This window comes from Leptonotus elevatus, chromosome 14, assembly GCF_054856555.1.
Source record: "Leptonotus elevatus isolate MCC_2025b chromosome 14, RoL_Lele_1.0, whole genome shotgun sequence".
Taxonomy (NCBI): domain Eukaryota; kingdom Metazoa; phylum Chordata; class Actinopteri; order Syngnathiformes; family Syngnathidae; genus Leptonotus; species Leptonotus elevatus.
Window position 1 is genome coordinate 7,108,755 of NC_141252.1, and position 1,121,830 is coordinate 8,230,584.

A 1,121,830-nucleotide genomic window follows, 5' to 3' on the forward strand; every position below is an offset into this window, starting at 1 on the left:
CCCATCTCCACTTTTTTTTATAACCCAAAACAACTTTGAATACTTTACTACGCATGCTATATATTTTTTGAATGAGATTAATCCCAGTATTATTTTTTTTGGTGCAGTTTGATAGGTAGCCAACAATTCTTAAATGCTTAAAGTTGTTTGTCACTTACAGTTAAACTTTACTGCAAAACTGACACGTAAAATAGTTTACTATTAACCTGCTCACTACTTTAACAGTAATAAAATACAAATATACTAAAAAGATAAAGCGCATACCATCTCTGTATTGCATTGATCATCAAACGTAATTTTTATGAATAAATAAAATTTCTATAAATTGTGTTTTGTCATTTTAGCCAAAACGAACTTCATTTTGATTAAATTAGCCGGTGATTATCCTCTGGATTCAATATGAAAGATCTCTGGCAAATAAAATCATGCATCATGAAATTTTGTTTTCCATTTTGGCCAGAGCTCAAATAATTTTGCTAATGATTCTGCGTTCATAACGAAACAAATAAGTTGTCTATGTTTTTGGCCTAAGAAAATTTTGGGGGGTTCATTTTTGAAGCTAAAATACAAATGTAGCTTTACTAGCTTGCACTTCTTTAATCAGATGTCAACTCCAGGCACTCCAGTGACCTTACCTTGAAGGTCAAAATGTCACCACGGCATCACAGAAAAGGCAAAAAACAAAAAAGTTGAGCAGTCAGATAAAACTCACACATGGTTCTTTATTGCACACAATTTTTTTCCCTTTTGACTTTTTTTTTTTGGCGTGAGCAACAAAAAGTTTCATTACATGGTTTATTTACGTCCTCAAAATTCTCAGTCGAGGCCCTTTATTGTTAAAACAACACAAAACAAAGTAAATAAAAAAAAAAAAATCACACATTTTAGTGCACCACTTCTACGGATAAGGAACTTACAGTAAATATATATCATAATAGTCAATTCTACTTTTAAAGCATAACACGGTGAAGAAATAACGAGAAAAAAATCCAGTGGGGCTATTTTTTCTTTTCTTTCTTTTTTTTTTTTTACAATTTGGTAGCTTTTTTTTGTGTATTTTTGTCGAGTGTGACCAACCTGCCGTTGAACTCACTGAAGGAATGTTTGTTAGCCAGAAACAAGTCAAGATGGACAGATGGGAAACGTTAGTAGGGCAAAAAAGACACTCAACGCCTCGAGACTTTTCACAAAAAGACGGCGGCGGCGGGGGGTGGAGGGGGCGAGATGCCATTGGCTAATGATGATATAGCCCGGTCCAATCAGAAAGGCGCAAAGTTGAGAATCGATCATTTCCTAGTGCATCATCATATCAAGGCTTTTGATGAGATAAGAGGCGAGAAAAGTTGCACTTAAAGTATTTGGCGACAAAAAAAAAAAAACATCACGGAAAAGGCACTTTTGTAAGAATTTCAAAATAAGGCAGCAACATTTTGTGCTTTGGAGGACAACTTGACGCTGGGATCGAACGTGCGTTCACATTCAACTGGACGGAAACCTCGCTTAACGTTCAAGGTCATGGTTCAAGGTCACGGTTCTGCAAAAAGAAAAGATTTCCTCCAATAGTGGCATTTATTTATAGAAATGAGGGATGTAACGACGAGCTGATTAACCAACAACTAAACGATTGAATTCATCGAAAATGAATTTCAAATGCTCCAAATCTTCGGAATTTCAACCTCTCAGTAGGAAATGTCTGGATTTTATGTGGAATCAAAATAAGACATTTGCAAACGTCGACTTTGACTTTTGGAAAATAATGATCAACGTTTTTGAAGATATTTGGATGCTATGTTAACCTGGACCAAACAAGTTAACTGAATAAAAATACATTTTCAACGATGTCCTGTTGTTGAATACATTTGAAATATGAGTTGCAGCCCGAGTGGAAATGCAAAGGTGGCGCTGTTCTGCCTGCTTGCTCGAGAGACATTCAGGATTTCCTCAGGAAAACTTGCTGGTTAGAGGGGTGACGGATGAGGTGCAAGAAAAGCCAGGGTTATAAAGCACTGGGGGAAACGATGAGATGACTTGTTTTTTTTTTAACTAAGATAAAATCCATGCCATTAATCCCCCCCCCATTAGGATGCAATTCTTCTTCTGCTTCTGTAGAAATTAGCATTTGATTAACAAACCAAAACACAAACTAGCATTTTTTTTTTAAGCTGTAATGTAAAACATGGGTCTGTAGTGCCCTTGACAGAAATGTATTTTATTTTATCCCAAATTAAAAAAAATTGGGGTGTGAATTGCTTAGTAGCTGGCAATTCGTTTCGTATCACGAAATTCAGATTGCAGTCGGTTTCATGTTTGAACAGCACTGAAATCAAATATTAAGGCTTAATGTTCCATTAATAGAACATTCTTCCATGCTTAATGTGTGAATCCTAACCCTAAGAAAGACGTTTTGTTGAATATTCCCATAAAAAAAAAATGAAGTTTAAAAATCGCTTCGGCTGCATATCGAATCAATTCGAAAAGTATGCGCTGTAATATCGCGATATATTGCCAAATCCATTTTTTTCTAAAACCCCTAATATATATATACACACAGTGAAGCCACTATTTGAGGAAATGTGACACCTAAAAAAAAAAAAACAGTAGCAGGTTTTGTGCTTCCTTTCACTAATCCAGTCTTGACAGGAGTTCTTAATAATTCACTTAATTTCCTATGAAGAAGATGCTAACGCTGATGTTAGACACATTTAATCCCTGTTGTGCGCTTAAAGAGGACAAACTGAGCACTCTCTTTTTTTTTCTTTCTTTCTTTTTTTTTTTGCCGTAAGGATTTAACCCAAAAAGAAAAAATGAGGTAACAAAGTGTGTAGGCGTCCCTGGCAATGATAATAAGGATTAATAATGAAGTTAATCTCTTCCCGTGCGTGTCGTGACAATATGTCGAGTGGCGGAGGAGGAAGAATTAAAAAGCCAGGGATGACGCTGCAGTAGAATGACACGCTGGCAGTGCTTGAGACAAGAAAGAAACCAACAAAAACGTCCACTCAACAATAAATACAAGCTAGCTGGAATCCATATTGGGATTTTATAAAGGAAGAAGGGGGGGGGGGGGCGTTTTGATCCCAAAGTACTTCATATACTGGCCCACGCTGCTGTTTGAACCGACAGCCGTTTAGGTTTATACTGTATATTTGATTCTTCACAGTTGGAAAAAAAATTTGAGCTTCAGGAGTTATTTTTGGTCAAGCTCTGACCTTATGTGGAGCTGATTAGCGCTCTAGCTATCATGCCATGCTCCGCCCACAGGCCCAAAAAAACCCCTCAATTTCTACAATTTAGCATATCCATCAGTGGGGGCACATTTTCTAGAGCAAGTTTGTCCTTAAAGGACCCCTGGAAATGGCACAAATGGAATGCAATGGTCCCTTGAAATCTTCTGAGATTGACTTTTTTTTTTTTGACAGGGATGTAACGATAATGGCATTATCATGATATCGCAATATTAAATTTGCCACAATATTGTCGTCATGTCACCATATTAAAAGCAGCACAAAGGCGAGGTTGTATTCTATTTGTGTCGTTCTAGCACCCGCTGGTGGTTAGTTTATTAGTGCAGTTTAATTTTAATTAGGAATGTTTTGGCCATTGCAGCAGTTATCTCATATAAATCCGTCATACCAGTAAATTATTTTTTGTGCAATCCCGTGAGTTTTTACACAGTATTGTGAGGATTTATTATTATTATTATTATTTATTTTTTTGATCGCTACATCCCTAGAGCTAGACATGTCTACCAAACTGCACATTTTGTGTGCGTTTTTGCCGCCATTGGGTTCTTGAGTCTTTTCCGGACTTGTCTACTAAAATGACTGATCCGAAGGGAAACTGGATTTCCAAATAATCTCAGAAACACTACTGACCCCTGATCTGCTTTAAGCATTATAGAGGGAGGCTCCCGAAAGGTATTCGCTGTCCCGCTATCAAGAATGCGAACGATGCAAAGTGTTCAGCGGCGGACAGGAAACGGCTGCATTGCCGGCATAACAAAACTCCCTTTTAACACTTTCGCCACCGATGACGGGCTGTTGCGACGTGCGAAATGAATTATTCGTTTCAGGTTTGGGGCTACGCCGCGTTTGTGACATTTAGTAGCGAGCGAGGGAGCTAGTCAGCGTCCTGCCACCTCCCAAGGTTGCGCGAGACACAGAAGGACAAAAAAATAAATAAAAAATACACAAGAAGAGCGATCTGAAGTGGAGACACAGCGGCGGCGTTGTTGGCGAGGGCAAAAGGTATGAAGAGTGTCAGCAGATTTCACGTTTTGAGCACAGAGGTGAGAAATGCGTGAGCAGGAGCGAGGGACGCGTTTCAACTCGTGCACTTTCCAGTTAGGTGCTGGTGTCGTCTTTGTGAGTCAAACTTGTTCTCATGGCAATTTAGTAGGATCTTGTACGTCAAGGCTGGCATTTGAGGAATAATTGGTACATTTTGACATTTCAAATTGAAAAAAAAAAGAAAAAAAAGGGAGAATCCTCAGACAAAGGCTTCTTTTGCTGTTGTGTTAAATTTTTTGGGGGGTCACTTACCATTCAGTGAGGATTAACTGTCAATAATATTCAGTAGGGATGGGAATCTTTGAATGTCTCACGATTCAGTTTGAATCAGATTTTTTGGGACTGCGATTCAATTCAGAATCGATTTTCTATCAAGAGGGATTTTTGATTCAAAATGATTTGATTGACAATGATTTTTGCTTCAGTCTAGAGATGTGCAAGGAATCGTAATGATCTACTCCAGTCTGACTCGCTAATGCTAATTAGCGCGCTACTCGCGGCACTTTTATCACTCAAAAGAACGGCTCCATGCTGTTTTTTATTTATTTATTGGAATAACTGAATCGTGACTTTTTCCTTCTACTCTCTAATGTGGCTACAACTTAACAGTGTATTAGACCGCGTGGAACCACACTGCCCCTAAGTGGCCAAACCTGGTATAACATGAACAGCGCTCCAAATAAAATGCACACACAGACGGCAAGACGGTATAAAATAATTGAAATAAAATCGATTTTGGGACATTTAAGATCGATTCTGAATTGTACTAAATGAGAATCGCGATTCTAATGAGAATCAGTTTTTTTGGGCACACCCCTAATATTCAGTAAGGTTGTGTGTGTGTGTGTTATTTTAGGTCCAACTCTGAAACACTTTGTCTTGCTTTGTACAATTATTTGGAGGCCAAATTGTTTACGGAATTTCCTCATCTCGTTTACTTTTTCCTTGTGATTTGCACAAATTTTTTTTTTAAGCTGAATTCAAAAATTGCCCAACTGGCAAAAGATTACATCCCTATACTGTAGCACAGGGTTCGAAAATTGTAAGGTAACACGCTATCCATCATTTTGTACGATTTCCTACAAAAATTTCATGAGAACACGTCCGTGTGCGTGTGTGTGTGTGTTTGTGCCCACGAGTCACCAGTCATAATTAATTCTGTTAGTCCGTGAACCAGACAGAGTCAATACATTCATGAGACTGGTTAAAAACACAAGACAAAAATATCAGCGCGTTAGTAAAATTCTTACTAAGAATGTTTTATTAAAATAAATGCCAAGAGGTTAATAAGGAGAAAAAAAAATAACAGCATACACCATGTAAAACTAAATAGCAAGCATGTAAAAATACTTATGACAAGAGAAACTAATAAAAGTAGCTCATGAGTTAAACAAGCTGGGCATGAAAACAAAATATAACACTTTCCGATGTGTAAAAGTGAAGGGGGGAGGGGGGTGGGGCGGTGGAGGTGCGGAAGGGAGGAGAGTCGGGTGGGGTCATAAAAAAAGCACTCAGAAACATGATTGATATACATATAAAATGAGATTAGAAAAATACATTATAAACCTGTAACAATGGCTGTTAATTACATTATCATACATGTATAGTAGGCAGGCCAGAGAGAATACGGTTTTTTCTTTTGTTTTTTCCCCCCAACTTTTCACCACCTGATGGTTGTTACCCGGCCACACAATGTAGCGCGTAACATTGCGGAGGGACTTCTCGTAATACTGTCAAATGCCGTACAGCCATTTCCACTTGTATTGCATTTCAAATTGTCTAAATAACAAGAAAGAGTAAGAATAATAAGAGTAACACTGAAAACAAAATAATTTCATTGACCTTTTTCGGCTCGATGAGAAAGCCATGAACGGAATCGCGACACATCAGCTGCGCCGTACTATCGACGACAATTTTATTAATTGGTTTCAAAATTTTTTTTTAGACGACGCAACGGTGGTTATTTGTCGTCAAATCGCGGTTGGTTGAACCAACGCTGCTGAATTTGAACAAATCGTAAATGTCGTTTTCTCAGCTCATGATGCATCCGACCGCGTTGCTACTATCGGCAGCGCCGTTTCGTCCTACAGGAAGTACGGCATACGCACGCTTAAAAATAAAACAAAATCTCAAACATCTCAAAAAATCAAAGCCTGCTCACACGGCAGAGTAAAGGGCTGTCGAGTAAAAAGAAAAAAGAAATCTCAGGAAGACAACAAAAAAAAAACATGGCACATATTTAGCTGAGTCAGCTAGTTGGGGTTGCATAGAGTTAACGCGGGCCGCCAACGCCACGCTCCGCTCTGCGCCATCTTGGGTGGGTGCTGGCTTTTCGTTTTTACGGAACACTTCTGGCAAAAACTGACACCACTCTCGATAAGGCACTTTTTGTTTTTATTTGATTCCTTCCTGTTTTTTTTATTTTTTATATAAACTCTTCGTTCCAGTCAAGTCCAGGCCAACAGTACTCACCCACTTGTTTTTTTTTTGTTTTGTCTTTTTTTTTTTTTATTATCAGATTTTGTATCTGCAAAGTATCAAAAGCTAAAATTGGCAAAAATAGAATTCATTTTTTCCTCTACTCCAGCACCCTGTACTGTAAAATTAGCAATTTTTTTTGTTCGCTTCTGTGTATGTATTTATATATGCAATGGCGTTATGTACACTTTTATATATATTTATATTTATATATATATATATATATATATATAAGACGTATGTATAAAGCAATTTGAACAGGCAGGCATGGCTTTCACATCCTATTTTTTTTTGTTCTTGAGAGAGTTTAACAAAAGAGCTCAAAAGATACGAGAGATGTGACACATTGTGGATGCGCTTGCACGTTGGCGGGACACAAAATGGCCAACTAGTAATCCTTAAAAACAATTAAAATTGGCAAAAGGTGGGTGGGACCCTTCATTTCCATGATAATCCAAGGAGCTGTTTTAGTGTTTTTTTTCCCTCCTCTGGAATAAGAATAACAAAAATAAAAATAAAAACAATGAAAAGTAAAATAAAGTCAAAAATGCTAACTGACTGGCTTTGAAGGCAGGCACGACAAATTCACACCTTTCCAAACTTTTTCAAACGGCCCTCTGTGCGAGGCAGATGCATAACGACAGATAATTCATCTTAATAGTAGTAAAATCATCGGAAAAACCTTTGGCTAAATATGCACACGTAATACATGGTTTTTTTTTCTTCCTCTTTTTTTTTTTGTCTTTTTGATCACAGCTCAGCAAACTCATTGAGATCTAGTTTGTTCTAAATGCATCAGGCACTGTAACGTGGATGTCGTGTGGAGGGAAAAGCCTCCAAAACACCCGACTTTCATTGTAGTATTTCGAGAAATACAACTATTACAAATAAAAATAATAAAAGCACACACGCATACGTAAACCCTTCATCCCAAGTTAGGCCCATCCCCGGCCTTAGGTTTAGCAGCCTGCGTATTTTGTCGTCAATTTAGTCCAAAAAATAAAAAAATTAAAATAAAAGTGAGAACAGAAGAAACAAAAAACATACAAACTGTAACAAAACAAAAAACAACCCAAAACGTAACAAACCAAAAGCGCCGTGTTTGCAATCGTTACAGCCATGCGGTTTGAAAACAAATCAGGACAGAGAAGCTTTTTGTTGGGTTGGGGCTGGGCGAGGGCAAAAAGGGCAGCACACCCAGAATGTGTCATAATTACAAATCGTAATGACAATTTCAACAAAGTTAAGGTGAGTGTTGATGTTCTCTTTCCTTCTGTTTCTTTTTCTTTGGGGTGGCAACTGCCGACACCACCTCACCTTTTTTTTTTTTTTTTTTTTTGTCATTCTAAAATCAAATGGTTGGCGTCCACATGTGATAAAATAGTGGGGCTGAAGGGGGGACGGGGGACGGGTGGGTTTTCTGGTTGGCATCTTATTGCTATTTAACGTCAGTGCACATGTATGATTAACACCACAAACAATCCCACCCGCGGCATGTGACTGGTGAAGAAAAAGAAAGAGAAAGAATGGGAACGGAACTCAATGAACAGAAGAAAAATGAGTAGTACACAACTTCGTGTTGGTGTGAAGTTTTTTTTGTTTGTCGGCGTGTTAGGGTTGGCGCCTCCCTTCTCTTTCTTTCTCTCTCTTTAGTCACTGGGAGAGAGAGAGGCTAGCGAAAGGCAAATTACCAGTTAACTGATCAGCAGGCAGGCTGGGGGCGGCTCGTCATTGGGTGAAGAGTTCAGAGGTCAGAAGGTTCATGTTAGTTGCCGGTGGCGGCTATAGGTGGTTAGGAACAAAAACAAAAACAAACAGAAAAAACAAAGATAGAAGGGTATTAGTGTCAGCAGGAAGAGACTGGAATGACATCATTTTGAACAATAAAAATGAATGCAATCTCTCTGATGTGTGGACCCCGCCCCCCTCAGTGCTAGCGCCACCCCATAAGCGGCGGCGGCGGCGGTTGCTTGTACAGTTTTTAGCGCCCCATGTGCCCCGCAAAACCAAAACATAGAAGCAAAAGAGATGGACAGACAAACAGAAAATAAACAACTAGTTGTATGAGGCCATGTCCACACGCCAACGGCAAAAACTGCCGCGTGTCATTTCAAATGTGCGCCTTTAAAACGTTAATTTGGATTAATAACGGCACAATGAATGAAGCGGCAACGGATTGGCTGGCCAGCTGTTTGTTGGGATGAAAGGAAATGGCCGATGGAAGCGTGGAGGACATTTTATTGCACACCATGTGAAGCCGGTTGCAGCGAGCAGACGCCAGCTAACGTTAGCATCAAGCATCCCTAGTATGAAAGAGGCGAGCTTGTCTGAGTCAATCGATGAAAGCAGAACAGACTACAACAATAGTCTCAACACGGCATTCGGATTAATATTGCATTTGTGGAATTAACCGCTTCTACGATTCAGGGGGCGGCCATTTTGCCACTTGCGGTCGTTATAGTTGCTTAAATGACGCCCAATCGCGACTCAACTTGAACGTCACGTGACCGAACCCAGAAAAGAGGTGAGCCGTTATTGGTTGTTACCTGAGCAACTTATGATGTCATCTTCAGTTGACAACAAATAGCAAAATGACCCCCCCCCCCCCCCCCCCCCCCCCAAGATGGATAAAAGCGGGTGGATTTTGCTGCTTCATTCATATTCCACAAATGCAATATTAATCAGAAATCAGACTAATATTGCAAAGAAAACGTTTGCCTTGACTTCCACTTTAAGATGCTGGTTAGACAGCATGACCAATGCACAGGTGTGCCTTAGGCTAGCCACAATAAAGACCACTGTAAAATGTGCGATTTTACAGATTTGGGTGCGGTAGAGTGGGAGTGTTCTGAAAACCAGTCAGTGTGTGGGGGTGACGTCAAATAGTTGATCAGGTTGGCAATAGCGGCTTGCGGCTTCACTCCTCTTCAATGGCTGCGCATGACATAACATTGAATGACTGACAATAGAACTGGCTTATTGCAATTTCTTCAAACAAGTAACGTGAGCAAGCCTCACAAACCGCGACAACAAACGTTACGAATGCGACTGCGGCTCTATGAATTCCCAAATGAGCAGCGCTGCCTCCGGAGGTCGGCCGGGATCAAATAGAACATGTGCATTCTTACACCTACGAAATTATGATATATTGTATTTCAGGCTTGCTCATCATCATCAGTAATCAAATCTCAATACCTTACTACAGTTTGAAGGGTAAAAACATGCTCGAAGTGAAATGCTCTCAAACACAGAAGAAATATGTTGACGACTAAGAACAAGCCTATTTCTATTTGGCCTTGATATGACATATCTTATTTTTGTCTTTCCAAAATGTCCGCAAACATGTGAACATGGCCTCGGTGTCTTTTTGTGATTAGTGTAGTAAAAACTAATGTTACACGGCTAGTGTTCAAAGTGCAATAAAAGCCAATCGAACTTTTTCCGATTTGTTCTTTTCCTCTTTATTTAGCAGTATACTTTTATATAATATAAATATACACAAGAACCATAAATACATTTTGATATAAAAAATGCTCCAATATAAAATGACAGTACCTCGTGTACAGGTGAAATATTAACGTTATATATCTCGCAAGTACACTGGAGGGAATGCAAGCGTTCTAAAGCTATAGGGCGTCTTGAGTGACTTGAATTTGAGTAGAAAAATAAATCCGCACCCCACCCCCCTCCAAAATGGCTACGTTGCTCTCTGGGACGCAGTGAGGAATGACTTCCTTTGCTCCCTGTGAGGCCAGGAGACGCATTTTAGGCGCCAATCTCCCGTTGAGAGGAATGTCTTATATCATTGCTTGCAAAGTACGACCTGTACTGGCTTCACAGCTGCAAGAACCAAAAAAGCTGCTAAGATCACTTTCTGCCTGAGCTTTGAAATATACACAGTGTACATATCCTTTAGTGAAGGGCTCATTTGCATTGTAAAGGCATTTTCAAATAGGGCTGATAAATCGGCTGTTTACATGCTTGAGTGGGGGTTTCCGTTTTTGGTTAGCAAACACGTTTAGAAAAATAATTGGGGTGTACGAAAGGACCTCGTGAGTGTCGGACAAGGCGGCAGGCATCCTGAGAGGGCCAAAAAGAAGACATTTATAAGGGGTAAGGCGCTCAGTGAGTTAGTAGGAGAGGGGGCCTTTACATTTGCACAAGAATATTACAATATACAGTATTTAAATTTAAAAATGAGGCCGAAGAAGGATGGACAAAATTAACAAAAGAGCAAAACTTTTTGCAGGTTGCAAAGTACGAGTTGCAGGGTAAGTTGATCCTATTTTGTGAGGCGTTTTATTGAAGTGGATATTCTTGTCACTATTTGTCCAATTTAGCCCTCTTAAAAACGTGTTTTTTTGTGTGCAAATGAGCTCTTTGTAAGCTAAGGACTGAATGTAAACAAAATGTGCACACCACAACGCACCATTTAGCTGGTGTGTGGACAATATACGGGTGCGGAGTAGGGAGAAAACACAAACACATACAATAATACAGACAACACAGTAGAAACTCCCAACTAAGGCATCATCATCATCATCATCATCATCATCATCATGACTAAAATGCATCAATTGATATCAGAGTGTAGCTAAGAGACTAAACTGACCTCTGTCAGCGGTCACAATCCTTTGGTAAGGATGGACCCGCGTGTCATGCCGTCTCACTTTAGTAGCCATTGCACCTAGATTGTAACAGGTCCACAAGGTTAGAAACCATTCACGTTCAACATTCACATTATTCTTTTAACCGTTAGCATAATGCTGGGATATTACAACAATTCACTAGATAATAGCACATATGCACATCACATAGCTTGTATAGAAAATAATACAGTAGAACAGAAAATACACCTATTTTGGGATAGTATTCAAATATGCATAAGTTAAGTCATTCAATTCCACAGTGCTCAGAGTTTTCAGGGGGGTAGGGGATGGGGAATAAAACAGGGGTAGGTGAGGCTGCATGGCTGTCTGGGAAAAATAATGTGATTCTTCCCGTGGGGTCCGGAGAGGGGATTTGGAGAAATTTGTCTCCTTTTTTTCAGAGGTGGGGGAATCCAATACAGCTCTGATGGTAATTGAATATCGCTAGACGCCACCTGCCTCTTGCCACACGCACGCGCTCGCTCCAACGCCGCCTTTTTCTCGCAAGCCAATCAGCCCAACGGGGGCCGTTTCCTCGTGCGCTCACGTCTGTGTGGCCGTTTATGCTCAAATACAGTGGAACCTCTGTGTACTATTCGTAATTTCAATATTTTGGACACAAATGTATGTTTGTCGTTTGTATATTTACAGTTACTCATATTGTGTTCTGTTGCTATAAAAACATGGAACCTACAGAAAGAAAGATTAGTCTCTTCTTTCATCAGGAAAAAAAAGTATATTTCTATCTGTTTCCGTTTTGCAGCAATTAGCATTAGAATATAGCTAAGTTTCATAATTATTCACAAATCTGTTTAAAACACTGGGGAAAGAGCTTTTTTGCTACATGTCCCTGGTTGATCTCTTATACTGCTGCCACCTGCTGGCCGTTTTTGTAATAACTATTATTGCTTCAACTGTTCTCTTCAGTTCAGATGCTGCATCAAAGCCTTCTGTATGCTCTAGCATAAAAAAAAACATAACACATTGGGACACTGGTAATATTTAAAATAGAATGTATTTATACATTTTTGGTAGCAAATGAGTTAATATAGATATTACATGTGGACTTTTTTCTTTCATTTTTTTTTAACACTTGCGTGATTAGAAAGAACATTTGTAGAAATCAAATGACCTGTAAGTCAGCTATTCTTACGAGCAATTGTATTTATAGTTTTATGAATATTTCATTCATTTTGGGGTGGATGTCAATTGCTAAAATGTTTAAGTTAATTTAATTAGAGTTCATTTTTCCCCATCAACCCTTGTGGGAACATTTTGTTTCAAATGATGTCAAGCAACCATCCCAGAACGAATCAGGTTCAAACTTGAGAGGTTCCACTGTATTACAAAATCGAACAAATGCAGGGATGAAAAAACACACACGAGGCAGGGTGTGCGTAAAGAAATTCAGTGTGGCGAGTGTTGGCAAAAATCGTTGCCGCCACCTACACGACTCTGAAGCGCCAGATGGCCCAACATTTCCCTGCTGTCCACAAAGCCAATGGTGGCGAGATAAAGTAGTGGCGGCAGGCGGGCGCATGGAAATGTGTGAGCAAGGCAGTGTGCGCCTTCCACAGCGGGCCCCCGTGTTGCTGAAGGCACCGATCGATAGAGTGAGTAAATAAAATGCACTAAGCCGGTGTAACCCTGCAAGTTAAAGAGAAAGATGCTGCACATGACTCCCGGAGGCAGGCGCAACATGCAAGGTTAGCTAACATCACGCTTCACACAACATCACAAGTGTGTCAAATTAAAACGAGGAGGGGGGGGGGAGGCTTTGTGGGTTTGTCTTATGTTTTTTGGTCAAATTTGGCATTGCTATTATTCAACAGATGCTCATCACTTGTCTCTTTGGTCAGCTAAAAGCACCACAGAGAACGCATGTAACACGTAGGCCCGGGTAGTGAACTGGACTACAGGCACCGAATGGAGGGGGATCTCGAGTATTAGCACAAAGCTCAGGTTCACCAGGGGTGAAGCTAAAACAACAAAGGAAGGCGAAGGAGAAGAAGAAAATAAAGGACGACTGGAGGAATTTAATGAACATCCCCAGTGGGAGTGACAGAGGGACTATCTGCAGGCATCAAGGCCTGCCTGCAGCACAGAAAAATCATTTCAGAAGCTGCAGAAATCCGAAGGGATCTCCTGCCAGACTGAATATGCCTCCAGGCCAGTGCATGAAAGGGTTAGAGAGCGGGCTGCCGTGTACGCGAGCTTGTTTCTGTCGGGCTGCCTCATTGCAGACTTTGCCGAGTCCGCCCGTGTAAACCTCGCCGAGTCGAGGCGGTGAGTACCTGGAAGCGTGGAGCGAAATTTAACTTTAACCTAACCTTCTCGTCAAGAGGCTAGGCTTTCCCCTCTCCAGTTTTGATGTTCAATCAAAATGTCCACATTAGCCACAGAGCTTCACCGCCTTCATCCACCCTGACAGTGTTTTACTTCCTCATGTGGACACAACATATTTACCTTTCAAAAAGTCCTGACTGTGGCTCATGGAAGCCATGTCCAGCACCCCGAGAGCGGGGTAAAACAAGCTGCCCTCCTGTCCGGGCTGGCTAAAGTGGGCCGCCGTGCCCGCCGCGCTCACGCTCCCCCAGGCCCGCTTACCTAGAACCCCACTGTGCTCGATGGGGTACTCCAGCAGGGAGGTGGGTGCCAGGGCGTAGGGGTAATCGTAAGGTGTGGTGTAGATGAGCCCGGCGTCCGGCGTGGGCGGCACCAGAGTAGGGGTGCCGTTGGACAGCATGGCGGCCATCTGAGTGGGCCGGATGAGGTTCATGATGGGGGCCCCGGCGGGAGTCTGGGGCCGGAGTCCCGGGCCCGGCAACACCTGACCTGTGGGTGCCGCTATGAGGCGGGTTCCCTGAGCGGCCGCCGCCGCCGCTGCAAGAGAGAACGCAAGGGTGGCTGCCATAAGCGAAGAGAGCGAAGGACAGAAGTGGAAAGAAGACAGAGGACAAGAGGTCAAGCCGAGTGGCGTTGATGGTTATCACAGATGAATAGTGAAGAGTGAAAATACAAAAGGAGGAAAAGAAGAGAGTTGGCAGGGAGAGAGGGAGGGAGGGGGCAAAAGGTAAAAATTAGTCCATGCAATGATCATGGTGGTGGACCACAAAGCAAAACAAAATAACCCCTCACACCAAAACAAGCTTGCTGTCATCCCAATGCCAAGCATACAAAAAATAAAAAATAAATCACCTGGCCAGCGGCTCAAACATTTACTGGAAATTGCATGAGGAATGACGTGAACAACACACACACATGGATCCAAATTGAACTGGTAACTTGGCAGAGGTGACACACTAACAGGCCAATATGATTACCACAATGAAGGATAATTACATACAAACTCTTGTCAATTGAAATGTTCACTACCTGGGGTGCCAAACTCATTTTTTCTCATGGACCTCGTTGTAGATTACCGCCGAGGGCCAATTATGGCTGTGAACCATATAAATGCATCCCGCGTCATCATATACACACCAAACTGATGGTGAACTATTTTTATATATTTTTTTAAATATCAAAGTTAAGGAAAATAATTTGGTCAACCGTTGATCAATTGATTTAAAAGTTTTTTTTTTGGTAATATCTGCTCAACATTAATAAAAGTGAGGACAATTTGCTATTTTGGTAAAGATTTCTACAACTAATAGGAAGAAAACGTGCATGTGGCTGGCCTGAGTTTGACACGTGTGTTCTACCCAAACTCATTTGAAGGCTGGCGTGTTGATTAGGAATGCACCCAATCCTATACGTGCACACGAGTCACACAATGACTACTAAAATATTTGTTTTGCACGTAACATACAAACGCTAATTGTCATACAAAGTCTGAATTTGTATGTCAAATGTGGCTAATTAATTGTTGATTGGTGCATCCCTAATAAAATGCTAGCAAACATTACATTTCAAGAGTTTGCATGAGTTACACAATGTAAAAAAAAAAGTGATATTTGTAAATGGCAATTGACTGAAGTCAAAATGCCTGAATAACAACTTTTATCCAACCGAACATTTCGTCAAATTTAACAGTTTAAATGATTTCAACAAAAGGCTGCGATCACAGTGACATTGAACACATTCAAAGCTGAATTCCAAGAGCACATTTTTGGTTGTTAGCGTGCTTATTTGATCAATGGATGCCTCTTCAGTGAGCAGATGTGTGAACGAGATGGCGACATGCAGAGCTTGAGCAAAGTGAGCTCCAGCGATGTGCTGCAAAGTTAAGAGCAAGTGGACACCGAGCGACCATGGCTGCAGGAAGAGGATGGATGGAGAAAGGATGAATGGAGGGGAAAGAACATGGAGGACAAAATGGAAGTTCTCCAAATACTCGTGGTGGAGTAGGCAAACAAACAAATTGTTTGGTCAGCTTGAGAGGTGTGCTCATGGACACACGCGTACACAGACCATCTGACTAAACATTGATTCCGTGGTAGCAAATACTGTTAAGAAGAAGTCAGTTGAGTAAAATGGTCTTAATTGAATGTAGAGCATGGAGGTCAAAATGTGTGTCCTATCATGAAATGTGCGATATATGTATATTAGTGGTGTTAATCGTAGTTCACTTACGCGCTTTGATGTTGTTGTCTCGGTATGTCCCATTGAGAATGGCCAACTCCATCAGCTGGATCTTCTTCAAATTGTCTTCGCCCTCCGCCTGTGGAAGACGAACACAACGTTAATAAATACCTGTCAACTAGAACACATCGTCAATTCATTGATAACTGTCGGTCGTTCCTAAGTTTGCAATCTACAGAAGCAAAACATGGCGTCAGCTTTGGGAAGTACTCTGATGCAGACCTCCACAACAGCACAACATGGTTCGACTCAATATGACGCTGACGACGAAGCAGGAGTTCAGACCATTTAGGTACTGCCACGTATCGTTAAAAGAGCAATTCTGAGGAACTCATTGTTGATTAATGAGAAGATAAACAAAATGGAGTTACGTGTAAAACTCTAAAATATTCTGCCTATTAAAAATGATTTATTGCAATCAGTAACTTTCTCAATTTTCATTCAGAGAAATGTAGTCAAACCCTTGTCGTCAATTTCAGCAGAGGCCACATTTGCAGGTAAAAGCAAAACCATGGCAACCATTTTACTAAATTGCACGCGTAGGTGGTGTTATAAAAAGAAAGCTAGTTGAAGTCAGCGCTCCTTAAGAATAGGTTGTGTACTTTGTAGTTAAAATGCCAAAAGAGACATTGAATTGTATGAATGCATATTCATAATATCAGAAGGATAATTACAGTCATTTTCTTGATTCCCTTGTGCGCAATAACCAGCCGGCGAACGTCACTCCCGCCAATTAATTTTTGGATAAATAAATACAAAAGCGGCAGCCACTTTTCATTACGGCTAAATTAGGGGACCCAAATTATTCACGGAAAGCAATTAAGATAGTGCCTCCCCTCCCCTCTGAAAACACCCACCGCCTGTTCCCCCACCCAAACTCCATTTCCCCTCAAGCCGCTGAACACTCAATAACAGTGTTGACACACAAGCCGCAGCCAGGTAGTACGTCTTCATTCAAGCAGGGGTCAGGGTAAATTACTCGTCAAAATGGAGGGTGCGCTGGCGCTCAGCTGACCCCGGGTTGATGTATTGATCCATCATGACTTTGTCAACAAACATATCATCATGGAAACTTTTTAAAAAAAATAGAGGAAATAAGAATGAACAGTCAAGAGTAACCATTCTTTAATCCCACGTCTTAAGTGCAATTTGCATGCTGTAAAACCAGCATGAGCGAGTGCATTCATCACTGCGCTTCGTTATTTGCATGTAAACACATCGCGCGCCGTCACAGTAACCCCCGACGTGAAAAGGAGAAGCGGAGACAAGCGAGCAGACTTAATTCTCGGACTCGCAAACACTCGGGCAACAGTCTGCTGCTCTATTGAGGAGCTGATAAGGAAAGACGGGGAATAAAAGGAGGAGGGTGAAGAGTTAAGCCTTCCCCTGAGATTCCTCTTGAATGCGGCAACAGTGAGTGTGCGCAAGGTTAAGGAAGAGGAAAAAGTGACAGGTTGGTCTCTCTTGGCTAAATGTAAGGCAGTGAGAAGTTGCAGTCCTGTGTGTGTGTGCGCGTGTGTGTTTAGTGGCGCAGCACTTCCAATTAACAAGACAAGAAAGTTCTCGGTACAGACGACGCCTCACTCGTTACCCGTCTCTTTCCCTAGAGGCTGCAACTTTTTACAAGCTGCGACACGTTTCCCTATAAAGATGAAGCGAAAAGACGTAGCTACAATTAGTAGCGACGCAGCATAAATTAGTTGAATTTAATTACGATCAAACGCATCACAAAGTTGAGGCACGAGTGACAGTTTTAATGTGAAATGGCAAAAAAGATCATATATCTTGGCGCTGCAATGGTTCATAGACACTCAACAGACAAATTGCGGCTAAAGTTATCAGTGTCAGAAAAGTTCGAGGACTAGTGGTATATTCTCAGGGTACGGGGTTCAATAAGCCACAGCTTCAACCCGTCAGCCCTTCTTTCGGATGTTGTTGATGTTGCTAATGATGATGATTTTTTTGCCTTAATCTTCGTACAATCACAAGAGCGAGGGTTGACAATGACAGAATTATACGATACTGTGCAAAAGAGCCGGAGGGTTTAATTCACATGGGAGGACATTGTAACCGGTATGCATGGTTTACGTTTTTATATCCCGCCCCTGTAAAGAGGTTTCCGGATGCCTTTAGGAATAATGACTGCTGCCGCCAATGGTATGGAGGGAAATTACTTCTCGTGCATACGCTGAAGGTATGTAATAGTCTGGGTCGGTGCGGTGTGTATTTACGTCATTTTTCTACGTGACGACATCTGATTGGTGTATCTAGGTCTTTAATCGCACCAAATAGGCACATACAATTGATGTTAACGTGCTGACTATGTTTTCTCTTTATCAGCATCCCCCTCTTTAGAACCCAAGAGTTGATGTTTTACATGCATTGTTGACAGTAATAACCACAGTGGAGTAATTGAACAAGGATCAGGTCATTGACTAACAAAGTAAACCTTCAATGAAGAGCACCCCCCCCCCCAACAAATCATTACTAATTACTTTTTGCAACCCTTGAAGTGCATGTATTAATTAACAAGGCCAAACAACAGCAGACTAGAACACCTGAAAGACTGCAAAGTAGACACCATTTAATCAAAATTCATTATCTTTGCACAACCTCAACGACTAAACCAAATTAAAGCAGCTGCTTTTATGTCTCTCTCAAGATGCATACGAGTGTTTCAGCGAGCTCAGTGGCAAGCTGCAGCTTAGAATCAACTCATGCTGGGATATGGATGTTTAGACCGCTTGTGTATGTGCGCTACGATGGTGGGTTTGCAGGTTTGTGGGAGGTAAACGGGAAAGATGAGATTGTACTTTGCATAGTTGACCATTGACAGTGAAGAGAAAATGTGACCAGGGTTAAAGGCTAACTGAGCACCAACCTCAGAATCTTATTTGACCGATTCACCACTGCGCCATAAACCTACTTTTTTTTTTCTTCCCAGATTGTCTTTTCAGCGTTATTCCATGAAAGCTCAGTGAGTACACCTGGCAGTGTGAGTGTTCCAGTTTGCTCGAGACAGGAAACATGACAGCTCGGCAATGTCTGCAGACGTCGGCTGTAAGATGTGGCGGGGGGGTTGGGGGCACCGAGATAATACCGACCGGGACCGTTGGGAGCAGAGTCGGATCGCTTTAAATCATGTAGTGTTGCGAATGCTTCCCGACCGCAGACGCCGCTTGGATCAATGTTTGATGAACGCCATCAGGGAGCACAGTTTAACACTTTAATCTTGCCACAATTAAGAGACTCCTCGCTACGGATTCACCAGCTATAAAACATTCACGCAAAAAGAAGTGTGTGTCTGTAATGATCTGAGAGCAGGAATGCCCGAGAGAGCAGTAAGGAATAGCAGCTAGCAAGACAGCCAGATTAGAAGAGGAAGTTATCCTTTCGTATTCCAAACATGCACACATGTATGCATGTACAAGCAACCCTCTCCCTTCCCTTTCCTGTCCATCAGCGGGGGAAAAAACGCCACTCAATAAAGCTGCTCTATCCACGAGAATCAGATTCAATCAATGAGGCCTATTTGTGCGATCAGCAGAGCGGTAAAAGCTATCAGGGAGGAGCAAGACACAGGGAGGGGGAAGAAGAGGAGGAGGGAACCGAAGGTAGACAGCAGTGTGATGAGATAAAGTAGGTTAGCCATGTCCCACTGCCTTCCTGACAACCTTGCAATGAGGTCACACCATGCATGCTAAATTGTCGTTGTGACTCTCGTCGCTCTTAAAAATACCTGAGCCTTAAATGAATCCGCAAAAACGGTAGCAGGCAAATTAAGCTTATTGTTGTCTTATGATGACAACCATTCATGTCACACTTATTATACTGAATTGACACCAGAATCAGTCGTCTTCCCGTTTACATCATCATGTTGGCATCTGGACTTTACTGGAATTTTTGGAGAGGTTCCCGTTTATGGCTAACTAAAAAACTTTTTCACAATGAGATCCTGCAAAGCTGCCACATCAGAAGCTGGTATTTATCAGTCTTTGCCTTTACACAAGCTAAGGGAAAAGCAATATTGACGCCAAAGTGTGCGCCTCCGTAGAGCAATCGGATGATGACATGATCTCTGATTTGATTTCCAGTATCCCTTTGCAAAAGGGCACCATTTATATACCCGTCTGAAAGCTCTGATACAACGGCCAAAGCGGAATATTCACCAGAAATTCCTGTGGAAAAATTATGGATTTTACAGGCACTGCGCCTGGGCTTGCATCATATATTCAAAACCAGTGTAGTTCATATTTGGATGGCTACACGTTTTGGTTCAAGGTATGGAAAGTTCCGGTGCTTTTTGAATGTTTCAATAGAGATATCCAAATCATGTGATCAAATGCTGAACCATACCTTTATTTTCAGTCATCTGGCAAAAGTTCTCAGCACTTAGCGACTTATCTGTAACTGTGGACCATATGACAACTGCCCGAACAAAATACGTAGAAATGGAACACTTGGCATCTCTGCAACAAAATGCAACAGATTGTCTGACTGTTTTCTGAGTGTTTATTAAGTCGCGGTGCCTTTTTCTACAAGAGACCAAAGATGCAAGGTGGGTGTATGTTCTCACAAAACTGAAACAGCCGTTCTATACGGCGACACAGCTTGGAGAGATTAAATAACGGGTGTGCAGTGAGACGCCTTGGCGGGAATAGAAAAACATTGAGAAAGTGTAAATGATGGAGGAGACGATGCAGGAGGAGAGGGGGATACCTGGAGAGAGTACGAGACAGCGCAGTGAAAACCAATTTGTCTGCTCCCTCGTGGGCTGACACTGGCTGATGCTTGCTTTCCATCATTGGCCTCGCTGCCAGTCACTGCAAATCCACACACACTTGACCACATGCACGGAATCGTGGGCCTGAACAGGGACAGGGTCAGCCTCTCCAAACCAGCACAATTACCTCAGAGGTAAACACAGCATGCCCTGAGTGCCTCCTGGGATACAGAGTGAGGTGGAATGTGGGAATAAGCGGGGAGGGACGATCATACAGGAGGGAGGAGTAGATGACTTCATGAGCTGTTGAAGGGTGGAACCGGTAGCGACAGCAGCTGTTTTTACTCCCGACCCCTCCTCACGCACACACAAACCGGTTTCCCATTTCTGTTTGGTCTCTTCTCAAACTAACATCTGGAGGAAAATGATTACTGCCACCACACTGCCAAGATGACTAATCAACAATTCCGCACTCTACAGGAAAAGTGGCGTGCTAAAGGGGGAAAGAAGAAATGAGGACTTGTAATGAGCCTCAAAACATCTCAACACCAAAATAAACAAAACCAGGCTAATCAATTTGGGGCGGCTGAAGCAAAATTGCGGGATGTCTTGGTGTAGAAACAGAAACCGGAAGTGTCTACAAACCAGACACCCATTTTTTAAATTAAACTTGCATTGAAACCAAAGTGCAAAAAAAGCGGAATAACATTAGCAAGACATTGTCATTGAGATGTCCTACAGCTAATGTTGGTATCGTAAACCAAGGACACCTGAAGTATAATTAGAGTGTGTAGCTCAACTTTACTTTGTTGATCAATAGCGCCTGTTTCCTTACAGGCAAGTAGTGCACTCCAAATTGCCTCCGTGGCTTTAAAACACAATTAATCAACAACCAATTTCAAACAATCCACAAAATTCTCAATTGATTATTCTATTATGTCTCATTTAATTATTCACATCTACACATGAATGGCGTTGGCTACCAGCAGCTGGGGATTACCGTCCCGTTCAAGGACATTTCAACACACAATTAACAAACAGATTAACAGACAACATGCATTAATTATCGCATGACACCGACATGGTTTCTTGTCATACTAAATGCACCCTTCAAGAGTCAGTGCGAGAATATGCCATTAAGGCTGACAGAATTATTATTTTCCCAAATGCCCAAGTCAATGCAATCTCTGGCAAAACTCGGCCGTGACTTCCTTCAAAACATTCCCAGCAAAGTCTCTTCATTTCCCCTTTGCACCTTTGGCTCGCATCCTCAGTCCGAGACAGCTCCGTTAGCGACGAGCGCCATTAGTCATGCTAAACCGCCAACACCATCGCTCATTAGCATATACGCAAACCTGACTCCAGTCAGATTATTACAAACACTTTGCAGCTGCTCCTCCCCATTACAGTCAATCAAGCGGCTTAGTGAAGTACTGTTCAAATTCAGGAGTTAGCTCTCATGCTAATACTTTACTTCCTGCTGCATTACAAAGCTTACCAGGTCCAAGGCTTATAGCAAAAGATCAGTCTGATGTAGAAGCATTGCTATTTGAAGTGCCTTGCTTTAGCCTTCTGCAGTTTTGTTTGCAAAAATAAACTTAGAAGTGTCTTTTGTCAAAAATATTCTGAGCACTAAATGAGTTAAAGCAGAAATTCTGAGTGATGTTTATTCGCAAAGCGGGCTGGCATTTCATGTAACATAACAGCATTAAGAGTGGATTAAAGTCCACATAAATAACCTTGAAAAATATATACAGATTTAACAGCGCGATTATTCCAGCTCGTGGAACTGCATCAGTTTGGACGGATGATGTAGCGGACTAAGTGCAGGCAGGATGACGCAGTTGTACAACAAGCAAGCATCTGTCCCTCGACTCTTGTTCCCTGTTGACCCCTTCCAGCCCTTGCGCCAAATTTGTACCCTCATCCGCTCACTGATTCTTTCTCTCCTCTCCCTTCGCATTTATCCCTTATTCGACCAGGCTGCCAGACGGTGTATTGTTCTGTCACTCGCGATCCTTTAATGCCCTCCAATCGAGCGGGGAATATCTTGAGGGGATTTGGCTAGGGATGATTTGGGGGGAGCTTTAAATACTGGCAGAGGATTTGCATCAGATTCTGAGATCCTGACTCAGAGATGATCACCGCAGCTTTAGCGAAGGACAGAAATGAAAAGTACCTCTGGCAGGAAGTGTGACTCGGAACCTGCCTGGTCCTGTACTATCAAATTCAAGAAAGTCTTGGCTACCAATTTTTCAGACACTTTCATGAGACGCTTAGTGACACATGGTTTCAATAAGGGCCGTTGTTTAGACGTCAGTGTTTTGGGGGCTTGAATAAGAAAAATTTGAAACAACCCCCCAGAGTGGAAAAGTTGATTACGCTCCGCCGTTGCATTCCCATATACACGGCACAAAACTCTGCTCACAACACGTACACGTTTATGTCACATATTTGTGTCAGTGCAGGGAAGCAAAAAAAACATGTCTAACTATATCCGTCTGTCCGTCCGCCCATTAAGCCGCTCTGGCTGCTTCAATAACACAACAAGAGTCCTTCCAACAAATACAGATTTTAAGAATACACTTTTATCTGTTTGACGCTGACAAACATCAGTGGCTCTCATGAGTCATAGTTAAATGCTGCACTATTGTGAGTGTAAACCAAACACGTCAAGCAGAAGTACATGACCTAGGACCAGAATAGGTTTAGTTCCATGTTGGATTTATAAAGGAAGAAGGTAAAGCAAGGTCAAATCTTATATTTCTATGAGGCCATCAACGTTGGAGGTGGCCAGACTTTATAATCTTTTAGCAAGAAACTTTGATTTACTGTAGGAGCAAGAATCAACAGACTTCAGGTCATCCAATGCTAAGCTCGCCTCAATCCCATTTCCGTGCGTGAACACTGGTAAACACGGTTATGGGGGGCAGAGATCAAAGTACGCTTGCATGTGTGTGTTTTACACATTGCAGATGTTAGAGCTTGGCCTTGCTGAAACAAGCTACCCTTGAACAGACATCTGGACGAAAGATACGCCTATTGCTGTGCCTTTTGTGATGAATGGTCCTAATTATGGCTCTAATACAATGAAGGCACGAGCATTTATATATATATATCTGCACACAAACACAGACTTCAGCATTTCGTTGACTCTGTAAAAGGGATTAGGAGGAGCTTCAAAGCAAGGCACAAAGATTGGCCAGGAGGCTCTCAGGGTCCCCGCTCATGACCACTGGGGGACCATAGCAGATTAAAACAGCCAAGTCTTGTTACCGGTTTCTAATAACTGACTATTGTATTGGGCCACTCGAGGAGGCCTCTGAAGGACAACCAGGCCAGGTGGATTAGGAACGTTGTGGTTCAGGGAAAATAAAATAAGAGTGTGGCAAGCGAAGGTAATTTTGCCACTGGTATTGAGGTTTTGTGTACACACGGCACATGTTCACTAGAAGAATTGTAGCTGATTTGAAAATCCTGAAAGAAATGAAAAAAGAAGCTGGACTAATTCCTGTGGATACCTGATGGGAAAGATCAATTTGCTATCAAATGAGAGTTCAAGGTAAAACAAGGAGAGAGAGCAAGAGAGAGGAAGTATTAACTGTTTGAGTTTGCTTAATCACTGAATATACAATTGTGTTGGAGTGACATCAATACATGAATTTCTAGGAGACATTAGATGCTGTAGATGCTTACGAATTGTTACAATCTGCTTGTGTTTGCCGTAAATGTAGATTTTCAATACAAAATGTACATAATAAAGCAGAGTGTCTAAATGTACTCATATTTCGATTGTAGCGGGGGTCGGGGTTATCTCCACAGGGGTACTGTTTCCTAAGGATGGGAGCCACCTGTCTGCCCCTCAGGAGGCCATTAAAGCTCGATACAAGCAGGGATGGGCAGATGGAGAGTGTGGTGGGAGGAAATGGCAGAAAGATTCCTGCAGCCAAGACCTGATCAAGTCCCTCCTGTTGGATGCGTGCTGGCAACAAGGCATTGGCATACATGCAACTAATAATCTTTTCTTTTTCTTTTTTTGTGATTTGTTTTACCTATTGTACAAATAAATGTGTTGGGCAGGTCGCCCAGGTATACCTTTATTAAAGGCTGGCCAAATATTCTTGGCTGAAACGATCAAAAATGCACTCTTGGGTATTTGTTCTTAATTCTGGGTATTGGTAAGAAAGAAAAAAAAAATCACCAAACACTACTCACATGCTTACCTTTTAAATTTTACACCTATACTGGCAAACTTTAATTGTCACAAATGCTAATAAAGTGGAGCCTGCAAACTTAAAGGGCCCCAGACCGGCCACACAACTGGCACAAAGGAAAAGTGTGATGATAGAACCTGAACAGGATCTATTGTGAAATACGGACAATAAATATTTCTTAAGAGGTCAATTCATCAAAATAAGTTTTATTATTCAGTGGTTAAATGCTCCATAAACTTGTCAGACAGGAATGCCAAATGTTTTTTTAAACATTGCCTTACATTTGAACAAGTGACAACTTGAGCCTGGAACAAATTACTACATTTCCTCTGGGAGCATTTGTTCTAAATGACAACAACTTGGAGGTTCCAGTGCAACATTTGTGGCCAATCTTCTGGTATCTAACGTTCTGTTTCCATCCCCATAGCATTCTTCAAGATATTGCTCATCTCATATATGACCGCAAATATGAAGGCTGGATAAATGAGCATCATAGCGCCGCTAAAACGATTACACACAAGGACGTCATCGTGACTACGCCTTGTCAAGTATGAAAGGAGGAACATCGCATCTCATGGAGAGGGCGCAGAGTCAAGAAGGCAAATTAAAAGCATGATTAACACACACGCACACGTACTGTGCTGTAATGTAATGTGATGCATCTTACCCGTACAGGCCTGTTGCTATCCTGGGAGGTGCAAATCACCTCAGGTTAATATGATCCAGCACAACTCTTTTATTAGCCTGATGAAGGTAATAACAGTCTGGAGGGAAATGTGCTGCCAAGTTGGCAGAAAAACACCAATCCACAGCCTTACTCTACTTTTGTTCTTTATATTCATTAAAAGGGGATATCAAAATGGAATGTAATGTGGTCTATATTACTGTAATAAAAAAAAATGGGAACACTAAGAATTGTCCTTTTAAGTTTACTCCTTGTCAAGACTGCATAGCGCATACATGGCAGTACGCAGTACACAAGGTTTTCTGACTAATACGGCAGCTGCTGTCACACTTACTAAACCAGAAGATCCTTCTGAACATAAATGTACAATTGTTTGCAATTGAGCGGCACAGCTACCTTAGTGCAGCTAGAGCCCAGCTTAGCGCCAAGTGCTATCGAAAATTGATGGATGGATGTTAACATTTACCTTTTGTTTTTAAATCATTGTGTTAAATGAAATGTTATTCATCAGAAGTACCGGATGTATTGGCTCTCAAAAAGTGAGTACTCGTAACGGTATTGGTCTGGAAAAAAAAAAGGTGTCGAACATCCCTATTAATTTGTCATAAGAGATAGACAGTTAAGGCCTAACCAGCTACATGAAGTCCATTTGAAGGCAGTACAATGCACAAATCGGTCAGCCATTTGACGTCTATGAAGAGTTTACAAGGTTAACAATGTGTTTCCTGCTATTTACTTTGATTCGTTGCATTTGTGGAAAGGTACTGCTAAATGTACATTATATAGCCTAGCTTTCCCTAAATTGCATCCCGTTGGGTTATAGGTAACGAGCGAGAGAGCCTTTCCCACGGATTTCCCATCATCATTTGTCATCAAACAAGCATAAATGTTGACGGTAGATCAATTACACTGTAGTGTATGAAATAGCATCTTTAAATTGAATTAGGAAAAGCAAATTCTGTAGCTTCAATTGAGCCTGATGGCATCCCCTCTCCTCATGGATAATACACAATAAATATCATGCACGAGGTACATTAAGAGTAAATAAAGGAGAATGATAGTGATGGCTTGAACCTAAGAAAATAAACCTCATTAACTGGGGAGGCGCACATGGATGGATGCGGCCAGATGGTGTTTTGTACTCATTTGTCATACACCGCTGACAGAGGAGGAGGAGAGAATGAGAGTTGAAACAGAATAAAGACAAAACACGCGATTATTGAAGAGAAATATTCAGTGCGGACTTGTCCGTCGAAACGGGCCGCTATTCATTCTGCATTATTTACTTCCTGAGATCATGTCTGTGATGCTAATAAATGCTGTACATATAAAAGTACTATTCCAGAATACTGGCAATCACAAACACCCATTTATACCTTAAACTAAGACAATGACGTATATTGAAGCACTTGAAATTCCAAACGACGCCCATTTATCCCCACAGCGTAACAATTTAATCTGTCAGTGAGCAAAATATGCGGCACTGTGAAATTATCTCCAGGGCAACATGTTTATATTTACATTTAGGGATTTATTCTCTGTTCCTTTTACAAAGCGAATGATATGCTTTATTCATCATATCAACATTAGACGTGAACCAAATGCAAGCGCCATTGGCACACATTGATTATTTCGGTTTTGGTATAGAATGCAATATTACTAGTTTGCGTGCCAATGGGTTTTATGTTTTATTTTAGCATTTTACCATTAGGAGCAGAGCACTTCTATCACTTTTTTTTTTAATACAGTGGAAGACCTAAAACTGAAACCTAAAAACCCATGTGACCATGAAAATAAGCGCCTGCGAGTAAATGCCCCAAAAATCTTGGGATCAGACTTTGAATGGCAGTCATTAGCATCAAATTATAAACGCTCCATAGTAAATTTACAATATCATTATTATCAATGATAGCTAACACATTTTTACACTTGTATGACCGTCAACATTGGTAATGTCATCGCTGTTGGGCGGAAACTCATGGGCTCAAATAAGATCACGAAAACTCCACACTGGAAGGCCAGATGTGAACCTATCAAAGCTCAACTGTGAGGCTCACTATGAGTCCACCAGGCCGCCGCCTCAAGCTCCCATTAGACAACATTTAGGTGTAAGGTAAGCTTGGAGTCCGTCTTGTTGTTTTATATAAGCATGTGAGTGGAGGTTACCCAAAGTGCAGAGTGCCTCTGCTCTGTTTGAGGCCCTCAACCAAAGACTCAAGTGATGAGCAGTGCAATTTAGTCTAGTGGGTAAGAGTGTGTGTCTGTGTGCATGTACGGGGATGCAGGTTGAGAGTGCGCATGGCTGCATGTGTGTGTGTGTGTGTGTGTGTGAGGGCAGGATCAACAGATGAACTCCACACTTGAAAGAGAAGCCCTTTCACGCTCTCCCAGCCATCTCTGACTGCCCCCCGAAGTCTTTCTCATCTCACAGACGTTATCCCGACTTCAGGTTAATGTGGGGTGGAGGTTCAAAAGTTCACAGGATCGAGGAAGCAAAAGACCACGACTGAGAACACAGGTGAGGCTCTAACAACATGAAATCAAGAGTCCTCGACCTGTGGAAGTATTGATTGACAGTGTCTGTCGTTCTAATGTAATCTGACTGGTCACAGTATTCTTGTTGAATAGTTATATCTGTAACTTTGTGTGTGTGTTTAAAAGGCGGGGCATGGCCTGGTGAGTGACGTTGGCATCAGCGAATGAGAGCGCAGTGTTGGCTGGCTCTCAGCTGGCTAACGCGGCACTAGCCTGTCTGCATGTTGAGTGGCTTGAGAGTTGTGGCCAACAGCAGCTCATGTGATCTTTCCGACTTGCCTATTTGCGATCGCAGCCGTTGTACACATTTAGTGGAAAAAAAATGGAATTCATGGCTGATGTGCGAACCACTACAGGACCAATGCCCCTTTCCTACAACCCAGAGTGCAGTGTGTTAATTCCTCCTTAAAGGGTACCTAACCATTTGACATTTCTTTTTGATTCCGTCTTAATTTATGGCTGAAGCAGCAACTAGAAAACTAAGGGGAAACAGAAGAGCAATGTAATTTTTGTTGTTCCCTAAAGCATGTTTACTGAAAGGGAATAAAAGCACGGCCTCATTTTGTTTCCTGTGTGATTTTCCTAAAGGGGATTTTTACACCGCCAGATGTGGGGAAGATGCCCTTCATTAGTACAATGCCTATGCACCAAAGCTGCACTTAAATCCAATTCAGTTCAACGTGAAAGGGGGCATTACTGCCAGCCAGTACGACAGCCCACCCACCCACTCGTGATGTGTGTGAACTGACACGACAAAAATGTGGTAACCCCGGGGGGGTTCAAGCGGAGATAAAACACACCAAGCGAACATACAAGGACATATACCGAAGACACATATTCTGGTTTAATTAAAGAGCAATTGACCTTTACATTTGACAAAGTGTCAGCTGTGGTAATATGCATTAAAAGCCAATCATGTACTTTTAATATGGATTTATCAGACATGTTTATGGTTTTAGTATATTGTTAAAAGACATATATTTAAAAAAAATATATAATAATTCAAATGCACCATGTACAGTACTGTTTGGCCTATAGTCGTACACCGTAAATCATGGGATATTTTTCAAAAGGGACTGCACTACTGGTCACTTCATTTTGCCCTAGACTCTTCACATCGTTTGCATACTTGTCATTGTTCTGTACTACCGCACTAATGTTATCCTTAAATCTTAATGTTTGACAATTTGTTAAACGTTTTATTTAATTTGGGAAAATGTACTTTCAATTTAGAAAGCTTTAATGGTCCAAAAAGATTTGCAAATGAAAGATTTCATTAAGGCCCAAAATATTTTTTGAAAAATAGCTTTACATTAAAATATATTGAACATATTGGGAAAAAAAATATTCAAGTCAAATTGTTTTTAAATATTTCAATGAATCTAAGCTCTTAACCTAACAAACAGTTCTGCTGATGAATGACCAAACATCTTGAATGCCTTTGTCAAGTTCCATAATAAAAAAGCATTTTCCAGAAAAATGCCTGCAATTGTTGTCACACTCCATCCAGATGAGTATTAGCTTTAGAGAGCTGTCATTGACTTACAGGGTCACCAACGGGGGCTCTTCATGTGTGTGTGTTGTTCATACACGCGACTACAGTATGTGTGCGTTTGTGGTGACTCATACAGTAGTCAACTGTCAGCGCAGAGGATGGCTTCATTCTAAGGGTTGTGGGGACGGACACGCGCACACATTTGATAGTGTGCTCGCGCGACAATGTTCAACCGTGTCAACATCTTGTGTGTGCATACACGCTGAGGAAACAAAACAAGTGCCTAAAGAAATAACTGGCGGTCGGGATGCAGACAAGAAGTCCTGACAAGAAAATGCGCACGAGGTGACTTCCACGCTGGCAGGGCCAAGGGGAGGGGATAAACTAACATTCCGGACAGGAAGCTTCAACACCACAGCAGCTTTTGTGTACTGAAGCAGAGAACAATAGGAGTGGCCCCTTGTAAAGGTTTCACAAAATCGAGGCAATTATCCAACATAACTGTAAAGGTGTAGGCATGCACAATATATCTTAAAGGGCATCCTTCGATTGTGTTATGACAGAGTACAGTAAGTACATGTACCATTGGTTCCAATAATAAGGTCGGCTTGAATGATTTTATAATCTGTCATTATAATGAAGAGAAAAAATAAGATTATTTACTAACGCACAAAACTTGATTGAGATCCAAATAAAAGACTTAATGTGACAAAAACTATCTGGAAAAATATGTCAGAAAATTCTGCAGTAAAGCCCGTATCTTACTGAAAAGTGAAGACTCGCAAGGGTGTGCGCAAGTAGCTAATGTTTTTTTTTTTGGTCAGGGTTCGTTCAAGGTCACAAACCGTCACAGACGTTCACTAACAGTTTTAGTGAGTTTTCTTGCCGGATGTTCAAAATTTCTGGCCGACAAGAAAAACGTTTTGCAAGCATTAAAACGTCTGGCGAACGTCTTTGTGATGGTGCGACAAAGAATGAACCCAGACAAAAAGACTATTAAGAAGCTAAGCTTCACATTATGCCTTTTGCATGAAGATTTTTTTATTCATCATATTTTACAATTTTTTTTGCACAAGGGTCATTTGATTTTGAGTATCTGCCAGTACGAGTACCAATCTGTTACTGTACTGTTTTAAATGACAGACGGTGACTATGAATCCAATATATAGGCCCCGTCATGTGCCTCTCATGTTGTAAAAACAAAAAACAAAAAACATGTTCTATACACATTTTAAGCCTTAGCCTTCCTAAAAAACAAAACAAAAACAGAATATCTAAAATCCACATTTTTTCACCACATTAACCCAGCCATCCTGGCACTCACTAGCCCCTCCAGCTTCCCAAGACCACCAAGCCACTATGTGCTGCCACCTGATGAGAAATCTGGGCCTTCAGCTGCCCCGTCCACCTGGTCACCACAGTCAACATGGAAAACACTCGCCGTTTGCCAGAATAGCGGCAGCAGCTATCAGGGGAAGCGGAGATGGAATGTGGCAGACACAGTGGGTGAATGCCGCTAGGTGTTTTTTTTTCTTTTTCCCCCAGCACTCGGCCAAGCTGTTCCCGTGGTCTATGTACGCTCATAAACAGGATGCTAACAGTGAGCGGTGTACCATATGTAGCTCTGTTTATCAGACCAAGATAGCGAAGAATAGAAGCGGGTTCAAATCCAGCATTGTGCCACCTTGACCACAGGTCTTGATCTTTATTGAACCGAACAGGCCCAAGAAACACACGTGTACTTACAGCTGGTACGAGGAGCTTCTTCACCTCCTCCACGGCTCTCCCCATCTTGATCTCGGCTCTGGTCTGCGTGTCTTCCACTGTGATCAGGACATGAAGGTCTTCGTTGAGGTGTTCCCAGTTTGGCTTTCCTCTATTCTGCTCCTCCTGGAAAGAGATAGACGCGTGAGTGAATGTGACAGCGTGGGTGTGCTGGAGCGCCACGGCGGCGGCGACTCACGCATCAGAGGAGGACATGGTCCTGTGAAGAGAGGCGGGATGACAGGAGCGCTCCTTTAGTCAGCCATTAAGCGTTTGCTTTGAAGCGACACCCTTCTCTAGTAGAACACTCACTTAACCGAGACAAAAAAAAAAAAAAAACTATGCCCCGCAGCAATTAATACCCGTGAAAAACGAACAGGTCAAAATTTGAGAGACAGGTGAAGCCTGAGTTAAGAATGCCATCATAATTTATGGAGAACTCATTGTGCATCATTGGTTTTGCTGAGAATAGTGCACAGGTAACAATAGCTGTCTCAGGCAGCACTTAAGAACAGAGTGGCAAATTATAGTTCTAGATTTAACTGAGAGGTGACGTTTCAATTCAAAACTTGACAAAACGCGGTAGTCCACTGGCATGTTTAAAAATAAAAATGCTTCAAAACTTGATGACGAAGCTAAGAAAGTTGACATATTAAAATAAAAAAAGCTAACAGTTTAATTTAGTCTTTAAATGTCTTAACGGTCTTGGGCCAACTTATTTATCTGACCTGCTTTTATCGTATCAACCGTCGCGGATCCTGAGGTCCTCTGGCAACGGCCTTTTAACTGTTCCAAGGGTGAGGACCAAAACACACGATGAGGCTGTCTTTAGCCACAACGGTCCTCACCTATGGAATAGCCTGCCGGAGGGCATCAGGTCCACAGAGACTATTGATATTTTTAAGAGGAGGCTCAAGACACACTTGTTTTAGTTTGCCATTTAAATGATCTTTTAAAACCCTTTTATTTCTCCTTTTCAGATTGTCTTTTAGCTTTGTTTTTGCCTTTTATTCTGTTTTCTTTTCGCTTTTAATTGTTTTTATTTTGTTGTCTTTTAGCTCCAGTGTTTCCTGGGTGCCTTTCCTCACATGGTTTCTCTGTGGCCTGCCATGTTTTTTATTTTGGGGGGTTATTGTGTTATGGAGGTGGTTTTAATTGTTTAGCACCTTAAGTTGCATTTTAATGTATGGAAGGTGCTATATAAATAAAGTTTGATTGAACCGATTAAGACCTGATTTTTATCATTGTGTTTTATTTATTATTAAAAGGAACCCCGAGTGTCATGACAAGTTTGCTCTATATTATTTATTTGGTTGTTACCAACATAACTATGAGATTCATTTTTCAAAAATCCTTTCCAGTTTAATACATTTTGTATAAACTTTATTTGGACGTACGCCGCTATTGTTATTTATGTCGCAACGCATTCAGTGCGTAGTGACGTAGAATGGCGGCTAGCTCTCTGCCGAGCAATGTGAAACTCTTATAAAGAAAGCAAGTTAAGCCTCGTAGTATGCGATCGGGAGCATCACCCATCCCCATGCCGTGCTCTCGTCATTCACCAGACACATTCAAGAGTTTTGATCGTCCCTTTAGGAACGCTACAGAGGCTTACCTTGCTTTCTTGGTAGCGTTTCACATAGGCAGAGAGCCAGCCGGCATTCTACGTCACTACGCACTGAATGCATTGCGACGTAAATAACAATGGCGGCGTTTACAGCCGAGGTTCCTTTTAAGACTTAAGAATTGAGGAGATTTTCTCAAATTGAGAGCCTGGGCATCAGTTGAGGCTGTAAAGACACATCGCGTTGGCGGCTGTGTAAAATTCGTACGCCGTCAAGAATAGGCGCATCTCACCCACTCAATCTTTAATTGTAGCAATTATCGCCCAAATCAATCCAAAGCAGCGACACTGATCACAGCCATTTTTCACTATTGTATGCGCCACAATGCATTGTGGCAGTGGCGCCCTGACGTGATTTTCGATTGAGTCGTGGTGCGCCAAGGAGAGACACTCGGAGCCGAGTGCCACCCACTTGCTTTCTACTCTACAGAGAGCTGTTGCCATGGCACTGCTCTTTAACACGCACGCAGGCACGCACGCACAGAAAAGTTCAATATTCCACTCTCGTTTTCCCTTTTTCCACATAAGGGGGAAGGGCCTAGTTTCTGCGCCCAGGCCATTATTCCACCGTGGCTGTTTTGCTTATGGACCTTTAGGGGACACAGACTGGAAGGAGACTCGGTATATTCAAGGCGGGACATGGACAGGGTGGTTCAAATATAAAAGCACAAGAGCATACTGCAACTTTTTCTCTTCACATATCATCCTTGGCCACAAAGTCAACTACAATCTTGAGAGCTTCCAGTGTGCATATGTCAACTAAGGCAAGGTCCCGGTGTGCCTTCTGACAGAACGTGACAAATATGAGGTCGGCCGGTTCAAGGCAGAAGTTTCTAGTCGCTGCGGAGACGCTTCTTCATGTTAAGAGTTCAGTTGGTAATGCTCGAAAACACACAAGAGCGTGCAATCCAGTCCTCGCTATTACGAGTGAAGGTTAGTTCGACAATGCTTTTTGGACTTTGAGGCAGTAGCAGTCATGTGGAACTGAATGAATGCAATGGTTCAACTCTGAACAGTACTTTTCCCTTTGAGCCAAGCATCTGCTCTAAATTGAGGCTAAATGACAACAGTCTAAACAGGTGCAGCACAGAGCTGAAGGGTACACGGAAGGCAGCAATGTTTAGCAAGGAAAACACATTGTACAAAGACTGAAGGTTCCAAGAAAACTCACGACAAAGAAAACTAATGACCACATTGGAGCTATGCCGAGGAGTGAGGGAAAAGATGGACTGCTGAGTTAGTCGTTTTCAACACTTTAAACTAATTAAATTAAATAACAGACAAAGTTGGGACGGACCAATACCATGGTTAGCGAAAAAAATATTTAATTGACCATATTTGGACATTATGTACACAATTTTCTGTTGGTCCCGTTCATGCTGGAATGCCAGATCGGCATTGTACGTGAAAACCTGTTCATAATTCGCTTATCTCGGTAAACAAAGAATAAATAAATGAATGAAAAGCTGGCTTGGCAATGTGAAAGGATCTTGTAAATACATTTGATAAATAGCCCCTCTCCCAGTGTACATCCAGGAAAACATTTAAAGATTCATTAGGTTTTCCCATAAGCGTTGGAAGTGGTCGATCAAATAAACCATTTAATTCAATAGCTATTACAACCGATTTAAGTGAAAACTGGAAGACGTAACTTTTAACTTAGCTGCTATTTGTAAGGAAGCATCAATAACAACTTATCACGCCAGCTTCCTCCCTTTGGGCAGGTTCTTAAAGACATGACAAGAATCACCAGCAACAACTAAGAAGAGTAAGCCGTCACATACAACAGAGTGCCGTGTTGATAGCGAAGCAAGCACCCTCGGAGGAATTGGTGTGCAACGCATCCTGTCCGAACAAATGTGTCACAAGAAAAAAGGTTGAGAGAGGCGTTTGATCAGTGTTAAGTGCAATCTGGGGATAGGTTATTATCCTTTAATATCTTCTGTCTCCTCCTATTTAAGGTGTACTTGACTCACTCGCACGCAAACCCAGATGGGCTTAGCTGTTAATCACGATTGCCAAGTAAACGATTAATACGCACCTAGTGATCACTTCATTAATTACGCTTGATCGAGACTCCCCAGGCTGGATTTACAGTACATGGCATTTGCACTATTCTAACTTTGGACCACAAGTTTTACATTTACATGCATTTTCAAGTGACTCATATCCGATATCACCGTGTTTATAAAAATATGTAACATACCATTTCGTTGGTCTGGACTAACTCTTCCCCCCCATTGGTTAAATTCAGGTAACCTTCACATTACTCTACAGGCCGCTATTGGAAACGGCTGATCGGCCTCTAATGTACCATATTTAATGATCTCTACCAGTGAGTCGCAGCTGGTGGGTCGGGACCCAAACAGGTGGTAAAACATTACATGTGGTCTTTGCTTAATTATTAGTATTACAGTGCTGACTAGGGGTGGGAACCTCTGGGTACGATATGCAATACAAGGCTCACCGGGAGTGAAGGGGATTGTTTTAGTGAAAATGGCTGGGAGTGAATGAGTTAATGTTCCTTAGAAATTGTGTGCTTTTTTCAAACTTTAAAATTGAAGATATAATACAAATTTTTCATAGAAACGTATGCAAAACTGAGTCACTTGCTGGACAGATAAATGTCTGACACAAGTAAAAGTAAGCTCATGAGTCTTCTACGCCTGAAGACTTCCGTACATTTCCCCGCCACTCTTATGAGGCGCTCTCCCTAGCGGCTTGCCAAGTAATTGCTCAATAAGTGAACAATGGAGCCGTTACAGCGGCTGTATATTAACTACAAATATCGATACTTGGCGCAGACCACGACGTCAAGATATCATCACACTCCTAATACTGACTTTCTGAGGTTGAGAACGGCACGCAATGACCTGGAGTACATATTCATATATAAAATCAGTTTCCTCACATTTGTCATAGTCCGGGCCTCGAAGGCCAGAGTCCTGCATGTTTTAGATGTTTCCCTCCTCCAACACACCTAAATCAGCTCATCAGTAAGCTCTACAGGAGCCTGATAACGATCCAGATAATTGAATCGGGTGTGTTGGAGGAGGAAAACATGCAATAATCCGGTCCTCGAAGACCAGACTGACACCTGTGAGTCTGCACAAAATCAAGGAGCATTGAATCAAAACCAACTGTTAAGTAACATTTTTTTTAATGTGAAATATGACTTCAGACAACAACATTTCATTTGTCTTTGTACTTGGCAGGCAAGGCAGATGGTATGGGGAGAGCTTGGAAGCCAAACGTCTGGCTTATGACAAATGACCTAAGAGGCTAACTCGGGGATAGGCAAGTTCGGTCCTAGAGAGCCTTCAGTCCTGCATGTTTTCGGTGTCTCCTGCCTCCAACCCAGGTGTTTCAAATCATCAGCTCATAATTACATTCTGCAGGAGCCTGTCAGTTGTGTTCGGGGAGGGAGACATCAAAAACATGCAGGACTGCGGCTCTCTAGGACCGAACTTGCCTCCCCCTGGGCTAACTTAACAAAGGGGTAATATTTCAACGCTTGTGTGTCTGAGAAATAAAGTGGAGACAGTCCAACCCCATCAAGCGACTTTCATCCGCAACAGGAAAGCAAAAAAAAAAATCAGCAATCGCGGCATACGGACATACGGATTTTGCCCTTCACCTGCATTCTTCCTCCACATTTTCTAGCCGAGCTGCTTTTCCATCTCTCCCCATTGTTCTTCGCCTGTGATTCACTCAGTCTCTCTGTCTCTCTGTCTCTCTGTCTCTCTGTCTCTCTGTCTCTCTGTCTCTCTGTCTCGTCTCTCTGTCTCTCTGTCTCTCTCTGTCTCTCTCTCTGTCTCTCTTCTCTCTCTGTCTCTCTCTCTCTTCTCTCTCTCTCTCTCTCTCCTCTCTCTCTCTCTCTCTCTCTCTCTCTCTCTCTCTCTCTCTCTCTCTCTCTCTCTCTCTCTCTCTCTCCTCCTCTCTCTCTCTCTCTCTCTCTCTCTCTCTCTCTCTCTCTCTCTTCTCTCTCTCTCTCTCTCTCTCTCTCTCTCTCTCTCTCTCTCTCTCTCTCTCTCTCTCCACACGGCCATGCAGGCTTCAGTGAACCCGCTCGACGTCAGCCCGGCGCAGCCCAGGAGCAACCAGCTGAATTATTGAGAGCATAAAATGCTGCCGCTAATGGATCCTGAATAAACACGCTGGCTAAAGCTGCTGCTGCTGCTGTGGCTTCCTGGTCTGCCGAGGGGCATGAAGGGAAGAAGGAGGGCTGAGGATGCGGATATAGGAGGTAACCGGGGGCCGTGGTTTCATCGGATACTGAGCCATAATTACGCATCACCTTCAAAAACTCCTCCAAAAAAACCCGTAAGAAATAAAGACCTCTGGCAGTATGTTTAAACCATCGTAGTTACAAGGGTCAAGTGACAAAATGGTTAAACCAACCAGTAATTCAGCCTACAGTAGGGATGTAACGATATCCAAACATCACGATATGAAGCTTACGATACGATAATTATCATGATATTGTGGGGAGGTTGGCGCCATTAAGAAAAAAAGCACAATTTTGTGCTTTTGTACGTAACTGCACAACCCACAACACTTAACTCATTCACTCACTGCCCTAAAAAAAATATTAAAGTCTCTTCTTTCATCACGAAAAAAAGTATATTTCTATCCGTTTCTGTTTTGCAGCAATTAGCATTAGAATATAGCTAAGTTTCATCATTACTCAAAAATCTGTTTAAAACACTGGGGAAAACTGCCTTTTTGCAACATGGATGATCTCATACTTTTTTTTTGTGATAACTACCATTGCTTTAAGCTTTCTCTTCAGTTCAGAGCTGCACCAAAGACTTCTGTATGCTCTAGTATTTAATAAAAAAAAAACATTTTAAAAAGACGTATAAATATGTTTTTGGGACCATTGTAATATTTAAAATAGTACATATTTATGCGTTTTTTGGGAGCAAATGAGTTAATATTACCAGTCCGGTGCACGGTGGTTGGGGACCACTGCCATAGACTACCATTACTATTAACCACCAATCAGTTCCAGAAATACCTGATAGCATTCCCAACGATCAATTAATCAAACATTGAACAACTCTTAGTGCTTTCTTAGATGTGAATGAAGAGCTGGAAAGGATCTTGGCTGCCAGTATTTCTTTAAGAATTCTATGCAAGCCATAACATGGAAAGTTTGATTTGTGAACTTCATACACATATGCCATCAACTAAAATAGTAAGACACCGAAGGGCAATGAGAAGTTTGTGTAATTAGATAAGACGGATCCAGGAATGTGGTGTGCATTGGGAATTGTGTATGCGCCAGAACATGTTCACTCCTCTCAAACTACTTGTGGATCTAATTGTGACGAGAGAGCCTAGTGCCCTTATTGTCTCCTCTAATGAACACACTCCAAGGGATGTGAGCACAGAGAGCGAAATTAAAATAAGAATGGAAGGTTTCCATAAAAATAAAACAAGGGAGAGAAAAAGAGAGAAAAAAATATGTTTGCCGCGATCTTCTAAGATTATGACTCAGCCTAAAATGTGCTCGTCTGTGAGCATGAATTGTTTGTGTAACGACGTACTGTGGACTTTGTGTGTGCAGATAAGTTGTATTCCCACAATGAAAAGGGATACAATACATTTCCTTATGTAAATGTAATACAATAAAGCATCCCTGGCTGACAGCTACAGACTAAAGAAAGGAGACAGATAGGATGGAGGAGAAGTCGAGAATGGACGTGTCGGATCATAGCAGGGTATTTACTAATCCCTGGGGAAAGATTTTTCATCACAAACACTTACATCCCTCCTTCTAATAAATGGATATGATGCTGATGCCACAGCAATATAGTGAGGTATTGTCAGGCCATTTGATTCTAGTAGAAGCGACAAATAGGTACATTTCTTTTTTGGCAAGCATGCAGGGAAACACACATGTCATATTTACGTTTTTGTAGATTGTCAATCACCACCAGCTCCTTAAATTGCGCATTCAGACACAATTTAGCTTTGTTGCAGATTTGGTTGTGACAAAAACAATGTATGTATGTGTAATCTGCAGGCGCACATTGAAGATGAAGGAAGATCATCCAATGATCAGCTTTAACTGACTAAATGGCCAATGAAGAACGAGTGTCACAGCACAGTGGAAAAATAAATACCAACTCAACAATTAATACCACTCAACAATTAAAATGTATCAAAATATATTTGTAATTGCTCAAATGAACAAAAATGTAAACTGCATTTATTTTCAAGTCCTTTTTTTTGTTGTCTGAACGTGGTCATTGGTCACACAAAAGTCCTGGTCCATGTGCAATAGAGTGCTTTCCCAGTGAGAGAGGCTTTGGGGGAAAAAAAAAAGGTAATTTCAACCAAAGGAACTTAACAAGCGCTTTTGAGAGGTCAAGGAACCTATCTGGTTGGCACCTTTAATTCCAGGGATTACTAGTAACAAGAATGAAAAGTTCCTGAACCTTCAGGTGGAAATTCAGCGAGAGTGAATGATACAAGTGTGGCCTAAGTACAATGGTACCTTGACATACAAGCTGAAGACCAAGACAAGACCACGCTCATAACTCAATGAAAGTGTCAATCTATTCCCCCCGAAATGTTTTTTGTTTGTTTGTTTTTAATAAGAAAAATAGCACTTCATACATATACAGTAATAACATATTTAAATGGAATGTAAAGAAATGTGTAGTTTTTGCATCTTGATTTTATGCCCCAATTGGGTTGCCCTTACTGTTTTGTGCATGCTTAGCCACTCAAATATTCGCCGCTCACTTAGATACCACCTTTAGTGTTCACATTTGTTTAAATATCCGCTGCTTGAAGTTTTATAACTACTGATACATTGATGCTAGTTGTTAGCCCATCTATGGTGCTTTCCATTATGTGTTTCCAGTAAGCTAACAGGCTTTTGTTAATAAAATGTACGCACAATTCTTTTGTTTTATGTTTGGCTTTATAGTAAACTTTAACTGCTAGTGGCAATAAAGAACAGTTGGCAATTGATTTTGCTGTGAAGTTCACTGCCGCTATTTAACATTTTGACGGCCTGAAGGCTCAGCTGTTTGTCAAATTTTAGCTCGCAATACAAGACAAAATCTCGTACCCCAAAAACTTTTATGTTGGGGCAGTTGTAAGGCAAGGTTAAACTTTTTCAGGACAATGGCAGAGAATAAAGATAGAACAAACATTGTATTATAATCATTATTTGTTGTTTAGCTCCACGGTTGTGAAAGGCAAAGTCAAAACAGTAAAAAAGCTTTTCAAGTAGCAATCTTCATTCACTACACTTAAGATATGGCGATAAAACCATGAATTTTAGAGGCATATAATCTGCTTGCATAACAATGATTGGTAAAAACAAAACAAAAAAACAACTATGTCCAGCTTTGGGATGTCAGGACATAAACACACATGGCATTAGCCTTTTATGCCTCCAACCTCAGCTCAGTGGCTCCAGAAATAGAGGCTGCCCCTGGCCTTGGCCGTCTGCCTGCTTGCCTTACTACTACCGCCTCCTTTACTTTCCACTGCACAGCCTTTTGCGAACAGATCACATGTCAGCATCCAGCCATCAGGCATCCGGGTGCCGCCGTGTTGAGTTTCCACACGGCGACCAGGATGCTTTCGTGTGAGAGCAGTCCAGGGGAACTTTGAAATGCTTGCGTCATATCTCAAGGAATCTTGACCTCCAACGTCCGCACAGAACAATAATTAAAGCAAGATCAAAATGTTTTTTTCCTGTCATTTCGGATGCGCAGAAGGGAGCGCGCGCCATGAAAAAAATAATGAGGGGTAAAATACACCAGTATGTGCTTACCTTCTTTTTGTCTCTCATGGAGCTCTTGCCTCTCACCATGATTTTACATCCCGTTTCTGCTTCCAACTGTTTGGCCGTGAGTCCCCGCGGGCCGAGGATTCTACCCACAAAGTTATACTGCAAAAGAGAGAGAGGCATAGAGAAAATGAATAAGCAAAATGTATTAAAATATGGAATTGAATACGTATTGAGAAATTTGCTTTAACAAACATTGGTAAACACTGGCCCAAAAGACAACAAATAACTATAACTCGCTATAGGGGATATTCTGAAAACAAGAGAGACCATATTACAGCTTTTAAAAAAGTAATTGTACCCCTCCCACATGGTTTAAGTATTTAAAGACATCTTTAAATCACATTGTAAAAGTATTTTTGAACACGCATAAAAGGTATTGAAAACACTATGTGCCTTTAAGAGGTGGGGCCTGGTGGGTGGGGCAAGTCTGACCGTCTGGGCTTGATCTGTGGCCAACTTAGCTCCTGCGTGTATGCTCATTGTGTTTTACTGTTCTCTTGGTGTTTAATAACCAGCTGAAAAGTGGATTGGCGAATGTAGCTCTCCTTTCCCACATGTGTGCACATTACAGTAAGCAAGCATGCAGTAAAAACTATTGCAATAAACGACAGTTTTCTGCTAAATAGCGGGGACAATGGTAAGAAAAGCTTCCGAAAAGACCTGGGATATAGTGGGAATGCGCAGATTCCCATTCCCATTAAATAACGCCACTATTACACGACAAGATCATTGATTTATGGCTGTACTGGTGGTTTGAGGTAACCCAATAATGCACAATGAACAAGTTCACACAGCGGTCATGTGGCACAAGAAAGCACTTACAGCCGTACTTAGTTTTTCGCTTAATTTGTTTTATATGTGCGGCCTATTAGTGTTTTTCATACAAATATTTACTGTATTAGCATTAGCGTACATTACTGATAGATGGCAAACAAATGTTCGCCACCCAAATTTGGGTGACGTCATCGCCATAGAAATGGAACTCGGGGATTAAAATGCACCAATGCAGTGCATACACAAATTCAAGAAAATGTGAGCAAGGAGTCAAATTTCTTTCACACCGATATAAAGCGGAATATTGCCACAACACAACGAGAGAGCTGAGCGTTGGCTAGGTTGCAGAATTCCCTTAAGCGCAGCCAGCATCCAACATCTACGTCACCCCCATTTTGCAGGAAAATGGCAGCTCCTACAGGCAGTGTAAAAGGGGCGGGGACTGTAGCTGCAGAGACGAGTTCGGAGGTTAGGCGAGGTTGTGTGCAAATAAAATGTCTTATCAAGAGCTCCTTTTGTTTTTTGAATTGCTTTGTGACATTGTGAAAGGGATAAACGGAGGTAATCCCTTCCACTTGGAACTGCCTTCCAATGGGATAAAAGGAAAATGTGTTGAAATAATCCAACAGGGTTCTCTTCCAAAATTTAAAACGGAAAGAAAGGAGCGGAGAGGGGTGCGCAACCCAGCATTAAGATAAGATTAAAACTACGAGATGCGAGTCGCACATGCTCATATGCGATGATCGTGCTTTTAGTGCACCGCGGCGGAGCGAGGAGCGTACGTTTGCCCACGACAAAGACGCCACTGTTCGCCTCTTGAGCTACGACGATGAGCCTCGACACAGGCGCATTAAATTCGTAAAACACAAGTCACATGCGCTTACTCACTCCACTGCACCAGCGGCTCTGCAAAGTACGAGAGGGCCATCAACGGAGTCACGTTTAATTACACGGGGATTACACATTTAAAGCACCATGTAAACAAACACAAGGACAGGGGACAGTCAGGAACTTCAGGCTGTCATTCTGAACACGTGTGGCTGGAAAGACGCGCCCCACGGTTGCATGGGACATAGAAAACACTCCCTATTTTAATCGTCAGGGTGACTAGTGCAATGGGCTATTTATAAGCAGAAATGCATTGCTGGATGGAGGATGCAAACGACAATACACACTGTGGAGCGCAACTGGAGTCTTTGGAAGACATGCAACTGCCTGCGAGTTTAAGAATTTAAAATGTAAATTGATTTTGGTTGTAAACGTATGTTAATGTTCTAGCTGTGCTTGCACAAGGACATATAGTATGTGTCAATGTGATAATGGACGATGGGACGGATATTTATAAGTTGTTCATGCACGCTAAGCTTGTAATGTTGATATAAGTACACGTTTCCACAATTCATATTTTACATTGTAATCAGGATCGTTCTTATTTTGATTGTTAATTTAGCCACTTGGTTTGAGATGATTTGAACTTGGATGAATAAAAACAAATAACAGCAATCGTCTCGTTGGCCAATGGAGATGCTCATTAAAAACACGCATAATTAAATGTGCTTTAATCGGTTGTTTTTCTACATTGTTTTAACCTGTTAAGAAACAGTTGGAAATCATCTTTTTTCTGGTGGCGATTTGCATTATTTGTTAAAAATGTGGCATTACAAAAGAGGTCTTTATTGGTTGTTTAGCAACATATGGTTTTAATGGTACATACAAGAGAACAGAAAGAATATATTTAAGTCAAAATAGTGGGCGTCAAAGAAACAATATCCATTTGTGATAAAATAATTCCTTATTGGATGTTTCCGGGGGGTGGGGGGAATTTATGTAAAAACATGAATAAATTACTTACTTATCTAAATCACAGACCACAATATGGACATACGGCATGTTTATAGGACTATAAACTGGAAACAGTTGGAGAGATTTATGTGCCAAACCCCAAAGTAACAGCGAAAGAGCAATTCAATATTTTATTACGGCGGCGGCTCCTCTCTCTCCCAGTGACACTCGCCGCTCTCCGAGGACACGGATATGTTGATGACAATTGTACTTGACAGAGAGCCCGTCGCTCTCATTAACATATTCATGACGGAGAAGAGCCGAGACAAATAAAGAGTGAAAAGGTTAAGGAGTGGATGACATGCAAGCGCAAAAGGTAAAAGACACTAATATCTTTGTTTGTCACAAGCAGTGGAGAGCGGTTACAGGAAGGAAGAAAGAAAAAAGATAAAGCAAGGCCAAAACCACCTCTGCATTCTTTTTGTTTGACCAGGCGGGTGTGGGCCAGTGTGTCATGTGTTTTTATGGAAACACATACATGCTTTGCTTGAGACATGAAACCGACCAAACTGAGGGGGGAGGGCCCCACAAATGATAGATTCTGCTCGAGACATCCGACAACAAATTTTAGAACACAATCAATCATTGTGATGGAATCAAACTTAATGTTTTATCCTCAACCCAAAGCCTTGATTTTTTCTATAAAAAGGTGCTCCCATTACATTAAAAACAATGGAGAGGAGACACTGACGTTACGTTCACTGCAGCCAGTGGAAATATGATGGATGCAGCTGCCTCTTTATCACACATTTCAACTCCTCATGCTGACTTTGTATCATTGAAAAAGCGATCATTGGCCGTTTACAGTCTGAATGTTCCATGAGATGCGATTTTGCTCTTAAATAATAGAAAAGTACAAATAGTCCTGGATTATAGTTTTTTTTGTGACGTTATCGGTATGTTTGTCTGTTTGTAACCTACAGGAGGAACCCGGTGCCCACGTATCCCCGTATCTTAAAATAGTCTAATACTGTACAAACTCAACTCCCAATATAAACACGTAAGACTTAAATACACGGGGACTCTTACTTATATAGGTAGGTGCTACTGCTGATGTTTTGGTTAGCAACAAGGCCCAACAGTTGAGGTAATGATCATGGCTGCAACAATCGAATATTTTTAGAAACAAGTATTCTACCGATTGTTCCATTGATTAATAGATTATTAGATGGAAATAGATTTTTACTTGCAATTCGGCACTTGCCGATTCCCCCCCCCCCCCCCCCCAAATATTCAATATTTATGTTTCCCCTCCAAAATTGGGATGCTTCACTATTTCGTTTCACTCAAAAACAATGCACAAAAACATGCATTTGAAGGCTGTCAGGTTCAAATGAATTGAGGCAAAATGAAAGAAAAGTGAAATTATGTACACAAGCAAATCCTGAATAGTGGTCTGACTGACTGGGGACCGGACCAGGGATAGGATAAAGATGACAAGTGGTATAAAAAAAAATGGGCGTATACATCGAGAACATCACATTTGAAAATCACCTAAGGGAGAGTTTTCCAAAGGGTCCAGTTTCATAGACCTAAAATGACATTCACATGCTAAACCACATATAAAGAGGTTTTAGAGAAATACTGACATCTGCGGTGTGCAGAAGCCCTGAAGTGTATTTTTCCAACACACACACACAGTTTCAGTTCTTTAACACGTGCAGCCCAGGGACCTTATTGGACCAACATTTCCACTGTGTGCCTTTTCATGACTTCAAAGTTTTCACCATTTTCCACAACATATAAATACAGAAAAAGTGCCTTGCTGCGCGTCTGCAAACCACGTGTGTGCGTGAGACACAGTCAGACAAATACACACCAGCATACAAAACCCCCTTCAGGACAAGGGCTTACAATGACATTAAAGAGACTTTTGGGGGAGGGGGGGGGGGGGGGCTCCAGTTATCGCTACACCACAGGCGGGTTATGTTGTGTGCATATCTATGCTTGTGCCTCTGTGTGTTTGTATGTGAAACCACAATGTGGCCTGAACTCTTGCAGACACCCAGAGCTGATTGTCACGCGTGTGTGTGTGTGTGTGTGTGAGTGATGAAACAATAGCAGTTGCAGCGACAACGTCCAGAGAAGCAGGACAATTGTTGCGTTTGTTTGTGGCAGTGTGGAGACAGGAAATGAGATCAGGCCGAGGGTTCTGGGTGTGTGCGTGAAGGGCTTAAGATGCTGTGCAGAGAATACCAATGACATATTAGCTGGCCTCGCGGTCTTATGGAAATGAGGTCCGCTTCATCAATGTATCAGAGCAAGGTAGAATTGACACTTATTCCAGACAATGCCACCTCACTTCCTTGCTTTCTGATATCTAAATTAGGGCTGCCGCTATCAAATAGTTTTAGAGTGCAGTATTCTAACAATTATTCCATCAGTCGATACGATAATTAATCCACCATTCTCACGTACTAGTGTAGAATCTGTGAGTGTATATGATTTTACGAGGGTGGGGGGGTGAGCTATGTGGGTGCCAGCGAATGAGAGTGTAATTTCGGCCGGGCACATTCAAACTAGCAATAGTAGGCTTTTTAAATTAAGATCGATGTTACCTTGTTTAGATGATCATTGAATTTCTATTGTGGTGCGCAAAAACGTTGGAGATTCATTGTCTTGCCATTACGCCAACTTATTTCTACAAGAAGTGCTGGGTGGGACTGCAATATTATTAGTCTGTGACGAAAAAATATCCCTGTAAAACTAAATGTTTCATTTTTTTTTTTGATTGAATTATTAGAGTTATTTGTTTAATCATGACGTAGACTCCAAACCAGGGTTGACCAATTCCAATCCTCGGGGTCTGGGGTCAAAAGTTCATTTTTCCATTTCCCCAAAAATTCTATACTTAACGCACCACTTCTTTCAGTTATGTATAAAATCAACCAATATTGCTGGACTACAATTGAACTCATTTGTTTGTTTTTTTAAATGGCAATTTAGTTGGATATTTGTGAGAGTGGCTTATAATGCATGCAATACATCATCATGTTTCCATTTTTTTATTTCAAAGTAATCTCTTCTACATATGCCTTCAATAATATTTCATGGTAGAGAACAGTGTTACTACCTACTCTATTAAACTGAGGAGCAATACCTGGAGTCATCGGGTCACTCACAACACAGAAAGCTCACACGCCACCTGCTGGCTGCCTGCCTCGGGTCATTACATTCATCTTTTCAGGCCCCCAAAACCACAATGCACAGCGGTTGGCTCATATGCACAGGACAGAGAGGAAAGTGGAGATGAAGAGTGGACAGAAATTGCAGCGGTGCAACCTGCATGAAAGGTCTGCGGGCACGAGGGCTCATGTGATGGAGGAAGGTAAATTTTGTTTTGATTCCAACGGTGACATTTTCGCCTGAAAGCCCTGTAGACTTCAAAGCTCTCATTTTAGCACATCCAGCATTTAGCACCTAATCCGTGGCCTCCTTTGATAATTCTGTTTGGATTTATTGTGGGGTTGCAGGCATAGTGGGAATAGGCAGGAAAAAATGGAAAGCGTTCAAGATTGACATCGGCTCAGGTTCCCCGTTTGCCAAACTTTGACATTAAAGTAAGAGTGAAAAAAAAAACATGAAGTAAGAGAACTAATGTTGAACCGACCCTACAAGTCAAATCTAGATCAGCTTTTCCATTTTTAACTCATTCACTCCCAGCCATTTTCACTAAAGCAACCCCCTTTACTCCCGGCTGTTTTACTAGATTTTGATTGATTTTGCAAGGCCCACAGAATATTGTGTTCTATTGCTATAAAAACAAAAGAAACAGGAAAAGAAAGATTAGAGTCTCTTCTTTCATCAGGGATTTTTTTTTTTGAAAATGTATTCACAAATATATTTAAAATTGTGAGTAAATTAGCTTTTTTTCAACATGGCCCTGTGGTTGATCTCTTTTGCTCTGCTGTCACCTGCTGGCCCTTTTTGTAATAACTACCATTTCTTCAACCGTTTTTTTGCAGTTGAGAGGCTGCATCAAAGTCTTCTGTATGCTCGAGTCGAGCATAAAAACAAAAAAACGTCTTTGGGACACTTAAAACATTTAAAATAGAACATATTTATACGTTTTTGGGAGCAAATCAGTTAAATGGTGGGCATACACTTAAATAATAACTTTCAATTCAAAGTTATATTGTACAAGTAAGGGCCTGGAAGACAACGTCAAAAATATACAAATATGGACAGACTGGACTAGTACAAATCGATGCTCATTGTATTTGGGTGATGGCTGTTCAGTTTTAGATCTTCATGTGTCTGTAGTGCATGTTTCAAACTATTTGTGGCTTTCAAAACAAAACAGAGATTTTTCTAACATCTATTGTACAAAAAAATGCTTTAAAAAAAGGGAGGGGCGGGGGGGGGGACATTCCCTTCCCTTACCAGTTTGTGACTTAATCAGTCTGAGAACTTAAAAAAAAAAAAAAAAAAAAAAAAAACAGGCATCACTTATGACGCAATTCGTTGATAATGTTCATCTACAATTTTCTGATGAGCCAGAAATCCTTATACACTTTTTGACTCCCGGCCAGACCTGAGTAGGTTGAAAGATGGACTAAACACTGGTCGCCAGTCATTGGTGAGTCCGCAGTCAACTATCCACCATAGAAATTCTGCAGCCTCTATGACAGTGTGCAGAGGTGAGATGTTAGGCGGCACATTTGGAACCCCGCTAATGACTTAAGGGGGGTCAGAAGGATACCAGGTGCCTGTATGATAAGCGATGACACCCCCCATGGGAACAAGCTTAATGACTTTCCCTTTGCTAGGACGTGGCCGAGTAATTTCGCAGCGGCGACCCAACAAGATGCAGGACATCCTCTCTTCTTCACCCAACCTGACTTCTTACTTTTTCCCACACTTTGTGCAATGTGGTAGATGTGAAGACTTCTGAGGCGCTCAAGATGAGTTTCCACGATCTAAATGCTCACAGATGCACAATTGAGTCACTTAAATTTTAATGCGGAAGGGGGGGGGGGGGGGGGGGCTCTTCCCAGTCCTGCTACTTGTGTCTCCTCTAATCTCATGATCCACAAGTGAGTTACGGCGAACTAATGTTACATGCGGTATATATCTGGCCGCAACACTTAAAAAAAAACAACATTATTATTTTTTTTTTTTTTAATTGGGTGGTGGCCAGTTTACTTTGGTGGCCCGCCCAAGTATTAACATGGTGTGGGAAACACTGTGTGTACTAGACTTATGCTGCTTTAGGTGATGTCCTGCCAGCTCCATCGGGCTTTTGTTCTTTTCACATACAAACATACGGTGCATATTTTACAGGAGTGACTAATAAACAGCTTGAAGTAAGGACACTTATTTTGGAAGAAATGTTTGCTTCCTACTAAATTGTGCAGAAGTAGCGGTACTAAAAATATGTGGCATTGTTTTTTTTGTTTTTTTATGGGGAGGTATATCGTGGTACTTTTGTAGTAAATGTACTCAGCTATTAAGGTGGATATATACTGCATCTGAGAAGGAGTAAAAGCAATTGATTCTGTACATAAGTGTTTTGAACCCAAGGCGACCTGCCCTCAATCCAACTGGACGTTCAATGAATGGCTAATATATACACAAAGGGAATAAACGGGTGCCATATTTAAAGACGCCCATCCTATCAGATGCCTGAAGGTCAGCGCAAATGACGTTCTGATCTGTCATCCGGCTTGCCCGTGTGTACGCCGGCGTGAGCTTGGGAGAGAAGCGATGCCGCAGCAGCCCCAGATAGCATTTAATTGAAGGTGGACGCTATCAGATAGCCTGTGACTGAGCTGTCAGTCAAGATGCGGTTGCTACGGTGACGCTCCAAAGAGCTCTGTGCACCGCTGACGGCACAGGTAAACTGCTGCCTTTCAAGTACGGCAGATGAGAGAGACGCACGACTAGACACGGACAGGCACACTGGGACAATTTAATTATGTGCAATTTAATGGCGCACAGGTGGAGAGCACAAGTTGATATTTGGTGTCATATACTGTAGTAATATAGTGGACCCTCCAAATTTTGTTCCCCCCCAAAGGAAATAATGTAAAATTAATTGATTCATTCCAATTTCCAGGCTCAGATTGTTGCCATCATAAAACCTACTCATACTTTGAAGACGTCTGATAGACAGGTAATGGAGAGGAAAGCGGAAAGTGCTTATAGAGCGATACCGTCACCTAAAGGGTGTTTTATACATACTCCGAGGGCTACATATTGAAAAATGCAAGGGCCACTTTTTCTTTTCTTCAACTAATCAATCAAGCAATTATACATTGTCTAAATATGACATACCTGTAGTTTTGAAAAATGTCAAAGAAGGCAAATAGCTGAGAATTTTATTTATTTGTTTATTTATTTATTTGTTATGTTTTTGGGGTGGCCTTCGGCCCTGCATCACATATGGCTAGATCTGCCTGCTGATTCTCATCTCTACATACAGAACCAAAACAAAAGCAATTTGTTGTGACCATATTTGAGGACATTCAAGTGTTCACAAATTTGACCTAGACACAAAACAGAAAGTGCAGGTAACCATTTTGGTTTTAGAAATTGGATTATCTTTAGTATACACATTCTCATGAACACAAATTATGTTACTATTTTAGCTGTAGAATGTGTAAATTTATTAGAGTCATGGAATATCTCAGCAAGTTTATCATTAGTACCGGTAGTCATCACACACACACACACACACAGCTAAACTTCTAATACATAAGCCCCGCCCCCAACCCTTTAAAAAAAGAAAAAAAGAATAGCATTGCGGGCCATGTCAAAAATTACTTTTAGTATATGCCATTAAAAAATGAACAGCGGACCGCAAATGGTCCCTGGGCCGTAGTTTGGACATCAATGCTCAAAGGGAAATGGTAAGTGAGAGAGATCATAAAATGGCGTCACCATTCCCCACCGTTTTCCCCCCAACAGGCCATTAAGGATGACGGGAAATCTGGTGAATCAGTTGGAAATTTGAGATGTGGAAAATGTTCCCTGGTCTAGGGCCCGATCATCATTACTGTTTCCTTCAGCACTGGCCAGATGGAGATAAGAATTTTCTGCGTTTACTTCACCATTTCTGGCCTCTCACTTTTCACCCAGATACTTACAAAATGATGGCAAAAAAAAAAAGACTGCTAAGATACTGTACATGGAGTACCGTGGCTAGTGCACATGTGGAAGCTCAAGGTATATTCTCTAAGAATAGAGAATGATTCCATGACCTACCACTGATTTCCCCTGGTTCCAATCAACACACCTATTTATAACAAAGCAATGTGGTGGTTTCTCTTTTCTCGGGGACGTAATGGCCGCACATGTGCAAACTAAAATTACAGTGACAAAGTATCCGAGTGATAGGTGTGCCATTCCTGCTGTCCTTTTGAATGAATGTGCGTGTCTGCTAAGGTCATCACTGAATCATCTCAGCCACCGGGATGGGGGGGGGGGGGGGAGCCTAATTAATTTAGTAGCTTTCCTGGCAGCTTGTAAACAATGCTGACTTAACGGCGCTGCTGCAGCAAAGCAAAGGGGAAAAGCATGACGGTCAGCTGAGGACCCACTCGCCTCTGTGTGAAAGTCACTCAACATGCATTCAAACCTCCTCTTCCATTCCATTAAAGCACAAGCTCAAGGAAGCTTAATTATGGAAAACCCCGCTATGCACATGAGGATAGGGACAGAGCCCTGACACTCATGGCAAAAATCCACGACTAACACACGTGCACAAAAAGGTTCGTAATTCCAAATGGATTCCACAAAATGGCGGCAAATCACTTTTGTCTATTGGACAAGGTTACGGCCTGACTAAAGGAAGTTAATATCCTCACTTCAACATAGTTGCTTATTCCTTTTTAGACATAGCAATTGTATTTTTCAGCAAATAACGGATTGGTTGCCAAATGAATCATCATGAATAGAAGACTTTGAGAATGCCAAGCTGTGAATATGTGGGGGTTCATTTTACAAGTATACGACTCTTAATTTGATAACCAGTGACAGTAGAGCCCCCAAATTTGAATGCTTTGGAATTCCAGTTTTGAATGCCATTGTTTCTTATGGGAATAACAGTCAGCATAAACGGCTTTCGAGGCTCTACGTTGCATGTTATGGAGTGCCCAGAAGCTTGACTAAACCTAAAATGATTCAAGCCAATCCTCAGGTTCGTCTTTATCAAGTTTCTCATGGGGAAAACGCTGCCCATGCCTGGTTGAGGTCATGCACCTCTCTCCTCAATGCTTCTTATCCGTCGTCACCTCCTCTGCGTTTTTTCATTTCCTGGAGCAAGCTGCTGGGATTACAAAGAAAACCCTGGCACCACCGCTTCATGTGTATACCCCAAAATGTGATGGGTACGCACTATGGAGATTTCTAAACAGCAGCATAAACACTAGCATTCCACTGTCCTCGTCAACAGCCTAAACTGGTTCATGGCTTAGTCCCTAACCGCAATACAAGAGAAGACGGCGGTGTTCGGTTTAGGTGAACGGTATGGGATTTTTTCTAATAGGTTTTTGGTGAGCTAACAAATACACGCACATACACATACAAAAAAAAATATATATATATATATATATATATATATATATACATATAAATAAAAAATAATAATAATAATAAAAAATAATAATAATAAATAAAGAGCAATGATGATGACATTACCAAATGAACAATACTGAGCTCTTTAGAAAAAAAGAGGAAAAAAAAGAAAAAAGAAAAAACAAGAGAAGAGATGTGGGTACTTACGTCTGGGTATTCTTTGACAGGCACAAACAGTTTTTCCTGCAGGTAGACCATGGGTCCCATAGGCTCGGGTAGCTCCAGGGGGTGTCTCTCCACAAGGCCATTGACTGTGTCGCTGTACATGTGTTTCCGCACTCTGTTGATCTCTGGGAAAACACACACAAAAAGACTGGTCAGTCAATGGGGGAGGGAATTTTTTTTTACACACGTCCATTTTTTAAATTGCTATTTGATGTATCGCTCCTATTGATTCTTTTTGGCTTTGAGGCAAAGTGTTAAGGTAAAGCTTGTTGAAACAAAAGAAAGAAAAACAGTTTGACGGGAGAATAACCAAAGTTGGCTTGATTTTGACAGCTAGCAATTATTCAGAGCAGCAGCTGTACACAATGGAGACAAGCGTGCTGCATAATGACAGGCTAAAAGGCCACGCAGTCCAATAGTAATCTGCAGGGATAGGTGGGGTGAAGGAAGGGGGGGGGGTCAGTTTGTGTGAGGCTGTGGAGGGATCAATGTCTGCAGTTGAAACACCCATTACTAAGTGAGACACACTTTGGTCACATGCGCTTGCTTGTTGTGCCACCATTTAAGCCATTTGGAGTTGAACCATGCAGGACATATGGAGGATTCCACATAGATTTGAAAGATCACATGGAATGACATCAGGGCAGTTGGGAGAGCTCTATATTAAAACTCCAGCAGGGGAACTTGACACTTGGCTATAGATAACATTTTAAAAGGACCTCCTAGTCTTAACCTTGCAATGAAACGCATTTGGAAGGTGGGTCAGATGTATATAATTATCCTATTCGCAGGGGGACACTCTGGAAAACGTTTAGAATAACAAATTTTTTGAGCCCCCTTTTATGATTACAGCTAGATAGCGAAATAATTCCCTAACAACTAGTGGAATTACCCAAAGTGTTACTTTGTGGGGGAATTCCAGCTTCAGACTGCGTGATTGATGAGCTTGTCGACAGACGGACGTGAACATCTGGCCTGCAGTTTTAGCAGACAACACCTCTGGGACGTATTCGTTTTGTGCCTTGGACCCTCCCTTATGAAGTCAACACTCAGGTATACAGATTCTCTCAGGCCCAAAAAAAACTCACATTATTGTAAAACAAATAGAGCGCAGACCTCTATTAGACTTTATGAGTATCCTACCTCCGCCATTGGAGGAATAACTTTAAATTGCTATTTGTATGTAAACTAGCAATTAGTCACTTTAAAATAAAAATAAAAATAAAAAATATTTGCTCAGAGCCTGGTTAACCTGGTTTTCACTTTCCCATCGCTATCTGTGCGGTTGTTAACGAGGGATGGGTAAAAAAGTTTGATGATGCTTGAGCTTAACTTCCCGCACAGACTAACTAGGGCTGAAACAATTAGTAACTTGATAACAAAAAATTGAAACTAATCCCTACCTAATAATAATCTGTAGAATACTTAATTAAAAAAAAAAAATCATATAAATATTGCCTATGTCAGCATAGTTGCGTAGCAATTTGCGTTACGCTGTCATCATAAACCAAAAACCCTCTGGCATACGTTCATCTTAAGAAGAAAATTTTAAGGTGTACAATTTGATGCCAGTCCAAGGTTTGCAACATTATGTACGTCCTTGTTGAACAGATTTACGACAAGCCTTTCCATAAAACAGCCGACTGCAGAGTGGAGAAATGACAAAGCCGTTTTCGGTGGCTGTTATGATTGATCGTTGCTGTGCACACGGCGGGACAGATGTTCCCTCTGCGATGCATGTTTACAAAAAGCAGTACGTTGCTTCTTCCTGAATGAAACCATTCCAAAATATTTGCAAAGAGAACGCAAAGCGGATGATGTAAAGAAAGCGATCTGTAAAATTGAACACAGATTTTTAAATGGTTTCATATAAACCTAAAAAAAAACAAGAGAAGAAAAGTGTGAAAACAACCACTAGTTCCCCCTCCCCGTGCTCCCCCGCCCCCTATTTCTATTTCCTCTTGCTGAAATGCCACATTAACATAAGGGGCCGTGCTAGGCTATCAGTGGAGACGTGTAGCATTTGACAACCCCTAATTCCAATGCGGGGAGTCTTTTCTGAAGCACCGCACTCACCGAAAAATTACCCCACACATCGCCAGAGTGACAAAATCGTTTGTCTAGCTGTCCGGCGTGGCAGAAAAGGCTGATTGTGCGAGAGAGATAAGGGAGGGGAGGACCCAAAGTCGCTATCATGGGAGAAGAAGAGACAAACGACAGACAAAAGGAATATTAGCAGACAAGGGCAGGCCATCCAATGTTCTTAAAACGTTGGCAGCAGATGGCACGATTCAGTGATACCTCAATTCTCCAACGCTTTAAAGCAGGGGTCTCAAACACGCGGCCCGGTTACAGTTGTCCCCACACTATTCTGATGAGTAATGTGTTTGTGGAATTTGAATTAAGCAGGAAAATATCAGTTTTTAGCCATCTAAGGGGGCAGCCATTTTGACCCGTACTGCCACCTGCTGTTGGTAATGGTAATTGACGTCACAGTGCCCATGGGCTTAGTATGCAAACGTCCAATCGGATTCAAGAATGTACTTACTACATCGCACGCATAGATGTAGACATACAGAAGGAATTAAACTCATGAGTCAAGGCACAAATGATTGTACAATGTTAAAAATGATTACCCGTCAAATCTTCAGTACCGTAAAGACTGTTTTATGTCTGCTGCAGCGTATATGGTAAATAAGGGTTTTACAATGAACAGGTTTGTACTCCGGAAATAATTATCCCAAATAGAATTGATCTCAATGAGGAATAGTTAGGAATTGATAGCGTTCCAACCTCGGAAGTTGTACTGTACCATCAACGTAACTGACCTGTTATTCAACTGAGCAATGTGCCACCATGACTTCCGCTAGCTGACTGCAAACACATACAAATACACACTGCTTTTCCTGTCAAGAGTTGTCTGTTTAGCTAAAAGGAGGGAGGCAAAATGCATACAAAGTCATTCTAATTGTCCACTTTTCCTGAGACAAAAGGAGAGAGAGAGGGGAAATGAAAATTGCCCTTGAGAGTGGTTATAGGGGACAGAGGAAGAAGAAAAGAACTGCTGAGCAAGCAGACTGCAGCTGTATTCACACTTCATTCCCGGCCCGCCGACACCCTCAACTTCTGCTAAAACTGCTCATTTTATTCTTATCTTTTTGTTTCTCTCAATTACTGCCCTATCGCCTCCAATCTGCAGTGACAAAAAGGACACGCCAGTCTGTGGATTCGATCTTTAACTGCAGTAGAAACCATTTCTCTTGGAATATTCTCAAAAGCGCATCATTAAACGCTCTTGTACGCCTGCCTGTAAAGTCATTTTTGGCAGTCAACCGTTGTGAGTTTGAAGATTTTGTTTATTCTGCCAGAAATGTGATCATAAACAAGACCGCGTGGAAGGGGAAAAAAATGAGAGGTTGAAATTAGGATGAAGTGAAGAGGAGAGTTGGAAAATGGGTTAGGGGTACTTTTTAATGCACCGGTCCCTCTCATCTATCAAAAGTAAACGCTACGACGGGATGAACTTGGCGGTACGGCGGAGGAGAGATCAAAGATGGCCTAAGTGATGGAGTGGGGGGCAGCCTGACAAAGGTAAACAAATTAAATCACTTACACTTGAATACATTTGACTCAATTTAGAGCACAGCGTTCGTTAAGACTAAATAAAATCCAAGCAGTACACATTTGTTCATACGGGTGCAGTAAGATGAAATCGTTTAACAACTTTTCAAGCATGCTGTATGAGATTCTCCATTCTCTCCTATACTGCATGTGCCGTTAAACCTATGCAATAAAAAAAAACAACAACCCTAAATTAAACAATAAAATATCTCCATTCACACATCCTTCATTCACTTCTATTTTTGAAGTCACAGGACTCAGAAGAATGATGGCGATATCAAGATAACATTGTGAGCTTTGCATAAATGCCGTTATACCTTGCTACCCATCGTAAAATCCAAGAGGAACACTAACGAACAAATACTGTAGCGCTGTATGGCCTCATTAGGACACGTAAATTCCACTAAAACTGCAGAAACTGTTGGAAATCCAAAGAGCTTTGACTTTGTGAGGCAAAATATAGTCATGCCACCACATTGCCCTTGTTCAGGCTTAAAAAGGGTAATAGTACAGTGGAAATGTTTGAGGTGCACCCAGGTTTTTTAAAAAAAAACCCTGGTCAATCACAGACACAGGTGAGGAACAAGGCTTTTCACTTAGAAGTTGCACACTTCACCATCACAAAGTCTGTGGCTACGAGAGGATTGGGATGTTTAATGCATTGGCGCGCTGTTATTCGCGGCACGGATGACTTTATCCCAGACAACACTGCACTTGAACAGTTTAGGGGTTTGACGGGCCGGGCGTGTGAAAGACGGGAAGTTTCTTTATTTAATGCAAAGAGCAGAGTGGTAGTGTGTGCACTGGTGGAGGTGACTGAGCCGTGAAAACGTATGCATTTCTGCGGCTTATCATCCATTCACAGCTGCCTTTTTCTTCTCCCCATCCTGCCTCTCTCTTTATAAGGATTTCTCCCACCCTCTGTGCCTGTGTCTTACTTTTACTTTGCTAATCATTGATTTAACAGTAGACCAGACGCAACTCTTTGATGTTCACGCACAAACTATCCGGGGCCCTTAATGAGTGTGATGTTCTATCAGCGTAGTTAAGAACAGCATATGTATCGCAGCTCTTACAAGGAAAATCCCACATTAGGTTGCAAAGTTCACATCCCTGGAGTTTGCCGTCGGAAAAGTTTGCGTTGGCGAACTTTGATGCCAGCATACTGTGCTAAAAGTCTGTATTTCATGCAATAGTAGCAGCCTACAGCAAATGTATTAAATAAATGTTTTGATTTTCACAGACCAAGGAGAGAGAAAGAGTATGATAAAAGACAAGTCGGGGATGGGCATAATTAATGAATGGATTGTCGTGACATGCCTTAGTGTGAATGTTTTGATTAAAAGGTAGAAATCGATTCATTAAGAAAGGGATCTCGCCATTATCTCTGGATTACAAAGCACGATAAACGGACCGCCGACGCGCTTCTACGACAAGGTATGATGGCGTGTTATGACGTGTGCATCATTCATTCATGCGTTCATTATGGTGGACTCCGACTTTTTTCTGGTTGCTATGTCCATCCATCCATTCATTATCAGAACCGTGTATCCTCACAACATTCATATAAATCAGTTGTGAATGATGTTTGAGGCAGGAAATCCGGGTTGGTTTTAAATAAAGAGTTGCCCGACGCGGCGCTAGCTAGAAGCTAGGCTAAAAACACCTCCCTGGTTACGATAATACCGTCTAGTAATTGCTTATTTTCATACACTTTTATTACATTTTTTTACCTTTGTGCTGATGGGAAATGAAACTAGAGACCTCAAGAAGGCTATTTCAACATTAAAACAAATAAATGTGAAAGATTTTAGGTATTTTTAAATTTGGGGCAAAAAAATATTTATTGTAGAAAACTATAAAGAGCTATAGTATTTACTTGTTTAAGTTTCCATTTAGCTTTTTCAGACTTATTGATAACCTTGGGAGCACCCTGAACATTGTGTTTGAAATTTACATTTTGAAAAGTCAAAAAAATTTGTTCAATAAACATTTTAAAGCATTACAACAAAGTCAAGATTTGCATTTGTATTAAATAATATATATTTTTAGCCTCCCTTTTATGGAAAATGAAAATCCAAATATCAGTTATCGGCCTCCTTGACTACTAATAATCGGCATCTGTATAGGCCCTGATAAAAACATATTGGTCTGTCTCTAATATTTGCACCAATGAAGTGCATCACTGCATCCCTAATAAGTACTAATTGTAAGAACCTAAAAGCCAAACAAAACTGTTGTCGACCAGAACAAATTCTATCAAACCGTAGGAGGTTCTGCTGCACTTATTGAAAGTTGAGTTGTTTCAGTGAACATACGGAATTATGACTGACACACGTAGTAGCTTTGCTATACTGACTCATCCGCGGAGTTCATGAATCCAGACAATGATGTGGATAGAAGTGCTATCCCCACTCCAGATGGAAAAGCCTAAACGGCTCTAGACAGACAGAAAGACATTGCAGTTTGTTGGCACACACGGAGAGAGATTTATGATGCGTGTATATGCGAGTGTGTGTCAGGGATTCTCCAAAGGCATGTTGGGTGAAAAGCTCCGGCGTCAGGTATTTAAGTACGTAGGCCACTAAATAAAAGAGTGGAGTAACAAGGTTTCCGGATGCGCTCCTCTGGGAGCAAGGTGAAGAAAGTAATAACGTGGGTGGGTACACAGCAAACAAGACAAAGAGGAAGTGCTCTCATCTGGCCTCCCTTGGTAATAAATGGATGCTTTGGAAGAATAATGCCAATAACAATCAGAGGTAGCTCAATGTTTGTCCAACTCTATAATGCAGATTTGCATTGAGTGTATACAAAGCGGGTGTGTGCATGCATATTGCAGCCAACTAGCCCCAGAAAGCAGCACTTTACGCTATGTGATCATCAATAATGAGGCTGAAGCAGGCTAAGAACACACGCACACACAACACTCCACTTTAGTTCAGCTGCAGTTCAAGCAATGCACTGGAATGTGTGCCCTGGTACCAACTTAACTAAATGTAATATATATAAAAGCAAACACCCAGCTTAACATTAAAACACCCACATATCCCAGCTAATGAGCTGTTGTGTTTGAAGGCAGGAATCCCTCGGGACCAAAGCCAACGGAAAAAAGTGCCTAAGAGAAATATCTGTTAAACAAATATCGCAGGAAACTGGCAGGAAATAAAGAGTCACACCTCATTTCTTACTCGCCTCACTAACCCAGGCCTCATTGTGAGTCTGGTGACACAAAAAGTGAAGGAAAACAGATTAAGGATAGCCAGCTGATTTCTATTATAGTTTCTTTCTCACAGAGATCTTGAAAAATTGTCACCCAAAAGGGTTTTGGCTTTTAACACATAACGCAGCAACGCTACATCTCACCATCACATAATTAGATGCGCGTGATGTACAAAAGTCTTACTGAAAAGCAACAATTTATTTCAACACAACAGGGCATAACAATGAGTGTCGCCTGTTAAACTATAAATCCCAATTGCCTGGTCGGCTTCGTTAACCTGGCAATAGCTTGATTGATATCAAGAGAGTTCGCGCCACAATATCAATCTGGGACTGCTCCACTGTGATTTGCTCGAGAAAGGCGGGCGGGACATTCTGGACAATACTTTAAGCTGATTGGACGATGCTCGAACTTGTGCTCGTCTACCAAACCTTTTGTTTTGACCAATCACGGCAACGAATTTGAATGTTGTCGTCGTCGTAGGAGGACAAAAAGCACAAACGTCTTTACCAGCTAAACGCACAAAGCGCCTCTCGCTGTTCTTCAAAAAGGATACGGTGAGTAATTCTGCAAAAATACAACTAATTGCAGCGTCCATGCATTCGTCCACCGGTGTCGCCATGTTAGGTTTGTTTGTTCCCCACGGCTTCCGCACTTTCGTGACAGCTGAATATCTCGCCCCCCAAACACAATCTTGCTTTGTGATTGGTCCAAACCACTTTTACTGGGCATGGTACAAGATGTATTCTCCGGAATTTGTGGACTCACAAATAGCGCAAAAATTCATCTTGCAAAGCAAGGTTACGACTTCGTCCCTCCATTCTGAGTGCTTAAAGAGAACAGCAATGTGAAAAATACAGCCTTTTACGGGTTGCATAACAGCGTTTGATTAAAGAAGAAAACAATAACAGTACATCATAGCATTTTGTGTCTAGTCTTGTTCAATTAAACAAAAGTGTGTTCACCACTAAGCGACAGTCGCAAATTAACTGTACGGTTGCAAATTAATCAGCCTAAAAATCATAAATACAAGTAGTAAACAGATGAAACTGCTGACTTTGCAAACACGTTTATAGCGTATACCCTGAAAATAGCACTGGTACAGATAATGCGCCAGTTCTGTTTATTACTGTTTTAGGGCTGCAACTACCTAATATTGTTAGAAACCAGTATTTTATTGATTGCTTGGATTTCCTACAAGAAACCAAATCAGGGAAAGCTACGTTGGAATCGTCATCCATCAACATCTAGTGAAATAGAATGAGTTGGATTGAGTTGTAAACATCAAGACATCAGGCATCGACAATTTGCTGCCCTGTGACTGGCCCGCAGAGAGCACGTCTTCGAAAAGCAGTGTAGTGTGTGGGTGTGATGGCCTGGCCCAGAAGAGCAATCTGCAAAGTCATTAATCATAGGCCGTAGTAAATGCACAATTTCTGTGGGTGTCAGTGCGAATGCATGCGGGATGAGAAGGTGAAAAGGCATCTGGAATGTCTTTGTGGCGGCAGTGACTATGTGCTACAGCAGTGTGCCACGGCATTGGCGGTGTGCTGATTAAACCAAGCATGCACACAGACAAGGAGAAGCAATGGAGGAAAGGCAAAGATGATGAAAGACAAACATGACATGGTGAAACACAGCGAGGCTCGCACTGAACAAAAGCACATTGAAGAGCAGCGCCGGAAACTGAAAAGGATGCTCAAGAAACAAAATTAGTCTTTATTGGAAAGAAGTGCCTGTCTTGTGTATTGAATATTTCCAAGGCCTCTAAATATAAAAAAACACTTTCTTTCCCACACACATACTGTTCTCAACAGCAAAACAAGTGCCTTGCCATTAAGACCCCACGCTAAAATTAGCACTCATCACATTCGATCATGCGCAACCTCTCTATGGAGGATTGAGTTCTGGCTATGGAGGAAGGCAGGCGGCTCAATGAGCCATAGGAGTGCCAGTTTCAAGCACTCAGTGGGGTCCACCATAGACTGAGGTAAAACTGTCAGGGAAAGCCAGCTCCACAGTGAACTGTGACGTCTTAATAGCTCTCGAAAATAGCAACAGTCATTACTCTCTGGTTGCAGAGGGGACAAAGTGTTGCCTTCAATGCTTTAAGCCTCTCAAGAATTCACTCCCTGCAGTTCTTTTACCTTTACACTCTTGTGAAACTACAGGGGAACTGGGAACATTCAAAGTTGAATTCTGAAGCCAACCGAAATCTCCGTGCTATACGACGTATAAGCCGTTAAAACTTTCAAATATGGCAGTATTCAGAAGAGGTAATTATTGTATTCATCGTTTCTGCTACAGAAACGCAAAAAAAAAGTTTAGTAAACTTTTTACTGGGCTTTACCACAGTCAAGAATTTTCAGCCAAAATAAGTATAAAAAAAAAGTACATTAAAAAAATCATAACAAATTACCGATTGGATCAGAAGATGGAGCACTATATCTATTTTTGAAAACGTGTATATTTACTGTAAGCCTCTTAATTCTTGGTAATTACACCATGAATGTGAACAAAACCAATTCAGTTCAGGCTGATGCGTTCAGCAAATATCTCCTTGGTGCACCTTTATCAGTGGCCAGAACATGCGGCACAGCTCAAACGTTAATGCACGAGAAATGCAAACTCAGACCTCCTAACGCATGCAGATAATTTAGTGCTGTGCAAGTCAATAACAGGGGAATTGTATGTAGAGTAAGACTTGTAACCACAGCGGTTGTCATTTAACCTCAAAGAGTCAATGTGTAAAATCATTGTCTTTGTAGTGTCACTACTACGCAGTATTTACTAACAGTACTTGCCAGTTGAATCGGGTCGACAAACAAAAGCAAGGCTAAAGTGGAGAAGCGCTACTCACTTCTTCTTATTTGAACCCACTACTACTGTCAGTGCTCGTTGATATACACACAAAGCACAAGCAACTACAGACAAAGCTGCAGCCTTGGGCGTTCTCTTGCATTTCCACTTCCAAAAAGACCACCCCAAACACACAACAATGGCTATGTTAAATAAAGCACAGGATGCACACTGTAAGCCCCGCCATGTGATGTGACAATGTGTGATAAGGAGGAGGAAGAATAACAGGATGAAGACTCAGGATGCGCGCTGATGGGATTGGAAGAGAAAATCGTGTTCACGTTTTCTGTACGCTGAACTAAAGCACTGAGGAATGTTTTCTGACCTGTGGCACAAACGCTGAGATGGTGTCTTTCTTTCACCGGGTCAGGGGTGGGGAAAACTACAGCCTGTGGGCCATATGAAGCCCGAAAGAGTATTTAGTCTGGATTGACGTGCAATTCTAAAGCCAAGCTACTAAATGCATCCCAGTTGTAACAACATCTGCACATGGTTGGACCCCTTTGGTTGGACAACAATGGCCGGAAGGGTCCAGCAGTCAAAGGGAGAAACGAAAGAAGGGGGGTGAACTCAGAATGTGGATGCAGGTGGCGAAGATAACAGCTTTGCTTCCTGTCTGCACACCAACAACAAATTAAACCTGCGGACTAAACTTTCAAAAATTGGGGTCGATACTGCAACTCCAGCCCTTGGGTGTCTAATGCAGATTGCAAAGTGGAAGAAGTCAAGTTTTTTACTGGAATCCATACCCCTTTTTCCAGAATTACACCTAATAAGGTTTTGAAGATCTGGTTGACCCAAAGACAAGTTCATCTAGGTATCCGCAATTAATTTGTCACTTTTCCATTAAGAACGACTAGTGTTTATAAGGGGTCGTAACTCTAAAATTGATTGTTGATCAATCCTGTACTGAAGCAAACCTTGTGCACTACTTGGCAGTGGAAACTACTTTGCGTTCAATTTGTAGGAAGGGGCTTTCTTTCAGACTAAGTACAAGAACTCTGAGTCCTCACTAACTCATACCAAGTAACAATATTTGATAATGCCATCACATTGTTTAAAAACATTTTTCGGAGCATGGCACAAGCTTTACTAAACTATCAATTAGACGCATCACACTTTTAAAACAGCAGTTGTGGTCTCTCCAAGGTATGTCTTTAATTGAATTTCTTCAGATGTTTGATCAAATTGCTTGTGTGTTGAAAGTGCTAGGCTTCATTCCTCCTCTTGACAATTTTGCAGGCGATAATTTGCATTCAGCTCTGGTGTTGTCATCCATGTTTACCTTTAAGTATGGCTTGCATGGCTCTATAAGCTAGACGTACTGTTTCTGTTGTGTGCACCTTGGCTTCCAGGAGCCAGTGCGGTGACGCATGAATTTAATGTGCGGATATGAAAGAAAACACAAAGAAGACTGATGTGAAAATCTGCTATAATATGCCTTGACTTGAAGATGAAGCCATGTGTCTGGATAAATACACAACGTTTAAGTCTGTACGGTAGTTTTATAGGACACTTTAATTGTGGGTGTCAAACTAATTGAAGCAAGAACTGGTCGTGATCAGAGTATTTGATCTGTTGTCAGTGCATACGATTGTGATTATTTTTTTTTTTAATGAGTGCAGATGCACAATATCGGCGCCAACACTGATACTGATATGATAACCCTTAGCTACCATACAGATTCAACACCGGCATCAGAACAGGTGTTTAATACATTCAGAGACTATCCAACAGCAACTAATTGTTCCGATTGTCCGGCCTTTACAGGCACACTGCAACAAATATATTGCGTCAATCAGACAGCGGTTGGTGACATTTAATTGTAATGCTTCGACAAATAACGCCGGCAGCCTGCCAAAAAGTGCAGCACAGAATGTGAGCAAACATGACGGAATGGGGAACGAGCGCATTCCCTTCATCCCCTCTCATTACGAGGGAATGAGGTCACTCGATTACTACATGAACGCTTTGAGACAAAAGCGAGGGGGGGCTGCCTGCACCTTTTGCAATTCGTTTTAAGTCGTGTTTTGCGACAGATACAAAATAGCACGAGCGCAAGGGTAGACATTTGCTCCTGAATAGTGAGGTAGCATGTCAACCGCCACCCGCAGACAAGTGTAACGATGCTTCATTGCGTACATCTTGGTGGCCTTAGACAGAAGACAAGTTACATCACAAGTATAAGTGTGAGCTAGCGCTGTGTTTTGCTCCCCGCCCTCCCTCATTACAAGGCCTGTTGAAGCCTGCAGCTCCTGCTCCTGCCTTTAGGTTCTAGTGTAACAGATACTTGCACCACAGCGTTTACACACCACTGTGTTTCTTTAATGTTAGAACTGAACTAAACAATCGAGACATACTACCACACAACATATTAATATGAAGCACTACATCTAACGGTCTAAAGCTAATGTTAGCATGAGTATTGACCATGACGAATTTACTCAACCAGTTAGTAAAGCGGCATCAGGAAAGTGCCTCGAAAAATGTTAATAGCAATCTATGGCAGTGTCTACATGAAGAGGTATAATATCCTAAATCAGGGGTTACCAACATGGTGCCTGTGGTCACTGAAGTTCAATGAAGATGGGACATTGTGATTTCCGAGGAAGATTGTAGTTGTCATAATTTGAAAATGTAAACATGGAGATTTTAAGAAATGTTGCGTAATGGTGTTCAGCAATTGAAAGTGATTATTAGTGGGAAATCTTTAACATGATCAGTTTCTTCAAATAGATAAATATCATTAATTAATAACCAGGGGTGGTAGAAAAAAGGTATTCAGCAATAGATCGCGATATTACAGCGCGCAATAATCAATATATAGATTTGTATCGGGATTAATCGGTATCGAATTGTGACCTATGAATCGTGATACGCCAGGTACCCTTAATAACAACTTTAATGTAATTTCCCCCCAATAACGTATATCAAACTGGTACACTCAATACCAAAGAAGTAGCTCTCAGCTTCAAAAATGTTAGTGACCCCTTCCTAGAAGAAACTATAGTTTTGCTGAGAACTGCTACAAACTTGTTTGGAGTGTGCTAAATAACGGTTGCTTATTGCGAAAGGGAAGGCTATACATCCTCGCCTCCCTCAATTAATCTTCATCTCTTTTGTCTGGTGGATCAGTTTTGTCTAGACTGGGGTCAAAAGTGCCGTTTCATAATGTCAAAAAAAATGACATGCTGAAGAAAAACATAAGAAACCCTTTTCACGCTCAAGGTTTCACCAAGTATTATTTGGACACGAGAGCTTTGCAAATCCGAGAGGGAAACTGCACACAAGATTGCAGACAGCGTGTTGTTCTCGAGCAACATTTAAGCCTGCGAGTGATTGTGTCAAGAGCCACGCGCATCGCTAGCATCCCAGAGCCCGGGCGGGCGAGCGCTTGGGCTGATGCGAAGCGACAGGCCACGTTGCGGGCCTTTAACGTCACCACTGGTCCTCACATGGATGAGGCGAAGGAGCCTCGGGGCAGAATATCTCGCACACAAGTGGAGAAATGGGGCTGCAAAAAGAAAACATATGGAAGGAAGAGGGCAAAATGAAACGCAGAGGAAGAGATGATGAAGAGACAGATGAGTAAAAAAATGGGGAATGAGAGTCGTTACGGTCGACGTGCAAATGTTAAAACAAAGACAAAGCCAGGAAAATGAGTCATTCTCTTGGGACAGTGATTGTCTTCTTTGGAAAACATGATGACAAGGACGGAACTTGCCATGTGTCGAGCGGTATAGTGCCCACCAGCTGGTACAGGGGAGGGGGGGGGGGGTGAACATGACGGAGTAAATACAATCTAGGAGCAAGTGATGGGTGAGAAAGACGAATAAGAGGTGACAGCGAGACTAAGTCCATCTCTGGATAGACTTTAGCACCTTAAGGTGTCGACAGCATCTGGCATCTTGACAGCTTGCGCCAGCGCACACCTGTCCAGGCTGCAGCTCGGTGCTTAGCTGCGTGTACCTTTGTCTTGGGAGACAAATTTTGCTTAGCTACAGTGGAACCCAGAATCGCGTTGAAACTGTATCAAAAATTGCCTTAGATGTCATCAAAATGTGCAAAGTTGGTGCATCACACCCAAAGGTTGTGTTTTGCTTTTTTAGAACACTTTTTCCAAGAAAAAAAGACAAATAGACACCATGTGATGTAAGTTTAGTGTTGCAGGCAAGACCATACCAACTGAGACCAAGACAGTATTGAGACCAGGGCGTCGACAGACGCAAAGAAAATCACGCACAAAAAAATAACAAAATGACCCGTATCTTTTTTACCATTATGTATGCACCAAAAACAAATTGTGCCGTTTTTTTTATTTTTTTTTTATAAATAGTACAATGAAACAAATCTCAATTCTAAGCAAATTTGTGGTTTTACATCATCTACAAATTATGCAATCATACTTATGTCATTTGACAAAGAAACCTTGCATTCTGCGTTTCTCACTGATCTCAGTAGTACTGATCAACCAGTCTTGATTACAAAAAAATCTCGAGTCCACCCTGTCCCAGACCAAGACACGAGTACAAATGCCTATGTTTCTGAGACAAGACTGGGTCACTTAAAAAGTGGCCTTGACTCGAGACCAAGACCGATCTCGAAAGCTACAACACAAAGTAAGTGGACTCCTTTAAGGCAGGACTCCAGTGGTGTCTTGTACTTTTGTTACAGAATCTTTTAGTGTCATGAAAAGGTAAACATACCATGTTATTCCTGACAGAATCGCTTAATCTGTAGCTTGTCATAACATGTACCTCCTCCAAAGAAATATTTACACCAGACAGTCAGGAGCCGATGCAATCAGGCACAGTCCATACTTAACTTGTTTTTGTGACGCCTTCAAACTGCTCTGACCCATGAAGCAATGTACAACAATTTGAGCATTTTCCTCCCTTTCGATCAAATTGGTCAAAGATGACGGCAGATCCTCATGTAATCCCTGATTGTGACATGAAACTGAACACAAACAAAAATTAGCGGAGTCACTAATTGTGTTGTGCCGAGCGTTTGTTTACAATGTCCCAAGTCATTCACCACAATATAAACGACGGGCAGAGCTCGTTACCAGAGGTGTGAAATTCAAGCCCAGAAAGTTAAAAACCCTGCCCCAGTTTGACTTTAGCCACAGGTGCTTCTACTCAAACGGCAGGTAAACAAGCTCCCGGGAGCAGTTAGTGTAGAAGCATCCGTGGCTAAAGCCAAACTCTGGCAGGATTTGTAATTTCTGGACCTGGATCTGACACCTCTGCTTGTCACCAGCCAACTAACTGTTAGACGAGCTTTTCTTGCACCTACTCTTGCTTCTTCTTTGTGTTTTCCAGCCGCCCGGAAGGATGCCATGCGGCACCATGCTGCCTCTCACAGGTCAGTGTTGGTACTATACCAGACCTCTGGTTTGGGGGACGAGACTCCATTTTTGAAGGAGATAGCGTGTGGTGTGCTTGTTGATCGTCGAGTACACCGTAAGAACAGTAAGCACTCACCGACTGATTTTTCCTCAACAATGTCGCTAATGAAGATATTGCAAGTGTTCACCCCGCTTTAGCAGAGATGAACATGCATAGTTGTGTGCCAGGTTGTGGTAGATAAGACATCACTTGTGTGCAAGGACCCACAGCCGTGTCTGGCCAAATAACGCACAAAAAAGCCCATTGTGTGTGTGTGTGTCATTGGTAGAGGGGAGGAAGGCTGGGACTCGGGGTGGCGTGTGGAGCTGAGCAAGGGGTCAATAACCTTCCCCATAGCTAACAAGATGACCTCATTCACATCACATGGGAGGAATTCTTCCCCTCCCACAACTACCACAATCCCACTGTTCTTTATCATACTTAATATCTTCCTTCGCCTGACACGCCTCCCTACTTTCGGTGAGAACAAGTCATCGAGTGAGTAACTTGGGCGAACTAACTTTCATAAAGAGCAACAGATCTTGGCTCTTCTTTCGATGTCACAAACTGTGCTAAATAGGCTGTTTGTTTTGCCGATTAATGCCGCTTCATATAACCCCCGCCCCCTTGTTTTTTCTGGCACTACAATCCCCCTGCCCCCCAACATCGACATTGATAAGAACGTGCAGCTCTCAAGACGACAAACAGGGACATGCAACAGCAGCACTGGGTTAAAACTGCCACGTTTGCGGTTTTTAACTGATAAATGGCAGCGTTTTTCGTGCAAAATATACGTTTAAAGGAGCCACTGCTTCAACCAAGTATTTAGAAGACTAGCTTTCAGAAAGCAGTTGGTGTTTATGGGAATAGTAAACATTTTGGCATCTTCGGTCAAACATTTAATGAATAAAAGAGATAAAAACACCCCTTTTAATACAGATTGTTTACCTTTGCGTGGTCAGTTTTGGAACATGCATTTTACTACGCACATGATGTTTAGTATTGCAGCACAACAAGACTGCAAGACAGGAGAAACTGGTGTAAAACACAACAGTCTGTGCTTTGCAGCTGCGTGTGTGATGGCATTGCTGAGGCAGAGAAGACCCTGTTGCTGCCACTGAAACATTGCTGACTAAGTACTGTACGGGCGGGACCGTGGATTAATGACCTGCGTGAACACAAAGTGTGCGCAATGGGAGAAAATCTGCACATGTTTCTCTCTAGATATCACTGCAAGTGGTGTGTGGTGGTGCAGGCGTTAACACAAATCTATAAAGAAATGCTGGACTTGCCTATGTAACAAGCATTTGAATGAAGGTCTTGCAGTTGAAGTACATCCTGACCATTACATCTACAGTGTATGAACTTTCTCAGACGGTTTGGAAGGATAACAGGTTAATAGAATCTTTGTCCAGTCACCCAGCAACATTTTTATGGTCAAGTTCTTGCAATCAAAACCATATATTTCATGACTCTAATTTTTTTTTTTTAATAAGGAGGGCATTATCCAAAATGAACCAAGGGTATCTCGTCCAATCCCTTTTGTCGAGATACTGCAAAGGAACAGTGAAGGGAAAAGGAGTAACAACTCCACAATCCCACTGGTTCGTTCGTCTATGCTGAACCAAACAATACCGTCAATTCCAGGCTTTGTAAGAACTGCGGGGAGTCAGTCTTTCGTCCTCAGTGCTTAAGAGCAATTTCCAAGGTGGCAGTCACGCTAGAAAGTTTTTCACACACTATGTCAATTTCATTCAAAGCAACACTGTGGAAATCTAAACGGACAATGTCGAGATGCAGTCATTGCAGATATAAAGCTTGTTAAATGCAGACAGCCTGTGGAAAAGTAACAAAATGAAAAAAAATACAATTGCCACGACAGATTTTGAGCTTCAAGACTATTGTTTGACTCCAAGACAACTCCAGTGGAAGTCTCAAGGCTTTGGTTAAGATAAGCATGGAATGTTGATAGTGAATCCAAATACAGTCCAAACACAGACATGGATTAAAGCAAAATCACACAGTACTGAGCTTGATTGACGGCCAAATTGGACTGACAGCGTTACCAATTGAATTGAAAGTAAAGCAATGGATTGCCCCGAGCAGAAAAACACGAGATGTGACGCGGTGGCACGGATTTGAGACGACCAGATGACAGCAAGGTTACAGTGTGCGCCGCTTCATATTCAGTTGACAGCGAGCTACAGACGAATCAAACTGACGCACTTTCCGTGCCCCCCGCGGAAGAAGGTGACTGCCACCCCGCATGCTCTCGCCAGGCCTCACAGAAAAAACACAAGCAGCTGAGGACAGGTAAATTATTCATCTTTGATTTATCGGCCAGCTGAAAGCGAGCAGGACGCCACGGCAGAGGCTTCCGAACCACGGGGAGGCCAAAGTACTGAAGACTCTGGACCGGGATGAAGTCAGATTAACATAGAATTTATCTGCCATATGACAAATTTAGAGAACCATTAGTGGACTTTTAAGTAGCTAGGAGTTGACATGCTGTGAAACACCAAACACACATGTCAGCGTACATTAAATACCCATGGTGAAACCTGCCACGAAAGAGAGCGCAGCTGTGCAAAACAAACAAATATGCAGGAGGTTAAGCAGAAATTCCATAGCTGTTTGCCAAAACTTGTTTCCTGAGTCCTCCACTGTTTCAGACGCGGAGAAAATTAATGCAGCCAGGGTGGGCGGGTAACAGCGAGACAGAATGAGCATTCAGTTCATTTTTTCTCCCTTGCCTCGTTCCTAGGATTAAAGGGGAGGAGACAGGAAGTGGTGCCAAATAGTGTGATTCACATTTTACTGAATTGTTACACACTAGAGTCTCTGCGACTTAAAAAAAACAACGTTAGCTGAAGATGCTAGGTAGTGACTATGATGGAAAAAAATGTGGGAAGGTGGTCCCAGTAGTACCAAGAACAAACTGAACTTAAAACACCAGATAACAGACAAACAAACCTGCGGATGAGAGCCTGCTTCATTATGCAATCTCAATTAGCCAAAATGAAATTGTAGCGACAACTCCGCCATGGCGGGAGAGGGCGGGCGCAGAACAGGCATCGCTTGTCACACAGATTCCCAAAGAGGGAAAACAAACCACAGGCTTCTACAGAGTCTCAAATTGTGTCATTTCCTGTAAGTGTTTTTGCAATGAGACGCAAATAAAAACGGAAGAACATTTTTTTTTTTTGCATGCTGACATGACGTTAGCCAAGGACAGGGGGGTGGATCAGCGGCTTACAAGTAAATACAAGTTGTATTCTTGTCATAATATTAGACAGGCAGATGATCACGACTTGTGCACAAAATTTCCTTTAGATTACTGAGCAGTCAGCCTGATTGTTGTTGTGTTTAAAGCAGAACAGCGTTTAGACGCAGGCAGCCTGAAAGACGCTCAGAGACAGGAGGCAACCGAGCAGAAGCGGCGGTGGATAAGGAGGCCCCAGCACTCGTAGGATTGAAGCCCGTGATAAGAGCCCGGAGCTGATGTCGGATGACTTTATCACACAGCACCTGCTGGGAGGTGCCATCGCCGATGCCGGGGCTCAGAGCGCAACAGGGGCCAAAGCTCAACCGGGCCACGTGGTGGCGCTCAGACCCCTAGGCGAGGGAAAAGGGGAGTCCCGCCTTCATCACCAACAACTATGCTTCAATTACACTAAAATAGCAACTGTGTGGAATAGATTTTCTCTCACTGTATCAGAAAAAGCAAGACTTGCTTTTTTTGCAGTTTCCAAATATGCAAAGAAAGAACAAGTCTGTCAAATACTCAACAGCACACTGTGGTCCAACTGATCTTGGAATGGATTATCAATCCAACAAAGCAGGAAATTGACCTGAAATTCCAAGGGAAATGGAATATAAAGGTAGAATGAGAGTCCACAGACCAGGATAAGACAACTGCTCTCCTGCTTTCTAGCCAACATGTTCTTATTATTGCATTTACCTGGGTGATGTTTGAGTACGTGCCCTTTGACAGGGGAAACACTGATAAGCAAAAAGGGAAAATGAGAAACCATGATAGAAGAACTGAAAAATGGACTCTAAGATACAGGGTTTAGTCTAGTAAAGTTTTACTATAAACAATCATACTCGTGTGCTCGAATGTCACCAATTCGTTACCTTGGAAGTATTTCAAAGTCTGCTGCTTTTAGGGACTATTTAAGGTTTCATGGAGACCACAGACCAATTAGGTTTCCGTGTGGACCACACTTCTTAAAATATTGGTATCAGGGCAACACAGGGGCGCCAGAACAAGCCCAGCACAAAGCCCCCATATTCGACTTCAACAATAGCAGCTTCGGCTCAGTAAACCGGCGCACAGAATGGCGCTCGTTAATTAAATTCCAGCTTATAAAGTGGTGCTTGGGGAAATGATGCAGAGGGGGGGCAAGGGGGGGCTTGATGGCGGATAAAACAGGTTTCAACTTGCGACGATGGCCCGGCAAAATATCCCCGATTGACTCGTTCTGTCAGCCTCTATTGGTGCACTAAGCAGCGCGGTGCTCTATCCTAATAGATACTGCATTGATTGCGTGCGAGAGGTTAGAGTGGGTCTCTTTCGGTGCCGAATACACACAGTTAACCTAGAAAATGGGCTCACTCTATCGAGGTGGAGAAAACGATAACAAGAGTTGGAGCTAGATGGCAGCAATAAGGGGCAAAGCTTGTAAAAGAAACAGCCCCCCCCCCCCCCCAGGGAAAGTCAGAAAAAAACAAGCAGGCAATAGTAGAGATGCAAAGGCGAACGAGTGGCGCCGCACATTGCGTCGCGCCGCCGCGGCCCGCTGTGCGAGTCGACAACGGCCTACGAAATCTATTAAACAAACACATCTAAAAACAATCCCCTGGGGAGTGGTTTGCTTTGATTAAACAATTCAGAATCAATACGAGTCTTTGGATCATGATAGAAAAATGCCGCAAAAACAAAAACCTATCCGCCCTTATGCTCTGCTAACTTACAACATCCTGCTCTTCCCAACATCACTGCCTGTTATTACGGGCTGTCTTCTCCTGCCAAGTGAAAATGCAGCGATTTGAAGCTGCCTGTTTGCTGGCAGGCTGTAAAGATAAATATTTTATTGTGTTTTTTTTTTTTAACCAAAGCAGGTGTCACCTGGGGGAGACGAACAACTGGAAACGGGCCGTTCCAAAGGGGGGGCCCGGGTCTGTCAATCTGCCACAATGACCTTGAGGCACTACATACATGTCAGCAATAAAATGGGTGCGCGTGGACGGGCGTCCGCTGGAGCAGGGTGGGAGAGGGCGGGGTCTGCTTTTCCCCTCATCATAGTAGCAGCTGTGGAGGCATGCACTAAAAAAAAAAAACGGGCAGGCGAAGCAGGGGAATTCACGCAGCTGTCAGCCAGCCTAGCATACTTCAGACCAACACTTTCAGAAAAAAAAATCCGTGAGATTCAGATGTAAGTAGTTAACTAGTTGGTGCTCAATATAAAAACAAGTCATTTCGCCATGGGGCGGGGCCCTCCTTACATCAGAGCCCTGGCTTGCGAGCAGAGGCCCGAATGTCACACCAGGACGGCAAGCCCCTCGACGACGGGGGCAAGAAAAAGCAAACAACCCCTAACGGGATCCAGACGTTCCGGCCTCCTCGGCACTGGGGTGACTGACTTTCATAGCGCGCACACGTAATTTCTGGCGCTGGGGTAATATTTGGCTTGGTGCTGTGGAAACCCCTCGTAAACCTCACCACGTCTCAAGGGGGGGTGAAAGTGAGGCTTGGGAGTCGTAAATGCGGCGTCATTTATTTCCTGAACAAGGTTGAAGAGAACTTTTTTTGTGCATACAGTCCACCGTGTTCCACAAACATGACAATGTGGTTGTAAAACTGAAAATTATTCTAAGACACATAAAAATCTACGAGCAAAATTGTGTGCTTAGTTAGCTGTCCCACTACAACAACTTCAAAACAGCTCAAGAGGACAGGTTTAGGACCAAATAACTCTTTGAAGAAGATAAACTACCCAGAACTAGTCGGCTAATTTAGGAGGATTTGGATTCTGAGTAAAAGGCAGAGTCCGGGAAATGACAAGGCACATCTGGACATTATCAACTGCTTCTCAAGAAGTAGGCCGTGGGAGGTCCGCACACTTCTGAGTGCTAACAGGTTGTTGTTATATTGGCCGATACAAAATCAACAATATATTAATAAAATTGTCAAAGTGTGGTCAGTTATTGATTTGAGCAAAAAAAAAAAATCGCCTTCATACGAGCCAGGCAAATATACCACTACCCCATCAGTTACTTAAAAAACATACAATTTAGCTTATATTATGTCATCTTCTCTTTTAGCAGCGCAGTGATAACTTATACTATTTAAGTTTGAGTGTGTGGAGAGGTTTTCAATTTAGAATCACCACGAGAAGGTATTGACCAAAACACTCAGGCGAATGAAAATCTTTTTATGATAAATAATACAGTGAAGAGAAACAGTATGAACCTTGTTACATTGTGCAACTTCTTCTGTAACTTTTGCTTATCATCCACCATCTTTCAGGGAGACGAGGAATCTGTGCAGACCGGTTTAGCTCCTACATACCCGAGCGCCTACGCAACCCGGGCAACGCTGGAACTATGCTCGTTATTTCCGGACTGCGTCGTGTTAAAAAAAAAATAATAATTAAAGAATGAAACGGTTAGGTGGTTTTGTGTATTTATATCGTATGCGAATGTGAAGCTGTTTTAATACCAAGAGTCACCGTCCGGCGTGGCGCTTCAATCACGAGGGGGCTGTGGCGCTCTCTAGTGTCCCCTGCTCGGTTACATAAAACCCGCGTCGCCCTGCCTCTCACACCGGCTTAGGTTGTTGATACTACCGACATCGGGCTCCCAATAATCCACTGTTGTGTAAAGAAAAAAAACACGCGCACACACACATCACAACAACGAGCCAAGATGGCAGGCAGGCATGTTTCAGCGCACACAAAAAGCCAACGTTTGGGTATTTTTTTTATTACGGCGAACGGCGCAGCTAAATGGAGGAAATAAAAGCATAAGTAAAACCTCGCTTGGCTTCATTTGAAGTCGCAGTTGGCGGACGAATGCGGGTAGAGAGAAGAAGGAGAAGTTGTGGAGGCTTTCCAAGCCTCGGCTGGCCATTGTTTGGGCAAGACGCACACAACATTCCTCCGCGGTTTGAGCTCGCCCGCTGGGCAACAACTCTCGCAACGTTCCAAACAACTCAGAAAAGCGAAAATATCACACTCCACATCTCCGTCTAGTCCAATATCCCACAACTGGCTGTTTGTAACGCGTTTCGTGTGAGAAAAAAAAACAAGAAAAAAAAGTCGAGTGTAGTGGCTAGCTTGCAAATGTGGCTAACCCCCACAAAGCTAAAACTACTGGAACATGTGGAACCAGGGCCCCGGTTAAATGAATACCACGAGCCTCTTAAGTGACCCAAAGTTCATATTAAACGCACTCTGGAGGTCGTTAAATCGCAAACACGCGGATGGTGGCGTGTTTAAAAGTGTTTGAACCAGAGTGAGAGAAAGTTTTTGTCTAGTCACAAAGTCAACAATACTAATCTCTGCCACTCAAATAACACCAGCCGCTCACTACACTTCTTTGCAACATGTTGCAATTATAGTACATTAAAAAAATATATATATAAGCGAGGAAGGATATGGTTAGTACGGGTGTTTTTTGTGTGTACGCATAGCCAGCAGAGTGGTAGTGGTCACCCAGCCGAAACGGTGCGGCCGCTTTACGTCGCCTCCCACCCTCCCCGGTAAAACCCACCACCACGCCGCTGCTTACCTTCATCGAGAAGCCGCTCGAGGTGCGTGAATATGCCGCAGAGATTGGGCAAACTGGTCATGAGCTTCTTCTCGTTCAACAATTGCATCAAATAGTCGGGACTCGGCCTCGGTCGCTCCTTCACTTCGACCTCTCCGACCATCATCTTTGCGGCGGGGAGAGCGGAACGCGAAGCACCGCCGAACACAGAATCCTTCTTTTCGGGGGTGGGTGGGGGGCGAAACGAAGAAAAGCGAGAAAGGGGTAAAGAAAAAAAACTTGCGGCTCCCTTGATCCCTCGCTTTCCTCCTCTCCTCGTGAGAACAATACTCTGGAATGCCCCCCGTTTCCCCGAATAGTTGCAGGCTCGCTGTGTTCGTGTCTGAGCGGCGGAGGAGGGGAAAAAAAGAAAGCGTTATTTCCTTTCGCTCGTGGAGACGGTGTGCGCTCGGGGACGTTCGATTCCTCCACTGTAGGCGCGAGGGACTGTTCCACCGGAACGGGTCCGTCCTTCATCGCCTGCGATTGGCCGGTGTACTTTCATTGGGCTAATGGGACAGCCAATGAGCGTCCGGGGCTGAGGCCTCTAGAGGCGGGTCCGGCTCGTAGCGAGGATTGATTGATAGGAACGAGGGCCAATCGCACGTGCTGCGCAGGAATGCACATCATGCCCCTCAAGTGTCAACACAGAATATCCAGGGTGGGCCAAAACTTGGTCATGCATACTCTTAAAATGTTTTATTACATTTACACTTGTTTATTAACGTTACAATAATTTAATACCGTTGTAATGTCGTAAAAAAACAACAACCTTGAAATATCCTCCTTTATTTATCTATTGCACCACATATAGTTCATTTTATCAATACTGTAATCAATTTCAATAAATTCTTCCCAAATAGACACTTTTTTTTTGTTATAATAGGAAAGGCTAGGTTTCCAAAATAGGGTTTCGATGCAAGCGGTAGGGTTTCATGGAAGATTCAGGATTTTTCTAGCCTGGGTTTGGGTTTGTAGTTTCAAATCATGGTAACAAGGGTTGAGGTTTCAAATTTTTGGCTTCCAAAGACTTCAAAGAAAAGTTTTTAGGCATGGTTTGGGTTTAACATTAGTTTCTAGCCTGGTTTTAGGTTTGTAGTTAGGGTTCAGATTAGATTTGAACTTTTCAAGTTACCGGTAGGTTATGCTAGTCTTGGTTAGGGGTTTTAGCCAGGCTTCAGATTTCAATTTAGGGTTTCGAGCCAGAGTTACTGTGTTTTCAAGTGTGATTTATAGCCTGAGTTAAGGTTTGTAGTTAGGATTTTTAAATTGTGGTTTCAAGCCAGAGTAAGGGTTTCAAAATATGGCTACGTAGTTAAAAAAAAAAAAAAAAAAACTAGCTAGCTAGCTAGCTTTTATTGTCAATTCGCAACATGTGTGAAACATACGGACTGACATTTTGTTCTCAAGGTCCCAGAGCTTCAAGAGCATGACAAAAAACAAGGACGATACTACAATCAGAGCTAACCTAAAAAAACATCATCTTTTGAAGTCATATATATTCTTTTTACTTTGAAGCGGCTACAGATTCAAGAGGACAAATCTGAAGTCTCCTTTCACCAGTGGGTCATTGCTGTCACGGTCACAGCATGCATGATGTCACTCATGTTTGCCACAAGCAAAGTGTGAATGTAAACAAGCAAATGTAGCATCCAGTTTAGTATTCAGAGGGGAAAATGTATATACGTACCTACTTTTGGCCCACCATGTACTTCTACGCACTTTTTTTGCCCACTATTGTAAAACACTGTTTTATTTGCCTAATTGTTTCACAATGACACACTTAAAAACAATTCCAGCAATATAACTACTGTTAAGCAAGTTTTAAAACAATCATTAAACGTTATCTTTTGTTATCGTATGTTTCCTATGCTATCTTATCACTTAGGTAGGCTACATGCCAGAGAGACTACAGGTCAGTAAGCTTACCATTATCTTATCTGTGCTATTTTTAACCTCCAATTTGTCTTCTGAGGAAATGTAATAACTGGTGCTTGCAATGCATAGTCTAACACAGGCATTACAAATCACCACAGGTGAAATTAAGCTTTTGCAGGCAACGTAATGTCCACGATCACCTCTGTGTGCTACTTGTCACGAGGCAGAATTCAAACAATTCAGAACAATCATTTTTGGCCAAAAAAAAAAAAAAAAAAGTAACATTAAATTTTTCTTGGCAATTTTGCAATTTGTGTAGTATAATTAAGTACTGCCTCCACAAGTAAAAATGTTTTTGTTGTCTATGGGTCCATACGTTTTTCCCGCTTTTGGCTCTGCTTTTGCAAGTACAAGCTGATGTAGTAAGGGCTCTGCCCCTGGTTGTCATGGTAACAAAAGCTAGACTCGCCATTGGCCCAGTGGAAGTGCAACCCTGATTTTTGATCGCCTCAATACTCAACTATACTTTTACTGAATAGAGCCTTATATCGAGGCCGGAACCAATTATTTATGTTTACATAATTTCTTATGGGAATATTATGTTCAATATAAAAAAAAACGTTCGCTCACCTGCATGACACTGTGGGGTGGCCATAAATTGTGCTATAATTCATGATCCTTAGAGTATTTCGAATCTTTGCTTGTAATCTTTCACTTTGTTTGTGTGTGCAATAACGTCCTATCGTTTGCGTTGATGGATTGCATGAAATCCCTTTCTGTCAATGTGATTGGCCCGATGAGGCCAATCAGAAGACCGTTGCACCACAGCAGCTGTAAAAGCCGTCCCACAACGTGATCGTAAAAATACTTGAACACCATTGCGAGGTGGTGATATCTTTGCATTTAGTTTTGTTTAAACAGAGATCCTATCTATCGCATCAAGGTCACCCGTTCTGTCCTCTAAGTAGCCGATCTGGTGGAATAACACCTCCGATTTGGCAGTGCCCATTTGGCACCGGATTATATAATATCTTAGAAATAAATCAATTTCTATTGATTTGGACAACAACGTTACAGGTTACCATTGCGTCGGGTCAAATTCCGAGCACAAATATGACATCAGCATGTGCGGTCCACGTCCTAACACGACGCCTATTGTTATCCAAGACTTGTACATCTTGTTATCCGTCTTGGGACCATTGATCAACGGCGTCGTAATCAATAGAAGCTTTTCATCGTCCTGTCCTTGGGAGGACCTTTCTACATATCCTCGGAAGATTAACATGCCTGATCAATGGGACAAACGCAAAATAAAATCACAAGTTACCTCTGGTTTCTCACATGGGAAATGGTCAGATGGTTTTCATATGATTTCAGAAACTTTCTGTTACAGTTTATATTAATATAGAAGGAAATTAATGAATTAATTCTACTCCTCTGCGTTGAGAGAAACCAAATGAGGTGGCTCGGGCATCTGGTTCAGATGCTTCCTGGACGCCTCCCCGGAGAGGTGTGCCGGGCATGTCCCACCGCGCGGGAGGCCCCAGGGACGACCCAGGACACGCTGGAGAGACTGCGTCTCTCGGCTGGCCTGGGAACGCTTTGGGATCCCGACGGAGGAGCTGGCTGAAGTGGCTGGGGAGAGGGAAGTCTGGGCTTCCCTGCTAAAGCTGCTGCCCCCGCGACCTGACCCCGGATAAGCGGTAGATGATGGATGGATGGAAATTAGAGTTTTTTGGGGCAAAACATGTGCTTTTTTTCTAATGACAAGCTTAGTCAAAGACCAAATTGAAGTTTTAAAGCCATTTTACCACAGTAGTTGTTGGGAGAACATTTCTAAAGGATCTCCTGAAGATCAGTGGGACAAACGCAAAAAAACAAAACAGCGACTATCTCCAGTTTCTCACACTCCATGTGGAAATAACCACACCACTGTTTTTTATTTAAGCAGCTGTTGGCTGCACAAAAAAAAGGTGGGTCGAGGGGTCTGCTTAAATCCGAGCGCCCCTTCCCTGCTCTGGGGCCTCATTCAATTTGTCCGCTTGCTGTTCGCCCACTCGCGACTTTGTGCGCGCGAACCTCCTTTCCGCCTCCGTCAGTGCGCCGACAGCTGCACTCTGACCTTTTCTGGCTTCAGCTTGTCGCCGTTGTGTTGAAGAGCAGAGCGGCGGCAAAATCATCACACAAATGGAAAGATTCGAGCGTCGCATTTGGATAGCTTTGATCTGGATGAAACGGAACGACCTGCAATGTTGTTACACAGTTGCCTTAACGACCGTGCCCGCCCCTGCTACGATGCCCTTTAACCAGAGTCTACATATAGCTGAGGTATGTTATTGCTGTAATTACCACTGAGCTTTATTTAAGCCTATATGAACAAGCCTGCCTAGAAAATGATCACGCGTTTTAAAACAGGCTACGAAAATCGGACCAGACAAATGAAACAGTAAAACAGGTAAAAAGATAGATAGATGGATAGATAGATAGATAGTGTACTTCACTAAAGCCATGATGTCTAAACCGCTGACAAAAAAAGCTAGCTAAATAGCCAGCAAAATAGCCAGATAGCTAGCTAGCCAGATAGATAGATAGATAGATGGACAGATGGATAGATAGATGGATAGATGCTAGCGAGCTAGCTAGCTAGAGTATCTCACTAAAGCCATGATGTGTAAACCGCTGACAATAAAAGTGAGTACACCACTAAATGAAAATGTATGAATTGTGGCCAAAGTGTCTTGTGCCAGTCGATGACTTGAACCCTCTGACGAGCTACAGTTTATTTCTATACAAGCATTTCCCACAATATGTCCCCCAATCAAGCTATAATGATTTGAAGTTTACAATTCATTCTTGTACAAATGACATCTAGCCTGACTCATGTGATGTTATTCTACAGTAAACAACATCCCCAAAGTGTATTTCCGTGCAAAAACAGACATGCAGACATCCGAAAGCTTTTTTTTTTTTTTTCGTGTGTTGTTGACTAATTTTCTCAATTTTAAAAGCATCGGGAAAAAGTCACAGACACATTCATCAAACGGAAGCTGGCATTTGTTGTGGGCTTTGAAAATGGCTTTAGTCCTTATCTCTAATGGTGCGCATGGTCATTTGAACCTTGACACGTGTGTGTGTGTGGGTGTGTGTGTGTGTGTGTGAATCTTCAGAGTGTGTGAATACACAGTCGCCAGCGGACAAAGTGAAATGCGTTTGTGAACACAAGTGCTATTAATCCCCACTTCCTGCTTTTGTGGCGTCGTCATTTTTAATAACACGCTTTCCATTCAACGATTAATCCAATTAATATCCCGATAATTAAGAAACATGCGTTGAGGCTTTAAGCTTCCTCACAATGAGCTCACTAAAGTGCCCTGGGTTCTCCACTGGAAGCGTGCCAGTGGCGCTGGTTGGCTGGCTGCGACGTGCCTCGCGGTACCAGCCTGTGCCGCGGGACTCAAGTCTGCGACGACGTTTGTGATGTGGCACGACAAGAGCCCAACAGGCACATTTATGAACAACAACAGCTTTTTGTTCTTGTTTAGCTCACTGGTTCTGCAAAGGAAGAAGGCAGAACATTCGGTACATACAGTCTAACAACTGAATTGACTGATTCTGTTTGTATTGAATGTCAGTTACATTGTCAAATATTAAGCACAAATACGTTTAACAAAGTTGTAACATTTTGTTGCATCTTGCTTAATTCAGCATTGAGGGCCTGAAAAGATTTTACAACCAGAGTCCATCTGACTTTGTATATGCAGATATGTTTTTTTTTTTGTATACATCTGTGTTTTGGGAATGTACGGAAGAGGATTAAAGCCAGTGAAGAGAGGAAAAAAAAGTTTGACAGGATTCTTACTTTATTCTCAGAATTCTCACTTTAAAGTCAGAATTCTCACTTTAAAATCAAAAGATTAGTCAGAATTTTCACTTTAAAGTCAGAATTCTGAGTTTAATCTAAGAATTCTGACTTTAAAGTCAGAATTCTGACTTTAATCTCATAATTCTGACTTTAATCTCATAATTCTGACTTTAAAGTGAGAATTCTGAGAATAAAGTCAGAATTTTCATTTTAAAGTCAGAATTCTCACTTTAAAATCAGAATTCTGAGAATTAAAGTAAGAATTCTCACTTTAATCTCAGAATTCTCACTTTAAAGTTAGTATTCTGAGAATAAAGTCAGAATTCTTACTTTAAAGTCAGAAGTCTGACTTTAATCTCAGAATTCTCACTTTAAAGTCAGAATTCTGAGAATTAAAGTAAGAATTCTCACTTTAATCTCAGAATTCTCACTTTAAAGTTAGAATTCTGAGAATAAAGTCAGAATTCTTACTTTAAAGTCAAAAGATTAAAGTCAGAATTTTCACTTTAAAGTAATCTCCATCTACCCAGCGATCAGGTTAGGGAAAACAAGATCTGAGCTGGTCCTCCAGAACTGAAAAGTTCCATGAGCAGGTGGGAGCGGGCAACGCCTCGCTCGCACAGTCTGGAGGAGAGCGAGAGGGCGGGCTGGGAGACTTCTATCCATCATGTTACATTTGACACCTACCCGCCGACTGGATTACAGGGTTGACGAAGGCCAAATATGTTTTCGAGTTAAGCCACTTTCATTTCTGGGCCAGTGCAATGATTTATCCCGGCCAGGTAGGAAAAGCTCCCTCTGCAGCGTCCAAAGAATCTGCTGGAGTATTATAATGGCAAATTTCCTGGCTTCCTACGTCAGACGCTCCAACGCCGATGAACAACCCTTACGACTTGTTGCTCTGCGTGGACGTCACAAAGACAGAATGGGGCAGATGAAGTTGACCTGGTTATTCGCCGGCTTTGAAGATAGAATCAGAAGCCCCTTTCAAGTCAAAGATGGCTTTTTCCCAGATCACTATGAAAGCTACTGGCAGAGAATTTCTGGTTTGCCGACACGGCAATTTCCAGGTTTCTGAGGTGGTATTAGATGCCCCATTCGTAAGAGTTGACAATGTTCCCATGCTTCTACTCTTTGTGAATGCTACACAGTAAATTCTGTAGTAAGGGTCATATTTATACTTGGAAGAGTAAAATAAAGAATTGGGAATACAATAAAATAAAAGTCACTCAAGGGTTGATGAACGAAGTCACGACCTTCAGACTGCCATACTACCACCTGAGCTATGCCCATCCTACTGTTTGCGGAGGAGACCAAAAACAAAGGTTTTTTTCCCGTTAGGAAGATTCCATCTGACATAAGCTCCCAAGCTGAAGGTCGTGAGTTCGTTCCTCAACCCTTGAGTGACTTTTATTCTTTCAATTCGTTAGTTTACTCTCTTCCAAGTGTATGTATTATTTTAAAACTGAGTCTATTTGGTCCCACTCTAAATAGAGTCAATTTTTTTCTAAAGAATTTATAGTGTGCCAAATTCCACACACACCTTTGCTGATTTAGGAGTTAGTATCTGAACCCTTTTCACACTGCTGATCAAATTTCCCTTTTCCAATGTTGATTGCTGTATGTGAAAAGTACCAACTTGGAATAGGAGAGGATCAAGTTGACCTTGTAAACAACGACCCCACTAGCTTAATGCTAACACTAATTAGCATCTTGCGGTGCTTTAAACCTTTTAGCAACAGATTGATTTTTAGAACAATTGGTTCAGCTGACGCATTCCCACATATGTTATTGTGATTTTTATTCTCCACACTCTTTTGACTCCCACATAATACTTCCGATTTACACTGTTCAAATTTCAACTTGCTTCAAAAAGTCCCGCCTACCGGAGTATATATATCGTCTGATTTCACATTACTTACAGTATTTGCACAATTTAATGTTAAATCAACTTTTTTTTTTCTCACTTTCCACGCCCATTTCCACGTATACCAACTATCATATCTGGGAATGGATTATTATTTCACTGAAATGATTAAATGCATGTTAGCTTTTAGCACCAGACGACACGTCAAAATAAATATATCATTAGCGAAATTTTCAAAACGCCAAGATTTCAAAACAAGACAAGTTAGCTCAGTGGTTAGAGCAATTCCACCACGAACTACCTGGGTTCAACCCCGCTTGGACCACTTTTTTAGTAATCTTTCACTTTACTTCATAAGCGCATGCATTCAAATCTTAGCATTCAGCTTTTCAGCAATTTATGCAGAAATTGCACTTTGTCTAGTTTATTATAATGACGAAATCAGAGAGGAGTTGAGCTCAATTTCACTGTAGAAGGGCCGCCTAGAACTCCAGTGGGATTCATAACAATAACTCAATGGATAGTATTTTTACAGTATTTTTATTTTGATTCTTGATTTTATACAGATTTTTAATTGACTGATTTTTGTTTTGTTTTGTTTAAATTTCCACGTGTTTCCATTGCTTTTAACTGTGCACTTTGAGATTTATTTAAGTGCATTATAATTCAAATCTATGATGTTTGTCGGTCTTATCTTTAATTGATGCAGTGTGACAAAAAGGATTTAATTTTTCCCCGTTTTTTTAAAATATTTTTTTTACTGTATGTAAACATTATTAGTGCTCTTTTAACTAATTAAAAATACACATTGCAACAGTTTTACTTGCTTTAAGAAATCTCCCCAAGTCAAGAATATTTAGCTGAGATTATATAGTCCCCATTTAATGATTCCCCCCCCCGTTTTATTTTTTTCAAGCGCAGTTTTTGCAGTGAAGCAATTTAGCAAAAAAAAAAAAAAAATCGTTCTTTTTGTTTGTTTGCGCACCCGTTTTGCGCTCCCAAAGCGGTCACACAACAGCGTGTTTGTGAGTGATAAGACTTGGAAGAAGGAGCTTCCTCATTGATCACGCTGGTCCAAGGGAAGATTGACCCGGCGGCGCGGTCTGCAATCGAAAGGCACTCACACGCACACACATCGCGAAAACAAAACAGATAAGAGGAGCATTCCCAAGCATTGAGATTTGTGAATTGATTGATATCTACAAACAAAGTCCCCAAAGAGTTTCCATAGTGATCAGGCAGGGACTCAAAGCGAAAGCTGCAGAGGAAAAAGGGAAGGAAGCGATAAACGAGAAGGCTTTAGTTGCTGACTCGACTTCTTCTTCTTTTTTTTACAGCCGACGCTTCCTAAATCGCACTTCTGGATACACAACAACAACATTGTCACATTATTGTGTGTCCACTTATCCCTGCCTGTCCTCAAGCTTGGTAGATAATTGCCATCTGACTTGTTACCTCAGCCAAGGAGGTTTTGTTTTTGTCTATTTTTTTAGGAAAGCATTTTTTTTTCTCTCACAATTTGCTAACACTGTAGGAAATGTCAGCACAAAATTCCCAGCAAAAAGTTTGTCCTTGGCAGAGGTCTTTGGTGTAGCCAACGTCATTCCAGTAGAGTTTGTTCTCGCTGCTGAGCACACACACCAGACAAATATTACATTGGCGCTGGTTCGACTCTCATGTGATTATATTCTCTCTCTGTCTTTGTCTTTTTCTCCACTTTTTCTTCAATCTCATTTTCTCCTGCGTCAACATAAGCGCTATCAGCGTGTTTGGACAGCTTTGGAGTCTCCGCCGGCCTGTGACGATGGACAAGGGCAAACTTGAGGTTTCGGGAAGAGTCGGGGGGGGGGGGGGTGGCTGGGGGTGCAGTGGCAGCTGTTGTGAACGCTGGGCTCGCCATGCTAATAATAACCCCCCCCTCCCCGCTAGCTAAGTGAGGGGCCCCTGCGTCGCCTCGGCTCGACCCCCGGAGTCCAGTTACAATGAGGAGTGAGGATTAGGCCAGGTTGTGGATTAAAGGGAATCTTTTCAATCCTTGGAAGGACAAATAGGTGCACTCGGGGGTTGAACGCAACTCTTGGAAGTAACTGGACATGAAGCTCCTGGAAAACAGAGTCATGTGATGCCCCCCCCCCCCCCCCACCTAAATACGGCGAGTGGTCACTGGCACTCAAAACATAGTTCAGCTAATTTTAACCGCACGAGGGTATGCACTGTATGTACGGATGGGCGTGAACACATTTGGTCGACATTTGGTGTGTCGTTTCAACGTGGCCCAAGGACAGACTCATTAAGGACCTGGTTCAAGGTCTACATTCAAATGTGTTTGTATGGACCCAACTCCAAAACTGGATTTATTTCAATGAAATTGGGTGTGAGGCAAAGACAAATGTATTTATAAAAATGATCAAATCAATTGGCAATTGTTTTAATAATCGAGTAATCGTTTGGAGCCATTTTTTTATTCAAAATTGTCCAAATCCTCTGATTTCAGCATATCAACAGTAATTGATGTCTGTAGTCCTTCATGAAAGAAGACTGATTATCTTCTGTGTTTAATCAAAATAAAACATTTGCAAACATCTGTTTTTACTTTGGAAAACAGTGACCAAACCGATTACAACATCACCCCCCCTCTTTTTTTTTTAAATCACTATAACGAATATGGTTAATAAACAGTAATCAGGGGGGTCAAAGGCTTTTGTAATACAATTTAATGCTAAATTAAAACAAATCCGATTGGTCAATTAATCAATTGAATATTCAATACTAAAAATACTCAACAGCACTAAACCGAATTAACTGGATTCAGACATTTTTTTGTGTGGACATTCGATAACTCATACATTTCAGTTGAGTTTTTAACTCAATTTGTGTATCGTGATCTAAAGACAAACTTAGACCAGAATCAGGAATAGAAATGCGCATATAAATATTTCAGTAGCATTTGGTGAGTAGCTTCTGTTTGTTCCACACTCTAAAAAAGAGCCAATTTAAATAATTGCTTCAATTGGTAACACACAATTGAATTAAGTTAATATAAAGTGAATAATTACATTTAATTATCAGTTCATTAAACTAATCGTGGATTAACAATTGAATTAAGTTAATCCAAAGTGAATATTTAAGATAAATATTTACTTGCACATTTCTAATCCTGATCCTGATCTAAAGTTAATCAGTTTGACCACGATACACAAATTGAATTAAAAATCCAACCGAAATTTAGGATCAATAGAATCACTTCAATTCATGTTCATTTCAGATTGTTTTTCAATGGATACACATGAAATAAAAAACATGAGAAAAATGTTTTTGTACTGATTTCAAGACTGTGGGAAACACATACGCATGCACATAACACAACGCAATCCAGAAATGCTCATTATGACTCCCCCCAAAAATTTCTTCGGCGTCCTGATTCGTATGCTAACTTTTGTTTTCCGTGTAGACACCACGCCGCGAATGATTGGATGAATTTGCGTCAGTGCTCTTTTCAGTCTGCGGCTTTGGCCCAATCACGCACCGATGCCTCTCGCGGACAAACTCACCTCATTGGCTGCTCATTTCACTCTGCTTACTCGCATGGGCAGCTACAGCTCGCCGATGTTCGGTGCTTGTTTGGCGTGAGCGTGTGTGTGCGTGCAGGCATGTATGTCGAAGCGTGTTGATGCGCGTTGAGCTTATCCGCCGTTGTCCCTTTTCCAGGCGGCCACCTTTTCCTAATGAGCCGCACTGCCCCCCCCCCCCCCCGCGAGAGGTCGAAACGGACACAATTTAGCATTTAATGCCCATTAGTGGCCATTAGAGCCGTCAGACTGCCTGGCCCTTTAAGAGAAACAAAATGGAGGCACTATCTGTACATTATGGCTTTTGTGACGCTAGCTAAAAGCAAAAAAAAAAAGTGGTGCAAATGGAGTGATTTTAACATGTTAACGGACATTTTTTTTTTTTTTAGGTCCGCCCCCTTTACTGACCAGACAAGCGGGCCTGTGGCTCACTCAAATTGGTTGGGTGAAAAGGGACGCCACTGATCCAGTTCCACTCAACCGCAGGCTAGTCAAAGTTCGACCCAGCGCTCAAGTGAGTCACCGCAAGCCTGCCAAGGAATTCTTCCAGTTTGCTCGTGTTACGTATTTTGCATGATTTTCGCTGCGGAGGCCGTTTTGTTCTCATTCGTTTTTTAGAATTTCTGCGCTGCTAATTGAAGGTATTTTCAAATGTGTGTACAATATTTTGGGCATGATGATGAATAGGGAAGGGAACAGAGGAGATTTTCAATACTTTATCGATTCTCTTATTGATACTTGTTGGGGGGGGGGGGGGGGGGAGTGGGTCCTAAAGACAGCGTGAAAGCGGATTTTATAGCCTACTGAGTGAGTTCTCAAAATAAGTGAATGCCAAATGTTACTACAATAAGTGCAATTTCTGGAGAAATAGCGTGGGAATGCTTATGAAGTCAATTGAGAGATCAATTATGAAATGATGACCTCCTGGTTACTGGACAATGCACTTTACCAACTGTGCCACCGAGCAGTATCGGACACTTGGTAATGATGATACGTTATATGCGGGGCCGGACTGGCCATCTGGCATATAGGGCAGACGCCCGGTGGGCCGGCCTCTTTTCGGGCCAATGCAGTGCTTTTTAATTATTATTTTCCTACATTTTGCTCCAAGATACTGGTCCATTTTGAATATGGATAGCAAACTGAATCAAGATGAACTTAATTCAATTGTATGTTACCAATTGAAGCAATTATGTAAAATTGCTTCCAAAGATAAATAGAATCACTTCAATTCATGTTCATTTCAGATTGTTTTTCAATTGATACATATGAAATAAAAAAACATGAGAACATTTTTTGTACTGATTTCAAGACTAAGGCTAAAGCCTAAAAACACATACATTTCCTGGGGCATGTTAGGCCACTCGCAATCCAGAAATGCTCATTATGACTCCCAAAAAATCAAAAAATTCTGAATCAATAAACATCAGTGGCAACATATATATATTTTTTTTTTATTAGAGTCGTCAAGCCGGTCCGGGCCAAGTCAAAATGCCAGGGCCGATTTTTTTGTGTCCGTCCAGCCCTGGTCATAAGTATGGAAGTGGGCGTGGAAAGTGATACTTAGAAAAAGTTCAATGTCTGTCCCATTGAAAAGGAATGTGAAAAAGTTGATATTTAACGTTAAATGGTGCGAATATTGTAAGTAATGTGGAATCAGATGATTATTATTATTATGAGTATTATGTGGGAGTTGTTACACGGCAAAAAAAAGTGCACAGGATAAAAATCACAATAGCATATGTGGGAATGCTTCACCTCACAATTATTGGTTGGATGTTTTGGTTGCGAATACCGAGCGCATATTTACACTTTCCAAACAATGGCTTCTTTCTTCTGTACGACATTCCATAAGATTTGATCGTCTTCGGTCAACCGAAACTGAGTGTAGACAGTCATCACTATTTTTTTTGTGTGTGTGCGCAAATTCTAGCCTGGCCTTCCTAATCTCTCACTAATCAGTGTTTTGCATCTGATGTTCGCGCCTTCCCTTCGCGGGTTGCAAACAGTTGTTTCTCTTTCGTTCTTTTAAAACATTTGTTTTATCAACAGTTGTTTCCCTCGGTCTACCCTTTCGACGCAAGAGGTTTCTCTCTTTTTTTTTTTTTTAAAGGGGAAGTCAACTTTTAATCAATATCAGAAGCAGCAGCCATTTTGCCACTTGCTGTCAAGGAAAAATGACATCACAGGTAACAACCAATCACAGCTCAGCTTCAGAAATCCGTTGTTTTCTTTGGTCCTTCCTCGGGTCTCCTGACGGCGGTGTTCGGTTTAGGTGAACGGTATGGGATTTTTTTTTAATAGGTTTTTGGTGAGCTAACGAATACACACACACTCGCACAAACGCACACACATACTCACCCACATACAAAAAACAAAAAAAAAAAAGCAATGATGATGACATTACCGAATGAACAATACTGAGTTCTTAAAAAAAAAAAAAAAAAAAAAAAAGAAAGAAATCCGGTGAGCTGTGATTGGTCGTTGCTATATTCTAATGCTAATTACTGCGAAACGGAAACACAGAGAAATATACTTTTTTTTTCCTGATGAAAGAAGAGACTCTAATCTTTCTTTTGGTAGGTTCCATGTTTTTTTTAGAATAAGAACAATAGAACAGAATATTCTGTGGGCCTTGCAAAATCAATCAAAAATCTAGTAAAAGAGCCGGGAGCGAAGGGGGTTGCTTCAGTGAAAATGGCTGGGAGTGAATGAGTTAAGGTTGACTTCCACTTTAAGGCCTTTCAAATGGTTTTGGCATTGAATTGTCCAATGTTTGTGCGGTGGCACTGGCGAATTTTCAATATTTGCTTGCAATTGCTTGTTGTTTACTCATAGACGGCGCTCGATTTTTCGATGTAGTCTGTCGTCTTCACGAGCAAAACCCAAATTTAAAAACTGAGCGCATTTGACAAAAATGACGATTCTTTTTGTGTTGTTTGTGTCTTTTGGCTTGAGAAAGATTGTTTTGCTTGTAGATAGGTTCTCCCTATTTTTCACTTCTAGGAAATCTCCTTTGACATTGTGCAACAGTAGAAAAGAGCGGTCAAGTGCAATTCATGTGAAAGGGGCTGTGGCGTGCGGAGTTGAGAGGAAGTCTCAAGCAAACTGCTGTTTTTATGAGCGCGACTTTGTCTCTCGGAATGCTGAGGGCCGTCATTCCGGACGCTCTTTTTCCAGCATGTTGTGGCAGGCCCCGTCTCCGGCTGGCTTGCGCGAAAGAATGAGCGCAGTTGGACGGGCACAATATGGCAAAAAGCGCATATCGACAGCACATGAATGAAATGAAATCACAATGTTGTCATCGGCGCCAAATGAATGTTAATCAACTTTTTTAATGAAGATTTTGCATTGAGGGTTACCGAGAAAATGTTTATTATGTGGTGATTGCGTAGGTACAAACAATTGATCAAAATCATACATTCATATCCATCAGGTTTTAAATCTGAATTGCAAAAGGTTTTGCGTCTTGGTATGAGAATTGAGTCGAATATTGAGAGAAACTTTTCTGGCAACATGACACCTGGCTGAACGGCTTTACAAAGACTAACAACATATTGCGCATCAAAAGGTTCCACAAATATGGCCAACATGCTAACAAAGTTTTGCCGTGACATTTTTACAATTTCACAAAACACTAACTTGATGTTTTGTACACTCTGCTAATGAAAAAATTGATTTGAATGAAAAATTTCCACTGCACGGTGCCTACTCTGCTCACCATGTACTCTACAGTCATCACTTGCCCTTAGTCTCCTTTTAAATAAACTGCTGCATTATTGCAACATTTGAGTATACAAGGCTAGAAATATGTAATGTAATATGCTAATACGTTAGCTTACCCTGTTGCTGTGCCTTAAAGCTCTGAATGCTGCATTATTATACTCAGTCAGTCTCAACTTTGCTGCAGCACTCTGCCCTTAATCTCCTGAAATAAAATGAAAGAGTCAGTGTAATATTCCACATACATGGCCAGAAGTGACAAACACGCTAACGTTAGATCACACTAATGCTGTGACTTATCTCTGAATGCATTCTTCACAGACTTCACCTTTTCTCGCTGCCCTCAACCTCCTCTTGAGTAAAGTCGAAATAACATTTGAGTGTGCATGGCTAGAAATGACAAATATTGAGAGGTTAGCTAGTTGGAATGCTCCACAGTCGCCACTTTAATGTAGCATTCCGTTTTCCGTCTGTCCTCAATTTCTTCTCGGATAAAAGTAAAGCATCCTTTGTAACGTTTGGGGGAAAATGGCTTAAAAATCATACATGTTAAAGTATGTGCTTGCTGTGCTTTAGCGATGAATGCCGCAGTGTCCACCTTGCTGCAGTGTTCTGTTTTCTTGTTGCCCTTAGTCTCCTCTTGAAAACTAAAATTGTAGCATCATTTTAAACTTAGAGGATAATAGGAAATTTCAAAGAATGCATCTTACCCTGTTGCTGTACCTCACTTGTGGCAGTAGACTCCATAGTCTCCCCTTTGCTGCATCACTCAATTTTCTTTCTCCCCACAATCTCCTCTTGGATAAAATTTGTGTCCAGAGAATTATTAAACAGGAAACCCTATTAGCATGTACTAGCGAATCCTATTTTAAAGTGGAAAATTGATCACCCAAAACCGAGCCGAGCGGGTACAGTGCAGTGGAAAAGTGTCAAACGGCCACACCCCCACCCCCCCTCCTCTCAGTTAATCATGCAGGACTCATAGGTAGGCACCATGTACTTGATGTTGATGAAGGCGTCCTCTCCCCCATAGCGCTCCAACACCTCCAGAGTCTCCTGGATGAGGTCGCCAACATTCTCTCGCTTCTGCTGGCTGTAGTCGATGCCGTCTCCAGAGTTGACTGCGGGACAAGAAAACTGAGCATCCACATTTGGAAAAAACTGATATTAACATAAAAGACAATATCACCTATTATAACAATACCTGGCCCTCGTTCTTATAATTAATGCAGAGCTGATCCCATTCTTTTTTTAACACCCAAGAAGTTGACCCTGCATCAACAAATTGGAGGCTCATTGACCGCACACGTCATTTTGGTGTTTTCTTGGTCATAAACGATGCGACAAGCTGAGATTCACCCCCTAATATTCATCTTCTACTCAACAGATGATAAAAAGCTCGCACATCCATTCCAAAGCGATGCAACACCGCCATCTACAGGGATCTGTTAGTCATTACAGTGGGTTCCAAACCTGAATTTCGGAGACATTTTTCACGACCAATGTTATTTTAGTTAACGAAACTAAAGAAAAAACGGAAAAAAAAATTCCAAAAACAATTTCGTTAAAACAAAAATGCTTTTTAAAAAACAAACACTAACTGAAACTATATTATGCTTACAAAACTAACTATAATTATAACGAAAATGTCCTTTGTTTTAGTCTTTGGTAATTAATTTAATACATGAGCCTTTGGGGATGATTTTAAATGTGATTTTAAGTATATTTATTTAAAGACATTTAAAAGTGTGTTTTCATTTTACCATGGTGTTTATAAATATTGTGCACAAGTAATACCTATTAAAAAAATAAATGAATAAAAAAAACTAATACTAAAACTAAATAAAATTAAACTAAATCTAAGCATTAAAAAACTAAAACAAATAAAAAGTAACAGAACTACCCTGAAAACTAATTAAAACGAACTAAATATAAATAACAAAACTCAAAACGAAATAAAAACTAACTAAAAAGACAATTCCAAAACTATAACAACCCTGTTCACGACTTGACGTATATACACGTGAGTGGCAGTAAACAATTGAACTTGCAGGTGATGAATATACATGTCAACGGCAGTGTTTGGGCTGATGCCGTGTTCTTACAATTTTCATCAATGACAGTGTAATAAAACTGTGATTTAGTTTTGCATATCAAATTAGCAACTGAAAAAAATTTGGGGGGGGGAGTTTTGCGAGTTCACAATGGTATCTGAGCAACAGTGACCGATTGGGAATTAAATTTGGCACAGAAAAATATTTGTCATATTGGGGGGGGGCACATGTGCCGAATGCTGCCGGCGACATGCAGGCACCCCGCCCCTGGATAGCAGCGTTTCCTTTAAATGCAACACTTTCACAACAGCTACAGCTGTAACAAAAGACTTTACTAAGGTTTAAGACCAATTTAAGTGTCAAGGTTTTTGTTAACTCAAACAAGATGGCGTCCCCCCCCTGAAAAGTTGCAGTTTGGATAGATAAACACGCTGTGCTGTGAAAAACACTTATACGTCCATGTTTGTCATTTTTACATTTATGTGATCAAAGTGAGGGGGTTAGGTAAAGTTGAACAGGCCAGTGACGACTCACGTGGCGATCCGGAGTCAAAAGGCCACGCGGTTTCATCTTCCCTCCTCAGCGAAGTCTAATTAGGAGCTGCTCATTTTTCCACAAAACAGGTTTTTCATCTCTGCTCACTTGGGAGCGATATCACTTTTACTACAAAAAAAAAAGGGAGATTAGCATGGAAAAGATGCTTTTGGACGGGGATGAATGACAGCGCGTGTGTGTGTGTGTGTGTGTGTGTGTGTGTGCATTCATCTCCATAGAAACGTCAGTGTTTCTTTTGTTTCGAGGCCCAGCACAGTGGCATGAGAGCATGGCATTTGACTATGCTGATAAGGGCACTGTGAGTGTGTGTGAGTGTGTGTGTGTGTGTGTGTGTGTGTGCTGAAAATGAGAAAATAGTGGTGAGTAGGCTAGGCTGGATACCTCCGGAATGTTTTTCGATAACAAGTTCCCCCAGCGCACTAGAACTCTGTTGCATGTTTAACTTCTGTGTGTGTGTGTGTGTGTGTGCGTATCCCAAGGGAGGGCCGCTTCCTCACTATGTTTTGATTGGCTGGAAGCGGTTGTATCGTGTTCCCGCCCAGCCCATAAACACAATTGACAATGGGTTGGCAAACTTTTGAGCTCAAGGGCTTGATTTCTTAAAATACGTCAAAGCATGTTTCACTGTTGTTTACAAATGATTCATTTAGACAATAAAATAAGCAAACAAATATCAAATTGTTTACATGGCTTAAGTTTCATTATTTACAATAAATCCAGCATACAAAACATTAAAGTCGCTTAAAATTAGGGGTGTTAGGAAAAATCGATTCGGCAATATATCGCGATATTACAGCGAATCGAATCTCGAATCGATTCAATATGCGGCCAAATCGATTTTTAAACATCAATTTTTTTATGTAAATATTCAACAAAACGTCTTATTTAGGCTTAGGATTCACACATTAAGCATGAAAGAATGTTATATTAATGGAACATTAAGGCTTAATATTTTATTTCAGTGCTGTTCAAACATGAAACAGACTGCAACCTGTTATAAGCCTGAATTTTCAGAGAAATAAATACATTTTCACATAAATCTTACAGTGTACATGTACAAGCTTACTGATTTGTACATTTTAAATTTGGGTAAAAATAAATAAAAATCGCAATAATTTATAGATTTGTATCGGGATTAATCGGCGTCGAATCGAATCGTGACCTATGAATCGTGATACAAATCGAATCGCCAGCTACTAGGCAATTCGCACCCCTACTTAAAATAGTCAAATACTTCAATCTTCAGTTCTGTTGTTAGAAGCTTGCGTGTTGTTAGCGTCCACACGGCTAACAGCCGCTAACTGCCGTGTCCTTTCCTTCACATGCCGGGTTGTAGGTGTGCTCCTCTCGGCAGGAGGCCTCATTAAACTCCTCCGCCACTGACTCCCGGCTGACATCAGAGCACCAAATTGAACCCAGCTTGTGCGTTCGGGAGCCATTTAGACGACACAGTAGAAAACGGAGGTGAAGGCTCGTTTTTGTTTATATGACGAAAACAGGAATGGGGAATTTTCTGCCTTTGGAGGTATGGCACTCGGTACACAATCGGGCAGAATGGGAGAATATTTCTTTTTTGTTTCAATCAGTCAGCAAAGGCTTGGTCGTCGGATGTCTCTCAAAGATTATCCTGAGCAATTATCCTCTGGGATGATGTGTTAGGAGTCTTTTTTTCTCTCTCTCGTTGATCTGCTCAGAAAATTGATTGACAATCGGAAATGTGTCAGTATACACATACTGATAAGACGATAGTGACACCAACTACCAGCTAGCTTCGCACATTGTAGCAATTTATGGAGTGAAACAAAACATATTTTCAATTGGAAAATTGTTGAGATGCACATTCTTAATGTATGTATATATTTCCGTAATACATATATTAGGGGTGTGCAAAGTTACTTTGAAGGAAGTACCACGTTTACAGTTCACATTCATATTGTAAAATAACAAGACAATTCCATGCATCAGATCCTCTTTGAAGTGAGCCATATATGATCCTATCAAATTGGAATCCCAATGAATCGAACCGATTTGAATCGTTCCACTTTAAAATCAACTCTCCTTGAATCATATTGCACCTCATGTATCCAGACCTGAATCGATTTGTCGTTTATTGGATGGACGCACACCCCGAGCTACTTACTTTTGCAAACCTGGTTCGTTTTTCAAATGCTATTATCAGTACGTGTAACATTTGTCTTGTAAATCTACGAATCGTCCAATTGTTTTAACAAGCAGAAATTAGAGGAGCATGTCTCGGAACGCTTATTAATCTCACGGTGCTTATTTTTCCACCCGTTTTCTTCTTCTTCATTTTTCAACAACTGGACAAAGTCAAGATCCAGTAAATATTTGTATACAAATACTTATAGGTTGTTATTACAGTATAAACAAAACAATGAAAAATGAAAAATAGTAACTATGGTGGTTAAAGAGCCTTCCTGTGCCCAACTAGTTCAATTTCTATATTCTTCTCGTATGACAACATAAACCAGGAATCCGGTGTAATCAATAATACAATCTCCCACCATGTGAAGAAAAAGGTCTCGTCAGGCGTCCTGCGAGGAAAAGGAACCGGTCGAAAGGATTGTCAGTGACATTTGCGGCGCAAAAGCAGTCGTTTTGTTTTCGTCTTGTGCGATAATCCCCGGGATTTCCCGTGCTTTAGCGCGTCGATGCCGAGGAAGCTTTTGCGTGACATTTGCCCGTTTACTTCACTCCATCGACGAGACGCATCAAAGCAAAGGTCTTTGGGAACGGAGGAAAAGCAAAAGTCCAGGCGGTGTGGTGTGAACATATTATTATAATATTTGATGATAGGTTGAATCCTGTGTTTTGCCATTTTCCATTCATCTTCAGCTAAACACTTCCGAACTCATTTTACGGCGGAGTTCCGTAACCCAAATTTCGACTTAAGTCGTATTTCCTCGTTAAAGTCGAAATTTACAAAAATTTTAAAATACATATTTGTGCGACCGGGAAGACGCCGGAAGCAATATTTCGCGTTTCCGCATGGGCATTCATTGCTGACGGACGGCAGAGCGCAGCTAATTCAAGCGTGACTCGCCTGTTGGCGAGCCGACCGGCTGATGGACGTCCGTTGCTGAAGGCAACAACTTTAAAATGGCGTGATTACTGTGGGAAATTAACAAAAAAGACGGCGCTACGTACGAGGCACAGGCGCCGTAAAGTCAAAACGACGTAGCTCGAGGACTCCCCCTGTAGTTTTTCGAGGCAAAGCAGTGGAATGTTTTAAAAGGGCCAAGTCAATCACCTGACCCAAAACCGATTGAGCATGCAGTTCATTCAGTTGCTTGAGACAAAAGTGAAGGAAAAATGTCCCAAGACCAAACAGGAAGTGAAAACAATTGCAGTAGAGTGGCCAGGGATGAAATCCAGTATCTGCTGATGTCTATGCGTCGTTTGCGACCAAGTATTAAAAAGGGAAAGTTTGATTGATGACTGTTAATTTGTCCATTATGTTTATTTTTTTATTGTATTTATTTTTTTCATAAGAGATCTCAGTATTGTTCATTCGGTAATTTTACCGATTTGACATGTCATCATCATTGCTCTCTTTTTTTTTTTGTATGTGGGGGAGCATGTGCATGTGCGTGTGCATGTGCATGTGTGCGTGCGTGTGAGTGTGTACTCATGAGTTCACCTAAAACCTATTAAAAATCCCAAACCGTTCACCTAAACCGAATACTTCAGAATCCAGCTAGAGTCGTGAGGTTGTCAGGAGACCCGAGGAAGGATCAAAGAAAAGAAAGGAAAGTGAAATCCAGCACCGACCAGACATGACCTACTACCCACCGGGTTGTCCATTATGTTTAAAATTTACTGCCCATTAAAAAAAAAAATCAATAAAAAACAAACATATGCACATATTTGAGTTATTTTTCTTAAAATGCCAATTTTGTCATCCATTTGCAATTTAGTGCATGTAGCCCTCCATCATTGAAGTTGCCCATCCCTGCTCTTCTGCCCGTGACGAAACGACCGGGGTTTGCTAGTCACGTGCGCTTCTCCTCCAAAGCGCTCAGGTGACACACACGCCGCACAGGATTTGGCCAGTTCAGCTCCGAATTCCCGAGCCGATTCAGCCGTTGTTTCTAATCAACTTAGCCTCGACTGTGGAAGTTGTGGCTGAAAGCGGCTTAGGGCGGGAGGCCTCCTTACACAATAGCGTCTTTGATAACGCAGAGAGCGGGCCGACTGCCGAGAGCACTGGTGCATTTTTGCTCGGGGTTCGGTCTCGCAATAGAGGAATGCAGATTGCGAGCGGACGGACGAGTCGGGAGTTCCAGGAATACTCTGAGCGGGAGGCGGGTTTGGCCCGGGGACAGCACTTGTGTTCTTATCGCCAAAACACACAGTGATAACTCGGCATGTCTGTGCAAGGCTCAAGTCGTGCTGGTTTCGTTTGAATGTATTTATTATTATTATTATTATTATTATTGTGGGAACGCTGAATTCACGCCTCACGCGGTATGTGTCATCTGATTCCACATTACTTGCAGTATTGGCACAATTTAACGTTAAATATCAACTTTCCCTTATTCGTTTTCAATGGGACAGACATTGAACTTCTTCCAAGTATCACTTTCCACGCCCACTTCCATGCATATAACTTATCATCGATACCAGGTGACCGATATTGCTCAGTGGCGCAGTTGGTAAAGTGCATTGTCCAGTAACCAGGAAGTCATCATTTCATAATTTATCTCTCAATTGACTTCATAAGCATTCCACATGCATTCGAATCTTAGCATTCAGCTATTAGCATTTAGCATTGTGGCAATTGTGTAAATACAGGCTTAAAAATCAATCAGGGCACTTTCTTGATCCTGTAAAGGATAATTAAGGAAATGAATTATTGAGCTTTAATTTCCTGAAATTCCTTTTTTTTCTCCGTTATATTTCCAATATTGTATGTCAAAAAGCCTTTTAAAAAATATATATCGGTACTTACTATAGTGGGTGGTGACTGGTGAGAAAAACAATTTATTTGAGCTTATAAAACACTTTGTGAATGTTTTCAAGTGATTCACTGTGAGATATTGTTGATTCATGCCAGATCCAGGATTGAATTAAAGCACATCAAAAAAGCAAAACAGATGTGAGCGTGTTTCAAAGGTGGGCGGGCGCGCTTCAAAATCCAGCAGGGGAGCGGGTGGAACGCTGAATGGACAAAACAGTCCTGAGCAGAACTTGACTTAAGAGTTGAATTGGTCCTAAACGTGCTCGTATAACAAATCAAATTTGCCATTGAAATGGAATTGAAATCAAATGCCATGAATTTGTTACACCAACAAAATATTTCTAACATGTTTTAATAAGGAATAAAATATACAAATGTACTTTATATAAAACTGAAAAATCTAAATGAAAATATAGTAATATAAAATAATTACAGGTACAACGATAATTGGACCAGTCGATTATCAACTCAAACGATCATTATATTGATAACGATTGACTGTTTAGCGACCTTGTTTAATAAAAAATAATAATTTGCCTTTTAAAAGATTTCTGTAATCCTCCATGAAAGCAGACTCAAGACATTTGTAAACATCAGCGAGAAAAATGAGTCGAGTAACTCATAAAGTATGTATATCAAATCAATATTCCCCATTGAAATGAATTTAAATTAATCGATTCCAGGCGCCACGATTTTTGTTACACGTTTTTACTTTCAAGAAAATAGCACTGTAGAACAAAAGAGAATCCACTGAACATGTTATCGGTCAACAACAATTGTTCAACTACTGTCGAAATCAATCAAGAATTGGACTCCTTCCTGAATCGTTACACTACATTATTTTTTTTTTTTTACAGAATTCACACTTGCTCCCAGCTGCTAGCATCTGGAAGGGATAGCAGCTAGCACAACACGGGCGAAAACAACCATCCAAGGTCAACAGACCAAAAAAAAAAAAAAAAAAAGCAGTTAGACCCTCGCTTCACAGAGAGAGAGAGAAAAAAGCGGAGAGTTGTAACTGGTAAGGGAAGGTATCACTGTGCAGGGCCTGCTGTGCGCTTGTCGCGGTGAGGGGTTGACGGTAGCATTGGAGGGCACATGTGTTCAACAGCAGGCATCTAATTGAAAGGACCTCGCAGTCGGGGAGCAGGCAGACCTTTCATGCGCACTCACAAAAAGTATGACCAGTGCGTATTATGGCGCGTGGTTTTGTCCATGTAAAGGTGTGACGTTGCGCGTGTAATACAAAGGCACACAAAAGGTTTATTGCATAGTAAGCCGATTATTTGCTTGGTTGCTACAACAATAACAAAAGACTAAAATTATAATGACAAGTGTCAATTGTTACAAAAAATATTTACAGCATGTGGTGAGCTCAGAACGAAGTAAAACAAAAAGGCTTTCACTGCCAACCGCAGTTTATTAATCCTACTTCTAAGCGGTGGCCATCTTGTGACCGTTCACGCTTACACAAGTGTAACCTTCGCCGCGGGTCACTGATCCCATTTTCCACGTTCACACCACATGATTGCGGCAGCGTTTCCGACTGAAAGTTGCCGGCGAAAGTTGCAGTGGAGTGCCCAGGAGGATTTGAACGTGTCAGTGTCGGGAAGAAGAAACGCGGCCTCAAAAGTGTGTGGATAAACAACAGGATCAGGCTGCTACGCTCCCATCGATCCGCCCCCCGCAGGCCCACTCGTCAACATGGCTACTAGGGAATTGAATTCCAATTTACCATTTCTGAAAGCACATCTTTGGCTGACTACTGTTGAGAATTCCAAAACTACAAGTAGGAATGAAGCATCTAAAACTCATATTGCTATTCAATCAACGCATCAGGATTCAGTAGATTGACAGCAAGATAATTTGGCACATTTTAGTCATAAATTATATAGATAGGTAGATAGCTAGCTAGCTAGCTAGATAGATAGATAGATAGATAGATAGATAGATAGATAGATAGATAGATAGATAGATAGATAGATAGATAGATAGATAGATAGATAGATAGATAGATAGATGGATAGATTAACGAACCAGGATTTAGTAGATTGACAGAAAGATAATTTGGCACATTTTAGACATAGTTTATATAGATAGGTAGATAGCTACATAGCTAGCTTGACAGCTAAATAGCTACTTATGTAGCTAAATAGATAGCTAGACAGCTAAATGAATTCTTAGGTAAGTAGGTGTAGTAGGTAGGTAGATAGAAAGATAGATAGATAGAGGACGTCTGCCACTTTGGTTTGAAGCTTCATTTTTAGGGTCCATTGGTTGTTGATTAATGTGAAAACAATACACAGCTAACAATGGTCTTTCGACGTCCCTCCCGAGCCCGGGAGGGTGGGGGGTCGCGTTGTGTCAACGCTGTCAGGTGTGAGTCGATGCCGTCAGATGCGATCTCATTACGCCAGCTTACCTCAAGGTTAGCAATGGGCTGCGGGCGAAGCACAAAATCAATTGGCACACGAGGGGGGGGGGGGGGGGGGCAGGCGCTAAAGGCCACTGCTGTGTTGCCATTGTGCGCACCCCCTGGACACAAGCCGAACAAACGTTTGGTGCGTCAGCGGTTAATGCAGACATATTTACAAGACTCGTGGATAGAGTGCTGCCAAATGACTGCAAATGAATGTACTGATATCCACAAATAATAAAATATAGCTTCAGTGATTCTATGATTGGGATTCACAGCATAGTAGGTCTTCATATTGTACCGTAACCGTATTGATAGCATCCCAACATTCCTAATTTCCAGGTCCTCACACAGCCTTTTCCATTGGCAAATCCTCGGAATAATCACAATTTGACCCTGTTTTCCGGATACACTGAAGTGCGTAGGCAAAAAAGCAATTTCATCACCCATCTGTCTAGGATAGTTGCTTCCAATTGGAGATCATTTGGGTGAATTCTCTAGTAGCACTTTGTCCAAGTACAAACTCCGGGAATTTGGCCAGAATGGTTGCTTCAAACCAAAATAGCTAGTTTAGATTTAGGCAAGTATCTTTTTCCTAAGTCCTGTTACGATAGACGTAGCCAACCAATTTTGTGTCAATCAGTCAAAATGGTCACAGGGGCTATTTAAAAAAAAAAAAAACTTTCCAGGGAACGCTAGCTTTGGCAAGTCACGTTTTCTGCCAATACATACAGTTTCACTATGGCATCTGTGCTGACATGTTTTCAGGCATGTCAAGGCGATTATTGCATTGGAGGGAAAAAAAACAAAAACGGGTCAAGTTTGACGGGTTTTAAGTGTTAACCAAGGCCACTAAGAGACACGCATGGCCTAGAAAAAAGAAATTCAGCGAATGGGATGAAGGTTCCAGAAGGACCTCAGACGACACCTGCAAAGAAATGCAGAAAACAGATGGCGCAAAGAAGACTTGACCCCGACGAAAGAAGGCTTGGAACGGAGTCCAAGGCGCTCGTCATGGTCGTGGCGGGGTACGTCTCGCCAAACAATCACGCTGCTCATCTTGGAAAAACTGACCGAGGAAGACAAAGAGGAGCCGGCGGAGTGACGCAAACCTGCCGAGCGATTCCGTTGGACGGATGATTGAAAGTGACGCTTGCGTTTAAATTAAAGTGGAGCGCCGATGTCGACCTTGAGCGAGGTCGGCATCTTCGTGCTTCTTGTAAGATTTAGTTCCTTGTGTTCCCAAATTGAGGTTAAGGTTGAAGTTAGGGTTTGGAAATCTAGATTTTTACGTTTTTGTTTTAATGATATTGCCTAGATTTGTTTAAAAAAAAAATAAATTTGTGAATACATTGCCTTGTCCTCGTGAATCCACTGGCTGACGGTTCATTTGCACTTTCTCTTTCCCGATGGGGTTCATGTAAAAGATGTGTCAGAAAAATTCCAGGACTCGTGTCACAAAAGATTTCAAACCAAAAGTTCTCCCCTTAGACGTGGGCCAGATGATCAACCAGCACATCTTCCAAGACATCCTATGGTGTGTGACTCGTTTAGTGTATGAGAAACACTGCCCTGAGCACCTGACAGTTCCTGTTTCAGAGGGACATCGATGATGTCTCTTGACCCTGTCCAGGATTTTTTTTAAGTACCAAATGTTGGAGTTAAGGTTAAGGCTCAGATTAGGTTGGGGTGTGGTTAGCATTAGAGGGATATCGTTATTGGTAGAACACAAGGGCGGCATGACTCAGTGGTAGAGTGGTTGTTATGACTCTTTCAAAGTGTCCTTTGCAAGATACTGAACTTCCAATTGCTGGAAAATGAGGAAACAGTATTAAAGCGTTTTTTGGTGTACCTAAGATAAAAAAAGCATTAAACAAGTGAAAGCACATTTGCAATTGTGGTTTATGTGAAATTAGTTAGCACACATTTAAGTCCAAGTGGGACGCCGAGTGTCCTCACACTTCTTTTCAAAGTCATTTGAGTAACGGGACGGCGGGGAACATCAAAGCAAAGAGGTTCGCTGCTTTAACTTCTCACACACTTTCAAAACGATGTCATTACAGCACACTCGCTCTCTCTCGCGTGCACACACACACACGCACGCACGCACGCACGCACGCACGCACGCACGCACGCACGCACGCACGCACACAGTTACGTCCATTGGCAGAGATGGGTCTTGTGCCCGGCTAATAAAATCACTTAAGTCTCCATAACCACTTTAGCCTTGGAGGCTACTGTTTGCACGCACACACGCACACACAAACACACGCACACATAGCCCATCCCTTCCATTAGCCTAATGAAGTGGCTTTAAGATGGATGAAATGACATCACAGCTACCAATCACCATTCCACTCCTAATAAAAAAAATAAAAAAAAACTCTTCCTCTAAAAGCTGCCCCCCCCCCCATCCATGACTCTCTGCAGCAAATGGCCGATGACTATTCCAGACGCACGCCACCCTCCCCACCCTTCAAAAAGACTTTTATTGGTCTGGTTATTTATCCCTGTAATGCAATTGGCTGGAGTGGATGCCTATGGAGGCGCAGGGCTACTAAATCATAGCAGGCAGAGAAGGGAAGGGGGTGGGGCTTCAGGGAGAGGGGTATCAGTGTGATTACAACAAGTTGCGTTCAACAATGACACAAAAAGGCGCCGTCTGCATTTAGAGCAGGAAGCATTCACACACATCAGGTATGTGCACAAGCAAATACATTTTCCATATTCGGCCATTGGAATAATTACAAGCGTCCAAGGAAAGGAAATTGTAGCATTTAAGGTGTTTTTTTAGGTGGAAATGGACACCAATGTCTCACTATGGACCTTTTCCCAATGTTTATATGCAGTGGGCTTCGGGGTATTTCTGAGTTGCAAGAAAAGGATTGACTACTACTTAGTTGAACCAAAAAGGATGACATACATTTGTTGCGCCACCAGATATATTTCAAAGGGTATCCCACCCCCCCAAAAAAAAAAGAGACCAGGCCATGTTTATCTATAAAATTCATCCTATCTTCACTCTCTGCTCACCAGACATACCACCACCCCACTCTCTGTTCTAGCAATTTTAGTAACCTCTTCCTTCCCAAAGTTCACACAACTTTTGGTCGACTGTCTTCAATTTTCTGCTCCAGACATTCTGCAATAATACAACTAATGTGATTCATGTCAATATCATCATTTAAAAGATAGCGAGGGATACCGGACATGATCCTTGCACCTGTTTTTAGCCTTTTATTCATAATGTGCTATGATGTACTATATTTGTAAATATGCAGCTATGCTATGCAAATATGTACCGATATTACATTATGCAAATATGTAACTAGATCACATTGCACGGTTTGTTATTGTTTTAGCCGTTTTAATCTGCTGTCTACAGACAGGTCAGCATTGGAAATGAGAATCAGTTCTTAATTGCAAAAGGTTAAATAAATACAAATCAAAAACATCCGCGGAACAAAAACACTGATTACTAAGAAAGTGCCACAATAATCATGTAAACCGTGACTAATATGGAACAAATTAAAAACCCTTTTCACACTGCACTCGCTTATTGAGGTTGTGTTGACAACGGCGATCCAGTGGTCATCATGCCCATATTTGGAAGTGCTGACGTAGCAGCCAACTTAACTTAATTGCTCACTTTGCGTGTTCTGTCTCCCGTCAAAGCAATTTCCCTAAAGCCCGTATCTGAGTGAGCGGCGCGGGCTTGCGAGGGTGCGCGCACATCGGGAGTGTTGTTTTTTTTCAACCGGCTTCATTCACTCTCTCAAACCCTTTTTTTTTTTGTCACAGAGAAATTAGGAACATGTTCAAACGTTGACTGTCAAATTGGCTTGCATGCTTATTGTTTTGATTATAGTCCACCTTAGCTGTATGGGGGCGAGTCTCTTAAAATGACTTTACATTGTGTAAGCTAACATTGTTTTCATAGTGCATGTATACACTAGGGGTGTGATGTACATGCATTTTTTTTATTTATTTTTTTACAATTTTGAAGCTTCATACATTTTGTGATTTTTTTTCATTCAAATTTGGCAGGGTTATTAACAAGACTTTCCTGTGTGGTGTATCAAAATTCACATGACATATTTATATATAAAAAAAAAAAATCAAAAAACTTGTAAGTAAGATCCCTTGTAAGTGGAATTACCACTGTAAGAATAATAATTAATGGCAATAACACAATAATAATAATAACAATCATATGAGGCAGACCGACTGCTGTTCAGAGGTCATTCTTATTTAAGCCCACCCTGCAGTGGTACACAAGGGTGTTTATGGCTGCAAGGACAGGCATCCATAAATAGTCAGTGTGTTTTACAGGCGGCGGCACGGCCCGAGGGCCCGTCAAGGTTTACGAGAACCCGGAGCCTTTAAAAGAGGGGTGTTTAAGTGTTCCATTTACATAAAGAAGGCCGACGTGTGCGACTGTAGCTCAAATGGGGACCGCGACGCCGAACGTGGATGAGCCCAATGCCTTCATGTAGTTCAAATATGTGCATCGCCACTGAATATTTGCATGATCAAATTTAGATTAATTTCATTTGACAGTATTTTGTTTGTTTGTTTTTTGATGATAAAATAGCAGTTAGTGACCTCAATTTAAATCTATTCATTTGCTTTTGATTGACACTGACAGGTTGTCTAACTTAACACAGCTCCCTACCAGCTGAATACATTATCAAATGTATTTGCAACCTGTGAAATGCTTAATTATGCAGCGATGCAGCTCAGTTGACACAAACGTCTTACACTTAACACCTGTTAAACCTAATTTATTTAATAGCATTATATTTATCATCATTTTCGTGAACAAAGTACGTCGATATGGATCTCCTGCGCTTATTAGTATTAACAGTTACAGGAGGCTAACTGTGTGTGTGTGGGAGGCGGAGCTTGCAAAGTGCTGGTACAGCAGTAGCACATTTGTCGTTTGTCAGGCACAAAAACACACACGTGCGCACACGCGCCGTCAGCAGCCGTCCGGCATCACACATACTGACTCATTATACGCCGGAGGAGAGGAGATGACAAAAGTGGCCAGCGTCAAGGAGAAAGGAAGCAAGTGAAGGGTGCGTCACTGCGTCGGGGATTGACGACAAAAAAGATGCAGTCGGCGTCAGCGGGTGCGAACGGCTGGACACGTACCTCAGAATTACATCCATGGCAATGTGGTGAGGCCGGCGGTAGGGGTGGCACGGTACAGGTAACCCACGGTACGGTCTCTACCTGTTTGTGGGCTATGGCGTGGTACGTTTTCGGTATGTGTATATATAATAGGGGTGTCAAAATTAGTGCGTTAATTTTGAGTTCATTTAAAGTTCCTTTAATGGCACCATTATTTTTTTTTTTAAACGCACAATTAACTTGGAAAGCTTGCACTGGGAGATTTCCAGTCGCAATGCAGGAGATATGTAAACGTCAATATTTAGCAGTAATAAATGTAATAATAATGCATATGTTCGTGGAGACTGGGGTCAAGTTGTATTTTACAATTTTAAAAATGTGCAGAATTTCCCTAGTTACTTCATGTTCAAGATTAGATGGCTCTTAATATGAAAAGTAAAATGCACTGAGCTGTCACCAGCATCTTACAAATGCAGTTATGCCATCTAGTGGCAGAAAAATGACCGCAACACAAATTAATATCACATTTGGTTTTTTTTACAGTACAGAAAATATGTTTAATTTTAAAAGGAACCTTTTAACATTTTTCCCACTCGTCTAAGTATGACAACTTAGAAAGAAAAATATTTACATTTAGAACAAATATAAAATTTGCGATTAATCGTGAATTAACTATTGAAGTCATGTGATTAATTACGATTAAAACCTTTTAATCGCCTGACACCCCTAATATATAATGAGAGAACAACTTTTTTCTCTCTTAAAATGATCTCTTTATTTTGCTTGTCAATAAAAATGCATTTTGCAATATTGAATGATATAAGGCTTTACACGACCAGGATTTTGGAACCAATCAACAACTTAAAAAAAAAAAGGATCACTAGTCTGATCAGAAGATGGACCAATCTATTTAAACAACTTCTTTATTTAGTGAACAGTCGACTTGAACATTTGGTCTAACTTCAGCTAACAACTATTGTTATAATCCAAAGAGCTAATTCCAAGTCCAGAGTTACAGTGTTAAAAAACACACACAAAAAACATCTCTTTGACGGTAAGAAGATTGATAAGATAAGATTGTTCTGATGTATTCAATAGTATGGAAAAGTATCAATTACAAACTCCTTCAATTAAACTGAAAATCTTTTCAAGCCACCAAATTCCGCCAGTTGTTTGCACTAGAAGAAAAACAACTACAATTAATAAAGAGTGACACAAATAACTAAGAAGTGCTTCTTTTTCGTGTGTGACGCAAACCGTGACCTATTTCTGCCACATCCTGCGACAAGAAAGCGCAAACAATCTCGGGCTGGTTTGAAATCACCACCCGGTGAGCGGAGCATGGACAAATTTAGAACACACACCAACAAAATTCATCGCCGAGGGTGGGAGGCAAACGTGAAAATTCCACCATTTGCCAAAGAGAGACTTGACATCATTGAAGCAAGCTCTCAACGATGGAGATTCTGTTTCCGGAAGGTTCTCTAGAGCTTCGTCACATCTGGCAAACTCAGGCACGTCAGCATTATTGTATAGTCAAATTCTCCTATAATGCGCAGGTAAATACTCAATTCGCTCAAGTGAGTAAGCGCTAACTGTCCAATTCATGCTGTCGTGCTGCTATTTACGTATTACGTTAGCTATCAAAACCGTACCGCGGTGAACTGAACCGAACCATTTGGTGGAAACGTAAAAGATGGCAGATGAGTAACGCAAAAATGAAGGGATAATGAAAAGAAGGACACTTTCAGTATTTTGGGATTCTTTAGCCCTGTTCGATGGAAAGGCACCATTTGTGGTTTGTAGCTGTATTATCTAGTAGCCATGTGACAGAATTCGGGGTGGATGAAGGATGATCCCACGGACACGGACAGTTTTGCTTGGCTGACAAACTGGGGCGAGTGAAGGGGGAGAAAGCGGGAGGGAGGTTGGCGGCGGGGTAAAAAAAAGAAAAAGAAAAAGAAGAAGGTGCGAGGGGGGTTGGGGGGTTGGGGTGGCAAACGCAGTCGCGGCTCGCCAGAGGACACAATTTACAGCACCTGTTGACTTTGATTGATCAGAGGCAAAGGAGGCTGGGTAATGGTGTGTGGTCAGACACTGAATGGAGTGATGGGATAGAGGAGATGGTTCCAAGCGCAGAAAATGGAGTGTGCGAGGGAGCAAAGGGGGGATTTGGGAGTTGGCGAGTCTAATGAATACAGAGCGAAGCGAAGAAAGGGAGACAAAAGACTTTTTTTCACATGGAGGTCCCAAAATATTGCGACATCAGAGTCATGACTGGGTGTCTTTTGTGCAGAGCTCAATGAAGAGGGGGCCGGCGTGTCTGTGTATGCTTTCGCATAGTGATGCGGCATCCCACAATCATATACAGTCGGACCTTGGTTTTCCATTAAAGGGATACTTGACTCATTGAGCCATTTTCAACAGTAAGGAGATAATATTTTGTCTATAGTTAATGTGATGTTGTTAATGCTTCAATTTAAAAGCTAATTTTACCACTCGCTGTCGACTGAAGATGACATCACATGTGCTGAGGAAATAGATAATAACCAATCATGGCTCAGTTTGTCGACCAAATCCAGAAAACAGGTGAACCGTGATTGGTCGTTACCTATTTCCTCAGCACAGGTGATGTCCTCTTCAGTCGAAAAGCAATTGGAAAAATGTGTTTTTAAAGGTATTAATTGTACATGAAAAATAATGACGTTATCCAATGAATTCTAACTTTTACTGCTGACAATGGCTCAATGAGTCAAGTAGCTTCTGAGATTTTTTTTGTCCCAATTTCATGCACTCCATTGGTTTACGTACAAAAAAAAATCGGACCCAACTCAGCCTTTGATTTCCCGGAATTAATGTGCCATGCCATGCGCTCATGAGTCAGTTTGCTTTTGTTCTTGTTAAATGAGCATGGGACGTTCTTCCGAAGAATTTCATAAATGGCGTAAAAAGTGTCCAACCGACAGTACTTCGGTTGACTTCAAAATAAAAAGGCCATTGAAAGTGTGTTGAAGCTGTTATTATACTGTTGTGCTTTTATTTTGAAGGCCTGACTTCTAAAATGGCTTTCCCCTCTTTACCATCTTCCAAAGGCACATCAAGAGTCTTAAGTAAAGGTAAACATGATGCATTAGTAAAAGTAATTTTTCATGACCTTACACTGATTTCTGTTACTATGTAAAAAAAAATTGCTTTTGGTTCATATTTTTTTTGTGTCTGAACGGATGCACGTTTCTGCCACTGTGTTCCGCCTCTGGTACTATTGCCGAGGTGACAAATTTGCAGGCTAACTTTAACCCCCCTATTGGGTATCAGTATCTTTCACACAGAACAGCAACAGAGGGGAAATAGCAGGCTTTAATGGAGGGAATATAAATTTGTCCACTGATGGGAGTGTGTTAGGAGTCCATCTGTGGCCAAATGAGATCAGTAGCTTACTTTGCTGCCCTGAGGCTTACATACTGGCTCTACACACAACCTGCAGCATGTTTCATCTGCAGGATGATTCCATGTGGAGGGGGGGTCGGGTGTATCTGTGTGTGTGTGTGTGTGTATATGGAAGCAAGCAAACTCATATTACCCGGACCGGTGTCCCACTCCAGCGCTCCATCAAATGACTCTACTCGTCATTTCCACTCATCTCTCCTCCAAATCTCCTGTGCTAGCGGGATCCACTAAGGAATCTCCTCCCGAAATCACACACTAAATCATCTCCCCACCGAGCAGACACCGAGCAGACACCTTGGAAAAACACTCTTAGTGTTTGGGGGCACGGGTGGGGGTGGGGGAGGTGATGCGGCGGGGGGCTTTCATTTCCGATTGAAACGCACACGGGGCAAGGGTGGGCTCACATCTGCGCTTTGAGAGAACGTCTCGCCAAGAAATCAGCATTCCTCTGGTGTTCGTGCCTCTGCTTGAGCGTCAAAGCATTTTTTTTTTTATTATTATTATTTTTTTTTACTAATTTCTTTACTAAGTGGATCAATTAATTAACATTATTAACAGTATAGGAAGACATAACAATGGTGACATTGTAATTGTAATTTTGACAGATTGGGATTGTTGCTACTGACGTTTAAGGAAGACAATTATTGACTATTACATTATTTGCTTTGGTCGTTCGTTAAAGACCAGCATGTACCTGCAGATAACTGAAATAGGAAGGGAAAACTGGACTAATCTGGAGAGAGACACATATCCAGCGAAAACAGAGTACATGCAGAAATCCAGAGACTCATGGTGAAAACCTGCATGGGGTCCAGGGTTTCGGCATCAGTAGTAAAGTTCTGCTGGGAACTTCCACTGGTTCTTGTATCTTAATGCTCGCGATATTATGCAAACAGTAATGACTAGAAAGCAGCACGTTCTCAGTTGAACTATTTACTGGATGCCAGAAAGATCGAGTACACAGCTGTGGAGCCCTCCTCTCTGAGTATGTGGAAGAGGATATCATCCATTCAAAATAGTCTCTACTCTTATACTGTCGAGGCCGCCCATGTGAGACCTGATGGTCTTAACTAGTTTCTGCTAGATAAGTGTGCCTGAGTGCATATAGATAGAATGGCGCCAAGCCAGGACGGGTCACAGCGACACAAAGGTCTAACCACAAGTCGCCTATCTAATCAGAAAGAGGCCTAATCTAACAGGAGTAAGGTGAGAAAGCCAGAGTACCGAAAGAAAACTGGAGGACATGAAGGATATTGTAGCACTTAGTAGAAAAGCACATTTAATAAATCGGAGGTAATAGAGTAAAACGGAGAAATTGGAAAAAACTGATGCACATGGAGAAAACCCGAGTATATGGATAAAGTACATGCAATAAATACCCGGGAGAAAATCACATGAAAATGAAAATAAATGAAGAACATGGAGAAAACGACTGTATAGGAAGATCATGGATAAAACCAGAAAACCAATGGTACTCAGAGAAACCAGATTACCTGAAGAAACCCGGAGTACATGGATACAACCAGAGAACCCAAAGGAACAGGCGTACATGGGGAAAATCGGAATAGCCGAAAGAAAAGCACATGAGAAAACCCGGAGAAACCCAAAACTATAAAAACCCAGGGGAAAAACTGGAGTACCCTGAGAAACCAGAATATCCAGAGATGACTGGACGACATACCGGTTGATACAATTACATTGAAAAATACCCAGAAAAAAACTGTAGACTGAAGACTAGAGTACTGGGAGAAAACCAACATACATGGAGGAAACTGGAGACCCTGGAGAGAACTGAAACCAGAAAACCCACAAGAAAACTGGAGTACCTAGATGGAACAGTGTACCCAAACAAACCGGATTGGATTTACCCAGAGAAAACTATAGTACATGGATAAAACCAGAGTACATAGAAGAAACTGAAGTACCTGGAGCAAGCTGAGTAACCCGGGGAAAACTAAAACCATCAGGATGACGTCAGCCAAGGCTTTTCCTTGTTACAACTAAGAAATGAAAGATGACACATTATGTGTTGATACAATGTTATGCATTTCTGGAGCATTTGGACACTGGCCACCGTTAATGCGCGGATATTTTAGGATTACATAAGGTTTGTGTGTGTGTGTGTGTGTGTGTGTGTCGCACCCAAGAAGAAATACATCAGATGTATTATTGAACTCTCCAAAGCTTTTCCTCCCCCTCACTTTCCTCTGCTTTCAGTGCAATCAACCCTAGACTTGAGTGAGAGAGAGAGAGCGCACTCTTTCTTTCTTTCTCTCTCCTCATGGAAACTTTCCTCTTGATCTATGTTTTATGTATTCGCGAGTGTGCACCAGGCTACGTTCTATACAAGATGGATCAAGTTAGAAAATCATCCCGGCCCGAGGACGACAAAACGGTGACTTAATCATCGACGTCGCATTGTCTATCCTTCAACGCGCTCGTTTAGGCCGGCCGCTCTTCCCTCGCCCGCCGCTGCTTAGTTTTCGTGCTACAAATGGAGTGTGATGACACTTTTGTGACCTCAAACAAATGATCGTCAACTTAATCCTACCCCACGTTAGATGAAGAACTTCACCTCGTTACCTGAACAAAGCGTTTCGGCGGGGGAACGAGTGCTTTGGAGAAAGGAGGAATTTTGGTAGAGCGACAGTGTTGGGGGGTTTCAAGAGAGAGGGGGAAAAAAAGTAGTAAGAACAGAAGATATTGTAGTTGTCATCATTTGAATAATTCAGCATTTCAGAATTGCAACGGAATCATTGGAATCTGGGCTTACTTCCAAATTTTAATGATCAGCCGTGAGCAATAAAAAAAAGTTTTTTTATTCTAACACAAAAGTTTAAATAGAGTTTGTGATAAGGAATAATGGGTAATGTTGACTAACATAGTAACCGCATAGCAACTGACAACTTCATCACAGGAGACATAGAAACTGTTCAGCAACTCCGCACTTCATGTGACAGATCAGCCGTGACAAAGATGGGTCTCTGCCATTACCTGTTCTATGGTAATCATCATCACCACCTGTTAACTAAAAAAATAAAAAATAAATCTATTTTGGCACTAATTCTTATTTGACTTTAGAGATTCCACCACATTATCAGCCGCATCTAATTTTTAAGGAAAATCCATGAAGGTTCTCATCTTTTAATGGATAATGATCTCCAGATGAGAAGAGTCTAAGCAGAGAGGCTGATTAGTCATTTGATGGGAAGATCATTTATATCAATATAATAAAATTTAAAAAAAAGCGCTACTGCAGCTGCACCTCAGCTCATGATGAATGCTTCATTGGTTGCTGTCCAATCCTGCCTGAATATTCATTACGCGTATACTGTACAGTAACATGTGGATTTTATGCCTCCGTGGCTTTCAGTGCCTGTTGAAAATCATTTTGATTTAAGAGAAGTGGTATAATTGCACTCGCAGAAAGAAAGTGTCATATTTATGTAAAGTTATGCGGCAGATGTTTCTACAGGAAGTTGACTGTCGAGTATCACTGGTTCGCCTGTGGTTATGCTAATTACATTTTAAAGTGACGCAGCACGGTGTTTGATTCCAGTTGTTTTGGATGGAATATGCGAAATGATAAAGTACAAAATCATTTATAGTATTTTGGGGTAAAAACTGCTAAACGCTAAACCAAGACCACAATTCCAAAAAAGTGGATATTTTCTCGACATAGAGCAAAAAGACTTTACTACTACCCAAGAGCAATGTCATTTTCCCAAACTCTTTTCCAAAGGTCTTGGAGCCATAAGTGATGAAACAAATAAAATGATAAGCTGGCTAAGCAGTTAAATAGAAGGACCTGCATGCAGTCTAGTGCACTAAAGCAGTACATTAACAGAGGCTTACTCAAATGCATCAAACCTATGTTGTTTTATTTTTGTCAAAAAAACAACAACTTTCAAACTGAGGGCAACCTGTCTACGATGCAATCTGTGATGAAAACACCCCTGGTTTCAATGGATGCAATATTGTTGGCTGGCTTCACAATAAAACCAAACACAAGAACAACATCCCACTTTTTTTTTTTCTGGTTAAAAATAAAAAAACATTTGAGAATCGTTGATGCTCGAGCGCCAAATAGAAACACCCAAAGATGTTAAAGCCAAACTTCTATGTCGTTCTATCAGCTGCTTAGCCACCAGAGACAAAAGGTGAAAAGAGCAACGTCTCCAGACTACATCCAAGAAATTAGCAGCCTAATAGGAATCTTGATCCCCATGACTCATGTCTCTATCTCTGACTCTCAGGTAATGTTTCAGGGATCCAGTGGAGACAGGTAATGCAGCTGATCCGCAGCCTTCCACTACACGGTCCACGGAAATCACCGGGCAATCCCGGCAGTCGTGTTTCGGGCCCAACGAGGGGCGACGGAACGAGCTACAAGTTCACAAATTAAGTACCTTGACTTACGAATCAAATATATTCTGTGAACAAATTGTACCTCAGTTTACTCATATACATAAATTGTCCTCATTGAAATGAAATGTAATCCAGCTCTCCAAAACGGTAAAATTTTGGGAGGGGGGGTGGGGGGGCTAATTTCATGTTTTAGAATACTTTGCTCTTAGTACCACCATCTGAATAGCTCAAGCTAGCGAGGCTAACTGCTATGCTGATCCATCAACCATCGAATTTTTGACGCAGATATACAAAAATTTGCCTTGACGGCTGGAAAATTTGCTGCTCCATAGATCAATATAGTCCAGCGGATTATCTTTTTGTCAGCGACGGTCGAGTTGAAAGTTGACCATTTGGGAAAACAAGATGGCAAAAAAAATGATGATTAGCAATTACTAGATTTCAAGCTTAAATTGCAGAATAGTACAGTCGAGTAGTCGATAAATTGCTACAACCCCAAGAGTTGACGTGATTTTATAGGGGAAGGCCTAGTAAGTGACATCAGGAGGCCCGACTCTAGCTTTAGTTGGCAGTTTACCACATTCACACATTAGCCTCTTATCCATGCTCCTTATGCATCTTTTCATTTTGTATTTGACTCACTATTCGTCTGAAAAGGTATTGACAAAAACGTTGCTATGATCTTTTTTTTTCCCCAATTAATTTGAGCAACAGCATACAGTATCAACCAATCAACCAAGCGAAGACTCCTTACTGGAAAAACTCAAAAGCCGCCACTGCAGTAGAAAGTGGACGGGAGCCAGTCAGTCGTAAGTCATGAAACGCGCCTGCGGAATAATCAACGGCCAAAATCAATTTGTTCAACGTCCAAGAAAAGTGGGCGGACTACAGAGGAGGAACGTGCTGGGAGGGCACTCTCGCAGCGAGCGTCCATATCTCAGCCCAACACACGGCAACAAGCAGAGAGCCTGCTGGAGTCTGCACAGAGATGCCCGCGAGGACCGGGACATATGCATTGCACAGCACTTCATCCGGCCGTACTTTGGACTTTTTCCGTCAATATTTACTTATTTTATTATGTTGATTTCATATCGCAAACAAGATGAGAATTCTGAAGTATGAGAGCATCTGCACAGTCTCCCGGTTGTGTGGGTAGTTATTAGAGTCGATTGCAGATTCCACTAAGGCTGAATAACAATTCCTGCTTCCTCTATATTGAGGAAATGCAGTACCGTATGATAGTGATGATGCTTTTCTTTCTTCAACTTATATTTGATATGTTCGAATGTGTTTCTATAGTCGGGGTTCCATCCAATTGTTTCGAATTTTTTAAGCAAATTTACTGAAAATGCGCAAAAGGGACATACGACTTATACCCGTTTGCATCTGTTCTTCTTTTGCGAATATTAAGAGGGGACTCCGCCGCTGTAGGTGGCGGTATACACCATAGAGATGTGATCTACCAGTAATTAAAAAAAAGAAGAAGAAGAACAGGAAGTGATTGCGCCGTGCAATGACGTCGTATGAGTTTGCTTTTGTAATTCTTGATAAACCGTAGCGTTTCTTTGCCGTTTTCCATTTAAAATAGCATTAATATTTGCTTCTTAATTAATTCCAAAAAGATTTCTGTTTCGTCCCCCCAAACATACCGTACTTTATCGTCCATCATTTCTTAGTGACTATAAACGTACGTGTGACGTAATATCCGGTTGAAACGTGCGACGTGTATCCAGTCTTGTCAGCGTTTATTCGCAAAAACTATTTCCATAGCCAAAATTTGCATTTTACTTTTTTTGATACGCTTCAAAATCCACTCCCTCTAAGCGTAAAAACTTTTTTGCAAATTTTGGGCACTTTTCCGAATTTGTAGCGTTTCCATTCGGTTTTTTTCAAATTTCTTGAAAATTCGAATAAAAATGGGTGGATGGAAACCTCACTATTGTTTATATGTTTCATTAAACCAAACTAATCAATCAAGAAAATTTAAGTTCCACTGTACTCACAACAAATTCAGTCAGACCACAATACAATTACAATTACAATACCCCTGTAATAGTAGAGTCTTTCATCCTCTCATATTGGCAATTTAAATTCTGTTTGCTAATAAATGTAATCAGGAAAGTAAGGACAATCCCTCTTTGTGTGGTTGTAATGTCTCGTGTCTTTAGTTTTGACTTGTTCAATATCACATGGAAAGAGAAGTGAATGCTGGCTAAACAGATTATTAAGTATCCTGTTCCTCACTTTGACAAATTAATTTCCGTACAAATGAAATGAAGGAACGCTCCCTGGAGAATTCCGCAGGAAATTAATATTTTTTTTTTTTTTGTTGTTATTCAATGAAATAAAAGAACAATGCGACAAAAGCAAATTTAATCAAAATCAAATAAACGTGTAATTAGCAGTGGAGCAATGTGGAGAAAAGGCGAGCTAATACAACTTTTTTTTTTTTTTTTAACTGCAGGCAAAGTCAATAAGAGAATAATGTGGGAGGGAAGTGTCAACATCATGCAGACGGACAAAAAGATGGATAAAGAGGGAATGAGCGCGAGTGAGCGTGGTGGAGGCGTGAGACGGTAGCATCCGCGTGACATTTACAGAGTGGACCATCACTCATGGCACACGCTTCTTTTGAAAAGTTCACACTGCAATCGTGCATTTGGACATTTGCTTTGCCGTGTGAATGAAAGCGCAGCAGCCTCGTATTGGCACACAACGTGGCTCGGGCAGCCGCGCAAAGTCCACGCAAGCGATTGGATGGGACGGCAAGATGCTCATTAACGCAACAATCTCAATTTTGCGTTTTTTTTGTGCTCTTTCTGAAGGGCAAAAAGATGCAGTCAAAACCCATCTCAAAACAGAAATTGGTGTCATGGAAGTACATGTTGAAGTGATATATATTGACTGAAAGTCAACGGAGCTTTGTACTGTATAACGGATACAGGAAATGGATGCATGAATGGATGTTTATCCATCGGCAATGTCTTCTTTGAACCAAAAAGTAGTCTATTAAGATTTTTTTTTTTTTAAAGACAAAAACATCACGTGTGCATTCACTGGTGATCCGTGCTTGAACTTGCACACCAGAAATGCACAATCTACGACAGAGTGGACAGTCAGTGTGACCTCTTCATCAGCGCGCTGTCACGGGTGGCCCAGGATTGGATCAAACCCGCTGACCCTCTACGTGCGATGCATTTCAATTCAATACATTTTGAAGTATAGTTTTTTTTTATCTACTATATTTAAACATAGTCTTAATGTTTCAAAGTGTGTATTAAAAATTATACAGTGATGTTGAATAATTGTGTGGATGCTGAAGGCATGTTATTTTACGCCACTTTATTATATTTCATTCTCCTCACTGTTTTGACATGCTTCTTTTTTCGCAATTCTCAACCGCTTCCCACCAATCTAACTACAACATATTCCAAAAATTCCCACCAGGTGTGCTACTCACCCCACAAAAATATCTATTCATTTTGAATGGCACAACGTAAGACTCAGACATTGTCATTTAGTTGACCTTGTGACCAATTTTCTACATTACAATTATTCCCACATAGAAGAAAAACCCATATTTTTCACCAATACCATTCTACGTCATTCCATAGCTTTCAATAACATTTCATATCATACCACAAGGTTACATTTTTTTCATTCCGTATCAATCTGCATGATTCAACTTGTTCATTCAGCATTCATATACAATATCTCCAGAAATAACATTTTCTAGCATTAAGTATACTTTTGTACTTTAGCAACAAAACTGCTGCCTCGTTTTTCTTTATGTTTTTGTTCTTTTTTATTTTTTATTTTTTATCAATACTTAGACCTATTATACTTCTGTATTTCAATGTCGCTCATTATGGTGTTACTTGGAGAGCTAAGTACTTCTCGGCGTAAAAAGTTTGAGACAGAGTTGTTTACGCATCATTCTCCGAGGCCGAGGGCGACGTTTATGACAAATGATTAGGCGCGCTCTTGACCACAGGTAAAACGGACGCGCTGATTGGATTCGATTGCAGGAAGGCTGTCGAGTAAACAACAGCGATTGCACATTATTAGTAATGTAATGTCCAGGATTAAAATGTGTGCGTGTACGTGTCTGTGTGTGTGTGTGTGTGTGTGTGGGTGTGTGTGTGTGTGTGTGTGTTTGCAAACAACACAAAATCAACTTGTCGCCAAGGTTAATGTACTGCTGATAGACTGATTAGGCCTACGTAATAAAGATTTCATTATATCTGAGGAAAAAAAACAGAAATCAATACATTCACCCTGTGACTCTTGTAAGAATGTGCATACACTGAAAAGTACTAATTACTCCATGAATTTGTGTTAATTTTTTTGCCTATTTGCATAAAGACTCTTCTTAATTTTGTTGAACTGCAGACTGAGGACGCTGCTGGGCCCCTGGATTCAAACCGCCAAATTCATTACTGTGAGGCGAATGTTCTAACCACTCAGTACAGAAAACTTTCTGTACTGCTCATACGGGTATGAGCAAGATTGTCTTTGTTTTGTGGATTGTTGGACGGGCCTGTGGACAGGAGTATGATTCCTACATATCCATAACGTTCACATAGTGTGGGAACAGTGGGTGTATTTCTCGTTCTCTTTTATGAGTGAATTCTTGAGCTGCAGTGACAGAAGCGCGCGCAATTAAAATGAGAAGGCGTGAAGAGTGAGGCAAAAAACAAGCTTCTTTCATTTTTCTCCACGGCTGACAGTTTGAGAGTCTCTGCCGTTGCGGGATGACATCGAATCGAGGACGTCAACACCTTGTCAGGTGTGTGCCATGCAAACTCTTTGGTTCCCCTTGGTTGCGTTGCTCGAGCACACAAACACTCGCGCGCGCATGCAAACACACACACACATCCACACAAAAATCACACCACCATTTTGTTTCTGTTCCCTTTGACCACATTTTCTGTCTACAAATGACTGATTTGTATTGATGGTATTATTTAATTTTATTAATAATTTAATTTATTTTTTAATTTATTTTTTCATCAAATATAGCCCTAGTGTCCATTGAGCTTTTGCAATTTTTTTTACAAAATCAAATATGAACTCTTTTATAGATATAATGAAAAAATGAATGCAAATATATATATATATATTAGGGGTGTTAGAAAAAATCGATTCGGCAATATATCGCAATATTACAGCGCGCAATTCTCGAATCGATTCAATATGCGGCCAAATCGTATATATATATATATATATATATATATATATATATATATATATATATATATATATATATATATATATATATATATATATATGGTTACAACAGTTGCCCAACGATTTTCCGCTGAATCATTGCCCCAAGCGACGTCAGCTCTTCAAAAGCTGAGGCAATCAGAGAGGTGCTAGTCGTAAAAGAGAATAGATGGCCCCCACGTAAAAAAATAAATAAATATATATATTATTTTTTTTCTGGAGGAGACGCACTCCTCCATTTTCATTAGCTGCTTGACTGCTAGATATAAATATAGATACATTCTCCATATAATTGAGGTTGAAACCTTGTGCACTGTAATGGGGGGCTTTCCGGAACAATATCTTTTCCCCAAATGTTATGCCTGTCGACTGTGAGTGTGTTGCTGCTATCAAACTAATCACAGCTTGTTTGAGAAGAAAAGCAAACCGCCACCCAAAAAAAAGAAAGAAAAGAAAGTATTTTCGTTACTATCTCGCACATCAAAGACATTTTCTTTGTTGGAGAGATGCAAGCCTTGAGATTTTATGCTTATTTTATTCCCAAATTAAAGGTTTGTTAAGAATTCGCCTTATCTTGACTTCATTTTAATATTTTTTTTTTCCATGTCGCTTTCACGCTTTTTCCTTTTAATGATGCCTTACAGTTTCTGTGGTGCCGTGATAAGATGATTGTGCACGAACCAGATTAGAACGTCAAAAGCTTAAAAAAAAAAACTAAAAGCAAGCAGTAATTAATGGGTTTGCTCCCTCGTAATAATGGAATGTTAAGATATTACCAACCAAGTTTCTTGCTGCATTGTGTTGCATTAGGACATTTAAAAAAAATCAAGGCAGGTGAGAATTCAATCTGAAATTGTATTCAAAAAAATATTTTGATATATTACTTTTTTTTGTTTTTATTACTTGAAAAATGATGTTACAGTGACGTACAATCACAGCTTTCTAGATGTGCATAGTGAATGTGCCAGGTGCAAAATCTGTACATTTTGACGATAGGTCAATCAACAATGTTGCTGGCTTGTTTAAACTTGGAAAATAATTTCTGGGCACTTTCATAGCAGCACATATGAGTGCGAGAAAACTAGATAACAAAGACAAGCAGCTGTGTCAGTATTTCTGGAAACTGGTAAGTATGGTGTATTTTACTTAAAAGCTTTTATTACCGCTGCTGTGTTAGCTTATTACGCTAACCTCTAGCTAGCCGCCAAATGCCATAGTCACCTGCGGACAAAAGGTGGAGCGTTATATATACATTTGAACTACTCTGTTAGCTTTTTGTACTAGTTAGCCAATTGGACAGAAAACTGATTGGCTGCTGTATGTTTGTCACTTGTGAGGAAAATATAGCGATGTATAATATGTACGTTAGCTTCTTGTGCTAGTTAGCTAAGTGTTTACAGCTACCAATGTAAAATATGTGATATGATTTATTTATTTATTTTCATTTTGAACATGTAAATAATATAAAACTTTAAGGATATTAAAAAATAATAGCAATAGTGCAAAATGGACACAAGACAATTAAAAAAAACAAAAAACAGCACAGTACATGTCAAAAAAGTAGTGGGAAGAAGTACATCTCTGATGATAAATATTGAAGTATTTATGGGAATAAACGTTTAGGCATGCCTTTTTTATCGCAAGTGACTAGCATGTTAGCACAAGAAGATAATCTAGTGGTTAAATGGTAACAAACATTTGAACTTTTACTCACAATTGGCTAATGTACGGTAGCTATCAAGTTTGGCTGGCTAGGTAACTAGTTCAAGAAGCTAGTGGCCAGTTAACAAATCACATATCGTTGCTGCTATGTGAAAAACACGTCTATTTTTGTCATTTCGTTTTGGGATGAAACTGAATGCAAACCACCCAAAAATGTAAAAATGTAAAACTAGAAAAAATGGACATAAGTGTTTTTCACATAGCAATGTCTATTTTTGTCTCTTTTATTTTTTTAAATACTTTTAAGAAAATGGACATACTGTAAGTGATTTCCACATAGCAGCGAACACTCTATCTTACAATTCCAAATGACATGGCAGCTAACCAGTTGGTATGCACAGTGTGCTTCGTAACACATTATGTAAATCATCTGCATGATCCGTTGCAACAAAGCCCACAAAACCGACTTTTTTTTTTTCAAATGGAAAAAAAACCTGCTCATTTTTTAAGTAAAGGTGTAACAAACATTAATCAACAATGAATCGATCATCAAATCATCATTTACAGTCATTGTTAAATTAGAATTGTATAAATCCTCTGATATCAGCCTCTCACTAGTAAATGTTCTCTGATTATTACAAGGAAGGCTGGAACGGATTAATGGCATTTCCATTCATTTCAAAAAGGAAAGATGAATTAAGAAACAAGTGGTTTGAGTCACGAATGTGGCCAGGGGAACAAATTAACCTTTCAAGGCACCACCGTGTGCGCATTTCCGACGACTCCCCTCAACTCATACAGTATGCGCATATATGTGTGTTTAGTGTACACACTCCAACACTCCAGAGGCCCATCAATGTGTGCGAGAAGAACACATGGAAGGAAGGCAGCCAGACGAGAGGCTGCGACCGCCGATCGATTCCTCTGCTGTTTTTCAAACGACCAGGGAGGGATGAGAAGGAGGAGGAAGAAGCCGAGGGTGCAAACGCGGTCGCCGGGAGTGGAAAATGACAAACGCTGACCAGCATCCAATTAAATGTCACGACACACACAAACGTACGCAAAGCTTCCCAGGACACATTACACGCACACACATAAAGCTCGTTAGGAATTCGCAGCGGCATGACAGTGCAACTGCATGACTGCACAATTGCAGAAATGTACACAAGAGACGCATGAGTGACAAAATGGACATGAGCACACGCGTGCAGTATGCGTGGAGGTCCACAGTGACGCAAACCTTCTGGGAGGTTCTGTCTGTCCAGAGAATAAACGCTGCCAAAGATGGTTGGCGCCAGTCGGGTCCAACTGTTTGAGTGTGTGCCAGGACAACACACACTTCACACGCCGCTCACACACTTTACTCATAACCAGGCCTAACCCTATGCAAGCCTTTATAAAAATAAGGCAATCTTAGTAGACATTAATAGAGGATTACAATACTTGACTCGGATGTTTAAAATACTTAATGTATGAAATATACTACTTAAAATACTTGACACTTAAACTAGATTAATTAGTGCTGTGAATAGGGCTGGGTTTAAAAAAAAAAATCTGTCTGGGGGTGTCTGGGGGCGGCTGGGGCTGGGTTCGCGGGGGTGGATGGGGGGCGGGGAGGTCGTGGGGGGAGCGGGGGCTGTGGACCTGGTTGTTGCTGGATTTCACTTTCCTTTGTTTTCTTTGGTCCTTCCTCGGGTCTCCTGACGGCGGTGTTCGGTGTAGGTGAACGGTATGGGATTTTTTTAATAGGTTTTTGGTGAACTAACGAATATACACACACTCGCACGCACGCACGCACATACACATACACATACTCACCCACATAAACAAAAAAATAAAATAAAATAAAAACAGAACACGTGTTACTTTCATTAATAAACAAAATAATTTGACCAGTTACTTTGGAATTTTATATTAGTTTTTTTTTTTTTAATCATGTCCGTGACATTTAAGAATTGATGTGCCACAATTAATTGATATCGGATTGAATTGAAGTAAATCGAATCAAATCGGGAAAAATCCAAATGGAATCGTACTGATCTCTTGTGAATCAAAATCAAATTGACTGAGGAAATTAGAATCGATACCCAGCCCTAGCTATGAAGCGATTACGTTTTTTAAACTAATTAATCACAGTATATTCTGTAATTAATCCCAATTAAACACATTTTACTATTTGAATTTTACTACTTGTAACAGATATTTACTTGAGTAAAATATTGGCATTGAGTATATTTAGATTCAAACACGGTTCTAATAGTTCTCTTTGATCCTTGAATACAATTATTCGCCTGTTAAATACACCGTTGAACAAAACCATCAAAACTGTCTCCGCTTTAGGGTTACAGGTGGGCACAGGAAGTAAATAAGCAAATGTGGTTGTTTGCCTCATCAAGGTTTGGCGAGGGCGGCCTTTGGACTGAAGCAGAGTCGAGTAGAGTAGTGAGAGTATTCACGAGGATTAGTGGGGACGCTTCATGTTGACACAGAGCAAAGTGCCACGCTCACGTCGCCTGCTATGCCTTTCAACAACGGGGAAGGAGGAAAAAGCAAATGGAGGAGAATAACCGAGGTGCGGGCGCAGGGTCATCACTGAGAGCTTTTTTAGCACAAGGCGAGCTCACATGGAGCAAAACACCAAGATCCCACTGTGCAACAAGAAATAAAAAGGTGTAGAGACATTTCATGGGCCTCCTGATTTAATCGGAGCCGGGATGCAAACAAATGCAGGTGTGTGCGTGTAGTGTGTGGCTGAAGGATTGGTTGCCAGGGAGATTGTGACATATCAAGACCCGCTCCCCGTTGCCCCCACACTTTAGCCTTACAAGTCAGCAACGACGAATAATTACCTCCACCAAGAACAGTGGTACCTTAACTTGTTTTTCAAGTTGAATTTGTTTCGTGACCAAGCTCATAACTGAATTGACCAAATACATTTCCTCATTGAAATGAATTGAAATGCCGTCAACCCGTTTAGTGCCCCCCCCCCCCCCCATTAATACTACAATTAGAAAAATCGCTGTTAGCTGTGTTGTATAAAATATATATAACGAAAAGAAAATGTGAATTAATAAACTTGATCTAAGGCTAAACAAGCCAGAAGCGACAACAATGGTGGACACATTACGCTACTTGTACATAGTGACGATGTCTACTCTTTTACGATATTTTTGGTATTTTACTTTCAACTGCAATTTGGTTTCTAGTTTGATTACCGTTAAAGCGTTTGAGCCAAGAATTCACTCCTTCTTGGAACGCTACACTTGTTTTCACAGAATCGCCGCTAGCTCCTGAGCTGCTAGCCGCTAGCAGCTAGCAGCATAACACCGGCGAAAGAAAACAGCCAGGGTCAACTGACACCAACAATCACCCCCCTCGATGGACCTTCAGTATACATCTGTTCAAAAACTTGATTCTTCCAAGGCTGCCCAAGACTAAGGAACCACTCACGCCGGATTTCTAGCTGGCGCAAATAGCATTCAGTAACTCCATTCAAAGCTGTGGGCTCCGATACGACTACTGAAAAGCTTTTTGAGAAGCGATTTTTTAAATAAATTATTTGATCAACAATTACAATGAATTCTCAAGGAATCTTTGTTTCCCTTGTTTATTTTTAACACCCCCTTACTTTTTCTTTCATTTGAACCCTACCCTACACCCCTTTGATCTCTGGTGGGCCCATGCAGCCGGGACCTGTTCCTTTTATGTGGCAAAGGCCCAAAAGGCGTCCTGTCATAATTAGTGTGGAATTCTAAATGAGCTTATCGGGTCAAAAGCAGCTTAGTCCTTCAGGACCCTTAGCGGGGCTGGAAATTAGCCGCACTCGCACGCAGACACAACACAGACGCCCCCGAATGCGCGACACGCCGGAGCACTTTACCGAGCCGCCTTCAATAACAAACACGTACAAATAGGATTAACCCACTTTGCATCAGACAGTTAGGAGGGGAAAGAAAATTATTAATGCGAGTGACAAAGAAGGAAACAGAAGTGATGTGTAAGGATGTCAGGGTGATGAATGAGCAAGTGCTGGAGGGGGGAAAGGGAAACTAGTAAACAAATGAGTAAACAAAAAAAAAAAGACGGTTCAGTTCGGTTTTGTCGGGTACACTTCACAACGGCGCATCGAGATCCAGACTAAACTCTACTCTATCCACATCTTAAGAAACAGAACCAAACAAGACTCTCAATCGTATCTTGGACAACTAAATCCAATACAAAATCAGACTAACCGTACCATGGCGAACCAAACTAAAACTCAACTACAGTCGATTGGGTGATACGGACCCGGCCGGCCTGCGATGACGAAAAAAAGCAGCATATAATCGATGGCCATTCAAATGCATTGGGAAGGCGGGGGGGGGGGGGTGGTGTAGCTGACAAACATTCATTACACGTTTTCTACGAGAAATTCCAAACTTCCAAAACTTTAAGTTTCTCATGGTGATCCAAGATCAATCGGAGCTAAACCAAACCACGGCAAACTAAACCAAACTTGACTCAACTAAGTCAGACACTAACTCTATGATACTTCTATCTAACAATAGCAACTGTAACCAGGATGTGGCACACTGAACTCAACCTCCGAACTAAGCCAGACTCAAACCGTAAAATGACAAACTAAACTCAAGTGTTAATTTTGTCAACAAAAACGTAACAAAAATAATTTCGTCAACACACATTTTTCACTAAAACTAGACGAGACTAAAAGCCTCATTAATAAACAATAACTGGGACTAAATGAGTATGCATTTTTTCGTCTCGACGAAAATGTACTTCACTTAATAAAAACTGGACTCAATTCTATAAATAAAAACACGATGAGGTTGACTAACTCTGATAAAAACTAACAAGCGTGATTGAAACTGCACTAAAACTGAGACTAAATTTTAAAATGGCAGATAAAATCAACACTACCAGGCTCTAACTTTGCTGGTGAACCGGTCTCCGATTATTAGTTTGGTACCCTTTACAACCTGTGACAATGGAAATATAAACTGAAGTTGAATATAAAAAATATCAAATAGAATAACTTGCTTAACTAGATTGAGAAATGGAAAACGCTCTTCTCACACAAACTTCTTTTTTTTTTTTTTTAGGCTATTCAAATATGAATGTACTGGATTCAACAGAAATGAAATATTGGAAACATTGACTTAGATTTAACATTTTTAATCCTTTTTAGGCAACAGAATATGTTCTGCATTCATTATGGGGAAAGCTGATGTAGCCAATAAAAAGTTCTAAGCAAGCCCGGTGTGATGCAATACTCAGAGTTAAAACACTGAATTGCTAAAGCAACAAAAATAAACTCAAGACTACTGGTAGTAAATATCCTCAGAAATCTCTCGAGAAGACTTCAATTGAAGAGCTTGCAAATAAATCGGTATCTTCTAATACCCACACACATATATCACTAAAGCTAATTTCATCACATGACACCGCGCCGTCGCCTTCGTTTTTTTGAGAAGTCAAAACCTGCGTGCGAGTCAGCAGCTTATTTCTCGTGTGGCAACACTTACGGTGGCAAGATAATTAGGTCATGTGTCTTTATGTAAGAGATATTTACATATCAACTCCGGAGCGTTCCCCTCTGCTTCGTCTTTACAGCAAAAGAAAAGAAAAGAAAAGAAGGCATGCACAGAGCAGAGACTCTCGCAGTGGACACTCAGGTAATGAAGTCGTCTTTTTTTGCTATTATCATCTTGAATTGTCTCCTCTCCTTGTTTCATCCTTCACTAAGCACATTGTAAAAGCACTTAAAGCCCCAGTTTCGAGGTAATAAAGAACCTGTGATTGACACAAACACAGAACAGGTGGCTGTTACGGAATTAAAAAAATGTTTCAGTTGAGCTCCTTTTGGATTTAAATAGTTCCAAACACACATTACCGACACAGTGGAAGCTTTTCCTATCGGAAAGATAGTAAACAATACATCATGTCATTCAGGACACACGCTCCTAAAAAAAACATAAACAATAAAATGGTCTATGCCAAACTTACGGATCTCAAAAACCCAACCAACAAAACACTAAATTTCAGTTTTTGGGAATTATAAACCGATCATTTTGACTGAATTCAGAACTGTACAACTTACTGGGGATAATGTCCAAATAAATAAATAAAGAATGAAAATAAATAAGATGTGTCATTCCAAACTAAATGAGTATTTATAAATGTTGTCAGCCACAGTGCCCAGCGAAAAAGTGCTCAAGCACGGGGGAGGACGTGCAAACCACACATGAAGAACAGAGACCGGATTCAAACCCCCAACCTCAGATTTGTGTGGCAAATAGGTTAACCACTCTTCCAATGTACCAACTTATTTGATACAATTGATGTTAATTATCAAGTGCGTAACATGAACAGCTGTCGTGTCCCGTTTTTATCAATCACCATGTGGGACTGCATTCCTTGTGACTGTGCGCTCAATGAATGTGGCTCGGTTCGTTCCGTCTTTTGTGGCATGCGGCTCGGCAACATGTCGAATGTGATGTATCATTGCTTTGCGAAATTTTGATAAAATTGTATGCATTCATTCATTTTGAACATGTTACTCATACCAATTTGAAGTTAACTAATTCACTGCCATTGACGACGATAGACGTCAAAAATTCATGTGAACTATTTCTATTAGTTTAACAATTTTTTATTTGATTTCATTTTTTATGAAAACCTTTTTTTTATTGTACATTAATAACAGATATAAAATTATCGTGCGATTAATCACGATTAAACTGCCCTTATTTTTTATCCTTTTTTTTTTTATTAGGCCCGTCAGGCGATTATTATTTTTTTATTGTAATTAATCACATGACTGCACTAGTTAACTAACGATTAATCACAAATTTATCTCTTCTAAATTTATAATAAAAATTGTTTTCTAGGTTTTCATACTCTTGTTAGCAAAAGTGGATTTTTTTTAAACTAACAGAAGTAGTTAAAATGAATTTTTGACGTCTATAGCCGTCAATGGCAATGAATGAGTTAACTTTTTTTTTTTATCCAAGCCGCCACCAGGAATGTTGATTGTCAATGTTCGCTTTAGCGCCTAAACGGCCTGATTAATCCGTTTTCATGTTCCCTGACACCCATCTGACTGTCAGTTCATCTGCGACACTTTCAAAGCCAGGAATAAGCTCAATTTCACAAAATCACAGCTCCTGTCTGGACGCCTGCATGTTGAGAAGATTTCAATCTTTAATGCGGCTAATGTCAGACACACATAGCGAGAGAGAGAAAGAGAGAGAGAGAGAGTACGAGACATCACGGGGAGAGAAAAAAAATCGACAGTGACTGGATTTGAGGCGGCAAGCATGAGAGGCAAGGCGGGAGAAGAGGGAAATGTCACGGCCAATCTTTAATGAAGGGCCTGGCGGGAACTATAGTTAGATAAATTATTTAAAGGCTTCCATTTAGAGATCCCCCCCCCCCCCCAAAAAAAACAACTTGTGCTACTGCGATGATGTGCACATAGGCTGGGGAAAGGTCAACCGTGTGTTGGGAGCGCTTCATTAACCTCCCAGCACCTCCCCCGCCTCAATTATTTCTGTCAAAGCGCACCTAAAGGAGGGTTGGTGGGCGTGAGGAGATAGGGGGCTGCTGCCGTGGTTTGAGCTGATACCGCCGGCCGCTCGGGAAACAAGAGCTGAGGGGGCTTCGCTCACCTTATCCGGGAGCCCGACGGCGCTCCGGAACAGGTGCTGTGTCTGGTAGACTCGAGTCAAGTCAAAATCCCTGGATGAACGGTGGCTGCATGACTGAAGCGGACAGAGGGGAAGATGGTGGATGCCAAGGCCTGAGGAGTGTTCAACACTTTGATCCTCTGCAATGTTTTCTGCTACCATCAAGACGAAAAGATGGTAGGAAGTCCTCCAGCGACCATCAAAGCCCCCGTAATAAATGTTACCCTAGCCTCTTTTCTTATTGTATATAAACAGATGGATAGCAAGGTAGATACCTACATACAGCTATGTAACTACATATCTAACTAGCTGTCTAGCTATTAGCAGCGAGCTAGCTACATAGCTAAATAGGTAAATAACTAAGGTAGGTAGCTAGCTAGCTAGCTAGCTTAGCTATTTTGGCTAGCTAGCTATCTAGGCTATCTAGCGTAGATAGATAGATAGAAGCTAGCTAGCTATCAACTACATAGATAGAAAGCTAGCTTGCTATTAGATAGATAGATAGACAGACGGACGGACGGACAGACAGACAGACAGACAGACAGACAATAGCTAGCTTGCTAGCTATCAACTACATAGATAGAAAGCTAGCTAGCTATTAGATAGATAGATAGATAGATAGATAGATAGATAGATAGATAGATAGATAGATAGATAGATAGATAGATAGATAGATAGATAGATAGATAGATAGATAGATAATAGCTAGCTTGCTAGCTAGCTATTAGATAGATAGATAGCACATTGCCGTAAACTAACAGTGAATCAAAAGTGCCTCTGCTGTTTCCATCAAGTAGTGCAACTCAATTTGCTTGAATTGTTTCAAGACATCCTTAATCGAGTCCCTTCCGCACAATCGACAGAATTCTCAACAGTAAATTAGTGATTATTGTTAAACAGAAGAATACATCCTGCATTAGCACTTTCAAATCATCTGGCCTCAAACTTCATCTTCATAAAGCGCTTGTTAATTGGCGGTTGGGTGTTTAAGCATTAGCAGGAAGGCTGCTTTTAATGACGCATTCTCACACAAAAGACAATTCTTTTCTATTCTTTCGCAAGCAGCTTGTTGCCAATCCCGCATGGATTTGATCAAAAGCTTTGTTCTTTTTTTAGTCCTTCCCCGATCACAAATGTTGAGATTCTCAGTTGTTGAGAAATGTTGCGAGGCTCCTTCAACACGGTATATTAATTGACTTTGAGTGTGTGAGCACTTTTAATGATGGAGAAGCCCTGATTTGAATAAATAAAGTGTCTTTCTTAGCGATATGTCTTAAAATTAAGAGTTTTTGTGGTCTTGTGAGAATTTTGCGTATTAATTTAGAGCCATTTATTATTAGAGGAGACCCACAACATGGGTTTATTTTCTTTTTTTAAACACAATTTGAAACCGTTTTAGGGGCCAGCCCTATATAATGTTGTCTGGCTTTAGTTATTATAACGACCAGAGGCGGAGCCTCAGCTTTGCCACTGGAGAAGCTTTTACGCTCTTTCATTTGGTTAAACCAAACCTAGTCTGCAACTATTCTCTTACCTGCCGGCAACTGGATTTTGGCCCGGTCACTCTTATCTCCACCAGGTAGCGATGAGCGAAGTGAGGTTGTTGCTTTTTATCATCAAATGGACTTTCATGAGAATTAAACTAACATTGAATAGCATTTATTTAGTATACCATGCCATTAATGTTGCGTGCTCGTAAACCGAGTCATCCGGGCAGAGATGTTCCTTGCCCAGATGGGATTTTAGATTTTAGACCAAGGGATGCCATTCGTCATTGTGAACTGTGTGCTTGTGAAAGAAGCCCTTTGAAACCGCTATATAAAATAAACTTGACTTGGCTTGAAATAGGCATATAACTAAAGACTGATGGAGTTGTTTCAGTTCACACTTGATGTGTGGGCTAACTATTTGTATACAGTTATTAAAAAGTCAATTTTCCACAATTATTTCTTGGAGTGTTTCCTGGTTTTGTCTGTGATCACCATTCGAGTGAACAAAGAGACATTAGTGGCCTCATTATCCCAGCAAGGCACTTGCTGACTAATTTGCCCGTTCCTGGGTTAAGGGGCAATTATCAACCCTTTCTTGAGCTTGTAAAAGAAGTGCAAGTGGTAGGCAGGGATGCACTGTGACGTGTAATCATGCATCCTGGCTTGGTGTTATTTGTCTCAATCGGCCAGCGTTCAAGCGCCAAGTGGCACGCCGTCTCTGGCCCGTGACCACATCAGGGAGCTTACTAATCACGCGGATGCAAAGTGGTGTCACACCGTGTCAATCCTTTCGGGCCGTCGCCTGTCTGTCTCTTGAGGGGCGCACTTCATCAGCTCTGACCTCGGATAACCTCCCGCAAACTGACAACAAAGCTCGAAACTGTCTAAAAAGTTAAGGAGTACATTGAGGTTGGTGGGATGATGCTGCCATGTCTGAAAGCGATATTTAGCGACAAAAATAGCATATTTGACAACAGAAGAGGTTCTAACGACAAATGATTGAACTTTTTCCTTTCCACTCAATTAAATCCTACCATTTTAGGGGAGCATTTTTTTTGTACAAAATTGTCGTACATTTTCTCTAGAGAACTTTATTGTGTTAATAATTGAAAAACAACTTAAATCAGATCAATGTATTTTGCAATAACAATGTTAGAATTGAAAACATTATAATTTAGGTAATTTTATTTTTTTTATATGGTGCCATAATTTACAATTAAGGGTGACATTATTTTGATTTATGAATTTAACTGGGGGGGACTTTGCTGTAACCCAAATATTGCATCCATTTTATGATTACGGCTTTGAGCTCCCTTATTATTAGGGCTGGGCAATTAACACAAATTCAATTACAATTTCATTGCTTACACTCCACAATTACAAAATCAGCATAATCGTAAAAAAAAGATTATTAATACTAATTTTTGAGTTGTACATTTATATATATATATACACCTTTTGTCATTTTTTAAATAACTTATCTAATAAATTTAGTTTAATCTAAAAGGAACTTGCATAATTATAGTGTTTCAAATAATTTTATTTGCCTTAATGTTTTTTAGGTTGAGACATTTTCTTGTTTTGTACCAAAAAATAAATGATCGTCCTAATCGTGATTTCAATTATTACCAAAATAATTGTGCTTAATATTTTCTTCATAATGCAGCAGCCCTACTTATTATCTACCTGATATTACTGCAATATGTATATATATATATATATATATATATATATATATATATATATATATATATATATATATATATATATATATATATATATATATATATATATATATATATATATATATATATATATATATATATATATATTATTTATTTTTTATAGTACGCCTTAATTTTTATGGGTTTCCTAATATTAGATACAGTACAGTATTGACGTTGTGTCATACTGTTTTCCCAAACTGTATACAGTATGTATTAGGGATTGAATAAATCAATATTTTTTGGAGTCGACTATAATGTGACAAAATCCCAAATTATTTTTCAGCGCAGTCAACCCTCATATGTACTGTATGGGAAAATAATAATAATGTCAAGGGTAAATGTAGCTAATTTGTCATACAAAATTCAACTACATTTATATAACATACAAGTCTGGAGCCACCTATTAAGACATCTTCCTATCCTCAGAAACAAACGGTAATTATTTATGTCAGCCCAATGAAGCACACCGAGATGATGTGTTTCAGCGAAGACGTCTGTGCTGAGAGATGATTTAAGTGTTACAAAGGAGGAGAAAAAAAAAGTGAAAAGTGATCTTGATGTATTTAGGTCAATTTCACGTCCACGGCTATTACTTGGTGAAGCCTATTTCGAGCACTTCAGAGTGCTGGTGGTAATTAAGAGGGTGATAACGGACACGTTTAATTGCTGTAATCAAGCCGATGAAGTGAGGAGAAACCCCCTTTTTACGAAGACAGCAGAAGAATTTAGTGATGCTGAAACTTTGGCGAGACCCCCAGCGGTGCGTGAACCACAGTATGGGAATCCCACAACATGGATTTGCATTGAAAGGAACTGTGTGAAGCACGTGTGGATGTGTGAATTGTTTTCGAGGTTTTGTCTTCGGGATTATTAAAAGCTGTTTTTATGTTCTGTTACATCCAAATGTTTTTGTGAGTTGTAATTTTGCACAAGTGGCAGAATGCTGGATGGGTGGTTTACATGACTTGTTTACAATAGCTACCAACTACTTAATTGTGGCATTTAAGCGCAAAGTATGAATGTTAACTTTATGTTAAAACTGATCTACACTGTCAAAAAAAAAAAATTGTTGAAAAAAAAAGAAGGTAATTTTCTGGCAGCTGGGGCACCATATAATACTTTGAAATAACACAAAGATTAATACAAAAAATTGTTGTCATATATTGCTATATTACTTACAGTCTTGTTAAAATTAAAAAATAGTTTTTGTTTTTTTTTACGAGAAAGTAATTTCTGTTTTTTCACAGTAATTTTCTGGCGCCCCAGCTGCTGGAAAATTACCGTTTTTTGGTATGATATATATTTTTTTATAGTATATATCTTACTAGATGTCCTTTCAAAATAAATGTTATAACAATGAATGGTACCATCTACAGGACATTACAGAAATTTTAGTTATTTTCACTTAAAAAAATGGTCAATTCACAAAGAAATTATGGTAAAATTCTATAAATTGTTACTGTTAATTTCTCAGTAAATATAATTGTTTCTCTTTTTTTAGGGTTTAAAAGTTGAATTTTACATTTCATTCCATTAAATAATAAAAAAAAATTGAAATTACGATACATTTGTGAACTTAATTAAACAATTGATATATGTATTTCTACTGGATTTGGATTTGAAATACAGAAATATTGTGTTTTTACAGTTACAGTGATTATAAGTTAGTTAACATTTGACATGTAAAATCAGAGTTTATTTTTGTAAATTAAATTATATTTTTAAAAGACAGAAAAAACTAAAATAAAAAGTAAAATTCTGTTATATTACAGGGTTTTTTTACAGTGTAGAATCAGTATACATTATTGTTGTCTGAACATTTCGCATAGGAATTATTTAGGAATAAATGAAACCTTCAAATAAATGTTTGTTGGGTTTATGAGATTACAATCAATTACAATTGTAATCGTCCTGAATGACTGCAAAAGTCGATATTTAATATTTTTGCCCAGCCCTACTTCAAAATATGTCTTATCAATTACCAATCTAAATGTACCAACAAAAGCATTTTAACTGAGATGATTACATTTGCTCCCTTTTTTTTAAGGAAATATGGTATTACCAATTCCAGAAAATGAAAGCTGTTCCTGTTTAATGTGATGTGACAGAGCTGGTTAAAGTCAGCATTCCCTGATCATTCCCATCCACAAAGGCTCACCGGGCTGGGAAAGAGCCATTAGACGAAGTGACACAAGATCTATGCCGTAAGGCTCGACAAAACCTGAGATGTGGCGGCAGCAAGGCTTAGCCCGGCCTCGGCGTGCAAAGCATTATCTATGGATCACGGCGCGTCTCCACTGAGTGCCCTTTATAGGTAATCAATAGGCAAGCTGGCTACTGATGGCTCTCACTCATTACAACTCTTTAATAAAAGCCCACCCTGCGGTGACTGCTGCTATAGCGAGAATCAACACACCCGCCACGTGCGCACGACCGCCATATTGGAAACCAAATCTCTGTTTACACACCCATATTGGAGGAGTGTGCGTCATCGCTCGCAAGCATGTCGTTCAATACGTATCATTTATATCTGATGCAATAACATTATTTATTCATCCGTGAGTACTCTGACACATCGCTTTCGGATGGGGTTGGGTACGATCAATATGCGCATCAGCTTTTTTTGATGAAATGTTGAGCTGAAAATGTGAGGAGGGTTTGGAGTAAAGGTGACGCGCTTAAACGCTTGGATCAATGCTCAATGCAGCTTTTTGCACTTAACAGCAACTCCCAAGTCCAAAATGCCTTTGGCTGACAACATGCTTTTTGTAGAATTGGTACGTCAACTTTTGAAGAAATTTCCACAAAGATGGCGACGACTTGTCATGTATCACTAGCACACCCTTCATCATCAGAAAATTAGTTTTTGAGTGCAAAATGACTAACCCACCATCTATTTTGTTTTCACAACAGTCATTTTGACATACAGTTAAGCAGGATTATGCAACCTCTCCACCCCCCCCCCCCCACCCCAACAAACAAAAAAACAATGTTTTTGTTTTTCTTTTAACTTTAAAAAGGGGAGAAAAAGAACGCATTCCATTTTGGTCATAATCTCAAAAAAAATTGCTGATACGGAAAGTTATGTGTGACAATGGCACCAATGAAAATGTTCATCCAAAGTTCCAAGTTGGACGCACACATTAGCACACTTGCTCAGTGAGTTTCACGCTGCAGATGTGCCAGCTTCAACAAACGTACAATCATATCTAAATGTTAGAAATAACTAACCTGGTCAAGTAGAAATGTATCAAATCAGGGACTTTGGGCGCACATTCTACATGTAACTGTAACTTGGGACCAACGTACCCTTTAGCAAGGCACCAAATCCTCACAGTGGTAGAGGTCAAGCACTGTTGCACAGGTCCCTGACATCCTCTCACAGTGTAAGACAGTATTTTTATTTTGAAAGACAGCCAACATAGTTCATTTAATGGCCCTGACATGGAATATGAGGATGAAGTTTCCCCGGCAATTTTCTAAATTGTAACAGAAGTATAACACTGCTTGCCCACCTTTGATGTCAATATCCAATACTGTCTGTATCTTTCACACAGAACGACGACATTGGGAAAAAGCCGGCGTAGATCAGTAGTGGCAAAGGAGCTGTACTCGCAAACGCTTCTTGACACACCACTGCGACCGACAGCCATAGTGACCACCATGAGAACGCCGAGACACTTGAAACACTCAAAAAGAGAGAGAGTGTCTCGTATTTCAGACAAATGCGTGTTGGCATGTATCCTTTTCAGTTGTCTCTCCTGCAGGTCACCGATCTGTTTTGCTACGATTAGAAACTATGAAAGGAAATGCCAGGTCTGGTTTTCGAGACATTGTATTATTTTCCAAGATAGATTTAAACAAGATAACAGCGCTGTTGTTGCAGCAATCTCAACAGCGTGTTTGCCAGCCCACTTGGGGAGGAGTGGGGGGGGGGGGGTACCTAAATGTTTCAAGCGCTCCTCGCCTTGAAGATAGATTTAGCAAGAGGAGCACGGCAGAGCATATGAAAGAGAGGCCGCTCATGTGCGACTCCCCATCCTCACCGGCTAAATATTTGATAGGAGGTGAGAGGGACTGAATGGCGGTGGAAGCTCCTTGAGGAGTGTGTAAAGTGTCCATCCAGGCATCCGTGGGAGGGCTGAAGGTCGGGATGTTACAAGAGGTGGCACAATGCGCCGGGTGAATTATTCATGCTGCCGAGGTCAACAAGAGAACTGCCTTATGGGTGGCCTGCAAAGGAGAACAAAACCGGCCGGGGCTTCTCCTGCTATGGCAAAAGTAGAAAGAAGGTAGGCTGTGCTTACGTAGGACGGAACAAAAGAAAGGGAGGAAGCAGAAATGAGTCAAAGTGGAGACGAAATAGAAAGGGAAAAGATGATGTCAGAGGCTTTTTTAGCCAAATGGACCGTTGCAGCGGCGCATGCTGTAAAAGCCATAGAGGCCTAAAAAAATGGTTTCCACTGTACGGTTTGGAATGGCAAATTCTGATCTGGATTTCACTGCCAACCTTTCATAAAACCTTAATGAAGTGTATAGGCATGCAATATCGAGCAACATTTGAACACTGTCATATTCATTGACACTGCAGTGTGGTATACTCGCCTCCATGGCGTTTGGTATAAAAACAACCTAAATGTAATCTAAACTAGACAAAGTGCAATTTCTGCAGAAATTGCGTGGGAATGCTGAATTGATTTGAATGCATATGCTACAATCTGTCTAAAGTGGGATTTAATCATTTCAGAGAAATTATAATCCATTTCCTGATATGATAGTCAGTTGGCATCGAACCATCGAATGTACTAAAATGTTGTCCAAGCCGGGTTTGAACCCAGGTTCGACGTGGTGGGAGGCAATTGCTCTAAGCACTGAGCTAAATGGACTTTATTTATTTAATTATTTAATTATTTATTTACTTATTATTTATTTTCTAAACGTGCCATCTGATGCCGAAAGCAAACGTGCATTTTAATCATTTCAGTGAAATTATAATCCATTACCTGATATGATAGTCAGTTGGTAACCATGTATATCACTTAGCATAACGGCCATGGATATCTTTGCAATGTACAGTCGGAGGTGGGATTCAAACCTGCAACCTCCTGGTTACTGGACAATGCACTTAACCAACTGCACCGCCGAGCAGTTGCAAGTGTCTGATACACCTGGCCAATGATTATCAGTTGTATGTATGGAAGTGGGCGTGGAAAGTGGGACTTGGTTCAATGTCAGTCCCATTGAAAAGTTGATATTTAACGTTAAATTGTGCAAATACTGCAAGTCATATGGAATCAGACGATAGATACCCGGGGAATTTTTGAAGCAGGTTGAAATTTGAACGGTGTAAATTGTAAGTATTACGTGGGAGTTTTTTCACGGCAAAAAAGTGTGGAGAATAAAAATCACAATAACAATTAACGGCACCCCAAAAACCCTTTTCAATATTGACAATGTTGCTTTTGTATTCTTTACGTTTCACATCGTTGCTGTCACTCCGATTTGAGCTCATCAATAGATGTAGTAATCCGCTCCAGGTGCAGGGTTCCAGTGAATGCCAATTGAACAGACAATTGCTCGTTGAAGAACGCATAGCGTAAGATAAATGCTCCGTAGGCGTTCAATGCTGCTAGGGTCCCAGAATAGCGATTGACAAATTGGGACAATAAGTCCTCTTAAAAGCACCCAGTAGATATTTATTGAATCACTACCGTATTATTGATTAGCGACCAACGTATCATAAAGCCAGACATGCATCGTGCCACAATACGAGGTGAGTAATAATGTGACGTTGAGCCTATACGTAATGCTAAACGGTCCACACTTAGGGCTATAACGGTGATGAAAACGGCCAATAATTCTCACAATAATGAGTTTGTCTTTAGATTTGGTGATGCAGCATGCAGAGGTGGCAAATGTATTCACTGAATAGCTATCCAAGTAGACATGCAGTGTAAAAAAAAAAGACTGGTTCGTGTTCCTCCATGTTGCTGATGTCCCTGTTTTATACAATTTGTACAATTGCTCTTCTCAACTCTTGGCATTTCCAACAGTGATACAGAAAAATATTGCTCCAAAGGCAAGACGATGAAGATGTAGAAATCCCTCCAGAGGGACACTGAACTCACCGTCTGTTTAGCTCACATGCTTGTGACCCCTAAGTCTAGGTCCTGACAAGACCCAGGGTGGTCCAGCATAACATCTTTTTTAATAGATGACCTCTGACTTAGCGCCAAAAGTTCAATTCCTGGTCACTAAACACTACAATACTGACTACAATAGCGAAATTGTAACAGCAAATTGTAACAGCATAATGCAAAATCACTGGCTACAAGGTCTTTATGATTATATGTGACATTGTCAGCGCAGAATACTGCACCAAAGATAGGATTCTTCAGTGATATGATATGTAAAGTAGATTTAGTGACAACTGGAGGAATCTGAGACTCATAAGGATTTACTGTTATGTGTGCATTAAGGGGCTTGTTAGAGGAAGGTGTGCGGAATGGGGATCTTGAGAAAGGAATGGGATTCAATTACATTCACCGTGACAGATTCTTGATGACATTGCGACATATGAGGGGGATGGGTTACGTCTATGCGAGATAGAGTTACATGAAAAAAAACATGTGAAACCTTCGGAATTACCTGGAACGTTTACACTGAACACTTTACAGTGCATGGTAGAAAAAGGTATGGGAACCCCTCGGCTAATGACTTCTCCAAGAGTTAATCAGAGTCAGGAGTCAGCCAACCAGGAGTCCAATCAATGTGACAAGATTGGAGGTGTTGGTTAAAGTTGCCTTACCCTATAAAAACACTCACACAGATCTCAAGTTTTTTATTGTCAAGAAGTTAGCTGTTGTGAACCATGCCTTGCCCAAAAGAGCATTCAAAATTAGGAATTGTAAACTTTGATAAAGCTGGAAAGACAATTAAGACGGATAAAGGCCTCCCTCAATAGATGCCACCTTTTCCCCATCAGGAAAAATACAGGTAGTCACTGTACAGTAACTAACTCAGTTCCTAGTGGCGTTAAGTTCTTACTGGCTGCAACAACTACCCATTTTTTCAAGCCAGCTAGCTAGCTAGCTAGCTCGCTCCCCGGTAGCCTGCTAGCTCGCCAGCTTCCCTCCTGATAGCTCAGCTGTACAACTCGTTATCCTGCTCCACCTTCAACTGTTTTCCATCTGCCATACGGTGATTAATCCTCATCTCTCTCATTCATCTGTCGTCACCGTCGTCCACCTCCAGCGTTGGCTCCTTTCCAGACAACCAGTTTCAGTCACGGCGCTGCACTGTTGGTCTGTGCGGGTCCTCGGTTTGGTTTTCGCAGTACCGTCCACTGAAGCTCCATACAGGAACTTATCGTTAGTCTCACTATGATGGATGGGATCAGGTCATTGACTTCTGACAATAGCACTGGCAATGTCTTCTACGCTATGGTGACCATATTCCCATTTACCCCCCCAAAAAGAGGACACTTGCCCCGGCCTTGAAATTGTGGTACGCAATGCCAACCGGGACGTTTTTATGAATTTATAAAACTCTAAAAAGAAAATCGTCTGTCCTCCCAAAAGAGGACGTTTCAGTTACCCTATACTACACCCTCAGTCAACCACTGCCAATGTGATTTTACATCATGAAAGCTACCATCGTTTTTATACGGCTCGACCATACACACATTTTTTAGAAACGATAACTAAAAAGATTTACTTCCACTCCTGGGACCCAACTATTTTCCTCTAAGCCATTAAAAAGCAAATTTTCCATAATCAGTTCCCTTTAAATAGACTAAATTAGGCATGGGACTTTGTGACACTGACAATCAGCATCAAATTCTCTCTTCGGGAGCCCGTATGGGACGATGATGAGTCGCTCACACACGGGCCAGTGTGCGGAGGTGTGTCTCTTTATGGAAACTGACAAGGCAACCTGGCGCAGGGAGCGAGCGCTGATTTAAAGCAGGGTGGACAAACTGTGTCAGAATACAGACACACACACGCCACAGCGCTATTGCTAGCTGCCCTCAGAGATGTCAAACACGATGATGTGCTAGGGAAGCACACGCATTCATAAATAAACATGCGCACATGCTGACGTTGGTGGAAAACTCAATGGACGAATGGATGTCTGCTCAAAGTGTCAGAGTAGCGTCCGCCATCCATGGATTAGTGACAAACTGCGCTGGCCTAATGGAGATTAAAGCCAATGAAGAGAGGAAAAGCACCCTCTTAACTGCTCTACTTCAGTAATAGACCACTTCTTGGTTCAGAAGGAGCCCCGCTGAGACAAAAGTGGTAACTATACATACCCCAAAAAGAAAACAGTTCATGTCTTTTTAAGCTTGTGACAATTAAGAATGTTAAAAAATATATATTTATTATTGCTTCTCCAAACTCTAGTTTACTGTAAAACTAAACTTAAAACAAAATCATTGTTTGTTGTGTTTAACTAAACCATATTAGTTTGTCTTATGTAAGTATACTAGCTTAATGCTATCACATAATGTGGAACGCCATAGACAGGCTCACAAAACTAGCATTGATATTGTTGTAACTTATAACCCTAAAAACAAGTGATATTGCAGTACATTTGCTAAATACATTACAGCTTTATTTAGCATTTAATCTTCTAGAACAATTTGTTTGTAACCATTTGTTTAAGTTTTTTGATAACTTTGATGTGCAATACATTTGAATTGAATCATTATTTAAATACTCCCGCCCATATCTAAGCACAGTGGTGTTATATGTTATAGTGGGTTTCAAAAAATACTTCTTTTTTTTTTACCCCTGTCCTGTTTTTGATGAACACTTGGGCCAACTACTACTGTTCTTATTTTAACTTTGGCCGATATATACTGTAAAAAGATACTTATTTTTTTTCAGGTGATACTTGAAAAAGACTGAGAATCACTATTTCACATTATTATACATTTTTACAAATTTTACATTTGCAATAAAAACACACTGATGAGTTTAATGACGAGTATGTTTTCAGGCAGTGTCTCACCTCAACTTCATATCCTAAATTGTATTCTATCAAATTAATATAAAAAAAAAATTCAAAGAGCTGAAAGTGAATTGCCAGGAAAAAGTAGCATAAATCCAAGAGTCACAACGTTGTTTAGAATTTGTCTGTTGAGTGAGGGGCTATTTAATTGTGCTGCTGGCCTGCCTCCACACGCTGCAGCAAGCAATCAAAGTAGTGCTTTGTCGGGCTTTCAAAGCGCCTGCACCCAGACACCACATTCTATTTCATTTCAAGTCTGCTTGCTGCCAGCCTCGGGGCTCTACTCCCCCCTCTTTTACCAACCGCTCTCTCCACCAGCGCGGATGTACAAATTAATGAGTGTGGCCTTAAGAAAACACAGCCTAGCGCTCCTCCTAAAGAATGGGCTAAAATAATTATGTACCTTGACAAACAAACAAAAAAAAAGATGTTTTTATTTGGAAATAAGCGACGAAATAAGGCACGGGCATCGCAGTCCGCCCGGAGTGAAGTGTTTAAGAGGGTCAACAGAGCCAGAGTGTCTGCGCTCAGATTATGCATGAATCTGCCCGCTTATCGTCTGACCTTTAAATTGAAGCCGCGAAGGCCCGAGGGCCGCCGCTCGTACCTGATTGGATGTGGCGGACCTGCTGACCAAAGAAATTAACAGAGTTGGTAGGTGCGTGGCGCCGCAAGGCAGCGGGAGTGAAGGGAGATAGTTGAGGAAGGATTGATAAGAGCACACAACTTATTTCTGTCTCTCCCGGGCTTGTAGCTACAAGAGTTACTGCCACATCCTTCACACATGTCCCTACTGTCTTCTGTTGTTGCTTTTTCTGCTATTTTCTTCTTGCTTATCCCCAGGTTCAAACAGGTGTTGTCGTGTGTTGTGACTTTGTGTTGTTGTTTTTCCCATTGTTTCACTCCAGGGACCCCAACCAAATTCCAAAAGGGACTGTTGTTGTATTTTGTATTCCTTTTTGCTCTATTTAAAGATGATTAAGCCTCAGGATCCCCAACCAGGTTAAAACAGGTGTTGTATTTTGTATTACTTGTTGGTCTCTGTGAAGTTTGGCACTGTACCAATTTGGTCACATGCTTTAGCTTAGCACAGGCTGTAGCCTAGCATGATCCTTAGTTTAGCACATGCTCGGCCTAGCTAAAAGGCATGTCTCGTGTCTCTTTGTGCTTGTTGTCCATATCCTGCAAAAACTCTCCATATAAACACCTCAATCGGAATAAACAGACTGAATCTGAATAGAATATATCATTTGGGATCAAAAGGGTGACATTGCAAACAAATGTCATGTATCCGTTTCAGTCGGAATTGCCAGCCTGCACGTGCTCTGTTTTGACGGAAATGTACAGTGACATCGTCTTTTACCCACTGAAAAAGGCGGCTTCCAAGCAAAGCTGGTCTAAAAACAGTTGGATCAAAAGTAACCCAATTATGGATCAAAAATGGACCGATCCACTTTATGGGTCAATTTGACCCAACTTTCTGGGTTGTTTTATACAAAATGACCCAATTTTTGACCCAAGTAAAGGATCTGACCAGTATTTATGAGTTGTTTTACGTTGAAAGCCCCATTTCTTGACTCAAAGTTGGGTCAAATCGACCCAAGTAGCGGATCGGTCCATTTTTGACCCATAGTTGGGTTATTTTTTACCAAACTGTTCTTAGAGTATAACGCACTTGTAACTAGTTACGCAGACACTTGAAAAAAGTGTAAAAAACAAAAACAATTGAAAGAAAAAAAACTGAAGTCCATCTTGATAAATCCTGTGATGTTTACATCGATCTGCACGTGTGACACGGCTATAAAATGGCTGCTCTGATTACTGCAGTGGCTCATGTAAACGGCAGATCGTAATACATCACTCATGTAAAGATGACCAGAGATCTCCAATCGGAATGATTTCAGTCAGAATTACTAAAAAGTCTCTATGAGCCACAGCTTTACATTCAGACTTTTTTGTCTTGGTTTTTCACCGTGTTTACCCAACGTTTACCCAAGGTTTACCCAACCACGTTCCAACGTGTTATTTTTTGTTGACATCTGTTTGCTCTAAAACCATGTGGCATCCAACTAAATATATAATTTCCCAATAAAATACGACAACCAGTGGAGTACTCCCGCCATGACTACGTTGCCACACAAAACACAAAGATTGATACCAAAAATATATTCTCCAAAGCTTGAGAGGTGGAGAAGTCATTAAGTTCCGCCAAGCATGCTAACACAGGGGGGGGCAGCTAAGAAACGACGAGCTGTGTATTACCTGGATTTCCTCTCTCCAACCATCCTCTCACCTCACGGCTCTCGGCTTCTTCCTGTTTTTGAACGGCGGAGCGAGATGTCGTCGGACCGTGATTGCCTGATAGATAGATATCTCCAATTGGAGAGGGGCGAGGTGGAAGAGGCGACAGCGGTTGAGGATGAGGTGTGTGTTTTGTCATCCGCGGGGACAGCGGGGCTGTGAGCGTCTGCGGAGGATGATGGATTACATGGGGGGGCCACGGGTTTATGTGTGTGTTTTGCACGGCTGCATATATGTGTGAGTTTTGCGCAGCTTTGTGTGTCCGTTTTCCCCTCGCGTCCACTGCGCACACAAAAGAAAGCATACCAGCAAATTAATTTTTCACGACGGCAAGCGGGAAAGGTCATTAACTAAAGCAAATGTTTGTGATCGAGAATCCTTGGCTTACTTAAGGCTTAAACCAAGGTATCTGCGGGTTTAAGGAAGTCAGATTTAAGACTTTTAAAGGCCACTTTGAAGAGATTTCAGAGATTTGAATGTAGCCTCACTTCACTAATGCCTCGCCCCCAAGCGTCTCTGACCACAACAATGCTCCTAACTCAAGCTCATGAGCGAAATTCTCAAACATGGCCATTCAAGTAGTCACATACAAAACATACATAAGAAGCTTCAAGAAAATAGCAGTGCTAGCAATACTAAGCTTGCCATTATGCTGATCCCCCCAAGGATTTTAGCTTGCAGGTAGCGACATTTTTTTTTAACCCAAACAACCCAAAGTACACCTTATCTATACCAAAGAAAATGAAGATAATGACTTAAGTTCTTATTTTTCCTGTCAGAATTGGGCAACCAATGGGACAATCTCAAGACCTCTGAGTTAAGGATAAAAAGTAATTTCTACTTAATTAACATTTCCGAAGATCTAATTCAAGACTTTTTAAAGTAGTCGCTGACACCCTTTAGAGGTGAGCCGCCATTTGATTTATGAAGATGTCCTGTAAGGCCCGTGAGTGCGCGATGCTCAGATAAAGACAAACGCATGGGCGAAGACAGAGTGGCTGACCACGGCGTCGCATCTGTCACCATCGGAAAAACCTCACAAGTCGGACACGCATCGAGGGCTACTATCACGAGCTCTGTGTGTGCGGAATGCAAGTGGTTGAGACCTTATCATAGCTGGCCACATTCCTACAGCAGGAAGATAAAAGAGGCCAAATGAAACAGATCACCCCATGTTTCTCTGTGCCTGCGTTTGTGTATGTGTGCGGTACTGTGAGACTGTGTCAGTGATGAATTGGGGTTTAAGGACCTACACCTTCCAGATAAGCAGAGAAAACCGCCACCGGGACAACACAACAAAGCCACAGCACCAACTAAAATAAATACCATGTCCAAAGAGCCCTCTTGGCAATACGTAACCTTGTTGAAAGCATCCAAGAAAAAGTAGAGGATGATCAGGTCATACAAAAGATGCCCTCAAAACAATTAAAACGATCAAGGTGATTACTCGTTACTCTAATTGTTCTCATTGCAAACACTTTTCAGTCTGCTGAACATGTCATAATGGATGCGACCTCCAATGCTCAGCCCATACATTAAACGGTCACACATTTTCGGGTTGCTGATGACATTGATGGACAAAATGGTGAAAAACAAAACAGCAAAGTGGAATTTCCTTCGAGGACATGGGCCGAACAACTTGATCAGAGGTGCATCACAATGGCAGATAGTGTGGGGGGGAGGGGTTAGTCCAGTCTCATTTAATAAAATTAGACCTCCATAATTCTGTCGGTTCAATGAACAGTGGCATATTTAGCTTCAATGGTTTGGGTCAGGTAGTTTGGGACCCTTAACAATCAAAGCACCCCCCCCAAAAAAAGATTTCCAGCAAATTTGACATGTTGAATCGGCATTTGATCACTGTGATTGGCTGTTAGCTAGCGAATCAGCACACGGGACAAGAAGAGGAAGTGACGAACGTGGATAAACAGTACTGTTGGAAAACCTGAACCATTTTTTCCCCCCGCTCATTTTGAACGTACAATGTCTGTCTGGACAGAAGATCGGGAAGATGACTTCATCTCTTTGGTTCAAGAGAGACCGGCATTGTATATTACCGTTAAAGAGTATGCCAACAAAAGGTATGAAAGCCAAACTATGGTATGACACGGGGACGCGACTGGATAAAGCAGGTAGTATTTATTTTTATTTTTATATACGATAATGGGCAAAAAGTCGGAGGGTTTCATTCACATGGGAGGACATCGTGAGAGAAAAAGTAACCGTATGCATCGTTTACGTTTTTATATCCCGCCCTCGTAATGAGGTTTCCGGTTGCCATTAGGAATAATGACTACAGCCGGCGATAGTATGGAGGGGAATTATTTCTCGCGCATGCGCTGAAGGTACGTAATAGTCGGGGGGTCGGTGCGGTGTGTATTTACGTCATTTTTCTACGCGACGTGGGGATAGGCGTCTGTCACATTTGGCCGACGTCGGATTGGTTTATCTCGGCCTTAAAAAAACAAAACAAAAATCTCTAAAAACTCAAAGATACTGATAAAAACAGACTCACTGTTACATTTATTTTTTCATCAACTTAGTACGGCCCTCAGAGGACTTATGGTCCCTTATAAGAAAAAAGGTTTTCCACCTTCTCTAAATTAAGAACGACCATCAATTTTTGCCAGTGATCTGACATCAGGGCCGCGTAACCTTGCTCGAGAGCAATAAGATAGTTATGCACTGCAAATCCATTTTACGAAATGTCAAAGTGAGAAAGTTGTAATCATTCCTAAAATTAACAGACCAACAAGAATTTAAGAAGAATTATTTGGAAAGTGAAACTGCAAACTTGTAAATACCGGAGGCCCCGGTAGAGATTAGCCTACGTATTGATCTAATCTGAAACACACACCAATCATCAAGTCACCTTAACTCATTGAAAGTTTCTGCACTCACAAACAGTTTCCATTGGCACTTTCCATTCCCTGACAGACTTCTGAAACAAACCATTTGGAATGTCACGATATCCACCCGCCCATCCATGCATTAACGTTCTGCTGCTTATCCTGTTCAGCCTCAGTGGGAAGCTTGAGATTTATCCCATCTGATTTTGGGCGAGGGGCTGGATACACCCAGGACTGACCGGTTGATATACCATGACGACACACCATTTGGAATCGTTTTCAATAATGGTAACAATGGGACACTTGCTGCATTAGTGCTGTAAAGTGAGAAGACAAAGCATTCCCATTCCCTAAGCTCTTTAAGACATCCTAGGGACATTTTGTGCTGTTCTTTTCTTTTTTTTAGGTTATATTTGCCTAAAGACATTTTATAATCTAGTGATCATGAAGTCGGCTACACAATTCTGAGTCTCTGGTTTAGAATTTCAGCTCCGGCCTTCGTCTGTGGAATTTGCATGTTCTCCCTGTGCTTGCATGGGTTTTCTACAGGTGCAGCACCCTCCTCCCACTTTCCAAAAACATGCATGTTGGGTTGATGAATTTGGTGTGAATGTGAGTGTAAATGGTTGTTTGTCCGTATGTTCCCGTTTGTCTATATGAATGTAAAGAGAATGCGTCTTTCATGTCCAATTTCACAATTCCATCCATCCATCCATTTTCTGAGCCACTTATTTCTCACAAGGGTCGCAGATTCGTTTCTCTTAAATAGAGAAAGACAGATATGTTTTTTTTTCAAAGCCAATACGATACAGATTATTAGTTTTCAAGGAGACCGATAACCAATATTTCAAGCAGATATTCATTTGCTGTATAAAAAAAATATATATATAAGAAAAGGTGTTTCTTTTAATTTTAAACATATAAAGAATTGACAGCTTTGTTTAATATATATATATATATATATATATATATATATATATATATATATATATATATATATATATATATATATATATATATATATATATATATAGGGGAGTAGGGAGTTCCCAGTGTCAGTGAAAAAAGTTGAAATTTAAATAAATCCAGAAATGAAAAGTTCCCTTTATCTCACTGAGCGATAAATGAATGCGAATGTAACTAATTTGGGGTTTTCGTCAGTGTTCGTAAAAGGTTTCAAAATAATTTTGCAGACAGTGAAAAATTGTCTGAATATGTTCGAAATGTAAAAACTGTCTGTGAACATCTTACAAATCCTGATAAAACCCTAAACTCGCTACGTTCGCAAGTATTCACCGCTCAGTGAGATACCAACTTTATCGGCCTTCAGATTTGTAAAAAGGCCGATGCTGATATTTGTCAAAATGACAAATATTGGCGCTGATAATCGGTCTATACCTACTCTTAAAATTTCTAACAAATTCACTAATAAAAGTCTAGAATCCCCAAAATAGAATTATGGATGTATTTCTAGTAGTTCTTCAGTAGCATTTCATCTTCTTCGAATTTCTCCTCATCCTATATTTTGTGCATCTCTGCTTTACCCCACAAACTCCCTTTTTCCCTTCCCAGGATGACGTGCGGCAGATGAGTACCTTCCTCGTCTGAGCTCCGAGGAAGAATTTGCCGGATGAGCGAGCACGTCTCTACTTCATAGGAAATGTTGTTGCATTTCATTAGGGCCAAGATTCATCACAGCAAGCAAACAAGAGGAGCGTGCAAATCACACCAGAGGAATTCCTACGCCGCACTCAACGCGTTTCTCACAGCTAATGCCCGGAAAGGCGCAAAGCAAACAAAAGGTAGCGAGAGCTGATTCAGGAGACAACGGGGGTACATTCAAGGATGCGGGTGCAATGTGATTGCTTATTATTGTGCTCTTCAAAATGATGCATGAGCGTGTCAGTCGGCTGCCTGCAGTTAAACAGCCAGAGTTGTTTTTTTTCTTTTTTTTTCTCTCTCTCACCGAACAATAGAGCGGTTCCTGGAACTGAGTCTGTTCTGCTTATCGGGGGTCTGGGTCTCTAAGTGAAAGGACACTTGAGAGTCTGTTTTTGGCAATGGCTTAGGGTCCAGCTCTGACAGCGGAAAAATAGCAGTGATAAGGCCCGTTATAAAGGCCAATTTAACGGGTCGCGACCTTGTCTCCGAGTGGGAACGACACTGTCGGAGTGTGTGAACGTGGCCTAGGGGGATCTGTCCCGCGATGAGATGCCGGTGATATCTGACTGTAGCCCTGACCCCCCCACAGCAGTGGTTGTCAGCATATTGATTCATAGCCAGAGAAAGAAAAGGGAATGGGTCACGGCGCGTAGCCGTAAACGGGGACAGAGTACGATTGTACGTCTTTTTCTGTGCATGTATAAAAGAATCCAGTCAGTGGATGGCGGGCATTGTACGCAACGCTCAGGCCTCACTTGGCACCGGAGCCAACAGCTGCATGAGGGCGAACACAACAGCTGCATTCATGACAGATGCACAAACACATACTGGACAGTGGAGCTGTTGTGGCTCAGGAGATTAGAGGGATGCCATGCAAGTTCTGGGAGTCAGAGAGTGGGAGAAGCAAAGGGATTAGTTAGTCTTCGAAGCGTTAACAATGGCTGCGCCTGTTTTTGCGAGAGGCGGCCCGGCCCCGCTCACTTGGTCTACGGGATGGTGGTGGGTGTGTATAAATGACATTAGGTCATATGTGGACCTCAAAGGAAGATTTGATTTGCATGTGAATAAAACACATACAATAGGAGGGGGGCGTACCTTAAAAACAACAACCTTCCATTGATACTGCATATCATAATTTAGCCACTGTTCAAATCAAGCAATTCAAGCAAAATGACCAAACTTTTACACATCTACTTTTTCAATGTAGTCATCCATTGACGAGTCAGGCTTCCATCAATCATCCATCCATCCATCCAACCAACCATTCAACCGACCTGTCATTTATGCCCCCCTTCAACACTCCAATCCATTAATCCATCCATCTTCCGAACAAACTTTTATTCATCCATCCGATTAAACTTGTATCCATCCATCCATTCATCTAAACAAACTTTTACTCATCCATCCATCCGACCAAACCTTTCCTCATCATCCATCCATCCGACCAAACTTTTACTCATCATCCATTCATTCATCCGACCAAATTTTTATCCATCCATCCATCCAGCCAAACTTTTATTCATCCATCCATCCCGTCAAACTTTTATTCATGCATCCATCCATCCGACCAAACTTTTAAACATCCATCCGTCATCCGACCAAACTTGTATCCATCCATCCTGCCAGCCATCAGACCAAACTTTCATCCATCCATCTGACCAAACTTTTATCCATCTATCCATCCTATCAAACTTTTATTCATCCATCCGACCAAACTTATATTCATCCACCATTCAATCAAAAAAAATCTATCCATTGAACAGAATCATGTTTAACCCATCTATCAACAATCAAATCCTTCCATCCATCGAACATACCAATCTGTCATTCATCCAACCCATCAACTAAACCAACCTGTCATCCAGCTACCCTTTGGATCCCAGATTGATTCATCAAAATGAGTAAACTGTCATCCATTCATCAAATTGACCAACCTTTCATCCATCTATCATCTATCAATTTTTCAGCCATCAAATCCTTCCATCTATTGAATCAACCATCTTTCATTCATCAACCCTTCATCCATCCATCCATCCATCCAACCAACCAACCAACCAAACTTTTATTCATTAAAAAGAGTCAACATTTATCTCATCCACCGTCAAATCATTTCTCAAACCTCATTCCATCCAGTCTCACAACTCGAGATAACTTTTACGCACCATAAACTCTACCAAACACTCTGACCTTGTTTTGCAGATTCAGTTCTGTGCTCTGGCAGCTGCACGGGCCGATGCCCCGGCCCAGACTGAGAGCGGTCAATATCAGGGATGCCTGCCAGGTGAGAGGTTGGCTCAGGTTTAATTGATGCACAGACGAGCAGAGGAGGCAGGAGGAGAGGCCGGTCGCCGTAACTACCAGGGCCGAGCTCAACTATTCCTGGTGGGCTTCACTTGGCCGACTGCTGAGCCTGCGTGCTGGCGGAATAGCTCGTGCTTCAAAATGGTTTAGGGGATTGATTTGACAGCTAATTTACCGAGAGGATTTGCATAAGGCCTTGTGCTAATAAGGCGGGCTTTTCTCCCCCTCCTTTGTCTTTTTCAGCTATCTTTGAAGGCTCCTTCCTTCCCTTTCAACAAATGGTAACAGATTATGTACGCGAATTAGGTAGACAAGAGATTTAAATTGGATATCGATTAAGGGACTAAAGCCTTGTGTCTTCTCCTGTTAACGCCTGCGTTTAAATGATTGATTCACAATGTCACACTTTACATCCGACTGACTTGTGCGTCGAGCTGTGTTTGGGGTCGGCGGCGTGCCTCTGAGCTTTTTCCGCTGCTAAATACTCACATCAGCGCCATAACAAAGAGACCTGCCGATCTGATGACAATCTCTCTGGGTCCTCATGCCAGCCAGGTGGAGGATTTCAAAGAGGACAAATCATCCACACACGATGCAGTTAGACCCCTTACAGAGGAGACAAAACTTTAGATTCTTATCGCCGAGTAGGTGTGCGGAGAACAACATATTTTTTTTTTTAAAGGATTCTCTCTGCATTGTTCTCTCAGTTAACCAAATGGAAATACCAGAATTGAGCAGTTGTGTGCAAAACATCCGATTTAACCGTGTCAAATTTTTCCACTGCTGTGCAATTCTGGCATAATAGCAGCACTAACAGAAGCTGTTTACAGTCAACCCCGTCCATCACAGTGGATACATTCCAGACCCAAACACTTTTTGTGATTATCTGCGAAAGAGACTTTTGCTCTTCCTGCAGGCTTTTAGTTCAGGAGGAGTAACGAATGAAAGCACTTTTCAAGCACTCTTCATGACACTATTCGATCGGAACACGAACGGTCAGTACTCACTGTTCATGTTCTTGAAGATATTGAGGATGGGGAGGATCTGTCGATAGTAGGGCACCAGGGTTTCTCCCACCGTGTCGCCGGACATCACCAGATGCTGCAGAACTTTCAGGGTGGTGCAGATCACTTGACGGTTCCTTGTGTTCAGGGCATCTGGAGGGCAGAAATCAGTAAGTTTGAATGGATTTTTTTGTGACAACACTTCCAAAGAAAGGGCTTGTCTCCGGAAGATCTTACTCAAATATTTAATAATAATTCATAATAATAATAATAATAATAATAACAAAGTTCAACAATGAAATGGGCTCAAGTAAAGGTTGAATTTAGTTTTTACATTTCACAGCAACTTTTATAGTGACTGCATACAAACATGAAGGATAAAAAATATATAATGCTCATCTGTGCCACAAATCACCGTCACAAAAAGGAATTAATACATTTTGGATTAAGACTGTAGTAACACAACAACATTTTTGACACACCATTCAAGTGAAGCGGTGTGAATACTAACTGAAATTACATTTTACATTTCTAAAAGTAAAATTAGAGAAAACATTTTCTTCTTTTTCAATTAAGATCACAAATTATCTTTTGGAGTTCATTTTAAATGTGTGCAGGAGAAGGAAGATTGAACAGTGGTTTGGGAAATTTAGTTGATTATTTATTTTATTTTTAATACTTGTGAGATTGCACTTGACAAACAAGATATATATATTAAAAAAAAAAAAAGCTACAACTAATACTAAACCACTAAAAACTAAACTAAAATGGAGCATTCTAAAAAAAAAAAAAAAAAAATACTAATCAAAACTAACTGGTCCGCTCTAAAAGCTAATTGAAACTAACTGAATTTAAAAAACGGAAATCAAGGCAAAATAAAAACGAACAATAATGGAAAATTTAAAAAAAAACTATTATAACCCTGTGTATGACAAATATGATTAAAAAAAAGTCCGTATTTTTGTGAATGTTTTTTTTTTTCTTAATCACATTCCAAACCCAATACAGATGACTACTCTAGCTAAAAGACAGAAAGCACTCCCTTCCCATTTTCTTTCCATTTCTAAGAATGGCTTGTCTGCAATCACTGATACCAAATGCACTGGGGAGGCCAGGCCTAATGAGAGCCAATCACAAAGCTATTTGGCCTTCAGCTGCACTTAACTCCATCTCCAGCTGCCATACAGAGCAAAAGGTGACGGGGAGAGTCGAAAGGCGGGAGAGATCACGGGCGACAAACTCGGTAAAAGAAAGCGGGGGGAACAATAAAATGTCAAGGGAAGGCATATAAAAGGATGTGACGCACAGAGAAGGTGACGGGTTGGAAAACAACCTTTAAGTGGCAAAAACGTACATGACTTTGCTGCTAAATACGTCCTACTCTTTTATCATATTAGGGCCCAAGAATGTGGTGCAAACCTGTTCAAATGCTACCAAAGTTGAAGCACATATACCAGACAGATGGGTGACACTAAATTGCACCCCCCCTCCCAAAAAAAGGCTGTATTATTGCGTGGATGACTCATGAAACACAAATCCATCTTGTTTCTGTTTTAGTTTTAGCATCTAGAACAACATACGTTAGAAGACCAAATATTTCTCTTTTGGGGAACCATCGCATTGTCATTTCACGCACACCTCTGAGAAGCGTGTCTGCTAGCGCATCAAGCCGCTCATGCGTGCGTCGTGTGCACTCGCAGCAACGAAAGAAAAAGCATGACAAAATAAACAATCGGGTCAAAATCTGATAAATAAAACAGGGCGAAAGCTAATAAAAAGGTGTGTGTGAACACGGTAGTTGCTCGGAGAGATCGTGTGAGATTTAACGATGTCGTCACATCACCGAGGCTCAGACAAAAGTGGCCTCCAACAGACAAAAGCACAAAAATAATCATCAGCTGAATGTCTTTTGCTAGTCGTGTGGATGATGAAGAGCATTCAAGAGACAGGACCGCTATTGGTATTGTTATTGCTGTGTATCTTGCAGTAAATGCCTATTTTCTACCAATACATGTACCAATAAATATTTATGTAGCGCCAATTGAAGCCACCCGCACAAAGACACACAGGCAGTATGAAGTGCAATATATCACAATAAAAGCAAAAAAGAACAACAAATAAGTGAAACCACAAATTATTCATAACCCGGGTACATTTTGAGATAAGGTCGATTTGTACGAGGTGATTGGTTTATTTAAGTTTCAAATGAAGTTCCGTGTCCAAAATGATTGGTCCCTGTTCAGTGTTCTACATTTATACAATGGAACCTGAAAAGTGGAAGACATTTTTTCTGTGATGCTTGTCAATTTCCAAGTTTTTAGTGATTGCATTTGTGCAGACTGTAACAAAAACCAAACTACGTCATTTATCAGAACAAAAGAAACGTGCCACCCTTTTTTTTGCCACGGTCCGTTCCCTGTTCTATGGATATCATCACACGTTTCCTCTTTGGTTTAAAGTCCAGGCTTCATTTGACTTTTGAAAGAAAATCTACTAAAAATAAGTGGAAACAAAAACAAATGTCAGCAAAAGCCTACTAGAAGTGCCGAAGTCTAATTGGGGTTAATCAGGGGCTCTTCAAATGTGGCAGGTGTGGGCTGACTCCTATTTAACACGAGCTTGACTGTGATTGGTTAATTCTGAGCCAAGCCACAAGTTAGAAGAGGGGTGTTATTTTTGCTTCCCTTCTCCCTGGTCTCTTTTTTTTTGTATCACAAAAACCTGGCATTCCAACAGGGGTGTGTACACTTTTTATATCCGCTGTATGTGCCTGTGATTGATTGGCTACCATTTAGCTGGCATTGGCTAACTCAACCGTGACCCCAGTGAGGCTAAGCGCTATAGAGAACGCATGTAAAGATTGATAGATGTGTTTGTCTCGTTTACAGGCGCTGTTTTCCCGCTCTTTTGCAGCCGTGGCTCAGCATGCCGACTCTAATCCTCAACGACTGAAGACGAGCACGTCATTAATTAAGACTTGCGGGTGGGGGAGCGCGCTTGTAATAGAGTTGCGAATCTCCGCCATGCTGAGTCCAAGCCGGTTGATGCGAAGCAGCACAATGAATGAGGCAAAGGCCAACTAGGTCAAGGTGCAAAGCAGAATTCAGCAAATGCTGCCCGGGGTTGTTTATTTACTCAACTTCAGATCGGTGGATGTGCCTATGGATGTGGGAATATGACATCATTGGAATTGTATTAAATAGCAATCAGGTGGATCCACCAGTTAACTCTTAACTATGAATTATTAACTATGAATTGATTTTTTTTTTCCTAATGGAAAAGGCAGTCTATTTGAGGGAGGCTTTTATTTTCAATCCAGTTTTTATTTTTTTTAAAGGGGAAGTCGACGGAAGATTAGGGCTAGAGAAGAGGGGAAAAAAAGGTTGGCAGGATTCTCACTTTATTCTCAGAACTCTGAGAATTCTGACTTTATTCTCAAAATTCTCACTTTAAAGTCAGAATTCTGACTTTTATCTCAGAATTCTGACTTTAAAGTGAGAATTCTGACTTTATTCTCAGAATTCTGACTTTAATCTCAGAATCCTGACTTTAAAGTGAGAATTTTGACTTTGTGACGTAGAGCTATGAATTGTGGGGGGAAGTCAGAAAGTCAGAATTCTGATTTTAAAGTCAGACTTTAAAGTCAAAATTCTCATTTTAAAGTCAGCCAACCTTTTTTTTTTTCTCTTCACTGGCTCGAATCCTCTTCTGTAGAAGTCAACCCCATCATTTTATTTTTTTATTTTTTTAACAACAATATGTTCTGTGCCCCACAAGTCTAAATATGGTCATCTTGTTCATATCACATTAGTGGAATATAAGTTAAGCAGCACAATTCAAGAGTTTTTAATCAATATCAGAAGGCAGCCATTTTGCCACTTGCCTTCGAGTGAAAATTACATCACAGTTACTCAAGACTCAGGTAACCACCAATCACAGCTCAGCTTCAGAAAACAGGTTATCTGTGATTGGTCGTTGCCTAAGCCCTGAGCAACGGTGATGTCATCTTCAGTCGACAGCAAGTGGCAAAATGGCCGCCCCCTGAGATGGATAAAAAAAAACGGCTAGATTTTGCTTCATAACTCATATTCCACAAACGTAATATTAATCAGAATGTCTTGTTTCAATTAGTGAGGTCACATATAACATATTATTGTCAATAAATGTTAAAGGTTGACTTCCACTTTAAACTCGAGGTAGATCCATGCTATTTTTCAGCCCAACAATGGACAATGTGACTGATTCCATTGCGCCGCATGCCATCCCATCACCTCTTCCTCGGCGGTCCCACCCCCCGCCGGATGGACACGCGTGCAGATATCCGCCATCGCTGTGATAAGGTGGAATGTGCAATGACAGGAGTTTGAAACCTACATAACAAACAATAAAATTCTAATTACCAGCCGGCGCAAACAATTTTCCCTGCTGTGACATTTGGACCGCAGAACCGTTCAATTATTCATCAACATTCTCGCCTTGCTGGAAGAGAGGCACACAAAAAAAATGTAGAAAGCAGGGGATGTTGGAGGGTACTGATGTATTATTGTGGCTATAAAACCTGTGTCTGGACAAATCTGAATAGCATAATCGAGCATTCACGCCAGGCCCTGTTTCATATTTAGAGTGAAAATTAAAAAAAAGCGCAGTCCAATTACCAGGGGGGGAAAATCCAGAGTGACATTCCTAATTTGGATCAGAGCCAAATTACAACTTGGTAAATCCCACCTTTTACTTTTCATGTGACTGAATCGTGCCTTTAACATTCATGAATTATTCACAAAGAATTTCATCATAATGTTAAAAATGGATGTGTGCAAAAATATTTATTTTAATTATTTCTTCCCATTCTTTATCTTCCAAAAAGTTTTGGGAAATTTGTTTTTGTAATGGAAAAATAACCTCCTAGGTTACTGTACTAAGTTATGTACTAGTAAAAGTTACTGAATGTACATGAACGTGTAATATACCATTTGGTCACATTGTGAAGCTACCATATATCAAAACGGACTGGAAAAGGGTATTTGTCTCTGCATAACGCAAGATCTTCTTTTATAATGCACACATTAATTCATCTGAGAGACTGTTAACCTGTTTCGGTGCTGCTGTTTTGGTTAGCAACCAAGTTCAAACAGGTTGAAATCTTGACAAAAGACTACATAATCGCGGCTTTAAGGCTAAAGGAAGGTGTATGGCAGTGGGAAAGGGGAGTCGTGGAGAACTCCTGATACTGTAACATCAGGCAGAGACTACTTCATTGTGTATTCTCACCGGGTGACCTGCATTCATCATCAAAATTCACCAGAGCCTGACGCGACTCGGTGGCTGTGCAGATAAGAAGCTGGCAGCCACATTGAAGGTGTATTAACGTCAGCGGAGGAGAAAAATATATGTTGCCATTTTGGACTTGAGACAGCTTCTTCTTTTTTTTTTTTTTTGCTCTCCTCCCTTGTAATTAATCTGCAACAGAGACACGGACTGCTGCCTTGCGGATGCCGAAACAAGGCAAGATATTTTTTTTTTTAATAACCCGAAAAGTTAATAAGGAGCGGGTCATTTAAAATTCCATTATCAGCGCAAAGTATGGCTTTTCACCAGCAGCAGTCACCTTTGCTCGGGCTCCCCAAATGTAAACGAGCAAAGCCGCTGAGGGCTTTCAATCCATAGACTAATGTGTGTGCAAAGTGGGCGCATCCAGAGAACTAAATGTGTGAAAAGATGGCACATTAGCTACTATATGCCACATTAGAGATTGCCGGGATCACACTGACTGTCGCAATTCAGTGTTTCGTAATGGCAGTGCTGTTGTTGTAACTGATTTTTATGCCCGGGTTGTCATCATGGTCAGTCAAGCGCACAAAGATGGTACAAATAAGGAAACATGTTCTGGAAAAATATGCCACAAAATTAGGGTTGCAAAGGCTTGGAAAATTTCTAGAAAGTTGCGGGTAAATTTCCATGGAATGTTAAGATGGGGAATTTTGGAAAGGTACTATAGTGAAGCATAAATATAAACATTTAGTTTTGACATAGGCAGACATAAATTCCAAAAATAATAAAATGAGCAAGTTTACGAATTTAATCTGTTCCGTGACTCGGTTCGCAAACATATAGGAAATGCAACTAAGTAAAAACATCTGGTGGATCAAAGTACAGTTAGTAAATATATCAATGATTTATCCAAAAGATGCTAGCTTAAATAGCATTTAGCTGAAAGCATAGTGGCTACTGGCTAGCATGAAAAAGACCAGAAATGCTTGCCAATGAACAGCACATAGTTTTAGTTTAGTTACTTCCTTAAGTTCTTTTTAACATATGGAGTTAAATTATTATTATTATTATTATTATTATTTTTACACGTGTCACCGTTTAGAATGATAACAATCTAAAATAACTACATGTCAATGAGGTATCCTCCAAGGGTAAGTACTGTATTTTGGTTTTATCGTACAGAAGTAAGCTCCTCTTGACAGTGTATGACAAAAAAAATCAGTTTTGTCTGGTAGGCTCAAACTCAAAAGGGTAATGAGTTTTATTTTATTTTAATCTTACAGTAGTACCTGGACTTATGCGCGACCCTACTTCTGAGTTTTCAAGATATGAGCTGATATGAATCTTAAATCTATTCATTGCATACCGAACACACAATGCAAAATGCCATAGACAGGCAAATTCAACTCAAATCTGTTTTGAAGTACTTATAACCCTTTCGGCAAAAGATATTTGAACCCAAACAATGCAGCAACATATAGAGAGACACATATAAATTAGCACAAGCATATATTCTTTATCTGCAAAAAATTACTAATATTACTGCAGCATACCGAGTCATTTGTAAAAATGATTAAGTATTACAATTGTTTGTATTATAATGCCCCCCACGTAGCCGAGGGAGACCGGGAGGTGACGAATTAAATCATGATGCATTTAAGTTCTTTACATTCTAATTAATTATGTTGTTACTATAGTTAAAAAAAAAAAAAAAAAAGTACAATAGCGGGCAATTTTTTCTTATTAAAAACGTTTCGTGTGTGTGTGAGTGGAATGGAATAGTCATCGCCTGTATAATTAAATACAATTAATTAAATGAATCAAGGTTTTGCGACGACTTCAGTTTGACCCTGGAAAAAATACATCGATTTTTTTTTTTTCCTTTTGGAAAAATACTTTCAAAGTGAAAACAACTTGAAAGTCAGCCAGCATCACAAAACAGGTCCTGTTTCGCCGCACCTCTGTCATGCCAACCGCCACTTCACCTGCACATCGCAAGCCAACTAGCCGCGACATAAACACTGTCCCGGGCTCACGGTGCTACTTTAAAGGCTGCCACTATGAAATTGACACTCCACTTGGCCGCGGTTCCCCACACAAAAGAAACATTTTGTGTGTGCTCAAATAAAAAATCTGGATCCCGACAACCTCTTTGTCCACCCACCACCTGCTCCCTTGCCCACAAAGCCGTATCGTCTATTTCGGAGGTCCTCCACCTTGAGACGTGACCTTTCCCAGTGTCGGACAACTCGAGTGTGTACACGTGGGAATGCAGACCGGGCGCGCGAGGCAACAACGCAGCTAAAAGTAGTAGGTGGCGTCATTGGCAGCAGATTATCAAGCATGCTTTTAGAGGCGGCTTGTTCCGGCTGACCCTCAAGGTCCACGTAAGAATAGGAAAAGGTGCGACCGCTATGTCGAGGACCTCACATGACCGCTGGTGTGGTAACGCTAGAAGGTGTTGCAGTGTCAATGGATGAGACGGAAATGTATTCCAGCTAGAGTCAACCACTGCTGTTTGCGGGGGATAGAGACCGAGTCGGCTCGCGGTTAGCAAAAATAGCCATTGAAATGTATTGGAAGAAGAAAAGAAAAAAAAATATGTTGGTTTGTTTGTTTTTACCCCAAAACAGTCAATGGGCTTTGGGTAGGGCTGCGCAATTAATTGAAATTCTATTACAATTTCAATTATTACACCCCACAATTACAAAATCATAATCGTAAAAAAAAAAAGATGATTCATGACTCATTCAGTCCCAGCCATTTTCACTGAAGCAACCCCCTTCGCTCCCGGTTGTTTTACTGGATTTTGACTGATTTTGCAAGACCCACAGAATTGTGTTCTATTGCTATAAAAACATGGAACCTACCCAAAAAAGATTAGAGTCTCTTCTTTCATAAGGAAAGAAAACATTTGTATCGGTTTCTGTTTTGCAGCAATTAGCATTAGAATATAGTTAAGTTTCGTCATTATTCACAAACCAGTTGAAAACACTGGGAAAAAGAGCTTGCTGCAACATGGCCCTGGCTGATCTCTTATACTCTGCTGCCACCTGCTGGCTGTTTCTTTTTTTGTAAAGTTACCATTGCTTTAAGCGACCTATTCATGTCAGAAGCAGTATCAAAGCCTTCTGTATGCTAAAAAAAAAACATTTAAAAAACCCAACAACAACGTATAAATACGTTTTTGGGAGTGCGGGACAAAGTATTAAAAAACGGAATTAGTTAATTGAAATTGTTGATTTAAATGTTACAACAGTTCAGGAGTATGTCAACGACCAGAGGTTTGTCAACTCATGTCACATTTTTGTCTCTGTCATGTTCCTGACAGGGGTCTTGAAAGGGGAATTACTTTTCATTTTTGTTCTGTTTTGTTTTTTAACATGCCGCAATAACACCGTGAAGGATACTAGGCGTTTAGTGCAAATTGCTTGTTCGTTTGTGTGTTTAATTATTTAGCACAATTTAAAAATAGTGCAGGGAGGGAATGAGGCCGCAAAGTGAAGTGAAAATTGCTAATTATGAAACACAAAGACCAACAATTATGAAGATGCTAACTGCTCGAAGGAACAAAATTACAGTGACACGTGAACAAAGACAAGATGTAGCACATCACATGACGCTAAACGGAGAGATGACAGTAGCGGCAAAGATTACTACTCTGTCAAACAAAATATTAATTTTGGATCTGCTTGAGATGAGAGCAGGCTGATTAAAGGGTAATGCAACATATCAAAACAGTGAATAATTAAATAGTGGAATGCTACATTAAAGATGCGGTAAAACTTTCAGCGGATCACAAGACTGTCAGTCAGTCATGAAGAAATAATGATATTTATTACATTAAGGCAATTTGCTGCAAGATTCACTCAGATAGGAAGTAGTGATGTGTATTTTTGTACTTAAATACGGTATGAAATGGTTTCATAAGGTCTAAGTAAGTGAATTATAGAAAAGAGCGCATCAGCAAGCAGATGGGACTTGCTAAACTGTAGACTAGCGTTGGGCAGCCTCAAATGGTCATCAGGGTCAAGTCAAGTTTAGAACCTGCGGACAAATATGATCCAAAACATTGTAATATGATTTTTAACTTATTTCACACCACTAAACTTAAATCATTTGCTCCCAAAAACGTATAAATATGTTCTATTTTAAATATTACCATGCTCCCAAAGACGCATTTATACGTTTAAAAAAATAATAATAATAAAATGCGAGAGCATACAGAAGGCTTTGATGATGCCTCTGAACTGCAGAGAACGGGTGAAGCAATGCTAATAATTACAAAAAAAATGCCAGCAGGTGGCAGCAGAGTATATGAGATCAACCAGGGCCATGTTGAAAAAAAGCTAATTTACTCACAATTCTAAAATTAAAATTAAATTAGCTATATTCTAATGCTAATTGCTGCAAAACGGAAACAGATAGAAATATAATTTATTTTTCCTGATGACAGAAGAGACTCTAATCTTTCTTTTGGTAGGTTCCTTCAGTGAAAATGACTGTGAGAGAATAAGTTAATAGCTTACAGATGCTTGAGCTTTTTAATAGCCACTCAGACTTCCGCTAACTTAGCTCCTCCCCAACATACACATTCTCAGTTCAACATACTTCCTTGACACCAATAATTACGATCCCATTAAAAATGACTTTGGTGACTTTAGTGGCTAACATAGTATTGGAATTTCACAGCAAAACGCCCACATTTGCTGCTAAACTCCACCCACGCTCAATGATGGAAACTCACAACGTTCACAATCTAGCATCGACCATCTGTCATAGTTTAACCCTTTAAATTTTGGTCAACATCCGGTGAATTCCAGAGTAGTAGTTTGCTCAAGAACCACTGCTGGAAATGCACCAGAAAATAACATTAAAATCAAAATGGCTGACTACCAATGCATTTCACAGCATATGTTCTTCTCTCGATCAGGTGAATTCCTCTAGAAAGAGTTTAAGAGTTGTTGTTTTTTTTTAACTCATAAGGTGATTTAACCGAGATATACGGACGACCTCTTGTGCTCAAGCCGTATAATAAAACCTCAGAAGAATTATTGCAAAAAGTACACTGAGAATAAATAACCATTTGTTTCAGTTGCCCTCCCCGACTCACTCTTAATGGGGATGATAAGCTGCGGGATGACTGGCTGAATCTTGGGTCCGCCGTGCTCCAGCAGGTCATGGATGCCCTGGCGGGCAAAGAACTCGTACGGGTGAGCAGTCTCGCATAAACCGTCGAAGAGCAACGGTAGGAAGTGGTGGTAGTCCAGCTTCTCGATCTCCACCTGAGCGGGGACATTTTGCAATTTTAATACAGTGAAACCGCGTTCATCACAGGCGATTCATTTCATATGCACCCGTAGTAAAAGACTGTATAAAACAAAAAAAAATTCCAACACACTTGTGTGTATGGTGAACTTATTTGAGACACCAAAAAATTGTAAGCGTAATGTATAAAATACTGTAACATATTGTAGTTGTTTGCTATTAATATGCGTCTTCAAGGGGCGGGGCTTGATAGATGGTGTATGATGTCGGCTGACTCAAGCTATAGCAAGTCTGCGGGAGTGTCTGGGCATGAGCTGTGGTCGACAGCAGTATAAGACAGAGTGACTGTGACTGTCGTGGATAATATTTTACAATATAAAGAGTTTGCCCGGCATCCACGGCAATCACAGCCTGTCACATTTGCCCATCCAATGCCCCCACCTTGTCCCAGAATCAGCCTGTATTGTCTACGGTGGCCTGAAACTGGGCTCTCTTGGTCACCGCCAACATAAATTGTAAATGTAGCTTTGCTCACAACGTTGCCTGTTTGGTTCATAAAAAAGCGAGTGATAGTTTGAAAGTGAAAAAAAAAAAATACATTCGCTTCACATTATTTCTAATGGAGAAAAATTCTAAATATGAAGAAATGTATAAAATCCACCGTTAGTTGCAGGCCAAGCATCATCGATGATGCTCACACACAAACATATGCGCGACATATGCGCACACTCTGGCAGGGGCCAGCTGTTGGGGATCACCGCACGGAGACATGTGGCCTTGTGTGAGCTGACACGCTAACACCTGTTTACACCATTTTGCAAGACAGACAGAAAGGCGCATAGAATGGAACCGAATAAGCCTTCATTTGTGCCGTGAAGGGGAAATTCCAGCCTGGCAGAAGCAATGTGGACATGATCAGTTACGTGATTTATATCGGAAAAAATCAATTTTGTTTTAAAAGATGTGAATGCACCACATCAAAATGTAATCAAATTGTTTAAGTTACATATGCAAATATATATTGAATAGTCGTGAGTTGTTTTTTTTACGCATTTAGAGTACTGACAAGTGAATTATTGACAACAAGAAAGTCACTGCATCATACCCTCTTGAACTGAAGTGACTCAAACCGATTTGAATATATAATATATACACACACTATATGTATATATATATATATATATATATATATATATATATAGGGTTTAAGCAGTTGAGAATGAAAAAATAAAATAAACGGGTTGTTGATAAAGACAGTAGCAGCTGCACGAGTCCTTGAATGCAGCATGAGGAAATAACCCGAAATATTAAATGTGTCAGTTGGCCGTACAGTGGCTCGAGTTACCGAGTGTGTATTTTTAACGTGGCTTCAGCTGTGGCACAGCGTCCCAGCGGTACAATTGTTGGGCGTGAGGGTTAGAGGTGGAAGGGCGGATGCTGTTTTTCATGTGATGAAAGGCAATCCCTCTACTGCGAAAGCAAATACCCCCCCTTGAAGACCCAGAGGACAGCTGAAGCAGCCACAGGGAGACACACACGCACACACACGCACGCACGCACACGCACACACACGCACACAGCCTGCAGGGTCACACTGCTCCATGCTCAAATGTCACTGAGGCAATGACGCTTTCAAGTCACAGGGACTTCAAAAGCAGGGCTACACATCCCCCCTCCTCCTTGTGCACCGTGAGGGTAAACACAAGAGATGACGGAAGGAGGCAGGATGGAGAGATGGTAAGATGGCGACAATGGCTGATTGCTTGGAGGCAATTTGCTGGCCAACCTTGACCTTTCGCTGCGGTTGGTCAAGATTTTCATTGTGAGTCAGGAAGAGAACAAAAGCAAACACGAGTCCACGTAGAAGTAGCAGAAGACCACGGGGCGAAGGCTACCATATTCCGTGCTCGGCGATGTAACCTCCATAGCACGCGGGGAAGAATCACATTTAGGACCACAGATATTTTTTTGTTGGAATTTGTGGTACCTTTAAAAAAAATCCGAATAAACAATACACATGGTAGGAAGACAAGAGACTTAGATTATTTTTACTCACGAGGAGATGCAGCTCAGTTACAATCTCCGACCAGCCCTCTCTTTAAACATTTTTTACAGGGCGTTCCAAAAACAAAATGTTTGAGTTCTTATCTTGTGATAAGGGCACAGTTCATTTCATCAGTCACCTTTTTCAATACTAAGAGTAAGTATGGGATAACTTATGTACATTTATTTATTTATTATTTAAGTCCACATCGGTCTTGTCCTATCAATGAGTATACATTGGATGTCTACTATTTGTGAGGGATTGGGACCGGGAAAGTCTGCAAATTATCAAAAATGTGGTTATAATTGCCGGCCACTAAAACGCAATGGAAAAAATACAAAATATATAAATTCTTAAAAAAAATAAAAAATACTCAAAAATGCTAAGAAAGCACATTGGAACCTCTCGATACAAAAATATACAAAATATTTGATTAGATATTTTTTTTCATCATCTGGGGTCTACTGTTTTCAAAAAAGGAATAAATAAAAATGTTTAGGTGAACAGATTCATAGTATTTCAATTCATTTCAATGGGGAATGTCGATTTGATGTAGTAAATGTACTTAGGAGCTTGGTGACGGAACAAATTGAACTTATAAGTCAAGGTACCACTGTACATTGAACTCATTCACTCGCAGCCATTTTCACTGAAGCAACCCCCTTCGCTCCCGGCTGTTTTACTGGATTTTGACAGATTTTGCAAGGCCACAGAACATTGTGTTTTATTGCTATAAAAACATGGAACACACCAAATGAAAGTTTAGAGTCTCTTCTTTCATCAGGAAAAAAAGTATAATTCTATCTGTTTCCATTTTGCAGCAATTAGCATTAGAATATAGCTAAGTTTCATCATTATTCACAAATCTGTTTAAAACACTGGGGAACATATCTTTTTTTAACATGGCCCTGGTGGATCTCTCATACTCTGCTGCCACCTGCTGGCCGTTTTTGTAATAACTTCCATTGCTTCAAGCATTCTTTTCAGTTCAGAGGCTGCGTCAAAGCCTTCGGTATTGCTCTAACATTAAAAAAAAAACATTAAAAAAAAGCATGGTAATATTTAAAATAGAACGTATTTATACGTTTTGGGGAGCAAAAATTTTTTGAATTTGAATCTTGAAGGTGAGCTCGACTTGTCTTGTTACTCATCAGGATGTTGTAGCGAACCTTTGGCACCAAGCTGTTCATTTAACACTCAGGACGCATTAGCGAGCCTCACACTTTTAAACCTCAGCTAGCATGTTGCGAAGCTGCCACGCTGTGGGAATAATTGCTCGGGCGCCTTCTGAAGACGCCAATGCTCTTCATCAAAATCACATAAACAATCCACTTAGGGAGCATGTGCACATGGAGCTGGCACGCGGACGCTCGGCAAACACCTTCACACACTCTTAATCAGCGGCACTTGACGGCCTCGCCTTGTATCCGCTATCGATCGCCCGCGCCGGGTTTGTTTGTCTTCACATGCCTGCGTGAATCCCCCATCGGAGTCCAGGGGCATCAATGTTAGCGCTGCAGAGGCAGGTAGCGGCAATTAGCCCTTGGACACACAAACACCCGCAAGTCTGCAGTGGTCAGCAAGGAAGGGCGCGAACAGAACCCTCTGCTTCGGAAATGAAGGCTGTTGGCAGACACCCGGGAGCGGCGCGATGCCACTTTAAATACACAACGGCTGGACGGGATTGTGTACAGAGGCGTGTGTGTGAACGCGCGCGTGGGCGCGTGAAAATGCATCGCCTCGTCGCATACTCGTCGTGTCTGCATGTATGTGTGTGTGCGACCATGCGATAAGCTGCCGGGTTGCTTTGCCAGGGTGGGCGTGAGTCACGTCTGTTAGCAAAGCAGGCTATGGGGCAGTTTTGAAAATGTAAAGAAAAACATGAAAACTTACATATGTGTGTTTGTGTGAGTAACTGCTACAAAGAGAGCCAACTAATGTAAACTTGTGGCACTGTCAATTCGAAATAATGTCCTGTTTTTCCATAATAAAGACTTCTTCTTTTTTTTATCAGATTCATGAATTAATCGAAAAAATAATTGGCAGATTAATTGATTAAACAATCGTTAGCGAGCAGCTCTAAAATTGCACAATGTGTAGGTTAGAGCTGTCAAAATTAACAGATTATTCAAGTAATCGTTTATCAAATTATTCGACAACTATTTTAGCTCATTTGCTCCCAAAAATTTATTTAAAAAAAGTTATATTTTAAATAGCGCCATGGTCCCAAAATTGTATTTATAAGTTGTTTTTTAAAAAAAAAAATTATGCTAGAGCATTCAAAAGGCGTTGATGCAGCCTCTGACCTAAAGAGGTTGCTTTAAGCAATGGTAGTTATTACAAAAACGGACAGCAGGTGGCAGCAGAGTATAAGAGACCAACCAGGCCCATGCTGCTAAAAAGATAATTTCCCTACTGTTCTAAACAGATTTGTGAATAATGATGAAACTTAGCTATATTCTAATGCTAATTGCTGCTAAATGGAAACAGAATGATGAAACGAGAGACTCGGAGAACCGGTAACATAGTATAAATAACCCCCCCTTTTTTTTTTTTTAGCACTTTACACATACGTAGTACAAAATAAACACTGGTTAATAAACAGTAATCGGGGGGGGGGGTGCTTTTATAATACACTTTAATGCAAAATTCAAATGAATCAGAATAGTCAATTAATCAATAGAATAATCGATAGATTAATCGATTCTAAAAATATTCGATAGTGACAGCACTCGTGTAGGTAATTCTGTGATTGTTATCCGAATCGGTATTGACCAATTTTCCTCATGGATAATCTGAATCGGAATTGGCAGCAGAAAACCCTGATCGGAACACCCCTAATGTAAACGTATAATACAGACCTCAAATGTGGAATTAACTCCCTGCTTCTAAATGTTAAAAAAAAAAAAGTTGCTTAAAACATTACTTATGACAGTGACTGTTTGACCCGGGAATTGTTTCATTCCCTTTCTAATATTTCCTACGACTAAAAAACATGAAATCCCAACCCTCCCACTGCACTCATACGCTGAAGTGTGCCATGAAAAGACACTTAAAAAGAGAAAGAAAGAACCTAACAGAGGCGAGGCACTAAAAATAACAAGTCACACACCACACGGATTCCCATCAGTCATCAGTGTTGTGTTCTTGAGACAACACCGACAAGAAGCGCTGACACTTTTTGGAGCAACTCTCTCTAAGCAAGTTCTCCTTCCGAGTGGGGACCTGTGAGAACTTGATACTACTATCAGTAGTTGCAATTTAGATTTTTCTGGGGTTGTTAAAAGATTCTGGTTTGTAAACCTGTGGGTAGTAGGTGGTGTCTGCTCGGTGCTGGATTTCACTTTTCTTTCTTTTCTTTGATCCTTCCTCGGGTCTCCTGACAACTTCACGACTAGCGGGATTCTGAAGTCTTTGGTTTAGGATTTTTAATAGGTTTCAGAAACACACAAAAAAAGAGAGCAATGATGATGCCATGTTAAATCTGTAAGATTAACGAATGAACAATACTGAGCTCTCTCTCTAAAATAAAACAGTTATTTTTTAAAAAGTGTTATAGTTCTTTTTTTCTGATTAATATTGTTTGTTTTCATTTCAGGGGGCGGCCATTTTCTCACTTGCTGTAGACTGAAAATGACATCACAGTTGCTCAGGGCTCAGGAAACGACCAATCATGGTTCACCTATTTTCTGAAGCTGCTTTGCAATAGACGCATTGCACTTCAAGTTTTTTTAAGAATGATCCCACACTTTTGACACGCATGTCTCTTATGGAAGATTTCGACCTGACTTGCTGGCGTTGTGTCAACTGATTTGTACAAAGGGTGACAAGTGTGCCTGCTGTTTTGTGTAATTAAGTTATTTGAGTTATTCGATTCATCGTTTCAGCTCTAGTGGGATGCACAGATTCTCTTCGTCTTCACAGACAGAAAACCTTGTATGAACTTTAGCTACGTCAGGGAAAAAAAGGACGTTTAACGGGACTGATCATTCAGCAACATCCCACGGCAGGCATACAAATTCAATTAGCAAAATGTGTTTTTAATCATAACGGTGAGTCACTTAAAACAGGGATGGTGCGTGAGTGGCCTCAAAGGGAGGCGTGAAATGGTTTGTCCCCCCCCCCCCCCCAAACAATATAAAAAGGTTAAATATGAATATTAAATACTTTTGTGGTAGCATGGTGGACCATGTCTGCCTCACAGTGAGGAGATCCGGGCTCAAATTTCAGCTTCCTTCTACATTCCATAACATGCATCTTAGGTTCATTGACGATTCAAAATTTTCCAAAGGAATCTCAGTGTGAATGCTATTGACTGATGACCCACCCAGAGGGTACCCCTCTTCTTAGTTTTGAAAATCAATGGATGAATTGTGAGAATATAGGTACATAACTTATCCCATATTTATTCTTATAGTATTGCAAAGCATGACTCATGCTCTTGCAGCTTCAAAAATAGGAACTGTGCCCTAATCACAAGATAGCGGCTGAAACATTTTGTGTTGAACTGTTGAACTTTGACTGTTGAAACTTTCAGTGCCGAAGAAAAACACATCGACATTATTATTTGCACAATGACTCAATGAATATCCGAGATGCTTTTAGTGTTGCTGCTGTGTGACCCCTTCCCTTTAGAGCAGCAATAGCTGTGTAACGAGGGAACGCCCTGTAAAAAAATAAAAAGAGAGGGCTCGGGAGAGTGGGCCTCAGTGCATTAGGAGATTGTAACTGTGTGCATCTCTGAATCTAAGTCTCTCGTCTTCCTTCTTTGTCTGTTGTTTATTAAATGTTCTAGGTTGACTGAACCTGACATGAATGAATATATATATATATATATATTACTGTTCTTGACTATTAGAGTGTATCTGCCAGGGAGAGTGAGCCTTAAATGCTTAATTGAATTGTGTAGACTGTTCGTGCAAATTGCCCAACAGATGCAACTGAATTTTTTTGTGCTCTATGCTCCTGTCCCGCAAGCCATAAACGAAGAAAAAAATAAGTTCTTTCAATGTCAACTGAGTATTGAGCAAGCACTTTTAAGGGGGTACAACTTTGCTGTAGGCTTGATCTATGCACATGAGTGCTGCATTTACACAAACTGTCATAAAAAAAAGTGCAATTAACTGGGTAGTTTCACAGCTTGTGTGTCTTGGGAAAAAAACGGGAAATGTAGTTTGTCCCATTACATAAACAAGAAGACAAGTACACACATTTCAGACTGTGTCTGAGAGGCACTACTCGCTGAGTTTTCATCGTGCAGCACATAATCTGTGCAAGCCCCGATGACACGGGACGATTGGAGTCTCGAGCGGGGTCCTGATGGTGACAGTGATTGAAAGGAGCATAAACAAGAGGTGCTTTGGGGAGGGTGAAAACAATGACATGTAATGCTAGGAGGGGAAGAAGAAGCTGAAGTGGACGGATGGATAGGATGGAAAAGATAACTGTCTAAAATCCTGCTCCAGTTTTAAAGGTAGAGTTAGGACTCCTACAGACGGTACAGTTGTGTGGTGCTGTGCGATACTGTCGGGAACCGTCTACTGCTGAAATGGAAGTAGGCCAAAGTATGTATGTAATTTACACATGCCAACTGAAAGGGCTAAAAAAAATTGTGCAAAGTTCTTGTATAAGCTCTAAAACAATGCTAAATTGTTGCTAGTTCATTAACCAAAATACAGACGTTATACTGAAGTCACTAGTAACCGTGGCCCTTGCAATCTTAGCCAGCTAAGCTAACAAGGCTAGCTATGTGCAACCTTGGTTTGCGACACTTAAATAACCCTAACCCACGATATGGCCTAAAATACGTATCAAAGTTTTAATTCAATACAAGCGTAGAAATTATAATCAAAGTTTTTCTGAATGGGTTGGTTTTGTTTTTAAGCAAAGCTAAATTGCTAAAAAATAATAGGAAAACAATCAAGGACAAATGTGATTATTATTGCACGTATGCTACAAGTGCTCATTCATTTCTGGTTTTTGGACCCGTCATGTGTGCTTACTGCATAGCTATTGTATTATTTTCTCTCCAGACAATTATTAATGTACATACTATTTTTTCTGTCGGGAATTGCTTACTCTCCACTGTGAAATGGTTCCAGCCAGACTCCTGCTAAAAGCGTACTGTGCCATCAAAGTACTTAGTCTGGTGCTTTGCGACCTTACATTTCACGATAGCTTAGCAGCTAGCATGATTTTCCCATCTTCTGTTCTCTTCTTTTGCCTGGTGTGTAGCATGCTTCGCTCCTTGTCCTCCTTTAGCAGTAACAATGCTTGTCAGAAGTGTAGCTTAATAGCCGCTAAGGTGGCGAGCATTTGTTACTTAGAGGAGCAGCTCTGCACCATAGAGTGACAGTGTTTATCTCAGACTTACAGATGAAGCCATGGTATTGTATCACGGGATAGTAAGGACCAAAAAAATAGCGGGAGTTCTAGATATACGCCTTGAGGGACACTACTGTTAATTACTACTAAGGAGGAGCATGGTGATCAGCTACAATCACGCAGACCTCCGCCTAGGTGGCCAAAACAAAAAGTCATCAGGGAGGTACTGCCGTGGCTAGCAGGCTACCGGCGTGATTAAAGGAGCCACACCCCCTGATCTCAGGTTCCACTGATTACAGCTCAACAACCGATCCCCGAAAACACGCAGGCATAGGCGTAATCAAATCAAAGAGAGTGAGGCGTAATCAGCATTTTCTCCTCCAATCAAGCCCCCAAATCACCGCCGCTAATCCGCAGCTCGCCATAGACAGGTCTGATTGATACAAGGGCTTTTGTTATTTAGCTTTGGGGGTCTAAGGGGAGCATGACAACAAGCAGAGACACGGTCGGCTTATCTGCCTTTTCTACATTTGTTAACGGCGCTTCCCCAGTCGGGCCAGGCGACTTGCAACCTCGCAGGCGACCAGCGTGGCCCGACTCTCATTTATCATACAGAGGAATTAAACGTGGACACTCCAAAGTACTTCCGCAAGACAAGGGTCCCTGTGGACACATGATATTTTACCCCGTTAGCGATGGAAAAGGACGATCCATCATTGGTTGATTGTGATGAGCGGCAGAAGCTGTCGCAAGTATTTGTTTTCCTGCGTGGTTGCGGAAATTAATGGCATACACCTACTGTGGCTAGCATGGGGAAAATTCCACAACAGATAATATATGTACTGGTACCTGTTTGTTTGATTACAGAAGGCACAAAGCAATTAGCGATAAGCTATGGCGAAGATTAAAAATGGTTTGTAGTGATGTTTAAAATAATGCCTCTGACTATTGATGAAAGAAGAAGACTTAGCCAGAGAGGATGTGACTCAAACAGCAAAGACGAGGAAGGTGTTTGCATAATAGAACTTTGAGATTTCTTTTGATGCATTACAAATTAAATGTATTATTATTATTATTATATTGAGAGCCCGGGTTACCGCGATATTGTTTTCACTTACAAAAAGAGCTGGGGCAGAATTGTGGGCATATTTCTAAGATTGCAAATGTCAAATGTTTTGAGATGTCAGTCTGCAGTCTTAGGCACAATCAGCACATCAATTGGGCTGTTTTTGTCCCAGTTTTCCCCCTTTCTGACCAAAGACGTCAAGCGACCAACTACCTTATGTCTTATAAAATTGTTCTAAGATTATCCTTCTGTCATTGAACCGTAGATAGAAAACGGTCAGTTCAATACAGTATGAGCATTACACTTGGCCGTGGTTGCTCACTAAAATATGGTTGAATTAACAATAAAATGACTCCCCAAAAAAGGGGAAAAAAAGAATAACTTAGTCTTCAAGTGAAGTGACTAAGCTCCTCTTTATAAGAATTAACTCATTCAGTCCCAGCCATTTTCACTGAAGCAACCCCCTTCGCTCCCGGCTGTTTTACTGGATTTTGACTGATTTTGCAAGGCCCACAGAATATTGTGTTCTATTGCTATTAAAACATGGTACCTACCAAAAGAAATATTAGAGTCTCTTCTTTCATCAGGAAAGAAGTATATATTTGATCTTTTTCCGTTTTGCAGCCATTATTGAAGCATTAGTATATAGCTAAATTTCATCATTATTCACAAACCTGTTGAAAACACTGGGGAAAAGAGCTTGTTGCAACATGGCCCTGGTTGATCTTTTATACTCTGCTGCCACCTGCTGGCCGTGTTTTTTTTAAACCATCATTGCTTTAAGCGCCCTCTTCAAGTCAGAGACAAAAACAACAACAACGTATAAATACGTTTTTGGGACCATGACAATATTTAAAATAGAACGTTTTTATACGTTTTTGGGAGCAAATGAGTTAGGAATGTATATAATAAAAAGGTTTTACGGTGCCCACAGTTTGACCATGAAACAGATGAATTCAACTTCCATTATTTCTTATAAGTAAACGTGTGTCCTGATTAGATGGAAAAATTGCAAATACAATAATGCTCTTTCAGCAAACAGGGGTTGCGTCGACTGCCGGCGTGCCTTTGATAAATCTCACTGGCTCGGCTCAAACCGTACAGAAGAATCATCATAAAACGTTCAAACAAATGTGCTCATTTTCAACGTCGCGGGTGATGAATGAGCCCCGATGATTTTGTGCATCGGCCCAAACAATAGCGACCAAGACAAATGCACGCTCTGTTTACGATAACGTGGCAGATTTTCTCAGGCTGAGTGTACACGGGACGGAAATTACAAGAACGGAAGGGGTTGAGGGATAGTGAGGTGTAAGTCCAGAAGAAATAGATCATGCCCCCCCCCCCCCCCATGATACATCATTGTAAACATGTCATTTTCATAATACAGTGACATGCATACGGAGCATTCAATCAATCGGAGAGGGAGCTTTTAGGCACACTAAGATGAACCAGTATGCAAAGGGAAACACTACTTTCGAGGGCAGCAGCTTCTGTGTCCAGCCAGTAATGGGATGTTTTTGTTCCTGAGAGTGGATGAGTCTCATCCTGTGTTCTGGACTCCAGATCAAAGAGGGCCCGCACTCCACAGAGCTAGCCACAATTCACAGATGTAAGGGACAGTGAGGGGAAAATACGGTCCTTAAGATGGGCTTGGCTGAGGGTAAAACGTAGTAGCATGGAGGATCGATTATGGTGCACGCTTCTATTTTAGTGGCTATTTAGGTTGGCGGTGGAGGTGGATGGGGTGCAAAGGGAAATCCAACTTTAGATGACCACAATTATTCCGCAAGAGGCCATACGATTTTGGAAGATACTGTGGAACCTACAAAATCAAATAAAAAATGTATCACGTTAAAAAGCCAACCACAATCTGAAATGTTATTCTTATGTCTCATATTTAAAGTTTTCAGTTTACAGCAAAAAATAAAGGCCTCACATTCCCAATTCCTTCCGAGAAGAGTAGAGCTTATTGGAAATGTGTCTTTCGAGTTCTATTTGTGGTAAGAAGTGGTGGCGCTGATGATCCAGATAAAATAAATTAGTGGAGGGAGAAAGTATAAGAATAATTGTTTGACAGAAAAAAAAAAAGTGCACATGAAATGGACACCCACATCATCCCGTGACAAGAATAAAAATGTATGCTAGTGTCCTCATCCCAGCATTCATCATTCTCCTTAAGCCTTTGACAAGATAGATCTAAAAGCAACAATAAAAAGTCATGGTTTCACAGAGCTGACTTTTTTTGACAAGATGAAAAGGTAGCTTCGGAAATGTCACAGGAACTAAAGCCTCACTCCAGACATCATTTTAAATTGGAAGAATCATAACTAACCGCCATCTTTTGCGATCAACGTTAATAATCCACAGCAAAGCAAAGCAATGTCTTCCTACAATTGCACAATCTGAAACAAGGCTTGCAGACTGAAAGAATGAGAAATGACTGGGAAGAAAAAGTCGTACTTTTGGAGAAAAATTTGCAGAATAATGAAAAAAGGGAGGTATAGCGAGCAAGGTTGAACCAGGACTATGAACTTATGAGTTGTACACAACAGTAGAAAAACGGAGCTTTTCAGATCTGAACAGGAACGTTTGTGAAGTGCATAGTCTCAGAGGTGTTGGCTCAGTTTAAATATGCTGATTAGTTTTGAGGGGGTTTGTACAATGCACCACAAAATCCTCGTGAGCACTGATCGATCGAGTACAGCGGATGCATCGGGCAAGAGCCAAACGAAGAGAATTATGTCAAATGAGACTAATAAGTAAGACTAAATTGAGTCACTTTTTTAAGCGAATTTACTGAAATTGCGCAAAATGGACGTGTGACTTATGTCCCTTTTCCATCTGTTCTTCTTTTTTTGAGAGGGGACTCTGTCGCTGTAGGCTTGGTATACCATACCATAGAGATGTGATCCACCAGTAATTTAAAAGAAGAAGAAAAACAGGAAGCGACTGCTCTGTGTAATGATGTCGTATGAGTTTGCTTCTGTAATTATTGATAAACCGTAGCGTTTCTTTGCTGTTTTCCATCTAAAATTGCACTAATATTCGCTTCTTTAATTAGTTCCAAAAATATTTTTGTTTCATCGTCCCCCCCAAACATACCTTACTTTATCGCCCGCCATTGCTTTTTGACTACAAATGTACGTGTGACGTGATATCCGGTCAAACCTTGCGACGTGTATCGGGTCTTGTCAGCGTTTCGACTGCCAAAATTCAGATTTTTTTTTCCCGATATTTTTTCAAAATCCACCCCCTCCAAGCGTAAAAAGTTGTTTGGTGAATTTTGGGCCCTTTTTTGAATTTCTAGCGTTTCTATTCAGTTTTATTACCGCATTTCTTGAAAATTCGAATAAAAATGGGTGGATGGAATCCCCACTAGTGACACGACAGTGAATTAAATTCTTACATAGCTGTCGGTCTCTCAATGTGCCCTTTGATTGATTGGTGACCAGTCCAGGGTGTATTATATATATATATATATATATATATATATACTATTATAATAACACATCAATGTGAAAACAAACAACGATCTCAATGCACCAAAACGACAATTTAACTTCACATGTTTGCATCCTGTACATTGCTTGTTTTTATCCTATACAGAGACTGTCTACACATGTACTTCTGCATTCCATTTGCCTCTCTCGGGAGCAAAATCTACATGCTGTCATCTTTGCAGCCACGTCTGCTTGTCAGTTCTCTGGCCACCAAATTCCGGAATAATGTATTTGGCCGCGGGCCTTGCTTATGCTTCCCTTCCAACTCTCAGTAAAGAGCTTTACTTGCCTCGTTCCACTACCTGGCCCAGGTTCCCTGTGTGTCAGCATGAGCTAATTTGATGAAACACAACTCCATACAGGAAAAGGCAATCTGTCAGCAACACAAAGTGTCACACGGAGACGTCTGCGCTATATTCTTTGGAACGACAACACAAGATTGTATGGTAATTCCGGTGCCCGTTTCATTTAATTTACGCGGTCAAATTTAGTAAACAAAAGGCAAAGCGTAACACTCCCCTCTAGGTGTTCACTTTGTTTTGAAGTCGAGCAAAGTTGAACTCGACAAAGAAGATGAAATCCAACAATATCGACAACAGAAGGCGTCATTTAGATTCATCAAGTGCGAATGGCGAAGACACACAAAACACTGAAGATGATTTTTGCAGAAATATGGTGACTTAAGTATGAATAAGTGCATATTAACGAGTCTCCGTTGGTCGCCAGCACTGTCCTTCAGAACAAGAACATTTTCAAGTTGAATGGCTCAGGACTTGCAAAACACTGAAGATGATAGGATTTTTTTTTTACTTGAATACATAATGCTGTATGTTTAATAAAGTGCATAGCTAAACCGCCAATGAAAAATCCAGCGCTGTCTTTTGGTCACCAGAACTGTCCTTCAAAACAATTTGAATGGCAAAGACACAAAACAAAGATGAAAGCTGATCAATGTTGCTCTGTTTTTTTTTATAAACCAACCCAGTTTTGAGCAGGTTCCAGAAAATAAAGCTATATTTTCACTGAACCAAGTTTTCAAATTCTGAATTATGCTTAATTCAGTGCTAATTGTCAATGCAATGCTTTGATAACATTGTGTTGACAGGAAAATGAACCTGTTTAGCTAATTTCTACAGATACTGGTATTAAAACTGCAAAATGGATAAAAAAGAGGAAAAAAAAAGAAAAGATCAAATCTACCGTTTCAATTCTGAAGTATGGAATGGAATGTCCACTTATGGCGCAGGTGGGCTTCATTGCTATACAGCACTATATGAACTTAGAATGTCAATATTCCTTCCACTTCATGTTATTGCATGCGTGTTGGTGAAATTTCAAGGGTCCATCGATGCCGCTGGGGTATTATGTTTGTTTTTGTTTACGTGCCAGAACAATCATATCCGCACGTCCACTTGTAGTTTGGAAAAAGTTGAGCGGCGAGTGAGGGAAGAGCCAGAAAGCGGGCAGGCGAACAGATGTAATTACAAAAGGCAATACAAGCTGTGTGTCTCCCAGTCTCGCTGACCCACATGCAGGAAGTAAGTCAGAGCTTATCACGGCGCCACAGGATGGGCCCAAGCGTTGCCTTGCTCTTTTCAGACGCGACACTGGGAGGATGATTGCGCTGGAGCTGGTGCTTAGGCTTCCGAGCGGAGTGGGCAGCAAATTTGGAAATTGGCGTCGAAGAGAGAGAAATCTCTGCTCGGGAGATTGGACATAGATGTGTGACACCAATGAGTACACAGCCGGGCCTCAGGCTTGTTCCAACATACAACTTGAATTGCTCGAATACTCTGGAATGGAATTTTACCCGAACAAGCTGCTACAGTAAAAACGTGATCAGATGTCTTTGTCTTTTGGCTTGGTGAAGCAGCATATGGCTCCTGGCCCAAGGTTGTTTTTGTAGTCTCTTTTCCAACTATCTGTCAACAATTACATTTTTGTGGTCACAAGGTGGCTCATGTTTTGTTTAAGTTTGACGGCAGCAAGTCAGAAGACCTTGAGTGCAATGGAGCCAGAACATTTGCCGCGTTTTGGCCTTGAAAATAAATGTTACTATTGTAAGCGAGCGGTGCCTTGAGGTACGGTTTTACAAGTTTTATCGATAGGAGCCATCGTTTGGATGATCTTTTGCTTTGGCTTGTCAGCGCAAAAAAAATGAGGTATGAGCGCTATATCGTGGCAGTGGAAAATGTCACTGATGTGCTTGCGATTAGCGTTCACATTTCCCACATTCACAATTAAAATGGCGACAAGGTGGGCCAGTAGTAAGCGCATACGCCCCCCCCCCCCCCCCACAGTTCTGAGGTTGGGTGTTTGCATGTGGATTCCAGCTTTCCGGTTTGCCGTTTGCATATTTTGCCCTTGTTTTTGGAGTTTCCTTCCTTACTCTGGGTTCCTCCCACATTTCAAAACCATGCATGTTGGGTTTATTGAAGACTCTAAAGATGTCCGTAGGTGTGAATGTGAATGGCCCTTATTAGGATAAGCAGTGTAGAAAATAGAAGGACGGATGGTTGGACGGTCGGATGGACAATTTAGTCTTCAACGGACCAAACAACCATGTTTTTGGATTGTTGGATTAGACCGCTGGAGACAACATTCCAACCCAGAACCTCAGAAGTGTGAGGAAGCAATGCTAACCATTGGATAAATATACTGCCTGAGAAATTCTCACATCCCATTAAAATTATATTAAAAAAATAATTAAAACTTGATAAATCAATAGTTGATTGTCCCCCATAGCTAAATGGCTATCGCTAATTGTATGCATACAATAAATGGTCTTTAGGCTGAACAAGTCAGAACCAACCATGAGTGTATTTTGCCTCCAAGATGCAGCGTCGACTACCCCTGCTGATTCAGGAGTAATCGGGATGAGGCGAGCATGAGAAGCCAGTGACGAAAAAAGGAAGGAGGATACACGGCGGCCTTTGAATGAATTATGGTTCATATTATTTCTTCCCGCTTTCTAGACAGGGCCGTCTGTCATGGCCAGGAAAGGGCCACAGAAAGTGGGCTAAGTGGTCATGGCCATTTCTTTCGCCTTTCCAAATGGCTGGATGGATATTAGGATTTTACAGGCTATTACACATGGTAATTGCAAAGCGTAAAGAGTATTGAGCAATTTTCTTGTCTTTTCCTTTTCTATAAATACACATTTACAGTATGATAGCGTCATCCTTCAAAGGTTGTTGTGGCACACAATGGGTAGGGCCGACTTGTGGCATTCGTGGAAATTCAATAACAGCACTCTACTAATTGCATGGCTTAAACTCAGCTTTGGCTCTCTGGATACTCATCTAAGCCAATTAAAGCAAGGAGGTGGGCTACGGATATGGCGTAATCCTTGCTTGAAAATTTGAGTGCATACTAAAAGTGTGATGTCAGCGGAGGACCGGTTGTAGAATAACAGCAGTTCAGCCCATGTCTTGTACAGTCTTCTTAGGTCAGGTTTAATTGGTTGCTTTGGTATGTAACCCCAAAAATGTCAGGTTTCCACTAATTACTTATTGTTCCAAATCCGAAACAATTATGGTGGGAAGACACTGCATGGTTACAACTCTCATTGGATAATCATAATTTTTATACTAATGAGTAGATTTTTAACACATTCTTAGGTCACATAAACTGCCTTCTCGAGGGAAAGAATGTCAAGATTATGCTTAATTCTGGTAAGAACAGACTCCACAGTCACACTGTGGCAAAATGGCATTAATATTATTGTTAATGCTAATTAGGGAATTAGTAGATTTTAATAATAATTGTTTTGTCTAATTTATAGCCTTTTTTGGTTGTGGGGTCAAGTTTCTACTCAGTTCTTGACTTCCTAGTAATACTCTTGTCAACCAATAATGATGTCGTTTAATAACAATTAGTAGATCTTAACATAAAAACATATTTGGGAAGGTTTAAGAATGTTGTTTCCACTAATCACTTTTTGCAGACGATCCCACTAAAATCTTGTGAGAAGCGACTCAGCAGTTACACTGCAAATGGATTGATATTTTCAATCGTAATTAGTAGCTTTTAATATTCCTCAAGGGGCAAACAAATTTCCTTTTGGGTGGGTTTAAGAATGTCAAATTTCCACTAATTACATTTTGTATAAAATCAAATTCGATTCTGGGGAGGGCCTGACACTTGGTTTGCTACTATTTTCAACACAAATTCTTGGGTCAAATTCATTGCCTTTGGGGGTGTGGATGGCTTTTTGAGAACTGACTCCACATTTACATTCTGGCTTTTTATTTTTTATTTTATATGAATTAAAAATACAAATTGCAAACTGTATTATTATGATTTTGTCATTCTGTATTAGTAGATTTAAATTCTAAATGGCAAAATTCCCTTCATGACTTTTTGTATAAAATCATTCTAAATTCTGTCGAGAACTGACTCCACAGTTACACTCTAATAAAAGTACTACTACTACAACAGCTACTGGTAATAAATGTACTGTAGTAGAGTTTAATATTACCCCACCTCTTTTGCCCCAAGTCAGTTGCACACTCGTGAACCGAGTGAGGATAAGCAGTACAGGAAATAAGATGGCTAAACAAAAGTGAGTAATTAGGTAAGAAAAGTTCACTTGGACATTAAAATTGACTTGTCTGATACACTTTAGACGAAGCATTAAAGGCCATCTCCGTGATGATGGAGTTTTGGAAAAGGACAGATTATGAAATGCTGATGGAGTGCGCGCAACACCATCATTCATCAACATGATTAAACATTATCAGCACCATCCCCAGCGCAGAGAAAGGACATTAGAGGTACAGAAAATCTCAGTGAATCTTTTTTGTGCCAAGTTCAGCACTTTTCCCAACTATTAAGTCTTGGCTTGCACACTAAAGAATAACACAGAGAGCACTGACTTCGATGGCTTCTTTCAATTACTTCATACTCTATGATTAGACAGCGAGTGTAAAAAATTGGACATTTTGTAAAAATCCATGAGAACTATAATGTAAAGGCTAACTCCACTTTAGAAAACCTTTGACTCCTTAATAGAATGAGATCGTTAAAAAGCGTGTAGCTATCCAATGAAAACATGTTTGCATTTGTCTAAAAAATGTATTTAATGTTAAAAACGGAAAATCTAGAAGTAAATCCTATTAAAAGGGGAAAAAAAGTATTCACCGGTACGTTTCCGGTGCTAAAGACATCTAATAACAGTTGTTTGTCAGGTATCTTTATGACACGCAGTAAAAAAAAAATTTATTGCAAAAATGTGACAGACTGTTACCATTGGATGATTAAGGCCATTGACAACTCGAAAACAATCATCTTATATAACATGGTTGCCTAAAATACAGCCCTCAAGTGCACCACATCTCCAGCCGGGTTCCTATTACACAGGCCTGATCCGTTCGCCTTCATCCATTATTAACTAGCGAATGCAGCTCGGGCCATGTAGGCCACTTTACAGCAGTTTAAAAATTTACTCACTACAACACTTGAAAATTCCAGGCTAATTTGGCCGGTGAGATGACAGCGGAAAGGTGCCTCGCTCCACTGAATCTCGGGCGGATTTCAAATCACGGCGTGAGGGCGCTGAATAGGTCAACGACTGAGACTCGGCACGTGCCCAAGCAGTCAGTGAGTACAGTTTGGAAAATGTGTCTAAATACTGTAGCGCTCTAACCTCTTGTCTCATCTTAACTGCAAACCTAACCCTTAGGTTAATTTTACCTCTAATCCTAACCCCAATCCTTAGACTATCTCTAGTCTAATCTCAACTCTAACCCAAACTGTTTACAACCAACTTGTATTATGTGTAGTTTTGTACCTTAACCTTTATTCAAATCTTCTAATCTAACCTTAACACTCTCCTCAACCCTAATTATATCCTCTCCCCCACAATGAGTTTAACCTTAACACTAACCCCAACCTCTTAAAACCTTTTCGCACTGCACTTAGCAAGGTGTGATGCACTTTCACCGAACTCATTGATTGTATGCGTGCTACGAGGGCGCAAGGACAGAACGGCAGGTTGCAATGTGCCACATTCTAAAATTGGAAAATGTTCAATTCAAGACCGGCATTAAAGTGTCATCAAGAGGCGCATCCAATTGGAGAAGGGCTGGCGGCGGCGTGATTTCAAAGTGCTAAGCGCGAATAATACTCGCCAAATCCACCCGGTGGGAAAACGTTTCTCTGTTACTTCCTGTTAGGCTGCTATGTGGGCACATCCAAATATAGGCAAGCTTGCACGTTGCTCTGCGGCAAACACCAAGAAAATCAAGTGCAGTTTGAAAAGGCCTTTACCATATTCCAACTATAATCCTGTACTGTAACCCTAAACCTAAACCTCACTCGCTTTTACGCTAGGCCATAACAATGACCACATACCTTCCATACCCTAATCCCAGCGGTGAGTCTAACCTTACTTAGTCCGAACCCCAACAAAAATCCTTAAAGCAATCAGTCAGTCCGAACCCCAACAAAAATCCTTAAGGCAATCAGTCAGTCTGTCCAATTTGTCTAAATCCAAACATCACAATTAACCCATAACCGTATACCCTAATTCCATATGTAACCCAAGAACCTGACCCTCCAACCAAAATCCTTACATCTGACACACTATTCTAAGATGACGGTTAAAATACTGAGCTCAAACGGAGCTTTGATTGACCTTTTGCAACGTTTGATGTGTTATAAATGCTGAAAATACCGTCAAACCCGTGTAAAGAGAGAATATTTCAAAATTGATTAAAAGGACTCCTTGGTTGATGGCTTTTTTTTCTTTTTTTTACCCCTGTCACTCTTAAAGGTCATGATCTGAGATCCGAGGTGCCCCTTTTTAATTATATCTATGCTTGCACTGAACGGGTCAAGCGTTCTAGCACGCTGGTCTGACAAAAGCCAGTCCCCTCTGACCCTGACCTTTTCGAAAGCTAATAGAATTACAGCGCACTAAAAGCCAATTAAATAAACGCAAAAAAATGGAAAACAAAACAGGCAGAAAGCACACCGGAGTATAATTGCCATAAAGCCCCTTAAGGTAAACACATGTTCCCGCCATGTGTGTGTGGTTATAGGGTGAAAAAAAAGCCAGAGGCAAAGAAGTCAAACAGGCAAGGCAGGCTCACTTGAGAATGTTTTGTTAATTCCGCTTCGTTTTAATTAGCTCTCTTGCCAGAGTATGGCGAGGCCGAGGGGGGTTACGAGGACGGGGGGGCACATTGGCAGGCTGGAAGAGACTATTAGATTGGCCTGGCGACTGATGTCTCCGACCAGCAGCTGGGTCCAGCCATGTGCCCCTCCTCACCCCGCTGCTCTTCTAAAACGCCACAAGGTAGAACATTAATTCACATACTCCCCAGCACCGGTTATTATCTCCCATTTTCTGTATTTGTTTGTGATTTATTCATTTATTTCTAATCTGCCCTCAGACTAGTTTTAATTAAATCATCCTTTTTTCTCTCGCTCTACTTAAAAAACAGCGACAACAAAAGGTGTAATTTGACAGTGCTTCTGACTTTCTCTCAAGCTACACGCACAAACACAAAGCTACACAAAATAATGAATTTTACTCGTCTGTCAATCAACTTTTTTTTCTTTTCTTGCTGCGTTTTGGCTTCTGTGCTACTAAAATTCTGAATTAGTTTAATTCAATACCAGCTAGTATTTTACACTAGAGTGGGAACCATAATACTTACCTAATACATAATAATAGTAAATAATACTTGTTCGCTCCACTACAGCTAGCAAATGCAATTCCGCAGCTTGGATATGAAGTGCTACCTCCTTGAGTGAGAATCAAACAGCCCACATCTGCTTCACGCAATTGCGATTGTGAAGGAATTTGACTCGCTGCGGGTTTGCGACCATACAGCAGCACGCATATCTCAAGTCTTTGCTCGCAAGTGGAAGCAAAAATAGATTTTTTTTTTATTAACAAATATAAATAAATACCTAAATAAATATATAACTAGATACAAGAAAAACATCGGTGGCACAACGGCTCATGGCTCAAACACTCTTATATCGAGTCACTCGTACCTCAAGACACCACTTTAATGGCTAAATTTGGCAATTGATATTTCTGGCTCTGAATGCAGGTGGGAAGGAGCCTTAGAGTCTCTCATAACACCAGAAAAACAAATTATTGTTTTTTTTTTGCAAACCACTTTTGGGATAAAGTTTATTTTATTTTTTTTGTCTAGTGCAGTAGACAATAGAGTTCTGATGTATTTAAATTATAAGTAGAATTCCTTTTCTTTTAAAACTGTTGTCAAAAATGTTATATGACATTTTTGTGGAGTAATTGAATTGCATTTATTTATTTATTTTTCAAATTTTTAAATCCAGGGTTACAATATTCAATAGACTATTGAAGAATCAATATTTTTTTTATGTAGTTCTTGGTGTGAACACTTTGAGAACCACTGATCTCTTCAAACCAAAATGGCCTACTTTGTGTTCCATTTCGGGCATCCTGGCACGACAGAAATGTCCACAGGTTTTCGTGTTGACCGGACATACTGGTAGCGGCAGCTTAATATCCACCCCCCTCGCAGTCCTGTGGCTTCTCTCTATAATACAAACATTCTAGGATATAATTTCTTTGTGTATGTGGAAGCCCTCAAAAGTGCAATTTCTTTGGCCTGAGTATAATAACAGAGCACTTTCACCACATGCCCGGGCACTAAAATGGAGGTCGTGTTCAACATTCGAAGTCCAACTGTACAAGCACCAATTACAGTGCAGAGCAAGGTATAAAAAGGTATGAAGGCCTATGAGCAATAACAGCAGGTGCATTAAGGAATGTAGCTACAAGATTGCGCTTGAGCAATAAAAGCCATGTTATATAAAAAAATATATATATAAAGTGCAGGGGGGGGGGGTGGGAGTCTTTATGGATTGATGGCTTTGTATATTATGTGGAGGTCATAAATAATAAGTACATGTCCTCGCGACATGAAGCCAAAAGTGAGAGTTGTCACACTCCCTTTGAACTCCAAACGCTTTTGAGTGACCTCGCTTTTCCACTTCCTTTTGTTGATGGTGACGACTTCCTCTTCTTATGATTGACTCATCCACTTAGAAGCACTCACGGCTGTCTTTGCCGTGGCTGGACGAGGACAATTAAAAAGGTCACAACGACAGCAAACTTGACAAGCGCCGTCGCTTCGAGTGCTCTGTAATTGGCTGGCGAGCGGCAAGCTAATGCGCCGCCGCTGTGGATGAGGCTACCTGTAAATGGAGATAGGACCGGGCGCCAAGAGGGTCTTCTTCTTTAATTTGAAGATGGAGGGAGAAGATGGAGCGCTTGAGATGAAGAAGGCTGATTAGCACAGCGGTGAGTCAACTTTTTAAGTATTACCTTGCAATTTCCTCGTGTTTTTCCCATATGATACATCTTGAAAGTCTACTTTGTTTGCGAGCAAGTAAACAAAGAGGCCCCCCCCCCCCTTCCTGCCCAAACACACGCGACCAGTATTGTTAGTCAACCCTTCCAGCAAGCTGTTGGGAATTTCTCCCGACATGCCGGCGAAGCGATTGCCGGGCTGGAGCTTCATTTTCCCGCAGCCCGAGGACAGGCTACTTCGCTCCTCGTCTGCCAGTCGAGCCGTTTGATCTGCAAACTTTGATCATGCGCCGCGTTGACGCCTCCAATCAATTCGCAATGCAAGCGTGCCCCAGTACGGAAAACAGAGTATGGTTTCCTATACTGCATGTTTTTCGCATTCCTTTCAGTTTGTCAAAACACAAGGCACTGACTCAGATAGCTGTGAAAGAAGCATTTAAGAAAGGCTTTTCTCCTTCCGTACGGTAAGCGTGTAAAACACCCAACAGAACAAACCCGTCTCCTGTTATTTGCTGAAAATTCCCTTACTTGCGCTTTGATTCTCTTTCTGAAATGCCTAAAATGCCACAAGATGCCATCAAAGCCGTATCTAATTAGAAAAGTCGTACTGTACGCCGATTGGTGTCAAGTCAAGTCAAGGAAGTATGTTAGAGTAGTATATTGACGGAGACAAACTTCCCAGGGTCATTAGTATAGCTTAAAAAGTTAAATGGAAACTTAAACAAGTGCATACCATTGCTCCATTCAGGGGGAAAAAAATCTGTAAATTTCAAAATAATGAAATGTTAAACTTTCATGTACATATCTTTGTTTTAATTTCAAACAAAAGCAAAAAGTGTCAGCATCTCATAAAGTTAACTGAAAATGTAAATAAATAGTTAACACATGCAGTTTAAAATCGACCTTTTATTGGCCATCAGATTTGTAAAAAAAAGAAGGCTACTGATTTTTGTCAATATGCTGAATATTGGCACCGATAATCGGTCATATATGCTACTAATCTGTTCCAAAGGCCCAGCAAACACCAACACTATCTTTTCTAGAGGGTTTTTAATTGGGAAAAAAAAATAGCACTCTACAGTATTGTTCTTCATAAAACAAGGCAGCAACAACATCATTAAATAGTTTGCAGATGATGATAATTTAATGGGCAATACAAATTGACATACTTTGTGAAGATGAAATTAACAGTGCAACTACTGTAATTCTTGAGAATAAGGTTGTTGTTTTCTTACCATCAAAAATCTTGGGTGGGGTCCGGCTTGGTGGATTATACATTAATTTCAGGGGAGGGGAAAAACTATTTACAAACAGACCCAAAATCTCAATTTGTACCTTAGACTTAAGATAATAGGTTTGTTTCATATTCAGTAAAAAATTAAAAGCAAATAAATACAAATAAAACAAAATAAAATAAGCAGATTGTATTTTTGTGTAAACAGGAACAGGTGTAATGGCAATTCAAACGACACATGAAAACTGATAGTAGCAAATTCTCTACTGAATGAAATATTCTCAAGTGAATGCATACATTCACAATGAACTGCAAACATTTAACAATGTATGGCATCTTAATTAAATATTTTTATTTTAGTGAAGTGCAACATCAAGCATTTGTCCTCTTGTAGAAACGTTTGGCATTACAATTTAAATCAGTTTGAATCAGTGTGTTTTTGCATTGGCTCCCCCTGAAGAGCCGGTAAGATGCTGTTTCAATGAGTTAACAAGCTTGACGTGCTGAAAGCATGTGCCTATCCATTGCATCTGCTATAAAGTGGCTGCGCTGCACTGTATTTTTTTACACACTAGTTACTGTGAGTGGCTCGAGTGCAAGGCAGTTACACTTTCTGTCCCTTACCTAATATAAAGATAAAATATCAAATTCTTTATAGTTCTTGTAAACAATGTCACACAACGTTCATCAGTGAAATGCAGTTTAGCAACTCTCTCAAAATGAACACTTTAGCAGCTTGTTAGATACTGGTTCAAATGCCTGCGCTAAAGTCACACAAAATGAGTTAAAACAGAATCAACAGTGCCTCCGCAAATTACAGCTAAGTCATTTGACCTTATTCGCTTCAAGAGACAATTAATTAACAATCAATACCAAGATGAATTCTTATTGATAAATTAATTGATAGTCATGTAGTGCCCACCCGTGGTAACCCCCCCCCCCTTTTTAAACGTCTATGACAGTGAAACCTAAAAATGCATATTTGTACCGTCAATAAAGGTGCTATGATGGCCCTGCACATCATTACTTCTTCTTCCATAATCAACGTTACAAGATTTCCCAAAAATGTCAAAATGCCACTTCAACCTGCGTACGATGGATCACGAATTTTGAAAATCGGGGGGTGGTTTCCAGAAAAGTTTTTGGTGTTGGAAAAAACATTCATTTTGGGGGAATGTTTTTGTGTGATATTGCCAAAAGAAGAAAAACAAAAACTTCAAATCAGAGTAAACGGTATAACGTCATTATTTCTCATTCTCCTTGAACCTTTCGTTTTGTCTTCTACTCAGGGAACCCCCATCTCCGATTGGCTGGAAAGTTTTAGTTACAAATTGCCATACAAGCCAAAATATGGTATGATAACCGTGAGCAAAAATATCATGTTACCACTGTATTAAAATTGCAGCATTAAATTGTCCGGTTTTGAAATATTTAGGTAAATAAATAACAACGTTTTTTTTATATTGAACACTATTTTATTTTTAAATAAAATAAAGAATATTTGGCATATCAAGAAACATATCCAATGGTAAGATTAATTAACACTGTTCTTGTTTTAATTATTGCACAGTGTACCATCGCTGGTGAGCTACTTTTGAACAGACCACCTTGGGGCTAACTCGCACCCAATGGCCCCACTCTGGTATTTTTTTTAGTTTTTTTTGTAAAAGATATTGAATATTAATCAACAGAAACAAAATACCAGGTGTAAGTATGCTGGCATTTCATCTCCCTCCCTCCCTCCCTCCTCTTCCTCTGTGTGCAGCTGCTCACCCCTCCCCTCTCTGCTCGCCGAGAAGGAAGAGGAAAACAGCCTCTCAATTTCAAAGAGGAAGCTCTTTACTGAACTCTGCAAGTGGCCAATCATATTGTGCACTGCATAGAAGGCTCTTCAAAAAGAAAAGACGGTTCTTGTTTGACTTTCAGCTTAATCCCTGATAGTATTGAAACCTTGACTTTTTTTTAAATTGGTACACCGTTAAACCGGTAATCGGCCCATGCCTAGCGCAAATAAACGGAGGGTTATTCGTAGAATAGGTCATGTAGTTCAGCAAAAAAAACAACAACATGAAATTACTTGCGGAGGATTTTAGAGGCATCTGAAGTGCTCATTGCATGTTTTCAAGAAATTTCTACAAAAATGGTGGCCACCTTTCACGTTGCTACTCCAATTATTTCCTATGGGAAACATGGCATCACTACCTCATAAAGAGCGCAGGGCACATTTTTGAAAAGGCGCTTAAATACTGGAAACAGTTCTTGGCAAGGCTCATTTCAATATTGCTCACGTTTGGCACAAAACCCGTGACAACAAAGTGTCCAGATTTAGTGTCTCATTGCATCACAGAAGAGAACTGTGGGGGGTTTGAGCCTCTGAGGCAAGCAAGGCCTTCAGGCTCATTATTCCTATTTCAGCTAATGGATACCGAAATAGAAGTGTTCAATTCGCTGGTCTCGCACAGATACACACACTTCCACATCCGGTCTTCGGCCCGGACTGGCAGTATCAGAACTCAGGCAGTGCTTCCTCCTCAAGGCGACTTAATTGGCCCCCATTCTGCTCATCCTGTGCCGTCCCTTTTGTGCTCCTAAAAAGGGGGCTGCTGATCCTATCTAAAAAAGGGCTGGCTGCAGAAGCAAATACAAAGAACGTTCTCTGTAGGAAATCAAAAGACACGTCTCAAGTGCGTGTGTGTGTGTATGTGCGTGTGACAGAATGAGGATGAGTTGAAGAGCGCAGTCATACTGTAATCTGTGAAGGACGCCTACTGCATGATGTGTGACGGAGAGGGGGGCTACGACGTCCCACCCCCGCCCGCCACCGCCACTGTAAAAACTGATTGAGGAACACATCACTTAGAGCTGAGCACTCTGCTTCATTATGTGTGTGTGTGTGTGTGTGTGCGTGTGCCCAGACAGAGCCTTACGAGATTTTAGGAGGGACGCAGTGTCTCCCGACTGTCGCCGCGGAACTGCTACCCTTGATTATAAAAGAGCAGCGCCGCACTCTCTCCTTCTCTCTCTTCTTTTATTCCTCCATCCATACCGCAGAGCCAATTTGCTAATGGATGCAGCAACCTTGTGATTTATTGTTGTCCGCTTCAAGTAAAACGTGCTGAAGGATTTAAGTTTGCAGGCTAAATTTACACTTGAAAGCCGGCCCACTCCGGAGAGTGCACATTAGGAATATGCAAACTTGATTACGGCGAGTATCTATTTGGCGGCTTTAAATAATTGCGTAAGCACTCGGACTGATATTGAAAGACATTATAGATTTTTGTTGTGCGTGTTGTGTGAGTGTGTGTGTGTGTGTGTGTGTGTGTGCTCGATGTCTATTTGTGGATTCACTTTCTGAAATGGAAATGGAAAGCGTTTGCTGCTGGAAAAGTTACCAAAAGGTTAAGCTAGCTCATTAAAATAACTTCTAATGACAGACTACAATTTAAGGTTACGAATGGAATGCATTGATAACATCAAAGTGTACAGGACATGAACAAAATGTCAACCCTAAAAGCTTCTTTAAGACGCAATACAAAAAGGTTCAGGTTCAGTGTCTTGCTCAAGGACACTTCAACATGGTCATCAGGGGTGAGAATCAAACCCACAACCTCATGGATGGGAGACGACTGCTCTACCACTGAGCCATTCCGCCCCAGAGAGGGAGAGTGATCAGAAGCCAGCAAACCTCACTGTGAATATTCTCATCCATATTGTATTCTCGGCACTGGAAGGATCACAGCTGAAGTGATTTGGTTGCCCTCGAAGACGTTTTGCTTCTCATCCCAACAGGTTTCATCGGTCCATGCGCATAGGCGAGAAAGGACAGATCTCGCCGAAGTGTACACAGGACACAATTAATTGATTTCCTATGAGAACAATGATGTTTTCAAATAACATGGAAGCCAACCGTTCAGTCCGTAATACACAATATTTTTTTGCTGTATTTAGTATCATTTTCCATGTATCCATCATCAATTTGCTCGACCCGATAGTGAGGTGTGCCAGGATCATTGTATACAGCCACTAATGTTCCAAAGCCAAAACTGCCAGGGTCAAAGCAACACACACAGCATAGCTCATTTAAATTGGCGTTTGTCCCTGCCCGCTTTGCTCTGCTGTGCTTTACTGGCGCTCGGCTGGCACGGGCGATCAAACAAGAGCTGGGACAAGTGACTCCCTTCCTTTCCCTTTTTCATCCGCACCATGCTGAAAAGCTTCATTAAAGCTGAAGATACAGTATCGGAAGCAATTTCCCATGCTTTTCCTTTGGGAGCCGGTTGGGGGCAGGGGGGGGGGGGGGGTATTGTGAGAAACAGGGTTTGAAATATCTGTCAGGGCTTCATTTGGATGAGAGCTCATACTCTGTGCGGTGTGTGCTAGGGCTAATGGCGGGATGACCTGCAATGGAGCTCATTGGGAGCCATTTAAAAAGGTGGTGGGGTGTGTGTGGGGGGGGGGGTGAGGATGGGCAGCAGGAAGGAGATAAAGAGAGGTACGATGGGAGGAAGAAAGAAACGTCTGGCAGTAATTGTTCTTGCTGTGATAAATGGTGTCCCATTGTACAGTGGCTCTCCGTGTCCTTGGGAGGGAAAGAGATGACGAGAAGGAGGTGGGAGGAGGACAAGCAAAGTAGCATTTAACTCTGGCTCCAAGGTGTCAACTTTTTGTTGCTCTACATTCTACAATATGTGTGTGTGGCATGGCGGGGAAAGGAAAAAAAGAAAAAAAATTGTGAAAAGTGGTAAGTCCTCAAACACATAGCACAGCAGAAATACGTTTTTTTTTGTGTGTTTTTTTTTAAAGACTGGAAGTAATCCATATAGTCAAAAGTGCGTTCAAACGGCTTGACTGGCCCCGGGCACTGGCGAGCCACGCTACACCATTACTTCTACGCGCCCATGTCACGTGTCTCTGTTGGTGTGTTGTGGCAATGTGAAGCAGCAAAGCAGTGCGTACAGCATAGTGCTGCTGCTGCTGCTGCCCTTGGGGACGCGGTTGACAGCAAAGACACCTATCATAACGCTGCCGTAATATTCGCTTGACAACACACTCGCAGAACACTTTGTGCCCCCGGGGGACAACGTTCGCTGCCATTTCACAAGGGAGGAACACTTTATCGTTTAATGTATCTCTTTTTTTTCTCCACATCCAGATGTGACATTTGTTTAGGTTGATTTGTTGAGCTAATGTGGTTTAAACGGTGTGTTAATTATATGCGGAACAATAACAGGATGAGTGGAGCCGGCAAGGTCAGTTACTGCTAATAACTTGTTAGATTGGACATGCAATTTTCATCCAGTGAAGAGTTCAGACAAGAAGTAATGGATTAAAAATGAATTAATGACATAATAATATATAGAAATAAATACAATAAAATTCAATGATCACATCAGTTTGAAATTGATATATGGCTGCAGTATAGAAAAGGCCTTGTTTTGCCAGTGATGTCTCGGTGTTTCAATGGAAATTGGACGGCTGGACGACTGGATGGATGGATGATGGAAGAATGGATGGTGAATGGATAGATGAATAGATAGATACCTTCATAATCCCTCCATTATTTTTATATAGCGTATGGATGGATGGATGGATTATAGGTGGATCAATAGATTACTTCATAATCCAGCCATGGGTTTTCTACAGCGGATGGATGGATGGATAGATAGATAGAATAGCTATCTTGCTAGCTAGCAAGCTAGCTTGCGATCATCTACATAGATAGAAAGCTCGCTAGCTATTATCTAGACAGACAGACAGACAAACCATCAGTAACTGACTCCATACATGATGTTCTTATCAAATCATTATGCAAATCTTTTCCCACAAATGTTCCGCCGTCTGAGCCATATAGGTGTCTTAATGTGCACACATTGCATCAAGTGAACATCCCTTATTTAAGAAGCACATTAATGCCTGCAAGCCCGGTTAATTGGCATTCATGTCAGTTATGTTAATTGGCAGTTGAGTCATGTCGCACAGCAGGGGGGGGGGATATATAAATGAAAAGATGACGACGAGCGATAACGAGGATAAGTGTCGCGGGAAATAACTTAAAGGACCGCATTTGATTTCATTTAGAGTCATTTTGTTAATTTACTTCAGTTAGTGATAATAATGTAATTAATTTTATCTACGGAGAGACGCGCGCAGTGCAAACAAATGAGTAACAGTGTGAGAAGACGTTTCTTTTGCTACACACACACACACTGTTATGAGTGTGGTGTGTAATGTCGAGTATACTATATCATATAAAACATATCAAAAAACTATTTTTATGTGAGAAACCTCACACATGGTGATAAAAAAAAAAAAATCGATGGCCATGTTTTTACTGCTCTTACAGTATGCAGCATGCTCAATGTGATCAACACAGCACACTACACGCATAACTAACCTGAAGGTTACTGTCAAACTTAACATAAATAGAATTCCACTTTGTGCATTTAAAGCAAGCATATAGTAGTCTCCGCTACCTAAATGCCAAAATACAATGATAAACATCATGGGAACACAGGCTAACAATTAGCATCTAAGTAGTGGTGTTGTTTCTGGTACAGTATTTATTCGTAATCCTCTGTTTTGCTTGCGACACACTTTCATCATTGGTGGCCTTTCTGTGCCGCGCACACACAAAACACACGCTTCCCACGTGTCCCCCACACACCATCTCCACTTCCTGTTTTTACAACAGCACATTCATTTGATCCCATAACCTCCCCTCGCCTATCCTTAACGCCCCCGTTAGCCTTGGGACGCCTCCACGGCAGGCGGAAAGCAGGTGACTGAAAGAAAAAGGTTAGACTCATTATACAGATTAAACCTGTAAATGCCCCGTCATTGGCGTAATCGATGTGCCACTCCATTGCGTTGACTTATTGATCAATCTCGTCTGGGGGGTCGGAAACAGTGCATCATTATAGCTCTTCCAGTGGAGACTGACTTTCCATTCCGAGGCTGGCTTCGACAGAGGCCTTGCCGGCCCCTCAACCTGGTAGGAGGGTGACAGATTCGAAGTGTGGTGACACGGCGAGGAGCCAAATTAGCTTCAATGCACAATTTAGCTTCAATGCACTTGGGTATTGGTTTGGCTGTAATAATATTATTCCAATAAATATCCTGAAAATGTGCTTTTTTGATGACGGTGGTGCTATTCCACCAAGAATATCGTAGAATTTTATTAGAAAAATTTGCTCAACTTCCAATATATGGTGTCTTGTTCTTGTGGTAAATTACTTTATTCTGATTATCTTTAATTTTTTTTTGTAAAATGACAAGGGCCCAACTGATTATTCAGCCAGCCAATTTAATCGGCTAATATTAGGTATTTATTGGTTGATTTTTTTTTAAAACAAATACCAAGGGACAAAGTATTGTAAAAAAAAATGTCAAATGTTCCTCATATCTTTATTGTGGTAAGTGTTATGGGTGGTTCCTTACAGAACAGAAGTTATCTTGTTCTTTTTATTATTATTATTATTATTATTATTATTAGTGGGCCAACGAATCAGTGATCCAAATTTTATTCTGCCAAATGTCAGAATCAGTATTGGCCTAAAAAAAAAAAATCCATATCAGTTGGGCCATACTTATTACTATTTAATGGCAAAAACAAAAAAAAACTACATAAATCAGGCTTCTTTCGCACAATAGTACCACATTATCTGAAAAAAATCTGGCTTTATTCTCATAACTTGTCACTTTTTTGCCATAATTTTACTATTGTTGTTTGTCTCAGACAGCCATTAGTTATCTCTTGCATTAGGGCACATTGGCTGGAAGTTCTTGGTCCAAATGTTGTGCGTTTAGGTAGGGTGACAGAGAAAGTCATCGGACGTAATTCATTCGTTTTAATCCTCCATGAGGCCCCGTAAAGTCTTAAGCACGCAAAGCCGCGGTGTTTTGAAGATCACTCTTACCCTTATTTTGCAAATCCTACACTTTCTTTCACAGACAAATATGGTATTTTAAGAAAAAGAAGAAGATCTATTAAGATTAAATGTTTGGCTGCTGCGACAGAAATCCATTTAAAGCTGGCTAAACAGGACACCCCTAAACATCAATATAAGGGAGGCCAATTTGTGATTATAAAATAACACCGCTGCCCTCTGTCCCTGCTGCATGGGTCTGACGGGGGAGGTAACAGGTGCACCTTTGCATTAAGAGAATAATTGGATGAAATTAATGGATGCGCGATCGGCCGAGTTCGGGAAACCGAGTTTGAATGCTTATCATGTTGCGCAGCTGCACACTTCAGGGAATCTTTGATTATAATTAAGGAAGATTACATTGTTGTAGGACGCTCTGAATCACGCAGCAGGAACGATTCGCCTCAATTTAACTGTCTTGAACAACTTCTTTCTGCGCCCTCCTTTGGCAGGGAGATATGAAAAATAGCAAACACCCAAGTGTTGCCTGGGGAAGTCACTGTGACAAAAGGTGAAGGCATGAGGCAAAAATGAGTGGAATCTGGAGCCGAGAGCCAAGGGGCAAATCTTTCATGCAAGGCGGCTTTCATTTCAATGTGACACACCTTCCCAGAGGCACAGTATTCTCCATCCATCTCTACTTCACTGGTCTGCTCAAAACAACAACAAAAGGGGGGAAAAAATCGACAAGGCCCCTCAAGTCTGAGAAATACGTCACTGGTAAATAGCACTTGAAGGTGAGGGGCACTCAACTGTGGTATTTTCCACATAGTTGACAGTTTTGGATTGCTTGCCCTGCTCCTGATTTATCAACTAATTTTGAGGAAGTATGTTATAGTCGCAGCAACAAAACCTCTCTTAAAGCTATTCTACCAATACCTGATAGGAGCTTTGATTAGATACTGCATCACTGGTTGTCTGTCACTATGTGCTTTGCGAATGACTGGCGACCGACCCTGGGTGTGACTGCCTTTCACTCAGTTAGCTGGGTTAGGGTCCAGCTTCCCCCTGAACCTGAACTGGATCAGAAAAATCAATTGTATGACAGTGAACTGTTCACTGGATGTTACGAAACACGTCATCGCATAGGACAGTAACATAGCTGCGGTCTTCACAGAAACAAAATATCTTTGGCAACTACAGCCATTGGCAGCAGAGAGCATTTTAACACCAACAAGTTTATCCTGACGCAAATTTCATACTGGGTCACTCGTAACCTGAAAACCAGGAAGAGTTTTACAAAGGTCAAGGACTTGTGTCCATGAACTCATATCATCGGTATTCCAGTGGTTCACAGAGCACATCTAACCATTCTGGTTCAAAGGGACAGCAGGAAGTTGTGGACTTTCCTGAGGCAGTTCAAGTGTCATAGTTCTGCATTGAGGCCTTCTTTCGGTTGAACATACCCGGAGCGTCTCCCCACTGATATGACTATGCGACATCTGGAGTCTCCACTAGATTATCTGAGCCCTTCCTGAATGACAACATTTCTGTGCCTCAACAAGCTGAGAAGGCCACTAACCATAGAAGAGGGTGTTAGTGTATATCAGGGGTACTCAAGTATTCAAGTTTGCTCCTCGAGAGCCCCTTTCCATGTTTCCCTGCTGCAGCACAGCTGAATCTAATGATCAGCTAATCAGCAAGCTTTGCAGATCATGAATCAGGTGTGTTAGTGGAGAGAAACATGGAAAACAGGCTGGATAGGGGCTCTCGAGGACCGAACTTGAGCACCCCTGGTGTAAATCAAGCAGTACATATTTGAGCTTTGCCTTTTGGCTCAGCTTCACCACAACGGTCTGGAAGAACGTCCATATCCCTGGATCAATGCCTACTCACGGCCCCATTAAAGTGCCCTGTGTTTAACTGCCTATTAGTTCAGGAAATCTGCCTTTCAAGATAGTAAGGATAGGCGCCAGATCTTTTGATACCCCGAACTCTCTAGTCCCTAAACACTTTTGTCTCAATGAAGACAACTTGACCAGTTTTGACAAAACTGACGCAATGACTCGCTACATTTTGATTGCTAGAAGTCAGCATCTCACCCAAACTTAATTGTACCTGTTGCCAAACCTATGGACTAACCTTGGGAGAGATATTGCAGAATTCTAAGAGTACAGCTTATCACTACAAAAAGAAGAGTAAGCTTCAACAGTATGAGGAGCCACATTAAAGTGTCCATCACTCACCATCTTTTCCTCACCTTGAAAAATGGATGGAAACAGATGACCGGGAAATTGCACCCTGTCTGACAAATGACAGGATGGCATCGCTCCACGGGCTGCCCACCAGCAAATCTGCTGCCACTGAGCGAAAGGACAGAAACAAATCGCCTCCAGCCGCTCCAATTACCGCGCACGCTCATCTCGCAAGAGGGGGCATTGCCACCATCTCCGTAGGAATGGAAACACACCAACGTACGAAGGCACATGATGGGGTCAAGGGTAAGATGGCGTCGCATTCCAATCAGCTTTCAGTCTTAATTGGTTATCTTGCTAAAGTGGGAAGCCATCAGACGAGGGGACCAGTGCGGTTAGGACATTGCTGCATAATTCAAGCGGCAAAGTGGTAAATGAGGGTACATTAAAAGCAAAAAAAATCCACCATAGAGATATTTAATATTCTAGTGCTACAGAGCCAAGGTTTTCTATGTAAGAAGGGTTGCATTAAAGCTATAAAAAAAATAAAAAAAAGGGTGAGGTATCTACGACCAGTTTAAGCCATTTTAGTTGTAATTTATTACCACAGCCATTACGGGTATTAGAAAACTCGCCCGAAAGACAAATGGCAGGATGTCTGCTCAATGGTCTAGTATAAAGTCTTGACAGTGGAGGTGTGACATTCTCTGGTACTGACATTTTCACACCTTAACTCAAAGTTTACCAGCTGCATTTCAATTAAATCCCGATAACATTCATTCCTAACCTTTGCTTAGAAACTTTATACGGTGGTTATAATCCACAGTCATAAGATCAACAACAATGTGCCACTATTTGACAGGGCCATTTCCCAGTCGACTGATGGATTAAAATGAATTGTGTCATAAATAAACTATCACATAGAGCCATTATAAGAGACTGTCTAAATGATAGCTATTTCTTCCGAATGATGCCGACAAAGAAAGGAGATGTGAGATGAAGGTATGCGCCCATTGTATTTTTTCATTTTCAACAGAACGAGACCTGCAAATCATATTTCACTCGGTGACCCTTGGAGACTAATAAATTGTTTCACTTCCTTTGTCACAATCCAATAGAAAAGGTGACATGGCTGGGATTGAGGGTTGGCATCGCATTAGCACAGCTGTGAGAAATGTAAGGACGCCAAAATAATAATAAAAGACGTCAATGTACATTGTTCATTTCCCCAGACAGTATGTATATAAGACATATAGTGTGACGTCGGGAAGAAAGAAAGAACAGGTGACATAAGTCACAGCTTCAAAGGATCACTGTTTGCGGATTGCAAATTGTCTTACTATCTCTTAAACACAATTAAACATTTTGTGGTGTGGAATAAGCGGTGACATTGTAATGTCAGTCATTGAAACCCATTGATCAATGAGTGCAAATCTTGGAATGGACCTGGAAAACCATAATATAAGTCACTGAAAGTAGACTACACCAGCTCAATTTAAGACTGAAATGGTCACCAAAGGATGGACCATGAAGGTCCTTCACATAGCTGTTTGGCAAATTTTCCAACAGGCATAGCATGGGCAACTTGGTAAGGTCCTACATTTGGAGTGCATCGTAAACAAATAAAGAGCAGTTGAAGGGACTTTTAGCATGACAAAATGACCACAGAAAAGTATACAAAAAAGTTTATTGTTTCCACTCAGTGATGAAGTGAATGTGAATGGTTAGTTATCGCTCTTGAGTAAGCTCCAGTTCGCCGCAATTGAGAACAGAATAAATAGCATTAAAAAAGGATGGATGGAAGCATTTAGTGGACCAAAATGTAAGTAAGGCTGGATGGGGTTAGCATAAAAAAAATACACAATGTAAAACTAGACAGAAACATAATGAAAGATTATAATGAGGCGCAATAATAATAATAATGGGTTACGGCGAGAATTCTGAGTGTGTATGATTAACACAATATAAAGCCTAGTTCTCTTACACTGACAAATATTCCTGAGAGGGCACTACTGTAGCTGTGAATTGCTAATGAAATGTCATATTAGAAGAAATGTTGAGCACACGTGGGTAATGGCAATGATACAGCCCTGATAGCTCTTGGAATTGTGTGTTTTGTCAAGGGACAAGGCAATATACATTCACCAATTCTTTTGTTTAGAAAGCAGAAAGCCAATTGTACGGCATCAGATGAGATATTATCCACAGTCATTTTAACTTCTCGCCTGAAACAATGCTGCGGCCACGAGAGGGTCTCGGCTTTCAAATTCTGACATGTACATTCTCCATGCTGTATGCCTCCAGCACATTGCTTTGCTGGAGGCCAGGGTTCAAGGAGGGGGCTGGGGTTAAGGCCATTTCCTGACGGCCCGCATGAGAAAGTGATGCGCCGTGCCGTATATCACAATGTGTCAGACCGCCAACTAACACTGGATGGGAAGCCGGCACGCTCTACTTAACCTTAGAGGGCATCCACGACCACACACACAAGATTCCCTTCCACACCAAAGTCACTCAGCATTACCGGCCTAATTGAGACTGTCTTTCCCAAAGCGTAACTGAATCACTACCCACCAATGCACATAGAAACTACTTAATAAAGCTCTTGCATGTATATTCTAGTCTCCTTCTTTGCTCTCATTCTGTCTTCTTTTTTCTTCTTCCTCATAGCAGCTCACTTGAGTGGGATACGGTGAGCAGTCTTCATGCTGGTGCTAATTGCCAATAAGGAAGAGATCCAGGGTTTTCTGTTCTACTGTAGACTCCCAAACTGTGGCCCACCCAAGGGGCCTTCTAGAGGAGGATTCAGGGGAGTTCGGTGGGGCAGGCACCTATTTTCAAAGAGGTGTGTGTCTTAGTAGTAGGGATGTAACGACAACGGCAATATCGTGATACAGCATTGCGATATTGAAACTGCCACAATAGCGTCATCATCATGTCACGATATTAAAAGCAGCACAGATGTTAAATATGTCAACGTTGATTTCCATTTGTGCAGTTCTAGCACACTCTGGTGGTTATTTTTTTAGTGCAGTTTAATTTTTATACGGCATGTTTTGGCCGTTCTATGTTTAAAATCCACACTAATCGTCAGATGAAGGGGGAACATAATATGCTTGTGAACCGAGTCAATTTGGGGAGGAACTCAAGTGTCTCAATATTAAGTGTTATTAGAAATCGTATGTTGTTTATGTGCATTCCTGGTATGTACAAAAGCACAATAATGTGCTTTTTTTTTTTAGTATGAGCTCTATTTTTTCTTTTTACAATATCGTGACCTTTTTTAATATCGCCATCCTCCCCACAATATCGTGATAATTATCATATCGTGAGGTTAATACCGTGATAATATCATATCGCAACGTTTGGATATCGTTACATCCCTACTTAGGAGTAGTAAAAGTAGTGAAGGGAAGTTTCTAGGCCAGGAAGTCCCAAAATGGAGATGAGCAAGCACCCTCTAGGTCAGTGTCTCCTAAACTTGATTGAACCAAGGCAGCCCGATGAAGTGAATGTGTACCATAATTATCACTCCATACCGTCATTACACTTTTAATCCTGCGCACCCCCTGGAGGGATTGCCTGTTCCAGAGAATAGAGAGGATTGTGGTACAAGTGTGTCAATAGGAGTAAATGGAAAAAGAATGCTGATGTGTGGATGTGAAGAAGCAAGTGGGGTGGTATAGGGGTGGAGATTGAGTGTGGGAGGAAAAGGTAAATCCATGACCTCAGCTATTCTAGGGACTGCCCTGCTCCGGGCTGACACGGACATCCAGATCTCAGCCAGGGGTCGCCTCCGGGAGGCGAGGCGAGCCCGAGCTGTCGTCATGTAACAAGGCCGATTTAGCAATACAGCTGGGAGCGGGTCAGACCCCGGATTGGACCCGAGAGTCGCGACTTGCTTGCTTTTTCTTTTTGCTCATCCATCTGAGCTCAAAATTACAAAGGCTTCCTCCTCAGATGACGTAAGAGAGTCGAGTGGCTCGCACTAGAGTGAGCATGCCTTGCAAATGCTGCAGGATGGATGAAAATTCTATTTTCATTTAAGACCTAATACAAGTGCCAAGAAGGAAGCGAGGGGAAAAAGTCAGGTGGCGAACGGGAATGTGGGGTGTGTCACACCGACCATGTCATTTATTTTTAATATCTGTTTCTATTTCTTTTCACATTCTCACTTGCCCTTTTTCTTGTCCCTCCGCCAGACGCACACACACACACCTCCCTCCCTCCCTCATTCTCCCTTATCAGTGGCAGGCTGGAAACAGCATTGAGATAAGGGGAAACGCCAAAAGCTGACGCGAGGTGTGCTGGTCGAACACCCACGCAGATTAGTCATTGACACGTTTGTCACTTAACAATGTTCAACATGCAGCTCAGACTAGAAAATAACAAAGAGATTGTTTGCTATTTAAGGGCTAAAATCCAGACAAGAAAGATTTGTCTTCAGGAGTGAGATCAAGCGATAACCTCCATGAAAATGTGATTAAAGGATGTGACTGCACAAGACCGTTTCACTTTTCTTGAGCTTTTTAGTGATGTTGCCAACACAGAAGGGTACTGGAAATGTAAACGGAGCTGTATTAGTATTTCTGACAGTAGATAGTGCCAAAGAATATCATCAGGGTGTGGCCTTTTTTACACAATAGATGTTTGGTCGTATTCGCTAAAATGGAACTAAAATCTGTCAAGTATAGCAAATCGGCAAATTCAGTAGGAAAAGTTTATTTCAGAAGGACCCAAAGAAATTGACAAAATAACTCTAAAATGGCTGTTTCAAACCAAAATGATAGTCCTTTTCAAGGATGGGATTGTCAGATTTAGGCCTCTTTGGCACACAGGAGTATACTTGTTGACTGTTGTGATCTTTTTCTTGCCAAGGCCTTACATCTGGCACAGTTGGCACACTTAGACCAGTTGAAAGAATTTAAGAATGCGCAGTCACACATAGGAAAAATATAGACATTATTTAGGTTATGCTGCTCCTCTGTGTGGGCGTGGTTAAGACAGTATAAGAAAAGGAATCATTTTTGGACATATCGGACCTTCTTCCGCACCTGTGTGGCTCGACAGGTCAGTGTACTGAAGCTTTCTGGTATTTTCTGGCATTAAAACATCTCAACTGAGAATATGCAGACAGTTAATTAATGTTAGTATAACAGACATTCAAGGACATTTTCCAGCAAAAGTTTGGCTGGAAATTAACAGGTTTGATTTTCAAATGCCTACCAAAAGTACTGTTACTAAGTAAAACTGGCTCCCGCGGCTGAATTGTCCCTCTCTGTGTCTTCAAATGATGAGTAGTTTTACTTAATTTTAGTTGTGTTTAACTTTACTACACAAGCGTAAATTCCCTTTACACTTCTATGAAGATTAGAAACATTAGAATGCTACATAAAACAGCGCCTATGTTATTAAAGCTTTTATGATGGCGACAGATTAAGCACTAAGTCACTTTCCATTATTTCCTATGGGAAAGATAGTTTTGAAATTAAGTCGGCTGAGGTTGTGCTGTGGTTTAATTGCAGTGGTGCACAGTGTTATTAATTTGTTGGCTCTTTCTCGGAGCAAAGGCAGGTAACCAAACCAAGAAGCGCTCCATATTCGCCACACGTGCTTTTTTAAAAGTCACTTCAATGAAGAGAATGAATGTGAGTTCTACAATTTTGCTGCAGCTGTGAGCGAGAATGACTCCGTTTTTTTTTGATACAACCTAACTTTATGATTCGTAACTGTTTAAATGTGCTACACGTTGCCCTTAGTGTGCAAAAAAACTTCTCTTTATGTGCATTGCACATCTTTCTCCATTAAGTCAGCATGGCAGATAAGCTGATACATCTGCAGGCTACCATTAGAGTAGCACGGCAGCGGCATGCCATACCGCGCATTAAACCGTGTTTACCATCATTAAATCAAATGTGCATGACACCGAGCTGCTGTGAAATAACCCCACCGCACCCTTATTTGACATGCTTGTTACTATCCGTTCTTGGATGTAATGACAAGAGGACATATGTTTTAGTCTTATGCATCCATTAGGATGCAGCACTTTATGGCACAAGGTATGCTAGCCCCGGCTAATGACATGTGATGCAGTGTGTTGTAACTGTGGCCCATCGAGACAATCATGTGATTTGTCGTGGGCATGAAACGTCTCCCAGCTGTGGGATTCGATGCTTTTACGGGCTGACAAGTGTGTTTATTAATCACCACACACTCCGATCTATATTCCACTTCACACGCTATCACAATGCCCCCCGGGGTGAATGTGTGACAGTTGATATGGAATATTAATGTGATTTCTTGCTCCGCCGGGTGCACTGGTCTGGGCTCCGGATCCTCTTCCTGTCTGATGCTATTGGCTGGGACCTCAGAGGGTACGAAAAGGCTGAGGAGCTGCACAGTCAGGCCACCCTTTGGGTATTCATGTCGTGAGAGGTGGTTTTTTTTCAGTATTTACCACACGTTACTGTGGCATCTCGCTTTCTGCAAGTAGTGACTTGTGCTGTTGCATATAGGACAATATGTGGTTATTTTTGCCTTCAAATATCTATGAAAGGTCACACTGTCCAGTAATAAGTAGAATAGTGGCTCCGTTTTTCCCACGGCGAGTGCACGTCACCGACTCGTATACAAACATTGTGCTATAATGCTTGCATACTACGATACACTAAAATTCAATTGAACAGACTGCTCAAAAATTCCACAGCTACTTCTGTGAGATGTTTCCGTACCTTTACAGGTATGTCATCAGGACCAACTGCCTTTCCAAGTGCGTTTCTAACTTCCCCTTCACTAATCATTGTTGCTTTCTCTTCCACCATCTCTCTCATTTTCATTAGTTATCAACTCATCAATTATTTTCGTCTATCAAACACACTAGTAGCACAAGTCAACATAGTTCTATCTCTCTCCTTAATCACCCTAACTTGCTGCACGTCCTTCTTATCGCTACGTCTATAGTGGGGTTTCCATCCACCATTTCTATTCGAATTTTCAAGAAATGCGAAAATAAAACTGAATGGAAATGCTCGAAATTTGAAAAAGGGCCCAAATTTTGCAAAAAAAAAAGTTTTTACGCTTAGACGGGGTGGATTTTGAAGCGTATAGAAAAAAGGACAATGCTAATTTTGGTTTGGAGACTGGACACACGTCGCACGTCTGGACCGGATATTACGTTACACTTACGTTTGTAGTCACAAAGCAATGGCGGATGATAATGTAAGGTATGTTTGGGGGAATGACAAAAAATAAATCTTTTTGGAATTAATTAAGATGGAAAACAGCAAAGAAACACTACGGTTGATCAAGAATTACATACAACGTCGTCACACTGTGCAGTCGCTTCCTGTTCTTTTTCTTTTCAATTATTGGTGGATCATATTTCTATGGTGTATACTGCCACCTACAGCGGTGGAGTCCCCTCTCAGTATTCGCAAAAGAAGAACAGAAGGAAACGGGCATAAGTTGCATGTCAGTTTTGTGCATTTTCACAAAATTCGCTTAAAATTTTCGAATCACTTGGATGGAAACCTGACTTAAGTCTGGCAACCTGTAAAGAACTCTCTCTCCTTCTTTACTGTCCTACCTGGCATACACGTCGTCAAATTAGTCCGACTAGACCTTTGTACCTCCACTTTTGCCCTGCGTCGCATCTCTGTCTATTCTTGCCTAGGAGTAAGAGATGGGGTGATTTAGGTATTCTTCTTATGTTTGTTAGCAAACTCATATTTCAACTCCCATCATTATGTCTTTGACTTTTATTTCTACTAGGGCTGATCATTTATTGTGCCAATTTAATAGGTGAGAAAATAGTTTGTTTACCCTCCTTATGCTGTATGATTAGTTGCTCTTCTGCCCAATTAGGCTCTGCTCCTTTGCACCCCACATTTAGGTTGTTTTGTCCAATGCAATAGACATATTTATTTGAGAGATGCAAATGTGTTGCTTAATGTTGAAGCAGTTGTGTGGGGTATACGGGATTTATTGCAGCTCATTGCTTACAGATGTATGCCTACGACGTATAAATGCGCATATGGCCCATTCGTCGAATGGTGTTTTGCATGCTTTGATAAATATAGATAGAGTCCCCGCAGAGGGTTGTTTTTCTCTTTTCCAACGGCCCATCTAAAACAAACACACAGAGTGTTTTCTATTCAGCCACTTGCCTTTTTAAAAGGCACTTCAATCAAGAGAATGGCTGTGAGTCCTCTACTACATTTAAATGTTGCCTTTTGAGCGGCTGCTGCTGTGAGAGAACTAGACTAGAGCGTGAAGACATTCAATGCATCTCATGAGATTCGTCTGTAACCCAATTAAACCAACAAAATGTCATCGCAACTACGTGAATGGGGCGCAGCATTGAGGAGACTGTTCTGCCAGCTCAATTAGCTATTGATCAGATTGCTGGAAATTAATGGAAATGATTAACAAAAGTGGAGATAGAAATCTGCAAATGGCTGCAGTGGAGGGGCCTTGTTTGTTTGATTGATATGGCAAGGATGGGAAGCTACAGGAGCCACAACTCAGAATAGAAAGACAGTTAGAAGAGTGCAGACCGCCGCCAAGGTAGAAATATCGTGGTGCGCTTGTCAACACAAAGGAATCGTGGTCAAGAACATTCATCCATCCATTTTCCTAACCGCTTAGCCTCATAAGGGACGTGGGCATACTGGAGACTATCCCAGCTGTAAATGGGTGGGAGGGGGGGTACACCCTGAACTGGTCGCCAGCCAATCTTAGGACACACATAGACGAACAACCATTTGCACCCACAATCACACACTCTAAAAACAGTTGGGTCAAAAGTAACCCAATTATGGTCTGATCCACTTTATGGGTCAATTTGACCCAACTTTCTTACAAAACAACCCAGAAAGTTGGGTCAAATTTACCTAAGTAGACGATCTGACCCATCTTTCTAGGTTGTTTTATACAAAATGACCCAATTTTTGACTCAAAGTTGTGTCAAATTAAACCAAGTAGAGGATCGGTCCATTTTTGACCCATAGTTGGGCTATTTTTGATCCAACTGTTTTCAGAGTGCACCTACAGACTATTTGGAGTGGTCAATCAGCCTACCATACATGTTTTTGGAATGTGGGAGGAAACCGGAGTAACCCCACACAGGAATGGGGAGAACATGCAAACTTGGTTAAGAACACTTTATAATTAATAATTATAAATTATTCATTTTATTTACATGTTTTAGGTGAAAGTGTGTTACGACATTTACAGGTATATGAAAGTGATTTGCCAATTCTCAAGGTTATGAAATGAGTAAACACTATTCACACCAAAAACTAAAGCTTTGATGCCTCTACCAGCCTCTTCCAAACAGATTTTTATAGTTCATCATTATCCAACTGTGATTTTCACACAGAACCAAGCAATGTGTAATGTTCATCAATGATTAACAAATTAGATGTGTGACAAAAAATATATACTTTTTGGAATCTAGACAATTGTTTTCAGCACAACAACATTTACATTATTTACTATGGGGAAAAAATAATAATTTCGGACTTCGAACACTTCACAAGAACGAATTATGTTCGAACTCTGAGGTTCCACTGTAAATGTATTTTCCTACAAACAGCTAAAGATGTGATAGCCTGGTTGTGTCCAATATAAGTCAATGTAAGTGAATGTGGAACACATTGGAGGGAGAACAGTAAAAGACTCCTTGGGGGGGGGGGGGGCACTGTCAGACATAGTTAGAAAGAATCAAGAGTCGGCCTCTGTGTAACCCTATTTTCCGTGCGTGTGTGCATGTGCGCGCATACACATATCTGATCACTCTGTGCAGCCATCAGAAACCACATTATTCCCCGGTACTTTGTACAGTGCATTAATCACAGGGACCCTTGAGCGCTCCTTGGGCTCCAAATATTCTGACCTTGAGGTTACGAGAAAGACATTAGTCCTGATCCATTCAAAGTATTGGAGACAGGGCGGGCGGCAGAGGGAGGAGGCGGAAAAGCTTTCAAGGTAATGAAATTCTACCATAATTTAAAGGAAAAGACTTGCAGGGACAAGCCTCAGCCGGAGTAAAGAAAAAAAAAAGATTAAATTGGATTTTTCTTTTTCCTTTATTTTGAATTATGCGTAAGTACACGAGTGGGTGGGGTGTGCCTTTTTTCTCATCTTTTTTTTCAAACAAAAGCATGGTAATAGCATTAACATCCAGAATGAATCGAATCATTTCCAATCCAATTAACCTTTGACAGAATGGATGAGTGGCCAAGAATGAGAATGAAGATTTCAAGGAGGGGCTGGCGAGGGAGGCAGGAGAGTACAAGGAGGATTGACCTGTAGGGACTTTTGGGGGTCGACTTGCATCGAGTCCAAAGCAAGAAAATTTGTTGCAGCTTGAATTAAAATAACACAATTTCACAGGAGTAAAGTTAGTATTTTCCTAAATTTGCAATACCACCGTGAATAGATCCAATTATGTTTGTGTGAACGCTAGGGTTTGGACCAAATCAATCAGTTTCAACTTGACCCAGTAAGTATATACTATATATGTATATAGTATATACCATAGTAAGTAAGAAAGCAATTTGACCTTGGTTCAACCCAATTTGGCATATGACGCCAATCACCAAAAAAATGTACCAACCAATCAAAACGAGATTGACCAGAAACGCCATAATGGTGAGGTGAAACATGTCTTAGGGTAAAAAAGAAAAGAAAGAGGAAGAACAAAAGATTTGTGTTGTTTTAGTCACTATACCATACCCCCCCCCCCCCCCCCCCCAAAAAAACTTCTCCCTGTACATGAAAAAAATAATAATAATACATCTTCCATCCTGGTAACCACGAAGACAAAATAATTGAACCAGGCAAGTAGAGACTGTGAGACACCAATTTAAATCTATTTTCAATACTGCTCTTCCATAATTGTGTCTCTGTTGAGCTGGAGCCAGATTACTTTGGGAAGGAGGCAGGGGATGTTCTGGACTAAGAGCTCGTCAAGTTTTTGCTAACGTCTAGAGCTAATGATGACTTAACATTACAGCCAAGTTAGCATTGTCAAAAGCAAGATACCAAAAATAACGAACGTTCCAACATTTTGTTCTTTTTATTGTGATTTTTCGTTGATATAAATAGTCTTGGTCCTGTCTCGACCTCCAAAAGTCTTGGTCCTACGTCGGACTTGATACACTCTTGTGTTCTTGGTTGATGTGGTTTTCCAACAACACGACTAACTGTACTTTTCAAAAGGGACAAAAAAAGGGTACACAAGTTCAAAAATGACACAACATGACAAGGGTAAAAAAGACATAGAAATCTTTGAAAGTACCCCAAATGGTGCTATGATGATGAAAGGGACAGACAATAACAAGGAGCTCAGAGGAAGGACATCAGCATCCTCTCCCTCACCTCCCTCCTTTTGTCTGTCGCGACCGTTCTGACTGATAGTCGAAGTGGTCCGCAGTTAACCCCACTTATTGGCGATGCTGGCTGCGGCAGCCGCTCTCCCCTCCATCTATCCATTTCTATTCCTCCCTCACTGGCTCACACACAGCTGCAGCCGGTCCATTAAGTTAATTAAAGGCTCCATTTTGAGCTGGAGCCTGCAAGCAAATACGAGTGCCAATCAATACATCTCGGGCTTATTTTGTGGGAGGGCAGAAAGGGGAGGGAGGGGTGGGGCTGATTTGTTGCCTTGGCAGACAAGCCATGTCCCTCTCAGTCTGTCCTCTGTCTCTGTCTAATTTTGCAGCTGACCCAACCCCCTTCCAGAATCTCCTTCCTTCTCCTGACTGTGTTGGCCATCGATCACTTTGCTCTCCTGTCTTACCTCGAGCAACCCAGTGTCTTTCCCATCTGCCTACGAGTCGTCGCAACTCCTGTGTTTCCCTAGTGTGTCTCCATCTGCACAGAGGTGTCAGCTGCGTGGGAGCCGCAACCGTGTTGGGAGGCAGCGGACACTAACAGCGAGTCCGGAGGGGATGAATGCGAGCGTGGGGGCCTGATAAGGAAATAAGTATGGCCATACAGAATGGGAAAGACCCATGATGGAGGACACCATTAAAAAAACATCCCGATAAAGAATGGGATGCAGTTTTCCACATTTCTATCCACCACAAGTTTATCTTTATTGATTCCACTCAAGTTCAAGTCATTGAGATCTGAGTTCAAGTCAAGTTCGAGTCCACAAGTTCGAAGTCCAAGTCCAGGTGAGATCAAGAGTACACCACCACAAGATTAGAGAAATGTTCTTATGAAACCGAGCATAGTGTTGTTTTCTTTCCCTAATATGAGTACAAAAATGTGAAGACACGGAGCTGCGATCTTAAAAAAAGAATACTGTTGGGTGGCAACTTAGTTTTTTTTTTGTGGTGCCTCTGCAAGTGTTGAACTAAGTTCGAAGTGGGTTCTGTATGTGTCCGAAATGGTCTCCTACAGGTTTGCTTCATAACGCCAATTCTTGATGTTTGGTAAAGCCATTTTATAACCCCACTGTTAGCTGAGATGAGTGAAAGAAAAAGACTGCGTACTTTGTTCTCACAGCCAGGTTAACCAAGAAGATGGCTTGCTGCCCGGTAGCCATGGTTACCGGGTGGCCAATGTTAATGCCGGTCTATTTTTATAATCGAAGAAAAAAATATTCAAGTTTATTTTGAAGATAATTTTCTGGGACAACAACATGGTTGGATTCGGTCGAGTCGGTACAAATATCGAGTCTGAGACCAAGGAGTCCGAGTCAAGTCAGAGACAACAAAAAAATGTGTCAACGACAGCCCTGCTATCCACATCCGAAAGTCTCAGCATAATACGTGACATACTGGTTGGTGGAAAATTCACATCATTGCGTTATTTTCATGCTAAAATGCGGAAAGTTCACAAATAAAGAACATTACTGCAGAAAATGTTTTATAAGGGGAGAAAAACAAAGTATTGCATGGTTTCCAAGCCAGGACCAAATAAGTGAACGAATGTTTATTGATCCACATTGTAAGCAATTTATAGAAATAAAAGCTTCTTCATAGAGCCTCTATTTTCTCCCCACTGAAAAAAAAATCTATTTTTTTCCTATTGTCTCGTGCCACAGCGAGAGAGCAGGGCCCACAGGCTAAACAACCATCATTAGATTCACGTGGTGTTCGTCTGCTATGAATGATGGCAGCGGGTGGCCCACTCAAGATCACCAGACAAGTCCTCTCTGCTGGATACCTCCATTGCAACAGTCTCTCCATTCCTGCGGTTACATCATCAGCATGGAGTGTGGCGAAGCTCATCGGTCTTCCCGGCTGCCGTTTGACAATTCCCTCTCTCCCTAGGGAGGCGGGCGACCCGTGTGGGCCTTGATGGCGAGCCAGTGTTGTTGGAGGGCCCTCTCCTGCAACCGCCCCCTCCTTTGCTTTCCAGATAGTACGCCTGGTGCTTTCCCACTACTCTGATCTACACTCCCTTCTTTGCAGAAAGAAGATATGCCCAGGGGGGCTTGTTCATATTCTCTCCTCTGATTGTGTTTTCATTTTTTTTCTCTCCTGATGACACAGAACTACACCTTCCTTGCTCTCTAGAGTATCCATCCAGCATTCAGCCAGGGAGTTGGTGAAAACGCATGGTTAACCCCATTTTATTCTGTCTATTCAAAGGTTCCCCTGACAAAGCTCGAGCGCTCACAGCAGATAAAAAATGATTCACATGGAGTAAGAGAGGAGGTATATGTGGATTCAACATAAGTAAAAGAGTGGGTCATTTGATGAAAAAAAAATGGAGTATTGTACTTAAAATGAAAAGTGAGGCTTGTTGTGTACTTTGAAAACACTAGGCACTTACAAGGCCTTTTCAGGTAGCGTTTTCTATACACAAAGCATGGAAACACTCCAGGTGTTTGGTCCTGGCATTGCCTAAACCAGGGGTGGGCACACTCGCTCCTCGAGGGCTGGAGTCCTGCAAAATCAGCAGGACTGGGACCCTCCAGGACCTAGTTTGCCCACCACTTCAGACGAGTTATTTAATGGAGCCCAGAGTTCCAAGGAAACATGGTGAAGCAGTATTTAGCTGTTATGCCAACAGAAATTAATTTAGCTCCAAGTGCCAAGCACTTTTAATGATGTACTTTTACTTATGTAAAGCACATTGATTATAACCATCACCACGTGAATCTAATTATGATCATACCTTGCTCTCTTGCTAATATATCTATAGCTCCACAGCTAGCTACTGTAGCAAGTAGCATGCAGGCTAACCCATGCAGCATTCGGGATGTTTGAAACCCTAACCCTGAGGACCACTGTTTTACAACAGCAAAGTGTGCACTCACCAACTCAGATTCTACCGTTGGCTACAATTCAATGCGAGATTCTACTTACGGGAAGCAAGTTTAAACTTGAAAGAACAACTATTCCGAAGACAGGACAATGCGGCAGCAATGCGTCTGCTGTTTATAAGTTTTCCTATAATTGAATGGCGGGCTTTGTAAAACACTTTTGACAACATATTGGTTATGGATAAACCACTATATAAGTCTTCTCCGTTTACTATTTAGGTCAAATTGTATTTATTTTCCATGAAAAACTTCTTACATTAAGTTACAAATCCAACCGGAATTAATTCGCTGATGTCGACACAATTAGCGAATCAGGATTTTAGTAGCGAGTCCAGCCCCTAGTACTGATTGATACTTCTGGTCAAGGTGCATTTTGTTGTCCCATCATAGAGGAGCTGCACTATGTGGGCAACTTCTATGGGCTGCATATAGCGCCCCATGCAGCCACGAGTAGTGATGTCACCCATGAAGTCCGTTTCTGAGAATTGGTCTGTCTCCTGATATTGCTTCCATGGTATTCACACTGCTGGGAAGACATCATGGATGTAGAAGAGTTGCAGTTCCTGAGCAACTTCTGCTGAAATACCTTCTTGTAACATTATTGACAGAATACTTTTTATTGCTAATTTAGAGACACGTTATAGTAAAAAAAGATGTGGTTGTGCTTGTCCATGTGCATACTATAGTTGAAGATTTATTGGCGCGTAAATGACAAATTTGTCCACAGAAGCGCTGCAGCTGCAAATTGACACCGGTGCAGACTGATTTAAGGGAGCCGTGGTGCGCAATATAGCTGTCAGGAGAACACGTTATCAACAGCAAGGTTCGCCATATCAAAATGCAAATGGTGGTGAGGGAGAATTGAGAAGGAAAGAAATAAGAGCTTTCCTCCGACGCATTTTTTGTATTGACCTCATCTCTCTTTGGCCTCTCTCTTTTATTTCGTTTGCTTCCATCTTTCAGTCTCGTATCAAGTATGCGCTCCCTCATCCTTTGTCACCCTAACCACCTCATTTCTCAGCGTCCCTCCCACCACCGCCCCTCCTTCTCTCCAACTCTCACTCTGTGTAATTCAATCATCACGAGGAGATGGATATCCATCCCCCAGGAGCGCTTATGCTCTCCATTTCCTAAAGCGCTTGATCAGATTAATTGATTAACCCCCCCCCCACACACACACACACACAAAACCAACGCCACACCATCCCCGCATCCCCTTTGCCAAATGCGGCTGTAGTGGCGTGCTGGAAATCAGGTTTGCATTGATATTTTTTTATGAAATGCCGTTTTTGCTTTGCCCCAGACAGACCTCGTAAAAGCACAAAAGGGCAATACATAAAATACAAGCTCTAGAGAGGGTGGGGGGGGTTGCTGTTGTTGGGGTTGTATGGCAGCCTGCAGGCCAATCGAGATTTATACAGCAGACAAAACTACAAGTGCAGGCGACACGGATATCAAGGGAAAGATAAAGCAGATGAGGCGGTCAATGACATGAAATCAACAAGGCCATTTTGGCAGCGCACGGCAGGGTTGTCTCCAACTATCAGACCACACAGACAGAACAAAAAACGTGTTCAGGTGTTTGTGATTGGTACCGATACCGAGTGTCAGTATAAGGCCGATACCTGGCCTTATTTTAAGGCATCAGTACTCCCAAAAGTGGCCAATACCAGCATCCGATGTTATGTCGAAGGTGGTGCAGAGAGCGCATGTGAGGCAATGCAGACCATCAGCTCATCCATTATAACCGCGGGCCAAGCGGCTGCCATGTCTACGGAGTCCCCGTGGCGTTGTCGTTCTCTTCCGCTCCCTTCTCTGGCACATCCCTCTCCCTCTTTTGGCACTGCGATATCGTAGTCGATTACTGTGCTCTTCCAGGCCCTGCCTTAACATAAGGGCCAAATGCATGCACACATACACACGGGTGCGCACCCACAAATCGTCACTAGTCTCTCTTATCTATCTGCCGCACATGTTCTCTATACGTGTAAAGCTTTTACCTGAGCGCGCCATTACAGCGGAGGCTTTTACCTCTCGAGAGCCAAATTGCCTTTCAGACACAACCTTTCCGTTTTAGACTTGTCCTTGACATTTAGTTTGCTTGCATTCCTCCGCGTACTTATAGACTCACACGAGCTATGAAACCCACACAAAGTACAGTAAACTGCACTGTGACGCATAATTCGCTGTCATTTAGCTCTCATATATTTTTTCTGTTTATGAGACACGGCAGCTTATCAGGAGCAGTTGCATCGCGGGAATTTAATCGCAACAAGCATCTGATTAAAAACACTGCTAGAAAGATCAGAGAGGATGATAACAGTCCAGTGTGGCCTACTGTGAATTGAGAGAGGAAATATGTATGACATGCAGTAGTCAGTAACGTATGCCGCTGCACCCTTGATGCTCGGAAGAAGAATTGCGAAGGGAGTAGGAAGGGAGCAGACTTTTGTAAGACTAAAACATGATAGGAAGTACTGTAGATATATTACCAAGTCAGACGGACCAGTAAAATCATGGTATATAACTTAAAAACGACTGTCGTCAGTTATACACAGATTTTTGCTATTTGCAAGTCAGCCCTAATAGTGGGGCTCAATTGTAAATATATTGTTCCAGAAAGTAACACGATTGCAAAATACAGCAGTGCAACACTTTGCATGAGTTGCAGTAATTGGATGTGTGTCATATTCAGCACGTTTGTTTGATTTACAGTATTTTGGTCTTTTTTTTTTTTTTTTTTTATAAACCGTAACTTTAGGTTGTGTGTGAAATAATGACATCCATGTTAATTTCATGTACAAGTTACATTGCTCATCTGAGGGTTGCTTGTGAAATTACATATTTATGTTTTGATTTTGGCCGTCTGATTATTTGGGCCGACATTACTCTTTTTTTTTTTTTTTTACAAGATCATCTCGCGGGCCGGATTCGGCTAGCGGGCCGTATGTTTGACACCACTGGTCTATGGTCTCCACAGCTAGGTACTGTAGCAAGTACCATGCGCGCTAACCCATTCAACATTAAAGATAATGTGTCACGTAACATCAATTCCCGAAATGTAAAGGAGCATCCAACTTTGATAATTGCACTGTTAGAAAACTGACATATCTTCAGAACGAGGCTGTTTTTTGTTTTTGAATTAAGTGAAAACCATCACCCAAGTCCTCTTTGTAGGTGGGAAAAACTGAACTGTCACCGCTGACATGTTCTCGTATCTTCTTGACTGTCACAGTCACGCTCTGTTGTCTCCTTCTCTTCTTTGTCTTCGTTGTTGATATTTCGTTGTATTTCTCCTTTTCTTTGTATTCTTCAATCGTTCACATCTTTTTTTTCTCAGTTTATGTTGCGATGCGCATCTGCCAGAAAGCAATTATTACTCTTGTCATTAAACACAGTAAAATGCTAATTTGAAATGGTAAGAATAAACAGTTGGAAATGTTATCAAAGTTGATCTTATTGAGAAATAGAAAGAAAATATACATACTGGTCATTTTTCGCTCCTCAAACTCCTCCCCCTGCCCCGTCTTACTTTCTTCAAGACTTTATTTGCAGGGTGACTGATCTTTCAGACCGAGATTGATCTGAAGCCGCTCTCTTGAACCAGTGCCTCGAGGGCGGCTCAGTGCAAACACGAGGAAGCCCCTCTCTACTTACTGCTATCACGGCTACACATTGTAACCACTTTGCTAAGCACACAAACCAGCAAACGGGGACCGGCTCTACCTGGAAGGCTTTTATACAAACCTAGAAGGCCGCAGAAATCAAAACATTAGGTGAGGTATTGAGAAGGGAGAGGGATCAATAAAGAACCTAATGAGATATGACAGCAGTTTCGTACAGCCCCGCATCACATTTGCTTATCGCCGTCCATGAACAAAGCGCGAAACAAATACATTTCATCTGAACATTTTACATCAATAATTCATGCCGACGGAGACCGGTTTGCTCGGCGTCTCTTTTTGATGCTTTGGAAAGGAGCTGGAAAAGGGCAGCGTTTGTTTGATTCAAGCAATGTTACATACAATGACTGAACATCATTATGATGGTAAAGTTATGGAACGGCTGGCAGCGTAGCGGGAGCTGAGCTAACGCAAGATGGTGATTAGGAGTAGGCATCCATCCCACACACGGAGAACCATTCAGCAGCCTAATGGCTCTGTGGAGGCTTGCACTTTGATGCACATACTGTATACATACATACAGCACGGGAATGCATACACAATTACACACTGGGATTTTTTTTTTTGCTTGTTTTTTCGTGGGCGAGTCCCTGCAGAGTTCATGATTGATGGATTGTGTGAGTTGTGCTGTGACACACAACGGGGGATTGGAGTGAGTTAATCCACACTGCCTCCTACAGGACGACAGCGCACACTGTAGCTCTGACTATGTGACTAGTGTTTTACAACAAGAGTTGATACTTGCAACAAGTGTCACCCAAGACAACAAGTCTGCTATAACAGGAAACAGCATGGACGGCATGCTGAATATCTGCTTTTGTTTTTGTTGCAGCTTCTTAATTAGGCCTCCGTGGCTTTCCCACTTGAGCTCAAATTGCATCCTCAAAAATGAAAAAAGCAAAGTTTTGTTTGTGAGCTGAGCCAATGTAAAAATCTGTCCATCTGAACCAATGTTGTCATTTATTTTAGCCCACTGTGCCTAATTAAAATGATAGGCCATGCATTTAAGGCGGCTCCGAAGTCAGAACTATGGAGCTAATGAGATAGGACCAAAGTGTCCAGACAAAAAGAAAACAACAAATATAGCGGACAACTGAGGCCAAGTAAATAAAAAAAACTTCTGGTCAGTATCAGTCTTCTCCAAATGTGGATAAACAAAAGCATGAGATTTTTTTGTAGTCAATGCTAATGTGAGGAGTCATTTTGAAGTTGATTAAGCGATTACATCATTTATATATTTTTTCAGCATACTGCAGTGGTGCGAACTCAAAATGAGTTACCGGTTGTCTTTGAAGCAGAAATATCAATAAAATTCATGGTGCTTTACACAATGTTTAAATGTATTTGTACATGTTAGACTTATAGTAGGACCCAAAAGTATTTTTGTATTCAAGTTAATTTTGCAAATATTTATCGGCTGACTTATCGGTTATTGGTTTATTGGTATGGGTTGAAAATAGCATTATCGTGCATCCCTAATTTGAACAAAAATTAAAACAAGTAAATAGCTCCCTATTGTTTTCTAGAATAAAAAAAAGTTTTCGAAAATTTTGAAATATCCGAAGCGTAGAATTTTCACTTACCTTGGTTTTAATCTCAAACAAAAAGCAGAAGGTGCAGAAAGTTCGCAGAGTCGGCAGCATCTCAAAATTAAAATAAGCAATTCTCGGAAAATAAAACAATTTTACATTGGTCTATTACCGGCAATTTGATTAAAAAAAAGAATTTAAAGGCTAATACCAATATTTGTCAAAATGCTGAACATTTGCAATGATAATCAGTTAAGCTGAGTATTAAGTAGCGTTCTCTTGAGTCGTCTATAAAGATTTTCTGGACATGTGCACATGGAGATAGTTTCAGTGAAACAGTGACATTGGATATGGATCACTTGAAAAGATGTGTAAATAGTCAGACATAAGCATCAGAATCCCAATGCATTTGATACAGGTAGTGGTCCCAACCTTATTTCCACTAAGGACCGTTTCCCATTAGTTCAGATTTTTCACAGACCGGCAATCATTCGTTGACAGAGGTGGGAGGCAATCTATTTGTGTGGCCCGGTACCAGATAGTACGGGTCCGCGGACCACTGGTTAGAGACCACTGGCTTCGGTTAGCATGCCTACCTTCCAAGCGATGCGGTTGCCTTTGGTGTCATGCTCCAGTGCCATGGGGAACTCCCCGCGCTCATAGAACTTCCGAAACATGGTTGGCTTGGAGGGGCGCTCTTGAAAAGCCCCCGCCGGCGGGGGACCTGCCACCTGACCAGACACAAAAAGCCGACATGAATAAAAGTACAAGCAAGCAGACTGAGCGTGAGAGGTGTTGTTTTATCAAATTAGAACTGACTCGCACGCTAGAATAGAATGAATCCCACGACTCTTTCTTTTGAGTAATTCAGGGGGGCGCGAGTGCACGATACTGTGCAAAACACTGGTAGTGCATGTTTGTGTGTGCATGTGTGTGTTCGCCCTGTAGCCAGAGGCATTGCCAGAGGCATTGTTAGCATCATTCTTTCTCTGCCTCCGTGGCTGGATGTGTGCTATTACTGTGTCACTGAAAGACAATAGGAGTCACCTTTGCCGCACGATGTATGCTGTTGTTAAGCTTTTGGTTACTTTAACGCATAACAATCTTGAATTTTAACATCATTTTGTAATAATGAAAAGCTTTAGACAGGCAGTACCTCAAAGGTTGAAAAAGTACAGGTACTAAAAATACAGATATGGGATACATTAAAGTGGAAGTCAAGTCAAAAAAATGCTCTTAACAATGTTGTATGCAGACTCACTAGCCAAAACATGGTAGTCTGATTAATATTGCATTTGTGGAATATGAATTAAACTGAAAAAAAATCCATCTGTTTTTATCCATCTCTGGGGCGGCCATTATGTCTTGGATTGCCACTTGCTGTCAACTGAAAATGACATCACAGAGCCCTTAGACCAATGGTTCTTAACCTGGGTTTGATTGAACCCAAAGGGTTCGATGAGTCAGTCTATGGGGTTCAACGGAGGTCAAGACACAAATGATTTGTGATGATACGTCCCGCTTGGCCACATATCTGTGTTGCAGGGAATTTGGTGCACTTAATAGTTGACTTGTGGCTGTTGTGATGGTTCGTCATGTGATTTATTTATTATTGTAACCCCTTCATTCTAATGATGTAAAAGCAAAAAAGTGGGTGGACGAATATGTGCAGTATGAATTCACATGTAAAATGGAGCGTATGGTGTTCCACAGGGTTCAATTATGGGGCCTCTGCTTGTTTTCATTGCATCTGTTGCCACTGATTTCCACCTTAAGCAAACAGTGGTAGTTGTTTTAAAGTGCTCTATGTCTATGGAGTCAGCGTCCTAACTGCATGATTTTCAATGCTGTTGAGCAATTAATTGTAGTATAGCACAACTAGCTATCTAACAAAACTAAAGGATGTGATAAATGTGCAAAGGAAACTGGTGGGGTTCAGTACCTCCAACAAAGTTAAGAACCACTGCCAGTTGACAGCAAGTGGCAGTATAATGAAAAATGGCTGCGCACTGAGATGCATAAAACAGCTGTATTGTTTCTGCTTAAATCATATTCCACCAACGTAATATTAAATCAGAATACTGTTTAATGTAGACTGGTGGGGGAGCGTAGAACATATTATTGTGAAGACATTTTTTGACTAGATCTCTCTTTTAAATGTGGTACAAATTGACATGAAGAGTGATGTCAGTGTGCACGTCAGTGATTTTAAAGTACACAAAAAAAAAACATGGGTTCCAAGTACTTTTGTCTAATGTTTGCGAGTGTTTGGGAATTTTTGTTACACTACCACTTTGCCTGATTGGCCTCTCAATCAGAACCAGTGTGGACCAGTTTTTTGGTGAAAACAAGGACTTCAATTTGGATCGTCCGTGACAGGTGTTGTGCATTTGCGCCCATTTGTTGTCCAGTTAACAGTTAATCGGGGGTTGTGGTACCGCCCTTCAAGATAGTATAAGAATATTGTAAGTCCTCTGAATCTGTGCACTTGTGATGAGAAGTAGCCATTTGTCTGTCATTCATAAGTGACCGGAATATTCTGTAAAATAAAACCTTCGAAGGACCTGTTCACCGATCTCCAGTCTGTATTCAGAAAATAAACATTCTCTCTACCCGAAAGAAAATGAACACGCGGAAGACAAAGAGGTTCTTCTAACAAGATTTAACACTAGTGATGTTCCGCCACACAACTTTACATGTAATACTCTTACATCACTCTCTAGTGTTGACTGTGTGTTGCATAATCCAACACATAATCATTTTATATTTAAAAAATAATAATAAGGTAGAAAAGAGAAATCACCAGGATGATGAAAGCTACTGTAGATGGAGCTCTACGTTGCAAAGAGAGAGTCAGCTATTACAGCTGCATCGGTTCAAAGCGCTAGTTTAAAAAAGGTTTTAGAGCGCCGGGGAATTGCACTTCAGTAATTTTCACAACCGTTTGGAGACTTTACCGGGCAATACTGAATAAAATGCTGAGTTAAAAAGGCACTGCAGGGGGAGACTAAATAAAATGTTGCAAGCAAATTATTTCTTCACCAGCCTTTTCATTTAAATTGTTTAATGTAATCTGTGTAGAGGTTTACTTGTAGCAACATTGCATGTTACAGCAACAAAGAGTAGCTTTCGTTATAACCTTTGTAAATATACTGAAAGGAATGTTTTTAGTTGTTTTCATTTTAAGCGCATAATTGGCTCTATGCTTGCCTCATGAAAAAACAATGCACCTTGTCAACATCAAGAGCAAGTGGGAAGAAATTAATTGTTTGTTTGTGTCTTTAAGAATCCAATTTACCAGCTAGGTCCGGGAAAATTTAGGGCCTTTTAGGGTCAAGCAAGAACACAATTGTTTTATTTTTTGTAATAATAAGAAAACTCATGTCATCTGTAGTCATCATTATTATCTCATGATCAGCGTCAATGCAGCAAAGCCCTAACGTCCAGGTAGGCACAATGGCAGTCCAGGCGTGCTGCATAGGGAAGCTAAAAATAGCTCCATATGAGGCAACGAGCGAGAGAGAGAGAGAATGAACCCAGACTGCACTGACTGGCTGAGTGGCTTTTATGGTCAGGAATGATGACGCTGCAGTCAATTCCATGGCCTGTGTTCATGGCTGAGGAATTACAAGCGTCACAGCTATTTTACTACTTTCTCTTCGATTATCACCGACGGTCTGCAAAAGGGACAGAACAATATTTTATTTTCACAACAGAAGCTGATCACTTAGCTCAGGATTTAGACTCTCATTACTATTAGCTTAAACAGAACTGTTCACAGGAGTAGCAGTTTTTGGCATTATAAGCTAGGTTAGCCTTAAATTCGGGTGACCAAACTTCCTCTTAGTGTATGCTGGTACATCTCCATATGTCCGGGGATGTTTTATAAATTCATGAAAATGTCCGGCTTTCATCAAGTGACAAATGGAAGGCAGAGTGCAACATGTTGTTACCGCAACTGGTAGACCGCAAACTGTGTCGACTGCGAGGGGGTGTAGGGGGGCGGGGTTAGGGGGGGGTCGGTTTTTTGTGTGTGTTTTGTTATTGTTATATATCTTTTTTAAGTTTTAGGTCAGCTTTTTATGTACCTCACTTCCTGAGCATTCAAAATACAGGGAGTCCTCAAAATACGGCTGTAATAGAGTTCCGTTCCTATGCTGGCGATGTAACCCGAATTAAGTCAGATTTCACTGTTAAAGTCGATATTTATATCAAAATACTTTGTACAGTAATTAAAGAAAAATATTTGCACAACCCGGAAGAGCCGGACCCAATATTTTGTGTTTCTGCACGAATATTCATTGCTGACGGACGGCAGAGCGGAGCTAATTCAAACTTAAACACGGAAATGTGACGTGCCTGATGGTGAACCGACCTGCTCAATGGACGTCTGCTGCTGGAGGTAACAACGACACCCTATAAGGTCACTAACATCCCATCTCATTGTCATAAACAGGCAACAGCTTTGAAAAACAGGAGAAACCAGGAAGAGACGACCATCAGAGATGTGCTCCCGCTCCACAATGGAAGCCATAAACAAGCCTGTGCGGCGACAGCGCAGAGATGGAGGTTGCGTAAGGCAATAAAGGGAGGAAAAGACTGCTCTGTGTGCTCCTGGTGCACACATCAGGGAGTCATAACAAGGCAGCAGTGGTCAGATGAGCTCCGGGCTGTCATTTCTCTCCCTCACCTTCACTTTTCGTCCAAATCTGTTTCCTTCCTAACGCTGTTGTCCAGCCCAGCTGAGCTCCACCATAAAGAAGTCCCGGCTGCTGCAAGGCCCCCGCAGAGGCAATAAATGCACAAGCGTGCGCGCCACACACATGCTGAGCCTCCCGTGGGCGAGCTCCCGTAGAGGTGATTGAACACCAACAGGGTCCTGGTGCTGCTGTCATTTATAAAGGTGTCACCCGGAGGAGGGAGAAAAGAGAGAAAAAAAAGAAGAGATGCTCCTACTAAACCACATTAGTATGGCACCTCCATGGCTCACCTGCTTGGGGTTGACACATAAACCGAGGGTGGCAGTGGAAGGTGAAAGCGGGGGGAGATAGGGCTCCGATAAAACACAGAGAAAGAAATTGGTAAGAAATGTCAGAGAGAGAACAAAGACGCCAAGTAGCGAGGAAAATGAAAAATGGAGATGAAGTACGGGTGACGTTGAAGAGTTGATAGCGAAAGAAGCGAGAGACAGGGGAGACAAGAGGTTGTGGCTCATCAATTCTTGAGGGTGAGTTCAGCGTGACGGGGGTTTCCGCGGCAATATAGGCGATCCATCACTGTGCCAGGGCTTCAGACTGGCTCTCTCATCTCGCCATCTCGCTCGGCTCCTCAGCCTCACCCCCGAAACATCTCACCCAGAAACATCCTCCTGATGGATGCGAGGTGAGGGTCTGCCTTGCAAATGAGACTGCATTAATCTCTCTCTTCATTTCCGTCCATCTCTTCCCCATCCCTCTTGCTCTTTTGCTGCGATGCCTTCGCGTGGCGACCAGGCTGCCACTTCAATCGGGGGGAGCGTTGCGTCACCTGTTTTTGCTGACAGCAAAAGCGGGGAAGCAGACACCCGCCCAAGCTCGCTACATCTCGCTGGCGTTCTCGGTTGAGAGGTTATTGAAATCTGCCTTTCCTCGGGGAGGGAGCAGGGTAGGCCAGTCGTGGAAGATGGAATAGACAGGCCCGGGCTTTTCTGATAAGGTCAGCTTGCACAGCAACTTGCACAGGCAACAAATTAGCTCACTTTATTTGCAGTGGAGTGGGCACTGGAGCACTGGCGAGCCTGTTCTCATGAGTATTTTGCACAAAAAGTAATGTTGAAACTGTTTTTGCATGTCCATGACACTTCTATTTGGTGCACATCATACATATCATATATATATATATATAGTATATATATGTGTGTGTGTGTGTGTGTGTGTGTGTGTGTGTGTGTGTGTGTGTGTGTGTGTGTGTGTGTGTGCGTGCGTGCGTGCGTGCGTGCGTGCGTGCGTGCGTGCGTGGGTGCGTGCGTGCGTGCGTGGGTGCGTGCGCGCGTGCGTGCATGTGTGCGTGCGCACGTCAAAATTTAGCAGTAAAAAATTTAATAATGCATATATTTGTGGAGACTGGGGTCAAGTTGGATTTTACAATTTAAAAAATGTGCAGAATTTCACAAGTTAGTTCATGTTAAAGATTAGGTAGCTCTTAATATGAAAAGAAAAATGCACTGAGCTGTCATCGTCTTACAGATGCAATTATGCCATCTCGTGGCAGAAAAATGACCTCAACACAAATCAATATCACGCTAATTTTTTTCAGTATTTCACAGTACATATTTTTAATTTTAACTCAATGTTATGTTTTGTTATGAAATTACTGTATAACTAAAAGATGCAGCCATATTTCTATTAGTTTAAGATTTCCCCCCACTTTTATGTTACCAAGAGTATGAAACAAAGAAAAAAATGTATTGTACATTTAGAACATATATAATTTGTATTTATTTATCGGGAGTTAACTATTGAAGTCATGTGATTAATTACAATATCATCAATAGGGGTTTTGTGTTCATATTGTTAGAAAATAGCTCTGTTTCAATGAAAAATAGTGCTACATTTCCATCTTACTCTACTGCACTGTACTAATGGCCTGTTTCAGTCAGGTGAATAGGAAGGAATCTCCGTTACACGGCCAGGTCCAAACAATCATCCCACAGCATAGTTTTGCTTACTCATTACCTCTGCAGGGCGAAAGACAAGGCTGGCTGGCTGGTGGGAAGCTGATCCCTTTCAACAGAATAAATCTGTGCCACCCCATTAATCTCTCATGACTAAACAGTATGAAACGCATGAGTTTGCCAGTGAGCTTTATTATGTGCCGAAATTAGCCGCGTTGCGAGAAGCAAGGTCGGATGAGAGCAACTGAGAACAGAGCTCTCCGTGGCTCATTTTATGCAGCGCTCACAAGGCCGGACACAACAGAAGGAGCACTTTTACAGTTGTCACTATGTCAAAGGCTTTTGGATCAACGATATCGCGCGCACAAAGCACAAGGGCAGCAGCAGCGCTGTTGGCTGTTGAAAAGTGACGACAATGCAACGCCGCGACACCATTACGCGTCCGGTGTCACTACAAAGACACGAGGATGAAACAGCTGACAGCTACCTGCTATTGAAGGCCTTGAAAGAATGTTTGCTTGAAAGAAAAATGTCAGCGCTTCAAGGCCCGTAGAACGCCCCCTCTGTTTTCCATCTCTACAGTTTAACACTATCCCTTTGAATAGCGAAGACATGGTGTCATAGGAAGAACTGTATGTAGTGTTTTTTTGGGGTTTTTTAACTAGCGTAGAGTGCACGAATGAGCGAGAGGTAGTGAAAATACCCTTAGTATTTTACATCTTCTCTGCGTGGCCAACTTATCAGCTAGGAAGCAGGCCAGTCGTGTGCTGACGGAGCCCCATTGGCTGATTCATATCGGCAAACAGTAGAGACGGCGGCATGCGGTGAATCAGCTCGCACGCCAGAGCAAGGAGAGAATACTTTGTTGGTTCCTACTACTTGGACGGCAAATGGACAAGCCCGTGAGGAGAAACTTAAGGCATCGATAACCCAAGAAAAGGTGCTCAGCATTCACTTTCAGTCAAATCCAAACAGCTCAACCAGCTAAATTTTTCATGGGGCGGCAGGATTATAAAACAATAGGGGAAACCCTCGATTCATATCACTTTCAAATTGGACATTGATTTCATAACTTAAAATACTTTTTAATTTGCAAAATTTAAATGGGAACCATTACAATGAAAAGGCTGTTTTGCTATAATTCACAGGTGGCTAGGTTTAGAGATTAAATAAGTGGGTCTTAATCACATAAAAAGTACATTACATTTTTATTGTCTTTATGAAAAAAAATCCTCAAATAGTGGCTGTTCTATTGTACACACACACGCACACATTAAAAAGTGAAAAAGCACATTTGAGTTCAGTTGCTAACCAAAACAGTAGCGCTCACAGAAGTATGCAACACCGGCTGCAAACAAGAAGATTTTCCAAAATGTAGAGCCTGCATATTTCATCATGATTAGCGTTCGGGTAGCCTTTTGACGTGTTCACTCCACAATGCTGTGTCTGTTCATGTCTATGTTCCAAGCAGCTTCGCCGCACCTTTCGGTGATTTTACACTTTCTCTTGTTTTACAACGCTTGCAAAATGGGTTATACACAGTGTCATGACAATGAACAGTGGGGTGCATGCGTGCATGTGTGGTCAAGAAAGAAAAGAAAGCAGCACAATCTCTCGCCGTGGCTGTTAGAGAGAGCATTGATGCAGCGCATTGTCTTTCCAGTCCTAATCAGTAACAACACCGCGGGTATTAAAACACTATGCCGGGCCATGAAATTAATGAGACACACAAGAAAACCTAAATCTCTGACCTGCTGCACTTGATACTTCTACAGCGGCGAGAGGGAGAAGAAAAATAATAATTTACACGCTCTAACGAATTTCATTCTCTAAATAAGTAGCGTCTCGTCAATAAACATCATCATAACTGCATTTAAGTTACGGCCACACTGACCGCTCGAATATTAATGTCCCTGCAGTCTGCGATAATAATATTTGCCTGAGACGTAGGTGTTGATTTGGATAAGAAAGCTGTAGACTTTTTTTGTAAAAAAAAGACCCAACGTGGATTTATAAGGTGGCCAAGTCTGATTTATTAGGTCTGATGTAATAGATTCTGTAGAGTTTATATTTGCAAAGCGTCATTAACAGTCATGGCCAGGTCCCAAAACTCAGAATATTATCCAGTGGTTTGTGGGTACTGCAAAATGAACTCCGGGCCAGCGCCCAATCACGTGCACAGTATGACTTTCTATTCCTAGAACTCAGCCTTGGTGCCTTGAAGGCTTGTCTGTTTGAAATTATGCTGAAGGTTTGCCTTCAGAGAGAGCAGAGGGAGCACATCTGAAATGTGACCTTTTACTTAAATCAAACTTGGCCAGACGTACACTGAAGGTTACATCCCTGCTCTGCTCGTACACGCAGACACACTTTATCTTGTATGACAAAGTATCAAATGCACTTTCTTGAAAAATGTGTCAATCTAGTAGCACAGGCTAATTGGTTTCAATCTAATTGACGATGGTATTCCTACAGGCAAATTGGATGTATTTGTTACATCAAATTCCAAAGCTCTACTGTGTCATTTTCAAATACAGTAATTTCTGGACTATAAGCCGCTACTTTTTTCACTTGCGTTCGACCCTGCGGCTAATACAAATGTGCGGCTTATCCATCAGATCACAAGGGGGCGCACTATAAAGAAAGCGCAAGAGCGTCAGGCAGGGGAAAACAAACCAAGTGAGCCCAAATTCAATAGGAGAGACAGAACGAGAGCGAGACAATTTGCACCCTTATTTTGGAAAAGAAAGTAGCGGGAACCCGGTGCGGTAAGAATAAAACACCGGCTTACAGTCGGGTGCGGCTTATATGTGTAACAAATTAGAGTATTCCCCAAAGTCCAGAAATTCCCAAGCTGACTTTAATTACAATCGCAAGGAGTTTGGAAGTGATTTGTTGTTATTTCTGCTGCTTAGACAAATCAAGCGGGACTTGACCCAAATCAGATTTGGGCCTAACTGTGTGAACAAGGCATTGATGTCTTCCGGAGCAATAGAACCAAAGACTCTTTGCATTTGGATGCTCACCAATGCTCAGGCTACCATTTCGTCCCATTTAAAAAAAATAAGAAATAAATGAGAAAAAAATGGCAGACGCACTGATTTGATTTTGAAATAGTCAGGATAAAACGAGAAGGAAATCCAATGCAATGCAAGCAACAAACATACAAATCTACTTTTGCTCATTTGAATGTGACTTCAAATACTTCTGGATCCAAAACGAGTGGCACAGCTCCCAGTAGGGAGTGTTCAAGGAAATACACCTTGTGAAACAGACTCCTGTTGTTAGGACCACCTGCAGGGATAATGCTCTAAATGATGGCCCACCCTTCAGATTATCCCAAGAGATAAAGAAAAAAATATATATACAATTTTGGCTTTGAAAAACAGAAAAACACTCTCCGGTGGATCTCAAACCGTGCTTGTTACTGCAGCTTTTGTTTTAAGTGCCAGAGAGGAAAACAAATACGCACAAGTTTAAGCAAAAACGTGTCCGTCGCACTTTCTGCCAAGAATTGCCGGCGTTTGAGCTGATTATACCACAGAGATGCATGCATGTCAAGGTCATTGCAGGTTTACTTAGGTGTCATCAATCCCTGCTCCTCCAATTCACCCGTCCAGCTATCCGTCTATTCAATCAAGCCTCCCCCGTGTGCCTTCTTTGCACTGCATAGCAGATTGCCAATGTTCTGACAGTGAAAGCAACGTCTAGACTATTTGCATGAGTCTTTGTTTGCCTCCCCTTCTATTTCCCACCTCTCATGCCATGAATTAATCAAGGCTGTGTGAATGAGCACAAGTCCATTTGGTGCAAAGCATGTAGCGCGTTAATTCTGACACCGTACACAATTGACAGTTAGCCGTACAAATAGGAATTTGACTGCATTTCCTTAGCTGCATTTTATTACTCGCCTACATCAATTAATCTCTCTGAATGTGCTGAAGTCACGCCAGTTGTAAAATTGCTCAACCTCCCATAGCTGACGTGTTTTTCGTCAATTCAACTCAAGATTTAGTCAAATCAACAGCCAATTCCTACATTCTAAAAACAGTTGGGTCAAAAATAACTCGGACCGATCCATTTTATGAGTCAATTTGACCCAACTTTGAGTCAAGAAATGGGTCTTTTAGTAAAAAAAACAACTCATAAATATTGGTCAGATCCTTTACTTGGGTCAAAAAATTGGGTCATTTTGTATAAAACACTGTCATCAGCATCTAGAGGAGGAGCCTGTTCACCATGCCATCGTACTCAACTCCTCTCTTGGGGGGCGTAGAGTACACTACACTACACAGAAATGGCACTTTGTTCAATAACCTACTCTCTGGTGCAATAACCTTTTTTTATTTATTGATTGTTTTTTTTGTTTTTGTACATTTTTAATTTTTGCTCTTCCTGTCTGCATGCCTATCTGCTCTTATTGCTGCTGGAAATGTAAATTTCCCAGAGGGAGACATCCCAATGGGATCAATAAAGTCTAGTCTAAGTCTAAAGTAACCCATAAAGTAGTCCGTAATTAAGTTACTTTTGACCCAACTGTTTTTAGAGTGTACCAATCAATAATCAACCATAATTTCTCTTGCTTCCGTGTTGCTGTTTTGTATAAATGTCAGTAACATGAAATAGAAGGATAAAGTCAAACTTTCCACATTTGCAGTATTCGAGCTATGCTGCTGAAGAGATTCCGACTGCTCATTTGTCCTGGCCTGACAAGTATTCCGCCAACAAGTACTTCATACGCTGGTACTGACGTCTCCTGCTAATCTGATTGTGGGATGTTTGCACTCAACTCACCCTGAGGTGGATATTTTCTTCTAATCTTTCATCTTGGAGGAATTGTCAATGTGACACTGACCCACAATAAATCTCCCACTATCACAGCATCTATGTATCAATGTAAATGTGAAAAAATAAAAAATTAATAAATAAATAAATAAAATAAGTGATTTTATATTCTCTCATATAAAAAAATAAGTCAGACTTTTTTTTTCTTTTTTCTTTTGCACTAGCACCCACGTCAGCATCGGTGTCACAACTTCGCAGAGGCAACCAGACAGACAGGCCAAGCAACGTCGGTTAGGTTTGACAAGACCAAAAGAAAAGTGTGTCAAAAGTGGCAGATGGAGCGTTGAGCATCTGCCACAATGCTGAAGCACTTGGCTGGAATCAAAAGGGAAAGATGAGGGCCTTCAGAAAGACAAGCAAAGCCATGTCTAAGACCCGGCATGCAAGAGGTTATATTGCATCTCTCCCTTTGTTCTCCTACACCTGAAAGGAAGAGAAATGAGGCAAATCTTCAAATTGGGAGGGAGAGAGAGAAGTAGCAGGGGAGAGAACGTGAATAAATGGCGGGGGGGGGGAGAGAGAATGAGTCATGAGCAGGTTGCCTGTCTCCTCCTTCCACGGCGGGCTGTGTTGATCAAACACTTGTTAGGAGAATTTGCGTCAATGTTTCCGGACAGCGGCGGTAATGAGCGGAGGTAGTTGAAACTAAAAGGATGCCAGGCTGTGATGTGGATCGTTTCCGACATTATTCCGTGTACTTTGAGTATACCTTCAATTGTGCAGGGTGATTCTACCCCAGATTCTGAATTTGCAGGATTTGTTTCAAAGGCGAGTCTTGCCTTTCAATATATCCACTTTACTGCCAGCTCAGTTAAAATGGATTTTGGACGTCTATTCCCGTCAATGGCACAGAATTCGTTTTTTAGTTTTTTTTAAAAGCGTAGTTTTCACTGAACCCATAGTAATGTCGTGCTTGTATCATGATCAAAATATATGGCAAGAATATATAGGAAATTTCATCCATATCGCCCACTTAACTCATCCAAACCCAAAAACGTATAAATGTTTTTTAATACTTTGTCCAGAACACCCAAAAACGTATTTATACGTGTTTTATGTGTGTGTTTTTAATGCTAGAGCATACAGAAGGCTTTGATACAGCTTCTGACATGAAGAGGTCGCTTAAAACAATGGCAGTAATTACAAAAACGGCCAGCAGGTGGCAGCAGAGTTTAAGAGATCAGCGAGGGCCATGTTGCAACAAGTTTGTTTTTTCAACAGGTTTGTGAATATTGATGAAATTTAACTATATTCTAATGCTAATTGCTGCAAAACGGAAACAGATACAAATGTACTTTTTTTTCTTGATGAAAGAAGCGACTCAAATCTTTATTTTGGTGGGTTCCATGTTTTTATAGCAATAGAACAGAATATTCTGTGGACCTTGCAAAATCAGTCAAAACCCAGTAAAAGAGCTGGGATTCACTTTAGTGAAAATGTCTGGGAGTGAAAGAGTTAATTGACATACAACATTTCTAAATAAAGTCCTGCATTTGCCTGAGTGCTGGTCAGCAAAATTCCAAAGGTCAGCCTCATATGATTGCATTGACAGTCATTTGCGTAGTTAGGAAAACAAAGGCCACCGTTTGACATGTTTTGACTGGATGTCAAAGTGTGTTTGTCAGATACACTGTATATAGATTTTTCCGCTATTGGTTGTCTGCCGCTCAACACTCAAAAGGACCCCGCCTTCTCCATCAAGGACAAGAAGGTAACCGTGAAGGAGGTTGATGAGATTCAGATGGTCTGTTGTAATGAATGAATCCATCCACCCATCCAGCCATTTACTAGAGCACTTATCTTGTTCAAGGTCACCATGCTGGTAGGAACCTTTCCTAGCTATAACTTAGGACAAGAGGAAGACTACATCTTAGACCGGTGTACGGACACTAATCAATATCAGGGTCACTTGCAAAAAAAAGTCAGCAATGTGCATCGCTGTAATATCAATTATGAAGAATGTTGTCAGACAAAAGTTTCTAGCGGTTGTAGCATTTCCAATTAATCTCTTGGGTGCGCTCCCAATGTATTTAAAGAAAATCTGCCTGGAGGTATTATCAAGATGGCTGCCAAGTGGCGAGACGTGCCACTGAAGTACTTTGGCATCTGCATGCTGAAAGGGAGGGCGGTATGTGCTACATATTAATAGTATGGAACAAAGTGAAAGTACGTTTGATGAAAACTGACTTAATTAATCACAATACAAACACTGCCAAGTGGGTCCAGCATATTAACGTTGACTAAATTGTTTACCACATCAAGTGGAACAAATTTCAACGCCAAGACAAAATACAAGCAAATTGTCTTGACAAAGACGAAACGCAGTGCACAAGGTAAGTGGCCATGTATGCCTATTATGCTCTTTCATGAACTAAGTTGTCAGTTATAATTAAGTATTCATATCAGGTCATGGCTACTTAATATTGGATTCTCTACAAGTGCAAACAAAATAATAGTTAAGCCGTGTTTCTTAGGCTGCATTTACGCTGCATTACCCGGTTCAAGTGACATCATTCCGAATGTTCACACTGAATCAGATATCAACTCCAAATTAGGTCTCTTCCAAATGTGTAAGTGAGATATGACTTGGATAAGCAAACACAGACAGACTAGACTTTTCCTCAATGCCAACCTGATGTCATCAAAATATGACGATCAATATTGATCTACCAAGACATCGCAGATGTGCTAATTTAATTTTTTTTTAAACTTGAGTAAATGAAAATAACAGTAAAAGATCAATAAATATGGTTTTAATAAACCCAAATTTGTACTCAAGTCGAAATGTGCCGTCGAAAACTCATAATTACAGTCAATATTTGGATGAAAAACACTTGCAGGCCTTTCATAAAAATAAAAAAATATATACATAATTATAGTTATTAATAGTGCTGGGAATTGATTCAGATTTCCCCCAAAAAAGGGCCCAATTGGATTTGATTCACATTGATTTTCGATTCAGTTAAGGATTTCATGCAGTACCAATTTTACTTTCATATGGAAGAGATTCTCAGAAGTACCAATGCTGCAAATAGTAGAAACGTTTTGCTCTTGGTGCATAAGTATGAATAAAAATATGAATATTTACATGCAAAATTGCAGTTACAATAATCATGTATGTTTTTTTGAACATGACCTGATCAAAACAATAAATAATAATTGAAATCGATTACAACCACAGCACGATATAAATAAAGTGGCAAAAACACTGGGCTCCTCTCTTGAGGTACTCTGAATAACAGAAGGCACATTTGCATTTGGTAGCCATATTAAAAAGTATCGATTCATGGTTTTATGAACTGATATTGGGCTATGAAAAGGAATTAGGATATATCGATTTTTTAAACCCAGGCCTCGTAAATAAGCGTGCCTTCTTGTGCCAAGTGACATATTCTTACACCGCTGTGCAAATTAGTTTATAGCTAAAAAAAAAACATCATGTAGGTACCATTATTAAACAGAGGTGCCTCTGTAATCGTTTACATCCATTTCTGTCCACATGTGAAAATGTAAACGGTATTATCGGACATATGTCGCCTAAAAATAAATCAACAGTGAAATAATCGGATACAGGCACTAAATCGGAATGGGTAGTTAGAGCTGTGATGTAAAGCCAGCCTTTAGTGCATGAAACATGGCTAAAAAAAAAAGAAAATAAAACGGACTGCGCAGCATAATTACTTGGCTTCTAACACCAAACCCCCTTAAGCGCAATAAGACCCCATTAGCTGACACCGTATTAAGCCAATTGATTTCAAGGTCATCGTCATGATCAAAATACCTTACAGAGACTCTAACGTGAGCGCAAACACACTGACGGCTCCCATGTGTTCCGATTCAAGACTGACAAGCTCCTTGGTGGCGCGCGCGGGTCAACACGTCCTCTGCGTTGGTTAGCACATGACACGGGGCTAATTAACTCCGGAGCCAAAAATAAAGGCTCTGCGAGGGGCAATAAACATTCTCCATTAAAAAGCATTTAATTAGAATGCAGGCTACGAGGCCTTCAAGGAGAATGGAACAAAACACAAAGGCCAGTATAATTGTCCAGAGAGCTCTGAGGAAAGCAAACATAATAAGACACAATCAGCCAAGCGCCGCGCAAGAGGTCACGCTCAATGGCACATTTCTCCACAGTATTTTTCCGAACTGTGTTTTCTGCAACTATCGAAAAGGTCACAAACACGTTGAAACAGTGGTGCGCCTAAAGTGCGCGCCAGAAATTAAACACTAATCTAAGGGTTGACACTTGGTAAGGGGGTATAAGACGGTTATACTTGAGCTTTGGCAGTAAAATGTTCACGGTGCTTTGTCTTTTTAGGACCCCAGTTAACAACAAAATAATCATTTAAATGCATTCAAAGCTCCTTGAATATTATTTAAGTTTTCCACCATTTTTCTGGGTTGATTTTCTGAATGAAGAGCACCTACACATGAGGGGATAAAGGCGACCCATCAACTTTATGCATTCATAGCTAGTATCATGTTTGAGGAATGCCACCTGATGTATCGCTCTATTTTGTACATCACAGCTAAAGCCCATATCCCACTGAGGCGTGAACGTTTGCAACACTAGTGAAATTGATTTCACGTCAAGGTTTGTTCAAGGTCGCAATGTTTCCTAAACGTTCTCTAAACAGTCTTACTGGTTCTCTAAACATTCATAATTGTTCTCTAAACAGTCTTAATGTTTTTCTTGTCTCAAGGAAAATTCCTTGCAACAAGAAAGCCACAGCATTTCCTAAACATTCTCTATGGTTCTCTAAACAGTCTTAATGGTTCTCTGAACAGTCTTAATGTTTTTTCTCTTCTCAAGGAAAATTCCTTGCAACAAGAAAGTCGCAGCATTTCCTAAACATTCTCTAAACCGTCTTAATGGTTCTCTAAACAGTCTTAATGGGTCTGTGAACAGTCTTAATGTTTTTTCTTAAGAATGTTTAGAGAACCATTTAGAATGTTTAGAGAATGTTTAGGAAATGCTGCGACTTTCTTGTTGCAAGGAATTTTCCTTGAGACATGAAAAACCATTAGGACTGTTTAGAGAACCATTATGAATGTTTAGAGAACCATTATGAATGTTTAGAGAACCATTAACCTCTAGCCTCACGATTCACAAAATGACGGCGAACTAACATTACATGCAGTAGATCTGGTCGCGACACGTTTAATTCATTTTTAAAATATATTTTTAATCAATTATCTTGAAAACTTCTTGGGTGGTGGCCAGTTTACTTGGGTGGCCCACCCAAGTATTAATATGGTGTGGGAAACACTGCCAATATTCGCTAACGTCGCAAATGTTCACGGGCTTAATTGACATCATTATGGACGTAATTATCTCACACAGTTGTGGCAATATCCAGCCTTGTTAGCTTCAAGTGTGAAGCACAATGGCGGACAAGGCCAGGTCTTCTGCTTGGTACATACAGCAGGTGAAAACTTTTTCATATTTCAATCACATTATCTGGGTCATTTGTGGGTAGTTAACTTCTCTGTAAGTTTTCTTTTTCTCTCTCGATTGAGTTGCAAAAGAAATAGGTCACATTAATTGCGGGGTAAAAAGTTTTGAAATAATTGATGGTGGTCCAATTTTTTTAGATCACAAAAGCCTGACATTTGAACAAAAAAAGTGTGTGGACTTTTTATTATATCCACTGTAACACTAGGCAGGTGTTTGCACTGACACCCCCAAAATACTGTTATTTCTACCACCTCAGTCGAAGTCACTGGCACACTGAATAACAGCTTTGTTCCTCACACTGTCTGCAACACAAGGTGACGACCTCCCCCCCTGGAATATAAACTGCATTGGTTTCTTTCTCTTTTTTTTTTTTCTTCTGTGAATCCATGGGGGATGAATCACTGGGAAAAATGGCTAAGACTTTCAGCGGCCGGTGTTAGTGATTCAATTTCTATGGCCACAAATACTTTAAAGTATAATAAGCCTATGCTTCAAGTCCCCGTAGCCTTTCAAGGCTTGAAATGGCCCTGTCGTAACCTACAAATCACAGCTCGCCGCAAAGCTGCCCTCTCCGCGGCGATATGTCAGCGACTGCGAGGGAGGAAAACAACACAGGGGTGGCAGACATGAGTAGCAAGCCCCTGAAATGTGTATTTTTTTTTTCCTCCAGGATTTAGCCCGTGGTGAGAGAATATCACTCAGGTTGCACATGTGGTAGATCCTCCCGGGAAATGGTGAATATGTAAGGGCTTTGCGAAGGCTTTCCTGATTGATAAGAGTTTTTTTCATGACCATAGGAAAATTAAAATACAGCAGATGGATGCCACCGATCGTTTTGACGTCGGGTTTTTTTCGTATCAAGGTCATTTCATGTGCTTGCAGTTGCCGTTGGGGTGATACTTTGATTCAACACACAGGTCAAAAGTTTTAGGAGCTTGCTTTGTTTGCTTGCTTGAACCCTCCAGCGCCAGAATACAGATTATCGTTCATAAACTGAAAAAAATCCTCATCGTGCTGATTCCAGTCCGTTCCTGATTGTTTGTCCTCTATTCCTGTTCCAACTGGCTCCTTGTTACTGCTCTGAGAAAAGAATACAATCAAATAGAATATAATACAATAAAACACCACGGAATATAATAGAATACAATAAAATAAAACATATCTTTACTGTTTTGTCCTCTGCTCTACTAATGGAATCGAGTGGTGGGCGGGGCTGTTAAAGGGCCATTTTTTAATGGCCAGTGAATACCGCCTAGCAACAAGTGACAGAACAAATCTTGCGACAGAAACGTGACCAAGAACAAGAGCTTGAAGCCTGTTTCACGCAGATGTAAAAACAAAAAAATAATCACCACACAACATAATCTGGACTTTGAGACTGCACTGGAATTATCACCTCTACACACACACACACACACACACACACACACACACACACACACACACACACACAATACATAAAAGCGCAGAGCAGTACCATTTTATAGACAAACCACAAATTTGAGTGTCCATTCCACCACTTTGCCACCATAAAAAGGTGAATAACAACAAGTAAAATGGCTGTCAAGGAGGCTGACACTCACACTTGCCTGCGAGCGAATTCATGAGGAAAAGGAGAGTCAGACTTTTACCAGGAGAGGAACTCAATTTGAGACAATTGTGAAAACAGAGCTGTACAAAAAGCTTAACCCACTCAACCATGGGTCTGCAAACAATGGGCACCTCAATGGAAAAAGGGTACACAAAAAAAGTCTGTACACACACAAAAAACAACCTCCTTTTGATCAAGCTTCCGGGGAAAAGTAATTCTACGACATGAGATTACAGCAAGTGACCCAGATATGTAAATACTGCAATCGTGTGCGCCATACACCAACAACTCTGTACCCTTTCATGTTAATGCAACCTCTCTAAGGTGTTAGCGCAGACATTTGCATTTTCTTCAGCATGTGGCCCCTGGCTTCAAAAGGTAAAGTTTGACCTTCTTTTTTTTTCTTTTTTTTTACATTGAGATGCTATTAAAACACAGACACAACAAAACAAATATTTTCAAATAAATACGGCATTGCAAGTCCTATTTTAAACTCAAATGTTACTCATGTAAATAACGCTGCTGTCTTTCAAGACAAGTAAGTTCTTTATATGCAGTCAACTTATGCAAGCTTTACTTTGTATTGTACTCAAATTATTATTTACAGGAACGCTATCATATTTTCAAATATGACTCAGATTTTCTCATTTCTCTAATATTGTGAGCATAGCATCTGATTGGCTGAATTGGACTTATTAGATAATATAAAATCATATACTATAATATTTACTTATTATATTTAGCTGTTGTTTAGTAAGATTCTGCTTTACATCATTTCATATCACCATTGTTCCTTTTACAAAAATGTCTATTTTGAAGTTTGTGATTGCTTTTCAAGCTTCATGAATAAATACAGTTGTTAGGTTTAACAATACATCAACTTGCATATTGTTTTTCTCTTCAAACACATCACTGCATAAGTCTATTATTTCCACTCTTAAGATTCACAGGTGAACTAGTGCTGTCGAAACGAGGCTAGTGCTAGCGGCTAAAAAAAAAAAAAAAGAAGCTAACGTCAGCTAAGTAGCACGTCAAACGACGACGTCACGTCACTCACCAAGGTGTTCTTCATGGCGGCCTTGACGGTAAACGCTTGAACGTGTGGCGCTGTTTTACTCCTCAACATGTCTAACAAGTCGTCTTTTCTTTTTCTTCTTTTTTCTGCTTATAATTGGCCAACGTCGCCAAATAGCGCATTTGCTTGGTTGCTATACAACTTTTTACAGACGCCACCGATGGTTGCTGCGCGCGTGTGCGCATGCGTGCGTCAGCAGACCTGTTACCATAGTAACCGGCCAGCCGCGCTGATATACAGAGCAACAACGACAAAAAAAGTGTTGCAGTTCATCAGCAGAAGCAGAAGTCCTCCGCGTTAATACGTCTTTAATGGTTGCACTTAATTATTCAACAGTGGCGCCCCCCTCCCCCTACAACACATTAATACAGAGAGCCTTTTTTTTTTTTTTGCGATCATTAGGATGATTTATTGTATCTCTGCCTAATCATTTTAATCATGGCGAGGTCAGCGTGGTGAAGCAGTTGTAGTGTGTTTGCATGCAAGCATTTACACAAGGCGGGTCAAATGATTTGTTGGATCACTCCACATGCTAAATGAATGCAATGGCTCATATTAAAAATCTGCATTTTTTTTTCCAACAGCAAGAGAGTTGAGCACTTAACTGAAGGTGACCTATCATAGAAATCATCATCATTATTAAACGTTGCAACACATTTTGCACCTGGCCCCAGATACAAAATAAAAAAACAAAAACTCTTTTTTTTTAAACACACAAAAAACTCTAAAACTATAATATAGGTTCAGTGCTAAAACAAGAAAAAGTGCCATCTGTATCTGTACTTATCATTGAAAGTTGATTTGATAAAGCCAAATATCATGATTCTTGTAATCTAACTTATTTTCATGCCACAGTTGTTTGGTAAAGTTGCAGTGAATGCTTAAAAGACTGAAAGTGAAAATGTTTTAAGTGTACAAATCTAAATGAAGTAAGTCATTAATATTACTTCACCGTCGGTTTGCACTTATTTTAATTTTAATGTATGGTAAATCTGATATTGTTTATTGTAATACACATTGAAGAGGAAGTCAACCGCCCCAAAAAATTCTTGACAATAATATGTTATATGTGACCTCACTAGTCTCAACATGACATTCTGATTAATATTGTGTAAGTGGAATATGAGTTAAGCAGCAAAATCCAACCGTTTTTTTATCATTGTCAGAAGGCGGCCATTTTGCCACTTGCTGTCAAGTGAAATTTACATCACAGTCGCTCAGGCCTCAGGTAACAACCAATCACAGCTCAGCTTCAGAAGACAGGTGAGCTGTGATTGGTCGTTGCCTGAGCCCTGAACAACAGTGATGTTATCTTCAGTCGACAGCAAGTGGCAAAATGGCCGCCCCCTGAGATGGACAAAAACGACTGGATTTTTCTATATTATATATATATATATATATATATATATATATATATATATATATATATATATATATATATATATATATATATATATATATATATATATATATATATATATATATATATATATATATATATATATATATATATATATATATATATATATATATATATATATAATATAGAAAAAAAAAATATATATATATATAAAATATATATATATATATAAAACTCATATTCTACAAATGTAATATTAATCAGAATGTCATGTTTAAACTAGTGAGGTCACATATAAAACATTATTGTCAAGAAATGTTTAAGGTTGACCTCCACTTTAAAGTTGCTTGTGTTTGTTTAAAAAAAAACATGGGTTAGGGACCTTGACAAAATAATCACACATTAAATCGCAATCGCAATATTGAAGAAGAAAAAAAAAATCACAATTGTATGTTTTTACTAAACATTCAGCTTTTGCTGGAACTCTGTCCTATGCTGTGATTGGTCACTCTGTGTTTCAACGGGGTGCGGCTTAGCGAAACTTGATTTGTCTAGTTAGAAAACAGCAAGAGCACTGCATCATTCCAATTTAGGGATGTGGCACTCTTAATTCTCCAATATATATATATATTTTTTTGCCTCAGGAGAACTTCTTGTGAGCTGGTGCAAGTGTTATTAATCGCCAGCGCACAGGCAATTTCTCTAAAAGCCCCTATTTGTTTTTTATGGCTCCTTGGAGAGTGGTGGGTATAACAGCAACGGGCGGGAGACTGTAAACAAGGCATGCGAGGAAGAAAAGTGATGTCCCTGTCAGCAATCCGGTCTCTCTCTCTCTCTCTCTCTCTCTCTCTCTGCTTTTCCCTCGGAGGATTACCGAGAGGAAGAAGGGAGTTTTCAGAGAGGCAAACTGGAGCGTCAGCAGCCCGACTTCAGGACTGAGGAAATTATTGTTCAAACGGCAGCAGCGCGCTATCTCGCTCCTCCTGTCAATGCAGGAGGCCTTGCAGCAACGGTGAATGAAATTCAAAGTCGCGAGAGAGTTTTTTGCATGTCTCTCATGATGTGCGAATGTGTGTGCGTGCAGATGTCAGGTTCATAATTCAAACTTCACACCGCTTCAACATACATTAATATAGGAGTGTCATCATGCTGGTTCAGATTTGCCATGTTTAAGTTTGCATTGCGAAAGTGTCAAATGGATCAGATCCAGAAACAATTTGGTTTGACGGTACATTCTGCCTGTTAATTTTATGCAAATAAGTCCAAATATGACGTGATGTAATCTTACAGGCAAGGTGGAATTTTTACATTAACATGGGTGTCAAAAGTATCATCTGGATCAGATCGGTATTCAATTTGGTTTAAAACTACTCTCTAAGACTGCATATACATTCCAAATTTCAGGCAAATCAGATACATTAATTGTCTTCATCAAGTGGGTTTGCGATGATGCCAAAAAGTGCATTCTGGATCCGATTTGGATGACACTTGGTTTGCGGTTCCATTCTAAACGTGGGTGCACATTGGGAATGTCATGCAAATAAGATAAAAACATTGCCGAGTATCTAAACATGGCAAATGGGATTTTTCCTTGCATTAAATTGACAATGTTGCCAAAAAATGTGATCATGTAGATCAGATCTGGATAGAATCTGGTTTCATTTCACATTCTGAGACGGCAAATTTGGGGCAAATCAGAACTATTTTGACAGACACCAAATTGTCTTAAAGTCAAATGTGTTGTTTTTATCATTTTAATTTGCATTGATGCCAAAAGTGCATTGTGGATTAGATCTGAATGACTCTTGGTTCTAAACTTGAATGAAAAAATATTATCGTTAAATCAGATCAGATTGAATCTATATGTGTTGCAAAGGATTTTGTCAAACGATAACGCCACAAGGACCCATCTCAAAATAAAGTCACAACGATTTCTTGTGTAAAAATAGAATTGCTGCCCAAAAGTAAATCTGGATCATATTCGGATGAAATCTCGTTTGATATAATGTAATACAGCAACATTTTGTACAAATCAGAGCTTTGGCAGCGATATAAGCCTCTGAACATACTGAAAAGAATGACGCATGTGGGAATTTAAAATGCTTACAAATGCGTGATCTAAATCAGATCCGCAGGAAACCGAGTTTGACATTGATGTTATAAAACATACATTATTCGCAAACTGGATACATCTTTAACAAAAAATATATGCACAGTGTATTCATATTCAATTTACATTAGGCCTTTTTTTTTTATTATTATTCACGTTGGCGATGTCTGTGGTGTGGCTACATCCTCCTTCTGTCAATTGGAGCGCATTAAAGCTCACCTGCCGCCGTTCACCGTGTGGTTGGAAACAGCAATTATGATATCATTAGAGCAGGAACTTGTACCTACATCACAGGGGACCCGGGGGGGGGGGGGGGCAGAAGAATCTCTGCAGGAAAAAGGACAGCGGAGATTTTTGCTGCAGTGTCGCTTGCGTCCCCAATTACCAGGAAGAAACATGGCTAGCAGCCATTAGAGTCGGCCATTAGGTTGGAGAGAAAGTGGCCCGGGGGCTTTTTGGCTTTAACAATGAGCCACAAGTAAAAAAAAAAAGAAAAAAGAAAAAAAAAAGGTATATGACAGGCATAAATGATAGCCAACAGACATATGTCACAATGTTTAATCATAGCAAAAATGGCATTATGGAGTGTCGTATTTCAGTATTCTCGTGTCTCCGCCTCCACAGGATAAACCTGCCGTAGTACCAACACTGACCTGTGAGAGGCAGCATTGGGAAATATGGTATAGGTTTCACTTTTACAATTATTATATATATTTTTAAGCAGATCATGGAGGAAAACTACGACCAGGGTTATAAAAATGTTGTCTTTTCATTTTTTATTTTTATTTTTTTTTTTTTTACGGAGTATAAATTCGTTTTTAGAGGGGTTCGTAAGTTTCTATTTCTTAGTTGAGTTTTATTAGTTTTGGTCTTAGTTTGAGTAATTGTACATAAGGAATATATGCCAAGTGTCAGATAAAAACACACAGTCACAAAGTATTGCGTAATGAAATTAACTACAATTGTTTGATCTTCCTTCTTGTACTGCTCCTACAGCAACACCAAAATAAACACATATAAAATACATCCAGAAAACTAATGTATGAAATCAAATGACAAAAAATTAAAAAAATGAAATTTTTGCGATATAGTTTTCAAAGCATAAGATGTAGTTTTAGTTTGTCAAAAGCACTCTTATTCTTTTAACGAAAATGTTTTACTTATTTTTATTAGTTTTGGTTAACTATGATAACCTCTCAACACAGGATATGTATTCAAGATAATCCTTCAGACAAATCCAACATTTGTGCTAACTGCTGCTAATTGCTAACTGCTTGTGTCTGTGTCTTTCGGAGGCCAGGCATATAAACAATACGGGAGTTAGAGCACAGACAGTCTGACTCGTTTCCTTTAAGTTGCTACGTTGTGTTTTCCATGGTATATTAATATTAATTCTTTTTTTTACCCTACTTCTGACTGCTACCTTTTAATATTGAGATTCATCTGAGCCTTTAGAAGCTCTCCCCGGGTCACATGGCTTTTTTGTCAAATGCAACTCAGGCACCCGTATGGTTCAACCCTGCAGATGCTTCACGCGTTAGCTACTCCCAGGCATGTCGTCTTTGTGATGCCGGTAAAAGCTTTTTCGCTTTTTATTTATTGATGGACCTTATGAAAATAATATTCCCTATCCCTGCCAACATTATCCTGTGTAGGAGTTTCATAGCAAAAATACAATGTTTGTACTGCAGCATATTTGCATTTTCTTTGGGGAGTGTGTGTGCCTAGCGGCGCCACTTCCACTTGAGATGACGTCATCGGGGCTGTGCACACGGGTTTTGTGCTGAAGCCTCTTGGGAAATGCTGCTTTGAAACACCAATAAATAAAGAGGACATATTGTGCAAAATGGCCTTTTTCAAGTGCTTGTATACAGGAAGTTGAGTCTGCGGAGTGTCTCTGTAAGCGTGAAATGAAACAATCAAGTAAATATGGTATATTATCTGCCGACTTCCTCCCACCTCTGGCGGACAGGGGGCAAAACGCCGTGACAGGTTTCAGGTTCAGTCGAACAGGAAGTGGTGTAAAATGTACATTTACAATCAATGATGTCATTTATATAGTGTATATATTATTTCAATTGTCAACTCTCTCTGTGTGTGCCCCACATACACACAGTTTGTTCACTCACTCTTCTCGCTGCCCTCTGTTGCATAGGCTCCACCCCCACATACTTACATCCAATCGCATTCAGATAGCTTTAAGCTACATTTTTGCTATAATTATAGTTGGTTAGTTTCAGTGCGTTATCATTTTAATTTTAATTTAGTCCATTAACTTAAATGTTTTTTTTTGTTTAGTTTTAGTTATTTAACCTTGGCTCTGTACTATTTACGGTTTGGCCAACGATAGTACTTGAATGGTACGGTTCAAATATTTTACGAGTTACAATACAGAAACCGATTTCATCATTATGGCTACTTTGGTTCCTTCTCCATCTTGCACTTTTTTTTTTAAATAGCAAACCAGCTTGACCCTCTGATGCATACCGGTGTACAGCGGCAACTTTCGGGTGTCATCGTTGTCTCGCCGGTGAAAGCAGCAACGCTCAGTTGATCGCACAAGCCTCTCGCTGGCATTGGGATAAAAAAAAAAATAATAATAATCCTGAACCACTCTGCTTCTTTCCCTGCGCCGCTCTTTCATTCAACCCTCGCTCTGTCCTTTGAGTGCTCCTCTGGGTAAGATCAGTGTCACTCCAATGAGCCGAAGAGGCGTCACCTCGTCGGCTGGTGCGGTGCCGCCGAGACCTTTCCTCGCCCGTGTCGATTTTTTCCCGGGTTGCAATCAGCGAACATTAGCGAGAACCACACAGGGCCGTCATTAATCACGCATCTGCTGCAGAGAATGGCTCCTCCTCCAGCATTGCAAATGATGAGGGCAATCTTTTTAAATATTTCCGAGTTGGAGCCTGTTAAATATAAAAATAAAAAAAAGGCCGTGTAACGCCTAAGTAAACACACGCTGTTCTAGCTGGGGGACTACTTATTGTGGCCATGCATCAGTTGTAGGAAAATGTTATTTACATTTACCCTAATGCAGTGCAGATGTTCTCCATCTGTACTAATACCTTTTTGCCCACGCTTGTCGATTTTTATCACCAGTGTACCATTTTCCAAATGAAAGCTATCTTTGCACATCGTGTATATACACACAGACTGAAGCTATTTGTTATTCTTGTAAAGTATTTGATATTCTTTCACCTATCCATCTATCTAATCGAGCGTTAAGGTTTCTGTAGAGGTTTTGGGCTTCAAGTCATTTGGTTTTCAAGTTAGGCTTTCGGGCAAGTGTTCGAATTTTTAAAAAAAAACAGGGTTTCAAGTCAGGGTTTTGAATGATGGTTTCACAGCCTGGGTTAGGGTTTCAAAATAGGGTTTCAATACATTGTTAGGTTCTCAAATTAGGGATCAAAAGGCAGGGTACAGGTTTAAAAAATAATTTCTAAGACAGTGTTAGTGGTTTCAAGTCCAGGTTAGGTTTGCAAATGAGCCAGGATTAGGGTTTTAAACTAGAGTTTAGGTTTTAACGTAGGGACTGAAGACAGCGTTAGGCTTCCAAAAACAGTGTTTTGTTTTGTAAATTATGAATTTAAAAGCCTGAGTTAGGGCTTCGAGTCAAGGCTAGCCTTAAGTTGGGTTTAGCCTAAGTTCAAAATGTGGTTTTAAGTCAGGTTTAGGTTTTTAATCATACTGCAGAAAGCTTTTTTTTGTTGAATATACGCCATCCATCGCCATCAAAAGCTTGTCAAACAAACTGCAAATGACAGAAACAGTCTGAAAAAACAATTAGTGTGTTCCCCAGTTTGGACAGATCCAAATGTACGGATGGCTTTAAACGACCGCGCAGTTGGCAGGAATACTGGATATCGGCCTCGCTCACAAAGCCACAGCATATTGATCTTCATGCATTATAGAAGCAGCTCTGAGGCCAGATGATATTGGGGGGGCATATTCGCTACACTCAGCAAATGTGCATAACGTGCCCGCTGGAGCATTGCAGCACATAATCAGTCCCAGTGATGAACATATGGATGATAACATCTATAATGGCGGCGCAGCACTCAGGTTGCTCATTGTTTACACAATAATATTCGTTACTGCTAATGCACTTTTATATCCTCCCTTAGTTCATTGGCACCTCTTGAAGCTGCTTTTCCATGTGTGAAGATAAGTGAACCACTATAATAATACCAGAAATTAAGTAAAAGTAGGCGCTATGCTTTTACCTGCATGCAAATTTATATAGCAAACATCTGCGTGACAGATTTCCATTAGAAAGGCTTCATCGTAAAATGCAAAATATAGTAAAATTACTCACAATGTGATTAGCTGACAGGAAATATTGTGTTGTTAATCTTTGGGCAGCCATTTTCATGTCAGTCATTCAGCTAAATGGTATACTTGCATTAGCAATACAAAGAAAAGTAGCATTAGCAAATCAAATAAAACTGCTTATCATGTGAATACATCTGAATAGAACAGAGTGGGAACCGGAAACCGTTTATAGGCAAGCTTTGTTTCTATGCTTGTCTTTAGCTACAGTGCTTACAACTAAATGTAAAAACTATTTATGTTAGCAACATTTGAGTAACAAATTTACATTTATAAAATACTGCTGAAAAAAGCTACAGTAAGACGTAAACGCTGCTATAAAAAGATACAGTAAGGCTAGCCATTATTTGAAGAAGTCCGACAAGAAACAATCTGTTGGAAAGCTCACCGGTCAAATCCATGCTAGTCATCGGCCACAGTGCTTTCAGCTGCATGCTATTTATGTTAGCACCATTTGACTGACACGTTTTCATTCAAAACACTGTTAAATAAAGATAAAGTAAAAGTATATATCATATGAAGAAGATCCACAAGAAAAAAAATTTGTGAAAGCTTTACGGTCTTTTCCATGCTAGATTAGCATGCTTTCAACATGCTAATTATGTTAGCAACATTTGTGTGTCAGGTTCTACTGCATTATAACATTGAAATGGAGTAACACTGCTCATCATTTAGAAGCACAATTTCTACTCTAACTTCACAAGTCATTTCTATGCTAATCATTAGCCACTATGCTTTCAGCAATTTTCAATGTAAATAAACTTTTGTGTGGCACATTCAGCTACATGCTACTAAAATTAGCATTACTTGTCTATCCAATTGATAGGACGCCAGATTATCACAGGCTTTTCTAGTCTGAATCGTCACATTGGCAACACTTTAATGCTCTGGAGAAACGCGCTCCGGTGTCACCCATGGTTCAGTGTCACATGACCCTGAACGCGTGAACAGTAATACCAGTAAAGCCAGTGGGGCATGCCAAAGATGGCGGATTCACCTTGGTGAACATTCTGTCAGTGGATTGAGGGAAGCGAGTGCAGCGAAAGGGAGAAGGAAGGGAAGGTCGTGTCAATGTGGCGTTACAGCTGCCCAAACATTCCATTTGAAGATGTTGACAAAAAATGCTCAGGTATAGCTACAGGGGGGAAAATTCTGTCTAAGCAAAGTTAATAATATTCACTTTTGATTGACACTCTTCAAGAGGTAAGAATGATTTGGTTGCGGAGGAAATTTTGTAACCTTCAGGCTCCCAATTTGTCCCATATCACTCCGCCAAATCCTTGCTGACCCTGCCGCCATGTTGGGGGACATGGCGGCCAATTTACCAACCACCCAAAAACTCCTCCCATCTGTTTTGAGTTTGTTTTGGAGCACTGTACTAATCACCCCCTATGCATGAATGGCTTAAAAGGGGGGACCATTTCCGAAAAAAAAAAAACGTAAACAAACATACAAGGAAAACGGCGTGAAAAAATCAACTGATCCCCCCCCCACCCCCCCTCCACTCGGAGAGATTCAAAGACGTGTAGAAAAACAAACTTTAGCCGTAATTAGACGAAGGCGGCTACATCGCAACTGGCAAGCCGGGATGTCTAAACACCCCGCAGTTTTGCTTTAGAAGATTCCGAGTGAATTCAAACAGAGCCACGGGCCAGCTCCATGAGCATGTTTTCCCACAAAACACCGCCCGTAACGATGCTGCCTGCTGGGGGGAAGAGGTGTCCCGGCAGACTTGAAAGCTGCGTTTCTGTACACTCAGCGCTCTAACACTTGAAAAGAAAGGAACCAGACCAGTCAGTGGGATTCTGCTTTTCTCTCAAAAAAAAAAAATGATTTCCATAAAGATGGGATTGATTCGCTCATCTGCGGATTGACGAAAACCAATCACAGTGCTAGCACAGATGAGGTCTGTCAGTTTCCTTGTCGCACTCTTTTAAATTGAGCTGTGTTTTTTTATATTATGCATTTTTATACATTTAGAGGAAATTACGGTTAAATTTAAATGTACGAAATAACTACGCTCAAATGTTAAAGCCATGCTACCAACATGAGGCATTTTCTACGTGCTAGCTATCTATGACACTAGCAAGATTAGCATATTTTGGACTATTTAAACTCTTTTTTTTTTTTTCATTTATCTGCACAGTAATCTCAATTAGCGGCAGCATGAATGTCAGTTGCTTCACCCTGAGGGTGGTGGGCCGCGAGCGGGGTGGGGGGGGGGGGGGGGCTGGCCCAGAAAAACAATAACAGACTGTGTCACACTTAAAGGCTTTTTTTTTTTTTTTAATGAGGAGCTAAGGGTAAGAGATGATCTACCTTGGAAAGTCGCATTGTAATGGAGGTCAGCGTGGACCGTCTTGTGTGGGCGTGCGCGCGCGTGTGTTTCTTTAATGCCAGATGAAGAATGATTTTGGGGGTACACCTGCAAGGCCCGGCTTGTTTCCTTCCCCTGCCAACGTACTCACATGGAATTATGAGTGACGGCAGAGGTGACTCGACCGTCTGCCTGACTGACTGCAACGACCGTCTTACACGTGTCTTTTTCGTCTCCCGCGTGGATGTCGTCTGTCATTCGCAGGCGGTGTTTTTCCTGGGAATAAACAAGGTAATATGGCGGCTTGGTGAAAACCAGCAGAGACAAAGAAAAACACTCTTTCTTGTTTCTTCTTTGATGAGGATGAGGCCAATAAGCACAGACCTATTTTGTTTTTCTGCTTGACGGACTGACCAATTAACAGCAAAAGTCACACATGAACACTTGCGTTGGTAATAAAGTTTAGACAACAAACTTTGAGCAAAAACAGAAAGCGGCAATAAGGAGGGACTAATCAAATTTTAAAGCAATATTTTTCAAATTAAAGTGTTATAATGTGTGTAAACAAAATTATGAAAGTATTTAAAGCAGCCGTGTCCAAACTATGGCCTGGGCGGCCATTTGCGGCCCACCGTCCAATTTTTAGTGGCCCGCAGCATATACAAAAAAAGAACATTTTACTTTGTCAGTTAGTTTTGTGAAGATATTGCATTATTAATTACCATCATTTATTGAACTTAATGCGCTTGTATATTATACAATATCATATTAAATGTAAAATCTATACAATATGATGGATTTTCTTAATTTCGCGTGTACTCGGGTATAATACAACCTCTCTATATATATATATATATATATACATATATATATATATATTAGGGGTGTCAAAATTAGTGCATTCATTTTGAGTTAATTTAAAGTTCCTTTAATGCCACTAATTTTTTTAACGCGCGATTAATGACTGAATGAATTCCAGTCGCAATGCAGCAGACACATCCACGTCAAAATTTTGCAGTAATAAACTGAATAATAATGCATATATTTGTGGAGACTGGTGTCAAGTTGTATTTTACAATTCTAAAAATGTTAAAAAATTCACAAGTTACTTAATGTTAAAGATTAGATCACTCTTAATATGAAAAGAAAAATGCACCAATGTCTTACAAATGCAATAATGCCATCTAGTGGCAAAAAAATAACCAACACAAATCAATGTCACTGTCGTTTTTTTTTACAGTACAGTACATCTTTTTAATTTTAACTAAATTTTCCGATTATGAAATTACTGTATCAATGACTAAAAGATGCAGCCATATTTCTATTAGTTTAACATTTTTTCCACTTTTATGTTAACAAGAGTATGAGATACTATAACTTAACATACTATAACTATAACTTGGACACTTAAAACATATATATCTTCAGGCCTACTCACACACACACATTACATTTTGTCTGGTTACTTGGTTTGACTTGGAAAGATGCCGCGAAAACTTTTTGATCCAGTGAACGCACAAAACCCCTCACTGGCACCCTAACGGCAACTTTCTGCTGCTATTAAAAGAGGCAATTGATTTGTGGTTTATTGTCAAGACAATGTGTGCGTCGAAATAAGCTTATTTTCGGTAAACAACAACAACAAAAAGAAGGGACGTATGCGGAGTGCGCGCATCGGGTCTGGCTGAGCGAGCAAGCTAATTAACTTGAAAAAGCATAAACATGTAAATTGCAATGTGCTACTGTGAGGATCTAATTAAAGCCAGTGGAATGTTAAGGACCACATTTCAGATGAGAAACGATATATCATTGGGCTCGATGTGCACTATTCTTTCCCCCTTCACAGCTGCATAAGCTTCATGCAAGGTGGCACTGTATACTTTGCAGAGAAAATGAGACACGAAAGCTGCATTTCCACTGACTTGTAATGTCTGGTATGAAAAGGTTCTACATATTATTTCCACCCACTGTCTCCCCTCCTCCTTCTTCTTCTTTAGCTTTTCCTTCCCTTGCATTTGATTCATTAAAATGTCCAATGAGGTCGTGCCTTTCTGTGAATCTTCCAGTCTCTCTAGCTCTATTGCAACCTGCTGACGACACTTTTGACATTTTGTGAAAATATTAAGGCGACATCAGCTACTGGACACAAATTCCTCCGTGTTTATTTATTTATTTTTTTTTTTGCAGAATTAGCCAATAAAGATGATCGTGATGACTGTGATTGTGACTCAAAATGCATTAGGCTGCTTTTAAACGGCAGTCCATCTTAATCCATAATTGAAAATGCATATCAAAGCCCCAAAACGCCGCAGCTTAAATGAACTCATTCCCCTTTTGGGTTTAACTGCTGCACATTTTGAATACTTAAGCTGCCGTTCAGGCAGATGGAGGTGGAAGCAGGCTTGACGACTGCATGGCTTTTAGCGGTGCATTAAAGCAGACTCGCTAACAAATAAATGGGCTGGATGATCGAATGCGCTCGCCAAGGCGTGACATCTTTCCACCGACGTTCAAGGGCTTTGTCACCATCCCAAAAACCAGAAGTCTGGCGTAATACCGTGACTGACCTGTGAGAGGCAGCAAGGGGATCCAGACTGCCACAAACTACGAAGAAGTTGTCACAGTAGAAGAAGAAATAAGCCCAAATTCACTCTTTTTTTTTTTTTATTAATTGCCTTAGCTTTTCATGAAGCTGCCATTTTACTGTGCATTCACTTTGGCCCGGTTCTTTCTTAAGGTACAGGTTAGAGTCAGGAGAAAAAATTCTGCTGATAAGCGAGAAAGCCCTGATGGACACAACATGTTTACAAGCGGCAGTAAATACTTCCTACTTAATACCGTTTCATCCTCGGCTTCACTCATCCCTCCCAGCGTCTTGCACTTTTGTTAGCCCACTAAAGGTTTTATACGCGCACCAGAGACGCGGGCGCTGTGTCCCTTTTTGCAGGCGCATGAGTGACGAGCCACAGTAAACAAGCCTGAAAAAGGCGATAAATAGAGCCAAGTGGCAAAGCGGCGGCAAGTCATGCTTGAGTGAGAGCTGGCGGGACGCCGGTGACAGGCTCAAGTGCGTTTTTCCTCTTTAGCTTTTCATTTAAGGAATTTTGGGCTCCATGCGACAAAATAAAATGCAAAAATATTAATAAACGGATAATGAATGTATATTAGTCATATTCCTTTCTGCACGTTATTGCAAAATTTATGTTGGAACACCTGTTGCGTGAGGGTTACAATTACCGTAACGTCAATGCTACTTTCGTTTGCCCGCCTATGGCTTTTTGTATTGGATCTTAGCATTAAGCTAGCAATATCTTACATAATTAGACTAAGTCCGATTTCTGAAGGAATTATGTGGGAACGCTGAAAGCTGAATGCTAATAGCTAAATGCTAAGATAATTGGTAATAGCTAAATGCTAAGATGAATGCTTTTGAAGCAAATTGAAAGATAAATTATGTGAAAATTACAAAGTATTAAATGTAGTTGAAAAATAAATGAATACAAAAATAGGGAAAAGTTGATTAACGTTAAAATGCGCAAATACTGTAAGGAATCAGACGATAAATACACCGCAAGGCGGGAATTTTTGAAGCAAGTTGAAATTTGAATGCTTCCAGCATTCCCACAATAATTTATTTACTTTCTTATCCCTATACTTCAACTAGGAAGGGTTATTATTTGTAAGTTGTATCACTGTACGTTTTCTGGACTAAAATACGTAACTTTAGTTCTTTTCTGTTGTCTTTTTCATCTACAACTTGAATCTCACCGTCATTCATCGACATGAAAAGTGAGGTTGTTATCCTTATTGATATTTCCTCGTTACAAACATTCACACATGCTGCCAGGAGGTCATATTGATGTAATGACAAATTCCCTAAGCATATTTATATTCATTGCTGTACAGGGGAACGTACTGTGTTTTATCGATCGAGTGAGGGCAAACGGCCGTATATATTATAAGTTGGTAAAAAAAAAAATCACTTCAGGCTTTGTTTATTTTTTCTTCAGATGAGTGAAGAATTTCTTATGGGTTTTTTTCTTCTTCAGCTAGTTGCGCCGGGGGCCAATCATCCGGCTTTACATATTCATCGCCCGGGCACAAAATAATTTATTACAACAAACAAGCTATTAATAAAAAATCAATAAGAGTCTCCCAGACGTGCTGTGTGCAAAAACGCTAATGAATTTTTAAAAAGCTCTTAGGTGAAGCACAGTGGAGAGAAAAAAAGAAAAGAAGGTGCTTGATGGCTCAAAAAATGAGTTTTTGTCCGCATCCCATAGTCACAATGAATTATTTTCTGTGTGTGCCTGTGCAGCAGAAGGAAAAATGAATGGAAAAAAGCCATTAGAACGCTCGTTTATTGCCCCTCGCATTGCATTTATGGCTGTTGATGTGTGTTAAACATGTGCTGATGCATTTCATATCTCCGGGGCTCATTTCCTTTTATTTGACCTCCAAGTGCCTTTTTGGTATGTGTATGCAAACGTAATAAATATATTTATCATATTTGTAAAAGACATTATGCTTTCACACTTTTCCGCAATAAAAGGGAAAAGGAGATATGCGGCATGAATTGGATTGAAACTTGCATAATATAATGTTTGAAATAAAATGTTGAGATACAAACGTATATTTTTACATGATAAACATTTGTGGTTTGGTTTGAATGTTTTGAGGCTGTTTTTGTTTGACCTTTATTAGGGCCATATAATTCCGTGTGCAAAATTCAGCCACTTAAGCTAGTTTCACTTTGCAAAATGAAATTTAGTAGGCATGTCTATCATGAGTAGACCCACAAAAACGTCTCAGCAACCCATGCGCTAAAAGACATAAGAAACCTGACAATTTAGGGCCCATTTAGCCCCAATAGCTTCAATGAGGCCCCATGCATATGGTACAAATTGAAATTGCTCCATGACTATTCTGAGGCCAAAAAAATTGTCTTTTGAGGGCTTTGCCATTGTGGAAAAAACTCACCAAATTTTGCAAGGCTTTTTGGTAAGGATCAAAAGCATGACCAACCATAATTGCACTAATTGGGTCCCACAAATCCAGATCCCTTTAGAAACGCAACACTTGGTACATGTCTATCATAAGTATCCATCCATCCATTTTCTTACCCGCTTGTCCCCACAAAATAGTCTCAAGCATTAATGCTTCAGAGGACACAAAAAGTTTGCCATTTTGGTTTCAAATAACATAATTTCCAGCATTGTCTTAAGAGGAATTTATCAAAAATAAATAAATACATAAATCAGATTGCTGCCAAATTTGAACCAAAACTGTGAGGAATTCAAATTTTGCCTGTGTGGTTTGATCACTCGTCCTAAAAACTTTCTTTCTTTTTTTTCCCCCTAATAACACAGTTCAGCAAGATTGGACCAAATTCTATCCCAGTTGCCAGTTTGCAACCTGAAATTTGGTAAATCCATTTATAATGAGTAGAGACACCAAAAAGTCTCAAGAAACAATACGGATTTTTGGGTTATAATTTTTTTTACATTTTTCATTGTTTTTTATTTATTTAATTATTTTTGTTTTTTCTTTATCATTTTTAAGTTCAGTTATTTTGTTTTGTTTTCAGTGTGTTTGTTAGTTTTTATTAGTTTTCATCTTTTTGAAAATGCTTTTTTTTTTTAAGTTTAGTTTTACTAGTTTTAGTATTACTTTTAGTTTTTAATATATATTTGTCGACTGAAATATATATATTTTTTTTAAAGATGAAAATGAAGTATTGTGTAAGAAAGTAAAAGTAAAGAAAAATTCCTGTACGGCCGAACATGATAATACACAGAATAGGCGATGCTAAACTATGAGTAATCTGAATTGCTCGTGGCCGGAGCATGACATCACGGGCTCTCGCTGGGCAGCATGTAGCCCGAGCGGCCGTATGTTCCGCACCCTGCTGTTGCGTGCGCTCCCGTGGAGCTTTGTGCATGTTTGTGTGTATTAGTGTTGGTATGATCCCAAAGTGGTCCAAACAGCTCCCCAGTACAAAGGGGAACATTGAAGGTGGCAGCTACGCTTGGCTGGTCAGGCAGGATTGCAACAGGAAGAAAAATGACCTCCTAGTGCGTGCGCGTGCGCGTGTGCGTGTGCGTGTGCGTATGAGAGACAGAGAGACACCCTTTTTCCAATTAGGAATACAGTAACCTCCTAACCAAAAGGGTCACTGTAGTATTAGCTTTAATTTGGACGACGTGCTTTGCATAGTTTACAAACTTTTGTCAGTTGTTTCAGTTGGAGGTGAGACAAAATATTGATGCGGTGATTTATGGTATCGTTAGTATAGATCCGGTATCTAGGATCCATTATCGATAGTTTGTGAATTTGCCATTAATATAAATAGTATATTGAATATTGAATGTACTAAGTAGAAAGTTTCCGGTTCAGATCAAATTTTAGACTTTCTACATGGACCCACACCAAATATTGTCATTATTTTGATGATGCTTATAATTTTGCATATGTGGATTTTGTAGGATTTACGGTATTCTTGTTTTATGGGAGCAAATTTGGAGGCTTTACGAGTGTGGATTTTTGGCGGATTTAAAAAATATATATATACACCCACTCATATGCTCCCAAAAATGTATAAATACATTGTATTTTAAATGTTTTAATTGTCCCATAGACGTATTTATACGTTTATGCATTTTAATTTTATTTTTATGCTCGAGCTAGAGAATTCAGAAGGCTTTGATGCAGTCTCTCAACTGCACAGAATGGTTGAAGCAATAGTAGTTATTACACAAACAGACAGCAGGTGGCAGCAGAGCTAAAGAGATCAACCAGGGCCAAGTTGCAAACAAACTGATTTCCCTACTGTTCTAAAAAGATTTGTGAATAATGATGAAACCTAGCTATATTCAAATGATGATTGCTTTAAAACGGAAACAGGTAGAAATATACTTTTTTTCCTGATGAAAGAAGAGACTCTAATCTTTCTTTCTTTTCTTTCGGTCCATATTTTTATAGCAATAGAACACAATATTCTGTGGGCCTCACTAAATCAGTCAAAATCCAGCAAAACAGCCGGGAGCGAAGGGGGTTGCTTCAGGGAAAATAGCTGGCAGTGAAGGAGTTAACAAAAGACGATGATGATGATGGCATTCAAACAAGCAACATTAAACAACAATAAAGGGTAAAAACAAAGAAAAAACAGCCACTAAACAATATGCGCATAAAATCAGCATAACAAATGCACACACACAAAATGTTGGCAGAAAAAAAATTATCTTACATTTTCTGTGAATTGACGGTAGTCTTGTTTTTTTTTGTTTTTTGTTTTTAAACCTATCTAACTTTAGGTTGTTGTTTTTTGTTTTTTTACAATAATGTTACTTTAAATTGCGCAATAGTTAAAGATTGTATGAATTATGAATGAATTTATGGTAGTCTTTTTGCCTGGCCAACATTTTGGGAGATTTCTTATTTTAAATTGTAAATTTTAAGAGATTGAAAGTACTCTTATTAACACGTGCACATTTTAAGAGTTTTATGGTAGCTTTACTTTAACATGCATAATCGAGGTACATATTTAAAGTACTGTAGTTTTTTTTATTTTTACTTTTATGGGAATTACGGTAGTATTTTCCCTGGGTTACTCCTGGAGTAATTTCCAGTTGTCTTATTTGACCTTGTACAACATTTTTGAAAATGTATGGCGTCATCTACCATCCAGCTTTGTGCTCGTCCTTTTGCTTTTCATTTTTACCATCTCTACCCGTCCACCTGTTATGGACCGCCATCCTTATCAAACCATCAGCCTCTGGTTCATTGTCGAATTATTTTCATCATCTACCGTACAATACCAATGTTGACCTTGACCTTCCTTTTGTCTCTACCAAACCCCGAGGGAGTCTACATCATGCAATCCATTGTCTCTAAACGAGATATGCGTGATCCTGAACATACACGAGGAGTCTGCCGACAAACAGAAGAAGAACCAGACAGACGGGGGAGAGTTGTATCCTGTGAGGATTGATAGACTCCATATCAGCGGCTAATGATCTCCCCGGGGTGCGAGCGAGAAACGATCAAACTGGTCTGCGTGACGGTGTCGCACAGCCCCGTGTCACGACACCGCCGCCGCAACCTCATCTCGCCGTTTCCTCTCTCTCCTCTTTGAACCTCGTTTTTGCGTCCTCCTCCGGGGAACGCATCGATTCACCTGTGTTTGCACTGTGTCGCCCACACACGTATCAAGCGTGGCGTGGAGGGACCTCATGTTTGCCAACACGATTTCTGGCTACGTCCTCATTCCTCACCAATGGGATTCCACGACATCCATTCTCATTACGAGAGCAGAAATGACAGGGGAAGGTGCTTGAAGGCGTGAGAAATTATAGGAGATTTCTTGTGGCGGGCTTTGCAGGCATAATAGGACGCTCATCTGTTTGAAGCCATTGTCGGCGCGCTTTTTACAAACAACACATGAAATTGGTTCAGTGGGTTAGGCTGAGGCTTGAATGAATCATTTTAGCTTTCTTCTTTAACACTGTAGTTTGAATGTGTGAAGGAATATCGACTAATGTATTTCAATTGGAAAGTTGATTCAAAAATAGATGTCGTGGAAATTCAGGCATAAGGAGGGACTGGCTAATTAATTCATTCACTGCCATTAATTCATAAAAAAAAGATTATTAAAAATTAGGGGCAAGAGGCGATTATTTGTTTTAAATTGTAATTAATCACATGACTTCACACGATTAATCACAAATTCTATATGTTCTAAATGTACAATAAAAAAATCTAGATTTTCATACTCTTGTTAACAAAAGTGGAAAAAAATGTTAAACTGATAGAAATAGTTAAAAAAAGAAATTGACGTTTATAGCCGTCAACGGCAGTGAATGATTTAAAAAAATATATATATATATTATAAAAAAATTGGGGTGTCAGGTGATTAAAGTTTTTTATCGTAAATAATTGCATGACTTTACTAGTTAACTCGCGATTAATCACAAATTGTATGTACAAAACTAAATGAACAATAAAAAAAAAAATCTAAATTTGCAACAAAAGTGGAAAAAAATGTTAAACTAATAGAAATAGTTCAAATGAATTTTTCACGTCTATAGCCGTCAATGGCAGCGAACGAGTTACGTGACATTTCTGTTGCTCGGATTAATGACACAGGTGTGCATGTTTTGACGCTGAAATGTTTTGCTTAATTACTGAAAGTCAACCCAATCCAATATTTTATTACATGACTGTGTGAAAATATCTCCCACACACACGATGACCTAGGTTTGGAAGTGGTTACAAATAATCACGACATCCACTCACCTTTCCTCTCGACCCAAAGGTGCCACTGGATTTATTTTGATTGTTTTGACGGAAATTGAAAAACAACCTAAACCTTTTGTGGTATATGGTGGCGCAACCTTAAACACAAAAAGCTTTTGTCCTTTCAGTTCAGGTCAGCTGTCAATCATATGTCTGCCACTTAGAAGTTACCTTGGCGCCAATTGTTTAAAAATATTATTATTAGGATGAACAATTTAGAAAATAATCGAATTGCACTTATTTCCTCCAATATTTACTATGCGATTATTTCTTTTCAAGGTCCTCGTTACATGATTTTTTTTTTAATAAACAGGAAAAACAGTATTACAATAAAAAATACAAATTTTTGCTTTTGATTGATTGTAACAGTACGGTTGCCCTGAAATGTAAAACGGATCAAAAACTAAACTAAACACAACAGCAAATAAAAACCACAAAAACGACAGCAAATAAAAATAAAAAACCACAAACACAACAGTAAATAAAAAAACAGCAATTAAAAAACAACAACACAAAAACACAACTGCAAATCAAAAAAACAAAAAAAATGTGTCAGTAAATAAAAAAATATTCAACAATAAATAAATACAACAGCAAAAAAAAAGTAAAAAGCACAAAAACAAATCACAAAAGCAAATCAAAAAACACAAAAACTAACCACAACAGCAATAATAAAAAAAAAAATCATAATTTGCTGTTATGATTAGTTTTTTTTTTCTTCTACTTTTTATTTTTATTGTTGTGTTTAGTTACTTGTTACGTTTTGCACATCGGGGCCATCGTATAATAGTAACAATCTCATCCACTGTGTATCCCAGCTGAATGTGAAAGAAAGGCAGGCCACACCCTGGATTGGTCGATAGTCAGTCAAAGGACATACAGATTCCAAATAAATCACCACACACACTGACAACAAAGTTTTGATTCCATCACAGGTGCACGAACGTCAGTTATGTGAACCACTACACTGCAAACGCTCCTGCTTCTAGTAGCGAAACAAAATACATAATTTCCTCCCTGCCATATAATCCTTAACTTATGACTCAACTGAGGCGGGAAAGAAATGAGCTTCTTTTGTCCGTATCTCGCCTATTTTCAATTTATTCCCAAGAAGTCTCGACTCCTGTCCTCACCCTCCCCTCACCTCGCCACGGCTCTCAATCAAATATACACAGTCGGGTCTTTGTTTTGATTGCCAAGCGGCCTTCCTATTGTCGGCCGGCGATATGAAGCTATATCGGTGTGATGGGCGTCGGCGGTGAGCCACAGCTGGCGAATGGAGCGAGGAAGGTGGCTGTTTAGATGCAGTCGGAGTTGTGAGGTGGGGGGGGGGGGGGGGGGGGTCTTGGAATAGCAAGCAGCAATCTCTTCTGGCTGAATTGCTCCACAGATAAAATGCAGCATTTTCAAAGAAGGCCGCTTATGGTGATGTTTATTGCATTCATACTTTTGTCTGGAAGCTATTTATTTATATTATTATGCCCAACCAACCTGCCGCTAAAACTAAAATGAGACACGTTTAATTAAATAACAGTTTAGTTTTCAAAGCTACCTGTTCCATTTTAGTGTTTTATTTACATACATAAACATTGATTTATTTTAGGGGTGTCAGGCGATGAACATTTTTAATTGTAATTTATCACATGACTGGAACAAATTTTATCTGTTCTAAATGTACAATAAATAAACAAAATTCTAGGTTTTCAAATTCTTGTTAACTTAAAAGTGAGGGAAAATGTTAAACAAATAGAAATATGGCTGCATCTTTTAATCATTAATATAGTAATTTCATAATATTTCAAAAAGTTGAGTTAAAATTAAAAAGATATACAAGTGTGATATTGATTTGTGTTGGTCACTTTTCTGCCACTAGATGGCATAATTGCATTCATAAGACGGTGACAGCTCAGTGCATTTTTCTTTTCATATTAAGAGCTAGCTCATCTTTAACATGAAGTAACTTGAAATTCTGAATATTTTTTTAAATTGTAAAATACAATTATGCGTTAAAAAAAAATAAAGGAACTTTAAATGAACTTAAAATTAACGCACTAATTTTAACACCTTTTTTGAGAAAAAAAAGGGGATCCTATAGCTCGCAAACTTCACTGAGATCAGTTTTGGATTTGTTAAAATTAGCTGTCAGACTCAACAAAAACGTGTTCTCCAGTGTAGTATTTATTAAATAGTGTAATGCTGTAGTTAGCTCACTAATGGCTAAAGCCGGTTAGTTAAAACCTCTCAAATAACACAACAGGAACAACTTCTTGTTCTTGTTAGCATGTTAGCTGATCACTGTGTCACCATGCCTTTTTTTTTTTTTTTTTTAGAGTGGGCTATTGGTAGTGTAATGATTAACATAACCAATTTTCGAGATACTCATTCATACTGACACACTCGCACGAAGACACACAATAGTACACTTATACACATTTTCTAGTGCAAAGATGACAAAGTGAACATGCTAGCTGCCTCCGCCAATTTGTTCAGCGGCTGTCACATCCCGCTGTGTGGTCCATGTCCGGGACATAACATTCCATTTAAAACACTGTCGGACCTTCTCAAACACAATTACGCCGTCTTTTTCTTCTAATTGTTTGGGACACGAGCTTTGTATTTTTTATTTTTATTTTTTACATCAGCCCACCTACTATTAACCTTTATGTCCCTCGTACTTTCACACTCCATTTTGCTCGCAGGCTCCACTCTCCCTACTGTGGCGCTCTCTAATGTCGCCCTCTTACACCCACTGGGCGACGTAATAGCAGCCATCGCTCACTTCGAGGAAAGAAAACGTGACACTTTGTGCTCTCCTAGTGTTGACAAACGGCACGCGCCTCCTGCTGTGTTGTCACTCAGTCACTTCTGCCTCTCTCTTTCTCTGCTGTTTGGCTCACAACACTTTTGGGAAATAAATGCTCCATTGAGCTCCCCAACTGCTGTAGCATTAAGCTAGCAGACAGATTATTAGATGGAATTACAATGTTTAGGTTGGTGTTTAATAAATAAATAGACATGGTTAAACAAGCTTTTGTTGTGTTCTGTTGGTACTTGTTGCTGTTCCATGTGTGTTAAGTAGCAATTGTTTGAACGTCACTTCTATGCTAACGTCTAAAACGTCTCCTGACGAAGAGTGAATTTGCTAAAAGAACAATACAAGTGCTTGACTCAATCGCAAAGAACAACAGCAGCAGGGGCAAGAATACAAGTGGCAGGGACGGCTCCGAGCAGTTCTCCAAATTATGTAGCATTAAGCTAGCAGACAAACAGTTAAATGAAATGATGTTTGGTTAAACATGTACAGTCGGTTATTAAATACACATGATTAAAGTATATTTTATTGTATGCTCTGTTTTGTATGCGTTCCTGTGTTCATGTGTGTTAAAATAGCAATTGTTTGAAGGGTTTTCATTTCCGTAACGTCTCCTGACAAAGAGTGAAATGACTAAAAACACAAACGCTTGACACGATCACAAAGAACAACGGCAGCAGCAGTAGCGGGAACGCAGGCGGCGGGGACGGCCCCGAGCAGGAAGCATTGTTAAGAGGTATGATTCAGCAATATGTCTGCTTCTCTCAATTAGAATATTGTCTGGCGCTGGGGGAATGAAGCGCAGATGCTTATTTGTGTAATCGCTTTAACTGAGGTTACAGCCCCAGAGGTGAGTGTAGGAAAAAAAAACACACACAAGACGTTCATTACCTCTATTTAGAAGAGAGACCCAAGACCTCCTTACTTAATTACTTGATTGTTATACTTTGCATACTGACGCTCTCTGTAGAAAATCATGTCGAACGGACTCCCCCCATTATTGCAGCTGGTAAACTTTACGAACACTGACCATGGTGAATAAAGCTACAGCAAGTACTTACTAGCGGAATCTCAAGAAAATTAACAAGTGCACATTAGCTTGCGCCAAGCTCAGCAGTGTATGATCCGTGAAATAAATCTCGGTTGTTGTTAGCTCATTAACCAAGATGCTATGTGTGTGCTAGCTACTATTTGTGCTCGCTAATAAGGCTAACGATTGATATTTGACTAATAGGCTAATTTTTCACGAGCGTGGTCACGGAAAGAATGAAACTCACGAGGTCAAGGTACCGCTGTGCAATTAAAATGACCATTTGTTTGAGCGTGGCAAAACTTATGGCAGAGACACCATAAGATAACGCATACCTGATTTCCTTCCACTAAAAAGGTGACACTGAAGCATCCAGAGGTATCTGCGGTCATTCCACGCAACCCCCAACTACATCTGCCCTTTAAATCTCCGTCTCCAGGGTAACCGGAGCAGTAATTCTGGCACCTGTTAAGTTCAGCGGCACGGGCTCGACGGTCCACCTGCAATCACCGCTGTTTTAACTGCCTCCCGCGGTTTTCCTTCCCGCAGCATCACGGCGGGTGGCTCCTTCTAATGGGACTAAAATCTATTGTGCTCGCAAAGCAATCAAGCTGCAAATTAGCGTTAATTTTAATGGAGGACTTTTTCTGTTTGCACCACACACTATGCTATACGATGCTAACAATACACATACCGATGGAAAGCCATTTGAGCATTTTTTTTTTTGCTGTATCCTTCAAATCCATCTCAACGGTACTGATAAATTCTTTGTCAGGCAACTCAGCGCACTAGTAGAACTGTGGTGTACTAGTGGACAACTTTCATTTCTGTGTGACATTTCTGATCACGAGAGATGTATTATTAATGCGTTACATTTACTTTAGAGAATTAACTGTGCTTGTCAGAGTACTAATGCAACATACTTTTTATTTTTACTTGAGTATTTTGTTAAGGAGAAAGAGTACTTTCATTATGCTACATTGAGCTATTTTGTTTGTTTATATCCGTCTATTATTGCTTGTGTGATCTATATGTTTTGGTTTGTCAGACGTTTAATCTAACCAATCATGTTCTTGCGGCACAATTTGCTTTAATTTCCAAGTATTTATTTAGAGTCAATTTATTATTGCTTCGGTAAAGTGATTGGGAAATATCAGATTTTGAACATTCCCATTTTGTTATTTTTGTCCATTTGACGTGAAGTTGATGCGCTAGGTGTTAATTATTTGAATTTTACACAAGTAGTCTTATCGGTATAACATGTAACTAGTGAGGCCAAATTGTGCTAGCTAACAACTGTGTGCTATCTCAAAGCCATTTGAGCATTTGTTCAATTTACATAAATAAATATTCAAAATGGCTTTATGGAAAGCAGTTTGAACTTTTATTGGATACCCAGCTTAGAAAAGGCAATATTTAAAACGGTATAATTGAAGGTCGGTACTGTAGTGCACGGCCAAAGCATCGCGTTCACGGAGGCAAGCTAACTAGCGCAACGACGATGAGGCCCAAAACAACTTGAGCAAATTTCCGGAGTGTATATACAACTGGTAGCCCGTTACGTTATTAATTAATTACGTTATACAATATACATATTTGTTCTACTAACTCGAATATATATCCTCCATTTTCTCTCTGACTTGGTGACCTGCTACAGAGCAACACAGTCCCCCGAGATGGTAGCTGGTGTGTGGCGACATAGTGACGCAGCAGCGGTGGGTGGCCAGCTGCGGGGTCACGGCAACAGGGACAACGGGCGCTTTCTTCCTTCAGTTGTGACAAATCCGATGTGACAGGGTGGCTTGAACGCTACCGTCTTTTGCTCTTTCGCTCTTTCACCTCTCACACAAACACACGCCAGAGAAACTGACTTTTTGGCTACCATAAACCGTATAAAGCCGTATGAGCATGCCATTTTTATGGTTTTTGTAGAAGTTATTTTGATTTTGTTTTTATGCATAATCCCACGAGGGCTTAAATACTAAACAGTCAATATGTGGATAAAACATACACTCAGCTTTAATTTAAATGTGACATATTTTGGCAAATTTGCAGCATTGTAGATCTGTGGTTATATCCTACCTCTTGCCCAAAGTCAGTTATGATTGGTTATTACAGAATTTTTGATTTCTTATGCAGTATCCCCTTTTTGTATTTGCAGACTCACCAATTCGCAGATATTTTGGGGGGAAACGTATCCTCTGTTATGTGCTGAAAATATAATAGTATTTTTTGGGTGCCATCTTGCGGCATCTTGGTGTTCAAGGAACTATTGAAGTGACTTGAGGAGCTTCATAAAGCAGTGCATTTACCTTAAGCTAAATACCAACAATATTCTCTAACGGTTTTCCATACATTTTTGTTCCCATATTTTTGACAGTTTTGCCTCACTAGTAACATGTAATTGACCTTATTGAATGCTCAAGTTGCCTTACTAGCGAAGACGGGACATGTGACTTAAGCCGCATCAAGCATCTCAAATATATACTCAAGCGGCTTTTCAGTTGAACATTATCCCAATATCCTTGATAGCCATCTTAATGTCATGTACTAGTACACTTTTTTGTCTTTACTAGTACAACTTTGGCATACTAGTAGCTAGTAGTAACTAGTAATACTAGCTAGGCACTAGCTGACAACTGTGTGCTATTCACTACTTATCACACAATGACATAAAATTGTAATGCTTCACTATTAGTACTAGTAGCGTGCTCACCAGTAACTTGCCGAATGCCAAATTTGACCTCCAAAAAATACTAGTGTCCTAAAATTCGACTAGTTAAAACTTAACATTTCACTAATAGTACCAGTAAAGCATAGGCATGTTTTGCCTCACTTGTAGCATGCAACTGTCCTACTCGAATGCATAAAAGTCATACCTAGCCTCGGTTTTTCTCTCCCTCCTTCCGCCAGATGTTCGTCACCCCACGTCGTCCCGCCTCTCAGGCACCTCCGCTGCTCACTGGAGCGCATTTGTAGAGCCCCTCTGTCACATATCGTGGATATATATTTCATAGGCATTTCAAGGCACTTTCAGAGAGGCTGAAAGAGCATTCGCAAGGAGGCATACTGCGCTCGACTTTTTTGCCGTTCTTGAACGTGCCTCGTAGTCCCTTGAGCGTTAAAGTGCACTTTAATTCCGAGGGTACAAAAGGGGGAAAAAAATGTCAGCGATTGTATAGACCAAGGAGTTAGCGTTCACAACAGTAAATACAAACGAAATGTGATTCAAACTGAATCTGTATGAAATATCAGGAGTTTTCGGCGGTAGTCGTTTGTCCCAGGTGTGCTCACTTCAAGGTGTTTATTCGCCCAGTTGTCCATATTATATTTGTGGGAATGTGTTATTGTGATTTTTATTCTTTTCACTTTTTTGCCGAGAAACAACTCCCAAGTAAGACTTCCAATTTACACCGTTCAAATTTCCACTTGCTTCAAAAATTCACGCCTTCCGGGGTATATATCGTCTGATTTCACATGACTTGCAGTACAATTTTTTGTGTGTGCATTTTTTTCCATTGGATATCATTAGTTCCACTTTTCCATCTAAATGAATGGAGGGTACTGCATGCCTAGGTGGCGGTATTGAGTGATTAAAAAATATGTATATATAATTTTTTGCATTTTTCCATTGGTTTCACTTTTCCTTTAAATGAATGGAGGGTACTTTAAGATAGCTTTTCCATATACATTTTAACTTCAAAAATTCACGCCTCCCGGGTTCAAGTGTTGTATTTTATTCATTTATCTTTCAACTACAATTAATACTTTGGAATTTTCACATAATTGATCTTTCAATTTACTTCATAAGCATTCAGCTATTAGCATTCAGCTATTAGCATTCAGCTATTAGCATTCAGCTATTAGCATTCAGCTTAGCATTCAGCTATTAGCATTCAGCTATTAGCATTCAGCTTTCAGCATTCCCACACAATTTCGGCAGAAATTACAGTTAGTCTATTATATTCTATTATATTCTATTATATTCTATTATATTATATTATATTATATTATATTATATTATACATAAGACAAAAACATTAAAGAGGACGAATAACACACACACATATCAAAAGCACCTTGCCAATCCTTTCCACCCATCCCAGGTTTTCTTCCGTTCTTTGACGCAGCGATCGTAAATGTGTTAATTCTACCTACACATCTGCTCAACACCTCCCAAACCCCCGCCGGGGATGGTGCAACGCTGGGAGGTGTTAATAATATTTAACGTTAAACACCATCTGTCCGCCGCGCCCGCCACGAATACCAATACGGGCGGCAAACGTTGCAATTAACGCAGCCAAGATGTCATGAACGCCGCCGACTCGCGTAGGTTGCCCGGCTGGGCGAAGGAGGCGGAGGAGCACTGAAATGATGTGAGCGGAGATGACTTTTCTCATCTCGGGGGAGAATAAAGTCCTTATGCTCCTACCTCCTCCCCCCCCCCTTTTATTCCACATACCTCCATCTGCCCTGATGTGATAGCGTCGCTGATATCAGTTTTGTTTCCACGCGGCCTGCTGTGAGAAGTATTGGCGTCCTACACGCCTGTCCCTCTCAATCTGAATGTTTCACGCGCAAAAAGCATCCGTCAGGTATATGTTTATTTTCCATGATCCCAACCCAATGAAAGCAAATTGGCTCTACCTTACGCAGTTTCTTGCTGCAGGGATGCTCTGTTTGTGTTTGGGAAAACAGCATGATGGAATATAGAGGAGCATAAATATAACAACTGAGACGTTCATGCACTGTAATTAACACCTAGACAGTGACTAATGAGGCCGCATTTGCAAGTTTAATTCATGGGTGGAAAGTTTAATCATCTGCAGTCATGTTTTTTTGTTTTTTTTTGTTTTTTAGATCCTTATCCAAAAAGTTCACTCCTCGCTTTAAGGGCAACAAAAGAGCTAATTTTACCACAATATCCCAAAAACGTCTTGATATTTACCAACAGTGTCAACAATTACTGTCATGCTTCAAAAAAGCTGTTTGTTATAATGTGGAGCTGCAGCGTTGTTGGATGCACAGATTCGTTTTATAAATCGATATTGAGCTTGAAAGGGAAAATAGATATCAATTACTCGATTTTTTTAAACCCAGCCTTATTTGTTACTGGTGGGGGGAAAAAAGAGGTGCCTTCGCAAAGCGTTTCGAGGATATATGTTAAAGTAAATGTATTTGGAAAAATGATTATGAAGTATTTAATATAAACATATGATTTGTAAAAATAAGGACCTTTTACGTCAATGAGACGTAAAAAAAAAAAAATACTGTACAATTTACTGTATCATTATTTCACTGAAAAGCAACATGTGGAGTCTCACAAGGCTTTCTTCTAGGTCCACTGTCATTTACTCTTTTGTGTGCTTCCATTCAGCATTCAAATATGTTGGACATGTATTCAGACGACGCACACATACGCACGGCTGGTGAGCACTTACAGTCAAGTATAGTTATAATAAGCAATTGTTTTTTGTTTTTTTTGTTGCTTTCATGCAGCCACTAACACAATAGGGCTGATTGCAGCACGTTCACAGGCCACTCTTGCCCTTTTGAATCATTTGTCACTCTTAACTGTTACATTTCCTTTTTGTCACGCTCTCAAACTCAACAAATCACTTAAGGCTTGAGAGTGGCCTGTCGCTCACAAATGTGTTTTCCCTTTCTGCCGTGGATTGCCGGAGAGCGTGTGCATGGTTTGACACCAGAGGGCTGTTCGCCCACCGCTCATTGACGAAACTGTCATCCTCTCCACGGAAAATCCGATTTTAAGAGGAACTGTTATAAACCCACTAATCTAACGCAATGAGGGCCATCTATTCTGTTTTTATCCCCGTAAAAATATAAACGCTCACTTTTGTACGAGTTCCCTGTGCCAACATTTTATGGTAGAGCCAAAACGATCTTGTTCTACACTTCATTGATCTTCGGAATGGTGCGCTTGTAGCTGGACGTAAATTGACGACGACGTATTTCACTCGTCACTCTGACCCTTCTGGCTTTGACCTTTAGTTGCCAAGATTGCATTGCTGGAACGCAAGCGCCGCATACTAAAGGGAAACACGTTGAGCATCAGTCGTGTCAATTCCTTACTGTAATAAAGGCCATGTATTTACATTCATGCGGAACTGTGAGCTGCAGCGTCTTCACCATCGACGCTAGTAGTGCGCTACTCCACAATGTACACCTTTTTACAATGTTGTATCGCTGAACCTTTGTTGCTAAGGGTGTCACCAAGTCGCAATCATTTAAAACGCGGATTGAAATAGCACCACTGTAATTATATGACACCTTTTTCAGTGCAAGACGCATTAAAGAGGAATAACGCGGTGTCACCCGTATCAGCGACAAAGCATGTTGAGAAAGCTAGCATCAGTCCGCTAAGTAGTACATCCGAAAGTCAGTGGCGATTCCTGTAGCTCCATTTTTGTCCATTTGAACCATTTATGTTCTTATACTTACACAGGTCATGACCTTGTAAGCACATTCAATTAGAATTTTGAAGAATATCGTTGGAGGGAATGCTAAGCTATTTAAAAATGATGCATTAAAAGGGGTCAAATTGTATATCTTTATTAACTCATTCACTCCCAGTCATTTTCACTGAAGCAATCCCCTTCGCTCCCGGCTGTTTTACGAGATTTTGACAGTCTCGCACCCGTCGACCGAAGGGGCACAAAGGCGCAAGCGCAAGTACCGGGACGCGGCCCGCATGTCGCAAACAAAGTTGAATTGTGAAAACCCGGAAGTCGCAAGTCCCGCCTCAACATGGAACCTACCAAAAGAAAGATTAGAGTCTCTTCTTTCATCAGGAAAAAAGTATATTTGTATCTCTGTTTCCATTTTGCAGCAATTAGATTTAGAATATAGCTAAGTTTCATCATTATTCAAAAACATGTTGAAAACACTGGCAAAAAGAGCTGGCTGATCTCTTATACTCTGCTGTCACCTGCTGACCACTTTATGTAACAACTACCATTGCTTTAAGCGACCTCTTCAAGTCAGAGGCTGCATCAAACCCTGTATGCTCCAGCATAATAATAAAAAAAACGTATAAATACGTTTTTGGAAGTGAATGACTAAGTACTCAAAAACGTATTTAAAAGTTTTTGGGTTTGGATGAGTTAGGTGAACTTAAGTAGGCGGGTCTGAGCCATGAAACTTCAGGGCTGAAATTTCAACCCAAAACGGAACATCCCTAACGTTTTTTGTTAGCTGTGTATGTTCGATACTTTCCAAACGAATCAAGTGATCGGTAGCGGAGTAAGTGAGCTGTATGCGTGAATGCGTGGCTCAGTAGAGCTGCATGGGTCAGAACACCGCTCTGCAAAAGCAGCATGATCTCCGCCCGAGGGTTGGAAGGCCAAGCTGGGAAAGGACAGGGGGTGGGTGGGGGGCGGGGGGGCGGTGCCTCTGACCTGATGTTCAAGCCCCTATAAGTTAATTATCCCCTTTTCACAAAGCAGATGTTTATAATTAAATTTACATGCGGCGGTGGAGCGCCGGATGAACAGAACAGATCTGTCAGGAGGCGTTCAGCAGCCGTCAAATACGGAAGGACATAAAAATCTCATTAAGGGAGACAATAAGGGGGGGGGGGGGGGGGGGGGGGGGATCGAGATGACGTTTTTCTGCGTTTTCTCGACACCTTTCCCATCTGTTTGTTGCTATCGCGTCTCAATCACATTACAGGTGTGTTTGTTGTCACCAGGGGTGGACCTGCTCCCTCTGGAGGAGATGAAAAGAAGGGACGGACGTACTTCCACGCAGCACCCCGAACTTGAACTCGCCGGGGTAAAAAAACAAAAACAACAACACGCTTTCCTTTGAGACGCTCTGGACGGCTAATTATCGCCGGGAGCTATTTAAGCACACATCTAATTAAAACAAAAGCAAGTGGGCGCCGTTTGCAGCTCGGGCGGGACGAAGACGCGTGCAAATGTCACGGCGGCTTTTCCCGACAAACGACGGCGTCATTTGTAGCCGGGTACGTGCAGGAGGGGACGTGCACGTCATCAAAGGATCTGACAGACACGTCTAATTGTTGTTATTTCCCATGAGAGCCGTCGAAATGAACTTGAGCTGCAATCGTTCGGGAGCGAGGGGAAGAACTGCACCTGCAGGAAACCGTATTGAATCGCGGAGCCGATACTTTTAAAAGGAGACGTGATGATTTATTTAGCGCTCATTCATTCCCAGTGACAAAGGAACAAAGAATTACACCTGATTCAGAGGAAGAAAAAAATAGCAGGCACACTGCCGTGGCTTGAAAGTGGAAGTCAACTTTAAACATTTCTTGACAATAAATAATATGTCATATGTGACCTCACTAGTCTAAACGTGACATTTACTCCCAGTCATTTTTACTGAAGCAATCCCCTTCACTCCGGGGCTGTTTTTCTGGATTTTGACTGATTTTGCAAGGCCCACAGAATATTGTGTTCTATTGTTATAAAAACATGGAATTTACCAAAAGAAAGATTAGTCTCTTCTTTCATCAGGAAAAAAAAAGTATATGTGTATCTGTTTCTGTTTCTGCAGCAATTAGCATTAGAATATTACGGAAGCGTATTGCATTCACTTGAAAAACATTTTTTAAGCTTTGTTTTGTTTTGAGTATTTTTTTAAATTCATTATATATCTATCTATATATATATATATATATATATATATATATATATATATATATATAATTTTATTTATTTTTAATATATTTTTTTGTTTTACTGATTTTTTTTCTTTCAAAAAAATATTCCGAAAAACAGGCTGAAAAAAATTCTTCAGAAAAACAGGGAAAAAAATATTCTGAAAAACATAACTGGTGTTCTGTTTTTTGGAGTAATTTTCTTTTTTTTTTTACCTCTGACCTCCAAGTGACTTGTTGCAGACTTGCTAATAGCGGAAGCGGACACTTTCTTGCATACCTCCATATGCAATAAGATGGTCATGTTTACTTACTGGCTCTCAATAAAGGAATGAATGTGTATACTGTATTGTGGTTTGTTCTCTAATCTCTGAGGGAAAACCCTTCTAAAAAATATTCAGAAAAACTCAAAAATAATTATTTTATAAAACAGGGGAAAACTACTCAGAAAAACAGGAAAAAAAATATTCAGAAAAACAGGATTTTTTTTAACAGAAAAAAATTACTTTAAAAAAAACAGGAAAAAAATATTCACTAAAACAGAAAAAAATACTTAAAAAAAACAAGGCTCCCCCAAGAAAAAAACAGGACTTTTTCCCCCGTAGAATATATCTAAATGTCATCATTATTCACAAATCTATTTAGAAATTTGAGTAAAATATCTTTTTTTCAACATGGCCCTGGTTGATCTATTTTGCTCTGCTGCCACCTGCTGGCCATCCGCGTAATAACCACCATTTCTTCAACCGTTCCCATTCGATCTTGCAGGAGCAAACGGTCAAAGCAAGGCAAGTGATTCATGCAATTTGGTCATAATTATTCACTGCACTGTCCTAATTCCTTCCCTACAAATAACCAAACAATTTGTCATGATGAGAGCATGCGTGTTGTTGCCAAGTATTACAAGTGGATTTGCATCGACGCGAGATGGATTGTCTTGGCGGTACAGCATCAATTATTACCAAGGGTATCATAGACAACAGCAATAAAAATATAAAATAAAATAAATAAAAATATGCAAAATTAAATTACAAATAAATAAATAAAATTAAAAATAATCCGAAAGGTCTATTTCCTCTTTGGCCGGGTCTGATTTCCATTCCAAATTGTGACTCGTCAGACCACACCAGCACACTTTTTTTTACTTTGCGTCAGTCCATCTCAGATAAACTCAAGCCCACAGAAGCCGGCCAGCGGCTAAACAATCTAAATCTCATCTAAACAAGTGGCAACTGTTAAAAATCGAGAGAAAATGTGACACCGGGAAAAGCCAGTGAAATATGGATGTCTCCCGGGAAAGTCCGGGATGGTTGGCAAGTATGGCGGCACTTTAATAGGCCTCATTAGTAACACCTGTGATTTCCCCCTATTTCACGTCAAAACGGCGCTTTGGCGAATGAACTGCGCCCCCCTCCCCCTCTTTTGTCCTGGATCAGGGATTTAATTAACTATTGACCGTGCCACCAACAGCAGGAGACGAAAAAGAAATGGACTGAACGCTAATGGCCTGAGAAGTAAACGCGTCCCCCCGAGCGTTCTTCCTGCCTCCTGGCAGCGTTTCAAACAAACTCGTGAAGAAGGAACGAGGCAGAAACTTCAGCACCCCCCATCCCCGGCACACACAAAAAAACAAACATACAATACATTTGATGTGGATTCTGCAAGCACTCGGTATGCGCATATCCGTTTGTGTACACCTGAATAATTGAATTGGCACCCGAGTTTCAGCTAATTCAGAGTAAAGATGAAAACATCTATGAATATGGAAGGATTTGCCAAGGCACTACGCAGTTAGCATAATGGCGGGGGGGTGCAAAAACCCAGGTTGAATGAACGCGCACACACACACACACACACACACACACACACAAACTCACACAAACAGTCTAAAATGATGTTGCGTGCTAAGTGCATACGCTCACTCACAAATAATTGCTAGTCTATATGCAGCCAGGGTGAAAACATGCTATTGGGGGAGCAAAGGGCAGGAATGCCAAAACCGGTCATTGATTTCTTTTCAAAAGCTTAATCGGCAACACAATGGACGAATGGTTAGCACGCCTGTTGCATATAGTCTCATAGTATTGTTAATACTGAATGACTATCTTAGAATTTGATTAATCACTAGGGGGGGAAGGGGGTCTTTAAATGTCTCACGATTTGATTCGATTTAGAGTTTTGGGTGGCCGATTCGATTCAGAATCGATTTTCGATTAAGGACGATTTTTGATTCAAAATGATTTGATTGACAATGATTTTTGCTTCAATTTATAGATGTTCAAGGAATCGTAATGATCTACTCCAGTCTGACTCGCTCATGCTAATTAGTGCTCGACTCGCGGCACTTTTACCACTCAAAAGAACGGCTCCACGCTGCAAAAAAAACAACTTTTATTGGAATAATTTGATTGTGACTTTTTCCTTCTACTCTCTAATGTGGCTACAATTTAACAGTATATCAGACCGCGTGGAACCACACTGCCCCTAAGTGGCCAAATCGGGTACAACATGAACAGCGCTCCCAATAAAAGCACACACAAACAAAGGGAAGACAGTATAAAATAATTTAAATAAAATCAATTTTGGGACATTTAAAATCGATTCTGAATCGTACTAAATGAGAATCGTGATTCTTATGAGAATCGATTTTTTGGCACACCCCTATTAATCACGGTTAATCGCTTAACATAACATATTTTGCTCGCCAAATTAAAAACCCCGTTATGTGTTAATTTTTTCGAGAATTCATGTTATGAGGACGTCTTAAAAAAATTATATCCACAGGCTCATCCTCTTTTTCTAATCAGATAATTACTTGCATAATTTAAAATGGGAAAAAAAAATGGTCGCAGTAGTTTGACATGAACAAATATTCTGAATGTCATACGCAAACATTTATTCAAATTTTACCAATAATGCATGTGGTTATGTTTATTACTCAAACACAACCTGTGCTCACTTTAACGTAGCAATCTAGTGTCAAGCTAAAGGATAATCTGTGGTAAAAATTAATAGTGCGATTAATCTGCGCTAATTCATGATTAATGCGATCATTTTTTGCGATTCATTAATTAGTTAACGCTTTAACTTTGACAACACTAATATATATATATATATATATATATATATATATATATATATATATATAACTTCATTAAATCACTCCCTTGTCCAAATATTGATTTAAAAAAATATATGTAAAAAAAAAAAACGCACACACAATAAACTTCATTTCATTTCAAGTGCTAAATCTGGAATTACTGTGAACCCATTTTACCCAAATTGCAAGATTCAAACCAGTAAATAACATGGGCGTAACTGAACAAAAATGATTTATTTGATGTGAACTATTTGTTACTTGATTCGAATACCATTGATATATTAAAGGCAGCAAGTTGGAAACGGTACAATCGGGAAAAAAATCAGCACGCTTGGCAAGTTACATTACAATTAAAAGGCCAAAAAGTTGAAATACACAAGTAGCTAAAATTGTCTGCATAAACGTGCTTCTTAATCTCTCTCAGTGAGATACTTTTGTGGTGTCGTAGTTGCTCCAAAATTTCAGGGTGCGCGTAGCATGAAAAGGTTGTGAATCACCGATTTAGCGCAACACCGTTTTGTCTCCATGCCTAAAATGCTTGAAAAAAAAAAAACGAGCAGAATGTATTAGCATATGTGGGATGTGCACGGCACCGTGAAACCGTCATCATCACGCTGCTACGCTGAGCTAGCACACGCACTCAAAGTTGGCGTGCGTTTTTCTCTCCAGGCGGCAGGATTAAAAAAATTAAAAAAAAACTTGCCGGAGATTCCTTCCTGTTCCTTCTTCCTGATTTTCTTAATGACAAGTGGTAGTGTCGGGCCATCGTTGGCAAGAAGTCTCGAGCAGCATGAATAGCAACACTGTGCTGGGCTAACAACATAATATATGTGTATAAATGCGGAGAACGAATTTCGCCCCACTTAGGTGGGAGTAACAATTAGCGATACTTTAACTTTAACTAATCCTTCTTTACTTTTTTGTTGATTTATTATATCGTTTTATTTTAACTCATTCACTGCCATTGACGGCTATAGACGTCAACGAGAGTATGAAAACCTAGAAAAAAAATTATTGTACATTTAGAACAGATATCAAATTTGTGTTTAATTGTGAGTTAACTAGTGAAGTCATGGGATTGATTATGAAAAATTCAAAACATTTTATAATCTTTTTTTTGTTGAAATTGTATTTTATTTTTTTCAATCTTTTTTTTTTGAAGAAAAGATTATTAAAAATTAGGGGTGGCAGGCGATTAAAAATTGTAATCATAATTAATAGCATGACTTCACTAGTTAACTCACGATTAATCAAATTTTATATCTGTTCTAAATGTACAATAATTTAAAAAAAATTGGGTTTTCATACTTTTGTTAACAAAAGTGGGAAAAATGTTAAACAAATAGAAATAGTTCAAATGAATTTTTGACGTCTATAGCCGTCAATGGCAGTGAATGAGTTAATATCACTATTATTTCAATTGTAAATATAGTATAATCAATAAAGTATACGTAGTATTTAGACGATACAGCACACGTCTCACATCATTACATACAATTTTATTGATTTATTAATTATTTACACTTAATTGTTACTGAAATAGGTGGAAAAATAAGATCCGCGACAACAGCGAAGATGCAGCTGTGCCTCGCCGTCGGCGCGCTCATAACAATCAGCAATAAAAATCAAATTTAGGAGCATGTTAAAAATTATGAAACCATTCGTCTGGCGCGAGCGGCCTCGTTGCGACGGTATTGCTTTGCGAGACGATCGATAAATCAATAGGTTATGAGCTACGCTCGTGGAAAAAAATTGAATGCAATAATAACAGCCAGAGGATTTGTGTCGGGATTGTGATCAAATGAATAAACATTTTCCATCACATCAGAGCAGTTATTTGGATGTAAGACAACTAATTATGGTTTTTTTATTTATTTCATTTTTTAAGCACAGAAATGGACACTGTCATTACACCTTTTTTGGGCCACTTCATGATCCATCATCGATCCATTTTCCATATAAATCATGAAAAGTTGATATGATAAAGCCACAGATTTGTTTGCATTATTGTTGCAATCTGATTTATGACTTGCTGACTTATGTTTACATCACATTTGTTTGGCAAAATGTTGATCTATCTATCTATCTATCTAGATGATAGCTAGCTAGCTTTCTATCTATGTAGTTGATAGCTAACTAGCAAACTAGCTATTATCTATCCTGTCTGTCTGTCTGTCTGTCTGTCTGTCTGTCTGTCTATTTATCTATCCATCTATCTATCTATCTATCTATCTATCTATCTATCCATCCATCCATCCATCCATCCATCTATCTAGATGATAGCTAGCTAGCTTTCTATCTATGTAGTTGATAGCTAGCTAGCAAACTAGCTATTATCTATCTATCTATCTATCTATCTATCTATACATCAAGGGGAGATCTTGCAGTTTACTAGTAGAAACGATACATTTCTGCTACTGCAATGTGCACTTCAACCGCCTTGATTTTAATCGGATTGAGGGGAGCCGCTTCCATTGGCTAGGAGTTGGCTGTGTTCCATCCCTCAAGGCCACAAAAGAGCCCTATTCTATCTGTGCTAGTCTAGCAAAATACAGTACCAAAGAAAGGAAAGTGCGAAAATGCGACCGAAAGTGAACAAAGACCAAAACATTCGCGCATAATAAAGCTAATATTGTTTATCGAAATACAGACTTATGCATACTTATTTACACACATTTATTGCTTGTGTTTGTTAAAAGAAAATAGAATCGGAAACTAACCTTGAAACGATAATCGCATATTAAATCACAATATTGAGGAGAAAAAAATGACAATTGGATTATTTTTCAAAATAATTCAGCACCACTCACAACAATGGGGGATGTCCAAGTAACTAAAGTGAAGATCAAAGAAGGATTTACACATTCACATTGAGAAAATTGTTTAAGTCCATTTAAGTGTTAGTGTTGAAATTAAGCGGTCCAGCAGTGCTAGTTTGATTAAAAAGTGGGTTTATTGGATCTTCTATATCATAATATATGAACACTGCTCATCCCCAATTTAACATAATGACTACCCTTTTCAAGGAATTAGAGACTTAAAAAAAAAAAAAAAAAAAAAACAGACAGCCGAGAAGTTTGAAGTTGATCCGCTTGTACCGTAAAGTAGCGTTTTTAAATATCACTACGCTAACCGCTGATTTGAAGCCATGCGTCCGGCAATTCTTGCACTTTATGCGCACCAATGCGGCCACTGTTGCTCCATTAATCTCCTCGTTGGGAAATTAATTAAAAGGAGGAAATTATAAATGAAAGTTACTAATGAGACCTCCTTCCACTCGCCCACTCTCTCGCTTTAATAGGGTGTCTCTACCTGTTTAGTCCACTTTTGGGTGATGTGCTTTCAAGGAAATTCCTGATAGCGGGATTAGCGACACACAATGGAAAAAGCACGGCTCATTCAGCGTAACTTGGTAATTGTGTTTTGAAATCCCTTATCTCGCCGGCTAAATTGGTGGTCACGCGCTTATGCACAATTTCCGCATCTCTCTTTTCATCGGTTTTACTAAAGCACCCGTTTGGCGTGCAGCACATGTTCAAAAGTATTGGGACACCTGCATATTGCACCTACAAGAAGTGAAAATATTCGAAAATGATTTACTCTTTTGCTTTGGAGTTTAAAGTGGAAGTCAACTTTAAACATTTATTGACAATAATATGTTATATGTGACCTCACTAGTCTAAACGTGACATTCTGATTAATGTTACATTTGTGGAGTTACGCTGCAAAATCCAGTGGGCGGCCATTTTGCCACTTGCTGTCGACTGAAGATGACATCACAGTTGCTCAGGTCTCAGGTAACAACAAAACACAGCTCAGCTTCAGAAAACAGGTGAGCTCTGATTGGTTGCTGCCTGAGTCCTGAGCAACTGTGATGTCATCTTCAGTCGACAGCAAGTGGCAAAATGGCCGCCCCCTGAGATAGATGAAAACGGCTAGATTTTGCTGCTTAACTCATATTCCACTAACGCAATATTCACCAGAATACCGTATTTAGACTAGTGGGGCTGCATAGAACATATTATTGGTTGGGGGCGGGGGGGGGTGTTCTTGGTTGACTTCCCCTTGAAGTAAAAATAAATAAATAAATACATTTGGTCAGGTCTCAACAATTTTCCACAATCCAAACTCAAAAATACAATGACCTCAAACATACAATTGTTTGCAGCTACTTGCATGCAAAATGAACTTGAGCGATGAGCCACATGCTGCTTCACCATGACTGAAATATGTCTTTTTTGGGGGGGCGACCAGCAGCAGTGTGGAGCTTGAAAATCAATCAGGGCCTTTTCAATTCATTATGTGCTGTTGTGTGTGTGTGAGTGGGGGGGGTAAATATGTCGTTTTCTAATGCATTTGACCTCAACGTGGCTCGGCAGGGTGTCGAGTAAAGCAAAAACTTTCACACACACACAAAAAAAAAAGCACCGGCATAGTCAACAAGGACCAGTTTAGCGCTGTGCTTTATGACGCAGCGTTATAGAGTGTGCGTTTTATAAGGCCTTGAGCTTTATGGAGGTTTAAGGCTCATAGCGAAAAAGCAAACAGGATCACCCCGCAAAGCAATTTTTCCTTGCCGAGATCACTCGTCTAAGATAAACACCCGACGCGTCGCGCTTGTTGTTGTCAAAAGCCCGGATGCAAGCATTAGGCGGAGGCCGACGGATCCAATTGTGTTTGAATGAAGGCCAGCCGACGTCTGTCATTCCTCTCGGCACGTCACTTAACCTGTGTAAACACCGCTCGGAATAAATGAGCATTATCTTGGGACGCGCACAGTTGATGGAAATAAACGGGTGGGGGAGGAGAAAAAAAAGCTTCCACTTTCTGGACAATGAGGCTGGCGGTAATGAGAATTGATGTGTGTGTGCTGCGTGCGTGCGTGCGTGTGTGCTTGTGTGTTTGTTTTCTTGAATGGATTCTTTGTAGGTTTGTGCACCTCTCGAATAAAATAAAAGTCAGTATGTATCTCGACACGTGAAGTGTGATTTTTGGTTTCCGGTTCTGTTTAGCAAGTAGGATTTTCTCTCCTGAGTCCAGACAGGTATTAACTTGCCTGCTATTTTGCTTTTTTTACAGGTGGATGCTTTCTGCTTTAACGCGGTTCCAAGCCAGACTTTTGTGAAAGATGTACTCGGTCATCCAATCACCTAATTCTTGTGTTAAACGGCTTATATGTCAATTTTAGGTTAGTCTAGCAATTCGCATAACTTCTCCGTCCCTTCGTGATATTTAATAATAATATTTGTCAGAAAGTGTTTATTCGCGTCTATAAGGTGATGATTACTAACTTAATAGTGAACCCACAATGTGTTTCGCTGCACTAGCTCACGGTGATTTTCTAAATAAAAAAACTATAACTTTTGCTCAAAATCAAGTATACAATAAATTCTTACCAGGAACTATTTATAATAAATGTAAACTTTAGTCAAATTGGTAACCGTTGGTGGTGATACTTTAGCTAATGCTAAATGCTATCTCGCGTGAGAAGTTCAACAGCGCTAAACAAGTCAATGCATTCACCATTATTCATCATCTGGTCCTGGCAGCTATTGGAAACCGGCTGTTTGCTTTGGGTCTGGTCGTTGGATTAGGCTAGTAGGTCTACATTTCCCATGATTCTTAGACGCAGAAGCAGGAAGTAGTTCTAGTTCCGCTATGACCAAAACACTCCTGCTAGATTTGGATGACAATGAGAAGGCAAAAGTAAATGAGGAAGAAAATAGCAAGAAAGTTTTGACATACACATGGCCCAAACAATTGCACAGTAAATTTTGTAGACTACATTTTACTCTAAAAAGAGTCGATTTGGTCCCACTCTAAACAAGAGTAAAAATGACAGTTTAAGGAGAGTAAAATATTCAAAATTTTGAGAGAATGTCTTTAATCTCCTGTAAGACATAAGCAAACAGGTGGAAGAGTCTCCCAAGCTGAAGGTCGTGAGTTCGTTCCTCATCACTTGTGTAACGTTTTTTTTTTAAATTATTATTATTTTAACTAAACTAAGAAAATGTACTCAAACATTTTTTTTCTAAAATTCAATCAGAATTTCTGAGTGAAAAAAAATACTAGGTTGTTGTCATGGCATAGGCCAATTCTCTCGTAAAATGTATTATTATTATTATTTTGAGTCAAATTTACTCTCTTCAAAGTGTCAATTTTACCCTGTTTAGAGTGGGACCAAATAGACTCTTTTTAGAGTAAAATGTACTCTACAAAATTGACTGTGTGGATTGCTGAGTGGGCTAAAAGAAAAAACGGGACGCCGGGACGGGACCTGCGCAAAAGTGGAACAAAACCGAGGCTGGTGAAATCTACCCGGACTTGGGACACGAGGCTCAAAACCACGATTGAAAAACTGCGACATCTGGTCACCCTACATTAGCTAGCCAGCCCAAGCTCGCTGCTAGCTAGCTGGTGTGTCGGATAAGCGTATAGCGGTCTGTAAACAGCGCGACTATTTGCGTGTAGGTGATGTGAGAGAGTCCAGCCCAGTGAAGCTTTTTGGGAGCGGTTCAATTATCATAAAAATGTGTAAGTGATTCTCAGTTTTGCTATTCAATGAGTTTTGACGAGGCGCAAAATGCTCATTTTGACTCGCAAACATATATGATTCAATGATGGTACATTTTTCACTGTATTTATTTATTTTTATCCAGCAGTCAAGTTGCTTTATGAAAATCATAATCTTAATCATCCATCTACTAGTCAACCACGCAATTTAATGATGGAGGGAGGACAGGTGCGGCGTGACACCTTTCGCCGTCGCCCTCTTCGATGAGGCCCAAAGATGTCAAGTCGGGTCTCCGGGTGGATGGATGGTGATGAGGACAAGATGGACGGGAGGAGACGGAACCTCGATGGCCCGTGGGCCCGCTGACAATCTTACTTTGCGGAGGCGGGTTCGTTTTCATTGCACCTGCCCGTCAAGCAATCAGCCGTACGTAAATGTTGAATTAGCCAGCACGTAGCCGCATGTACACGTGCTGACAGTTAGCTGGGGTCCTGCCGTCTCCGTATCCCGAGCGTAAATCAAAACCTTAAGCAGCCAATATCCTGAGCCAGCCCTCTTATCTCCCGAGCCGTATATTGCCTCTTGCAAGCAACAATTTCCCCGCTTCCCCCGCGTGAAGATGGTCTTTTATTGCATTGTGAAATGCATGAGAAGGGCAGAAGGGAGGACGTGTGGATTTATTTGGAGGAATGTTCTGTTGAGTGAAGCCTTTCTTATTTTATTTATTTTTCCTAAAGCGTCGGGTCAAAGACTATTTGCCGTTTTGCCTTCAAGTCATTTTGTTCAGATGAAAGGATTGCACGTTGAACTATAAATTTAGTCTCTGTAAAGATAGAGGCAAATTTGAACACAATCCATTGGTTGACTTTTGTCCATTTTACTTACTGCCTATAAAATGTATTTTTCATGGCCATTTTTAGGTTTCTGTAACAGATAAATTGGATTTACAAGATTTCTTACGTGAATATTGCTTCAGTTTTAGATAACCCTTGATGACATTGACGCAACGTGACGCGCATCTACATGCTGCGAATAGCGTCTTCCCGCACAAGGAACCAGATTGCGAAATGTTTCCATATGGAAAAACGAGCGGTCATATGGACAACGTACCGCTACGTTCCATTCATTTCCAGCATGAGATGTGCTACGCATGAATGGCCGTGATTCATTTTGTTGGGAGTTTGACAAGTCGGCGTGCAAAATGTGCCATATTTTAGGAGTCCGTTGAGAACGCACTGGCAAACTGCCGTCTTTGCGGAAATAATGAATGTGGGACTATTTTTCCCGCTGAATTAACGACAGTTGCATTTTGTGATGAGAAAGAAAAAAAAGAACAGTTTGTATGATTAATTCCATTTTGCTCTCCCCACGGCAGAGCAGATTGGCAGAGCCCGTTTGGATCCCGGCGGAAGCTCCGTAATCCGCTGCATGATGTTGTTTGAGCTGCCATTAGACAGCAGATTGAAGACATTTGTTGTGGGCAATCCTACAGATTACAGAGGGGCACGATGACAACGACAACAAAAGAAGGAAATCCATTCCAGGAGCAGGAGGACATTTTGTTTTGTTTTGTTTTGTTTTTTTCCACTGGATCCAATTTAGACAAATTAAGCATAACGTTAGGCTGTAGCAAACACACAAATATTGTCAAATTATTTTTTGTCTCTGCAGAGCTGTATATTGTTCGTAAGGCTGGCATCCAATGTATAGCTCGTATAGCATATCATGAAAAGAAAGTGGACAGGGGCTTGGCAGATTATGCAAATGCATACTTTGAATAATGTCTCGAAAATCACATGTTCATGCTCTTGTACAGTATGAGGAAGATTTGTTTGATTTATGTCATGAAAATGTATACATGCGCATGTAGCCTTTTTGCATGTGTGCAACAACAACCGGGTCATTATGTGAGAAAACATAAGAAGTGGGGTCTTGTTAAAGAAGTGATTGAAGTGGATTACATGATGAGACACGAGAATAAAATACGGCTTGGTATTCTTATTATAAGATTGCCTTTTTTTTTGCTTTCTTTTGATAGGTTCCTTGTTTTTATAGCAATAGAACCCAATAATCTGTGGGCTTTGCAAAATCCATCAAAATTCAGTAAAACAGTCAGGAGCGAAGGGGGTTACTTCAGTGAAAATGGCTGGGAGTGAGAGTTAAGATGCTCACTAAAATGAAAAATGAACATTATCCAGTATTACGATGTTCTAAAATCTCACAGGATAATATGAAGTCCAAAAAAAAAATTGGAGTCTCACAGGAAAATTCTGATATCTCACAACATACAGTATGTATAATTTGTCTCATAAGATTTACTGAGATTTCAAGAAATAGGCTGAAGTCTGGTTAACTTTCCTGAAAAGTGCTTCAAACACTCACGAAATATTCTGAAGTCTTGCAAGACTTTCCAAAGTCTCACAGACGAGTAAATCGCAGAAAGTATTCAGAAGTCTCGTAAAATATAATCTGTTCTTGTGGAATATTTCTGAATTCTCTGGAAATATTCTGAAGCATCGTGAGATTTGTTCAAAAATCTCAAGAGATTTGCAGGAACAAAACTTTCTGAAGTTCTGCAAGAGAGAGAACGCGAGAATGTTCAGAAGTCTTGTGAAATTTGTCAGTCTCACAAAATTGAAGTTTCACGAAGTATTCGGAACTCTCTCAAGATTTGCCATAGTCTTGTGAAAGATTCAGAATTCTCACAAAATTTTGTGGAGAAATACCAGATTGGCCCGTTTCTGGCAAAATATTCTGAAATCTCGCAAGATTTGCCCAAGCTTCACCAAATATTCTTAAAGTAGGCAAGATTTGCTGAGATCTCACCAAATTGTCTTGTCTTGCAAAATTTGTAGAAGTAGACCACCAAATATTTTAAATCTGGTCAACTTTGCTTAAAACAAGATTTATCAAAGTCTTACAAACTATTCTAAAGTCTTACAAGACTCATGAGATGTGTCACATTCTTGTGAAACATTCTGAAGTATCAGGAAGTAGCCTATCCTGAAGTCTCACATGATTGGCCAAAGTCTCACGAAATATTGGTAAACTCACAAAATAATCTCAGGCCTGGGAAGATTTGTTTGTAAAGTCTTGTGGGATTTGCAGAACTGTGACCAAAAAAAAGAGTCAGAATTCTCACTAAATATTGGAAAGTCTGACTAAATATTCACCAGTTTTAGGAGATTAGATGGAAGTGTCATAAAATTGTCAAAAAGTCATCTGAGATTTGTCTTAATTTCCCCAAATATTATAAAATCTTATGAGATTTATCTCATGTCATACACCAGTTTCTCATAATTTGCTGGAGATGCACAAAATATTTTGAAGTCTCATGAGATTTTTCAAAGGCTTGCAAGATATTTCTATGTCCCAGGAGTTCTCACGGGATTTATCAAACATTCTCAAATCTCACGAAATTTGCAATACAGAAGTTTGAAGTCTCACAAAGTGTTTTGAAATCTCACAAGATTTGTCAAAGTCTAATGAAATAGTCACAATTCATGAGAATTGCAGAACTGTCACGGAATATTCGAAAATCTCAAGAAATATTCTGAAGTCTCATGAGATTTGTCAAAGTCTCATGAAATATTCCAAACTATTTGGAACGCTCATAAAATATTTAGAAAACTCGCAGATTGTTGAACTCTCATAAAATATTTACTTCACGTGAGATGTTCTCTTCTGAAGTCTTTACTTTTTGATACCAGAGGTGATTCATCCATGTTTTGCAACGACAACAAAAATCATATTTAAAGGTGTTTGACGGCAAACATCACATTTCATCACTTTTAAACGCTTTAAACCTTACTGACAGCTTCAGATCATTTACATTCAACGTCATTTTTCCGTGCTGTTGCCGAAATTTGAATAGATTCTAATTTGCGTGGTGGAATCTTCACGGTGTTTGCGTCGCTGCATCACCACCCTCAGCTCCCCACACCTCGGCTCACCTCGCTAGCACACATCAGTAACAATCTCATTTACCGCCCCATTAATCACAAGAATTTTCGACAGTGTGTGTGTGGGGGTTTGCGTGTGTGTGCGTGTGTGTGTGTGTTAAGAGCAGAGAAGCTAAGCAGGGTGCATATCAGTGACAGTAAACCTTCTTCTTTGTATTATAAAAGCACTCAGGCTGATGACTCAAAGTGAACATGCAAGTCTAACATAAATTATTGGCTTCGCTTATTTCCATTACGTATATGGATGTGACCGATCAGCCAATGGACGTTGTACTCCATTGATTACCTTTATTAAATATGATGGGATCATAAAGGAGGAGAGCGGGGTAATGAATTAAAGAAAGAAATACAGGAACATTTGAAATAGACACTATGGATGGATGGAACGGTCCTTGTTGTTGTATCACCTGATTGCACTTTTAATGTAAATTAATCCAAATTAATAATAAAAATAAAAATAAATACAAACTTTTTCTCAATAATATTTGATGTAGGTTTTGTTTAACTTTTAGTACTGTGGTACCTTGAAATAAGATTTTTTTTTTTGGTTCCATGACCACACAGTCAAATCATCTTTCCTCATTGAAATGAATGGAAATGTCATTAATCCATTCCAGCCTCTCAAAACAGAAACAAAAAACTGAGTAGTTGATATTGTAAAATAGCACTCCTCAATATTGTGTTTCATATAAACAGAGAGTAATAAGGTTATTTAATAGAATGTAATCAAATGAACCATTTAAAGTTGCAGTAATTAGTTGTTTTTCGCATAATAAATCCTGGTTCTACTTTTACATCTCTGACGGACCAATTCACAGGGAATGCAGTGAATGATGGACTACCTCCAAATTCTTCAAACGATCTTGGCTTAACCTTCAGTTTGTAAATCTACACAGCAGACGTGCACTCTTTGTTCATTTCTGTCCATCAAACACGATGTGGTACCAAGGCCAACCCTGACCTCCCCGCAGCCCTATGCTAATTCCGCTAATGGGGCCCCTTTAGCTGACCAATGAGCCATTTTTAAAGCCATTTGTCACACCTGGAACACTACTTCTTCCACTGCAGCGCTTCCTCATTTAAAACACTGTGTCGCCTCCTTGTCTAAAGGAGACTGGCTGAAGGCTATTACTAATCCACAACAAATAAGTGCGCGTTGGAAGCTAGCAGCGACGGGGCATGAGCTCAGAACAAATGGCAACGAATAAAATCTCACAAGCAACTAGGCAGATGGGAACAAAGCACACAAAACAGAAGACGAGGGGGTGTAAATGAACACCAGCCCTCGCAAAAGTGATTAGATAGAATTTCCTATATCAATATAGAATTGACTAAACTATGCTCCCAAAATACTTTAATATAATTTCAAACTCATTTTAATACATTAGCCTGAATGTAAAAACATTCATACTTGGTTAAACGTATTCTATTTGCATGTAGCAAAATGCCACTTCACCATGTTTGCTTTGAATAGGCCAATTTGTAAATAGTGAGCCAAAAAATATGCAGGGAATTATTACTGCACGCAATAAAAATATCAAAAAAGGCAAACATAAATTAGATTTATTTACACTCTTTTTTGTATTATTATAAAGCTTTTTCTTCAATGCCAGAAATTTTGTTTTATTTTTGTAGTGTATTTCCTGAACACCTACAATATTCCACTTTATTTATTTATTATTTATTTATTATTATTTTTATTCTATTTTATGTTGGTGGAGGAATTCTCTGAATATTTGTTGAAAAACTCACCTATTTACTGTTTTGGCGCCATCTTGTGGCATTTTAGCATCAATAAATAATGTTCAAATGAGGGGAGGAGCTTCATTTAGTTAGGCCATAGCCTTGGCTGATATCACTGGCTCTCCGCCCCACAACCAGTGACGCTAGCCACCAGCTAGCTTGTGAGCTAACAGGCTTGTCCACAGCGTCACAACTTTGCTTGGGAATTTAATTAACGACACTAAACTGCTCAGTAATTTGTGGTATCCAGGGAAGATGCATTTTCAGGGTGTAGCTAGCTAGCTAGCTTGCTAGCTAGGTGTAGGTAGGTGTTCAGGAAATACACTACAAAAATAAAACAATTTCTGGCATTGAGCGAAAAGCTTAATAATAATAAAAAAGAGTGTAAATAAATAAAATGTATATTTGCCTTTTTTTGATATTGATATTGTGTGCAGTAATAATTCCTTGCATATTTGTGTAGCTAGCTAGCTAGCTAGTGCGCTGTAATCGTAGAGATGTGCCTAGTAATAAAATGATTGCGCGAAATAACAACTTAGGTGAATGTTGGCGCTCAGATTTTTATGTGGTGGGTGAGAGGCGACTCATTTCGGAGGCCAGAGCGCATCACTGGGCGCTGTTGCCATGCTCAAAAATCAGGAAAACTGAAACGGTTAAAAACTATTCTATGCTTCACAGTTCGGTACTGCATAATTCTCAGTCTTTGCACATGTTTTTCAGCAGTTATCGTCAAACATGTACAATATATTTAGAAACAAATGTATGATTTCACTTTACAGAGTCATTAAAGGTTCGATTATGGAATTTGATGATGCGCCCGGCCTATCTAATGTTTGGCAAATTTTAATAACTCAGGGATGTTTGGCTTTCCGCTGTAATCTTATTTCACCTAGGATTGCATGCAAAGTGTGTGTGTGTGTGTGTTTTTTTTAAGAACCTCTCGAATCATAAGCACAGTTCATTTCAGACGCAAGGACACGCTCCAATGTTTACGTGCATGTTTTTCTCCCTTCCCGTTCCCAGACCTGCAGTTTATCTCCCTTTTTTATCCGTGGAGAAAGTTGTTTTTGTGGGGACCAGAGCCAAAGATTGCAAAATAGCTAAAAACGATCCACTGCCTGATAACACAGCAGACATTGCGAACATCAAACCTGGCTAAGAAAAAAAAAAAAAAAGGAAGTTTACATGACCACACTGGTATAAGGATGGATGGGTGGGTAGGTAGGTAGGTAGGTAGGTAGGTAGGTAGGTAGGTAGGTAGGTAGGTAGGTAGGTAGGTAGGTAGATAGATAGATAGATAGATAGATAGATAGATAGATAGATAGATAGATAGATAGATAGATAGATAGATAGATAGATAGATAGATAGATAGATAGATAGATAGATAGATAGATAGATAGATAGATAGATAGATAGATAGATAGATAGATAGATAGATAGATAGATAGATACTGTAGCTAGCTAGATAGTTAGCTAGCTAGCCAAACATACAGGTATAGCTAGCTACATACATACTGTAGCTAGCTCGATAGCGATCGATAAATAGATAGATAGATAGATAGATAGATAGATAGATAGATAGATAGATAGATAGATAGATAGATAGATAGATAGATAGATAGATAGATAGATAGATAGATAGATAGATAGATAGATAGATAGATAGATAGATAGATAGATAGATAGATAGATAGATAGATAGATAGATAGATAGATAGAGCACAGTAAAGGCAGAAAGAAGCAGTAGGCAAGTACATTAGCAAGGGGCCGCTAATGGAGTCCCCACTGCAGTAATGAGTGCACAGATTTATCTACATTAGCATCCCGTTCCTCCGCAACAGTAGATCAGGAAGCCATGACAGAACTCACAGCCGCAAACATTACTGTTATTTATCACCGCGTCGATACCACCGTCACCACTGCAGGAACTGCGCACACGGACGCATAATGTGACATGTGAGACTGCGGATTTTGTGCTGAGCATCAACACCATGCATCTAGTATGTACGCAATTGTGTATCCATGTTAAATAAACACCTGCACCGTTCAGTAGTTAAACTATTGCTAAGATATTTACCGTACCAACTCACCTTCTCCCAATCCCTCCAGTTTTCTCTCTCTTTTTTTTTATGTTATTAGTGTGACCTTATCACTTCCTTGGAAAGAAAGCGGAAGAAAGCGGCCATGATGAAACGTTCATTTATTCGTGGCTCTGCGCGCACCTGTGCTCACTACAGGCAGTAGCAAAGAGCAATAACCCTAATGAGTCTGCGTGTGTGCGTGCGAGAGGCCATGAAATGAAAGTAATTACAGCGGGGAGCGGCTTTTTGTCTGCTCGCTTCCTCTCATCTCAGCCTTTCCGTGCTCCGACGCTTCTGTGGTGAGGTTTACTTTACGTGAGCACACGCGGGGCTCCGAGCTCTTTCGCTCGCTTGGAGTGAAAGAGGATGGATTTACATCAGGTATGGAGAGAGGGAAGGAAAATACACTCGTCGCCTGTACAGAGGTTGCTAGAATGGGACTTACTCAAGTCACTCTGTCACGTTACTTTTATCAGTGAAGTCATCTGACTACAGTTACCGTGCAAGAACACAATTCATCGTTGGAGATGGCAAGTAACAATGTTTACAAGCAGCTCACAGAAAAACGTATTGTCACTTGCCATCCACTATTTAGTGGTAGTGCTGTTCATTGCCTCTTGGGGGCAGCAGTGAGTAATATTTGACCACACTTACAGGAATCACATATTTTCCAATTATGGTTTTCCTCATGCGTGTACATGGAACAAAACTAATAACTTACAAATAATAAAATAGTTGAACACAAATGTATAAGCAACAACAGTTGTATTATTTATCCTCTGCGTAGAACAACGAAAAGTGGTGCCGTACTGATGAGCTGACAGAGGAGAGAAACAGCTCATAATTATGAGAATACGGCTTAATTAAAAGTATCATTCTGTACAACAATTTTATTTAACTTTACTTGGTAAAGTCAAAATTAATTTTAGATTATATTAAATTTTTTAAAGAACAAATGGGACAAAAGAAGATTTGTTTTCTTAAAGGCCTCATGTTTTGTCAATAAAGTCCTAATATTACTAGGAACATATCAGATTTTTGAGAGATAATAATTATGCATAAAATAAGAATTTTAGAGAAAAAATAGAAAAGTTGCCTTAACAAAAAAAATCATCAACTGGGAAAAAAAACATTGAGGACCCCTTTGGGGGGGGGGGGGGGGGGATGTCATAACTTAACATTATTGTCGTTTCCAGAATAATGTCACCAACATTATGATTATAATTATAAGAGAAAGGTAAAATGTTAAAACATTCAAATTTCACAGGGGAAAAGTAATAAGACAAATGTTGCAATTTTTCTGGAGGGAAAAAAATATTCAAGAAAAAAGTGGGGATAAATGTGCAATATTCGAAAAGTTTTTAAGTTAAACTTTTTTTTAAGAGGAAAAAGCCTTAATCTTACTAACACAGTGTTCCAGACAAAAAAAACATTTAATTAAAAAATATACACCAACACTAATTTTATGCGAGAAAACTAATGTAATGTCATTACATTATTTTTCATTCATTTTGATCCCCCCCCCCCCCACCCCCACCCCCACATCTTATGTCTAGTAAGCAGAAGGTTCAAATTATTGATGGCTTTCAAAATGCTTCATGCAAGGACGTCGGCTTATGACGCCTTATATCACCAATGTCACTAAAACCATTCCGTTAGCAGTGTGCGACACCCCAAGGTTTGCACACGTTGTCCCCACCGTCAAACTTTTCCCTCACTTGCAGGTTTTTCTGCCGGGAGATGAATGGCAATATTTAACGGCGGCTCCGACACGCCGTCAAATGGTCCTTGAGTGTCAGACAATAGGCACAAAAGCTCAGCAGCTAGCGCAAGAGAGAGAGAGAGAGAGAGAGAGAAAGAGAGAACAAGAATAGGAGATAAAAGGCTATGAGATAAGAAGGTTAACAAAGAGGCTGTCACGAGACGGAGGTGCTTTTTCATTGTCTGGAGCATTTAATGAGCAGGAATTAAACAATGACAGCATGTAATAACCTGCGAGCGGCGAGTGCGTCTGCTGAGTTGATACTCGGCTTGCTCCGACGCACACGCGGGATGCTCATTTGCAGCTTTTAATAGACTTGAGGGACTTTAAAAAAGTCGGGTAAACATCACACATTTATCACCGGGAAACGCATAAACAGGATTATTTGTATTTGGCGGGGGGTATCAAACAGTATTGCCACTTACCAGTATACAATGTTCGCTCACTATATCGCGGTAATGCAAATGTATTGAACTAAAAAAATATATATATATAACTGTGATTCTGTCATATACCGCTAGAGGGAGTCTTACTTACTTTGCTTTACTACTTTTTCACAAGGATATCGGAGAGAGATTTGAAAGAAAAGCCCCCCCCAAAAAAAAAAATCATATTTATCATTTATCATTAAACAATTGGTGAATGTAATAATTGCAAAAATTAAAAAAGTAAATAACAGCAGATGGTGAACAATTCTTACCCCCCCCCCCCCCCCCAAAAAAAGTGGCCAAGCGTTTGCTTCACGCTTAATGCCACTCTTAGATGAAATGAACTACAAAACAAAAAATTTAAAAAAAAAATTTAACCAAAGCACATTAATGTTGTCTTGCGAAAGTCTTCGAGCTTAATGCTAGCACATGATGCAAAATTGCTGAGATGGGCTAGCCTATGGACCAAAATCCGCTTAACTAGACAAGATCACTCGCAACCCTAATGACAATAAGTGACAAAAATTGCATGGCTAAATGGATGTTTAATGGGGAAAAAAAACAATTAAATGCTTCCATTTGATATCAAAAGTGCCTTATTAAGAGGTCTGCTTCACAGTGTCACCATTTCACATTCCATTAGATTCTACTTTAGTGGACATTTTGGCTTTGGTCCACTGATGAATGATAATGTTTAAAAATAAAAAAATTATAATTCCTGCATTCATGAATCACTAGTCTGTCTTTTTAGTGGAATAAATTGCACAACAAAAAGAACAGACGGCAGTAAAAGGTTGACTTTGATTCGGCATCACAACAACCACTCCATCAAAGTTAACCCCCAATCACGAGGCGCTTGTCGGCGAAACGTTTCAAAGGTGAATTTGGTCACAAAAAAAAAACTTATTGTGATTTCCAAACGTACTCAACTATATTTATAATTTCATTTTATAACTGTCACGAGAAAGCAAAGTGTGGAGAGTCTGTGTCGCCAAAGTGCACAGGTGTTAGTAGATGGGGCAATCGATCACTGCCAAAAGCTTCTCAAAATGTCAACATTCCCTCCTTTATTCTCACCTGTTTTAAATCTTTGAGGCAATCCCATTCTTCTTCCTTGACAATCACACCATGTTTTTGTGGTTCAATCAAAAATAATACAGTGTATGTGGAGCCTCAAACCCGAGTTATAGTTAACCAAAACTAATGAAATAATACAACTAACAGTGAAAAAATATGTTTTCATTTATTAAGTAAAATAAAAACGGTTGTGGTGGGAAAAAAAAAAGATAATTAACTTAAACTCCATATTAAGTTTATAATAGTAACTCAAATGAACTATAGTTATAGAAGAAATGTCCTTCCTCTTATACTACATCATTATCTTTCCTCTTGGAGTTAATTTTAATTGTATTTATTTTGTTATTAAGAAGGAAGGTCGAATAGTCATGGGGGGGATTTGTCATTCACTTAACTTTATCACGCAATACTTATTGTGACCTTTTATTTTATCTTGCGCTCAAAAATATATACCCCCAAAAAACTAATACTAATACTAAAACTAATACAAACTAAAGTTAATGAAGCATTTTCGGGGGGAAGAACTATAAAAACTAATTAAAACAAACTGAATTGAATAAGCAAAAGTCAAAACTAAATTTAAAAAAATAATTAATAAATAAAGTAATTAAAAATCCCCAATTTTTAATACCGGTCTTTTTTACGCTGTCATCATCTGCGTTTGAAAAAAGGTTTATGACAGAGTAAAGAGTAGAAAGTACAGAAAAATTGAGAAGTTGTACGAAAAATAGATACAGTACTCAAGTTATGTAAAGATATGTGGAAAAAAAATCTACTCAAGTACAGCAACAAAGTATTTGTCCTTGGTTACTTCCCAACCACTCGTACCCAAGCCGCATTAAACGCTCCGGCAGTGTGTGAAATTCCTTGCGATGACATCATGTTACAAACGACTCGCAAACAAACTCGGCTCACCACAGTGCGTTGATGAGTCTCATCCTGCACGTTTGATGCTCGCTGAGCGGTAAAACGGCCTCCCCCCATTGGTCGCCGCACATTCCAGCCGATTCCAATTAGATTCCGGCGGTAAATAATATCGCCACGCCACAGTGCTTTTATGGCGCAGGAGAACAAGTAGGGCGATGGTGAACAAAAGACCACCATTGAGGAAGCGTCTCATCTAGGGAGGGTAATCTTCGCCGGTGAGCATGCTGGGAAAAAGACACAAGGGGATGATGAGCCAGGCCTTGTCGTCCATTGTTGGGCTTGAAAAGTATGATTAGAGCTAAAGAGAAGATGGAAGCCGTGAAGAAAACAGAAAAGCTTCATCTGTTGTTCTCTGCGGGGAGTCCGAAAGCATTTTATGTTCTCCATTTGAGTAGAAAATGACCAGTTGTGAGGCGGTTGGGATTCTTTAAGAGAGCCAGAAGATAGAAATGATTCCAAACATCCATCCAAATAATTTCCATGTAGCGCTTATTTTTATTAAGCTAGCAGTTGAGCTAGAGACTAGCTTCAGTCTGGGCTTGTACACCAAATGTGCGTTTGCATATTATTTAACCACTGAACCCCGAATCCATTCAAATGGGTTACTAATTGTACTTTTGCTGAAAAATATATAGTTAAAAAATAGTTTAAAATAATAATAATAATAATAAAAAGAAAACCATATTGTTATGTTGACCGCTTATAGTTTGTAAATTGTGTCAGTGCACCACCTAGTGGTTAATGTTATTTGCGTGTGTAGAAATAGGAGTAGAAGAAGAAGTCAGAAAGTAAGGAAGTAATTGGTCTGCAGTTCTTTCTTGATCAAGCATCGTCTGTAAGTGATTTATGGAACAACTATGCATGCTAAGCATGCAGCGCTTAGATGTGTGCCGAATTGTAGATGTTTGTCAACTTAAAATGCTAAGCGCTTAGCGCGATTGCTAATTGTTAGCATATGCTAATTATGTTTGTTGTCTTCTGACCATTCATGTGTATGTAGCGCAAATGTTAATTATATTGTATGTTTCTTGTTGCAGTTTCACAATATAAAAAGACAACTTCATTGGACACCTGGACTTCGTGGAGTTTGTCTAGGAATGTTTTGCTGCTTGGATAAGCTAACCCTTCGACTAGCAAGGCCTTGGCACATATGTTGTCTAAAGCCAGGGTGAGCAAAGTCCTTTTTTGCTCATGTCCATTTTTTTCACGTCTAAGTGTCTTTTTTTTGTTTTGTTTTAAAAATATATATATATAAATTAGTGAAAATATCCAGTTCTGAATGTGTGGAAAATTTGAGGTGGGGTGCACCGTGTTACCGCGGCAGGTAGACAGCGGATTGATTGCGAGGGGTGTAGGAATAAAAGAAAGGTGGATTTTGTGTGTTATTATTGTTATATGTTAAAAAAATATTTTAGTTTTATAAAAGAAAAAAGTAGAACTTCAGTTTACTGGTAAAAATAAATTAAAAATCTGCCACTGCCAAAGTGGAGGGGCGTGGCTTCGAGCCCTGCTCACTTCATTAAAAAAAAAGAAAAAAGAAAAAGAAAGAAAGAATGTTAGTGACAAAGTAGGCCTACAAAGACTTACAAATGCAGGGTACGTTGTTGCCATAGAAACAGAACTCCATCATAAACCCTAGACATTCCCCACAAAAAAAAAAGTAAAAAGAAAACCCTCTGTCTTTTACAGAGTCTTACAGTAATATAAAAACTATTACCACAGCAAGTGTAAAAGGGCAAATGTTCAGAATATCATTCAAATCTATGGACTTTAGCATTGATCAAATATGGATGCCATGTGTTGCCTCTCAGCATGAAGTCAAAGGAGGCAACAAAAACATTGTGACTGCGCTGAAATGGGTCAAGCGGAGTGCAGTGGATGTGAGGTCTGAGCCGCCTCAGTGAGGTGATGCTGCGTGTCTGGATACACAGCGCCCCCTAGAGGACAACGACAGCTCGCCATTCACCTTGACACTCAGGTGATGCCACAGCAAAGCAGTTGAGGGTGGGGGGGGGGGGGGGGGTGGATGTTATAATCAGGTTAGATGCAAACAGTATCGTGAAAATTGTGAGTTTGGCGTCACTGTGTGTTTTTGGCCTCAAAAGTTGTGAGGAGTACCAAAATAATGGATTCCATGCCGCTTCTCTTTTTTTTTCTTTTACTTTGTTATTAAATCTGACTGATTGTGTTTGCTGTTAGCCCTCGATAATCTTGTCATCTGTGTTCTGCTTTAATCTATTCCACTGCATTTCAATCCGACCCATGATGATTATGTTTTTTTTTTCCATATTGAATGTGCGGTGACCAATCAGTTTGGTTGAGTTTATTTGGTGAAATGTCAATGTTTATTACTGACTTTATTTCATGTTTGATTACTTTTTTGGCGTGAGAAGAGGGATACCACCCGGACTGGTCGCTGACTGCTAACTAACTCCTCATGTACTTCAAATGATATGTCAACGGTTTTTGTGTATTTGTTTTTATCATTAGTAGTAGTAGTAATTAAAAAGCCATTTCGCTGTCCCTTCTGCTGTGCTCACCTTGGCCACACGGGGGCAGTGTAAAACAGATTTACTGTTTATGGAATTTTATATGTGTAGAGGATAAGAAGTGCTGTTATATCGTCTTGAGTGTTGCTTCACATTTTTGAGTTCAAGTATATGTTGCTTAATGTGTTATGTGTTTTAATAAGCGGTATTGAGAAACAATGGATATATTCAGTGTATTCAATCATTATCTTTCCCATTATGTGCTAGCATTAGCATTAAGATAGCATACTAATGGCTATGTAATTCTCCTTGTTTTATGTTTAGTTCATGTCCCTGCCACAATTTTCTTCTCTAGTATTTTTTTCTTTGGTTCATCTTGTTGACTTGACTCGCTGCGAACCACTGAACTTTTCAAATATATATATTTTATTTATTTTTTGCTGCCAGTGTACTAATCTGGGTATTAGTTGTGCAAGTAGGACTACACGGCGCAAGATAAGAGAGAGCACAATGGGTGGCGACAGGAGATGTGTGACAATTCTGTCAAAAAGTCCAGATGGGAATCCATCGTGTTTACCCTGGCAGCACAGGACTGAGGCTCTCCCGTGCACAGAGGTCGCCGTATCGGGCCAGCTGAGTGGCTCATTGATTATCTGTCAGACGTGTGAGAAGTGAAGGCCCATTAAGTCCGGAGCGTCACAAGATATGCCGTTTGATGACATGCATCCCGATGAACATTTGCAATGAGTTTGCCAAATCATTCCAAAAATGATTTCTGCAGTCCGCCTTGAGCCCATTGATGAATGAGTCGCAGCTGCACAAAAATAGATTATTCGCAGGGATTATTGAAGCAGGTGGCAAAATTGTGTTTCGCTGCCACCTGGGCTACCAAAGCTGAATTCCTCACACGCTGCAGTCTATTAATTCCCATCTTTTTATTTAACCTATTTAGTATTTTGCTGCCGGTAAATTAATTATTAATGGAGTTTAGTGCATTTTGCATATCCAGTGAATATAGTGAGATGCAATAACACTATATTATTGAATAAATTATCTCTAAAATAAAAAAAATCTCACCCTACCATCCTCAACCCATTTCTAGCAAAGGAAACATTCTGGATTGATGGCGGTCGGTACATTGGGTGAGAGGCTCCAGGTGGAAAGCTGTTATCAGGCCAGGGCCGCAAGATTACCTCCAGCGGCTTTCACTGCTTAAATCCTCCCAGGACACACACACACACACAAAATGCAGCTCACACCAACTCATCCAGATGTTGATTGACAGCCACACAATTGTTTTCTCTTTTGGTTCCACTATATCTCACTCTGATTTGTCTCTTCTTGATTTCCTATCGGTCTGCCCTAAAGTCAACAGCTTCAGGTCAACAATGTGAAAGTGAATGATGACTCAGGAAAGAGCCTGCCTCTCTACTATGGGAGCATTCTCTAATTCCAATGTATTTATTTTAGGATTTCAGTGTAGCCACCACTTTGTTTGTAAATGGTCGAGCTTTTCAAAGGAGTAATAAATACTTGTACTACAACATAATACAGCATGAGGCTTGGTTAGAAAAACCTTAGTCGTTACCCCAAGCATAGCTCTCAACTTTTTTTTTTTTTACTTTCTGGACCTGGATTTGATGCTTCGGATGAGTAATCTTATTTTGTAGCAGTTGAGGCAAAATAAAGTTTGCTAAATTGCTCTCGAAAAGTACAATATGACGTTTGATGATTTGAAGTTGGGCTACATCCATATTCTGTTCAATACAACTCTGACATAAAGACAGTTCATTCAGAGAAAGGTTCTTCCATTTCATTAAAACAAAAAAAAAATCCCACGATTAGCAGAAGCCATTTTGTCCTATGCCCAGCCGCTGCCTCAACAAGACAAAGCAGTGAGTTAAAGCTTCTGTTTGAGCATGTGTAAGTGACAGTGTGGCTCCTGCAGCTCGCCTTAGGGTACAGTCCAAAACAGCAAGACGGATTGTTGTGCGAGCCATTTTGCAGGCCAAGGAGATAAACGCAGCCAGGTTGAAAGACAAAAACTGCTGAGGTGCTACCATGGTGAAAGCTTGTGTCAGTTAACGGATGGGTCTTTCCCGCCGTAATTCAAAACAATAAGAAAGTAACGTGCCTTTGTTCTACTGAGCAATGCGGGGAGTCAGCATGGTGAAAAAGGAAGCAAGCAACAAAATGGAGGTCCACGAATGTGAGAACTCTCACGAAGTTTGTGCTGATAACAATCCATATTATCCTTTTGATTTGGTTTAGATGACACGGCATTTACAAAAATAATTTGAAAGGTGGACTCGTCAGACCACAGTACTTTTTTTTTTTTTACTTTGCATGTTGATATATGGCTTCCGCTTTGCATGGTAGAGTTTCAATTTCGTTTTTGTTACATTGTTTGCTGCAATGTTTTGACATTAAAGGTTTGTAATTGCCTTTGGATGCGGAGGTTGACAGTACACAGACTATATTATTATACTTTAAGTGCTGTGCAGTATTTTCCATACATTTTATCCATGCAATGTTTTTTCCATTTTATTCAACCTTTATCCAGGTCGGGCAATTTAGAACAGATTATCATTTGCACTTTTGGCGTAGCTACCTGTGGGGTATAGGGATCGAGCCGTGTGGTCAATAAGTGACATTCACCCGAAAAGGTTTGTAATAGCATTTTGATGCCACAAGATGCTTGCAAAATTGACGAGACTAAATGAAGCTCTTCCCATCAGTTCAATATGTATCGGGTTTGCATCCACCCATTTTTATTCAAATTTTTTAAGAAATGCCAAAATTAAACTGAATGGAAACGCTAGAAATTTGAAACGGGGCCCAAAATTTGCAAAAAAGTTTTTACGCTTTTGAAGCGTATCGAAAAAAGGAAAATGCTAATTTTGGCTATGGAACAGGTTTTGCAAATAAACGCTGTCAAGACTGGATACACGTCGCACGTACATATTACGTTACACGTACGTTTGTAGTCACAAAGCAATGGCGGATGATAAACTAAGGTATCTTTGGGGGGGGGACAACGAAAAAGAAATCTTCTTGGAATTGAAAAAGAAGCGAATATTATTGCAATTTTTGATGGAAAACAGCAAAGAAACGCTACGGTTTATCAAGAATTACAAAAGCAAACTCATACGACGTCATCGCACGGCACAGTTGCTTCCTGTTCTTCTTCTTCTTTTAAATTACTGGTGGATCACATCCCTATGGTGTATACGTGGCATGTCCGTTTTGCGCATTTTCACTAAATTCCTTTAAAAAATTTAGAAACATTTGGATGTAAACGCCACTCTAGTGGCTTTGCACCAAGATGTCAGCAGATGGCGCAAAGCAAAAATGTTATTTTTATGTTAATCATCTGTTTCTGTGGCTTTAGCCTGAGAACAAAAACAACAACAACTGAGAATAGGTTCCAGATTGGCAATAACCGACCACAAATATGCAGGAGATTCCACTCTATACCTTTCCTTAAGTCTCTACTTCCATTGATTGGTTCAGCAGTCTGTCTGACAGTGGAAAAGGACTACGCGGAAGGAAAGGACAGACCCCGTGCAAGAAGAAAACAAAAAAGTCAAAAGCAGACGGAAGAGGATTGGATGAAGGGCGGCACGGAGCCATACGGAGTGACACAGTCCAACAGACGGAGAGCTATGGGAACATTTGGAGGATACATGAGGCAGTTATGAACCTATTTGGTTTCTCCTGCAGGGGCACCAGAGTGTCACTAATGGCCAAGCAGGGGCTGGTAAACACATTTCTGTGACGGCGCGACACTGCCGAAAAAACAAATTAAACTCTCTTCTCTCATTTCACACCCGCTCAACCCCTTTCTCCCCACCTCCCTCCATTACTCATTTCTTTTCCGCCACTCTGCTCTTCCTTTCCCTTTTTGTCGTCTTTCTTCTGCCTCGCTTTCATTTGGCTTTTTTTTTGTCTTCTGTACATTTAGCCCTCGTCTGTTCTCCGACTAGCTGCTTCCAGAAAAAAAAACACACAAGGCCATATGCGCGAGGACGAGACGCAATCGTGTTCCTACTTAGGATATGTGAACGCTTGGCCAGCATCACGGTGGGAAGGGTTCTGGCCGGGTATAGTTGGACGGCAAGGCCAGTGTAATGAGGCTTGTGTGGACTCTTGTACACAGTGGATATCTGAGTTAACAGTACAGAACAAGACAACACAGTGCACAACAGAGACATGCTAACAATAGACAACCAAGCCAGTCCCACTCACTATCAGTGAAAATCTGCTCGTTTTGGGTAAGTGGGTCGGCCACGCTCTTAAAAATACGACTGGACGGACTTCTGGGGATCTCCACCCAGCTTGATTGGATTGAGGTTCCTCTACAGTCAACGCGTTCTGAAGGCCTGCAGTGTTTTCTCATTAGTGAGGCAACATTAAATTGGCCAATCTCACGCGCCCGCATACGTCTAATAGAAAAAGAGCATATTAAAGCTATGCAACGGGCACTTTGCTGCGGATTTCTTCACCTCAATTTAATTTAATCCATCCAGTAAACGCAGCACACGGAGAGTTTCCTCTCATCTTTGTTTACATAAAAGTAATGAAATGGATGAAGCCTTGGGCCCAAAAGATTAATTCAGATTGATTGCGACGCTAGATATCCACATGTACGGGAGACAACACAAAGCAGGGTTGGAGAAAGCCTAAATTCGAGAATCCCCAAGCAACAATGGTGCTACGTCGCATTGCAAATGTGAGGCCTTGTTTGAATTCCACATTTACACTAGGGCCACTTATAAACTTTTCAAATCGCAACTCGCAAATTTGGCAATTTATAATGTCACAAATATTTAAGTTTTTTTCTCACAAATTTCCCAATTTATAATGCCGCAAATATTCGAGTTTTTCTCATGAATTTGTGAGTTTTTTTCTCGCAAATTTTCCACTTTATAAGGTTGCAAATATTCGCGTTTTTCTCATAAAGTTGTGAGTTTTTTTCTCGCAAATTTCCCACATTATGTCGGAAAATTTTAAATTTTCTCGTAATGTTTTAGTTTTTTTCTCGCAAATTTGCCACTCTATTATTGTGCAAATATTTAAATTTTGCAAGTAAATTTGTGATATTTTCCAAAAATAGATATATTTATAAGTGGCTCTAATATGCCGTCGTAACTCTCCATTCAATGTTTCGCTTTTCCTCACCCTCTCGCCTCACATCACACCCCACTTGCATTCTGTTATCGGGAAAGGTGTTAGAAGAATGTATTTAGCACTTACAGTGAGCTCTGTGTGTTTGTATGTGTTGGGGGGGGGGGGGGGCTGCATTTAGCGAGGTGACACTTGGAATGGAGCGTGCGCTACTAGTGGGACTTAACGTTGGTGGTAGAAGGGCATCACGGATCACCAAGTCACTAACTACTTTAAAGAGAAAGTCGCTCTGGGCTCACTGATGTTGTCATTAACACTTAAATGTCGGGAGGGTAGATGTGTTACAGTGTGTTGCCTTCAATCCTTTAGAAACACATTGGATACCTACAGTTTGCCTGCAGAACCGATTACTTGTCCTACGCTCTAATTTAAAGGGTGTTTTGTTATTTTTTTGTTAACTTTTATAACCTTGAGCAATATAGTAAGATGAGGGAAGCTCAAAATAACATGTAAATGTTATAGTGTGTTTCACCTTGGGGTTTAACCCAAAACTGAAAACCCCAAAATGTTTGTAAATAGTGTAAATTAAAGATTCCACTCGTCTCTGTCTGTTTCCCTTCTCGTCTTGTATTTCAATGTGAAGAATAGAAGAATTGCAAACAATGAGCGTTATCACAGCCACTGAATTCACGGAGATAAGAAAATTCATTAGGCGCCCGCTTGCTAATGACGTACGAGGAGATGAAATTACGGCAAGGACAAGGAAGGTGTGAGCGACAGGAGCAGGGGGAGAGGAAGCGTAATGAGCGCGAGCAGATACAACACGGGACGGTATCGTGGCGTGCCAGCTCCAAAGGGCCCGGCGACCTCTCGGAGTCGCGGAATTAACGCAGGCCTCGGTTGCTTTGTCAACACTCCTGTCTCTTTGCCTTTGTTTTGCAGTTTGCCTCCCGCCTCCCGCCTCCCGCCTCCCACCTCCCGCCTCCCTCCTCATCCTCCCTGTCTGTCTGATATTTCGCCACAGGGGAAATTGAGGTTGAAAGTCATGTGCGAACGCAAGCGTTCGCTTAGTCGGCACGCCGCTGGCTCGTGTGGCGCCCAAGGTTGCGCCAAGCGTGCAACTCGATTAACTCAGTTATTCCAAACTACTGTGCAGCGGAACATCAGTATGCCAGGAGAGATCATCAGGTGGGAAAATTTCACATTTTTCATTTCATTTTCACTATAAATATGATAAAAGTAAATATTTATTTACTTCAAAATATATGTATACTGTATCTACATTATGCCAGTGACATTTAGAGACAGGCAAAATTATTGCATATGCGCTTCCACTAGATGGCAGACGGTCCAATTAACATATATATCCATGTGTTGCCATTCATGCAACACAATGATAGCTTTGTGTTTAACGTTCAAGCTTTTTTTTTTTATGTACAGTAATTTTGTATTGTATTTTGGTCTAATTTTTTCCCACCCTTTGCCCAATTAGTCAACTAAAGGCGAAATCAACCTTAACCATTTTTGACAATAAGGTTTTATATGTGACCTCACTAGTCTAAACATGACCTTCTGATAAATATTACATTTGTGGAATATGAGTTATGCCGCAAAATCCAGCCGTTTTTATCCAGCTCAGGGGGCGGCCATTTTGCCACTTGCTGTCGACTGAAGATGACATCACAGTTGCTCAGGACTCAGGCAACGACCAATCAGAGTGCACCTGATTTCTGAAGCTGAGCTGTGATTGGTTGTTACCTGAGACTTGAGCAACTGTGATGTCATTTTCACTTGACAGCAAGTGGCAAAATGGCCGCCTTCTAATATTGATAAAAACAGCTGGATTTTGCTGCTTAACTCATATGGCACTAATGCAATATTTTAACTAGAATACTGTTTAGACTAGTGGGGCTGCATAGAACATATTATTGTCAATAAAAAAAAAATGGGGGGGGGGGGTTACTTCCACTTTAAATCGAGGCTCCACTATACTGTATAGTGAAGGGCAGAGAAATAAAAATAAAAAATCACTATATGGCAGAGGTTATAATTAACCTGTAAATACATATTTTGCCATTTATACAACAAGAATAATAGCTTTGTGTTCTAAACTAAACTGGCCTAGATTTGTGTGCAAAATTAGACGAGATCCACATCATTTTGGCATTTATACTTTATATTTTCTTTTGGTGACGTGCTGCATGTGAGATTTTTCAAATTAGATTCATTAAAATTTGGGAAACACTGCATTAACTAATAACACGTTTCAGGGCGAGGGTTTGTTCTAAAACGTTGCGGACGTAGAGGGTGAAAACAAAACGTGGGGAGTCAAGGATTATTATCCATTGATGGTCTGCAAATTCATCTGTGACACATGAAACATAATCCCAATGTCAGATCGCGCTTAACATTTTTTTCCGACACGAGTGCACGCACATCGATATACACGAGTACCATCTGGTGCCTGTTCCGCGGCCCTCTGGCTCCCATGTTGGATTACCCCCGCAGTATTTACCTCTTTGCAAATCCAGCCGGCAGCCTCTGATAGGGGCCATCTGTAATCTGAAGGTTATATTTGCATCGTGTGTGTGCGTGCGTGAACATGTTTGGTAATTTGTCCCCCGCTCAGCGCTGGGACGGTATCATCTTCCCTGCGACATCTGTTCGACACAAGGCTAAAGGCAGCATCTGCACGGTGGAGTCGTGGGACGAAGCAGGCCGCACAAGTATCATCGTGACTTCAGTGCGTACATACACACTAACACTGGTCAATTCATTAAGTACATACCGTTCACATTGTTTCGAGAGAAGCGGTGATCTGTTTAGTCTTAAACAGATAATAAAACACTAACGGGTATATATTCTTTATCCTCTGTGAAGAATGACTAATAGAACATTGGCTTAGTGAAGAGCTAAGACAGCTCATGTTTATACTGTCTGTATTATACTGCCCCCAAGAGGCTAAAATGTGGAATTTACATTATTTTGATTATGCCAATACTGTATGTTTTATATACTGTAGTACAGTAAAAAAAAATAATAATAATATAGTGTACTAGTTTGCTTATTTAAAAATGTTACACATATTATTGATGGATTAGTGTTAAAGGTTATAATGGAGTTTGCATTCATTTCAATGGGAAAAGATTATTTAAGGTACGAGTGTTTTCAGTACAAGCACGGTTGTAGAACAAACACACAATTGGTGTCAAAGAAGTATGTTGGAACGATACATCTCAATGGAGGGATGAACATCTTTGTATGTAAAAGCTTGTACTTTGTTTAGTAATTGTATCTGTCAGCACCCCAAAAACCTGTCAAGTCGCCCGTATTCCAACGACACACCAAAATAAGGCAGGGAAAAAAAAGCTCTCGTGAAATGTTAATGCTTTTCTGACAACAACACAATTGTGGAGCATGCAGAGAAGACTGAAAACCAATTTACAGCTTACCATCTTTGCGAAGGGGATGACATGTGCCGCCATGAAATGTGACACAAGAGCATTGTGCCATTTCCTGCCTGGCACAGGAAGCGCCCCATCTGGACGCGAGTGCTGTCCGTCCTTTTGTTGTTGTTGTTGTTCCATGCTGTTGCAATATCCCGTGTCACGCCGCCACTCGTTTCTGCGCTGTTATTATTTGGGAAGCGCCACACGGGGTGAACGCAGGGACATGGAGGGGAAATGGAGGGGAAACAGTTGTTAGTTTAAAATGCCGCTTTGAGCTGAAAGTGTTTTTTTTTTTTGTTGTCTTTTTAGGATACACGACAAATTTTGAAGTCTGGAAACGCAAACATTTAAAAATAGGCTTTAACCCGTCACATTAATAACATAATTTTAATACACAAACACCATACACAAAATGTGTCTTGGGATGTTTATTTTCTCAACTGCAGATGGAGAGCAGAGGTGTTTATTTGAGGGTAGGCCTTGTTTAATACACATTTTTGGATTCTTATTCAAGTATATTATACTCTTAAAACTATTTTCAGAAATGGCGACCAGCTTCAGTCCGTCCAAATGCAACCCTCACAACCATGTGGATAAATCTGTTCAAAATCAACCCAGATTTTTTTGGGGTGTACCAGTGAAATAAACAATCACTGTTTGCGGTTGACAAGGATTGAGCCCTGCCACGAATAGCTAAATTAATTGATACAATCAATAATTGATGACGCCCCCCCCTCCCCCCATGAATTATGAACCCAAAATATTTAAATATAATTTCAACCTCATTTTCCAACAACGCTATTAAAATAGTTTACAGATTATTTAATTTTGCACAAAAACAAATCACTGGAAGCGCAACTGTCAAGACAAGTTATTGGCTAGCTTGTTAGCTAGCTCCGCTTACGCTACATTCCTATTAGCTAGCTGCTAGCTTTGGTGCCATCTTGTGACTACAACTAACCTATAATAATGCAGTAGTAAAGTCATAATTACGTCAAACAATCAAATGAAAAACACTATGTACGACAGTAATCGAGTGTGCCTTCTTGTGCCCCATCACTCTGTACGTATCCTTATGCTGCCGCGCAAACTAGTTCACCGCACGCCTCGAGACCCACACTGACAGCTACCCATACGACCGTGACATCCCCATGGAGAAGCTGAACAGTAGCCGCTACTCATCATCGCGGCAATTTAAGAAAAGGAAATGCGACTGGATGTCATCCTTCCTCATGCGTTACCACTGAACAACATAATAATGTCGCCTCTTCAACAGAGAAGTGACTGCAGTCCCCAGTAGACCTGATGCTCACAACATGGAGTGGGTTGGGGGGTGTACAGTGATCAAGTCAAGCCAAGTGTGTACTCCACAATACTTGTCGGGTAAGGTTAAAGAACAAAATTGTCACATTATTATCAATGGTGGTAGGAAGTACAGAAGTCCAAATATTTAGTTACTGTGCTTAAGTAAACTTCTCAGGTCGCTGTACTTGACTGTTCATTTTTCTGATGAACCGATATGTACTTTTTACTCCTTTTTAATAATAGACTGTTTTTCCAAATTACACAGATGACAACAATATATAAATAACTACAAATAAACAAAAGTAAGGTCAACCTTTTTTCTTTTTTTTTTAAGCTGTTGGATGCAAGAGTGATTTGTAGCTGCAGTAATGTGTTGTCTTATACACTAGTCAAAAACACAATTCATTCAAATAAATTCTGCCTAATCTGAAAAAACAACAACAACACAGCGATAAGGTGTATGTATGTTTTCAGTTGCTATCATTTAGCAATTTTTTGTTAGTCAGTTCACAACCGCAAAGCTATGGCAACACATTGTTTTGATAGCATAAACATTACCGCTAGCTAGCGTTAAATAAGAATGCAACATGTAATGTTCTTCTCTGTAAGAGCATTATGGAAGAGGTCAAATATTTTGTGTGCAGAGGAGAATATTATGTTATCAAAATATGTACTTTCGGTAATGTATTATTGAAAGTAGAAATTCATTTTTACATTTTAAGAATACGCTTTTTGCTTCTTTTTTTTTTACTACAAGTTTGATCAGTACTCATTATGGTTCAGATTCTCATATTCACGGAGTTTAAATTTTAAAATAATTGGTGCTTCGTTTTTGGTGGAAAACACATACTGAATGTAAATCAGCGGGGTTTTTTGACAAATATTTTGGGTTTTATTCCCCCCCCCCCCCCCCCAAATGCGTTCTAATGAGTCCAGCAACAACATAACAGACTTTATGAAAAGTTGAGCTCCCCTTCCAGCAAGCCAAGCAGCTCAAAGAAAGGTCGTGAGCCCCCTCTGGTGGCTAAAAGTATATCAACTCACTGACAAGCATTTTTGTAAAAGGATTTTTTTTTTATATATCTCTAGTGCTTTTATGTGGATTATTGGATTAATTACATTTATTATTATTATTATTATTATTTATACCTTGTATATATATATATATATATATAAAGATGTTGTCTGTGTGTAAAACACTTTTGGTATTATCCAACAACAGTACACCCCACATGTTATAACTAGGGGGCAGATGCTGCACCCTGCAGATAATAAGCATCATTAGCACATGAAAGGCATACAATAAAATACACAATTTGTTCACACGTACACACACACACACGCTTTAGTGGTGATGTGAGACTCAACAGGCATGACTGTGGCACATCTGGGACAGGCGGAATAATGAACGAACGTATAATGAGTCATGAAATAATGATGATGAATAATGACTCTCCACATGTACACGTTGCACACACATATGACAAGTGCGTGACTATTTATCTTAACTTCACGCTGTGATATGTTCAGCTGTCCCCGTCGGTCTTAAACAAGTTCATTAGGAGGAAGTCACTGCCGCTTATTGAGTGAGTATTTGGTTGTTGTACGAACAAGCGTAATAACTGGGCCATATGGGCGTAATGACAAAATACAGGAAGTGAAAATGGAAGGAAATACAGGTCTGGTGTTTCTTCACGCACTTTACAGTTAAAACAGCTTGTGTGTCTCTCTGAATTTTTGTCCATTCATTCAGATAGGAACGCTCCAAGATTATTTTTTTCTCCCCTGGAGTTAAAGGGGGGCTTGATCTGGGGCTGAGAGAAAACAATTTCTTTGTTTTCGTGTTTTGTCTAAAAGTTACATTTCCGAATTGTGATGACATCATTTATGCACTTTACGCTTTTGTCTGCGCCTATATGGAGCGTAAATCCAGTCAAACCATTACAGCACACACTTGGTCAAAAATAACCAAAATTTGGCACACAAAAAACTTAACTCAGGTGTGAGTGAGCCAATGTTGGGTTATTTACACACAATTGGGTTGAGAATTTAACCCAGCACATCAGGTCAAGATTTTGATCCAACAAGGGGTAAAAACTACCAAAACTGATAACTTAAACCCTGTCCTACTTTGAAACCCTAAAGCTATTTTGAAATCTTACTATGAAACCTTAAACTCTACTTTGAAACACTACTTTCCCTGAAAATGTAAGTTCAGTTTGAGAACCGTTTTCTTCCTCCACATGGAGTATCCACTGAACCAAACTTCTCAACTTGGCCTCAGGTGAGAGCTTCCAGCCGGTCAATAATCTGAGCGTGTCATCGCAGCCTGAAGGTGACCACAAACGTTTGGTACGGCAAGCGTGTCGAGTGTGGCGATGATAAGACTTCACCCGTCAGTGTTGACTATTAAAAGTTGGCTGAAGTCTACTCTTCACTGCCCCCCCAGCATCTGACTGCATGTGATGCAATTGACGGAACAACGATCTGACGGAAACGGTTCAAAAGGTTCAAACAGCTTGACTGTCAGTGCACTTGGGCCACTGAACAAGTTTTTTTTCCTAATGCAAGTTTTCAAGATCTAAAGACGATAAGTGGTATGGAAAATGAATGAATGAATATTAACTAATTTGCTACAAAAAACTGTAAATATGTTCTATTTTAAATATTACCAGTGTCCCAAAAACGGTTTTTTATGTTTTTTTATGCTAAAGCATACAAAAAGGCTTTGAACTGAAGAGAATGCTTGAAGGTAGTTATTACCAAAAAAGGTCCAGCAGGTGGCAGCGGAGTATAAGAGACCAACCAGGGCCATGTTGCAGACAAGCTATTTTTCCGCACAGTTTAAACCAGATTTGTGAATAGTTATATTGTATATTGTTATATTCTAATGCTAATTGCTATAAAATGGAAACAGATAGAAATATACTTCTTTTCCTGATGAAAGAAGAGACTCTAATCTTTCTTTTGGTTCCATGTTTTTATAGCAATAGAACACAATAATCTGTGGGCCTTGCAAAATCAGTCAAAATCCAGTAAAATAGCCAGGAGCGAAGTGGATTGCGTCAGTGAAAATGGCTGGGAGTGAATGAGTTCAACAGTGATTCTCAAAGTGTGGCCCTTATAATAGTGCATAATGTTAGTGGATTAAACAATTTTTTCATCCCGTTATTTTACTTTTAATTACAAAACATTTGCATTTAATCAGTTAAAACAGCTTGTTTTCTAAGTGAATTCAAAGATCGTCACAATTCGGCAACTGTGGATTCACATTTTCTTAAATTTTTGTCCAATTAAAAAAAAAAATAATATATATATTTATTTATTTATTTTCTTTTTTGCTAGTCTACGTGAGGTCACATCACCACAACTAGAAGGGCAAGATTTTTACATTGAACATACAATTTACATACTACATATTTCCCATCGCATTTTTTTCATTCACCACTTTTTGTACCCGATTTGTTTGATGACGGAACATTTGTAAGGGAACTCAACACTTCCCCTCTCGTCCCTTTGCCTGTCTCACTTCCTCCATCCTCACCTGAGATTTGACTCATTTCTGACTGACATTCTCTAGAGCATGGCCTTCGCACACAGCCTCATCTTATTCTACATCTTCAATGCAGGTAATAGGGACATTAAACATCATCGGACAATATGCAAATGATCTTCAACTGTACAAGTTAACGTTCCCATTTTTTTAACAGCTGTCGCCCTGCCTTCAAGCAATCGACACGTGTCTGGGATTGGTAAACCGCATTGTGACTCTCGTGTGACTCTTTCATGAGAAGTTTGACTAAACTGTGAACGGAGCTGTCTGCTCATACCAACATAAAAAAATATTATTATTTTTTTTAAATATTAATCTGCCCCTAGTTCTACCAAATATGGAGGAAGCGTGTCGCTTAAGTCAAAAACAAAGGTTTGCTAACTTTCGTGATCCTTGTGTAAATAAAGAGGGGGAACCTTTCCATTCAATAAAAGCACATGATGCCATAATAAGGACTATAAGTAAGCAGTAAGTAAAATCCGCAAAATAGGAAAAACCCTATTTAAATGATTTACCGATCCCTCTGCGTTTACAGTAAACAAATGTTGTTTTTCCAATTTATCCAAGCTAACTGATCATCTCACAATTTACAGTACATCAATAATCATGCCCAAAGATGTACGTTATCAAATTAACCTAGGGCCATTGTGATCTGTAGGTGTAAAAAGCAGGATTACAGAGGATGACAATTAGTAATGTTTAACACAAACTAGGCTGTGCTAAAATACAGTACTTCCTGTTTCATTTTCAAACTAAAAAGTGTGCCTCCATCTAGTAGTCAACAGTGGAATTACACTAAAAATTGGGGCTGGGGTGGGATTGCGAAATAGCAAGACAGCGAACTGGAAACCTGCATTTGTAGGGGATTACTATATTAAAATGTAATTATCATAACTTTTTGGGATTTAGTTTTCTTTTTTGGGGGGGGGGTTAGGTATGGGGGAGAGTGTACTATATTATAATTTAATTATCATAACTGGTTTCTTCTTTTTTTTATTTTTCATGTGCTGTCGTGTGCTTGTTTTTCTGTATGTAGCCTAGCACTTTGCTCAAGTGGTAAGTACTAAATTCCAAATAGAAAAGTTCAACAATAAATCCCTAGAGGCATAAACAGTGGCACCGACAGGAGCAAGATGCTTCAAAGAAGAAAAAAAAAAGAAGAAAAATTCATTTCAAAAGAAAACTGCAGGTGTATTTCATCTTCCTCCTTTTCTTCTCATCACTAGGCGCCCTCCCTGCTCTGCAGCTGACTGCCACCCCGGATTATCCAGTGGCAGCGGGTCAGAAGGTCAGCCTGCACTGCAGCGCACCTAACCTGACAGCCTACGACAACTGGTACTGGCAACGGCAACGGCAGGAGAAAGAGACGTGGGAGCGAGTGGCCGAGGGCGACAATCTCACCCTGAGCGAGCCACAGCAGAGCGGGATGTACCGCTGCCTTGCTCAAAGCAGTCTAATTGAGAGTGTCAGTCCCAACCACACAGTCTTAATCATCTCCTTTCACGCAACAGGTTGGTGATCCAATCAGTAAATGCTGACTCCATGCGATTGGTGATCGGAATCGGTATCGTACGAGCTCACTCAAGGATGATCGGTGTTGTAATCGGCCACATATAACTCTGATTAGAACACCCCGAGTGATGACTTTTGCCTCATAAGATTACCGGTAATTTAGTCTCTTTGGTTTGTGTTTAGGTGAGCATACGACTTCATTTTCATAATATTTTCACCTTTCCTTTGATTTTTTATTGCTGCAAGATTAGAGCTTAGAATTGCAATTTTTTTCTAATAAAATCTGACTATTCCTACAACTTTTTCTTATACTAAGATTTTCTTATTTATTGTGTATTTATTTACATTATGACTTCTATGACTTGAAAAAACGTTCTTCTAATCCTTTTGTCTTTTTTTCATAGTGTTACTTTTTTTTGTAACATTATTATTTTTGTCTCACAATTTAATAGATTTTTCTTCCAATGTAAATTTATGACTTCCTTTTCACATTAGCATTTTTTCTTGGAATATTTTTTATTTTTTATCATAAGATTACTTTATTGTAATGAGTTTACTCTTTTCTATGCATTATCATAATATAGACAATCTTCTCATATGATAATACGTTCCCTATCAACTTTTTTCTCATAAGATCCGGTTCTATTTTTGTACCTTTTTTCTAGTTATACAACTTTATTCTTGCATTTGCGACCTCATTCTAATCCAATTTGTTTCTTTGTTCTTATATTATAAATTCATCTTCACAATCTTTTTTTTCAAAAAATTACAGTAGTCTTTATCCAGTGTCTATCTTTATTTATTTTACTTTAATGATTTCTTTCATAAAATTACTTTATCGTAACCTTTTTTTTCCTCATAACACATATTGTTCTAACAATTCAAATTCAATTTAATCTCTCTTTTTTTATTAATATTTTTTTCCTAGGAATACAACTACAGTCTCTTAGCATTACGACTTTATTTCTGTAAAGACTACAACTTTGTTCATACTATTATGACATTATCCCCTTAACATTACTCTCGTTCTTCTTAAGATTACATTTACTTTGTTTTTCATAACACCATGACTTCATTCTCTTAACATTCTTTTGAGATAACTTTTATCTAATGTAATTCTGACGTCTATTCTCGTATTGTTATGATTTTATTATTATAAAATGATAGTCTGGTCAAGTCACATTTCAGATGATCTAACGAAACAAATCAAAACTGAATTGGAGATGCTTCAGATGTTTTTTTTTTTTAGTACCAACACCTTCTTTCACATTTGCCTGCATCTGATACATTTGGTGTGGAAAGAGTGTGTCTAATGCCTGTACTTGATTTCCATGTTGCAAAACCCTTATCAGCGCTTGTGGTGATGCTTTTTCTACACGACCTTGGCCATGATCTCAATAACCAACATGTACACTGACACACATCTGACCTTCCTTTTTGTTTTTTGTTTTTTTGTTGTTGTTTTTTTTAAAGACAACGTAGGAATAACTGCTTTGGCTCTCTCTTTTCTGGCCTTGATGATGAATATCGCCGTCATGTTTTGGCTGGGCTGGCAAAGATTTAGAGACAAGGCGACCCCTGCCAACACGGGAGCTAACGGTACAACATTGCGCAACAGAGATGTTTTTTTATTATTTTTTTTGAGACAAATATACTCATAACTGTTGTTTTGTTTTAATCATTTTACAAGGTTTTCCGAGGGCTGCAAAGGAACCAAAGTAAGAAGCAAAAGTTACATTTTATTATTTATATTAATGTATGTACAGTATGCATTTACATACTGTATACATGTGTACTGTACACACAATATTTATTTATTTAATCACATGTATTTTACATTATTTTCCTATTCAAGTTGAATCAGATGGGAGTGATATGTATGTTTTTGTTTTACATTCAAAAATATATCAGTTTTTTTTTTTGCATGACAGGGGAGGTCTTCCCCAGGCTGAGAATGACGGACACGTGTACATGAACTACTCGAGCGCCAACTTAACCTACACAGATCTGGATCCCCAAAACGTGGCGGCGGACAGCACGTACTCGGTTCTTCCGTGAACATTCTGATCAGGCAGTTCGAGCAACTGAATGCGAAGTCTAACTCAGACCATCACTTGTTGAAAACTACTTGTTGACAAACTGTAATCCACATGTTGCGCTTAATGCTGGCAAGCTCGTCACTATACATCACTAAAAACACACCACAAGCACTTTTGAAATAATGTGCTGAAAGTCTTCTAATAGAGAGAACTCACTATTGTTTTTGTCATTGTGAATAATCACAGAGTGGTGAAAATGTCACAATATCAGACAAGAGAAAACGTAACAATGTTACTTCTATGCCCTCATATTTGACTGGTGGGTAATGCTGGGGGTTTTTATGTACGTCATATCAAAAATTACAAAATTAAAAGACTACTGTTCTAAAGGGCAAAACTGTCTTTCGTCAGTTGCTTTGGTGGATTCTCATCAGATAAAGAAACTGACTTTGCAAATTATCTGACAAACTTCTGCTTGCAAAACTTCTTCTTTTCTGCGTACTTCACACAGGAAGCTGGACTGGCGCAATTCAGTCTGCACATATAAAAAAAATAATAACATAGATTGGTTGTCAGGACCAGCAGGGCTTTTCTCTGCAGAAATCTTAACTTTGTTCGACTGTATTGCATTAATTTATTCCCAGCAGTCTAATCTCTTCCTTTGATAGCCCTGCCTCCAGTTCATGTGGATTTTGTTAGCCCAATCTGAGTTCAGCCTCTATTTGCTGCCATGTCATCCGAAAGTCTCAAACGCCTTCAGAATCAGGAGTGCTATCTGATGTAACTTCATCTATATTAGCAATTGGACTGTTTCTTAAACAAACAGATTTCAAATTTGTTCTCACAAGGCCACAGCGCCTGCGAGGCCACGATGGCGTCATTCAACATTATTTAACCCTCTGATTGGCTGGTCAGAGCAAAAACATGCTACAGCCAATTTAGACGAGAAAAACACATCAGTAGCGATCACACGCATCATTTAATAAATGCAATAATCCACATTTTTGGTGAATATGAGGTACCTTATTTAAATGTTTTACTTGTATGTTTTTATTAACTGAAGATTGATTCTGAACTGCTCCAGATAATGTATGTGGCTCAGCTGTGTGATGTTATATAAAGCTTTGGTCTAGTAATTGCGCTTTATATTACTGATACTTTATTTGGTCGCGGTGGCATTAAAGGGGAAGTCAACCCCCCCCCAAAAAAGAATTCTTGACAATAATATGTTCTATGCAGCCCTACTAGTCTAAATGCGGCATTCTGGTTAATATTGCGTTATAGAAATATGAGTTAAGCAGCAAAATTCAACAGTTTTTAATCAATATCAGAAGGCGGCCATTTTTGCCACTTGCCTTCGAGTGAAAATGACATCACAGTTACTCAGGACTCAGGTAACCACCAATCACAGATCAGCTTCAGAAAACAGGTGAGCTGTGATTGGTCATTGCCTGAGCCCCGAGCAACTGTGATGTCATCTTCAGCCGACAGCATGTGGCAAAATGGCCGCCCCCTGAGCTGGATAAAAACGGCTGGATTTTGCTGCATAACTCATATTCCACAAATGTAATATTACGGTAATCAGAATGCCATGTTTAGACATCACATATAACATATTATTGTAAAGAAACGTTAAGGTTGACTTCCCCTCAAAGAGGTGGATTAAGTTAGGTGATTCCCCATGGAAGGCTCTGGTACCCGCCAGAAGTCATGCAATTACACACATACATCCATTATGTGATTTTTTTTTTCCCTTTTTACTAACACAATGCACAAGAGTCATTCATGTAGTGGTACATTCGCCTGGGTTCTGTGCAAGCACAGTAAGTTCAGTTCCCACTTAGTGACCATGTGAATGTGAATGTAAAAGGTTGTCTCTTTGATATGTGCTTAACTGGCAACCCAAAGTCAGCCAGAATAGCGGTCGGCTATAGGATAAGCGGTCTAGAAAATGGCTGCACGGATGGGATAGACAAAACATGACTTTCCTGATGTGACCCAATAGTTTAGTACACCATCGTTTGGGTGTGTTTAAGTCAATGGAGCTCGGGTTGGTGGAGCTCATCAGGAAGTCTTTGACTCTGGTGCCGGCTGTCCAACGATATCTGTGAGGTCACGGTGTGGGAGCATCCCTCGCCCTTCGCCAGCTTCTTGAGATGCGCCATGATGAACCGTCGAAACTTCCTGGTGGCAAAGCAGTACACCACCGGATCCAGAACGCAGTTGAGGCCCATGAGCAACAACGTGACCTGATGTGCGTCGTTGAGAACCTGCACGGTCTTGTGATCCCAGTCAACGTGGCCCCATCCCTTTTGGATCTGCAGTACTGCCAGTGTCCAGAAGCCTTGGACTATGTGATGAGGCAGGAAGCACAGGATGAATACGCCGACCACCGCCATAAGCATCTGCACAGCCCTGCGTTTCACCCCTGTGGGCCTCCTGGTTGAGATGTTGGACTTCCTGGATAAAGCCGTTCCGGACTTCAACTCGGACAGAGGAGCAGTTTGGGAGAACAAAGCTCGGGCGATAAGGAGGTTACACACCACCACGAGCGCAAAAACCACAAAAAACATCCCGATGATTGCGAAATGCGTGGCAGCCACGACTCTTTTGGCTGAGTCATCCCCGTTCTGGTAGCCCTCGAAGCAACGGATGACCTCCCCATCCTGGTTGGTGCCCGGATTGGCGAGAAACGGAATAGCCATGGAGATGGTCGTCAACCAGATGACGACGCTAACGGCGATTCCGCGGCGCCTGTGGTCTGACGAGGCCGCGTCGAGAGGCCGGGTGACCGCCCAGTACCGGTTGACGCTGATGGCGGCGAGGAACAGGATGGAGCCGTAGGTGTTGATAAAGAACAACGAGCCGGTCAGACGGCACAGGAAGTCTTTGTAGATCCACGTGCCTTGGCGGCTGTAATAGCCAATCCAGAAGGGGAGGGCGCACACGAAGAGGAGATCCGTGATGGTCAGGTTGGTCATGTAGATGCGTATTTCCCCCATGGCCTTGGCTTGTCGAAGGCAGCGCAGCACAAACAGCACGTAGATGTTGGCAAAGAGGCCTACGATGAAGATGATGCTATAGGCCGTGGGAAAAAGGTGATAACGAAAAGGCGAGTCCAGGAAGTTTGAGTCATTAAGTGGCAGACTTGTGACATCTGCTGGGTTTTCTGTCGTGGCAAGCCACATTTCTGTCTGCGGGAGACATGACACAAACCATTGTAATAACAGAGATGGAACAAATTGTGAAGGAAGTCTAAAGAAACAGATCATTTCTTGATTATGATGAATGGTGGAAATCCATCACTAAATTTGTAGCGGCCCATAAGAACAAATGAAAAGGCAAAAAATACTTGAAGATGAATTAAACTGACTGTGGCAATTGAAAGATCTCCTATATAAAAATACACAGGAAACTTGGTACACCATTTGAGCGTTATGAGAATTGGATGGGATTTCCTTTGAGTAGGAACATTCACTATAAAAACAGTTGGGTTAAAAATAACCCAAATTGGGTCAAAAGGGGACAAACTAAATTTTTGGTGTTATTCAATTAACCCAAAAAGTTGGGTCAAATGAATAACCCATAAAATAACCCAAAATTGGGTTGCTCTGTCGGTTGTTAATTTAATTTTACTCAACTTTTAGGGGTAAATAATTCAAAAAGTTGGGTCGGCAACTTTTTCACCCAATTCAATTGTGTTATTCAATTTACCCCAAAGGTTGGGTCAAATAAATAACCCACACAAAAAAAATAACAAACTGGGTTGCTTTGTGGATTATTATTTAATTTGACCCAACATGTTGGATTAAATAACAAAGAAAATTGGGTCAGTTCATTTTTGACCAAATTCAGTTGGGATATTCAATTAACCCCAAAAATTGGATCAAATAAATAACCCATAAAATAAAAACAAAAAAAGGTTGCTTTGTGGATTATTTAAATAAAAAAAAGTATTATTCTTTTAATTTTATTTTATTAATTTAATTAGTTTAATAACTCAAAAAATTGGGTTGGTCCATTTTGGCCCAACCATTTTTAAAGTGTTCCTTCATTGATGGACTAAAAACTACAAAATGCACAATTCTGAAAACATGCACGTTGATATATTTTGAAATGTTCACTGATTCAATTGGCAACCAATTGAAATACAAGTTTGTTCAAGAGAATAAAAGGAAACTTCAATACAACATAAATACTATTTTCATCAGGGTCATTAATGAAATTACATTTACAGTTCTGAACATTTTAATTAAAATTTAACCTCACCCTCTAAAACCAATGAGATGTAAATACTCAAATGTGGTCAGTGAGCTACACTAATGAATGATATGGGTCTCTTGTTATGTGAATAGCGCACCTAAGAACAAACTTTAGATGAGACATAAGAAGAAGTGAAGCAACACAGTAAATAGGAAGTATTACCATGGTTCCTTGCATTTGGCGGCCGTTGTGCACACTTGTATTTCAACTGCGAATGAAAGTTAGAACGTGTTAAGCGGAAGTTAATGTTGTCTTAATACAGATCATTGAGTCAAGGCGCTAACATCCTACTTCAATATGTGAAAAAGAAAACAATAAAGGCACAAATAAAAACCAGATGTTAGATGTTAAATGTCAAAATTTAGTCATACCACTCTCATCCAAAACTACATCCTGAGCATCTATGAAGATTATTTCTTGAAAAATAATAGAAATTTAAAACACAGGAAATAATATGTAAAATCATCTACGGTGCTGAATTACCGTGCTGTCGTCTTCTCTGAGTGTTATCTGCGTGTCTGGAAGTGTCGCTGGGAGTCAAAGTGAAGGCAGGCATCAAGTGTCATAAAGAAGGAGGTGCAAACGTCTTCTTGGGAAATCACACATGGTGCAACGGCGGAATCAGCCAATAGGAAGACACCACCATGCTGGAGAAATCTGGGAGTTTTACTCTTACTCATATTGAAATATGGCTTTTGATTAGATCATTGTGTGCTATTTCCCTGCAGTTGTAGGCCTACTTTACTGATTCCCATATCCCTGAATATCAGTTTTCCTGAACATTCCGCTTAAGAACCAAAATTTAAATGTGACTTCTCTGCAGAAACCAAAACTATTAAAAATACATATAGTAAAACTAATACATACAGTACCTCCGATGGCAGAGGGAAAGGTGTGATGAAAGCAAAGACTTCTGACTTAATACAATTACAAAATTACAAATGTTTTTTTAATCAAGAAAACACTAACTGCTGAACAGCACAGTAAAAAAACAAAAAAAATTATGACTAGAATGAAAATGATCAAAGAAGCATAGTACATTTTTACATGTGTACTACAAAATTGTACTTTGAAGAGAAGCAATTAAAGTTTTACTTTGCATACACACGGTAACATGTTGCACTTGTATAACAGTTTAGAACATTCAAATGACTCTTGAAGCATAACCAGTGAGATTTTCTAAACTCTACTGAAAACAAGATCTGTTTCTTATTGTTTTTGAGAACTTTGGGGGAAAATTAAAGTTTGTATTGCACACTTTCGCCATTTGGTGTCATGTGATTAGCTTGGTTTTCATGTACTTTATACTTATTTTATTTTCGTCTGTCTCTCATTTTTTTTATAGACACTTTTAAAAGCTAGTACTAAACTCATGCTTAGTTCATGTCATTTTTATTGAAAACAACGTTGATATTGAACCAAATGTGTCCCAAATGAACATCCAATTTACATGATTAAATACGTGTATTATTTTTGAACTCTCAATTTCACATAATAATTCTCTTAGGCATAACAGCACTAATGCCAGTAGATCTTTGTGGAACTCATCCAATATGAGATGATTGAAAATGTTGCTTTATAACCACTAGAGGTCAGACCAGGCCTACCAAAAGTATCCTCGCAGTGATGCTTGAGCATGTTTCTCGACAGATCCTTCTCTTCTCGGAAACCATAATGTAAAACTTTATTGGGGCAATTTGCTTGGCAATCAAACCAGGAAAACAAGTCTTTATGGTGGCCATACCCTCTATGACTACAAGACATGCACCGTTGCCAATCCCATTCCAATCCTCACACAACTTCCTTCTGACTAGTCTCATGGTTTTAAGGTTAACCATCACATTTCTGACCCCCTTTGACACAAAACGCTCATTGGTTGAAAAACTATACAAATGAGTTACATTTATTCCAACTGGTCCTTGCTTAAATGCTTGCCAGCATGCTATTAGAGCCATTCTCATCTTTTAGAGTTTAAAAATGTAATCAGATTAAATTTGGGCAAATCATGATGGGCTGCAACCCTGCGCTGTTTTCTCCCATGTAGTTTAACTATGATCCCAGGTGTGCAGAGACGGCAAAAGAATAGCTGCCAGGACCTTAACAGCTTTTTTTTTTTATGGGAGAGCTTGCTTTTTTTCTTCTTCTTCTTTTTTTTTGCCTTAAAAGAGCTGTGTAGTCACAAGTCAGGCATTCCTCTAAGAGACAGGAAGTCTCCATATTCTGTTAACACCGATCTTTTATGCTCCTTCGCGACTCCGTCTCTAGTGATATGGGTGACAGAGATGGGTGCTCTGATGAAGCTGTGGTATTGGCGCCGAACATACCATACGTATCACCTGGAACAGCGCTCCAGTGTAAGATCTCTCAGGGAAATTTACTGCATGCCAGAGGCTGAGTTTTGAGGAATGTCCCCCTACAGTGAGAAATAGTAGAGCATGGGAGGGTGAGCTCTATATGCAAGGACATCTGTACTTCTAAATAAGATGAGACTTGACAAGGGGATTTTTTTTGTAAATAATAAATCAAAGTTTTTGCAATTAATTCTGTTCTCGCAGAATTACCCACCGTTTCCTTGTTGAATAGCGAGAGGCGCTTCGTGCATTTTTATCTGGTAAAGATGTTCGTGCTTTTTTCCCCCCCTAAGACGACATTTTCATCCATTGCCGTGATTGGTCAAAACAAACGCGCACAAGATATCACATCGTCCAATCAGCACGAAGTATTGTACAGCAAGTCCCTCCTTTCGCCAAACGGATCTGCCGAGTGAAGTTCCAGATTCATAATGTGAAGAACACCCTTGAGTGAATCACAATTATCACTCTGGCTTGTGAGGTGATAAACCCAGTAGGTCAGCAGACTTGGGTCAAATAGTAAAGGCCAGAGTTCAAAGCAAAACTGGCGAAGCAGTATTTAGCTCTTGTGCTGCACACAAATGGAATATGCTGGCAACAAAAGTCAGTTAATGTTTTTAAATCCAGGTTTAAAAAAAAAAAAGCAAAACTCTTTTTTTTTCTTATTCAAATTTTTATTTAAATCTTTTTCTTGCATTGTACGTTATTTTAGTAACTTTAGTAAGCTGTCTTATTTCTGTACTGTTTTTAAATATCGTTAGCACTTGCTTTTATATGTTGTACTTTTAATCATGCAGTACATTAAGTTACATTGTGAATGAAATGCAATAAAGTTGCCTTGCTTATAGTTTTTCCAATACATAGATTACATATTATTTTTGTGCATGGAGGACTGGAAACTTTTCAAATGTTTGAAGTTTCCCACCTTCACCAACATATGGCATTGTGGTGAAAAAAACTCATGTTATGGTTGTCTTTATAATAGGTATTTTATAGCTAATACAGAGTAGCAAGTCAACTGTGAAATGAATATCTATCAAATGTTCTCAAATTTCTTCATAATATTTTTCTGGAGTATTTTTCCAGTGTCTCTCTAAAAATTTCAGCCACTTTTCCCTGTTCTATGGGTCAGAAGGCTCTTCCGAACGAAACAGCATCATGAGAATGCAGAGCACATCATAATTATTAGGTCAGTGAATTCTGCCTAGTAACTACTAGTACCGCAAACTATGCTAGTAATGTAGCCTACCAAATTTTAAACCTTTAAAACATCCCCGATGAAGCATATTTAAAAATGGACAAAAAACAAAATTGCTATTTAAATTTTGTAACTCCGAGCTCATCCATTTTTTTATGAGAGCAACAATGCATGCAGAGCCGCCAACCAGTGATGCACACAATAAATAAGAGCTGGACATCTTAGGATAAGTGCATGTTTCCCGACACGACATGCTGCCCCACATTTGGACTCATCTGGGTTATGTGTTTAAATACCGATCATAACCCGCTCTGGGAGGACAGTGAATTAAGCACATTAATCCTCATCCTCCCTGTTAAAAGAACACAAAGTGGTAAAGCTACATAAGCCATGCTGTAAGTGTAATATTCTTCCTTCAATGGTTTCAATTCACTCCTTGCTTAATTATGATGTGGTCATAAAATCGTCAGGTGACTGTTGACCCCCGTCACTGGACCCTTGTACTATTGACTGTGTGTAATCTCAGGGATGTCCACAGGATTATGAAGATTAGAGCACAGCTGCAGTGTTTGCAAGTGCCTCTGGATAAGATAAAAATGCCTTCTGTGTGAAACACACACAAAAAAAAAAAAACAGAGGCCATGGCATGTGCGTGCTATCGACAAACTCTTTTTGGAACGGAGTTGATTTTGTTGGCTGGTGAGGGATGTTTGCAATTAGGAAGGATGTTGGTTTCCTGAATCAGGTGGTCCGTACAGTATACAGTGCAAGGCGGACTGTGTTCCCTGGAAAACATGTGTTCGCGCTTTACATCGCCGTCTGTATCGTACATTTGCGTTTATGTCATTTGATATATGGAAGCCACTTCCCCGCATGACAGAAACATGTGTGAATGTTCCCAAGAGGGATGGAACATGACAGATATGCACGGTAGTATGAACATATCCAAGTCAGTCATTACTTATGCAGCCAAACTACCAATGTCAGACAATTTGGAATTTGACATTCTGGGAAGATTTGCACGATCCTGGACTGATCACTTCGATTTTGATTTCCTATAGGAAAATCTTGTTTTAAAAATCCGACAAAGTGGGCTATTCTTGTTAGATGTTATGTCAGAAATGTAAAAACAGACTTACATATTGTCAAGCTTTGCAAGCTGGTGTATACATCCTCTGTTCACACCAGCGTATGAAAGGTTGCACGTCTGTGTTGAGTTCTTTGGTAGCTTTCCCACCTGTAGGAAAGATTGTGAGCGTTATTTTAACCAAACTAGCTCATAAACCTTTGGGGATAGTATGATAATAATATACAAAAAAATGCAATAGCAACTGTACCAGAGCATAATATGGACCAGTTCAGAGTCAATGTTTAGCTAGCGACACAAAAATACATCAGGGGTCACCAATGTTTTTGAAACTGAGTGCAACTTCTTGGTCGTTCATTAATGCAAAGGACTACCAGTTGGATAAACACTTCTGAAAAAACTAATTGCCTAAAATTACCTTTTTATGTTATGATTCATCGATGATATTCATTTATGTGAAGTCACTGCTCATGGTAATGAATCCGCACAATAGTCAGCTAACGTAAATATAACATGCAAACCTTTATTTCTAAAAAATATCTGCCAGTGTTTACAGTTTTAAATGATCACTTCTACAACATTCCTAGAAAGTCACAATGTCCCATCAACGAGTATATATATATATTTTTTTTTTTAGATCAGGCCTGCGAGCTATAGGATTCATGTGGTGGACCCCTGTAATACATCATACTCATCAGACACTGACAATTAAATGTATGAATATGTGCAGATCGATTTTTGACTATTTTTTTGCTATTCGAATGCGGCGTTCAATGTTTTACCATGACCAACCAATGAGAGGCAGAAAAAATGCTGATGTTCTTGTGGGCCAGCTAGCCCACATCTGGCCCTGTGAGGTGAAGTGAGGTGAATTTGAAATCCGAGTGACTAAAGAAACAATCCCATTGCTAATATAGTTTATGTTACATTGGCCAGCATTACTGATTCTAAAGGCCCTGGGCAGATTCGACTGAAATGGCAGCACATAGAGGCTGAAATCTGATAGAACAAAACAATTTAACAGCAGTTCAGCCAGGAGAAATTCTACCAAATGAAGAGAACAGACCGTTGAGGATAAATGAATACAATTCCATGGAACAAATATAATAATATAGGTTTTGAATGTGGGTCAGTGCTTCTGATGGTGTCAGTTCAGTCCTGTCAGTGACTGCTTCACTGCTACCAAGTATATATGTGCATGTAGTCTATCATTATATTTCTGCAGCCCTGTTATTCCTCATAACAGAAGATTTAAGTAGAGTGGGGAGCTTAAAAAGAGATTGTTCTTAATCTTACATCAACATCTGCATTGCCAAACGCTGCTTTAATGCAGTTGCAGATGCCTTTGTGGCTTTATAGCGTACCAAAAAAAAAGCCCGTTTTTTATCGTGCCACAACTTGCTCCGTACAGCATTGTGTCTGTATGAGAGAAAATATGCCACATTGGCTGTGCTCACCGGCCTGACTCGCTCTTGTATGTGTATGCATTGCGGAGGAACAAGAAGGAAGGGGGAGAGAGGCGGGACCTTGCAGCCGGGGAAGGGCGTTCTCTTTGCGGTCAGAGCGGGTAGAGCCATCCCGAGGGGTGGGTCCTGCTCCGGCAACAGGAGGAGAGGGGAAAAAAAAGGAAAACCCACCTTTTTCATTGTTGAGGACGCGGTGGAATGTGATGGTTTGATCGCGAACAGACTCGGGAAGGGAGAAAAGAGCCGATTTGAGGGTGAAGGGAAAAGGTGGAAGAGGCTCCGCAGAGCTCGCAGAGAGTGGGATGAACTTCTCTTCTCCTCCGCGGCCGCAGTGAGGGCGACCGGGGCCGCGTGAGCAACACTCCAGCCGCCGGTGGCAGATTTTTGTGGATTTATTGCTCTCTCTTACCGACTTGACGACGGAGCGCATTTTAAGGTACAGTCATGTCTTGTTTTCACTCAGTTATCGTCACGTTTGCGCGGCCGGACATGAGCTAACACGAGCCGGGCGGCACAAGTGTTCAACTGCGGCAAGTTTCACCCCCTCCAACCCTGTTTCTCCCCCTCTTCCTCCTCTCGCTTTTTAGCCAAACAGCTCAGGTGCTTCAATGTAGCTTCGACGCGTCGTTCAATGTCACCACACGACAGTTTTAACCCGCATTCGGTGGCGTGTTTGTCATATTTTTAGAGCTTTTAAAACGGACTCACCGGGCCAGTACGACGACAGGTCTCTCGGTTGAAGTTGAGAATCTCCGCGAACATGAACATGACAAAACTGTCCGTACACACTGTCGAATAATGTCCAGTTGTCCACGTAGCAGTTTTTAGCTTGTTCTAATGGCTCTAAAATGTTTTTGCTAACAAAGTGCTTTTTTTTCTTTTCTTTTTTATGAAAGAAGTGCAAATTTGCTGTGGTTGACACGCAGTAAGCTAGCGGCTGTGAGACTTTGAACCCGAACCAAATGTTTGTTAGGGCGCTTCTCTTCCGTCTTGCAGGGCAACGGCACATAAAATGCAGCCAAAATCGCTTTAAAATACATTTAACTCTCTGCCGTGGTTAGTTTTTCGTCGTTTCTAAAAGCGTGTTGTTAGAAAGTGCTGGCGTTGTTGTATAAATCGCTACAGAACAGGAAGCTGTCACACAGGGCAGCATCATGTTGGACAACCAGAAAGCAAAAATGGAATTAATGTTTTTGTTTTGTTTGTTTCATTTGTACTTGATGTAATACAGCTGTTGGATGAAATACGTCATATTTATTTATTTATTTATTTTTATAGACCCGAATCATACCACAAGTTATCCCAAGGTACATTTCATGAGGGCCCAGGCTAGGACATACATAGTCTAGTACCAGAAACTCAATTAATATTTGTTTTTATGAGAATTCACCTTTTAACAGTTTGGAAACTCGGACATCCATCTGCTTCGACTGGCGAGATTGGGGCCTCCAAAGTCAAACGTAAACCATTCCTTGATACTGTCGGATCTTCCAAGTTGTCCAAATTTTACATTGTCACATTACGAACTGTCGTAGAAGTATAACAAGAAATTTGACCATACATCGGTTAATAATACAACGACAGTGGTACCTTGACTCACGAGTGACCCGACTTACAGCAGCCGTTGCTTGGCTGATTTTCTTGTTTGTTTTGCTTTGACTTGCGAACAGAAATTTGAGCAAGCTCAACTAGTTCCATCATAACAAGCAGCAGTTTGGCAGATCGTGAACAATTATTCAAAAAAAGGGGCAAGTTGTTTATTGCCACTCAGTTTACTGTCAAAGTAAACATTAGCTTCATGCTAACACACAGGGCAATGTTGCCTCTGAGCACAACGTCAAGCTGGAACGGATTCATGGCATTTGCATTCATTTTGTTGTGGAAATATTAATTGAGATGTGATTGTTTTGGTTTATGAGCGTTGTCACAAAGCAATTTAAACATTGTTGACCTCTTGATGACCCCTAGCAGACAATTAATGCAAGGGAAGTTAAAGCTTTTTGCAGAGTTATACTGTTACTAATTTGTGTTTTATAGATATAGCAAGAATGTCTAAAGCTTTGTGATAGCTTATTAATTGTATTACGGAATGCGAGTGGGCACTGCTGATCGAATAATCCCAACTACTTTGCTGACCTAAGAAGACCAGCATAACCATTTTAGTTATGAAAAATGAAGCTACATCCACACAGATCTCATCTGGCCAACGTCTGTCTCCTTGGTACAACACAAGCACTGGAACAGGAATTTAGAACATGAAGCAAGATTCTTCCATTACATTTGAAATCATGTTTTCTTTTACCCAAGGTAATTCATTTGGAAGTCTAGTCACATGCCCATGGGGACCCCATCTTCAACCGGTGAGGTTGGGACGGACTGAATGGAATGATCTTACAGTAGGATATAATGATATGTTACCTGTATTATGTCACGGGTCATTGGGTCTAATCCACTATATCGCTAATGATTCAACAGCAAAGTCTTTTTAAAGACTGTCATCATGTTTAGTAACTGTAAACCACAATGAGCAATCCGTTGTGATCAGTTTGTAGCTGTACTTGGACTGTTAAAAATCTGTTGGCTGTGCTTTTTTTTTTTTTTGCTTGAACACACACACACAGACACACACAAGCACACACAAACGTTTGCGTTCATCGCATGTTTTATGCTGTTGTGCATGTACTGACCCAAGGTGGCTAAGGGCAAAACAGTACAGTGCGTGTCCTGTGCTACCAATAGACCCGTGTGTGTCAACGGTAGAATAGGTAGTTGTCCTGGTTGGAAGAATAATCTGCCAGGTGGGGCTCATAAAAAGGCAGCACAGGGCGCGACAGAGGAGGTGGGAAACCTGCCTTGACCTGTTTGCAACATGAATGTGAACAAGAAGAAGACAAAAACATTATTGAGGACTTTCTGCATAGGCGGCTGTTGATCACACCTGCTAAGCCAATGCTTTGAAGCTCAGAAAACCTTTTTGATTTCTTGCTTCCTGGGATGGTTTATTACATCTGGAGGTAACTTTTGTGAGTTGAAGAAGTAACTTTATAAGGCAAACCAAAAGCAGTGGCAAAATGATCCATGTGTCCACAGTCTTAGGAAGTTGTGTTCCAACTTTCTGTGGGTTCAGGACTAATTTGGAAATGATACCCTCCAGTGAACATCCATTTGCTTGTGCAAATTACAGTGACCTCAGTGACTGGAAATCTTCACACCCATCTCAGAATATCTTTTCACACCCATCTCAGAATATCTTTTCACACCCATCTCAGAATATCTTTTCACGCAGACTCCATCCTGCTTCTCTTATGGCTTCCAATATAGCGATATATTTCCTGGTTAACTTGCCCCTCCCCCACCCCATTCTGTGTCAGTGCATTTACATTTGAACTGTCCTCATTGGAAATACATTTTTAGTTTAATTGTGAATTGTCTGTGTTTTAGACTAGAGGCTTTGGTCTTGGAGATTCAGTAGCTGTAGATGCCTTCAATTACCTTGTTCTCTTGACGTTTGACCAAGAAGACAAATTGTGGGCCATATCCTGGTCCACGAGTTGACACTTTCCTCGTGAAGTAATCATCACTCTGATCTCTTTCCTCTTAGCCATCTCAAACTATCTTTTGTGTGGTTGGTTTTCCACTCGCCCTGCGACCGCCCCACAAAGCTAGCGTGCCCTGCTTTGGGTGAAACCAAAAACTAATCATTACGGGTGTCCAATAAGGGTAATTATCAGCCTAGCCTCTCGACCGAAGGGATTATGGAGTGGCTAAATGACTGTTCCTGGGGATTAAATAAAAAGTATGGAGGCTTTCTGCTTGGGAGAATCAAACTGCGGGGGAATGTCCAACCCAGCTTGTCAGCGGTAGCATTACCGCAAGTCCGCACATCAAGGTTTATTCACAGAGCCCCTGCTGTTAGTGAAGCATGGTCACATTAGTGTGGAATTACAGCTGACGTCAAGTGTTGCAAGTGCGTTAAAACAGCTTGGAAATATTTTTTTCTTTTCATTTTTTAGTTGAAAACTAACCGGAAATTATAATAGCGAGACTGATGATGTCAACCTAAAACCTGTTCTGTAATTAAAAAAAAATGCAACGGTCAGTATATTCTCAAAGTACATGCTGCCAGCGTAACCTCAATATTAAATGCAATAGATAGTGCATGGAGAATTAAGACCGGATGGTGTTGATTATATTTAGTGGTGGACCTACTTGAAGGCTTGCTAAACCTTCTCACCCAGGAATAGAGCGCCACTGTACATTGAGTGGTATTTTACGCATTACAAATAGAGCTCACTCTTGAAATAGCACCAATGAATCATAGGCTCTCAGAGAAAGCTCGTATTAAAGCCCACAACTGTGTGTCCTTTTCCAAGTGTGTGTTTTGTGATAATGCCGTAATGGGCTCAGTATCCGGGACGGAGGCTGCTGTTGACAATGTGCAGGACATCTGGAGTCGTTGTCCATTAGCAGACCAGCCGGGAGATAAAGATCATTTCGATGTACCGCTTCACATAGTTAAAATGTTTTACTTTGTTAGAACTAGGTCCGCATTGCAGGCAGTAAGTTGGATTTGTTTCCAGTGAGGGTTGGACTCTGCCATAGGTGCCCTTTGTTATAGATTCTGTTCACAATCTTTATGGACAGAATTTCTAAGCGCAGCTGAAGCGTTGAGGGGTTTTGTTTTGGTTGCCTCAGTTTTTGCATCTGTGCCTTTTGGAGATGATGTGGTGCTCTTGGCTTCATCAAGCTGTGATCTCCAACTCCCAATGGAGCGGTTTACAGCCGAGTGTGAAGTCTGGGATGAGATCCTGCCCCAAGTGGAAGAGTTCAGTTCTCTTCAGGTCTTGTTCTTGAGTGAGGGGAGGATGGGAACGAGAGATTGACAGGCAGATCGGTGCAGCATCTGCAGTGATGCGGACTTTGTATTGGACTGTCGCAGTAAAGAAGGAGCCAAGCCGAACCACGACACAATGGAGAGATTATTTTTCCCGGCTGGCCTGAGTGGGAACGCTTCGGGATTCCCCTGGAACAGCTGGACGAAGTGGCTGGGAAGGGGGAAGTCACTGTGGGGTTCTCTACAGTACTAAAACTGCTGCCCCCACGACCCGACCCCCAGATAAGCGGATGAAAATGAATTGATGCTCTGACCACTTTGTTTCTTCCATCGCCTCGACCTGATGCGACTTGTAACTTCTTTTATCCATCTTCCTTCATTCCAAGCAAGGTTGCTGTCTGAATGGAGTCCCTACTTGTATTTGTATTTGTATTTGATGACACATACTGTAGCTACTAGCTTTTTTGTTGTGGTGGTTTTGAAAGGTGTAGTCACTGGCCGATGTGTTTAGACTTGTGGTAGCAGCAGTGTCATATTTCTTTCATTGCTACTGATGACACGCTATTTGTATTGACACCCAGCTGTTTTTTTTTAGCAATCAAAAATGACCTACATACTTTTTACCCACTCGTCTTAAATACTGCATACACCCTCATCTCTTCCTTCTGCCAGTTTTCTTTATCAGGATTTGGCCAATGACGCTCTTGTTATTTCAGATGGCGTTCAAAGTACTTGAACTCTGTGTATGATTGCGAGAGTATGTGTCTGTGCCAAAGCACTTTTGAAAGGTGTTGCTCCCAGCCATGTACATCTGTCATCAGGCTCTAGAAGCTAATATGTCAGTCAGTCAGCAAGCAGTCGCTCAAGAGTACATTTCAGCTCTGAGATTTCATAGACTTTTGCTCAGGTTCTCATTAAACTCTCACAGTCGCACACGCACACAAACACAGACAGGGCTGATACCAATTATAGTCAAGTTGACTGATTAATGATATTTGGCGCTGATATTCGTTTTCAGTAAAAAAGATAATATTGGTGTAAAAAAACCCGATAAAAAACAAAGTCTAACTCTCAATTTGTCTTTTGCCATGTTTTTTTGGGGGGAGAAAATCAGATTTGAAAAATGTTGTTGCTTTGTCTAACATTAAAAAAGGTATTTGTTTTTTTTTTGGCCCATAATACCGAAGACATTCACAAAGCTCATTCCGGCAACTACAGACGGGTGCAGAAATAGGTAGGAAAACACTTATAAGAATTATACTGACTATTTAAAAAAAAATATATATCATAAAGAACTCTGTATAACTCTTACAACCGAATACCTGCTATTGTATGTGCTCTCACCTCTTAAGAATCCCACGTTGGAGCTCGAATAACCAACAATACAATACATCTCCTGCGTGTGTGACGGTGAATGAACCCCCTCTTGTTAGAACCCTAGAGCGTGCCAAACCACTTCCTCATTACGGGCAGTGCCAGTGAGCCCTCTGTCTCTTTGGTCCAAGGGTGGCCTCGCAACTTTTATCTTGTCGGAGTCCAAGCGACAACTCCATCATGAAGATCTGCACTGATGATTACTGCCAATAAGTTGACCATGTTGATTTTACTGCAAGAGACATTGGAAACGCATCACCTTGAGGCCAGGTGGCGTAGTAGTAGCTGACTCCCAAACCGATGTTTTCTCCCGTCGTCATGTTGAATTAAACTCCAGCAAGATACTGAAGCAAGTTTGAACAAGTTTCTCCTGGTGCTGCGGCAATAGCGTGTGAATGAGCTTAATAACGTTCTTTCCATGATTGAGGTATCATTGTAGAGTGCCTAAAGGTAGAAAAGCACTGGAAGTGCAGCTCATTTACCATTTTCCCTTGTCTTATTTAGGATGATCATGATGTTGGTAATCATTCAATCGCTGGTGCTGCATATGATGATTGACGTGTAGACCACATAATGATTTTATGAACAGCGACTTAAACCAAAACACAAGCCCCACAGTGCAGCTAAAGAACACCAAGGTAGCTGAATGAAATCCTGACTCTTTTTGTAAGGTCAAGAAAGTGAAAATGTCCAGCGAAAGTGTTTTTTTTTGTCACTCTAAGAACCTGTCCCAAGAAAACAATCATATTCTACCTTTTGCGAGAATATGTCCAAACACTCACAAATATCCATCCATTCGAAATTTTCTTTAATTTGAATGAATCTTGTTTTAATTCAACTTGCTGAAACTTTATTGTAGCTTAATTATTGCTGTGCTCGGACCCCATGCCACAAATATGCTTACTATCCTGAGTCATCAAGTTTAAGGAAAATCATTTGAAGCCTTCATTTGAAATTTGAAACTACTCACTCGCTGCCTCACCCACTGCTTAAGGGGGAAATCCTTGTGTTCGACTGGGTGACACACGGGCTACTGAGGCTAGCCTGTCAATTATTTGAAAGACATGTGCTCTCCGTTTTAGCTCAAGAACACTCCAGCACTTTTCCCCATCCTTTGATTTAGAGAAAAAGTCCCTATATCAGCATGCGGTATTCAGTTGTTTTCACGTTTGTCTACATTGTCGTATGTCACTAAAGGACTAAACCGATCCCTTCAAAAATGTTTAAATGGGTGTGGCATTCAACAAGAAAGAAGCCAAAAACATGTGGGTCTAGAAACAATGTAGACTGATCTAGTCCTCTCCCTCAGTTGTTTGGCAGTTGCCAAGTACTTTGTGTAATGCACATTAGTGCTGATTAACGAACTGGCGTGAAACATTAGCAGCGCAATTTTTGAACTTGCAACCATGCACAATTGTTTTTATCATTAGCCAGGTGAAATTAGCAAACAACTCAACTCTCATATGCAGCAGTTGCTAGTCATTTCCTTTCTATTATGACACTAGCCGTCAAGATAGGAGGCAAAACATTATTGTTACACCTTGGTGAAGGTCTTAATAAATACTAGACGAACAACTATGTTAGAATGGTAACTGTAGAATGACAGCAAATTTATGAGCCAAAGGTAGCGCATATTTCACCAGTTTTTACACAAGCTGGCACTAAACGGATGTCTTCCATGCTTTGAAATCCCCATTTCTTGTGAATTATTCACAAGGAAATAATGGTGACCTGATCCAGGCTTCTAAACTGCTTCCTAATGCCATATTTCAGGTAATTTATGAACATCAGTCGCTCCCGTTGTCGTCCACAAGCCTAGGCACTGCTGCCCTGCTGTGGTCCATGTGAAGGTTCGTGAACTATAGCGTGTAACCTAAGAACATCATCATCTGGTCTTCGTTTAGCTTCCCTACCGTCCATCATTTTCCCCTATCGCAAGGGAACAGAGATGCAGTCAGTGTCAAGTCCAACGATACCACGCTAGAATGTTCTTCATTATTTTTGGTTGTGTTGGCTGATCATTAGCATGTGTTTGACATTTTCCCGGCTGTTCCGCTGCTTCCTGAGGTGTCTGTACTTTAGCAGTCCAGTCCGCAATATAGCTTCTGTTATGTCTTTTAAACAGTCTTCATTTGTCTATGCTAGGGGGGGAAAAAACTCACTTATGAGTCATGGTCGGAAGTCTCGCCACTTTATGGATCAGCAAACAGTCATAGTGCATGTGCAAACAATCCAAGAAAGGGAATCTCACAATCATGAGGTCAATACTTTAAATTGAAACTTGTCAGACAGGAATCCTTCTAGATGTCTGATGGTTGCAGGTGATAAGAAGTCCATACTATACCGCTTATCCTTTCCAGGGACGCGAGCAATGTGAAACATGCTCTCATTTTTTGTTCACTCAAAATGCAGTAGTAGCAAAGTTCCTTTTGGACATTTTGTCCTCACATGTGACTTTTTGTTTTGCTTAGACAAAAAAAAAAAGCACCTTGATCTCGGTACCTTGAGTTTCAGTTTTTGTTCTGACACTGGACAGGCTATCTTGTTTATGGTAGAGGGAAAGAAGGAAATGGTTTTCAAAAGCATGTAGGAGGCACAGCGAGCCAGCAAGCGGGAGGCGAGAAAGAAGGGATGTTTTAACAGTGGGCGCTGCAGTTAAGACATTTCTTGTAAATTCCTCTGTCCAACGTTTACTTTTTTTAGGTGTGCTTGAATTGTGTCTCTTGCGATTGGCCTTACAAAAATGAAGCCCCTGTTTTTCCTGTACACCGCCCCCCCCCACCACCCCCTGCTTTCTTTGCGTACTTGGCCCAGGAGTATTTTTGGACATTAATGAAAATAAATCTGAAATGCCTACCCTGAAAAGCCACGTCTGGGTCAGCTGGGTTGGAAATTTGTGTTACTAATGTTCTCAACATTGCGTGTGTGATCCGTGTGTCGTAAATGTGCGCGCTTTCAGTCAAGTGTATGGCGCTGGAATGTTGTGGATTGTAGGGGGGAACGGGGTGGGCTGTGGACCTAACAGGGATCTATCTTCTCTAAAAGAGAGGTGAGGGAGGGGGGTGGGTGGTTTCAGGGGCATATTTGGCATATTTCAGGAGCCATTCCAGTCTGGTTCAAGATGCATTCTTCCTGGAGATTGACCAAGCTGACAGACGAGGAAGGGGAGGTGAACGTCATGCTTGCCTTGTGATCCCGATGATGATGATGATGATGATTTAGACTATATTACTAAGCTGAGAAGTAACACCACATATTTAAAACTCTGTCCTACAACAATTAAGAGGGTCTTCATAAAAATGCGGCCTAGCTTGATCTAGTACCATTGACTGACCTGTGAGAGGCGGCAATGTGCCCATATAGCATCCAGATTGCTGGAAAACAAAAAGCAGCTAGTCTCACTGTTAGTTTATCTGGTAATTCCATGTGGCATGAAATTCTCGCCAATTATTCTCGTTGTCATTTCTATTGTCTTAAGACTTGGAGGATTTAATTTTCGACTCTGGGGGCTCTAATTTTGCTATTTTTCTTGACGGCGCGCATGCGCTCAGTGTCAAAAACTGGCACATCTTCGGTTTCAAGCCGGGGCATGTCTAGTTTACCTTGTTAGAATGTGGCAGACTTTACTGTATATACTTGTTGTACATTGGTTACATATTGACAAGTAGCGCCAAAATCTATCTATTAGTGCTGGCGTACTGCCGCGGAGATCTGAAGGTATTGCTGCGCATGCGCTCCGCGCCGGTTGTTGAAGCTGTCGAGGCATACTCAATGAATGAATGAAATTAAGTCCTATTAGCATTCAAATGGGTTTTAACTATGTCATATGATTGTCAAATATTGGATGAATAAAAGATGTGTAAATATTTTAGGAAACACAGCCTAACTCAATGCAACGGCCTCTTGGGACGAGCTGACGGTAACTTAGTTAAGACACTACAGCCGATCTCAAAATTTTCATGAAATTCAATCGGACAGGTGGGAAGTCTAATCACCTTGTTTCACCTACATTGCCTATCTTCATGTTGTAGACCTCAGCAACATCCATAAAAGGCAAAATGTTGACCCAAAGCTTTTTGTATGTCTTGGATACACATTTTGATTGTTTTTGTACCCGGCGCTATAATATCTCTCTTGTCAACATCCTCTCCCATGACTACAGTTACTGGTTCGCTCCTCCAGGATTTATGAGGCTTTAGTCTGTTATTTGCAGTCAGTTGGGCACTGACTGATGCGACAGTGGTTGGCAGGAGTTTGTTATGGAAGTCAGAACCGGTCCAAGGCTCAGCAGAAGTCGGGTTCATCCAGAGGCCATGAATCAGTGTTTAAGGCCGCGCTGGAAAGGAGTGCGGCGACATAAACTTGACTGCTGACTTCTGAAGCTTTTTGAATATTTTGTATTATACAACAGAGACCGCTGAATGTCATTCACACAAGTGTTAGCAATTTTAATAAAACGATCAAATAATTCTGTTTTTGTTTGGGCCGGTTGTCTGTTGTTCTCAAACGCTTATTAAAGTACATGCTCGTGCTTTGTTTTTTCTGACATTTTCATCTTTTGATGAAAGGAAAAATGTAAGTGTGCCACATTCAATTCAGTTCCTCTTTTGAATGGAAACTCATAAAAGTGACTCCAAAGAGCAGTTTTGTAGTGAACAATTCTTCCAAAAAGCAACTTGAGGCTGATTAATGCCACTTTGTCCTAGCACTGAAATGCCGTTTCCATTTGTTTCACTAGTGAAAGCTGACTGACTTGTAACTGTTTTGAGTTACAAGTATGCTCATGTAACAAAATAAACTCGTATCGCAAGGCACCATTGGATCTTAGAAAATATAGTTCATTTTCTCTATAGTTGATCTAAAGATAAGTATTCAAATAGCTGTATTTCATTTTTGTGGGGTTAAAATGTAGCCTTTTCAGCTAATGTCAATGCAGTTAATTATCTTTTTATACAGGTCAACTTAGTTAAAAACAGTCGTTTCTCTTCTTTTTGGAATCTGCTGTACAGCAATAGTGCTGCCACAGCCCATTAGCTTTATTACCCCTGTGTTGGTGTCCCTTGGATGATGTCCAGAACTTGGATCTTCACGTGGGCTTCACGAGTTTTTAGCTAAGTTAGATGAACCGTGTGAGGTGAAATGCAACACACACTCCTGTCCAGGTCTCCGATCTACAGGGCGGCTATCAAAATAAAATTCCTTTTACAGATTATTTTACTTGTGATCAGCAAATATACATGTTCTAAGGGAGAGGAATGTTGGGACGCCATAGCAACCTGGCTATTAATCACTTCCCCGTCTTCTTTTTCTCCGCTGCTGCTTTGTCTTCTGTTAATTTTTTTCCCTTCACCTTTTGTATGGACCTTGGACATTTCTCCAGTTTTCGCGGAATTGTCAAGAAGTCAATCGGGTTAACAAGTTCAAGCGGAAAAGATGAGACCACCAACACCAATTCTTTATGTAAAATCAGTGAGAACGTGTTATTTCCTGTCTAAATTACGAATTGGCTAACTTTATACGGCAGGTATATTGCATCATTGCAACCAGTAGGATTGTCACTTACAAAAGACAAAAAGACAGTCTTGTGCAAGTCATTATGACAGCAAGTGTCTGGTAGGACTGTTTTCTCCAGCAGCAGTGAATCTTGGACGCTGTTGGATATGCTCAAAAGATCCAAAACCACAACACAAACAGCTCATCAATGGCTCACAAGACAACAGCCTCAGGCAGTTAACAGTGGTCAAAAATATCAACGCATTAAAATGACTCTACTTTTAATAACAGTACCATTATTTGGTTTGAGACGCGTATTGATGTAATAAAAAATCAATTTTCTTCTTTCTACATTCCTCTATTGGTCCATGTATTGGTATGCCGTGATTTAGGGGCTTTAATCACTGTGGTGCAGATGCTTGCAGACCATGACTGCTCGGCTATTTCCAGCACCTCTTTTCTGCTTTGTTATTTTTCAATTATTGTGTTATTTCGATTTCATCCAACTGAGGGCTGTTTTTCGTAACATGCCAGCAGTGCTCTTGAGACTCATTCTCACGATATAACCACTGAGGCTGAACAATCCCTGGCTACGGTAGCTAAAGAATGTGCAGACTTTTTTCTTTTTTTTTTGGTATGCACATTTCCAAATTTGTGCAAGTCTAATCTGTGACTGGACACTAGGATGATCGTGCTCTTGTCAGTTTGGGGATTTTCGTGGCGTTGAAACCATTTGTTTATCAAGGCCGTCCGTATATCTTAACCCTCAATGTGATAAACAATAAATCGTTGGATCCAGCTTACTTTGGGTCCTTTTGCTGAATGATTTGAACTTAGAAAAGAAGGAAAATAAAAAAGTTCTCAACATGGACCGTCTTTCTTTGTGTTACTGTTTGTCGCTAAGCTAAAAGCAGCAACCGTGTCCAACTGAGTCGCATTACTTACCAAAGTCTTCATTTATTGCCTATACTGGTGTAGTGCCCTGGAATATTGCAGCATTTTCTGATCTGTGTGGATTTTTTTCCTATCTCTACTTGAAATTTAACAAAAACATTCCTGCTTTTGCTTGGTTGTTTTGTAAACATAGCCCGTGGGGGGGGAAAGGTGGACTTTGTCCTGGACCAGGCATCACCAACCCTTTTGAAACTGAGAGCAACATTTGGGTACAGATGAATTTGAAGCGCTGCGAGTTTGATACACATTTTATAAAATAATACATTTGCGGTGTATTCATAATTAATGATATTAATCAATGTGAAGACACTTAACTGGTTAATGATTTCTAACAAAGTAGGAAACGGACATTTTCAAATGATCACATCTTCAAACTTCCGTTCTAAGTATATTGTGCCATCACTGGTGAGTATATTGTCCTATACTCAATTCAATTGCAGGACAGTGAGTGGGAGATCTTACCATGTCAGCTGCATTCACATCAGCTATGTGAACCCTTATACTCTCAGTTGCTTCCAAGACAAGTGATCAAAACGTGTTGAAGAACTTCCGTTTCTTTCATAGCAGAAGCTACTAGTATTTGTAGTCATCACATTATGGACTGTTGGCACTCGACCAAAAAGCAATCAGGCTGATATGTTTGTATAAAAACAAGTTAATTATTTGACTTCACTTCCTGAGCCAGCATTCGTCTTTACAGTTTAAGGTGCATTCATCATGAGATAACACTTGTGGAGCTGCTAAAGGAATGTGCGTTCACATTCAATCCCAGGAGCCTCGCAGGAATCCCATAACACTCCCAGGTCCCTGAGAGGCTCATTTGTGCACTGTGGAACATTGTTGAATACCAGGCATATTTTATGATCCAACCTCAGCCTGTTTCCTCCCTTTCTCCAAGCGTCTGGGTTTATTTGTAAAGCCCAGCCAGGTTGCCCCCCCCCCCCCCCCCCTTCCCTTCTCCCTTACATTTCAATGCATGTATTCTGTTTGTCTGCTGCACATATACACACATTTTTCAATGTAAGGACTTCAGAAGATTGCTGAGTTTCAGCTTGTAGTTTGTTGTACACGAGTTCTCCTGTATCCGTGACAAGCAAGTGTACAGAATGTCTTGTTGAAGTTGAAGGCTTCTGGTTCTTGTTTTCAACTTTCCACTTTTTCAAACATAATTGTGTGCCTGACCTCAACAAGTGACAAAGTAGTCAGTCACATTAACAATTTAAGATTTATAGTCTACGTTATGACAGTTAAGTTAGGTATTTCCTCATTTGTCCTTTAGGCCAAATTAAAGGGCATAAATTAGCTTGGGCTGAATGGGTTCCACATGTGTGACATACGGTATAATTAGCATGGCAACATTCTGTTGTATTAGCTATAGCTTATAAACTCAAGTCGTAATTTTCTTCTTTTTTTTATTGTAGCTAGCTGTAGTCTATTCAGATGGGCTGAACAGTCACGGGATTGTCGTGACGCATCGCATGCGACGTGCGCAAAACGCGCATAAATGACATGGCTGCCAATGAAAACAAACAGACTCATGAGGAATTATTGCATCCCACGGCGGACATCAAAGGTGGAATTATGCCCTATAGCAAAGAAGAACTTTTACAAAAGCAGTACAGCCACGGAGGACTCGCCAAAGATTTGTGTAGTGGTGCAAAGGTTTCAGATTTTGGTGTATAGTCTGAGGGGAAAAAAGCGTGGTTTTACAATTATTCTTGTGGACAAAAAAAAAAATAATTACATCACCATTCTTTGAATTTTTTTTATTTTTATCAACAACAAATAACTGAAAAGAATATATATATATTTTTTAAGTTGCTACCTTTTAAAACAAATACAGCTGATTAGAAAAATCTTGTGGACGGTATGTACCCTCTTTGTTTCATCTTAAAAAAAAATCTTTTCATTTTTTCCCATTTCAAGTTACCATATTTAAATATGGAATGTTTGTCCACAGCCTTTAAACTGGTGATTTGTGCAGTTTGCAGCTACACATGTACACCTAGTGAGACATTTCAACACAGTGAGCACAGAGCAAACTGCAGCTCTGCTCTTCATTTGAAATAATGTGAAATATTTGTTTGACATTCTGCAATTGTCAAGAAAAGTGTTTTAAGTTCGACATTTGCTCATCCTTATTTTTTTTTTTACAAAACAGGATCCACTTAGTGGCCAATCCTTTTGACAGATGTGTCCCAAGTTAATGTTATTAATATTCGTTTTAACAGCAATCATTTCTTGTTTTGAATGTAACCAACTGTGTGCTCTTCATTTACAACAACATGAAACATTTGTTCGACATTAGCAAGGGAAAGATATTCTGTGCCACTTATTGGCAACTCGTTTTGCAGAAAGTGTAGCCTGGCGTCATGGTTTTCTTTGTCGTTTAATCCTTTTGACAGTGTTTAATGCAGTGTTTTAGCCACCCTGCCCCTCGCATTCCACGTGGGCCTCCCTTCTTCTCTCTCTCTCCAGGTGTGTACCGGGGCCGAAGAATGCTGCTAAATTAGCGCTTTATCTCTTTGGCGAGCGAACCGCATCTGCACTCCCAGACATGCCAAGCATTTCAGACACAATTGACCTTAAAAGGAAACAATAGCGGCCTATCAATTCTGCTCTGCCACTCAAAGAATGGCTCACTCCCGCATGGGCAGGGTCCGACTCGCGCCAACAACAACTGTTACAGCACAAGGAAGTGCTTGGCAGCTGAACTTTGAAACTGAAGAGAAATGGCAGAGCACACATAGAAGTGGTTGCTGTTTATTTTATAAGAGTAGGCCTGGACCAGGGTTCAAAGAAATAGCCTCCAAAAGTTATTTTAAGGGTTTATTGAGATTTTTCAAAAGTGACAGAAGTTACATCACATATTAAACTGCAAACAATGATTGCGCAATATCCTTTCGTAACTGCTATGCGGGAAAATGAAAGGTGGATCATAACGCAAAAGGAATCCAGTCAGACAGTAACCGTTTGGGTGGCACCATAAATGGTGATAACATTTCTTCTTCATCTTCTTTTTTCTTTTCTTTTTTTAATCGAATGGTTACAGATGATTAGTATCTGAAGGAGTTACATTTTACATTAACGTGACAAGAATTGACAAGTCTCGGAATGCTGAGTCTGGTTGGAATGGCCAATTTCAACACCTGATGGAGTGTGGAGGTTTTCGTGTTGCCTTTTTGGGGAACGTTTTTGATGTCCTCCTATAGAAAATCTGGTCAGCAGTATAATTTCTTTATTTCTCACCTTGAAGGGGAAGTCAGCCTAGGAATGTTGTATGCAGCCCCTCTAATCTAAACACACGATTCTGATTATTATTGTTTGTCTGATTAATTCAGTTTGTGGAATATGAATAAGGCAGTAAAATCTCCAAAAATTTTGTGCGTCTCAGGGGGCGGGGCATTTTGCCACTTGATGTCGACTCATATTGACATCACAGTTGCTCAGGGCTCAGGTAACGACCAATCACGGCTTAGCTTCAGAAAACAGGCAAGTCGTGATTGGTCGTTACCTGAGCTTTGAGCAGCTGTGATTTTTTCATGTGCCCTGCGATTGCGACCAGTCCAGTGTGCACCCCGCCTCTCATTAAAAGTCACCACTATAGTAGTAGATAAATATGAGTTAGATTAACGTAGGTTAATTTACTTCATTTTACCGTTTTAAAATCATTGTTTATCTCGTAAAATTGACAACTTAGCCCTCTTCGCTTCTGCCAACTTGGCACGCTATGTGATTTCTGAGCAACCAAGTAATACTGTTGCATAAATAAACAGAATAGTCCATGTCACTGTTCTGTGAGTGTGTGTAACGCTTAGTATGTTTTTGTGGAAAGGAGAGCTGGATGGCTGTTAGTCATTAGATATTAGGACTGGTTCTGCAGGTTTACAGTCGAGTTGGAAGCGGTGAATGGTTTTCTATCTGACAGCTTGTCGAGGAAATTGTCGCTCCACCTCTCTACTGTGCCGGAATGCAAATAGCAGCAGCAGGAGGAATGCTGTTCAACACATGAGAAATCAACTCTCTCTCTCTCTCTTTTGCTCTCTCGGTAAGCTCCCGCCTCCTCTTTTCCTCCTTCTGTCTGCGACATTCTGGACCTCGGGTTTCCTGTCTCTCGCCGTCTTTCTACCCGCCACAGTTGCTCTTTATCACCCTGGTCTTTGCCTCTTGCAAGGCATCCTGTCCGCTTTGTTTGACTTGAGCATTCCTTTCCTCCCCAAGCAGACAAAACAACCCTAGACTTCTCCGAGCTGCAACCCCCAGTGCGCGCGCACATACATATCCTGTTAATCACTCAGGAAATGGGTGCCCATACAAACGCCTGGCCAGTCGAACCCCGGATGGAGTTTCAGGCCTTGAAAGTTTCTCCAGCGGAGGAAATTGAACACGATCTGTCTCGTACCCATTCTTTAATTCGCCCCCATTTCCTATTTTGTTTTACCCGATGGGACTCCCAATGTCCCCACAGACGCTCGTCTTCTGCGCTTCATTCGAATCCAAATATTTAGCTTTAAAACATCCACCTTCGAATGAGGTTAGTTGCTGCTTGACAAAATTCAATTCATGCTTTCAGTTTCAGTCCAATGGTAGGTTAAACCAACTTGTGTCTTTTAGAGGAAATTCTCGTGATAATGCTGTACAACTGCAGTACGAATTAAACCCAAATCCAAGATGGCTCATTCAGTTTTGAATTGTAGCCAATTTCAGGTCAAGTCATTGGCAGTGCATTGTCGACTGCAAGGGGAAATTGGAAGCTTCTAACCATCTGTATGATTGGATGAATTTCTAACATGTAAGAAAATCTTCATCAGTAATCTTCTCTCAATCTTCATTGCAAATTATTTTCCACATTGTAGCTCTTCAATAAAAAGCACACATTTGCTGTTTTTTTTTTTTTTTTTTTTAGTTTTAACCCCTGTTACAGGTACCAAAATGTCTTCTAACTGTACAAGCACTTGTTGGTCATAATTTAGTTGTAGTCAAATGAGACTCAAATGTTGACAGAGATGAAAATGTCCTAAAAAAATAATAAAAATCAAGCCTACTTGGCATGGTGGCTAACAAAACAAGATATATATTGATACTTTGGAATTTGGACTCTCTTTGGTTATTCCAGGGCAAATGTAATGTTTGGAAAATTTGTCATAAGAGCAGATGCAAATGCTTTCATATGCATTGGAAATGACATTTTGCAAAAAACAACAACAAAGGCAGTTAATTCTATTCATGCTATCATGTTGGACTTGAGACGGTAAAATTAACTGCACTTTTGCTGGTTGCGGAAAGGGAGCGCACTACAGTGATGCAATTAATGAACAATTAATTGCATACAGAATTCTTAACAATAAATCGATCAAGTTTATCCCTGCTTAATTTTTTGCAAGTATATTCCACAGAATTGCAAAGATGCCACAGATGGAAAACATTTGTTGCATCAAAGAGTTCCGCTAGACTGTTTTTAAAGATACTTTTGGCCGCAACCTATGTTTTTTAGTGAACAATTTATGAATGTACTACAGTGTTCTATCACGCAGTGTGGAAAATACCATTTTGCGGCAAAGTTTCTCAACAATCTGATGACATTTGGCATCCCCTTTTCCACACACGTCGGATACAGGCCGGAAATTTGTGTGACAGCAACACCAACGTGGCGGTTTTGGGTATGAAAAACAGTACTTTGCTCAGCAGCCCGGCCCCCCCATGTAGGCTCTAATAATCTCTGTCACTGCTTGATTTGGGTTTTGGAGAGTGTCTTGCTTGTGTGAGCCACAATGCCTGCCAATAAAGGAAGAAAAATATACAAGTCTGTGTAAGTAGCTTCTTTTTGCGTAAATCTCGAATGCCAAATGTAATAATAAGGTTCCTTATGTAATGACGTTATATTGTGGCTCTCGTTCTTAACCAGACCAGTGATTTTGGTAATAACACTTGTAAGTAAGTGAGTAGAGTCCTACATTTAAGCCTTTTTGGGCCACCATGATCCATGTTGTGGTGGCCCTGCCAGCACCATCACTGGTCCTGTATATTCATGATATAATATGATACATTTCAACAATTATTTCACATTTCACATCTCTAGAGTATATTATTTAATTAAACCTTTAAGAAAATATTACTTTAGTGTAGTTTTGTGTGTGTGCATATTTTGCCTTTTTTTTTTTTTTTTTTTTGCAATCTAAAATGTAATTGAATATTTAGCATTTGACAATTTCTGGCCTTTAAATCTTGTTCAATCCATTCCTTACGGAAGGATTTAACTTGACGTTAAAACCCCTCCCCCAAAACAATTCAGTGTGCAGTAAAAAGATCAACGATGATTAAGTGGATCAAAACCAAAATATTGGAAAGTAAATAACCAAAAGAATATGTTGATTTCTTCACATTTATTTATTGAATTTGTACTAGCCTGGTCGTCCTTCAGATTTTATGGGCTGGTGCCTAATATCGAAGTCGATAATTGGTCGGGCCCTTAATAGGACTTAATAAGACTTTTTGCTATTTAGTGTCATCTGCCCTTTTCTGTGTAACATGATGGTGTTGCATGCAGGAGCGGTCCGATGCCATGAAAGTGTAAATGAGAATGGCAGGAAACATATACTGTACATGAATGCATACAGTTCATGTCAAACTCATGCCGCTCTGTGATGCTGTCTAACCTTTCATTTGTTTGGAATGTAAACCAAAATTTCCCTTTTGAGATCATAACACTAAAACACACAAATGTTACCCGGTCTTTAGCTTTAAAGTCAGCTTCCTTTCCTGAAACATCTTGTGGCTATTCTATTCTAAAACAATGTCACAAAAAGCAAAACACACCCAAGTTTAAACTTTTGATGTTGACTGAAGTGAGCTACAGTGAGATCCTGACGTCACACATTATGACAGTTGGATGTGCAAAATCTTGACAGCATTTTAGACTCCACATTTTCACTGACATCCTGTTCCACTTGGTTTTATTGAGCTTAAAATTTTGACTATGCTGTAATTTGAAATTCTTCCGTCTGCCTCGTCTTTCTCCCTCCAACACTGATCCTTCTAATTCGGTCCAGACTGCTGTCTTAAATCTGGATTCTCTGTGCTTAAGCAAACATATGGAATGCTACTGTAGTGGAATGCTTGTCTTCTGTGCTGTCAGTGTGTATGAGTGTGTGTGTGTTTTGAAGCACTCGGGGAGCTTCTTGGGTCGTTGTTGATGATGATGATGATTATGATAATAGTGCGTGTGAGTGTGTGTGTGCGCACGCGCGCGTGTGCGTGCCAGTGCCTCCCCAGAGAAGTGAATAGGGCCTTGTGTTGCCGTGGCCAAACATGGCTTGTCTGCTCATGCATGAGTCTATCGCAAAGCCCACAAAACACGTATCCACTCCCGGGATGTTAGTTTGACTCCATCACATACCCCCTCATCCACTCCACACTGAGATCATTGTCAGTCCGCAAATGAAGGTCAAACACAGACGCGAGCAAAAGGTGCCATTTTGAATGACTGATAATTGCACTTTTGCTTACCACCTTTTTTTTTTCTTTCTCTCCCAATCATAGGATGGAGACTTTGGGAAGAGGAGCTCAAAATGTCAGAGATGAAGGATGTGTCTGAAATGTGAGTTTTATCTCGTTCCACTCATCTGCAGTTCATTAAGAGCACGTTACATTTCAGAATTGAACTTACTTGATAGTGAACTCCTCTCTTGTTGCATGTGGAAATGTTGCCTCATGTTTTTCTGTTGTTGCTCTGTTCATTTTACTTTGCTGCAACATTTGAGTAAATGTCTGGAAGTGAAGAACACAGCTAGCAGGCCTCTTACCCGTGTTTGTTGTTGTTATTTTCATTACATTTGGTGGGTAATGAAGTATGTACTTATTTAAAAAAAAAACATTCAAATCCATGGTACATGGTAAGTTTACTTGTTTCTTCTCAAGTTTATATATATATATTTTTTTTACTTCTTGAAATTTGTAATTACTGTAGTTTATTATACAAGCTATCTACTGATAGCGCTTGGTCTCATTCGGCTGGCTGGTGAGTTGGAGCCTAAACTAGACTTTGGGTGAAAGGTGTGGCCCATGTACCCTGGACTGATCGCCAGCCAATTCGTTCCCTCTCACGTTCACACCTACAGACCGTTTAGAGTCTTCAAGGAACCATCCCTCTATCCCTTACCCAGACAAAACCCATTCAAGCACTACAAGAAATAAACCCAGAATCTCATAACTGCGAGGCAGGTATGCTAGCCACTCCCCCGCCATGCTGCCCTGGATTAGAGTCCCATTAAAAAAAAATTATTTGGGATATAAACAGGAAGGAATCAACTACCAAGGTAAAAGAAGTAATGGTGCTAAAGGTGGCTTAACAGAAGCAAAACGTGCCAGTTATTCAAAGTGTTTTTTTTTTTTACCTTGCCTCAGTGTCTTTTAATCAGTATCAAAATTCCACATATTTGCTTTAACCTCCTTTGCCCATCTACACCCCCCTTCGTCTTCATTCTCCTCCTCCTCACTCCTTCTGCACTTCCTCCCAGCTTTTTGTGCAACTGTGTTTCCTGTCAGGCACAAATGCCGGCGCCAAACTTCCTTCCCTGTAGCCTAGAGTTGCACACAGGAATGGCACACTCTACTGTATTTTTCAACCACACTGTACGGATCATGACGTTAATGTGTTTGTTGATGTCAATAAGGAGAATATAGGGGGGTCGTTTCCCTTTTTTTACATGAATTATTCTGGATTCTCTGAGCTGAACACATAACAAATACTGTACATGATGGTGAGCTTGAGGCCTCGTCGTCCCCCTCCCTGGTGCTCAAACAACTTGTATCAGCTGTGCCATTTATCTCAGCTGTCAACATATAACAAATTTATTTTTGTGGGACTTGATAATTACAGTGATTACATTTCAAATGGGTGGTTGAATTAGTCACTCAGCAGAGTGGAGACCTCTGCCAGGGTTGAGATGATAGGAAAAATCGATTTGTGTTCTATATGTCTGCATTTTGCTTCACAGTTCACAGGAATTTTCACTTCCGGTTGGTGCAACAAACCGAAACAGTGCTTGTCACCTCTGTGCTTTTGGGGTCGGCTCACCAAACGCCTTCGGGATGAGCGAGACAGACATTGTGAGCTAGAGTCAATCATCTCAGGCCTCCAAAAGACTAAAACTCTCTTCTCGAACCCTGACCTTTAACCCCATCAAGTACAAAAAATGGTCTTCTGGTTGAATAAAATAAAAAAATATTCTAGACCAACTCATTATTTTCTTCCATTGACACTTCCTGAAGGTGTAATGGCAAGGTGTCCTAATACTTAAAGCCCGTGTTGTTGTCTGTCCTCTGACGTAGGTCATCACTTTTTCCTCCCGCAGCCTCTCCTCCTCCTCCTCCTCCTCCTGATCCTCTTCTCTGCCGTCGCCTCTCAACAGCCGCTTGCTGCATTCCTGCCGCAGTAATCCACTCAGGCAGCTTCCTACTCTGCATTCTGCGGGCTCGCTTCACGCTCATCCCTCTCTCTCCCGCTCTCGTTCGCTCTGACTCCAGGCCTCCTAGTCTGCGTTTGCTTTTTCTCGTGAAGCTGCAATAAACATCTGACGCCAAAGTGTGGGAAGGGTGAACGGTGACTGAGCAAGGCAGCCAAACAGAAGGTGGAAGGGCAGGGTGTTAAGAGCTGTATGTGTTGGCAGTGTTAGTGCTGTTTAGCCAAGCATCATGATGGTTGTCCTTAATGGACAAGTTTGACAGAAGTAATGGGTAGAGATTGACATTTGGCGAAATTCTCAGTGATAGACAATGGTGAACATTTACTCACGTGCTCCCAAAAACGTATAAACACATTCTATTTTAAATATTGCCATAGTCCCAAAAACATATTTATAATTTTTTTTATGTTTTTTTATGCTAGAGCATACAGAATGCTTTAATTAATGCAGCTCCTGACCTGAAGAGGTCGCTTAAAGCAATGGTAGCTATTACAACAACAACAAAAACAACGGCCAGCAGGTGGCAGCAGAGTATAAGAAATCAGCCAGAGCCATGTTGCAACAAGCCCTTTTTCCCCAGTGTTTTCAACAGGTTTGTGAATAATGATGAAACTTAGCTATATTCTAATGCTAATTGTTGCAAAACAGTTACAAATATACTTGTTTCCTGATGAAAAAAAGAGACTCTAATCTTTCTTTTGGTAGGTTCCATGTTTTTATAGCAATAGAACACAATATTCTGTGGGCCTTGCAAAATTAGTCAAAATCCAGTAAAACAGCCGGGAGCAAAGGGGGTTGCTTCAGTGGAAATGGCTGGGAGTGAATGAGTTAATGATCATTGAATTGATTTACAGTATTAATATAAGCAATGAAATGGGAGCATTGTCTGAATATACTGAACTTCCGTTTCTCCAACTGCGTCATATTTTTCTGATTAGTTAGCCGGAGGAGTTGCCATAATGTTAGCTTCCCATAGCTGACATAAGGATTTTTAGACCGGCGGTTCTCAGAGTGTGCATGTGCATATCATTGAGGGTCCCCAACAAATCCATTGAGACTCAATCTATAAAAAGACAAAATAATTGCTTCCTACAAATGTGAAAAAGTGTTTTGTTTGTCTGTCCGTAAGTTAGCAGGCAACATTTGGATTCATAGAGAACACATGCGGCGATCCTCTGTTTTAGTTTGTAGAGAGATGCACATTACAGTCCTTCAGAACAGAAAGTAGAGTGGTCGTTTCGTTTTGATCGCTCTCTAACACAACAGTTGTTATTTTGCTATTGACTCTTTTGTGGACAAGCACCAAAACAGTCTTGTGCAGGAAAATCGTAAAGACCAAAACAACGTGTAGCACCACTTACTTTATATAAATGTGTTTTTATTTTTCATTCCGTTATGTTTTTATCTTTTTCTTGCAGTCTTACCGTCAGAGTAATCACTCGGAAAGGGTCTACACATACAAAAGCCTCATTTTGGTTTGGACAGTTTTGTACTCTATTTTTAGTTCAACCTCTAAATTGTTTAACTGCCTTAAACATTTAAGGTCTGGGGCTCTGTTGAAGACTGTTCGAATAATAAACACGCTGACTGAACATTTGGAGAGTTGGTGGTCCTCCACCGTTGAGAATGAATCAACAGCTACTGGTTGTCGGCCATTTTGGCTCAACATCTTTGAGACGTAATTAATTACAAAAATAATTAAATTATGTAACCATCAGAATTACTTAACATTTAATTGAACACTTATTATACCTGTGCCTCGACAACGGGGAAAAAAGGCGTTCATTGACCTCCCGTCATCGGAATCAATTCCGTTTCAAAAACGTGATTTCTGTCATGAGACATTTCAGCCGCAGACAGACGTATTCGACACTTGATTTACCGGCAGTTCCTTCACACTCGGTCTTCCAGCACATCTGGGATGAGTGTGCTTAGGAGGAGGAGGACAAACGGACGTGAGGTAGCGCTTTCACCATAAATCTCTTTTAGCACTTCGATAAGCCTGCTAATGCATTTGTACGCTCGGTGGCAACTGGTTACTTTTTCCCATTCTGGCTGGCTCGCCTCGCAGATGTCACTGACACTCTGCAGGCCTGGTCCGCAAATCAAAATAAAAGTGAGCATGATCACATCACTGTTAAGCTAGACTGTGTATGTATTTGCTTATTCTCTATGACTCCCTGGCTCAACCCGGTCCGTATGTCTGATTCACTTAAATCACGCAGACAGTTTGTCGATAGAAGTGTCATCATGTTGCCATGTTCTCTTGTCGGTGTCAAACTGTGATGCAACTTCTTTTTTTTTTCTTTTCACTTCACACTTGTATCTGTGCAGTAGTTTAGCTGATGTCCGCAGAAAGTTGAGAGCGCTTAAACAGCTGTAAATATACTGTAGCTTTAAATAGTGCTGGCAGAAAGTAATCTTGTAATAGTTAGAGTGCAATAACACACAAGGACATATTACATCGTAAAATATTATTTTTAATATATTACCGTCTTCATTACCAGCCTGTGTGGTATTTTATTTTTAGAAATTCATGTCAGTCACTATACCTCAGAGATTGGTTACTTTTAGTTATTCTGGCATATTAAGAGGTTCTGGGATATAATTTCTGCTCCGGCGTCTTTGTGCAGTTTGCATGTTCTCTCTGACAAAATGATTGAGTGAATATTTGAACATAACACCGATTTGTGTAGTGTAGTTGTATTATGCATTTGTTCCAGAAAAAAAGGCAATATGGAGATGATGAACCTTAAATCCTTTTCCTGGTATTTCTTAACTTCCCCCATTGCTATCATCTCTTGGTTTTCCCTTGCATATGAGATCAGGGCTTCAACTCGACAGGGTAGGCGGGGGCCTCTAGTGGGCCTCCAAAAGCTCTAGATTACTGGGCCAAGACCAGAGAGTGTCTGCCAAACATTGAGATTCTCATAAAAGTTTATAGTGCAGACATGTCAAACAAAGCAAATACATTAGCACTTGTAAAATAATCAAAATGGCTTAAATGTTCATGATTAGGCTCAATTATTTGTGTGTTCAAGTTGTACTATAGGTTGTTGGTGTTTTTAAATGTGTCTTATGTTGCATGAAAACAGCTCAAGCAAACACCAATGGGCACTTCCTGTATAAAAGATATGGAGCGGAACCTCCGACTTAGGAATTTTAATGCCCTTTTTCCAGGATAGGAAAGTATCAGGAAAATGGCACTCACACAGACTGGGGGGCCCAAGGCTTGCCTTTCTGAGATAATATCACAACCTTAACGGACCACCTCCGTTCTCCCGCATTGTTATTATTATTGTTTTGTTAATACTTCAGTTTTAGGTGTGCAATGATGCAAATCACTTCCAAATCATTTTTCTTGCAACTTTCTTGCTTGGCACAAAAGTGTACAAAGAGTTTACGTACTGTAAACGTAAAAACTGACAAAACATCTGGGACATCACGTATGATCATATTGCAAACTAGAGCTATATTTTTCCCCAAACATGTTGGTCCAGTTCATAGTGATATAGATGATCGTAGTCTCACAGCATCTTTGGCAAAATGGTGTCCAAGTGCCGTGACTTTCGCCATCCTATGTTCTGCTTAAATGCACCTTGGCGCGCAGCCTTTAATTTCTTTGCCGATTTTCGGTGCGAGAGGCTTACATGACAGCACAGGAAACAACAGGCCGAACATTATGGGCTGCCGGTTTTCACTTTCTTGGAAAAATGCAGGCCAAGCACCAGCTCGCCACCATCTTGTGGCTTCTATTGCTACGCCAGCATCTCGACACACACGCACACACACGTTTGCAGGGACTAACTGGCAAGCATCCCGCACATGAAGATGCGGTGGAGGTTATTTTGCTTGGACTCTTTATTAACCGCCATTTTTTAGGCAGAGAAGTTTGGAACCCATAAGTTGCAAATGTCAAGTGCAAGGGAGATTTTTTTTTTTCTTTCTTTCCCTTCTGCCTTTGGTTGGGAGAACAGAATGTACGAGAAAGGGCGGCAGGCAGGCAGGAAGAGAGTGGCTAAAGCCTTAATGATATGGTGTGTGATTGTAACCTTTTGTGTGTGTGTGTGAGCGAGAGAAACAAACGATTTTCCAATAAGTTTTTATTATCATTCCCCCTGCTCTTGGGAATATCAATATCCGACCTGTGGTACCTTTTATGTGTTTTGCTGTGTCAGAGCCCAGTTTAGTTTGGTGCAAGACACTAATGTAGTGAAACGTACTAAATTTGGAATCATGGTTGAACATTCCACTTACAGCTGGGGAAAGCAACTGCAGTATCTGAAGCCTGCTGATGTTGACTTTTCTGTTACCATCACACTGTTGAAATGTCTTTTCCCTTTCCCTGCTTTCGAGTTTCTTTTCCCCGCCTGTGTGCGCAGTGCAAGAAGCTGAGACGGGGGTTTACTTTTATTACAGCGTGTTAGTGTTTTGTTTTTTTCTTTCAACTGTGCGGGCCCGGCTACCGGTCCGCGGCTCGATGGTTGGTGACCACTGGTTTCTGGCTACCTTTTCTACATTCTAAATAATGCCGCGGGCCTAAAACCAAAAAAAATAAAAAAGGATGGCGGGACACAAATGGCCAGAGTTTGGAGTCGGACACCCTTGGCTTAAGCCATCAAGCTTTCACTTCTACCATGAGTCACAGAAAATTATGTAGAGTAAAATTGACTCTAAACAGAGTCTATTATTACACTTGGAAGAGAGTAAAAAACAAAACAAAAACTGTGTGTTAGTATATTACTCGTGTTAGCTGGATTGTTTGTAACTTCAAGAGACCAAAATTATGTTTTTGGTTTTCTTTTGATATAAGCAAACAGTAGAAGTGGCATAGCTCAGGTGGTTGAAACTAAAGATTGTGAGTTTGTTCTTCAAACCTTGTGTAACTTTTTTTGTTTGTTTTTAAATAAACTAGTAGAATTTAATCAAAATCTCTTTTTGCAAAACGTACTCAATTTCTGAGTGAAAAATCTGTAATAGTTTTTTTTTTTTTTTTTCATGTAATGGGCTAATTCTCTTGTACACATATACAAATACTTTGAGTAAAATTTACTCTGAATGTTTTACTCTCTTCCAAGTAAATTTTACTCTCTTTAGAGTAAAATCAAGCTCTTCAGAATTTACTGTGCGTGGCTAACGAGGGCCCAGCCCCCATGATAATCATGCTTCAGGTATGTTGATTGGTTTGGCAGAGGTGGGCCCTTGCCAGAGTCGTTTTGCACGCACCGCTGCCCATAAAAAGCGCCCCCTCGGCCGCGCTGGTGTGCGTGTCAGAGTGAGATGAGGGAAGCAGGAAAAATTGCTGGCAATGAAAGAAAAGACACAATGAGGTGAGAGGTAGGCAGCACAGGACTAATCGCCGTTGATGTCTTAATTTAGCCAATCTTGTGTTCAGACATCTTAATCGATTGAACATTGAATTTGTAGTTGCCAATTTTGAACATGTTCATATTTGTACAATTTATGGAACAGTACTTGAGATCTTATAGACCAATATAAAGTGTAGGTTTAGTGTTTAAGGGTTGGCGAATCTGTACTAAAATTGTCTCCACTTATAACAGCGCTGAGGTCTTGCAAGATTTTTTTTTTGTTTTGGTTACCAAACCACTTCAAAATAGAAAGTATTTTCTGTGACTTCCGATTTCAAAACTACCATGTACGTAATAATAATAACATATACTGTATATGGTTTCACTGTCATAATGGCCCTCTGTGGGGAACCCTAACTACCATGTGGCCTGCAACATAAATGAGTTTTACACCCTTTGACATAATCCTTTGGTGTCCCCGATTTACTCATCCTGTGAAGGCATTTTGAAATATTCCATGCACCCAACTTTTTGGTTACGACTCACTGTGTTATTTCATTTCCCCCCCGATTTTGAAACAACTTTTCCCAAATGAAATAATTGAATTTGAAATAATAAAATCACAACATAATTCTCAACTTTTATGTGGGTGTAAAGACAAGTTAACTTCTGTTGTTATTAGAAGGCCACTTGAATATGTCTTTGTTCTTCTCTTAACATTGCGGCTAATCCTTATGTAAAAACCTAAAAAAGAAAAAACGAAGAAAAAGCTCGCCATGAGTAGAGTTCCTTTGAAGCTTACTGAAATAAGGTATGCTGACTGAGGTTTTGCGCTGTATGCCAGTGACATGCTTTGGCAGTTGTTCAAACTTTGACATTTTGGAGTCCCATGTTTCACCTTTAACATTGGCCAAATTGTGAAATGCTTGACTTTTGGATTGATTATCAAAGCATAGCAGAGGTAATCGTAGGAGACTTTTCTTTACTGGAGTAAAGGTAATTATCTTGTGGTGCTTACATTTTCCCAAAGCTAAGATTAGAAACTTGCTTACTTTTGGTTATGTTTGGGATACTCCGAGGAGCCAAGTTTACTTCCCAGCGACCACCTCGCCAAGACAACAGCGGAAAAGGAGACAAACATTTTCAGTCCGTACTGGTCAAGCCTATACAAGACACAATGACGTTATTGACTGGAGTGTTTTGACGTCAGTTGGCTAGCTGTCCGTCCAACCTTTTCCTCCTTTGTCTTTTTTTTTTCCTGAAATCCGTCGTGTGCTGTTATTTCCTTTCTTGTCCTGCGCCGCGTGCCGCTCGCTAAAACCACCAGACCTCATGAAAGTGTGGAATCATTAGAAGAAGAAAAAAAAAGTCTCTCTGCATTATGGCGCTTTGAGCCTCGCCATTGTGCTTTCAGGAGCGTAATTGGTGCCAGATTGACTTTTCAAAGTGCTTGGTTTTGTGTTCAACAAGATGTTTAATAAATTGTGCAGCAAGTACTTTTTCCACACCAAATGAAACAATGGAAAGTATATAAAGTCTTTCGGGAGTAAACTGTGTCGTGTCCTCTGATGTGTGTTTACTGCAGTGCTCGATCTTTTTTTCCCTTTTTTCTTTTTTTAAGCACGGACTGTAAAAACAACATCAAACAGTCTTTATTCGTAGTGGTTTGCAACCTTTGAACATGAATGAGGGAAGACACGAAGGGGAGGTTTAGGAGGAGTCGATAAGTGATGATGCGTGCAGATGTTCTGTCCCACCCTCAGGCTGATCTACCTCATGGTCAATAGAGGCGCCTGCTTTGCAAAAATGAAAGAGAGAATCAGGGGGCGTAATTGGAGCAGGAAATCCCACCACCTGAATCATGCATGAGACAAAAGTGTAGACTCTTTGATTTATGGAGGCTCTGCTGACAGGCGGCCTTTTGTGTGCTACTAATCGGTGTCATGCTTGGGTCTGCATACTGGGGTTGTATGTATGCTATTGATGCTTTTCCATCAACAAAATTGCAGAGATGGGGGACTTGAGTTAGAATGAAGTCTCCCAATTTTAGGACTTGCTGGGGAATTGCTTGGCTAAAACTCAACTTGACTTTGACTTGGTATTCCTGAGACCTGACAACTTAGACGAGATGACTTGACAAGTTTTAATTGTACCTGTCATTTGTTTGTTTTTTGAAAGTTGTAATCTTATGTGCAGTGTGTGTGAACCTGGCAACACACCAGAATGCTGCAGTATAATGTGTAGGGCAAGAGGCCATGTTGGTGTTGCCTTTGATTGAGAAAAAAAGTAATAGATAAGGAGATTGGTTTGGGACTGTGATTTGTGAATATGTTAACAGGTCAACCAGAAAATACTCCATTAAGTGCCTCAGCTTCTCCATGCCTTTTCATGAATAGTTTTCAAATTCATTTTTATTTTACAATTCACACTGCTTGCATGCTTAAAGTCAATCTTGTTCTGATAGTATCTCATATGTAACGTAGTTTCTAATTTCAAAAAGTTCAACCCCTGCATGTTATAAGTGGTGCAATATCCATTCATTCACTATCCAAGCCGCTATATGGAACAAGTTATTACAAAATGCAGTTTATTATTGCATTCTTGAATAATATGGCGCTACAGTGTGTTTCATACCCACTGATGCATTCAACGTCGTCGCAGTTTCCTGTGCACTATCTTGAAGCAGACTGACTTGACTCTTGACAATATTGCCGCAATGTGCACATCAATAATGTCCGTCAAGCTGGAAATGGGTTGGGGGAAAGTGCGGGGGAATGCTGTGATGTTGACGTTGTTGGAATGGGGGTGTGTGTGTGTGTGTGTGAGTGGATAGGGGTTATGTTATAAAGGCTAGTGTTATTGAGAAATGCCGTTGTCAGCAGAAACACACAGGCGAGCAAAAATCAATGCTGGGGATAGCTGCAGAGAGAGACTGTTTTGTTTTATTAATTTTTTCCTTTCGGGCACATTATTACAGGTTACATCAATCACATCATATCATTTGCAAAATAGACATCCGAAAGAAGGGCTGACTGGTAAAAGCCATGGCTTATTAGTAACCCATCCCCATCGATTCTTACTATACGCATCAGTCATATACATGGATTATGTGTGTGTGAGTGCGTGTGTGCATACAAACATGTTTGCGTGGGAGCAACCTGTATAGGCATGTCCGAACCCCCATCCACACGAGCACATGTGAGAACCCTCCCACCACAGTTCCGTGTAAAGGGACAAAGCAAGGTGAACAGTGAATGGAAAAAATGGAACCACTTTATCAGTGTGTGGCAAACACACTGCACTCACAATTAAAATATCATAAATGGTGATGGTAGAAATTGCGGATGTCATCTGTATTGCTCCACTAACTGTTTCAGGAGGTCTTTGATTGTGTTTGCTCCATTATATTTATGTCCTTGGCAGGTCCATGCAAAAATCATTAGCGTTTATTGTGTTTTTGGTCGAGCTCTCCTATCTCTCACTCTTATTAGTGTCTGTTACTGTATTAGGCTACCAATGACTCTCATTGACAAAAGTGATTTTTCCTCTCTCCTTTTTATAGATGACGGATTCATCTTCTTCACACCAAGCTGACGGAACGTAATCTTAAAGCACCAGCTGTTGTAAAAAGTGCAGCAAGACGGATCACAGATAGATGCGAGTCACTTTCACGTTGGCCATTGTCTAACAGTGATCTTGACACAAATGTGGAACTCTGCAAACGCTCAAATAACCTGGAAAAAAACATAAGACACTAGAAACAATAAAATCTACTTTGTAGCCATGTCTGACATGACACATCGCCACCTCCGGCACAAGCTACAAAGTCTCAGCAGACGGCTTGATGAACTGGAGGAAGCCACTAACAAGCTGCAGAAGTCTGAAGACGAGTTGGTTGACATTCAGGTCAGTAATGGTTGACTGGTTAGTAATGATGATTGCAGAACAGATACAGCAGAGAATTAAATCCATTAATCATTGGGTAAACTCTCTCCTACAGGACAAGATCATCCAGGCAGAAGGCAGCAATTCATCCTTACTTGGCGATGTAGAGGCCCTGAGGAAACGCTTCCTGAAAATCCAAGGTAAAGATGAGGAGGTACGCAAAGCGGAAGACCTCTGCCGTACAGTGAGAGAGAAACTGGAAGAGGAAGAAAACCTAACAATGGCGCTGAAGGCAGAGATTGAACATCTACAGCGGAGGATGGCGGATCTGGAGAAACTGGAAGAAGCTTTTGGGAAAAGCAAGTCAGACTGTAGCCAGCTCTGCCTCAGCCTCAATGAAGAGAAGAACCTAACCAGGAAGCTCTCTACCGAGTTGGAAGCCCTCAAAGCACGTTTAAAAGAAATGGAGGGGTCAGAGGTGAAACTGGACAAAGCAGAGCAAACTTTAGCGGCGGATCTTGACAAGCTTAAGGGATTCTGCCAGACCTTTGAGAATGAGCGTAAGAGGATACGAGAGAAACAAAAAGAAGACGAGAAGCTCATTCTAAAGCTCACAGAGAAACTGGAGCACCTTGGCATGTCTGTAGATCCTGGTCGTGCAGACTTCATGAGGTCGAGAATTGAAGAGGAGCTGTCTTCCACAGGCATCCACACCAGTAATTTGACTGGACGCAAGAAGAGCCTCGACTACAACATTGGCCTGCTGAATAAATCTGAGAATCAGAAGAACAGTGGCCTTGCAGGGTCACCTGAGGAGGACAACAGAGTAAAGGAGTTGACGCAAGAAGTTGAGCGGCTTAAGAACCGCCTCAAACAGCTGGAGATTGTGGAGGGTGACTTGAAGAGCTCAGAGTCCAAAAATGGCGAGCTTCACGAAAAGTTCCAGATGGAGCGCGACCGGGCTCGCCAACTGAGCGAGCAGGTGGAACAGCTCAGGACGCAGCTGTGCAATAAAGGTGGAATCGGAGGCCACAGAACGAGTAATGTGGATAAGCAAGGCAACGGAAGTGTTAACATCTGCCCCAACAGCCCTGCCAAACACCTGGAGAATGGCAAAGCTGAGAATGAAGAGATTGTGAAGGGAAGTTTCAGGCAAGAGAAGCCTAAATATCGAAGTGCTGCTTCTGTCACAGAGCCCAGCTCGCCTAAGCACAGGATGAGGGAGATTTCTCCTCAGCACAAGAGAGAAACCAAGCTGAGAACTAAAGAGCTCAGCAACTCAGAGGAAAGTTCCGTGATGTCCCTTAACCGAGCCACCAGTCCTGCACACAAAAGTAGGAGGACACCCAAAACCCCAAATACTCTCGTTTCATCTGATAATGGAATAAAAGAGACTGGCAGAAGAATTGAGGAAAAAGCATACAAGGGAACAATGTATAACTCTTTAAATACACCATCTAGTGATATTAAGAAAGTGTCTGTTCTTAGTCGCTATCCCCCAGCAGCTAATGACCAGAAGCCCCTGAGGATGGCTAATAGGCAGAGTGATGGTGAGAGCAAAAAGAGCAGAATCGAAAAAATGTCTAAAGTGTATGGAGGCAGTGATAGTGAATCAAACAACTCGGATGTTGTGCCAGAGAGCAGCGCCACTGCACTAGAGAAGGACACAGAGCTCACCTCAGACCAGGAATCAACAGACCCAGTTCAACATTCTGCGTCTGCCACCTCCAGCCTGTCCAAGGCAAATGGATCCTACAAAGCGTACAGATCCAACGTCAACCAACTGTTGCCAAACGACCAGGAGTCTGAGGGTCATTCCTCTGCTTCAGAAACAGAGTCTACTGGTTCAAGGCCCTCAGAACCAGAGACTGTGACTGAAACGACTACTACAACTCCAAGCAGTAGGACTGCAACCTCGAAATATTCAAGATATTCCCATATCAAGGACTCTCATTCAGAGGGTTCTTCCTCCAGGAGCTCATTCGACGAAGAGCTTCACAGCAGAGCACATTTAGCTGAAGGAGGCGGTAACACTTCATCTGGGCTCGAAGTCCAGCGAGTTTGCAGTCCTCGTGAGGCACTGAGATCAAAAGCGGTCATTAAACCTGCCATTGTTGAGTTTGACAAGAAAGAAATGATGATTTCAGAGCCCTTGCCTGCCAACGGAAAACCCAGGATATCCACCAAACCCATTTTGACCAGGACCAATAAAATGACCAGTAGTATAACAATCTATCCCAATGACCCCAACTCCTCCAGAACCAGCAGCCGCAGTAGCAGTGTATCCAGTGAGCCCTTGTCCGCCAAAGAACGACACACGTCCACAAGTAATTTTCTCATAGGTAAGTTGACCGTCATTTCAACCACTTGATTCAATTCCTGCTGCTTTTAGTTCCAACATTCCCAATTCCCACATGTGTTTTATTTGGCTTTTGTTGAAGTTGAATTAAAAAGTTATGTAATTGTAGTCTTATTGTAATTCTTCTTGGTAAGTCACAGTGTCCCATCACTGTTAAGCTATTTAGATCCATGAGCTATTTATGTTGTCCTTTGGCTAACTAGTACCCTCTAGCTGCATTTTTTTTTAAGCTTTATTATATATATTTTTAGGACAATTCACATTATAGATAGAGCAAAAATGTATCCATATTTGCAGTGTTTTCATCAAAAGACTTCAAAAGAGGCGGCTCATTTACTCAACTCTGCAACCAGCCAATCATATTGTGCCCAGTTTAGAAGTCCCCTCAAAAGAAAAAATGAGCTCATCACCGGTGACAGCCAGCATTAGCGGTTATTGAAACCTTGACTTTTTAAAACAACGGTAAACCGGTAATCGGCCCATGCTTGTGCCACTAATTCTGCAATTTTATTCAGTTTTTATAATACATACAAAAAAATATGTTTTTTTTGGGGGGGGGGGGGCTATGAGCTAGGTCATGGAACAAAACAAAATGTCTCATTTATTTATGCCTTTTTTTCTTTGGACAGGCCCTAGTAGCGAACACCATGGCAGCGTCTCAATCCCTTATGAAATCTCCATCCCTAAGAGCGAGATCACGATGCGGTCAAGCCAGGACCCGGACCCTGGAGCAGATAACCACAATGATTCCTCATCCAAGTCGAGACTCCACAGCACCTCCAGAGTGGAAACAGCCATGAGGCACACAACCTACCAACACAGCAGCTTCAGCCACCAGTCTCCGGAAACCACCTCCGCTGACCTCAACGACACGGATTCGGCCTTCGAAAGCGCTAATAGCACCACCACTTTGACCAGCTTGCAAAACCAAAGTCATTCGCAACACTCCCAGGAAGACAATATACCAGACTCAAAGAATGTAACTGTGAGAAGCACCTGGAAGAACAAAGACATTGCATCTGATGAGAAGGGTGGACGAAGAGGAGTTGGAAGGGGGATTACGGAGGGAGCTTCTGACGACGAGGCGGAAACCGCATCAACATGGAGGGCTTATCTGGCAACTACGGTTGACTCTGAGGACTCTGTGAGCCATGGACCGAGAACTGGCGGGATTGTTTCTGCTCTAAAGGCAGCCAAGCCATCCACTGCAAATGTAAGACAATTCAAAAATGACAACATTCAGACAAGACGGTAATTGATGTTGCAATGATTCCTTTGTGCTGTTACAGATGTACATGCGGACCATAGATAAAGAAGCTGAGGATTTGGCGCACCATCGCAGTAGAAACGCCAGGTCTCCCTCTGTGGAAGCAGGAGCCCTGGGAAAGACTGTGCCTCATGAGCCCGTCACCTCTCAATCCTGGAGCCGCTCTTACTCTCAACGACCACAGGTACGGCTGATCACTCTAGATATTCTGCTTCAACAAAAAGTACATAACAAATACTGGTAGAGTCAATGTGCTAGTTGCCCTAGTTTCCACCACTTTCTGCTACTGCAATGTCAACTCAACAGGCCTCGGTCCTGCATTCCCGCACAGCACAACCAGTAAAGGGTGGGACGAAAAGTCACGCAGGGTGGAAATGAACAAACTATTAACAACTGGAAAAGAAGGCGAGAAAAGCCTCAATGAGAAGTCATTTGAGAAATAATTTTCCTGTATTTATGTGCGCCACCTGCAAGATGCGTGGCATAAAAATGCCTGCATTTTTTGTATTTGTGTGGTGCTGCATGCATAATTCCTTCCACTAACTATTGCATCTAGTTTCAGTGCCTATTAAAAGTCAACCATAAACATTTCTTGACAACAATGTTATATGTGACCTCACTAGTCTAAAAATGACATTCTGATTAATATTACATTTGTGGAGTTATGCAGCAAAATCCAGCCATTTATATCCATCTCAGGGGGCGGCCATTTTGCCACTTGCTGTCGACAGAAGATGACATCACACTTGCTCAGGGGCTTAGGCAACGACCAATCACAGCTCACTTGTTTTCGGAAGCTGATTTTGCTGCTTAACGCATATTCCACTAACGCAATATTAACCAGAATACTAAATTTAGACTAGTGAGGCTGCATAGAACATATTATTGTCAAGAATGTTTTTGGGGCTGATGAATTATGTGCATTTGTAGACTCCAAATTTCTATTTTTATATAATTTATTACCTAATGGCTATAGCAACTGCTTATCGAGTGGGCTCCATGGCTACAATAACATGTCATTCCGTCAGACTGATAAAGTAGGCAGGGCTGGGAAAAGAAACTTGTGTTTAAATTAATACCAAGCAAACATAAATATACAGTACTCTGGAAGAGAAACATTCATCACCATTGGTCCAAATATTTCATTAAATATTACCGCAGAGGATTATCCTTTTATGGATAGTGTCGCCGAGATGGATCATAACTGAGAAAATCTTTCAACGAATAAATATTTCACATTGTAAATGGCAGGGACCTGGCCTCCGCTCCAAGCGGGATTACTCGCCATCCGGCCAGTAGTCCCTTGTGGGAACGTAGAGGTCAGCGAGAAAACCTCTCACTGAACCTCCAGTCATTCAAAATGACACTTTCCAGATGATGCTCAAAGTTTATTCGAAGATGCCATACGTAACTTTTTTTTAACGCTCCTCTGTATGGGTAGAAAATAAACAAAATATATATAATTGTCTTTTGAAGTCTTACTTGATAAATCAATACTAAAGACATAAATAATGGCAAAGACAACCATTTTTGCTCCCACGATTGACTTTTCTTTCTTTTTTTTTTAATGGGGCGAGCTGGGATCGAACCCATGACGCTATCTGGTTTGTCAGCTAATTCAATGCGATTATGGTTCAGTTCAATATGGTACTGCTCAGTTAAAGTGGGTATATTCAATGAGTCTCTTGTCATTTTACATACAAATGAAATTGTTGGGCGATAAGTGTAGCATTTCCTTTAGAGATATATCTTTCCGGTGAAAGACGATGTGATACAAATCTCGGTATATTTTAAAGTGGCACAATTCGGTAAGACTCGGTGTACTCACATCTTTGAAGTCAAAACCCTTTTTCTGATTCATATGTTTTTTTCTTCTTGTTTAAGGGATACGTGACTCATTGAGCCATTTTCAGCAGTAAAAAGTTAATATTTTGTCCAGCATGAATTTGATAACTTTATTATTTTTCATGTACAGTTAATACCTTTAAAAAAAAAAAAAGTCCACTTGCTGTCGACTGATGATGACATCACATGTGCTGAGGAAGTAGGTAACAACCAATCATGGCTCAGTTTACTAACCAATCCCAGAAAACAGGTGAGCCATGATTGGTTGTTACCTACTTCCTCAGCACAAGTGATGTCATCATCAGTCGACAGCAAGTGGGAAGAAAATAGTTTTTCAAAGTATTAGTTGTACATGACTGCTGAAAATGGCTCTGAGTCAAGTATCCCTTTTTAATAAGAAAATCGTTAATCCTTTTTGTTATCAAAAAGTTAACTCTCCTACTTTGTATTTGGTGGAAAAAACATGTAGATTCATGGCTGATTAGACGCAGAGCTGGCAGTGGTGTTTTTGCTGTATGTACTGGGAGCATAAATGAAACCCACACAGTACCTGGAAACTCAGCTGGGGTCTGTCATCTCCAGCCAGACGATTAAACTAATGGTCCAAGCGACTTGTCCCCCCTCAATTGCTTAATAAAGTCAAGCACGGTAGGAAGCGGTAGGAACGCCTACCACCCGCCGTCGTATAATTGGCTGTTCAAACCTCGGAAAGAACACTCTGGAATCGACTCCTCTATTTGTGGAATTCTGTCATAGTCGAGGTCCACCTCATCTTCACTCCACGGCCTTGACCGCAACTCTTTCATTAGTTGGACGCTGGCAGACGCATTGTAAGAGCTGGGAGCCAATGTTTTCTCTTTCACTTTGTCTCTCCTCTTCCCGACCCCGTCTAACATCAGTCGTCCTTGACTGGCGCTGGTTACCTTGGAGCCACTTTCCAAAAAAGACCCCCACCTCCCGTTCTGCAGCTCAGATGTGGTCGTTCCGCAATGACCTGATGTACTGCCCCGCCTCCTTCATTCACTCGTTAGCCAGTTGTGCGTTTAGGGAATTTCCTAAACCCATTTGCTTGATTCGCAGCCCTGATGGAACCTTGTTCATCCTGATTTTTGGAGCAACAAAAGTGGCCACTTCATTTGGATAGCGGCGGTTAGCGACGCAAATTGACCAGACTGCAAGAAAAACACGGTTCAAATGGTGGTCATCGTTAGTCTTTTTCTCAATTTTCTTTCAGTGCGGCCAATAATGCTTGGCTTGGATCGCCGGCGCATTTTCGGTGGTCTGTGCTGCGTTCATTCCCAAGAGGTTTGGATAAATACAGCTGCAGTCAGGACAGTGGGAGGTGGGGGGATTAGTATGTGATTGCAGTGTCAAAGGTTGCCAGTGGAGGCCTGTATTCTTACGAGATTGCATGTAGACTCCATGAATGCGTCCCAAACCGTCTTGATTGGTGCATAAAAAGCGCAATTCTATTGTTCTAGACTTAAGAAAAGTCTGAGAGCCAAGGGATAAGAAAATTGCAGCTGTCGGCTTGCTGCATGGCAGACGTAGCCAACAAATCAATAGTCATTAAGGAGGAGACGAAAACACGTTGCCAGCCTGACCGCCACAGTCATTGATTATTGGGCAAACTTTTTAAAGGGGAAGTCAACCCCCCCCCCATAAAAAAAGTATTGACAATAATGTTCTATGCAGCCCCACTAGTCTAATTGTGAGTTAATCAGTAATTATCAATATCAGAAGGCGGCCAAAATGACATCACAGTTGCTCGGGTCTCAGGTCCAATCACAGCTCAGCTTCAGAAAACAGGAGAGCCGTGATTGGTCGTTGCCTGAGCCCTAAGCAACTGTGATGTCATTTTCACTTGACAGCAAGTGGCAAAATGGCCGCCCCTGAGATAGATAAAAATGGCTGGGATTTTGCTTTATGACTGTAATATTAATTAGAATGTCATGTTTAGACTAGTGACGTCACATATAACAGATTAATGTCAAGAAATGTTGACTTCCCCTTTAACCTATGGTTTTCTTTGAGCTGTTGTATTTTAGTTTCATACTTAGTTTTGTACTATGGATGTTTTAATTGTTTAGCACCTTTTAGTTGCATTTTAATATATATATAAAATATGAATGCTATATAAATAATGTTCTAGTTATACTGTATTTTTTTTTGCAAAAATAGTCCATTTAATGTTGCCCAAGACTCGCACACAAAATCCATTGCTCCACTTTTTAATAGTACATGAATTCACTTACATGTATGTAGGCATCAGGAAACCTCATCACACTTACATGAATGAGATATATGTTATTACAGTTAATGACAAAGACACCAAAAACATCCCGTGTTGAGTCTAAAACCAGAGGCGAGGTCTACTGTTCGTCTGCAAGACGGAGCAGCAACCCCGATGTCGGTCCGACCACAAAAAACAGGTTCAAGCTCGCTTCTGTGTAAACTTTCATCCGGATCAATCAAGCGTGACCACCAATTTTCTGAAACATGGCACCTGATTTTTAGAATATAGTGTATTAGAAGGAGGCAATGGAATAGTTTGTCTTTTTCTTTTCAAATTGCACGTGAGACAAAGGGCAGACTTTTTTTTTTTTTAAGCGAGCATGTAATTGGTTCTGCAGACGCTTCTTTATTAAATCTGCAGGCTGCGCAGATTACATGACAGACACGAGCTTGACATTTTTGCTGTACATTTTTCCCAAATGTAGTTAGGCTGCATTGACTTAAAAGAAACACAGACTGTAATGGTTGGTTGTTACTACTAACATAACTATGAGATTGATTTGCTCTCTGCCGAGCAATGTGAAACGCCTTTAAGGTAAGCCGCCTCGTAGCGTTCCTAAAGGGGCGATCCAAACTCTTGATCGCGTGCTGCTTCTTTAGGAACGCTACGAGGCGGCTGACCTTAAAGGCGTTTCACATTGCTCGGCAGAGAGCCAGCCGCCATTCTACGTCACTACGCGCTGAATGCGTTGCGACGTAAAGAACAATGGCGGCGTACGTCCAAATAACGTTTCTACAAAATGTGTTAAACTGGAAATGATTTTTGAAAAAGGAATCTCATAGTTATGTTAGTAACAACTAAATAAATAATATAGAGCAAACTCTGCTAATGACAAAGAATGCAGAAGAAATAAGTTTGACCCGATAAAACACATTTGAGGTCTCGAACCTGATTTAGAGCAGTCTGTCAAGTTCATGCCTAATAAGCCAGACTGACTTGAGTGTTTTCTTTGTTGCCAGACGCAATTTCCTGTTGAAATTTGCCTTTTGGTAGCATTCGTCCACGTGAACAGGAGCCGCTATGTGTGATGACGCCAGAAGTTCTCAGTGGCTTGAACTCTGCCGGGACACATTAACAGCATTTATTGCGGGCTGACGTTCCTCTTACCCAAATATTGACTCAAAGCCACACGTGGACATGTTCTCACACTCGGCAGCCTCCTTTACTTTCGCCTGAACTGTAAGAACATTTATTCTGGAAGACGGGACTTATTGTACTTATTGAAAAGTAAGGAAAATATGCGTCTCGCCGAGCTCAAGTGGGGAGGGGGTGGGTGGGGGGGGGGGGGGGCTGTTGTGGAGTTTCCCAGGCGGCAGAAGTTGTTTGACTGCATGCAACACAGATGCGAAGCTGTACCAAAAATGAATATCTCAAATCACGGCAAAATAAGCTTGTTGATTGTCAACCTATTTCTCAGGTAGTCTTTGTGAAACGCCAGTTCACTTGCTTCTAGCATTTTTTTCCCTTCAAAATAAAGTATTGAGACTATTACTGCATTTTTCAATTTATACAGTAAATATTTGCATTTGTAACAACCAAAATGCTGATATAAATATAATATTCCTTTTTCTGCCGCTCACCATTCCCACTGCATTCGCCAGCTATGACAAGGGCCGACGTTTTAAACACACTGCTTATTATTCCGAACACAACGTTGCAAGCGTCTTGTTGCTGGCAGGGGAAGAGCGTGAAGCCATCTTGGCTCACAGCTTGCTGACCATAGAAGGAGAATTTTGCCACCCTAATGTTTCCTCCCCTCAGCGACTCAGCGCAGGAAGTGACCGCAACCGGCACGCCTACTCTGCGAGCTTGGCGGGTGACTTATTTCCTGTCTGACGCAGCGCAAGCAGTCCAGCGGGGCTCTAATGGAAGCCAATTAATCCGAAGGCCTGTTAAAGAGAACCTCCCGAGCAATCCAACCACCAAATATAATTACAGTGCTGGAAATGACTGTAAAAGTCTCACTTAGTGTAATAGAGACGTCCAAACTACACTTCAAGGGAAATGATTGGCAGTGGAACCTTTTACAATAATCCCAGAAGTTGGAATACTGTACATTAAAAATACAGTTTTAAAAGTCACAAAAAAATAATTAGGTCATTTGCTGAAAATGTCAAAAAATTCAAAGTAGAGGTTTGTGTCACAATATATTTTTTCATGTGGTCGTCAATTGTGGATTTTCGCCTGTGGTTCGCTGTACCTTATAATGATGGCAGTTTGATTTATATTTCCATTTGATTCCTTATGGGACAAGTAATTTAGGATTGTTTGATTTTAGAGGTACTTTTTACTAGAGCTGGTTAATAAACAGTAATCAGGGGGAAAATGCTCTTGTAAAACACTTTATTGCAAAATTTTAATTAATCGATGATTAGTCGACTGAATAATCGACCGATTAATCGATTATAACAATATTAGATAGTGACAGCACTAGTTTTTACTCATTTCCTCACCTATTTTCACTGACTTTTATTTTTCTTAATTAACTAATTTGCTCCCAAAAATTAATAAATACCTTCTATTTGAAATGTTTTAAGTGTCCCAAAGATGATATTGTTTTTTTATGCTAGAGCATACAATAGGCTTTGATGCAGCCTCTGAACTGCAGAGAACGGGTGAAGCAATGGTAGTCATTTCAAAAACGGCCAGCAGGTGGCAGCAATGTATAAGAGATAAACCAGGGCCATGTTGCAAACAAGTGGATGTCCCCACAGTTCTAAACAGATTTGTGAATAATGATGACACATATTTTTGCCCAGGGTTCAAATGCCGACCGTGTCTCATGGAAACCGCACCTCTCCGCCACAAACTCCGTCCCCCTGGGAAGCTCCAACGATCGGACGGCCAAGACGACGGGGGTGTCTTCCAGAGGGGAGCAGTGGTCCGGTCGGGGTCAAACGTCAGGAAAGAGCGGCACAGGGAGCCGGTTGTGGACCCATCGCCAGGCTGAACATCATTAACGCAACCTGAGGGAAGGCAGGTAAGAAGAGTTTGGCAAAAACGCTGGGTTGTTCTCCTAACCCAGTACTTTTCTCTCTTTTTTTTTATGTGTACTACTTTTGTGCAGAGGTGGCAAATCCAGGTCTAGAAAGTAAAAACCCTGCCACAGTTTGGCTTTAGCCATTTATGCTAGCTAGCTAGCTCCGTAGCAGGTAAACGAGCACTATGGGAGCTAGCCAGGGAACTAGCTAGCTAGCTAGCTAGCACCTGGGGTTAAAGCCAAACTATGGCAGGGTTTGTACTTTCTGGACCTGAATTTGCCACCTCTGCTTGTGCGCAATATTTAATAAAGACCATGGTAAAATGAGAAAAGTAACTAATTTCTTACCTAGCGTTGCATTTCGTTATCGCCTCGGAGCGACGTCATCTGAAGGTGCTTTCCTATTGGCTGCTCCTAGATGACATCACTTCTGTGTGACACTTTCAAATGTCCTTATTCCGGTGAAATAAATTGACTTAAAATCACATTTAAAATCATCCCCAAAGGTTCATGCATTAAATTAATTACCAAAGACTAAAACAAAGGACATTTTCGCTATAATTATAGTTTTGTAAACATAAAATGTAGTTTCAGTTAGTTTTCATTTTTTTTTATTTCGTTAACGAAATTGTTTTTTGAGTTTTAGTTATTTTTTTACTCAATAAATAAATAAATAAATAACCCTGGTACAGAGCAGCGAAATTTCACTTAACAGGTTCAACCAGTCCAAGAAACATGAAAAACAGTGGCCAACAGAGGGAGACAGGACAGAAATGGCTAAATAATCGCCCTGAGATCTTAGATAAGGGAAGAAAAGTGGAGCAAAGTAGAAGCGTGGTGGAAGAAATTATATATATATATATTTATTTATTTGTTTATTTTTTTTGACCCAGCAAGTTGGGCTGAAAATTGGATTTGGGCAGGCGGAAGAGTTGAAGCTGGTTGTCATTTTTGTTTTGTTTTATACTCAAGTTACTTTTTTTTTTTTCAACTTTGAAGGGTTGGACCAAAATAAGGGAAAATGTCATTTTAAAAAAAATCCCCTGTAAATCTTTTCTGACTTCCCCCCCCAACAGATATCCAACGTAGGGATCATGCACCACCATCTCCAGCACACTGCAGCTTCTAGAACAAGCAAAAAAAATACAAATAAAAAACAAGAGAGACAAACGTCACTGTGACCTGTGACCTCGAATGCACATTGAGACGCAAACATCTCTTCTTCCTCTCCTGCCTGGACCATCGTGGAGGGACGGAGGACCTCGCCCGCCACCGCACGTATATCCTCTTCTGCCCGGTTGGATGTATTATAGTCACCTTGTAGTCATGACAAAGGAGAGAGAGGCTCCTGCGAGGACCGCACCAGTCCCGTCACGTCATCTCACAACAAACTGCTGCGTCATGCTGATACTTGACTAAGGTTGCTGACTTTCAGTGTGACCAAAAACAGGAAGCGAATTACTCAGTTCCGAAAAAAAACTATTGGAGTATTGGACTATTGGAAGAGACCATTGGCATGTTCGGAAGCATGCCATCATACACATGGACACACTGGGGGGACCGACAAGCTATTAAATATGAGAATATGATTTGTTGTTGAAGTGTAAAAACTTCAGAAGAACTCATATAAAGGCTAAAAAGTTTCATATGCAACTGCGAAATTCTCATATTTCAAAATATTTGTACTAGAACAACTGGGACCGTTTTTGTGCTTGGTCACGATTACACACATGTAATTCGCTTCCTGTTGTGTTATCATTTTTCCTTTCCACTTCCTCATTTAACTGCAATGTAGGGGGGAAATCTTTCTTCTTCTTTTTTTTTTTTAATTATTATTCATATACTGGATTTCCCATGGTGCTTTATCATCTTTTTAACAGGCGACTGCTATCATTAATGCGTTTGAGAGATGTCGCATCCTGGCAGACACTACTTTGCACATCATTGGTGAATGGGGCGCAATCGGGCACATTTTATTCACACAAGTGAAATTTGATGGAAAGAAAAAAAATGGATGTGGATGTATAGGAATGCCGTCTTCGTAGCCTTTCTCAAGTGATCTGAATGTTGTAAAATAAAAGTTAGCAGTATCCTTTGCAAACATCAGCCAAAAAAACGAACATTTAAGAGACATTGACACTCATAGTTTCTGACTAAGCGCAGATAAGAACGTAGCGGCATGAATTTGAGTTGGAACGAATCAGAATAGACACTCACTTCGTCATTTAATACTACTGCACGCTGCGAGCTGAAAGACGAACGTAGGACTGGAAACAGGAAGCGGAAATACGGAGCGGCCTTTCAAAATAAAAGCATTCGTTTCGAAACAAGATACAAGTAACAGCGTAAACAAAATGAAGAATTCTTAACAGGTAAATTGCTTCAAAATTGGGTATAAATACTTTTTTTTTTAAATATATAACAGAGAAATTACTCCCTCATCAAACCAAAAATTCAATATAATTTTTGGGGGGCCAGGGTATGAATCAGGAACTAGAAACCTTGTTTGATCCCCGTAACGGACCAATCGCCAGTTTAGTTTACTTTCTATTTTGTGCTTGAGCAGTCATGCTAAGCGGTCATTAAAGTGTTCCTAGTTAGAAGCGAGAAAGCCCAGAATTCCCTTTCAATTTGCCACCAGGAATTGTAGCGGGATCAAGGAAAATCCAAACCCTAAGACATTTTCTCCTCATTTTCCTTTCGAGGTTTTCCCATCTCAGATTCCTGGAAGGCGAAGCTTGTTCGCTTAAACCGGACCCCGAGAACCCGTCACTGGATCGTGACAAACGCAAAGGTTAAAGTTCTCGGCTGCGTCTAATCTCGTCGTCTAAATGTGTCGGACGGCCAGATGAGGGTCGACCGGACGAGGGTGTCCGCTTTCTTTCGCGGTGTCGATAACGTGCTAATGCTAATGTTGACGGGTTTTAGATCTGGAGTGTGTGACATCACTGGAGGGTTTATTTAAATGGCAACCTGGTGATTCCCACCTGTTTTGCTTAGCTTGATAAATTAGCTTAGCTCAATAAATTAGCGTCCCGAAGACCCCCCACTGTTGGGTTGTGAAACTTTATCTGCTAGCAAGATTCTCGTGAAGAATCTCCCATTATTCTTGTTTTCGAAACTCCAGCCACCTGTCTAAAAACATGATATGGTTTGGTCCGGATTTTGAAATAGTTGGTTTTGTGTTTTCAGACCTCTATCCGCCGTTCTTCCAAAAACTAGCAACGCCGTCCTGACAAATGCTGGCACTGGTGCCCTCGTATGTTATATTTGGGGGGATTAGTCAAAATAAATCTTGCGCTTGTTTGCCAACAAGAGTTCAGAAAGTCAGTCCAATGTCCACATTTTGTCCACTGCGCAGTTAGTGTTGATCCAGAAATGATCTCCTGGAATTTGTACAGACTTTTTTTTTTTACAATTTGACTTTCCATCCTCTCCATTGGTCTTGGCGGGTCATGGTGTTACTGGGTAGACTGTAATCTGCACTTAACCAGCACTTAACTTTTAAAAACCTGCAGTGGATTATACTCCACTCCTCCCTCCCCCAATCCTTTTTTTGTTTTTTGTTTTTTTTTTGCTGGTCAAAACCTGCTTTGTGTACCTGTTTGCTTTTACGTCGCCAGATTGACGCACCTGAGGGGTTCTATGTGGAATGACGTGTAGGCCCCCCTCCATTTTAGCCTGTGCCAAAATCATTCCGCCATCTTTGTAGTCCTACTGGATCTCCATTGTATTTCTTTGATAGAAGAAGAAAAAAAAACGTCTTATTTTGGAAGCTTATAGAGTTTATTTAAGGTAAAAAAATCGTGTAATTTTGTAAAGTGGGCCTTATTAATGGAATATATTTGTCTATCTTGGTTTTAAGAACGATATATATATTTTTTGTTGTTATGACACACTCCTGGAGAGTTTTTTTTTTTTTTTTTTTTTGCGTGTGTGTTTGTTGTTTAAGTACATTTCTCGCAACCTGTGGGGGAGGGGACGTCCCATTTATTTTGCCGTTATCTTCAGGGTTTGTACGTCTTCTGCTGTTTGTTGTGCCAAAGAAAGAAGCGTGCACACAAATAGGAACTTTAGGACCGTACCATCAATCAAACCGGGGGGGGGGGGGGTGTTGTGAGGTTTTTATTATTTGTGTAAATTCACGTCGTGTGCAGACATAAACATGTAATCACAATAAAAAGGCTTTTATGAGTTTGTATGAGCTACGGAAGCGGGGAGGAAGGTGGCTGCTTAAGACTTTTTTTTTTTTTTTTTTGTTCACATTTTAGACTTAATCCATTGTGCATGTTTTAACTCTCCTGTGGCATGTAGGTAAGCTGCCAACTGTACAGCAGACCATATGTATTCTAATAAAAAATAATAAAAAGCAACACATTTGTAACACGCTGACTCGGAGCAAATCTCTTGCTTTTTAATACCTTTTTGTTTTCGCTTTCGTCGGCGGGTTTTTGGTTGCGGAATGCAAAAAGTCAGCGGTTGACTTGTGTCCAATGCAGGTGTGCTTTTTATACTCCTACAGGTTGTGCATTTAGCATTTTTATGGTTACACTCCTGATGATTATAGTAGGTTACACGCAGTGTGCATTATCAGTCATGCGTCAAAGTTAAACTGAAATTGCTGTATCGTCTTGTCATTTTTGTTTGACGTTTCGTGCATTATCTGCTAAAGATGTTCGTTTAAAGTATATTTAATTTAAAAAAGAAATGATTTAAAGCATTATGTTCACATTTTTAAGATGAGTAATCGTGTGAAGGCTGAGGCCTTCAGGCATATTTTATTATTGTACTTATTTTATTCTCCATTTTAAATTCTCTACACATTTTTTGTTCCGCTACTACTTGCCCAATTAACCGTTTCTCACCATTCCAACTTCAACATATTTTGAAAATTCTCGCCATCCAGGGTATTACTTTTCTCATTGCGAAAATTTTAATTTTTCCACCCAATCATTTATAGTGATGCACTCAAGATCACAGATTCATGCCATTCCCTTTTGAAACTCACCCTTGGGACTCTTGGGGGAAAAAAACTTTTAATACACTGTCATATTCTACAAGTCAATTCACTTCCCACAAAAATTTACCATTCATTCTCAATGAACAGTCGTCACTTCCATTCCAAATTCATAAAAAAAAAAATCCCATATACAAGGCATATTCTACATTTTCCTTTCTTGCTCAACATTTCTCAACTGATTCAAACATTCCACTTCCAACATGTTCAGATCATTCAAGCGATCTTATTCCCATTCACAAAATTTTCAAGTCAAAAATGCAAAAAAAATAATAATCATATTCATCTAGTTTTTACATCAAATGACAGATGCAAACCATGACAACTCCAACATGTTCAGCTCATTCCATGTCTTCTCACAATTTTTAGCTCAGCCTCGTAGCCTTCACAAGCAATTTGAACTTTTCTCTCTTAAAAACATTTACATTTTTCAATTAGGTTGCAGAGGTTAGGTGAGATCATGTGTGGGAAATGTTGAAAAATTATCTTTTAATTTCATTTTATATCATAAAAAAACCTGGCATTTTAAAGGTATGTAGAATTTTTAGACCCACTGTAATGATGTTAAACCATAATTTTGTGGTAGCCATCATACATCATTTCAAGTTGTGGTTTCAGTCATTTAATAATAATAAAAATAAAAATAAAGTAATAAACACGGTGAAATAATGCCATTCTTTTCAATATATCTTTTTCATACAAGCTATACTACACTCCACAAACTAACTGAGGACACGTCCAGCTGCACTTGAATGGCTTTTTTTTTTTTTTGTGTGGCGGGTTCACATGTCCAAACAAATGAAGTCCGTGCTTCAAAAATGAAGACGTTGCCCCTCCCCCAAGTCTCATCTCATCATCCGGGCCGCTTTTCATTTGGAATGTTGACGACGGCTCACATCCCCGGGGAGGGAGGAGAAAAAAAAAAAAAGTCTTTGTAGTCTTGAGGAGGAAGGTTTCAGACTGTGGCGGCGGCGGGCTGAGTCTGAGGTGGGTTGCTGGCGGCGGAGGGCGTGGCCTGCCTGGGGAGGGTGTACATGGCGCCGAGGAACTGGTCGGCGATGCGTCCGGCCTCACGGAGGCCGCTGAGGAGGGCGCCGTGTACCGTGGCCGGGTAGTTCCTGATGGTGTGCTCGCCGGCGAAGAAGAGGCGGGGGACGGGCTGGAATAACGAGAAATAAAAAATTATGTTTTGAATTATCGTGAGGTATTTCTTGACTTGATTTTGTTATGTTGCTACCTAATGTTTTTATAAAATGCATTCTGGTATGTACGTGCACACTTACCTGCGAGGCTCCCGGGATGGCGGGACCTGGCGTGATGGGCTGCGCCATCAAGTCGTAGTCGTTGCCCGAAGAACCGGCCGCCACGTACGAGTAGGAGCCCCGCGCCCAAGGGTCGGCGCGCCAGCGCGTCACCACCGTCTCCTTTGGCTGCCACGGCAACGGACAAGGTTAACACGGGAACGTCCGGGTCGCAGTTGGAATTTTGAGTCGGTTTACCTGAGGCACGGCACTGCTCCCGAAGATCCCCTTGAGGATGGCGAGGCAGCGTCCCACGATGACGTCGTCGCTGATGTTCTCCATGATGCCGGCCGCCTCGCCCGCCATCAGAGCCAGCAGGATGGGAGCTGGGAGGGACCAAGTCACATTGGCGGGATTTTAGTATTAATAGCTTCTTGTTTATTTAAAACATCCAAACAACTGGCCCTGGTGGCTTAATGCTAACATTCAATGGAAATTGTCATTGACAGGCTAACAATTAGCATCCATAGTTGGTAGGTTGGCTTGTAATAAGCTAAATTTTTCCATACACTACAAGTAGCAGTTTATGCTGTGAAAGGGAAAAATTGTTCTCCTTATGTACTGAAAATATTGTGGCCCAGACTCGGGAAAAAAAAAAGAGGTAAGTGATTAAATAATAATTATTAAATAATTAATAAATTAAAAAACTTTTTTTTAATTATTTTATTTTATTATAAGTAAAAAAAGAATATGTTAATATCAGAATAATTTTACTTTGCTCCAATTTGTAGTTTTTAATTAAAAAAATATAAATATCTTATTTTCAGCAACAGGGAGACTTGTGCGGCACTGCCGATGAAGAATCACCTTTGTAGAGGTTCCAGAAGAGAAATAGCTCGCCCCGACTGGCCGTGGTGGAGCCCACGTGACCGAACAGGTTGACGCTTGGGTCCCAGAACACGCGGTCGAAACACAGCACCACCTGAAAAAGACAGAAGGTACAACAATTGAGCAGTGGGAAAGCATAAAGGGATTTGTATTGGATGAATGGTTTGAGTGAGCTCCCCCTGCTGATGGCAGCGGGTACTGCAGCGCATTGCATAATAATGCACTGCGGCAGAACAGGGGAGGACACAAGCGTCCTCATAGTACAGAATGATGCGTGTGTCCTTACACACATTCGCACACTCTTACGCCAATGATTCAGAATAAATATAGTGTAATAATAATAATGATGATGATAATATCACATTATCAATTAAGTTCTTTCGTCTGCATGGACATTCAGCATCAAGGTCAACACCGCTTTGCTTTATGATTAATTTGACAATTAACTTCAACTGGGAGTTTTTTTAAACACGTCGAAGCTACGTTCACACTCGCAAACCTTGTTGAGATTCCCAAAGCCCATCCTCTGTATGGCGGAGGTCTTCCACTCGGGCAGCGGCGGCACAAACTGCACGGCAGACGGCTGCTGCTTGAGCACGCCCAGCGGTAGCGTGCACAGCACCGCGTCACACTTGTAGATGAACGTCTGCGTGGCGGAACGGGTGTTGACGGCGATTACCTCGCAACCTGGAGTGGGGGAGGGGGGGGGGGTGATCATGTCAAAACACGCTGTATCTTCTATAAATGGCATTTCTGACGGGAGAGACTTACCAGACGCCGTGTATCGAACCTGCCGCACCGCCGTGTTGAGTTTGATGTCCAAGCCTTCCGCGAGAGCCACGGGCACGCACGAGTAACCGTTCCTCACGGTCAGGTGGCTGCCGGTGAACTCAAAGTCGTCGTCCTGTGAAGGGAAGTCGCGCGTGAGCAATGGCCGCTAAGACGCTTTAGGGGGCGTGAAAACAAAACCGTGCCTGATCCCAGTGTTTGAGCGAAAGGGTGGAGAGGGGCGTGGCGTTGGCAAATTCCAAGTTGGCAAAGTGCCAGTCCAGTATCTGCCGATCTCTTGACGACAAGTACACGTCACTGCAGGTCCAAAAAAAAAATAAAGAGAAGAAAAGGGAGATGATGATGGCAAGTTAGGCTGCGAGATTTAAAAGGTGATTACTTTTTTAACAGAACCACCATGAATTATTAATTATTTTAGGTTATTTATTTTAATTATTACTAAATGGGAAGTCAACCTTCAACATTACTTGACAATAATATGTTACATGTGACCTCATTAGTGTAAACGTGACATTCTGATTAATATTGCATTTGTGGAATATGAGTTATGAAGCAAAATCCAGCCATTTTTATGCATCTCAGGGGGCGGCCATTTTGCCACTTGCTGTCGACTAATGATGACATCACACTTGCTCAGGGCTCAGGCCAGGACCAATCACAGCTCCCCTGTTTCCTGTAGTTGAGCTGTGATTGGTTGTCACCTGAGACCTGAGCATTTGTGATGTCATTTTCACTTAGCAGCAAGTAGCAAAATGGCCGCCTTCTGATATTGATAAAAACGGCTGGATTTTGCTGCTTAACTCATATTCCACCAATGCAATATTAGCCAAAATACCGCATTTAGACGCATTTAAATCGGATTGCAATAATAATGGTAACAAATCATTTACTTTTCCGCTTCAACTTTTTGTGTTTCATGAAACAATGATCATGAAAACATGTGTACGACACTTAATAAACACTGAATGTATCCAGACAAATATGTATTAAAAATAAAGCCTACCAACTGAAACAAAATCAAGATGGATATACTGTCACTGAGATGTCTCAACTACTCCCAGCTCATCAGTACAAATAATACTTACGTACATATATATATATATATATATATATATATATATATATATATATATATATATATATATATATATATATATATATATATATATATATATATATATATTACTGTAGACTTATTCTTCACCTAAAGGGTAAAGGTTAAGAATATGAGCGGCCATGATATCTACAAAGTCGTTAGGGTACCTGGGCGGGTTGGCCTCTAACTCCTGAAGCTTCTCCTCCAGCTTCCCCTGCATCTCCTGCAACTCGTCGTACTCCTGCAACAAAAGCACAACGTTTTGGACCCGTTTTGCCCGTTGGTTCACACTGAGACCATGAAGCGTGTTCGTGCTTTCGAGGTGATTTATTTGCACACCCCACCAAAATAAAACTTCAAGCGCCGGTGCTAATAATACATCCCGCCTGAGGCATTAAACCACTTAAACATAGCATGTCTGGTTTCGTTCGATAGCGTTGTATTAAAAGATTCCGGGTCGGGCTGCCGGTAAAATATCCCTCGCGCTACCAATTATAACCTTTAGGAAATCTAATTGCGCCTCAGAGTAGCAGCAGACAGTGTCCAACGCAGACAGGCGGTATGTAACGTAAAGCCGCAATGCCCGCTTGGAAAGAGTTAGCATCTAGAACGTGAGTGCTCGTTCTTTGACTGGAACGTTGTAATTGAAGCCTTGGCCGAGACGTCTGAGGTCAAACGTCGCTCGGGAATCCTTCACTGCTTTTCAACAGGGACCAAAATTCCCACAGGCGCACCCCAAAGTCTTTTCAAAATGAGTGCAAGTTGCCACAACAACTCCATATTGTGTCAGTAGTGTAGCATAGATGTCGTGTTGTGATTGGTCAGCTCACTTTGCAGAGTGACGCGAGGTCTCTGTGCTTGCTCTTCACCAGGAACTCGGCAGTGATGTCCCTGGGCGGTTTGACGTCGCTGGCCTCTTTGAACTGCTGATGGAGCTCCTTCACGCGCTCCTTGGTGGACACCATCTGGGCAGGGAAAGACCAGGGTAAGATTCAGATTTCAATTCTGAATAATCATTAAAAAAAAACATTTTTTTAAATAAATAAAAAAATAGTATTTTTTATTTTATTTCATTTTTCATTTCATTTTAATTTTTTTATTTCTTAATTTTTTTAAATATATTAATTTATTTAATAAAAAAATAATAATAATAATGACATAAAACAATATTTTTATTATATTTCTTTTTAAATATTTTTTATTTCATTTAATTACAAATATATATTTTTATTTTCTATTGCTCACCTTGTTGAGCAGATCTCTGAGCTCTTCTTGCGTCTTCACAATCTTGTTCCAGTGTTCTATCTGCTCATCTTTTACATGCTTCTCCTGCAGCCTACACATATATTATACATTTATGTCCAAAAGTATTTGGATAACGGCATTTGACATTCAGGACAGGGACCATTTTGCTAATAAGGCTTTCAAATTTGCCGTTTGTTTGCAGACCACACATTTACGGTAATCAATAAGTAAAAAAGAGATACTGGCTTGAAATCAGGCCACCTGAAGAATACGCAAACTCAATGTCCACACGTGCGTGCTGTGGGCTTAACTGTATACAATATTGGACATGAGCACTGTACTCACTGTATGACCACCTCCAGGGCTTGTCCCAGGGAGACGGGCTTGTTGTTGAGGAAGTTAAAGTCCAGCTGGTGGCTGAGGAAGGAGGTGGCCTCCAGCAGTCTGTTGAACTCCTGCTCCACCATCTCGTCTTTTTCTTTGGGCACCTGAACGCGCAATGACAAAAAGGAGTCTTTGAACAAACACACTAAGCCATCATCGCAAGTGGCTACAACTGAAATACAATATTTTTTTGTAATATATTTAATCAACACCGTGTTTAAAAGGGTTGTACATTTGCGTTCACAATTTATTGCTATTTAAAAATAAACATGCAAAAGTCAGTTCACTATTAACGTACACACAATGCAGGGCTAGAGCCGCACACCCGTTAAAAAGAAAGGATTATGAGTGACACAAGTCAAAAGCACAAACTTCACATTTATCAAGCTTTGACGACAATTAATGGAAATTTGATTTGAATATGAACAGCTTTCAAGCCTAACTACAACCAAGTAAAATTTTCCTCTTGAAAAAAAATGACAAAAAAAAGGTCTGTTTATGATTATACATTATCAATGTAACCTGACATCTGATCCTATTTTTTGTCTTGGGCTGCGAGTAGCAAAAATGTAAATTACGAGCACAACATTGTGGCAGCAAACGAGGATTAGGGCCAGTGAAGGGGGAAAAAACAAAAGGTTGGCAGGATTCTGACTTTATTCTCAGCATTCTGACTTTAAAGTGAGAATTCTGAATTTCTGACCCCCGACTCATAGCTCTACGTCACAATGTCGTAATTCTCAATCTAAAATCAGAATTCTAAGATTAAAGTCAGAATTCTCACTTTAACTCATTCGCTGCCATTGACGGCTATAAACGTCAAAAATTCATTTGAACTATTTATATTAGTTTAACATTTTTCTCCACTTTTGTTAACAAGAGTATGAAAACCTAGAATTTTTTTTTTAAATAATCATTTATTTAAAGAAAATATTATTAAAAATTAGGGGCATCAGGCGATTAAAATTTGTAATTGTAATTAATCGCATGAATTCAATAGTTAACTCACGATTAATCACAAATTTTATAATTTTATATATTCTAAATGTACAATAATTTTCTTCTAGGTTTTCATACTCTTGTTAACAAAAGTGAGAAAAAAAAGTTAAACTAATAGAAACAGTTCAAATGAATTTTTGACGTCTATCGCCATCAATGGCAGTGAATGAGTTAAAGTCAAAATTCTGAGAATAAAGTGAGAATCCTGCCAACCCCCCCTTTTTGTTCCTCTCTTCACTAGCCCTAATCCTCTTCCGTATATCTATTGATAACATTCTTGTGTGCAACTGTCCACTTCTCTGAACTGGAATTCCCCTATTGCGAGGCTAATAACAGGCTTATCTTATTCTAAACAGGAGAAGCCAGGAAAATGAGAAGGGAAATAATGGTGTTGCTTCCACAATGATATTCAGTACATGAAAGAAGGAATGGATGATGTAAGTAAACCAATACATACACTAGTGCACCGTTCACCCTTTAGTTGTTCAGTGGTTGGCGAAACAAGAGAGGGGAGGGGAGGGGAGGGGGGAAGGGGAGGGAGGGAAGGAGAGAGAACATATTAAGTCAACAAAAGGAAAACATGTACATTTCATTTGTGATGCCTCAAAAGCCTCCACCCTATTACTGGAGTCTTAGAGGAGACTGAATGACATCAGGCCAGATCAGTTTTGTGCTCTGCAGCAGTTGTTTGGAGGTTAAATAACACCACGGTTCATAGTGTTGATGTGGTTTAGGAATAGCTCTTACTCACAGTTATCCAAACCTCATTTACAAACTTATAGTAAGTAATAAGCTGAACTTGCTCACCACAACTATGGTCACCATTTTCCTAAAGGGGTATATATTGAAATATTTTAAGATTTATTTTTAAAAGGAGCTGAAATTGATTAGAACTGCACATTATTTTTAATTAATCGGCCTCCGATTATAATCGGCCCATTATAGGCCTTCAAACAATCGGCCAAATGGTCGATTATTTGCCCCTTAAAACGTTATCATCAAAGAAAGCCAAAGTTTCCGACACTGTAAAAGTACCCTGAATGCACCATTATGCTTGCATAGCATTAGCAACTAGCATGTGTGTAGCGCATCTTATGCTGGTTATTCTGTTGTCCCTAAGCGTCCTTTAAGCTGTTTAATGACAGCTGGAGTTAACTGTAAAACTAAATGCACGACGGTAAGAATTCCACTGTAATTTAACGGTATATTTATTTAAATGCAAAACATGCTTTGTTTTTAAATTGCTAGCCTAGTGCTAATGCTAAAAGTTAAGGGAAGATCGACTTCTGGAGTGTTTTTCCTTCAAATAATGAATATTCACACACAAATGCAGTGGGAACACAATTTTATGCATTAAATATATGTTCTTAAATAATCGGCAGATTAATCTGTATTTTTTTTCTGCCAAAAATCGCTATTGGCATCGTCCCCAATTTTTATTACTACAAACTGTAGTTCTGTGTAGTGTGCAACACAAAATCAACTCAAAATTCTAATTAAATTGAATGATATAATTTAAAAAATGCAATTGGACAAATAAATTCCACTCTGTTCAATCCTAGCACCGTCTCAGCCACTGTATGAGGAAAACACGATTTGCTATCATGCCAATTGCATGCACGTGTCAGCAACTTGATGCCTGTTTGCAGTTTAGCAAGCTGCTTCTCACTTTTAAGCCGATCATACTCACAGCCTGGCCATTGGCTTCATACAGCGGACACTTCTGTTTGATCTTGGCCAGCTCCATGTTAACCTGCTTACTGACCACTGCCATGGGATTCCCTCCTGAGCAAGTGCACAAACCAGACAGATGGAAATATTTAGACGCAACAGCACCCTCTACAGGTTGATGACAATAAAGACAAATGATTGGCTCATACATACCCAGGCCTGTCACCACCATGGCACCGAGATCTGCAACATAGTTGCCCTTCCGAAATGTGGCCACTCTGCCTCCAACGCGGTCCTATGAACAAGATTCCAAAGGAAATCAAGAAATTCCAACAGTCAGACTCAAAATATCGTGCAGCATACACACCCTGGCTTCTAATACAGTGACATCCATCCCAAAGCTCTGCAGTTGCCGCGCTGCAGCCAAGCCGGACACCCCTCCACCGATCACAATCACCTTTCCAGTCTTCTTGGCTGTAACAAAGCACGGTCAACAATTCATTTAAAAAGTCACAATGGCATCTAATAAAAGGCGGAAGAATTTGGAATCCATCAACCCGACCTGCTGTACCGTACTTTTGCTAATTGTGGCTGGAGATGTCTATAAAGAGATATTTCTACAAATTGCTAGCTAGGAGTGCTGCAAAAAACAAACAAACAAAAAAACGCCATAGTTATGATGTATATTACTTACTAACAGAGATGGGAAAAGTACTGACATTCTCTACTTGAGTAAAAGTACAACTTTGGTAAAAGTACTCACTCAAATAATTACTCAAGTAAAGGTAAAACAAATTACAGGCTCTGGAATATACTTGACGAGTAGAAGTTTTTTCTTTAGTTTTTTTAGTTAAGTAGCTTTATGCTGCACAGGCATTTATTTGAGATGAGTTTTTTTATTTGCTTGGGTGGACTACACAGCTGATAATTTGATGGTGTGATAAGGTCTGTTTTTCTTCACGCCATAAGTCAACTTACTGGGCAGAGGCTTGACCCTCTTGTAAATGCCAAAGTTGATAAGTCCGTGCCGTTCGAGGTAGCTGTGTATCCTGTGCACCAGCACAGCGTCACCTGAGAGGAAACAAAGAACGTGCAATCGCAACAGAAGGAACATTTTTGTCATTCCTACTACTATTATTTGAAGTGTCTTACTGTTGTACGGAGTTTCAAGCTGCTGTGCGGTAGTCTCAAAAGTCAACTGGATCTTTGGGTTGTCCAGCCAAAGTTGAAGCTAGTAGGTGGGGTTAAACACGGATGGAACTATGAAGTTCGGAAGTCGAGGCTTTGTGAAGAGGTCACGCTGGTGTGGGTGCACTTACTGTACGGTTGCGGATGTAGAGGAAGACCTTCTGAGTCTGCTGGGGGCCGCTGATGATGTCGGGGAAGCAGGCGGCCTCTTGGGATGTCATGCGGTCGTGGGGGAGGCGACTCTGAAAAGCAGCGCCTTCCACACCTGATTATGGACATAGTCTGTTAATGCTTATCTTTATATAAAAAAATAACTATAGCACAACAGCAAAACTTGGCTGTTTTGTTCTTTTTACAAATGTTTTACTTCTCCCAACTTCCTTCTTCTGTATGGCCTTACGGCAATACAGAAATACATATATTTAAAATAAATATGTAATTTACTGACAGAGATTGTTAATTGTACTTAAACGTAAAATAGTTTTTGTTATTGTTTTTTAAAAGCATTTTTTTTCGTTAACTCATTCACTCCCAGCCATTTTCACTGAAGCAACCCCCTTCGCTCCTGGCTGTTTTACTGGATTTTGACTGATTTTGCGAGGCCCATAAAATATTGTGTTATATTGCTATAAAACATGGAACCTACCAAAACAAAGATTAGAGTCTCTTCTTTTATCAGGAAAAAAGGTATATTTTTATCTTTTTCCGTTTTGCAGCAAATAGCATTAGAATATAGTTTCATCATTATTCACAAATCTGTTTCAAACTGTGGCTTTTTTTCCAACATGGCCCTGGTTGATCTCTTTTGCTCTGCTGGCCGTTTTTGTAATAACTTCCATCTCCTAAACCGTTCTCTGCAGTTGAGAGGCTGCATCAAAGCCTTCTGTATGCTCGAGCATAAATGAAAAAAAAAAAAAAAAAAAAAAAACATAAAACGTATAAATACGTCTTTAGGACACTTAAAACATTTATAATACAACTTATTTATATGTTTTTGGGAGCAAATGAATTCATATAAATGTTTGTTATTTTTCATAACTATAATAACCTTAATCCATCATATGCATTAAGTGGCAGGCTTCCTCATATGGTGAGTATTACATTTTTTAAAATGTTTATTTTGTTATTATTTTTTTTTTATATATATATATAAAAAAATCGAAATAATAAACATTACCTGTGTAGTAAAAAAAAAAAAAGTATAATTTAAATTTCCATTGTTTTCTACAGACGAATGGCACTTCTTTCAAACGGAGCAGAGACTCACCAGATGGTTCCTCGGGCTCACTGTCATTCTCCTCTTCTGGCGGAGGGGCTGGTGGCGGGATGACCTGCTTCCGCTCTTTCTCCGCCTTGGCGTTCCTCTCCTCCTCAGAGTAATATTCGTCCTCAGACAGATTGGCCAGGCTCTCGTCCATCTCGCGGTACTCCACCTGCAACAGTAGGCACAATAAAAGCATCATTAAAACCCGCATTTCTACAACACGCCCCAGTCATTTTGATGTTACCGCCAGCGACGCCCACCGATACAATTCTAAAATGTTTACCTTTTGTCGCTTGCGTCGACTGGTCCTGCGGACTTCAGCAGAGTCCGGGTCCAGCACGCCGGGGCCTCCTCCGCCCTGGTGAGGCAGAGGGGCTCCTCCTGACTCACCACTAGGGGACGACCTCTCCTTCTTCTTTATGTCCATAGGACCCGCAGCTGAGACGGAAGCAGCCACCTGGGCATCAGACCCCTGGGCCCTGTCGCCTCCCGCCGCACCCGCTGAGGATGAAGAGGAGGAGGACGAGGACCCGGCATCTGATTTCTTACTTGACAACATGATGGAGGATGTTGGAGGCCTCTCCTGGGAAGAGAGATAACTAAGGAATTAATGGCTCAATTTGCAATGTTGAAATGCATAAAATGGTTGTACAGTGAACCCTCGGCCATTTGCGAATTTGTTGAACAAAGATTCGCCTATTGGCGACGATCCACTTTTTTTTTCAGCTGAGTGCCGGCCAGCTTGATAGAATACTTCCAGGTCATTTATCTTATTTATTATTAATCAATCTGCCTTGATTAAATAACATAAAATGACATTTTTTACAACTGTTGGGGTACCATCGGAGAACACTTCAGCTTTGGACCCAAAAGAACGTGTGACCTCACAGTGTAGAGTTCTAGTTTAGTGTTTAAAGTCGTCAATAGTTGACTGAGTGATGAGGTTGGATGATGCAGTACTTGCCTTCGCTTTGGTGTGGGTTCACTGTACCGTGAAACAAAAGTGAAGATGACAACTGTGTTATCTGCTAAAATCAAAATAAACACACCAGTGCCCGCGTTATATTCTGGATTGTGAGGGTTGCATGTAGTGTTAAAAGAAGACTTTTCAGATCCTTTTCATTCTTGTGTTACAACATGCTAATAATAACCAACCAAGGTTGCCTCAAAACACGCCCAAAAAAAAAAAGACTGGATGAATTAAGTGGCGTTAATCGTGCGTGGGTGTCATGGTTTTATAAAATAAAGAAAAAAGGATGCTCTATGATACAATAACATTGTCTTGTTTTACCCATTTCTCCGTGCACCTGGTTATATCCATTCAAACACTGAAGAGATGAAGACAGAACCAGAATAATAGTGTTACGAACAAATGCGGCCATTAAAAACATTATTTATAACTTGGCTAAACAACAAAATCAAACGAATTAGAAGTCGCGGCATAGTTTACACTACCTGTTTTATTCACTTAAATCGAACGATCGTAACACCGCTGCCGTCCATTATGAACAATAAGGCTAGCTAGCGATCACTGCAATGCTAGCAGGCTGCAGCTTATTATTTCAGTGCTACAGACGAAATATTTGCTCACATTGACCTTCAATAGTACCTTAACATTAAAGTCATGACCACACTACGTCTATGTAAAACAATCAGGAGTTCAAGCCTTCATTTTGTTACTTAAAGATCATAAAAGTAGGACATTCACGTTTCTTAAATATTAGCAGGCTACATTAGCTGCTAACAATGAGCCCCGGCTAGCATTCACGTAATGGCAGGTGCGATTTGCAGGGGGGAAAGCTTTCTATAGATAATATGTTGGTACGTTTAAGGCACATTAGCAACGACACCTTAGTATTAATCTGAGAAACAAGTGTAGACTTTAAATTATTATAAACATGAATATTACCTCGCAATCCCCCGCAGATGTCAAAACAAAGACCGCACAGTGCTTCCACCCAACGCTGCTATCAAAAAACTCGATGCTGAATGGACGCTTCAAGGGTTGGCCAGGACGTTTACATTCATTTGATTGGCTAAAACATCTATCAGTCAAAACTAAAACCGGAAAAGTTGCTAGTGCTGAACATAAGAGGTCATTATTATTTATTAAAAATAAAAATAAAAAGGGGGGGGAAGTTATTATTATTATTAATTTTACTATTATTATTATTTTAAGAGCGCTTCAAAATGTGTACACTTCCGTATTTGGTCACTACAACAAAGCGAATACGTAAACAAACGAAAACAAATACATGTTCAGGTCTTTCAGATGAGAAAGACAAAAAATAGATTCGATTTTTTTTTGACTTTTTAGACTGCTCTCGGGTCTGCGCATGCGCACACCTGCATATATGACGTCATAACGGCGAAAAACAACAGGCGGGGCTTAAAACTAGGAGGAAGAAGACAGGTAAAGGTGAGCCGCTGTGCAGCACGCCTACCGTAAAAAGCAATTGGGACTTTTTTTTCCGGTATTTGAGTCGTCATTGTGTAAGTAAACGCTAAAAATTGTTAACATAGATATTTATGATTAATTTATCCCAAGCTGTTGATTGTCTGTGTGATTGAGTTACCTTGGGGTCTGGCTATTGCTTGGTGGTTTTACAGGAAGTAAACGTTTGCGTCGCAGTTCCTTAAAACACTTTTTAAGTACTGTAAAGAAAACAATACATATCAGAATTTAAAAAGTTGCTTTAATTAATCTGAACACATTTAATTTAAGAAATGGACCAAAATCTGATTGTCACTTTGCTCCACAGAGCCTAGAAAATGGTAAAGGAAGAGAATGAGTCGGCCAACCGGCCTGACAACACTGCCTTCACCCAGCAGAGGCTACCAGCCTGGCAGCCCATGCTTTCTGCTGGCATCATCATCCCCGGGTTTGTTCTCATCGGTTTGGCCTTCATCGGCATCGGCGTTGCCCTCTTGATCACTTCACGCAGCATTCAAGTACTGGAGGTAAAAGGCTTAATTTTACACCCCTGGACTCTTTGTAGGACACTTTTTTTGTTTTGTTTTTATGCAGCCATTTTAGTCGGAATGTATTTGATGCAAATGTAATGTAACTTACAGGTGGGGATGTAATTTCCAACTAAAACATTTCGAATACAGTATATAAATAATATTTCCATGGAATTACTGTTCCAGTGTTTATTTAGGCATAACGGCTTTGAAAATAATACCACACTCTTGACCTTTTTAAAGGTGTGATATGAGTAATGTGGTACACTGGTGGTTCGTCAATAATCAAGCATTAGCCTTTTTTAAATTTATTTTCTCCTTCTTCTACAGCTTGACTACACGGGCGTGGAACAGGACTCGCCTTGCTTCAGGTGCTCAGACCCTGACGTGAGGGACTGTGTTTGCACGCTACAGTTCAACATCAACAGCTTGCTTGAGGTGCCCTGGAATATTAAACAGTATATGTTCAAGTGCAACATTTTTGTGATGGGGGGGGGGGGGGGGATTACACCCAGATAAAGCAATCAGTTTGCTATCTGGCTATATGTTAGCATCAAATACAATCAAACGGCGCTCCTACATCTGACGCTTGACCGCTTTTTTCTGGGGTATGTCTCTGACAGGGGCCGGTGTTCTTCTATTACGGCTTGTCCAACTACTTCCAGAACTACAGAAGGTACGGCGTCTCCAGAGATGACGGCCAGCTTTACGGAGATCTGTCCTACTTCAAGGTGAGCTAAAACACTGCCAGGTAGTTTAACTGAAATTGAGTCGGCACATTGTTTCTTGACAAAAGGCTTCTTCTTCTTTATCATTAGCTTATGCATTAAAGACCCAGTGTGTAGTCCTTAGCGCCATTCAGGGGTCAAATAATAGCATTAGGAGCACGCACACTACAGTGGCTCAGAGAGACCACATTTTGCAAGCCTACCGCCAATTCTTATTTTGCGTGAGCAAACGAGCATCTTGTGAAGCCCGGCGAGCGACGCTGAAAGACCGAGCGAGACGGAATTAGCCGGAGCAGCTGACAAGAGCGGCTAGCAGGAGTTTGTCGGACCCATAGGTTGAAGTGGCTAGCAAGAGCTGCTAGCTGCGGGAGAAGTTAGTTAAAAAAATGTTTTTAAAAAGCTTGCGAGAGCAAAGCAGAAAGTGACAAGAGAGGCCCAAATCGCGGGAGCAAGTGACGACCAACTGTAGGCCCCAGTTGTGGAAGGTAAGCTGCTGTCGAAAGTTGTCCTTTGGGCATCCGTAGCAGGAAGATGGCGACGAAAACATGGCAGCTCTAGTAAGGCGAGACTGCACCCATGTAATATAATTAATTATTACTAGACTTATGATTATGTAAAAAAAAAAAGAAGAAGTTATTTTTGGCATACTATTGAGTCTTTTTTAAATGAATTATTGGTTCACCACTAGATGGCGCTATGGATCACTGAATGTCCCTTTTAATTGATAATATATGATCTTTTCTAGTAAACATTTGGGTCTTATTGTTTTTCTGATCTTTTCCAAAGGAACCCTTTGATCAATGTGCGCCCTATCGATTTGATGGCAACAACCGACCAGTTGTGCCGTGTGGCTCGATAGCAAACAGCATGTTTAACGGTACGTGCGTTTCATCCTGATCGTCTCTTCTTTTCTTTTTTTTCATTCACGTCTTCCTTTGTTCCCGTTAGACACCTTCAGGTTGTTTCAGATCGTGAACGGCCAGCAAAGGGAGGTGCCCTTGGATGGGAAAGGGATCGCTTGGTGGACCGATTACAACACCAAGTTCAGGAACCCTACTATTACGCCGCTGAGGAATGCGTTCAATGGTTAGTACTGTGTTCCCCTGTTGTGTTCCCAGATTTTTTTCACTGATTTTTTAAGCAAATAAAGGTGTTGATTGGCTGTAGATAACAGTCTGGACAGTGTCAGCCGCGATACTGTCACCCAGCTTGACATAACGTTAGTATGCAGTGCAAAAACGAAATTGACTATTTCTCAAATTTACCATATGTAAGATATTTTTCCCACCGAAATCTCATGTAATTTTGTTATGGTAATCTTAGATAATCATCATGGCCAGTTATATATATATATATATATTATTTTTTTTATGTAGCTTTGCAGTAAAAAAAAAATTTAAATTAACATTTTAAAAAATTTAGAAAGGATTTATCTCCCATAGGCTTTCTGTATATATTTTTTCAGCCCACAGCCACACAACATACCATTTAACCAAAAATTCACTCAAGGCAGTGCTGGAATTTCTTCTGAGTATTCTTCTTCACACATTTTCTAAAAAATGCTTGTTAGATTCATTGAAGACTCCAAATCATCCATAGGTGTGAATGTAAATGTTTTTTGCAATTGATTTACAGGCACCGTGAAGCCGCCATTTTGGCCCAGACCGGCTTATGAGCTGGACACGTCGGACCCTACCAACAACGGCTTCATCAACCAAGACTTCCTGGTGTGGATGCGAAGGGCCGCGCTGCCAGATTTCCGCAAACTGTACCGGCGGATTACCGAGGGGGACTACGCCAATGGCCTGCCAGCTGGAAACTACTCTCTGAATATCGCTTACAGTATCCTTGTCCATGATGTCCTGTTTATTTGGGATTGGTCTTCTAAGCACAGAACATACTCATCTTTTTACACATATACGTACAGTACAATAGTTTAATTAGATTTATATACAAATCGGGTATAGGCTGTTTGCACATTGAAGGTAACAAACAGAACACGGAGTTGTGCTCTTGAAAGTGTCATGTGACATGTTAGAATATCAAGCGAGTCATCCTAACCAGTTTGACAGGTTGGGCGAGGCTCCGATTTCACACATTTAGAATGAGTGCAATGACGGGGGGGGGACATTTTGAGTTCATGTTTTTATGTAAATAGATAAATAAATTAAGTGGAACCTCCAAGTGGACGTCCTCAAAATGGTAGCAGAAATGTAAACCTTGGACCTGAAACCTGTGAGGCAGATGTGCTAACTACTCTTGACACTGTGCTGCCCTCATGAGGAATAAGCAATAAAATAGAAATCTGTACATACAAATACCAAACTGATGACACTGCACAATCCTAATTTCAGAAATACTTATAAAATAACACTAGGGGGCAGTATTGTTGTGCATATCTCTACCTTGGTCAAGACCAGGGTTATTACAGTTTTGGAATTTTCATTTTAGTTGTTTTTTATTTCGTTTTGAGTTTGTGTTTTTTAAATTTAGCTAGTTTTAATTAGTTTTCAAGGTGCTTCTGTTAGTTTGTATTAGTTTTAGTTAGTTTCAGTATTAGTTTTCGCTCCCTAGCAGGTAAACAAGCACCATGGGAGCTAGCTAGCTAGCTAGCACCTGGGGTTAAAGCCAAACAGTGACAGGGTTTTTACTTTCTGGACCAGGATTTGCCACCCACCTCTGCTTGTGCGCAATATTTAATAAACACCATGGTAAAATGAGAAAAGTAACTAATTTCTTACCTAGCGTTGCATTTCATTGTGTCCTCGGAGTGACGTCATCTGCAGGTGCTTTTTTTATTGGCTGCTTCTAGATGATATCACTTCTGTGTGACTTTCAAACGTCCTTTTTCCGGTTAAATAAATCTACTTAAAATCATCCCTAAAGGCTCATGCATTAAATTAATTACCAAAGACTAAAACGAAGGACATGTTTGCCATAATTATAGTTTTGTAAATGTAGTTTCAGTTAGTTTTCGTTTTTTGAAAAGCATTTTTGTTTTTATTTTATTTCGTTAACGAAATAGTTTTTTGAATTTGAGTTGTATTTCTTTTTTCGTTAACTAAAATAACCTTGGTCAAGACTCAGTCAGGATGAGTAGTTTTTGGTTTTATTAGACTTCTTTTTATAGCTGTAATAAGGGAAAATAGCATTCTAAAATATTGTACTTTATAAAAACATATAGTAATAACATACTGAAATAGAATGCAAAACTCAGCTCATATTCAACTGTTATCTCCAAGCTGCAAAAAGAAGGATTTTATTTTGTACCCCACCGTTGTATTCCCTTAACCCCCTCCCAGATTATCCCGTGCTGAGCTTCGACGGTAGAAAGAAGGTGGTGTTCAGCAACGTGTCATGGATGGGGGGCAAGAACGAGTTCCTTGGTATTGCCTACCTGGTGATCGGGACGCTGTGTGTCGTCATGTCAGTGGTCATGCTCATTGTCTACGCCAAATTCAAGTTCCCCGAGGAAGACTGAGCCAGGCCTTCTGTTGACTGTTAGCCACTTTTTTTGAAATGCACACTACGAATAATTGGACATTTGATAGTGTAGACATGAAGATTTGGCTCTGTATGAGGGAAAGTTTAGGAAACCCTTCACACTTGTATTAAGGGTGTTTGTTAACAGCAACTGCCGTTACAAACCTGAAAGTACATTGTCCAAAAGGTAAAATTATAAGAAGAACATATAGTCTGTACAGCTGGTTGCGAATTTACTCTGTGATTAATCTACTGCGATGCAAGCAGATTTGCACATGGAGATAATTGCATTTAAGTACAGTATATTTGCTTTATACAATGTTTTTATTTGACAGGGTTTTTTTCTCGGCCTAGGGTTTTTTTCCACTGTAGTTTAGTTCTTCTGTTTGACACTATAGAATTGCTGATTTAAATTACCAACATAGCCTACACATACTGTATTTACTATTTACTTAGTAAGTTACATTAGTACGTAAAAAAAAATTCTCGGGTTATGTAAATACAGGTAATGGAATTTTACTGGAAACTTTTCTGTACAGCTTCTTAACATGTTGCCCTTATTTATAAAATAAAACAATGCAAAAGCAATCTGAAGCTTGAACTTCCTGTACAAATGCCCAGAAATGAAATGGAGAAAAAGTGAGTTGTTAAATTGTTGTAAGCCTATAATTATTTTTTTATTGTTTTATGATTGAAGTTGGCATCTAGTCCAAATGTCATGACTGCATGTATTTTCCCCTCTAGCTTCAGCCTCCAGATTCATCAATTAAACTATATATTTTTATGTCTAAATTCACACAAAGCAGACATTTCAAATTCGAATCGCTACTGCCACCCGTTGACAAAAAATAAAACTGCACACCCTTTTTTAGGTATGTGCACGAGAAAGCAGACGATAAACGTGAACCCAGCGCAGACATTTCTCAAGATTCCTCCAGGGCTTTGGGAAGGGTACGAAAAAAACTCCCTTTATATGCTCACGGTAACCATATCGCGAGTCACTCCGGCAAACACTATTGAGGTTAGATAAAGATGACTTGACTTGACTATAGTTTATGCAGTGATGGGAATCAAAAAGGTCACATCAGAAGTATTACTTACTTTATACTTGTATTTATCAAACCTACAAAAAACAAACAAAGTTCAACATTGAGGAATTTAAAAGAGTTTAAATTTAATGTAAGCAAGTAAAATAAAAACAAACCTAAATTGGTATTTATTATGCTCGGTCTAATTATGCTAGATAAACTGCACGTTCCTCGTTCCATTGGAGAATCAGATAGTTGGAGCAAAAATCTGTCGTCTGCGGCCTCCAAAAAAGGAAAAAAAATCAGTGAAAAATTCAGTTGGAGTTGCTCATTATGAAATTAAAAAATCAGTGCACTTAATAGTGCTTACAATTCGAAATTCAGTTTGTGCCATCACTTGGAATTTCTAACACATCTTTTTAAATCAAAGACGAGTTAGAAACTTTTCAAATCGGTGTGTTCAGCTAAGCTTCAAATTCTGAATTTGGACAATACATTTTTTATTTTGAAATTGAATCTTTAATGCTGAGTTTTTTATGGTAAAAAACCAGAGATATAGATTAGACAAATATTAAGGAATAAAAATATGTGGTAGTCGTAGAAATTAACAAAACGTTTGATGGCACAGATATGCTTTGTATTATAAAAACGAGACATCACCCTTCTTCCCTCTAGCGGTCATATGCGTTAATGAAAATAATCAACGTCTGTCCACTGCATTCTGGGTAAGGAAGTTTTAATGGGAAAGGTTCTATGTAACGCTTCCCCTTTGAACTACAAATACCACAATTCCCCGCTCAAATCTGACGTCCGAGGTGGTGCGATTTGACAGCGGCACCCAGTTTTGTTACCGCAGACCATTCCACCAGAGCAAGTCGAGTTTCTTTTGTTCGTCGTTCGGTGTTTACCGGTGGTCACAGACCGCTTCGCAGGATGTCAGACGGAGGCGGGGGCGACGACAACAGCGGCTCCATGGAGGTGTCGGCCGTTCACACGGTGGCGGACGCCTCGGTGCTCCAGAAGCACATTCGCAAGCTTGTCCCGCTGCTCCTGGAAGATGGCGGCGAGACCCCGGCCTCGCTGGAAACCTCCCTGGAGGAGAAGAGCACCGTGGAGCAGATGCGGAAATTCTTGGGCGATCCTCAAGTCCACACGATCTTGGTGGAGAGAAGCGCGCTTAAAGGTAAAATCTCTTCGTCATTCTTGGGTGGCTAACCTAGCTAGCTCGGCTACAGCCTGTTGACCATTAATTTATAGACATGGACTAGCAAAATGTTTGTTACTCTTTAAACATAAAATACAAATAACGCTATATTTGACCTGCTTCTTTCTCTCGTAATTTTCATAGGCGTGGCTAACGAGTCGACGTTTCTATGAAAATATATACGCAGTGGTTATTTTGCCGTGACCGGCAGCTCGCCACCTAGCGTTATTTTGAATCGCGCGAGAACTACAAGTACATATTCTGCGCTGGTGAATGTTTATCAGCTCGTGGTTTGCACCTTTTTAGTTTGTGTTTTTTTATTTTTGTACTTTGTTTACAAATTCTTGCAGCCACTCGGGAGTTGATTGATATCCCTGCTCTGGGGGTCATGCTTAGGGTTAGGCTGGTAATGCGGATAACAACTTATTTTCGGTGGCAAAATGAAAACTTCCTGAAATGACACAGACGGGAGTGAAGCGAGGAAGGAACCACGCGCATTGCATGAAAAAAGAAAAAAAGAAGAACTATTCCCAGCAACCTACACATCACGCTATAATCACGGCAAAGTAGCCCTTCACACCAGGTTAAGAATATAGCTCTCTGGCGATTGACAAATCAGAGCAAAAATAACGTTAGAGTCACTGCAAACTAACCACTGCACTCTCGGAAGAGGTTGCAAAAGTACTCTCACATAAGTGGCTTGTGTATCTTGTAGAGTTACATTTGAAGGGATACCGTGGATAAGCATGTTTATTGATGCAGACTCATTGCTAACACACCCAAAGTGGTGCAGCGTTGGTTTCCGATCAAAATCAATGAGACGGTTAAAACTGTTGACTCACTGTTGTGGGCCACGGCCATGGCCACAAATGATTTGTGGTGACTGCATAGTGTCTTGTGCCAGTGGAAAAAACACACCTTGTGGCGTTTAGAAATTGTCTGCCCTGATACAACACCAACAAGGTTATGTGTATTTTTCAGTTATCATTAACTATTTTTTACGATTACTTACAGAAGAAGCTGAATCAGTACTTCTAATTTTGCCAGTTTTTTTTTTTAAATAAGTATTTGTGTTTTGTCTTTCTACTTAAGTACAACTACTGTACTAAATGTAAATGAAAAGAATCATTCTTACTTTTGAGAGTCATGGTGGTGGCTTCTACCATGTGAGTCATCACATATCAATGAAGACATTATATTCAGTTTCCTTCCAGCTAGATGGTCCTCAGGTTAAAAATAAAAGGCTATTGATGGTATCCTAATACAAATGATGCAGTTTATGACAACTGATGATAATGTGATGTTTTCCCAGAGGATGTTGGCGATGAAGGAGAGGAAGAGAAGGAGTGCATCACTTACAACATCAGCATCGACATACACTATGGGCTTAAGACCAACAGGTAAACCCATATTCAAAAGTCATTTATGTTCATTTTGTCTTTATAAGTTATATAGTACTTCCCATAAATAGGATTGAAAGCGGTTCAAATAAACTCACAATCATCATACAATTGAAGAACAACAAATGGAAACATTCAACTGTTACTGATATGCCGGCCTAAAAAACAAACAAACATCAGTCCATATACTATACGTCTTTTCATTTTAATACTGTCCCTTGTGAGCAGGAGCCTATTCAAGCTGAGTTTGGGCGAGAGCCGGTATCATATCAAGATAATTAGACAACGTGGTATGAGTCTTAGGCTGCCCACAATAAAAGGCCACTCTCAAATGGGCAGTCTTATTGTATTTATTTGTGTTCTTTAATTCACGGGCAACAGCTCTGGTGGACATTTCTGCAGTCAGCATGCCATTTTCATGCTCCCTTAAAACTCAGCATATCTGTTGTGTATCATAGATTTTGACAGCTGTGTGAACAATATTTGAGAGATGGGATGTAGAAAAAGAAGTTGAGTTAAATGGGAACAAAAAACAGTTTCCATGAATTCCCGTGGAAACTTTCCAACAGCCCTTTTTAACACACACAAAATACTCCCTCTCGCAGTTTGGCTCTTATTAAGAGGACTGGCGTCATTGATGCAGACAAACCCATATCGACCCAAGTCCGTGTCCTGACGCTGAGCGAGGATTCGCCCTACGAGACTTTCCACTCGTTCATCAGCAATGCTGTCTCTCCCTTCTTCAAGTCGTACATCCGTGAGTCCGGAAAGGCAGACAGGTAAATAATTCCTCGCAATTCCATTGGATGATGCTCCCTTGATAGTCCACCATGCTCATGCTTTGGTTCCTCTGCAGGGACGGGGACAAAATGGCATCTTCCGTGGAGAAAAAAATCGCAGAGCTGGAGATGGGCCTCCTGCACTTGCAGCAGAACATCGAGATCCCTGAGATCAGTCTGCTCATCCACCCTATTATCACAAACATCGCCAAGCAGTGCTACGAGCGTGGCGAGAAACCTAAAGTCACTGACTTTGGGGATAAAGTGGAAGATCCCACTTTCTTGAACCAGCTACAGTCTGGAGTCAACCGCTGGATCAGGGAGATTCAGAAAGTAAGACATTGTTAAATTTGGTATGTTGGGGGTTTAGTGATGCAAAAAGCGATAGGAAAAGCAAAAACGAATACTTGGAATGAATTCTATGTTTGCTAAACCGAGCTCCCCTCATTCCTACTCATGTGCCACCGCCTTCTAGGTCACAAAGCTGGACCGTGACCCGGCATCAGGCACCGCCTTGCAGGAGATCAGTTTCTGGCTCAATCTGGAGCGGGCCCTCAACAGGATCCAGGAGAAGAGGGAGAGTCCAGAGGTTCTGCTCACGCTGGACATCCTCAAGCATGGCAAACGTTTTCACGCTACTGTCAGTTTTGATACAGACACTGGTGAGCTAAGTTTACTTGTATGGCAACTTTATACACAAGACCAATCCATAGTAGGATAAAAAAAAAAAAATAACAACATGATTACAGTAAAATAAACACTGAGACAATGACAAAGATATTAAAATAATATTTTGGATTTATGCCAAAGGAGCAGTGAACACAATTTTCAAGCTAAATATAAATGTACTCAGAGTGTGAGCGGATCTTAGGTGATCAGAAAGTCTGTTCCACAGTTGGAGAGCAGAGAAAATAATGTTTTCATGTTTAATGTAGTTTTTTTTTTTTTCTATATGCCTCGCCTCTGCTAATCAGCATATTTGTCCTTCCTTCATAGGTCTCAAACAGGCGGTGGAAACTGTCAATGACTACAACCCCCTAATGAAAGACTTCCCCCTTAATGACCTGCTCTCTGCCTCTGAGCTGGACAAGATCCGCCAGGCTCTGATGGCCATATTCACGCACTTGAAGAAGATCAGGAACACCAAGTACCCCATTCAGAGAGCCCTGCGTCTAGTCGAGGCGATCTCCAGGGATTTGAGCTCGCAGTTGTTGAAGGTGCTGGGCACCAGAAAGCTCATGCATGTCGCCTACGAGGAATTTGAAAAGGTTTGTGTCGGACATTTAAGTGGTCAACCACTTCTACTTGTTGTCCATCTGAAGCTATCAATGAGCAAACAAATACGAGCACTCTCACTTTACACAAACATTACAAGTAATTAAATTAGTGGTTTTGCATTCACACACACAAAAATAAATGTTGGCAAAGTAGATTACATTGGCTATTACTAGGTGGGAGGCAAACATACTTTCAATTTCACTTTTGTTGCGCACAAGATTTCTTCAAGCACACACTGAAATGCAGATGAAAACACATAATTAATTAATTCAACTTAACGGTAACACCAATACTCCAAGAGATGGCGCCAAAGACAATTTTTTTTTCTCTTTGCCCTGAGCACAGCAACTAATGGATAATGGGTTCCTTTAAAAAAATTAATAATTACAAATGCTGAACGGCCAGTATATAGGAGTTAACTGTATGTTCTTCTCGTACAGGTGATGGTGGCCTGCTTCGAGGTGTTCCAGACCTGGGAGGATGAATATGAGAAACTCCAGGTGCTCCTGAGGGACATTGTGAAGAGGAAGCGAGAAGAGAACCTGAAGATGGTATGGCGCCTCAGTCCCGCCCACAGGAAGCTCCAGTCGCGCCTGGATCACATGAGGCGCTTCAGGAGGCAACACGAGCAGCTGAGGGCCGTCATTGTCCGTGTGCTGAGGCCTCAGGTGAGCATACTGAAATTTTTAATGGGCCAAACAAAAAATAATATCAACACTGTCTAATGTGATCCAGTTTGAATAAAAAGAGAAGCTGACATATGAAATGGTTCTTCTTTTTACTGTGAGTTTCAAGCGTTCAACCTTTTATTCCCATTTTTTAACCTTTTACTGTTCAAATATTTATTTAACAAAATCATATTTCATTGTTTTCGAGTACTGATCAGCTTGTATTTTTTGTAAAGTGTATAGGATTTTCCTTTTTGGAATGTATTATTATCATCTTTTTTTTTCTACCTCTAAATTAAAACAAAAATAATCCTTCAATGTATTTTTTTGTTCTAAATTTGGAATGTTATATTTTGAGTCACTGGGGGAGAAAAACACCATCTAGATTGTCACTGTCACAACACTGACTGTTGCATCAAGTTGTAATTTTGTGGAGCTCATCTTGAGTTTTATAAAATGTTTCTACTTTTGGGCCAGAAAAAAATGTTATTGATTTTTAAGGTTGTAGCCCCTGACAAATTTTTGAGTGATACTTGAGGTCTGCGTGTTCGAGTGTTACTGATTTACGTTTATCATGGAATCATGTAATCATAACTTTTTGTTCCTCTGTGTATCTCCAGGTCTCCGCGGTGCCGCAGCATGCCCCAGGAGAGACAGTGGAGCCTCAGGACATGAAAGTAGCCGGAGTTCTCTTCGACGCGGCCGACGCCAACGCCATCGAGGAGGTCAACCTAGCCTACGAAAATGTCAAAGAGGTGGACGGCCTGGATGTGTCCAAGGAAGGCATGGAAGCCTGGGAAGCCGCCATGAAGCGATACGACGAGCGCATCGACCGCGTGGAGACCCGCATCACCGCCCGCCTGCGTGACCAGCTGGGCACAGCCAAGAATGCCAATGAGATGTTCCGCATTTTCTCCCGCTTTAACGCGCTCTTCGTACGCCCGCACATCCGCGGCGCCATCCGCGAGTACCAGACGCAGCTCATTCAGCGTGTGAAGGATGACATTGAGTCGCTGCACGATAAGTTCAAGGTGCAGTACCCGCAGAGCCAGGCGTGCAAAATGAGCCACGTGCGAGACCTGCCTCCCGTGTCGGGATCCATCATCTGGGCCAAGCAGATCGACCGCCAGCTGACGGCCTACATGAAGAGAGTGGAGGATGTTCTCGGCAAGGGCTGGGAAAATCATGTGGAGGGACTCAAGCTAAAGCAGGATGGAGATAGCTTCAGGGCCAAGCTCAACACTCAAGAGATCTTCGACGACTGGGCACGAAAGGTACAAAGGGGTTGCTATTTATTGAGGGGGAGAACGCAATTAAGGTCCATATATAGCTGGAGTATGTAGTCTTGAAGCTGCGAGCACGAACATTTACTCTCTCCCCCTTTGCGACTTCGCCCAAAGAAATGCCCCCAGCTCACTAGCACGTGTGCATAAGAGAATGCTACATTGCTAGCAACAAAGCTCTCCATGTTGCTTCCTCCACATCACGGCATCGATTAAGTTACTCCCAAGCTCATGTGCAGCTACTCAGTTGCCTTTTTCAACAGGCAAGCAAATACTGATCTAAATGCTTCAATATGTGTGGATTTGATTTAAAAACTTAAAACACTTAAGCATGGAGCTCAATGAAAAAAAATCATGAACAGCCAGCAAGATTTTGGTGAGTTTGAGGAATTAAGAATAGATGAGAATGAGATGTTTGGAAAATAAGACGTGGGTTATAGCTGGGTGAAGAAGGTCACAGCTGAGAGTCAGAACTTAACAGTAGCTTCTTTCTAAATAGAATGTCCTTTTTCCTCCTCCCTCCCCCCCCCCATACCAGGTGCAGCAGCGCAACCTTGGAGTGTCTGGCCGCATCTTCACCATTGAAAGCACCCGTGCCCGAGGTCGCACAGGAAACATGCTCAAACTCAAAGTCAACTTCCACCCAGAGATCATCACCCTGTCGAAAGAAGTGCGCAACCTCAAGTGGCTGAGCTTCCGTGTGCCGCTGGCCATCGTCAACAAGGCCCACCAAGCCAACCAACTCTACCCATTCGCTATCTCTCTGATCGAAAGTGTCCGTACCTACGAGAGGACTTGCGAGAAGGTGGAGGAGAGGTCCTCCATCTCTCTACTAGTGGCCGGCCTAAAGAAAGAGGTCCAGGCGCTCATTACTGAGGGTATCACTCTGGTGTGGGAGTCCTACAAGCTGGATCCTTATGTTCAGAGACTGGCTGAGACGGTCTTCAACTTTCAGGAGAAGGTCAGTGTGGACTAGTTATCCTTGGTTAGGATTTTTTTTTTTTTTGTAAAATCAGATTGGTGAGTGATCTATTTGAGTATCATGTGATGTTTCCAGGTGGATGATCTTTTGCTGATTGAGGAGAAAATAGATCTGGAGGTCCGCTCCCTAGATACATGCCTGTTTGACCACAAGACCTTCTCAGACATTCTCAATCGGGTCCAAAAAGCTGTGGATGACCTCAACTTGCACTCCTACTCCAACTTGCCCATCTGGGTCAACAAGCTTGACATCGAGGTAGATTGGTGCCATGAATGAAAGCAAATTCAATGGAACCTTCATAATGCCAAAAGTGGTACAATTTGGAGTTCTGTTCTGGATTTTTTATTTATTTTTTTGAAAAGTCAATGTCATGCATACCAGAATTTGTATTCATCCATTTCCTGTAGTCCTCGTTGGAGTTGGAGCCTACCATAGTTGACATTGGGCGAAATGTGGTGTACACCTTTACTAGTCACCAGTCAATCGCATTCACATCGATAGAATTTAGTACTCAATTAACGTAACATGCATGTTTTTGGAATGTAGAAGTTAACTGGCGTACCTGGACAGTACAGAGAGAATATACAAACCAGCTGATATTCGTGCTACTCCTGAATTCATTTTGTTGTTTAGATTGAGCGTATCCTGGGAGTACGTCTGCAGGCTGGACTCAAGGCCTGGACCCAGGTTCTACGCGGCCAAGTGGAGGATAAAGCCGACGTCGACATGGACACAGAGGCTCCTCAAGCGAGCCATAAACCAGGGGGTGAGCCCAAGATCAAGGTCAGCATCATAGACAATCAAGTTGATTCTAAAGTTGCTGTGAACATCGCCATTAAAAAAAAAACCAAAAAAAAAAACACTTCCTTTCTCCAGAATGTCGTCCATGAGCTGAGGATCACCAACCAGGTCATCTACTTGAATCCACCCATTGAAGACTGTCGCTACAAACTCTACCAAGAGATGTTCTCTTGGAAGATGGTTATCATTTCACTTCCCAGGATCCAGAGCCAGAGATACCAGGTAGGGAATATAATAATCTTGGTTTATGACACCACTGAGGCAAGCCAAGATTCCACATTTAGTTGATAAATCTTCACCAGGTTGGGGTCCACTACGAGTTATCAGAGGAGGAGAAATTCTACCGCAATGCCCTGACCAGGATGCCGGACGGGCCTGCAGCTTTGGAGGAGGCCTACAATGCAGTGGAAGACATAGTCGGTGAGGTGGAGCAGTATGTCAAGGCAAGTATTGCTCAGCCTGATTGACATGTGAACTATAAGCGCTTTTATTCACTATCAATTGTGCTTGCCTGCATTCAGGTGTGGCTGCAGTACCAGTGCTTGTGGGACATGCAGGCTGAGAACATCTACAACCGTCTGGGTGAGGACCTCACCAAGTGGCAGGCTCTTCTTGTTCAGATCCGCAAAGCACGTGGAACCTTTGACAACGCAGAGACACGAAAAGAGTTTGGGCCGGTAGTCATTGACTATGGAAAAGTAAGGACAACAGTTTGTGCTTGCTTTTTTTACATGAATATGTAGCTATCCTATGCAAAATGTGCTTGGTTTTTCTTTTCACTTAACAGGTACAGTCAAAGGTGAATTTGAAATATGACTCGTGGCACAAAGAGGTCCTCAGCAAATTTGGCCAGATGCTCGGTCAAAACATGCAGGACTTCCATTCTCAAATCTCCAAGGTGAACTATGATGTCCTCTTTTTTTGGATGTGTGTTACAAAGACAGACTTTATAATATCAACATTACGTGACATTATTTCTCTGTCATTTTAGTCCCGCCAAGACTTGGAGCAACATTCCGTGGACACAGCCAGCACGTCGGACGCTGTCAACTTCATCACATATGTCCAGACTCTGAAGCGCAAAATCAAGCAATTTGAGAAAAATGTGGACGTGAGTAAACAGTTTTAACACACATTTTTATTATAACAACACAATGCGGGCTGGTTTCAATTGGGATTCTCTTCCTTAGTTGTTCCGTAATGGCCAGCGGCTGCTGGAAAAGCAGAGATTCCAGTTCCCTCCGTCGTGGCTCTACATTGATAACATTGAGGGTGAATGGGGCGCTTTCAGTGACATCATGAAGCGCAAGGACACGGCTATCCAGCAGCAGGTGGCCAACCTGCAGATGAAGATCGTCCAGGAGGACAAGGCCGTAGAAAACCGCACCACTGATCTGCTCAACGACTGGGAGAAGACTAAACCAGTCGCTGTAAGAAGAAATTAGGCATTGTTTACAGCCAGATGTGAGCCAGAAGCGAACCTAATGCTTTAATAATGTCCATCAGGGTAACCTACGCCCTGAGGAGGCTCTTCAATCTCTAACCATCTATGAAGGCAACTTCGGTCGTTTGAAGGTTGAAAGAGAGAAGTGTGCCCGTGCCAAAGAGGCCCTGGAGCTCACTGACACCGGCCTGCTAAGCGGCAGTGAGGAGAGGGTTCAGGTAAGACTGAACAACTACAAAAAGCTCCAAAACGACCTAATTTCTGTTGCCGTTAAACAGCAAATTGTTCTTTCGAAATTGTAGGTAGCACTAGAGGAGTTGCATGACCTAAAGGAGGTGTGGTCCGAGCTTTCCAAGGTGTGGGAGCAGATTGACCAGATGAAGGAGCAGCCATGGGTGTCTGTTCAACCACGCAAGGTAAAAAATAACTCTGAAGTGTTATATTTATTATTCAAATACTCTGGTTCTTACGTGTCCCTTTTTTTGTTGTTTATAGCTTCGTCAAAATCTAGACGCTCTTCTGAACCAGTTGAAGAACTTCCAAGCAAGGCTAAGACAGTATGCTTCATATGAGTATGTCCAGAGGCTGCTCAAGGGATATCTCAAGGTCAAGGCGGTTCTTATACCCTCAATTTACACTAATGAGAAAATGTCTCAATTAAATTGTAAGCCTTATTTGTTGCTTTTAACAGGTAAACATGTTGGTGATCGAGCTGAAGTCTGAGGCTCTGAAAGACCGCCACTGGAAGCAGCTGACGAAGCGTCTGCACGTCAACTGGGTGCTCTCGGAACTGACCCTGGGTCAGATCTGGGACGTGGATCTACAGAAGAACGAGATGGTCGTGAAAGATGTGCTCCTGGTGGCCCAGGGAGAGATGGCTCTGGAAGAGTTCCTCAAACAGGTGAGCTTGCATCAGGCACTACTGGTTCATAACTTTTAGGTTTTAGTATTTGGCTTGCTTATAAATTTTGGATAATCTGCAGATCCGCGAGGTGTGGAACTCCTACGAGCTCGACTTGGTAAATTACCAGAATAAGTGTCGACTGATCAGAGGATGGGATGACCTCTTTAACAAAGTCAAAGAACACATCAACAGCGTGTCTGCAATGAAGTTGTCGCCATACTACAAGGTAAAAATGTTAAGGCATAAATTTTATGTGTTTATTGCCTGCAAAACTGCATTCATAACACGCTTTTTTGTCCCTTTTTTTCCATCAGGTGTTTGAGGAAGACGCTTTGAGTTGGGAGGACAAACTGAATCGCATTATGGCTCTGTTTGACGTCTGGATCGATGTCCAGCGTCGATGGGTTTACCTGGAGGGCATCTTTACGGGTAGTGCCGACATCAAACATCTGCTGCCCGTTGAAACTCAAAGATTCCAGAGGTTAACGAAGAACCACCTTCATCTCATACGAGCAGCCAACAACTGAAATGTAACCTGACTCCAAATGATTTGTTTTTATAGTATCAGCACTGAGTTTTTGGCTCTGATGAAGAAAGTGACCAAGTCTCCGCTGGTGATGGACGTGCTGAACATACAAGGGGTGCAGAGGTCCCTGGAGAGGCTGGCTGACCTTCTTGGAAAAATCCAGAAGGCCCTTGGAGAATACCTGGAGAGGGAAAGATCCTCATTTCCAAGGTATACTCAGTTTTCAATAAGTTGTGGGACTTGATTTTTAAAAAGGAAAACAAATCTTAATTAGAGACATTTACGCAATTCTCCTTTTTTGGCTCTTAATGCCACTGCAATGAATTTGAAATGAAACAAGTACCATATATTGTAGGCTACTTGAATTTAAACAGTTGTTGCTGTTCCACTTACATCCAGTAGGTGTCCTAATCACCCTTTCAAACTGTTATTGCCTGTCAAAAAATTCAAGAAGAAGCAGTCTGTGGACTCAGAATGCTAATGCTAAAAACAACACTAAGAACAAAGCAATGTGATTAATTTGATTGTGTGTGTGCTTTCATCAAAGAAAGACACTAGCACATAAAGACACAACTACTTTAGTAACATGAATTTAGCCGGTTGTTCAGTGGCTTTGCATTGGCGCAGTGATGGGAAAACGGCTCAGAGATTGGAAAATCTGCTTCAACAGTATGAAATCGTTTGCATCAATATTTCTTCTCCTCTTTTAGTCAGTTACTGAGACAAACTAGCCTTGCTTGTGCTAGAACGTTGACGTTAGCTGTGGCTTGCATTGAAGTCCCAAATGGTAAATTATATGAATTTTAGATCACATAGAATTGCTTAATAATGTTACTAGGAGCTGCATGGTTTGCCAGTTCACTTTCCATAACTGATGCCATGTAGTACTTCTTCAAAAACCAAACCAGTTAGTCATGCCATTCTGTTCCTCTGCCCCACTGTTACGTCCCAGTAGGTTTAATTTACATAACTGCACCTCGAGTTTCCCCATCTATGGGATCCACCATTGTTGAGTGACTGCAGAAATACTGTATCATATACACTTGCGCCAGCGTCAGTCATTTTCAGTCTGGACACAGAGGCTCTGAATCTGTCTCCAATTGCCATAGTGTCATAAGTGGATTTTAAATATATGCTACAATTTGTCATTCGCCCATCAGAGACCTTTTATTAAGATGCCTGGGAACTGTTTTAACATCACATAATGTCCATTTTAAACTGCTCATTCCAGATTCTACTTTGTGGGAGACGAGGACCTGCTGGAGATCATCGGCAACAGCAAGAACGTGGCCAAACTGCAGAAGCACTTCAAAAAGATGTTCGCCGGCGTCTCCAGCATCTTGCTCAATGACGACAACACCGAGGTGCTGGGCATATCATCCCGCGAGGGCGAGGAAGTCGTCTACAAAACGCCCGTCTCCATCACGGAACACCCCAAGATAAACGAGTGGCTCACGTTGGTGGAGAAGGAGATGAGGGTGACGCTGGCCAAGCTGCTGGCAGAATCCGTCACAGAGGTCACGGGCTTCAATAAGGGCACCGCTGTCGACCTGAGCCAGTACATCAACTGGATCGACCGTTATCAGGTTGGATCTCATGCTGTTCATGTTACTTTAAAGCACGAGAGGTGTCAAAAGTAATCAACTATTTGACGACTAATCGACAACTGTTTTACTAATCGAGTAATCGTTAGAGCCGTTGTTTAATCCCCAAATATCAGCCTCTCAGCTAATTATTCTCTGATTTCGGTAGCCCTTCATGAAAGCAAAAATGATTGTCTTTTGTGTTTTATCAAAATAAAACATTTGCAAGCATCCGCTTTTAACTTGGAAAACAATGACCAAACCAGTCAAAGGTTAGTGAGTACATCATGTGGTATCGCTTAGTTGTTGAAATGTTTTCTATGTTGGTATGTATTTTATGATTGTAAATAATTTAAAATAATTTTAAATTAAATAAATATGTGGTTTTATTCTGGATTTTTAAGAGCAGATGCACATCATTTATGTATTTTAAACAACATGGTCGACAATTTAATTTAAAATGGAATTAAAAATACTTTACCCTGGGAAAGTTGCTGAATGAGTGATTTGTGATTATCGTCAGACGATTGTGAATCTTTGTGTAACCTCTTTGTCTTTGTTTTCACAGGCCCAGCTGGTGGTGCTGTCCACCCAAATTGCCTGGTCCGAGAACATCGAGTCTGCCTTGATCACAGTGTCCGGCGGTGGGGATATGAGCCCCATTCAAGAGGTTCTGTTAAACGTTGAGGCCACGCTCAACGTGCTGGCTGACACTGTGCTGATGGAGCAACCTCCACTTCGCAGGAGGAAACTAGAACATTTGGTCAGAAAAAAAATAATCTTGAAGTGTTTTTTTTATTATCGCAGTGGTATTTTCACTCCAATTTACAAGTTTCCTGAGTTATGATTTGTCACTTGATCTTTTTTGTTGTTATTTTTATACTCCTTATCATCTGATGTCTTTTTCTTCTCCCTGTTCCCCCAATCAGATCACTGAGCTGGTGCACCAACGTGATGTGACCAGGGCTCTCATCAAGAACAAGATAGACAACCCCAAGTCCTTCGAGTGGCTCAGTCAAATGCGCTTCTACTTCGACCCCAAGCAGACGGACGTGCTGCAGCAGCTATCCATCCAAATGGCCAACGCCAAGTTCAACTACGGCTTCGAATACTTGGGTGTCCAGGATAAGCTCGTCCAGACGCCGCTGACCGACCGTTGCTACCTGACCATGACTCAAGCTCTGGAAGCTCGCCTCGGAGGGTCACCATTTGGTTTGTTTGCCTTTTGATTGCTGCTAAGCATTTGTTTAAAAGTGAGATTCAACTGATCTTAGTTCATAAATCTGTATTTTTATAGGTCCTGCTGGCACAGGAAAGACTGAGTCTGTGAAAGCTTTGGGTCACCAGCTTGGTCGCTTTGTCTTGGTCTTCAACTGTGATGAAACTTTCGACTTCCAGGTACGCTTCATATTGTGCTGCCACCCTAAATCAGCAACATTAAAATACAGTAGGCCTAAGCGTGAACCAAAAACCAAGCAGAGATTTTATTTCTTGAGGTAGGTTTGGTATTGTAGGCCACTGTAACATTACACACAACTTGAAACATTAGTACAGCATTGAACTATAGGAACATTTAAAAACACTATTTAAAGATTAAAATATATTGTACCACTAGAGAGTGCTTGAGCACAAGTGCTACTACGGTTATATAGTACACGTTACACATGTTTGTTTTTTAAATTGTGTATATGTTGCGTAATTTGTATCTTTTGTTTCCCCTCCTTAATTTTAGGCCATGGGTCGTATCTTCGTGGGACTGTGTCAGGTTGGCGCTTGGGGCTGCTTTGATGAGTTCAATCGTCTGGAGGAAAGGATGCTGTCTGCCGTCTCTCAGCAAGTCCAGTACATCCAAGTGGCCTTGAGGGAACACAGCAACCCCAACAGAGACAGGAGTATGTAAACTTCCAAAATCCATGTCAAAGAGGGAGGGGAAAACAGCTTGAAATTGTTTCACTATGAAGCTTATCTCTTGTCATCCCTTCAGGTGTGCCTGTCACCACAGAGCTCCTCAACAAGCAGGTGAAGGTGAGCCCAGACATGGCCATCTTCATCACAATGAATCCTGGCTACGCAGGTCGATCCAACCTGCCCGACAACTTGAAGAAGCTCTTCCGCAGCTTGGCCATGACCAAGCCGGACCGCCAGCTCATCGCCCAGGTCATGCTCTACTCTCAAGGCTTCCGCACAGCCGAGATCCTCGCCAAGAAGATCGTACCCTTCTTCAAGTAAGAAAAAGTCATTTCAAATTGCATTTCACAGAACGTGGTTACTGATATTATCTTCCATTTCAGGCTGTGTGACGAGCAACTGTCATCCCAGAGTCACTACGATTTTGGCCTCCGAGCTCTCAAGAGCGTGCTGATAAGCGCTGGTAATGTGAAGCGAGAACGCATCCAGAAGATCAAAAGGGAGAAGTTTGAACGCGGGGAGGTCGTTGATGAGAACGAGATTGCAGAGAACCTCCCTGAACAAGAGGTAAGGGGATTTTTTTTTTTGGTATGACTTTTCCAGATAAAGTATAATCATAATGTAACTAAGGTATGAACCCAGAGCTGATGTCAGTCTGCCATTTGCCCCTGCTCCTGTAGATTCTGATTCAGAGTGTGTGTGAGACCATGGTTCCCAAGCTGGTGGCAGAGGACATTCCTCTTCTGTTCAGCCTGCTGGCCGACGTCTTCCCTGGTGTGCAGTACATGCGTGGCGAGATGACTGCGCTGAGGGAGGAGCTAAAGAAGGTCTGCAAGGAGATGTACCTCACATATGGCGACGGTGACGACGTAGGCAGCATGTGGGTGGAGAAGGTAAGTGCAAAGAACATGCAAAATGTATTACAAAAAACTTAAATAAAAATTGTGCCTAAATGACAACAGTTCAAAAATAAATAAATACAAATGTATTGTGCTTAAGTTAAATACAACTTTTTGAGTCACTTCACTAGCACGTCAACAGATTGATGGAAGAAAAATACCATGGGCTGTAACATCATTACATGACGCACTTCCAACTTCCTGTTGTGTCTTCTGAAAATGTGTCATTCAAACATCTTTTTAGGTGCTGCAGCTGTATCAGATCACACAGATCAACCACGGTCTCATGATGGTGGGACCTTCAGGGAGTGGCAAGACCATGGCTTGGAGGGTGCTACTCAAAGCCCTGGAAAGGCTAGAAGGTATTGAGGGGGTGGCTCACATCATTGACCCCAAAGCCATCAGCAAAGACCACCTGTATGGAACCCTGGACCCCAACACCCGCGAATGGACTGATGGCTTGTTTACGCACATCCTCAGGAAGTGAGTGTCTGCTCATGATTAAAGGTTTGGTTGGGTCGTCTTGGTGTAATTTAGCAAAGCAATGACTAGATTACCCATTTCACCACATCTGTGCCACTAATGTGAACTACACAAAAGTCAATCAGCCAGTCTCTTAATGATCATGTCAAATGCCATGTCAAGGGGTTGTTTACTAGAGATCATTTGAGCTTTTACCACCCGGAAATGATGATGATTAGGTCTTGAGTGGTTTTAAGCATCTTCCTTTGAAATCCAGGATCATTGACAACGTGAGAGGTGAGCTGCAGAAGCGCCAATGGATCATCTTTGATGGCGACGTCGACCCAGAGTGGGTTGAAAATCTCAACTCTGTCTTGGATGACAATAAGCTGCTCACGCTGCCCAACGGAGAGCGTCTCAGCTTGCCGCCAAATGTAACAGCAGCCCCTCGTGTTTTTGTTATCCTCCAGTCAAATCAGGTGTTAACCATTCTCTGGTTCTCTCAAGGTGCGTGTTATGTTTGAGGTCCAGGACCTGAAGTACGCCACCCTGGCCACAGTCTCCCGCTGTGGTATGGTGTGGTTCAGTGAGGATGTGCTTAGCACGGACATGATCTTCAACAACTTCCTGGCGCGCTTCCGCAGCATCCCGCTGGACGAGGGAGAGGATGAGGCTCAGCGAAATAGGAAGGGCACCGAGGACGAAGAAGAGACTGCTTCGCCGATGTTGCAGGTAATGCCGTGTGAGATGTGACTCGTCCGCAGTGTGATAAGAGCGCTTCACTGACACCCTCCTTATCTGTGACGCGCTAGATCCAGCGAGATGCCGCCACCATCCTACAGCCATACTTCACCTCCACCGGTCTGGTCATCAAGGCCTTGGAGCACGCCTCTAAGATGGAGCACATCATGGACTTTACCCGCCTGCGCTGCTTGGGTTCTCTATGTTCTATGCTGCATCAGGCTTGCCGCAATGTGGCGCTTTACAACAACAACCACCCCGACTTCCCAATGCCCATTGAGCAACTTGAGAGATACATGCAGGTTACCAATCAATTTGAACATTCGTCAATGTGGAATATGATGTTAAACTATAATCGTCTTAAGGCTGAATTTACACTTGCATGGTTCAATCCTACCAGTGTTGCAGCTTGTGCTTTTACTTGGACCAGCTTTTACAACAATATGAAAGTCATCTTAACTTTTTTTGATGTTTATCAACAGAGATATCTGATCTACGCCGTTCTCTGGTCGTTCTCCGGCGATGGACGGCTCAAGATGAGAGCTGAGCTTGGGGAATATATCCGTCGCATTACCACTGTGCCCCTCCCCACCGCTCCCAACATTCCCATCATCGACTATGAGGTAAAGTCTCGAATCACCGTAGGTGTCCACCCCTGATATAGAAAAGCCATGTTTTTATCTGAAATTCTTCTTTTTTTCCTGCTCAGGTTTCTATCACAGGTGAGTGGCAGTCTTGGCAGGTTAAGGTGCCCCAGATTGAGGTAGAAACCCACAAGGTGGCCTCGCCGGATGTGGTGGTTCCAACCTTGGACACCGTTCGCCATGAGGCTTTGCTGTACACCTGGCTGGCTGAACACAAGCCGCTAGTGCTGTGTGGCCCCCCTGGCTCTGGAAAGACCATGACACTGTTCAGCGCCCTCAGGGCCTTGCCTGATATGGAGGTGAGAGACAATACCAATACAGTGAACACTTGCATACTTTATTTGCTGTTCAAATGTTAACTTGCTTATTGGTTGGTTTTCTTAGTGGGAGAACTTGTCCTATTTTATACGCTGAAAAAACGTACCTTTTTCGCTCTTTTGTGTTTAGGCCAAAGATGTATCTAATATGAAAATATTCTATGGCATCATCTTGTGGCATTTGGGGCCAATAACCTATACTGAAGTGAAGGGAAGGAACTTAGTCAGCCAGAAAGTGTTTTGTGAGCTCTTGTGGCATCAATGACTTAATTTTCGCTTTTTGCGGCACGGCATTGTCCCAAACTTTCACAGATAGCATGGGTGCACCGTGCACTGTATTTAAATGTTAGGCAAATTAATCTTCCATAAAATGGACATTAAGCAACATTATTTTATTGTTTTTTGCCAGGTTGTGGGTCTGAACTTCTCCAGTGCCACCACCCCAGAATTGTTGCTCAAAACCTTTGACCACTACTGTGAGTACCGTCGCACTCCCAACGGTGTGGTCCTTGCACCCGTGCAGCTCGGCAAGTGGTTAGTGTTGTTCTGTGACGAGATCAATCTTCCCGACATGGACAAGTACGGCACACAGAGAGTCATCTCCTTCCTCCGACAGGTACGAAGAGCTATTTACAAACAAGGTGACGCAGCAGCAGGTTTGGTATCTATTGCTATGTTAACAGCCCTGGTGTCTCTTTTTATTTGTACAGATGGTGGAACATGGAGGGTTCTACCGCACCTCAGACCAGACTTGGGTTAAACTAGAGAGGATCCAATTCGTGGGTGCTTGTAATCCTCCTACTGATCCGGGCAGAAAGCCCCTCACACACAGGTGGGACTTATGAGTCTCTTTTGCACAGTGGCACTTTGACTTACAGGTGGGGCTTGACCGATATGATTATTCATATTTTTGTTTGGCGGGGGTAATTCAGATATTTGTCAGGAAAGAAATTATCCTTTGTCCTTTTGTATTTAACTTACAACAGAGGGTAATTTTCAAGTACAAAAACATGCAAAACAGTATGAACTGATGAATTTACCGTAACTTTATATTTAGGCCATAAATGTATGCCGTACATGCTAAATAGTAAATTAAGTTACTGGAAAAACATTTATGCATGATGCCCTTTAACGTTAAACCAGCCTTTTTCTACTCTATTTTTTTGGTTGCATTTGAAGTATGTGATGTAGTGTGTGTTCAATTGAAAGCCATCATTTGGTGTGTACAATACAATGGCATTTTTCATGTGTGTCCTTTTTATAGATTCCTGCGTCACGTTCCTATTGTGTACGTCGATTACCCTGGCCCAGCCTCTCTCACTCAGATTTATGGCACTTTCAACCGTGCCATGCTGCGCCTCATCCCCTCTTTGCGAACCTATGCTGAACCTCTTACTGCTGCCATGGTTGAGTTCTACATCATGTCCCAGGTAAGCTAGAATATACTGGACACCTGCTTAACCAGCATCATATAAACCCCTAATGTTTACCTTGTTGGATTTGTCTGCTTTCAGGAGCGTTTCACCCAGGACACACAACCTCATTATATCTACTCTCCCAGAGAGATGTCCCGCTGGGTGAGGGGAATCTTTGAGGCCTTGCGACCTCTCGAGACCCTCCCAGTGGAGGGACTTATCCGCATTTGGGCTCATGAGGCTCTCCGCCTCTTCCAGGATAGGTTAGCACAAGCTGATGTTATCTTGAATTTATCATGTTTTTTATCTTTCATTTCTTTCAGTCAGTTCTGTACCTTTTTCATGTCATAATTGTGGGTGTTATTCCGCTCATTTGTTTCTAGGCTGGTCGGTGATGATGAGAGAAGGTGGACAGATGAAAATATCGACGTAGTTGCGCTCAAACACTTCCCCAACATTGACAAGGCGAAGGCTCTCAACAGACCCATACTCTACAGTAACTGGCTCTCAAAGGTAAGCTAAATAGTAGTCGTAGCACTCTGGATTGAACATTCAAAAATAACCGAAATGTGTACAAATAATTTGGTCTTTTGTTTGAATGTAGGACTATATCCCAGTGGAGCAGGAGGAGCTGAGGGACTATGTGAAGGCCCGTCTTAAGGTCTTCTACGAGGAGGAGCTGGACGTCCCGCTTGTACTGTTCAATGAGGTGTTGGACCATGTTCTGAGAATTGATCGGTAAGTGACCACCAGTATGAGGTAGATTTTATTGTACAGTGGTTAAATGAGGAATTCTCAAATCTAAATTTCCTCTTTTAGAATCTTCCGCCAGCCACAGGGACATCTCCTGTTGATTGGTGTGAGTGGAGCAGGGAAGACGACTTTGTCTCGCTTTGTTGCCTGGATGAATGGGCTTAGCGTTTACCAAATCAAGGTTGGTACAAATTTTTTTTTTATTACAGCAGCCATACAGATATAATTGTGTTCTTATGAACAATTTTTGTGGCTATTCAGGTACATAGGAAATATACCGGTGAGGACTTCGATGAGGATCTGCGTACTGTGCTGCGACGCTCCGGTTGCAAGAATGAAAAGATCGCCTTTATCATGGATGAGTCCAATGTGTTGGATTCTGGCTTCCTTGAGAGAATGAACACCCTGCTAGCCAATGGAGAGGTAGCATTCCTCACCATTTTGCACCTGTGATGATTTTCCCAAGTTGTGTTTAAGAATTCCCTAACGTGATGAAATCCACAGGTTCCTGGTTTGTTTGAGGGGGATGAATATGCCACCCTGATGACGCAGTGCAAGGAGGGCGCCCAGAAGGAGGGGCTGATGCTGGACACCCATGAGGAGCTGTACAAGTGGTTTACCAGCCAGGTTATAAGGAATCTCCATGTTGTTTTCACCATGAACCCCTCGTCGGAGGGCCTGAAGGACAGGGCTGCCACATCTCCAGCCCTCTTCAACAGGTAAACGGATTCAAAATTATTTGAACTAGACTAGGCAGAGACACTTGGTTGTTAAATGACAGCTATTTGCTCAAGGTGTGTGCTGAACTGGTTTGGAGACTGGTCCACTGAGGCTCTTTACCAAGTGGGCAAGGAGTTCACCAGCAAAATGGATTTGGAGAAGCCCAACTACAAGGTGCCAGACTACATGCCCATCGTCTATGACAAACTTCCTCAGCCGCCGTCTCACAGGGAGGCTATCGTCAATGGCTGCGTGTTTGTACACCAGACCCTTCATCAGGTAAACATATACAGAATTTATCGGGAAAAAGATCAAAATTGAATTCAATCATGCCTTGCTTTGAATATTTTCAGTACATATGTGCACCACATATGGCCATCCCTGAATATATTGCATTACTCCATTTGTGTTGTAGCACCTCCTACTGTCCCAAATTCACACACAAGTCAAAGATGTGGTTGTCTCGTTCGCTGAATTAACGTAAAAGTTGCACCTTGTGTCATAAAGTGTATAAATACAAGTCTACACTTGTCACAGGCAAACAACCGTTTGGCTAAGCGAGGCGGTCACACCATGGCCATCACTCCTCGCCACTACTTGGACTTCATCAACCAGTATGCCAGCTTGTTCAACGAGAAGCGCAGTGAGCTGGAGGAGCAGCAGATGCACCTCAACGTCGGTCTTCGCAAGATCAAGGAAACAGTCGATCAGGTACAAAGTCTGTCACATTTAACCATTTGGTACGCTTATAGCTACACAATGGTAATTATGTCTCTTCATTTGAAGGTGGAGGAGCTTCGTCGTGACCTTAGAATCAAGAGCCAGGAGCTGGAGGCAAAGAATGACGCTGCCAATGACAAGCTGAAAAAAATGATTAAAGACCAGCAGGAGGCTGAGAAGAAAAAGGTAACATTAACCATTTTAACTTATTTCTTTTTACATGACATCACTTTTAATGTCTGTATTGAAAAGCACAATTCCTGAGACTGCGGTGACTCTGATTCTAGGTGATGAGCCAGGAGATCCAGGAAGCTGTGTACAAGCAGCAGGAGGTGATCAAGGATAAGCAACTGAGTGTCAAAGAGGACTTGGACCAGGTGGAGCCAGCTGTCATCGAGGCTCAGAATGGTATGTGTGCTTCACCTCGTCCCTGTAGATTTATATTGAGGTTTCTCATATATATATATATATATTTTGGCTACATTTGGAAGTTTGGTACCTTACCTAATGTCCAAATTTTGTGAACAGTGACTGAATTTAAGGCGGTTCTGACTCTGACATATGAGGTTTTGAGGCAATAAAGTCATGCAGTGACATAAGAATACGGCATCATGTGGTACAAGGGGGCCCGCTCAGTTAGCACATTTCTTACAGTTTTTCTTTTGATTTTTCCATATTTATGGCTTAGTGTTTATAATTATAATATATTAAAAAAAATATGTACGGTTATTTTGTTAGTGATCAAAATAACTTTTCCATCAAATCAAAAATTATAAGTATATATATATATATATATATATATATATATATATATAGAGAGAGAGAAATGGTTGTCTCATCTCAATTTTCTTAGAAATTTGCGTCAATGTGAAATCTGGGCCTGTTTAGTTGAACATAAAGCTACCATACTGTATTGGATGAATGGCAATAGGTGGCCACACAGGTTAATTGTACCTTCTGCAATCTATTTGAAGAGCAATTTATTGTTCTGCCTCTCGCTATATTTACATCGCTTCCATAGCTGGATGTACAAAGATACATTATTTGCAGGAATTTATAGTTTTTAGACCTGTAGTTGACAATTTCACACAGTACGCAGTAGTTAATTACTGCTCTGATGGTTATCCTTTCCTTTAACTTAATCTACACTTACTGTTCATATGATGTTGCTAGCCGTTAAGTCCATTAAGAAGCAGCACCTAGTGGAGGTGCGTTCCATGGCCAACCCACCTGCGGCAGTCAAGCTGGCCCTGGAGTCCATCTGCTTGCTCCTGGGCGAGAGCACCACCGACTGGAAGCAGATCCGCTCCATCATCATGAAGGAGAATTTCATCCCCACTATTGTTAACTTCTCTGCCGATGAGATCAGGTGAAAGAAGCTATTATTTGAAACTGTTCACTAAAGAGTGTATTTTTTGTTCCTCCCCTTTTTTCTTGTCCCATCTCCCCTCCAATATCCTCCCAAATGTTGCTTTTTCACCACCTCTTTCAAACACACCTGTCATCTAACTAGCGGTGAGCTCAATTAAACGGCAGCATCTAGTAGAAATGCGGACTATGACCAATCCCCCGGCTGCAGTCAAACTGGCCCTGGAGTCTATCTGCCTTTTGCTTGGCGAGGAAACCAGTGACTGGAAAAAAATCAGACAAGTTATTATCAGGGACAATTTCATCAGCAGCATAGTCAACTTTTCCTCTGAGGAAATGAGGTACCGACAAGTGTCCTTGCTTCTGTCCACTCTTTGTCAGATGGACATGCAAATCAGTGAATCAGCACGCCAATCAAGTGACACCTGAAAACAATTATATAATAGATGAACAATTTAGATAACTTGCTTGTCTTTGCTAATGGTTGTCATGCTCCTACTCCTCTCCTTTAATTCATGTAAAAAAGAAATTCTGTGATTGATTGCCATATATCCTCAAATAGTGGTCTCCGCTCATATATTCTATGCTTACTTGATGTCTTAGCGTTTCGCCATCTCGCAGCATTTTTTTTTTAAGGAACATTAAAAATCGTACAACAAACAAAATTGACATCCACTTGGTGTTAGAGCTATGCAGCAATTGCAAATCTAATAGACATGTCATCTTGCCAGTGATTGGACGTATGAGTTTCAGTCGCACCGTTTCAGCAGATGTGTCACTCAAAAGGGACATCAATGGGGAAAAAAATTCAGGATGGGACAATTTGTTCAGGCCCTAACTATTTCATTGTATAAACTAACAAAATAATGTGAATAGAAATGGCTTTTGTGTTGCGGTTTGACATTCAGTCTTTAATCACTGGACATCTATGGCAGTTCACCCACATGTAAAGGTTCTTTCTGCCTGAAGAAACACCACTGGCCACTATTTCTGGAAATACTGAAACTTGCTTACTCTAATTTGGGGTACTTGAGTCTAAAACCAGCCGGCTTTTCTCTAGTGACTCCATCCGTGAAAAGATGAAGAAGAACTACATGTCCAACCCGGGCTACAATTACGACCAAGTCAACAGGGCCTCCCTGGCTTGTGGACCTATGGTGAAATGGGCTATAGCTCAGGTAACTAAACGGACAAACAAATATAAAAAAATAAAGGTACATTTGAAAATAAAAATTTACTGATGACTGCTGTCTTTTCTTTAGCTCAACTTTGCTGACATGTTGAAACGTGTGGAGCCCCTGCGCAATGAGCTTCAGAAGCTCGAAGACGACGCCACGGACAACAAGACGAAGGCGGAAACGGTGGAGCAGATGATCAGGGACCTGGAGTCTAGCATTGCTCGCTACAAGGAGGAATACGCCGTCCTGATCTCAGAAGCCCAGGCCATCAAGGCTGAGATGGCTGCAGTCGAGGCCAAGGTTAACAGCCTTCTAAATCTGTATTGCCATCCTTCCTTGTCTGCCCATTGGGTTCCTTGATGTATTTGTTTTTTTAAATCCTGTAGGTGAACCGCAGCACAGCCCTCCTGATGAGTCTGTCAGCGGAGAGGGAGCGCTGGGAGAAGACCAGCGAGACGTTCAAGAACCAGATGTCTACCATTGCCGGAGATTGTCTGCTCTCTGCGGCCTTCATCACGTACGCCGGCTACTTTGAGCAACAGATGAGACAGAACCTGTTTACCACTTGGTCTCATCACCTGCAGCAAGCCAATATACAGGTATGGTAAAAACTTGAGGTATTTGGTACATTTTCAGGATGACCCTCAAATACACTGACTTGAGTATTCAAATATGTATGGAAGGTCAAATTTAGTTCATTTTAGGCTCATCTGGAAGTTTCACCCAAAATCAATAAATATGTGTACTAGTGAACATGCTAGCTGGTTAATCAATAGTCTTGATTTAAGGTACATTTCTTTCTCAGTTCCGTACCGACATTGCCAGGACGGAGTACCTCTCCAACGCAGACGAGAGGCTCCGCTGGCAGGCCAACTCTCTTCCAGCGGATGACCTCTGTACAGAAAATGCCATCATGCTCAAGAGGTTCAACAGGTCGGTATACATTACCATTTTCTCCTCATAATTTAAATCAGGAGTGGACAAAGTAGACTTCTAGCAATACATTCAAAAAATTTGAATTGGTGAATTTAAAATGTAGTATGTTTTTTTTAATCATGTATCTCGTTGTATAATTGTTTATTAAAATAAGTTACATAACATAGGATACAATGTCACTTTTTTTTTTTAAACCACACCACATGTATAAATGGTGTGGCCTATTCTGTTTAAAAAAATCAAACGTGTCCCTTAGGCTCAAACATTTGTCCACCGCTGTTTTATAACAATGAATGTTTTAACTCATAATGGCTTCCTCAAGGTATCCATTGATCATCGACCCGTCTGGCCAAGCCACCGAGTTCATTATGAACGAGTACAAAGATCGCAAGATCACCCGCACAAGCTTCTTGGACGACGCCTTCAGGAAGAACCTGGAGAGCGCCCTGCGATTCGGAAACCCACTGCTGGTTCAGGTATTACCAGTGGCTCATTTATCAGACTTCGGTGCAGGCAGCCCTAGTGGGCACTGGTAAGATTGTATAGCTACTAATTTTATTTATTTATTAACTTTTTTATTTATTTCTGAAGGACGTGGAGAGTTACGACCCCATCCTGAACCCAGTGTTGAACAGAGAGGTCCGCCGAACCGGAGGCCGTGTCCTCATCACTTTGGGAGACCAGGATATCGATCTGTCACCTTCGTTTGTCATCTTCCTCTCCACGCGAGACCCTACGGTGAGGAGGCTAAATACCATCATTAGCTAAACATTGATAGGCCATGAAGACAGACTCACTGGTGTTTTTTCTTAACACAGGTCGAGTTCCCGCCAGACTTGTGTTCTCGTGTGACATTCGTCAACTTCACGGTGACTCGCAGCAGCCTGCAGAGCCAGTGTCTCAACGAGGTGCTGAAAGCAGAGAGGCCCGACGTAGACGAGAAACGCTCAGACCTCCTCAAGCTGCAGGGTGCGAGACACAAACATGACATAATGACATTAAGAAACAACCAGGGATGCCGAAACACATACTAATCCAAATCTGTCTTGGCTATTTAGGTGAGTTCCAGCTGCGTTTGCGACAGCTGGAGAAATCCCTACTGCAGGCCCTGAATGAGGTAAAGGGACGAATCCTCGACGACGACACCATCATCACCACGTTAGAGAACCTGAAGAAGGAGGCTGCCGAGGTGACAAGGAAGGTTGAAGAGACGGACATCATCATGGCCGAGGTGGAGACCGTGTCGCAGCAGTACCTCTCCCTGTCTTCTGCTTGCAGCAGCATCTATTTCACCATGGAGGCTCTCAACCAGGTCTGAACATGGCTGTTACATTCTGATTTAGATGCATTAGCCATTTAAAGTATTTTTCCCGTGTTTTTGTCACTAGATAGTGAGTAATTACAGTGTATGTAACTCATCAGACAGCTGTAGTGTACCATTAAAACAAAAAAAATTTGGGATTTATTTTATTTTTATTTATTTTTTCAGATCCACTTCCTGTACCAGTATTCTCTTCACTTTTTCTTGGACACCTACCACACTGTACTGTATGAGAACACCAACCTCAAGAACATCAGCGACCACTCGCAAAGACTCGCTGTCATCACTAAGGACCTCTTCCAGGCATGACATAGAGAAATTGAACAGTTTGACAAGAACAAATAACTTATTTTATTTTATTTTTGCATGGACTCTGTTTCTTTGTAGGTGGCTTTCAACAGGATTGCTAGAGGAATGCTGCACCAAGACCACATCACGTTTGCCATGCTACTCGCTAAGATCAGCCTCAAGGGAATGACCAGGTCAGTAATAATTACATAAACTTCTAGAGTGCCCCATCTTAGCTATTTCAAGTTACAAGTTTTGTTTTTGTTGCGAACCTAAATTTACATTGACGGGAGTTTCAGATCATCTATTGCTTGAGTGAAGTGGGAGGGAAAAAAAAAAAGGATTGTCGCACATTTGATGTGACCCCCCCCCCCCCCCCCCCCATTTTATCTTTATATAGAGTGGTATTTGGGGGTGCTGTAATGGATCGATGGAATTTGTGTTCCTTCAGTAATGAATATTGATATGAATTATCAGTAAAACCTGGTCACATTCTCAATTCAATTTGTAATTAAATCTAACTGATCCTAATCTGTGGTCTTTTTAGCGAGCCCGCATACGATGCAGAGTTCCAGCACTTCCTCCGTGGTAAGGAGATTGTGCTTACTGGCACATCCCTGCCCAAAGTGAAGGGTCTGGTCACAGAGCAGAGTGAGGCCATGGTCCGCCTCGGTCGCCTGCCAGCATTCAAGGACTTGGTGGCTAAAATTCAGTCTGATGAGGTGAGGAATATGAAACGCTTTTTGGTGTGTGTGTTTTAAATGAACTACTCTTAACTAATGATGCGTTTACGTGCGTTTTGTCACCTCAGGAAATCTTCATGTGGCTGGAGAGTAACACTCCGGAGCTAGCTGTTCCTTACCTGTGGTCTGAGGAAAATCCATCCAGTAAATATTTCAACTCAAGCCATGGTCCACATGAGCTACTCTGCACACGCTCATCTGCTTCTCCTCCTCAGCGCCCATCGGCCAAGCGGTGCACCAGCTGCTGTTGATCCAGACGTTCCGCCCGGACCGTCTGCTGGCCATGTCACACATCTTTGTGGCAAAGGTGCTGGGAGAGACCTTTATGAGCATCATCGAGCAGCCCCTTGATCTGGCTAACAATGTGGATAGTGAGGTACTGATGTTTTCCAAGCAGAAGAGGCGGTTACTAGTCGGTAGTGCTGACTTTCTTGTCACCTCGTGCGTGCAGGTGAAGCCCAGTACGCCAGTGCTCATGTGTTCTGTCCCGGGTTATGATGCCAGCGGCCTGGTCCGAGATTTGGCTGCCGAGCAGAACAAACAAATCACTTCCATCTCCATCGGTAAGAACAACACATATTTATGGTCTTATTGAAAAATAAAGCCATTTTTAGGGGTTGGTGTGCTCTGTGTGTGGCTTCTACTTACAGTAGCAGAACCCACATGAATTTTAGCTGTCACTTGAAAGTGGCTTTGGATCGTCACTCAGCCTAGCAACTTGGTGATATGTTGTAAAAATTGTAGGCAAATAACCAAAGATTTCTTGGTTGTGTAATTTTATATTTGATGGGTGGACCGGCACTCCAGAAGAGAACGACTGTTTCAATACAATGAACAACTCTATTTCCATAGTGTGTCCCTTTTTTAAAGCATAGTCGCCGATTGCAACCTTCCATCATCCACAGGTTCGGCCGAGGGCTTCAACAAGGCCGACAGAGACATTAACACCGCCGTTAAGTCGGGCAGGTGGGTGATGTTGGAGAACGTCCACCTGGCCCCTGGCTGGCTGATGCAGCTGGAGAAGAAACTCCACTCCATGCAGCCTCACGCCAGCTTCAGGCTCTTCTTGACCATGGAGATCAATCCTAAGGTATCAGACTTCCCTCGCAGTGTGGGATACGCTAGCTTTTTAGTCGATTCAGTTTTCGGTGTAGAATTTCATTTTTGTTTGTTTGTTTGTGGGAGGGTGGACATGTTCATACTTACTAGTTTGCTGTCTAAGAAAGAATAAGAGGTCATCTATAGGAAGCTGAGCTACTGTACATTGTATGCCACAACTCTTCCAAGCAGCGCTATTCTGCATGGAAACCGGAGTAAAATAACAATTTATCTATTTTCAGCATAGTTAAGAAAAAAAATCTTGTGTAGTGGTGTAAAAATATGAAAAAGGCACATTCAGTTATCACCTTGCGTGTTTTTTGTTTATTTAGATTCTAGAAATGTTTTCCATACAAATGTTTAATGTGATATGTGTATTTAATTCCGTGTTAATTTAATTATTGACTATGACGTGTATATATAGAAATACCAATTTTTATAAAAATTTTACCGTAATTAAATTAATTGGTTATCTTAATGTAACTCTCCTTACTAGACACAACAGGGATGTCCATACATTCATTCTTTCCTCCCTCAGGTTCCAGTGAATCTGCTACGTGCTGGTCGTATCTTTGTGTTCGAACCCCCTCCTGGTGTAAAGGCCAACATGTTGCGCACCTTCAGCAGCATCCCCGTTGCACGCATGTGCAAGGTACAGAGTACATGCATTAAGTCTTCACTTATTAAACACACAACATCCACACTTTCCTGCCCATTTGATTGTATTTTTCCCCATTTTACATTTTTTCCTTCTGTGTTTGTTTGTACAGGCTCCCAATGAGCGTGCCCGTCTGTACTTCCTGCTGGCCTGGTTCCACGCCGTCATCCAGGAGCGTCTGCGCTATGCGCCGCTGGGCTGGTCCAAAAAGTACGAGTTTGGAGAATCCGATCTGCGCTCGGCCTGCGATACCGTCGACACCTGGCTCGATGACACCGCTAAGGTTTGTTGGAAACAATTTTTGTTCCAGGGTTCAGGGGCATCCTAAATTTTATGAAAAAAATTAAATTGGAAAAACAGGTTATAATGCTCATTTAATATGGTCACAGTAATAAAGTGAACCCATGATATTCATGGTGTCGCGAAGATCTGCGAGTAATTGACGACCACCAAAAAGGTTTGTAATTGCCTGTAGATGCCACCAGATGGCGACAAAACACAACTCCTTGCCCACAAGATGGCGCCAGAGAAATAGTTTTGTGTTTATCTATGGCTTGCAACGCAAATGCAGATTAAAAGTAACAATTTTCATGAGCTTTGAGAGCTAAAGGCGGCTGCAACAAAAGGTTTGGTGGACCAAATCAAATGGTCTCACAGGCCTAGCTTCTCCACCCCTGGCCTAAACTGACATTGCTACAACTGCAGGGTCGTCAGAACATCGCCCCTGACAAGATCCCCTGGGCTGCGCTAAAGACCCTCATGGCTCAATCAATCTACGGCGGCCGCATCGACAACGAGTTTGACCAGCGTCTGCTTAACACTTTCCTGGATCGCATTTTCACCAAGAGAAGTTTCGACAGCGAATTCAAACTGGCGCTCAAAGTGGACGGGCACAAAGACATCAAGATGCCCGACGGCATTCGGTCAGTAGCTGTGCCCACATTTCTGAACTGTCTCAGCCAGTTAATGGTGTGTGATTTTATTTTATTTTTTTTACTTTCCCCCTACAGGCGTGAGGAGTTCATGCACTGGGTGGAGATGCTTCCTGACACACAGACTCCATCTTGGCTGGGGTTGCCTAGCAATGCAGAAAAAGTCTTGCTCACCACTCAGGGTATGCCGCCAGCAATCTTCTTTAATCACTTGATCTATTGACCTTTTCACCATGTCACATGTACTTTTGGGTGTCAGTTGTTAGATAAGGTAAATTGCTTCGCCGGCAGGTAAGTTGATTCGGAAATAGACATGGCGGAAAATCAGTTAACATGATCATTGAAGAACTGGTTAAGTACCAGACTTTTCTGTTGCTTGGATTAAAGGCAGGCAATCTTCTCTATATAAATCCACTCCATTTATCATTCGTTAAGGCTCCGCGAGGTTCATTTTCTATTATTTCTGAGGAAATTGAAAAACAGTTTGCGGGTGCAACCACAAACGCAAATTTCTGTCATTGTTTTCAGTCGGTTGTAATCAATTACTTTCTGCCACCCAGAAGTACCCTGATGCCTGTTTTTATTTTTTTATTTTTTACGAACATTATGAAAAGTCTGTTCTGGAAGCTCGCAACGCATCCATCATTCTTACCACAACAGTTGATTAACCATGTCCTTTCTTATTCCATTGTTCTAATGTTCACTGCCAGCGTTAAGTTGCTCCAAGCAGGAGCGTTGTTGCACTTAGCAGATTCCTCTCATCTTTCATTGGCCATCAAGCTCTCTTGTATATTGTTGTTGTGCAGTTTGTGTTCCCCTCTAATCACATTTACAAGGTAAAAAGGTGTGCGTATCCTCACCCTCCAGCAGCTGTTATTTCACAGCCAACATGTCGCTTTGCTGAAACACCACCCTCCACCCTCACAGCCACCCCAGTCATCCTCACCTGCCCTCATTATAAACGCACTTGCTACTTTATTAGGTACACCTCACTAGCATTTTACCTTCAAAACTGCCTTAATTCTTTGACATAAATTCAAGGTGTTGAAAAGTATGACATGATAGCCTCAGGTATTTGCTGCAGATTTGTATTTGGAGGCCATTTATTAACAATGATGATGATCATCATACTCTTTGCACGTGCCTAATTGTGGTAAATAATAAATTAACTAACGGGTGTACCTAATAGTAAAGTGACTGCTGAATTTAAATATACCCATCCATACACCCCTACCCTTACTAATAAGGCATCTAGCCACTCCTCCATCACGATCTTTTATTTATTTATTTTATTTTTTTGGTAATACCTGACATCATGTACCGTATATTCTCATTTTGCTACACCAGGGGCCAGGCGTCTATTAAAACACTAAATAGACATCTTTATTTGATTGCATTTTTTAAAAAAGATATAAACTATTGCCACAATCTGTTACGGTATGTCTTTTTTTTTTTTTTTTTTTTTTACATCCAAAATTCACAATTATTTTTTATATTTATTAATTTCCCAATTGTGTAATATTTTCTCTGTATTACAATATGTCCGGTGAATGGCAACTAATTTGTAGGTAACTTGACCTTCATGGTAAGACTCCATACTTTAGTGTATCTGTCTGTCAGCAGTTAATTTGACGACAACGTCAATTCACTGAGGCATTTGTTTACTACCCATTCTTTTATTGAGTTTAAAAGTATATTTTTTTTGAGGAAGGCATTTCCCAAGTCGAATACAGTACTTTTCATGACGTTGGATAACTTCCAAGTTGATCAAATTTCTCAACATTTTTTTAATAATGTAAGACAAAATTGTCGTCTTCAAAAAACCTTAAACTATGCAGGCAATCAGTAAAGTGACATTTCAACATATGTCATGCACGCGTAAAAGCCACCCTTTGAAAACGCCTGACAAACTATGACACACCCAACAATTGTCTTTTTAAGAATGCCACTATTTGAGCATATATGGTATTTTGTGTCGGTCATAAATCATATTAAATGAAAAATCACTCGGGACCTCTTTTTTTAATGTTACATGTGATTGATGTATTGCCTGAAGCCTTGTCATGTTGTCCTAATTTGTTTGTTTTTGTAATGAAGCAACCCCTACGCCATCGTGGAGATGAGTTTTGTGTTCCACTTATTAATTTCTCCTCCCACCATGGCTCTTGTCTCCCTCCCTTCCCCGCTCACTTTATCCCCCCCTCCCTCGCCGGGCTGCACAGGCACTGACATGATGGGTAAGATGCTGAAAATGCAGATGTTGGAGGATGAGGATGACCTCGCCTACGAGACAGAGAAGAAGGAGCGCACGTCGTCCACCGCCGACGCCCAGCCGGCCTGGATGAGGACGCTGCGCACCACCGCCGGCAACTGGCTGCAGCTCATGCCTGAAGCCGTCAATCCTCTCAAACGCACGGTGGAGAACATCAAGGTAACGAGCCCGACGCGAGAGAAGTGAAGGCTGCTCTTCATTTCAATAATTTGTCACTCATGAGCCAACAAAGTGAAACCCGTGAAGGAACTGGCCTTGAAGCCCTTTCCGTAACTTGTCTCTGTTCAAACGCCGCTAGGACCCGCTGTTCCGCTTCTTTGAGCGTGAGGTGAAGATGGGCGGCAAGATGCTGCAGGATGTCCGCCAGGATCTGTCGGATGTTGTGCAAGTGTGCCATGGCAAGAAGAAGCAGACCAACGACCTGCGCACTCTTATTAGCGACCTAGTGAAAGGTATAAGGCGCATTTTTTTTTAGAGTAAAATAGTTGGAAAACTGCAAGTAACTCAGTCTTTAATAACGAACGCATATCAATTTTTTTAAATGGCAGAATGAGTTAACGCTGCTGTTAGTAAAAAGCCAAATATTTTACAAAAGTGTAATCAAATGGTCATGATCCTCATTCCGTTCCACCCGGCCGCGTTTCAGGCATCCTCCCTCGCAGCTGGTGTCGCTACACCGTGCCCATCTCCATGACCGTCATCCAGTGGGTGGCCGACTTCAGCGAGCGCATCAAACAGCTGCAGCAGATCTCGCAAGGAGCTGCGAGCGGGGGCGCTAAGGAATTGAAGGTAAAACGGCATCATTGACTTATTAATGCACTTGAAAGTTTTTAAATATGTGACCTCACTAGTCTACCATGACGTTATGATTAATATTACATTTGTGGAATAGGAGTTATGAAGCAAAATCCAGTCACTTTTGTCCATCTCAGGGGGCGGCCATTTTGCCACATGCTGTCGACTGAAGATGCCATCACAGTATGGAGGACCAAAATTCAAAATAAATGACAAAAAGGGATATAAAAAAAAAATCATTAATAAATATAAACGGAAATAAAAACAAAAATACATAAATTTGGATTAAATTTTTGAATTATATTTTTTTTATATCTGTTTTTATTTTCACTTTTAGTTATTTATTTTTGCACTTTGGTAGATTTGGTCCACACTGCCAGGACGAAATGTTATTCAAATGAGAGGACGGTCCTAAGCGTGTCTTGGGTTGGACTCCGCCGTTCAGTTGCCCAAGGCTCAAGCAATGACCAATCACAGCTCACCTGTTTTCTGAAGCTGAGCTGTGATTAGTTGTTACCTGAAACCCGAGCAACATTGATTCATCTTCAGTCGACAAGTGGCAAAATGGCCGCCCCCTGAGATGGATTAAAAATGGCTGGATTTTGCTGCTTAACTCATATTCCGCAATATTACCCAGAATACCGTATTTAGACGAGTGGAGCTGCATAGAACATATTGTCCAAAAAAAAATAATCGGGGTTGACTTTCCCATTTAAACCACAATTGGGGAATGACTGCCCATCTAAATTGATTTCCTCGTCTCCCACCCCATTTCCCAGAACATCCACGTGTGCTTGGGGGGCCTGTTTGTACCCGAGGCGTACATCACCGCCACCCGCCAGTACGTGGCCCAAGCCAACAGCTGGTCTTTGGAGGAGCTTTGTCTGGAAGTCAACGTCACCAACGCCCAGGACGCCACACTGGACGCGTGCAGCTTCGGCATTAAAGGTCTGACCGTGCCATCAAATGTTTCAAAATTTAATTTGCATATAGGAAGCGTTGCTCCGACCTTGCGTGGGTTTTGGCCGAACACTGACGCAAATTATGCGCTGTAGGACTTACACTACAGGGGGCGACGTGCGCAAACAACAAGCTGTCCTTGTCCACGTCCATCTTCACTGAGCTGCCTCTTACTCAGCTCCGCTGGATCAAGCAAGGCGATGGCGAAAAGAGACACACGGTAGGAAGAGTGCCATCCGCAGGTTACCACACACACACACACACACACACACACACACGCTCACCAACAGGTTTCTTCTCAGGTAACTCTGCCAGTGTACCTGAACTTCACCAGGTCCGACCTCATCTTCACCGTCGACTTTGACATCGCCACCAAGGAGGATCCGCACAGCTTCTACGAGCGCGGTGTGGCAGTCCTGTGCACCGAGTAGTCGTATTAGATGTCAGAAATCTTCATAATTAATCTGACCTATATAATCTCTTGTATGTGCTGCTTGTTAACCACACTGTTTGATCTAATTCATTCACAAACATTTGTGTAGTAGTAGAATATACTTCTTTTTTTCTTTTTTTTTCCAAGTGTCTGAGAAGGTTTCGAGGAAGTTGTCAGTTGGTATGTCATGTTTGGAAAGAACAGGTTTTAATACGAAAGAACAGGTATGTTGTTGGATTTTACGTTGAATAAAGCTTGCTGGACTAAAATGAGTCGTACAAATGTATGTAGCCGCCACACACCCAGCAACGTCGTGCGGGGTTTTGCGTTAAGTTTTCATGAGTGACCTGCCGTAAACCGCTGGTTTTGTTGTGATTCTAAATTGGAATTGCAGGTAAACAAACGCAATGTAGTGTTTAATGGACAATCACAAATGCAGTCTCATTTACTGTATGTTTTCACATCATAAAATTACGTTATTACGGGCACTGCCAAGCTGTACAGAATACAGTATATAGGCCACAGTCACCCCAATTTGAATTTATATGCTTGTATGCAAATAGTTGAGTCGCTTGAACATTAAATGTGACAAAAAAAAAAGGTCCTTATTAGTTGCCTCGTTCTGAAAATATGTCGGTGTGATTATGACATCACAATTCAACTAACTTACATGATACTGCCACTCACTGAATCTCCGCCCATGACTTGGCACTCAGCCTGGGTGAAGCTCCTCAGTTTTCCAGTAATGCCCTCAATAAATATATGAATAATATAAAATACAATTGATAAATGGCATGTCATGTCCATTTATTTCAATGGGGAAAGATGATTTGAGATACAGGTGTGGTCAAGGAACAAATAAAACTTGTATCTCAGCTTCACGAAAGTCAGGCCATCACCTTGTATAATAGAAAAAAAAAAGTGCTCTGCCGCCACCTTGTGGAATTTATAGGCAATTACAAACGTCTTTGGACGTCAATGTGGATATCAGCCCCTCTTCCCCCCTATTTTTTTTTTTAAGAGGATAACCCGTGTTTTTCGAAGTAAACTTTAGTAATAGTTCATCCACAGACGGAGTTGAAACAAATGTAGATGAATGTGGGTTTACGGTCGTTAAACTTTGAAATACAACAAAATTAATAGAATGCATTTTTTTTAGCGACTGCATGCTAACAAAAAAAAAGTGCAGTTAACAAAGTGCAAATCAAGTCACTTGACTGGAATCTAGCATGCTTCGGATGCAGATTCTCCTCCTCCGTCTTCTTCCTCCTCCTTGTGGCCCACGCACTGCTTCTTTCTTTGCTCGAACCCGTCTCCTCCGGTCACAGCCATCTTCCTCTTAACCACCACACGGAGATTACTCGGGCCTGTCGTTCTCTCCAAGGAGCTCTCGGGCATCTGGGCATCACGGTGGAGTCGGCATCGCACTTCCATGCTCGCCGCCGCCGCCGCTTGGCTGCCGGTCAGCTCGCACAGCCAAACCTCGGAGTCGTCCACACACTTCATATGCACGTCCAGAAGATGGCACTCCTGCTCGCTCGCCGTTTCTGTTGGTTTTTCCAGTGACCGAAAGCCAGTGGACGGAGGAGGGTGAAGTATAAATTGCCGGGTCCGACGTGAGAAGCGACCTCGTCCTCCTTTTCCCTGCTGCCTGGTTCGCCAGCTGGGGGGACTGGGATCCATGTTGGTCTCGTCAGAATCCTCCGAGCTTCCATCATACGGGTCCAAAAACTACAATCGGCAATAAACTTAGTTAGGGCCAGACAGTTTCCATAGAAAACATCACAGTTCATTTATTCATAGCACTGTTTTATCAAGACCCACAAATATAACATACCGGAAGTCTGCCATTTTGCTTGGAGTAAAAAAATTAATAACAAAAAAAAAACACTCTTGCCCCAAAAATAAAAGTGACCTATTTTGGATTGGAGCGATCATTTTAAGGTATTTTTTTTTCTATTTGGGTCCATTGGAAAGGTAACCCCTGCCCCTGAAGTGAGAGTTTCACTTAGCATTATCTCTTCCAACTAATTGCTCTGCTTTTTTTGGGCTTCGGTCATCTTACCAAAGGTCCCGCAGTTTTGTGCACTAGTGGTAACGTCCGTCTTAAGCTGCCACTCTCCGGCGCACTGCTCACACATTCCTGCCACACATTTATAATGATGTTTTTTTTATACAGTGGTATCGCATGAGTTTTTCAAGATATAATTTTTTTTGAGTTGTGAGCAAAAAAATTTTTTTTAATTGAGTATACTATGGTGGCAGCAAACTTCACAACAGGCAGCAATTTGACACGCTTGTGAATTATTATTTTTTTAAGGGCTTGCTTCAAGCAGTTTGCCACATCCATTTGAGGTTTACATAAAATTTTAAAATGAAAAACAAAGATAATTACACCTTGTGTATTTAATCAAACCACATTAACTTTGTCTTACGAAAGTCCGCTAACTTAATGCTAACGCCTCATGCAAAATGCCATATCTATGCACATTAAAGTGACTTTATTGAACACAAGCAATAGAGTGTACGGACAATATTTATAAGCATATATTCTTTTCCCCTGTGAAAAACAATATTGTAGCTTAGTTAACTGTGATTTTATCAAATCTATGACGTATATATATAATCAAATATATGTGTTATACTGCTCCCTATCGGCCAGTCGAGCACAAGAAAAAAAAACACCACAATGTCCATTTAATTATGATGCACAAGCTATTTGATGTTTGAAATTCTAATAAAGTACAATACTTTGCATTCACTTGAGAAAAAAAAAAGTCCTGTTTTTCTGACAAATTTTTTGGGAGAGCTTTGAGTATTTTTTTTCTGTTTTATTAAATCTTTTTTTCCCGTTTAAAAAAAAAAATAATAATTCTGTTTAAAAAAAAAATCTGTTTTTCTGAATATTTGTTTTAAAAGGGGTTTCCCTCAGAGATTAGAGAACAAACCACAATACAGTATACACATTCATTCCTTTATTGAGAGCCAGTAAGTAAACATGACCATGTCTGCAACAAGTCACTTGGAGTTCAGAGGTAAAAAAGAAAAAAAAATACTCCAAAAACAGAACACCAGCTCTGTATTTCGGAATAATTTTTGTTCAGTTTTTTTTAATGATTTTTTTTCCTGTTTTTTCAAATATTGTTTTCCCCTGTTTTTCTAAATAATTTCAGCCCGTTTTTCAGAATATTTTTTGGACAGAAAAAAATATTCAGAAAAACAGAAAGAAAAAAAAATACTACAAAAAAAACAAAACAAAGCTCCCCCCAAAAATGTGTCAGAAAAACAGGAGCTGTTTTTTTCTTCAAGTGAATGCAATACGCTTCCGTACTTGAGCTTGGCATTTTTTCTTTAAAAAAAATGCTACAAAAAAAAAAGTTGCTTTCTTGGGCGCTGGAATAGTTTAATGGCATTCCCATTCATTACAATAGAGGATATGATTTGATATAACACTGATTTGAGTTTCAAGCGTGGTAAAAGGAATTAATTAAACTTGTCAGTCAAGGCACCACTGTATTTAACAGAGCACAATATATAACATGTGATAAAAAAATACTCCAAAAACAGAACACCAGCTCTGTATTTCGGAATAATTTTTGTTCAGTTTTTTTTAATGATTTTTTTTCCTGTTTTTTCAAATATTGTTTTCCCCTGTTTTTCTAAATAATTTCAGCCCGTTTTTCAGAATATTTTTTGGACAGAAAAAAATATTCAGAAAAACAGAAAGAAAAAAAAATACTACAAAAAAAACAAAACAAAGCTCCCCCCAAAAATGTGTCAGAAAAACAGGAGCTGTTTTTTTCTTCAAGTGAATGCAATACGCTTCCGTACTTGAGCTTGGCATTTTTTCTTTAAAAAAAATGCTACAAAAAAAAAAGTTGCTTTCTTGGGCGCTGGAATAGTTTAATGGCATTCCCATTCATTACAATAGAGGATATGATTTGATATAACACTGATTTGAGTTTCAAGCGTGGTAAAAGGAATTAATTAAACTTGTCAGTCAAGGCACCACTGTATTTAACAGAGCACAATATATAACATGTGATAAAAAAATACTCCAAAAACAGAACACCAGCTCTGTATTTCGGAATAATTTTTGTTCAGTTTTTTTTAATGATTTTTTTTCCTGTTTTTTCAAATATTGTTTTCCCCTGTTTTTCTAAATAATTTCAGCCCGTTTTTCAGAATATTTTTTGGACAGAAAAAAATATTCAGAAAAACAGAAAGAAAAAAAAATACTACAAAAAAAACAAAACAAAGCTCCCCCCAAAAATGTGTCAGAAAAACAGGAGCTGTTTTTTTCTTCAAGTGAATGCAATACGCTTCCGTACTTGAGCTTGGCATTTTTTCTTTAAAAAAAATGCTACAAAAAAAAAAGTTGCTTTCTTGGGCGCTGGAATAGTTTAATGGCATTCCCATTCATTACAATAGAGGATATGATTTGATATAACACTGATTTGAGTTTCAAGCGTGGTAAAAGGAATTAATTAAACTTGTCAGTCAAGGCACCACTGTATTTAACAGAGCACAATATATAACATGTGATAGCTTTTAGTGCGTTCTAGTACCATAGTGCTGGTATCTGACCATCTTGGACTAATTTCAGAGTCTGAATCAGTGCTGGTTTCCACTTTACACATCTCCTAAAAAACACACACATTGTTTCATTACTTTAAAAACACGTGTGAGTTTAAAGCAGTTAAATTGCTGATAAGTGATAACTGGTGTGACCTTGTATTTGAAGGCGAGCTGCTCCATGTTGCTTGTTTGCCCTCTGTCATTGATGTCTACAAGAATGGAGGCGAAATCACACTTAAAAACGCCATAGTGACATGAAACTGCCTGTATTGGGGTCTTAATTTAAAAATCAGTCATCATATTCAGGGTGTCATCAAGTTACTACCTGGAATTAAAGGTGGTCGTCTTCGCCTGTAAAACATGTTGATGCTGGGACAGATTAAGCGCGCGAAAATCATTTAATAGGGTAATGTCACTGTTGCCGTAATTTCTTAAGTGTCGTAAAATATGACGTCAAGAAAAGAAAAAAACACTTCAGCAACATTGTGCTTTTGCGTTTTGCAACAGCCAGGTGATTTTGTTCATTCTTCACTACAAACGCGTTTAGTTCATTTTTGCCAGTAATATAAATGGTGTTTTTTTTTAATAAATGTTACTGAATTAATATAGTTGTCATATAATTAATTAATATTAATGACCAAAATAAGGATCACAGGCGTGATTTCCGGTCTAAGTACGGCTAAAATAAATGGATAAATAACTGTAAAAACTGATAAATGTACTGGAAGTTAATTCCCCGAAGTTACTATGCCTAACAGTTATTTCGAACGTAAAACTAATGTGTTTATGAATTTCGGGGGGCTCGCATTTAAGGTGTTTTTAAGGAATCAGTATTTGAATTATTTTTATAGTCTGTTTATTGTCTATTTTGTTGATTGAGTGTATATTATGTTGTTTTTAGGGCGGCATAAGACCCAACGGCAGAGCAACTAAGACATGTCTGCCATCCAGTGGTGGATGGTGATTTTAAAATTTAAAACTGCAGTTGACCGTGCATGTTTGCAGAATGCAGATTATTATTATTTTCCCCCAATGTTTTCACATTTTAGATTTTCATCAGTTTGTCTGGCAGTCTTTTCCCCATTTCCTTCACGTTTTCCAACATATATTGAATGTTTTTCAGCGAAGACTATTTTGGGTTTGTAAAATAAACATGTGAATATAAAAATATGTATTTTAAAAAATATATATAATTTGTGAAAATTAATCAATGGGCCTCTCAGAGTGTGGTCTCGTGAGTCGGCCACATGCGATTGCCCCTCCCTTCCCTTCGGGGATGAAAAAAAATGCTATGCAGTCAATGTATATTAATACAAAAAATATTGTATTCAATATAAGCATTTACCGTTTTAATTGCCTTTTATTTAAAAAACAAAAACAAATAATAATAATTCGTTACGGATGCACGCATGGCTTCCTGCCTCCACACTTACTTTTTATGTATATAAAATTTAATTAATACAGCAAATTGGACTTTTGCTTTTATTCCCCCTAGCAAAACTAAAAAGAATATTTTCCAAAAGAACAAAAAGATTTTAGTAACTTGTCCCAAATGTACAAAGGTTGCGCCCAAAAAACAAAACAAAAAAAAAGCCCTTTCGCTCTCCCGCCTTCCCCAGTGCGTAAGATCCGGCTAGGGGGAAAGGGATGAATGTTAATTTTAAAGATGGCGGCGGAGGGAGGAGGGAAGGAGATGAACGAAATCAAAACTCAGTTCACCACCCGGGAAGGCGTCTACAAACTCCTCACACACTCCGAATACAGCCGTCCCAACAGAGTGCCTTTTAACTCGCAGGGCTCCAACCCGGTCAAGGTCTCCTTCGTCAACGTCAACGACCAGTCGGGCAACGGCGACAGGATCTGTTTCAATGTGGGCCGTGAGCTCTACTTCTACATCTACAAAGGCGTCCGAAAGGTACCGTGCCATGACACGCACACTCCCCCCGCAGTGCCGCTTGGCGTTGCCTGAGCCCGTAGCCTCCCGCCCGGCCTCGTAGCTCAACTCTGGCGGGCGTGTGACTTTCAAACGGAGCCAGCAGGTTCGTTAGCTTCGAGCTAACCAGTTAGCAGTGCGGCTGACTTCGTTGCTACTTGGAGGCTAATTGTGCGAATTTCCCTTCTCGAGTTGGTACTGTAGTATAAGTGGTGTTAAAATTGAGCTTCTTGTCAGTTATCACAGTTTTAAAAGTAGCTGTGAAAAGTTTGTGCTTGCCGTTGACGGCTCCGTGCCACCTGTCGACGCCCCTTATTCTGACAGGTGTCCACTTAGCACTGCTACCGTTGGAGTGAGCGGAGTTAGCCACTTACATGGAGCTGAGCAAAGTCGACAAATGTGTCATTTAAATGCCCCAAATGTCATTAAATCCCATGACTCAAGTGACCAAAAATCCAACCTTTAGTACAGGTGCTCTGGTGGAGTTCTGTGTCAAATGTATGTGTCTACTAGAATAGATTTTAGATGAGGGAAATGATGGGAATCTTGAAACTGTAAATGCTGAAAGTGTGTATATTTGTTATGGGACATTGTCATTTAAGATTTTGAAACAGCTTCCCACAGGCACATACATCGACAAACAGGTCGGTGTATGGTGATGGTGAACCCCCCCCCCCCCCCCCCCAACGTCAGTGTCCAAGTCAGTATTTTCGTACTTGTTTTGTTCTGTTTGGAAGTGGAAATAAATCGCTTCCTCTTGTGAACTGTTCACAATTTCATTCTAAGTGCTGCTTACTGTGAAGTGAGTTGAGTTCACAAACGCGGGGAAAAAAACTATTTGCAATATTTTGTTGACAATTGTTATGAAGATATTCTTTGCTCAGCTCAGAATTGGCCCAGCCTCAGAACATATTGTGTGATTGGAAAAAAAAATATATTTTTTTTTACAGGTGTTGTGAATAATAATTACCGTAGTCATGATGAACAAAGAAAGTGCATTCTAAAAGCAATATTGTACAGCTTTGAAAGGAAGGAACGATGCATCTGGGCTCTACACTTAACATTTGCAATGGTAGCAACAATGGTGCGACCAACTTTTTCATTTGGTTGCACCAGCACAATATTTGGCCACACCCTTTATTGGGGAGTTACAGCATGACTCTTATTTGCAACTGTAGATGCCTTAATCGGCATCCAGTTTCTTCACAGTAACTCAAGATATGTTTACAACATATTTTACTGTAACAAGTTTGTCTGCAACACGCAGATGACTGACAAACCAGGTTACTTGCTTTATACAGTTTTAAAAGCAAAACAAAATGGAGGCTTTTATGTGAACATTATTTAGTTCATCTCAGAGGGGCAACCTCATATAGTGCAGCCTCCTAACCCTCTTCCCATGGAAAACCACAGCGTCGCAATCAATCTGAGAAGTAACAACTGTAGAAGTAACTGTAGCCGTAAAAGAGGAGAAAGCAGGTCTGAGGTGCAATGAAGAAGGCAGAAAAGCAGGTTTAGGGGCGGAAGGGTGAATGCAAGGAGGCATAAACAGGAAAACAGGTGTGATGGAAGTAGAGAATGAATGGGCAGAAAGAATGTATCTCATTAAATACAACTGGTCAAAGAAAAGGAGGTCAGGAAGGAAAAAAATGCAAGAACAAATCTGACATTTAAAGGGTATACCTACTTTTGATTAACCCTGTTTTAACACAATCTGTGCGTGAGTGTGAGTGCATATGTGCGTGCGTGTGTACTCATTAATTCACCTAAAACCTGTTAAAAATCCCATACCGTTCACCTAAACCGAATACTTCAGAATCCAGCTAGAGTCGCAAGGTTGTCAGGAGACCTGAGGAAGGATCAAAGAAAAGAAAGGAAAGTGAAATCCAGCACCGGGTTACCAACCAGAATCTTTCACCAACCCCAGAAACATCTAAATTCAAAAACTGAATGTATCAGGACATAACAGCAGCTTTTAATAATCCAGGAGACAAAACTCAATTTCTCATTTTAGCAAATTTTCAACGATTCGATTTTTAAAATGACGATTAAAAATTTGATGTATTGCCCAGCCCTAGCGTGAGGAAGACATTGTTAAATTTAAAAGCCTTCTTAATGGTGTTAATCAGTAACAGCGGCTCTGATTAACTGGTGCATGTTGAGGCTGACCAGTGGACTTTTTTTTTTTTTCACCGAATGTCAGCTGACTGCTAAATTACTGCATAGATGCCTTGCGGCAAGCGTGTCGTCATCCTCCAATAAAACACCGTCACACATGCCAACATTTTGGAGCCATTTGCACGGTCTGGATGTCAAGGAAAGACACACAACTGGTAGACCGTAAAAGAAGCAGCTCTCAGGTTTAAACAAAAATAAATACATGTTGTTACATTCTGCCACTTATGTAAATAATCAACCGAGTGCACCGTTTCTTACCACACTAGTTGTCGTCGTCGTGTGCCTCCCTTTCCTCACAGGCCGCTGACCTGAGCAAGCCCATAGACAAGCGCATCTACAAGGGAACACAGCCCACCTGTCATGACTTCAACCACCTCACCGCCACGGCCGAGAGCGTGTCGCTGCTGGTGGGCTTCTCCGCCGGCCAAGTGCAGCTCATCGACCCCATCAAGAAGGAGACGAGCAAGCTCTTCAATGAGGAGGTGAGGAGGTTTTTTTTTGGGGGGGGGGGGGGTACACTCTATGGATTATATGTAGCAATCCTGTTGATTACAAATGGTAATAAATTGCCTAAACTAGCGAGAGGAACCATTGGTCATTATGTGGCGCAAACTGTGTGCATGTGCGTCACCAAACGGACTTGAAATGTTTTGGGTGTCATGCGGGCTCAAGTGGAGTTTGAATGGCCGAGTGCAAGGCCTAAAATGGATGAAATGTCTGTTGGACCCTTTTAAAGTATGGACTTCCAACAATAGCTGTCCTAATTTAGGTGCCCTTCGGAGGACTCCTCGTACGTCATCTATGGAGGTGATGCGTTTGGAAGCACCTGAAGTTTAACATATCCTGCATCAAGCGGATTTATTTTTTTTTGTATGTGAAAGATCCCACCCATGTCATTTTTTGATGATCACTTCTACATCATTCCTAGGAAATCACATTGCCCCATTACTGGTGATCTATTTTTAGAGCAGGCACGCGAGCTACTCGTAGGCAAAAAAAAATTGTTTTGCATTTCAATCATTTATTTTATTAATTTGTAAAAAATTTAATACATTTAAAAAAACAATATAAAACAATATTCCGGCAAGATAAGAAAATGCAAGGCCTATTTTGTATATGACAAAGGGATTATACACGTTGATATGATTTTCACAGTAAATTAAGTCATTTGAAGCCAAAAACGTGTAAATACGTTTTTAATACTTTGTCCTTCACTCCCAAAAACGTATTTATGTTTTTGTTTTGTTTTTTTAAATGTTTTTTTAATGCAAGAGCATACAGAAGACTTTGATGCAGCTTCTGACATGAAGAGGTGGCTTAAAGCAATGGTAGTTATTACAACAAACGGCCAGCAGGTGGCAGCAAAGTATACAATCAGCCAGGGCAATGTTGCAACAAGTTCTTTTTGACAGTGTTTTAACCAGGAATGTGAATATTGATTAAACTTAGCTATATTTTAATGCTAATTGCTGCAAAATGGAAACCGATGCAAATATACTTCTTTTTTTTTCTGATGAAAGATGAGACTAATTTATTCCGGTAGGTTCCATGTTTTTATAGCAATAGAACAAAAATGAGTTTGACACGCCTCCTTTAGAGACATCTGGCAATCAGGCCCAATTTGTCAGTGTGAAGGACATTCTTGATGTGGTGTTCAATTGCAGCCTAAAACAAAACAAAGACCAATTTGTGATGTTCTTGTCCTGTCCTTGTGTCATTTCTCCTCCCACCAGAGACTAATAGACAAGTCTAGGGTGACGTGTGTGAAGTGGGTTCCTGGCTCCGAGAGCCTCTTCCTGGTGTCTCACGCCAGCGGCAACCTGTACCTCTACAACGTGGAGCACACGTGCGGCACGACGGCGCCACACTACCAGCTCCTCAAGCAGGGCGACAACTACTCGGTGCACACCTGCAAGAGCAAATCCACGCGGAACCCCTTGCTCAAATGGACGGTGGGCGAGGGCGCCCTCAACGAGTTTGCCTTCTCGCCGGACGGTAAGTTCCTGGCGAGCGTGAGCCAGGACGGCTTCCTGCGCGTGTTCAACTTTGACGCCGTGGAGCTGCACGGCACCATGAAGAGCTACTTCGGCGGCCTGCTGTGCGTGTGCTGGAGCCCCGACGGCAAGTACATCGTGGCGGGCGGCGAGGACGACCTGGTCACCGTGTGGTCCTTCCTGGACTGCCGGGTGATCGCGCGCGGCCACGGCCACAAGTCGTGGGTGAGCGTGGTGGCCTTCGACCACTACACCACCAGCGTTGAGGAGGGCGACCCGTTGGAGTTCAGCGGCAGCGACGAGGACTTCCAGGAGCAGCTGGCCAACTCGGGGCGGGACCGCGCCAACAGCACGCAGTCGCGCCTCTCCAAGCGCAACTCCACCGAGAGCCGGCCCGTCAGCGTCACGTACCGCTTCGGCTCGGTGGGCCAGGACACGCAACTGTGCCTGTGGGACCTCACCGAGGACATCCTGTTCCCGCACTTGCCGCTTTCGCGGACACGGACGCACACCAACGTGATGAACGCCACCATCCCGCCGCCGTGCTCCACCATACTCGCGTCGAGCACCAACGCCACCAACGGAAGCACCAGCGACGCCATCACTCCCAGCGTGAACTCTGTCTCCCCTACACTACCGCGTTCCAACAGCCTGCCCCATTCCACCACTCCCAGCACCACCGCAACGACCGCTACCGCCACCACGAACAACACTAACAAGCTAAGCGGCGGCATCATGGACAGCGCCATCGCCACCGGCGTCAGCAAGTTCGCCACGCTGTCGCTGCACGAGCGCAAGGAGCGCCACCACGAGAAGGACCACAAGCGCAACCACAGCATGGGCCACATCAGCAGCAAGAGCAGCGACAAGCTCAACGTGCTGACCAAGAGCAAAGCGGACGCCGCCAAGACGCTGGGCACGCCGCTGTGCCCGCGCATGGAGGACGTGCCGCTGCTCGAGCCGCTCATTTGTAAAAAGATAGCGCACGAGAGGCTGACTGTGCTCATATTTTTAGAGGACTGCTTAGTGACTGCTTGTCAGGAGGGATTTATTTGCACATGGGCCAGGCCGGGCAAAGTGGTAAGTTCTTTTTAACACAGGGCCAAGCCAAGCGCGTCTCTCTCTCTTCGGGCCGGAGGCGGCGGGTTGTAACTGACGAGCGTGTAGCAATTCCAGATATAAGTCGCATATCACCCCCCCTAACACCCTCCCCTCGCTGCTCCTATGCCAAATCACAGGAGAGATGATGCGTCAGTGCAGTGTTTCCCAACCTTCATTGAGTCGAGGCACATATTTTACATGAGGAAAATCGCACGACACAACACAAAAGGAAAATGTCACAGAAAAAGAATGTGCAGATTCCAGACTGAGTGTGTGTGTGGGGGGGGGGGGGGGGGCATGAATCACGTTTACCTTTTACACACTCCAGTGAAATGCTCATACAGTACTGAAACACTTGTTTACACTACTGAAATGTTTGTTTCATGATACTATATGAACGTATTAGTATGAGGAGGAAGGATTTCAGTAGTGCCTGGTAGAGTTTCAGTTGTTTGCCTATTTGTGATGGGTTAGAGTTAGTTAAAATAGCCCTCCCATCTACTTCAAACAACACCTTTTAAACACACTAACTGAAAAATATGCCACATTTAGATTGGCCTATATTACTAGTTTAAATTGCAAATATATTTGCATTTAAATTTTAGACTCAGCTTAACATTTACCCTTAAAAATAAATGGCGTAGTGATAAGGGTTTGGAAAAATGCACTGGAAGTACTCAACTAAATAGGAAGGGCTTCACTGTATACTCAAATGAGGATTTAGTCTCAATTTACTTACTAAAGTACTTGCGCAATCTGGACTTTAGTTGACCACAATTATTGTGTTGTATGAATGGTTAAAGTATCAATCGGGAAAAAAATATTTACACTATGTTCTATGTAGCCCCACTAGTATAAACACGGCATTCTGATTAATATAGTTTGTGGAATATGAATTGAGCAGCAAAATCCACCCCGTTTGCCACTTTGTCGACTAAAAATGACATCACAGCCGCTCAAGCAACGACCGAGCACGGCTCAGCTTGCAAATGTCACGTGATCAGGCGAGCCGTGATTGGTCATTGCTTAAGCCCTGAGCAGCCGCGATGTCATTTTTTATTTATTTTTTTGTCTGCAGCAAGTGGCAAAATGGATGAAAGCAGGTGTGTTTTGCTGCTTATTTCATATTCCACAAATGCAATATGAATCAGCATATCATGTCTGGACTATATTGGAAAAATCATTTTTGGGTTGACTTCCCCTTTATTTGTACCTTCGGTTATCAAATTTTTTGCACGTCCTTAATGTTGCTGGCATACATTGATGAACAAAGACGCATTATTTATAGTAAATAATAATTTTCGGATGTATTACCATATACTGAGCAACTCCTTGCGGCTTAGTGGTTGGGAATCACTGCTTTAGTGCGCTCATGCGTCCACTCGCTCAGCTTCTTTGCGCCGAACAATCTTGTATGTACTTCCTCATGTGCTCACATCTTAAGTGCGTTTGCAGTGCTGAAAAACATCTTTTCAAGAAAAGAAAAAGTACTTCCATCAAACTGGGTGCAGTGGTGAGGGATGAGCCAAGGAAGAACCGATTCATTTTTCATATTGAAAACATCTTCCTCAGTTTCTCAATGCACAAGTACCGGTACAAGTCTGACGTGCAAAAAACGATAATGTATCAATTTAAAAGACAAAAAAAATACTTGGTGTTGACCACTCACCTAAGGATTGGATCAGGTTGGAAAAATCCCTTCTATGCCCACACCGCAGGATAACCGCTCAGGGGAATCTTTGGAGACATCCGACAATCGGTCCTTTGAGGCGTACCGTGATGGGGATCGAACTCTGCTGCGAATAGTGGAAATCTGCACGGAATTGATGCCTACCCTAAAAATGGTTTACTTACCTGTATGCTTTTCAACTCACTTCAACAGTTTGGTACCAAGATGCACCAGATAGCATTGTGCTTAGGCTTGCAAATTGGCGGACCCCCCCCCCCCCCCCCCCAAGCAAATAACGGATAGGTTCTCAAAACATTTTCTCAGTAGGCAAATGCTAAACTGTGACCGTGTGGGGGTTTTGACGTTTCACTGTTCTAAAGCATTCAGACTTGAACTTTGAACTCACTTTGCTTCCAAAATGGCTGCTTTGAATGTCTGTGCCGTGGACTAGAAGCGACTGATGATCATTTTTTCCCCTTTTTGCTGCAATTTGTGAAATTAATTTTTTTAAATCCATTTTGTTCCCCATTTCCTCCTCCTTCTCCCAAATGCAAATCTCCTTTTTTTTGTTTTCCTTTTTCCAGGGTTTATTGTCCTCCCAAAACCAAGCCAGCTCTCCCAGTGGAACAGTAGTATAGCCCACAACACAATATATGTGCTGCTAAAGACAAAAACCCACGCAAGCCACAGTCTGATGCTGCTCTTCACTTCCTCTGCGAGTGTTGCAAGTTTTCCTTTTTATTTATTTTTTGCTTTCGTTTTTTTTTTTTCAATTTTATTTTTGGGATTAATTTCCTAGCCTTCCCACCTTTTCTATTCTCCACTCACTTAAGAGCAGTCTTTCCCAACCTTTATTGAGCCAAGGTGCCTATTTTAGTTTGGGGAAAATGTCACAACACAAACACACCACCAAAGTATAGAATGTGCCATCAACAACTATTTGCCCTCTTCTTAACATTTTTAATATATATTTTTTGCATAGTTTCCCCACTTTTAAGATCAAATGTAAATATGAGACATGAATAACTCAAGTAAACATAAAATGCAGTTTTTAAATTGTGATTTTTATTACTTGAGGGCAACACATTTTTATAATCTACCTGGCCCAGTGTGGGGGAAAAAAGTACTTGCCTAATAACACTGGAATGCTGTCTTTTGGATTGTAGTCCTGCAGAACCCAAGTGCCCTTTTTCGTGAGGTCACGACCTGATGGCCTAACATTCTCCCTCAAGAATTACTGGCAAAGAGGAGAATTAATGATTCCAACATCCACAACAGCTCGCCCAGGTCCTGAAGTAGTAAAGCATCCCCTGACACTGCTACCACGTTTTGACTGTAGGTATGATTTTCTTACTGAAATACTGTGTAACATTTAAACTAGATGCAACAAGACACGCTTTCCATTTGGTCAGCAGGGATTTTTTTTTTCTTCTTCCTTGTAGCACTGCCATGACGTCATGTTATTTTCGCCCAGTCTCTCTTATTGTTCTACCTGAGGCGAGGGAGGCCTGCAATTCTTTAGATGTTGTTTTAGGTGTTGCGTGTTTCTCCATTTGTGGTTCACTGGAGTCCCAAAGCTTAATTAGGGCGTGGTCAGTGAAAATGAACTCAGCTTTTCACTCAGTTACTTCATGAATTAACAAAAGGTGCGAGTACTTTTTCCCCACACAGTGCCAGATAGCTTTAAATAACCCCCCCCCCCCCCCCCCTAATAAATCACCATTCAAAAACTGCATATTATGTTTAGGGGAAACTATGTAAAGTTAGAATTTGAGAAGAGGGCAAACACTTTCATAGCATTATACTGAAAAAAGGAAGTCAAGTTTCTCAGTGGTTGGGAATCACTGCTTTCAAGCAGGGGGTGGGCAACCTGTGGCCCATGGGCCAAACACATGGCCCTCCTGAGCTTTGTTCATGCCTGCCATGCAATAAAATAAAATAAAAAAAACACAAATTCATTTTTAAGCATACTTGGAATAGGAACAAAAAAAGGCTGCCTATCCCTGCCTTATAGAGGAAGACCCCAACAAGGGATAAAGGTGCAATGTGGAGTTTTGCTCTACTTACTGTATTAGTTTGTACTCATTTTTACATTCTGTTAAGACATGTCAAAATTCATCCCGAGTGAATGGTTCCATAACAGTTTTTAAATAAAAAATAGAAGTGTAGCTTAGACTGCTCAGGGTTATTAAAATTGAGTGGAGCTGTCTCTTTTTTCTTTTTTTTTCTTTGACCATCAAGCGAGCATCTGGGAATGTTGCATTTGTTACGTTTCCCCAATGTCCAACCCAATGACTTTTGCACTGATTTTTTTATTTTGTTTCGTATTAGTACTACTCTTATTTGAACAAAAAAAGAGGGCAGGGGACTGTTTGAAGTCCTCAATACACCCCCCCCCCAAAAAAAAGCTAAAAACTGGATGCTGCAATTATATAGTCTTTTTAACAAGAGTAAAGTTTGCACTTAAATAAGTTTATTAGATGAAAAAAAAATGGCTTTACATGTGCTGTGCTCACAACTCACAGATGGCTAATACAGTAGAGAGAAAAATATTAAGTCTATCTATTGAGCATTTATTTTAATAATGTGTTCAGATTGAAATGTGCTCTGTATCATACTGTGTATATTGTAATTAACTGATTTGATGATGGGGAGGGCTGGGGAGGGCAAACTTACCATTTCCCCCGTGGGAAGTTTTGTCATGGATAGTTATATTTCTAAAGCCTAAAGTATACATATTAATAATAATAAAAAATAATCTTGAATACATTGTTTTCCTGTTTTTCTTTTTGTCCACCACATGAACATGTACGGTCATAATCAGAAAATGTGACTATATTATAATAATAAAAAAATCCAAGTATGACGGTACAACACCAACATGCATAGTCATATTTGCTTAATGTTAATAAAAAAAAAAGTTTTAAACTTAATGTAAAAATCCCTGAAATATTTAGAAATACTATATTTATTAAAACCCCAGTGTCTTGACACAAGCATTTATGTGTAGCCATAAGTATAATTAACAAACTGCATACGAATAAAACCTGATGTTTTTGTTGTTGTTGTTTAATTGGGTCTTACGTCACATTTACAACACATTTAATTGCAGAATGAGTCCAATGAGAGGGCTATAAAGGTGCCTGGCAAGCTACATTCTAAATGACATTAACTGTGCATGTAAAGCACAGACTAATAAATCACAATAATGAGTTCATGGATGGATGCACCCTTTTGCTGTGTACACAAACTGCTGTTGGGTCGCATAACGGATAGCCCTTCAGTTTAAAGCAGAGTAACAACCGGGCTACTGTTTTAACAGCTTTATTCCGCTTAATAAGTGTTTGTGTGTGTCAGTAGCCTCCGTGTTTCCTGTCCAGGGGCGGCATGAGGCCCGTCTTCAGGCCAGCCGGCTGTGACTCGTGGTTGGCCTGTTTGGACACACCAAAAAGCATCAATGAAACCAAATGAGGACGTTCAGGTAATGCGACCAAAGGCACATGTGGCAAAAGTACTGTACTCACATCTTTAGAAGTACAAACGTGTGAGACAGATCCCCCTTTATTTGCCGAAGAACTCACTTATTTACTGCTTTTGTTTTTAGGCATAAATTAGCTACTCATTTGCAAAGTACAGTCTGAAATATCCGTAAATACAGAAGAAAAAAATGCATGTTTACCGTCACATGCAATACCCGTTGTGACAACTTGGCACTATAAAAAAAATAATATAGACACGAAAAAATTTCCCTCTTTCATAACTTAAATAGTGCTAATATGAAGAAGAAGAAAACCGTTAGCTGTTGCTTTCAAGTTAGCATTAACTCAACATGTTCCCGTAGCTTTGCTAATGTAAAACTAATACATATTTAAAAAAAATAAAATAAAAACGCTAAATTAGCTCAAAATTAAAATGTAAACATTAGCAAACCAATTTTGAGAAGTAGAAAGTTCACTAATATGTATTCAAAAGTAGAGTACAGACACCGGAAAAATCTATAGTGACAAAAGTAATTTTTTTTTTTACTTAGTTACAACAAGCTAGCATTGGCTCAATGTTTCCATAGCTTTGCTAGCATGAAAATGCTGAATTAGCTAAAAATTTAATTGTCAGGAGTACAACATACAGATATGTATTCAAGTGTAAAGTACAGATACCTGAAAATCTACTCAAGTAAAATAAAGTATTTCCACTTAGTTACTTCCTTCCACTGGACAAGGTAATAAATGCGATTACCTTGGCCAAGCGTGATTGGCACTTCTTAGCGGCGATGGCCGGCAGAATGCCCCGGTGGCTGAGGGTGAAGCCGGGCAGCGTGGAGCCCGGGAAGGAGCGCTGCGGCCCCGGGGCAGCCATCTTGAGTTTGGGCAGCTCGTAATGACTGGCATTGCGTCGGCTGAGTGGTTCGGCTGCATGCTTCGTGTTGTGCTGGAGATGGGTACAAGTGAAATCTAGCCCTCAATATTATTGCTAACAACGTCATTTAATATAGTTTTATGTATTAAACAAACGGTTTGTCCATTCTTTTAATTCATCAGGCATTGTGCTGTTCCTTTTTGGAAGGTGCGCCTTGACCACCCATCAGGGGGCAGTAGACATACAGACATAAAATCCACGTACATTATGTTTGATGAAGAAACACAAATGACCGCCTCAAACTAGGATGAAATTATATACGGTGACAAAGTGTTTAAAAGGTTAATAATTACTTTTATGTACTTACAGTAATTAAAGGGGTGGGTCTGGTGTGTCTGCCTCTCATTTGTTTGCTAAGTCGAGAGGGTCGCCACAAGAGGTTGGAAGTGATGTGGGGTGCTTTTTTTTCCACGCCTTCAAACAACCCACATACTCCAGGAATATGTTCGCATTTTTTCTCTGCCAACCTGATGGGAAACAAAAAACATTTTGTTGTTGGTACACATTCAATTGTTTGACAGCAGAAAAACTAAAGTAAATTTCATCCATCGTCAATATACTGTAATTCAAATTAGATCATTTTTTTTCTTTTTTTCTTTTTTTTTGCAAATACTGTACATAATATTATCTAACTAGATACTGTAATAAATTACATGCTTTTTTAAAATTCATTTCACAAACATATGAATGACCTTGTCAGTACTGTATTCGTGAATTTTTTTTTCTAAGATATATATCTCCGGTAACAGGCGATTTGATGCGTATCTCAATATATTTTAAAGTGGAACGATTCGATTCGGTTTAATTAACTTACATCTTTTAGATCAAAACAAATTTTCAGATTCAAATACTTTTTCTGTTACGCCCATAATATATGTACATTTAATGAAATCGTAAATATTTGAAAGTGTACGAAATATTTTAGATTACATTTTATTTTATGTGGGGGGGGGGGGAAGCACAAAATTATACATTAAACATATACTCAAATTTTTATATATTTTTTAATTGGAAATATGACCTTGGAATTTATTTATTTTCTTTACAAATAGATACATCTTTACTCATGGTAAATGCATCAATAGCTGTATCTAAAAAATATTGTAATAATTATATATCAATTTTGTGACAAAAATAAATTCATAAGCAGGATATCAATGAAAATGAATGAACAAATTAAATGTCATATTTGGACATTATCCATTTTATATTTTAGATATTTAGACACAAAAGCGATAAAGTGTAAATTTGCGGGTTATTGTATGTATAATCTACATACACTTACAAATAATCATAGAGCATGAAATGAGAACAATTTCAAGTCGCGTTCACACATCCTGTCGTGAAAAGCGCGGCGTACATTTTGTCATGATTATGCTGCGTCGTGATGGCTGCGTGCTTACCGTAGCTCCCTGAAGTAGGCGTGCCTCAAGGCCGTGGCAGCCGTGATGCGTTCGTCGGCGTCGTAGGCCAGCATCTGGTAGAGCAGAGACACCGCGGGAGCGGCGCAGTTGGGCAGCAGACGCGAGATCCCGCTGCCCTTCTTAACGGGGAAATTAAAGTGCATGGCCCGAGACCTGGATGGAATGTGACAGCGTGACGACACCTTCCTGTTCCATCTCCTACTTCAACAAATCACCTGTTAAGTTCAACGAACAATTTCATTGCGTCATTGTGTCAACCTACTGCTTGAATTTGCGCAGGACGCATTGCTCGGGAGTGCCCAGCACGTCGTGGATCTTGCCGATCTGGTCCAGCTCGTTGGCACCGGGGAAGAGAGGATTCAAGCTGAAACACGGGTACCTCATGAGATGATTGACAGGTTCACCCGGACGTCCTAGCTGTGTCTCACTTTCAAACTCAGTTCAGCAGGCCGCAAAGAATTAGTATGTCTTTCTTTCTTGGGCTTTTTGGCTTCTTTTTTTTTTAGCAACACAACATTTCAACAAAAGCTTAGAAAAGCATGAAAGAAAGATAGTCACTTACCTCATAATCTCAAAGAAGACGCAGCCGGCGCTCCAGATGTCCATCTTCAAGCTATAGTAGCCGTCGGTCAGGAGACACTCGGGGGCCCGGTACCAGCGCGTGGAGATGTATTCTGTGTGCGGCGGCTTGGAGTTCACGCTCCTGCACGAGCCGAAATCGCCCAGCTTAAGAACGTTTTGCTAGAAAATAGTATAATAATAACAATCAGTTTTTATGGACACAGATATACCATTTAGCTGTATGAATGTTTATTATTGTGGTTTTCAGTGGAAATTGTGCATGATCTCACTTTGATAAGAATGTTTTCTGGCTTCACATCTCTGTGGAAGATTCCGCAGCTGTAGAGAGTACAGTTCGAAACAATTGCAATAATTTGATGCTAATGGTGACAATGCTAATAACCCCAGAAAATAATTTTAGTACAAAGTTTAACATATGTATTAAATAATCAAAATTAGTGCGTTAATTAAAAGTTCCTTTAACTCTACTTTTTTTTTTTATGCGCGATTAATGACCACCCCTTACATCAAAAATTCATTTAAACTATTTTTTATAAGTAAAACATTTTTTCCCACTTTTGTTAAGAGTTTGAAAACCTAGTTTTTTTTTATTGTATTAGAACAGATATAAAAATTGGGATTAATCGTGAGTTAACTATTGAAGTCATGCGATTAATTACAATTTATGATTTTTTATTTTTGTTTTTATTTTATTTTTTTTATTATTTTTTTTGTAAATTAGGGGCATCAGGCGATTAAAATGTGTAATCGAAATTAATCACATCACTTCACTAGTTAACTCATGATTAATCACAAATTTTACATCTGTTCTAAATGTACAAAAAACATTTTTTTCTAGGTTTTCATACTCTTAACAAAAAAAAAAAAAAAAAAATGTTATATAGCAATAGTTCCGATTATTTTTTGACGTCTATAGCCGTCAATGGCAGCGAATGAGTTAATATGAAAAGAAAAATGCACTAAGCCGTCACCGTCTCACAGATGCAATTATGCCATCTAGTGGCAGAAAAATGAATGACCAAGAAAAATCAATATCACACTTGTTTTACAATACAGTACATAGTTTATCGAATTATCATGAAATTACTGTATGACTAAAAGATGGAGCCATATTTCTATTAGTTAAAAAAAAATTCCCACTTTTATGTTAACGAGTATGAAAACCTAGGAAAAAAACACTTTATTGTACATTTGATTGCACATTCAGAACAGCTATAACATATGTGATTAATCTTGCTGAAGTCATGCGATTAATTACAATTTAAAAAATATATCGCCTGACACCCCTAGTATTAGACTACCTGTCAATATACAGGTTAGATAAAAATTATTGAAAAATAATGACCTTTTTCGGTCTTATTAACATCCACTGAAATGTGTTGCATATAAAAGTTAAAAATGTTTAAAAACAAACAGTTCTGAAAGATGAAATGGAAATCTTTTCAAATGGAGTTAAAATACAAATGCACTTACGAAATTATTTTGCGAACCACAAGAGTGCGCCCGTGTACCTGCACTTTGTGAATCGCTCGACTGACATATTGTAGTTACCTGTGCATGTGGTCGAGCGACTTGCACAGCTGGTACATATAGTGTTTGACCGTATGATCAGGCGTTGGCGTTTGTCTCTCTGCGGGGCAACAAATGATCATTCAGAAGAAAACTTGAAAAAGTCATTTTCTTATATTTCTTTGGCCACGTCACCCCCACCTTTAATAAACTCATACATGTTCATCTCCATCAGCTCACAGATCAAAGACACGGTGCCCGTTTCCTTGTCACTGAAATGATGGGACAGGAAAATAAGAGATGAGCCAGTGCTGCAATTAAGACAGCTACAGTGGAAATGTCCAAAATGCCACACAATTTATTCAGTGACGACCCAAATGTAGCAAATGTCAAGTTATTTAATTTACGGATAAAGTGATCGGGTGACCAATCAGAAGAGGTTGAAAGGACTCACAAAATGAGTTCATGCAGGTGGATGATATTTGCATGTGGGCTGAGCCTCCTCATCGCCTGAACTTCCCGCAGGTTGTTGGCCTGTTCCACACTGCGCAAGATAGGACACAAGATTGACTTCCAAATGTCCCGAATATGTCATTAACATTTGCATGATGTCACGTTGGATGCTCAAGAAGACTCTGTCCGCTCACCTGTTAATAGTCTGCTTCATCGTCTTGCAAGCGTACATCTTGCCATCCTTCAGACTCTGAGTTTTCACCACCACGGAGAATGAACCCTCACCAATCTTCTTGATTATTTTGTGGCCTAGAACAACATATGAGTGTTTTTAGCGTCCGTGCACAGAAACAAGAGGAAGATTCTAATCTGCCCGAGAAACCCTGCTCATTAGTGAATACAATACAGCAATAAACTCTTCATGGACAATTAGGCACAGCGGGTTAGCGAATTGGGATTTGGGGGAGGGACGAAAAGTGCATTGCTTTGTTCTACCTTTCTGCCTATCCTGAAGCATTAATTGAAAATATGTAATGGAATAATAAAATAAGAGAAAAGCAGGCAGCCAACATAAGAAGTGAGACCGTTTGGTCTAAAGAAACACTTATCTTTATGTACAGCTCTTAACTTTGGTTTATAAAGTGCTCTATAAATATAGTTCAGGTGAGAATAAATAACTAAAAATATGTACAGTAATACTAAAACAAATATATTTTTACTCACAAGTCTCATTATCAGTCTTTAAATGTGTTATTTTTATTAATAAAAGCTTGAGTGGTAAATTAAAATACAAAAAAAAGTGATCACGCCCTAAAATTCTGTCTTTACATAATATTATCATTAATAGTAATTGTAAATACTAAAACGTACTGCAGAATTAGAAACCACTCTCAGTGAAATACAGAGCACAGCAGTTGGACAATAAACAAATAAATACATGTTAAAAGAACACTTCTAACATGCAGCATATAATTGGAAACAAAGCATTATTAATACAGTTTAATGTTTCTCTTTTCCGGGTCAATTAGCTTTTTTGTTCGAAACTTACATTGAAACGAGTGGCTTCATGCAAACGACACACACGCACACGGGCGATTTGTATAGCTAAACATTTTTTTTACTTACGATGCATTTCTTTGCCTCGTTCATGTTTGGAACGGACATTTGAACGACTGCAACGCGTTATAAATATAACCTTTATTGTAATTAGCATAAAAAGGGCGTCTTCAGGTGGTGTTAGCCTAGCCGCACTTGCCCCGGTTGCTAGCTTGACCGTCGCCCTGGCAACGGAGCACGCCTTCGCCCTCCCCTCTTGACCCAGCCAGCAACTGGCTGGAAAGTCTTCCACCTCGCAGGGAAAACACGACGGTTTTTAAGCGTATAGGTTAAAAATTGTGTGGAATTGTTGGCATCATGACCAAAAGGCCCTGTTATTGTTATTATTTAACAGCAAATGGTTCTTTCTTACCCTTTTTCCAGAGGTGGGCGGTGACCGCTAGCTCCCCTCCCTTGTCCCCCGGCTCCTGGCTCCGGTTGCTCCAGTCGCTGTTCGCCGCCGTCTTGCACGCATTCCGAAGGTTTGCCCTGTTTTTAACGCCAATTAACCAGTTAGAGTAGTGCATCATGAGTGCACGCGGAATTTCGAAAGATCTAGCATGAGCTTGATAGATAAAGAATGTAAAAAAAAAATTTTTCCAATTGAACCGAAATCACGTGAAAGAGGTGCGCCAGTGAATAGTCGCCGTCACTATCGTTCTACTCATTCGTGTAAAGCCATTTCTGCTCAACGTGACCGTCGGCTTCCGTAGTAATGGAGAAAGATTTGCGCAAAAACCAATTTGGACACCCAATTTGCGCAGGCTCACTAAAAGTCGTTGGCTGTGATGGCCGTGAATCATTCACTCATTCCCAGATCCCTAATCCAAGGATGGACAATTTAAATGATGGAGAGGACAACAATTTTTATCAGTGATAGTTGGGGGCACATAGGGCCACGCACTACCTCAGCTGTATGACAAAAAATGAAATATTAAATATGGACAAAATACGTGTAAACTACGTGCTCTTAATACATTTTATTTTCACAATATATTTCTCAATGCGTAATATATATAAAACATTTTTTAATGCTCTTTCACTGCCCTTGATTTCAATGGTAGACAAGACAGTTCACATGTCTTCTAGGTACAGCTGTGCGCATGCGTACTATGCTGCCTTCATGTAGTTTCGAAATTATGGTAAATACCATATGTCTAGTAGAAAATTGCACGTTAACGCCCCCTCATGTCGTATTTTCTACTGGACAACTGGGAATTTATTTTGATAACATAATTTCCGAGTTGAGAGAACTATTCAAGTTTCAACATGGCGGAGAGCGCCGAAGGATTTGTCAATGGTAGGAAATATTAACACTTATAAGGGCGTTAACGTCCGCTAGCACAGCAGGTTGTTTTAAAATGTACACAATCACGTAGCATACACAATTTTGCTATAACAACAAAATCACATGAACAGAACTCGGTCGTAATTAGGAGTTTCCAAGTGGTAAGTTCCATCTTTCCCATAGCACGTGAAGTCATTGTCAGTGTGACAACTACTGCACATGCGCACTGTCCACGGCGTGCTTCGACATTTGTGGCACAAGCCAGATTTAACACTTACACGGTTTTCCCTTTTTGTAAGATTTTCTAAATCATCATGAAAACAAGGTTCACCACGGCAGACATCAGGGCTGCTATCGCCGAGATAAATGCCAAGTATGTGACGTTCCCTAAAGCCTCAGCCAGGGTGTGCTAGCCAAAATGCTAATGTGTTTACATTGGTTAATTTAACTTTTTATGCTTTTATTTTTACAGCTACATGAGCATGAGAGTGAACAACGTTTACGATATAGACAACAAGACGTACCTCATCCGGCTACAAAAGTAAGAAGCGCTTTCTAAATACATTCATCGCTCGAGCCGTGTTGGTACAAAGTTTGCTACTGAATTTTAACCTCTACAGCATAATTGTGACGTCAACAAAGACTAGGAAGCTATGGCGTCACTGATGACCTAAATCACTTTTTCTTTGCAAACATACTAATGCTACTGTACTGTTGTACTGCGCTGGTACATACTGACACCTGTGCATAATATTTTGACTCTGAATTAACCTGCCCCAGGATCAATTTGTTTTTAATTGACAAAACATGCAGGGAATTAAGTCACATTTTTGTCTAATCATTTAAATAAAAAAATAACATAATTTAAAGTATGTATTTAATATAATATAATATGTCATATGTGCAGTACTACCTTGACACACAAATGTCCCAACTTTACGTAAGCCACCACTCAAGTCAAGTGAAAGAAACAAAAAGAAAAAAAGAGCCGCTAAATTACTGTATTGTAATGTAGGGACAGGTGTATCTGATGCAAAATGTCACTGATGTAACTTGTTTTGAAAAGGCCTGACAGCAAAGCCGTTCTCCTGCTTGAATCTGGTATTCGGATACACTCCACAGACTTCGAATGGCCCAAGAATATGATGCCGTCAGGCTTTGCTATGAAAGTAAGACCCTCTTTTAATCAAATGTTATTTTAAATAATGTTATTGTTGTTATACAACGTCACACTGTTTGTAGTGTCGTAAGCACTTGAAGTCGCGGCGGCTGACGCAAGTGAAGCAGCTTGGTATCGACAGAATCGTTGACTTCCAGTTTGGCTCAGAAGAGGCCGCGTACCACCTCATTGTAGAACTCTACGACCGGGTGAGAACACGCTGATGAGTCAATACCACCATTATTTTATTTTTATATGCTGGATATAAACATTTGCATCCAATCTGTAGGGTAATATCGTTCTCACAGACCACGAGTACACCATCCTCAACCTGCTGCGCTTTCGCACCGCCGAGGCCGAAGACGTCAAGATCGCCGTGAGGGAACGATACCCTGTGGAGAGCGCGAGACCCCCAGAACCCCTCATCACCTTACCACGGTAACTTGTTCTTTATCTACTGTATTTCCCTGTGGATTACTTTGGGATTTTTATTGATCCAACTCCCCTTCACTGTATTTTTCTAATCTATCGAAGTTTATTTCGTTCAATGTAGACTCACTGAAATCATCAGCAAAGCACAGAATGGAGAGCAAGTGAAAAGAGTGCTGAACCCTCACCTTAGTAAGTAAATCACTTTCTCTTAAACATCTAAATGGGATCATATTGCTCAAGTTTATTTTCTAAACTTCCACAGCATATGGAGCCACTCTCTTAGAACACTGTTTCATAGAAGCCGGACTGTCGGGCTCAGTGAAAGTCGACAGTCAAGTAGATGCTTCCCAAGGTATGGTAGCAAGCTTATATTTATGCCCAGACGGGATTTAGTGTGATTTTATTATTTTTTTTAATTAAATTATATCTTTTTTGTATTTTGGTTTCAGTTGCACCTAAAATCCTGGAAGCCTTGCAAATGGCCGAGATGTACATGGAAAAAACAGAGAACTTTAGCGGCAAAGTATGATAAATTTAATCTAGTAGTGTTTATTTTGTCTGATATTTTGAGGTATCAGAATATGAGCTTTGTTTTATTGAAGGGCTTCATCATTCAAAAGAGTGAAAAGAAAGCAAGTTTAACGCCTGGGAAAGCTAGCGAAGAGCTACTCACGTAAGTCATGTTGCAGAATGCTAACTGGAGTATTTTGTTGTTGATATTTTCATAAATGACATGATAAATTATCACGTCATTTAGGAATGACTATCATTGATAATCCTTTGTTAGCCGCAGAAGACAATCATCTTCAAGAAAGTAAATAAGCCAGACAAAACACATTATTATAAGATAGGTATGGAGTTAAATTGTTAAGACATATAATGATGATCGTAATAAGATCAATATGGGTATGGTAAGCCATATTGACGTGCACAATAAAATATTGTTTATTAAATATTTTATCAGTGAAAAAAATAATCAAAATTAATAATTATAAATACAATAAATATCTATGTATACTGTATTTAAAAAATATATTTTAGATATCTTATTTGCATAATATCATTAATTTTTAATTTTTTAAATTATATATTAATGTTGTATTATCATTATCATATGATTAAGTAATGTATTTTCATATTATAAAAATAGTTATGCGTTTATGTATTTTTTTAAATGTGTATTTTAAAAAATATATACAAAATGTAATTATTACTTTTAATACATGTATAGTTAAAAATTACTCCCTCAATTTGACTTGAAAATTGATGCAAACAAATATGCATTATTACTTATTGAAATTATTAATGCAGAATCCATTGTCATGCCAGGTACGATGAATTCCACCCGTTCCTCTTTGCCCAGCATTTAAAAAGTCCCTACTTGGAGTTTGAGTCCTTCAACAAGGTCAATCCAGACACTTACCACATCTCTCCTCTTCTGTTGTTTTCTACTGTGCTCACGTCTCCTCACGATGTTGTCTTGCCAGGCGGTGGATGAGTTCTTCTCCAAGATGGAGAGCCAGAAGATCGACATGAAGGCTTTGCAGCAGGAGAAGCAGGCCCTGAAGAAGCTGGAGAACGTCAAGAGGGACCACGAGCAGAGGCTGGAGGCTTTGCATCAAGTTCAGGTGAAGAACTACGTTTCAGAATGGCTGATGTGGCCAAGTCATGCTCACACAAAATGTTTTATGGTTTTTTAACTCATTCACTGCCATTGACGGCTATAGACGTCAAAAATTCATTTGAACTATTTCCATTAGTTTAACCTTTTTTCCCACTTTTGTTAAGAGTATGAAAACCTTGAAAAAAATTATTGTACATTTAGAAGATAGAACATTTGTGATTAATCGTGAGTTAACTATTGAAGTCATGCAATTAATTACAATTTAAAAAAATTAATTACCTGACGCCCCTAATTTTTAATAATCTTTTTTTTTTTTTTATTAAAAAATGTCTAGGTTTTCATACTCTTGTTAACGAAAGTGGGGAAACATTTTTAAACTAATAGAAATAGTTAAAATGAATTTTTGACGTTTATAGACGTCAATGGCAGTGAATGAGTTAACTAGTGAGATGTTTGATAATACTTAGCTTGCAATATCCACTGTGCTGTCAAAATGTACTTTTTTTTTTTAACCATTTGTTATGGAATTAGTTGGACATGAAAGATGCATCACTGACATCACACATTTATCATTTTAGAAGTGAGGCAGTAAATGGCGGAAAATGTTGCTGCATGTTTAGAACGGGTGCAATTAGCACCATCTAGTGGACAGATATTAAAATGCTATTTTAAGTTGTTTTTTGCTGCTAGCAACAAATACAAATTCTCAACTCAACCTTATACAAAGAGCTCATATATATCCCACAGAGGAAGAAGATTCCCTTCACATTTGGCATAGTGTAGGTCCAAAGTTTTATACCCTCTCGTTTGGTTGACATTTCTGTCGCGCTCTCGTGTGGCTCACGTGACAGGAGGTGGACCGAGTGAAAGGCGAGCTGGTGGAGATGAACCTGGCCGTGGTGGAGCGAGCCCTGCAGGTGATCCGCAGCGCGCTGGCCAACCAGGTGGACTGGACCGAGATCGGCGCGCTGGTCAAGGAGGCGCAGGCCGCCGGCGACCCCGTGGCGTGCGCCATCAAGGACCTCAAGCTGCAGACCAACCACATCACCATGCTTTTAAAGTGAGACCGGCACGTCTACGCTTAACAAAATGTCTCCTTGCGCGCTTTTATTTTTATTTTTTCCATTCTTGTAGGAATCCTTACATCACTGAAGAGGAACAGGAGGTGGAGGAGGAAGAAACCTTGAAGGAGGCCATACAGGAGAAGGGCAAGAAAAACAAAAATAAAGACAAAGGTCAGAACAAGAAGCTGCAGAGGAACAAGCCCATGCTGGTGGACGTGGATCTCAGCCTGTCGGCCTACGCCAACGCTAAAAAGTACGGAAGCCTTTTGCTAAGCCACGCCTCAAAAATGTTGACCAATCACAGCACAGCACAGCACAGTTTCAATCGTTTCATTTTAGGATATGTTTGTGACTTAAAAAAGAAAAAGATAATTATGGTTAAATGATCTTAAAATATCGTGATATGATATTGTGCCCATAATTTTGGCTTCCTGAAGGTGTGAAGTGTTGCTGCGTTCTTTGAATGATGGAGGAAGAGTGCCATCTGGTAATAATAATAATTCAAGTGAATGTTTTCCAATGGCACCTTTATTGTTGTTGGGGACAAATGTTTCCGTTTTTGAGTAGCTTTGCCATTTTAGGAATAATTCCTTAATATAATAGTTTAATTTAATTCCTTAACTCATTCACTCCCAGCCATCTTCACTGAAGCAATCCCCTTCACTCCCGGCTGTTTTACTAGATTTTGATTAATTTTGCAAGGCCCACAGAATAGTGTGTTCTATTGCTATAAAAACATGAAACCTACCAAAAAAAATCCAAATTTCCGTTTTGCAGCAATTAGCATTAGAATATAGCTAAGTTTCATCATTATTCACAAATCTATTTAGAACTGAGTAAATTTGCTTTTTTTCCAACATGGCCCTGGTTGATCTCTTTTGCTCCGCTGCCACCTGCTGGCCGTCGGTGTAATAACTACAATTTCTTCAACTGTTCTTTGCAGTTGAGAGGCTGCATCAAAGCCTTTTGTATGCTTTGGCATAAAAAAACGTCTTAGGGACACTTAAAACATTTAAAAAAGAACGTATTTATAAGTTTTTGGGAGCAAATGAGCTATTCAAGTGGCAATGTAAAGTTTTTAGTTTTTTTTTTTAACAGAAATCGAGTGACGCAAAATGTTCCTAGGTTGCATTAAGGGTTTAACCGCAGTTGTTAAAGCCTACGTGTCTGTTTTAAGATACTATGACTGCAAGCGCAGTGCTGAAAAGAAGGAGCAGAAAACCATTCAAGCATCAGATAAGGTAAGAACGGCCTTCCAACCTGCCCGGTGTGGCGAGACCGTCGCAAATGCTCTTCTAAACTTCCTCGAAGGCGATGAAATCGGCTGAGAAAAAAACTCAGAAGACCTTGAAGGAAGTCCAAACGGTGACCACCATTCAGAAGGCTCGCAAGGTCTACTGGTGGGTGTCCACGTCACACAATTTGGTGGTGGGTTTATTTGTGTCCTCTTTAAGTGGCGTGTTCCTTTATTTTTGCAGGTTTGAGAAGTTCTTGTGGTTCATCACGTCGGAGAACTACCTCGTCATCGCCGGGCGAGACCAGCAGCAGAACGAGATAATCGTTAAGCGCTACCTGCGGGCTGGTAAGGATGCTTTTCACTCAGCTTTAAAATCTTACAGTCATATAAACGATATTGGAAAAAAATAAAATTCTGGTGTTGCCAGGTGACATCTACGTCCACGCTGACCTCCATGGCGCTACCAGCTGTATCATCAAAAACCCCTCAGGTCAGCCCGCTCACGTTTGTTTCATTTATGACCGACAAATTCATCTCACCTGCCCCCTTCCTCTTTCCAGGTAATCCCATCCCCCCTCGCACGTCGACGGAGGCGGGCACCATGTCTGTGTGCTACAGTGCCGCCTGGGACGCCAAAATAGTTACCAGCGCTTGGTGGGTGCACCATCATCAGGTGAGAACGCAACATTTCAATTGGTTTATTCGTGTTGATGGTATTTGTTCCAGTACATGGAGAAATTTCTTATTTTACGATCTAAAAAAATAAATAAAATGTTGGGTAGCAATATTTCTGTTGTTGCTACGCAAAATAATGAAACGAGGGCCTGACCAATTAATCAGCTGGCTGATTAGGGCCCTTCAAACACTGGACGAATACTTTTTTTTCTCCAAATATTCTTTTTTTTTTAAATGCTGAAAATCTATGTACCATTGCCACTCATTGAAATTACTCTTTTTATTTTATTTATTACAAAAAAAACAATTTAGGGTGGAGGGGGTTGTATGCATTATGTATTTTTTTTTTCTGCCAAAAATCAATATCGGCCTAAATTTTTTTTTGTTTTTTTATTCAATATCAGTTGGGCCCGATAAATTGCCTCACTATACCAATTAAAACCTTTTTATTTATTTATTTATAATAAATACTAATATCATCTCAAAACATATTTTCACAACATATCCTTTACAAAAACAGTTACATAATTGTTTTTAATAGTGGCATTATATTGACATATGATATATAATTACTATATATATATATATATATATATATAAAAACATATATCATATTTATGACTTCAGGTGCTTCAGTAGAAAATGTCAAAATGTCATCTTGAACTGGAGACGATGAATTTAATTATTGTTTACGAATGCTGCCGTTGATGTCTAGGTGTCCAAAACTGCGCCTACAGGAGAATACCTGACCACTGGCAGCTTCATGATCAGAGGTAGGACAACTTTCAGAACGCTTGTTTTACTCAACAAAGTAGATGAATGAAGGATTGCCATTTTTTTCTCATCAGGAAAGAAAAACTATTTGCCGCCTTCCTACTTGATTATGGGCTTCGGCTTCCTCTTTAAGGTGAGCCATCCAATAAAGCTACTGCTGAGGATTTCAAAATTGTTATCCTGATTTCTAATTGTTTACATTTTGCCCCGCTCAGGTAGACGAGCAGAGCGTGTTCCGGCACAGAGGCGAGCGCAAGGTGAGGACGGTGGAGGAGGACGTGGAGGAAATGGCGTCCAGGACGGCCGAGATGTTAGAGGAAGGGGAGGAGCTCGTTGGTAAGCGCTGACGCTTCTCTACCATTTAAGAATTAGAACCTGACGCCGAGCGCCTCCGTAGGCGAGGATAGCGGCACCGAGGATGCAGCAGAGGATAAGAAGGAGGAGCTTGAGGCTGCGGATGACGATGGAAAAGATGCAGTGCAGATGGCGGACCCAGGCGGAACGCCGTCGGAGCGCAGCGAAGAGGAGAGCGACGAGGAAGGCGACGGGAAGGAGAGTAAACAGGAAGCCGGCGAGGGATTGAGCTATCCTGACACCACCATCACCCTCACTCACCTGCAGCCCAACAGGTACCAACACTCCAACGACATCTTACCTTTCAGCTGCAGCACGATAAGCCACTACAAGTTATTTTTCTCCCTCCAGGAGCTCTCAGAGCGTCACCTTCAAGAAAGAAGACGCCTCTCAGGTTTACATCTTTGGATGCATTTTTCCAGAATGATGGAATGAATGAATGCAATTTTTATTTCTCACGCATATATATATTTTAAAAAAAGCAAAGAAAAAAAAAAAATCTGCTCAAAGATATTAAAAATAATACAAAACATAAAAATATAACTGAAAAAAATCACATCCTGCGTTAAACAAAGAATGTCTCTCCAGGCTGACTTCGACGCGCAAGTGAGGAAGCACACGACGGCTAAGCAGAGACGGTGAGTCAAAGGAATGGCCACAAGCTTTTGCACTCAGCCACAGCTTGTGGTGATATTGAAAAAAATCAGTCACACAACTGAAAAGCCTGAAATAATAAAACAGTGTAGCATTGGGCGGTCACAATCTAATTTCAAGTAATTCACCCCCCCAAAAATGTTTTTTTTTTTTTTGTTAATGGACTAAGGGTGAACATGAATTCAATTGAAATAGCCACTCATTATTTACTGTCTTCTGTACTTATGTACTATCAAACGGCAACAAAATTAGCTTAGCAATCGCGATTAGCATTAGCACGCTAACGATGACCATTTAAGGTACGCAAACACTAACTACTATTTAGTTCACTCATATGTCATTATAATCTACATGGAATGAATTGAATGGATATAACTACTAATTATCTATCTTATGTGCATGAGCATTACACCAACAAAATTACTTTAGGCTAAGCGGTTAGCAATACGATTAGAATTAGCACACTAACGATTACCATTTAAGGTAAACAAACACTAACTACTTCTTAGTTCACTCATACGTCATTATAATCTACATGGATTGAATTAAATGGATATAACTACTAATTATCTATTTTATGTGCATGAGCATTACACCCAAAAAAAAAACTTTAGGCTAAGCGGTTAGCAATTGCGATTAGCATTAGCGCGCTAGCAATAACCGTTTAAGGTAAACAAACACTAACTACTATTTAGTTCACACATACATCATTATATCTACATTACACATCTAATAATGTCTTAAAAGTCGCTTACAGATGATGGTTCAACAATAGGCCATGAGTAGCTCAATAACTTTTACAAATAATGTATGTCAAGTGATTTAATCGGGACATCCCCACTGTCGTCACTATAGCGTGGATGACCCAGTTTATCTGGATCTTCTGTGTAAAACACTTATGTTGTCTTGCTAGAGATGAGAAGAAGAAGCAGAAACAGGAAGTGAGCGAAGCAGAAATGAAGACTGAGGTTGCGCCCGCTGAACAGGAAGTGGACCGGGGATCCAAAAGCGGCAGCGGACCATCCCAGCTGCCACTGAAACGAGGCCAGAAGGTGAGATTTTGGTCAGAACAAGGTAGAGGTTTTGCTCGCTTTCTATAATTGATCAATAATCATCTGCGTCCTGTTGCGTTGACAACAGAACAAGCTGAAGAAGATCAAGGAGAAGTACAAGGACCAGGACCAGGAGGACCGTGAGCTCATGATGCAGCTGCTTGGGGTACAACACGCGAGCACGGTGACACGCACCACAACGCCGTCGTCTAAGCTCTGTTGCTCTTCACAGTCGGCCGGCGCCAGCAAGGAGGAGAAGGACAAGGGCAAGAAAGGCAAAAAGGGGAAGGGCAAAGAGGAGGCGCCTAAGAAGCCCCCTCCCACACCTCGTCAGGCGGTGCCCACCGTTAAGAAAGCGGAGCAGACGGCCGCTGAGGACGAGGAGGCGGCTTCTGCCGAGCAAGACGACAAGGTTTCTGTTCATAATTATCCGGTTAAACTCATTCACTGCCATTGACGGCTATAGACGTCAAAAATTCATTTAAACTATTTCTATTAGTTTCAAATTTTTTCCACTTTTGTTAACAAGAGTTAGAAAACCTAGAATTTTTTTTATTGTACATTTAGAACAGTTATAAAATGCGTGATTAATTGTGCGTTAACTAGTGAAGTAATGCAATTAATTGTGATTACAAATTTTAATCACCTGACGCCCCAAATTTTGAATAACGTTTTTTTATTTTTTTATTCATTCATTGCCATTGACGGCTATAAATGTAAAAAATTCATTTAAACTATTTCTATTAGTTTAACATTTTTTTCCACTTTTGTTAACAAGAGTTAGAAAACCTAGATTTTTTTTATTGTACATTTAGAACAGATATGAAATTTGTGATTAATCGTGAGTTAACTATTGAAGTTATGCGATTAATTACAATTAAAAAAATAATTTTTTATAATCTTTTTTTTTAATGAATTTATGGCATTGAATAAGTTAATATTGACATTATCGATCTTAAAATATTTTTTGTTAATATTAAATTTTTTTTACTACTTGTTTTCCTTTTTTTAATTGTGTGTTGTCATTTTTTAGGACGACGACGTGGATCCAGACAACCCCGGAGTAGAGGTGACTTTTGTGTGAAACAAACATTTCAAACCCTTGACAGTAGTGCTTTTCAAACCTTTTACGGCAAGTTAAATAGAACTGGAAATTTTGGGGGGACAAATCCCCAATTGCTCCTTAAGTACCGTGTGATTGGTTGGAAGATCACAGTGTGCGTGTGTTTGTGTGCGCCAGGAAGCAGAGAACCTTCTCACCTCACTGACGGGACAACCTCACCCCGAGGATGTGCTGATGTTTGCGGTGCCCGTGTGCGCCCCCTACAGCGCGCTCTCCAACTACAAGTGCGAACCGCCGCGCTCCGGTTGACTCTCTGTCTTAAAAGTAGTATGTAAGGGAAGGATCATGCTTTTATTGTTGTTGTTTACACTTACAGGCACAAAGTTAAGCTGACGCCAGGCTCGCAAAAGAAAGGCAAAGGTAACTTTTTTGTGGGATGATGTGTTTAGTATGTGAACCACTACACTGCCTCTGTAAGGCAAATTATGCAGTGAGTGAGAATGCATCTTATATCAGCCTGCATGAATGTATGAGATGTGAATCACTATACTACATTTTTGGACTATTTGTATTAGTTTAACATTTTTTTCCACTTTTGTTAACAAGGAAAATAAAACCTAGCTATGTGAATCTCTACACCACAAGTCCAAAGGTAGACTACCCTCTAGCATAAGTCAGCTATGTGAAACACTGCGCAACAAATGTGACTCAAGGGCAGACTGCACTCTGGCTGATCAGTAGTTGGTGAAAGTGAATGGATTGTCAGCTATGTGAACCACTACACTGCCATTAGCCCAAATGATTGTTAGCGTTTTCTTGTCCCCTCCAGCCGCCCGCACCGCACTTATGAGCTTCATGAAAGCCAAGGAGGCTACTGTGAGAGAAAAGGACTTGCTACGCAGCGTCAAGGTACCAAATAGATATTTATTTATTTTTTATTGCCAGAATTTATTGATTGGACTTTTGCGCTGCAGGACGGTGACCTGTCCAGAAACATGCCTGGCAAAGTCAAAGTGTCCGCTCCTAACCTGCTGGCGGCCAAGAGGAAATAAGAGGCCGCACTCGCTACACAGTGGGTGGAAACATCATCGACTTTTACTTCATGGACTTCATTTAATGACCAAAAATCATTCTTTGAACAAGAGAGGGAAAAATGTGTATAATACAAAAGGACACTTTTCTGTTCGGTCGCCTTTTATATTCACTGGCCACATTAGGTATGGCATAATTTAAGACAAAATAAAATAAAATATGCTCGGTTGATTGAAAGTTATTATTGTACAGCTAATAAAGGTTTTATGATGAACATGAATTCACTTTTGCTTTGGAATTTGCAATAGATAAAACCAAAACCTATGTTTCACTTTGGTAACAATTTTTATTTATAACACATTAAAAAAAAAACATTACACACAAAAATACAACAAATATTTTAGTAGAATTTCCTGTACAAAAAAAAATAAAAAATCTCTTCATAGTCCTTGCAGTTTGCTGCGGAGACAAGATAGAAGTAACGTTGATATTTGCTTGTTTTCTTTTTACACAAATGTACAGAGAGGTTCTTACCTGTCCTCAATGGTTCTGTTGGCTGGATAGTACACCTTAAAGGCAAAACCACTTCTTAGGAAGGAGCCCTGGTTAAGTGATTAGCACAACTTTCATTAATAACATTAATAATTAATAGCATTTTACATTATATCAAACCCCAACGTTCCCGATTCACAAATGTTTGTCACAAATTCACTCATTTGTGTTTTTTGTGCTCTGAAGCAAACCCCATATGCCACAAAATTCTTCAAAAACTGCAGCTAATAGGAAAGTAGTAATTGGCGTCATGGAAGTACGTTTATAGTATTAAAAATGTTTTGGGCTGATCCAAGTTTGTCTTGTGAGGAATTCCTGGACAAAAAATGCATTGTGGAGTATATGGCGATGATTTGACGAGCTTACATACCGGGTTGACGCAAAGGCAGTCGGAGTGCGTGACGGCGAAGGGGTCGTATTTGTCGGCAAAGACCACGACGTCGGGGACGGGGTACACTCGCAGGGCGTAGTCGTACGCCCAAAACACGGGAGTGACGTAAAGTGGCAGCGGGGCCAGGTGAGCCTGGGACAGGATGGTCCGGACAAACTGACAACAACAGTGTCAACGGTGACAATGTGGAACATAATTTTTTTTGGGGGGGGGGGGGGGGCACTCACATGGTTGGGAATGTCCAAGTTGCTGTTGGGCAAGCCCACGCAGTTTCTGCACATTTTGTTGACCAGGTCCTCGCGGATGACCATGATCTCCTGGCTGCAGTACTGGATCCTGAAAGGGAACATAATTTACCCAATCAAACCCACATACTCGTTTTGATGAAAGTGCTAGCTCAATGCAAAATACCGTATAGGGGCTATTAAAACTAGCAGCCAATGTTGCGGTTATTATTTCAACAAAGCTGTAGAATAGATTTGAACATTCTGCTGAATACGTTCAAGAAATGCTAATTGAAGTTCAACGCAAACATGGTGAAGCAGCATTTGCTGTGATGCCGTACACAATGGAAATATGTTATTTTTGTAACCGTGAAGCACAATGGTGTATGAAATGAGCTATAAAAATAAAGCTTAACTTACATTTACCATTTTTGACATTTACCTGCATGGGTTTGTGGTGAACACCGAGAAAGGCACCCTCTGTCTGAACTCCTCAGTGATGTGATCAGCCAGCGGAGGTCTGTGGGGTTATACATAATTCGATAATGGTCCTTTTTTTTGGGCTGCTTTGTCGTTTTTCAGGCTAAAAATGTAAGAGGGTTACAAAGGGGTCCTCCTGGGTCCATGATGGAGTTCCATTCCTTCAATGGTGAAGTATCCAGAATTTGTATTGACTAGAAACATCAAAAATTTACTTTAAACTATTTCTATTAGTTTAAAAAAAATTTTTAACAAGAGTATGAAAACCTCCAAATTATTTTTGTACATTTAGAACAGATATACAATTTGTGAGTAATCGTGAGTTAACTAGTGAAGTCATGCGATTAATTACGATGACAAATTTGAATCGCCTGATGCCCCTAATTTTTAATAATTATTTAAAAAATATATATTAAAAAAAATATTTTAAAAAAAGTAATTTTTTTTTTTTAATGACTTCACGAGTTAACTCACAATTAATCACAAATTTTATATCTGTCCTAATTTAAAAAAAAAACAATCTAGGTTTTCATACTCTTGTTAACAAAAGTGAAAATAAAAGTTTAACTACCGGTAATAGAAATAGTTCAAATGAATTTTTGACGTCTATAGCCGTCAATGGCAGTGATTAATAAACCTTTTCTATGAGTAGACTAGTAAAGCTGTCATTTTGTAAAAATGTATATGAAAAGTACATTCAAAAAAATGCAACCGTAATTCCGCCATTTGTAATGTTGAAACCGTAGCCCTGCATGTTCTTTGTAAAACAGCACCGTTAGCGAATGGAGATTTATTGCTAAATATGAGTATTACCGTGGCAGGACGGCGCCTGGCCCTGGATCTTCAGGACCGGGAACGAACACAAAACGACAACTGTGAGTTAATAGAAGAGGACAATTACAAATGTAGTTAAAAATAAGACCATATAAATGTGAATGCACTCTTACTTGTTGTGTATGTTGGGATGCGCGCATATGCTGTCGGCTAACACCTTCAGCGACTCTAAAAAGAGAATTATAGCAACATGAAATGATGTCATTTCTCACTGAAATGTGACTGAAAAGTTGAAAGAAATTACCCTTGAGTGATTTGACGTGACTTTTTCCATACGGGGCAGAAGAGAAGTTGCCGCAAAAGATGAAACACGTGGGAGGCATTGCAGCATAGCCTGATGGGAAAAACAATGACGTTAATGTGTTTTTTTGCTAGAATGTTGCTACAAAGAAAAATAGAGGGAAGAAAAAACATTTAATCACACAATTTATTTGTGCGTTATTGCTGAGCATACCCGAGAACATGTGGTTGAGCTTCTCCATCACCTCCACGCTGTCCAGCCACACGTCGGACACCAGGACAAACATGGCGTCCTCGTTCTCCTCCTCCAGCTGCTTGAGCTTGGCCGACGCCTTCACCGACGTCGACGACGGGCCGCCGAAAAAGTTGATGTTGCCGAAGTAGGCCCTGGCGGCAGGGGAGGGGGCGACTGCACAGTCAGGACACGGGATGCTCTCACAAACGACACGGGTGCGTGCCCATCACTTTGAATTGAATTTCATAAAAAAATTAAGAAAAATATCTTATGTTCATGTCTTTGAGTAAAAATTAATACAAATTTTTTTGGGGGGAGGGGGAGTGATAAGCTTTTCTACAAAAATAATTTAAAAAATAATGAATTAAAAATAAAATAAAATCTGCAAACATAAAACATTGATTATGCAACCCCATGTCAAACTTTTAAATGACAATGCAAAAAAATTAAATAAAAAAAATAGTTTGAATAATACCGCGTGGCTGATGACGGTTCTATCGGCGGTGTGCCAAAACCATTGACGTGGAACACCGAGTCCTCGTACCAGCCTGAAAAACACAAGATCCAAATATTGAGCTGAATCTGTATTTACATAGACAAGACAATGACATGAGACGAATAGTGGCTCAAAACTTTCCGATAATAAATCATTAAAATTACAAATACTTCATTTCTGAACGTATTGGTATAATGTAGGCCAAATGCTTAAACATTTTTTATTTTGCATGACCACTCAGAAACACTCAGCAGTTGTTCAGCACAACATTGCAAATGATGTAGTTATCAAAATAATAATAACAATAGTAATAAAAGTCATCTTACCCTCAGCCAGTACAAAACTGTATTCAGTGTAAAGTCCGTTATGAAACTTGTGCAAGCTAAATTAAGGCAAACATCAACTATATATATATATTTTTTTTTATCAATTAAAACACTAGAAATAAATAAAAGGATATTGCCTTGGACATATTGAGCTCTATGGTTCCAGTTGGATCTTCCAGATAGAATTTCCCCTTTAAAAGACAACACAAAAGCACAAGATCAACAAATCCTCGCGATTCTGAAAGGAATTAAAAATAATAATAATACATTTTTTATTTTATTTTTTTTAAAGCACGTGGTCTGCCACCTCACCTCTTTGACTTGTGCAATCATGCCCAGTACGATCACGCCGCCCTGTTTGGCTGTGCTGCCAAGCAAAGCTTCAATGGTCTTCAGCTAGATAACACAATGAAAGGGGGGGGGGACAATTAAGTATGGGGAGAAATAAAACAAGATTTATTCACATTGGAAACAAACATATTACTTGTCATTGACTTCCTCAAACAGTTTATGTTGTTAGATTTTTCTGATGCGCTGGCCCTTTAAAATTACAAGCACTTGAGGAGTTGTAACGAGTCAAACCGCCAGCAGAGGGCAGCAGTGCGCCATTTTAGATTTGGTTGCTAACTGTTTTACAATACAGCGAGTGGATGGGACTTTATTATCATGGTGGCATTTTAGTCAAACAATCTTAAGCATACATTGAAACAGGGAACCTTTTTTAATGTATGTTTTTCACAGACTTATGTGTTATGATAGTGAATAAAGTGCAACAATTTTGCAAATATGACCAGATTGTTACTATCAGCTGACGAGCTTTCCTGTCCAATACTGCCTATATTTCACTAAATAGATTATTAAGCATTCAAAAGCCATTCCTATATCTATTGATTATCGAGTTGTGACAAAAAAAAAAAAAAAGAAGAATAATGACGATACCTGAAATTTGTTTTGATTGTGCACTACAGCAGCTCCTACGACCGGCGGGGTGAACAACTCGTGTCGACGCGTGCGCTGTAAACAAATGCAGACAAAAGTATAAGAACTGCCGCACGGAAGAACGTCAAGAAGAGCGAAGAGATTAGAAAAAGCAGACCTGCAGTAAGATTCCGTAGCGCTCGCGAAAAAGTTCCGCCTTATCTCTGGCGATGCCGCACAGGCCCGGCGCTGGATGGTTGGTCATACTGATGCTGAGAACCACAACACAGCCTGGATCCATTAATAATAATATAATTTTGTGCTTTACAGGGCCTATTTCAACATCAAACAAAAGAGAGAAACAATGGCGTTTACTTACGGGACAAATTTCTTACGCTCCGCATTGTAAATGTATCTTGGCACGTCGAAGGCTCCAATGATGTTGAAAATGTTACTCCTGGAAATGAGTCAAACACGTTAAATAACGGGAAAGGCCGCCAGTTCAAAGGCGGGGGAAAAAAGGCACGTTCTGGTGGTCGGCGGTCTCGGAGATTCTTACATGGTTTCATCGCAGGATTGAGAGCAGTCCTGCACGGCAATTTCCACCACTGATTGCTCGATCATGCTCGAAGACACTGTTGGAGGAGCGTACAAAAAAACCACAACAATTAGGGCTAGTAAATATGACGTAAAATTTAATATATATCAGATTTCAAAGGAGTTTTCGGGTCGGGACAACAGGATTGATAATGTGAAAATAGAGCATGTGTGTTAACATGTTTTAAAAGCGCACACACACAAAAACCTCACATGGTTGCTTCTCCACAGCATCCAGCACTCTTTCGATGAGGTCATCCAGCTCAGTGGGACTGACGGACTCCAGGACCTCCACCAGGTACTTGGTGGCCTCACTGAGACAACATTAAAACAAGCCAGGAAACGTGTCAATATTCAGCTAATGTGCAATTTACATCTGATCATTTATTTATTATTTAGTATTCATGTTATATGACATGGGTCCGTTTTGTCCTTTGGGATGACACACTTTTTATGTAAAACAACAAAAAAAATTGTTATTTTGCCGTGACCGGCAACTCTCCTGCTACTCTGTTTTGTTTTATTTATTTATTTTAAATATCTTTAAATGTCAATGCCGTGTATTTTTTGGCACAAGAAAAGAGAGAAAGGCAAAATATTCAAAACAGCCGCCAAACTAGTTTATTTAAAGTAAGCATTAGTGTTGAGAATTTTAAGATTAAATACTTCGGATTTTGTCGAGACCGTGAAATGAAGCTGGTAATAAAACAACAAAAGACTGTAATTTTCAGCAATGAATTGACCATTAGTTTAGGAAAGTGACCATTTAAAAAGAGTCAAATGACGTTTGGAAGCACGAACGTGCCTCTGATTATCTAATAATCGCTACGACAATTAATAAAAGTCGTACAACACCAGCTAAAATAAAACATTTTAAACTAGAAAATACTTAATTATACATACGGTCGAAGAATTAGTCCCCGCATTTTGAAGTCAGTACAAACTCTGGACTTAATTTTCCGAGCAGGCTCCATCTTTGTTGACTTCCCTGATCAGCCCACTCGTGCTTTGGCGCCAAATGTTTTACTTCCGCAAATTGGTGTCGTCACTTTCCGTGAAAGTCATACAAAATAAAGTGAATAGAGGATTGAAATGTAAAAGTCAATAATAAAAACGAAAAATAAAATAAACGTTTCATTATTATACTTTTTAAAGTGCTACACAATGCGACAGTTACGAATGTAACCGTGGACTTTTATTTCGTTACTCCAAACTGCTTGTGGGCATTACTGTCTTAAATTTGAATAGCTTTTTAAACTACATATTAACATTTTTGTTTTGAGAGTAGGGTCTCTAATATTACAATAATAATATTCTGCTTAGTAACTTATTTTTAAACATTTTATTAACATCTTTATTGCAGAGGGCTCACTTGAGCCTTGAGAGGAAGTGCATTTCTTTACATAAACTAATATTGCTAATATAAGTATGTAATTGTTTAAAAAAACAAAAACAATATTAGCATTAAATTTTCACCCTGATCCGATACACATAATCAAATATAAATCAATTAGTAATAATTTAAAATTACATCATCTGTATGCGTAATTCTAAAAATATCATGAAATATACCATCGGACGTTTTAGTTCCAAGTTTGAACAGCTTGTCACAATAACAAAAATTGTACTTACATTGACAACAAAGTTACTTGGTTAAGATGAAGAAATATACAGCATAAACTAAACCCCCAAATAAATGGCACACGCATAGAATACAAGAGACGGTTTTACTGTAGCAACTGAATCTTTAATATTTTGTAAGATATAAAAATCTTCATCTTTATCATACAATAAGACACACCACATGTTTAGTCAAAGAAACAATGTCTGTTGTTTTCTTCTTTTTTTTTGCCACCACACAAGAACGAAAATGATAGAAAATGATGATCCCTTTCGAGGTAAAACAGCTGGTTGGACGATTACGCAGCCACACAACAAGCTCTTCCCTTCTTTTACGCAAGACATTCAACACACGTTCCTCACCAAGTAGGCCTTTAGGCACCGAGCTGAAAGCAGGACCTACCCTGGGAAGCCGACACACTTGGATGTCATTAAAAAAAAAAATGCTAAATGGAAACAGCAGCGCTTCAGGGAAAGTGTGTGTGATCTCACAGGCAGTAACTTGACAGATACGCTAACTCCAAAAAGTTAGGGATGTTGGGTTTTTTAGCTGATATTTCGGGATGTACCTAAAATGCACTATACATGTATGCCCCAAAAAAAAAAGAAAAAAAAAAAGATTTCCACATCTCTACCTTTCAGTCACTCTTCCAGTTTCTGTTGCAACCTGCTTAGGGCGCACTCATAAAGCACGTGTTCTGTTGCTCAATTGTTAGTCGTCATCTTGGTCTCCCTAGTGTCAAAAACGGGAACAGCGCGAGGAACACAGCCGTTAAATACCAAATCAAATTGAACATGCAAATTGTATTGGGCAACCCGTGAATCAAATAAACCGCAGAGACCGGAAGGGTCACAGAAAGTCATAGACGTGGACATCCTTGGAAAAGTTCATGGATCTGTTGTGAAATTTGCCGTTCAGCTCAAAAGTTTGTGCAAAAAGAACAACTTTAAAGGTTATAACGCATTTCAGGTTCTTCCTGAAAGTTCACCAGAAAGCCCCGATACCCCCAAATTTTTGTGAATAGTATAGAAAAAAAACTAGATTCAATGGAAAGAACAGTCTGCCCGGCCGCATTGTCAAAACACTGCGAGACCTTTTAATTATTATTAATTTTTTTTACACATACATAACCAATGTGCTGAACTTGCACTATTTTCAAGCGACGCGTTCCTTGGACAAAAAAAATCAACACCAAAAGCAGCCAAGCACAGGAATCGGCATTCCAAATGAAATTGAAAGAAATACAAAGTCGATATCGATGTTTGAACATGCCGAGTCTCTTTCACAGAAAGCCACCAGTGTACGAGATGTGCAGTCAAAATCAAAACGCAGGAAGGAACGGCACACACTGCACGTCATGCAACTGACACGGTAAAAAGAAACACAAGATTGACGTGAACAAAAATTGGACATTTCCCAGAATCCTCATGTTCTGGCTCAACCAAAGCCAAAAGAGGCATTTATGGCAGAAATATATATTTTTATATATCTATTCTTTTATTCACATTACCAATAAGCCGCTTTCCCACCTCGCAACTACAACCCCCCCCCCAGTTAAACAGCATTTTAGACAGTAATGCTGGCACAAACGGATTTAGCAGCACAAAGCCGCTAATGTAAAGCTCATGATCTTTACGCACGCACGCACGCGCACGCACACACACGCACACACATGCATACACGTACAGACAGACAAAATCAAGCAGACAAATAAACGTGCAGCAAGCTGAACGACGTCCAATGATGGCTGAGCGGGTTTGTGTGGCATGGTGGTCATGCAGGAACACGTGCGCGCGCACACAGATTACAAACACTCCCCCCCCCCCCCCCCACACTCCATTTTTGGCTGGTCCACAGCTTGCCGTCACTAGGGGGGGGGTTAAGGGTCACAGTCAGTGCTCCTTGGCTGGTAGTGCCCTCCCGAGCGAGCTGGTTGGTTGGCTGGGCTTCTTTCTCCCAAGACGGGGCGCGGCGAGCGTCTACAGGGTGGTGGACGGAAGCTTCTTGACGCGTCGCTGGGCCAGGAAGGAGCTCTCGATGGGTTTGAGCTCCGGGGTGGGTTGCGAGTTCTTCAGGGCTGAGTATGTGGCCGCCATGGCGCCCTGGGACGCACATAACCGTGTTAAGCAGGACTAGGATGCTATGATAAATGCTTTACTGTGCTAATTAGCGACTTTTTTTTTTCCGACATGGTTCGTTTTACTCTCAACAGGAGTCAAATTTACATTTAAAGTAAGTACATTTTACTCAAAGTTAGGGGTGTCAAAAATTAGTGTGTTCATTTAAAGTTTCTTTAACGCCACAACATTTTTTTTTCACGGGAATTCCAGTCGCAACGCAGCAGACACGTGCACGTCAATAATAGATTTAATAATAACGCATATATTTATGGAGACTGGGGTCAAGTTGCACTTCACAATTTTAAAAATGTGCAGAATTTCACAAGTTACTTCATGTTAAAGATGGTATAACTCTTATTGTGAAAAGAAAAATGCACTGAGCTGCCACTAATGCCTTACAATTGCAATTATGCCATCTAGTGGCAACCTCAACACAAATCAATATCACACTTTTTTTACAGTACAGTACAGTACATTTTACATTATTAATTTTAATTCAATTTCATGAATTATTATGAAATTACTGTATCAACGACTAAAAGATGCAGCCATATTTCTATTAGTTTAACATTTCCACTTATGTTCACAAGAATATGAAAACTTTGAATTTGTTTTTATTGTACATATAAAACATAACATTTGTGATGAATCGCAAATTAATTATTAAAGGCACACGATAAATTCCTATAAAAAATTGTAATTACCCTACTACCCAAAGTATTTTTTTACAGTGTATGAGAGAATTGGCCTATCCCATGACAAAAATCGAGTCAAGTTTTTTTCACTCAGAAATTGTAAGTAAATTTTAGGACATTTTTTGACTAAATTTTACTAGTTTATTTAAAAAAAAATACACAAGGGTTGACAAATGAACCCACGACCTTCAGTTTGGGAGACTCTGCCACCTGAGCTATGCCACTCCTACTGTTTGCTAACATTCAAAACGAGACAAAAAATGATGAGGTACGAAGACTCCAGCTGACACAAGCGATATACACAGAAAGGAGTGGCATGGCTCAGGGAGTAGATTGGCTGTCTCCCAACCTGAAGTTGCGGGTTTGTTCCGAAACCCTTGAGTGACTTTACTTTAAAAAAGTTTTTTATTTTTTTTATTTTATTTTATTTTTTTAAGTAAAATGTTGTCAAAATCTCTCCGTATTTTTTTTCACGAGATAGGCAAATTCACTTGTACACACTAAAATAACTCTGAATATTTTACTCTCTTCCAAGCGTAAATTTTACTCTAAAAAATATATATATATATATATTTTTTTTAGAGTATAATGTACAAAATTGACTGTGAGGTTATCATGCGAGAATCAAGTGAGCCCGACTCACCTTGACCAGTTTGGGGTCCTGGTGCGGGAGCTGGCTGTTGGGGAGTTTGTCTCTCTGGACGATCCACGGATGTCTGAGGACCTGCTTGGCGATCAGTCTCTGATGTGGGTCCACGTGGAGCATTTTTGACACCAGGTCCTGCAGCAAGGAGCGCACTTGAGATAAGAGTCAAGATCCACGGATGCCAATAACACGCTAAGTAAGAAGTGGCACCTTAGCAGCGTCCGACACTGTGTCCCAATTGCCTCCGGTCAAACTGAAGTGACCGTTGCCTATCCTGTTCAGGATCTCATTGGGAGTGTCCTCGGGTCCGTTGGCGAATGGAGTGAAGCTAAAAGATGGAAGCAAGAAAAACAGGACCATGCGAGGACGGAAATGGACGTTGCGGCGCATTTTTAAGAGCGAGATGAATTATTTACCCGGCCAGCATGGTGTACAGCAAGACTCCCAAACTCCAGATGTCGCAGCCCTCATCATAGCCTTGGCGCTTTAACACCTACCGAAAACAAATGTATCTTTATTCTCTACAAGAAATGGCAAATATAAAAAAACAGGCACTATGACGCAAGATGTGGAGGGCTCACCTCAGGAGCCACAAAGTTGGCGGTGTAGCACGGGGTCATGAGCAAGCCGTTGTTGGCGCGCAGCTGCTTGGCGAAGCCGAAGTCGCAGATCCGAATGGACTCCGGGTTACCCGACTCGTCCACGTAGAGGATGTTGCTGGGCTTCAGGTCTCTGTGCACCACCTAAACAAGAGAAGAGAAGAGAAGAGAAGAGAAGAGAGGGAAACCGACCGAGCATTATTTAACAATAATAATGAGAAATTCAGTGCGTCTTTTTTTTCCCTTATAAAAATAAATATATATTTATTTTTGTTTGTTTTTTACTTTATTTTATAAAAAAATATATTTTAAAAACAGATTTATATAAAATATTTGTTTTATTTTTCTAAAAAAATAAATGCAAATAAGTAAATTAATAAATAAAAAAAGACAATGATGTGCTTTTTTCCTTTAAAAAATTTGTATTTATTTATTTTACCAAAAATATATTTAGTTTTAAAATATATTTATAATATTTTTTCTTTTTCTAAAAAAAAAAGAATAAATAAAACGAAAGAAAGAAAGAAAGAAAATTATGTGTGTCTTTTTTCCTTTGAAAAAATATAATTTTGTATTCATTTATGTATTTATTTTACCCAAAAATATATTTGTTTTAAAAGTATATTTATTTATATATTTTTATTTTTCAAAAAAATAAAAAAAAAATAATAAAAAAATAATAAAAAAATAATAATATTTCTTAATTTATTTATTTTAAAATATATTTATTTTAAATATATAATTATTTATAATATTTTTTTCTTTTTCTAAAAATAAAGAAATAAATAAACGAATAAATAAGAAAAATCTGTGCGCCTTGATCGAACCCAGGTTAAGAACCACTGTTCGAGGGCAATACTACTACTGGCTGCTAAATGTGTTGCATCCTCACCCCCTGCGAGTGCAGGTATTCCACAGTCTTGGTGATGGTGTGCAGCACGGCGCTGGCCTCCCTCTCCGAGAAGGACTTCTGCTTGAGGATCCGATCGAGCAGCTCTCCTCCGCGCATCAGCTCCGTCACCAGGAACACCTGCTTGCCGGTGTCGTACACCTGCAACACACATAGGAAAAGTCATTAGGTATTATCTCAGATAAGTGTGACGATTGCGCGCGGGATTATCCTCACATCCTTCAGCGTTATGATATTAGGATGCTGTCCGTATCGGAGCAGGATTTCGATCTCCTCGGAGGGGTCTGTGCTGGTCTTGTCGATCATCTGTCAATCAGGAAAACAAGCTCAGACTTGGAATTGTACTGGCCTTGGCGCAGGTCAAGTGAGCCACTCGGTACCTTGACGGCGTATTCCGTGTTGGTGGCCTTGTGGACACATCGCTTGCACACGGAGAAGGAGCCCATGCCGATGTCCTCTTTCAGTATGTAGCCATCACTGAACAACAAGTTCTTTCCATGGAGCTGCTACAAGTGAACAGGAAATGATTTGTTTTAAATTTATTGTGTTCTTAGTTGAATCCTTATTATGGACAACAATTTGTTAAAAGTGCTCAAAAAATAAACTTGAGTCGATTTTTGTCCTCATACACAATCTTATTCAAATTGCCTGATATTATGTGCTGATTAGGTAGTGCACATCTTGGCCTCCTAGAGGGCGCTGTGGTGCATGCATACAGATAACACACGTATATATACCACCTTTTCCCGGAGTAAAGTTATGTTACTTGTCTTAAAGGGCCGGCGTAAGCCAGGGACGATCTTGTGTCTTTTCTTTTCACCCTTTCAAGTGACTGCCGGCTTACCTGGACCACCGGGTGCGGAGGGGGCTGCACGGGTTCCGCTGAACGTTCCTCCTCCAACAGGCTGGACGCGATAAAGCTGAAGCCTCGGAACAGCTGGTGAGCTCCAGCACTTGGCGGCACGCCTGGAGAGTCTGATCAAATGAGGACGAAAAGTTGAATGACACAAAAAAAAAAAAAAGTCTAAACTTCCAAGGTGTTCGCTACTTTTTTTCTTTTTTTTTACCTTTAGGCGTGCGGGAGGTGAACTCGGAGTCAAAGTAGAACGTATCGTCAGGACGTGCCACCGCCGGTTTGAAAGGGGGTTTTATTTCTCTGCGGAACAGTTTCTGGTAGACGGGAAAATATTTTTTGTTTGAAAAAAAAAACGCAGCTGGCAACAATGCTACAGTAATCCAATTCATTGGATAAAGCGGGCAATAATTTGGTGTACGCAATTATTCATACAAATAAAAACATTATCTAAAAACTTTCACTATTTGCTGTTTTAATGTATGCATATTAATTGTACACATTATAATTCAACAATGAGCAGCACGGTGGACGAATGAGTTAGCACATCCGCCACATAGTCTCGAGGTCCCGAGTTCGAACCCGGGCTCCGGCCTTCCTGTGTGGAGCTTGCATGCTGTCCATGTGCCTGTGTGGGTTTTGCTAAATTGCGAATATGCGATTGATGTCATTCATTGTACTGTAAGTCGTGTGAATGAAAGATTGTTTAGTTCAGTTTAGTATTCAGAGCTACTACTCCAAGCAATTGAAATTAAGATGTTCAAAAAACAAAAAACAAAAAAATAATGTAAATAAACATACGCTATAAAACATTTGTCATAACAAAACCAATATCTAAAATGGTTAAAAAAAAAATACTCACATTCCAGTCAATGTTGGAAAACCATCCCTGACGTTTGATCTCTTCTGCTCCGTCTGGACCCGATCCTAAAATGAAATCATAAAAAAATCAGCAACGTTTTATATTTTAGTATATTTATTTGAATATATGGCAATGCTTAGATAATGGGTGCAATGACGTTCATATTGTCCGGGACTGTAAAACTATTTAGGTTTCTTTGTAATAACGGTGAAGGAAGGATTATGAAATTCAGCACTAACATATTCTAGTGCTCACAAGTGAGAGGCAGAAATTTTTAAATTGACCTTTTTATTTACAATTTTCTATGCTGCCTTAGTCTTGATGTAAATAACTCTACTTCATGTATCAATTAAACTTAAAGACCGTGTAAAGTGAATTCAAAGATTTGTTGCTTACATTAGCTGAAAATGTGCAAAGACTGAATCGCGATTGTAAAGCCTGATTATATATCGGCCTGTTTGGCCTTTTTTTATTTTATTTTATCATTCATTTTGCCAAGGTTGTCATCGTTAACATTCTATTGTGTGATGTTAATTTGTTCTTTTCTTTTAAACTTCATACTTCAAGCCCATTTAACGACTTGGCTGCAGCACCCAAACAGAAGCAGCCTACTGGGTCAAGTGTGTGTGTGGTGAACGGAGATAACCGACCCAGTCTGTTGCCGGGGTTCCTCTTGAACAGAGCTCGGAGAAGCGACTGGGCTTCTGCGCTGAGGAACTGAGGCATTCCCAGACGTGCCCTGCAAGAGAGAAAGTCATTCCTCAACATCATCATCATCATCATCATCATCATCATCATCAATACAAGTGCGGTTGAGAAGTTGCACTCACTTGAGAATCATGTTCATTGTTTCTTTGCGGTCTTTCCCGTGAAAGGGCAGCGACCCAGTCAACATTTCAAACTGGAAGAGAGAACATGTGGCTTTCCGTCACATTTGTATTACATTATTGTGCAGTGGAATATTAAAGTGTCTTAAATAGAATGCACACTACTCATAAAAAGTTTAGAGCTTTCTGGTGAAATTTCCGGACGAACCCAAATCGCACGGCGGCCTTGCAGGTGAATTTTATTTTTAAAGCGAGTTCACCTGCAGAAATTACAGTGCAGTTTCGATTCATTCTGAAAGTTTTACCAGTAAGACGAATATCCCAAACTTTTTCAGCGTCCAGTATTAAATGATGGAGAACCTTCTTTCCTTACCATCAGTACTCCAAATGACCACCAGTCGGCGCTGTGGGTGTGCCCTACCCTGTTGACCACCTCGGGTGCCATGTACTCCACAGTGCCACAGAAGGAGTACGCCTTCTCATGGTGGTCAATGCCCTCTTTGCACAGACCAAAATCTGGAAGACACCAACGACACTTTTGTTCTTCACTTAAGTCAGCCTTAATATGGATGAGAAGATAAATAAAACATTTGCGGCTTCTGGAGTTACTTTCGGGCACTTCCTTCCTATTTTCTTACCTGTGAGTTTGATGTGACCTTCCTCATCCAAAAGAATGCTGGAACATAAAAGTGGAACATGTTAGCGACACGACAAATAATACTAGCGAAAAATATCATAACTAATATTTGCACTTTTTTTCAATGTCATACCTTCTGTATATCAGTGATTCTGACTTTTTTTTTTAATCCCCTTACACTTCTGACATTGGCAACAAATGTGTACATAAATGCCCCATAGCCATACAATACTATAACACTTTCTTTTGCTTTATTGAACAAACACATAATAGGCATGTTCATTCATACAGGAGTTGCCGATGGCAACGACTCTGACCCCAGCCTAGCTAACAGGTTAGCCAGTTAGCAGTCAGCTAACTCAACACTCAAAGTCAGACATACTATAGTATACAAAATATTCAGTAGCTTGTATTCCATTTGGGAAAGTGGAAATTCAGGTGAGAGTAAATGTGCACCGATGTTGCAGTCATCCAAGAACCACGCAAAGCAAATCAATAAAAAATTAAAAATTAAATGCAGAAAATTCAACACGTTTTACTTTTCAGGCTTCAGGTCTCTGTACATGATGCCCAAGCTGTGGAGGTGGTCGAGGCCCAGCGCCAGCTCGGCAAGATAAAACTTGACATCCTCCTCTGTGAACATCACCTGCGAGACACAAACAGATGGGAAGGATGCTTCAGGAGGAATGTTGCATGAAAAGACGGCGTGCGGCGTCGACACACTGAGGGGGGGGGGGGGGGGGGGTCGCACCTCTTTAGACAGCCGGGTGAAGAGATCGCCGCCGCGGAGGAAGTCCAGGATCAAGTAGAGTTTCCCTTCAGTCTGGAAAGCTGAAAATCGGATATACAGTGACACTCCAATTCTCCATCTCCAATCATAGAGAGGCCAAACATTCTTTTTAGTATGATTTTAATGATCCCACATGCACATTTATACTTAGTAAACATTTAAATACAAGCGTTTGAACACACTAAAAAAATCCACACATTACATGTAGAGAAAATAATGTTAATAATGTCTGTGTGTTAGATATATGCATGCCCCTTTAAGAGGGGGTCAGATTCTTATTTTATTTAAAAATATCTATTTTTTGGGGTCGGAGGGGCTTATTCACTGCAAAAAGATTATTAGAAAATGTAAGAACAAATATAGTAAAATAAGAAAATGATTACTCCAAATAAGCAAGGCTGTCTGCTAAGAAAATTTTACTTAAATTTACCTGTAAGAGTTTGAAAAATAAGAAAATTGTATTTTTAGATTAAAAACAAGTCATGTTGACTAGATAAATAATATTGATTAAAATACATTCGCAATCATTTACATTTAGCCAATTGAGCCTCAGTGTCAAGCAGGGAGGTAACAGGTCCAGTTTTTTAAATATATATTTGGTAAGACTCAGGCAGGGATTGAGCCCACAACCTTCCAGTCTGAGGACAGACACTCTACCACTACAGTAGACCACAGAGCTAGTACTAAATTAGGTGGAAAGAAGTAAAATTAGCATAGTAAATATATAGTAAATAAATATAACGAAACGAACCACTTGGACTGATGATTTTTACAAAAAAAAATGCTTACAATAAAGTGCTAAATTGCACTTTTTGTCTGATTGTTTTCACACTTATATATTTTTTAATTTATCTTATTACTAGATTATGCAAAATCTTAAAATAAGAAAATTCTATTTATGAAACCCCAGTTCAGGGCCACTGATGTTGGTTAGCAATCTTAAAGTGTGGAAAATGCTTGTTTTAAGCCTCATAGCACTTAAAACTGGCTGTTAACACTTAATGCCAAGACTGCTTGATCAAATAAGATAATTAAATAATACGTATCTTAAAATAAGCAGAATGATCTTGTCTGACAATCTCATTTTAAGTAAAAAAAATAACATGTCAGAGCAAAATAAACACATTTTGGTTAAATTTAAGAAATGATATCTTACTCTAAGATGTCCGTTTTTGCAGTGGGTGTTTTATCACCACTAATTCAAGAATTTTATGGATGAAATATTTTTTTTCCCTTAATGCAATTACAAAGGGTGTCAATTATATGTGCGCCAACATTCTCCCCATCCCCTGCGAATATACAGCCTTAAATTGGTCATAATCAAAAATAACATCAATATAAAAAGATATCTTTTTGAAAGTGCATCAGAAAGCAACCGTTCCCCATCCAAACACACGTAATCACACATTGCTATTAACTATAATTTCCGCGATATAGCGGGACAACTCGAATGTGAGTGCGTGTCTAAATGAGGCGACGGCCCTGAGGCCGACTGACCGTAGTGCAGCTTGACAATGAACGGGTGGTTGACATCAGCCAGGATGTTTCTCTCCATCTTGGTCCTCACACGATCTCTCACTGGTAAAGAAAGAAAAAAAAACAACAACGCGTACAGTAGCTGACATTAATGCAGCATTTCAATCACCTGAAAGGAAAATGGTGTTTTTCGTTGGCTACTCTACTGTCGTGCACACTCGTCGCCACACTGCTGATGAACTCATTCACTGCCATTAACGACTATAGACGTCAAAAATTCATTTGAACTATTTCTTATTAGTTTCACATTTTTTTCCACTTTGGTTAACAAGAATATGAAAACCTAGATTCTTATTTATTGTACATTTAGAACAGATATAACATTTGTGATTAATCGTGAGCTAACTATTAAAGTCATGCGATTAATTACAATTAAAAAATGTAATCGTCTGATGCCTCTAATTTTTAATCATCTTTTCTTTTCTTTTTTAATTAGCGGCATCAGGCGATACTTTTTTAAAAATTTTTAATTAATCACATGAGTTCACATATTTGATATCTGTTCTAAATGTACAATAAAAAAAAAAATTTCATACTCTTGTTAACAAAAATGGGGAAAAAATGTGAAACTAAAAGAAATAGTTCAAATAAATTTTTGACGTCTATAGTCGTCAATGGCAGTGAATGAGTTAACTAGTGTCGATGTTTTTACTCAGACTTGCCCAGTAACTGCAATTTTATCGGTGAGCAAATGACGGAATCACAGTTAAATACAACAGAACAACAAGCATTTAAGCGCTTTATTTATTGCAGCCTGCAGATCCCCAGTGTGAGAATAAACAGTGCAAAGTGGTTTCTAACTGAACGAGGAAGCTTTTTTCCCCCTTTTTTTTTCCTTTTAACTACTGTGGTATATAAACCCGACAGCTGAATAAGTTGTACAAAAAACACAGTTTGAAACAGAAGGTTTGTATTCATACAAATGAAATCAAAGAAATTCAATCGCAAGAGTCCCTCTGGTACCTTTGAGTGTGGCCTTCTTGAGGACCTTCATTGCATAGAGCTGGTTGTCGTCAGGAGGGGTCACCTTGCGCACCAGGAACACCTCAAGTGTGCGAAACGCAAGCAATGTCAGGAGCGAGCGGCAAAAGAACGCAGAGGGCGAAGAGATGCGGCTTCCAACTCGCGCGCGTTACCTTCCCAAAGGAACCCTGACCCAACACTTTGAGCAGCTCAAAGTGAGACGCGTCTGCTTTTTCCGAACCCTCTTTGACCACATGGGTGATGTTGATTTCCTTGATTTCACCATCTTCCTATATATGGGGGGAAAAAAGGATTTAATAAAAGTGTCCAAAATGCTCCCAGAGATCCATTGACATTAGTGATTCCCAAATGGGCTCCCTCTAGTGGTACATGAAAGAATCTTTAAAGGGATACTTTTCAGCAGCAAAGAGTTCATATTTTGTCTATAATTAATGTGATAACGTCATTATTTTTCATGTACAATGAATACCTTTAAAGACACATTTTCTACTTGCTGTCGATTGAAGATGACATCACCTGTGCTGAGAAAGTAGGTAACAACCAATCATGGCTCACTTGTTTTCTGGGTTTGGTCAGTAAACTGAGCCATGATTGGCCGTTACATTACAGGTGATGTCATCTTCAGTCGACAGCAAGTAGAAAATGTGTTTTTAAAAGTTTGAATTGTACGTGAAAAATAATGAAGTTATCACATTAATTATGGAGAAAATATGAACTTTTTACTGCTGAAAATGGCTCAAAGAGTCAAGTATCCCTTTAAGAATTGTTTGTTTAAAAATATTTAGGTCGATTATATTTTTGGGATGGGTGAGTACTGATACCAGGATTCGGTATCGGCCCGATACCTGGCCTTATGTTAAGGTATCAGTACTTGTCACGGTGGTTGATGGCCGTTTTTTACGATCGGGCACGAGAAATTAGAACAACAGAAATTTGCCATTAATTTCATGCAATTTTAAGGAAAAACCCTCACATTGGGATATATAGGTCAGGTCTTTAAAATGATGTCATTTTATGTATCAAAGCTGGTAGTGGTATCGGTACATTGTATTGGTATCGGTCTGGGGGGAAAAAATAGCATCGAACATCTCTAACTTTGTCATTTAAATGTTATGATCATGATGGCGGACTTGGAGAATTGAGGAAGTCTTGTTTTTCAGGTTGAAAAAGTTTTGAGAGTTAATGTTAATGATTTGAAGGCGTCTAAGGAGACATACAGCAAAAACCTGTTTAAATCGCAGCGATACGATCCAGAACCACTTGCGGTAGGTGAAAATAAACACAACAACCATAACACTTAAAACTAACTAACTAAATAAATAAATAAAATAAATTCCGAGGCATAGCAGTGACTACCATGACAGACATACTTTTTTTTTTTTACAGTTTACAATTTTACATTTTATTTGATTGTGTTCAAAATAATTGCCGAGAAAATGGCTTGAGTAAAATCGCTATGTAGAATACAATCATAAGACTAAAAGGAGCGACCTTAGCACTAAATAGTCAAGTGACGTTATTCGATTTTAATCAGAGTGAAACGCTGAGCTTCCTCATGACAAATAACAGCAACAGGAAGCAGCGTTAACATACACGCACTAACCCAAAAAAAAAAAACATATTTAGCTGAACTTTAAATGAGATGTCGTCACGGTTACCGGCGCCAAGTGTTTCAGTGCAGGCAAAGTATCTGCAGCCGCCGCCGCCGCCGCCGCCGCCGCCGCCAAGCCTTTGGTTTGTTTGGGTAGGTAGAAAGGGAGAAAGCGACTCAGTTTAAATCTCGCCCCGGGGCCCATGTCCCAAGTCGCGACACTCTTAAGGGGCGGCCTTTCTGACTCTGGTTGCGCTCCTCCGACTGACTGAGTTGCAGTTGAACACGAATCACAAGTAGGCAAACAGGAAGGAAGAGGTTGCCTTCATTCTCACAGTCCTGCACCCAAGAAGGCACACGCAATCGAAACACGACGGAGAAAAAAAAACATAATAAACCACAAGTGATAAGAACATAAGGCATAGTTATCAAATCAAGACATTCGACCGTTTTGAAGTTAAAAGGCAGGAGGAGAGATCTTTCATTTAAAAGCCGAGTCACCGCAATCGAATCATATACTGCATTTTGTCATGTGGCATCTAAAAGTGGTGAAAAACAGGTGCCGGTGGCAAATAAGGGCAGATGCCAGCATTTGAATATTCTATATTACAGTTTTGTCTCATGAAGGAAGTAGCAGCACAGGTACAAAGTGACTTACCTGGCTACTAATAATGGCAAAGTCCTTCTCTATCCACGTGATATGAGACTTGCTCTAAGTGGTGGTGGAATGGAATGGAGAGATGACATCATCATTATTATTGTTTGGCTTGTTTTTCTTAACTATTGATCAAACACTAACACACGCAACGCACACACACACGGTCACAGACAGGGAGGGGCTGGTAGGACAGGACAGGTCAGGACAGGACAGAACAGGAAGTCTCTTTCTCTGTCTCACTCCCTCCCATCTCATTTCCTCCCTCTCGCCCCTTAAGCCGACTTCACTTCCTTCCGGCTACATAAGGTCAACCTGCAAGCAGAAGCCGCTATTCAAAGAACTGGTGACGGTGCATGGCGCACCCTACAGGACAGTAGAAGTACAGTAAGAGTTGCGTAATCTACATTCTTGCGAAGCATAATTACTGGACTTTAATATAACTTTTGGTAGTTTCTCATTCTTGTATGATTACAACTATCATTTAAAATGATGTATTTGTTCTTAGAGTATACCGAAAATGTAAACCTTTATTTCTCACGTAATTTATTAAGACTTTATTGGCATAGCATTGCAACTTAAAATGACAGCTGTCCTCCTGTGACTATTTGAATATTGCAATGTTGCAATATGTTGTTATAAAATTACAACTACACCTTTTTTTCTTTTAATGTGACTTGTTTGTACTTATTATTTAACATTACAACTCTTAAAAAATGACACCCTTCTTATCCATCCATTAGGGTGTGCTTGAGCAAATCCTAGCTGACATGCGAGGCGGTGGTCTCTAGCCAACTGTATTCACACTCGCATGAAGGAATGCTGGAGCACAGGAAGGCCAGAGCCTGGATTTGAACCCTCGACTCTCAAATCACAACTGTGTGTAACCACTCATACAAAAATATTATTTAAAAAAATATTTATTTATTTAACAACATTTTTTTTTTTATCTACCACAATATAATTAAATGAAATTGTATTTATTAAATGTTTATTTTATTTTATTTGATGACTTATTCAATGGTTTAATGATTGAATATTATATTTCGAGGTGCAATGGTTAATCAACAACTAATCGATTTTCAAATGAATGGATAATTATTTTGATAATTGATTCATTATTTAAAAACCTTGTTTAGTTTCAAATAAATTAATTGTTCTATTATGAAAGCAAATCGATTTTTCAAAATAAAACATTTACATCTGCTTTTACTTTGGAAAACAATGATCAGCATTTTTGGTGATTTTCTGACCAAATCCATAACTGAAATAAAGTCCTGTTTTTTCAATAAAGGGATGGAAATTGAAAGGTGTATTTAATCCGATTTATTAATTGATCGACAAAGCTACTAATATAATCATAGATACGGCCTTATATTTCACAATATAATTAATGGCTTAATATATATTTGTAAAGATTTTTTTTTATTCTCACTTTTTACCATCTTCTTCACTGAAACAGGAATGGAACAGTCCATCCAAAAATCAAAAATGGTCCCCCCCCCCCGCAATGTAAGTCCTTACATCAGTGAACAAGGAAGTAGACAAATGGACAGGCAAGATAAAAAAATAAAAATAAAATAAATTCCATCTATGATTTTTTTTTAGTCGTATGCATTTTGATATTGCCTCCCCACCTCAGCACTATTCCACATGTTGAAGGTGACTGACTCTAAAAACAGTCTTTACAATGAGATCGTATTAGGTGCCTACAACACACACAGAAACACGCACACACACACACACACACACACACACGTGTATACAACTGTATCAAAGTGAACATTTCTCACATCCAACATGCTAAAATCCAAACAAAACAACAACCTGCCACTTGCCTCTCTCATGCGTGTTTTGGTACGGAATAGAAACCTCCACATGTCCGGATCTTTTCCATGTCACTTGGAACCCAGCACACACCGGCTTACGACTACGCAACGTTCGAGTTGGCCAACAATTTGTGTCAGATGCGCGTTAGCTCACCGGCTTTGCATCGCACACACACACACACACACAGCAAAATGGGAAGTGAGGTTTTTAACCACGAAAGTGTACTGTGACTGAATTAACGAGAACTGGTCGCAAAGGGAAGGTTACGATGGAACCTCCGAAGGCAAATGCCGCAATTCTGAATGACTTCTGAAAATATTCAAGTCTATCCTCAAAAGCATTAAAATCACAAGTGAAATTTTAATTATTTTTGGGGTCGTCCCATCCTTAACGAGCTAAGCTATAGAACAATAGATGAGACCCACCAGCTTGTTGAAGCAAAAAAAAAAAAAAAAACACCACACACACAAGACATAACGACACACAAGAGGAGCCTTAAAGCAAAGAAAAGGTTGTCCAAGTAAGGGCATGTTCGCCATGTTAAGTTGTAAACTCACAGTGCACGTAAACGTTAATTAAACCGAGCTTGGCACAGAGGCGACAATGTACAGGAAGAACAAGTCATAAATGGCCGACTTGCAGCATAATAAGTACAACGAATAACATACAATGACAACATTTATCTGCGGGTGTGTTGACGCTGCTTCCTCTTTTCCTGCACTCTTGACAGTTGGAACACAGAGCGGCCAAGAGGCCATTAAAGTACACACAAAAAAGACAGGATCATCTAAACATGCAGCCAAACACTGCGCTTGATTGTCTTTCTACTGCCTAATAAGTCCATACTGGACACACACCGAAGATAAAAGACATTGTCACTTCAACTTTGACTCGCAGAGCACCTGCTCAGTCTAACGACATCCGATACAAATTCATTTTGAGCTTCCACAGATTGCCGATACCGTTTTATAGGATTTATGCCTCGGGTTTCCCTCCGCCCCCGTCTGGCGTCCTCCAAATTTACGGCCCATTCCGCAGACCACATTGCGTGCGCCAAATTCAAACCCACAACGGGTGGAGTTCTACAAAAGTGGAACAATGTCAACTAGCATCTTCTGGGGAAAAAAAATATACTTCAAAATTCAAAGAAAAAAACGTGCACATTTCAAGAGGTTTGGGCTGCTAATTACAATACAATTAAATATCGATTACATACACACATTCATTGAACCAAGAAAATGCAAATGACCCACGCATAATAATGGGCCGGCATTAACTACTTTTTTCTTTATTTTTTATATACTGTACTTCAATTATTTGCTGAAAACTATTCACTGTTTTTTGTGCTCAAAACAAGCAATAACAGTACTGCTTTGGCGCCACCTGGTGGAATATTGGTGTTAAGGAAAATAATTCCAAGTGTGAAACCTAAATTTGATCAAAGTTACTGTCCACCAGTGTTAATTTTGACAGGAAATTTGTATTTAATTTTATTTATTCTTTTGACAAAAAATTATTAAAGTTTTAGTCATAATTTAGTCATCTGATTGTATTTGACTTTTAATCCAATTTTTTTTGACGATATTGACAATTCAGCATACATTTAAACTTTTATACAGAAAATTATCACACGCCTATTTGTAACTGTAGTTTAACACGCGAGACATATTTAACGGTATCCTTTTTAAACTCGGTTTCAATGAAACATGTTGAACTGACAATAATATGCCGTTTTAAAACTTAGTTTTCACCTAAATAAAATAAAAAGTGCATAATTGCCAGAGATTAATCTTACAGCTGCACAACAAATGCAAACATCTTTGAATATTAAATAAAGTGCAGCGAATAATTTTTGAGGGGTTGGTTCTTTTCTCCTACCCGCGTTTCATTCCTTCCTCTGATTGAATTTTGTGAATTTTCGTCAATCAATTTTAGTCATCATGATCCGAATGAATGCAGTTACATTTTCGTGACGAAAAATATGACGGAAATTTTTCATCTGCAAAATTATCACTGCTGTCCACAGACTACACAAAACTTTTAGATAATTCCAGCAACACCTACAAAACGCCACTAGATGAAGACAGGAAATGATTTTCCTGCAGGTTCCAACACATACTTTGGGTTTGTTCAAGCAGTCGTAAGCAAACCTATCTTGTGTGAGGTGTGCTGACTTTGACCCAATGTTGTGGAGTTCTGAGAAAGATGATCTCGTCTTGGGTCCAGACGCTTGCTCGGGCTGGCACCAGGACGTGTCAGGTGAGAGGCGCTAATGTCTCTCTCTATTTATCAGTCTGAAACTCTGCCCGCGGCAGCCCCCGTCCCCCCACCCCCACCCCCACCCCCACCCCCACCCCAATTCCTTTTTGTCTATAAATGCTGTATGAAGCATGAGTGTGCTGCCGTGTTAATTCAACTAGTTCCTTTCACATTCATTTGCCTCACCAAACATGAAAGCGCACAGGTGAGAGGTATTGTTTTGATCACTGAAAATAGATGAGCCCACATTCAAATATGGAATGATGACATTAAAAGGAGCTTGGTCATTGACAATTAGTGGACAAATTACACAGATAGCACACAAAAAAAATTTTTTTTTTTAAATACTTTTGGTGGAGTTAAAAAGTCTTGTGGCACCAAAATAAATGTTAAAAAATGATCACTTCTAAAAGATTAAATTCCGCATTTTTTTAGACAAATTCCGTACTGTATTCAGGCAGTGGCTCGCCATACCACGCTGCTGCAGGTGGTAGAGGAAGTCAAAGAGTAGGAGGAGAACTAAGGCAACGGCGCAGACCGTTTCCCTGCACCAAATGCAATCCTCACCACATTAAATCAAGGCACTTTAATAAAAGCTTAGCCTGAAGGGTTTGAGAAGAGGTTTAAACGGCACGGAGAAGTCATAAGAGCGGGGAGCGAGTCGAGTCAAGGATCCCGACGACACGGCTGCTTCGCTGCGCTGCGCTGTATTAAGTAATAAAGTGTTTACCTCTCGCTGCGTAATCGAATTCTCGCCATCGTTTTCAGTCCGGTTGCTTTACTCTACAGGGACGAGACACCCTTCATTGAGTATGCTTAGCACACTTAAAAATAAATAAATCCAATACAAGAGCTCTGGCTCTTTCTTAGGGCATTGACATGACAGCAACATATTCTCAAATAAGAACCACAAACACAACAAAATGACCATGAATCAAAAACCTGCTTGAAATCGGCGGTTTGAAAGACGAGCAGCAAAGGAGAGAACCTGCTTCCATTTAGTCACATGATTCGTTAATCTCCGAGCTCGGTCGGACATTTCAGACAGGAAGCTCCTCTATAACACGTGTTCACCTTTTCATCCCCTTCGGTCTCGCCTACAACACAAGGTTAATACCTTTCATTTTACAGGACGTTCCGCCGGCTCTCTCATCATCATCATCATCATCATCGTCACCATCAGTCAGCAGCGTAGATCGGTGAGTGACAGCTGCAAACGGTCAAATGGGTTACATTATTGGCTAACACATTTCCACGGAAAACATCGCAGGAAATGTGCACGGGATTAGCACGGATGCTGCAGGAAATCCTGCGCGGGCAATCTGGAATATTAATAGCACGACAACAAGGATTGCAGTAAGATGATAGGCAGGTCAGCCAGCTGACACGATAGCTGGTCAGTCTGGATGGAGGGAAAGATGATGAAGATGATGATGACGATGATGATGATGTTATTAGAGTTTAAAAACCAAGCTAGCAGGCTGCTAGGAGAATTTGTAAGCAAACAATGACATCACAAAATAAACTTCCTTTAACTGTTGTTGGATTCCGCCTCAGAGTTACTTTTTTTGTTCACAATCGGACTGAAATAGTAGCCACTTTGCATTGCATGATCGGGAAACTTGCCCAAAGAAAAACAGCGAACACAACAATGCTATGCCCTTCTTGTGAAATCACAACAACACAACACCTAAGTTGAGCAATTCTGAGCAATATTTACTAAAGTTGGCAGCAACAACTACTTGGTAACAAAAGGTGCGTACAAAAATGGCAATTCCTCATTTTAGGAATGGCAAGTCGGTGAATGCAATAATCTAATAATAATACTATGAACATTTATTTATTGATTTAGTTACATTTAAGTTATATTTTGTTAATTAACTAACTAATTAATTAAAATCATATAGTGGAGTTCCGCTTTTTGCGGGCTGGCCTGCGAAACATGAAAATCCACATATTATTGGCGTCCATTTTAAATGCGGTGAAAAATATGTTGTTTTGTTTAACGCAAAATATTACTAAAATAATGGGGATAAAAATTATATATATATATATATATATATATATATATATATATATATATATATATATATATATCACGATTCATAGGTCACGATTCGGTACCGATTAATCCCGATCTATATATCTATCGAATCTATAAATTGATTATTGCGATTTTTTAAACTCAAATTTAGAAAATACTAATCAGTAAACTTGTACATGTACACTGTAAGATTTGTATGAAAATGTATTTATTGATCTGAAAATTCAGGTTGCAGTCTGTTTCATGTTTGAACAGCACTGAAATAAAATATTAAGGCTTAATGTTCCATTAATATAACATTCTTCCATGCTTATTGTGTAAATCCAAATCCTAAGTAAGACGTTTTGTTGAATATTCCCATAAAAAATTGATGTTTAAAAATTGATTCGGCCGCATATTGAATCGATTCGAGAATTGTGAGCTGTAATATCGCGATATATTGCCGAATCCATTTTTTCTAACACCCCTAACAAACATTTACTTTACTACCTCACTGACTGCTGAAGATTATAATCTCATTCTGGATCTCATTTGATTGCAAAGGCGCAATAATAATGCAGCCAACCAGAGTTATAATCTGTAAAAAAAAGAAAAAAAGAAAAGAAAGATGATGACATCCTCTAAAATAGAGTCACACAGTGAATGCAGCCATGAAACATGACATCATACATTTGCAGTCTGGATGCAGAGGAGTGAACATCGACTGTTCTGGAGTTCTGAAGTCTCAGCAGTCTCCAGTATTCTACAATAACACCACAAAAAGGGTTCTAGATTTGCTGCTAGTTGACTTTTTTTAACGAGTCACTAGAAGGGTTGGAGAAGTTGCCAAATAGTGGGCAATGCCGAGTAGCTGATTGCCTCATGGCATGACCCAACGCCACGCTCGCCATATGCATGAGACAGAACCGCCCCCCCAAAACAGAGTGATATGAACCGGAGTGTGGATTTTAAGAATGCTGAACGTCTTAGCATAATAATTACAGAACGTGCCTTTCGTGTATACGTTAACTGCTGTTGCCATGGTAACCGGTGTCAAAGGTTATTTTCCTCCTTGAGACGTGCCGTTAGGTTGATGTGACGTTGATGCGGCAGCAGCGGGAATTCATTGACTGGCATGAAAAACAGACACAAATACATTTTGGGGTGGTTTTGTGAAACAAAAGCTGGGCGGCGGCATCAGCCGCATAAGCCGCCACACATTCATAGTAAGCATAAAAGACACGAGCAAGCGGACGCCACGTTCTCCTCGGCCGACCCTGAGAGGGAGAAGTGTGAAACTATGGCAACTAGTGCTCCTCATCTTTGTGAGGAGTGCTTGCGAGCACGGCGAGACCGTGCAACAGCAGCTTCCGTGCGCACCATCAACGGACAAGTTCTCCTGTCCGGGACCCGAGTGGACATTCATTTTAATTCCTCCGGTCAAATACCACCGTGGCCCCTTTAAAGGTTTTGGGCTGTGGAGCTTGTGAATAGTCGCCGAGCCCCTCCCGGTCTGGCAAATGTGATGAATGAGGCAAACTTGAAGACAAAAGACTTATGAATGAAACTCTCAATGAGCAAGAGGGGTTATGAGTGCTCGAGTGTACGTGTGTGTAAAAAAAAACACTTTCTACTATTGCAGGGCTTGGCGACGCTGAGGACACGGTAACCATGACGACGAGGGCTCGCGGCAGCCAAGGATGGATGGAGGAGGGGCTGCTGAAGGGAACGGATAGATGGTTTGAATTATTGGAGCTTTTAGTCTGTTCAGGGATGCTGAGAAACCAGCTTTAATTGTTATATGCTGACACAATTGGAAAGAAAAATATACTCAGGTTCATGGGACTGCGTTTACGTAATGCTGCATTGCAGGAAAAACTGGGAAGTCGGACGTTTCAAGTGAAATTCCTTGTTCGACAAAAAAAAAAAAATTATGCTTATAATAATTGTCTGTCAAATTATGAACTACACATCTTTTCGTAATATTGCATACTCGCGGTTCTGCACCCACAGATTCACTCATTTACTGTTTTTTTTTTGCAAACTTACTTCCCCCCCAAAAAAATCTTCAAATTCTTTCAATTTGATGTCACTCGACAATAGAGACACAGACCATGAATTGTAAAACATAATTTAAACAACTATCAACATTATATATATATATATATATATATATATATATATATATATATATATATATATATATATATATATATATATATATATATATATATATATATATATATATATATATATATATATATATATATATATATATATATCTTTATTTATTACCGTATAACACAAATTTAGTTATTCCAAATAACTCATGTCACCAGATGTGGCAAATCCAGGTCCAAAAACAGAAAGTAAAAACCCTGCCGCAGTTTGGCTTTAGCCGCAGGTGCTAGCTAGCACTTTTAGTCATTTATTTATTTATTTTGAATTTTGGCACTTTTGGTCCTCCGCAGACCAACAGGTGCATTCCAGGTCACCTATCAGTCACTGAATATTTTTAATTTTATATATATAAAATAATATTATAATTATAAAATATTCTAATAATAATATTTTGTCTTTACGAATAGCACAGGCAAAATTATTCCACAGTGCTTTCTACTTGTCTTAATGCTATTGACAGCAACATACTTGTGGTGGTTTTTAAGAAAAAATAATTCACCCTAAAACAAAATTAATGCGTTAAACCACGAACGAACTTGTGCACAGACATTTTGCCAAATAACGATGTACAATTTAACACTAAAGAGTGCCATGATGTCACTAGTGTGATTGCTGTTACGCGTACTACAACATGAGGCAGGATTTAGCGCCTCACGCAAGCAGAGGCCCATGCTGGGTAATTGGGTTATAAACCCGTGTGTGTGTGTGTGTGTGTGCGTGTATGCGTGTGTGTTTGACCAGTAGCTCTGCAGAGCCACCTTCTACCATTAACAGCAGATTCTGTTGATGATAAACGCACACCAGAGGGTTCCGCTTCAGTCGAGTGCACACAACGCACGCACGCGCACACACACATACAGAATAATGTCCTTCAAACCCAACACACAGTAGGTGTACACACATCCACACACACCAACACCAAAGGCTGCAGAGGCAATCGGAAGCAAGTCGGCAAAGAATGAGAAGCTGTTTACGCGCATAATCAAACTCAGTTAAGTGCGTGGACAAGCCCTGTTTTGCATTATTACGTGTGTTGGAGCAAAGTCCGCAGACCTCGCGCAATGCCGCCCATTTTCCGTCTTGTTCTGAGAAGCCATTGCACGTATTGTAGGAAGAAAACAAACACTTGAACTTGTGAATAGGTCACCCATGAATAATCCCAACAAAAGAGAGAGAGAGAGAAACAAAAAAAGCAGCAACCTCACAATATTTCACTTCTTTCATGCAGCGCCTTGCAGGAAACAGCGGGACATTGAGGAGGCAATAAAAGTGTTCATGAAAAATCGAGCGAAAAGGGAATACGTTCCACTTTCTGAGGTAGTTTTAGAGAAGTAATAGAAGTATAAGGCTGCCTGAGTGCACGTTAATGAGGTGATAGTTGGGCAGGATTAGGTTTAACACTTGACACACACACGTCTGCCGCCTTGTTGTGTTGGAAGCGGTTATCAACTCAACAGGCAGGCAGTGGTTTTTCTGCAATATTCTACCTTGGCTGGGTTCTGTGGCAAATGTCTAATGTTCATTTACGGCTATCACGCTACAGTTTTATGAGGATCTCTGATGTTATGAGAACTTGCATCAGATTTTGTTATTTATTCTCTTTACATTAAATATATTTTAAACAATTCTGTAACACCCAAATGCCTTTATATGGAATTATTTGTTGTATTGCCTAAAAACTTTTTGAGGGTGTACATTAATATCTATTTTTTTTAGGGGTGGGAATCTTTGAATGTCTTACGATTCGATTCCGAATTTTGGGTCTGCGATTCAATTCAGAATCGATTTTTGATTAGGAACAATTTTTGATTGACAACGATTTTTGCTTAATTTTTTAAATGTGCAAGGAATTGTAATGATCTACTCCAGTCTGACTCGCTAATGCTAATTAGCCCGCTACTTGCGGCACTTTTATCACTCAAAAGAACGGCTCCACGCTGAAAAAAACCCCCCAACTTTTATTGGGATAACTTGACCGTGACTTTTTCCTTCTACTCTCTAATGTGGCTACAACTTAACAGTGTATTAGACCGCGTGGAACCACACTGCCCCTAAGTGGCCAAATCAGGTACAACATGAACAGCGCTCCAAATAAAGGCACACACAGACAAAGGCAAGACAGTATAAAATAATTGAAATAAAATCGATTTTGGTACATTTAAAATCGATTGTGAAACATACGAAATTAGAATCGTGATTCTTATGAGATTCGATTTTTTTTGCCACACCCCTAATTTTTTAAATCCTGGTCCACAATAATTAAATGTCTTATTGTATAACAGGACACTCAATAGTGAGCCGGCAAACCGGCACCACTTTTACGGCCATTTCAGTCAGATCAAATAACATCAGTAAAAAACAAATCAGAGTAACTCCAAACAGTTCACATACTTTTTCTTGCGATTGTACTTCTATGTACCTTATAGTTAAGGGTTGAATGACTTCAGATTTTTTTTGCTGTCGACTTTAATACAGTTCTTCAATTATTTTCGGTCCCCCCACCCCAGGAAAAAGAAAATATTTCGCTTGCCCCCAACTCTGTCACTTCTATGAATAGTATCAATTGCCTATAAAATTGTTATAAGTATACCTCTACATTACCTCCTTACTAGCATAAAAAAAAAATCTATTGAATAACTTTATTAACTTGTTTATATTCCGTGCGCCCACTAACAAGGAGAGCATCACTGCCATCTACTGTAGTGGCTGTGCAATTGCACTTTAGTCTAGTACGGCCCAAAAAATAAAAAATAAAAATAAAAAGATCCCTGAGAAGGGCTGCTATAATGGGATAAAAGTCAAGTCGAACAAACAATGACATCATTGATATTTTTTCAGCACAGTAGAGTGGTCCCTAACCTAAACACATTAAGATGGACTGTCATAAGGGGGGGAAGAAAAAAAAATTGGCATAGAAAAAAGAAGAAGATTAAAAACAACACGTGCCGCAACACTGTCACTGGAGTCCATCCAGTGTCCCGCTGTGGTTGTATCCAGAGGCTGTTTTCCACCCGCTGTGACCAAACACCCGCGATTCTTATCATGCAAGAAGAAATTAAAAGCAGTAACTGCCGGTGGTCTGTTCGAGTGTTCGTCATTGCGGCGCTTGTGACGACATTCGGCCAACGGAGGGATGGACTAGCGACAGGGGAGGGAAAGAAAGAGGGGCCGCGGCAGATGGAGAACGTGGTGAATGGGCGGGAGGGGGTCGTTGGTCCTTGTAGACATATTGAGGTCAAGTGCTGACACCAACACGATCGTGAGGGGATTTCAACAAGTCATGACAAGAGATGCGTGCACATCATACAAAGAAACATGGCGGCCATTGTTTTTAGTAGGATAGGCAACTAATTGTCTTCCTTTATCCACTACAGGGACATTTTTTACAATCAATAGTTGCTTTTTAAATATTTTGGGGGGGGGGGGGATCTCTCCATTCTGAACTCCTTCAAATTTGAAAACAAAAGTCATGGAAAATTGTGGCACATATTGAAGTACACAAAAATTGTTTATTCACGCCAAAAGGAAATTTGGTGGGGAAAATGCTTGTAATATGTTAAAAGTGGGGAGATAAATGGCAAAGTCAGTACAGATGTGAGGCCAACCAGAAAAGGACAAAGCCCCAGAAGAGTTTTGCCATTGCACTGATATCATTATTATCATTATATTCAGAACTAGCTCATTTTTACAAGTTTGACATCGCTTTTGTATGAATAAACTGCTATAGTTGGCACACATGGCCCTGCCAGTTTAAAAAGATCGCGATCATTCATCAAAACGTTGCCATGGGAATATAGTAGAAAAGCATACAAAATGCATTGTGTCCGACAGGGCTTATTTATTGAGCTACTTAATTTATTTAAAACTGCAATATGGATTTTTTCCCCCCCAAAAGTAACTTTAAAAGGCAAGCTTTTTATTTGACCATTTATGAGTGAAATGCCTTCTAATTAGTAGGTTAACATCTTAGCTGTTCACAATTGGTACTCCTGCAAGCCTCTGGCCAATAGTTTTCAGACGGGAATCGGGTTAGAATTTCCCACGCCCTGTCTGCGGATGTGACGTAATGTGCGTGGTGTGTATGTGAAGAACGGTATGTGCAGCTTCCTTTTTCGTCAGCAGGTGGCAGTAGCTATTCGAAATGGAATATTCTACGTTCAGTAGCTTTGAATTTTAAAAAATACAATACAATTGAATTTTAAAAATACGAGCACTGCCGTAAATAGTTAAAATATACGAATAATTGACATCATTCCCATTCACTTAACTTAAAAAAACAAAGTATAGAGCAGCAGTAAAATTGCTGATCAGTGCAGAAAGGAGGTGCTCAGATGTGAAATTGCCAAAGTAGGAATGTTTTCAATCAATCAAACTTCATTTATAAAGCACTTTTCTTATAAAAGAATGCAACACAAAGTGCTTTGCATTATAAAATCAAGCTAACACGTGCAAACATACACAAGCTAAGACAAAAGGTTCGGCCTGGCATCAACAGGAAGAAGAAAAACTAGTGATGTTTTCTGCAACTTAACTTCGGAGGCGTATTCAATACAAGTTGCGTTGCAACGCGAAGGCCAAAGTGATGCCATAAGTCAGTGTCTCCCCCTGCTCCCCCTCCTCCTGACCTTCCTGTGGAATGCGGAGTTGTTTGGTTCTGCGGGGCTCCGACGAGAATCCACGCTCAGTTAGTACACGCCCATCTCCCCTCTTGCTGGGAATCACGGTACAATGTCTCACATCAACAAACACTCGCAATCTCGCCGCAGGTTTGTTTGACAGTTTCCCAGTGGCGAGCCCGGCGGGGAAACGTAAAGCTGGAAATGGCGGCTGAAACTGACCTCCGTCTGTCAGGATGACAGTGCGTTCCAGGAAGTGCTATGGAATTTATTTAATCTCTACGGACCGAGGAAGCCCCACGGAGAATTTGTGGATTCTTACAGAAACAGTCAGAAACCACAGAAATGTTGACCGCAAGCAACAACAAAAAAAAAAAGTAAGTTGCCGGGGGGGAAAAAACAAAACACCATCCAGCCAAAACATTATGCACACCTGCAAAATGTAAACAAATCCAACTGTCATCTCAAATGTAATATTCCACAATTTGAACTGAATCTTCAACATGTAAATCCATCCTGGAAGATGAAAATGACACGAATGACCGCTGATGGGTTTAAGTGCAAGTCCCATCTCTTAGGCAATAGAGAGGTCACGTTTGTTGGAGAACCGGAGGGCCGTTTCCAAGGCGACCGCATGCGCGAGCACACGCTTGGCACTCTCGTGGCTACCCGAGGAAATGCGTAGCCTCGACTTTGCCGTTTCCTGGCTCGCCGGGCTCGGCGTTCGCCCTGGGCTCCGACCACTCGTCGAGTACGGCGCCTACACACTCACTCGCTCCTCTGGTAAATATTTAATCGGGTCCAGAAACTCTCGACACCAAGACTGCTTTGAGCACTCCCATCAAAATGGCCACGCAGGGGAATACATTGTATAGAACGGGTCTGTTCTAAAAATAGCTCACCACTGTCATTTCCATGGTTTTAGAAGTGATTATTTATACGAATTGTAAGACAGTGCCCTCTAGTGTAACGTTATGGAATCACTGATTTAAATGGTCAAACTGTGCATAGTCCTGTCATGGTTCATCAGGGTTCATTCAAGGTTTGCAAACGTTCGCCGAGAGCAATCGGTATCAAACTCATATTAGCTCAGAGGCCACATGGAGGAAAATATATTAGCAAGTGGGCCGGTTTGATAAAATCATGGTACATAACTTGAAAAAAAGATTGCGTCAATTATACGGAGATTTTTGTCATTTGCGGGCAAGACTTAAATTGCGTGACTCAACTGCAAATATATTGTTCACAAAAAATAACACAAATGCAAATGGAACGTGGCAACACGTTGCCCGTATGAGTTCCAGGCGTGTTATATCTCCCTATTTTGCATATATATTGTTCCCAGAATGCATTGTATGGCGCAGTTAATGAAGGACGTTAATCTTGTGTCATATGTGTTTGTGTTACCAGTAGTTGAATGTGTGTCGTATTTAGCATGTTTATGTTTGATTTATGTTGGTCTGTTTTCTTTCTTCTTCTTTTTTTAAACAAACCATAAATTTAGCTTACGTTAACTGAAATTTTAAATAAATACTTCCCTGAGATTAAAATGGTTTTAGATTGACCTTTTATAATCCGTCAGATTTTTACAAAAGTCCGATACCGATATTCTTCAACATGCCCAATATCGGCGCCCTCGCGGATGCAGTATATGACTCATGCTTGCCGAGATGCACGCTTTTCTTTCCAATTTTCTTGTGACTTTGACATGGTGGATGCAACCTTCAAAAGCATTCTGCACACCCTTCTGTCTCTAATTCACTTTGGATGATTTAATAATGAAACGTGGATGGATGCCATATCTTCTGTTACAGCTCTAATGGGGCAATTTTGCAGGGTCTCTGTGTGAAAGAGGCTCACGTTTTCTTTTCGCTTCAAGCGTGCTATTCCCACGCGCAGCTCAAAAGTTGACGTTGAAGCTGAAATCTTCAAACTACCTTGCCTTTTTCCAAAACCTTCATCATCTTCACTTATGGCCTTCATCAGCGCTACACTACGCCTTCTATTTAATTGTGCCGTTTAGCCGATTCCATTCGCTCAGAAGCTAACTGCGGTGGGAAAATAAGAATCCATTAGCCACGATCTCTGGCGCATTACCTCGTTCTAATTTCTGCCCTCCGGCCGCAAGGTAGGAGCTCATGCCGCAGCGGGGAGAGAATTATGTAACAGGCGCGACGTAAAAGGAGCAGGCCTGCATTAAACTAAAAAAATTAAGTATAGGCCAAGTCAGGCTTGTGGTTTATCGGTCGCATCCATTAAATGTCGCCGTTAAAAGGCAGTGGTGGAAAACCATTTCCTCTCAGTTGTGATAACGTCAAGGTAATTTAACAGACACTTACAAGAGCTCCAGATAAGTTTAAACATTTATCAGCAGTAAAAACATCAGTGAGTAAACTTGGACTTAGAAAGAGACATTTTGTTCACTTGGCTCCAGAAGGGGAAGGAAAGGATCCATTGTTTTTGCTCCAAAACAGTAACAAACGACTACATCACAGCACAACACAACACAGCAGCATTTCAGTCTTTTCGAGTGAGTTCTTAAACAATTGATTGCGGGAAATAAAAAGATTTCGACACTTGCGAGGGAGAGGATCACTAACAACCTAACTCGAGAGAGAGAGAAAACGGGATAATAGCAACTCCCCTGGCAACACACATCAGATGATCCCTCCATCAATACGCCTCGGCACAGGCTGCTTGTTGAAGCTAAATCTATACGAGCTGAGAAAACCCATTAAGATGCACGTGAAGCAAAAAAAAGGGAAAAAAATAGGTCTGATGTCATCATTAAATTGCTTCTAATTCGTGTTTTTAATAACTGCGATACCAAAGAGAGCACACTCATAAACCCTCCAGAAAACCATCTGCTAATTGGCTACAATTTTACTGATTTGATTTCCTTTTATGACTGCTTGCAGTGCTGCGGTGTTCAGAGAAAGGGCTCTAAAAAAAATCCCTACAGCGCCCTGACTTCAGCTTAGCGGCTAAACAGACAAATAAGTAAAAAGACAGTCAGCAACAAGCTGGTGAGCACGTAACGCAGCACGTAACGCAGCACGTAACGCAGCACCTCGCGGCGAGAGAGCAGGACATTTTGCCCCTGAGCGACATAAAAAAAAATAGCGTGTGGGGGGGGGGAACTGCGGCAAACACGCCACATTGCACATATCAGCAGCAATGAGACGTGCTAACAAACAACAATGGAGGAGAGCGGGGGTCTCCTGTATTCATCTATCTACAGCATTTTGTGTTTCTTAGTCAAAAACAGCACAAGTTCATGAAGGAATTAATTACTACGCGGATTTCACATATTGCGGGTATTTTTTGGAACCTAAGCTCAGTGGGAAGCGAGGGAACACTGTATTGTTGTCTCAGCATTTTGCACAGGAATTATTTGTGAATAAATGAAACCTTTAAATACATGTTTGTTGGGTTTATTAGATTACATTCGTAAAAAAAAAAAGAAAAAAAAAGAAGAATCAAGATTTTATTTTTGGGCCATACTACATTGCGTTAGCTTGACAATAAGCCCGTATGGAAACCAATTCCATGGTCCAGTTCTGATAAAAAACGCTGCAATTAATCATTTCCAAGGCCACATCAATGTCCTTACTGAGAAACAATACCATTAAATTGTAGAAAGTCACTCTCCCTCTAGTAGTATCGAATGCAGGATTCTAATAAAGTAAGGCAGAATAAATAGTGGGTCCAATTACTCGGGTGTTGTCCAATCAATTAGCGCATGTAAGGCATGATTCCAGCAGTACCTGGCTGTAATTTAATATTGTTGATGGGGTGCTGCAATGCATGGGAGCACACTGGAAGTAAGGTATCAGTAAACGAAAGTCTGCGTAGTAATGATTTGGACCAGCGCATTTCCCCACGTGCTGACCCCAATCATAGGACGTCTGTATAAAGTGAAAGGATGGCTCGACGAGCTTCACGCACACTCCCCGCACTCCATTCAGTTCACAAGGACCGGACACAAAAGCGAGCGTGAACATGGTGCCCCCTGCAGAATAACACAGGGGGAAATAGGATCAAGTTCTAAAGGGCCAGATAATAATGGAGGATGGGGAGGAGGGGGGGGGGGAATAAAAGGCTGACTCACCCATTCTTTACGAGCACCGTGCAAGCTTGTGCTCGTTTGTGATGTGATGGTACGCTAACAGGACAGCTGAGGACACGGAGCAGGAGCTACAACTTCAATGCATTGACCCCGATTGTACCACTGCAACACTATTGAGACGTCAGTGGAAATTAACCCCATAAGGGTTTTTCCTGCAGAGAGCAAACTCTGCATACATTTGGGCTACCAACATTTAAGTGGGCCACATTTAGCAAAATTAAAGATGATTGACTTGGCTGCTCAACTGTACACACACACACACACACACTTTTGTTATATTTAATTTGATATCAAAAAAAGTTCATGTACAGGTGTGCCTTTAATTCATACCGTGACCAGACTCAATAAAACCTTTTTAACACCGATGCGAGTACTCAACTTTCAAGCAGTCACCGATATCAAGTAACGATACCACAAATACTTTTGACACATAACATTTCTATAATAAAAAAATCTATGACACCATTTTAAAGAAAGACCTATATATTGTATTTCTTTTAATATATTAATTTATTTATTCATTTTAAACCTGACTAGTACTTTGAGATTTCTTTGAAAATGTAAAGTGCATTACAAATGCAATTGTTATTATTATTATTATCCCAATATAGCATTCTCTTTAAAATTGCATGAAATGAACGGCCATTTTCTATTCCGCTAATTCCTAATACTGATACCTAGTATCGGTACTCGTCCATCTCTACTTACTACTTTACTGTGTTGAATGAACACAACCATCTGCTTCTAAAATGGCAATCCCAATAAATACGGGGGATTACTGTACAGATATAAATGTTAAAAAATAAAAATAAAATAAAAAGAGAAAAGAAAATCAGCAAGTACAAGCTGACCATGTAAGAATAAAATTCAACAGTCCAAATGTCCCCAATCGAATTATGTGGGCATTGAGCATGTGTGGGCGTGTTCCTTCCTACCTTGACAGCAGGTGTGACTCCATCCTCAGCAGTGCTCTGGCCATTCTGTCAAAGAGAGCACAGTTAAGAAAATGGTCAGTGCGTGTGTGTGTGCGCGTGTGCATAGTGCACATAGAGCGTACACGCGCATACAAAGGCAGCAGACAAAGAAGGAACACGAGAGGGAGAACATTTGCAAGACGACGTGGGCGGCACGAGTCCGCCGTAACACTTTGCTCCTCCGCTAACGCGGCTGCTAATAATCTACAACCGACACAAATGCACAACCTTGGTGTCCTGCCTTGCAAGTGATCTGCGGTACAACGTGTAATCAATGTGTTATGCACAGGGGAAAAAAATAAAAAATAAACAGCTGGTGATGTAGACATGCTCACAGAGCACAAACGTGTGGCAGATAAGCAGAACCTTCATTTTCTTTCATCTTAAAGCTCATTTAAGTTTAGAGTTTGAGCTAAAATTTCGGAAAAAAAATCAAGCCACCCATCCATTTAAAAATACACATTTGGGAAATAGTGCAGTAATCCCTCCATCATCGATCACCAGGTAGGGGACATTGTGATTTTCTTGGAATGTTGTATTAGTGATTATTGAAAAACGTACTGGCAGAAATCTAAATAATCATTAAAAAAAAATATATAGCATAACATCATTAAAGGCAATTTGAGCAAATGTGTTATTTCAGAAGCGTGCAACAAACTGGTACCCAAAAAGTACTATGATGCTGAAAACTATTTGATATCATTTGGGTCATCTTACACATTACCTTTAAAAATACAACCAAGGCTAAATTTAGCTCCTCCCCTACATACAAAACTTGTCTCTCAATTGACACCAATTACTACTTTCCTACTAGCCAAGGCTTTACTGAACTTGTGGCATCTTAGGAAAAGCAGAAAGACAACGTACTTTGTCCTGGATTACCCAGCGATGATAGCGATGTGTAGTGATGATCATGTGGATTACTGCGCAGAAGAGATGTTTACTGGCTTCACTTGGGTAGATTTCTACATCCTGGTTTGTTCCCGCTACTGGCTTGATATGAGTCAATTGTTTTCTTTGGATCTTTTCTTTGATCTCATTCCCATCTGATTGTGCAATTTGTCAAAAAGGAGCACTGAATGACTTTTTAAATTTTTTTTATCACGGTGGTTAGTTTTGCAATAATGCACAACTCCATCGCATCCTACGAAGAGCTCCGTCTTGAATTGTGCCTGTCAATCAAGTGTTAGTATCTTTGTAAAAGCAGGATTTTGAAGAAGCTTTTGTATTTGTATGTCTTTCGAGCCGATGTACCCAATATTGGGACAAGCGAGACCATTTTCCATGCAGCAGAGTTGACATTACCAACACATAATAATATGTGAGAGCTATCAGAAAAGTTCCTGACCTGGTGTCATAAAAAATATATATTTCAAATCCATCAATCTCTGAAAAAGTGTTGCTATATTGATGAATATTTGGATTGCTACAGTGACATTACAGCAATTTCAATGATGAAAAAAAAAGTACATAGGGTAGACCCCAAAGACGTGTTGTCCGCTCACATTTAGATCAGTCGAGGTTGCTTGTGTAGCGGCCACCCCGAGAGAGACGCAGCGGTACGTCACAGACTGCTGACGCACGACATTTTAGTGTCGACTTTGCCGCTTTGCTGCCTCGTCACATTTGGGACAACAGAGCAGATGTTTACTCTTTGTGGGGCTCATCTTGAGAGGGTGATTCATGCGCTGCTACACATCCAACCATACACAGGAAACGTCACTGGGTGCATGAATACTCAGGATTACTAGTTTAAAGGGGAAGTCAACCCTAAAAAATGTTTCGGACAATATTATGTTCTATGCAGCCCCACTGGTCTAAATATGGAATTCTGGTTAATATAGCGTTAGTGGAATATGAGTTAGGTAGCAAAATACAGCCGTTTCTATCCATCTCAGGGGGCGGCCATTTTGCTACTTGCTGTCGACTGAAGATGACATCACAGTTGCTCAGGTCTCAGGTAACAACCAATCACAGCTCAGCTTCAGAAACCAGGTCATCTGTGATTGGTCGAGCCCTGAGCAACTGTGATGTCATCTTCAGGCGACAGCAAGTGGCAAAATGGCCGCCCCCTGAGATGGATGAAAATGGCTGGATTTTGCTTCATAACTCTTATTCAATTCAACAAATGTAATATGAATCAGAATGCCAAGAAATGTATAGATATTTTGCTAATTAACTGACGTGAAAAGGCAAAAGTCTCCTTTGACAACGAAATGAATTACAATATTTGAATTTTTTTCCACACTGAAATGCGATTTAAAACACGCAAAATTGCTTCCTCATTTAATAAGAAGAAGAAAGAACAACATATCCTGGAATTCAGCTCCCGTTTTTGGGCCAAGAACACCTCCCTCCTGAAGAATTCCACAAATTCCACAATACCACTTTTACTGCAGGCTTTATTTATAAGAAAAAGAGAAGACACGCCAACCCTGAGCTCAGACTTAATTAAAGACCCCGACTGTCAAGTCATCCATTCCTCTAGGCACACACGTGAAACTCCTTGTGATGACTACATTAACTTGTAAACCAGTCAAGACATTCAAATGCGTGCTGTGGCCCTTTATTGATGTACAACCTTGTAACAGTGATGCTAAAAAAAGAAACGAATCCTCGCCAGAGATAAACAACATAGGTCACATATTCTTGCATTTGGCAAAACCCTAAATAACAAATGCACTTCCCCCCCCCCCCCCTTCATTTTGATGGCTGATTCTAACTCACAAAAGAGGCAAACACAAACTCTTTCACATCCTCTATACCCTCTTCCTTCTCCTGCTTCCTGTACACTGTGCAGGGTAAAGCAGGCAGCCAACACAATGACAAGCAGCGGCCTTGACAACCAAGAGCTAAACACGAGCGTTAGACGCGATCTGTCGTTTCCTATATTCTCTTTATTTTCCATCTATAGGTGTTCACGGGCTGTAACGCTAAAAACGCTGGCGTTTTTGCAGGCCTGCTTATTGGACTTTTGAACAAGGCAGGTCAATTCATCCGAAGCTCTCAGAGCCATAAAGAGAGGCCACGTGGAGCAATGGTGGCAATTAAGCAACAAAGTACAGACCAACTCCACAAACATTTGTGGGTAATTAAAAAAAAAAACAAGAGCAGGTCAGTAAGGAACAATGTCAGAGCTTCTACAACAGTATTTGTGATGCATCAAAGACAAGGTCAGTTAGTCGTTAGTCCACCAGTATTAAAGACCTCAAAAGCAGGTGATCTGAGGTCACCATGGCAACACCAGAGATGCCACTTTCTGCATGTCTATGTACAGTATGTGGTCAGCAGTCCCTCCCGACACTGTTCCTTTGACACATTCAATCTCATTAGCTGCGCATGGCCGATCCAAGTGGCCCAGTTAATCGCGACGGAGCTCCCCTGGGCTTCCTCAATGAGAGCGCAGGCATGCGCACACACGCACACACACACACACACACATACACGCATAAGCATATAAATAAGGCTCAACGTGCTAATAAGTGAGGAGCCTTTGATTAAACGTGTGGGAATTGTGCTGCGCAAACGTTTGTCCAACAGGCGAGAAAGCGAAACTTTTAATTCCACGCAGTCTGGTCATAAAAAGTCCACAAGCTCAAGGCACCAGCGCTGTTTGAGCCGGTTAGATAAATCTGTTTTACCAACGTGACACCGTATCCAGGCAACAAAGAATACAATAAGCACCTTTTAGCTGGTCTAATTCTTTATATCTCGGCAAATATTTGCAGAAGACCATTTTGCTGATGTCCTCCAATTCCACGAAATGGGCGTTATCGATATTTATTCGCCACTTTTAGTAGAAAAATATACCTGAAACAGTTAGCATTAGCTTCCAGCACAATCCCCTGATGGCTATACAAAACACAGGAAACATTTTAATTAAGGCCTTCTGACGATTTTCAGAGTCATTTTTTTTGTGGAATATTTCGACTTGCCTGTCGTGGAAGTCCCGACCATAATCGCAGTTATAGCTATTGTTGTTGTTTTGTTTTGTTTTTTGCCTACCCCCACACTGCTTTTCCCCCACAAATAATGGTCCATTTGCACTATTTCAGTAAAGGTTTTAGGGCAAGTGAGGCATTTGAAATATTGTGGTAATTTTGACCCCTCAGACTGAAGAACCCTTCAACAAAAACGGCTCGTATAAGCTTATTGGTGGATCTTATTAACTGAAACTTGTCAGTCAATTGGAAAAGTCGGAGATAAAACAAAAGGGTCACTCACATTATTCTAATTTGAAGGTGTTTTTTGACCACATTTTCAACAGCTGAAATCACACAAAATACATACTACCACCTACGAAATAATAAGAGGTTGTTGGTTTTTTTTACGATATTTTCACCTATTGCTTGTAGGTCTGGGAATGATCCCCCAGATAAGCGCTGGTTCACTGTACTCGGAATGGATCAAAGCTCTCAAGGGTTAGCTGGGTTCCCCGCCCCTTTCTTTAAACCATAAACACCTAAACGTTTTTTTGTTTTTGCAGAAGTGCCGTGTTATCGCATGCCCTCATTCACTCCCACAGCCTTGCTCAGGTGTTCCACAGGTCACACCCAGATTAGCTGCACTTAATCCTGCGCAGGAGATAAAGGCATGAACTTGCACACGCTCGAGTGCTCGGGCCGACGGTGATAGCAAACATGGCACACTCTTGAGCTATCGACCCTCCTTTCTCCTCGACCCAAGATATTACATAATAACCCAAAATAGCTTCAGTCGGTTCCCCCTTTCATTCTTTGGCTCGCTTTTTACTCTCAGACGCACACTTGAAAATCAGAGTGGGTGCAAACTGTAATAAAAGTTTTAGAGTAGAAGTGAACGTTTCCGTATTTATGAGGTCAACAACTAGTGGCTACCGGGACCTGCGGACAGATGCACGAGTGGGCTCAGTGGCAGGATCGTGACAAATGCCAGGAGTCATCACAGGAGGCACTGAGTCACTGGTGGAGTCACAGCGGTGAGAATGATTGGTCCCTCTTTATCAGCGCTGATTCACTCCGGATCAGACGTCATTGCCCAACAAGGATAAAAGCACATCATCAATCAAACATCGTTATGACTCTCCCTCCTTCCTACTTGTGCTCTTAGATTCAGCAAGACTCATAAATTTAATTTTGATCCTTGACTTAGCCGTTTCAAGCATGGCGGACCAGGAAATCAATAGGATTCCAGCTTTGACATTGAGGAATTAGGGGGAATTAAAAGAGAATAGATGCAACTACTTTGTTTCTTGATTTGGCATGAAGAAATAAAAAGATTGAGATTCTCCATTTATTTCCAATTTTCGGAACTGATTTGGGAGAGGATTTTAAAAAAATTAAATAATGCACAACTGTCCTCCAGAAGTTCGTAGTTCCAGAGCAAAGTTCCTGCTGAACTGACATGACACCAAGAAGTTTGAGGACTGGTAAAAAAAAAAAAATGGCGGCATGTCGATTCTGACAAGGAACACATCTATAGTCAGGTTTTCCATCCAATTGTTTCAAATTTTTAAAAGTTAATTTACTGAAAATGCACATGCGACTTATGCCCGTTTGCATCTGTTTTGAGAGGGGACTCCGCCGCTGTAGGTGGCGGTATACACCATAGAGATGTGATCCACCAGAAATTTGCAATGACGCTGTATGAGTTTGCTTTTGTAATTCTTGATCAACCGTAGCGTTTCTTTGCTGTTTTCCATCTAAAATAACATTAATATTCGCTTCTTTAATTAATTCCCAAAATATTTCTGTTTCGTCGTCCCCCCCAAACATACCTTACTTTATTTACTACAAACGTACGTGGGACGTAATATCCAGTCAAAACGTGCGACGTGTATCCGGTCTTGCCAGCGGTTATTCGTAAAACCTGTTTCCATAGCCTAAATTTGCATTTTGGGTCCTTTTTTTAATTTCTAGCCTTTCCATTCTGTTTTATTTTTGCAATTCTTGAAAATTCTGATAAAAATGATTGGAAACCTCTAGCCCTAAAAGAGTGCAAATTGTGATTAAAAGGTCAACTCCATGGCCAAATAGAGCCTGGACCAGGACCTGGACCAGACCTCATAAAGTAAGCCATCATGCCACAGCGCAGCAGATCAGCCCACCCTCTCGTTTCCTAATCAGCCAATAAGACCACCCCATCTGTCTCGAGGTGCAGCATGTTCACTTGGCGTGGACCCGCTAGCTCACTCTTTCTTCTCAAGCACTCACGGGCCCGAGGTGTCTCCCTGGTGCTGGTACTAGCAAAGTGTGCAGCGGCCCGGTCACTCGGGCCGAAATGGCACCGATCCCACTCTGTATGGCAGCGGCCCGTGTGATCAAATTTATCACAGCTTGGTTGACAATGAATGCAAATTGGAGAGGTGTTGTGTAGGCCGATGAGAGAAAAATCACTTCTTTGTCAAAAAAATAATAAAATAAAACTGCACGTTTCCCCGCCATCAATCATGCAATAAAAAGACAGGCAATTGGACTTGACACTTTGCAGGGTCAGCACTACCATCTGTTCAGAGGTGCTGCTGACAAGTGGTTGGGACAAAACCACGCAACAAATCTACTACAATGTGAGAGGGTGACTCATTTTGCTGACAGTGGCAATGTGTAATATGGATGAATTTATCAAAACTCATTAACTCAGCTCATTATCTATTTATATTCATATGGAGTTGGCCACTTGGCACTCACTGCTGATTTAACTGCTGTTGTTATTTGCAACTGCATATATTGTATAGCAGTTCATCATTCACACTAACTATTTTTTGCTCATTTATTAAGCCTAGTGATAGACGGATATGTTTTTTTCAAGGCCGATGCCGATAACTGATATTTCAAGCCGATATTCATTTACAGAAAAAGAGAAAATATTAGCATCCAAATATTAAAACAATATTTTTTAATTTTAATTTTAAACATATAAAGAATTAACAGCTTTATTTTAAAATTGCAGGGAGCTTCCAGGGTCATCAGCATGTGTTAAGCAAAATTAAAAACTAAGCAGGTAAATAGGTCTCTAAAATTTTCTACTGGAAATAGTTTTCCTAAATTTCAACATAATTTCTTAATTTTATTTATTTGTTTATTTTTTTATAAAAAGTGTAGGGTGTTCCCAGTGTCAGTATAATTTGTTATAAAGTGGACATTTAAATACATCCATAAATGAAACGCTCCCTATATCTCACTGAGTGACAAATGCATGCAAATGAATCTAATTTGGGGGTTTCCTCAGGGTTCGTAAAAGGTTACAAAAGATCTTCGCAAACAGTGAAAAATTGTTTGAACAAACGTCTTTGCAACAAGTAAAAACTGTCTGTAAGCATCTTACAAATCCTGATGAAAACCCCAAAAGAGCACCGTTCGCAAGCATTAACGGCTCAGTGAGATACCAGCTTTATCAGACTTAAGATTCGTAAAAAGGCAGATGCCGATATTTGCCATTTTGACAAATATCGGAGCAGATAATCGGCACGGCCAATAATCGGTCTATCCCTAATTAAGCCTCTTCTTTTCTTTTTTTTACAGTGTTAGCGTGATCCCCTCACATGTGGGAAAGGAGAGCCACAGTCACATACCTTTTCCCCCCAAGTAAACACAATGAGCAAACTAGTGCAGGAGCTGCTGTTGGTCATTGTCGGGGGCAGCTAGCTGAAATGAAATGAGTCAAATACTGCAGCTTGTCCCCTTTTATGGCTTTTAGGCTATATATTCTAAAAGATGGAAATCGACTTCTGAGACCAGGATGTCCCCTCTCTTATCAGAGAGGCTACCTAAGCCAAATGATAGATATCAACTTCCGGGACCAAGATGTCCCCTTCCTATCATGGAGGCTTTTCTATCTACAAATCAATCTTCACCATAAAGAAGATTGAGGACATCGTGTAATACCGTGCACCGAGCCACACAAAAGGGGGAGATCAGAGAGCAAAAGCATGAATATTACATATCGCCCAGCGCCTGATGGAGCAGATTCTGCAGCGGTTCAATGGTACGGTGTGAATGGCATTCTACAGGTTGTCACCGTGCAGGCGTGAGGGCAGACTTGCACTTACTGTGGTTGAAACTCCAAAAAGAGCAAACGTAAAGTTTCGACTGTGGATGTCTCACTTTTTCTTTGTCATACTGCAGAAAAAAGGACCAGCCTCAATAGGGGGGGAGTCGGAAGTAGACATGATTCTTATGGAGTGTCAGTTACTTTTTCCAACTCGCTTGCATGAACATGGCTGTAAACAGAGTGGAGCAGGTTCACAAAAGCCCAGTCAGTGTTGGCAAATTGACTACGTTTGACCCGCAAACGAAACGCACAAAACGAGCAGAATCCGTTTGACATTGCGAGGAAACCGGACTACCCGGAGAAACATGGAGAGACCATGCAAACCACACACAGGAAGACCGGCGTCTGCATTATGAACCACGACCTCTGAACTGTGAGGCAGATGTGCTTATCAACCGGCCATTTGTGTCTGGCAACAGCACCAGCTTCAGTGAGCTTGATCGTTCTGTTTCACGTCCCATTAATGGAGACAGTGCCTAAGGCCAAATCTGTGTTGACTATTACAATTGTCTGACGCAACCGTTTTCCGAACAAATCGCGGAGGAAAGCTTCTAATAAACCCCACACCGCCACAAAGTATTTTCTCTGAATAATCTTTTAGAGGCACCTGACAATCCAGCCTCTGCTGACTTTAATCGGAAGGAGCGGGAAATGGTCAAATTAGGGCCAATTATTGCATGGTGTGTGTCCCGCACAATCTCCACACTGAGTTATCTTTTACACACTGTTCAAATCTGATATCAATCAGATGTGCTTGTTTCCCTGGAGAAGTTCATTTTGGGGCGCTGTAGCACTGTGGAAAAGTATACCGCCAGTAAAAAGGCACTTCTCTGCGCTCGCAAATGCTCTTGGGATGAAGTGGAGTATTTCCAAATAAAGGGTACAGTACATTTGGCGATAACTGATGTGAAGTGATGAATCACCTCCTTTAGATAAGAGCAAATCACATTCTACGGAAAAATTATGCAGAGGTATCCATGAGGACTTTATTTTTGTTCCAATTGCAAACCACTGGGAAATGATCCAATTGAATTGGTTTAAAAAAAAATATTTAGTTACAACGAACAATGTATCAGCCATTTATAGTGACAGGCTGAACTAAGCTGTACAGTATGTACTGTATGGTTTCCATTCATAAAACAGCTTCTTGGAAAGTATATCAGCTTTCTCTTCAATTTAACAAACCATGATTTGACACCAAATATGTAAATCTGTGAGTAAACTACGTCCTTTGGCTCAATAGAGGTTAGGGAGGCAAATGCTGGTCTAATTATTTTCATGATGCAAATTGTACATTTGGAAAAATCTTGCAGCACACCACCAAACAAAAATGTCACAAATAGTCTACAGTACTGAAATAAATAATGTGCTAGGGATTAAATAGGATCTAATTCTCCCTGTCACTATTATGTCGATAGCATTCGATAGATAAACATACTTGTAGTAAATAGTCTTTCAGGCACGTTAGTTGCGAATCTTCAACCAACTTGGCACTCGGCACATGAAAAATTCCAAAAGTCAAGCTTTCAGTAACTTGAATGCAACGTTGACATTTTGCTGTACATTTCACTCGTGGTTACCTTACCTCAGTCTCCAGCTGGACTAGTTCCATGGTGGGCCACGGCTCGGCAATCTGTGCGAGCGGCATGTTGGCAGATTTCCCCCCGTCAAGATGCACAACTTCTCAGCTCGGCTCAGCTCTCGGTGTCGGTTCGACGACTTGGTGCTGTCCAACAGTCCTCGTGCACCACTCGGGGGGTTTCAACAAACAGGTGCAATCGCTTTGATGTAATTCGATTCGCTCCAAAGTGATAATCCAGTCGAGAGTCCAATAAATCCAGGTAGCAGTCTTGAGAGCTATCAGTTTTTTTGACAGGCGGAAAAGCCTGTGTGTAATAACAAAACAAAACAAAAACAATCCTGAAGGAATTAAACCAAGTCCGGAATGGCTTGACAGTCGAAGCCGAGCTCGTGTCCTCCTCGCCGGGCTTCCTCTTCTCGGTCTTGCCTCGGTAGTAAAAAAGCTCCGCGCAGCCTCCGAGCCGAGATTGTTATTGGCACAATCCCAAAGACGAGATTCATCCTGCCCTCCTTCTTTTCTTTTTATTTTTTTTTAAAACCCTCGCTACTCTACCGCCCAGGTCCGATGTCCCCATCATCAGGCAGAGATGTGAACTGCAACTACGTCATGGTTCACGACGCTAGTTTACAAAAAAATGAATGACAACCCCAACCAGGTTTGTAGTCTGCCTTTTGGCTGAGCAATATAAGTGGTATGGAAAATGGGTAAAATGTCGTGATGAAAATTTTCAGCATAAAAAAACGTTCTCATACACAAAATAAGTAATTTAGCAAACTCCTGTTTTAATGTTTGCCAATCCGGCGAGAGTTTTCTATTTGTGTTGTAATTGTCTGGCTATTGCGGGAATAATTATATTACTGGGGTCACAAGAGACAGACTCCTCATTTTGTTGCACTTTTGATGTCTAATTTTGCACCTGCACACTGATGAATTGTGCAACTGCGGCTTGATCTCTCTTTCTGTCGTGCGTTCAACTTGGCTGTTGTCAGACTCTATATGCCATTTGTCACACATTCCAAAGTCTTTCTGTAAAGCCTGATAGCTTCCCCAGCACGACTAACTGCCGATTTGTAATGGTAGTAAAGCTCGTTTTTGATTGGCGCAGTCATAATATTAGTTAATTATTACCAGTAACAATTAGGTTTATTATTGTTTGCGCTGCCTATCCATTATTATTCCGTATTTTCCAGGGATGCTCAATACCACTTTTTTCAGACTGATAGTACAAATACTCAACTCTTTTGTACTCAAGTTAGTAAATAATTGATACACTAGTATTTTTATGTATAACATTTCCGTTAAACCAATTTAATTAATTCCTGAGTTAGAGCAATCACTCTGCAACAGTGAATTTTAAGTTCAAAACATGCGAGTATAGCCTACAGGATACACACGTATATTGCCTACACTTCATTCAATAGGAAAACTAGACGTTGTTAATACACTGAATATTAACAACATTCTGTTTTTCTCAGTTGATGAAAGCAAGCAATTTATGCATGAAATATCATAATGGAAAAAATTCATCAAAGCAGCCTATGAAGTTAGCAAATAAAGGTATAACGTTTGTAGCAACACACATAATGTACTCTAAGCATGACATTAAACATTCTAAACTTATGTTGGAGAAATTGCATCTTAATGGTCGTATGAGAGCGTGGACAGGAATGGAATTCAAAAGAGAACAACACTACAAAAAATGTAAAAATGTTGGCAGCAAAGCACTAATAATGTAATCCTTAGTATTACTTTGGACATTATAAACATGCATATACTTACAGAAATCGCATCTTAATGGGCATGCAGTATGAGACGATTGACATGGATGCAGTCAGCCATGCATGCCATTGAATTGCTGCTGGTAGAACGGCCACTAGGGGACGCCATAAGTATCTGTGACTAGTATCGGCAGCCTTTGCTGGTATTGGCTCAACGAAACCTGGTATCGGTACTCGCCCATCACTGGTATTTTCTATAGCACTTGTTCTCTTGGGTGGAGAGTGAGCTGGAGCCTAAACTGTAAAAACATTTGGGTCAAAAACAATCCAAATTGGGTCAAAAAGGGACTGACCCAACTTTTGGAGTTATTCAATTAACCCCAACAATTTGAGTCAAATGAATAACTCACAAAAAAGAAAAGAAAAAAAAGTGTCTTGCTTTGCGGGCTATTAATTTAATTTGACCTAACTTATTGTGTTAAATAACTCAAAAAGTTGGGTCAGTTTATTTTTAACCCAATTAAATTTGGTTGTTCAATTTACTCAAGAAGTTGGGTCAACTGAATAATAAAAATAATTTGGTTGATTTGTGGGTTATTATTTATTTGATCTAACTTTTTGGGTTAAACAACTCAAAAAGTTGGTTCAATTAATTTTTTGGACCCAATTCAATTGGGTTATTCAATTATTCAAAAAAGTTGGGTCAAATGAATAACCCATAAAAGAACCCTAAATAGTGGATTGCTCTGTGGGTTATTAAATCAATTTGACCCAACTATTTGGGTTAAATAACTCCAAAAGTTGTCGGGGGGTTTCGACCCAATTCAATCAGGTTATTCAATTAACAAAAAGTTGGGTCAAATGAACCACCCACAAAACAACCTAAAAAATTGCAGTACTTTGTGGGTTATTTATTATTTTTAAACTAGTTTTTTTTATTTGACCCAACTGTCTTTTGGGAAGAGGCAGGTACGACCTGGACTAGCCACCAGCCAATCGCAGGACACATACAATGGATATAAAAAGTCTACACACCCTGGTTCAAACACCAGGTTTTTGTCATGTTTAAATGTAGATGTACCTAATGATGTGGCCTATGAGTGCATTCTGAAACGTGGCCACATGTTTTTCGAAGGCGTGTTCGACTTGTCTGCAGGAAACATTACTTACAGTAGTACATCCAATTTCGTTCGAGACCATGCAGTGCAGTTTGAGAGTGTTTGGGCTTCATCTCTTTCCATTGACAACAGCTCTTGTTGTGAGGGCCCTCTGTGATATAACACACCCCTTCTGCTCAACATTCAACGGCAGAGTGTGTTTCGCTCGCGGCTGTCTGCGGTTACTATTGGCAACTGGAGAGCATCAAACTGTAGATGGAACTGACGTATTATTCCTTCTTTTTTTTTTTGTTGTTGAGGGGATTCAAATTAGTATGAAGGCAAGGCATGTGGAACAAACAAAGGGAGCTGAAGTGGGGCAGAGGATGGAACAGTTCATTTGGTGTCTTGTCTTTTTTATGGATATGTTCGCCTAAGCAACCTGTGTGCACTTCAATGTGAACTGTCATCAACATTTACAAGAGCTTTCATTACACACGGAAAATGCTACATCCTTATTATTATTATTATTATTATTATTATTATTTATCATGCTTGTCTTTATTAGGTTGCAGGTGAGTTAGAGACTATCGCAGCTGACTTTATAATATATCGTCAATATATAAGGCACAAACAACTAATCACATTTACACCTTTGGACAATTTGGAATGTGGGAGGAAGCTCACTAAAGAAAAAAGGAAAAAGGGCTGAACAGTGGAACATCGAAAGGTGCTCCAATTAAAAAAATATATATTCTGGAATTAACTGCAACTGAAATGCTTTCACATTTTAACATTCTAAACTGCCATTCAAGTATAAAAAAGAGGTTAACACAGTGTTAGATTTATTATTATTTTTTTTTTTTAAGTACTCACCCTTTGAAGACACCAGACAGGACTCAGGAACAGACAAGTGTTTATTTTCACCGAGTGGCGTCTTATAGGTAACGCTGGAATTAATAATGCCCTGTTATTAATGAAAGCCCCTGTAAAGTGAAAATAAAGGTCTCGTAAATGTGACACCCCACCGAGAAGAGAGTTGTTAATAACCCTGCCAAATGCTGAATGATTAGAAAAAGAGCCAAGCATATAAAACGAGGCTTCAAAATCATGAAAAATCAAGCCTTATCTCCACTCTCAAATGTTGTGGGCGTGTCCATTGATGAAACCGCGCATTACTCAACTGTCATCTGTCAATCAAAAAACTTTCAATAGTAGCCTAGTCATAGTGAGTCACTGATTGAGCACGACTTTAGCCACCCCAACCAAAAATAAAAAAAATTAAAAATCTTTGGACATTTTCAACAATTATCTTCAAACGTGCATAGAATGTATTTGGAAACACATCTATGAATATTTACAGTAACTTTCTTGCTCATATTGTAGTGAACATCCAGAGCCTTTCTGACAGTATGCTGCAGAAAGTTCAATTTCTGTTTCATGGTTTATTATTGCATACACATACACTTTATATGGTGAAAAAAAAAAGTACAAGGAAAACTTAGGAGGTTCCACTGTATAGTATAGACCAATTTCCTTTGCCTTCTGACAAATCATATAAAAATCAGCAATTAAAAAACAGTATTTTTTTGGTGGAGGTATAGTATTCAATATTGTTAAATTAACAAATTATTCCAATTTTGATCTGCTGCTACTAAAAATAACATGCCATCGTATTTTATATTATTATTTTAGAATAACATTTTATTTAGTTATTAAACAATCAGCTGTTTGCTTCTGACTCTGCTGCTTTACTGTTTGAATTTCCATTCTGTGGATCGATAAAATATTTATCTTCATCTTATACCTCGTTGACAGCATCAATGAAAACAGAGCATTAATTGCTTTGGTAAAGCAGAATTTTGGATCGTATTAGATTGAGTAGAGATGTTGCCGAATAAGTGTCTCGAGTCGTGAGTGAATGTCAAAAGAACATTTCGATTTTTCAACTCGCAACGGTAAATCAACAATGGCGTGCTTGTGCTCTTAAAAGATGTGCTTGAAGGATAAAACGAGGGCCCACGGGGAGCTGTACCTCCATTGAAAGGGACATGAAGGGTGGGATGAGTGTTGTTCATCACGCTCCTTCAAAGTCACCATCATCCAAAAGCTCACATCAACCTATCGATTGATCTCCGTGATGGATAAACAGCTGCCGAGGGAGCGCTCGTTGCGCTGCATTGGCCTTTGTTGTTTAGTGCCGCAATATGACATATCATTGATTGTCACAGTCTTGTCTCCTTGGGTACCAGCAACGACGGATGCATCAGTGTGCTCATGCGGCCAAAGTGAACGGTGAACTAAAGGTCGTGATTAAATGAACACAAAGTGGCCAAAGGTGATACATGGACCCTCCGTGACATCACATCTGAGAGTGATGATTCAGAGGGGAAAATCGTGTGTATTGTTTTAAACAATTCACTAAACAATCATCAAAATGAGACTGTTAATCTCTTTGTAAATCGCAAAATTTCAGCACCGTCTTAGCAACCATCATACTGATGCTAGTCTAATGTGATTCACTGTCAATTTAAAAACATAACATACCATACAGTCAGCAGAGGACACTGGGATGAATGTACACAATGTTCCAAGTAACAATGCCCTATGTGACGTTTCGTCCCCAGCGTGATACATCACAGTGCTAAATTTAATTCACAGCATGGCTCACATTTCACATGGACCACTTCCAGGCTTTATGGTGTACAGTAAATGTCCCATGCAGCTTTGCTCAATGAGGCCACGTCTGCACCATGCAGCAGCCAAGATGCTAATTAATTAGCCGCTCCAAAGTTGAGCGGGGGGTAATGATCCAATCTCAGCTGACTGGGAAGAAGACACTGCGATGATTAAAAGTCACGCTGGTGGTGCGTCGGGATGAACAGAGTTATTGTGTTTCAAATGGCGGTGGTGTTATCGCTTTGTCATGGCAATGGCTGCAGGAGAGTGAGGTCGCAGAGTACAATAGTGATTGATTCCACGGGTAAAGAAAACAAGCGAGGTTGCATCATTATCTACGATTACAGTGGACCACCGAAAAGCTTTTCAAACATATTGAAGTTTTACCAAGATCAATCCATTCATCTTTTACAGCAGCGGGTCTCAAACTGGTGCCCAGAAGCCATAGTTTGGGGTTCTGCAAAAATAATTTTGAATAAATTATTGTCCTATCAAACGTGCAAACAAGCAGCCCCAGACCATCACACTACCACTATCATGTTTGGCTGTTGGTAGGTTAGGATGTTTTTTTTGTTTTGTTTTTATCTGTCAGGGACATTCAGTCATGTCTCATGTTCTAACATAGCCTACATGATTTTGAAACACGGTTGAAGTAGCCGCAGAAAACTCAAGCAAGAACATGCAAACTACACACAGTAGTGGGTGGAATCGAATACTCAATCTCAAAATTGTGAGGCGGATGGGCGACACTAAAAGTGTCATCCGATTACAAAAGTAATTGTTGTAAACCTTAGAATGAATGTGGTCATCCTTGTTGGTACTACTGTAGACTCTACAGAGTATTATGTTTTATGCTTCCTTTGCAAAAAAAAGCTTCTCATGTCTTCCAGTAATAGAGAATCTGGCGTCTAGGATTGGGTGTGTTTTGCAACATGTTGGAACTTGAGTTTGTATCTCAGATATTTAAGGCTGGGCAGAGCTGAGCTAAACTCCTGACTCAGAATACGGAACATTTTCAATGATGCATCAAAATCGCCAAACAGAAATGAGCGTGAGAGATTTTGGCAAGAATGGACAGTCTAGTGCTGGACCTGGTCCAAGCTGTCCATCTTTAGAGACTGGTGGACAAACTCGTACTCTTCCTCTTTTAGCTGTCTCAACGCAGTGAATGAAACCACAATCTAAATGTCTTTGAAACAGTTAGATGTCTCGTGTAAACAAGTACGAGCATAATGCTCAAACGTTACTCAGTGTTCTTGCTATTAAAGGGATTAAACGGCAGGGGGTGCCAAATAACAGAGGGCAGCTCTGTAACGCCTTGAAGCCTCTATCGTGAACGTGTTGCCCTTTGCCTTGATGGGAGACGTACTTTCAATAAGTGAGCGTTTTTTGGGGGTGAAGGGCGGTGGGTGGGTTGGTGTTACACAAAAGATAACATGAGACAAGAAAGAACCGTTTCTCAATTCGCCATATCGTGGCTATGCTTTGGCGTAACTATGGTAGTAAAACGTCATTGTCGTCCGTGGATTCACTTCCGCTTCTTAACAAGCGCGCCCAAAATGCCCGGATGTCTCCTGGCGAAGGGCTCCGCCCACTGTTAGCAAAGGTGAAATTGCTATCCTTCCCAAGATGCACCGCGGTAAATCGTCAATTTTCAACGTTGAAACATGTTCATATTTTTTTTTCTAAATTGTAATTCTGAAAAAAGAGATTAAAAAAACGTTTCATGTACAATTTAACCAAATAATACAAGTATGATTTATTATGTGAATAATACATTAGTCAAATTTATTTACAAATACTTAAAACAAAATATTGAGAATGAATTCAAACAAATAACTAAAAAAGTACATTAGACAATATTTAAAGTACTATTTTCTATTAATATAAATCTTGAATTCAACTTGGATACCATATTTGTTGTGAACATTATTATTACGTTTGGCAGTATGATACTCAAGTGGTTTGCATGTTTGCCTCATACTTCTAAGGTTTGGGGGTTTGTACACCCTTATAATGGGCTGAGGTCTCTTTTCAATTGACCAACTTTGGGTCTGAAACTTACAAAGGTGAAGCAATTGTTAATCGCAGCTCTGAGTTCGAGTCTCGGCTTCCTGTGTGGAGTTTGCATGTTCTCCCTGTGCTTGTGTGGCTCCAGCTTCCTCCCATATTCCCAAAACTTGCATGTATATGTTCAGTGTAAATTCTCAGTTGTCCATTTTGGGCAACGCGACCCACCTCTTCTCAGTTTGTTCAGAAAAATGGCTGGCGTTATGGCCAGATCACGGCTCAGCTTCAGAAAACAGGTGAGCCGTGATTGGTTGTTACCTGAGCACTGAGCAACTGTGATGTAATTTTCAGTTGACAGCAAGTGGCAAAATGGCCGCCCTCAGAGATGTATAAAGACAGGTGGATTTTGCTGCAAATGCAACATTAATCAGAATACTTTGTTTAGACTAGTGGTGGGGCTAAATAGCACATATTATTGTAAAGAAAAAAGTTTGGAGTTGACTTCATAATATTAACATAATACAGTTATAATTCAAGAATCACATTGTAACAAGATTAATAACAGGACAAAAATATTTTGAGACAAAAAGTTATTATGAAAATTAAGCAGAAATTTTATTGAGTAACTTGAAGAAATCCTTAACAGCTAAACAGTTTATGCTCATAATAACATAACTATTCCTCGTAAAAATTTTTTTTAAAGCTGCTCTCTGTAACAATTTGGCCAAAACAATCTTTACAATAGCCTTTTTATTTGACCATTTATTACTGAAACAGCTTCGAATTAGTAGACGAATACATTAGCTGTTCACAATGGGTACTCCTGCAAGCCTCTGGCCAATAGTTTTCAGATTGGATTCGGGTTTGAATTTCCCGCCCTCTGTCTGCGAATGTGACATCATGTGCGCATTGTGTACGTAAAGAAGAGTGTGCGCAGTTTCATTTTTCATCAACAGGTGGCAGCAGCTATTCAAAATTGAATGTTCTGCATTCAGTAGCTTTGAAATGTAGGTAAACAAAATAGAAATCAATCAAATTCTAACTACCTTCAAAAAATAGAAACACTTTCATGTGGTTAAAGGATGACACACTTGCTGATGCTCTTCACTCGTTTTATTCCCACAAGTCGTAAAATAATGCACATTCATTTTAAGAGATGCCATCGACCACAGCTCACGTCCAGACACTCCACAAACTCCCTCACACATTAAGCCAACCTTTAAACGCATACCCTTATTGGTCCTTTGATCCTTTACTCTTCCACCTTTAAAGACATCACAGCCACACTTATGACAAAGCATATAAAGAGCAACTTTTACCATCTCTACTTCCTCTATTCAAGTAGATTTAAAATCAAAAGATACGTTTGATACTTAAAGCACAGCAGACGTCAGGCACTTTAAGATGTTTACTTAAGCAGTATTCTACTTCTACTAAAGTCTTTTTTTAAATTGTTTTTATTTAAGACACTTGTACTTACTTACTTCACACAAGACTGCCCACAGGTAAGAGTAGGAGGGAGTATGATGGGGGGCGGAGGGACGCCGACATTGGTTGACAACGAGAGGGGGAGGTAAGAGGGTTTGTATGGTTGCTTACTCCCACCCACCTGTACCTGAACGAAGGAGTGCCGGTCGTCGTCCTCCTCGTCCGATTCGGGGGCCACTTTCCCGTCTTCCTCCAGTAACAGCGGAAGCAGCATTAGCGGCGGCCTCCCGGCGGCCAGGTAGACGTCAGCCAAGGCGGCGGGGAGCTGACCGAGCGAGTGGAGCAGCGCGCCGAGCATGGAGCCGATTACGGCCTGGAGCGAGGAGACGGTGTGCCAGTGGCTCCAAGGTGAGCCCGATTCTCACCACTGCCTACCATAACATGATTTCGTTCGTCGCCTCCGAGCTACTTTGGAGTCACAAATAGAAGCGCGCCACGGCGATTATAAAACACACACACGCGCACAAATCCTTTGGGAAGTGAAAGGTGGAGGTGGAATGAGGAAGTGGCCCAGAGAAGCCATAACAGTATTTTTTTTGCTCTGATCATGTCAACAACTTTACTTCAGCGAGTAGGTTGTGACATGCTTTTATCTTTAAAGTGATTAACCGCAGGTAGTACTCACATATTCGTGGAAGCTACTTAATAAAAAACACAAATACTTTTGAAGAAGTATCAAGTCAAAAGTTACAAATTCCGAAATGTACAAAAGTAACGTTATAACAGCAACAAAACAAGATAGACTTGCATTGTTACTCAAACATTGTGAACTTACTAACAAAAATAATTAGCTAATGACATGAAAAAAAAATACAGTAGCCTACATATATCTTACCTATATATGTTTCTACATATTTGAATGCCAGAAGGCTTGCACAACACATCGCATTTGCCACGAATCATTCTTGGAGCAGACAACCCCAAACAATTTACCAATTAGACAATACAAATTAAGTATACATTAATTTTTACTGTCGATATACCACACCCATTTTGATAAATGGTTCAACAAAAGGAAAAAAAACTGCTCAGAAAATACATTTCCACTTTTATTACCTTACATAGTAAAAGAAAAATATCATTGGACACAACTTTGCTGCATGCTAGTTTGTGACAGTACTCTATAATCAGAACTGAACTGACATGTCCCGCTTAAACAAAACAATAACCAAGACAAAATAGCTACTAAAAGCAACTAAAATCCTTTAAAAAAAATGCTCATGCATAGAAAACGTTTGAACACTATAAACTGTTGGTTTTTAGTCTGGCAGAAGACAACACTTTTACCATATCTCGGAACCGAAAACATAAATTTTCTGAAATAAGGACAATGTCTTGCTTCTCTGAATGTGTCATCATTAATGCACCCTGGTGCACGGTCCTCGATATCGCTGTATTTATAGTGCTGGCCGGATATCATTATGTAGTGCTGCTTACTTAATGGTCAAATAGATTCGTCACACTCTAATCTTAGTTTTGGACATTGCACATGCGCTCCAGAGTCACCACATTTCTGCAGCATGCAGTCTCCTCAGAATATATTTGTGTTCTTATGCCGAGAATAAAATACAGTAATGTCTCAACTCTCATTCCCCTCCATTGTTGCTTGCTAGCGATAGTCAGTTTCCGCCTAAACTGAGGCGAGTAGGGTTGGTTTGAGGATCGGTACCAAGCAGTACCTCTGATTGACAGGTGATTAATCCAAGGTAACCCGCAGGGGTTGTCTCCAGTTTCCAGAATGGATGGTTGGATTAACCTGTGAGGAATCGAGCGCTCGCACAAATCCCTTCAATCCCTTCACACCCGAATGTCTCACTCTTAATTCTTCACTACTCCACAATCCACATTTTGCTATAGTGCAGTGGTGCCTTGAGATACACATTTAATTCATTTTGTGCCCACGCTTGTTACTTAAAACACTCATATCTCAAATCGTCTTTCAGCAGTAAAATGAATGGAAATGCCATTAATCTATTCGAGCCTCACCCGCCAAATTTTTAACAAACATTAGCACTCTATAATATACTTTATGAAAACATACAATAATGAGATGATTACATAGAATGTAATCTATTTTTATTTAATTTCTATGGACATTGTAATGTTTCTTTTCGTGTGCTCACCATGGCTACCCAGGGGAAATATACGGCCATATATATTGAGTCAGTCAAAAATCCTCAGTAAGTCGCAGTAATATCTTCACATAGGATAAACAATATATGCCTGTGAGTACTGTTATTTTGCCTGTCTAGTGTTGCTCTGCTGTTTGTGTTAGACTGACGCTATTCGTTAGCCCGTCAATGGCATTTTGCGTCGTTAGCGTTAAGCTAAATTGACTTCTCTAAGGCAAAGCAATGGGGGTTGCGTTTGTGAATGTTTTATTTTCACTTGACTGGTTGTCCCAATGCCTCAGTCCATGTTCTAGTTAGTATGCATACTATTTTATAGTATAGCACTTTAATTATATATTTTTCAAGGGTTTGTAAAAGGTAAATAGGCTTGTGGTTTGCCAGCACAAACCCTCCGATCCTTTTACAGCGTCCATGTTCCAGCTGCATGTATCAACCTGTTTTTTTTTTAATTTTTTGTGCTAATTTACGCTTTACGCCTGACTTTTTCTATCTCCTGCGTCCCGCTGCCAGGTCTGGACGCACCCTTGCATCGGTATGCCTTGTCAGAGTGGCGTCTCTCCGGCGTGGATCTTGTCCAATTGACTTCGGAGGACCTGGAGAGGCTGGGAGTGTCCAAGATCGGCCACCAGGAGCTGATCCTCGAGGCCGTGGAGAAGCTGTGCTCCTTGGTGAGGCGGGAAGTTGAGTCACGTGTATTTTGTGTACAGTATGTGACCATGGCGATAAGGAGTCTAGGGATGTTTGTCTTGAGGGTATTGATTGAAGATGTCATATGTTCATACTAGTGTGCTAACACTCTGCTTTTTGAACAATCGTTCACTGTCTGAATTTACAACACATCTTGTTGCAAAACATCATGTTCTTTCCTTTAGAAACATGTCAACTTAAGTGGATCAACTTTGTCTTTCCCTTTTCTGCTCCAACAAGGTCCTTAAAGGGAAAGTTACCCCTTCCCCCCAAAATTATTGACAATAATATGTTCTATGTAGCCCCAGTAGTCAAAATATGGTATTTTGGATAATATTGCATCAGTGGAATATGAGTAAAATCCAGCAGTTGTTATCTATTCAGAAGGCGGCCATTTTGACATCCCAGTTGCTAAGGTCTCAGGTAAGAACCAATCAAAGCTCAGCTTCAGAAAACAGGTGAGCCATGATTGGTCGCTGCCTGAGCACTGAGCAACTGTGATGTCATCTTCAGTTGACAGCAAGTGGCAAAATGGCCGCCCCTAAAATGGGTAAAATGTAATATTAATCAGAATGTCATGTTTAGACTAGTGAGGTTACATGTAACATTATGGTCAAGAAATGATTACGGCTGACTTCCCCTTTAAAAAGTCCATGGTTCGATGAGCTTCGTGTGGAAGAGCTTGGTCGAGCCCTGACCTCAACCCCATTTTCTATTCCTGTTTTTGTAATGGCCAGGTGTCCCTGTAGTGAACCTGGATGCAGATTTATGGGACCACTGCTTTAATCCTCTAATGTGCAGTTAGTGCCGCCAAACCACTTGTGAAGTCGTTTTATTTATACCACTTAAGCAGTAGTAGTGTGTTTGTAGGCTCATTGAGCAAGACAGTGCAGTGTGGCAGCCAGTGAATGCCACACTTGGCGGCTCAAGCAGCTTAAACCTGTTGCCAAATCGCAAACAGGAGCCTTCATGCTGGCTCTTTTTCTATGATTGTGAACGCTTATGTAAAGCTTTAAGAGCAGACGCTTGCGTGGAACGGTCTCTTAAGGGGCACTTGCGTGGTTATACAGTTTGCATTTACAGAGGCGCCGTGCAGTCGCCTGTTCGGCATGTCGTGAGTGTGCTCATTCACAATCATCATCAAAAACAATCATCACACGAAGGAGGGGGAACACTTTCGAGTGCGCCGTTAAGTCATTTCAGCATGCATAAGACCATGAAAAATTCATGGCCACTGACTGTGGATTAGTGCCACTGGTTGATATGTAACAACAAAGCCCGTTTGGAACAAACCTCTTGACCCCCAATGAGGGCGTCCTGAATGCAACCGGTTCTGCTCTCTTGCAATTGCATTTGATTAGATTATTATGTAATTTAATTCTATTTATTATAGATGTACAGTATATCATATAAGCGTTCTTGTATTCCCCATCTTCATGCATCTTATTGAAATGTTCCTTAAGTTTTGCTAGATAGCTAGTGCTGGACTAGAATTGCTCAAAATGGCATTGCAAATCATGCAGTTAAGATTGTTGACTCCCATCGCTCATCTTGACTTTAAAACAAGCACAGCTGTTTTCTTAAGATGGAACCCAGGGGCAGTCGATAGAATAAAAAAGTTGAGGCCCCAAAATTGAACCCTGTGGAACACCATATGTTCCGTTATTGCACATACTTGTCCGATCACTTTCTTGATTTGCTCGAAGGGATTAAAATAAGAAAGAAATCACACGACGTACCATCACAGCAGCCTCAAGTAGACTACTGAGCGCACCAAATTCCCGGCAGCACAGATAGGCCAAGCAGGGGTGAATCATTACGAATCATTTGAATTGAGTGTGTGTCTTGACCTCCGCCAAACCCCTGAGACTGACTCAACAAACCTATCAACAAAACTTGACCTGACACACTGACCACAAAAGCTATCGTTTTATTTTTTTTTCTTAAAAAATGTCTAATGACAAATCGAGTTGATTTTGTAAATAGTACAAAGAAAGACTGTCTTTTGATGTAGGGACACTTCAAAAGCTAAGCATGTGAAAATCTGGAACATTAGTAATACCATTTCAAGTGCATTAAAGCTTTGAGTAATATGATCATTTAAGATTTCAAATGGTCTTGTAAATTGTCCCTGTCAGTCATACGGCGACAGCGGGGAAAACCTGCAGGGCCTGACGGAGAAGCTGCGAAGTGTGGCCCACAACTTGCAGATGGGCATTCAGGGTCGCTGGCGCCACCACAACTACGACGGTCAGACTGCCACCAAGCTGTCCACCGGCGTGCTACACGCAGTGGTGGAGCTCATCGCCTCCGCCAAAGGACTCTTCTCCTTACTGAACAGGTCAGTCAAGAGGGAAAGTTATCTGACTGTAACACACACAGTATGCCAAATGCTATTTTTACCCGAGTCAGGCTTTAGTAAGAATAGTGGCATTGTGTAATAAAAACACATTATTTAATAGGGAAGTCAACCTTAAATATTTATTAACAAAAATACGTCATATGTGACCTTACTAGTCTAAACATGACATTCTGATTAATATTTCATTTGTGGAATATGAGTTATGCAGCAAAATCCAGCCGTTTTTTATTCATATCGGGGGCGGCCATTTTGCCACTTGCTGTCGACTGAAGATGACATCAATGTGGCTCAGGGCTTGGGGAACGATCAATCACAGCTCACCTGTTTTCTGAAACAGAGCTGTGATTGTTTGTTACCTGAGGCCTGAACAACTGTGATGTCATTTTCAAAATGGCCGCTTTCTGATATTGGTATCGGTGAATGGTGTAGACATGAGACATAAACGAGTAGCAAAAAATTACATGATATAAACATTAAAGTAAGAGATAAAAAATATATAAAATAAAACAAATGTTTCTAGCAGCAAAATCCAGCCGTTTTTATCAATATCAGGAGGCGGCCATTTTGCCACTTCCTTTCCACTGAAGATGACATCACAGTTGCTCAGGGCTTAGGCAACGACCAATCACAACTCACCTGTTTTCTGAAGCTAAGCTGTGATTGGTTGTTACCTGAGACCTGAGCAACTGTGATGTCATCTTCAGTCGAAAGGAAGTGGCAAAATGGCCGCCTCCTGATATTGATAAAAACGGCTGGATTTTGCTGCTTACTTCATATTCCACTAAGGCAATATTAACTAGAATACCGTATTTAGACAAGAGGGACTGCATAGAACATATTATTGCCAAGAAATGAGTTTGTTGTTGAATTCCCCTTTAATATTATGGCCTTGAAATTGTGAAGTTATTTAATCCTCGAAGCTCAAGGGCAAATTAATTGTGCCAAGTGCATCAACTTCTACCTCATAAATGTTGGCATTCATATTAAAATTGTTGTTTGTTAATATTATAAAATACATCGGGGTCAGGTCTCAGGGGCAGCAGCTTTAGCAGGGAAGCCCAGACTTCCCTCTCCCCAGCCACTTCGCTGGCTCTTCCGGGGGAGACGTAATCTTTCCAGCGTGTCCTGCGTCGTCAATAAATGGGACACAGCTCACCTTCGTGTCCTCGTCTCATTATTTACTGCATCTCCACAGTGGTTTGCTCATCATTTTTACTTCTATGACAGGCGTGTTCATTTAACACGTTCATGAAAATACAGTGGTTATTGATTAACCTAAACTTTATATTTGTATCATAGGGATGAGTGTTAAAATGTTGCTTAAACGGACATTTCTAACACTTAATAATGATTTAGAAATTAGAATAATTTGGAAGTCATTTTGCTGTCTTTGTTGTGTTTAAATGTGCTGTTGATGATTGAGTACAACTTGATTGTGTCTTGTCAGGTATCAGCTCTCCCAACTGAGTGGACACACGAATACCAAGAAAATCTTGAGCCAGTGCAAAGAACTGGGGATGATTGCGCAAAAGGTTTGTCAATTTTTTCCGTCCATCCGATTTCTACACCGTCTCTCCTCGTTAGTGTTGTGGGTGAGCTGGATCCGATCCCACCTGACTTTAGGCAAGAAGCGTGTCCCTACTATTTAGGATTTTAAAATTTTCCCAACTGTTAACTGAAAAATTTACCTACATGTGTGTTTTTTTTTGTGCTCTTAATGAAATACCCTATGATGTCAGAAGGCGCTGCTGTCTAGATCGGAATTGGTGTCAAGGAAGTATGTTGAAGTGATACATCTTGAATGAGAGGCTAACTTAAATAAGCCCTTTTTTTTTTTAAAGCATAATGATTATTTTGAGATCGGGTGGGGGTGGGGGGGTGATTCCACTCCTGTTTGTCCTGTTAGTTAATCATTACTTTTCAGTTCTCTTGTATGCGTGACACAAAAACGTGATTGGTTTTGTTACTTTTGAACAGGAAGACTTTTTTTTTTTTAACATGTCCTTATAGAGGAACTATGGCTGTCTGTAACCAAAGCTCAAGCTCCCCTTTTTTTTTTCTCTTTTTTTTTTTTTCAAAACCTGCCTCACATGCGTTATCTCTACATTCCTGGCATATTTGAAGGCGCTTGTACCTTGAAGACTAAAGCAGGAGGAGGGCTGGACAGTGGACATGTGACGGCGAGAGGGGCTTGTTTTTCAGTGTGGGGGAGAAATGAGAGAGCGAGGTCCTTAAAGGATGAATGTCAAACGCTAAGTAGAAGGGATGAGCTTGAATGTGTTCTTGTACCTCATGGTAGTGGGTGAACGAGCCAGTGACTTATTATTGACAGTCAAAGGAGGAGGAGGAGGACTTGAAGGAGGAGGGATTACGCAGTGACTGCTTACTGACTTTTGACTGCCCGGGGAGTATGTTGTAGTGAACACAGCAGCAGGAAGGAGAGACTGTTAACATGTGGGACATTTGGGCCTGACAGACATTCGGACCGAACAAAACTTTAAGCGCAAGGAAGACCAGCATTTGATTCGGTTTTCTGGACTGCAGCCCGGCATAGCAGGTACTGTTGCTACCTTTCGAAATCGGTTGCTACCTCTCGAAATCTGTTGCTACCTCTCTGCTTTGTGGATAATACTCGGCTTCAACATTAGATCATGTAGATAAGTGATTGTCAAAGTTTGGTACATTGACTTAGGGGTAAGCATTTTTTTTTTTTTAATTGAATTAAAATTTGCAGTTGTTGAGATGTTTTGAAAAAAAAAATCAGTACAGCAAAGTTGTTCAGTAGAGTTGAGTTAGTTTTATTTGATTATTTTTTATTATGTTTCGCACACCGCCAACTTTCCATTGTGACTATAAATAGTATCATTTGTCTATAAAATTGTTGTGAGATGAGAGTATCACTGCCATCTACTGTAGTGGATGTAAAATTGCACTTTGTTCTAGTACGACAAAAAAATAAAAACAACAACCAAAAAAACATGGTCCCTTAGGTCTTAGGTCAGGGGGGCCTGTCCACCCTATTTGAGACGGACTGATATAGGTACAAATTTTATTTTATACATACGTCAGTGCAATGTTAATGTTCAAACTACGCATAAAGTTACACTGGCATTCCGATAGTGCCTTTGAAATATGCACCCCAAAACCAGCAATTTTGCACATCCATGTGTGACAGGATTATTGTATTGATGATTGTAGCTTCAGCTCTCTACTTATTTGTAAAAATGTCTTTGAGCATTTCTGCCTCATTGCACATTCAAAGTTGTATCATAATAATTACTGCGCTGCACTCTTAAAAAGAGAATTGTTGACCAACTTAATGGAATGGCCTCAATTGGTATCACACAATTGAATTAAGTTAATCCAATGTTAATATATAAAGTTTAATGAACTAAAAATTAATGAAACTTAATATATTAACTTTGGATTAACTTAATTAAATTGCGTGTTACTAATGGAAGCAATTCAATTGAGTTGGACAACAATTCTCTGTTTAGAGTGTACTGGGCATTTTAATGGTGCAAAACTTATCTGCACATTTTGTACAACTGTCATCGTATTGTAATTTACCGCACTTAATCTTTGCTTGATTACTCTCTACATCGTTTGCACTGGTATCATTGGACAGCACGAATGAATGGCACCCATACATTACGTATAGACTCTCTCCACTTAATCTGTCGCGTCTTTGTGTGTCACAAGACAATGGCACGACAGTCATGCACCTAAGCGTTTGTCACTGCTGATTCATTTGGTCCCTCCGGGCTGCATCAGCTGTAAAAATGATGATGCAGCCGATAACGAGGTGAAACATTAAAAAAAAAAAAAACAACAACAACAACCTGATGTCAAAAATAGGAGCATGAGTGTGTTGGCGTGCAGTAGCAGTGACAGTATATTTTTGACCAGTGATGTGAAGGAGAGAAATGGAGCTGACTCAGAGGATGTTTTCCACTCACATGTTGGAAATGCGCTAAAAGCGATTGACTGCTGAGATCAGAGCTTCATGATAAGTCACTGTACGCCATGATAATGGCGCCCCATTGTTCATGCACTTCCTGTTTCGGATTTTTGTATGTATGTGTTTGCATGCCCTTGTTTTAGGTAATTAGCGTACTCTATGCGCTTCTCTTTTCTTGAACTTCAGTTTCAGATTTGTGATTTTCACAGCAAGGATTAGGTTTTGTTGTGTTTATTTTTGCTGCAAGAGTTGATCAGCGATAGCAGCCAGTGTCTTGAAGTTTCTGACTGCTCAGTGCACTATGAGCAATATCTAAATCTCTAACACAGATTTGTGTAACAATACAAAAGCATTGCTACTAACACAGTATTTTTTTTAGCGACATTAGCTGTTCATTTTTACAATAAAGAAGTTATTGATCAAACAGCACAATATATCGCCTGTCTTGTCATTGTTATAGGAAGGCGTTTGGTGAATTCGCTGACAGCTGACGTGAGGATTTAAGGCTGCTTGTCAGCAAACGTTAGCAGTTGTCTTTTTAGATGGGTGTAGCTACATAAAACATCGACGGCTTCTTAAAATAATCGCCTTGGTAATTTTTCAGATTTTTCGGGAAACACAAAAAAACCTTTACCATTTTGCATTTATTTTAAGAGGATGACGATATTTTTTTTTACATACATTTATTCAAAATTTTCAGATAAAATATTATTTGAATGAATTAACGATTTAAGTCTAATTTGTGTTGTCAGAAAGAGACGAAAGGTCGTTTTTTTTAAATACCTAAAAATGTCCAAAAAGTGACCATAAAATGTCCAAAAGATCCAAAAAGAACAGAAGACTACCATATAATATACACAAAATTGCTCAAAAAAGTTTTGAAAATAAATTTTTAGAAAATGCAAAAAACAAAACGTTCAAAAAATAACCATCAAATGTTCAAAAACAAAAGAAAGGCAGAAAAATACCATAAAATGTCTTTGGAAATTGGAATTTCCCCAAAATTCAGAAAATTCATTATAAAAAAGGCAGGAAAAAAACTAACATTAAAAAAGTAACTATAAAATGAATGAAAATTATAATATACAGTAATGTACAGAAAAAAATCACAATAAGTCAGGAAATTTATTTTAAAGTCTCAAAACAAGTCCAAAAACAAAAGAAGAAATTCAAAAAATTACCATAGAATGTCCACAAAATTGCTAAAAATTTCATAAAATTGACAGCAAAAAAGGCAGGAAAAGATGTTTAAAAAAAGCCATAAAATGTCCAAAAACAAAAGAAGAGAAGCAACAAATTACTATGCCTATACTGTTTTGTTCATCACAATGTTCAAAGGTTTTGCGGCTCCAGACAGATTTTTTTGTTATTTATTTGGCCTAAAATGGCTCTTTTGACAGAAAAGGTTGCTGACCCTTGGGATAGACTATGAGCGAGAGAAAGTCTCATTTTTAGTGAAATATTAGCGCACACTTAAGGCACCCCTGCAAGTTTGCTGGGCGAACCCACCACCTGTGGATTTCAGTGAGGTGTCCATGTTGTATCTTCAAGCAGCAAATAGTGAAGAATTCTTCAAGCAAGAGGCCAAGTGCTTACGTCAAGCTGTTTATTGCCATTGCCACTTGAAGTGAAACAAAACGAATAAAGCCCTTTTCACGCTGCACTTAGGGCACAGCGCGCCGACATCAACCCTATTCATTGTGTACAGTATGTGGTTATGGAGTGCTGCTGGGCGGCGCGGCGCCGCAAGAGGACGTCTGCCATGAAGGCGCGGCGCCTCTAATTGAAAAATGTTCTCTTCTACATTTGCGTCGCTGTGACATCAGACACGCCCTTCCATTAAGAGAGGAGCTGGTGGAGCGATTTAGTGCTTTTTGCGGTGGTCTTACTTACAGTTAACGACATGAGGACAATGGAGGAAGCCTTGGTGGAAATGTAACTGTTGCAACATTGAATCTCGCGGGTTCATGTAAGCGTTACAAACGGGTCACATCAGGAGCACAGAATTCTATCAGTCACGGCTCTCAGGAGAGCTGCTTCTCATGCTTGACATCGAAGAAAGGACTCTTATTTCCTGTTAGGTCAAGTGTGTGTGCTGTCATGCTTCCCACCAGCCCGAGGGCCACCATAATAGGAAGTAAAAAAAAAAAAAAGTCAGCTGGTCTTTATTGCACGTTGTCGCTGCGCTCGGCGAGCCTGTTGTGGATTGAGTTGAGGCTGTGTTGAAGTTGCTCGGACAGTAGAGAAACGCACAAGGAAGGGTGACGTGTGAACTTTGAACCTGGATGTCGACGCATATGTCTATTTGGAGGATTTACGTTTAAAGGTATGTGGATCTGATGGTGTGATGTGATTTTCTGCAGGTGCTCCGACTGCCTCTCTTATTACGAGAACATACAAAAACAAAAATCCAATTTGCTCATAGGTGTGAATGTGAGACCGAATGGGTTTTTTGTCAACTTTGGCATAGTTTCGTGGCATCTTCGGGAATAAGACAAAAAATGCCAGTAGATTTATTAAAAGCTTTAAATTGTCCATAAGAATGTGAGTGTGAATGAATGATTGTCTATATGTCCTGTGATTTCCAAGTTGGTCCAATTTCAGGAGATGAGCCTAGCTGTCATCACCATGGCAACCCCGAATCACCTACTTTTAGATATTGGTGGACTAGGCAGGACAAGACACCTCTCCTTTTTTTTTTTTTTTTTTTTTTTTTTTTTTTTTACAGACGTAGCATTGTTAATTTAACTGGTCAGAGTTGCATACAGTGCAAAAAATAAATAAAAATCTTACTGGTGCTTTAAACAATTTTATCCCCTGGATGTTATTATGAATATTTTTGTGTATTTAAAAAAATAAATAAGTTGAGGTTTAAAATTGGAATAGTGTAACCTTTACAGAGGTTAAGTTAAACAGTGACACGGAAAAACGAGAAGCTGATGGAAGCACAAGTCTTTTTATAGCCGGCTGTTGACCTGCTGGCAAATAAGAAATATTTGATGAATGTAAACTTGCTCCCGGAGACCGAACGGAAGCTTACGACACTTGTTTTCACTGTAAAACCAGAAGAAGAAAAAAAACAATGTATGTCAGATGTTTTGCATATCTGAATTAAGCTTACAATACCTTCTCTTTTAATTCACCCAAATAGTCGGTCCTTTAAACACAACATCAGAGGAGACCTTGATGAAGAAAATAAATACGGACCTAAATTCACCTCTAAAGGTTTTCTTGCTTCTTACTGCAGCTTAGATTAAGGAGTTGGTTATTACTCATTGACTGTTCTTTCCTTTGTTCATTCATGAGAGAGTCGGGTGAATTAGCATACAGTTTTATTGGCAAAGGCAAAACTTGGTTTGTTTTGCCTTCGTGTTATTTAAATTTTAAAGTATTCATCAACATTTTTAACCAGTCAACCGGGTGCTAAAATATATCTTTCAAACCCCGAGTGGTGTCAAATTGTAATAATCACCATGAGACAAATACAAAAAATAGCAATGTGGGCAAAAAAAACAAAATAGCGTAATCTTCTCCAGTCACAGGTGTGAATGTTGAGTAATGTCAAGTGTTTAAATGCTGGAATGAAAAAGGTGTTAGTCCTGAATGAAATCTCTTGAAATGTTTTTTTTTTGACATTTAGTGTAAGTCAGTGTAACAGACAAAGAAAAGGACAAGTACCTCTTGGCTGTCACAGCGCCTACCACAATGTTTAATTAGTTTGAAAAGAAAAAAATCCTGCTACAGTGTGGCTGCTTTGTTGCAATTTCACAGAGATTAGGTGCCCTTCACAAGCCTTTATGTAATCAACACTTCATTAGGGGATTGCGAAAGCTGTTGCACTTGGGAGTTTATCTAATGTGTTAACATCTATCCTCCTCAATTCCTTCATGTTTTCCATCTCTTTGTCCATCTAAAAGCCGCATTTAGGCAGTGGTCATGGAAGCCGGTAACTGTAAAATGTATGATTTTATGCAAGTAACCACAAAGTGCAGCATTCATCTGCTACATGAATGCTAGCATGTATGCTAGCATACATGTATGGGAATGCATGTATTTTCCTCATGGGAAATGTGGTCTTCCTTCAGGGATAACATTACCGCTTTTGTCCAAACTGAAATTCCTTAGTGTTGCTTTAATATATTCACTTTTCAATTGTGTGTTACCACTTGAAGCAATTTTATTAAGTTGGTTACCAATTCTCTGTTTAATCTTAAATTGGTTCAACAATTCTCTTTTTAGAGTGTGCGTGTCGACAGACCGTACTCACAGGCATACCTTTATTTTTATTTCAGAAATATTTGTGAATACTGACTAATTAGTGATGTAGTTGAGAAATTTGTCTGTCTTGAAATGCCCCCAGGTGGCCAAGGTACGCACACACCAATTTAAGGAGGAAGTATGACAAAAAAATGGAAATATGATACAAGCGTGGTCCACTTGACCATAAAATCACTGTGACAGATTCATGGTGTAAACAGGAAATGTCCTGATTTTTTTTTTTTTTAAGTGAGCTTGTCCCATTTCCGCATAGCTCTACCAATCAATATCGTTATCAATAACAATCGGCAATATTGGATGACATACATGTTGACCGTGTGCCATTTTACCCATTCGACAGAAACGCACAAGTGTCTACGAGAAGGAAAAGGACATCATCTCTGTGGTAAGTCACTTCAATCTTGTGCTCTTTCATCCCCTTTTTTTTTTTTAAATGGAATGATTATATTAAAATTTCTGCGTCCCAAGTGTCGTCAATTGGTGGTGGTGTGCGACGAGATTCTGAGCTGCAAGCCGGAGGCTTTACTCACCAACACCACGCAGCTAGAGAGCGTCGACCTGGTGCCCGCTTCACCAGGAGACCAATTGGTAATTTTTAGTAGTATTATTATCAATTGTGCCCATCTGAAGTTTTCCATCAGAGTGACCTTCAAACACACCAAACTTACCTCTTTTTCCTCTGTCTTAAATCGTTATGTGCTTTCAGCTTTAGTTGACGCCATCGTCTGCTTCTTTTCTCAAACTCAAGGTTGTTCATGTCTACCGGACGAACAATACACTGCGCATCAGCCGATACACTCAAAGCAATTATTTCTGCCTCTTTTCCTCTCACGCTATTTTTCTTATTCAAAGGATCGGTTCTATTCGGTTCACTTTCCTTCCCTTTTCAGTAAGTGACAGGCTCGCCTGCTACATGATCATATAAGCACTCCTGATTGCTCTTTGTAATCTGTACCGTACAGAAGCTTTTTAGAAAAAAAGTGTCAAAAAATAGATTTGTATTGAATTATTTCCATGTCATTTAAACTTTAACATAGACACTGCGGAAAACATTATTATTATTTTGTACATTATTAACATTATTTTTTAGCTACGGTATATTGTATTTTCAATTTAATTAAGAAATACTTGTTTTAAAAAATATATATTTTTCTTTTATTTTAATAAAAAATTTGACGGAGATATTTATTTTATATTAGCCTATAGTTTTATTAAAACTTTAGACAACCTATTGTGTAAATTGGTAAATATTTAATATTTTATATAATTTAGTTTATGATTTTAGTTGTTTAATTGTAACTTTATGAACACCCCAAATTATTTATTTAATTATTTTACTTAATCCGTGACTTGCATATTTATCCATTTAAATTTTGATAATACTTTATAATGTTTTTTTTTTTAACTTATTGTCCTCATCAGCTTTTCACCAGGAACTGTTGTTTCATTTTCTCTTTAGAACAGAGAGAAATGCTTTTCATGAGTACAATAGAGATAAAAAGGAAACAAAAAATTGCAGCAATTGTAATAACTTGTAATAAGAATTCTTAATTATATAAAATTTTATCAAGCATTCAATATGGGAATATTCCTTGATATTACATTTCTGCGATAAAGATCAGTTTTAGTGTTAAAAGCAGTTAAAGACATTTGGCAATGAGTGTAAAATCTGCTTTGTGTAGCCGCTAAGAGTCGTATAGAGTTTGGTTGTTTTGTAGTTTGCCAGGTTTTGAGAAGGGGGGGTAGGGGTTAAGGAGTTCCGGGGGACGGCGCCGCCGGGCGCTCCCCCCCTGCCCCGCGCCGCGTGTAGCCATGTGAAACATATCGATTATGTCTCCAGGGTGAGATTAGTTTGCTCCTATGGTTAAATATAACGAATCAGAGCAAGTTCATGGCTAATTACAGAGCGAGCCGTCAATACATCTGGAGACAGACATCGATGTTTCACACAGCGATGACAGAACAGTGCTTGTGTGTGTGTTTGTGTGTGTGTGCGCACGCGTATGTGTTTATGTGAGATTTTTTTTTCTCCCTCGTTGTCTTTGTCTGTCTCAGGGCATCGAGATAACATCCATTGGCTCCAGTAACCACTATGTGACCGGAACTGCAGCAGAGGTCAGACTGTTGTTCCAGCGCCACACTATTGTAACAATCATCAAAAGCCTAAAAGCCAAATTTCTTGTCAGTTGGTGAAACTCAGGCGTGCTCAAGTTCGGTCCTCGAGAGCCCCTATCCATGTTTCCCTCCTGCAGCACAGCTGAATCTAATGATCAGCTAATCAGCAAGCTTTGCGGAAGCCTGATAACGATCCTGATCATGAATCAGGTGTGTTAGTGGACAGAAACATGGAAAACAGGCTGGATAGGGCCTCTCGATGACCGAACTTGAGCACCCCTGGTGTAACTGATGTCAGGGCTATTTTTTTTTTTTCTAACTTTCCAAAAGGGGTGCTACTGAGTCCGTTTTAGGGTGTCATTTTCACGATCGTAAAATGACGTACATTTTTCATGTCTTTATATTTGGGGAAATTGTTGACATTTTGGGCATGCTGAGGCCCCCCAAAAGGTGATTCATTTGTCAGAAGAATGGTAATAAACAAGAGATTCCAAAAAGGCCTTGGCATTGTGCTTGTGCCCGACATAGATCAGTGACATAATCCATCCATTTTCTTAACCGTATATACATGATATGCGGTTTCCATAGTTACTGTTCAACGTTACACTCCGCATCACAAGGAAGAGCTTTACACTGTGTGTTCATTCTCGCTCCAAATGTCTATTAGACGTTATCTTTGGTAGAAAGTAATCAAAATGATGGACAATCGGCGCACTCGTTTTCAGAGAAAACCAAAACCAATTGAACGTGTAAAGTAAAGAGCGGCGTGATTGAGAGCCGGGGGCTAATGAGCATCAGGTGGTGCCAAGCACAGCTAGCTAGATCTCTCCTGTGAGCGAAGCTAACAAGAAGTATCTCATATTTATCCCAATTATGACCTTTTGAAAAACTGCTTGGAGTTGTTTGAGCACTTTTTCTTGGATTATAAAGTGAATTAACAAGAACGCTGATTTATCTGTTATGTAAAATAGCCTATTAATTATGTTACTGATACCTAAACTGTGATCCCCTGTTTAGTGATGTTCAATTTTAACACGCTGATGTCACACTAGATAACAGCATGAGTAATATAATTAGCAGTCAATTTACCATTCATTACTTTCTCTACTGTGCTCCTCTTATGTTGTCCTCTATGTGCATAATTCTTTAGCCTTCAAGTGATGTTGCAAAGATCTTGGCTGGAGATGAAGTGATCAAAGTCAACAACCAGATAGTGGTGAGTTTTTCCCTATATACACAGGTTGTATGGTCATAAAATCATATTAAGGGAAATGGCATTTAAAGGGGGAAATAAAAAAAACATTCTTGACAATAATATGTTCTATGCAGCCCCACTACTGTAGCCTAAATATGGTATTCTGTTTAACTCATTAACTGCCATTGACGGCTATAAACGTAAAAAAAATAATTAGAACTATTTATATTAGTTTAAATTTTTTTTCCACTTTTGTTGAAAATCTAGATTTTTTTTATTGTACATTTAGTTTTGTACAGAAAATTTGTGATTAATCACGAGTTAACTAGTGAAGTCATGCGATTAATTACGATTAAAAACTTTTATTGCCTGAGGCCCCGAATTTTTTATAATATTTTCTTTTTTTTTTCTTTACTTTTTCATTCACTGCCGGTTATAAACGTCAAAAATTAATTTGAACTATTTCTACTAGTTTAACATTTTTCTACTTTTGTTAACAAGAGTATGAAAACCTATAAAAAATTTTATTGTACATTTGGAACATATAGAATTTGTGATTAATTGTGTGTTAACTAGTGAAGTCATGTGATTAATTACAATTAAAAACATTTAATCGTCTCTTGCCCCTAATTTTTAATAATTTTTTTTAAGGAATTTATGGCAGTGAACGAGTTAATATTGAGTTAGTGGAATATGAGTTAAGCAGAAAAAAACAGCAGTTTTTATCACTATCAGAAGGCGGCCATTTTGCCACTTTTTTGTCAGGTGAAAATGACATCACAGTTGCTCAGGTTTTAGGTAACAACCAATCACAGTTCATCTTTAAAAAAAAAAAGGTGAGCTGTGATTGGCTGTTGCCTGAGCCCTGAGCAACTGTGATGTCATCTTCAGTCGACAGCAAGGGCCAAAATGGCTGCCCCCTGAGATGGATAAAAACAGCCGGATTTTGCTGCATAACTCATATTCCACAAATGTATAATTAATCAGAATGTCACGTTGAAACTAGTGAGGTCACATATAACACATTGTTGTCAAGAATTTTTTATTTTCCCCTTTAAAAAATGTTTTACTGCCATAAGTATACAAATGAGTTAACCACTGCTATTAGTAAAAGCTGAAAAGAATAAGTCCTGTGATGTGCGGTTTAATAAACCACAGATGCATGTCACGCTTTTTAACATTCCTAACTGTTGAGTGGAGTTATATTAAGACACTTTCTGAACTTTAATACTAATAATAATAAAAAACGAAATGTGAAAGTCATGAATGAAGGCGGGATAAGCAGTCCTTTTATAACATTCACAACCTAATATTCCACCTTAAGTGGATAAATAAATACAGGGGATGTGGTAGTGAAGTCTACCCGGCCATTTGAGGTGATGTGAAGTTAATACCCTCCCTGACTGTGCCAAATTCCTGATCTTCACTTTTTGCAGAATCTCTGTGTGAAAGACCTTGTGATGTGTGTTTTATTGTTTTAGGTAGGCTGGAGTAGGGCTAACCTCGTGAAGAAGTTAGAGGAGAATCCCAGCGGCGTCACTCTGGTCATAAAAAGGTCTTCTGGCTCGCTGTGTCGCAGAGGTCCGGGCCAGTGCTCCTCATCTCTGCAGGTCATTCAAGGACACATACATTCGAATCACTCTGGTTGTGCTGCAAATTCAATTTGACGTTGCACTTAAAATGCACCGGCCCTAATTCCCATTAAGAATGTAAATTTGGGATTAGTCCCCATAAACAGTGGTAACTAACTAACTAACTAATTAGCTCACATACTTGGGTTTGTGTTGATAACCCTGTGTAAAGGAGGAGGACTACTACAAAGACGAGAGCTCAGAGGAAGAGGAAGACGAGGGAGAAGAGGACAATCCAAGGCACTCCATTTTTGAGAGGGTAGCAGCTTCAGTCCGGTCTCTGTCTTTCAGGTAAAAATCTTAATCATACTTGCTTTTTTCATAAAGATAATCTCTATTTTTTTCCCCTTTCATTACATTTCCCTGACCAAAAATGGTCATTTATCATGTTGGGCAGCGAACTAACAAAGTGGCTGTCCAGTTAAATAAAAGTACAGGTTGAGTTTGAATTACAAGACTAAAACAACTAAGATATAACGCTAATACAGTGACGCTACAAAAAAAGAAGAGAGATTAGTCAAGACAAGGCTATGGCTTGGCTAAATGAAGCTCCTCAAAATATCTACAAATTGACAAATTCCAAACCATGAACATGCAGACGTTCACTGTACTAAAATTCACAAAATAACAAGTAGCTAGCCAGCTAACTTAATTAGCAAATCTGTCAATCTATTCACGTATGCTAAACTATTTGAGCTAGCTTGCTTCTAGGCGTATGCTACTTGATGTTGAAAGCCAAGTTACAGCTCAGTAATGTCATCTATACTTGCTTTTTTCATAAAACTGTGTTTTCTCTTTTTGTTTATATTGCGCAATAATATGTTCGACACTCTTGATGCTTTCATTGCATTCCCCTGACCAAAAATGTAAAAATGTTGAGCAGCGAACTAACAAATTGGCTGTCCAGTTCAATAAAAGCACAGGTTGAGTTTGAATTACAAGTCTTAAACAACTAAGATATAACGCTAATACAGTGGCGCTACAAAAAAAAAAGAGAGATTAGTCAAGACAACGCTATGGCTTGGCTAAATGAAGCTCATCAAAATATCTATAAATTGACAAATTCCAAACCATGAACATGCGGACGTTCAATGTACAAAAATTTACAAAATAACAAGTAGCTAACCAGCTAACTTAATTAGCAAACTGTCAATCTAGCCACGTATGCTAAACTATTTGAGCTAGCTTGCTTCTAGGCGTACGCTACTTGACGTTTAAAGCCAATTCTAGCTCAGTAATGACAACACACACGCTAGCTAATGGAAGCGCTAAGTATTTACTTGTTAGAACGGAACCTCCCAGCAACACTTGAACCTCATTAATCTGCCAGGACGCAGTAGGTGAAATAATAGTGCGTATGCCGTAAATTCCACCCCGCACACCCACGGGCCATGACTGACTGGAAAGCGAGAGGACAGGAAGGCGCGAGTTGGAAGATGAATAGCTGAGGGAGTTTGCGATACATGCAAAAAAAGACTCTGATGAGGAGGGAAAAGAGAAATGGGTCTGAAAAGGAGGAAAGAGAGTAATGGAGGGGACTGGATGAGATAGTGAGAGGTGACGGACAACAGATGTAGTAGGAGGGATGAAAATCCAGGCGAGCAAGAACAACATGTTCAAAGTTTTATTAATGATATCCTTTATACTCACCATGTTGTGGGTTTTGCTGCACAGGAGAGCCGTTCAAGGGCCAGAGGTGACCGAGGAGCCTATGGGACAAGAGGAGTCGGAACTGTCTGCCGACAAGGAGCTCGAAGGCAGGCTCACTCCGCAAGGCGCTCCATCGTCACTGTCAGTCTCAGGTAGAACACAAGGAACCTGCTTCCAAGAGCAACCAAGTCCTCAACTTGTCCTTTCCTCAACAAATCCTTTCTGATGATCAGCTAACATCTCTACAATTGCGTTTTTTCAGGAGAGTTTGAAAGTTTAGCTGGACCGAGACTTTCCCCGGGCCTCAACTGGAGAAGAGACCGCTCGCCGTCGCCACAAAGCGCTTCACCCTTCGAATTCTTCCGAAGTTCTTCGCTGCAGGCACTTAACCAGGAGAGAGCGAGCGTCAGTTCCTGTCCTGAAATGGTGGGCCACACGGTAAGAAAAAGACGACCCCAGACGGTAGGGCTGGGCAATTGCGGAAGAATTAACAAGCATGATTATTTTGATTCATATTAAAATCCTGATGAACTCTTTTACTGCCAAAAATGTTAATTGACGTTAAAATATTGTCAATTGACATCAACTACGTTTTGTTTAGTTTTTTTCTCAATGGGCAGCGCAACGTCTTGTGCAGTGCTGCTTTGTGAATGGGGTTGGAAAATCCAAAAACATCCACTAGCTATGGCCAGCAGATGGCAGCATTGTATCTCTGTTCAATGGGCTCCCGTGCATCAAATTACATGAAAACATGGCGGATCTTAGGAAATAGAATGTTTTCAAGGATGACGTGAATGATCAAAGCGTTTGTCACATTAAATCTAATTCTCAGCGCGTCCATTAAACAAAAAATATATAAAATATATAAATAAAGTCACTGCAGAAAATGTATCTTTTCACAAAAAGCTTGTTTTCTTGTGTCACTCAAATTACCTATTTTCAAATGGTGATTACTAAAGAATGGAATAAAAAAGAATCATACTTTTTTTTTCTACTGGAAGAATGGAATCCAACCTTTCATTTGGTATCCACCATGTTTATGTAGTCATAGCACACAATATTCTGATTGCCTTGAAAGATGAGTGATAATGCTCAAAATGGCTGGCACTGTAGAGGTCGTCTTTTTGGATAACGTTTGGCAGTAAACAAGTTTATTATTATTATTATTATTATTATTATTATTATTATTGTAACAGCCCAAAAAAAGTTTCTCAAAGTAAAATAATAATATATTCAAATAATCCAAATTAAAATATAATTTAATTTTTTTTTAAATATTGGCTGATTCTGCTGTGTGCGCCTTGGCCTCTTAGGGGCAGTGTAGTGCCGTGTGTGCTTGGAGATACACGCCATCATTAAGATATAAGAGTAGAAGAAAGTCATGATTTAACTTCATTATTATTTAGCACAAATAAATGCCTTTGTGTTTTGCTATATTACCGGAGTCGCTATTTGAAGGAATATCACTCCCGCAACGTGATGCTCATATTCAATTAGCCTGTTAATGGGATTTTGCATTGACTGCTAGCATTAGCACGCTTGCTTCACAACATAGGAAACACACACCGCACCGTTTTCTTCGATTGTAATGTTTTTAATGATTAAGGAGAATCCAATATCACTAAAAGATGTTGGCATACTGAGTCAATTTCTGGTATAATCACAGGGACACCAGGAGACAAAGAAGAGTTCTATCAAAGGTATGTCTTGAGAAGATACCAAACTCCATCCGTTTTTCTATCCGCCCGTATCACCAAAACGGAGAATTTGATTTCATCCCATCTCAGGAATGACGGCGGCCCTCAGTCGACGCCGCGTGTCCTGCCGGGAGCTGGTGCTGCCCGACTGCGACGGCTGGCTGTGGAAGAAGAGGAAGGAGAGCAGCGTCTTCATCGCCCAGAAGTGGCAACGCTTCTGGTTCGTCCTCAAGGGGCCGTCCCTCTACTGGTACAACAGCCAACAGGTGCAAACCCATCAGGAGTTATTTCTCTTTATTTACACTATGACAGTTAAGTGGTTTGAGCGAAGAAAGGATTATTACAGAAAAAAATTGCTTCTAAAATAAACAAATAGGAGGTCGATCAACATTACTTGCAGTTTGATTTTGATATTCGGGGTCTTGCTGTTGCCTCCAATACATCCATTTTGACTTTTTTTTTTTTTTTTTTTTCAGGGCGAGAAGGCAGAAGGGTTGGTCAACATCACCAGTTACAGCATCGAGAGCGCTGGCGAGCACAAGAGGAAATAGTAAGGACAAATTGTTTGTTTAGTTGAGCGTTTCATAGATGTTGTGATTAATTCAAAGTTGTTTTTTTCCCCCCTATGTCAAGTGTGTTCAAAATGTGCCATCAGCGATTTCACAACGTCTTTTTTGCTGCCGAAAATGTCAGCGACATGAGCAAGTAAGTTTATGTGGCAATTATTTTTGAGAAAATAATTGCAGTGTTCCATTTAGTCAAAAAGTTGTCAGCTCTTAGTCTACACTGCCCCCTGCAGTTAGTCTAACGCGCAGTGCCCATTATTAACACCACATTTATGACTTTTTTTTGTGGATTTGTACAGCACGACATCTTTAGTTTAAAACACAATAAATATTTAAAATGAGTTTGTCCATGGTTGCATTTAAAAAAAAATATATATATATATATATTGTTTTCCACAGGTGGATAAACTGTCTTATTATAGCCATTCAGAAGCACAAGAAGCTCAGCCCGGGCCCAGACAGCGAAGAAGGTACCTTCACGCTTTTTTAACTTTCAATTAAATTGTGGAATATTTATAAAGATATCACATTAATGAGCCTCAAAAAAAAAAGATCATCTTACTACAGTTTGCATCTTTAAAATCATTACCTATTTGCCTTATCATCTTTTTCGCAGTTAGCCATTTATTAAATTAATTAAACAATCATTTCACAAAATTCCATCCCAAATTGTGAATGACTGTGAGATGCTGGGCAGATGATGGGGCATTTTGTGCAACTGTTTAGCAGTGGGGTATCTGAAGCAAAGTTAGACTTCCCTAAAACTCAAAGCAAAAAAAATAATTTTTAGAAGGCTCTAAACTCTGAAAACTCATAAGTTGGTACGTTTGTATTTAGAGCAGCAGCATAGCTGTAGCCTGCTAGCTTAATACTAATGCTAACACATAATGGGAGATGGCTATATAACCATTTTAGCAACATATATCTGAACACAAATAGTGCAATAACACATTTAGACATTCACTATAACAGTACACAGTCATATTCTTTATCCTCTGTGAGGAGCTGAGATGAGCTGTGTTGATCTGAGACTATTCTGTACAAACGTTTGCGTACAATATATTTGTATGTGTCAATTACTGCCCCCATGTGGCCAAGGCAGGCAGCCAGTGTGACAAAAACGGTTTTAGTTATTTAATTATGTCACTACTTTATGGTTTTATTAAGCACAATATTATAGAGGAATATTTTCCTCATCTAAAAATCACATTGTTACATTTTTGTTGCTTTTCGGGGTGGCTGGAATGCATTAACTCATTCACTGCCATTGACAGCTTTAGACGAATTTATTTGAACTATTTCTATTAGTTTAAAAAAAAAATTCCACTTTTGTCAAGAGTATGACAACCTAGAATTTTTTTATTGTGCATTTAGAACAGATATAAAATGTGTGATTAATTGTGAGCAAACTAAGTGAAGTCATGCGATTAATTACGATTAAAATATTTAATCGCCTGACGCTCCTAATTTTTAATAATCTTTTCTCTTTTTTTCAATCGCATCAGGCGATTAATTTTTTAAAATTGTAAATAATTGCATAACTTCAATAGTTAACTAACGATTAATCAAAAATGTTATATCCGTTCTAAATGTACAATCATTTTTTTCTAGGTTTTCATACTCTTGTTAACAAAAAAATAAAAATAAAATTAAACTAAGAAATAGTTCAAATGAATTTTTGACGTCTATAGCCGTCATTGGCAGTGAATGAGTTAATGGCATTTCCTAGTCATTTTGGTGGGAAGAATGATTTTAGTTCTGAGTGTTGTCACTCAACAAATTAAGCTCGTATTTCAAGTACGTCACTGACATCGTTTGATAGATATATATGCGTAGTAAATTAAGTGCGATGGGACAATTTCCTGCCGCCTACCCGATGATCCTTCACACGCTTCGTTCATTTCAGATATAACAATGTATTTAATTCTAAAATGCTTGATTGTTGTACATGTGCAATTCTGATAGAATGTTACAGTGAGACAGAATCAGAAAACGAGGCATCCCCTTCGCCCCGCAGGAGAAATAAGGTCAGCGCACTTGCAAAGGTAAACACAATATTAATGAGCAATTCATCTTAATAGCTGTTGCTGATGTGTGACAGAAAGTGCAGTCCAGCACCCTGCCTCGCCCCAAGTGCAGGACCAACGTTAAGGTGCCATTACCAAGCCCTTCAACAGGGGGCAGCAAAGGTACAAGCATCCTTCCACAGTCACTCCTGCTCATCATCACTCATGTTGACTAAACTTGGCGTGGTCGTTTCCAGCCGCCCCGGAAGACGAGATGGGCAAGATGTTGAACAACATCAAGGAAGGGGGCGTGTCCCTGATGGGCCGCGAGCAGCCGTTTACGCACGACCACTTCAGGAGGTCGTTCATCCGGCGCAACAAGAATCCAGTCATCAACGAGAAGGCGCACACGCTACGCGCCCTGCAGAGCACGCTGAAGGTGAGCCGATGCTTTGCTTCATTTCAACATCCGCTGCAGTGAGTTGAGTGGAATTCGATTGGAAATGATAGCGGCCCAACGGAGTGCACTACTTGAGCACATTTTGAAAAACTCATTCTAATGTCACTCAAAAATAACGTTTTTCCCCGTTCTTTAATAATGAGCAATAAAACATGGGTTGGTTTGACCAAAAACATTTTCTGAACAAAAAGCGGAGAAAACGAGCCATCAAGGAGAACAGTAATGTTCTTGGGTTTCCATTTTTTCAGTGACAATGCGCACAACCAACATGCGACTTGTGCCCGTTTCCATTTGGTATTATTTGCTGAACATTATGTATAGATTTGGTGACAGATCATTAAAAGTGCAGTCACATCAATGACTCATCTTGACCATCTTGGCCATGCGAATATGGAGGAGAGGAGACTGCGCCATGAGATGACACCAAACGAGAGTGTCTCTCTGCCATAAAACACTCGACTGACTGTCAACAAATGACATTAATGTTTGTATTAATTCCAGAAATAGTTCAATTTCTTCAACCTACCAAATATTTGAGTTTCCCTTTTATCAATATGGTGGAAAATACAATGTTGTAATTTTTTGCGGGGGTTATTTTTTTAAATTATTATTATTTTATTTTTTTTAAATAAAGAATTTTATGTCTTTAAAAAGAAATAAATATTTTATGCCTTTAAAAAAAAAAGAAGCATTTTAGACCTTTTTGTCTCGAATTTCTAGCGTTTTCATTCAGGTTTATTTTGGAGTTTCTTGAAAATTGGAACAAAAATAGATGGACGGAAACCCACCTAGTGATTTTGATGCTAACATTGTTTCTTTTTTTGCTAGCTTTAAACTATAAAACAACATAAACGAGTGAAAAGGGCTTTTAATGGCAAAATAGTAATTTATTTAAAGCTATGCAACTCAAGAAAAAAATGCAGCAGCGCCATCTACTGGCTTCTGTTTGTCATTACATCTGTAGAAGCTTGAATTGAAATACATGTACTGTGTTTATGTTCCAATGATGGATGGATGGATGGATAGATGCTGATGTTTGGCACAGGATGCCGTGTGCTATAAATCATGGCTCATCCCTTTCCCCGCAGGCCAAAGAAGCCGAATTACAGCAGATCAACAAAATTCTGGACGATCCCGCCGTGACAGCCTCAAACTATCGCCAGTGGAAGGAGCAGAACGAAGAACTCTTTCAGGAAATCGAGCGACTGGCCTCTCCCAAGGCCTCCAAAGTCGGAGATGGCGACTCCACCGCCGCCGCCGACGTTGCGGCGAGAGACACGCCTGCCCACGAGGTTGCCTTGGAAACAGTCACCACGGAAACAAGCCCTGCGGAGACAAAAGGCGCGTACAGACTGAACCTCGGCGACGGCGAGCAGCTGGTGGACGCCGAGCTTTCAGATGTTCTGCTGGAGCTCCCTCAGGGCTCCCCGGCGGAAGCGACCAGCAGTCCCGGGTTGGAACTCTCACTGGGCTCGCTACAGGAATCTATTAACAAGCAGCTGAGCGAGATGAGGGAGAGCGGGGAGGCGTCCGAGACTTATTTCTACATTTAAACACATCCACCCTAGAGGACCTTTTTGTCATTTTCAAAACCGCCCAGAATGATTTACGCTGCCTGGAAATGACAGCTTTCATCTGTCATCAAATCAAGAAAAATAGCAAGCCTATTTTGACAAAAAGTAAGGAGTTGAAAGTACAAATCTATTTTCAAATATAGGAAGTACATACCGCCCCATATATGTCCAATCAGACATATGGGAGTGGCCCTTAACCAAATGTGACTTTTAGGACTTGTGGAACATAAGTCCCCGTTCTACGATTTTGTTGTGACTTTACAAGCGCTAGATGGTGGCAGCCAACATGTGGCAGCTTGGCAGTCAATTCTTCAAAAAAAAAGACGCCTAATGCTTCAAGTTGTTTGTTGACACTCCCAGTTGAGGTTTTGTGAAAAAGTAAACAAAACAATCATGACGCACAAACTGTAATTCTTAATATTCTTCTGGAACGGATTAATGGCATTTCCATGCATTTCAATGGGGAAAGATGATTTTTAATACGAGTGCTTTGGGTTATAAGCGTTGTCATGCAACAATTTAACTGGTAAGTCAAAGCAGCACTGTTAACTGCTCGTAAATGGCAACTCGCGTGCATTTGTGCCAATTCTTGCCAGGAATAAACAAAGAATTTTGACAAATTATGCTGGATCTATTTCTGTAAAGCGACTTTATTCACATGTGCCTGTGAATTAGTATATGAATTTTGTTGTGAATTTTTTTTTTAACATTGACTTGCCGTAGTACAAGTTTACATATTGAACAAGTTGCCAATCGACAGTATACCAAATGTATTTAATTACATTGATTTTCTAGGTAAATATGTAACATAGGAATTAAATGCCTTTTAAAATGTGATGTGTAAATGTAGTTTTTAAAATGTGTGCTGTACGTGCTTATTAATTGATATTTTGACATATTTGCACAGATAATGTACATGTAAATTAACCGCCATGCTAGTGTTTTTTTTTGTTTTTTGTTTTTTTAAATGTCATCTCATTTGTCCCATAGATGTACAGGTGGATTTTATTAAATTGCATAATAATGAGAGAAGTGAAACTATACCAATCACGACACACAGAATTGAAATATTTCACGATTTTAACAAATTCATCACCTCATGAATTTACAATATTGCTTAAGAAGCAATCAAAAAAGATTTTTAATACAGGAATTAGATTCTGGAAAGTATTTCCTTCTGTGTTTGGACAAATCTGTGTAATACATGTTTCACTTTTTGAACTACTGTACTGAAATAAATGACATTTTCTACCATATTAAAATGCATTGCAACGCGCTTGTATTTATTGTTGAAGCATTCATCATGGTAACGATTCGCTTGTGAAGTAGTGACGCGTTTGAAAAGCTCTGAGTGGCTTCACAGGATGAGTCATCGTAAAAAAAAAAAAAAACGCGTCATGATCACCCACATTTGTCAGCTTGACTTATTACGAATGTATCATTTTCTCAAAACTTTTCTTGGATCGATGTTTTATTTGTTATGTAATCAATAAAAATAAAAGGACAAGTGTTTTTCCACAGGACAGCGACGATATGACAAAGCAACACAGAACAGTGATTGTTTAGTTGTATGCCTTTAAGAACAGAATCAAAGAGTTTGAATAGGAGGAAAATAATTGCCCCCCCCGTTACTCATTTTCGAGTAGAAATCATTCAAAAATATTCAAAACGCCTTTCATACACATTGCAGTGCACTCGCAAAGCTCAGCAAACTTTGCATTAATTTGAACAGAAAATCCAAAGTCAAACTTGACTGCGACTTTGCTTCGTTTGAAAGTCATTTCGCTTGTTCTTTTTGTCACGTATGACAAAAATTTGAGACGAACGAACGCCAAGTTCAGCGTTTCGTTTGTCACCTCCTTGGTTGAATTAAATGTCATCAAGTTCGCATCATGTGGCTCAGTCTGCTAATTAACCGCTTTTGTTAGGGGGTATTGCCAACATACCGTTTATGAATTTAGAATAGCCTACAAGGCAGTTCTGTTAAGGATCCGACGCACAGTGGTAGTTGAAATATATTTTATTTAATACACAAGTGCAAACACATACGACAACTTTGTGTATATATATATTTTTTTTATATACACTGAAAATGTGTATATAGGCTGCTATACCTCGGATACGCCAAAATACTTGCCCTTTCAAGTAAGACATAAATAAAAGTGCATTGAACTTTATGAAAATTGAATAAAGAACACAGGGGCCATCAGTTCACTGCGGTTATGCAGCGATCCAAGGTTAAGCACACGTGGTCACGAGACACAAAAACGGCTCATTTACAGCTGTACTTCGTTTTTCATTCGTTTTGTATTTATCACCTAGAAGTATTTTTCATACCAACGTTTGCTGTTATTATGACTTCACTACTGCATTAGTGTCCGATTAGTGATAAACAAAGCGCACGTTACGACTTCAGTACAAGGAAAGCAACTCCGTCATAAACTGAGACCCCCTGTTGTTATATTCAGATGCAGCGTGATGTTTTTTTATTATTTTTTTAAACAGTACAAAGCATGGCTGTCAAAGAATGTCGTCATCCAGCAGTCATATCCGCAGTGAGCATCTGAAGAAGGTCATCATTGTCACACTTGGCAACATTTAGGCAAGGCGATGCATGACTCGTCATTTCAGAGGTTCTTAAACTGAAGGGTGAGGACCTGCTGGGATCTGCGAGCTGTAGCTCGGGGGTTCGCAAAATAATTAGTAGTGAGTTATGTCTTATTTTGGATTTTCTCAGGTTAAAGAGAAACCCACATAATACTATTTATTTGGCGCCATCTGGTGGCATCGACTTTGAACTGAGGGGAGGAGCTCCATTTAGTCCGGCAGAGCTGTTATCCAATAAAAAAAAGTAGTGCTTTGCCGCTATCTTAAGTCATCTGAGAGCCATTAGAAAGCTTTTTTTGTGGCATCAATTACTTGTAGATTTTCACTTTTAGAACTTTTTTTTAAATATTTTCAAAAACACAATTTTATATCGGAATATAATTGAGGGTGTCAGGCAATTAAATTTTTTAATCGTAATTAATCACATGACTTCAATAGTTAACTCACGATTAACTCATTCACTGCCATTGACGGCTATAAACGTCAAAAATTCATTTAAACTATTTCTATTAGTTAATTTTTTTCCCACTTTTGTTAACAATTGTATGAAACCTATAAAAATTTTTACTGTACATTTAGGACAGATATGAAATTTGTGATTAATCGCGAGTTAACTAGTGAAGTCATGCGATTAATTACAATTAAAAAATTTAATCGCCTCTTGCCTTTAATTTTTTAAAATCTTTTTTTTAAATAATTTATGGCAGTAAATTCGTTAATCACAAATTTTAGATTTTTTAAATGTTTTTTCTTCTAAATTTCATACTCTTGTTAACATAAAAGTGGAAAAAAGTGTTAAACTGAAAGAAATGTGGCTGCATTTTTTTATTCATTGATACAGTAATTCATAAAATTGAGTTAAACTTAAAAACATGTACCATACTGTAAAAAACGAGTGGGATATTGATTTGTGTTGAGGTCATGTATCTGCCACTAGATGGCATAATTGCATTTGTAAGACATTGGTGACAGTTCAGTGCATTTTTCTACAAGACATCTGATCTTTAACATGAAGTAACTCGTGGAACTGCAGATTTTCAAAATTGTGAAATACAACTTTGACTCCAGTTTCCACAAATATATGCATCATTGTTAAACATATTACTGGTAAATTTTGACTTGGACGTGTCTGCTACGTTGCAACTGGAATTCCCCCAGTACAGGCTTTTCAAGTAAGGGCCGCTCATTAATCGCTCGTTAATAAAATTAACTCAAAATTAATGCACTCATTTTGCCACCTTTTTTTTTTTTAAGTAAGCAACTTTGAATTTCCTACAAATCTTCTTGTAAAGACCACCTGGACCCAAAAAGTTTGAGAACCCCTGCATTGGATTAATGTTACAAATGAGTTTGAAAGTCAGTTACATTCTAACAGCTGACTTCATACATATCAGCGTCAGGCTTGTTGTGAATCTCCGAACATGGCCGACAAGCAGGGCAGGCTGCCAACTCCGGGCAGGTTCTGCAACGCGGTCTCTTGAAGCTCAACACGAGGGCGCCCCCACCCAAAATCTGTAAGCACGAACCCAACCACCCGAAGTAGAGCGAGCCGGCCGGACCTAAGCTGAGCTGAGGGAGCCTGGTGTTGTTCAGGTCCTGCTTGGCGTCCTCGGTCCCCAGCCTGTGCAGGTTGTGGGTGTAGACCACCAACGCGGTCATGCTGAGCAGCCCGGCAACCACCACCAGGAGCCCGCCGGTGGCAGCCACCCCTCGTAGCGGCAAATCCGTCCAGCAGCGGACCCCGATACAGGCAAGCAGGATGCCGGTGCCGCACAGGAACAAGGAAGTCAGGACCAAGCTCTGCGCCAGGCGAACCCGGCGATCTCGTTGATAAGGACCCGCCACTGACCAGCAATGCTTCAGCTCCGAGTGCTCCAACTGCAGACAACTCTCCCATAGCCCGTCTGAGCGGACCAGCAGCAGACCGTCCGGCATTCCCGGGCGCACACCGGGACTGTGACTTTTCACCACCATCCGGAGGAGAACAGAACCAGGCTTGGCTAAGTCCAGACGTGTGTGGCCCTCCCTCCACTGAGGGGTGATGGCGGCGGTGAAGAGGAGCACCAGACCCAACGGGGCGAAGACGATCCCCATCACCATGGAGGCCGGAGTTTGCATTACCCTGATTCCTCGAACGGTGCAGAGTCGGTTTTCAGGCGCTTAGAGCTCCTACGGAGAGAGCCCATGTGGTGGAATGCTGAAGAACCATCTGCTGCGGGAGGAAAGCAGCATTCATCAGTTGACCATTTCACTATATTTTTTGTAAACAATAGGCACCAGGGTAGTTCCAGGTAGTGTTAATTTCGTTAACAAAAACAAAAAAAAAAAAAAAAAATCACCGAACAGAAACTAGACTAGCCCACATTAATAAACAATAACTGGGACTAAATCAGTATGCATTTTCTTTGACTAATGAAGACGAGACAAAACTGTCGTCACTTAATAAAGACTGGACTAAAATCTATGGACATTTTAGTGCCTAAACAAAGATGAGACAAAAATTACATGATTTTGTAACAAACATTTTAGTGGTAGTTGTAGTTCCAACATTGACCACTAGCTAATGCTAGCTAACTAGCTCGTAGCATGTAGCCATAGTAGCCACTTGTTGATGTACTGTATTTGGGTGTGAAGTTGTTTTTCAACAAAAAGATAAGAGAAAATTAAATCTTATGTGAAATAGTTTTAAATAACATGGACATTTTCAAAGCAAAAGGCTCAAATTAGATTTGATTCAAATTTGACTAAAACGTTGACAGTTTTTGTTGACTAAAACCTGACAATATGTTTTCTTGGACTAAAGTAAAGTCTAAAATGCTCAACTAATGGTCGACTAAAAATTGACTAACTATGATAAAAACCAACAAGCATAATTGAAACAAGACTAAAACTCAGAGTAAATATCAAAATGGCTGACCAAATTAATACTAGTTCCAGGTGTGAGTAACTACAGCTGACCCCGTAGCTGAATAGCCTCTTGACATGAGATCTGTTTTTTTTTTTAAGAGGGATTTGAAATACTAAGTATAAATACAGGGCATGTATTGATAGAGAAAATGCAGCTGATGAGCCACTCAAGTGATTAATACAAAATGGAGGGTATTTGTGTGCCAATAAAGTTTTGTTGGCTGATTGTGAACAATATACAACGATGTCATGACGTGGATTCGTTACCCCTGGACGACGTCGCTCCTCTTGTATGGCCCACTCTGAGGAGAGGACAATGAAAAACTGAAACTGACTCAGGTGCTGAAAGCTGGCGCACGCAGGTTTGCTTACTGCCTGACTGTTGCTAGGATACAATCATCTTGTCAATAACATGCAGCTTCTTTTTTTTTTCTATCACAAAAGCTAATTAGGCTTCTTTGTATCCCTGTGACGCGTTCAATTTTTGTGTTACGCTCTTGTATGTCACTGCAGGTGAGACATAAGACCTTGATTAAAGGTTAAACAATCACTACTAAATCATGGCGACGTTAGCGTGTGTGTGTATGTGCGTGTCTTTGACATTTTCGGGTCACTCACAATGTCCATTATCAAGCGAGTTAGAGGAAGTCTCCGGGAAGCCATCAGTGCTAAGCTAAGGATACGTTAACGTTTGTCTCCTGATAACTGATGCGCCGTAATGACCTTGACAATGCTCTCTCTCGTCCACTTGAATAAGAAGAAGATCAGGCCAATGCCTGAAAGCGAAGTCTGACCGCAGGACACAAAGAAAATGGCAAGGAGATAATGTGGAGACATGATGTGAGTCATCGGCATTAGCCGCTGACACATTCTCATTGTTCATTTTCATTATATCAATTTTACACAATAGTGGTAACGTAGAAATAGCAACAACAAAAAATAAATAGGGGAAACAACAGGGCTTTTATTTCCAGTATGTCCTTTACTGGCAAGGCAAATCACGATGAATAAGATAACAGGAATGCTGAAGAAGTCCCATTCGGCGGTTGACAATGAAAATTCTTTTTTTTTTTTACAAGAAACTTTAAGAGCTGACCAGACAACAATCATTTATAGAAAGAGTTCTTTTAATTACAGCATTGCCTGGCAACTGGATTTACTGTATGAAGCGTCGTTCACGGGAGTTCAAGGCGAAGTAAAACTGCATGTGTGTGTGTGTGTGTGTGTATATATATATATATATATATGTATATATAGGAGACATACTGTAGTATAAATTCAAATTAAGAAAATTTACCAAGGGAAATAAATCAAGATATAAATATAATGTGAGCATTTAAAAAATGCTGCTATTGCTGCTGCTGCTACTATTAATAAGAATAATAAGAAAAAGAAAAAGAAGAATAAAAATGTATTTAGAACAGATTTGAACAGTCCAATATTCCCAAGAGTGGAAGATTTCCATTAGCACATACCTGTGGTATGAGGCCAATGTGAAATGTACTGGATGTGTGTGCGTGTGTGCGTGTGTGCATGCTTGCGTGTATGTGCGTAAGTGATTACAAATGTTCGTTTGCGCGATGACACAATGGGAAGTTGGCAGCAGGGAAGTAAATGTCACTGACATGCATGCACACAAGTGTCATTCCCACCCTCCGCCCGCAGAATTAATGATTGCTCTGTGCTCGTTGTTGTTGTTCGGCAGAGTGGTAATGGATGGATGGATGGATAGACAAATATTTCCTACTGTTTGTAACTCTTAGTTATAGAATATGTAAATTCATATATATTTATATATACATACTGTATACTGTTTTAATGATATAAAATGAAAAATAGCAAAAAAATACTATAAAAATATGCAAGAATAACAGAAATTTAGCTTCGAATTACAGTAAATGAAACATTATTTGTTAAATAAAATATAAATAAAAATGAGTAAAAATGCATAAAATAGCAAGCTAAATAGAAAAATGACATGTTAACGATAAATAATACTAAAGAGGAGAATATGTAGCAAAAAAATAAAAAGATTAAACTAAGTTGAAGTAAAACTTAAAAATATAGAATAATTTGAAATAATTACCGGTACATAATGGATATAACAATTGTGATAAAATGATCAAAGTTACAGAATATATGAATAATAGACAAGAATAAAAATAATAAAAACAATAATAACTTGTCCATAAGTATTGTATGAGCCAACAATATAGTATAGAAAAAATTGAATACATTAAAAAATATATAAGATATGATAAATAAAATATTCTAAGAGTACAATATAAACAACTGAGCAATAATACATAAAAAATAAAAACAATATTACAGTATGATGAAAAGACAAGAACACATAATAATTTAAAATACATGAATAAAACTAAAATGTGAAAAATCACCAAATAAAACACAATGTAAATGCTGTAAAACAAAAAACATTTGACAGACAAAATGGATGTGAGGACTGTTGTTTCGAACATCACCTGCACACACATGCACGCGCTCTTATTAAAGAGTGGTACTGATGCCAAAAAAAAGAGAAGAAAAAAGATGGAGGCGTCTGCAGAACAGTGAAACGCAAAAAGAGGCTTGTGTTGAATGGAAATGCACACACTGTAGGCTATTTTTAACCCAAACACATGCGCACTTTCTTACACATGTGCAGTGAATTTGATCACACACACAAATGCTCGCACGCACGCACGCACGCACGCACACACGAGAGGTACTTGCCATTTATATGGCTTTCCGGGTATCCGACAGCAGATGAGTGGCTTCCCTTAGAAGTGCGAACACGGCGCGGATGCTGGAAGCATCTCGTCCTTCTCCTTTACCGCCTGCCTCCCCCTTTTCTGTCTCCGAGCTTGTGTTTTGCGTCTGTCCTTGCGTCGTTCCTTTTTCCGCCAGCCTCCCGCCCGTCTGCTTCTCTCTCTCACCTTCTGCTCAGTGTGTGTGTTGTATTGAGCAGTCTGCCCGCATGTGCCAGTGTAACCAAATAGGGGAAGAAGAGCAAGCCATTTTCTCTCTCCAAGTATACAAATACCCGAGTTACTTAATTTGTCAAAATAGTTTTGATGTTTTTTGTTGTTGTTGTTGCAATATCCAAGGTTGACAACATGACATCAAATAGGATGTATAGAGAGAGAAGTCAATTGATCTAAATGGACTGTTTGGGGTCTTGTGAGGACAAGTCAAGTTTATTTACATAGCACGTAATGAGAAGAGTCTCAAAAGGGCTCATTCATGTCTTGGTTGGTCGATGTCGAATCCTTACATCAACAGCCTCATCAATGCCACCAAGTCCCATCTCCACGCAGGAGAGGAGGAGGGGAAGAGAAGCGGCAGTAAAACAGGCCAAAATCAAGATTTCAGGTGGTAAGGCAAGGCAAGAGAGGAATTGATTAATTTTAATACATTTGAGAGCGTAGATTTAAAATATAAGGTGGAAAAAACAAGGATAGTAGTGAGTGACTTGTGGTCAGATGAGTCCACCACAATTTTATACTTCAGTGCATTTCAGTGTGCACTTTTAAAAATTTTTTTTTTTACTTTTACCAGATTCGCTTGAACATACACGGAGAATCTGTTCTACTACTTAACTCATTCACTGCCATTGACGGCTATAGATGTCAAAAATTCATTTGAACTATTTCTTAGTTACATTTTTTTTCCACTTTTGTTAACAAGAGTATGAAAACCTAGATTTTTTTTATTGTACATTCAGAACAGATATACAATTTTTGATTAATCGTTAGTTAACTAGTGAAGTCATGTGATTAATTATAATTTTAAAAAAATAATCGCCTGACGCCCCTCATTTAAAATAAATTATTACAGACGATAAAAATTTGTATTCGTAATTAATCACATGATTTCAATAATTGACTTACGATTAATCACAAATTTTATATCTGTTATTAATGTACAATCATTATTTTCTAGGCTTTCATAAAAAAAATTATGGAATGAAAAAAAAAGTTAAACTAATTGAAAAAGCTCACATGAATTTTTGACGTCTATGGTCGTCAATGGCAGTGAATGAGTTAAGAACAGAACTTTTGCCCAATGGTACCAGTTTGAAATGGCTTAAAAACAAACACAGACACAGACATCTCATACACTTGTTTATTTTCGTACAAAACAATTGGCAAGATATTAATAATGCAACAATTTGCCTTTTGCTTAAATGATGAAATATTACAGGGATACATGTTCGCTTTGAAATGATGCGTAACATATGAGGAGCACACACACAAAAAACCACAAACACACACACAAACATTCACAGACACACACATTACATCCATACTATGAAAGTCCAAAGGCGGACCAACTGTCTCCATCAAACAAACAGGAAATGTCCACAGTGTCGGGGCTAAAGATGACCATTACTAACTCTGCGTGTGGTTTGACAGAGGGAAATGTGTGACGTTTGCTCGTGAATTAATTAGCGGCGAAACTGCCAGGAAATCCACGAGGCGGTGGCGGTAAGAAACATAATCAGCAGGCTTTTCATTTCTGTGTGATGTATTAAAAGAACAATAACAACACACTCTTGGTGACGGGTACATTTAAAAAGAACGACGATAGCAACCTGCTAATGCTATATGCCGAAGCGCCCTGCAAATTATGCTCGAGAGCGCGCGCGCGTTCATCTGAAATACATTGAATTGCAAAAAAATGGTAGTTTATAAAACACTGTCATAATAAAACCTATTTACAAACTTATATGTACAAGTATAATTGCTTTGACAAATAAGAACAAGGGCGAGGATACAGCATTATTTACAAAATGGATATTTACGTCTGAAATTGAAAGGTCAGCTCAGGAGTCTTATTGGTTTGATCAGTCCACAGCTTGCTGGCTCTCGTTTTTGTTCTTTCCGTACTGATGGCGTAGTGCTTTAGAGACGTAGCTGCGATGGCGTCATCATACTTCGATGAGAGTGACCTGGAACTGACCGCTAAGCACCTCCGATATCTCGATGAGGAAAGCGGACTGGTTGGTGTAGTGTTTGATGATGATGTCGTCCATATTGACGTAAATTCTGCGGGGGTGGGGGGGGGGGGGGGAGAAGAGACTTCAGTCGGCAGTTGCACAAAAGTCAAGTACGATGGAATGCATCTGCGCAAGATCCGAAGTCAAACTGAAAGCAACTGGACTTGTATTAGGCGTATATTAATCTAGAAGTCAACTGGACTCTCTAACAAAAGTTGAACAGAAGGCAATTGGACTTCTCGGTTTTCAATCAACAACCTTAACTCATTCACTGCCATTGACGACTATAGACGTCAAAAATTAATGTGAACTATTTCTATTAGTTTAACATTTTTTTTCATTTCATTAAATTTTTTATGAAAATCTAGATTTTTTTTTTGTACATTTATAACAGAAAATTATCATGCGATTAATTACGATTAAACGGCCCTTATTATTATTATTTTTTTTTAAATTAGGCCCATCAGGCGATTAAATGTTTTAATTGTAATTAATCACATGACTTCACTTGTTAACAAATGATTAATCACAAATTTTTACATCTGTTATAAATTTACAATATTTTTTTTTCTAGGTTTTCATACTCTTGTTAGCAAAAATGGAAACAAATGTTAAACTAATAGAAATAGTCAAAAGGAATTTTTGACATCTATAGCCATCAATGGCAGTGAATGAGTTAAATGCCCGGTAAATGGCGTCTAATCAACTCCTGTTAACTTAGAAATTGACTGAAAGATTGAACGTGGAAGAATTCAACTTCTTGGAGTTCAACAACATACAAAAAGTTGAGTTGCTTTCTAATTTGTGTTTGTTGCACGTCAATTGGACTTCTTGGTGTGTTGAAGGAGAAGAAGAAGAAGAAGAAGAAGAAGAAAACTGAAAAATATGAAAAATAGAAAGCCTTGTCGGTATTTAATAACTTAAAAATGTCTAATTAGACCTTTTGGGGGTTTTGTTTTTGTTTTTTTTCTTTTTCTTGTGTCTTGTTTGACTGCACCGTTCTGGTTTGTGTGCTCAGTTTGAATTGGATGTTAAGATAAGATGAAGAATAGAAGAAGATTTTGATTTTAAAAAAATGACATTTTTTTTACCGCTCTTATTTACATTCTTTTCATAACACACAGCTCGGCAAGAGCAATTAAATAAATAGATTAAAAAAAAAAAAGCTTTTACATCAGAACATCACTAAAACATAGCGCCGACAACCACACACCCATCTTGGTCTGGCTCGAAACAAAGTTTAAAACCCGGCCTTCTCTCTTGATCTGGCCCTTGTGGTTGAAACCATAAATAAAAGAGTGCTTGTGAAAAACGACTTTGCATTGGGTAAAAACCCTATCAACCAAATCAAAAACAGATCGCAAACGCTCGCACTGATAGAAACAATGAAAAACTGTTTCCCTGTGTCCCCAGAAGGGGCAGGCATCCTCCACGGCTGGGTTTATCGCGGATATAAAGAAGAAGAAGAAGACACAGAAGAAGAAGAAACAGAAGAAGATTAAGAAGAAAGAAACAGAAAAAGATGAAGAATAGAAGACGAAAAAGAAGAAGAAGAAACAGAAGAAGAAAGAAAGAAAGAAAGAAACTTCTCGGTAGGTCTTTGTTTTGGTTGTCACCAAGCTAGCTGAAGTTCAATGTCCTTCTTTTCTTTATTTTGGTGTTAGCCTTCCCCATGTGTCATAGAAGGCAACTGGATTCCTTCAACAACCTGTAAAAAGTCGAATTGCCTTTTCTCTTAAGTTTAATTGAAGGAAATTCAAGTTCTTCTTGGGGTTTCGACAACCTAGCGTACAATGAGTCCAGTTCATTTTCTTCTCATAAATTTCAAGAATCGAGCTCAAGTTTTCTTGCTTTCTAGATTGTTTAGTCAAAGGTGCCATAGAATTCTTCTTGGTCTCAACACTCTCAAAGTAGTCCAATTGTCATCTATTCATATCGTCTTTTACTCCAGGTTTGTGGCCGGCTAAAGGCACAACACAATACATCTTATTGGTCTTAATAAAGTGGGTCACGCAATCTTTTGCCTTACGTAACTACTGGCCGTCTATCTCCGGCATCAGCCTTGTCTCTCGTAAATCACGGCAGTTTGACTTTTTCTCCTCCCTTGCCTTGCCTTGCCCTCACCTGTGAGCCCTTCAAAGACTATAATGAGTGAATTAGTGGCGCGCTCATGCGCTACGCCTGCAGGCTGGAGGCCGATTGAAGACGGCGAGGGAGGGGAATTGCCGAGAGAATGTAACTCAACCTGTTGGCTCGGCTTCTGGCCCCTACGGTGACAAGCGGCAGGGAAAACAGAGGGAGACTGTCTTGTCTTTTCTCAAATTAGAACTGTAAGTAACTATTTCGTCCCCAACAGCGCGGATATACTTTTAGCTGCATGTGTGATGGTAGCGCTCATCAAATAGAATTACAATAGCGGGAAACCGCCTTAAACCGATTTATTGGAAAGTGCAAACGCAACAATCAGCATGACTCATCTTCAGGACTTTTGTAGTATTTATATCCTTCCTTTTAGTCGTATTTTTTTTTTCCTTAAGGGGGAGCTGCAATTAACACATTCCTTGAGGCTGAGCCAGACCGAGCAACCAACCCAGCTGGTCTGTCAACTTGAGATTCCGCAAAAGGAACTCAACATGGAGTCCCATGAGTCAAGCAAGAAAAACATAATAGACGCTCACCCTCGTTTGCATTTCTTGTAGATTTTCCCAATGGTGTCTTCTTGCATGCCGTACTTTTCGGAAATCTGACGACGGAAGAAAAGATGATGGGTTTGCGTCATTGTCTTCCGAAAGGCAATACCAAACATTTGGTCTGTTTTTAGTTCATCGGGGATGCACTCACAGCTTCTCGCAGGCCCGACAACGTTGCCGTGTTGAGCATGAGCGCGTCGAAAACCTCTTCGGCGGCTCTCCTCACGTACAGCAGAACTTTTTGGGAAGGAAAACCAAACAGAAAACATTGAGCATCTCGGATTGGCTCCGCGACCGCCAAAAAAGTTCTTACTTCTTTGGGAATCGTCTCTGCGTGCTTGCTTGCCAGGTGGAGAGCTGCTCTGCTCTCTGTCAGAGTACAACCTCTTCATAGATGTTCTGAACACACAAAGACAAACATGTTACGCCAGGGATTCCCATATACGGGCGCACGGGCAAATAAAGAAATATTCACTTTGATTAATAGCCGAGAGTGAATTGTTGAAGTTTTGGGGGCATTGTTTTGTCATATAAGGATTTATTGGCTATCAATGGTGCCAACTGTGTTACGTTCTCAAATGTTTGGGAATGGCTGTTTCAGATTCATAAATTTCTGCTTGGGAATTGCTATAGGTGCTATAGGAGGAGGTGCGCCAACTTTTGTAGGAACTATGGAACTTGAAAAGTCTGGAAATCGTTTCTTAAGATGGATACAGTTCTGATTGTACATTATTATTGTCAGGTTTTGGGAGGGACATGCTTAACAAGTTTGGGAAGGGATGCTTTGAGGGGGTGCACCACTCAAAATGTATGTTGAAAGGCTGATAGATTCCTCATTGGAAATGGCCAGTACCAACACGGTTTCAATATTAAAAGCAGGGTGCGCCACTGATACATTTCTAAATGTACATTGCAACATTTAGAGATGAGCTTTTTTTTTTTTCCACGCTTACCTTTCGTTCTCGTCCATAGGCGTGGCCTGCAAAAGTAGGACACAAAGATCTGATCAGACAGCTGATAAAGACATTGCTTCATGCCCCCCCCCCCACCCTCCCCTTTTGTAATGTGCTCATAAAGGAATGTTATCGCTGCAAGACGACTGCGTTTCCCATAACCTCAGTGAGGAAACAAAGACTCGCTCACTGATTTGGCTGAAGATGTTGCTACTGCTTCATTAATCTGAATGGAACGCCTCCGAGGTTTTATAAGTCGCACACTCGCTGCATTATATAATGCATAAACTACACAGTGTGGGAACGGCGGCTTGTCTGAACAGCGCTGTTGTGTGTGAGAAATAAGATGAGGGCGGCGCATGGGTCTCGCGAGGTGCTGACGTGCCAGGTGTGGAGGCCCTCATCGTCTCTGCGGCGGCTTGCGTTTGGTTTCGACTCCAATTAGCTCACCTCACTTTCACTATCCCCTCCCTTTTCCCACACCGACTTTTCCCACCGCATACTTTCCCACACTTTTTTCCCCCTCCCCGTGCCTGAGCTTCAGGGATGAGCGACGGGTCGGGAATATGACTCACGCAAGGGGAGGCACCTTGATTCATTCAAAAAAAAAAAGAAAGAAGATGAATGTGGGAAGCCTACCATGCGTTGTAAGCTAGAGAGATGTGCCTCTGGGATGAAGAGGACCGGCTGGGTGATGTGGTCATCCATGGTATGGAAGAAGGTGCAGTCGCTACCCATGGAGCTGCTCACTAAAGACTTGGCTGAGAGAAAAAAAAAGGAATGTTACAAATGATAATTTTAAGACAAGGAATAATCCATCCATCTATTTTCTATATGCTTGTAGGGTGAGCTGGGACACTCACAATTGGCGTCATTGTTTGTCTTCCCTCCCCTCCTCTTGCTCCTCTTCCTCTCCTCATCGCGCATCTTCCTCTCAGCCCCCTGATGACGCACCAAACAGCAAAAAAGTTGAAATGAAACTGAAATGACGATAATACTTTCCGGCACCCGAAAACATCTCATAATTTATATTTTGTTTTTAATTCAGAAAATTGCACCATATTGTATACAAAATATCGTAAAACTACAGAGACCCTAAAGTGACATGCATCTCATTAGGACAAGAAAACGTTGTTGTTCCAAACGAGAAACTTTCTCGTTAGGATAAGGAAACTTTATTGTTCTAACGAGAAACTTTCTCGTTAGGACAAGAAAACGTTATTGTTCTAACACGAAACCTTTTCGTTAGGACAAGAAAACTTTATCGTTACAACGAGAAACTTTCTCGTTAGTACAAGAAAACTTTATTGTTCTAACACGAAACTCTTTCATTAGGACAAGAAAACGTTATTGTTCCAACGAGAACATTTCTAGTTAGGACACAAAAACGTTATTGTTCCAACGAGAAACTTTGTCGTTAGGACAAGAAAACTTTATTGTTCTAACGAGAAACTTTTTCATTAGGATGAGGAAGTAGTCCATTGCATGCTAGAATGGCAGATCCTATAACTACATTTTGGTTTCCATTTCTGAGTTACCTAGTTTGGTAATATTTTCACCCAGGACTTTATTATAAGGATATTGCTGTTTTACTTAACAGTTGTCACCATTATGTTGTGTCTGAGACATTTAAAACATCTGAGGTCTTGTAGTCTGCTAAATAAGCTATACCGCTCGCAGGTAAAGAAGTTTGGTATGAAAAAATGTGAAAGGACGATAAAGTTTCTCATTCTAATGAGAAACATATTTCACCCCGCATGTCACTTTAGGGGTGAAGTATAAAAACACAATAAAACACAGTGTTTTTTTGTTTGTTTTTAACGTACTGTGTACTAGTGCATATGCGTACAAATTGTTGTTGGATGTGGAGGTTAGGGTTCGGTCCGAATTTTGGCTCGCATTACAAAGCAAAAATAAATAAATAAATCAACCAAACTAAAGCTCGTAACTTGAAAAACCTCACGTTGGGACAGTCCAAGCCAAGGTACGCCTTCATGGTTATTGACCAAGGTTGAATGCGAAGACATACCTTATCGCAGAAAATCTTGACTTGGCAGGCGGCTCTGTGTATGAGCTGATTGTTCCCAGAGCTGAAGTCGTACGTGTCGATCTGCAGGTTGAGGGGCAGGCCCTTCACACCCTTCTGTGACGAGAAGTCGGTGCTTAGCGAGTTGATGCCGATAAACACCTGCAGGAAGACAAAAAAGACAACATTTGTGTTAGCATTTTTTTCCCCGGTCTCACTGGGAATGTGATGACAGGTTCAAGGCCTGTGGGCCAATCATAACAATGCAAGAGATCAGCACATAGAAGATTCTTTTTGTTTGGTGGATGATGTTGTTTGTTCATTCATTTTTACTTTCACTTATTCTGCGCTCCCAGGGTAGGAGTCAATTGGGGTTACTAGCACATTTTTGATACTTCTACAGCTTGGGAATACCGTCTTGTTTTCCTGATTCACTCGACATGCAGCAGGTTTTTTACCTGCAGCCCCACCCCAAATGCCTTTGAGCCATAGAGAAAAGAGAATTGGCCTTCTGCGGCGGTGACAGAGCCTCGGGGCCAAAAGACATTTCTTGGATTCTTACCCTCCCTCCTCAGCCACTCCTTCCGTCTTTCTTTACCCCCTCTAAATCTTCCACCTGTCCGCACTATCTTCGCTACGTGGGGTTTGTTTTGTGTTGTTTTGTACCTTGGCTTCTTCGTGAGGGTTCCAAATGAAGGAGAGGGCGTTGAAGGCCACCTCCTCAATGTTGCTAATGCCGGTGAACACTTCTTTGTAGTCGGCTATGAAATGGTGTCAAAGAAGTAAAAGTGAGGCTTCAATGCAGTCAGTGTTTGCTTGGTCATGTCTGATCAGTCGACCTACCGATGTCAATGACCCTCTGCTTGACAGTCGGCTGGCGCGCATGCCAGTGGTTCCAAAAGCGGAGCTGCATTTCTGGCGTCTTGTCATTCTCAAACACGGCCATCACCACCGTCTGCAGGAGGATAGAAAGAAAGAAACGTGAATAGGTGTCTGGTTGATAAGAAATCATTCATCACTCCAAATCCTTCTTTTCTGCTCCCATTGTCATTGCCTGTTTACCGTGACCCGCCACGAGATTGCGTATATTATTTTCCATGCATGGGTTTGACAAAGAAAAGATTGTCACCTTACGTTTAAAAAAACACCACACCTTCCCTCGCTCCTCAGCCTTGTTTTTGCGCACACGTCACCTGACTGTCACCTGACTATAAATATCACAGAATGTCCTGGCCGAGTGTGAGCAAGAAATTAGTCACCCTGTAGACGGTTCCTTGGGAGGGACACTTATTTGGGAAGATTGACACTTTGGAACAATCGTCCATCATTTGAAAATGCTCAACATTAAACAAAACTGGGCCTCTTCTAAGTTCTCACCTTGACTTTGGTAGAAGTCATGAGGGTGCTGCTGTCGACCCCTTGCAGGGTGATCGGGTAGAATTGCCCCTTATTCAGGTAGACCATGGGTAACTCGCTGGATTTGTACGGGGAGGCCGAGGGAGCGCCCAAAGAAAATTGGAACTCGCTCCTGTACGTCTCAGGTGGCGAGCCAGAGTAGGATCCCGAGTAGACGGGACTGGAGTGGTCCTCGGGGAAGGGCTCATTGTAGGCAAGAGTCTAAGAACCGCACAAAACAACGAAAACATATTAGAAACGGCAAATTTTCTGAGGGGAAAAAAATCTTTGGGAGATCGCGTGGTGTACCTCCGCGCCGGGATCGTGGAACGCGCTGCTCTCAGGCCATTTCTGGAGCAAAGAGTCGAAGATGATATTTAGCTCCTGCTTGTCGCTGTCCGCCGCCACGCTGGTCAGGGTGGCGTAGGTGTCGGCGCTGGGGGGCAGGGAGACTGGCAGGGAAGGGTTCTGCTTGGATCCCAACACCTCGAGGGAGTAGCTGGCGGGAATGCTCTCAGAGAGGATCTTCATGACGTTGGCGGACGTCTCCAATGAGACCAGGTCATTGCTTGGAGTCCTGGGGGTGGAGAGAAAGCTGATTTGGTTGGATCAGGATGATCGCAAGTAGCCTGCGATCTAGTACGTCATTTGTCTAGTGCAGAAGTCAGCAACCTTTCCTGTTAAATGAGCTTTTTTAGGCCAAATAAATATATTAGACGATAGTGATGAGGGAAACATTCCTTTACTTCTACCTTTTGTCTTTAGTTTTCGGTGTGTAATTTTTCATGCATTTTTACACTTTTCTGCCTTTCTGTTAAATTTCTGACATTTTTATGGATATATTATGGCTATTGTTTGACATTTTTTCTGCCCTTTTTGCAAGCAAATTTCTGATATTTTGGGCAATTTTGTGGACATTTTATAGTAATTTGGGGGATTTCTTTTTTTGTGTGTGAACATTTTAGTTACTTTTTGGATGTTTTTTTTCACTTTTCTGGCAATTCCCAAAATATTTCATAATAATTTTCTGACTTCCTTTTGTTTTTGGACATTTTAGGTTACTTTTTGAACATTTTCTTTTCTGCCTTTTTTGTTCAATTCTATGACATTTTTTGGCAATTTCATGGACATTTTATGGTAAATTTATGCTTTCCCCTTTCCTTTTTGGACATTTTAAGTAATTTAAAAAAATCCTGACAATTTAAAAATTTGGACTCTGACAATATTTAATTATTCATTATTGTTTTAATCCAATTCATTAATTCATTTGAAGAATATTTTATCTAAAGAATACAACCAGTTCAGGGTGTACCCTGCCTACTGCCTAAGGCCGGCTGGGATAGGCTCCAGCACCGCCGTGACCCTTGTAAAAATAAGCGGTTAAAAAAATGGGTGGACGGATGAATACAAATAAATATGTATACAAAAAGTATTAATTTCTACTTTCTAAAGTTCTTAGAGATCCACAGGTGAGGGACTAAAGAGCCACATGTGGCTCCAGAGCTGCAGGTTGCAAGGGTAGGAAACCCTGGTCCTGGTTTTAGTTCGGAGGAGGGAAACATCTAAAACCTGCAGGATTGCGGCCCTTAAAGATCGGACCTATGGTCAAGCGTCTCTGAGCACACACAGCTACTGCGGAGAGTCAGGGTGGGAACTATTTGTATCTTAATCCAGCTCTTGTTTGACTTTCTCTGTCGGGTGTTTAACATGTTGAAGGAGAACACTGGAGACGCTAGAGTAAGGGGCTCTATGGGGACAGAAGGAGGGGACCGCTATTGTCTGCCCAAGTGTTGTGCAACTCCTTGATGGATTTGATTCAGGGCCGTGTTTGACTTGAGGATTACCTCTCTCCTCGCTTCAATTTTTCTTTTCGTTGAATGAGCTTTTTACCTCTCTATTGGTTTGCAGATGTTACTGTTTCGGCTGAAGGCAGGAACCTTCTGCTCCTTCTGGCTCTGGAGGGATAAAATTAGGAAATGTTGAATATAAAGAGTCGTGAATGAATTATATTTGACTAGAGTCATGATGAAATTCACCTTGCACTGTTCATAAAGCATAGTTATGGCTACCATGTCGTCTCCCGGGTGGAGCCTGGGTTTGGCCAGGTTCTCCTCGGGCATGGGGCTATCCATGTACGACCAGGGGTCCATGGTGTAGTTTGTGATGTAGCGGTTATAGTTGAAGTTCTCGCTCTGACAGACCACTCCCAGAGTCCTGCGAATAAGAATCCATAAGTTTAAATGACGCCGGGGTTTGACAGAGTGAGGAAACGGCAGAAGCTGAGCCCCGAGGCGGCGCGCAGTCTCGCCGCAGAGCTGCGGAAGGTTTCGATTGCAAAAGCCACAGGACCACCCATTGACAAAACATCCACGCATCTTGTACGTTGTGGTTTCCAGTGAACGCATTCTTCAATCCTACACAAACATTCTTTATTTGTAGAACTCTTAAAAGAGATGCTTGTGGTTTTCACCTGCAGCCAAACAGAATCCCCGGGATTTAGAGGATTGGATTTGTTTGGAGAGCCCTAGCGCGACGTCGGATAAATATCCTGGCGCTCGCCAACTTAATGAAACCTCCCCCTTGAAGGTTTACCCTGGATAAACAGTTCATCAAGCGCGTTGACGGCAGCAAAAGACCACTGGCGCTTTGAAGGACTCGGACTACCGTGGGTTCACCTTAGCAAGGGTCATTTGCACTCAGGCGCACCTGTTTCTGACCTGCATACCTCAACATCACCATTAACACACTCCAAACATCTCCACAGACACAGTAAGGGTGGGAGGTGGCGCGAGGGGGGGGGGGCTTCTAGGGTTTCCCCATTATGTAATTCAATGCATTACATGCAGCCATTGCCCAGTGTCTCCATCCAACACCTCAAGAGGAGATTCCTATTTCCCGCTCTTCTTTTGTGCTCCGTGGCCTCTAGCTTAGTTTGACAAGCACAGACCCAACCATCCCATAATATCCATATCAGTTTTCCCAGCAAAAAAACAGCCCTCTTTTAAATCAAGCATCTTTCACATGGGGGTCTCGTTGCAGATACAGGAAGAAGGGGGGCTGGGGGTGTTGGCAGCGCGGAATCCAAAACATATCATCCAACTGTCTTCCAACCATAACGGATCAAAGTTACATCAAATACCACAGCAGGACTTACTCTGTCTCTTTGGTCATGTCTCCAGTCCAGGTGAGCTGGAATAGATTCCTTTAGGTTCTTTGTGATTGACTTGGTGGATGACAGGAGCCCTGAGTGACACGGCGAACGACGTGAGTGTTTTGATTGCCTCCTGACGCAGCCCACATTTGATTTATACAAGCGGCGGCCTTCCCCTGCTCTCCTCCCATTGGCCGACGTGCCTGAGACAGGTGTCTGATAGGACAGGTGTAAGATGATTAACCCCCTCCTGCCTGAAGAGAGAAACCGCCTTTGCATGTGCATATGAGCGCGCAGCACTTTGCAAGACAATCTGAGGCAAGGAGTGTTGTGAGTGTTTTTGAGGGTAGCGCATAAAAGAGCGAGATTGGGAGACCTCAGAGGCGTGAACGCTGCAGTGAGGCGCCCGCAACTCTTGCTTTTAAATGTTAATCCCTTTCCAGTTTCATACAGCAGTTTTGGTGCGTTTATTTGATGACTTAAGTGCTAAGTGGTGATAGTGCTGCATTTTAAGGACACTTCTCTAAAGAAGTTTTCTAAATCTTGTTTTTTAGATCAGCTTTTCATACATTTGTTCATGTACAACCATGCAGCTGATGTTATTATTATTATTTTTTTTAATGCACAGTTATATATATTTCATTCTGTTGCAAAATAAATATATAAATAATTTGCATGTTTAAAATGTTTTTTTTTTAAAGTGTCTTTAAAAATGTTTAATTGTAGTTCTATCCATTCTGCTTTGTTGCAGCAAAACTTTCACTAGTTTATGTGGCTGTAAAAGTGCTTTTAAGTATTTTCAAGTATTGCTTTATACTATGTGTCCATAAACATTTGTTGCAGGAAAACCTTTCTACATAAAGAATCTTTATTAGTTTCTGATAAACCTTTCAGAGCCTTTGAGTAACTGTAACTCTAAGTACATTTGGTATATACATTTTACTATGTTGCAGCGCTACAGTTTCTGAAATAAATAACAATGAATCCTTTCTCACATTCATGCATGTCTTTATGTATTTTGAAACATGGCAGATATAATATTTCTAAATAAATCAAAGAAAAATAATTGTAAATTGGCTGCAGTATAACATTAATTCCAAATAAAAAACATTGAATTTCTCACTTGTAATTAGCAAATGCATTACATTGTTTTATACTGTATGCTGTTTATATTTCATAATGCTGCAAAAATCCCATTAATAAATAGATATTAAATAGATAAATAAATAATGTGCTTCATGCTCCTTTAAATCCACTGTTATGTGTACAGCATCGATACTTTGTAATAAATAAATAATATATATATATATATAGGTATAAAAAAAAGAAAAATATGTAGAAATGTTAATCCATATATATATATATATATGTATGTATGTATATATATATGTGTATATATATATGTATATATATATGTATGTATATGTATATATATATATGTATGTATATATATATATGTATGTATATATATATATATATGATTTTTTTTAAATATATATAATTATTACGATACATATATTTATTTATTTTTGCAGACAAACTTAATAATGAAACTGAGTGGGAAGAATTTTTTTATTTTGCAAGTCAATTTACAGTATATGCCCCTAAATTTTCCATTTAAGTTTTTACAAAACTTCAGGTTAGGGGCTAAAATACTCCAAGCAAAAATATATAGATATACTGTAGATATAAAATGTACATACACAAATAGATTACATTAGCCAGTAATCAAAGTGCTTGACTTGCAATATAATGAATTTAAATCACACACAATTTAAATCGCAGCTTGAACGTTATGAGGTCTTCACGTCAATCAGGCATAACATCAAAACATCCACCCACGCATTTACACGCAAACACTCTCTCACACACGCACACACACTCACTGGCTTAGCCACAAAAGCAGGTGGTAAAAAAAAGGAAGACTCCTCCTTATCCTTACTCGGCACACCTTCATTCCTCCATGCTACTGTGTCTTTCTAATTTAAAATTATTTAAAGCAATTTATTGACTTCATCAAAAGTTATTTCTGATGCGCGACCGATTCACACAAAGTAGGGGAGACCTGGGCTAGTTGTATCACTTTTTATAGTTTTGTTTATTATATTATAATTTATTATTATATTATATTATTATTTATTGGAATCAATACATCACATATAAACAAAATGTATACCAGATGAAAGACCAAAGCCTAAGGTATATTTTTTTGTATTCATGTTTACATTTTCATACCTTGTGTCAGTGCAGAGTTATAAGCCATCAAATAGAGGGAGTGGACATGTGACATGTTGTCCCACCATTGGGTAAGTTGTCAAACTATATGGGGTAAGATGTCACACTGGATTTTACAACTAAAAAAACAAGGAGAAAATTATCCTTATTCTGCTGTTTTTTTCGATTAATGTATGTATTAATGGTTCCTCATGAAACTTAAACCAGTCCTGACGTGGGCCTACTGTAGTTCCAACAACTAGAAAATAAAATTTTAAACTATAAAACAAAACCTGGCAAACTAATTTCCTCACTCTTCAGACACAACATCTGAAGGGCAATTCTGGCATATGTAAACCGAGTTGCCAGAGGTGCATTTTTCATTGGCCCGTTCTTTGCATATGTGACAACAAACCCCAAAATGACTGAGACAAGTTGCCCTAAACGACCATGTTGTCTAATACTTGCTCTAGTTTAAAGTTAGCTTAAAACAGAGCAGTGACTGAGGCATGACAAGATGCCTGAATCTCTCCTCTAACGAGTCCACATGATTTGCTGCTAGAATTTGTCTATGTATGATACCTGTTTCAAAATATATGAGGTTGAAAATATTTACTTTGGGTGGTGCAAAACAGATAACTGCCACTCATGTCATCTCATAATGTGCTATTCTCTTCTCCGACAGTACACAACCCCTGACCATTTATGCGAAGCAAACTAGTATTCCACTTTTTTCGTTGCGCCCTCTGGTGGAGAAGAAAATTGCAATGTGACAACTTACCCGTGATACAACTAGCTCCGGTCAAGAAGCAATGGGTTTCTCCTTGGCCAGCTCAAGGCGTCAACGACTTTCTCCTCATCGGTTTTCTTCCACTCTGAACCCCGATCCCCACCCTCATTAGCACAGGACATTAACACATGAAAAAGATTCTCTTTATCATGCTCCTTGATGTCCTTCCAAACACATTTGCAGTAGAGACTAACAGTGAAGTGTACTAAATGTAGGGTGACATGATTACTGCGAGAATGTATCGTTATTAGGCTCTGGTAACTATATTGTGGAACATGTTCATATTATATATGCTATTCTGCCATATTGTTTCTTCAACTCTTTCACTTTCATTTCCAAGCGTGCGAAGGTCGTTAAAGATGGACGCGTAGATATGAGTGTGTCATTCTCTGAAACTCCCGTCGTGCAGTGAGAAACTCACGGCCTGGCATCCCTGACGCATTGGTTCAATGTATAGATTGTGAACGTATGTGCGTGTGTGTGTGTGTGTGTGTGTGGGAGCATGCATGTTCAGCCAAGCATGGCGACACACAAACAGCCGTCATGAAGGCCCTTACGCGCCACCGCCACGGAGAAGGGCTTCTCTCAACAGCTCTCCGCCTCCTCCTTCCTCCTCTTTCACCTACGTTTTTTGCCTTTTCCTTCCTACTCTTCCTTTCGCTACTTCAGAGAGGTTGTGCAATGACACACCACAGAGGAGAGTCAGACATTGTCTTCTGTCTCACAAGCCCTTACATTGCCATTTTAATTTAATTTTATTTATTTGTATTTATTTGTATTCATTTTTTATTATAATTTTTATATAATTTTTATTATTATTATTATTATTATTATTATTATTATTTTTTGTTTGTTTTGTTTTTTAGTTTTACTTTTTTCACAATTGTATATAACTTTTTCTTCTTTTATTTTTATTTTTATTACAGATGTTTTTAAGTACTTTATGTGGCAACAAAAAGCATCCCGTTGAGATTTTAGAATCATCCGCAAATGCGCTCACTCGATCGGCATGCGTTATGCAGCTTTCCAAAGACTGGGGTTTCAGATTTGATCATATGTAATTGTGTTGTGTCGGTAGTTGTCATGCTTTAGATTTCCTTGTTAACTCAAAAGGAATGCAGAAGCAGTGTGGCAAATAAAAATGTTGAGATTGTGATGGAACTAATTACTTTTAAATAGCTACAGTAACGCCATACAGTTGGAGGTAATCCGCCCGTTTTGTGCATGTGTGTATATGTACTTAAATGTATACATAAAATGTGTTTATTGTTTTAAATAAATCAATTATTTATTGAGATACAGTAATAAAAAAAATCAGAATCTAGGGTGAAAAATCAGCTAAATTACAGCTAAATCCAGTTAGATTTGTGTGATTGAAATAGCTTGACCCCTGTAAGGTGCTCCAACCCTCACTTTTTGTTTGGTCGGACAGCAGAAAGGCTCCAAAGGTCTTCGAGACCCCCCCCCCCCCCCCTACAGTTCCACCTGCAATACCCCCACCCCACGGCAGCCCCTTTCCTTTTGAAAATTCCTCCTTCTAGCCACCAGGAACCACTCCCAGAAACTCTTGGTCCAAAGTGACAGATCATTATAGTGAATGAAGGAAGATTACTGAGGCAGGTGTGAGGAAGCTATAGGACATACTGTATATCCAAAAACAAACAAGCTCTGATTTTGCAGAGTTGATGAAAATTGAAACTTAATTTAATCTTCTTTTTTTGGGGGGGAGTATGTTTTACATGGTTGAAGTTTGATCGCAATTGGACAAAACCGACAGGAGAGTGTCTGGAAATGTCCATAACGATCCTAAAGTACCCATTCCAAATCAAAACAACAGACTTCTTCTACGTTACTGTAGCTATTTAAAAGCAATTAGTTCCATCACAATCTCAACATTTTTATTTGCCACACTGCTTCTGCATTCCTTTTGAGTTAACAAGGAAATCTAAAGCATGACAACTACCGACACAACACAATTACATATGATCAAATCTGAAACCCCAGTCTTTGGAAAGCTGCATAACGCATGCCGATCGAGTGAGCGCAATTGCGGATGATTCTAAAATCTCAACGGGATGCTTTTTGTTGCCACATAAAGTACTTAAAAACATCTGTAATAAAAATAAAAATAAAAGAAGAAAAAGTTAAATACAATTGTGAAAAAAGTAAAACTAAAAAACAAAAAAACAAACAAAAAAAACAAAACAAAAAAAAATAATAAAAATAAATAAATAATAATAATAATAATAAAAAAATTATATTAAAAAATTATAATAAAAAATCATGTTTCATGAGTTGGTGACTTTTTTGTGGGTCTCCTCATGATAGACAGGCATGCAATTTTTCATATCAAGCCAATTAATGGGGATTTTGCTAAACTATGGGTCAAAAATGGACTGATCCTCTACTTGAGTCAATCTGACCCAACTTTGAGTCAAGAAATGTGTCTTTTCATGTAAAGCAACTCATAAATATTGGTCAGATCCTTGGGTCATTTTGTATAAAACAACCCAGAAAGTCTGGTCAAATTGACCCATAACGTGAATTGGTCTATTTTTGATCCATAATTGGGTTACTTTTGACCCAACTGTTTTTAGAGTGCAGGCTCACTGATTCTTTTACAGCGTGGGCTTTGAGGATTTTTGCATGTTACTAAGTGAAAGCGGCTTCTTGGACTGAATTTTCAAAATGTCTCAGAGTTTTTGAAAACGTCTGTTCAAATTGGCAAAATGGTGGCTTCAGACCAAAATGGTTGACTTCCTGTGTTTTCCAGGATATGGCTTCTTGAGATGTTTTTGTGGGTCCACTCATAATAGACATGTCCAACAAATTTCATGTTGTTATTGTTGTTATTGGGAATATATTTTCAAATTGTTTTGTATGTCTTTGAAAGACCCCTGGAAATAGGAAAGGTCTAAAATGGTGGCAACACAGTAAAATGGCTGACTTCCTATGCTTTTTGGGGTGTTTGCTTCCTGAGACTTTTTGGAACATACTATCATGACAGACATATTACGACCACATTTCATATTGTTCAATGACACTGGCTTCAGGGGCTCCATTTTCTTTTAAATTTTATAGGAGTAGTTGAATGACCCTAAAATGGCGGCTCCAACCCAAAATGGCCTCCTTCCTTCATCCTTTACTTTTTGAAACATTTTTGTGTAAAATAATGATAGACATGTCTACCCAATTTTATGTTGCTAACAGAAGCAGGCTTTACTTGAGCTTTTGTTGTTGTTTTTAATTATTGAGACACTTTTTTGAGAGCACAACTACTTGCTTAGGCTTTATTAAAACCTCAGAAGAACTGGCGTAGAAAGGCCAAACTCATTAATTCTCCTAACATACAATTAAAAACAATTTAGCATAACCCCAGAGGTCTTAGATTAGCAAAACGGGTTTCCCAGCCCTGATTTACTGAAGACATCATTTGGGGTCTATTCTGCAACTTCAAAGTTGAAGTGCCTGAATTCCATATTCACGTCGACCTCAGCTCAGGTCACGGCTCGCCTCAGGCAGGGGAAAGCTGCGGTGGAGAAAATGATGCTAACGTTGCTCAACACGCTTCTCTGAGCTGCGCCTAAGGGGAAGTTGTTGACACGGCATCTGCGTGCTACTTATGTGAGGGAAATGCATGTTTCATAAATGCTGTTGAGGAAAATACTCGCATTAGGAATGCATTGTATAAAAATATAGTTGTATTGTAAGTTGGGAGTTACAATAGAATAGTATGAAAATAAATAAAGACCCTTTAAAAGTTACTCATAATAGCAAATCTCACACCAACTATTGGACAATTATTGACCATTTAACAAGACCATTTAAATTTTCGGATTAAAAAAAATAAATTGCAAAACTTTTTTATGTAAAAAAATGGGCATGTAGGCTACCTGCTTGCTTATATTTTGAAATTAAATGCTGGTAATTTTTTTTAAAGTTTTTTTTTCCTTTTAATTTTTTTTTTTAAAATATATAGAAAGATGAAAATACAAAAAAAGTATTTAAAAAATGTTTTACTGAACAACAAATATACTGTATATTTTATGTGTATTTGTTTATACTGTACATATTTAAATTAATTTTAGCCAACTGGCTTTAGTGGAAAGTCCCTAACATTTTATAAGCCACTCAATAAAATACAGAATTTACATCTTACATCAATTACAATTATTGACAGTTTGTGCTTTTTTTTTGCTTTTTTTAAAGATTATTTTCATTACTGTACATTGATTTTTAATGGAGTATTATTAGTAATTATATGTATGCAAGCATTAAAAAAAAAATCACGTACAGTATTTATATATTAATTTTTACATTCATTTTAGAAATTTTAGATTTTTTTTAATGGCTATTATTTTCTAGCAGATTATTTCCTCATAATGAGGCATGTCTATTTGGAACACCTCTTCAAGTAACCAAATATAGTTCCTTGTCTTATAGAGCTCCTCAAGTTTTCCCTAATTATCTTGCATGCAACCATGCCAAAACGCTATAACTCAAGACCAAAAAAGTATTTGCCCAAATAAGTTAGTTTAATTTAATTGGAAAATAAATGCATGTGTGCTTTCCTTGTAACAACATAACATTTTGTGCAAGTAAATTCTCTTGAACCAACCGCAAGTGTACATGTTAGTGTCCTTTCCCGCCTTCATTCTTTCGTTTCATTAGCACACACAAGTGCACTTTCCTCTATTTTTATACATCTGCCATGAGTGCATCAAAAGGTGCCGCTAAGATTATAGTGTGTGTGGAATGGCACGCACTCACACGCAAACACGGCCGTCAGTCACATCAACAACAATACTTGCAGCGGACACCAACAAAGAGATCGGAGCAAGCGATAACGTCCGCTGCCCACATCTCCGCTCATCTGCCAAACATACCGGATAGTCGGTCACTGATATATTTATCCATTCACTCGCTTTTGTAACCGTAAAAGACACTCATGCCAAACGGTAAGAGACGCCGACAAAGCGTGCGGTTGGCGAGGTTGTGGTAAAATACGCAGACGCGTTTCTCTTTTTTTATTGTCTTTCAAGGAAGCTGACTGCGGTTCCACCCAAACGGAGAATTAACAGGTGAGCGGTGGTTGGGCTCATCTGCATATCTGGTTTCATTCACTTTGGCCCTGCAGGCCACAAGCTATCGTTGCGGTTAAACAAAAACGCGTATGTGCTGCAGCTCACGACCTTTTGGAAGTAAGTTACCACATTATTATATACCGTGACCTCCGCCACAAGGTCGAGTGTCAGGAAGTAACACATATGCGCAAATAATTTATTAATGTACTTGGGTAGACTTTTCAGTAATATGTACTTTATTTGCTTACACTTGTACTGTACCTCGACTTGTGAGTGACCCCACTTACACGTTTTCAGAGATGTGAGCCGTCAACATGCAGCAGTTGTCGGGAAGTGTACAGTTATTTAAAAAAAATTAAATACTTGCTTCAAGCTGTTTATTGCCACTCCCACTTGAAGTTTACTGGAAAACTAAACATATATCAAACTAGAATTACCCCTTTGTGTTTAACCAAATCATGTGCTTGCGAAAGTATGTTGGCTTAATGCTAACCAACAATTTGGTCACTAATTATAAATGTTTAAACAGCTTAGTGCAAAAAACAGTGCTCACATTTATTTTGTCCAATGTAAAAAAATACAATAATAAAAAGAAGACTAAAACATCTTAGTTGCAATCTTCTTCTTCTGTGTTTCATTGTCAAATATGTTAGTTAGGGCTGTATGTATTACTCTGCCCCCTGGTGGCCAAGGTGCACGATATAACACAATACAATACGGTACAACACATACAAGCATAGAGCACAATACAATGGAGTACCATTTATCTATGATGTATTCTATTTTTATTCCAGTTACTTTTTTCTCTCCAAAATATGTTCTTTAAAAGATGTAAGCATAGCAATGTAAAGTCAACATATTTTTGATTGATTGAGATCTTGGAATCTTGCAGTATGAAGTGGAAATAACAGTACAAGTCCTCTCCAGTCGTTAGCATTAGCTAATTTAGCATATTTTGTTACCCAGTTCAAGAACACGTATATATATATATATATATATATATATATATATATATATATATATATATATATATATATATATATATATGACTACATACAAGTCAAGCCAACGCAAGCTAGCTGTACTTCTACTTATCTGTACAGAATGTGAGTTTTGCCGACTATACTAGATTTATGAAAACAAGTAACGTTTGTTTGTTACTGATTACAGTAAAGTACGAGAGTTTCTAGCTTAAATATACATATACTGTATAAGGTTTTTTCAAAATGACGCGACTGGTTCAAACGCTCATGCGGTTCAAATAAGGCCTTAGGATGCCTTTCCCGGTGTTAGGCGTAACCACTCACAAGACGGCTCATACATACATCCAAATAGTTTTGGTCTGGAGTAAATTGAGATAATTGATTTTTCAGTTACAGCAAGAACACAGTGTGTTTTTGGCTCGTGTACGCAGTGAGGCAGCAGCCAGGACGAGTCCATAACAATCCACTGGAGTCTGGAGATTATTGTGTTTTTTATTTATTTTTAATTATTATTATTATATTTATTCATTTTTTTTGCAGAAACCTATATACAGTTTTGGTCTGTTGTGGAAATCCCTGCTATATGTCACAGCCAGATTACTGAAAATTAGGTCATATTAGAGTAATGTGTTACATACACACACACACACACACACATATATATATAAATATATATATAAAGCATGCATATGTAAATATAACGTAGTATTACAGTTCCTTCTTTGAACTATCACGCAACCCGAGTGACCTTGATGCTACAGTAAGTGCTAATTTCCTCGAACCCTCAGCGGCCTCCATAAAGACTTGAGGATAACATTTTGGATACAATTTCTTTCGGGCAGTCAACCTACATGCGGGTGATGAGGGTCCGCGACGGATACATTGCAGCTCGAATTCTTCTCAAGGCGCTATGGCAACAGAGCGGGACAAGCTTACATTTGGAAGTAGCTTATTTCAGTTTAATTTGGGCTTAAAGGTTCAGGGTCAAAAAGGCATTTTAGCAAGGTGCTATGTGGACTCCCTGCAATGTGAACTCAAGTACTTCATAAAAAAAAAAAACAGAAGTAACATTTCACTCGCGGAAGATGGAGGTTGATTCCGAAATAGGGTGTAAGCAAGAATAAAGACGAAAAAAAATATATATATTTTTGATGGTGGGGCTTTGTCCCATTCGCTTGAATCAGGTGCATCGGTAACGTATATTTTTACCACACGCTCTTTCATCCACAGATAGATATGAAGCGTAATATGGTTAAGTATTGTTGTAAAATACTATATATATATATATATATATATATATATATGTTCTGTATTTTTATGTTTTGGTGGTGGCCTGCTGTCTCTCGCTGGCTTAAACCCAGAAATAGATTTTTTTGTGTGGGGCATTCCTTAATGCAAATTTTGCCGACTAGTCCTGTTTTGCTAAAGTTCTTTTTTTTATCTTTCCTTTAAAAAAAAAAAAGTCTAACTGTAATCAAACCTCCATATTGTATTGTATCAAAGGTTGCGTTGTTGGCAGTGGCCCTAATGGTGAAGAAAAAAAAAAGACCTTTTGGCAAGACCTTCAATTGTAAAAGCTGAACTGTAACTATGTCTTTGTATTGGATTTGACGAGTACAGTGGTGGAGTTTTGGCCCAGTACTCCAGTATAAAAGTTGTATCGAAGCAATCCTTGTTGACAAGTATGGTGGCCCTTAAGAGTCAATAAGGCAGATTTATGACATTTTGTTCATGCAGTTCTTACAATTCTCTCATTTCTCTGTATTGTAGTGTAAGGCTAACTTTAGTAGTACCAAGAGTGGCCCTAAAATAACAAAAAGGCAGAGCACGGCGACTGTGCCGGGGTCAAAAAGTCACTGTTTGGACAGAATCATATGTTTACCTCGTGGTATGAAATTGTACACTTCAAAACACAATCTCTTACTGTGCTTCTTAACTGAGCGAGTGATTGCGGGACAGACTCAAGTGTGATCCAAGGAGGATGAGGGTAGCTTCGAGGATATGTTTCTGGGAAAACCACACTCAAGCAGGCATGAGCGCAGCTTTGACCTATTATCACATGTCAACGAGGCAGGTAGTGATTCTTCACGAATCACGATAAACATCTGGCCGTCTCTGCTGCTTCAACCCGATCACCTCTCCGTTGCACTGACTGACATTTACCCCTTCACTTCCCTCCTTCCTTCCTCATCCACGATCCTCTCTCCATCCCTCTTCCTCCGCGGATATTCCCGTGGGATAGTGGAGGAGGAGAGCTTTCCAGGACTGTTGCCTCATCATCTCAAATAAAAAAAAAAAGCCTGGAACATGTTCAGACCACCAAAATGTCTCGTTGCTTTCGCAGGAATGCCCGTCCTGAAAAAAAAGAAAAAGAAAAGAGAAGAAAAAAAGGACAGCTTCCTTTTTCCTTTTCTTTTTTCAGTGCATGATTTCATTTCCCATCACTTTGTTTTCTTTCATTTATTTACACTTTCAGCTGCTTAAAAAAAAAGAAATAAAGCCTTTATTTGCTAATTAAAGTTGTTGCTCAGAATGAACAGAATTTTAATTACAGTCAATCTAATATAAGCAAAATAATGTACATATAATCCGATTTATAAATAAATATAATAAAATTGATTATCATTTGTAAAAAAATAATAATAATAAAATAACAGTAACAAGTCAAGAAGTGTATTAGAGCCAAGAAAGAAGAATGAATAATTAATAAGAATCATAATTAAATAATCACAATTTTTTTTTATGTTTTCAGAATAAAATTGTATTTTGCCAATATTTCACAAACAAAAGTATTTTAGTATTGCAAAAAAAAAATGTAATTAAAATAATACCCTCAAATACTTATATGAGCAACAGTACTAAATTAACTCATTCACTGCCATTAACGGCTATAAACGTCAAAAATTCATTTGCACTATTTCTATTAATTTAAAAAATTGTCTCCACTTTTGCTAACAAGAGTATGAAAACCTAGACATTTTTTTATTGTACATTTAGAACAGATATAACATTTGTGATTAATCGTGAGTTAGCTATTGAAGTCAAGCGATTAATTAACATTAAAAATTTTACTCGCCTGACACGATTTAAAAAAACAAAAGAAGAAATTATTAAAAATTAGGGGCATCAGGCGATTCAAATTTGTAATCGTAATAATTCGCATGCCTTCAGTAGTTAACTCACGATTAATCACAAATGTTGTATCTGTTCTAAATGTACAATATAAAATTCTAGGTTTTCATACACTAGTTGACAAAAGTGGGGGAAAAATGTTAAACTAATAGAAATAGTTCAAATGAATTTTTGACGTCTATAGCCGTCATTGGCAGTGAATGAGTTAAAATATTTAAACTTTTCACTTTGCAATTTTGATTCCTTAAACTTAAAATGACTTGGGACCCTTATTAGAAGAAGAGAAAAAAAAAACTTGACATATCCACGTGTGATACTTGCCCATAACCTACTAGAGCCATTCACTCCCTCCCTTTTGCTTTCTCTGTCTCGGGCCCAGTTTCAGTCTACAAGTCCCAACACGCCAGGGAATTAAAAGAACCGCACACTCCTTTTTCTCCACAATCCTGCTCAACAATCACGGCGTGCCCTGCTCAAGGGCTCCAGCAGGGCGTGTTTTGCTCTGCAGACCACAGAACAGGAAGATTGACATCTCGCCACATCGTCCCTATCAACCTTTGCTTCTACAGACTTCATTCACTCCAACATTTGCAAATACAATATGGTGCAATTCTTCCATTTACAGTAACTAATGTAAGAACTACTAATACAGTAATACTGTAAAAGTATTTGTACAATGTAAGAAATGCAATTTCTGGAGAAATTGTGTGTTGCTGAAATGCTGAATGGAAATATATGGAATTGTGAAAGGATTTGGTATTGGATATTGAATGAAATGCAATCACGTGGATTGATAATGAAAGTTATGGAATGATATGGGATATTGAATGTCATGGAATGGTGTGGAATGATTTGGGTGAAAATGTGCAATATGTGATGTGGAAAGATATGGAATGATTTGGAACGATATTGAATGATATTGAATGGTGTAAAATGATACTGGTGAAAATGTTGGAATGATATGAAATAATATGGAATGATGTGGAAATATATTGCTGAAAATTATTACATTATTTTTAAGGTGAATTGAATGAACATTTTGAATTTTGAATGGGAGTGGATCTGCATTATTGATTGTGTCATTGAGAATGAACTGCCACTGGGGGGGGGGGGGCATGTTTTTTTTGTGTGTGGGGGGGGGGCTAGATTTTTTTCTTTTTTTATTACAAACAAAAAAATTGTTTGTAATTGCACAACACATTTTTTTTTTTACTAGATTTTTATTTAGATTTATTTCATTATATTTTTTATGAAGAGAATATAAATAAAAATGGTTGATTATATCTTATTTCGTCTTTTGTATTCATAATTGCTCTTTTAACCAAGCAAAATTATAGTTGATCAGAATTCTCGGTTTTTCAACAGAATTTTCAGTAGGATATACTCAAATGCTAAAATATTTGATAGCTGCAGCCCACTCAACATTTATTTGACTTGTATTTATATCGTTTAATAAATCCTTTGTCACCGGAATTAACATGCAAAATTGCGAAAATTGCTCCTCAAAGAAAAATAACGTTATTTTGAGCCTTGATGGCACCCGTGCACCTGCTATTGTCTTGAAAGATAATTCACCTGTCAGTAAGAGGCGAGGAAGGGAGGGAGAGAAGGAAGAAATGAAAAGGACTAAAGGCCAAGGCCCGGGAGGGAGGGAGACAGTCACACCTTAGAAACAAATGCCGTGTGTCACTCGTTTAAAAAAGAGAAATGCAAATGGTGCCAGAAGTGTGAACGGATGAGTGGAAGTGATGTGAGAGGGAGCACATCAGGAGGAAGGAGGAGGAAGAGAGGGAGTTGCAACAAGTCTAACCTGAATCCAAAGCTAACAAGATGCGCTGATTGCAGGGTGCTGAAAATATGGAGGGGGGAGAAAAAAAAGAAAATTAAACACAGTCTTTTGTTCCGCTTGCTTCTGCTTCGCTCGGGTTTCAGCACTTAGTGTGTTCTTTTTGTCTTTTTTGTCTTACACAAACAGACAACGCGTCAATGTGACAAGTCTCAGACAAACAAAGTCACATTTTTTTAGGTACAGTTCAGTTGTATTTAAAGTCAACTCCACAATTTTTTGGGACAACAATATGTTGTATGCACCACTATAGTGTAAACAAGGAATTCAGATTAATATTGCCTTTGTTGAATTTGAATTAAGCTGCAAAATCACTCAAAACCATCCTCATGCCTTGGCTAATGATGATGTCAGCATTTTTCTGCCTTCTGATTGGTCGGGTAACAGCAAGCAAAACACATCTGTAGACTGCATTAAATAATCACATGTATTTTGTTTACATTTTTATGTTTTTGTAGCGGGGAGCATAAACAGTTGGATTGAAGTCAAGTAAGTCATTTCTTCAGCGTAATTATGCAGCTCACTTTTCAGTCCCACCAAAAACCCTATAGAACCCTTCAATTTGGGTACCGGTCACCTCTCAAAATTATGACAAATGGTATCAGAAGTGGGATTTAGCCATGAGACCGTTGACTGCAGATGTAATGCAGCTGTCAGTGTTGTGGTCCGTGTACAGGTTCTTCAACCTAGAATAATCTGGTTCAAATCTGGCTGGAGGTTTACTCCTCAGAGTTCTGTGCCAAATGGTGTCAGAAGTGGGATTTATCTATGAGGCCATCGAGTAAGGAATGCAATTGGGTTACTGGTTTGTTTTGCCAAGTGTCCGCTTCACTGAATGTTTAAAAACAAAACTTCATCATCATACTCCTGCAAATGACACACAAAAAAAGATCAACGCTCTTTCCTTGTGCAGCGGCTAAACTGCAAAAATGTAAGCATCTTACGTTTCCCCAGTTGTATAACACTGGTGAAGGCTACGCGTAATGTAAAAAGGTATTCCAGTTATTCACAAATGACACTCTGCACAAGTCCCTGAAGCAAAAAAAAAAGAAGAAAAATTCCTAATTACAGATGAGAGAACCGACACAACGTTCACAGCGATACAGGCCAATGGACACGCCAAGTCATCGTCAAATGTTTTGCTGCTCCGCTCACAAAAATGTGCGGACTTTCCCAAACGTTCAGTGTGCTGCACTGACAACTGACAAACGATTGCCCTGTCATTGGCTGATAGGCATTATGATAAAAGATAAGACCTCCCTCAAGGCTCAACAGGTCGAATTTGGATCAGGACAAAAAAAAACCTTCATACCTTCATGTGGCCTAATTGAAATCAGGATTAGAGTACTTTGTGCTGAGACATTATAGAAAAGGAATGCATTAAGGATATTTTAATTTACTGTTGTGATACACTTGTAAATTGAGTTATGAACTTGGCTAACTCATTCACTCCCAGCTATTTTCACTGAAGCAACCCCCTTCACTCCCGGTTGTTTTACGGGATTTTGACAGATTTTGCAAGGCCCACAGAATATTGTGTTCTATTGCTATAAAAACATGGAACATGCCAAACGAAAGATTAGAGTATATTTTTTCATCAGGAAAACAAAAATATATTTCTATCTGTTTCCGTTTTGCAGCAGTTAGCATTAGAACAAAGCAAAGTTTCATCATTATTCACAAATCTAAAACACTGGGAAAAAGAGCTTTTTGCAACATGGCCCTGGTTGATCTCTTATACTCTGCTGCCACCTGCTGGCTGTTTTTTGTAGTAACTACCATTGTTTTAAGTGACCTCTTCAGGATAGAGGCTGCATCAAAGCCTTATGTATGCTCTAGCATTAAAAAAAACGTTAAGAATACACGCACACACGCACATACACATGCTCCCCCACATACAAAAAAAAAAAAAGAGCAAAGATGATGACATTACCGAATGAACAATACTGAGCTCTTTAAAAAAAACAAAAAAAAAACGTTAAGTGACCGTAAACACGTTTTTGGAACCACGGCAATATTTTTAAATAGAACGTGTTTATACGACTTTGGGAGCAAATGGGTTAAGGAATAAATTTTACTTGAAAATCACCACCATTTTTCTCATGTTATTTAAATGACTGTCTTTCTACAGCCTGCAGAGGAAACTTTGACTGCTTAAAATAAAAAATACATTACTTCTCCATGGTCAACAGTTTTCCAAAATTTTTTTGTTTAGCAATTCAAATTGTAATGACACACACATATTTCAGCCCACAATCTCCACCATTTCTAGCCCATTTTGGGGGGTGCTCAAGCACCCCTAAATTGAATCCCAGCCCTCCCAAAAATTTAAGAGATTATTCTTCTTCTTATTATTATTATTAGAATTGGAATGGGAGAAGCTAGCTGTATGTTGTTGAAAATATTTATTAACGTGAGATAAGCCCTTAGATGCAACATCTCGTTTGCGATAGGGTCCCACACAAAAAATACAAGCCAATCTATAATGACACACCATACATAAAAAGCAAAAGAAAGAAAGTAAAAAAAGTAAAAAAACAAACAAATAAAGAAATAAAATACAATAACACTTAACAGAGACAACCTTAATCTCAGCACAACAAAGCTCTATTTATTTATAATAATAAAATAAAAAATAAAAATACAGCGTGACAATACATTATTGAAAACATTGACAATCTGTTTTTAAATAATTAAACAAGATATTTAAAAAAATATATGAAGCAAAGACAACAAATTAATATTAACAGGTAGTCTATTCCAATTAGATGGGGCAAGTGACTGGAAGGCTTTCTTGCCTATTTCTTTAGTGACAGAGGGGACAATGGGGGGAAAAAAACACTGGTTTGAAATTTGTAATGTATAGTTGGCTGACTGTGGAACAAAATGTTATTTTAAACAATAAGGGCAATTAAAAGGAATACATTTGAAAAGAAACTGAAACCAATAAAATTGCCGTCTATAATATTAAAGCCAAGGTGCTATGAAAAGCTAACTGATGTGATGCCCATGACCTAAAAGTCATATGCTTCTCTTTCACAAATGACTGAATGAAATTATGTTAAAATTTACACGACAGTTAAATGATCTATTTATCTTGCCTGACCCAAGAGCTTAGCACACCCTAAACCTCTGACCCTAGAAGTGATCTTCCATTCTTGAAGTCAAAATTGCGTCATTCATTTGCTCCATCGGAGTGCAGTAAGTAAGCCATGCAATCTGACATCTTTTATTGCACTTTGACATTTAACATTAGCAGCCCATTGCTAAAGTGCTCCCGACAAGTCCTCACATGCGCATAGTTTCCGAAAAGCCTGCTTTTCCACCAACACTTTATAACAACTTGGCCGGGCCGGGGAGGTGACTTCCTGTTTGCACGACGCCACACACACATGCACGGCTGATCCCCTTCAATCCATGTCTCCGGCTAACGTACGTACATTCTTCAGTCATTACAAATGGATGCCGGTCCGTTTGCTTTGTAAAACAGGCCCGGCGGTTATTAAGTAGGGCTGCCACACTTGCCACTAACGTTCACGCATTCCTCGGGAGATGACGGATGGTGGCACACGCACGGCGGGGAACACGCCGTCGAGAAATAGGGTGTTGCGACCAGGACGTCACTCCTCTTTTCTATTTTGCTCATGGACGAACAAAAGACGCCAACGGCGAGAAATGTAAATTACAGGATGGCGTGGCTAAAAATGGACATTGTTACCTGTAGATTACAGGGCTCAAACACATTTTAACAATACCGGGGCCTTCCTCAAGGCAGTCTTCCGGGAAAATGTGTTATGGTTCGATGAATGGTGAACAAGGTTGAACTTTTTGGCCATAATCTGGCATCTGGTAAAGAAGAAACGCATGCCAGGAAAAGCCTACTAGAATATCTGAACTTCACATAAACCTGGCATTGTGTAGACTTTTAATATCCACCTTTATTTTCATAACTCCCAAGAGAAATGCTAGCAAAATACAAAATGCAAAATGATAATAATAACAATCATAATTTATAGTAAAAAAAAAAAATCATACAAATATTCTAACAAGAAATTTATTTAAATAATTGACATAAAATTGTAATTAAAATGTCAGGAAAAAATAAAAAAAATTAAAAAATATATACATCAGTGATTTTATATTTTGATTTATTTCCCTTGGTAAATTTTCTTAATTTGAATTTATACTACAGTATGTCACCTATATATATATATATATATATTAGTGACACACATTAGCATCATATTTGTTCATAAACTTATGTATGCATGGCCCTCCATGAACTGTGCAAAAACGGTCCTGGAAAAGCTTATGCACCTGTGGTGCGGAACAGGTCCGTCCACTATAAGCTAAACAGGGATGACTTCATGCAGCGAGGACACGAGGAACACTCCTTTGTCGCACTGAAAAGCGGTTGCGGTTTAAATCTTTGTATGAAGCTGCATGGTTATGCTTAAATGTTTTTGAAGGAGCATTTAAAGGGAAACTGCAGCATGGGTTGCATTTAGTAACACAAAAGAAAACTCATTTGGATTCCTTTATGATGTAATTGTGTTGTTGCTGTATGGGTGCAGCAGTGCAATGAGGAAGAAATACGTTGGAGATTGTACATAAATAGAAAGGAAAGTTTTTTTTTTTTAATGGAAAAAATATTTGAGTGGTTACTGTGCATTGTGCATGATTGGGTGTAAACAAGGTGAACTGAGTTTGAAAGTCCTCCTTCTTGTTCAAAATAGGACAATTTTGCATAGTCACTTAAATTGAAAGAGTCAGTATTAAAGCACTAGATGATACTTTATGACAGATCTTGCTGCTAATAACTGTATTTGACAATATTGGCCAAAATGAAGACGCTAGCATAGCTTTTCCAGTAGTCTAATTGCGTTGCGTTTGCAAATTCTTCTTGTAATTTTTATTGTGGTGTGGTGCTGTTTTCCACGCTGACGTCTTTCAGTCACGAGAAAAACAAAATTGGACTATTTCAAGGTGCCTCTTGAACCTAATTAGCATTTGCCTTGCATTAACACCCACTGGCAGGAGTAAATTTGATCACGCTCACCTCACAGTCTGAGGAGTTTGCAAAAGAAGACATTTTAAAGTATTTTCATTTGTTTGTATTTTGCATGGTTTTCCAAAAAAATCATCAAATTCCAGGAGGATAGAATGACATTTGGGGTATTTTTTTTTTTATTGCTGCCAAATGTCAAAATGGGTCAAATTTCAGCCGAACAGTAATCGTAAAGTGCATGCATGTATGTGGCTGACAGTGGATAGTACTCGAAAAGACTTCACTTTAGGAAGAAAATCATTGAGCAATATTTTAATTATTGCGGTTATTGTTTGGAAATGCTATTGCTGTCTCTAAAAATTTGCAGCCCAACTATGCAGAACAGTAATAATAATGATCACAGTTAAATCAGTATCTCTCAGGCGGTTTGAGTGTTATATTATTGTTATTATTACAAGATGCAGCTCTTGTACTGGTGGTCATTATTGCTTGCAAATAACATTGTTCTGGCCACTGGCCGGAACGCCACATGTTTTAAGGAGAATTTTTTTTTATCTCACGGCACAGAGCAAAAAGTATGCAATATCTATTGGAGTAATTATGAGCTGATAATCTCGTTACTCACAAATCTGCAAGCTGCTCCTAATTAGTCGAGCACTATTATTCTGTTGTGGCAACAGGTGCATAAACTCTCTCATTGTGGTCGGGACTCACTGGCGTATCGGTATTTGTAGTGTTTAACTCCCTCTACTGGTTTGCAAAAGGAAGTTTTATGCTGAGTCAAAATGAGTTGTTGATTGAAATAAAAATTGTAATGAGTTCGCCATTGAAAAATGTGCAACGTAATAAGTGACATGATGAATTTCAACCTTAACATCCATTCAATTTTTCAAAGAAAACTCTACCCATACCGATCTGCCCTTTGCCATATTTCTTGGCAAATTGATGCAATGACTCATCAGCTCCTGACATGATTAATATCTCCTTTCAGAAACAGTCTCAGAGGTTCCTTTCAAGAGGGAGTTTACACCCTGGCGCCTATTGTTAGACTCTTTCGCATTTGCGGGCCACCTTCATAGCACCTATTGCACAGTTCTAATAATAAAGTTTGTTAATCAAGATTATTGTTATTTTGAGACTAGTCGGGCGATGCATTGACGTGAATATGTATTTTTGAAAAGTTAAAAGTGCACTTTTAATAAATATTTGATGGTAATTCCAATATATTCCAATGCATAAAATAATATTGTGGTTTATTAAAAATCTGCTTGTTTAAAAATCTTAGAAACTTTTACTGCACTACAATATCTCATAAAAAGTGAAAATGTCCTCCATTTCTGGATGGCTTTTGTTTGAAAACAAGTTCTTGGTCTTATATATATATATATATATATATATATCTCCGTGGCTTCCAAATATCTGATTAAGCTCAATGGCACCACCGGCTGGCCGTATGTGATACTGTGCTACTCTACTGCTATTATTAAAAATACGAAAAAATAAAAACAGAAATTAACAGAAATGTATTAATACCATGGTATAACCACCAAAAAACACAACTCTTGGGGGTGTTGTGAGCAATCAGTTTTCCCCACTGTTGACTCTTTCTGTCACGTGACGTAAGTGTCATATGACGCAGCTAGAACTAGCTTGTCGAACTGGTCATTCGAAACCGGAAGTCACCTGCTCCGAATCTGCGAAAGTGCGTCTCAAGGCAAATCAATTGAGAAATACGACAACAAATAAATACTACTTTGTAACATGGAATATCGAGTCGTAAGTGTGATTGTTGCTTTTTAAATTCTGAATCGCTAACGAAGGCTGAAAGGATGGATGTTAGCAGAGCAGACGAAGACTCGTACACGGTAGGCTGTCTATTCATCTCGTTTTCATAAATTATACAATTGGACACCTAGCGTGTAAACATTTGCTTTTTTTTTTTTAATTTACTGTGTATATTTATTTGTCTTCCTAGAATAATCTCATCGGGACTTTGCTTGCTATTTTTGGAAACGTGCTTGTCAGCATCTCCTTGAATATTCAGGTACAGTATGTGAATTAACAAATGCTTAACTTGAAGTCTGTCTGTCATTCTATCTATTTATCTCGTCAAATCGTATTTTTCTTCTTTTTTTTATTGCAATACATTACTTCACTATCAGACTACACTTACTGTTTGCACCACAGGTAATTATTTGTTTCAATCTGTTTTTATCTGGGGGTGTTTCTAACAGAAATACGGCCATGTGACCATCGTGGGAATCAAGGACCCACGCATCTTCTACCACACAAAAACCTGGTGGTTTGGCTTTTTTCTCGCCATTCTTGGCGAGGCAGCCAACTTCGTGTCATACGCCTTCGCCCCTCTCAGCCTTGTAGCACCACTCAATGCCGTTTCCATCCTGAGTGAGTTGTCCTTCCTTGGTGGAGGTATCGAACCTCAGCGTTAAAATGGGGAACCTTTCCATTTCAGTTGTTTGAATAAATGTTTACATTGTAAGCATGTATGGATTTTTATGAGGTTTAATTTATTTTTCACCAAGTAATATTGGGGTACACTGAAATTATATTATACGAGAATAAAGTTGTATACCGTCAAGAGAAAAAAATAGGCAAGGCAGCTTTATTTATATAGCACATTTCATACACAAGATAACACAATGTATGTTATTAGAAGTACAAATGTGACATCCCTACTTTATTTGAATTTTTTGAGTTATTATTATTTTCTTAGACTAACATGGTGCATGAAAAACCATCCCCCACCCCTGACATAGGAAAATCTGATGTTAACGTGTTGTCCTATGCTTTTTGTCTTTCAGCAAGCTACATATTGGGTTTCATTTTCATGCATGAGAAATTCAAGCCGAAGGAGTTTGCAAGTAAGTGTGACATTGGCGGACAGTGTTTTGATTGCAGCAGCTCACAACGTGCACTAAAAGCAAACAGCTGTTATTAATTCAAAGTTTTCACATGTCTTCCCCCCCAAAATTGTATTTTATACCCCGGAAAAATGTGCCAAATGCAAACTGCCTAAGCCCAAAAATAAAATTCAGATTTTATTGCTGTTTTTTATTTTTTTTACGGTGTTAGCATTATCTGTAACATGAAAGCAAAAAGACATCTTGGCCATTTTATTGTGTCTTATTATTTATGTATTTATTTATTATGTGCTTCTTTCTTTCTTTTTTTTTTCTTCTTTTTTTTTACTTTACATAAAATGCTGCATTGTGACTTGCTTCCAGAGCACTACGGGCTGTCTTTCCTGGGAGCCCTCCTAGCTGTCGGAGGGGCGTACCTCTTTGTGGCTTTTGGACCAAACTCGCATGAAAAACTGACAGCGGAAGTTGTAGTGAAACACCTCGTCGGATGGCCCGTTCTCTTATATCTGGTAAATTCACGTTCACGATCCTCACATGATTTCTTGTCTTCTAATCTTTTGAATCTCGTTTTTTGGTCAACAGTCATTTTCCAACATTATATATTGAATTTAGTTTGTGTAATTAAATGTGTGTTTCTGGGCAGGTCCTGGAGATCATCCCGTTCTGCCTGCTTTTATATTTCTACAAACAGAAAAATGCAAACTACCTCGTCATCATCCTGCTGCTGGTTGCTTTGCTGGGTAAAAACCCCAAAACAAGTTCAGCTCCTATCAATTCGTAATCGTATAGTTCATCATGTTAATACTTAAAATGTGTGTTTGTATGTGTGTGTGATGCTCAGGTTCAGTCACAGTCATCTCGGTAAAGGCCGTGTCCCACATGTTGATCTTGAGCCTCGAGGGCTCCATGCAGCTGAACTACCCCATCTTCACTGTCATGTTTGTGTGCATGGTGTCTACAATCGTTTTTCAAGCCAGGTGAAATGAATTGGGGCTCAACAATTTTGAAGAAAATTTATTGCAACTTTTTACATTACAACAATGGAAGGAAAAAGGATGGATAGTAACTTAAATTCTGTATGTGATGTGTTTTTTTATTTTTTATTTGTTTGTTTTTGCAGTTTTCTCTCCCAAGCCTCCAAACTGTACGACTCGTGCCAGATCGCCAGCGTTAACTACATCCTGTCCACCACCTTGGCGGTTTTGGCAGGTATGTCACGGGATGTTTGTATTGCTTAAATATTTTTTGTTGACTCCTCAACAGGGGCGTGATCAAGAAGCAGGTTTAGCGAACGCTTCGTGTTTGTTAAAGGGACTACACCATGGTATTTTAAGCCCTTCCACAATTAACTGTAGGCATATAATGATGAAATCTTACTTTGCGCAACGCCCACGAAACATACAGATAGGTTTTAAGCCGATTTTTAAAATGCACGCTCAATTTTACGGGCTGCTAGATCTCTGCGTTTGGTCACGCAAGCCATCAACTCTTGAATAAACAAGCAAATGTGAAGAATAATTGATTGCTTTGATTTCGTTTGGACCGAATGTTTATTAATAAAGGCTACTTTTGTCACTATCTCATGGAGGGAGGTCTCAGAGAAAGTGGGCGGGAGGCGGTGCGGGGGTGGGGCCGCGCGCAATGACGTCAAACCGTGCCAACAGCTCGTTTTCTCAGGTTGGGAGGGGCTGGTGCTTGGAGAGCAGAATAATCTAGAATTTCTCATACAGGGGCGAATGGAGGGAAACACAACTTTGGTCATGTTTTTGGTAAGGAATTAGCATTTTAGCATGGCTAAAAGCTCCAAAAAGTAGATTTTTCATGTTGCAGTCCCTTTAACAGGCCAAAGTAGATTTGCTCTTGCTTTTGAGTTAAATGCTTTCACAATGGAAATGTCAAAAGTCCAAATTTAATAAAACTATTCTGTTGGCTCGAAAGAACAAGCAATGACGTCATTACTGTTTTTTTTTAGGAGCCGTTTTTTACTTGGAATTTAATCATGAAGACATCCTTCACATCAGCATGTTCTTATTGGGGTAAGTCAAGAATGTAATAGAACACACCGTGCTATTGATCACTTTTTCTTACCTTTTTATAGAGCCATGGCACATATTTTATATTAGAAAAATCTTCAAACAGAATGCTTTCAAAAGGTACGGTTCATACTGCATACTAAAATGCTTATGATCTCATCTGAATTTACATACCCGGTGTGAAATTTGGGCTTGTTTCATTAAAGAGACAAAGCTATCATCCTGATTTGCTAATGGCTGCAGGCGGATACACGGGTTATTTGTACCTTCTATCTACTGGGAGAGTGTTCAATTGTGCTGCCTGTCACTAAATACGGCTAGTATAGATACATTATTTGTAGTAAATAAATAATTTGGGGTCCAATTAGCACACTAATAGCAATTAAGTGGACTGTTTTGAGCAGTTTTTTTTCCATTGTGTCTTATATAGCACTGCAGCGTGCTACCTGGGTGTCTTCCTCATCACCAAAACCAGGAAAAAGAACAAGAACTTTGAGCCTTACGTCACCATGGCTATGAGTAACGGTGTGTAAAAATGGCATGTACATGAACCTAACACCATTCTGATGGCTGATTCTGATTCGGGTGTGTTGTCCACGATCAGATGTACCAACCATTCACAACAAGGCACCGGAGGTCCCGGCTAACTTCACCGGTGGTTTCTCTTATGGCGCTCTGGTCAACAGCGACGGAACGACGTCTTCTCATCAGCCCGAAAACATGGCGCAAACCACCACCGGCTCCAGACCCACGCGGGCATCTAATGGGCCTCTTGAAGGGAAGCAAGATTAGCAACAAGCTTTTGTGACTGTAGTTTTTTATTTTTTATTTTTTTATTTTTGGGTGAAACCTCCAAAATCAAACACAATCCAATCCAAATGAGAAAAGTACAAGTAATAGGAAAAAAATAAAAAACAATGGTTACTGTTATATTCACAGTAAATCAATTCCATTGTGTAATGAGATAAATCCTTATTTTTTTTTAATTCTAATATATAAACACATTTTAACTAACCAGTTTTGGGAGAGAATAATACAAAATGAATGCATCAAATTCTAAAGGACTCTTGATCAGAGCCGTCTGTATGTGGCCCACGAGTCATACTTTGCAAACACCCGAGGTAACCATTGAACAATAAAATAAAAGTAAAGTAAAACTACTCACCCTTTTGAGGAGGTGGTGTCGGCAGGCTGGTCATTTTCATGCTTGTCGTTCGCCGTTATCCTTATGGACACATGCTAGCATGTACTAGACATTTGTTTGGCAAAAAAGGATTTGTTTGACTTTGGTGCTTTTACATGTACTAACATGCTCAGGACTAGAAAAACAACTTTAAAGATGCTGGATTTCTAAACGGTATACATGGAAATGTGATTTGTGCCTTGAAGCTTACTGCCTGTAGCGTTGGCAATATAAGAGTGACATTGTACTGTTAGGGGATCATTTCTGTGTTCTCAATGATCTCCGCAGACTGCTGAAGCCTCGCCAATGATTGCTTTAAATTCCGGACTTACTGTAAATTATCTGCCTTTTAAGATGTCTCCCTAAGCGCAGGCTTTAGTCCCATTTAGCCTACTGTTTTGGGAGTTGTATTACTACCTTTTTTTGTGAATGGGTTTAATGTAACGCAAGTGCTTTAATTTATTGTATTTATTGATTTATTGTGCCTTAAAGGGTAGTAGCTCTACACTGGACAAAAACAGACACACGTCCACGTCTACATTATGAAGTTTGGTGTGTCAGTGTTACAGTTGAGTGTTTTTTTTGGTTTGTTTTTTTGTAGATGAATGACAAAAACCAAAATTAACGCTCTGATGATATTGGTATTTGGATGTCACCGGTTCTCACTCTTACAAAGATCAGGTGAAAAATAAAATGTGTACGCAGTTTTGTTGACCAAATAACTGGTTCTAACTTCTACTTGATTGCAACTCTAAAAACAAATACAACAAGCCCATGGGTTGACCGTTGGCACTTATAATGTGTGTGTTTTATTTATTTATCTATTCATTGTTTTGAAAGGGGATTTTGTTTTCACCATATAAAGGAAGCATTTGCATTGCGTATATTGGGGAAAATATCAGAAATGCTCGGTTCTACTTGCAAAAAAAATGAAGAAAAAATATTCTTGACGGGAAAATGTTGATTTAAGTTTTTAATGTTTTTAAATTAACTATATCCCTCTTCACTTTTACTTAATGTACTTGTTACATTATTGGATTTTATTACAAATCCACTGCTCGATTCATGTCACATTGAAGACATCAGAGCAAACGGTGCACTTATTTCAGATTTATATTATAGACAAATATTTTGGAAAATGAATTGTTCACAACAGTAAAAAAGATTTTTATATTTAATTTCATTAGCAAACTATAGTCATTTAATTTCCATAATGAGAGTACCGATAGCCAGCCACCAGTTGCGCGTTCACTTCCTTAGGGCAGGGCATCTTTTCCATTACTGCTTTCTGATTGGCCACCTCCAAACTTCGCTACCGTCTCATTGGCCAAACTGTCTCGTGCGCTGAGAAGTTGTTAGGTTGCGCCGCACTAATCCCATCATAACAAAAATCGCATTTTGACTGCAAATGTGATCTTTTTTTTAGGAAATTAAGCGGCGTCACGGTGCGTTCGACTCCTCAAATTCTGTGTGAAGTTCCTCTTGAGATGATTTGTCTTCACGAACGGTAGTCGGGTGAGTTATGTAACAACCGGCATTTATAGCCAAATCACAAGGAGTTAGTTATTGTGTGTTTTTGCTGTTTGTGTACATTCATTGGTCGTGGATCGAGTTCCCGGTATCGTTTGTCGGTGTGCATTTTGAATGAGGACCTTACGTAGAAATGAGTCTGTTCGGTGTCCTTCGGTGTCCTTGGATGCAAATTACCTCTACGCGTGCTGCTTTCCATACAAAAAAAAACATTATTTTGATTGTTCCATGTTTGAATATATTATCTTTCCAGCCGTATCCATGACAAACGCGAGGAGGCTGTGTTGTGCCTTAACAAGTGGATGATGATCTATGTTTAATTAAATCTGTCACCAGATGGCGCTGTTGCTGAGCGCAACCTGCTGCTTCTTTTCATTCAGATCACTGACGTTCGAGCATGCACATACCAATGAAAAACAGACTGGAGTGGACTATTATGTTTTTTTGTAAATATAGTGATCTATAAACCAATTGGACTACAGCAAAAGCAAAAAAAAAAAAAAAAAAACAGGTTACAGACTGGATTGCAATATTTATGTCTCCTTTATAGCAAGAATGATTCATCCATTTTATTTAGTGATTTTACATACAATTAACTGAATATGCAGATTATATGGCGGCATATTCTTAATATGTCATGTTGTGCAACAAAGGTGGGAGTCACAAAGCACAAAACAAACCTAACTTGTGGTAAAACATCATAAATATGAATTACTATTACACTTAACAAGGACACACAATAACAATTAGCAAATCAGTTAACTCACAAATTGATAGTGATTCAACTCACCTGAATATGATTGGTTAATTCTTAACACAGCCATGACCACACTGACAAGGGTGGGCCCCCTTCTGCAACTACATTTTCGCAGCAATTTATTATTTCTTCACCTCATTAATCCCCCCCCCCCCCCAGTTGAGTTATGCGTACATATTATAGGTCACAATGATGGTCTAACAAATATTGAAATTATTTATCTTGGTGTAAAAAAAATTTATGTCACAAAAAACGTGACATTTCAGCAGCGGTATTTACACTTTGTATATCTACATGGCATGTTCCCTGTGATTGGCTGGCAACCAGTCCGTCGTAAAGGTACCATGCCTCTCCCCGAAAGTCAGCTCTCGCCCGCGACCATAATGAGGACAAGTGATATTGAAAATGATTAAAGGATTATTTAAAACTCTTCACTCTCCTCCATAGTGCCAAATCGTCCTGCTTGTGAAACACCAACCAACAAGGCTCATCATGCTGCGAGAGAGCTCCAAGGCGTGGAGCAACGGCTCTGAGGCCTACAGCAGCGACCCGGAGGAGGAAGAGGAGGAGGAGGAAGAGGACATGGTGTTCGGTGAGAATGACCAGGACGGCATCGGTGAGGAGATGATGGACCTGAGCGACTTGCCCACCGCGCTTTTTGCGTGCGGCGTCCACGAGGTGGTGTTCGAAGATGACGTGGACAGGGTGAGTCAACTGACTTTTGCAAATTCTGTAGTTAAAAAAAAAACACATTATCTATTACTTGCTAAAAATGCCTTGACGTCTTTGGCACCACCTGGTGGAAATATTCTGTGGTCCTTGCAAAATCAGTCAAAATCCAGTAAAAGCGAAGGGATGCGAGCAAAGGGGGTTTCTTCAGTGAAAATGGCTGGGAGTGAATGAGTTAAGCACTTTGCCGCCATCTTGTGGCATTTATACGCGATTACTGGGGTGGGCAGTTTTGCAATTTAAAATATGGCTCAGTCCGTATTCACTGCATCGTAGAGCACATCAGAGTGGAACTCGTCCAGTGTCCCTGAAATTGCACAAAAGGTTCTTAAACAGATTTTCTGGAAAAATAACAGCAAATCTTGTAAGACTTCAGCCCGCTGGACATCTAAAGCATTAACTCCACTTTAATTGGATTTTGCATTTTAAGAGTACCACTCATGGCAAAGAGGAAAAGAGTGATACTAACACTATAGAACAAGAAATTGAATCTACTATTACAGTTTAATACATTTGTGTTGGTCCTTCCAGCTCTGTACAAAATGGCCAAAGCAATAATAACAATATGAAATAAATAAGATTGACCTTCGTTTAGTGTTTACATCCAAAGCACTAATAGTAATCGCCCTCTTTTGCAGTGTCGGTAAGTGCACATTTTGGTCTTTGGGTTAATTTAATACTTATGAATTATTCTGAATTCAACATTGTCTGTATAATGGAACATCGAAAGTTGAACACCTCAAATGTTCTGGAAAAATATGGCTCAAAAGTCTAACGCAAGTTATGATCCAATCTTGTGAAACTAAATCTCAGTAAGCATTTAAAAGATTAAAGGTAGCTGATATCATTTATGGAGTTTTTTTGTGTGTAACATTTTTTTTTTTAATAATGTCCTTTTTGTTTGGCCATGCCCTGCCCTCCCTGGAAAGTCTCAAGATTTTTTTTAAATAATAAATATATATATATATATATATATACACAAGAATATTGGGATCATTGCACCCTACTTGCTTAGAGGTGAATACCAAAAAAGCATACTTTAAATTTTCTGCCCGTTTAATCCAATTATGCTGTCCTGTCATGTCCTCCCAGCCGGCATGCTTCACATCTCTCGACTTTGTAACCACTCAGTCCAACGCTTCTCCGCACAAGTCCTTCTCTCTGATCGCATTTTAGCAACTCTCCTCCGCGCACTTTCTTTGATCCCATCTTTTCCATATTTATGGGCCAAAAAAAAAAAAAATCCCTTTTAACCAATCACTCTGGTTTTGTGAGTCTGCTGTTTTGCCTCCCCTTTTCTCTGCCTCATTACAATTCCAACTGCCTCTTTTTAAGTGGAAATGCCACCCTCGCACCCTTCAGTCGCAGCATGTCAATAGATTTCTCTCCCCTGCGCGGTTCAATTAAGCGAGGGCGCTATAAATAGACATTTTGACATTTGTTTCAACTTTTCAAAATGAGGACGGGATGGTTTGGAAAGGGAAGAGCAATCACACAGCACAAACTGGTTATTCTGTTAGACGTTTTTTTTTTTTGGATTGCGCAGGTGCCAATTGGTTCTGCAAAGCACAAGAAAACACAAGGACAGCATGCGGTCACTTTTACAGCCGGGTGGCGAACCTACATATACGGGGGGGCCCACAAGAGCATTTTGATGACAGCCACTGTGACATTTTCCAAATGTACGTTAGGTTCATTGAAGACTCTAAATATTTTGTTCTTCAAATTTTGACAGTAATTACCTCATCAAAAAAATACTAAGCTCCTCAAGTACTACCATCATGATTAGCGATAGAGCTCAAATAGCGTTTTTCTTTTTAAAAATTCCAATAATTCGATTGCTGGGAATCGTTTGTTCGCTTTCAGACGATTTCTCTTATGACATCTATATTTTTTCCATACATTTAGCACAGTGACCACTTAAGTGCAACGACCACTTCTAGGAAAAAAGATGCCCCCACTTACTAACTAACAGGCGTGACATCGGGGACAAGGCAACCTACATTTTTTTGTTTGTCTTTGCTCTTGGCTCTCTCCCAGCACCCGACATTACCTCCTTCTTGTGCGCTTATACTGGAGGACAGGCTGTTTTTTGTGATCACACACACTGCGTGCTTCTTTACAAAAGAGGAGGACAAAGGCAGACAAGCAATTTTAGTAAGATGCTCTTCGGTGGCTGTAAAAGCATCTCCTTTTCTTCTGTGTAACTAAGAGAGGACCTGTTTGCTTTCACTTGTATGTAAGATGGGGGGAGGGGGGGGGCACGTTTGAACTGAGATGATCTTTTTCCAACCATGTTGCTTCTTACGAGGAGTTGGGATTTGATCTCCGAAACTCCTAACTGTGAGGCAGATGTGCTCACCACTAGGACACCGTGCTGCCTACTTGTGTGCAAAATAGTGTGACAGTAAAAGTGTATTTTACTGTCATGCATATGCACTTTGAAGAAACAGTAGGGCATAGTAAAAAAAATTATTAAAAAAAAGAAAACTCTAAAAACTGTTGTCAAAAGTAACCCAATTATGGATAAAAATTTGACCGATTTTGTGCTTGATTAATTTCCAACTTTGACAATTTCTTCAAATCAGGGTATGAAAGAATACCATTTCGGTTTGGAATTCCTCATTCAGTTTGAAAATGGTAAAACATCAAGAGCTCATTGAATTTAAAAGAGCTCACTTTAAAGCACTTAATGATGCTGGAAACACTCTCCTTGCGTTTATGACAAAAGGTCTAATACCATTTTTAAACACTATGAATATTTTCAATTTGCTGTAGAAGGCCTATTTGTGCAGTATATATTTTTTTAATTAAGCGGTACCGATAATGGATGGATGGAAAATTAGCAAGTAATGCCAAAGTTTTGCAGCACATTTGAAGACAGCCAATGATGAGTAAATCAGAAAAAGTATCTATCGAAAAATGATTCGGAAAAGGACACATAGAAAAAGTGAGTTATAATTAAAGCTCTCAGCGCGATTCAGACAAACATACTTGGAAACTAGGAGCAAATATTTTCATAAAAAAAGGTGGTAGGACCAAAACCTTCAAAACAGGACTTGTGTGTTCTTAAAATTATTTTTTTTGCAACATGATGGCCAATCAGCGCGGGAAAAAACTGCTGCTGATATTAGTTGGAGAGCTCTTCAATCTCCCCAGTGCAATCAAGTACAATTACTAAACGAGTCCATACTGGCGAAACAGCCACAAAGCTCAAGATGTTCTTATGCTAAAGAAGATGTGCAACATACTCGAGTCACTCGAGACAGTAAAGTCTTGTAAATCCTTTTGCTGTACTTCCACTTCTAAATGGAAGAAGAAGAGGAAGCGGGATTTTGGTTCTGGTAAGACATTTTAAACTAAAAAGCAAAACTTTAACATTGTTACTCATCAAACCCAAAAACGTATAAATACGTTTTTCAATACTTTGTCCTTCACTCCCCCCAATTTTTCTTTTTTTTAAATGCTGGAACAGACAGAAGGCTTTCATGCAGCAAAAAAAATGACCAGCGGGTGGCAGCAGAGTAAAAGAGATCAGCCAGGGCCATAATAATAATAATATCAATGCATCGGATTTATATTGCGCTTTTCTAGACACTCAAAGACGCTTTACAATGGAATGGATATATTATTCATGCACTCACACGTTCACACGCTGGTGGCGGTAAACTACTTAAGTAGCCACAGCTGCGCTTGGGTAGGCTGACGGAAGCGTGTGTCCAATCACCACCAAAAATTCGCACCTTCCATACACCAGCGTGAGTAGCACTGGCGGCAATGTGTGTGAAGTGCCTTGCCCAAGGGCACATACGACAAATATACTTTTTTTTCATGATGAAAAATCTTTATTTTGGTAGTTTCCATGTTTTTATAGCAATAGATGTGGGCCTTACAAAATCAGTCAAAATCCAGTAAAACAGACGGGAATGAAGGGGGTTGCTTCAGTGAAAATGGCTGGGAGTGAATGAGTAAATTTTTGAACCCAGTCTATAATCAGCAGCTTGTGCGAATGCACCCAAAATGAGCGAACGGGCATTTTGGGGGCACCGGATTTTTAATTGGTCTGACTCAAAAGGAAGAAAATCATCAAGAAAACCTGCAAAATAGTGAGGTAAACCTGCATAGATTAAGCATAGATAAAGTTATGGTCGCAAATGAAAAGCCAACGATAGAGTGAAGCCGAAATAACTAAAATTGCGCCACCAAATACAGTATACTGTACCCCCAAATTTTTTTGTTAGTTTTTTTACTTAAAAAATCTAAATAAATCCTGTAGGCAAGGAGGCCACTTCGAGACGGACTTACTGGGAAGCAAAGACGGGTACCAAGTCCCGGTACGAAACTGGCCATGGGGCTGAATCACTCATAACCGTAGTGTCGATAAACTCCACCCTTAACTCTTCCGTTAATAGTCCTGGAGAAATATATCAAATACATTTTTGATTTATTTCGCCTATATGAATGTTATTTGGCCCAGTGTATCTCTGTCATTTATTTATTTATTTATACGTGCTCCACTTTTGAGGGTCCGTTGTATAATTAAAGTGACAACTTGACAAGAGATTTTCGTTTGTGTGTTATCAGGGCATACATTGGTGGTGTAGCGATATGTTTGCGTCTGTCAGACTGCGGTCTATTTGTGTGCTGGCCTTGGGGAAGGGAGGTGGTGGTGTTAGTGGGTGGGTGGGTGGGTGGGTGGGGGGTGGTAGGATGGCTTTGTACGTGAGGGGAGGCGTGGTGCTCTACAGGCTGAAGGTCAGACATGATGCGCTGCAGAGTGAGTGAGTGCCGCTGGCCCCTGCTCCCTTTGCGGCCTCAACGTTAGTTGGCATTGCAGCCCGAGGGGGGGGGGGGGGGGGCATGTTTTGTGTTTATTGACCTACCCTCTGTATGCAAATGAGCATGTAAAGATGTCATCTTTTCTCGCACGAACACAGCAGTTTCTTATAATTGTACTTTGCCTGCATAATAGAGTCTAGCAAATCAGTCTCTACTTCCGCCATGTGAAGGACTGTGCGCCTCTTGCACAGCCATTGGGAATGTGTTCATGCCCACAACGGCGCAAAACAAGCGTCGACCGTGCGCCTGCAAAAATACCTCAACTTGGTCTCGCCTGCCCCTACGCAGATTTATGCCGCACCTCGGGCTCGACTAGTTCTTGGGCACAAAAAAGAGATCCCATAATGTTCATGCATCCAACCTTCAGATTAAAAGTGTCAAGGGAAAGATGTCTGCTCTCCGGGAGCGATTGCGATCGGTCTTGTGCACGGTCGCCTCAATAAAAGTGACAGCTCAGCTCCCAGCTGGCACTTTGCTGGCGACACGGCGGGTGATTATAAAACCGTACTATTTAGAAATGTCACGTAAGCCTCCATGTGCAATTCTATTTCAATCAAGATTGTTCCGCGGCTGAATCGGCTCTAAAAAAAGACACGGTCCGTGGGCGCATTCAAGGATAAAACGTCGCAATAAAGCAACTTATGAGTTGCATATGGCATGCAGACAATTTGAATGAAATCGTTTTTTGTAGAGATCCGAAGTTTATCGGTTTGTGAGGCCACAGTTGAGTTCAGTTCCCCATCTTAGAATTCATTAATTGCATTGTGTTTCCACAATGGACTACAAAAAATTGGTGTCCAGTTATTGAGACGTCGAGCACAACAACAATCAGGTGGGATGCATTGTGCTCATCTAAAACAATTTCTACTTAGTTGAATGACTTTTGACTATAAAATGTGTTTCTTGGTTGAATCGGAGGAATAGTTTGTTGATACTACTTTGTTAACTCTCTAACCATGGATGGTGCATGAGTGTCCTCCAGGGGGTGTGCGAGATTAGCATAAGGGAAGTATAATAATTAGTTGTATCCCCACAAAATAAAAACAAATTAAATGTTTATTCTATAAAATATGGTAAAATAAGAATGTTAAAAAAAAAGACTGCCGGAGAGGCACACAAGTTAAAATATAGATTTATCTTCCAAAAACGCTCGAGTTCAAATCAGACTGCCATAAATCTCCCGAATTTGAGCCGGTTAATGTAAGACCAAGGTCTTAAATCTTCTAACAATTTGTGCAGGTTAAAGTACAACTCCACTCAATTTTCCTGGATGTGCTGATAGGTTTGTTTGTTGTATTGTAGCCCATTTCTGCCGCTTGTCACTTCAAGAAAAGTACACATTATTCTTGTCAATTATTCCCCCATCAGTTTTTTTCTCCATTCGGTGTGACATTCCAAAATAATTTGCTTTCCTGTGGCTCCCTCTCCAGTGCTCATTCATGCTTAACGCCCCCGCCAACGGTGGCTCGAGGCCGACAAGTCGAGGAGTGTGCGATTTGGAAAACTTGAGCGTTCGAGCCAGTAGAATGCTTTTTCTATTGTTTTTGTTTGCCTCCCTCCCAAAATGACAACCATCTCTCAGAAAGTGGCCGGCGAAGCGTCTCAGACAGCCTCGGGTCCTTTTCTGACCTGATTTCCCCCCCTTTCTTGTTATTATGTCTGGGTTTTTTTTAGACATGGTGCCATGTATGCGGCTCGGCGGGTTCGCCTGACCCGTTCCAAGATTTGACCCGATTTATATTTTTTCTATTTTTATTTTCAAAGCAAAGCAATCAGCGGATGCGACGGCATGTGATAGCAGGCGCCCCTCCTCATCTTCTGTCTCGTTCACACAATGATGCCGGCTCATCTTGACGGCCCCTAAGCTGTTGTACTGGGTTAAAAGGCTCAACAGCTGCTGGTGGCCTACCAGATGTGAGATGTGGGCCAAAAACAGACGACACTCACGTTTGGAACAGAACAGTTTTGTTTTTCCAAAAGCATTCTATACATTACATACAGTGCATTAAGTGCCATTTACCCATTAATTATCATCATTCAGCGTATTCAGAATCAGTATACATTTAGATTATTAAATGACATCCTGTATCAAAAATGTGGTACCTTAACTTCGGAGTTTAATTCATGTCATGGCTAAGCTTGTAACCTCATTTATTCATATACAGTATCAAATCCATTTTCCCCATTGAAAGAAATGCTATTAGTCTGTCTGAACCAGCTCCTCCAAAAACCCAACATGTTTTATTAAATATTCTTAATTTAAAAACTATGCATTGTTTCAAAATATAGTAAAATATTATATTAAAAAAAAGAATGTAAAGAAATAAACTCATTTTATAAAGTAAAATGTATTTACTATTTTAGTATTTTAGTATCCTACTCTCTTTGGATGAAATATATTTTTGCTTGGTTAAAGAACAATTACCAAATTAAGACATTTCACTGAAAAAAAAAAAAAAAAAAAACAGAAAACAGGTGAGCTGTGATTGGTCGTTGCCTGAGCCCTGAGCAACTCTGATGTCATCTTCAGTCGACAGCATGTGGCAAAATGGCCTCCCCCCGAAATGGATAAAAACGGCTGGATTTTGCTGCTTAACTCATATTCCACTAACGCAATATTAATCAGAATGTAATGTTTAGACGAGTGAGGTCACATATTGTCAAGAAAAGTTTAAGGTTGACTTCCACTTTAAATCTGGAAATAAATAATAAATCCACAGGTTAGAATACGACTACTGTTACACCCCCTAAAAATGACAAAAAATTACAAATGTGCATCAAATGAATCTAATAACGAGTGCAAGGTATAGTTCAGTCTGCCTTTTGAGGACCTGTGTCTCCAGGTACGCCTTGCACCTTCCAGGACCTCTTTGTTTGTATTCTTTTCTATTTTCACTCGGCGACTCACGCCTTTCATGCCTTGTCTGTCGTTCTCACCCATGTGGATGTTTCACTCGGTCCCGTTATCCGCCCCCAGCTGCCTGCGTCCGAACGTGGCTGCGCGCTTTATAAATAGCTTGGCCTAGATTAGAGCAGCTGCATTGGCGCTGGCACCAGGAGCCGGTTTGGCAGCCCGCTTGGCATTGAGGGGGGATTGTGTTTACGTGTGTGTGTGTGTGTGTGCGTGTGTGTGTGTACATGCGGGCAGGCTTGCGAATGACATGACATTGACGTCTGCGCTGCACTTGATGCGGCGTGTTACTCGACTGTAACGTGCACTGTTAGTCGTCTATTTTTGTCAGGGCTGAGTGTTCAGAATCCACACGTGAAAATCACAGAGTTTTGTGTTTGTCGTTCGCTCGGGGCCATACGCGTTCACCTTGCGCTCATGTTGCATGCGTATGCATGTGATGATCCACTGCCCTGATTTTTGCAGAGCTCCACCTCAGAATACTAATTATTTCTCATCAGCGAGCCTTGAGACTGCTTTATTCACTTGTTGTAGACAGCAGCGATATCTACATTTTTACCCTTTCATTCTTTTCATCAAGGACTTTTTTTTGTTGTTGCTTTCGCTCCCTATCATATCACTATCATGCAGCGTATCGGTGTTTTTTTCCCCCTCCATGTTCACCTTGAAAAAATGTCATAGCTTAATTTTCTCCACATGAAGGCCGCTTCGCTGACTGACAGATCTTAACGGAGAGAATTGTGAATGAGCAGAGCCTGACTGAGGGGGGGGGGGGCTTCATCATCCATAGCAATCCATTCCACTTATGGACATTGACACACAGATCAGGGCGCAGCATTTTGATCACCCGTGACGTTTAGGTGTACATGTCCACGTTTTTTTTTTTTTTTTGGGGGGGGGGGGACTTTTATCACTTAAACATACTTGATTCAAATGATCAGGATCGTTATTGGGCTCATGTAGAGCTTGCTGATGAGCTGATCATTTGAATCAGGTGTGTTGGACGAGGGAAATATCTCAAACATGCAGGACTTCGGCCCTCGAGGATGGGCATTTGAGACCTGATATTCAGCTCATCAACAAGCTCTGCAGCAGCCTGATAATGATCCCGATCATTTGAATCAGGTGTGTTGAAGGAGGGAAACATCTAGAACGTGCAGGATTGCGGCCCTCAAAGACAAGAATTTAATAAGAGAATGGAAAATGCATTGGTGACTGTTGCTCTCCTTTCGCACAAGTGAGGTCATTACAGCGGCTAAATATGTTTTATTTTATTTTATTTTTTTAACTGCGCTATAGAGGGGGCGCAAAAATGAACCATCAGAAAGTGGGGGAACATTGTACTGGCACTGTGACAAATTTTGACCAATTCTGGAACTAACAAACAAAAAACGACTTTATAAAGAGTGTTTTGAGTCGATTGCCATTATTTTGTGTCTGTCGGGATCCAAACAGGATAAAGTTATTGATTCGATTGTGAAAACCATTTACTTTGCCTTCGTTGTTAATTGTCTCCATCCGTGGATGACTGCTTTTAAGACAAACTGCTTTGCACCCTTTGCCACTTGACTATTACAGTTTGGGAACATTGCTGTGCCTTTATGGCCCTGGAAAAGGCACAAAGCGTTACCTTGGAGTGCAATAATTTCCCCACATTAGTGAAGAGTACGCCTCGAGGGACAGAAAAATAAGCTGTGATTCAACAGGGCTATACATACATTTAATTTCCAATGGGTGTGAGTTTTTAAAGAGTTTTAATTTTCCAAGTTGCATGACCATAACGTGGTTACCATGAAGGCATCTGGCCTTGCATGTCAAGCAGCCTTTTTTGGTGTAAATTGCAATTCTGTTTTGTTGTTCCACTCGAGTCCCATTGGTGGATGTACTCAGGTACAGTTCAGTGTGGATCAGTAAGCAATTGCATTGCAATGCATTTCCACTGTGGCATTTTGTGTTAGTATTGTAAATAGCCTAACATGATACCCTACCATCAATAAACGTGTAGTGGTTCACATGTTGGACTTCCATGCATGAATGGATGTTTGCCTACATCGCTGACATCGGGCGGAATCATTGTACCTCCAAAATAATCACTTTTCAGAAGACCTCTGACCTCTGTCTAACATTGCATCGTCAAAAAGAGTGAAAAAATGTCAACACTTAAGTTTGGTCAATAAGTTATTTAAAAAAAAAATGCACACAGGTGTGGACTGACCATTGGTATAGTTTTGTGGAAAATTTTAATTGATCAAATTGTGACTGATATTAGATTCTGATGGTAAATATCACGGTATCATTGCAGCTCTAAAATGACCTTTTTTTTTTAAATATATTTGGGAAAATACAAAGCACTTTTCTTTCATTGAACACAAGCTATTTTAATTTTAAATAAAGTATCAAATATTTGGTAAAGGAGAAATGTGTACTATGTTAGGTGTAAATACATGAACAAATGTTAACATTCTTCTTATGTTTAAATTCTTCTTAGCGAGTCTCCCCCCCACTGGTGAGCTATTTTTAGAACAGCCCCGTGGGCTACTCATGTTGTTCCTGGGGATAACGAGCACCTGCTGGCACTATTATTACTATTGTTATTAATAATTATTTTTATTTGAGGAAAATGCACATTAATGAATAGAGCATGTTTGCACAGTGTCTCTTCAGTCTTGCTCTTTCAGTCTCCATGCAACACCGCTCGTCCCTCCCCACTGCTCACCGAGAAGGAGAGGGGTGGAAATGTTAATTGGAGGCAATTGACTTCAAAGAGGCGGCTCATTACGTTACATTTCTGTCTGTGGTGCAGAAAATATTGGGGACCACTGTGTGGGAAAAATATAACAGCGGTAACAACTTGAACAATTGGCATTTTCGAGCAAATTAAACTGTACAATAAGAAAAAATCTGAGATGCAGTGAACCGCTATCTAGTGAGGGACGACTTCATCCGGTATGCTCTCGATTGACTGGCGACCAGTTCCGATTGTCAGCTAGGATGGTCTCTTGCTCACCCGCAGCCCTAATGAGGACAAACACTATTGAAAATGGATGGCTCAACAGGACTTATTTTTAATGAGTTTGTTAATGAGTGAAGTTGGTTCAAAATGGTATGGATTTGTCCTTTTTTTCTTTTTTTTTTGGTGGAGGAATGTCTCAAATGTCCTCCCACAGTCGACTCGTGTCCCGTCTGCCCGGACATAAATAGCCTCAGCACCTGCAGCTTTTATATTAATGGCTTATTGGAGACTTAGCTGCCTCACGGCCCGGCAGTTATTATGAAACGAGCGATAGGGATGATGAGAGTGACGGAAAGAAGACATGGTATGCTTGGTGATTATGCAACGGAGCGTCTGTGGGATTTTTGTAATGACTGGTGCTGAGCTGCAGTGGAAAGTGTCTCACCCGCGTGTCCTTGTAATTAAGGAAAGAGGCGCCTCGTCGGCTGCTTTGTGAGTGACACTGCTGTGGCTCGCTTAATCCCCGGTCAACGACGTTGCTCTTCAAGTTTTCATATTTCATATCCAATTGCTGTGTTTCGTTGTGTTTATTACCTGCACAACCACAACATAACCATGCATTCTTGAGCGCGTAAATCCTGAGAGCAAGCAGCTGACACTTATGTAATTTTGCTTCAATTCTGAGATACTGTTCCACTTCAGTACTCTAGGTGGCGGTAATGCGCTTTAAAAAGTGGGTGTCAACTGCCGCCACATGGTTTTTCTGCTCCATCTTTTGGGTCATTGCTCCAGTTAGCCCCAAAAGAAGCAGAATGGAATGACAAAAAGGAGCATACATTTTTTCTCTGATTATTATTATTATTTTTACATTCAGTGGTATGTAGGAGTTTAATTTGATAAGGGATGGTTATTGCAGTTCACCAACGGTGCGGCAATGCCTAAAATACCAGATACTCACATACTGGTTTAATTTGAGAATTTTTGCTCATCTCTAGTCAAAATCAGAAAATACCTTGTCTAAAAGATTATTCTGAGCAATTATCTTGTGATGTGCTGTGCCGTAGGGTGGGATTTTTTCCTCCCAGATATGCTCATGAAATGGTCAAGACAATCAGACGTTCATAAACGCTGTCCATTTTGCCACTTGCTGTCAACTGAAAATGTACATCGTAGTTGCTCAGGTAACGAGCAATGGCAGCTCAACTTGCGAATGTCACATGACCAAATTGAGAAAACAGGTGAGCCGTGATTGGTCGTTGCATGAGCCCTGAGCAACTGTGATATAATTTTGAGTCAACAGCAAGTGGCAAAATGGCCGCCCCAGAAATAGATACAAATGGGTGGATTTTGCTGCACAATTATAGTCATAATACAGTGTTTAAACTACTTCTTATTTCTTTATTCTTTTTTTTTTTGTCTATTGTGGATAAACGGCATTTTAATTTATTTCTATCTTCTGGTGTTCATCTTGTGGTGATCTAGTATTGCTAAATGGCTGGAAGCTTTTTTGTGTGTGGGAATGCAAGCGTTAATAATGATCATTGACGCACATGTGCCCCCCCCCCCCCCCCCCACCCGTCATAAAGTCTTTCTAACCCCACTTCCACTTTTGTAAAGAAAGAAAGCGGAATAAACCGGACCGTGACTGGAGTCTGCAGTGTCCCTTTGCGCGGCTCGCTTCACTAGTGGCGTAAACGTGAGCATGCTGATGACGTCAATGTGGCGCTGAGTGGGGGAGGGAGGGGGGGAGTTGTGACTGTGCTGCAGCATCACTCAGCAGCTCTCGTCCACCGAGCACACGTTCACACACTCTCAGTCAATCTCGTGGACTTTTAAGTTGACTGCAAGCTCGCGCGGCGCGCTCAGAGCTCGAGCGACTTTTTCCCCCCTTTTTTTCTCTCTATCTCTCTCTCTCTCTCTCTCGCCCAATCCCAGCCACGCGAGCGAAATGCCATCGATAAACATGAAACTGGAGATGGTCACCATCATCGCCTGCGAGGTAGACGTCGAGGTGTTTACGTCACACAAAATGCAGGTACGATTTTGTGGGCTGTCGTCGTCGTGCGTGCGTGGAACGCAGACGTCGGTCGGATTGTTATTTTATCAATGGGTGCAATGTTACGCGCGGCGCGCACGCCGTGCAAGCAAGGAGGGAGGTGTGTGTGTGCAGTTAGTGTTTTTTTTTAAATGCGGTAATGAGGCGCTGATTAACGATGCGCCAGTCGAGAGAATGCGCAACCTGTGCTCTTTGGAAGGTAGCGATGGGATGATTTGAGTGAGGGGGGTCCATGCGGGACACATGAGGTGGGTGGGGGTGGGGGGGGGGGTAGTGAAGCAGATGAAGGCGCATTGTCACTCCCCCTTTTAACCTGTCAGCATTGCAGGTGCACCTTTACAAATACAGTAATCGGCCACAAGATTAAGTACGCCTGCACCATCTATATGAAGAAAATAATGATAATTTTGATGCATTTATTCTGCTGGTTGTATAGTTAGCACAGCGTTACACTGAGAGGTGTTTCTAATCTTTTGTCCGCCTCATGTCGTTAGGTAACCAAAATATTAGAAACCGCTCTTGGTGTGATGCAATGCAGTCCGTCATTGTATACTACTGTACAACTTTAGAATCATTTACATATTTTTTAATTGAAGAAGTCATTGTGGATCTCAACTCATTATCAATAGCATTATCTTTACAAATATTTATTTGGATCCCAGTTTAGACTGCGTGTCTATGTACGAGGCAAGTACCAGCCTTTTTTTAAGGTATCGGGTACTCGTGGAGGCTGCCGATACCAGTGACCAATACTTAAAGCAAAAAAATCAATAATCCTACATCGAGTGAGTACTTTTCGGCAGTAGTTGGCGCTACACTGCAGCAGTTTGACACGTTGTCAAATCATCATCTGCATCAGAAAGAAAAGTATTTTCACACTTTTTGGGCAATTATTTTTTTTTCACAGTACAGTATGCAGTATTGGTGCATACTCAAAAACAATACAGTTAACCTTCATTGAAATAATTCTAAACAGGAAAGGAAATACTTTTTTTTTTTACATGAAGAACATTCATGGTGGTTTGTCGGGCTTGCCTCAGAGCTCTGAGGTTCTGGGTTCGAATCTAAGCTCCATAGTTGCTTTTTGTAGTTTACATGTTTTCCCTGTGCTTGTGTCTGTTTTCTTCCTCCCTCATTCCAAAAACATGTACCAGTGTTCCCTCATTTTAAGGTTCCAAAAAATACCCGCAGTAAGGCTCTATCTAAAACCCCTCACCACATAGTTTATACATTTTTCTCACTATCGAGGCATTTAAATTTTCTCACATTTGACTCAATTTCTCAATGTTCAAATCTTCATAAATGTTATAAAATAGGTACATTAGTCAAAAAATTCATGCAAAATTGCATTAAAGATCTGCATAACAGCGAGGCTGCGAAAAGTGAACCGCATGGGAACACTGTATATGATTCATGGAAGAGGTATGAATGTGGTTGTGAATAGTAATTTGTGCCTTTTGATTGGCTGGCGACCAATCCAAGGTGCATGTCATCTCTTAGTCAAAGTCAGCACGGGATAAGCTCCATCTCACCCGTCACATGAAGTAACAGTGTTAAATTTGACACTCCCTGGACATGTTGGGAAATCTGCATCTTTAATCCAAGCCTGAGATGAGAGTTCCGTCTGCATCTTTTAGCTGACTTTTAGGTGATGTCGGATTTCTTAATAATATCCACAGGCCGAAACTTTTTCAGTGCAACACTCAAGTCAAAATTTTCCTGGATCCGAAGTTACCATAAAATGTTATTTACAGAATTTCCGTAACATCATTTATACACGGAAATAATAATAATAATTTCAAGAGTTAAAAGCTTTATCCAAAATCCAGTTTCTCATCTATAAGTGGATGTTTTTTTTTTTTTTTTTCAAGTTTCCATCTTTAGTCAGAGTCGAATCACTTTCGTGTTTTCAATGGCCAGTCGATCCTCACCCGACAGGCTCGGGGGCTCAAGCGCCGTCCTCTTCTAAAGCTTCCTGTCGGACAGCTCTTATCGGTTAACCTATGCCATTGTTGACCCCTGAAAGAAAAGACGGAACAGTGCACAATTAAAAAAGCCGACGGAGAAGGGCTGACTTTCGAAACGGCACAAAGAACATGGTTAATCCTGGTTTTTTTTCTGCTGCAGGGTGAAGGATAGAGTGTAAGGGTAGATTAAATTCAGTCAGTCAGATCTTGTTTTTCTGGTTTTTTTACGTTATGCCCTAACAAGATGTACGCTTATATCTGATGTCCCTGATCTAACAAGATAAGAAATAATAACCAGGCAGACTTTCAAGCAACAAAGGATGGACTGATGTGGATTACCGTATTTATATTTTTTATTTATATTCGACAAAGATTGACCAGTACTAACCGTGCTTAAATAAGCAATTTTATTTATTTATTTTTAGGGACTTTTAATACATACTTAGTTTTTCTGTTATATTTAAATGGATACTTGACTCACTGAGCCATTTTCAGCAGTAAAAAGTTAATATTTTGTCCAGAATGGATTTGATGACTTTATTATTTTTCATGTACAATTAATACCTTTTTAAAAACAAATTTTTACACTTGCTGTCCACTGACGATGACATCACCTGTGCTGAGGAAGTAGGTAACAACCAATCAAGGCTCACCAGTTTTCTGGTTTTTGGTCAGCAAACTGAGCCATGATTGGTCGTTACCTACTTCCTCAGCGCATGTGATGTCGCCTTAAGTGGACAGCAAGTGGAAAAATAATAACAATTTTTACTGCTGAAAATGGCTCAGTGGGTCAAGCACCCCTTTAAGTTTGGGTTAGTGAATTTTACAATCTTGACTTGAATGTGTGATTGCCGTCTTCTCTTATTGGTCAGCATAATGTAAACAGGATGAATGATTAGTGTGTGGATTCAAGCTTTGGCAAAATTCTCTAGAACTGAGCATCCCTTATACGCCATTTAGGTTCCAACTAGTCAGATTGGCTCCAAGGTAGAATGGCTGATCCGTGCCAGAGTTCGTTTGGAACCATACCCGAGTTTGATTTACCGACCTGACAAAACGAACCCTATCAAGAGAGAAAACAAATGCAAGTTTGATTACAAAGGACCCTTTTGTTGGAGGAAAAGCAGAAAGCTCTTGGCTAAGTCCCCTGCTGGTTACATGAATAATGAGCCGAACAGTGAGGCTATAGTCGGAACAAGTAGGTCGGAGCATCACGGCAGAATCGACGTACCGGTGCCATGCATTCATTCCACTTATCATTGTGTCCATGCTGGGCAAAAACAAAAGGCGCATTGCTGCCGTGAGGGTCAATGAGCTCGTTTGAGCGCACGTTGTCGTGTTTGTTTGTGACGAGGCCATCATTACCTGGAAAGTGTACTGGCGTCAGCATATAACACAGGACACATCGTCAAGGTCTTTTGTAGGGCTGCGTTTGAGCCTCACGATTTGGTTTGATTGAGATTTTTCCAAGTTGCAATTCAATTATATATTAACTCATTGACTGCCATTGACGGCTATAAACGTCAAAAAATAATTTGAACTATTTCTATTACTTAAAAAAATTGACTTTTGTTACACGAGTATGAAAACCTAGAATTTTTTTAATTGTACATTTAGAACAGATATCAAATTTGTGATTAATCGTGATTTTTAATGAATTTATGGCAGGGAATGAGTTAATGTACACAGTATAGTAAATACTCCGATAACGATTCATCAAATTTGCTGTCATGCTGTGCCCACATGCAATGGCAACAACCGAAATTCATCACGAATTAACGTCACCCACTGTTTGGTTTACGAATTTCACATTTGGAAGCTAGCGTGCAAACTCTTCTGGGACTACTTGGCTTGAACTTGAACTTGGCTGCTTTAAACCAAAAGGAAAGCCATCATTTTTTTGGAATCACACTTTTAAAAAAAAAAGCTAGCTTTTTTTTTGGGTGGGAGTGATTTATTGATTATAATTATTTTTGGGTTCTACTCATGATAGAAATGCCTACCATTTTTTTTTTTTAATTATTCTTCAGGGAAACTGGCTTCAGAGGCTGAATTTCCAAAAAAGAATGTGCCAGCAAGATGTGAGTTTTGTGAATTTTTAAGTTACAGTTATAACCCTGGGGACTGCGTCTTAACATGAATAGCACAAAACTGCCAGTGATTGACTACCCCCATTTTTTCTATGAATACCTATATGCTCTCAATTACCTTACCTGGGTATATAATGGTTAAATATATCAATCAAATAAGGCACTGACATTTCTGGATGAGTCAAATACTGTGCACCCCTAAAACGCCCACAAAATCTCATAATTCATAATAAACGTTAGCTTGATGTCAAATGTTTTTCATATACAATACTAGCAGTAGTGAGGCCCTCCGTGGACTTGATTGGAAGAAGTTTCCCCCACTCCTTTTTTTTTTTATTGGATTGCCTGCCCTCTTATTCGTCCCTTCCCATTTGTTGAAGCCATTAAATCACATGCCAAATGGTTGCTTCTCTTGTTAAGTGCTTGCTTGCCGCTGCCCCGTCACAAAAATGTGTTCCTTTCGATTAAGCAAGATCCAACGCAACAATCGCGGCGACTTTATGACACTGTTGGCACCGTTATCGAGTAATTTAAATCGAAATGATTAATATTGAGAATACGTTGCAAGCTGTTACACCCAAAAAAAAATAGAGACACAGTGACATTAGCATGCTTACGGACGAATGCTGTTAATGTTAGTAGAACTTTCCAGCACTCTGTGTCACTTTCCACTTGTCCAAATCTGTCTTTGTACGAAGAAGCGTCAAACATATCACGGCTTTGCCGTCGCAATAAACAATTTGATGACTAATGCGCTATTTATGGTTCGGCAGGACGTCTGACATGTTTTTGCTCTCATTGTTTCGCCGCCTTTTGTGATCCACTGAAATATGTTGTCACCCCCTCTCATTTGTGACCATGTCAAAAACAAAGCGCTGCATCATTTCATTGTGATGCTGTGACCATTTGGTAAATGTTCCGCAGCTTTAACAGTCATCTTTTCTGTGAGAATGGAATGGAAAGGCATTATTGTATTGTCGTCGTGTAGGCGCACACCGTAAAATTTGAGGTGCTGCAACTGATTACACTATGATTTAATAAAAATAAAAAAAGACAATGAGATAACACTGGAATGGAATGGAAGAGAATTGCTTATTACACACATTCCCACCTAAGGACAATTTAAAATCTTCAATATGGATGACAATTGAAAACCTGAAATAGCCTGGTTCCGCCCTCTGTAGTCACTTTTCAATTGCGCTCATTTTCGAGGTCGTGTGGTGACAATCACACCGTTCCTCAGAACTTCTTTCGTCCTGGTTCTAGGCCAAGGAAGGCCGTGACGACATTAGTCAGGTTTCCGTCCAAATATTTCAACATTTTTAAACGACTTTTGTGAAAATGCGCAAAACAGACATGCGACTTATGCCCGTTTCCATCTGTTCTTCTTTTGCCAATATTGAGAGGGGGACTCCGCCGCTGTAGGGGGCGGTATACACCATAGAGATGTGATCCACCAGTAATTTAAAAGAAGAAGAAGAAAGAACAGGAAGCGGACTGCGCTGTGCGATGACATCGTTTGAGTTTGCTTTTGTAATTCTTGATCAACCGTAGCATTTAATATTCGTTTATTTAGTTAATTCCATTAATATTTCTGTTTCGCTCCCCCCAAAGATACCTGACTTTATCGTTTGCTATTGCTTTGTGACTACAAACAAACATGTGACGTAATATCTGGTCAAAACATGCGACGTGTATCCGGCCTTGTCAGCGTTTATTCGCAAAACCTGTTTCCATAGCCAGAATTTGCATTTTCCTTTTTTCGATACGCTTCAAAATCAACCCCCCTCCAAGCATAAAAACTTTTTGGGGAATTTTGGGCCCTTTTTCGAATTTCTAGTGTTTCTATAAGCAATGCGGCAAGGAACTCCCCTGCTTACTTACGTCAAAGTATTTTATTTCAAAATGGTAACAGTCGATGAGACTTTTTATTTAATCATCCATCAAGGATATTTCCTCAAAGGCCCGTTCCCAAGCGGAGGTGTTACATGTGTTAATGCAAAGTCACCGTCAATGTCAGCAGGCATTGATTGCTGCTCTCAAATAGCCGCCATCCTTTGATATGACTTAGTGAAAGGACGCTGACAGGCCGCTGATTAAAACGTGAATTAGGTCAGAATGTTAATATGATGCAGAAGCAACAGGTGACCGCCGCCGTCAGGTTCCACCGCGACCGCTCGTCGAGGCCCGAGATGGACCAAGAGTGCGATCGGATCATGTTCTGAACTTTTAGGAAACCGGAGCCCCGCGTGGCAGGGTTGAACGAGTCGGGGTCCAGAGAACTGCTAGGCTGCCCCGGGCTCAGATGTGTCCGCGACTCCGCTCCCGCGGTCTGGGCGGCTGTGCAGGTCGAGCCGAGCGGCTCACATTGGCCTGAAACCTTAGAGACGTGCCGCGGCTCAGGTGTCGGCCGAAGGTTAGCGCTTGCGCCCGTAAGACAAAGGACGATGTCCTTGGCGGGGGGTCTGGTTACAAGCATTCACAATGACAAAGTGACTATAAAGTGAAGATATTAGAATCAAACGAGCATGGCAAGTTAAATTTTCAGTTAGCCTCCGATATTTGTGGTGAAAAAAAAATGCCTGTAATTCACACCACTGTATATTTTTTATGCTTGCACATTATCAGTTTAAAGCAACCAAAAACCAAAATCAGTTTTATATTATTTCAAACTCATCTTCCAATGGCTTACCGGAAGCGTTCGTATACTCTCCGTAATATCGAAGACAATGCATAACTTTATAGCTATAATTTGCTAATGTCTTTCGGACGAAGTTTTGAACTGGAACTTTTGTTTGACTTTGAGATATTGTACCTAAAATTATACCAATTTTGGAGCATTCCACTTTGAATAGAAACCCAATTAGTATCGATGACCAACAAAAAACATGGCTGTGCCAATTTTGTGAGTTATTTCTTTTTGAGCGTCGAGGGAAAGATGAATGCTTTTGTATAGGTAGCAACCACAAACATAAGAAAATGATGAGATATGACAATGCTATAAGTAGGGATGGGCGAGTATCGGTGCCGATACCAGCCTCATTTTAAGATGTCGGTACTCGTGACGGTGACCGATGCCAGTAGCCGTTTTACAATCAAGAACTAAAAATTAGAGGGATAGAAAATTGTAATTCATTTCATGCAATTTTAAGGAAAAATACTATAGTGGGATTTATAGGTCTTTCTTTAAAATTATCAGTCTTTTTTGGGGGGGTTAATCTACTAGTAGTATCGGTACCTGGTATCGTGACTACTTAAGAGTTGACTATCTGTATCTGTATCAGTCTGAAAAAAAGATGGTATCGAACCTTCCTAGCTATAAGCTTTGTAGAATGTAAATTGTTGCCAAATGCAATTTTTTTTTTTATCAGATTGAGATGAAACTTGGTTTGAAATGACAACTTGCCCAAGATAATCGAATAAGACTTGGTACTGTAAAATATATATTTTGTAATAAATGTGTCGATTCTCACCAAAATCTAATGGGAACACCACACAGGAAAACCAATTAAACGAAAGCACAACACATCTTTTGGCAGTGGTCATAAAACAGATTGCCAAGGGAGGCAACGGGAGCCAAATTTTTCTGTCACGGAAAAATGGTACCAAAAACATGCAGTTTATCTGGAGGAATCACCCAAAACATTGTTTGCTGTCGATAATAACTCAATTTGTTCTCTGACATGCTGCCATCTCACCAGGCCTGAATCCAAATTGTGTTTTTTACTCCGCTAATGTTTGATCACCAACACCAGATATCGGCATTCAGCTACATCTCCCTGATCTACTAAAGGGAAAATTCATCCATCAATCCATTTTCTATCCTGCTACCTTTCTTTATCCTCTGCGAAGAACGACAGTCCCGTACTGAGGATTTGAGAATAGCCGCGATGTCACCATGCAGAGTATTTCCATTTGTTGGTTTTATACTGCCCCCAGGTGGGCAGGGTAGGCACACCAGAAGGACCATCACAATGGCCATTCAATTGATTGTGGCAAAAACTGTGTAACTCATTTACTCCCAAAAACATATAAATACGTTTTATTTTGAATGTTTTCAGTGTCCCAAAGACATATTTATAATTTTTTTATGTTTTTTTAAAAAAAATTAATGCTAGAGCACACAGAACACTTTGATGCATCCTCTCAACTGCAAAGAACGGTTTAAGAAGTGGTTATTACACAAACGGCCACCAGGTGGCAGCAGAGCAAAAGAGATGAACCAGGGCTATGTTGAAAAAAATCTCTTTTACTCACAATTCTAAATAGATTTGATTATGAAGTTTAGCTATATTCTTATGCTAATTGCTGCAAAATGGAAACAGATAGAAATATACTTTGTTTCCTGATGAAGGAAGAGATTCTAATCTTTCTTTTGGTAGGTTCCATGATTTTATAGCAAGACAACACAATGTTCTGTGGGCCTTGCAAAATCAGTCAAACCCCAATAAGACAGCCGAAAAAGTCTGCCAGTGAATGAGTTAATTATTTTTTAATTATGTTGTTACTGTATGTTTTTAAAAAATGAATGTAAACAAGAGATAAGCTTAACCTCTGACCCCCTTTGCGTGCTACGTGTATTACGCTGACCAGGAAAAGCTCCTACAAAAAAAAACCTCGCTTAACGATCAGATTGTCGTTAATAGGAGTAATGTGTCCCAGTGCGCTGTAATCTGATTTCAATCGTCCCCTCTTGGACAGACTGTCCCCAAGAGACCGTCAGCGTCGGCCCTCGTCGATATGGCTCGCTGCTCGGGCGATCGACCCCGCCGCAATAAAACACTCGGCCCATTCATAGGCCTCCCCTTTGCGTTTGTAGCCATCGCAATGTGCACAAAACATGCTGATGCTCATTGCTGCATGGGTGTTAACATTGGCAATAAAAACTCTAAAAGGGGTGAATGGGAAAAGTCCTAGCAATTTGTTTTCATCTTTAAAAGAAATGTGTCCAACTTTGAGACTTTAAACTGCATGCCCTGATTGACCCCATTACCTTGCCTCCCATTTGGTTCTTAAAGGTAATTAAAAACGATGGTCCATCCACCTGCATGCGGAATTAATTTTCATAATTATTTCAGTAGCACTATTTCTGACTATACTGTTGTGTCATCCTTGACTCACCCTCAGGCTCCGTGACCTAGATTGTTGGTTTTCACCCAGATCTCATTGAAACATGAGGCGTTGGATTAGACCGCACTAAATCCACGCACGTGTCGCAGATGACTGATTTGCCAAAGCAGGGTAAAAAAAAAAAATACATGAATAAACCCTCTGTATGGCCCAATTAGGCTTTGTTAATCTCGTCGTACCAAATGCTGCAATTCCAACGAAAACATGGATTAGAGTCAAGGATTTAAGCGAGTCAAACTGCTTGACAATGTAGAATATTCAACATCATTTTGAAAGAATTCAATTGCTGGAAAGGAATATTTTTAAATGTATATACCTTGGGACTGGCTGGTGACCAGTCCAGGTGTAGTCTGGCTGGGATAGGCTCCAGCTCACCCATGACTCTGGACATGATAAACTACTGTATAGATGTCATTATAGACAATTGTGCACTGCGATTTAGTACATATTCAGGTTATGCAAGTTGCCACTATTGAGACGCATCACCATCCTAACTCATTCACTTCCAGCCATTTTCACTGAAGCAATCCCCTTCACTCCTGGTCGATTGACTACATTTTGACTGACTTTGCAAGACTTACAGAATATTGTGTTCTATTGCTATAGAACATGGAACCTACCAAAAGAAAAATTAGAGAAAATAAATATATTTCTATCTGTTTCCGTTTTGCAGCAATTGGCATTAAAATATAACTAAGTTTCATCATTATTCACAAATCTATTAAGAAATGTGAATAAAAGAGATTTTTTTCAACATGGCCCTGGTTCACCTCTATTTGGCTCTGCTGCCACCTGCTGGCCGTTTGTGTAATAACCACAATTTCTTCAACCATTCTTTGCAGTTGAGAGGCTGCTTCAAAGCCATCTGTAAGCTCTAGCATTAAAAACAAACAAACATGCAAAACGTATAAATACGTCTTTGGGACACTGCAAACGTATTTAGACGTTTTTGGAAGCAAATGAGTTAAAGGGGAAGTCAACCTATAAAAAAGAATTGTGACAATAATATGTTCTAGTTCTATGCAGCCCCACTAGTATAAATAAGGTATTCTGGTCAATATTGCGTTAATGGAATAGGAGTTAAATGGCAAAATCAATATCAGGAGGCGGCCATTTTGCCACTTGCTGTCGAGTGAAAATCACAGTTGCTCAGGTCTCAGGTAACAACCAATCACAGCACAGCTTCAGAAAACAGGTAAGCTGTGATTAGTCGTTGTCTGAGCCCTGAGCAACTGTGATGTCATCTTCAGTCTGCAAAATGGCCGTCCCCTGAAATGGATAAAAACGACTAGATTTTGCTGAATAACTCATATTCCACAAATGTAATATTAATCAAAATGTCATGTTTAGACTCGTGAGATCACATATCACATATTATTGTCAAGAAACGATTAAGATTGACTTCCGCTTTAAACCGAGGACCCCATCGTGGTCTGTTTCCCTATGGAAAGACGTCGTCTATGTCTGTGTGGTTACGCGGACTTGGCTCAGGTTCCCGTGTTTGTGCTGGCGCCACCAGACGAACGCTGATATTTGTCCGTGAACCCGACACACGTCGGAAACCGGACGCCGGCTTTACATAAGAGCATTCTCAAAACCGCAATCCTGCGTTACACCTATTTCCACCACTTGACTCATCCATTCGCTTCAGGCTGTGAGGTAACTGCCCACCTTCGAATTTGATTCCCAACGCTGACAGGCACGAGATGAACTGTACTGTATCTCACCCTGGACTTAATCCCGTTTGCTTCTGCCAGCGCATTTCATTATGATGCCATCAGACATGAAACCTTGTCGACGCGCCTCAACGAACCTGTTCCGACTCCTCAGGTGATTGCGTGTCACAAGTGTGTTGATGAAAACCTTTTCCATTAGCGCCAGGGACATAATCTGGCTCGCTACCCAGAGGGGCAATCTGCTGACGGGTGGCGCTCGTCGGGGGTCACCGCTGTCGCGACCGCACTCGACCGGCGAGTTTCGAGCCGCATTCGCTCAGAGCCAACTGTCCTGTTTTGTCTCTTCCCAACTGTCAACTTTCACAGAAGGCCACGTCGGAGTTAGGATTGCCCTCAGTGAAACTGTATAAATGTATCATCTCAAAATTTGTTTATTATGTATTTGATTAATACCACTCCATCCATTTTCTATAAGCGTTTGTCCTTATTAGTGTTACAGCTCATTGTACCTGGACTGGTTACTAGTCGATCGCAGACAACCTATCCATACTCAGGTTTACACTTATTGTAATTTAGAGTTTTAGTCAATCTCAAACCCCACGCAAAGCGACACGGATTTGAACCCAGATTTTGTGCCTGCGAGGCAGACTGGTTAACCACAAATGCCACTGTGCGTGAAATAAGAAATGTCAAACATCAAAGAATATAGGGTTAAAAGAAGAAGAAAAATCAATTGCGGAATGAATTGTTCTGCCAAAACCAAATGAACGAATGCCTTTAGCAAAAAAAATGAAACTGGAGAACCGTCACGCTTAATCGAAACAAATCGAGCGCGTTCACTGCCTCAGTTTGTGATGTGCCGTCTTACTACGCTTCTGTCATGTGAGTACATCTGCATGCATCCATTGTTAATAGTGTGTAGTTTGACACCTGCGAACTAAAACGGCCAAATGAAAAAAAACGGCTTTCTTCAAGACGCATGTTGCAGGTGTTACATGGGGTCGCTTAAAAAATATATATATCAAAAGGGACGTATTGTTCCTTCTTATCTGTGTTGAGAGATGCACTTACGCTAGTAAGACGAAAAAATAAAAATAGCTGATTGGATCATCAGTTCATGCTCACATTTAGTGAAGAAAATGTACATTTATTTCGTTAGCCAGTGCGCTGAACGGCTCACTCAAGAACTCATTTTCAGAAATAGGCAGATAACAAAAAGCTGTATTTGATTGCGTAATTTCACACTTGGTGTGTGGGCAGGCACTCCAGGGACGCAACTATTTGTATACAGACATTAAAAAGTCAATTTTCCATAATATGTCCCCTTTAATGATCCATCAAGAAGTTAAAAAAAAAATGATCCTGGGGAAATAAGTCCCAGTTAGCTCATTTGTGCAGCAGCATGTACAGTATGAGGCAGACTGAGTGACGTGAAGCAAAGTGCAGTGAGGGAATTAATCCCTAATCGCTACCTGAATGTTTTCAACTCCTGTTTCGATACCGGTGTCATATTCGCAGGGGTATAATGCTGCTTGGACGAGTTGTCATAGCTCCCATTGGATGTTCTTAAACTTCCTCTCGCTGCCGTCACGTTGATCTCGGGATCCATCCCGTCCGTGAAAGCTTCGGCTGTTACGTAAAAGGTGACTCAGAGAGGCGTGCGTTCGGCACCGTTGGCGATCCTCGCAGCTTCCATCGAGCCAGGTTGTTTGTTCCACAACTTGTCCTCAAAGTTGCGAGCTGGCCGTGTTTTTCTCGAGATGGAACTGGGGGAACCTTCAAGTCAAGACGGAGGGAATTGTGCTCTTGGAACATCTGAAGATGATTTGGGGTTAATTGGAGGCACGTTAAATGGTGTCAGGTCTGTGCTGATTCCCATTTAACATGAGTTGGAATGTGATTGGTTAATTGTAAACACAACCACATCCCCAGTTATTTATCTTTACTTCCCCTTTCTGAAAGATAAAATTTTTGCCCCAATTGAGTTGCACAGTTAAAAAAAAAATTCCCCCTTAAAAAAAATGTCATATGAAAAGGGGTGTGTAGACTTTTTCTATCCACTATATAACATGTATACTCTTAACAGTTATAAACGATTCAGGCGGTGTTGATGATAATCCACTCATTCCCTACTCCATAATCACCTTACAGGGATTTTCATCTGGTGGACTCCATAATTAGTTGACTCATCAGTGAAATGAAAAACAGCCCACTTTTGGAGCACTCCTCGGTCTAAACAAATATATGATCATACATTACATTATTTAACTTATATTAAGATTTTCTGTGCCACGTTTCACGCTAAAATACAACAACAACAACAAAAAAGATTTTCTGCATACATCTTGAAAGCAAGATGCATTGTGGGATACGGTTCTGCAAAATGCACACAACTCGCCATATAAAGTGAGTAGGAATTGACTTTGAACACAGTTATTAGTATGGCCCGATGCAGTACGTTCATGTCGCCGGCACTTGTACCGTGCCCCCGTTTGTGACCGTGTAGTTCTGACTTGAGATGAATCATATTTGCCAGGCGGTTTGAATGCTTGTGGAGTGAAAAGTAGGACATGCTGTTCTCAGCACATTCACCTGATGTCCTACCGCTAACAGCAGCAGGTGCTGCATCAGGTTGTCTGTCTGTCTGTCCGTCTGTCTGTCTGTTTAGCTGCCGATGTTGCACCGATGCAAGCCTCGAAATAACTTTTTTTTCAGCGAGGAGCACTTTTGTTCATCCATGATCAATCAATTTGAGGAGCGTTTTTTTATTTTGTAGGTTATTAATCCCAGGCACCTGAAGCAAGCGTAAACAATAAAAATCTGATAACTATTTTTTTTAATGACAATTGATTTCCTCTTTTATGTATTCAACATTTTTTTTGTATTTCTTTTGATATGAATAGTGAATAGCAATTTCAAACATAAAAAATCTACTCTATTGTATACTTTTTGGAACAATTTTAATCAGTGGCAGTAAATGGTAGGATTTCAGTAAAAAAATAATATTTATGGCAGGGCTCAGTCACTATTCCCAAAAACGTATAAAAAACATCTACCATCCATTTTCTGAACCGCTTAGTGCTCACGTTCTATTTTAAATATTGCCATGGTCCCAAAAAGTGTTTTTTTTTTTATGCTAGAGCATACAGAAGACTTTGATGCAGCCTCTGACCTAAAGCAGTCGCTTAAAGCAATGGTAGTTATTACAAAAAAACGGCCAGCAGGTGGCAGCAGAGTGTTTTGAACAGGTTTGTGAATAATGATGAAACTTAGCTATATTCTAATTGCTGCAAAACGGAAACAGATACAAATATACTTTTTTTTTCTTGATGAAAGAAGAACCTCTAATCTTTCTTTTGGTAGGTTCCATGTTTTATAGCAATAGAACACAATATTCTGTGGGCCTTGCAAAATCTGTCAAAATCCAGTAAAGGGGGTTGCTTCAGTGAAAATGGCTGGGAACGAATGAGTTAAAGTGGAAGACAACCTTAAACATTTGTTGACAATAATATGTTATATGTGACCTCACTAGTCTAAACATGACATTCTGATTAATATTTCATTTGTGGAATATGAGTTACGCAGCAAAATGTATCCGTTTTTATCCATCTCAGGGGGCGGCCATTTTGCCACTTGCTGACGACTGAAGATGACATCACAGTTACTCAGGGCTCAGGCAACGACCAATCACAGCTCACCTGTTTTCTGAAGCTGAGCTGTGATTGGTTGTCACCTGAGACCTGAGCAAGTGTGATGTCATTTTCACTCGGCAGCAAGTAGCAAAATGGCCGCCTTCTGATACTGATAAAAACTATTGGATTTTGCTGCTTAACTCATATTCCACTAACACAATGTTAACCAGAATACCGTATTTTGACTTGCGGGGCTGCATAGAAGAATACATTGTTGTCAATATTTTTTAGGGGGGGGTTGACTTCCCCGTTAAGAGAAGATGGACCCGTGGGCCACATGGCGGTCATCCGTCACCATCAATTTGTGCGCGGTGTCCTCTTTCGCTCAACCTTGAGAGGAATCCTGAGCTCATCGCCCACATGCTTATTTGTGCGACACACAATTAAAACAAAAGGGAGTGGGTCAGTGCAGCCCAGCACTCATTTTCAACCCCGCGCAACTCGACACCCCTCTCCTCTTCCTCCTTCCCCCCTCTCCTCTTCATCGCCCCATGCCTGGCGCATCGAGATCCCATCAATTGTTGATCAGCACGCTCACTTGTTGCACGCTCACTTGTTGCACTTGTTTATCTCGGGGGTCAATAAGACACATTATATGATGGAACATGATCGCGGAGCTTGGGCCGCCTCTTTCCCCTCGTGCCAAAACATCCATTTAAGCTCCGCAGAGTGCATCGCTTATCACTAATCACATATGGCGTTTCATAACATGAGTCACAGCTGGCCAGCGCTCATGGAAAATTTAAACAACGCTGGTTTGGTGAGCTAATTATAAGCGGTGATGTCAAGCCGATCTTTGCGTCATGGCTTCAAGAAACAATTGTCTGAGGTCAATGCACCTTGTGTACTATGAATTTTTTTTAAATGATGAAACACTCGGGTTGTAACATGAGTTTGAAAAATTATATTTCCTCTTTACTCACAATTTGTCACCATTTTTTTAGTCCATGTTTCAAAGTGACGCAGGATGGTTTAGTCAGACATCTTGACACATTTAAGACTGCTTTGAGGTATTTCAGACATGTTCCGTTTGTGAGAATAGCCACCTGTGTTTTTTCACTGCCATTGTGATTCACAGACGGCTGAATCATTACACGCCCCGCGTGTGTCAGACGTAGTGGTGCGATTTTGTTTGCAAGCAATGCAGGAGGCGCTTTTGAAGTTGTCACTGGGCATTTATTTATTTTATTTTTTTTAATGGCTGTCTGATACGCTGACGTTGACTGATTGGAACAGCACAACTAATCATAGTTCTTAAAAAATGGTCCACTTGTGTTATTTGCTGGATGTGTTTGTGTCAAAATGTTATTACTGGTACACAAAAATTCAGTCAAGACTGCAAAATCAAAACTTTTTAGACAAGTCACCAAAAATCCCACTCGTCCTTTATTTACAAAAAAAGCGGTGCACCGTTTTTTTGTTTTTTTTTTCAATATGTGTTCGGAAGAAAGTAGGACTTAAATGCTACATTTTTCTTTAAAAAGGATTACGATCATCCGCGTAACTTTTAACTTCATCCACCCTGAATAAATATACACTCTACAAACTGTTGGGTCAAATATGGATCAAAAATGGGCCGATCCATTTTGTGGGTCGATTTGACCCAACTTTCTGGGTTGCTTTATACAAAATGACCCAATTTTTTACCCAAGTAAAGGTTCTGACGAATATTTATGTTGTTTTACACTAAAAGACCCATTTCTTGACTCAAAGTAGAGGATCGGTCTATTTATCACCCATCGTTGGGTTATTTTGACCCGACTGTTTTTAGAGTGTACATATGAGACTTCATAACAGGTGCATCTGTATCAAACCTTAGTTTGTTTCCATAGTTCAATTCAAAAAGTGAAACTCATTTACTACATACAGAGGGAAATATTTCAGTCAGTATCGCTTATAGCTAACAACAACCCACAATTCACCATCTCAAGAAATTACATGACATCAAAAAAAAATAAAAAAAAATATATGTATATATATATTTTTTGTAATTAGGAACTAGCCTTTTGAAATATAACTTGTTAATGTATTAATGAATCAGTTTAATATGAGTTTCACTTTTTTAAATTCAACTACTGATATGAACTTAAAAAAAAAAAAAATCTTATTAATTTAGAACCATCAACCCTTTGCAAGTGTTTTTGTGGATACATTATTTGAGCATTTCCGCTATATTTATCGTCCAATTTCAAACACTTTTCTCACAAGCATCTTGTTTTGTAACCGATAAGGCGTACCAAATGTCTTACATTGAATCCACACTGTATTTAAAATCCTGACATCCGTCGGCATTGTGAGTTTCGTCGGGTTGTGATGAATTCGCAGAGGACTATTTTTAGTTTCTGGGAAGACGGAAGGGACTGACTGACTCTCAGCGATAGTGCACATTTAATTAAGATTAGAGTCAAGATTCCCGCGGCAGCTGGAGGAGACTCTGACGACCTCCGGTTCATCTTGATCTACCTGAATGCATTTATACAGGAAGTGAAACCTATCTATCTAATTTCATGGGATTTCACAGCAAGGTTATTATAGTTTTGGAATTTTCATTTTAGTTTAGTTTCTATTTTGTTTTTTAAATGTAGTTAGTTTTAATTTGTTTTCTGGTTGGTTCTGTTAGTTTTTATTAGTTTCAGTTATTTAAAAAAAGATATGCTTGGTTTTAGTTAGTTTCTGTATTAGTTTTTGTATTTAAAAAAAATCAGCATTACTTGTGCGCAATATTTAATAAACACCTAGAGTTGCATTTCGGCTGAGTAGGCAAATTTGTCTCCTAGGAGCGACGTCATCTGAAGGTGCTTTTCTATTGGCTGCTGCTCGATGATGTCACTTCTGTGTGACACACTTTCAAATGTCTTTATTCTGGTTAATATCCAAATAAATATACTTAAAATCACATTTCAAATCATCCCCAAAGGCTCATGTATTATATTAATTACCAAAGACTAAAACGAAGGACACTTTCACTATAATTATATAATTTATTATTATATAAAATGTAGTTTCAGTTAGTTTTCGTTTAAAAAAAAAAATAATTGTTATTATTTTATCTTGTTAACGAATTTTTGGGGGGAATTTTTGTTTTTTCGTTCGTTTTCGTTAACTAAAATAATCTTGCTTTACAGTACGATGATCTAAACCAGGGGTAGGCAAAGAGTTCACCGAGCTTTTACATTATCAAGCGTTAGTGGCTAGCAGCTAGCCGCTTAGCACGTGCCGTCAACCTACTTTTTAAAGGCTGTTTAATAGATAACTGCACTAACAACTAAAATGCCTGTTGGGTTCATTGACGACAATTGCGATTTGCTGGCGACATGTTCAGTCCAATTCCTAAAAGCCTGTTGAGAATACTGAGCGGTACAAAAAAAATAAAATAAAAAAAGAGACGGGTGTGAAATGAATGTGTATGGACTCAGCGGTGAGGGGGGAGCTGTTGTGTGCTTCCAGTTAAAAAGCACTGGTCTGCATTTTTAGTACTTCATCACAAGCCCACATTCAAGTCGGCATTTTTGGAAACCGGACCCAAGTTGGGCAGGGGCGACAAGAGAAACGCAGCTGATTAGTCAGCTGGCAGTTCTCCCTCCCAGCGGCTTCTTCTCTGTCGCCCTCCCGCCGAGCTGCCTGATTGAGTTCTCGGCCCACGAGGCCAAGCGGGGGTGTCCGCTGAGGAGAAACATAGCAAGAATACATCAGGATGCTGGGGAAAGAAGAAATGGCATCGGGATTTCAACTAAAAAAATGATTGAAGGAAAGTGACAGGAAGTTGTGAATCACATTACCAAATTAGCTGGAAAGAAAATGCAAGGAGGGCAGCAGAAGTCACGTCTGAGTCTCAGACTGAATCACTGAACAATATTAGCTCCGTCTCATCTCGTGGTAAAACAATGCAGGTTATATTGCAAAATATATCGTAACGTACTAAAACGGCGCTCAGACTGGATCGAAAAATCCATGCGGAAATTTCCACTCATCGATTATATCGTTTGTTGAGTACATTTCCTTCAATTCAATAGATTTATTTACAGTATCTTGAAATGGATGTTTGTTCTACTTCTAAGCCAGTAACATATTGAGCAAACAAAAAAAAAGCTGACATTATGTCAAGTGCCCTAGTGGTTAACACGTCTGACTTACAGTTCTGAACTTCAGGTTCAAATCTCGCACGATGTCAGCTAAGGATGCAACAACGGGAATATCGCAATATTGCGATATTAGAATTGCCTCGATATCGTCGTCGTCGTCATGCCAAAATATTAAAAGTGGCACAACCAGGTTGTATTCCATTTGTGCGGTTCCAGCACCCTCTGGTGGTTAGTTTATTAGTGCAGTTTATTTTTACTGAGGCATGTTTAAGACCCACACTACTGGCCAGGTGCTTTGCGCCGCTGAGCCAATAAGAGGACATGAAAATAAAATGACTGGCCAAGCCCATTTCTTTGTGACTGCCGTTATGTAAAAAATCACAATATTGTGCTTTTTTTTTTTATGAGCTTTTTCTTCTTCTTTTTTATAGTGTCACGATTAATCGTATTATGACCTTTGGATATCTTTACATCATTTATGCTAGCTAGCTTGCATGTTTGGCAATCAACTCTTAATATTTGTTGACCTTTTTTTTTCACAGGAGCGATTCGAGGCGGCCTTTCGGATCTACGACGACCAGGCAACCTTCCAATTGTTCAAAAGCTTCCGGAGAGTCCGGATCAACTTCAGCACCCCCGAGGCAGCCGCCCGCGCTCGCATCGAGCTGCACGAGTCCGAGTTCAACGGCCGCAAGCTCAAACTCTACTTTGCCCAGGTGAGCTCGCAACAGCACTCGTACGTTACAGTGAGAAAATACACACTCTGAGGTAACACGTTTTGTGACAAGCTGCATCGCATCGTCCATACGTCCATTAAATATAATGAATCGCATGACTTCGATAATTAACTATTTCTATTAGTTTAACATGATTTCCACTTTTGTTAACAAGAGTATGAAAAGCTAGAAAACAATTTGTGATTAATCGTGAGTTAACTATTTTTAAGTAATGTGATTAATTACAATAAAAAATGTTAATTGCCTGAAATCGTAATTAATCGCATGACTTCACTAGTTAACTCACGATTAATCACAAATTTCATATCTGTTCTAAATGTACAACAAAAAACTAATAGAAATAGTTCAAATTAATTTTTGACGTCTATAGCCATCAATGGCAGTGAATTAATTGCACATTTTATATCTGTTCTAAATGTACAATAAAATATTTTAATCTTAAGTTTTCATTCTCTTGTTTACATAAAAGTGGAAAAATATGTTAACCAAATTTTTGGAAATTGTTTGAAGTTAAATTAAAAAGATATACTGTACTGAGAAAAAAATGGGTGTGACATTGATTTGTGTTGAGGACATTTTTCTGCCACTAGATGGCATACTTGCTTTTGTTAGACATTGGTGACAGCTCAGTGCATTTTTCTTTTCATAGTAAGAGCTGTCAAAATGTAAACATGGAGTAACTTGTGAACTTCTAACATTATTAACGTACATATTTTGACACCGCTAGTTATTAATATATACTGTATATTAAAAAAATTATAATAATTAAAAAAACTACCCTACCCTTGAGGTCAGTTGGTTGGGGGGGGGGGGGGGGGGGGGAGTCAGCACCAAGCAACAACAAAAAAAGTGCTTATAATTTGCATAACTGAATTGAATAAAATTAAATATTTTCTTCTTCTCTTCAAACACCTAACGTAACTTGTTTGACATCATTGCCACCTCCAGGTCCAAAATGGCGACGAGGACATCGACAAATCCTACCTGGCGCCCCCCCAGCCCGTCAAACAGTTCCTAATCTCGCCGCCCGCCTCGCCGCCCGTGGGCTGGAGTCAAAGCGAGGACGCCACGCCGGTCATCAACTACGACCTGCTGTGCGCGGTCGCCAAGCTGGGACCCGGTTAGTGCCCGTAGTCGTTATTAATCGTTAGTAACCGTTTTAGTTGATGACGTTCTCCCTGAGGGGCGCGTCTTTTTGGTTTTTGTTTGCACCCAATAACGCCAGTAATCGCGGCATGGTGTCTATTAGAGAGCGACTTCCCGGCAGCCTCTTTCCTATTGTCAGCACATTGTGAGACATGAGTCACATTTCGGATAGCAACCTTTTGGAGAGAATGTCAGCAAGCACAAAGGAAAGCATCTTCCTGATTGTGCTCTTTAAAGCTTATCGGTTGTTATTCATTTTTCCCCTTTATCAGCGAACACCTATTTAAAGTGTCCTCATGCGGACTGTCCCTCCGGAAAAATGAGTGTTTGGACAATGGTGTTGCTCTGTTGCCACGGCAACGCAGGGAGTCAGGAAGTCGCTTCCCCTCCAGAGTCACTATATGGTTGTCGGGTTTGAGCCCGCAGCGCACTGACGCCCTCTGTTGGCTCACTGTGGTGACGGCGCATTGTCGTTTTCTTGTTGCTCCTCAAGGCCAATTTCCTCTCTCTCCTTATCGCCGTGGCAACTGTAATGCAAAACTGGAGAGTGCGTTCTTTCATTCTGAGTCACCTGTGCTTGTCACATCAGGCCGAAAACACACTTTCATTTATTGCACTATAATAATAATATAATGCAGATCGATGTTGTTTTCTATGTTTAGCAAATAGTGACACTGTTTTCAATTGTTTAGGAAGTGTCTTTAATTTGTCACATTTTTAGGGAATAGGGACATGTTATATAGGGGACTCTCCAAAGTCAACTTTGTAAATTAACATTTTTACATCCATAACTCAACGTGTTATATTTAAATACGTATAAATATGTAAAGATAAGTTGAGCACGTAATTTCAATCAAATAAAAGTACTGACTGACTAATGATGAAGGAACAGGATGGTTTTTGCACAATACATACAGTATGTTGTTAGCCTATCTCTCTATCTATCTATCTATCTATCTATCTATCTATCTATCTATCTGTCTATCTGTCTGTCTGTCTGTCTGTCTTTCTGTCTACATGATAGCTAGCTAGCTTTCTATCTATGTAGATGATGATAGCTAGCTAGGTAGCTAGCAAGCTAGCTATTATCTATAAAATAATGTGCAAAAGTGTCTTGGTAAATTTACCAAGCTATGCCATGACATTTATTTTTTTATTTTTGCCTTTTTGCCTTTTTGCCTCTCTCTCTCTCTCTCTCTCTCTCTCTCTCTCTCTCTCTCTCTCTCTCTCTCTCTCTCTCTCTCTCTCTCTCTCTCTCTCTCTCTCTCTCTCTCTCTCTCTGGGACCTACTAAACTACTCTATTTTAATGCCGGTCATAATGTTATTTGGAGAGCTAGTTATTTGTTATTAGGTGGCAAAAATGAATCTATGGTTGTGACAGGTGAGAAGTACGAGCTGCACGCTGGCACGGAGTCCACCCCGAGCGTGGTGGTGCACGTGTGCGAGAGCGAGACGGAGGACGACGAAGCGGCGCGGCCCAAGCAGGAAATCGTGCAGACCAGACGTCCCGACGGGCCCCCGAAGGTCTTCAACTAGACCCCCGCCAACCCCACCTACAGGCCGATTGTTGACCTGCAACACAACCCGCCCTCTCTCTTGCTCGCTCGCTCTCTCTCTCTCTCTCTCTCTCTCTCTCTCTCTCTCTTTCTCTCATCTTTGCACTCGCAGAGAGCGCCGCCGCCGTCATTCCAGCTCAAAAACAGACAAACATTGCTCCAGTTTTTGTGGGCCATCGGATGAGGCGGCTTGGAGGGGATCCAGAGGGGACACACACGCATACATATTCACCACATTCCTGCGGTGGGGCACCCTTGACTCCGCCCCGGCCCGCCGACGCTCAGCAGCCGCGGACACAAACACACACGCACACAACACACACTCGTCACACACATCGCTAGCCAGTTAGCGTGTTAGCTCTCCCGCACACCTCATTGTTTCATTTAGCGATGACTGGTGTGTTTCGGGGCGATTTGCACATTTTTTCGGGTTCCTTTTTTTCCACTCATGTTCATATCAACTCGCATCGGGATGCATGTACATATTCTACGGCGTGAAACAATACTAATAAAGTGAATATTTAACGTCACGCACACTGCACGGAGCGCCATATGTGACTAACAAAAAAAAAGTTGTGGTGGCTGAATATTTCTCCTGTTTTTTAATTTAATTTAATTATTAAATGTGTGTTCTTAATGTGTACTTGATACACTTTTTGCATGCTAACGACGCAGAAGTTTTGTTTTTTGTTTGCATGCAGAACTCCAAATGGCGTCTTTCTTCATTTTCTTCTCCTTCATTTGAATTCTTCAAGCTCCCTCCGTGTTCCTCGTTCATTCGGACCGCAACTCCGTTTTGCAAGGGCGTGGGCGTCCTCCCGCTGTTCCCGGCTTGTACTTAGCGCTTGGTCTTTGTCGACGTTTTTTCTAGTCCGAGAGGGAAAGCTGCCTGATGAGATGTCAACCAAAGCATTCTCACGTATTTCCTTCAATGAGAGGTGATGACAGTAAACGTGTGCTGTTATTGAATGAGTTTTCGACTCCACACGACTTTAGCATTAGCTTTAGCATCCATTTTTGCCTCAGTGTTTTGTTTCACAAAATCACGTCTCTTTCGTGTCCACTATGTATGCTTAGCTACTGCTATAAGACGTAAATAAATGAATAATCACGGAGCTTAATCAATTTTGAATTATTGTATTTATTTGAAGCTGTAGACAGACTGAGGAAAGCGTAAAATGCTAAGTCGGTGTAGCTTAACAGGCGGTTAGCAACTGCGGCTAATGAGGCGCGATTCATGATTGTGAGTTGAGACATCGATAACTTGATCATCATACGCATGGCAATTTTTGCTCACGTTTTAAAAATCTGTATGTGTGTACACTGATTCAGACGCTAACAGCAGCGGCGTGAGCGTACGACAAGCTGACCAAGCTAGCGGCTAACAGTGGAGGAGCTTTTCAAATCTCTCAACCTCTAATGTTCGCCCGCTCGACAACTTTAACGGAGGTTCGCGTGGATGGAGCTCACAACCCTAGTGAGAACTAGGAGTATATGAAATGGATGGATTATTAATCTCACTTTAGCTTTCTTTATTCATTTATTTACGCTATATTAAATTTGCATGGGGTGGGCAACAAGAACCATGAAACACGTACACACTACTCCCAAAAAGTTAGGGATGGTGAGCTTTCGGGTGGAATTTTGGAATTAACATAAAAGCCACGATAACTTCTACAAGTGAACTTTATTTTACCCTATTGAATGCGCATTCACAACAGGTGCTACCATGAATCAATCAATACATTTCCAATGATGTCCACTTCGATGTGACTCTTCTACTTTGGCAATTATTGAAACAGAATTTGAAAAAAAGAATATTTAACACCTCTCCCCTTTGTTACTAAATTTAAAGCAGAGATATTTTTGTGTGTTTAAAACGACACAGCTTGTCCACTTAGCCTAATGCTAACAAACAATACAAAAGGCCATTGACATGCTAACGATTAGCATCAATAGTCGGTTCTTTCTTTATCCTCTCGCGAGAATGACGAAAATTCCAGCAGCGAATTACTGTTGTGTAGAGGAAGTCTAATTTTTTTGTGTCTGCATGATTACAGTATTATACTGCCTCCCGGTGGCCAAGGCAGGTACACCAGAAGGAGCAGCACAATGTATGGATTGCTGTATTGTATCGCAGTTGAACATGTGCATTCAAATGTATGAAGGAAGTCACCTCTGCATAAAAGTGGTCCATTTTCACATTTTAAAAGAGAAGATTGCGATATTTTGTCAACTAAAAGATGCATGTGAGCACTTTAACTGTTTTTGTGATTTTTGTGTCTCCTTTACACCCATTAGCAAGCACATCTGTCTTTCTTTCTTTGTATTCAACCGACACCTTAACTGGCCTTCACGAGCATGTGGCACTCGTTTAGTTTTCCCATGTCACAAAATCACGGCTGACGCTTTTTGTGTTTGCCCTCAAAAAAGAAAAGAGAAAAAAAAGTATCTCCTCAACATTTTTATTCAAGATGTCGATGTGTGACAGGAATGGGAAGCAGCTTGGCGGGACCCTCCTTAAAGGGCCAGCAACATGATGACTTTTTTGTACTCTCTGTGCTCACAGACGTGTGTGTACGTGTATATTTTTGTACATATGCCAAATTTTTATGTTGCTGAGGCGCCGTCCCAGCAGTGTGTGTACGCGTGTGTGCGTGCGCGCTTTGTCACGGCTTCTCTCGGATGATGATGATGATGATGATGAAGTGTGATGATCATTTCAGTAAAAAAAAAAAAAAAAGGTCAATGATGTTTGTCGCTATTGTATTGTTTGTTATTTTATTTTTTTGTTGAATATTTTGGTTGACATGTGACTAATTTGTCTTGTATGGTAGGAAAATCCAGAAAAAACAAGTAGCAAAATAAGCAATAATTTACAGTTGTAATAATACCGGTATGTGTGTTTTCATGGTCTTTCTCTCTTAACAGTATCTGCTTCTATTTGTGTAGTATTGTTTCACATAGACAACATACATAAAGACTTCTTCTTAAAAGCCACGTTTGGTGTCGTTTATAACAAGCCAATACAGATGAGTGTTTTTATTAAGGTGTAAAGACTGACTACTGTAATCTTTTTAAAGAAGAATCCACATCATGTGATTGTCTTGATGTCATTTAGTTTACAACTGAAAAGGAAAACCACTCACATGTGTGTCTATAGGTCAAACATCTCTAAATGCTACTACAGGAAATCATGTGAAGTGAATGAACAACTGGGTTCAGATGGAGCCCCAAGTAAAAAAAAAAAAAAAACTATTTTCCCTTGTGGAGGCAGCACTTCATCGCCGAACTGCCAAATTACACCGACGTTTGGTGGCGATCTATGTGAGAGATGCATGCAGCGAACATGTCGGCAAATGCAAATGACCCCCAACGTGTACCGCTTTGACAACTTCACACAGGAATGAAGTATATGGCATTTATCAGACGCTAACGCTAACCTGTGCGTCCAACAACACTGTTCTCAAAAGTACGTACATGCTAGCTGTTAACTGCTACGATAACTCAAAATTATTAACAGAAAACTTTAATTAAAAAACACACACATCTGAAACAAAGCGCTCAACACAAAGAATGAACATTAAACATATTAAAATATATTTATATATATTTTATCTATTAAAACCATATTTCTTTAAAAACTAAAAACACTGTCACTGTAGACAATTAAGATATGTTGGCCACATAAATTGTCAAAAAAAGAACAACTTTGAAGTTTGTCTTTTTAATGAGCAACAGGTTTTCTTATTTAATAAACAGGGATTCTAATTTGCACGAGTGTATGTTTCTCTATTTTGTGCATAGATTTCATTAGAGAAGTTGATGAAAGTCAAATTTGCTTTTGACAATTCTTCTATTGAATGAGCAGGTGTGCCTAATGTTTTGTCCGTTGTCTGTTTCTTTTCCTCCTCCGGTGTTTACCTTCAAATTCCTCAGTAAATACTTGCCACACTAATAATACTCAAAGCACATTAGTCACTTTTTGTGTTTATTCAAGCATTCCTTTACATAACAGTGTCAATCAACAGACTAGCTAGCTAGCCTTGAGGCTGACTGAGGACTACATAAGATAAGTGCTTCTCGGATTTCCTCGGGTGAACATGTCGACTATTGTAATCATTTTTAAAGTAATATTGTTTCACTTTCATGGGATTATATTGGGCCTGTTGTTTAGTTTAAGACTTAGCTCCCTTCTCGAGGTGTAACACGTTGTCATGCTAGGCGGCTAACTTACTAGCATAGTGTCACAAGGTTAGCATGAATAAATCATACAGATAGTGCCCCACTATTCATATATATTAAATTATTCTTCAGCCATTCTAAAGTATGGAGATTCAAACATTTTTGCTGTTTATTCAAAACACGCATATCTTCAATCAATCTTTTGTTTAAAATAAATAAATAAATCCACCCATCCATTCAAGATTGATGCTATTCGTTAGCCAGTCTATGGCGTTTGTATTGCATGTTAGCATTAAGCTAAACGGACATATGTGAGGCAAAGATATGTGGTTTTAAATACACAACTTGTGTTTAATTTGATAGTCAACTTCAACTGAGAGTGGTTGCCAATATATTTTTGAATTGTTAACTAATCTGTTCACTGCCGCTATACAGCGTTCTTATTTTTATTTTTTTTAAATGCTCACGAGTCAAAGCCGAAAATCAGCCAGACGCCGGCTCATATTACAAAAGAACTCATAAGTCGGGTCACGGACGTCTGTTCACTTTCAAGTAGTAGTACATCACACACATGGGAAGTTTTGCTACATTTACAACTTATTAGGTTGAAAACATGAGTTCAGAAAATTCAGCTCATTTCCATCCAAAAATATTACACGTAAATTAAGTAAACTTTAGCTTTTTTGCCAAAATGTGCGTGAGTGAAAGCTGCAGGTCTTTAATTTCCTCTCCTTATGTAAGGCTGGTGCAGCGACATGTGAACACCTGGGAATGCTAAACAATGTGCTCACTTCATACTTGCTCACAAAAAAAAAAAAAAAAAAACCTACAGTAGCTGCCTTAATAGCCTCCGGACGGTTACCGGAGAGCCCAGTGATTTTGTTGGCATCGTAAGGGGGGATGTGAGACCACAAGTGAGAGTGTGTTACTGGAGACAGAATAATAAAACCGAGGATTAACTTCTACAGAAATGTTTACAACACACCTTTTACCTTATCCACTTAGCCAAGTATTGTAGTTAATTTTCAACTACTCGTGTGCCCGTGCAAGGACAACTGCATTTGTGATAACACTTTAAAGAAAGCAAAGTCAACCAGAATGGCCACTCATTGGGGGTGCAGGCCTACTTCAAGGCCCAAACAACTTTCATTTAAGTTGACTCGTTGTATATATGTTTAAAACGAATTGGTTATCGGAATTTAATTGAGCCAAATATCAAAGTAAACATTGGCCTAAAACAAAATGTAATGGCGATTAGTGACTAAGTACTTGTACTCATACTCAGTCTGCGGGGCATCCCTAGTTACGGTATTATGTATGGGAATCCCTCATATAATTGAGTGTACTGTTTCAACCAGGCACGCCCTGGCCTGGCGTGAGACTTCCCGCTGTTTTCACTGCAAGCGCTTTTTTGATCAGGCGCCATGGCAGGCACACCTCAGGGGGGGGGGGGGGGGGGGGCGAGCGGAAGGACCTGAAAAACCAGCTGCCTCAGATTTAGCACACCAATAAGAAGCCTCTTCCTCTCGCTCATTTACACAGAGAGAGAGAGAGAGAGAGAGAGAGAGAGAGAGAGAGAGAGAGAGAGAGAGAGAGAGAGAGACAGACAGAGAGACAGAGAGACAGAGAGACAGAGAGAGAACGAGTGGCGGCCCGCTTGTTTTTAAACTCTTTTGTCCCACCGCTGTCTTCGGTGAGACAGGAGAGACAGAGGGGGGCGGGTTCGGAGTCTCCCAAGTTGGATAGCTTCACTCCTCTCCGGTGGACTATGCCCCCCTCTGTCCAGTAAGGGAGGGAGGGAGGTTTGGTGAGGTGGAGCGAGGTGCGCTCCTCATCCTTCCACCTGGAGAAAGCTCGGGCTGATATCACAGTGGAGCGTCCGTGGTAAGTTTGATACACTCGACAACTGATTTGGGGGCTTCTGTTTATATACTTGGCATTACGTGTGTAGGGGGGGGGGGGGGGGGGGGGCGCAGCTCATGTTCTTCTCAGAGTAAAGGAAGAAAACGGGGAAGTCCAAAGTTTTTAGAATCACAGTATACTGTATGTACACTGGTGTCTTGAGATACGACTGATTCCGTTTTTTTTTGTTTTGTTTTAGATTAGAGCCCAAAAAAAATTTGACTTGTGAGCGCAATCTTGAAATACGAGCGCTGTATGGCAGCAGTAAATGCAAATTAAGCTTCACAAGAAGCAGCAGTTTGGCAAATAGTGGATAATTCTTCTTCTTTTTTAAAGGCTTCAAGATGTTTAGTGCTACTTCCAGTTCAAGTTTATTGTCAAACTCAAGATAAAAGTAGGACAATTACACGTGTTGTATTTAAAACAAGCGCCTAGCGTTTCATCTGATAACTTAATGCATATTTATTATAATTATATATTCTTGAGAGACATCTATATTGTACAGACGTTCATGTACAGTCTATCCAGCTATCTTATATTGTCACCAATGGTTATTCAATTGATTCAAATTGTGACAAAAAAATGTTTTCTGTAATTCTTAAAAAAAAAAAAAAACTGTAATTAATCAAATGTAATTCAGTGCGTTATTATAGAGTGCAGTTTACCTCATTGAAGAACGTTGCTTTGTGGAAGGGAGACTGGAACAAATTAATGACATTTACATTCATTTTAATGGCAAAAGATGTTTTGAGATACAAAGTTGTGTTGAGTTACAAGCCTTTTTATGGAACAAATGCCACTACTTCTACTGCTGATAAATTGTTTATTTTAATAGCACTTCATGTACATCAAAGCAAAGCAACTATTTACAACTGCAATGAACTCCCGCTTTATTGAGGTTCATCAACTATAGCACATATATATATTTTTTTATTATTGTTTTTCACAGTATACCGGCAAGTCTGAATTTAAATTCAGTTCAATTCAATTTTATTCATATCGCACCAAAGGTTGTCTCAGGTCAGGAAGAGGCCACAAACCAAACTCAGATCACCTTAAACTCAAAATATTACAAAATATTTTGTTAAAACCATAAAATTGCTTGATAAATTGTTTTTGGTAGTATATAATTAAAAAATTAACATTGAAGAATGTCGAATTAGCCCTATTATCATTTGATGTTTCTGTATGCAGCCCTTTGAGGAAAAACATTCGGACGTGGCCGTGCCGCACGAGGATTATGTTTCATATTCCCACCACCATTATCCAGGCTTCTATCTCTTTATCATTCACCACTGTTGGGAGTTGCTTTACTTATCGCTCCATGACACGCTAGGACAATGCGGATAAACACGTGTGCTGAAGTTTTTCAGGTTTTGGGGGAATGCTAATGCCAACGTGTGCCGTGGTGCGCAATTAGCATTTGGATGCTCCAAAAAAAATCTTTGGTATGAAGCAACAGAAACAGCTGTCTGCATTATAAAAAAAATAATCATCATAATACTCTAGTATAATAATTAACTTAATGTCAAGCAGGTCTTCATACAGCTCTTGTATTGGATGTCATTTGATTGTGCAGGAGTATCTATCGGTGAGTAACCTCTATATTAAAGGTGAATGATTAGCTTACAATCGAGGCAATAAATTCCTCGCATGGCCGATTAAGCTGAACTCTCGTAGATGTTCAAGTATTTTATCGGCATCCGAGTGCATCTGATGGCAATAAAATATATTGTCAGAAATTGAAATGTGTGTCAGATTGCAGCTGGCTATATAAAGTAATGGGAAAATAACAGCATGATGTCGCCAGGGCGGGGCAAACTTTTGAAGTTTTAAAACAGACGGATGAGCCAGGCCATTCAAAGATGAGTTAAAAAAAAGAAAGTATTATGTGAAATTGTTGATCTATTTTACTAATACAGTTTTATTCATGATGTATTTTGAATGAACCCTCCTATTATATTTGTTTATTTGATATGTGATGGCTCAATGTGACGCTGTATGTTTAAACATGTATTTTTTAAATAAATAAAATGTATCAATTAGACATGTCTGCCAATTTTTGGGTCTCTTGTCTGAAAAATCGAATTAAAAAATATTTACAAAATAAATTAGATCTATATTATAAAAGAAGACTTTAAAAATAAATTTAAAAAACATTTCGACATTGCTAACTGTCATACAAGTGTATCAAGAAGTTGCCCTATGTAGAGGAAATTGATCTTTTGATATTAATTAATAGGGGTGGGAATCGTTGAATGTCTCGGTATTTGATTTGATTCCGATTGTTGGGTGTTGGAATCGATTTTCGATTAAGAACGATTTTTGATTCACAATGATTTGATTGAAAATGATTTTTGCTTCAATTTATAGATGTTCCAGGGAATCGTAATGATCTACTCCAGTCTGACTCGCTAATGCTAATTACTGCGCTACTCGCGGCACTCTTATCACTCAAAAGAATGACTCCATGCTGCAAAAAAAACAACTTTTATTGGAATAACTTGATCGGGACTTTTTCCTTCTACTCTCTAATGTGGCTACAACTTGACGGTGTATCAGACCGCGTGGAACCACACTGCCCCCTAAGTGGCCAAATCGGGTACAACATGAACAGCGCTCCCAATAAAGGCACACACAAACAGAGGCAAGACAGTATAAAATAATTTAAATTAAATCGATTTTTGGACATTTAAAATCGATTCTGAATCATACTAAATGAGAATTGCGATTCTTATGAGAATCGATATTTTTTGGGCACACCCCTATTAATTAAGTTTTACTCTTGCACCCGTATGTTCTCTTTGAATCCATTTCACGTGATTTTTTTGCGCCCGCTGTGGTCTTTAAATTTACGTGCCAACTTAGTTCCTGTTCAGCTCGGTTTACAGACCATTAAACATGTTGTTTGCTGAAGGTGAAAGGGTATCACATGATGATTTGTAGAACAATATAGAGATTATTGTCACACACTGACGAGGAAGCACCAACCCGTGACCTGATTTGCTAACGTTCCCCTTTACCTGATATATGCAAATACGTCATCTTCACGCTCACTGACGCATTCTTACGTACAGTATATTTTAATATACAGTATTTATGTAACTATAACAGCTTGTGATGATGTAGCATGAAGGCAGATGGAAACTATATTTGGAAATGTTTTGTTTAAACTACCTTTGTATAGGTCAGGGGTCTGCAACCTGTGGCTTTGGAGCCACATTTGCCTCTTTAGTGTCTCTTCTGTGGATCTCTAAAAAAATCTAGAAATTAATAATAGTTTACATTTTTTAGATAAAATACTGTATTTTTTTTAATGAATTAATGATTAAACATTAAAAAAAAAAAGTCAGAGTCCATTTTTTTAAGTTGTCAGAAAAAGAGAAGTGATTTTTTTTTATTAGATTAAAAAAAAGGGGGGGAACTAAAAATGTTCAAAAAGTGACCATAAAATGTTTAAAAGGGAAGAGGAAAAGCAGAAAATTAGCATAAAATGTTCATGAAATTGCAAAATAAAATGTCAGAGAATTGCACAAAAAAGGCAGAAAAGAAAACAGTAACAATAAAACATCAAAAAACAAAAGAAATCCTGAAAATCACCATAAAATGTCCACAAAAATGCCAGAAATTTGATAGCAAAAAGGGAAGAAAAAAAGTAATAAAAAATAATTGCCATAAAGAAAAAAATAGCCATAAAATGTCCAAAAAAGGAGCAAGAGCAAGGCAGAAAATTACCATAATATATCCAAACATTGCCAAAAAATGTCAGAAATTTGACAGAAAGGCAGAAAAGTCTCAAATGTATAAAAAAAATACTAAATAAATAATAATAAACAAAGACGTAAGGTGGAAGAAAATGAATCTCAAAGTATTGGATGATGCATAATTTTCTGTTCTGGTGCAGCTCGAATTAGCTCTTGGCAAACACTAAGGCACTGTTTCGTTCATCACAATGTTCAAATGTTTTATGGCTCAGGACAGATTTTTGGTTATTTATTTGGCCTAAAATGGCTCTTTTGACAGTAAAGGTCGCTGACACCTGGTAAAGGTGAAAATACACTCCGCCAGTTTTTCATTACTTAAACCAAATCTCATGATTACTGTTCTCATAATAAGAACAATGCATTTGATTGATGTAGCACCTAAAATAATGTAGTACAATAAGTACTAATAAGAGCCACCTTGCCCCCAATGAGTCATCGCGACGCATGTACCGTATAAGGCTGACTTTTATAAATATATAAACAGTGAACTACACTTTAAGACATTAAGCCTGAAAACCAGCCTGAATCCAAATTCACTTCAATCTGAGCGATTTAAACTCGGAGTCAGTATAACGACAGGATGTCCGACCATCAAGCGGCCACTTATCAGAAGTTGTCACCTTTGCAAACAGTCCACATGATATATGTTGCCGCCAATGTGCACGGTGCAGAATATGTCAACACAGCCAGTGATTGTCATGTGATCTTTGCTTTTTTTCGAGCAGGCGTTCCAAAGAGAACGGTCTGCATGCAAAATATTTTCCAGTCCATTATACTGAATGTATGAGAAAATACGATGGAACTAAATTGCAAAACATAACTAACTAAATGCCCAATCTCTTATTATTCGTTGTGTTGCTTGTGCAGGTTCACGTCGAAGATGCAAACGTCAACCGCCTCGCCTGAAAGCGACACGTCCTCAACTTCCAGCGTCACCAAATCCAAAGATCAAATCCTCATCCAAAGTGAGAGCCTTCCCATGATGCATTTCATCACGGCATTCCACGTTGATGTTGTTTTTCTCCCAGGTTCCGGCGCTATGATCGCTGTCATCGTCGTCGGCATCATTGTCATACTCGCCATTCTTCTCTTCATCCTGAAGACGTACAACAAGTAAGGCCGCATTCCTCTTAAATGGTGCATAGCAACAATAGGGAATAAAAACACACGCACACAGACGGGCGATAAGCCCGGGAAGACAAACAGACAGCCTTGAACAAAGATGGAGACACTTTATTGTCACTTTTGACAGCTGCATTGTATGCAAATACTGTACAGTACATATGCTTATATAGTACAATACTCTTTGGTATGCAAATGACATCAGCTCCATGTATGGAAAATAAATTAAGTTTGGCAATCATTTCACTCATTCACAAAAGATCAAAATCAGCTATAGTATCGGTTAATTTCACTCCCCAACACATGCTTTCAAAACGTATTTATGTCTGGGTTCAGACGGACCCACGCATCCCGACTCCTGGGGTCCAGCTGGGGTTCCAAACCTCGTAAGAAGACGCCCCAGTCTCCTGTTCCAGTCATGCCCATGGCCAACGTTGGAGTCCGCTCCGTGTCGGGCCACGTGCCCAATTCGAACCCCGGCTCGGAACCGTGGCCTCGGGCGGTACTGAGCGCCACAGACCGCGTAGAAGAGTTCAGCACGGCCAGCGGATCAACGGCGATCACCATCCATGACACATCGGGAAACACGTAGCGTCCGCTGAAAAGATGGACTGACGCGCCTTCCGTTATAGACTGAATCCTGTGGAAACATGACCTTGTTGTTATGGTTAATCTGAGACGAAATGTGAACAAAGCGACACCGCAAAAGGGCTTCGACGAGGATGTGAAGTGAGGCTGCTTTTTGTCAAAATAGTGTTTGCACTGCCAGTCCTTAATAGGTCTGAATTATATATATATTTATTCAGTACAGTTAGCATCACATTTAGAAGAGAGAGAGAGAGAAAAAAAGGATAACTCACTTCTTACTGATTGCCAGTATAACACGTTTTTAAGGACTGATTTATATTTTACTGCGCCAAACTTTATTTCCTGCCTATATCTGTTTCCCCCCCCCACATTTATGTTTATTTTGTCAAATATATTGATGCCAACCAATTTTGCACTTTGTTTCATTGTTTTTTCCATGTTTGTTATCTTTCGAGGGCATTGGAATGGAATAAAACTGGATGTTCTGCATAGTGGTATGATGTTTGATCTGATAGAGAAATATATATTATAATAAAAACTATTCTAAATTCACCTGAATTTGGTGCAGGTCATGTGGGTTTCAGTTTCCATTCAGTGACGGTGCAAAATTGCAAATGCGAGTGTGACTATGCCTTGGGATTGACTGGGATAGGCTGCAGCTTCCAGTGACCCACAGCAGGATAAGCAGTGATTCCTGTCCACTGAGAGAAAAAAATATTATTCATTTACAAGAAATCATGTATCTTTGTTCATCTTAGCCAGTCACATATACAGTATTGAAGGCAATTAATTGCTCCACCACTAGATGACACAATGTGCACAATTATCCTGTTGCAACTTGCCATTTATTTAAAAAAAAAAATACTGTAATACTGACCATTTGTATTACTTTACTATAAACGCAGTGTTAATGTCCAACTACGCATTATGTTATATGGTGGTACTTGGTGAGCCAAATATTTATTGACGTGTTTAATTGACAATCACTGGACTGATGATGGTAGCGAAATTTGTGTTATTGCGCCCCCTGTTGACCAACAATGCTAAGCACCACCTCGACGGGGGAGCATTCAAGAAGTGCAATGTCCTGCGACTAAATAAAGCAAACAAATGGAGCACTTAAATACTTTTATCTGCCCTTTGTTACTTCAATGAGTGTTCTTGGAACAAACATCAGCATTGAATTGCGTTTTTGCGTACTTTTAACTCTTATTCGTTGGTAAATACGTTTAGCGAACAATTCAGTAGCTGTCTTGAACGCCACTCGTCAGCAGTTCGTTTGGTTATGATGGTGACTCTAGGTAAGTAGCGAACCCATTTTACCTTTCGAATAGTCTTAGCGTTTATATAACCCCTGTAATACAGTTGTATTCGTTCGATTTTAATGTCCATGCGATAAGTAAATCTGTAATATTTTGTTTGGTGTCCTTAAACTAATTACAATCTAACTATCTGGCATCGAGCATCGTAGCCCTCATGCTAAGGAAGTTAGCCAACGACACCGAAACTCATCAATTGATGTGACAGAATAAAATGGGAATAAGTGATAATTAAATACTTTATAAACGCTTTCATATTTGAATGACCTGTGGTGTGTGTGTGTTGCACAATAGTGGAAGTGTTGAGTCTCCTGCTGGTGTCCGTGTTGTGGGGCTGCACCAACCCTTTCCTCAAAAAAGGCACCGAAGGCATCGAACATGTGTCCAAGTCAGGCAAAGTGGCTCAATTTCTTGCTGAGATCAAGTTTCTCTTCCTTAATCTAAAGGTAAACATTCTCTCGCTCTCTCTCCCTCAATACTTTTTTTTTTATCATATCACCATAAAATGAATGCCCCTCCTTCTCCATCCTCAGTACCTCATCCCGTTTGTCCTGAACCAAAGTGGCTCTTTAGTCTACTACTACACACTTTCCACCGTAGGTGAGACAATAATACTGTACATCAGATGCAATAAAAAGAAGAACAAGAAGTGTTCCGCCCTGTTCGCCTCACATGTTTACTCAGCCACTGAATTTTCGTCTTGCAGACTTGTCATTGGCCGTCCCTGTGGCCAACTCTCTCACCTTCCTGTGGACTCTGCTCACTGGCAAGTTGCTGGGTGAAAACTTTGGAGGCAAACGTGAGTTCAATTCAATCGTGATGCATTAGTTTGCTTTCCCCCCTGAAAAAAGACAACTTCATCAGCCTTGTTCAAACTTTTACTTGTCCCCCCCAACATGTATCTATCCATCTCTTTTTAGAGGCTGTTGCCGGAATGTTCCTCACTATGGTTGGTGTCACTTTGTGTATCGTAAGCTCCATGGATGATGTCGGCACTCAGTCCTGATGACCTTCCAGTGTGCATGAACAAACTATAGTAAGAGCATCTTGGCTCAACATGCTTTTTATTATACAGCGCTGCCTTGACTTATGAGTTTAATTCATGCCGTGACCATGCTCGTAACTCGAAACACGCGTATCTTAAATTGTCTTTCCCCATTGAAATTAATGGAAATGTCATTAATCCGTTGTAGCCCATCATAAAAAAAATTGTGGGCACATGTTTTTATTTCAAAACAGGATATTATTTCAAATTAACAGTACTGTACAGGAAACAAATTATGATTGTTGAAAACATGCATAGATTATTTAACAAATATGATTTTGTTTTTCTTTTTTAAATTGCAAAACAGGATCTCTCATAAGTCATGTAGCTCCGCCTTCCCGGAGCATAAAATGGACGCGCACAACCTCAATTTATGAGTAGATGGAATGAAGACGAATAGAATGCACTTAACTTTTAATCTTGAAAAAAAAAAAAAGCAATTGCCCTTTTAATTCTCGCCTTTCCTATGAGCTGATGTCGGTCAAAATGAGGTCACCGGTGGCCCGTCCGTCCATCAAGGTCATTTACATTCAAGCGGCGTGCTCAGCGGCAGCCATATTTCTGAGCTAAGCAAACAAGTGAAGACGTGTCCAAGAGAGTGTTACGCTGAGTGCGAGAGCGGCGCTGGTGGGTTCACGCAGAGTTCATTCCCACAACTTGACCAGATTTATGGAGCTCCTATAGAAACGTTCACTTTGGCGCACTTAAAAGCCACCGTGAAAGTCGTCTGCTTAAAGGCCTTCGGAGGACATGTCCAAATGGGAATGTGGGAGCACAGGGGCACGCACGCTGCTTTGTATTGAAAGTAGTTACATTCTACTGCATATTCTTCACTGGTACTTGAAATTTGTTTTAAAATGAGAAAATAAGCTCTTGAGTCACATACACTGTAGTTCTCTTGATGAAAATGAAAACAAATATAATTCATAAAAAAACAAAACATTCTAAGATTCACTCATTAGCTCCCCAAAATGTATAAATATGTTCTATTTTAAATATTACCGTGCCCCAAAGACTTATTTATACGTTTTTTTGTTTGTTTTTTAAATGCTAGAGCATACAAATGCGGCCTCTGAACTGAAGAGAGAGGCTTGAAGCAAAACGGCCAGTTAATGGCAGCAGAGTATAAGAGATCAACCAGGGCCATGTTGCAAAAAGCTTCCCCTCCCACTGTTTTAAACAGATTTGTGAATAATGATATTTTATATATTCTATATTCTAATCATAATTGCTGCAAAACGGAAATAGATAGTAGATACAAATAAAATAAAAAATCCTGATGAAAGAAAATACTCCATGTTTTCATAGCAATAGAACAGAATATTCTGTGGGCCTTGCAAAATCAGTCAAAATCCAGTAAAACAGCCGGCCGGGAGTGAAAGGGGTTGCTTCAGTGAAAATGGCTGGGAGTGAATGAGTTCATGTGTGCTAACGATGTAAAATCAACTGATTTTTTTTTTTTTTTTTTAGCAGGAAGTAAAAATAAACATGGTTGCACATGTGTGCACACCCTCGATTCCTTCATGACCCAAACTGCATAAAAAGAAAATTGAGGAAATTTCTCTTTGAAAAAAGGTGTTTGTTAACCCAGCAGCGTTTTCCCGCACCCCGAAATGAAATCAACAAATACTGCTTGAAACGATACTGTTGCCTTTCCTGCTTGGCTGAGGTAATAATGTTCAGATGTGCTTTGCTGTGTGTTATATTGTGCATCTACATCCAAATAAATCTCACTAAAAAATACAATCAAATGTGACAGACTTTCCCAAAATTATTTCTTTTAAGTTCTACTTTTTTTAATAGGCATTTTCTTCATGAAAACAAGAATTTATAACATTACTTGGCTCTTTAATACAGTTTGACGAAAGCACATCAAGAGTGGTTATGATGGTTCTTCAATTAGATCTTCTCCCTGGTGGTGGTTCTGTGCTCTTTTTGGACCCTCCTATTAAAAAAAACACAATATTTTATTTTGAGCCTTGATATAATTCTTCTCAAATTTTTTACACCAAAAAAGAGCAAAGAAAACTTTGCTAGCTCTTAAAGTACAGTCATGACCAACATTTAAATATATTAAGTAGTGTCACTTATCAATCAACAGACAGTGGTGTTATTCCTAAAAAGTATAAGTATAATATTGCAATTAAGTCCATGTAACATTGTTTAATTAATACGGGGAAAAAACAATGATTCAATTCAAATGTATAGAACGTAATAATACAACTGAACTGTACTAGAGCAGTGATTCTATCACGTACCACTAGAGGGAGCCTGGTGGTATGCGTACCACATGCAGTTACATTAGTCTTTTCCTCCAAAGTATTTCCCTGAATTTCTCTCTGAGAATTGGGAGTGTTCAAAGTCATCTTGTTGAGTTCAGGCTCCTTTAAAACAAAACACTCACATTAGACCCACAATGCAGGAAGCTAGTCCTCAAAAAGTGTGTGATGTGTGTGTGTACCAAATTTTCAGTGTTAAACTCCTCTTCTGTGCTTTTTATTATCGCTGTCTTTTCTGCTTCATCTTGCTCGGATGGCAGCAACTGTAAGATGGCAAAAATACAGGCATTTTCAGAGCCCTTTTAATGCAAAAATAACTTTTTTTTTAAAAATGCGTGTGTTTGTCGCGTGTACCGTCAGTGTGCCATTAACAGCGTCATATGTGTTGTTGAGCTCTTCGTCCTCTACTATTTCTGCCACCCTCTTTAAGATAAAATAAAATTTTACAGTTAAAAAAAACAAAAAAAAACACTCACTGGACAATTTATTTAGTACATAATCTAATGAGTGCCAATAAATTAGCTGTGTCAAAAATTGTAGACCTAATCAAATAGTATATATAGTCAACCTGATCAACAGGAAATTCTGTCGCTGTATTCTCGTCCTCCTGCACCTCCTCAGCTCCTCTGACCTCCTCCCTCCTCCTCCTCCTCCTCGCTCCCGGCTTGAAGACGGCGCGATAGACTTCAGCCAAAAAAACAAAACGGGATTTTAGATTTTTTAGCGGAGTAATAACGGCGAGTATGTGCGATGCTGCGTCCTGACCGGGTCCGTTGCCGTGGGGAGGTCTCGGAGTTCCTTTGGTTATGTGAATCCTGACGGGCTTGTTGAAGAGTACAGAGGTGGTGTCGTCCGCTCTCAGGTCTGCCAAGTGCGCAGCGGCGTCATGACCCGTCGACTTCACCCTACGCCCGTCTGACTGATAGTAATTGAAATTGATAGAAATTGAGGGTGGCAAAAAAACAACAATTTTTTTTTTTTCCTGCATCCCTACTATATTTATATAAAGACGAGCCTGTATGTGGCTTTACCTCTGGAGAGTTGAGCAGAGCCGAGTCACTATATTGGTCTCCTGGACCGCTTCCTTCCTTCCTGTTCTACAACAAAAAAAACAAAAAAAAACGCACAGACTGATTGACAATGACTTTTTTGCAGAGTTGCTTTACAAAAAAAAATACAAATTCTAAGGAGTAGTAATCCTTAATTGCACAGGGAACCATATTTGGATCGAATGGGGAGGGTTGGCGAAAGTTAATGACAACAATGAAAGCGATAAGACAACAATATAATTAAACAGAATTATTATAATGTTAAAAGTATGTATACAATCAAATGATAGAAAGTGAAAGAAAGTTACTTTCGTAACAATGTACTTTTTTTGTAGTTGAATGCTAAGTTTTGTTTAGTTTTGTTTACAAACATAAATAAGCATCAATCCTCATCGTAAGCATAATTATAACTTTTGCGTTCTTTAGTATGAGTCAACACTGTGCATGATATGCTGCTCGCTGCATTTCCGCCATAATGAAAACCTGCTCATGTTTTCATGTTTTGGGGAACGCTGCTAAGTGCCGAGTTAGTCACTGTTGACGCATCAAATTGATATTTACCATGTTTCTCCTCAGTGTCCGTCTCTTTCCTGGGTAATACCTATAAATAGAAGTGAAAACAATGTCAAAAGAACAAAACAACACATCCAAAGTGGGATAAAAAAAAAAAAAGGAAATTAAGAGGTATATAGCAGGAATTTACAGAATTGGCATTTGGCTCTTTTTAAGAACTCTGTTCGGCTCACTTTCACAATAAGCAGCAGTTTGGCAAATAGCAAATAATTCACCAAAAAGGCGGCCACAAGCTCTTTAAACGGCACTCCCAGTTGAAGCTTTTTGGCAAGCTAAACAAGATTTTTTTTTATTTTAAATAACCACACAGCTTTGCCTGAGAAAAAGTCTGCTTATCTTAATGCTAGCAAACAATACAAAATGCCATTGACATGCTAATGGCTATCATCTATAGTTGTGGTTTATATTTCGGATATTTGAACAGAATACAGAGACAGATAATATAACAACAGTCAAATGGATGCAATATATACTTAATGAAAAATGTCTAATATGAGTCACTTAACTATAGTAGTAGTAGTAGTATTCTTCTTGACTGTATTATACTGCCTCCCGGTGGCCAAGGTGGGCACACCGGAAGGTATGAATTGGATTGCAGCATTATATCATGATGTACAAACGGTTTGATTATTTACAATCTATTTCATTCTGTTATCTCACTGTTTATATAAAGAAGTATGGAAATGTGAGAATGATCACGGAAGGAATTTAAGTCGTCACTGTATATTATATATTTATTAAAGTCACACTAAGGCTAAGGCATGAATCCCCCGTCCCGAACAATATAACAGCTTGAGCGCTTTTTGTTGGTATTTTTGGATGGGGGTGCATTTTTTGTAAACATTTTTTAACGGGTTGGGGAAATGAGTAATATAATGATTGTTTTTATTCTTCAATGAAAGGATAGATTGTTTCCTACAATCATTGAAACTTGATAAGTTACAATTAAATCAGTTGAAATGTCCTGCTTTTGAAAATTAGGCCGTCAAGTATCAGCCACTGTTCCACCTCTGACATAACAGTTCATTACCCCTCTGTGGCTTTAGACACCAGCAGCTCCACATACGGAAGCTTCTTGAACCTCTCGGTTCCCACGGCAACGTAGCAGCGTCCGGTCTCCAGTTCCCCCGCCGAGGTCACCGTGGCCCCCTCCACAGAACACAACCTGACAGAGTCACGCAGCGGTCACATCCAGTCCAGTTATTGGTATATTGCCTGCATGTTTGTTTTTTGTGTTTTTTTTTTACTGACCTCCGCACGGCGCCGGTCCGTAAGCTGACCTTGTCGGTAACCAGGCTGAGGACCTGCCCTAGGTCCCGCTGCATGCTGCGAGGTATGATAAATCGGAAGGGTGGACACAGGAGGTCCCCATTGCGGAAAACGCTGGAATGTTACATAAATGCGTCATATAAGTACTTTGAGTGACTGTATGTGATCAGATGAGTTTTGTCTTACTGTATAATACTGGGCATTGGAACAAACTTCCTCCATTTAGCTGACACGATGGGTCTCGGGATTATTTTTGCCTGCAGGGGGACAATCCACTAATAAGCAATGTTTCCATCGAGCGCAACAGTTTGATACACAATTTTGTGTGTATCAAGCTGCAGCAGCATGGCCGTCTAGTACAGTGATTTTCAAACATTTTACACCAACTAACACCTCATAAAATACTTGACTCTCCAAGCAACTTACTCTGCATAGCCTTTAATGGAAACGCTGTCCCTCCCAACATGGCTACCATGTAGGCACGTCGGTTAGCTAGACTGCTACAGTGCTCTGGCATGTCCAGTCTTCGGGCACGTTCGGAAATGCGCTCTGAAGTCCGATGAGGTAACGCAAAACGCGCCGTGGCACATTGTGTTGTTTTAGCATTAGCAATACTTTTTTTTTCAACAAAAAAAAAATACATTAGCAAGACTACTACTTGTGTTTTGTTTCGGCTCAGTTGTAATTAACTTGCTAGCCCACACAGCTAGCTAACGTCAACATTAGCCAGTTTAAACCACCATCTTAAGAAATGGCCCAAGCTAAACTGCTACAGTGCTCTGGCATGTCCAGTCTTCGGGCACGTTCGGAAATGCGCTCTGAAGTCCGATGAAGCAACACCGATTGCGCCGCGGCACAGTGTGTTGTGTTAGCAGTAGCAACATTTTTATTTCAAAAAAAAAAAAAACATTAGCAAGACTACTACTTGTGTTTTGTTTCGGCTCAGTTCTAATCAACTTGCTAGCCCACACAGCTAGCTAACGTCAACATTAGCCAGTTTAAACCACCACCTTAAGACCTCCGACAAAAAAAGTTACTAACTTACCAACTTGAAAATTATTCACAGTACATGAATTGTGAATGACAATGTGCACTCAATGCGCATTTCCGAACGCGCATATATCTGTAGTTCTGGTGTTGTGACAGCGGCTATTGACCTCAAATTGTGAGCGACAGATGTAAGACACACAGGCATATGTTCTTTATCCTCTGTGAAGAACGACTCATATTATTGCAGCTTGAGTGGCTTTATTATACTGCCCCATAGTGGCCAAGCCAGGCACACCAGAAGAAATGTGACTGCAAACCCTTTTTTTTGGTGCTAGTTTTATCTTTATTCATCCATATTACATAAGAACAGGTGATTAGCTATAAAGCATGTTAAGCATTCATTCAATGAATTGTGACATTTACTGTGCCCGTGATGGAAACAAAGCGGCTGTTCGGACCTGCCCAGACATGCACTGATTAACTCACTGGCCATACTGTGTTACGCTTAACTTTCACATGATGCCACACTTGCTGCGGCGCTCCACAGCAACCACAACAGCAGGCATGCGAGCGCTCCGCAACGCTCGTAGCCGACATGGGTGCACACAGGGTACACGTCTAAGAAGAAGAAGAAGTAGCGCTGTTTGGACTGAAAACAAAGCGACATCTTACCAGATGCGCTGAATACAAAGTGAGCAAGAGTGCATGGCTACCCCTGTGACCTCTGTTGTTACCTCCCCCAAGGAGATTAACTGTAGCTTTTTTATTTCATGGAAATGCCGCATTATTCTAAAACTATGCAAAGGAATCGTTTTCAAAATAGAGACTTTTTCCCACTCCAATTTTTTGTTAAATTTGCAAATATTTTTGGGGCATTTTTTTTTTGATTGAATGAATGAATCATAATCACAAAATGGAAGAAAAATGTTGAATAATTGATGAAAAGAGACAAAGTATATGAGAAAAAAATTGCAATGTTTCTCGATTAAAGTAAGAAAAAGTAGTCGTTTCATGAGAATCAGTCATTATTTTACAATAATAAAGTGCAATTATTATGAAAATGGGCAATTTTTTTACAAAAAAAAGTAGTGATTTTATAACAAATAAGTTGTTCATGAGAATGAAGTCAAAATGGTACCAGAATTATTTTTTTAAATTCAGATAATTCTTCTAAAATTCGACTTTAATCCACATTAAAGCTCCAATCTTAAAATCATATGACTATGAAGTAACATTAAGTTTTTCTAAAAAAAACAACAACTATTGTTGTAATATTATGAAATATTTATCTTAAAAATACGTCATTCTTACGGCATCCAATTTTTTTTTAAATTCAGCAATATAACTTATTCTGGGGGGGAACTATCGTTGTAACGTTATGACATTTTCTTGCAACATTCCTTTTTTTGATACAAAATATGATTTTATCTACATATTACGAGGCATCATATAACTATTTTTGTATCATTACGTTTAAAAAGACCCTTTCCCTCAAATTAAATTTTATAACATTATAAATGTTATTTTCCGGGGCAAAATCTTTTATACTTTAACCCGACTTTATCCTCCTATTATGAGCTCTTTCTTGCAAAATTACAACTATTCTCCTAAAATGTGTTTGTCCTGCAACATTATGAATTTTATTCTCAAGTTTCAGTTTTCTCCAAAATATTATGACAATATTTTTTGTAACCTTACAACTCAGTTTTCCCTTTTTCTTTAATTAAATACAACTCACTCGACATCAAACTAGTCAACTCATAAATCCACAATTCCATTTTATCCGAAATGCTCCAAGGCAGGATTAATCAGCAATCAAAATGAACATGTATGAGCCGTCGGGTCTGTTTTTGTCCAAGTTGACTCAGTAGGAGGTCCACTGGTGCATTCCTGTAGTTAGACTTACTTGGATAAATAAGTAATGGACTGAGCAGTGGGCCTTAAAGGTAAAATGTTTCAAATAAGAAAGATGAGCCGGCCTACCTGAGTGTCTTCACGTGTTGCCTGCTGCTTTTTCACACCCGTGTTGACGTAGCTGCATCATGAGAGCACAAACAACAACAACAACAAAAAGCTCATCAATAGAAATGAGCAGAAGTGTCATAATGCTGATGCTTGTTTAAAAAAAGACTTCTAAATGTAGAAGTACAAATTTAACTCCTGTGCTTGAGTAAAAGGGAAAAAAAGTACAAAATGTCATGTTTTTTAACTCATTCATTGCCATTGACGACTATAGACGTCAAAAATGAATGTGAAGTATTTCTATTAGTTTAACATTTTTTTCCTTTTCGTAATTTTTTTTATGAAAACCTAGAATTTTTTTTATTGTACATTTATAACAGATATAAAATTATCATGCGATTAATTATGATTAAATGCCCCTTATTTTTTATATATATATTTTTGATTAGGCCCGTCAGTCGATTATTATTTTTTTATTGTAATTAATCACGACTTCACTAGTTAACGATTAATCTGTTCTAAATTTACAATACATTTTTTTCTAGGTTTTCATACTCTTGTTAGCAAAAGTGGAAAAAAATTAATTTAATAGAAATAGTTCTAATGAATTTTTGACGTCTACAGCTGTCAATGGCAGTGAACGAGTTAATGAGAAAAATAGCATTGTGCTATACTGTAATATGACACAAAAATGGGATTACATTAAAATAAAATGACTTAAACCGTTTTTGTCACACTTTTGCCTTCAGTGCAAGTGTTGTTTCTTTCTTTCTTTAAAAAATATATTTTACTATACAATATTTGTCCATCCGCATGTCGACAACTAAATCTTGAAACATGTTTCACGTTGATGTCAAAGAACTAGCTAGCCTTGGCTCAACTTTAATGCTATCAAAACATTGTTCCCACAGCTTTGCTAATATTAGTGCACTGGCTTACAAAAATTAGCTAATGACTGAAAAAAATGTTGCTTACAAAGGAAATGTTGTTAATAAATACTCAAGTTAAGCAGAGATACCAGAAAAATCCACTTAAGCACAATAGCAAAGTTTTTTTTCTTCTCCCTAATCAGACCACAAAAGCTTCGCTGCTACTTACTCCAGTTTCTTGAACTTTTCAAAACCAGCGGCAACATACTGGGCCCCTGTTTGCAAATCCTGGAGGTCGGCGACCTTGTGGCCCTGCCTGGGGGTGTACAGGGTCCTGACGGCCAGCGGGGCCCCAATATTGTGGGTCACCTCGTTGAGGAAGGCCTCCATGGTGGACACCTGCCGCTGGTTGATCACGAACCGGCGGCCGCTAAAGAACGGGTCACCATTCCTGTATACTACCACGCTCTTCACCGGGGGTAGGGCTGTGGTGGCGGCCATCTTGGTACCCTCTACTACTACTTCTGCTATACAACACACAAACACACGTACACAGTACTTAGTGCTTAATCGTGTGAATTCTGAAAAAACATTCACACACATTGTATGACATTTTACACCAAAAGTCTTTAGCTGGTCTACGACTTCCACAATTTTCCACCAATTCAAACCATTCCAATTTCAAATGTTCATCATTATTCATTCTCAGTATTCATAATCATCATTCATTCATATTAAACCAGGACATGTTGGATATTGTTTTCTTTGTATTTCACAATTCCACATTTTCAACAGGAAAACTTAAATCTTTCCCATTCCAAACTCAGATTTCTGATCTCAACATTAGATACTATTTTCCACATTCCCCTAATTCCACAATTTTCACAATAAAATTCCCACATTAAAGACATATTTGACATATTTAGCCACTTTCCACATTTCTTGATGGATTCAAATCATTCTAGCTTGAAAATATTCAACACTTCTTGGGAGCTATTCCTATGCCGCAAATTTCCAAATAAAATTCCTATATTAAGACTTATTTCATATATTTACCGCCTCCTTCCAGATTTGTTGACTGACTCAAACCATTCCAAGTCTCACGTTCAACATTTCAGTATTATTTCCACAGCATTTCGATTCATTGTTTTCATCATTCACATGCAATTTCTACAGAAATGCCATTGTCTCGTTCTACACCCATAAACGGTATTCACCATTCTACTCCAATGGACATTCCAAAAAAAACCACTTTCCCCACATTTTCATGAAAAAACTAAACAAAAACGGCCCAATGAAGGAGTCTTTTAAAAAAAAAAGAAAAAAAAAAAGGTCCTCATCTTTTAACTTCAAATTCAAAGTTTTCACCTTATTCAGAACATCTTTGGAACTACAGCAGGCCTATTCCACATTCGCCAAATGACACTTTTAACAATAAAATCAATCACCAAATAAAACACAGTTTACAAATTTACCAGCTCCTTTTATGTTTAGTTCAAACTATCCTGAGACTCACATTAAAATAAATAAATAAATAAAATCCTCAAAAATTTTCCAGTCCAAATTCAATGCGATCGGCAAGAACTATTCGATTTGAGATTTTACATAGGCCTAGTATTTACCTTGACCTTCCGCATTTCTTGACCAATTCAAACCTTTGTTAATTCAGACTCCAAATCCCCATATCCTTTTAGTTCATCTTCAGCTCGTCAGTATTCACACAATTTCTACAGAAAACCCGCTGCTGATACACACCACAAACTAAATGAATCCCCTCTGTGTGGTGGTGGTACAAGCACCACGTTCTTCTTCTCCCACTGACACACGCGCGCGCGCGCACACACACACAACACAAGAGTCGACAACCTTGTGTATTTCCTGGTTGCTATGACAGCGCGGCGCAGCCAGCAGTTAGTAGCTTCGCGAGCTAAACCACTGGCAGCAACCACAACAAAAGGGACACACAGAGTGGGCGTGGGGTGTGCGAGGTGGATGGGATGGTCGGTCCCGTGCGCAGGAGGCCGATCCAGTATCATAACGTTTGCTCGTATTTTTTTTTTAATTGCAACAATATTGTAATGTGTGGGTTAGGGGTATAGGGTGCTGTATGAGATGGAAGTTGTGTAAAAAAAATATATATATATATATATATATATCATAACTGTACGTCAAGTTATGAATATTAACATTACAACATGACTTTAATGAATGAAAGTGATTTTTTTTTATGTAGATGAAATCATGTCTGTCTGCCATAACGTCCTCAGTCACTGAAATGAAAATTAGGGTATAGCTTCATATACCCTTTTTTCCCCGTCTTGAATAAATTGATAATTTATTTTCATTTGAATACATTAGGGTACTCGTTTTTTTATTGTAAAAGTGTTAAATAGATTTCCCATGTTATGGTACTGACTGTAATGATAATGACTGAATCATAATAAAATATTGTTCAATTATCAAAACAGCAAAGAACAAGGTGAATTTCATGTTATGATATTCATGTGACTTTATTCCGCGAGTTCATCAATGTGCATTAATACCAAAATAAAAATTAATTAAAACTAAAAAACATAATTTGAAAATATTTTTAATATTACGAAAACATTATTTTTTTTTAATTGTAAAATGAATTTCAAATGTGATACTCTTTATTTTGAGCCTGCGACTACATGAACCTGGGCAAAATTAATTTGCATTAATAGCAGAGAGCAAAACATAGATGAATGCAATTAACACAAAACAACTGTAAAGTTTTGAAAACTATTTTTTTTTTTTAAATATGTAGAATTAATGGTGAACATTGTGTAATGCAATTCAATCACTGTTGGCCAAACAGGAAATTGGAGCATGTTATTGATACACCATGCAAGTCTTTGTCCACAGATCTTGTTACATCACAATAAAACAGGAGTACGTGACAGCAGCAACAACAACAGTAGATACAAAGAAGCACCACATTAGGAAAAAATATATTTATTCATCTTTTATATAAAAAAATACAACACAAAACATAAATTAAGCCCTTTAGTTTGCTTTAAAAAAAAAAAGTGTAGGCAATTCTTTAACTGTGTATTGGGAAGCACAGCAAAGTCCACTTCAGCGCATGCTCAGTTTGTCCTTCAGAGACAAGTACTGCACGGGACATAAAAAGAGAGGAAAACAAACAATTTAACTCAGTAAGCAAAACAGTGTCAAACGACAAGCCATTTTGGTGGGAGTGTCAATTAATTGTGAATATCTACCCCTCACAAATGGTGCATGTTCATTGTAGTGAAATAAACATATTGTAATTCATGTAATTCTGTACTCTTTTTTTTTTTTTTTTTCCCCTCACAACTAAATTGTTCATCAAAAATGACTTCCCTGCAAAGGATTATTTGTGTTCCACAATACAAACTGAAACTAGTGTGAAAAAAAGCCCACTGGTGGTCATTAAATAAATAACGCGGCTGACTTACCGAGGCACCATAAATGTCACCGAAGTAAATCTCAAGGTTCGGCCTCGTGGTGGAGCGCCAGCGCTGATTAAATGAAGGGAAATACTACATCAGCGGCTCACCTTTTTCCTGCTGTCAATGGCCTGCTGCAGCCACAGCAGCTCCATGGTCAGGGCGTCTCGATGGCAACGCAGGGCCTCCGGAGCAGCGGGCACCTCCTGGGCCGAGCGGTACCGCTGCGGACCTGGAGGAGACAAATTATTTATGGTATTGTCAGTTGAGGCTCGCGGCAGCTGTGGTGAGAATGTACTTTTGATTGTCGGCTGAAAATGACATCACAGTGCCTAAGGGCTGAGGTAACAACCAATCACGGCTCACCTGTTTTCGGAGTGTGGTCATGTGACATACTCAAGCTGAGCCTTTAGGCACTATGATGTCAGATGTGGCAAAATGGCCACCCCCTGAGCTGGATTAAAACGGGTGGATTTTGTTTCGATTTGTGGGGCCACATAAAACATATTATTGTAAAGATTTTATTTTGAATTCCCCTTTACGTACAGGAAAGAGTGTGAGTACGTCTTCAACCTCTACAAGTGACAAATAATGTACCTTTAAGAGGAAGACTCTCCATGCTACTCCAGACAGAAGTGGAGTCCATTGTGCTCTCCGGAATCTCATCAGAGCTCAGGTTCTGACCTGCCTCAAGAACATGGCTGCTTTGTAAACAACCCCTTGTTTGTTGTTTAACTGCCAAGCCCGAGCCGTCTTTCTGCGCTTCTGTCGTTTGCAGACGGTGACTTCCTCCTCTCACTTCAGACAACGGATCTGCGTCTCCTGCTGCTGGGTTCTGTGAGCCGACGGCGACATCTGATCCTGTATCTTTCCTGGGTAGAGGGCCATCCTGGTAAAAAAAAAAAAAAAAAGTGGGCGAAGAAGGCATGAGAAAGGTGCAAGATGGTGAATAAATCAGGCTTTATTACAGGTAGGTAGACTTGCCGTGTCTGTGAAGTGGGGGGTGGGGATGATGGCGTCCCTCCACCCCAAGTGGGCCAAAGTGCCATCTATCTCTTTCACGACCTCCTCAAAGTCCACCCGTGCACGACGGAGCTCTGCTCGCACCAAACACCCGCGTGCACGTGCCTGGATAGGACACATACAAGTGGTCTTCAACATGTACAGTGGTGCCTTCACATACAAGTGCAATTCGTTTAATTCACTGTATCTCAAATCATAATGAATGCAAATGCTATTATCCGTTTCAGTACCCCTCCCCCCCGAAAAAAATGTAATGTGTTTTTACAAGAAAACTCACACAATCATACTGTACTTTCATTTATTAAAAAAAAAACCCAACATAATTATGAATATGGCTTAACATCACCGTGATGACGTACCTCAGCTAGCTTGAAGCTGAGTTTGTGTACAGTCTCGGCACCACGCTAAAGCACGCAGTTGAGTGGTAACCAATAATGTTGCATAGTCATCATCACATAAATTTTTGCGTTAGCCCCAGTTAGCTAACTACCATCGACTCAAACTGCGCACACAAGACAAGGCTAATGCTAACAACAGCTAGCATCGTTCTCAATTTGCAACAGCCGCACTGACTAACCGAACCCAAAGTAGTTCCACAGACGTCGAGGCCACGAAGAAGCTCTACCGATTCATAGTACGCGAGCAGATACATTAGCAACGAGGTTATTACCTGCAAAAGAACGAGCTTGTTCTCCAAGTCACGCATCTGTATCACTATGGTAACGTGACCTGCCAGTCCAGAGAGAAGCGGGAGCTTTGCGTTTACTTCCGGTGTTAAGTTTAAAAAAATAAGTCTTACGTTGACATTGTAACCTCATGCTGACGCCTTATAGGGGTTATGTTTGTTTTGTATTTGCTAAGGTATAAATTTTAAATTGTATAAACTGAAATAATGTCTAAAAGACAAAAGTAGACTAGCTGTAGCGAATGAACACTTTTATTTTGAAAAGCGTGAACAGGAAACGAGCCATTTTTGACATCGCCAGTTAGCTATGGCGTTCTCTTTCCAACCTCCAAAAAGTTTTATTTGCGACATAATTCGAGAAAATGAGCGCTTCTTCTAACCAGAGGACTTTATTTCAGACATGGGGTGCGTCCGCGCCTCCAAACAACGTTGTTCGGCCTCAAAAAGAAAGAAAACAAGTCGCTGGGCGACAGCGCAAAGCGAGCCAAAGCGGTACAGTCCAGAGACCTCCTGCTCCAAGTCCACTATGGGCTGAGCTCGGCTCTTTAAACCCAACAGGCGCTCCTAAAGAGATAAGTCACACAACTGAATCTCCCAAACCTTATGCCTGTGATGACGATGATGACGACCTCATGGTGGTCGCTGTCAATGAAGCAGAAGAGAACCTACAAAATGATCATGGCAGTTTACTCCAAGAGGAGAGGCCCATGTCTGCCACTCCATCATTTGGAAAGATCACTTATCCAGACTTCCCTGGTTTTGACAGCTCCTCTGCGACAGTGTGGATTTATCCCACAAACTACCCAATTAGGGAGTACCAGCTCAACATCTCGAATGCTGCCTTGTTCCAAAACACTCTAGTATGCCTTCCCACAGGTTTGGGGAAGACATTCATCGCCGCCGTTGTGATGTACAATTTCTATCGTTGGTATCCAGCCGGGAAGATCGTGTTCATGGCCCCCACCAAGCCACTGGTAGCGCAGCAGATTGAGGCCTGCTACAAAGTGATGGGCATCCCTCAGGGGCACATGGCCGAGCTGACTGGTACAGTACTCACCTGCCATATTTGCACTTCACTATTCATAAATTCATCTATTCTATTCCTACCGCCTGTAGCCAACTTGGATAGGCTCCAGCGACCAAGGACAAAGAAAATGGATGGATAGTTTTTTTTTCTTCTGTGGAACCTATCCCCAGCTTTTGGTGACAAATTCACCTATTCCTATATGTTTTCGTGTTATTTCTGAAGCACACCCTGAGATGCCACAAAATGCCAAAATCCTGTCTCAATAGGAATTGGTGTCAAGGAAGTATGATGATGCAATAAATCTCGATGGAGAGACCAGATTGGGATAAATGCCGTATTTAGGTTTTTTTTGGAACACTTGACATATTTCAAATAAATCCTTATTCATTGTTGATAGGTATTTTCGATACTTTTTTTTGTCAGACCAATACCAGTACAAGTACGCAACTGTGGAGTAGTTACTGATACCACTAGTACTTTTGATACATAACCCGCTACCCCCCCCCCCCAAAAAAAAGACTGATAATAAATAAAAAAAGGCCTATATATATCCAAATATAGCATTTTTCCTTAAAATTACATGAAATTAATGGAAATTTAAATAACTCGAGCTCACCCGCGATCCTAATTAGAACAGCCCCTAAAGAAAATGGAGGGATGGATGTTTTTAATAATAACCACCGTCTGCGTTCCGCAGGCAGCACAGCGGCCCACCGGAGGCAGGAAGTGTGGCGGTCCAAGCGCGTGTTCTTCCTCACGCCTCAGGTGATGATGAACGACCTGTCCAGGGACACATGCCCGGCCCTGCAGGTCAAGTGTGTGGTGATCGACGAGGCCCACAAGGCGCTGGGCAACCATGCCTACTGTCAGGTAAACATTGCATTGGGCATCACATTTAATTCACATGCCGTGATTAGTGAACTGAAAATAGTTTCACTCGCTATAGCAGTCACAGCTGAACATTTAGATTGCGTCATATTTTTGTTAATTCAGGTGATCAGACAGCTCAGCAGTCAGACTCTGCAGTTCCGCGTGTTAGCCCTTAGCGCCACTCCAGGAGGAGACACGAAGGTAAGAGTTCAACCCTTTTCTTTCAACAACCCACCAGGACACGCGTGATGACTAAACGTTGCGCCCGTGCAGTCGGTGCAGTCCGTGATCTCCAATCTGCTCATCTCTCACATTGAGCTGCGCTCCGAGGAAAGCCCGGACATCCTGGCCCACTCGCACCAGCGCAGCGTGGAGAAAATGGTGGTCCCGCTGGGGGAGGCGCTGGTCGCCCAGCAGGCTCGCTACCTGCAGGTAGGACCCTCAAGTCGTATTGTGTGCATGTGCCAGACTACGATAGTGTGGTTCAGTCAATGTAGCCTCTATTTTGGTATTTTGCTGCCCCTTAGTGGTCACACGAATTATTGGCGTGGTCTGTACCGGTAAATTATTAAAGGGATACTTGACTCATTGAGCCATTTTCAGCAGTGAAAAGTTAATGTTTTGTCCAGAATGAATTTGATAACTTCATTATTTTTCTTGTACAATTAATAACTTTAAAAACTAAATTTTCCACTTAATGTCCACTGAAGATGACATCACCTGTGCTAAGGAAGTAGGTAATCACCAACCATGGCTCACCTGTTTTCTGGGTTTGGTCAGAAAACTGAGCCATGATGATTGGTCGTTACCTACTTGCTCAGCACAAGTGATGTCATTTTTAGTCGACAGCAAGTGGAATTATTATTATTTTTCTTTAAGTTATTAATTGTACAAGAAAGTATCCCTTTAACGGTCATGGTTCTTAAAACTTTTTTATTACCTCTAAGTTTTTATTCCTTAAAGTCTTAAAAAAAAAGTTGATCAATATTCAATATATTGTTCCCTGAAAATGGATGGATATTTATTATTGTGTTGTGGTGTTGAACTGCAGTGCGTTTCATAATCTGATGACAAATACTTGGTGGAAGGCATATGTGACCTGTTTGTGAATTGTTGACCAAAGCACTAGTATGGCGTAAAATGAACATTACTGTTGTTTTATAGCAATGCTTTTTATCCTTGCAGTGAATTGGCTTGCGCGGTTACACCTCTTACATGTCATTTTATTGGATTATGTGCGATTTTGACAACATACTTGGTATTGTGGTTTAAAGAAAGAGCGAGTTTATACGTGACGTCATGGGAACGTATGGCCTCATTTAGTCATCAGGTTTAGCAGCGTTCTTGCAGTAATTATCCATGCTGATTGATTCTCGCCGCTGTTCTCTTTTCATATGGCTGTTACGTACCAATTTTAGTCCACGTTACGAGAAGTCATTGTGTGTTAGGGTTGAGTAGGGCGTGTCCACCTTTTGTTGGCAACATTCGATCTTATTAAAAGGGAGGGTTTTTCCTTGAGGGACATTCCAGTGTGGGTAAACAGGACTTGTACTGTACAAGGAATTGCACTTTTACAAAATTCTGCTAAGTGCGAATTGTGTTTGAGTTGAGACTGTCAAAAAGATATTCGTTTATGATTGTTATAGTATGTTGCAACGTAAACTGTGTTATTAATATTGTGGTCAGTAAGTGTTCACTCCATATATAAGGTTGTCCAATGTGAGAAGAGGTTTCGGGCGTCCTTTAATTGACTTAAGGGGTCAATGGACTGTGCTGTAGAAAGAAACATTTGAATAAAACAAATTACATAATATGAAAAAAAGTTGAATTAAATAGACTCTTATTGTGTCATTTTTAAAAGACAGGAAACAAGCCCATGTTTATTGACCAAAATAAAACCACAGTAGCATCCTGCTGTTGCACTTTTATGTTCACAGTACAGCACACATTATTAGCCTTTCAACTAAAATAAGCAAACACAAAACAGATGATGTTCCCATATAACCAGACTCACAAAGGGGAGAAACACTCGCATTGTTTATCATGGCTTCGAAACATCTCACTCACAGCCGTGGTGTGAAAAAGAACATCTTTGGATATTTGCTAATGGTCATTTGGGAAACCCGAATGTATTTTTTTTTTTAAATAATAATTTTTGAGGAAATGAAACTTCCCTTATCCTATTTGAAAATCCTGTCATCCATAGAATAATTTATAGTATCTTTCAAACAAAAAATATTTAAGTACAGCTGGTTAATCGGGTAGTTTAATCTGAAAATATGCACATTGCAGTACTGAGTGTCTTTACCTTACAGATATTTCAGCACCACTTTGCAAGGGTACCCTGAATAACCAATGTATAAACCCTTCCTAAGGGTACACGTGTTTTTAAGCGGTACCGATATTTATCAATCTTTATGATAGAACATTACAAATAAACAATTTGAACGGCAACATTTCACTTTCCTTAATAGTCTCTGTATAATAATCCGATCTCGGCGGTACAGCGAGCTGCATTGTCTCTACTCAGTGAGTAGGTACACTAACATTAAGTATCCCGTACAGCATTTTGTGAAAAAATAAAAGACGATCTTCAGGTGGAGGAAACATGAGGAATGCTTTGACTTGCTTGCATCGGATCTATATAAGTGCTTTTGATTGTCATTCAGCAGTAGAATTTGGTTGTATGCACGCACACACACACACACACACACACACACACACAATCTCTTACATTCACACACTGATGTGTTTCTCAATTAGTGTTGAGTTCCATTCAGGTAGTTTTATTATTGGCATCCATCATGTTGCGCACTACAGGAACTACTTCCTGCTTCACGCTATCGATTCACCCCGCAAACACCGACAGAGAAAGAAGTGACTGGTTGTGTGGTAACCTGTTGATTGAATCATCTTGTAAAACCGTTTTTTTTTTTTAACCTGCAGTGATCCCGACATTTGAACAACAAAACATCACCACTTACAGATTTGACATCACATTGAGTCAGCAAGCTAAAATGCGACAGAGAAGCAGTACTACAGACAAAAATGGAGCACGATTAGGCGGCACGTCCACTACCGAGAATCATTTAGCGGCAGTATTACAGCACTGACAAGGGTTTGAATATGGCATGGGTAAGTGTGGAGTGCGCTGGTCTGATGAGGCAGCGACTAAGAAAGGACGATGTTGCACCTGAGAGCTGTCGACTGGTCAGAAGTGGTGTAATAGGGAGGAGTCATTGTGAGGCTCGAGGAGGAGGTGGGGGGGGGGGGGGCGTGGGGTGTGGAATGCCGCCAGGGAATCTCATTCAGCTGTGCCCCGTCAACCGCGCTCCATGAACCAGATCTCGTTCTGGCGCTGGCTGTGCGCCGGGTTGGTGTAGCCGGCAACGATGAACGAGTCGTTGGCGCACATGCCGGGGGACTCGAGCAGCTCGGCCATGGTGTTGATTTGATTCACGATGGTCAACTCGTTTGTGGGGCCAGTGAAGGGCCTGCAGGGGGAGGTGGGTAGAAATAGCTTAACAAGGAGGAAAGAGTGGTTAGCATCCTTTACTGTCAAGTGACATATTTGGCCAAAGAACTACAAAAAATCTGTAGCCGCAAAACCATTGAACATTATGATGAAGATGAACAAAACAGAATGGACATATGGTATTTTTTTGCCTCTACCTTTATTGGACATTTTATAATTTTTTAAAATGTTTTATTTTCTGACTTTTTTCAAATACATTTTCGGACTTATTTTGGGCAATTTTGTGTACATTATATGATATTTTTCAGCTTTTCTTTTGTTTTGGGACATTTTATAGTTACTTTTTGAATGGGTTTTCTCCCATTTTTAATAACTTTTTAAATAATGAATTTTCCGACTTTTTGGCAATTTTAAAGGCATTGTAATTTTCTGCCTTTCTTCTTTTGTTTTTGGACATTTTATGGATACTTTTTGAACATTCTCTTTTCTGCCTTTATGAAATTAATTTTAATTGAACTTTTTTGGGTCAATTTTGTATACATTATATGGTAGTTTTCTGCTCTTTTTGGACATTTTATGGTCACTTTTCAGGTATTTAAAAAAAACAAAAACATTTTCATCTACCTTTCGTCGCTTTTATTGATAACTTACAAACTTTGACTCTGACATTTTTTGAATATTTAATAATTATTTTTTTAACCTAAATGGTTAATTCAAAAATATTTTATCTAAAAAATTTAACTAAATATGTAAAAAATATATTAATTTCTACACTTTTTTTTTTAAAAGAGCCACAGGGAGCCAAAGGACAGGTACTAAAGAGCCGCAGGTTGCAGACCCCTAGGCTACTCATTGTTTTAAATAATCGATTAATCTGTGAATTAATTTTGTCGATAAAGGGGATAAAAGTTTTTATTTGCATCCCTATAGTAAAAAACACAGCATTACTTCAAATTGCCAGTGCAAAAAATCCACAAATTTATAAGATTCAGTGACTGGTTTCCCTAACAAATAAATAAGCAAAAATGTTGTTGTTGTTTTCCGAAATAAAAGCAAATGTTTTAGTCCATTCGACATAAAGATAGAAAGTCTATTTTCATGGAGAAGTACAGAAATCTGAGAATATATACTGTTGAGATGCTGAAATTCCAAGAATTTGGACAATTTCTCACTATTGCAAAATTCAAAGGTTCAATTGTGTGTATTCAAATGATTATTATTAAAGCCTTAATTTTAGAAAATAAGTACAAGACTTTTTAAGGCTCAGTAGATACTATAGTAATCTGTTTATTTTGGAGACGAGTTCCACCATTGCCCTCCTTTCTTTGCTCACCTTGTGTAGACAACAGCTGCAGGCCAGATCTCAATGACGATGTCACTGTCGTGAGGTTGAGGGGGCTGCGCCTGATGGTTGGTGGGCAGGTAGTACGCCACGGTCACTTCCTGGGCGATGGCAGACTGGTTCTCGTCCGTGCGCACCACGGTCACGATGGGCAGTGACATACCCAGGTAGTCGCCTGCGCACGAGAGAGAAATATGTCATCACGTCACAGAGCGAAATTCTGTTGAGCTTTTGGTCAACTTGTGTTTAATCCCACCTAAAGAGTTCTGCTGGCAGATGTATCTCATTATCCTCATGAAGCCGTAGCAGATGCTCTGTTCGTAAGTCTCCTCGCGCATTTTTACGCTGGCCCAGTGGCCCTTTTCATAATGGCGCTTCTCATATAGCAGCTCCCCACACTACAAAAAGGTACACAAAAGCTAATAATAAGTAAATAACAAGAATAACGAATGCGGATTTTAGGTGTGAGCGCTAGTAGATCATTTTTATCGCAAAGTCAGGTGTGGTCTGAAGCGGGCAGTATCTGGCGATACTTGTTAAAAAAAAAAAATCTCATCTTGCTCTGACACCTGCCCTATGAATAGAGCTCCGTGACTGTCCTTTGTTTAAATGCAAATCTCCTGCCAAGTTTCAATGACCTAATTAACTCAAGTTAACCCAATTAGCCAGCTTTATTTTTATGGCCCACGAGGGGGTTTAAGTGGCTTACTGCACTGGGAACATGATCCCTTCGAAGAAGATGAAGTAATTGGGAGTGCACGCTACAAAATAATTATTATTATTTAAAAAAAATATATAAAAAATAAAAAAATATATATATATATATATATTGTTAGTACATTCATGGCTTGTTATAACAAGAGCATTTTTATTGACTTTCCAAATAAAGTTGGTAAAACAAAAAGTCAGGTCCATACCTTTTCTTTGCGTGACAGGAGGGTGAAAGGGATGTGTTCCCGGTTACTGCGGCCATTGTTATTGGAGGATAACTGTTGAATGGGTTCAGCCATTTCTGCATTAGAAATACGAACACAACAGAATGAATGCATGGTCAGTTGAAAGAAATAAAAAAATATATAAAAAAATTGTAGCATGATCACAAGCAAATAAATTGAGGTCATTGCGTGTTTTAGGGTTTGTTTTCAATCGTCTTGTCTGTATGTTTTATGTTTCAAACAAACCTTATCAAAATGATCCACGATTCCACAGCTGAAAAAAAAAGCAGTGGTTAGCTATGTTGCTTAGTAAAGAATCATGCTTGCCCTCTTGAACAAAACCATCTTTCTTATTGTTAGTGTACATTTTATGCTCATTAGGAAATTTAAAAGGTGCAGTCAAGTCAAATGTTCTTTCTGTTATGTTATATGTGCCCGCCCCCTACTAATGTAAACATGGTATTCCAATTAATATTCCGCTTGAGGAATACAAATTAAGATGAAAAATCCACCGTTTTTTTTAATCAATCTCAATGAGAGAGCGGCCATTTTCCCACTTGCTGTGGACTGAAAAAGACATCACAGAGCTTATTGGCTCCAAAATACCATTCGCTAAAACATTGTTTTCCATCTGTTTTCGGTAGACAACTCACAAATTCACCTTACTGGATTGGATGTGTGAATACCCCCAAAAAATCTCGAATTGATGTTTTTTAACACTGAGCTCGGGCCAGCTATTCTCATTTCTTAGTATCAACACTGGTGTGAAAAGGGTTGACCCCAAATTTCTCTAGCCTCTAATGAGAAAAACACCCAGAGTTCACATGGTGTGTGTTAGTACTGGCGTGAGAAGGCATCCAGATGGGCAGAGTGCTGTGCCAAGGCATCACATTGAATGATGTTGATTAGAGGTGACCCAGAGAACACTGATTATTGACGCACATGTCCATGCATGGTCACGTATGTCACACTATGCCCAAAAAAAAAAAAAAACTACTCTGGTTCGCTGACTGACTTGTAACTAATAACACAACGATGATAATGGAACTCCCATCACCTGGAATTAAAAAAATAGACTCAAGATTCAATCACATCAAATCAATATGATGAGAGGATAACTAGGTCGCATGGATCTGCCACCGATCAATCGAAACGACAGGACCAACATTTTTGTATGTGTCATCAGAAGAAATCGATGTCCGTCTGACTCAGTCATCCGTTCTCAACGAAGACGCAAGCCATATAATCTGTTGCTATGGCAGCAAGCGCCTCAATCTCAAAGAAGTCAACAGTCACGACACATGCTTCCTCGGATTAAAGCAATGCTCATGTCGCAGCCAATTTAAAGCTAAGCAGTCGTCGCCCAACTAGTCTCTGAATCGCATTGTCTGGAAGACTTGAATATACAGTACACTTTTTCTGGGCAACAGTTCTATGTGTAAAGCGTGACCTTCTCAGATGTGACTTCCTCTTTTGCGGATTATTCTTGTGTACGTTTTAGCCATTTGTACCGACTCGTGGACTTTACTCTGACATTCAGAGCCGCATAACCTTGACTGGTCACTAATCACTTTTTGGGCTTTAGGAGACAGAGCTGCTTTCTGGGACAGATGAGCACAGAATAAAATCAGTTTGTCACTTTAATGTAAATTGTCCTGCATTCCTGAATGCACACTTCTGGTAAAAGAAAGTGGGACCCGGTAAATGGGGGGAAAAGACAGGCTTTAGCCAGCTTTTGAACAATTTTCTGACCCGCGATATCAAAGTGGAAGGAGAGTGGGGAATTATTCCACCACACATGAAGAAGTCTGCGATTATTTGCAAACACAACAAATTCCCAATATGAAGAACCCGGGTTGCTGCTGTGATGGGCCCAGAATGAGGTCAGGTATCCCTGTTTGGCCAAGTTGGGCAACATTATCTGGCTGTCCCAGTGGCAAGCACAACAAACAAAACAATACCATCGCAGAGTAGGGGGCAAGCCTTCATCCAGCCTACGTCACTGTTCTTGTCTTGCGTATATATATATATATATATATATATATATATATATATATATATATATATATATATATATATATATATATATATATATATATATATATATATATATATATATATATATGTATATATGCTGTTCGTTGGTGAATATAGATTGCAAAGCGTACTGAAAAAATATCAATGTCAAGTCAACTCAACTACCATCACATAAGTGCCAACTTACAAAAAAAAAGTCTCTTCTTCCTCTCACTGACTCGAGTAATCATATCTGTGCCAAATAAAAAGTGAAACTATTTCGCCATTGAAAACTTTCCACATAAATTGTTAGTTAGCTGTTGAATTCCCATTGTCATCCCCTAATCTTAATTTTTTTTTAATTGTCCGTGTCTTATTGCATGTCCTTCAAAAGTATATGTAACCAACCATGCAACCAATGTCTTTTAAAAGAATACCTGTATCTCCATTTGCTGCCTTCAAAACAAGTGATTCTGCTTTAGACCACACCTCCACATTGACTGTGTTTTAAAGAGAAAGAGGTTGAAAAGGAAAGCTGACTGGCATCACTTTGTTTTAATCAACCAAGTGTTAACAACTTTAGTTAATGAGTGTACTATTTTGAGTAAATTACTTACATTTAAAAATTGCATTCATTTTTATGCGGATATAGAACTGAATAATTTTGTCTATGATCACACATATGAATAAATATACACTTACATCATACAGCAGTGGTTGATTGATATTTACGGTGCTAAATGTCTAATAATGGTTGTTTGTAGTGTTTTTATGAAATATGGTTCCGTAAAACGTATTTTTATGCATGGTTGTCAGTGTCTGTCTTTCTGGGTAACTAGTGCACGGGTCCCGGCTGATTGACAGCCTTCATTGACAACTTTATTAGTGACGGTCATCCATGTGATCTTGTTCCTGAATACATCGTAAAAGATGATTTACATTTGAAATGTCCAATGCCTGTTTGGCAGACATCTCCCAACTGCCAAACCTATAAATCTCTGCAAAGGACGATTCACCTGTGTCCTCTGCACTGTATTTACGTGTTGGGCTTAGCAGCAGCAGCAGCAGCAGCACCCGCGTAGCGAGCAGTACATACGAGGTAGATAATCTCTCAATGCGGCAGAAAGCTCCAGCAAGCCATTTTGTGCTAAATCCATCCTCAATTAGTGCTTTGCTCGGAGGGCAGGAGGAGGGACATGCGCCAGTATGTTGTTGGGTTTCCCACTGTGTGATAGTCTAGCGCTGACGTACAAAATATTAATCTGTGGTATGATATCAATATTTAAGACTGTGATGATTCCGAAATGGAATACTTTTGAGCCTTCTGTCCTTGTTTCTGATGAAGTCGTGTTACTGTGAGCAGATCACAAAACTTTGACAGTATTGTAAAAAGTCGTGCTATATGACACGTATACCGTACGTCCAACCACATCGGCCACCAATGGCGTGTTTTGGTTGTAGACAATCAATAGTGGAGTGTACAGTATATACAGTATGAATATATGTATGTTTTTTTTAATGGACTGTGAGTCCCATTTGTTTTTTTCTCTCTCCATGAAATGGTGTGAGGAGAATGTGACAGGTGACATGTTCCCATGTAAACACAATCTGTCAAAACAAGATGCTCACCATTTTACGAAAAATGCCCCATTATTGGTATGCGTGTAACACTCAAAATCAGCCTACCGTCCTGTGCACATTTTCTAAGCATTAATACAAATTAGGGCTGGGCGATATGGCCCCAAAATTAAATCTCGATTTTTGCAGTCATTCAGGACGATTACGGTTTTAATCAATTTTAATCTAATAAACCCAACAAACATTTATTTAAAGGTTTTATTTATTCAAAAATAATTCCTGTGCAAAATATTCAAACAAGAATAATGTATACTGATTCTAAATTAGTTTGAATATAAATTTAACATTCATAGTTTGTTGTTAAATGCCACAATTAAGTAGTTGGTAGCTATTGTAAACATGTCTTGTAAACCACCTATCCAGCATTCTGTCACTTGTGCAAAATTACAACTCACAAACACATTTGAATGTAACAGAACATAAGAACAACAGCTTTTAATAATCCAGAAGAGTAAATTTGATTTCCCGATGTAGCAAATTTTCAACGATTCGATTTTTAAAATGACGATGAATCAAATTAATTAGATTTTTTGGCCCAGCCCTAATACAAATATAATTAACATGTTTACCTCACAGACGGCGTCACTCAAAAACAGAACATTAGTATGTAGTTGATAAAGTTGTTGTATCAAATGTCATTCTGTTTTTGTTGTTGTTTTGACTCTTCAATTTTGGCAGGTTGCTTCCACTCAAAAAGGTCCACTTGGTGCCTTTATTCGACAAAATAAATAAATAAAACGGACTGAAGAGACATTTAATCATGTTATTGACTCCACAAGACGTTTATAGACTCATTTTCATTTATTTTTTTAAACAGTCTGTCTTCCAAGTCATTATTCCAGGTCTTATGATCTCAAACTAGTAAGCAGCAGCTTCTTTCTACACTGCGTAATACCACATTCGTATGCATTTCTATCCATAACGTTGCCTTTTAAAACCATGTTACAATACATTCCGGTAAACTCGGAGCATTTTGGAAAGTTGAGTCGAAGTAGTTGCACGTCGTCACTTGTTGTTTCGACCTGTCTGCTTTATGAAGGCATGAAAAAAATACAGCTAAACTAACTGTCACAACAGTTCTTTTGCGTCCCAACTTAGCAATAAAGTACGTTTTTTTTTTAATTTGTATTCATATGTAGTGATTTACCATTGGCAACGTCCACTTGGTGTCCCCTGGCTACGTCCTGCCAGTAGTGCAGAAGTCGGTCGGGGTCTTCGTCCTCGTCCTCCAGGCTCCCGGTGCCGGAATCGGACAGCGGGTCTTCGGTGAAAGACTCCAAGTCCTCCAGGGTGATCATGCCGCCGCCGCCGCCGCCGTCGCCGCCACCGTCGACGGGGCCGCTGCCACCTCCATTCATTTGACAGCCGCCTCGGTCCATTTTGTCGTAGCGATTTAAACAAAAATACGTACTGCTGTTTAAAATGTAAGAGACGAAGGGATAATGTCACGATAAAGTCCGAAATTTGACGATTTTTCTTCCTTTCGTGACTTCGCTGCAGCGCGCGTCCAGATAAGGATCACGGCCGCTCGTGCGTCAACAAATCCGCCACTACACGACTATACACGACTCGCTTAGCCATTAAACAAACAATGACAATATAGAATCTACGACACACAAGCCCGTCATTAACTTGTACTTTATGTTCCTCTAACAAATAAGACTATAGAGATCGCCCTCTTTGCCTGTGTTTGGCACCCACGGAGGACCTAAGATGTTTATAGGAGAGGAGCCGCACCACGTGACTCCGAGGGCCTCACCACTCCCCTATCTTCGCGCCGCTGCCGAGACGATAAATAGTGCCAACCAAACCACACGGCCCGTTCTTGCGCAAGTAGCGGGTTAATCAACAAAGTGAAAAGAACAGCGGTGATAGTGATGGAGTAGCCAAAAATTGTATTGTAATTGTAAACGGTTACTTACTTTACAATAAGGTTTCACAAACTAGTCAAAACTGGCGCTTGGCTTTCTGCATGTACTACTACTAATAATAGTAATAATAATAATAATAGAACTCAGGCAAAAACAAAAATGTTTGGTTGATGCCTTGTATTTATAATTAAACCCAAACTTAAAGTTGCAGTGTGGAGTTTAAAATGTTAATGTTAAAGATATTTCTACATCATGCATGCTCCACCAACGCCCAGATGAGTACAATGAGCCCTGACTTTTTAACTGTGATTGCGCCTATCAGCTTGGAGTTTCCCTTCAGTGTGGAGTGTTCACAGTTTCTTGGGGGTGGGGAGTGGTGGAGCGAGGGTGACGTTATGCTCGTCCCCACGGACATGAAGTGTTAGCATACAACACATTTGGGATGGAAACTGAAAAAAAGCACAGCCCAAACTGCAGCTCAGTTAATTTGAGCGCAATTGCACACCATGCATGAGCTTGACACAGAAGCTGAAGTTACACTTTAGGCCAGAGGTGGCAGTCACAAGTAAAAAAGTAACAAGCACCACAATGCACCTAGTCCAGTAAGACTTTATCTGTAGCTTATGTCAAATCAGCTAATTGGCTATTTTTTTTCACTTCATCTGTTGCTTTTGTCAAATCAGCTAAATTGGCTATTTCTTTTCACTTCATCTGTTGCTTACATCAAATTCAAACTCTTCATTTGGTAATAGATGGTAAATGGATATGGAGCTTGCACTTTTAAGTTTAGCATTTTCACCCAAAGTCGAAAATCCTTTACTTCTTGTTACTAGTGTATGCATACAAACATGAGTTCAGGCTGTCCTCACCTAGTTTTGTACTTAATGTAAGTCTTAAACCGTATGTGTGTGTGTGTGTATGTGTGTGCGCACGCATGTGAAAGAGGCTATATGATGCTTCAAATAAATCAACTATACATCCTGTCCTCGAGTGATCTTTGAAATCAGCATGAAAGTCAACTGGTGTCACAAAACGGCCACGTGACCCACTTCAGAGGTTGCCTGTCACGTCATATTTTAATGTGGCCGACAGCGGACAAATGAGTTCTTTGTTGGAGCGTAATAAACAAACTTGAACTTGAGCATGCGCAGGATTTTGATCTGTTTGATCTGCGGTGCCGCGACAGCCAGCCACCATGTTGCACCCTTCCACAAGCACGTAGGGGGAGAACATTATATAATCCTCTACAGTCTGTGGGGGAGTTGCCATGTACAGTAAATGCAAGTGTGCGCACACATACATGTACACTAAATGTAATCATCCCTGTTGCCTGATTTGTTGACACTCGCAGCCTGACAATAACTGAATGTATTGATAACTGGGCGCAGAGATGAGCTTAATCAGTGAAAATGTGATTGATAAGCAGCTTGTGCCAAGGTGAGCGTCATCATGTGATGGGCTGTATTAACTTCCTTACATGAGTTAGGTCAGACAATTTCTTTTTCTTTTTAGTTGACCTTAGGAAGTCTTGTTCACATGCACATCACACGCGCTCGCCCCTTCCGTTGTTGACATGCAGAGTTCGGCCATGTGCAGCTTTTGTTATTAATAGCAGCCATCCTAGCGCCTTTTTTCTCGCATTCTTCACGTCACTTAACTCCAAGCCTTTCAACCAATCAGCTACTGGCACACACATGCACACAGTCATACTGCGCTTCGCTGCCCCCATTGCCGCTCTTCATACATAGATTTCTGTTCCTTGTTTTGGCTTATCTAAATAAAACTATACAACTAAATAATATAAATAACTCCATAGAAAAAAATGTAAACAATTGATCATCAATCTTTCCTGTTGCCCATAAGATGATGTATGCACGGCATGGCTGTCAAAACAAAAATAATTACAACACTGTTTTGATTAATAGTATTTTATTTATTAAAGCAAATATCTGACAGGCTTTCCTCCATAGTAAATGAGATTTTGTATCTCAATAAATAATTTTGACAGTCCTGTTTTTTTTCCATGTTATCAGTAATTGTGTTTTGAAAATCATTTGTGATGTAATAATAAACCACCACACATTAAACAAAGCACAGTACCAGTAAGATGTTTTGCACATACTATGTAAGAACATATTCTGATACGCGATATATTCTCTGCTGGTTTTACTGGAAGGTCATGGGGAATAATGGTTGTTATTGAACGTAGTGTAAAGAGCACCTTGCTTGAGCCCCCTGACAAGCATGCTGAGATTTAGCCCAAATGGGCCAAGTGGCTCATTTTTCCTATCTTAAGCAAAGCATGATCACTATCAGCCATTTCTGGGAAACGGCCATGCTGTAGGTTTTACCATCTATAATTGATATAGAAAGTCTACACACCCCTGTTCAAATGCCAGGTATAAACCATTTATAAATGATTGCACAATTAATGTGACCCTTCTCATGTACTACTCAATTTAAAAATGTTTTAATCTTTGGATTAATGCGCATGTGGCATGTGTTGTAATGATGTCGAATAGGTCATTGCAAAGTTGTTGTGTTTTTTTTATACGAAAATGAAATGTCTCTTTGACGTGTGACGTGTGGTGTTTATTCAAGTGGATGTCACACCTTGTGTAGCGTGGGGTCTATTAGGGGAAATATAGACCGGATGTTATCGTAACTCACTAGCGAGCAGGTTAGTCGGTAAATATATGCGAGTTAATGATAACACGTTACCTCAAACGATTCAAATGTGTGTAACATACGAGAAATTCAATCACACATGCTGCGCTGCATGTTACTCAGTATTGTGTTGTTACTCCGTTTCTCGGGCAACGTCTCACCATTAGCGAAATTGAAATTGTAGTGACTGACGCTGTGAGGGTGAATAAACATCCTCAAATTGTCTGTGACAAATTGCTCACAACTTCCCATTGCTTTTATTCCAAATGGAGGGCAGTGAGAAAGAAAACTCATATCCAGCCCAAATGCTATTACTTGTCTATTGTTGGAAATAGAATACAACTATTTATCTTCCAGCTGGTGCAAGATTGGTTTGGTAAATAACAGAAGCACATGTGTGTGAGCGTGATCAAGCATGCGTGGAATCACTTCCCTGCTTTGTGCCTGCTCGTCAGTGAAAAAGCATCGGCAGGAAATGGCCAATTATGATGACCTACATACGCGCTTTGTGTGTGTGTGTGTGTGTGTGTCTCCCCGCTAGGTGCTGGAGAAGTTCATGTCTCGTCTGGTACACAACCGAGTGATGGCACGCAAGGATCTGCAGAGTCTGTCCAAGTACCAGCTCATCCTTGCCAGAGACCAGTTCCGAAAGAATCCCCCATCCCATATCAAGGTACGACTGTTTTCCACAAATGAACCAATACATTTCCTGGTTCAATAAGTCAAAAAATTCATTTACAGCAATATGTTCTATGCACCCCCACTACTCTAAACACTATATTCTGATCAATTTTGTGTTTGTGCAAGATGAATTAAGCCGCCATATCCACCCATTTTGAGCAATCTCAGGGGGCGGCCATTTTACCACATGCTGTCGACTCAAAATGACATCACAGTGCCTCATTTTTCCAAAATACCATTGGCTAAACAGTCACCCCCCCATCCAGCTTGTGAACATCACATGACCAAACCCATAAAACAGGTCATCAGTGATGGTGTTATCTTAGCTTTTAGGCACTGTGATGCCATTTTCAGTTAACAGTAAGTTACAAAATGGCAGCCCTCTGAGATGGATAAAAACATGTGGCTTTTTCATGTTAGAAAATCAGTAACCCAGGGGTCATATTTGGGTTTTTAATAACCGGATTATGAGCACATTCAGGTTTTGCCGTGTGTTTACGTCACTATTGCTAATATTCCATATTTGAAAGGTTTATTGACTGCATGCATACATGACCACTGTCTTTCAATGGTATTGAGTTGAGGGGACTTCTAAGCTGGGAACAATATGAAACAGGTTTTGCCAGGCGCTTTAGGCCTTAATGGGTTAATGTGCAAAGTCCTAAAAAAAAAAAAAGGTGCCCGTTAGCAGGACAACATGAGTAGTCCACGGGTCTGTTATAGGAATGTCTCAGCAGGGTTTGGGACACAGTAACATACCAAGAAAAAATGTAAACAGAAGAAGAATGTTAACATTTTGCTATTTCTTTAAACTTAACATGGTACATGTTTATTAAAGTACCAATTATTCTATATTTTGTTGAAAAATAAAATAGATTATTTTCAATGGGGAAAAATATTTTTTTTTATTTACCCAAATATATATTTAAAAAAAAAGAAGCAAGACAATTTGCGCCCTCATTATGGAAAATAAAATAGCTGAAACCCGGTGCGGTAACATTAAAACACCTGCGGTTTGCAGTCGGGTGCGGCTTTAGCCTAGAAATTACTGTAATCCTTTGATGCTGGCTGAAATTCGGTCAAGTGAGGTGTGTTGACGTCTGGTGCGAAATGTTGACGCCATGTAAACATTTTGACTTCTAAGGGATATTTTTCCCCAGGTTTTAGTAGAAGTCCAAATGTTACACTTTAAAGGTGTCTGACTTGGAGACCACTGTATTTCACACTCCTGCCCGATGTTTTTCACAGTAGTCTTGTGTACTCGCATGTTGTGTCTGCAGGGATCACAGCAGGGAATGCTGGAGGGAGACTTTGCCCTTTGCATTAGCCTGTATCATGGCTACGAGCTACTCATGCAGATGGGACTCAGGTCTCTGTTCTTTTACGTCCAGGGGATCATGGATGGGTCCAGAGGTTTGTTTAATAGATTTCTACCCTCAAGCTGCTTATTTTCCACATTCTTTGCCAGGGGAGGTATCATTTCATAGCCGTGCACTGTTTGACATTCCTTTGTTTTAGAAATGTCCCGGGCCAGGAATGAGCTGCAGAGGACGCCCACTTTTATGGACCTTTATCATGAGATGGAGGCAAATTTTGGGAAGCTACCTGGTATTTAAGATACTTTTCTTTTCAAAACATAAGATTTAACGCTATTCATTCGCAGATCAGAGCGCTTATTTCAGTTCTATTATATATATATATTTATATATATATATATATATATAATATTTTAACATTCTTAAATATTATATATATATATATATATAATATTTTAACATTCTTAAATATTATATATATATATATATATATTAATATATAATATTTAAGCAATATTTTAACATATAATATATATATATATATATATATATAATATTTAAGAATGTTAAAATATTGCTTAAAGGCTGGGGAAAAATGTTTCAAAATCAGAACGCCAACGTTTATGAGCAGATGGTATTCAGCCGTGGAGAGGAGATTATTTTCATGGCTTTTTAAAATAATTACATTTTATCATTCACACACGTAGGCTCAGATGAACCCTTCATTTATGGTCACCCCAAGCTACAGAAATTGGAAGACGTGGTGCTGCAACACTTCCGACTGTTGGTAGAGCGAGCGTCCGACAATAATGGTAATTTGCTCGTGGCATAATTCATCAATGTGGTGACGTAATCATTCATTTAAATGTTTTTTTAATGCCATGAAATGAACCTCCAGGTTCGGGGGCACAGGAAGTGAGCACACGGGTGATGATCTTTTCGTCATTCCGTGACAGCGTGCAGGAGATCGCCGCCATGTTGAACCGCCACAGCCCGCTTATCAGAGTCATGACATTCATGGGGCAAGCGTCAGCAGGGAAAGGAGTCAAAGGTTTCACTCAGAAGGAGCAACTGGAGGTAGAGACTTTCTCTTTCCCTTTATCATGATCACATCTCATCACATCATCCACTTCCAATGAAAAAGCATGTCTTAATTGAAGGTGAAAAAATAACCCCAATGGCTTCTTTGTGTTCTTTGTTGATGGCATACACATGGAAAACTCACTAAATTTGGACACACGTGATTTTCATTGCACATCAATGTAAGACGTGAATACTGAAAGATAGCGCTCATAAATGCCACAGTTGTCAAAGCCTGAGAGCGTCGTACAGATGACAGCAGTAAAATTAGAGGATTCAAGAAGTCTTGCTATGATCTTCCCGTCACCTTCCAGAAATGCCTTTATAAAGTTTTTCCAGCAATTGATCAACCTATGAAAAAGGTTCCATATTTTGCCACTAATTAGTAGCTCAATAATTTATTGGATCTGTTGATAAATGTTTTTTAAACTAATGATAAAAAAGTGCAATGCCATGACATAGTTTTGTTGTTGTTGTCTTTGAGCTCTCTCTCTGTCTCTCTCTGTCTCTCTCTCTCTCTCTCTCTCTCTCTTAAAAAATTAAAGTATGTACCTCCACTATTTATGTGAAAACATTAGAATGTTGTTGTTGTTGTATGACTAGGTGGTGAGCAGGTTCCGTCAGGGTGGCTTCAATACGCTTGTGTCCACCTGCGTAGGGGAGGAAGGGCTGGACATCGGCGAGGTTGACCTCATCGTCTGCTTCGACGCGCAAAAGAATCCCATCCGCCTCGTGCAGCGCATGGGCCGTACTGGTCGCAAGAGGCAAGGACGCATTGTGGTTATCCTGGCTGAGGGACGGGAAGAGAGGGTGTGTATTTGAATTGTAGTCCTAAATGTCAGTGTGTTACTTGTAAATTGCTGTAAAAAGGAGTGATCACCTTCTTGATTTCTGATGAAACTGTATTATTTTTTCTTTTTCCCTAACACAACATACAAAAACAAATAAGAAAAACATGAACAAAAGCGTTAGATCTAACCAAATCAGGGGTTGCCGTGACATAATTTCTCTCAGTTCCATGTTGTCATCTATCGTGTATATGATATTTATCATAGTCATCTGGTGTTGGAGGTCCTTGAATCAACTTTTAACATGGGGCCAGCATGAGCTTAATAAGCATATTATCTTCCCATAATAATTGATAAATGGCCCAGGTACAGTACACACATAAAAAAAATACACTACACTGTAACCCACAATCTTCATAATTATTAATAATTTTAATAAAATAATAATTTTATATAAATTCTCCCGAAAAGAAATCAATTGCACAGAACCAAAAGATACTGTATGTGATTGGTCTACAATGACTGCGCCACACTGACGCCAAGATGATAGTGATCTGTTAAGTGAGCGCTTGATTCAACCAATCTGGCGCTAATCCGGCCTGCATGTGGCCAGTGAAATTTAAATCAGATTTCCAAAAACTGTGCTAATCATAGACAACTCATGATTTAACAAGAAGGGACAATTACTTTTTCCACATAGGGCCAAATAGGATTGGATCCTTTTTTTGCCATTAATAAATGGGATCCTCATTTCAAAACAGTTTTTTTGTATTTACTTGGGTTGTTATTCATGAGATATTAAAATTGGCTTGGTGATCCGATAGTGTGAAAAGTGGAAGTGGCCAAATTATTTTTTTTACGGCATTGTGCAACCTTTCACCTGACCTCAAATTTAAACTTCCTCTTAGACATACAACCAGAGCCAGAGCAACAAACGCAGCCTGTTGAAGTCCATCGCGGGCAACAAAAGTGGCTTTCACATGTACCCCAACAGTCCCCGCATGCTACCTGACGATATAACCCCCACGCTGCATAAGATGCACATCAACTCTGGCCAGTTTGACCACCAGGAAAGCAGCAGACGGTCTTCAAGGGGTCGCCGGTCGCACGCCCAGAATCGGGCCTCACTCATTCACCCACAAAACCTCAGTGAGTGATCGATGATTTGAGAGTCTCATGAAAAAGCTTAAAGTTTGCACTTTTGTTTTGAGTGTGAGTTTTTTTTTTGTCAGCATGTCAGGCGGGCGCCTCTTCGGGAGGCTTCTTGAGCAGCACAGAGTATTCTCTGTGGGTGTCCACCATGAGGCTGGCTGAAAATGAAGCTCAGCCAACCTTGAGGAAATCATCATGCTTCGTGTCCCTACCACATGATGGACCAGCTCAGGTTTCTTTTTTTCTTCTTTCTTTTGCTGTTATTCTTGTTGAAAAGTATTAATTAACTGCTTTAGTTAGCTAGTATTAACAATAAAATAATTCATGCAATACATTGTTATACTGTATATAATATTAGAGTTGTAGTACAGTAGTGCTGAACTTCAATACACTCATAAGGGCATAATGATGTTTAGGGTGATGAAAATGATTTGATTAACAGTCATACAAATACAATAAAAAATAGTAACATTTACAAATTATACATTATCTATAATTTAAAAAAAAAATCTCACTCTCTGAAGGCAGCGCAGTGATACCTCAGATTTAGATTCAGAATATTTATTGTCATTGTCACAAGGAAACCTCAATACAGCAGAGTTGGTAAAGTGCAAAACCCCACAAAATAAATACCCATAAAATAACCAAGTGTAAACATTCGGCATAGTACAACAAAGTCTAAGCGCAACTTAAGGTCTTGTCATCAATAAAGTGCAGAGCAGAAATATTCAGATACCTGAGATGACATCGTGCCTCCGGATCATTTAATCACTTATTATGGTCGTCAAACGTTGAGTAAGAAGGATAAATGGAAAAAGGGAGTAGTGACATTCTGCAACAATGCAAACCGGTTTGTTATCGTTGTTGTTGGATGTTATTATTGTCCATAAAGGGGAGGCAGAGAGGGAAGAGGAGCAGAGTTCAGTAACCTCACAGCCACTTGTGATTCGCCCGATTTTGATTTTTTTTTCTGTGATACGAGCTGTTGCTCTTTCGATTTTTGTCTTAAATTGCAAGCAAAAATTTTGAGTTACAAGAGGCGAGCGTTAGATGGTGGCCGCGGTTAAGCAGCTAGTGAGCAATTCTTTAAAAAATACAAAACACACCAAGTGCTTCTTGCTTCAAGCTTATTATTTCCACTCCCAATTGAAGTTTACTGTAAAACTAACCATGAAATAAAGAGAATTACATGTGCATTTCACCAAACCACATTTTTGTCTGCTAGCATAATGTTAACACAATGCAAAACACTTCAGATGGGCTAACGAAACTAGCTTCAAAGTTGCAGTGTAATAACCTTATTAAGCAATGAATATTTGAACACAAAAAGTGCAGCAACACATGTAGAGAGACAACACGAGCATGATGTTTTTCCATTTGCGAAAACAACTAATATTACTGCAACTTAATGAGCATTTGTAGTTTTTATAAAAATGAACATTATTACAGCCCCCTGGTGGCCAATGTGCTCACTTGAAGGAGTTGCACAGTGAATTAAAGCATGAAATTGTTTATTTATTTATTTTTACTTTTTATTTAATTGATATTACTGTATGTTTTAAGAAAGTACAATACTGTAAAGTGCTGGTTTTCTTATTAGAAAATGTTTTGGGGTGTTTTATTGGTGACTGGGACAAATTAATGACATTTCCATTAATTTTAATGGGTAATGATGATTTGAGATACATATGTTTTGAGTTATACATGGTCACAGAACAAATACATCGGGGCACCCTTGAATTTTTTCATCCAGCACTTGTGACTTTTTGCAAAAGTGCCTAATGTTTTGTCTAGAGCTTATTAACTAAATACAACAATTTTCTATTACAAAGGAGGACGCCCCAAGGGACGGCGCGCCCGTCAGAGAGCTTTCTCTTTTTGAATGGAGGCACTGGCAACATCGGGCGCTTCCGACCCATGTCATTGACCACTCCCTACGCTGCCAGAATTTCATTAAGGTGATGCAGCTCATCGACAGTATGCGAGAGGAAAACGAGGTGAGGTGTTGTATAAAATAGTCCTCCAAAGAATGACACATTAAATATCTTGTCTGTTTATATAATAAATCGATTATGTGACAATGAAGCATCAAGAATCCAATTTGCCCCTTTTACAAAATAAGCTTGCACAAGCTGGGGTGCGAGGGTGGGGGTGCAGGAATATTTTTTCCATGAAACACTGACTTTTTTGAAACGGGTCAGCTGATTTTTATTCAGAACATACGACTTTAATTTGGGTTAAGTAAGGACAGTCATTCTTTTGACCTAGAAGGCAAATTCTTGACATCACAAACAAGTTCAGTGTTTTTTCTGCGTCATGATTCAACTGATAATAATGATTCATTTAGATTGTCCGTGTGTCTTCTTGTTTTTTTCCACTCAAGCAAACAACTGCTTCTCTTTTTCGACAATTTGCTTTCCCAGTATTTGAGTGTTATCCACAGGCATGTTGACAGTTCAAAAACAAAGCAGATGTGTTATCAGAGTTAATCAAAACTTGCCATAAGATTCATTGTTATCATCTTAAATGACATAATTCTCAACAGGCTTAAACGTGGTTTGTTTTACATGCTCCCAACAAGTATTAGCCTGGTCCTGACATTTCATATCGGACGGGTAATTTAGTCACATTGGTTGCTTTGTTACTCACAACCTGATGTTTGTCCAGTTGCACTCAAATTTCAGAAGATTGGGCCATCGATAAGACTGCTGCATCGATTCAAATCCCCAAAATTGGGTCAGAGATTATAGTAAAACCCACCTTTTGTTTTCCATCCCTGAGTCTTGGCTAAAGCAAGGTAGCCCACCTGTCAAAACAAAACAGGGACGAGTGTCTGGTGGACATCATCTTGAATTGCTCGGTTTTGGGGATATATTTTAGGAATAGTTTCCATGTAATTGTAAACAAGTTGGGTATATTTATATGTGCTACAAGGTTGCAGGCGTTTCTTTCAAATAGAAGTTTGTTTGGATTGTTTGTTTGTTGTTGTTCTGTCTGTGTAGAGCATGTTATGAACTGTTTACCACGGTCTTGTGCTTCTCTTGTACCTGTGCTTGTGTGATCTGGAAAATCTAGTTCTAACTTTGCTTCTTTCAGATGTGCAATCACTGTTAGACCGACCAAATGTTAGACATATAATTCCAACCCAGTTCTAAAGTGACTAACTCAGAATCTGAGTTTTGTTCATCTGGCGTGGAGTCAGTTACCACCGGGCGACCAAGCTTGGGTGTAGCCCGCTTGTCACTGAGTCAGGTGGGGTCGCCTGAACAGGAGCAGGAGCAGGAGCCATGAGCAGGATAAGACCGATAGGAAAAGGATCACATTTCGATCATTGGGTGGCAATTTAGCTGCATGAAATCATCAGATGACTTGTTTCGTATCAGATAGCTTTGGTGGCTGGCATTTCTTGGGCCACATCATTGTTTTTTAAGGCTTAATGACGACATTGTACTGTATTGTGACGGTTACTTCTAACAGGCAACTAAAAATGTCACATAGCTTAGAGTTCATTATACACAAATAGTCTCCACCTGAATTTAGCAGAATCTTTGGGATGTGCTTGAGATTCTTGCCTGGATGTGCAGCCAACAAATTCAAAGAAGCTTTCTGACGCTATTCTCCCCCCACCCCGCAAATAATAAGATAATGATTGATAAACCAAAAGTTTTTTTTTTTTAAAGATCTGTCTGTCACTATACTAGGCTAGCATCGATAAATGAACAGGTCAGATCCTTTTGTAGTGAATTAATACATTTCAAACCAGTTACTGTAGGTGAAATTGCATAATTTCCTGTGATGACCTGTCATGGCAAAATAGTTGGGAATCACTGGTTGGACAATGTTGTCTGTTCGCGGAACTATTTAAAACCAAAAGAAACAAAAGAAAAAGTATGTCAATGTCATATGAATAAAACGGGAATTTCCTGCATATATTTGTATAAAATGTTATAGTTTGTGTTAAACTTTTAATTATAAATATGAAATATTTACTTAAGCACTTAAGGGCTCACAATTGCACTTTTGTGTTCCATTCCGCACGTCTTATCCCCTGCGAGCAGAACTTTAGTTGTGGCTTACTTCCTTAGCTGGAATTTGCAGAGGCCTTCTGACCTATTGCTCTATAAACACCGTTGCGCGTACAAAATGCTCAACCTTTCTTATTTCCCTCCTTTTAAATCCCGTTGACACATTTTGCTCCCTCCCTTTCTGAAGGCCAGAGGTTGTTTTTCCACTCATTTGAAGACATTTTCTGTCTGGCCTGGCCAAGAAAAAGCGCACGCTATGTTTTCCGCAGCTCGCTGTCACGCTGCTCTTTGTGATCAGGAGACGCAGGCCATACAGACAGACGGGCCTTCTTGCCTGTGATTATGCAATACTCCGAACTGTTACATAAAGCCCGGAAGCTGGATCTGGGTCAGGCTGTAATGCCCTAGATGGGGATGAGGAGAGCAAACCGCAAAAACAGACTCCAAATTACTAAACTATTTTGAGAGAATGACTTTTTTTTTTTTTTTTTTTAATTAGCATGTAATTAATTGTATTGTATAAGGCCATAAAAATGGTCCTAAAATATTTTGTCATTATCATGAATCTAGCTAATTAAGTGAGTACCGCTTTAAATAAAAGAAAAAAATAAGAATGGAAAATAACTTCAACAACAAATCAAGAACAACCTTTTGAGGAAATTATTGCAATCAAATATTTGTAATTTTTAATGAAACTTCTGCACCTCTCCGAATGTATGTTGGGACAACTCTCTCCTTCGCTTCTTCTGGTCATGTTTATTGTGTTACACACCATGTCACCAAACAGCACAGTAACTACTCGTCACCCATCAAGTAAGCTGACTTACTGCCTACAAGTTTGAAGACATCTGTGACGCTAATTGGAGGACACGCCTTGGTTGAATATGTCCCTGTGGTCAAATTAGTTTCAATCTTTTCTCGGGGTACCATCATTTTTATCCAGGTCTGATTCATTAGTTTGTTTTATAAAATAATTCTGTGGAACCACAATTCAAAAAAATATCAAATTTTTGTTGAATTTCATTATTTAAAAAAACAATCAAAACTAAACAATTTACTATACTTTTATTTTATTACAGTTTAAATGCACCATTTTACACAAAGTAATTTTTTTCTGTAACTTTGTTGTTAAACATCATTCCCTATTCTCTAAAGTACATCACACTGAGATGTTTTATTATATCTGCTGACAATTCAGACAAGTCAAAACGATGAAGAGAATTGTTCAGCTGTGGCACTTTCTTCATTTTCATAAATCAACCACTCACTTTTACAACATACCCAACACAGACAAATTGCTTCCAGCGATGCGTTCACTGTAGATCCCAAGTTGTTGAAATGCGTCAAACAATGGTGCTATGCCAGCCGAGGAAAAGGTGTGGAAAGTCCGATGTGGTTGGTGCAATAAATGCCGCACATATTTTAAAGAGTCACAATCATCACAAACTGCATTTTAGTGTGACACATGATTAATGAGTTATAATTAAAGAGCTGCATAAAAATGCATAAACTACAATGTCACACAGCCTAAACATACCCATCTGACGCAATAAGCACGATTATTACTCTCAGCAATACATATTACAAAACGAAAAACAAACAAACAAACAAAATTGCAGCTCTGTGAGCTGGATCTGGTGGGTCACTGTCCCACCTTGGACCAGTACAAGCAGACTAACAGTGAAAGGTGACAAGATATGCTTTTCTAAATCAAGTAAGAATATGTAATTGTACGGCACGTAGACTTGAACAAATAATGTACTTGTAGGAAATAGATATTGAGTTAACTAAAAGTCTAAATTATTGATACTAAATTGTAGGGGTGGGAATTGCCTAGTAGCTGGCGATTCGATTCGATACCGATTAATCCCGATACAAATCTATAAATTGATTATTGCGATTTTTATTAAAAACTCAAATTTAAAAAATACTAATGAGTAAACATGTACACTAAGATTTGTATGAAAATGTATTTATTTATCTGAAAATTCATGCTTATAACTGAGCCACTGCATTTGACAAACAGGTTGCAGTCTGTTTCATGTTTGAACAGTACTGAAATAAAATATTAAGGCTTAATGTTCCATTAATAGAACATTCTTCCATGCTTAATGTGTGAATCCTAAGCCTAAGTAAGAGGTTTTGCTTAATATTCCCATAAAAAATTGATGTTTAAAAATCAATTCGGCCGCATATCGAATCGATTCGAGAATTGCGCGCTGTAATATCGCGATATATTGCCCAATTTTTTCTAACACCCCTACTAAATTGTAATGATAATGAAAACAGGGTTCTGCCTAAAAAAACTGTGGACTTTGAAGCCAAAGATTATTCAAAGTATGATCCTTAAAAAGTCTTAAATCGGATGTTCCAAAATGTAGTCCTTAATTATCCTTTAAAAAAAAGAAGTGACGCTTAATCCTTAAATCCACCATTCCAAAGGTCTTTCAAATCCATCCAATTGTGTCAAACAAGTTCATCCTTAAAGTATGAGAGACATTGTTGCAAAATGTCTTGAAGAAATATCATGATAACTTTGAGCTCATACAGCTCACTCACTTATAACATTTACTAAAACAGAGGTTTTAAATTGAATTAAAGGTGTTTTAAAGTCTTAAATGATGTTTAGTGTTAATCTGCAAATACCCATTTCATAACCAGCCAAATAAAGATGATCAAAACATTGATTGACAAGTGCCTATAATTGTTAGTTTAACATTTAATTAATTAAAATAAATGCCTCTAATTATCGTTTTAGTTGTGCAGTGGTGTAACATGGCACTTCTTCACACTGGGAGGCATTTTGGTTACGCTTGTGATCATTGAACATCTCGATCCATACAGGAAGTAAGGCACGGTTGACTTTCATAGGCTAATACTTGGTTTTAGAACTGGCAACAGTTTCATGTCCATTCTTGTCTCACCTGATACCGCTTCGATTTTTCGACAGCCATGTGGCACCTCCCCCCCACCTCACTTTTCCAAGCCCCCCTTTCGTTTTGCTCTGTCCTCACGACGGGCAGCTTCCTCACACGGTCTGCTCTTTCATTGGCGCCCTGCTGCCTCAGGGGAGGGTGCCACTCCCGACAAATTAATTCCAGGTCTTATATTTTGCAAGCATGACAGAATTTTGGCAATAACTGTGTGTGTGTGCTTTTGTCTTTGCTACATTGAGGGGCCCATGCATGCGTGATTTTCCAGGTTTAACTATCTTTGCGTGGACCGACTTGAAATTGTGGTGACATTTTGGTGGTCCCACAAGTTTAGTCCTCTTTTTGAGGGTCAAGGGTCAAGGGGTTCTAGAGTTTAGGTTTGAATTGGTTTATAGTTGAGGTTAGGGTAAGGAATGGGGGTAGGCAATCAATTTTAGGGGAAGGGGCTAGGAAAGGCATCATGTCAATGAGATGTCCCCACGATGATACAAAGACAAGTGTTTGTGTGTGTGTGTGTGTGTGTGCAGTCTTGTTTTTGTTACATAGTAGGGCCAACATTTCGGGATTTCACAGAGTTGTGGGGCCCACCCGTCCATGTGTGGCCATTTTGCTGGGCCCCACAAGTTTAGACCTCTTTTTGAGGGTCAAGGCTTGGTTTTAGAGTTTAGGTTTGAATTGGGTTATGGTTGAGGTTAGGGTAAGGAATAGGGGCAAAGGAACACTTGTGTAAAGGAACACTTTCTAATAATCATTTCAGCTCGATATTGTGTTGCTTCGTCTACTTCGTTGCTAGATATCTCAGACTCAGAACGCGTAAATACCGCTTGTACCAATAAAACAGGTGGATTGCAAGCGTGGCGAAAAAGTCCAGAGCTTGATTGTGTTCATGTGTGCTTCTCCGCAGGATGACTGTGCTTATGAGGAGGAGCTAGCGTCTTATCTCAATAAAGCTGGCGCCAAGAGCCATGAAAAAAAGATGAAGAAAACCACTCGCTCCAAATCTATCGAGCAACAAGTGGCTGGTTTGGAACTCAAAGGAAGGAACGAGGAAGCAAAGAATGCACAAGTATTAGTTGATGAACTGAAGCCTCATGTTGATGTACCTCATTTAAACAATGAGGAGCCCGGCCTTATCCATGAAGACGTCATACAATTAGATTCCCCTGACACTGAGGAGGTTCTGATAAATAGGGAAGATGATGTTGAACTTCAGGCCATGTTTTATCTCCCCAAATGGGATTCCTGCCCTCCCACTTCTGGCATCCCGGGAAAAGACGAGAAGCTGAAAGCCATCTTGGCCAACGTGGCTGAGCTCCTGTCCCGATCACCGCCACCTCACGCGGATTTAGACTCGTTAACGGTGGACTCAACGGGCCCTCCTCTTCCTGATCCTCCTCAGCCGTTCCACGTCAGCTTTACCTTGGATGTAGATGAAGATGATGCGATTCATTCTGATAATGACTGTCTCGAGAAAGTGTCAGATGTGCCTCTAGGAGGTGAGGAGGAACTGCAGTCTGTCAGTAGTGAAACCTGGGATGAGATCTTTGATGATGAAGGCGCAAATGCACCTAGAGAAGCTGAGAACCGCGAGCAGAGTGTTGGTGCAAGGAAGGAAACATTGGAGGGCTCGCCGTATGTTTGGGAAGCCCACCCGATGGACGACAGCATGGACCTGTTTGCAGACTACGGAGCCTTGCTGCAGATGACCATACCGGATGTCCGCACCCCTGAAGGCGCCGTCACGTCCCAGACTTCCCCCAGTGTGGAGGACGTCACTACCAGCACCATGCACGCGTTGGCTCACTTAGATCAGTGTGACGCGGGAATAAAACATACAGCAGCAGCAATGATGTCAGAACAAAACGAGAGTGGCTCAAAAAGTACAGAGTCTTTTGACAGTTTGGACTTTGCTGTCAATTTCGACCTGGGCTATTCCGTGGAGGATTCAGAGGAAGAGGAAGACGGCGTGTCATTGAACACCACCTTCCCGCGGCCTCCACCTTCCCGGCAGGAGGCCTCGCCACATGCATCCAGTTCATCCACACCTTACAGCTTTTACAGACCCAATGCACCTTCGCACCGGGACTTGTCCAAGTTATCCACACCTAATATGCTGTTGGGGCGGACGATCACTCGCGCTGCGTCCCCGTTGACGTCCACAGTGGGCCCTTTGCCGTCTCCGGCGGCGTCACCAGGTTGTGCCGGGCCTCGTGCTGTTTGCCTCTCTCTCAGTAGTCTGAAACGAAAACGACCAGAAGATGGCAGAAAGTCAGGAGTGGAAACACAGGAGGAGAGTGCCGTTGTCTCCAATTCTGACAATCATCAAGGTATGTTTACTATGGCTCGGCGGCTTGGAACGTATTCTTCTTTTCTGATATGGTGTAGTTGTGAGGGGCACTTATTGACTCAAGTGCAAGAGGAGTAGGCTGCTATCGGGTCTATTATCAGCTGCCCTCTTGGGTTTGCACATGCATCATTCATTTGCAGTGTGTACGCAGAGGGGCGAACATCTCCTGCTCCGGAGAGAGCCACAAAAAGTTGCCAGATTGCTTTTTAGTCACTTGAAATACAAATAGTCACTAGAAGGGTTGGAAAAGTCGTTATATATAGCCGCAATGTAGCTAATTTGGTAACACCGGCCACTCGCTTCGTCGCAGCACACTTGTTCCGCCGTCCTTGGTCGCCATGGTTATAATAAAAGCATGAGAGACAGAACTGCTCGTTAGAAATGCTTTTTTAACGTCCCATTTGGGAAAACCACATTTGGGGAAAAAATACAATATAAATGTGTCATTATTATAGCACAAGTCCATTATATTTTAATCTGAAAAAAAGAAACACGTTTGGGAATCCCTACTCTAGTGCTCTGCTTTGGAAAGCTAGAGAAAAATCCAAATCTCTCCCATTGGCATTCCACTGTAACTATGAAAAGTCTATACACCCCTGTTCAAATTCTAGATTTATTTATATATTAAAAAAACCAAAAACAAAGCTGTAACCAAACCAGCTTTCGAGAGGATTTATCCCCTTAGTTCTCCAGGTCACATTACTGATGGAAAAACTTTCAAATGATGCATCGAATTAATTTTATGTCACAAAAACATGTCAATATAGCTGGGGTGTGTAGACTTTTTATATCCGCTCGACGCGCTGCTGGATGAGGCGTTTGAGTTTCAATGCTTTTATTATGTTGCAGTACCATGTTTCTATTCTTAACATTTTCTTTTAGTGGACTGCACCACAGACAGCGATGATGATGTTGTTGTCCGTAAGAGAAGACACGGCAACAAGGTCAACCCTTTGTTGTCATCTCCGGAGGCAGTGGTGAGAACACACACACGCACGCTTACGCGCACACACGATCGATACTTCATACAATAAATGGTAAATGTTGTTGCTCATATACGGCTGTTCAGGCAGTCATGAGGAACATCTAGTTGTCATGGCAACCAGCATGTTGAAAGAATCAGGAGTTAGAATGTTTGATTACCCCCCAAATCACCCCCCCCCCCCCCCCCCCAGGTACCCGGCGCTCTTGATTGCCTTTCGCTGACGTACATGTCCTAAATGTGTTTTTGTCTCCCAGTCAAACATCCTCTCTGAAACTGACTCACCTCTCATGAGGAGGAAATGTGTGGCAGCACTAAACACGGTGAGACGGCCTTCTTATGATGATGTCAATGCATTGACACCTTCACACATCAGCTGACCCCTTTGTCACCCACGTCTCCAGTCTGAAGAAACACAAGCTGACGACGATGATGATTTCCACACCGAGCGTGGGCCTGCATGCAGAAAAGCGATACAGCCAGTCCATCAGATCAACACCAAGGTGTTACTCACATTTGCGTAATAAGAAGCAACCTGTCAAATGGCACATTTTCCTTCATAAATGCCATGTTTATAATTAACACCGACGTCACACATGGCATCCCCCCCCCGTTGTTTGTGTTTCTTTCCAAGAGTGACAAATGTCGAAAGGGGCGTCTGTTCCTGGACGAGGAAGCGGTGATGTCGGAGGACGAGGAGGGTGCTGCGGTTTCGTCCGACGAGGAGGACGGAGAAGATCAGAACCGCTCTCTCGATGGCTTCGTGGTGGACAATACACACCTGTCTCAGGGACTGAATGGTAGATTGCCATGGTTACTGACGAAAGCATTTCAGGCCTATACAGCTTCAGGAAATTAAAATAGAAGTTCAGGTTCCCCTCTTTCAACAAGAACCTATGTCGCCCACTCCTTAAATGAATGAGAGGTGTTCAAATACGATCAAAGTTGCCTTAAAAATCTTAAAGGAAAGATGTCGTGCAATTTAATACAGTTGCCAGGTGTCTTCATAAAAGTCCATTTTGCATAATATATCCCCTTTGTTACCATTCAAATTTAGTTTCCTTAAACTTGTAGATGTAAACCAATGCTGGATTCTCACTGGTCAAGCAGATTTTCCATTGTCGTGTACCATTTCACAATACAGAGTTCAAACTGAGAAAAATAAACTCGCACCAACACTGACTTCTTTGTTGTAGTTTTTCCTAAGTGGCCCTCCTTGGCTAACCCCGTTCTAATTCACTGATTAATTACTGTAAGAGGCTTGTCTCAATACTTTTGCACCCACTCTGACGTTCCCGACTCTTCTTTTCCGTCAGACTCTGAGATGCGCGGGATATACTTGAAATCTGTGAGAAGCCCGGCCGTCCCTGGAAGGTTTAAAATGTCCTACAAAAACCTCCACAACACGGATATCTTCTCCCAGGTAATACAGCATACACACTTGCATAATCTAATGACATCCAATAAAGAAGTGCTGTGTCAACAATTCTGCCTTTACAAAGATATTAATGCTCAGTTTGGTTTAACACATGTTGGGGAGGGTCGCATCGTTTACAACATATTTTTATTGCTGTCACGTCAACACAAGTCAAATTTGTATAAAGGGTTAAAGAGACAGAACACACGATTGGCCTCCACTTTTGTTTACCAGGTGCCTGATCAAGACGAAACCTACAAAGAGGATAGTTTTGTAGTGGGAAGCCAAGAGGAGGAGGACGAGGTTGAAGAGAGCTCAGAGGAAGCTGTAGAGCTGATGCCAGAGGACTCATACGTGGACGGGAGGAAACAATACGCCACGCGGCGGCGCGTTTTCTTGCACAAAGCCAAGACAAAAACCTCCACTTTGACGAGGGAGGCCGGATGTCGGGCGGAGCCGAGGAGCAAGCGTGGTCGTGTTCTCCGCTTGGTAGATTCAAGTGAGGAGGAAGAAGGGGGAGATGTTTTAGAACCCCCAAAGCCCGCCAAGCTTCTGCTGCAACAGAAATCGTCCTCTTCGCCTTCTTCGACCATCACGACCGAGCTGTCATTGCTCAGCAAGGGACTGGGGGAAGAACAGCAACAAGAGAGGTAACATCTGAAGAATTGGGGGCGTGGGGATGGGGGTAGGTTGGGGGTTTTATTGCTGACGAACATTCCCACCCGGTTGATAAGACATTTTTGGACATACAACCATTACACCGATAATCAAAACACTCAACTATTTGTATATAAAGTAACATGACAGACGTATGTTTTTTTTCTCTTTTTTTTTCTTTTTTTTTTGTCATCAATGTTGGACTACTTACTTGATGTATCAAATACTGTCAATCCCTCATCATTTAGGAATAACCCCTCCCATGCACAACTCTTGTAATGCTTTCTTCCTCCTGCAGGAGTCGCCAGAGGATAGACATTGAACATGCCCTTTCTGACCAGCTGGACTTCGAATCATCTGATTCCCTTGATGCATCCAAGAAACAGCCTCAGGTCAAAAAACAAACACTGAAACAAAACAACATCCAATTACCATATTTTTGGACTATAAATCACACTTTTTTTTTTAATAGTTCCATATTAAAATCAAAGCTTAGGATGGCAACCAGAATCTCTGTTCCCTAATCATGATGGCAGCAAATGAGTTCTGGTTGGATTCTAAAACTTCTGCTTTCAACTATGGGAAAGTTTTTCTTTTTAGTTTAAAATGGCTTATCTTAACTACAATCCCGCATCACATTGTGGCCAAAGGTAGAATCCTGGTTGGTTATTGCGCATTTTGGTGCTGTAAATGTATATGTAAATTTTGGCTGCTAGTCTGAGCGCTACTTACTGTTTTTGGTCCAAAATACAATGTAGTTCATAATATAGAAACTTTTTTTTCCTTTCTTTTTTTTTTTTTACTGCAAGGGAAATGTTTTAAGTAAAATAAGTTGAACACTGTTAATAGTAAAACAAACAGTTGTAAACTTGGCCATATTGTTCTTAGACTTTGTCATTAAACAGGTAACAAGTAAAAGAGAACAAAACACATCTAACCAGACATGCATCAACAGTAATTAAATAGCATATACAATGTAGTATGTCATATAATATACATCAACATGAGTGTATATTTGCACAGGTACAATTACAGGCTATGAACAGGCTTTGAGTATGACAGCTACAAACTATAACTACTCAAGACTCACAAATATATTAAAAATTATTTTTTTCACCCATTCTCAATTATTAGTTTAAGAAAAAAAATTTGTGTTCAGGCCAAAGAAATATCAGTACTGCGTTGGCGCTATCTTAGTACTGAAGTGAGTTAAGGAGCTTAATTTCGATAAAAGTGGTCCTTTGCTGCCATCATGTGGCATCTAAAGGCAAATATTTTATGGGTGACATCAGTTAGTCGTGGATTTTCGCTATTTGTGACACAACTTGTTCCACATTTAATGTTTTTTTTCTACCATTCAGGGGCCTCCATCCACTGTCCCAGGTCCCGTCGGAACAGGTCCGGTATGCATCCTGGTGGACAGTCGCTGCCTGGGCGGCGGCGTGGAACTTGTGACCAGCTTACGCCAGCATCACGGAGCCACCGTCCACGTGTGTTCGCTGGACGGCAGCTACTTCGTCGTCAGCGCCCGCATGGCCGTGGAGAGGCACGCCCAGTCGGATCTGGCGGCCCTGCAATACCGCAAGCGGCTGGCCGAGAGAGTGAGCAGTGCGCGGGAGCGCTTTGAGCGTGTTTGTTTAATTGTAGAGAAGGACAGAACCAAGTCAGGTCAGCTTCATCCAGCCGAGATGACCCTTCAAAGTCCAACAGGCGCATGTAAAACGTGTGACATTACGACAACGTTTGTGTGTCCCAGGTGAGGCGTCCCGTCCCTTCCAGCGCACGCGCAGCTACGACGGCACCCTGGCGGCGCTAGTCCGTAGCGGCGTGCGACTGCTGTGGAGCGACGGCCCCGAACAGAGCGCCGCCTTGCTGGTCGAGCTGGCACGACTGGAACGGCGCAAGGGGCAGGCCTTCGCTCCGCCCTCCTCGGAGCTGAGCACTCAGCAGGCCCTGCAGTTCTACTTGAGCCTGCCCACCATCAACTACGTCCACGCCCTCAACATGAGCCGCTACTTCGGATCCGTCGCCCAGCTCGTTAACAGGTAAACCCACATCAAAAATCCTGTAAAAAAATTATTTGCGATTATATATTGTATGTGCCTCCACTAGTCTAAGCGCGGTATTCTGATTAATATTGCTTTTGTGGAGTAAGAAGCAGAAAAATCTACCCGCTTTTATCCATCTCAGGGAGCTGCCATTTTGTCCCGTCGCGATTTTGGACATACTGCATATTTATAATGCTTGCAGTTTTATCCACAACTGCTCATCTTCAGTTTCATATGTTGAAACTCGGTCAGTATCATCTAGGTTGGTTGAAGTAAAATAAACAAACTAGAATTACAAAAACAAGTTTGATGCAATAGTGGTCTTAGACCAAATGTCTGTCAAATCTATTCATATTCCATAAAAAAAGATGATAAATACTTACATGAAAATGCAGATGCACTGGCAATCAAGCTACAGCTCTACTTACTTTCTGGGATGCTTTTGCAGGAGTTGAGTTCATGGGCACGTGTATCTTTTATTTGGGAGTTGGCAGTGGCACAGCATTGCAATGATGAATCAGAAGTGCAAAGTGCAACAAAGGTCAAAATTGGAATTAACCCCTGATTTGGATTTCTAATGTTCAATAATAATTAATAGTCATTGCTGCACTTACAAACAACAAAATGGAGTTAGCTCACTTTAGTTCTCTGTCTCAACTGTCCTGTGATTGGCTGTGCAGCTCAGTGGAAAGTCTGGAGCGTGGAGCCGGCATGAGTCGAGCGAGGGCCGAGGAGATCTACCGATTCCTGCGCTACAACCACGACTCGTTCCTCTTGGACAAAAGCAGAAAAGTCTCATGAGACAGTAACACACTCTCAGGATCTAATTACGTCTTTTTTGGGGGTCTTTATTTTGCTACAGTTGCTGCTTATTCATGAACTGATCAGTGTTTGCACCTGGAGCTTCATCAGGTTATAAGCTCAAAACATTTGCACAACATGACTTTGCTTAGTAGAGTAACATGCAGACTATTTATTTTATGGAACTTTTTTTTTTTTTTATGTTGGACGCATCTTGTCCTGGTTTTGGACTCATGTTGCACTAAAATGTGAATATTTGACAGAAAAAAAAAAAGAATGATCATGTTTATAGACATCACAATGTAAATTTCAATCAATGTTAAATCACTAATAAAAAAGTATTTTTTATGCAACTGTATAATTTATAAAGGTTTTCTGACATTCAGATCTATCTGGTGTGACATGTATCTATTGAATTAATTATGTCAATGTGTATTGCTATTTAATTGTAATTATTGTTGCGGTCCAATCCAACAAAATTATCCACAAACAAATTAAAAACTATTTCATTTTATTTCAAAAAATACAATTATGTAATAACTTGTTTTAAAATCAATACGTCATACTTAGATATTTTTCAAATGTACTATTTTTTTAAATGGCGATTAAATGCATATATAATTACACTATTTCAACTATATAACAATACAAATAAATATTGTAGGTTTATTTTAAGTTAAAGATATGAACTACCTAAAAAAAAAAAGCCATTCAACAAGTACATGATGTTTTTTATTGGCAATCAAACATGAATGACAACATTTCAGCACAATGACATTGTTAACTGAATTTGGGTTAAAAAACGAGCATAAATAATCTAGTGAGAAGAGTAGAAACAATTATTCATACTTTTGCAGTGATGTGCTAATTTAACACAGGCACACTGCTTTGATACATGCTTTGCAATCCTTTGGGTCCTACCATTATATAATATCTTCCCTTTTTTGGGACATTCCACACCATTGTTATACATTCTCTGCATCGCATGTTTAGTTTCTCATTTAAACTGCAGTGGGATGATAGTTTAGCATGTTCAAGCGGAACCTCCACTACCACAGGACTTTTTATACTATGCCAGCAATACCTACAAAACGCCACTTGGTGACAGTATCGCCCCAACATATTTTTGTTTTTAAAGAAGTTACTTGACTCAAACTGATTACCAAATCTTTTAGGAATTCAAGTGTTGGCTTTTGGAGGTTCAAACGGAGGGATTAGAAAAACAACAGGAAAATGACATGACTATAAGCTCAGAACACAAATGTAATATTTACATGTATGTACAGTAAGTGTGTAAGGTTTTTGTAACCGTCAGAGGTGCGATTCTCAAGTCTGAAACGTCAAGTTTTCAGTAACTCGCAGAAATCAGGCAAGTCATAAATCAAATCGTATTGTTTAATCCATTACATTACCTGGTTCAAATAGAAGTAAATTGAAAAAAAATCCTGGACATGTGCATTCAAAGGTTAAGAGAAGGTTAAGTTTCTATAGTATTTGAGGTTCATTTGGAAACTCAAAGTATGTTTATCACTACTTCACTGGAGTAAAACATAATTCATCAAATGTTTTTGTCTGGATGAACTCATCTTGATGAACACTGAAGCTTCCCAAAGTTGAACTTATTTTGGTTAGCTTGCTAACAGAAACACACATTTGGGCACCAATGAAGATGAAAAGGAAAGCCAAATTTGAGTCCGTCGTGAGACCTAAAAGCTGGAATCGGGAACTTTGGTTTCGCTTAAGTCGCCCACCTCTGGTAACTATTTAAAAATGAATAAAAGTGTAGTGTTGAGCGAGAAGAAGACAAGCTGATAGTTTGACGCCTCAAAATAAGTCGGATTGATGATTTTATAGCAAAAGCAGCCTTTTAACAAGTTACCGTGCATTACAGCAACTCCTGTATCCTCGTCTTTAAATGAGCATTAAAAAAAAAATGAAGTATACAAAAACAGACCATTTATGTACAAGTGCAGTTTCATCTGACTATATCATTCTTAAATACGACGCTTGTCTGATTTGTATCTACAATCACTTTTCTGCTCGGCGCGGCTGTGCTCAGATGCTGCTGGCCTGAGCCTGCGGCTGCAACGACTGCATGGGCGCCGCCTGCGGCTCGGGACCCGTCAGGACGCACTCGTCATCCTTGCGCATGTACAGTAGGAAGAGAGTCACAGTGGCGAAGGTGGTGGCGTTGACCGGAAAGGCCCGCAGCAGTGTGGAGGTGAGGCCGCGCGTGAACACTCTCCAGCCCTCCTTGCGCACACTCTGCCGCACGCAGTCGGCGATGCCGCCGTAGCGCTGCACGCCGCCCACGCCGTCCGCCTGCAGTCGGGACTTGACGACGTCCACGGGGTAGGTGGAGAGCCAGGAGGCGATGCCGGACATGCCGCCGGCGAACAGCAGCTTAGGGATCAGGTAGGGGTCCTCCGGCTCGCAGCTGAGGTGGCGCGTCAGCACGTCGTACGCCAGGAAGTAGACGCCGAAGCCCGGGGTCTCGCGGATGAGCGTCGTCACCATGCCGCGGTTGATGCCCCGGATGCCTTCCTTGTTGTAGATCCTCAACAGGCAGTCCAGAGAGTTCTTGTACATCTTCCTCTTGGACTTCTTCTCCCCGGTGCCTTGCATCTGCATGCGAGTTTTGGCCAGCTCCATGGGGCAGCAGATAACGCACTGGATGGCACCCGCCGAGGCGCCCGCCAGGAACTGGTTGAGCGGCGTGTCGTGGCCCAGCTTGCGCATGGCGTTGCCTTGCACGCCGAACACGATGGCGTTGATGAAGGTGAGGCCCATCATCGGAGAGCCCAGGCCTTTGTACAGACCCAACGTCTGCGGAATAATGGCAACAGGTTGACATTCAAGGCGGTCTCAGTCAGGTAAGAACATCTCTGCGCAACTCTCGTGACCAAATTTCATTCAAATAACTCTTGCTCGAATACAGTTAAACTTTTTACAATCAGTACAACCAATTCTTAGCTCTTTGTTTTGTTTAAACACCATCTCGAGATGTTAAATGCTTAAGAAGTGCAGTCCATGTGTTTCCATACATCAAAAGGAAACGTTGACATGTAATACAGATACATTTCTTGCTTGTGTTTGTTTAAATAAAATAAAAAATTACATGTTTTGCAATATTGAGTGGAGAAAAAAAAAATCACAATTAGATTTTTAGGAATAAAATGTCTGTCTTGTTAATGATGAACACTTTTTGAGATGGTGTGAACCATTGTAGTAGACCAATTGTGCATATTTCTATTATAGCTCTCTAAAATTTAGTTTCAAACAGGAATGAGGACTTACAAAGCCAATTCTGTTTCATTACAAATAATAGACCATTTTATGTTCAGGAATGCAATAAAATGATCTGACAGTCAAGAAATAATGCGCGTTCCTATTTTTCCACTAAGTTAAAGTGATGCATCTCCACTGCTTTGCATGTTGGGGAGGAGCCAAGTTGAGCTTGCATTGTTAGTGGAGGTCACGGACAGTTTTCACCACATGTGCATGTGTACTACTTTTTTCAACCTCAAATCATCTGTTAGCCAAGCAAGCATGATCTGGTCCCTATCCCCCTTAAATAGCGAGCGATTACTATACTAACCATTACACCAACAAAACATAATTGCAATTATTACCTATGATGTTCAATAAATTCTGGTCTAATGAATTTATTTGCTCTAAACCTTCATAGTGGATGTACAGTTTGTCCCTCCTTAGTGGTGACCAACAGTCAAATGTGTACGAGCTGAGGCGACTCCATGTGGAGCCTTGAACATAGCATGACGTCCAAAACTTAATTTAGCCTTCCGAGGAATGAAGTGGTGTCGGGAGAAGAGACACTTCCGCCCCTTTTTAACCTCAACGCCCCCTCACGTTGGATGTCTCCTCTAGCTGACGTGGCTTGCGACATTGTAACTGGACTCCTTAATTAGCAACGCGTGTGGACTGAGAGGGAAAAAGTCGAGGGCTGGAATACATTTTTGGGGAATCAAGCCTACCGATTCCTGGCGCACGATGGACTGGAAGCAGTGATATGTGCCACGGTAGAGAGGCTTGTCCGCATTTTGAACCTGAAGCCGCACCTGAGGACCATGAGACTTGTGTTAGCGTCGTCATCATGATGTCACAACATCACAATGTAAAACAGTGCTAAAGGGAAAACAAGCAGGCAAACAGAGTAAAAAAAAAAAAATGCATACGTGCAAAATGAGGATTTTTTTGTGTGTTTTTTTTTTCTTTTTACGAATTGTGTGTAGTTGAAGACAGGACAAAGAGCAGGGGTGTCCAAACTACGGCCCGGGAGGTATTTGTGGCCTGGCGTCCATGTTTTAACGCCCCGCAGCAAATACTAAAAATATAATTTATTGCGTTGCGGCTATCTAATATTTTTTTAGAGTATTCTGTCCAATTATTTTTGCATTGAACACAAAAACATGCATGTGAGGTGCAGGTATTATTTTAGTCAACTTGGGGGTCACCTTCCTCTACTGGGGAGTGAAATGGGTGACAGTGAAAGAGTAGGCTGGCTGTTAATTGGCTAACTCGTTAGCCAATTTATGTGTTGAGTGACTCTGCATGATTCGTGGCCACCAGCAGCTCGTATATGAATGTTTACATTACGTGTTTGTTTTCTTACTGTGGGTGCAATAAAGCAATTGAAATTGCATCGGCAGCTGATTTTAGAGAGATTTTTGAACTATGCCAGACTGCAAGACAAACTTTTTATAAAAAAAAAAAAAAAAGGAACAATACCTCTTTGAATTACACTACTGGTGAATAAAGATAATTAATTTCCTTCCATTTTTTTTGTGCGCGACCCTCGGAGGGAAAAGTTTGGACACCCCTGACACAGAGGGAGAGAAAGAAAGACCTGGACTTTACTTACTAGGTCCCAATTCCGTCGAGAGGTTGTTTATTTCTCTCTCTCATCTACAACACAGTGACACTGTTGCTGTTAAAGACAGCCCCCGCCCTCCTCCTCCTCCTCCTCCTCCTCCTCCTCCAGCACTCCCCCAAGCATACATATTCATAGCAAAGTACACAAGTAGAGCCAAACCCCAAGCACGCAGATGCTGCCGTGTCATCCAGCCACATCAAACATGAATGCAAATTTGTGTTTCTCCGGACTTGTAGCTGCACTGCCTTTCCCTGAATGCACTCAAAACGGAGCCACGAAAACACAAATAAGTGAGCTAAACTTTAACTGTGACTTTTTTTGGGGGCAAACTTATTTTCCGTTATTCACCTCACGCAGTCACTAGTTGTTGCGGAAACAGTGTCAATTTCATAAGGACAACGCCGGTTTGGAAGTCCAAGTGGGATAAATCCAACTTCCCATTTTTGGGGAATGCAATATAAGTAACAATGGCACAGTCAGGGGAGGAGCTTCATTTAGTCAAATCATTGCATTGTCTAATAGAAACTAGTGTTTTGCTGCCAAAGTCTTCATCAATTGGCAAATTAAAAATATTTTTTGATACTCGCAAATTTTTGCTATTTGTAGCAGGACTTTTAATCTCATGTTCCACCACAGCATTTAATTAACAATAATTTCTCTCCAGAGCTGCATAACTGGGCTCAATTCTTGTCACATGGACTACTATGTTTACATTATTTTACTCATTTAAAAAAATGTTCCACTCGTGTTGTCCGTTTCTTAGGGGGAATTAAAAATTACTAGTAACTTTTTTGAAAGAATAGTGGATAGAGTGGTCCAAACAGTCGCTAAATATTACAACCAAATCGCTAAACAGGAAGCACTAACCTTGACCTTTGCAAACTAGCGCCTCTCTGTTCGCAGCAATGTAGTTAAGCCCGCCGCACACCGAGCGACGCGGCTGAACGCGAGCTGGACAATAGCAAACAACTTGGTCAGTGATTCAACCCAGTGACCCTCGCACATACCAACTCGCGGCAACAGAAAAAATGTAAGCTCATATGGGGTAACGCTGTATTTATTTTTTATTTATTTTTTAACCACAAACAACATGGTGCGATTTTCAAGAAAGAAGCACATTGCCCTGGTTGCTGTAGCTATATAATAATATTAGAAAGAGAGAAAAAAATAAGTGAGAAATAAAGCAGAGTGTGTGGCTATTTGAGACGCTGTTGGCTATGGCCGCCTTATTCATTGACTGCTCTCCTGCATTTGGGTGACATGAATGGATGACTCAAATGGCGTGACATTTTTGATTGGTTGCGCTGCCTGAAGTTGTTTCAGAATTCAAATTCCACGAGAGGGCGAGTCTCGTCTTCTGGTTTTGCGGCGATTCAAAACATGAATGGCAGTTGCACAAAGTGGCGACGTCGCAAATTCTAGCGCGTCAAATGCACAGAAGCTTTCACACAGACGAAAAAGGGGCAGAACCAGGCTGTTTTTGGAGTACATAAAGGGGCTTTAAATCTAATCTGAAGGGATGCACGTCAGCAGGGATGTGCTTTGCACAACAGTCGCCACTAAATTGCCCTGACTACTAATAAATTAATCAAATGGGTTAATCGCCCAGCCCTGTTTAATGTAACTTAATTTCCTTCAACTAATGTGCTGGCTTCTTCCTTGCTACAATCACAGTGGCAGTAGACGAAGAAGGACAATCTACTCAAGCCAATATTACATATTTATGAAAATCTACATTTCAATTATTTTACTAAACAAACCTTATCATTGTGTTAAGATGTTCAAGTTATTGTATCGTGTAAGCGCATTGGTGTGGACTAGCCCTAAAGCGTAACGTGGCCTTACGCTCACCTTCACTGTGTCGAACGGATGGCCAACCAAGACACCAGCAGCACCTGGAAACACAATAAAAAAAATAAAGACTATTCAATATAATTCATTTTTATTATCTATCTATGGTTATTTGTCACACAAGCGTACCCGTCGATATTTCAAATTTGCTACAATTTAAGAAGACATTTAGAATAAAACATCCCAGAATCGTACTGCAATACATATCAAATCCTCTTTTATTGGAGAGATGCACGCTACGAATTACATATTTTTTATAAATTATTTTTTTCAAGTTTCTCAACCTGTTATGGACACCAAAAAAACCAAAACATGCGTAAATAATAAAGAACCCGATTTTCATCCTCTGTTGCTATCTAGTTCGTCTTTCAAGTTTGGGCAGATTTTGAAACTGGAAAATCCAAGCAACCCGACACCAAAGGTGGCAAAAGTAACTTCAGACTTCCCTCTCCCCAGCCACTTTGTCCCGCTTTTGTGTGGGGGTTCCGAGGTGTTCCCATGCCAACCGGGAGTCTATAGCCTCTCCAGCATGTCCTGGATCATTCCCGGGTCCTCCTCCAAGTGGGACATGCCCAGAACACCTCACCGGTGAGGCGTCCGGGTGGCATCCTAACCAGATGCCTGAGCCACCTCATCTGGTTCCCCTCCATCATCATTTGAGGAGGATTGGGATTGACCACTATAGTAAATAGCTTAAATCAGTGTAACTGATGCCCCCTTAAAAGTCCTGTAATTGCCTTGTGATGCCACAACATGGTAGCAACAAACTACTTTCGCGTAAATTAAACTCTTCACTCATTCAACAGTTCTTTGGCACAAAGATGCCAACATACGGCTTGTTTGGCCTGAGCACAAAAACAGCGAATGAGTGGTTTTTTTTGTGTGTGTATGTGTTTTGTTTTTAAACAAAAAGACGATACCACCCCTCGTCAGAAAAATAAATACTTAAGTAGCGTTTTCAGGTGTTTGTTTCTTACTTAGGTGCATTAACAAAGTAACTGTACTTCCGACCAACTCTTGGCACTCAGTCAGTAATTCAATATTTACACAATACAATAAATAAGGATGTTATAAATCTGAGCCACTCCCATTCAGTCTTGGAATGTAACCTGATGAGTCTGACATACGTAGCTTTTTACGAATTAATCCTACTCTTATCTTGCGTTTATATTTTCACGATTATTATCATGGTTTAATAGCGTCTCTACGTGTGAGAAGAACATTTGGTTGCGGGTGTACAGAAAAGCTAGCAAGATTAGCATACTGTTCAACGGGCTCGCGTGGCAAGCTAGCGGCTATGGCACGCTCTGGCTAGCCGCCCGGCTGCCAGCGCCGCTTTCGTTTCTCTCACCTCCCACGCAACCCGCGGCGAAGTCCAGTGCCATTCCCTCGAAGGTCCAACTTGTTCAATCTGTCACTCTGTCGACGTTGAAGCGACTGCGTGGCTTTTATTTTTACTGCGAACCGTGTTTCCGGCTGAATTTGAGCGATTGACAGACGAGTAGCCTCCCCCCGCCTCCGGCTAAGCTTGCTCTGTCCCCGTCGCGATGATGCTGGATCGAGGCTAGGAAAAAAAAAACAGTCTTTCGGGGCTAATAGCGTGGACTAAAGGTTTTATTTTGCCCTTCGCAAAACCTTTTCTATTTCTGTATCTCAAGGGGAGGGGCAGGCGGACGCCGGGACTGGAAACGCAGACGCGTGTTTGCCCTTTTTAAGGTGGTCCAATCGTGTGTCCGGGAGCAAGACAACTCCCCTGGCCCGCATCGGCCGCCCCTCGCTCGCATTGGCTGCCGGACGCGAGTAGCGTCCGCCCGGCTTCGAATCACAGGCGCCGGCCTAGAATCAACATTGTTATCACGGCGGACGTCATCGGGACACGATGAGCGTCGAAATGTTAGGCACGGGTTCAAATATGGGTACACACTCGGTGCTCACGTTGGTTGCAAGTGGTGACATCTGCACACACGCGCGCGGGCACACACACACACACACACACACAGTGTGCATATATATATATATATATATATATATAAGCAATAATGCAGTCTAATCAGCATATTGATAAGAGGTGGATGGCTAATCTAGGCAAAGGAAAAGTGCTCACTAACACAGTTTTAGATAGATATGCGAACAATATATACTAGATCGTTGAGTTCAGCTAATAAAAATAAAAGGACCGTATTTATAATTCTGTTTGATATATATAGGCTAGTAGTAATGGGGAAATAAATTAGCATTCATGAGGCACTTGCCATATTGTTTTACTCCTCTAGACTAGATGGTGCTCTTGGTTTAAAGATAAAGGCTAGTGCAATGGGAAATGAACTTTCTACTGCATCTTTAAGCCCAAAAATATTACAAGTGCTTCATGAAGCTTCACTTTCCCATCATTATAGGCTAATGTTGCAACACTTGAAACCGGTCTCATTTTGAAAGTCTTGACTCGGTCTGCTCGTCTCCCAAAAGCCTTGGTCTTGTCTTGGTCTTGTCTTGGTCTTCAACTAGTCGAATTTGGGATTTTCCGTTAACACCAGTCAGGAGTCGGGACCAGCCTAGCACTTGGTCAGACAACATTAATTTTGGACCATTGCTCTTTACAAATCTGTTCCAGTTCTCCAAGATTGAATGTCTCGTCTGAATATCTCTAGATTATGCCCCAGTTTTTCAACCAATGTGAGGTTACTTTTTATACTTATATAAAGCTGTAAAAAGTTGGGGGGTGGGTATATCTCTAAAAGCGATGTTTCTAAGGCCACGGTTAGACAAGTAAATAGTTAACTGTGTTAACTTCAGCAACTTCAACAGCATGCCTTTTTGCGATTTCAATTAATGTGCAAAAAACAAGACTGTACCAATGGGTACTTTTTAGATCCCAAGGACAACATGAGTACTTTATGGCTGTGTTGGTGTGGTTATTTAATCTGTAGCCGCTTCTATTTTTTCATTAAATGTTTTTGAGTTGGGTACCTCATTTCTCTTATCAGTATTGTTATCGGGAGGATTATCGATTTCTTTCATTAAATGTTTTTAAAAGCATTTTATTTTTATTTATTTTGTTTTGTTTTAAGGAAGGCAACTGGGCTTGTTTTATATCAGCCTGTTTTCATAGATGAGCTACATCTGACTGAAATAATATCTTTTCATCTTTTATTATCACAGATGGGGTAATCAGTTGTGATGCAGCTCAATTCCCTGGATTTGCAAGGGATGAGTGTACCTTATGAAATATCCGGTGAGTGGATTCCATTAACGTGCGATGAGTTTCATCACGAGTTACTGATTCATCTGGAGTTAGATCTAAAAACAGGAACACAAAACTGCATGTCTGATGTTTCCAACAAACTAATCCGTGTCAAAATCGGTACAGACTTCAACAAGTTATGATTTCTTTATTGAAACCAAATAACGGGAAGTGCGCCACGCTTCTTCTACGCAATGTGCCATTGAGCGCAGCACTGCCAAATGCTGCCATGCAGCGGCACGGTACTTTCTGATTTGATTAATTAATTAAGGACGAAATCATTTACATTTTTAGATTGAAAAAGACAATCAATGTAAAGCACGGACCAGATAACTAAAATGGAAACCAATTTCATGTAATCATTATAATTTGTATGTATTTATTTACACTTCACATGCAGTGGTGGGGACAGGGAGGCTCTGCCTCTTCTGCCTCCCTTGACCACACACCCCTGGTGTATTCCTCCTTTTTTTCCTGCTGGGTCAGTCTTTACTGTTTTCTTATGTGCAAATTGTTCACCTGGGTGTATTTAAAGGTCACCAGGTTTGAGCATAGTTTACTTGCTCCACAGCCTGAACTTTGAATCATGCTAGCAGTACCTCACCCTGTTGTGCTGCAGAGCAAGAAATGGGATTTTAACGGAACTGTAAAATTCCACACAGTAATAACAGCCATTTTATCAAAATTCTCAGGAAATAAAGTCTAATTTATGAGAAAAAGTTAACCTAGCAGTCATAGTACAATATATATATGTATATTTTAAAAATCACAATTAAGTTGTGTTTTAAGAAGAAAAAAAAGCAGGAAGGAATTTGCAACTTTACAAAGAACTAAGTCAGAATTTTACGAGTTAAAAACAAGAATAAAATCACAATTTTACAAGAATCAAGTCATATCGCAAGAACAAGTCTAAATTTTATGACAATAGTTTTATGAGAATCTGAAGAAGAAAATGTTAATTTTACAAGAGATTGTTGCATACTTATGATTATTTTATGATAGGGCAAAAAAAGTTCATTGTATTCAGGCAAAGTAATAAACCCTAATTGGTAAAAATTTTAATTTATGACAAGAAGAAAAAGAAAATGAAGTATGTAATTTTGTGTGGTCAGAAAAATGTCCTAATTTTAGGAGAATAAAATCATAACTTTACAAAAAATTGTCATGAGCAAAAAAGCTATAACTTTATAAAAACAATCATAAAAAAAGAAGAAGATAATTTATCCTTACAAGATGTGTCGTTCAAAAAATAAAACGGCTTAAGTCATAATATAAAATTGACATGCACTTACAAGTTATCATCATTCGCAATCATTAGGAGTAGAGCATACGTTCATACATGTTTGCACACACATTACGCTGCAGGTTAAATCCCGAACTTCACCAGAGGGTCAAAATACTCCCCAAGTTCCCTAGAAACGCAAAACAGTGTACAAAAGGAACTTGCCAAGTGGATTTCTGCCATGTTTATTATAATCATTAACAGCTGTTTTCCTGCGGTGGCGTTTTTAAATATTATGTGACCACAGTTATGTCGTTCTATATCAACCCTGCCACTGGTGGATGTGGCATCGCTTGTTTGTTTTATTGAGAAGGTGTTATTGTGCAACAATTTAGGTCAACAAAACCACACTGGCACACACACTGTTGAGAAAGGGAAAAAAAGCAATTGACATTGATATACACTACTCCCAAAAAGTTAAGTGATATTTGTTTTTTTGGCAAACCCTAAAGCTCAAAATCCTTAATATTTTACAAATATGACAATACAGTAATGCCCCATAAAATACATAGTGGAGTGAGAAATTAGTTTGATTTACACCTGTGTCCACTTTCCCAGTTTTAAATTAAACATGGAGATGTAGTGCAGGCACGTCTTCCCCTTTCTAATAACTTGAGTTTTGATCAAGATGCAGTTTTTTCCCCCCCATCAAGCGAGCTAGTTAGTGGTTAAAATTCAAAGGCCGTGGTGTCATGAAGCGCTTGACTGTCTCATCTGTGACTTGCTTGCGTCGCTCCTGATGCTCTGCGATGATTGGCTGCAAGGTTTCGATCAACGTCTTCTTCAGTTCTCCGGTTAGGAGAGCGCCGCTTGTGTAGTCCTAAACACAAAGTGCGTGGTAAGTCCACAGAAAATGGAGTTAAATGTTTATGGTTATTAGTCTGTGTCGTGTTGACTCGCACCTGTCTGATCTTCTCCAGCTTGTCATCGTCTTCCAGGAAGAAGGTCAAGTACATGAAGGAGACGTCCACGTCCACGTTGCCGCCATACTTGCGGTGCTCCTCCACCGTGTCTTTCCCCCCCGAAAATGCATACTTGTTGATCTGTGACCAATGAACACCAAAAGTTATTTAACTGTAATCAAGTAGTTATAGTAAAAAAATAAATAAAAAAATAAAAATCACGATTATTTTGATATTGAAATCAAATGCATTGATACGACGAGGAACAAAAGTCATACCTTGTTCTTGATCTGTTTGGCCGTGTCTGTGAGAAAGATGGACGAATTGGCGTCGCTGGCGCTCATCTTAGTCTGCGCCCCCTGCAGGGCGGGGAAGAAAGTGGAGTGCAGCAGGGCCGGCTTGGGGTAGCCGATCCTCGGGGCCACGTCGCGGGTCATTCGGAAGTAGGGGTCCTGCGGAGGCGAGGGGCATTGCGCAACAAAATGTCATAGAAATGCGATATGAAAAATTGTCTTTATTTTTTTTTTTGCTATAGACGCTGACCTGATCTATGGCGCATGGGATGAGACACTGAACGTCTTTTCTGTCTCCAAAGATGTGTGGGAAAGAGTAACTGAAGGAAGGGGCCGCCTGGATGGCTGGGAAGCTGATCTTTCCTGGATTGAGAAGATGCAGACAGGCATGATAATGCAAACTTTGACAGCATTACAAACAACCGAAGATGGACAAAGCAATCACTTCATTAATTAAGAATTGTGTGGATCCATTAATTGCTTAATGCTTCTTAAAGCAATTGAGGCAACAACTAAATTGCGGCGTACACGTGTAGCTCTAGTCTCTAAAGCAAGGATGACATCACGTTTTCCACTGCGGGCCACATACGGGAAAAGATAAGAGGAGGGGCACCATCATCTTGTGGTTGAGAAACTGCTGATAGAGCACTTGTTATTAGTTTTAGTGTGGTATCTATCCATCCATCCATCCAAACTTGGTTTAAAATGAACAACTAAATGTAAATAATGATGGTGACACGTGAGGTTCCTCAGGGCAGAATTCTAGAGGCCTTTGTCTTCTATTTATTTATACATTTGCTTTTTCAGCAGTTTCTCCAACACAAGATGATGTGGCCCTCCTCTTCTATTTTCCTGTACGTGGCCCTCCTCTTCTCTTTTCCCGTACGTGGCCCTCAGTTGGAAAAGTGATGTCATCCTTGCTTCAGAGACTAGTTACTGTTTTCATAAAAAACAAAAACAAACCTGGACACTTTGCTAATAGGTCGGACAATGCTAGCGGGCTTGTTTCAATTCGATAAATGATTCATTCTTATTACATAAACCCACAATGGTTATGTGAAACCTAGAAAGGTAACAATAAAAAAATATATATATTGAAAATTAATCAGTCATTACTTTTGAATTGTTATTGTTCAACAGAATTATGAAAAAACAACTAATGATATATATGATGATAATAAATAATAATGTAAGGAAAGATCGTCATCCGGCACAAGATGGCAGGCTCAGTTGGCACCGTATTTGTTTGTATGATAAACTACGGTGCGTTCCGACTTATGTACCGATTCGGGTTGCGTCGCTGCCCTAGGAACAAATTCTGTTGTACACTGAGGACCCCTTGTAAATAACATTCAACAATACAGTGGTACCTTTACTTTCAAGTGCCAAAACGTATTTTCTTAACTTCTTCTAGTTGCCTTACCAATGCAGTCGCTATCTGTAAAACCAAAGATGCCTTTGACTTGGTTGAACGTCACAAGCTTTTGGATCTTCACCACATTCCTGTAGAACTGCGGCGACGCACTGTGCGTACAAGGAGAGAAACGCAGCAGTGAAGGAACTCATATCGTGGACATGCAGAGACAAGATGGCCGCCGGTCACTCGTTACCAACCCCATGTAGTCGAGATCGGAGAAGATGAAGGTCTTGTTGATGTCGAAACCGCACGCGATGATGTCTTTGGCGTTCTCCAAGGCAAACTGGTGGCACTGCTCCAGCGTTAGGTCCTTCCACAGGTACTTCTCGTCGTCCGTCATTTGGACCACCAGGGGGATGTCGAACACGTCTTGCAGCCATCTGCAACAAGGACGTTGCCACTTATTTAGTCAAAATCGGAGGCATAACTAAGCTTCAGATAAACCGCCGGTCCAGTAAAGTAATAGTCATGATTATTTTGATTAGTATTGAAGTCACAATTAATAAACAGAATGATTGAATATTTAAAAACGTGATACTTATTCAACTACCAAAACTAAACTTCAAATATAACTAAATAAACAAATCAGAAAATAAATAAACATGTAAAATGATGTCAGCTGTTCCTGCTGTTCACGCCATAGCCACTTGGGGGCAGTGTCATGCGACACGCGCATTAAGATTAGGTCTGGTACTCTGGTAGGAAAGATGATTGTTTTTTTGTTTTTTTAAGAAGAGATGGTTCCATTGATTAATTGAACAATCGGCAGTGTCTTATAAAATCATTTTATTCCAGATTACTGTATATATTGTCTTTTTTAGTATTGTTTCCCGATTTAAAAAACAAACAAACTGAACAATTAAGCACTATCACACAAGAGGCATTGATGTTGTACTAACCAACCTTCTTGAATCTGATACATTTACTGTTTGTGATGTTTGCTTAAGGATTCATGAAGTACGTGTAGTATTTACGTACGATGTCTGCAACTCTTTTTGTTGTGTGTTATTGTCACAGTTTGGCCTTGAAATGGTATTGTTATTTACATGATTTCCAATGGGGAAAACAATTGGATTGGATTATCAATTCTGGGTATCATCTACAGTTTTTCAATCGCATCTTTGGTGATTTGAATGTGCAGTACTGTTCAACTCACTTGGTGAAGATAAAGGGGATGAGGTGGCCGACATGCATGGCCTGTGACGAGGGACCCCTGCCAGTGTACAGGAAGAAGGACTTGTGCTTCTCATACGTGTCTAGCACTTGATGCATGTCTCTGTAAATGCAGCACAGCAGAGGAATCACAACAAATTCTCCTCAACTTTGCATTTTCTACACAGGTGGCGTGTGTTAAAGGCTGACTGACCTGTGTGAAAAGAAGATTCCTCGACGTAGAAAGCGGTGAGGTTTCTGTCCTGTCACTTTCTCTATTCTGTCCACCAGCTCTTGGTCGATTTTACTGCTGCCAAAGCGCACTAAAAGAAAGAAGGTTATCATCTACAGCCAGTTTCCCACCAAAGGGCATTTAGGACCACACGCCGACTGACTAAAAAGGCAACGTTATGAGAATAAAGTTGTAATATTACGTGAGAAAAATCATGAAAATAGGAGATGATAAATGTTGTACATTACTGTCAGAATATGCTGAAATGTGCTTTGACAAGATCCTCAACATTCAAGTAAATTGAATCTAATACAAATGACTTCATACTTGTAAATTTTGACTCACGTTATAACTGTATTTTTTAAATAAAATAAAATTGCACTTTATTTCTTGTAAAATTACAACTTTAGTATTGATATATTGCATCTTTTTTCCTAAAAACAAATGCAGATTTTTCTCACAATGACCTTGTGAAAAAAAAAATCCTCACCATATATAACGTCCACATAAAAAATAAAAGACAATGCTCTATAAAATAATTCCTGCAAAATAACACATTTATTTAAATTTATTTTAATTCAAGATTTTTTTAAATCCTCATATAATTACTAATATTTTCATATTGTCATTTTTTTAAAATATTAAATCCTTGTAAAGTTACACAATAATTTTAATCTTATAATGTTGTGATGTTATCTCATATAATCTTTTTAAGACTTTAACATTTTTTTAAGTAACACAAAAAAACACATAAATTCTTGCATAATATGGTAATATGATTTTTGTTAAATACAATTTTACAATCTAACCAAACAAGTGACATTAATTTGATCTCACCAATGAGTTTGTCGTAATCAACGCCTTTTGCGTTATTTGTGGAGACACTCCAGGGATTAACTTCATCACCATCATCCATGTTGCCATCTGCCGCCAGGCTGTTTTCTGAGCTAAGTGCATTTTCGGATGGCGGACATCCTGCTTTGTAGTCCTGACCCGTCACCTGTTTGTAGTCCACTTTCAACTGGAGCAGGGACTGGACCGCGGCATCAACTTCAGCCTGGAGAAACACAATTTGTCCACATAATCATAGTATACAATAAAACACATACTGTGTTTTACTAAATGTATTTAGCTGATCTCTTTTTAAAAGTTTGGCATATTGAATGACACTGTTATTTCATGGGTGAGCTGGAGTAATGCATGACAACTTAGAATCTTTAATTAACATGCATGTCTTTGGAATACAAGAGGAGCAATCGTTGAAGATGAAGGTCCAATACATATATAAACTCGTTGATAAAGGCATTAATTGTTATATTTAGGTGTATGGGCACCTACCTTCTCAGCTTTAGCCGATTTTAAGATTCTCACGTTGTCACCCTGTGCTGTCAATTTCTCATAGAGCTCCATTGGACTCCTCGCTGCATCTCCTTGACTGTCTGTCATCTTCACACTGGTAAACACGATGATACTTTTAAAAAAACACGGGCAGCAGCTACAATGTGTTTAAAATAACCATTGAGTGTTTTATGTGGTAGCATTCCTGTAGCACTGGCAACAGGGAAATTCCAACGTTGAGTTATCAGCCTTGAATTTGGCTCGCTATTAGGTAGATAAGAGGCAATATCACGATATAACGTGTCAATTAAAAATGGTTAAATTGTTAATAAAACAGGCATAGTCATATTCTGGTGTTTTAAACAAAGATTAAGTCAATTTATTTGTACACATACCGTGTAATTGCGTTACACTGCCAGCAGCTCACTCATTCAACTTGCATCAGCATTAGAGCAACTTGATGCTCTGATGAAATTCTTCCCGAGAAATATCGAATCGATTGTTTGTTCCGCATGTCAATTTGTGAGTTCATTTATCTTTAGGAAGACAAATTTGAAGATAAATAGTAATAGATTAATAAAAACAAAACATGTCCAATGTTTTTAATTTATATCAAAAGTAAACCTTGCAAATGGGTTTGCAATAAAAAATGGGGACATATTTAAGCCGTGGGACCTATACCGGAAGTTTAAAAAATAAAAGAATTATTTCCCGGTGGAGTCAGTCAATCGGTACTTTCAAAAGAAATTTGAACACATCGACTGTTTTTCTTTAAACGGTATACTTTTGTCTTTTTAATGTTTAGAGGAGGTTACACAAAATTAACTGGTATCTTATTTACGTGTGTTTAATCGTGTCGTACTATGACAAGCCAAACAAGCGAATTTGAGACGCTAGCGTTGCAAATAACGTAGCTTTAGCTAGCTAGCTGGCTGGTTTGTTTCTATATGTTCTTCGAAGCTTCTGTCTATCTGGATATTAGGACATGCTGAGCCTCTATTTTTTTTCTAATTACATGGGTAAGAAACAACTTCACTCATACATTTTACCTGGGTATTATTCTTAAATAATTTATTTTTGTCTTTGTCGGTTTCTACTCAACCAATAGATGTCACCCTTGGAACGTTGTTAAATACTGTGAAGTGAGGATGACCACATTAGTGGCCTATGAGGATTCTGAGTCTGAGGATGAAGGTCTAGACCAGAAAGAAGGAGCTGGATCAGGACAAGAAGTGAAGGACTGTCATTCATTGGTATTGATGCCGAACTCTGACAGCACACTGTTGAAATGCCACCAGAATGTTTTCAGAAAAGACAGGTCTTCTTTGCAAAAGCAGAGCTGTTCCCTTATATCACCTGCTGTTCTTCAGAAGAAGGCTACTCTGCTTCCATACATCCCACCTAGTGTCTCTGATAAGCCCAAAAGACCCTGCACTGTCCAGCCCGGTGTCCGACCCTACATTCCCAAAAGGCAAAGACTTGCCACTTCTTCCACAGAGAACGTGGAGAACCTAACGGGTGGAGTTCATGGCAAATATGTCCAAATTCTTACAGAAGGATCTCAGAAAGTGAAGCTGCATCTTGTTAACACGCCTACTCCTCCTGCTGCTGCTGGGATACCCAAGAAGCTTCTGCTGAGCCTTCAAGGCCACCAGGGTCCGGTCAACACAGTGCAATGGTGTCCAGTGCCTCAAAGAAGTCATTTACTGCTGTCAGCTTCCATGGACAAGACCTTTAAGGTACAGTGATAATAACATGTGTAAGACTTGAAATAAAATTGGGTGTGTGCTGGCAATAATTAGAAGTGGGTACCGTAGAATAGCATTGCAAATTTTTTTACTCAGGTTGGTATGAGTACTGTTATGTCAGGATAATATGACTCAAGTGAAAGTAAACAATGGCCTTTTAATTAATATATTTTATTAAGGATTAATAAATTAATTTATAAAATATTTTATTCATTTTTAATCCAACCAATCTGACTTTCATATTAATGGTTCATTTGAATTTATTTTTGCCTAAGTCTAACCCATCAAACCAAACTATGTATAATAAACTTGATAGTTTTTATTGTAAATTTAATTTTGTTAAAAAATACATAGGAAAATGACCTTGAAAAAATAGTCTCATATTAAATCGTAATTGCAATATTGAGGAGGAAAAAAATTAATCATAATTCGATTATTTTTTCAAAATTATTCAGCCCAAGTCCTTGAGGTAATCAAATCCCGTTATTCAGTGTATCTGGTGTGCTGTGACGCAGTAATCTCCTTGCCCTCTTCATATAGAAACACAGCACGCACCACTTTCTGCACAATCATATCTGTCACTGTCAGTCCAATGTATGTCAGCACCCTCGGGATTTACTATCTTTCGGATTCCACTCTCACATTCCGCTTCTCTCGATTTCTCTCTGGGAAAAGGAGCGGAAAAGGTCAAGAGATGCAGGTGTCTGAAACCGTTGCATCCATCCCACAGTCAATTCTTAAGAGAGTTTGACAGTGGATAATCAGTTAAAATATGCAGACATGCATTTGCATATTCAAACGAGTCTAGCAGCAGCAGGAAAGTCTCTTCCCCGTGGTTCTTCTTGGTGGCCAAATGAAGAATATAAGCTTTGGGTGTTTTATATTCAACTCTGGTTGCATTTTCAGGCTAACACTGTGCTTGTCAATTAATTTTTGATAATAATTAATTTGTGTATGTAATTGACTTTTAATTTATTACACTGTCTTTTTCATATTGTCCTGAGCAAAAAGGCCTTTTCTCATGTCGCAATAAGTTCCACTTACGGTTCTATGGATATCATCACACGTTTCCTCTTTACCATCAGTCAGAGTATTCATTGTGTACATGTGATAAATTTAAATTTGTGTCAAAGTTTTGCAATTATTATTATGGTAGCTCTATTTAAATTTTATGAGAACACATTTTTTTTTCAAGCATTTCTACAATATTTGATTGTCTGCACCCAGCCACCAGGGGGCAATATCAATCTATGAGTGTTACTATTGGCCTGCTGTCATAGAATCAATATCTTTATTTAGATTCATAATATGTTATTTATAGAATTTATTAAAAGAAAGTTAACTTTTAGCAATAAAAAAAGCAAAAAAACTTACATTAAGGTAGGAATTAGCAATTATATTTCCTTCTTGCCCATTTGCTGTGGCACAGAACTGTAATTGTCATAATTATAAGTCTGGAATTAATAAGGAACTTGTATTTAAGCTACATTTGTTCTCTTTTGTTTCTTGCTGCAGACACGCGGTCTGTGAAGTCCTTCATCTTTTCTCAGCTTGTCTTACACGAGCAATAGTCCTCAGACCGTATGCAATTAGTCATCGTCGCCATGGCTACGACAGGTGTAAGGCAGCAGTTTTACATTGATAATAAGAATACTAATTTATTTTTTAATTACCCCGAGCCATTTAGAAAGCAGATTAGCCAATGAGTCATCATGAAGGATCCGCTGTGCGAGTCTGGCAAGTGGCCGGTGAAAATGAAGAGAATGTAGAAAAAAGGACAGGAGACACTCATTTACAGGTCTCACATTTTTTGAGATTATTGTCCGGGCATTAATTGTCTCATTATTTTGTGTTTTATTCATGCTGGTTAATGGTCGTAGAATTGAGTCACTCCAGTCATTTTATGCTTTCTGGTGCTGTGCTTGCGAGTTAGTTGATGGAGTTGGTGTCCGTGTCCACACAGCCAGCCAAAAACAGATTTTGCCTTCACAACTCGCATCAATAAAGTCATTCAGTCATTCTTCCTGCACATATTCACCATAGGCAAAATAAAATGAATAACGACGATGAAACTGGATCTTGAAAAATTCATCCACGCTTCTCTTTTCTTCAGGCCACTGTAACTTACTCTTCTCCGGTATCAGCCAGCCTCAACTCCAGCTGGTTCACAATGCAACGGCTTGGCTTCTCACTGAGTCAAACAGACGGCATCTCATCACCCCAATTTTAGTATCATTACACTAGCTACCAGTTAGTCTTAGAATTAATTTGACTGATGGCTTTTAAAGTATGTGTATGGGTCTGGCTCCAAGCTACATTACCAAACTGTTAACCCTACAGCTGGCAGCCTCACATCCTCGGGGGGGAAGGGCCTTCTGTTTTTTTCAAAAACTGCTCATTTTTGAAGATACGTAAAATCAAAACTCACTTTTACGGACTGGCTGTTTCTATGCTCATCATCACATTCTTCATCTTTGCCATCAATGGTATCCTCCTGTGGTGGAATCCCAGAAAAAAAGCCATACAACAAGCTAAGCTTCAAGATGGTGAAGAGCTGAAATCTCATGATAGATGCTGCACATCGTTTTGACCTACTGTGTGCACGAGCCAATTAAATTGATATTTCTAACAACTGCCTGGTGTAACTTATCTTTCTGAACCATCCCTGGTAAGCTCCATTCCGTGTGTGCATCCCTTTCTCTTCAATCTCCCACAGTGTTACAGTAGCTTGTCTTTCAAATGCTGTGTGAAGAGCGCGTTTAATAATGAAACACAGAAGCCGAGAGGTGTCTGAAGTGGCCCATGGAGCTTTCACTGTGGAGCAGCGCGGGAAAAAAATGTCTCCCATTGTCGTATCTCATTTCAGCGGGCACCTGACAAGACCACCCACTTGATGTTAGGCTGAGCTGTGGCCCGTCAGACTGAAAATCAGCCCCAATAAGCAGCAGTAACTCGAGATAAAACGCTTGTCACTGTATCGATGTGGCTCCTTTTGCCAAAGTGTTAGAACCTCTGTGCGAACACGCCACTGCAATTAAGAGACACAAGAGATCGGCACTTCAGTCGTGAATCACTTGACACTTGACAATGACATTTTTTTTTTTGCCCTCCATATTTTATCATCACCCTGCTGTTGCATGTCATGCCAGTCATGCATTAGATAGTATAGTTGTGTACACTCACCAAAATGCTATATGGAGCTTGTCTTCTATAAAGTTCAACATGCAATGCCTTTCAGGTGTGGGACGGAGCTGAGAGTGGACGCTGCCTGAGGGTTTTCACCTGCCACTCAGGAGCTGTGCGGGATGCACGCTGGAGCCCCTGCGGCCGCCAGCTCCTCACCGGCTCGTTTGACAACACAGCTGTGGTTACCGACGTGGAGACGGGTGAGCAGCAGGCCAGCTTTACTCTGAGTCTACCCCCCCCCCCCCCACCAAAACATATTTTGTACACATATTCTGTGGCTTTTACATCCATGGTCAATAGTGTTGTGAATGTGACATTTTGAATTCAAAACAACAACATTGTTTCGCTTGCATTGTATTATGTCACATATGTCACACAAAAATGCTTTTCAGGACTTGACGAAAACATTAGTTTGCTTTAATTACGCCACACAGCGATAAAAGTCAAACAAATTTTATTGCTACACACAGCGGGGCTGTGTTTTTGTTGCTTGCTCCCGCTTTTGTTTCATTACTTGGAGCCAAATCCTGGACCGTTGTGTTGTCGCCGGCCCTTTTGTGTGATCGTCCATTACATTTTCAAGGTGACATTTACTGGAGATCAATAATTTGGTTTGCTTTGGAAGCTCTTTGCTTCCATCCAACCAGGCGAGCCATCTTAACAAGCAGGTTGGAGTCCTTATAGACCAGCACGTCCGGATGTTCCCTTTACATAAATTCAAACGGAACCTAAAAACATGATCATATTCTTTACTCTGTTCTAGAGGCGCCACTGTAAATGAAAGAGTTCACCGAACGGGCCAGACTCCCGTGGTTTTTGCCACGCCGGCGTCAACACTTTGCCGTGATGACGTGCTTCCGTTTGTCCTTCCCCTCTCAGTGCGTCTGTCAATACCGCCAATAAGGCCTAAGGATAATAGCTCGGCCTGCACATTAAGCACACAGGCAGCTCCAGGGAGGGGATCAATAATTGATACATCACGGCTGGAGTAACCGCCATGACCTTACAGTGGAGCTTCACAGGCCACAGCTATAAACAAACAGATGTTTATTTGTGGCTGTAGCTCCTGTTGGGCTTGTCTGCCATCTTAAGAGGCTCTTTACAACACACCACTGTGAAACTGCAAACTGAAAAACTATCTCTACTGTTACCTGCCCAGCCAGGTTTCCAAGTATTGTGAGCACGTATTTTTGTAAACCACAACTGTCCACTCAATCAGATTGATCGAGCAGATTTGTTATTGGAGGGATTTTAACCCTCCGTTAGCCTAAACCGTCCTAAACTCTCACCCATCAGTGCAATGCACTAAGTATTTTTTTTCATTTGATATTCTGTTCATTTTCACACACTTAAAAATTAAAACATTTTTATGGCAGCTGAGAGTTTTATTTGTTTCAAACGGTGGTTGCGCGCACATTGGCGCACTAAATGAAGCCAATTCAATTTAGCTGCATATCAGTAAGGGACTCTGGGATTCCAGTCCTGTTTCTGCACAATTGCGGTGTAATTGGATGTGGCTAAAACCCAGGCTTTGACTCTTTCAAACTCTGTAGCTAATCCGACTGCAGCAGCGGCCCGAGCGGCGCACGTAATTGGCCTGCTATTCATGAAAAAAACAAAAATACCCACATTTTTGCTACACTAATAGATCGGCTTTTCTATTTAGTTGGCACAGCTAAAAAATAATACATCTCCTACCACATATGCAGAATACAGCAGCTTGTTCTTCACATTTAATGTAGAACGTCTCAGAGTTCAATCTGGCTTTCTGTGAAGATCCGTTTGTTCTTCAGTAACTGTTGAGATTCCTGTCAATGCGCCGCCACCCCTCCCGCCCCATGACCCCCTCCTTGCGAATGCAGTTATTGAGGAGCCTGTGCACCATTATGGAAGCACATTTTCCTCAGCCATCTTCACACTTCTTCCTGTGTCCAATTCCATTTGCGGAAACACAATTCCACCCCCCGTTGGGTGCAGGCAGGCTTTCACAGCGGCAGCGGACAAGGAATATAGGGAGGGAAGACAGGTTAAGAGGCCCGATGCACACAATGGGAAGAAACAAGAAAACAAAATGGGAAGATGCCGTGAATGAAAACGAAAGGGGGAGTTGCAGAGAGTATAAGAAGGGAGTTTCTTCTGCAGGCCATTAGAGTGAAGTGGCAGCTGTTGAGCTGCACCTTGGACATGCTCCTTGGCAGAGAATGACGGAGGGAAACATGCCAACACTCCCCGGCTGCTTTGTAGGAGTGTGTGTGTGTGCGTGTGCGTGTGCGTGTGCGCATGCATGCGCACACTCTACATGAGTCTTTTGGACTCCAGCCTCTATTCGGCCCGCTTAACTTATTTTCACCATTCTATACCTAAAGGCTTGAAAAAGTTCAGATGTGTTTAGATCAATTCAACAATTAGATGAATCTGTAGCAAGGTCAAAAAAGTATTTGTCATATAACATTTTAGCATTCTCAACTGGCTTACACGTATAGATTAAACGAAAATGAAATGAATGTACTTGCTTCAGTTGTCTTTGCTTTTTGTGCCATTTTTGTTTTTATGGTCGTCATCGCATTTATAAAGTACTAATGGCCCTCTGAGGGAAACCAAAACTACGATGTGGCCATCGACGAAGATTAGTTTAAACCCCTACTTTAGATGCTCACTTGTCTAAAGCCTTGTGTAGTGCCATCATGCATGACGGCCGTTTGGCTCCCGAAGTTTTGCACTTCAGGGGCATATTTTCCCTGAAAATGTCAGTGCAATTCTGAATTATATATCGGAAAGCTTTGATATTAGCCACACATAATTTCAGTATTGTTTTGGTCTGTTAAATGCATATTTGTTGGTTGTGTATGATTGTGTAAAACAAATTCCAAGTTATCAAGAAAGCGTCATCAAGTAGCAAAGCATCATCCAGTTATTTCACATTTGCGCACATTTGGACTCGTAAACAATGTGACTTGATGAGCATAGCCTTGAATGGTACATGCCGAGGGACGATCCATTCAGTAACAGCAGCAGCACATGGCAAAGCATTTACTCCAACTGCCACCGGCAAAGCACATGTAAATGTTGACCTACTTTGCACGCATCATTTTACAATAGCTACCTGCTTCCGAGACACAGTAGAAGAAAAAAGTACTCTTGTGAGATGAATGAGCTGTGTCCCGCTGAGCCCTGCTATATCCAGCTGCTCTACAAAGACCCAGAATGATGCTGTGATAAAGGTCAAAGGTATATGGGCAGGTGTAAAAAAAAAAAAAACATAATACAAAATGGCACAAATGGTTAAGAACCACGTTAGGCAAAAGTGGACTATATGTGAACCTTGCCAAAGTAAACTCTACTAACATGGTGGACATGACATTATGTCATAATGCTGTATCTCTCACCACAACATAAAATAATATAAAAATACCTGTGTATATTAATTTAATAAAATAAAAAAAAACTTGTATTGACTGTCGAACAATCCAGGGTGCCTTGTCCAAAGTCAGCTGCAATAGGCTGACACCAGTAATAATTGCATTGACATTTGATTTCAACCCAAGAAATTATTGAATAAGCGGGTATATCCTGCCAATAGGCACTGCATAAGAAGTGAAAAGAGGAACTCAAATCACAATAATAAACACATTATTAAAAAGAAGTATTAATCCAAAAGGCCCATCATGATGTACCAAATAAAGTTGAGGATCTACAGTATATTTGTCCAGTTAAAAAAACTAGAGAGACACGTTGGCTGTCATGTTTGTTGCCTTGTTGTGTAGGCTTAATGTCAAACCCGTGTCTTGACTGCACCGTGTTTCATTAATGAGGCCGAATATCCATTCTATCCGCGCCAGTTCCCTCTCTCCCCTCGTCCCCGCCATCCCAATCATCCCTCCACAACCGCCACTTTCTCTCGCACTGCCTCATGCTATACTCTCTGATCACTTTGCAAGGTCTCATCACCCCCTTTTCACATACTTGATCTTTTCTTAATTAAAACATGACATGCCACTCTTCATTATGACAAGGCTGTTGACGAGCAAATATGAGTCTTAAATCTCAATGAGCAAGCTGTGGCTAAGCCAATTAAGATGGAAGCGGGCGAGTGAGCGCCACAAATCTGCCTGTGAAAAAACCTTGGATCGATGCAATCGAATTTCGCAGGGTGCTGCATAGTCCGCCGAAGACGAAGAATGAAACGTCCGCTGTATAGTTTATTAGCTGCGTCCCGCTTCTGTGAAGGCTTGATAGGAATATTCTGGAACAAGTGTGTAATGACTTGAGTTCTGGTTTGTAGGGGCTCGCTGTCGGAGACTGTTCTGCATATGCGCTTCGTTGTTTGTTTGAATTTAATGAGGAGCTGTTGAGGCCCGAGGTGTACTGCTTTGCATCGCCTTTGACAGGTTGCTGCCACATAGTTTGGATTTCATTGCCTGGCACAAACACAAATGATTATTCGCACCCTTTCGTCCATAAATATGTCCAAGCCCCTCCAAGTGTTTTAGTTTTGTTTTTAGGGATGACAATTTATTTGTCGATTTCAATAAGGCCACCTCTCATCCTAACTAGACATTCTGGTTCCTCCTCAGCATCTCACCCTTTTCAATTCTTGGACAAGAACTGATGTGTGCACACAATTGACATGAGCCTTCTCCTCGTCTCTGGAATGAAAGTGAATTGAGGCGGTCTCTAGAGATTGAACATGGTTTGATTTTGACGTCACAAAGTCGTGTGATAACCTTGAGGCACATCAGACGTGATCAATAAGCTTTTGTAATTTATTTTATAGCCAGTGTTTCTGTCATTTGTCAGGAGGATTTTGGCATGAAACCAAATGAAGCCACTGCTGAAAAGTTTAAACATTTTTGACATTTGATCATTTGGAATGCTTTTTAAAGTCACATGTCGTTTAATTTAAGAGAAATATTGGAGAAACTTTTTCCTCAAACTTGGTGAGTTCTGAATGGCTTAAAAGTGGGTATGAAGCCTATTTAGTTTCCACAACTTTCGTGTTGAAAAGCTGACACACTAATAATTATAGAGTTTGACTCTGTTCTGCATTATTCAAGACAGCCTCCTGCTGATCAGAGACGTGAAGATGTATTATTAAAGAAAAACACATTGATCTTGTTCCTTCCTCTCTCCCCCTTCCGTTTCTTTTGTGAGCAGGCCAGTGCATCGTCAAAGCGGATAACCAGTTCAAGGTGATGCGAGTGGTCTCGCATCCCGCCAACCCTGAGGTGTTCCTGTGCGGAGGTTACAGTTCAATGGTCAATGCCTGGGACTCTCGCTGCTGCAAGGTCAAACATATTAACCTCCTTACTGCGCATCTATCATGTTTATTGACTCCGCTTCACCCGCTGTGCTTTGACTTTTCCAAATCAAAGGCAGTCGGGGGCTGTGAACACACCCCATACACACAGTCACACACAAACAAGGATGTGTGTATACCTCGCTAAAAGGGTCATATTCTCACATGAATCGCAATAAATGTGTAGACTATCTCACTAATTATTGGACGTAAACTTCCTTTTGCTCTCATACGTTGTTCTAGTGAAGCTGCAACCTAATAATGCTATTACGCTTAATGGACTGTTTTATATGATAATCCCATGCACTTATTCACAATCTGAATACTCACTGATAATATTCTGGCCCACAGCAAATTGAATCATTTCCCGTGCCGGCAGGCGTTCAGCTTTAATGCAGGTCCAGCGATTGTGTCGACCATTAAGTGTCAACGGGAATTGCAGATGAGGCGTGTGACCCCTGTAAACAGGTGGTCCGTTCTTGGCCCATTACGTCGAAGTATTAGATAGAGTGAAGTCAAATGAACCATTGCTTCTACCGGATTTCCTCATTAATAGGCCACAGTCACAGGCAAGCTACGTCTTTAACTGCAAAGATTATTCGGTGGTAATTAGAGGTGAGCCTGACTAATCAAAGCCATAACTTTATCTAATTTGTGTATATAACTGCTTTTTAATTAACTGTGCTCATATTGTACTGGGCAGCCTGTATTGTAGTACATTTTTATTTCTAGTTGTATGGTTTTCATCACAATATTTGTCTTTTTCTTGATTTTTTTGGGGGAAACTCATTTCCCCCCCTCAGGTGGTTAAAGTGTACAAAGCAGCAATTCAACAGACGTTGGACATTCTCTTCCTGAGAGATGGCCTGGATGTCATCACAAGCTCCGACTGTGTCAGCAGAGACTCTGCCGACCGTACGCTGATCGCCTGGGACTTCCAGACCACGGCCAAGGTCTCCAACCAGATCTACCATGTAAGCATGTTGCTAAGAAGAGATCACCATTGTATGAACAGGATGCTTTTTATGACCATGATCGATATTGTACACTTGAAAAAGCTTTAACGCGTAACAGTACACCTGATTTCAGTTTATACTTTTGCAGACCACTGAAAATGCTCTTTTGTACAGTTGTTCTGAATGCCTGTTAGTTCCAGAACTGGCAACTGTTGTTTACTGGCGCTGTGTTGCAATCAACAGACTGCGTACGTATATCCAGGTTGTCACAGATATCTAAAACAGACTAGATCCGGCTAACAGACATGCCTACGTCACGGCCTTGTTAGTCGGGGCGACATTCCCATCTAAGGCAATGCGTGGACATATGTGGCGGCCATGTTGGCAGGGGCGACATTCCCATCAAAGACAATGCGTGGACATATGTGGCGGCCATGTTGGCAGGGATGATGTTCCCATAAAAGGGAGTGCAAAGCCTTGTTATTATCTTAGCATCACCATAGGCACGCAGCTCAAAAAGGGGTGTGTCATATCTACTTATTTATATCTATGGCTGTTGTTTACTCAGGCACTGTCATGTCCAACGCTATACTGTACTGATTTTGGTGCAGTATATAGTTTGTTTTTGTCAAGCCCTTATCAACGGCATCTAATCCTAACAACGAGATACGTTTTGATAATACTGTACTGGGTGTTTTTACGCCACAAAAAACGGCTTCAATTTAATGGACAATCTGCTTTAACGGACAACCCCTCACCTCCATTATTCCATTAAATCGAGGTTCCACTGTACTAATTAGATTTCCTACTGGTCTCTAGGAACGCTACACATGCCCCAGCCTGGCTCTGCATCCACAGGAGGATTCCTTTGTAGCACAGACTAACGGCGACTATGTGGCTGTGTTCTCCTCCCAGCGGCCCTACAGGATGAACAAGAGGCGACGCTATGAAGGACACAAGGTCAGGAATGAGACTGAGATCAAGAGCGGGAAAAAAACGATGTTATTAGATGTACCGACATGTAATTAAAAGTATGCATAGGAAGTGTCATAAGTTAGGAAACAGCAAACCTCCTCCAGCACAAACATACTAAGCGCTATTTGATATTTCTTCGCTCGTCGTGGATGATGGATGAACTCGCATACAACACAATGCATTACATTACACTAACACTACACATTTTAATTGTATCGCACCAGGGGATACATTAGCTAAGATGAGATCTTAGCATGATAATGGTGTCTTTTAATTTTGATTATTTTTCCCCCCCACATAGTTTGTCTTTCAAGAGATAATTACAATCAAGCTGAAGTTTTTATTGCAACATGATTGTACTTTTGTGATACAAGTGGAGGATGCCTGGTGGAGGCTATCAAAATATTTCAATATGTACAATATTTCTGGACTGGTGGTTAGCACGTCTAGTTCACAGGTGAGGGGTTCGAATCTTTGCTCTGGGCCTGCAAATGTGGAGTTTGCAGAAAAAAGAAGAAGCATAACATGAGTATTGCCTCTTTTAGGTCGAGGGATATGCGGTGCAGTGCGAATTCTCTCAGGACGGAACTATTTTAGCGTCCGGCAGCTCCACCGGCTCAGCCCACTTTTATGACTATCACAACGCTCGGCCACTTCGCTCCATGCAAGCGCACAGCCAGCCCTGCCTGCGCGTGTCCCAGCATCCCGTCCTGCCGGCCACCGCAGCCACTTGCGACTGGGCCGGCGAGATCAAGGTCTGGCACTGAGGATGGAGTCGAATATGGAATTTAAATGTTCGGTAGGTGAAGACTGGAAGTGGAATTGGATCTCTGGGGCACACAGACACGGCATCAGCACTCCTCTAAGTCATTATCTTGAAAAGCAAAATTCTCTTTGTCTCTTGATGTGTCTTTGTTCTCAGCAGCTCTGATGTGACATTTCCCTCAACATCTCAGCCGGAGCGAGACTAAAGTAAAATGAATCGCTCGCATCTGTCAGCGCTTGTCAGCTTTGCCCAAAAATCTCACCCGTCAACAAAAGAGCAATGACGTGCAAACGCTTGTGATCTTAAACTTTGAATTGAAAAGTCCTTAAAATACACGATATATTTCAGTACCGAATGCTACTTTCTATGCTCTTGTTCAAGTGTGATAGTCATTCATGCTTGTTTTGAATGCCAGATAAAGAGTTGGTAAATGGTGATACGCAGAAAACAAACTCAAAACAATATAATTAAAAATAGAATACAACATTAAAATCTGGAATTTGAGAAAAACGTCTTAAAGGTCACACAAACCTTGATGCAAGTTGATTGGCAACTACGTTGTTCGCTGTGAGACTTCTACACACATTTTAGTGCTGCAGCTGACATTTTGTGTTCATCCATACTTACAGGTCAGAAAAATGTAGTTGTTTTTTTTGTGCCAAATTGCCAATGCTAGTTAGCAATTTTACTTTTGAGTTTGCACTGACTGTATATAATTTCTTAATTTAAAATAAATAAAGCATCTGTGTACCTGCAAAGTAGTTTCCCAACACTCATCTTTATTAAATAAATACAGCAAAAATATATAATCATGCATCAGACAGACATGTTCACATTCAGTTTTGACTGGGACCATTAAGGAGGTAGCACTGGACAGATCCACTTGAACTTCCTTGTTGGGGTGATCAACAACATTCCATAAATATAACAACTGAATATAAAACAGTTGTATTGTTGTGTAACGATGCATTTTCTGTCTTTCCATACATCACCGCAACAAAAATACCATCTATTTGTTTGTTATAGTTGTACAGGGGTTATATTCATTTTTAAGCCTTTTCTCAATCTCACTTACAGTACATATAATACATCCAGTCACACCAAATGAACATAAGATTGGAGATTTTAAAAAGTTGTAAAAAAATCGATTTGAAATTTTTGAAATGCTGTTTCAGTTGAAAACAGATGAAGTCTGTGTTTGCAGTAAAAAAAAAAAAGTATTAACATGATGATCTTTTATTCACTAGAATAAAAGGACAAACAAGCAGGAAGATTTGCAGTAACTGAAGTCATTTGGGCTTCAATTTAGCTTTAGTAGTCTTACTTGCACAGTAAAAAGAACTTAATTAACACAAGGGGCTGTCTAAACTTCGGAAGCCCATTTCTGTGCTAGTGATGATCCAGTATGTCATTTTAATGGGATTCGCTCAAATGAAAATAATGACTTACAAACTATTAGAATAATGACTTGTCATGTCATCATTTTGCAAAGCCCAACATGTAGAATGCCTAATTGGACACACTTGGTTGCATCTATGTTTGAGTCATATTTTACCTATTTTACACAACCCCGCTTGTTGCACGTCTCATAATTAAATCCGCTTTACTGTGAACAGTCAAATTGAGCCAAAAAGCTCCCAAATTATATAAAAGGAACTAAAAATGATGTGTTAGATATACCAATCTTGTTCCCATTCATACACGAGACTCACTCCCTTTCTGAGGCACCACTTCTGGTTGTGCCAAACAGGAAGAAGACACTACAGTATCAATAGAGCAGATATACAGTATGTACACTCATTAGCGTTTGTAAAGTTTTGCCCCACTACATAGAATTAAGGCAACTTACCCAGTGTCCTGCTATGTGGATAACGTTTGTGCAATACATCATCACATTTATGGATCCGATTTTTAATACAAAAATAAGACAAACCCCAGTTGAGTTGTGTTAAAACTCTTGCAGCTTACGTCTGAACCATTGCATTGTTGTTTGGGGTTTTACTTTTACGCTTTTGACATGAGTCCAGTCACTGTAATTTGATGAACGTATCTTTCTGTGGTTTGCTATACAAGCGCACTGTTGTCTTTGAAATTTGATACAACAAAATGGAATACATGGTTACGGATATTATGCCTATACATGCGTTATGTTTACTTACGATTTATACTTCTTTTTGAGAAGAAGATTAAAGTTTCTTGCTGGTTTTACTAACAGTATTCAGTATCAAATGTTTTAGCACAAAGCACAGTATGTCCATGGTCTGTCTTACTGAAGGTTGTTTCATCCCAGTAGTTTAAAAGATCAATGAAATGAAAAGTCACTGAATTGCTACACCATCTCAGCTAGCTAGGAGCTACACTTTAAAATGACATACAATAGAAAAAGTGCTGCACACTCCATGAAACATGCCTTGGCTAGGATACATAAAACACTGAACACCCTTGTCACACACCAAGTATGCTGCAGAGAACGTTTGAGACAGTACAGTACAGAAGGCTAGTATCATCATCATCATCATCATCATCATGCATAAAATGACAAGCTCCTTCCTGGCTGCGTCAGTTCAGCAGAGTGCCGTAGAGCTGCGCCTTGGTCAGACTGTCCTTCCTTGTCAGCCCAGTGCTGCCGAATTTTTGGTATCTTGGAGAGGTCTTCTTAGGGAGTGCCGGGCCGACGGCGCTTAGGGCGGAGCTGGAGCTCGGTCGAGGCCGGACGCTCGGCCTGGGGCTCGGGTAATGCTGAAGACTTGAGGCTTCCAAGGGGCTTTGGTGTAAGGACTCCGCCGAGCTTCCCGCACTCAGATTGACGTAGTCCTTCTTGGAACGCTCCTTCTCTTTCGAACTCCCTGAGAGCAACGAGCTGTCTGGATTGCTGTCCTTGGCTCGATAGGTGGCAGAGTTCTTTTTCTGTTTGCGAAGCTCCGCAGGCGGATGTTTGGGGCTGCGGCTCGGCGAAGGGGAAGCTAACGCAAAGCACTGGTCGAGCATGTGGCTGTGGAAGACGTCATCTCCCTCTTGGAAGCTGCTGTAGAGAGATCCTTTGGTCTTGCTTGATGGGCCCATGGCGTAGTGGCACTCTGAGAAACTGTATGGGGAGCCCCGTCCCGTGACGTTACGATAGGAGGACGAGAACGTGTTGATGTCTTCCACACTTAGTTGTTTCCACCGGCTGCTTAGCTCGTCTTCCTGGACGTGGATATCGGCCCTGCTTTCCAGAGTTGTGCCCTGTGCCTGGCCTAACCCGGTTGTAGATCCCATGCTATGAGAGGAGGCTAGACGAGGGGTGCTGGAGTGATAGGGTTCACTGAAGCAAGAGCCCGTCCTTGTGTACGCCGGCGAGGTGCCCTTCTGCGGACTCCTGGAAGTGACAATGTGCTGGATGCTGTTGGACTTGGGGAAACCTGAGCCGTCTTTGTTATAGGAAGATATGCTTTTGCGTTCATACTCCCCACTGCCGCCATCCCGCCAGTCCATATACAAACCCTGGTGGGAAGTGGATAATGTGCTACTGGCAGTGTGCACACCCCCACCCGCTATGCCTCCCTTGTCATCTGAGGCAAGGCTGAAACTGGAGTAGGAACTTGAGGCGGGAAGACTTCCAGCACTGAACTCCTCATGGTGGTGGAAGGACGAAGGCAACTCATGATGGGAGAAGCTACCGGAGTGGTAGGCCTCCTCATCCGGGTTGCTGTCTGTGGAGTTTTGGGCGTGGAGCTGGCGTAAAGAGGTGCCGGTGCCGTGTAGGTCGATGCTCTGCCGGCGCTCCGCTTCCTGCCAGCGTTCGGGGCAGTAGAGGGCTGTATCGCTGCAGTACAAGTCGGAGGTCTTGTACGCAACTCTGCGATTTAAGTGATCGTTACTTCCTGGTTCCGCCAGGGATTGTCCGTCCTGCGGGTGAGGACTTGGCGAACGAATAACGGGGCCACTGTTTCCCGGTTCTGGTTTTTCGAGGATCTTGGCAATGATGGCTGTGGGCACAGCATCAGAGTAATTGGAGTGGCACATTGCCAAGTTGGCTTCACTACCCTGATTATGTTTCTCTATATGGGAACTGATACGTTCCTGGAAGTCCAGTGGCAACTGGAACATGGAGAGACAAAACAAGGCTGATAAATACTGGAACATTAAGGCAGATGATTGTAACTGACGTTTCCATGCAGTCAATAACCCTTTCGAAACTGAAACATTGGCAGTATTCGGGTTTTGAAAGGCCATGTAAACACAGACAAAAAACCCCCAAATAATACCCCTTGGGTTACTCTTTTTCTAACTCGAATAGTTGTTCATATAAACACGTTCAGAGTACCTCGTTTGAAAGGATTATTAAATGTCTCATCGACTGCTGAACATAAGTGGAAACGACGTGCATTTGCGTAATGATCCGTGCGTCGCTGTTTAGACGGGGATCGACCACATGACAATACGGGAGTAACTGTCTACTCACGCATGTAAACGGTTTATTCCAAATCGTTCGATAACCGGAATTCTGACATTAACCCAAATATTAACGTCATGTTGCTTTGCAACACACATTCTTCTAATTGAACTTGGCACACTTTTAAAATAATTAGGTGACATGTATATAGTCATTATTTGTAAAATTGAGCAATAGTGGTAATCTTAAGGATATTTGTATTGCTGCTCCTTTAGGACTTCCATTTTCTTGTTCTTGTTCCGAAAGTAATTCATTCTTGCACAGTCCAGGCCTGCTCGTGTTTCTCGGGGGACTTGCACTACTTTGCCCCCCTAATGAACTTGTCAGGAAACTGCTGAACACAACATCCATTTATTTATTTGTTCCATTGTGTTTCCCAACACCATTCTGCTTCCCCTTTCAATGAAGAGGAAGACCAGAGATTTCTTTTTTTTCTCTTTGAAAGCATTTCTTTTTGCACACTTGTCTTACCATATCTCTGTCAATTACCAACTTTTTCTCTGTGGCTATTAAATTTGGCGAGTGTCATTCGGATGTTCCAGCCATACTAACATCTTTCTGAGACTCATCTTCCTATTCTTTCATCCTCCACTGCTTTCCCCAGCAAAAAAGCCCTAATTTCCTCTTTCACTCCGTGTGCCTTTTCCCTCGGTCTGCCATCAAACACATATCAGTTCCACAGGGAACGTCTTAAGATTCAGATTAAGCCAGTGCTCTGGGTCTCCAGATGGAAAAAGAGAGAAAAGGGGTGGGGGTGGGGGGGGGGGATCAATTACAGACTGGGCTTTGTTTGGAAATAGAAGCTCGCCTCGGCATAAAATAACCTGCATCTTGTAAGTGTGGGCTATTTTTAGCTACTGCCAATTCCCGGGAGGAATACAAATGGAAAGTAGGTGAGGATGCTTGGAGAGAGCTAGGTCAGCGTTACTTGTTATCTGAGGCAAATCTTAATTAGCAGTACCACTGCCACTCTGTTTGGATTTCATGCGTCTATCTAACGGCGTACACTTCAACAGGTCGTGTTCCACTTACTCATGTTAATGCTTTAACGGCTGGCGATAGAAGTAACATTCATTCTATTATGCCTCACAGCAATTCTACGCTTTTCTCCGTGAGTTATTAGTTTGAATTTTTGCCTTTAGTCGCTTTGGAGTATTACCAACATTTGGAATGATGTCCGCAACCTCAAAAGGAAGATACAACGTGTTTCTTCTCACAGATGAGTCTTTCCGTAACGGTTCAATGATAGTTCAGTTAGAGAGTTCAACGACAACGCTCGACAACACGTTTGATGTTACACTCTTTGGGAGTTTTCCACTTTCCTTCCCTATGCCACTTAGATCATGACCAATGAAGGGGTTTCATATGTAGGATGGAATCTTAATACAATTCTTGGTGATGTAGTGGAGAGATTTGCTTGTTTTATTATCCAGGATATGTGGTAGAGAAAATTGATGGATAGACAATAGATGGTTCACCAACATCAAACATGCAATGGAGCGTTTGAATTACATTAGCAAACAATAGTAAAATCATGTCTCATTAGTCACAACATTAGCTTTTTCTAACCTTAACAAATATGCAGATTAAAATTGTGAGTTATTAAATGATGCTTGCCATTTCATTGTCATGTTTTTTGTTGGTTCTAACAAAGAACCCATAACAGTCTTACAAAAACAAACTCCACGTTTTTAAAACAAATTTATTTTTAATCCCTTACCTATGAATAAGAAATGTTACGTTACGTCTTAAGGTCTCCCTAAATTGTTGGAATTTAGATGTTTCTGGGGTTGGTGAAATACTCTGATTGGTAACCCGGTGGGTAGTAGGTCATGTCTGGTCGGTGCTGGATTTCACTTTCCTTTCTTTTCTTTGATCCTTCCTCGTGTCTCCTGACAACCTCAGGACTCTAGCCGGATTCTGAAGTATTCGGTTTAGGTGAATGGTATGGGATTTTTAATAGGTTTTAGGTGAACTAATGAATGCACGCACACATAAACACACACACACATACACACGCAAATAATCACGCACATACAAAATAAAAATAAAAATAAAAGAGCAATGACGATGACATGTCAAATCGGTAAAATTACCGATGAACAATACTGAGCTCTCAAAACAAAAAAAAGAAATCTTCCGTTCCCACCATCTTGTGCCATCTTTTGTCAACCAGGCAGTACTTTGTAATATAACTAATGGGTTTGTAAACAATTCAAAATATGGCATGCCATGATTTTTTTCACTTTTTGTTGTTGTTGTTGAGAATTTTGTCCCCCCCCCCCCCCCCATCTTAGTCATAATGGAACCATTCCCCTTGTCACATGCATTTTGCATGACTCAAATGCTTTCATAAAAATAAAAAAAGCATCCTCTCATGTTGGTAAATAAGCGAACCAATACAGTATTCTATAAACCAAATAGTATTACACAGTGACGTTTTTTCCTCGTTCTAAAATGTATTAATAGAATCTAACCGTAAATATTTATCAACAACAACTCACCTCAGACATCTTGTGAGCTCTGTAATGAGACTTGGAGCATTGCAGCAGCTGGGCAGCCAGGTTGCAGTCTTTCCTGTATAAGTCCTGCAAAGGAGACACAAAGATCCATCACTATATGCAGTACCGGAGGGAGCGCGCGGGGTTTTGAGTTCATGTTGCCACTGGGCAAACTCTTTAAATTACAGCGTTCTAATCGCCATTTAATTATTTTGTAATTAGGAAATACCTGGGAGGGAGGAGGGCTAATTATATGTTCGGTGATGAGGCGTGATAGCAGTAGGGTTCCAGAGCAATGTAATATAATTTGTAGAACATATATTTGATAGCGATTTTTAAATATGAAAGCAGAAAATTTGACCTGACTGAATAGCACCTTCGTCACCTTTTTTGTTCTTTAGCCATAAACTGGCCAAGTGGTGTTGCATACTAAAGTATATAATATAACCAATTGGAATAGCCATGTACCCAACTTCTATTGCTCGTTCTTATTAGGGTGAACTGGAATGCTGGAGGACACCTGAGTAACCTGGGACGAGATTTGAACATCAGAACTGTGAGTAGTAACATTCAATATTATTTTATTGATTTGTTTGTTTTATTTATTTTAATGAGAATAGCCAAAATGCAAAGTCTGGTTGTAATCGTCACATAAACTGCAGCAAACGTTTTAAGAGAAATGTATTTATCTATTTGTATCTGGAAAAAAAAAATCTACTTTTTGTAAGCATATAGAAAATCTGGTCAAATATGCCTTCAAATCAGGGTAAACAGTATAAGTTGATAATTTCTCAATATATCTTATCAACCCATTTGGTTTCATCTGCTACTCAGAGAACCTCTTCTCCACTTTGCTGACAAGTTTTAGTTAAAAATATCCTGATTTCAAAAAAGTCGATAATTACCGTTTCAATCGGTGTGAAAAACCTGATTTACTGTAAATAGCGCAAATGGAAGGTTATTCGTGAGTGGAGCAGTGCGGACAGCAGAACCGGTTATTTATTTGATTGTTTTGTCCTCAATTAATTAGTCATTTTTTAACTGTTTGAAGTGTGTATTCCATGTTTTTTTTCTGTGTGTTTGTTGGGTGGTTAGTAGTTTTACACTATAAAATCAGCTCACATGCAAAAGGTCATTGTCTTGCTGCTCTCGAGCGTGCTGCAGCGCTGACAATATATATATATATATATTATTTTTTTTGCCAGGGCATCAAAGCTTTCACTCTGACAGCTTTGACTCCCCCGCCAGTTAGCTGTGACTTTGTTTCCAATCATTCTATTCCTTCTCTTGCTTTTGCCGGGGGGACGTTAGGGTGCCCTGTGGATTGTGGAGACGGTTCAAATAGTCTGCTGGCCATGTCTTAGTTTCAGTTGCTTCACTTTTGAATACCCTGGAGGCTGTACAATTTTCTGGAAAGAAAAAAAATCTATCATGAGCTTGCACCAGTGAGCAACTATAGATGTGTTGTTGTGTCTTTTACCAGGAGAAATGTATTGATGGCCATAAAACCAGACATGGAACTGCAATGGAAATGCAAAATTGGCGTTACGTAGCGACAAACCTGCAATTTCCTTTATTTTACTAGTGAATTTGAAAAGTTACATCCCCATGTTGTACTCCCATGACAGTTGGCCTAAAAAATTGTAATCTGATTGATTGTATCATCATGTTTTCCCCCTTTGGGTGTAATGTGTGACAGCAGATAGTGGCAAGACCCGCTCATTAGCAGCATCGGCTGTCTTGCAGCAAGCGCCGAGGGTTCACCCCGCTTCAAAATGAACCTTGACTCCAATCAGCCCCGCAGGAATTGGAGAGGGATTGTCCAAATACTCTTCTGCGACTCAAAAGGGCTCACGACTGCCAGATAGCAAAGAGAGAATATCTAGCCTGGCCTCCAGTCTTCACAAAGAGCTTCAGTTTAAAAGAAAAAGTGGCAGCGCGATCGTAGATCCTGACAGCCTGGAGGGTGCCCATTGATTAGCGTATAACCACCCAGCGGCGCCAAGTTAATTCCTCCATTTGTTGTGGCTCCTTGCAGCACAAATATTCAAGGTGTTGTGGAAATATGAGACTTAACTTTTATGAGGAGAAGCTGCTTCAAACCAACCTCCATATAGGCGCTAAAAAGGCAGACCAAGAATGAAAGTAAAGCACGGCAGGGCTCCCCTTGCGCGACTATGCTAGGCTACGGTTTCATTTGTGTGTCTTAGAGCAAATTTAAAGAAACAGTAAGATGTAATATGACCTCCAAAGTACAGTTTTAAAATCCAGTTTTGTCTTGAGGAGAACGAACATTGGTGGACCAAAATCCCATGTTCTGTTTGCATGTTAATGCTAGCAGAACATGGGATGTTGAATGTTAGCATTAACATGCTAACATACAGTAACTGTTGTTTAGATCATTTTAGAACCAGGGTTATTATAGTTTGGGAAATTTCTTTTTTTTTTTTTAGTTAGTTTTAATTAGTTTTTATGATGGTTCTGTTAGTTTGTATTAGTCTTTTAAAAAATATATGTTTAGTTCTAGTTAGTTTCGATATTAGTTTTTGTTTTTTGATTCGTGTTTTATTTGTGAGCAATATTTAATAGACACCATGGTAAAATGGAAAAAAGTAACACATTTCTTACCTAGCGTTGCATTTCGGCTGAGTTAAAAGGAAAAAGCAGGCCAAAAGTCAAGCAGGCAAATTTGTCACCTACGAGTGATGTCATCTGAAGGTGCTTTTCTATTGGCTGCTGCTAGATGATGTCACTTCTGTGTGACAATTTCAAACGTCCTTATTCCGGTTAATATCTAAATAAATATACTTAAAATCACATTTAAATGTACATTTTTTGCTCTTTTTATAGTTAGTTTTAGCTAATTTCCGTTTTTTTAAAAGCATTTTCATTTTTGTTTTATTTCGTTAACGAAACAGTTTTTTGAATTTTTGTTTTAGCTTTTTTCGTTAGTTTTCGTTAACTAAAATAACCTTGCTTACGACATCCTCTTATGCTGATGAGTTCGTATACAGTGGCACTTAATCCATTCTCTAAACTTAACTCTAGTCAGCTAGTCCACAAGTGCATGATTGTTGTAAATGACTCTTCATTCTTCAAGTGTCGCCTAAAGAAGCCAATTATTCCTTTCTGTTGTTTTAATGTATTCCCCTTTGGGAATAAGTTCATATTCCAGTGACCTTGCAGTAGTTACATCACGCCACTACTCACGTTGTCCTCTTTGAGTTTGTTTATGGTGAGTTTGGCCTCCATGAGGTGGTTGTTGAGGACAATGATCTCGCGGCTGAGGGCTCGCTTCTCATCTTCGTGGTGCTGAGACTGAGGAACATGTGAAAAGAAGGGAAAGGGTGACCGTGTTAGGAAGAGAGACATAACTGTCGAAAGGACCGCAGATAAAGCAAAGGTGAGCCCTGAGCATTTACTGTTTATTTTTTAAGATCAAATGTTAATATTAAAAATCAAATGAGCGCCACGTGAACACAAAAGTTTAACCAACCCTGAGACAAAGTGTATAAAAGGGTATTGCGATAAAGGAAAAGAAAAACGAGAGAGAAGACAGAAGAGAAATGAGAGCAAGAAGCAGCCTATCGGTGTGAAGCATGTGCCAGCAGCAGGTCTTAATTAAAAGAAGATTACACTGGCGTATCAATTACACTGATGCAGAAAGAGGACAGAAGCGGATACAAATGAAACACTTCCTTTTCCAGTGATGGAAGTAAGACGGACGAGCCTAACGATGCCGTTCTCCTGTTGCGAGTAGCCGAGCTCAATTGTCGCGGCGCCTATTCGTATTCACCACATTGTCCTAATAAGGTCCAAAGTTTGCTATTGATTTTTTCCCCCTCCAAACTTCTGTTTAGGAAGGAGTTTGTTTTGAGTCTCAATGCTTTTAAAATAACAGAGTTGAAGTTACAAAATATTTGATTAATAACAGCCACAATAATAACAAGTCATTTTGCATCCCAGAAGAGTGACACCAAACCATGAATTGGGACGTGCCTCTAACTTGGAGGATCGCAAGTTATATAGCTAGAAGCAGCCTTGTACATCAACTAATGAAGCCTATTTGGTTGAGACGTCTTACTGTATGAACACACACACACACACACGCGCGCCTATCAATTGTAAATCCTGTCACACACTCCCAACAGACAACGGCTCTCCATTCTCTCCTCCTCAACGGAGTCGATTGTCTGCAAGTATACGAGTGCACAGTCAATCTAATAGGTTGCAATTAATGTCAGTTTAAGCAATAGAGCGCCATTGATATTCAAATCCAATCCTGGTACGGTGTCATTAATCAGCCGCAAACAAGCAGACACTCTCTCGAGCTCATTACTGGAGGATTCACTCGTGGCGGGCGTCGACCATGTTGTACATTTCCGTGCAGCTCAAACGTGTTGTTGCGCCTTCTTCTCTTTGTCATGTGATGTATTATTGCAGTCGCTGTATGTGTGTCCTACAATAGAGACACATAGTGTGTTCTCTAACTGTGAACTGCAGTTTGATGTGATATGTAGTCGGAATGACCACTGAGCATACATAATCCACAATTAGCGAAAACAGATGAGAATAGCGAAAATCTCAGATTTACTGACGCTCACACAAACAAGTTAGCAATTACCTATAGATGCCACAAGATGGCGGCAAAACCCTTTTTTATTTTTTATTTTTACAATTGGACAAGGCTATGACCTGCCCAACTGAAAGTCCTCCCCTCAGTTCAATTTAGATACTTGCCACCAAGATGGTGCCAAAGCACTATTTTTACATTTGAACTGGCTTTGTCTTGAGCCCATAAACAGTGAGTATGAGAGTTTTTCAGCAAATAACAGATAGGTTCCTTCGCAAAAGTTGTGAATAGGCTCATTTTCATAGGCTCATTTAGTGTTAATTGTGCATTATTTAAAAGATTCAAATGTTTGTAACAAAAAAGTAATTCTGCCCTGTGTGGCATCCATTCAAAACAATAATCAACGCCATCTCCTCTTGTACTTTGCCGCAAATGTGTGTATTTGTATTAATTAGATGTCACGGCCTACAGAGGAGTCACAGCTGCTGATTTGCACTCTCGCCTCTTGTCGCCGTGGCACGTTGTCACAAAGACTTCGTTATCAGTCGGGAGCCAAATCCCTCCCTTCCGCCCCAAAAAGTTGATATGCAAATACTGTATTCATATTTGAGGGAGATTGGCCTGGGGGGTGCTTTGTTTCCCAAACACACGGCGGCTTCAGAGACTCACTGCTGACAGCCCAAATATGCAAATGTCCTCTCCGCACCAAGATAACTACTAACCTGCCAGCGCGCATCCCCACAAGCCTCTTGCACACTCATACAAACAGAACACAACACACAGCTTGTTTTGGCTTTATGGAAGAAGTGTTGAAAAGTGAAGTGGATCCAAAAAGTCTGTCACCTCCGGTGCTTTCACGTATTCCGCTTGAGATTCTGCCTTTTCACCGGACCACAAATGAAGTCCAAATCTCGTGAGATGCAATTACCGGAGACTTCACGGAGGAGTGCAAAACAAAAAACAAAAAAAAATCCACACACACACAAAAAAAAGAAAAACTGTTCTTTCCTCATTAAAGAGGATTTTCAGATCAAATCTCACCTCTGTGGAAACAAAAACTAAAAGTTTTGTATTGTTTGAGACCAACCACTTTCCAACAACATGCATGATAGGTTATTCATGGGTTGCTAAATTGTGAAGAAGTGTAAAACTGCGAAATAAATGAATAAAAGTGAAAATAAATGGATATAAAAATATAATTAAAAAATTAAATACAAAAATAAATACAAATGTGTGTGTGTGTATATATATATATATATTTGGATTATATATTTTTTATACCCCTTTATATTTTCACTTTTATTCATTCATTTATTTATTTATTTAGTCATTTATTTATTTTTTTAATTTTGGCAGTTTTGGTCCTCCAAATAGGTGTGCATAAATGTTTGTCTACAGGTGCCCTGCGATTGGCTCAGCTCTCAACCATAGTCGTTAGCTATTGTGCTTTTGGTAGCATTAGCTTGGTGAAAATAATGTTGTGATATATAGCACTCACATTGTAGTCAACAGCAAGGCCCTTTCTTGCTCTATTTATGTTTTTTTCCCTCCTCATGTTATCGGTACACTTTTTACTGGTGCTTTTTTACTTGAATCATACAAAAAGAGAGAGAGTTTGTGGAGTTAATTCTTTATATATAATAAGGGGTGGGTAAACTGTTGTGCTCTCGGACAACATTCTATATATTTTTTTCAATTATTAACAGCCCAGGTCAGTCATAGTAGAAAAAGTTCAAAAATGTATGTAAAATATGACAAATAGTCAGTTTAAAAAAAAAATCAAATATTTCATACTCATAAAAAAAAAAATATATATATATATATATATATATATATACAGTATATATGTACAATGAACACAATTATAAATACTGTAATTAACCATGATTTATTTGTTAGGCTATATACTATTATATTATGTTCCAGGAATATTTTGTGTGGTTGACCTCGGATTTGTTCCACTTTGGAGGCTCCAAGAAATGTGCCTGTGCGGCGCTTTACATTGGTTGATATGATTGGCTGAGAAAGTGCAGCGTGTGACAGAGTCTAGTGAAAGAGATGCGAAATGTGATGGATTAACTGCATCACGTATGTGTGCCAAGCAGCTGTCCATAAAGCTGATGGAGACGTTCTAGTTGATCAGAGGAAAAATGCCGATGTCAGCTCCTGCCAAGGTCTCTGACTTTTTCAGCACCGAGCCATCCTCGCCGTGGTCATTGTGATTCCAAACCTTTCGGCGGCATAACCCTTACTTGCAATAAACTGTTGCGTTCTTCATTTCTTTTACTGCAGCCTCTTTCACTCAATGACATCAGAACTTTTCCGTCTTCTGATTGGTAGGTCAGAGCAAAACTTTGATCAAAACATGTCTGTAGCGATCTGTTATAATCAGCATCTCTGGTGAGTACCATGTTATCACCTAAATGTTGATTCTGAAGTGGATTAAAAGTCCCCATTGAAGGTCCACGGAGCAATTGCACGGCCAGCCGCCGACAAAATGTCCATAGAATGTTAACGTTGGCTTTCTTTCACTTGGTTAAAAATAGCCTTTCACTACTCGGCAATGATGAAGTGCATGGCAACAGCCAAAGGTTTCCATTTGTTTTCAGCACACAACGTGCACTACAAATCACCCCTCCCCATTTTGTTTTTGGCATCTCCATGCAGACAGTGTTTGTTTATTTATTTATTTATTTATTTTCCAGCAGATGCACACTACTTGAATACCGTCCATTGCGGGACAATGTTGTGCGACTCCCCAATGAGGTGAACAATAATCTTATTAGGAGGAGTGAGACTTTGATTTCCTGCCAGTGGCCGAGCGGCAGTTAGTTGGACGACCCTGCCAAAGACTCTTAGGAGGATTACGGGGGAAACAATTATGTGCAGCACCGTGGACAGCTCCTTTCACAAGCTGCTCGCTTCTGTGCATTTTTTGGACGGGGGGGGTAAATTGGTGTGGCAGTTTTATTATTGCTGTTGTGCGTTGCATTCATAATTCACATTGTTGTGTTTGAAGAAAGGGCTTTAAATAATGCAAAGATTACCTCTCAGCTATCGCATCGGCATTGTTTAAAGAGTGATTATTTCTTATCAGACACAACTTGAGGTAAACCAATACAAGGGTTGTCTCAAAATAGCTCCTACCCAACACACAAAGAACTGAGTCGTTCTGGGGGGGGGGGGGGGGGGGGTCTTTTTCTGTGGTTCATGTAAAAAACTAGTCAAAAGTGTGTTGTTTTTTAAGACAGGAGTTTGTATCGTTCATAAGACAGCCAATAGAGCAGCTATCAGGTTTACTTTGTACTGTCTCTATGTGAGAAAGTTACCCTTTTAGCAACTAGTATGTAGTGGTCATATTTGGACATCATGTGGTATGACCTGGAAAAAAAAACAACTAATTGTATATATCAGATATACAGTTTCCTTATATTGTGTGGCTGGGTAGCCTTTTTTTGTTTTTATTTAGATGGCTAATTGTTAGCCTCATAACTTTGATTTAAGTTGAAAATATTATGTAGTGGGACCATTGCAGAAAGCTTTCTATGATCGATGTATGTACTAAATTATAGATGCCCTAAATTGTAGATAATAGTAAATGATAATAAAGAATAAATATTTGTTTTGTTTTTTAAATAAATTACCGGTAACTGTGTTGAGTCTGGTAAAATCCTTGACCATCTTGAACCCATATGTTAATTTCTACTAGCCTGTCTACGCCGTTTTGCATTATGTGTTAGCATTAAGCTAATTGTATGGTTTGTGTTGAAATATACAATATTTAATTCTCTTTTTTTGTGTCAGTTTTACAGTATAATTTAACTTTAAGTGACAGATGGCCTCTTACTCGTGTTATTTGCTAGCTTAGTGAAAGCTAAATGCTAAGGAAAACTTTTTTTTTTTTGCATATGTTCAAATCCTTTTACTGTAGCTTATGCTGCATTCGAGGATGGTCGGAAGTCGGGCATTTCCGAGTTCAAATCAGGAAGCCTGTACGGGAACGCCCCCTTGAACTCGGAAATCCCACTTGCAAAGTCGGGTGAAAAAAGGACCCCGACTTTACCGACGGACTACAAGTGACGTCACTCAATAATGGCGACCCCTTTGGAAACACAGACCGTGAATGGTAAAACACAATTTACTCGAGTAAAAAACTAGATAGCTTTCTTCATTCATAAATATCCAACATAACTTCACGTAACACAATGTACGTGACAGTGTGCCGGTAACTTCCTGCATGAAATTGTACGGCGAACTACTGAACTGTATGGAATGCTTATGAATTACGATAAAAGCAATTAATGAAGCAAAATTGCGAGAAGGTAAGTTTGCTGTAGGTCAAAATTAGTTTTGAGGACCAAAATAAAAGCTACATATCACTATCCGCCATTTTAGTTGTTTACTTTTGCCTCAAAACGCTTTCAGGGCAGAACTGGGAAAAAACAACTCCGATATATCCGACTTCCGACCCTCCTCGAATGCAGCATTAGTGTTAGCATTGACCAGTTTGCTTGCTTCACACCTGCTTTATGAGGCACATTCATCCATTCGCGATCCATCTTCGTCTCAATCTGAATCCTTGCAGTGTCATCACAAGTGCTTTTCGTCACCTCACCGTGACAAGCATCGCAACTCCTTGGCCGACCTTGTCCGCTCTCTCGGTCCTCTCTTAATTACGCCCGTGATTTCATCTTGCCTTCCGCGGAGGACACCTTTTGCAAAGGAACACATCCCCGCCTCGTGCGATGCTTTTTGCGTGGCGTGACATCAAACCAAAAGAGAGAAAAAAAAAAAGTGAACACTGTTTCAGACAGGTGCTGTGAAAAGATGACAGTGTTCACCTGACTGGAATGTAATTATGTGTGTGTGACAGTGTAGATGAATGGGCCATGATGGGAGCAGGCTATTATTCTTGACGCGACAAGAAGGATTGCTTCAGGATAGCACAAACCACAGCGGCGTCTGTACACTTTTGTGATGCTCTTGCGATTTTGGAATGATTATTTTTGCTTTGGCTGTACAGAAAATCCGCCGCCTATTGGTGCATTCACCGATTCACAAATCCACTTATTTGTGATTTTTACTGGCTCAAATGAATGACTATATCCAAAGATGCGTTGCTATGACAACCTGGCAAATCCGATCGACCCGTGTTGCTTCTTTGACAAGCCATTAACAAGGCGGACTCCATCGAATTCAGACATGAAAGCCCGGACAAATCAGATGATACCCCCCCACCCCCTCCTCCTCCTCCCTGTTAGCCCGTTTAGCTTGTCGTGGGTCAATATTCTCGCGACCAGCTAATCATTTTCCCACAGTCCCTTTCCATCACAGTGTGTGTGGCGGGGGCCGCCGAGCCCCGCGCGGATCAGACTCGTGATGAGATTACGATCCACTTTAATCGAGACGCTGGAGTCGCACGGATGGACCGAGCCTTGTAGGGGCCCCAGCTCATCATTTGCACTGATAGCTTCTTAAGCTTGTTGAGGTTAAAACGCTCCTCAAGATGTGATTGGATGGCTGTGGCGCAGGTGAGCGGAGCAGCAGTTAGCTGTAATAGATTTCTAAGACTTTATTTATTTTAACTTTTTGTATATAGTGTTCTGTTAATGTGTTTAAAGGGGAAGCCCCCCCCCCCCCCAAAAAAAAATCTTGACAATTATATGTTCTATGCAGCCCCACTAAATAAATACGGTATTCTGGTTAATATTGCACTAGTAGAATATGAGTCGTTTTTATCCATTTCAGGGGGCGGCCATTTTGCCACTTGCTGCCGAGTGAAAATGACATCACAGTTACTCAGGTCTCAGGCAACAACCAGTTACAGCTGAGCTTCAAAAAAACAGGTGAGCTGTGATTGGTCGTTGCTTGAGCCCTGAGCAGCTTTGATGTCATCTTCAGTTGACAGCAAAATGGCCGCCCCCTCAGATGGATAAAAACGGCTAGATTTTTCATAACTCTTCATAATTCCACAAATGTAATATTAATCGGAATGTCATGTTTATGCTAGTGAGGTTACATATATTATAGTCAAGAAATGTTTAAGGTTGATGTTTTTGCTCCTTTTGCGAATCTCTTCATCTGTCTGTCTCAGCTGGCGGCCATTTTGCCACTTACCATCGACTAAAAATGACATCACAGTTGCTCAGGTCGCGACCAATCGCGGCTCAGCTTGTGAACGCCACATGACCAAACTCGGAATACAGGTAACCTGAGCCCTAAGCAACTGTGATGTCATTTTCAGTTGATGGCAAGTGACAAAATGGCCGCCCCCTGAGATCGGGGGGGGGGGGGGGGGGGGGGACAGGCGGTTTTTGCTGCTTAGCTCCACAAATGTAATATTTAATCAGAATGCCGTGTTTCGACTAGTGAGGGCGCATGCAACATATTGCAAAGATTTTATTTTAAGCACATGCTAACATTAGCATTCCGTGTTGCAACCCTTTCATTTTGGCCTGTCTGGACTGCTGTGTTCACTGCTTTGTGGTTTTTGCAACTGCTGGGGCAGTGCCCGTTTGAAATGGAAAAGCAAGCATCAGAAACCAGCAGTGTGTTCATTATCGTGTCTGTAGTGCAACTGCACTGCATCATGCTGAGAGGTAAAACTGAACATGATTATCTTCATAAACAGAATTTGGATACAGCTGTTTCACTCGATGTCATTAGCAAGTGTACCTAATCTTGTGAATGTTTCTCACAGCGAGATATGGGAGGGTGAGGTGTTTTATCACCCCCGCCCCCCACCCAAAAAACAGATTTTTGTAACCTGCTGTTATTTTTAACATGGCGAGGCCTCATTAATTCTGTTGGATTTAACAAGTTTTATATTGACTGGCTGTGTTTAACAACTGGGGAAAACAGTACAGTACATCCCACAAAAGCCCACTTAATGTCTTTCTCGTAAATGCAGCGGAAATAAGTGCACCGTTGGAGGTCAAACTTTGGGTTATAAACTGTTGGATTGTATTTAGTCCGTGCGGCAACACACACACACACACACACACACACACACACACACGCGCGTGCGCGCGCACACACTCGAGTTCACAAATCCGCATGACCTTCATGCATCTTTTATGAGCGCGAGTCTTCGTGAGAATAGTTGGTAAGAAGCAATGAGGATTATACACTTGTTAAATATTAAATGCAGACAACCTTATTGGTACGCGTGCCGTCTGTACTTATGTCGTCTGCATCAGTAAAAAACACCGCGTGCATGAAAAATATGCTCATTTTAATGCAAGAGGTTTGATCAAGCCACTAACTTCTAGAGCTGAATTCGTTTTTATTTTATTAATTATTATTATTTTTATTGGGAGTCATTAAAATTTGCTAGTATTCTCAATCAATATGCAATAATAAAAAGCAATTTTTTAAATATAGTGTCGCCCATCTGTCTCGTCCACGGATGGACATGAGGCCAACAAAGCACAATCTTAGTGGCCCCTTGATTAATAATAATAATATAAAATAGTACTGGAAAAGGTTTTTGGAAAAAGAAAATACAAACACAAAGAATTCTTAAAAAAAAAAAAAAAAAAACGCTGATAAACATTCAATATCGATTTTTAGATATCGTGGGGGGAAAAAATAAAAAAATCCACAATTATGCACAGTTGAATATGCAGGATTGACCGTAGTTTTAAGTTGCAATATCACCTATCACCACTAGATGTCATTACACTGGTTAAAGGTTTTGCGATGTGGGCCTACAAGACATGACTTTTTTCTTTTTTTTCTTTTTTTCTTTTTTACGCTGCCTCCAAAGCTAAGTTATTACAGATTCGCCACCTCTAAATGGCTAAAATGAAACTAAAATGGCGGCTTCAAACCAAATGAGGGAACGTCCCATTCAATTTTGTTGTCAACGTTTACCTACGTTAGCATGCCTGAAAATTTGAAGTATTTGAGTATGAGAAAAGCCATCAAATACGTTTATTCGACTATGCTGTCGCATTGACGGAGCAACTAAGCAATTTCACAAATGTCGGAATCAGAATCATCTTTACTATGAGCTCCACTCGTATTGAAGTAACAAGGACACCGTTTCTATCGTACCTACCTACACGAAAACATTCTTCCAGAAGGTTCTGATGTAAGGAACGCAAACATTGTCAGTCTCTTACCGTCCTGTGCATCTTGTCCTCCAAATCCTGATTGATCCTCTGCAGGGCCGCATAGCTGCTCTGGATCCTGAATAAACAAGCAAAAACAATTGCGCCGTATTAGAATGCAAAGCACAACATATGAAGATCTAATAGCGCTGCCCCACTTCTGTAAATACATTAAAAAAAATTTTTACAAAGGCACTACTTCAATTGCAGAGTTTCAGTGGGTGCGATTTGTGGCATATGCTGCATTATTGACTCAGATTTGAGATGTAAAGTGAATTGATGCTTTGCTCAAGTACGGACGGGGGAAGAATGTGTAAATATTTAATCAGCAGACATCAGTAAGCTTGTGCAGAGCGCTTGAGCTTTGTTTTCTTTTATCTAAAAAAAACAAACAAACAGTCTTTATAAAGAGTGGCAAATTTCTAAGAAAAAAAACTCGTAAATTTGCACCTTTTATAAAGAGGCAGATTTGCGAGAAAAAACCCTCAGACTTTATATATAAATATTAAGATATAATATTGAAATACTGACATTATAAAGTGCGTGTGGTTTTTTTCCCCTCCCACCTACCCATTATACAGTATTTATACGTGGCCCTAATACGCCGTCATACAAATTATATAATGACTAAATTAACTTCTTATTTTGGTCCCCATATGAACATTTGATGATTTAAAAATATTTTGGCTTTTGAAAAGTCACCAAAATGGAAGAAGAGGGGCCACACTTACCACCACACGACTTCCTTACCACGCCGCCCTCTCGCTCGCCCCCGCTTCTTTATGTACCATGGTGTTATTTATGAATCCATGAATCAGCCATTGACAAAGACGGCGCAATAATAACAACCTGAGAGGGGTTTGAGGCCAGTAAATGAACACAACGGGGCGGTCGGGCGGGAACGAGGTGTCGATACTAAATTGATGGAGATCAAACAAGTGCGGCGAGAGCGGCCATTACGGCACTGAGTTCTCATTTGCGACGAGCATTAAGAGGTGCGACTGCGAGACTCTTAGTGCTCCTTGTTGATGGAAGATTAAACCGTATAATATTATTTCTCCCCCCCCCCCCCCCCCCCGATGATACCGTCATGTTGCTAAATTTAATTTACAGCCGGCGGCGAAAGCTCTTATCCTGACTTCCTCTACTTAAGACTTTATACTTCAATGAAATGAAATGTAGCAAGTCCCCTGACATAAAGCACCTTTTGAAGTCAAACACAATACAGTATATTCCGTCTCACTGGTTGACCCAAATACTAAATCATCAGATCTGAAATTATGTTTATATATTGAAAAAAGGAATTGCTTTTTTTTGTTTTTTATGCTAACCATTAGCAATAGCATGCCAATGGCTTTTCCTATTATATATTAGCATTATGGTCCCTTCTTTTGTTGTTTTATATATATATAGTGTGTAAGTCTCTTTATGTTATGCTTAGTTTGACAGTAAGCCTCATTTTGGGTGAATTTTTCACAATCTGCCAAACTGCTGCTTATTGTAAAGTGAGTGGAATTTAGTTGACTGCCACCACCGTATTGTTTTTAACAGTATTTCCTTTTAAAAGCATTACTACTTGGTTGGCTCAATTATAAACTCACCATTTCAGACCATATTTAGGTGTGACTTGAGGGTTGATGCCTGAAAAGTAACCCTGGTGGTATAAGGGTTCCCTTTAGCGGTACGTGAAATAATTACTACATTAAACGAATGGGCATAATGTTGCTGTTAGCTTGTTAACTCATTCACTCCCAGCCATTTTCACTGAAGCAACCCCCTTCGCTCCCGGCTGTTTTACTAGATTTTGACTGATTTTGCAAGGCCCACAGAATATTCTGTTCTATTGCTATAAAAACATGGAAACTACCCAAAGAAAGATTAGAGTCTCTTCTTTTATCAGGGGGAAAAAAACTGTATTTGTATCTGGTTCCGTTTTCCAGCAATTAGCATTAGAATATAGCTAAGTTTCATCATTATTCACAAATCTGTTTAAAACACTGGGGAAAAGAGCTTGTCGCAGCATGGCCCTGGTTGATCTCTTATACTTTTCTGCCACCTGCTGGCCGTTTTTTGTAATAACTACCATTGCTTTAAACAACCTCTTGTATTTAAATTTGAAGCACACATTTTCATCAAACATTTTAAAACGTTAACATTCAAACTCTGTATACTGTTACAGTGGCTTACAATAATTTAAAATATAATTTTTTTAATTAAGTTCTTTGTTATTTGTGTCACTTAAAGCTAGATTAGCCTAACACGAAAAACAAGATGTTTTTTGGAGGGCCTCCTTCTAATCCTCCGATACTTGCACGCACCTGCGCAGCTTCTCCGTAAACTTCTCCAGCTCTTCCTGGGCCCGCCGCAGTTCCGTCTCCAGGTACTGGCGGGTGGAGTCGAACTCGCTCTCCACCATCTCTAGCTTGTGCGCGGTGTACGACAGGCGCTTGCGGAGGTCCTCCTTGTGGTCGTGGAAAGAGCTGAGAGGACAAAGCGTTAGCGGGGAGTTAGGAAGTTGTTCATTGAGCCACGCAGAAAAAGAGCAGGTGGAGTGAACATGAAGGTGTGTGCGCGTTTGCGGATGGTGTGTAATTCAGCCTGGGAGTGAGACCAGCGAGAGAGGTACCATGCGGGAGATGGATGGGCGAGGAATACTAATCAGGAACCATTCACGGGGAGGGAGCAGTGCTGGGAAACAAAAGTCCCAGAAGTGTAATGGTGATTTCAAGTGCAACAACCCTCTTGCTGAGTTTCTTCTACAATCGAAAATAGTCTGACTGGCCCGATGCAAATCGTAAAGATCACCACTTTCTGGTCATTAGGTACACCTGCAGAACCTGATGAGATCCTATATGAACACCGTATCAAACATTGTGCATTTACAACGATTGAAATGCTCTCGCTGTCTTTTTCTATTTTTATGAACCCTATCGGAAAGGTTATTAACTCATTCACTGCCATTGACGACTATAGATGTCAAAAATTCATGTGAACTATTTCTATTAGTTTAACAATTTTTTTGTTTCATTTTTTTATGAAAACTTATAAAAAAATTTAATGTACATTTATAAAATTATCATGTGATTAATTACGATTAAACGGCCCTTATTTTTTTATATTTTTTTAAAATTAGGCCCGTCAGGCGATTACATTTTTAAATTGTAATTCATCACATGACTTCACTAGTTAACTAACGATTAATCACAAATTTTATATCTGTTCTAAATTTACAATATTTTTTTGTAGGTTTTCATACTTTTGTTAGCAAAAGTGGGGGAAAAAATGTTAAGCTAATAGAAATAGTTTAAATGAATTTTTGACGTCTATAGCCGTCAATGGCAGTGAATGAGTTAACAATGTGTTTATTATTGTACTGCATCATACTGAGAACTGTCCAATATTTATTGTATTATTTAATTACTTTAGGGGACCACATACAAACACTTCACGCAGTGTATTTCCACACAACAGAGACTCGGGGAGTGCAGATCTCGCTCAAGGCTTGAGGCCTTTTCACACTGCACTTATCACAGCGCTTACTGAGCAAGCTCCCATACTTCAAAAATAAATAAACACAAGCAGACTGTACTGTAGCAAACAGAAAAATATGTCAGCTTGCTGACAGGCTGGACAATGACAGGGTGGACATGTTTGGCTAGTGTTAGCATTTAATGAGCACACGGAGGTCCTTGATTCATTTAGCAAGCTGACTGCGTACTTCTTAACCAATATATTTCGAATGTTTTAAGTGTTTCTGAAGCCGGTCCTTATTTCACGACAGAGTGGACACGCTATGATTGACAGCAGCATCCAACAACACACTCTATATGATGAAAATGATGAAAGGTGTGTAAATATTTACTCAATGATATGGTGATGTCACTGAAAAGTGGCAGTTGCCCCATAATGACAGGGTGGACAGCATCTTCAGGGACATGTAAAATGTTCCATATCATTCTGAAAATTATGAAAAATATAAATGCCGATGAGGACACCACAAAATGTAAGTGCACAGTGATTTATTTGAACGTATTTATGTACCAGTAAAAAAATATATAGTTCCTCATAAAAAAGGGACCAAAAAAAAAACTAAATTTCTCATTAAACCTGCCACATGGTTGAGACACAACTGCAATAATGTAAAGCACTCCAGCAGCTGCGAGCGGCGTCTGTTGAATTTGCTTCAATGAAGTCGGCGCGAGCGGCCTTTGACGTTGCGCGACGAGAGGCGAGGATGACAAATGGCTATGAAAAGACGCCACATTAGCGTTGAATGGCTTTTTAATGGCGGCGGCACACACACAGTGAATTAATTCCCATTAGTCCCTGTGAATGAAATGGATCCCCCCTCGCAGTAATGAGGAACATGTTGACTCGTCTTACCTTCTTTTTTGATGTTTGCAACCATTTCTCTGGCTTTTGAGGGCTGTTTTGCCAATGTATATCTTTTTCATAGCTTTTTGTGTCTGCCTCGGCTCACGTGCGTGACATAAGCTGCTGCTGCCAAGATTGAACTCTAACCGTAAAGCAAATCTCTTTAAGTTTTGCCCGGGGAGGCAGACAGGAGTTGGCTATCTGCGATGACCCTGGCGAGAGAGCAGAGAAGGGAAACAAACAAAAACTGCTTTTGAGGCGGCACACATTTGGCGGGACATTCTGTTTTGCTGAGCAAAGAAGATTTGTCTTGGTTTGTGTGCGTTCGGAAAAGCAGAACTAATAGAGCACAGTGGCGGCTGCGAATCAGGAGACATTTTCCTATTTATTTTCCATTCAAAATGTTCATATCCAAAACATTTCAAAGCCTTTAAAAAACATTTTAATCTACTAAACATCCGCTATGTAATAGTAGGCTTGGGCGAGTACTGATACCGGGTATCGTATCGTGCTGATACTGGCCTTATTTTAAGGTACCGAGTACTAGTGAAGGCTGACGATACCAGTCACAGATACTTTTTAAGGCAAATAAATCTGACATTGAGTAAGTCGTCCTCGGTTGGCATCGGGTAATCATCATCTACGTCAGAGTCTTTGTTGCAATTTTTTTGTCATTGTGTTAAGGGAAATTTTATATAGCAAAAGTACTCAAGGTATCGATACTCGGTATCGGTGAGTACTCAAAGCGAATACTCGTACTGATAGTGGTCTGAAAAAAGCGGTATGGAACTACTTCATAGCTAAAAAAAAATACTTTTAGTGAACAAATTGGATTTTTTTAGATTTGGGCTATACTGAAAGACAACAAAAATATTAGAATGCTTTTTTGTTGTTGTTGTTATTTGTTAAAATAATATAGTGAGCAAAACTGTAAAATAAGTCCTCATTTTATAATAATAATAATAATAATGATCATCATTAAAAGAAAATAAATCAAGACACAGTATGAACTTTTTGAGGACAACCTCATAGTTTTATGAAAATAAAGTCATAATATGTGGAAAAAAATAATTTTATGGTTCTGTTTTAAAATTTTGGCATAAGGAGATGGTATTTTATGAACAGAAAGTAAAGAAGATTTTTTTTTTATGAAAATATAGCTGGATAAAAAATCTAAACAAAAGAAGTCAATCATTTCAGATATTGTAATATTTGGCAAAGATAAAAATAAGATACGGAAATTAGAATAAAGTTGTAATATTTCAGGGTGGAATTGTAATAATGTCAGGAAAGTCATTATGAAGAAAAAGTCATAATTTTACAAGTCAAGGGAAGAAGTAGTTTTTTGAGAATGTAGTCCATAAAAATTATTTCATGGTTTTGTTCAAATGTTTGGAAAAGGAGAGGGTATTTTAACCACAAGAAAGCGAAGGAGACAGAAATAAGAAATAATCTTGTTAGAATAAAGTTTTTAAAAGAGAAGTCAAACTAGAAGTCATAATATCATAAAAAAGTCATAATTTTGTGATTAAAAATGTCGTATTATGAGAGGAAAAAGTAATACATATAGGAGAATAAAGTTGTGATATTTTGAGGAGAAAGTAGTCAATTTGTATGAATAAAGTTGTAATATTTCAAGGAATATGTCCCAAAAAAGAAATAATCCAAGGGATTTAACTACATAACAAAAAAGTAATAAATTAAGTATAAATACACAAGCCCAAAAATGGGCTCTCTGGCGATGTTTGACGAGGATATATATTATGTTGAAAGTGATTTATGCATTGCCACCAAGATTAACAGGGAGACTCAATAAAAGAACAGACATCTAGACATCATTTAAAAAAAAAAAAAAGCCAGATTATATATCAAAACTTGTTGACAGGAAGTAGAAGAGAAGCTGACCTAAGCTAACCTCCTCAAATGAATTACAAGACAGAAAATACATTTCTCTCCTGTTTCTTGAAAAGGAGGCACGCAGCCTGCAGACATATTGAGCTATTGACTGGCTGAGCTCAGAGGTCATTCCTCAATACATCAGCGCCGTGATGAATGCGTGCGCGTGCATCTGTTATGCTGCCTTGTGCCAGCCCCCAAAACCCGCCAAGAGCCGACGTCAAAAAAAAAAAGCAAATGACCCTCAAGTGAACCTTTCTCGTTGCGCGCCTCGCTTTATGCCGCTGCGATTTATGAGCCGTGTGATCGGAAATTGTCCAGTGGAAGAAGTTGGGAGTGAAATGGAATCGCTCATGACGGGGAAATCGCTTCCAAATGTCTTCACTAGAATGTCACTGCGAGGCACAGATGGACAAAGTAACTCAAGCTTCTGAGCTGTCTGGGTTGTTTTCTGGGTTGCTGTGGATTTTGAGCAAAAAAATATCATAAAAAAAACAAAACACTGATAACCCCTGATATGTATTTTCCACCAAAAATAAAATAAAAATAAAACTGAACCCACTCACTGCCCAAAAAAATATTAAAAAAAATACAATAAAAAAATAAATAAAACTAAAAATGTATTATATGTTTGGGTATTTTTCGCAAATGTTTATAATTCCTCTCCCCCAGCAAAATATTTTTTCCTCCACTCATAGTGAAGGCAGGGGCCACATGTGGCCCGGGGGCCACCAGTTAGTTGCCTGTCGGTGATTTACAGTATTAGCCCAGTGAGAAGCACAACATCTTGTCTTGTCAGCCAGGTAAGCACAAACGCATAAATCCAAGCGGCCCGCGAACGCTTATCTTCTCTTGCCCAGTGCGACGTTGCGCTCGGACGACAAGTACAACACGTCGCGGCCTGTCGCCTTTCCTTAATGGCACCGCAAATTTTTATTTTTAATCTTCCTCTGACAATGGCTCCGGCAAAAAAAATGCCCTTGGACTTGTTTTTATGTCTGCGTGGGGATTTTGTTTGGTAGCTCGTAATATTAAAAAAACTTTTTTTCTGTGACATTATTACTTTTTTTTTTCTAGAAAATGCTGCCGTATTCTCTTAACTGTGCAACTTATGACTATAAATCTTTTCCACATTTATATATTTACAAATGTTGCATCTTAATGGGCTTATAAAAGGATAGCGAAGGTTGTAATTTATTTACACAAAAAGCCATATGTACTGAGCAGCATTTACTGTTTCATTAAGAAGTTAGATGATATGAGCATTTAACTCATTCACTGCCATTGACGGCTATAAACGTCAAAAAATAATTTAAACTATTTATATTAGTTTAAATTTTTTTCCGCTTTTGTTAACAAGAGTATGAAAACCTAGAATTTTTTATCATACATTTAGAACAGATATTAAATTTGTGATTAATCGCGAGTTAAATAGTGAAGTCATGCGATTAATTACGATAAACGTCAATCGCCTGACGGCCCGAATTTTTAATAATATTTTCTTTTTTTCTTTTTTATTTATTCACTGCCATTGACGGCTATAAACATCAAAAATGTATTTGAACTATTTCTATTAGTTTACATTTTTTTTCCACTTTTGTTAACAAGAGTATGAAAACCTAGAATTTTATTTATTGTACATTTAGAACAGATATGAAATTTGTGATTAATCGCGAGTTAACTAGTGAAGTCGTGCGATTAATTACAATTTAAAAAAATTAATCGCCTCTTTTTTTTTATGAATTTATGGCAGTGACTGAGTTAATTGGCAAAACTGGCCGAATATTATTTTACTCTCTAATACTCGTACCATTTGAACCTTTCACTTTACTGTAAGGAGTGAGAAATGATTTGCTTTTCTGAACATTCCCAGTAAAAATGGCCTGCAAGTCTTCCACGTCTTCTCTTGAGCAGCTAAAGTAAGCATAAAGACATGAATGCAAACCGGCGCCGCCTGCAGCACTACTTTTATCTCCTCCCGCAGAGTGGCGGCGTTGCGCTTCTACGCCAAACCCAAGTTGCACATTTTTCTTGCCTGTCGCCTTCCCTTAATGGCTCGGCAAATTATTATTTTTAATCTTCCTCCGACACCGGCCGGGGAAACAATGGTTGTTTCTGGAAGCGCTTGCTCGTACGCTTACTATATGGCTTCTCTTATCTGCGTGGACCCAGAGGCAGAGCCAAGCACGACGACACAAATAGTTGCTGAATCGCAAAAGAAGTGTGCTCGCGCGCACACGTGCGCGCAACTCCCTGCGGTGCGTATCATCTCCCGGGGGGGGGGGGGGGGGGGGGGTTATAAACGACAGCTTGCTACTTCAGGTGCTGTTTGGCGACGTAAACACGACGAGAAACAAGTCTTAAATCCTCTCCGAAATCCTGATAGGATGCTGCGGCGCAGTATGCAAATCAGCCTCGCGCTCCCTCTCCTCAATTATTGAGCACATTAAGACGACAAGTATGCGCAGCGAGTACAAACACTCGCGAGTGAGACAAGCCGCACACATGGCGCGAGATGCTTGTTTATTTCCCGGCGTTCTGTACTGTAATCGGCTTGCTAGCTTGTAATACCTTCCGCAGCAGCCAATCAGTAATTAAGGTCCTGCCTCCAGAGGTGGCAAAACGACACACCTGCGTACTTAAGTACAAGTACGGATAAAGGTGCAAACTCTGAAATGTATTTAATCACAAAAGTAAATATGATTAAAAAAATTTTTACTGTGAATTATATGCAATTTTCCTGTTGATGAAAACAATATTCCAGCACATAGAATAGTTTTCCTCTAGTATTTAACACGAAACAGAAAAAAAAGAAGCTAAATTAACTACTGATAACAAGTGAGAAAAATATGCACCTATAAAGTGCATATATAAAGTCTACACACCCCTGTTTTAAATGTTTTTGGTGATCTAAAACATAGAACATAAACATAAAACATAGATATAAATCATTTAAAAACTTTTTCCACCAATATTTTGATTTATCTGCCTGCGTTTCATTCAAATCCACCAAAATCGCCTAGCACCACCTGCGCCACAACTTAGACCTGCTTTTATTTAGTCTGTATAAAATCAAGACTACTTTTTATCGCCAAAATGTGCGCCAGGGGTGTGTAATAAAAACAGCGCAGTCTGCCAAATTCTAGGAAACATTAAACTAGACTTGCCCTGACAAAAATAATAAAAAACAACTGAAATCATGTTGTTGCATAAGTGTGCACACCCTCTTATAACTGGGGTGTGTCTATGTTCAGAATCAACCGATCACATTCAAGCGCATTTTACAAGCAGTTTTACAGTCAGTAAAGTGCCTCAGATGAACCCCTTTAAAAGTTCTGATGTTCTAGTAGGCTTCTTCTATACTTTGCTTGTAGCATTGATATTGAGTTGTGTTAAGTTTGCGGCAAACATATCTTTTACAAAAAGTTCCAACTTGGTTTCTTTGGCCCACAGCACATTTTTCCCCCGATCTTGAATTGCGTTACTTCCCACCATCACATGCCTCCGGACTAAACTGAAATCAGGAATGAAAAAAAAATAATAATGCAATTTTGAACCCACTAAAGGCCACTGGCATCCATCTTTGATTTACAATGCTGAGCCTGTGCACCGGCCGCAGGTTGATTTACTTGTAACGAGCCGCGGGAGGCCAGCGAGATGTTCTACTCTGCCGTGACCAAATGACCATTTAAACATTAATGGAGCTGCCGCGCTCGCCGCGATGGAAATCTGCCATTATGTCGAAAGCTCGCATGGCCACAGGTGCCGCCTCCGCTGCAAGTGGTAAATCTTGATGTTGCTGCATTTGTCTTCAAGTCTTTCCCCCCAAAATTTCCTTTAGTCCAAACATGGCATTATTATTATTATTATTATTGTGTTGGTGCAATATAGCAGCAAAATCCACTCATTTTTAATCCATCTCATGGGGCGGCCATTTTGCCACTTTTTGTCGACTGAAAATGACATCACAGTTGCTCAGGTAACAGCCAATCACGGCCCTGCTGAGAAAACAGGTGAGCCATGAGCACGGACTTACATATGAATGGACTGTCAAGTAAGTGAAGCCACTGGCAGCCATCTTACATTGCCAAATACTAAGGCCGCATAACTTGAATACATTGATTTTTCTGTAGCGTTTTTCCCCCGTTATTTTCTGTCTCTATGGCAAAAAATACACTGCGTGTGTCATCTATTTTATGATGAGCTGTTTATTATTTGCCAAACCGCTGCAACATATAAACAATAACAAATAAAACATAGCCAACCCTGAATTATTTAAAAAATCAGATAAAGCTAGTTCCACTTTTGTTTACTCGCGACTGCCACCTCTGGCCCAAAGCGTAACTGCAGCATATGTGTCAGGCTCGTTCATGTTGGGCGTGCGAGTGCGTGCACGGCCTTAAAAACGACAGCCACAGTTGACAAACGAAGACATGACTTCAATTTGGGCAAGAAAAACTCCGCCTCTCCCCTCCCCCAAGGAAATTGTGGAGTGTGAGGGTCCGCCCACTCTACTATAAAGGGCAGATAAAAGCTGATAGGTTCAGTCGGAGTAAAAACAGTCAGGGCTCTTCGTACTCATCTGGGCATTGGTGGACCATGCGTGATGTAGAAAAAGCTTTAACATGACCTTTTTAAACTGCACAATGCACCTGTGACAACATAATAGTTGGCAGGCACATCCATTATGACGGAACCTACAAAAATGTCTGAATAATCCATCCCCTAAAACACAAAGCAATACTGACATTTTGATTAGAAGCAACCATTTTCATCATCAACATCATAAAAATAAAATAAAATAAAAATAATTAAAAAAAAATAGAAGCAATTTTTGACAGAAAATTCTCCAGCATGTGGGCGGAGCTTGATGACTGATTGCACAACAATAACACGTCATCGAATACATTTGGAAAATCAGAAGCCAGTTTCACTTGGCATCAAGACTTTTTGTGGGCCTGTCGCTCAAGAGTGGCCCCCGCAAAAATGTCCGCGGCCTGAACGCGCCGTCGTCTTGCAAACAAGTTGTTTATACACCAAAATGGACCTTTCCCTCCCCCTCCTCGAACTCCCAGTCCAAACGCGTATGTTTGCTCTGATGCAACACCGCAGTAACACAAAAAGTCCCCCGGTGAGTTGACTGCAATGAAGGCAACAACAATAAGGAGGCTCGGCGGATTTGGCCGCTTGCTGATGAAATGTTGAATCCCATTCGCGGCCCGAAGCCGACGGCTGCAAATGATCTTTAATTTCAATCTGCATTTCAAACGAAGCCTCGCCTTCAACAGGCTTCTCTTGAAAACACGCATGACGCTCATTATCTACCGCTCTCCGGCACCGAGGCCCGACATGTGATGCTTTGTTTAAACTTGGATGCGGCGTCCATGTTTGCGGGGCCTCGGCAGCTAATGGCTTTGAATTCACTTTCGGGCGTGTCACTGCACTGCAGTTTACCAACACAAAAAAAGCTCCTGGGGATAAATTAACAGATAATGAAGAGCCTCCCCTGCTGACTCCTAAAACTCCCTCCACGCCTTCATATATCCTCCAGCCCTTAAACAGCTCGTCGGGAAAGCGCGGCGTACTTTTTTGATTTACGCGGATGGGAAACCGCGTAACGAGCTTAGGAGGAAAGCGGCGAACGCTCTGTCAATTTGGAGCATTTGATCACAATTTATTGGGAACGGCTTTGGGGAAAGCTTCCCGTGCATGTTCATTTTTTTCGGAAACAATCATTTGAGGGTCGTCAATAAACGGATGATTCGCTTGCTTGTTTTGATCTCAGGGGATGTTTTCATTGCATTTGTTTGTTAAGATGAGTTACACAAAAAGTGCATGGTGAAAGTGAACATTCCCTGAGTAGAAGATTCATTTTCTACATTTTTATTCTGATATAATGCAGTGTTTTGACCTGATTTTCTATAGACGATATCACACAAAAACGTTCCCCAAATAGGCCAACACAAAAAGTCAATTTCTTTAGGACCCATTGACCGATTTTCAAAATTTCTGGCGCGTTGTCGAAGTGCCTTTCCAACCAGACTCAGCATTTTGACAGAAATTTGACATATTTTTGTCACCAAAATAAAAAAAATAAAAAAAAGTTCAACTTATGAGCATTAATTACATATGTGTTTTTTGTTGTGCTTTTAATAAAGTAGCACTGCATTGTAAAATATACTGTGAATATAAAAACATGATGACGAAAAGATAACAATAATTTTATGGTGTAATTAAGTCAAAGGGTTATTAAATCAACCCAAAAAGGCTCAATTATTAAATTTATGTCGTGTCAGTTTTTTTTTTGAATTTTTTTTTTCATCAACAAATGTGTTTTTTAAATTTTATTTTAGTGTGAGTTATGTTATGTTACAGTTTTTTTTAATCGCACCATTAACTGCATGTTTCGCTTTCTTGGGAGCCCCACTGAGAGCTAATTTACAGCAAAAGTCCCCAGAGGTATCTGAAAAACGGAACATGGAGGCACCGCGGGAGAAAAAGCTTGCGTTCGTGAACCCAAGCAATATTTGCCTGGAAAAATCTGTTTGTAAACAACGTATTTAATAATAATATATGTTTTCAGTCATAAGTGGCTCTCTGATGGCGAACATAGCTACAATGTGACCTGTACATCCAAGCGTAATATCATATTATTCTGCCGGCACCAGCATTCACAACTTAAGTAACAGTATGTTGTAGCTGTCAAGTCCATCCAATCAAAAGTGTTACATGTACAATCCCAAGAACGACATCCTGCTGTGTTTATCCTTCAGCCGTCTGTCTCACTCTTTCTTTCCTTTTTTTTATTTTTTTATTTTTTAATCATCACAGCACATACTGACAATCTGGAAGTCTGCCATGTGTTACGACGTAGGACACCACCGGAGAGGGGGGGGGGGGGTGTTGATTGGGGGAAATTGTGTCCATGCAGGTTGGAACATAATGCGATGGTCCCCTGGGGTGCGGCAGACTATCTGCTATTGCGAAATGGGTGCGAGGTCTGACAAGTGAGTGAAACGGTCTGATTTGCAGGCTTGGTTCAACACTTAAGGGAGTGAAAATGGAGGAATTAATCAGATGTAAAATATAGTGGCACAATTTGATCTGTGACAGTAGTTTGACTTTGATGTTTGGGATCCGTTTTAACCAGTAAAATGACTGAAAATGTATTCATCCGTTCCAGACCTCCCTAAAGCAGCATATTTTTAGTATCTCGTTACTTAAAAAAGAACTTCTACGAGAGTCTAAAAGTGCATCTGTGATAGTGGCTCTCCTTGCCTAAATGTCAGGGCATTTACCTTTTAAAAGGACATTTACCACCCCAAAAAAAGTCTTTACAATAATATTTTCTATGCAGCTCCACCAGTCAAAACACAATTTTCGGAATTTGAGTTAAGCAGCATAATCCGTCCGTTTTCATCCATCTGAGTGGGCGGCCATTTTGCAACTTGCTGTCCACTTAAAATGACATGACAATTACGCAGGAATCTGGCAACAACCAATCACGGCTCACCTCTGAAGCTGAGCCGTGATTGGTTGTTACCTGAGCCCTGAGCAACTGTGATGTCATTTTCAGTCGACTGCAAGTGGCAAAATGGCCGCCCCATGAGATCGATAAAGTTGCTATAATATCCAAATGCTTGTGGCGGTGTAAAAACATTAAAGTCCCCTCTGAAAGCAAACCACGTCTGATCATTGTGCTGGCGTTTTTTCTCTTCTATGAGTGCCCCCCCCCCACACTTCCTCCGTCGTGTTCATAAGACTGCGAGGTCCATCGAAGCAGCGCCAGGGAGGCTTATGCCGGCTTTCGACGGACACGTTCGAATGCGCCTTCGGCAGACAGGCGTATCGCCGTCGCCCCGGCGGGAGGCCGTGAGGGTGGCGGGGATGGGCCGCCACGAGGAGCGCTTTCAGACTTTCAGGAGATGAGAATGCAAAGGCGGCTTCTTGCCTCCGCGCGCGTCAAGCGATGCATCTGCTCGTAGATGTTAAATGCCAAACTTGGAGGAAGGCGACAGACGAAGCAACTGTGCTGTGATGTCTCCTAATGGCTGATGGCGTGTTTTTAATCGAATCGGCTTTTCCTGCCTTTTGTTTAGTTGCTTGGTAACCCCCGTGAAACGGGTGGAAAGCCATTAAGTATGGAACTGGGGTGTTGGGTTTACAGATAGAGGCGCAATCTTTTTATGGTAATTTGGTGATAAATTGATCCCCTTGGTAAGTTAGGTGTGAATGGACAGACAGGCTGTCAGATGGGAAGCCTTCATTTTGGCAGCTCACATTTTGTACACATTCATCCGATTGGTGTCAGAATATCGAATGAGACCTGACAATAGATTGATAAAAGACCGCTATTAAATCAATATAACCGTAAGTGCCTTTGAGACTTCCTCCAGACCACAAGTTGAGATTTGCATTCAGTAAATGTTATGCTGTTAGAATTGAACAGTGGTCGGGCTCCCACTTGCAAACAGCCAAGTATGTTAGCTGACAAGCTAATGCTAGCATTTAATGAGCACACTGTGGGCCCTTCACTTAGCGCTTCATTTAGCAAATTGACTGTTGTATGGTTATTATATTTTACCAAATCTAATGAAGTAACTCAAATTGGGAGGCTTTTCGTTAATGAAATAAAACAAGCTCCCACTTGCAAACAGCCAAGTATGTTAGCTGGCTGACAGGCTAATGCTAGCCTTTAATGAGCACACAGTGGACCTTCACTTAGCAAATAGACTGTTTCATGGATATTGTAGTTTACAAAATCTAATGAAATAACTCAAATTGGGGTGGGGGGGGCAACATTTTAGTTAATTAAATAAAAGCAGGAGTGCTTAAAAAAAAAACTAACTAGATGTCCTTTATTTGTGTCTTTGTTAATTTCATACATGAGCTTTTTGGGTCTATATTAAATGTATGTACCGATAGTCGTTTGGGAATTGTAGGTTATTATCTTACATAACACTAAGTTATGACTTTTTTTATATTGAAAACTAAAACTAATACTAAAACTAATACAAACTAAACTCAAACAAAGCAATTTTGAAAAAAATAATAATAACAGAACTAGTTAAAACTAACTGAATTTAGTCAAAACTAAATCAACATTCCAAGTACCACCAGCATCCATTTGCGAGCTCTTAACGTGTAGTATCTCCAGAGTCCTAGTCTGATTTGTAACAGAAGGAAATGCCAAATGTTCTGCCAAACATTTTCCATAGTTTTTTTTTCTCTCACATCTATATATGTGAGAAATTTACCGATATTGCTTTGTCCCATTCTGGTTCAAGTGAACCCTGGACTGTGATCCCACAATCACAACGCTGCTGACGCGTTAGCGTCTTTCCCCCTGCCCGTCAATGGCAGCTTTTTTTCCACCTGATTCCTGCGCTGGTGCCCAGTTTGGAAGGTACCAAATCACCCACTTTCCGAGGTGGTATCAGACGATGGCTTTTTGAAAGGGAATATCAGAAAGACGATAATCGAAGTGTAACTCACTTCACCTGCCCTGTTTCGCTAAGAGCAATGTCACACCAGATGTCGTCGCTCGTTATCTGTTTGCGAGAAGCCTCGTTACTGTGTGAACATGAACACAGATGGCAATGTCTCGCTTGGCGGGATTCTGTGTGAAAGGCACAGTCGGATTCATCGCTTTTCTGTTGCGCCTCTGATCCGCCAATTTTGCAGAAACTGTGTGAAAGGGACTTTAGTGACAGTTACATGTCGCCGGCATCGGGGCCAAAACCTCGTACCTCAAAAATCATCGCTTTTCAGAAGACCCCAAAAATGACGTGTTTGTTCAACCATTAACATTGCATCATCAAAAAGAGTGAGCCATTTTCAATACTTTTTGGTCAATAATTCATATAAATAACATCCGCACTGACCAAAAGTATCGATTTTGGGGGGGAATACAAGAAATTTGCTAAGTCTGCCGAATTTGAATACATTTCTTTCATTTCTGCTCACAAAATATATCAATAATCATGCCTGAAGATGTACATTATAAAGTGAAACCTATAGCCATCACTTTCTGTAGGCGTAAAAAGCAGGATTAAAGTAAATGTGACATTAATGTTCAACAAAAACTAATCTGAGCTGAAAGTACTTCCTCTTTTTGTCTTTCTTCTGCTTTCAAATTCACACTGTGTCAAACTCAACAGTGTGCCGCCATCTAGTGGTCAACAACGGAATTATGGTAAAAATAAACGGAAAGCTTTTTGTCCAAAATACCCTGACTATAGCTTCCAAAAGTCACGTCAAACATATGAACTCATTCACTACCATTGGCGGCTATAGACGTAAAAAAAAATCATTTAAACTAATTCTATTAGTTAAACATTTTTTTCCACTTTTGTTAACAAGAGTGTGAAAACCTAGATTTTTTTATTGAACATTTAGAACAGATATAAAATAGGGAAGTCATGCGATTAATTAAATAACAAATTGTAATCGCCTGACGTCCCTAATTTTTAATAATCTTTTCTTTCTTTTTTTAAATTGCGTGAGGCAATTAATTTTTTTAATTGTAATTAATCACATGACTTCAATAATTAACTCACAATTAATCAGTCATTTTATATCTGTTCTAAATGTAAAATATATATATTTTTTAGGTTTCATACTCCTATTAACAAAAGTGGAAAAAGTGTTAAACTAATAGAAATAGTTCAAATGATTTTTTGACGTCTATAGCCGTCAATGGCAGTGAATGAGTTAATGCGCCTACACACTAAGACACCATCCCCAAATTGAACTACAGTAAGCGTGGCACTGAAAAAAACAAAGGCACGTACCATCACATTATATTATTTTTACAGTAATATTAATATATTGGCTATATGTATTTATTCATGAAAAATGCCATTATGTTTCCAACTGTGGCAAATCCTCACTTTGGTATAAAGTTGCAGTCCTCGTAGGTACAAAAACAAGCTTCCGATTGACTGCGAGCTTCCAAAGCGTGAGAAATCTCCTAATAATGCAACTTTCCTGTTGCTCACGCTGCACAGCACAACCTGGACTTTGGCATGTTTTGTCAGCACGAGATGATCTCAATTTAGTTGCCATCGATCTGGTTCGGGCCTACAAGTGAGCTGCAAAACGGCCCCTGGTGATGGGCTTTGCTTTATTATCCATGACAAGAATCATTTGAGGGAAGCGGGAGGGAGGAGAGCCTCGCAGCGTGTTGTTGTTGTTGCCGCCGCCGCCGTTGCCAGACGTTTGTTTGGACAGCCTTCAATACAATCGAGTGTTCAGCCAACAGATTAGTCCAGCGTTTCCTCAAAGGTTTTACACACAACAACGGGCGGCCCGTTGTAGCTAATTAGCCTCGATGTGGTGACGTAACGTTCATTTCGTACACCTGTCGCAATTAAATTTAATATACGCTATTAACACACCTCCAAAATGAATGCGTACCAAACTTTTTGGAGTTTCCTTTAAGCAAGTGTCACATCAGCTCAACAACTTTATTGTTAAGAGAAGTAGAAGAAGGTACACACGAAGTTATGCAAAGTAAGCGCATTTAAAGATTTGCCACAACAGTGTGTGTTGTTACTTATGGCAAGTTCAAGGGGAAGTTTGCGATTTGTTACCCCAGAAAAGCACCTTATTCATGACGCGTTAACATAATACTAAATGTGATCTGTTAAAGTTTTATTTCGGGAGGTCATAGGTGTGCGCCAGACAAATAAGTCACATTTTTTGTGTTTTTCCTCTAGCGTGGTGGTTTCTTGTATATCAAATTAGAGGCACAGGATGGTGCCAGGGACATTAGATTTTTTATTTTTTTGACTGTCAAATTATGACTATTTTTAGTGATTAACTCTTTGACTGCCATAAACGTTATAAAACGTTTAGCATAAACCTAGGGAAGGGCGCCGAGGACGTTAAAAGACGTCCCCTATGTTTTTTTTTTTTTTTTTCAAAAACGGGTGCAGGAAAGCCTTGGGCAGCTGTGCTGAAAGAATCAGGCTGATCTGATTAGTCAAAGACTCGTTTTGGCCCCTAGAGGGCAGCGATGACTCTCTTTGCACAAGGTTGGATGGGCCGCCCACCGTGGGCGTCAGTAGAAGACGTGAGGCGGAGCTAGAGTGTTGAGGAGACAATGGCTGATCCAAGCCACAATGGCTTGACCAAGCAACCGGTTACAAGCAGCTCAGCTTGAGCATTTTTTTCAAAGACGGAAAGCATCAATCAATACTAAAAAGCGCATTGATGTCAACGATGATGATGACAACGAGCTCTACGCCAAAGTTGGAAGCTTTGGCGTTATGAACACGTAGTAAGCCTCACGGCTAAGCGCGGCTAGCGCGGCTAGCGCTGCTAAGGCCGGAAAACGCGCACAATAGCCGGCCGGGTACTTCTACACAATCGGACATTCGATCGGGCGATGGAGAGTTGGCATCGACCAATGCAGATTGATGATGATGATGAAGATGACAACGAGCTCTACGCCAAAGTTGGAAGCTTTGGCGTGACTGTTATGAACAAGTAGTAAGCCTCATCGGCAAAGCGCGGCTAGCGCGGCTAGCGCTGCTAAGGCCGGAAAACGCGGAGCTGCACAAGCGGACATTCGATCGGACAATGAAGAGTACCCCGAGTCCAATGCATATTCATCGGAGGAGCGGGTACAGTCTGATCACGGAGAAGACACTGTTTCTGGACTACGATGCCACCATGAATGGAGTGGATAAAATGGATCTCCTACCACCCGGTATAGCAACTGAAGGACACGGGGAAGCGAGACGTAACACCACCGTAACGTAACCGTAGCATGATCCTGATATTAGACGTGATGACACACTGCAGTATATACTTGCTATTCCCCGGAAAAAAACGGCCTGCAAGAAAGTGGCACACGCGAAGAGGCAATCTGTTGTGCAAATGCTGTTACGTCTCTTTGCACGCAGGAGAGTGTTACAAAAAGAAAAACTGTCGTTGAAACATCCACATATTTGTAAATAGCACCACAGTTGCACACATTTGTAAATAGTTTGCCAAATTGTTGTCAAATTGTTACACTGTTGAATGTAAATAAACGTATTTTGCTATCAAAAAACACTTTTTCATTCTTGGTGGTAGTGTTTTATAGAAGTAAAGCACTATTTAGGTGTTTGTGGCATCATTCATGGACAAAAAGAAGTGTCAAATTCACTAGAATGCATGAAATAATATCGTTTCACTAAAAGCTTGATTTCTCCGTATTTTGGTCCAACACGGGCGAAATTGGGTCAAACTAACCATTTTCTATTGTTGATTACTAAAGAACGGAATAAGGTAGAAACAAACTCTTTTTTTCTGATGAAAGATGAAAGTCCAATCTTTCATTTGGTAGTACGTGTGTTTCCATAGTCCAAACAGAACATTTTCTGTGGACCTTGAAAATCAGTCAAAATGCTTAAATCGGCTGGCACTGGCGGCATCCCTTTTCTGAAAACGTCTGGCAGTCAAAGAGTTAACTTATTTTACACTTATGTGACTGTTAAAAATGTGAAGAATTTATCATTAATTTGTATCAAATTTTAATTGCCTTTTAGATATGTTTTAATTATTTAAGAGGTGTATTTATTTTATTATTTTTATGGTAAATAATGACCGTGATTAACTTTTTTTTTATGTTTCGGAATGCAAAACCTTACTCTGAATGTTGCCTTACATTTTTTTTTTTTATGTTTTATAATAGTGACAGTTTGACCCTGGAAGATATATGATTTGAATTGAATTTCCATTGCTTCTTATGAGCAAACTGCTTAGAAATTTTCAAATCGGATGAGTTCAACTGGACTTAATAAGTGAAACAAGTTCACACTTCACATAATGCAAACAGCGTATGAAGTTTATGAGCATTTTCAAACGGATGTTTCTCTCAGCAGCTGGAGGTTAAAGCAATTAACTTCAACATGTCATGATGTTGCTATGACACGCACCTGCAGGCAGCACGCTTGAATACTTCATGATTTCAAGATACAAACCCCCCCCCCTCTCGCCGATATTCAAATTCTTTCTTCTCCACTCAAGCACAACAATAACAATGTATTGATTGCCTTGCTGGAGTTCAACTTTCTGTCTTGTGATTGCCTCTTTTTTTTTTTTTTTTCCGGCAACATGTAGCAAAAGATTAAAGCAATCAAATCCAAATGACAGTTCAATCAAATGAGCAAAAGAAGGCCATTACTAAATTCCTATTGGTCGCGCGCATTCGTGGATAGACAGCCATGCAACACATGGTCAGCAGCCAGCATCCCCACCGGTGAGGAAAAAAAACGAAGAAAAAAAAAAACGGCCATGCACTTATAACTCCCCCCGTCTTACCGTCTAAACGCCTTCCGCCTCATTTTGGCCACACGTGGATCCGTCCAGAGCCGCATGCATTTCCTCTCATTGTGACTGAAGATTCACTGGGCATGCATGCGGAGTGAAAGTGAGGATTGAATGGGACCGGAGGGAGGAGGAGGTATCCGCCGAGAAGGGGAGGGCTGATGATGGAGAGAAGGAGGAGAAGAAGAAGAAGAGGGGGTTGTAGGTGGTTGGTGACACTACCAGGGAGGAGAGGAGGAGTGAAAGTGTCTAACCTCATGTCACGTTGCGTCTCTCCATCACAATCCTGGCGGGAAGAGAAGAAGAAGAAGAAGAAGAAGAAGATGGGCGGGGCTAGTGATTAGATTTATTTGTCAGGCAGATTTACGTGCAGGAGCTCCTCTCATGCAGCGTTTAACGAGCTCTCATGTCCCGTCAAACAAACACATCCATTATCCCTCACCTTACCGCGTCGCCGCTGAAGACGACGACCGCCGCGGCGACGGCGGCGGCGCTAAAATGACAGATGAGCGGCATGGGAAAAGAAAAAATGCTGCGCGCTGCAGAATGGGAGAAGAAGAACCCGAGGGTGGGAGGCGGACCCGCGTGGAACAGCTTTTAATAATACATGAGTGCGGTCGACCCCCGTTTATCACGGGGGTTACGATACAGACACACCCACAAATCTGCCATATGGAGAGCAGAAGGTTTTTTTTTGTTTTTCAAATATATGTATAGGTCACGTATATTACTCAATAATCAATAACAGTAAAGATCCCAAATTACCCAAATTGAGTAAAAAAAAAGGGACCAACACAACTTTTTGGGTTTTCAAGTCAAATGAATAACCCCAAAAAACAGTACTCCACAAATCTAGAAACATTAAAAAAAACAAAAACAATTATGGGTCAAAAAAGGACCAACTGCTCCTTGGGTCAATTTGATCCAATTTTTATTCATTTTCTTTCTTTTGGTGCTTTTCTGTACAAAACAATCTAATTTGTTGAGTTATTTAGTATAAAACATCCCAATTTTTTTGTGCAACGCCTCCCAAACTGTTGGGTCAAATGGACTAAAGGAGTTTAGACCAGCTAAAAGCATGTCTAAGTTGTGGCGCAGGTAGCGTAATGTGATTTTGGTGGGTTTGATGAAAGTGCAGGCAGACAGATGTATGTCTATAATGCATGCTTTCTATAATATAAAGTGAGTACACAGTGGAACCTTGATTTAAGAGACTTAAAGAGAGGGTTGTCCGTTCGAGTCCATTGTCCACTAACTTGAAGTACTTTTCTCATAGCCTAAAAGCACCCACTACATTACAAAAGTTTTGTTTTGTTCTGTTTTTGCGAACCAAATCTTTATAACGTTTATATGGGGCAATGTTAGCGCACTTTCTTTTTTCACCTGCATTTTGATTGGATGGCATTAAAAAAGGGCTTGACAACAAACAACAACCGTATACTGTAACAAAAATATCATGTTCGAAAGACATGTGCATGCACATAACAAGAACTTGCTCCAATAAACAGAATATTGAATAATAAATAAAACACTCCTTTTGAGCTGCGTGCATATGGCGATGCTAAGCTAATGTCTTTAAAAGGAACGTCTCCCCTGCCAACATGGCCGCCACATTGGCAAGGCTGTTAGCCTGTTGTATCTTGTGACACAGTCTCTGTTGATTGCGCCACAGTGCCAGTAAGCAACAGTGGTCAATTTTGGAACTAACAGACTTTGACTAACTATTCTTCATAGACTGGACATTCATTCATTTTTCTGTCAAATGTCCAGCTTTTACTAACGCGTCCAACACCAAACCTTGTAGGATCTTATGAATCATCATCATAAGACGGTCAAGCGGATCTCTTTGTTTTCATGTGCACATCCTCAGAATTTATAGGATTATTTTTGATGTGACAATATACTAGAGTGTGGGGATGCACTATACCTCGCTCGCGTATGTGTTTGAGAGTGTGAGTGAGGTGCGACGAGGTGCCGTATTGGACGTCACAAACACAACAGGATGAGTCATGCAGCGGCTGAATGAGGCTACGCTCGCTAATCCATTCTTTCCGTCCCCGGTATCCTTCCGTGTGTGTGTGTGTGTGCGTGCGCGCGTGTCTGTAGGGTGGATGAGGATCAGCGTTCCTGGAAGGCACCGATGACGAATCACGATGCGCAGCTCATGTGGATACGGACAATGAAGAAGTTTATTTTGGCGGGGAAAAAATGGCAAATGTTTGCACATAACTTGTGGATCACTTTAAGCTTCAAACCCTCAAGCAAAACAAACGCATAACAATCCACAACGCATATAATAATACAAAAATACATTTTATTCGTATAGCCCTTTTTAAGAGACCACGTTACTAAAAAATACAGTCAAAAAGAAAAATAACTTGGATTTGCCACCGCTGGTAAAAGCTCGTCTGGAGTTTGTATGTTGGTCAAGAGTTCGAAGTGCAACCAAATCCAAGTGAATATGAGAGGAGTATTATTTCTGTGCCGAGGGAGGGGATTTTTTTTATTTTTTACCATCGCACAATAGTGACATTTTTGTGAAATCTATATCTTATTTCTTTGTCTGTAAAAATACAAAGGTCGAATGTATTTTCAATATCGCAAGCCACTTGTCCCTTTTTGTTCATCTCTGCACTAGTGGAAAGCTCGGAGGCTAACAAAAAAACAAAAAAAAAACGCTAATGCATTTAAATGGAAATTAAAATGAGACCTTTACCGTGGCCCTTTCACAAACAACATGGCATGTGAATGTCAAACGACTCGGCATAAATTCGGTCAAAGTGTCAGAATGGAAACGTGCTACGAGCTGAAGAAATCTTTGACGCACTCTTCTGTTTGTGCAGTGAAAAACGCGACACTTTCTCTACTCTACACTTTCTGTTGCTACAGAGTGTTTGAGGTGTTCGAGGATCGCGAGTCTTCTGAGATTTCAACCGTTGCAGGGTACACACATTTTTTGAGACATACTGTACAGTAACTCTGCTATTCACGAGGGATGGGGAGTGAGGTAAAAAAATATTTACAATGATCTGTCTTAATAATAATCATGCATCCGATTTTTTTTATAGCGTTTTTTCTAGACACTCAAAGAGGCTTTACAATGGAACGGATACATTATTCATGCGCTCACACGTTCACACCGTGGTGGCGGTGAGCCACTTAAGTCGCTACAGCTGCCCTGGAGGCGTGGCTGCCAGTGTGCCCCTCCTACCACCACCGGACATTCTCACCTTCCATACACCAGTGTGAGTAGCACTGGAGGCAATGTGTGCGAAGTGCCTTGCCCAAGGACACGAGGACGCACGACTTGGGGATCGATCAGCCGCCCCTTCCGGTTACCGAACCGACCGTCTCTACACCGTGAGCCACGGCCGCCGTTTAATAGTTGAAACCATAATTATGTCACAACATGCAGGCTGCGTGGATTCAGTTCTCACTCAGTGACGGTGCGAATTAGTGTGACTTGAATCAGGTGTGTTAGAGGCTCTCCGGGACTGGAGTTCCCTACCCCTGTGCTAACCCAAATTGGTAGTCCATAGCGGATTGATGTGTGGACAAAGTTTCAATTACTCACCGTGATGTTAACTGCTCTTGGCAGTGAGATGGACCTGTAGGACATTCTTGGAAAACCCTCCGGCCATTTGAAGATGGGACACGGGTCACTCCTTCCACTCGAGGCCGACTTAGGCTCGTAACTGTTACGTATGACTTTGGTCTCTTTCTCCTTCCCGTCTTTTTCTTTTTCCCACAACGGTTCCCTGCCTTGATCTGTTTCTTTTCTCTTCTCAGCCGCCAAGACTCCATTTTTCTCCCAAGGACTTCTGTCCTCTCTCTCTCTGCCTCGCTCCAAAACCTTTTCCAGATGCTTCTCATTCCTGTCTTTCATCAGGCTACCATTAGCCATGAGTTCATCAAGTTGCCTGACTCTGTCAATGTCTGTCTCCAGATAAAGTCTGCCGGTGGACGCCTGCGATTGTATCTTTGTGCAAAGCTCCATGCCGTGCTCTCGGTACGAGGGACTTTCCACTTTTATTTTCCTCAACATGTCTGCTGGTTCCAAGACCTTACAGCTGGGTAATGTCTTGCTCCACTGCTGGATGGAGCTTGTGATGTCCTTGGAGTCATTTTCATTGATGGTCTGGAGGTTGGAGCTGGTGAGGCTGCACCACGAGCTTGTAGGTGCCGGTAAATGTGTTGGGGTTGAATGTAACAATCCCAGCGGGGGTTGAGATTGGGTCGGCGGTGCCGGAGGAGGTGACGAATGGCGATGTCGCAAGGTGGAATGTTGTTGTGACGGGCCATTGTTGGATTTCAGGACCCTGCCTGTAACCTCGTTGAGGAACTGCGAGAACTTGCGCCTGTCCTCTTTCTTCTTTTCTTCACGAGGAGTTGAGACTGCCGAGGCCTCCTTGTTTGCACAATGTGAGTTGGCGCTTGGGGTCCCGGCGTCATTCTTCTGCACTGTGTTGGTCTTCTCCAGATCAACTTTAACTTCCGTTTTAGAGGCGGGACATGGAAAGATTAGATTCTGGTAAATGATTTCAGGCTCCGCCACCGCACTAGCAGGCGCCTGCTCTGTGCTGCAAAGAATTCCACCTTGCTTTGAAGACGTCCGAAGCAGGCAGGTAACTCCTGAGCTCCAGCTGTTCGTGTCCCAACTTCCGTCATCGTCACTGGAGCTCCCGATGCCGCTGTGTAGACTGGGGCTGGTACTGCGCTCACTTGGGCCCGGGCTGGAGTTGTCGAGGCTGCTCAGCGATCGCCGCCTCAACCGCGAGAGAGATCCTTTCAGTCTTGGTAAAGAGAAGCTGAAGCTTGGAAGAGATCCTTGCAGGGAGGTGGTAGAACCCTGGATGCTGGACGAGTGTCTCTTGTGGCTTGGTTCGGTGGCCTTGTGGAGACTTGAGAGGGAACCTTTGATTAGCGGAGATGACTGACGACGCAGCGGAGGGTCTTCTTCGTGGTCGCTATACGGACCAGAGAAAACGGGGCAAGACGCAGTGGAAGAACAAGAGCCACGATCCTGTCGAGTCGACGCCTTTCGAGATCTTGGTTGTCGCTCCAAAGTAGGCATGGTGGTCTTGTTTGCCCTTCGTCTCGCCGGCTTGGGTGATATTTTTTTTATAGACTCGAGTCTGACACCATCGCCTGATATGGACACGCACAAGTGAACCATGTCAGGCGTGGTCGTGCAGCGTTCCAACTGCTTTCTCTTCTCTCTCAACTGCCCCGTCCTAATTGTCCAGCGCAGAGCTCTCGCAGTGTGACACACTTTCGCTTGTCCGGCGGATTATCCAATGAGAACCCGACGAGGTTTTGAGTCTGGTTGTCAACCAACTTTCACATGCTGTCAATCGTTTTTCTCCTTTGCGCTGTAGGTCAGCAGCTACCATCACACAGACGGAGCGTCTGTGGCCGTCATCCGTGATGAAATGTGTATTGATATGGTTGTTGGCATTGGCTGTAAATTCAGGTCAGGGCTATTGAGCGACGCTACCATGTGACTTTTGGTTTGGGAGCACCGGGCCAAGCTGTGAATCGATCGCTGAAACAGAGTATTTGGTTTGTGGCCTTGTCTGTTACGTGATGAGAATGATTTGACGAGGCAGCTATCACGTTTATTTCTCGACTCGTGTTCTCATGTTGTTCTACATTCCTGCGTCTGTATTTACTTGTATGCGTACTCACAATGTTTGTTTTGTTCTTGTTTTACTTATCTTTACTGCATGACAGATTTCTGCTCCGTGTACAGCACTTTGCATACAGCAATGCTTGTTTTAAAGTGCTTTATAAATAAAGTTGAATTGAGTTGTTGTTTACTCCACCATCTTTATAGCTTTACTCGGTGAACCATAAACCACAATTAGGTAGGTACGAACAGTAATCCTATGCAAATAGCAGCAGAAGGGGATTGAGACCACAAGTCATTTATGCCCCCTTAAAGTAGTTGCTGACAGGATAATAAAAGTTTCAACCACAACTATTAGGGATGTAAGGATAATGGAAATATTGTGATATTAAAATTGCCACAATATCATCATCATCATCATGTCATGATATTTAAAGCAGCGCATCTGTGTATTCCATTTGCGCAGTTCTAGCACCCTCTGGTGGTTCGTTTATTAGTGCAGTTGAATTTCAATTAGGAATGTTTTGGCCACTGTGACGGTTATGACTCCCATAAATCAGTTATACCAGCAAATACTCCGTCAAAAAACATTGCTTTTCACCCGCTTCAGCCAAACACAGCATGACCCTGATGCTTTGCGCTGCTGGGCCAATAGGAGCACATGACAATGTCATGTGACATCACTTCGCCTTTCTTTGTCATTGCTGTTATTATGTACAAAAACACAATACTGTGCTTTTTCCTAATATGAGCTTCTTCTTTTTTTCTTTTACAATATTGTGACTTTTTATGCAATATTATGAGCTTTGTTTATATCGCCAACCTCCCCACAATATCATGATAATTATCATATTGCAAGGTTAATATATATTGTATCATGATTCGTGACGTTTGGATATCATTACATCCGTTGTAAATAATATGACCAGGTTCACTAATTCCGGGTCTCCAGGTCCGGAGTCCTGCAGGTTTTAGATATTTCCGCCTACCAACACACCTGATACTAAAGAATCAGGATCGTTATCAGGCGTGCTGATGAGCTGATTATATGAATCAGGTGTACTATAGTGGCCGGAAACATCTAAAACCTGCAGGACTCTGGACCTCAAGGACCGGAATTAGTGAACCCTAATATAATATAACATAAACTATAATTCCCCAAAATGTGTGTATTATTTCAACCTCATCTTATATCTCCCTCAAAAATAAGTGGCTTCCAGATGTTTTAATGCAGAAAAGATTCTCTCTCATCATTTGTCTTTCAGTCAACATGTATGAAATCAACAAACTTCCTTGACACCAATGTTTGGTGAAACCTATGTTTCCATTGGCATGTACGTCTGCACTATCTTGTGGCATATTTGGGCATTTCAGAAACAGCACACAAATTGCAAATATATATAGATATATCTATATATATTTATAATGGGGTTTTTTTTCTAAATATATTTTTTTTTTTTTCTAAATATATATATATTTTTTTTTCTAAATATTTTTTCAATGAATAGGTGGGCATAGGTTCCATAGAAATAAAAAGCAGATTGTTCAATTTGTGAATAGTGAACCGTGAATATGTAAGGTATTGCTGTCGATTCAGTACATTACGAAAACAAAAGAATACCCGTAGAGGAAACATTGGTGTATATTTCCCATGGTTTCAAAATGTTGCCGCTATTTATATATTGTGAATTCTCGCCTCACTTACCTTTTGGAAGCAAATGTGTATGCACAAAAAAACAAAACAAATCCTTGTATTTGTGATCATCTGTGGTCTCCACACATATTTTATTGCTAACCACTCTCTAGTTGTCAAACATTCTAAAGTGATTGAACGCGATATAATAATAGTTGAATCAGATGCAGAAGCGCAAGCATCCTCCAGCTCTCGGAATAATACACACTGACTTTGCTAATAAGATCTCTGCCGACTCATCGGATCCTTGTGAGTACGTCCCGATTCCCCAAAGCCGACGTGGCCGCAACAGAAAGATCAGATGCTTCATTTCATCCCCGCCAGCAGCAAACTGATAAACTCTTCAGAGAAATCTGCTTTGGCATCTGGCATGCGGAGAACGCGGCTTGTTATGTTTGCTGTACATTTCAAAGCTTTTCATGAGCAGCGAGCACACAATGTCACTGATTGTTTGTTGCGTAAAGCAGTAGCGTTAAAATACGTACCTCAGCGAGATAATAAATACATCATCACGTGTCTATGAAACCATAACAACTACAAAACCAACAGCAACTGCATCTACAGCAAGCTACTGGTACTACTACAACTAATATGACTAAGAAGGAACGTTCCACGGTCAGGGGTCAGAGGTCACCACAGCAAGTGACTTGCATGCATTTGGCACAGTTTTAAACTGTAAGCCCCCGGGCCAGGCCGAGTGAGGTTGGGGTGGAGCAGGGCAAGGCCTACCTGCTCAACGGGTGGGTCTGGAAAACCCAGCTTTTTAAAAATATTTTTTATTTATTTTTATTTTTATTTTTTTTGTTTTAAGTGTGCAGCAAATGTTGTACTGCTCCATCTTTTTGTTCACTAACAGCAAGTTTGTTTTTCAGCTTAGATTCTTTCAACAGCAAATAAACAATAATAATTGTTTTTGTTTTATTTGCGAATAGTCAAATTCAGAAATGCATACATGGGGTTATACTGTAAATATAAAAGGAAGAAATGCAACCACTGTATCAACTACTTTATAATTGATCTCTCACTCATTCACTGCTCCAGAAAAGACAACCTAATTAAAATACATAACGCTCGCGTATCCCCTCCGCAGTGATCAACAATGGCAAGCCCATCACTGCTCTCGCCATGGTGTCAAACATTGACGTTGCCATGGAAACACTGACTGCGATCAGTCAGATCCATCTGTTGCCCGCCTGCCATGACTTGTAACCTACCAATACAAAAGCAATAATAATAATAATAATAATGATAAAAAGGTGAATAAGGCAATCAAGGCATCATTTCATTTTCATAACATTGCTTTGTATTAAAACGTGTGGACTAAAAGACACATGCATGCGAGGTCATGTGAATGCAACAACGTTCCTTTTTTTATTGTTTGCATGTGCAACGGCGCCATCTAGTGGCCAATTTGTACCAGCCCGAAAGCAAAAAGTACAGTTCAGTACACTACTGATCGTCTGGGTCTGGGCGAACGGGCAATAAAGTAAACCTGGTTTATGGTCGACTAGTCATGGATTTATGGCCGGGGACGATCGTCCTCGACAGGAGCCAAGAGGGACACTGACTAATGACTGGTGCCATTAATCAGACTTGATCATGCAGGAAGACATACTATTATTGTGAACAAAGAAATCATATTATTTTGTCACAGTTTGCCTCATTTACATAAATGTGAGTGCGTGAGTGTGCCCGCGCACATGCGTGTGTGTAAATGTCACGGCAGAGGCTAAAAATATGCATTATTTCCACACTTGCAAACAAGTGTTAATTAAAAGAAAAAAAAAAACAGACTGTAGGCGGATGACTGCTACAAAAGAGACTCCTTGTTTCTCGTCGTGATTAGCTTCCATAGAGGTCTGCCCTGTCTTATTAAAGTGGATGAACACGATAGAGTTTTAAAAATCTTAAACGATTTTTTTAATGGTGAAAAAAATAATAATACCGGTAGTATAATTATTCTAACAGGGGTTATGTTCCAAGCCACCCCAATCCCATGCAATTGTATATGCGATATAGAAAACCCTTATTTAACTGTTCCCTAGGCATGATTTTATTGCATTTACAGTTTTTTTTAAGTCTTTAAATTTACAATCACATTTAAACACAAAGAGAGCAAAAGCAATTGCGACACAAAAATATTGTACAGAACGTGTACCAGTGTTACAACCCAACACATTTTCAAGATAACAAACCCATTTCTCAATATACGTCAATAATATGCCCAAAGATGTACATTATAAAATGACAACATCATCGTCCTATGCTAATAACTTCAGTTAAAAATAATAATAATTCTACTTCGTCTTTCATATGTACACCGTCTCAAAGTAACTTGTGTGCCGCCATCTAGTGGTCAATAGTGGAATTCGTACATGTTAAATATGTTGAGTATTTTCAAAGCCATACATTATATGCATTTGGTCAACAATAAGTTGGTGCTTTTGATTTAAAATATCAAATTTGGTTTTCTTCAGTTTCAACTGACTGTGTGTAGTAAGAATATGGAATCGTCAAAGCGGGTGCACTAAAGTGCATAAATTAAGACTCAAGCAATAATAATTGAGGAAAACCTTATCAATGAATTCTTATGAGATGTAAATCTCGGGCCCCCCAAAATTGCCTTTGGGTTTGACATTTGATTGTTGGCCTTGACGGTTTTCCGGAAAAAACAACTTTTTACACACGGTTTCACCACACGATAATCGATCGCACTAATCTTTGAGAGCCATCTGGCAATCAGCCCTTTGTTGACTTTGATTGGAAGAGAGGAAATGTTCGCTTAATCCGTTGTAAGACATTTTTCAATACACTCAAAATCTGTTATCGGACTAAATGTAAACTTGACATCAGACGATATTGATTAGGATTTGTGTTGCGATGCAAATACACAGAGGACAATGAAGCAGATAATTAAAGGCATAAAAAATCGTCTGCCGCCAGTGTTTAGCCCTTGTTTTGCGCTGCCGGCGACGCTTGATTTATAAGTCTGAGCAGGATTCATGAATATCAATTAGGAGATCACACGGGAGAGAAGAAAGAGTGTCAGCGATGGCGATGAAGATGAAGATGACGCTGCGAGCAGAATCAAAAGCAGGCAGATTGTTCCTTTCTGCACCGCCGGCGCGTTCAGGCCCGAATGCTCGTGGGAGTGCCGAGATTAAGGATTGTTTTCGTAGTCCTCGCAAAGCGTGTCCGCCGATGCTGGTTTAGTTTCGAAAACAGAAGGATTTAATTTGCACAATAAAGGATCGGCCTTCATGAAATCGCTTACAGACGAGTTCTGACAACTTACAAATGACAGTAATAAATATGGCGTCTTTTGCAAAAGCAACTGAAGGTTGGTAATAAAAACGTATCATCTTAATGATAAACAAACGTCACAAAACGATAATTATCCCGATATTGTGGGGAGGTTGTATAAAAAAAGCGCATACACACATTGTGAATCGAGTCAATTTGTTGAGGTTCATCTTAAACCTAGGTGGCCTAAACATGCCTAATTAAAAATAAACTGCACTAATAAAGTAACCACCAGAGGGTGCTGGAACTTCACAAATAGAATAAAACCTTTTTTTAACAGATGTGCTGCTTTTAATCTCACAACGACAACCAACGATGATATTGTGGCAATTCCAAAATCGCGACATCACGATATTGCCGTTACATCCCCAGCAATTACAGTTTGTTTTTTAATTCCAGTGCACCGTGTACTTGATGCTGCAGCTCACTTGCAATGCTAATGAAAATGGAACGTTCACAGGTCTTCTCCTCAATAATGACTGAACTCTGACCACAAGAGGGAAAAACATCCTGAAGCCATCATTGCCCTCCTTTCAGGGAAAGATCTTGTAAAAATGACGGCATCACAATCGCTGGCAATAACTGCCTGTGCCTTTTACACGCAACCTAGCTGCTGCCGTTAGCGTGTAGCATCCCTCAATCAGAGGATGATGGCAGCAACTAGCGTCTGATGCGATAGATAAAATATTTGCTGGTCAGCAAACATTGCCAGGTATTAAACTTGTCCCGCGTTCAAGTAGAAGTTTGAAAATTAACTCAAATTTGTTCATTGAGTACAAAACAAAGTGCTGTACATAATTACAATAGAACACATAAAACACACAAAACAATAACGACAATAATAATAAATATGATACTCATTTAAAAAAATAAAAATGTAATCTTTAAAACCATGAAAGCAGTTGGTGACATTGAAGCACCAGGGTTATAATAATTTGGGATTTTTCATTGCAGTTTTATTAGTTTTGAGTTTTGTTCTTTAAACTGAATTCGTTTTTGTTTTCAGAACCAGTTTTTTCATATTTATTAGGTTTAGTTTTTCTCCCCAAAATAATTTGTAATTAAATCAGTTTTAGATGAGTTTTTATTAGTTTTAGTTTTATCTTCATTTATTTCTTTATTTCATTTTTTTTATTCGGTTTATTTTTAATGAGCAATCTTGTTTTGTTTTTTAACTACACGGTAAGTGTATATTTTCATAAATCCAGAGATCATGTAATGTCTAGTGATTGAATGACAACAAGAAATTGTTGCGCGGGTTCGTGATGTTGCCGCTGAACTGTTCAATCTCGGGAAAGTACTTGGGCAGTCCTTGTTGTCCACCTGCTGTTCCACCAGCGGCCTGTTGGTGGTATCAAGATTCGTCACTTTGTGGTCATTTTCCCCAGAGGACGGAGAGAAGAAGAGCCGTGCGCTCCCTTCACGTTCTCTCTCATTGCACACTAATGACCAGTTTGAGGACGTCGGAATTACTAAATTGTGATTTGATCACAACAAGCATGACGTTGCTCGCGTTTGCTGCAGCTGATGACTGAATGTCAACAAACAACTGCGTTTGTCTCGCAGCCATGAGTTCATCCGTTGGTGAGAATTTGTGAATGCAAGGGTTCCAGAAATATTGGGACATGCACACAATTGTCATCGTTTTGGCTCGAAACCACCACAATAGAGTTGAAAGGACTATATGAGGGTATTTATTTACATCCAAACCAGGTGACCGGTGTATGAATGAAAACATTTTATGTCGCTTAGATTTTTTAAGGGACCAAAATGAGAATAGAAAACGGATGATTGGACGGCGCTTGTGTGAAATCAACTGTGCTCCGTAAAACTTTATCATCCTTTTTAATTGCTCAAGAAAATCAGGCATCATTTGTATTTTTCTGCATTTTAACAAGCAACAATGATGTTCAGGGCGCTTTGAAAGCGAGTCTGTTCTTCTCTTCAATGGAAACCAAAGTCCATTTCTTTTCTTTTTTCCCATTTGGCCTCACAGTCTTTCAAAGAGTTCGCCGAAGCATTTGATGTCATGATGTAACACATCCTCATGTTTTTTTCTTGTAGTTTTTTTATTCCCCACGTATTTGTAAACGATTAAAGAAAGCGACCGAGAAGGATTGTTGTCGTGGACTCGCCTGTTTGATGACGGGTGTGGACACGAGCTTCTCATTTAATTGATGCGTGTTTGCTCAAGTCAAATTGGAGGTTCGAGCCTCTGTTGCCATGGCGACGGCATATTGAGGGGCGAGCGCGGAGGGACCAATTATATTTACTCGGGACACGGAGACGTCGCCGGTCTATTTGAAGGGAAGTTCACATCGTGTAATTGCTACGATTATGAGAATATCCCTGGAATGAGTTCAGGCAAATGCACGCGATCATCGTTTGCCAGCTTGCTTAAGCTAATGCTAATTGCTAATGGGCGTCCAGTACAAGAATTGTGTCAAATGTACCGTCGCTATATTTAGGCTAATACATAGAGATGAAAACATAATCTTACGAGAAGGAATTCTGTTTGTTTGAGGAAGAAGTATAGGAATAAAGCTGTCATTTTAATAAATGAATTCTTCCAGCAGTGCAAAAGATTATTCCCATATTATTTACGTTTGTGTGTTTAGTTTTTTTTTTACCATCTTTCCCCCCCATGTGTTTAGTATTAAAATGGTTTTATTTTGCTCCAATGTGCCTGAATTTCAGAGCCTAACCAAAATACGTTCTGCACGCTCGGTTTCTGTTGTGTCCTCACCTTGCAGGCGGCACACAATTAAAGCTCATTAAAGAGTCACTGGCGTAATTATGAACACGTTCAATTAGCCGTGAATAATTGGTGGAATCAATTGCCACTGGACAAAGAAAGGGAAGAAAACCAAACACTGTCCTGTGTTAAAATTGAGTTGCGGAAAGCGATTACATGGGGCGTGTAATTAACGCAAATGATCTCAGTCATTCATTGAAAGTCATCTTTATTCGCACTGCACATATTATTTATTCTATTTACCCACAACAAAACACTATTGCTATAAAGTGGATCTAATCTGTTGTCGTTAAACGAGTGCAAAGTGCTACAAAGCAAACGGAGCAGGAAACGCCTGTGTAATTATTACGGCGGCCCTGTTATGAAATAGATATGTCACATTTTGACAGCGAGAGGGGAAGAAACATGAGACAAATTTTGTATTTGCTTGCAGGTGCTTTCATAAATGATGGATGTTTGTTTGTACAGTGTATATGCGCGGATTATTATTATTTTTACTCCATTTAAAAAAAATATGAGATTGATGGACACATGTAGTGCAAAATCCCCCCAGCGGTCATCCGGGAGGGTCAGCGGTGCGAGATTAAAGCCAGAGAATTGTCTGCTGACGCGAAGGTCCTGTCTGCCCACAGCGGCCACAAAACAAGTCGAAAGATGCAATTTGTTGTAGCATAAAGTCATCAACATAAGGATTACATAATGTCCTCATTTCAGTGAGATTTCTCTTCATTTTTTATTTCCTTTAACTCATTCACTGCCATTGACGGCTATTGACGTAAAAAATTCATTAGAACTATTTCTATTAGTTAAAAATTAAAAAAAAAAAAGAGTATGAAAACCTGGATTTTTTTTATTGTACATTTAGAACAGATATAAAATGTATACTATTGAAGTAATGCGATTACAATTAAAAAATGTAATCACCTGACGCGATAAAAAAAAAAAGATTATTAAAAAAGTAGCAGCGTCGGGTGATTAAAATATTTCATTGTAATTAATTGTATGACTTCACGAGTTAACTTGCGATTAATCAATGTTAACAAAAGTGTAAAAAAAAAAAAAGTTAATAGAAATAGGTCAAATGAATATTTGACGTCTATAACCGTCAATGGCAGCGAATGAGTTAATGAGCCTGGCCTGTTGATGCTTTTGTCCTTTGTGGCCTTGCTGACACACTCGTAGCCACTGATAAACATCAACTCGTCGTCTGTTGTCGCTGAGCCAAAAAAGGAGTAAGATGGGGGCGGGGCCTGTGATGTCACTCGGGGGACAGCGACTGTGAACCCATGCGCTATTAGGAGCGCGTGCTGGTGGGGACAGACTAAAGAGTGGCTTCCTGATAACTGCACTTTATTTCTTGGTGGCGTGTAAATCACAAGGGAGTCGGGGTGTTGTTTTGCTCACACACTGTAGCCAAAAGCCACTCACAAGAAGAAAACAGGTCATCTCGCCGGAGCAATTACATTGACGTTGCTCCATAAATAAAAAGAAACAAACATCAAGATTTCTCGCTCTGTAACGATCCCTGTTGTAGTTTCAGTGTTAAGCAGTTTAGCTAACTGCATTAGCATCCGCGCGGCGGCTTAATCATAACATTGCCTAATCATATCTATCTGTCCGTCCGTTCAACCTTTTAGCGGTTCGTCAACATCGCTCATGTATTGAGCGTGCTAATGCTCTACTATCTGCTTTGACTTACAAGCGGCACCGCTGTTGTTTTTGTGCCTTTTCTAGACCTGACATTTTTCTTTCATTGAAAATATGTTCTTGATATAATCATGTGGTTTTTTTGGCATGGCTTTGAATACCTCATTTATTCCCACCTGGAGAAAGAAAATGAGAGGAAAGATCTTGATCTTTCAGAGGCGTCTCACTCTGTCTCTCTCTGGAATTGTCTGACAGTTCTGTCATGTGGAATTATGAGACGGACGATCTCATTAGAAGCCGGGGGGGGGGGGGGGGGGGGGATCCTCGCTCGCCTCCCGCTTCCATGCTGTGATTGTTTGCAGCTCACATCAAGTGAGTCATTCATGAATGGATGTCTTTATTAACCTTTGTGTTGTTCATTTACAAAAAGCCTCCATGTGCTTTCTGCGTGTGTGGTCTAATTATGTATTTAGAATATATCGACCCCTCGCTGAGAGCAATGCGTGATGTGGGGGGTGTGAAATGTGTTCTTTTATCAGCAGAGAGGTGAACTATTTATATGAACCAGCACTGGCACTCTGCCTCAATTGAGAGAGAATCTGGAGGGAGTTCACTTCTATGGAAAGATATGGAGGTCAAAAACAAGTGACATGGCATCATCACTGTGTGTTTTATCAGGTTTTCACATATTGCTACTTGTATAATACAGAGGTACGCACTTTCGTTCGTGCTTTAAAGTCAACATCTTGGCCAATGTTCTATCTATCTATCTAGCTAGCTACATAACTAGCTAGCTATCTGGATAGCTAGCTAGCTATGTAGATGACAGCTAGCTAGCTATCTATGTAGATGACACTAGCTAGTTCTCTCTGTCGATGACAGCTAGCTAGTTCTCTATGTAGATGACAGCTAGCTAGTTTTCTATCTATGTAGATGACAACTAGCTAGTTTTCGATCTATGTAGATAATAGCTAGCTAGCTATTATCCATCCATCCATCCATCCACACGTATTATTATATGAATTATATAAAATTAAATAACTAGATGTAATGATTGTGACTGATGAGGTTCCTCAGGGTAGTGTTCTAGGGGCCTTTCTCTTCCATCTATCTTCAACGTGTACGATGAACTAATGGCAGAATGTTGTGCGTTGTGATACAATTCAACAGAGAGCCACTGTCATACGTTTCGATCAGCACGACATATGCAATTGATAATGTCGGAAACAGCAGAGAATTGGACATAATCATTTGCAAGTTGTTCAAAGAAATGACAAACTGCTTGCTGAAATGTGAATCTTGCCCCGTCTTGCAATCAATGTTTCACATTGACGAATGTGTAACTTTTAATTGAGAATAGTCATTAAAATTGTAAGAATTTTGCAATTTGTATGAATTGTTTACTTTCGAGAAACCATTCGCTGTTTTGCACATTTCAATTCTGATCTGAGAAATGTATCAAAACGACTGAGAAAAACTAAGTACCGGTAGCGTTCAAATATGTAATCATTCCTAAGTTGACTTTCTTCACTATTATTACCATTTTAATTGTGTCAATATCATATTATTGATATTTTTCCAAATTATTCATATTGAAAAACCTTCCAAGCAAGACTCATTTTGGTGACTTTTAAATGTTTCCGCATAATATTGTACAAACTAAAACCACAATAATAAACCTATTGTACTCGATCTTATTAGCTAGTGCAGATGTACCTAATATTGTGACTGCTGGATTTAAACAGTATCAGAATTGGAGAAATCCTTGTTCGACCCACGGCGGCCATCGGCCATCATGCGTTTCAAGTTTTTCGGGTGAACGTATAAAGTCGGACGCAATTCCCACATTGGCTTTCATCCGATTGCCGATTCGTATTTTGTGTCCTCTTCCTCATCTGTTGCTCACTCTCCCTCCTCTGTAAGTGGCTGCGTCCTCTTGTGCCACTCTGCATCCGCTTTCATCCTCTCCCAATTCATTAAGTCCATTTTCTTCCGCCCCATGACGGCCCTTTGTGCGGTTAAAAGAAACCTTTTCGGTCCAATTAAATGAGCAACGACCGAGAGGGAGACTGACAAAAGCAGCCAGAGACCATCAAGGTTAGACTGTACCTTGTGCCACCATGAATATTATATCGCCGAGCCTGTTTTCTTTTACTTTGCTCCGTCTTCGGCAAACGACGCATTAATCACAGTCGGAATAAAAAAATAATAGAAAATCTGCTCCCCAAAGCAGAAAGCGGAATCTAATTGTTCAAATCTTTGTTTTACACATTTCATATGAGTGCCTGCTTCCCCAAACGGACATTTCCTCAACAGTGGTTAAACAACATCGAACCCGGAGCTTCATTCTTTGGCTATTTGTGCAGAAACGAGAGCCCTCGGTTCACGCCGTTGCATCATGGGAAATGGGATCCGACGGCGGGAAAATGGGCTCATCATGTCGGTTACAGTCGGAGGAGCACCGACACTTTCATTATCTGCTGCCAGCGTGTCAGGGAAGGAAAGGATGGAAATTGTTGCAGAGGTCGCGCTGGTGACCTTGAGGCTGGCGAATGTTGTGTAAATCCTTTAAATTGGACTGTGGCCCCTTTAAATGGACACATTTGCTGTTATAATTGGATATTTTTGGGGGGGGGAGGGCGGGGACACATCATCCATACGATATTTTGTGTTTCTTGTATGCCAGATACAGTATGTCCCAAACGTTTGTTATTTTTCTGATTGCCTGAAGAACAAAACAAACAAACAATAACTAGAGCTGCAAGCAGCTATGAATGGCTTCTCATAACTTGGGCCACTTTGGGGTATTGCGAAATTTGACACATTGGAATTAGAATTTTTAGAAAATGGTACAATAAACCTCTAACATGGATTTATTTTTATTTATTTTTGGTCAGGCCTGATCTGTGTGCAGGTTGATGAGTTCTCATGCGTGTTTAGACCCTCATCAGCAGTCTCTTCTCAGGGTTTCTTCTTTTTCCCTGAAATGGGATTTTTCTTTGCCCAGTTATGGATTTCAATCTTGGGCTTGTCTCCAATCGTTATCAACAACGGGCCTGTAAAGCCCTTTGAGACTTTAGGGTGATGTAAATAAAAATAACTTGACTTGACTTTACTATTGCATTTTCTGTAGGTTTTATTTCTTATGTAGTTTTGGTTAGTAACAGAAAAAAACAACAACATGAGAAATAATGCCTTTTACATAATCCCGACGGCTGCGCATATGCCTATATTGCAATTTTAAGATTCATTAATAAATGATCAATTACTCTTTTCTCTACGAAGCTACAACCTGCATTTACAGCATCAGCAATACAAGCTTCAATTTCACACAGACGCAGAAAAAAAAAACGTCAATTTCAAACAGATGCAGAAAAAAAAACTTCAATTTCACACACACACAGAAAAAAAACACTTCAATTTCACACAGACGCAGAAAAAAAAACCTTTACATTTTACACAATAAAAATCACATTTCATCCAAGAGACCCTGAAAAGTATAAATAAGTATCCTTCCAAAGAGTCTTTTTATCCACACTCCACAGCTGCCAGACATGAGAGGTTGCATCTTCTCCAGTTTTTATTTTTTTTTTTTTTTGGGCGCCTGCGGGCGTGAATAATTCATAGGCAGCCACTGCGGCGCGTGTCGGCACACAGACGGGTGCCGTCACTTGGACGCGGGTTTTGCGTGAAGAGGCGCAATTCAATTAGATTTGGCTTCACTCCTCCATCGCATATCATGTCAGCAGCAGATCATCAATCAGGAATAATAGTAAGGAGGCGGTTAATAAAGCATCGCTTATCAAATGCGCTCAAGCAAACTTAACGTAGACATGTGTTGATCGTTTGTGACGCCTTTGAATCAAATGTAGATTGATTCAAATTAAAAGTACTCCCAGATTAAGGTGAGCCATTTTGAGTAACTCCCATACTCATGTACAAAAAAAAAAACCTCAAGCTGCCATGCCTGAAAAGACACGATAAATCCACCATTTTGGTTGGAAGTGGGCTGATTTTGACGACTTGAAAATGTTTCCTCAATATTTTGTCAGATTGTTACTGAACTTGAACCACATTTCAAGACAGATCGTTTGGAATGAGTTTATCATTATAGTATGATAAGATCCAAATCCATCTAAATGTAAATGCAGAGAAAAATCAGCCCCCCAAAGCTATTTTCACTTAGCAACATGATATTTGATAGTCTCAAGAAGCCATGCCTAAAACTACACCCATTTTGGTCCGATGCGGCCATTTTAGGGTTTTTGTGGCCTTTTCAAAATGGAGTTCGCACATCTATCGTGTTAGTACAAGGTCTCAAGAAGCCATTCCCCAAAACACACGGGAAGTCTGCCATTTTGGTTTGAATTAGCCAAGCAGGGATGGTATTGATACTCGCCTATCCCTTGTAAACTTGTTGACTTAAAAAATAAATAAAATAGATGACTGTCCATAAAATGAAAATCGAATAACTCCGAATATTTGACTTTGTGATTTTGCAAGTGGGCCGAGCATGGCAGCAAAAGTTTTAATGACTCATCGTAAATCATGAAATTCCAATCACTCAGCTGCCCAAGGTCAGAGCTTGACCAAGCGTTTTTTTTATATGTGATGATGACCCCCAACCCTGAAGAAATTCACAGGTCTTGTTCCTCGCCGCTTTCATTGACGCTTATGTCGTCATAATGGAGACGTAAAAGCAAACCGAACAAATAAGAATGTCTTATTAATGGATCCTCAGCATTGTTGAAAACCCTCACGTTTAGGCACTAAAAGCATAGAGCGACACTTGACTTGATAAATGGTGGCCAATTTGTGTGAAGAGGCAGAACAAGACTGATTGCGGCGTCAGGCTTCTTCACAATTGTGGCTAACATTGTCCTCCCCCTCCCTCTCTCTCTCTCCAGTTATTGATTGATTTGTTTCAAAGTCAGGACTAAGTATTATGGAAAAATAAAAAGAAAAATGAACGTGCTGAGACTTAAAGCACTTATTGATCTGCCAAGCAGAAATTCCAAGCAGGGTTGGTAAAGCTATTATGGATAACGGCGCGCTCCTGTTAATCACCTCGGCAAGGCAGAATGATTGGCTGGCGATGTGCGACATCGCAACACTCTCTCGCAAATTCACCCATTTACCGACTCTCTTTTTTTTCTTCAGTATCTGCTGAAAAGCCCGAAGCTACCCAAACCCTTTTAGTGGCATCTTTGTGTCAAGAAACTTTGGTGAAGTTGCATCTCTCGATGGACGGAAGGATGGATGGTTACATGTAGTTATTCATTTTGAACCCACTAACCCAGTTATAATCACTAACACTATCTATTTACCTATTTTTAATCAGACAGATGGGAAAAAAAATAAAGATGTTGAAGAACCATGTCGAAGAAGAACCAATAAGGTTGAATGGGGGGGGGAGAGAGAGAGAGAGAGAGAGAGAGAGAGAGAGAGAGAGAGAGAGAGAGAGAGAGAGAGAGAGAGAGAGAGAGAGAGAGAGAGAGGGGAAAGAGGGATGGATGGATGGAATATAATTGCTAGATAGAAGATAGCAAACTAGCTAGCAACTAGATAGAAAGCTAGCTCGCTATAATTTGGATGGATGGATGCTACTTTTGCTATCATCTATATATATATAGCTATATAGATACAGTAGGTAGTACTAGGTAGGTAGGTAGTAGGGGTGGGAATCTTTGAATTCCTCACGATTTGATTTGATTCCGATTTTTGGGTCTGCGATTTGATTCAGAATCAATTTTCGATTAAGAACGATTTTTGCTTCAAAATGATTTGATTGACAATAGTTTTTGCTTCAATCTATAGATGTTCAAGGAATCGTAATGATCTACTCCTGTCTGACTCGCTAATGCTAATTAGCGCCACTTTTATCACTCAAAAGAATGGCTCCACACTGCAAAAAACAACAACAACTTTTATTGGAATAACTTGATCGTGACTTTTTCCTTCTACTTCCTAATGTGGCTACAATTTAACAGTGTATTAAACCGCGTGGAACCACACTGCCCCTAAGTGACCAAATCGGGTACAACATGAATAGCGCTCCAAATAAATGCGTACACAGACAAAGGCAAGACAGTATAAAATAATTTTTAAAAAATCGATTTTGGGACATTTAAAATCGATCCTGAATCGGACTAAATGAGAATCGCGATTCTTATTAGAATCGATTTTTTAGGTAGGAAGGAGGGAGAGGTAGAGAGAGAGAAAGACAAATAAAGAACCTTACTTAATGTTATGAATGCTAAAGGATAATTGTGTGCCATCTGAGGATAGTACAGTACAGCCAGTATACTGTATATCCATTTTCTTCTTGCCCTGCCGTCCCTATCGGCGTGTTTGTTTTGCACTGAATGAAGAGAAGATGCTTTGCAGAGATAAAATGGTTTTCAATTCTGAGGTGTCATCACATCGAAAATAAATTTAAAACAGAAAAAAGGCACTTGAGGAAAACTGCGGTATAGCAAAAACAATCCCATTTTCTACTGAGATCTATGGGGAAATGTTGAAGAATTGTAAACTATATCGTGTAGTGTTAACAATACGAAACAGATGTTAGTGTCTAAATGACATGGGAGGAATCCACCCGCACACACGCACAGACTTTCTGGCATCATCTGTGGCGTTTGTTTTCTCCACTGTTTGGCAATCACAAACCACCTATCCCAAGCGTCAACAACACGACAGCAATCTGTCTCGGGTTCTTCGACGGCTCTGCACAAGGCTTTAACAGATCTGTTTCTTTTGGGCGATGTTGCCATGCCAACCACATGCTCGTACAACCAAGTGTAAGAAATGAATTGTGATTGTAAAAGACTTTATTCCCTCGCCGTCTGTCATCACAAAAAAACGGTTCGTGCGGAAGTTACAGAAATTAATTGCTACAACAACGACGCAACTCAAAAAGGAATGCGCATGAAAAATAATTATCAATATTGTTGTAAAAAAAGTACAATATTTTGTTTTTGTACATAACAGCAGTGACAAAGAAATAGGCTTGGCCATGTCACGTCATATATCATTGCCATAATAAATATTTGCTTGTATGACTAATTTACGCAGTAGCCAAAACATTCCTAATTAAAATTAAACTGCACTAATAAACTAACCACCAGAGGGTGCTACAACTGTACAAATGGACATGACGATGTCCACATCATGGCAATTTCAATACTGCGATATTGCCGTTATTGTTACATCCCAAGTAAACAGCAAGTTAAAAAATGTTTTATTTGTAGTCAAGTTTTATCCTAAACGTATGTTTGAATTTGGCCCATAAAATATATATATTTTTTCATCCCTTTGAACAAAAGTTCCACCACAGCTGCATACTGTAGCTAAAGAATAAGTTAGATAAGTTTATACAATTTTTATATGGCCTTGTAAACGTAACCATTCAATCATGCCTACTGGAAAAGGTGTGACCAATTGAGAACCTACAGCACATAGTGTTGCATTGTTGTATAAAAAGCATATAAGTTGTATGTGTAAGTGTGTCCTCAGACAAAAGGGACGAGAGAACGGTAGCTTTTTTTTTTAAGTGTATTTTTCCAACATTGCCCGATAGGATCAGGGATATGAATAATGTAAAAAAAAAGAAAAAGGGAGGGGGGGGGGGCAGTACACTACCCTGAGGAACCTCAGCAATCATTTCACTGTTATTTTTAAACCAAAAGCAGATGCCCACAGTACTCTACCCTGAGGACTCTCACCGGTCACAATCATTAAATTTAGTTATTTATTTTATACCAAGTTAAATTAATTACATCTTTGTCTATCTACCTATTTATAATCATAGCAGACTGGCAGACAGAAGGTGGGATGGATGGAAATTGACAGATATGTCGACAGGAAGACAAATAAGAGGTTGGCTGGTTGAGCCAGGTTCTGAGCTTCTCGTTAACGTGAACCCAGCGACAGGCTAATAATAATAATAATGTGCCTAATAATAACTCATGTTATATATACGTTTATGACTAAGTGTGCCGTTCTGATAATATCATGCGAAAGTGATATTGATATTCTCCGCGTTCCCTTGGCAACGCTAAAGTGAAGATGGCACGGGCTGGAATCATTTTTCTACTTTGAAAACTCCCTCTTGAATTGCTCCCATTTTTTTCTCCCCGCAGCAACGTTCGTTCCCCGAGCGGCCGTCGGTCTCGCCCGTCTGCTTTCCAGCATCTCCATCCGGATGAGCGCAAGACCGCCGTTGCCATGGAGAGGACGGCCTCGCGACTTTGGCTAATTAAATTGAGGTAACATTTCACAACACAGCGGAGGGCATCAGCGCAGATGGTAAACGGCGCTCCGAGTCATTCAGGTTTGGGCCTTGCAACATCTGGTCCCGTGGATTTAATGTGGCCATCAGTGGCCGATGATTTTTGGCAGATATTTGCAAAAAGACTCAAAGATGAATGATTTATTCTTCGATTATTATAATTTTTGTAGTTATGATGCAATTATCATGTCCCTCCTCAGTTTTTATGTCATGATCTCTTTTGTTTTGACTTGTGTAAACAAAACAATTCATTCATGACTCGTGGAAAAGGTGAGAGCAATTGAGACGTTCTCAAATGCAGCACATAATGAATGATGCGTTGTCGTACAGAAAGCGTGCAAGCCGTACGCGTCGCGCACCCTCGGACACTTAAAAGAAACGAGAGAAAAGCATCTTTTTGATGAATTGCAACATTTCTCTGCTTTTCACAACGTTGATGTAAGAGCAGTGCAAGACACGCTCACAACGTGCCGCAAGCCTGGGAAAAAAAAAGTCATCTTTTCTTTTCTTTCTTTTTGGTCGCCTTTTTTGGTCGCAGAAGCTTTTTTCGTGGTGCAAACCTGCAGTGAAGGACAGTCGACAGTTGGGAACATTCAAAGGCGACAATTGTGCTGTCCCTGTAAAGCGACCGATGAAGGAATTGAGAATTGTAGTGAAGTGGAGCACTGGTAGCAACACCAGTGTGACCCTTGAACCCTAACAATCAATAGGGGTCTTGCTTTCATATTGAAAAAGTCAATAGTCACTTTTTGGAATTTGCAGCTTTGTAATTTTTTAACGTATCTGTTGAAAAGCTCTCCGATTTGCTGTTTTGGTGATATGTTGGTGGCTTTAGATTTTATTCATTTTAGGGGGTGTCAAGTAGAGATTTTCATTATCTGTAATAGAGCTCGGTCCCTACACGAATTTGAAAATCAATTAACATTTATACAGTATGATCATGTCTTATTATGGCTTCAATGATTAGCGTTAAGAAGCGAGCCCTCGCTGCATGTGGGTCAATATTAGTATAAAGTGCCTTTGGGGGTCCTCATCAGAATCACTCAGGTGGCATGAAAATGTAGCAGTATAATTAACTCATTCACTGCCATTGACGGTTGTAGACGTCAAATATTCATTTGAACTATTTCTATTAGTTTAACATTTTTTCCCACTTTTGTTAACAAGAGTATGAAAACCTAGATTTTTTTTATTGTACATTTAGAACAGATATAACATTTGTGATTAATCGTGAGTTATTTCATGAAGTCATGCAATTAATAACGATTTTAAAAAAAAATGTAATCGCCTGATGCTCCTAATTTTTAATAATCTTTTCTTTTTTTAAATCGCGTCAGGCAATTTAAACTTTTTAATAGTAATTAATTGCAAGACTTCAATAGTTACCTCATGATTAATCATAAATTGTATTTATGTTCTAAATGTACAATACTTTTTTTTTCTAGGTTTTCATACTCTTGTTAACAAAAGTGGAAACATTTTTAAACTAACAGAAATAGTTCAAATGAATTTTTGACGTCAATAGCCGTCAATGGCAGTGAATGAGTTAAACACTGATGTCTTATTATATAGCAAGTAGCCAAACATTTGCACACATAGTACATTGATAAGTCTTTAAAATGTGTTTCTTTCATTTTGAATGAATGTGATTTTGACTTGTCCCACACCGTGTGCGTAATAGTGGCTAAACAGTTAAATGACATTAAATCCCACAATTTCTACAAGTAAATATTTGAATCATGTTGCTTATTGAAGGTCCACCACGTGCTCATTAATGCTAACATTAGCCTAAAATGTCCACTCTGTCATTAGCTCACATACTGTATTTTGCTACAGTGATATTGACTCATTTCTGTAACTTTTTTTCCAAATCAAATCTTCTGTTCTGTAAGGCCCTTATTTTTAATGGTCATGTTTTAAGATGAGTTGGAAATGTTTTGACATAATAAAGTTTCTGATGCCACCTACCCATTTTTTATCCATTTTATCCACTCAAATATTTTTGGAGGTGGTACTTCAGTGTAAAAACTAAACAAAACTTTTCTCAATTCTTTTTAACCTAAAACTGACAAAATTTGACTTTGTTCTCTTAGTGGCTCAACTTTGTAAAAAAAAAAATTAATAATGTCTTTGGCATCCTTCAGATCCATTAAAAAGGGGGGACTGGCGGCGCGATAACAAGGAGCTTAAGCGACCACAAGAATACGTACAATATGCAGCTGGATATCCTTTAAAAAGGGACATATTTTGGAAAAATGGCTTTTGAATGTCTTGTATACACCGTTGGGCCTCTGGAGTGCCCGCCCATCCACGATGAATGTTCAGCCAAGTTGTTGGTGCGGATGGTAGGAGTATTTGTGTTTAATTTGGCAGCTTGAAACTGAAGTGCTGATTCCACGAGTGAAAATAAAAAAAAATTGTTGTCTTTATGCGCTCTCCCTCTTTTCTTCATACGTTTGTCTGCAGCTGCTGGTCTCAACGTAACCCCCTAGCTCCGCCCCTTGTTGGTATGGTAACGAAAGTCAGAGAAGAGGTATTGGCTCATTTGTGGAGAGTAAAATGAAGTCACTGGGAACTGTTTTGAATTGGGGGAAAATGTATATCTGCGATGCAAACAGAGCCATGCTAGCATGAAAGCTAGCTGAGATACGGGCCAGTCACAATGCACTGGAAATTTTCTGTTGTCAATTTGAGTGGTTAGTCTTAGACAGCAAACTTTTTTTTTTCCCTATGGTCAGCAAGATGCAAATAACAAAAGTGACGTTGTTCTGCATGCTCATGAATGATGACGCAGTTTGTCAGGCGGCCCCGTGGCCTCATTGAGAAAAGATGCGCTGACCATATTGGGCCTCGTTTTCAGTTGCTCAAGCGTCCTAATGGGACTCACACGGTGTAAATGAGCAAGCGACAGCGCACTTTTATTATCTCAGCTTTTTACCCAGCTGGCAATTAAATAAGACACCGAATCTCACCAGAGGCCGGCCGCCAAATTGATGTGTTTACACTTCACGGGCCACTTCGCTAAGTACGTCGGCAAGTGCTACAAACGTGTGGCGTTCATTTAACAATATGTTGATTATTTTTACATCATCATTTCTACTTTATCAACATATTAGTTCACCAACTCCAGAAGATAGCTTTTGTAAAATCATCGGCTATATTTCTGGCTCGTTTGCCGGAAAACTGTGTCATTAATGACAATGTGCATCAGTATAAAATGTAACAAAAAAAAAAAAGCATACAATGTGTAAAGGAGTTAATATAACACTTTTTTGGGTAATAATAATAATAATAATAATGATAATATTTGTTATGACTAGGGACTAACTGTCATTTTCCAAAAACAATACGGCCAATTCAAAAAAGAAAAATGTACTGCCACTTTCACCAATGTCCAACATGAAACACTAATGCCATCTAATAGCAGAAAAATAACCTCAACACAAAATCTTTGACTCAATGCTTTACACTCATTTGAACCGTTTAGTAAAATGTATTCTTAACTTCAAATAACTTCATCACGAGTTAAAATCATCCCATTTTGCAAAGCCATCATTTCCATCTTTGTATTCAATGTAGCAATTCCCTGCTGCGCAAGCTCGTGTTTTATGTTTATTTTGCAAACGGAGCGTGTGCCCACGTTGGAATGAAATGATTTTTCTTAAGAAAAAAAAAGAAAAAAGAAGAAGAAAAAAAGGAATGAAATGATGTGCAGCGTGGCTGCCCTGGCTGTATTTGTTGACAGGCGAGGGATTTGTTTAATCATATCTCAGCATGCTGATAGAGCTGCTCTCCTTTCCCATCCTCGTGCTGAGAATTTCAATGACATTTCTGACTCACTCCTATTTTTTTTTTTTACCATGCTTTAAATAACTCATCGATGCTGGTAATCTTTATGAACATTAGCAGCGGGAATCGTTTCATCTCGGCAAAGTAGAAACACCCACTCCCCCAGCTCATGAACTTTCCAACTACTCGGAGATGTAACAAATAGATAGTGTTTTGGAAATGGTTTCTACATTGCTCGAACATCGACTTGCCTCTGTGATTTATCCCGGGCGAGAATGTGTTGTACAGAACGGAGCACAGCATGATGTAGACAAGGTTTGACGACTGTCATGGCAGCTCCTGTCACACAAAACAGGAGACTTGTTGTGCTAAAGGAAACAACGGAGAGCGTACAAGAATTTCGATCGCAGTTTGCCATAAACCCGATTGATTTACATGATCTGACACAAAAAAAATGGCAGAGGCTCCCAGTCTTTCTTTAGAAGTAAATCCTTTTTGAGGTCCCTCAGGGCAGTGTTCTGAGACCCCTTTACTTTCTGTCTTTCTACTTTTGTTCATTTATAATGACTTTTATTTGCTACTCTTGGCGTTTTTCAAAGAATTTCATCCATTATTGTTCTTTTGCTAAATAAGAACACTATTAATTTAGCGGAGGGAGGCCTTTGCCCGTCTTAGTTCTCAGTCTGAATGAGAGCAAAATTTTGTAACATGAGGGGGAAAATGGCAATTACGACAACAGCAGCAGAGGAATTTGTCTTAATTCCCTGTCTATCTTCTAGCGAGATGGATGAGCGCAAGATTTGACTAAGAACGAGGCGTGTGGTGTCCCTCAGGGTAGTGTAATTGGGCCCCATTTCTTTTATTTTTGTCTATTATATTCAAGGATCACCACTCGATATTTGACCTCTGTATGTAAATTGCAGCTTTCTTGCAATTGTCATTTTCCCACGGGTTATTCTAAGTAAGGACCATATTGATTTTGAATTTATAACTACGAATAGCTGAAGCCAAAGGTCCTCAAAAAACATGTACAAAAAATAATAATAATCATATATTATGTCTCTGCCTTATTACGTTAGGCCTGACTTCTCGGCATACAGAACTGAACTTTTTGTTCCGTACAAACCATTTGGCCATCCTGACTTAGACGAGTCTGCGATACGCATCCATAACATCAGAATCACCGCAGCATGGAGCAGATAGAACGAGAGATACAATGAGATAAACGGCAGATTAGAGCCGGGGCTGGTGAAAAAAGATAGATTGATGGACGACTCCTTCACGCTAATAAAGCACACGTGGGAGCGAGCCTGAGAAAGGGGAGACTATAATCTGCCAGGCAACGATTGTAATGTAAGTCTCAGGCCCAATGTCCCACGAGGATGGACAATGAAGGCACAAAAGCAATTGAAGCGAGGGAATGCATCAAATCTCAGCTTTCTCCCGCCTTCATGTAAGGCAGCCTTTGTGGCTTCGAGAAAGAGAAAAGCAGATTGATCCTAGGGATTTTCTCTTCTTCCCTTCACAAGCAATTTGATTAGGAACAAAATATTGATTTGCTGCCATTTGCATTCATACGAGAGTCCCTGCTTGCACCGTTTCAGTCTAGACAGCCCGGACCACACAATCGGTGGAAGCTCAATGCCGGATGATTCATTTAAAAAACACTCTCGATATGTAAACAACACGGAAGACACACAAAAAAAAAAAAAAATTCAAACCTGCTCTCGTCTTAACACTTGTGTTGATGATGATGATTCATCTCCCAAGGATGACCGAATGATCTCCGTCGTCGTAATTAACATAACATTCACGGGAGGAAAATACCGCCGTCCTTGTCCATCCTAAGGGGAATAAGTGGACTAAAAATAGAGACGGACATTATTATGGATGGCAGATGGGCGCTGTGCATGCAAGCGACTTCACCTTACTTCGCCATACAATAAGAAAAAAAGTGATCGCCTGTCTCTTTTTGGCGATTTGGGTAAGTAAAATAATTAATTTGCTTTATAGCCTGAGTTATGCAAGGGAGTTTAAAAAGTATTTACAATTTTTTTTATTTTTTTTACCTTTTCTGTGTGTACTGTATACGTCCTGTCAGCAAATCACTGCGATGATCCCCAGATAACATGTTGTTGTTCCATTCCAGTCCTTCTGATAGAGTGGCAAGCTAGCTCTGTAATTAGTATCCCTGCAATGTATGAGTTCCTGTTCCTGTATTGTTCTTGGTGTTGACATCCTTTAAGTGTGAACTTTTTGCTTCTGTTATTATACTTTGGAGGGGGGGGGGGGGTTAATTACCTGAGAGCGTCAGAGTTCCTGTTACTACTCATTCTCTGGCTCTTTGTTGTTTCAGAAGTAATATCTTTATAATGTCTAGGTTCCTGTTCCAGCTGACACTCTCTTCTGCTGTCGGTTTGTTGTAATATCCCTAGTGTCTTGTACCATTTGACTTCCTGTTCCTGTGTTGTTTTTGAAGTATTATCCATATTGTCAAATTTCCTGTTTCTGATGGCATTCTATGAATTGTTTCTGACTGAGATAACAGATGTATGGATTCCAACTTCCAGTTTACTCTCTGTTTTTGTTGTCTTTAATGTAATATCCTCAGTGTGTCTGAATTCCTGCTCCTGCATGGTTTTTGAAGTATTTATTCGTATTGGCAGATTTGCTGTTCCGATATGACTCTCTGATCCTGACCCTTTGTTGTTTCTAAAATAATATCCTTGGAGTGTTCCTGTTCCTGCTCACTCAATGTTCCTGTACCTGTGTCTAACACAGTTAGCATGTCTGAGTTCCAGTATCGTTTTTAAAGAAATATCCTTACACTGTCTTGAAGTTTCTTTGTATGCTTATGCTGTTCCTTTTCCTGTGTTCTTTTGTATCCGAGTTCCTGTTCCTGCTGTCTTCATGTCCCGTGTGTGTACTTTTTGGAGTAGCACGCCTGAGTTTCTGATCCCACTAACTTCCTGCTCCTGTGTTGTTTTAATAGAAATATCCTCAAGAGGGTCTGAGTTTCTCTTTCGTTAACTATGTTCCTTTTCCTGTTTCGCTTTCTTTGTTGTTTTTTGGAGTGATATCCCTAGAACGTCCAAGTTCCTGTTCCTGCTCACTCTCCGTTCCTATTCCTGTGGTTCTTTGTTGTTTTACTGTATAGCATCGTCAATCCCAAGCGTGTCCCGGATATGCTTTTTGGAATGCGGGGCCGAAATAATTGAGCCCTATGAAGTCTGCAAGTCTACAAGTGAAACACAAATCTGGAATATTGTTTCAGCCATTTACAAATCGGATTGACACAGCACACCAGGCAGTAAGAGGTACAGTAATCTTATAGTTTTCCTGATTGTGTTATTTATTTATTTTCATATAAAATCATCACTGGGCAGTCTCATTACATTGGCAGTCACAGGCAACACAGTGGTGGCACTTGATTGCACAAGAGGTGGTGGAGGGTCGGTGGGGGTTGGAATCACGCTGCCTTTACGCACACGCGCCCTTTTATCAGGTAGGAGGAGCTTGTTGCACCGGGATGCTGCTCGATGCAGCAGTCCCGTCAAAACCTCCGGGTCCTCCCCCCACCCTCTGCCCCCCCCAAACCACCCCCCACCCTACCTCTCCATCTAGAGCAGCCCTGTTATCACTTCCATCTGCGCGCCCTGGCTCTTGGCTCTCCCAGCCCCGACGCATCCCTCAAATATGAGTCACATCACCCGGAGACTGCACGCCGGTGCTACATAGGTAAGATCTTTTGTGTATATATGGTTCGAGTGATTTTTTGGGGGGTTGAAGTGAAGCTTTAGGAAGGAAGTGGCTTATCCCTTTGTCTACATTGCACGCGTGTGCGTGTGCATGCGAGACGCATCTATGATGGAAAAAGCGCGCCTTTTCTGTTCGGGGAACTTTTTTTAATTTTTTTTAAATTGGAAACTATTCATGTATTTGTATTTCTTATTCGCAGGTATGCGCCCCACAATGACTATCACAATGCATCTCACGGCCGCGCTCTTGTTTGCAGCCATCACAAGCGTCGCCGGAGGTAACGCGATTAGACATACGTCACGTTGTCAACTCCGGCAGCTTTTTTTGGATTCTTATTGTGTTTTGAAACAATGCGTCTCTCTTGTCCTCCCATGAGGTTGGGGATGCAGCTGTAACGCGGAGAACGGATTTTGTGAGAAGACTGGAAAGTGCAGGTAGTGATGCTTTTGTGATAAGAAAAACTCATATCCTGCGTTTTTAATACATCAATGGAGCGCTGTTTGTACAAACAATGGATTTCTGGCCATAATCAATGTCTCATCTCGGCACGCTGGCATTATGGGGACAAGGCGTGTGTATTAATAGTTTGGGATTGTTCCCTTTTTTTTTTTTTTTTGCAGGTGCAAACCAGGCTGGCAGGGAGAGCACTGTGAGCGCTGCATCCGCTTCCCGGGTTGCCTGCACGGCTCGTGCGAGAAAGCGTGGCAGTGTGTGTGTCAACAGGGCTGGGTGGGCAGCCTGTGTGACCAAGGTGAGACCCCATTAAGTAACACACACACACACACACACACAGCAGCAGCAGACATCATCGGGCCTTAGGGCGAGTCACTGAGCCCCCCCAAGGGACATGTGAAATATACTGGGGTTTATTTTTAGGCTTGATGAAGGTTGCGAAAAGGTGACCCGAGTGGTTAAGGAAGGTACTTGAAAACACATTTCCCCGTCATATAGAATACGATTTGGGAGTTAAAGCAATGCTGCAGTGGCGGAGTGTAAATGGAGGACGTGAGGCGAGACGTTGCCAAGCACGTGGGAAGAGAGCGAGCGAGAAGGAAAAGAGACGTCAGCGCTAAAAACAGAATGCTTTTTTGTGTGTCACCACAGATACTCGCCTGTGCTCGTCACGGCCTTGCGCTGGGAATGCCACCTGCATAGAGACCGGCGAGGGGGGGTACTTGTGCGTCTGTCCCCGAGGTTTCACCGGACCAACCTGTCAGATGAGGAAGAACGTCTGTCTCAGTGATGGGTACGAGAATTGATTTCAGTCTTTTCAAATGTCATTTTTAAGCAATAATCGGTACTAAGGATGGCCGAGTACCAATACAAGGTATGTTGTGGTAAAATGGTGCTTTTCTGACAGAAATATCACTCCTCAGTCAAACACATGACAACTCAGCTCTGCTTATAATGACAATGAAGCATTCACTAAAGCCAACAAAAGTACTTGGACACCGCTCAAATCGACCGAACCAAAAAGTAACCAAACATGGTTCCTGATGAAGGGCTATTGCCATTCCTGTGAAACTCCAACTTGATTTGGCCGACGGAACTTTCTTCAATTATCAAGGATTATTCATTATCCAAGCATGAACTGCATCGATTTTGGATGTCATTTGAAGACACAGATAGAGGACTTTGAATTTTAGAACAGAGCATTTTGCCAAATGACTTTTGTCCCTTGAAGGCAACCGTACTCCATAATTAAAGGGGAAGTCAACCCCCCCCCCCCAAAAAAAGTTCTTGACAATAATATGTTCTATGCAGCCCCACTAGTCTAAATACGGTATTCTGGTTAGTGGAATATGAGTTAAGCAGCAAAATCCAGCCGTTTTATCAATAACAGAAGGCGGCCATTTTGCTACTTGCTGTCGAGTGAAAATGACATCACAGGTCTCAGGTAACGACCAATCACAGCTCAGCTTCAGAAAACAGGTGAGCTGTGATTGGTCGTTGTGATGTCATCTTCAGTCGACAGCAAGTGGCAAAATGGCCGCCCTCTGAGATGGATAAATATGGCAGAATTTTGCTGCATAACTCATAGACCACAAATGTGATATTAATCATGTTTCGACTAGTGAGGTCACACATGACATAATTCTGTCAAGAAATATTCAAGGTAGACTTCCCCTTTAAATCCACAAACGGACCTCATGGGCTAATCATCATAAAACTGGCAATTTAAAGGGGTCATATGATGGAAAGTTGATTTTTTTATTGCTTGTATATAAATATTTGCGTCTCTTGAGTTCCGGCTTGCCCATCAAGTGTGAAATTACATGACCAATTACTTTTTTGTGAGCCGCCCACATCAGAAAATTGTTTTGGCGACACCACACAGTAGGGAGCTCAGACAGGCAAGCCCCCCCACCCCCACCCCCAGACTTTCATCCTGAAATGCTGTAATTATTGATCTTTGGGGTATTTTGACCAAAGCCTTTCAGCACAGGGCAAAAAAACCAAAACAGTTTTCATTTGTGTTAAAATCGCATATTATTTATCCTTTAAGGTCCTAAAGAAAGAGCATTATTTGTTTTCTGTATCTAAAAAGTTTAAAGACAGGATTAGAACAATAATAAAATGAACTGAAAATATCAAGCCCGCTGAAAGTGTACTGAGGAACGTCTTCATAAGCCTTGATAAATAAATGAGATGACAAGTCTGCGCCGTCTTCAACACGCTCACAGCAACGCACTCGCGTGCGCTTCAGGGAAAGTGACTCATTGATTCTGCTCTGACATGAAATGTCTTGCAAGTGGAGCTGCATTAGAATTCCTCCAAAGTCGGGAAAATGTCATTTCCTATGCTTTAATTTCAGATCATGTATCATGTCTCGAGGTGCATTGGTTGCAATTAAACTCATCTCTGTGGGTTTTCAGCACAGATATATAAAAGGCAACTTGTTTTTTTTAAGTGAGATTAGTCAGCATTGGGAATATTGAAAAGGCCCCAGGACAGGGTCGTGAAGGACCTCATGAATTGACATTCGGTTTATAGAAGTAGCTGATAACCTAAGCAAGATTTGATTACCCCCAAGTAAAAAAATAAATGTGAAAATAAAAAATTAAATAAAAAAAGACAGCAGTCAATCCATCAGTATGAAATGGACAAAGATTATTCAAGTTATTCCAGTCAACTTTCCATCCATCCATCCATCCATTAGTAGTGTATTTTCCATCCATCCATTCATCCAACTGACAACCATCCATCCATAGTACTGTCTTAATCAGCCATCCGTCCACTGGAATATTTATTCACCAAGTATGTCGAAACCCACAAGAAACCTTTAGCTGGTAGTTGGCGTGAATCTTGGTGTCGATTTTTTGTGGGTGAAATACAAAAAACAGCAGAGGCCCCAGGACACTACCCTGAGGATCATCATTAGCTTGCTTGTGATGATGCCACTGCTAACCACTTTGAGTCAGATCATCAAAATCACTATGGCACTTAAAAAGGGGGACCCAGGACAGATCTCAAGAGAACTTACATGGCATTCAGACGAGTGAACCGCTAAACTGTTAGTGAGCACCTTCCTGAGTCTCTCTTCTGCCCTTCAGCTCTCCTTGCCAGAATGGAGGCACTTGCACAGAAACGAGTGACACCTCGGAAGCTTCCTGTCTATGCCCCCCCGGATTTTCCGGAAACTTTTGCGAGATCACTCCCGACGCCTGTCAATCCAACCCGTGCCTACATGGCGGCAACTGCACAAGCCACGGGGCGACCTTCACCTGCTCCTGCCCGCCAGACTTCGTGGATTCGACTTGCAACGACACCGGCGTCTCTCCGTGCGGCGCCGCGCCCTGCGCCAACGGCGCCACCTGCGTCACGCAAGCCGACGGAACCTTCCGCTGCCTTTGCCCCAAATGGTTTTCAGGCCGGCTGTGTTCTGCCCACCACCGGCCCAAACCCAAGCCCGGTCAGGCCGCCGCCAAGCCCGCGGACCGCCGGGTGTTTTCGCTGACGCCGCAGCACTACTCGCTCCCCGCCCACGCCTTCCACAAGCTTCTCCAACCGCCCGAGAGGGATCTGCTGAAGATCACGCTGAAAGAGACGGTGCATCACACCCCCGGCGCGCTGTCCAGCCACGGTCAGCTGCTGTGCTTCGGGATGCTGGCCCTGCTCACCTGCCTGGTCATCCTGGCCACCACGGGAATCGTGCTGTTCGGCCGCTGCGAGGCGTGGCTGGCCAACGCCAAGTACAGCAAGCTGGTGCGGCAACAGCGCGAACACCTGCTGAAGGAGGCGGGCGGAGCCAGCCAGGAGGAGACGGAACACTCGGTCAACATCATCCTGCCGGAGAAGATCAGACTGAACAGCTTCGGGAGGCACTACACCTCCATCTGACCTCTGACCTCTGTTACAGTGGAATATTTGAATGTACGGTCGAGCACAAACATGGCACCGGATTGTAAGTACTTGCAGGGGTTCTCAAACTTTTTGGGTCCAGGACTCCTTACGGGAGAGACATTTTAAGAACTCCCTCGTAACGCCAATTGAACTACAATGCGCACCCCCCGAAATGCCTCAGGAATTATTCATATTTTGAACATTTCAACCTACATGACCTTTTTTGAAAGAAAGGAACCAAATTGAATTGTACTAATTGGAATATTTATCCATCATCAGATGACATGAACTGCTTCCACTAACAATAGAACAGAGAGCAGCGATTTGCAAACGTAGCCATTTGGTCGCTATATTTAGCAACTTTTCCATTCCAATCACTCGAGTGACTATTTCCAAAAAAGTGACACGCCAGTTTAATTCCCGCAGAGAAACAGACACATTGTGTTTCATATTAAAACCAAAAGTAGTGATTTATCCATGTGTTGTCAACTTTTGATTGGCCCGAAGCTAAGCTAAAACTACGAAGTATAAAGTATTTTTGTTGGACCCCCAAGTTACAACTCATGGAGCCCTGGGTGCCCGGGGACCCCAGTTTGAGAACCACTGCTGTAACGTGTGACATTATGAGATATGTTATATACCAAATAACAAGCAAACTATTGTGTGCCAGTTCTTTTTGTCATTAGTTCAATATATGCAAACATATTAGAAGCATACGGAACATTTTCAGCGTTAATGCCAAAAAAAAGTGTTGGCAAAACATTAGGTACACTTGCACAATTGAATAAGATCTAATATAAGAGTCGTGGAGGGGATTTTATGCTTTTCAATTTCAGTTCAATCCTCTAAATCTGATTTGCCCCAGTGCAAGTGGACTGGAACAACCAGAAATGAAAATCCATATCCACAGCAAGAGTTTTTGGCCATACACAAAAATATTGTGAATTTGTCGTGTTGGATCCTTTTTACATATTTCAAATATTTTCAAACGTACCTTAAAAAAAAGGCCAATTTGACCCACAATATAACAGGAGGCTTAACATTATTTTGGAAGAAGATGTTTTTCCATCTTGTATTGGCTCTCGTTTTAAATTGTGCAAACCCGTTATGCCTAATGGTGAACTGTACATAAGGGGTCACCAACAACCTCCTGTTTTCATGTGAAATTGTGATTTCCAAGGAATGTTGTAAAAGTACTCATAAAAAAATGTAAACACTTAAAGATTTACAAACATTAAGTACTTAGGCTACTGTATAATTATCTTTCCTACCTTGTTAATAACTTTGGATAATTATAAGAACTCATTAACATGATCAGTGTTTCACATAGATGAAAATCATTAACCCTATAACGCATCATATTAAATATAAAATGAATTTTTGACGTCTATAGCCGTCAATGGCTGCGAATAAGTTAATATTGTTATTTTTGAAAATATGTTTGATATGTCTTTTTATTATTATATTTTTGACAGTTATAAATGTACGGATTTAAAGCAGGATTTAAAGACCGGACAAATTAAGTCATGTAGACTTTGATTTTAATTATTTTTCCTTTTTTTTTTGCTTCTTCAAAAGGACCAATGAATGCTATTTACAAATAATCAGAATTTTCTCTCATATATTTCATGGTTCCAGCTTTATAGAGTTAATTACTCAGATTGATCATGTATAATTATTTGAGATGATGTGATATTTCAAAAGTGTTCATATCAATCAAGACCCCAAGAAGTAGCTCCGTTTCAAAAAGAGTGGTGACCCCTGTTGTGCATGTATTCCATTTCAAACGTAGCAAGTGCTTATTATAAATATAATAATTTTCATGTAAAAATTGTTTTTACTCAGTGTGCCTGGAGGTGTCGAATGCTGCAGACTGCAATGTCCTCTCTGTGGGCATTTCTTATTGTAACTTTTTCTATTTGTCCCCTTCAAATATGAATGAAAATTGCAACATTTGTCTCCTCGTTACGCTTCTCGTCCGTTATTGATCAGTCTGGAACATAATTTAAAGTTTCTGTCCAACTTTACTTACTGCTTAGTGGCAGCTCTGAAAAAGAGGGTTGGATCAAAGCTGAGAAAATGCAGCCACCCCGCTCCTCCTGATGACAAGGGGAAGGGGGGGATTATGACCTGTAAATATGCGGATGCTATGTGTCATTTTGTGATAGAGTCACATGTGTGCAGCATCGTGCATTGAAACATATTCAGATTTATTAGCTGGAGACAAATGGTAAATTTGCTTGTGGTTGTATACACAGGAAGATTGATGTTTTCCTGTTTTTAGAACATTTCCCCATCATAATTTATTGAAGTCACACTGTTTTAGAAATACAACTGGGAATACAAAAGTGAATTAAATTAGGATAACATATGTGTAAATAGAAGACAAATGTAGAATTGACACACAAATAACAAAAAGTGTATTTTCAGAATTATTTGTTTCTAATAATCAAACTTCTTTTTTTTTTTTTTACTGTACAATATGTTTGAAAGTCAGAGGTTTTAAATGTTGAAATGAAGAAAAGGGTAATTTTCTTTAAAGCAATCTAGTTTTTAAAAAATTACAATGCTACAATTGATGTCCCATTTAGTCATGCTTAGAACATTTAAATTGATTAAAATGATTAAAATATCCACTTTAATACAGTGCGGTCGAGTCAATGTTCTGCTTTTACTGCAACCATCTATAAAATCTATATTTGCTGTTGTGCTTTTTGTCCGACAATGTTTTTACTGGCTGTACGTTGTCTTTAATAAAACGTATTTAAAAAGAAGAAGAAAAGTGTGCATCAGCATGTGATGTGATTTCCATCTTGACCTCATGCTTTTACTCTCACTTGCTATCAGCGTGTTGCCTTATCTTGTCACTTTATCAGGCAGCTTTTTCAAGCTTTTAGACAAAACGTCTACAAACCACATTTAGCTAAACATCTCGATCAGATGTGACGTCAAACCAAATGCAAGTCATCTGATGCGCAAAACAGTGACACACTCTTTACGAATTGAGCACTCCCATCCATAAGTGGCTTACACTTTGATATGGAGCAAATAGTAAAGTCGATTTCCAGTCTCTGTCTCCCTCTGGTGGACAAAAATTGTCCCAGCAGACGTGATTGGGGGGAAAAAAATCACCCTCGTGAAAATAGATATGCAAGACTTAAATCCTCTTCATCTTAATGGTTTACTGGTTGGAAAGAACATGGAAGCTTTAGGTTTGTTTATAAAGTGTTGGCTCACTATAGCGAGGAAACCAATGATTTAAACACGTCTGTGTGGGATTAATGGATCGCATTGAAAGCATTTTTTTCTGAATGAGGGTCAACAACGTTATGGTGTAATTTCTAAAAGGGCCGCAAGATGTCATCCATTCATAACCAAAGGCATGGCGAAGGCAACACAATATGTATACTAGTGTACAGTCTGTGCGTAGAAAATAAAGTCCCTCCGTGCCAGTTGTTCTTCTCCACAGTGGTATGTTGATCAAGATGGTGGGTAAAATACGTCACTTGCTCAAATAAGCTGTTTACCTCAATTGGGCTGAATACACTGTAATAAATTAAACATTCGAATGAACTTAAAAAAATAAAAATAAAATAAGTAATCTGTCAGACCTAATATTTTAGTTTTGACTGATGCGAATAATGAATTTATGTAACCTGAAATGTGTAATGTCATGTAAATTAATTTATTTTATATATTTTTTATTAATTATAATTTAAAAAAAAAAATGTTTTTCAAGTGGTCCAAAAGTAAAATAACTGCCGTAATTATAAACCAATATTAATTAGATTTTGTTTTTAAGTTGACTTAACTAAAGATTAACTCATTCACTGCCATTGACGGCTACAGACGTAAAAAATTCATTTGAACTATTTCTATTAGTTAAAAAAAAAATTCCCACTTTTGTTAAGAAGAGTATGAAAACCTAGAAAAAAAATATTTGTACATTTAGAACAGATATTAAATTCGTGGGTGCCTGACCATTTGTGTACTACTACAAGTACTGAGTTGGTGGGGGTCACTCTGACTTTTTTTTAACACAAGGTGTGGCCACAGTCACCGAAGATGACAATATCCAGTGGCGTAGCAACATTCCTCAGGGGCCCCAAGCAAGAAGAGATTGGGTGCCCCTGGCGGCCATTCGTAGTATATATAGTACGTCATTTAAAATTATCAATAAACAATCACCATTAATTGTACTTCATTCAAGTGGCTTGTTTTGTTTTAGTTTGTTTAAGTTTAGCAAGAATCCTTCTAAGTCAGTCAGAAAACAGGAAAATAAAATTACTAAATTGCTTAATTTAAAAATAAAAAATAAAAGCTTTACTATAAATGGCCGTTTTAACTTACTAATTGCTATGCATGGTCATTTACGCACACAAAAAAATCAGCCTTACTATAACATGGTCATTTAAAAAAAGAAAAAAGAAAAGAAAAAAAGACGCCTTGCAATAAATACATGGTAATGCTTTACTATATACATGGTCATTAAAAAAAAAGGCCTTACTATATATGGTTTTTTTGTGTTTTTTAAAGACGCTTATGATGGTCATCTTTTTTTAAATGCCTTACTATACATGGTCGCTTAAAAAAAAAAACGCCTTTACTATATTTAAAAAAAATGTATAAAAAAAATGTAAACGCCTTACGCCCATGGTCATTTAAAAAAAACCCACCTTACTATGGTCGTTTTGAAAAATAAAACACCTTACTATGGTCGTTTTGAAAAATAAAACACCTTACTATACTTATATAGTATATATATATATATATATATATATATATATATATATATATATATATATATATATATATATATATATATATATATATATATATATATATACACACACTATACGCCTTACTATATACATGGTTGGTATTTTTTTAAATAAAAGCTTTACTACTATTCATGATCATTTACAAAAAATGAAAAATAATCAGCCTTACGACCATGGTTGCGTTTTTCAAGAAAAAAACAAAACAAAACAAAACACCGACTCATGAAATTTGAGAGGGTCAATTGTCATTGCTGCCCAAGCAATTGCTTGCCTTGCCTCATGGCAAACCACACCTCTGACAATATTGGACTTCATTCATATGCTTACACATAACAAATAATTGTACCAAAAATTATATACAAGTACATTTTTAACTTATGTCCAATGACATGCAACCATTTTTTTTTGGAGGGTTGGGGGCTTCAAACAATAATTTCATCAGTCTGTTGTCTTGCTAGTTATTGCGGCGGTTAGTGCTCTTTCACATATAGGGCGGACAGACCTTAGCACACTTAACTTGCCGCTCCGGAAAAACTGTGACCCCTGCTGCTCTTATTGGGGGAAACAACATTTTTATATATTACCGTTTTATTGGACCACATGCAACATGGCACATTTTTGTGGCCAATGCAGCTATATGCATTGACTGCACTCGATATCACTGACAAAGACTCTCTACGCTACAAAATTCTAACTCCAGTTAAAATTGCAACACCATTCATCTGTGATTTAAATTTCCAATTGCAGCTAAATTTGTTACAGATGACGGTCAGCCATTCATGAACTTTACTCCTAATGAACTAACGATATGTGAATAACTTTTGTTGATTGCAACTGTTGCTATTAAAAAGTCTGAAAGTGACGTTACAAGATATCTCTCGGGGGGTCTCATTGAGCCTGTTTTCTATATCATGTAAGCGAGGAGCATTAGAAATGTGTTTAACGCTTAAAATGTACATAGAGAACTTTGTGTGTGCTGGGGCCCAGGGTCCCCGCCTCACATTTTCATGTGTCTACTTATGACCCCCGGAGACCGGAGAGGGGCCCTCCCCTCCAAAATGGCTCAGCTTCCTCGCCGAGCTATAAAAGAAAAACAGAGCAACACATGTTAACCCTTGACCCTTTGGCGTGACTGATGAGGCGCAACATGCAACGTGCGCATGGAAAGAATCCAGTGTGCTTTCCTTTGAGGGGCGGGCGCACTCATTAGATCCAGTTACTATATTCTTCGACTTAGGTTGGCACCCCAAACTCATCTGTCTGCTCCTAGCACTTCAAATGACTTCCAGATGAGCAGTGAAATCAGGACACTTGATTCACACTTGGATAGCATCAACACCAAATTGAAACATTTACTTCATTATGAAAGATTAAGCAGCTAATCACAAGCCATTTTTATGATTAGTTATCTACTTAAGATGTCAGGTAGAAAGGACATTCACTTGAAAAAACAACAACCAATCATTTAGTTAAATTGTTGGCAAGTTAGGTAGATAGTTACCAAACTAGCAAACGGTTAGTTAGGTATCAAGTAAGTAATTTCACTACATGAAATCTTGGTAATTTAGTCAACGAGGCAGCAAAAATAAAGTTGGAGTAATAGTTATTTTTAATGAAAGTGTTTGCTAGCTACTGAGTTTTGTTAATTTAGGAAAAATAGGGAAAAAAAAAAGTTAGTTACTGATACGTAGTCAGTGGTTTGTTATTTAGCAAATGACTAAGTTATGTAGCCAGCAAGTTATGTTGACAGTTCCTAAAAGCTTGTTGTTACAAAACAGCAAGTTGTTACGTTACTAGCGAGTTAGGTAACTAGCCATTATGTTGGCAAACAACATTTCTAGTTAGCAAAGAAAAGTAAATGACCTCGTTATCAGGTAAATTGGTCAGTTGTCATGTTAGCAAAGGTTAGTAAAAAGTGAGTAATTTCTGGTTAGACACTTAGGTTACTATTAAGTTTTGTTTAGTTGTTTTAAAGTTAAATAACTAGTAGTCTAGCAAGCAAGTAAAGTAGTAGCTTGGTAGTAAGTTAGCAAATAGTTTAATTGTCTAGTTAGCAAGTAAATGGTAATTTAGCAAACAATGTTTTTATCTATTAACCAAGTCGCCATCTTACTAGTTAGTTTTCATTTTTCTGGTCTATATGTTAAGTTGTTTGAGAAAGTTTGCATTTATACCAAAAGGTTTAGTTAGTTAGTTAGTTGGTTGGTTATAAAAGCACAAAGGTCACATGTAATGTTAATCACTGTTGCTAATAAATTAGTTAACAAGTTAGGTAGCTGGTATGTATGTTGGTTAGCAAAAATATACGTAATTTAATTATTTACACAGCAAATTATTTATCAAAATGTAACCCAGTCTATCTAGTTAGTAATCTTCCAATTTAGCAGACAGTTAGTTAGTGTTAGGGTTTGGATTAGGATGTCAACAGGTTGGATAGCTAGTTATTAGTTGTCTTGTTTATGTTTTTTTCCTCATAATTCATTTTCATTTACACTACCATTAATACATGTAAAAGTTGGCAAATTAGGTAACAAGTAACACATAGTTATAGTAGTTATGGGTATTTAGCCATCTAATGAGTTGGTTATTGTGCAGGATTACATAAAACAACTTGATCGACTTTGTCATACTCAACACAGTACACACCGCTGATTGCAAATGGACGCAGACCCCATTGTGGTTGAACAAACAAATACATCTGTTGACAAACGTTTTTTCATTTGGTTCATGATGAAAGCAATTACACTGTCTCAGACAAAAAAACAAACAAACATGTGGTCCTTCTTTACACAAATTATCTGCACTTATATTCGAGTACAGCGTAAGAGTTCTCTTGCCACCTCTACTTTCCAATAAAGGCCAACTTTTGTCATCTGCCTTGCTCTTGCCAGTGCGCACACCGCTGATTGCATAAATTGGCGCAACGGTACAATGTGGATTTCATGTACGGTAGTTGGACACTTTTTTTTTTAAATGACTTGGATTGGATTCTAGTCGATGTATTCATTTATCTGGTTGGGGTCATAAGACAGGATTGTATTGGGGTTAATGATTGAATTGACTGGCAAAAACTCCCGAGTTTCTATTACAGTTAGTCTACATGAAGCCTCCTCGCACATGTATGGGGGGGGGGGGGGGGGGGGGGGGTCGGTGTACTAAGCCTCCAAAACATTTGTGTCGATATATTACTCACATTAATAGGATCATGTGTGATTATCCTCATTTAGTTGTAAGTAGTACAAAGGCTTAGGAGGAGGTGGCGCTGGAGAATGCGGCTTCTTTGCTGCAGATATACACTCGCAGGAATCTTCATTAGGTGCCCCTGCGCGGTACAGAGGAGAAGCTTTTACAAAGATGACAATGCTCAATGCGTTTGTGGTTTGCAGGGGTATAGAACTTCACTGTCTCATGGTGTTTATTGTAATCTGGACAGTTTTTTAAACTTATTTAGAGAGGGACAAAATATTAGGAACATGTCTCATGATGAAAAGAAAAAGCCATCACTTAGCCATCACTTTAAAAGTATGTGTATTAAAAAAAAAAAAAAAACTCAACTCAACATTTATTTCTTTACCAAGAATTGTTTTTGGAATATTTATGTATTAAAATTAATTATTTAGAACAACTTTTGTATTTGTTTTACATTTCAGATTTTTTTTAGAAAACATGCCTTTAATTAAATATATTTCTGAATATTTTAACTATTTATATATAATTAAATATAGTGCATTTATCTAAATATTTGAGTTCTTTTTCAGTATTATGTTGATCAATTGTAAAGGTCTGTCATAGATTACAGACATATATTTAAAAAGAGATTAAAAATAAGGGAGCTAGGGGGAAATTTGACTGTATAGCTTCAATAAGTGCTGCACATAAAGAACATTTCCACAGGAATGCATGCAGAGGCCAGTTTTGTCTTACAGTGCAGGAAATTGAGGCTTCTTCCTTTTGTTTTATACCCCCCCCCCCACACACACACACACACAAAGAAAAAACCCCAGACAAATCCAAACAAAACATTGTTTTCTAAGCGCTAAGCGCCACGCTAATGTATAGAAACAGCAGCTAGTCAGCAAGAAAAATAATACAATTATTCGAAGCAAGAATGCGCAACAGTGTAGAGGTAGATGAAGACATTTTATTGTATGAAAAAATATACGCATAAAAGCACACACACTCACATACACACACGCGCGCGCACACACGGTCTATATGTACAGTACCAAAAAAAGCGATCTGGACAAGAGAGCATCAGTCGAAGCTCCTCAGGATCTCATATATCAGTACCGGTTCTCCGGACGTACGCCGTTTCAGAACCGAACTTCACAACAATACCGAGGAGCGCAAGCAGTGACGCGCGCTTGTTCACATCGCAAGTTAGTCGCAAACTAACCTTTGCTTTTGTTTTTGCAGGTAAATGCCGTGGCGGGAGGGGAGGCTCATCACAAACGAAATACAGTACTATAGTAGGATTAAAGAGGAGTTCTAGAACACCCAAAATGTGCAGCATTTCAGTTGTTTTCTATAGCAGCTCGACATGCGTCGGTCTACACGTGAACGACCAGACTGCCGCCTCGCACCAGCCGCTCCCGGTAGCGCTGCAGCCAGTCCCTCAGCTCCGAGATCCGGTAGCCCTCCGGTCCCCTGCCCCCCTGGTAAACGATCTTGCCCTCCTGCAGGATGTAAAGTCTGTCGAAGTAGGCGCCGTAGGCGACGTTGCAAGGGTTCTCCATGCCATCCACCACCACGGGGCACCCGGGCGCCTCGGAGCGCATGAGCTGCGCCGCGTGGAGCCGGTCCTCCAGGCAGCGGTGCTTGGGGATCTGATAAGGCGCGTCGGTGCTGACCCAGCCGTCCGACGGGTGCGCCTCCTCGATGTACACCAGCACAGAGTCGGCGATGTCGGCGTGGTCCAGCACCAGCCCCTGGAACGCCTTGAGGCGCGCCATGAAGGGGGGTCAAGTGCAGCTGCCGAAGTTGAGGACGAGCGGTCTCCTCTCGCGGGCGAAGTCCAGGATGCGCCCGCGCCGCTCGTCCTCCAGCCGCACCACCTCCGTGTTGGGCGCGCCGCGCCCGAGGTGCGCCGCCTTGAGGAGGTCCAGCTTGTGTCCGTGCCACACCGCCTTCAGGGAGTCCAGCGTGAAGAAGCGGTTGGAGTCGGAGATGCACAGAGGAGGGTCCATGGCGTCGCTCTCCTCCCGCTCCTTCATCCGGAGGAAAAACCTCCTCCGGATGCACAGAAAGTCGAGGAGCCAGAACGTGAGCGCTGCCAGCAGGAAGCGGGGCAGAAGCACCAGGCACACCAGCGCGTTCTTGACGGCCTTCATGGTGTTCATCGTGCGACCACCACCCCCCCCGCCGACCCCCCTAAAAATGTGTGCCGGCTTCAAGTTGGGTGACTTGCAACTTCCCCTCTTTTTATAGCAGCCACAGGTCTCAATGATGCACACCCCGCCTCCTGCACAGCGGGGCCGAGGCCTCACATGGCGGGGATTACCTTCTGTCAACTCCGCTGCTTTGAGCTGATGCCAGACAACAGTCCGATGATGAGAGCCATCAAAGTGAAAGTCAATGAAATGCGCCGGTCGCGTATCATGTGTGACATCGAGCTCAAAGGCGACTTTTCATCTGTTGTGACGGCGATGGCAAGTTACTTGCAGGCTGCGGCAATCAACACGATGGGTTCAGTTGGGTTGGGGAAAGTTAGTTGAACTTGCACATCATTGATCTCTCCCAGGAGGGATGGAACGAACATCTGTATAGCAGCAGCATCTGCCTTTTTTTCTTATCAGCGCACATATTTCCAAAACTGATTTATGACACATTACCATTTGAATATTATGCACAAAATATGCACATATCTAGTCTTTTTTTCTTTTTCTTACTAATGTACATCACAGTATCTTAATATTTCATGGTCAACGCAAGATCCATTCTTAACATCAAAGGGTTTCAACAATCAGAAAAAAATTTGTTGTGCACAAAAATTACCATTCAAGGGTGGCACAAAACTGCTGAACAGCAAACTATCATTGCGCAAGGAGCTCATTTTCTTTATCCACAAAAATCAACTCACTCAAAATGTTCATATTATTTTGGTACTGTGTTTGTCCTGCATGCCATTCCAAATCTACAAAAAAAAAAAAAAAGACTAGGTCTACTCACATTAGTTAGTATTGGGCAGAATAAGACCAAGCACAACTAAGCAATGTCTACCATCTAGTGGCGAATGGTGATATTACAATTCAAACCGAGGAACCACTGAAAGCCCCAAAACAATAACTGCCTATTTAACTTCGGGGACGCTTGAGTCTTGTTTTTTTGATTAACTGCTGACTTCACATAACCTCCTGTTTATATTCGTCTCACGTCTGACTTCTCTTAACAGTCCTTAGTGAGGTTGCTCCTTCCTTTTTGGAATACGTTGCAAAAAGAGCCAAAGAAAAAGCAAAATACACACGTTTGAAATATTTCACGGAACATAAAACTTCAGAAGAGTTCAACTTTCTACTGTACTTTGCTCATGTCAACTGGTTACTAGAAAATGTACGTTTGAAAGAAATCTCAAGCAGCATGTTTGTTTTTTCTACCCCCTTCACATCTATACACGATTTTGGACTCCAAATTCTTTCATATTCTCAGCGTGTGTGTTTCTTGTGAATGTCAACTAAAGGAACATTAGCATTTTAAAGAAACAGTCCACACACACCACACCACACAGAAAGGCACAAACATTTCCTTTAAAAAATAAATACACAACTGATGGTCTTGTGCATGTTTTAAGAGCTTAAAGCAACACCAGGAGTTATTTGATATTTGTATGACCAAAAGAAACACGAAAAAGAAAACATGTCCAAGTAAATAACACAATACTGACTGATCAAATATTGTGTGGTGCAACATTAAAAGAACAAAAACAGAACTACTTCTGTAAAAAATTAAGTTTTTTTTTTCTTTCTAAATTTGCTGTTACGCAACTAACAATCACACGTAACTGGCGTTGAGAGCTAAATACTCAACTCATTATCCGAATGATTGGCCGGTTATGGCGTACGAGGGCGTGTTTTAAGAGACCAGATGAAACTAATAATAAGACCCAAACACAAAGGGGCTCGTAAATCAAATGTTGTTGATGAACCACCAAAATAATTAATGATTTGTTATAAAATTTCACAACTGAAATAGAATTTTAACTATCTTAACTAAGAACGTAGATCAAGAGAATTGTTTCCTATTCCTGGTCACGTGCTTTGTGGCCAATTCAAAATTGCTGGAATGACAAACTAAGGGGATGCCTTGCAGGAAGACTCACACTCAGGAAATAACAGTAATTTCAGTAAAAAAATAAAAAATAAAATAAAAAGTATATTTTTATACAATGAAATGAGAGGTTTATTGAAGGTCTGTTGTTTTCCAGTTTCACTTTTTTTAGTTCCTTTTCACTGCTGAGGAACAGGAAGAAAAGATAAAGACTTTTGTCAATTAGATCAGAACACAAGATGTTGTGATTTTGTGATATATATACCCGTCATCATGTCACAATATTAAAAAGAGAACATCTGTTTAAAAAGTTGGGTTGATTTCCATTTGTGCAGTTCTAGCACCCTCTGGTGGCTAGCTTTTTTTTGTTGTGCCGTTTAATTTTCACAAGGCATGTTTTGGCCCTTCTATGTTTAAAATCCATGTTAATGGTCAGATGAAGGGGAACGTAATATGCTTGTGAACAGAGTCAAAATGTGCTTGCATTAGCAACTAAGTCCCTCAATATATATATTATATTTATATATTTTTATATATACAATATTTATAATATTTCTAATTGCTGTAATGTACAGAAGCACAATATTGTGTGTGTGTGTGTGTGTGTGTGTGTGTTTTTTTGTATGAGCTAATTTTTTACAATATTGTAACCCTTTTTCTTCTTTTTTTTTTATCGACAACCACCTCACAATATCGTGATAATTATCGTATCGTGATGTTTGGATATTGTTACATCCCTAGATTTATATGGCAGTTTTTTACGCTGTGAAGGTCAAACAAAGCAAGGGTAATGACCCTCTATGACATGAAATGTTAAATCACAAAACTGTCTTGACGTAGTGAGTATCATAGCACACTTGAAGTTACATGATGGGTGACTGAACACTCATAATGGCCAGATAGCTAATATGTCGTTAACAAATAAAGACTACAAGGAAAAAAAGATCAGACAAGCCAAAAGGAAATGAATGTTCCAGTACTAATGTTTGTTTGCTTTTGCAACATCAACAAATACAGGACAAGACATGAGCGTTTTTACACGCACGCCAGAGGTCCACACTGTTATGCCTCAGGGAAATGTCAACAAAAGATGACACGGTAGCATTCAGCTTTTTGACATTAGTTATTGTCTGGTAAGATGATTCACTAACCCAAACAAGGCGGTAAAGATAGAAGATTAAGTCGTGTGCCGTCCAAGCCTGACTCATGATGACGAATGACTTTCTCGTCTTAAATGTGTTCTTATGTCTTTAGTCACTTTTATTCACTCGCATCCCCCCCCCCCCAAGTTTACGAACCCACATGATGTGTATATATACTGCATATCAATATATAATTTTTACTTTTCCTCCATTCCAAGGTAAAGACAGGATCTGAACAATATTTATGAGTTGTTAAAAGACCCGTTTCTTAACTCATTCCCTGCCATTGACGGCTATAGACGTCAAAAATTTATTTGAACAATTTCTATTAGTTTAACTTTTTTTTTCACGAAAATAAAGAAAACTTAGACTTTTTTAAATTGTAAATTTAGAACAGATATAGAATTTGTGATTAATCGTTAGTTAACTAGTGAAGTTATGTGATTAGTTACAATTTAAAAAAATGTATTGCCTGACGCCCCTAATTTAAAAAAGGGGGGCGTCAGATGATTACAATTTTTAATTGTAATTAATCACATGACTTCAATAGTTGACTCACGATTAATCACAAATTTTATATCTGTTATAATTTTACAATACTTTTTCCCCTAGGTTTTCATAAAAAATTTAATGAAATGGAAACAAATATTAAATTAATAGAAATAGTTCACATGAATTTTTTGACGTCTATAGTCGTCAATGGCAGTGAATGAGTTAACTCAAGGTTGGGTCAAATTGACCCAAGTAGAGGATCAGTACATTTTTTACCCATATTTGGGTTATTTTTGACCCAACTGTTTTCAGAGTGTAGATAATCAATGTATTCAAGTGAGAATCCTCAATAATGAAAATGGTTAAAAATCCATATCTATTATGTTGTCTGTTTCTCATCTCCAATGGATACAAATTCAATCTTACTATGAATATGCCCAGGTTAAATTGATGTGGTTTTTCTAGAGAAGCCCAGTTCCAGTCACTATACTATCTCTTGGGAATCATCACCGGAGAAAAAAAAAAAAAAGCACAACAGACGACGTGCATCCTGGGGCACCATCCTGCAACAATGACGGTGCATGAGTCCATCTTCTCCGCTCACCATCTGGTACATGGTGCCCACAGCCAAGGACAAGAGTAGACTGCAGCGTATGATTGGCTGCAATCTGCCATGGCAACCCTTAAGACTTGGTGGTTGAGGTGAGCAGATAACATCATTCCTGGCAAATATTTTTACAAACACTCCTTTTTGGTCAAATTTCACTCTACATTTTTAGTCAGTGCTACTTCTTATCAAAAACAACAACCACGTGGATGGACTCAAACAAAATTCCCAAATTCCTAAGAGTCAATATCAAGCCAATTCCAAAAAGAGGGAGTTTGAAGCGTACAAAAATTAAACAAGAAACAGCGCAAAATATAACAGAAGCAACACTTGTCCTCAGTCATCCACATGATGAATGAAAGATTAAGAAAGTGTGCTCACTTAACCATAACTTCCTCTTCTCCTTTCATCGTCTACTTTACAGAAAGTATAGAAAAAACGCATGCAGAGTTAATCCTTTAATTCTGGCTGAAATGAAGTGTACTGGCGCCTGATGTGATATGACGACATCGTGTATGATGATAATTCAAACTCCAAAAAGTCTTGGGTATATTTTGCAGGAAATTTCTCCAAATCGTGCAACTTAGAAAGGAAGTCAACCCCAAATTTTTGGGGGGGACAATAATATGTTCTATGCAGCCCCACTAGTCTAACTATGTTTAATATTGCGTTAGTGGAATATGAGTTAAGCAGCAAAATCCAGTCATTTTCATCCATTTTAGGGGGCGACCATTTTGCCACTTGCTGTGGACTTAAGATGACATCAGGTAACAACCAATCACAGCGCAGCTTCAGAAAACAGGTGAGCTGTGATTGGTCGTTGCCTGAGCCGTGAGCAACATTGATGTCATCTTCATTCGACAGCAAGTGGCAAAATGGCCGCCCCCTAAAAGGGATGAAAGCGGCTGGATTTTGCTTCATAACTCATATTCCACAAATGCCATATAAATCGGAATGTCATGTTTAAACTAATGAGGTCACATATAAAATACTAATGTCAATAAATGTTTAAGGTTGACTTCCACTTTAACGATATGCCTATGTTGACCGAAACTAACCCGAACTTAAAATATAACCTAGTCTACCGAATATCCAATATAAACTTGGTTGTGTTCGGGCTCCTGAATAAAACCAAACTAATCAATTTGTCAGATCGATGACATACAGAGAACATGCTGTACACTGTACCGTGACCCCATGCGTTGAGGTCATGCAGGAGAAGTCTGTTCAGCGTTTGCGTCTTCACATCTGGACACACACATGAGTCATTACTGGATCACGGCCAATCACTGTGCGTATTTAACAAAAGCATTCCCGGTTGAGCCAGCACATGGTAGATTGGTTAAGCCATGATCTTTAGTTACAGTAAATCCATGTCATATTTGACTGCCGGGTGGAAGGCAGACACGCGGGAAAGATGTGAATCGTCTGCGCCATGACTCAGACAGCAGACGGTGGGAGTTCGACGGGGGCTTGAAATCACTGTTGCGGCGTTTTCCTCATTTCGTAGAGGATTACAATTCAGATGTGAAGAATATGAATCTTCTAATTGCAAGGCAATCACGATCTTTGGAGGTGTTGGATTGTGATAAATGAATGCAACAGTTCTTTACTGCTGCTCATTTCTTGAAGCTTTCAACAAGCAACACTACACTCCCGAGCCAGCCACTATTCAGTTTATGTAAAAACAAGCCAGAAAGGAGGAAAGGATGGCAGACGGAAGAAAAGCTCCTTGAGACTGGGAAAGGCAACTGTAATGAATCCAACAGTCAACCGGAACCCCCGCCCCCCCAAACTTCCACATTTGTTGCTCTTTTTTATTTATGAACATTTGAACATACTGTATTTGTTCAATCCCTTTAAGTTCGTTTTCTCCTCCCTCTTCATCATCCCCCTTCCTGCATCGACACATCTGTATCATCTAAAACTGTCTTTGCCTTCTCACAAAAAAAATAAGAGGAAAAAAAATGTTCCCACCTGCTGTGACCAAATTTGCTTTGAGGAATTACGCTTTTGTTGCCGCGGCTGTGAACACCGAAAGGCGTATTCGCTAACCTTCTTACTTTTACCTCCTATAAACTTTGCTGGAGTTCTTGGCAGCAGCTCGTGGGTTCATGCGAGGACAATGCAGATCTGGGAAAATAGTTTTTTTTCCCTCCGGCTGCTTACTTATTGACGTGGCGGGGTTCCAGAAACCACAACTAATGAAATATCTCAACGACTATCCAGCAAAACAGATTTATAACTAGCTTCAATTCTGCCTCCGTCCCTTTCAAGTCTCCCACCTTGAACAGAAAAGAATAGCGGATAAGAATCCTCGATTTCACCCTCGGCGGCCCTGTCTAAATCAAAGAGGACGAGTGTTTACGCTCAACTTGAATGAACTGTTATTTGCCTGTGGGTTGTTTGTATCTCCGCAACTCGCCTGCCAACGAGGGATGGACGAACATGTTATAATAGTCTGTTTCATCTCGATAGTCATGTCGCGCTCAAAGTAGTCTTGGACATTTCTTTGGCTTTAAAAAAAAAAACCTGCAAAAACAGTAGTGTACCTCCAAAATAGTAAATAAACATAGTTTTGACTTTTCTCCTTTTAGCCCAAATGTTTCATGGTGGACATTACTCTATATAGTATTTTTTATTTTTTTTGTTACCACCCATCGGAGAGGAAAGTGGTGATCTGTAATTTGAAAGGGAATGCGGAGCTGCAAATCAAGTCGGCTGTGTTCACGCCCACGACGGTGCCAAGCTGTGTACATCTGTAGCCCGCCTTTGTGCACAGTTGGACCGCGCTTCATGCCAGATTTGCGCTATGGATGAAAATAGCGCCCTATTAATGCTTTAGTTCCTTCAATTACACGTTTAAGTCAGGCTGTGCAAGTATTCAAAATTATATTACGATTTCATTACTCCACCACACGATTACAAAATTGGCATAATGGAAAAAAATTAACAAACAATTATTTATACTAATTTTGAGTTGTTTTGAGGCCTGCGCACACGTGTCCCTCCGCCACGCCCACTTCTCAAAGCTAGTTAGCTTAGCAAGTAAATTCCAATGCACTGTTTGTTCATAGAAGGAAACCACACTTGAATTTATACAGTTGCACCTTTTAAAAGAAAAATTTGTAAATAATTTACTACATTTTGTTTAGCCTAAAGGAATTTACATAATTATAGCGTTTCAAAGATTTTTATTCGACTTAATATTTTTTACATTAAATTTTTTTTTTGTTTTGTACCAAAAAACAAATGTTTGATTAATTGTAATTTCAATTATTCCGAAAATAATTGTGATTAATATTTTTTTTCCATAATTGAGCAACCCTACTTAGGAGTATTTTACTTATCATCCCAAACTCTCAACACAAAATCATTGCAATATTTTGCCAACAAGACCAAAAGCATTACGATACAGCAATTGCATGATATATTGTACGACAAAGACAACCATTCAAGATTCATGGCATTATCCAAGAAAGAAAGAAAAATATTTGATAAAACAATCATCTTCCCTGAAGTACAATATTAAACATTGATAAAGGTATATTACAGATTATGCATTTAAAAAAAGAGACTATTTTGGATTAATGCAGCGAAGTAGCAAGAAACAAATCAGACCACGTCAATGCCTATGAAAATGCGAATCATTGTAAAAGATGTCATCTCATGTATATGACTCGTATTTGAGGGAGGTGTTTTTTTATAAATGGATGACTAATTGCATTATGGAATCTTTTACAGGGACAGTTGCTATTTAAGGCAATATGGTAATATGTGTCAGCATATTTCTCAGCTGATCTTACATTGAAGCAGTCTTAAAAAGACAGACCTCTTCTAACTTCGGTTCCTGCGCATTATTGTCTGGTCTCTAAGGGTTACTGGTGAGTGCTCACACAAGTTAGTGTCTCGAGAAGTCTTTGGCCTTACTTGAACTCCTCAAGTCATGGTGATGGCGCGCCTGTCGGAGGGTGTCCTCATGTGGCTTCTCCCACTCAGGCCTGTTTGAGCTTATTAGTGTGTGCCCGTCTGTACACTCATTGATGCCAGTTCTCGGGACAGATGGTGGCAAGACAGGGTGAGTGAGCGCATGCATACACAGACACACACGCGCACACATATATGCACGCACACACCTTTTCTTTTCTGCCTTAATGTCTGTTGTTGTTGCACTTCTGCCGAAATTTTTTCATTGATCAATTGAGGTATGCTGTCACTTTGTATGCCATAACTTTGATGCTTGACTGTCATGTCTATGTGGTTATCGACTCAACTAAACTGTATTTGCATCAGCACATGAGTGTTGATCATCAAACTGCTCTTTTTGTGGGTAAAGAAACATATTTGGAAACTGTGAAAAAGTGATACAAATAAATATATGTCTTACTTTAAAGTAGAAGAATGGTCATAATCACATCCTTATTCTGGTGATTTGATCACTTTTATGAGGTGCTCTGAACGTCATACATTCAAAACAAGGATCATCTATTAACTTTCATGTCAGCCATCCGCATGTTTTGTAGGTCAAACGTTTAGTTTATTGTAATTTTGTGTGCAAACTATCAAAATATAGGTGTGCGATATAAAAATATTAAGTAAAGAATATTTAAATGCAATTACATAAAAAAATACCGAAAAATTCACATTTTTAGAAACAAATAACCAAATTTAAAACAAAAAATAATAATAACGTTGAATCGCTACCTTATTTTGCAAAAAAACAAACTGATGAATAAACCTTTAATGCCCCAACACAAACAAAATTTCAAACATACTAGGGGGCAAAATGTATTGCAAAATCAATGCATAATTTAATCAATTTCAAACAGTCAAGCTAACAACCACAGGTTCCAACATTTTCATAATATCTTTTGTACATAATTTATATATTTGTTTGTACTTCACTTTTAAACATGTTTTTCAACTCGACAATATTTTTCAATTAGTTGTATATGGAAGTAAAAGTAAGAAGTGTGTGTACAAAGATTTCTAGTTCAGGACATCCTTGGTTTTAAATATGTTTTTTTAAATAGCTACAGTTTTTGACATTTTATTTTTTACGTTATCTAGGAGAAAAGCAGAGTTTGACATTAATCATGACACTTTCTAGTTTAATTCAATTCACCACGATCTTTTTTTGTCTGATGCTGAAAATGATCAATTTTGTTGTGTTTAAACTCAACGTAACCTTATTAAGATCACATGTATCGAATTTAATTTTTTCAACTGCAGTCAGAAGCGGTTCACAAAATGGATGGATGGACATCTTGATTTACGTACTACTTGACCACATGCCAGGGTTCATGTAAAGAACCAGAAAGGATTTGGTGCGAGCATTGCTGGGAAGGGTTCCGTCTTAAGGAATATAGAAGGTTAATCAATGTGAGGTTTACTTGTTTACCAAAAACTAAATCCCCCCCGAGAAGGGGAATCAAAGCTCTGCTGTCCTCATGAGGTCATTGTGCACTCAACAGTGTTTAATAGGATGTGTTTTACTGCCTTGAGTTGTCTCTGCGGGGTACCGCTGAAGCGCTGCTCCAAACGTCAACTGGCAGCGTTTGGGAAGCGAGACGGGACGGGAGGGTGAGGCGAAACCCAAAACGACTGAGTCAGTCAAGCAAAGAGAAAGGCCGAGGAGGTTCATGCAGATGCAACGGGAAACATGTGCTCATGTTATCAATGGGGTCTTGTTCCTTTTTGTATTCTTGTGGGGTGAACAAAAGATCATCGTCAAACATGCGAGGACAAATTTCCAACGCTTTATTGAATTGGATTGGTCTGGTTATACAGAGTTCTGGTTCACTCACGGCCTGATTGAATAAAGGATTGCACTTGCAAAAAAATGGGTGTGAAATTGACTGTGCATGCAAATAGTTGTGGAAGCCGATCAACTAACTGGTCCCAAGCACAATTTCAATGTGCTAAATTGCGTTAATGGCCGATGCGATTCCAAATGTGAACTTTTCGAAAAATGAGAGGCAACTTGTAGAACTTTTTCACAATTGCAAACATTCTTGAAATGCCAACAACAATTCTCATGATATTGTCGAGGCAGCGGTCACCAAACTTCGTGAAAGTGAGAGCGACTTCTTAGCCCTATTTTTTTCTTTTAATTTTAGAAACTGTCTTTACTCTAAATATTTTTGCTGTCTTATATTTTTACATGGTCAATGTATGTTCTTTTAGTAAATTTTGTAAACTACTTTTGTTTATCTGCTTTGCTCTTAATATTGTTAACTGCTGTGTTTGTTTATGATTATTAGTGTTGTCTTTCCTTGTGTAAAGCACATTGAGTTGCCTTGTGAATGAAATCTGCAAGAGAAATAAACTTGCCTTGCCTTGCCTGTAAAAAGCCTGTACCGTATTTCTGACAAATAGTGACCTGAACGTGTCTATGAGTAGTCCTAAACTTTTGGAACATAAAAAAAAAGAAGAAAAAAAAGTATTACAATTAATGTTAGGATAACATGAGTTTAAAGAGAGTAAACAGGCACTATTAGCCAGAACGCTAATTAAGGACAATATGAATACCTGTATACGGAACCCGTTTACGTCCTGTGGTAAGAATCCACAATTTAATTTATCTGAGAGTTTACATGTTTCCATGCTGCTGTTTTGGTTACCAATAGTGTTCAAATGTGCTGTGCAGTTACCATGTGTGAAATGCCGTGTCCATGAACGGAGGTCATTTGGCTAACATCTCCCCCCGTACAAGTTGGAAGCAAGAGACAGTACCAAAGCTTATACATTTGAACAGCAAAGTGAGGTACCGGTATTTGATGTTAGATTTCAGATAGGTACATTCCATGTCAGCACACCTTTTCAGCACTCTGTTGATGTTTTGCAGAATTTGGGACAGCGTTGTTCTGTGTTAGCCTGTGAATACTTTTGGCAGCTGGTGAATTTCATCTACTGCATTCCTGACTGTTTCGGACTTGGTTAATTATCCCCATAATAAATTCCTTTCATGCTGGGCCTACTGGGCAACATCAATCAACAGTCATGATACTGTTTGTATCCTGACTTTAGATGCCAAAAACAGCAGACTATATCACCGCATACTATAAAGTGATTCATTGAACTTCAATGCAAGCTATGTTTTGAGCAATTATGTGTTTTTACAATAAACATTTATCTCCTCTAGGGAACAATATGACTACAGTACATTATTTGGGAGCCAAATCTAAAGAGCTCTTCGATGATGTTTTCACATTAACTGGCCAGCGTTCTAAGTGTGCGTGTGGAAAAGTCGCAGGAAAAATAAACCTAAATTTACAAATCGGGCTGAAAAGTTCTAAAAATCAACCCCCCCCCCCCCCCCCCCCTGGAAAATTGGCCTCTAGTGTGTGAGAGGAAGATGTGGCTGGAAACAGGGCTAAGGAAGCAATTTAAAAAAAAAAATGCAGCCCCTAACCAGTGGACAATTAATGCCACTATTTTTTTTTTTATTAACCTTTTTTTTTTATACCAAATGTACCTTATGTCGAATCCATATTTGTGTAATTCAGTCCACTGGCACAGCACCGAGAAACTTTTAGTGCAAATCACAGCATCCAGGCGGTCTGGTTACATAACAAGTGCACACAAGTCTACTTTAAATTTGCTAGTCTATATTTCCGGGATTGTGGAGGAGGTGAGAGTTTTCTTCTTTTTTTTAATGGGGTTAGCGCCTACCTACATAGCAGCCTATGCGTTGGAGCTATGCGAGGACAATTTAAAGGGACAGCTTCAAGTAACCATGACGAGTAGAAGTTTTAAACTGCAAACAAACTTTGGGTTTTGGGTGTTGACGGATAAACTATAGGAGCTGGAGCAAAAGTCCATTTGGCATACTCAAAATGAAAGTCACAGGACAGAGGAAGTACTATTTTGGTTTTCAGTCAAACTTTTCTCAGTATTGATGGAGAATTGCAACACTGCATGGCCATCGTTCACACGTGACGAAATTGCTGGCAATAGTTGCAGAATTTTAAAAAACATTTTTACGTGTTGGCGCATTATGCAATTGTTTTTGGTTCAACAGAATTATTTTAAAAACAATATAAAATTAACCTTTTGACAAACAATTTTTGTAACTCTCAATTGTTAACTGTTCCAGAAAGAAATAATTTGACACTGGCAAAACTGTAATTCTCAAAAATACATATTGACACTTTACAAAGCTTTTTAAGCTGCATTCTGTTATTGTTATTTTTTGTCCTCTGGCCCATGTGTGTCTTCTAAATTAAGTTTTGATTTCATATATTATTATTGATGTGACTAGGAGATAAACCTACTTGTAAAGGTTTAAACACAACCAATATTTTGAGGCCATCGGCTGGAAATGTTTGGTGTGACCACATTTTACAAGCTATTAGAACAATTAACATTGAGAGTGTGAATGTACTCAGGTCTGCCAAACATCCTGAGTAGGTTTGGGTGGTCTGGCATACCACCAGGTGTAACGTAATGCAACCCAAACAACCTGTTTCTCGCATTTGCAACAGTTTGTGTTTTTTTGTTTCGTTTTTGTTATATGAGGACAATTAAAGTTCAACGTTATGATGCAGGTCAAATTGATCAATTTGGAACATTTAGAAAGAAAAAAAAATAGATTTTTGTTGTTTAATATTTAAAAATATTGCATTGCGATGTGTGATCATTTTAGATGATGAAACTGTCGAGCGGGTCACACTGACCCGTGAACATTGTTAAGAAACATACAACAGGAGGCTATTGTGTCCACTAATATATAAAATTCTTATAGTTCATTTTTATGTCATTCATAAAAAAGTGCAAGTTGCGTAATTCTACACTGGTTTGTGATGATACAAAATGACAATAACTCATATAAACGTTTGTTGCATGGTAAGGCAGTTAGCCAGCAGAGTATTTATTTTGTATGCAATTGCTTGAACTTGTGTATTTTAATGTTTTTAGGACCTCATTCTATTAACAGTACATTTGGGAGGGGGGATAAAATGTCAATGACATTTTGCTTTTTGTTTGGCTTTTCTGCAACAACTTTTATCTATTTATCTTCGATAAGCTGATTCTCACTAGTATCGCAGGTGTGCCTATCCTATCTGACTGAGGGGGAGGCAGTGTACACCCCTGATTGGTCGCCAGGACACATATAGACAAACAGCCATTCACAACTAAGGACAATTTAGAGTCTTCAATGATGGTGAAGACACATTATCCATGCCCTTGGATGTCACTCATGAGAAAAATCGGGTTAAAAATAAAAAATTTCCTTGCAGAATTATGAGGCAAAAATCAGTAAATGATTGTGTCAACATCCTGTGACAAAGCGATAATTTTTTATTTTGCTTGTGGCTTATGGGGGATGATCATCGGTGTCATCAGCCATATCCTTGTTTTGGATTGAATTCAGTACTCTAGTGTAGATGTGATGTAGCCACGTCCTTGCAGCATCAATGGGATTTATCGCTGTGACGCAATGCAGTATTTTGGGTTCCTTGCTCCGGATGCTCTCCGAGCTAAAGCCTCTTTTTTTTTTTTTTTTTTTTTTTTTTTTAACATTGCTATCATCACTGTGGCTTTCATTAAAAAGGAAATTACTCGCTTGTATGAATCTGCATATTTGTGTGTCTCTGCTGTGGATTCCAAATGGAATTCCACTCACACATTTCAAGCTCAACTCGTCGATGTCACCAGTCCTAACTTGTTGACATTCTGTGAGCAAGCAGGGGGCTGGCGAGGGGGGGCAGCGACGATGGAGCAAAGCGGGCTAATGCTGAGCATAACGATACAGAGGGGAGGCAGCTGCGTATTCGCCGTTTCATCTCTAGCCGAAGTTCAGGCGAGGACACGCTCTCACACTCACTGCCTCGGGATGAGCCACACTTATTTTGGAAGGCAGCAGACAGGAAAGAAGAAGGGTGTATTTCAGTCATAAAAAAAAAACGGCACCGCATAAGAAACAAGTTCTGCAATATCGCAGTGAGGATAAACCGTCCAAGCCAGGCTCCAGTGTTGTAGTTAAGACCACATAAACTAAGTAAAGAATGAGGCAATAAGTAAATTTGTGTGCAGGCATTAATCAAATTAGCAACATTAATGTAGTTGGTTCTGTCCATTTAAGTGAGATGAACCGCACTGCACCAGAGTTCATAGAGACCATCCATCCCAGCGGTCTCATTTTTCTTTTTTCTTTTTTTTTTGCACACGAGGAGTTCACACTTGTCTAAATGAACAGTACTTAAAGAGAGATCACACCAAAGTATGTTTTAACCAAACCAAAGTGTAAACATAGTCATAACCTGACTTGACTATATCTACATAAAGGTTTTCATGACGCTTTCTATTGCTATTTTAACACTGGGCTGTGTTTTTGGTCTATGCAAGTGTTGACATTTGAGGCCACCTCTGCCAGCAGCGCTAATTTGCTTGTTTGGTATACAATGAAGTTGATTGTACTGACATTTAATAAGTGCAATCACACCACAGTTCACTTAAAGTAAACCAAAGTCACAAACTGATTGATTATATACTTGGAATTTCCGTTCTAAACCTAGTCTGGTCTCGTGATTATATCTCTAACGTTCTGGATTTCCCAGTGTTTTTTATTTAAATTTTCAGTTAACGCTGATCCGCCGTCCTTGATTCTTCCAGTGTTGGGACTGAACTGCACCAGTGCTTATTCCACTCTATTCTTTCATTTACTTTAAGCAGAACCTTATCCCCGACCTACATCCATAGGCAAGCGATCTGGCGTATCACTCAATAGGCAACTGGTGGGTCACATTCGGCCTAACATGGCACCGTGCCTTAAAATTCATCAGGGGGATTATTTTTGCCAAATGCGAGACTAGACACAAAAATGGGATTGACAGATATTTATCAAACTTTACAATATTGCGCCGTTTCTCGTAATGGGCCGCCAGAAGTACACGTTAACTAAAATCCCTGCCAAGACCTACCGTAGTTAAAATACAAACAATTCCAGCATCAAGACCCACCCAAAAGTGGTCCGAGACTTGAATGCTACATCTTTGGTTGGGTGTTCTCACAGTTTACCATGGATATGTAGGAACCATAAGGGAAAGATTTTTGGGTTGGTGGTGAATCCCGTATGGAGTAACACATCAGAGGCAAAGAAAATCGCTAAGAGAAGGAGTTCATCAGAGACATGGCAGCTCTTCCGTGGTAATTGTCTTGACACTTAAATGGCTAAAAGGCTACAGGCCCGGGAGAGAGGTGGCCCCGAACATAATGGGAGGCATGTCATGAGAAGCGGGACGTATGTAGGGGGCTCGGACGTGCTCTGCATGGGAGTGGACATCCTTAATTGTTAGCTCCTTTTCTTCGTTTTTATTACTATTTGAAAGCATTCATTTACCCCAATAATACTCAAAACATATGAACATTATAATTAAAAGGCATTTAATGCGGTTGACTACGAAAATTGCACTTCTAAGTAGCCCCCCCCCCCCCCCCATATGTGTTGCATTAACTAATCCCTGAGGTTTCCCTAAACTTTATATAACCTACAGTATCAGGCTGCTTATGGAAATTGGGGGGTTGCTAACCTAAAACAGCTCCCCCACTCTTTTGAATATCAGCCCGAGTGCTTGCCCTCGGTCTAATCAACTGAAGAGCTGTTTTGTGAGCGCGAAACCACGGTAGCCTCTCACACAAAATCGAACATCAAATGAGAGGAAGAAGAAATAAAGAAGTAAGCTAATTCATTTGCAACAGCTGACCTACTTGACAGGAGAGTTTAAGGAGGCATTTGTTGTCATTTGCTTTTTGTGGACATCCTTCATTCACACAGAAGGTCGCATTGCTGCGCTCCTGAATGCCTCACAGTAAATTAAACATGAAAGGATAATTGATGACCAATCACTTTTACTGTGAAGTTAAAACTGCCCAGCAACAGAGAGGTTTTGTTGAAAAGGGGATAGGGGGCATGTTTTTGTGATTTGCGGCAGCCGACAACTGTAAGACAGGAAGTATTTCCTAGAAACTTGGGGCTTTTACTGGAAGAACACTAGACAGCATGATGACTCAGTTCAGTTTGGCTGAAGTGGTTCTGATTTTTTTTGTTTTTTTAATGCACGAGGCTGCTGCTTTCTGGCTCATTTTTTGAGTTATTTATTTTGTCTCGCAATTACACGCATTCTCCTGCTGTGCCGGCAAATGGGAGCTGATCTCGTGTGCACCCTTGAAGTCTGATTGGCATTAAGAATGACGGCCTTTTTCTTTTCCAGACCAAACAAAATCAACAATACATTCATGGAAAACAATTACATGCTGATTGCATTTTATTTGTTTCTTTCTTGGATAAAATTGTCCGTTTTGAAAGTTCTTCAAATGTTCTGATGTAATAGATCATGTAAAAGATGTTGCCTCCTAGTCATGAGTTAAACAACATGATGGTATGAAGGAGGACAATTAAGTTCTGTAAGTTACACTCTAAAAACTGTTGGGTCCAAAAAAAACAAGTGAGTCAAAACAGACCCAAACTTTGGAATTATTTATTTAACCCCAAAAAGTAAGGTTAAAAAAACAACAAAAACAAAACTCATTTTTAGGTTGTTGTTTTGTTTGTTTTTTTGGCATTTTGGCAGTTAGGGGTTTGTTTTGTGCGTAATTAATTTGCCCAACCTTTTGGGTTATTTATTTATCCCAAAAAGTAAGGTCAAATGAATAACCCTCAAAATAACCCAATTTTTACGCATTTTGGGGCGGATTTTTGTACATAATCAATTTTTGAGTTGTTTTATGGTCTATTCATTTGACCCAACTTTTTGTGTAAAATGAATAACCCAAAAAGTTGGAAGTGAATAACCCCAAAAAGTTGAGTCAGCCCCCTTTTAACCCAAATTGGGTTATTTCTGACCCAACTGTTTTTAAGAGTGTAATAAGGTTTTATTTATACAGCACATTTTTAAAAAAACACAGAAAACAAATGCACATGCAAATTTGAGAAAGAAAGCTTAATAAATAAGATGAACATGTGGACAAAGTAGACAAGGTAGTAAATACAGGCACAAGTCAACCAGAATAAAACAGCGCATGGGAACAGGACGTTTTTAGGTGTCGTTTAAAACAGTCCAAGGAATTATCAGATGTAACAGATTGGGGAAGATGATTCCACATGTGTTGGGGCAAGGAATGCAAATTCGCCGTCACCTCTTTATTGCGGTTTGTACCAAGATTTGTGTGTCTGGGAAGTCGTGAGGTGGATGATAGGTCATGTAGTACTTTACAAGTAATCAACAGGATCTTGTAGTTTATTGTGAATTTTAACCCAAAGCTATTAGCATCTGACGCTAATCAAATACATAACTTGATGAACTCACAGATTAAAAGAAAGAAAAAAAAAATCCTTCGAAACCACTGCGGTCCTTGTGCTTCCCGGGACTGGGTTTCAAATCAAGGGCTTAATGTAATTCTCAAGCACAACAGGATTTGTGTTAGTTCCAGAGGGGGTCATCGAGGTTAAGAGCTGTTAAGTAGTAGTGTTTAAATCCGTCCTAAGCCAAACCACCACAATGCAGGGCCCCCACACTCCTCTGGACTCATTTCACCTTAGGGTGTGGTGTGGACAATCCGGAAGGTGGAGCAGGAGGATTTACACAAACCAACTTTTCCTGGAGAATTTTGGCGATGTTAAATTACACCTCAAAAGTTTCAAAGAAGGTTGTCTATTAGGGTTTGTACATTACACCAGAGATTCCCAACCAGATGTGCAGCAATTAACTGTCCAATTTCCTTTAAAGTTCCTGGGTGACTCAAGCTGATGCCAAAGTGTGTCATCCGGCGCTGTCCGCCCCCCCCCCAGAGGAAAAAACAAGGATAACTGAAATGGTGAGAAACAGTTTAACTATTAGTCCACGAATTGTTCTGTTTTTGTATTTTTCCAACAATTTGTTGTAATTAACCATGCAGATCGTCTCAGCTTCGAAGTAAGGATCTTACTTTTTCTAATCTATTATTCTATCCATTATTTCTTAGATTAATCGATAATTTTTGCATTTAAGTGTATAACAAACCTTTTTTCTTTTCCCGATTACTGTTTAATCAACCAAGTAGAACAGTTTAGTGATTTAAAAGATTTTTTTTACAATTAAGCAATATCACACAAGAGGGTCTTGATGTTGTACTTAACAACATTTCTTGTAACACCGATTCAGATTATAGTGGTTTGGTCACTGTTTTGTAAAATCGCAAATGTCTTATTTTTTGATTAAACACAGTCTGTTTTCATACAGGACTGCAGAAATCAGAGAGAAAATACTGCTGAGAGGCTGAAATCAGAGGGTTTGGACAATTTTAAGTTAGCAATAACAGCGCTAAATTATTATTCCATGTTTTAATAGTTATCAATTAATTTGATAATCAATTAGTTGATGAATAATCGATTAATCTTGACACCTCTAAGTCAAAAAACAGACTTCTTCAGACATAGGTATCCAGCATTACATTGCTGAGGCACTATGACCTGCTTTCAGTGCTCTCAAAGGTCAACGTGTCCTAATGCATCGGTTAAGAACATGACGTAGGGCCCCCGTTAATACCACCACAATTGCACAGGATGAGATGGGAAAATTAATCAATGGTAAAGCTCTATATGTAAAGATTGTAAGGAACCCCTGATTAGATATATATCCACATGCAAAGACAGACACGCATCATGAGATGAGCAGGTCGTAGGTCACAGGGTCCAGAAACCGACTTATTTAGGGCACAAATGTCTGCTTTGAACATTTACAGATTATGAAAGCATATCACTTATGTTAAACCCTTCAGACACGCATTTTTTCTGCTGGGCCATTCAAAAAAAATACAATTTTTTTTTTTGCTGATTTTGACTCTTTTCCCACAAAACAACAACATGGAAAAACTATTTTGGGGTTATCTCATGTTTTTAGTTGTTATAGTGGACGCCAGGATAATATGGCTGTAACCTGGGGTCTATTTCACAAAGCAGGTTTAGTGAGAACCCTAGGTCAAGAAACCCTGAAATGTGGGAAACTCTGCGTCTTACGTTTTAGAAAGGGAGGTAACTCTAGCCTTTTTCATAAAAATAGGCAATATAAGCTCTCGGTCAGTTACCGTAGTAACAGTGTCCATGAATCTAACCTGGTCGCTAGCAGGTTTTTCACAATGAACCTCAAGTTTTTTTTTGTACCCGCCTCCTGTCATGTCCACACATGACATTTCATGTCCTCATTGAGTCATTAACCATTGCTTAACATACAAATGACATACAGTTTTGCAACTTAATTGGAATTGTGTTGCTAACAGAGGCAAATATATGTATTATAAAAGTAGCTTACAATGATATCAGAAGAATAACTATAGTGTGGTTACTTGACTGGAAATAGTAAGGCATTAGGTTAGTTACTTGAAAATGCGCACATTTTGGAGTTAACGCGATGGATGAGTCAAATCCCAAGACTTGGCCAAATCTTTCACTATTGTGCACTGATCCCATCATGGCAGAAGTAGACCTCCACATCTCCAAGACATTTTGCATTCATCAAGAAAGGCAATGTTGACAAGACTCCGCGGAAAGCACACTAGCAACACAACATACTGTGTGGTCTGTCTCCTTGGAATGAATTGTATCGAAACAGAAGCAGCTTTGTAAACATCCTGAATGCTTCGTTGGCAGTGTATCTTTATCTTTAATTCCTTGGCAAGTTACACACTGTCCCAATGTTATGATGTCACTCTTTTTAATATACAGTAGCTCCTGTCTATACACCATGTGGAAGAAACACTCGTCAAGATTTAACAATCCGAACCAGAATCTCACACGCTCGAAAAACTTTGACATTCAAGTTTGCTGTAATAGGACGCTGATAGCATTAGATTTACGATCGCCAAAGTGACTATTAAATAGCAATAAGAGTTTTCTGAAGGTTGTAATTAAATGGTAGATAATGTGTCTTTCGTTCAATAGAACTCTTGTACGTTCCAAGGAACTTTTCGGAATCTTGGATCCCCCGTGGTGGTGATTATTTGCCCAGTGCAGATTTACCTTGGATGAACTAAAATATTTGGCTGCGGGTAGATGTGGGTGAGAGAGAGACGGAGACAGGGAGAGAGACAGAGACAGAAAGAGAGAGAGAGACAGAAAGAGAGAGAGAGAGCAACACTAAGCAGGCTGAGAAGCAAGAGGCTGATTTATAATTAGAGTGAATGTCGGTCCAATACCCCTGCTGTTCTGCTGATGGCTCCATTGCACTGAGACGTAGCTTTTCCTCTGTGATCTTAATTTGAATTCTGCAGCACGACAACACGTCTTTCTTTCACAGTGTACACATGGCCTTAGATGTCGCATATGATGAAGACTTTTCAGCACCGTTCTTTAAATTTTGGATGCGATTTGGTACCCTTAATCCAATTGAATATCAGATTCAAATGTAATGGAAATATGCAAAGTAGTGTTTGGAGGCAATGTAGGAACACAGAATGAAGGTAGTTGTGGACAAGAGCATATTGATCAAGTGATAAAGTATCAAATTTGGTTTTAATACAGATTCATTTATGGCTTTTTTAAAAAAAAATTATATCGACTGCAGTTGCAAGTTGATCAAAGATGGTGCACTGCAGCATGCAAACTTCCAGCCAGAAGGGAGAATGTGTCTAATTTTGATGAGCGCCCCTAACAAAAAGAAAAAATGAAATAAAGGAAGAAAAAAAATTCTTTATCATTGTCATTCTAACAGTGATTGATCATACTGCAGAGAAATTGATGTGATGCTTTTTGGGCAGAATTACATCGTCACACGATTGGGATTTTCATTTCCAACTCAAGCAGCGGTTTGATGGTCATTAAATGATTAAGATTATTAGAATGTTGTTCTTTTTAGGTTTTAGTCATCATGGGAATTACATTTCAGCATAGTAAGATAATGAAGATATCGTTGGATAAAGCATTTTCGTTTTTGGTTTTTTTTGCATTTTGTGAACAAAAGTTATTATAATTCACAAAAACAAACAAAATACGTAAAACTAATATTGTTAACAAAATAAAATAAAAAATTTTGATTGGTGTTTTTTTAAACAGAAAATTTTAATTCACATATATTTTACATTTTATTTTTAACAAAAACTCACTCTATAGCGAAAATGTCCCGTTTTTTTCTCTGCATGTTACTTATAATACATAAGCTTTTGAGCTCAATTTTAAATGCATTTATTTCGGTTTACTGCTCAGCCGTTCGTTGCAAGACAAAAAGTCGAACAGTCACCTGGGAGTCGGGCGCCTAGGAGTGATGTCATCTGGTGGCAGCCAATTAACAAGTTACACCAAATGACGACCCTTGTAGGCTACGAGCCTGCACGTTTGTCAGCCTAAAATGCAACACTAGGTAACAATTTCTCTATCCATCCATCTGTACTTTTTTTAAATAGTAATTATGTTTACCACCTGCACAAGTGACAATTTTTTTGCTCTTTTTCTCCATTTTCAAATATAAGTAAACCCAGATAAATGCAGGCTCAGACAGACACAGTCGGTCGAATCTGTCAAAAATCAACAGGCACCCCCTTTGTCTGCTCCAAGAAATAATGTGTGCTGTGGTGAGAACCAAAATTCTACCATGATGCTACTAATCTGTCTTGTTTTTATGATGTCATCTAATCTCTGTTTTGTAGTCAAGTCAAGACACACACAGACAAGATGACTAATATATAAAAAAAAAAAAGTTGACTTGGTGTGAGGTATTCAAGTTATGTCATGATGGAAATGCTGAAAAACAATAAGTTACAGATGGCATCCACTTAATTGAACTCAACATACAGACCACCAGTGATTGATAGAACCACAACTATTATACACTCAACAGATGCATTCATGAGTTTGCCTTCCACATGCGGTCGTGAGTGGTGTAAACAAAACAAAAGTCACGTTTCAGTCAGCAACATAAAAAACACCTCACATTTCTGTCCCATTGCCTGTGTTCCAGCAATTGCAGTCGAGAATGTGGTTATAAGTCAAATGTTTTTAAAAGAACGCATCAGACTATAAAACGACGTTCCATTCTTCCCATCGCTGGCCTCAAATCTCAGGCCGATATTAAAAAGAAAATGGCATCCCATAGCCCATAACAAAAAGACAAAATCATCAAACCTCACTGCTCACGAGGGAGCGACGCTTATGGCTGGTAAGCAGCTGAACCAAGCTCGTGTTAAATTGTCTTTATGTGAGATATTGCATCGTATCATTAAACTTAATACACATAATATTTGATTGTGTCAGTCTGGGCATCTTTCCTTCTCATGAATTTGGATAAATACGGCTCAAAGCTTTAACCATGTACACTCAACCACTAAATCAGGTGCACTCTCTCTGTATTGCTATCGTTTCTAGGGTTTCGGGTGTGCTGGAGTCTATCTGAGCTGACTTTGGGCAAAACACGGGCTACACGCTGAACTGGTCGCTAGCCAATCACAGGGCACATATTGGCAATTAAGAGTCTTCAATTGGGATAGACAAGTACCAATACAGTCAAGATATCTAATATATGATATCCGATATCAGTATCAGGTCGATACGCTGCCTTATTTCATGATATTGGTACTCGCGACGGTGGTCGATACAAGTGGCCATTTTACTAACAGGAACTAGGAATTAGAAGACTAGAAAATAATCGTTAATTTCATGCCATTTAAAAGCAACACTAAGGAACTTTAAGTTTACGTTGATTATGGCGGCGCCAGATGGGCAAAAGCGGTATTGTTATGCCTGAAGGAAGACCACATTTCCCATGAGGACAAGCGCATTGTGTTTTTAGCTCACGCCAGTGGGTGAAAGCCAATGTTGATCCTTGACTGTCCTTATATCTGGGTAGCTTTCCCTTTTTTTTTTGGTCTCCTAAGACAAAACTTTTTAGTTGTTTTGCAACTTCTGCCAGGAATGCAGTAATCGTGCGTCAACATTCAAAATGACTTCCGTCTTTGTAACGAATGGTGAAAGGGGGGGAAGTGACGTATGCCATAAAGCATTCAGCACATTTGTAGTTTTAGTTCAAACAATCCTATCCCTATCCGAATTAGGATCAATCACCAGCAAATTGTTCACCTGAACAGACAATCTCCTGTAGGCTTGGACTGGGCCATCTGGAGGGGAGGGGCCGGTGGGCCGTCCCATATTTCAGGCCACGAATCGGCAGGCAGGAACCCACACATTTGTTTCAAAATCAGCCTTTAAATAAAGAGTATCCAGGTCATGTTAAATTGACTGTCTCGTTGTCAATCATCTGACAGGCCATTATGTTATATATAGTACTGACTGCCTGCCTTTGTTACTAAGGGCGTCACCGAGTTACAATAATTGAATATCAAAAGTAGCAAAACTTTAATCCTACAATTGCTGTTGCTCTCCAAGTTAGCGTCAGCCAGCTCAGTAGTGCACCAGAAGTGGTAAAAACACATTTCAAAATAAGAGTACATTAGCTGCCTTTATCTAGCTGGTTTAACTTCATTTGGTAAGTGCGTCTTGTGGAGTGTAAAATGTCTTATCCCATTTAATGTACATTTGCTTATTGGTTTCTTTTTGTCCTTTTTTATGCCCATTTTATGTTCACATACTTGTTTAAATAAACAAAGACTGTGTTCCTGTAAGAGCACTCATTTGCAAATTACATTTTCAATCAAATGCAATATGAATATCATTGGAGGGAATGCTCATCTATTTTACATTAATACACAAACTGTAAAATTGTGTAGGTTCATTAAAATGTGAACTTAAGTTGGCCAATCTGAGCCCCGAAATTCCAGGGCGGGCTATAAACGAGTCCCTGATCTCCTGTATACCCGTAGCTCTCAGGCAGTGTTAATTTATTATGTAAAAGCACAAAATGGATCACATTAGAATGTGCAATTGTACCTGATGTTTGAGCCCAAGGTTCATTCAAATCTTAAACATGCATGATGCAACATCTCAACCAACCGGGGTTTCACGGGATTTAGCAACTCTTAAGCAAAAGCGCCCTTGTTGTACAACACTGTGCTCTCTCGACTGTTAGCGATGTGATGGGGGGGGGGGGGATGTGTAAGATATACGAGGGGTCAAGTACAGAGCATGAGCGGTAGCATGGAAACCATACGGCGAGGGCAAGGCAAGGCGGGGACATGAACCCAATGGGACCAGTCAGGAAAAACAGCTTGCATGTGGGAGGCGAGCATGCCGTATAGTCATTAGCGCGGCATGCTGGACATTTTGTACAATACTAACAATTCTTGTGCAACAAGCAAGTGTTAGGTATTAAATACAAATCTGCACAAACAAGAAATGTCCAGATCGGTAAGTCTAGAACAGTGGTCTTTTCTTAGGTGGAAAAAAAAAATGGTGGCGCAACAACCACAACACCATTCTATCTTACTATCTGATGTAAACTTTTGAATATCATATCCAATTCCTGTAAACCTAGATGTGGCAGTTAATTTCTCTATAATGTTGGGTAGCAGGCACAATAATAAAAGATTCTATACAGTCCCAAATACCAAAAACCAATGGCCGACCGATACCTGAACCCGACCTTATTTCAAGGTATTGGTACTCAGCAGCTGGTGGCTGTTTTACAATCAGGAACTAGAATTTAGAAGAATAGCAAAATGAAATTAATTTTATGAATCAAAGGTCCTAGTGGAATTGGTACTTCGTATCGATATCATTGAGTACTGGTATCAGTCTGAAAAAAAAAGTGGTATTGAACATCCCTAATCCCATTGCTAGTACTAATGTTATTTAAATTTGATATAATTATTTTAGGTGAATGTGTTGGGGGGGTTGGGGGGGGATACTTGATTTTATACACAAATGTTAAAATTTGATAGACATTCCAGACAAATAACAGTTTCATGAAGTACAACTAATGTTGAATGGTAGGCATTATTTTTGACAATAATTATTGTTTCGCCGTTATTCACAAGAATTCTACAATAGGTATGATATGTGGGTCCCATTTCCCAAATCTCATATGTGCACCTGGCATCAATTATTTGCTCAAATTTACTGTCAGGTTTACTCCCTATCCTCTTAAATATTGGGTGAGTCATATGTATCATAACCTGTATTTGACAACAAAACTTTACTAAAAGTATGACTTCACTATGAGCTACTATGGTAGTTAAAGGCACGTACTCACATTCACAGTCCGGTTACGTCATGACTCATTGCCGTAGGAAAGGAGCTCTGTCGCGTAAAGCGAGGACAGCTGCGTCAGTGCTTAGTTCTCTGCTGACATTCTTCTGTATTGTGGACACTGGACAGCAATGTCCACCTTTACCTGTGCCTTTAAAAAAAAAAAGACAAATTATTCCCCTTAATTTCATTATTAAGTTACAAGCTAATTTACACGATTTGGTAGGATATATTTGAGATAGAGGTTGGCTACCGATTATAGAGACAGATATGAAAATATCCTTAAGCAAATTGAATTGAAATAAAGCTAGTAGGAACAGAGGCGAGAGCTCATGAAAAGTGCTGATTAGATTACCCTGCTGCGGCTGCGGGGAGATTTTGGGCTTGTCACTGCTACCAACCCTGCTTCTCTCCTCACCTCAGGTGCCCTCTGTACGTCTCCGAGCGGAGTGACACTACCCCCTGTCGAGTGGCGGCGGGACTGCATTGGCCGTCTGCCTCAACCGAGGGCATCTGAGGTGAGAGGCACACGCCTCACCACAGCAATGAGGAAAAGGTAGTAGACCAAAAACAAACAACCGTTTTTCATTTTCTACACATAAATGCTCTAATTGACGGTGTTTGTATTTGGAACTTGGGAGAATCGCTCTTTGTTTTATTTTTAATGAGCCTTGTATTGATTGAATAAAGATTACTTAAAATGGCCGCCACTACTCATTACTTGCAGATCAACTAACTTCATCTTGTCATACGCCATCCGTAAATATGGATATCAACTTATCTAAGTAGTCTTTAGTAAATACAATACAAATACAATAATATTACAATAACAAAACCTGATTTAACCAAGCCATTTGATTAAATTTTTGACTCGGTATAGATGCAGACATTTATGGTCAATCGATCTATGGAGTTCTTGAATGCACCCAAGTCAACTAGAGGCCCATTTTGTCCTCAGATGGGAGTGTTTAAAATGGTGGGAGGAGGAATGCATTTACATGACATTACAGTTTGGTCTCCAGCCAGGAACGTAACCAAAGGAGGCAAGCTGCACCAACAGGCGGTCTGTCGCTCTTGGATCCGTGCCAACGTCTGCGCTGCCAGGTGAGACTATCTGGCTTGGCACTGACACATCACTGGGTACACGAGCCAAGGAGATGCTTTGCAATCTCATTAAAGCAGACGTCTTCCAAGAACCTGCTGTTTAAAATCAACCGTGTATTTCTAATCTTGAGGAAAGACGTGAGACTGTCATGGTACACTGCATGTGGTAATTCTTTAAAGGGCATCGATCCATCCTTTTGAGGTTCAAAAAATGCTGCAGGCCTTAAAAGAATGCGCAACGGGCCCTAAATAGCCCCCAAGCCAGACTTTGCACACCTCTGAATCCAAGCAAAACAAAACTTTGCTTTAAAAAAAAATGAAATCGTTTTTTTTAACAAGTACTGTACAAAACTTCAAACTGTAACGTTATCATTGATGACCGGTTTCCTAGCTGGTCCACCAATCAAATCATTAAAGGTGATCTGAGGATATGTTCCCTCTTACAAAGCCGAGGTTTTTTTAGGTGAAACGCGTCACTTTAAAGCCACGTCTCGTCTTCCGTCTGTCACAGCCGTGTCAGCTCAGGACAAAAACTTCTTTGGGAAACACCAAATGTCCGTTTTCTCTTAAATCACGCCCCCGCCATCCGATCTGCAATCGGCTTCGACGTTCCCCCCGTGAAGATTTTAATACTGGCACAGCAGTGGGAGATAAGCTAGTGCAGCCAACTGTTACACAAGTGCTTCAACAACACTGAAGCAAAAATGAAATCAAATAAAAACATGCATGAAGTGGAGTCTATTAAATAAAAAGAGTTACGTTAGCATGCAAATGTGCAAGCATGAAATTCATTGTTTACTTCCAGCAGGCAATATCACTGAACGTCAATGTGATTTCAATTTGCTGTCATGAACTCTCTCCAAGTACATAGGATTGTGACTAGAAATTCAAAGGCCTCAACTGTTGTCAACATTTGTAATTGGACATTTGCAAGAACAATACGTCTCAAAATTGGACAATGGTAAAAGATAGCAAAGCTTAAGATATTAATTCATTTATTTTCAAGAGCGCCTATCCTCATTTGTGTTACAGTGGGAACATCACGTGACCAAACCCGGAACACAGGTGAGCCGTGATGTTCGCAATGTGAGGCTGTGGGCACTTTGACATCTATTTCAGTCGACAGCAGGGGGCAGTGCTGCATAAAATGTCAGCCTTCTTTGATGGCTGAAAACAGGTGGCTTATTCTGGTTCATTCTTCTTTCGCCAACACAATATTAATCACATAGGAGTCCATGCACTTCCTAAGCAGATGTATGACAAAAATGCTATTTTAAATATGGACAAAATGCTTACGTGCAAAATATGTCCTCTTACTATATTTCATTTTTGACAACACATTTTTCAATTCATGTATAAAAGATCCACTATCCTACCTCAACAACAGCTTGAAGCAAACAACATAACCACAGCCTGTATTGTTTTTTAGTGCAAAGGGCTCTCATGCATAAAACATGGCTCAAAACAAGAAAACAACATTAAGTGCAAAAACTCTTTTTGAACCCTTTTTTTCCTCCACAAAAATAAACTCACTCCAAATTTGAATATTATTCAGGTACTGTTTGTCCTGCAATACCATTCTGAATCTGCAAAAACAAAATATTAGGCCTACTCACGAAGTAGTAGAAGACTCAGTGTCAGTGCAACTCAGAGCCGTTTATAGAGAGAGTTTGGCCAACTCGGTTTCAGCAGGGTAACAAAATGCCGCCCATATGTCATGTGACCAGCAGTTGAACAACGTGGTCAACTGCTGGTCACATGACATACGGGCGCCATCTTGTTACCCTGCTCAACGGCTCTGGTGCAACTAAAACATCTCTGCCATCTAGTGGTGAATGGTGATATTACAACTTAAAACTACAGTAGATCCTTGCATACTCGCTGTTCGGCACCCGCTGATTTGCATGTTTGCTAAAAAAAAAATTGCAATTTTGCATGCATTTCTTTTTACAGTAATGCACCTATTGTATCAAATTTCTGAAGGTTTGAACATTGAGAATGTTTAAACGAGAGAGAAATGTCAGAAAATGTAAATGCCTCGATGACTGTGTGGTGAGGGGTTTTAGTGCCTTAAAACATATATAATAAATATATAATAAAAATATAATAAAAACAAAGCTACTTTGAATATCATTTATTGCGGGTATTTTTTGGAACCTAACCCAAGCGGAAAATGAGGGAAAGGCTCTATACATTTTTTCAATATATTATGCAGCCCTACTCTGTACATTTGAATATCTTACTACAACCTGAACCTACCATTCATTTTCTATCGTCCTCATTAGGGTCACCATGGGAGGGACTGAGTCTATCCCAGCTGTCTTTGGGCAAGAAGTGAAGTAAACCCTGGTAGCTGGAAGTCAAAGAACTAGGAGAAACCCCACATAATTATGAAATTACAAACAGAAAGTAGTCAACAAACTCGGGTGTCTGCTTGTTAACCAGCATGCAGTTGACAGCCACGCTGACCCACCCGTGTGGGCATTTACATTACCACTTGCATTTTAAATACTACTTCAGTGGTTAAGAGTTGTTTTTTAACCCGCGTAAAACAATTTACTGACCGCATTTTAGACCCGATTTGGTTCAAAGACCTATGGCTCTCCCTAGTGTTCGGAACTAGTCATTACAGGAGAACCGTTAAAATAAGTCCATTTCAGTACTGTATTCATTAGCATACAGTATGATCCAGTCAAGTAAAGCCAACAGATGCATGGTTGAAAATATTATATAATCAAATAAGCTCTTTATTCATTCTATATTGTTGTACACCACTAGACAGTGATTGGAACACATTAACATGGATTTAACAGTAAAAATATGCGCACTTTTCAAAACCATCGCATTGCTGAGCAGATGAGGGTGGTGTGGGGATAAAATGTATGTGCCAGATTGACATTTTCACTTGCTATGGAGGTTTTATTCTGTACAGAAGGACAATTTGTACAAAAGTCATCTAGATATATAACACTACATGAAACAAGGTAAATCATATATACAATATTAAATGAATCATATAGTACAGGTCACATACAAAAGGACACTTAAGTTATGTTTTGGAAATAAAATGTTAAAATGAAAAGATCTGCAAAAAGACAAGCCACCAAATAAATTTTTATTTGTCTCTTTCTTGAAAAGACCTTTTTGTATGCACTAAAAATAACTCATAAAACCCATAAAAGATCATCTTTCCCAGCAAGCATGGTATTTTTTTGTCTTTTTTAAAAACAAGAACTAAAGTTTGGTTGAATGGCATTCCTCCGGAGTAAAAGGGTACATGTTTAACATGGTACTTTTGAATTTACAACTTTTTGCATTCAAGCAAATACAGTATACAGTTAAACGAGCCAAGTCACAATGTCAGTTCACTTTCCCGCATCTGTGTGACATCGGCCGGTTTTTGGGCCGGGACGGCCAAACTACTTCACCTCCAGGGACGAGACAACTAGCACATCAAATATAAAGAAATCAGAACACGCTTGACGCGTTAAGTCGAAACAACAGTACTGATTCTCTGATGGACCAATGATGGCAAAGCAAACATGCGAGCTTGACGAAGGGGATTTTTGGTATTTCCATTTTAGTATTAAGTGCATCTATACCTACCTAGGTTACTAGAGCTTGATTTTAATAATAAATTAGAAGCTTTGTCAGTCAATTATAGAGAAACTCTTTTGTCCAAGCTTATAGGGATCTGAAGTCACATTCAGCAGTATCATTGTTTGAACTGGGCACAACGGCCGTCTGGTTTTCAAACTTTGCCTGTGAACATAAGGAAGCAAGCATACATAACAGCGGCAAATGGCACATGGGGAAAAAAAGAAAAAAAAGGAAAGTGACGGGTGTCCACAGGACAACGTCATCTTTACTTGCTGCCTACCTGGACATTGCAAGGCGACTGACAGGCCTGAGTTTGGTCGTTAAGTGTGCTACACTAAAAAGAAACAAAACAAAACACTAATGACCAAAACCAAAGGCAAGTGCCCCTGTTTGAATCGGAGATTAACAAAAACACACAACAGTCTTGGCACTGACAAAATGTCCGTTAAAAGACAGAAAAAGAAAAATTGACGACAGGAAAGCATCGTCTTTCCTTTGACCTCTCTTGCCTTCGGTGCAGAGGAGAACAAAAATCCATTTAACTCTCCGTTCCTGCACCTCCACATCCCCAGAAAGAATATGGGAACCGGTGCCGTGTCGTCATTGTTTTTTCTGCTTTAGAGTGTGTCGATGATGTGTGGGAGGAACCGGGTAGATGACACGGAGACAACGCCGTGGGATAAAAGACACATGGACACACATGGACGTCCTTCTCCAAACAAAACCAAAAGAACCTGAGAAAGCAGAAATCTGAGGAACGTGAATACGGGACTTCTGTACTGATCACAGGTCCGGTGTGCTGCACTCAAACGGCAGCCGGAATGGACGAGAACTAAGAACACGGGGATAAAAATAACGAGGGGGGGGGGGGGGTGTCCATGGCCGTGGAGGGGCAGTAGGGCGGCTGGATCTAGAGTCCGTCGCGGGTGGTCAACATGTCTTCAGCTCTGCAGTGGGTCTCCAAGGCTTTTGTGGTGTAGATGTCCTGAGGCAACTCAGATTTGCGCCGCACCATGGGTCGATCCTTCCACTGGCCGTGCTGCAGCTGTCAAAGAAACAAGTTTGATTGAGAGTCTCCTCTTGTCGTCCTGCTGAGCAATCAGTCAAACTAAAGCAGGTGTAGTCTTGGAAAATCCTTCATTCATTTAACAGTGAGGAAAATCTTCTAGAGCCCTGAAAAACAACAACACAGACTTTGGACCCTTGCTACACAACCTGCTCGTCCAATATTTGTGCTGCAGTCTATCACTAACCTACTCTGACGGAGTTCCAAAGTCTTACAGTAAATAATATTATGTTAAACCTATATTGAATTGAATACACTACAGAGACGAGATATTTAATGTTCAAACTTATACACTTAGATTTTAGCAAATAATCATTAACCTCAAATTTTATGGCTGCAACACGTTCCAAAAAAGCTGGGACAGGTGGCAAAAAAAGACTGAGGCCCCGTCCAGACGGAAGCAAAGCCTGCTTCGTTCCTCAAACAAATCTCGTACACTTCAAAGCATTTCAAGACTTGTGTGTGTCCAAAAGAAGACGGCGAGGACGTTTAACGGCTGCAATGTATATGCCAAGTCTGGAGTGGCGCTGTAGCGCAGCCACAGGGAGTTAATGAAAAGCATAGAAGAAGAATCAGCGAAAAAGACGGACACTTTTTCCCCTAACTTTATTGCAATCTACAGAACAAACATGGCTCTTTGCATGTATCAAAACATGAAAAAGACGAACACAGGAGAAGTGACAATTGGCGGGTGATTAAAGTACAACACCGCTGGGAATAAAGAAGCAAAAATATTTTGCTGCAAAAGCATAAGCAAGCTAAGGAGGCTGCGCAAAACGATTACGACATGGCTATCCGCCATTGTTGTTGACAGACTTGGCGGTTCGCGCGAGAATTGGCGCTTACGTCATCAATCTGCTACAGTGTGATGTCATCGAACATTACGTCATCACTAGAGGAGTATCCTGAATATAGTGACCAGACTGACGTGTACGGGGCGCGTTTTGAAATGTTTCTGGCTTTCGTGTGGACAGGGCCTGAGAAAGTTGAGGAATGCTCATCAAACACCTGTTTGGTACATCCCGCAGGTGAACATGCGGGTGCCAAGATTGTGTATAAAAGTAGCTTCCCTCGACTGCTCAGTCATTCACAAGCAAAGGGCGAGGTTCACTTCTTTGTGAACAAGTGCGTGAGAAAATAGAACAGTTTAAGGACAAAGTTTCTCAATTTACAATTGCAAGGTATTTCGAGATTTCATTATTTACGGTCAATCAATATCACATTTTGAAGTGTAATCCCTGAAATAGTCATAGGATCTCAGCCGACCCTTGATTGAATTCAAAATGAAGCTCATTCGAAGACAATGACTTGAGCGACCCTATCTAGTCTTTCAGCATGGACTGATGAAGCGAAACATCTTCAAGACAACCGGAAACAGTTCTGCTGCAATCGATTCAATGCCCTGAGGGAACACTTGCATGGCAATAGCAGCAAATGGCAAAAGCCTTAAATCAATGCTTAACTTCACCAAATATCATTAGGCTATAAAGGGGCAACTTAAACACATGACTAGATTTGATGCATTTTTGCACACAAAGGCCTGAGGTCCTTGTTTAAAGAAAAAATGAACTGTAATTTGTACAGAGCACATGTCTTATGTGGAAAAAATATAAATTTTAAGAGGAAGAAGAAATAAATTGAGACAGAGAGAAGCCAGGTTTACCTGAGTTGCGCCTTCCTCAACTGTCTTTTTTAACCTCTGAACATCTTCTATCAAAGGAACATCCGTCTCCATTGCTACTGGACTATTGAAGTCAGAGGGATCGACAAGCACAGAGAACTGAGTCCAAAAGAACGGGTGGGGGGGATATAGGGGACAAAAAACAAAAAGGGGGCAGGGGATGGAGAAAAGACATTGAATGGCATGCAGAGAAGAACGAATCAAGAGGTTCTGCACAAATTACAAGCTTCATTTTGATATTTAACCACAAGACCCTTAGGATTATAGGTTTTGTAAAGGAGCTCAGCATACCAACAACTTACCTCAAATAATAAAGCTTGCTCTAAAACCATTTTGTCTGGACTTGTACACCTTTTCAAGTACTTTCAGAATTAACTCAAGCGTTTTTCCTTTTAAGCACCCCCCCCCTTTCCCAAAAAAAATCAAGATGAACATGACTACTAAAATATATATATATTTTTTATTTAATATGTATTCAAATAGAAGTTGCTGCGCTATAAACAAATAAAATATTTTGATAGAAAATACAGGAAATAAAAGGAAACTTTTTGCGTCTCAAAACGTGAAGCATGAAGCCTTGCCAGTTCCTAATTCAAGAACATAATTCAAAAAAAAATAATCTTGCCTTTATACACAGTAAAAAAAAAAGTGCTCATCATTCTAACTTTCATTATTATAAAAAGTAATACTATGTACTGAAGACCTTTTCACACTGCACTTTGCAACACACCGTCAACAAAGCCATTCGTGAATGTGCTACAAGGGTGCGAGGACAGACGGCGCAAAGCTGAAGGCGGGCATTTCCTGCCACGCACCTCGATTGGCGGCATCACAGTGTTGAAGCCGTGTCCAATAGGAGCAGGTCTGCTGGAGTGATTGCAGTGCCATTTTGTCCAACTTTTACAAGTACACGGTGAGTCACAATAAAAACGGTGTCCTGGGTTTCTGGACAATAAAGACATACATACTGCAGAGGTGCGGCCTACTTCTTGCCTAAATCAGCGAGAAAAGCCTCCCTGGTACTTCCTTGCAAGTTCCTATGCAAGCACTTCCAAATATGCGCAAGCTTGCACAGGGGCGCTGTCGTCCTTGCACGCGGCAAACACAAAGAAAACCAAGTGCAGTGTGAAAAGACCTTTAAAGGAAATGAAGCCAAATTGACATTTTGGCCATGGGCAACATGTCGCTCACCTGAGGATTGGATTTAGCGAGGTTCTCGATCTTAATCCAAGCTTCTTCGCGCTCCTTCGACTTGGCCTTCTCCCTGTCGGATCATACATTCAAAGTAAAAGTTATATCATCGGTTTATCATCAAAGGACCTTGAAGAATGATGATTAAAAAAAATAAAAATCTGTCTGACGCCTACTTGTTTTTCTCGGCCCGGAATTGCTGTGTGCAGTCGTCAAAGAGCTTCTGATTCATCTCCATGAACAGCTTCAGAGCGTTGTAAATGAGGCCGTGGATGGTCCTGCAGAAACACGCAGGGCAATTGACGACTTTATAGAATGACAGACGAGACTTGCTTTGTATGCAATGATGCACATTCAAATGTATTGGTTTTAACTTATAGAGCTCCTAATGATGCTTTGTTCTGTGTGACACACATTTGGGTGAGCCCTAGAGAAGATAAATGTCTTTTGTTTGTATGTATACGCAGACAAACACACTCATCAATCACGTTCAATCCATATAATCACAGTTATAGAGTGTTACAAGACTATTTATGCCGTGTTATGGCAATCAATTCATAACGTAGTCCTATAGGACACCCCTGTAGACGACATTTTGTTTGGTTCAGCAGCAGCTGAGCTAACGTACAAAAATAAGTACTGTATTCGATAGTCACAGTTTCTTTCTTTCTAAAATGCCCTAAAACTTTTGTCTAATTATGATGGAACTAGACTTTGGTGTGAGGTGATACATGTTAAGAGTGTAATCGGTACATGTGTGTGACCTTTCTGTGTATAAAAAAATAAATAATATGTACCATATTTTCCCACACTATAAGTTGCTCAGGAGTATAAATCGCACTAGGCCTAAAATGGGTAACAAGGTAGAAAAAACCATAAGTCGCACTGGAGTATAAGTCACATTAAGTATACTGTATATAGTATATTATAGTATAAGTACAGAGTGCCCTCTTGTGGCTGTCTGTAAAATTATATTCCTATCCCCTGCAAATAGCTGGGGGATATTGCAGTCACATACGAGTATTGTCATCATGTGACATTTGACCAGGCATTGTTTCACATGGGTGTCGCGCCGGAGGACGGTTAGCACAAGCAGAGTGTGAATGCAGCACTCAAGTGTCAAAAGTGACGCCTCTCACTTGTTCCAGTGGGTCTTGGAGTTGCGGTACAGAGCGGGGAACATGATTGGGAGAATCTTGGCCGCATTGTCGCTGATCAGACTCATGATGTACTCGTTATTCCAGTAGTACAGCGCTCGTTCTGCCACCTAGAGGGAACACGCAGCATCTCAGCAGGCGGCTGGAGTAATAAATGGGCTTCTCGGGATGAGCTCGTTGTGTGCATTACCTGGAAATGCGGGCTGGACACACATTTCGCCAGCTGCCGGAAGAGCGGCTCCTGCACCTTAACAAACTCGGACGGCTCGATGACGTCCAGAATCTCTTCTAGTTCGTTGAGGAACATCACCTCCTTGGGACTGTGAGTCTTTGGCCAGTACTTGAGGAGAGCCATGACCACCTGTAGGGAAGGCAAAGTCGAAGATTCATGTTAAGAATCAGCGGTTTAGACCAATGAGAAAACAAGATGCATTTATTCAACATACCGGCTCAGTTAGAGTGCTGTCCTTTTCCAAAAACTGCACCACACAGTAAGCCAACTGCAAAAGAAAAAAGTTCAAGGAATTAAATTTTTTTAGCAGCTGTCGTGTATTTGCTCCAATTTTTTCAGCGCAGCATTCAACCATGCATGACAAGCACTTTCACAACGACCAAGTCCAACAAACGGTTATAACAGAGAGAGACGCACACTGTACCTGTGGATGGTAGACACTGAGTGATTTCACTTTGTGTAGAGGTAACAAAACCTTCAACAGGAAAATCTTGTGCTCTTCTTTCAGAGGTAAGGCAAATCCATTGATAATGCTGTGAAACAAAAATCCGCTGATGAATGTCTGTTGATTACAATTAAATGTTGCTTGCCAGTACATATGCACTCTGCAATTGTCCAGTCCAGGTTTAGCGCGCCTCTTGCCCTAAATCAGCTGGAATAGACTCCAGCTAACCAGGGGCACTAATGAGGACAAGCGCCAACAGAAAATAGATGTATGTTTAGTATTGTGGCTGAGTATCATACACATAAGAGGGTGATGTAAATCTATTGTACTAGACTGTGCAAGTGTGCTTTATGGTGCAATAAAATGAAGAGTGAATAATGAAGCCAACCTTCCAAGTATTTCCAGTAGTTCAGCAATACCATTGTGATGCTCCGTCTCATAGATAAACCTAAGAAAACAAGGGAGTTTTTTTTTTTTCAGCCATTACAAGAATGTATACCTCATATAGTGGCCGGGTGGCATTTAATCCAACTGCAAACAGTGACAGGTGTCTATTAGAGGCGGGGCATTTTAAAATCCTTAATTAAAAAAACAAAATCACATTCAAATGATAAACTGTCCACTCCCCCCCCATAAATCTCCACATTGCAGAACTTAAAACATTTTATGTTTACATATGCCATGTCTGTTCTGCAGGTGGCACATAATGTAGTACCTCGACACATGTCGGTACCACCTGTTTTTCCATTTGAGGCGTTTAATTGAAGGCAGCTATCAAAATGTGAGGCCACTATTTGAGGAAATGCAGTACTTATTAACCACAGGTCAAGAATGTACACAAACTGCACTGACCTATAGAAAATGTTATTGATCTGTTTTCTGATGTAAGCTCTCAGACCGAGGAACTTCCCGTAGATCCGGTGAAGAGTCGTTTTGAGGAAGTCTCGTTCTCTGGGATCTTCACTGTCAAATAGTTCTAGGAGCTTCAATTGGTAAGAGAAAAGACACATTACATGCATCCCTGACCTCACAAGGCCTTGTAAATTGTAACGGAATTAGCAGTTTGTCTGCATTGAAAAGCGCCTTTTAAGAGCGAATCTCCTTTTCTTACCTGCATAACAAATTTCTGGTCGATGTATTTCTTTGCTATGTTGGGCTGAAAGTCGGGCGATTCTAAAAACCTAAGGAAAAATTCATAGACGAGCTGCAATGGAAGCAAAGAGGGGAAGAATTGAGAATAAAATATGTATGAAATCCTGTGCTGCTAATGACCCATAACCACTTTCTGTCTGTGTGGGTATTTAAAATGTTTGCCCGCTCAGTCTTAAAGGCTATTCTAGTTGGGGAAATAACTTGTGTTTCTTTAATTCAGTGTTTCATGCTACAGAGTGAGTACTTGTCGACAGAACAGATAATGTTTACTCATTATAATGGCCTGAGTAAACCCATGATGTTTTTAATTCAATGAAACCAGTAACAACCTGGAGGTGTGGCCACGCCGCTTCAAGTGTCGGCTCATCCTCCTCAGGATCAAATTCAGCTCCCGTGGGATTGGATGAAGGCGGCAATGTTCTAAACATGTTCACAGCAAACTAGAGGCAGACAGAAAACGAACAGAGCATTAATTCGGGTTTGAGGAAGGAAGATGTTATAAAATAAATGCTGGATTGTTAACCGGGTGGCTGCTTGAACACAAACCAAACATCACAAAAGCAGCTGCATAACGAGATTCAAAAGCTGTATTATCAACTATTTTTGGTAAAGATGTGGATAAAGCATTAATCAGGTTAATTTAATTGTTAACATTGTGTGGCCCTTAAACATTTTCTTTCAATTCCCTACAGATTCATGTGTATATTTTACACCATAATCAGTCATGAAAGAGGCGGCCCATCAATGACTGGATTTACACAGGATGACAAGCGGCACAGTTGGGACATCAAGGCATCGTAAATAGAAAAGAAAATGCACGATTCAGATATTTTGAGAATGGAGTCAGGCCTCTTATAAATCTGGATTAGAAATGTTATACATAGCCGATAATGTACTAAAAGGAGTCCGCCGGATGCCAGCATTACACAGGTATACCGTACAGGTGTTACTTGAAATAAACATTCAAACAGAGTCCTCACCAAAAAACGATTGGAATTAATTCAAATCCTCCTAAAAAAAATTGGGATTAATTCCACTTATGAATACGTAAAATGTGGTACTGGTATATTGCCTGAGCACCACTGTACTCATATTTACAATAATTAAAAATATATATATATATTAAAAAAAAACTCAATTGATCCTGCTTGTTGACCGACTTGATAATATTTGAGGTAAAATATAACATTGTTAAAATTGAAGACAAAACAGTATGGCCCATGTAATGTCTCAAAATTGGACAGCTATCCAAATGAAACCATAACACATGTTCTGCTCATTAAAACACACACAAAAAGTCCATAACATCAGACCAGGTGGATGGGCAGCAGGATTCAATTAGCCTGTTGAAAATGCAAATGTTTCCAACCTATATCTTCTCATCTATCAGTCCAAAGCCCATCCATCCATCATCTACCGCTTATCTGGGCTCGGGTCACGGGGGCAGCAGCTTTAGTAGGGAAGCCCAGACTTCCCTCTCCCCAGCCACTTCAACCAGCTCCTCCGACGGGATCCCAAGGCGTTCCCAGGCCAGCCGAGAGACAGTCTCTCCAGTGTGTCCTGGGTCGTGCCTGGGGCCTCCCGCCGGTGGGACATGCCCGGAAGACCTCTCCAGGGAGGCGCCTAGGAGGCATCCGAACCAGATGCCCGAGCCACCTCAACAAAGAGGAGTAGCGTCTCGACACAGAGTCCCTCCCGGATGGCCGAACTTCTCACCCTATCTCTAAAGGAGAGCCCGGACACCCTGCGGAAGAAACTCATTTCGGCCGCTTGTTTACGGGATCTTGTTCTTTCGGTCACGACCCACAGCTCGTGACCATAGGTGAGGTAGGAAGGTAGATCGACCGGTAAATCGAGAGCTTTGCCTTTCGACTCAGCTCTTTCTTCACCACAACGGACCGATACAGAGTCCGCATCACTGCAGACGCTGCAGTCAAAAGTAAATTTTATTTTTAGGTTCCTGAAACTATGTGCTGCAAGGAGTTTGGTTGACAATAGTGCATGTGTGTGTGGTACTGTGGCCTCTCGCAGTGTCAACTGACTCCCCTGTGGGCTGCTGTACCCGACCGGGTGATCATGGGAGAGTTCAGGTGGCCCACTCAGACACTGGGACCCTTGTTCAACAAGACTACAAGGTAGATAAGCTTGTTGTGGCAGTGCTGCACCACGTCATGCCGACAAAGATGCATAGAGTGAAAATGGAAACCAAAAGGTCATACACATGACTGCCGAACTTGTGCAGGCAATCATGATGTGCTAATGGCACAGTTTGTGTCAGAAATGTCTAAAGATTGGCTATAGAAAAAAAAACGAATAATGACGACGAGCAACAGGCTGCTGCTTATGCTCCGAAAGTCAACCTCTGCACTAGGGAAATCCCTGTCTGTGTTGGAAAGTCCAGCTAATATCGATCAATCCATCCATTTTCCGAACCGCTTATTCCTCACAAGGGTCGGGGGCGCTGGAGCCTAACCCAGCTGTCTTTGGACAGTAGGCAGGGTACTCCTGAACTGGCTGCCAGCAAATCACAGAGCAATCAGTCACATTCACAATCACACCTAGGGACAATTTAGACACTTCAATCAATAATCCTAGCTGATGTCTGTTTGCTTCAAACCTTTTGTTGTTGAACAGCAGATTTTATATATATATATATATATATATATATATATATATATATATATATATATATGCAATTGAGATTGACATCCGAATTTTTTTTTTATTGCCGGCATCAGGCTGAAACCTATTAACTAAGTCACAACTTAGCAAATTTCATACTTGTGGTCAGTCCACACGTGTGGGTGTCATTTTTATGAATTATTGATCTAAAGTGCTGAAAATGGCTTGCTCACTTTGAGGATCCAATGTTAATGGTTGAATAAACAGGCGCCAGCACGCCAGCGATATGCACATATTTAACTATAAGTCACTTTTTCATGTTTATATCAAAATCAGAGCTCTGACTGGCACCGAAAAACCCTGCTGCCCAATCATGTTTACTTTGTGTGCATTACCACCACCATCTTTCCACTGGCGCTAATGCACCATAAGTATATGCTAATTGCCAAAAGACAGTAAGTAGTAGTAGTCACGCATTACCACTGGTCGCTACCATCTTTATTGCATGTGAAGGTGTCTGTAATGCACTACAAGTATTTGCTAACCGCCACAAGAAAGAAGAAGTGGAGACAGAAGAAGAAATAAAGAAAGAAAAGTGTAGTCATTGCAACTGATGTGTGATGCAACTCTGCTGCCACAAAGAAGATTGACTATTTATGACACCAAAAGACAATAACCGACCAGGATTCTACCTTTGGTCACATGGACACTAGATTCTAGTTAAGGTAAATCATGTTGTTATAATAATAAATATATATATTTTTTTAAGTTTCCATCGTCAACAGTGGAACGGCAGTTGACTGCCGTCAACATGGGCGCATTCTGGAGTTCATTCTGACACCCTAACACCACTCGAGAGGGTGCGTGTTCAGAAAGGCAGCGAATCCCAACCATTAATTAACAGCCTTTCTTATAAACCAATCAGCAGCTCGTGTTTCCTTTCCTTGAATTTCATGACACACTGGGCTCCAGCACTCTTTTTTTGGGGCACCCTGAATAACCTAACAGCACATTTGAACAACGCTGACTTTCCGAATGGTCAGAGTGGAGCAGTGCACGCTCGGAGCGTACCATCCATGTGATCTCGTGCACACTCTGCTGTTAGACGGTTAATTAAATTTATGTCACTAAAACTAAGACCAGCCCAGTCAGCCAGCCCTTATCCTCTGACCGAGTTTCACCCACATCATCATCATCTTTAGACACAAACAGACCCGTCCCACCCTGCCCAATCAGCCAGCGGCTCCACTGACCATGTGAACCACCTCTGGGTAGATGGGCTCTGTGATGACATTCCTATTGTGGGTGATGTACTCCACCATCTCGCTCAGTGCCGCCCGCTTCACCTCCTTCCATTTCAGGTCGCTCAGCGGGTCCGACAGGAAATCGAAGAGAACGCAGCACTGCCGCAGCTTCTGGATGAAGAGCTTCTCCTGCTCCGCGGGGGCCACATCTGCAGAAATAGACAGGAGAACAGGGTCAAACATGGCCGACCGACAGGGCATCTCGAGCTACACCTGATAAATGAAACAGTAGGGAATATCGGACAAGGCGAGGCCATGTTTTAACGAGAGGGAGGGCGAGCTCAAGGGGAGGATGGGGTAGGCGCAACTGTCAAGAATGAATACTGAACACAGTGACTGAATGCGAGAGAGATGTAAGCTAGCAAATGAGTCATGAAGACTCAAGTGTCGGGACTATTCCAAACCCAGGGGGAGGATAACGACAACGCAAAGAGGCGACAAGTAGACATTAAGAGGAGCGATGTGAGCACGAAGGATTTGGGAAGTGGGTGAATGGTCATGGCCCAGATACTTTTAGCACACACGAAAGGAAAAAAATAGTGGTCACTATTATTGGTACGTGGTTGTTATAGCACTTCCTGTTTCGCTTCATTTCCACGTGTAAACAGACGAGCACAAGAGAAGACACAAGGGGCTCGTTAATTAAACAAGTCAACGAATGTGAAGCAGTGTATTCATCTAATTCCTGATTTTTTTCTCAATTTTAATTAAAATTCAATAAACAAGGGAAATAAATATTGTCTGTTATACTGCCAAGTGCCACCTAGGGCTGGGCGATTAATAAACATGCATCATAATACACACGTGATCAATAAAATACTAAATGTTTTCAATGAAATGTTCGATTAAAAAAAAAAGTAATGTAAAACACATACACATATAGTTTTTTAACAGCATAAAGTCTCTTTTATGAAGAATCCATCATCAAAAAAATCATCTCTTCTATTGAAAGGTGATAGGGCAGGCCAGATCACGCACCCGAGACTGGTTCCGTACTGTTACATAAGTCCTGTCTGACTGAGTAATAAACTTTCTGTGCCGTCCCAAAAATACTTTTATCAGCTTGTTGTGTAACAGACAGAGACTCTGTATTGTGATCACAAAATTGATGGGAACCACAATGTGACTTCTATTAATGTAACCCACTGGGCGCTGTGGGGGAGGGCATGCGAACACACACACACACACACAGACTAGTGTCATCATGGAGAACAGAGCAGGATTACACCAACTTCTGTCTGTTCAAAACAAAAGATGGTAATAAATCATCAGTCACTCTGAAAGCTACTTTTGCTTGGACGTGGCTCAAATCTCAAGCAGCAGTTATCTATGAGTTATGGTCAATGTAAAGAACCTAGGGATACTATATATGTACTTAATTATGTCAGGGGGTCGGTCTGTTACAGGTTCGCAGGCATAAGAGAGAGCTAGGAACATGTGATTGTATCTAGGATTTGTGCAGCTTTGCAGTCAAAACTTTGCTACACAAGCGGCATTAACTCAACCGCCAGTGACTATGGATGAGCTGCTACAAGGTGAAAGCTTTCTTCCAAAGCAACACAGAAACGTACAATTCAGAAAGGCATCAGTGTATTTGGGGAAAGTCGACAAAGTCGCACATTCTTAAGCGTACACTGTTAAGCGCACAGTTCAGGCGCTAAAAAAAGGACAAACGGCGTGCATGCCGCTTTATCTGTCCAAGGGCAAGCCTCAAACGAGGTTGCACTGGTTATGTTATTTTGGCACTTTTGTGACTGTTAATGTTCAAAATGTGTGAGTTGCACCTGTGATGCAACTTATCACACCTTCATTATTCTTCATTCGAGTGCAAAAAAGAAAAAAAAAATATACAACAGACTAAATTGCACTTGTTTCTCTTCAGTAAGCCTGTCCCATTTAAGGTATTTATTTGTTTTCTTTCAAAAAACATTAAAAAGTATCTCTTTTTCTTTCTTTCTTTTTTTTTTTTTAATGGTAGGTCCATGTGCCGCAGCAGTTTTGATGGGTTCATTAACTCATTTGCGAGCTTGTCGCAACACATTACGCAGAGCGGCTTGTGCTTGTCAAGTCAACTAGCAATAACCCGAAACCTTAATAAGTAGGACTGCCGATTGCTTTCTTTTTCTTGCGAGCTTCTAACTATTTGGCCTGTTTCCCATTTCGAAGACACACACCTGTGTTTTAAACACTCACTTTTACAGATTTTTTTCTTTCATCGCGTGACCAGGATTGAGAGCGTCACACTTGATTTTCTAAAAAAAAAAAATCAGACTCTAATGATCAATAAAATATTTATCCCTAACCACCAGAGAGCAGTGGTTGGTAGAGGCAATAGATCGAAATTGGGCACTTAGACTAGCACTATAAATCCAGCCTAATTTGCAAGCAATGAAAGAGGCCAAACTGAGAGGACATATGGTGGTAAGTTTTGGATGTCATGTGGCCGATGAAGTGTCAACGGACTGACTTAGAAGAACACTACTAAAAGACAGCCGATTTATCTAGAACAAGACAAGGCTGCCAAGCATACCTTTACGTAGTACAAATCGCAAAAAGAGTATGCCAAAAAAATTGCTTGTGTGCAAAGGTCATAATAGGTAGACGGATAGAGACAGACAGACACAAAAGGCAGCGGCTTGTGCGACTCAATAGAATGTAATCAATGATTGCCCTGGGTTGCAGCTAAGGCCGCGCAGCAGAGTACAGTGGTGCCTTTCAAACTCGACCGAGTCCTTTGTACAAAGTGTGAAAGGGCAAGTCTGGCATTGCAGCACCCAAAGAATGAGAGGTTTACACCTGGGAGTTGGATTGTCAGAAGGATTTCAGGAAGGCACGGACCGATTTGAAATCAATCGGCATTTCAAATCATTTTTTTCAGCAAGTATTTACCCGCATCAAGTGCCACCGTTGCGCCCCCCCCCCCCTTTTTTGCAGATAATGTGAAAATAAGTGTTTGCTCGAGAAAACAAAAAACAAAACTTATTATTAACATTATTAAGCGTCTCTGGATGGTGGCCCTACCAGACCACAATAAAAAAGCCAATTCAAGCAATCCCTGTGACTGCGTAAACTTGCAATTTCATTCAATTACAGCAACTTCTCCACGAGTTGAAACAATCATTGGAGCTTTCTGTGGATTCCACCAATCATGACAGTCCTATACTGCAAACCTAACACTACGCTGCCAAATTCACTTCCTTGTTTTTAGGATGAAGTAGCAGGCACGTGCATCTTCAACGTCTCATTTCTCAAGAAAAAAAAAAGAAAAGATTCAGCTTAACTCCTCCTTTTGTGATAAATACATTTGACTTGACTTGAAAATAATCTACTTTTACCCAAAAAATGCAAGTGGTCGATCGAACGTGCGTTTCCGCGACTATAGGGGGTTTCTGATGTGACTTTCAAAAACATAGACAGGCACTTCAAATGCACTAATCATTCTCCTAATAAACTATGATTTACTAAATGATTGCGTTTATTATGTACAGGGAGTCCTCGAGTTATGTGATGTATGCGACCTACGTCGTTTCGACTTCACAGCGCCCATGCCTCTTCCCTAGCACCTTTGTTTTTGTTAATTTCCCACAGTAATCACGCCATTCTCAAGTTATTTGAAGTTGTGTTGTTGTTACCTGCAGCAACGGACGTCCATTGAGCAGGTCCGCTTGCCATCAGGCGCGTCACATTTCTGTGTTTAAGTTTGAATTAGCTCCGCCCTGCCGCCCGTCAGCAATGAATGTCCGTGCGGAAAGACAAACTATTGTTTCCGGCTCTTCCGGGTGGTGCAAATGTGTTTTTTTTTAATTACTTCACAAAGTAATTTGATGTAAATATCGTTTTTAACGGTGAAATCTGACTTAAGTCGAAATTCAGGTTACATCGGCAGCATAGGAACGTAACTCGAGGACTCCTTGTACTAGCAACTTTGAAATGAATGGTACAGAGATGTGGTAAATGAGTGTGAGAAATGTCACTGAGTGAGGCAGGGGAGAGAGGAAAATATAGTTAAATGCTATAATTTAAATCACAAGTTAGGTCTTTATTAAAAAAAACAACAACAACGTTATTGTAAAACAGGGGTGTCAAATTCATTTTTTCCCAGGCCACATTGTAGTTACGGTTTACCTCGGGCGGCGGCAATTAGGACTGTGAAACCATAAGTGTTTACCTATATCATCACAAATACAGTACCCAACAAATTGATGGATCACTAGCTTGGTAATCAGAAGTTAAGAACAATAGTTAGGTCGTGTTTTTTGTTGTTGCCAAAACAGACAACTCTCCTGCTAGACTTTGCCGTGAATGGCTCTGATTGGTCAATTGCCGTCTCATCAAGACAGACATGCCTCACAAGCACTTAACAGCTTAATATGACCGATATGATATGATTTGAAATGTTGGTACGGGTTTTACAAAGCGTCGTGAAAGTTGACATGCTTGCTTTGCCAAACCACAGAAAATTATGCAGCGATCCAGATCTGGCCCCCACGCCTTGAGTTTGACGCATGGTGTAAAATATTAAGACATTTTGAGGCATAATAATCACAAAAGAAGGCTGCAACATCCTGAGCAATAAACCCCAATTGAGCGATAAAAATCAATGAATCACCCAATCTGAGTGAGTCATTCATGTGTAACTTTCTCAACAAGAAACTGAAAACAAACTGGTTTTCTATCATGCATTAACAGTCACTTGCAATCTAGCTTATGAACCACAAATTAATTCACTTTCATTTGTTGAGAAATGGCTTTGAAGTTGAGTGCCCTTGAAGTTCTCTAAATGAAAGAAAAAAAACACAACCAAATATATACATACTTCACACATTTATAAACTATAAACAGAAAACCACCAAAAATGATTTTGAAGTCACCAAAAATTCAACGGGAGACCTTCTTGGATGCCTAACATCACTTCCGTTAGCGTCACTGGTCGCAGCTGGGGGATGGGCACAGAGTATGTAGCTAGTTAGCTAGCTAGTAAAATGAGCGTTTAACGTAGCCGCATCGCCAAAAAAACGCAAGCGGCAGACGTTTAACGGACCGGCGGTTGCCGTTGAATACACCGGAGCTGATATATGACCTTATTTTACACGCGGCAAAGGCAAGTTAGTGGTGGAGGAAAACCGGAGCACAGAAACACGCACACACACACACACCTTTCTCTCTTAATTCCCCGCGACAATACAGGAAGAATAATTTGTCCCTACTTACCTCTGAAGTGCATAAGGGCCACCGGCTGAAAAGGCCCGTTGGAATTAGGCGCATCCACGACCATTCTGTCTGCAGACTTATTGCATGTCAACATATAAACCTCAACCAGGAAGGCGATCCACTCAGGGCGAGAGGCCAGCCTCCATTTTAGCACAAAGCAGATCAGAAAATGAAGCTCCCTGCCGCTGGAGGGAACAGGCTACTTTGTGACGTCACAGTAAAGCGAGGACGCCCATTGGCTGATTTTGGATGGCTTCCGCGCAATAGCAAAGACGGCTCTCGCAAGGGAGGAGGAAGCGATTGGCTGAGATGGGTCAAAGGGGCGGGATTGCGCTGGATTTTTTTCCTTTTCTTTCTTTCTGTTTTTTTTTTTTTTTGCCCTGGCACCGCCTCCCAGTTGCTTGTCTCTGGTGACGCTGCCTGGGCCAGGCAGGCAGTCAGACAGTCAGTCAAGTCAAGCCCTTGCACACATCATAGAGCAGAATCGATTTGAGCGTTTTCCACACTTTGTCCCATTTTGATGGATGTCTGTATCATCTGTTGGAGGATTTGGAGCTGCAAATTACCGATTGTTAGCATGTTCAAAGAGAGTCTTTAAAGAAGCAAACACACTGTGTTTTCCCTTCTGTCATTTCTGCTCAGTGTAGCACCATCCCTGAATGTATATACAGCAATTGCAAAGTTAAAAAAAATATTTTGTTAAACAGTGCGCAGCTTCATGGCTTGACCCATTGTGACTGGCCCCTTTGATAATTCAGGAAGGTCCGAATGTATTTATTGTTTTTTTTTCTAATGCTTTGTTGAACAACGTGCACTGTCAACAACATACATCACAAAAGTCGCATTAAAGTAGTGGAAGTTCAAAATAACAAAAGTAGGAAGCTCCAAAATTGTATTGCTAAATAGGCAACGAGTCAAAAATATTTTTTGTTGGCAGGTTTTTACACAAGCTGAAAAGTTCTCTCTTGCTTGCATTTCTTTGCCGTTGTTTTGCCTCTCAGATGGGCTAGCTAGTACTATAGAAGCCTGGCACAAAAGCCCAAATCAATGCTCGAAAGCAGTGCCATTTAAATGCTGAAATTTGAACCGTTTTTTTTTCCCCTTCGTAGTGTTGACTTGCAGACAGTGTTTACAAAAATCTAACAACGCCGTAGGGATTGTGGTAACCGGAAATAGTTGAGCTGCCTGATACTTCAGTCGGAAGTTTACCTCGTAAATGCAGACCTGGCTGCAGAGTGATGAAAAAGCAATACAAAAGCAAATACAGATATATACAACAAACTGTAAAATGAATGCGGGTCGGACGGACAGATAAATTCACATGTCAACACGTTGAGGAGGCTAGCTAGGAATCTGATTGGACAAAATAAATCTAACGTCCACATGTAGGCCTACTGCAGCCCAGAAAAATTCTGTAAAATCTACAGAATAGACTGTAGGGAATAAACTAACACAATTTCATGAAACAAATATTAGAATTTATGTAGGTCAGTGATCGTGTTTAGACCAGCAGAGAAGGCATCACTGTTCAACATCAAGGATGCTGTGGGGATTAGAATAGGGGGCATATGCCCTCAAATGACTAATAAAAGGAACCAAGAAGAAAGTGCTTGAAAAGGGATGAGGACAGCACCTGAGGGTACTCGCATACATGGCTTTCAATGTGACAATTCACAATGAATGCGGGTTGTAGATGATTGACTGTCATCCTAAAGTGCCGTTTTGTGCTGAATAAGAAAAACACATTGGTATTATTTGGCCCACTCACTGCAATACAGTGCAACATTACATCGATGTGCTGCAAAAAAAGAAAGAAAAAAAGTGTATGAGTCACTCTCTGTATATAAGGCTAAGGCACAAACTGCTGCATTTCGTGACGTAAACAAGCTTTGTGAAATTATGAAACAGGACGCGGAAGTGAGGACAGACATTTAACTGCAGAGCTACTCCAAAGCAGCATTCACCGTCTTAAATATTACACACTAATTGTAAATGTGCACAAACTAGAATATTACACATTCTGAGAATTAATGAGTGAATTGAAATGGACAAAGTATGAATTATAATTATTATATGTGCACCTACAAAATACCATTTACTAGAGCCAAACTTAAAAAAACTACCCACCCATCCATATAGCACTCATTCTATAGGTCACAAGTAAGCTGGAGCCGATGTTAGCTGATTTAGGGCGAGAGGCAGGGTACACCCTGGTCACCATCGGTCGATTGCAGGGCACATCAAGACAAACAATCATTCACACCTATTGAATGTAAGTATGTAACATTTTGAAGTCTTCAAATCAACCTAAATTGCCAGATTTGGGAATGTGAGCGGAACCCTACACCCATGCAAGCACAGGGAGAACATGGAAACTCCACACAGGAAGGCCAGAACCGCAATTCAAACCCAGAAACTCAGAATGGTGAATTGTAAATATTTATCAAGACATCTACTGTACAGTATGAAATGAAACAAAAATAAAAACATTAACCATTTTGGGTGGCAAACCTGCCTATTTTGAAAAGGCTGCTCTTGTATGTTGAATAAATATGCTCCATTTATAGTAGGGGGAAGTCATTTCACATGATGCACCAAGAACACACCGCGCAGTCACATTCATAACACAAGACTATCTCTCCACATCATCTCCCAATCATTGCATAAACATTCACCATCCATTTAAATATGTATCCGTAATAAAAAATAACTTTTAGTTATTCCCGTTTTCCATTGTTAGAGGAGAATTCATTGTAAAATACTGACATGGTGGATTTTTTGTGTGTGTGTGTGGGGGGGGGGGGGGGGTGTTTAGCTTTGTATTAAGTTTTAAAGTGTTAATGTGCATTAATAATAATAATGTGCAAACAATTTAAAAGAGCTAATATTGGCCAATTAAATCAGCCAGCTGATAGCTGTGCCATGGAAGATGAAAACAATCATGCGTTCAGTGAATTGATTTCTATAATGATTTAGAGGGTTTAAAGCACACTGTTCTAATTTTTATGAATTAAATACGATGACGTTCACCACACACACGGCTTCCTGCAATTCAACGAAATCCACGAAAATTACATTACACCACCTGCACTAAAATGTAGAGAAAAGATTTGTTTACATTCTGCCACTACATTGTCAGGTATTTTCATTTTTTTTTTAATTAAACGCAAAGTTGTACTACTTTTGACACGCCTGACTGTCATTTTCAATGTACTGGAAAGGAAAAGAGGGAATGAGAGTCCAAGTGCATCACTATGCCGTTCTGTCCTCTCACCGATGCTCCAAAGCTCCTCAAAGAGCTACTACCACATTCCACAGCCATGACAACAGGCAACAGTGTTTTGAAAGCTGCCACTTACTGTCTGAGTGGACCAGCACGAAGTAGAATGCAACAAGACCATTTTAGACTTGACTTTTTGTGTACTGGACGGATGACTCCCCACCCATACCCAGGTTTAAGAATACATTGTCTTTCCAATAAATCCAATGAAACCCCCTAAAACCAACACAATGCTATACTACTTGTACTATTGCATTTAAACAGAGTGTGGCAGTAGAGTCTACAATAGCTGCAGATGAGACTTGGTTGCTCATAAAACATGCAGTGTTAACCTATTGACTTGTTTGGCAATGACAGAACGTTACATGGAACCGCTCAATGCATCACAATGTGATGTGCTACCCTTAGAATAAAAAAATATCACTTTCATGGTCTCCTTTTATGGCTTGTGACTGGGATGTCCCCTTGAGGGACGATATAATGCGCAATTGACTTTTTAATTGTTGCCTACCCACACGCCAAGTGTGAAATTAAACAAGGTTGTTAACATCGGGGTGGCTAGTGGATATATAATAGTTATATATATATATATATATATATATATATATATATATATATATATATATATATATATATATATATATATATATATATATATATATATATATATTAGTTTGTTTATTCTGGTTGAAGAATATCAGAAACTTAATTGAAACAGGATTTTTAAAACAGGATGCATAATAACTTCTCTATTTTGGAAACTTGCACCTTCTGAGGCTTTGAAAAATTTACAGGCAGTTGCATTGTACGTCAACAATTAGTCCTACACGAGTGTACCATTAGTGACACCTGCCTTATTACAGTTTCTTATCCCTGAACAATAAACATCGAATCAGCCTAATTAGAAAATGAAAACCAATGGGCTAATCGTGAAGACAAGAAAACTGGTGAGTCTCGTAACATTTAGACTGAAGACAAAAGGGGAAATTAGTGTGATGTCGACACTGTAAATAGAAACAGAACCCGTCACAAGTTACCACAATAATGCTCACTTTTTCTTCATGAGAAAAGGAGTTGTAAAACATTTTATGTCTTACGCACAATGGCAGAAATAGAGAAGACTTGCAACTTGTAAGTGGGCTATTCTCCATCGCTGACTGCAAATCCCAAGCAGTTCTTGTGTTGTCACGAGTGTTATTTGTAGACTACATCCAAGGCTTTTCTTCTTCATGAATGTGTTGTTGTTATGTTTCCATACCATGGATTTAAAAGTCAAGGGAACCGCTTGCTTGTGTCCCTCATTTTCACAGATGCTGAGTGTGCTTTTTGAACTAAACATTGACTTATTTGCAAAGATTATTCGTTTACTTTCACTCATAGATTAAATGAAAATAAGTATTTATAAATGAAAATATGTATAAATATGGTTGAGTTAAAAAATAACTTAAGAGTCTTTTAATTTGGATGATATAAATTAAGGGTCTCAAATTTGCGGCCTGAGGACCATTTTTATGCCTCAGGATGATATTTTGCGGCCCCCTACTTGACATCAAAGTTTCGTTTATGGGCTACCATAGTTTCGGGCTTATAACAGCTTTTGGCAAAATGTAATTCTGAAGTGGCACCAAGTGGAAGGAAAAGATAACCTGGCACCCGGTCCCAGTCAAGTCTTTTTCCAAACTTGCCGCGAAGAGCAAGGTGGGTGACGAGAACAGTCATTGCTCAATGCTGAGGAGTTTGCAAAGTACAAGAAAGATGAGAAAGAGAACAATTCATGTTTTAAAAAATGTCAAAGTTCTGAACTGCTTTTAATTAAGATTGAGAAGATTGGATTAGTTGTACTTTTATTTTTTGGGGGTAATGCTTAAACCTTTTTTTGTGTGTGGAATACTCTATGATGAGTTTGAAACCCCTGATAAAAACAGATTGAAAACATAATACATCGTAGACGATTGTCTCAAGTTAGGACATCCCCCAAAAATCCTCTAGAACACACAACGTATTCTTCCCAAGCCTCATCCAGAAAGCAAAAATAAATAAATAAATAAATAAATAAAAAAAGTGTATAAGTTTACAGGAAAACACTTAGGCCACATCCTGCGTGTAATGCTGTGTGTAAACAAAGAAGCCATGAAAAATAGATGTAACTTGTCAAACCTCAACCTGATTGTCTTGCCATGGAATAGGCACCAATACGCTAAGCACAAGTGGAGGGAATCAATATCATGAATTAAAACACTGCCGTGCTTGCTGACTAGTATCATTATTTAGCTTGCAAAGTGCTTCTGCAAAGTCACGGATGCTCCTTTTAGGGTTGACAGACAACCACATGTATTCTCTACTTACATCAAGCCGGACTCAGCGTTATCTTAGAAATCTTGCTAAGCCTTGTGATGGAAATATCTGTTCTGTTCTCCGGGTACGTCTTGAGAAGCAGCTGATTGCACATCATTTGCATCACAAATAAAGCCAGTGGGCAGCAGCCTATCAATTATGTAGTGCGACCTCAAGGTTAAAAAGGTGGTTATGTGGATCCACCTGTGTCATGAATTGTTAATATGATTGCCTTTGTTGATGCGTGCCAAACATGCAATCCCCCCCCCCCAAAAAGGTCAATAAAGGCCTGCAGAGGAGGAGGATGAAGTATGTGAAACACGAGATAAGGAGAGAGAGTGCAGATGCACATCTAATGATAATCAACTCGGTAGCAAAATCAACTATAAATGCATCACTGCAGGCAACCGCACACATCCCAACAGCACAAATAGACCCTTGTGGAATACAAATAAAGTTCCGTTGAAATTGATCAAACAGTTCATTATCAAGCAAAAACAAACGGCAATAACCATAGGGGGGAATCATTTGGTGTGGATCCAGCACTTTTTTTTGTTACTTTTTCCAAGAAGTCAACCCATTTTTTTTTGACAATAATATGTTCTATGCAGCCCCACTAGTCTAAATATCATATTCTGGTTGATATTGTGTTAGTGGCATACGAGTAAAGCAGCTTAAGTCCAGCCGTTTTTATCCATCTCAGGAGGCGGCCATTTTGCCACTTGCTATTGACTGAAGATGACGTCACAGTTGCTCTGGTCTCAGGTAACAACCAATCACAGTTCAGCTTCCTAAAACATGACATTCAGATTAATATTACATTTGTGTAAAATGAGTTATGAAGCAAAATCCAGCCATTTTTTATCCATCTCAGGGGGCAGCCATTTTGCCGACTGAAGATGACATCACAGTTGCTCAGGTCTCAGGTAACGACCAATCACAGCTCATCTGTTTTCCGAAGCAGAGCTGTAATTGGTTGTTACCTGAGACCTGAGCACCATTGATGTCATCTTCAGTCGACAGCAAGTGGCAAAATGGCCGCCCTCTGGATTTTGCTTCATAGCTCATATTCCATAAATGTAATATTAATCAGAATATCATGTTTAGACTTGTGAGGTCACATATAACATATTGTCAAGAAATGTTTAAGGTTGACTTTCCCTTTAAATGATATAAGAATTGATGTCATGCTAGTTAATAAACACATTGTTTTAGTTGTGTTTGTAAATACACTTGTTTTTCAGTGTTCATGGAAAACGCTTTTGGTAACTGCAAGCTTGTAGGAAAGTAGCTATATTTGTTTTCAAAGTTTGATATTAATGAGATTGGGGGTGGGATTTCATAAGTTTTTCTTCCTCCCACTCCTTTTCAGGCTAGGTTTAGTTGAGTAGTGTTTGGAGAAATTGATATCTTGTTGATGTTGATTGCTGCCTGAAATAAATGAACAATGAATGAAGAATTTGGTCAATTATGTGGAATTATTTAATCTCGTCTTGAAAATGACATCACCGTTGCTTCACAGCCCAGCTTGCAAACGTCACATGACCATACTCAGAAAACAGGTGAGCCATGATTGGTCGCTACCTGACAACTGTTGATGTTATTTTCAGTTGACAGCAAGTGGAAAAATGGCCGCCCCCTGAGATGGATAAAAGCAGGTGAATTTTGCTGCTTAATTCATATTCCCTAAGTGTAATATTAATCAGAATGCCGTGTTTATACAAGTGGGGGTGCATAGAACATTTTATTGAAAAGAAAAGTTTATTCGGCATGGCTATGAATATATGGCGACCATATTCGTGCAAAGAGCCCATATAGTGGAGCATGCACGAGGACCTGAGAAATGCAAGGAAGTAACGACCATTGAGCAGTGACTGTATGTTACCCAGCATACCTGCGAGCGCATCCAGTTTGTGCAGCTCCCTGTTGGCGCTGAGGGCGAAGCACGAAGAGCTGAACCTCTTCTCCCTCCTCACAGCTGAGTGCGACCCCGGCTGCTTTATCCTCATCAGCTGAGTGGCGGGAGGTACTTTTTTATTGGAGGCCTGCGGAAACAAGCAATCGGGGAGAAAAGGCACGAAGTAATTCAATGTTGAGAGGAAGACGGGAGGAGGCGAGGTGATGTGCTTAAGGGTCAAGTTCCGCTCCAAGTCAGATCGGGTGGTTCTCCGCAGGGGGGAATCCGATCGGCGGCTGCGGTGTACTGTACAGTGTTTCATCTCGAGGCAGAGTTTGCAATGACCTCGAGCGGGCAGGCTAATGCAACCAGCTGGCGGAGATGTCGCACACGTCAAGCAGTTGCTCAAGCAATCAGATCATAATGATAATCGAGATCTCAGATGCACTGATGCATACATTCATCCATTTTCTATAACTTGTCCTCAATGGGGTTGTGAGGCAACTGGACCCACCTCACTTTTGGAGCAAGATGAGGTTTGTTTACTCCTGCTTTGTTGCAGTTGGTGCATATTTTTTAAAAAGTTGTAATATTTTAAAAATAAACTTGTATTTTTGCAGTTTTATAAACATAAAAACAAAAAAACGTAACCTTAAAAGAATGAATGAAGGTCATTTTTGAAAGACAAAATTACAGTACAAAGTTAAAGTTTAAGATCGAGTCTAATATTGCACTTTTGGAATAAGAATTAAGACTAACTCACCTGTTTTCAGCCATCCAATAACGCTAACATTTTATGCAGCACTGCCACCTACTATCGAGTGAAATTGTCGTCAAAGTGCCCATGGGCTCGCCTGGTGAACGTCATATGACCAAACCCAGAAAAAACTGTTGAGCTTTGAAGAGCGCAAGGTCAGTTTGCGGACACTTTAACGTCAATTTTAGACGACAGCAGGTGGCAGTGCTGCATAAAATGTCAGCCTCCTTGGATGGTTGAAACAGGTGGATTCATCTTTTTTAATTATTTTTCAATATATGCACAATATTAAGAAGAACATTGTGTTTAGACTAGTGGGGACACATAGATCTTATCATTGCAAAGAACATTTTTGACTTGACTTCCACTTTAATAAAAAAAAAGAAAAAGATATATATTTTGACAAGCAAATATAAAACAGGCTACATTTTTTCTTGTAATGCCCTTTATACAGTAAAATACAACTATATTTTCTTAAAAGTAGGATTAAACAGGTGTCACCACTGGTACAAAGACCTATCAGTTTGATACACACTTACTAATCGTATTAAATTATGTAAAGAGCTCATGTTTTTGATTTTCCACAATAATTAGGACACACATAAATATCAATATGCAGCATTAAATGTCTATAAATCTCTGCCAGTGTTTACATTTTCAAAGGATCACTTCTTTATAACCTTCTTAGAAAAATCACAGGATCACTTCTACGATATTCCTAGAAAATCACAATGTCCCGTTAGGTATTTTTAGAACAGGCCCACTCATGTTGTCAATGAGTGCTACGTGACCGCTGGACTAAACTTAGGAAAAAATATTCCCTTTGTTAAAAAAAAACCAACACTTTATTTCTGTAACAATAAATTTTTTGTAATTTAAAAAAAATAATAATAATATTAAAATTAGCTTAATTCATGCTGGGCTGTCAGATTTATGTGATATCATATGTCAAAATCATAACAGAGCTTTTAGCCCAAAGGTACGGTGGGGAGAAATAAACTTAGGCCTGCTACTGTATTAGCAGTAGCACACAAGTTACCATATGTACTTTTAAAAATGATATGACGTACTGTAAGTGAAAATTATGTTGCAAACTACAGCGTGCGGACCCCCATAGGCCTCCATACTGTACTGATTTAGCATCTTCGATGACTCAATATTACGTTTTTGGTATGTGTAAGGAAGCTAGAATACTCAGAAAAAAACAACACCAGCAGGAGGAGAGCATGCAAACTCCACACAATGCATTATGCCGCCCTGCACTCATTGGGCTGGTGGGACTACGTTGGCATAAAATCATGCTGTGATGTCACATGCATGACAAACTTTCTCAAGGACAAAATGTCATTGAACACGTAGACGGCAGTGAATTGTGACACAAAAACAATCATGTAATGAAACAATTGTTCAAGTCAAATTGAAAAATCTGTGGTGTATTTTTCCACATGAGAGTCGGGATTATAGGAACAACTTCCAAAAAGGCCAAAAAGTAAACACCCAAAGAAACTATTGAGATCGATATTGTAGAAGAGCCTTAGGCCTAACAACAACAACAACAACAACAACAACAACAACAACAACAACAACAACAACAACAACAACAACAACAACAATAATAATAATAATAATATCTGTACGGTGTAACTTGTGGTTGACCCGCCACGTCGGTCCTATTCTGTGTCATGTGCTTTAATGATTTAAGTGGTAATGTGATATTTTTCTAATGTGAATTCTGAGAAAACAAACACCACACTTACATCATCACCTGCAGGCCCATTTTCACTTGCTGATTTTTTTGTCTTTTCAGACTTAGTGGAGTCCTAAATTAAACACACAGAAAAAGCAAATCGAGTTAAGCAAGTTGAAATACAGTGTACAAAACGAGGAGAGGGGTAGGAGGGCGGCTACACTTTACCTTGTCTCTTTTGCTCTTCTGTGGCATAATGGAGGTTTATGGTGGAGGTCGCAAAGCAATTTCCCTATGGACACGCGCACTTGACGCATCAGCACGCACTGGCGCGTCTGTCTGTGTGGCGGTTCCACCAGTGAATTTTCGCGCACCATGTGACTGATCTCGAGCTGGCTGCTTCCGCGGAAGGTTGCTCGAAGCAAACAGTGGGGAGGAACTGCCGTTGGTGTGAAGGAGAAGTCGTCACATGGGAAAAATACACAAAATAAAAATAGCCTAAAGAAACGCGCGCAAGTGTGGCAAGCAGCTGATCGTGCATCTTGGAAGAGACTTTCGAGGCCGGTTGTTCCGTCTATCGACTGCCTCAAGGGGGCAGTGTTGTTTCAGGAGTAATAGAAGCTGTTGAACAATGCCTGCAAACCAACAAACTATAACTTACAACGACTACAACACAATAAGTATGTCCTACTAGACATCATCAAGATTTTTCATATTTATTCTAATACTAAAAAAAGTGACAGAAAGCAGAAAAACATTCAGTTTAGTGTGTAGTACAGTTGCTCCTTCAAGTTTGAAAACGACTAAATTCATTAAGTCTGAAACTCAAACTTTTGGGTCAAGGCCTATTTAATTGGGGACATTTTTTCAAAGACTGACAAAGAAGATCTGCTATCATTATTACCGGTAATTAGATTGGACGATATCTCACCCAAAATATTAATGGCATGTTAAGAAAGGACCTTAATTGAATTAAACTTAATAAATTAAGTATTTATAAATCATCACTAGTTGATGTGCATTTCTTCCATTAACAGCGTAGCACAATCAGTGTCAACTTAGCGATTTTGGCCGCTCTCCAGCGAATATTTTTTCCGAAAAAGAACTAGCGAGTTTATTTACGGCAAGAAACAGACAACACGAGTAGAAAGATTTTAATATTGTTTTCCGTATGACTCCATAGAAAGCAATCAGAGTGAATTGCCCATTTACCCGATGTAAAACCAGAGTACTCACCACACATACCACCATCCACACTCTCCATTTCAGCAGTTTTATTGAAAAAGCATCCTTCTTCACTAACTTAAAAAAAAAAAAATATCATATTCGAATAAATGAGACAAATTTTATTATTTGTTGCAGACGTAAACATAAATAATTTTCCATTCAAATAATTGATATTGCATAATTTCCCACAGCACGTCTGATGATGTCTCAGGGCACAATAATGTGGTTGTGAATCACTAACATATCTTCATTTTTTAGTAGAAATATTACTTTTGTAAGGAGAAGGGAAAACATGACAAGTTTTCTCAGGGCACAGAAATGGTTGTCATCCAATGCTATACTATACTAAATGCATTGGGGAGCACCATGGCTACTTCTTAGAGACCCTTTTTTTCCCCCACAAGGCCCAATTACTGGTCTCCAACATATCTGCTCGTATCTTTTCCACAACTGAAAATGTACACATTTTGCCAAGTTGTAAAAGTCAAGTTTCAAAATGTTATAGTTTCACCCAGTGTCCAAGTCAGGGATTCCCAACTCCTGTGCCACTGCACCTTAGTCTACCATGAGATATCATCATATTGTGTCACAGTAATTTCACTTAATCGGACTGGAAAATAATGTCAACGTCAAATACGTGGTTTGGCTTATTAAATGTTGGTAACACTGATCTAAACGTTTGCCAGGTTATGTGCACCTTATTTCAGTTCCCAGGGTTTTGTAGTTGTTTACCATTCCTCTAAAATGGTGCAATGTTTGTGAAATTTCCCTCATTCCTATCGAATGGAGGCTGTCCACTTGCGTTATACTGCATGTCCATAGGGGAGCAGTGTTGTAATATTTCTCTCTTGACAATTTAGTGCGTTGATCAGCTACGTTGTCTTTGGCAAATGCTCTAATCTTAAATTGAAAGAGAAAATGAGTAAATCTTAAAAATACAGATTGCTTTAAAAAGAAAAAAAGAAAAAAAGAAATCTAAACAGGCAAAAATAGATGTGCTCAGAATTAATTTATTTGAGCATCAAACACCCATGTGGCTATTATGACTGTTCTCTGTCTGTTATGGTTGTTGCGCAGTTCTCGGAATCCATCTTTATCTCGCGTCGTCGCCAGTTCATCATCAACACAACGTTATTACTCTGCGATATGCTGCCTTTCATTTCCTGGCCCAGCAACGTCAGTGAAAGCAGCACTCCCCCCCCCCCCCCCCCCCCCCCCCCGCGCGTACAAGCGTTTGTGTGTTTGTGAATGCGTGTGCGTGCACGTGGCTGGCTGGAGGGAGGTCTGGGCGTGAAAGCAACAATACAATGTGCGCTGTCTTCCAATAAAAGGACATTAAATGAAGGAGCCTTGCACACAGAGTTGTTGTAATGGCGCGTATCAGTGATGTGAAGTCAGATAAGCTCACTTCCAATAAATGAGGCCAAAATTACTTTGCGTCATCTGCTTGTGTTTATGCGAAACAGCATTTTGCAAGCATATATTTACATTCTATTTGTGTTATTTTTATTTAATCGTTAATGGGTGTGTTTACAGCACCACGGGTGAATTCTTTAACCGCAGCTGTGCAACCTTTGATACCACACTGTTGCTGCCCCCCCAAACACAGTTGGTAGAGTGCGAGTTGCCATAATGAGACGTCTCAACAAGCTTTTTTTTTTTTTTATGAGCAGGCAGCTCAGCCAATGAAGCTAATGACTAGACTTGCATTACAAGAGCTTGTTTAGTTTTTCCCAGGAATGAGGAAAAAAGCGGCGAAGTAAAGCGGGAGGTGATAAATGGACAGCTTGTTATGGCGGATGAAAGAAGAATGTTGCCTAGAATGAAAGAGAAGCCGAGGAGGACGAGGAAGAGGAAGAGGAGAGGTGATAGGTCATGGTTGACTTTACCAAAAGGTGAACAACCTCGTGGTGAACATACAGTTGTGAATATGAGGGGCGGTCAGGGACATGTCTCACGATTACCTCTCACACTGGAAACTGAAAACTGAAACGCTCTCATACGCAATACCGAAAGGCTGTCACATGCACTACTGAAACACTCTCGCACTCACATCAAATTTTAGTATTGTTTTCCAGTATATTAAATGGGCGAGTTTTATTAAGTTACTGTCTGCATATATGAAGAGTGTATTTCAGTTGTGTGTGTGTGTGTGAGAGGTGAACCCGATTTATGTCCCTGACAGCCCCTCATAACGGCACACATGTATGCATCGATTGCTATACAGCACGTGTGCAACGAATCAAACTCCCATGGCACGTTAAGAGTCAATTCATGTTTAATTCATGTTTCCCACTATGAGAGTGAATTTGAATTAATGCGATGATCTCTGACAAACACTTCCTCCCACAAACAAGTCGAAACTCATCTGGATGGCTATCTTTAACACGCGATAACTAATTCATGTGCAAGTGCGCAGAAATGAGAGCGTATGAGCCAGCACAAAGCACACACAAATTGCTTTGGAGTGATTATCGTGTAGAAATGCCAATTAAAAACACATGATTGACAGCTGTCCAATAAAAGCTTATTTAATAGCTCCTTCATGGCAAACAATGACATTTTAGGGTTAGCTTTTTAGTTAGCATAACCGTCGCACAGTTATTAGCCTTCCTGTGTGGAGTTTGCACGTTCACTCCTACATTATCTGCATTGCGATTGGCTGTTGACCAGTGCTGGGTGAACCTTGCCTCTTGCCCATAGTTAACTGGGATAGGCTCCAGCTCGCCTGTGACCCTGATTGCGTGCTATAGAAAATGATACAATATGCCTCAAAAGTAGTGCAAGAACTCAAAAGACTTTCAAATGATTATGTAAGCTGATCACGATGTCTTCTTGAGTTGAGGGGCTGTAAAAAAAAAAAAGGTTTATTCTGGCTTCAGGGGGAGCTCAGCCTATTCCAACCCCCCGAAGTTGTTGAAAGGGACAATTTTGGGCCACTTGAACAGTGTTGGTGGTGGTGTCTGCATTGATGCCTCTCACTGCCTCTTATATTCTTGTAATATTCCAACTTCCAATATATGATTTCATTTTTTATAATATTCCACTTTTTCTTGCCAAAATATTTTTTTTCCTCATATTTCTGCAATGTTAACATTACAGTGACACTTAATTTAATAATGTTCTTATTTTTCTTAATTTAATATTTTTGCAATTTGCTCAAAATGAAGTTGTAAAATAAAAAAGTTGTTTTTTAGGGAGAAAATTATTTTAATTTTCTTTCTTTCTTTTTTTTAGAAAAAAATATATTAATTTGTTATTGGCATCTGTGGGAATTTTAACAATCATTTGATAAAATTACGACTTAATTATTCAAAATTAATTAAAAATTATTGTCATATTATTGCAATTGTAGCTTTAAAAAAAAAAGACAAATTTGTGACTTTTTTTTTTAACTCAGTGGGGCCAAATTACACCTTTAAAATAGTTGATCTAAGAAAATAAATCCACAATACCACAAGGGGAAAAAGTTTGTTTGGAATACTTGGTGGAAATAATTTTTTTCTTTTTTTCTTTCAGTCTGGCCCGAGTACACCTTTGTAAAATGCAAAAATATATTCAATATTCAACAGGGGAAGGAAAATTCTCCGCTATCATTATGCCTCAAAGTAAACACATACAAAATAAATACTTCACTTGCAGTTTCTTCTTCTTCTGGAGAGCTCAGTATTGTTCATTCAGTAATTTTACTGATTTGACATGTCATCATCATTACTCTCTTTTAAAAAATATATATATATTATTATTTTTTTTAAATAATTTTTTATTTTGTATGTGAGTGAGTAAGTCTATGTGCATGTGCGTGTGTGTAAAATTTTGTAACGGCCGAGTCCAACAACTGGAGCCAGTTAGCCGTAGGTTTAAATGGAATCATTGAGAAAAAATTGTTTATTTTGGGTAAAACTTTCATTTTAATGGTGGCTATTCGTCCTATTAGAGAAATAGGAAGATTATTCCAGCGCCCCAAGTCACTATAAATGCTATCCAGTAGTGGAGTAAAGTTTAAATGAATTAAATCAGTTAATTTAGGTGAGATTTTTTATGCCTAAGTATTTTAAATTACCTATAGGAAATGAGTAGTGTGGGTCCTGGCTTGCAGGGTTCCATGAATTTTCTGTAATAGGTGGTAGTGTTGATTTTGTCCAGTTAATAGAATAATCTGATAACTGTGAGAATTTAGTTATTAAGTTAAATACTTCCCCTAACGAAATAGCAGGCTTTTCTAAATAAAGTAAAATATCATCGGCATATAGATTAATTTCACTTGCAGTTTTAGATCCAGCACAGCGGCGCCACAACACTGTGTAGAAGAAGAAGAAGAAGAAGAAGAAAAAGAAAGATATAGCATGGCCCCAGTCGATGACTTGTTTGATGGGCATGAAAGAACATTATATACCTCGCGCTTCAAGAAACATTTCATCCCACGGGATTCAACTTTCCACTTTCTCTAACCTTCCAGTCAGCCTCTCTGCACAGCGACCTTCGCATTCCATGCCACTTCCACTGAACCTCACCTGCTCTGCAGCCAAGAGACGCTGTGATCTTCTTTCACCTTCCTAGGGAGTCTTTAAGGCCTCCCCAGAGAACTCTCAAATAATCCACCCTTTTCCTGCTGCCAAATAGTAAACAACCCATTATTCTCTCCAAAAAGTAAAGAAAAGAGAATAATATCTGTCAACTCACATTCAACATGGCGATGTTTCAGCCAATCTTCCACATATCACTTCAGAAACGATTAGACAAATAATCAGGAAGGAAACAAACATGATGCCTACTGACAGGACAATATAATAGGCTTTTATTTATAAGGCATGCCAACATAATTACTTCTGTCTGGTTTTGAAATTGCATCACATACCAAAGTAATCATTTTTACTTTTTCCAAGGGCGAAAAGTAAATGTTATGCTTTGCATCGGTAGCGGAATGTTGATTTGCATTCATCAATTTCAATCATCCTGTTACTTACGCTCGCCCAACGCTGAGGTGGACGTATCTTATCAATTAGGCCCGTTCAAAATGGATGATGTAACCCGAATGAAAGTGTAAAAGTATAACTGTGGGATTTCACGGGGGATCATTTAGACTAACTTCGAAACAAAAATCAATAGTACATTTAAGCTCAATCACTTCCTTATTCGCTGATGTTCATTACAAAGCAATATTTGTGGATTATGACAGTAACTTTACCAAACATCCATCCATCTTTTATCTGAGTCACTTATCCTCATGAGGATAGGTTAAAATCTTTTAACGGGCATTTAACTTCAATACACCTCTGGCCTATAATAACATAATAATACCAAAATAGACACTTACAAACAGTGAAATTGTGTATATATTTAATTGTGTCTATATTAATTAAACAACCACCTTGTTGTGCATTTCTGAAAAATCTAGTTAAGTACAGTAACTAAGTATGTGTCCTTTCTGACTTTCCAACACTGCAAACAACAAATGAGAACACATCTGGACAGATGCTTTTGTAGGGCCAAAACAGTTGATGCTCACCTCGAGCGATCATCTACACAGTTGTGCAGTTTGTAGCTACGGCTCATTTCCCTTTAGACTTTGGGCTAATGCTAATGCTTCCTCCGCTAATGTCTTCACTGTATACAATCACCCGAGCAAGGCAAACTTTGTATTGCTCCTCCTGTTACTTTAGTTCGGGAAGTGCAAATAAAGGTGAATGTTTTGTTCAACAATATTGTTTGGTATACCTAACTTTCTCAACAGAACTGAATGCTGATTCTACATTCTCCTATTTTCCTTTATTTATTTATTTATATCTTTACCAATGCTTTATAATATATATATATATTATTGTACAGAATTTTCGGGGTTGACTTCCCCTTTAATATTTCGATTTATTCAATGGAAAAAGATGATTTGACAGACTAGTATTTTGATTAAAAGTGTACCTCAACACCACCGTATATCTACCACTTTATTCTTTTAAAAGCATGGCATGATATACTGTAAATAAATTGTACTCACATATAATCGACAAATTAAATTATAAAATCAAACTAAAACTGAACAATACATTTTTTAAAAATCAAATAATTTATTTTGTCAGTTTTTTATTTCCAATTGCCAACTGGAATGAATGATACACCGATTTGTAGCTACCACTATTTGGCATTGTTGTTTTGCATTGAGAGAGGTCATCTTGCCCTTTTAAATAATTAATTATGCTTTTTTTTCTTTTTCTTTTTGCTCATGAAACTTACTAAAATGTTTCAAATGAAGTTGCCGTCAGTCTCACCACTTCTTTCATCTCCAAATGCCTTTCCTCCATCTTAATCACATTTCATCATCTTCGCTTCATCCTCTCTCTTCATCATCTGTTTTTTCTTCTTCTTGTTCTTTCCGGCGTCTCAGCTGAGCTTCTTTCAACTGCTGAATTACGAAGGTCATAAAAGGAACCAACTGCCTGGGATAATCATGGGAGTACAGGCCACTGGAGACAGAAAGGCCAAATATTTTTTGGTGTTGATAAAAGGCTACGCTGGCATCTCCAATCAGATAGCATCCAACTTGACCTATAAATGTGCGGCCGCTGAAATAGAAATGCGACTTCATTGTGACACGGGGACATCAGAGATGACGACGAGATGTCAGGTTTTCTGTAAAGTTCTCGGGCAGCCTCAGCAATATGGAGGACCAAAACTGCCGAAATTTAAGATAAATAAATGACAAAATTAAATGACTAAAATAAAAAAAATAAAAATGGATATAAAAAAATATAGTTTGAAAATTAAAATTAAAAAATCAATATAAATGGATTTTTTTTAAATAATATATATATATACATAAATAAATACATTTGTATTTAATTTTTCTATTATATTTTTTTTATATCCGTTTTTATTTTCACCTTTAGTCATTTATTTATTTATTTAGTCATTTATTTATTTAGAATTTTGGTAGTTTTGGTCTTTCATACAACAAGGGCTGTTTAAGGGGATGTCAACCCCATTTATTTATTTATTTATTTATTTATTTTTTACAATAATATGTTCAATGTAGCCCTACTAGTCTAAATATGGTATTCTGGTTAATATTGCGTAAGTATATACTGTACATCCGGCATATTTTAACACCAGTCTTAGTATTTCTGATATATGCTGTATCATTGTCTAAGTTGCATCACAAATTACGGTACTGTCATGATTATCTGCAATACCTTTAAGCGCACTCACAGCAGTTGAAGAGATTAAATTCCCATGTATGAATTGTATGTATTGTGATCACCTCTGAAAATCTAAGTGGGAGATGAGTATGCTGCAAAATAAAATAAATGGAAGATCTGATTTTGTGTTATGAAAGCAATGAGTTGTGGTGATGTCTTCCCCAAAAAGCTGAAATAACTTGAATTTAAGATTTTTAAGGACAAGTCATGTCTTTTTAGATGCAATTCTTCATTTCCAGGTAGACATACGAATACATTTGAATTATTTAACATCTCTTTCAACCTCTAAATCAATATTCTGCCTGCCCAGGAGAGAGTCATCACTGCCAAATGTCGCAAATCCAGATGAGCAGTGCACAGCGTCAGGTTTTACTCACAAAGAGGAAGTCCACACAAATATTTTTCAGCACTGAGTTGGCTGGGATTCAACTGGCATTTAATGACAAAATAAGCCTTTTGATCGTGTTTTTTTGGAGCGGTTGGGAATGCGAAATGAAAAAAGGTCAGATTGAATGTTCCTTTCACAATTTTTAGCGTGGATTCGCTGTCGACTGGACGGCGGTAGTAAGATGCGCATATCCCCGGGATTCACACAACATTGTGGATTGATCCCATGTCTACTGGAACACTAATTGTCATTAAAGTTATCTTCTAATCATTTACTTTGTAAATGACTGTGTAGGGAAAGGGGTGCTGCTGTTTTGGGTAGCAACAACTGTAAATTGTGTGTGTGTGAACTAGTGTCTATGAACTGAGGTCTTCAGTCAATGACTCACCAAACGACTAATTAGGGCTTTACATCTATTCATTGATTTGATAAAAGCAAACATGGTTGTCATGACAACTTAACAGCAACCATGTGAGACACGATGCAATGTTGATCATGTAGAAAAAGATCCTAGCATTGACAAGACATGGCCCAATGCTGCATTTACACAACAATAGCCCATCAAAAAATGGAATTCTATGCATTTTAGGTCTTAATATCCCCTTGTTGTTGGTCTATTATGTGCAGCTGGAATAGGTTTCCAGCTCACCCACAACCCTGATGAGTACCTATAGAAAATCTGTACACAAGAGATCTTTAATTTTGATAGAGTGAGCTCCCGAACAATATTGCCGGGACTTATTATTGCTTATTATCTAGTGCGATATACTTAATATTGTTCCGTGATTCGTGTTCTGACAGGGTTACGCTCTCATCACCAAGACAAGAAATCTTCCCGTGAAGGGGGGAGCATTTTGCTCAAACATGCATTATTCAACGTCCATAAATTAGATACTGTAGATTCTTATACTACACAGAAATATTTTTTTTATGTTATTATTATGTATGTATGTGCGTGTGAGAGAGAGTGGGGGGTTGGGTGGGGTGGTGGTGGTGGTGGTGGTTCGGGGGCATTTTCATCAGTGCGGCCGCAGGGTAGTACAGTACTGGGCTCATAACATTGTCAACTTAATATGTATCGCCAGTATTTGTACAATACATTACAGTTAAGGTACATCAGCACCAAGAATACGTATCATTATAATTTTTGTTAATCTCTTGGATCTGATTTGGGAAGATCGGTGTGCATTATGAAGTCTCCAATCAAGGTGTGTTTTGCGGCTGTTTTCAGTGTGTTTGTGTCTAACCAAGAGGAACTTGAAACTGGTAACATTGCCTGAAGGTGATGTACAAAAGTGAAAAGGAGAACTCCTTTGCCACACTCATTCCTTCGATGCTGAATTTGAACTATTTATATTGTGTTGTTTGACTAAGCCGAATGGGCCGTTTTCTTGCTTGGTTAGACCAAATCCCACTGCCTGTTTGTTGTGGAATCAGCAAACAAGCACTGCTAAGTTGTCTGTTGGAATTTTTTTTTTTTACTGTGATTGAAGATGTTGACAAATGCTCGACAAAATTCAAGAGCTCGTAGCTCGCAGAAATTATAAGGAGAGTTTGAATGGGGAAAAAAATCTCTTGTTTCATTAGACTGTTATATGTACAGTATAAATATAACCTACACAAAAAAAAATGTTGGTCAAAAATAACCCAAAGTAGGCTAAAGATGGATCGACCCAACCTTTTGAGTTATTAAAGAAATTAAATTAATAATCCACACAGCAACTTTTTTGTTGTTACTTGTTTTGTGTGTTATCAGTTTTATCCAACTTTTTTGGTTAATTGAATAACCCACCCAGCTTTTTGAGTTATTTCATTCAAAACGTTGGGCCAAATTAAATAAAATCCCACTTAGCAACCCAATTTGTTGGGCTAATTTGTGGGTTAGTCATTTGACCCAACTTTTTGGGTAAATTGAATAACCCAATTGAATTGGGTGAAAAATGAACCGAACCAACTTTTTGAATTATTTAACCCAAAATGTTGCGTAAAGTTAAATAATAACCCACAAAGCAACCCAATTGTTGGGTTGTTTTGTGGGTTATTCATTTGAACCAACTTTTTGGGTTAATTGAATAACCCAAAATGTTGAGTGGATCCCTTTTTGACCTAATTTGGTTTATTTTTAGAGTGTAGCAATTTCTTATGTTAGCTTTTTTTCTTTAGTGTTCTGTACATAAAGCCGTTGAGATAAGCAGTTGTACGGTGTCTTTTTTGTGACACTGTGAAAGGAGAAGCAAACTCAAATGTGAATGTTAAGACTAAAAAGTAAAAAAAAAAAGTATTGTCCTTGCTCTGCTAGGAAGTAAAAAAGAAAATGGAAATAGAGGCTTTTTCTTTGGACAGTGAAAACATGGATAATTAAAATATCATCGATCAGAATATGCTCATACACAAAATAGCGTTGACATGATATTTGGTGTTAAATTATTAACTTGAGGGAAAATCAACTAAGATAGCCTATCGGGCAAATCTATGACGTGCAATTAAGTGTAAAATATTCACTGAGCCTTTTAAATCCTCCATGGGTTTAGTTTGGTGAAGGATTCTACCCACAATATGCAGTTAAGCTCTTCTGGGGCCTCATGTACGATACACGTCTAAATATGCATGTCTTTCTACATGCATAGATAGAGTGCGGTCCAAGTGCTGCTTTGGAGGTGGAGGGAAGCATGTCAGATTGCATATGTGCTTGTTAATCGCAGTGTCCGCCTGCTGCTGCGCACGGCCTTTCCTTTCCCCTTGGTATTATTTTCATAATTTAGATTCTCCTTCACATTTTTCTCATGCTGCTCAAAGTAAGAAATTGACACACACATGTTGCAATCATGAGATAAGTCTTACGAAATGAAGTCCGGTATCTTGTTCTATGATACAGCTGAAAGTGCAATCGCGTCAGAAATTACATGTTGAGATATTCAAGGAATTATTAAAGCATCATGATCATTTCGTATCACGTGGGTGTTTTTTTGTAACTATGTGAAGCGCATTGAGTTTCCTTGTGAATGAAATGCACTAAATAAAAAAAAAGATATCGTGCCTTACCTTGCAACCATCTGGTCTCCTTCCCCAAACGGATAACTGTTGTAGTACCAATAATGACCTGAGAGAGGCAGCATGGTGCTAAAGGACATCCAGAAGGTGGACAATCCAAAGAAGAAAGAGTAGTAGTAATAGTAGTAGTAGTAGAAGCCACAGATATAAACTCAAAATGTCTCTTGACGTAATCGGCAACATGACCATTGGTCGGCCATCTTAGGACAAGGGACTGCTCTGGTTCACTGTGCTGTAGTTGGTGGCAAGTTGGATAATTCACTCATTTAAATACTCACTGAATTCTTGACGGATCTAAAATTAGATTGGTTTATTACAAACCTTCTTAACACGGCTATGATTCAGGCTGTATTTTTATCTATATATTGTAAAAACGCAGAATAGTTGTTCGTGTCATCTCTTGTATCGTATCTAACAACAAAAATGAAAATGGGTTGAGAATTTGGGAGATTCGATCAATCTACAGTTATTTTAAAGTCCGTGCTCCATTGACTGTTATGTTATGAGTGATTGAGCAGCCCTGTCTCAAGATGGCCGTCCTGTGCTCACATCCATTGATTGGCTCACAGCGCAGACGAAACATCTAGTGTTTGTATCTGCGGTAGAAGAAACAGGCTAATGCTACATTCGAGGAAGGTGGGAAATCGGACACACTGCATCCGACTTGGAATCTCCCGGTCGCGACCTCAAAGCGTTTGATATGAATGTAAACAACAAAGATGGCTGATTCCAATAATTGTTGTTGTCGTTCTGGTTAACACAGTCAGTTGAAATCATGTTGGTTACGTAAAGTTACTTTTTTCGAATAACTAACTAACTAAATAAATAAATAAATAAATAAATGTGTTTACAATTGTGTAAATCATGTTTTGCCATGCACGATATAAAGTCGGAAAGGTCCGAATTCCCACCTTCCTCGAACGCCACAAAATTGTTAGCTTACCTGGTAATTAGCCTATATTGCGTTTGAAGACTTTTTTTTTCTTGTAGTGACTGACTTGTGAGATGTCGGAGTGAATTCCGTTCCGGCGACGGCAGCGCAATAAGAATCTGTAAGCAATCAGAAGCCTTCCTGTGTCTTCGTATTCTTCCATCTTCTCAAACTAGTTCATTACGCCGTTCATTTCAAGAGGTTTTTGCAGACATAGGACATAGCAAAAAAAACATACATTCAATTGCAATAACAGAGCTGTAAGAATCCGATCTTCCACGCCGACTGTTGCAAAGTTCTGACTGAAAGGTTGAATCTCAGGGGGCTAATTTGTCTTGTTTGCAATCCCGACGTTGCCTTTCCGTTCCCATCATCCGGCGGGTTGCGGTGCGCGCCGCGGCTCGCTTTCAGCCCTTCACTGCCGTCTACGACTGACAGTCCTCATCCCAGGAGGTGAAGTGCATGCCGACCTTTTCCGGCTTCGCAGCTCAAGACGGCCTAACATTATCCGGGCCACTTCTTCGCACACTAATACAGATGGACAGAACTACTATCTGCTCTCTCACTCTGCTTCGAGCACATCATTCATCTGCTCTTTTAGAGAACTGTTTGATGTCATACCCTGCGCGTTGGCCGTAACCGGCAATTCCCAGCCACCAGATCATCAGGTGAGCTGTGGGGAAACGTTCCAACTTCACAGAATTGGTCCACAAATTATAATTTACTTTCTACAAATAATATATCTTTCTCATCTATCTATGTCAGTGGCGTATAGGGACAGGCAGCATAATCAAACGCTTTTGCGCTAGATGGCAGAAGATACAATTAACCTGTTGTATCACATAATACAAGCTTTGTGCTCAACTAAACAGGCGCACGTCACACACAGATTAAGCACATTAGTAATTTGAAAGAAGATCATTATCTTTACTTTTGGTTTGGTGCAGTGCCGTTGAAAATTTTTCGAATGTAAAATATATACTTTGGCTCAATTAAGAAAGAGAAACACTGGCCTGAACAACATCACTAACAGGCTTTCCTTTCTGCAGGCATTATGTAGATATTCATTAGCATTAATGAATTAGGTGACATTAGGACTCCCCCCAGCAGGATAAATCATTCGGACCATTTTAGATTTTCTCGCCGATTTAATTGGCTTTTTATTTGCCCATCACTGTTTAACCGTACCTCGTTAAATCACGTACATTACAAGGTGAGAACGTGACCTCTCACATCTGTGGTAACATATGCAAAGTTAGTTAGTAAGCAGATGCTGTGGAGGTTGCTCATCATTAGCCTCAATTACAGTTGATGATTTATTTATACACGTAGGGGCTGCCTAAGAGGATAATGTGAATTAATTGCGTGCATGAAAGGAGGGACAATTGGATTTTGCTCCCTTGCGCCCCCTAACGATATATTTTGGTAGTATATGGATCAGTGTTCATACTAATGAATGAATAATCATAAAAAAATAAAATAAAAATCTCACTATATGCTTGGGAATATTATTTGTTAAAAATACAACACAAATGTAGTTTAAATATTCATTGAACCTCTACATATTTGCCATTCACAATTCATGAATTCAGAATCTATGCTCGGCTTGTCCCTAAAAAATTCATCGATTTGTGTTTCTTTGCTCATTTTTCCGCTTTTTCTGAAAAGCCGTAAAATGCCACAATATACATGTGGTCGGCCTAATTGGTGTCAAGGAAGTACTTTACATCTCGACTGAGAGACTTCAAATATATGTTGGGGAGGAGCTAAGTTTAGCCTGTGCATTTGTAAATCACAAAAGCTGAAAGCCTAACAGTGTCTCAATTGCGCTATTTTGTGTGTGTGTGTTTTTTTAGCAGCAGATCTTGGTTCCTATCCCCTGTTAATAGTGGATGCCTACTGTATAATATTTGTATTATAATTATGGATGAATTATATTGTAAATTTAGAACAGATATAAATGTGTGATTAATCTTCAACTAGTGAAGTCATGTGATAATTACAATAAAAAATGTAATTGCCTGACGGGCCTAATTAAAAAAAAATTTTTAAATAAGGGCCGTTTAATCGTAATTAAGTGCATGATAATTTTATATCTGTTATAAATGTACAATAAAAAAATTCTAGGTTTTCATAAAAAAATTATTATTATTTTTTTTAAACTAATAGAAATAGTTCACATAAATTTTTAACGTCATAGTCGTCAATGGCAGTGAATGAGTTAATAACTAGATTAAACATAGATTAAAATATACTATTAAGTTAATTTTTGTACAGTATAATAACATTTTCTCATTGGCAGCCAGGTTTGCACAATAACAAATAATGAATGATAATCGCTACTGTAATTGTTAACACAATGCTCTGGTAAACAACACATGATCATACAAACCCAATTCCAAAAAAGTTGGGACAATATACAAATTGTAAATAAAAACTGAATGCAATTATGTGGAGGTGCCATTTATTTTATTTTATTTTTCATAATAGAACATAGAGAACAGGTCAAAAGTTTAAACTGAGAAAATGTATCATGTCATTCTCTACCTAATGGACCTCATTAGTGGTAACTGGTCTTCCAGCTGTTTTTGCAAGTGCAATTGACTTTTCCAGCCTCTTATTGCTACCTTATCCCAACTTCTTTTTAGATTTGTTGACACCATGAAATTTACAATCAACGTATTTTTGCCTTAAAATGATACATTTTCTCAGTTTAAACTTTTGACCAGTCGTCTATGTTCTATTCTGAACAAAATATTGAAATTTGGCACTTGCACATAATTGCATTCAGTTTTTATTTACAATTTGTAAAGTGTCCCAACTTTTTGGGAATTGGGTTTGTAGAAGATATACAAAAATAAACATATAGTCACATAACGATGTCATTCATTTTGATCTTCTTTTTTTGCCACCAGCAATACTTGCCATCGTTGCCGCTAACACAACAGGCAATGTCCTGGCTGGTCCAATTATTATTTCTGACCGCTAAAGTCCGTGATTCCGTGTTGCCAAGGCGACAATGGTTCCTTCTTAATACAAGCTTGTGTGCCAGCAACAGTATTTTGAAGTCAAATGATTACTTATTGTTGCTTTAAGCTGAGGCATAATGACATAAGCACCCAATAAGTAAAACTAAGACGAATGAGAATGGGAGACAATCGTGGTTATGAATAATACATGAGCAGTCGTTTGCAGGCGATTAGAGAGTTAAGCGTCCGGGAAAAGACTAAAGCAGCACTTTTGGGTACTTTGCAAAGTGCCTGAGAAGAAATGATGGCAGGAAGGGTCATCATTGTTACTTAAATGTTGCTTTATCTTGGACGGGCTGCTGAAGAAGAACCCTAAAATAGTTTCTCCTTGCATCACACATTTTTGTCATTTGAAGTCACATTGTTTGGGGTCATATGCTGAGCTAAAGTATTTTTTTATTTTTTTTAGAGGGCGCGCTCTTATAAATCCGCTCAACGCATGACTGATTTTTTTTGTCTGAGCCTCGCACAGAAAAGAAAGGTGTAAAGAAATGTTTTGCTTCTTGCTATGGATCGTGTTACTCTCAAATAACACGGTCATAATAATGCTTGATTTTTCATTGTAGTTCCTTTTTATTTCATTTTTACTTCTGTTTTTTGGATTCAGTTAGTTTTAATCCGCTTTTAGTGCAGGTTTTTTTTTATGCCCTCATTTTAGTTTAGTTTTCGCATTAGATTTAGTTTTTATTAGTTATATTAATTGGTATTTGAATTTTTTTAATGTCTCATTTTAGTTTAGATTTGATTAGTTTTAGTATTAGAATTAGTTTTTTTTTTTAAAGTTAATGTATGGAGTACTACAAACCTCATCAATAACACACACACACAAATCCCAAATCAAGGAGGGTATTGCACAGGGGGCTTAATAAGAAACAAAAAAAATACCTATATACCTAATACAACCTTGATTTAAAATCATTTATACGTTATTGGTTTGTTTTGAATATGTATTCATTCATATGATTCACTCTGATTGAGATAACAGGGTGTGTGTGTGTGTGTGTGTGGGGGGGGGGGGGTTGGGGGGGGGGGTTACCTTGACACATACAAACATAAAATATGGTTTATATACCCTATTATAGACAGCAGGTGGCTTTGACCTTCTCCAGTTGAGCACAGTTTCTCATCGTCTCTGACATAAATTGAAGCAACAGCTGAAATCTATGCAACTTGTATGTGTTGCTGTTGTTGATTAACACAGTTTGACACTGAAAACATGAAAAGTTCATTCAGGTCATCCTGTAACTCTGGTGCCTAATAGGACCCATTTGGTTTTACCTGTTGTTTATTTATTTGCATATTAATGGATACCTTAAATTTGTCCCACAACTGTAACTTGTGTTTTTTTTTGTTTTTTTAAGTATAACTATTTGTATGTGAATACATTAACTGCCCTGCGATTGACGGGCGACCAGTCCAAGGTGAACAACGCGCATCTTGACCAAAAGTAAAATGAAGAAGAAAAAAGTCAGCCGGGTTATTCATAAAGTCTGCGGCGGCAAGTTTTTTCGTGAATACGCCTATAGTCTATAGCGTAAAGTCCACTTTTGTCACAAACATGGCATGACTTTTTGACAATGACCCTATTGATGAAGGTGCCCCATTATTGCGCAGGGAATTAAATATTCGTCGTGAGATTGTTATCAGACCGCGCATAGATATGCTGGTATTCCCGGACAGTTATCTTTTTGAGCGGTACTGTTTCACATCACAGTCCATCACCTTGATACACAACTTAATCCGTCCTTACATCTGCAACATTACCAGCCATAGTCCGTTTTTTTTTCTTATAACCGTTTGAATATATTTTTACATATTTTATCTTAAGTCAAGTGCGCTTCTCCCCCGCAGGATTGCACCTAAATGGAATGAATTCATGAGTTACCATTCAACAGGTTTCCCCTGTAATATTATTGTGATTGCAAAGGACTACATTTGCAACGTTCTTCCACGTCGTCTTCCTCTATGGGGAGCCGCTGCGGTGTTGCACTTTTTTTTTTTCTAAAGGCGTGTTCAAATTTAACCTTGCTCTCGCAAGATGTATTCTCGCGGTATTTGTGAGATCACAAACTCCCGAGAATCCATCTTGTACCGCTCCCATTGATTTCCACCGATCCGAACCACTGGTGGCATGGACCAATCACGGAGCGACATTGTGTTTGGGGGGCGTGATATGCCGCTCAGCTGTGACAAAACCAGGAAGCCGACGTCGGGGCAAATAAACAAACCGAACATGGACGAATGGACGCTGCAATTAATTAACCGTTTCCATGTTGAATGTTGAACAGCGAGAGGAGCTTCGTGTTTTTTTGGGCTAGTAAAGTAAATATGTTTGTGCTTTTTTCCCCCTTCAACGAGAACGAAAACGACATTTTCATCCGGGGCCTTGATTGGTCAAAACAAACGTTTATAAGATGTTGCATCGTCCAATCAGCTCGAAGTATTTTACAGAACGTACCGCTTTTCCCGAGCAAATCAACGCGGACCAGTCCCAGACTGATATTGTGGAGAACTCCCTCGAGTGAAGCACAAACCAATTATTGCTATTGCCAGGCTAGTTCAAATTCGCCATATGATCACATTAAGATTTGCAGTTGAGAGGGGTAAAAAAACAAAACAACAAATGCGGAAGCAGAGGGCGGCGCCGCTCACTGCGCTCCCCCGTTGCCATGGTGACTTGACGATTTGGGGCTCCATTGATGTGGACTTCTTAGTGTCTGCGTTCATATAACTACCTCAAATCAGCTGTCCTTGAACCGAAAACGCAGATTTTCCTATCTCAGGGCATGTCAACTCGCTGTTCAGGGTTAATCTCGGTGTTTGTTGAACATGCTTTGTGAAATGGACCCCTGGCTACTGGCTGGGGAAACATGGCAATAGTAAACATCATATCATGCTTTCATGATAGGTTTCATTACAAATGATAAAAGTGACATATTACTACCAAATATAATTTCAAAAATGCACTTATATTAACTCAAAATAAATTGAGAGCAGTGTAATTACATTATTCAATGGACATTTTTCTAGTTCAATTATTTGATGCAAATTCTTAACAATAATACAAAATGGTCTTAATATTCCCCATATGTAATTGTATTGTTCTGTCCATATCCAGCAGCCTGTTCATGTGCTTTGAATGGTGATCATGCCTCTTGCTTTCTTTCTTTTTTTAACTGTAATACCTTTTATTGAGTAACGCCTTTTCCCCTTTCAGTTGGCGTCATAACAAGGCAAGCCTGCGCTTAAACAAATGTCAAACACTCCACGGTGCTCCCAGCGCTGACAGTGCATACACTTCAATCAAGCCGCCGCCTCTTATACACGCACACAAACACTTTCAAGTGCACACAAGAGCATATATGAAGAGCAATTTACTGAACCTTTTAAGGTAAGTACTTTACTGTACCACATAAAACATACAAGAGCAGCAGCAGCATACAGTACAACACGGAGACGGATACATTTGATGGCTTTAAGCACTTCCCAAAGCTGGATTGCATCCGGCCACTCCATTAGGTACACCTACTTGAGAAATCATATATCTACAAGAGCTGCATCCATTGGAAATATATTTTAAAAAAAATCCCCAAAACATTAATGGCAGATCATTTTAAAAATACCTATATTGCAATATAGCATTTTTAAGGTTAATGGCAATTTTCTATTCTTCATATCTAAATTTTTTTTTGTTCCTGATAGTAAAATGGCCACAAAAGGGGGACGATACAGGTATCAGCCCATACCTTGAAATAAGGCCGGGTATCGGCCCAATATTCGCCCATCCCTAGAAACAAGTACCCCGAAATATAAGAAACATCTCGATGCAGTTCCATAAATTGTGGCATCCTGGGAAGTTGTATTTTTGGTGTGTAGGCGTAGCTATCAAGCTAGCAGCTGGCTAACTGTGCCCTATAGTAGCATAAACAGGCCATGTAATTAAGTAACTAGCGTCAGATAACCGCTGAGGGGTCTCAATCTCCATAAGGGCGGGTTAGACTGGGTTTTGGTATTTTCGCTGATGCCTTCACCTTAGCACAGATAGAAATGCACATTTGGCACCGATTAATTGACCATCAATCAAAGAAACTCATCTCATTTCCTGTAAAATTGGCCCACAAGAGGTACGGTCCTTGACAAGATGGAAGAAGGAAGTGATTTGGTAGAAGAGCGCAATGTACAACTTTTGCAAGCAGACCTCCACGGGCAGATGATGTATTTATCATTGAAATAGATGACATCATTACACGTCTGCAGAGGACAGAATCAGTCTGCCTGCTCCTCAAATTCATCACAATCGCGCTACACTACCTGCGCCAATAGTTAGACGTGGTCCAACATGCCAAACGTTTAGTTGCTGTGCCTCACACTTGTGAAAATGTCTGCATTCGATCAGGTGTACCTAATGTTGTGGCCAGTGAGTGCACATCCCTGCTGAATGAATCATCGTTCTTCATGTTTTCTAGAATATCATAGTTGTGACTTTTCCGCATGCAAGTCTCTTCGTTGATATCTGGCGTGGTATGGCACTGAGCAAGTTGGGTGTAAAAAATAAAAACATCAACCCCATGTTCATCAGATGGAAAATGTACATGAGCGTAATGATAACTTGATGATACTATTTCCCATGAGCTTGTTTGCTCTTCAGGAGAATCGTCTGAACTTGATGAGTTTCTGGAAGGCCTGCTTGAACTCGTCATTGAACACCGTGTAGATCACCGGGTTAATGAGCGAGTTGAGGTATCCCAGCCAGGTGAAGACGTCGAAGAGCACCGGGTGAAACCAGCACTCTTTGCAAATGGCCGTAACCAGCGTGCCCACGAAGAAGGGCAGCCAGCACACGATGAACGCGCCCAGGATGATGCCCAGCGTCTTGGTGGCTTTCCTCTCGCGGGCCGCGCACAGCCGCTTCCTCTCCAGCACGCTGTCGGCCAGTTTCACCTTCACGCTGTTCATAAAGAGCGGCGAGCTCCCCGCTCCCGAGTGGACGTGTCCTTCCTGGAGGTGGCCCTCCTGGTTGGACGAGGAATTGAGAGAACACAGGGACGAGCCCGCCGAGGTCTGGATGAGCTGCGCCGTGGTGAAGCGCTTCCCGGACGACGTGGGCATCTTAAAGATGCGGGAGCGCGCCGCAACGTAAATCCGTCCGTAGAGGATGACGAGAAGCACCGTGGGAACGTAGAACGCCCCGAAGGTAGAGTAGAGGGTGTACGAGATCTGATCCGTGTTCACCAAGCACTCCGCCAGCTCCTCGTGGGCTTTGGCCTGCCGCCAGAAGAGCGGAGGCATGGAAATCGATATGGAGATCACCCACACTACTCCGACCATGATCCCGGCTCGGCGCATGGTGCGGCGTTTGGAGTACTCCAGCGCGTCCGTGATGGCCCAATAGCGGTCCAGGGCGATGACGCACAGGTGGAGGATGGACGCCGTGCAGAAGGTGATGTCGGACGACAGCCAGATGTCGCACACGATCTGCCCCAGCGACCAGGTCTTGCTCACCGTGTACACGATGCTGATGGGCATCACCAGGATGGACACCAGGAGGTCGGTGACGGCCAGAGAGCCGATCAGGAAGTTGGCGGGCGTGTGCAGCTTCCTGGTCAGGAAGATGGTGGCGATGACAAAGGCGTTGGACAGCACCGTGGCGAAGGTCACCACACCCAGGAGAACGGACAGGGAGATCTGGAAGCCTAAAACCGAGGCGTCGCTCCAGTGGGGAGACGGCGGGGCAGTCGGATCGGGAATCTCCGTGATGTTGCTGGCGAAGTAGTCCAGCGAGCTGTTGTAGACCTCCATCTTGTTTGTGATCCTCGCCGGCTTTAGAAGAGCCTCATTGCAAACCTGCCCATGAGTGCAGGGTTAAATCCCCCCCACCCCCACCCCATGCCTTGTTTTTCATACCAACCGGACCCTAACGTCTAATCCCATCATTCCGTTTTCCGAGCTAATGGTCGTGTAATTGAAGCCGACTTATTTGTCCATTTGAGTTTTTTAATATCGATTGGGCGCCGCTTACGTTGCAGCGGGAGCGATGGATCCTCATTTGTATTCAGCTTCTGTCAGATGGCCACTTTTGTTCCTCTTCTTCCCACTCCTCTTATCTCATCTCATCTCCAAGCTTGCGGCCGGCCGGCAACCACACCTCAACGCCGAACCTTCGTATCTAACAACCACTTTAATGGGCTCCTCCGTTTCAATAAGGCGAGGCGCCGCGCTGCGTGCGGCAAGATGATGACGGCGGATACACGGGTCGGGCTTGTTGTCGGGCCGTTATCTCTCTCTTGCGGGGTCCACGTGAAGGCGATCAACAGTTACATGATCCAAGTCAAGGCTTGCCCCGTATTTGGCGCTTGGTCTTCTTCTGCGTGGGAGACAAAAGAGAGAAACGTAGTTTGCGTTCAATTACGTCTCACCGTCATCCCTTCCTGCATTCATATACAAACAAACAAAAACATCCACATGAATCATGACCAACCCGCGACCTGTAAATGGATCATTGGGATTCAACACACACACACACACACACACACACACACACACACACACACACACACACACACACACACACACACACACCCACACATCCACAGCCAGCTTCCTTGCAAGGTTAATGTATGTTCATTTCAGCTCGACTGATTTTAGTCTTAATGGGACTAATTGCAGCATAATTGACCACAAAAAAAAACAAAAAAACTCCAAACCCAATTTGATTACTTGACTGGCTTTTTAACCCTTTAGTTCAACCAATCAGTAGAATAACAACGCATAAAAGCACAATAATCCTTAGAATATTGTGGAGAGGACCTTAGATAGTCAGTTTAGATATTTGGATACGTTTCAAAAGGAATGATGTAACATTTTTAACAGGTTTTGTCAATGTAGAAGTCAATCAAAGGCATTCTGCTGCACCGCAACACAGACGAAATGAAGATAGAAATAGTCGCAATGGGACGGAAGCGTATTGCATTCACATAAATTTTTTTGTAGGGGTGAGGAACCTTTGAAATTAATTAATTAATTTATTTATTTAATCAGTTTTTTGTTTGTTTGTTTTTTTTCGGGGGGGGGGGGATTCCGTTTTTTTTTTCAATAGATAAGAAAAAATAACAAAAAATACAACAACAAAAAAAAAGAATAAAAATTCGGAAAAAGGCACATCATTGAAGAATTATTGATTTGTGTTAAGGAAAGGGTTAAAGCAGACATATTATGGAGAAGTAAATTATAATTGCTTGTATACAATCGTGAGTTAACTAGTGCAGTCATGCGATTAATTACGATAAAAAATTGTAATTGCCTGATGCTTCTAATTTTTAATAATCTTTTCTTATTTTTATTTTTTTTATAAAGATGATTAAAAATTAAAACAAAAAATTAAAAGAAAAGATTATTAAAAATTAGGGGCACAGGCGATTAAAATTTGTAATCGTAATTAATTGCATGACTTCACTAGTTAACTCACGATTAATCACAAATGTTTATATGTGTTCTAAATGTACAAAAAAAAAATCTAGGCTTTCATACTCTTGATAACAAAAATGGAGAAAAAAAAGTTAAACTAATAGAAATACTTCAAATAAATGTTTGACGTCTACTGCTGTCAATGGCAGTGAATGAGTTAATTGTGTGGAAGAAATTGGAAAGAGAAATTCTCATCCATCCATTTTCTTTCATGCTGGTCTTTATTGGGGCCATGGAGAGCTAGAGACGATCTGAGCTTACTTTGGGTGAGAGGTCACTGATCACCAGAATCAGAATCGATTTTACCGCCATTGTTAGTGAAAGGTGGATTCACAATTAGGATTTTTTTTCCCCCGACATGCAACAAGATAAATAACTGGTAACAAAAAATAAAATAAAAGGTATAAGCAAGAAAATAAACACGGCGCAAAAGACATCAGGTGTAGGTGTGAAGTTAAGGTAATACCGTTTTTTTTTTGTGTGTGTGTGCGTTTATGAGTCGAGCTGATAGCCGGAGGGAAGAAGCTGTTCATTGTGCGCGAGGCTATGGTCCAAATAGACCGTTGCTTCCCGCCTGAAGGGACAGGGTCGAACAGGCTGTGTCCAAGGCGCATCTAAGACAAACTACTCATGCTCATGTTCACATCTGCGGATGATTTAGAGCAGTGGTCTCCAACCTTTTCTCCGCCAGGGATCCTACATGGTAGTAAATATTTTCAAGCAATCATCAATGATGGGAGGGGGGGTGTTGGTGCTGATGTATATTCTCGCTCAGAAACTAATCTCCAAGGCGGGTGGGATGCCGTATGGGGGACAGGCCCAAAAAAAAGAAAAAGATTTATGTGTGTGTGTGAATACGCTGTATGACGGCAAAAGTGGTCCACGCTGGCAATCAGGCTTTGAACATCTGCAGAGACTCAAATCCTGGATTACGAGACTCTCGCTGATCTTTGTTTCATCTTTTCGTTATCTGCTCTCTGTGCGAAAAGTATTTTGTCTGACTTCCGTATTCTTGTAAAAACTTGAAAAGTGGGGTGGGGGGGGGGGCGTCTTGTCAAGCTTTGCTTTTATGCTCAACAATTTGAGAGTTGTGACCAAACTTTTAGGGAAAATATTCAATACAAGACATTAGAAACGGATTGACTTCTTGGCTGTATTTTGCTTTTTCTTTGGCTTTTTGTGGCTGCTGTGACAACTGTTTACATGGAGACTTCTTTGTCCGATCAATCCGATGGATGGATGGATTAGATAGCCTAGCTACCTAGCATAGCAAGCTCGGCTAGATAGATAGCTTAGTAGGCTAGATAGCATAGATAGATAGCATAGATAGCTTAGCTACCTAGGCTAGATAGCCTAGATAGATAGAATAGATAGCTTAGCTACCTAGGCTAGATAGCCTAGATAGATAGCATAGATAGCTTAGCTACCTAGGCTAGATAGCATAGATAGATAGATAGATAGATAGATAGATAGATAGATAGATAGATAGATAGATAGATAGATAGATAGATAGATAGATAGATAGATAGATAGATAGATAGATAGATAGATAGATAGATAGATAGATAGATAGATAGATAGATAGATAGATAGATAGATAGATAGATAGATAGTGAAACTTTGATTGTATTGAGTTTTTCATTTCCTATAGGAAAATACTTGCTTTCTACCAGTGGTTACCAATTTTTCTTTTTACTTGGGTGAGACAACAGCACTCATTACGCTGAGCGAGAATTCCCAAATTGTTGGGCATACAGTCATGGGGATGAGCAATCTGTACCAGGCTGACAATTTTAAAAGCAGGGTTTACTTTAAGATCATTAGAGTGATGCAGTGTGTTTCACAAAATGCACCTTGACACTGAACAGAAGGCGAAGCGAACGATGTTTGATTGTGAAACTGAATTATATTCAGGGCGTTATGAATAGAGACGTTGTTGCTATTTTAAATTAACGTTGTTTCTTTGCATCTTTGCATACTGAACCTAGAAAAAAACCTTATTGAAAGGCAATTTAGTTTAGTAATATTCGTAGTTTTCTGCCCTAGAGTTAAACGATCACTGAAATGGAAGAAATAATGGGTGATGTGCCTGATTCCCATACTAGATTGTGTTGGACCTTTGAGGTACGATTGTATTCCAGTCTCACCTTCATCACATGTGATAGATGGCTGAATGGCCTATCTGTTTACATATCAGTCAAGTCAAACACAAGGCTTATCTCCTTGTGCTCTGGTTTTACGGGACAATGAGATAATGAGGCTGGTAATGAATGGATGGGAGGAAAAGATTTCCAATCAAGAACAGGCCCTGCTGAAATTGGGCTGGATACTGCTTGCGTGAAAACACATTAGTTCCTCCATCTGGCTTTCAAATTAAATGACACAGGGGCAGATCCCAAACCAGGAAGCCCTTACTACTTCGAAGCCCAAATGTATCCACTGTACTATGCAATACATCACAGCCCCATTCATGAGAAATCCAATTCACTTCTGCTTTCAGACTTGGCGCAAGTTCCCAGCAGATGCTGTCCAGTAATGTGTTCGAAGCACACAGTGAACCAGCGACTCACCCCGTGAACCAGGCGGACTTGAAAACGCCGCATGGCCCCCGCTGGAGGCCGGCTAATTGATTTAACTCAGCGGAGGTAGAGCCATCGCCGCTCGTCTGTCAGCGCCTGTCTGCTGCTGACTGGAGCGTGCGCTAAACGCTAGCTGGATACGACTCTAATGAGTGTGTGTGTGTGTGTGTGTGTGTGTGTGTGTGTGTGTGTGTGTGTGTGTGTGTGTGTGTGTGTGTGTGTGTGTGTGTGTGTGTGTGTGTGTGTGTTGACGAAGGATTTGTCAGAGGAGAAACACAGCTGATGCTGGGGAAAATGGATGAAAACTTAATGGGAGTCAGGAGCCTGTTTAACAATTAAGCAATATTGGGCCACTACATTAGGTACGTCACCAAAGCCAGGAAACAGATGAGCTGTGACGTTCACAATGTGAGCCCGAGGGCACACTGACAGAAATATTTAAGCCTAACTTTGAAGATTTATGTAATTTTTTTACATAACAAATTCCCATTTACTTATTTATTTATTTATTTTTAGATAATTTTAACACAAATCTGCCAAATACAACTTTTATTATGCATATTCATTAGTCTAATAAAGCCTATTTATTTGAAATGCATAATCTTCAGGTTTATGTATTTAGTATTAATAAAGTATAACTACTTTATTTTTTATTTATTTCATTTTTTATTTTTTCACATGGCAGTATATTTATCGTGTACAAGTAGATAACCTAATTATTATGCAATTCAAACATGTATTTTTAAATAAATACTTTCATTATTATTAATTTAGAGCACTGTAATTATACAAAAAGGCAGCCGTTATTGGCATCCGCCTCGCGAGAACTGATACCTTGAAATAAAGCCAGGGCATCGGCCCGATACCGATACCTGCCATCAGTACTCGGCTATCCCTACTTGCTAGACAGAATTTCCTCAAATAGTGTTTGTCACTCTAATATAGTGTTCCCTTTCTGTATTGAGCAAAGGGGGAAAAAAATTCATTCTTCTTCTTTTTTTTTAATTTTTAAATTTTTTAAATAAAATAAAAAATAAAAAAGCAAAGCAACATATTTACCAACAGAAAAATCTCATGGCACATCACCTAACAAAAATGTTACAAAAAGTGTACAGTATACCGAATAAACCATGATCTTGTAATTTCCTCACAAATTTACTTGGCGTAATTAGCCAAAACAGCAGCACCTACCAAGTAATTAGTTTATCAGTGTGGAGTCTAAAAAATGATCTTACATTATGTGCAGATAATTAGCATTCTAGTATATTCTGACTTGTGGTTATTTTTACACTTGAAACAATCGCCTATAAAGCTAATACAAGTTTAATGATTGTGACACAGATTCATTTCATCTAAATGATTTCCTATAAGAAGTCACCAATGATCCAAAAATGGATTTTGTTAAAGGTTTCACTGTATTGACGACCCTCAATAATTAGGTGGCCAAATGTCACGCAGAGAGAGAGAGAGAGAAAAAAAGGAGTTTCATCGAAAACAAGCATCAAAACTGCTATTAGATATCGAGTATGACAGCATTAGACAGCAAAGTCATTAGTAGTCATTAGCGGATAAACTGTTCCGCATTGGAAGTGCGTAAATATGAAACAGAGTCACGTCGCTGCTGGAGCAAAGGTTACACAAAGTCAGACTTTTACATGCCAGCGCAGCATTGGAGCATCTCTTTATGAGCCAGATGTCCACTTTTATTTAACATTCTATCTGTGCCAAGTGTCCCGTTAACAAACATGCTTACTTTCCACACCCGTGATGCTTGACGCCGTGATATACAGTAGTAGTGTTAGTTTTTTCAAGCAAGCTTACGGAGAAGAATGGACGTATAAAATATAGATTAGTAGACGTTTTGGAACCTCTGTTTACCTGTCTGAAAAAAAATGAAAGAAAAACAAACAAAAAAACTGGATCAGATTATCCCGCATTCCAAAAACACATGCTAGGTTAAAAAGACTCCAAGTTGTCTTTAGGAATGAATTTGATTGGCTGGTGCTGGTGACCAGTGTACACTGGTATAGAAAATGGATTTTAGGTACTTCACTATATGGCACTTTTTTTTTTTTTAACCTTAAAAGGCCCTCAACGCACTTTACATTTTGACTGCTCATTCACCTACTGACGACGTAGCATCACAAACTCAAGGTTGTGAAACAACTACTCTACCACTGAGCCATGCCACCAATAAATCTCCATTTCTAATTTGGCAGACCACGCTGCGCCATGGTGGGCGTTCTGGCGGGCAGAGGACATTTTCTCTTACATGCCCATTGTGCACCTGAAAATTTGGTGGCTTGAAAGTCCACTGGACTTCAAACCAGCTCAGAGCAGGTCTAAGTTGTGGTGCAGGTGGTGTCGGTTACTATGATTAAGGCAGATTCCGTGCTTTGCTGAAGTGTGGTGGATGTCATTGTATTTCATTCATAAATATGACTAGAGTGCACATTGCACCCTGTAATTCTTATAAATTCTTATAAAAATAATTAATTATTACTATCATCATCTTTATTATATTCAACACCATGCTAAAACGGTGCCTAGACTCGCGCGTACAATTTCTGTAGTAGTCAGTCAAAAGATAATGTGGTGGTCAAATTTCCACAACATGTCCCCTTGAAAATAATTCAATAATAATCCGAACCTTTTTGGAGTGACATAAAAAAAAGATATATTCCTATTTTTTTTAACGAGGTGTGGGGGGCTTTTGGTACATCCATGTTGGTTTGCAGGTGCCCTGGAGCACGGCGAGTAGGTGTTCTTCCCGAGCTGCGTAGGCCTACACGCACATGCACCATCTGCGCCATCCGCCCACGTAAACATGCAAATACTAGTAGAAGAAAAGGTTTCATTTGGTTATATTTTTTGTGGACATGCTAATTTAAGCCTTTGAGGTAATAGTCACAAAGTGTGCCTGCGGTGTAAAGCACAGGTGGATGAAACGCACCTGGCTATGCCAGACGTCACTGTCACATTTTAACGGTTCCAAACCGGACCATCGTTCCAACGAATAAGCAGGGCAACTTACAGAAAAGTGACTTTTTAATTGCTAGTATAAAATTAGTGAGTCTCATTTTGGCCCGACTGTTATGTTTTCAATTTTCAGACCCTCACTGAGTTCCTCGACTGCAAAGAGCCAATACTGAATTGAAGAACAGAAATTATAAACAAGTGCAGCAAAAATCTATCTATCCATTTTCTTAACCGCTTATTCCTCACAAGGGTCGCGGGGGTGCTGGAGCCCATCCCAGCTGCCTTCGGGCAGTAGGCGGGGGTACACGCTGAACTGGTTGTGCAGCAAAAATCATTTTGAGAATCCAAGACTGTCGCCATTGACTTCTTTTGATGATCTAATAACAATCGCGTTTATGCTAATCTGCGTTAGCCTGCCTATGCTGTTTTGTATGATATGTTAGCAGCTATTTGCTAGACCAAATTTGATTGTTTTGTTAAACATTATAGTGTATAAATATACATTGTTTCATTTTATTTTTTCTAATGTTGGTGTCATTAAATGTGTGTCAGGTAAGCAGTAACTGAGTTTTCCCACAGAAGAGTCACAAAGTACAAACACAGGAATCACAACATTATACAGCACATACAGACAAACATCCATTCACATTCGCACCTAAGCACAACTCGGAGAACTTCAATGAACCTTCTAAGCTTGTTTTCTGAATATGTGAGGAAGCCGGGAGTCTCCGGAGAAAACCCACGCAAGTACAGGGAGAACATGCAAACCTCACACAGAAAGGCCGAAACCAGTGTTCGAACCCCCCCCCCCCCCCAACCTCCCCCCCCCAACCTCAGAACTGGGATGCAGATGTGCTTACTGCTAGTCTTCATGCTGCCCAAAAGCAATCAATTCAAGTCATAAATAAATAAAAATCATAACTCTTGTATTTCTAGAAGCGATGACGTGGGCTGCTTTTGGCCAAAGTAACACATTTTTCTGACCTATTAATGCTGGCATAGATAATATCTTAGCCAAAATTTGATCTCAACAACTTTTACTGACATCTATTTGCATAAAGCTAATTAAAAATCAGCGCTGTCACAATGTATTTATTCCTTGCCTTCTTAAAATGATCTCCCAACAAATGAAAGCCCCGTTCTTCAGAAATAATATTTTCCACCACCCTGCACGTCATAAATTCCTCTCTCTACTGCATGGTCGTGACCCTTGGAAAGTAGAGCAGGTACCAGTACAGATCTAGGACACCTGAGAGGCCCTTCATTAGAACTGAAACTTTAGAATGAAGCTAAAATGGGGGATCGAGATACACACGCATAAACTCATTGAGGAATGGCTGCTAAAATAAAACCTCCATCAGCGCTTAAAACAGAGGTCACCTATAAAATGAGATGGACAAACTTCACATCCTTGTAGCTACTAAATTTAACAGTTCAGGCATCTTAAACGGGATTTGTTCCACATTCTTAACCAGATGCTTGGTCAGATACAGAATAAATGCTTATCATTTCATTGATCTTTGAGGATCCAGTTGATTTTGTTGACCAAAATCCCGTTACACCACCTGCACCACAATTTAGACCTGCTTATGGTTGGTCAAAAGATAATGCTATTTTCAGTTTGTAACTTTATGTGTGTAAAAATCCTAAATTGTGGTCGCAAAATTGAGCATAAGTAGCACATATCGCTGAGTACACAAAATGTTTTGTTTATTTTTTATTCTAATTGCGATAACTGATTCAAATGGCAGAAATTATTAGGAACTAGCATTATTAAAAAAAAAAAAGGAGAAAAACAATGTGTATGACGTGTATAATCCTGCGAGTATCTCCAATTCAATTGGGATGGCTTTACGCTGAAAAGAGGGAAACTCCCGTGAAGATCTGAAGACTGCAGTGAAGCATCACTTCAAATGACGGGTGACTCACCGCAATGGGTTCTTCTCATTATGGGAACACAGGAGAGGAAATGTTTGGGGAAGTTTAAGAAGTTTCATGCTTTTCAATTTCAAAGTGATTGAGTGGCTCGCAAACACAACGCTGCCAATTGATCCCCGCTTGATCCATTTCATTTTACGGCTGACTTGAATTGTTTTGTCTATGAATAAACCAAAGATTAGGCTCCTTGAGAACACTCAAACTGTCACAAATGTATTATCCTCTATAAACCTACTGATTTTTGACAATTTATTCTACAAGGGGAAGTCAACTTTTTTTTTTGGGACAATAATATGTTCTATGCAGCCCCACTAGTCTAAATATGGTATTCTAGTTAATATTGTGTTAGTGGAATACGAGTTAAGCAGCAAATTCCAGTCGTTTTTATCCATCTCAGGGGGCGGCCATTTTGCCTCTTGCTGTCGACTGAAGATGACATCACAGTTGCCCAGGTCTCGGGTAATAACCAATCAATGCTCAGCTTCAGAAAACAGGTGAGCTGTGATTGGTCGTTGCCTGAGCCCTTGAGCAACATTGATGTCATCTTCAGTCGACAGCAAGTGGCAAAATGGCCGCCCCCTGAGATGGATAAAAATGGCTGGATTTTGCTTCATAACTCAGATTCCACAAATGTAATGTGAATCAGAATGTCATGTTTAGACTAATGAGGTCACATGTAACATATATCCACCTCAAAGTTGTTTAGTGCCAGTAAAAATGATACAGGCCCCCTCAGTCCATGACAAAGGTTTCATTAATCGAGCTGTAAGTCAATGTTTCATCAGCAGAATTATGAAAATATGAATTGAAGGTTCAAATCCTATTTAGTGTTACTTTGTCAGATCAGCATACCTGTATAGTAAAATCTATCTGTAGCCTCACCCTAGACTCAACCAAACACCCAACCACCATTGTACAACCCTGTTGATTTAAACCAGTGCTTTTTTTTTTTTTTTTTTAAATGGAGGAAGAAATTTTTTTAAATCCTACCCTCCTCCTCACCTGTCCGTTGAGACTATAAATATGATCATTTGTCAATAAAATTCTCTGCGGGAGCTAATACGCCTCGCAGACTCTGACAACGTGAGCACCACTGCCACCTACTGTAATGGAGGTCCAATTACACGTTATACAGGAAAAATAAAAAAATAACATGTTCCCTGTGGTCACATGCGATTATAGGAACAGGAGTTTATAAACCGCAACACGAACCTGCAACAGACCTTTCCGTACTGTTTACTTTCAATTTGTGACGCTCCGGCGCCGGTGTTTAGGTAGACCCCGCATTGTTTCTTCGACTCGCCTCTGGTGTTATGATTACTGCGGTGACAAATGACAACAGCCTGCTTTCAACAGCACAGCACTGACAATTGCTGTCTCCATTGTACAGCTGTGAACAGCTTTGTCTGGGCCAAGCTTATATCCATGAGTTTACCCACATCTGTATTATTGATCACATGGCCACATCGTCACAACATCTCATCTATGCTCTGGCGGGTTGTGTTTCCTAGCCCAAAGGCAGACTTTTTTTTAGGCACCATCTGCCTCAGCTGCTTCCAAGCCAACTCATGTGCGGACTACTGTAAACACTTAGGAAGGCCTACGGGGCCAGCGATGCGCCGCCGCCGCCACTGTTGAAAGGCACCTCAAAGCGTTTCAGTGTGTTTGTAGTCATGTTTTGATGCTCGTTCAAGACACAAAGTGACACTAAAATTATCTTGCGTTTGTTTCATTGCTGTCCTGCGCTGACAGACCTTAAGCAAACAACATAAAAAAAATAAAAAAACCTCTGAGGACGATGTCTACCCCTGGTGTGTTATAATGATGCCAAGAAGCATGGAATGTCATCATTCCTTAGTTACAGTTGCTATGAATATGTAGTGCAGAAATGTGATAATAGCATTTTAATTGCTATTTTGGTAACGACGGTGGCCACTGACAGTTGTAAGCACTCTGAATTATTTAGCACATGTCTGTGACATCCAAAAGGATGAAGCGGCATTTTGTCACCAATTGTTTACTGCAAATGTAACAAGTGTCAAACCTGGAGCTGCCACCGCCTCACTGGCTTGGGAGCAGAGCGCGCTTGATGCTCTTTGTAAGCTCCAAGGCGTGAGGTTATACTAACGTACAGCACAACACAAACTGGCAGAGGTGGGCATTCCATCAATATTGACGGAAGGTCCCTCAATCCGTCAATGACGGATGTCCATTTTGTTGACGATTGGCGGAAACTTAAAATGTTTTGACAAATTTAGCATTGACGTCAATGTATAACTCTCAATCCGTCAATAAATTCAGCAATCCATCAATGATGGACGGCCCATTTGACGAATGACGAAAATATTGACGGACGCCAATTTAGCTGGGCAATCGCCTTGAAATATTTACCATTAAAAGGCCCACCTCTGCAAACTGGCATCCGTTACACAAACCTCCACCAGTTACACCGTCAACAAATTCCAATAGCAATCAAGTCTGAAGCTGCTTATCAGGAGCTAGCATGCTAACACTCGGTATAAAAACGGGCACATCTTCATTTTTGTGCTGGGGAAAGTCGAGTTTAACCCTAATGTTATGTTTGTTTGACAAGAACAGCAAAAATGCCCCTGGGTCACTTTGACCCGGGGTGCGTATAGTCATCCAAACGTGTCAGAAATGTGTGTAATCCAAATCCCTTACTTGTTTTAATCTGTGTGTTATGTTTATTTATTAAGAACTACAAAAATGTCCCTGGGTCACTTTGACCCGACGGTGTTTTTAATTATTCAAAAGTGTCACTGTTTTTATTCGTGTGCAACCCTGCTCACCAACAACAACAATACTTTATTTCAACCCATGTGTCACATTTCTATCCATGGATAACATCCATGGGTCACTTTGACCCGGGAACGTGAATAATTATCAGAAACAATCTTTTATTTATTTTTGTAACCCTGCTAGTGAACAAAGCCAAGATTTAATTGGCACTCTTGATGATTTTTTTTCGGATTACATTTTCAGGAAATTGATTTATTGGGGGGGGGGGGGGGGGGTCGCTTCGATTGGCCAGGAGTCGGCTGCATTCCCTCCCACTAAGGCGCACAAATGCCCTCTTCTATCTGCACTAGTCTAGCAAAATACCCAAAGTAACATTTATAGTAAGTCCCCTTTAACATAGCTTTGTTTTGTTTTTTCCTTTTTCCTTTTTCTCATGCCGCTGAACTTGGCCAGAAATCTTTGCTGGTTTGAAGCAAATCCTGCAATAGTTTCACTTGCCTCGGAGCTTCCATTTCGAAAGATGATCCCCCGGGTGATTGAACGTGATGAATTTGCAAGTAATTCTTCATGGTGCTTCTTGGCACCCTTGACTCTGAGCCTCACCCTGAGTGATCACAGCCATCTCGGTGATTTGCAGCCTCAGACACCACACGTCATTGCAATCACGAGCTGCTTTAAGTTCTATAGCATCAAAATCCCTTATGGAGAAAGAAACCTTTCGCTTTGTTTTTCCCCATCCTCCATATCAGCATTAATTTCCTCCAGTATTAATTATTAAGCCAGATTTGTATCGTTAGCATAGCAAGCTGCAAATGAGAAAAGCCCCTCATTTATTCAAACTATTTCCTAATCCATTTCATTTCCATGACTCTGTGTCATTAACAATTTATCAGCGGGTGCATGACACGGCACTGCGAGGATTTTCCTGTCGTTCTAATGCCTTTTGATGTATTTGTGTTCACCTCTGAGCCAGAAGCGAGAGAGCAGAACATCAGCACAGTGCACGTAGTGCACGTTTCATCATACCCGATTCTCTTTCATTTCCACAAGTCACTTGCGCATGGCAAAGTTACTTTTTTGTTCATTGAGTTCTTCAACTTCGGTCGTCTTCTGACATCACTCAAATGTTCCCTACATATGATGACCGATCCACAGAAGAGAGAGGTAGCGAAGACTGATGGGGGATTATAAAACAGCAGATAAACTCATATGCAGACATCCTCATTGGATCATATCAAAGTCGCTTAACCTCAACAAAATTAATCTCCTCAGTCATGAAACGTATAAGTTGCTCTCTAATATGTTTTCTGCATTATTGAAATGAGCAGCAAACAATTGTCTCACGATTATGTCACTTTGGCGATGACATCATTCTTCCATCCAAAACAATCAGGCAAAAGTCTGAGCGGATTTCTATTGGGCTACTTTTTGAAAAGGTAAAACGACAATTCATTAGGTACACCATTATGATCCAACAAAACATAGAAGAATCACAGACCCTCCCTTTATAGATAAATCCTAACCAATGAGATAACATACTCTTTTTTAAAATTATTATTAACATTTGTATTGCATTATTATTAATAGCAAATATGTAGGGGTTATTTATTTAAGTGGCGTAGAGGTGCACTGCACAATACAGGTCAGGTTCCAATACTGTAGAATGCCCCTCTCGTGAAAAAGCAAAAGCCATAATATTAGGAACACCTCAGTGCACTTCTCCACCACTGCAAAGCACAAAAAGCAAATACCGGTACGTTAATTACGCACAGTTTGTATTCATTCTCAATGTTCTTACTTTTTTAAAAGTGGCATACAGATCTGTTTCCAGCATGCACGGATAAACCTAAATGAAGACGCCAAAATATTAGGAACACGTCCCAGTAGGTTATGGGGAGTCCTTCCTCGCCACAGTAATACACACATGAATAACTGGCATTGATTTGACTGCATAATGTTTTTCTTATCACGTGGCAGTAAAGCAATAATGACGGATTTATTATTATTTTTTGCACTGTGCGTAATGGCAATCGAAACGCACAAACGTCCAAAAACAAACAATACAATGAAAAACAATGAACACTCACCATGTTATGAGGGGTAGTTTCTGCCTTCCTGGATGCTCCGGCCACCAAAACCACCGATCAGGGAATCCCGGGAAGCGGAGAAATCCAGATTACGCACGCCGGTCCCGAGCAAACGCACGAACAAAGCGCCGTCCGGCCGGCGCGCAGATTCTTGTGTGCGTCCTGCTCGCCTCGCCATCACGCATGGTGCTCCACATGGCATCTCACGGCGTGGGGAGGTTGACGTCGCTGCACGGCTCCTCGCTCCTGCATGCGTCAACTTGACCCAAAACAAGAGAACGTCACGTCGTGTGCCCCCCCCCCCCCCCTCCCTCCCTCCCCTCACGCAGAAGAGAAGACGTCCCCTCCCCTCTAAGGTGGAGGCAAAGTGCACAAGTGTTCGAACTTCGTAGAGGCGTGAAGGTTGTTTCCTGCGTCGTTTTTTTTTTAAATTATTATTATTAAGAGACAAGCGCGCATCTACCAGCTGGTTGCATCAGCTCGTCTGATGATGGAGGGGGCCGTCAACTAGTTGCATTCATTCTATGACTGCATGTGAGTGGAACGTCGCTCGGAATTGTTACCATCCTGAAAGAAACAGTAGTGACTGAGTGAGTGAGTGAGTGAGTGAGTGAGTGAGTGAGTCTGACTAGTGTACAACATCTTCAGAGAACACTATAGTTTCCAAGGAAAATGACAGTAGCTGAGAACATAAATATTTTTGCAAAATCTTCGAGATTTTGTACAGTAGGTTTGATCATTTGTTCCAGAATTGTTTCATTACCTTGGGGGGGGGGGGGGGGGGGCATCCCTGGGGCATCCCTGCCTTCCCCCAAGTGGTTTGTATTTTCAAGTGTAGTCTTTGTACTTTTGTTTGCATTTATGACTTCACTATCGCCCTCTGGAGGTTGTTGCTGATTTTGGGTGTGGGGGGGGGGGGGGTTAAAATGTTTATATCTGATCCATATGTAGTTCTTTTGAGAATAATGATTTTGGCGAACATGCCTGTTTGTTTTACATTGATCACTGTGGAAAGTGTGGTTTAATTAGTGTATTGTGTATGCTTTTTTTTTTTTTTTTACTATTCGCATTGTTGTTATTTTTATCATTATTATTCCTCCCCTTTTTTCTTCTCTTTTATTCTGTTATTGTTATTTTGTTTTGTGATATGGACCCGCCTGGTTCTGGAAAACATTTTTATTCATTCATTCAATAATAATAAAAAACTAACACAAAACATCTCTCGTCTCATATTTGTCATTTAACGGAAAATTCAAATCAGTACATTTTAAAAATAAAAAGTGTCGTGAACATTTGTGTCACCATGACCCATTCGTCACTTAGAACATATGCTTGTTTGCGCAAGGAGAGCATCTTTCCTACAGTACATACGTGAAAGACTTCCAGGACACTCAGGTGGAAGCGTCTTTGCTGTTGTTCTGTTTTGACACGGTAGGTGTGGGGAAAAGTTGTTTCTCGACATTTTACCGTTTACTCGGCTTATTTGCAGAAGTGAAAATATACGCCGGCAGGGAGCAGCCGTAAGAAAACGTCACGGCGGATAAATCCTCACTGTGACTTGCTTTAACCACATTACAGCGCGGAGAAATTTACTGTGTGTGGCAATATTGAGTAGAGGTGAAGAAAAAGCAGCTGCCATGAAAAAAAAAAACCTACCGTGACCCACGGCCATGCTTTGCTGTGGATAGATGGAGACACATTGGACATAAAGATTAGCTTGCTTGACATTGTTTAAATAGGTTTGCTAATACAAAAGTTGGAAGCAAATGCATGCTTATTGCAACGTGAGGAATCTTCTGTGGCCGTTCGCTAACATATGCTTGTCATGCTACGGGTCCCTTGGAGGGCGCTAAATAAAGCTACGCTATCATAATTAATATTGTAACATACTTGTAGCATTCTTAAGATGCTCACAGACCTTATGTGTTTCATGCTAGTCGTTAGCCATAATGCTTTAGTTGATATAATATTCCCGTTGGGTTAACCAGATGAGGACAGTCCTGATTTGAGCCTTGTGTTCCGAGTCCCTGTGGAGGTTCCGTCCAGGCGTCCCATTTTGTTAGTCCAGTCAGCAAGCCAACCCTAATTTATGTTAGCATCTGCTTAGTAAAAGCCATTTGTAATTCAATTCTCACCAAGAACTATTCATAACAAATTTAATCGCAAGTCAATCTGGTGACCAGTGGTTATGTTATTGCTTTAGCTAACGCTAAACGCTATCTTGGTTGACAGTTCGACCATGCTAATCAAGTCAATAATGCACTCTCCATTATACAACCTTTATTGCTCTGTCCCGGCAGCAACTGGAAGATGGCTGTCCTGCATTGTAACATTGGAAATATGCCGCCAGAAAATCTCAGTTTGCGTTGGGTTTGACCGGCAACCATAGCATTAGGCTAGCATGCTCATGCTCACCCTATGAAAGCATCGTGAACTTTGTAGCTCTTCCGCATGACAAAACCAAAATCCTGACTTCTAAATAAGGCTTAAACCTCTATGTACACGATGTACAGCAATTCATTGAGCGACCAATCATGTCCATTCATTAAAAAGTGTTGATTGAGCTTGGAGGTTTTCAGCCTTCTCTGCTATATGCAATCTTTAATTGAATCAATACGGTGCTCCTTGAAAGCTAATTAGAAAGCTCTTCAAGTATAGAAAATGTTAATGAAGAAATGCAGCTCATCACTCAATGCGCCTGAAAGCCGACCGAGCAACGCAGCCAAATGTGACTGAACTGGCGCGAGGTGCCGAAACTAGTTTGCATGAGTGGCAGACCGTCCACAACTAGTTTTTATGCTATTTGCAAATGAGCAGTCTAAAAACCAATCCTAATGTATATAGGATTGGCTATAGCAAGGCTCTGTTCTGGCCACATTGGAGGAAATAGCAGGCAAGTAAAGGAAGGGGGAAGAAAAACGACTTGAAGCTGGCGCGCTGCTTTTTGTAACTGCTGGTTAGCGTATGTTTCCTCGGTTTGCGTGTTCAAGATTTGCAGAAGTGCACACAGCACACACTGAAATACTATTGTAAAAAAAAAAAAAAATGGCGGGAGATTTGGATTTTTTTTGGGGGGGGGTGTATAAATGACTGCTTTTGGAACGTATAACAGGCACCATGTTTTCGTCAATCTTCGGCACGATCGACTCTGAAAACGATGTGAAATACGTACGCTCATGTTGTCGGTTTTTGACAGGTGTTTTCCCAATTTCTCATTTTGGTTTCAATGCTTTTCATCAAACTTTTTGTTACTCATTGTCTGACGCCGCAAACCCGACGCAAATGACTGAGGAAATTAAACTGATAAATTGTGCGGCCCTCGTTGATAAGAAACAACAATCAGCAACAGGAATGCGTGGTTAAAAAAAAAGCTCCAAATATGAACTTTGACCTCAAACATCTTTTGTCAAAACATTGTTAAAAATAAATGGAGCTACACAATTGTAAATGCTGAATAGTGAACCTTCCAAATATATTTGAATCATAATAGAATAAGCTTCAATACTTGAAGACTTTTGGAAAAGATAAAAAATATTTATTATTTAATTAAATGTTAAAAACATGGACAACTGCTGAAAAGTGAGTGGGCCTAATAATTTGGAGAGTTTAACGACATACAGGACAAAACAGCATACAGTACTATCAAAATTTTAAAGTGAGTTGATTGGGGGGGGGGGTGCACACGGTGAATTCTGGCACTTAATATTAGTTTGCTGTTCAGCAATTTTGTGCAATCTTTGAATGATAATTTCTATGCATGCAAGCCCTTTGCACTGGGGGGGGGGGGGGGACGCAAACTCTTTGTTTTGAAGCATTGATCATTTATACATGCATTCGAGATTGAAATTGCATTCATTTCATTTTTATTTATGTTTCAGGCAATAACAGAGCACACAGTCAGTGTCAAGTTCCGTAAGGAGAAAAAACAACAACAACAACAAAAGGATAAAGTCCAATTCTGCCTGAAAGAAGAAGAAGAAAACTTTTTTTAATCCCACCCCCATCTCCCATTCAAAATTCCAAGCTACTCTGCTACTTAACCTTAAGATTTAGTAACAAACAAGTACCCAGAGAGCGATAAATATTAAATAAACAAGGAAAAAAATAATTGAGAATACAAATGATTAAGCATGGTGGCATTACCATAAGTGTACGATTTTAACAACACAATATACCAAGAATGGTAATAAACAATAAAGCGATAATGGTAAAGAAGTAGCAAGCACTGATGTCATCTTAACATAAATAATTCTCAATGTATTGTGACCAGACCATTCGTTTAAATAACAGTTTAAATCTATAAATGCTTTTGCATTCTTTATGTTGTAAACAAAGATTATTCCATAATTTAACACCAGATACAGACACACAAAAACTTTTTGGAGGAGTTCTGATTGTTGGTAGCGTGAAATCTCCACGTCCTCTTGGTTTACGAACACACACTTTAATTGTGAAAATCGTTTGTACATTAGCCGGAAATGTTTTGTGTAAAATTATAGATGTATAGTATTTTACAAGATCGTGACATTTTAACAACTCAGATTGGATGAACAAATTATGCGCGTGCCCCAGAAAACCAACCTTAAGAAGGATTGAAATGATGAAATAATTAGATTCAGATACTGTGATGTACCTTGGTTCATAAGAGAAATATGCTAATATTTTCGCCATATTAATGCCGTTAGGAAGTGCACGGTCCTATGTGGGCCCGCTGGTAACGCTGACAAAAAATTTGTAGCCCGCATCCATCATTTAAGTTGCCATTCTTGCTCTAAACAGATCGGATTATTGCTGATAGCGAGCAATGAAGTTTGCAAACGACTCTTGGAACTTCTGAAAAGAATCGTAGGCCTTTTGATCGGACGATTTACTACCGTTTTTTCAAATATCAGTCAAATAAGTTTCTTGCTGACAGAACATTAGAATTTGAATAGTTGGAGAAATGCTGAAAAGGAAGATGAAGCGATCAATCTGACCCTTTTTTTTTCTCAACAACCTTGGCCGTATTTTGTCAAATTGTTCGTAATAGTTCTTGCTGACCCTGCAATCTTGGAGAAAATGAGCTGGAAATAAACAACAATAATAATGTTGTGGCAGAGCACTGGCAAGGATGATGTCTCTACAAATCGAATATTGGAGCTCCAATCATTAAGGTTGTTCCTTCAACAACAAAAAGTTCCTGACAATGTGAGGGAAGCTAGTAGACTAAACCATTGTTTTGAGCCAAGACCAATTTTACAGCTGGAAAAAATATCACCGAACAAAAATGTCACAAAAAGTGGATCAGCAGACTAACTACCTGTAATTAACTTCTAATCATTTTATTGTTTTGCCTGTCACTGTCCATCGTGGGGGGGTTACGTTCCAGATCACCCCCACAGTAAGTGAAATCTGGGATTTGGAAATACGGTAGCTAAATTCTACCTAAGCATGTTTTTATAACCTTTATGGCACTTCATTCCGAGTCTGTAAACACACGAAAACATTTTGAGCAAGAGCAATGGATAGCACAAAAATATTTTACAAAGTCACAGTGTACCAATCCCTCTGTTTACAGTAATTTATGTAAACAATCCCATATTTTCCCAAACAAACAAACTTATCATCTCACAATATACATCAATAATTATGCCCGAAGATGTTTCATGTAGCATTTAAGCAGAGAATGACTTTGAAAAACGGTTTCCTTTCTTCTTCCGGCGTTTACACTGTCTCAGAGTAAGGTGTGTGCTACCGTCTAGTGGTCGGGAGTAGAACTACACCCAGAAACGACACTCTTTCAAACAACCTAAAGTACTGTTAAATGTATGAATTGTACCAAAAAACAAAAAAAAAGAGGTAAATAGCTGACTGAATCTGGAACCCGCGTTGGAGAGGGATTTACTTTACATGTCGCTGACATAGATGAGTAAGATACGTTATTTCTAATAAATAAATACATTTAAGAGCCACTAATTAAAATCAATCAAATGGGGAAGCTTGTAATAAATAAAAAAAAATCATACAAAATTATTATTTTTTAAACAATCTTTAATAGATTAATTTGCATCTCTTTCAAACCAGCGGTCCTCCCTAACCAGAATTTGGACGTTGTTGTCCTCAAAAGAATGTCCCTTGGCTTTAAAAATGAAAAGGCATCCATTGAATAGAATGTAATGCATAACGTGCAGGGCAAAAACGGAAAACACAGGTAGCTCATAAAAACGTCCATCTGAATGAGAGATGTCCATTCTAGCACACGCTGATAGAACAGCAAAGGAATGAGGCGGAACCGTTGCCCTTATAAGGAACGCATAGTTCCTACACTTGTCCTGAATGACTCATTTAAATAAGTGAAGTCCCAAAGCCAATAACATACGCACGCATTTATAAACACGCCGACAGCTGCACAATAACCTTGCTGTCGTCTGTCAGAATAATGCGCACATCATTAGAGGCTATTGTGGTGATTAATGGGCAATAAACTTGAAAGCGCACGAAAGTCAGCCCACTTTTCGTTTATTTTCCTGATTAGGACTCCTTGCGGCGCAGGGCATGATGAACGGATTTATTGGTCTGTGGGTGCAGCTGGAAGCTTTAATTATTTGTATTGATGACTGAGATCTGTTACTGTCAGCAAATCCTGATATCAGTTTAATTCGGCATAATATGAACGCAATGTGACGTGCCCGTGCGCGTCACAACCTTACAACCCGTCCACCCTCGCACACTTTGTGTTCAGACTTTTCTCAATAGAGTGATTCAAATGAACTACTAAGCTAATCAATAGAACGAGCACGTAAAGTCAATTTAAATTGCATTCTGGGGTTCCTTTTTATTTTCTCCGACCAAAGCGATATTGAGTAACTAAAAGCCATTATTAGCTAAAACTTGCTAATAAACCGTTTTTTTGTTTTTTTTTGGTAGAAGTGTGTGGAGAGCCGTCTTTAGACGATTTGCTTTCATTTGTGGTTCGGCCACAGCGCTCGTGTTGAATGGCCGGTCTACAGGATTGGGGGGGGGGGGGGGGGTTTGCTCAGTCTCAGTATCACATAGCCGTGAAGTGTGCCTTTATAGACATTTGTGAAATTCCAAAGAATTCTCTGAAATGGAGTTACTGTATCATGATGAACCACTGAAGTGCCAAATTAAATTTTCAACCCGACAGTCTGATGGATGAGTCTGGGAGGTCTTGGACATGATAAAAAAAATAAAAATAAAAATAAAAATTGAACCTGTACTAGGTGTGTCAGTAAAGTTCCAGGACTGGTTTCACCAAAAGGTATATTTCGACTCCTTTATGAAATAATCCCGCCGGAGTCTAACGCACTTTCCCAGCCTTGCCACACCTTCATGAACTCTTAGAATGATTCCTTTGGGATCCTCAGGTCATCGCGGACATCTTTATGTGAGTTGTGGACATTTTTTGTTTCACAACTTGACCAAGGCAAATGGCCACCCCCAAACTGATCACACCGTTCTTGGGTCTGTTTGAGGCCTCTGTAAAGTTCAGATAGGAACTTTCACCTGTTCTTTTATCTTTATTAATCGCTATACTAACAATAAAAACCAGGTGACTGCATATTCTCAGTTGAACTAGATCGAGTCCACAGCTTTGGAGCCTTATCTGCTGAATGTGGAAGAAGGTATAATCTATTCAAAACAGTCCCTACTCTTATACTGTCTTAGCCATACAGCAACACGGGGGCATGCTCAGCCTAGCCCGTGTGAAAATGTGTGACCTGATGGTCTTAACTGGTTTCTGCTGGATACGTGTGCCAGAGTGCAGATAGATAGAAAGGCGCCAAGCCAGGACAGGTCACAGCGACCTAGCTAGCGCAAGTCACCTACCTAATCATTAAGGAGGCCTAATCTATTAAATCTAACAACTCTTTCTTAGAGGAAGCAGGTAAACAAACAAGTTTTTGTCACCATAGCACCATCTGCTTCATGTAGGTTTTCTTGGCTTTAGTTTTTTTTTTTTTTTTTTTTCTTAATCCTGTGAGTCATGAAATAACCCTTCAGTCTCATCTCAGGAAAAATGATTTTGTTCTACCAAGTGATTTTGAATGTGTACTTCGCCAAAACTTTTTTTTTTTTTTTACTCGAAAAGCAATTCCAGTGAAGTTGGGACGTCCATTCATTTTCTATAGAGCTTGAAAATAGTGGATTGTTAAAATAAATTCCAGTGGAATACAAGAAGTTTCTGTGTATGTATTTTAATGATTGCCCTCAACATTAGTATAATTCTGAAATAAAATGTAACAAAAATATCCAACCGCAGGTCAGAACAGCTTCCAATGTGGTCCAAGGAAAAATGTATTCCAATGATCCACAGATTAGCCAGTCAAGTTTTACACTGATATCCAACGACGACACTCTTTTTTGCAAATAAGACATTTCAAATGAGCATTTTCCTTCTCAGTTTCTCTCATTTTCATCCTAAATCAACTATGTGTCACTTTTTATGTCGTCCCCACTTCCTGTCCCTTGGAAGGACTTTCAGGATGTAGTTTTCTTAGCATTGTAACCTTCCTGCCATGATCATAAACTACCACAAAGCATTGTTAACGTGTTCTTGGGTCCTTCCAAAGGTGCTGGAGAAATACATAAATTTCTGAGCAGCTATAAGCACTACTATAAATACTTAATTTGTTTCACTTACATTTTTTTTTATAACAAGTCAATCTGGTGAAAAGTGTTATTACTTCCGAGAATGCTAAATGCTATCTTCATTGACTGTTCAACCGCACTAAACAAGTCAACGCACTCACCATTATCCAACGTGGGAACTTTTTATAGTAGCACAATGCAACTTTTTAAATCCCTTATCAGAATATAATGAGAACAATTGGCGCACTGTTAATACCAAGATTGAGTTGTATTCTTATGACACTAGCCAGTGAGTGCAGTATTGTGAAATTCTGAGCCAGTGCAGTCTCAGCAGGATGCCTTTTTTTTTCAAATACATAGGCCTATATATGGTCAGCAGGGAGCACAGTATGTACAATATAATGTTGACTATATTAGGAGCCTTAGCCTCAGATTTATAATTGTTTATTCAGAAGACACACATTCAGCAAATTCCCAATGCAGTCTTGAAAGGGACCACGCGTCTCTTATATATGTATTGTATTGTTACAGTCGTTTTTAATTGCAAAGTTTAATTAAAACTTGGCCTCCAGTGTGCTTCCCAGAAGTTACTCTGTAGCGCCTGAATTGTTTGAAACTCTCAAAGTTACTTCATGAATAATATTACAACAGCGGTAGTGACAGCCATCTTCTCAACCCCCCCCCCCCCCCCCCCCCCTTGTGCATTGTGTGTACTGCAGAGGAATGTGGAAGATTTGGGGGAAGATGTGGAAAGTTTGTGCAGAGAACAACCTGTTACCATAAAGTTGGGTATGGATTCAGTGTGGTCTGACGAGTCTTGCTAAAAACATGCCACCTTTTTCATTGTCTGTTTTGTTGCAAACCTTACACGAGGGAAAACAGAGAATCGCATTGCTGTGTATTTAAAAAGTCGAAATCGTCATGAAGTGGACATATATGGCCCGCAGCAATACTTTATCTCGTGCATTGCTGGACAGGCCGGAGACTTTATGAATAAATAAGGGAAAGCACTTCATTTGTGTAAATTATAGTCCTGCTGCTATATTACAAAAGCTTCCCAGCCTGCACAGACTGCAAATGGTTGACCTTGGTATAAACCTGCTGCGCAACCAGCAATCAGCAATATGTGTGAGTGTTGCAAAAATTACCATCATGTGCGCTTGTGGAAACAAATTCATGGTGAGATGGAAATGTATCAAAGCCCGTATTTCCCAACCAGAGCGCTGTGACACATTAGTATGCCTTGAGAGACCATCAGGAGGGAAATTGGCCAATTACACTTCAGCATTTTTGTTCATGTATCTATGCCAATGATGTACAGTGATAGGCATGGCATTTCAATGTGGATATGCTAGCGGTGTCAGGCAACGACATTACATTTTTAATTTTAATTAACTCATTCACTGCCATTAACAGCTATAGACGTCAAAAAAGTTATTTGAACTATTTCTATTAGTTTCACATTTTTCCCCACTTTTGTTAACAAGAGTATGAAAACCTAGAAAAAAAAAGATGTAATGTACATTTAGAACAGATATCAAATGTGATTAGTCATGAGTTAACTATCAAAGTCATGCGATTAATTATAAGGAAAATATATGTTATTTTTTGTTTAATTACTTAATCATTTAAACTCAAGATTAATCGCTACTTTATTTTCCATAATGAGGGTGCAAATTGTCTCACTCTCGTTCTGTCTCTCCTACTATATTTGAGCACTCTTGGTTTGCGTCGCTCTTGCGCTTCCTTTAAAGTGCGCCCCCTTGTGATCTGATGGATAAGCCGCACCTTTGTATTAGCCGCAGGGTTGAATGCAAGTGAAAAAAAGTAGCGGCTTGTAGTCCAGAAATTACTGTAGGCATGTTTTGGCCACCTACGTTTAATTGACTCGATAATTATCGTATTGTGACGTTCATATCGTAAGCATTACAGAAGGTGCCATCGAGCCACTCACTCCATCTCCATGTGAGGATGCTGAGGCCTTCTCACGCCAGCTGAGTGACAGTCAATTGGGCATGCCAGAAAACCTCACCAGTGAAGTAACCGCGAGGCCTGCGGCATGATCCTCTCGAGTGCTTAGTACATAGAATAGAAAAGTGTCAGACATCCAGACAAGAAGTAGAATCTCATCCATGACTTATTTGCCACTAGAAGATTTCTAACGATTGCAGCGACCTTGGCTAACGTGATGGACGTGTCCGCATCTGTTTGCGCGATCTTATCGGAATGTCGGGTGATTGGGATGGAGGAAATATTCTGTTAAATGAATAATTGAGCAGCGTGGCGACAGAGTGGTTAGCACTGCTGTCACACGGAAAGAAGTTAGTTTCATTAACAGCTTGAAATGTTCTTAACAGCTGATGTCTGCCTCCAATCCTCACCCCCGAACAAATGACCAAGATCCGCAATTGGCTATTCTATTTCATTTCCGACAATATGTGACAGATTGTGCTTTGCGGTTCTTGTAAGCATTTTATTCCCTTACCCATTGATCGCCGAGTGACATTAGAGCAGCATTGCAAAATAGCAAACTGAAGTTCAGCACAAAGCCAGGGAACGTCTACCCCGGACGGACACTGACCCAGCATCTACAAAAGCTCGATTCAGCGGATGCTTACGAGAGTGATTCACCCATACATACATTTTCAAGTAGAAAAATTATCATTCAGATTCAGGTTACTTTATTGCGCCCTAAAAAGGCAATTCCCCAGATCAGTGCTCCGAATTTCTTAGATGGGGAAAAAAGAAAAACATAGGGAAGGAGAAAAAAAAAAAAACAAGGCTTAATCGCTGCCATTTTAAAGTTGGGTACAGTATTGGCAATTTAGCAATTTGATATCAGAGCTTTAACTGACCCAAATCTAAGGCAGGGATAAGTAATTGATTTCAAACATTTGTTTTATTTGCCCAACAGTCAACATATGAAGGTATGCACTTTTTAACAAATGACATGGCAGAATAGATGATTACACCTTTTTTTATGTGCACCCTCAGTTCAACAACTCAATGACACAGGCACCAATTTTAGACAACCATAAAAGATGGCATTGTCAGCGAGGAGCCAATCAAGCTAAAGCAATGGAGGCTCACTGAGACTTTATATCCAAAACCTCCCTCACAATGTAGGCATCTGCTTCTTGGTACATGAAAATACTTTTTTTTTTTTTTTTTGAGTGGCTATTTGGCTCCGCAGACACCACATTTGTGTTTCAGCACTAATTGGAGTAAATAATCCACAATAATTAACACATGTTTTTGCAGTGTGGTTCATTTAAATGAAACTATAAATGGAAATTTATGCAAATGAAAGACCTCCTTTTCGAACACTGCAGTCACTAAGAGATGATGCTGGGTGTTGAGCCTGGCAGAGATATTCTATTTTTCTCACATTCAGGGCATGCTCAGCAGCAGAAGAAGAAAAAAAAAACTGAAGTCTAACAGCAGGTGCTGCAATGCATCCAAAAGTGCGCCTGAAATAGTTTTATAAATAAACAATAGTTCAGCTAAAGGACTTCACTTGGCTCAGGACGGTCACATTTGTTGTGTCGGGGAATAGAAAGAATTGGGATTTTCTCATCAGTATGCAATACAGCATACTTTAGATGAACAGTCCACTCACCACAGTAGCACCATTTAACCTCCTTCAATAGGCTTTTAATTATTGACATGAGTATTGGACTTCTCTCGATTCCCTTCTTGCATTTAATGAGAATTTCGATTACACATGAAGCTTTGTAAAAAAAATTATAATAATAATAATACTTGAGGGAGTGGGGGGCAGCGCTGATATAAATGTTGCTAGCCTTTATAAATAAATGAAAATAGTCATAAATAAATCAGCTATTATTGGAATCCTTTTTGCTGCTTTTGTTCCACTCTAGATGGATTTTATTCTCACTAAATTCCGCGTCTTTACAGCTTGCTATCAGTGCGTCTGCAAGCTCAGATAAAACTGATTCAGCGCAGAGCATGTGCTGATTTAATCACCCTCCCCCTCCCCTCACTTTTATGGCTGCGTACCAGCATATGGCCATTACTAAATTCACATTCAGAAAATTAGAAAACGATATTTTCCCTGCTTGATTTGACATCTTTGGGCTAAGGAGTCCATCATTCTTAGTGGATTTACAAAATATTTCATATGAAGTTCAATGCCAAATGTTAAAAAAATGAAAAAAAAACTCCCACCAGGACAATATATGACCAGGGACGTTGAAGAATGAAAATTCCATCAGTCCATGATAGGAGGAGGACAAAACATTGCATGGCTCCTTCTGATAGCATCTGCACAATACGGACTGATGCAACTCCCCGGCAAGAGTCAATCTCAACCCGCCAAATAATCTCAGTCTTCAATCCAACTCTGGTTTACTTCACATTTTGCATACATTTTACAGCTGCTGTCATTCAGCCATTGTCATCATAAAAACATAAAGTAGCGTTCTCTTATATTTTTTATTTGTATTAACTGTCGAGCATATACTTGTACAGCTTTAAACAGTTTTTCACCATTTAAAATTTCCTGATTTTTTTTGGGGGGGGTGGGAGCTAAAAGAAGACCCAGCAACAAAAAAACACGAGGGCCATCTTTTCCACCAGCGGTCGGTTAGCCACTGCCATCCAAATAGTTATAAATACTCGACCCATTTCTACCGCTACAGCATATAGTTAGCTAGCTAGCAAGCTATTCTTCTCAGCATGTCGTCAGTCACGCCAGTGGACATCACAGAGAAAAAGCTCATATGATTTGTATCCGTAAAAGACCAACGGTGATAATTGGCTAAGATTTGCTGAACCACTTTTAAAGACAAACTAGCTGATGCTAAAGGGAGCATCATTAGATTTGTAGCTATTTGCTATTTGTTGGTATTGCTCCCAAGTCGGGGAATTACTCAAACAATGAGTCGAATAAACAGTAATTGGTTGTCGGGGGGGGTCTCCTCCTCCTCTCCAAAGTGCTCGCTCCGAAAACCCCAATGTAAATTAAAAACTAAAAGGTTTGGCTGTGAGGTTCCTTTATAGGGATGTTGTGTGGTATTGGTCTCCAAAAATGAAGCACATACTAGATTTGACTTCATAGAGAATCCGTATAAAACTCAAAAGTCCAGATTTTAATCAGGGTCTTAAGGCACAGATCGGGCTTGTGTGCCATGTTGCACGTTCTTTCATCCTCTGTGAACTTCTCATTGTCATTAATTTTCCCAACACATTCATCACCTTCTGTTCTCAACCCCCCAGTTTCCTTGATGTGCGCAGTCATCAGCACGAGTTCTGATGGGCGGCAGAGTCCTCGGGCGCAGGCAGGCGAGCGCTCACATCGCCGAGCCTGTTCACCAACTCGGGGAGATTAAAGGTTATCCACTCAGGGCCCATTTATAGCGATGATACCTGCGCTTGTCAGCGGCAGGATGTCGGGCTAGCGGAGCTGGAGAGGCAGTTCCGTTTGGAGGCGCGCATGATGTAACAGCAATTTATGGAAATATAATACCTGACTTTCTGATTGTCATATCGACAAACATCGTGGGGGCGTCGATTACACTTTTTTTCCTCTTTTTTTTGTGCGCATACATTACAGCCTAGTAGTGCAAGTGGTAATTTTCACACATCTGCCTCCCAGTTCTAAAAAACATCAAAAGTAAAATGTCGACTGTATATGTACTGTCACTATTGAATCTTTTTCAAATCAATTATCGACTATTCTATTAAATAATTGAGTAATCCCCCCCCCCCCCACCTTATTCTTTATTTTCTGTTAATCGGCTAAGGTTAGATGCAGATTCAATAGAGTAGACATAAGTACTCATAATTTAGAATCTTCTATACCTATGCATTATTCAACACCAACAAAATTAGCCTACGCTAAATGGTTAGCAATCGTATTAGCTAATAGTAGGGGTGTGAATTGCCTAGTACCGTTCGTATCACGATTCATAGGTCACGATTTGTTTCGATTCATCCCGATACAAATCTATAAATTGAAAAAAATAATTATTTATATATTTGAAAATTCAGGCTCATAACTGAGCCACTGCATTTAACGAACAGGTTGCAGTCTGTTTCTTGTTTGAACATTAAGGGTTAATGTTCCATCAATATAACATTCTTCCATGCTTAATGTGTAAATCCTAAGTTTAAAAATCGCTTCGGCCGCATATCAAATCGATTCGAGAATTGCGCGCTGTAATATCGCGATATATTGCCGAATCAATTTTTTCTAACACCGCCAGCTAATAGTATGGGGTAGATGCCACGGACTTCCGACTTCCGGGTTTCACACATCAGCATCGTTTCCGGCCACTGATGGCCGCGTTCCAACACTCGCACCCCCACACCTGCGCCCCCCCAACCGCGCTCTCAACTGAGACAGACACACTACACACCCGTCGACGTGAACGCACAATAGGTTGCGCCGCATGTCAGACGGAATTCAGGTCCCAGTACATCGCCGGCATGAACTTTAGAATTTCCTTCGTGATATATTTGAGGCAGCTACGCTTTGAAAATCCCCAACATGTTTCTTGTCATCAATCTGCACCTTGTCATATAAATTCAGCCCCACGACAGCAATATTGATTTAGAAATTTTATCTCATGGCCCTGATATGCTGTGTTTGACATAATATGGCCGAGCCAGAACACTGAGGTTGAAGGTCAAATCGGTACATGAATCTTTGGTGTCAGTTATGATTTTGTACAGATCCTCCTCCGATATTCAGGAATCATTATTGTAAATGCCAAAGCAAGAGTAATATTGATTTTGAAGTGACATGATGATATATGACGTGTGGGATGAATACGGTTATAAGTTTTTCAGTCTGGCTGCAGGTGTTCAACTGAAGAGAAGCACGCTGGATTTTATTTTTGTATTTTTTTTTAAATATCAGTAAACCATACTTTAATTGACAATAGTTATGATTACACATCATAGCACAAGCCGCAACTTTGACGATGATCTCAAAGATATAGAAAGGTAACGGAGTTGCAGAGACATCACGGCGAAGCCCCGAAGGGAATGTCATGAAATTAAGATAAGCTTGTTCGACAGACGGCGCGCCACAAACCCAAGCGTGAAAACATCTGACAGGAAAATAAAGACAAAAACCTAAATAAATATTCCGTCTTTTTCCTCCGCTTTCATCTTTCATTTCCTCTAGTTTGATTCTCCCTCAGGAAATTCCACGACGGCTCCCGAGTCGCATCGTCGTTAAAAGATCACAAAACGTCAGGAAAGCATGAAATAGAAGAAAAAAAAAGATCTCCAGTGTTGACTCCGACTCCTCTCAGCATTAATATTCCTACGATGTTCTTTGGAAAGACGGAAGACGACCGTTTCTCCTCGACGCTTCTCCATCCCAGCGGTCCCACAACTAAAATGCCGTTCACTCGCCACATTGTTAACAAGCTGCTCAGCTGTTGTTTGCAATGAAAAATCACTACCCAATTTTCATCACAGCGTGAACAGGGAGTTCCTTGGAAAAATATATACGGATAGGGACTGAGCTGTGTAAATAACAGATCCTCCGGCTCTCTAAAAATCTTTACAACTGCCTATGAAATTAGTTTAAACTGTAAATGTACCAGAAAGTAAGACCCAAAAAAACTTGCCCGTGGGCTGACAATTAAATGTTCTTCTATTAGAGGGCAGAAGATACATAAAGTAATTGACAAGCGTTTCCACTTTTTGCAACATTTTTATTTAGCTACTTTTAGCTAACATTTTCAGTAATCAGAACCCCGTGAGGGCCACTGATTTTAGAACATTTTAATAGATTTTTCAAGATCCACACAATTTAATATCTAACAGAAAGCTGGTGTTGAGTGCTAGGTCCTTCCTCCCCACTGTCTTTCTACGACGGCGTATTAGGGCCACGTATATTTTTTAACAAATTGTTAGAGGGCGGGGGCAATATTCTGAGAAATAAAACTTTATGAAGTGGCAGATTTGCGAGGAAAAAACTCAAACACGTAGCGTACTACTCAGACGTTTGTGCCAATACTTTAAGGTCGGGTTTTCAAATAAGGCAATAGTAATGGTTTTAACAATATCATGTTAAGCATTTGCACTTTGAAGCGTTGGGTACTGCCAGTGACGCGTCGCTTTGCTTTTTTTATTTTTTTAATATACATATTTACTTGTACATTTATGCTTCCGGAATTATTATTTACACAATCATACATTTTTGGCATTTATTTTGTACAAGTAGCTAAGTTGATGTGTCGAATCGGCTGTTCTCCGTCATTCACTTGCATTTACCTCAAGCATGCTAGCTTCTGATTGGTTAGTGTTTAGTCAGCTGATAGGAGTTCAAGAAGTGTTGTCACTCTCGCTGCCATGTATGACGAGTAAAGTTTAAATTAAGAATGAATCCATCTACATCCTGCCTTTTCATTTAAACAGTGTCCCACTAACCACCAACGAATCCTTACATTAGACTATAGCTATGCTCGTTTTTTTTTTGGTAATTTGCCACTTTATAAACATGCAAATGTATGAATTTTTGTCTCGGAATATTGCTCCCGCCCTCTAAAAAAAATCGATAGTTATATGTGGCCCTAATACGCCGTCGTATCTATTCCTTTCAAAAAAAAAATTTTTTTTTAAAAACCGGGAAAACTCGTTCATGGCACTCAATGTTTTGAGTATAATGAACAACTTAAATCGTTCTTGGTGCACCCGTTTTTTCTCTCTCATAAAATATGTTCATTGGCTCAATAAAGGCTAGGAAACACCAGCTCCAATAAACTTGTTGGCTTTAAAGGCGAAAAATATTGACCTGAAATCCCAAGGAGAATAATGTTGAACAAGAGTCCAGAATCCAATCGAATAAAGGGTGAGAAGGATAAGACAGCTGATCTCCCTCGTTCTCTCGCCTCTCAGGCCGTACATTTTAAGTGTTTGAGTCTTCTTTCTTTTTCGGTTTGTCATCTCAAAAGACTTTCACATTGGTATCAGGAATGATAAAGATACCAATGGAACTGAATATTTATATATACACAGTACATGTGCAGTAAAAGGTTATTGGGGACGAAATATTGACCGTGCACTACACTTGGAGGGACAATGTCCTACAAACATTTTTACTAGTTATGACCAAATGCAGTGATATGGGGAGCGGTATGGATTGGATATTTTTGAACACAGCAGAAAATGCGTATCATACCAAATGGGACAGACCCTTAATGTGTGACAAAAACTATAGGCCTCACATATCTGATGATATTTGATGGACCTCCATTGTGTTGTCCTGCAACTGTTTGTTTCCCTCTTAAAAATAGCATTTTCAGCTTTTTCCACCCAAGACCGGCTGCGGTGCAAAACTGCACTTTGGAAACATTAATAGAATAAAAATAAAAGTTGCCATCTTGACAGCTTTAAAGCTCCAGAAGGCCGAGTAGAGTTGCAGAGTCAGTTAATAATTTACTCCCAGTCCGTCGTTACGGCCTGTGAGCAGGTATACGCCACGTCTGGAGGTAGGCGAGCGAGGCATTTATTAATATTCCAGTGTGAATAGAATTTTTCTTGCCCCCCCCCCCCCCCCCCAACACTCATCATTGACACTGATCAATGCAATCACAGCCATACAGTATGTGACAGCAGTATTATAAGACGGATGACTTTCTACCCGGCATATCTATGAAAGACACTTTATGTTAGAATTCCAACATATTCCAAAAACCCTGTAACCCTCGCGATCCTTCCCTTTCTCTTATAAAGTGGTCGATATGGTTTACGCTCTGTGGGTCCCTGCTGGGCGCCACAGAAGAGAAATGTCAATCGTAAGCGCATCCGCCTCAAAGATCCAAAGACGGACCCTGAACTGTGAAAGCGTCGGTCCACACAACGCTTTCTGATGGGAGTGCGGAGGATGAGACAAAATGATAAAAAGGAATTCAAATCAATTCAGCCTTTCATGGTGCAGTTTTCCCATTTTTCTGCCAGCAAAATGTCCCATGGCTTGAATTACTGCTTTATTTTTTTTCCAACTCAAAATGATGAGGCTGTCTCTGAACTATGGCTTTCCCTGCAAGATTATGCTACAAAAATATGAGCATCCGCGTTGAAACCACATTATCGCTCTTTCAGTTGACTCAAGCAGGTTATAGGTAGGGGTGTCAAAATTAGTGCGTTAATTCTGAGTTCATTTAAAGTTCTTTTAATGCCACAATTTTTTATTTTTTTTACGTAGGATTAACACCCCTCACTTGGAAACGCACCAAACACGTCCATGTCAAAATATAGCAGCAAGAAATTTATTAATAATGCATATATTTGTGGAGACTGGGGTTAAGTTGTATTTTACAAATTTAAAAATTTGCTGAATTTCACAAGTTACTTAATTTTAAAGATTAGATAGCTCTTAATATAAAAAGAAACCAACGTCTTACAAATGAAATTAGGCCATCTAGTGGCAGAAAAATGACCAACACAAATCAATATCATACTTACTATGTAGCCTACAGTACATCTTTTTAATTTTAACTCAATTTTATTATTTATGAAATTACTATATCTTTAAATAAAAGATGCAGCCATATTTCAATTAGTTTAACCTTTTTTTCCACTTTTATGTTAACAAGAGTAAGAAAACTATAAAACGAAAACTATAAAAAATAAAAAATAAAAAAATTAAAAATTTACATTTAGAACAGATATAAAATTTGCAAAAACACACAAAAACTGACATTCAAGCAGGTTTGTGATGTTTCTATATCAACTGAACTTAATGCCGGACTACTCTGAGTGACTGCTTTATGGTTAAAAAGTTGTCATGTGTGTCTCTTTAATCGGTGACGGGAGAGCAACTGGGAGTCATTAACTTTAATTGACAGCAGTTGATTAGGAGGCAATTACATTAAATCTGTAATAATTATCTCAGTGAGGGCAGGAATAAAATATGGAGTCATGCTGAGTGATTCTAAAGCGGCAATCTCTAATTAAACCTCATTACGGTCACCTTAAGACTATGTTTAAAGTATACTTGAGGCCTAATTATCCAAATGTGACATTTAATGTGTGACAGCTGAAATGGAGACTTTCGTGATGAGGACATTTTGCTCCCACTCTACTTGAACGGTTCAGTTTTGAATTATTGTTGTTGAAAGTTGAGATTTTTTATTTTATTTTTTTATATTGAACCAATGTCATGCGAGACATCAGCATGTCACATGAGACTTGTGGCTCAGTTTGCTGGTTTGAGTGACGTACCATCACGAACGCCACAGATGATTTAAGTCCACGCTAATTCACATGGCGCTTTTGTCACCGCTAATACCCGATTAGCTAGCAAATCAAGGCCCTTGGCTTCCTCATTAAAAGTGACATTTGCGGCGAATTATAGATTGTGCACGCGTGACCTCGCAAGCAGGAGATCGAGGTCGTTCTTCACTTGATCTTGTAGCTCCTCTGATCAGCGCAACGATAGCGTTAGCTCAGATCACAGAACACTCTTGAGAGCTTGTTCCCGTCCAATCTTATTCTATCCTTCGAAGATGACCGACAAGACATAAACGCTTTCAATCTCTTAACTCGACATCACTTAGGTACTTTTACTGTACATTTTCCGTCAGGGCGGAGTCGGTGTACCTATGTATTATTGAGTTGACGAAGGTCGATGGGACATCATATAAATAATTAAACGTTGGTATTTGAGCTGCAGACATGACCCGCTGTCTCGGTGGTGGCTGTCAAAAGGTTCAATCGACACGCAGATGACTCGTGCGCTTCACCAGGCAATCATTTGGCTTTGACATGAAGCTGCGAGTGCGCGTTGAAAGATGCTGCCACTCTGCTTCTGCTGCACTCCAATCACATATTCACTGAGCTGAGAGGACGAACCGCAGCATAAACTCAATGCAAATGTCACCGCCAAAAGTAGAAAAGTAAGTGATAAAGAGTCTTCTGGATTGTGTTTTTTTTTTTGTTACTTCTTTGACATCTTTCCAACGCCTACAAACCAATGTTTTCAATGGGAACTGTAAGAGAGTGATCATGAAATTGTGGTTGATGTCTAAACGTGAGATTTTTGTAATGATAAAAGTCAAATGAGTGCCTTGGATCAAATAAAAGGTTTAACTGACCCTAAACATAACTTTGATCCTCACCTTAAAGAGGAAGTCAATCTTATAGATTTCCCTTTTAAAGACCACACGCCATTAAAGGGATACTTGACTCATTGGGCCATTTTCAACGGTAAGAAGATAATATTTTGTCTATAATTAATGTGATAACTTCATTGTTTTTTTAATGAACAATTAATACCTTTAAAAACAAATGTTGCCACTTGCTGCTGAGGAAACAGGTAATGACCAATCATGGCTCAGTTTACTGACCAAACCCAGAAAAGAGGTGAGCCGTGATTGGTTGCTACCTATTTCCTCAGGACGTCATCTTCAGTCGACAGCAAGTGGAAATGTTTTTGGTGAGCTAACAAATACACGCACGCACGCACATACATATACAAAAAAAAAAAGTATATATATATTTAAAATAATAATAATAATAATAAATAAATAAATAATAATAATAAAGAGCAATGATGATGCCATTTCCGAATGAACAATACTGAGCTCTTTAAAAAAAAAAGAAAAAAAAGCAAGTGGAAAATGTGTTTTAAAAGGTATTAATTGTTCATGAAAAAGAATAAAGTTATCAAATTATTTCTGGACAAAATATTAACTTTTTACTGTGAAGTATCCCTTTAAAAAAAATTATATATATTTTTTTTTTTTTACAATATCCCTACCTCAACCCCTGACCACTGTCCCTGAAAACATCTATTGCCCGCAGGCTTTTGTTCGTGTATCTCATTAAAAAATCTTCAATAAGAGCATATTGAATTAATTAATCAAGACTGGGTGACGCAAATTAAAGTATTCGTCAATTACATTAACAATCACATCAGACTGATGAAGCTATCTATGGATGACTGATGAAGCATTTCTAAGAATAACTTTTTCTTTTCTTTTTTTTACAGCACCAAACTCCATTTTAGGCATGCTTAAGAAGTCACTGAATGTGCGTGCCAAACCGTGACTGTTCTTCAGACTAGCAAGAAGCATCCACAAAATTAAATAAAGCTATAAAAAACACATTAGTGTCAGAAAATGTCTAAGGCTGGTGTCACAAAAGATATACTTCAAACTCAAACTACAAATGTACTTCGTAAGACTTGTGGTCAAAAAAAAACATCAGCATGTGACCCTGTGGTCATAAATGGTTACATCGATATACAGTTAAGTGCATGTTTGACTGCAGTAAAATGTGGTCAGCTCTGAGGCCATCACAAACTCCCTCACGTGTTTTAAAAATATGGCCAGGTGTATGTAATATTTATTTTAGTCGAAGAGCATCTATTTGCCAGCAAGTGAGGGAGAAGCGAGTCATGAGCGATTTCCACACATCCCCAATGTTCTCATGCAGAACAACCTAATGAGTCAGACGCTTCAGATAATATGAGCTGCATATGTTCCCTCTTATACACTCCTCCACATATGGTGGTAAATTCCCCAGAGTGCAACGTCAACTGTTCATCCGCTCTGGTTTTATGTAAGTGTTAATATATGGATAAGTAGACACTTTATGGAGGGATGTAAAACTTTGCACGTTGCGTATGCATATAGGAAGAGGATGGATATGATGCTGATGGGCCGTAATTGCAGTTTGAGATGAGGACGTGGTGAACTGCAGACAGAGGATTGAAAACTGGTATTTAATTAATTAAGCGGATATCATGATCATGTGTCATTAAGTAAATTATTCTCTGCGATTAATTACAGTGAAGAATTAAAGAATTATTAGTGTTTCATTACATGATTTTTAGGCACACATTAATCACATACTGTATGTCCCTAAATTCATTGAATGATCTCTTTAGTTAAGATTGGGACTTTTTTTTTTTTTTTAGTGCATGATTCCCTGAGTAATTGCTTGACTTGATGCCATCAAGTTAATTGCACGGAAATCAACACTTCATATTTTTAAACTGTACCACAGCAAATGATAAACACTCAATATGATGTAGTACCTAGATTGACCTGGGAGAGGCAGCATGGTGCACAGAGCAGCCAAACTAGTATTGGTAGAAGAAAAACAAGAAGCTAGGCTAACTGTTAGCTTGTCTGGTAACTACACTGCAGTTCGACTTGTGTTGTGTTGACGGTGACTGCAAATTGACTGTTAACTTAAAGAAAGTTTGTTTCCTGCAATATTGCAGCGGTTAACAGTTTTTTTTTTACACATGACAGTTAAAGTGGAAGTCAACCTTAAACATTTCTTGACAATACAGTCTTCCCTGTTTTCCGGATTAGGTTCCCAAAAATGCACGCAATAAATTAAATCTGCAAAGTAGTTAGCTTTATGTAAATTGTATGTAATAAATAAATAATAATAATAATAATAAATGTACATTAATTATAAATGTTTAAGGCTCTAAAACCCCTCACCACACAGTTGATATACTTTTCTCATCAAGGCATTTATATTTTCTCACATTACTCTCTTGTTTATTAAACATTCTCAATGTTCAAACCTTCATAAATTTGATCAAATAGATACATGCAAAACTGCGCACACAAAAAAATCTGCGAAACAGCAAGGCCGCGAAAAGTAAACCGCATTATAGCAAGGGAACACTGTAATATGTTATATATGTGACCTCACCAGTCTCAACATGACATTCTGATTAATATTACATTTGTGGGAAATGAGTTATGAAGCAAAATCCAGCCGTTTTTATCAATTTCAGGGGGCGGACATTTTGCCACTTGCTGTCGACTGAAAATGACATCAATGTTGCTCAGGTCTCAGGTAACAACCAATCACAGCTCAGCTTCAGAAAACAGGAGAGCTGTGATTGGTTGTTGCCTGAGACCTGAGCTCAGTTTATGAAAACAGGTCAAATGAGATTTTATGATTGTGACTCTTTGAACATCCATCCATACGTTCTCTCCGCAGTGCTTATTCAGATGTATTAAATTTCCATTTCCTTTTTTTTTTTTTTTAGTGCTTTAAAAAAACTGCATGGCCGTGATATATATATATATATATATATATATATATATATACAGTATATAAGTGACTTCAAGCACTTGAGTGCTAATGTTCTGTCTATACCGACACATTGTGTGGTTCCCCTTTCACCAATTGTAATCTGAACATTCAGAAACTTGACTTTGCAGTGTCGTTTTAATAAAGCTAATCCATCTCTTCGGTCTCTTATTCCCGTCTGGAAGTATAGTTGATTGTGTTTCCAGTCTGTCTTTAATCTTCCAGCAACAAGAAGCGAGATGAGAGATGAGACCCCCCCCCCCCCCAACCCCCTCTTTTCTCTATAAATCTTTGGAGACAATGTCTTAGCCCTCAGCCTAATCCCCACCAACCTGTGTGTCAGTGCGCCGCTCCTCACTACGTCAGCCACCATTCAAGTGTGCCGGGGCACCCGCGGCGGTCCACATCTCGTTTCACGGCTCCCTGGGCCTCTCTGCCTGACGGGCTGCCGCTCTAGCGCTGATGAGAATTACTACATGAGATTACAGCTACTATTAACTGAGGCTGACAGCTGAGGTGGCGCCGAGCAAGATCATTACACAACCCTGCAGAGAAAAGGATGACATGGCGGCGTGGATTTAATAATAATAATAAAAAAAAAATCCCTCAGAAAGGCTTAGGTTACATTTCAAAGGGACTCCTTTAAACATTTCAAGTGATTTTGACATGGCTTTATAAATCAAGCTGAGGGGTATTAGATATGACTTCAAGAACAAAAAGTAATGACTCGCCAGGTCTGCATGACACTATTGCGACCATTTCCAGCTCTTTGGTCATCAACTCCCTTCTGTCGTGATATAAAAATAAAAAAATAAAAAAGCTAAAGAAAAAAGCAAAGCACATGGAGGTTTTCTTCCCAATTGTAAACAAATGGTAACAAAACATACGCTACAAGAGGGCGATGAGTTCCGATGAACAGTAATGAACATTTTCCATAATTGACTGACTAATGAAGATCCTTGCCGCAAAATTCTCCGAGGTCATGTTATCAAGAGACCGCCGAGCTTATGTATGCACACGGAGACACTGCAGGAGAGTTAATTAAAACCCTGTGATCTATAGGCCTTGCTTTGAGACGAACCATTGATTATTTCCGCAGTGTACATGAGACGGCATCCCTTCAGATTTCGCAATCCTCTCCAGAACGCCTTCCTCACGCTTGTTTTCCACTCAGCGCCGCCACACTGTTGACATTTACCGTCGGCGTGTTCTTCAAATGAGTCTTGGAATCATCTGCTATTATCTCCCGAGATGGAGCTCCCTGCCGTGCTGTTGGGCAGCAAGTGCCATTTATTTGTGCAATCATTCTTCATTATCAAGCAGCTTGTGTGCATTCGATTGCAGTTTTTTATTTATTTTTTTCCCACGACGTGTGATGCATGCACAGCATCGTGTTTTGACCATACCCAATCAAGACGTAATAAGCACATGGCTATATAATCGAAATCAGATTCCCTTCTGCCATGAGAGTGCTGCGGGAAATAAAAAAAAATTACCCCGGCATGAGAGAAGACCCTGCAACAACAGTTACCTGGTCAATTGCGAAGTGCAGTTAGCTAAGCCTACATCCCAAATATGCATCTTCCCTTTGGATTGTAGAGCGCCTCGTTGTTTGTGTGCCACATTAAGCAGAGAAATACTGAAGAGCAGAAAGTTGTTTTGATGGGTTTTTTTCCCGCAAGTCCGATTTTACAACTGTATTTACAGCATGTGCTGGGGTGGCTGCTTTAGGGCACCTCGTTGTCATGACGATTTGGTGGGATATATTCCAGCCACTGGAGGGTTTTAGCGGATATTATTATTTTTTTTTAGTAGAGGTATTTCATTTATACTTGAAGCTCATTCAGTGTACACACGTTCAGCATTTGAGAGTGGAGACAGAGGCTTGATTTTTTTATGATTTTGAAGCCTTATTTTATATACTTAGCGATATTTTTTATTCATTCAAATTTGCAGGGGTTGACAACCCTCTACTGTGTGGTGTGTCGGATTTAGAAGACATTTATTTTCACTTTATGGTTTTATAAAAAGGTGACAGCTTGACAGATTGATTTTCCTTCCAATGTTTCCCGTGCACTAATCAGAAGTCAACCAACGTCCCACAATGAATTGTGTTTATTTTGACATCCTCCGTTTACCACTCCCAGAGTTGTGATCCCGCGTTTAAATCCTGTCAGCAAGTGTGTCCCTACAAGCGGGAGCTCCCGTGCTATTTGCCAAACGGCTCATCAGGAGCAATTAGGGGCTTCGTGTCTGTCTAAAGGACGCGTCCACTCAGCCTAAGGGGGAAGCGGATCGAAACGGTAACCTTCCATTTTGCTGTTGATCAACAGACTGAAAAATGCAACCAAAACAAAAAAAAGAATGTTGATGATGATGATGCGGGTATAAAAAAATATATATTTTAAAATTAAATGTGACCTATTCGCCCGGAGGTCAAGTCGAAAACCGTAACAGGAGGCGGAGAGGGCGTACAGATGGTTATGCAAATGATGTTTGTATTATTCATGCGAGCAGTAAATGCAGTGTTTTCTTCTCATGTCTTCTTAGTTTCGCACCTTGTATTCAACTGCAGCAGGGAACAGACAGACATAGCAGAAAAGAGACAAGTACTGTTCCACGTACGAACAAGTTGACGATCGACAAGCAACTTCTTTTTTTTTTTTCAAATAATGTCAACAGTGACAGATATGTCACAGTCTGTCCGCTGCTGCTCATCGTCTCACGGGAGACTTCGCCGCAGTCGGTCAGTCTCACACTTTAATGTCAACTCAACAAGTTAGCTCGCTGAAACAATAAAGTAACATTGCTACTAAACTGCCATATTTTTGAAAGTTGTCCTTTTAAATGTTCAGATACAAATTAGTCTCAACTGTGAACGTAATCAAGTAAATTGTTAGTTATCATATATAAAATATATATATATATATATATATATATATATATATATATCTGTAGCGAGCTCTTCTGCACTTTATCTTTATTGATATGAAACATTGGGGCTAATTAACATAATAACAAATTTGTGTGTGGTGACGTCATGCGCCACCAACCACAATGCTGCATTAGCTTCACTTGACTTTGTCCGCAAATGGAGATTTTCTTGCAGTTTCTTATAAACGTACTTTGCGCACATCAATACCCTGCACGTACTCCAGCGAGTCAGTTTAGCTTCCGCAATGTCAAAGGAGACGCACAAACGCCCGTATATAAAACTGCGCTCGTCTACAAAAAAATGGGCCGAGGGAATGGTGAAGTTGGGCTACATTCAAATCTAGCTAGCAGTTTTTAAAATGGAAACTCCCCCTATAATAAACTGCATAGTATGTCATTTTTATGTTAGCATCTGCTACCGTTACAGTGTTATCACACAAAAAAGGCAAAGACAATCCAAATGGTTTAGTTTTGTTAACTATGCGGAAAACTTTGTGGTATTTTCAGGTCATAGTATTGAAGCTTTCCTTCTTGCTGGTTAGCTTTTATCCGTTTATCTGAAAAGTAATTGTGGGGTTTTTTTTAATCAATAATAGACGAGTTTCTTTTCACATCACACTCAAAAAGCTGTTATACTAAAACCTCAAGGAAAGCAAAGTGGTATTGTCAGATTATTGAAAGTTTGCTTCTTTATACTTTACTTTTTTTCCATCAAAAAAGGGCAATGACACCCAAATTATCATTTTTTAAATATGTTCCATGTACAAGTGTGGTCGTACTAACACTTTTTTTTGCTGTGAAATTCCACATAATACTAAAGCTATTATATTCCATTCTCAAGGTAAGCAAAGCGTTAGACGTTTTCAAACTTGCTGCTACTTGACTTGATCTTATGAAGGTTTCACAATGTGGGACAAATGAATGCCAATGAACTAACAAAAATCATCCGTGGACCTTGAAAGTACAGAACATTCTGCTTATTCACATTGTTTGTGAGTTTTCTCATTGTCGCTTACACATTTTCATCAGAGGTTGTTTGTATGCTGTGGTAAAATCCATGCGCATGCAGAGTGCACATTAAACACCTCAAATCGTTTTTCAGCAAAACTAATCTCCCGAACAAGCTACAGGTTGCAAACCTGAGGGCAGACAACAGCGCAGCCGAAACTAATAGGTATTGAGAGCAGGACAGAAAGGAGAAACAGCTCCAAAACTCAAGCAACCGAGAAAATAAAAAAAATTTGACAGAGAAACACGCAAGCATAAACATAAAGCCGGGATATGTCACTGTTCAGCTGAAGTGGGTTCAATTATATTACATTAGCCGAGTAACATTATGGATCTGGCTTGAGTCTTCTTCCTAATAGATTGGAATAAACCCAGGGAACAGTTTGGAGAACGTCCTTATAATTATTATTTTTTTAATCCAATATGCACAAAGCATAGTTGATGAAAGCATGCTCGGATGCGTTCGAGTCGTTATCTCAGGCAGAAATGGAACAGAATGAAAATATACAGTCAGTACATCGCAAAACGCTAAGGTTTAATCCGTTCATAACACTTCTTCCAAAAGTAATTAACTGATGACAGTGTAAGCTGTGATCCGTTTCAATACATTTTGAATTTCCTGAAGGTTTTTATATCAATTGATATTTCACTATGACAGGGTGGACATTTTTGGGTAATGTTAGCATTTGATGAGCATATCATGGCTCTTCACTTAGCAAGATGATGCCATTAATAAGATGTGATCGGTTTCAATATATTTTGAATGTCTGAAAGGTTTTTATATCAATTGATATTTCACTATGACAGGATGGACAATTTTGGGTAATGTTAGCATTTTATGAGCATGTCATGGCTCTTCACTTAGCAACATGATGCCATTAATAAGCTGTGATCGGTTTCAATACGTTTTGAATATTTAAAAAGGTTCTTATGTCAATTAATATTTCACTATGACAGGGTGGACATTTTTGGTTAATGCTAGCATTTTATGAGCATATCATGACTTTTCACTTAGCAAAATGATGCCATTAATAAGCTGTGATCTATTTTAATACATTTTGAATTTCCAAAAGTCGTTTTGGGTTTTAGATCAATTGATATTTCACTATGACAGGGTGGACATTTCTAGCATTTTATGAGCACATCATGGCTCATCACTTAGCAACTTGATTCCATTAATAAGCTGTGATCAGTTTTGAACTAGTTTTGAATTTCTGAAAGTTTAATTTATTTTTAATTATTATTTTTAGATCAATTGATATTTCCCTATAACAGGGTGGACATGTTAAGATTGACAATACAACACAACAACATCGACAACTAAAACACAGATTTAAGTCATTGTCCTCACTTTGTTATGCCAAGGTCTTGCATGAGTCAGTGGCATTCCGACTTTCAAGGTTCCACTGACCCGGTTAGCACATCAACAGCTTTTCCACTGATGGGTTTAGTTCCTCATTTACATACTCATCAATCTTAATGCAGGTGGGAGTGAAGGTTAAACATATGTGCACGTATGTTCACTTTCACCTCTACCACAGAGGTGACACCGTTTTGGGAGAAAGTGATGAGATGTCCACTTTTCTAATTTGTGTTCTAATTCTGCTCCACACGTTGGCCAACACTGGACCTGAAATCAGCCAAATGAATTGCTCCTTTGATTCCCCGTAATGAAGTCACTATCAACATGGTGATAATGGAGATTGCATGAGTCGTTCAGGGATTGTCACACAGCGAGTTCAAGGGGTTTATGAGCTGCTTGATATACTGTATGGCTGAATGCGTCCATATACAGTAGGGGGACACAGTTACAGAGAAGTCAGCCTAATTGGACTGATATACTGCTGCGGGGATTATGTAGGGAACAGTGAAAGTCGAGCTCTTTAGGACGTGGTCGTTTTCAGAGTTGGGGATAACAAATTCACGGGGAGTGATTAAAGTTTCGGCGATCCCAGAAGCAGCCGGGAATCTACGGCCAGCGGCAAAATGGCGCCACGTCTAAAAATACGGAGCAGCTGATGAGGACGAGCGGGTCCTGCGGGACGGATCCCTCACAGTCTTGGCAAGCGTGCAAATGTTGGTCCTAGATACAAACAAGAAAAGGAAAGCTGCTGACTGGAGGGCGAAGATGCCGGCCAAATTATCTGAATTATCTAACATACCTTCTGTGAGGTGCTTGCGTAACCTAAACACAAATCACAAAAAAGTCCCCGAAACACTTGCTAGTGAAGTTTACAAATACATCAAATTCGTGTGGTTAAAATTGGAGTTTCCTGGCTTTTAACTGAATCTCATAATCTCCCACAGATGTCAATTTGCCAATGAACGTGATCGGCATTGTGATGGAGGAGCAGAGGCAGCGCTGCATGGTGGCCACCCTACATCAAAGTGAAAGTTTTGATACAGTGCCTATGACTTTCCTTCCATTTTCACGTGAATGCAGTACTCTTAGATCCCTTAATACTCTGTCACAATTCTTACATCATTCAAAAATCTTTACTTTTACGCCATAGGAAGCAATAGCGACATTGCCGAGAAGTCATTGTTTGTCATACTATCCACAATCATAATTTGTTTAAATAAAATGCATACATAGCCAGAACCATCCCCAACATGTTTACAATACAAGTAGCAACAAATTCATGTTTAAAAAAAAATAAAAACTGAATAGTACGATATTTGTGTCATTATGATTTTTTAGATATGATTTGAATGGGCCATCAATCGGAGTTTGCAAAATGGTGTCGGCCCACAGTGACATTTGGTCACTCTGATTGGCTGTTAGCTTGCAAATCCGTGCATGTCATAGAAGTACACTATGTGATTACTTACATATATATAATTTTTACATAGACGTGTACTTATCCTCTGCAAAGAACGACTAATAGTACCACAAATTACTCGGTAGTTGTGACCATCTACTTTGCATGCATACATTTATATAAATGCCCCTTGGTGAAAGAAGGAATTAAAGCATGAAATCGTGATATTGATGATTGTTACAAAGTACAACAAAAGTGGTGAGTGCTATTATTTTTAAAACAATTTCACTCCTACCCCTCTCCCAAATCATAAGAAATATAAAAATGAAAATATAAATGTAACATGAACATTGTCGTTACTCCCAGTTCCCTGGTGCAGTTCGATAATTGTGAGAAAGAGATCTGACCTTGATCTAATCGGACAAAAGAAGGAACCAAGTTACTGACGTCATTGCAGATAAACTGACTGAAGATGTCTTTGTTAGCATGTCGTCTGACAGATCAACATCTTTTCAGTACAATTTGCATTTCCCTTAACGTGCACTCAGCAATTTTTTTTGTGTACTGAAACCAACAAACTCTCCTGTTTTTATATTTCCAATGCAAACAAATTTGTGGTTAGCATGCCTACCTTACAGTTCTGAGATTCCGGATTCAAATCTCAACTCTAGCCTTCCTGTGTGGCGTTTCCACATTCTCATGCTTCTGTTTCTCTCTGGCTTCCTCCCACATTCTTAAAAAAACAAAAAAAACATGCATGCTAGGTTTAGTGAAGACTAAATTGTTCCGCCGACACAATCATTATAATATGACATGGGAATTAATCAGCATGTTTTAGAAACAAGGTCAGACATGGAGCTGACTGCTTAGCACAAATGGAGCCGCGCAAGCTGTCAAGTCCTACATCATAAAGTAATCAATAGTGAGGCTGCGATCGCGCGGGGTGGACGATGCTCGTACCGTAAGGTCCGAAGAGTTGTGCTCTGCCCAAATAAACGTTGATCAGGGAAGGTGACTCTTGAGGGGAAAATGACATTACGCTGCATTGGCGCTGGTTCTAGAGCAATCATGACAGCGAGAGGAGTACGAGAACCAGCAGCCTGAGACAAACCGTCAAGGGCAACACTAACAAGTGACTAACAAGCCAGAGCAGCACTGAATTGAATACCCTCAATGGTGCTTTTGAAAAGTGCTGGTTCGGTACCTTTCTTTGACTGGGATTGAAATCATTAATTCTGTAAAAGAGCGTAGATTCTTCATTTTAAGAGAACTTTAATCAAATGATCATAGAAGCGTGTCCAGGGAAAGTCAACTTCAAAATGTTGCTTACAATAATACATTATATCCTAGTCTAAACACGGCATTCTGTTTAATATTGCATTTGTGGATTATGAGCTAAGTAGGAAAATCCACTCATTTTTATCCATCTCAGGGGGCGGCCATTTTGCCTTTTACTGTCATCACAGTTGCTCAGGGCTCAGGTAACAACCAATCACAGCTCAGCTTCAGAAAAAAGGTGTTGAATGTAAATGTGGTGTGAAAAATGTTCGTACATATTTGGCGTTATCCCACTTTATGATGAAATGAGCTACTTGAGCTGTATACCATGTTTGTCTGGTACATTAACTCTTTTACCGCCAAAAAACGTTTAATGACGTTTACTAAAATCCAAATGAATGCTGCCAAAAACGTTAATTGACGTTTACTGCGGGGGGGGGGGGGGTCACAATGGGCAGTGGAAGTTGTTGCGCAGCGCTGCCTACTCAATGGACTTGTGAAATCACAAACACCCGCTAACTATGGCCAGCAGATGGCAGCATTGTATCTCTTTTCAACGTTCTGCCGGTGTATGCAATTGCAATGAAACATGGCGGATCTTAGGAAATTGAACGTTTTCAAGGATAACCTGAATGATCAAAGCCTTTGTCACATTAAATCTAATTCACAGAGCCTCACTAAATAAGAAATATTAGTGTCAAAGTCACTGTTGTGCAGAAAATGTATATTTTCACAAAAAGCCAATTTTTTTCTTTGCTTTTCAATTTTCACTCAAATTACCTATTTTCAAATGGTGATTACTAAAGAACGGAATAAGGTAGAAACATACTTTTTTTTTAATTAGAGGATGGAACGCTATCTTTCATTTGGTACACAACATGTTTGTGTAGTTAAAGTACACAATATTTTGTTTGCCTTGAAAGATGTGGATAACATGTGTCAGTAGAAGAGTTAATTAAGACTTTAAATAACTTTTTCTGATAGATTAGTTTCACAGCCTCATCGATTTTCAGTTTCCCCAGCAAGTCATCACCGCGCCCACCTTTGCACAAAGTCAGAATATTAATGTGTAACCTTGTCTGTTATGATCGTCTGGCCAAATGCAAAAACATCAGCAGGAGGCGGTTAAATAAAAAAAGTACAACTAATCTCAACTGGGGGCGGGGGGGGGGGGGGGGCAACAATAAAAGACTAGAGCAGCACTAATGAAACCAACTTTTAACATTCAGACACAAGACAGAGACACAAGGGAATAGAAGCAAAATAAAAGTAGTAAAACTATTTAATGTGAACAATAAAAGGGAGATTTTAAGAAGCTAAACAACTTCAAGCAGAGTCGTGGCCAGTAAAAGGAGTAGCCACCTCAGGGATCCGGCTTTTGTTGTGGATCAGGATTCTGGCTCTCAATAACGGATGTATAGGAAACAGTTACAGTGGCAGGTGAATTGGGGGGGAAAGTGCTGCTTTTATTGACAGGCTGTCAGGCAGCCTTTAAGTGGAAAGATTGAAGGAAGCAGAGAAGAGAGAAAATCATCGAGTGGAACAAAGCGGCCTCCCCAAAATAATGGAAAAAAGAAATGCAGTGGTCGATTGAATGAGTGGAAAAACACAAAGTTCTTCCCTTTACCTTTGTTTGTCTATGACTTGCATTTTGAGATTCAACTGCTCGGTTAAACGCAATTTGATTTATGTTGGACTGTGGAACACTTTCAAGCAAAATCTTCTCGCAGCGAAATCCTAACAGGCAATTTGCAGATTAAGGAAATCGTATTGGAACAATACTCCATAATGGACTTGAGCTGCATGCCGCCGGTGGGGTGACACCCCCATTATACAGACAAGTGAAGCAAATCGCAGGGCTGTGTCAGCTTGATAACGCTGCTTGGAGGTATAGAACTGCCACATCATTAAGTTGTGATTTGATTACGTTTCCTGTCGAAGATTTTGTTTTTCTTTTCCGCCCACTGCCACCCTTTGATATTTTTCTAGACTATGATTTATGGCATATTTTCAATACTGAGGCAATCGATCATGAATTTTTGATATCATAGATAATAACTTGCGGTCTAGAGAGAGAAGATTTTTGTATCGGAAAAATAGAATTTTGGATTATAATACAGAAAGGGTTGCTGAATGGGCCTCGTGTTGGTGTGAAGTCACTATGACGACGGTATCCTGTTTCAACGAAATGTTGATTGTGTACCATTTCAACCGATACAACAACTTTGAAAAAACAGCTAATCCTCAGAAGTGACATAGTGTGGTGTGTGTGTTTTTTTTATATCTAAAAGGAGGTTCTATAACATTGAATGCATCAATCGTAACAAGACCAGTGTAGTGTATTACAATTTCTACAGATGTGAGATTTCATTTGTTTTTGTTATTTATGAAGTAAATTAGGAACTGATCACTGAACTGCTTTAGACTTGGGGCGAGAACACAAGCATGATTCCAACGAGTCATTTAAAGGTTGTCTGAGTTACGCAGGTGACAAGAAGTCTGCAGGGTGCATACAGGAAAACAATCTAACCGGGAGGTAAACATTTGTTGACAAGAGGTTAAAACAATGCTAGATATACAAATAGCATGAACGTACGGGTTCTTGAACTTCTTGAAGCTACACCCTAAAAACAGTTGGATCAAAAATGGACTGACCAATTTATGGGTCAATTTGAGCCAACTTTCTGGGTTGTTTTATACAAAATGACCCAATTTTTGACCCAGGTAAAAGATTTGACCAATATTTATGAGCGGTTTTACATTAAAAGACCTATTTGTTGACTCAAAGTTGGGTCAAATAGACCCAAGTAGAGGATCGGCCCATTTTTTTTTACCCATAGTTGGGTTATTTTGGACCCAACTGTTTTTAGAGTGTACACAAATAGGATTGATGGGTGAAGGTTCTGGTGTGTGAGCGGGTGCTTTTGCATATTCATTAAGACGTTAGCGATTAATTCTCCAGCCCTATAAGTAGCCAAGCAGAAAAGGGTTGAAAGTCTCCGCCATTTTGGATTTCCTTAGATAGAATCTTGTTATCAAAATAAAACTGGATCAATTTAAAAAAAAAAAAGCTGTGTCCTACGTTTTACCCATTATTCTCCATTTTTATCCTGATAGCCTCTGAAATTTTCAAGATGATTCCACCTCAAAACGAATGACGGGAAACTTTGATCCGTCACTGTAAATGGTAAATCCATCAATGACAGAATGCCCATTTTGCTGACAAATAACAAATATTACAATTGAATTGAAGATTGACGATTACAATGTGGCTCAGCTTGAAATATTGACGAATGATGGACGCTCAAAATTCAATGACGTGTCCACCTCTGGCACATACGCGTTATTGCTTTCAAATTTTGAGGGGATGGAAGAGTGGAGAAAATGCTCAAATTCGGCTCAATGACTGCTACGCGTGTAACCCGCTTTACTCGCGTCTTGCTGCAACATATTCTATATTCATACAACACCTTCCAGGTTGCTACGCAGATGGTCATCAAGTGCAACACTTGAGCTGAAATGCAAAAACTTGGAAGCCGATCCCCACTTAGAGAGAATGCGTTGGAGACGTGTAACGCTACTTTGTATTTTCAAGCATAGTTGTGTCCAAATGCAATTTCACATTTCCCACCGCGGCAGACCTGAGATCGAAGACAGCGCTCGCCTCACCCAAATGATAAGAGGAGAAACAAAGGCTATAAGCTTGAGATTTATCAAAACCGCCCACATTGTAAGCATGCTGTATTAAAGGCTTTACGAAGCACAAGTGCCTCTGCATGCATGCAGCCAGTCATGGCAGTGTGTACAGTATGCTTGAGTGCATGTGTTTATTTTATTTCTGGTGGCCAGCCAACACATTTATATCGGCTCTCCTGCTTCAAAGGCTATTAAGTCCCTCTGAGCGTAGCTATTCATCATTTTGTACGATTTCCACGGGGTGTTTTCTTTTTACTTTTTAATCAAGGGTCGGATCCGGCGCTGAGGGGATAATTCAGCCGTGAAACGAGGCCCCGACGTCCCAAACTAACAATGCGCATCCCTAACAGAATCAGCTGCCGCTAACAAATGAGCTTGACGAGCGCATCATGAGGAGAGGCAACAGGGAAGTGAGCAAAAGGATAGAAAAGAGAAGAAGGAACCAGGAGAGACACCACTAATCATTGATCGCACTCCCCTTCCAGTGGAATACGTCCAGCGGGAAATGCATATTCATGGCAATCTGCTATAACATTTACATTTCGATTTCAAACTAATACCAAGAAGCGATGCTAGCTTAATTATTAATTGACATTTTACTAAGACAAGTTCTGGAAATGCAAACTGCCTGATAACAGCACAGACTAGAGGTGTTGCACTTTCCTGGCGGCGGTCCGTTGAATAGGGTGACCATATTTTGATCCCCCCCCCCCCCCCCCCCCAAAAAAGAACACTCGGCCTGGCCTCAAGATACTTAAATGATGCTCAAAGTTTACTCAATAATGCCATACATTACAACTATTTGTAACGTATGCCTCCCCTGAGATTCACAATTTTTTTAGAAAAACTTGCTGATTGTAAGGAAAAAAAAAAACTATTCCCAAGTGTGAGGTTGAAGAACTCCTTAAATTTTGAGCTGTCAAACGATTAAATTGTTAAATCAGATTAATCATATCGTAGAATTTTGATCAATCGCTTAATTATACAGGCTTTTTATCAAAATTTTTAGCCCACTAAATTTGAAGAGCAAATAAAGAGATAGTAATTGCTTTAGAAGAGATTAACTATACCATATTAAGGATTCACACTTTGAAGAGGCACTGCAAGAAACTTGGCCTTTTTGTAAGGAAAAAATACCATTATTAAGTGTCAAATTTGCCATTTTATAATGTTGCCAATATTTCCGATTTTTCTCATAAATTTGAGGTTTTTTTCCCCACTATATAATGTCACAAATATTAGATTTTTTTCCTAGTAAATTTGTGTTTTTTTTCTCAGAATATTACCATCCACCCCCCAAAATAATACGCTGTCGTACACAAATTAATAAAATAATGACAGACATTGTTGTTGACAATTTTTAAGAAGATTTTTTTTTTTTTATTATTGTGGGGGATCGAACCCACACTGTGACCAGAGCACTACCAAGTGAGCTACCACAGCTCAGCAGCTCATGCAAAGGTTTACAAAGTGAGGTATGTAAAAAGCTAAAATGTTCTCTTTTCATTAAATACTTTATAAATATACAGTAAATGTAATAACACACAAGAAAGCCGCCTATTTTTCTCTTACACCGCTCGCAATCGACTTGGGAGCAGTCCGTGGTCTATCATTTGTAGTAACAACAAGATGCACTCCATCTCCCATTTGTAGTGCATCGCATCAGTCAAATTCAATGAAAACGAGATATTTTCATGAATTTATAAAACCCCACCATATGCCCAGAGAGGATGTAAAAAAAATAATAATAATAATGTCCGGACAAGAGAGGACATTTGTTCACCTTACCGTTGAAGGTCTTGAATATATTTTTGGTATTCATCCACCCATTTTCTATACCGCTTATCTTATTCAGAGTCATGAGAAGCTAAAGTTGACTCAAAAGGCGGAAAGGCTCAACATCCTTTTGAGATTCAAGCTATGCTATCTTAACTTGTTAATTAAAAAAGAAAATAATGCTATTATGCTGCTAATGTGAGGGCTAGTTTCCATCCCAGAAGCTAGCAAAGTTTAGCTAAAAAGGTCACCATCAATCAATATTATTATTCCTCACCTTTAAACCTTCTAACATTTCTCATTCGGAAAGGTATCAAACGTGAGAAAGCTGTGGTAGCTGCAGGCAAAAGACAAATCAGGGCACTGCCCTGTTCATCCATCAATCCATTTTCTTTCCTTTATCCGGGTCAGGGTCAAACGGTGTTGAAGCAATCATCAAACTTTTAGGGATTCAAGTCCAATGAATTTTAGAGCATTTTCAAGCCAAAATGTTTGAACTAGCCGAGGCCAACCCGCCTAACCCGATTGAAAGCTCTCATAAGCCTTTCCGCTCCTAGAGCATTTGATTGCCACAAAACTTGTGAGTTTCTTGAACTTTGTATTGAGAACTCAAGACACTATAAATCCTTAACTCTTTTCGCTTCAAAAGCTATCGCGCCGGCTTCAGATAATTACGATAAAAAAAAATCGAGATAGCTGAGGAGTCATCTGATCTTGAAGCTGAAAAATGAAGACCAGGCCTCCAGTGAATGCTGACCATTATTTATTTTCTGAGGCAGAATTATCTCACAGGCGTAAAGCTAACAGCCGCTGAGACACTTGTACTGATTCATTGAATGATTGAGCATCAGCAAGGACTCTGAGAAGAGCAGTGAACAGCAGCTTCGCTTACTGTATCAATAAAATACTGTATATTGTCGCTGTCCTGTGAAAAACAATTTTTTTTATGTTTTGGGGATTTCTGCATTTAGTTTCATCCCATACATGTAAAAAAAATAATAATAATCATAATTAAATTTAAAATATATATATATATTTAATGGACATAAGTGTTTTTCACAGGACAGCAACGATTTCACTAAACAAATAATTTTACTGGATATTTTGAATGATTGCGCAATTTTTGTTTTAATATCAAATATGTGCCTTGTCTCACAAACACTGCTCAAGGCAGACAGACAAACAAAAGGCTGATAACTGATATTTTATTACACAATTGTACCACAACGCCGCAATTAAAATAAACAAAGAACAGTGATAAGAAGAGTGTCATGTGCTCAGTCCAGCTCTTTATACTGTTACATTTTGTTCTGTCGCACATGATATAGCAGGTGTCTTCATACAGCTACGCAAGTAAGAAAAGGTGAAAATGCCCCCACCACTGGGAGGCTCTTACGAGTATGTGTGACCCTGTAAGAGGGGTCAGTTGTGCAAATGTCTGTCAAAAAGCCATGAAAAAGGAGTACTGCATGCGATATTGCAACATCAACCCTTCTCGACACTTAGAGGGTGAGATGCTGTTAACTTTGGATAGAATATAACAGAATTTGGCATCAATGCTGTGCGAGCTCCCAAATATCCTCTGTTTTTGTTTTGTGTCCGAATGCTTCTTACAAGCTCTCATTTCCACCATGTTGTGTGCGCGTGTGCTCACTCGGTTACCGCATGCCTGACAGGAAATTAACATCCGCGGACCAGGTAAGAAAGAGATTACTGGCTTATTAAAAAGGTGTCACATTCTGCAGGTGGTGGAGTCATAAACGTGTCAGGCAGAATTGAACTGATTGTATACTTACCAGTTTCAAATATTTGTCTGCCCCACGTGTGAACTCAGGGACATTTTTGAACCACTGTTTGGATCGATATACTATTAATTATCTTTTATTGTTGTTTTTTCTGTGTCTACAATTGATGAGCCTCAAGCAAAAAAAAGAAACACAAGGAAGGGTGAGGGGGCTAATGCTCAAACTGCTTCTTAAAGGGGGGCACAGTGTGAACCTGGAAAAAAAAATCAGCACCCATTGTGCTTTTTCACATAATAAACAAATAAAGTAAAATGATTGCCTTAATTTGTGTTACTATGTATCTTTTGTTAATTTAAAGTATTACTGATTTTGATTTGTACTTCTCTACCCACCTCTGGAAGTGACGTAATGACAGTAAATGCTGGTCTAACTATTACAGAACCATATTCTTGAAGGGGTCTTGTGGACTTTTTCAAAGCATGTCCAATGAGTTTGAAATGTTCGGTTTCCCCCGTCTCACCAGCTCGAAGTTACACTCAGCTTGAACCGATGACTGCTTGAAAATACTCTGTGAAGTTAACCTCTCGCCCTTTGGAAATGGCAGCGAGATGAGGCCGGGTTTTAAGATGCCAGGCCGAGACTTCAGTCAGAGCCTGAAATGTTATCATGGGCAAATCAATTGAAAAAGGACATAAAATAAAATAGATGGTAATTGTGAAGGATGCTGCAATAAGTGTGATGCCTGAATCGCTCTTTATTTTCCTTACAATGTATTTTTTCTCCATGGATATGAAACTTCACTCCCAAAAACTCAGCAAAGTCTTTGTATGAAGAAAACTGGCAAACTCATGAGATTATTCGAAATCTACATGCGGCCAAATTTATTTCGTAGTGAAAACAAAGGCACAGCTGTTAGCCAATTAAATTGCATCCACAAAGGATAAGGGCAGCAAAGTTAACAGATGCAAGTGAGCGTTTCATGTGTATATCCAATGATTGATATTGTGTAATGACTATCCTTTCGTACAATCAAAAAATGTATTTGTAAACACGGGGTTGTGTTCAGAATAATAACCACGTGATTCATGATAGGGTGAAAAGCTCCATCTTGAGAATAGCTTTTATTTCCATTAGGGCTGATTTGCAAAATAATTTAATTGCGATTCTTTTCCCCTCAATATTGCGATTGGGATTTAATAGGTGATTACTTTTAAAAGTTTCCCATAATTTTTTAAACAAACAAGCACAAAATGAATCTGTATTATAATAAACAATATCAGATTTAAATGGAACATAGATATAGACACCATTTCAAAATTGATGTCCACTTTTATATGCAACTCGTTTATTTATAGCCATTGCCGCCGCTAGTAGATTGCATGACCAGATTTCCCAATACTTTCGGGTGTATAAATAATATAATGCTATCATTTATAGCAGAGATACATGAATGAAATATTAGAGTAAATGTACATTGCCCGTTTCACCTGCTAATCAGCTATGTGCTGTCTTCCAAACCCCCAATGCCTTTGTTGTCTTTGACATTGAGACAAAAGCTAGAGGGGTCTGTAGCTACTGTATGTAACAGCCACTAATGGTCCTTACACCGGTGGGAAATGTAGGAAGCTTCTTTTTTTTTTTTTTTTACCTCCCACACAACTTGCTATCTATCTGACTCTTCAGCTATCGCCGATGACTCAAAAGCATCGGAGTGTGGAATACGGTGACTTAGTGCGCTGTCACGCCTACGCTGTCTTTATCATCCAAACTTTAGCATCCCGGGGGGGGGGGGGGGGAGAACAATTCCAAAGCAGAAAGACCCAGAGTGATTTTGCAGCTTGTCACACGATTCATAAAAAATACTTGAGAAAGTTTATCTCCATAAAAGGTGTTTGAAGGGTAGCTACAGTGAATATAAAAAGTTTACACACCCTTCATTAAATGCCTGTTTTTTTCTGGTGTATTATTTTTTTTAATCAATGAATAAATCATTGAAACTTGGAGTGAATTATGAACAGTTCCAAATAGCAGGCTTCGGCCAGAAAGCAAAAAAAAACAAAAAAAACAAGTGTCATGAAAACTGAAAAGCCTACTAGAACACCTGAACTTTATTTTGGGTAAATCAAAGGCACTCTAAATGGTGGTAGATGTGTGCTGGCAGTTATTTTTATTTTGTTTACGCGAATCATTTGGAACACAGCCACATCCACTTATAAGAGGGTGTGCACACTTATGCAATCACATTACATTATATCAAAAGAGGAACAAGTATAAATAATCGTTCCATAAAGCACATGATATATTAAACCCAAGCACATAAGCTCCACTTATTGCAATTCAACGACTAGTAAAGTGAATAATTGATTATTCACAAAACACATGTATTAATTTCATTTTGTCATGCACACATAAGCTGACAAGATATGGCTTTGCTATAATACCCCTCATCCTGAGTGCTTGGAGGCTCTCGTAGAAAGATTTTTAGCGTGGCAATTAAAATGATGCATACTTGAATAACCAAAACAGATGCGGACCATAAATTGAGTTAAAAAAAAAACGTTCTTCGAGTGTGGAATAGATATTGTTTTTAGTGCAGCTACTAAAACGGTCAGCAATTAGACACGGGGCAGGCCGGTCCCGATACCCCGCAAATAGCAGGGATCAATAGTAGATGAATTCTAAAAAGGCAGGTAAAATTCTCAAAAGGCGTAAAGTTGCAAGGCAGATTACTTTTAAACGTCACACGCGTAACAAAGGGAACAGTGGTCATAGCAAAACAATTGATATGAACTAGCATTTAAGGTGATGGTGGAGCGTGTTGAGGCTTTTGAAGATGAGCTCTGCAAAAGAAACTCAATACACATAGCAGCTTTGGATATAACGGAATGTAAATATGAAGAGCAAAATGTGCAACTTTCTCCAATTCTTACCGTTATTTTATTATCCTCTTATATTGTGTGCTTTTTAATAGCACTGTGTGGATAACGGGAGTTTGAGATGCATTATGAATGTTTATGTTTTGTTGTCTTTCTTGCGCTCTGGCACATTAAGTTTCACTCAACCATGCGCTTCTAAAACATGGGCAGCCTTCGTTTTTTAAAACACTATAAGCGGATCAGCACTGAAGTGAGGAACTATTTGAAGGATTGAATCAATGACACTCGCAAGCGTGCGCCATTAATGCCTCACTTTTTGGTGGAGTCAAACATAAAAACTAAAGGACTCCATCTGAAAATGAATCCTCCAAAAAAAAAAAAAAAAAAGGAGAGAAAAATCATTTTTTATTGCCCGTCACCACTCGCATCTCACGGCTTGAAAGCACCCTTCTCCCTTATTTTTTAATGCCGAGAGCATGACACTCTTTTAATGACATTGCAAGATATTTCCTCAGCCTGTAGGGAATCACGAGCTAAGCGCAAACGGACACTTTTTAAGAGCTACTCTAAGTCACATCCAGTGACAATTTTAGAAATGGATATACAGTAGTCTGTTTTCATCCAACCATTTTCCGAACCGCTTATTCAAATGTAATGGATTCCTTTTCCACAAGGTCTCTAGGAAACCAGTAGGGTGTTTTTTTTTTTTTGCAGGATGAAGTAGTCGAAAATGTATGCGCTATGACTTGGAAAAGTGCACAAGAATACCAATCAGTGTTGGATTTCCTACACAAAAACTCAAAGCAGGTCGATTGTGCGCAGTAATATGGGGCATATTAAATGATGCAACTCGAGGACGGGCTGTTGATTCACTCTCAGCTGATATAGTATAAGCCTACAGTATAACAAAAAAAAAAAAACATGTTAACTTAAGGCCTACATCCAGCTCACTCTGAGTCTGAACAGGATGAGCAATTCAGAAAATGGAGGGATATTGTAAAATACTTTGATGAATTTACTTAAATTGCAAGGTGTGCCTTGGGAAATTATAAAAATTTCAATAAAAAAAAAAAATCACCAAATTTCCTGTACAAATTATCTAACTATCTGTCTGTAGTACTACCTAGCTAGCCATCCAGCTAGCTACTACCTATCTGTCTAGCTAATACTACATAGCTGTCTGTAGTACTGCCTAGCTAGCTAGAAACTAACTAACTAACTATCCATCCATCTACTGTAGATAGCTAGATAGATAGCTAGATAGATAGATAGATAGATAGATAGCTAGATAGATAGATAGATAGATAGATAGATAGATAGATAGATAGATAGATAGATAGATAGATAGATAGATAGATAGATAGATAGATAGATAGATAGATAGATAGATAGATAGATAGATAGATAGATAGATAGATAGATAGATAGATAGATAGATAGATAGATAGATAGATAGATAGATAGATAGATAGATAGATAGATAGATAGATAGATAGATAGAAAGTAATCTTTGCTCCTCCACTAGGTAGAAGCACAATTCCTCTGTGTAATCCCTAATTGCCTTTCAAACAACATAATTGCCAGAGGCAGTTTTAGGATATTTTCCCCTCCGAATTGACAATTTTGGGCTTACGTCACAAGTCAAAATGGTGGCCTTACACAGAGAAATGACAGTCCTCATCCACTACGACAACACTTTTATCATAACAGTGCTAGACAAAAAAGAGACCAATAGTTCTTACCAATTTCCCATGTGGCCTGCATCTTTGACTGAACAAACATATCACATGGTACCACCTTTAAATAAGGCCAACCTGTCCGACACTAAATGAGTCCCAACAGAAACATTTGCTACAATAAACGTCCCTAGCAAACTGAAACCTAAGTCAGAACTTAACAAAAATCTCTAAACAGGCAGACTTGGGCAAACACGGGCAATTGTCTCATAAAAGCTGATTAATAACGATATATTCGATTTAAATCCATTCTTGATTTTGTTTGAACTCACACATTTGAAAAGACATCAAAATATGTAATTGCTGCCATTTCCCTTCTCACCAATGGACAACTCCATCTTGTGCAGACCTAATTCAAGAAGAGGGTTTCAAGGTTATGAGGAAAATGAAGCGGTGTTATCCCAGAGGAGCAGAGAGGAAGAGAAGGCAAGAGGAAAACTGTGGACAGCATTTATTTCAGAATAAATACTTAACATGACATTTTTGTATGGTGGTGTTATCTTCTGTAGATTGAAAATATATATATCTTCTGTTTCCACCAGCTCGCTGTCATGTAAAAGTTTAATGAGAGCATGGATGGTTCTCTCAACCAGCCCCGTGCCACCAGTCGGACAAGGAGTTGATTTATGGCTGATGGAATATTGGCGGGAAAGATGACAGGGGGTCATGGATTCCACGGTAACGCCGTGACACATGACTGACAGCAGAGAGACAAGACGATTACATTTACGATATGTACTACAACAACTTCCTGCAGAAATCAGAGATAAGGTGAAAATTCATCTCCTCAAGGATCAGGCAGAGTTTACAGACCTCAATCACAAGTGCCTCACAGGCCAATGAAAAAAAAGATATACTTGTTTATGCCTGTCCCACAAACTTGGTTGATTGAATGACAAACTGAAGAGGAGGAAGAAAAAGTCAACAGAAACAGGAAGTCAGAACGACACACACTTCTGGAATGACTCCCCCAAAAAAATGTAAAATACGTTTTTTAAATATGTTTTCAAGTTATAGAAAGACACACCAAACAGAACCACCTGATAGTTTGTTGTTTGTTGATGCCCCAATTGCAGGTGGATTAGCTTCCCCGTTGCTTCGCTAAGAGGCAACGAGGGAGGAAGACGAAGAGGAAGACGTTGCGAGACGACCGGCGAACGGGATAGACAAGGCGGCGTGACGCTAATGAGAATGTCAGCGGCAGCGAAGCAATTAGTGAAGTTCCGGTTGGAAACCACCATCAGCAAGCATGATTAATGGTCTGAATTTGTTTTTCCTCCACCTCATTGCTCTTTCCTCCCGCTTAACACCGCTCCTATCATGTCTACGGCTCAACTAAATGCGTTGTAGCAATCTGCTACGCCACCGCTGTGTTGCGCAATTTAGGATGTGCATTGTGGTTATATGGATGAAAATTATGTACAGTTTACAAAAAGCAAAAATCTGTGAGTGATTGACGCCCGACATGAAGAAGTTTAGGCCGGCGATGGCCACTATTTTCCATCATCATTACTGGGGAGGTCTGTATATGGGTGGGGGGACCACACACTTTCTACCAGATGTATATGACAACAATTCCATTTTAAATATGGACAAATATGTGTCAGCCCACAAATGACAAAAATCACTGCATAATTATGCCTATAGAAATGCTATGGGAAATTAGTTTTTTTACGCTGATAAACTAATATGCATTTTCAACGTAAAATGGAGGTCGTCTCCCCATAAAACCCCCCAAAACAACAAAAAAAATAATTTTTAAATGTAAAAAATATCCACAAACAGGTTAATCTGTGTGTGCCGAACTGCGAGTATGCAAGGGTCCACTGTAGTTGAGGAAACATGTTTATAATTTCTGCACACACAAAAAATTGGAAACAAAAAAAAAATTATATATATATTTTTTTTAGGGGACCCTCCGAATCTGGGCAAATTGCCCATCCCTGGTTTAGACTGTACCGTTATTACCTATAATGCCACAACATGGTGGCAAAAGACTACTTTTATGTAAATGAAGTTCCTCAACTAATTCCGATAAACGCCAAAGCACTACTATTATTATGAACAGCAAATTGATGAGTTTTTAATCAAAATAAAGAGAAAAGATAACGTCTGTATCGTTATCAAGGGCACAAGCACAGCACACTGGAACATCTCCAAAAATCTATCCCTATTTTCACAATTTGATAAATTAGCAATCTAGTAGCAAAAAAATACAATATCGTGGACTATGGAAGGCAATGTTTATCAATGGACTCTGGAAGTCGACCCAGGTGTTTTGAGAGATATAGGCTAGGCGTTATCTTACTCTATAGATTTACACTCACTGGAAGCTTCATTAGGTACTATATCATACTGAAAGGTCCTATTATTTCAGCTACCGTACTTGGAGGTGCGAAATATTAGAAAGACCTGACGGTATGATGAAGCGCAGTTGTACTTCTGTAAACTACAAAAAGACTAATAACTGCTAACTGTCCATCAAAATTGAGTAATATTCTACAACAAACAGATTACATCAAAGTACTCTTTTCATAGCCTAAAAATGCCCAATACAGCACAAAATTCATGTAAATAAAAAACTATTTTATAAAAACAAATACATAAATAAATAAAAAATGTTTGGAACTGTTCAAAAAGTTTATCCAATCTTACCTTAGTGCTTGTGTCGACAATAATGGCGTCGATCGGGTCATGTTCATTAGCCACAATGTTAGCGCTTCCTTTTTTCATCTCCATGATGATTAGATGCCTCTTTTTTTTTGTACAAAAACAACTGTGTAAGTCATACTATATCAAAAATAAAATGTTTGATAGTTGTGTACACAACTAGAATAAAAAAAACAGGCATAGATAGGAATAGGCTACACTAAGCTAACGCCCCTGCTTTCCATTACCTTTAATGGGAGAGTCACCCTTGCTAACATGGCTTCCACATTAACGTGTTTTAACCTGCGCTAGCCTACTGTAAGTCTGTTTGTCTCCGACCAGAGCAGCCTGAATTGTGTATTGATAACTTGTTGAAATGTTGTCACAGAGATGAAAACAATCAGGGCGAGGGGGTTGTTTGACTGACAGCTTCACATAACCCGAATTAAAGACTGCAATATTTTGCGCACTGGGCTTAGGTGAGTTTGAGATACGGCAGATGATGGGTGGTGAGATAAATAGCCAAAAGTGAAAGAGAAGCAGAGAAGGCGACGCAATTACCTGCTCCTGGCGTCATCTTCTTGTTTGTCGCACCAACAATACATCTATTCAAGACCGGGCCTGCATTCCTGGCTGTTGATGATTAAAGTCTCTCGTGATGCCGGCAGCACGCGTCTTTATCTCTTTGCCACTCACCAATACATCCAAACACAATGGCACCTCCCTTTCTCTCTTACCTTGGTCCTTTAAGCAGCCTTTTCGAAACCATGGAGAAGGAAAGTACATTTACAGCGGAGTTCCTGGTACATGATGAACTGGAAAATAAAGTTCACTTTTTTTTTAAGAATCCAATGGCTCACCCAGGGTGAAGTTGGAGTAATAAGTTCCAGCACGCCAAGGTGAGCTGCCTGTTGATTTTCTGACCTGTGAAAGTGACAAAAGGATTGACTGCAGTGAGCTTGTTTACAGACTTTTCTTACCAAAAAACAACAACACCTGCAATAAGTATGGTCGCAGTTTAGCTTTATGTAGAATTTTGTATTTATGTATTCATGGCTGTTGTAAGGGGAAGACAAGTGATGACAATCCTAATAGGCCATGACTGACTGGGGCCCTCGAGAAAAATATTTCCAATTTAAGGCACTAAAGTGGTGGAATCTAAAGTGTTTTTTCTAAAATCCTTGGCGGCACTCCTTAATATATAGTATGCAGTATGTTTGACGACAACTATACTTTATAGTTTATATCTTGACCCATTGAGCCATTTTCAGCGTTTGGTCAGCAAACTGAGCCATGATTGGTCGTTACCTGTTTCCTGAGCACAGGTGATGTCATCTTCAGTCGAAATAATTTAAAGTTATCACCTTAATTATAGACAAAGTGTTATCTTCTTACTGCTGCAAACAGGTGAGCCGTGATTGGTTGTTACCTATTTCACGCGTGATGTCATCTTCAGTCGACAGCAAGTGGCAAAATGAGTTTTTGAAGGTATTAATTGTACATGAAAAATGATTAAGTTATTAAATTAACTCTGGACAAAATATTAATAAAATTAAATATTAAAATATTCGATTCATAATTAATTAATTAAATAAATAAATACATAAATAAAAATAATACCACTAGTACTTTGGATACAAAAAAATTCCCCCAAAAAAATATGACAGATAATTTTAAACAAAAACCTGCATATCTTGCGTGTAATTAATGACAGTTTTCTGTTCTTCTAATTTCTACTTCCTGTTCATAAAACAGCCACAAGAAGGCAGCCAATACTGGTATCGCTAGCCGTTGCAAGTATGGCCCGATACGATAGCTGGTGTCGGTACTTGGCCATCGTTACCATAAAGTGTGAATATTTTGGTTTCAGGCAGTCATCTGCTTATGCAGCTTTAAATGCACTTTTAAAATTATTTTTGACCAGGTTCGAAAAAAAGACAAGATAGATATTTATGCATACTTATGGATATTTTATTGTAATTGAAGTGGAAGTCAACCTTAAACATTTTCTTGACAATAATATGTTATCTGTGATCTCACTAGTCTAAACATGACATTCGGATTAATATTACATTTGTGGAATATGAGTTATGCAGCAAAAATCCAGCGTTTTTTATTCATCTCAGGGGGCGACCATTTTGTCACTTGCTGTTGACTGAAGACGACCTCACAGGTGTTCAGGAAACGACTCATCATGACTCCCCTGTTTTCTGAAGCTGAGCTGCGATTGGTTGTTACCTGAGACCTGAGCAACTGTGATGTCATCTTCAGTCGACAGCAAATGGCAAAATGGCCGCCCCCTTGAGATGGATAAAAACTGCTGGATTTTGCTGCATAACTCATATTCCACTAATGTGACATTAACCAGAATACCATATTTAGACTGCATAGAACATATTTAGACTGCATAGAACATATTATTGTCACAAAAAATAATAATAATAAGGGGTCGACTTCCCCTTTTAGTACAGTGGTTTAGTTAAAGTGGTAGAGAAGTATATTTTAGTATAGTGCTGCATTTATTGTAATGAGTTGACTATAGATTTATAGATTTTTTGTACAATGGGTGTAGTATAATAGAGGACTGCATGCAATTATATTTGCTCTAAGTCAATATTGAATGCAATGTAGTGTGTAGAATTGTCCTTCGTCCAATTTGTGTTCCACCGTCTACGTATCGCGCACACCATCCACGTAACGGAAATCTATTAACCGCGCAGCTTAACAATCTTCCTGTTCTATCGGATTTATTTGAACAAATCTGACACGTTTGTTTGCCAGCGTGGTCCTCACATCATATATATTATTTAACAACACGCTGCGTTGACGTGCTCGCAGCTGACAGCGCAGCCCATCTTTTTTTCAAAGCTGCACAAGCTACGAGATCTTCTTTTTCTGACCTCGGGCGTCGTCGGCCTGCGGGGAGCTTTCGGAGGCTCGGCGTACTGGAGCTTCTCTCGCCTCGCCTTTTTGTGTTTCTTTGGAGGAAAGAATCTCTGAGGGGCTGCGCGCAGAGTCGAGCGGGCAGCAACCAGCTGTTGACGTAAATGGGAAAAGACGAGGAATCTCTGCTGCTGTTATTATAGAAAAAAAAACGAGCTCAAACACAATGTAATCTAGATTTTGTTTTCCCAACCTTGCTTGAGACGATTAAGGCACATATTTTTAATGAGCAAATTCTCACGTGGACGACGCACATAGGAACTCATTTTGAAGCAAATACGGAAAGTAGTACAAGTAGCAATCTCCACGTCCACTTGTTGTAATTGGACCCAACAGTGGAACAAACTGTTCGGTGGATCGGCCAGAATTAATGATGCATTTTGGAGACTTCTTAATTGGCTCTTGGAGATGTGTTTACTGTCCCGCTAAGTTTTAAAAGTCCACCGTGTGACTGTGATGCCCCCCCCCCACACCCCCCACCGAGAAGGATTTAACAGCGGTTTATGCATTTATGCAAATGAGCCAGGTGAGAAGCTCCCCAGTATCGCCCTGCAAAAACGCTGCGCTTCCAGTCTGATAACAAATTCCAACCTCGGAGGAAAAGACAGTATGTTCTCGCTCTCTTTCTCTCTCACACTCTTGCCTTTTATCTCCATCCTGCTTTTCTCCTCTGAGGAATGAGGGAGGAGGACAGAGGGTGAGGGGAGAGTTCTGGAAGTGATTTATTCCAAGGCATTTCCAGGGAGCGTCATGAATAAATTTAGTGTTAGGTAAGTTCTTCTCCATGAATGTCTCATTGTTTCCTTTTTGTCCCTGCCGGGAGAGACGGAGGAGGGGTGGGCGTGTGCATATTTGCGGTTTATTCTTGGAGATTCTCCCACAGATATTTTCAGCTCGTATTGTGCACTGCGTACAGTTTATCGATATTGTATGAACTGTAATTTTGTGTCATTAATGTTGAGGAAATGCTGTTATAATCCAAAAGGTGTCAAATTTGGAGTCATACCAACATTTTGTTTATGTTGGCAAGAGATGATGCAATGTAGAGAAGGGAGTTGACGATTAGTAGCAAAAGAGCAGTGAGAGGAAGATTGTGAAGAAGTCCAGACAGTGCTAACGTTAGCCGCCAGTGCTAATCGCTAACTGTGATGGGCTACCTGCTTTACACGTCCTTACTCACTTAAAAAAAAGTTACTCTAAAGTCACGGCAATGAAGGATTTTTGACGGCTACAGTTGGAAATTATGTACTTACTTTCTTTTTTTACGTTAAAGCAAAAATAGCTTTTGAGTGATCAGTTGTCGAATTTTAATAGGGACAGTCCCGTTGTTTTAGCCTTTTTGTCTCAGTCAGCCCTATTGTTCCGTCTCACTTTTACACAGGTCCTGTCCCAACGTCACATTTTTATATATATTTTGTTTTTAGACCAGTCAGAAAGCCAATTGTTTGGGCCATATGTATGTTAATCGCACAGTTCCCATACCGATTTATACGTACGATGAACCAATTGAAAAGGAATTGAACTGTTAAATTCTTTCCTATTTATCTTTACTTTCACGTTTGTGTCATACCAGAGATACTTCCGTGTTTAAGAATCATGGGAAATGCAGTCAGAGTGAACATGAGCTGAGTGTTTTTCTCAAATGTGTAAAAATAAATAAATAAATAAATGAATAGACGAAGAAGAAGAAAATGTGACTTAAAAAAAAAAAAATCAAAACTTCATTAAAATCACACAAAAAAAAATTCTAACATCTAATATTTTTTATATATTTAGTCTCTCACAAAGTGAGCACATATCTTTATATTATTATAAATATTTTACAATATCTTTAATATGGACAACACTATACAAACACTTTACTAATGTAGATTAAAGTCAGTAATAGTATAGCTAGTATAATTATTTTCCTGCCCCCTCAGAATAGCTCAACACACAATTATTGCCGTCTAAACCGCTGGCATCAAAAGTGAATACACCCCTATTTTTAAGATATCTACATTTTATATATCTAGATACCTGTAATTTTTTTGTCTGTTTTTATATATGCTTTATGTGAAGACTGATTTAAAAAAAAATGCATTAAAAATAAATACAACCTGCATTTTTGTCTTGCAGCAAACACATTTTACCCAACACCAAATGTTATTTATCATTCCGACACGATGGTTATTACTGCAGTTGTAGTTTGCAGGCGAGTGCAATTACCCTGCAACCTACGGTGAGATATTTATCATCATACATCCCTCTTAAGTAGTAACAAAAGATAATCAAAACACCACTCAGTGGTTCTACACCACTGCAAACCTCATCCATTATAGATCCAATACAGCACAGGTCCATCTCCATTATTATTATTTTTTTAATACTGCTCACACCATTCAGGGTCTGCGAAAGGCAGATTGCAACATGAGATTGATAACAATTCACATTCACACCCCTCAACGATTTCAAGTTGAAGCTGCGTTGCCTGCAGGGGGCGCCAGGCGAGGAAACCGCGACACCATCAGTGACCTTCCGGCACACGTCATGTGTCGGATGTCCTTACATTATGCAGGGTGCGCATAACGAGGTGACTTATCTATTGAGCAGAGCTGACAATACGGCACTAACTAGCTTGCGGAACATCCCAGACCACCTCGTCAAAGGATGAAGGTGAAAGGAAAGATGACCATGCAGAATAAGAGTTCAAGCACAGTGTGGTAATTAGCCTGTGTGTGTGCGTGAAACAACTTTGAATCCATTTTCATTAGTAGATCATGCCTTGAAATTCCATCGTTCATCCTTAGCGCCGATGCTTATTAGCGTCACGGGTGAGCTAAAACCTATCTCAGTGAACTTTGGTGCACTGTGGATTGGTCGCCAGTCGATCGCAGTGCAAATATACATGAACAGTTATTACTTTTCAAACACATTGTAAGTGTACCCAGGATTATTCCTGCCGAATATATTAAGCGATGCTATTTTGGAGCCTCTGAAAGATCTAAGGGCTGCATATATGGTTGGAGACAATCACAAGAAGGAGTCATGCCACATTGTCGATGACAAAACTCCTTTCAACTCTACATTTGTTTGAATCTGATTCAAGTGAATTCGGCGCATTGTGACAGTGAGTGCTGGCCACTCGCAAATCAATTTCTCGCGTGCGGCGGCCAATTTTTAGACAAAGACACTGTGACGCAGCTGACGCACACTCAAAACCGAGTTGAATCAAACAAAACATGGCTTCTCCAAAATAACTGCGTTGATAGATTTCTTTTCCATAAGCATTTGTCCTCCACTCACACTTCCAATTCCCTCACATCAAATTTGTCCCAAGTGTTTCCACCATTTTTGCCAAAAGGGCGTGTGATCTGTTATTGTGAGTGAACACACAATTTCGTGCACTCTGAACACTAAAACGCAAAATTGATGTTGTTAATGTTGAGGCTAAATGACTGCATTTGACCACTTTAACATCCTGCACCTCAAATCCCATTTCCAGAGCATTGGTTTGGAATTGCCTTTCCTAATCTTGGACAGTGGTGCGAGGCTGCTTTAATTGGGTTTCCTGCAGTTGGAGACAAATGCAGCTGCTGTAAGATGTAAAATAAATAAATAATTAAATCACAATGCTACTACACTGGCAAGCAAAATCTGAAAAGTTCAAGAGTTTTTTGGGGCTGGTTGCAAACTTCAATCTCTGCATTAAGAATAGTGAATATGAGCAGGACAGCTACACTAAAAAGTAAGGATGGGCGAGTACCGATACCAGGTATCAGTATTAGGCCGATACCCGGTCTTACTTCTTGTGAATGTTTTAGATTAGGAACTAGAAATTAGATGAATAGAAAATTACCATTAAATCTAGGCAATGCTATATTTGGATAGCTAAGTCTTTCTTTTAAATTGTCTGTCATTGGGTTTTTTTGGGCGGAGGGGAATTTTATGTATCAAAAGCACTAGTGATATCTGTACTTGGTATCGGTAACTACTCAAGAGTTGAGTACCCATACTGGTATCAGTCTGAATAAAAAAGGTATCGAAATTCCCTTCTAAAAAAAAGGGGGGGGTCATAATATTAGCATTGTAATGTTATTTTGTTTGATTTACTGAATTATGAAATCTTAATTTTATTGATGTCAATGAACTGATTATACAGATGATATCATGCAACTGATTTGATAGAAAGTTATAAAGTTTATAATTAAGTGTAAATCTTACATTTGCATTAATCCTGGTAATGTAATGATGCGTTTTTAAAAAAAAATATATTTTTTCTTTTCTTTTATTTTGTAATATTACAATTTTTTAGAACAACTTGTTCATCACAAAAATAATTGAATAATTGAAATATTACTTAAGATTTTTTTTTCCTCATAGTATTTTGACCTTTTCTTGTATCTTTTTTGCCCCAACATTTGATTTGACCTTATTCTAACTTTATTCCAAAATTACTTTTTCCTATCAGTATCACAAGTTTAGTCTCCTAAAGATAACTTATTTTTTTCTTATTTTTTTACATTTTGCAAGTTTATTGTCGTAACAGGATCAACATTCCTCGCAAAAGTCCGACTTCATTCCTCATATTGCATATTTCTTAGTGTCAGTCAAAACTGAACATTACTATCTCTCCAAACTCAGACTTTTGGATTCAGCTCTTGTGTTGGACCTCATTATTTCTGTGCAGGTGAAACCTAAACGAGGCATCCAGTGAGTGAAAATGTGAATTTGGGTTCTGCAGAGCTACTAAATGAAAAGTTGAGTTATGTCAAAATTGATTAGCACTGCCCCCGAAATGTACACTTTCAGCACATTGCTGCACTGGAGCAAGTTGCATTAAGAAAGAAAAAAAAACTGCAGCATGACATCCATATTTGCAGAAACCTGAAGTCGCCTCCGTTGAGGACAGATATGAATTAATAAAAGTATAGAGGCTTCAGTGTGATGGTTCACACTCCTTTTTGGGCTGCAAGAAAGACATCGCATGAGATGGGCAGTGTCACCGGGTTCACAGAGAAGAAGCACATATGCAAAAATAACTCTCCAATGGCCAAAGGAACATGACTGTTGAGCTACACTGTGGATTTATTGTCCAACCGGGACACGAGCCGTGTACTTATTGGAGAATTGATTCATGGAGCTTGCAGGAACATGGAAATAGGCAAAGGGTCCCTCATGACTTCAATGCACCTGCACTCACATACACACACGCACGCACGCGCCGGCGAGATAGAGACATCTTTTGTTTGCTCGCGCAGCAATCAGTGACCGTCAAGGAAAAGCTTGCGTATGACTGTCGACGACTGTGAATTCTGCGTCACAGGAGAGCAAATCAATAGTGAACGGAGAGTGAGTGGATTTCATTACGGTTTATCATGATCGGTTCACAATTCTAGCCGCGCTCGCTCACTCGTCCTTATCTCTGTCTCGCGGATGTCACGTAGCTACTCGTGGGCAAATAGTCTGAAAACAAGCTTTCAAAAGTAGTTTCTATCGCTTGCTAGTCATTTTGTGGGTGTATAAGAAAACAGAAGAAGAAAGTTTATGCCCATCCGTGTCCACTACACGGAATTTGTTCCTTGATTTTGACGTAAGCAATAAGGCCGGAATATGGGCCCGATACCGATACTTTGTATCGATACTCGCTCATTCCTACAACATAGTAACCCAAACAAAGACCGACACAAACACAGTAGTTTTTCCAATTTTTCTAATTGTTCCTAATTCCAATTGGCAATGCAGTATCAGAAGATAAAAACGTAAATGGTTGGTCTTTCTTTTTTTTTGCATTCCATTTCAGGCTCAGATCAAATATATACAATTGAAAAATAGACAAGTTTGATTTTAAATATCTCATTGGTTATATTTACGTGACCTGGAAGTTTGTTAATGTGCATTTGTAAAGATATATTAGCTTGTTAGCTGCCACAGTCAGTCAGGACTGGCCAGCGGCATTGTGAATCCCACAAACCCTTGTGAATTTTTATTAACCTAATAAACGTCATTGTTTTGTATATAATATATATTTGTAGGGATGGGCAAATACCGATACTTGGTATCAGTATCGTACTGATACCCGGCCTTATTTCAACGTATCAGTACTCACAACGGCGATTGATACAAGTACCGGCAACCCCCATACAATCAGGAAGTAGAAATGAGAAGAATAGAAAATTGATATTAATTCTACTCAAAATTTGAAGAAAGTCTGAAGAAGAAAAAAAAAGTGCCGTCAAACATCTCTACATATTTGGAATTTGGAATTTCATCTGCGTAGCAGCTATGGCGTGCACTGCCTGGATGCAGCAGCCAATCATATTGCAGTGGGTGTGTCCTGCATAAAACTCCAGCGGGATTAATAATTAAAAAAAAAATAATAATAATAATAATAAAATAAATAATCAAATAAAAAGAATAGGACCGCGCTCCGTCAAATGATTGATTGATCACACAGACAACAGCTGTGAGAGTGTATGTAAACGCAATTACAATACTGTTGTCTTTGTTGGCCTAACGGATCATTTGATGACTTTTAAAAATTCATTAATTCATTTTTATTTCTTTATTTCTTTCTTTTTGGGATTGCCAATTGGAAACGGAAATTACTGAATGGCACAAGGATTCATGACAAACAAATGAAAAACAAAAAGTTATCAAGTGTGCCTTCTTGTGCCGAGTGACAAAGCATTCTTGCATTGCGCAATGTTTGTAACCTAAAAAAAAAAAGAAGACAAAAGTCAGGATCGCCATAAAAAAAAAAAAAGACTTCCTGCACTACAAGGTCATGTTAGAACCTGATCTAAAGAACGGGAAGCCGATACCAAATACTGGCCGTTCGGCGGGTCGTAAATTTCGTGACGCTTTTTTTGGAGGATACCCGCTAACGTTAGCTTACCCTGTTTCAACACCTTAGCTTTGGAAGCAGCAGTAGAATACCGCACACTTTTACTTTGCCGCATTGTGGCCTCGGTTCAAACCATTTATCTCCACATGCCACAAAGTAAATAAAGAGATAAAGAGTTTTCCTCCATTGTTTTATACGTTTCTTGCAGTGTGAATGGATGTGAGGTGTTTTTTTCTCGACACCACCCAAATACAGTCCGACCAACTAACAGAGTTTGGCAAGTTTTAAAAAATTTTTTTTATATTTTCTTGATGGAAAAGACCGATATTCTGTGAACAAAACTGAACTGACTACCATCTTAATCTTAATGATTGATCATAACAGACACACTGTTTACATGACATTGTATTTGAATGTATCGTGTTCATATCATTGTGCCCTTGAGAACGCCGTTATTTCCAAACTGCCTAAATAGAAGTGAGAAGAGAACAGATGGTTTTCGAAGATCATTATATGTACACTCTGTTTATATATGGGGACTGGCACTGGGACAAACTCACACACACACACACATGGTTACATTGTTGCCAGTTGGGCGCTATCTCATATCTTGGACCCCCCTGCATACTCGCAGCTCAGCACCTGCAGATTCATTTATTTGCTGTTTTTTTTAGGGGTCTTTTTGTTAAAAATTGTATCTTGGAGCTTTATCAGCATTTTCTGAATAATTTTTTTGTGGTTTAAATTCACACAGCATTTTCAAAAGGTGTCAATTCATGAGGATTTTAAAGTTGTAGTATCACCATTCACCACCAGATGGCAGGCATGGCTTAGTTGTGCATGCAGTGGGTCCTATACTGCCCCATAATACAGCATGAGTAGGCCTAATCGTTTTTGTTTTTTTGTGGATTTGGAATGACATGCAGGACAAAAGTAGTTAATTACCTCAATAATATTACAATTTTGAATGAGGGGGGGGGGGGGGGTCACACAATTGGTTTGCTGTTCAGTAGTTTTGTGCCGTCCTTGATGATAACATTATTTTCATTCTTATGTATAAAAGCCCTTTACAATGGGGAAACAAATTGATTGTTGCTGAAGCATGGATCTTTTATACATGCATTGAGAAAAGGTGTTATGGAAAATGTAATATTATTATTAAGGGGTGTCAGGTGATTAAAAAAAATTATCGTAATTAATCGCATGATGTCAATACTTATACCTGTTTTAAATGTACAATAAAAAAAATCATACTCTTATTAACACAAGAGTGGGATTTTTTTTAACTAATAGAAATGTGGCTGCATTTTTTAGTCATTGATACAGTAATTTCATAATAATTCATAAAATTGAGTTAAAATTAAAAAGATGTACTGTAAAAAAAAACGAGTGTGATAATGATTTGTGTTGAAGTAATTTTGCTGCCATTAGATGGCATAACTGCATTTGTAAGACATTTTTTTTCATATTAAGAGCTATCTAATCTTTAACATGAAGTAACATGTAAAATTCTGCACATTTTTAAAATTGTAAAATACAACTTGACCCCAGTCTCCACAAATATATGCATTATTATTAAATCTATAATATTTATGTGGTTTCCAAGTAAGGGGGAGTCTTTAATCGCGTATTTTTAAAAAAAATTGTGACATTAAAGGAACTTTAAATTAATTCAAAAAAAATTATTGTATATGTTAACATACTCGTCGTCCTGTGTAGTTGCTGATTAAAAATTGTGGCTTCCTCCATTATTTACAGTAATTTGCTAGAGTCTGTTCCGTTCTATAATGTATATTCCAAACAAAATGGAGGTTGATCATTGTCCTAACATAGTTTGTTTGACCTTCTAGTGTGCATCAATCTCTGGACTTCATCCACTCTGCAAGAAAGTTCGGTAATCATTCAGTAATGAAGGCTAAAAATAAGTGGGGATTACTTCAGCCTCCGTCCGTATATCTGTCTCATTACAGCTCATTTCACACAAGGCAAAGCTGCATTTGAGAAACCACAAAATCAATCTATAATACAGTTTGCGCGACTCCAATTGATTCATTAGGGGGTGCATTTGTTCTGGGTGACCTCCATCAGACGAGGTAAATTGTGCGCGCGAGTGTGTCTTGAGAGGTGGATGGTCCTTAATGGCCTCCGTGCTGAGCGACTGAGAGCGGCGGGCGCGTTGTGCGCGCATATACAAAATCAAGCAGTCGAACAGATGCCACTTTCCAAAGGCCTGTTTATGCTGATGGGGAGCGCAAATGCGGCAGGAAAACCCGAGAGAGCGCTCTTGTGAACAGCGTTAATGCCATGTGAGATGCATTAGCGGTCTTATATACTGGCTTTGGGGCCAACTCATTTGAATTGCAAGCGCTTTATTTGAGCGACAGATGTTTGTGCCCGAACGTCTCACTCACACACACGCACGCGCACATGCGCACAGGCACACATAGCCTCTGTGTTTTAAATTATAATACATGCTCCAGTGAATGCAAGAATCAATACGCAGCAATTGTTTATTATTTCCTCGGAGAGCTTTATTGAAAAAATGCCCCCCCCCCCCCCCCCGCCATCCATTTTGATAACCCCACACGGTTACTGCTCTTTACCATGTTGTGCAAAAGTCAGGCTGCACAATCAATGGAGCTGCAGGGCAACTTGTAGGTACAAAAAAAAAAAAAAAAAAAAAATCAATGACGAGGGAAAAAAGCGGTAACTCGGACCCCTTTGGCCTTTTACAGGACAAAGGCAAACATTGCATTTAATTGATCCTCCTGATCAATTCTTCAGGTTTTCCTCGTCTCTTTGCCTTCTTTCCAACAACTGCGCCTTGCGGACAGTCTTTCTGGTGTGCGTGATGGTCAGCCATCACGTAGGAGGGAAAGGAGAGCGACCTTCTCTGTGATTTGATCAGCCTCTGTTGGCAGCTCTCTCTAAAGTGGCATCCAAACATTTATACGCTTGTGATAAGGCAGAGAGCGGTGAATGTTGATTTGCACATTTGCCTCATAGAATAAAGGTGTCTTTTTCGTTCAACTCTGACTGAAGTTATTCTTGGAAGATTACCATTTTTGACCCTTATAAATTACTGCTTTGTTCTTGTAAAAATTACGATTTTTTTTTTTAATAATATGACTTTATTATTCTACAATTACACTTTTTTTTCAAAGAAATATGAATTTTAATTGGCAGTTTTATTCAGCCGTTTAGCCATCTGATTTATTCAACAGCTTTACATGAAAAATTAATGACCACCTAGATTTTGGAGGGGATAATCCCCATAAAAATGAATAGGAAGAGACTCAAGACTTAAGGTCAGTCTGCACACAAAACATTTGTTATCTGGACTTTTCCCCTGCATTAAAACTACTGCTTGGACCCTGGGTTCCCTTATCTCCCCCCTCCTCATTGTATTCCCCATTGAGATGATCAAGGCTGTCTCCACGGCAATGAGACGATATGCATGCTGACACTGACACACATCCATATCCACAATAACGAACGATCCTGTTATCACCACCTTTGTTGGATGCTGAATTCCTTCCCGTGACGTCACTTGAGCTGCGGAGGGCTCGCGGACTGGATCAACTTGCACAGTGTTACTTTAATGGCTTCTACAACATCCAGCAAAAAAAAAAAATATATATATATATTTTATGGATCCTATTTTCTGATTGTCTCCAAACTTTTGTCTCCGCTCTGTTGGTAGGTATGATGGTAAACTTGCTGAAGTTAGCGGATTAAAGAAGTAATAAATTGTTAGTTTTTGTGTAGCTACAGCCCTCCGGTGGTAATGGTGCAAATTACACTTAACTCATTCACTCCCAGCCATTTTCACTGAAGCAGCCCCCTTCGCTCCCGGCTCTTTTACTGGATTTTGACTGATTTTGCAAGGCCCACAGAATATTGAGTTCTATTGCAATAAAAGCAGAGTCTCTTCTTTCATTAGGAAAAAATAATTTTCTATCTGTTTCCGTTCTGCAGCACTTAGCATTAGAATGTAGCTAAGTTTAATCATTATTCACAAATCTGTTGAAAACTGGGTAAATGAGCTTTTTTCAACATGGCTCTGGTTGATCTCTTATACTCTGCTGACACTTGCTGGCCGTTTTTTTGTAATTACTACCATTGTTTCACCCGTTGTATGTAGTTCAGAGGCTGCATCTAGCATAAAAAATACACACACACGCAAAAAACGTATAAATACGTCTTTGGGCACTTAAAACATTTAAAATATAACTTATTTATACGTTTTTGGGAGCATTTTTTTTTATGGAAACAATAAGTAAGAAGTTGCATCTTTGATGAGTGTATTTTTTTATTGAGATGCTACTGTATTTTCCTATTGCCATTTTTACGAATGACTTATTTGTCCCATGTCACCACATTTTCGTTCAGATCTTAGGAGTCAGCCCTTTCAAGTATTGCTTACTGTATTCCTCCGTAAAGCCCATCCACCAGTGCTGAAACGGATTAAACGATCGATGGAGGCCAACAACTTTGCTTAATTGTCCCTTCGACAAGCTATAAAACTGCATTTAATGTCATTACAAGATGAACGTCATTGACAGACAGATTAGAAGTCCTCTGACAATACAACAGGCACGGTGTAAAATCTGGAAAGAACCTACAACGTAACTTCACGGTGCAGGAAAATCAATGTAATCAAGCAAAGCAAAAACGATTTTGTTATGGCTCGTTTAGTGTGAAGGTTGAACTGTTTAAACGCAAGAGGTTATTACTTGTGCACAGGACAAGGTGCTTGTAGGATATCAGCTCTAAAAAAACAAAACGATACTGCGCCTGAAAATGGATCAAATCACTGACCTCTAATCATAATTGAAATCATGCTTCATGATTTCAATGTTGATTCAGAAAGAAGTAGAATTATAAAAACTATACTTAAATACTTGACTTTTTTTTTTTTTTTTTTTTTTTTTAAAGGTGGAAGTCAACCTTAAACATTCCTTGACAATAATATGTTATATCACTAGTCTAAACATTACATTCTGATTAATATTACATTTGTGGAACATGAGTTGTGAAGCAAAATCCAGCCATTTTTATCCATCTCAGGTGGCGGCCATTTTGCCACGTGCTGTCGACTGAAGGTGACGTCACCGTTGCTCAGGGCTCAGGCAACGACCAATCACAATTCACTTGTTTTCTGAAGCTGAGCTGCATTGCTTTTTAGCTGAGACCTGAGAAACATTGATGTCATCTTCAGTTGACATCAAGTGGCAAAATGGCCGCCACCTGAGATGGATAAAAACAGCTGGATTTTGCTTCCATTAACACAATATCAACCAGAATACCATATTTAGATTAGTGGGACTGCATAAAACATATTTTGTCAAAAAAAATAAAAAAAATATTGGGGTTGACTCATTTATTGCCATTGACGGTTATAAACGTCAAAAATATCATTTTAACTATTTCTATTAGTTTAACATTTTTTTCTACTTTTGTTAACAAGAGTATGAAAACCTAGATTTTTTATTGTACATTTAGAACAGACATTTAACATTTGTGAAGTCATGCGATTAATTACGATTACACACAATTACACATTATATAATTTTAATCGCCTGACGCCCCTAATTTTTAACAATCATCTAGTCAGGCGATTACAATTTTTAATTGTAATTAATCGCATGACTTCACTAGTCAACTCACGATTAATGACAAATTTTATATCTGTTCTAAATGTACAATAAAATTGGTTTTCTAGGTTTTCATACTCTTGTTAACAAAAGTGGGGAAAATAATGTTAAACTAATAGAAATAGTTCAAATGAATTTTTGACGTTTATAGCCGTCAATGGCAGCGAATGAGTTCAGATTTATTTTTATGCCTACATATGTGAACATTTGTGGTATGTTACAAAATGTCTTACTTCTGTCTTGTGTTAGGGAACTACAAAATAATCCAAACTGACCCTACGTAATGTTGAAGGCGCTGGCTTCATGCCGCTGCTGCTTGCTTTGGTCACCATTTTGTTGTTTTGGATTTCAACAACATCGTCTGTACATTAAACTTTTCTTTTTTTTTATTATTATTACTGAATGGTTGTTGTGTAACTTAACTTAACCCTCATCAGGACCATCATCTTGTAGGATAGAAAGTACAATATAGCTTTCACAGTCTTTCCTCATACTTAAACTATGTCAAATTAAGCACATTTTACTATTCATATATTCTTATTAATTCATATTTAATGTCTGCATGCAAATAGGTGACATTTTAGAGACTGCAGTGCAGTCGTCATGCACTCATTTAGTGGACCTTGTTAGTGTGTGGGTGTACCAAACGGAGAAAAGGCTCATTTATGCTGCAAAAAAAAAAAAAAAGTTAGCTGACGTGATGTGATGAATGAGAAGACATTTTTAAAGGAGATATATAATTATGGAAAATGACATTTAAATTGTTTTGTGGCTACTATTCATCCACTTTCAATATCACTCTCATCAGTCAGACTCACGGGTGTAACCTGGAGCCTATTCCGGGTGACTTTGGGGGAAAGGTGGGGCAAACCTTGGACTGGTCGCCAATGACAGAAGACATTTAGACAAACTCACATTCACGTCTCACAATCACACATGAGGCCAAGTCCCAGGTCACTTGATTCTATGAAATAAATTATTATTGCCATTATAACGGAGCTGATAATGGCTTGATTACTTGCTCTCTCTCTCTGCGGAGCGCCAACCAATTTTCTGGCTTTCGTGGAATTGCCTCACTTGCCGGATTTGACATGTTCTTGTCTTCAACATGGAGAATGATCTACTTGTGAATGAGCTGTCATTCTACACAATTACGCTTAGAGGTCAATAACAATAAACAAATAAACAATGGATGCATGGACCTCTCCATCTCATTAAGATGTGTAATAGTTAAAATGCATGACATGATTGGCCTGACAAGCTTGGTTATGTATCTTTAAAGAGACTTTGGGTATCCAGCACATATAGCTTGTATGTCTCGGATCATCATTATTATTCCAGTCAGTTATTCAAAGCAAAGCATAGATGGAGGTAGTCACTATTCATTTCAGGGAAACTAATGCAAATGCTAGCTTCAATATCAGGCCTTGTGGCGTTTAAAGGACCACAACAAAAGACCAATAAATTGTATTTATTACGCCTTCAACACCCCCCACACATTTCTGAAATACAAATTTCTTCTCATATCATGCACTCGTGATGGCATTTAATGCTTTTAATTTGTGCATGCTGATTTCATCTGTGCATTTTAGAATAGAAAATGCTCGCTGTAGACAAGTGCAACCCGTCTGCTTGATAGAGGTACTCCCTCCCGCCAAATCGCACCAAATGAAAAAAAATCTAGTTTCTCAGGTTGGCCTTGGTTAATGACTTCACTCATTTTAATTTCTAGCAGCAAAAGCTCTATTAAAGGTGCCAATAAAAAAATAAAAACGACTAAATGAATTAATTACATACAGCTCTGAATACCTGTATTGAATTGACAGAATCTTAAATTATAAATATTTAAAAACAAGTCAGCCGTTTCGTTGCGTCAAAAGTTGAGCCAAATTTAGCGCAACACTGCCCTCTGTTGGAGAAGACAATGAAGTCTAACAAAAAAATGCAGAAGGGAGACCGACACGAAAGCATTTATTGCAGGTAAAGTTGTCCTGGTGTACTGCTTTCATACAGGTGACACCAACTCAAACTGAATGAATATCAACCACAATCTTGTATAACTGTATACATAATCTGTTGATTATGAACAACGCTTTTTTATTATAAACATTTGTTTATTAGCCAGACAATACGCTCAGACAAGAACTCCGTATTGTTTGAGAACGTCAGTGTACTTAGAAATTTTGCTCTCGACGTTTTTCATGGCCACTTTGGTCATCTTGATGGTGGCCTTTTTCTTGTTGTAGCGCATCTTTGACTTCTGTTTTCTCTTCTGCTCCAGCGTGGCTGTGATGGCCTGGTACTTCCAGCCCACTTCGTGAGCCAAACGGCCCAGGAGGGCAAACTGCAAACAGACACGATGGGTACATTTAAACATTGAACTAAATGCATGGGTTTAGATTTAAAGCCATTGTATTTGTAATTCAACTCAGAAGTCAGATCCGTAAAAAGTGTGTTTTCATCAATGCGTTATCAGATTTCAGATCATCACTGTTGAGACAATGTCTTATTAAATAATTTGAAACATTTTCTGACTATCAAAGTGACTCACCTTACGAGTGGGCTTCAGGCGCACAATCTTAAGAGCAGCCGGGACCACCATGCGCTTCCTCTGAATGAGGGGGAAGAAAAGCCAAAAATCAGACAGGAAAAGAATCCCCGGAGGTCCGAACGTTTTGAGGATGGCATGTCTCAGATTATGTGTTTTTGTTTCAAACCTCAGTCAAACAAGGCATGGTAAGGTAAGGTAGGAAACATCATTGACAGTACAACGCAATGCCCACAATGTTGTGCATAAACATCACCTTGTCGTAGGGTGGGGGGATGCCATCGAACACCTTCAGCCTCTCCAAAGCAGCCTGGCCTCTCTTGGTTTTGTGGGGCAGCATGCCTGGTTGGCACACATAACATTAATACAAACCATCAACAGGATACAAACAACGCATCAGAGTTAAGACTTTACCCAAGCACATCTTTACCACAACTCAGAAGTCAGATCCGAAGAGTTTATCATCAATAGAATATCAGATTCTTAATTCAAAGAGTTCATCATTGTTGTTTAGATGGGAAGCATGTGCTCTGATCACAAAATTTCACCACAGATTTTGTACAGTGGAACCTCCAATGTTGAACAATCTGTTAGCTAATTTATTAATTTTTTTAGGGAATGTCACAATTATTTGTTCCATACTCAAGGGTAGTTCGTAAAAGTTGTACTATAGAGCCATATTAACATTAAATTGTCTCAAAAAAAGGCTAACCGCAATAAAGCTAAAAATGACTAAAGTAACACACATGACTCAAAACGCCTTTTTACTCATTCTGAGGCAGTGTGGATGCACATGAAAAACACAAATATCAATGGCATCTGATTGTCTGAAAAAAGTTTTACGCTGCTCAAGTAAGTATCAAAATAGACATACCCTGTACGATGCCATATTGGATGTTTCTGTCCAGTCCACGACCTTGCTGTGGCGTGCTGCGTGTATTTAAACGGCGCCGTTCATTTTCGACTTGTTTTAAGATCTATTGTGCTTTAAAAATGCTATCATTTAGATGGCACTCCTAACCATCTCAGGTTTCATATTCTTCCTTTGAGAAAGAAAAAAATAAATAAAAACACTCATCTCAAACGCAGACAACCCATAAATTGTACAGCAGTGCGCAACCGGTCCATTATGGTGGCATATATATAATTATGGGCTTTGATCACAATTTATGGGGACATGTGCAGACATGCTAATCGTACTCAAACTATTATAACGAACCTCAAAAGTTTGGATTCTATTAACATTGTAGACTCATAACGGTTAATATGCATATGCATTAGGTAACACTTCCAACATTAATACAAAATATTGTAAGTTTTGTTCTATTGTATAACAAAAAAAAATCAAGTACCATTGTCTAACATTTTGTACCACACAAAAAATGCAAAACTTCAATTTTTGTCATAACTCAACTGCCTTACTGATATTTTAGGCCTTTGTTATCTCCTGTTATAAAAACTCTTGAGATTTTCTGACATTTCACTTTGTTTCAACGATTCACCCTTTGAGGCAATTTTGTCCAGAAAACAGGACGCTCCACATTTTTCCACTTTTGGGGTGTTCAACTTTGGATTGTCCACCGTACATTCTCTAATATGTGGGGTGGGGGTGGGGGGGAGAACACAGTGGATTTTGGTTGACATTCTGCATTTGCTTCAGTCTCACCTCTGACCGTCCTCCAAAAGATCCTGCTGGGAGCTCTGAAGTGGTACGGTCCACGAGAGGGATTGGTGTTCATCCTCTTTCGCAGGAATGCCAGATACTTCACTGCAAAATCAAATATTAAATGTGACTAAGAGGATATTCAAGGAACAATGAAGGGTTTAATTTGACTGGATTGCATGTGTCTCAGATGGTAGTGCATGTGAAGTATTCTCATGGTCATTTAAAACTCAAAATAGTGTTTTATATATCATCATTGACACAGTTTAAGATTCTGAAGTTTTCCTTCATTGCACCTGATGTGAGCTTTATTCGAACGTATAAAGCACAAAATTACCCTTTTCCAATATTAATTTTGGCTTAATGCCTCTTAGTTCAAAGGAGCACAGCCTTGTGCATTATTGAGTTACTTACGTTTGTTACGGTAGAAATTGCCGGAGATGTTGATGCCTTCACACCTGACCACCACAACTTTGTGTCCTTTAAAAATGGAAATCGAATATCGATCAAAATGTGGACAACACGTTTGTTAGTACCAATATTTTTTTAGAATTTAAAATATTTCGTCTCAGATGGTAGTGCATGTGAGTTTTCTCATGGTCGTTAAACTCAACCAAGGGTCAAAGTAATCATCAGTGACAAAAAAAAAGAAATTTAAACTCTATTCGCGTAGCTTTCATGATACCAATTAACAGGATATACATACCTAGCAAAGTCTGCTTGGCAACGATGGCAGCCAGCCGACCAAGCAGATGGCCCCTGCCATCCAGTAGCAGAACCTGCACAATCGGTGGCGTTAAAAAAAAAAACCAGGGCAAAACACAATAAGAAGGGGGGGGGGGGGATGATTGTGGAAAAAGTCAAGAACTTCATAAAAGGGAGCACATGGCTGCAACGCAGGTTACGCGTCCTATCAAGCAATCAAATTAGCCAGCAGACGCCTCACTCGACAGATTATTGCAGGAATCCATGAAATGGGTTAAAGGTGTGAGAAACGTTAACAGATACCAAATAATAAACAAACAAAAAATTCTTACAGGGACAAATTCACTAACCCGGGACTTCAAATGCAAGGCAAGCTAGCTAGGAAGCAGCTAGCTAACAGCGTTGTCTAGCAAAGCTGCCATGATGGAATTCATGTCCATTCGGAGACGCAAGTCAGCTTCGCGAGTTAAACTGCATTTTTAACAGAATTGTAACCCTGTTTTACCCTTGTCATAGAGAAAAATGTTCGACCACATGTTAATAAAGACACATGGCCAAAACCACGACGGGAAAACGATTAAAATAAGATTATCCTCCCTGGTCTATTACACACCTTATTGAAGCGGTCCGCCATGATGTGCGAAAAGAAAGATACACGGGGACGCCCGTGGTAAAAGACACGGGCGGGCGGAAGTGACGCTGCATTCTTTCGCTTGTGATTTTGTTGAAAATGTTCCAGCGCCATCTGTGGACGGATGCACAAAGGACAATTGTGCGAAAAAAACGATTGATTTTAAATCATTTATTCTAATGTTTTGTTCTTTTTTTATGTAATTTATATTCATTTACTTATAAAGATAAGTAAAATAAAATACAGGTATTAATGTTAATGCATGCATAATCGTTTTAACATTTATTAATTAAAATAATAACCAGCCAGTAAACCAAACCCTAACCATTTTAGTTATATATATTTTTTCCCAGGGCAACAGCTAAATACTTGCATCAATTATACAACACCTGTACTAATTATACCATTTAACTATCTTAATGGTATTCCTTTTAGACTGTAGGAGATAGTGTATTACAAATTGTGCATTTAATAATAAAGAAAATTATTTTTATTTTATGTTTACAGGCATCATTTAGAAAAGCAGCACTGGATTGTCACGTTAACTTTCATTTCACATCAAAAATAAAAATACAATTACCTGCAATTATCTGAAGAGATTTATTTGTTAAATAAAGGCACAATTTGTGCTGAAATGCATCATAATAGTGCAAGCAAGTTGGTGGTTTCCCCAATATACAGCTTAACAAAAATGGCAAGGATGTTAAAATATATTTCAAAATGAATTAAAAAAATATATAATAAATCTACATAAAAATATACAATAAAATTAGAGTAAGCAATTAAATAAATTGAAAAGTTAACAGTTCTGACATTCAGAGTTTGAATGTCAGCATTCCTGTGTGAAGTCTGGATATTTTTCTCTGGCTTACTCCCACTTTCCAAAAACACACAAGTGTGAATCGAAGTGTGAATGCTCATTTGCCCTCCATGTGCCCAACAACTGGCAGGTGATCAGGTAGCCCAGGGTTGACCTCACCTCTCACCTGAGGGTTTAGCTTCGCCATGACCATGAACGAGAACAAGCACCGTAGAAAATGAATGATAAATGACATTATTAAACAACAGTCAAAGCTCATTCTTTGCATTAGAAACATATTTATCACACAAGGTCCTGTTTATTTGCTGTATGAAACATACAACAGTTCATGCATATCATATCACACTGTTCCATGGAAACAACATTCATTTTATGAACTCTTGCAAATTCACCACACAATCATGCCTTGCCGGTAAAGCATTTCTACTCTGAGATGGTGAGCAGCAGACGAACACGAGATTTTTTTTTTTTAAAGGGAGAATATATATATTTTTAGATGCAATACAGCCGTGATTTAAGATATCTGGCGGAAACTCGTTCTGATTAGTCGTCGTACTTCAGCTTCCTAATCTTCCCCTTGTGACGGTCAATTTCCCGCTGCAGACGCTCAATCTCCTTCTTGTGGTGGTCAATTTCCTCCTGGTGGTGATGCTTCAGTGCAGCCAGCTGCTCCTGCTCCTTGCGCCTTTTGGGAAGATAGAACACAGAACAATCAATTTTTACAACTGAAATGAGTTGAAACACTATTAATCCTTTCAAGTCCCCCTAAAACATACTTTTTTGGGTAAGGCTTTTATTTGCCCCCCCCCCCCCAAAAAAATCCTTTCATAAATGCAAAGAAAATAAAGGCTCAACTCAGAAGTCAGATCCGTAAAAAGTGTGTTTTCATCAATGCGTTATCAGATTTCAGATCATCACTGTTGAGACAATGGCTTATTAAATAATTTTAAACATTTTCTGATAAAGTGACTCACCTTACGAGTGGGCTTCAGGCGCACAATCTTAAGAGCAGCCGGGACCACCATGCGCTTCCTCTGAACGAGGGGGAAGAAAAGCCAAAAATCAGACAGCAAAAGAATCCCCGGAGGTCCGAACGTTTTGAGGATGGCATGTCTCAGATTATGTGTTTTTGTTTCAAACCTCAGTCAAACAAGGCATGGTAAGGTAAGGTAGGAAACATCATTGACAGTACAACGCAATGCCCACAATGTTGTGCATAAACATCACCTTGTCGTAGGGTGGGGGGATGCCATCGAACACCTTCAGCCTCTCCAAAGCAGCCTGGCCTCTCTTGGTTTTGTGGGGCAGCATGCCTAGTTGGCACACATAACATTAATACAAACCATCAACAGGATACAAACAACGCATCAGAGTTAAGACTTTACCCAAGCACATCTTTACCACAACTCAGAAGTCAGATCCGAAGAGTTTATCATCAATAGAATATCAGAATCTTAATTGAAAGAGTTCATCATTGTTGTTTAGAAGCATGTGCTCTGATCACAAAATTTCACCACAAAGATTTTGTACAGTGGAATCTCCAATGTTGAACAATCTGTTAGCCAGTGTATTTATTTTTTTAGGGAATGTCACAATTATTTGTTCCATGCTCAAGGGTAGTTCGTAAAACTTTGTACTATAGAGCCATATTAACATTAAATTGTCTCAAAAAAAATTGTAACCCTGTTTTACCCTTGTCATAGAGAAAAATGTTCGACCACATGTTAATAAAGACACATGGCCAAAACCACGACGGGAAAACGATTAAAATAAGATTATCCTCCCTGGTCTATTACACACCTTACTGAAGCGGTCCGCCATGATGTGCGAAAAGAAAGATACACGGGGACGCCCGTGGTAAAAGACACGGGCGGGCGGAAGTGACGCTAGCATTCTTTCGCTTGTGATTTTGTTGAAAATGTTCCAGCGCCACCTGTGGACGGATGCACAAAGGACAATTGTGCGAAAAAAATGATTGATTTTAAATCATTTATTCTAATGTTTTGTTCTTTTTTTATGTAATTTATATTCATTTACTTATAAATATAAGTAAAATAAAATACAGGTATTAATGTTAATGCATGCATAATCGTTTTAACATTTATTAATTAAAATAATAACCAGCCAGTAAACCAAACCCTAACCATTTTAGTTATATATATTTTTTCCCAGGGCAACAGCTAAATACTTGCATCAATTATACAACACCTGTACTAATTATACCATTTAACTATCTTAATGGTATTCCTTTTAGACTGTATGAGATAGTGTATTACAAATTGTGCATTTAATAATAAAGACAATTATTTTATTTTATGTTTACAGGCATCATTTAGAAAAGCAGCACTGGATTGTCACGTTAACTTTCATTTCACATCAAAAAAAAAAATTACAATTACCTGCAATTATCTGAAGAGATTTATTTGTTAAATAAAGGCACAATTTGTGCTGAAATGCATCATAATAGTGCAAGCAAGTTGGTGGTTTCCCCAATATACGGCTAAACAAAAATGCCAAGGATGTTAAAATATATTTCAAAATGAATTAAAAAAATATATAATAAATCCACATAAAAATTACAATAAAATTAGAGAAAGCAATTAAATAAATTGAAAAGTTAACAGTTCTGACATTCAGAGTTTGAATGTCAGCATTCCTGTGTAAAGTCTGGATATTTTTCTCTGGCTTACTCCCACTTTCCAAAAACACACAAGTGTGAATCGAAGTGTGAATGCTCATTTGCCCTCCATGTGCCCAACAACTGGCAGGTGATCAGGTAGCCCAGGGTTGACCTCACCTCTCACCTGAGGGTTTAGCTTCCCCATGACCATGAACGAGAACAAGCACCATAGAAAATGAATGATAAATGACATTATTAAACAACAGTCAAAGCTCATTCTTTGCATTAGAAACATATTTATCACACAAGGTCCTGTTTATTTGCTGTATGAAACATACAACAGTTCATGCATATCATATCACACTGTTCCATGGAAACAACATTCATTTTATGAACTCTTGCAAATTCACCACACAATCATGCCTTGCCGGTAAAGCATTTCTACTCTGAGATGGTGAGCAGCAGAAGAACACGTGATTTTTTTATTTTTTTTAAAGGGAGAATATATATTTTTTTTAGATGCAATACAGCCGTGATTTAAGATATCTGACGGAAACTCGTTCTGATTAGTCGTCGTACTTCAGCTTCCTAATCTTCCCCTTGTGACGGTCAATTTCCCGCTGCAGACGCTCAATCTCCTTCTTGTGGTGGTCAATTTCCTCCTGGTGGTGATTCTTCAGTGCAGCCAGCTGCTCCTGCTCCTTGCGCCTTTTGGGAAGATAGAACACAGAACAATCAATTTTTTCCAACTGAAATGAGTTGAAACACTATTAATCCTTTCAAGTCCCCCTAAAACACACTTTTTTGGGTAAGGCTTTTATCCCCCCCCCCCCCCAACACAAATTTAAAAAAAGCATTTCATAAATGCAAAGAGTATAAAGAAGTAAACTGGTTTTATAACGTGTATTTACCTGTACAATAATTAGCTGTTTTAAAATCTGCAATTCAAATCTAAATTATATAAAAGGGTTGGTTGTCAATGGAAAAGCACCAACGTTATATATCAGGGATAAATGGGTTAAAGAACTCAAAGAAGAAATAAGTGATGATACATGGTTTAACATTTGTGAAACTCAAATTACTACTATGAATTCTAAGAATTGGAAAGTGTTTTGGTTGGAAGAACATTGTAAGGTACTTTATCACATCAAAGATTTAAAAAAAAGCTTCCCAATCAGCTCACCAACCCTGCAGGAGATTGTGTGGAGAGCAAAATGTCGGTCATTCACATATTTTTTGGCAATGTAACAAATTATTGGGGAAGTAATTTTTTTTTAAAATTTGGGGTTACAAATTGCCACAAGCAGGTTTGGTGTTCGACTTGGGACACATTAATGGGAGGGGGTTTCCTCATTAGGACCACTACTTGATAAAGGTTTTGCTTGCAGCTTCAAAAAAAAAAGAAGAAGCTATTACCAGAAAGTGGTAGCTATAAATAAGATCCACCTACACTCAAGGACTAGAAGGACATTGTAGAGGAAATTCACATGACTTACATTTATCATAAGGTTGTGACAAGCAGCACATGAAGATCACAGGGAAGAGTGGACATTATATAATAACAACTGACCGTTTGTTCATTTTGTTTTTGCATTGCTGTTGTGTTGGAAATAATAAAAAAATAAGTTTAAAAACAAAACTCAACACGAGTTACAAATAACCCAATATAGTAGTTGTAGTAGAGTAGTTTTTAACCCAACCGTTTTAAGGATGAAGCAAGAATTCAAAAGGCTAGTGAAGCAGGAGAGAAACACCACCTACTTAAAGTACATTTCCTCCTCGGCCGCCTGTTTCTTTCCCATGGCTCCGCCGGCCTCTCGGATGGAGCCGCCGGCTCCTCCACCTTTTCCTGCACCTTTACCCAGCTCTCCCAGCTGCAATGGAGAAAACCAACACCAGTGGATACATGTTGACTAGCAAGTAACAAAGACATTTTCTTACACTCACACTTACTCAAGTGTAAGATTAATTCATAAGGACAAATAGTTTACACTGCAAAAAAAAGGGATTACAAATAATAATGAAATGAGGAATGTTACTTAATTTAAGCATAATTATCTGCCAATAATACAGTATAAACTATGCATTTCAATGCTCTTCCACTAGGTGACAGAAAGTACAACTTGTGTGCACCTGTTGATGTCATACAACAGAAAAATAACTAAACAAGCCCAGCTTTCATAATGAGCACATACATGTGTGTTTAAATCGAGACAAAATCTTTATTATTTCAGTACTGGATATACACTTTGTGACATATTAGTTTGATGATATGCTTGATATTTTTCAAAAGTAATGTGTGCCGTAGCTCTAAAAGGTTGGGGAACACTCTTCAAGAGGTCAAGTCTTAATTTGTCCCAAATGAGGAAATTGTAGTAACTGGGTTCAAACGAAACAACCATGCAACTACGACAACCAGGCCACAAGTGCAGACCCGTTTATAATTATAAATACATTTTTCTACGTTGTTAATATGCAACGCATAAGCGTCCTTTGACTCCATTAGATTATAGTTTATTAACACGAACTATATCCCATTTTCTTGAAATTACACTCGTGTTGTTTATCAAGTTGTCATACCTGGCTAGGCAAACTTTGAAGCTAATGTTAACGCGTTTGAAAATACTCCAAATAAAACGGCATTGTAACGCCAGAAATCTACGTTTTGTTGGAGAGATAGGCCCGAAGGACATAGTTTTACCTGGTCGGATGCCATTCTCTGTTGTAAGGTGAACAAACCGCGGATATTGCGCCTCAACAAGAACCTCGCCATTATAGCTAATATGAGTGGCGAATGACAACGTCAACAGGAACGCTTACCCGGTTTGCCCTTGTCCGCAAATACGTACAGCCAGAGGACGGCGCCATTGGTACCCAGAAAGAGGGGTAGGCAGCATGTTGAAGGTTGTCTTCAGGAAGATGGTACAAATGTTACTAATGCCATTTTTTTAAATATTTGAAACGATGTTGATTAACAATGAAACTGTCTTGGCACAACATATTTATTATATGCGTTGTAAAACGTGAACGCAACATAAAATCACCCCCATTTTGCCCAATGGAACGTCTCAAAATAAAAAGCGTGAACCTGCAAGTTCACTTTGACCTGAAGTGTACGTCTTTTTTTAAACGAAGGAATTGCAGTATAGAGAAATAAAACTACAATAATACATGATAAAAATAATTAAAATATGTATTTTAAGTTTGATAAATTAAAATGCAAATACGTGACATTTCAAGGGCATTTCGTAGATGAGATTTTGAAGTTAAAGCGCCATTAAACAAATATTAGACAGTAGCAGATATTTGTATTAATTTAGCAGTTTTTCCTGAAGCGGGTTAGCTACAATATATTCATTTATATTAATTTATCTCATCCAATGTATTCATATATTCTATAAACTAATCACTTGGGGGAACAAGACTAAAGAACCAAGCAGGCCATACTTTCTGCCCCTGTACTATACCAGTATGATAACTTGATGATTTGAGTATTTGAATTCAGTTATTTTATTTGACATTTTATTAAATTACTTTCATTTTATTCCACTGAAATATTTTCATATAAAGTTGTTTTAAACTTTACTTGATTAAAAAAAAGTGTACAAGGCTTAGAATAATTTTATTCAGTAAAGAAAGTAATGTTCTTGAAATCTGTCTTTAACCAGGAGCCTCACAGAACCTCCCCCTCAGTAATGCCCCTTATAAGCACATCACCTGGCCACTCTGGGCTCATTCCAGACCCCCAAAATCAAGAGAACAAACATCAACTTAAAAATGCAAACCACTTTTTTTTTTTTCCTTTCCACAAGTCAATACACCAATCAGTGGGACTGTATATAACTGGTACATTGCACCCCTGTCAGCAAACAGGTGCATGAGAAGACCCATTCCCTCCCCCAAAGAAAACTGAAAATCACAAGTCAAATTCAGCAGCAAATGAAAATGCCAGCACTACTGTGTCTCTAACAGGGTCAAGTATCATAACAAAGACAATTAGGAGGCACATTATGTGAACACACCCAATCGCCCACTTTTTTTAAAACTGGGAACTTAAGAATTCAGTATTACTAATATTCTTGATTGGGTCAAGAAACAGTGGCAATAAAAGCGAGGGCATTAATATTTTGGCCTGTGTGTCACTCAAGCTCTGCCACGTCCTTACTGAGCCAATTTACCAAACATGACTTGGTCCGTGAAAATCCCTTCAATTTAACACACATTGCCCACACGTATTTTCAGTGTGTTTCAGTTTCTTGGTGCCTCTGCGCCCTTCAGGTATTTATGCTGCCTTATGCTGATGTTTTACAATTTAAAACAAACACAAGTGAATCTTTAGTAAAACAAGATTTAAAAAAAAAAAAAAAAAGATCAAGGGGAGGCGTCACAGGGCCAAGAGGGGTCTCCGGAGGCCCTTGGGAGGAGGCAGCGTCCACCGCTCCTCCTTACTGCCCCGTCAGTCCTGCTTGACGTTGCCCAGCGCTCTGAGGCGCTCCAGCAGGGGCGGGTGCGAATAGTGCCACATGGAGTACAGCCAGTCAGCCACAGGGAAGCCCAGGTTGTCCTTGTTCAGCTTGATGAGGGACGAGTAGAGGTCAGAGGCTTTGCCCATGTTGCGCGCAAAAGCGTCAGCCTGGAACTCGAACCTGCGGCTCAGGACCGTCAGGCAGAAGGACAGAAGCTGCGACGACGACATAAACGTGTAAATTACAAAATTCCCACACCATATCGTCATTCTCACCCCTGCTATATTTCAGATTTTAAGAGACAGTTTTTAATGGGATTGCACAGATAAGTCCTAATTTTGAGTTGTTCATCTTAAATGCCTAAAATTGAAAAATAAGGTCTGGAACATACGCCCGGCACTAAACAAGATTTCACAGATTAAAGTATTTCCTCATGGTTACCTCATTATATGGAGAAAAGATGAACTGGAAGATAATCATCAAGCCAATTAGAGTAGGCTGGCTGTCATTGAAGCCAAATGCGACAAACAATTCCTTGCGTCCAATGAGAGCAGCAAATAGGGAGAAACACAAGAAGGAATTCATCTGAGGAAGAGAGACAGGGGATGTTAATGCCACATTTAACATCCGTCAAAAATGTGAAAAATAAGCAAAATAATCACCTGACTGATGATAATGTTTTTTAAAGTGTGACCAAGTTTCCAGTGACCCAACTCGTGACCCAAAACGGCAAGGATCTCTCGGTTGTTGCATCCTTGTTTCTTGTGCTGTCAAAATGTCAAATAGTTAATATTGCTCAATAACATAGCGTTTCAGTAATTCGGTCAGTTTGGAACGTCTAATGGTGGCTGTGAGGGTGCTTTGATGCATTTCTCATCTGAAAAAGTGTAAAGAAGAAAAACAACGACGTTATTCTTCTTAGTTGCAAAAATGTGAGCAAGAAGTAGGTTTGCTGCACAAACAAGCAAGTGAACTGTTTTTTTGTGCCCCCCCAGTAACGTGGACTGGCTATTGGTAGTGTGGTGGTATAAAACGATGTCCATCCATCCATTTTCTATAACGTTTGCTCTCATTTCGATCAGGGGTGAGATGGATATCTAAGATGAGTACAGCAAGTAAAGGTTCTTCATCTATTTACTTGATTAGAGTTTCTCGGGAACCTTATCAGGAAGTTCGGAACACATCACACTTGACTAAAAGGAACCACACTAAGTTTTTCTGCTTTGGTGCAGACTCCAGTTTGTTTAGAATGTTCTGAAACAGGAGTGGGGAAAACATGCACCATTCAAAAATCAAATAAAACCAAAAATAATTTTAACCTTCAAACTGTTTAACCCCAAAATTATCACAATATACAGGGTGTTCCGATAAAAAAATGTGTGCTCTAATTAAAATTCGGCCTCAAATGATCTCAAATTTAAACGATATGTGTAAAAATGTTAGTTTGTTTTCCTCCTTTTCCAGAGTGAACAATGACAATGAAAATGGCACCGTGTGTTATGCTGCCAAACAAGAATGTGCAGCGTGGCTTTTCGATTAAATAAAAAAAAATAAAAAATAAAAAAAGACACCCGCTAGAAAGCAGGTTTGGACACAGCAAAAAAATAAATAAAGAGTACGGCAAAAAAAGAAGAAGAAAGAATGTGTGTGTCACAGGCATTGCGCATTCATAGTTACTCGGAAAAATAACAAAAAAAAGTGCCTAAGCAAAACCATTTCAAACTCCCCAAACAATGTTAAAGGACTCGTAAACCTTTGGCCTGGCATTAGATTTGGCGTGAACTCCGTCATTTTCTGGTTCCTCGGGCTTCGCCTCGTCCCCCTTGTTAAGGGGAGAATAGTCCTCCAGTAGCGTGTCAAAGAGCACGATGCGTTTGTTCTTGAAGAAGCCATAGAAGTACGCATTACTGTGCGAAGACCGTTTGGAACCTGCAAACACGGACAACACTGAGAAACAGCACACAAAAAAAATAACCGTTCTAATGTGAATGATTCACATACCTTCAACTACGTAAACCTTCGTGAGAGGGAAACTTATACTGTTGGCCATAGCTTCAATCTCCGTCTTTAATTCCCCTTCTGGCAAAGGAGTGAATTTGTCAAACAAGGGAGCGATGTAATCAGCGTAGATGGTAACGAGGACCTGAGAACAGAGACAGCAGCAAGTCAGTCACAGACATGCTCGAATATGCATACCAGTTGGAGATGTCACTTTATAAAGAAAGGCTTATTACTAAAATTCCGTCTCATTAACATATACACTTGGTATATGTGTGGAAAAACGCTAACGCTATCATTTTGTCTGTACTGTAGACACAGAAGTCGATCGTAATTCGAGGAGACCCTGCAAATATGCGCCATTTATAGTGAAAGCCCCAACGGTGTCATGCCCTAAATGTACACTTACTCACCAGAGAAACCGCTAAGGTGAAGAGCCAGGCGTAGATGAAGAAGTAGTCACCGCCAATCTTAATGATGTAAAGGAGCAGTGATGTTACAGGCAACAGGATACACTGGGTCACGGCGAACTTCTTCGCGGCGTCTTTGATGAAGAACCCCAGTGTCTGTGATGAGAAACATCAAACCAATAGAGTCAAACCATTGTAAGGTTCCGTATTCACGGTCCCGCTATTTCAAGGGCAATATTTCTAGTTTTAACTCCATTTTATTCTTTCATTTGGGGGTTTAATTCCACTTTTGACCACTAGGTGGTAAGACAATATCACATATTACGCTGTAAATTTGAAAGACCTGTCAATCTAATATTTGCTGAAGAGACTAGAAAAAGATTACTGAACGTCTGAATACTCAGCTGCATATGGTGAGAGCTTTAGCTCAAACATATTCGCAATTTTAACGTGTTTTTCATATCCACAAATATAGCCGTGATTTTCACGTTTGTTAATTTATTATGCATTTATCATGACTTACCATTTGTAAAGGTTCAATTCTGCTTGTGAGTTGTTGAATGTGCGTTTGTGGTTTGCTGGGCATGCTCATGAGCCTTTATTTGATCTTCTGTTAAGTGTTTTATTTAGCACAAGGCGGGAAACAAAATATGACCCTAATTAATTTCCCTCGAGCTGATGCTGCCTTGATAGGAAGTTGTTCTTCTTCTACTGTTAATTTTTGTTCTATGCCGCTGGAGCAGCAGCGGCCAAAGACGTAGCAATAAAAGAAGAAGGTATTCTGGGTCAAAACAAAACAACAATAAGTGCTTTCCATCCTCTTGCGGAGAACATTACCTGCTGGTTGAAGCCGTGCCTCTCCTCGATGACAAATGTGTTGTACAAACTCCAGGGAAGGCCAGTTAAAGCAGTGAACAAGGTGGCGAAAGTCAGAAACACAAGGGACTGCGTGATCTCATACTCCGGGCCGAATCCAAAGTGTTTCGTCGCTACGCCGGCGATGCCCCACAGACAAGGAATCCCACCCAAGACCAGGATCAGCTTTGAGTAGTAGAGACCAAAATTATTCCACAAGAAACATCCATAAATCACATTAATATTGAGCATTTCTCATTAGTATCTCACCGTTCCTTCCGTCTCTGAATACAGACCAGACCAGAAACTGAAGTTGCTTTTATCCAGCTGATAAAGTCGGGACTTCTCAAAAGTTACGGAATCTATTATCTTTCCGAGCTCTTGTGGCACACATGTCGTCGAGCTGTATATCCTTCGCTGCAGGGATGACATTAGCAGTTAATAAACACTGGCAACAATCATGACAATGAATGTATATGCTAAAAAGGACATTAATATGTCATCAAAATGTTTTAGTAAATTTATTTCTATAACATGTAAAGTTAAATTACAAAGATAAATGAACTAAATAAAAAAAGAAAAATCCTATGATTCACTAGTAATTGATAATAATCGATATAATAGATGTGGCAGAAAATTCGCTACTCAAAAGATTTTTTTCAGGATCCTCTACAGTGCAGTCATCAGTCAGCCACATGTTCAAAATAGGTCATCCTTTGATAAACAACTTGATCTTGGAGAGCAGCGAGAAAGAAAAACAAAATACAGGACACACATGGAGCTCGGTTGCGTGATTTGGGAGGTTTTCTTTTAGCCTCTTCTCGTGCACTGAATGAAACAATTGTCAAAGCATCGCGTTGGTGTGCTGGTTGTTCGTCTGGCTCACGTCACGGTGAAGGGGAAACTCATTATTTGTAGTTTGGGTATTAAATATATCTTTTGAGACACCAGCCTTGAAACTTTTTTGAACCGTTTGTCATTGGCACTACCTGTACCATTACTGCAGCATTATGTATATTTCTTACTTAGCAATACCAACATCATCTATTTATACATCCATATCTATCGATCCATCTAGATCTGGTCTGGTGCAATTCTAGCAAATCCCAATCTTTTAATGTAAGTTCAATTACTTTAGCAGTTTTTATTTTCCATTCAAAAACAAAAACATTTTTATGAGTAACGCATTGTCTGCCGTTTCATTCACTGTGAGAACAAGATATATTTTCTTTAAAACAGCGATGTGACTACTTTGTTTATAAGTATCAACTTACCTGTCTATGTGCAAGGTATGCCTCCCATAGATATACCGTCCACGTAAAGCCCAAAACAGCATAAAATATCTGTTTTTCCACGGGAAGCTCATTAATAAAGTCGAGCATAATTGCTCAATGTTTTTGGGTGTAGGGACTAAGAAATTCAGGAAGCGCTTAGCTAGCTAAACAGGCTAACAGCAACGTTATTGCTCCCCCAGCCTGGCTAGCTGCTAACGCATAAACTTTACACACAAAGTGGGCTATTAGTCTAATCAATGACAAGCTTTTATAAACGTCTAATCGACCCAAAGGTGACAGCATATGCAGAGAGTTATTTTTAAGCCTTCATCGGAAATAATGACACTTCATTCATGAGAGCGCAGTTAGTCCAACAGCATAAACGATCCGGAAAGGAATCGCTGCTGTCACATTGTTTCCGCATCCGGTTTACTGACCCTCTCTGCCTAAACAGTAAATACTATCATAAGCCACACATTTACATTTACAAATACAATTGAATGATTGTTGCATGAAGATTAAGGTATGTATTCGTAAAAGTAACTTCGTCTTTTCTTTTTGTCCAGTCAGATGTAAGTCCCTATGTGCTTCCATATCAATCTCATCTGCCAAGGGCTTCCAGAATCAGACGTGTTTGATGTAAACGTTTCTTGAATCAATCAGATTTTGCTCGGTGACCAAGTGCTCAAAGTGTCTGCGCATGCGTGAAAGTCAAGTTAAAACAACAAAAAAAGGAAAAAAGCGCGCATCTCGGTCGGTGATCGCGCGGTCCATTAAGGACAAGAGTTTGGTTTTTTGAGCTACCAAACATACAAATATTGTGGAAAGCAAAAGGCTGGCAATATAAGACTATACTCATCTATTTTCTGCCTTATTTTTCGTTTTTGTCTCGACAATTTTATGGTACCATTTAGCGGTGCAATGATTAATCTACAACTGATTATTAAAATAATTGATTATTTTGCAAATCAATGAATCACTAAAATTGTCATAATGGTAAGAATTTCTGCTTCTCGGCAGTTAATATCCAATTTCTGTAGTCTACCATAAAAACACACTAATTGTGTTGAATCAAAAATAAAACATTTGCTTTTGTTAGAAAATAATGATTGACATTGCTGCTTATTTTCTGACATTGTTTTTTTCTAGGCTTTTTTTCCCCAATGTTCCGAATTTAAATAAAGGGATGGAAATTGTTTTTTTTATTTAAAAAAAAAATCTGATGAATTGATTAATCGATTATTTAACTAAGCGTTAGTTGCAGTCCTAGTCCCAATACTCCCGAAGAGACCTTGTGACTAAGCTGTGCTTACACAATTGTGTAACTAATAGTTGATAACAAACCTCAGTCTAAAATATATCATGTCAGCCTGTTCTCCTTTGTGTATTCACTGAGGAACATGGTATGAGAAAACAAGACACTTGATATTAATTTTCACATTTATTAGAAACTTAAACAGGTATTTATCTCCAACCAAGCACTTTAATTGCCACGCTTATTTTTTATATGACCTTAAAAGTGCCAATCAGTCACTTAGATTTTTGTAGGAAGTACAGAATTACATTTTGACACAGGTAAAATGCCTCTTGCTACTAACCATTTCTAGTAATCTGTAAAAATGTACATAGACCTTGAAGCGCTTATGTATGTACGCTAGAAAATGAGATTTGCTTAGGGGTGGGGTGGGGGGCTTGAATTGTGTGCTGCTGATTTGCGAGTCTTCTGTTTGGCAACCTATGCAACAAAGCACAGCATCACCAATTTCAGAAAAGGGATAACACTTCAATTACAATTTCATTTAAAAAGGTGCAATGTCAAACTTTGCTTCCCAGAAGCAATTTGGGGTTGTTGGGGTCTGACGGGAAGAGGTGAGGCAGGGTGGCCGTACACACTGGCTTCCCCAGGACCACCACGGGCCTGAGGTACTGAAGCTGCTTGATGGCCAGGTCCCCGCATCCAGCAAGGGCTTTGTCCAAGATGGATTTCAAGTTCCGGACAGACTGGAAGTCCCCAATCGTACCGTGTGATTTGTGAAGCATGGGATGACTGCGTCTGCTTCGGGTGAACGAGACTCCCAGCTGCTTGTTCTCTTTGACTGAACAACTGCGCCGGAAAAGGTCTTGCCGTTTGGCAACCTTTTTGTCTTTTGGGACGGTGTCTTGTATGAACTGGAGGAAGGACACCTCGAAGCCAACTGGCTTGTACGTGTTTATGTCAAAACCGTCAGGAGGGGTGCCGAGAGGCTGGGGGCCGATCACGTTTGAAGGCTGCACGGAGATCTCATTCTTTCGCTTGAGAGGCTGCCGTACGGCCAGAGGAGAGGATGGAGGCTTTTCTGTGGTTTTACCATCTTTCGATGCATCCTGAAGGCCCTCACGCCTCGGCAGGAGGACAGAGCATGGTGGCGAGAGATTGATAGTAAAGTTACGAAGGAGGGGTTTTATTTGTTCCAAGGTTAGTAATTTTTCCACTTGCTTGTGACCATTCGGCGTCGCTACAACTGACTCCTCGGCGTGAGTGTTGGTACTTGGTTCTCCGTACAACACATCATCAGCACCGACAAGGACACCGTTTCTCTCCAAGTTTAATAATTGTTCTACTTGTTTGTGATCATTCGGCGTTGCTACAACAGACTCCTCAGTTTGAGAGTTGGTACTCGGTTCTCCGCACAACACATCATCAGCACCGACAAGGACACCGTTTCTATCGGCAGGTGGCAGCATTTCCTCCACAAGGAATTTCAGAGGATCTGGAAGAGCCTCCTGTTGGGTTTCTGCCTTGACGGAGTGCAGTTTTACTTGTGCATCCTGTCCCTGTGAAGTATCCGGCTCCGGCTGATACTCCATTTTGCAAACTCCATTTGGGTTCTCTTTTCCTGCGGCGGGCGGCCTAGCAGACTTCTTCTGAATCAACTCCTCCAGCTGCTCGGCGTTGTAGATGAGCTGGTCGGCATTTTCCTCAAGATACCCAACGGTCATGCGGTGAACCACTCTGTAATGGCGATTCAAGTTTTTATCGTACTTGAGGACAGAGTCACAGTCTTGAACCATGCAAGGGTAGGGCACACGTAAACAACGGTCTTGGCACATTTGTAAAGCTTCTTCATGCGATCTGAAAACAAATTTTTTGTTCCTTTTAACCGTTGACTTTTTCTTGTTTTCGATAACATCCTCAACCTCCTCCTCTGACTGGGCGGGTTGTTTCGGTTCAGGTGTTGGTGATCTGGTTGAGACGGGTGTGGCAGGGTTGGGTGGCGTTACTATAAGCTTCTTTTGGCATCCTGTAACTGATTTTTTTTGAGTGCTCTGGAGCCGTACTACCAAGGAGTCGTAGTACTCACAGTGTCGATACAGTGTGTGTTTCTTCAGGGACTCTGTGTGGGTGAATACTTTCGTGCAACCCTCATACTTACACTTAATTAGCCCTAGCATCTGAGAGTGCACAACGCGGGTGTGACGCGCTAAGCTGCTTTTGAGAAGGTACGAGGCATTGCAGTTGAAAAACTGACATTTATACTGTGGTTTTGGTTCATCCGAGTTTGGAACTTGTCTTTTCTTCACATGATCCTTTTTGACTTCGGGACTGTGTTGCACTTCTTGTTCCAACAGGAGCTGAGAGCGTTTGTAATGGTGTGTGAGCTGAAGGTGGCGCACGAGGCCTCCCTGGGTGGAGAAGGCTGCGTCACAGTTTTTGGCAACACAATGAAAGGGTTTATTGAATTTATCTAGAATATAGCATAGATTACTTTTGGCCACCAAGCGTCTTGTTCGAACCTGGAGTGTAACCCCATCTTCATCGTCTCCCTTGGGGTCATTTTCTTCCTCTTGAATCTCTGCTATATTTACAGCCAAAGGTGAAGAACAACTACTCGGGCTTTCTCTGCTTTCACCGTTTTTTTTCTCTTGATGTTCCCTACTGGCTGCTACTTTTTTCACTGTAGACTTCAACTTCCGTAATGCGTTTTTTTTTGTTTTTTTAGATCCAAGACTATATTTCTCCACCAAACTGGGAGATAGCTTATGCATGCGAACATAATGGGTCGTCAACCCTTTAATTTCTCGATGACACTTAAAACACAGTTGGCACTTAAAGGGCTTAAATGACTTGTCCGTAAAACAAGTCATTCCTTTGGCCTCTTCTAACGAGCGGCCGTGCATATTAACATAGTGGCGCTGCAAACTATAGCTCCGTGCAGTCCTAAAGCAACACTTTCTTACCTCGCAAGCGTAAGGTTTAATATTTTTAAGGGATTTGACGGCTCTTTCTTCTGTTATAGTTCTTTTAGGCAGCTGGAAAGATTTTTTAGAAAGCAAAACCATAGGTTGTTTTTTTACAACATCTTGATGATGGGATGCATTTTCTTCTTGGATGGACTGAGGTGGCTTATTTAGCACACTTTGTGGGGACAAAGAATTGAGATCCAGACTACTTAGGCCTATGAGAATATCTTTAAGGTCATCATCGTTATTAGAAAGGTTTGTTGTAAATGGGGGAGAGGTCGTACATTCATTCCCATCTTCTCCAGGGGAGCACAGAGCTGAGAGTTGGTTTTCATCTTCCTCATTGTCTGACTCTATTTCAGTCTTGATCTTTTTGGACTTTGGACCCCACTCATCATGTTTGTGATCCTTGTTCTCCAGTTTAAGGTGCTCTGGGTGGGCATGTTTTAGGTGCCTCTGGACATCTCTCGCCCGGGAAAAAGTCATACCGCACTTCTCAAATCCACAGGTGAACTTGCTTCCATCGAAACACATAGCCACCAAGGTCAGTACTGCTTTGGGTTTGGTGTTGGCAGATGGTTGACCGGAGGCGGCACAACTCCCTGCGGAAGTTTCCTGGCCATCTTCGCTGACACCACCTTCTGCATCACCTGGATTATAAACAAGGGCAGCCCTTTCCAAATCAGCTTTGAAAACACTCTCTTTTGCTTTCCTCTGAGCCTCAAAGTCCTTTTCAGAGAAAGTAATGTTGTGTGTGGATAGATGCTCGATAAACTCCCTTTTGGAAAAGTAAAAATTTGTACATATAGGACCTGGGCAGGTGAATGCAGCATCCCTGAAATGCTGTGCTTCGTGGTGATAAAGTTGTGCCAGGTCTGAGTAATTTACAGAGCAGCCCTCAAGCTCACACTGGTAGCTTATATGATAGCCATGGATCTGCTTGTGCAACATAAGTTCATTGGAAGAAAAAAAGTGGGCGCCACAATCCTTCACCACGCACATGTACGGTTGCTTGCAGTAGTGGATTTTTCGATGTTTCTGGAGATGGTAAGCAGAGACGAAATGGCGCCGGCAGAAGGCACACTTCTCCCGTTGGTCTCTCATCTGATGAAAATGCTGCACATTCTCATCGCCTTTATGTTCTGACTTCAAGTGCACATATAAGTACTTGGAATGCTTAAAAACCCTAGAACACCCGGTGCCAGGACAGGAATGCTCCTCTCGGTTCCGCAGACTGAAGTGCTGGTTCATGTAATCGAACGTCACATGCTCGTTGTCCATGCACTTGTCTTTGACGGTGTTGGTTTGCCGCACAATGTGCTGAAAGACTTCAGGATCATGCGTGGATTCGTAGTACACAACTAAAGAAGGGTCAACTTTGATCTCACCGGGTTCAATGTCATCATCATCATCATCCTTTATGTTGTTAACGTGATGAAGCCTCTCACTTTGAAAGTGACGTCTCAAGTGGGGAAGAAGGTTCTTTCTGTTCCTAAACTCCTGCAGGCAAATGGGACAGGGGTGTCTGTCGTCCACCATGTGTTTTTGGGAGTGCTGTATGATTTGAATGTCAGTGAAGGACCTTGAACAAATCCGACAAAAGAGCTTGGCTCTCTTCGCTGCTGCTTCCCCTCCATCTACGTGACATGTCTTATTATTGGGTTGCTTGTGAAGATGAAGACTTCCATTTAAACAGGGCTTGTGCTCACTTGTTTCTTTCAGTGTGTTGACTTGGAGCACGAGTGGTTTCTCACTATTTTCCTCATCACCTTCCCCTTCTGACTGGGGTTTCAACCCGAGAAGAGAGACACAGTGATACTTGAGGGCTTCCCAGTCCCAAAATTCTGGGTCAATGGGCCAGTGTTCCTTCAGCACTAGCAGCAGTTCACAACGTAGCGAGTTGGGAATGACGCTACCCTCCTGGTCATACCTTTGGTCTGGGCACTGGTAGAGCTCCTGGAGGCGACTTAAGACCTGCTGGCTGGGGCCAAGCATGAATTCTGTGAGGAGGCAGGCCCGCTGCACTTCCAGATCATTGAGGAGGCACAACAATATTTTACAGATGCCAATTCTGCTTTCCGAGTCACCATATTTTGGAAGTTGGAGAGCTTTAACACACAGCTCCACCGAGGCAGCAGTGCCCACTGCCTCTGGCTGAAAAACAGGAAAATTGCAACCAAAATCAGAATCAACACACTTTAATTAATTAATTTGAATTAAGAAGAAAAATACACCCAACTTTATCCATCTCATGGGGTAATTTTTCCGCTTGCTGTCGAATGAAAATGATATCACAGTGCCTATGGGCTCAGGTAGCGAGCGTCACAGCTCACCTCTTTTCTGGGTTTGGTCATGTGACATTTGCAAGCTGAGCTTTCAGGCACTGTGATGTCATTTTCAGTTGACAGCAAGAGGCAAAGTGGCTGCCCCCCAGAAATGTAAAAAAACAGGTGGATTTTTCAATTCATATTCTACAAACACAATCAGAATACCGTGTATTGTTGTAAATAATTTTTTTAATACTTAACTTCCCCTTTAATATGCTGTGCTATCATGTAACAGACATATTTGTATGCCTTTTAAGAATTTGCAACAGAGTATTTAAAAAAAATCTCACCTCTGACTGAATTAAACGGACCAGGTAAAGCAAATGTTGCACAGTTACAGCAATGGCACCCAGCTGAAGGCATCTTTCAAGAAAAGATGCAAGTGAAGGGTCCAGCTTCCTCTGAAGTTTATTCCACAGTTGAATCAGCTCCCTACAGATAGAAGAATGGTCGAATGAGCTATGATAGGAGTTGCAACATCAAGAGATTTATTTCCCCAAAATATTAATCTGTCAAAATGCTGTGTCTGGTTGGAACGGTCACTTCAACGCAAGTACAATCAATGCACCAAAAAATGGGTTCTGTATAATTTTTTGTGTGTTAGAAAAACATGCCTTTTTGCGGAATTTTTGTGTGTGTAATGAATAGAAAATCTGGTACAAAAATGCCTTGAAATTAGGGTATTTTTTGTCAGCTACTCGGGAATCCCTTCTCTGATTGGCTGACAAGTTTAATTTAAAAACATCCGGGAAAATGCTGCTACATGCTGAAAATCCAAGGGATTCACCACTTCGACATGTCAAAATTACTTGCACTAAATTCTCTTAAGAAGCGCAAATGGCAAATTACTCGTGAGAAGAGCAGTATGTGCACTAGAATAGGTCGTTAATTCTTTTCATTTTGTTCTTCAAGATTTAAGAGGCTTTTAAAGTGCTCATTCCAAGGTTTGTTTTTTTCTTTTTAGGAAATTTCTCAAAGATGATGGCCACTTGTCACAATGCCAATAGAAGGAGCCCAATGTCCATTTTAGCCCTAGTCCTAAAAGCCAGCAATAGACTCACCAGGAGCGGTCAAGGCTGGACTGCTGGAGATGCTGTGTCAGGAAGGTTGTGCACAAGATAAAGCCGGTATTCTCCTCCCCCTCCATATCCAAGTTGGTGGTAATCTCAAGAATATCCTTGCAGTCTTGCCTGGATATCTGTTAGGGAGAAAACATAATATGTGAACAGGGAGGTCACATAAGCAAGGAGGCATTCCTGAAGAAAAAATTAGTGAGTATCAAAAAACAAAAACAAAACAAGGTGCACATCATGAGAAACATTGATCAGGGAAAAATAAATTTTCGGTTAAAAATCTGAGTGCTCAACAAATGTACATGAAGAAAATGTAAAAAGTCCAACCAGCCTATAAAAATGTATGTATAACCCCTTTACCTCCATTATGGCTTCTTCATTGGGAAGCAGCTGGCAAATCAGAGTGATGTATGTGTGACGAAACATAGCTTGGTTTGAGATGGCGCTGCACTCTGTACAAGCTTTTGCCAGCACCACAGCCTTGGCCACGTCGCCCATCTTCTCCAGATGCTTCACCCGCATCTCCATGAAGCCGTCACCCTCCAAGCAGATGTATGCGTCAACTTCACAAAGAATACAGAGTACATTGATGAGCAAACTATTACAAACAGGTCAATATGATAAGATTGAAATGACTATAGTGTCACAAATGAAGTTTCTTTTAACCTTCTTGTTGGACGGTAGGCTGGCCAGAGAGGAGAGCAGCGAGGACGGGATTGCTCCATGCGCCCCCCTCTCCTGTGATATGCAGTAAAGCTTGAAGGTCTGTACTCCCGTACTGTAACAAGGTGTCATGTGCAATCTAAAAGGGACCAAAATCCAAACCAAGCATGTTAGACCAACACCTCAATGAAAGTTGTGCCTCAATTGCAGAAGAATAAATCTTCCACTTAAAGGGTCATATATTCTAGGCACCCCCACTATATGTACTTTTAATTAATATTGTGTTTGTGGAATATCTGTCTCAGGTGGCCATTTTGCCACTTGCCGTCGACTGAAAATGACACCACAGTATCAAAATATCTCCATGCAAATATTTTTTTTTATTCTAAATCGTGACCAATTTCCAAATCATTTGTACAAATACAACATGTTTCCTGATACTTGCAAATCATCATAACATACACACACAAAAATTACACAACTATGAAACTATGATACAATATCAAATATGGTAGTACACATTTCACGTATGCCTTATCTGTGTAAACAAGTACTACAGTTTAATTCAAGCTAAATTCGATACTTTAAGGTTTTTCTTATTCCATGTAATATTCGATTTAAGGCCATCTTCAAAATGTTCTCAGATTCCTCTGTTTTCCAAAGTTGCTAACAGCAAAAACTAAAATTTACCAGTAATCTGACGTTTACAATCATAAAATCCCACTTGTCTGTTAACTTTTGAAAGTTACACTTTTAATGCCAATTAAGGCCTTGTTTTTAGATTCATTGAGTCAAGGCTTTTTAAACCCTTTCAAGGATTTCAACTTAAACACTACATTAAAACAGCATAAATAGAAGTCTTACCTGAACAGATTGGTGGAATTGAACCCAGGCTTCATAAGGGATTGCATTTTGCGGAACTGACAGAAATAGTTCAAAACAGCTTCTGCATGACAAACAAGGAGAACACTGGTGTAAGTTATCATAAGTAACTCATCAGCCATAGCTCTTGAAGTGAAATTATTTTCTGCTTCATTACCTGGAAAAACTACTAAAAAGTTTGCTGAGAGAGCTGCTAAACTGCATGTCATTGATGAATGGTGTTTGACACCAGCTGTTTTGACAATAAATTCCTTTTTTATCTTTAGAAATGCACATTTTTTCCCACAAAACAGTAGACACCCTTGAACAGTGATTCCCACACTTGAGCTTGTCTGTACCCCGTCCATTAAATGGTCATTTAGAGTTTGCAATGCAGCACGATTTTGTACAATAAATTCATTCATGGCAGGTATTATTTGTAAATGTATTCGTTTTGAACTACTTGCGGCTTCTTCGAAACACAACTAAACAGCCTAATGTGGAATTGTAGTAGAGTAAACTAAGAGTGTCATAGAACTTGTTTTTTTATTGGCCCACAAGTGGCATATTCTAAAAATGAAACTAAATGCTGCCCACATTAGAAAACTAAACTGCCTTGTGCTTCTTACTTTCGACATCTGGTGTAGAAAACAGGAAAGGAGGAGGACACTTCAAGTAGAGTGAGCGGTATGTGAAAAGTAAAAATAAGATTGTGTGCTTTCAAAACAACTAGGCTTGGACAGTGAGTGATAAATTTGTTTTGCCGCCATTTTGCTGTCTGTCATTGATTAGAATGGTTACGAAACCTAGGCGGGTGCTAGGCGTTAATATATTTGTTCTCAAGTTATTTAACCTTTTACAATGGTTAATAATGCCTAAAAATAAAATAACAGATGAAGTGAGGACAAACCAATAGTATTGATTTGTGAAAAACTAAATTCACGTCATGTCAGTAATCACAAGTTTCATTTTTCATTGGAACAATTGCACTCACAGAGCTAGCCTCTTCAAAACAAGAGTCACTCGGTCCGACTCTGCGGTGAGGTGTGAGCGAGCGGCGGCGAAGCAGTTAATCGACAGGCAGTAGACCTCAAGAAGAGGAAGTCCATGCTCTATGGAGTTTCTGCTGCCAGCATAATGCATAAGTGCCTGGGGAGAAAAATACAGAGTTAGTTACGAGCACGACATTTGTTTTCCCTTTAGAACAATCATAATCAGGTGAGATTAACAAGGCTTTTCCACCTGAGGGGAAGGGGAGATGCTAGACTAAACCTGATTGATCCCACTTGACACCGTCTGGTTTTGAGGTGCTACTGATTAAGCCCGAGGGGACTGACACACAAACTGTCAAATACCTTTTGTCAATCGACGAATCAGATTAAAAAGTTTACATTTCCATGAATGCATTCAAAAACAGGACATTATTTCAAATTGACAGTGTAGAAATTGCACAAATATATTAATTATCAGTTTTCAAAGTAAAAGCAAAAGGTTTATGTTTGATTCAACACAAAGATGATCAGTCTACTTTCACTAGGGATGTAACGATATCAAAACATCACGATACGAACCTCACAGTACGACAATTTATCACGATATTGTGGGGACGTTGGCGATATAATGTGTAAAAACTCACGATATTATAAATAAAACAAATTAAATTAAACAAAAGCTCATATTGGGGTGGGAGCACAATATTGTGTTTGTTTACATAATAACAGCAATGACGGAGAAATAGGCTTGACAATGTCGTCATGTGCTCCTATTGGCTCAGCAGCGCAAAGCATCATTGATCTATGCAGTTCACAATGCTGCTAAAGCGGGCCAAATGTTTTTTTTTTTTTTACGGCATTGTTGAAAAATATTTGCAGGTATGACTGATTTAGAGGAGTGATAAAGTGGTCTCAACATTCCTAATTAAAATTAAATTGCACTAATAAACTAACCACCAGACGGTGCTAGCACTGCACAAAAGGAATATAACCTCACATTTTTAATGGATGTGCTGCTTTTAATATCGAGACATAACGACACTGATATGTGGCCGCTATTGTTGCATCCCTAACTTTCACTGCATATTATTTTCTTTCTAATCTCCCAAAACATCTTACTTATTCACTTCTTCTGCTCCATGTTATTTTGGTGATATTGTGGAATTTCAAACATGAACAACTTATAATTTCAGTTATTTTCATATGTCATTTTCAATACATTTTCAAACTAGAGAATTCAATCATTCATTTTGTTTCAACCAACAAACAACACAGTGTCAACTATTTACCCCCCCCCCCCCTTTAAATAGGCGGACACACCTTGGTTAATCATGTCCTTATGGTCAAATTATTATTTTTTTTTCTAGGGGTACCATCATTTTTTGTCCAGGGTTGTTGCACAAATTTGTTTTTTCAAAAGAATTCTGGTGAACCATAATTCAAAAGCAATATCTTATTTTAATTAAAAATAGATATATAAATAATTGTGTCAGATTCAAGCTATTTATGTGACAATTTGGGGTTTTTCATTCATTACCAGAAAAGTACCAACAATTAAATATGAAGCGTTTGAAAACATGTGCCACCTTCATCGCGCAGGCTGGTGAGCTTGTTATAGCACCATCACACCAATACCAAATCCCAAGTGCCAGACAGACACCCTTGCAGGTTGGGTGTCTACAGGGAGCTTTGATTAATTCCCCACCGTCTATTTATGGCACACCCACAAAGGGGGGGCTTCCTAAAAGGATCTCAGCCCAGGAGATTTGCGTGGGTATACTAATTACATTGAGACTACTTACGACTAAATGGCGATGCTTGAGTTGGAAAGAGGGTAGTTTTTACAAAATACAACAGACAAAGAAGTAGGATAGCAGATATGCAAATTTAAGCAGTGATTGTTGTGTTAGGGTTTGTCATGATTCACCTTTTAGTAGTATACTAATATGATATGGGGAACACAAAACTACAAGATGGTAGATCCCCCCCCCCAGATTATTGTTTGCGCCCAGCAGAGCTCAGGCAGCTTCATGAAGTCAAGACTAGGGCCCGACCGATGTGCATTTTTTTAGGCGGATGCCGATACCTATTTATTGCAGGAAAAAAATACAGATTACGGATTAATCTGCCCATTATTTGAAAATAAAAATATACATTTAATACATCAAATTACCTGCCCACACACATACCAATTCCTTTTCAGTAGGTGTCACTTGCGCACAAACTTTCACTATTAAGATTCTCTGCTTTGAATGACAAGTCCATAGTATGACCTTAACATATTTCATGAAGTATAAGGTTATTGTATAGATTTATGTGTCAATAATAAAACCATTCTTACTTGTTTACAACTGCTGTAAAGCATTAACCTTTTCCTTTATATATTTTTATTTTGTTATTTTCACAAATCTCAGGATTTACTGGCCTAACATGGGACCTCAAGGTTGTATTTTGTGCCATGTTATGTGGAAATGTGAGTACAGAAGAAAGTTGCTATTGAATTCTATTTAAAATAACTAATTGTTCACACTTTGAGAAGAATTTGTGCCTTTGCGTTGTGTTATCTTACATGTGGGTATGTGATCCCACAGCATTTGTGTGTGAATATTCATTATTTGAAGGAAAAACACTCACGAAGTTGATGCTAACTTCCTGTTATCATTTGAACAGGATCCTCAATTCTCTTTTAGCATTAGCGCTAGGCTAGCACTGTTTTAAAAACAAAGCATGTTTTGTATTTAAATATACAGTGGATGTAATTCTTATAGTGTGCTTAGTTTTACAGTTAATTTTCAACTGCGGTGTCATTAAACGGCTTGAAGGACGCTTAGGGACAACAGAATACCATACACTACACACTTGCTAGCTGCTACGAAAGCAAAATGGTGCATTCAGGGTACTTTCACAGCGCCGGAAACTTTGGTTTTATACGATAACGTTTTAAGGGGAAACATAAAATAATCGCCCATTTGGCCCAATGGGCTCTTTGCACAAATCCACTACTTCCTAAACTCAGTAGTAAGTACCACTCCTTCATTTCCTGTCTTTCATGATTGGACAAATTGATTAATCCAGGTGTGCTTGACCTCAGTAACCACAACGACAATGGCCAGACACACCTGGATTAATCAATTTGTCAATTCATGAAAGACAGGAAACAAAGGAGTGGTGTTAAATTCAGGAAGTAGTAAGGGCAATAATCGACTGATACTCATGACGTCCTCTTCTCTTGATCGAATAAATTGATGCTCCATGAACTTGTTTTATGGATTTCTGCGTATGTCAAGGCAGACACCCTCCCACCTCTTTGTCACTTCTGTTCCTTGTTCAATTTACTGTATATGACCGCTTTTACTTTTGAGATTCCTACATGATCCTTTGAACAACACTAACAGTTTTGACTCCCTCATGATCAATATTACCATTGTCCCCCTTTTTACATGACATGTATTGCACGACAGGTTCCCCCCATGTTCATATATCTCATGTTCACACTTGTAAAAAAATGCATTTGTGAAAAATGGGTTACATTTATCCTGGAACAGCCTCAGTGTAAAAACTTTGAAGCATCTGCACAAAATAATTAAAAATATATATTTTTACTTTAGGGAAAGTATAATTTTTTTGTAGTCTAATGAAATAAAATGATAAAATTTGACCAGAATATTATGTCAGGGTTAACCAATTTAAACACACACACGTCGCCCCGCCCCACAACATTATTGTGCAATTATGAATGCACAACACACTACTGTAATATAAATTGGTGTGCGGCTGAGCTTCTGCAAACACTAAACATGCATCGAGTCGGATAACCATTTAACATGATTCTACGGTGTTAGCATCATTCGAACTATTTGCTAGTGGCCAAACAATATACGTTCGCCAGCGATCTCAGAGCATCCCCACTATCTAGAACCACCTCGCCCCCTCTGAGGAAAACAACCCAAACTGAGCTAGCGTTATGCTAATGATAGCATCCAGGTTTCACGCACTCGTTACCTGACAAAAGTTATCGCAGTAGTCCGCGGACGACGCCACGGACAATTCCTGTTGCCTGAGCCCGTCTTCGAAGGCCCTCAGTGTAGCCAACAAGGTTTCCATTGCAACCAGCGTGTCCTCGGCCATGTCCAGGCCTCGTTCGCTCCATTCGTACTGTGGATCGCCGTTCCTCTCCGCCATCTTCCCTCTGCTCCACGGCGCGTATGCACTAGAGCAGTCTGACACCGCCTTCTTTTCTTCTTCTTTGTGTTTAACCGCGATTTGCAAATTATCATAGTGTATTACCGCCACCCATTGACCAGCAATGATTACGGCATTAATGGACAACCAGGGGGTCACCAACCCTTTTAAACCCGAGAGCTACACAATTTGATACACACTTAGGAAATCACATTTGTTTAAATGACATTTATATGTTATTAGTAATAATTGATGATATTCTGTCTCCATGAGAAGAAACTGATAATGTGAAAGAGTGATCTGTAGTAAATTATGTTTGTGTGGACTACTGATGAGCAGCAAAACGCATATAAAAGGTTGCTGTAATTCAAAGCACAGCAGTGGGAGACACATTTTTCGTAAATTGAAATATTATTGTTTTCTTTTTAACGGCGGCGTTCGACGCCCTCTACAGACACGTCATGGTTACGCTTTCGTTCGACCCGGAAGTAAATGAGTTCACTCCTTCCAGGCTACACGTGTGAAAGGTAAGCAAACACGAAGACGATGACACCAAATAAACGGCTATATTATGAAGAAACACGTTGTTATTAGGCTTCGTCGTATCATAAAGAAAACGACAGAACTTGGCCAGTGGTATTTCAAACTTGAAAGATTGCGCAGATTGACTTTTATAGTCGCCGTACTCAACGCTTGATAACGATTAATCCCTATTAGCATGAATTGAAAAATGTTTTCCTAGTGTTGGCCATATAAAGTCGATTTCCACTGCTGGCCAAAACCTTTAAATGTGATGGTGATGGGTGATCCCCATGGTAATAATCACTGAAATTAAAACACTATAATAATATATTTTGGGGTTCATTCATGTAATTTGTTTATGGTTAACAATGTGGTACAAAGTAAAACAAATCCAATATATGTTATTTTATAACTTGATATTATTGTTTACAAAAGCTGGGACAATTATCTTGTGCTTATTTATTTATTTTTTTAACTATCCATCCAGCTCTTCATTTTCTTCCATTTTTTCGAGGTTGGGTCACAATATTTGTTCCCAAATATTGACTTGGATATATGTATCTCTACCTCTCCTTGACAGTGTGTGTGTGTGTGTGTGCCAGTTTTATGTTCTGTGAGTTGTCATGTCACTTTATCAAACCAGTGGGTGGCAAAGTTGGGAACAAACCAGCCTGATTGTCTTTACTTGTGTACCGGCCAAAATCCCAAGTACTACAATTACAACTTAAGTCGGACTAGAGTCAAATCATGTGACTTGATTCGGCCACCTCAGCTATTATGTTTTACTTGCCTTATTACATTTGTCATTACAGCCCATCGGTCTAACTATGGGGAAGTCCAAACAAATAAGAAACCACAATAATGGCAAAAAGAAGAACATCGCAAAGACATGGAAGACGAAGCGGAGGACAAAAGACTTGGATGAGATCCATTCAGACATGAAGCCTGAAATCGCTGCCAAACTGCTTCATCAGGAGGTGGACTATGATGTGACAGGATGTGCACAGCACTACTGTTTACACTGCGCGTAAGTGAACAACCGTCCTACTCACCGTCAAGGTAAAGCTTGAGGACTTTTCAGTCGCTTAGATAATAGTGAAGGAGACATATTTTGTTTTAGTTTTTCATACTTTACAATAGTTCAAAGGTGTGTGAGTATTTATGAGACATGTATTTGACATGTCCCGATGCAGAATTATAGCATATTTTATGCATTCTATTTCATGTCTTGCTGGAAACAGCTGTTGACGGATACAGTGGCCAGCCTTGGAAAACTCTCATGGTATTTTTGAAGTCCGGAATGCTACGACGCTTACTGGGAGGGTTAGCACATTGGCATAGTGGTTTGCAAGTCTGCCTCACAATCAAGAGTTTCTCTGCGTACTGTAACACTTCGGCTGTCGTAACAGATTCCAAAAATGTTCCTGTTGTTAGGTTAATCGAAGACTCTTTCATTTCCCTTGAGTGTGAATGGGTGTTTGTCTATGCAGTATGTACCCTGCGAGTGGTTGGCAACCAGTCCAGGGTGTTCTGTAATCTCACCAAAAGTCACTTGATCTGCAACTCTTTAGTTGGGTAATAATACTGCCTTTTTGTCTTGCAGGAGATATTTTGTGGATATGAAATCTTTGAAAGACCACTTCAAGACTAAAGTCCACAAGAGAAGGTAAAGCTATGGCAGTTTTGCATGCATTGGAATATGCAGTATTTGGACACTGAGCCTGGTTTTCCTCCAACCAGGTTGAAAGGACTTAAGGAGGAGCCCTACACCCAGGCAGAGGCAGAGAGAGCGGCTGGGATGGGCTCCTACATCCCTCCAAAGGTCATGGAGGTCAAGACGCAACAAGTGGAAGAAGATATGTGCTGAAACACTCCTTCTCCGAGAACTGATATTTGACTTTACGAAAACCTGAAAGTCAAAAATGCACATTGCTAAATTGTGTGTTTTTGCAGCCAGCTCTTTCATAAGTGGCTGAATATAATCAGCAACATGGACGTAATGCACAGTGTGTAAAACTGGCGAGTGGTAATAAAATCAGAGTCGGACTGCCTTTACACAAGCCTAATAAACTGGTGTTCTTTTTTTTTTTATGTATTGCACACATAACACATGCTAAATTTAGACTCCATGTCCGTGTTTTATTTAAAACAGTAGAACAATATACCGTGAGAAAAATACGTAGATTATTGGGACTGTAAATTGAATATATAAATCAGTAGTTTCGGCCTATGTATATTTTTACAGCCTCTGCGCTTTACTTGGATTTATTGGTATTAATCGCTACATTTGAAAACTGATAACTGCACTTTATTACTCCTTTGTCAAAATAGGATTGTTACTTTTTAAAACCTGACATAAATACAGGTAAAGTCATGTTTGGGCTCTCCCTGGCTCAGATTGAGACGTCGCATTGAGAGGAGCCAGCTGAAGTGGCTCGGCATCTTTAGGGCTGCTGCCTGGACGCCTCCCTGGTGACGTGTTCCGGGCATGTCCCACTGGGAGGAAGACCCAGGACACGAGAGACTGTTACCTGGTTTGCTTGGGATCCCCCGGGGAGCTAGACGAAGTGACTAGGGAGAGTGAAGTCTTGACTTCCCTGCTTCAGCTCCTGTCTCTGCGACCTCAGATAAACAGAAGAGAATGAATAGATTCCTTTCTTCACAATATGAGCACTAATTAAGAATAAAAGGAAACTGTCTTGTGTGTAGATGTTTATATATTTTTTTATTTTTTCACACAAGTATTGGTCTGTTTGCCCAGCTACAGTACCAAAGAACAACTGTAAGACGCTGCAGATTCTGGAACACTAACATATAATTTAAGTTGTTTAACAGAGCTTCCTGGGAGGAAAAGAAAATAACACTGCAAGTAGACAAGACCCGACCCCTTTTAACAGCCTCGGAAATACTAGCTAAATTATTAAACCCACTGTGATTACATTTCCGAAAATTTGGTTTCAAAATAAAATAAAATATTCAACTCTTCTCATGTATATTTTATTTTTGAAAAGACAGACGTGAAATTTCCGGGTTGTCGTGTGTTACACTTGAAATCTTGACACATTCTGCGCTCAACCCTCCAGGGATGTGCGGCTAATTTGCTAGCGGTTATCTGGCAACTTCATCCCCCTGAAAGGACGTTCCTGTCTTGCGTCGAAGACAGCAGCGTAGCCGTTCACTCTGCATAGGAAGAAGTCTGCGGGAAGATTTTTTTTGGATGTTATCATCCGACCGACATGCCGTCGTGTTAGGAGGGGATGGCCGCGGACGTTCATAAAGAGACCCGCGAGGAGAAGCGCTACGACAGCCAGAACGGTCAGCAGACTCGGGGCTCCATCTCCAGGATTTCCACACGGACTTTTACCCTGCTCCTGGTTTTTGCTGTTCCTCTTCTGGCTTGGGGTGTCAAGTACTATCAAGAAGCCCACCTTCTGAAGCGACACGTGAGCTAAAATCATAATCCAAAATTAACAGCAACATTTGCTGTAGCGATAAAAAAAAAAAAAAATATATATATATATATATATATATATATACATGTACTGTACAGTCTATATCACCGGTACTACTTACAAATACAACTCAAGCATTCACACAGCTCACATTTATTAAAGCAGAAGTCAAGTCAAAAAATTTTTTTTGGGGGGGGGGGCGATAATATGTTCTATGTTTACTTTGTGACCCGATTTATCTCATATCTAAGCATATCCTTGTGGACTATGAATCCACCCGGTTTTAGGGACATTCTTAAAAAACAAAACAAAACGTGATCAATCACCACCTAAATTCAGGTGCAATATCTGTACTCTTGCTTACTGCAGTTCAGCCTCTTAAAATATTAGAATGATTACCCCAATATTTATGATTTTATGGACATTCAACCTTTTCCTCCTCATCATAGGCACTCTCCATAGAGAAAAAAAGCATAATATCACTTGTTGGGTGGTCAAGCACTCCAGAGACACAATGTTCTATACGAGCCATTAAAAAGGTACATTTTCTATCACATGTCCCCCTTAATAAAAAAGCCCATAGCCAGGAAATGGTGTGTGACCCAACTGCCTCTAGCCACAAACCATTTTGGCTTTTGCCATCTAGTTTGGTGTTGAAACCACATCTGCAGTTAGTTCAGCCATTCTGCTTTTCCAAGTAGGGTGTGTCTTTTAGTCATCTCAGCTGGTAAAACTCAATGTTTGGTCTCAATTTTGCTCCCCCTGCTGCCACCCATTGTGTATCTGGCAGTCAACATGTGTCCGAGACGTGGCTTGACTGAATGGAACATATGCAAAGAATCTGTGGCCCTCCGGGCAGATCTTTTCCACTCGTTCTCTCCAGTTTCTGCAAAATGTGTTGTTAAAGCGGTAACCCAGTTTTGTCGCAGCACACATTGACAATGAAATCACTCCACGATGTCTAATGAATGTGAATCCCCCCCCCCCCCCACTCTTTAGGAGGAGAGTGTGCGAACTCTGGGCGCCGAGGGGCTTTTTCTCTTCTCCTCTTTAGACACCAACCATGACCTCTATCTCAGCCCGGAGGAGTTTAAAGCAGTTGTGGAGAAACTCACAGGTAGCCCACACTTAACATTTCTGTTACATCCTGTAATGATCAATGACGCCTCTTCCTCTATCTTGTCTTCCACAGGGATTACACCTCCGGGAGACATTGACGATGAGGTGATTGAAGACCCAGATGGGGAGACTTTAACACTGGAGGCCAAAATGGAGCCTCTTCTTATGGACTCTATGACAAAAAGCAAAGATGGCTTCCTTGGGGTAAGAGCAAAACCAGCAAAATGATCAATAATCATAATTTGATAAAATACTCTGGACAGCATGGCTATATACATTTTGACATATCGCTGGAGCTTGTGCCTGCCAAATGGTCACTTTTCCGGAGACACCAAAATCATCATGATTGTTCAACCATTAGCATAGAGCAAGTCATTTTCAACATGGTCAATAATGTGTAATAAAATAATACCCACACGTGTGGACTAACCAATAGTAAAGATTTGTGAAAAAATGCAATTGACCAAATTGCAGCCTTAGGAAGTCAGGCTTTCACTGACAGATGACAATCAACTGTAAATGTTTGCAGATTTGTTGATAAGGATAGTTGATGTTGCAGGTTTCTCACAGCTGCCTGAGTGGTCTGCGCTCGTGGAAGAGTCCAGCCGTGCCTTCCTCTTCCTTCTTTGCCAGCCAGTTTAAAGTCTTCCTCCCACCGAAGAACAAGCAGGAGGTAGGAGACACATGGTGGGTGATCCCCAGCGAGCTCAACATCTTCACGGGTTACCTGCCCAACAACCGCTACCACCCTTCTACACCAAAGGGCAAAGAGGTATTTAAAAAAAAAAAAAAGAATTATGCTCACTTTGAGTGATATGAACGTTAGATGCGCTCTTGTTCCCACTGCAGGTTCTCATCCACTCGCTGCTGTCCATGTTTCACCCCCGACCTTTCATAAAGTCTCGCTTTGCACCGCAGGGCGCCATCGCGTGCATACGTGCCAGTAACGACTTTTATTACGACATCGTATTCAGGTGAGGAGAAACACAGTATCATGTCAAACGGGTTTTGAAATGTTTTCTCATTCACAAAAAACATAGGAAGTTAATTAAAGGCGGAGTTTCTAGTTAGCAACATGCAATAATGAAAGTGCTGTATTAGGATAAATAGTCGCAGAGAACCAGAGGTGGCAAATCGAGGTTAAAAAAAGTAAAAATCCTGCCACAGTTTGGCTTTAGCTCCAGGTGCTAGCTAGCAAGTTCCCGAGCTAGCTCCCCGGGTGCTCGGTTACCTGCTAGGGAGCTAGCTAGCTAGCTAGCACGAAGGGCTAAAGCCAAACTTTGGCAGGGTTTTTCCTTTCTGGACCTGGATTTGCCACCTCTGAAGAGAACACTGTCCAGCTTCGACAAAATAGCAACCGTAGCAATACCAAACTAGCATTAGCGCTGTAAAAAAGCCAACATTGGCCACAGCTGCTATGTTAGTAGCATGACTAATTCGTAGCGAGTGTTACTATGACACTACATTAATCGGTTTTAATTTTCATTTTTTTTGGATTGTATAAACAATTAAAAAGTCTAAAAGAGGTGCTAAACAGCGGGGATGGGCATTTCTTTGGAATGACAGTTCTGAGAAAATGCATTCTAAAGGATCTGCTCAGTTCAAGTATAATACATTAGGGCATTTACATAGGGCATAGTAATACAGCGTTTTTTAACCCTTAGAGAGCCAAGGCACAATATTTCACATTTGTAAAAATGCCAAGGCATACCACCCAAAAAAAATCACAAATTAAGGTAAATGGCTTAATTATGTACCTTGCGCCATCTCGTCGAAGACCATTTAATCGTCTTGCCTGCCTGTCCATAATTCCTAGATGTTTACAGACACTCACGTATAAATTGCATTAGGGAGTCAAGTCAGATTGATTCACTTTTAAAAATAACAGACCTAGACAAAAGTGTTGCATGGGTTGAAATAAATAAGAGAGATAAATAGAAAATACAAAAGCACAGATAGAAAACGTGTCTGATTTAAATTCCAATGAATAAGTCCCAAGATGAGGCTTATAAAGAGCTTCCTTATCCTTTTCACGCAAACTTCACTTCTTCCGTTCATCCCAAACAGGATTCACGCAGAGTTCCAGCTCAACGACGTTCCCAACTTTCCCTTCTGGTTCACGCCTGGCCAATTCACAGGCAATATTGTCCTTTCCAAAGACGCCTCTCACGTGCGACACTTTCATCTCTACGTCCCCAGTGACAAGTAAAGCTCTCTTCAGATGCACAATATAACTCAGCATTTTAGCAGAGAATTTTCAGTTAGCCTTTCCCGTTTTTGTCACAGGTCTCTGAATGTGGACATGGAGTGGCTGTATGGTTCCAGTGAGAACAGCAACATGGAGGTGGACATAGGGTACCTACCGCAGGTAAAGCATATCCAGATACTTAGTGTCTCTTTTAGAGTATTATTTTATACACAGTATTTCCCAACTTTTATTGAGGCAGGGCACCTGTTTTTATATACAAAAAAAGAGAGTCAAATCTCACAAAAAACAAGTCACAAAAAGTATGAAATAATGATGATGATTTACTCACAAAGTGACTTGCCCAGTGTGAAACCTGAGAATGGTAAGGAAAATAACACACTGCGATCCGCCCTCGCAGCACATACACGATGAATGGCTTCGTTGGCCGCGTGCTTCCTTTTGCCAAGTGCAGTGTGAAAAGGCCATGGCAATATGGGACAACCATTTCATTAAGATTTCCTCTTCAGCAATTGGATCCACATTAACGTTACACGTCGTCGTGTTCCACAGCTGGAATTGCAGTCCACCGGGCCGTCCATTCCCTCCATCATCATGGACGAGGAGGGCAACGTCATCGACAGCCGAGCCGGCAGCGGCGAGCCGATCCAGTTTGTCTTTGAGGACATCGACTGGAGCGCAGAGATTGATCGGAAAGAAGCCGCGCGCCGCTTGGAGGTCGCCCTCTATCCCTTCAAGAAGGTAAACGTGATGTTGTCGTCGTGTTGTTCCACATGCTGCTGCATTGCTAACGGTGGGCTGTGCTACAGGTTTCCTACCTGCCTTTTTCGGAGGTCTTCCAGCGAGCCGAGGCAGAGAAAAAGTTGGTGCATTCCATACTGCTTTGGGGAGCACTAGACGACCAGTCCTGCTGAGGTGACAAACTCGATTGACAAGCACATTAATGCAATTATAGTTATAGAAGGGAGGTTCTTGATTTATGAAAGAGATCTATTCTTACTTTTTTTCTGAAGGACCAAGAAAAAAAATTAAAGCTAGCCTGTGGCAATGAAGTCATTGCATTGCCAGAAATTATACTAACCATCTAATTAAAATGCTCTGATGCCATGAGTTATATTGCTCATAACCCCTCAGTGGGATACAGTGGAACCACTGAATACGTACAATTTAGAGCAATTATGTATCTAAAGTTGGACAACACTTCTCAACAAGACCCTCCTATTAGTAAATATTTTCAGTTTTAAAGTGGTAATCTTATTTTTGCACTTGCGTGAAAATATATGATCAAAGAGCAAGCATCCAACCTCAAAAACAAAACATTTTGTTCCCAAGACTTCAACGGTAGATAACTAACTATCAAGTGATGATGTGACTACTGACAAAAACAATTTGGGGCAAGATTATCTGCTCATACTCAGCCAAATGCCTTAGAAATCATTGGACGGCGCTTCACAGTGCAGATGGACAATGACCCAAAGCATACTGCAAAATCACTTGAATCCAATTGAGCATGCATTTCATTTGCTGAAGGTAAAGTGCCCCAACATGGAAAACAGGCTGGATAGGGGCTCTCGAGAACCAAATTTGAGCACCCCTGGTCTCTGCATTCCAGACTGGTTGATGTCCCAATATTTATGGATCTGACTGACAATAGCAACGCTGTGCCTTCAAAAATAAACAATTGCTTATATGCAGTGTTGGAATGTATCTTGGTGGCTAAACATCTGCATGTGTCTCATATCTTATGTGTGGTCTGTAGGTTCCGGGCGAACTCTCCGGGAGACCGTCCTGGAAAGTTCGCCCATTTTGGCTTTGCTCAACCAGAGCTTTGTGAGCAGCTGGTCTTTGGTTAAAGAGCTGGAGAACATGCAGGTGAGAACTCCTTCAGGTACACGATAGCTGAATACAATCACATCTTCAATCACTACACTGTCATTTAAAGCGGACTCATTATGCATTTTTTTTTCACAGTCTGGTTTACGTTTTGGACAAAATGTGACAATCATCAAGAAGATAGTTTTACACAGTATTTCTTGTTTGGCTGAAATTAGCCTGTTTTGAGGGGCGGCACTGTCTCTTGCAAGGGACAGTAAACACCGCCTCAAATACCGTTAGGCCAATCAATGGCTTGTCTGGCTTTCGTTACCATGACAACAGATAGACCCTGAGCTTTGAAACAAGAGTGGCTTTTACTTTCGAGAGCAGAGCCCAGGATGTGTGTGGGGAAAAATGAACGATAAATGCTTTTGAACTTGTGGAGGCAGCAGTTCATACAGTGTACTAGCACAAGTGCAGAACCGCTCTCTACAGGGTTAAATTAACAAAATAGTCCATCCATCCATCCATCCATTTTCTGTACCGCTTGTCCTCACAAGGGTCGCGGGGTTGCTGGAGCCTATCCCAGCTGGCTTCGGGCAGTAGGCGGGGTACACCCTGTACTGGTTGCCAGCCAATCGCAGGGAACACAGAGATGAACAACCATAGTGAAAACTAAAATTGAAAAAAATAATTTGGTTAACAAAATGAAAAAATATATATATCTATAAATAACTGAAACCACAGTTTACCTTCACAGAACAAACTAAGCCTAATTATAATTAGAAAAAAATAAACCTAAAACAAAGCATAAAAAACTAAGACACCTGCTGTGAAAGCTAGTTAAAAAAAAACGAAATAAAAAAATAACTCAAAATAAAAATTAAATTAAAAATAATCCTTAAAAAATATATATAATGAAAAATCCCGTATTTATAATCTGAGCTCTCACACATTTCCCTAAATATAGCTCACAAAAGATTTACTTGGTTGTTTAATTTCATACCTATTAAGTTTAATTAAATTAAAAAGGACATTTTCCATAATATGTCCAATTTAAAAACAAACATTTGTGTTCCTCTGCTCCAGGCTGATGAGCATAGCCCCGCCCTGAGCGAAAAGGCCCGCTTGCACCTTGACAAGTACGCTTTCCCTGTGGAGATGATGGTCGCCCTTCCGAATGGAACCATTGTAAATAACTTCACACACTAATAATGCTCGAGACACAAAAGCAATGAGTAGGAATGTGTCGCAGAATTAGCCAAATGAGACTAAAAGTGTTCTCATCTGTAGGTCCATCACATCAACGCAAACTTCTTTCTGGACCAGACGTCCATGAAGCCCGACGAGGGCGAGGAGCAGGAGGGAACCACTTTCAGCTTCTCCGGGGGGTTTGAAGACCCCTCCACTTCCACTTACATCAGTTTCCTGAAGGAGGGGCTGGAGAGGGCTAAGCTTTACCTGACACAATAGAGCATGTGCGGATTGTATTTGTATATGTGAGTGTGCGTGAGAGATCATTCCTGTGGCTTAAGAAGTGTGATAAGAAAGCTTCTCCAGAGTTCAAGTGGCGAAGCACTGAGAGCCACTCTTCATTCCGGCCTTATTTTTGTGCCGTCAGGTTCATACTGACAGCTAAAACAAATAAGAGTGATTTTTTTTGTTTTAACTTTCAACCCGTAAAGATTATAATATATTTAAGTCAAGTGTAGCCTCCGGGCGCCACTCAGCAGTTTGTGACGGTGCCGCCTGAAAGCTCTTCTGGGGCCGGGCAGAACCTGATGATAGTTGCTGATGAAGCGTTCCAGAGGAAACGCCCCAATCTTACTCCCTCTTTGGGGACTGACACAGCAGGAAAAGTCTGACATCGGTTTGTGGCACACAATATGTAGTCAGAATATTCAGCAGCTTTCTGAGCATATTTGATAACTTAAGAAAACGTGTTTTCTTTTAGTTGCATATTTTGTCTTCTTTTTTTTTCTAAGTCTGCCACAGGGGAGATCACTACACCAAAGAATTATTTTAATTTGTAACGGTTGACTCACAGCTTAAGAGAAACAGTTGCAAATCAGTCCGACAAGCTGCCTGGTTTCTCCTTGATTCACTTCTAAGAGGAACCAAAAAAATTTAGCTAACGGCAAAGTGACACTATTTGCCAATTGTTGTCCTCCTAATGGTCCAAATAATTGGGTCTTATTTCCTGTTACAAAAAAAAAGATGGAAATGTGTTACTGATTTCAATTTGTCATGTTTTGTTTCACCCTGAGCAGTAGACAAATTGCCAAGATCTATTGCTAATTCCTGTTAAAGAGAAAATTCATAATTTAACAGGAAGCACTGTGATTCTGCAACTACATAACTTTTTGTACAAGACAAAATAAAACAATTTAACAAGCATGGTGTAATCTGTTAACACACCATATGCACATTAAGATGTCTTCTTTTTATATATATATAAACAGATTAAAAGATATATAAAATATATGCCTCTAAAGATAATGCTGACAGAGACATTGATTTAAAATGATTGATAATTAGTCAACGTCAGTGCATCAGAGGTGACTAATATTTTACTTACCTTAATTAGCTACATGCGAGGTGCAAAATATTAGAAACACACCTCTGACACTGTCCAATTCGATTCCATTGTAAACTTAAACCATATTGTTACGGAAATTCAAAAGTGAGCATAAATTAATTTTGAGGAAAAAAATACATCTCTTGTACCGAACCTATATTGTAGCCGGTGAGTAAAATCTAAACTTTAATCCACACAAAAAAAGAAGCTCAGACTAAAGAAAATGCAATTGTGATTAATTAATAAGTACAGATCTTTTTATTTATGCAGCCTGTTACACCAATTGATGACATCCTGCCAGGAAGGGAGCATTAGCATACATAATACTAGAGTATTAGTACACGTGATATAATACTGTTCACGAGCGTCTTTTACAAACTAATGTGACTACGATGCCGAGCATTAAGATGCATAGCTTTTCATATAATAAATGACAACCGATTCACAGATGGAGCAAAGTGCAAAATCTCTTGAGAGCATTCCCACAGGAATGAGTCATCCATTAAAACGTCCCTTCTGGCAGCCAGCGCTCCAAAGTCCCACCCATCCGGATCCGTTTGACCGTAACGAATAAATCCAACCGTTTGTCCAGACTGGTACCGTAAAGCGAAAGCCGAGTTGCGGCATGTGACCAGTGAGATGCCTCAGCTGAACGTCCACACCTCCAGCTCCATGATTCTGAAGTCGGCGGTTTCTGAGAGGCAACAGTTATTGAAGGTGTAACAGGGGCTGCTGCGGCCCAGGTACAGACTCTCGTCCACCCACAGACCAAAGTGACCGCTGCGGGGAGAGGGGGTGGGGGGGGGGGGGGGGGGGATGAAGTGAATGAAAATACATACTGGAAATTGTATTATGTTTAGAGAGCTGTAACCCAAAGTGAAATAATAAAGGCAGTATTTTTGATATAGGTGTTGTATTTGAGTTCATTAAATTGTGAAGGTGAACTAGACGCAGATGTCACAAAATGGAGGCAAAGCATTCTTTTTTTCTGACCAAACTCTTCAACTCAGTTCAACATACAGTAGTGCTTTGAGATGCGAATGACCTGACAAACAAGTTTTTTGACTTGCGCGCCAAAAATTTGAGATGTTAGCGTTGTATGCTAGCTGTTTATTATATATTATATTATTATATATATATATTATATATATATATATATATATATTATTTATTATACCACTCGCAGGTGAAGCTTACTGTCACTGTCAAACCAAAAATAAAGAGCATTGCACATGTAGGCTTTTTAAAACTACCACATAACTATGTTTTAGTCCGGTATCTTAAATCTAACACACAATGGGAAATGCCATAGATAGCATCAGTGTTGTGTTGTTACATAACCCTGTAACTAACGGATATTTATAACACAAACAACGTAGCAACACGTACCTAGACAATAATACTTGCACGCATATATTCTTTATCCTCTGTGAAGAACAGATATTATTACTGCGATTTTCTGAGAAATTGTGACTGTCTTTCATAATCTACGTCTGTATTATACTGCCCCCAGGTCAGTGGCCAAGGTGTGTACACCAGAAGGAGCAGTACAACGACCATTAAATTAAAGTAAAAAAATGCGGTTAAAAACGGTTTAATTTCTTTACATTCTCTTAAATTTTTTCATTAATGTACATTTTAAATAAAATACATTATAGAGTGCTACTGATAAAAAAAAAAACAGGAATGGATGAATGGCATTTCGATGCCAAAAATGATTTCTGATAAAGTACGAAAGACAGAACGAATCAAACTCGTATCTCAAGGCACAATTGAAGTTGCCAAGATGCCCCCCAATTTTTTTTAAAACTTTAGACATGGTTTACGTGAGTTTTTCCCCAAATGGCGGGGAAATAGGATCCTCTCAAAATCCCTTAGTGCACTATAAACTTTACCTTCCTCCGCCAATGGCGAATGAGTCCAAGTCCCCTTTAATGAAAAAGGAATTCTCTCCAGTCCATCTGAAGCACTGCGAAAAAGAGAAACTTACTCAGTCGCATGTTTACAATTAGCAACTTCAGCCGATACACATGAAATGCTAACCACCTTAAACCGAGGATGCAACATGAAGAGAAAGGTTTCTCCCGTGCCGTAAAATGCCTCACTGAGTCTCAGCGGGTGCGAGAGGAAAGCCCCGAATACCTGCGGCGCAAGATAAGACGTTAGCGGTAGCCGCTACGGCTCTCGAGACGCCGCAAAGCGGAGACTTCACCTCATCCAGGGCATCTTTGATGACGAGGAGCGCGGGCGAGTCCGCAGCGCTCACTTTGCGGTAGAGGTTCTTGAGGCTGGCGCCGTGGTGAGACGTGCTGTACGCCAGCTGCCAGGTGTGGCCCACCGTCTTCGGGGGCAGCTCTTTGCACAGCTGAGAAAGTAATCAAATTTAAATCGCACTGTAGTAAGAATCGAGCCGCCCCACCCGACATGCAGATCAGGCACTGTGCAATGGGCTCCATACGCCTTTAAAGCCACACACACATTCAACATCACAGATACAACAGTCCAAGTAGACCCCAAAAAAATACCTGCATCACACATGCATATATTTTGGTATGACATCTATGAAGCTTTAAAATACATATGAACTCATTCAAACCCCAAAACATATAAATATGTTTTTAATACTTTGTCTTTCACTCCCAAAAAAAATTATATATATATATTTTTTTATATAGCTTCTGACATGAAGTTGATTAAAGCAATGGTAGTTATTACAAAAAACGGCCAGCAGGTGGCAGCAGAGTATAAGAGACCAACCAGGGCCATGTTGCAACAAGCTCTTTTTGCCAGTGTTTTCAACAGGTTTGTGAATAATGATGAAACTTAGCTCAATTCTAATGCTAATTGCTGCAAAATGGAAACAAATATACTTTTTTTTCCTGATGAATGAAGAGACTAATCTTTTTTTTTTAAGGTTCCATGTTTTTATAGCAATAGAACACAATATTCTGCGGACCTTGCAAAATCGGTCAAAATCCAGTAAAACAGGCGGGAGCGAAGAGGGTCGCTTCAGTGAAAATGGCTGGGAGTGAATGAGTTAATAATAGAATAAACATTTGATGGCTACTTCATGGAGTTCATCTATCTACTGCAGTGTAATGGCTATGTGTCCCAATACTTTTGTCAGTATATGTGAAGCCTGTGGTTCACTGACCTCTCTGACATGTGAGGCTTCTAAAATGTGGCTGTTCTCCACAATGGCGTTAAGTCCTTCAGGGTCCCGGTCAGTCAGCTGACCTGGCTTGTCCCCCCCGTTGTCCTCCATCAACACCATCTGCAAATAGAACGCTATTTTTACTATCTTCAAATAGACACAGCCATTATTTGTCCAAAAAACAAACAAAAAAAACACTCGCCTCCCAGTCGTCTCCCGAGCTGTGCTGCTTCTGTAACACTTCCTCCTCCTCCTCCTCGTCATCTTTGTCCTCCACCAGTACAAACTCCTCTTCATTGTGATCCGCTTCCCCGTCCTCTTCTCCTCCTGCTGCTGTTCCCTTGAGCAGACACAAGTCGGGTCGACGGTGCTTGAGAAAGGCGTGCAGCTCATCGGAGCTAAGCGGGAGGACAGAAAGCGTTTTGTCAGGGAAGCTCGGCTGGACAAATAGGCTAGCAGCTGTGTCAACAAGCTGACAAATGAGAGTGGCTCCTGAATGCATTTCAGCGTCCCCGGTAGTCATCTTGAACAGTGTTGAAGGATTAACTCCGATGGGATGATACACTCAAGAGGTTGGGTTAGTTCTGCTGTAGTGTGCTTCATTGGTCATTTTTCATATTTTAAAGAACATTTTGGATAATTTTACGCTTCGCAACACCAGAAGAGTCCTGTTCTCAACCCCATTAAACATTTTAAAACCTTAGAATAGAGAGTTCATCTGATCATTTTTCCGGATACGACAGGCTGGTAACACCATTGATGACCATTGCGAGTACTCAACTTTTGATACATAAAATACAAAGAGATAATTTTAAAGACCTTTACAATCTAATATAAAAATGTTCCTTTAAATTGCACGTAATTTGTTATTTTTATATTTTTAACTCATTCACTGCCATTGACGGCTATAGATGTAAAAAATTCATTTGAACTATTTCTATTCGTTTAACATTATTTCCCACATTTGTTAACAAGAGTATGAAAACCTATAATTTTTTAAAATTGTACATTATGAACAGATATCTAATTTGTGATTAATCGTGAGTTAACTAGTGAAGTGATTGCGATTAGTTATAATTAAAAATTGTAATCGCCTGAAAATTTTTATTGTAATTAATCGCATGACTTTAATAGTTCTAGTTTTCATACCGTTGTTAACAAAAGTGGAAAAAATGTTAAACTAATAGAAATGGTTCAAATTAATTTCTGACGTCTATAGCCGTCGACGGCAGTGAATGAGTTAAAAGGGCCGGTATCGACTACTGGCATTGGCCACTGTCACAAGTTCTGATACCTTGAAATAAAATCGGCCTGATACTGATACCATCTCTATGTCAGAGGCAGGCCATGGATGGATTTACTGATTTATGTTTAAGACACACTTGTTTGGTAGATAATCTGTCAATAATTCATGGTTGCTTTTTTTCTTTTCTTTTTTTTCTTTTTTAAGTGTAAACAATTTGTTAAAAATTCATGAGAAGAGGACCATGAAAAAAAATCATAATAGGGGAAAAAAAAATATTTTTCCCAACAATTCAACACAGGGTTCTTTCAAAGTGGGCGTGCCACTGATGACATCACAGATTCCATCCAGGATTCTGACACCTACTCAAAGGATTCCTATCCTCAAACAGGATTTTGCCACATACCATCACAGACAACACGATGAGTTTCTTGTGTGAAATGTACGACTTCTGCACCTTTCAAGGACTCCCACGTGCCCACTCTCATATGAATACGTTCAAGCCCACCTCCATGGCATGGGTCCGCGTACCTCTCCTGCGAAAGTGCGATCCAGGCTTCCCGTCTGGCAGCAGTCGCTTCGGTCACGCCAAACTGAAATCCCCCGGCTCGCTTTTTCTTCCCTGCAGACGACTGAACCCGCAGCCGCACAAACATGACACACCTGGGACTTTCTGCTGAGGACCTTTCAGACACTGGAGATTTCAAGGTTTCAAGATTTTAATTTGAAAACACACATGACTGTATTAAACCCCATGCACTGTAGCTACCTGCAGTCTGACTCTCCACAGACGAGAACAGCGCCTCATCCGTCTTCACTTGACTGGACACCTCTGGAGCTCCGCAGCAGAAGGTGGCGGCCACGCTGAGAGCTCCTCCGGAAGCTTCTGACAATATGTCAGACGGGCTCTTGTCAAGATCTTCCTCAGACACATTTCTGCTGTCAGTTGGATCACTTGCTGTAGAAGCCTCCACTTTGAGACTCAAATTGGAGAGAGCTGCAGGTGCAAGCAGTGAAACTGACTCCGCCTTCTGATCCTGGCTTTTGGCCTTTTTCCGCCTCTGGAAAAGTTTCTTCCCCTTTCTCCTAAAAAAAACAAAGAACTTTACATTAGATAAGATTAAATAATACCGTAATGTATATATTTTTTTATCTAATGGGGAAAAATCCCAATACAGCATTTTCCCTTAAAATTGCATGAAATAATGGCAATTTTCTCATTCTTCTCATTTCAGGTTCCTGATGGTAAAACAGCCACAAGAGGGCAACCAATACTTATATCAGCCGCTGTTGCGAGTCCCCATACCTAAACTGGGTATTGGACCGGCACCTGGTATGAGTACTCTCCCATCCCTAATAATAATAAATTATAATACACCTTATAATACAGGGTATACAACTGTTGATATGCATAATATGTATAGGTAGCAGTAGCACAATGAAACTGGAAGGAAATTACACATTAAAATAATAAAAAAATACAAATGAAAGTGGTACCTTGACTTACACGGTCCCTAACTTATGATTTTGTCTAAATCAAATAGCTTCTTTACATTCTATTTTATTATATATTTTTTTTTGAAATTTTGCAATACAGTGCTGTTTTTATTGATTCACTCATTGACGGCTATAGACGTCAAAAATTCATTTTAACTATTTGTATTAGTTTAACATTTTTCTCCACTTTTGTTAACAAGAGTATGAAAACCTAGATTTTTTTTATTGTACATTTGGAACAGATATATAATTTGTGATTAATCGTTAACTAGTAAAGTCATGCGATTAATTACAATTAAAAATGTTATCCCTAATTTTTTAATCATCTTTTTTTTTTAATGAATTTATGGCAGTGAATGAGAAATTGCGTTTTTTGGGAGGGGGGTGTTGGAACGGATTAAAGCCATTTGAATTCATTTTAATGGGAAAAACGGATTTGATTGTTCATGCAACAAATTAAACTTGGTAGTTAAGGTACCACCGTCGTTACATTTCAGCAATGAATTCAACTTTGTTGATGGTGACCAGATTTTTATTTTGTTTTATTACCTCTGCTGGGAGTTGTGAAAGTGAACATGCGAGATATCTGAAAAAAAGGAAACAGACGACAGCTTGTCCACAGAGCACGACAGGAGGTACTCCTCGCAGCCGTGCTCCTTCACCAGCGGGTGCGTCTTGCACGGGTCGAAGAAGAGCTTGTTTGTCGTCACCAGGAGGATACCGGAGACAACACCCTGATGAGACCAGGGAGAAAATTTAGAAATATATAATTGGAGGCACACCAATATCTCAGAAATGGATTTAGAGGTACCGCCGTACTTACCTTGCGGTCGGTGATGTGACGGCAGAACAATTTGAGGTAAGGCGTGGCATCTGGACCCTCCCCCTGACAGCACTCGGGCGGTAGAGCCAAAAGGCAGAGTTGTCCGTCGGGCATCGGAACTGCCTCCACATCCTGTTTGCATCAAAAACAAAAGACTGAATGGCTGATGTTTTCTCATCTATGTTGGTTTAAGATTTGCAAATGTGATATTTTTTTTAACTTAACTACATTCTCACCCAAAAAAAGAAGGTGGCATAAGCATGTACTCGGAATTAAGCAGCAAAATCCACCCATTTTCATCCATCTCTATCTGGCAGCCATTTTGTCAACTAAAAATGACATCACAGATGCTTTAGCAACTGTGACGGCATTTTCAGTTGAAATCAAGTGACAAAATGGCCGCCCTCTGAGATAGATTAAAAACGGTTGGATTTTGCTGCTTCATATTTTACAAACACAATATTAATCATAATGCTAATGTTAGACTATTGGGTACCCATACAACATATTGAAAAAAAAATTGGGCACCAGAGTAGCATCATGAGGCACAATTTCCATCTGAATTTCTAGGATTCATCTTTGAGCTATTTGTGTAATTCTTCACAATCGTAAACATTTAACTCATTCACTGCTATTGACGGCAAAAATTCATTTGAACTATTTCTATTAGTTTAACCTTTTTTTCACAAGAGTATGAAAACCTAGAATTTTTTTAATAGTATATTTAGAACAGATATAAAATGTGTGATTAATTATGAGTTAACTAGTGAAGTCATGTGACTAATTACGATTAAAAAAATGTAATCGCCTGACGCCCCTAATTTTTAATAATCTTTTCTTTTCTTTTTTAAATTGTGTCAGGCGATTTAATTTTTTTATTGTAATTAACTGCATGACTTCAATAGTTGACTCACGATTAATCACACATTTTTATATCTGTTCTAAATGTACAGTATTTTTTTCTAGGTTTTCATACTCTTGTTGACAAAAGTGGAAAGAATGTTAAATAGAAATAGTTCAAATTAATTTTTGACGTCTATGGCGGTGAGTGAGTTAAAAGCGGTGAATAACAAGTGTTATACAACTGAAATCAAACATTTACTAAAAGCGTGTTGATATGTCATAATGCCTTTGATAGACACAACATACATACTAAACTAATACAGTCAATACACATTTTAAAAGGTGTTATATCAACATTCAATGACATTATAGGGGATCAAAGCTGAATAATTGAATCTCCTTATACAATATAAATAGCGTCAATAGATTAAGAAAACAAACTAAGATGTTGCTATATTCTAAGAACAAGAAGACAATTTGTACTAGTTACCAGAAGTTTGTCATATTCTGCCTCCGGCAAGGGTGACTGGGCAGGAGCAGTGAGTCGATCCGAAAAATCTGGATCCATCCCCAGCGCCGTCTTCTCCTTACAACCGTCCCGGTCGGCTCTTATGGTGCTCTTTCCCTCCTCTGATTGCTGCTGCTTCACAAGAGAAGCCATTTTAAGAGTGACTATAGCCAGGCAACAGTCAAGTACTTCCTCTTTCTGCCTGCATTTTCCCCCCCTATCTCTGTTTGTAGTCATAGCAGTGCGCCACATGACACCGTTCTAGACATGAAAGCCACCGTGAAGGAGGAGTATGTGTATCTACATTTAACGCATCAGTATTGGTCATGAAAGTTGACCATACCTTCAGTTTTTAAGTTTCCATATCCATCACCTGCAGTCATGAGTTACATACACAAGTGCTGCTTTTGCATGTCAACTCCGGGCAGCAACAACAACAACAACAACAAATTTGGTTGTGGCGTGTGACATGTGCTGACTCTTACCTCTATGCGGACAAGGGCAGAGCACAACGGTGACGATTGTGATCGGGAATGAGAACGGGGAGCTGTGTCATCGCTGCCGAAGCGGGATGAGATGCTGAACACTGACTCATCCTGTAAAAAAAAAAAACAAGCACCGCAGGACAGTTTATTAGGTACACCTCGAGAGAAATATGTACCAAACGCGGTCAGTATACCGACACAGGGAATTACAGGAACAGAACACGTGTGATAATTAATGTATGAAACGTATTGAGCACGAAAAGGTGTAAAAGGTGCTCTGACAAGTCTCAAAGATGTTAATGAAATAAGCATAAGCTAAGGTTAGAACAGACGATAGAAATTAAGTGAAAGCACAAAATAAGAGACTGGTTGCACAACCTGGAGTTGTAGTGATTAAATTTCATTTTGTTGGCAAAAATAAGCCATGAATTGGTCTACGTAAACTATTTAAGTCTATGTAGTGTTCTTTTTATGAGAACTTAACATTAACACCATAAACAAATCAAACTACTAGCCCAAACTATTTGAGTTTAAAAAACAAGACAGTAACTAACTAGAGACTTTAAATTGTTACGGTGTGGCAAAATATAGTTGTTTTTTTGCTCAAAATTCATGACAAAATATAATTATTTTTTTTTAAATGGAAAAACAAACCTGTTTTAAAGCTAAATATATTGTTCATGTGACAATATAATTGCTTTTTGGCAAAATATAGTGTAGTTGCTTCGTGGCAAAATACAACATTTGTAAAAAATAGAATATGGATGTTTTATGACAAAATATGATTTTTTAATGGAAAACACCAAATATTTGAAAAATGCAGTTTTGTGATTAAATGTATTTTTTTAATGGCAAAATAGAGCAGTTTTGAGACATTATAGGATTTCTAGAGCAAAATAAAGGCATTTATAGCACTTCTGTGGTATACTAGTAATGTTGTGAAAAAAAGATGCAGTATTTCTATGGCGAACAAGCGGTTTGTGGCAAAATATATACAATTATTTACGGGAGACTAGATGTGTTTTGTGGAAACAGCAATTTCATACATGCAGGGCATTTCACAAAATAGAAGCTTTTTAAAACCAATATAGCTATTATGTGACAGAAATGAAATATTTTTAATGGCACAATAACAAGTTCATTCAATTTGTTGAACTCAACCCTAAACCTCGATTTAAATAATCCTAACCCCTCAAACGAATTGAAATGCGCTATCACTCATAAAAGACAATTTTTTTTACGGAACTAGGTAACCATAGAGATGCATCGCATTTGTGTGCAAAGTTCAATGTAAAGTGGCCAAGTGGCACAACCGCTGTTTGTCGAGAAGACACAAAGACTAGTTAATTATTTCCATTCAAGATCTTAGTTAACCGATGTGAAAAATAAAATAAAAGAGAAAATACCTTTGAGTTAACATCAGAAAACACAGTCTTCTTGTTATATTTGCTGTAGAGGCTCTGAAACACATTCAGCCTACCCATGATGACCGGTGCACTCGTGTCTATGAACTGAACCTTGGACAACTCTTACATTATAATTTCCCAGCCATAAACTAGTCCTATCAGCTACAGCAAACATTTCCTACACTTTATATAAGAGAGATACAATTTTCCAGTCTCCCTTCCTTTTGCCCTTGAATCATCAACCGTAAAGCAAAGTGTGTGACTGACCGTGTTGCTTTTGCCCTCATGTGACAATTGTCCCATTTGCTCTTTCTTCACTGCGGTTTTGGAGTCCCATGAGGTCCCTGTGAGGAAACCAAAAAGTCATGCTTTAAAACCCCACACACAATTTTGACATTGACATCACATAAGCTGGCAGTGGAATATTGATTATCAAAAAACTGTGGTAGCAGAACTAGTGGTACTCTGGCGCACTCTAGTGGTACCTGTAAGATTCCTAGTGCAATTACAGGTCAGTTGTATTTAACTTTTTAAAACTATTTATTTTTAGGGTATTGCAAGTTAATATAAATTAACTCATTCACTGCTATAAACATAACAAAATTAATTTGAACTATTTCTATTAGTTTAACATTTTTTCCATTTTTGTTAAGAGTATGAAAACCTAGATTTTTTTTTTGAAATACAGATATAAAATGTGTGATTAATCCTGAGTTAACTATTGAAGTCATGCGATTAATTACAATTAAACATTTTAATCGCCTGACGCGATTTAAAGATTATAAAAAATTTGGGGCGTCAGGCGATTAAATGTTTTAATCGTAATTAATCGCATGACTTCACTAGTTAACTCACAATTAATCACAAATTTTATATCTGTTCTAAATGTACAATAAAAAAATTGATTTTCATACTCTTGTTAACAAAAGTAGAAAAATGTTAAACTAATAGAAATTGTTCAAATTAATTTTTGACGCGTATAGCCGTCAATGGCAGTGAATGAGTTAAACAAATGATATTCATTTTTAAAAAAGTTTTAGTGAAAAGCTTTTTGAAAGGTCTTTTCTGTTATTTCACCAATAAAGAAATTGCTTTGAATTTCAAAGAAAGCATGTTCCACTTTAGAGGTGTGTGACATCAACACTTCCAGAGTACCTTGCAGGTAATACTGCCGCAGTATCGGATTCCTGATGTGCGGGATGTGGTCCAGAGGTTGTCCCGGGGCGGTTTGGTACTGATGATGATGCTGAAGTTGGTTGCTAGCTGAAGGCTCCTGCAGGTCTCGGGCCTGAGGTTGAGTGTCCCAAGGCCGCATGGCAAAATGCGGAGGCTGCGAGACACCCGAGGGAAGCTTTGAGCCCAGCCTTAAGACACACAATGGAAAGGATACTCGTCATGTATCTGTTTATAAATTACGTTGAATGCATATGTGAGCGTCTGATTGGTTTAGCTCAATTTGTTGCTTGTTTTATTACAGTGGATTTCAAACTGTTCTATTTATTTGACCAATTGGAGACACGATAACTCTTGTAGCTGGTTGCAAGCATTCATTTTGAAGATAGTGTTAGATTCAGACAATTATCAATAACTTGAATTAGTCAAAAAGTGATTTGTGGCCCTCTTGTAAATGTTATACCATATTAGCATGGGGGTTTATTTGGAGTACAGCTACTGCTATAAAAAAAATAAAAATAATCTTGTACATGCCATAATCTGACACAACACATTCTTTGTGCCACCCTGCCCTTCTCCTCACATCAATAAAGATGAATAAAAGGCTTGATTGTGGAACGTTTAAACCTGAAGGGCAAAAGTGAGTCAAATGTGTCGCGTGACTTGCTTTTATTTCCTCTGTCCGTGTGGCACGCTGTAATCCTAACCTGGTCTTCACATTGCCAAAATAGCTGGTCCTGGTCTTGTCCCTCTTCGGCTTGTGGTCCATGGGGATGTCCATCCTCCTCACAGACTGAGCCATCCTCTCTCTGTCTTTAGTCTGACGCTGGCTGTGGTCCCGCTGTAGAAGGATGAGGGTGCTCAACTGGCATCCGTCCTCCTCCTCTTATTCCCCATGACTGGCTTGCCTTTTTTGCTCCCACTTTACAGCATCTGCAGTTCACAAAACAAGGCGGCAACTTAACTGTGGTGCAGAGGGGGGTCAGGTTGCATCTGCAGACGCAGGAAAGTGATCTTAGTGGACTAATGGAGTCCATTGGCCTGTTCAATTAGCATGTCAAATGAATCGTGAGAGTGTGTGCAGGGGACGCAACTAGCTCTTAAAGGAGACATTTTAAGCCTTTTTCACAATTTGTGCAAAATACATAAAGCAGAGATGAGGGCCGCAGCTTTGGTCAGAGACTTAATTGGGGTGATTAATTAAGTGGCATTCATTTCATCTTAGCAGTTCTACAATTCAACCCCCCTCCCTTTTCTTTTTAAATAATGCGTCTGTTCATCTACCTATGCCAGCAACATTTATGTAGTGACAGGAAGACTAACTAAATGTTCTTCCACTAGAGGGCAGAGCCTCAGAAGGGACAATTAACCTCTGTAGTCACCTGTTGCCATTCATACAATAGATAGCTTAGCTAAAACTAAACAGATTTCCTCCCAATTTATTAAATTGCGTGCTTTGAGATTTGTTTTTCTCCCGAATGCAAAATGTGAGCCTTTGCGCAATAAAGGTTGCCTCAAATGTCTCATCGTTGCCTCTGTGAGCTGCATTGACAATACTGTATTTTAAAATCACAGCACAGGAATGCAGCATTTCAAAGGCCTGCAACCTACATTGCGGGTGGTGATTTGTTTGATCAGCCTAGCTTCCTTAAACAAAGGACACCCATTCAAATAATCAGTGTGGTTCCAGGAAGTGCTGTTGGGTGTTGTTCATCGCCACAAGGGGAGTAGAGAACAAGGCTTTTTGAGCCTGACAGGCGGCAATGGATCGGATAAATAACAACACAGCAACTTCTATACGGATGAACCGCGAGCCAGCAGAGGCTTTCACATACCGTTCACGGTCACTTGCCGATGGATGCTGCCGTCCTTTAGTTGCAGTACGATATCATCACATTCGAGACGGTGCTGCGTTCACGGTCCGCCCACTGGCTAATTTAAGACGAATACGGGTTTCTCACTGTCAGGGCCGGCTTCCTGTGAAAGCGGAAGTGTGTTCGAGGGAGTTATCTTGTATTTTCCGACATGAAAATTTGTCAATACCGCGTCATTTTCTATCCAGTGTTGAACAGTGTTTTTTTTTTTATCAGTTCGAAACACTACTTAGTCATTTAAAATGCTTAGATGTGCTTGAGAATGTAAACAAAAACTTTAATAAAAGCCTGCTTGCCGCAACCTATAGGGATGCCGTTATACAAACTCATCTCGAATCGTCACCGGAAATTGACCACCGGCTTCCGGTAATGAACATCAACACAACTAACAGTGAAAGACGAAAAGGAGAAACTTCGCCTCAAATAAAATCCACCAATTCGAACCTCCGAGCTTTCGTTTGCCGTAAGTTCCGTTTTTGTGTTTTTAGTTTTATCTTCGAATTTAAACGGACTGTCCGGGAAATCGGGGCACAGTTTGAGGGTCACCGTCTTTGCTACCGAAGCTAACAGACGGCCTTGTGTGTGTATTTGATACAGTTAGCTGCCGGTGCGAATCAATTTAGCGACGCTCTTTTCAAAGTCGCTGCTCTGACACATTTGGGCGTCCTTTGCTTGTTATTATCCTCCGTCATATTAACGTAATAGAGTGTAAACGGTGACGCCATGACTTACAGGAGACTTGGGTTGTATTAGGACTCTAGAGAATGTATTTAAATGTACATTTTATTATAAAATCTGTGAAACCCGTTCTTTAAAATAGCCCAAGGTTAAGAATCATAGCAGTCTGTAAAAAAACAAAGGCTTTGTTTTTGTCTTGCTGAATTAGCATGTTTTGAGGGGGCGACCCTGTCATGAGTGAGACAGCGCTCGTCCCACTCCACATACTACTAGTCCCATGGGAAATAAAGATTTTGTTTGTTTGCTATGACAACCAGGGTCGGAGCTTGTTGTAGCTGCACCTAGTTTCCCAAGTAAAAAAAAACAAAAACAAAGATTGCAAACAGTGATGCATGCACAATCTCATACAGGACAGCATAGATTCCTTGTTTTCCTTTGTGGAGGTAGCATTTCATCACCTTGTTCAGTGACAATCTCCTGAATAATTGATCCCACTCCTACACCCCCCAAAAAAGTTTGTAATTGCCTATTGATGCGGCAAGATGGTCGCAACACACTGCTTATGTCTAAAGGAAGCTCCTCAAGTCACTTCAACATTCGTCTTTGACACCGAGATGCCAATAGATTACTGTTATTGTCAATGAGCAAAAACAGCCCAAAAGTATATTTTAGCAAATAGCAGAGGACTGGCTGACACTGTTTAAATAATAAAAAGTACATTTTCTATAGGCTCGTTTCATCTGTTTATTTGCATGAGATTAATTGCTGTAATTCAAGAATCAGGTCATATCCACCAATTGGTTTTATTTACAGTGAAGCATCTTTAAACCTTTTAAATAGTTGATTGCTCTAAAGTAAAATTTATTGGGTAACGCAATGATGTGTCTTCTCTCTCTCTCTCCGCTTGTGTCCCCTCAACAGATGCTCTGACTAATCTCCAATTTGTTGTCAGATTAACGTGGCAGCTGTTCAGTGAACTGCTCAGTCTTGAGCCACTAAGAGCACCAAAGCGTCGGTGCTCCTCAGCAAGCTGAGCTGTCATCATGGAAACCCAAACAGTAAGGCAGCCCTTTATCAGACGCCGCATCAATTAGCGCTGCCATTTTCGCATGTGATGGGGCTGTGCTTTTTTCTATTTTTTCTTTATTTTTTTATTTTTTGCAGGACGTCATTCCTATCTGGCAGAACAAGCCACATGGATCCACTCGCAGTGTGGTGAGGAGAATAGGCTCCACTCTTCCGCTCAAACCCCCACAAAGGGCGTGTTTCCAGGTATTGCCCCTCATTCTTCAAGGGTTGTCTCTTTAGGTACAATAAAAATGCATTCATTTTTCGGTAAACATCAGGAACTACCTGGCCTGCCCGCCCTTCGCCCAAAGGACGGACCCCTGGTTCCCACCTTGGCAGATATTGCCTGGATTGTTGCAGATGAAGAAGAGACGTATGCCAGAGTGCGGTAAAGACAAATACAGGAATTTATTATCTCTTTTGGACATGGATTTTAGGCAGGACCTCAAACTATAGTGGACATCATGCAACATTACAACACTGTCAAAACGTTGGCTATATATATATGCGTTAAATCAGAATTGGGAACTTTGACCTCCGGTGTAAATCCAACCTACGATCAAAGCTAGCCAGCCATGACTTACTACACAAGCTAGAAGCCTAACTCGGTTTTTCCCTCCTTCCAGGAGTGACAGTCGCCCTCTCAAACACGAATGGAGGCCCACGCCGCTCCTGGTGCTACACAGGAACTCATCAGTGCCCAACTTCCGGCGGGAGGGCAAGCGGGTGGAGGGCCTGAGGAAACCTGGGGTGACTGCGCTCAACCGCACCACCGCCCTGCAAGATGAGCTGAGCAAACTTCGAGCACAGATTGCCCAGATTGTGGCCGGTGATACTGGTAGGTCCGTTATAGTGAGTTATAGAAAATAGAGGATTACATTTTTATTGGCCTCAGTTGACTGTTTGGGCCAACTTATGATTGTTGTCTTTGTAAAGGCAGAATTGTGAATACAGCTCTTGTTGCTCTCTTGAATCCTGGCTCCGTCCTTTCTGTGTGGACATGGATGTTAGGTTCATTCAAGACTTCAAATTGTCCTTATGTGTGAATGTGAGTCTGAATAGTGAGCTACAGCGCAGGTGTACCTAATGTTGTGGCCAGTGAACGTAAACTATTGCTAATGTGTACTCGGTTCATCCCAGGCTCCAACCCCTTGACCCCTGACCTGCTGTCCCCCGACGACACCACCATGAGCTTTTCCATGGCGCCCTTCGAGACCGCCCCCTATCAGCCGGCGGCCGCGGCAGCCGCCTCTTTCGTCATCAGCGACGTCACTGAAGAGGACGAGGAGGAGGAGGAGGAAGACGACGATAAGGACATGGTGTCCGTGGTGTCGGAGCTGGTCCACGACCCCCTGCCACCGGTCTCCATGACGGCGTCGGCGACATTCGACCTAGACAGGCCCAGCATGGACTACCGTGAGGCGGAGGAGGACACGGTGTCGCTGTCCAAGTCCACCAGCTTTGCCGACGTGATGGACATCCTGAAGGACATGAACCGCATGAAGATGAGCAAAGACAGGTACAAACTGGCTCATTGGGATAAAAAAAAATAAAAATCTTCACATGTCTGTTAACACACAGGGTAAATTTACGTGCATATTTTTAACATGTGAGTGACACCACACATGACAAGGAAACAGAGATCTTTTTTTTAACAGTAGGGTTAGGAGAGAGGAGAGTCTCACAGACACGCTACAAAACATTCAGTAATTTTTTTGTTTTAAACTTAAAATTAGTTTCTTTAGGGCTGAAGAATTAATCAAGTTCAAATCAACATCACAATCGCAAAGGCTACAATTATTTTTATTTTGGGGGGGGACAAAAAAAACTCTGCTTCTTTTCAGTTGGTTGGTATGGAAGGCCAAAACTGTCAAAATAAAAAAAAATGCTGACATTGTCTGCTGCGTGAAATAAATACATTTGTTTTTATTTATTGATTGATATTTAGTTCTAGTTATACATTTATGTATATATTTATTTTACATTTTTGAATCTTGTTTTTGTTTTAGTATTAATTTTTAATTGTATTTATTTATTTGTTTATGAATATACATTTTTGTTGTTTTATTTCCATTTATGGTAATTTTTTAATTTAATTTAGTAATTTTTTTTAATATTTGTTTTTATTTTCACTATTATTTTTATTTCCATTTATTTTCATTGTATTTAATCTTTGAATTCAATTTTTTTAGATATATATTTTTTCACTTAGTCCTTTGTTGGTTGGTATGCTTTATTTTTTGACATAAATGCATATTTATTATTTTAGTTTCTCAATCACGTTTTTTTTTTCTCTCCAACTTTTATGTTCCATACCAAATAGGTTACCTATTTTTTGTTCTATGGTCTCACAGCTTGTGTTTTGTTTTGGAATTTTTTTTTTTATATCAATGTCAGGTATAACAGAGGCTGTACGTCCTTGAGAGAGGAAGACTCCGCTTCTCTCATCTCCGAAGTTCTAAGGAAAAAGTTTGTCTTGAAGGAAGAAGACAGCGTTGGTGTGAAGCGGAAGTAGTTCACCTTGGCTTTCCGGTCCTGCTGCTCCATGTAGGTCAGAATGCGTTTTCATCCACATGTTTTTAGGACTCCAATGTTGCCGACATTCTTGAGCAGTTTTTACTTTTGCGTTGTTCTTAGGCCTTTTCCACAGGAACTGCCATGGACCGCAGCCTTGCTCCTCAGACCTCAATGCGGCAGCTGCCTGCTGCCAGCTAGTAAACAAATGTGTATCATATATTCTATTTCTCGCTCCAGTTTTCAGAACAATGACTCAACAGTCTGTTTCAACTGAGGAGTGACCAGTGGCCCCTTTATTATGGAGCACTTTTTACCCATCCAGCGTTGAAAAGGAGGGTTTTTAAATCGGAACATTTTCCAGTTCTGTATCATACTTGAAAGGTAAAGTGAGACGCTAAGTATGATCTAAGATCATGGCAGCCTTTTGAAGCAGATTGGGAATTCCCGACAACGCAAAGAAAAGTGAGCTGATTGTGTGTTTTATGATACTTTGTACACGAACCCGTGAGTTGTGACGATAAATATTCCTGGTGACGCCTTACCGCACGTGTGTTGCCTGCTCAGATGCCTGATTTTATTCACCCCCCACCCCCCGACTGTGCCACAACTTTTTATCAGCTCATCCTCTGTTGCCTAACAATTTGTGTGTTATTTGTTGAAACTTATTTAGTGAGCTGTGTTGTTCCCCCCCCCCCCCCCCCCCCCCCCCACCACACCAAGCCACGAAGTAATGTGTAGAAATGACCACCTCACGGAAAAGGCTTGTTATTATGCCACTTCAGCATACATTTTTTTTGGGTGAGCCTAACAGTGAAAAGATAATGGATATCATTAAGACATTTTACAGTTTCCTAACAAGTTAGAATTTACCTCAGTTTCTCACCATTGAACCTCTTTGTTGGGTTAGACACACCTTCACATTGTATGACATGTATGTTAACTTTTTTTTTTTGTTATGTACTGGTTTGTAAATAAAGATGGTCAGATGTTTTGAAAATGTTCTCTTGGTCTTTGATTTGACCATGTTCGTTCCAGCCCCCCAAAAACGAATGTAGTGTTTTTAATAATACTTTTTAAAAAAAGCACAGTACAGTTTTGTATTTAATAAAAAACACTCCGTAAATAACACATTTAATGTAAAGAATTACACAGTTTGCACTTAATGGTTTCATGCTTTATTTCAGTGGACACGGTGCTGTTCTTTATGTGAGCGCTTTGGCCACGAGGGGGCACTATATACAGAGATACTCCACGTAGAATGAGGATAGAACACGTCCCAACAAAGCTACAGTTAAGTTGTTTTTCATACAGCATGAAGAATACAGTATTGTATATGCCTGTGAGCCTTGCTGTATATTTTGTCTGCATACGTTTATAACAATGCCAGTTTTGTTAGCCCATCCATTGCGTTTCCAGTTATGTGTTAGCGTTAAGCTAGTGCACGTTCATAAGAAAGTTATGCGGGTTGTTTAAAATGCACCATGTGTTTTTTTGACTTCTTTTTGAAAGTCTATGTCAATGACATATTTTAAAAACATTAATTAAAGACAAAATTGCAAAAAGTTAATCCAAATACTTCTGAACCTACATGTTGCTGGTGCAGTGTCAAATGTTACCACAAGGAGGCAAAAGAGCTCGGATAAACACCCAAAAGAAGGATTATTGTAATTTATCACACTAATCTCAAACATAATCATATAGCCTGGCCCATTCTCTCCTTGTTTCCAAATATAGCTTCCCTTAATTGAGACACAGTCTATTTTTCTGAGAGAGTCCTTGGCCTAGTTCACCCCCACCATGAACATCCTCCTGAATGTAGGTCCTGATAAACGTCTGTGGGCGCTATTGTAAATGAGACTTGCCGTCATAATTAATCTCTGTTATATATAGACCTATGTTCAACAGATTTATGTATTTTTTTTCAATTTTTATGTTACTTATGTGTGACCTGAACATCTTCACTCCACGAGTTGCCTAGTTTTTACAACCATGTCAATGACTTTACCTAAACTGTACTGTCTTGTTTTGAACCTCCTGTATTGAATCCCAGAATATTTCGATGTACTTTTCTCCGATTTCGATTGCTCTATCTGTGTTAATTACCCTACTAAGTGCGTCACTTCCACACTCTCGGTGTCAATTGTCTTACCTTGTGTTCATGTTGCTTCCTCTATCAAATTGCTTCACCTGTGTTGATGAGCTCATTGACCTTTTTTCAATTATGCTAACTATTTTGATGTGTCGATTGAGCCACATCTATGTCCATTTCCTTATCTTTGTTGATTGTCTCACCTGTTCGTTTTGTTGTGTGTTTTGAGTCTCCCACCTTTTAAATGTGCCTTAATATTGTTGGTATTTCCCCCCCTGCCACCTTTTGTCCCTGGCCTTATTTGTGTTGATTATTTAGCGATTCCTCCCTTACCTCTTACCTGTGTTGATTTTCCCTCCTGTTGTTTTATCCCACCTGTTTCGACTTTTCTACCTGTGTTACCTGTCGTATTTCAATTGTTTAACCTATGACCTGTTTTGATCACGCTCACTTGTGCTGATGACCTCACAAGTGAGTCGGTTGTCACAACCGGTGTTGATTACGCTACCTGCCTCAAGTACCTGACCTTTCATAATTGCTCCACCTGTGTTGGTTGATTTTGAAGATTTTGTGTTAATTTTTTCTTGGTGTTTGCCTGATATGCGTCACGTTGCCTTTTGAGCTAAAATATTCGTTTTCTTATTTTTTTTTAACTGTTTGATGAGCCTGCCGCTGCGGCGGCCATTCATCATTTAGGACTACAGCTGTGCTGAAACAAAACTAGGCGAGGACAAACCATTCTAGCGGCTGCTATTTGCAGACTGCAGGTGTTGTCACAGCTAATAGTCTTTAACATGTCGCATCCTCCCAGCTAGTGACGGGAAATAGCTTGGCTCTTGGGTCACATTTCCGAACATTGCCCCTCTTTTTTCCAGGCCGGAACGAGTGTGTCTGAAAACAGCCAAATTAAAGAGAAGAACAAAGTGCTATAATGTGAGTATGAAATGAAAATGTGAAATGTCTTCTACTTTTTTTTTTCCTTCTCTGTGCCAAATTGTGACTCACTCACATTTCCTGGCTGAGTAACCTTCCACTTAGGAAAAAGGCAAAGGAAATATCAGAGCGGAATGCTCCGATGATACCACAAGCTCTCCAAGTATGCAGGAGGTACATATGAGAGTGTAGTGCCACCTAAAAGAAGACATTTTTTTTCCCCTCCACAATTTGAAAACACTCCGCATTCCGGCTGGCATATGGCCACTCGTACTGCAGCTGGTTATTTGATGTACTTGAGAAATCTCAGAGAGTAAAAAAAAAAACCGCCAGTACTTGTAAAAACAAACATTTTAACTCATAGAGGCAGCAGTTTATACATTTTAAACCATTCATTTAAACATTTTTGAACCTTCAAATTGCAGGTTATTTACACAGTGTCCAGGCTGCAAAACAACCTAAAAAAAAAAACTTTTATCAGCCAACAGAGAAAGCTTCCACTTCTTAAATTACAATATAATTCATCTTCTGTCCAGTTGTTAAAAAAACAAAATTGCATCCTTCACTGAGAATGACATGAAATTGCTTCTTTCTCCAAAAGTTTGAAGAAAGAAGGAAGAAATCTTTTTTGTTTGTTTTTTTGCCCAAACCCATACTGTGCTCCTCTTTTTTTGGAGCATAGTTTGGGGTTGGCTCTTTACCCCTCGCCCTCCCCCTTATGTTTTCTTTTTTAATCTGTGAAATCAAGGTGCTATTTTGATGGCCCGTCAGGCTTCCTGTCCTGTCTCCCCCTGTTGGTTATTTCATTGCTATGTACTCGTGACATAAGCAATGACAAATTTGATTCCATTCGGGGGGGAGGGGTGGGGGGTAAATTATTGAGTTTAGAATGAAATACATTACAACCCGAATAAAAAAAACTAATATTTTCATGGGTTTCAATTGGGCAAAAGCAGCCACATTAGAGGCAAAATATAAAATTAGACGTTAACAATATAGTATTAAAATGTTTAACGCAACAAAGTTGGAAATGACAATCAGACTAAAATCCACTCTTGGGAAGTTTCATTACATTTTCATGAAGACAGTTATCAAATTGTTAAATAAACAAACAAATAGGAAGGAAGCGAGGTGGACACAAAAGCCAGCATAGAGTCAACAGAGTAAAGAAGTCACATCGAGTGTATATCCGTGCCAAAGAATAGATTTTTTTTTCTCTCTCTTTTTTCTCAGTTTGATTGTCATCTTCCCCTTTGTAACTTAGCAACGGCCGTAAATTGACACAGAGCGGATGACAAAGGTCTGCTGGAAGACAGGCGACGTGCCCTATTCACCTCTACTCCCTCCCCAGATGTCATCTGGCGTCATCAAAACAAGAAAAGCTAACAACGAGAGGCTTGCTTTGCATTCATTTTTCTATTTCGTAAATACATATTTGTGGCCTGTATTGTCTGGCGCTCTAATGACACATAATGAACTTAAGTTATACAAAAGCAACTAAAAAGCAAAGCCACAGCCACTTGTGACGTGAAACGAGTTCCCGACCTAAAGTCGCCGGCTGCTCTCCCTGGTCTGTTTTTAGCCGCCGCCTCGTTAGCACTGACCGCCACGCACCGAGAGTCCGAGATGACCAGCTGGAGACCAGTTAAGGTCAGCGGCATCGCTCCATCAAATACTAGAAGCGTCATGAAAAGATTGATGCCTGGCTCTGAGGGTCGTCGCAGCGGGAGGCAAGTGTTTGGCATTTCAATCAGTTTGACGCCTTCTGGGCGTCAAGCGCTTGGTGAAATGTGCTTAACATTCATGAATTAGTTCAAAGGCAAACTTGAAAACTTGCCGTCGGTTTGAACCTGCAGGCGGGAAAAACAGACTTTGAATGAGATCTTTATAAATATGCACTGGTGTCTGAATGTGAAAATAGTTGTGGTGTGTTTTGTGATTTAAAATTAATCAATCAAAGGTATAAACTTTCGGCTTTGAAAGATTTCACAAAATAAAGAAATGTTTTGAAGTATTGTTAATATAGCCATCATTGTTTCTAATGTAAATGATGCCCGAAAGATTGTAAGTAGCTAGCAGGCATAGTAACTGAATCTTTTTCCATGTAGTGCATTTGAATGGCCACTTGTTGCTAGGCAGAATTTAGGGGGTCACCATTTTTTGGTGTGTGCCCCAATTAGGACTGGACGATTTTGGAAAAATAATCACGATACTTTTGATTGATACTGAAACTATGATTAGTAAACATGATTATTCATTCATTTCAAAACGTAGCAGTTATTTATCGAACTTTGAATGTAACTTAAAAGAACAATCAGAAAATATTGATCGTAGCAAATAAAATAATAGCAATAAAAACAGAATTGTACTGTATATAATAAAAAAAAAATGCTGTACTCCCTTGGCCTCATGGGGGCAGTATAGTGCTCGCAAGACACAGACTCACATGAAGATATAAAGAGTAGAAGAAGAAAGTATTAAATGTTAATATTGTAGCTTATTTTTCACACATTAAGAAGAATTTGTACATGCGAGTATTGTAATATTACTTTTATGTGTGTGTGTGTGTGTGTGTGTGTGTGTGTGTGTGTGTGTGTGTGTGTGTGTTCATACACCGTTTTCATGTGAACTTTTATTTTTTGAAGGTAAATCCCTGTTGTGATTTCTAATGCTAATTTTTTGCTAGCCGGTCAATTTGGGTTTTTCATTGAGTGCTATCATTAAGATGGCCATGTACCTAAAATGAACTATTTATTGTATTTAAAGATACAATGTAATTATTTTTGTTGTGTGGTTAGTTTTACAGTAAACTCCAATATGGAAAGCAGAAGAAGATACGTCCCAGTACACTTGCTGCAAGCAACGAGGCGCATTATCGGGTAGGTACTTTCTTGCATACGCACACCGCTGAGTATAATGTTTTATGATCATGAGAAGCCAAAGTCGAAATCACAATTATTCGCCCAGTCCAATGCACATTCCTAATCTCGCTCACCATCCTGTCTCCTCTGTAATTTGGGGCAAAGCATGTGGAGAGGTGACAGGAACATGGACTAAGCTAATTGTCCACAAAAAGACGCTACATGGAATATAGGAAAATTACATTCGCGCGCCGAAATCGCAAATTCAATTACTATAGTCTACAGCGGGGAAAAAGGGGGGGAAACAAACAGCAATCAGCCAAATGATGGCTTGTATTTCGAAAAACTTGTAAATCAGGTCACCTGTATCTCATCATCGTCTACCAGATCAGGTTGGGGCACATCATCCCATGCCCCGAATGCCAAATCACCAATTACGGAAATTCCTTCTACAACATATAGCGCTAAAAGGTTGTGTTACTTGACACTGTGTTTATCTTCCTGTTAGACGCATTATAGCTCTACATGACGTTGATCATTTAACAACTCGTCATTTTGTTTTGTGGACCCTTTAAATGTGATTTCAAATGTCTTTGTATGTCATTTAACCTAACTCACATCCACACACCCGTCTCTCATTACTTTGTCATGTACCCCGCAGAGACGATTCCTAGGACAGCACATAATAAGATCACCTAATTAGCCTTGGTTCTTAGGGAATCCATTTGCCCACCGCTGTAACACATGCTGTGGAAGAGTGTGTGTGTGTGTGTGTGTATGCGCGCATGTGTATAATGTCAAGCTGGTAATTGGCACACTTTTAGATGACAGGCATTAAAGGGCTATTTCAACCATTTAATAGAACGTGCCATTTAATGTTCTTCCTTTCGTTTGACGTGATAAGACCTTTTTTTATCACGATCACAATTGTGGTTTATCACAGTTGCAACACATCCAAATTATTTATACAAGTGATGGGAAACTCCACGAATGGTCATTAAAATGTTGAGTTTGGCAAGTGTGACGACGCTTTTGTGGGGGATTTTATTACATTATGTTAAAACCAACTCAAAGCTTCCAAATATATAAATGCAAGTATTATGAACATCTGACATTAAACACAATCTGTTCTGTCTGTCTTTTCAAATAAATGTCACAAAAAAATCCAAAGAAATAGCAAATGGCAAAGGTTAATCCTTTGATGCTAGTACAGACGAGTTCCAATGGGTGTCTCCCACTATACGCTGACATTTTTCCTGTGGATGTTTTAATAAATGTCACCCCCCCCAAAAAAAGCCAAAGGTATGGTCAAAGTTAATCCTTTTCGTGACTGATGTCTCACACACTACATTGACATTTTTTGCTTTATGATTAACAATAAAAATAAAAATAAATAAATTATATATATATATATATATATATATATAATTAATATATTATAATTTAATATGTAATTATTTATCTATAATTAAAATTAAAATAATAAAAAAATAATTGTATAAATAATGTATTATTTATACAAAAAATAAAATACAAGAAAAAGTGTACATAAATATATAAAAAAAAAAATAGCACTATATGACACACCTATACAATTAAAGTAAGCCTTAAAAAGAGACTTACGGGATTTATTTACACTTGGTATGTTATCATTTTGAATACAGCGGATACATTTGTGTCCGCTTGCATCTAAGCAGCCGCTAATTGTAGTGATTTCTACACTAGTCTCGACATCTGGAGGAGCCCAAAAATAGCTGGCACAGTGATGTGGCCGTTAGAACATCACAACAATGTGTGGAGAAGCAGTTAAATATTCAGTGGCGCGCTTGGAAAACAAGCGAGCGGCGCATTATTCGCACGCACTTCCCGAAAAACGACAACGTCATAAATGTGAATGCAAACGTCAATCAAACCACTCGAATGGAACTCTATTCCATGAGAGCGCGTCCAGCTGTTTCCATGTTTCTTCGTCATTATATTCCCCACGAGACGATCTGACCACACGTTTCGCAGGGAATATTTTGCACAAGTGGGATATACTTTCTAAGAAAAGCCGTTGTTGTTTTTCCACTCATGATGTCCATTAGGGTCTGTGTTGTAATCACAGGGAAAGAAACAGCAACTTGGGTTTGATGAAACCCTCCATTTGGAATAATTAACCCCCTGTAGCTGCAACCTTCTTTTTTTTTTATTTCCAGTGTCGCCAGCTAATTTTCAGGGGATGTTGCTAAAAGTGGTTCTATTTGTTGCTAAAAGTTGATAAATGACAGCACTTACTTACTTGATGATGGATAACTACATCGAATATTACGTTGATTTCAAAGTGCCATCACTCAAATTGACTGCCCTTCTCGGTGAAAAAGAAAGTTTTATCGAATTTATTTAGAATTAATCATTGGAATTATGATAATTGTAATTATTTATTTATATACTGTATTTTATTGTATGAATTTTAGGGCAAAAGCTTGTTGGGGTTGTCTGAAAAGTTGCTAAATCCGCTAAGAGGCCATCAGTTGTTTTTCTCAATTGTGCTAACATTTTGCCTTTTTGCCTTTTTGCACTGACACTTTTACCACAAGCTCACACACCCCACCGTGGGCCACGCAAACATAGCTACACGCAACATTGACTCAGCCAATGTGTTTTATCCCCCCCCACAATGCTGAATAGCTGGCATGTTGATTGCTTCATTGTTGCTTCCATGTGGCGGCCGTTATTGACGACTTGCGCTCGACTTCCTGCTGTCAAGTTTTGACTTTTCATGTTACCAGATGTGGTAAAAGTTCTCACACTCTACTTAAGTCGAAGTATAGATACATATGCAAAAAAAAAGTGTTACTATTGAACCTTTTTAAAAATACAGTACATAATCCTATCGATTATTCCACTGAATTGAATTGAGCAGATAAACTTACTCATTATTTATTATCTTCAGTACATATGCAAACACCAACAAAATTAGCCTATGCGAAACGGTTAGCAATAGCGATTAGCGTTAACACGCTAGCGATTACCATTCAAGGTCAACAAACCTTTAGTTCACACATACATCATTCATTATGTTTACCGGTACATTATACATGTAATAGTGTCTTAAAAGTCACCTACAGATGATGCTTCAACAAGTAAAAGAGTGGAACTTCCTGTGTTAGCTGCAATCTGATGTCTAACGGCGCAGAATCCAGCGTTCGCATGGGGCGGCCATCTTGTCACAGGCAGGCAGTCTAATCTGTTGTTTTGACTGCGAGCGAAGGTGAGTGATCTGAACTTGAAGGATTTACACACAGTTTGCTTTCTCACAAACATAAAGTAGTAATAATTCTGGATGGATATTTATTAATTATATGGGTTATTAATTATTAGCAAGTTTGTAGTAGCTATAATAACTACGCTTATAGACTAAATTGCTCGATAATCAGTCGATTTTTGGTAAACCGCTGTTTTGAGTTATTTAAAAGAACATGTATGATAAAAACACTTAGTAATGAATCAGAGAGGCGGAGCGAGGTGACTGTGGCAAGATGGCCGCCCCGTGCGGATGTCTGATTCCATTAGCCAGGCAGTGCGGATGAGACATCTAGTCTTTATAGATATCTATGGCTACAATGAGCTCAATAACTTCCTGTTCTCTGCGTGCATCTGCAAAAAAAAGGTCCATGTAGAAACATGGACGAAGGTGCAAATGTCCCAGCAGAGCTTCGAGGCAGATATTTTTAAAGTTGGGCGACTTTCTTTCCAAGCCCTAAATGACACACTTCACTCCATCTCTTTTGGGATTGCATTATAGTTGCTTACTGTTTCCACGTACGTTTTTGAGCCCCTTTACAGTCTTTACGGGGGAGGGAATCCCTCCTGATCTGAAACGGTAGCTGAGCAGGAAGTGCTCAGTTGGCTGGTCGGGTGCGTGTCGGTGGGCGTTCGCGTCCCGCGTCAGAGTGAGGAGGCTGCAGTCTGGCGCCTTCTTCCTCCGTCCCACGATGCAACTTCAAGGACATGACATCGCAGTGGGGCGAAAGCCTCGAGGGATGTCTCACTTCAACACATGCGCCTTATAAGATAGACTAGTTGAATTTTCATTTTCATCGGAAGAAATATTTTAGCGTTGTTATACATTTGTTGACTAGTCATTTCATTTCTTTGGCATTTAATATAGAATACTTCATACACTTGAATTTCACACTTTAATGACTGCTCTGTATTGACTATAAAATAATCATTTAACTCATTCACTGCCATTGACGGCTATTGACGTCAAAAATTAATTTGAACTATTTTTATTAGTTTAACATTTTTTCCACTTTTGTTAAGAGTATGAAAACCTAGATTTGTTTTATTGTTCATTTAGAACAGATATAAAATTTATGATTAATCGTGAATTAACTATTGAAGTCATGCGATTAATTACAATTAAAAATGTTAATCGCCTGATGCGATTTAAAAAAAAGAAAAGATTATTAAAAATTAGGAGCGTCGGGCGATTACATTTTTTAATTAGCAATTAATTGCATGACTTCACGAGTTAACTCACAATTAATCACACATTTTATATCTGTTCTAAATGTACAATAAAAAATCTAGGTTTTCATACTCTTGTTAACAAAAGTGGGGAAAAAAATTTTAAACTAGTAAAAAATAGTTCAAATGAATTTTTGACGTCTACAATCATCAATGGCAGTGAATGAGTTACAAAAAAAAATCTGTGCCACCTACTGGCTCAGATACAAGTCTACTATAAAAGACTCAGATGTTGACTGGGAGCATAATTCTGTATTATGACAAAATAGATCCTCTCTCTCTCTCTCTCTCTCTCTCTCTCTCTCTCTCTCTCTCTCTCTCTCTCTCTCTCTCTCTCTCTCTCCTCTCTCCCTTTCTCTCTCTCCTCCCCTATCTCATAGTGGAGCACAGCATGCTTGTGGAGTCTTTACACACCAACCACAGAGGAAGAAGCTTGCCACTCTCTCCGGCAACACTGGACTGCTTTTTTCCCTTTACTTTCACTTTGGACTTGTGAACAACACTTCTCGTGTGCTCCTTCCTACGTGTCACGGACCTCCTGGCAGGAGCAGGGAGGTTGTGGATGACTCGGCGCACCCTGCTCGGGTCACGGTGACCATCAAGGCATGAACACGATGTAAACGTTGTGAGGAGGAGCAGGAGAAGAAGAGGATACACATTCTACTTTTTTTTTTTTTTAGATTTAGAAAGTGAAATCATGATCCCGCCGGCTAACTCGGCGCAGGAGGAGAGTAGTGGGGGGAAAGAGGACGAGCAGAACGAGACTCCCAAATCCCCGAGCAACACTTCCAACCAGGAGACCAAGGTAAGAACTCTTTGTGCTCTCAGTGTTACCTAAAAGTACTGGAAAGGTATGGAAAAGTGCTTGGAGATGTTGGATAAAGTAGATTTAAATGCTTAAACTTCTAATTAAACTATTTTACATTTTCTTTAGAAAAAAAAAAGAATGGTCTGTTTTCTTTTATACTTTACTCAGAGGACGGCAATTGTTTTTAATCTGATAAAGGAAAATATTTATTTGTATCACTTTGTGCTTCTAAATTGAGCTTAAAAGTGGCTGAATTTAGGTTCGTAAAGCTTATACAGTACTGTAATTTTTTTCCGTTTCATTTACATTTATTTGCTCACACACTTTTATAATATCAGAAAATGTCATGTTTAAGCGTTATGGACTAGAGTCATTTCTTGTTGTGGTGTACTGATGCCATTGAAAACACCTTCTACTTGACTTATTACTACATCTGTGACCTCACTTGCCCTGAAAAAGACAAACTGTTACCCCCGAGTGCAATAATTAGCACCATTGGATGCATTAGTGCAGCCTGTGGGTCAGAAACGTCCTCTCGTATCACGAGATGATGACTTAATTCATGTTTAATGTGTTACTCACCCGCACATCCACACATGTCCGGTATTGTATTGTAGGTTGAAAATATTTTGAGCGGCTCTCAGTGTGATGAAGTGCCACTGCAAACGACAAGCACAAAAACAGCCATGAATAAACCGTCAAATGAATACCTCTCGCAATATTTTGGTCATTAGATTGTGCAAGTGTACCTAATGTTGTGACCGAAAGCAGAATTCTCCCAAAGTACATATTGCATTCCTCGCAAATAAAAACAGACCCCAGGACCCACTCCAAGTTTGGAATACGCGCTACAGCAGCGCAATCACTTAGCAATGCAATCTTGGGCTCACTTTAGTGGTCATTTTGGCGGTGGCTGTAAATCATGTAAATATACCCGTCCTATAAATGAGGCTGGACAGAAGACCACAGTTGAAAGGCTAAATAGTTCTACAAATTTCCCTGCAGAGAAATAAATTGAATAAAGCTGTGTTTTTTTTTTTTCTTCTTATCACTCTTAAGAATACTGTGAGGCCTGAACACCCTAAGCGGAAGGTGAGACTCCATGGTTATATATGATGTAGAACATTATTAACCCTCCTGTGATATTGCGGGTCAAAATGACCTAGAAAAATAAAAATATTTTACTCTAAAAAGAGTCTATTTGGTCCCACGCTAAACAGAGTCAAATTTACACTTGGAAGAGAGTAAAATATTCAGTATTTTTACGGCGTATGAGAGGATTGGCCTATCCCGTGACAAAAACCTAGTTTTTCTCACTCGGAAATTCTAAGTACATTTTAGAAGGAATTTTTTTGAGTACATTTGATTAATTTATTTAAAAAAAAAAGTTACACAAGGGTTGAGGAACAAACTCACGATCCTCAGCTTGAGAGATGGCCTCTCTACCACCTGAGCTATGCCACTCCGACTGTTTGCTGATATCTAAATGGAGACCAAAAACATTCTCTTATACACAAAATATTTTACTCTCTTCCAAGTGTAAGTTTTACTCTGTTTAGAGTGGGCCCAAAATAGACTCTTTTTAGAGTAAAATTCACTCTACAAAATCTACTGTGTAAGTTTGCTTATCTTTAAATGTACAAGAATTTTAGAATAAACATCAGCTGGCTATATTTTGCTTTTTAAATTTCGATTTATTTAAAATAAAAATTTATAAGAAGCTGTTTATTGCAAAGAAATGTGCAGGAGGGTTAGTGCATAGCAACATACTATAGTTAAGCAACATCATTAATCAATGCCATCACACAATAAATGCTCTTAAAGTCTCATTTAGTGTATTTTGGATTGTATTGCATTTGATCATCCTCATCCTTAAGCGCCCATGCTTTATGTGCAGAGCTGCAAGTTAAGCAAAGAAATGTGCTCCTCATAACCCTCCTATTATCTCTTGGGCCAAGTTGAACCAATGCAATGTCTCTAATTATGTGACGGACTTAGATTGAAATTAAAAGGATAGGCTGTTTTGGATAGATGAATACAATTTCTTGAAACAAATATTCCGATTTTGCTGGTAAATATAGGTCAATGTTTATGATAATGCTTAGAGTAGGGAGGGTCACACAGCGCTGCTATGTGAGTGTGCCAAATTGATTAGTCGTTACCCACAGGATTTATTGATCCTCTCCACGCTAGAGCTCTCATGATAAGCACTTGGAACTAGGCACTATTTGTGACAATATTATCATCCATTGACATGAAAATAGGAATTTTACTAAGCAATTTCAAGCAAATTCATCCCGGTATTGTGCAGCCTAATTAGGACACAAATGCTCAATAGGAGTTCTTCTCCACTCTTCCATTACCTCAAAACTGGATCAATTCTCCCACATAAGAGCCCTTCAGTCTAATTACAGCAGTGCAGGGGATTTTTTTTTTTGATAAAGCGACTAAAGAAGGAGAGTAGATGAAATGAGGGCTTGTCAGCGTAGAAGGTAATGAGATTAATAAACGGCATGGCCGGTAGCAGGCGGCTCAACCGTGTGGCGGATAGTACGGATGCGATGCCGCAACTGCACCACCTGGAAATCACATTAGCGTCCTGGTGGGGAAGCTTCTGGATGCTTTTGACGGAGAGAGCAAATGGCCACCAGGAAGCGCTTCGATGTCAACAGGCAGCAGGAACATTAGCGATACGCAATTTTTTTTTCATCTTGTTAGCTTGGTATGGGTGAGAATGTTGCGACAACTGGACATTTAAGGAGACATACTGTGCAATTGTATAACAATTTGAAACACTTCTCAGGTTTTTTAACAACATGTTTGTGGCCAGATGCGCTACACAAAAACAGAGCGCATAGTGTTAAAGTGGAAGTCAACCGTAAACATTTCTTGACAATAAATGTGTTATATGTGATCTCACTATTCTGATTTGTATAACATTTTTGGAATATGAGTTATGAAGCAAAATCCAGCCGTTTTAATTCATCTCAGGGGGTGGCCATTTTGCCACTCGACCTGAACAACATTGATGTCATCTTCAGTCGACAGCAAGTGGCAGAATGGCCGCCCCTCGAGATGGAAAAAAACGGCTGGATTTTGCTACTTAAAGCAACACTAAGGAACTTTCAGTTTACGTTGACTATGGCGGTATTGAAGGAAGACCATATTTCCCATGGGGACAAGCACATTGCGTCGTTTTTTAGGTCGCGCCAGCGAGTGAAATCCGGGCCAATGTCTGTCTATGACCGCCCTTTTTATCCGGGTAGCTTTCCTTTTTCTTTTCTTTTTTCTCCTCAGACAAAACTTTTCAGTTGTTTTGCAGCTTCTGCCAGGAAAGCAGTAATCGTGCGTCGACATTCAAATTGACTTCCGTCTTTGTAACAAATGGGTAAAGGGGGAAGTGACGTATGCCATAAAGCAGGCAGCACATTTGTAGTTTTTTGTGTGTCAGTGTTCCTACCATCCTCCTCAAAGTTGCTTTGTGCCAGTAAAAATGAGACAGACCCCCTCTGGCCATGGCAACTAGTTTTCAGTCAATGTTTCATCAGACCAGTTATGAAAATATTTCTAATAATGTTCCTTTAAAAAAAACAAAAAAAACAAAAAAAAATAATAATAATAATGTTCCTTAGTGCTACTTTAACTCATATTCCACTAACGCAATATTAACCATTTTGGGTGGTTGACACCATTTCAGTTTTTCTATTTTCGGGGATTTATTGGTTGAATTCCATTCTCTTCCTTCCAGCTTCAGAAGCTCAAGCGCTCATTGTCCTTCAAAACCAAGAGCATCCGTAGCAAAAGCGCCGACAACTTCTTCCGGAGTAGCGGTGACAACAAGACGGAGCTGCTCTCGGACGTGAGCGGCAGCACGGGCCACCTGTACAACATCGGCATGGCGCCGCCGCACATCACCACCGGCCCGCATATCCCGCCCGTGCCCCCCGCCATCCCCTGCGCTCCTCCTCCAACGTCGCGCTCCCAGGCGCGCAACCCTCTGCAGGTGGACTCGGCCGGACACTGCTTCATGGAGCACATCTTCAAGAAGCCCACCTTCTGCGACGTTTGCAACCACATGATCGTAGGTATGGGGTTAACACGTGTGACGTTAAAACAGTGTATGATAGTCGCCTGATGCGTCTAAAATAAAATAATCGTCTTTCACAAATGTGATTACACGCGTCGCATTTTAGTACATCTTTTCATGGGACAACAATGAAGAAATTCTACAAAGTGAAGTAGTCTGTGTGCAGTTTGTACAGCAGCGTAAATTAATCACTCCCCTCAAAATAACACACCGCCATTACAGACTAAATTGATAGCAACAAAAGCGAGTACACCCCTAAGTGAAAATCTCCAAATTGGGCCAAATTAGCCATTTTCCCTCCTGAATATCGTGTCTGTGCCTTACAAGATTTCAGGTGTGAATGGGTTGCAGGGGTATTGATACTGCTATTTTAACTGAATTTCCATTTTGTCCTATGGGGACAAAATACTTGAAAAATTTGACGGACAATATCCCCTTCAGACCCGCATTTTTCTGCTGGCCCAATTAATTTTTTACAATTTTTGCTGATTTCGACTCTTTTCTCACATAAGATCAACATGGACATTTGAGGGGGGGGGGGGGTTATCATGTTTTTATTTATATAGTGGACGTCAGGATAATATGGCTGTAACGTGTTGTAAACTTACCAAGCTTATATTCAACATTTTTAACATGAACATCATGCAAATCAACTTGCGATTGTGATTGGTTAGCTAGGATCCAATCATGAACCAGAAGTGTTGACATCATTCAAATTATGCGTTTCATTGCTTATAGACACGCGAATATGTCATGTCCATTACAATCATCTATGTAGGGGATATTTACCATTTTATGCAAAATCAGTGATCAGCTTTAATATCTTAATTTGCCTGATCGATCTGATGTCATAATGATCGTCACCGCGAAATAAGCCATTACATGTTAAATGTAATGTTTATCAACAAATTCAGCATTTTTTTGGGAAGAATTATTCAAATTTACTTACAGACAAAATGAAGGCGTTTAGTTTCCCTACTTTGGGAAAGTCTCATCATTGTGAGCAGTACATGAATCCTTATTAAATCAGTCAGCGTTACGTTCAAAGATGCAGACGGGCATCATTAAACACCCACCTGCTCCTTGTCATTATAAAAAATGTCTGCGCCAATTTGATGTGCCAGCCGTAGTAAATATGCAAGAATTACGGTACAGCACAGACACCTTTTTTTCTTAACGTCCTGCTTTAAAAAGCCATTTAAAAACATTAGTCAAGTTTTTGAACATAATTCTCCGTTACGCCGTTTAAAGCTTGTGGCAGAAAGAGAATTTGATGTGGCGCTGAGTAAAAGTGAATTACATTGGGTGGCATTTAATAAAAATACCTGCGCGCCAACTGACGCTGTGTTATGGATTGCAGCAAGTTGCTAATTCAATAAACACCTACGTGGGCGAAGGACGTGTTTGCGTGTCTGACTGTGTGTGAAATTTAATTTACGTGGTGGTGGTGGTGGGGGTTGGGGTTGGGGTGGGGGGCATTGGAATAATAGTGTTGAACATTTTTAAAGCAGTGAAGTGGTGTAATAAATGCAGTGAATTAGCCATTAGGGTGAGGGGTGGGGCTTATTTTTCCATAGCAAAAACAAAACAAAAATGCCGTTAGGGCAACTAATTAGTCTGCAGCACCACAGCTGCATAGGTGAGAGAGTAAAATGAAGAGGAGGTAGATTCTAACAGGAAGTATGAAGGCGTAATGTAAGACTTCTGGATTAATGGATCAATGCTATTTTCGGTGCAGCAATGTAAAAGTATGATTGTGGAGAGAAATATGTGAGAGGGACATACCAAAACCCTCTCACACACACTACAATTTTTTTTTGCTTACACACTTTACTGAAACAGCTTGACACACCAGTGAAATGCTCTCTCACTTACGAATGAGATAATTTTGCTCACTCACACTGCTAAAACGCTCTCACACACTAGTGAAATTCCCTCATATACACAACTGAAACACTTCATACACACTACTGAAATATTTTTTAAACTAATGAAAGGCTCTCATACACACTACTGAAACACTCTCACACATACTACTTGCAGACTTTCATACACACCACTGAAACACTCTCATACACACTATTAATATGCGCTACAGAAACACTTTCATAGACTGTTGACATGCTCTAATTTTTCATTTTTCACTATATTATATAAAGGCTCTCTTACATTCTACTGACATGTTTTTGCTCATATGCACTACTAAAACACTCTCACGCACGAGTGAAATGTACTCTTATAAACAACTGAAACGCTTCTTACACACCACTGAAATCTTTTTTTACACTACTGAGAGGCTCTCATACACACTACTGAAACTCTCTCATGAATACAAACTTACTTTCATACACCTCTGAAACACTCTCATGCACACTGTTGAAATGCACTACAGAAACACTTTCATAGACTGTGTTGACATGCTCTGATTCTCTCATCTTTCAGTATTTTATATGAGTATATGACAGGATTTCAGTTGCGCGTGTGAGAGCATTTCACCTGTGTGTATAAGTTGTTTGACTTGTGTTAATGAGCGCATTTCAGTTGAAATGGAAGCCGATCCTGCAAATTAAAACGGCTGCTTCATTCCAACACCTCTTGATCTACGATAGGTCACATGACTAATGTCTGGCCAACAGGCTGCGAGTATCTGAACCAAAAGTAGCAGCGTTACTTCAAAATATGCTGCTGTATGCGCACAAACACACACACCACGATCCCCCCAGCCCATCCGCCACTGCCCAACTGTCAGTTTGTGATCCGCTAAACTGCTAGCATGGAGGCGTCTTGTTCTGCTCTCCACGTTGGAGTGAGTCAGACCAAACGAGCTGATTGACAGCAGCGTGACAAGGACATGCGCGTACTGTAACTAACTGTCTTGTATAAAGTACCCGAAAGCAATACTGGAGTACAGTGGTGCCTTCAGGTACCAGTGAAGTCAACTTATCACCACCAGTAAGCATCAGGTCGCCAAATAGTGAACAATTCATCAAAAAGTAACTTCACAATGTTTGCATGAAAAGTAGCTTTCTGATATATGTACTTAAGTATTGGGAGTAAAAGTATTTAAAAAAACGAGTGTTTAGACTTTTGACTAAAAATACCTCATGCCTCTGCATTTAAAGATCGATGATGTCATAAACTCAGTTTATCTCGGTTTAGATGACCTGATTGAGACTGACCTTAAAAAAACAATGCGGGTTGCTTTAGTGACGCTGACGCACTGTTGTCGAGGCGATCTGTGGTCACCCGGTGAGGTTTTTCACCGTGATCATGTTTCTCACTTCTTTCCGTCTCACTGTAGCCGCCGCACAAGCGGAGGTTCAAGTTCGCGTCGTCTACTCGTGTTTGCTGTCCTGTTCAGGGATTAGATGTACTGCAGGTTTACCTACAATATTAAATCAGACTCCAGTATATAAAAAAAAAACTATAAAGGGCCCCTAAAAGCAGGCACTCGCAATCGAAGTGTAGATACTTGTGTAAAAAAAAAACAAGTAGCGTACTGATTGAAACTCCTTTGGTTAAAGTAAAAAAAAAAAAAAAAGTTCAGATTGTAACTTAATTTAACCAAAAAAGTAACAATATTTTTACTGCTAATACCCATTTTGTGCTAGCTAGCATTAGTTCAGACTTTTATGCTAGCAAAAACGTGTTCCCATAGCTTTGCTAATATTGTCAAGTGACTCACTAAAAATTTTTAATTACCTAATGATAACAACTGGAAAAAATACATAAATACCTCTGTTTTTTCGTTCCAGATTTGAAACTTAAATTCGCCATAAATAGACCTCAGTAAACCAAGATCTCAGCCGTTGTTGACTTGCCATCGGCCGATGTTCAAAAAAGTACACATATCTTTTTTTTTTCTTCTTTTTTTTTTTTCTCTTTTTTTGCTTTTTCTGGAGAGCTCAGTTCATTCGGTAATTTTACCGATTTGACATGTCATCATCATTGCTCTCTTTTATTTTTTTTTATAGGTTTTAGGTGAACTAATGCATACACACTCACACGCACGCACATGCACATACACACCCACATACAAAATAAAAATGTATACAAGAAATATAAATATAATAATAATAATTATTTATTTTTTTTAGATACAAAAAGTACACATATCTTTGTTCAAATGTATGGGATTAAAAGTTAACAATCATAAAATGATTTCAGTTGAAAGGACCAGCAAAAGAGCAAAAATCCATGTATAACTGATTCCCACTGTAATGCATTGGGGGGGGGGGGGGTTAAACCCCCAAATTCTTCAAAAAATGCTGATAAACAAATTCTTGGTAAATGTTAAGCATGTGAATGAGGACCCCCCCCCCAAAAAAAAAACTGGGGGAAAAATCCGCAAATATGTTATAGCCTACTCAAGTAAAGCACATATACCGCAACTTTAGTACAGCACTGACATGTTTGCACTTTGTTACTTTCCATCACTGTCTGAAAGAAAAACAATTGCTTACTGCTGCTTGAAAAACACACCAGTTATCGATCTTGCCTTTGCATGTCCACATTTTCACACGGGCAGAGCGTGGGCGGGGCCAGAGCAAGTGCAAAGCACACTGACCAATCAATACACACCCACAGACAGAACTATTAAACCAACTGACCTCCTTTATGTAGAATTGGCTGCGCATGGTAGGGTTCTAATCTTGGTTTAATGGAAAATGTATCTTTTGTAAAAAAATATACGAGTCTTTGAAATGCCCACCCTCCCCATCGACTGTGAGATTACAGAACCAAGTCATTTGTTTGTGTCTCGAAGCAAGTCGTTCAGATTTCAGTCCTTTTGTGACGTTACAATGGGACTAGTTGACCTAGTAGACCGTTCTTACTACTCCATGTTTTTATGCTCTTGCTGAAACGTTTTAACATGCCACAAGATGCAGACAAAAACCCTGTTTGACTCTTTGACTGCCATAAACGTTATAAAACGTTTAGCATAAACCTAGGGAAGGGCGCCGAGGACGTTAAAAGACGTCCCCTATGTTTTTTTTTTTTTTTTCAAAAACGGGTGCAGGAAAGCCTTGGGCAGCTGTGCTGAAAGTATCAGGCAGATCTGATTAGTCAAAGACTCGTTTTGGCCCCTAGAGGGCAGCGATGACTCTCTTTGCACAAGGTTGGATGGGCCGCCCACCGTGGGCGTCAGTAGAAGACGTGAGGCGGAGCTAGAGTGTTGAGGAGACAATGGCTGATCCAAGCCACAATGGCTTGACCAAGCAACCGGTTACAAGCAGCTCAGCTTGAGCATTTTTTTCAAAGACGGAAAGCATCAATCAATACTAAAAAGCGCATTGATGTCAACGATGATGATGACTCCGAGCTCTACGCCAAAGTTGGAAGCTTTGGCCTGTTACTATCACGTAGTAAGCCTCACCGGCTTAGCGCGGCTAGCGCTGCTAAGGCCGGAAAACGCGCACAATAGCCGGCCGGGTACTTCTGCACAAGCGGACATTCGATCGGGCGATGGAGAGTTGGCATCGACCAATGCAGATTGATGATGATGATGATGACGACGACGACTCCGAGTTTGACGCCAAAGTTGGAAGCCTGGACGTGTTTACGATCACGTAGTAAGCCTCACCGGCCTAGCGCGGCTAGCGCGGCTAGCGCTGCTAAGGCCGGAAAACGCGGAGCTGCACAAGCGGACATTCGATCGGACAATGAAGAGTACCCCGAGTCCAATGCATATTCATCGGAGGAGCGGGTACAGTCTGATCACGGAGAAGACACTGTTTCTGGACTACGATGCCACCATGAATGGAGTGGATAAAATGGATCAGAACATCTACCACTCGGTATAGCAACTGAAGGACGCGAGGAAGCGAGACGTAACACCACCGTAACGTAACCGTAGCATGATCCTGATATTAGACTTGATGACACACTGCAGTATATACTTGCTATTCCCCGGAAAAAAACGGCCTGCAAGAAAGTGGCACACGCGAAGAGGCAATCTGTTGTGCAAATGCTGTTACGTCTCTTTGCACGCAGGAGAGTGTTACAAAAAGAAAAACTGTCGTTGAAACATCCACATATTTGTAAATAGCACCACAGTTGCACACATTTGTAAATAGTTTGCCAAATTGTTGTCAAATTGTTACACTGTTGAATGTAAATAAACGTATTTTGCTATCAAAAAACACTTTTTCATTCTTGGTGGTAGTGTTTTATAGAAGTAAAGCACTATTTAGGTGTTTGTGGCATCATTCATGGACAAAAAGAAGTGTCAAATTCACTAGAATGCATGAAATAATATCGTTTCACTAAAAGCTTGATTTCTCCGTATTTTGGTCCAACACAGGCGAAATTGGGTCAAACTAACCATTTTCTATTGTTGATTACTAAAGAACGGAATAAGGTAGAAACAAACTCTTTTTTTCTGATGAAAGATGAAAGTCCAATCTTTCATTTGGTAGTACGTGTGTTTCCATAGTCCAAACAGAACATTTTCTGTGGACCTTGAAAATCAGTCAAAATGCTTAAATCGGCTGGCACTGACGGCATCCCTTTTCTGAAAACGTCTGGCAGTCAAAGAGTTAAATTGTAATTGGTGTCAAGGAAGTATGTTGAAGCTCAACTGAAAGTCAATCTTTGTATGTTTGGGGGAGGAGCTAAATCAAGCTAAACTAAACTAAGTAAAGTAAAATAAAATCCCATAGCCATTTATTTATTTTAAGATAATGTTGAAAGATAAATTGTGTTTAGGGATCATATTCTAACTAAATATTTTTTTAATCCCTTTTTTCTATGTGTAAAAAAGTATTGTTAAATATCTGTCTAAATCTGCATCAGTGAGCACTCCTTTGCCAAAATAATCCACACATATTAAATGCTCACAATAAAAGGCCTCTGAGTTTTGTTTTTCAAAAATTTAGTAAAAATTCAAATTGTGTGCATTTAAATTAGGCCCATAATTTAAGCCATATGTCTCCCTTGCTTAGTGGTCGTCATGGTAACGCAAAGCTATCGGGGTGAGCAGCCCAAACAGGTTGTTTAACGAGGATGATTAATGTGCTGTACTTTTTGATCCTTGGGATATTTTAACCTGTCATAGATTTGATTAAAACCGGGTTTTAATTTGTGGCAAATGTCAAAATATGTTTGGTTTGGTTCACCTTCTAATATGACCCGATACAAGAGCTGGGTGCCATTACAAAAAATAGAGCTAAGGAAAGCAGAGTCTCAAACCAGACACAATTTTCACGTTGAGAAGGTGAAGGCACTTAATTGATCAATTCATCTCAGCAGAAATGCACAACATGTAATGTGTCACATTTCCCGAGATCTTTCACATTTCCAGCGCTCCACGTGTCATTTTTCGCAGGTTTTCTTTCGGCTGGGAAAAGCTGCCGACGGTGCGGTTCCAATGTGCAAAGATGACGTGAACGCCTTTTCATTTCATTGGAAAACCTTTTCTCAGAATATCACATGATCAAAGTAGAGATCTTTCAACGGATGCCCCCCGCTAACGTGAATGTTCGCCATTTGAAGTCTTTGTGTGTGTGTGTGTGTGTGTGTGTGTGTGTGTGTGTGTGTGTGTGTGTGTGTGTGTGTGTGTGTGTTTGTGTATCAGGTACCACGGCCAAGCACGTTGTGTTCCTCGCGGGCAACACGGCCAAGCACGGCTTGCGCTGCAAAGCCTGTAAGATGAGCCTCCACCACAAGTGCGAGAACGGCGTCGGGCAACAGCGCTGCATGGGCAAACTGGTGAGACCGTGTGCATCGCGTTAACTGACATCTGGCGACGGGGAACTAATTAGTGATGTCACTCCTACTACAGATGTTAACATTAACTTCAAATGCGACCTCACCTACGAACAATAACGATGCTTATTATTTATTATTTAATAATACTAATACTAATGATAAATAATCAATAATCAATTCCACTCAATTGATATCATTCTTAAAGTGGAAGTCAACGTTAAACATTTCTTGACAATAATATGTCATATGTGACCGCAATAGTCTAAACATGCCATTCTGATTAATATTACATTTTTGGAATATGAGTTATGAAGCAAAATCCAGCCGTTTTTAACCATATTGGGGGTGGAGTTGGGGGGGGGGGGGCATTTTTCCATTTGCTGTCGACTGAAGATGACATCACAGTTGCTCAGGGCTCAGGCAACAACCAATCAGAGCTCACCTGTTTTCTGAAGCTGAACTGTGATTGGTTGTTACCTGAGCCCCGAGCAACATTAATGTCATCTTCAGTCGACAGCAAGTGGCAAAATGGCCGCCCCCCTGAGATGGATAAAAACGGCTGGATTTTGCTGCTTAATTCATATTCCACAAACGCAATATTAACCAGAATGCCACTTTAACATTCACAACCAATCACATCTCAGCTTCAGAAAACAGGTGAGCTGTGATTGGTCATTGCATGAGCCCTGAGCAACATTGATGTCATCTTCAGTCGACAGCAAGTGGCAAAATGGCCGCCCCCCTGAGATGGATAAAAACGGCTGGATTTTGCTGCTTAACTCATATTCCACTAACACAATATTAAAACAGTTGGGTCAAAAATGGACCGATCCTATCTGGGTTGTTTTATACAAAATGACTCCATTTTTTTGACCCAAGTAAAAGATCTGATCAATATTTATGAGTTGTTTTACACTATAAGACCCATTTCTTGACTCAAAGTTGAGTCAATCCATTTTTTGATCCATAATTGGGTTACTTTTAACCCCCACTGTTTTTAGAGTGTACCATATTTACAAAAGTGTTGCCTTCCCCTTTAACAGCCATTACATAAATGATTAATAGCAGCCAAAGCAGACATATTAAGATCGACTTCTTCTCCAGCAGAATGCGCTTATTCAGAAATCACACTCCACTGTATGTGTGAGTGTGCCGGGTACATCTGCGACTGCCATCCACCCCGTCCTCGTCATCCTCCTCTTCCTCCTCCTGCTCCTCATCACCGTTATATCATCCCACTGCCAGTCAATCTGCTAGCTAATTGTCAGCAAGCACGCCACAGACGCAACAACCCCTGACCTCGGCCGCCCCGGCCCCGCGTCCACGTCACCGCCGGCCTATTTATGTCGCCGGATCGATGCGACGACGCGACAGGGATTCGTTATGCTCGTTTGAATGTAACGCAGATGTCGGTGGCCTCATCGCGGTCACTATTTATAAATCAGGATTATAGCTTTTATAAATAAACCCTAACATCAACTTAAGTAAAGACACAAGCAATGTGATGTAAGACTTTGGAATGTTCCGGCGACCTTGACAAAACCTTAAGATTGTTTACCGAACCTATTTGTGAACAGCCAACCCAATATTATGCATCATTTTACACTACTGGGCCACACATACACCCGCAAAAATAAACATATTATTTATCATCATGTAAAATAATATTTAAATCATAATCCATCGATTAATGGATGATTAATGAAGCCCATTGTCTGCAAACAGGTGCATCTCAATTAAAATTAATTGTATTGTAATCATAGTGTATAATATATAAATTAATTATGTACAGCATATAGGAAACTAAGACCAACTCTTACCCAATTTCATTATTAAAAAGAATGCTGCTGTGCTACAAATGATCCCTTGAAGTAATATTCAAATGTATTGTGAAAGTAAAAATCTATTTTAAATGTACAATAAAATCTCTAAAATTTCAAAATTTTCATACTCTTTTTAACATAAAAGTGTGTGTGGGGGGGGGGGGGGAACTGTACCTTTTAGTCATTGGTCCAGTAATTGAAAATCCATAAAATTGAGTTAAAGTTAAAAAGATGTACTGTACTGTAAAAAAATTAGTGATATTGATTTGTGATGAGGTCATATTTCTGCCACTAGATGGCATAATTGCATTTATAAGACGGTGACAGCTCAGGGCATTTTTCTTTTCTTATTAAGAGCTGTCTAATCTTTAACATGAAGTAACTTGTGAAATTCTGCACATTTTTTAGAATTGTAAAATACTACTTGACCCCAGTCTCCACAAATGTATGCATTGTTATTAAATGTATTACTGCTAAATTTTGACGTGGATGTGTTGCGACTGGAATTCCCTCAGTACAGGGGCGGTCATTAATCGCGCATTTAAAAAAAAAATGACTGCCATTAAAGGAACTTTAAATTAACTCAAAATGAACACACACATTTTGAGTATGTTGTGATTCTGCATAGGTTTCATTTTTTGAACTACTGAACTAGATTATTCCAATATTGTATATTGAGATGCGCCTGTACATCATCAATTCCATTAACAATTCGAGCGTACCTAAAACCATGCATTTTTATCAAGAGAGATATATATATATATGTTTTGGTACTTGTAGCATGAGCTCATCCAGTACATCCTGTCGGGGGACGAGCGGAAGGGGAGCGATGATGTGATCGGCTCTCAGGAGTGGAAAATGAGGTCGAGAGGTTAAAGAGGACAAAGTTTCCCCCAGTGGGATTCGGCTCTAAATTCGACTCTCTAAACTTGGGACGCTTGTGCGGGCATGCTTGTTTCCCTTCGGCCTGAGAACCACGCCCCCCCCCGAGCGAGAGGACATTTGTTGCGTCACTAAGATCATCGGACACAACATTAGGAACACCTGCACAGGCTAATGATAATACAATATGAAATCACTACCGACAAATGTGAGATTTTATGAGATATTATAGCTCAGTGTATGTTTTATAAGAAAAAAAATATTGTTGTTTGATGGAGTTTGAGAAAAAGAAATCCCCCAACCTTACTAAACCTAGCACTTCGAGCAGATAGAAACAAATACAGACAATACAAAGTATCAGTTTGTGATTATGATGACATCATCTGTTGCTGTCTCTGAACTAAAACGAAACGATCTTGGGTCAGATGATCGAAGACCTTGGCACAGATCCACTCTCAGTCCTGTTGTCCTCATTTGAGGTCACACTACTTTACTCCCCCCCCCCCCCCCCCCCCTCCTCCATCACCTCTGAAAGCCATCTGTAGATTTGGACGGATGATTGATGACGGTCATGCATGATTTCAGACTGTAATCGTTCACTTTCTCTTAATTCACATCTAATGTCAATTTCCGCCAAGGTGAAATTTCGAGCGCTCATTCCCATCGCTTCTGCATTAGCTTGCTCAGCGACTGAGACCATTTCCATGACTTCATTTTTGCACCAAGGTCTTGGTCTGATGCTGTTCCCATCACTGTTTGTTATTGTCTGTTTTGGTTCAGTTTGGTGTTGAACTTTTGATACTTGGGCAGGGGACAAAATATCAATATGGAATATTGCTCGTGCTATTGGCTGTCGATCAGTCCGGGCTGCTCCCCGATCTCATTTTAACACCGTAGAATTGTGTCTCTTTCCAGCCAAAAGGTTTTCGGCGCTACTACAGCTCGCCGTTGCTGATCCAGGAACAGTACGGCTGCATCAAAGAAGTCATGCCCATTGGTGAGTGGCCTAAATCTTCCCAATACGTTCTTCAATCTGTTCACTTGGGCTTTTCAGACATCTGTCTTGTGTTCCACGACAGCTTGTGGCAATAAAGTGGACCCCGTCTATGAGGCTCTCCGGTTTGGGACGTCGTTGGCCCAAAAGGCCAAGCGGGCCAGTGGCTCGGAGTCGCCACAAAGAAACTCGGTAAGGCCATTGGGAGTTGATTGTTAATATCTTTAGCATTTGCTTTGTCAAGGAGCTAATTTGGGGTTGTTACCAGTTCTAGCGATAGACTGATATTTCAGGGCCGATACTGATTATTAGTAGGCAAGGAGGCCGATAACCGATATTTGTAGTCGATATTGTTTTGCAGTCAAATTAAAAAATCAATAAACAACTTTAAAAAAATTTTTTTACATATTCTTTTAATCTAAAATACAGCAAATAGACTGCTTTGTTTCAAAATTCTAACAAAAAGTGAATACTTTTCTATAGTAAATTGTTTTCCAAAATTTTAACATAACTGAAATGCTCAACTTTCACTTATTTGTATTACATTTTATACTTTTATTTTTCTTACTTTTGCTTATTTTTGCTTTACTTTTAACAAAAGCAAAATGCAGCATCTCTTATAAAGTTCAGTGACATTTATATAAATATACTGTACAGCTTTATCGGCCTTCAGATTTGTAAAAAATTGTCAAAATGCTAAATATCGGCACCGATAATCGGCCCGGCCTGAGATGGTGCAATTTAGTGAAGTTTGGAGGAAACTGCAACTCAATTCACATGAAACAGCATTCAAAATGCCGTCGCACAAATGACGTACTTTGAAATATGAATTTGCCGTTGTGGGCGTGAACACAGCCAACTCGCCTTTCGACAAACGGAAGTGGCTCTTCTCATTCCCTTAAAAATCAGCGAGCGATAGACTCACAAATCCGTTTATAAGCAAACCTCCCCGGGTGGACTCGCCACACCAATTATAAAGCAGTTGTTATTAAACATCCCATTTATCCTTCTCCTTACCCACCAGCATGTGGTCGGGGCCCCGCGCGTCCGACCGTCGGGCCACCTCAGACACTTTGTTTATTTGGTGCCGCTGCCGCTGACATGTTGTAGCTGATGGAGCAAATAGATACCACCTCTGCGGAGCCATAAACACTACCAATAAAGGCATTCTGGTCCAAGCAGTCATGAAGGGAGCTGTTGTGCGCGCGCTCACGTTACAGCTGGAGATGAATCGAGCTGATTATAAATGCTACACTCTCGGGCCACCTCTGCATCTGTGCATGGAACAGTGGCGTTTTTAGACAGGCTTCTTTCGAGGAAAACTCAAATAGTCAGCGCTGTATTGAATGTTCACACAATCAGATAAGGTAAGACAAGCGGTAAGAGATTGCGCGCAATCTTAAATACTACTCTACTATAACTCTCTGCCATTGTTTACGTTTTCAAATAACTTCTACAACAGTCCTAGAAAATCGCAATGTGGCTCACACTGGTGAGCTATTTATAGAACAGGTTTACTTCCTGTCGTCCTTGGGGCTAACTGGGGCCTGTGGGCACCATGTTGATCTAGTAGATGCCAGTGTTGATTTTGACAAGACATTTTTATTTAGTTTTAGTCTTTTGACTAATGTTTTAGTCATAATTTAGTCATGTGATTGTATTTTAGTTTTAATCCAATTTTAGACGACGAAATAAAGAATAATTTTTAGGCGACTAAATCAGCATACATTTCAACTTGATAACAAATGATAACACACCTATTTTTATCTGTAGTTAACACTCAAGACACATTTAACACTTTATTTTTATTTTTTTTATTAAACTTTGTTTCAATAAAACATGTTGAACTGACAATAATATTACATCTTCAAACTTAGTTTTCACCAAAGTAAAAAAAAAAAAGTGCATAATTGCAAAAAAATATGACGAAAATTTTTCGTTGCCGAAATTAGCACTGGTAGATGCACAAAAGTTGAATCAAGTGAGTTAAGCACTGTAAAAACAGTTGGGTCAAAAATAACCCAACTATGGGTAAAAAATGGACCGATTCTTTACTTGGGTCATTTTGTATAAAAAATTTGTTAAATTGACCCATAAAGGGGATCGGTCCATTTTTGATACATAATTGGGTTACTTTTGAGCTAACTGTTTTAGAGAGACTAATGGATTTATTTTCCTGTTCCTGTCACACTTTTTTTTTTTCCCAAATTCATCAGGCTCAATCATAACTGTCCCAGCGGATAATGAACAAATTGCCATAATTATGCGAGTTACGCCCACTAGCCTTTTTAGTGACAAACTAAGGTATGAGGATGCTGTGCAGGAACAGGAACACAGCGTCAGCAGCACCAGGAAAGACGACACTGGGGAAATTACTCTGACAAGTAGGCCACACACCAATTTTGTAAATGAATCACTGTTCTGTATGACTTAAAACATCATCTTCTGGTGGGCCACTGGTCTTAATGTTGAGGCTCCTGGTGTGAACGCAAAGTCTGGATTTGTGATTGTATAATGACATGAAAATAAATGGACAAAGCATTTGCTGTGAACTATTCATGCCAACAACATAAACAAATCATTTAAATAAGAAAAAAATAATAAATTTCAGATACCTGAAAAATCTACTTTCAAATAGCAGTCACTATTAGTACAAAATGTTCAGCATGTCAAGGAAAAGCCTACTAGAACATCTGAAATATATTTGGGGTTCATCAGAGCCACTTTAATTATATTTGGTGACAGTTGTCTGCTGACTCCCATTTAACATGAGTTTGAATGTGACTAATTCTGAACACAGCCACTTTCCCAGTTACAAGAAGGGTGTGCACACTTGTGCAACCCCATGATCTCACTGATTTATTTTCACTTCTTGAAACGTTTGAGAATTATTATTTTTTGGGGTCACTTTAATGGTGGGAAAAAGCTTTGTAATCATTTTTGCGTTATATTTTTTATATCACAAATACCTGGAATTTGAACAGGGGTGTGTACACTTTTCCTATACACTGTAAGTAGGGTAACAAAGTATTTGCACTTTTTTTTTTTTTACTTTTCTATTCTGTTGTTGTTGTTGTACTTTGTTGCTTGTCACCACTGACCGCATCCTATAAGTAGCTCTCAATATGATGCAGCCCAGTTACCCTCCTGCAAACGCCAACCACGATAAATAAACATTGTTGATATCATTGAATTAAGAAATCCATCCCAATTTGTCTTTCAGGCCAGTGACTTGGATAACGTTCCGGAGGAAGCGGTGGCTCACGGCAGCAGACAAGCGCTGTCAAGAAAACACAGCGATGATGGTGAGTAGCCGGCTAGCCGTGGCTGTGGGAAAAATTCCCGCCGTTGAGATTTGTCAGGATTCTCCCATCCATCAAAGTAAGCTCCGCCCACTTGATTCGAACTGGTCTGCCGCAAAGACTTCTGGGATTGCTAGGTGATTCTTTTTTATTTAATAATGCTATGTTCATGTTTTATTGTTAATCAAAGATGTGTTAAGGTCACTGTTACATTACAGTTTTAGCGGTGTTATAGTAATGGGGCATAATGTAATAAAGTACATTATCAGAAATATTATTACATTATTGATGACATTATTACACTATTGGGTTTTATTAAATTTGTGATCGAGATAAGTGCAAATGTTCTTACATTTTCAAGCATTACAACATTTTTCAGGAAATTATTACATTACAGGATGCGACACTGAAACAGATTCTTGGCATTTTCATTCATTTTGATGAGGAAAGATGATTTGAGATAAACACCCCTCATAGACTTGTTGCAATCTGCTTTTTCATTTTTTTCCCACCCATTTATGCAATTTAAGGTGTGTTTATTTTCACTCAGTATTCGCAGTTCTTGAGAACGGGGCAGAGCACTACCACCATCAGCCAGAAAGAACACGCCACAATTCTGAGGTGAGATATGTCTGGACGCACAGTTAAAATCGATGGCTTTGTTCTTATACACCGATGAGTGTAAAAAAAATGCAGCATCGCATCGCTCATCCTGTCTTGAATGCCCTCCGCCATAATCGCTTCAGTTCCCAGAAAATGGAGGGAAAAGCTCTTTTTCCTGCGGTAACAAATCAAATTGGAGCTGACACGAGCACGGCAGGCCTGCGCTGTTAGAGCCAAGCCTTGACCTCTCAACTGCTTGGGTCTGCGGGCCTCCTGATACTTTATTCTCTGCATAAAGACAACTCAAGTCAGGCAGCACAAAATATCTTATCAACTCCTGTAGGGCGATGATGAACATCTTTAAAAGCAAGCCCCACTTTTATCTTTTCTGCCTGATGAAATGTGCGGAGGAGCTTTTTGAGTGCATTTTTTTGCTTACTTTTTTTAGTTTGTCATGTTTATCTCCGTTGTCAGCGGAAAATAGACCACAGATACTCGGGCAAACATAAAAGTGAACAAATAACCATACAAGGCAAATACACAAACGTTCCGCTCGCTTCACAAAGGGGAAGAGGCTCGAATGCGTCGCGCTGCGTTCGGCGGGCCGAGCACAGCTGGCGGCGCGCGTCCTCCGACAGGTCCATTAGATTCAGTGAAGGCTCAAACGGATGGAGGCTCTGTCGGAAAATGGAAGTTCGGCCCCGTGGTTTCACTTAAGCAAAGAAGAATTATGATAACATTGACATTAACATGTAAAGGGGCAGCATGTGGGATTTAGTGCCATCTAGTGGTGAACTAATAGAATGCAATGATTTTGAACTACTACGCAGCCTACCACCAATTACTACCAATTATTATTTGCCGTGAGTGAGCCCAGCGAGTGGCGGAGAGCGAGCAAGCAGGAGCTAGCAGGATCGGCGAGCAAGAGTGGCTAGCAAAAACTAGCTGGAGTGGCTAACAAGAGTAGCTAGCAGGAGCGGCGAGCAAGAGTGACTAGCAAAAACTAGCTGGAGTGGCTAACAAGCAGCTAGGAGGAGCGGCGAGCAAGAGTGACTAGCAAATACTAGCTGGAGGGGCTAACAAGAGTCTAGCAGGAGCGGCGAGCAAAAGTGACTAGCAAAAACTAGCTGGAGTGGCTAACAAGAGGCTAGCAGGAACGGCGAGCAAGAGTGACTAGCAAAAACTAGCTAGAGTGGCTAACAAGCAGCTAGCAGGAACGGCGAGCAAGAGTGACTAGCAAAAACTAGCTGGAGTGGCTAACAAGAGGCTAGTAGCAGGAACGGCGAGCAAAAGTGAATAGCAAAAACTAGCCGGAGTGGCTAACAAGCGGCTAGTAGCAGGAGCGGCGAGCAAAAGTGAATAGCAAAAACTAGCTGGAGTGGCTAACAAGAGGCTAGTAGCAGGAACGGCGAGCAAGAGTGACTAGCAAAAACTAGCTAGAGTGGCTAACAAGCAGCTAGCAGGAACGGCGAGCAAGAGTGACTAGCCAAAACTAGCTAGAGTGGCTAACAAGCGGCTAGTAGCAGGAGCTACAGGAGTGACTAGCAAATACTAGCTGGCGTGGCTAAGAAAAGCAGCTAGCATCAGAAGATAGCAAAAGCTAGCGAGAGCAAAGCAAAGGGAGCCCGAATCACGGGACTCAGTGACGACCACTTGCACGCCTCAGCTGTGGAAGGTAACGGGTGCTCGACTCATTGGGTCCGACACTAGCTGCAACTACCACAAGAGGCTAACTACATTCACCAAGTTTGTCTCCTTGGGGCATCCATTACAGAAAGATGGCGGCGAAATATGTCAGCCTCCTGTTAGGCGACCTATGTAACGTAATTAGCGATCACTAGACCTATGATTATATAAAAAAATGTACGTTGATGTGAACATATTTTTTAAAATTAATGAATTACTAGTTCACCATTAGAGTAGTACAACCTACACACATGTTCTAGGTGGCCCCACTAGTCAAAACACAGTATTTTGATTAAAATGGTTTGTTGACATCAAAATTCACCCGTTTTTAACCATGTCAGGATGGGGCGGCCATTTTGCCTTACTGCCACTCGGCTGTCAACTGAAAATGACAACACGGTGCCTAAGGGCTCAGCTTGTGAATGTCACATGACCAAACCTAGAAAGCAAGTGAGGCGTGATTGGTCGTTACCCTTCGACGAGTGGGGTTATTATTATTATTATTATTTCTGTCCCCAGAGGCCACACAGGCACTTTGCCTTGTGCTTGCTTCTAACTCATCCATCAGCCGGTCCTTGTGGATGACACATGGCTTCATTACTACTTGGCGCCTCAAGGCAAGCAAAGTCCCGCCATCTTGACAAAATACCACCTGAGTGTTTTCTTTAGTTCACTGTCATTACCCCCCCCCCCCCACAATTTTCCTTTCAAGGACTGTGAAATGTAGAAGGCAACGCTCCGCACTCGATGTGTCTGTGATAGAACTGACAACAGAAGAAGAAAAAAAAACACATTTTTGTGGGCTAGTGCTAATTGGGCCAACACTTCTCCGACAACTTCCTGCGGGCCCACCTCCAGTTCCATTTTATCTTCCTCGATCCCGCTTCTCACACTTGTGTTGACGGGGGATTCAAAGGAACAGATTGCGGTGCAACTTTCGCAGCTCTTTGCTTTATCAGCGTAACGTAAACGTAACGCTGAGTGGCGTGCACGTGAATGCCGAGGTTATATTTCGACTTATGAAAGTGGCAATATACGGTAAATGCATAGAGGAGGGTTTTGTTTGGGGTTTGTTCATGGAGTCTTTTGCATTTTTCTTTTATCAAGAGTAATTGACAAAATAATTTCTATTTGTTTGTAGTAGACCGCAAGTTTTGTATCATGAACACTGGACTCGTATTCACACATGCGAATCAATTAATTTGATTAAATTTAATTTAAATTCTGTACATTGATAAAAAAATAAAAATAAAAATAAATAACTAAATATATATATATAAAATGATTTACAAAAATAAAAAATTGCTTGTAGGCGACCAAAAAGTACTACACTTTTTAAAATTGTATTTACATTTTTACTCTTACATTACAAAACAAATCTCCTCCACCAAAATGAGATTATTGGTTGAACGACTAAAGACTATTTTGTAGTAAACCCTTATGTGATGATAATCAAATTAATGTCGATTATTTATATTTATTTATTTACAGTAATCAACTTCAAGCTATAATTTGCTATGTTTATGCGGTCAGAAAATAAAATGTAACATGAAATATTTAACCCCCTGCTTAGTTAAAAAAAAAACTGTAGTCAGATAAGATGTGTTTATTAGATGTACTTGAAGCAGGTTTACTGTAAGCGGGCGTTGTGTTGTAGTTGTGTTCAGGTGCAGTGCGGAACTCGCCCCTGAGAGCTAACTCACGTGTCTTTGTTGCCATGTGTGTGTGTGTTTGTGTGCGTGTGTGTGTGTCTAGCTGGAAGACAGCCAGCTTCACGAAGATGCACTCCAGCTCAACACCTACGTGGCCTTGTACAGTTTTACTGCCCAAGAGAGCCATGACCTGGAGATGAGGCTAGTTTACACGCACGCACACCAATGTTTTAAATATAATTATCAACCGTGTAGGAAAGATGAATATCAATATGCGATATTGTATTTATGTTACGTCTCTGCAAGTATTTCCATTTTTGAATGATCACAACATTGCTGCATTTCATTTTTTTTTTTTTTTGTCTCAAGACTGCCGATGACGTTTTGGTTGAGTCACGATAACAACAACGTTTGTTTGTTCAATTAATTCCTGCGGCTCTCGCCAGGATGGTTACACACGCACCGATTTTTCTTACACATCTTAACCGATTTTTAAAACGTGACAGACACCCCCTGATGATGGGAAAAATATCCGTCAAGTGTTTGTCGTGTTGTGTACTCGAGGTTTCCAACAGACCACACAGGTAGGGATGTCAGTTGTAGTACCAAAACTGGCCTGTGAGAGGCAGCGTGGTGCCACAGTTCATACAGTCTGTTGGAAAATCCAAAGAAGAGTAGTAGGAGAGGTACAAGGTACATACTTCTTGGACACAAATTACTACTTTCCTATTGGATAGTAGTAGAAGTAGAAGTACACGAAGTAGAAGTAGGAGTACAAGTAGTAGAGGTACAAGGTCCATACTTCCTTGACATTAATTACTACTTTCCTATTGGACAGTAGTGGAAGTACACGAAGTAGGAGTAGAAGTACAAGTACAAGTCGTAGAGATACAAGTATAAGAAGTAGTAGAAGTACAAGTAATAGAAGTACTAGGTACATACTTCATTGACACTTATTACTACTTTCCTATTGGATAGCAGTAGAAGTAGCAGAAGTAGAAGTAGCATAGTTACAAGGTACATACTTCCTTGACACCAATTACTACTTTCCTATTGGAAAGGGCTTTGGCAGCCAGACCATTACAGAAATAAGAAGCGAATTCATGAATTGCAAACCACCAATATCGCCGCGACGCATTAATATTGAATAGTCCAACTTGTTGTGACATTTCTAATGTTCCCGTTTTTAGCAGTACAGTATGAGTGCATCCTTTACGTATGCTGCATTTTCTGCTGCAAAAGGTGTCAGACTGCCCGATCACCGCCGCCGCACGCTTCGACGCACTTTGGAGCAGGCTCTTAAGATGGGAAGTGAAGCGCTCGTCATGTGTCGTCTTTTATCTCAAGCACCCATTTTTGTTCCTGTTCCCACAAAATTACCCGACGGATTTAAAGACATGGAGACACACACACGCAGTATGACACCTGACTGATCCCTATGTTCTGCTAACAGGTTCAAGCAGACCCACTGTAAAAAAAAAGAAAAAAAGGGGGTTAAAAAAAGAAGATTTTCATCAAATATTCATTAATTTTACTAGTGAGAAAATTCATTTTTTTTTTTCGAGGAGTTCCACTTGTGCTTGATTACGTGATTACTTCAACAATGTGGTGATTGTAATGACGAGAACCGCCATGTACAAGTGTTTCAGGAATTTCCACCAGCTCCTTTTCTGAAGATGCCCACATGGTTCATTTCATCTTTTGGATGTGGAAAAATGTATATTTTCTTGTCCACGCTGAACCGTGTTTTCTCAGTAACGGTGATTATTACCAGGATAACGGCACACTCCAACAATCACAAGAGGTGGAAATAGGGGAAATGACGTAAAAACCCACATTTTCCTCAGTAGAAATGTTCCTTTTCCCTTTTTTTTTGGAACGCATCAAACTTTGCCAACAATGACTTGTGAGCAGATGCTTGTAATTACGACAGCGCACACAGACATGCGGTACAGTGATTCACGATTTTCCTGGAAAAGAAGAATTCCTCGCAGTAAAACGGATTGCTGCGAATGACATGATGATGATAAACAGCTTTTTTTTCTGGCTGCGCTAACTGCTTTCATCGCAAACACTGCAGCCTGGTCGTTACCTTCACCCTCGTCGGATTAAAGTTTTGATATTTTCATGGAGCGCTTACATTTTGTTGTTTATTAAAAGGAATTTAACAAGATGGAGACAGCGACAGTGAGAAGAGCGTAAATTGAAAGAAAGAGGGTGGAAGATTCTTTCAATCGGGCAGAAAGAAATATTTATACATGTCTGTTCAAAATCAACATTAAAAAATATATATATATTTTTAAAACCTAGCTAAATATTATTTCCTAGCGGCTAGCAACAAAAGCAGAATACCATTGTGCTACGTCCATTTAATTAAATAACAAACTTTTATATCATTATACACACTTGAATTGTGATCTTTTTTTTTTCATTAATTTGTCATTGAACAGTGAATAAGTCTTACAGCAATTGAGGATAAACAAAATGAAAATTTAGCTAGCTTTACTAGCGGCTAACATGCTAGGTCAAGATTTCAATGTTGTGTTTACCATGTCTTTCTTAAACATGGGTTATGCGTGCCAAATGCTTTCAATTGATCTGTAATTTTAAAAAAAAGAAATATTCATGAAGGTGTTAAAGCAGGCCTATGGGTCAAAAGAAGTTACACACGGCAGCTATAAAAATCAACATTCAATGATTGTTGGAAGTGGGTTTCATCTTTTAAAAACGTAGCCTAGCTAGCTTCCTTCAAGATCTCATTGCTGTAACACAGAAACATTAGAAAAGGCATCTTTATTTTACCCAACAGATTAATCCATTTCCCCATTAATTTGTCAATGAATAATGTACAAATGTTTATTTTTTTTAAAAAGAGGAAAAATAGCAGAAATAAAACGTAGCTCGCTTTCCTAGCAGTGAGCATGCTAACTCAGGATTCCTGTAGTACAATTTCATTGTAGTTCATAAAGCTCAGATATAAATAACAAAAAGCCAGTTTAATTTCACCCCTACTATATTAATTTGGAAAATAAATACCATTTTGGCTCATTTCTCCTTTTGTTTTGACTTTTTTATTGCAGGGCGGGAGACCGAATTTTGCTTGTTGATGAATCCAATGATGATTGGTGGAAGGTAAGCGTTAAATTACCTTTACGCGCCGTGACTTCTTCATCCTATGATGAAGAATGAATTGTTTTGGAGCATTTCCAAGACGATGATAAAAAAAAGTGTGTGTGTTTTCCCCAATTACAAATAAATCAACCTGGAATAAATAAATTGACGGATGAGCCTAGCAGTAAATGAGAGCAAGACAAAAAAAAAAAAAATGACAAGATTGTGTGTATAGAATCCTAATAAAAGGGAGATAAAAGATGCCTGTGCAAAGCGGGCCGCATGCTGCTAGCAGACCATGAGCTAACTCATTGCGCATTTAACCCTGCTGCTTCTCATCAGGCTGAGGATAAACACACACATCTGGCCTGTTTGGAGAAGTTTGCAATTAAAAGCAATAACGCTGAAGCTGACAAAAGAACAACAACTCATGTGTCACCAATAATCTGTTTGATATTTTCCAGGGGGTTATTGAGGACAGGATCGGTTTCTTCCCCGCATCCTTTGCTCATCAATTGCGGGCGGGAGACCAGGTTTTTAGGTGTAACAGGACGTTCGTCGGCTGCAGGGAGCAGGGCCAGACCACATTGAAGGAGGGACAGGTCTGTTTTTACCTCTACCAAGGCAAAAAACTGCATTTCCATAATACGGCTTTCCCCACATATCCATAACCTTGCCCAACACGTTTATGATGCAAGCAGGAACATGTATTTACAACATTTATTCTCAAAGGTCTTTAAGCATATTTTTTGAGAGAGCAAAGCAATGGAGAATGCAAAAATACAAAAAGTGTATCAGCGTACCAATCCGTCTTTGTGTTTACGGATAACAAATCGTGCATTTTCAAAACTAACAAACTGATCATGTTAAAGTATACATCGAAGATCATGCCCAAAGATGTACATTGTAATGTGGACCAATAGCCATTACTTACCGTTGGCGCAAAAAGCAGGATTTGAAGATGATTTCACACGCAATAATCGTCAGCAAAAAATAAGGTGAGCTTGAAATACTTCCTGTTTTCACTCTTCTTTGAAATTTAGTGTCAAACATAATGGCGTGACGCCATCTCGTGGCCGACAGTGGAATTACAAATGAGTGCACTGTACAAAAACAGTCTGTGAAACAGTGGGACCACGAACCCGAAACCCGCAAAGGACGGGAATTTACTGTACGCTTCTTTTCATCACTTTGTAGGGAATGAAAGACCACAATTTGAGGAATTAGTGTTCTTTACTGACCTTTCAAACGTCCACATCCACGTTTTACCACTGTGTCATTTATGATCAATCTTTAGAACTTATCAAACGAATATTTGATATTCCAAGCTATCTTCAAAGAGCTTGCGCTGTTCCCGGGAGGCCTCTTATGTCACTCGCCCTCGCATCATCTCCCCGCAAATGACTTATCCGTCAAATATGCTCGCGCTTTGATGAGATGTCCCGTTTCCCCCACAATGCTTATGGTGGGACTCTGGAGGAGAAGTCGAGTAAGCAAACCCTCAACGGACACGAAGCCATCCAACGCGAGATCGGCGTGTTCCCAGAAAGCCTAATGTGATCACTTAAAGGAGAACACAGGTCACACAAAATGATCTGGAACATTTTGATGTGTTTGTAACAGCACTCGAGAGCTCCTTCAATTTTGACTTGAAATGTTACAAGAGCAACTACACATGAATCGTGCTTGTGGAATGGAATCAGTCCATTTTTAATATTTTTTTGTCATGTTAAAAGTTTGAGTGATTGTAAACTACTGTAGATGATGATTTAAATTCTCTTATAGTGTGTTTTGTATAATATTGATTTTTTTATAATTGTTATTTGGCCAGCCAGTTTGGAATGCATGTAAACAAACAAACACAAACATCCAATATGCTAGATTTTTAGTTGGAATAATTATAAATTAAACCATTTTCATCCTAATTGTGCAGAAAAGTCATACACCAACTTAACCTTTAAGTAACCTGTTAGAAAATGGAACTTGTTTTGGGAACTTTACACAAACTAGTTAAAAATTATGAGAAGATCCTACCGCTGTTGAACAGTCAGCAAAAGGATGAGAGCGTCCTCTGCTGGGCAAACTTCGTAATTACGCTGTCACTCAAGCGCCGTACTGAGGTTGGCCCAAAACTACACATTTAAAAAAATAAAATAATTTATTCCTCATTTTATTATTATTAATATTATTATTATTGGTAGTATTAGTAGTAAAAAAAATAAAAAAAATAAAAAAGAATCAATTCGTAAAGTTGACTTGAAGGGCATCTGACATACGATGTACTAAACAAATCATGCAAGCTAAACACCGGACAACTCAAAATTCCAATTGAAGGTTGTTATCGTCGATAAAATTTAAATTTGGACAACTTTGGAGAAAGATGCGATGCAATTTTAATTTGGACAACTTTGGTGAAAGATGGCAGGCTTGCTTGTTGTGCTAAGTTAGCATAGTTAGCACTGCTAACTCACATTGTTGCCATAAATGTCATTACTTAACATTTAACAAGTTTTTCCATCTTAAACGACGGTTTTCCCGAATGTCCTCTGCCACCAGATTTGCGTGAGCGGCGAGGAAGAGAGCAACGGCTTCATCAGGGTGGCGAGCGGCAAGAAGCGAGGCTTCGTTCCCTGCGATGTCCTCGACATCATGTGAGGGGCAAAACGCGCTTGAGGGATGACGAGAACATGGCGGCGGCGGCGTCTGTCGAAGGGTTGCCTACGTCACGAAGGTGGACGGGAAGTTGGAAAGACGCACGTGAGAAGACGAGCGCTGCCTTGTTTGTTTGGCTGCTATCACTGGATTTCATCTTTTAATTTATACGCAATAAAAGCAGCAAGATGGCTGCTTTTCACTTTCAACGTGCATTTTGAAAGAATACAAAACGTGCCATTGATCTTTTCGACAGGGTTTTGGTGGGAGAAGATATGCCACACTGAAAATAGAAATGGAGAGTAATGTTAGGAAGATAAATATATATTTTTGAGAAGAAAAGTCATAGTAAAAATAAATAAATAAATAAATTGGGGGCCAAAATATCATTTTTTTAATGAATTGCGTTTGTTTCCCATTTATTAAGATCATTAGAATTTTTGTTTTGAGAAAAAAAGTCCATAATCGTACAGAAATAGTCATATTTTTCCGAGTTTAAAAATACACATTTTTCCATTAAAACTCATGATACCACAAGATTGGAGTCAAAAAATGTTGGGAAAAATATCACCCCCTGCCTCAAAATATGTAATCTATTTCCTCGTGAAAAATAATTTGGGCCGCAAACATAACTTCAGAGAATCTTTTTTATTTAATAATATACTTTTGAGGGAATTTGAATTTTCTTTAAAGTCTTTTAAGTCATTTTAGAAAATTAAAGTCAAAATAATGATTAATGAACTAATATTCTCTGAATATTACGACTTTTTCTCAAAAATATACAACTTTTCCCCTTTAAAAAAAAATACATGTAGCGTTGCCTTATTGCATGCACTCATCTGTTCTCTACTAACCAATAGTTTAGGTTCCACTGCATTTAAATGGTAAAATAAACATTTTGTAATGCCCTAAATTGTCATTTTGAGGGTGGGGGGGTTTATTTATTTATTTTATTTAGTGCAGAAATCAAAAGTGTCTTCAGCAATGCACGCACTTTGAGCTGATGACTTCACAAGCCGTCTGTCTGCTTGAAAAGCTTTTTGCACATTGCTCTAATGAATGTTGACAAAAGAGGACAGCCTCATTAGATTATTTGACCTATGTCGGTTAGCTGAGGTCTGATTCCAAAAGTGAAATGTCAACTAGAGCGTCACCAACCAACCGCACAGTCAGAAATAATTGTCACTGGTCAAAATTTTAGGCACACCTGCACCGGCAACGTGGTCCCAAAAAGAGCTAAATCTAATAATCGACGCCCACCGAAAAGGCTTGTAATTGCCTATGCATGCCATCAGATGGCGGTAAAGAGATATTTTTTTTTATAATGCTGTGGCCATATGACAATGTTTGAGCTACAGAATATAACGGAGTCACAGGTTTACTGCTTTGATGTGACAAAACCTGAAGACGGAGGAGTCTAGCCAGACAAATATTAAATTACCTGCGTGGAAAATGAAACTGGTGTGGTTGTTCTATGTCAGTCTTTGTGAGCTCTTATGACCATTGCATCATAACAGATCCTGTCACATATACCTGTGTGTGTGTGTATATATATATGTACTAAATGTCCACCAACAATATATTGTACATAGTGTCTGTATAAAGGATTAAAACAACTTCTTACTACTGTGGAAGCTTGGTGGTGACTGGCATTATTTGTGTTTGGATCTCGCTTCAAAACTGAAATATACATGGTGAGCGAATAAGGGTTCTGTTAGAATACGGCTAATAATAGGATTTTATTTAATCATTAATATGTTAAATATTAATTTGACTACACATTTTTAGGTGGGCTACATTGGTGCTTTTTAATTGTTTTTGTGAGAAATTTATTATATTTAATAATTCTTTAAAATAAAATCTAATATTTCTTTCTGGAATTATTTTAATGATCTAACTTGCACTTTTTCTAAAGATAATTGTTACTTTAAAAATATTACAATATAATGCATCTTTGTAAATTTATTTTATTAGATATGAAGTGGTGCCTTTAAGATTAGTTCAATTTGTTCTGCAACACTTTCCAAATTGAAATGAATGAAACACCATTGATTAATCTGTTCCAGCCCTACACCTACCAAATAAACTAAATGTTTATAGCGTTTTCTTTGACAAATTAGCACTCCATAAAATTGTACTTTATAAAAACAAAAATCATTATATATATATTTTTTTAAGGAATTAACTATTTTAATTTATTGTGACTGTGCAGTTCATTCTGGTGTGCGCGAGTATAATACAGACATAGACATACGCTGTATTCAGATCTAAACAGGCACAAATGTTTAGATTGAGCGTAAACTTCCACTGGAAGCCGATAGATGCAGTCATTCTAAAGTTTGCACACAGGCTCCCTCTAGTGGTACGGAAACTAACTTAACTGCATGAAACTACATTGGCTTCAACTTTTTTATTTTTTATTTTATTTTAAATCATCCAGTAGTTAAGGATTCACCTGGGGTTAGGAGATTTCAAAAGCATTTGTGTCAAACATGAGCTACAAAGCAAATGTGGAAGCGGAGACGTTTGGTTCCACATGAAAGACATCAGAGTCAATCCATTGAGCTGTTGCAGCATCATCGAGATTAAAGGCACTCCTGAGTGACTTTTCAATTGGACTTTCAATAATTATCTTCATCTGCAATGATGGAGGCTAAGGTTTTATTAAGATGAAACAAAACGTGTGTGCATGTGTGTGTGAGAGCAACAATGTGTATGTATTTGTTGATGAAAGTGTGTGAGTGTGTTTTTGTATGTGTGCAAAAGTGTGTTATAGTGTGAGTGAGAGAGATAGCATGTGTAAGTGAGAGGTTCTGCATGAGAAAGAATTCCCATGAGTGGCTGAGTGGTATTTTTGTGTGAGAGTGAAAGGGAGAGTGTGGGTGAAAGAAAGTGTTCCTGCGATTAGAGTGAATGTGTGAGAGTGTGTGATAGAGTGCGTTAGTGAGAGCATGTGTGCCAGTGAGAGTGTGTTGATGTGTGATAGTGAGTAAATGTGAGAGGGTACAGTGTGCTGAGAGTGTATGTGTGTGCAACAGTGCAAAATACTCTGTGTGTGTGTGAGAGATAGTACGTGCAAGTGAGAGGTTCTGCATGAGAAAGACTAACCGTGAGAGTGGCTGAGTAGTATTTTGTGTGAGAGTGAATGTGAGTGTGGGTGAAAGAAAGTGTTCCTGCGGTTAGAGAATGAATGTGTGAGAGTGTGTGATAGAGTGCAAGTGAGAGAGCGCGGAAGTGAGAGCATATGGGCCAGTGAGAGTGTGTGTTGATGTGTGATAGTGAGTATATGTGAGAGGGTACAGTGTGTCTTAGAATGTATGTGAAAGTTTGTGAAATAATGTGTGCCAGTGGGAATGTGTGTGCATGTGAAAGTGCAGTGTGAGTGAGCTTGAGTGTCATGTGTGCTCATGAGCAAATGTGAGAGTTTATTTTAGTGTTGAGAGTTCTGTGTAAGGGTGCGTGCCAGTGAGAGTGTGTTTGTGAGTACGCCTGCGAGTTACGTACGATAGTGAGTAAACGTGAGAGATTATGTCTAAGAGTGTGTGTGTGAGAGTACTGTGAGATAATTCCCTACCAGTGGGAGTGTGTGCATATGAAAGGTTATGTGTGAGTATGCTTGAGTGTCATGTGTGTTTCTGAGTGAATGTGAGTTTGGCTGCGAGTGTGTGTGTGTGTGTGTTTGTGAGAGAGAATTCTGTGTGTCTGTGTGTTTGTTAGCATTGCTGAGAGTCACATGTGATAGGCAGTGAATGTGAAAGAATTCGCCTGAGAGTGATGTGTGAGAAATGCCTTTTCTGAGAATGTGTGAGAGTCCTATGTGCTTGTGAGTGCACTTGCGTGTCACATGTGAATGTGAAATCATATTTGAGAGAGTGCGAGAGAATGTGTGCCACTGAGAGTAGTGCACGTGTGTGAGCAAAGGCGGCTCATTTGCACACATTTATTATTAAATGTGAGAGAAGACAAACTTGTCAGCGGCGCATGTTTGCAAAGGCAAATGCCACGCAGGAGGACAGCTAAAAACGTAGCGCGGGCAAAGGTGACATTTTGAACATTGCTTCGTTTGTGATCTAAATTGTGTCAGCTTCTACATTTATACTGTTAAAATAACAATTTTAATAAACATCAATTCATGTTCGTCCAATTCACACCAATGAGCACACCTTTAATGAAGCATTATTAGGAATCCCACTTGAGTTCTAGGCAATGCTGCTGAATGCAGAAGCTCGCTTTAGTTGCGATTAAAACTTATATTCATTTTAGTAGCAACATTTTTCTCAGAAGTAAAAGCAACTTTCCCGTCGGGGGTCATCAAAGCAAGTAATTCACATGGTAAGTCTGGCACGGTTTTCACACCAGATGCCCTTCCCAACAGAACCCACTCATTTTCCGTGGGTGGGCCGTCTGCCCTGACCAGGATTAGAACCCAGACCCCCGTGTCCAAAATTGGCAGTCGTACCCGCTGAGCCGTCCAGCCTCGCTGACATTTCCTAACAATGTTACATTACATTTTCTGCAACTTCACTAAAAAAATGGTGCGAACAGCATCAGTTCTTCAGTGCGCCAAACTCCAATTATCAAACCATCTGCTGGATCAAAAATAATTAACCTAAACTGATTAGTAAAACAACCAGCATTTATTTTATTTTATTTAGCTTACAGACTGTACGCAATTTTGAAGTTTATAATAAAGAAAAAATATTTTTGCACCCTTTTATGTTATTGGCAGCTCGTTGGTCTCCAGGCATGTTTCTCATTCACATTTGTAATCTTTTACTTACAGGATGTAAATAAATAAATAAATAAATAAATAAATTAGATTACTGCACACTCTTAAAACTGCTGGGTCAAAAACAACAACCCAAAAAAAACACAAATTGGACTGACCTGCTAACTTGGGTCAATTTGACCCAACTTTATACAAAACAGCCCAAATTTTGTTTAAAAAAAAAAGTTAGAACAAAGCAACCCAAAGTTGGGTCAATTTGACCCAAATTAGTGAGTCAGTCCAATTTTTCAGTTTTCAAGGTTATGCACTCTAAAAACAGTTGGGTGAAAATTAACCCAACATATGTCAAAAAAAAAACTGAACAAACGTTTTGGGCAACCCAAAAAACAACCCATTTTTATTTTATTTTTGTGTGTTATTCATTTTGACCCAACATTTTCAGTTAAATGACCCAAAAAGTTGGGTCAATCTTTTTGGGTATATTTTACTTCTCTCCTTGTGAGTTACATGAGGATAAAAACTACAAACATTATAATTATAAATAATCATTTTTTTGGACCATTTAAATATAATTGATGAAGGGAATACCCTTCCCGCTAAAAACGATCCAACGTTACATTGGCTGCGAGGGCTGGCTCATATTGAACATTTCAGCACCCATCATCCAGATTAAAACGCACAAGGACTTCAGCGCCGTCCAGTGCAGCTGAAATAATTAATTCCCCTGTTAGAACACGCGCGCGCGCGCGCACACACACCCACACACAACATCTGTCCGTTCTTATCTGCCGCGGCCATGTCAGCGCTCCCCCATGTGAGGACAAAAGCGGTGCTGGTGTTTTTTACGGTCCGCGCGTCGCCCCGCCTCCTTGACCTCCATCGTGTTCAAACACCGCACAGGAGATAACGCGTCTCCTCTGACGCCTTCTTGTCTTTCTGTGCAGCACTGAAAGAAACACATTCGAGGGGGAAGTTTTGAAAGCACGTATTGCAGGTAAACAGGTATTGCATTTAACGTAGTGTGCACATTTTTTTTTTTTTTAATGAAAACTAACAAAATAACTAAAGTAGACCAAGTTAACAAAATCTAATAAAAACAAAAATGTTTTTGTTTTTTGAAGCGGAAGTCAACCTTAAACATTTCTTGAAAATACCTCACTATTCCAAATATGACATTCGGATAAATATTACATTTGTGGAATATGAGTTATGAAGCAAAATCCAGCCGTTTTTAATCAATCTCAGGCGGCGGCCATTTTGCCATTTGCTGTCGACTGAAGATGACATCAGTCACGACCAATCACAGCTCAACTGTTTTCTGAAGCTGTGATTGGTTGCTACCTGAGCAACTGTGATGTCTTTTTCACTCGACAGCAAGTTGCAAAATGGCGGCCTTCTGATATTGATAAAAAAACATCTGGATTTTGCTGCTTAACTCATATTTCACTAACGCAGAATACCGTATTTAGACTAGCGGGGGCTGCATAGAACATATATTGTGAAGAATGTTTTTTTTGGGGGGGGGGGGTTGAATTCCCCTTTAACTAATTCACTGCCTTTGACGGCTATAGACGTAAAAAATTCATTTGAACTATTTCTATTAGTTTAACATGTTTTCCACTTTTGTTAAGTTTTTTTTGTTGAGTATAAAAACCTAGAAAAAATATTGTACATTTAGAACAGATCTAAAATTTATGATTAATTAACTAGTTAAGTCATGCCTGTCATCGCCTGATGTCCCCAATTTTTAATCTTTTCTTCTTGTTTAAAAAAAAAAGTATTTTTAATTATTTTTTAAAAACATTTTTTATAACCTTTTCTTTTTTTAAAGAAAATATTATTAAAAATATATATTTTTTAATCATAATTAATCGCATGACTTCACTAGTTAACTCACAATTAATCACACATTTTATATCTGTTATAAATGTACAATACAATTTTTTTCTAGGTTTTCATACTCTTAACAAAAGTGGGGAAACATGTTAAACTCATAGAAATAGTTCAAATGAATTTTTTACGTCTATAGCCGTCAATGGCAGTGAATGAGTTAAGAAGCAAAAAATAATTGACATTACATTTTACGTTTACAAAATTTATTAAAACTATAATTCTAGTGAAAATGTATTTCGTTTTCATCTTTTGCAATTAATTTGAGCCTTGGGGTTTGATTTAAATGTATTTACTATTAGGTCATCTAGTAGCAGCCAATAAAAAAAGCACCTCCAGATGACCGATTTTGCTGTTTGACTTTTGGCCCCCTAAACGTAAACTCAAAAAAACAAAACTCAAAACAAAAACTTAAAAACTACAATAACTAACCCTCTAATGTAATAAAGACTTTTTCATATGTTTTTCTGCTCGTCTGTCAAAATATTGCTTGATGTGAAACCGGTCGGTGGCGACTGCTGTTTAATCATCTGACCACAAGCGACCGCGCCCTCCCCTCCCCTCCCACTCTCACGCTGCGCGGTTTCAGGAGCTGCATGCTCACTGTCCCGAAACATGATGAACCGGTCGCCCCTGTGGGAATTCGTTCTCCCGGCGGCGTGCAAGCGCCAGCTCCCTTCTGTGTCCCTCAGCCACTTGCAACTACATCATCAGCAGTCGTACAAGTAGAAGAGGAAGAGGAGGAGGAGGAGGAGGAAAAAGCAGCGGCAGGTTCTGTTTCGACATCATCGAGGCACCGCGAGCAAAAGTTCTCCACGCTGAATGCAACTTAGGAATATTTGCACGGAAGGTGATGGTGAGGAGCAGCCGTGGTCCTCGCCTCCTTTCATCCCGCCCCCCACCACCTCCACCCCGTTCCAAGTCAACGGGACTCCTCAACATCTCTGTTATGAACACACTTGACCCCCAGAAGACTTCCTGGGCAAAACAAAGGGATTAAATCGCAACTCTGCCCTCTGTGAGTATTTATTTATGTGTGGATATCGTCTTTGTGTGTCATCGTTTCGGGCAAGTCGGAAGTGATTAATAATGCACTTCTTGATGACTGCTCAAAGGCTTTGACCTGGATTTGACAGGAAATAGCAGCACAAGTGCATGTCTGAGAGGTCTCGGCAGCGTGTATTATTAATGTGCACTTTTACCTCATTGAACGCTGACGGAAAGGTGTGCACCTTTTGGAAAACCTGCTGTAGAACAAAAAAAAAAAAGTGGCATCAATAGCAAATACTGTACTATGAAAGCCAGCTAATGTTCAAATCCAACAGATTTACTGAATGCAAAGCAAAATGCGCCTTATGATTTGAAAGAGTATTCATTTGTTTCATGGAGAGTGCAAAATATGCAAATGAGGATTACGCATTAACCCCTGATTAGAAGTCAATACCGTCGAGATGGATGGTTTGTAATGTTTAACCAATGGAGAAAAGCACTTTTTTTATTCCTTTCACAAAAAACATGAGTCTACCTACAGGTGCTGTTTGCACATCCAATTTATTTTATTGCTGAAAATAAAATACTTAGCTCAAGGGGCAGAAAACGATACAAAGTAGACAATACCAACGATTTATGCGCTTAACGTCTGCTATAAAAAAAAAAAAAAAAAATCTTGAACGCAATGACACGATTCATATATGCAGGTTGTGAGGCAGGCAGAGAAGCGCCAGAGGCACAAACATGGACAGACACACACTCTCATATTTAGAAAGTGACTCACAGCACATTGTCGTTTCTACCACGGTATATTAATAAAACCGTCCACCATGATTGAAATATTCCTTGGAGCGGTTGCTGGTCATGAATTGGCAGCAACTTGAGCAGAAATCTACCATTTTATTTTTCCTTTAAGCGACAACCACACTGCATGGAGGCACGCGTGTCGAAACCAAAACTGTTCCTAGACGCAGAGATTAGCGCTAGCTAACCCAGCGCACACCTAGCCATGCAGCTGAACTATACAAAAATGACAATCAGCGGCTGACCATCGCACACCTGCCACTACTGAGAAATTGTGTTCAAATTAGGAAACATTTTGAGGTGCCACATATATTGTTGTATTGAACCACAAACATGTCAAAATTGTCCCGACTGTAGTAGCTATGACAATACAGAGCAGAAATGTTAACGCTAACACATAAAAAGTCTGCTAGCTTAATGCTATTGCTAACACATAATAAATGTATACTCTATAACCTTTAAGCAACTGATATTTAAACCCAAAAACAAAAACAAAAACAAAAACATTTAGACGCCTGGTATTCTGGTTAATATTGCATTAGTGGAATATGAGTTAAGCAGCAAAATCCAGCCGTTTTTAACCATTTCAGGGGGCGGCCATTTTGCCACTTGCTGTCGACTGAAAACGACATCAATGTTGCTCAGGTCTCAGGTAACAACCACTCACAGCGCAGCTTCAGAAAACAGGCAAGCTGTGATTGGTCGCTGCCTGAGCAACTGTGATGTCATCTTCAGTCGACAGCAAGTGGCAAAATGGCCGCCCCTTAAGATGGATAAAAATAACTCATATTCCAAAAATGCAATATTAATCAGAATGTCATGTTTAGACTAGTGAGGTCACATATAACATATTATTGTCAAGAAATATTTAAGGTCGAGTTCCACTTTAAACGGCACCAAGCATAACTGTTGAAAATACCGATCGCACGCTAGCGTGCTCCTGCGTAGAAACGGTCACGATTGCGCTTGTTTCTCCTCCAGTGCACAGAATGCATTTCTCAGGTGCTGTTCAACACTGTCACATACTACTGTGGGCACACGTGCTCACTATGGGTCAGTGGGCTGGCTGCAGGATGCAATAACCATTGTGCCAAATACCTCTGGGCTTCTCTGTGTATCATACACGCGCGCGCGCACACACACACACACTCGACCGGCCCCTTTTTAATCTCTTCCTCTCGGTCTCTACATCTTCTGACCGTCCTTGCACAAATGCCAGACATATGCAATCGGCATTTGTTGTGCTGCGGCGCGAATGCGGAGAAGGTTATGAAGCACGGCCTTCCTGGTTGCAGGACCACAGGAGATGCAGAATTCTATCACTTCTGCTCGACTTTGAAGGAAACTTAAGCATTACTTATGCATATGGACCTAATGCAATATTTAAGTTGATACTGCCAGGATGTGATGAGGATGAATCGTGTTGGTTTTGCGTGGGCGAGATCAGTGATTCGACGCGGATTCATCATGTGAATATGCACGGTTTTCCCACTTTTATGAAGATCGGAGAACTGCAGCACATGATTATTCTCTACAACACAAGAGTGGGTGCAAAGTAACTAGGCTTTAAAAAACGGTAGTAAAATATATTGCTAATACAAATTGATTGGGGGGGAAAAAAATATGCTTATTATTACACAGGAAAATGAAGGTAAAGCTTATTTCAACTTGTGTTCCTTTCCTGCTCGCTTAACTTTCTCCTGATCAGCCAAGTGACCGGCCATCTAATTTCCATTGTTCATGTGAAAGTATTAGTGTTGTTTTAAAATGTTCCCATAAAGAATAATACATCCAGAAATCACGTTCAACTGAGGATGCAAAAAAAAAAGAAAGAAGAAGTTAATTAGTTTGGTATTCATGGCAGCTGTTGGCGTTAGCGGCTAACTGCTAGCCGGTATAGGCTAGCAACAGCTGGCAGACCACTTTTCAAAGGCAGTGTAACAGCTAGACAAAAATTAATCTATCTCTATCAATTTGTTGGTGACAGTCTTACACAGTTGCACTTTCTACCGATTATTTATTTAATTTTAATTTTAACAAACCAGGCTTACTATATGTCGTTTTTAGCCGGCGAAATCGCTACTGGGGTTCTGACGTCACTGTGTCCCATAGCCCAAAATCTCACCTACTGTTTTTCGACAATAGTTTGTTGCGATGCGAGTTTAAAACTAAGAAAAACGGTTGATTATCATGAAAAGAAAACCAATTTTGCAACGTTCGCTAAACGTTCTCTAAACTGCTTTAATAGTTTTGCTTGTTGCAAGGAAATCTTGAACCTGTTCAAATTTTTTGCGACGAGAAAAAGTGATAAGAAAAGCCATTAAAACTAGGCGAACGTTTGTGAACCTTGAACGAACCCCGACGGGAGTGCGCATGTGCTCCGTTCGCAAACATCCACAAACATTTCCCCTGAGTGGATTTTGATTTAAAAGATGCGAGTACATCAAGTTTAACCAAATATAGCTCCAGTTATAAATATATCGAGATACGTATCAAACCGTCTTTGAAGGAAATGCCGCTCAAGTTCATTCTTATCGATGAAAAGTGACAAGAAGCTCATGCACTTTCTCAAAGGTATTAAAAAAAATGGCAGTCTAACGAATCCTGAGTTTAACCTGCAGTCTATTTCCCTGACAAGAGGAAAATCCTCCTTGCGTGACATATCCCTCACAGTCCTCTGCTCCGTATATCGGCTGCCGACACGAATCAGGTCTTTGCGGCCTGGGATCATATCCCCTCCAATGACCATGCAGGGAATGTGATTTTGAAAATTGGAATATGCAGGGACGAAGTGCATCATCATCATCGTCATCATCACACATTGCTCTGCCGTAAATCATTTATTCGCAGGTCGAGGGGAAGGCGAGGCGGTCGTCAGAATGACGACAAACTGAGTCATTAAAACGCATCGGCAGCTGCTTTTTCAGCGGCAGGAACTAACGCCGCTTTCACTCAAATCAAACTAATTACGCCGAATTGTACGAGTGGATAGTTGGCACTATATGTGGCAAATGACACTCTAATTACAGACGGCAGCATGAAAAGTGACATGGCACCCATCTGAACTGGCACACGTCACGCCCACGTCTCCTCACTTCAAGCAAACTCACTCCAAAGTCCAATCTTGGCAGAATTCATGAGCAAATTATATCATTTGCATAAAGACCCACACAAAAACAATCAATTCTTGCAAATGTCGTGATTACTAAAGCTAATGTGCAATTACGACGGATTAGATTTTTAATACATCGTATATCTTTCCTCAAGCCTAGTGTGTGGGATTATGTGCAATGTGGATGCTATTAGGTCAATTAAAAAGGCATGCACTGAAATTATTTTGCGGTTGAGTGTGCTTATTATGAGCACATTTTTTTTTATGTGTTATTTCATCAGGGTAATGGGAGGATTTTCATTTGTGTTGTGATTTATGTTGTAATGTTAAAGATCATCAAACATATCTAAATGTCAGGCAAAGAAAACCCAAGTAAATATGAACCAGTTATTAAATGCCGATTTTTATTAGTTATTAATTAACTATTGAAAACTGCCTGGCCCAAAATTGATTAGATTCAGCAACACTTGAAGATTTTTTAAAAATTATTATTATTTTTAGACAGTCCGAAGTTGACTTGCTGGTGTGTTCCGAGTCTTTTTTTTCTTTTTCTTTGATTGATTGGATTTATTTACATCATCAAGGAAAAAACCCCGCAATAAAAGCCATATTTCCATTGTTGTCCTCAACATAAAAAACATTCAAACGTAAGACATAAAACTAAATAAAGTAAAGACACAACTACATGAGGATATTTATGCATTGTTTTGTAGCCAGCTTTTAAGGGCTCTTAAAAGTAACCAAGCGAGCACTTGTTTTTATTTCCTTTGACAGCTTGTTCCATTGCACGGCCGCACTGCACGATGAACTGTTGTTACCATTTAGGGTTTTGAATTCACATCACAAGGAACTTAATCAGTTGAGCTGCCTTGAGTGGAGTCATTTTGCCGATACGTTGGGCCCGTCCGTCCGTGTTCAAAATGATTTCAAAAGTGAGCAAAATTTGCGGTGAAACCTAAGGCCACCTTCAGCTGAAGATCATCAACTGATGGCCAAATATTACCCTTTAAGATTTTATGGTAAAAAGCAGAATTCATGTTTCCATCAATCATAGCAAGTCGTCCAGGTCTTGAGGCGCAAAGCAGCCCCAGACACTAGCACCTCCATGTTTGTTTGCTTCATTTTGTAGCACTCTGTCAATCCATTTTGCATTAGGCCTTCAGAATCAACAGTATTTTTCCTTGCAAATAACACATTGTCAATGAGACAGTTTCTTTACCCAATCCGATTTCAAACTCATCCTTTAAGCTTTTCTTACCTCAGCATTCTCCCATCTGATTGGTTGGTTGGCGCAAAACTTGTCACAGTCAATTTCGTCTAACAAAACATCTACAGCTATCTGTACACACAATACATTCAGTGTTATTGGATAAATATTCCCGGCGGCTTACATTAGTCGGTTTCTTCCTTCCTAATATGAAGGTAAAGTCACGGCAAGGAGTTTCTGTAATGGCTCAGTCTAACGATGAGAGATTGGAGTGATGTGATGTGAAATGTTGTACAACAAGGTGAGCTCCAATCCAATTCCTGGTGGAGGAACCCCCCCTGGAGATGGGAATGTTATTTGTGTGAGCCTCAGGCTGCTGCTGGAGCTGTCAAATGAATACTGAAGCATGTGGAAGTCATTTGTCAAGTGGGGATATTTTGGTAAAACATTGCATTGGGACACCATCTCTCAAGTAGCGTTAGGGTTTTCTACTGGCAAAAACGAATATTTGACATGATATTGCTTTCATTTTTAAGATTGCTTTTGCTCTGGAAAATACACATGTGAAAACCTGGAAGGTAACTCTAGAAATGCTGGAGGTGTTATTGTATTAAAAGCAAAGCAATATGCAAGTTTTGGGGCTCAATTGAAGCCGATGTGTGAGAGCCTTAGGGTGCAAGTTAAAGGTTACCCCTCACAGTCACACACAATAGATAAAATAATCTCATGGCCACGAGGGGAAAAGATTGAGGTCTCTGTAAATTCACATATGCAAATTTAATCAGCACATTAAGAAATTGTGCCTTTTTGTAGGTCATGAGAAGCAAAGCACATTAATTTCAAGCGCTACACGTGTAGTCCGCTCACCCATGATTAATGTGCCAGTCAGGGGAGCCACGGTGAGATTACACACATGAAGGCTCAGGGCTGCCATCTGCTGGTCGAAGAGTTTATGTGGTTTTGCAATGTATTACTTGCACTGTATGTCATGCTGTGTTTGTGTTTATCAGCACTTTCGAAGACATTAGGGACGCAGGATTTGTTTGAAGCAATTGCGGGTCGTGCATTTGGTACTTGGACCTGGACAGATTTGACCGACAATGACATAGTGAAATCTGATTGGTCAAAAGCTTCTAACATCCACACAAGTACTGGAAGCAGTGCAGCTCTAAAAAGCACTATAAAATGAAGAGTTGACTGTTAGGAATGAATGAATCTAGTAATTAGGGATGTTCAGTACCACTTTTTTTCAGACTGATACCAGGGCTGGTACAAAGTACCGATACCATTACCACTTTTGATACATAAAATGTCCTCAAAAAAAGAATGGAAGCTTATTTAAAAAAACGGCCAATATATCCAATATACCATTAAATTAATAGCAATTTTCTATTCTTATCAATTCTAATTTTTAGTTCAGATTGTAAAACGGCCACAAATGGCAGCCGATGCGTCATGATTACTAATACGTTAAAATTAGCCTGATATCGATACTTGCCCATCTCTAATTGTAATTCTTTTTTTCATGTTAATCCAGTGTATTCTGTTTTCGGTTGTAGAGTATATTTGTGTTTTTCTCCATTCATGTAACGCCTCAAATCTTCTTTTTTTTTTAAAGCTATTTTGGAGTTAGTTACTGGAAATTAAGGCTACCTACAGTTTTCCTTAGAGAGCTCTTATAACAATCATATGAATGAATAAGCGTCTCATCGTATTTTGAAATATACAACTGAGGTCATGTGACTGCAGTTCAAACATGACATGATTTTGGCCTCAGCAATAGGCAAGCTATTCAGTGAATAATGAAGCCGTATTATAAGAAAGATATGTTGGTATTCTAAATGTGGGTCATAAGGGAAATGATGCCATCTAGTGGCTATGAAAGACATTTCCTCTAATATAACCAATGTTTTTTCTTTTTCTTTATAGGAAATGTCAAAGTGTTTCATTATGTCGGAAAGCAACTAAGCACACAACTATGGAAGCGGAGCATGCACAAAATGCCACAGGAAACAGCAGTACAATGGACATCCAGGTGGTCACTCACAGTCTCTGGGAGGTGGTTACCATAGCGACCGTGTCGGCCATTGTCAGCCTCGTCACCATAGTGGGGAACGTCCTGGTGATGCTCTCCTTTAAAGTCAACAGCCAACTAAAGACGGTGAACAATTACTACCTGCTGAGTCTGGCAGCAGCCGACCTCATCATCGGCATCTTCTCCATGAACCTGTACACCTCCTACATCCTGATGGGTTACTGGGCCTTAGGGAACCTGTCCTGTGACCTGTGGTTGGCTGTGGATTATGTGGCCAGTAACGCCTCAGTCATGAACCTGCTGGTGATCAGTTTCGACAGATACTTCTCAATCACCAGGCCTCTAACCTACAGAGCCAAACGGACTCCGAAACGGGCCGGCATCATGATCGGCTTCGCCTGGCTGGTGTCTCTTATTTTGTGGGCACCGCCTATCCTTTGCTGGCAATACTTTGTAGGGAAAAGGACTGTCCCTGAGAGACAATGCCAGATTCAGTTTTTCTCAGAGCCCATTATAACATTTGGAACAGCTATTGCAGCGTTTTATATCCCCGTGTCAGTCATGACCATCCTCTACTGTCGGATCTATAAAGAAACCGAAAAACGGACGAAAGATTTAGCAGAGCTTCAGGGAGCGAACCAGTCCGCACAACCCGACGTCACCCAGCCTCGGATTATCCGGTCGTGTTTTAGCTGTAAGCTAAGGTCTGCGTCAGAAGACCGCACTCAGGCCTCATGGTCGTCCACAAGCAGGAGCCACGTTGCCAAGTCCAGCGCCTCCCCCAACGAGGAGTGGTCCAAAGCTGGTCAGCTGACCACCTACAACAGCTACGCGTCCTCAGATGACGAAGACAGGTCCGTGTCCGCCGGGGCCTTGCAGCCCCCGTTCGGGAACCAAGCTTGTGCGGGCAGCAAGAGCGTGGCGGGGAGCGAGAGCGAACAGCTCAGCAGCTACGACGAGGACAGCTTCTTCCAAACGCCGTCCAAAAGCAACTCTCAGAGGAGCAGCAAGTGCGTGTCGTACAAGTTCAAACCCGTGGTCAAAGACACCCTGGCTCCGCACCAGAGCAAAAACGGCGACTTCAAAACCGCGTTCTCCTCGGCCGAGTCGGTCAACGCTGCGACCGCCTCTTCGGCATCCAAGGATGTCACGCTGAAGAACCAGATAACAAAAAGGAAGAGGATGGTGCTGATCAAAGAGAGGAAGGCAGCTCAGACCCTCAGCGCCATCCTCCTGGCCTTCATCCTAACGTGGACGCCGTATAACATCATGGTGCTCATCTCAACATTCTGCTCGGACTGCATCCCGCTCTCTCTGTGGCACCTCGGCTACTGGCTGTGCTACGTCAACAGCACCGTCAACCCTATGTGCTACGCCCTCTGCAACAAGACTTTCCAAAAGACCTTCCGCATGCTTCTGCTGTGCCAGTGGAAGAAGAAGCGGATTGAGGAGAAACTCTACTGGTATGGACAAAACCCAATGGTCGGCGTCAAACTTACTTGAACTATTTTTGACGGTTTTAAAAGGTATTGAAGTTGATCTTCTATGGCATTGGTTCCCCACCTGCCGGCTCGAAAACGCTGAACGTGAGCATAATAATGTCCATGTTAGTATTCATGGTGCATATTTTGGAATGAAATGCTTTCAGTACTGATTTCTCGTAGTAACTATTTGAAAATCTCCACAACAAAGGGGCCCCAATGTTAAGGATTGCAAATTCAGTATAATTTGTCAAACATTTTTTAATGTTAACATTTGCATTTACAATCATAAGGCTGCTAAATACCATTGAACTTTAAATATTAATAGCCAATTTGTACACGATTCGAAACCACTGTGAGTGAGGTGTGTAGAGTGAAAAGCTCACCTTTAGGTTAGAGTTTGTCCATATAGGTTTTCACCACCCCCAAATAGAGTACAGTCTGAATGTTACATTATAGCTGGAATGCTGGAGGACCTTCAATTCACACAATTGAACTAAATTAATGTCAAAAATCTTATAGAAACAACGATTTAAAAAGTAATTACAAGGCCTCAACGAAGTTTCTAGTCCTTTTCACACAAAGCAACTTTTTCCTGTCACTATTCCGTGTGACCTGCTGCACTGACACAAAATGGTGGGACAAAGGAGACACTTGTTTTCTGGCTTCGTAGGTAGTATCAGAGCCGTATTAGAGCAAGGCGGGATTTGCATCTGTGTTGAAAGGGTGCAGCGTTGAAGCCTGTTGTGTTGAAAGCAGTCGTGTCAATGCCACATTTAGCTTCTAATTATTGTGCTGTTTACAAGCACAGGCAGTTGTGGCAGCATCCCACTTTGCTGGGCACAATTCACCCTTAGTGCGCTTTATACTATACCGCTGACATATAAGCCTTTTGTAAATACAGGAAAAAGCATAAAGTCGCTATTTCTATTTTATTTTTTTTACTGTCGCAAAGCCAATCTTTTGTTGTTGTTGAAACAAACAGGAATTTAAAGGTGTATTTCAAATATGTATACTGTATGTAATAAAGTTATGTATAAGGAAAACTAAGATGGTTGTTTTTATATTTTGACATTTTTCTTTGTTGCGGTTATGTTTCTGTATTTTAGAAACTCATGTATTGTCAAATAAATGTCCTGCTGAATCTATTGGAACTTGATGTCTGCTACATTTTTTTGTCCTAGGTAGGTCGTTTTTTTTAGGTATCTGACTATCCATATTTTAAGTTGCAATATGGAACTTTTTCCCAAAAATAACTTTACAGTAAGCTTTTTATTTGACCATTTATGACTGAAATGCCTTCTAGTTAGTAGATTAACACCTTAGCTGTTCACAATGGGTACCTGCAAGCCTCTGGCTAATCGTTTTCAGACTGGAATCGGGTTAGAATTTCCTGTGCCCTATCTGCATTATAATTAGTATTATTAAAACAGGTAGCCTGCCGTACACAATTAGAAGCGGCAGAAATGATTACTTTTTGTACTCATTTCGGAGTCTGTAATTGACTTTTTACTTCAATAGAGTAATGAATCAATAAATTTACTTTTTTTTGTACAAATACCTGTACTGTACTTTTGCCACCTCTGCTTAATAGTTTCCCAGTGCCACATCGAATCTGGTGCTTAAAACGTCTTCACAGCTCATCCTTCCCACAGTCGCTGCAATGAACAGGTTTGACCGTGTCTGATGGTTTCACCATCATCCATGCGTATTTGCACAGTCGCTCCTTGTTACAGTCCTTTTGCCAGTAGATGACATTCCTGCGGTTCAGATTGGCCCCGGCACAGGCGTCGTACCACCAACCTCCACCTGCCACCCCCTGGAACTCCAACTTGGCACAATTCTGAAAGTAGTTATCATTGTCCCTGTCCTTGGTGGTGAATTTCTGGTTATCGTGCAGGTAGTTCTCTGTGTCCTGGGTGAGGGCGTCCACGGCCGTGCCCTGGAACAACCCCAGCCTCAGCCTGTACGCCGATGATTCGTCCTCCACCAGAAAAGGGTCGTACTCTCCCGTTTTTGTCACGGCGTCTCGGTCCACTAGTTTTACTCCCAGTTTGTAGCGTGCCGGGCCTCTGCTGAGCTGGTGAAGGTATTCGTTCCCGAGCCAGTGATCCCCAGTGACGTCCCCAAAACCGAGCTTGTAGTCGTCCCACAGCCGGTCAAAGCTGACGCTGCTGTTGACGGTGATGTGCTGCACTATGGTCCATCCTCCCTCCTGCATGGCACAGTAGACAACGATGGGGGCGTCGCCCGGCTGGATCAGGTACACGCCATCTCTGGCATGACCTGAAGAGCTGATGAGCATTTCATGACAATCTCTTGGTAGCACTGTGGGGGACAATCACAGCTGTTCATTTGAAGGGCTTAATTGCAATCGCGTGTTCTATTCTCTGAGAAGAAAAACATTATTCATAATTGTTCTTTTAATGTTCAAGTAAGCGGCTAGTGGAATCACAATAACGGTAAAGACATTGAATTTCCTTTTAAAAACAATCAATTTACTGATATGAAATTTGATTATTTTCCTTATGCATCACGTCTGGAATCAATGCAATATGGTGAGATTTGATCTATTTCTGCATTTGCCTATTGCATTCTTAATAAGCCAGTCTTTTTCAATCAAACTCTGTTATGACTATAAAACTGCTGACGCAGCAATGATGCAAATGGCTGAGTCTGAGTCACTGATGGCACAAAGTCTCTTGGCAAAATTCCGTGAAACCTTGAACATTTGCCACAATATTACAACAATTTGTTTGTATTGCTTTTACCAAGACACACAAATGATGTCACGGGAAAATCATGAGTCACTTTAAGTCATTTCGGCCCCGAGTGTGGAATTTGCCCATTACATGAATCAGAACCCATCTAAGATAAAGACAAACTAATGAAGCATTTCAAAGTAATCACTGGGGTGTCAAACAAAGTGCACACACATGCTTATGATCCAATTTGGAAATAATGAGTTCTCTTCACGCAATGTTTTTTTTCTTTTTCTGCTGTTAAGTCAGAGTTCACATCTTTATAATAGCGTACCACTTCAACGTGATACGCAATTGCACAAAAAGGAATATACCTCTCATTTTGTGGTTCATGACCACATTATGCTGATCAGGGGGCAGGAGATGCAAGTTCTCTGCCTGGAGATGCTCCATGTTGACTCCAAACAGACTCAGCAAAAGCAAAAGCATGAGCCGTACAAGCCAAACTTTACAAATCGCCATCCTCCTGCAGACACGATTTAGCATAAGTGACTATAAAACACACACACCCTAGCCCCTGAAAATTATCTTACCTTCACTAGAGTCACCGCAGTAAAAAAAAAATATTTTAGCAAATCTCCCACTGCTGCTTTAATCGAGCACAAACAAACAAGTACAAATGCAAAAGCAATGGCCTGTCCCTTTTAATCTCGGCTGGACTTCAGCCTCAGCTTTAAATCACAATGGCAGACGCCAACCCTTGCGCTTATCTGTGTCAAGTCAGATAAAGCCACATGTGAGTGGTAAGATGAGTCAGCTCATATCTCTCGCCAACTCTCAAGTCCTTCAAGAGGTTAGAAGGCTGAAGTCCACAAGGTTCAGATCCTAATAGCTGACAGCAGCTCAAATGCATTCACGGTCAAATAGCACATAAATCATCAGACCTCCTTCCTGTAACAAAGAACGTAAAGAAGACATTTAATAGTCACGGATTGACAGCAACACGCCAACATTTACACGAAAAACGCAGCGTTTGCACATGGAAAAGGACAAGCAAGATGTACTGTACAGAACTTTTGAATAGTAAATCTCTCCGTTTAGAATTACATGAGACCATTGCACATTTTCAGAACCTCAAGGGATGGATTTCTACTTGAGGAAAGTTTGTTTTCTGGCTCTTCATGGATGGAAAGTAAGTTGAGACAGGAAGGAGTCAATGACCTGTTGGGAAAACACGGTTTATTATCAGGGAAATTTTCTGGTTGAAGACAGCATAATGGTCCTAACATGCACCATTGACCTTTGCCATGTCTCCTGCAGCTCCAGGAAAAGTTTTCAGTTTAGGCTCTTGATGCCATAACTCCAGCAACTGCTGATTAAAGACGGGTAAGTTTCTGCAACAGTTAAAATTGAAGCGGAGTAAAAGTGTCAAATATGCATGACCTTGGCTCGAGTTCCAGGGATTAATTGGACCGTTAACGTAAATATGGTAAGAAATGTGCATTGACAGGTTAGGCTTTGGTTGGTTAGCTTGTTAGATAGCAGATATACAAAAATGAGTGAACTGAAACCACATACCTATCCAAAGAAGAGGCTCCAGTGTAGCCACTTGCTTGAAGCTGTTCCCACCAGCGTTCCAAGACAGAATTGATCCACATTAAACCAACGGTCACATATCTAAGTGGACCAAGACAAGTGCGTAGGCTTAAATCAGCAGGTGAAAACATGTGTGCAGCCGCTTCATGATTAATACTCACTGTTCATAAGGACTGATGAGGACATTGCGAACCAATGGGAACAGGTCCACACAACAGCCGATGGTGATGTTGGAGAAGTCGTCATTCATGCTGCAGGAAAATATTGGACTAATCTAACATTTATTTAACGTGTAGTCAGTCATACTGTTACGGTTCCGAGCTTACCGTTTGCTTATTAGAGGGAGCATGTCAACAAAGACACTGTTGTCTTGGATTCTGCATAGCACAGATGGAATGACAATGTATAAGAAAGTTTGTTTCATGACCCAAGTGAACTAAATGAATATTCAATGCTTCCAATGAATAATTGATGGGTAGCTGATGGTATGGATACTTTGACTTCTTATTGCTGCTAAACAAAACATTTTAAATCTCTGAGAGATTACATTTCATGAAAACATTTGTTGAGGTCACGCGATCCACAAGATCATTTTCAAGGTCAAACTATAGATAAAGTTACTAAAATTTGCACCAATCTTCTAACTCCTCGGCTCCTTGTTGAATTCCCTTTCCAACAATACCTGTTTTGTCATGATTGACCCAGTAGTTCCTGAGATATAAGGGTTCAAAGGAAGACAGCCACGCCCCTTTTTGCCCAAAATGTCTCAATTTGGTAGGCCGTAGCTCTCAAACCCCTGCCCCGATTGACCGAAATTTTGAGGTTGAGAGTTGTTCCACCATTATCAACAAGTGCACCAAATTTCATGGAAATCAAAATTTGGGCTTGGGATTCGCCATGTTGAATCGGCGTCGGGGCATTTGATCACTGTGATTGGCTGTTAGCTAGCGAATCAGCGCACGGGACAAGAAGAGGAAGTGACGAATGCAGATAAACAGTACTGATGGAAAGCCTGGACCTTTTTTTTCTGCTCATTTCGCGCATCGTCACCTTGCTGTACCCTTCGCATTTAAACCTACAATGTCTGTCTGGACAGAAGATCGGGAAGATGACTTCGTCTCTTTGGTTCAAGAGAGACCGGCATTGTATGATATTACAGTTAAAAAATATGCCGACAAAGGTATGAAAGCATAACTATGGCATGACATGGGGACGCGAATGGATATAGCAGGTACGATATACTTTTATACTTGAGAACTATAGCAACTGTTTGTAATTAGTAAATATAATTACTTTTTCACGTTAGCTGGCTAACAACACTTTCAAAACATGCTCCAATTTTTTTTATCCCACCCCTGTAAAGAGGTTTCCGGTTGCCTTTAGGAATAATGACTACCGCCGCCGATGGTATGGAGGGGAATTACTTCTCGAGCATGCGCTAAAGGTACGTAATAGTCGGGGTCGGTGCAATGTGTATTTACGTCATTTTTTTCTACGCGACTTGTCGATGTCTGGGCCGACGCCAGAGGGGGTAGGCGTCGGTCACATTTGGCCGACATCTGATTAGTGTATCTAGGCCTTAACAAATCTTTTAAACGCTGTACATATACCTCAGGAAGTATGTTATCAGCTCTCCAAAATGTCTCTTCCAGAGTGTTAAGGCCACTTTAAGTCTCAGGTTTCTTCCAATGAGCACCTCAGTTATTGTGCTGTGATCCCTTGTGAGCTGGAAAAATCGGAAAAGATTGTAATGATTCAGAATAATCGACAATGACAACATTTGACTTTTATTTCTGACCTCAGCAAGCTTCAAGTACTCATCCTGTTGAGAACCAGTCCTTCCAGTGCTGCTGTTTGCAGTCACCACCTGAGGGTCCACGTCAAACATGTCCTGCTGAATATTCTTGTTGTCTTTCCTTGCTGCATCATGTGTCCTGCCCGAACCTTGGGGCTTTTTCCGAGCCACCACCATATGACGCGTCTTCCGCTTATACGACACAACTCGCTTTACTCTGCCTGGATTGTTGCCAGAGCGACTGACGGGACACATGACCAGGGGGAACTATTCAAATAATCTGTCAACAGAGTGACATGTGGTGATCATAAAGGCCATACCTCTTCTTGTTGAACTCCTCTTTTTTAGCACAATCTGCCTGAAAAGTAAACAAGAAATATTTGTACTAATAGCACAAACAGGACTTGAGTGAGGACAAGAATGCAAAAAAATGTCACCTTGGTGCCCCGATGAGAATAAGTAACACTGTAAAGGGAAGACTCGATCTCCAGGGTTGCTTCACAATGTTGGTCTGCGGCTTCCAAATTTGAGTCCATTAGACCTTGAGAAACAGATGCATACATAATAACTGATAACTACACAGTGCTGTCTTGGAGTTTTCTTCTCCAAGTAATCGGGCTTCTTCCCACATGTCAAAAACATCCACACACAGATGCGCAACTGGGGTTGTCTCCAATGTCTCATGTGTGCGGAGAATGAGGGGAGCCTCTTTGATTGGCCGGGAGTCGACTGTGTTCCATCCAATGATTCAATCAATCAAACTTTATTTATATAGCACTTTTCATACATTAAAGTGCAATCCAAGGTGCTAAACAATTCAAACATCCATAATACATTAAAAACAGAAAACACCCTTTTCCCCACGCACACGAATAAATAAATAATTTTTAAACATGCCGGGGCACAGAGAAACCATGTGAGGAAAGACACCCAGGAAACGATTTGACTCGATATAGTACGGCTGCAGCTTTTGTCACGTTTATTAAAATGCAAAAACATGTTAAAAAAAAATCCTAAACCCATAATATCCATGTTAATAAAAAAAACAACAAATTATCAGTGACATCAAACCAATCTGGTGTATCTCTCTCGCAAAAGATGATTCGATAAGTATCTCGATACATGTGGTGCAATATGATTGAAGAATGCATCCATCCACCCATTTTCTATGATTCGATTCAGGTCGTCAAGTCCAAGCTGATTTTCCAACTCAAATCGCTTTTTGTTGCCTAACTTATGGTAACTTAAATAAAAACGCACCCTAATTTATTCATACTTAGTTTCTTTAAGCTGACATGAAATCACCACGGTTACATTTGCTTTTAGGAGGCTTAACCTATAACATGCGTGAGATTGTCTCTTCCTAATAAGACATTTGCCCGCTAAAGACTACTGACAGCAAATTTCCTTCAACACATAATACTTTAAACTCCACTCTGATCTTCTACCAATGTCGCAGTGACAGATGAGATAAACGGACCTTTTCTGTTCCGTTCCCAAAGGCATTCCACTATTTATTATCGTTGGGTGTCAAGGCCCTCAGCTGTGGCTAAGCCCGACATCATTAGTGGCATATTTGTGAAATGCCATAAGCCTGCGGTGAAAGGTGAGACTCGGGGTCATGTCGCCACAAACATTTCAGGAATAAAATAACATTCAAACCCCCAAATTTAAAGTCCCAATATCGTATACACTCGTCGGAAAACCTTGCAGCTGCCATCTGTGATATTTAAAGGGCTTCATTTTAATATCATTTTTCTTAAAATAAGCGCTATTAATGCAAATGCAGAGGGAATGTTAATGAAATCAGCAAAACATTATGACCATAAATCATTCAAGCTGTGTTTTCATTTGGAACGAAGAATGGCAAGCTGTCCAGCACAGACCACCATCATGGATGGACAGTCCTCATTTGCATCTACAATAAACCGTGCATATTTAATGTTAACCTCTCACTTCTTCCGTACATCGTATCCAGATATGTGCCTAAATTGCCTGGAAATTGCACAACTCTTGAAAGACACTTGACTGATAGGTTGTTAAAGAACGGACCTTTTTATTTATATTTTTACAATGATTGTTTATTTAATTCAATACTGGCAGTGGTTTGCATATCTGTCTCACTCTCCAAATCTCTGACCACTCTCTATGCTCCCTCACAATGCGCCCGCTTGAAGCCAGACTCCTACCATCTTAACCAAGGGTGGCTTCAATGTTTACACGTCTGGCCTCGCCATCTTCACAAAGAAGCCACTAACAGTAGCCTCTTGTTCTTGGCACCACATCCTGACATGGAGAAAAATCTCCCTGCGTTACATAACAGACGCCAAGCTTCTCCATCCTTCAATGTGCGTGTTGTTCTGTGGTGTTCAAAGTCCAAAAAAGTAGCTGTTTTTCCTTCCTTGCGCCGTGTTGTGCCCAGTCTCTCTCGATTGCTACACTTTTTTTCCCCCAAGCTTTAAGCCGAAGAGGTAAAAAGCAATTTAAACAGGACTGACCACAGAATGTTTCAGTCAGCATTCCTGCAGGATGAGAGCAGCGGCAGAATATGCTAAGGCCCCAATCAAGACGCTCTTTGTTCACAAGGCGCATTGTGTGGTTTAATCAGTCAAAGAATGGAAGTCACTGTCGCCGGGCGAAACATTGTCCTGTGATTGGAGTTACTTGTGCTTCCTAAAGAATACAACATGAGGATTAAGTGGGCATTTAGGGGACTCCGAAGCTCATCAGATGATGAAAGGGACAAAGTGACGTGGAGGGAAGGTCTCATTGCGACAGTTTAAGATTCATCTAACTCATCCACATTGGATGTGACAACCAGCAGATTTCTATCTTTTATCTTATTTGAATGGAAAAGAAAAGAAATGGGAACAAGTGATTGGTTACAGATCAGAAGATGACGCACATGTGAAGCAGAACTCCCATACTTAAGTATGGATTACATAAATATAATGTACACATTGATTATGGAGAAACTTTTCCGTGGCTTTAAACCCTTGCTGTAGACATCCTGCATGATTTGTCCTAAACGAGCATGCATGGTACTTGTTTGGATTCTTAGAGATTTCATTGATTATCCATCAATCCATTTTCAATACCACAACTTATACTCATTATGGTTGCGGGTGAGCTGGAGTCCATCTCAGCTGATTTTGGGCGAGAGTCTGACTACACCCTGGACTGGTCATTGTTACTTTGTACTCATACAAATGGCTTTTATTGCACTTTCTAACCAGCAGAGGGTGGTATGAATCCACGTGAACACCACAGGGACAAACCTGCATGCATTACTTGGCTGAACTGATGTTAGTTGTATGTCATCGGACGCAATAGACTCGAAAAGGGGCCTTGCAATCCTGGACTAACCAAACCAACTTAGCTTTATATACTGTTGGAGACAAATTTGATAACAATAAAAACACACTAAATGACATTCTTTCACCTTCACTTAAAGAGACCCAAAATACACAAAAATGAAAAAAATTTAAAATGTGATTATATTGTAAAGTATGATACAGTTTGTGTACAGTGCACTGAGTCTGTTCTGGGTGGTAAATTGATTTTAGATTTCTTCTGTGGTGTGTTGAATCAAAGAAAATGGTGGTTTTGGTGGGAATCTTAAAAATGTCCATGAAACTCAGGTATGCATTTTTTTTTATGGTTAGAGTGTTCAAGAGTGAACTTGAAATTGTCCTTCAGGCGATATGTCAACAACAACAAAATCTAGATTTTTTTCAGTCATTCAGGACGATTATAATTTTAATCGGTTTTAATCTAACAAACCCAAGAAATATTTATTTAAAGGTTTAATTTATTCAAAAACAATTCCTGTGCAAAAATGTTCAGACAATAATGTATACAGATTCAAAATCAGTATTAAAATAAATTTAACATTCATTTGTGCTTAAATGCCACAATTAAGTAGTTGGTAGCTATTGTAAACATGTCTTGTAAACCAGCCATCCAGCATTCTGCCACTTGTGCAAAATTACAACCCACAAAAATATTTGGATGTAAGAGAAAATAATAAAAGTTTTTGATAATCCAGCAGTCACAACTCTATTTCACGATTTAGCAAATTTTCAACGTTTCAAGATTTAAAATGACAATGTATCAAATTAATTCTATTTATCGCCCAACCCCTAGCTTGAAGCAGTCCTGACAACTACTGTAATTGTCTGTTTCCACCGCATTGGTACAGGCTCCCACAGAAACATGCATCTGTTAGGGTCATTGGGAATCTCAAATCAGTGAAAGAGTAAAATACTTTTAGTGCTCATTTGAAGATTCTGCTCTTTTGTCTTTATATCTCTATCTTGCTCCATCCCATAGGTACACCCTTGCCGTTGGACTTAATAAAAAATAGTCTCTGTGATCTTCCCTTGTTTTGTTTTTTTGCCTCTCTTATAGCTACTGTTCTCTAGTTACACCTAATTCTGCATTATATCGCTCAAGCTCGTGTATGTGGCTGTCCAGCGTGCTGAGTACCACTATTTTATGTCATCCTTACATAACATCACGTAAAATGATCCTCTCCGTCAGCAATTAATGACCCATGTAGAAGAACGCCTGCTGTCTTCAAGCTGGATTTAAAAACCACAACGTGATTGGTAAATGGGCATCAGGGAGAGCTTTTCCATAAAATATTTCCAGGTGTCATTTTTTGGACATTCATTCCCAATTTCCATTCTGCATGTCCTTTGGCCTTTAAAGGACAAAGTTGCTGTTCTCTGTAAAGAACTGAAGACCATCTGTATCTAGTATGTAACTCATGATGGGACCTCAATAGAAATAAATAACATTAGCGCCCTGCAATGTAACAACGGCAGGATTTAAAATGGTCACGGATTGAAAAGGGTGTATTTAAAGGCCTTTGTTGTTGAGTGACAAGTGTTTCAAATCAATCAAACTCAGCTGCGTAGACCTCTAATGACTCATCTCAATTCACCCCAGGCTCCCCCCAATGTGCCCTAGAGTTCTGCAAATGTGGCTCCAGTCATCGACCACAATGACAGCAACTGCAGTAAACTAAGATCCTGCAGCTCCCCTCTGAAAAACCAATGGGTGTTGTCAAGGAATCAGTGTCCATTCAAACTCCTTTAATTAGGAGATGCAGCTGATGGCCTGGCTACCGTAGCGTTTACATTTTTTTCCTCCCAAACAGGCACTTCTTTGGAAGTTCAAAGCCGATGTTACCACCACAGATTAATAGCCATGATGCTGAGGGATGTAATTCCATACATCCTTGACTCCCCTTGTAGAATGGACATACTACACCAGAATTACAAATAATAGAGATGTTGAAAATAATCTTCATGTTGAAAACATCACATGCATCTGTTGAGATCATCAGCATTTTACTGTATTTTTTGGTTCTTGAAAAAGAAAAAAAAACTGAAGAACCAAAAATAACTTCAGAAGATTAAACTTTGTTTATGAGTTTTGAAGTCCACTAACTGCTAATCTCGTGTTTTTGGCATTTAGTCTTCCCATCGGACAATTTACAGACGACTTTGAACTTGCCAGTCTGCTAATGGAGTAGCAGTTAGCCTTACTAGCTTCGACTATCTTGACAAGTCTTGAAAGATTCATAGTGGCAGGACCACCTGACTTGATGCAAGGAACGAAGGCAGTGGTGCTAAGGGGCTCCATCTTAGTCGTCAAAATGGTATGTCCAATAATGTGCAGTTAGCGGTTAATAACTGTGATAACGAGACCCTTTCATCAAATTATAGTTGATTGCAAAAAACAAAAACAAAATCATTCAACTACTATTGTCCACACGTTTGCAGTAAGTAGAAAAAGGTCCTACAGGTTGTAGTACATCCTTTTTCATTTTAGTTGACATTTTGTAACCTCCATGGAAGCAGAGGAGTGCTGAACTTTGTGTCTTCTATCCGCGGACAATACAAAGGAGCCATACATCTGCAAGAGTGACTCATTACCAACTACAGGAGTTCTTCTCTCAGACAGGAAGATGTCTGCTTGTCAATTCCAGGACAGCTGCCCACTCCTACAGTATATCCCAGTCACTAAACAGTCACAGACCTGCTGGCCCTGAGCCCGGCCGCCATCTGCGCTGTTGGGAACTCAAGAGAGGAACAGCGGCAAGACCACTGAAAACTGCTTGCTTCATATGCACGGGACACACGTTCCCATTCAAGGTATGTGTAAACACTCCTATAGCACGGAAAGTTCTGAGTGGGCCTGTCGCATTATTGTCTTGCCTATCGTCGCAAGCGGATCAAACTACGGCGGATTCAATTCTTTGAATGAAAAAGGCACCTGAGAAGAAGAAATTATTTACTGGGATGTCGTCTAATTCACATGATGGGACACTTCCTCTAACACTGAAAAGAATGACAAATAATTTCAGCCTTCCAACAGAAATGAAAATGTAAATACCCCTCAAACAAAGTTTGTGCAACAGGTAAGCATGGAATCCAAAAATAAACAACACAAGCAAAATACATATTGTGGCTCCTATGTGTGTTAATTTGTATTTGTGTTCTTCTTTCTTCATTTGGTTACTGAAATGAAAACATTGCGCAGAAATCACAGCTTTTATTTTGTTTGCTAATTGGACAAATTTAGCGCGGATACATTCTAATCCCGTACATTGAGGAGTACCACACCTGAGACGATGTGCACCCTGGAATTTTGAGTATTTTCTCACTATGCGGAGGTTAAAGTGAAGAGTGCCCTTGGCGGCCGTCTGACTTTCAGCACATCTGAACCACCAGGTCAAGCCTGCAGATCAAGTCTTTGTATCCTTTTAACATGTACCCACAGCTGGAATCTGGGGTCTGCGCACATCATCGGCCTCCATTGAGATATAGCTCTGGCCCGACTTCCAAAAATAACTTCCACATTCAGGCAGAATGAGTGGTCGAAGAAAGATTTGCTGGGTAAACATTTCTAGTCATCTGAAACATTGGTGGGCAAATTCATGTGCTTGAAGGCCACATTTGATTTTAGAATTGGATACATGGGACAAGACATTTGTGGATGATGTATAAAATATATATATATATCAACAACTAATAAATGTTGTAAAATATTGATATCTACAATTTCTATTTCACCAGAAAAAAAAAGATGATTGTTTTTTATGTACAAGAATATGTAAACATTGGCTATTTGACTAACGTGTACGAAATTATTTACAATAGACCACTTGACTAAAATGAAACATGACAAAGCAACAAAGTTCGGACGGCCATTAATGGCACTCAGGCCATACTTTACTTACTCCTGATCCAAAGTGTATTCACTTCACTTGAGTGCTGTGCCATGTGGTGTCACGAAGAAGACCAATGCCTTCATGCCATCATTATGCCATTTCTACTGTATATCTTAGGTCAAGCAGGGACATGATACTCGACATTTTATAGCTACGGTAAATGCGGACTTAACTTCTCAAGCAGCTGTGTGCAACTAATGGGTGTTTAGGTTCACAAATTTTCACGCTGAGGCAGACTGATGTCCTTGACAGTTGAAGAAAAAGAGCAGCGTGATCCCACCATCCCCTCAATTCAAAAAGCAGGACTTTGGCCCGGCTGACATTCCATTTCCAAATGTTTTTCTTGGATTATGTTTCTCAGACTGTTTGTTTGTTGTGTTGTTGTGTTATTTAACAGTGATGAAGCTTTACAAGTTTTGACTGCTCTAATTAATCGGCAAAGCATCTGAGACTTAATTGGCAAAACATATCTATGATTATAAATATAGTGTATATTATATTTTAAATATTTATTTTGACTTATGCCAGCAGATTATTGAATATTTTCCCAGGTGTGGATGCAGAGCAATGGCATAAATTTGGAATGTTTTGGCTTGTCTATGTTGACAATGTCTAACAGCCGATGTTTTTCTCCTTAGGTGGACATTTGAGAAAGAAAAAAAAAGCGTCTGTATACGAATCCCAGAGCTCAAATGTGCATTTTTATAGTGTCTGTCTTGCTGTGAGGACTTTGATCGCAAGGTTACTTTTAGCAGACTTCCACATTAATACACAAATAGACTGCTAGGCCAACACAACAACTGTATTGTACATATTACTCTCTATTTTGTAGGCTTATGGACACTTTGCCAGATATTCCACTTGTCAAATGTTGTCTGATGCGGTAGCACTAACAGCACCCTTGTGCTTCGTCATCCAACCACAAGTTTAGTCAGTGGCAGATCAAAACTTAGCCGAGTTAAGAGCGTGCTCTGTAAATGTCACACATGGCTTTGCGGACACAGCTCAAAAGACACACGTAGCACATAATCAACCAAATGTTAGCTTACAGCTTCAGCTGCATGCAAATGGTCAGGTGAACGTGTGCACATCTAAAGTGAGAACATTTAAGATGTTTCTTACAAAAGTCGAAAACAAGAAATAAGGCAACGAAACCCAAAAAAAGGGAATGCCGGACAGCCAGCCGGAAGAGTTTGTTTTCAATGTCCAAGATTCTATTGTACTTTATGTTGATTTTAACAGGGCATCACAGGCTCATGTTTGAAAACTATGCATATAAAGTAGTTGTTATTCATTCTTGTGGGTTCTTCTGATTAAAATACTTACATGTCATTATAATCCAATACATTTTGGATGATTATATATCATAATTTTCCTTTGACAAATGGCTAGTAGGAAAAATAGGACTAAAGTTCAGAGTGAAGCATGCAGGCTCGATTCCAAACACCCACTTACAGTCAGTAACCAAACAAGTTGACAGGTGATAAAGGGTTAAGCTTTTTTGAAAGCAAAAAGCTCAGAATACACTTTTAGGCCGATCAAGTCATTTTTCTATCACTCCATTAAAATGACATTTTGCTTTAAGCTAACCCTACCAGGATATTGGAAACTTGCGAGCGGCCAACGGGAGCAAAAAACAAATAGACTAATGGAAATCTCCGCCTACACAAAAGGCTCTTATGTAACCTGGAAATGCTTGCGGCTTGGGCGCATGCAGAATGACAGAAGACACTTTCCTTAGAGGAGTGTTTCTCACGTCGCATCTCTATTTACTACTTTGGAATATATTCTAGATTAAACATTGTCAACAAATGCAGGTCGGCAACAGTCAGTGTTTTGAGGTTTCATATAGCGTTAGCCCAATAGCATAATTGGCTAGTCATTTTTTAACAATTTTAGATAAACAAAAACTCAACTAGGGATGTTTTGGCCCTTCCATGTTTTTAATCCACGCTAATGGTCAGATGAACATAGTATGCCTGCGAACCGAGTCAATATGTGGAGGAACTCAATGTGTGCGTGGATTAGCAAGTAAGCGCCTCAATATTAAGTGTTATTAGAGATTGTAGGTGGTTTATAGGCATTGTGGTTTTTTTCAGTATGAGCTCTTTTTTTTTTACAATATTGTGACATTTCTTTAATATCATCAACCTCCCCACGATATTGTAATAATTATCATATTGTGAGCTTCATATCGTGATAATACCGCATCTTGATGTTTAGATATCGTTACATCCCTACTAACCATAAGACGCAAGGATTCTCTGTTTACCACTACTTGAAAGGACAAACTGTGGAACCTTTGTTGAACTTCTCTCTGATGCCGACGCCCCACAGTGCCGTGGTGTCTGGCGTAAGGAAAGAGAAACAAGCACAACTCATGCTCACGTGTTCTCTGTGTGCCTACATACGGCTAACTGCCACTCAAACAGCTTCATTATTGTAACAGTATCTGTAGCCAATGATCAACACTGCTGAAATTCTACTCTTTGACCTGCTCAGGCTGTACGCGATGCGATGTATAGCTAGCTGTCCCCCGCTGAGCGATAGACGAGGAAAAGGTTGTGTTCAGGGCAGTCTACATACAACGGCGGTGCGGCAGGAGAGGAGGGTATCGGACGCCAAACTCTATATATGTAACCCAGAGTGGATCATTGCGCTTGTTTACAAATGCAATGCGATCACTTTTATAGTCCAATAAAAGCTGACCATTTTTCCACTTTGTCATCGCCCAAATTCCGAAAATCACATGCGGAAAGTTCTTGCTTTTAACAACGAGCGTGCCACATGGTACACACGTTTGCCACCATTTGTGATTTCCTAGATTGCAGAAAAAGGCACTGGTCACAATCCAGGAAAAAGAACGCATTGACTGTCGCTACAGATTATTTGTCCCTTTCTGATTGATGATGTGGTTGTGACACAGCCACAGCAAAATTGTGATATCCTTATAAAGAGCTGTTGTTAACAGATATCATTATTTGGCTTTTACGGGGAAAACATTTGCTTTTATTTATTTGTCTGATACATCCTATACCAATCATTTGCTTCAATAAAGGCCTTTGCCAGATCCTGTTTAATGTGGTTGTAAAAATAAATAATGCATTTTACGTGTTGGTGGAGTGACACATCAAACGTTGTTGACATGAGATACTTGATTGGAAATGGAATTCATTTCATCTTAATGACCAATTATAACGGAACTTATTTTGTGTACCGTTTCTCTAGTTCAGGTTCATGGGGGAAGTGGGAGCTAGTCCCAGCTGGCTTATGGTGAGAGACGAGTACACCCTAGACCAGGCCAGTCCTGCATGTTTTCTGTGTCTCCTGCCTCCAACCCAGGTGTTTCAAATCATCAGCGCATAATTACGTTCTGCAAGAGCCTCTCAGCTGTGTTCGAGAAGGGAGACATCAAAAACATGCAGGACTGCGGCTCTCTAGGACCGAACTTGCCTATGGAGTGAGTCTTCAACGATAATAACATACATTTTTGGGGGTTAAGAGTAGTTTTTTAAAGGAAAGAGACAAAAATACATACTGCATGTGAACACTGACAATTTATGTACTGAAAAATCCCATGTTCCTGAAGACCATGCGAGACTTTGACATGATGTCTCCTACATCAGTAAACCTGATCAGTACCAAGTCATGAGTAATGACACATCTACAGTTGTTTCACTTAGTGCAGGCATTACCAGATTACTGATGCACTCTGGATTCGGTCATTGCCTGTCTGGTTACAACAAAATAAGAGCTGCTGTCTTCTTTCCCAGTCTGGCACTACTGACCAAAAAACAAATCCAGCATGCTTTTGAGAACAATGCCAGTTAAGCTATCGAATGTCCTGAATTGTGCATGTGCCAAGCAGCTTGTCCATCTATTTGGTTGTGGTTATGTTGTCGTTCACACTGACACCTTTTTCCTGTTGGGATGAATACATGAATGAAAGGTCATTAATCTAGATGTCACTCACCTACCTGTACGTAATTAGAACATCATGGTACAGTGTTGACGCACTCTGTTTAAAAAACAACAACAAAAAACCAAAACGTTTCAACAACAGAACTCCATTAAAATCATCACGTTATGATTTGCCGTTTTGGTAGCTCAACCCTTCCAGACTTCAAACATCCCAGTGAGTCTTAAGGACACTGTTTCCAAGCTTCCAGGCACGTGCAGAGACCTCACTTTGCACTCTCTCACATCAGGGGAACAAATACGAGAGGGTGGAAACCACAAGCCCTTTGAGCATTTTAAACACAGGCCTGCTGCTACCATTCAATATGACATTTGCCCAGTAGAAAGCAATACCATGTCTAATGCAGGAGTGTTATGACAAGGACATAACCATACTACAGACATTCAGCGATATTTCAACACTCTATTTCCCATTGGGATCCGCTGCAGGATCATTCGGAACCGCCACAAAACGCTGAGGCTACTGGTATTTATCCAGTGAAGGATCTTTCGGCACTCTGCAATGTCAAACAAAACCACTTCTTCTAAGGCAAATTAGACCAATGGAGACTATGTCTAGTTATACATGACATGAGAGGTCTTGGCTGCAGTGAAGGACAACTGATCGGGAACTTAAGTTATAGCGTTTGGGTGTGAAGTAGAAAGACCGAATGCATTCTGTGTCGTCAAAGCCACATTTTAGACCGTAATGGTAATTATCTCAGGGGGATGGAATCCAGTGCTGTTTTTGAAAGAGTGATCATGCCCGACTGATTTTCAATGTTTACGGAGCGCTCTTAGGTCCAAATGAATGGCCAATTTTAGTTCTCCATTGCACCTTAAAAAAAAACCAACTCATGATCTTCTTCAGTAACCTGTTAATGTGGACTGACTGACGCACCCGCTACCAAAATCACAGATGTCTCAAATCACAGACTAGAACATATTTAACTAATCTGTCCAGGAATAACAGTCGGTTTTGTCATTAGAGGACATATCCTTGGCTTTGTGACATGCGACAATACGACGCAGACAGACAGGTAGCGCGTGTCCCCACCGTCTGGTCTCATCTTTTGTTGATAGTTTTGTGTGGATTTGGAGAAACTGGATTTTTTGATTTGCCAACAGTGGGGTCATATATATCCAAAGAACATGAAATTACACTATTCTTAGGTCTACATCATTGTTCAGAATAAAATGGTCAATAAAGGCTAGATACATATTAGTGTCATATTCAGCATTTCCCTTCCTCCAAACACGTCAAGTTGAGTTGAAGCCAAAGATTGATTGACAGTCATATTTTACTACTTCCTCTTCTGAACAATTGCACCAACAGTGGACACTTTCTTATTCAGCTTCTTACGTAGGGTTTTGTAGCCCATTCCAGCCTTGTGTAGGTGAACAGTTTTATCCTTGACATCTTTTGGCAGCTCTTTGGCCTTGCCCATGTTGGAGTGTCACTGAGTCTGTGGGCAAGGGGCTTTTTATACAGGTGATACCTTTGGAAGAGGTGTTTCTCATGCAGGTAATGACTTGATTGAAATTCGGAGTATGTCAATGGTCTGTGGGAGCCAACATTGCTCATAGTTGGTAGGGGGTCAAATAATAAAGACCACTCTGAAAGGTGGAGTCTTGTTTTATTAGGGGGGCGTCTGGGGACTCAGTAAACCACAGACTGGCTTTCTGAAGTCATCCCCCCCATGAAACAAAACTGCACCTTTCAGAGTGGCCTTTTATTGCCGGCAGTCTAAGGTACACTTGTGCACTAATCATGGCGTCTAATCAGTATCTTGATATGACACACCTGTGAGGTGGGATGGATTATCTCGGCAAAGGAGAAGTGCTCACTATCACAGATTTAGACTGGTTTCCGAACAATATTTGAGAGAACTGTTGATATGTATGTGGAAGAAGTTTTAGATCTGTTAGTTCATCTCATAAAAAATGGAAGCAAACACAAAAGTGTTGCCTTTATGTTTTTGTTGAGTGAAAATAATTTCACCAAATCTTTTGGCAAGATTAAATTCTTCTTGGGTGGTAACAGAAGCAGATATTCATATAATTCCTTCGCGAATAACTGCACCAGATAACACAAGCCTCAGTGTTTGTTTGATGTACAATATGTTTTGACCATCCACTGAAAGGACCCTGGCAAGAATTTGAGAGAAGCAGATCATCGCGTGGCAAAGAAAGGGTTTTTGTGTGGCCAGCGGCTGCCGAAGAAGCTTGTATAAACAGACGCACACTGAAAGACTTAATGACCGTGTTGACAGCAGTCATACGAGATGTCTATTGAGGCTGCTGAGAGGAGGCTACAGCTGCACGCAGTGAGGCAGGGGGATGTTGTGGTCACCTTCTCTTTTTGTAAACTCCAGAGAAATGAGCAACACAGGATTCCTCCAAAATGTGACTTTGGTATGTTCTTTCCCCCTGAAAACCAATACAACGTAGAATAGTCAATGCTGCGGTAGCATGCTCTATTATTGCCAACTAAAATGTGTCCGAGGTAGCATTTGCTCCAGTGCCGACTCAATTCAACACAAATGCATTGACGTTGAACAGGGTAGACTTAATGGTTTTGTGTTTTCATTAATAGCGGCGCATATTTTGAATACAATTGTTCTGATGAATCCCACAAACCCAATATGCTATGTGCACATGCTCAACACGTGCTGAGCAGCAGCAGACGAGCACGTGTGCAGTGCTGGAGAAAGCTGTAGTGGAAAATAAGGTGGATCTCAAAAGAGCAAGTATTGTACATTTTGTTCAAGCAATACCAACAATCCATTTCACAAAAACCTACAAATCAGTCACGCAGTCATTTTTTTAAAATAATCCACTGAATGTATCTTTCATTCCAGGCATCATTCCTGAGTTAAAATGTTGTGTAAACGTCTGAAAGAAAAGTCAGAGACCAAAATCATTTACGACCTTCTTCTCTTCTGTATGTGCTGTTTCATGCAAGTTATTGTGTGAATTTAAAGCATCTGATATTGTTTTTAAGCTATTTTAAATGCAGATTTACGGAGAAATTCCTATATGTATTGGGTCATGGGTGTGCTGGAGCCTATCCCAGTTGACTTTGGGCAAGAGGCAGGGTACACCCTCGAAGCTAGATATTGAATAACAACCATTCACATACACATCTTCAGGTATCGTGGACCCCCGCTATTCACAGGGATAGGGACAAGGCTGGGAATACTGCAAATCTGCATATAATTGACGCCTATTGAAATAGGTTAAAGGGGTGGGGTTTGGCGGGGATCAAACCCGCAAAATTATTATTATTATTATTTTTAAAGATGCTTCTATATGTTTTCAATGTAAAATTAGTGGGTGAGGGCACCTCACAAAAAAACTTTTTTTTTTTTTTTAATAATTGAAATAAATATGCAAATCCACAGTTGCCAAACCAACAGTAGGCAGGTTCAATTGTTTGGACAATTTATGATCTTTAATTAACCTAAGAATGACATTTTTGTAATACGGGAGGAAGCTAGAATACTAGTGGTGTGTATCTGTTCAATAAAAGACGATTCCATCCGTATATCATTTCGTGGGAATGGTATATTTTCAAGTGGAACGATGTGATTCTGCTTGAGTCATTGCGATTACAATTCAATATTGTACGACTGCACTTTTGTCATGGTTATTCATTTGTAACAACATGTAAAAGCTCTTCAAAGACCAAATTATTCAACAGCAAAGCTCTCCAAAGACCAAATTATTCAACGGCAAATCGTCAGCAACATTGAAACCGATTTGCATGATGTATAGCTCTCATAAAACACATCTTGATACATGAGGTGTAATACGGTTCAAGGATGATATATTTTAAAATGTAACGATTTGATTCAGTTCAGTTAAATAAAAAACGATTTTCTGATTCAAATCGGTTTTGGCTACTACATCACTATGGAATGCCGTGAGAAAAATTATGCAAGCACAGGGAGAACATGCAAATGTCACACAGGAAGGCAGGAACCCTGGTTCAAACCATATCTTTTTGTGTCTCATTACTCATTGTCATCTTTAATCCTTTCTCAAAATCCCAAATTCTAATTACAAGACTTGTACAAGGCGATATATGGCATGGTTGGAGAAAGAGGGATGAAAAATGAGAAAAACGGACATGCTCCAGTTGGTGATTTACGATGTCGCAGCACCTCCAAAATCCTTCACTTTCCAGCCTCTTAGTAAACAAGATTAAATGCTTTTGGAACGACCAGGAGACACTGGCTGCTGTCTTTAGTGTGATCGCCTTGAAAAGAAAGCCACTGAGAGTCTGATTACCGAAATCTGTTTCACTTTATCTCAAAGGTCATTCCCAGTTTGTCACAGCTGCAGCACTGCTACAACGCAATCAAACGAGAGGTTTCATAATAGGTTTTCAATTTTGAAGATGCAAACAGGTTGATTCCCAGCAAGGACAAAAATAGATATACGTCTATGGCGCAAGAAAGCCTCTGACACTATTGCACAGCCGTATTGAAACACGCAATAAGTCTGAAATCTCGAGTCTAAAAGGGGCTGTGTGGGAAATAGTGTCAGAAACTCATCTTTTCAGGCAACACAGAATTTTCAATGTCTAATCTGAGCTTTTTCTGTCCCAACTAGTAATGAGGATGGGTTTAACATTAAGGTGAGAATTTACCCTTGTGTTCGGTTTAGTACTTTCCATCTGTGCACTGGTCACATTATCTCTGCCCTCAAAAGTATGACAAACTAGCATAGACTTAACTATTTCTCTCATATTTCACCTACACCTTTTTTAAATAGGATACATTTTCTTTTTTGTGTTTCTTTAAAAGGTTCATGTACAGACGCTGCAGTAAATGTATACTGGAGAAGGATAATAAGCACGAAGGCTACCACAGCGTTACAGTTGGCCCGCGTCGATTATTTCCAGGAAACGTGGAGGCGCAAGGAATGGGTCAAAGCAAGGAAGAAGACCTTCAACTTTAGTGCAGCTGTGGATGCAGCATATTTGAATTTATCGATTTATCAAATTCGGCCGCAGCCGCCGTCATTACTGCCGTAAAAAGTCTTCTTTATGGTGTTGGTCAGTTTATATATTTATTTCCCCCACATTTAACATTTGGTAACAGTTAGCATCAGCCGAATCAGCCACCATATACAAAGTGCAACATTGGCTATGCTTTGGTTCCTCTTTTGGTAGCCTGGAGCGTGCTCAACCTTTTTTTTTGTTGCCTCTTCTCGTGTGGCAGTTGGTGCACAACAGCTGTCAATCAATGTTTAAGTGTGGCGTTTGCCGTGTACTCAAAGTGGCAGAGGCATTTTCTATGCTGCCAAAATTTTGGGATGCATGACGTCAACGTCCGTATCTCTATAATCTACGGTGTGTACAATTGTTGATATAAATCATGTGTAGTCAGATTCGGCAGTCATATTTCAATAATAAGTGCAAATTCCATCCATCCATCCATTTTCTTAACCGCTTGTCCTCACAAGGGTCGCAGGGGTTGCTGGAGCCTATCCCAGCTGGCTACGGGCAGTCGGCGGGGTACACCCTGAACTGGTTGCCAGCCAATCGCAGTAAGTGCAAATTGACAGGTCTAAATATAGATAGTAGATGGTTTGTAATGTGCCTTACAGCCGGCCACATGAGTGGAGGGTAAGAGTAGAATCAAGTGCAACTAACAGTACCTACTATATGATGAATTTACAATTGGGCTTAGCCGTTGTTTTGTATAATCATCATCATCATATTCCGATTCAAAAAGACCACCAGGAGAACATTTGTGCTCGTGTGACGTTGGGGCTTAATGAGCGTAATTCATCAAAACGCGACTCCTGTCAAGTGCGCAGATGTGGGACTTGAAATTCGAGCCATTTTCACACCGCTGATACATTCAAACAGCAGTCAATCAGATCAGTGTGAGTCATCCGTTTGTGCTGCCTGACGCAAAAGCATCTGCTTCCTCGTGTAATCCTCTCATTCTCACTGTCCGCTCAATGGTCAGTCATTGGATTGTTCACGTTCCCATGCACATGCAGAAAAACGACAAACACTTGTAAACAAATTGAAAGCCATTTCTCCAGCAAAAATGATAAGCGTCCCTTTGCTGCATATTGGCCACTAAAGCATGAGTGCTCGTAAATCTTTCCTAAATCATGCAATATTGTCAGTTTTAGTGAGAATTATCATTTGCAGACTGTTGCTCTTGGAAAGGAAAGACCTGATTTCTTCGTAAGGTGGAAGAAAAAAAATTCTAATTGGTCCAACAATAACAAAAAACAAAAAAAATTGATAAGAAGCCTTATTGGTTCAAAGCATGACACGAGGACCACTGCTGGGTGTTAAAGAGGACCAGATGATGGGCCCAAGGAATTTTCATCCGCTGGGTTTCCAATAGTCATATTTTCTAAAATGATGGCCACAGGAGAGCGAAACAGCAGATGCTGAAACTTGTCCTTCTGCATTAAACCATTTTGTAACATTGTCTCAATTTAAATGAAGCACTAATTAATAGGAACTTCACTGACTCATCACTTTGGATTGGCCAGTACAGAATATTGTAATGGAGTGTGTGATGATCTCCTGAACGGGAAAGACCTCGAGTGGGAATTTTTTGTCACAATGCCATAAAAGCTTTTCCCGTTACTATCCTGGGATCTGGGTATAACTGACTGTGAAACTACTATAAAGAGTCACATAATAAAAGTTAGCCTGTTCTACAGAAACTTGCCTGCTTTGAAAAACAGTGGGGATCTGACCACTTGGGTACACTACTCACAAAAAGGAAGTAATATTTGGCTTTTGGGTGCAATTTCCTACCAATAATGTGAGGATAAGATGTACACAGAATGCATAGATGGATGAAGCATTACAGTGCACTGGACAGCAATGCACATGTGCAAACTTTTCAATGTTTCAGCACTTTTTGCACAATAAGTAATACCCTATCAAAGACCTGACTGACTAGTTTAAAGCCTCGCAATGGAGAGGTACCGTTACTTGATTCTTAGGTGTCATCTTAGTCTCATAATGTCACAATTTGTACATCATGTCAAGATAGACTGGCTATACCAATTCTCATTGAACCAGGATTTATTGGTCCATTCATGGATCAAACACCTATTGTGAATTTTGTAGTTCGGCTCCTTATTTAAAGAACTCTTATTCATTATAAAATCAAAAATGTCACAGCTGATTCTTGGTGTTCCTGTAGTCCCCCCTCCAGATTATTTTACCTAAAAGATAACAATAAATTATTTAAAAATAAAAAAATCCAGAAAAGTTTTTGAACTCTCCAGACATTAATTTTATATCGACCTAGAATTTCACATTGAAAGTAAATCATAAAATGGCCACCGACACAGGTTCTCAGATGTTTGCGTGATAGCAGGTCGAACCCAAGAAAGTATTTACAGCAATAAACGTTTCTGGCAAACACATTAAACCATGTTTGGAAATTAATCAGCACTTTTTGTATTTAATCAAAGCTCGAGGAGCGTCAAAGGAGAAAAGTTGGCAGAAATCTGTTCGATTTCAAGGGTGGTCTGTTAAGATAAGTAGTTAAATAGATTCTTGGTCAAGTGTTTCTCAAAGATGCTAAACTATCCATTGAAAATATTTACTTGAAGCAGGCACTGAGGGAAATGCTCAGCTGGTATTAGCACTTAACAACTCAACACAACTCTAATACAGAGGTGTTGATGTCATGCAATTACAAATACTGATGCCAGACATGTGGACCAGACTTCAAACTTGAGAAATTACTCCAAAGGAAGAGATTAATTTTTTTTAAGTTGCTGAACCGAAAGAGCGCTCAACACTTGGCATGACTGATTTTGTTGAGATTTTAATGATGATGTTTGTTTGGTTTACAACTTTGGAAGAGCCTCAGTTAAGCATTGATTACATAAACTTGCAATCATTGAAATGGCAGTCTATGCTCATACTTGTTTTTTTTTTATTATGCAACTTTGTCGTCATCATCATTAGTCAATTCTTCTTTAACCTGCAAACTACTTGAATCAATAGTTCTTCTTCAAATTCATTGATTATCATGCCCTGCTATTGATTGGTGACCAGTCCTACGTTTACTTGTCCGAAGTCATCTGGGACAACCCAACGCAAACAACGCAACCCTAATGAGGTACTGTGGTTTTGAAAATGGATGGGTATGGCGTATTATCCTCTATTAAAAGAACCAATCAATAGTGTATAAAAGTGTCTTAACGTATTGGATCAAAGAGTGCCTAATTACACTGTGACCTGGTGCAAATGTTGCCGCTGAATCCCATTAGACTTCTTATTAAGTGACTAAAAGCAACAAGTTAGCAGAACGCAGAGATGTAATTACATTCCCCAGAAGTCAGAATACAACCGCTTCTTTCCACTTGCTTTGTTTTGTTTTGAAAAATGAGGCCAGATGAAGCAAAGAAAAACTTTGGGCCGGCCCACTAATCTGCTTGAAAGCATAAAAGAGGATGGAGAGAGATCCGCCTGTCTCCAAGAATTGCGCCGCTATTTTCCACTGAGACATGTGGATAAACATCAAGCGGAATGGGCCTTCGGAGGGTAAAGTGACAGTGGGCAGTGACAGCTCCAGCTCACGTCTGCGCCGCCACGCCTGCAACAAAGCAAACAGAAGGGACAGGAGATTCCACTGGAAGCCCACTAATAGGCTGCACGAGGCAAAAGGAGCTTCTTTAGAAGGAAAAGTAGAAGGAAGGCGAGATGGACCAAGACAGAGAGCTGCCTGATCTTTCGGCGAATGGAATGGGAAAAATAAACACAGCGGTTTTGAACATTCAATAACGGAATCCACTCGTGTGTGATTTACTGCCTTGACAAAAACAACGACTCCCTTTTGTTTTCATTAAATATTTATCAACTATCCAATAAATCAAAAATACAACAAGCATTTTGCTTGGAGTTCCTGCTATTAGGGCAAAACAAAAGTCCACCACATGACAAAGTGCAAAGTTGACATTTCTACTTTTTGGAGTTTATTTAGCAGTCAAATATTATGACTGCCAAAACTAATGAACTCATCCTCAAATAAAGGTTTTGTTCTAACAATCTATAACAGTATATAATGTCACAAAGTAAAAAATAAAACAGGAAATTTAGGAATGTTGATTTTGCTTACTAATGACTAAGCAATACTTTAACTATAAATTAGAATATACTCAAAAAAGATGTTTGACTGCTCATATGCTATGACTGAGCCAAAATGTTTGGCAACCAAATGAACTGAGTAGAATAGGTGTTTATATTGAGTGTTATGGTATTCCCCGAGTCATAACACAAGTCAACAAGAAGTGCATGTTTGCAGAAGTCAGTGTTTAATAAGTTAGATCCTATTGTGCATAATTTTAAATGGTTTACAACACAGGGATAATACGCCAAAGTTATTATTCTAATGGGCTCTCCGAGATTGCTAGAGGCAATGTGTGTGTGTGGCCTTTAGGGGGTGCCAAAACTTGGATCAAAATTCACCTTCAATATAGTTTTATTCAAACAAAGTATTACTATTAATTATACATTTCAAGTCAAAAAGAAAGTCAATTGAAATTAATATAAATATTACATTAAATAAGCAAGGAAGAGTGAAAATGATTTAAATTTTAAATTAGCGTTCCTGCCCAGGTAGAGTGGGAGCTTGCGCACTGTGCGCCATCTGCATTTAATTCCCCTTTTTTAATCCTGCATCATCATTGGTTTGACCATAAATGATTTTCAAAAAAAAAAAAAAAAAAAAAAAACTGGGTTAAAAAAAAGCTGAGCTCAAATAAAGCTGTCTTTCTGATGACATCAGAATCAATAATCAATCAGTAAGAGAAAAAAAATGTCACAATTCCATCAAAACTGAAGAAAGAGAACATCATTTGGCCCATATTGAGATGTCAAGGCCAAATAAAAATGTGCCCTGCTTTCTTATACACACACAAAAATATATCTGCTGTGGTGGCCATGGGTAAGAATCTAAAATAAAATATACAGTGTAAATATAAATACTGTACCGTGTAAATGTGACACATCAAGCCTTTAATGGAGGGGTGGGAAACGTTTGTAATCTAAGACCACATTTTTTTTTTAAACAGACAGATAAGCAAGCACATTTGTTGTTTAAAACAAAAACACAAGTTAATGAATTCATTTATTCATTCAATCATTGGCAATTTTAATTCATTTGCATTTTTAAATTGCATTTATAATGAATCAAATTAGAATAAAACCTAATTTAACAAAACACAAATGCAAATGTAAAGTTAATGAAAAATAGTTAATTTGACTAATTTTGTTATTTTAATCAATCAACCAATCCATTATTTAATTAAATAATTGAATATAAATATATAAAAACGATAACATTTATATATTTTTAATTACTCAAGTTGGGGTAATATACCTTAATTAATGCAACAAATATTGCAGGATTTTTCTTAATGTAAATGTTTGTTGTGCCAGATTAAAGAACAGCGTGGGCAGTATGTGTTCTGTGGGCTCACCACTACTTTAATTGCTGCTGATAACAGACATTTAATAAGTTTATTTAGTATATCCTGGCAAGAAAAAAACAAAAACAAAAGAAAAACATGTCAGAATTGTTTTAGAATCTTATATCAACTATATTGAGCAATATTAAATACAAATGTGCTTGCCATTTTGGGTCCCTCATTTCCAATATTGCAGGGTTCTTTCCTGAAAGTATCCATAAAAGGGCAAAGGGGAAGTGATGTTGTCACTTTATAATGATCGGGCAGCTGGTGTTGTGTGGAGAGTCCAGGGTGATATCGCATGATGGAGACCAGCTGCTAACTCAGTGACTCATTTTTACCTCAACAGGGAAAAGCAGAGAAAGTGAGGGTGGGAAATCAGCTCTTAAAGAGCAGACGCCGCCAACTCCATTGCCACTTTCACACTTAAGAAATAAATTGCTTTAGAGTGGAAGTCAACCTTAAACATTTCTTCACAATAATATGTTATATGTGACTTCACTAGCCTAAACATGACATACTGATTAATATTACATTTATGGAATAAGAGTTATGAAGCAAGATCCAACCATTTTTATCCATCTCAGGGGGGGTGGCCATTTTGCCACTTGCTGTCAACTGAAGATGACATCACAGTTGCTCAGGGCTCAGGCAACGACCAATCACAGCTCACCTAACCTAACCCTGAAGCTGTGCTGTGATTGGTTGTTACCTGAGACCTATTTTGACTAGTGGGGCTGCATAGAACATAGTCAAAAATAAAAATGGGTTGACTTCCCCTTTAACAGAGAGTTTGACCAGAATTTATTTCAGGTTGTTCTTTCAAGCCTTGTTTAATCAAATTCCAATTTGATCTTTAAATCTGCTGAGCAGAATATTTTAATTATCTAATAAATGAACTGTTGACACCTTAAAAAAAATTGAGGCATAATATCATGATGTACTTTGACGATAATTAAAAAATATATATTTGCAGAGTCAGATGTATGTCTAGGCTGCTGACCTCCACACATTTTCTAAAAGCTAAACGACTGGAACTAGCCCCAAACGTGCCTCAGCAAGTCTCCTCTGAATCATTTACAATTAGTCCCAAATGCTATTGCTGTAATTCTAACCAGAAACATCCATAGGTCAAAGATTACCTCTGCTCTCGTTTCCCCAAACAAGCCATTCAGAATCAATTACAAGATTCTGCAGATTACATTTAACACCCAGCCTGACCTTAACCAAATAGCTACTTGGGATGAGCGTTTCACAAGATTTTCCAGGGAAGGTTAACAATCATCTAGTCATTTTCTAAACCGCTTGTCTGTGGGTGAGCTGGAACCTATCCCAGTTATAGTCACAATTTCAAAACTGCAAAAACTTTCCATCAGCGGGCATGAGTTTGTTTTAGGGATAGGCGAGTATCGATTCCATTGGAACTCACGACCGGCTGCCCTCTTGTAGTCGTTTTACAATCCTGAACTAGAAATTTGACTGACACTGGGTAAACTGGCTCCAAAAAACAAAACTGATCTCCATACTTTCTGCTCCAGTGTTCATTGAGTCAAACAGGATGTTGATATGTTGCCTGCCTTGATTTGGTGAAACTGGATCACCTGACTGGAATGCAGGCGTCGTCGTTATCTGTGCTTTCTCTGCTCCCATGCCTCAAATGTTCCAAAATGGATGACAAGACAATAACCACAGATAATCACATACTCATGAAAGTTCTGAACACAATCCATCACAGTACAAGTAGTAAACACAAGTGTACACTGTCCTTGGTCCCTATGCCTGTTTAGAAGGTCGTGTCTAAGGTCATGTGGTCACAGGTTGAATTCTTAGCTACTCACTACTCAGCAAGGCAAAAGTTAAAATCTACCTGATTTAAGTGTACATTTTAGCTCACAATCCAGATTTCAGACTGCAAGTACTCCTCTATAGCGCACCCGCCAATATATAACACATTAAAAAAAAACATTTACACATTGAGAGATACTGTAATGTTCACATAATGAAGTCATACACAAATCTGCATTCCGCGGTGATGCCGTTTGTCACAGATGTTAGTTTTACTGCTCTAAGTCACAGCTGAGAGTCTGGTGAATGCCTCTGTGTAAGCGTGCATGAACTCTGAAGACTATTCCAAATGATAACAGTCCGGAATGTATACTTTCGACTGTGTTTGTTCAACATTAAACCAGCCCATCTGTTATTTTTTACTGCTTCTGAGGACAGACACTCATCATTGGATGAATTCAATATAATCTAAAAGTGTAGCTCAGTAGCTACCACAAGCAATATGATTCAGGCTACTATGTCCTCACATACGCTGGTAAATTTCCAAATTGTACTTTTACCACGCACCAACATTATCACCATTCCAGGTAAAAGACAAACGTAACAAGTGAGACTATAACCCAAACTAGAAGGCTACTACACCAAAGTGCAGGTTTGCGGCCCTAAACTATAAACATTGCGAGAACACAGCTGCAGAAGGGCCAAGCAGCACAGACACACAACATGCCACCTTTGATAAAAGATAGTCATTTTTTCCATGTACATACCACCAGTCTCGGGGGTGGGACGTCTTCAGAAGATTATGGGAAGTTCTGTGATGACGCTGGCGCTTTGCCTTTATATGGCAGCGGTGGTCCTCATATTTTGTCCTGCTGAAGGGGGATAGCCACTGTGGAAGTCCAAGAAAGAGCATGCTTTCAATTACGTAACAGTTTTGGCAGTGACGTTGTGTGTATGCTAAAAGCTTAAACATTGAGCCTCATAGGATTTGTCAATGGTGGTGGCTGGAATGTATGCATGGCTGGCGGCACCACGAGAACACGGACCAGAACAATCTGTTGTTTGTTAATCCACCTGAGAACAAACAAACCCTTTATAGTTGCGTGAAAATAGTCATTGGGGTTTTGCAGCCAAATTATGCAAGGACGTATGAATGAATCAACAGATTGGCTAAAAATTGAAGGAAAACCAGTCAGCCAACATTATGTGCTAAAAGTCAAGTATAAAACTACTAGCGCCTTGCTTTTGTCGTCAGGGGGAAAATATGGAGGCCTTGATGTGCAAATCAAAACTGGAAAAACTGTTGCAGATGACAGTGTGTATTCGTTACAAAGGCAATTACTGAGCAGCAAGGTGGAAAGAGTAACAAAGTATACCCCATAGAGCGCTAAAACTTTTAAAACGAGGCTTAATCAAAATAATCTGAAGCATCTTTGGAACGATATCTTGAAATCAAACAATGTAGATTACTTATGTCATGTTGTGTAACATATCACTGAAAATGAAAAGGCTTCTTAAACTAACAAAGAGTCTTTAAGCGATGAGACTAATGCAGAAGCTTTGTGTGGACTGCAGTAATAGTAAAAGTGTTCATTCCGAGTTCATCATTACGAACATTTGCTGTTCTCTGCGTGGCGATTTGTAGGGATGCACATTTGACAATATTTCTTCCTTCTTTTGAATAACATTTTTAAAGAATGCGAGAATCAGTTTTTGAATGTTCTGAACTTGTATTGGCATAACAAATGCCGCAACGGAGGACTTGTGGGTGTCACTCAACTTCTTAGAGCTGATGTTTTGTTGTAGGTTGTAGATGGCAAACTAGTTAGGACTGAATTAACAGTGCTTCTGCTGGCTCCAGCCCAGTAGTGCACACTCCATTTTGTCTAAAGGACCTAATTCATCAAAAATCAATTCCACAACATCATAATAATAATAATGATGGATCGGATTTATATAGCGCTTTTCTAGACACTCAAAGATGCTTTACAATGGAATGGATACATTATTCATGCACTCATACATTCAAACTGTGGTGGCGGTAAGCTACTTAAGTAGCCACAGCTGCCCTGGGGCAGGTTGACGGCTGCCAGTGTGCGCTTACGGCCCCTCCGACCACCACCAAACATTCGCACCTTCCATACACCAGTGTGATTAGCACTGGAGGCAATGTGTGTAAAGTGCCTTGCCCAATGACACGACAACACATGACTTGGGGAGAGCAGGGATCGAACAGCCGACCTTCTGGTTACTGAACCACCGTCTCTACACCATGAGCCACGGCCACCACAATCAAATCAACAGAATTCCTAACAATCAATTATTTAATTATGATGCCTAACTTCATTTGCATTCTACTGTTTTATTTTCTAAGATATTAATTGACCTGATCACTCAGATGACAGATGACAATGTTTGTCGGAATGTTCCACATGATTTACTAAGATTAAAATCAGCGGGCGCTAAATTGCATTTTCACTCATTTAAACAGATTGTCAGTAGGCGTTGAAGTGGTTTAGACCGCCATATTTAAAAGAAGATTTATCTCTTTAGGTATCGTTGCCCTGATGGCTTTCACCATGGAACACTGGGAGTGCACTGCAAGTGCTAAATAAAGTTTGAGGTGATGGGATTGGAAGTGGAAGTGGAAGGAAAACAAACAGTTATAGAAAAAAAAAAACATGTCTCTGATAATTTGGTGGGCGTGTATGCTACCTGAAAAGTTTGGGTCTCTTATATGAACTTTGATTTTACAACCCGGTAGTTGTAAGCTGTTTGTCGGTAGTGCAAAGATTGTTACTTTAGCTCTCAAAGCTGCTATCTAATTGATAATTAAATACCAATGAAAATAAATGACCAAAAGACTGTCAAGCCAAATATTATAAAGACATTTTAACATTTGGCTATTGTAACTAGTGTTTCAAAATGCTGTAAATTAAAATTTAGTAGACGGTCGGGTTAAGAGTGCATATTTTGATAATGGTGGGGGGAATTGGGGTCTATAAAAGGCTGAAATCCAGTGGGTATTAATCACTGACATTACATTCTTACTAATCTAACCATTATGACCCTTTGTGCCCAACACACTGTCATCATATCATGTTTCGCTACTTATTTCTTTCCATTCACTTGCCACCTGTCTGTAAATATACAAAAACACTAATGGACCATGCACAATTGATACCAGAATTCATTCCGTAAAGAAGAGTCAACAATCAGCAGACTGGCCTTTTGAATTAGTCAAAATGAGGTTTTTCCACCCATCCAGTAAGGCCCCAGAGGCCCTTTAAATCTTGATGATCTGATTATGTTTTTACTGTAACAGATATGACTCAGAGATTCTCAATCAAATGTCTGGTTTTCATTATGAATCCCCTCACCAGGCATCTCATTTTTAATAGACCCTTGGGACACCCACATCTTGACCAACAGTATGGTACAACCAATATTGAGTCCAAAGAATACGTTATAACTTTTGGATGACGGTTTTGATTCTGTGGTACCAATAAAAGTACTGTAATTAATTTCCCTATCTTGCCATTTCTTATCACACATGTGCTACATATTAACCATATACTATATGGCTAAAACTGCAAGGAATCCATGTGCACTGTACATGAAAGACTTGGTTGCTGTGCAGCGAACCACATGAGCTCTTTTTGTAAAACAGACAGTTAAGGACATTGTTCTTGTGTTTAATACAATGAAAAATCATTTGCATTGGATCATAAAATGAACTATACCAATGGAAAAATAGAATCGGAAAAGGGGTTTTAAAACTTAAGGGAAATTCTACATCCAACAAGAACTAATGCATTTTGTTCCTGCACAGATGTAGAATTTCAGAAGAGCCTTAAAACATTGAGTCATTTTATTGGCTAGCTCACTCTCTGGGAATTTGCCCAGGGAAGTGCAAATGTTTCACTAAGTGTTTATCGTTTGTTTCACTTTCTTAGCCCTTAAAACTCAGCGTGTTATCCTTTAGAAGTAGTGACAAGGTTGACATCATTACATGGTTACGTATTGGAGGGGGGAAAAAAACAGTGCTGTGAGATAAATGTGCAAAACAATAATTGGACAAAATAAGCCTATATATACCAACAAATTCTCAGTATTTTCTACCTGGCTTACAATACTTACTATTTAATGGAACAAACTGAAAATTTGCTCAGCTGTACCGGGACATTTTTGGGGGAGAATATTAAATTTCCATTAATTAAAAGGGATGTTTGCACCCATAGCAGTGTAATAATGAGTGAGGAACACAGCAATTAATTTCTTCTCTGGTGAGCCTAAGAACCAGAAGACTTGGTAGATGTTGCTGCCCTGTTAAATTAAGTCCTTGTAAGGCCTAGGGTGACTGATTAAGAACGTCAGAAAAATTCCAACTAAATGAATAGAGATGTGTGTGGGGGGGGGGGGGGGGGGGGGCTTAAGTCTGGAAAAAGGGTATTGTACTGTATGTGCACTGAAATTCTAACTTTGGAAAGCCAAGACAGTTGACTCAAATCCCACTAATCGGTCTGAGGATATTCCGTATATAGTACCCAGAGTTGACTTCTTTAAAACGTAACAAATGTGGAATCAAACAAGTCAACTGTGTTTATGTGTAGCTCCACTCCAGTCATAGTTGTGGTTCGCCACAGCGTTCCCGTCACAGTTACTGTTCCTACTGTGAGCAGACACCCAAATAATGATTCCAATGGTCCAGATGACTATTCCTTTTCAGACATCCCAAACATGGGGCGATTCCGAAAATGGCTTGTGTTTGGATGAAGGAAATGCCCTAATCACAGTTACTAATGAAAAACTGGACAGATTGTAACATTTTGTTCCAGCTCAGATGTAAGAAAGGGCAGACAGTGCAGATTCATGGCAATGGTGATTCACTGGTGATGGTTAAATTACATCTGTTTGTATGTGGTTTTAATTCCTGGTGTGTGGCATATTTGTAAAAGTTTTGTTGTCTGAAAGCCAGTATGCTAGCTATGCTATACTTGATAAGGAACGGTTGAGCTAGCTGTCTGCAATACTAACCTGAACATGCTTGCTGATGCATATAAAATATATTTACATAACATTATTGATATTAAAATGTTTACATGACAAAGCAAAAAAGTGGTAAATATTGCATAAACTACAAACAAGATAAAACAATCCTTTTAGGTGCACATTTGTATGAAACTCATATTTTATAAAAAATGCTTTCAAATATGTAAGTTAATGTCCACGAAATCACTTTTAAGCCCTCTGAGAATACGGTAATGCACTCAGCTACTGAATAGACTTATTCAGAAGCCTAATACAGACTTTATTTTGGCTGTGGAAGGTCCATAATCATGCGGCGCACTGATGGAACCTCATCCATGACATTTTTATTTCTGTAAGGCAACACGTTTATTTGGTGCACAAAAATATCTGTGGGCATAAAAAGCAGAGTGAAATTTTGAGAATAATGTTTTGGTTTGCTGCGTATGTTCAGTGTCTCGTAAGGGCGGACCCCATTGATGACACTTATAGTGGCAACCAAAGCTTCGCAACGCCTACTAAATGTGTTTATTCTGCTCATGGTCCATGTAATTACTGTGGATATCTCAATAAAATATATTGCATGTCCTTTTTCCTGCATTGGGCTCTGCAGGGCAATTTGTCCAGTATTATTTTTCTTCTGTCTGATCTCTCTGTACTAGTGATGGCAAAGAAGAAAAATTTGCTGATGTCAAGAGACGGGAAATAGACTTTGACGTAACTTCAGTGTACAGTGGGAGACATGTCTTAATATGGTATGGTAATATGGTACACAATAATTCTCCTTCTGTCCGTTTAATATGTCGTACTTCTTGCGTCATATGAGTTTTCGAAAAAAAAAGACGACCACATTTTTGTACCACCTTTGAGGCATATTTACCAGAAAATTTGGTTGAAGGTTCCATGATAGAAACATACATTTTACTGGTATTTGGTATTTCCAGACATCTAATTGGAGACATTTTATTACAGTTCTTCATCCCCGAGAGATGAAATTGTGTGCCAACGGTGCCTGCATGCTGAGACTAAAATTTCATGGTGAAAAGTGGTGGAAAGTCTTCACGTGTAGGAGAAGAATGAAGCTTCTGCGGTTGTGTCATTTGCATCCCCGCCGAGGCTGTTTACAAGGAGTCGCTTTAACAGGAAGCACATCATTTCCCTGTTGATGAGTGGAACATTTCAGAAAATTTAAACATGCTTTTAGCTATTCTTCCCTGCCTTTAATTGTCTACAGCATCATGAATGCAGTCATACTCTGGGCAAAGGCCAACAAAATAGGCTACTGTACTCATCCCCCCCTGAGAAACATTCAGGTCCATGAATAAAATGTGTTGCTGTTAAACATGTCAAAATATAGTCATGTAATTCAGATTCAGTCAGTGTCCTTGAAGGTACCTCACGATGCATCGTCAAAACTAAAAATGCCCTGTATATGTTTCTGCTTCTATCCCAATGCAGCTGCTAAAATTTTGAACATATTCAAAGAAACAAGAAAAAAATATAAAGAGATTAGGCGAATGTTTAAAGAATGTTTAGCGTTACAACCTTGAACGAACCCTAATGAGAAATCAACATTCGCTAGCTTCGCAAACGCTCATCCTCAAGGATAGGGCTTAGTTATTTCATGTAAATTTGAAGGACAATTTAGGAACATTTCAGAATCTGCTGAAGGTAGAAGTGGGTTGCTTAAAAAGAAAACAACCCCAAAAAATCATTGTCATACATCAGATAATCATTATCAGGATGTAGAGATAATATGACAATGAAGATCTTGTGACTTCAGAAGACTTGAGTGATAAGGTAACAATGATGCAGAATATTCCCGCAATGATTCAGCTGTTGGACGACTTCTGCTTCTAAACCAAAGTCTATTATTCACTCACCTTAATAAAATAGGCATAAATGACTAGTATAACAGTATAAAATGACAAAATATAGTAAACATCTGGCTCTCTGGCTGGTTTGCTAATGGATGGATGGAATGGAGCATTACCTTACCAATATTGCATGTAATTTTTGGGCTAAACGAGAAAAACACTCTCTGGATGAGGAGATTGGTAAAACATATGAGGTTTTTTCTTTGAGAAGCTGAGTAACTGATAAGGTGTCAGCGCAATATATCACACATTTTTTTTTGTCTCGTGCGATGTTTTGGAGACATCACATGGAGCCATACCGATTTTGGCACGTCTTAATTTAAACGAAGATTTCGGCAAATTGGATTTTGTCTGTAGATCTCGGAGCTGAGGTACGGTAGATGACGCCACCATTGAGGGGGCCTTTGAATCTTTATTAATGTGCCTGTCAGACTCACCACAAATATGTTGCCCGGTGCTCTAAAAGACATGATCTAATTCTATAAACCTCTCAGGCCCGTCGGTTTACAGCGTTACGCTTCCCTGCGGATCACGTTGTAATGTCATCTAAGATTTCGGCGTCACAGACGACAGTTGTCAGCTCGGGGGTATTCGGGAGTGAGGCTGCGGTCACAAGAGCTTTTCTAGCCTGGTGAAAAACTTATGCTGGATATATAAACAGGACCGCAGAGCCAAAGTCAAGTCAAAACCATTAACAGTCTGATACCCGTTTGCGGTGCGGATACCTTCTTTTCTGCGTCTCCAGAGTGAGATCAATGCAAAGTCGGTGAAGCTACCAAAGCGCTAAGTGATTTAGCAGAGGAGACTTGGATGGCTAATGTCTACAGAGAGGTTTGTGCAAAGGTATGCTTGCAAGTTTTCCATGATTGCATGTTCAAATCACAATAAATATTCCTGGCTGTTGAGCGACTGAGCCTAAGGTAAAATGTTATGTTGCCCCGCCAGATGCAATTAACATTCAGAGTCTGGCAAGTTGCGTCAAATGTAAAATATGAGTGAAGCTCACACCACTGGAGGAAGGAAATTGGGGTCTCTGACCTCCGGCATTTGTCATTTCTGGATCTGCAGTGCAGGAGTTTTGAAAGAACACCCTGGCACGTCCTTTCATGATAATTTACGTGAAGTCCAGTCTACAGCAAAGTTCACATCAAGCAGAGTTGTTTCCTTGAAAAGAGGGTAAACTTGCTGAATCCCAGGTGTTGTTTACATTTGTATTCTTTGTCCGTGGTGTCTCCATGTTTTCATTTCATTCCACAGACAGGTCTTCTCCCCCTATGTTAAAGGTGTTCATCATTCCAAAGACGGAAACTCCCTTTGAAAGCAACTCACTGCGGTCCTGACATTCTTTGAGCTGCAGATAATTTGCAGACCAGATAGTCAGCATATGGATTTATGTTTGAGGGGCTGCCATCCACAAGCCCACAACATAATTTATTTATTTATTTTTATGTGATTTTGCAGGTTGTCGTTTTATAATCCAACATCATATTTTTGCCCCATTTCAAAAATCCTACCAAGGGGGTCCGAAAGATTCAACATCCACACACGAAAATGAAAAAGAGCTCCATACAGGAGGCAGATCCCTTCGTGTTAATCCCTCAATTTTCCAGAAGGCTTTTCTGGGGCGGGGGCGGGGGTGGAGAGGGTCAACTCTGTTGAGTATACTTTTGGCTGTTAGTTGCCCTATTAGTGCTGAGGTATAGCTACAATCAGCTTTTCCATGTGGTGGACATTCCAGGCTACATCTGCTTTCAATACATCCTCACGTCCAGCTGTTCCAGACATACTTTGTATATCATCGGCTACTAGCCTTTTTCGACTCATTCTACTGAAGCTATACGTGGGAATTTACGTCGTATGAATTCCTGACGTTTAGGGACTGCACTTGAACAGGGGGGCGGCTTGGCTAAGGTGATCTTGCACCTAGAAGGTTTTGGGTTTGATCCTAGCCCTCATCATTCCGAAGAGTGAGCAAGGAAATTATGCTATATGGCTAATGAAGTCAGAATGCTATGATTGATTTTTTTTTTTTTAAAGAAATAATAGCTAAACATGAAAATGGTGTAGATGTTTCCCATCTTGCTACACACACAATCTGGTTAGGCAAAATCTACCATCAGTACTTTTTTTTTTTTAAGATCAAAGGGGCTTAAATGGCATTTAGTTTGAATTAAACCCATAAAAATAAGGTAAACATAATTTGGTTCTGGGGCTAGAACAGATTCATTTTCTTTTCATAATGAACGAGAATTTTTTGTCTCAGAACAAATTGAGTTCATGGACAGAGGGTTGACTGTATATAATACAATTATGATGAACACCTTCATCAAAGCAGGAGTTAGGAATATTCAGATTCTACTATCCTGTTTAATTAAAAGTGTAAAATCCCACGTAAAAATAGCAATTCAACGATTATTTGAGTACAGTATGTTCATTTCCCCCATTACATAAGCAAACCATCCCAGCTCTCTGATCAGATGTATGAGCTATATAACCTTTTGGCAAGCAAACTGTAAGAAGCCATGACTTACAGACATGACTAATACTCAGTCACATGCAACTGATTTTAGCTCGTAGACAGCTTTATGAGTGATAGCAACAAAAACAAAACAAAACAAAAAAAAAAAAAACCTCAATAGCCACTAGCCGGGATGTTTTCAAAAAGATATAAAATCTCAAAAATAATCATGTGTTACCTTGTCACAGGCACATGGCGAGCTCGCACACCCTCACAGGTTTTCCCCACTCGTGTCGTTGGCCGCACGTGCACTACATGTGCACAGGGAGGCAGATGTGCGAAAGTGATACAATCAGCATCAATTATGAGCGGCTGCTGCCTGAACCCTGTGCAAAAAAACGAAATTAGATTAACATTTGAAACTTCCAAAAATATGCAAACGTGATCCACGTGCCTTGAGGTCCACACAGGGCCACTGATCACATTGTAGTACCAAATCACCCTGGCAAAACTAATTTATTGAAAAATTGCTTTAGGTGTATTTTTAAAAAGTGCATGTGGCAATATGCCTTTATGTTTTGATAGAGATGAACGGACGGACTAGTTGCAAAATTGCAAAAGTCCTTTTTAACTTACTGTCACAATGTCAGTAAAATTCACCATAGTGTTTACAAAAAGGAAAAGAAAAATCTTTATGTTTGTGTAGATTCTCAGCCATCCAGCTCATTGTAAAAGCAAAAGTTAAATCGAGACAACTAGACTGTTTTTGTTTTTTGAATTTATTGTGTTTTTTCTTGTTTTCCAAAAACGTTCAAATAGACTTGGGCATAATATGTTATTAGACAAACGATATGAGGAAGAAGAACTCACCTGCTGATACATTTGCCCCTGAAGCAATGTGAGCATTTTTAGCTGACAGGTGATGGGCACAAGTCAAGTTCTTCACGCGTTAAGATTGTCAAAGACTTTGACCTCCTCTCTCATCCCTCAGGCAAAAACTTTGTTGATACTTCATCTGGTCAGCGCAGGTGTGAGGGGCCGTGGACGAAGATCCATGCTGGGTTATTCCATGTAAAACAAACCTAGGGTTTTCCCTTCACCTATCAGTTGGAGATGGAATGAAAAGACTAGAGCATCAAAACATCTTATTGAGCGTTGTCAGAAAAGTTCCAGGACTTCCAGGAATAATTATCTTTTGTGACACCCATCCTGGAACTTTTTTTGACGTACCACGCACCAGGCTAAAAAAAACTTTCGGCTAATTTAGTGAATTCATCGATGAGTGTAAATTTTCCTCATGAAAATGTTTCATTATAGTCTCCCTTTTGTTATATCCATCCATCCATTTTCTGAACCACTTATTCAATAACTAAATAAAAAATTATTTACAAGGACTACACCAATGACAAAGTGTAGTGAAAGTTTCGTCAACAAATGCAAACTACATGAAAATGTCTGCCATACTTGAATCTTTCCTGACTGAGGACCATGGTTCTCAAATTTGGACAGGCCGATTCTCATCAACCACTTCCCTCTTATTTTATCTAAACTAACATAATTTTTTCAAAATATTATGATAGATACTGTACTTCAGTATGTGGAGCTTCTTCTTCTGTAGATATTGTGATGGGCACTGTAAAAAAAACTGAGAAAAGAGTCATCACATAAAACATTTGTCAAACAGCAATCCAATTTCCAACCACACTTTGAATTTTAAGAAAATCTGAGATGTGAAGGGGAAATTCTTGTTTGTTTTTATATGGAATAACCCTACTACCAAACTGACAATGCTGCATGCATAAAAGACACAATCGTAAGCCACATCCTTGACATTATGATACCGTTGTAAGCCAAAATAAGCCTAGGAAGAGTAGTTGGAAAACTAAATTCCCATTTGATAACTGCTTACATTTGACTATAAATTGCTCATGGAGAAACATGCCCATCATGTCTATGTCCCCAGTATTCACTTTAAGTTATACACTATAGTAAGGCTTCCAAAACTTACATAATAGAACAAGACATGTAGGGTGAATGGGGGCGGAGGGAGTTTAGCTTGGCAATAATCACGGAAAACGACAGTGAGGCTGTCTTCCCTCCGACTGCAGCAAAAATATTTACTAAACTAACTGCAAGTTGTCAAAAAATCCTTTCAGTTCATTCAGGTGCCGGTTACACAACATTAACATTTGCTATTTAAACTAAGAAGGAAATGTAACAATGATGATTTTGGCCCCCCACAACAAGCATTTTCTATATCATTAAATTATTATTGTACGATTTGGGGCAATTTCATAAGAGCTAACTGAACACACACATGCGCAGTGATACTTTTAGCTGCCTCGACCGTAAACAAGCTAATTAGCCGAATGCTAACGACGCGACATATGCTGGCTGCTGGCCTACAGTACATTCACTCACAAAAAAATACATACAATAAAATGATTGTACAACACATACCTGAAGTGACAAATATCAATAAATATACTTTGACATGTTTTATCATCGTAGCTTCTGTGAGAGTGATTGGCGTGAAATAGCTCCCTGCTGTTGGAGCTCCACAGGTATGATCAATCAATCACCACCAGGCCAAACAAGTAGATGCCAGATCACTCTGACAGACACGTTGGTGTATTATTTTAACCTTTTTTTCTTCTTCTTTTTTTTTTTTAAATAATGTTGGCATTATTTTAACCTTGTTTAAACATTTATATGAATGAAAGTGCTGCTATTAATGTTTACCTGTTCCCTACCTAGTTGAATCATTGCTGATAATTATTACGCGAAATCATTACGTTTTAATTGGTATGAATAAAATGCCAGTAAATTCCTCATGCAGCACGGTGACCTACTTATTAAACTGCCTGTTGCACATTTCTGAAGTTCTTGGTTCGTAATCTCCTGTGTGGAGTTTGCGTGTTCGCCGTGTGCTTGTGTGGGTTCTCTCCAGTTACTTCAACTTCCTGCCATGTTCCAAAGTATTCACGTTGAGTAAATTGAAGACTCTGGATTATCCATAGGCATGAATGTGTGAATGGTTGTTTGTCTATATGTGCACTGCAATTGGCTGGTGGCCATTTTAAAGTAGTAACTAATCCAAATAAGTACAAAATATGTCTATCACTCGTGTTTCAGGGGTTTACAGTGGCAGGTGTGCAAAAAATAAGGCGACAGAGGCTGCAGCCATGGCCTTGAAAGTCGAGAGTCCCTCACATGGAAAGAGTGATTCTAATAAATCCTTCAGCAGGCGGAGATTTACACAAAAAAAAAAAACCTGCCCTCCGTGAAACACACTCAGCAAGATTTAACAACAATAGAGATAGCAGCGATAATCTCCACACTATATTCATATATTATTTATATTCAATTAAAATGTGAAATATGATGAAACTTAATTTTATTTATTTATTTATTCATTTATTCATACAAGATCGCTTTGGCCAAGAGGCGGAATACAGCCTGGAGTGATTGCCAGTTAATTGCATCGAACATACATACAAATATTCACACCGTTGTAAAACTCAAAGTCTCTGTCCCAAAACTGTCATACCTGCGCTAGCATGTTGGGAAAAATAAATTCACCCTCCAACTTGTCTGGAGGCATCATGGAGATAGCCAGCTAAGCTCCAAGTCGTCCCTGTGTTGCTGAAGGTGTCGTCTCTAGACGTCAACGTTTTATGTACAGAGATCAAACGAAAACATCTCAACCTTAAATCCAAAAGCTATTGATGGAACACTCTGCATGTTCAGTTGCTTAGCTCGCATACCTGTCAGTTAATGAGCATCATTAGCTGAAAGACAAGCACATGGCCCTGTAAAAAGACCTCGTTGAAAGGTCATTTCAGGGTCATTCTAAACCTAGGTCACGTTCCACTGTTTCTTCACGTGTAGTGACCCATTTATTATCTCGACACAGTTGGCCTTCAGATTGTTTCTGCAGCTTTGTAAGTTAACATAAATCAGATGAAAACAGTGAAATAAAAATGTAGTGCCGTTGCAGTGATTTATGACAACTAATTGGACTCTTTTGCTATTGTTATTGCAGGATTGGTGTAAATGAGCCATATGGGCTCATTTTCACGATACATTGACTTCTAATTGGCTGGTGTGTCAGGATCTCAAGGTCAGGAAGGAAGCTTGTGCCCTAAAAACGGCAAAAACAAGTAAATGAATAGAAACATTGACAATGTACTTTCCACTGTTTGGATCACCACCAAAATGGAGGCCTTTACAGATATATACAACTATGCAACCGGACCCTCACTTATTCATACCCTTGCCAAATAATGTGTTAAAGTGATATTTTTATTTGTAGAATAGTTATCTTCACCTTAAAAATTGCTGGGCCAATTTTGTGATTCAACTGTTGGGTCAACACCGCTGGGTCAGAGGTTGTGTCTATTTCACTCAACATCAGATTAAAATTGGACTGGATTATTAGATCTGTTGGGCAAAAGATTTGCTCCCACAACATGAAACAAAATCTGTTGATTTGATTTCATAACCCAATTTGGGTTGTTTATAACTGAGCAGTTTTAAGAGTGTTGTGGGTGCAAATACTCAAGATGTTGTCATTTAACTGATGGTTGTGTCAATGTTACCCAACCTCAGATAAAAATTTGACAACATTATTGAATCACCTGTTGTTATCCCGCTCACAACATACAAGAGAATGCATTCATTTCATAACCCAAATAACCTAATTTGGGGTTTAACCCAGCAGTTTTAATGGAGTTATGGTTGGAAATACTCAAAGATTTTGTAATTCAACTGTTGGGTTGACACTGTTGGGACGAAGGCTGTGTCTATTGGGTAAGAGATGTCCCACCCACAACACAAAACAGAATACATTTGTTTTCGGAATCCAAGTAACTTGGGTTATGAAATGAATGGCTTAGTAATTGGGGTTACTTTTTAACAGAGCAGTTTCAAAGGCGTTGTGGGTGGAAATGCTCATAGAAAGTGACAGAATTTTTTTTAATGAAAAATAGTCGAACATTTTACATCATTCCAAAAAAAATCTTAACACAGACAATAAAGCCATCCAAAAGAATGCATTATTCTGCGAGAAATAAAGGCAAGTGCTTTAGCCAAAGTCACTCATAGTCACTGAACATAATATGCTCGTGTAGAAAATGGATGGATTGGAAAAGAAAAAAAAAGAAAGGAAATGGATGAATTGGTGTTTTTGTTCAAAAATAATAATGATACATTTCACCGCTTCTGGTTTACCTTTGACGGTTAGAAAATTCCATTTGCATCACTTCACCCCGCTCACTGACAGAACATATGAGATCATTATATACATTTAAGCTAAATTGCAGTCTGCCAAAACAACATTAATTAAGTTATACCTTACAAAATGGAAACAAATGAAAGAGAAATGACTGTATTGTTTTTTTTTTCTCTCATCAGTGTGTCTGCATCCTGGTCTGGAAATCGTATACCCTCGCAAGGGTCTCCACTTCGCTGCACTCCGCCAGTGCTGCAGCCCAGCAGGCACGCACCCCCCAAATGATGTCTCCCAATGGGAGCGCCACCGGAAAATGTCAGTCACGAGACTTTGGCATCTGCAACCCGAGGGAAGTAAAACACTTGGCTTCTGTTTCTGCACTTTCTTTGACATACAGTCATAACCTTGCGTGTTATCACGGCGAAAGGAAGTGGAAGCAGGGGCTTCTGACATCGATGAGCAACTGTATGCGTTCATCATATGCTCATTAGTGATGAACCTCACAGCTAAGCAAGTCATAAACAGTACGGAGCAACGCAAACAGTAACAAGTCCTTTCGCATTACTTGTTGTTTTCTAACAAGAAATATAGGAGGGGGGGGGGGGGTGGTCACAACAGGTGTTTGATTGATGAATTAGACACCTGTTGTAATTTTTTTCTATTCACGCTATCGGAGGGAAGTGGCCATTGAGCTTTGAGTATCATAGAGTGTCCGCAGCAAGTTGTAATATAGATACCGAGAGACTGGAGATTCACAGAAAGGCATAGAAGTGGAGATTTGTGCAAATTTTCATGGATGAAAAAAAGTATGTGCCCCCCCCCCCCCAAAAAAAAAGTACTGAAAAAAAAGTTTACACTCTAAAAACAGTTGGGTAAAAAATAACCCAACTATGGGTCAAAAATGGGCCGATCCTCTATTTGGGTCTATTTGACCCAAGTTTGGGTAAAAAATTGGGTAATTTTGTATGAAACAACTCAGACCAATAAAGTGGATCGGCCCATTTATGATCCATAATTGGGTTACTTTTGACACCAACTGCTTTTAGAGTGTATTCCACCTGTAAAGGTTAGTATGCATTTTATGTTCATCCTAAAATTCCACTTGAAAGATGAATATATCCAACTATTTGCGAGTAGTGTACACATATGCATGGTATGTGGTCTGTACATTGTGAGTGGCCTGTGATTGACTTGTAACCAGTCCAGACAGAGAGCGTCCCACCTCTCACCCAAAATCAGCCGGGATAGACTCCAGCTCACCCTTAACTATGAATAAGATAAGCGATGACACAAACGAATGTTTGATTACACTTTTTCCCTACTAATGCAGCATAAAGTTGTCAGTTACGCTAAACAGACGGAATAAAGGAGTACGTCCTGTTTATCTTCATGATCGCTTTGAAATGTTTGGGTAGATGAGGCTTCAACTTGTTGACTCAGCCCGTTATATTGGCACGGTCCTATTTCTTGGAACTTCAAAGTGCAAGTCAACCCGAAAATGTTCTTTACAATAATATGCTCTATGCACGGTAGCGTGATTAATATTGCGTTTGTGGGCGCTGTATGAGTAAAACAGCTAAATCCACACATTTATAGTCATCTCAGATGGCAGCCATTTTGTCACTTGCTGTTGACTGAAAATGACAAGCGGCCATTTTGGCACTTGCTGTCGACTGAAAATGACATCAATCACAAGTTGCTCAAGGGCTCAAGTAACGGCAAATCACGGCTCACCAATTTTCTGAAGCTGAGGAGTTAGTTAGTTAGTTCGATCATGTAGGTTGTAATATTTAATTTCTTTTGAGTAAGTAGTAGCTGTAGTAATACATAGTGAGTGACATATTAAAAATATGGAGACAAAATATATACATAACGTGCAAAGATTCCACGATTCATTCAAGGGAGCAGCATTACAAAAGGAAAATATTGCACAGTGTGGTCCACAGATTGAGATGTCATTTGTTCAGGAATTTATTTAATTTAATTTAATTGTGCAGTAAGAGGTTACAACAAGGGCAAATCATAAATTCTGAAATGGAGCCCATTGCTGCTGACTTTAGGTTAGAGCCCGGGTAGACCCTGGACTGGTTGCCAGGCAACCCCAAGTTCAGTTCTTCCACTTTTAGCTCAGTTATAATGCTGAAGATTGTTTGTACAGTGGAGCAAAAAAAGCAATTTGAGGGTAGTGTGGTTTTGTGGTATGTCATAAGGGGGGGGGGGGGTTGGTACAAACGGGCACAGTCAAGAATATACAGACGTTTACTAAATCCAAATCCAAATGCTGAAAACTAGCATGGTCAGAATTGCGTTCATAGGTAGAATCTTTGACTTTTTCTAATTCCAGAACTGATCCTGTACGTCCACTGTCCACTTGGTGAGACTCAATATATTGTATATGGAAGAAAAGCACGTGCGATTCACAGATCATAAATTTCATGTTGAAAGTACACACGCTATACGGGATGATGCACGGGATGATGCACGCGTGCAATACAAATATATAAACGCGTTTCTGAACATTTGCTTGCTGGCTGTACATCAGACAACCCCAGGTGACTATTTTTGACATTTACAGTCAATCTCTGCAAAATCACCTCATCATACAGTCTCTCTCTCTCTCTCTTTTTTTTTTCCTTCAGGGAAACCCCTCATGTCCAGACTAGAGGCATCCGGGCCGACCCCAACTCAGAACAGTGGAATCTCCACATGTTCCCCCGAGACATACGTAGCTTGTGCATATTTCAGGCTTTACCGTCAACGCTCAGACATGACAGCAAGAGTTATGACTGGAGCAGCGGAGGGAAGCTTTATTTCGCGGGGCATGGAAAGACATGCGGCATGAGGAAGGGGAGGCGAGGGTTCCCGGAACTGTTGAACACTGATGACCTGATACTTCTTTTCTCTCTTTTCTGAGAAATTTCCTTTTTTTGGTCATCCCGTAAAGTGGGGGGGAAACTCACCAAATTTGTACAATATTTATGACGCATTTGAATGTCTCCGCATGGAGCAATCTAATCAAAGTTCCTATTTATTGTTTGGTGAGGACGAGCACCACATCTGGCTAGCACATGTCAAATTAGGAAAGCCATTATCTTACACATATCTTAATTAGCCACGAAGTACGCTGTGTTGAAATATACAAATTCACAGACTTGAAGAGAATGTGTTAAAAATGGAGATTCCGGAGAAAATTTTACATGCGCCCACTTGTTGATAACGGGAAGTGATGCCTAAACGTTGCAGGACACGCGCACGTTTTTGCTTTTTCACAACTTGCGTACTGGCCAGTTGCAAGACACTGAGTCACCACTTGGCAAGTGGCAAAGCGACAATTCGTTGATGTAATAGAAAATACACACGCGGATGTTGCCACAGTGGCAGGTGGCACCTGTTGAGTGTGCCGGGAAAGAAATGACATTACCGAGAAATATCACTTCATGCCACTGGAGGGTTTGTGAATTTAGTACCCGAGCCTTAACTGATGACTTACTCAACTTCAAACTACACCAAATGCAACAGAACAGCACGCAAATGTGCTACGAACATCATTAAGATGCAGATGAAGAAATTATTCAGTTATATTTAGTATACATTTTTATTTAACTATTAATTAATTGGGGGAGGGGGGGGGGCTAAAACTAAAACATTTTTTTAATGAAATAAAATAAAAATGAAAATGGTTTTAGAAAAAACACAACTGTAACTATATTATAATGAAAATGTCTTTCATTTTTGTTTTTGTCAATATAATACAACAGCTTTTAGGGTTCATTTTAAATGTATTTACAGTATTTTGATGCCTACTTCCATAACTACCAAAGACCCAAGGTTAGTTGTGAATTGTAGTTAACTTTTTATAACACAAAACTTAGTGACCTTTTTTTTTTTTTTTATCTCGCACTTGACAAATACTCCATACATACACTGAAAAATGGGGAGTGATATTTACTTGAAAACGTTTCTAAAGGTTGATGCGCTCAGAAATTCTAAATAAATTTGACAAAGAGTTTAACTAAAATTTCTGATGTGAAAAAACGTTACTAGATTTTTTCCCCAAGTAATTTACTAGATTTTTTTCAAGTAAATATCAATCCCCATTTTTTTCAGTGTATATATACACAAGACTAAAACCACATAACTAAATTAAAACAAATCATTTTAAAAAACAAAAAAATAAACTTGGTCTAAAAAATAGATTAATTGAATTTAAAAAACAAAAGTACAATAATAATAATAATAATAATAATAATAACAATAATAATAATAATAATAAAAATGAAAAATTTAAAACCTGTGATGCAAATTTGAAAATCTGGGGGGGAAAAAGAAAAAAAAAAAAAACAATCCAACTGCTTATACTGTGTAAATTCACCATCGCTACTGATTCTGAAGGCCCTGAGCAGATTATATTGACACGGCAGCACATGAAAGGTGAATTTGACTAACTGGAAGAAGTGCAGTCAAGAGAAATGCTACCAAATGAAATAAACAGACTTTTGGGAATGACAATTTCACGGCTCAAATACTCAAATTTAGATTTCCCCGACAGCCCATTACTGCGTACTTCTCTACACACGATTAAAATGTCGATGGTGAACAAACTGTACAGTCAAAAAAAAAAAAACTCCACCTTGTAAATGTATTACAAGCACATGCACCGTATATTTTAAACATGGTGTGGTGGGTCGCCAATGCTGAACGGCAAGAAAAATAATCCTACATGGTGTGTTTTAGTGGCCTCCCGAGCAACCAAGATAACACGAAGGTACAGAGCGCACGCCAACCGTCTGTTGCACCAGCGCTGTCATGGCCGCATAAATAACTTACTGCTTGTGAGGGTTTGCCAGTTCTGCATAGTTACGGAGGCTCGTATACCAGCCGTTTCCAACTACCGGGGCCGCGTAGAGAGAATGAACACCAAATATTTTATTGATGATCACAGTCAGAAAGAATTTTTATTTTGGAAAATCAGGTGCATCCGCCTGTGCCTCTGTACACATGTAAAAACGCTTGTCGCGTGGTAGGGTTGTAAAAAAAAGTAAGCTATCGCGGATGGTGAAAATGATTAAAAATAAATAAATAAACATTTTGGAGAGCTTCATTGGAACGGGAACAAGGTCAAATGGTGAGACAGGAGAAGAAGAAGATCTTATAAGTTCTAAGAAAAAGAACGCTGCATTTAAGAGACTGTGCAGTACATAGTGCAGCATGTGACTTGAAGGGGCGGGGCCTGGCTGACGACAGCTCCTGCATGAGTTTGCTTATTGTGTTTATTCTCTTGGAGTTTAATCGAAATCTGACACTATGTATACTATGGCTCTCCTTTTTCATGCCTGAAGGCATTATATTAAACGGAAGTCAACCTTAAACATTTCTTGACAATAATATGTTATATGTGACCTCGCTAGTCTAAACATGACATTCTGATTAATATTACATTTGTAGCATATGAGTTACGCAGCAAAATCCAACCGTTTATATCCATCTCAGGGGGCGGCCATTTTGCCACTTGCTGTAAAACTTGAACTGCAATCTGGCGAAGGTGGGATTCGAACCATCACCTACTGTTTACCGGTCAAAGCTCCACTGGACTGGCTGAAGAGAGTTTGAACCCGGGTCTTCCTTTTTTTTTTCCTTTTTGGTTTATTTATTTATTTATTTATTCATTGAGGTTGTCAGGAGACCCGAGGAAGGATCACAGAAAAGAAAGAAAAGAAAGGAAAGTGAAATCCAGCACCGACCAGACATCACCTACTACCCACCGGGTTACCGGTGAACCCAGGTCTTCGCATGTGGCTCGAACCACTGTGCCATTGCTGCAATAGACGAATCCGCGGCATTGTATATAATTGTAGTGAATACGTCAATAGATACTGAAATGCTTGCGTTGAATTAGAATTTGGAATCTAGAATGGAGTAAAAAGCTTAATGACAAATGACATCAAAAGTAATGGATGTAAAATAATTTGACAATGATTAGTATGCAATATTGCATTTGTACTAAAGAGTTGTCCAAGCGGGATGCTTCACTCACGTGTTCCTCAAACGACCCCCTGCAGACGCCGCAAATCACACACTTCCTTTAAGACCTTCAAAAATGCGTCAGACGAGCCCAGAAAGTTGAAGAGATAAAGACGAGGCTATGTTTGTGCTTTGCTGCATTCTTAGGCAGCCGTCCCGGGCACCCAAACCGGCCTCCGTCACACTTGTGTGCACACTAGTCAAAATATAACTAGAGTGGCCAATTCAGTGATGAGAAAATATTTTTTTTTTAAAAAAACAAAAGGATGAATTGTATACACAGGATGATCTGATTGTTTGTGGAAATATATTAAATGCTATTGTAAAGTTGAGTTCTTGGGCCGAAGTCTCGCCACTGACTGGAATGAGCCACTCGAGATGTTGGAAATAAAAGGGAGTCTTCTTTACGAAGCACAGGCGATAATAAAAAAGAAAAGAAAAAGAAAAGTCGCTCCTGTTGTTCATTAGCTTCTTCACAGAGACGGCACCAGACGACATTGAAAGGTTTCCAGGAGAAGCGCCGTGGAATGGCTGAGCAAAAAAAAAAAAAAGCATCGCACATGAACTTGACTGCACAGTACACGTGTTTTGAATTAACGCTTAAATGCCACTTGTGACATTTACACACATCAACAATACATAAACGTGGAAAAAAGATGTAAAAATGTAAAACTGCAAGAAGAAAGTCTTAAAATGATGCAATCAAAGACTTGATTCCAAGAGCACAGAACTTCCAAATGTTAGGAAATGTATTTATTGGACTAATAATAGTCCCTCATGGGCAAATGCAATTATCACAATAAAATCATTTTTTTTTAGGTTAATGCAACAGAGGGCACAGGATTTGTTCACAATTCCACATCATGCACTGATTTATACTTCCCGCAAAGTATACTTAATATATACACTACATGGCTCGAGGGTATTGGGCGTGAAACAGGAGACAAACATGATCATGTGCAGCGTAGACAGGGAATTCCAGCACGTGTTCTAGTGGAATAACCTATAGCTTAGGGCAAGTCTGTGCCACACAGCTACTGGAAAATATCACCCCCCCCCCCCCCCCCCCCCCCCCCCAGCTGGTTTGATTTAGCAAACACACGCATAAGAATGTAAGGAATTCCAAAGATAGGGCCTCACAAGTATTAGGTAGAACCTCACAGATGAGATCATAGAAGAAGAATATTAGCCTGGAATCTGTATTTATTTAGGTCAAAAGTGTCAACCAAATGCATCGGAGCCTCATCTGCTATCTTTAAAGTAGGTCAGTCGTGCCACGGATCTTAAAGGAACCCAAGTGATGAAGTCGAAGCCGTGCGCAGCGGGGATGTTCTGTCAGCACATTCAAAATGGCCAAGTATGTTCTTACTATACATGAGCAGCTCGGCGGCCATTTCTTGGAAAGTCATAAATACGTTGACAGTCTGCTGTCCTCGTGCACGCGTGCGTATGATGTGGAGGAAGAAAACATACAGCTGTGGCCTACAATTTGGAGCCAAATAAATAAATAATTTTTGCCTATCCCTCATGATTTGGGCAAAATTGGCTAATCCTTTATTAACTCATTCACTGCCATTGACGGCTATAGACGTCAAAAATTCTTTGAAACTATTTCTATTAGTTGAACATTTTTTATACTTTTGTTAACAGTATAAAAACCTATATTTTTTTATTGTACATTTAGAACAGATATAAAATTTGTGATTAATTGTGAGTTAACTAGTGAAGTCATGCGATTGATTACGATAAAAAAATGTAATCGCCTGACGCCCCGAAGTTGCGTCAGGCAATTAAAATTTGTAATTAATCACACATTTCATATCTAAAAATTCAAGTTTTTTTCATACTCTTGTTAACAAAAGTGGAAAACATTTTTTAAACTAATAGAAATAGTTCAAATGAATTGTTGACGTCTATAGCCGTGGCAGTGAATGAGTTAAACACATTGCAATTAAATTATTAATAAATAAAGCGGAGAGGCTAACGAGGAGAGTGAATGGGAAAAAGAACAAAAAATTGTGGTGAGAGACATAAAAAGCATTATTTGATTTCAATTTAATAAGTATACAATAGGCATATTCATAAAATGTATAATTTTCATGCAGACTAACATCTTGCCAAAACGACTTGAGGCAATTATGTTCACGGCAGGACTTGAACTATGACCTTCCAGTTCTTGAGTTCAAGAGTCTGGCTGAGCTACTGCCAACCCAAGTGTAGCATATATTGAACTGTTACAAAGCTCACCTAAAAATATGCATCTTGTTGCAAATAAGGCTTTGATCTTCAAAGTTGTGTATCAGATCCAGATGGACTGTAAATACCTGGAAATAAAAGCTGAACTGTTGGTCTCTCGGTCTCATTTTTTCTCTTTTGATGTGAAAGCCAAATATTTTCAATCGACAGCAGCAATGAAGAAATTGGCCTCACTTTTCCAATATTCTTGGAGGGCTTCCACAGTCAACGGTCAACGGTCACTCAAATGCAACTCAATCGTTACCATGTACCATTTTAATAATATGATAAAGAATGACATTAGGCAGACATTGTGTTTCTGTGCTGT

At 40.0% G+C, this 1,121,830-nt stretch overlaps 45 protein-coding genes, 3 long non-coding RNA genes and 4 other non-coding genes across 109 annotated transcripts; 21 read left to right on the forward strand and 31 right to left on the reverse strand.

Moving 5' to 3' along the window:
• Window positions 1-689: 689 nt before the first annotated feature.
• Window positions 690-75,572, reverse strand: qkia (QKI, KH domain containing, RNA binding a). 6 transcript variants are annotated; one of them, XM_086094196.1, is made up of 8 exons: window positions 75,102-75,572; window positions 52,200-52,342; window positions 40,842-40,958; window positions 31,399-31,542; window positions 15,992-16,079; window positions 13,883-14,323; window positions 11,380-11,454; window positions 690-8,549 (listed from the first exon to the last, which is right to left on the reverse strand). In XM_086094196.1, exons 1-8 carry the CDS (start codon window positions 75,244-75,246, stop codon window positions 8,533-8,535), a joined length of 1,170 nt encoding a protein of 389 aa, XP_085950322.1. In that variant the 5' UTR covers window positions 75,247-75,572; the 3' UTR covers window positions 690-8,532. The 6 variants fall into 6 exon arrangements, with proteins under 6 accessions (XP_085950322.1, XP_085950326.1, XP_085950323.1 ...); XM_086094200.1 differs by having other exon boundaries at window positions 14,024-14,323; window positions 75,102-75,570; XM_086094197.1 differs by lacking the exon at window positions 690-8,549 and adding an exon at window positions 9,400-9,701.
• A 14,038-nt stretch (window positions 75,573-89,610) lies between these two features.
• Window positions 89,611-317,533, reverse strand: pacrg (PARK2 co-regulated). Of its 3 annotated transcripts, none has more exons than XM_086094262.1 (7): window positions 317,145-317,533; window positions 315,023-315,120; window positions 297,666-297,842; window positions 214,076-214,210; window positions 160,282-160,453; window positions 149,904-150,053; window positions 89,611-91,139 (listed from the first exon to the last, which is right to left on the reverse strand). In XM_086094262.1, the coding sequence occupies exons 3-7, from the start codon at window positions 297,798-297,800 to the stop codon at window positions 90,979-90,981; spliced, it is 753 nt and encodes a 250-aa protein (XP_085950388.1). In that variant the 5' UTR covers window positions 297,801-297,842; window positions 315,023-315,120; window positions 317,145-317,533; the 3' UTR covers window positions 89,611-90,978. The 3 variants fall into 3 exon arrangements, with proteins under 3 accessions (XP_085950388.1, XP_085950389.1, XP_085950390.1); XM_086094263.1 differs by lacking the exon at window positions 317,145-317,533 and adding an exon at window positions 316,608-317,084; XM_086094264.1 differs by lacking the exons at window positions 297,666-297,842; window positions 315,023-315,120; window positions 317,145-317,533 and adding an exon at window positions 233,086-233,383.
• Window positions 287,380-288,582, forward strand: LOC147162783 (uncharacterized). The gene is made up of 3 exons (XR_015097171.1): window positions 287,380-287,432; window positions 287,635-287,765; window positions 288,409-288,582. It is a non-coding gene; the product is annotated as an uncharacterized LOC147162783 (long non-coding RNA).
• LOC147162784 (uncharacterized) lies at window positions 302,521-306,518 on the forward strand. The gene is made up of 6 exons (XM_086094265.1): window positions 302,521-302,596; window positions 302,678-302,719; window positions 303,747-304,031; window positions 305,506-305,631; window positions 305,723-305,750; window positions 305,964-306,518. The coding sequence occupies exons 1-6, from the start codon at window positions 302,551-302,553 to the stop codon at window positions 306,088-306,090; spliced, it is 654 nt and encodes a 217-aa protein (XP_085950391.1). The 5' UTR covers window positions 302,521-302,550; the 3' UTR covers window positions 306,091-306,518.
• ptafr (platelet-activating factor receptor) lies at window positions 307,589-310,981 on the reverse strand. The gene is made up of 3 exons (XM_086094261.1): window positions 310,818-310,981; window positions 310,497-310,542; window positions 307,589-309,265 (listed from the first exon to the last, which is right to left on the reverse strand). Exons 2-3 carry the CDS (start codon window positions 310,509-310,511, stop codon window positions 308,108-308,110), a joined length of 1,173 nt encoding a protein of 390 aa, XP_085950387.1. The 5' UTR covers window positions 310,512-310,542; window positions 310,818-310,981; the 3' UTR covers window positions 307,589-308,107.
• On the forward strand, window positions 316,498-362,888 carry luzp1 (leucine zipper protein 1). Its single transcript, XM_086094260.1, has 8 exons — window positions 316,498-316,872; window positions 336,631-336,688; window positions 347,427-347,770; window positions 347,865-350,091; window positions 350,738-351,321; window positions 351,398-351,559; window positions 358,276-358,496; window positions 359,573-362,888. Exons 3-7 carry the CDS (start codon window positions 347,648-347,650, stop codon window positions 358,474-358,476), a joined length of 3,297 nt encoding a protein of 1,098 aa, XP_085950386.1. The 5' UTR covers window positions 316,498-316,872; window positions 336,631-336,688; window positions 347,427-347,647; the 3' UTR covers window positions 358,477-358,496; window positions 359,573-362,888.
• A 627-nt stretch (window positions 362,889-363,515) lies between these two features.
• Window positions 363,516-376,257, reverse strand: kdm1a (lysine (K)-specific demethylase 1a). Of its 4 annotated transcripts, none has more exons than XM_086095393.1 (22): window positions 376,188-376,257; window positions 375,570-375,606; window positions 374,562-374,861; window positions 374,282-374,447; window positions 373,146-373,279; window positions 372,979-373,057; window positions 372,805-372,897; window positions 372,194-372,300; window positions 372,040-372,121; window positions 371,846-371,940; window positions 370,613-370,630; window positions 369,118-369,260; window positions 368,773-368,863; window positions 368,358-368,492; window positions 367,695-367,768; window positions 366,617-366,728; window positions 366,414-366,546; window positions 366,142-366,329; window positions 365,622-365,736; window positions 365,013-365,140; window positions 364,797-364,943; window positions 363,516-364,672 (listed from the first exon to the last, which is right to left on the reverse strand). In XM_086095393.1, the coding sequence occupies exons 2-22, from the start codon at window positions 375,597-375,599 to the stop codon at window positions 364,469-364,471; spliced, it is 2,574 nt and encodes an 857-aa protein (XP_085951519.1). In that variant the 5' UTR covers window positions 375,600-375,606; window positions 376,188-376,257; the 3' UTR covers window positions 363,516-364,468. The 4 variants fall into 4 exon arrangements, with proteins under 4 accessions (XP_085951519.1, XP_085951520.1, XP_085951518.1 ...); XM_086095394.1 differs by having other exon boundaries at window positions 373,146-373,270; window positions 374,282-374,450; XM_086095392.1 differs by having other exon boundaries at window positions 374,282-374,450.
• A 384-nt stretch (window positions 376,258-376,641) lies between these two features.
• Window positions 376,642-382,041, forward strand: tmem30b (transmembrane protein 30B). Of its 2 annotated transcripts, none has more exons than XM_086095712.1 (8): window positions 376,642-376,771; window positions 377,041-377,239; window positions 377,573-377,680; window positions 377,866-377,973; window positions 378,757-378,847; window positions 378,919-379,056; window positions 379,606-379,812; window positions 381,273-382,041. In XM_086095712.1, the coding sequence occupies exons 2-8, from the start codon at window positions 377,051-377,053 to the stop codon at window positions 381,449-381,451; spliced, it is 1,020 nt and encodes a 339-aa protein (XP_085951838.1). In that variant the 5' UTR covers window positions 376,642-376,771; window positions 377,041-377,050; the 3' UTR covers window positions 381,452-382,041. The 2 variants fall into 2 exon arrangements, with proteins under 2 accessions (XP_085951838.1, XP_085951840.1); XM_086095714.1 differs by having other exon boundaries at window positions 376,649-376,697.
• Window positions 382,042-383,291: 1,250 nt separating this feature from the next.
• On the forward strand, window positions 383,292-417,163 carry dync1h1 (dynein, cytoplasmic 1, heavy chain 1). The gene is made up of 77 exons (XM_086094030.1): window positions 383,292-383,664; window positions 384,998-385,085; window positions 385,691-385,864; window positions 385,942-386,197; window positions 386,340-386,526; window positions 386,861-387,132; window positions 387,583-387,810; window positions 388,431-389,084; window positions 389,632-390,054; window positions 390,151-390,330; window positions 390,709-390,858; window positions 390,952-391,098; window positions 391,179-391,319; window positions 391,398-391,574; window positions 391,664-391,774; window positions 391,868-391,987; window positions 392,067-392,306; window positions 392,383-392,538; window positions 392,623-392,736; window positions 392,816-392,926; window positions 393,012-393,221; window positions 393,304-393,450; window positions 393,539-393,705; window positions 393,787-393,960; window positions 394,982-395,336; window positions 395,902-396,096; window positions 396,263-396,545; window positions 396,631-396,731; window positions 397,066-397,225; window positions 397,318-397,558; window positions 397,625-397,808; window positions 397,922-398,134; window positions 398,385-398,623; window positions 398,880-399,036; window positions 399,110-399,334; window positions 399,415-399,645; window positions 399,826-399,966; window positions 400,053-400,286; window positions 400,714-400,920; window positions 401,015-401,136; window positions 401,569-401,734; window positions 401,819-401,982; window positions 402,103-402,232; window positions 402,324-402,457; window positions 402,539-402,653; window positions 402,734-402,895; window positions 402,977-403,191; window positions 403,267-403,471; window positions 403,730-403,903; window positions 403,979-404,098; window positions 404,200-404,320; window positions 405,086-405,281; window positions 406,341-406,458; window positions 406,543-406,758; window positions 406,845-407,057; window positions 407,264-407,391; window positions 407,717-407,870; window positions 407,986-408,132; window positions 408,213-408,363; window positions 408,453-408,706; window positions 408,884-409,018; window positions 409,103-409,197; window positions 409,551-409,725; window positions 409,815-409,890; window positions 409,962-410,122; window positions 410,198-410,309; window positions 410,652-410,836; window positions 411,383-411,496; window positions 411,615-411,785; window positions 412,208-412,425; window positions 412,513-412,616; window positions 414,657-414,865; window positions 415,005-415,158; window positions 415,353-415,495; window positions 416,281-416,449; window positions 416,557-416,681; window positions 416,764-417,163. The coding sequence occupies exons 1-77, from the start codon at window positions 383,415-383,417 to the stop codon at window positions 416,890-416,892; spliced, it is 13,923 nt and encodes a 4,640-aa protein (XP_085950156.1). The 5' UTR covers window positions 383,292-383,414; the 3' UTR covers window positions 416,893-417,163.
• Window positions 417,164-417,684: 521 nt separating this feature from the next.
• On the reverse strand, window positions 417,685-421,908 carry LOC147162790 (uncharacterized). Of its 2 annotated transcripts, XM_086094031.1 has the most exons (5): window positions 421,798-421,908; window positions 421,626-421,681; window positions 421,463-421,537; window positions 418,960-419,037; window positions 417,685-418,625 (listed from the first exon to the last, which is right to left on the reverse strand). In XM_086094031.1, the coding sequence occupies exons 1-5, from the start codon at window positions 421,868-421,870 to the stop codon at window positions 418,119-418,121; spliced, it is 789 nt and encodes a 262-aa protein (XP_085950157.1). In that variant the 5' UTR covers window positions 421,871-421,908; the 3' UTR covers window positions 417,685-418,118. The 2 variants fall into 2 exon arrangements, with proteins under 2 accessions (XP_085950157.1, XP_085950158.1); XM_086094032.1 differs by lacking the exon at window positions 418,960-419,037.
• A 1,201-nt stretch (window positions 421,909-423,109) lies between these two features.
• wdr20a (WD repeat domain 20a) lies at window positions 423,110-433,112 on the forward strand. Its single transcript, XM_086094017.1, has 4 exons — window positions 423,110-423,387; window positions 425,883-426,065; window positions 427,317-428,657; window positions 430,932-433,112. Exons 1-4 carry the CDS (start codon window positions 423,124-423,126, stop codon window positions 430,983-430,985), a joined length of 1,842 nt encoding a protein of 613 aa, XP_085950143.1. The 5' UTR covers window positions 423,110-423,123; the 3' UTR covers window positions 430,986-433,112.
• Window positions 433,021-441,746, reverse strand: mok (MOK protein kinase). Of its 4 annotated transcripts, XM_086094021.1 has the most exons (13): window positions 441,639-441,746; window positions 440,200-440,315; window positions 438,926-439,040; window positions 438,733-438,822; window positions 438,480-438,550; window positions 438,321-438,399; window positions 437,039-437,087; window positions 436,750-436,928; window positions 436,450-436,551; window positions 436,167-436,385; window positions 435,071-435,230; window positions 434,584-434,775; window positions 433,022-433,778 (listed from the first exon to the last, which is right to left on the reverse strand). In XM_086094021.1, exons 1-13 carry the CDS (start codon window positions 441,677-441,679, stop codon window positions 433,701-433,703), a joined length of 1,491 nt encoding a protein of 496 aa, XP_085950147.1. In that variant the 5' UTR covers window positions 441,680-441,746; the 3' UTR covers window positions 433,022-433,700. The 4 variants fall into 4 exon arrangements, with proteins under 4 accessions (XP_085950150.1, XP_085950147.1, XP_085950149.1 ...); XM_086094024.1 differs by lacking the exon at window positions 437,039-437,087 and having other exon boundaries at window positions 433,021-433,778; window positions 436,750-436,890; XM_086094023.1 differs by lacking the exons at window positions 440,200-440,315; window positions 441,639-441,746 and adding an exon at window positions 439,857-440,003.
• nemf (nuclear export mediator factor) lies at window positions 441,326-452,722 on the forward strand. The gene is made up of 32 exons (XM_086094016.1): window positions 441,326-441,487; window positions 441,587-441,655; window positions 442,181-442,283; window positions 442,357-442,482; window positions 442,563-442,711; window positions 442,827-442,894; window positions 442,968-443,057; window positions 443,155-443,228; window positions 443,308-443,378; window positions 444,035-444,110; window positions 444,193-444,333; window positions 445,181-445,389; window positions 445,464-445,646; window positions 446,571-446,634; window positions 446,705-446,793; window positions 446,872-446,975; window positions 447,058-447,120; window positions 447,191-447,303; window positions 448,021-448,078; window positions 448,154-448,212; window positions 448,295-448,415; window positions 448,477-448,708; window positions 448,785-448,827; window positions 449,022-449,071; window positions 450,001-450,139; window positions 450,228-450,305; window positions 450,372-450,551; window positions 451,173-451,208; window positions 451,380-451,486; window positions 451,579-451,622; window positions 452,032-452,111; window positions 452,177-452,722. Exons 1-32 carry the CDS (start codon window positions 441,429-441,431, stop codon window positions 452,252-452,254), a joined length of 3,156 nt encoding a protein of 1,051 aa, XP_085950142.1. The 5' UTR covers window positions 441,326-441,428; the 3' UTR covers window positions 452,255-452,722.
• On the reverse strand, window positions 452,648-458,546 carry pole2 (polymerase (DNA directed), epsilon 2). 3 transcript variants are annotated; one of them, XM_086094019.1, is made up of 19 exons: window positions 458,431-458,546; window positions 457,741-457,841; window positions 457,490-457,565; window positions 457,310-457,387; window positions 457,109-457,202; window positions 456,952-457,026; window positions 456,325-456,408; window positions 456,146-456,203; window positions 456,013-456,060; window positions 455,666-455,738; window positions 455,170-455,342; window positions 454,960-455,049; window positions 454,829-454,883; window positions 454,695-454,754; window positions 453,844-453,921; window positions 453,405-453,513; window positions 453,157-453,333; window positions 452,769-452,836; window positions 452,648-452,693 (listed from the first exon to the last, which is right to left on the reverse strand). In XM_086094019.1, exons 1-19 carry the CDS (start codon window positions 458,499-458,501, stop codon window positions 452,675-452,677), a joined length of 1,587 nt encoding a protein of 528 aa, XP_085950145.1. In that variant the 5' UTR covers window positions 458,502-458,546; the 3' UTR covers window positions 452,648-452,674. The 3 variants fall into 3 exon arrangements, with proteins under 3 accessions (XP_085950145.1, XP_085950144.1, XP_085950146.1); XM_086094018.1 differs by lacking the exon at window positions 452,648-452,693 and having other exon boundaries at window positions 452,702-453,333; XM_086094020.1 differs by lacking the exons at window positions 452,648-452,693; window positions 458,431-458,546 and having other exon boundaries at window positions 452,702-453,333; window positions 457,109-457,221; window positions 457,741-457,811.
• Window positions 458,547-459,252: 706 nt separating this feature from the next.
• rps6ka1 (ribosomal protein S6 kinase a, polypeptide 1) lies at window positions 459,253-509,880 on the reverse strand. 6 transcript variants are annotated; one of them, XM_086094058.1, is made up of 22 exons: window positions 509,589-509,880; window positions 490,827-490,871; window positions 470,760-470,876; window positions 470,587-470,668; window positions 469,585-469,665; window positions 468,049-468,128; window positions 467,837-467,943; window positions 467,299-467,336; window positions 467,034-467,176; window positions 466,664-466,734; window positions 466,484-466,572; window positions 465,834-465,898; window positions 465,186-465,288; window positions 464,963-465,093; window positions 464,499-464,621; window positions 464,335-464,424; window positions 464,101-464,259; window positions 463,191-463,352; window positions 463,026-463,102; window positions 462,820-462,937; window positions 462,607-462,744; window positions 459,253-461,250 (listed from the first exon to the last, which is right to left on the reverse strand). In XM_086094058.1, exons 1-22 carry the CDS (start codon window positions 509,763-509,765, stop codon window positions 461,128-461,130), a joined length of 2,319 nt encoding a protein of 772 aa, XP_085950184.1. In that variant the 5' UTR covers window positions 509,766-509,880; the 3' UTR covers window positions 459,253-461,127. The 6 variants fall into 6 exon arrangements, with proteins under 6 accessions (XP_085950184.1, XP_085950185.1, XP_085950183.1 ...); XM_086094059.1 differs by having other exon boundaries at window positions 464,499-464,624; window positions 509,595-509,879; XM_086094057.1 differs by having other exon boundaries at window positions 464,499-464,624; window positions 509,589-509,879.
• On the forward strand, window positions 509,330-537,057 carry cnksr1 (connector enhancer of kinase suppressor of Ras 1). 2 transcript variants are annotated; one of them, XM_086094056.1, is made up of 22 exons: window positions 509,330-509,484; window positions 509,605-509,815; window positions 512,110-512,267; window positions 514,425-514,627; window positions 516,096-516,180; window positions 523,228-523,272; window positions 523,356-523,475; window positions 524,943-525,002; window positions 526,153-526,218; window positions 527,679-527,807; window positions 528,001-528,119; window positions 529,503-529,630; window positions 529,741-529,916; window positions 531,145-531,178; window positions 531,266-531,441; window positions 531,652-531,725; window positions 531,809-531,880; window positions 532,141-532,211; window positions 533,707-533,768; window positions 533,843-533,930; window positions 534,005-534,186; window positions 535,296-537,057. In XM_086094056.1, exons 2-22 carry the CDS (start codon window positions 509,764-509,766, stop codon window positions 535,758-535,760), a joined length of 2,565 nt encoding a protein of 854 aa, XP_085950182.1. In that variant the 5' UTR covers window positions 509,330-509,484; window positions 509,605-509,763; the 3' UTR covers window positions 535,761-537,057. The 2 variants fall into 2 exon arrangements, with proteins under 2 accessions (XP_085950182.1, XP_085950181.1); XM_086094055.1 differs by lacking the exon at window positions 509,330-509,484 and having other exon boundaries at window positions 509,575-509,815.
• A 726-nt stretch (window positions 537,058-537,783) lies between these two features.
• On the reverse strand, window positions 537,784-544,216 carry cldn23l (claudin 23-like). 2 transcript variants are annotated; one of them, XM_086094065.1, is made up of 2 exons: window positions 544,029-544,216; window positions 537,784-540,597 (listed from the first exon to the last, which is right to left on the reverse strand). In XM_086094065.1, the coding sequence occupies exon 2, from the start codon at window positions 540,504-540,506 to the stop codon at window positions 539,757-539,759; it is 750 nt and encodes a 249-aa protein (XP_085950191.1). In that variant the 5' UTR covers window positions 540,507-540,597; window positions 544,029-544,216; the 3' UTR covers window positions 537,784-539,756. The 2 variants fall into 2 exon arrangements, with proteins under 2 accessions (XP_085950191.1, XP_085950190.1); XM_086094064.1 differs by having other exon boundaries at window positions 537,784-540,600.
• Window positions 544,217-545,406: 1,190 nt separating this feature from the next.
• On the reverse strand, window positions 545,407-556,668 carry grhl3 (grainyhead-like transcription factor 3). The gene is made up of 15 exons (XM_086095458.1): window positions 556,513-556,668; window positions 555,395-555,572; window positions 555,249-555,313; window positions 553,668-553,935; window positions 553,341-553,580; window positions 552,807-552,918; window positions 552,630-552,724; window positions 551,967-552,125; window positions 550,801-550,879; window positions 550,577-550,698; window positions 549,938-549,963; window positions 549,298-549,383; window positions 549,136-549,221; window positions 548,973-549,037; window positions 545,407-546,343 (listed from the first exon to the last, which is right to left on the reverse strand). The coding sequence occupies exons 1-15, from the start codon at window positions 556,527-556,529 to the stop codon at window positions 546,226-546,228; spliced, it is 1,716 nt and encodes a 571-aa protein (XP_085951584.1). The 5' UTR covers window positions 556,530-556,668; the 3' UTR covers window positions 545,407-546,225.
• Window positions 545,591-569,802, forward strand: LOC147162799 (uncharacterized). The gene is made up of 3 exons (XR_015097151.1): window positions 545,591-545,782; window positions 547,708-547,886; window positions 569,092-569,802. It is a non-coding gene; the product is annotated as an uncharacterized LOC147162799 (long non-coding RNA).
• Window positions 569,803-576,935: 7,133 nt separating this feature from the next.
• On the forward strand, window positions 576,936-582,456 carry nipal3 (NIPA like domain containing 3). Its single transcript, XM_086094782.1, has 11 exons — window positions 576,936-577,431; window positions 577,542-577,610; window positions 577,801-577,972; window positions 578,389-578,448; window positions 578,812-578,957; window positions 579,092-579,188; window positions 579,290-579,425; window positions 579,569-579,657; window positions 580,421-580,484; window positions 580,912-581,006; window positions 581,086-582,456. Exons 1-11 carry the CDS (start codon window positions 577,396-577,398, stop codon window positions 581,271-581,273), a joined length of 1,152 nt encoding a protein of 383 aa, XP_085950908.1. The 5' UTR covers window positions 576,936-577,395; the 3' UTR covers window positions 581,274-582,456.
• Window positions 582,457-582,995: 539 nt separating this feature from the next.
• rcan3 (regulator of calcineurin 3) lies at window positions 582,996-622,516 on the forward strand. Of its 2 annotated transcripts, XM_086094783.1 has the most exons (5): window positions 582,996-583,179; window positions 584,399-584,656; window positions 616,619-616,792; window positions 617,762-617,933; window positions 619,342-622,516. In XM_086094783.1, exons 2-5 carry the CDS (start codon window positions 584,444-584,446, stop codon window positions 619,494-619,496), a joined length of 714 nt encoding a protein of 237 aa, XP_085950909.1. In that variant the 5' UTR covers window positions 582,996-583,179; window positions 584,399-584,443; the 3' UTR covers window positions 619,497-622,516. The 2 variants fall into 2 exon arrangements, with proteins under 2 accessions (XP_085950909.1, XP_085950910.1); XM_086094784.1 differs by lacking the exons at window positions 582,996-583,179; window positions 584,399-584,656 and adding an exon at window positions 597,141-597,418.
• A 2,694-nt stretch (window positions 622,517-625,210) lies between these two features.
• On the forward strand, window positions 625,211-631,326 carry ncmap (non-compact myelin associated protein). Its single transcript, XM_086095138.1, has 4 exons — window positions 625,211-625,585; window positions 630,235-630,332; window positions 630,396-630,480; window positions 630,826-631,326. The coding sequence occupies exons 2-4, from the start codon at window positions 630,248-630,250 to the stop codon at window positions 631,079-631,081; spliced, it is 426 nt and encodes a 141-aa protein (XP_085951264.1). The 5' UTR covers window positions 625,211-625,585; window positions 630,235-630,247; the 3' UTR covers window positions 631,082-631,326.
• Window positions 631,327-632,187: 861 nt separating this feature from the next.
• Window positions 632,188-643,186, forward strand: tmem234 (transmembrane protein 234). 2 transcript variants are annotated; one of them, XR_015097162.1, is made up of 7 exons: window positions 632,188-632,378; window positions 632,691-632,842; window positions 632,930-632,996; window positions 633,103-633,195; window positions 633,317-633,432; window positions 638,389-638,548; window positions 642,636-643,186. XR_015097162.1 is itself a non-coding variant. In XM_086095621.1 (5 exons), exons 1-5 carry the CDS (start codon window positions 632,363-632,365, stop codon window positions 633,400-633,402), a joined length of 414 nt encoding a protein of 137 aa, XP_085951747.1. In that variant the 5' UTR covers window positions 632,191-632,362; the 3' UTR covers window positions 633,403-635,197. The 2 variants fall into 2 exon arrangements, 1 of the variants encoding a protein (XP_085951747.1); XM_086095621.1 differs by lacking the exons at window positions 638,389-638,548; window positions 642,636-643,186 and having other exon boundaries at window positions 632,191-632,378; window positions 633,317-635,197.
• dcdc2b (doublecortin domain containing 2B) lies at window positions 635,288-644,236 on the reverse strand. Of its 4 annotated transcripts, none has more exons than XM_086095614.1 (14): window positions 644,188-644,236; window positions 642,662-642,959; window positions 641,585-641,636; window positions 638,798-638,868; window positions 638,594-638,725; window positions 638,373-638,507; window positions 637,331-637,370; window positions 636,752-636,817; window positions 636,486-636,639; window positions 636,289-636,404; window positions 636,075-636,143; window positions 635,903-635,983; window positions 635,700-635,825; window positions 635,288-635,386 (listed from the first exon to the last, which is right to left on the reverse strand). In XM_086095614.1, exons 2-14 carry the CDS (start codon window positions 642,931-642,933, stop codon window positions 635,324-635,326), a joined length of 1,377 nt encoding a protein of 458 aa, XP_085951740.1. In that variant the 5' UTR covers window positions 642,934-642,959; window positions 644,188-644,236; the 3' UTR covers window positions 635,288-635,323. The 4 variants fall into 4 exon arrangements, with proteins under 4 accessions (XP_085951740.1, XP_085951741.1, XP_085951739.1 ...); XM_086095615.1 differs by having other exon boundaries at window positions 642,662-642,956; window positions 644,055-644,236; XM_086095613.1 differs by having other exon boundaries at window positions 644,055-644,236.
• Window positions 644,237-645,392: 1,156 nt separating this feature from the next.
• Window positions 645,393-647,662, reverse strand: iqcc (IQ motif containing C). Of its 2 annotated transcripts, none has more exons than XM_086095619.1 (5): window positions 647,578-647,662; window positions 646,853-647,012; window positions 646,482-646,773; window positions 645,995-646,116; window positions 645,393-645,567 (listed from the first exon to the last, which is right to left on the reverse strand). In XM_086095619.1, exons 2-5 carry the CDS (start codon window positions 646,931-646,933, stop codon window positions 645,532-645,534), a joined length of 531 nt encoding a protein of 176 aa, XP_085951745.1. In that variant the 5' UTR covers window positions 646,934-647,012; window positions 647,578-647,662; the 3' UTR covers window positions 645,393-645,531. The 2 variants fall into 2 exon arrangements, with proteins under 2 accessions (XP_085951745.1, XP_085951744.1); XM_086095618.1 differs by having other exon boundaries at window positions 646,869-647,012; window positions 647,578-647,656.
• Window positions 647,185-683,913, forward strand: fancm (FA complementation group M). Its single transcript, XM_086095612.1, has 24 exons — window positions 647,185-648,636; window positions 649,317-649,489; window positions 649,613-649,690; window positions 649,763-649,921; window positions 663,975-664,106; window positions 665,395-665,527; window positions 665,633-665,722; window positions 666,138-666,242; window positions 666,329-666,507; window positions 667,114-667,320; window positions 668,207-668,447; window positions 668,531-668,682; window positions 670,283-670,447; window positions 676,313-677,735; window positions 678,638-678,732; window positions 678,995-679,060; window positions 679,142-679,240; window positions 679,372-679,537; window positions 680,054-680,160; window positions 680,389-680,804; window positions 681,110-681,203; window positions 682,173-682,479; window positions 682,568-682,856; window positions 683,540-683,913. The coding sequence occupies exons 1-24, from the start codon at window positions 647,955-647,957 to the stop codon at window positions 683,658-683,660; spliced, it is 5,679 nt and encodes a 1,892-aa protein (XP_085951738.1). The 5' UTR covers window positions 647,185-647,954; the 3' UTR covers window positions 683,661-683,913.
• soul3 (heme-binding protein soul3) lies at window positions 651,399-660,637 on the reverse strand. Its single transcript, XM_086095617.1, has 5 exons — window positions 660,043-660,637; window positions 655,224-655,318; window positions 654,563-654,704; window positions 654,298-654,481; window positions 651,399-652,983 (listed from the first exon to the last, which is right to left on the reverse strand). Exons 1-5 carry the CDS (start codon window positions 660,272-660,274, stop codon window positions 652,812-652,814), a joined length of 825 nt encoding a protein of 274 aa, XP_085951743.1. The 5' UTR covers window positions 660,275-660,637; the 3' UTR covers window positions 651,399-652,811.
• A 466-nt stretch (window positions 683,914-684,379) lies between the features above and the next one.
• Window positions 684,380-692,137, reverse strand: slc25a29l (solute carrier family 25 member 29-like). The gene is made up of 4 exons (XM_086094718.1): window positions 691,757-692,137; window positions 690,406-690,449; window positions 687,656-687,739; window positions 684,380-686,486 (listed from the first exon to the last, which is right to left on the reverse strand). The coding sequence occupies exons 1-4, from the start codon at window positions 691,788-691,790 to the stop codon at window positions 685,716-685,718; spliced, it is 933 nt and encodes a 310-aa protein (XP_085950844.1). The 5' UTR covers window positions 691,791-692,137; the 3' UTR covers window positions 684,380-685,715.
• A 2,960-nt stretch (window positions 692,138-695,097) lies between these two features.
• On the reverse strand, window positions 695,098-700,737 carry wars1 (tryptophanyl-tRNA synthetase 1). Its single transcript, XM_086095490.1, has 11 exons — window positions 700,658-700,737; window positions 700,263-700,377; window positions 699,762-699,981; window positions 698,907-699,015; window positions 698,697-698,816; window positions 697,738-697,920; window positions 697,547-697,647; window positions 696,374-696,486; window positions 696,109-696,282; window positions 695,831-695,971; window positions 695,098-695,748 (listed from the first exon to the last, which is right to left on the reverse strand). Exons 2-11 carry the CDS (start codon window positions 700,368-700,370, stop codon window positions 695,590-695,592), a joined length of 1,428 nt encoding a protein of 475 aa, XP_085951616.1. The 5' UTR covers window positions 700,371-700,377; window positions 700,658-700,737; the 3' UTR covers window positions 695,098-695,589.
• A 235-nt stretch (window positions 700,738-700,972) lies between these two features.
• Window positions 700,973-713,947, forward strand: wdr25 (WD repeat domain 25). Of its 2 annotated transcripts, none has more exons than XM_086094810.1 (7): window positions 700,973-701,281; window positions 701,371-702,001; window positions 705,249-705,396; window positions 710,351-710,481; window positions 711,296-711,466; window positions 712,268-712,408; window positions 712,969-713,947. In XM_086094810.1, the coding sequence occupies exons 2-7, from the start codon at window positions 701,411-701,413 to the stop codon at window positions 713,188-713,190; spliced, it is 1,404 nt and encodes a 467-aa protein (XP_085950936.1). In that variant the 5' UTR covers window positions 700,973-701,281; window positions 701,371-701,410; the 3' UTR covers window positions 713,191-713,947. The 2 variants fall into 2 exon arrangements, with proteins under 2 accessions (XP_085950936.1, XP_085950937.1); XM_086094811.1 differs by lacking the exon at window positions 700,973-701,281 and having other exon boundaries at window positions 701,419-701,733; window positions 701,817-702,001.
• Window position 713,948: 1 nt separating this feature from the next.
• Window positions 713,949-782,627, reverse strand: begain (brain-enriched guanylate kinase-associated). Of its 2 annotated transcripts, none has more exons than XM_086094803.1 (7): window positions 782,229-782,627; window positions 753,656-753,687; window positions 735,131-735,292; window positions 732,825-732,891; window positions 723,336-723,443; window positions 720,129-720,212; window positions 713,949-717,269 (listed from the first exon to the last, which is right to left on the reverse strand). In XM_086094803.1, the coding sequence occupies exons 1-7, from the start codon at window positions 782,310-782,312 to the stop codon at window positions 715,749-715,751; spliced, it is 2,058 nt and encodes a 685-aa protein (XP_085950929.1). In that variant the 5' UTR covers window positions 782,313-782,627; the 3' UTR covers window positions 713,949-715,748. The 2 variants fall into 2 exon arrangements, with proteins under 2 accessions (XP_085950929.1, XP_085950928.1); XM_086094802.1 differs by lacking the exon at window positions 782,229-782,627 and adding an exon at window positions 756,976-758,656.
• A 1,370-nt stretch (window positions 782,628-783,997) lies between these two features.
• dlk1 (delta like non-canonical Notch ligand 1) lies at window positions 783,998-791,375 on the forward strand. Its single transcript, XM_086094809.1, has 7 exons — window positions 783,998-784,012; window positions 784,132-784,245; window positions 784,466-784,543; window positions 784,643-784,700; window positions 784,887-785,017; window positions 785,371-785,512; window positions 787,821-791,375. Exons 3-7 carry the CDS (start codon window positions 784,468-784,470, stop codon window positions 788,605-788,607), a joined length of 1,194 nt encoding a protein of 397 aa, XP_085950935.1. The 5' UTR covers window positions 783,998-784,012; window positions 784,132-784,245; window positions 784,466-784,467; the 3' UTR covers window positions 788,608-791,375.
• dio3a (iodothyronine deiodinase 3a) lies at window positions 784,152-824,441 on the reverse strand. 7 transcript variants are annotated; one of them, XR_015097078.1, is made up of 4 exons: window positions 824,360-824,441; window positions 824,009-824,155; window positions 796,585-796,713; window positions 788,286-788,493 (listed from the first exon to the last, which is right to left on the reverse strand). XR_015097078.1 is itself a non-coding variant. In XM_086094812.1 (1 exon), exon 1 carries the CDS (start codon window positions 798,728-798,730, stop codon window positions 797,942-797,944), a length of 789 nt encoding a protein of 262 aa, XP_085950938.1. In that variant the 5' UTR covers window positions 798,731-800,751; the 3' UTR covers window positions 797,513-797,941. The 7 variants fall into 7 exon arrangements, 1 of the variants encoding a protein (XP_085950938.1); XR_015097079.1 differs by lacking the exon at window positions 824,360-824,441 and adding an exon at window positions 824,258-824,354; XR_015097080.1 differs by lacking the exons at window positions 788,286-788,493; window positions 796,585-796,713 and adding an exon at window positions 784,152-785,476.
• Window positions 824,442-828,209: 3,768 nt separating this feature from the next.
• Window positions 828,210-844,960, reverse strand: ppp2r5ca (protein phosphatase 2, regulatory subunit B', gamma a). Of its 4 annotated transcripts, none has more exons than XM_086094804.1 (14): window positions 844,770-844,960; window positions 839,508-839,707; window positions 835,962-836,072; window positions 835,592-835,684; window positions 835,333-835,463; window positions 834,869-834,928; window positions 834,460-834,568; window positions 834,250-834,303; window positions 833,994-834,164; window positions 833,786-833,913; window positions 832,823-832,924; window positions 832,647-832,719; window positions 831,438-831,554; window positions 828,210-829,753 (listed from the first exon to the last, which is right to left on the reverse strand). In XM_086094804.1, the coding sequence occupies exons 1-14, from the start codon at window positions 844,861-844,863 to the stop codon at window positions 829,619-829,621; spliced, it is 1,578 nt and encodes a 525-aa protein (XP_085950930.1). In that variant the 5' UTR covers window positions 844,864-844,960; the 3' UTR covers window positions 828,210-829,618. The 4 variants fall into 4 exon arrangements, with proteins under 4 accessions (XP_085950930.1, XP_085950932.1, XP_085950934.1 ...); XM_086094808.1 differs by having other exon boundaries at window positions 829,606-829,753; window positions 831,438-831,519; XM_086094805.1 differs by lacking the exon at window positions 828,210-829,753 and adding an exon at window positions 829,831-829,881.
• A 6,935-nt stretch (window positions 844,961-851,895) lies between these two features.
• On the reverse strand, window positions 851,896-855,177 carry LOC147162815 (uncharacterized). The gene is made up of 4 exons (XR_015097081.1): window positions 854,953-855,177; window positions 854,795-854,857; window positions 852,278-852,428; window positions 851,896-852,022 (listed from the first exon to the last, which is right to left on the reverse strand). It is a non-coding gene; the product is annotated as an uncharacterized LOC147162815 (long non-coding RNA).
• An 18,394-nt stretch (window positions 855,178-873,571) lies between these two features.
• Window positions 873,572-933,822, reverse strand: htr1d (5-hydroxytryptamine (serotonin) receptor 1D, G protein-coupled). 3 transcript variants are annotated; one of them, XM_086095705.1, is made up of 5 exons: window positions 933,805-933,822; window positions 921,323-921,424; window positions 914,320-914,532; window positions 890,351-890,609; window positions 873,572-876,907 (listed from the first exon to the last, which is right to left on the reverse strand). In XM_086095705.1, exon 5 carries the CDS (start codon window positions 876,340-876,342, stop codon window positions 875,188-875,190), a length of 1,155 nt encoding a protein of 384 aa, XP_085951831.1. In that variant the 5' UTR covers window positions 876,343-876,907; window positions 890,351-890,609; window positions 914,320-914,532; window positions 921,323-921,424; window positions 933,805-933,822; the 3' UTR covers window positions 873,572-875,187. The 3 variants fall into 3 exon arrangements, with proteins under 3 accessions (XP_085951831.1, XP_085951832.1, XP_085951830.1); XM_086095706.1 differs by lacking the exons at window positions 914,320-914,532; window positions 921,323-921,424; window positions 933,805-933,822 and adding an exon at window positions 892,007-892,019; XM_086095704.1 differs by lacking the exons at window positions 914,320-914,532; window positions 921,323-921,424; window positions 933,805-933,822 and having other exon boundaries at window positions 890,351-890,629.
• A 20,005-nt stretch (window positions 933,823-953,827) lies between these two features.
• On the reverse strand, window positions 953,828-957,465 carry rpl13a (ribosomal protein L13a). Its single transcript, XM_086095267.1, has 7 exons — window positions 957,403-957,465; window positions 956,791-956,863; window positions 956,499-956,564; window positions 956,088-956,189; window positions 954,678-954,763; window positions 954,425-954,484; window positions 953,828-954,217 (listed from the first exon to the last, which is right to left on the reverse strand). The coding sequence occupies exons 1-7, from the start codon at window positions 957,421-957,423 to the stop codon at window positions 954,008-954,010; spliced, it is 618 nt and encodes a 205-aa protein (XP_085951393.1). The 5' UTR covers window positions 957,424-957,465; the 3' UTR covers window positions 953,828-954,007.
• LOC147162818 (small nucleolar RNA SNORD50) lies at window positions 954,299-954,369 on the reverse strand. The gene has a single exon (XR_015097177.1). It is a non-coding gene; the product is annotated as a small nucleolar RNA SNORD50 (small nucleolar RNA).
• On the reverse strand, window positions 956,265-956,348 carry LOC147162819 (small nucleolar RNA Z195/SNORD33/SNORD32 family). Its single transcript, XR_015097181.1, has one exon. It is a non-coding gene; the product is annotated as a small nucleolar RNA Z195/SNORD33/SNORD32 family (small nucleolar RNA).
• On the reverse strand, window positions 956,647-956,727 carry LOC147162820 (small nucleolar RNA Z195/SNORD33/SNORD32 family). The gene has a single exon (XR_015097182.1). It is a non-coding gene; the product is annotated as a small nucleolar RNA Z195/SNORD33/SNORD32 family (small nucleolar RNA).
• Window positions 957,466-959,092: 1,627 nt separating the features above from the next.
• Window positions 959,093-959,163, reverse strand: LOC147162821 (small nucleolar RNA SNORD50). The gene has a single exon (XR_015097178.1). It is a non-coding gene; the product is annotated as a small nucleolar RNA SNORD50 (small nucleolar RNA).
• A 1,993-nt stretch (window positions 959,164-961,156) lies between these two features.
• On the reverse strand, window positions 961,157-963,693 carry atp5if1b (ATP synthase inhibitory factor subunit 1b). The gene is made up of 3 exons (XM_086095772.1): window positions 963,562-963,693; window positions 962,622-962,734; window positions 961,157-961,568 (listed from the first exon to the last, which is right to left on the reverse strand). The coding sequence occupies exons 1-3, from the start codon at window positions 963,631-963,633 to the stop codon at window positions 961,427-961,429; spliced, it is 327 nt and encodes a 108-aa protein (XP_085951898.1). The 5' UTR covers window positions 963,634-963,693; the 3' UTR covers window positions 961,157-961,426.
• A 772-nt stretch (window positions 963,694-964,465) lies between these two features.
• zmpste24 (zinc metallopeptidase, STE24 homolog) lies at window positions 964,466-970,267 on the reverse strand. The gene is made up of 9 exons (XM_086094702.1): window positions 969,864-970,267; window positions 968,860-969,006; window positions 968,572-968,775; window positions 967,738-967,890; window positions 967,328-967,469; window positions 967,080-967,255; window positions 965,989-966,093; window positions 965,768-965,911; window positions 964,466-965,541 (listed from the first exon to the last, which is right to left on the reverse strand). Exons 1-9 carry the CDS (start codon window positions 969,969-969,971, stop codon window positions 965,317-965,319), a joined length of 1,404 nt encoding a protein of 467 aa, XP_085950828.1. The 5' UTR covers window positions 969,972-970,267; the 3' UTR covers window positions 964,466-965,316.
• Window positions 970,268-971,291: 1,024 nt separating this feature from the next.
• Window positions 971,292-984,221, reverse strand: rlf (RLF zinc finger). The gene is made up of 8 exons (XM_086094701.1): window positions 984,003-984,221; window positions 980,003-980,157; window positions 979,012-979,093; window positions 978,151-978,286; window positions 977,845-978,047; window positions 977,473-977,609; window positions 976,702-976,843; window positions 971,292-976,238 (listed from the first exon to the last, which is right to left on the reverse strand). The coding sequence occupies exons 1-8, from the start codon at window positions 984,180-984,182 to the stop codon at window positions 971,679-971,681; spliced, it is 5,595 nt and encodes a 1,864-aa protein (XP_085950827.1). The 5' UTR covers window positions 984,183-984,221; the 3' UTR covers window positions 971,292-971,678.
• A 357-nt stretch (window positions 984,222-984,578) lies between these two features.
• Window positions 984,579-986,774, forward strand: znf593 (zinc finger protein 593). Of its 2 annotated transcripts, none has more exons than XM_086094962.1 (4): window positions 984,579-984,709; window positions 985,517-985,731; window positions 986,308-986,370; window positions 986,445-986,774. In XM_086094962.1, exons 2-4 carry the CDS (start codon window positions 985,532-985,534, stop codon window positions 986,569-986,571), a joined length of 390 nt encoding a protein of 129 aa, XP_085951088.1. In that variant the 5' UTR covers window positions 984,579-984,709; window positions 985,517-985,531; the 3' UTR covers window positions 986,572-986,774. The 2 variants fall into 2 exon arrangements, with proteins under 2 accessions (XP_085951088.1, XP_085951087.1); XM_086094961.1 differs by lacking the exon at window positions 984,579-984,709 and adding an exon at window positions 984,727-984,997.
• A 993-nt stretch (window positions 986,775-987,767) lies between these two features.
• On the forward strand, window positions 987,768-995,693 carry selenon (selenoprotein N). Its single transcript, XM_086094481.1, has 12 exons — window positions 987,768-988,147; window positions 989,156-989,273; window positions 989,349-989,479; window positions 989,835-990,047; window positions 990,125-990,249; window positions 991,343-991,480; window positions 991,562-991,643; window positions 992,034-992,222; window positions 992,291-992,396; window positions 993,241-993,353; window positions 994,386-994,487; window positions 994,590-995,693. Exons 1-12 carry the CDS (start codon window positions 987,962-987,964, stop codon window positions 994,767-994,769), a joined length of 1,683 nt encoding a protein of 560 aa, XP_085950607.1. The 5' UTR covers window positions 987,768-987,961; the 3' UTR covers window positions 994,770-995,693.
• A 420-nt stretch (window positions 995,694-996,113) lies between these two features.
• Window positions 996,114-1,009,005, reverse strand: LOC147162827 (oxidation resistance protein 1A). Of its 5 annotated transcripts, none has more exons than XM_086094478.1 (16): window positions 1,008,842-1,009,005; window positions 1,007,714-1,007,939; window positions 1,006,989-1,007,197; window positions 1,006,101-1,006,177; window positions 1,004,428-1,004,538; window positions 1,003,925-1,004,074; window positions 1,002,592-1,002,723; window positions 1,002,318-1,002,502; window positions 1,001,041-1,001,357; window positions 1,000,803-1,000,965; window positions 999,231-999,426; window positions 999,029-999,148; window positions 998,087-998,239; window positions 997,921-998,016; window positions 997,770-997,843; window positions 996,114-996,654 (listed from the first exon to the last, which is right to left on the reverse strand). In XM_086094478.1, the coding sequence occupies exons 2-16, from the start codon at window positions 1,007,806-1,007,808 to the stop codon at window positions 996,519-996,521; spliced, it is 2,214 nt and encodes a 737-aa protein (XP_085950604.1). In that variant the 5' UTR covers window positions 1,007,809-1,007,939; window positions 1,008,842-1,009,005; the 3' UTR covers window positions 996,114-996,518. The 5 variants fall into 5 exon arrangements, with proteins under 5 accessions (XP_085950604.1, XP_085950602.1, XP_085950603.1 ...); XM_086094476.1 differs by having other exon boundaries at window positions 1,003,925-1,004,077; XM_086094477.1 differs by having other exon boundaries at window positions 1,003,925-1,004,077; window positions 1,007,714-1,007,999; window positions 1,008,842-1,009,003.
• A 15-nt stretch (window positions 1,009,006-1,009,020) lies between these two features.
• On the forward strand, window positions 1,009,021-1,014,134 carry mtfr1l (mitochondrial fission regulator 1-like). Of its 3 annotated transcripts, none has more exons than XM_086094484.1 (8): window positions 1,009,021-1,009,343; window positions 1,010,480-1,010,616; window positions 1,010,723-1,010,830; window positions 1,010,905-1,011,014; window positions 1,011,253-1,011,464; window positions 1,011,767-1,012,145; window positions 1,013,024-1,013,173; window positions 1,013,264-1,014,134. In XM_086094484.1, exons 2-7 carry the CDS (start codon window positions 1,010,602-1,010,604, stop codon window positions 1,013,139-1,013,141), a joined length of 942 nt encoding a protein of 313 aa, XP_085950610.1. In that variant the 5' UTR covers window positions 1,009,021-1,009,343; window positions 1,010,480-1,010,601; the 3' UTR covers window positions 1,013,142-1,013,173; window positions 1,013,264-1,014,134. The 3 variants fall into 3 exon arrangements, with proteins under 3 accessions (XP_085950610.1, XP_085950611.1, XP_085950608.1); XM_086094485.1 differs by having other exon boundaries at window positions 1,009,023-1,009,343; window positions 1,010,511-1,010,616; window positions 1,013,024-1,013,177; XM_086094482.1 differs by having other exon boundaries at window positions 1,009,024-1,009,343; window positions 1,013,024-1,013,177.
• A 282-nt stretch (window positions 1,014,135-1,014,416) lies between these two features.
• Window positions 1,014,417-1,054,485, forward strand: stac (SH3 and cysteine rich domain). 3 transcript variants are annotated; one of them, XM_086095569.1, is made up of 15 exons: window positions 1,014,417-1,014,433; window positions 1,016,108-1,016,165; window positions 1,018,964-1,019,044; window positions 1,023,922-1,024,144; window positions 1,024,222-1,024,346; window positions 1,028,098-1,028,434; window positions 1,036,013-1,036,146; window positions 1,039,767-1,039,848; window positions 1,039,931-1,040,037; window positions 1,043,069-1,043,150; window positions 1,043,698-1,043,768; window positions 1,047,192-1,047,289; window positions 1,050,169-1,050,220; window positions 1,050,664-1,050,801; window positions 1,052,756-1,054,485. In XM_086095569.1, exons 5-15 carry the CDS (start codon window positions 1,024,239-1,024,241, stop codon window positions 1,052,852-1,052,854), a joined length of 1,308 nt encoding a protein of 435 aa, XP_085951695.1. In that variant the 5' UTR covers window positions 1,014,417-1,014,433; window positions 1,016,108-1,016,165; window positions 1,018,964-1,019,044; window positions 1,023,922-1,024,144; window positions 1,024,222-1,024,238; the 3' UTR covers window positions 1,052,855-1,054,485. The 3 variants fall into 3 exon arrangements, with proteins under 3 accessions (XP_085951695.1, XP_085951696.1, XP_085951694.1); XM_086095570.1 differs by lacking the exons at window positions 1,014,417-1,014,433; window positions 1,023,922-1,024,144; XM_086095568.1 differs by lacking the exons at window positions 1,014,417-1,014,433; window positions 1,016,108-1,016,165 and adding an exon at window positions 1,018,769-1,018,810 and having other exon boundaries at window positions 1,023,922-1,024,346.
• A 5,608-nt stretch (window positions 1,054,486-1,060,093) lies between these two features.
• Window positions 1,060,094-1,070,220, forward strand: chrm5a (cholinergic receptor, muscarinic 5a). The gene is made up of 2 exons (XM_086094970.1): window positions 1,060,094-1,060,488; window positions 1,067,513-1,070,220. Exon 2 carries the CDS (start codon window positions 1,067,562-1,067,564, stop codon window positions 1,069,119-1,069,121), a length of 1,560 nt encoding a protein of 519 aa, XP_085951096.1. The 5' UTR covers window positions 1,060,094-1,060,488; window positions 1,067,513-1,067,561; the 3' UTR covers window positions 1,069,122-1,070,220.
• LOC147162831 (fibrinogen-like protein 1-like protein) lies at window positions 1,069,356-1,072,543 on the reverse strand. 2 transcript variants are annotated; one of them, XM_086094977.1, is made up of 3 exons: window positions 1,072,395-1,072,543; window positions 1,072,176-1,072,327; window positions 1,069,356-1,071,427 (listed from the first exon to the last, which is right to left on the reverse strand). In XM_086094977.1, exons 2-3 carry the CDS (start codon window positions 1,072,321-1,072,323, stop codon window positions 1,070,733-1,070,735), a joined length of 843 nt encoding a protein of 280 aa, XP_085951103.1. In that variant the 5' UTR covers window positions 1,072,324-1,072,327; window positions 1,072,395-1,072,543; the 3' UTR covers window positions 1,069,356-1,070,732. The 2 variants fall into 2 exon arrangements, with proteins under 2 accessions (XP_085951103.1, XP_085951102.1); XM_086094976.1 differs by lacking the exon at window positions 1,072,395-1,072,543 and having other exon boundaries at window positions 1,072,176-1,072,360.
• Window positions 1,072,544-1,072,613: 70 nt separating this feature from the next.
• On the reverse strand, window positions 1,072,614-1,110,593 carry LOC147162832 (KATNB1-like protein 1). 5 transcript variants are annotated; one of them, XM_086094973.1, is made up of 14 exons: window positions 1,110,474-1,110,593; window positions 1,109,603-1,109,658; window positions 1,108,884-1,109,113; window positions 1,108,252-1,108,399; window positions 1,099,418-1,099,539; window positions 1,075,630-1,075,733; window positions 1,075,513-1,075,550; window positions 1,075,196-1,075,433; window positions 1,075,008-1,075,123; window positions 1,073,724-1,073,774; window positions 1,073,559-1,073,648; window positions 1,073,380-1,073,478; window positions 1,073,102-1,073,195; window positions 1,072,750-1,073,022 (listed from the first exon to the last, which is right to left on the reverse strand). In XM_086094973.1, the coding sequence occupies exons 6-14, from the start codon at window positions 1,075,726-1,075,728 to the stop codon at window positions 1,072,981-1,072,983; spliced, it is 867 nt and encodes a 288-aa protein (XP_085951099.1). In that variant the 5' UTR covers window positions 1,075,729-1,075,733; window positions 1,099,418-1,099,539; window positions 1,108,252-1,108,399; window positions 1,108,884-1,109,113; window positions 1,109,603-1,109,658; window positions 1,110,474-1,110,593; the 3' UTR covers window positions 1,072,750-1,072,980. The 5 variants fall into 5 exon arrangements, with proteins under 5 accessions (XP_085951098.1, XP_085951099.1, XP_085951100.1 ...); XM_086094974.1 differs by lacking the exon at window positions 1,110,474-1,110,593 and adding an exon at window positions 1,110,022-1,110,452; XM_086094975.1 differs by lacking the exons at window positions 1,109,603-1,109,658; window positions 1,110,474-1,110,593 and having other exon boundaries at window positions 1,108,884-1,109,547.
• Window positions 1,110,594-1,121,830: the final 11,237 nt, after the last annotated feature.

What these genes read in the sequence shown, in the direction of transcription:
- LOC147162827 (XM_086094476.1), bottom strand. Translation starts at nt 1,007,808, where the DNA reads ATGGCTCAGTCTGTGAGGAGGATGGACATCCCCATGGACCACAAGCCG. An exon ending in ATCGCACTTTCGCAGGAGAG is followed by an intron (nt 999,427 to 1,000,802) that starts GTACGCGGACCC and finishes CCTCCCGCTTAG; the next exon opens with CTCCGATGAGCTGCACGCCT. An exon ending in TGTTGCATCCTCGGTTTAAG is followed by an intron (nt 997,844 to 997,920) that starts GTGGTTAGCATT and finishes TCTTTTTCGCAG; the next exon opens with TGCTTCAGATGGACTGGAGA.
- ppp2r5ca (XM_086094804.1), bottom strand. Translation starts at nt 844,863, where the DNA reads ATGTTGACATGCAATAAGTCTGCAGACAGAATGGTCGTGGATGCGCCT. An exon ending in GGCCCTTATGCACTTCAGAG is followed by an intron (nt 839,708 to 844,769) that starts GTAAGTAGGGAC and finishes CTATTTCTGCAG; the next exon opens with ATGTGGCCCCCGCGGAGCAG. An exon ending in CTACTGGAAATACTTGGAAG is followed by an intron (nt 834,569 to 834,868) that starts GTTGGCTTCATT and finishes TTTGTTTCACAG; the next exon opens with CATTATCAATGGATTTGCCT.
- cnksr1 (XM_086094056.1), top strand. Translation starts at nt 509,764, where the DNA reads ATGGAGCCGATTACGGCCTGGAGCGAGGAGACGGTGTGCCAGTGGCTC. An exon ending in ATCGTCACTGTCAGTCTCAG is followed by an intron (nt 529,631 to 529,740) that starts GTAGAACACAAG and finishes GCGTTTTTTCAG; the next exon opens with GAGAGTTTGAAAGTTTAGCT. An exon ending in AAAGAAGAGTTCTATCAAAG is followed by an intron (nt 531,179 to 531,265) that starts GTATGTCTTGAG and finishes ATCCCATCTCAG; the next exon opens with GAATGACGGCGGCCCTCAGT.
- kdm1a (XM_086095391.1), bottom strand. Translation starts at nt 375,599, where the DNA reads ATGGATATAACCAGGTGCACGGAGAAATGG. An exon ending in TGAGCCCGAGGAACCATCTG is followed by an intron (nt 373,280 to 374,281) that starts GTGAGTCTCTGC and finishes GTCCATAATCAG; the next exon opens with GTGTGGAAGGCGCTGCTTTT. An exon ending in CTTCTGGAACCTCTACAAAG is followed by an intron (nt 365,141 to 365,621) that starts GTGATTCTTCAT and finishes GGTCCCTCCCAG; the next exon opens with CTCCCATCCTGCTGGCTCTG.
- wars1 (XM_086095490.1), bottom strand. Translation starts at nt 700,370, where the DNA reads ATGACAGACAGTCAAGGAGATGCAGCGAGGAGTCCAATGGAGCTCTAT. An exon ending in TGATTACGACAAACTCATTG is followed by an intron (nt 699,016 to 699,761) that starts GTGAGATCAAAT and finishes TCTTTCTTTTAG; the next exon opens with TGCGCTTTGGCAGCAGTAAA. An exon ending in ATCCCCTTTATCTTCACCAA is followed by an intron (nt 697,921 to 698,696) that starts GTGAGTTGAACA and finishes TCCTTGTTGCAG; the next exon opens with ATGGCTGCAAGACGTGTTCG.
- rcan3 (XM_086094783.1), top strand. Translation starts at nt 584,444, where the DNA reads ATGCTGCGAGAGAGCTCCAAGGCGTGGAGCAACGGCTCTGAGGCCTAC. An exon ending in TCGAAGATGACGTGGACAGG is followed by an intron (nt 584,657 to 616,618) that starts GTGAGTCAACTG and finishes TTTTTTTCACAG; the next exon opens with GAGCGATTCGAGGCGGCCTT. An exon ending in GGTCGCCAAGCTGGGACCCG is followed by an intron (nt 617,934 to 619,341) that starts GTTAGTGCCCGT and finishes TGGTTGTGACAG; the next exon opens with GTGAGAAGTACGAGCTGCAC.
- LOC147162832 (XM_086094972.1), bottom strand. Translation starts at nt 1,075,755, where the DNA reads ATGTATGCATCTGTTTCTCAAGGTCTAATGGACTCAAATTTGGAAGCC. An exon ending in ATTCTCATCGGGGCACCAAG is followed by an intron (nt 1,075,551 to 1,075,629) that starts GTGACATTTTTT and finishes TTTACTTTTCAG; the next exon opens with GCAGATTGTGCTAAAAAAGA. An exon ending in CTCATCAGTCCTTATGAACA is followed by an intron (nt 1,073,479 to 1,073,558) that starts GTGAGTATTAAT and finishes TGGTCCACTTAG; the next exon opens with ATATGTGACCGTTGGTTTAA.
- wdr20a (XM_086094017.1), top strand. Translation starts at nt 423,124, where the DNA reads ATGTTAATTTTAAAGATGGCGGCGGAGGGAGGAGGGAAGGAGATGAAC. An exon ending in GCAAGCTCTTCAATGAGGAG is followed by an intron (nt 426,066 to 427,316) that starts GTGAGGAGGTTT and finishes TCCTCCCACCAG; the next exon opens with AGACTAATAGACAAGTCTAG. An exon ending in GGGCCAGGCCGGGCAAAGTG is followed by an intron (nt 428,658 to 430,931) that starts GTAAGTTCTTTT and finishes TCCTTTTTCCAG; the next exon opens with GGTTTATTGTCCTCCCAAAA.
- mtfr1l (XM_086094484.1), top strand. An exon ending in GAGACGTATGCCAGAGTGCG is followed by an intron (nt 1,011,015 to 1,011,252) that starts GTAAAGACAAAT and finishes CCCTCCTTCCAG; the next exon opens with GAGTGACAGTCGCCCTCTCA. An exon ending in ATGAAGATGAGCAAAGACAG is followed by an intron (nt 1,012,146 to 1,013,023) that starts GTACAAACTGGC and finishes TATCAATGTCAG; the next exon opens with GTATAACAGAGGCTGTACGT.
- mok (XM_086094021.1), bottom strand. Translation starts at nt 441,679, where the DNA reads ATGTATTTAGAAAGCGCTTCTTACTTTTGTAGCCGGATGAG. An exon ending in TACTTTTGTAGCCGGATGAG is followed by an intron (nt 440,316 to 441,638) that starts GTACGTCTTGTT and finishes CGTTAAAAACAG; the next exon opens with GGCAAACCTTCGGAATGCGT. An exon ending in GTCTTCTTTGAGATTATGAG is followed by an intron (nt 436,552 to 436,749) that starts GTAAGTGACTAT and finishes CCCGTGTTTCAG; the next exon opens with CTTGAATCCTCTCTTCCCCG.
- nemf (XM_086094016.1), top strand. Translation starts at nt 441,429, where the DNA reads ATGAAAACAAGGTTCACCACGGCAGACATCAGGGCTGCTATCGCCGAG. An exon ending in GCTTCGGCTTCCTCTTTAAG is followed by an intron (nt 448,213 to 448,294) that starts GTGAGCCATCCA and finishes TGCCCCGCTCAG; the next exon opens with GTAGACGAGCAGAGCGTGTT. An exon ending in GGAAGGGGAGGAGCTCGTTG is followed by an intron (nt 448,416 to 448,476) that starts GTAAGCGCTGAC and finishes GCGCCTCCGTAG; the next exon opens with GCGAGGATAGCGGCACCGAG.
- qkia (XM_086094195.1), bottom strand. Translation starts at nt 75,246, where the DNA reads ATGATGGTCGGAGAGGTCGAAGTGAAGGAGCGACCGAGGCCGAGTCCC. An exon ending in CTGTCAAAGAATACCCAGAC is followed by an intron (nt 40,959 to 52,199) that starts GTAAGTACCCAC and finishes TCTCTTTTGCAG; the next exon opens with TATAACTTTGTGGGTAGAAT. An exon ending in AGAAGCTCCTCGTACCAGCT is followed by an intron (nt 16,080 to 31,398) that starts GTAAGTACACGT and finishes CGTCTTCCACAG; the next exon opens with GCGGAGGGCGAAGACAATTT.
- grhl3 (XM_086095458.1), bottom strand. An exon ending in TGACTTCTACCAAAGTCAAG is followed by an intron (nt 552,919 to 553,340) that starts GTGAGAACTTAG and finishes ATCCTCCTGCAG; the next exon opens with ACGGTGGTGATGGCCGTGTT. An exon ending in CAGAGACGATTCCCAAAGAA is followed by an intron (nt 549,222 to 549,297) that starts GTAAGAACTTTT and finishes CTTCCCAAAAAG; the next exon opens with TTCTGCTGTACGTGAGGAGA.
- tmem30b (XM_086095712.1), top strand. Translation starts at nt 377,051, where the DNA reads ATGGTAAAGGAAGAGAATGAGTCGGCCAACCGGCCTGACAACACTGCC. An exon ending in GAGATCTGTCCTACTTCAAG is followed by an intron (nt 377,974 to 378,756) that starts GTGAGCTAAAAC and finishes TCTTTTCCAAAG; the next exon opens with GAACCCTTTGATCAATGTGC. An exon ending in CTCTCTGAATATCGCTTACA is followed by an intron (nt 379,813 to 381,272) that starts GTATCCTTGTCC and finishes ACCCCCTCCCAG; the next exon opens with ATTATCCCGTGCTGAGCTTC.
- luzp1 (XM_086094260.1), top strand. Translation starts at nt 347,648, where the DNA reads ATGTCTGACATGACACATCGCCACCTCCGGCACAAGCTACAAAGTCTC. An exon ending in ACGAGTTGGTTGACATTCAG is followed by an intron (nt 347,771 to 347,864) that starts GTCAGTAATGGT and finishes TCTCTCCTACAG; the next exon opens with GACAAGATCATCCAGGCAGA. An exon ending in CTTACTCTCAACGACCACAG is followed by an intron (nt 351,560 to 358,275) that starts GTACGGCTGATC and finishes ATTTTTGCCCAG; the next exon opens with GGTTCAAATGCCGACCGTGT.
- LOC147162831 (XM_086094976.1), bottom strand. Translation starts at nt 1,072,347, where the DNA reads ATGCTAAATCGTGTCTGCAGGAGGATGGCGATTTGTAAAGTTTGGCTT. An exon ending in CATGAACCACAAAATGAGAG is followed by an intron (nt 1,071,428 to 1,072,175) that starts GTATATTCCTTT and finishes TGTCCCCCACAG; the next exon opens with TGCTACCAAGAGATTGTCAT.
- pole2 (XM_086094018.1), bottom strand. Translation starts at nt 458,501, where the DNA reads ATGGAGCCTGCTCGGAAAATTAAGTCCAGAGTTTGTACTGACTTCAAA. An exon ending in ACAATCAAAACAAATTTCAG is followed by an intron (nt 456,409 to 456,951) that starts GTATCGTCATTA and finishes TGTGTTATCTAG; the next exon opens with CTGAAGACCATTGAAGCTTT. An exon ending in TCACGTCAAATCACTCAAGG is followed by an intron (nt 454,884 to 454,959) that starts GTAATTTCTTTC and finishes TTCTCTTTTTAG; the next exon opens with AGTCGCTGAAGGTGTTAGCC.
- znf593 (XM_086094961.1), top strand. An exon ending in CACTACTGTTTACACTGCGC is followed by an intron (nt 985,732 to 986,307) that starts GTAAGTGAACAA and finishes TTTGTCTTGCAG; the next exon opens with GAGATATTTTGTGGATATGA. An exon ending in ACTAAAGTCCACAAGAGAAG is followed by an intron (nt 986,371 to 986,444) that starts GTAAAGCTATGG and finishes TCCTCCAACCAG; the next exon opens with GTTGAAAGGACTTAAGGAGG.
- rlf (XM_086094701.1), bottom strand. Translation starts at nt 984,182, where the DNA reads ATGGCGGAGAGGAACGGCGATCCACAGTACGAATGGAGCGAACGAGGC. An exon ending in AATTCCACCAATCTGTTCAG is followed by an intron (nt 978,287 to 979,011) that starts GTAAGACTTCTA and finishes GGTCCCTTTTAG; the next exon opens with ATTGCACATGACACCTTGTT. An exon ending in GCCTACCGTCCAACAAGAAG is followed by an intron (nt 978,048 to 978,150) that starts GTTAAAAGAAAC and finishes TTCTTTGTGAAG; the next exon opens with TTGACGCATACATCTGCTTG.
- dlk1 (XM_086094809.1), top strand. Translation starts at nt 784,468, where the DNA reads ATGCGCCCCACAATGACTATCACAATGCATCTCACGGCCGCGCTCTTG. An exon ending in CATCACAAGCGTCGCCGGAG is followed by an intron (nt 784,544 to 784,642) that starts GTAACGCGATTA and finishes TCCTCCCATGAG; the next exon opens with GTTGGGGATGCAGCTGTAAC. An exon ending in GGGCAGCCTGTGTGACCAAG is followed by an intron (nt 785,018 to 785,370) that starts GTGAGACCCCAT and finishes GTGTCACCACAG; the next exon opens with ATACTCGCCTGTGCTCGTCA.
- nipal3 (XM_086094782.1), top strand. Translation starts at nt 577,396, where the DNA reads ATGGATGTTAGCAGAGCAGACGAAGACTCGTACACG. An exon ending in GCTGCTGGTTGCTTTGCTGG is followed by an intron (nt 579,189 to 579,289) that starts GTAAAAACCCCA and finishes TGTGATGCTCAG; the next exon opens with GTTCAGTCACAGTCATCTCG. An exon ending in ATCAGCATGTTCTTATTGGG is followed by an intron (nt 580,485 to 580,911) that starts GTAAGTCAAGAA and finishes TGTCTTATATAG; the next exon opens with CACTGCAGCGTGCTACCTGG.
- stac (XM_086095569.1), top strand. Translation starts at nt 1,024,239, where the DNA reads ATGATCCCGCCGGCTAACTCGGCGCAGGAGGAGAGTAGTGGGGGGAAA. An exon ending in AGTCGCCACAAAGAAACTCG is followed by an intron (nt 1,040,038 to 1,043,068) that starts GTAAGGCCATTG and finishes TTTGTCTTTCAG; the next exon opens with GCCAGTGACTTGGATAACGT. An exon ending in AAGAAAACACAGCGATGATG is followed by an intron (nt 1,043,151 to 1,043,697) that starts GTGAGTAGCCGG and finishes ATTTTCACTCAG; the next exon opens with TATTCGCAGTTCTTGAGAAC.
- LOC147162790 (XM_086094031.1), bottom strand. Translation starts at nt 421,870, where the DNA reads ATGATTTTCGCGCGCTTAATCTGTCCCAGCATCAACATGTTTTACAGG. An exon ending in AGCTCGCCTTCAAATACAAG is followed by an intron (nt 421,538 to 421,625) that starts GTCACACCAGTT and finishes TGTGTTTTTTAG; the next exon opens with GAGATGTGTAAAGTGGAAAC. An exon ending in GGTCAGATACCAGCACTATG is followed by an intron (nt 419,038 to 421,462) that starts GTACTAGAACGC and finishes AATGTGTGGCAG; the next exon opens with GAATGTGTGAGCAGTGCGCC.
- tmem234 (XM_086095621.1), top strand. An exon ending in TTCTCTTCCTTAATCTAAAG is followed by an intron (nt 632,843 to 632,929) that starts GTAAACATTCTC and finishes CTCCATCCTCAG; the next exon opens with TACCTCATCCCGTTTGTCCT. An exon ending in CTACACACTTTCCACCGTAG is followed by an intron (nt 632,997 to 633,102) that starts GTGAGACAATAA and finishes TTCGTCTTGCAG; the next exon opens with ACTTGTCATTGGCCGTCCCT.
- dync1h1 (XM_086094030.1), top strand. Translation starts at nt 383,415, where the DNA reads ATGTCAGACGGAGGCGGGGGCGACGACAACAGCGGCTCCATGGAGGTG. An exon ending in CATGTTCTGAGAATTGATCG is followed by an intron (nt 402,458 to 402,538) that starts GTAAGTGACCAC and finishes TTCCTCTTTTAG; the next exon opens with AATCTTCCGCCAGCCACAGG. An exon ending in TGAAATGGGCTATAGCTCAG is followed by an intron (nt 406,459 to 406,542) that starts GTAACTAAACGG and finishes TCTTTTCTTTAG; the next exon opens with CTCAACTTTGCTGACATGTT.
- ncmap (XM_086095138.1), top strand. Translation starts at nt 630,248, where the DNA reads ATGCAAACGTCAACCGCCTCGCCTGAAAGCGACACGTCCTCAACTTCC. An exon ending in AGATCAAATCCTCATCCAAA is followed by an intron (nt 630,333 to 630,395) that starts GTGAGAGCCTTC and finishes TTTTTCTCCCAG; the next exon opens with GTTCCGGCGCTATGATCGCT. An exon ending in ATCCTGAAGACGTACAACAA is followed by an intron (nt 630,481 to 630,825) that starts GTAAGGCCGCAT and finishes GTCTGGGTTCAG; the next exon opens with ACGGACCCACGCATCCCGAC.
- soul3 (XM_086095617.1), bottom strand. Translation starts at nt 660,274, where the DNA reads ATGGACCGAGGCGGCTGTCAAATGAATGGAGGTGGCAGCGGCCCCGTC. An exon ending in TCCTGTCACGCAAAGAAAAG is followed by an intron (nt 654,705 to 655,223) that starts GTATGGACCTGA and finishes ACCTTTTTGTAG; the next exon opens with TGTGGGGAGCTGCTATATGA. An exon ending in GCAGCTGTTGTCTACACAAG is followed by an intron (nt 652,984 to 654,297) that starts GTGAGCAAAGAA and finishes CTCCCCCTGCAG; the next exon opens with GCCCTTCACTGGCCCCACAA.
- chrm5a (XM_086094970.1), top strand. Translation starts at nt 1,067,562, where the DNA reads ATGGAAGCGGAGCATGCACAAAATGCCACAGGAAACAGCAGTACAATG.
- rpl13a (XM_086095267.1), bottom strand. Translation starts at nt 957,423, where the DNA reads ATGGCGGACCGCTTCAATAAG. An exon ending in TGCCAAGCAGACTTTGCTAG is followed by an intron (nt 956,565 to 956,790) that starts GTATGTATATCC and finishes CCATTTTTAAAG; the next exon opens with GACACAAAGTTGTGGTGGTC. An exon ending in CTTTTGGAGGACGGTCAGAG is followed by an intron (nt 954,764 to 956,087) that starts GTGAGACTGAAG and finishes TGTGCCAACCAG; the next exon opens with GCATGCTGCCCCACAAAACC.
- htr1d (XM_086095705.1), bottom strand. Translation starts at nt 876,342, where the DNA reads ATGGAGGTCTACAACAGCTCGCTGGACTACTTCGCCAGCAACATCACG.
- fancm (XM_086095612.1), top strand. Translation starts at nt 647,955, where the DNA reads ATGAGCGCTTCTTCTAACCAGAGGACTTTATTTCAGACATGGGGTGCG. An exon ending in CTCCAGGAGGAGACACGAAG is followed by an intron (nt 649,691 to 649,762) that starts GTAAGAGTTCAA and finishes GCGCCCGTGCAG; the next exon opens with TCGGTGCAGTCCGTGATCTC. An exon ending in GTCGCCCAGCTCGTTAACAG is followed by an intron (nt 682,857 to 683,539) that starts GTAAACCCACAT and finishes TTGGCTGTGCAG; the next exon opens with CTCAGTGGAAAGTCTGGAGC.
- LOC147162784 (XM_086094265.1), top strand. Translation starts at nt 302,551, where the DNA reads ATGGCCTTCGCACACAGCCTCATCTTATTCTACATCTTCAATGCAG. An exon ending in ATTCTACATCTTCAATGCAG is followed by an intron (nt 302,597 to 302,677) that starts GTAATAGGGACA and finishes TTTTTTTAACAG; the next exon opens with CTGTCGCCCTGCCTTCAAGC. An exon ending in TGCCAACACGGGAGCTAACG is followed by an intron (nt 305,632 to 305,722) that starts GTACAACATTGC and finishes TCATTTTACAAG; the next exon opens with GTTTTCCGAGGGCTGCAAAG.
- iqcc (XM_086095618.1), bottom strand. Translation starts at nt 647,613, where the DNA reads ATGCGTGACTTGGAGAACAAGCTCGTTCTTTTGCAG. An exon ending in CCCCCCACTTCACAGACACG is followed by an intron (nt 646,774 to 646,868) that starts GCAAGTCTACCT and finishes TTTTTTTACCAG; the next exon opens with GATGGCCCTCTACCCAGGAA. An exon ending in GGAGAGTCTTCCTCTTAAAG is followed by an intron (nt 646,117 to 646,481) that starts GTACATTATTTG and finishes TGTCTCCTCCAG; the next exon opens with GTCCGCAGCGGTACCGCTCG.
- dcdc2b (XM_086095614.1), bottom strand. Translation starts at nt 642,933, where the DNA reads ATGGCCGCCACCACAGCCCTACCCCCGGTGAAGAGCGTGGTAGTATAC. An exon ending in CGGACCGGCGCCGTGCGGAG is followed by an intron (nt 638,508 to 638,593) that starts GTCAGTAAAAAA and finishes TGACTCTGTCAG; the next exon opens with GTTGTGTTCTGTGGAGGGGG. An exon ending in TCCCCACGGCAACGGACCCG is followed by an intron (nt 636,405 to 636,485) that starts GTCAGGACGCAG and finishes TTTTGGCTGAAG; the next exon opens with TCTATCGCGCCGTCTTCAAG.
- zmpste24 (XM_086094702.1), bottom strand. Translation starts at nt 969,971, where the DNA reads ATGCTCGACTTTATTAATGAGCTTCCCGTGGAAAAACAGATATTTTAT. An exon ending in CATACCTTGCACATAGACAG is followed by an intron (nt 969,007 to 969,863) that starts GTAAGTTGATAC and finishes TCATCCCTGCAG; the next exon opens with CGAAGGATATACAGCTCGAC. An exon ending in TCTTTTCTCCATATAATGAG is followed by an intron (nt 965,542 to 965,767) that starts GTAACCATGAGG and finishes TCGTCGTCGCAG; the next exon opens with CTTCTGTCCTTCTGCCTGAC.
- wdr25 (XM_086094810.1), top strand. Translation starts at nt 701,411, where the DNA reads ATGACCACATTAGTGGCCTATGAGGATTCTGAGTCTGAGGATGAAGGT. An exon ending in GGTTACCGACGTGGAGACGG is followed by an intron (nt 705,397 to 710,350) that starts GTGAGCAGCAGG and finishes TTTTGTGAGCAG; the next exon opens with GCCAGTGCATCGTCAAAGCG. An exon ending in GGGACTCTCGCTGCTGCAAG is followed by an intron (nt 710,482 to 711,295) that starts GTCAAACATATT and finishes TCCCCCCCTCAG; the next exon opens with GTGGTTAAAGTGTACAAAGC.
- atp5if1b (XM_086095772.1), bottom strand. Translation starts at nt 963,633, where the DNA reads ATGGCGAGGTTCTTGTTGAGGCGCAATATCCGCGGTTTGTTCACCTTA. An exon ending in AGAGAATGGCATCCGACCAG is followed by an intron (nt 962,735 to 963,561) that starts GTAAAACTATGT and finishes TCTCCATTGCAG; the next exon opens with CTGGGAGAGCTGGGTAAAGG. An exon ending in GAGGAGGAAATGTACTTTAA is followed by an intron (nt 961,569 to 962,621) that starts GTAGGTGGTGTT and finishes TCTTCCCAAAAG; the next exon opens with GCGCAAGGAGCAGGAGCAGC.
- rps6ka1 (XM_086094057.1), bottom strand. Translation starts at nt 509,765, where the DNA reads ATGCTCGGCGCGCTGCTCCACTCGCTCGGTCAGCTCCCCGCCGCCTTG. An exon ending in AATACCTGCACTCGCAGGGG is followed by an intron (nt 463,353 to 464,100) that starts GTGAGGATGCAA and finishes TCTCTTGTTTAG; the next exon opens with GTGGTGCACAGAGACCTGAA. An exon ending in CTGTACACCATGCTGGCCGG is followed by an intron (nt 462,938 to 463,025) that starts GTAAATAATTCA and finishes TCCATCTTTTAG; the next exon opens with CTTCACTCCATTCGCCAACG.
- begain (XM_086094802.1), bottom strand. Translation starts at nt 758,577, where the DNA reads ATGGTTCACTTGTGCGTGTCCATATCAGGCGATGGTGTCAGACTCGAG. An exon ending in TTTACGGAGAAGCTGCGCAG is followed by an intron (nt 732,892 to 735,130) that starts GTGCGTGCAAGT and finishes TTGTTTATTCAG; the next exon opens with GATCCAGAGCAGCTATGCGG. An exon ending in ACAAACTCAAAGAGGACAAC is followed by an intron (nt 720,213 to 723,335) that starts GTGAGTAGTGGC and finishes TCTCCTTTGCAG; the next exon opens with GACTTATACAGGAAAGACTG.
- pacrg (XM_086094262.1), bottom strand. Translation starts at nt 297,800, where the DNA reads ATGGAACAACAACAACAACAAAAGGACGGACAGCACTCGCGTCCAGAT. An exon ending in GCAACCGCATCGCTTGGAAG is followed by an intron (nt 160,454 to 214,075) that starts GTAGGCATGCTA and finishes GTCCCCGCTCAG; the next exon opens with GTGGAGATCGAGAAGCTGGA. An exon ending in GCTTATCATCCCCATTAAGA is followed by an intron (nt 150,054 to 160,281) that starts GTGAGTCGGGGA and finishes TCTGCCCTCCAG; the next exon opens with ATGCCCTGAACACAAGGAAC.
- slc25a29l (XM_086094718.1), bottom strand. Translation starts at nt 691,790, where the DNA reads ATGGCACTGGACTTCGCCGCGGGTTGCGTGGGAG. An exon ending in CGCCGCGGGTTGCGTGGGAG is followed by an intron (nt 690,450 to 691,756) that starts GTGAGAGAAACG and finishes TTGTGTTTCCAG; the next exon opens with GTGCTGCTGGTGTCTTGGTT. An exon ending in CCATCGTGCGCCAGGAATCG is followed by an intron (nt 686,487 to 687,655) that starts GTAGGCTTGATT and finishes ATTATTCCGCAG; the next exon opens with ACGTTGGGTCTGTACAAAGG.
- cldn23l (XM_086094065.1), bottom strand. Translation starts at nt 540,506, where the DNA reads ATGCAAACTCCGGCCTCCATGGTGATGGGGATCGTCTTCGCCCCGTTG.